At 41.7% G+C, this 1041473-nt stretch overlaps 9 protein-coding genes and 3 long non-coding RNA genes across 27 annotated transcripts; 5 read left to right on the forward strand and 7 right to left on the reverse strand.

The window, feature by feature from the left end:
• Positions 1 to 3811: 3811 nt before the first annotated feature.
• PTP4A1 (protein tyrosine phosphatase 4A1) lies at positions 3812 to 8096 on the reverse strand. Its single transcript, XM_079970591.1, has 5 exons — positions 7957 to 8096; positions 6902 to 6994; positions 6522 to 6652; positions 5979 to 6053; positions 3812 to 5135 (listed from the first exon to the last, which is right to left on the reverse strand). The coding sequence occupies exons 1-5, from the start codon at positions 8059 to 8061 to the stop codon at positions 5018 to 5020; spliced, it is 522 nt and encodes a 173-aa protein (XP_079826717.1). The 5' UTR covers positions 8062 to 8096; the 3' UTR covers positions 3812 to 5017.
• Positions 8097 to 8358: 262 nt separating this feature from the next.
• On the reverse strand, positions 8359 to 17073 carry LOC307212938 (uncharacterized protein). Its single transcript, XM_079970605.1, has 2 exons — positions 16588 to 17073; positions 8359 to 8510 (listed from the first exon to the last, which is right to left on the reverse strand). Exons 1-2 carry the CDS (start codon positions 16624 to 16626, stop codon positions 8415 to 8417), a joined length of 135 nt encoding a protein of 44 aa, XP_079826731.1. The 5' UTR covers positions 16627 to 17073; the 3' UTR covers positions 8359 to 8414.
• A 46580-nt stretch (positions 17074 to 63653) lies between these two features.
• LGSN (lengsin, lens protein with glutamine synthetase domain) lies at positions 63654 to 74020 on the forward strand. The gene is made up of 4 exons (XM_079970899.1): positions 63654 to 63695; positions 66713 to 67658; positions 69603 to 69769; positions 72452 to 74020. The coding sequence occupies exons 1-4, from the start codon at positions 63669 to 63671 to the stop codon at positions 73649 to 73651; spliced, it is 2340 nt and encodes a 779-aa protein (XP_079827025.1). The 5' UTR covers positions 63654 to 63668; the 3' UTR covers positions 73652 to 74020.
• Positions 74021 to 194060: 120040 nt separating this feature from the next.
• On the forward strand, positions 194061 to 320061 carry LOC307212928 (uncharacterized protein). The gene is made up of 5 exons (XM_079970590.1): positions 194061 to 194170; positions 231981 to 232068; positions 282394 to 282493; positions 286194 to 286283; positions 319825 to 320061. The coding sequence occupies exons 1-5, from the start codon at positions 194119 to 194121 to the stop codon at positions 320020 to 320022; spliced, it is 528 nt and encodes a 175-aa protein (XP_079826716.1). The 5' UTR covers positions 194061 to 194118; the 3' UTR covers positions 320023 to 320061.
• Positions 320062 to 336924: 16863 nt separating this feature from the next.
• KHDRBS2 (KH RNA binding domain containing, signal transduction associated 2) lies at positions 336925 to 694031 on the forward strand. 11 transcript variants are annotated; one of them, XM_079970538.1, is made up of 16 exons: positions 336925 to 337298; positions 418142 to 418269; positions 472963 to 473079; positions 499506 to 499652; positions 560998 to 561125; positions 565321 to 565519; positions 649183 to 649265; positions 660706 to 660764; positions 672202 to 672250; positions 672980 to 673153; positions 674939 to 675029; positions 688500 to 688604; positions 688914 to 688948; positions 689476 to 689568; positions 692034 to 692104; positions 693804 to 694031. In XM_079970538.1, exons 1-10 carry the CDS (start codon positions 337208 to 337210, stop codon positions 673095 to 673097), a joined length of 1119 nt encoding a protein of 372 aa, XP_079826664.1. In that variant the 5' UTR covers positions 336925 to 337207; the 3' UTR covers positions 673098 to 673153; positions 674939 to 675029; positions 688500 to 688604; positions 688914 to 688948; positions 689476 to 689568; positions 692034 to 692104; positions 693804 to 694031. The 11 variants fall into 11 exon arrangements, with proteins under 11 accessions (XP_079826664.1, XP_079826665.1, XP_079826669.1 ...); XM_079970539.1 differs by adding an exon at positions 675363 to 675680 and having other exon boundaries at positions 688500 to 689568; XM_079970543.1 differs by lacking the exon at positions 689476 to 689568.
• LOC307212969 lies at positions 655231 to 807814 on the reverse strand. 3 transcript variants are annotated; one of them, XR_013837306.1, is made up of 6 exons: positions 807740 to 807814; positions 762224 to 762347; positions 761243 to 761389; positions 684499 to 684620; positions 662417 to 662558; positions 655231 to 656492 (listed from the first exon to the last, which is right to left on the reverse strand). It is a non-coding gene; the product is annotated as an uncharacterized lncRNA (long non-coding RNA). The 3 variants fall into 3 exon arrangements; XR_013837308.1 differs by lacking the exons at positions 655231 to 656492; positions 662417 to 662558 and having other exon boundaries at positions 683732 to 684620; XR_013837307.1 differs by lacking the exons at positions 655231 to 656492; positions 662417 to 662558; positions 761243 to 761389 and having other exon boundaries at positions 683732 to 684620.
• Positions 807815 to 829764: 21950 nt separating this feature from the next.
• LOC307212951 lies at positions 829765 to 895190 on the reverse strand. Its single transcript, XR_013837280.1, has 7 exons — positions 895032 to 895190; positions 893135 to 893266; positions 841517 to 841626; positions 836925 to 837106; positions 833534 to 833642; positions 833191 to 833351; positions 829765 to 829818 (listed from the first exon to the last, which is right to left on the reverse strand). It is a non-coding gene; the product is annotated as an uncharacterized lncRNA (long non-coding RNA).
• Positions 895191 to 906346: 11156 nt separating this feature from the next.
• On the reverse strand, positions 906347 to 977076 carry PRIM2 (DNA primase subunit 2). The gene is given in 17 exon segments (XM_079970444.1): positions 906347 to 907267; positions 913158 to 913226; positions 921561 to 921643; positions 923479 to 923605; positions 929738 to 929923; positions 931205 to 931277; positions 932629 to 932696; positions 955466 to 955603; positions 956480 to 956575; positions 961881 to 962001; positions 967532 to 967611; positions 968690 to 968793; positions 969085 to 969253; positions 976554 to 976732; positions 976735 to 976812; positions 976815 to 976929; positions 976931 to 977076. Coding segments are annotated over 17 exon segments (2058 nt in total). The 5' UTR covers positions 977075 to 977076; the 3' UTR covers positions 906347 to 907039.
• RAB23 (RAB23, member RAS oncogene family) lies at positions 976705 to 991242 on the forward strand. 2 transcript variants are annotated; one of them, XM_079970580.1, is made up of 7 exons: positions 976705 to 976836; positions 980259 to 980472; positions 981569 to 981654; positions 982826 to 982982; positions 984818 to 984900; positions 986295 to 986387; positions 987598 to 991242. In XM_079970580.1, the coding sequence occupies exons 2-7, from the start codon at positions 980318 to 980320 to the stop codon at positions 987735 to 987737; spliced, it is 714 nt and encodes a 237-aa protein (XP_079826706.1). In that variant the 5' UTR covers positions 976705 to 976836; positions 980259 to 980317; the 3' UTR covers positions 987738 to 991242. The 2 variants fall into 2 exon arrangements, with proteins under 2 accessions (XP_079826706.1, XP_079826707.1); XM_079970581.1 differs by lacking the exon at positions 976705 to 976836 and adding an exon at positions 977068 to 977190.
• A 1013-nt stretch (positions 991243 to 992255) lies between these two features.
• On the reverse strand, positions 992256 to 999298 carry BAG2 (BAG cochaperone 2). The gene is made up of 3 exons (XM_079970586.1): positions 999060 to 999298; positions 994071 to 994180; positions 992256 to 993461 (listed from the first exon to the last, which is right to left on the reverse strand). The coding sequence occupies exons 1-3, from the start codon at positions 999224 to 999226 to the stop codon at positions 993061 to 993063; spliced, it is 678 nt and encodes a 225-aa protein (XP_079826712.1). The 5' UTR covers positions 999227 to 999298; the 3' UTR covers positions 992256 to 993060.
• A 3954-nt stretch (positions 999299 to 1003252) lies between these two features.
• ZNF451 (zinc finger protein 451) lies at positions 1003253 to 1034073 on the reverse strand. Of its 3 annotated transcripts, none has more exons than XM_079970405.1 (15): positions 1033924 to 1034073; positions 1023935 to 1024021; positions 1021169 to 1021243; positions 1018663 to 1018788; positions 1016679 to 1016790; positions 1015239 to 1015389; positions 1014830 to 1014956; positions 1014323 to 1014476; positions 1012851 to 1012998; positions 1009586 to 1011219; positions 1008583 to 1008720; positions 1007423 to 1007553; positions 1006941 to 1007127; positions 1005087 to 1005152; positions 1003253 to 1004182 (listed from the first exon to the last, which is right to left on the reverse strand). In XM_079970405.1, exons 2-15 carry the CDS (start codon positions 1024016 to 1024018, stop codon positions 1004124 to 1004126), a joined length of 3192 nt encoding a protein of 1063 aa, XP_079826531.1. In that variant the 5' UTR covers positions 1024019 to 1024021; positions 1033924 to 1034073; the 3' UTR covers positions 1003253 to 1004123. The 3 variants fall into 3 exon arrangements, with proteins under 3 accessions (XP_079826531.1, XP_079826529.1, XP_079826530.1); XM_079970403.1 differs by lacking the exon at positions 1033924 to 1034073 and adding an exon at positions 1033735 to 1033863; XM_079970404.1 differs by lacking the exons at positions 1021169 to 1021243; positions 1023935 to 1024021; positions 1033924 to 1034073 and adding an exon at positions 1019872 to 1019975.
• On the forward strand, positions 1023129 to 1024117 carry LOC307212964. The gene is made up of 2 exons (XR_013837299.1): positions 1023129 to 1023312; positions 1023976 to 1024117. It is a non-coding gene; the product is annotated as an uncharacterized lncRNA (long non-coding RNA).
• Positions 1034074 to 1041473: the final 7400 nt, after the last annotated feature.

Genomic DNA, 1041473 nt, shown 5'->3' on the forward strand with positions numbered 1-1041473 from the left:
ACTTTTCTTAACGTTTACGGTGCACCACCTAACGCACGTTTTACTCGGAAGTAAACCCTACTTAGCTCAATGGGATTTGCTTCCCGGCAAATGCCTGCGGGGTGGCAGCCTGAAGAGCCTTTCGCTATGACATGGAGCTTGTTTACGTAAAAGGTCTCCTAAGGAAATTCATGTGTGTGCCGCCTCCACCCCTACCCCCCTCCTTTTATGTATTTTAAATAAATATGTTTGAAAGAGAATGTTATAACCATCGAAATAGGGGCACAGTTGTACTTCTCTGTGTGCTGCTAGCTTTAAGATGGCCTATCACTTAATTTGAAGGTACTTGCTGAAGTGCAGGATTTTTGTTTTTTTAAAATTGGAGATAAATTAAAAATAGCTTAGAGGTGCTAAGGCTCAAATAGTACACAGAAAATCACACGCTTAGCTCTCCCTAAATCCCAGAGGCCTGTGGGGACTGCTGTTACTAATAGTGCAATTCAAAACATGTTTACTCAGAAGTAAATTCCTCTGAGGCCTACTTAACAACAACAAAACACACATCTGGGTGAGATGATAAAATTTCCCCTGCACTGCATAACTAGTGAGGGAGTGCATGGAAAAGAAAACCAATTCAAGTACAAAGATAACATATCAAGCAGACAGCTAACCTAATACCTATGATCTCCCTAGTATCTAGTTTTCTATTTGCATGGACTTTTAATTTTACAATACAGCTACATTCCATCATGTAGTTAAGTGCTGTGATCCAAAAACAAATTTCAGAGAGGTGTGTATTTTGCCACACAAAGCTTTTTGTTGTTGTTTAGTCGTATCCAACTCTTCGTGACCCCATGGACCAGAGCATGCCAGGCACTCCTGTCTTCCACTGCCTCCCGCAGTTTGGTCAAACTCATGTTCGTAGCTTCGAGAACACTGCCCAACCATCTCGCCCTCTGTTGTCCCCTTCTCCTTGTGCCCTCCATCGTTCCTAACATCAGGGTCTTTTCCAGGGAGTCTTCTCTTCTCATGAGGTGGCCAAAGTATTGGAGCCTCAGCTTTACGATCTGTCCTTCTAGTGAGCACACTCACTCACTCGCTCACTCATGCACAGACGGTCAAAATGACGACGTGCATGCATAGAAGCGGCGAATCGCAACCCGCAGATGCATCCAGAGGTACCACTATATAAGTTTAATTGTAGGCCACCCTTCCATAGTTCAAACCATGCTGAAAAAATTACATAATTACAAACATAACAAAAGTAGTCATACACAATAAATAAAATACATCAAAAAGCATACAACCAAAAAGAAAATACAGTGGTACCTCCGGTTGCAGACAGGATCCGTTGCGGAAGTCCAGTCGGATCGCAAGATTTCTGCAACCTGAGAAGCGCTTCTGAGGATCTGTGTCTGGGCTGAGCAATGGGGGTAGAGACGCTCCTTCAGGTATACCAGAGCGACACCGTTTAGGGCTTTAAAGGTCAGCACCAACACTTTGAATTGTGCTCAGAAACGTACTAGGAGCCAGTGAAGATCCTTTAGGATCAGTGTTATATAGTCCCAGTGCCCAGTCACCTGTGTAGCTGCCGCATTCTGGAATAGTTGTAGTTTCTGAGTCACCTTCAAAGGTAGCACCACATAGAGTGCACTGCAGTAGTCCATGTGGAAGATAACCAGGGCATGCACCACTCCAGTGAGACAGTTTGCGGACAGGTAGGGTCTCAGCCTGCATACCAGATGGAGCTGGTAGGCAGCTGCCCTGGACACAGAATTGACCTGTGCCTCCATGGACAGCTGAGAATCCCAAATGACTCCCAGGCTGCGCATCTGGTCTTTCAGGGGCAATTGTAACGTACTGTGCTAGATGCCGTACAGTTTTTAATTGTATTTTATAACTTCTTTTTTCCTTATATATTTTATTGCATTACAATTTGAATTCCATAGAATGCATGTGACAGCCATTTAGATTTCAAATATGGCTATCGTATCTCCTCAGTCTCCTATTGTCCAGGCTAAATGTACCCAGCTCCTTCTACTGTTCCTCATAAAGCTTAGTTTCCAGACCTTCCTCTGTAGACATTCCAGCTTGTCAATATCCTCCTCAAATTGTGGCATCCAGAACTGAGCACAATACTCCAGCTGGGGTCTGACCAAAGCAGAACAGAGCATGTCTCTCAATTCTTCATTGGGTCACAATCTTTCTGCTGATGCAGCCTAGATTACCACAGCTTTTTCTGCTGCTGCATCATACTGTTGACTGTTAACCTGGTAGTCTACGAAGATTCCTAGATCCTTTTCACACACACTACTGGCAAGCCAGGTGTCCTCCATCTTATATTTGGGCATTTGAATATTTCTGCCTAAGTGCAGAACCTTACATTTGTCGTTTTGTTAGTTCTGGCTCAGATGGCACCAATCTGTTATGGTCATATTGAATCCTGAGTCTATCTTCTGTGGCATTAGCTATTCCGCTCAGTTTGGTGCCGTCTGAAAATTTGATGAGCATCCCTGCACTTCCTTCATCTAAGTCATCTGTAAAGACGTAGAACAAGGGGCCCTGGACAGAACCCTGTGGCACCCCACTTGTCACTTTTTTCCAGGATGATGAGAAACTGTAAGTGCACTCTTTGGGTTTGGTCAGTCATCTTCCTCTTCTCCTCTATCTGAGCACATGGCTGGGCATAGGTAGGTACCGCAAAACTACAATCACTGGCCTTTGGCCACTGCAGGCATATAATCAACCCAGCACACCACATGGCTCAGCTGCCTCCTTTGCTGTGCCTCTGCAGGTAAGCAGTGCACTCATAGCTTCTTCTATAGGGCCGGGGGTTTTTTTTGTTGTTTTTTTTGCTTTTGTTCATCCATAAAGTGCATTGCCTGCCCTTTGCCAGGTCCATTTATTGTACAATAAAACATAAATCGCTTCAATCATTCCATCGTCACCACTGTCACCAGCAGCTGGGTAAACAATCATTGAAACATTCCTAAAGGATTGTGTTTCTAAGGAACACTCCCCCCCCCCCCCCCCAAGTTTGCACAAGTCACATATCTAAAGGTAGAGACTTCCTAAGAATGGGAGACCTTCAAGGGTGGTGCAATTGCTAACAAGACCTCCTCTGCAGTTCTTAACTCTCAAACTTGTCTGTATAAGAAGAGGCAATCTTTTAAGTATTTGGGACTCAGTTAATGTAGGGCTTTCTCTATGCCAAAGTCAAAACTTTGAATTACACACAGAACTGGTGGGTTTCCTAAGGATGTTTGGTCCTTAAGATTCAACATGTCGCTAAAGAACTTGCTCAAAGTATCCAGTATATTAAGATACTTCCAATGCATTTGTCCCGATAAAATAGTGTTGCTGCCTTGTGTGTCTTGGGAGAAATATTGTGGATATACTGAAATAGATGGTAAAATGTTACTTGCACGTTCGTGATCCAAGCAGCGAGCTCTGAAGAATGGTGTGTACCATATACGGTTAAATTACTGGTTTTTAAAAATACAGTGTTGCTTTGCAGAACACTATAAATTATTAAGTAATAATAATCCTATTTTATGTTACAAATATAAGTTTACTGAAAAACGCTTAATGCTTCCGTGTTTTTCTGAACCATGTTACTAAGAACAAATTCAGTTACACCACACACACACACACACAGAGAGAGAGAGAGAGGGGGGGGGGGAGAGAAAGAACCCAATATGTATTTACCACAGGGAAATTAATATGCTTCCTGAACTGTGATTTCCCTTTCAAATATATTCATTGAAGCTGTAAATCAGAGCGTTTCCCTACCCTCCCTTGCCCCAAAGATAAAATTCCGGGTGCACTGCAATGCAGTTTTGAGTTTATTTAGATGAGCTCTCACACTAGATTTTACAAGCTGGTGAACACTGGCAAATTATTTCTCCCACAGTACTATAACCACACATTCCCAAAACAGTATAAATATATGGTTTAACATTAATACACACCACCATTTTATCAATTACATAACAAATTATCAAGTATCCAAATATTAAGTTACGCAGGTCAAAAGGCATACAAAATATTACAGAGGTCTGCCAAATTCATGGCAGAAACTCAAGAAAAAACAAAACAAAATCACTTCTAACAAAGCAATAGTTGGTAAACAACTTTCAAGAAGTACAATAAAAGAAATTACAAGATCTTCAGAAATGTATGATTAAGAGTGTTCAGCTACAATAAAGCATTTCTACATTAAAAAATTATTTACTAAAGTAAAGGGCATATTCTATACTTCCTGCACAAGACAAAAGGCAACATTTTACTAGAAATATTTATTAGTCCCCTCTCATCCTTTCACAGGCCCTCTGCTAAGTTGCACATTTAGTGCCAATATTTATTTAACTGTAAGGCTTTTTTGTCTGGAGACATTAAAGACTTGTGTGCTTCTGTACAGCGTGAAGGATTATTTTCTATGAGTTAACCAGACAATGGAGGTGAATGTAGGTGAATGAAGAGGGTTAATTAACAAAAGTCTAGGGTACCAGAAGTAATTGACAGTTAATCGTGTGCAAATCCTGATACTCATTCTAGTGTGATTGTGAGAGACAAAATATAGTGAATAGGCAGATTATTCTATGAAGCCCTATCCACAAAACAGAAGACAGCTGCTAATAGAGCAATGGTCCAGATAGCTGTAGTTACTAAGAACTACACTGTGGTATACAGAAATAGTGTGCTGGGCTTTTGGCACCTAATCTCTACACATGTCATGGTAGATTTGACTACTGGGACTGCGATGAAAAAAAAACACCCTGAAATGCATGATTAAGGATAGTTTAATGATACAAATTACTAATAAGACATTTTGAAAGGCCAAGTATATTTCATGTTCTAAAAAAGATCATAATCACCATAATCTAAACGAAGTTGCTCTCCTGCCAACATTGTGGCCTACACCTATAGAAGCTTCATGTAACTTGGTTTAAGACATACATGTAGTTTTTCATGTAACCTGCCCAATTATAGATTTCTTCTTCTACTTCCAAAGCCAGAAACATAGGCAGCTTGGTTTTTACTGAATACAACAGTTGTTACGGTGACCATTTGAATCTTTAAAACGCAGTCGCATTTTCGGACGATATTTCTCCAAATAGAGAAGCTGCTTGCTGTTAAAGGCTCCACGGCGCTTCCTACAAAACATTCAAATATTGAACATGTTAATTATGAGTGCTGAAAGTAACACTACTTCACTTGTGACCAAGTATCATATGCTCAAGATAGGTTTTGTTTCTTTATAAGAGCCCTAGCAAGGACAGAATCCCCACCCTCATTGAAAAACAAGTTTTCACTTTGTACTGAAAGCCTGCCTTCTGTCATTCATCTGAACTTTAAGAATGCTCTTCCAAGGACCTGCGCTTGCTGAATGAAGTGAGCCAAGCAACTGCCAGGGAGAGAGTCTTTCCAGTAGTACCCAGTTATGGAATAGCCTTTCCAAGGAGGCATGCCAAGTTGCCATCTTTGCAATCTTCTGTGGCACCAGGTAAATACTTCACTCAGGCTTTAAAAATAATTTAGGTAATCTGAGACTCTTTGAACTATTTTTAAATGGGGTGTGTGTGTAGAGTTCTGTTTTGTTATTTATGTTAACTTCTCTTGCCTTTAATGGCTTTGTTTTACTGTTTTTTTCAGCTGTTCACTAATTTGTTATAGAGATACATACAGATGTACAAGTCACACCTACAATTCCACTTCTAGTGTAGCTTCAGCCTTCGCATTTCTTCTTTTTGCCTTCTCTTGTACAATCCACTATTAGACTAGGACTTTAAAATCTCTCCTGGCACTAGCCGATTTGCAGGGACACAGCATTCATACAGTGGAAGAGGGGCTAAAGAAGTATTAAAAATAGCCAGATGCTTAGGCCTTGTGCTGCATGTGGTCCTAGCAACAAAAAGCAACACTTTTTGAAGTATGGAATTCAAGATTTTCCTAACTGTCATTGGCAGGTATGTACAAGGCAGATGCTTAATACTTACTGTCTTATGAACTGCACTGCATCCTCATACTTCATTCCACATTCAATGAGTGCAAGGGCAACTAATACAGGTGCTCTGGTGGAGGGGAAAGAACACAAGTTGCAGAATGTTTCCTAATAGTCATTTTCTCCCATTTTGTAGACCCAAACAACTATTTTATAGTACACTTATACTTTTGCCCTGCAAAAATCTGATGGATATAGTGAATTTTATTAATTACATATGCAAACTGTATATTACCCAAAATCATAAACTGGCACTTGAGGAACACAAAAGCTGCCATTCACTGTTACAAATACTGATCTCCTTGCTCAGATTAGTGCAAATTTACAGGTTCCCTGTTAACACTCTGTTCAAGAGCTAATTCACTAGATATATGGGCTGCAATCTCTCATTAGTCAAAGCTTCATTGATTTGAAAAGACAATAATACACATACAGCTGTAACTTGCTACAAGCCATTCCCCACCTCGGTAAGACTAGCTAATGGAATCGGTGTTTGGTAGAGAAGTCAGAGCAGATAGCATTTTGGAGTTCTGTTTACCTTCCAAGACCAGCAACACAGTGTACAGCAATGCAACAACCAGGCTCTTCACGGAATTTAACTTTTAGGAGGTTTAGCCAATCATCAACAATCTGGATAGATGGTGGTGCTCCGTCATCAAAGGGCCAATCCTGGAATGCATGAAGTGAATAATTTCTTACCTAAACTTCCACATATCCTAGAATAGTACTTCTTAATTTGTCTTACAGTTAGCAAATCACTGCCTGATTTGCGTTTCTTCTCTCGCTTTAAAACATCGATAGAAATCTGAAGGCCAGATTACCACAACCTGCATTATTTCCCCCTCCATGTTCACTCACTTGCACCATAGAAATTAAAAAATCCTATGGCTAATGTTATCTTTTTAATAAGCTACTCACCAAAACCTGAATGCCTTCTTTCTCTACTGGAGCAGTATCATAAGTGGCTTCACACACTCTTACTACTGTAGTAACTCCATACTTCTTAAGTTCCTAAGGGGAGAGAGTGATACATATCTTAATGATACCGTGTTGATGTTCATGCCCAGACTATTGCAATTTTGTGAACAATTTCAAATACAGAGGCTGTTCAGAAGACCTATAATTATTGCTTTTCACCTCTTCAAGCAGCACTACTTAACAAATATCTAAAAAGACCTGAAGTATAGCAGAGGAATTCAAGTGGGCAGGACTATCTTTAAGAACAGAAGAACCACCTGCTGGATGAGGCCACAGGTCCATCTAGTCTAACATCATGTTCTCACAGTGGCCGACCAGATGCCCATAAGCAGGACCTGAGCTCAAGAGCACTCTCTTCTCTTGAAGTTTCCAGCAAGTGGTATTCACGTATTACCTCTGAAAGTAGAGCTCTATCCACTTGATCATTCTGGTTGCACTCTTCTGCCCTGTAACATTAGTTTAACACTTAACCTAAATGCAGCTTTGAGGAATTCTTGAACATGCAACTACTATGCAATAAAGAAATCTGTATTGGGAATGACTGAATGGTGGTGTAAAAGAAATACAGTGGTGCCTCGCAAGATGAAAAGAATCCGTTCCGCGATTCTCTTCGTCTAGTGGTTTTTTCGTCTTGCGAAGCAAGCCCATTGACGGCTTAGCGGATTAGCGCTATTAGCGGCTTTTAGCGGCTTATCGGCTTAGAAAAGGGGGGGGGAAACCCCGCAGGAACTCGCAAGACATTTTCGTCTTGCGAAGCAAGCCCATAGGAAATTCGTTTTGCGAAGCACCTCCAAAACGGAAAACTCTTTCGTCTAGCGAGTTTTCCGTCTTGCGGGGCACCACTGTAAGGTTAAATTAACTCTTAACAGACCATCATGTTGGTAGTCAAGGCAAATTTCAGTAATACTGTCTAAGGCAAATTTCAGTAATACTGCTATATCAAACTTTTCAACATTACAAAAATTAATATAAGCCTCCCACTCAAGAACCCTTACCTCTATGAACTTGTTTAAGGTTGCATTGGTTGGATTGTGAGTGATAAGGAATCTCATATTCTTGTAAGTGATTTCCACAGGAGCTGGGCGGTTCATTCGGGCCATGTTAATTTAGTTAAAACGTCCAACAAGACCAATACTATTTTAAAAAAACAAAAAACCTAACAGAATTGATTGGGAGAAACCGAAGTCTACTCCACTAAAAGCCACTTGAAGTTTTCCGTGCTGACAAGCATGAAGTTGGGAGCAATGGGAAATGAAATGAACCTCCTAAACAAGAAGCAGCAATTCTTCAATCCTGTAATACTGAGGCAAAGAGAAAGGCAGTGCAGCAAGGCTACCCCATCCAGGTCTGAACTCCTTTGTAAAATGCTCTGCCAATTTCAACTCAACACGTCTTAATCTGGTAACCACTCTTAAGGGGGCTTCTTGGTGGAGTAGTAATCAATTTCTATAGTTCACTTGTCTGCATAGAGGCCGTGCTGTGCCTGGCAGTAGTCCCCACTGCCCTTCAGAAACTCCATAAATGTGTGACCAAGAACACCACAGAACTGCTGCAAAGAGAGAGAAAAAGAAGAGCACATTTGTCAGTGACTGAGCAGGTATCTTTACAAATAGCTTATTCTTGGGTAAAGGTAACATAAAGGAATGAACCACCAATATTGAGAATGTCCTTAATTTAGACCAGGCATAGGCAAACTACAGCCCTCCAGATGTTTGAGACTACAATTACCATCACCCCTAGCTAACAGGACCAATGGTCAGGGATGATGGGAATTGTAGTCCCAAACATCTGGAGGGCTGGGGTTTGCCTATGTCTGATTTAGACAAACTTGTTTCTTCTAAAATAAGAAAACCTACTTTACTGTATTGAAGATATTTTGATAATGCTTGCAATTCCTCAGGTTAATTTAAAAACAGCATTCAGGAAGACTGACAGCTCTCTCTGTCTCCCAAGAGGTGGCAAACTCAAGTGATTAGTATCAAGAACAGACCTTTGTTCTGGATCACTTTCCATTCTGCAGAAGGTGCAGGAAGTTTTCCTTCCAAGCTTAAAGAGTGTAGAGATCTAAAGATGCCTGTCACATGGCCTCCCAAATGAAACCCTGTTTATTACAACATGTATACATTACACAAATTCTAAATGACTTGGAGGCAACATTTGTGGTGTTTTATGATAGTCATCCATTTAGCCCTATGGTAACCCACAACCCCACAGATAACCAGAGACCTGAACTCTGGTCACTGTAGCCCCAGGTGAGCATTACACTGGCTATTTAAGACAGGAACAATCCTTAACAGGTTATAGTTCCTTTGCATAGGAGAAGGCAGCTGCTGTATAGCATTTGCCGAGTTTTCAGAGAAGGGAGGAGGTGAGTGAAACAGGATGGATGACCATCCCGTGAAATATTATTTGTAAGAGTGGCATTAATAAGGATTAAAAACAAAACAAAATCCAAACTGGAATGTGATATGCAACCTACTTTTCTAAATAAAACCAGCATTAAACCTGACTCAAACTTAATTCAGAAGACAGTTATTAAAATGATGAAGTGCTTAATAAAGGAAAAATGCCAATGAACTCAATTCACTTAGGTTGGGAATCAGCAGCTTGTATCAAGAGTTTGGATGCTGAAGGAGGACACTTCAATAATACATATTTAATGGCAAGAAAAGCACTAGATGGTGCATCTACTAATGAGAACCCTCTCTTCGGGGTCCTGCCTATGGGTCTTAAAGGGCTTATCAAAATCACTGGTTTTCATGCTTAGAAGCAAGCCACCTACAGGAATTTCAGTGTGATTATAACACTGTTCATGATACAACTGTTACCATTCAAGGGCCACTGGCAGTTAAGCCAGTAAATGGTCAAGTTCCAAGTAGCCTCCTCGTTCAAGATGAGGAAAGCAGTTTTACTAAAGCAATATTCATTACTGGGAGAATTACTGAATTTTTCAGTGTATAACACAGCCCTTATTTTGGGGGACTCAAATTTACGAAAATAGGGGAAGGTGACCCCAGTGTATAAGACAACCCCCTTTTTAAACATTATTTTAGAGGGGGAAACCTAGTCTTATACAAGGAAAAGTATGGTAAATATTTCCTGCAACAACTACAATTATAGCACAGAGGTTGAAATCAAAGAACTCCAAGTAAACAAGTTTTCCCACAGCAGAAACACACAATGGGATGGTTAACCAGGGATTGCAAGTTAGCAGCATACTGCTGTGGAGAGAAACGAGGCATGCTTCAAGGCATACTGTACTTTTCCGTGTATAAGACTAGGGTTTTTTGCTTTAAAATAATGTTAAAAAGGGGGTAGTCTTATACACGGGGGAAATCTCCCCCACCCATTTTCTTAATTTTGAGTCCCCAAAATTAGGGGACATCTTATACATGGGGTGTGTGTGTGTTATACATGGAAAAAAACGGTAATCTGATTGCTTCATGTAAGTTTTTACGGAAGTTTTAAAGCTTGATTAAATTTAGCAAGTTCCATTAACACATGCATCTAAAGAATTATAAGCTATACAGGTCACTCACAACATACACAATTTCAACTTTACATGGTTGAAGGCCATTCGGTTGAAATCACAAAAATTAAACACAAGAACTCGCAAAAAACCTCCCAGACTCCTGTAAGCAAGGCAGAGAACATTAAAATTCTCCGCCTTGCTTTGTGGGGGGAATGGGGGGATACCCGTATGGCATATTAGCTGTGGAAGGTAAGATTGCTTGTGAGGGTGGTTCAAGTATACACGTTGTTGCATATACAGCAGTATGCACCATCTGTAAATGGGTGCAAACTCAGTTTAAATACAAGGAGTCCTGCCAAATGCCGCAGCTGAAGTGTAAGAACAGAGGTCTGGCAAGTTTAGGGGAGGGGCTTATTCAGCCAATGTTTGGCTACATACCCATTGCTTGTTGGTAATTTAACATTAAAAATGATAAACCAGATGTGATCTGGATTCTATAGATACAAGGAAGAGGATAGCAAGCAGGGGGCATTTGAAGTTGAAATCACTAGATGAGAATCAATTAGGACTGATAGATCCAAGAGCTATGGAGAAAAGAAATGGAATGGCCATTTTACAGTTTACACAGGGCCAGTGCAATTATTACTGAGGAAAGGCCATGTAACAGCATTAGTGAATACATTCAACCAGAGTGACATTCCACTAGCACAGCTGGAACACCATGCAGGTAATCCTGCAGTCTCTACACAATTACAATCAGTGTGATAGTGGACAGTGGACTTTAAAACCAAAACCAACTATGATCCTAACCCACAATTTACTAAAAAGCTGATCTTCAGTCAGCCAATAAACTCTGAGCCAAATATGCCTCACGAGTTTGTTATGAGGACAAGATAGGTTTGTGCTACTTTTCTACCATACTACCGCAGCTGAAATTCTGAATCAAAATTGTTCAACAAATATATAGTAGCTTCCTTAACCTGGTGCCCTTCAGAGATTGTTGAACTATAACATCCCTGATCATGCTGGTAGAAGCCAATGCAAGTTATACTCCAGCAACATCTGGAGGGCACTGTATTGGGGAAGGATGCTTTAGACTGCTTCATTTTCAAACTGTATTTTATTCATGAAGTGTGATTATTTCCCCCACACACCCATTTAATAAAACAGTTGTAATAAGACACCAATGCCTCCATTTACTTATTTTTGCCAGAACAATAACTACCCTATAATACTACCATGTCAATTCTGAGCCACAAGGTAGGGCTTATCTGAAAGGAGGCAGGGTGAAGGGAGTGCAGATAAAGAATTTAATATGACCCAACACCAAATAAATATTTAGCTGCCCCCAAGCAGCTGCACCCACAGATGCACTTAAAGATAACTCTTTTTCAGACCAAGGCAGCTGAGTTGTCATTGGTTATAGTAACAAACCCAAGAGCAGCATTGAATTCTCATCAGTATGCCAACTTTATTTTGATGAAACTCAAGAATGGTAAGTTTCCAAGTATCATGAAACTTCTCAAACACTGCATTTTACGTAGGAAAAAAAAAGACACTACATTTTTAAAAATACTGCCAAGCCTGAGATATTTCTACAACAGAAGAGTAAATAATCTGCACATGAGCTGCCCATCATCTAACACCGTCCAAATCACATTCTTGGCTTTGGACTATACAGAGAGACACAGAAAGGAATCTTTCCGAATAAGATACTCATATTGATAAGTTAATCCAAGAGATTAAATTTTGTCTTCTCTAGTAATGCCATCTACAGGCAATTCTCAACTCACAGAGCAAAATTTATACACTTTGACGTACTGTGTGCTTGAAAACTTTATGTTCTGATATGGGGTGTGGATCTAGAACTAGTACAGTCTGCTTCTGTGTTTTAATTTGAACATCTTGCTACTTACATATTTTTTCCAAGGAACAAACTGACTCAGATAAGACATATACACTCCTTGGAATCACAGCAATTGTGAAACACCAAAAGTTGTTGCATTCGTCTGTTGAGAAATGATCTTAGAACTGACATTTTCTCCCATCCTGAAATGCTCACTGGCCTGCAATGTTTAGGATCACCAGTTTGATTAAAGACTTAATGAACAAGAAAGGAGATTCCTAATCAGACGGATTGTTTAGCGTTCAGAAAAACTGCAGGAAGCATTCCCCCATTCTCAGATATAGGAAGGAATGGTCCCAAGTTGCTGTTTTTTAAATGGCATCCATGCCTGTCTTCTATGTGTATGCCTCTTGTTTAAGATTTTATTTATTGCATGTGTTGCCACCTCATTACAATGGCTCTCTGGGCAATGTTATGATTGCACACTGTAAGCAATATAAAACAGCCAGTTCATATAATATTGAACATAACAATTAACGATAATGGTAAGATCCAGAGACGCCCAGGGCAGAGTTCTGCACACTGAAGTGTGGGAGCAATGCATTTTTTGCCTACTCCCCAAATATGCTTGAGAGTAGGAGGATCCTCTGGAACAGTATGAGAACCTCCACAGAAGGAACCTCATTGCAGCCAATACAGTCCTTCTGTTCACTGGTAGCTTTGATTCAGCATAAATTCCTGCGCCTTAAATGCAATGGTGAAAGTAGTGCTTCTTGCTGATGATCCTCCCCTTTCCTCTGGAGTTCCTGTCCCAATCTACTCCAGAGGTGGTGTGTGTGTGTGGCTTTAGGTGGTGAGGAGTGCTGCACAAGAGCAAGGGTTAAATCGTTTAAATCACCAGAACCTTCTGTTCATGGAAAGACAGCCCTGGAGACAACCCAGTACTTTTAAATATAAGAACTTCTTAAATGTATAGTTAAGATAAAAGGACAGCACATAAACCTAACAAAACAACTTTTAAAAGACCACTGTAGCAATAGAAGACAAAGAAGAGGAGAGACGAAATTGAAGGCTATGAAGCTAAAATAGAAATTTGACCACAGCAAAATTTATCTATTTATCCTGTAATCTGAGAATTCACTTATTATAGTCAACACGTTTTAAACTTAGTACCAGATCATTCCTCTTTGCACAAGATGCTCTCTTTTCAAGACAAATTAATCTGATCTGGATGACTGGGGAAATGTCAGAACTGAGGGTCGCACAGGTAAGCTCCACTGTGTATCAAAAAGTTATTGCACTATCAGAACATAGTTTCAGCCCACAGTTGTAAATTAATAGTGGTTGTCTCTGACAAGCAAACTGACCACTACAAACAGTTGTCACTGAAACATTGTGGCTTAATTAGTAATTTCATATGTGCCTACCCTGCATGGTATTTGCCTACCTGAACTACATGTTCCAAGTATTATTGCAACAGGGAATCTGTTACAAACAAGTCTGCTCCAAGTCCTACTGTAACTAAAGTTGCTATTTTATTTAGACAAATGACAACAACTTTGGGCTTCGTACAGATTTTTGAAGGTAAAAAAGCTTCTGCCATGTTGCGAAGAGTCCTAAAGTCTTTCAAACTAAATAGCATATGCATTTATTGAACTCAGCCACTTTAGGTTCTTCCTGTTTCCTCCCCACATCCTACACTAGCAACCACACTCAAAGCATCAGGACAAGCAAGTGAGCTGTAGAGCATGACATGGCTGGAAAGCCATTGGAAACTGCCTAGAACCATAGGAAGAAACCAAGATTAGAATGCTAGCCCTGAGAACTGCAGAAAAGTAGCTTGATTAGAAGTGTGTGGGAAGGTGCAAGAAGTAGATGAAATGGGAAAAATGACAAATGACAAGAAGGAGGAATAACAGAAGGAACGTCTGAGGAGGTGGAAGCTCTGGAATTGGGATGGGGCAGGTGCCTAAATCAGTGAGCAGGCATGGTAGCCATTTCATGATACATGAATAACTGCCTCCTCCAGTTAAAAATTCAGGCTATAGCAAAAGACAGCCAGCAGTAGAAACTCCTCCAGACTCAAACGATATTTTAGATTTAAGAACTGTTCAATGTGTCTTTACAAATCCCCACTGATTTTGATCAGGTTCTAATTTCTGCTTACAAAATGAATCTGGATTGATTATGGTACACCCTGTTCCATGAAAAAAGATCATTATCACTGCCTTTAGCCAATTATAGCTTTTACAATTTTTCTTAAGTAGCCAAAACATTTGTATGGAGTCTCAAAAACAATCGAGGAATGTAGACACCTTAACTACAGTAATTCAAAAATTTATTGGTTATTGACTTTAGAAATTACTTTGAAAAATATGCAATCAACCATTTCCCAAGTGTTTAGAAAATAACTTGATTTGGGGGGGGGGGTACCTTCATAAATGGGGGGCTGTTGAAGTCCTCTTAGACTTACAGCACATCATGGCCTCACATAAACAAACTTACCAGGATGTTCCAAATTACAGTAAATACAATCCTGTGACTCAGCCGAATGATTGACTGCCTTGTTAACTCAAAACCTATAAACCACATCACTTTTCTTGACACTTAATATGCTTCTCACATGACACACAAGTGCATGCTTCCTCAGCCCAAGTGACAGGGTCTCCCTAGCAAAGCAGACACGAGGTCGTGTTTCAGACTGTAGCTCTCTTCCCACCCTAGCAACCGACTGCGCAGGAAACCTGGCAAAAAAAATCTTTTTGCCCCGATCGCGTCCTTTTTGCGGTTCCCCCACCTTCTTCCGGCGTGTGACTGCAGCGGGAGCGGGAAGCAGCGTGCTCGTCATCTGCATGCAGACAGCAGAGAGACGGGAAAGCCACGCTGACCCAGCCCCGCCGGATGTCCTCTCCACTCTCCCTTCACCCCCTCCCCGCACGCCCCAGTGGTGAGTCACACTCGGAAGCGCAATAGCCCCGCCGTGGCCAGGTAGCGGCCGGGACATGTCTCGACTTGTTTCCTTTCCTCACCTCAACGAACCGAACCACGCAGCAAGGGGTGGAGAGAAACGCCCCCGCTTCCTTTCCCAGAGTCACGACTCACAGCGAAGCCCATTGATACAATTCGGGTGTGTGTGGTGGGGGGGAATCTGGCGTGCTTCATTCGCGCTGTCTAGGATCGGATGCATGTCTTGGGCAGAGGTAGGCACCAAGGGCGGACTGGCCTTTTCTAACGGAGCTGCAGTCACCCAGAGTATGGGAAGAGGCGGCTAATGACTACTCATTAAGAACTGTCCCAAATCTTTCTGCACGCGGCGTCCCTTCTGAACCCGCTTTAAGACAAGCGGAGGCGTAATCCGAATTGTTGAGGCTGGCGTTTGTAATTGAATACACTTGTTCCCCTATTTTAAACACGCACGATTTCACTAACGTACGTGTGTGTGTTCGTGTTTCTCCCCCACCCGCCACCGGCAATCCTTGCTCTGTTCCCTTGGTTGCATCCTTCGCCTCCCAACTGGCCCGGAAAGGAGCGCGGCGCCGCCCGGCGTAAAAAAAAGGGGGGGCACCGGGCAAACGACACGTCGTCGCGACTGGGTTTAAAGGTCGAGAGACACGCCGCAGAGACAACCCCCGATGGGCCGGGCACGGATGGAAAGGAAGCGGGGGGCACGTGGCGCGCGCGGCAGGGCCATGTAAACCCCCACCCCATGCAGCATGGCGGTGGGGCTTGCAGGCTAACCGACGCCCTCCCCCCTCCGTGCCGACCGCAAACATCGAGGAGATGCTTGCTGCTGCTGCTGCTTCGCTCCCTCCATCCGCGCGGCTCCTACTTCTCCCCCAACCCATCCCGCCACTTCCAGACAGTGGCGACGCCGCCGCCTCCCTCCCGCCCAGACGCCTCCTTCGGAAAGGGCGTCGAAGCCCCCTTCTCTCACTCTATGCCTCCCCTCCATGGCCCAGTCGAGTCAGGATGCGGCCATCTGCCGCCGCCGCCGCCGCTTTCACAGCGACGTGGGGAAAGGAGCCCAGAGAAAGAAGAACAGGTTGAGGGAGCGGCATCCTCCTCCCTTTTCTAGAAGAGAATGGAGGCTTTGTGTGCCGCCGCCGCCGCCGCCTCGCCTGAGAGGACGGCGCCTCAGCTGGGAAAGGGGGGGGGGGGCTTCCACGACATGCCAGCCCGCCTGATGGAAACGCCGTCGCGGCCCAAGGAACAAAGAAACGAACATGGAGGGAGAGAAAGAGCGAAGGGGGAGGGGAGAGAGGGGAAAAACGGTGATTAGAGGCGGCGAGAGGGTCGCCCGTTACTCACAGGAATATGGTTACTCATTGAAGACTGTAGCCTGATCATACAGCCTGGGTGCTGAGGGCGCCACCGCCGAGGGCAGGAGGAGCTGAGCCTGAGGGAAGCGGAGGCGGCCGCGGAGGTGGTGGTGCCGGAGCAGGGCGGCGGCGATGGACCATGCAGGGCAGAGGAGGAGCCGGAGGGGGAGAGAAAGAGAAGGGGAGGGGGAGAGACCGAAGAGGGGGGCGCGCGCGCGGACACGAGGAGGAGGAGGAGCTCCTCTTGCTCTCGCTGCTGCTGCTGCTTCTGGTAGCGGCGGCGGCCGTGTTGCTAACGCGGCTCTGACGGCAGAAAGGAAAAGCGGCAGGGCGTGGGAGGGGCTCGGGGGAGGAGCTGCGGCGGGGCCTCTGCTCGCGCGCTCCTCTGCGCGAGGCAAGCAGAAAAGCGGAGAGGCTGGAGTGGGCGGAGCTGTCTTTAAGCGCCGCCCCGCTCTCCGGCGCGCGCGTGTCATGCGACGCCCCGCCCCGTTCCTCTCCAACCCCCTAACCCGTTGCCTTTACGAAAAGCAGGGGGGTGGGGGGGAGCTCGGAAGCTTTGTCGCGTCACAAACGCCTCCCGCGAGCGGCGGCGCCCGGCCAATCGGAGGCGTCGGAAGGGCGCGCGCGCGGCCATGGTCAGGCGTGTGGCGGTGGGCGGGGATTTCGAAGAGGAGAAGGGAGGAGAAAGGGGCGGGGAAAAGGAAGAGGCTAAAGGCGGAGGGAGCCGGTGAGAACCGGTTTGGTAGAAATCCGGCCTTCGAGGAAGCAAGCGGCGGCCGCGGGCGGGGAAGTGGTGCCAAGCAGAAGGGCGGAGCGAGGCAAGCGCCGGGCCTGATTGGTGTCCTCGCTGCGAGCCTCCCTTGCGCTGTTTGCCTTTGAAAGGCGAGAGCCGGAATTCTTCCGATAAGCGGCTGCCTTGAGAGGCGGGTGCTCCTGACTGTATTGAGTCCCTTTGAGAAGAGAAACCACCTCAGCTTTGCAGTAGAGCATGAGCGCGCACACGCCCCACCTGCTCAGAAATAAATAATGTTGCAGTCCCTCAAAAGTTTAACAGGTGTGGTGTATTGCTGCGGCATAAACTCCATGCAGGTTGAGAAGTTTCCATTTCATGAACTGCCTTCCGCGGGGGCAAATCCCTGAGTCGCACATAAAGATGTTAGGGGTGACGGCTGCCGTCCGTCGCCGCTCCCCGGCAGCAGAGCCAGTGGTCGGGAACGGTGAAAGCAGCAGCGGGTCGACGTCTGGGTCTGTAGGAAGGCATTTGTTGGGGTTATCCCTGAAATATGTTTTGTGGCACCATAACAGATTCATGGTGGTTCTCTTCTGAGAAGGTGGTTTTGTGTGCTTGTGTCAAGAGGTAAAAAGGTCCCACGAGACTTTGCAAAGTTTTTGTTGAATTGAAGCAATGTAAATTTACACTGCCATGTTGACAGCGGTGACCTTAAACAGCTGCTTGCTATGTGGTTTGTACAAGAAGAGTTGCAGCTCAAACGCACTTCGGAGCAAGTCCTGTTGAGATCCATGAAACTTAACATGCACAAAACCAGAGCTATAAGGATTGCAGCCTGAGGGGAAAAACATTTCAGGCCTATCCACAATCTGGACGGCTTTGTAGCAACTTTGTTTCAACTGCAGTATATTTCTGGAAGCATGAGCAAAGCCGGCGGGGGGGGGGGGCAGAGGGGCAGCTGCTAACTGACCAATCACATCGATTATGCTCCCCCTAACAAAAATCCTGGCTATACCCATGTCTGGAAGTACTCTTGCTGAAATTCTAAAATGGGAGATGCCTGGGGCTCACACCCTCTTCACAGGAAACTTTGGGTTGCACTGGGTGCCAAATCTAGGGGGTGCTGCAGGGCACTGCAACTATGACATAGTGGATTGAGCAGAAAAGAAGGAAAGGCAGGAGGGGCATGTGCTGAATTTTGGCCTCACACAGGTCGCTGCTGAAATTTGAAAGACCAAATTCCACCCTTGTTCCAGGTCAACAATACATTCTTACTATGACTTCCCGTGTTCCAAAATTGCTCACTGGCATTGAAATGGAGACCAGCACTAACTCCTGGTGAACTTTTACACAGTTGATTTAGCTTCCTCTATGGAATTTATATTTCTTTTAATTGGAAGGAAGTGATCCTAGCAGTAACTCTAGCACTATACAATAGGACAGCTAAAACAGTTTATAGATGCAGGTTAACTACTTATTTTTTCGAGACTGAAACAACTAGACTCCAGTGCATAGCTGTCAACCTACCGTTTTTTTGGTGGGAAATTCCCTTATTCATGCGCCGTTTCCTGCTGCTATCCCGGATTGTTAGATATCCCGTAGACTGTCCCCGGGATAGGTGAGGCTGCTGATCCCTTATTTTCGAGGCTGCTGATATTATTTTCAGATCTGAAAGTTGACAGCTATGCTCAAGAGCATTGGTCTTCATCTGGTGCATCTGCATCCACTAGTGGATTTAGGTGGCCGGACCTAAGGTGTGGGTCTCTCACTTACAAATATATAGTGTAAAACTGAAAAATGGATTCTTAGATGCATGTCTGGACTGCAAGTGGGTCCTTGGTCTGAAAAGGTTGAGAACTATTGCTATAGAGCAGGTACTGGGAACCTTTGGCTCTTCAGATACTACTGCACAACAATTCCCATCAACCCCAGAAAGTACCGTATGCCTAGTGGCAAAGGGTCCCCACACCTGCTCCACAGTGACCTTTGCCAATGCAACAATCATCCTATCACTCCCTGCCTTTCATTCCTTACTTTACTCTGTGTTAAATGCATATTGATTGCAAACAATGGTGGTTATCCCTGAAGTTCCCATAAGAATAAAACTAGGAGGGAGAGAAAGTCTGATACTCAGTTTAGGATACAACAGAGGATAACGTTTCGTTTCCAAAACGATCAACAAAATGTAGACGAGGAATAGACTTTGAAAGGGATTTTGCCACAGAACTGAAAGGTGGCATTAAAAATACTTAAATAAACAAAACTGATGGATAAACTGCACGTTGTTAATTTGGGGAATGGGGGTGGGGGTGGGTACAAAAGTGCTTCCACAAGCTAGAGAAATTTTGTTCACATTTAAAAGAAGAAAGAGTTTTCCAAATCCACTCACAGCATCACCCCCAAGATGCTATTCAGTGCCAGAGAATTTCTTTTAAAATACACTTCTATTGATATCAGGCCAGAATAACTGCAGTTCTGTGAACATGAGACCAAAATCATTTTGCATTTCAACATCTTCAGATCAGAAAGCAACTCAAATCATCTTTAGAAATGTGTTTGTTGGGTTGCCTCTGAGATCCTTTTACAACCTCCAGGCAGGCATCCATATTACAGATAGAATCTGATTGTAGGAAAACGTGTTTGGCATTACAGAAAAGAAGGTGCAGTGGAACCTGTAGCTGTTTACAGGAAACATATTGACCTACCTGTTTGCGCATCAGCCGCACCTATTAAGACAAACCCTTTTGAGTTTCATGATTATAAACCAGGTATGTCCTGGTTTAAAATCCAATATGCAGGTTTTATCTGCTTATGCCTATACAGTCATTTGCACCCTTCTTAATGCTTTATTCATATAAATTAGCACTATATTGAGATATGACTTTTAAAAAAGTATTTATTTGCTTAACTCTCACCCTGAAGTTGCACCAGTCAACATTTTCTGAGCACACTGCTATTAGAAATGATTACTAGGACCTGATTTTCGGTCTTATATTTGTGTTGGCTCTGATCCATAACAGGAAGTGGCTGCAGGGCTCAAAGTGTAAAGAGAAAACATGTGGGATAGGTTGGTTTCAGATTAGGAGAGGCATAGTTATCTATGTAAAAGAAGTGGGATGGTTTTTAGTTCATCTGAGAAAGTGGAATACTGTATCATTCCACCTTACTTTGAGCATTGCTTTAGGGCAGGCATGGCCAAACTTTGCCCTCCAGATGTTTGGGGACTACAATTCCCACCATCCCTGACCACTGGTCCTGTTAAAACAAACAAACAAACAAAAAAATTCCTTCCAGTAGCACCTTAAAGACCAACTAAGTTAGTTCTTGGTATGAGCTTTCGTGTGCATGCACACTTCTTCAGATACTTCTGAAGTGTGCATGCACACGAAAGCTCATACCAAGAACTAACTTAGTTGGTCTTTAAGGTGCTACTGGAAGGAATTTTTTTTTTTGTTTGTTTGTTTTGACTATGGCAGACCAACACGGCTACCTATCTGTCACTGGTCCTGTTAGCTAGGGATGATGGGAGTTGTAGTCCCAAAACATCTGGAGGGCCTAGTTTGGCCATGCCTGCTTTAGGGGGACACACACTACCATCCTTAACCAACAAAGAGGAAATGGGTCAAAATATGGTGGCAGACAAGTCAGTAGCAGAATGCTATGGGAAGTCCCCAGATTGCATAATCACTTGGAACAAAATCAAACTTCTGGTTGTCATTAAGTGCATTTCCAAAGAATTGGTCCCATTGCACAAGGAAAGTGAAAGGGAGGGATTAAGGAAGACTTCATTTGTTTTGCTTTGTTTTGTTTTGCTTTTTTAAAAAATGTACAAGGACTGTAAGCATAGGAGAGTGAGGAGATACACTTTCACCCAATGCTGAAAATACAAAATGCTCCCCCAATAGCTGATATTAACTGCAGAGAGGAAACAAACACACACTCAGATTGTGCTGGTTCATCATTGCTTCTGTGGTAAATAGCAGTTTGGGAAGATCTACATTGATATGCTAGGGATCTGCCTTGAAGAACTGGCATGCATCAAAGGGTGAACTCCTTTCTCCACACAAACTGGGAGTATATCAAACTGCATCCCACACAGCTCCTTCCTCTCCCCCAACAACAAAACTTTGGGAAATCAAATCACATTTAATTCCAGTATTCTCTGCCACAGAGAGGTAATAATTAAGGACATATACTATATATGAAGTGCTTTTGGTATTTTAAAAAACTATAAGTGAAGTAGACTAGAGCATCATGTCAGAACTGTGTTCTCATTCAAACAAAAAAATCTCTTGAATCACCCACCCGTGCTTGGTTCAGGACTGGTATAGATTGGGTAAACTAATGGTACAGAACATAGACAGATTTAATTAAATTATGAGATGCTTTGAATTGCATCACTTTATTATGCATCACTTTATTGTTGTTGTTGTTGTTATTATTATTGAATAAGCAGACATGCTCGTAGATAATCCCAACAAAACCCACAAAGGATTGTATTTGTTAACAGCTGATTGTTAACAGTTCAGTGTACTGGATGAAGCAAAGATCACCAGTGTTGAAGCAATGATTCTTCAACATCAACTTCGTTGGACTGGTCATGTTGTGTGGACGCCTGATTATCGTCTTCCACAGCAACTACTCTATTCCGAACTTAAAAATGGAAAGCGTAATGTTGGTGGTCAACAAAAGAGGTTTAAAGACTGTCTCAAGGCAAATCTTTAAAAATGTAGTATAAACACCGACAACTGGGAAACATTGGTCTGTGAGCACTCCAGTTGGAGAACAGCCTATACCAAACGTGTCATGGACTTTGAAGACACTCAAACTCAGAACGCAAGGGAGAAACGTGCTAAGAGGAAGGCACGCTTGGCAAATCCACACCGTGATCAACTCCCACCCAGGAACCAATGTCCCCACTGTGGAAGGAGGTGTGGGTCCAGAATTGGCATCCACAGTCACTTATGGACTCATTGTTAAAACCGGGTTTATGGAAGACAATCTTACTCGGCTACGAGTGATTGTCAAAGAAGTAGTTCTGGAAACAATGGAGGGTTTGGGCAAGGAAGGTTTGTTAATTTGATTACACATTTTACTTAGCATTGCAAAGAAATGGCTTCGGGCTCCAATGACAAAAAAAAACCACCTTTAGGATCTAGAGATGAAAGGAGCTAAGGCTACAGAGTAACAATGGTGTCATTTTCAGTTTTAGATATAAGAGAGGCATTTTTATCAGTGGTTATTCTAATGGAAATTCTAATGGAAAACAAGAAATTCTTACAGATACTGTAATCAACAGTGCTGGATTTCCCTCCCTGTATAATGACTGCTGCAGAGACAGTCCGTAAAATTTGACCTGGGAGTTGAAATAGGGCAGAACTGATATAATCTATCAAAAAGTATCCTTTGAACTATAATTATTTGCAGTGGATTGTCTAGCTGTTTTGAAAAACAATTATTGCTTGTTCCTACTGATAAGGTTTGTGACACTTCATAATCTCTCCAGCATTTGCCCATCCCCATTCTTAAAATCAGAATCTTTAGATTTAATTTGGATCAGATATCATATAAAACAATCATTATATAGAAACACTTTTTTAAATTGTGTAGGGCTTTTGCAGTTACAACCACTCCTGGAATTTTAAAATGTATACCATTTATTGGTTTTTGTATCTTTTTTACATAACAATACAGTTAATGAATAAGAACAATAAAAATAAAGGTCAATAGAGGATCCTAGCAATTTGTAGTGCATTTCTATATATTTAAAGGGAACGCAAACGGAATAGAACATAAAGATATAAGAAGAGCCTGCTAGATGAGGCCAATGGCCCATCTAGTCCAGCATCCTGTTCTCACAGATGCCTGGGAAGCTTGAATGCAGGACCTGACCGCAGCAGCATTCCCTCCACAGCAGCTGCCTTCAACAGTGGAGGCAGAGCAGGCTACAATTCCCATCCTCCCCGACCACTGGTCCTGCTAGCTAGGGATCATGGGAGTTGTAGGCCAAAAATGCCTGGAGGGCCGTGGTTGAGGAAGCCTGAGGTAGAGCATAGTCATTGTGCTCATGTGATTGGAAATGGGCGTCCTACTGTGTGCTTGCTTGCATGCTCATTCCTCGTTCCTTCACTGCAGGAAAAACTTAAGGAATAACCCAGGGAGATCTTGCATTTATTTCCCTCCCTTGACTTTACAAGGCACAATCTTCTTAATTGCCACATGCAATAGTAATGAACGAGCTGACAGTGAGGTACTTTTGCCACGTAAGTGAGTAGACCTGTGACAAAATTGAAAAGAGCCCCGAAGGATCTCAAGGATCCTGTGCCAATCCAGTTGTTGCTGGACTACAACTCCCATTAGCTCTGACCAACATGATCAATGGTCAAGGAAGATGGAAGCTGGAGTCCACCTCTGGTATATCTAGTCTAGCACTGTGCTCCTCACCATGACATTCTTCTTCTGAGCTTGGAGACTGCATATTGCCATCATGAGTAACAGATATATATCAAGAGGCCTATGCTACATTAATTCATCTTTCCCAACCATGCGCTCTCTTAGATATTCTGGACTACAACTCCCATCATACCTGGTGAGCACAACACCTGAAGGGCACCAGCTTGGGAAAAGTTTGTCTGAAGCAAAACTGGCCTGGCTATCTTTTTAAGACCAGGATATGCCCATTGACTCATGCCTTATTTCCTGTTGTTTAACAGGTTTAACTCTAAAGACTAATACAGTGGTACCTCAGGTTACATATGCTTCAGGTTACATACGCTTCAGGTTACAGACTCTGCTAACCCAGAAATAGTACCTCGGGTTAAGAACTTTGCTTCAGGATGAGAACAGAAATCGTGTTCTGGCGGCGCGGCGGCAGGCCCCATTAGCTCAAGTGGTGCTTCAGGTTAAGAACAGTTTCAGGTTAAGAACGGACCTCCGGAGCGAATTAAGTTCTTAACCCGAGGTACCACTGTAATCCATAAGAGAGGCTCTTCCTACTGCTTCAAGATGAAGGTGTACTAATTCTGTTCAGGTTGTATATTAAGGTTCTTAATAAGGAATTTAGAAATTCTAACATTATATGCAACGTAGAAATGAAAGAGTGAGATTTTCCAATAAAACAAATCTTAAAAACCTTTCCTACTCCTACAGAAGCTAATGGGAAGAAAGTTCTCAAGAGAAAATAGATACAAAACATTTTACACAACAACACACTTAAATATTCGACTGTAAGTAGTTTGTAACCTATAAAACATTAAAAAGATGCATATTTGGAAATGACATTAGAATTCAGCCTAATTCAAAATTGCCACTTACCTGGGTGTAAATCTCATCAAATCCCAAAGGACTTACATCTGAGTAGGCATGGATTGGATTGCACTGTTGTACTAACTTCTAAAAAGCTTGTTATACCTGGAAGGTTTTGTTGTTTTGGGTTTAAAAAAATGTTTTTATACTGTCTATCCATTCCTGCATGACAGAACTTAAATGATTAGTTAAACTTTCAAAATTACCATACTATTATACATGAATAATGTTGGGTGCAGTAAGTAGTTGGCAAGATCATATTCAAAACAACCAGGAGATCCATACAAACAAGCTCTTCCTTGAGAACAGCATGCATTACAAACCTGGATTTCAGACACAGCATATCAGTGTCAGCAAGCTGAAGCAAGGTATGAACCTTGTGGTACTCTGTGTTGATGCTCCCATTAAAAACCCTCACGAGACATATAATTTGTGGAGACTCTTGCACTAGCCTTGCAAGTTCACCTTCCACCAGAAGCTGCCAGAGTTTGTTTTTATATAAACAAAACGTACAACAAGCCACCTCCAGTTCAAATAAAGCATAGGTCAGAAATCCCTCTGTAGTAAACAATGCTCTTGTTTGTGGAACTTGCCACAAATACGGCTTTGTGTTTTCATGGGTTCAGAATACAATTATTCTCTCATTAACAGTGCTATCTTCCTACCATGCCCCCAAATCATCTTTTTCCGTTTTTGTTTTTATTAAAGCCAAATGAATTCCTAAAGTTCTTCAACTACATTTGATCATCACACTGTGAATGTGATTGGATGGGAGCTGAATGCCCTGTAAAACTGTACCTGGTTAACATTCATTTACTTTCTTTCTCTAGTACATTTCTATCCCACCTTTCCTCCAAGAATCTCAAGGTGACTTACACAGTTCTCCCCTCATTTTTTCATCATGACAGCCCTGTGAGGTGGGTTAGGTTGAGAGAGAGCGATTGGCCCAAAGTCACCCTCTGAGTTTCATGACTGAGTGAAGATTTGTACCCTGGTCTGACACTCATTTAGTGTGAAGCTTCGAAAACTATTTCTGATGGTGTTGAGGAGGATTTCAGTACCCAAGATAGCTGAGCCTTATTTCCTGTATTGCCAGCTGAGGCCCTTCTCTATGCCCCTCATCCTAGAGAGGTTCGAAGGGTGGCAACATGAAAACAGGCCTTTTCTGTGGTGGCTTCCCAATGTGGAATACTCTCCCAGAAAGGCTCTCCTGGCGCCATCATTACACGTCTTTAGGCGCCAGGAAAAAATATTCCTTTTTACCCTGGCCTATGGCTATTAAATAATCTATGGCCTGTGAAAGTATAGGGCTAAAGATTGTAATAACTATTTTATTATTTGTCTGCCTGTTAGTGTGCTGTTTTATTATGTTTTTATTATTGTTCTGTAATGTGTTTTTAATGTTGTTGTACACCACCCTGGGGTCTTTTGATAAAGGGTGGTATCTAAATTGAATTGTTGTTATTAATATTAATAATAATTAATAATAATAATACAATGCTACACACTCATCATTTATTTCAGGTGTCGCTACATATTTTATGTGAACAGGGTGTCACAAAAGGAGAATTCCCTACCTTACTGGAGCATCCAATGGATTAAGTTGAATTAGCTCCCTGCATCATTGGGCCTATGTGCCTTCCATGGGATATTTAAAGTTTCAAAAGGGGAAGGTAGCATTAGCCCAAGCTAATTGTAGTGGCTAATCTGATTACAAACATATTGCTCATACTATCTATTGACATGAGAGTAGCAGGGAGAGGTGGGTCTGCTTTTTCTTTATAATTCAGATGAAACTCAGTAGAAAGGGCTTTCTGCAAACTTTACAGGGCTTGAACTAAGGATTGTAAACTTTGGGTGGGAGAAGGATCAGCTATATTTAAAAGGTCAAATATTGAATTAAATCAGTTCAGGCACAGAGCACGGTGAGAAATTCTCCCCCACTTTTCAGTTTTCCTTAACACAGGTTCCTAAAAACTCATTGTCTTCTTTTCACTGCCATATTTTCCCCACAATCTACTTTTCTCATTAAAGGCAGTGGCATAACTGATATTTATTAATTCAGTGGAATTTATGCCGTATAAAAAAATCCCACCTCTTCATAGTGGCTCACATGTGTGTCTTATACCTTAACAAAAAGATTTCTGGCACTTTAAAAATAAACTGGGATTTTTTGGGTGTCAAACCAGTTGTAAAAACAGATTTCCACATGATTCACGTATACAGCCTACATAATAGTTTTGCAGAAGGAAGTGATGCTGGTGCCGCCTTAGAGGGACTTCCCGCAGGTAGAATTTATTTTATAGCCAGTGATTTTCCACAATTTAAATTATTGTTCCAAACAGATACTAATAAAACCTGAAAGAGCCATCCCCATGGCCAAGATGCTTCTATAATGCTTCAGTTCAATAAAAGTGATATTTAAACAAACGCCTCTGCAATTTTAATTAGAAACTTCCACCTTCTGCCTCCAATTGCTTCCTGTTCAACATTACTGCAGGATTACTGATCCTTGGCATGCTCTCTCCCAGGAAGATTCTTCTAGTACCATCTTTAATATTCATGTGATGCCAGGTGAATTTGAGGGCTTCTTGATTTTAATTCTGGTTTTGTTTTATTCTGTTTAATATATGCTCTGCTGTTTTAAATAGTATCCATGAGTTTTATGCATTGTCTTGTTTAATCATTCCCTTTTAGCTATTGCCAGTTACTATGGCAACCACTTTGGGGTTGAAGAGTGGAGTAGAAATGTACAAATACGGATGAGTTGCTCCTTATTGCCCTTAAGTAGTTAGGTAGTTCCTGTTCCTTCAGGGGATTCACATTAAAAAAACACACACACAAAAAAAACATGAGTGGATAAAGTTTAGCAATTCCAGACTAAGGCTGCAATCTTAACTCTAATAATCCAGATGTAAACCCCATTGAATTCAATATGACATGCCTTTGAGCAGATGTTGTTGGCACAGTGCTGTAAATTAGTAATAGCATGTGGAAACCAGATTTCAACCAGATGTTGCAGGTGCTGAATGGAGAACCACCACGGGGGAACAATGTCCCTACAGCCTTCATGTGGGTACCATAATATATGAAATGCCCTGCAGAGACTGTAGTTATTAGTTTGCCATTTGGAAAATGAGCAGGTGCTGCAAATATAGTTCAGCTGAAATGACCCGTGGCATCATTATGACTATTGTTATTGCCTTTTCCCTACAGACTACCATTTCTGAATCCATGGGGATAACATTTATTAGGTCTACAGTCTTTAATTGCTAGGTTAAGAATTTGCGGCTGGTGACTATGTGCAAATTATGCATTTAAAGCACATTTAAAGTATATTTTCCCCCTCAAAGAATTATGAGCATTGTAGTTTGTTAAGAGTTGATTTGAGTTGTAACTGTGTGGGGTTGACTACAGTGCCTAGAATTCTTTGAGTGGAAATAAGTTGCTTCGAATGTGCTTCAAAGGTATAGTGTGTTAATTAATTGTTAATTAATTGTTAATTAATTGTTGGAAGCTGAAAGGGTGTGTTTATTGTTTTTGATTGGTTTGGTTCATTATGCTTTGTAATAGGGAATAAAAAAGAAAATATTTAAAATATGGTTCCCCCCCTCCAGCAGTTAAGGATACCCTTTGTTAAATAGTACAACAATTTCAGTATTCCAAAAGGCACTTGCGCTGTCATTTTGATAATATTAATGTGTTTAATTTAAAATAATTTGTTTAAACGTGACTACGCAATTTGTTGTCGGCATCTATCTGTCTTGAAAGATCATGGAAAACATCTCTGGGATGAAGTCAAACTGCTGCGTTAGTAACACCAAAGTATAAGCCTGGGTGTCCAGGGAGGGCAACCAAAATGGTCAAAGGCCTGGAAAAGATGACTTATGAGGAACGGCTAAGGGAGCTGGGCATGTTTAGCCTGGAGAAGAGGAGGTTAAGGGGTGATATGATAGCCATGTTCAAATATATAAAAGGATGTCACATAGAGGAGGGAGAAAGGTTGTTTTCTGCTGCTCCAGAGAAGCGGACACAGAGCAATGGATCCAAACTACAAGAAAGAAGATTCCACCTAAACATTAGGAAGAACTTCCTGACAGTAAGAGCTGTTCGACAGTGGAATTTGTTGCCAAGGAGTGTGGTGGAGTCTCCTTCTTTGGAGGTCTTTAAGCAGAGGCTTGACAACCATATGTCAGGAGTGCTCTGATGGTGTTTCCTGCTTGGCAGGGGGTTGGACTCGATGGCCCTTGTGGTCTCTTCCAACTCTATGATTCTATGGGTGGTGTATATGGAAGTCCTGGACTACCCAGATGACAAGAGCCCCCTCTTGGCCTTGCTGATATTGTCCAAAGGAAAGCAGAGCAATATGTTTGGTGCCAGCTTGACTGCAGGAGTTGCCAGAAGGAGACATCCAAGGCACCATCCAACTGTTTTAGGGACTCCCCTCTGGATTTGTGTAGGGTTTACTCCTCCTTTCCTTCTCCTGAAAAGATCCCTCAAGGCAGCGGAAGTTTAGGATCATTGTTCTCCTAGATGGGCTACTTTACTAGGTTGATGAGCCCCATCTGCTCCTCACTTCCCTCTACAGCATGTGAAAAAAACACCTTCCTGACCATTGGACCCATTATTGGTCTCATCTGCTCAGTCCACCAGAGCTTGTTTCTGCATGCAGGAAGTATTCCCTAACTTTCTGAGGGTTTGAGACCCATTGGCTACCCTCACCTGGTGTAGTCAGCCAGTTGAAGCCTTTCCCAGGGTGTGGCAGCTGCCTCATGTCAACAGCTTCTAGGAGCCACAGATGAGAACTGAGTGCAGAGTGGGGACCAAAGCTGGACAAACTACCCCAGAAGGCGCACAATGTGTCCCCCACCAGAGGTACTACCCCTCCCCTAACGCCACCCACCCACCCCAATATGCAACTAAGACATCTTTCATTGGTTTACAGTGCTACTATTTAGTGATGCTTTTAGTAATGTACATTTTTGGATTTATATTTGGAAGTAAACCTAACATTTTTAGACTTGGGCTCTAAATTGTTGGCAGGTGCATTTCAACCCTGGGATATCAAATGTTAATAGACCAGAAAAATGTTGAGTTTTAAATTCTCCTAACTAAGCAGTTTATCACCATGGCAAGTGGGCTTAAAGCATTTATTTGCAGAATTGCAAGGGCAGTGATAAGGTAGCTTCCATGTAACTTCTGGGGTGACCTAAATAAGAACAATGGTTCATTTTGTCCTCTACCCTTTAACCTATATTGAGCATAGGTGCTTGATGGAGTTAACAAGGAGAAAACAAAGGTCTTTAAGAGTTCTAGCACAGTTCCATTGATGCTTCCTGACTCGGGTCTAAGCATGATAGTTCTTGCCTCTAACCTTTCCTGTAAATTACAGTTTCTCTTGCTTTTTCATCCTTTGGATAGATGGGAAATATGTCCAGGTGCTGTTCTTGAAAGGGCAGCAAGGACAGGGCATGGAAGACGTTAAATGGAAGTGACAATGTTGCCACAGATGAATCCAGGAAAGGACCCCACTATGGAAAAGGGCACATACATAGAGCCATTGGCCACTTTCATATGATCACATCTTGCCTTAATATGCTGAGATATGTACAAGCTTCATTCAGCCACAGAAATCCCATTTTCTCCTCTCTTCCCATGAGAAAGTGCACAAGACTGGAAGCTATAACCTGAGACATCCGGGTATAAGGCGGTATATAAATAAAATAAATAAGTAAAGCTTCCCATTATATCCAAACCAGGGGTTTCATACTCTGGGTAGTTTGAAAGCCTTTAACTATAGTTTTCTGGTTCGAATGTTGACTGTGGTTCCTGACTTGCTCCACTGCTCAGATGAAGGGAGGAGCAAATCAGCTGCATGCCGGAGTTGAAGCTCATGCATATCTTGACTGTGTGAACACAGCTGTTGACTGAGTCAAGCCCTGCCTACACTTCCCTTTCTATGTAATGCACGGGGTCCTTATAACATGCCCATCAGCAGTAAGCTGATATGTCCAGTACTGCCTAGTGTCCCCCAAAGCACGGATGAATAAAAAGAAAGAAGATGAAAAGCTTGCCGGATTATACCATTTCTCCTTTGCTTCCATGCATAAGATGTATTTTTCACTATAAAAAGGTAAAGGGACCCCTGACCATTAGGTCCAGTCATGGCCGACTCTGAGGTTGCAGTGCTCATCTCGCTTTATTGGCCGAGGGAGCTGGCGTACAGCTTCCAGGTCATGTGGCCAGCGTGACTAAGTCGCTTCTGGCAAAACAGAGCAGCGTATGGAAACATTGTTTACCTTTCCGCCAGAGCGGTACCTATTTATCTACTTGCACTTTGATGTGCTTTCGAACTGCTAGGTTGGCAGGAGCAGGGACCGAGCAACGGGAGCTCACCCCGTCGCGGGGATTCGAACCGCCGACCTTCTGGTCAGCAAATCCTAGGCTCTGTGGTTTAACCCACAATGCCACCCGCATCCCTATTTTTCACTATAGTGGGACTCTTAAAAGACTTACACCACTGAACAGTCATACTGTGGTGTGCATACAAGCAGCGGCATACTTAGGGGTTGGTCAGGTTGGTTCCTGCCAAGGGCGCAGGCCCAAGGCTGGGTAGGGGGAATTACACCTCTCCACTCTGGCCTGGAGTGGCCAGGAGTCAATCTGCCTGTTTGCACACTCCTCAGGCCGCTCCTCCATTGCCGCTGCTCCTCTAGTCAACTCAACAGACAAATCCAGTTTCTGGCGTGGGCTGTCACGGCAGCCCTGTGGGGCCCCCTCCCCAGTCAATGAAAAGCAGACTTTCTGGTCTATGGTCTCTCCTGGCCTCAGAGACGCCAATACCTCTCCTTGCCAGGGGGGCAAGGAATGGGGCAGGGGCAAAACAACTCCTTGCCAAAGGCGCAAGGGAAGGGTGTGTGTGCCCATAGAGCTCCTTGTCAAGAGCACAAGTTAGCCTGTTGTTGTTGTTTAGTCGTGTCCTACTCTTCGTGACCCCATGGACCAGAGCATGCCAGGCACTCCTGTCTTCCACTGTCTCCCGCAGTTTGGTCAAACTCATATTAGTAGCTTCGAGAACACTGTCCACCCATCTCATCCTCTGTCGTCCCCTCCTCCTTGTGCCCTCCATCTTTCCCAACATCAGGGTCTTTTCTAGGGAGTCTTCTCTTCTCATGAGGTGGCCAAAGTATTGGAGCCTCAGCTTCAGGATCTGTCCTTCCAGTGAGCACTCAGGGCTGATTTCCTTAAGAATGGATCGGTTTGATCTTCTTGCAGTCCATGGGACTCTCAAGAGTCTCCTCCAGCACCATAATTCAAAAGCATCACTTCTTCAGTGATCAGCCTTCTTTATGGTCCAAGAGAAAATGAAACCAAGTTATTGTGAAATGCACAGGGTTGTTAACAGATCCTAATCTGACCTCCTGCTAATCAGTAGAAAGTCAGCCTTGAGAGTTAAGACCTGATTGTCCAGAACTGACTTTGGAAGAAGAAGCTAGCTTTACCAGTCACATTTAAAAAAAAAAAAAACAAAAAAAAAACCTTACATCAAGGATGAATGGGTGATACAAGGGTGTGGATGGAATGCTTCCATCTGATTCTAAATTTATTTTAACCAGCATGTAGCACTGGCACAACATCCTAAATCAGCTGTTTAAAGAAAACAGTGTTTAAATCCATGCACTGTAAGAGCCAGGGCAGCATAAACTATCATTAGCAACCATACATCTCTGTAATCACCAGTGCCATTATGGTTACTTTAAGGACTCCTACCTGTTTGAGGCAAGTGTTATGTAAAGTATATGGTAACAGAACAGGAAGCTGAGTGATGTGAAGTAGAGTTCTCTGTCTTCCACATCTAATGATAGAAAAGCAATGTTGTAGTTAGGGAACCATGAATATATCATTTTAAAAAACACCTACCTTCATCTACTGAATATGGCACGGGATATCTTAGGAAACATACTGCCCTACTCTTAGCTTCTTCGGCTCTGTAATTTCTTCTTCCTGCCTTTCTAGGAGAACTTTCTTCAGGGCCGGCCCTAGCATTAAGCAGAGTAAGGTGGCCACCTCAGGCAGCTTATTTTATGGGGCCTCCCAACATCTTTTTATTGTCCATTCACGATTATTTGTGCTTGTGATAGTTTCAGGGCAGTTATGCTTTCAATATTGCTGGCACCTGCAAAAGTTTTGGGTCAGACATACTGCTTTTCCAGTGGGCTCATGTTCTGCAGTTTCCTGCTGGAAAGGAAGGGAACAGGGCTTTCTGAACAACTCTCAGCCCCTTTTTAAAAAACTACGGTTTCCAGGATTGTTTAAAGTGGTGTCAAAGTAGCAGATGGGGCCACATCATTGAGCTTAGTGGGGGGGGGGGGAAATCAGTCATAGGGTACTTACATATGGAGAACAGGAAACAGGATCCTCCCCCTGCAAAAGCTATCACTCCAATTTGTGGGATATGATAGTCATAGCAGGGGGTGAGGCTGAGATAGTGCATTCACCCTTGCTCTTCGCTGTTACAAAATTAAATCTCCCCAACATCAACAATTAGCCTCTCCTGCCTCCAGCAGTGGTGCACATTGTTCCATAACTAGTCATGTTTATGTGATGCATACTGGTATTGTTTTCATTTTTCTAATCTTAAATTCAATTCTCCACGTTTCTGCAGCAATTTGCAATTTTAAAAACGGGGGGGGGGGGGAATCTTCATGAAACTTCTTGAGCATTTTAGTGTGAATTTCTTCCAATAAACACATTTTTTCTGTGTAATTTTGAATAATGAATTTTCGTATGCTCTTTTCAGTAATATATTCATTTTTATGCACATTTCCTAATAATTTATGCATTTTTCTAAAAAAATTATTTCAGAAAATGTGAATTTGATTGATTGATTCAGCTTTCAGAGCAAACTAAACTAAATTTCTCCCCCATTCAATGAGTAAACGTGCACAGAATTTCACTATAAGTGTGGCTATGTGGGCATCATTTTAAATTTCTTGAGGAATAATAAATCCTACTCTTCCTGCATATTTTAATACATTCAGTCCTGAGGCATGATTCAATTAGGTGATTAACCTCTTTATGTGTCTGTAAAAAGGGAAATATGTGCAAAATAACAACAACAATAACAACAACAACAATAATAATAGATGCATGGATGTCAATGCATTCCCCCCCTCCCCATTTTCTTTTTCAATTATAGTTAAGAATTCAAGTATCATCAAGTATCATCATTGTCAAGGATATCAGAAAGATGATTTCCAAACAGGGTTTGACTAGCATCTGCAATAAAAAAAGGCAGCCATACGTGGGTGTGCTTTACAATTCCAGGCTTGGGGCTGCTTTTAGAAAGCTGATTTTCGGTTCCATCAAATGGACAATGAATTAACTAGAAACAGTCAAAGGGGCAGAATGTCTAAACATGAAAGAGTTGGCTGTGGCAGATCTGAAGCAATAAAGACTGCTTTGGGGAAAGGATAATTGAGGGCTAGATTGTTACTATGCCGTCTGTTCTGTAAACACATATTTCATAAGTTTCTTTTTGTTTAAAAGTACAAGACCAATGGTTCCCAAAGTATAACAGTAAGGGCAGTTACAGTGAGCTTGGAGTGACTGGAGAAGTTGAAAACAAAGCTTTCCCCTTATAGTTATTCGTAGTGAGGCCTGATTCAAACATTGCAGCTTCCCCACTGAAGACCACCATCTTTAAACATTTTAATGTGTTGACATCACCTGAGCACAGCAACTTTTGCAAGCTGCATACCACATGCATCACTCCAGTGCCCATGTAATTACCTGTTTTCATATAATATGTTCGTTATCAGGATGCCAGATTTCCTTAGGATACAATATTCAGTCAAATATATCCCTCTTCGGAGTTGGCAGAGTGTTCCATTTCTCTCTGTTTAAATGACAGTGATGACAGTGACAGTGTGAGACTAGGATATGTTTTATATATTTAAAAATGGTGCACTTTTTTCAATGTGTTGCTATTTGGACTGTAAGTGGGGGAAATCCCCTGGAAAGTAGTTCTGTTAAGTATAACTAGATGCCAAGAGACATCTTGTGGAGGGGGCACACAAAGAAGAGCTTCAGATGATGATAGCAGGGTCTGGGACGCTGGACCAGAAGGGACTTTGCTTTAATCCAGCAAGGCTCTTCTTAAATTCATTAATCTTTTGTTTGTAATTGTTGGGTTGCATCTAATGAGACCGTCCCAGTCACACAAGGACTTCTGATTGCACAACAGAGTTTTCCCTCCCTCTCCTTTCCCTGTGCACCTCAAGAATCTGCTCTGGAAGGTTGGCGAAAACCCCAGAACAGATTTAGGGTGCATGTGGAGAGACGAGAAGGAGGGAGGGTTCCACCTGTACATACTTGTTTTTGACGGGCTTTGTTACAAACTGTCCTTTCTGCCTCCTATACAGTATGACACACTTGGATTTGTTGGAGTGATTCAGACCTGACCTACCTCTGTTGATTTACCATCATTATCACTGTAGTCCTCAACTGCATAGAACCATCATGTCACCCAGTATACTGCTGATAAACAAGACCATTGTATTTCAAAGGATGATTTTATTGCACCTGATATGGACCCAGTGGTATATGATGCTCCTTCTTATCACCAGAATGAAGATTGGGAAGGTTAATTCCCTTTGCATTTCACTCATTTTTCTTTTCAAAGCTCTTTCGGTGAGAACTCGGAAAAGGCTGTAAACCTTCTGTTCATCTATCATATGAGCAAACTTTATTCCATCTCATGGTAGATGATACATGCAGTGCTGGAATAATCTGGTATAAAAGGCTCTCTGCATACAGCTTTGGCATCTTGTTTGCAGTAAGCATTTTCAGCCTGACTGCAGAGGTACCTACCGGCTGTGCATGCTGAAGGCCACTCCCTAGAAGGCCCTTTCCACCTGGCCTACGGGGGAAGGACCCAGGCTCACCCTGCCCTACTTCAGTGATTCCTGGGGGACTGGAGGGACACCTACTGGCTGTGAGTGCTGAAGGTTGCTACCTGGAAGGCCCTTTCCATCTGGCTGTGGGGGCTGGGCAGGCTCACCCTGCCCTACTTCAATGACTCCTGGCGGACTGCGGAGGCACCTACCAGCTGTGAGTGCTGAAGGCCCTTTCCATCTGGCCTATGGGGGAAGAACCCAGGCTCGCCCTGCCCTACTTCAGTGATTCCTGGGAGACTGGAGGGACACCTACCGGCTGTGAGTGCTGAAGGCCGCTCCCTGGAAGGCCCTTTCCATTTGGCCTGAATGTTACGGAAAAATCTAGGTGCGAGGCTGCTCAGTCACCCAGCTCGTCGGGCAGAGCTGTGGAATAAAGGAAGGAGTCCAGTCACCAACCGGAGCAAACAGCTGTAGACCAGAGTTTATTGCACAACAGGTTCAAAGAGGAATTTTGAACCCCGAAGAGGGGGTGACAAAGACTTTTTAAAGTTTCTATCTTATCCCAGCATACAGTTCATTGAGCATCATCACTACATCATTGCTACATCATTGCTTCATCAGAAAAGGGGCCTGAAAGCGAGATGAGTGCCGCAACCCCATAGTTGCCTTTGACTGGACCTAACTGTCACGGGGTCCTTTACCTTTTACCTTTATCTATTGTTTCATATAGTTTGTATTTGGTTCTTAAGGGGAGAGGGTCAGGGCTGCTGGGGAGTGAGCCCCAGCCAACAGAATGGCTGGGGCAGGTTCCATGGGGGGGGGTGGGGGGGATGCACTGAGACACCCAATCTCAGTGATCACGGGTAGTAGAAGGAGTTATGTTAAGACCAGACCATGTCATTACCGAGGAGGCAGGTTTAGTTGTTATTTGAAGACTATCCTTGCCTCCAGGTCTGGTCTTGACCAGATGGATACTGGAATCAACAGGGGAGACCCACATGAGATGAAGGTGCTGCTGTGTAATACCAGGTCAATGATTCATAAGACCACTGCCATCCACGACTTGATCGTGGATAGAGGACTTGACCTGGCATGTTTGACAGAGACTTGGTTGGATGAAGCAGATGGGCCTGTCCTTGCCGCTGCTTGTCCACCAGGTTTCTCGTACGCACAGCAATGCAGGTTATATGGGCGGCGGGGTGGTGGGGTTGCAGTGATTTTTAGGAAGTCACTAGTTTACACTGGGCGTCCTATTGGGAAGACCCAGTTCTCTGAGTGCATGTTTTGGAAGCTGGGCAATAGGAAGAGTACAGGATTCCTTTTGGTGTATCGACCTCCCCGCTGCACCAAGGATTCCCTGGCCGAGCTGCTTCAGGTCGTGGCGGATGTGCTCCTGGAGACACCTAGCTTGGTTGTCCTAGGGGATTTTAACATCCACACCAACATGACCTTACAAGGGGCCGCTAGGGACTTCGTGGAAAGCATGTCCTCCATGGGGCTGTCCCTGAATAAGTTTGGCCCAACTCATTGCCGGGGACATGCCTTAGACCTGGTGTTCACATCTATGGATGTTGCTGATCTGACATTAAGTAAAAGTGAAACAAAAGAAGTGCCATGGTCAGATCACTTCCTGGTGCAACTGGACTTTTCCATGACCCTTCCCCTCTGCAGGGAAGTGGGACCAATTCGGATGGTCCGCCCCCACCACTTAATGGATCCAAATGCTTTCCAGAGAGTGGTAGGGGATGTTTTATCCCATGTTGATGGCCTTTCAGCTGATTCCCTGGTGGCCCGCTGGAATGCGGAGTTAACCAGGGCTATCGACTGTCTGGCTCCGAAGCGCCCACTCCAATTGCATGAAGCCCGGACAGCCCCGTGGTTCTCCCCGGAGCTGAGGGCAATGAAACAGTCGCTGAGACGGCTAGAGCGCCAGTGGCGGAAAACTCATTTTGAATCGGCCCTGACACGGGTTAGAGCTCAACGTCGAGCCTACCAAGTGGCGATAGCGACGGCGAAGAGGACTTTCTTCACTGCCTCTATTGCATCTGCAGAAAATAGCAGCAGGAGACTCTTTCAGGTGGTTCGCAATTTAACGGAACCACCTTTGTCATCGGGGCCTGGTAAAGACCCCAAGATCTCTTGCCATGATTTTGCAAAGTTTTTTGCAGATAAAGTTGCTCAGATTCGGAAAGAGGTAGACTCCACCATGGGAGCAGGGCCGAGGCGAGAGAGTGCTAGAGTCCTGTCTAATCAAGTTGCATGGAATCAATTCCAATCTGTTACCTCCGAGGATGTGTACAGGCTGCTGGGACGAGTGAAACCAACCACCTGTCTCCTTGATCCTTGCCCATCCTGGCTAATAAAAGCAAGCTGGGAAGGGCTGGCCGATGGGCTCTGCGGGGTGGTGAATGCTTCGCTCTGTGAGGGAGCCTTCCCAGACCCGCTGAAAGAGGCAGTTATTAAACCGCTTCTTAAAAAAACATCTTTAGACCCAGCGAATATGGCCAACTATCGCCCAGTCTCAAATCTTCCATTCTTGGGCAGGGTGATTGAGCGGGTGGTTGCTGAACAACTCCAAGTACGCCTGGAGGATGCGGGCCATTTGGATACCTTCCAGTCGGGATTCAGCCCTCATCATGGGACTGAAACTGCCTTGGTCACACTGGTCAATGATCTCCGGCGGGCTAGGGACAAAGGTAAGAGCTGTTTCCTAGTTCTGCTGGATTTCTCAGCAGCCTTTGATACCATCGACCATGATATCCTTCTGGACCGTCTAGAGAAGCTGGGAGCTGGGGGCACTGTTATACAGTGGTTCCACTCCTTCCTCCTGGGCCGTGTCCAGAAAGTGGTATGGGGGGATGGGTGTTCAGACCCCTGGACTCTCACTTGTGGGGTACCTCAAGGTTCCGTCCTCTCCCCCATGCTTTTCAACATCTACATGAAGCCGCTGGGAGAGATCATCAGGGGGTTTGGGCTGGGTGTTCATCAGTATGCGGATGATACTCAGCTCTACCTCTCTTACAAATCGGAACCAGTGAAGGCAGTGAAGGTCCTGTGTGAGTGTCTGGAGGCAGTTGGAGGATGGATGGCGGATAACAGGTTGAGGTTGAATCCTGACAAGACAGAAGTACTGTTTCTGGGGGACAGGAGGCGGGCAGGTGTGGAGGATTCCCTGGTCCTGAATGGGGTAACTGTGCCCCTGAAGGACCAGGTGCGCAGCCTGGGAGTCATTTTGGACTCACAGCTGTCCATGGAGGCGCAGGTCAATTCTGTGTCCAGGGCAGCTGTCTACCAGCTCCATCTGGTACGCAGGCTGAGACCCTACCTGCCTGTGGACTGTCTCGCAAGAGTGGTGCATGCTCTGGTTATCTCCCGCTTGGACTACTGCAATGTGCTCTGCGTGGGGCTACCTTTGAAGGTGACCCGGAAACTACAGCTAATCCAGAATGCGGCAGCTAGATTGGTGACTGGGAGCGGCTGCCAAGACCACATAACACTGGTCTTGAAAGACCCACATTGGCTCCCAATACGTTTCTGAGCACAATTCATAGTGTTGGTGCTGACCTTTAAAGCCCTAAAGGGCCTCAGCCCAGTACACCTGAAGGAGCGTCTCCACCCCCATTGTTCAGCCCAAACACTGAGGTCCAACGCCAAGGGCCTTCTGGTGGTTCCCTCACTGCAAGAAGCAAAGTTACAGGGAACCAGGCAGAGGGCCTTCTCGGTAGTGGCGCCTGCCCTGTGGAACGCCCTCCCACCAGATGTCAAGGAAACAAACAACTATCTGACTTTTAGAAGACATCTGGAGGCATCTGTTTAGGGAAGTTTTTAATGACTGATGTGTTAATGTATTTTAACATTTAATGTATTTTTAACATTTTGTTCGAAGCTGGAGAAATCCAGCCAGTTGGGCGGTGTATAAATATTATTATTATTATTATTATTATTATTATTATTATTATTATTATGAATGCATCTGTATTTGCATCAGCCATCAGCCATAGCAATAAAACAGCAATACAATATATAAAGAATAGAAATAAAAAGTGAATTATATAAAATACATTTTAGGGTTTTGAATCAGTAGTCAAATAGTGGATCTTATTCTGATTGCCCCAGCTAAAAACCTTGCAACCTTTGCTGTCACCTACTCTTATTGATCTGTCAAGAGAAAGGACACTGTGGCAGTGGTTGGGCGACCCGGAATGGACAATAAAAGAGGGGTGATAATCTCATTCCTTGAGTCTTTATAAAGAGGACAAGCCAGAAGGGGATGTGTCACCGATTCGGTACTGTTGTTGTTGTTGTTGTTGTTGTTGTTGTTGTTGTTGTTGTTGTTATGACAAGGCACAAAGTCTCTGCAGCAACTTGGGAAATCTCCTAGGACTAATAAACATGCTAGCCATACCGGACTCAGCAGCACCAAAACACAGATTATCAAAAGAAGGTCAAGTATAGCTGTGAGATGTTAAAGCGAACTTGAGTCACAGTACTGAAGATAATATATCATATATTTCAAAAGTGTTAGTATAATCAGACTCTTTCAGGATCAGTGTGAATGAGTCAAGGGTGCTGACTAAGAGTCTTGTGGCACTATACAGACTAACAAAATTTATTATGGCATAAACTTCCACGTACTAGAATCCACTTCATCTGAAGTATGAAGTATAATTCTCACTTGTACACATGGTGATAAGGGGAGGGGATTGTAAGCAGTCAGGCCAGAGGCACATAAAATACGAAAACTCCAGATAGTGACAATTCAACCAGAGCTAGAATATATGCAAGATAAGCAAAGTGACACCTTGCAACAGCAGTGATATGACATAAAACAATCAATTTTGTAATACTGAATACTGTAAATTAACACCTGTAGTTGCAAAGAAAAGCATTGCCTCTGTTCAGACACAAATGAATAAAGTTGAACTTCTTAATGCACTTTTTTGTTTTGAAACTCCTTTCTTAAAGGCTGGTCACCTTAAGACCAATAGCAGAGCAACACCCCTCTGGAAATGGTTAGTACAGTGGTACCTCGGGTTACATACACTTCAGGTGACAGACGCTTCAGGTTACAGACTCCGCTAACCCAGAAATAGTACCTCAGGTTAAGAACTTTGCTTCGGGATGAGAACAGAAATTGTGCTCCAGCGGTGCAGCGGCAGCGGGAGGCCCCATTAGGATAAGAACATTTTCAGCTTAAGAACGGACCTCCGGAACGAATTAATTTCTTAACCCGAGGTACCACTGTATGTGATTCTCAGTAACAGAAATGGAGCACATTCTATATAATATTATTTCACAAAACAGAGAATGTCTCACGGTGAATAAATATATGTTATGTACTGAGTTGAATAGGATCCAAAATGCAGCAGTCTGATTGGTCCTAGAACAATGCAGCAGTATGATTGGTCCGCAGGAGCCACCCAATCCAGCTTCAGGTGGAAGTGAATCCGCAACCTGATTGGCCTACAGGAGAATCCCTGAATTACAGTAGCCAATCATGTGCAACCCATTGTGTAAATAATGTATATAAAGCAGATATTTGGGGGGAACTTTCATTCCTCACTACCATGAGCTGAATAAAAAGCATGAAATCCACACTCAACTCCAAGTATATTTCAATATACTTTAAAAAGCCTAAGAATGTACATATGGCAGCTGTAACTCCCATGCATGTACATATGACAGCCTACTTCTGACAAACAGCAATGAGTAGTTATGGGTAACCTCTCTGGACTATACCACAGCAGGTGTGGGTGCCCATGTCAGGATACTCATGAGGAAGAACAGAAGTAGGATAGGACCTTTAACCATGTCAACTAGCATTCTATGAGCAAAAACAATTTGTCTTTTCTTCTTTTTCGGAGGGAGGGGAATTCTATCATGAGACCCCCATTTGCATTGCAAAGCGGTGCAGTTCAAGCACAGGTTTACCACCTCATTTACTGTCAACCTGAAGTAGTCCTCCGTTGGCCATGGGTAGGCAAACTAAGGCCCAGGGGCCTGATCCAGCCCAATTGCCTACTAAATCCGGCCAGCGGACTGTCCAGGATTCAGTGTGTTTTTTACATGAGTAGAATGTGTGTTTTTATTTAAAATGCATCTCTGGGTTCTTTGCCCTGCCAGACCTGAAATTGTATTATGAAACATCATGCCTCTGTTGGTTGAAGGAGTGGATGAGATTAGAAAATGGAGAATTGTTAGACTTGGAAGGATTTGATAACAGATTTGGTTGGCACGCATATTTATGGTGTGATAAGAAAAAAATTCATAAAGGTTTTGAAAACCTCATCTTCAGAAGATCTCTTATAGAAGTTTGGGATTGGAATAAAAACCTACTAGAACCAAGGATACCACACTGGTTGTCTCCATTAGAGGTGATTAGTGTAAAGAAGATCAATGAGGGGGAATTGGGTAACATGGGAATCTGATTGTTAAAAAAGGAGGTAAATGGAAATTGAAATCCTATGAGGAAGTTAAAGAATATGTTAATGATTGGTTGCATTACTATCAGGTTAACGAAATGTCTAAAAAAGAACTAAAAGAGAAAGTTTATGTTGAAAAAGAATCGAAATTTCAAATAGAGATATTGAATAATGACTTTAAAATTCTATCTAAGATGTATAAATTGCTGCTGGAATGGTATACCAAAGATGAAGAAATTAAATCGGTTATGATCCATTTGGCTAGAGATTTTGGATATAATATACAGTTATGTGGATAGATAAAACTATGGAATGAAAGGTTAAAATTCATTTTTTTTATATAAAATTTTTATTGAGTTTTCACATTTTATAAACACAAACACACACACACAGACAAAGACAACACATATAAAGTTTCATATCCTTACTTTCCTAACCCCAGTTCTTGACCTCCCCCCACCCCCCCCTTCATACATCCTAATTCAATTAAATTAGCTCAGCAAGTTCATATCTCTCATCCTTTACATATTATTATTATATATATATATATTTAAAGAAATACTTAATTCTTATTACTTGGCCAAATTTTACTTATCCAATTTTCTTATAAATATTAAATCCTTTTCTAAGGTCGACTCAAATTCCTTCCACGAATTTCCCTTTTATCTTAAAAATAGGTCATAATAATCAAACACAAAGGTCATAAACATTTTTTTTTAAAAAAAATTCTCCCCCCCCGCCCCAGTTTCTGTCCCTTCCCAATGTCCCCATGTCCACAAAAACAGTTTTTAGCCTGGATTCCTCACATCTGAGGCCTTTAAATCTCTGTCAGTCTCTCTCTGCCGATTTTGTTGGTAGCCCTCTTTGTTGGTCATCGGGTCTCGAAGGAGTTCTAGCTCAGTCTCGTCAGATTTTCTTCCATCCAAAGTGCTTGGTAGCAGCTGCTGCGAAAGGTCAGCTAATCTTCCATACTCAAAGAGGAAGCCCCGATCATATTTCTTGCTTCTTTTAAATTCAAATATTCCAAGTGTTCCAGGGGCTTCCTCCCTCCTCTTTCGCATCTTTCGCAGATTTGTAATCCAAAGGTCTTCTTCTTTATGTTCTGACAATGTAGGCTTCTGGTTGGTACTCTCTTGTTCCCTCTCCTCCTGTTCCGAAGTTATTTCTTCTAATTCAGCTGTAGATTTTTTCCCGGTCAAATCCATTGTGCATTCAGCAGAGTCACTTATTTTAAAGTTCAAGGTTATAAGTTGTTCACTCATAGCCGTAGTCTGCTCCTGCAGCTTTCCCACGAGAAAAAACATTCTTTCTATCTCTGCCTGTAGTTTTCCATCTGCAGCCATTGTAGTGTTTCAATGTTTCCCCTAGGGGGATTCTGGTTACTTAATAGTTTTTCCCAACAGTCCGTTACTTTGTTATTTCACTACTTTGTTCCCAACCAGTTTAATTCAAATATAACAAATTTAGTCCAGAAAGGTGTTAAATAATAAGATTTTTAACTTTCACTGCCCGTTTGACAGCTCCTTTGACAGCTGTCAAACTCCTTGTTCCTTTTTCTCCAGCTCACATACAGGACACTCCCGGGTCTGGGGGGGGGGGGGGTTAGACAAAGACTTCTAAAATTCCACTCTTACTCTCCAGCACAAATCTTCTTCTGTCAAATTCATGAAAATATTATCTTTTAAAAAACACCAAAAAGAAAAAACTCTCCACCTTAGTTCTCCGATCCTTGCTTTAAATCTTCTGTAAGCAGGGGGGTGCGGACTTCCCTTTAGCACATCCCCCGATCGTACCGAATTCAAAGGTTGAAATTTTAAAGTCCAAATTCCATTTTACTCACGGATTAATTAAAGTCCGAATTTCAGGGAAGAAAGTCAGCGGTCTCCGGCCATGGCTCGCGGCTTCGCTCCACTGCAGTAGCGGTCCACTCACAGCACCACGCCGCTCCCCGTACACTCTCAGCAGCCTTTAAAAAGGCTCTTCGTGGGTCGGGGGGGCGCTTTAGGTGCCCGCCGAGTCACCAAGTCCGCAGGCTTCAGCGCCTGCGGTTTCTGAGGGTCCCCGCGTCGCCGTCGCGGTAGAACCCTTCTCCAGCGGAGCCGATTCCCTCCGGAGCTCGGAGGGAATCCGCCATTAACCAGATCGCGCTAACCCGGAAGTCCTGAAAGGTTAAAATTCATGGCCTGTACTGCGTTAAAAGAAAATGTTATGAAAATGGTATATAGATGGTATATAACACTAGTGAAGTTAGCAAGAATGTACAAAATGTGTAATAAATGTTGGAAATGTAAAGAAAAAGAAGGGACTTTTTATCATATGTGGTGGGAATGTAAGAAGGTGAAAGGCTTCTGGGAAATGATATATAATGAATTTTAAAAAATGTTGAAATATACATTTGTCAAGAAACGAGAGGCATTTTTGTTAGGAATGGTAGGAAATGAAATCAACAGAAAAGATTATAAGCTTTTTTTATATGCAGTTACAGCGGCAAGAATACTTCTAGCCCAAAAATGGAAACAAGAAGAACTACCGTCGATGGAAGAATGGAGAATGAAGTTAATGGAATACGCAGAACTTGATAAATTAACAGGAAGGATCCGAGGCCTACGAGACCACAGATTCACTGAAGACTGGAGTAAATTTGTAGACTATTTGAAAAGTATATGCGATGAACAAATAATGTTCGTAGGTTTGCAAGAGGCTTTGTGAAAAAAATATTAGAAATATTGTAAAAAAGGGAATAAGAGGGAGGAGGTTTTTAATAAAAGGCAATATTAAATTAAGAAATGCAGAAGAAGGACTAAAACTGAGGATTTGCAGAAGAGCTGAGGGAAGTCCAAAAAATGTATTTGTGAAAAACTTTGTTATGTGTTTTTATATTTTTGTATTGTAAAATGAATAAAAATATTTTTTTAAAAAATGCATATCTGGGTTATTTGTGGTGCATAGGAATTCGTTCATTCCCCCTCCCCCAATATAGTCTGCCCCCCCCCCAAGGTCTGAGGGACAGTGGACCGGCCCCCTGCTGAAAATGTTTGCTGACCCCTGCCATAGGCACCAAGTATAAGGCTGATCGCTCTTGAGAGTCCCATGGACTGCAAGAAGATCAAACGTATCCATTCTTAAGGAAATCAGCCCTGAGTGCTCACTGGAAGGACAGTGAAGCTGAGGCTCCAATACTCTGGCCACCTCATGAGAAGAGAAGACTCCCTAGAAAAGACCCTGATGTTGGGAAAGATTGAGGGCACAAGGAGAAGGGGATGACAGAGGACGAGGTGGTTGGACAGTGTTATAGAAGCGACCAACATGAATTTGATGAAATTCCAGGAGGCAGTGGAAGACAGGAGTGCCTGGTGTGCTCTGGTCCATGGGGTCGCGAAGAGTCAGACATGACTAAACGACCAAACAACAACAACATAAGGGGCCCAGGTCCCTTTGCTCTCCTCCAATGTTGAGAACAATCTGTTGTGGAGGAGGCTGAGAGTGGAGCTGAGGGGAAGGAGGGGGAAGCAGCTCTGGGCCAGTGACAGCAGCAGCAGGAGGAAGAGGCCAAATGTAGTATGACTTCACAGTGACTGGCAGCTCCTCCTCCTCATGCTGCAGAGGGGAAGGAGGGTGGAAGCAGTCCCCAGCCGGTGGAGGCGAGAGGAGGAGGAGGTGGCTGAATGCCAGAGGAGAGGAGCCACCAGCCATTGAAGTCACACTGTCACCACATTTAGCACCGCCCCTGGCTCCTCCTGTCGTCATGCGCACATCATGGCATGTGTCATCGGCCCCCTCAATCTTCTGCTCAAGTTGGCACCTCTACACAAGACCAATTTTCTGTGCCCAAGGGGTTTGTGGCAGAGGAGCCCTCTGAAGCCTTGACTCTCAGGGCTACCTCCATCCCTCACATCAATGCATTCCACAGCAAGATCTCAGGAGGGCTTGAAAGCCTGTTCACAAGAAGCTTCCCGATGGTGGAGACAATGCTGCTGAAAACAGCAAGGCCACAGACAAAGTGGGCAAGGCCATCACACACAGTCCTGCACATCAAACACAATTACATCTTAATCACACTTGAAAAGGGCTTATGCTGAATGGCAACCCTCTTTTACAACTGAAGGGAATTTATATATTTGTAATACAGCCTGTGAGGGGCGGGGTCTGGGTTTCAAAGGGAAAAAGACAAAATATCCTACTGGCCGAGAGCTTGGGAGTCTCTAAAACTGTTCATTGGATGGCCACCATTTTTATTTTTATTTGGAGCAGCACACCAAACATCTACACAATTCTACCTCCACCGTTGGAGACAGTGTGTCTCTGAATACCAGTTGCTGAGAATTACTAGTGAGGAGAGCACTGCTGCACCCATGTCCTGCTTGCAGGCTTCTCACAGGCATCGGGTCCCCCCCCCCCATAACAACTGTTGAGTGGATGGGACAGTGCGATAGGAACATTAGAAATCTGGACAGAAGTGTTATGTACTGAAGTTCTCACCCTGGGCCAGCAGGGGGATACTGTAGATAGTTATGCAAATGAAGGATCGAAAGTGACGTTCAGTGATTGGATAGTTTTAGAAAGTTGCTACAGTTACATTGTTCTGGAGCTCTATATAAGCAGGCTGACTGAGCTCTTCACTTCAGTTCTGTTGTGGCCTCTGAATAAAGAAGAGCTGTTTGAAGTATCGCTGTGTCGTCTGATATGTTCACCCACAACTTAACAAGAAGCACTGCCACAAGAATCCCTAAAGCTAATGCTTTAAATGCCATGTCTGAATGCAGCCTAATATACTGCTATGTCATTCACAGAGTGGGGTAGGGGGTAGAGGGCAGCCTATTTCACTGGAGAAGAAAATACAGAATTAGAATAAACCCTATAACAGAATAACACAAACACTGTCTCCACAGGGAAAGCAAACAGCAAGAACACTACTAGGACTCTTTGGTCCCACAGGCCTGTGTTGCCATAGCAACACCCAAACACAACACACCAACCTTGATATCCTGGGAAGCACATGATGCAGCAACTAGTAAAAGAGGAATGAGTAAGGACATAGCCCCTTAGCACTGGCATACCACTGCATGCCTTTTCATATGAAAAATCTAAAGGAGGAAAGTGTTTTGACCTACACAAAGTACAGATAGCAAAGAGGCAGGAAATGTGCAACAACAAATATAGTATGGCACTGGCAGGCAAAACCAAGAAAACATAGAAGCCCAGACCCCCGTTTCCTTAGTTGGGCACAAGAGGTGATATGGAACACAGAACATTCTTCATCCCCATTTGCAGGAAAGCTATTTATACCCTGGCTTAATTTTTAGGGAAAAGAGGCATCTCCCAGGAGCGACCTGTTTATTAAGTATTTTCTTGCACCATGATTAGGCCTCTTACCATTGATCATGTTCCTGATCATGTCAAACAGATTGGAATGTATGATCTATAAACAGTGGGCATTGCTTACAAACAAAATCAGGATGAATGCTCAAAAAGAACAGGCTGTCTGAAAATGACCTAAGGCCTGTTTGTGCAGGCCAGGCTTGAAAGTATTTGGAAGTGTACATCTTTATGCACATCTGAATCCTGCAGCATTCACACATGTGCTGAAGGAATGGGTTTCCAAAATCTGAAATCTGACTGCGCAGGCAGTCCGAAACGGGCCCCAAAATCCTCATTTTTCCTTCTCCAAGGGTGCATTAGCTAAAACCCATTAACTTGAGCACTTGAGCAAATGCATAACAAGAACACAACTGTATAAACAAAGCTCTCTCCTTTATCAGTTTGTGATGCCTAATGAATGGCCTTGTCAGTTCCAAAGTGGAGCAGACCAGGGATGACACATCTGGGTATCACATTCCTTATCTTGTAAGGGTAAGAAGGTCACCAACTCTAAGAGTACTCCTGGCGCCATTCCCGGGGGGCTGACAAGGTCTGTGCATCAGTGTAGTCAGGGGGTAAGATAAGACCCAGATGTGTCATCCCTGCGCAGTCAGATTTTAGATTTTGGAAACCCATTCCTTCAGTGCAAGCGTGCGTGCACACATGCACACACAGTGCGGTGCAAGTACTACAAATAACCTGAACACTCACATGTACCTCACCTTTGTCTGACTATTCTGAGGCTCTAGAGCTATAGAAGGAGAAGTTGCCAGGCAGATGCTTCCTTCTCATAAGCAGAGGCTACTGTAGGATTTGTGTTGCAATGCAGGTAGAAGTAAAACAGGCTTCAGACAGAATAATAATCTTGGCCTCCTCAGGCCTGGTGATGATACTGCTGACAGCTGGAGGAGGAGAAGCAGAAACAGATTAAGAGGTTAGTGCTGTAGGTGAAGCTATTTGAGGTTATAAAATCAGCAGGAGGATTGCAGTGCACAAGTAGGAGCCAGGATAATGTCTGGTATTGCACAGCACACCTGGAGACAAGGAGGAACTTTGTAAGTTCTTTGTAACCAAAAGTCTGACTGCTCAAGGTATATGTACACATCACACATTAAACCACATTTAAAACACTTTCCCCTACTTTAACCCTCACTAAGCTACAATTCCCATCAACCTTAACAAACTACAGTTCCTGGGATTCTTAGGAGCGGGGAAAATGTGTTTTAAATGTATAGTGTGCATACAGCCTTTGCTAAACATGCCCTCTGGGCTCCTTTGAACAAGAGAAACCAAGAGCATTTATTTTTGCACATTCCTGACATGCATGACAATTTCTCTGTTGCCACACCCTGCCGCTCCTTAATCCCAGTTTCAATGGCTGTGTTCTGGACTTATGCTTTTGATGTTTGTTTCCCCGTCATCTTGCTTATAAAAGACAATGGAAAGATAACCAGTAAAGGCCAGCATGATATTATGCTTTATGGGGATGGCAGGAGAGGTGGTGGACATAGGAACAAAGCCCTAAAGAAGAAAGATGTAAGGCACTTTAAAAAAAAGAAGAGTTTCTAATGTTAACAACAGCTGCAGAACTGAAAAGAAATCTCCATTGCTAGAGATGGATGTAAGAACTCGTTTCTGATTACACAATAACTAGTTATTAATTTATTAGTTATTTTGCATTTATTTATTTAATATATATCCCACCATGTTCTCCAAGGAGCTCAAAGTAGCATGTAGAAGAAGACGACTTTGGATTTGATATCCCACTTTATCACTACCCGAAGGAGTCTAAAAATGGCTAACATTCTCCTTTCCTTCCTCCCCCACAACAAACACTCTGTGCGGTGAGTGGGGCTGAGACTTCAGAGAAGTGTGACTAGCCCAAGGTCACCCAGCAGCTGCATGTGGAGGAGCGGAGACGCGAACCCGGTTCACCAGATTACGAGACTACCGCTCTTAACCACTACACCACACTAGCTCTCCCTCTCATTGAATCCCCACAACAACCCTGTGAGGTAGATTAGGTTGAGAGACAGTGACTGGCCCAAGGGTACCCATGGCGGAGTGGGGATCTGAACTCTGATCTCCCTGTTCCTAGTCTGACACTCTAACCACTGTACCACACTGGCTTCAACAGCCGTATAAGATAGTTCTAGAGGGGATCACATCCATGTCACAGGTAAGAGTGGAGGCCGAGGTTATATCCATGCCATCTCCCAGTTTATACCACTTTAACAGCTGCAGTGAATCCTGGGAACCACAGTTTTTTGAATGGAAGGGTAGCACCCCTAGATCAGCACCCTTAACAAACTACAGTTCCACTTTTAAAGTGGAATAAGTGCGCTTTAAATGCATGCCATGGATATGACATTTAAGTCAAAGATAGTGTGGATTCCCAAGGGCCACCCACTGTGCTCATGCCTGAGATGAGATTTCCCAGCTCACAGGCTCTAAAAGCCACTGTGCTATGAGGGAGGAAGGGGCTAGACAGCAGGCACGATAAGATCACGCCCCCCCCCCCGGCCTTGTGTTGAATTTGCATCACATATCCTGCAGTGTATGCAGTGCTCTCTGGTGTAGTTATTGCTAATGATATCGCAAGGCAGTAGGAGTTATGTGAAATTAGGCATCAGCTTTTGAATAATTAGCTTCTTGTGGATAGTGGTCATGAATCGTATTATTTTGAATTAGAACAGGCTTGAGAAAGGTGTGGGGGTAGAGGGTTGTGTGGTTTTCTTTCTCTCTTTAAACTACTGCTGGGAGACTCTGGCCTGCTTCAGACATAATGATAAATCATAATGCTCTTCCATTAGAAAGAGTGAGACTCCTGCCTCGTGTGGCAATGCTGGGGGTAGGAAGCAGTGGTGAGATGTCAGGATGACAGAACTGGCCATGCCATGTGGCCTGCCTTTCCTGCATGCCATACCTAACTTGCTGTCTCCAGAGAATGCCCTTTGCCAGTGTGGAAGTAAGATTCATTTGTCAGTCTAGTAAGCTTCTGTACATGGAATGGGAGAGGAACACCATATAGTTCCGTTGCCTTAGGAAGCCAGAGGCCTTAGGTTGGCCCTGACCATTGTTGAACATTGCAAGGAGAAGCCACGGCAAGCCTTTGCACGTGAAGGGAGGTGATTGGAAGTTTTCCCTTTCAGATTTGACAAACCAACGTTACTTGTTAACATCTAGGGAAACGGTGGTTTATTCTAGCTGTGGTTAGGGGGGAAAACTGGAAGCATGTACTTATCCTAGTGTCTATGAGCTATTTAGAGTTACATCAAACTGCAGTTTTGCCAGTTCTGAGGTAATGGAAAACAGTGATTTCTTCAAAACCAAAGGTAGAAGTTTTTTATCTCCTTGCTTTGCACATGAAGGAGCAGAGGGAAAGGACCGTGTGCCTCAGACTCAAGGTCAGGGGTGGGGAACTGGATCTAGCTGGTGGGCTACATTCTTATCTCACTGATCCCTGTGGGCCAACTTTGATATGTAGGCAGAGCCTCCCACCTGTCAAACACCTCACATCATTATCAGCTGGCTAGCAATTATAACAAGCCCCTTTGAAGTCCATTTTCAGGCATGGCAAGCTGTCTGCAGAAGAAACAAGCCTGTCTGAAAGCACAATCTGAATCCAATCCGCCCCTGCAGATGGACAAAGCTGGGATTAAGAAGCCATGCTTTCAGCATCAGTTGGCACTGACAGCAAGCCCCAGTTGCAAAGGAACAGTTGGGAGCTCAGTTTAATCCTCCCAATGTTCCTTGGGAGCCATGGCATGACCAGCCCCTCATGTGATATCAGGCAGGTGGGCATGTTATGGTGAAACTGTCTTGTGGACCAAACTGGGACCTGAATCGGGCCTAATTAGGTTTGGGGGGTGGAGATTCTTCACCCTTGCTCTAGGGCGTTAGGGTTGTGTCTAAACTGGGCTCTTTTTTAACATTATGTGCATAATTCACCTAATGAACCCTGTCAGCAGAAGCCCTCTCTTCCCCCCATATCCCCCAAAGAACCCCCAGAAAAGTGCATGGGCGAAAGAGAGGAGGATTGTACTATTTTATGTGCTTGCGCAGATGGAACATGTGTAATGGTGTGACACTGAGTTCCACCATGCGCCTAAAGCGAGCACTTAAACTCAGCAGTATGTTCAAAGTGGGCCTCCATCTACACTCTTCTGTGTTAATTCTGGGAACATGATGTACTGGCCTCCTTTCTTTCTCTGCACCTGGAAGCTGTTGAAACACTCTGCTGTTGGTTATCTGGTTATTGTTGTCTTGTTATCAGCCTCAAATGGCGAGGGCTCAGTTCAGCTTTAAAATTTATGCCACAGTTCAGCTTTAGAAGTTTACCATATAATTGACAAAAACATTAAAGCACAAGCCTTGACATTTTAGCCTAAATTTTCATTGCACTGAACACACATTTTGCATATCTCTAAATCAAGCAATAAAGCTGAAGCGTCTCTGTGAATGTGATGCACCTTTTATTTATTCAATCAGAATTGTATTATCTGCTTGTGATTCAGTTCATTATCTTTTTCAAAACGTGGGGGTGGGGATGTGTATTTTGTATGCTTGCAAATGCCAAGAGGGAATAAGGGGTAGAGTTTGGCACCAGCCCTCAAACATTCCATATCTTCATTTGCTTCTAAAGGACAATAGCTGCTGCAAGAGAACCTTGTCTCATTGATTGGCTCCATCTCCCACAGTTTTTGCTGCACAGAGAAAATTCAAGACTCCTATTGATTTGTGTTTACGCCAAAAGCAGAATAATCTGGAGAGGGCTGGAGAAGTGACATGGGTCTCAGGACATGACTTCTCAGGGCGTGGTATTTTCAATTCTGGGAAGTGATATTGATGGCCGGTATGGTTGTCAATGGGCTAAGAACAGTAGCATGTCCAACTCCCTAAATGTTTTGGGAGGAGGTTCACCAGCCCCCAGAAACTGTGTGTTTAAGATGGTGAAATTTGACCTTGTTGATATATATAAAAGGCAGTGTGAAAACAACTTGCAGCATATTACCTGGTTGACATGCCTGATTTGTGTAGCTCACACTTGTGCACTAAGCAACAAGGTTCTTATGAAACAACACAGTCCCTCCAAACTTACATGTGCAGGTTCTTTTGAGCAGAGTTAAACAAGACAATAAAAAGCCAAAAGTAGGAAGTGACAGTGGCAAAGCCAGTGGGGGTTGCTATCTAACATGCTCCCTTGCACAAGTCTGCTGGGCCACTTGTGGGTGAACTAGACATTGTAAGAAGCACAGAGCATGCTGTTGCTCCATCTCTCTTTAGACTCTCTGACTGACTTTAGGTTCTCAGGAACAGCTCTGCAGCAAGCATTCAGGGCAAAGCCTTGGAATGTAAAGGCCAGGTAGAACCTATTATGGCTTAAACAAGTTTAGCTTGTAGTGAGAGAACCTGAATGAAACCCAGATTGGAACTACTCCAGGTTAGGGGTGGATAAATCAGTCTTTTCCTGGTTCATGTCATCTTTGTATGGGTGCACCCATAAGTGTATCCCATCCCATTTCTATGTTAATCTGCATTTTAAAAGAATCCACATGAAATTTTGCATTTCAATACTGTATGGTTTCAATACAAACATGGTTTCTCTTAAAATATGCATTTTTGAACATATTTTGAACATCTCTTAAAAATCAAGAATGGCATTGGCACATATGGGAAATGTGAAAAGCTGCCAAAACCTAATAGCTTAATCTTATACACTTCTACTCAGAAGTGAGTCCCTTTGCGTTTAATGGAGCTTATTCTTAGGTTAGTAGGTATGAGATTTCAGCCTAACATTTCAGCCTTAAATTTCAGCCCCCATTATGTTTTTATTGTAATTTTACTGGTGTTAGCTGCCCTGAGCTCTGGCAGGGGAGGGCGGGTATAAATAAAATAAAATTATTATTATTATTATTATTATTAACAGTGTAATCTGTGTATGTCTACCCAGAAATAAGTTCCACAAAGTTCAGTGGAACTTATTCCCAAGTAAGCGTGTCTAGGATTATAGCCTAAATTCCTATACGACCAGGAGGTGTAGCTCAGAACTGTTCATACAGGATTTTGCAAATACCAAATTCCTTAAGCATCCCTGCTCCAGATTCTGATTTGCCAGAACTACTAGAAAAACATGAAGTGAACTTCTGAACATTACAGTGTTCTTTATTACACTGTGTGTTTCTTTACCCATGTTCCTTGCCAACCAATGATGTTGAGGCAGGGACAGGAAATTGCACAGCACAAATCATGTATTGTTTGAATTAGATTCTAAAGGTAAAGGTACCCCTGCCCATACGGGCCAGTCTTGACAGACTCTGGGGTTGTGCGCCCATCTCACTCAAGAGGCCAGGGGCCAGCGCTGTCCGGAGACACTTCCGGGTCACGTGGCCAGCGTGGCAGCCCTGTGTCTCCTAAAACATCTAGATTGGTCCTTCCTGTACTTTACTAGGGTACTCAGCTGTGAAAATCAAAACGGTTGCATAGTTTTGTTTTTAATATCAAAAGCCCCCCACTTCACACCTCCACTACTCCTGCCAGTTCAGGAAGGAAACAAACCATAGGCTGGCTTCATGTTATGTTCAAACTAGGACTCATGGTTTGTTTCCAAACAAAACCATGCTCTTAACTTACCTCTCATGATTTGGTTTTGGGGGGAAAGCACCTGTGCAGGTTTGCATGTAATGCTAATCCTTCCTCTGGTTTGTTTCCTGAGTGGAAGAGTTAAGTAAACCCAAGTTGATTTTTAACTATGGTTAGCGAGATATGTGAGCAGGGCCAATGTTAACCGAGTTTTCATACATGAAGCTTAAAATTACCAGTTAAGCTTCTTGCAGTGCTAACAACCAGTTGTTATTTATGAGCAAGGGAGGCATTTGTAATTAAAACAAGCATTCTAACCAAGATAGGGTTCACATTTGCAATACAAAGCCCCTTCCTTGAATGAAGAGCCACCAGTTCATGAAATTATTAACCCAGATGTTTGCTTTTGAAAACCACTAAGTAAAAATAGTATTTCTTACTTCCCTCCTCGCTTTCTCCTTCAGGAAGTAAGTAGAAGTAACTTTCTATTTTATCAGTTTTCCATTACACATTTTAAATTCATTTGCTCCCTCCCCTTCTTCACAGTTTTGTGAAAAGTGTCCCTTTCACTGTCCCCCCATGTCTCCATCTGATAACAGCATGAGAAAATATCTGCCTCAGCAGATGACAGGTCTGACTCAATGTCCCCATTATATTATGCCTCCATGACACCATTGCCAAATATAACTGCCCCCCGGTTATTTTCAATTGTCTGCTTGTATGAAATGATGTTGTTTCACCCACCACCCACAAGCCCTAGAGAGCAGATAATACTGTAATAGATGGACCAAGAACTTAGCTTAGCAACTTCATGTGTTCATGGGAAAGGACAGCTTGAGAGGCAATTCTACAGCTAATGGGAAACTTTCATATGGGAAACTTTCATAAACTTCTGCCAGTGGGGAATCTAAGGTGGTCTAGACAATCAGTTTATCTTAGACAAGTTACTGGCTTCTTTGTCCAAGGGCAAACCTGCTCTAGCTGCTTTTCCTAATAATCAGTACGAAGTAAAACGTTGCATACTTTAGTAAATAATACAAAATAAATATGAGTACTGCAGGAGCATCATTATGTAAAGTACTTGACCATGGTAAGTAAATATGCTTATAGAAAATACTGTCAGGAGTGCATGCAGGAGCCAGGCCCTGTGACCGGTAGGGCTTCGCAGGACTAGGGCCTTCCTAAGTTTGTTCTGAAGAGGCAAGGGGCGGTCGCACAGGTGAGGTCGATTGGTAACTCACAGCACCTGGTGGCAAGAGCCAGGAAGGGCTATAAGGTCAGCATTTCCCTTTGGCTCTTTGCCACAGCAACACACTTCCTGCCTTTGGATTTTTGACTCCTTGCTTTCTGATCCTCGGACCCTTGGCTTCTTGACTCCCATTCCTGCTCCCACCCTACCATCTTGCCCCCGGTCCCAACGTCCTCAGCTGGGACTTTGACTGCCCATAAACCAGACCGTGACAAATACACACATAGAGCATGTAAAAAAAGAGAAGCACAAATAAAAGTTACTCAATATTTTAATGAATGACATTTGAACAATTTGAATATAACGAGACAAAGGCCTGATTTGTACAAAAAATATATTAAAAAACTCAAAGGATAGATGCCACAGTACTACAGGCCCAATTCCTGCATTGTGTGGGATGGACCTTCTGGTAAGACGGCATCTTCAGGACACCCTCACCTGCAGAGCTTAGTGATCTGTTGGATATGTAAAGGATGATATGATCTTTCAGGTACCCTGGTTCCAAGTTGTATAGGGTTTTATACAACCAGAAACTTGAGCTTAGTCCTGTAGCTTATTGGCTTTAGTATACCACCTAGAGAAGTTACGAAGTTACAGATATAAATAATGTAAGGATAGTTGAGGTTTTACAACTTAATTTAACTAAAGTAAATTTGACATGACTAAACATTTCCCTTCAGCTAAGTACCCTCAGTTTCTGCCACAAGCACATCCAGTTCTTTTACAAATACTTTAGTTGTAAAACTGTGCTTAGGCAATCAAAATATCTGAGGACCAACAGACTTGTTTTGACAATGCCTTTGCCTCTGTCCCCCTTGCCTTTTGGTGTAAGGGGTTACTGGGGCAAGACTCCTCTGTGGTGGTTAATCAGAACAGATATTGTTAACAGACCACTGGCTGTCCTTTCATTGATCTTTAGCTATAATTAGCAACATGAGTCATATGGAAACTTTTGGCTGCCTTCCTCAAACTATTTATTTCAGTCGTCCTATTGATTTTAATGGCTGCTCTGTGGGATTTCACAACTCAACAAGGCTCCTGAACCATCTATGCAATCTGAACCAAAGCCATGCGAGAATGGAAGTGACCGGCAACTTCCTCTTCCTCTCATTTGATGTTTAACTCAACCAATGACCATGCTTCTTCCATGCTCCAGCACCGCAGTCAGTTGACATCTTAACACAGAACCTTAACATCTTGCAGAAAGTCTTAGAGAACAAGGATGTGACAAGGCTGAAGGACACTCATGTAGAGACTGACATGCATACATATAAAAACTATTTAACATGTGCTTTTGAAAAAAAACAGGCACCTTGTTACACTCCTGCTGTGCTTTGGATCCCTCACCCACTGATATCTCCTTCCTGGTCCTCTGCTACCTGAAACTTTGGCAAAACATGGAAGCTGGGGAAAAGGGGAAGTATTTGGGATTATGGCTGACAACTAAGAACCACAAGATATTCCAATATAATTATGTTCAAGCATGGAAATAAGTTAAAAAGGGCTTGGAAATATGGGGGGGAAATGACATTGTCCACGTTGGGAAGGATTTTTGCCATAAATATGAATGTTTTACATAAGATGATGTTTTTATTTCAAACAGCTCCAATAATTAACAATTCAGGCTGCTTTAAAGAATGGTAGAAAGATATGTCTAGGTTTACCTGGCAAGGGAAGAAACCCAGAATAAAATATAAAATATTAATAGATGCTAATGAGAGAGGGGGCTTCACATGGCCAGATTTCCATTTATATTATGAACCAGCATGTTTATGTTGGTTAAAAGAGTGGATAATGTTGGAAAACACTCAGTTACTAGATTTGGAAGGCACACTCTAGGAGGCTAAGGCAGGCAAGAACCCGCAGCCCAGGTGGGGCTCGCTACCTCGGGGAGGAGGTGAGGGTCACATGCCTCGTCAAGCCCAGATGCTGCAATCAACATCCAAGGCATAAGGGGAAGCAAATTTGGCTAGGCCATTTGCCCAGGCGTCAATTACCGGTACTCAGTTTGGGTGGCAGCACAGAAAGCTGGGTTTGCAGCACAAAATGGCACAAAACCAACACACCACTTTGGCACTGGTTTGGAGCCAATTGGACAAAGTTGGATTTTTTGGCATTAAGTTGTGACCCAGATTTGCCTTGTCAGTTACTTGGTTTGAGAGGTGGCAGGGCAGCACAAATCGTGGAGTTCGAAGTGCAAAATGGCACAAAACTAGCCCAAAACTTTGGCATCAGTTTGGTGGTATCCGGAATTTTGGGGTCACATGTTAATGAAGCTCAAACCCCAGCTGAAATGTATGAGAACTATGCAAAGTGCTGTAGCAATATTGCTTGTGCAGCTTATGACAAAAGAGTTGACTAATAGCTCTTTCCACATGAATCTTACCTTTTGCTGGTAGCTTTCCATTTCAAACTCTCTCATCCCCAATAACAGGCAAAGAGGTAAAGCAGCATTCCATCTACTCTGAGAGAACTGTAAAATAATGACTCTTTTAATTTTACTCTATAATAATTAAGACAGCATTCCTATACACACTTATCTAGATGTCTCATTAAACTTTGGGGAACTTACTTCTGAATAGACATGTTTAAGGCTGTGCAGCATAAAAAATATTTATATATATTTTAGAAGATTGATGATGCTGTTTAATAACATTAAAAATTCATCAGAAAATGGCAATAAAATCATCACGCTTTAAAAACATGTACACATAATAAAAATAAACAAAATATGGAAAAAAATCACCTGTTTTCAAAACAAAGGATAAAATTATGTGTTTGAGTAGACTTTTCTAAAAAAAAAAAAAAGTTTTTAGTAGGCATCAAAAGCAGTGAAATGAAGCCATTTGCCTAATCTAAACAGGCAAGAATAGGTGCTGCCACACTAAAGGATCCTCGCAAGTGCAAAATGGACATGATGTGTCACTTGCAAAAGTGCCAGTTCTTCAGACTGAAGCTTGTGGAAGCAATTCCTTTGGAGTAAGGTAAAGGTAGAAGTAAAGGACCCCTGGACTGTTAAGTCCAGTCAAAGGTGGCTGTGGGGTGTGGCGCTCATCTCGCTTATTAGACCACTTGCACTGGTAATGTGCATTTAGGGGCAAGAGAGAAACACAGAAAGAGATGCCCTATTGAATTGTGTGAAGTGGTGCATATTCCCTCTTAAGCAATTTCTTCACTTGCGTGTTGCTGTGCCTATCTGTGTTGGTATGACAATGCAGGAATGAGTGGGAGGGATTGTGGTTGTCTGTGCATTTGTGAATGTTAATGAGAATAAAGGAATACTATGAAAATGGTTCACTTTTTTTTTAAGGTAGACAACACCATTGTTAATATTAACTTTCTCTGGGGGGAAATCATAATCTTCATATTATGTTACATAGTTAATAATTTAGCAAAAAGATTGTATTGTTGTGACAAATAATTTCACCAATAACAGCATGGGTATCTATTCCGTAAGAACTGTAATTATTATAATAGAATATTGGTGGGGGAGAAACTTACAGTTGGCTCAAGAGCAGTATACATTTAAAGCACAGTTAAGGCACATCACGGGACATGGGTGGCGCTGTGGTCTAAACCACAGAGCCTAGGGCTTGCCGATCAGAAGGTCGGCGGTTCGAATCCCCGTGACGGGGTGAGCTCCCATTGCTCGGTCCCAGCTCCTGCCAACCTAGCAGTTCGAAAGCACGTCTAAGTGCAAGTAGATAAATAGGTACTGCTGTGGCGGGAAGGTAAACGGGTGTTTCCATGCACTGCTCTGGTTCCACCAGAAGTGGCTTAGTCATGCTGGCCACATGACCCGGAAAAACTGTCTGTGGACAAACGCCAGCTCCCTCGGCCAGTAAAGCAAGATGTGCGCCACAACCCCAGAGTTGTCCGCAACTAGACTTAACTGGGGTCCTTTACCTTTACCTTAAGGCACATCACCCCTCCCCCGCAAGAATCCTGAAAACTGTGACTTATTAAAAGTTCTGGGAATTGTAGCTCTGTGTGTGGAGTAAACCACACTACCCAGAATTATACAAGGGAAGCCATGTGGTTTAAATATATGGAAGCACCCTCAGTGGTCTATGCCCTTGTTAGAGCAGGCTTTTTCTGAGGCTGTTTATGATGAAACCCATCTGGTCACTTTTAGCTTATAGTTTCAAACTTTTTCCTAAGGAGCCATGATCCACCTGTGACGTTCATTTTAGCCCAGAAGCACATCATTTTATCTCATGGAGCTGCGTCAGTTGTTCAGGGGGAAAAAAAGAGTCAAGGTGCAATTATGAGAGGCCACCATGAACCTGATCATTATGTGAATCATAAAAGATTCCCTGCTTTTGCTTTAAAGTGCAAAATCCAAACATTTTGGATGTGAACATTTAAGCTGTGCAAATGGTGCCACCTACTGTATTGCAAAGCACACAACACATTATTATTTTGTACAGGAGAGGGTTCTTTTGTTCAGTTTGTTAGCATGCATTCCGTTGGTATTCCTCAAACCTCAAAAATACATACAGTGGTACCTTGGTTTTCGAACATAATCTGTTCCGGAAGACCGTTCGACTTCCGAAACGTTCGAAAACCCAGGATCAAAGGGCTGTCAGCAATTTCAATGGGGAAAAATGAGAAACGTGCCTTGGAAGCTGTTCAAGTTCCAAAAAAAATCGAAAACACTTCCAGGTTTTCGGTGTTCGGCTTCCAAAACGTTTGGCAGCTGAGACATTCAAAAACCGAGGTTCCACTGTACTTTATTGGCAATGAAAACTGGCTTCAGATCAGTCCGCAGTTCGATGCTACCCGCTTCTTTCTTGTGCTTTTAACAACAGTTTCATATACAGATGTTATCAGTTAATGGTGCTTTAGCACCACACTTTCAAATGCTTCCCCTGCTGATTCCTTTATATTAAGATTCTTCAAATGCACAGAAGGCTAGACCAGGTTGTTCCCCACCACACCCCCCTGGCTTGCTGGAAACCCAAATTCTGAGGTGTAAATTCACTTAGAAAGAAGATGCCTGGCGTATGTGAGGGACTGAACTGTGCTGTGGAAAGTTCAACATCCCCCCCCCCAATTTTTTTTATTGGTTTTCACAACATTATAAACAAACAAACACATAGAACAAACAAACATGAATCATAGCCTTATTAAAAATTACACTTATTAATATTGTTAAGTGACTTCCTCGCTTCCCCTTGGTTGAATTTCATTGCATGTCCTTTTAATGGTTTTCCAAATCACAGTTCTTAAAAAAATTTAACTTAAACATTAACATCCTTAGATCTTCACATTATGAAATTAAACATATTAATTCATCACTTCTTAAATAAAATCCTCAGCCAATTAAGTATCTGCAAGCTGTTTTCAGTTAATTTAACTTAACATATTTAACTAAGTAATCATTAAATTTGATGCAGTCTTCCTGATACTCCTCCTACAGTATCAGTATCAGTAACTGGAAAGTTCATCATTAACTCAGTCACCTCCTCACTGTTCCGTGCCCTGTATTTTCTGGGTAAGGGAAATACCTGCGCGCGCACACACACACACACACATTTCCCATGTTCCTAGTTCAGCCCTTTTACACTAAAGTGGAAAGTGGCACCAATGTTTTTGAGTTATCAATTTTTTTACAGTCTGGGGGCTTCCAGATGACCTGTTTATTAAGTACTCATCCTGATTTGTTTTGTAGGGGGTTTAGATGAAGCTAGCTATTTAATGAGCTTTCATTCTGATTGGTTTCCAGGGAGGTTACGTGGCAGTTGCATCAAAACCACTGTCTTGTTACCGCACACTTTCCAGTGCTTTCTCCCCCAACCTCACTTTCCTTATTGCTGAAATCTAGGTCTTTAAAGAAGCAGGTTTGTTGCGCAAGACCTCCCAAACAACTATAATTGTGCAACCTGAATTTTCTGGTGTACAACCGAATCTCCCCCTACACCCACCCAAAGAAGTGACACACTGGAAGCACCCTTAGTGATTTAAAGTTTGCACGGTAAGCAGGAGTGCATTCCATGAAGCCTTTAGCAGGATCAGGATGCAATGCTGTAGAAATCTACACTTGTCTGCATGCAGATAGAAGAGGCCAAGGCTGCGTACACATCATAACGTTAAAACACAGCTAGGTTGTTCTTTTTTCCTCAATTTGGATCAAAACTAGTAGAGGGGAAGAGGGGGAACCCATCAATATGCAGTATTTTATAAGAAACAGCAGGTTATAGAGTGGATATGGATTGTGGCAAATGTCATGTGTACATTCCTTTCCCAAACCAGTGGTGGGAGTGCAATGGATGAAGAATAAATGGGAATTTGTACAGAACATGGGGCCTTCTGAGTGCAATGAGTGTTTTCTATGTTTTAATATCCACTTTCTACCAGTGCTTCTGACTTCCCTGCGACTGCTAAAGGCTCCTGCTGTTGATTTTGGAGCTACCGTCTGCCCCTCTAAAAGGCACCTGAACTGAAAGTTTGAGGATATGCCAATGTATTTGAATTAATCAGTCTCCATCTTAATATACTGCTTTAGTAATCAAGATCGGCAACATATTTAAATGCAATCAATAATTAGATGGAACATGATTAAACAACTCAATGTTCTTTCATTTGTTTGACAAACGCAATGTTCATCCTAGCTCCATCCCTAAAACACTCTAGAGAAGTAATCTCTCTCTCCTCCTCTCCCTCCCCCACTCCCCCTCATCTTTTTAAATGCATTCTGAAGTGATGCACAATAATTTAAAAAGCTGTAGATTGTAATACAAGAAAGCTGCATTGCCCATAAGTTCTAATGAATTCACCAGCTCATTGAAACAAATGTGTTTAAGCCTGCCTCTGCAAGGGACTGTGGCTAGGAATATGAATTTACACTTTTGCAAGCAGCCTGCATATGGACATGAAGGATCTAAACACTGGATTGCATGGTTTTCAGATCCTTGCTTGCAATGCTGTCAAAGTTGGCAGCACCAACCATTCCTTTGGCTCTGAGTCTCTTTGAACTGAGCCATCCATGGGGCCTGCACTCACTGTCTGAACTCCTAATTGGGAGGAATGGACAGCAGAAACTGAAAAATAAAACAAAATCCTGTTTCTTGGTATTGGGATAGGTTGCAACATATTAAATATAACTGATTCCAACCAATGGAATCTCACACTATCTGCATACATATTTTTATCTACCCTTTTCCAAGACTATAAGGGTTAATTCACATATCTGTGTTAGCTTGAAGATGTAGACGTTGAAAAGTGTGTCGTTATGAGTGTTATTAGGTGATGTAAAATATTGTTCAGCATCTGATCAGATGTAGCAGTTGATATTGCAGCCCTGAACAAATGGGTTCTGGAATAACTTCTAATTTTAATAATAGGAAATTAGCTACCAGTTTTTGAGCATTTTCTAGAAAGGCCTGTTGTGTTCCTGCAGGAGAATGAGGTGGTTGAATCAAGGGTGCTGAGAGACCCACAATTCCCCTCCCAATGCTACAATTCCTACAGTTGTCCCTCTTCATGGGGAAATCTGGGAATTTTAGGTCTGTGGGAGGTCTTCTACCAACTCTCAGCATTCTTAACAAACTACAGCTCCCAGAATTCTTTGGGGCAAGCCACAAGTGTCACTGTAGTGCTTTAAATACACGGTGCGAATGTGGCCTATGGATCATTAATTTCAGGGGGAATATTCTGAGTGTGACTTAACTGGCTATAACCCCAAATGTTTAGATGGTTGTACTCTCATGCCTTATCCAACCCACACTCTAAAATTTTATATGTTAACACAAAGTGGATAATACTATCTGAGCAGACTGGCTTTCCCGCTTGCAACTGCAATGACTGTGGAGCAAACAGAAACCAGTGTTAGCCCCCAAAGGGTTGTGCTAGGCTGTTCAGCTTTGTCTCTTGTCCTGCTGAGTCAGTTTAACGAAACATGCAGAACCCAAATGCCCATTTAGCAAGATGCTTTCTATCCCTTTCCATCCTGACCTACAACAATGCAGGCAAAGGCATGTACAATACAAATTTGTTCATTCAGCAAGATTCTGAACCCTTTTCACAAAGAGCCAAGCGAAACAATGGCCACCAACATCTAGCAAGGGACACACAAGGCTGATTCTATTTGGTGCTGCACCCTTTCTTGCTGTGTTGGGTTCAACAGCACTTTGCTGTTGGAATGGCCCTAAGAATTGCATCAATAGGTTGGGTTTCAGAATAGCAACAAAATAATTACATCATACAAAACAAAAGAAAAAGCTTGTGAAAAAAATAGTTGAACAAAACTGTTTTATGCTTTCTTTGTCTTGTGTTTTCTGGCAGCTGGTTGGCTACAAACATACATTTTCTCTCTAAACTATTCCAGCAAAGCACCCTCCTGGTTGCAACCCTTTCTATGGCTTCTTTCCCCCATTTGATCATTGGCCCACAAGAGAGGAGCTTCTGGAAATTCTGTGCTAGCTCATGTTTGTTGCAGATAGGTCCATTGTAGACACCTCCATAAATACTGGGTGCATTTCCTTAGCCATATTGAATGAGAGCTGGAACCAAAATGTGCAGGAGATGGACAAAGAAGATGCCAATGGCCAGGTAAAACATATGTGTGTTGTGAATGATGTAAACAAAACTTGCTAGGTGCATGCTTTGCTTATGAATGGTGGTGAGGAAAAAGAATCTCCATTGCACTGTTTGGTGAAAAATAGTGCATTGAAAATATTGGGATGTAACCTTAATAAGTTGGCAAGCAAGGAAACAAGCAAGCAAGGAAACAAACAAACAAACAAACAAACAAACAAACAAACAAGCAGAAGACTGATTTCAAGAAATTAGACTGAGCATGCAATGTTAGGTAATAACTTAATCAGTCCCAAACACCATCGCTTTATGTCTTGGATCTGGAACTGTTAGACAGGCAAAGTTTGGGGTGTTTGATGCACTGTGTGCTTAGCAAGCAGCAGCATTTTCCCTTTAAAGTTAGATGTTGAGTTAAAAGCCTCCAAAGTCAGCTAGTTGTCTGTGCTAAGCTGAAAGGTTAACTATTTGTGTGCAGTACACATGTCAGGAAGGGAATTCAATTAAATCAACGCTGTCTGTGCTTCAGTGGGCAAATCTAAGGCATAAGCCATCAGCAGGGCTGTCTTAAGCATATCCTGTGCCATGGTGCAAAGCTCCGTCCGGTGCCCCCCCCATTTCCCAGAGTTCTTTAGGGAGGACAGCACTGCTGGTGGGGCTGGAGGAGGCAGGCAGTGGCTGGAGGGCGGCTCCTCCGGTGGGGAAGAGGCAGAGGCTGGACGCGGCGCCTCCCAGCTAAGCTGGTCGCTTTGTGTGGCTGTGGCCACAGCAGACGGAGGCTCCGGATGCGGCGCTGCTTCGGTGTGGCATGGCAGAGGTGGGCGAGGGTGGCGAGCTGATGCTGGGAGGTGCTGTGTCCAGCCTCCGCCTCTTCCTGGGCGTCCTCCAGAACTTGGCACCCCGGCGCCCCGCACCACTAGCCTCTATGGGTAAGACGCTCCTGGCCATCAGCTTCTAATGATCTGAGTGAGAGAGAGATGAAGCAGTTGCTAAACTCTTCTACGGGGCCTTAAAATGCTGGATTGTACCCCCAACTTGTGCTGTATTAGAAAAAAAACAGCAACAATTAAGATTGCCATCCACACAGACAATTTGTGTGGATCTGTCATGGAATTCTATTCAATATTGAGCCAGAGCAGAACTCCAATGTATAGCTAGCAGAGAAAAAACTTAAACACGTTGCAGGATCCCCCCAAAATAGACCAGAGGCAATTTTATTTCATCCAGCAGAGCTTTACTGCTACTGAAGGCAAATGAGCATAATAGTCACAAATCCAATACATTCAGGATTTCCACTGTCCATAAGAAATGCAGTTGCAGCAGACTTAACTTAAACTTGCAATAACTTAACCCACACTTTTGTGTATTGCATACAAAAAGTCAAAATGCTAAAACTGAAACTTGGTTTTAAAAAAAGAAAATATGGGGTGTCTTAGAGTTCTAAGGGAAGATGGGGTACGTGGGCCACAGCTTAGCCACCCCAGTCTTCCACCACAGAACTTTGGCGCCACAATCTGCTGCCCTGTGGAGCAGCTTAGCATCAGATCATTCTAAACTCTCTGAAACACACACACCCCTCTCAAAGCATACATTGTTAATGCCCAGTATTCCCATCTCTTAAATCCTTTGCTTTCCAGTGTTTTTAGAGAAGGTAAAACTATCTTTCTTGTAATTCTTCTCTCTCTCTCTTGCTTTCTTTTCCTGAAGATCTCACTGGGGAGAGATGACATATTGATGAATGTTTTCCATTCATACTTTGTATAATTTAGTTTTTTCTTCAGGCTCAGCTGTGGGAACTCTGCTTCCTTTCTGATAGGAAGAACTTAATTGAGACTTTGGGATGGAGTGAACAATTAGCTGTTTGGTATACAGAATGCAGGATTACTTAAAGACTCAAGAAGACAATGTTTTTAAGAAAATACCTTTTGGACAAGCAAACTTTCCTAGCAGACCTCCTTTATCAAGAAATGATTGGAGACTTAATTATAATAAGAGGAAGCCTTCTACCAGCTTTGGCTGGTGGCCCAGCTGTGCCCTTATCTGGACAGGGATAGCCTAACTATGGTTGTTGTTGCTCTGGTAACCTCTAGGTTAGATTACTCCAATGCATCATATGTAGGGCTGCCTCTGAAGACGGCTCGGAAACTTCAGCTGGTACAGAATTCAGCAGCCAGGTTGGCTTACTGGGACAAGACAGTTTGAGCAAATTGCACCGATCCTGGCCTGCCAATTAGCTTCTGGGCCCAATTCAAAGTGCTGGTTTTGACCTATAAAGCCTTAAATGGCTCAGGACCACAATACCTCAAGGACCGCCTCTCTCCATATGAACCTACCCGGACCCTGAGATTGTCCTCTGAGACCCTTCTATGTGTGCCTCCTCCATGAGAGGTCTGGAGGGTGGCAATAGGAGAATGGGTGCTTTCTGCAATGGCTCCCTCTTTGTGGAATTCTCTCCCCAGGGAGGTTTGGCTGGCGCCTTCATGATACATCTTTAGATGCCAGGCGAAAATGTTCCTTTTTAAGCAGGCCTTTGGTTGATTGACATCCAGTGTCCTTTTATATGTGTTGTGGAATGGGGATTATTGGTTTGTTTCCGTTCTTATTTTTGTTATGTATTTTGTGGTTTTTTAATATTGTAATTTTATGTTGTGAACTGCCCTGAGATCTATGGGTATAGAGCAGTATACAAATAGTAGTAACAATAACAATAACAATAATAATTAAGGCAGATCCCTGGGTGTCCTGCTTTCTTGTCTGACTGGTGCTAGATTGCCCATAATCTGTCAGATTAAGGATACAAAAACAAGATGAGATATCTATATATTGGATTCTATTAAACATTTAACAGAAGAGCGAGCTTTGATTAGGTTGTGGTCTAAATCCCCTTGCGGTGTGGATGTTACAATGTACATTGGGCCTGGGTTTATGGAATGAATAAATTCTGCAAGTATGTCAAATGTATAAAGTGTGAATTAAAGAGGGCTGCATATTTCATTCGATCAGAGCATATTGTTTATATTTGCTGATGATTGCAGAGCACTGCCGGAAATGAAACTGAGGAAGTTGATGGCAACTGCATGTGTGGATTGAGAAGAAAAAGAGGAGTCAAAGTCACTGGGAAGCAGAACCTTACAGCAGGATGTGAAACTATGCACACTTCTCACCCTGGAAACACTTCTGATTCTCTCTCTCATCAAAGAAAGCTTGCTCACCTCAAGCCATGTACAGATGAACTTCTTCAGAAACCACCAGGCTTCCCAGCAATGCAGGAAGCAGATGAGAGCCCTCCCAAATATTGTCATACAACAGAAGACCCACAGCAGGACAGAGAGGAACCTCACAAAAGCAGCCCAGAAGCTCATGGGGCAATAGAAAATTTCGGCAAAGAAGACCACGCACTGAAAACAGATTTAGATGGAAAAGAAGAGAAAGTTGTGTGTCTAAATACAGCGAGAATCTGGGAGAATGCAAAAACACCAGGAAATGATAAAGAGAAACTTGACACAGCAGAGAAGGAGTGGAAGTTCCACATGACTGAGAAAAAGGACATGGACCATCATGCAGCAACCCAGGAAAAAGATGAAAGCAAAGTCTCTTTAGCTTTGGGCTCTGGAATTTCCAAAGAAACTTTGCAAGAGTTGAAAAACCTGTTGAGAGAAAGCCCGGTGCTGAGTACCAGGGTTAGGAACAGTGGCAAACCCAGAAGTCCCTCTTCCCATACACTTCCGCTGAAGTCTAGTGATAATCAAAGGAGCTACAATGAAATGTTTCACCCTCATTTAAGAGGAGGTGATCAGAAAGTCCTCTCTGGGCGCAAGCCAGGAGCAGGGCTAGCAGGGAAGCCACCCCTGCTGCACAGCTCTGCTGGGTTGGATAAGCAGCCATCCGAAAGCGAAGATATGGATCATTCTCCTGGGAGGCAACAGACACATTCCCCCAATGCAGGCAGTGCTTCAGAAGCTAAATTTGAGCCCACATCTGGTAAGGAAGTTAAGACTTTGCCTGCAGCACACCATATAGGGATGGGAGTCTTCCCAGTTAAACAGAAGTGTTGCCTTGTCTTGTTTTTATTGATAACACAGATTTGTGTGGTTTATGGTATACAAGGACATTGTGGATCAAAAAGGTGTGTGCGTGTGTGTATAAATGCCACAAGTGGGAGGGTCAGAGGAGCCCATTCAAACTCAGTAATTAGGGCTCGGCAGGGGAGAAGAAGGTGGGTGCCTGTGTTGTGTCATTATCAGTGCCTCCCCCCCCCGATGATTTTTGCCAAAAGATAAATGCTTGCTTCCACTCCACCCCCCACCTCAGCAAAAAAATGTCATTTTTGGTAGCTCCAATAAGGGGAGCAGCCAGAAGTATCATGAAAGCATGAACTCTGAGGGGGGAAAGCTGCAGGATAGCTCTTGAAAAAAATGGACACCATGGAGATATCCCCTACTCCAGGCATAGGCAAACTCGGCCCTCCAGATGTTTTTGGCCTACAACTCCCATGATCCCCAGCTAGCAGGACCAGTGGTCAGGGATGATAGGAATCCTTTGATTACTAGTCCAAAACATCTGGAGGGCCGAGTTTGCCTATGCCTGCTCTGCTCTAATGGGAGGGGGCACAGGAAGGCTCCAGCCCAGATTGTCCCCAGTGAGCTTCATGGCTGAGTGAGAAATTGAACCCAAGCCTCTCAGGTCCTGGCCCAGCTCTCTAACCACTATACCACACTGGAATGAGCAGAATTTTCCTGAGCAGAACTTTTTAAAGCTAATTTTAATGAAATCATGTAGAAGTTTTCCCTGAACAGGCTCCTTCAGATTCACCCAATCCATTGCTTTCTGCCTTGGGTGTTCCATGCAGAAAGTGAGGCTATAAACTGTAATAATAAATACATCATTTAATAGAGAACCAGGGCTGTGTCCAGCTCTTCACCTGCACGTCACCTGGCTAACATTATTGAAACTTAATAAAGGCCCATGAAATTCCTAAAGAAATATTGCCTGAGCAGGAACCCTGCAAATTCACTTTGGATTGCATGTGGATTAGGCAAAATTTGGAGACAGTTTTAATTGGCTCCAAAGTAGCACGTATCAATCATGCGGAACTAATCTGAATAAATGAGTCCAACAAATGATTGAATCTGTGGCCACCCGGAATCCAGAAAGCTAGATTTTTGCATCTTATCCAAACTATATCATAATTAGACCCCTTCAGACAACTGGTTGCATTTGCTTCTGGCAGTTTAGTGACTACAACTGTTAATAATGAGTGAAAAACCAGCTGTTTGAGAGCAGCAGAGGCCTGTTTGAAATCTGTGGGGCTCTGGCGGGGGGTGCATTCAGCTAGATTTTTCTCAGGGTAGCCCCATTAAAATGAATGAACGTGACTAAGCTAGGTCCATTAATTTCAATAGGCTTACTCTGTGTAAACTTCAGTTGATTACCACCTAAAATGTTTCACCATTTATACGTTGCATATACACAGACGTTATCTAGGTGTATTGCTAAGTTATTATTTGCAAAGTGTATCTTGTTGAGCCTTAAGACATGCTGCACCAGAGGCTTTTCTGCTTCACGCCATTAGAATCAAGATGCTTACGTGTACAGTCATACCTCTGGTTACGAACGCTTTTGGTTACGAACGCTTCAGGTTACAAGCTCCGCTAACCCGGAAGTAGCTGCTCCTGGATGCAAACGGAAAACGCTCGCTGGAGGCGCATGCGCAGCGGGAGACCCTATTAGCGAAAGCACGCCTCAGGATAAGAACAGTTTCTGCTTAAGAACGGACCTCTGAAACGAATTAAGTTCGTAACCTGAGGTACCACTGTACTGATCTTTGCGTGGGATTGCGCGCTGCATTGAAAAGATATACCAGCGTGGACATGTTGATGGCAAATATTTAAATTTTGACCTGATCACGTGTATTTTCATTTTTAGAACACAGCAGAGATCCCAGTGTAAAGAGCATTCCCCTTCACTTGGTCTCTGAGATTGAGCGCATTAAAGAACAGATGTCCAGAGACAATATACGTTTTGTCAGGTTTGAAGCAGCCGACCTTCATGGCGTGTCAAGATCGAAGAGCATCCCGTCTCGTTTTTTCCGGGTACGTTTATCCATCCCCTGTAGCAAGTCTTCTTCTGTGTTCCCAGGCCATGAAGAGACAACTTGCTATACCACAAACCTTTGCCATGTGCAATACAATTCAAGTTTACACAACATATATTTCCTCCTTTGTTCACCGGTACCCTATAAGGTTTATTTCATCTCCTCCCTGCTGCCCCCCTGCCCTGCCAAAGCGGTCATTCCTCAGCCCGGAAGAAATGCAAATCTAATTAAGAGAACTTGTCAGTGTTGATTCTTTACACACCCAAGACTCTCCTTCCCCCAGATTTATCTTTCTTTTTCTAAACATTTGCAACATGCACAATGATCCTGTTTTATTTGACATCGGCAAATTGCAAGAGGAGGCCAAGAGCAAATTGCAAAAGGCACTGAAGTGATAGCATGGGAATCATTCTAGTTTGGAAGTATTCCCTTTTCAGCGATTAAATCAGATAAGAAAATACCGTTGTATGCATGACGGCTTAATAATAATATTGGTGATGCTGGTCTTCCAATAAATATGAGTCCTATTATGAAGCATTTGGTAGCAGCTGTATAGAAAGTAGTGACCTCTAAGGGCCTTTTGGTGTATTGTTTATGTGATACTCAGCATGGATGGTTTATATGCTGTATTTTAGCTATAACCGTGTCATGAATATTTCAGGTTCCATTGAGTGAAAATATATACTGGCATTACTGGAAATCTAGTAAAACTTTGCTTTCATTCTAAACTTCTTTGAAGCCCCAAAGGCAATTTTCTCTTAATTTTGTCCTTAGATCTTGCTGTAGTTTTGAAGCTATGGGCTCAGATCCAATTTTCTTTCACTGATGCCATTTAGGCATTAGCAGAAATGAACTCTCTTCCAGGGAATTTAATGCTCTTGAAAGGCAATTGGGTAATGGGACCATCTTTTCACCCATCACTCAATTCAAAGTGCAGGGAACCAAGCTCACCCTTTTCAAATTAACCTAAACTTGTCTGATATATCCCCAACCCAAGCTCAAATTAAAGTAGAAGTGAAAGTGTAAATCATCTGATGTTCTTCAAAATAAAATTTAAAAAAAGTTGGAATGTAAGATGAGCACAGGTGTGCAGGACTAGGTCTAACCACATATACAATATTATAGGTTACTGACATAGGATGCTGTTGGATTCTTGGAAGGACTTTTGATCCAGCGTATGCCTCTGCTAATAGAGAGGGGAGGCAGTTATTAGGAATTCTATTTCGCCTTTGCAGAACCAAAGGACTAGTTGATTTCCTGCCTTCCATCCAGGTGGTTCTTTTTCTACCTGCACATTTCTAGCCTTGATTGTTGGATTGCTGCATGTCTTCTTATCTTTCTGCCTTCAGTTATTGTCACATTGGCAAGTTGTTTGATGGGTTTGGGGTGATTTTCAAACATGTTTCAATTCCCCCCCTCTTTCAGGTTATGGCCTCTTTCATTCCCCTCAAGTGTCGGGGGACCTCCCAGAACAGGGTGGAATGTGTGTGTGGGGGGGGGGGCTGTAAAGGGAATAACAAATAAGACAAATCACCTCCCCTCTTCTCCCATTTGTGAAGGTGTTTGCAGGATCACCAGCCCTTCCCTGAAACCAAGGGCACCAGTTGGATTTGACCTATTGTTGGGTTGGCCAATGTCACCTGTTAACAAATTTGTTGGATTATTTTGTTCCAATTACCTGTTGAAACCCTTTGGGTATGCAGGGCAAACTAGTGTTAAGGGAGTGAACCTTGGAGCAGATGTTTTCTGTTGCAAACACACACACACACACACACACACACACACACTTGTATGTACTGAAACTAACCTTGTAGATACAGAAAATAGATACTTGGGTAGAAAAGCTCCCAGTTCTAGTCTAGCTAACTAGTCTATAGTAGAACAAGGAAGCCATGAGGTCCAAGAGGGAAGTGTGAGAAGTAGGAGGAAGTTGTAAACAGGGTGCAAGCTGAGACGCAGCTGGTTGCTAACCTTTCACAGAGGAAGTTCACTGAAGAGTTGGTGAACTATACCACAATCCAGAGAACCACACAACCAAAATGCTCACTGGGCCTTTTTATTTCCCAACCCTATTGGCAACCTCCAATGTACTCTGTGTGTGCCTGTTCAAAGAAAAGATGCTAGAGGTCCCACTGGACACTTAGAAATCTTTGGATATATCTCTTGTGAGATACAGTGCATAACTCCCTTATGGAACAAGTTGCTGACACCCCTGCTTTGGAAGTGTGGCCCCTTACATATCACCAAGAAAGAGGAAGTCCATCATCAGAATTAAAAGGGCAAAAGAAGACACATATTAGCATAAAATTTGCATGCGTTAATTTATATGTATAGATTCAAATTTAGAAATATACTATAGCTGAACTAGAAATAATCTCAGTTTAATGGAAAAGATTCTGTGTCTGCTCAATCTGCTGTCCTGGTGCTTTTAATTGTTGGTGGGCTGCTTCAGGGCTCCTGATCTCCCTTCTTTGAAATGTATCTTTGAAATGGTCTTGCACCAGACAGCCCTTCAGATAAAGGACTATCCTCTGTAAAATCAGACACACAGCTACCCTTGCGCAGAATTTGAACTCATACAGGCATAGCATTTCTCACTGTTGTAATCATAATTGTACCTTATAATTGCAGTGTTAAAGTGACTACAGCACAATCCTAAAAGTTTCTTCCCTCTGTTTAGGCCAAAGCAATCCATGGTGTTGCCATGCCCAGAGGTTACCTTGAACTGACTCTGAACCCCAAGGATAATGAAATAAACCATATAAGCGCCAGCAATTTCAACTGTGACATAATCCTGAGTCCTGAATTATCAACATTTCGGGTTTTGCCATGGACTGAAGACACTGCTAGAGTGATCTGCGATTCCTTTGCTGTAACTGGCAACCCTTTGTTGACTTCCCCCAGGCACATTGCCAAACAACAGCTGGGGCAACTCCAAGACCATGGCTTTGCCCTGCGTTCTGCCTTCACTTATGAGTTCTGCATTTATGGCATTGCCGAAATCATCAATTCAAAGACGATCACTTTCCCCACTACAACCATGCTCAATAACCAAGACCAGTGTTTCATTCAAGAACTCATTGATGGGATGTATCACGCTGGGGCGAACATTGAGAGTTTCTCGTCTTCCACAGGACCTGGCCAAATGGAGATCTCTTTTCAGCCAGAGTTTGGCCTCAGTGCAGCCGACAGTGCCTTCACCTTCCGCACCGGCATTAAAGAAGTGGCCAAAAAGTACAATTACATTGCCAGCTTTTTCACCGAGAATGGATTTTGCAACTCAGGCATCCTTTCCCACAGCCTTTGGGATATCACTGGGGAGAATAATTTGTTTTCTTCTGGTTCCGGAGGCCCCGAGTTCACCGACATAGGGAAGAACTGGCTTGCTGGGTTATTGGTGCATTCTGCAGCTCTGAGCTGCTTGATGGCTCCAACCATCGGCTGCCGTAAACGCTACAACGTGTACCGCAAGGATTCCAAGGAGATGGTGTCTGTGAAGTGGGCATGGAATGATAACAGCTGTGCATTTAACGTCAAAAGTCATGGCGAGAAAGGAACTCGGATTGAAAGCAGGCTAGGTTCAGCAATGGCAAACCCTTACTTGGTTCTGTCTGCTACTATCGCTGCTGGTCTGGATGGCATAAGGAGAGGACTCAGTTTCCAGGAGGCATCAGAGGAGATCCAGAGCACTGCTCAGTTCAAAGTTGCAACAATCCCGCTGAAATTGGAAGATGCTCTCATTGCACTTCAGGAAGATGAGTGCATCCGGGAAGCCCTAGGTAACACCTTTGTCCGGTATTTCGTCGCTATGAAACAGTATGAGATGGAAAATGAAGAGATGGACGTGGAAAGGAATAATTTTTTAGAATATTTTATCTAGCACAAGTGCATGACATTTTGAGAGTCCTTGTAGTGTTATGGCTAAGAGCCTGAGCTATGGATCAAGAAGTTTCCAGTTTGAATCCCATCTCTGCCATGAACTCACAGGGCAGTCTTAAGCAAACTGCTCTCTCTCAGCCTCAGTCCTCTCATCTGCAGCATGAGAAATAATAAAATTTACCTACCTTACAGAGTTGTTGTAAGGATCACACCCAGATAATGCAAATGCATTACTCTGAACACTTGTTAAATGCTATACAGAGTATTAGAATTGTTGATTGGTAGAAAGATTGGTTTCCATAGCTTTGTAGTAAATATAGATGCTCTTGAATAAGGCTTTTTCAGTTTCCAAATGCTGGCATATAGAGCACCCTGACACCAGAGTTCTGTATATGTTTGGCATACTGAAAAAAACAAAGCTGGCTAGTGAAATCCTGTGCTGCATTGTACACACTTATTTCCTGGATTGTTTCCTTCAGTACCAGTTTTGCAGCAAAGTGCTGAACTGAAGTTGTGGTTCGAGGACCCGACCACCGCGACGTGAAAAGAAGACGCAGGGACACATGATATAAGGTTAATGGGCTAGAAAAGGCCACAACTTTATTGATTACAGCAATGAAAAGGTATTGGCTTAGGCATTGGATCGCGAAACAAGTGGGTTTATTCACCAGGGGTTCATCACCTGTTGATGCTAATCCAACTATAGGCTCACCCCTGCTGTCACCGAGGGTCGTGCCATGGCCTCCCGCCAAGCAGGCATCGGACAGAATACACGACCGCCAGATTCCTTTAATGGAATACCCCTAAACATTGAAGGCATAGGCGATGGCCACACCTAGCACTTTGACACACCACAGCACATTCTTCCAATGCCTAACCTACCCACCAATACCACAAAAGTTGTGACGATTGCTACGAGGTAGGCGAAAAAACCAAAAAGCCTAATGCCAAATGGAAAAACTCCTACCAGGCCCCCCGTGCAACCGGGGCGACCAACCTAAGGTCCATAGCAAGGCCAATGACCTAAGCCCTAACTCAATGGGAGTGGAGGGTGGGTGACTCGCACAGGACGACGAAGAGAAATGAGGCCGGGGAGAGGCTGGTGCTGCAGCATGAAGGCTGCTGGACACGCCCCCCATGGCACCTGGTTGGACGGCCACCGGGGGGGCATGAGCGCCAGCCAGGTGAGCTGGAGGCAGGGGGCTACGCCCCCTGCTAGGGGCGGTGTTCAGGCTCCCGCCCACAACCACTCCCCTCTCTTTCAGGGAGGAGAGTCTTTGTGAAAAGCTCCAGCATGAAGATCAGTAACCAATAAAAAAGGTTGTACATAATTCCAATGCTGTTTTCTTCAGCTTTGTATACAGCAACTGGGAACCATTCACATATAAGATAAAGCCTATCCAAGTGTAGCTCTGTTCATCAGGGAGTGGTATTATTTTAAGTTAAGTTCTAAAAGTTTTATACTTCTTAGAAGAATAATTGCTGAACTATGGCTTGGATCCTGAGTTCCATTTGGCAAACAGAAGGACTCATTCTAGACACATGGTGATGCAATCCAGTGAAGGATGTCACTGGTGGGTGATTCTTGCCACCCCCACCCTAGAGTTGAAAGATACCCCAATCATGTGAAGCAGATTTTGGGGGTGGGCTTCACTGGGAAGGGGGAAACTGAAAAAAGCTGCATCCTTTTTCCACCGGTGGGGTATGAATGAACCTTTGCTCACAGAATGTTCCCACATGTAGGGATTCAGAGAATTCTACTGGAAACAGAATTGGAAATGGAAATTGCCACAATTTGCATGCTCATCCAAGGTCAGGAACAGAAATTGTGCAATTATCTATGCAATGTTCACAGAGATGATAGATGATAGATAGATGATAGATAGATAGATAGATAGATAGATAGATAGATAGATAGATGATAGATAAAGGTAAAGGGATCCCTGACCGTTAGGTCCAGTCATGGACGACTCTGGGATTGTGGCCCTTATCTTGGCCAGCATGACAAAGCCGCTTCTGGCGAACCAGAGCAGCAAATGGAAACACTGTTTACCTTCCCACTGGAGTGGTACCTATTTATCTATTTGCACTTGACGTGCTTTCGAACTGCTAGGTTGACAGGAGAAGGGACTGAGCAACGGCAACTCACCCCGTCGCAGGGATTCAAACCGCCGACCTTCTGATCGGCAAGCCCTAGGCTCTGTGGTTTAGACCACAGCACCACCCACGTCCCCTAGATAGATAGATAGATAGATCAACCCACTCATATTCACTATCTTTTTAAAGTCTGTGAATGTTACATAAATATTTTATTTTCTGCATTGTTGTTGATGTTTCCCTTCTGTCGAAATGAACCAAAGTTAATAACCCAATTGATTACATAATTGATTATGTTAGTTTCAGCCACTGGGGAGGATGAGGAGAATAATGTAGGTTTTAGCAGAAGCTGAGCTGTAGCAGAACAGAAGTGGAGCTGATTGCGATGAACACAGGACAGGGCGGAAATCACTGCCTCCAAGCCTTTGTATCTAAGAAGGAGGATACTGATGTGATCCATAACCCAAAAGCAAGCATGGAAGATGGGTGGATGCATGCCTTGGTTACTAGATAACTTCCCTCTCATTCCTCATCAGACATGCTGCAAGAAAGTTTCCACTGTGTGACGCTAATGGTTTTTTGTTATTGAAAAATGTTAATATTTTATGGCACTGAATTGGTTTAAATTCAAAGTGTGAAGTTGGTCTGTTACGTTTTGTAGGAGGTCATTGGAGATACCACAAGGGATGAATGAAGCTGCATTTATTATTTAAGCTGCAAAACAATATCCATTGTAGCCTGACCTACTGGAAGCTGCATCTTCTGGAACTGATACTTTTCTTAGTAACTGGCCAAACCAACTCTGCCTTGAAACATCACATGTGACTTCAGCTCTGTCTGTTAGCTTATCTCATTAAATGCAGTAAAGCCCTTTGTACAAGTGCACCTCTCATTTCACCTGCAACCTACACATCTTTCCCTTGAACGTGGCATAAAATAACAGCTTTTAATCGTAGCGCTCTAAGGAAGAAATCTGTGGAGGAATCTGCACAGCAGGGTGGATTGCTTCATTAGGTAGTTCAGAATTCTGATGGATGCCACGACGCTGTTCTCCATTAGCTTGCATCTGCTGTAGTTTAGCAACATTTTTTTAAAATGTTCCTTTCAGTAACTACGTTAAATCCTGCAGTCACACAATGCGGACAAAATGAAACAAACTCCAAGAAACTAAAAATAATTTTTTAGACTTGTTGATTGCTTGTTACCCAAAGTTCTCCAAGTGACTTACAACACATTTTTTAAAAAAATAAACACAGACACATTATACCATTGACAGATTCCTACAAAACACTCACAATTCATTAATATATATATTTGCTTTATTATATATTGTTGGGGGGGGGGATCACATTTCTGAAGGCTCCTCTGTGTAGCTTAGAACCAATACCTCATATATGTTAGATTTTATATAGGTGCAGGAATTTATCAGTAATGTTATCCTCCCTCTGCAGCTTCAAGTGGTCCTCCTTCATGTATGGTTTAGGCTTAAAACTGAGTTATTCAAGTATTGCATGCTTTCATCGATCCATATATTTTTAATTGGAGCATGCTACCTAAGTCTTTAAAGCACAACTTTTAATATCATCTGTCTGCATAATGAAGAATATAAAAATGCTCATCGTTATGGAAGAGAAAATCACTTCTTCTAGATAACATAAATGGACCGTTTTTCGTAAGATTTTTTTTTAAAAAAAGTGACGTGCTGAAACAAATTATGCTTGTGATCTTAATTTGCATGTATCTATATGACATTTGTTGGTTTCAACACTATTTATGAAAAGTGTGTTTGCAACAGGGACAGAAATGTATTGTTTTGCTGAGTATAAATATGGACTGATTTGGGGCTATTGGGTTTGATTTTCAAATAAAACTTAGTTCCCTGGAGTGTATTTTGTTGCATGACTCCCCAAAATAAAAGCAACGAAAGGATATTAATTCCATATCCTTTGTCCATTTTGTTGGTTGGTTGGCATCTGTCGGTCTTGGGGGACAATGGAGGAGTGTGCCTTTGTCCATTTTGTACAGTGTATTTAAAAGTGTGATATTTGATTATTCACATGCCTCTTCCATGAGCAGAAAACAAACTACTCTTCCCCAATGAAATTATTTTTGGTGTCTTTATATGTGTAACTCATGGACCCAATTCCACATGCTTTTAAAATATAACAAAAATGCACAGCGCTTCCTTCCCCTCCCTCCAGAAAACAATACATGTATAAGTGCTTAAGTCTATAACATGTGCCCACACTTAAAAAGCTTAATCAGCCATTGTCCTCTTGTCAGGTGGTTATTTCTGAAATCTGTTCATGTTGAGTTCTTCTTAAATTGTTCTAAATTAAGATTCTGGAATCAAGGGACGTTTTTGTTGCACTGAGAGATAAACATTGTGTGCTTTTCATGGAGGTGCCTGGCAGCTGTGCCACACCACTCATGCATCCAGCATGTATGAGAAAGGGCACACGTGTACAGATCCTCCACACACGGGAGATCCATGTTCATATGTAAGAGCACCTTCCCTGATGTGCCAGCTGGATGATGGAGGGTGTGGCACCCAGGCATGCAACAATTTAAATAAAGGGGGAAGAGGACAATGGGAAGAAGGAACAAGGAGAAGAGAATAAATACGGAAACGAAAAGGTGAAAGCAACTGGCGAAAACAAAGATGTCAAGTAGCAAGATGCAAGGACATGCTGCAGGAGCGTTGAATGACTCTGTTATGACTGTACAGGCAAGTCTTCCGTTGCGCAGTGAACAATAATGATACCTTGCACCTGCTTATTACGTCTGGGTAGATATTATTTTGAGATACGGTAAGACAGTCCTATATAGATAGACGGATAGACAGATACAAAGCTCAGCATTACTCACAGTCCCATGTGTCTAATGACAGCTTTAGATTCCTGAGTTATGAAAATGGGATTTGATTTGTAAAGAATGGCTCCTGATGCTGTTTGTCATGAACACCACGAGCAGGAGGAGCAGTTCTTCTCCAGACTCAAGGCAGAGGGCAGCAGCACGCCACAGAACTGATGCTCGTCTCTGCTTCCACCAGAAATCACTGTAGGTTTTCAGCCCAGAAAAATACCACATATCTTTTTAAATGACTTTTTTTTTTAAGGGTAACACAAATGCCCACAGCTACTATGCATCTTTCCCCCTTGACATTTGATTAATTTGTTGTTTAGTTTTTGTAACCTTTTCATGCTCTGCAGGATGCAAAGTAATATATAAGGTTCCCACGGCATTATTATAATTATTTGGAACAAAGGTGTGAGATATAAATTAAAGTTGGGGACCTGCATCTCCAGTAGAAAAGGCACGGGGCTGTGGTGGCTTCCATTTTCCAGAGTGCTATGGGGTAGCCTGGAGGGGGAGAGCAAGTGACAGTCATGATTTTGGCTGATTCACTTTTCTAAAAGAAAAGCCACCCTGGTATTACAGATGTTAAAATCATAGAATTGTAGAGTTGGAAGCAGAGCCATAGCTAGGTGATCTTGCGCCCCTGGCAGAACCGTCCAGATTGCGCCCCCTGTTGTTGTTGTTTAGTCGTGTCTGACTCTTCAGGACCCCATGGACCAGAGCACGCCAGGCACTCCTGTCTTCCACTGCCTCCCGCAGTTTGGTCAGACTCATGCTGGTAACTTCGAGAACACTATCCAACCATCTCGTCCTCTGTTGTCCCCTTCTCCTTGTGCCCTCCATCTTTCCCAACATCAGGGTCTTTTCCAGGGAGTCTTCTCATGAGGTGGCCAAAGTATTGGAGTCTCAGCTTCAGGATCTGTCCTTCCAGTGAGCACTCAGGGCTGATTTCCTTCAGAATGGATAGGTTTGATCTTCTTGCAATCCATGGGACTCTCAAGAGTCTCCTCCAGCACCATAATTCCTAGCCACAGACAAATTAGCTCTTCTTTCCGCCTCTTTTCCAACCCCTCCCCTTTCCACCCATTCAATTCACTCTCTATTTAAAACCATTTCTTATTAGGTAATAATCAAGATTTATATGTATGGACATATTTTTAGCCAATTTTGTGCCCCCCCCCATCGCCTGCGCCCCTGGTGGGGGCCCACCTCACCACCCCCTAGCTATGGCCCTGGTTGGAAGGGTCCACGAGGGTCATCTAGTTCCACCCCCTGCAATGCAGGAATCTTTTGCGCAATGTAGGGCTCAAACCCATGACGCTGAGATTAACAGTCTCATGCTGTACCAACTGAGCTGCCCAGGGAAGAACCTGCCAGTATGGCAATGGTCAGCAATGATGGGAGTTGCATTCTGAGAAGATCTGAGAAGATCTGAAGAGCCACAGGTAGCCGGTCCCTGTATTAAGAGGAAGATGCTTGTAACTTTGCTGGTCAGGCAGAGTGTGAGATAAAGGTACTGTATAGACTCATTTTAGGTATCTGCCACTTGTTTGAGTTAGCAAGGACACTAGGGGGGCTCATTGGTTTGAGTTCTAAACCTGTGAGGCTGCTGCCATCTGCATAATAATAGCAGCTGGCTTAATGCAACCTCTGCTGGGTTACCAGCCTGAAAGCTACCCCTGTGTGTGCTTGTAAATGATTGTTGCAAACAATCCAAAGAAGGCCACAACAAGCAAATTATATATTTTAATGTGCAAACAGATTTTGGTCCATGTATACCAGTGGTGGGGAGACACTGGCCCCAGGCCTAATTTGGTCCATTAGGCTTCCCACATTTGGCCCACAAGGGTATTTTGTTTCAAAGCCATGCACACCTTCCCTACACCTGAAGTCATGTATGGTGTCAGGTATGGGGCAGGGACAGAGGGCAGTTGTATATTGTAAAGGGTGTTTTGAGTATACTTGGGTACTCTGATTTGAGAATGAGTGAGGAGAGAGCAGAAGGCTATGGACTGGCTCACACAGCCATTTCTTTTGGCAGTGTGGGTCATGTGGTTCTTCACTGCCTTTAGCCACTTTGACATTATCTATGCTTAGTCCAAGATTTACTATTCTTTTGATCCTTTTTTTAAAAAAGAAATAACTTATCTGTTAGAAGCTTGTGCATAGTAATCTTAACACACCGAGATGGGTAGATTTTGAGGAGGTGGAGGGATATATAAATCGTCAACAATAATTTCATGGTTCTAACACTGGGTGTGATTAATGGTTCAAGATTTCGGCTGTCATCATATACTCAGTTACCAACTTAAATTCCATTGAAGTAAATTGGATTTAAGCAATTCAGCTGTATGTAGGATGGTAGCTCTGAAAAGAATGAGTAAGAAATAACTGTCGAAATTCTAATGGTACCACCTTTCATGTCTTATTTTGCATTACAACTCTAATTAAGTATGTGTACTCTACATATACTCAATATTTTGGGGTGGGTGGGTGGTTGGAGCAGTGGAATCTTCAGGTGTTAGCAAAGAATTGGTTTTCTTTTTCCTAGAAGCATTCAACAAAATCTTGATGCAGGTCTTCCACTTTCTTATAACACTGCTGGAAATCAACCAACAATTTGCTGGAGTTTCTTTGCATAGCAAAATTTTGTTTGTGACATCATCATCCTAACCATGCCTGCTCACATGGCTTAAATGAACTCATAAAATATATCAAAGAGGCTGCAATTCTCTGGTCCCCGGGAGAGCATCCTAAAGGCTACACAGTGGTACCTCAGGTTAAGTATTTAATTCGTTCCGGAGGTCCATACTTAACCTGAAACTGTTCTTAACCTGAAGCACCACTTTAGCTAATGGGGCCTCCCGCTACCGCCTCGCTGACGGAGCACAATTTCTGTTCTCATCCTGAAGCAAAGTTTTTAACCTGAAGCACTATTTCTGGGTTAGTGGAGTCTGTAACTTGAAGCGTATGTAACCTGAAGTGTATGTAACCCGAGGTACCACTGTATTGGATGCTTGGAATGTAGCAAGCTGCCTGACTCTGAGTCAGACAATTGGTCCATTTTGCTCAGTGTTATCTATCATTTAAAAACAGGGAAGTTTTTCTTTTATTTGCAGAGGAAGCAGTTTGCAATCCAAGCACTGATAGAAGTTCTTTGAATCCATGCTGCTTGCTCCAGCCCACTTGGCTGCTCTAAAGGGTTCAGGAACGAGAAATTCCCTGAAGTCAGGGCTTCTGCTGTGCATGGGGCTCTCTTCAAGCCCCAACAACCAGCCACTTGTTGCTTCTTGTAGAGAGCCCTGTGCTGTGCTTTGAAGCTTTGGCAATCAGCTGACAGTTCCAAGTGCCTTTCACAGGACTTAAGTGCTGCTGATCAGCTCCTTTCGGCCCTTCTGGGATTTTACCTGCCCCACAACTGACATCACATATGACCTCAGTTTTGGGGCAGGTGGGTGTGGCTTGAGCAGAATGGTTTGGTGAGCCAAATGGGAAGGGCTGGCAGGTCTAATTAGGTCCATAAGATGGACGTTCTCCACCTCTGCTCTGCACAGACCGGCAGCTGCTATCCAGGATTTCAGACACTATGTTTTCCTAGGTCTACCTGGAGATGCCAGGAATTGAACCTGAGGTCTTCTGCAATAAAAAGCTCTACACCACTTCTCACTGCTAAAGATATCAACAGATGCTTCTTCTGACTGGGGCCCTACAGTGAAAACCTGGGACTCTTAAACAAGAAGTACATTTTGCACATATGTAACCAAATTTGAGGTGGCTCCAAGCCTCAATGTGACCTCCCCATGTAGATTCTGCAGTTGCTTACATTTGTAAGAAATATGTCGACAATGATGCCATGGGGATCAGATCCAGCTCATGCTCATTCAGCTGAGCAGATTACTGAAGTCCAAAATATATGTGTTTATAAAAAGCTCCTGGATGAATTATGGCATTTAAAAACCTTGTCCATGAATATTGGGAGAATTGGTAATAAATATGGCAAAAATGTGGCCAGACAATGTGGCTCAGGAAGTTTTCATGTAGATACTTCATTGCTGCCATTTGGGAAGAATGGTTTGCTTCCATCAGCAGGCTGTTAAAGCCAACCCAGAGGACTTGCTGAGAGCACCACAGTAAATTAGAGAGTAAAGAATTGCACAATGTAATACCCCCTCCCCCTGGTGCTCCTTACTAAATCAGAGTGTTTCATGGCAAAGTTACGTGGTCCAGTTTCATGGCCTTGTAAGTGAAAGTCTTGCTACAAAGCTGTAGTATAATCTTTGGTACATTTTTACAGTAAATCAGTAGGATGCGCACAACAGAATTATACAGCATACTCCTTGGTATGGTACGATAAATCAGTGGAGACTCACAATAAGGCTCACTGTGTGATAAGTCATCAAATGACTGGAGCAAGCTGCTTCCTTTGTTTGGAATAATGTGGATTTTATGGCTTTGAAAACATGAGCAGCACATGTCAGTTGTTTATAATACTAAGAAATGGGCCAAGGAGGCCAAAGGGGCTGTCTTGGCTTCCCAACCATCAAGGATTTATGGCTTAGAAGTTCTTGAACAACCATCATGGTTTATTTGTCCACACGGGCATATGAATGATGAGTAGTTCACTGCCCACTTTGTGGAGGGCAATGGGAGCTGTATCAGGGGTGTAGCTTAGCATGGTCATCCCCACTCATGTGTTGGTTTCACACAGAAATAGAAAGCCTGAGGAGAGCTGTAGAAAGTGCCTGAAAAGTCTTTTTCATCATTATTCTCTCTTCCCCATTAAGCTTGGACAAGTGGTTTGTGAACCTCAAAAGTCTCCATTTTCTTCCTCTAACTTTCAGACACAGTGACAAAGGTTTCCTTTGGGCCTCTCAGCATCACGCCATTCTAGGAATGTCAGCAGCAAATAAGGACAAATGGCAAAGAACTGTGTCAATTTAGGCCCAGCTGCTAAAGTATTTCTAACCTAGCTTCCTCCAAATGACCCAGGAATGGTTGTCAGCAGGCTGCCATTCTACTGAGCAGTAATAGGGAGAGGGAGATTACAGGAAATAGCTACTGCCTTGCAAAACATTGAAGCTAAACAGCTATGAAATATTGTTAGAGGTGCTCTCAAGCTGTGGAGTCACCAGTTTAGAGGCCTTCAAGTCACTTTTTCACTATCCACAATGTGTAGACCCATTTACAAGGTAACAGTGACAAAAATCTACAGCACAAAACTTAATTTGGGGTGCACCACCCCAGTTTTTAATATATTATTTTCTCTATATTTTGCCTGCTACGCAGTGTGTTGCACCAAAATAGAGTATTAAGCTGGACACAATTCACTGCTATCTCAAAGAGGACACTCTGGAGATGTGGATATACACCCTGAGATTAGCTTTGGACCACCATAATATATACAGCCATATCTTGGCATCTAAGGGTCATCACACATCAATGAGCATTGCCCATTGTGCATTATCTAACACTGGCTTTGATTGGATTGTGGCTCTTGAAAGAGTTAGCCCCCCACTCCAGTTATGGAGATATAGGATATGGGGTTGTGCAAAGCCTATTTTGGGATTCAGGGGCTTATAAACTTCAGTTCCATAATAAGTTTGTTTACTGAGTTCTGTTTCAACTCAGCTCTCATGCCAATAATGAACTAAGGAATAACAACAAACTTTAGCATCTTCTTTTCCTTTCAGTCTGTGAGTAAAGTGGCCGAGTTCTCTTTCAACAGGGTGATTCGCTTCCCTGTATTTCTTCAAACGGTTGTTTCCCTTGTTCATAAAGAAGCGGCTATAGTTTCTGGATAATTTAGGGTTGTCACCTTTATCATGAGTTAGCTCTTACTCCATTAACAGCCGTAAGGCAGGCACAAAAGCCACAGACGACTCTTTTGCTAGGTTGGAAAAAGTTTGGGTTGATAAGGACATAAGAAAAGTCCTGCTGGATAAGGATCAAAGCTCATCTAGCCCAGCATTCTCTTCTCACAGTAGACAAGCAGATGCCTCTGGGAAGCCAGGAAGCAAGACCTGAGTGTGGCAATACTCTCCCTGTTTGTGACCCACAGCAACTCATATTCAGAAATTACTACCTCTACCAGGAGAGGTGGAATATAGCCCACTGTAGCTAGTAGCTGCTAATAGACATATCCTCCATGAATTTGTCTAAAATGTTTTTAAAGCCATTCAAGGTGGCTATTACAACATCTTGTGGGAGCAAATGCCATTATGATACGTGAAGAAGTACTTTTCTTTTGTCAGTCCTGAATCTTCCAATGTTTAGCTTGTCCCCAAGTCCTAATATTATGAGAGAGGCAGAAAGACTTTCCCCTATCAACTCCCTTGACACCATGTATAATTTACACACCTCTATCAGATCCCATTGTTATTGTCCATGGAGTTTTCTTGGCAGGGGTACTGGAGTGGATTGCTGGTTCCTTCTCCAGGTGGATCACATTTAGTCTAAACTCTTGTCTATGACCTGTCTGTCTTGGGTGTCCCTGCACGGCATAGCCACGACAAGGCAGTGCTCACTGGAAGGACAGATCCTGAAGCTCAGACTCAAATACTTTGGCCACCTCATGAGAAAAGAAGACTCTCTGGAAAAAACTCTGATGTTGGGTAAGATTGAGGGCACAAGGAGAAGGGGATGACAGAGGACGAGGCGGTTGGACAGTGTTATAGAAGTGAGCAACATGAATTTGATGAAACTTCAGGAGGCTGTGGAAGACAGGAGTGCCTGGTGTGCTGTGGTCCATGGGGTCACGAAGAGTCAAACATGACTAATTGACTAAACAACAAAATCAGATCCCCCTTGTCTTTTTCCCCTAAACTGAAAAGCCTCACATGTTGTAATCTTTCCTCATTAGGGAGATGTTCCGCCTCCTTATTTTGGTTGCCCTTGTCTGATAATTTTCATTTAGCTGTTAAAAGGAGAGGAACCTTCAGGGATGACTCCATAGACTAATGACAGGTAGCAGATTCCACCCCCAGTTTCCTGCTCCCCCATTTGTTCCCCTGGCTTTCAGTCAAAATATACTGGCACTGGCACTGCCAGAAAAAGAGGTAGCAACTTGATGAAGATTGTGCTCATATGCTGCAGTCTTCTCATAATAAAATGAATTTTCTGTTCTCCATTAAAAAAAAATACCCTCAAGAAACTGGTGCAGGGTTGTTTTTTTAATATGCTGCAACATGTTTGCCTATAATAGCTCAAGATATCTGGAAAATGTCTAATCTGTTCTACAGGACTCCGTGGTTCTGTCAGCTAGAGGATCCAGCATTTCAAAAAATATGTAGGGCATTCTCTCTCTCTCTTTTTTTCTAATCAAGGAGAAACAATCTAAAGTGTTCTTTTTCTCATTTTCAAAGCCTCCTGAGGGTGTAGTCAGAACAACTATGCTAGTTACAATTCAATTAAATGACAATCTCTGCAGAATAAATTACTGACATGCACATGCATTTAGAGTTTTTAAATTATCCATAAAAGCTTTACCAAAGGACAAAAAAATCTCTTTATGAGTTTTGCAAATGTTCATCAAAGTAAGTTTCAAAATGTTTTAAGCTTGATAACCCTTCCTTGTGCTCTATGCTTCTTAAAAGGATTGTGATATAACTGCATTGCTCTGATAGAGCCTTGCTGTTTTTGCTTTTTGTTTTTTTAAAAAAACAAGCTTTAAAGATGATTTTTAAAAAAAAAAATACAGAATTTGAATTTTCAGTAAACAGATTTTTTTCCAACACATCGCTCATGTGTTCAAAAAGCAATTTGGTGTGGGAGTAAATTGTTGAGAAAAGTTTGGTGCTTAGATCTAATTGCTTGTGGGCATTGCATTGCTGTGGTGGATTGCCACTGAAAGGGTAACTCAGCATCCTATAACACCACATGAGCTACAGTTTGCCATCGCGGTTCCCAAACATTTCAGATATATGAAGAGAAGCACAATGAGAGACTTGTGTCTAATCTTTGACATCATTTCTGCCAACCACATGCTGGAACCAAGGGAGCCCAAGTGGAAGAAAAGGCAAAATCTACAGCAAGGCTAGAGAACTTGTGATATCTCCATATATTATCAAACTCTAATTCCCATCACCTCCAACCAGGGATGATGAAACTCCTAGTCCATCACCATCTTGGAGGCCATAGGCTTACCACCCCTGCTATACAGCAACCCATACTAAAAGGTGCTAAATTAGCAGGTTTGGCCAGTGACTGTAGGGGAGTGAAGAAAAGGGCAGCTTGGAGCCAAAGAGAAAGCTGCCGAGCAGTTTCAGTACTATGGACAGCTCCTAGTGAGCAACTTGCTCCCAATAAGGTTGGAGGTGCACTCAGGCTTTATATAGACCAGCCTTCAGTCCAATGACCCTCCAAGCATCATCCCTTTGCTTGAAGACCAGTACTTAAAGGGCCAGGCCCCTATCTGGCACAGTTCTTGCACCATTAGGGGTGTGTGATCTTTCAGGAGACATGTGAACCCCCAGGCTCAGAGGATGGCACTTGTGAATGTCCTGTGTCAGGCTCTGTGTCATAAACCAAATCCATTTTGCCAGTGGTATATCAGCCCTGGATCCGGCCTGCTCCTCCCCCTCTGATCTTGAGGCCTGGGCCATGACAGAAGAGGGAAAGAATGTATGGGCTTTGTAGTAGCTGTTGCAGAAGAACCAGTAGTGTGGAACATGTTGGAAGCTGGTGCGAGGAAGCACTGACTGCTGAGAGGAAGCACCAGCCACAGGCAGGTTTTAACACGCATCTCTTGAGGTTAGGATTATTGGTTGACAAATGATTTTAATATTTCCATTAACTCAAAAAAGGATAAATGACTTAGTGGAAATTTGTTTGGAGCATTGTATTAGTGAAACTGAGTAAACTATGCTGCATAATCTAAGTGGACAGAAGGTAGATTGGGATCCACTGACAGATCATGGGGTGATTTGCAGTAGATCAGCAAGAGTCTCTGAGCACCTCCAGATGACCTATTTATTGAGCATTCATCCCAATTTTTTTGCAGGAAGGCTAGACAACATTGCGTCAGAGCAGGCATTACCCCAAAGTTTCACTGCATTTCCCACTGTGCAAATAAGGCAGAGGAATAAATTCCATCCAGTACCACATCCTACTGGGGCCATGGTTTTCTAATGACAAATATGTGTCTTTTCAGCCACTAGATAGAGCTAGGGAACTTTAAGCATTGCAGTGGAGCTTTGATGGCCCATTTTGCCTCCTTTATCACATACATACACAGCTTCTTTCAACCCAAAGTTCCCTTATTGTACTAACATGAAGGGTCACAAGGGAATGCTTCTGTTGAGAAATTAGGCTGAAACCTCATTTACCCTGGGTCTTTAATTTTATGTTAGGGTGATAAAAGAGATTTCATTACCTAATTAATTATTTGTATCAAGGAGGAAATACGATCACAGACTACTTTCATTATTCATAATCTTCCTAAAGAAATCTTTCTTCACAAGTAATAGGTTCACTCTTCATATTTCTATATCCCATTTCCAAAAAGCAATCGTTTTGTACCCTACAAAAAAATTAAAGACAGACCGTTGCCAATGGTGTGTAGTGGCGAACTTTGAAATGTAGGAGCTCATCATAATAGCCCAAATAGTTATTACCACAAAGACACACCCCAAATGTCAACCCAAAGCTTCTGGCCTAAATACACTTATTTGGGACTTAACTTCTAAGTAAAATTTTTAAAATCCAAATGACAAAGGTAGCATTTACAATTCCTCTCTAGTAGATTGTTTCTCTATAATGTGTATGGTTTGGCTTGCTTACTCGAGTTGCCTGGGTTATTTTGCTCTACAGCTTCTTCCTCTATCAGATAGTTCATTTGGTAGAGCAAGAGATTCATAATCCAAGGGTTGTGGGTTCAAGCCCCACATTGGGCAAAAAGATTCCTGCATTGCAGGGGGTTGGGCTAAATGACCCTTCTGGTCCCTTTCAGCTCTACAATTCTATGGTTCTATGAAACAAACAAACAAACAAAAATCCTTCCAGTAGCACCTTAGAGACTAACTAAGTCTGTTATGATAAAGCTATTTTTAGCCATCTCACCCCTTGCTTTTTCCTGTAACACCAATTGCAGTTGTTAACAGTCGTCAACAGGTTTATCACACCTATCAGCCAATCACCCATTCTCACCACCCTTCTGAGTAATACCCGTCCCCACCCTCCCACTATATATAAGGGTCTGGTGACTTCTGTTTCAGTGTATCTGAAGAAGTGTGCATGCACACGAAAGCTCATACCAATAACAAACTTAGTTGGTCTCTAAGATGCTACTGGAAGGATTTTTTTTTTTAATTGTTTTGACTATGGCAGACCAACACGACTACCTGCCTGTAAGTAGAACTATGGTTCTATGAATTTATGATTCTGTGTGGCACTCTGGAGTTGGAAAAGGAGGTATGAAAAGACCAGCTGGACTATGTATGTCCCATCCTAAAGGCAGGGTCCATCCATCAATTTTCTTATCTTAAGTTAAATGGAAACCTAAAGAGACAAATCTAGTGGCAAAATTCCACCTCAGCCACAAAGCCCAGTGGGTGACTTTTGGGAAGTCACTATTCCTTAGCCTTAGCCTGCTTTGCAGGGTTGTTGTGAAGGTAAAATAGGGGAGAGGAGAATTATGTATGTAGTGCTGAACTCCTTGGAGGAAAAGTGGGATATAAGAAACAAACAAGTTGGTAACAACATTCCACCTCAAATTGATTGGGACTTAAACATTAAAATTATGAAACTTCACATTTTCTGAAACTTACATCTTTGTATTTTTTAATGTATTGTTATTAAAGATTTTCTTGGTTTACAAAACTGTCTGCAATCTCTCTCTTTCTCTCTTTTTCCAAGTAACCTTTTTTACAGATCAGTTTCATTTGTTGAGACATTAGGAAGAAAAGGGGGGAAGTGGTGGAGGGGGGAAAGGTGAGTGGGGGTGGGGTCAGGTGGCGGTGTTTCTATTTTACTTAATATATGTGTGATGCTTGTGCAGGTTCTCTGCTATTCACTTGTGTTATCTTTGTATTTTTATGATTGCAAACCATGTCCTCTTTCATCGATCCCTGTGATCTTAGACCACTGCCACACCTAATAAAAAAAGGTTGATTTAAAGTTGGCGTGACAGCTGTAACTTTGAATTTCCTTGCTTTTACTGCCAAAAGTTATAACCTTTAAAAATTCTTGCAGAAGCCAATGTTTCACAGCCCAAAAATCTTACTTTTACTAAAATGATCAATTGAATTCAATTTAATTTTATGTAACCCCATTCATACAAGCATCTTAAAGCACTTTACAAGAGGAGATAAAATAACGAGATAAAGCATCTCGGTGGAGAAGACAGATGCTTGCAGGACTGTGAGAAAGGAAGGGTGCCATATTGGGAGGCAAAGGAAGAAGAAATGTTCTCAGGAATTGCCATGAATCCCCCATGTAAATCACTACAAAGCAGGAGCTAAGCAAGGTGTCTAGCCAAGAAACGGCCTTAAAACAGCTGTATTTGGGAGGAGAGATCTAAGAAAGCCTTGTGATGCTGCTCTGCTTAATCCATAGAGAGAGTGGCATAGCAAACCTAATTTACCTTTATGCTGGACTGTGTTCTTGGAGCAACTGCCAGATTCATCACCCTGCTGCATTGCTGTTTTTTCTTTCCCCCAGTCATTTTTCTAGCCAGTCAAGTTCCTTAAGTTCTAGAGCTCCCCTGATATTTTCTTGTGGAGGAATGCTGGGTGAGTGGGTTCTGCTGAGCCCCATGCAGATCCCACCACATGCAGTCTCCGCACATAAAAAGAATATGCCAAAGCTAATAAAAACAGTTTTCAACAGAGCTCAGAATCTGGAATCTTCAAATAGCTCATCCAAGTCCACATCCAAACACTTATGGCTCTTCCAGACATCCTGTTTATTAAGCTTCCATTTTGATTTCCTTGTACAAACCATGCACAGAGATTAGACTATATGAGGGTGGAATCTACACACATATTAAAAACGCTGTGAAAATCTTTTTTTAAAAAAAAGTTTTGAAAAATACATTGAATTTGGCATAGCTCTCTCTCACCATTTAAAACGTTTTATTTGCAGCTGTATAGTTAAGTGTCAGATCTTTATGGAGCATTCATTCTGATTTGTCTCCAAAAATATTATATGGTGACAATATCCTTATATAATATTTTGCACATCTTCCCATTAACCATTCATTCATCCTACATGTTTCAGTACCTGTCCCCATCACTTTCCTAATTGCACGGAGTCCATTTTGGTTTTTTGGTTTTGTTTTTAAAAAATGAATGGGTTTCTTAAGGGCAACAGAACAATTTAATCCACTTTATGTGCATAAACCTAAATTTTCAAAATGTTCTTGAATCCCTTTCACAAAATACCAGGTCTGAAGGTGACCCTAAAAATGGGCATCTTCTCTTCACACATGTTGTGAATGTAACAGCATTCATGAGCTTCAGATACCTCAGTTAGACTTCTGCAGACAAGACTGCAAGTTCCAGCTGTCCACCCACATGGCTCACAATACAGAACTGAGACCTTATTTAAGCATCCAAGTATGAATTAAGCAGCTAAACCCCAGGCATTCTTTTCTTACAAAGACTTGCCCCTTGGGCTTCTCTGAGGCATAGGGAGCAGTGGGAGGTCCGCTTTAGGAGGCTAAGGCAGGCAAGGACTTCAGATGTCCTGGCCATCAGATGACTTCCAACACATCATTTTGGAGAGCATCTCCTTTTGTCATCTGGCGAGATATAGGAAGATGTAACTTGATGCAAAGTGACAAAGTATTTTTCTTCCCCTGGCAATATTTCTCTTGGAAATTATATTCAGATTTAGGCACCTGATTTTGCTCCTTGTATAGTTTACATGGGAGAACGATTTCAGGCTTTATGGTGTGAGCAAAGTTCTCAGCAACGTTCAAGGACCAGCTCTTGGATATGTTAAAGATACAACACAGCGACAGAAAAAGAAAAGAAAGCTCTTAAACAGCAGTCTGCTTCCTTTTTTTACATCTCATAATATTTATAGCAGTGTTATCAACAGACTTCAAATATCCACTATTTTTAAATCAAGAGAATTTGTCACTTTGACACAAATACACAGGTCCATTTAACAGTCTCTCTGTGACCACATTCAGACATAATGCCAAACCATAGTTTGTAACTGACTGAAGCAATACCAGTTTCCATGCTGTGGTTTGCAGTGGGCTGGCAAACCAGGGTATCAAACCAGGATTTAAAGCTGGTTTGCAAACTGCAGTTTGTGTGAGCTGCGGTTTGCTGTCACATCTGAATTCACTGCCAAACCACAGTTTAGGCCATTGCTCTGCTTTAAGGAGACAGGACTGAACTTATGGTTCTGAGTGCTGAGCTGATGGGAAACTAAAGCAGGCACAAGCATCAGAGTTGTAGTACCTTAAAGGCTAAAATAATTATAACGGCATAAACATGGTTTAGTGAAATGTCTGAACTTAGCTTCAGTGAACCAGTGGACTTGCTAGGGCTGGCTCTACCATTAGACAGAGTGAAGACATTCTGGATGTTAGGAAAGGGCAGTAGATAGTTGGGGTTTTAACCTAGTTTTCATTATATTTTACTGGCAGGAGGGGGATGGGTACTAGCGAAATTTTTGCTTCAGGTGCCAAGAGAATGTGTCCAACTTTGAGTACCACCCACCTGGATCTGAAGGGGAGAGGTGGCACCATTTGCTGCTTCACCTTAGGCAGCAACCTTTCTTGGGGTGGTCCTTGGTGTATATGGACTTGAGAATTAGTCCCACGTGGTCTAAAATGTGAAACAGGGATCCCTCTTTCCCTGCATGCGGCAACTGAGATTGTATAATATCTCTGACTTTTCTTTCTGGAAGAACAATGGCAGGATCTTTCTTTCGTAAAATGTGTCAGGACATTTAAAGGCAAACAAACAAAACCCCCAAGGTTCTGAGAATTAAATGAATGTACGAAATGTAACCAGTTATTCGCTCCCATGCAAACAGCTGCTGCTCTCATGATGGAAACCCTTCAAGGTCTTTCAATATTTACATTCAGGAAATGAGACAGAGTCAACGGTGTACCAAGGATTTGCTGGGAATTTCTATTTCAAACATTCCTGCCCCTAATTCAACCTTTCATTTTTACAAGGTCATCTTTTTAATAGTACTGTTCTTGCCTGAGTTATCACCATTTGGCTAACAAAGGATGTTAGAGGGGAAAGATTTATTTTGTATAAGCTTTGAAGAACTACTGGAGCTATTCAGAATTGGTATCAGTGCTTGTAACACCAAACAATGAGGGTGGAAGACTTAAAACTGAAAGATAGTGCCAAATATTTAGAGAAATGAGGGCAGCCACATACAAAAACAGGATAATATTACAAGCAGGGGGTTTCCTGGATTCACTCTTCCTGTAAGCTGGGTAGAGTAGAGCATCTTTTATTGTTTTAGGCACCAGCTGTATACACAATTCAAAGTGTTGGTGTTGACCTTTAAAGCCCTAAACGGCCTCAGCCCAGTATGCCTGAAGGAGCGTCTCCACCCCCATCGTTCTTCCCGGACGCTGAGGTCCAGCGCCGAGGGCCTTCTGGCAGTTCCCTCATTGCGAGAAGCAAAGCTACAGGGAACCAGGCAGAGGGCCTTCTCGGTAGCGGCACCCGCCCTGTGAAACGCTCTCCCATCAGATGCCAAAGAGACAAACAACTACCTGACATTTAGAAGACATCTGAAGGCAGCCCTGTTCAGGGAAGTTTTTAATGTGTGACATTTTAATGTATTTTTAATCTTTGTTGGAAGCTGCCCAGAGTGGCTGGGGAAACCCAGACAGATGGGCGGGGTACAAATAAAAAAATATTATTATTATTATTATTGGAAGCTGCCTTATACTGAGTCTATATTTTATTGGTCTATCTAGATCAATACATATACTCTCCAGGATTCCAGACAGGGAACATTCCCAGCCCTTTTGGGGATGCTGGGGATTGAACCTTGGACCCTTTTGAATGAGAGGTAGAAGCTCCAAGAACAACCTACAGGCCTTCCCCAAATGTACATATATAAGTGGAATGGACTAGCTCAGAAGGTGGTGGACTCTCCTTCATTGGAGGTTATTAAACAAAGGTTGGATGGCCATCTTTTAGCTGCGATTCCGGCATTGCAGGTGGTTGGATCAGGGGAGTCCTGTAACTCTACAGTTCTTTGATTCAGTTATTCTGAACCACACTGAAATTGAAACAGGCCTTTCCCCAAGAGGCAGTTCCTTTAAGATGGTTGTTGCATGCATGTGATCACATTCATTCACCTGGCACAAGAGATGGCCATCCATACTTGCTACTGCTCCTCTTTGCTCCCTCCACATTTGTGCTACTTCTCCTGCTACCCAGTTGAGCCATGTGGTTCATTGTGGCACATGGTTGTGGAAGCCGCCCTGCACTGATTACTTTTTTCTTTATTTTACTTAACAAATCTGATGTCCATTCTTCCCACCATATTGAGGCCTTCAAGGGGGCTTTGAACAGAATTGCTTTTGGTAGGGGTAGGTTTCTGCCTGTAGATCTTCCACCCTGGAACAAATCAACAGGCCTCTTTGCATTATATCTGAGTCCAGGGCCAGAGGATACACCAGAAAGCCAATACTGATGGGGTGTTGATGATACCTGCTAATGTATACTGCCCCAGGATGACGGTGACATATCCCATACAAAACTGTGAGCGGAACAGAAACAATGTCCAGGTCAAGGAATGTGTGTGTGTGTGAGTATGTTCCTGTCATACTGTTCTTCCAGGAGACAGCTGACTTGATAGTTTTGAGAATTCCTACAGAAAGGGATGGATGGAATTGTCCTCTTCCTTCTCTTAATATCAGTGGCATTTCTTGGCTGTTCTGGTCTCAGCAGACGTGGGAAGATCTCATCAGAAGTAACTACTTTCTAGAGCAATTCAGGAAAAGAACAGACAATAATGTCTGGGTCAGGCATGTGTCAGTCCTGGCTGCTTCTGCTACATAATTCTGCCCACAGGCAGGTGGTAAAATGCCTATGTCTGCATTTGCAACAACCTTGTGAATCAGAGAAACACAAAGCACTCTGTTCCCTTTATACTGGATATGTTAGTGTGACCTGATTTGCTTGTTACAACAGGGAGACTATATCAGCACCAGGCATAGTTATTGTCACCTAGGACAAATAAGTTCAGTTGGTTTACAGCTTATAAAAAAATGCAGAATAGTGCTTCTTCACAGATCTACTGCTTCCCCCCACCCCTCCCGCATTCTGTTCTTTAAAAAGCAGATCTCTCACATTCATATTTATGGCCATTTATTTCTTTACAGTATTTCTAAAGTGTTTAATATCGCTAGGCACAATATAAGTGCACACACACACATACTGTATAAACACACTCAAATATAGGCCCACCAGATGGAAGTGGCCTGCCTGCAAGGCAGGGGCAGGTTCAGTGAGACCCACAGCCACTGGTCTCAAGCCAAAACAAGGGGGTCTCTGAGGCATAGGGAGCAATGGGAGGTACGCTCTAGGAAGCTAAGGCAGGAAAGGACCCACAGCCCAGGTGGGGCTTGCTAGCTTGCTAGCTCAGGGAGGGGGTGGGTGGTTCCTTAGCTAGAGTAGGCTCAGGAAGTGAGGATAGGTGAGGTTCACATGGCTCCTCAAACCCAGATGCTGCAATCAACATGTAAGGCATAAAAGGGAAGCCCCATTTTTATTGTCACCTCTGGCCATCAGATGGCCAGGAGTGAAGGTAAAAATGGGGTTGAATGGGGTTTTTTTTAGAAAAGGAGGGAGTAGGGGTCATGGGAATAGGGGTGAAGAGGGGCATGAAAGGGGCTGCAGAAGAGGAACAGATGGTGACTTCATAATTGAGTGGAAGGTGAAACTAGTGCTTAATATTTGCAAACTGTGGAAGGAAGAAGATGCAGGAGGTTACCATGGAGGTTGTGTACAAGGGGAGGTTGCACAAAAAGAGGGGCAGGAGCCATGAATATGGGGGTGAAGGTTAAAAGCGGGGTGCATAATAGAAGAGAGAAGTGGTAAAAATGGGGTTGGGAAGGCGGAGAGTGAACTGAGTAGTGGGGTGGGAAGAGGAAGCTTGAGGGACTTAATGTGGGGGAATGGCAAGGGGGGGGGTGAATGGAGGGAACAGGAGCACACACACATACAAATAAAGAAACATATCTACAGCATTTAGCACAAAGAACATTGGTTAGGCAATCTAAAGCAAGTTGTCACATGACTTTTGTGATTGATGCACTGTGAAATAGAAATTTGACTTAGATAAAACTCTAGTGTAAAAAATGTTTTAGAGGAATGCTAAAAAGTCAAGAATGATTGCAAAAGTGCCTTGCTGTGTTCCCTATCAATCATCTGTACCCTCCTCCCAAATCCCTTAAATTCCGGGGTACCAATTTCTCTGAATTATTCTATTCATCATAAATTAGCAGGCTAGGAAGTATATTATCAGCTGTGAAACTATGTAATTAGTTTCTTTATGGATGTGCAGTTTGGGCTGGATAAAAAAAAATATATATGTGAGGGGGAAATCCTGTCACCCAATGCAGATGCCGTTATGAATATGACAGGTCATTTATGGAGGAAAAAGGTTGTATCTGATAATTTGTTGGAACTATTAGCATATAAATGGCTGTGGGATGTGTGAAATATTATCTGACGAATACTAAATCTAAATTGCTGAGATGTCCAAATAGGGATTTAGTATTTTGTTACTGTTCTGTGCTGATAGCAGTTCAGGCTTAAACAATTTGCAGACACGGTTCTCATTTCTAAATGGAGACACACACTCCCCCTCCTTGTTAAAACAGAGAGAGCTATTGAAGCAAAAGCATAGATTACACTTATTACCTGAAAAGGTAACCAGGTGTTCAAGGTGACTAACACTCTTGATTAAAAAAAAAAATGTGTGGGGGTGGGGTACAGTTTGCACTGTGAAATTACTTATGGAACCAGTGAATCTCTTCCATTCACACTCCCTGACTGAAGTAAAACCATCTAAAATCTAGAATGAATGGAAATCCTCCTTTCTCCATATACACTGGACATGCAGATATTTACAGTATTATTATTGATCATAAGGGTTATTTATTGTGATCTAGAGCAGGGGTAGGAAATTGGATCTGCCCAGCAGACTAGATCTTCACATTACCTGATACCACAATGACATCAGGGGATGGGGTGCTTTAATGTCCCCACAGTTGTGGAGACTTTTTCTACACCCACACACACACACACACACACACACACAATCTCATGCACTGGGACTTTTGAGGAGTATTTGCTGGGACCTTTGATGGATGCCTTAGGAGGTCCTTGGATGCACCTGGTCAGCAACTCCTAAACTCACACATATCTGTGCCTTTCCTTTAGTCCTGCAGAACCATGGCATGGATACAGATGGAGATGGGAGGTGTGCAGACGTCAGAGGCAGGACTGGGACACCATTGAACACCATTGGGAATATGAGGTGAAATGGCAACAGCTGTTGCAGCACATCCTTTGTCAGGTTCACATAAATGGCCACAGATTCCTAGCAGAAGATTCCAGAGCTTCAGGGTGAAGAATGTCCCTTCTACAGAATTTGAAGATATTGAAAGGACAGCCCACTTAGTCCTGAAGCAAAAGCCAACATACTATAGATTTCATTTAAATTATACATTTCTAAATGTTTACATTCCGAAAAGAGTGTACTCTACTATTTTCTATGAGCTAGGGCTGCAATCCTAAATGCACTTACTAGGAGTAGGCTCCATTGAGTTTAGGAGGATCTACATCCCAGTAAATTTATAATTTCACTGGTATGATAATAAGGCCACAATCCTATATACATTCACCTGAGAGTAAGCCCCATTTAACTCGGTGGGTCTTCTGAGGAGACATGTATAGAATTGCAGTCTGAGAGTTACTTCTTTTGCAAAGTTTAAGGCAATTCTGGGGCATTCATTTGAATCCATTCCCACATTTCCTCTTTCCCTTTCTAATCTCTTACATTTTATGAAGATGATTATGTTCCTCAATTTTATTACAAGCTTTGTCATGTTGAAGATTGGGTTTCTACCATATTTTCTTGGATTGGTGTTACTTACCAAACCCATGCCATAAATGTTTCTCAGGGAATAATTCAGCAAGCAAATGTTTAACAACAGTTAGCCATTTATATGATAGCTTGCATCTATTGTGGCATACATGAAGATAACTGGCTTGCTGAATAAACTCTTTGTGATGAATTGTTCATTCAGCCCTAATCTACAGCTGCCATGATACAATTATATTACCTACTGTAGCAATAATTTTTTTTACTGACCTTCTGGTCCTGCTTTTCTCTCTCAGTGAAAGTTTACTTTGTTCCCTAAACTTTCTCTCTCTTGCTCATCCCCTGGTTAGATGTGAGGCTACTTACAAGATCCTAATGGAAGGTCTGTTAAACTTTGTTGCGTGTTGAGGTCCCCAAGCCACCTCAATAGCTCACACATCACACATAATTTTTGTTTAAGTTTTTTGGCATAATTTTGGCCACAACTTTATTTAAATACATAACTGTGAGTGGTTGCATAGGCATTGGTTCCGATTATCTCTCCCCCTGCCCAAGGACAAAACTGACTTCCAGATTCCAGCGGAAGCCAGTCAGGGAAAACAATATTGGGGGGAAATGAAGCTGGGCACCAGACCCTCACCTCTCCCCACATGCTCCCAGAGGCCAGGGACTTGTACGAAAGCATGGCAAGCCCCTGGATTTCTTTAACCGAATTCCCTTGCAACACCACCATTGGAGGGGTAGGCACTTACCCCTCCAGCAACCAATTTTTAAACCAATGCCTAACCGCAAACCTTACAAGTTGTGGTGATTTGCTACGCAGTAGGCAAAAACCAAATGGCTCCAGCCACATGGACAAAATTCCTACCAGGCCCCTGCCCCAAAAGCAGGTGATCCCATGACAGGCATAGCAAGGTCAAGCGCAAAATCCCCAGTTTAGGGAGGGTGGGCAGGTGATCCGGTGCACGCGGCAAAAGAGAAAGCCCAAAGCTGTGTACCCAATATTTAAAACCTTTGAGCCCAACCCACAAATTGGTAACATTGGTAACACTGAGAGCCAGTGTGGTGTAGTGGTTAAGAGTGGTAGTCTCATAATCTGGGGAACCGGGTTCGTGTCTCCGCTCCTCCACATGCAGCTGCTGGGTGACCTTGGGCCAGTCACACATCTTTGAAGTCTCTCAGCCCCACTCACCTCACAGAGTGTTTGTTGTGGGGGAGGAAGGGAAAGGAGAATGTTAGCCGCTTTGAGACTCCTGAAAGGGAGTGAAAGGCGGGATATCAAATCCAAACTCTTCTTCTCTTCTTCATTGAAATCTCCCCAGAAACACAAGTACCCAATCACAGCCTGTGGCCATCCAAACAGATCTGCCCAGCAACAGTGGGGTGGCCTGCTAGACCCCACCACAACACGTGCTCTCTATTAAGGAGAACACGCTTTACAGCATAGTCTGGTCAACACACACAGCAGAATGGGGAGTAAGAGTTAATTCTACCTTCTGGGAATGCAAAGGGAAGAAGGAGGGGTTACAGACACCATTTTCCAATGCTCTCTTCTTTACAAATTCCCTGAAAACAGAAAACCAACATAACAGGCAAAGGGCTATGCTTGAAGTGTTACTAGTCCAACTAGTAGTCAGGAAAAAGGAAGTCGGAATTGAAAGCATCCGCCCTGTGAAGGAATCACCCACTTGTGGATTGACTTCAATAGAGCCCTGTTTATTCTCCTACATCCTTCCTTGGCCCATGTTGAAGCAACTTTGCAGGACATAAGAGGACTGGAAGATCTGGGCATACATCCCCTCCAGTTCTCTCTCTTTCTCCCTGTTTCTCTCTTGCCTGTAGATCAGAACCTTGAAAAGCCTGCAACATGGCTTTGTACGAGGAAATGCCATATCCTGTGTACCTTATAATTATAATAAACTTTAAAGAGATTAGAGCTGCCATTTTATTAATTTAATTTCTTTTTTGCCACTTTTTTGCCTCTATTTTTTTCATGCTCTCTTGTTTTGTTTTTGTTTTTAGTATATTGCATACTTTGGGTGGCCCCTGTAATGGAGTATAGAAATAGTAACACAAATAAATTATTTATGCTTTAATTCTTTCAATATTTTCTTTTGTTTTCAGGACCACATTTTATTAGAACGTTGCAATGGAAATGCTGTACATACAACTGTCCCAGCTCAGTGAGAAAAGCCAACATTTTCAGAACTTAATCTTATGGATATGCAATGTTTCTTCCCCCCACCTCCACACTCTACTGACCTCTAGTACCTACAGCTGAAGCCCAGGGTTGTCACCACAAAGTGGAATGAGTACCAAAGTTATATGTTACCTTCTGTATTCTTGATATTTGGCACCTGAACTTGGGACAGTGGAAGAGAAGAGGAAGGAGATCCTAAGACACAAGCTCAGCTGATACATAAGTGAGGCAAATAGGTCTGAGGTGCTTTTCCCTTCTCATTTCCTCCCACTCTATCCTGTTGTGCGGATTCTTTCTAGCAGCAAATGTAGATATGCAGCTGTGCTTCTCAGTTCCCAATTCCCACCATGCAACAACCCTCAGATTTGCTTGTGCATGAAAGCCATGTGGGAATGGAACCATGTTGACTGGAAGTATATACGTCTGTGGCTGCACAGGATGGCAATGCCTCCTGCTATTTTGGCCGCAGTTTTTGGAGCCACCAGTCACTGATGCTTGGTCCCTGGTCCTGCCAACCTAGCAGTCTGAAAGCACGTCAAAGTGCTAGTACATAAATAGGTACAACTCTGGCGGGAAGGTAAATGGTGTATCTGTGCGCTGCTCTGGTTCACCAGAAGTGGCTTAGTCATGCTGGCCACATGACCCGGAAGCTGTACGCCGGCTCCCTCAGCCAATAAAGCAAGATGAGCGCCACAACCCTAGAGTCGTCCATGACTGGACCTAATGGTCAGGGGCCCCTTTACCTTTACCTTTACTTTAGGATTAGAGGAATGCAATCCCATATAGATGTGTACCCATTAGCTTCTCCTACATCAGCATATGCAAGTCTGAGGACTACAGTGGTACCTCTGGTTACATACACTTCAGGTTACATACGCTTCAGGTTACAGACTCTGCTAACCCAGAAATAGTGCTTCAGGTTAAGAACTTTGCTTCAGGATGAGAACAGAAATCGTGCTCCGGCGGCGTGGCAGCAGCAGGAGGCCCCATTAGCTAAAGTGGTGCTTCAGGTTAAGAACAGTTTCAGGTTAAGAACGGACCTCCGGAATGAATTAAGTACTTAACCTGAGGTACCACTGTATAATATGGAATTAGCCCTAGTCAAGGAAAACAGTTATCCATGCAATAAGATATCAATATCTTATCACCAAAGGACTCATAGCTGAGTATGTGCTTTCATGAAGAAGAAGAAGAAGTTGTTTCTAATAGCAGGACCTGGGAAACAGCAGCAAAGCAAAGGTTAGGGAGAGCTACATGGGTTTGCCACATGCTTCAGGTATCTGGAGGAAGAGTCTTTGGTGTGCTACAGGCTCATGAAAAATCTAGGGTTCCCCCACTTACTCTTGCAAAGTATATTGCAAAGATGAGAGCTGGCATTTGATCTACTGGCATTAATCAAACACACACTGGGAATAGACAAGAGGGAGCTGACTCCTTGCTTAACAATTGTTCATGTCCTCAGTAGAAAACTTCTTCACCCTTTGTAACTCACCAAGTTACAGTACGGATGGCAAACCTGTGCCCCTCTAGAAGTTGTAGCTCCCATTATCCCTCAGGATTGGCAATGCTGGCTGGGGCTGATGGGAGTTGGAATCCAACACTACTTGTAGGGTCACAGATTTTCCATCCCTGTGTTAGACCACGTAATGCACCGAGTACTGCGAAGTGGAATATAAGTCAAAAGTCTGGAGTTTTAATTCAGTGAACCTGGCTAACTGGGAAATGATACATTTAACACATCACATTTAGCCAGTGACTGCGCCACAGACTACTTGGATGTAAATCACTTTCATTTAAACTGCACATAGCATGAGCAACTGTGCAAGACTGAAGCATAGATGTATCACTTAAAAACTCCCACCTGCTGCCTTCATGTAATTGGATTCTATCTAACCTTAACAAAAGAGTCAAGATATTTAAATGAGCAAAGAAAGAAACAATTGGATGGCGAGATAAGACAAAGAACCTTTGAACAGCCATTGAAAGCAATGGCAGATGAAAGATAACAGCGCCAAGAAAAAAACCAAAGGAAAAGCAAATTACAGAAGGAGATGCAAGAAAAGATAAGGCTGAAGATGAGGTTACATGAATCTTATTAGAAAGCCTTTGATGAGCTCTTTTGAGTCTCCCTTCCCCATGATCCCAGGCAGGAGGCGACAAATTGGATTTCACTGCAGTGCAATAGTTTTATTAAATTAAGAAGGAAATTAAGTCAGGCTAACTGCGCTTGATCCAGGGTGGACAGAATCACCTTTTCCGAAGCAAGGGAGGGTGTTAGCCCTATGTGTGTTGTTGGAAGTCAGGGAAAGGGGTGATATGAAAGTACCGCTGGCTCCAAACTCCCTTTGTACATGAGACTCTGGAAAAAGCATCAATTAAAAAAAATGAAGCAGCAATTCTGCAACATCACCAACTTCTGTATGTGTATGCTGCCCAATGAAGCACTTTGTGATGTTCATGAGCATGCCTGTGTGCATGAGTGCATTGGTGTGAAAGAGGAATGATTTGTGGGAAAGCCTCTCCTCCTACCAGAGGGGAGGAGTTGTGAGCGGGAGCCGGTTCCTACGCTGGCAGCCACGCCACGCCCGTCAGCCAGCCAATAGGGCTGGCTTGGGGGTGGGATTTAGTTGCATTCAAGCGGTTGTGACAGCACCGTGCCCTCGGGCTGCTGTCTGGGAATCCTGTCCAATACCCTGCTGGTGGCTAGAGCCATGGCATGACCCCCGGTGACATCAGGGGAAGCTCCCAGTTGTATTTGCATCAAAAAGCTCCTCCCACTGGTTGTTAACCTTCAGATGACTCCCTGCTAAGCGGGATGGAGTCATATATATATTGTTTGATCCAATGCCTAAGCCAATACCACTCACATGCCTTCTTTAGTCATTAACCTAAAATACATGTGTCCTTGTGTCTTATTTGTCCCTAAGCAGGTAGCGGGTCCTTGACTCACAATGTGCACAGCTAACCTGCTTCCAGCAGCTGCTTCTTTCTCAGTTCATGGTCGCTGCTTCTGCTTGTGGTGCTGAACAGATGAGAGTGTCTGTTTGAGTATGTGCCCATAAGCATGTGTGTACAATATTATCTTAGGAAAGGCAACTGCCATTCACCATAAGCAGAAACTGCAGTCTTGCATATTTTCACAGAGTGTCTCCAATAGGGAGAGTCCAGTTAACAAGTCAGCTACTGCTTGCTGCAGATGGGTGAGGCAACCCATTTGCTACAAATAGGGAGCCTGCTGCAGCAGGGATGGCATTCATCTTTAACATGAGTGGGGAACAAGCAGCATTCCACATGCTGCTGAACTACAACACCCACCAGCCCCAGCCAGCATGGCCAATGCTCAGGCATGATGGGAGTTGTATTTCAGCAATACCTGGAGGGACACAATTAGTATCCCCTTAGAAGGGAGGAGAAATCTCCATAAGCTGAGCAAGTGTCTCTATCTGCATTGCGACTTCCTCTTTTTTCCCCATTGCAGTGTGGAACTGTTCACACATTGCCTGCCAAGGCAAAATCAAACAATAAAAGGGGTGTGTGTGTGAAAAATCTGCATGGTAAACCTAGAACAGTGCTTGTAATTTTAAGCAAAGGCTTTATCATTTTTATTCCTCACTGTAAACTTATATATGTGCTATGCATTGGGCACAGATAATGGATGTGCTGTTGCTGGACCCGTCCATGCCGCTAACTCAGTAGGCATATTAAAGGAACTTCTCTTCTTAATGTCTATCCTTATGGCTCTCTCAGTGCTAATTCCAACTGCTATGGAGAGTTTTTCAAAGGAGCGGTGGCAATATCTAGAAGCAAAGGCCTTGCATCGTCATCTGTCATGTTACTCCTTCCTAACCTGATGCCATGTTGCATATCTTTCATCCCACCTCTTGAAGGGCAGTTACATAATGCAACCGGCTATGTTGGACATGTCAATGCTAGACCATCGCTGTTCAAAATTCATATGAGTTTTGGTCATTTTTGGAGGGGTCAAAGAAACTGCAGAATTCACTGCTGTGATGTGATGATGGCCACCAGAATGACTACCTTAAAAAAGGGTTAGATATATTCACTGAATCTGTCAATGGGGACGAGTCATGATGGATAAATTACCTCCAGCGTCAGAGGCAGTGTGTTGGGGTACAAGACTGGGGATCATAGAATCATAGAATTGTAGAGTTGGAAGGCACCCTGAGGGTCATCTAGTCCAACCCCCTGAAATGTAGGAATCTCAACTAAAGCATCCCTGACAGATGGCCATCCAACTTCTGCTTGAAAACCTAAAACGAAGGAGAGTCCATTACCTTCTGAGGGAGCTTGTTCTACTGCCGAACAGCTCTTATTGTCAGAAAGTTCTTCCTGATGTTTAGTTGGAGGAGGTAGAAGCTGGACCTCTGGAGGCGGACTGGAGTGATGCATGCAGGCCCAGTCTGATCCACCCCGGGGGTAAAGCTACCTAGACAGCCTGCCCACAATTCGCCAATTGGTAGGCAGGATGCACCAGCCTAGAAAAACCCCAAAGCCATGTCCCTCACTGGATCATAGTGGCCGTGAGGGTTCTGTTCTGCAAAGGCACCCAACCATCTAAGGTAAGTGTCCTTCCTGAGGTTTAGTCAGAATCTCCTTTCTTGAAAGTTGAATCCATCAAATCGAATCCTACCCTCCAAAGCAGGAGAAAACAAGTTTGCTCCATCTTCCATGTGATAGCCCTTGAGATACTTGAAGATGGCTATCATATCTCCTCTCAGTCTTTTCCCAGGCTAAACATACCCAACTTTGTCAACCATTCCTCATAAGGCTTGGTTTCCAGACCCTTGATCATCTTGGTTGCCCTCCTCTGCACATGTTCCAGTTGTCAATATCCTTCTTAAGTTGTGGCGCTGTTCTGCTCGTATTCTGCCTGCGCAATTTCCGTAGGCATCTGGTCATAGTGAGAACAGAATGCTGGAGCAGATGAGCTTTTGGTTGGATCTAGCAGGGCTTTTCCATACCCTCCAACATTCATCAGATGAAAATAGTGTCATTTGTGGACTAAAGTTGCTTCTGAGGCCCCTCCAGGATTAGGATTAGTTTCATAGTAGATCCAACTCTGCTCAGAAAGCTTAACATACCACAGTTCCTCTGGTTCTCTGCAGGAAGCTATGCTGTTAAAGTGGTACAACAGTGCTTTAAATATAAAGTGTGGATGTGACCCATGATTACTTTAGTCTAGTTTTCTTGTGGAAAAAATAAAAGCAACTGGATGTTCCTTTTGTGTTTTTAGTCCATCTTCCATTCCATTTGTCCACAGCTATCTTCATTTCAAGCACAAGAGTGAAACAACACCCGTTTCAAAAAGCTCTGGAATGACTCGGTTAAAAGGTTCTAAAAACATTATAAACACAATAATCAAATTCCCACTGAGATTTAGATTCTCTTCTCTTCTCTATCTGCTGCAGAGTCAATGAACAGTGGTTGGAAGCACAGAGGCTTTTGTTGAGTGGGGTGTAGGGGGGGGGAGAGATTCAAATAAATATGGAGACCTTTGAAATTCTGCCATCACGCTTCAAAAGCCTTTCAAGCAGCAGATTACTATTTATTTTCGTGATAAGGAAAGAAAGGAAAGACATTTCTGTTAAGAAGGTTTGTGTGCTGAATAGCTACAAAAGATATAGCCAATCTATCTGAAGGAGAATGTGCCCAGCGCAGACATTGCAAGTAGCTCGTTTCTGAAAGAAGTCAAAACATTCAAACAAGGCCCAACTTCTTCCCTTTGGACGGCAGTAATTAAATTTCTTTTATCTGGAGAAAAAGGCAATGTCAGCTCCCTCAAATGAACTATCACCTTGAGGCAATTTTCTATAGGAATGCATTGAAGTTGGGAAAATACAAATCCCACATATTTTAAGACACACACCTCCAATAAAAAACTATACATACAGAATGGGATGTTCTCAACCTGAAGAATCCCCAAAGAGGAATATATATTTGTGAAAAGATAATTCATATTTTGTTTCTGTGAATAGTGATTGGGGAGGGGTGGTGGTGGTGGAAGAAAGCAGGCAAGAAACTAGGAAAACAAACATGACCAGAAAGTAGTAGAAATGCAGTTGCATGGAGATAATGGAGTGTTAACTAGCAAGCCATGTCCCTGGCTTACGCTAGGCTCGCAGGCATCCATCCTCCAACTGCCCTGTCAAAATGTGTTTGGTGAATTAACATCATTGTTCCTGATGGAACATTTCCATTGCTCAGTGGCAGCCTTTTAGTTCTCTAACTGGAGGAGTTCATTGGCTGTCCCTTTTTTGCTGCAGATACCCAGTGACTTTTCTTTTCTGATATGGTTTTTGTTAGTTGTAGATTATCTTCAAAATTAGAAAGATAAATTTCGAGCTCTGAAAATAATTGATTTCCTGCTCATGTGGAAATGAAACCTAGGTGTAAAGTTCTTTTCTAAATGAGATTATTTCTCCCCTCTAGTTTGCTTATCCTGGATAGTCATATTTGATTTTACTTAGATTCAGAATTGAGGAGAAGGCATGAAAACCTAGACAGGCTGATAATCTCTTCTTGTTTCTTGTTTTCTTTTAGCTTGGCAACATTAGGAAGTGCATAAAAAACATAAATTAGCATTCTGATGTTGAATTTTTGTGGTGGTAAAATTTTACCAATACAGTGGTACCTCGGGTTAAGAACTTAATTCATTCTGGAGGTCCGTTCTTAACCTGAAACCGTTCTTAACCTGAGGTACCACTTTAGTTAATGGGGCCTCCTGCTGCCGCTGCGCCGCTGCCATGCGATTTCTGTTCTCATCCTGAAGCAAAGTTCTTAACCCAAGGTACTATTTCTGGGTTAGCGGAGACTGTAACCTGAAGCGTCTGTAACCTGAAGGGTCTGCAACCCGAGGTACTACTGTACTTCTTTACTTTTTTGGTATCTCAGTAAAATATAATGCACAATTACATTGGTCTCATTTTCTTTCAGTCCCAATGTTCCAGCTTCTAATTAAGGGTGGATCTTCACTCATTGTTTTTAATGTTAAGGAAGGGTTAAGAAAATGGTTTTGATAACATATTTGGACACATAATGTCCTACTTTTAATGTTCATAATGCACTATTAAAATGTGACACAAGAGGGTGCAGCAGAGCAACCAGCAGCAGGGAGACAGCGTTTTGACGGGGGGGGGGGGGGGACGGGGAACGGACAAGGTGTCAGGGACTGGACTGAAGGGAACGAGATTGAGAAGGAATGGTGGAGGTCACCCCCCCCTTCTCCTGAAGCTTCCAGAGAGGAAGGCAGTATTGAATTACAGCAGTGTTTGGAGGACGGTCACAGCTCAGAGATAGGTGAACAGAAGAGTTGGGAGGTGTTGGGAGAAGGGAGGGGGGGGCAGCCAGGAGAGACAGAGCAGCCAGCTGACATGTCACCACTGGAGAGTATTTCTGACCCCCCCCCTTCTCCCAGAACTCGGCATTCATTGAGGGTGCAAGAGCAAAGGACTCAGAAATGATTAGCCACTGGTGGCCACCATAAGGAAAAGTGCTGTTGGTAGGAAGGGAGGAGGGAGGAGCTCAGTTGGAGCAGTGCCATAAATCGGGAGGCAGATTGCGTTCCTTCGTCTCTCGCTGTGATGATTGAATAATCTCATTAGTAAGAACTCTTCCTTGTTTTTCTCTGCTCCTTGCGGCCACCAGGGGAGGGAGAGAATTCCCCGGAGTCTGACACAAGGTAAAAAAAGCTTTAATGAACAAGTATGCCCTGTGATGTTTTAGAATGACATATCTAATATCATTCTAATAATGTTAAACAGATCTGTGTAGATCAAGCCTTAGTCAAATGCAGCCCTTCAGTCCTCTCTGTCTGGCTTTGGGACTCTCCCCAGGTCACTCCCTTGCCCAGACACTCTCCTCCGACCACATGCGTCACTAGCCTTTTCCCCCCACACACTTGGCTGAAATGTGTCCTTGAACTGTTGAAGGGGTGCCAACCTGAATAAAATATTGGAAGAAGGACAGGTGAGCCTTGCCCTGCATAACTGATCACAAGATGTGGCAAATGCACCCCATTTGAATGGCAATGCCCAGTAACTTTAGGGGGGCTGCAATATTTTATTGCAGGAGCCGATGGGACCTCACTCCCTAGAAGTAGGCTCCTATGAACTGTTGTAATGACTCTTGCTTGTCTGAATGAATTATAGAAGAGAGGATGAAGAGTGTTTGCAGAAACTAGCAGAAGATATAAATTCATGGCATTACCACTTTTCCATGGCATGCATGAGCCCAGAATGTTGCCCAGAAGGCGATGTGGCCCTCGGGCTGAAAAAGTTCCCACACAATACACAGCATTGATTCCTTGTCTTTATTACAGAAGAAAGGCACAACCTCCTCGTTACAGTGGTTCCAGGGCACACACGGGTGCTTTCATGTACTTATAGAGTTCTGTGTGATCGTCTTTAGTGTCATAGGTACATATCTAATAAGCAGAACATATCCCTGCCTTGAAGCAAATGCTCTGCTCATGCGAGCCACTTAGACAGGGCACATATACCTGCATTTTGACTAAATCTTGTGAGTAGTCAAGACTGATGGCTGGGGAAATGAGGGAGGAAAACTAGACAAAGCAAAAGAGAAAACCATTGTCAACCTTCTGCTCTTCTGCCTTTCAAATAGTACCTGTTAATAAAGGCAAAAATATGCTCCTAAACTGTGCACATAGCCTTGCTACTGCAACTTCCATCATGAGCAACCAGCTCTGGAATCCACAAGTGTTAGAATAATGGTCCTTGTGGCTTGGGGGCTAACTAGGCAGGACACTTCCTAGTGGTGGCAGTGGAGCTGAGTCTGTTGTTTAAGATAAACAAAGCAGGTAGAGGAGGGGAGTGGAACCCACCCCACCCCACCCCACCATTGTGCACTCCTTCTCATGTAAAAAAACAGACGTTTGCACCCTCACTTTGCACATGGATGAAGCAAGCATGTGGGATAAAAGACACATGGCTGCCCTGTCATGTCTCACGTGGTCTTTAGCCTCTGGGCCATGGGATAGCTAACCACTGGTGTGTGCTCACATAAGCAGCGAAAACTGTTTCCTGTCCCCACACTGGCTGCCTTGGGGCTTATCCACACCAACCTTTTGCTCCGCTCTTTCCAGGGCAGAGGTCTATGCTCTAGCACTCCATGTCAGAGCATTCTACCTCCCTGCCTCTAGCTTTCCCCATGAAAACCTGCTCTTTAAAGCTGAACCAGAGGAAACATCAGGTTTTCTGCGGATTGATGTTTGCTCCAATTGAGCTTTAAAGAGTGCGTTTTCACAGGGAAAACTCTGGAGCTGGAAAAAAGGGGATGCTCGGACATGGAGCTTTAAGTCATGGACTGTGCCTGGAAAGAATGAAGGAAAGGTAAGAATAGATAAGCCCTCACCCTACCTAATGGCAGCGCTGTCTCTACCTTTGCTGCTTCAGCCCTCCACCTTCCCAGCAAAGAAGGTCAAGGAAATACTGAACTCAGTTGAGTTGAACTTGCTAGGAAAGGCTTCCAGAATTTGATGTAGAGACCCCCTTTGCAAGCACACCAGATTCTGGGTGTAGAACTGAGCTCATAAAAATAGATCAATGACTGAAGGATATTTATATTTCCTCTGTTTCTTTACTCAGTCTTGTTTATATTACATTCTAATTAGAGTTTTCCTTTGGTGAATTCCCACAGGAAATCCGGCTTTATTTGACTTTCTCTCTCCTGTTAAGGAAACGATAATCTAACATCAAACCTCCACATCAAACACCATATAGAAGAGAGATAATCCTCCCCCTTTTCTTGACAATTTGGTATCACTCTCCTTGCTTCCCCTTCTAGGCTATCCAAAGGAGTATAACCCCTTCAAGCTGCTCAGTGTTGAATCTATCATCATCATCATCATCATTATTATTCCACCCTTCATCACAAGATCTCAGAGCGGTTCATAGGATAAAAATACAAGGTAAAAACACAAGTAAATAGTTAAAACAAAAACAACAAAACAATAACCCACGGTATTTATTTATTAATGCATTTGTTGGAAAATGTGTAACCCTCCTTTGCTACAAATGCAAGATAGCTTACAATGCTGATGGGACCTTGTTTATTACCTCTCAATGGAGGTAGAGAGGCCCACGTTTTATGCCAGGTACAGTTGCCCTGGTAAGGGTATAATACATATTCAACAACAGCCGGAAATTGAGCCATTGAAGAGCCTCTCTGCATTTATATATTTAGCTCTCAGCAGCCACTATTCAAACATGAGAGGATTAATTACATCTTTGGTACCTACGGCTCAATTTTCAGAGAATGGTTGTGAGGCTCAGTTAGTTTATAAAATGTTTACAATTCCTTGGAGAGAGGCCCTGTATGAAGACACTGTGCATATTATTAATCAGCAGCATCTTTCCATTGCAACCTTTGATTACATTTTCATAACATGTATGTGCACTTCTAAATTTTTTAGTATTAGCACTTCTGATTATGAATATCAAGAGACGATTATTAAATTTAAATGTATAAGCTTTTTTTTTGGCAAAACGGAATGCTTCTACTTGCCGATTTGTAGACTTCCAGAATATCTTGAAGCATCTCTCTTAATCTGCACTTTTATTTTTTATTTTGGTTTGCTACATCATGCAGGTCTAGTGTTAGGAGGGTCATGCCAGAGCCAAGTGAACACAATGTAACTGAGAAAATTTGTGGTAGCAACTCACCATCCCTCCTGACCAGTGGTGGAAGAAGCTGCTCAGGCGTCTGGGGCGGTGCACCCAGGGGTGGGGCGCACTGCGGGGCCTCCAGAGTCTGCCTCCTTCCACTCAGCCGCCCTACAGCTGGGGGGAGACAGCAGGTGGACTGTTTGGGCAGCGTGGAGCCTGTGTGAGCCCAAGACACTGCGTCTCTCCCAAGAGAGACGTGTGGCTTGAGTGTGCTATAGGCCCCGTGGTGAGAGCCGCATGGCATTTTGTCACCCCCCTCAGTGGTGACACCTGGGGAGGCCCGCACCCACCGTACCTCCTTCCTCCGCCCCTGCTTCTGACACCCCAAAAATTTTAAAAAAGATAATGGGTTGGGTTTCCACAGAATCCTCAAGAGTAGAGCAAGACACATCAGCATTCTTAACATGTGTGTAAAATCTTTGTTTCTCAGAAATGACCAGAGTTTGTACAGTTATTTTCTCTTAAAAGTGAAACTTTAGTTTCTCAGAAATGACCGGTGTACAGTTATTAGCTGTCAAAACCCCACACACAACTCAGATGTTAGATGTAGGGCAGATCCACACCATAAATTTGAAGCACACCCAACACACATTTAAATGTCAGCTTACTAATTAGGATCTTAAACAAGCTTCAGACTATGGTTTAGCAAGCTTCAAACTGAGCATCTGAACTGGGCCACTCTGGAACCAGTGCTGCACACTTAATTGGCTTAGTACTCATTTCCTCTTCTAATATCATCGTGGGATATTGTGTGTGTGTGTGTAGGAAGGTGGTTGCTATCTAAAACGTTCCCCAGTACTTCACAGATCCATAATTCTAGGATAGATTGCAGGGGAGCTACATGCAAGCACATGCACACACACACACACACACACACACACACACACACACGCAAACACAAACACTTAATGAACAGAAAGATGGAGTTCCCAGTTGTGCACAGAGAGAGCCCACTGCCCATGTGTAGAAGCCCCCAACAGATGCTTTAATGAACACACACAGGTCGGGGCATCACCTGCTGCAAGCCCCCTTGCACTTTCATTTCCTGCAGATTTTTGGATGCCTGACAAGTGCTAGAATTAATTGCAATGGAAAACTCTTTATTTGCCTAACCTTAGGAAAGTTAGCCCAGTGCCTTATTACTTAGCCACTGGGGCACACCGTAACATAGGCAAACAAAAAGGAGATAGAAAATATGAAGCATCCTGGGTTCCAAATGCTGCAATGTCGTTTGGTGCGTTTCACAGTCCAAACTCTTGATTCAATAAAGCTTTGAATTATTGTGCCTAGCTGAAAAATCAGACAAGAGTGGTGATGAGAGTGACTGCTTCTGAAGCATTTCTTCTCCTCCTTGATTAACAAGCTGTGCTTGATCATGCTCCAAGCTGCCTACTTGCAGGAGACTCTGACTTAGGGCCAGATGTTGCTGGCAGACTGATTTAGAACCTGGTGCTGACTCAAAGTTGCCTACCCAAACAAAGGGATAGTTGAGGTTTTTATTCTGGCAAATGACTCCTCAGGATGATTGTGGATCCAACAATTCCCCTCCTTCATTGCCAGGTCCCAGTGCCGGATTTATGTACAGGCTAAGTAGGCTAAATCTTTGAGCCTCCCCAGGCCACCTGCTGCACAGCAGGCAGTCTCCCCTCACCCAAAACTGCAAACGCAAGACTTCATGCGAGAGCAAGGCAACTCAGGCCCAGCAACTATGAGACTCAGGGCCAGCCAGTGGGGCCCAATTTGAAATTATAGGGCCGAACTTGAATTTTTTTTGTGGGGCCCTAGTTCACAGCCAAAGTCTGCAGAATTTTAGAAATATAAATCCATGTGCTAGGTCATTTTCACAAGGTCAGCAAAGCCCTTCAGAAATCAGACCTGTTACTGAGTTCTTGTGCAAGTTTGTACAGTTTACTTCTGGATTTTTAAAGGAAGATTAGAGAAGATTTTGATGAGCTTGAGAAAGAAGCAGAAGCCACCTTGCCAAATGTCAACTACAAAACAAGGAGACAAAGAGTGAGGGGACAGCAAAGAAATGACAGAAGTGCACCTGATGCCTTAGATGCACTTTCTTCAAGAGATAAGTTTAGGATAAAATTCTTTATTCCTATATTAGATGCACTTGAAGCCAACTTAAAAAGAAGTACTGTGATGTTGCACAGTTGTTTTTCCATTCTTGCTATTCTAATAGCATCTAAGCAAGAAATTCAGCAAGGTTGATGGAAGCATACCCAGAAGATACTAACCTGAAACTTATTGATGAACTTTTGCATTTTTACCTGTACGTGAGACAAAGCCATAGGCTTACAACGGAGCACTCTCTGTCTCATACAGACCTTTATCAAATTATATACAAGGAAAAAAATTCAGATGGCCTTTCCTAATGTGGAAGCAATTTTGTGGCTATTTCTTAGCTTTATGGTCACTAACTGCTCGGGAGAGAGGAATTTTTGAAGACTCAAAAGAATTAAAAATGTATTAAGGGCCACGATGTCTCAAGAGAGCTTGTCCGCACTGAGCATTCTATACACTGAAAGTGAAAAACTTAAACAAATTGTGATGAAGTTTTCTGATGTCCTTTAGAGGAGAAATTGTGAATTGCAGAATTTTAAATACCCATCATCATCTTTGGCTTCACTCAATTTTGTTTATAACACTCTTCCATTTTCTTCTAGTTTCTTCTAGTTGTGAGGGTGGGAGATTGGAATGGGCCTCACAACTGGAGTAGCCTAGGGCCTCTCTTCGTCCAAATCCAGCCCTGCCAGGTCCTCCTCAGAACTCAAAGGTTTTGTGACCAGATGCTGTGTTACTTCTAGGTTAAGCAAAAATCAAAAAGGAGAAAGAAAACCAGGGGCTTACTTTGGGATTATGGATTCAGCAAGACAAACTTGAGAAAAGCTTGAAACAGAATTATGGTTTGGTGGAAGAACTAATGAAGGACAGCTGCAAGGAATTCAGAGGCACGAACAGCCTGGAGTAATTATTCATTTGGGCATGTATCGGTCAAAGAGTTAGAATTAATTGTAATAGAAAACTCTTTCTTTGCCTAAGGATTAAGTTAGCAGAAATATAATGTCTGCAGAGATGGAATTGATTTTCTAACTGACTTGTACTGAAGCCATTTCAATAAATAGTTTGTAGGTATCCTGCTCACACCTGTAAGGCAGCAGTGGGCAGGCTTCATACTTGTCAGCTCTTGAATGTTGCATAATATAACACCAAGATTTACCAGCTAGGGCTGGGGGGAAAAGATGTATAGTTAGAATTAAAGAACAGGGTGCCTCTGAGCACATTCAGAATTTGTTTTCAGTACCAGAAATGGACTGAGTTTTCACACAGTCCTTTCACACAAAAGGCCACTCTAGGCTGTCACTATTTTCAGGTGGGATCCAAGCACATTCTGGCAAAATGAACCTGCACAGCTATGGTTGAATGGGAGGTCTTTCACAACAAACCAGCTTCCCCTAAACCAGTGGTGTCCAAACTTTTTTCAAAGAGGGCCAGATTTGATGAAGTGAACACACGTGGACTGCAGCTGAGGGACCCCTGCCCCCTCCTGCTTGCACGCAGTAGGAGTGGGATCGGGGCTGCTCCGATGGGAAGGGAGGCATCGCGCTACCTAACTGAGAGATTCCTGCCCCCTCCTGCTTGCACGCAAGTAGGAATGGGATTCAGGCTGCTCTGATGGGGAGACTTTGTGCTACCTAACTGAGGGACCCCTGCCCCCTCCTGCTACCATGGAGGTAGGAGTTGGGATTGGGGCTGCTCCAATAGGCAGTGCGAAGCCTCCCTTCCCAGCTGAGGGATCCCCGCCCCCTCCTGCTTACACACAAGTAGGAATGGGATTGGGGCCGCTCTGATGGGAAGGGAGGCACCGCGCTGCCCGAGCCTCGCTGCCGCCGCTCTCAGCCCTCCTCCGCCTTCCATGCCTGGCCCACTGCCCACCGCTTCCCCACCACCACTGAAGGACCAACAACTCAGGGGCCGCCCAAGCACATGGAGAAAGGAGTTAGAAGCCTCGGAGGAAGGGGAAATGTGACGGTTGAGGTCAAGGCGGTGGCCACTCCTCTGCCACCGCCATCGCTACAGCATCAACGTCCCAAATGTGTACTGTAGTATTTATTTAGTTAGCTACGCCCCCAGCCGACCAGATTGGTTGACCCAAGGAGTGATGCAGCTAGGGACTCCCTAATGGTGCGGGGGCTAGCCATGCTCCCTGCACAGAGAGGAGAGCTCGTGACAAGCCCACAAAAAGGAAATGGCTTTGGTTGGCAGGTACTCGGGGGCTGCAAGAGATTGCTTTTTCAAAATTGCCGGGGGGGGGGGCATTTAAAACCAGCCCGGGGGCTGCAAGTGGCTCCTGGGCCAGACTTTGGACATGCCTGACCTAAACATTGGACTTTCTGCAGTAAGGAAACTGATTGGAACAGGAGTGCCAACTTAAATAAAATATGGGGGGGCAGGTAAGCCCCACCTTGCCTAATCATTCACACATTGTGGTGCACTCACACTATTTGAATGGCAGTGCCCATGGACTTGGGGGGGGCCCTGGCACCCTCAAATATTTTATGGGGGGGCTGAAGACCCCTTGGCCCCTAGGAGTTGGCTCCTATGGACAGATGAATGCTGTGGAAAGTGTGAGATTAACACTGGCTTTAATACAAAGTTATCTAACCTCCCCACAATCAAAGTGGAATGACTGCTTATTAAATAGCCAGCATTGTAATCTTCTTGAAAACAAATCAGGATGAATGCCCACTGAATGACCTCATCTGGAGATACCCCAGGTTAGCTGTCTTAATTTCAGCAACTGTATTTAAATGGAACAGGTAGTTTCCATTGATAGTGACAGTGAAAGCACCACTGAGAGTTCTGATACAGGTGACACAGTTATTGCTAGAAATACACGTACATTTTCCAAACCATCGTTAGAGTCTCAGCTGGAATTGGAGAAGCCACTGTTCACTGTAGGTCGCTATTCTCCCAAAAAGGAGACGGTCAGTAAGGAAGACCTGCACCTGATACGCAGATCAGAGAAAGCTACGAAGCGTAAACTACCCAACAGTTATGCTCAGGAATTTGCCAACACAAGCTGTTGCAGAAGTGTAACTTCTGCATTAAGTTTTCTGCAGACAAATCGAGTGTGTGTGTGTGTGTGTTTAAGTCCATTAACAGTCCACTTGTAACTTCCAGAAAAAGAGCAATGATTTTGTAGTGCCCAGAGCTTCCTGTCTAGAAGCATCCAAAGTTTGAAAAACAACACGTTATATAAGCCTGCAAAATCAGTTTGGCTGGAGACCAAAGCAGGACACACACAAAAATGAGCATATGTACTGTCTGTAATGATGTTTCAGAGATACTCTCTCTCTAGGTCTCTGAAAAGCTATCGCCTGTTCACAGCTCCAGCATTTGTAGAATCAGGTTTTCATCTTGATGACAACTACGGTTCTGCCAGAGATTCAGTGAAGTGAAATAAGTAGAGGAGGGAAAGTCTCCTTTCATGATGTCTGCAGCATTCTGAGATTTTGAAATGAACTAGTGATATCTCGCTGACATAAGCTTTCGAAATGACTGGGCAAGAGATTTAGCTTGGGGGCTGCAGCTACGTTATAAGTGAATAAGGTACATGCAGTTTGCAAGGTAACTCTGGGCCATATGTTCTTTGTTTTTCTGTTTTAACCAGGGAAAAAACATCTGGACTTGCTTTATTTGGAAAAGGATAATATCCTGGGGCGTCATTTAAAAGCATCTGTACTTGACACCAAAGAATTATGAACTGAAACACAGTGCAGAGTAATGATAATTGATTCTGTATTATGTTCTTACAGGGAATCGATAGCCCCCACCACAGAGATGTTAATTTCCTTCAAAATGGCTTGATTTCACCCCCTTAAAAATTATTATCAGTTCTTGCAGCAGGCAATTCACTGTAATAAATTACTTGTCCTGTACATTTTTCAACATCAGGAACAAAATCATTTCCACCTGTTATTATTTATAAACTAGTGGAATGCCTGTCACGGAGAACTGGAGCAAGGTGTATGTTCCAAGGGCTTCTGTGATGCTGGTGGAGAGGAGTGGGTCTCTTACTGATGCTGCAAATACAGAACAGGCAGCAGAAGGGAGTCACTTTAAACTGAGCATATATTCTCACGAACTTTTGTGTAGTTTGATAGGGCAGGCGTGTCTAAAGTCTGTTTCGGGGGCCTAATCTAACCCGCCGGTCAGTTTAATCTGGCCCCTGTGGCAGTTTATTTCCTGGGGTAAAATCCCTGCAAAGCTCAACAACTTCAATCCCAAAAAAGATCAACAACTGTGTTCGGTACTCACACCTGTTCACTTCATCAAATCTGGCCCTCTTTGGAAAAAGTTTGGGCACCCCTGAGAGAGGGCATTGGTGCATCCACCTCCACCATAAGCAGCCAAATGAGGTCAGAGCAAACTCAATGGGCACAATGAGCACCTAGAAAGGAATGCTGTGATCACCAATAGTCAGCATGGATTTCTGAAAAATAAGTCATGTCAGACTAACCTGATCTCCTTTTTTGACAGAATTACAAGCCTGGTAGATGAAGGGAACACAGTGGATGTAGCCTACCTTGATTTCAGCAAGGCATTTGACAAGGTGCCCCATGATATTCTTGTAAAGAAGCTGGTAAAATGCAGTCTTGACTATGCTACCACTCAGTGGATTTGTAACTGGCTGACTGACCGAACCCAAAGGGTGCTCATCAATGGTTCCTCTTCATCCTGGAGAAGAGTGACTAGTGGGGTGCCACAGGGTTCTGTCTTGGGCCCAGTCTTATTCAACATCTTTATCAACGACTTGGATGATGGACTCAAGGGCATCCTGATCAAATTTGCAGATGACACCAAACTGGGAGGGGTGGCTAACACCCCAGAGGACAGGATCACACTTCAAAACGACATTGACAGATTAGAGAACTGGGCCAAAACAAACAAGATGAATTTTAATAGGGAGAAATGTAAAGTATTGCACTTGGGCCAAAAAAATGAGAGGCACAAACACAAGATGGGTGACACCTGGCTTGAGAGCAGTACATGTGAAAAGGATCTAGGAGTCTTGGTTGACCACAAACTTGACATGAGCCAACAGTGTGACGCGGCAGCTAAAAAAGCCAATGCAATTCTGGGCTGCATCAATAGGAGTATAGCATCTAGATCAAGGGAAGTAATAGTGCCACTGTATTCTGCTCTGGTCAGACCTCACCTGGAGTACTGTGTCCAGTTCTGGGCACCACAGTTCAAGAAGGACACTGACAAACTGGAACGTGTCCAGAGGAGGGCAACCAAAATGGTCAAAGGCCTGGAAACGATGCCTTATGAAGAACGGCTAAGGGAGCTGGGCATGTTTAGCCTGGAGAAGAGGAGGTTAAGGGGTGATATGATAGCCATGTTCAAATATATAAAAGGATGTCACATAGAGGAGGGAGAAAGGTTGTTTTCTGCTGCTCCAGAGAAGCAGACACGGAGCAATGGTTCCAAACTACAAGAAAGAAGATTCCACCTAAACATTAGGAAGAACTTCCTGACAGTAAGAGCTGTTCAGCAGTGGAATTTGCTGCCAAGGAATGTGGTGGAGTCTCCTTCTTTGGAGGTCTTTAAGCAGAGGCTTGACAACCATATGTCAGGAGTGCTCTGATGGTGTTTCCTGCTTGGCAGGGGGTTGGACTCGATGGCCCTTGTGGTCTCTTCCAACTCTATGATTCTATGATTCTATGATTCTATAATGCTGGCTGGCTAATGGGAAGGGGAATAGAAAACTGGCATCTGTAGGGGAAATGGAATGCAGTGGGTTGAACTCTAAACTAGCAGTGTATTGTCTGGTGGGGCAGAGTAATAATAATAGTAATAATTTGTTTGTTTGTTTATATGCTGCCCATCCAATTGGGTTGCTCGAGCCACCACTCTGGGAGGCTTCCAACAAATTTAAAAATCAAGCACAGTAAAACACCAAACATTAAAAACTTCCCTATACAGGGTTGCCCTCTTCTAAAAGTCAGATACAGTGGTACCTCTGGTTGCGAACAGGATCCGTTCTGAAAGCCCGTTTGCAACATGAAAAGAGTGCAACCTGAAGTCCCATATCTGCGCAGGTGCACAGCACGATTTGGCGTTTGTGCACATGCGTGAAGCACGATTTAGCGCTTGTGCACATGCGTGAGCAGCAAAACCTGGAAGTAACCCTTTCCAGTACTTCCGGGTCACCGCGGGATGCAACCTGAAAAAACGTAACATAAAGCAAACGTAACATGAGGTATGACTGTAGTTATTTATTTCCTTGACATCTGATGGGAGGGCATCCCACAGGGTGGGCATGACCACTGAGAAAATCCTCTGCCTGGTTCCTTGTAACCTCACTTCTTGCAGTGACGGAACTGCCAGAAGGCCCTTGGAGCTGGATCTCAGTCTCTGGGCTGAACGATGTGGATGGAGACGCTCCTTCAGGTATACAGGGCCAAAGCAATTTAGGGCTGTAAAGGTCAGTACTAACACTTTGAATTGTGAGTTGCAATCAAAGCCTCCTGGCAGCAGCATCACTGCTGCTTGCCAGCAGGGAGAAGGACAACGTGGTGGTGAGTTGAAGATGCACTGGTGGAGCCAATTTGGGGCTCCCATTGATGCACTCATGTAGCCCAGATCTCTGTGTCTCCTCACCCCTCCCTCTCCCAGTAAGCAGCAATGATGTTGCTGTTGGGAGGCTATTGCTTTGGCTTCAGCCTATCAGGGGATTAAAACGCTAAGGAATGGGAACCCAAACAGTCAATAAGTACTAAGTATGTAAGTACTAAGTACTAAGTAGGGACGCAGGTGGCGCTGTGGGTTAAAGCCTCAGTGCCTAGGACTTGCCAATCGAAAGGTCGGCGGTTCGAATCCCTGCGGCGGGGTGCGCTCCCGCTGCTCGGTCCCAGCGCCTGCCAACCTAGCAGTTCGAAAGCACCTCCGGGTGCAAGTAGATAAATAGGGACCGCTTACCAGCGGGAAGGTAAACGGCATTTCCGTGTGCGGCTCTGGCTCTGGCTCTGGCCAGAGCAGCGATGTCACGCTGGCCACGTGACCCGGAAGTGTCTCCGGACAGCGCTGGCCCCTGGCCTCTTAAGTGAGATGGGCGCACAACCCCAGAGTCTGTCAAGACTGGCCTGTACGGGCAGGGGTACCTTTACCTTTACCTTTATGTCTGACTAGTGATATGGGGGCAGGGGAACAAGAAAATCACATGGGAGGGGGAATAGAATGGAATATTCAGAGGAGGGCATGGTCAATTGATTGTACAAGTGGAGAGAAGGTCTCTAAACTACAACATTTTGTTGCAGGTCCCACTCGTAAAAACAGAATTGCTAAGTCAAAGGCTTCTGGTACTACACGGAAATGCTTATTGTTCAATTATGCACGTATACATTGCAGTGACATTTCATGTAACTCAAAGCTTTCATTCAGTGTTGATGTTTAATCTGGGGGCAGTTAACATTCTGTCACACAACAGAGGAAAATGTTAGTGAAAGGCTTTAAAGGCAGTGTTATATTATGTAGTCAAATGGGTTTAGAAAACAGCCCTGCACGGTTCCTATCTCCATGTTGTGACAGCATTAGTCTTTGCACCTCTGGTGGAAAACAAGTAAATGAAGAAACACATGGTAGATTCTTCCAGTAATGGATGCTGACAGCTCTACTAAATTACACATGTAGCTTGATTCATTGGAACACGGTGAGGTCACAAACCCTTCCCACCCTGAAAAAACAAAAAAGAGTTGTGAAAAATTGACTGCTGCTCTTTGTCATTGAAAGGAGTGACTGTTTACTTGTTGAAGTGCACTGGCCAACTGAGGGAGGTATGTACAAAACTGGTGAGAAATACTGCCTACACAAATGAGAAAAATGAAATCACGGCTCAGCTACTTTGTACTCTCAGTATTGCAGTAACTGGAGAATGTGCTGCAATATGTATAGTAAGAAGAGAGGCAGGGATGAGCAGTGGGCAGAGCATTGGCATCGTATATCTGAGCCCTCTTCAGCTATGAACATCACTAGGCGGCATTAGGGCCACTTGGTTTCAGCTTAATGGTCAAAGAATGTATTATATTAAATTAATATGTCATATTATATTAAATATTTACCATTTTCTGAATAGCAGCCACTTGCGCCAAGGCCATGGTGATTGGTGAGGGTTTTAAAATACTTTGTCCTGTGCCACAGTCCCCCACTACTCACAAAAAACTGCTCCCTTCCCACCGCTATTTTTTATGAGAGAGAAACTGCTATTGGTGACCATTACGAATGGAGTGGGGATCTGTTCTAAATGGATTTGTGCACAAAATTTAGTGGTTCTGACCCAGTTGTGCTTTGCCTGCATCTGGTCATCTCTTGAATTGCATACCTGCTAATGTCTGAGTTACTCGTGCAAAATCACATAGTGGGGGGAAAGATTGCACATATAATTTGTATGAAACCCACCATGCAAAAGCTTAGGTGAAGTCAAAATGGCACCTGCATCCAAAAATCAATGAATACCCCCATCCCCACCTCAAGAATCTTTGTGTCCAGTCGGGTGAAAATACTTCAAGAGGAGGTCGAATCTATGTCAAAAACCATGCAAATTGATGTTTTGGCCCACCATCTTGATCCAAAATGGTGCCTGGCAACCAAATGTCAGCATAGACTCCCATCCCCACCTCAGGAATCTTTGTGCAGAGTTAGGTGACACTATCTTGAGAGGCAGTTGAACCTATGCCAAAAAAGCAGGCCAAGTCACCCCGAAGACACAGTTTGGTCCACCATCCTGATTCAAAATGGTGGCCAGCATCCAAACTTCAATGAAGAGTGCCATCCCGACCCTGGGAACTCTCATGTCAGGTTTGGCAATGATATCTCAAGACATGTGCGAATGGAAATATAACAGACAGACAAATAACTTTCCAAAATATGTAGCAGATACAGGCCCATCCTGACAAGCTGTAGTGATGTGAAGATTCAAGGTGTATGGATTAAATAAAGTATCAGCATACATTTATTAGAACCAACTGAAATGTCACAGTCAGGAGAAAGCTTTCATGTTCTCCAAAAATCTTCATCAGGTAAGTTTTTGACACCCACCCCAAAAGGGGAAAAGTAGTAGTTGCTGCTGATGTTTTACCCCCCCCCCCCAAAGCACACCTTCTGTTCTAAACATGGTGCAAAGGTAGAATCATGCTGTCATGCAAACATAACTAGATTAGCCACACCAGACTGGTTTAAGGCCGTGTTAAGGGCTATTTGGACCAACTGCTACAAAATCCAGTAGTTACCTGGCCCTGTAAAAAGACAGAGAGATATTCCTTTAGAAAAGACGGGAACTTTGCTGGCTGGGGCTGATGGGAGTTTTAGTCCAATACCATTTGGAGGGCATTATGTTGGCTATTCCTGTTGTAAGCTATGCTGGAACTGATCAGCATGGAAGTGGCAAACAGGCAAGAAAAAGTCTCTGTGGGGAGAAGGGGAGAAGGGAGGAAGATACATGCCAAAGAAAAAGGAACAGATGCTGCATTTGAACAGAAACCTGGCAGGCCAAATCCTGGCATAGAGGTAACGTCAAGAGATGAGGCTCTGGTGAGCATCCCTGCTGATGCCAGGCCAAGGAACGCCTGCAAACTAACCTTCCTTCATCTTAGAAAGCCTTTCTGAACCCTCCCACTCTTTTCACAGTCTCACTTGTTGTTATGACAGCGAATTGGGGAGCAGGAGTTTGATTGCTGGGATTTTAACAGTTCCAGGCTTGCATTATTTATGGGTTTGAGAGTCGGGTTACCATGTGGGTGGTGTTAACATTAGCGGCCTATCAACATATTAATAAATACGAAGCGTAATTATACAAACTGCACAGAAAATGTGTTTTCACGCCAAGGAAAAGTACAAAAAATAACGAGGCGTACATGCAGCAATTGTGGCGGGGGGTGGGGAGAGTGAAGCAAGCAGTTTATAAACTGATTGGCTTTTGGTTTCTGGTTGAGTGGGAAATATATGGTGTTTTGAGCTTCATATCTCATGGGCTAGCTTACATGGTTCAGTAGTCACTTCCAAGGTCGCAAAGTTCCACCTGATTTACTAAATGTTACTTACTTGAGATGCTGGTAGTGCATGCTGCATGCTTATTTATGTCTTCATAAGTATACAGTTATAGCCATCCGTTCCCCAATACATGTCTGAAGTAACAGAGAGAAATTAAAAACATCACTCATGCAGTATCCAAAGTGGCCATTTTGGTCACTGAGGAAACGGCTTTCATTTAGAATGCCAGAGAGAAATGCAGGGATCAGCAGAAGGCAGAAACAGAATGGTTAGTGTCTTGTTGGTACAAAAGGGGAGCCCTGAATTATTGTTTTTACATCTCCACAGTGTGTAAGAAGATCAATATGGCATTCTCCACAGCCTTCTTTCCAAGGCAATTTAGAAATCTTATGAATTTAGGGTCTTTTTATAAGTCTGTGTCCTGATCCACTAAGATTTGTGGCAAGCTCCGGGAAGGCATTTGTGTCGATGGGGGCTCCAACAAAAACTGCCTCAATTGCGAAAAGAGGGCGAGCCCCCTCTGCACCGGCCCTAAATAGGGCAGGCCATGCCCCCCAACCAGCCAGCTGATTGGCTGGCTGGGGGGGGGGGGCAGACCTGACCAGGAATCCCCTGCTCTCGCGGGGGCTGGGACCAGCCCCCGCTCATGTGGGGTGGGCGTGAAGCCCGCAACCCCACCTCCTGGGGCAGGCCGGAAGTGGCTTTATAAGTCTGTGTCCTGATCCACTAAGATTTGTGGCAAGCTCCGGGAAGGCATTTGTGTCGATGGGGGCTCCAACAAAAACTGCCTCAATTTTATTCAGTGCTGAGAAGTAAAGGATGCATAGAAATAAAACCTCCTCCTTGGGTGTGAGTTCTGTGTGAGCATTATGCACTCTGCAGCCTTTGGATCAGGGTTCTAGAGCATTGTGTCTCTGTTCCTATCCTTTCTTCAGAATGGTCACTTATTTAGATATTTTATTCATTCCCTCTCAAAGGTAACATTTAAAATCAACCGCCCCAAAGGTACACTGGACAAAAATGCTTCCTATTGCTTTAACCAAAATTGACACCAAAAGCGCATTCAAAGAAGAATGGCTTAGGCCTTAGGATATTTTGGAGCCATGCTAAGGTTCGGCTTTCAGCTAACTCCAAAAAAACTCCCAGAAATTACTGAACCACAGGCCTTATTAAGCCCAGCATGGGTCCCAATTTGGTCCACTAGGCTGTTTTTATAAAATGAAACATGTCCACTTGCCCTGATGTCATATGTGATGTCAGGTGAGCAGCAGATAAGGACATGCCTGCAAAGGAATAAACAGGAGCATAAAGGGCATGCTCAATTATTCCCTTGCAAACAGGGCTTGCTGAGCAGCAGATTGGCCCTGAAAGTAAGCCCTGCTGGAAGAGGCTGCCCTAAGCAATTCCCTGCTGTGAGCCACCCCAGTACAGCTGAAGGGTTTTGCTGACAGTGCCAGTAAGCTGATAGGTCAGCAAACCCTGCTTTGCCCATTTGGGGGCACAGTTGGATTCCATCTCTGCCTGCAAGCTAACTTCAAAGAAGCTCAATGTAACTGCGGATCAGTTGATCCAGTGAGTCCCTCTAAACTTTGACCAATGGGTGGGGGACACCCACCTGTCAATCACCTGATGACATTATTCCCTTTTTCAGAGGAAGACATTCCACAGCTGTAGAGCAGTCGCTGCAGGTGACTTTCTCTTTATGGTTATATCATGGGAAAGACTCTCCTCCCTGAAAGAGAGGGGAGTGGTTGTGGGCGGGAGCCCGAGCACCGCCCAGCAGGGGGCATTTGCCCCCTGCCTCCAGCTCACCTGGCTAGCGCTCACGCCCCCCCCCCGTGGCCATCCAACCAGGTGCCACGGAGGGGGCGTGTTCAGCAGCCTTTTGCTGCAGCGCCAGCCTCTTCCTGGCCTCATTCCTCATCGTCGTCCCATTGCGAGTCACCCACCCTCCACTCCCTTTTAGTTAGGGCCTAGCCTTTTGGCTCGGGTGGCGGTTAGGCATTGGAATAATGTGTTGTGGTGTGTCGAAGTGCTAGGTGTGGCCATCGCCTATGCCTTCAATGTTTAGGGGTATTCCGTTAAAGGAATCTGGCGGTCGTGTATTCTGTCCGATGCCTGCTTGGCGGGAGGCCATGGCACGACCCTCGGTGACAGCAGGAGGTGAGCCTATAGTTGGATCAGCATCAACAGGCTCCACCTACTGGTGAATAAACCCACTTGTTTCGATCCAATGCCTAAGCCAATACCTTTTCATTGCTGTAATCAATAAAGTTGTGGCCTTTTCTAGCCCATTAACCTTATATCACTTGTCCTTGTGTCTTCATTTCACTTCGCGGGGTCGGGTCCTCGAACCACAACTTCATGCACAGAAAAACAATGTTCTTGGTTGATGTTAAGGGGTTTGCGAAATAAGGGGTCAGGCACCCACTAAGATATGGAGAACAGCAGGATCACACCGCTACCTGCTGCAATCACAACTACTTGAGGTTAACTAATGCAATCCAGGCCACAACAGAGAGCTGATACCCTGCATAATATTAATGGTTTACTCAAAAGTAAAAAACAAAACACAACCCTGGACACAGTGGCGTAGCGTGGGTTGCTGGCACCCAGGGTGGACAAGCTGCTGATGCCACTGGAGCACCACCTCAAGGGAGCCCAGCAGGGCCACACTGTGCCTCCCCCCTGCCCACGCAAGGGGGAGCCCAGCCAGCCAATACAGCCTTGGGCAGGTGAATCTCCCCAATGCCTGCAGAGAGGAGCATCGGGCTGTGCAGCACTGGGGTGACCCCTTGCCTGCTTCCCTCCAGCTGGTCCTACTCACTATGGGCATAGGCTGCTCTGCCACCTGCACTGGGGCAGGGATCCACACAGAAGCTAGCATCTATGTGGGGGCACCTGGTTGTGCCCCCTCAGAATTTTGCGAGCAGGGCTATGGCCCCCCTCGCCCCCCACACTATGCCATCGCCTGTACAAAAAGCTAGAACATAAATAAATAAAGGAGACACATTTACCAGATATTTATGCTCTATTTAGAGGGTTTTCAAAAATCATGTACCAAAAAAAAAAAAAAAAAAAGTATGGCAGTGCCAGTATGTTTGTGTCACTTGCTGGTTTGGGCCTGTTTGTTAAATTCTGTGGACATGGTTTTAAATTTGTATATGCCAAAAGAAACCTGATCCATGCAGCCTGAAATAAAGACACTCTGAAGGCAAGTAAGACACATATTGAGATTTGGTAGGTTGCCCCCTCAGTTTTACATTGCTGGAGCAGACTGGGACATAAAGCCTTCTTAATCTCATGTGGAGAGACGTGCATGTTCTGTACAGGATACTTTACAATGCAAGGCCAGTAATGTGAAATCCTACCCTGCACATTAAATCCACAAATTACAATGTTCATTATTGGGATCATTCTCACTGTGTTCAGCGTTTGGCTTAGTAGTGTACTCTGAATGTGGCAGTGGTGGAAGGATAAAAACAGCCCATTTGCTGACGTTTATACTTCTGTATCATATAAACCAGTTCAGTGGAGCTGACCAAAGAGGCAGGATTTCTTCAGGTGCAAAATTATCCAATAAATCAGAGGCTTCATGTGGAGATGTGCTAAGCATCCCTAATCATCCCCACTGAGGTCATTGGGAGGAGAAGGTCCTCAGAAGCCTGAGCCCAAAGAAGTTTAGCATGTATTTGGAAAACGGGGGGAGAAACAGCAGGCGGTCACACTAAAGCATGGCTGGCTAGCCTGTGGCCTTGCAGATACTGCACCCCAGCTCCCATCAATCAGCAAGGGAAACTGAGACACCTGCCTCTTCCGGCGTACAATATCAGGCCTTCTGGAGAATGCTTGTAATATTCCAGTGTGTACTATCGGACCCAATGAATGGATGCAGTATTATCGCTCAATCATGGGCAGGATGATGAGGTCAACCAAATAACAGAATCGTTGGGAAACCTACCAGACTGGCCTCCAATATCTATAACTGAGGTCAAGAACCTTATCTCACAGTTTAAAAATAATAAAGCACCAGGCATAGACTATTTGTCCCCAGAACTGTTGAAATCTAACATTGACTGGTGGGCCTCCCTGCTGGCAGTAATATTCTCATTTATTGATTCATCTGGGTTATTTCCTGATGTTTGGGCCACAGCAGTAGTCAGCCCTATACAGTCATACCTTGAAGTTGAACGGAATCCGTTCCTGTAATGTACTAAGCTTGGATCCTAGAACAATAGGCAAGTAGGATCCTAGAATGCAACAACTGAGATTGGCCTGCAGGAAAAGACCAATCAGGCTCCAGGAGGGAAGCAGAATCAGCCTATCCATACCAGGTCACTCAACCATTTGTACTGTGTCCTTTCTCCTAGCAGATCAACATAATCAGGTGACAGCAAAAACTGCAAAAATATTTAGCGGGGCAATTAGAATAAGATCTATTATTTGATTATTGATGTAAACCTACAGAATGTATTTTACATAGTTAAATTTTTACCTCTGTCTTCAGTACATTGTATTTTATTTTATTGCTATAGATAGTGGCTAATGCAAATAAAGATTCTTCTGATTCTGAAGCTGAGAGCTATAGTCCCATCAACATCTGGAGGGCCACAGCTTCCCAACTGTAAAGCAAGGCAAACGGCTTTAGAAAAGAGCTTGTGTTCATGAGACACAGCAGTAAAAGTACTTTGAAAAAAAGCCTGGCAAGAGCATACCAACAGGCAGCAGACTCTTTCTAATGAGCCTCAGCTGCAGAACGAAACCATATCTGAAATATGCATGGTGGTTCAGTCTGCGGAAAACACAGTTACAGCATCTCACACAACTAAGCTCTTCCTGTGCCAGGCAATACAGGTGGGATCTTCCAATCTTCGTCATGTGCTGGTGGTTGTGGTATGAACACCACAAATAATATATGGAAGAGATGGAAAGAGCCCTCTAGTTTCATGAAAACACATGCATTTTCCCCAACTCCAAACAAACAAACCACAACCAAGTTTGGCAATTTGGTTGTTTAAATATATACATATATACCCAGATACTTGGTCTGGGAAAGGTCTGTCCCATGAGAGCTTACTGGACTATGGCAAGTTTTCTGGGCTCTACCATTTCCAAAAGCTTTGCCCAACATTGTGGGCTATGCCAGACATGAACAAAAGCTTCATCTGCTATGATGGCATGGCAGTATCATCCTCTGTCGATATGCATTTAACCTATGACACCAAAAGAGTTCTCTGGACCTGTAACCGATGCTGCCAGACTCAGGATGGTCCAGGTTCCAGTCTGCAAATGGAACAGCTAATCAGTCACCAGATTTCACTCCGAATGCCTTTTGGCAACAAACCCTTTTGTTGCTCCCCGCACTTCACTAGTCTGCATTCTTATTTTCTTTCACTGGGAGCTTTTTCTCCATAGAGCTTACAAAATGAAGCAAGCTTTGAATTTCATTCCTATTCAGGAAACTGAATACTTTATGGAATGAGTGTCTCCAAGAGAGACAAAATGAGATTTTTACTCCACACAACAAGCTTGTACCAATTTGCTCCTGAAAAGTATTTTCCAACCAAGGAATCAAAGTAGTGCATTAAAAAAAACACACACCACCCCAACAACAACCCCACTATTCTGCTGCCTGAATTCCAGTAGGGTTAATCAAAACAATTCTTGCATCTAGCTGTTCTGTGCACTTTTCTTCCAGCGAGCCTTTAAAACTGCATTCCTCCTTGCTAACCATTGTAGAGGACACTTTTTTCTTCCTTTTTTTTAAAAAATCACAATGCGGCTTGAATCCTTTCTTTGTTCCATTTTACGAGAGTGAGGCTTTGGCAAGGTTCCTCAGTGCTGACATTGCCTTCAGGTGCTTCAGAAATTGAATCTGTGTTCAGCATGATGCCTCAAAGGAGGTTACAACAGCAACAATGGATAACATCCAGACAAATACACAGAATGTCAAGATAATTTTCATCTGTTGTAACTGGGGGAATTGACAACCAAGATTGGCACTAGACAGCATTTGCTCTCGGGAGGGTTGTTTGGACTGCTATGTAATGCAGTGGGCAACAATGGAAGCAGGGAATGGGGCAGAATTCCACTGCCGTATCATTTGTACTGGCTTTGAAGGCAGTGTAATGAAGCACAATGGGATTGTTTCTGCTCTCACAAGTCCTAAAATAGTGCCTCTCATAATAATCTCTCACACAACTGGGAAGAGGAGCACCGCTTTTCTTTCTAACAATTGTTGGTGTGGTTTTCAAGCCCGGGTGATTCTTGTTACTCTAAAAAGAACTTGGTGAAAGTAGAGGTGTTGGAGAAATCTGATGGAAATAGAAACAGGAGTGGATATTGTTCACCTATTCATTCCTTGTCTAGAACAGAAATCAACAATTCATTTGCTGCTGCTGTTTTCAGTCAAGCTGCAGAGGAACGGAAACAGCGCTGCATGCAAGAAATATGGGGCAGAATGGAAATGAATGCCTGCTTACACCCCCGGTTGAAAGTAAATGTAGAAGCTGTGGTTCCTGAAGCAAAGGCATAAGATGTTCATGCCTTTCGAAGGAACTCCAAAGGACATAAGCAATCAGCTTCTTAGCAAGTGTTGGCAATCGTGTTTAAGTGAGAGTTGTTTCAATAACTGGCTTTTGGACATTTATCAGATGTGGCAGCAGTGTTGATCAGAAGTGGCACTTCTTCCATTATCACTTCCAGTTTTCATGTCCAAGGGAAAGAGGAATAAATCTCCTGCTCCAAACCCTGCATTTATTCTGCACAAGGGAGAGCACACCACTTGCCAAGGGGCTATATGTGTGACCCCCTTTGCATGAGTCTCGGGGATGACGCAGGAAGAATAACTTATCAGTGTTATTTCTGTTTCTTCTTCTTATGCATCAGTGTTTCTTCAGTTGCTGTAGTCTTCCCACACCCTCAGGAATGAAGACACAATATAGTTATGGGAGATTAAGGAATAATTGTTTTAGTAACAGCAAATCAGATAAAAGCCAACACTGTGGTACAGGCAGTGCAACTGGGGCTGGTAGGTGCAAGTTGTCCCCTGGTACCTACCAAAGGCAAAGCTACCTCACTCAGGGCGCAGGCAAGCCAATTGGCTTAACCATGTTCCTGTTTCTGAAGAGGAGCTGAGGGGGCATCATGGACTCCATCCCCATTGGTTGGTGTTCAGTGAAGTATGCTCAATGGAAACCAAAGATCACCCCCTTGCAACTTCAACTTGAGCCAGCCAGCAATGGCATGGCCATCCCTCACCTTGTAGGAGCCTCAATATTTTTGCCATTAAATTTAGCATCCCTATTATTTCCTGTCCAGCCATGACCATTGCCAATCAGCCAAATAATGGAGTCTACAAAACATACAGAAGTATAAAATGTCTATTAGACAGGAAAGAGTTTGTGGCTTTGATTCTTTTCTCTTTTTTGAGGGGGGAGGAGAGATTAAAAACTATTCTTGACATTTTCCTTGGGTGTGGAGCCCTACTGGATCAGATTCCACTGAGCAGAAACATTTATAGAGAATCAAACCACGGAGGTGAATCATAATTCACCATGCACCTTACACCTTGCAGGACATGATTTGTTCTCATCTTAATATACTTTCCTATTTTTATAAATTAAATTTCCTCCAATTCTAACTCACCATTAGGATTGAAATCTAGACTATATATTACTTGCACCCTTGGAGATTTTGCTGAACTGATTCTGATTGTATGCATCTCAGATTCTTCAGCCATTTTAATCAAAAGTGTTTGCTTACAATGTTTCAAGTGCACTTTCTGATTTACCCACAAAAAAGATTATGCATTAACTGAGAAATAAGGTTATCCAGTATTTATGCCCACTGTAAATGTATCATAGAACCATCCAATTAGCCACTGTAGGCAGCTAGCATAATAATGCAATTTAATGTTTGGCATTTCTAAAGCTCCCTTTTTTTCCTCATGGTACATTATAGGTTCTTTATTCCGAAGCCCTTTCTTCACTCAAATCACATTTATAAATAACTGCTGCAACACTCGCAGTTAGGCATTGGTAATGTTTGAGATAACTTTTTTTTAAAATGGTAATTGTGAGAGTATTGTCTTTTCAGATGCAGGTAACAAAAGCTAGATTTAATTTCTGCCATCTTCCCTCCCAAAGTTTCACTTTGTTGTACAATTTTTCATCACAGCCTTTACATTATGCAAGAGGTTTGTTCCTTCTTCTAATTAATTTTTAACATGCTGTCTCTTCCAGTTTTGGACATTTGCCTCACCTCCCCCCCCCCATTTTATTTCTCTTCATTCTGAACCCTGCTACTCAAGCAGACAAAATCAGTTCATTTCCCAACACACCTTGATTAAATTCACAGGCCTGAATGTTTAAAGTACTTATACATCGCCTGCTTTATTTGGAAAAAAAGTATGAAAGGCAACTTCCAATAAGGATAAAACAATAAAGATATGAAACATTAAAACCCAATGAAATACAAAACAGAAAATCAATAAAACATCAGGAATACATGGTGTAAAGCAACAATATATACCTAACAGAAAAGCAAAGCAACTGTTCATTAAAGCATAGACCAGGTGGGAAAAACCCCAGACATACCTTGGCATATTAAATTCCATCAGGGAAAAAGGCAAAGGTAGAAATAAATATATAACAATACTAAACTAATAATCCAAAGATCAACAGAGTCAGTACCGGGCAAGCATCTCTGAAGTGGTTGTTCCTAACTACCACAGGGTAACTACCACAGAAACAGTTCTGTCTCCTGTCACCAGCCTTCTTAACTGCCAAAGCTGTGGGCACCCAGAGAAGGATCTCTGAAGGTTATCTGAATGACAATATAGGAGCAAGCAGTTCTATAGGTGTCTAGATCCCAAGCTATAAAAGGGCTCTAATGACCACAAACTCCAGCTTGAATAGCACACAGGAACCCAACAGAGGTGCTGGCAAGATACATTCTGCATAACTAGTTACAGCGTTCAGCCCAGACATCTCTCTCTCTGCTGTCCTGGGCTCCGTCAGAGGAAGGTGCTGGGAATAAATTTGACAAATAGGCAAGTTCAGCTAAGGATGTAATAGGGACAGACCACTTAATGTGGAAGTACCACTTAATGTGGAAGAATAATAACTCCTCCCTGCTTAGGAATTTGCCTATGGGTGTGCTCCCCCAAGTAACTTTTTAAAGTGTGTATTTTTTTTTAAAGTGTACAGAAATTGCTGGTCCTACTTTTTGGCAAGAAAGGAATATTAAATTGTTCTGGGATTTTTAGCAGTGCCCCTTGGATAGATTTTATTATTATTTCAGGCATGTGACTCATGTGCTGAAGCAGTTTTTTTATTCCAAAATTGCAGTGTGTAAAGTATCCCGAAGAAGCAATATGTACCCTGGGAAACATGCTCACTAGGGATTTTCCCTGGGCTTTGGTGCAGCTTGTGTATTGATAGCTTGATAGCTGAAGGTGCTTTCTTATGAAAGACTTTTTAATGGCTAGTGGCAACAGTACTAGAATTTAAGGCAACTGTTCCATTATTTTGGCTAGAAAAGAGATACAACTGGGATTTTGCAGCTGGCTGTGGTGCTGTGGGTTAAACCACAGAGCTTAGGACTTGCCCATCAGAAGGTCGGTGGTTCGACGGGGTGAGCTCCCCTTGCTCAGTCCCTGCTCCTGCCAACCTAGCAGTTCGAAGCACGTCAAAGTGCAAGTAGATAAATAGGTACTGCTCCGGTGGGAAGGTAAACGGCGTTTCCATGTGTTGCTCTGGTTTGCCAGAGGTGGCTTAGTCATGCTGGCAACATAACCCGGAAGCTGTACGCCGGTTCCCTTGGGGAATAAAGTGAGATGAGCGCCGCAACCCCAGAGTCGGCCACGACTGGACCTAATGGTCAGGGGTCCCTTTACCTTTACCTTTAGCATGAAATATGGTGTTGGTGTGTGGGCTTGACTGCTGTTGCATTTGGGAGACCGATTCTGCTCCCAGCTTACTTCTCTTCAGGGTGTATATCTGATAAATGAACAGATATTAGGGGGTGTGCAATGGCTCTTTCTGTGGGGGCTGAATAACAAGGTGAATAAAAAAAACATAGATGCAGATACAGGTGCAGAAACGAGGTGAATCTTAGGGCCCATGCAGATACTCAAAGGTAAAACTAAACACCTTAAGTGTGCAATATTTTCTCCACAAAAGCCCTGCAATGCTTGCCCATGGGATTTCTTACTGTTCAGGCAAGTGAGGAGCAGAAAATGATACATTTGCCAGCTGTCCATGGGCTGCAATAGCTGGAGGGAGACAGTAAGTGGAGATGCTGGACTGAGGAGAGTATTTTGGGACCAGTCTGCCTAAAGAGCCGTAATGCACATGCTACAACTCGTGCGGGAAGGAGCTTAGTCTCAGGGAAAGCCAGCAGGGTGATTTCTGTTTAACAAGTATACCACCCATACCCTTATCTTCCCTGTGTAAGGCATGAGCTTTTTGTAAGCTCTCGCCACAGTATTTCTTACAACTTTAGACAACACAGACAGCTCCAGTGCTGAAGAAAATGTAGCTAAAGAAAGCAGCCTGTTTCAGACCTGTTTTTTTGTTTTTGTTTTGACAAGGATATCAAAAAATTGGAGCAAAGGGAATATAGGGCTTTCCTTTGAACTGTATCAGGACAATGAATAGAATGGCTTTTCTTTTGAAATCAATGTTTTTGATTTTCCGCTTCTCGTTCCGTTTAAAAAGATCACATTCTTTTAATTCTCAAAAACCAATTGCCAGGTAATATTTTTCTGCATCACTGCTACTTACAAATAACTATTTTATTTTTCCATTAGCAGAAAGTTTCAGGTTAAGTTGGAAAATGCCAGTAAATTCTCCGAACCAAAGTCATCCCATCAGCTGTTGAGTGTATATGTTTGAACCCAGCTGGTTTTATTACTGCTGAATTGGCTGCACAAAGATTTTAAACGGGCTTTAGTGAGGATATGATGCACACCCACATATAAATGCATATGTTAGTGAAAATAACATAAAAGCATGCATTATATTAGGGGAAATTACTTTACAAATTATTAGGCAAAATTGCATATTGAAATTTATAGTAGATTAAAGATAATAATCATCAGAGTGATGTAGAAATACGGAGAATTGAATTTATTTAAATTAGAAAAAGGAGATAAACTGAAACTGAAATTGACATATTTGCCTACCCCATCTAGAAGAAACTTTAAGCACCTATTCCATGCTTATACTTACTCCATGCTGAACTTCATTCACAGTAAAACTTTGACAGTATCATTTCACATCTTGTTTTGTGTCATCCTGGCTAGTGCATAGCCAGGGAACTAAATTATGTTTTGCCTTAACATACTAATTGTGCATTTTTCATACCTATGTATCAACACAAACTGTGAAACAGCTCCATCTAACCTTGTTAGCAATTTATCAGATAACCTGTTTTCTCACAGGCCGACCATGCAGTCCTTAAGGCCATGAAGTTCTTCCCTCCCACCAATCTGGCAATACAAAATTCAGTGTTAGACTCAAATTGGCCCAAGGCAAAACTATTTAATGGATCACGGAAATCAATGGAATTTTCACCTGAATTAAAATTGGCCCTCAGAGTAAAATCTGCATAGCATTATAGACTAGACTAGACTAGACTAGACTATTAGTGCCATGGCTGCCACGGTGTCAGTCAACCTCTTGGAAATATTAACTTTTATTTCAAAATCAGGGAAGAGGATTTAATGGAATTCTCACAGTACATTCTAATATTGTACAGGGTTCCGGGAACCGGGTTCGTGTCTCCGCTCCTCCACATGCAGCTGCTGGGTGACCTTGGGCCAGTCACACTTCTTTGAAGTCTCTCAGCCCCACTCACCTCACAGAGTGTTTGTTGTGGGGGAGGAAGGGAAAGGAGAATGTTAGCCGCTTTGAGACTCCTGAAGGGGAGTGAAAGGCGGGGTATCAAATCCAAACTCTTCTTCTTCTTCTTTTTCTACAGCAGCTGGAAACTTCATTCAATGTTAGTGCAGTTTTTACTACTCTCCATTTATGCAACTATAGCCACAAATTTGTTTTACTTTGGCTGATGACACCCCCAACTTATGTTCTCAAAAATGCAATTTGCTACTAAAAGACAAAAGAATTAACAATTGCTACATGGATTGGTCATATTTAGATGTGGCATGCCTCCAGTTATCAAATTGGAAGCAACATCCAAGGGTGATTTCTTCTTCTTCCCCGACGTGATCATTAATCCTTTTTAACAGCATCATAAATAAAACAGTATGAACCACTGCAAAATTTTAAACAGCTAAAAAGCAATTCCCAATATATTGTGGGTCTTTGGACCACAATAAAGAATTGTTGTTGTAATTCCCAATATATATGTTTGCATGCTTCATTAAAATAAGACTGTGTACACACCATACATTTAAAGCACATTTCCCCCTCCAAAGGATCCTGGTTTACCCCGCACAGAGCTACAGTTTCCAGCACCCTTAGTTACAGCACCCAGGTTTCTTTGGGGGGAAATGTGCTTTAAATGTATAGTGTGTATTCAGCCCTTTATTAACATGTGGGGCAAATGCACATTACGAATGGCATTCCTGCTGTGCCTCACCACCTATTATCATTTTAATGCCACAGTAGTGAGGTTTATAAGGGCAACTAGTTGGCCACATTTCAGCTGGGAAAGCCAGATTAAATGGGCCTTTGGTCAGTTCCAGCAATGCAATGTTGCATTCCTACTAAACTTCCCACTTTTACTTTTCTTAACCTGTTGGGACAGCTACTATTTCCCTCACCCTCCCTTTTTGCTTTTTTCCAGACGTGCCACTGTAGATGCAGATATGTCAAGAGCTGGGTTAAATGACTTGACTTGTGTCAAGAGAGGGCTTGTTTCATTTCCTAGATGTCAGGACAAATGGTGTCTAAAAAATGGACTCTCTGCCTACAATGCTACTCCAATGGCTGCATAAGAAAAAAAATTACACCTGAGGGCAAGACCTTGGCATTCTTTAACACAGCTCCTGATCTGAAATCTAGACGAGAGAGCTATTTGCCAAAATTACTCTCTTGAAGTGGAAGATAAGTACTACGCCCTTTGGTCAAGACAAAATTGTTAAACCATTACATGGAGGTTTAAAATCTCCATCATACCAAATAATGAGCAACTGGGTGTGTTTTAAGACTGTGAATTCATGCAAAACAGTATTAAACCCGAGCTAAGATTTGCAACAGTTGCATATGATTTGGCTATGTAGCGTTTTATGCAGATGGTTTGTCGATTGAGCAATGTTTGCTGGTGATGCTATATATGATTGCTTTTAGCAACAAACTGCAAATTAATACTAATAATAAGCTCACATAATCTTGGTCAGTAGCAGGAGCTGGGTCTATTATTATTTATCACCTGACAAAAGGAATCAAAGGTAGAACTGCACATTCAAGGCCAGACCTGGTGCTGGTGTCCAGGTCTCCACCAAATATAAGAAGAGCCCTGCTATTTACCATTGTTGTCAGCTAGAAGCCCCAAAACAAGGCATGATGACAGCAGCTCTCTCCCGTGATTGTTCCCTAAAGATGTATGCTGCCTTTGAGCCTTGAGTTAGGCTATAGCTACCATGACCAGTAGCTGCTATCATCCTCCATGAATTTGCCTAGCACTGTTTAAAAGCCTTCTAAGCTTGTGACTGTGACAGTCAGCTGTGCTTCTGTGGCTTGCTGGGAATTAGATGGAGAGGCAGCGGTGAGGTTAGGTCAGTGCAGATGGGGTGCCCTTGCCAGTGTTTGCACTGTGCCTCCCTTGCCCATGCTGTTGCTTTGCCCCTCCCTGCTACCTTCCAGTAACCACCAGTGATGCAACTGACTGCAGGTCAGGTGAGCACCATCATGCCATCTGCTACTGTTTGGAGGGCTTGTGAGGAATGACAATAAGTAGCAAGAGATTCAGACCCTATCACCCTGTCGGGAGTCTGATGGTATCCACTCAGGCTGTGAGTTAGCAGAGGCATTTTTTGATTTATTTATTTTTACGGTAGGTGAGTGTTCCATGTTTAAGGGATCAGCAGCATTTCATAAATAGAGTCCCCCCTTTTTTTGTTTTAGAAAGCAGCTGGATGCCAAATCTGCTGTACTAACACCCCAACCGATATGTTATCTGGGCACCAAGTTATTAATCCAGACAAAGAAGAGGGCTTGGGTGAATTGGCCTATGTGGTAATACAATTTGGCCACATGCTATTTGAGCGGCAGAGAGCTAACTCATGTTCATCATTGCCTGCAGGCCCTTTCTGAAAGTGGAGTTATAGTAAAGCTACCTGCCACTCAAGGTTCTATATAAAAGCTTATTTTACAGTAGCACCTTATAAAATACCTAGATTCATAATGAGCTCATTTTTCTCTCACACAGATATATTATTAAGGGCTAAAAAGGACCATGGTTTTCATTTTCCTTCTTCTTGGACTAGAATTTGTTGTCGAGACAAATTCCTTACTAGTTTAAATCTACCGTTTGTCTCACTGGATAGGCTACTAACCATTGCTTTGATGTACTCTTTGGTTATCTTACATCTGGCACTGAAGTTTAAGTGGCTGGACTTCCCTGGTGTTTGTGAGCATGCATACATACACTATTTCTAAGCTGCCTATCCATAGTTAAAACCATGCTCAAGGTGGCTTACAACATTATATATATATACATATCTGAACAATTTCCATATAAATCAGAATAAAATCTAGTGTTATTTTTCTAGAAAAACAGGTACTGAAACTCACCACAACAATGGTGCCCACCAGAGAGGTGTTGGAACGGAATCTAAAATAAAAATACAACAACAATAACAACAACAGTACAATAATAATATATCAAGTACAGCAACAACCCCCCACCAACAAAACGCCTTAAACAACACCTCAGCCCAAGAGTCTGCTCAGCAGCCTCAGCTTCTGTAGTTGGGTCAGTCAGGGCCCCCACCCTCCCAGGCCATGTGGAAAAAGGCAGATCTTTCATGTACTCCAGCCTGTCATAACTGGAGTCCACTATTTTTTTTTCAGGGTTTCAAGATCCCCCAAGTCTCTCTACAAAATATTTTCATTAGAAACTTGCTTAGACATGTGTCCCAAATCTATCAGCATTAGTAGAATCTTATTTTCCTCACATACAAGAGCTTGTCCCTATAGATGGCTCGTTTTTCTAAAATATAGTCCACCCTGAAAATGAATAAAATACAATGCCTCATTTTCTTTCAATCTGTTTATATTTCTTCTATTAGTCTCCCTCCCCCTCCCCCCTCAAAAAAATTACAATTCAGAGCCTCACCAGCATTGGATACAGTTCTATAGCTCTTTTCATGCGTTTTTGTTGTTTAAAATTAATCCTTCTTTGCTTCTAATAAGAGAAATAGCTAACAAAGGGCACTTTCAGCAAATTTATGAAAGGAATGCTAATGTTCACTTCAGTTGCCAGAAATGTCTTCAGCTCTTCTCTGAGTCCCAACACTGCATCATGCAGTTTCATGCTTGCTGTTTCTGTCCTTTCTCTAGGGTCTGTCTAAATTTTGGCATCAAAGATGGATGCTGCACAGAGTCACGGGGTCAGATTTTTTGTTTCTTCAAACAGTAGCAGTCCCCAAGGTTTGCGTTATCTTTTTGACTGCTTCCTTGAAATATTATGGTTGTGAGAGTAGTCAAAGCCAGAAATGTAATCCCAATTTTTCGCAATCATGCATCGCTGATAACAGCCTTGCAAATCAGATCTTTATGTATTATGCCCTAATCTCATGATCACAGGCAATGTAGATGCCAGAGATAAGAGACTGCAAACTGTGGTAAACACCTGTTCAGGGAAATGGAATTCCCACCCCCCACCCCCCAAAAATATGAACAACCTGCTTGACCAGAGGTGGCAACAGGACAAAAGAGTGTGTTTTCATCACAGAAACTGAAGTTTTCCTCACGTCACTTTTAACTCTCTTAAATACTTCTGCTTGCGCGTGAGGGGCCTTTTCAGCCCCTTTCTGCATCAGCAACTCTATGTGCCGCTGACTGTTTTATTCATAATATCCCAGCCTTCCTCCAAGTGTCTTCCCTGCTCCCTTGTAGCCTCACAGCAATCCTGTGAGGTGGGTTAGGGTGAGATGTGATGGGAGGTTACAAGTTCCCTCAGTGATCTTCATGGCCATGTGAAGATTTGAACTCATTTCTCTCTGCTCTGATGCTCCAGTCATAGCACCGCCCCCCTCACACAAAGAATCCTGAGAACTAGAGTTTGTTAAGGGTGCTGGGGGTTGTTAGGAAACTATTGTTCCCCTCACAGAGCTACAGTTCTTAGAGCTGCCTGTGAAGTGGGATTGTTGAAATACTCTGGAAAACTGTAGCTCTGTGTGGAGAATGGGGTTCTTCCAACGACTCTCAGCACTCTTCACACGCTGCAACTCCCAAAATTCTTTGGGGGATGCCATGACTGTTAATGTGGTATAAGCAGGGCTTTTATTTTCCAGCTGGCATTCTGGCACCTCTCAGGTGACCCCTAGAAGCAGGGGGAAGAAACCTGACCATCCTCAACAAAGCCCTGATGCACCTCTGGCTCACAAGGAGACCCTTCCCAGAGCCCAAAAACAATATCTTCTGTGGGCTCCAGAGAGGGTTTCCTTGCGAGTCGGAGGTGCGGGTGAGGAAGGCTCCCCTTGCCTCAGCTGAGCAGCTTCAACAAACCTGCCCCTCAGCCCAAAGCGATCCTCTTTGGGATCTGGGGTAGGTTTTCTGAGGGATGTGCGTTCTGGCACCTTTTTGTCTTGGAAAAAAGCACTGGGTATGAGAATGTTTTAATTGTATGGTACAGATGAGGCCTCTTAACTACGACACCCAGAAAGTTCTCAGTCCCCACCCCAGTCAAGTCCAGTGGCTCTCCAGAATGGCAAGGGGGCTGCCACCAGGAGGAAATATTGCTTCTATTCCTGTGACAAACGTTTACAACATGGCTGTAGTTCTTGAAAATGGCTCATTCTAGAGCTGGTCGGCTCACTTCAATGGGGCAGTTGTGGTGAAAGTACCTTGAGAACCAATGCCAACAAGTCGTACTTGGTTTACAGGAATACAAGCAAAAGTAAAGGCAGCCCCCCTGGGTGTGCTTTCCCCTTATAGGTGAAACTTAAGCAAATGCTATGGGAGTCATCAGTGATTAAATAGTGAATAAAAGCAGCTAGATCTGTTTCCTACATACATTAAAATGAACGTAAAAAGGATGTTCTAGCAACACCAGTCACTGTCACAGCGCTGTACTTTAGAGCCTGCCAAAACGTCCCTCGGAGGAGCTGTCATCCTATTGATATTGAATTTTTACTTCCCAGCCACAGGCAAGTGGCGGTTGAGAGTATTCAAACCCCAACAGGAAACAGCAGCTTGGGAAGTTTAAAAAACTATTCATTTTAAATGAAAACCCATAATTAAATAACAACAGCTTGTGCAATATTTTTAGGTTGGAAAAAATGAGTGTCCCGGCCTTTCATTTATTAATACTAAAACCTCATAAACTTAAATGAAGGATATGACGAATGTCCTGGATGTTGTTTTTTAATGCCGTATTTAATGCCTTTTTAAAACAAATCACAAGAATTTCAAACAGGTATTTTTAAAAATAAAAATGGAAAGACCTAACACTCTATCCCTCTCCTCCCTCTCCCGCCTTGCGAGCAACAGAATTCTTAAACTTATTATGTTCTGAGGATACAATGAACCCATAAAACCTGACAGCACCATCGCACATTCTTCAATATGAATATCAAGAAGAATCAGCGGGGAATTTCAAAGATAAATTTGATTGTTTTTTATGACTCTTGCACTGTTCCTTAGTGAGTGTTCACTGTAGAAAGTGACATCCTTTGCCATGCATTATGGTGCTTGCATAAATAGTGATGAGAATACGTATTCAATAAACCGAAGGAACCTGAGCATGGATAACTTTGATGAAGAGTTGTTAGGAGAGGAGACGCTGACAATGAAAGACAGAGTCTCTCTTTCTCCTCTTTTTATTTGTCAAAAAGGCAACCTAGTAGATTTCTCATCGGGTGTGTTTTTGTTTAAAGTGAAGTGAAACAAAGGGAGATAAAAAGAGATGGTTATTGATTTGCTCAAGGTCCCTTCTCCTTCATGCTGATTGCTATAGATGTCTGTTAAAGACCCAGCAGAACTTAGCAGAAGGATGTGAGGTGGTTAATACATTCTGTCTTGTGGCTTCTTAGCAAATATGAAATGTCAGTGCAGATGATTAAAATTTCTGAGTCGATGGAAACATCAAATTTTGACAACAGTGGAAACCTTCAAACAAAATAAAACTTCAATTAGAAAAAAAGGAACCAGTCAACATAAATACTTTCGTCAACCTCCTGCTGACCAAGCCTCAGGCTGTAGGAGCACTGCTGCTTCTTCCTGAATTCCAGTCATCTGCAGGTGGTCACTGTCAGAGGATTTGCTGATAAGGTTTCTCTATAAGGATAAATCACAAAGCGTGATCATTTTTTAATCAGAATTTTTCCTTTTTCAGATGAAGCATTTAGTTGATCGAATCCACTGCCAAAAAATATTAATAGATGGTGCTGTAGCCCCACTCCTTTGGGGGTCAGATCAATAAACACAGGAAATGAGGTATCTTCGACCTTTTCAAGACTAAGGACCCACTTTTAACTTAAACATACATTTGGGAACCCATTTGTTAATCTTTTACAATATATTTGCATGGTTGTAGTGCTCCTGCTGATCGCCGAAGAATTGATGCTTTTGAATTATGGTGCTGGAGGAGACTCTTGAGAGTCCCATGGACTGCAAGAAGATCAAACCTCTCCATTCTGAAGGAAATCAGCCCTGAGTGCTCACTGGAAGGACAGATTGTGAAGCTGAGGCTCCAGTACTTTGGCCACCTCATGAGAAGAGAAGACTCCCTGGAGAAGACCCTGATGTTGGGAAAGATGGAGGGCACAAGGAGAAGGGGGCGACAGAGGACAAGATGGTTGGATAGTGTTTTCGAGGTTACCAGCATGAGTCTGACCAAGCTACGGGGGGCAGTGGAGGACAGGAGTGCCTGGCGTTCTCTGGTCCATGGGGTCACGAAGAGTCGGACACGACTAAACGACTAAACAACAACAGTGCTCCTGTTGCCACCCACCTTCCATCAGGCTGTGACCCACCAGTTGAAGACCAGTGCTTTAGATGCCACAATTTCTTTAGAAGATTTGACGCAGCAAATTAAGTTCTCTCCTTTCCTTTTGACAGGCCTCAGATGGGTTAGAACTTTACAAGCACACAGAAGGCTGATATTTAGGCATCTACAGTAGATAAATTCTCTGAGATGTCTTAGAGGAAATATAATCTAAAATCTCCTCCAGCTATAATACTCAACTCCTTTCCATTAACATGCTCAAAGCCTTTTCAAAGTACTTTCTTCTACCAGTGTTAATGCTCCAAGCAGATAGAATCTTCATTTTAAAATTCTACGTGGGTATCATACGAGATGCAGAAATGTGGGTTATGGTCCCAACAAGGATCTACACCGAGGTGTTATTAAAGCTTGCTTTTATTGTTATACATTCTATGTTAATAGGCTTTTAGTGCTGGATTCCAAAGATGCATTGTATTCCATTTAATATACCTATGATAGGATCACGTTTTTCTTTGGAGATTTTGGTGCATGTTCTGCATGCTAATTAAAGTACAATAGGGTTTGTTCAATTGAGCAATAAAACACCTAGCGTTCTAATCAAACAGTGGCAAATATATAGAGTCCTCGTAATTTCTTAGCTTACTGAACCAAGCCAAGCATGTAGCAGTTCGCACAGTTATTATATGTGACATAGTAACTGCAGCATAAACATCTAAAAGGAGCATATGCATGCTTTGCGTCCCAGATGCAGAGATATTGTCCTGAGAGCTTGTGAAACTAAGGGTTGCAAGCTATACTGCCAATGCCGGGGTGATGGGATGGTGAACCTGAAGCAGCAGGTCAGATTAGAGGGCTCAGGAGAAACCATGTAGGCCAAAGAGGAGAATAGTGCAAGAATTACAATGGCACCTCGGGTTACATACGCTTCGGGTTACAGACTCCGCTAACCCAGAAATAGTACCTCGGGTTAAGAACTTTGCTTCAGGATGAGAACAGAAATTGTGCTCCGGTGGCGCGGCGGCAGCAGGAGGCCCCATTAGCTAAAGTGGTGCTTCAGGTTAAGAACAGTTTCAGGTTAAGAATGGACCTCCAGAACAAATTAAGTACTTAACCCGAGGTACCACTTACTTTGCTTCCAGGGTCAGCCATACCATTAAGCACAGTGAAGCCAGTGCTTAAGGTGGCAAATGTTGTGGGGCAGCAACAGCCTCCAGGGAGGGAAGGATGTGGTCCTCACAGCTAAACATGAAAATTTGGAGTACATTTAATTGTGTAATGTGGGAAATTATATACTATTATGTACAAATGCATCAAGGCTGAAATCCTATACTAACTTACCTTGGACTAAGTCTCATTGAACCATATGGGACTTACCTCTGACTCATAAGCGTCAGTTCCTGGGGGCCAAGGCACTTTGCCCTCCTATGTTTTTTTGAGGGGGCCGGGCCTCCTCAATATTCAGAGGGCATTTGGCTCCGCCCCCTGGCTCCTCACAATGTCGCATATGTGACATCAGAACGTTGTGTCAGGCCCCATCAATCATCTTGAGATGTTGGCACCTCTGCTCTGAATACACGTCTTTTATACTGCTTGTAACTGTAACAGGGCTCCCTATCTATGTTATAGCACAGTTTATACTAAATACATGAATAATGCATGGATGTTCCCACATGGATGTGTTTGGCGTGAGATTACTTCTGGAGAAGCAAGGAAAGGGATTATCTGCCCTTCACAAGATGAAGTGAGCTAGGAATCTAACTCCACACAACATAAAATGTCTTGCCTACAGCACTGTGGTCATTTTTAAAAAAATCTGAATGGTGGTACACCTTCTTTCACCAACACAATCCCTTGGGATTGCTGTTTATTTATTTGTTGTTATGTGTTCATCCTACCTTTCACCCAAGGAGCTAAAGGAAGCATGCATCCCACCCACTTTATCCTCACGACAACCCTGTAAGGTGGGCTAGACTGAGATGAATTGGCCGGACGCTGTTGAATTTAATGGTTGAGCTGATAGACAATCCAGACTAGAGGAAAGTCTCCCACGCATCCCCAGCTGTTTCTGAAGGATGCCAAGCAGGCTGCTTCATTTTGTCTCTCACTAGGAGCTGTATTCGGAGAAGGAAGAGATTTGAACTAACGAAGAGATTTGAACTTTGGGGCTCTCAGATCAGAGCTTATAGCTACTGGCAAAAGGGAAGCCCCCTCTCCATAGTAATGCTCCTATGAGACACACCAACTCTAAGCACAGAGATATGGCTTAATTGCACATTGTTAGAAAGATTTCAGAATTATCTGCAACCCCTGCTTCCCAGTCTGAGCAATTTCTCTTATGAACAAAAAAACAGGGCTATCCAGATTTCAGTTGCATCTCTAATCTCAGCCCAACTGACCAGGTAATGGATGCCACTGTTTGCTGAAGCAGCTGAATTAGTATGACAGTCATTAGGTTTTAAGTTATCTCTTAAAATGTCTCATTCAAGTAACACCTTTGCATGTGTGTGCGCGCGCATGCGCGTGCGCAACACTTTTGCTATCTTTTTTGAGGAACAACTGACAGATGTGTTAATAAAGTTTGGCCAGCTGGTTTAGAGACAAAGAGGCACAATCAATTTCGACTACAGCTTTAGAACTACATAAAACAGCTGTATCCCGCTGATGACTTCTAATACTTTTGCATCTTGCACATTATTGCATTCAAAATCCCCATAACGAAATGCATGTTTCGTTTAGTGAATATTCCTAGCAAATAATTTAAAAGGAACAACTTTCACATTTCCTAATTCTCATTCCTTGCCCATGTGAGGAAGACAAGAATGAGAGCATCTACCAGAAAGGTTTGTCATTAGGAATGAAGAATGCACCATGCTATAAGCACGTCTTGTGCAGATTTGCATTGAGAGGTTGGACCTGTGAATGCAGGAGGACATGGTATCTGGACTCGGAAAGGTGTTTTTTTTGTGTGTGTGTGTGTGTGTGTGTTTGCTAAGGAACTAGTTCTGGTCCAAGTTCATCCTGTCCAAAAAGGAACCAGCTTCAGTTCAAGTTTGTCCGTTTTATAAAACAAACTAGTTCAGTTCAAGTTTATTCAAGTGGACTTTTTATTTCAAAGAGTTCTTCCTCGGCATACACACCCTGCATCCTAATGTTTCATGCTGCTGCACTGAGGTAAAGGGTACAAAAGTAAATCAGGAGCCACAGTGCCACACACAAGTAATGACAGACAGAAAGAATGTGAACAGGTGAAGCTTTTGTCATAACTGTATCTCCGTATTAGGCTTACCCTGTTTAATTTGTGGCAGCCACACAGCTATTAAAGCCACAAGGCATCCTGTGCTTTGTTCCTGTACTTCTCACTGCAATGCACTACTGTTAGAAGATAGTGAGTCCCTTCAACAGGGAAGATACAGGAAATGCCTAACATTCCTTCCTTCTGATTGCTTAGCAACAGTGATTAAGTGACCAAGCATCCTTAGCAACAGCAGCATCTCTGTATCTGCCAAAAACCTTAGAATGTTGCCTACACAGTTTGCTTTCTAACCTTCTTCATAGATGTCAGAATGATTTTTTCAAAGCCTTTTTTATATATAAAAAAAGCTTCCTGTGGGGGAGGGGGGAAATGAATGATAATATTAACTAGAAATTGTTCAAAGTTCAACTGCAAAATGCATGTAATTCATATTTGATTCATCTGGCAATTGTGAGAATGAGTTTCAGATATAGCTCAGAGGGGTTTTTTTATAACTAGTTCAGTGAGCTTCATTCAGCTAAACTAGTTAATTCCAACTACTACAAGGTACCCCTAGCGATTCTTAGACAGGGAGGCACAGAACTGGAATCTTGAATATGATAAAGGAAGCATGTAGGCCTCATCTTAAAGTTCTGTGACAAAGCATTTAAATTTATTTCAGATACTTTTGCTACACCTTTCTGGGCAATGTCCTCACCAGGCACTTTACAGTCATAATGAAAAACAGCATCATTAAAGAAATACAATTGAAATTGAACAATATGCAAAACAGTGAGATATCAGCAAAAAATCATTCATGGAAAAGAAACATGAAATACAGGTTTTTGTATCCCATTTAAAGGATCCTTGGTGAAGAGGGTCCTTGGTGAAGATTTCAGGGAAGAAAGATCTCAAGAGCTGGGCAAGTTCATGTGAGTGGCTCACGTGCTTTGGGGCCAAATAGCATGATCCCAAACCATTCAGGAAATTAAAGTTTTAAAAAAATCATTAGCATTTTAAACTGAGAAACAAATTAGTTCTACCTACACTGTCAGATGCAGTATGTATCTGAACATCAGTTGGTGGGAATTGCAAATGGGGAGAGTGCTGTTGCACTCCAGTCCTGCTTGTAGGCTTCTCATAGACATCTGGTTGTCCATTGTGAGAACAGGATGCTGGACCAGATGGGCCTTTGTTCTGATCCACCGGGGCTCTTCCTATGTTCTTAAATTGATAATGCAAATTTTGAGTGTAATCCAGCTCCTAGTATTAGCAGTCACATTTTGTACTAATTAAAGTTTCTGAACTGCCTTGGAAGTCATCCCCCTATAGACCAGCCTGGAAGCAACGCAATCAGTTTCTGAGTAGGTCCATGTTCTCCAGGCAGGGCACAGCTGGCACACCAGCCTTGCAACTTTGCAGCAAGCAATCTCTTGCTCTAGTGGGTTCACAGTCAGGGAGTCACTCAGGCATATAAACAGCATACACATTCCTGGCTGATCTCAGACATAACACGTGTGCTAATCATGCTTTAGAACCCATACCACCATTTGAGCATGCAAATGTATAACTAGCAAACCACTCTTTGCCTTTACCTTCCATCTGTTCAGTACTCTGCTTCAAATATCCAGGAGGTTGAGCAGCCTCGTGAGGTGGAACAAGGGCCCAAACTGTGGTTTGTCAATGTTGTCTGTGCATACCAAACCGTGGCTTGCAAAATAGCTTCAATACGTGGCCTTAAATCCTCGACTGTCAGCATCAAACCAACCACAGCTTGTAGACAGGCTTGGGTTCAGTTAGCTAAAATAAACTGTGTCTGCGGACTCAATCACAGTGACCTCCGCCCCAAGGGAACAAAGGCCTAGCCCAAGATGGGCGCAAAAACTATACAGTACAATATTCTGGGGTTTTAAAATTGGCCACAACTTTATTCACTTTCTTCTCAAAACTTCTCCTTTTTATGTCCATGGAGTTTTCTTGGCAAGATACTGGAGTGGTTTGCCAGTTCCTTCTCCAGGTGGATGACATTTAGTCTAAATTCTCGGCTATGACCTGTCTGTCTTGGGTGGCACGGCATAGCTCATAGTTTCTTGCAGTTATTCAAGCTCCTTCGCCACGACAAGGCAGTGATCCATGAAGGGGCCACAAAGCAGTATTAGTTGTTATTCACATTAGCTCTATTCAGGTGCAAGTTATAAATATATCTATTTATCCAGGACTCCAAGTCTTGAATCAACGTCAATTCTGGATGAGATGAAGCTGACTGCTTACTGCTGCTGCTTTGTGTTGAACACATTTTTGCCTGGATGTTTTAATTGTATATTTTTATATCTTATTCTGTTGTATATTGTGTGCTGTGAGCCATCCTGTGCTCGTATCTCAAAGAAAAGTAGGGGATAAGAACTGCATAATGAACAAATGAATAAACAAACAAACATTTATCTATCTATGTCATTGTGAATCTGGCTTAATAGGATCAGAAAGTAGAAGCCGAAAGCTTGTGCCTCTACCCCTGCCACTTTGGAGCCCTGAGTGAGTGAAGGCTGCCCTATTAATCTCAAAGTGGAGGAATATGCCTCAAGCAATCCCCGACTTTGAAAGAAGAAGAGTAATTCTACTGTGGGAGGAAGGAATGGCACTTTCACGCTGGATCTTTGTATCGCTGCCAAAAAGTACTTTGCTCCAGAAAATAGACGTTTTTTTAAAAAAAACATTATGCAGTAAACAAATAGATCATTTCATCCTTTATACCAGGCATAGGCAAACTCGGCCCTCCAGATGTTTTTGGCCTACAACTCCCACCATCCCTAGCTAACAGGACCAGTGGTCAGGGATGATGGGAGTTGTAGTCCCCAAACATCTGGATGGCCGAGTTTGCCAATGCCTGCCTTATACACCCAACAGACCACTGTGGTCTACAGAAGAGGGCCTCTTGAAAATACCATGTGATGTATGAACTGGGTCTTTTGTGTGCTGCCATTTACCCAGAAGCACCTCCCCGTTATGCTAGCTTCCTGGCAGACAGGTTGGTTGCATGAGCTACCTGGGAGACAGGAGTATGCACCACCAGGAGCACCAGGTTGGTGGGTTTGCACCATGCTCACATCCCCACTGCCTATCCCTTCCTCTTCCGTTCCTTCGTAAGCAACAGTAGCCCACCTGCCGGAAAGGTAGTTCAGTGGCTCCTTCCCACCCAGCAAACTCCTTCTGCACTCAACCATTGGCACTCTCTCCCATATCCGACAGGCACCACCTCTATTTTCTTTTGGGCATCTCTTGAAGACCTTCAACAAGTCTTTCTAGCAGAGATTATTATCTCCATTGATCCCTATTCATAGTTGTATGAGATCTGTACTTGCTTTTACCTGTACTTATTTTTTCATTGTTATTGTTATCACTTCAGGGTGTTTCCATGGGAAGGGCTTGATAAATGAAATAAATAAATGAATAAAACTCACATTCCTTTCCTCCCAACCTTTCTTTCCTCACACTCCACATCCTCTACCCTGAGGGGAGTAAACCTCAGGAGCCAATTTTGCATTTGCTGCTACAGTGCTAACCGAAATGATCTAAATAACTCGCATCTCACATCTCCGTAGCCGGCACCAGAGCTATTGCACCGACGAGAAGATAAAACACAAATGACAGCACTTGATTGCCAATTTATTTCAGGGGACACGAGATATGCAGCAAAGCGTCTCTTTCTGTCGTCGCTGCCAGTGGTTAGGGAAAACATTTGCGGAGAGACAGGAGTATGTAAGCAGGAAGCAGAGAGTGAAAGGTATCGAAGCCTGAGGCCTGAAAGCACCATGTGAAGAAACACGACTGCTGCCCACCACATTTCTGCATTCTCAGGCAGAGAGAGAGATAGAGAGAGCATCTCTAAAGGGGTGTCTGCTCTCAGGGCAAAACGGATTACGACTCCAATGAAAGGTTGTTACAAAAATCTATACAATGCACTTGTGAAAGTGCACTTCATTAACTGGGTTAGAGACAGACAATTCTTCAGTGGCATTAAAAAAAAAAAATGCAGCCGTCAAGGCTGCGAAGTTATACAGATTGCACAGACCAAAGGGAAATTGTGTTGAGAGGAATCCTTTGAACAAATACAGCCTGTGATTTGCTCTTTCTCCTGTGAAGGCTTCTGTTATAAGGCAGCACTGAGGCAATTATTTTGCGTGAAGTTGATTTTAAATGCCAAATTTTTAACATTATGTGGAACAGATTTTAATTCCACCTTGTTTTGATGTCTCAAAGAGAGAAGGGCTACATATATATATATATATATATATATATATATATATATATATATGATTATTTTAGAGTTTATTGGTTAGCACACAATGGGTCTCGGGAATTTGAAGAGATTGCAGAGGTACTTTAATGAAGTACTTCAGAATTTAAAAGAAAAAGATGACAATAGGTTTTCCCCCTCCCTTAAAAACCATTCCTATATAAAGCAATATATTAAACAATATGAGAAAGCTTTCAATTGAGATTCAGGTTGGATTCAGCTTCAATTCTGCATGCAATTAAAATATTGATTAAAAATGTATTGGAGTCAACAGGGGGGGAAGCAAAAAGGATACATCTACAAAGCAAAGGTGGTGGGGATGAAGAAATCACATGAATAATCAAAACAATGCATCAAAATTAGATGTCGAGCTTCAAATGGCAATAGAAGATTACGTGACACATTTTTGTTTGCTTTGTGGGATTGAAATATTGAGTTTTTGTTTGCAACACACATCCTAATGAGAAGCAGATCAATAAAACATTCAGGATTTTATCAAAGTTCTAAAATAAGCAAACCTAAGGAAATTAAAAAGCTATATTTATTGGAGTCAGAGTGCCCGAGTCTTCTGCAACCTTTTGATTCAATAAGCAGAGGTTGGTAAAAAAAATGCTCCAGGAATGTCTGTCTTACTCAAGGCTGTCACACAATAGCACATATGCTCTCAGACCTGTTCACCAGAGTAATACCAGACAGGCTGAAGTTACCAGTCATTAGTGAGGAAACCTTCCATATTTCATCCTTTCTCATGGAGCTGCTCCAGAGGACCAGCTTATTGAGTATTCATCCTGATTGGCTTGCACAAAGCCTATACAGAGGTTAGACTGTGTCTGGTCTTTATCAAGCATTTGATCTGATTCATGTGTGGGGTGATTACACAATAGCAATCATTCATCCTAATATTGTGATGGCCTGGGAATCGGACTCGGATGCTGAACCTGAGGGATCCCAGCCTGCACAGGAGTCCCCGCCTCCAGAACCAGCTGAGCCGGGGCTGGGGCATGAGCCCGAAGAGTCCTCACCTGTGCTGGATCCTCAGATGCAGGCATCAGCTGAGTCTGCTCTGGCTCCTGAGGTGATGGAGGACCCATTGCCTGCAGGTGCTCCACTCTCAGCCCCGTCAGAGGAAGCTGAGGTTGCCTCTGGGTCTGGTAACCCTCCAGCCTCTCCTGAGCTGCAGACGCTCAGAGCAGAGAGGCGGAGGGAACTAAGTTCCCACAGGAGGAGTGCTCGCCTCCAGGCCAGGAGAGGCGACTCACCGGAGGATCAGGGCCGCCCTATGCCTTGGGGCAGATAAAAGCTGGCCAGCCCCAGTTCCAAGTTGTGGGAGCAATATTGCTGGTTGCTAGTTCCTGCCTGAACCCTGTCCTGCTTTCCTGCCTGAGCTCCTGACCCGCCCTGGTTCCCTGCTTGCAAGCCTGTTCCTGACTTCACCCGGCTCCCTGCCCTGCACCCAGCTTCAGCTACTACGAACTGCCTCCACGTTGCACCTAAAGGCTCCCCCCTTTTTAAAAATTGTTGGACCAGAATGACAGACTAGTTTAATCCACTTTGATTGCACAAACCTTAATTTCTGGTATGGAATTGAATCTCTACCACAAAATACTGACCTTCTGGAGGCAAGCTTTCAAAGGAAAAGCCCCCTTTGCTTCAGACCATAGCCAGGCATAAGGAATGAAAGTTTAACCCTTCTGGAAGGACTTGCAGGACAGAAATTGGCAGGTTCTGTGATCTACTTGTGTCATACTAGAACCTAGGGTTTCACTAAGCAGAAATGGATGCAAAAAAGTGCCTCAGATTAAAAATTGTGATTTAGAGGGTGGATCCCCTTTCCTACAGCATTCTGTGAGCTACTGGTTTTGCAAATGATGCTGCAGGTTAAGCAACTGCTCACCCCTACCCCCCCCACTTTCTCAATAAACGTACCATTGCTTTTTCTGTTCACATGCTGGCATTGTACAAAATGCACCAGCATTAATATTTTCAATGCCACTGCAGAATTAAGCCTGTTTGGCTCTAACTATATTGTGAAATAGACGCGGGTGGCTCTGTGGGTTAAACCACAGAGCCTAGGACTTGCCAATCAGAAGGTCGGCGGTTCAAATCCCCGTGACGGGGTGAGCACCCATTGCTCAGTCCATGCTCCTGCCAACCTAGCAGTTCGAAAGCACGTCAAAGTGCAAGTAGATGAATAGGTACCGCTCTGGCGGGAAGGTAAACGGTGTTTCCGTGCGCTGCTCTGGTTCGCCAGAAGTGGCTTAGTCATGCTGGCCACATGACCTGGAAGCTGTACGCCGGCTCCCTTGGCCAATAAAGTGAGATGAGCGCCGCAACCCCAGAGTTGGTTATGACTGGACCTAATGGTCAGGGGTCCATTATATTGTGAAAGCACTTCATGGCAGAAACTGAAATGGTTTAAGGATTGCTGCAGTAAGGGGAGAGGGGCAAAACTCAGTTGATTCCTGTTTGTGTTTCTCCAAAGATGCACAAGTACTCCTGAATTTGAAGTGAGAAATTCATTACAGTTGAAGTGCAGTTTGCAAGTTTCCAGACCTCTGGATCTCTTGTAAGGCAGGGATGTACGCACCTAAATGGTAGTTAGCCAGTTGGCTGAGTTGCCTTGCTGAGTTTTGCAGCAATTTGAAATTCATAAACTACTGATTGAAAACCTGGATTAGGGAGATAAGTGGCACCCTAGATGGCTGAAAACTGTATTGGTAGGTTCCCTCTCTCGCCCCCCTGGCTTATGGCACTGTATTTTGAGGCTCCCACATTCACTGTTGAACTTAATCATATTCCAGCTGAACAGATGATGCTCTAAGATGGGGGTGGGGAGTGGAATATAAAATTTAAAGCATAAACATTTCAAGTTTAATCTGATCTACTATAGGCAGAAAGCTAATCACCAACAAATGAAATCTCACTTTCTCGAACACGACATGGGCTTCCTTTCGCCAAAGGGCCAGTGCTGATCAGCTTAAGATGCTATCTTCATAATAAAACCTCAGCAAATCCCAGAGTGTGTCCATGTGCAGTGTATATACAAGAAATACAGGTGATTGTATCAGGTGATTGGGTGAACCTATTACTTTTCATATGCTCACTGAACTAGAATTGCTTGCTAATTCGTTTTTTCAAATGTAGTTGGCTGATTCATTTTTGACACACCAGATGCAAGAAATGTTCTTAGATTTGAAGGGAAAGGCAATCTTGCCCATGCACTCCAGAAGCAGGCATAAGGGTTAAGTAGTTGCCCCAAATGTCTGACGAAGCAACAGCGGCTCTGACACCCTTACTGACTCATTCGGAAAACTATGCTGCTGTTTGTGTGATGTCACCCATCAAAAGGAATCAAGGGCAGGCATCTGAGCCTAGAGTTGCATTCAGCTGCTGGAGTCCATTTAAATATAAGAGCTGGATTCTGAGTCCCAGCGGCTTCTTGAGAAGCTTACTTCATGCATGGGGTTCCTTTGGTCCTCTTCCTTTCTCACTTAAACTGAACACACTCTTTTGAAGTCAAAGTTTCCGTGTCAACAGTTCAGGTGGGAGATGTGCTCACACACGCATGCCTATGTAAGCCAGTTTTTTTGCCACGTCCTTATGATATGGCTAGAGCTGAAGACAGAAGAGTGTTTCTGTACCTGAGGCTTAAACAGGATCAGGGTCTCTTTTACATTGGTAATTATGTTCATTGGTAATGCAGAAGAGAGTGTGGAGGACCAGCATTTTTAATGCAAATGAGCATTCGGGCCGATGTAGAATTCACATTCACATTACATGGTTACTGAAGCAAGAGACACGTTAGGTCCTGTGTATAAAAATGCCCTAAGCTTAGACAAAGAATTAAGGTTTATTTGAAGCTGCCTAACTAGAGTAAGGGACGCAGGTGGCGCTGTGGGTTAAAGCCTCAGCGCCTAGGACTTGCCGATCGAAAGGTCGGCGGTTCGAATCCCTGCGGCGGTGTGCGCTCCCGCTGCTCGGTCCCAGCGCCTGCCAACCTAGCAGTTCGAAAGCACCTCCGGGTGCAAGTAGATAAATAGGGACCGCTTACCAGCGGGAAGGTAAACGGTGTTTCCGTGTGCGGCTCTGGCTCGCCAGAGCAGCGATGTCACGCTGGCCACGTGACCCGGAAGTGTCTCCGGACAGCGCTGGCCCCTGGCCTCTTAAGTGAGATGGGCGCACAACCCCAGAGTCTGTCAAGACTGGCCCGTACGGGCAGGGGTACCTTTACCTTTACCTTTAACTAGAGTAAAGCTAACTAAGTAGAAATTATAGAATAATCTTATAGGATTTTCTGTCAGAGAAAGACCCTACCTGCTGATGCTGCTCGAACCAGAAAAGTGATTGAGCCTTGCCATTGCTTCATTATCTTCTTCTTTGGCGATCACTCGTAGCTGAGTAAGATTGTCTTCCATAAACACGGTTTTAACAATGAGTCCATAAGTGACTGTGGAGGCCAATTCTGGATCCACACATCCTTTCACATTGAGGACATTGGTTTCCAGGCAGGAGTTGATCATGGTGTGGATTTGCCAAGCGTGCCTTCCTCCTAGCATGTTTCTCCCTTGCGTCCTGAGTTCGAGTGTCTTCAAAGCCCATGACATCTTTGGTAAAGGCTGTTCTCCAACTGGAGTGCTCGCAGGCCAGTGTTTCCCAGTTGTCAGTGTTTATACTACATTTTTAAAAATTTGCCTTGAAACAGTCTTTGAACTTCTTTTGTTGACCACCAGCATTATGCTTTCCATTTTTAAGTTCAGAATATAGTAGTTGCTTTGGAAGACGATCATCAGGCATCCGCACAACATGACCAGTCCAACGAAGTTGATGTTGAAGAATCATTGCTTCAACACTGGTGATCTTTGCTTCTTCCACTACACTGATATTATAGCCGTGCATGGAGGAGTGGCAAGGGTAAAACAAGTATGCAAATAAAGGTTTTGAAGGTACACTGCATCTTTGAAGGCTGGAATTATGTGGTGTTATTTGTTTGTTAAAATTTGTATACTTCCTTTCATCCAAAAATCACAGGGAGGTTCATAGCATAAAAATGCGAAATGCGAACACAGAATACAAAATAAAAACAAGAACAAGAGCAATAGCAAACCAATACCCCCTCCCCAACACATTTAAAAGGATGTTAATCTGCCGAAACCTAAGTTGAATGCCAACCTCTAATGATAAAGTTCTGCATTTTTTCATACACTCCAACATTTTGGGAGGGCAATTCAGGGCACCCCACCACCACCCTGTCCCTCGCCCACCTGCATGCCCCCTATCTTTAAGCAGTCTTGATCCTCATTCGGAGCATCAGGAGACATAATGGAGGTTGGTGCAAAACCCTGCAAAACTTTTGCCAAAGTTTGACCCCGGTTTGGAGTGAATTGGACAATGTTGGGGTTGGGGCTACCCTTTGATATTTGGGTTTGAGTGACTATTGATCTGTTTCTGGGGTGCCGCAAAACAAGTGGTTTTTTGCTGCAAAACACTGCAAAACTTTTGCCAATGTTTGGTGCCGATTTGGAGTGAATTGGAAAATGTTGGGTTTTGGGTGACCTTTTGAACCCCAGGTTTGAGTAGTTTCTGAGGTGCCGCAAAATGTGGGATTTTCACTGCAAAACTTTGGTGCTGTTTTGGAGTGAATTGGACAACGTTGGATTTTGGGTGAGCTTTTGAACCCCCATTTTAAGTGGCTATTGCTCCATTTGTGGGGCACTGCAAAACGCAGGGCTTTTGCTGGAAAATGCTTCTAAACTTTTGCCAAAGTTTGGTGCTGGTTTAGGGTGAATTAGAGAATGTTGCATTTTGAGGCATTAACTACGAACAGCAACATTATTTCCTGGGTTCTCTGCCCCCTTTCCTTTGCAGAAAGTGAGTTATGCTTTAAAAAAGGAACCAAATAGGAATAACAAATGTTATTAACCTCAGCTTTCGGGAGGTGTGCAACAAATTTCAGGGAGAGAAGGGAGAGAAGTCTTCCCCTCCCCACAAAGATGTGCCAAGAGTGACTGTTAAGGTAAAACAGGGTAAAGATCACCTCTGGTATCACCTGGTTCCAACGAACATCAAGTGACAACTGCTTCTAATTATACAGTAATTTTAACTGGCAGCTTGAAAGTTAGCACAGTTTCCCCTTTCATAAGAAAGTTTTTTTGAAAAACCAATAATCTCAAGAACACCATTTTCTTCTTATTTCAAACAGGCTGTCCTTCCCTCCCCCATTTTCAAGAAGATTTCTTTCTTCCTTTTAACTTCAAGATTTTAGCAGCTCTCTCAAGAATATTGATATATGCCACTGTCGTATATATTACTCTTCTTCTAATTGCCTGAAGCACAAGGCATGGCGGATTACGTGCTTCCTATACACCTAAACAATTTCATCTTGAGTTTTTCTTGTTGCCTTTGATGTTTTGTTTAGAGTTCAGCTTATTATTTAACTTGCATTTAGTTATTAGCTTTCTCTTTGAAAATAAGGCTTCACAACTTCGAGTAAAGCTGATTTATTTCACACGCTTGTTTCATCTTCTCTGCCTGCTTGTTCTTCTAACAGTATCTTTCTTCTATATGGGAGCGTATTTGAAATTAGGGAGAAACCTGCACTTGTGTTTTAGGGCAGACAGGTGAACAGCAGCAATCTTCTTCAATATGATAGTGTCTGTGACAGGTTTTGTCAGCCTGTTGCTCCAAGGTTTGAACTACATCTCACATTCTTAAATAATCTTTAAAATCTGAAAGAAAATGTGCACAGGAAGTTATGCAGATTCCGAAGCCCCAGAACACAAAACCCACCACTGTTTTCTCTCCCCCAACACACACATCAATGCCTCTGTAGACCATCCAGATGGATGATATGCAATGTGCAGATTCTTTATATTAAAAACCTTTACTTTCATAAACATATAACTTAGAAAAATATATTTACAATCTGGTGCTCAGGTATCTCCCTATTAACGTTTAGGGATTTTCTCTGTCTCACTTCAGACAGATGACACTAAAACACACCGTCCTCAGCAGTATCCTGAGAAGTCTCTCACAGCAGCTGTTCACCTCACACACATACAGAGAGAGAGAAGCAAAAAAACAGCTAAGAACGACATTTGCTTGAATAACAGTCACCACAGAATGGAATGCCTCTGTCATGTGACTCATAGTCAGCCAATCACATGAGAGAGCCAAAGGAAAAACCCCATGCTAAAAATACACAGCAATTCAACATAAGCAAACATTCCCATTTCAGGAAATTAAACCATTATCCTTAACAATCCCCAAGGGAAAAAGGCTCTGAAGCAGGTGGGAGAATGATGAGTGGTCAGAGGGAGAAGAGGGGGCAAACTGGGAGGAGGAGGTGTCGGAAGCTGTAAGGGTAATAGGGTTTAGTGAGTAGGAAGGGTCTGTGACAGAGAGTGTTTCAGAGGAGAGGCTGGAGAGGAGCAGAACCATGAGGCAGAGATGGGGCAGGCAGCCAAAGAAGCCAGGGGGTCTCCCCCTCCTGCTGTGACCAGTTCCCCTCCCCTCCCTCCCCTCCCAGAACCCGCAGAGGTATGAAGAAGGTGGAGCAAAGATAGGCAAGACGAAGAAGTCCCAGGTTTCTTGGGAAGGACTCGGGGGAGGAAAAAATGTAGGGAGCTGTCCTCACAACTGCCTCATTGGGGCAAGACCTACAGAGATGAGTTGTTGTGCTCACTAGGCCTGAGCTGTTTTTGTTTCTTTGAATAAAGAGTTAACTTCACTTGACACCTTGTGAGTTATTGCTGACTGGCTCCCAACTCTCGTCTTGACACCAAAACATTATTCCTGAGGTAAACAATCTACCCTCTCCTCTGATATCATATTTCTTTGGGGTTGCAAAGATGTGCAATGATGATAAAAGCTTTTATTGGCTCTAATGTGAATTCTGACTGAAGAAACTATATGCTTCAGAAAGAGAACACACGAGCAATTAAGGATTTGCCATCTGTTGCTTCTTGTTATGTGGAAAGCCATTTTCTATAAGCATCTACCTCTTCCTTTCTCTTTGCCATACACCCTTGGCTTCTGAGGTGGTTTGGGGACCCTGGTACACTGTATGGCTGGCGGCTACACATGACTAGCTTTCCACACCATTTAAGTCAGGAATGGGGAACCCAGTGGTTCTCCAGAGGCTACTGGACTCCAATTCCTATCTACCATGGCTAGCATGGCCAATCATTAGGGATAACAGGAGCTGGAATCCAACAAGTTCTGGAAGGCCACAGGTTTCTCATCCCTGGTTCAGGATGACCAGGGTAGAGGATCATCTACTGGCTGGGGCTAATGGGAGGTGTAGTCCAAAACATCTGGAGGGCAACAGGTTGGCAAAGGCTGATCCATGCAGGTAGAATGTCTGGCTTATATCATGTTAGGACTTGGGTGACGGCATTTGAAGAGTCTTTGATATAAGGGACAACCAGCTTCAGTTCTGGTCTTGCAATCCACAATCTGCCATGGAAATAGTCACAAAGGTCTCCTGATGAGAGTAATGGAATCTTGTTTGGAGAATAATGCTCACATTTTGCTACTTATAAATGGCACTTCATATATAACAATTCACAGAAGCCACAGTTAAAGAAGGGGAGAGATTCGTTTTTGTTTGTCTTTCAGTAAGATGCCACCTAATTTTCACTTCACAAAAAAACACACAACTATCTGAAATTTTCCCTTCTCTGAATTTTGCAGTGCAGTTCTCCAACCAATGTGTAATGTGTAAATGCATATATTGGGGAAGCTTGTGTATATTGTGCATTTAGTAATGAAAGCAACATACAAAAATGCATTAAATTAAGGGAAAGAATGACTGTCTTTCAGTTCTCCTTTTGTTTTGTAAGCTGCAAATCAGAAAGCTTTGTCTTTAAATGTGAATTGCACTGGATTTCTCCCCATCCCTATACTGAACTAAGCCATGGCCTGGTTTAGTGAGACTTACAAACAAGCCCAGAGTGTTCTAAGGGAAAGGTGGCAAGAGGCGCACCTTGAGATGGATGCTGCAAGTGCTGGGAAACACTTTATATATACTCTCCCAAACTACATACCTTTATTTCTGTTGACTGCAAAATGTGAACAAGAATGCATTGACTGGACTACTAATATGGCCATTTATAATTTATAATTTAGAAGAAACAGAGTATATTAAATGTTGTTTTCACTTTCAGAATAACTTAATTTCACAGATTCTCTGGAACTCTCCAAGTGCTTGATCAGTACAAACCCAAGCAAAATTAATTAATGATTTCAATTTCAAAGCACCTTTGATTAACTGAAGCCAGTATATAGGGAGGCAAACTATTTTCTCATTAATGATTCTTTTTCTTGCTTTTGTCATAAAAATGTCTCTAATTGACAGTACATATTTTCAAAACCGTCTGTATTATTAGATTAGAGAAGTAGTGCCATTTACATTAGGGTACAAGAGCAAAAATAATTTAATTTAAATCAATTTAATGACGAAAAATATCCACAGCAATCTATATTGCTGCTATTCAAGCAGGAACTATCTGAATGAATGACAGGGTTGTTGTTGTTGTTGTTGTTGTTTTCAAAAAGGCAAATAAGACATTTCCAAAGCCATTAAAAATCCACTCTTCAAATAAACAACAGTGTGGCATCATCATCAATCTATTAAATCTCAAAAGTGTATACAAGATTGCATAGTTTTCTACATTAGCCCTGGAGAATAGCCTAAGGAAGGATGTGCACCCAAATTAATTATTTTCTAATGTTTGGATGAAATCTGGAAGACTTGTAACATGGCTAGAGGTGGGCAAATCTGTCTTTGTGGTCAAGATTACTTTCTTTGATTAGACCCTTCTTGTTTTATCTCTTTATCTCCTCTGTGGTTTCTCTTCAGCCTCATTCTTCACTGCCACTGTGAAAGGGTCTTCTTTCTCAGCCAATATCTAGCCTGCTCTCTTCCTTCAGCTTTTCTGTCCTTTAGCTTTCCTGCCTCCATATGCCTCTTCATCATCCTACCAAACCAATAACTTCCCTCCCTTTCCTCACAGATACTGGATTACCAGCTCCTCTTTGTTCCTTGAGCAATGGAAAATTTGGAGCCAGCATTCATGCTCAACCAATCATTATCAGAGGCTTCACTGACACAAGTGTACAAATTATTATTATTATTATTATTATTATTATTATTATTATTATTATTATTATTATTCTTTTAGCTATCATGCCTTTTTTTATTTAAAAAAGTCACCAGTTTCATTGCAGAAGCTTCAAACAAGGCCTATGTTCACATTTTGATCACATGGGACTCAGTTTAGCAATTAGAAAGACCAAGGCATGGGAAGTACAGAGTTGAAGGAAGTGGTATGAATGCCAGGATTGCTGATGTGTCCTTTTATAAGATTGTACTGCAGATTTCTCAATTCAGCCAATAAAAATGGACTGGCTCTTGTTGTGGCCTAAAATGACATTGTATAAATGTCAGTTTAGCAATGCAGCTGCATATAGTACTGTCAGGGTTGTTTTACCTCGTAACCTGTGGAAGACAATATGTCTCGCAAGAGTTATTTTCATTATGGATGCCCCATGACGAGTAACAGGTGGCACCAACAAGGCTGTCAGCATAGGTCTCTGAACCTGTTTATCATATCATTCCGGTCATATGCTTAAGTTGGCAACAGCACTCGGGGGGTTGCAGAGAGAATTGGCTGCAGAGTCATTCACAGGAAGTCATTATTATTAAAATACCAACCAGAAATGCATTCGGCCCTTTACAAAACATATATTAAAGCAAGACTGTATGCTAGGTGAAAATTCGAAAATTCTCTGAAGAATGGCAAGCCTCAATCCGAGGTGCTTTATCATATAGGTGAGCTGCTCATTACCTTTAAAATCACAAGCCTTTGGCCTGCCAGATGTTGCTGAACTACAACTGCCAACAGCCTCACCATGCATGGCTAGGAATTATGGGAATTGTAGTTTGGCTGAGGGTAAAAGTTCCCCCATGCCTGCCCTAAACAGTAACAAGAACTTCTGGATATCTGAAGGACAACCTCATCCCATATGAGCCTACTTCCTACTCAGGTCATTACAGGATGGTTTTGTTTGTATCAGATCACTGTTGGAAGTTTGGCTTGTGGGCATACGAGAGCAGGCATTCACAATGGTGTTGCCTTTTGGAACTGCCTCCCTTGGGAGATGTGTAAAAAGTATCATACTTGAATACTACAACACAATCCTATCCATTCAGAAATAATTCCCCTTGAGTTCAGGTAAGTGAGTACAGAGTTGCAGCATGAATCTTTTTTTGGGGAAGCGATTTTCCAAACTTTCTGCTGCTGTTCTAATCTATTACTTTTATAAACAAATAGAAAGGCAAGGTATACATTAAAAATAATTAAATGCACAAATAATATGTGCAAATGGGTCATCTACTTACACAAACAGTATAAGACCTGAATGAGAGGGCTTGCAAAAATGTGCAGTCCACTTCTAGTGTGATAGCCATTTGTGGCAGTATCCTGAAGAAGTTTGGGGAACTAAGCCCCTAAAAATGTGGGGACAGCTTCAGAAAAAGCAGCTGTTTATGGCTAGCCTATGGCCTTCAAGATGCTGCAGAAATACAAATTCCATCACCTTTGGCCATTGACCATGCTGGCTAGGGATGATGGGAGTTGCACTTCCCACCTGGAAGGCCACAGTTGAGCCTGGTCACTTTATAGGATTGCAATATATAATGTGATTGAAAGCTGGAGTAACAAATAGGGTGTGGGAGATATATTGAGGGGGCAGCCATGTCATACATGGAACAGACAGCACCTTCTTAGCTCCATTTTCTTGTTGATGTTGTTCTATTGCAATACACTGTAAGAGATGGAGACAGATGGGGGAGCAGTTATGAAAACCTACATGGAGTCGCCCTGCGTGGTAGTGTATATCACCTGCAGTTAAACGGCAGCACACTGAATCCCAAGTCTTCAGGTCTCCCTTAGCTGAGCACCATAGTCTCTTAGAACTATCTCAGAGACTTCTGAAAAATGTTGGAGCTTGCACTCCTACTAAGGCTGGCATTGTGTAGCTCTTTGTGATATGAGAAGCATTCCTGCCCCCGGGAACTCAACAAGCAACTGTTCCTGTAAGTGATTATAACCTGCAGGAACAGCACTGTTCATTTGACAAGGAACAAAATATATGCAGCAGTACGTGTCAGAGAGAGATAAAGAGTGTGGGAGAGAAGTCATTCAATTCTATTGTGCCCAAAGGTAAGGAATCTCAGAAGATGTAAGCAAACGACTGGCGTAAGGAGGGGATATGGTCTTTTCAGTCACAAACTGCAGGTGGCACCATTTTTACACCGAAATAAGAAGCCATTAGTATCTTGGTAAATGCCTTAGTAGGCAGAAACTGGGACAATGCCAGGCTGTATGAGTTTGTCACAGAATGGACACATAAGGTCAAATAAATGTTGGTTACATAGGTCATGAGAGAATGATGAGGACCAGGCAGAAGCACATCAATCACTGCACCGAAGACCTCAACGTGGGTCAAATCCAATTACCTGCACTTGGTAAAGAAGGCAGCAGTCAAGTGCGAGAGAAGCTTTGGGGAAAACGTTTACATCACAAGGAGTTTAAGGATTATCAGCAGAAAATGTTCTCTTCTGAAACAAACCGACAAAAAACAAACAAACCTCAGTTGTTGTTTTAAAAAAAGAAAGGTAGGCAGGGTGAATAGGCAGCGTGAAGAAATTGCCAGCATTTCTTCAGCCATTGATAAATAGCAAATCCTTCTGCTCTAGAGGTTAAGGAAAAGGGCATATCTCACACAAATCATCCTAAGTATATTAAAAAGTTAGTGAATGAAGTGCATTTTTTAAATAAAAAATGAGAAGTTTACTCATAGACTCCATTGCTTTATCAAGCAGAAGAAAGTTCTTAAGGACATAGTAAGCGTTCAAGATGACCTTCAAATACGATTCTGGAGATTCATTCATTTTGGGGATCTCAGGTCATATGTTTCATTCCTTCCTCTCCCTCTGCACAAGACCCCTAATTTCCCCCTTGCCCTTTTGAACTCCTCAGGTTCCTTTAATGCTCTCATTTTCCTGATGGGAGGCAAAACAGACAGCGCTGGCTTCAGGTTTTTTTTTTTTGGGGGGGGGGCTTCAGGCAAGATACTCTCTTCCACCTTCTCCTCATGTTCACCCACTTACCCATCCTCTGGGCCTCAAACCTCATGCAGAACAGAGTTTTTTGCAAATGAGGTTGCAGGTAAGGGAAGGAGCCTTGTGAGCTTTAAGCCAGAAGAATCAAGGTGCGGGGGGGGGGGCAATGCAGGTTTGCAATGTCCATATGCTAATAAGGCTCTTGTGCCTTTCAAAAGTTGCAAAGAAGAGAAACATTTGCCAGGTGCTTTTCTTCTTGTGTATGTGTCCAGTAAAAAACAACACAAAAAAATTACCCTCTGTCAGATGTACTTCTCATTTAAAATCATAAGGCACATTAATTTTGAAATAAGTCCTCCTCTGTTGAGTGGGAATAGGCTTGCCATACTACCCAGATAGATGTATTGTAGGCATGGCACCCCATGCCAGTTGTGGGAGTAATCTGGGCACAATTTTTAGCCTTCATTAGGGGGCAGGAATCCCTTATAATAAGATATAAAGGGCATAAATGTGGTCAGTCAGTAATAAGCTGTGAGAAAAATCTGTCACATTTCACAGTGATCACTATGTACTCAATGTATATGTTGAAGATCCATTTCCATTTATTATTATTTCACAGCGTTCCACATAACCCAAAGAAGCTCATTTATCCCCTGTGCACAGAAAGCTTTATTGCAACCAGAAACTTTCAGTACTGAATCCACTTGCAGTTAATCCAGAAAGGACCAGCTTCCATTTTACCCCTCCCTAAGATACAGGTAGGGACGCGGGTGGCGCTGTGGGTTAAACCACAGAGCCTAGGGCTTGCTGATCAGAAGGTCAGTGGTTCAAATTCCCGCGACAGGGTGAGCTCCCCTTGCTCGGTCCCTGCTCCTGCCAACCTAGCAGTTTGAAAGCACGTCAAAGTGCAAGTAGATAAATAGGTACCGCTCCAGCGGGAAGGTAAACGGTGTTTCCGTGCGCTGCTCTGGTCCGCCAGAAGCGGCTTTGTCATGCTGGCCACATGACCCGGAAGCTGTACGCCAGCTCCCTTGGCCAATAAAGTGAGATGAGCACCGCAACTGCAGAGTCGTCCGTGACTCAGGGGTCCCTTTACCTTTTAAGATACAGGTGCTGGGCAAAACCATTCCCTTTCTCCCAGGCCTCCCAGGCCTCTGGCTAATTAAACAATCTGTGGCCTTTCAACCTGCGTGTGTAGTGGGGTTATTGTTTTTGTTTGTTACTGTGGCATGTATTTTTGTGTTTTTATATTGTAAACCGCCCTGTGATCCTCGGATGAAGGGTGGTATATCAACAACAACAACAACAACATCAACAGGAGCAGGGTACCACTTGTGGCTTCCTAAGCAACATTAGGAATGAATATATTGAGGGTTGTCTTCCTAAACATAGTTTGCTACCCCCCCCCCCAAAAAAAAGGGAGGCAGTAATGTCAAGCAGGCCATACTATAGCAGACTTTGGGGGTGGGCCATCCACAATAGATGGAAGATGTGTGTGCAGCTGAAGGTCTCTGCTGACCAGAACAGATTATTATAAGGCAAGGCAACCAAGAAATGACCATAGGCTGTGGCAGGTGGGTGGGATAGAGACAGGTGGCTCTGGCTGGTCTTTATGTCGCTGCTCGTTCCAAGGAACCTCCTCTGCCAAACAGGTCAGGTTCATCGCAAAGCCTCACTGAGGTCAATGGGACTTTCTCTATGGTAAATGTGCTCAGGATTACAGACTTAGATTGTAAAGGCTTTCATGAACTTCCCTGCAGCCAAATAAGGGGGATCAAAGCACTCCTACTGTAATAGCTCTGCTGGATAGCAGCATTGTTCATTGCAAAACTAATATTTAACACTAAACAGAACTTTCATCTTCAACAGTGCAAACATGAATGAATTAATCCGCACAATATCTCTCTCAGAAAGTAACATAATACCTCTCTCCACCGCCATCCCCATTCATGAACAGAGTTATGTCGTTGCAAAAGCCCAAAGTGAATTATGTTTCTCTATCGCTACCTGCCTTGTATGATCATTTTCGTTCTAATTTGTCGTGGCTATTGCTGAGGTTGGCAGTTTGAGGGGGAGGCAAGTGTGTACAAGACTTTTAAAAAGGAAAGAAAAAGAAATGTAAAACCAGAGCGTTAAGACTTCCTTAAATTTCCTTGAAATTGTTGTTTATCTATAGCTAATTTTGTACCAGATAAAGATTTAAATACTTTGGATTGGAAATTACCTTCAAGATTTGTCTGAGAGCTGGAAAGAAAGAGAAGACTTACACTAGGATGGTAATACTGGACATATTACTATCCTGCGGTTCATAGAAGAGGAATGATTTGATTTGGGAAATATTCTTGAGAACAGAGCATCTCTATGCTTACAAATGCACATTAATTCATCTGCAATTGCACACCCATTAAGACTGCAACTGTACATTCACTTAACTCAATGGAGCTTACATCTGAGTACCCATGTATAGGATAGTAGTGTACATGTTTATCTTGACAGATAGGATCTGTGGGTGGAAAGCAACATTCTGAGCAAGCCTAAATGGGCAGAAAAGGGTACAAATGAACACAGCCAAATAGTCATCTGCTGTGATATTAAGCCATCCCAATATTTCAATTAACCTTTCAGGTTATAATGTACACCATATCTCATCAAGGATGCTGAAAGGCAGTTCCATTTGATGTCTTCTCCCTTTCATAAAAGGTAATTTTGCTCTCACTGAATTGTGAATTTCTAAACCAGAGCTGATTTTTATTTTTTATTTTTTAAAAAAGCTAACTGAATCTTAGGGTTATACTGTTGACTATACCCAGAGCTACAATTATATCATCCTAGTATAAGTTATGTATGGGACGTGGGTGGCGCTGTGGGTTAAACCACAGAGCCTAGGACTTGCCAATCAGAAGGTCGGCAGTTTGAATCCCCGCGATGGGGTGAGCTCCCGTTGCTCGGTCCCTGCTCCTGCCAACCTAGCAGTTCAAAAGCACGTCAAAGTGCAAGTAGATAAATAGGGACTGCTCCGGCAGGAAGGTAAACGGTGTTTCCGTGCGCTGCTCTGGTTCACCAGAAGCGGCTTAGTCATGCTGGCCACATGACCCAGAAGCTGTATGCCGGCTCCCTCAGCCTGTAAAGCGAGATGAGCGCCGCAACCCCAGAGTCAGTCACGACTGGACCTAATGGTCAGGGGTCCCTTTGCCTTTACCTTAGTATAAGTTATGGTTTTAATAATCGCTATAGATTTCCAAATGAAATGATTTAAAGGAGGAGACATTAGCACAGCAGTACAACCCTTGTTGTTGAATGAAAAGTCCCAGCTCCAGCCCCTAACCTATTCAGTTTCTGTAACAGGTGACAGGAAAGACTGCTGCACAAGTAAGACCTTGGGGAGTCACTGCCAGTCCGAGTGGACAAAGCCCTGCACTGCTTAGAACAGGGGTCAGCAAACTTTTTCAGCAGGGGGCTGGTCCACTTGCCCTCAGACCTTGTGGGGGGCTGGACTATATTTTTTTTTGGGGGGGGGAATGAACAAATTCCTATGCCCCAAAAATAACCCAGAGATGCATTTTAAATAAAAGGACATATTCTACTCATGTAAAAACATGCTGATTCCCCGACCGTCCATGGGCCGGATTTAGAAGGCGATTAGGCCGGATCCAGCCCCCGGGCGTTAGTGTGCCTACCCATGGCTTAGAACACTGGTCTGATTCCATATAAAAAACTTCATATGTTCATTGTTTTCCATAGGTCACCTTTCTTGTCTGTTCTTTGGAAGAATGACTTAATAATGGGGAAAATCAGGCTAAATAAATAAGGTATATTTATTAAGGCATAATTCCTGTGCATTGGAATCTTTAAGATGCCCCAAGATTGCTGGTTTTGTTGCAGCAGACTAATAAAGCCACCCCTCTGTAAATTATTAAGATGATGACGACGATGATGAAATAGATTCTCAAATTATGGGGTAGGATCTAATGCAATGGAGGGAATCCAGGAAAGGAAAGGATTTTGAAGTCGATGGCGGTCTTCCTCCTTCAACCAACATCCTCCAACCAGCCAGAGTTTCACAATAGAGCTGGATTGTGGCATAAGGGTTGCAGCTGGTTAGAAAAATCTACACCCCTCCCTCTGTGAATAGCCATAACTCCCACTTGTACAAGGGGCTTTCTGGATACTACAATTTGTTTTAATATAAATTAGCAGAATATCAGATGTAAGGTTCTTGGAAGATGCATAGATCTGCCTTCTGTCAACTTGTTTTATGATCCATTGTGATTTCTTTGACTGATATTCTCTCAACTTCATGCCAAAAAGGTAACAGTAACCTTGAAGCAGGATTTTCCAACATCCAGTTCTTGAAGCCACAGGGTAAAATATATCCCTGAGAAGAGCTCTTTATAATTTGCTTGCTTAATAAAATTAAAATAATAAATTATTCAACCCTATTATTATTCAAATATAGTAATTTTCAATTATTCAATAAATATATTTTAAAGTGTGAATACGCTTTCTAATCTGCAGCTGAGGCTTGTTACACTGATAAATTATGTTTATAATTAAAAATGAAAATGATTCCAACAGAAGGAAATCGTTTGCAGAGAGGTGTTAAAATTGATTTTTTTGTTTTGTTTTGTTTGAGAAGTTCACTGGATTCATTTTAATAAAGCAATCAAACAGGGATTGTCTTCCAGTTCTGGAAATGGCACATTTAGAGATTAGCTACTCTAAACCAAAAGCAAACCACCCATTCACTGCAAAGCAATCTGTGTTTATTTTAATTATGATTTGACACCATTATAAAAGACATGGCCTTGCCCAACATAAGAGTCAGATTATGCATACTTAATACGAAAGTTCCTATTTTATTTTTTTAATAATGCATTGCAAATAAACACTTTAAATGTGCTTCTCTCACAGTTTTTCTTTTTCTTTTTAAGTGTATGGAACACAGCAAAGTAAAACACACACTACTCTGACACTAGTCCACCGTAAGTTATAGCAAGTCCAAATGATAATTTGTTTTGATGCTATATACAGTATTTATTTTTGTTTTCATTTTTTTATGATCCCTGTCTGTGTTATGTGAAAGCTGTGCTTTGGAAAAGTTCAATGTGCCCTCAAGGTTAGTAGCCATTGATAACTTTATCCTCCATCCTAAGCATGTGGAGCCAGAAGTAATTAACACCTTTTTGAATAGTAGAAACTCCCTGGTAAGTGTGTTTGAACTGTAACAAAGTCAAGCTTTCAAATCTGAAAGGGCCCAAAGATCTACACATATATATTTAAAATAATTGCAGGTAGGATGTTGATCCTTTTGCATTTGCACATTTTAGAGGCATTTTAAAGGGACACAGATTTGGAGGGATATTTGCCCTTCAGGAACTCATATATATTTTGTGTTCAAAGGTATGTACTCTGGGGCCTTCAGTTTAATTTTGCCCCCTGCAATCTCTAAATAGGCATAGCGGGGCTCACTTAGCAGGGTCCTGCTCAGCACTTGGCGTAGCAATCTGCAGGTCACTGTATGAAATTACAGAATATAATCTATAAAGCATTCAAAATTACCTCCTTGGGGGAACGGCTGTGAGAGAGCCATGAAAGCAAAAGGGATGTGGGGATTTGTTTTTGTTTTTTACGCTAAACTGACTGAGCAGCAACAAGGAAATTCTTGCCGTTTACATTGACACAAGCTTTAAAAAAACATAATTTTTATGACACTCTTCAATAAGTCTTTCAAAAATACACACTTTGTGGAATCAAATGATCACTTAGAGGGGAGTGATTTGTATCCCTTTGGAATGAAAATGAGCACCCAACTGATTTGTGCCTGCTTGCTCTCTGCCATTCTTGGCAGCTGCATTTCCACATCAGCTCAACTAAGAGCCCCTAATGGAAGATAACGACGTTTCTAAAGTCTGTTTCAAGTGTGGATTCTCATAGTTTTAAAAGCACATTCCTAGCTATTAAAACTGCTGTTTGGTGAAAATTACATTTATTACCTTTTTGGCTCAGCCTTATCGGAGGAGTAACTTCTTAAGCACCCAACTGAACATTTGACATTTTGAAAGGTAAGTGTGTCTGCGTTGTATCATAAATAACATCTTTAGGCCACTACAATAGCATTAAAACCCAAGCAGAAGTGTTTTGAACAGTAGTGGCGGCGGCAGCAACAAAAATCACCTCAGTTCAAGGACAAAAAATAAAGACACATTTTATTCAAAATGAAATCCCTCCACAGCTTTTGCTAGCAACAGGGTTTTCGGGGGAAGATTTGTCTGCACCACTGGGGATCAAATCACCTGCCAGAGTTCTGAAGGGCCCCATCGATAAAATCTGACATGTTGCTGATTGCTTCATTAAATCACCACTGTGGTCTTGAATTGTCTCATCAGGTCAGATGACTTTCCCTGCCCCCACCCCCATGGTAGGATTATAAACAGTTTTTCAAATATTTTTGATTGAAGCCTCTCCAAATAAAAACCCATGTTCAGCACTGAACTGGCCTAATGGACCATAACACTCAGTTGTAATAACAATGGGTTTTAGGACAGATCCTGCATTCTGGCAAGAATACAGTGGGGCCACAGGCTTTTGCTTTATTAAAAGCTTCCCGGAATGGGAAATAACACAATAAATATGAGTTAACACATGAGCAAGGAGCACGGCTGCATCAGGCATTGCGCTCAGCAACTCACCTTGATATTTGCATCTGCACTTGCAATGAGGGTCTCCTGCCTGCACAAAGGCTTTCCCACTGCAGACATTGATGCTGGGCAGGCAAGATGGCAGGCATGCATAATGTACAACCCAGACTTCCTTCTCCCTCTTGATGAGTAATGCATGATGCAAGACTGTATTTAGAGTCCTTCTAGACAGCAATATATACCCCTAGTAAATATATACACCTGTTACTAATACCAGTATGGAGCCTGAATTTCATAGTCATGGTTTGGCTGACAACACAATGACAGCACGGGATGCAGCGAAAGACCATGTAAAAAAGTGAGACGTTCTATGAATGGTGGTGTCTTATGACAGAACACAGTGCAGGGTTTGAGGAAATGTATCCATTTTGAAGAAACGAACAACCTTTTTTTTTAAAAAAACACAACCAGTTGCACTCCAACTTGTGGAGGGAAACCATCTAAAGTGAGGAGTCTCCTATATTGGTAGAGACTCCCTATGCATAGGAAATTTCTGGAACAGTGACAGGGTCAAAGTTAGCATCCTCATCATTACAAGCCCCTCCCCTTCCTGTGTGTTAACATGCTTTCAAAAGGCCCAAAGAGAACCATTATGTAGCTAAATTGTAGACATCATGAAGATGAGACGTTTGTAGATAGGCACATTGACTTGTTGTTGTTGTTGTTGTTGTTGTTGTTGTTGTTGTTGTTGTTGTTATTTATACCCCACCCACTCTGGGCGGCTCCCAACAGAATATTAAAAGCATGATAAAATCAAACATTAAAAACTTCCCTAAACAGGGTGCCTTCAGATGTCTTCTAAAAGTCAGGTAGTTGTTTCTTTCCTTGACATCTGATGGGAGGGCGTTCCACAGGGTGGGCGCCACTACCGAGAAGGCCCTCTGCCTGGTTCCCTGTAACCTCACTTCTCACAGTGAGGGAACCGCCAGAAGGCCCTTGTAGCTGGACCTCAGTGTTCAGGCTGAACAATGGGGGTGGAGACGCTCCTTCAGGTATACTGGGCCAAGGCCGTTTAGGACTTTAAAGGTCAGCACCAACACTTTGAATTGTGCTCGGAAACGTATTGGAATCCAATGTTTGGCCATTTGTGAGGCTTTTAATCTTGAGTTACCATCTTCTTAAGATATGTTTGTATTTTTTAACTTATTGGATTGTCACACAAGGTTTGTTTTTTATTCACTTGGATAATGTGAGTTGCCATATGCTGTTCACTCTAAGGAATTAATCCTTCACTTTGGTACATAAATCCTCATGAATCATTGTTTGATGGATGTTTAAATGACATAAGATATAAACACTGAAAAGGATAGTGATTGTGTTTCATTTTGACATCAGAGGGACTGATGCTTATGCGCTGTAACACAGAAAGTCAGAGTAGGCCCAATAAGGATGATAATAAAATGTAATCTGCAGATGTGATCTCTGGAAACACTGTCTCAGTAAGAATTTTTCAGTGGCTGACCGTGAAAATAAACGTGTAGTTTATATACTGTGTTAAATGCATTTTACAAATAAGCACTAAGAGAATAATAATAATTAGACAAATAAGTCTAAGAGAACTATTTCAAGTGCACAAAGGCACAGTTCACATGTTATCTATCACTACATGTGTGTTAAGGACATGAGTGGGGAACCAGACCCCTCCAAAAGGCCAAAGGTAACTTTCCTTTTCAATAAGTTCTTGTTTCTATGTGGTTTTTTTTAATGGGCAGACTGATTAAAAAGGGGGTTCCATGTAAAAGCAAACATTTATTGTTAAACATTTATTTTAGTTTTAAATATAGAGGTATTTTCTGACACAAGTCAATAGCAACTGGATTTTATTAGGCCTGCCCAATATTTACTTATTAATGCAAACCATCAACATTCCCTAAGTTTTGTTGTTTCCTTTTCAATCTTTATCTCTCCAGAGGTAAACAAGGGGTTTTGTCATTATTCCCCCCCCCCCAAAAAAAGAGCTTTAAGCTGGGTTTCCCCCTCATCTTACTTTCCTAAACCTTCATACACCCCTTATTTCCCCTTATTTATCTCTGCTAATTGGATATTGTTTTTCAAATTCAGGCTCTGCTACCTTGTGTAAATGCGACTGAAGCCTACTCAACTGAACAGCAAACAACTATGATAAATGCTCAGAGCAGTTTCTAAATGTAGCATACTCATCTGATTTGTATAAGACAGATGCTTAGAGAAGATTATAGAAGAGGAAGCTACAGCCAATATGAAATTATATAACTGATTACTTTAGGCAAAAGGCAAGCAAAAGAGGAATATAATTTTAAACTCCAGGGGTAGGAATTGAAGGATTTGTCAATTTTGGTTCTCAGATTTTCTCATTTTTCCAATTTTAAATTTAGTTCTCTAAATTTCTGCAGTTTGCAACTTGTTTTGTAAAAAATCTTCCTGAAAATTCTTCAACATTTTAGTGCATTTTCACTTTTTAAACACATTTATGTATTGACTAATGTACAAATTTTGCAAGCAATTTCTTTTCGTAGAGTGTGTATAGTGTTATTTTCACTACTATATTCATTTTTATGCATACTTTTACCTAATAATATTTGCAAACATTATTTAGTTGGAGAACTGCACTGCAAAATTCTGATGTGTGAATTTTGAAAGATGGCTGTTAAAAGATGGCTGATAAAGAGCAGGAAACTACAAGAAGATTTGTCTCTATACTAATGCACAGAGTATGGGAAACAAGCAAGACAGACCTTAGCTCTTAATACAGGATAGCACACATGACCTAACATTTTTGTTGTTGGCATCTGCCTGTCTTGGGAGGAATGTGCCTTTGGAGGTGAAGTCAAACTGTTGGAAAGTTATGGCACCTGCTGTGGCTGCAGATACTGATATGGGAGAAATATGTTTTGTTGCAGCTGGGGCATATGAAGGCATCCTATTGTGCTGTTGGCAGTACTGAAACTGGTGAGATGAGATTCCTGACTAGAATGTAGAAATTCAGGGGTATAACCTATTCAAAAAGAATACAGTCATAGCTCGGGTTACAGACGCTTCAGGTTGCGTTTTTTCGGGTTACAGACTGCCGAAATCCAGAAGTACCAGGTTTAGGCAGCCGTGCATGCGCAGAAGCACTAAATCTTGCTTTGCGCATGCACAGAAGCACCAAATCGCAACCCACTCGTGTGCAGACATGCCACTGCGGGTTGCGAATGTGCATCCCACATGGATCACGTTCGCAACCCGAGCATCCGCTGTAGTTCACAGAGGAAGGGAGGATTAGCATCATTATATGTAAGGGATGTCTACACTTGTGAAGACATCCAGGAAGGCAGATAGATAGTATATGGGCAAAAACTGTAGGAGAGAGAAACAGCAGTGACCTTACTATGGGTGTCTACTGTAGACCTCCAAGCCATGTTTGTCTATAATTGATTTTATAAATGTGTGTGCTGCTGTTGTTCTGGTTTTTTAAAGAATAGTATGTGCATGTATAATTGTTTTTTTATATAAGCAAATGTTTTAACAATTTTTTATATGCAATTGTTCCATATATGCTTGTATTGTAAATGAATTTGGGGTGCCTCATTAGAAGCACTTCATAAATTATAAATAAATAATATCATAAATTAAATAAATATTAACTTACCTGGAAGCTATTTAGAGTTTTCTGCAATAGAAAAAAAGTATGCACCTTTTCTTGATAAGCACTGAGACTGTAGCACCCTGTGCCTTGCCAAGCTTACTGATGGTGAAGATGGCAGGTTTCTGTTGAGCCTTACTTGAGCAGGTATGATGAAGTCTGGCGCAGCAGTAACCTGCATCCTTTAAATGTCTGCACACTCTGCAATGCTACTGTGCTATACGGACACAAGAATATATGCAAATGCCAATTAGCAGGAAAGCAGCTTGTTAAAATAACAGATGAGAAAAGATGAGTATTGGCAGGTGACTGTCTTTGCAACCTACACTTGATGGAGGCATTACGGGCTTTGCAAATTAGCACTTCTGATTAAATGTGCCATAAAAATATTGTAGAGAAAGAATAATGACACATTTGGTGAGATGTGATCATTTGCTGAAGCTGATGAGGCTGAAGATGATAGTATTCTTTTAGAAAGGTAATGCACAGAGCAGGATAGGATGTTATATTTAATGAAGATAAGATGCAGTGCACAGAAGTAGAGCATGAGGAATGTGTTGACTTCAAGGTGATTAGACGGAGATCTAGCAAGAGTGACCATGATAAACGATATCTCTGATTATAGGTTCTTCTTCTGAAAAAGTGTCACTGAATGCAATGGATGAGGAAAAGAGAAAGACACTTATGGCCAAACTAGATCATACAAGAGGCAGGAGAAGGGCCACCACATATTCTTGTTAATGTCCATTAAAATGAAACACTGGTGTGAGAGCATCACTCTCAGGAGTTTTCCCACACCATCTTCCAGCATCAGTCAGTACAGCAAAGTAGAAAGCTCTATATCAAGTTGAGCTGAAGCCCAACTTGCCAAAGGGTTGGGAGGAAGTAGATTCCACTTCCTGGTAAGAGCAGGAAACAAACATTCAGAGATTTCATGCCCAATCCTAGATCAAGAAGCCTGGGACAAAAGAACAAGGAGGGATGGCAGAGACTGGACTTTCAGCACCCTGGACAGAACACAGAAAGCATTCAGAACATAAGAGTTTCTAGTTCCAACTCAGCTATTATATTCCTCCTGGACCTGACCCTACTCTCCCAGGTTTCGCTCATTTCCATTCTCATGTTAAAGGGTTAGCTCTCTGGAGCCCAGCATCTCATAAACCATTGGATCAATGACGTCACACACTGTTTAGAATTCAGATCAATTATTGTTTGTGTGGGTAGTTGTTTATCAGGTGGATGATAAATTTTTAAATATGTGTATGGAATTTTAAATGTGCTCATGATTTCTGGAAAAAAAAGATTGTAAACACATATAAGGGTGATTATTGATTATGAGATGCCTTTAAGACCTGTTTTATTTTATTTCTGCTGAGAAGAGAGCAAAAGCCCTTGACAGGTAATTTATTAGCAGATATACAGATTCCACCGGCAATGTGTATTGGAAATGAAAGGGGTTACCAGAAATGGATGCAAAAACTGTGGCATACTCTAAATGTGATCAAATTGTGGCCCCAAAAACTTATGGAAAAGAGCTGCTGGTTGTTCCACAATTCTCTTCTGCAGCAGTGCCATCTCATTGCTTTAGTTTGGAGTAGAGTGTTAACCCAAAAGAGAAGCACTGGATAAAGTACTGGGTCATATTGGCTGTGAGCTCCATATTGGGTGGAAGACCTGCTCCCTGCCTTGCAGGCCCTTCCTACTTGGCCTGGGAGGGTGGGGCCCTGGCTGACTCCAGATACAACAGTTAAGGCTATTGGAGAGGCCAGAGACCATATTGGCTGACCCAGGTTATTGAGTCTGAGCTTCCACAGCTGCCGCCTGCCATGAACCACCACTGGCAAGATTGGCAGCAACAGCAGCAGATACATTCTATCCTTATGGTAATGTTTTTCACGCAAATTATGCTATTTTAATTGTTATATTTGACTCCCTTAGAAATGTTTTCTTTAATTGTTAATTGTTTGTTAACTTTCCTGCATTCAATGTGCACTCTGTAGTTGACCTTCTTTGTAATGCTTTATTTTGAAATCTTAAAATATTTTAGTTTCCTGTTGGTTATGCTGCTGCCCTGAACGAATACTTTATATTTGATTTTCTTCTTTAATGTTTTATCATGGATTGTTTTATTTGATGTTTTAATGTAGGTTGTAAACCACTTTGAGATTCCCACCCCTTAAAAATATGATGCCGTATCAAAATGAAATGAATAATAATATAGTTTCATTAAACAGATTATAACTTTAATTCTGGTTTATTATGTTCTAATTTATATCATAGTTTATGAAGTCTAAATAAAAATAAAAATCAACAAACAAAAATTCACATAAAAAGAGCACTGGAAAAAAGCGTCCTAGGCAGACAGTTCAATATCAGGTTTAACCCTTCCCTGCCCCTATTAAATGGTAGTTTAGGATTTCCTTAGCCAGCACATTCAACCAGACAAAAAAATTACAAGTCTTTTTCCATGCAGGACAGCATGGTTCATCTAGAACTTGGAATAACAAGCTCTCCAACAATATCTGGGGATCCCCATCAGCAACTATGCGATAACACAACATAAAAGCAGAACGTTCACAAACTTCTAGATTTGTCTTAGTATTATAAGAAAAAATAGATTATGGCTTGAATCCAAACCAAACTAGTTTCACTTATTTCCTAATGAAATCAATGGAATGTAAGTCATGACTAACATCTTGAACTGATCCCAAAGGGACCTTAAGTATAACTTACTTAGGTAGGATGCAACTCTAGATGCCTAGTACTGTATATTGCAAAAATTATATAGACAATATTTAATAATAGAAGACAATGAAAGATAGTTAATCAAAAGTAGTTACCAGTTGTATAGCATTGTGGGTGATGAGAAAGTCATCTGCCTGGTCAGCAGGTGATTTAAAATCACCAAAGAGATTCTCTCTGTAAATCCTTCGTTTATATCCAGACTTCGTTGTTCGCTATACCGTGGAATTTTAATTTCATAAATCAATATAGCAAAGACAGTTTTATAGCCTATGATGGCTTTGAGCACAATGTAAACTTTATATCCTACAAAAGTAATTAATAATATGACCATAGGGAGAAATATTCTACATGTTTATTCATTTACTTAAGCTTCCTTTACGCTAAACAGCAGTAGATTATAAAATGTTCTCCTCACAGAGCTCAGGGTAGGCTGATAAATTTCATGGGTTTGTCATGGCGAAAATATTAAATTTCATGCTTTGTCCTAGATTAATAGAAAAACCATATTAAAACCGTGCAGGCAGTTCATAGAACCAAAACAGAATTTCAAAATGCATAGTTTATAAATAAAGCAAAATTTTAAAACACATAAGATAAAAGGAAAGGAAAGCTAAGCTGACAGCTGACCCAAGGAAGCTGGTTGCAACAATTTACTTCTGGTACTGGGACATAAATTGCTTTGATTAAGGCTCACTTACATCGGTCTGTTTATGGTCTGAAAATGAAACGGCAGACTAACAAAAGCAGTTTCAATCACATTTTAATTCCTGGTTTCTCTGCTTTTTTGGGGGGATGGGTAAGTCACCAAAACACCCACTTGCAACCAGATGTTTGCAATTAGGGAAACACAGAAACAGGGTGCAATAGCGATAGGCATCATTCTGGTTTTTGTCTCCAGCATCTGATAATCTGAGGCATATTGCCTCTCACTGTGGGGATTCCATTTCTAGCTGTCACAACTAATAGTCGCTGATAGACCTATCTAACACGATTACATCTAATCCTCTTTTAAAGCCATTTATGCCATTGGCTATAAAATATCCTGTAGGAATAGATCCCATAAGGTTAATTGCATTTCTTCCTAACTAAGTACTTTGTTCATCCTAAATCTGTGGCCAGTCAATTTCAGTGGATGACCCCCATGTTCTCATCTGATGAAAGAGAGTGGATAATTTTTCTCTAATCATGCACTGAACACTATTCATGATTTTATAAACCTCTGTAAAGACATAGCCGTTTCCTCAGCTAAAAGCTTCACTCAGCTAAGCCTCTCTTTATGAGTATAAGATGGATCTGCTATCCTATCACAGTATTTTTAGATGCTTTCTGCAGCTCAAAATTCTTGACTGTGCCATAGATGTTTGCTATTTAATTTTCAGTTAGTTTTGTAATTCCAAATCTTGAATATTCATATTCTACTCTGGCAGTGCACTGACAAGTATAATCCTATGCCTGTTCCTTGAAGTAAATCCCAGTATGCTCAAAGTTACAAACCCAGGAACTGTCTTACACTGAGTCAGTCAGACTCCTCAGTGTTGCCTCCTCTGACTGGCACCAGCTCTTTGGGAGCCTCAATGGGCAACTGCTGGCAGGTGGGGAAGAGTTCCCTTGACGTGGCCCCAGTGGAAGCTGGCAGCTCTGGTGTGATGGTCTGGGATTCGGACTCGGAGGCTGAGCCTGAGGAATCCCAGCCTGCACAGGATTCCCCGCCTCCAGAACCAGCTGAGCCGGGGCAGGGGCTTGAGCCTGTAGGGTCCTCACCTGTGCAGGATCCTCAGGTGCGGGCACCAGCTGAGTCTGCTCTGGCTCCTGAGGTGATGGAGGACCCATTGCCTGCAGGTGCTCCACTCACAGCCCCTTCAGGGGAGGCTGAGGTTGCCTTTGGGTCCAATAACCCTCCAGCCTCTCCTGAGCTGCAGAGGCTCAGGGCAGAGAGGCGGAGGGAACTAAGTTCCCGCAGGAGGAGTGCTCGCCTCCGGACCAGGAGAGGCGAGTCACCTATGGAACGGGCCGCCCTATGCCTCGGGGCAGATAAAAGCCAGCCAGCCCCAGTCCCAAGTTGCGGGAGCAATGTTGTTGGTAGCCTGTTCCTGCCTCTCTGCTGGAGCTCCTGACCTCACCCGACTCCCTGCCTTGGACCCCGCTTCAGCTTTGACAGACTGCCTCCTTACTGCACCCTCAACCTCGGACTGGACTCGGACCTTGCCTCATGGTTAACCCTCGGGACCAGAACATCTGGTTGCTGAGGAAGAGGGGGAAAGGTCAGGGACCCTCCAAACATTTTTTTGCCCTCCCCAAAGACCCTACCCTACCAATTTGGGTGGTGGCAGCAAGAAGATAATAAAACAAAGATGACATACTGCTGGATGATAGCCCACTCCATTGATACGCTGATATGGGAGGAAGCAGCAGAGAGGAGATGGGAACTCTGAAAGGATTTCAGGCTATTGACATCAAGGAGCAGTGCAAGAGCAAGCTATGCTGCCACATTTCCTCCACTGCGAAAGGTAACTTTGGAAGGAGAATAAGGCTTGGAAAAAATCAAATGGCAAATATGAAAAAAAGACCTACATGCTGGGTTGCATAACCATATTTTGAGTGACTCAACTTTAACATTAAGCTTTTGATTTGCTGAATCTATAGAAAGCGAGAAGCTGCGGGAGGAGGATCATGCCACAGTGAGTCAGGCAATGCCAACAAGATATGACCGCCTCATTTATTTACCCATTTAGTACAGTAGAAAAATAATATTGTGTATTCCACCTGCCGACATTGCTATTATCTTGTCAAGTTGTGCAGAAATTTCTACATCCACAAAATTATTCCAGATCAAATGGTAAAAGCACAACTAAATCTGTTCTAATGAAAGAACAATTCTATTTAGGATTAGGCTGAAATAATAGAAAACTGTTAATGCTGTAACCTCAATTTGTCTTCTTAGCAGGCTATCTTGTGTTTCATAAACAGAAATTATACTTAGCACGATAAGAACAAAAGCTGTATAAATTTAGTTTGCATGATTTCTCCCCTGTTTTATTATTGTAATTTAAACTTTTCATGCCAAGGGAATAAATGTCCTCATCAATGCAGACATTATTAGACCACTCAGTACCAAAAATGTTTTGGGTTGTTTTTTTAAATTATTCATCTTGAGCTATAGCCCAGATATTGAATTATTTGTCCTGTACAATATGAAATCACATAATTTCCATGGACCAACAGCTCTTGATCTGTGGGCCAGTTCCTTTGCCCCCTTAATCAATATGTACAGTTTACCCAATTAACCTTCATTTTAATTAGCAGTACTACATCAGGTCTTCAATAGGGTTGAAATTAAAGAAGCTAAGGCAATAGAGATATTCAGTTTCTCACAAACATTTACACTGTACACACAGCTTTCAGTGGGTTGATCCTAAACCATGTGAAAACCGTTTGGATGTGGGTTTGTATCTTCGCTGGACCAGAGGAAATATGACTGGCCACCTGTCACTTCAAGACTGTCCAGTATCTCCTTTTCTTCATTCTGTCTTAACAGAGAAGTCACATTTCCCTCAATACACACAGGAATGGGTTTCATCTAGCAGCCATTGTCACTTTTCTTGCTTTATCCTGGAAAGTTTCGTGGCTATGGGACTGACTTGTGACAGACAACCTTCTGGGTCAAGAACTCTTTAAACGTTGACTGTTGCCAAATAGTCCATTGTCCCCCAATATCCCTTTTTTCCATATGGCCATTGACACTATGTTACACCCAAGGAGACCTGAATACAGTTTGTAAGTACAGTCGAACCTTAGAAGTCGAACGGAATCCATTCCAGATGTCTGTTCGACTTCCAAAATGTTTGAAAACCAAAGTGTGGCTTCTGATTGGCTGCAGGAAGTTTCTGCAGCCACTTGGAAGCGGCAGAAGCCCCATCGGACATTTGGCTTCCAAAAATAGTTTGCAAACCAGAACATTCACTTCTGGATTTGCAGCGTTTGGGAGTCAAAACATCTGAGTACCAAGGCGTTTGGGATCCAAGGTATGACTGTAGCTACAATTGGATAGACATGAACTAAAAAGGTTCCCTTTATTTTCATAAGAATATTTGCTCTTCCTAAACAAACTGCTTAAGAGTGGCAGCTGGGATCCATGGGTAAGTTTGTGCCAGACTCAACAATTACTCCAACTCCTCATGTCTCTAGACTACTTGACTTCATGACCACTGCCTACCTGGACCTTTGGACAGATCCAGCAGGCTTTTATATGTTTTTCAGAGAGAAAGGCAACCACCTTGGGCTCTGGAGAGAGCCAAGGTAAGCTGGGTGTTCTCTCTAGCCTCCCTCCTAAGTATCTGTTTTGAATCCCCAAGTGCCCTTGTTTTCCAGGAACGTCCTTGATTTAGAGAAGCTGTCCTGGTTTCTGATTTGATTCCAGAATGTCCCACTTTTCCTTAGGATGTCTCTATTTTCATTGGGAAAATGTTGGAGGGTATGGAGTTATCCAACCTCTGAGCCATCTGAAGGCAATCCTGTGTAGGGATTTTTTAAAAAATGCTTAATGTTTTATTATGTTTTTATAAATGTTGGAAACTGGCCAGAGTGCTGTGGCAGCCAAATAAGATGTGTGGGGTATAAATACAGTGGTATCTCGAGTTACAAACGCCTCAGGTTACAAATGCTTCAGGTTACAAACTCCGCTAACCTGGAAGAGTTACCGGTACCTCGAGTTGAGAACTTTGCCTCAAGATGAAAATGGAAATCGTTTGCCGGTGGCACAGCGGCAGCAAGAGGCCCGAGAAGTGAAAGCACACCTCCAGATAAGAACAGTTTCAGGTTAAGAACAGACCTCCGGAACAAATTAAGTTCGTAACTAGAGGAACCACTGTAGTAAAATTATCATTATGGAATGGGACGTCCCTATTTTCATTGGAGAGATGTTGGAGGGTATGCAACTGTACTTTTTCAGCACAATCCTAAAAGGTAAAGGTACCCCTGCCCGTACGGGCCAGTCTTGACAGACTCTGGGGTTGTGCGCCCATCTCACTTAAGAGGCCAGGGGCCAGCGCTGTCCGGAGACACTTCCGGGTCACGTGGCCAGCGTGACATCGCTGCTCTGGCGAGCCAGAGCCGCACACGGAAGCGCCGTTTACCTTCCCGCTGGTAAGCGGTCCCTATTTATCTACTTGCACCCGGAGGTGCTTTCGAACTGCTAGGTTGGCAGGCGCTGGGACCGAGCAGCGGGAGCGCACCCCGCCGCAGGGATTCGAACCGCCGACCTTTCGATCGGCAAGCCCTAGGCGCTGAGGCTTTAACCCACAGCGCCACCTGCGTCCCGCTCAGCACAATCCTACGCATGTCTAATTTAAAGTAAATCCTGCTCTGTTTATTCATTATTTGTTTATTTGGAGTTATTGTCATAATAGTGGAGTTATAAATGGCTCTCAGGGTGGTGTACACGTCACTTTAAAAAAAGACAGGACCTGCCATCAGGCTTATAATCTTAAATGACATGATACGAAATAATAATGGGTTGGGAGGAAGGAAGGAAGATTAGGCTGCATACACACAATGTATTTATTTTTTTTAATCGCTCTCCCCTTGACCCAAAGAATCCCAGGAACTGTAGTTTGTTAAGGATGCTTGGAATTGTAGCTCTGTGTGAGGTAAACTGCAGCTTCCAGGATTCTTTGGGGAAAGTGATGTTCCTTAAATGTTTGTTGTGTACGCAGCCTTACTCCCAGGTGAAGCCCAGCCCAAGTCCAGGATCCCATTTTCCACAGTGTCTAACCTTCATCCGTCCTTATAGGGTGGCATGAACCCATTCAGCACTGCAACTGTTAGAGTAATGTGCTGATAGGATTCACTTTAAAAGTATTTTTTTTTTATTCCGAAAGCTTTCAAGCTATCCTTTCTGTTGTAATCCTTTGTAAGAGTTTGCCTGAACATTTAAATAATTCATTCTTGAAGTGGCCGCTTTACCTGAAAGCACAACGCTTGCCGAACAGCAAAAGCCCTAGTAATGAAAACAAGCAGGTTAAAAGCACAAAGATAAGCAGAAAGGTGAATAAATTGCCTTCGGGAAGAATGCTAAAGCTGATGACATCTGACACCCCCTTGTGAATCCAGCCCCTCCACTTCCCACCAAAGGAAAGCTGTGTACTGCAAGGAAATATGTAAGAAATTGAAGGGCTGAATGAAAATAAAACAAGGAAGTGGTGCTTTGTGAAGAAACAGAAAGAGACAGATGTGGAAATTGGCACAGGAGTGCAGTGAAAGGGTGGGTGAGAGGTATGCAGCGCAGCCAAGGGAGTAAACACACTAAAACAAAATGGACAGGAAGAAATGGACTCTAATGGCCCAATACAGCACCGATATACCCCCTTTGTTCTGACCGAGTAACTCCATTTGTTGCAATAGAGATTTAGTTGTGCAAAACTGTGATGCCAAGAATGATGAATCGGGCCCTGACAGATGCAGAGGTGAGAATGAATATATCAAAATGAAGAGCAGACAAGAGGGAAAGAAAAAAGGAAATAGCGAAGAAAAAGTTGTGAAGAAGCAGCAACGTTGTGTTGCTCAACACAGCTTATCTCCGTATCTAACATGCAGAAACCTCCGTAGCTACACAACAACCTCAAATATGGCCAACTCTGTATGCTCTCATTTTCTTCTTCTTTTTCAGCCGCCTTCCATGCTCCCCATGCATGTTAGAATTCTGGGAAACCAGAGTTCTAAAGAAGAAGAGGAGAAGAGTTTGGATTTGATATCCCGCTTTATCACTACCCGAAGGACTCTCAAAGCAACTAACATTCTCCTTTCCTTTCCTCCCCCACAACAAACACTCTGTGAGGTGAGTGAGGCTGAGAGACTTCAGAGAAGTGTGTCTAGCCCAAGGTCACCCAGCAGCTGCATGTGGAGGAGCGGGAAAGCGAACCTGGTTCACCAGATTACAAGTCCACCACTCTGAACCACTACACCACACTGGTGTTATTCTCCATGGATAATTACTTCAGAAGTCATTGGAACAGGGATGAGGGGGCACAGCTAGTGTGCTCATCGCCACTGCCCCCTTGTCGTGTGCTTATTTTGCTTCCCTCCTATAATACCTGTCAGGGAACTGACATCAGAGCGAGAGGCGGAGGCAGGGCTCCAGAGCGATGCCGGAGAGGGGACGAGCAGGGGGGAAGGAATTCAGCGTAACACCAGTAGAGAAGAGAGGGAGATGGAGGAATTGGAGACAGGGCTCCGAGACCCTTCACCAGAAACTAGTGGAGAGAGCGCTGACACGCCCCAGCCTTCCCCTTACTTGCGCAGACGAGTTCCGCACAGGGAACATAGGCGGAGACTTGGCGTCAAACAGCTTTTATGCTGGAAGAGGTTCAAGAAACGCCCACTGACGGATTCTGCAAGTGACTAACAGGTCACGGAGGGCGAGCTGTGAGCCTAAGCATGGTTGGGCAAGCAATCAAACCAAACCGAAGTCAATTTATGCACAAGTAACCCCCTTACAACCATTACAATACCTAAAGAGGACTCTTGGGGGAAGCTTGCATTTTCCATATTTTTTCTCCTTAAACCATTCTTGTACAGTTTTATCTAAAAGTACAATATGTTATCTTGGAGGAGATGCAGTATCAGAACACAAGAACACCTAAAGACCCAAGGAGTATTTTTGTAATTTCTATAATTGCACGAGAAGCTTCTCATGATTTTCTGATGATTCTCAGTATTTTACCATCTGTTTCCCATCCCCACCTGGTATGCAAATAAAGCTACAATATATAACAGTTGCACATTTGGGTAGGGGTTAGATTAATACCGGGACGCAGGTGGCGCTGTGGGTTAAAGCCTCAGCGCCTAGGACTTGCCGATCGAAAGGTCGGCGGTTCGAATCCCTGCGGCGGGGTGCGCTCCCGCTGCTCGGTCCCAGCGCCTGCCAACCTAGCAGTTCGAAAGCACCTCCGGGTGCAAGTAGATAAATAGGGACCGCTTACCAGCGGGAAGGTAAACGGCGTTTCCGTGTGCGGCTCTGGCTCTGGCCAGAGCAGCGATGTCACGCTGGCCACGTGACCCGGAAGTGTCTCCGGACAGCGCTGGCCCCTGGCCTCTTAAGTGAGATGGGCGCACAACCCCAGAGTCTGTCAAGACTGGCCCGTACAGGCAGGGGTACCTTTACCTTTACCTTAATGTTTGTATGCTGCTTTTCCAGCAACAATGTTCCACCAACCAAACTTTCCATCAATGTAATTATATATAAAAAACTGAACAGCAGAGAAGTAATGTAGCAACTAACAATTAATGCAATCCAACACAAACTCATAATAATTAAAATATATGACACCTGTTTCCCTTGTCCCCAAATCTAATTTCTGCAGCCACTAGCTTGGGGAAGGGGAAGAAAAGAGTGGCCAAGGTTGCATCTTCCCTCAAACCTGAGTCTGATCACATCTTCTGATGATGTGCTCACATCAGTGCCTCAGAATGCAGTGGTTCACCCCCAGGGCATTTCACAGCTCTCTCGTCCCCTGTCGATACCACAGCTTTTCACACCACCATGGCTTCATTAGTGTCACATTCATTTCAGTTTGTGTACACACCAAGGAGCATTGATGGGGCAGATATGTCTTTACTGTATGCAAAGGTGTTCACACCTTGGCTAGAGACAAATTAGGACTGGCTTAAGGACTCCAATCAATGTAAAGCTGGTTTGAGAAATGACACATCAAATAGTAGTATTTTCTTACAAAATTACAGGATACGTGCAGTGCTTTCTTCTAGAAAAAGAGGAGCCGAACTCACCATGAACGCCTCCCTTGTTCACTTATAATGGCAATAGCGGCCAGCTGAGAGGTGCCAGAACTGAGTTCTAGTGAATTCTGGCTGAAATAAAGCCTTGGATACATGCATTTTGGATAGCATTGTGTGAACAGGTAAAAACCTGGCAGTGATTGCCCAGTAAATGGGGCCCGAGACTCATTCAAAATTGACTTAAAGGAGGCTTAGCTTTATGTGTAAAAGCTTGATTTTGGTGTTATCCAGCCCTGGGTAACTAGATACAAGATCACAGCTAAGCAACCATTTGTTCAGCACTACAAATATGCTATATTTGACTGCTGTTCTTTTATTTAAACTACTAATGGCAAAAGCTGCTGAACGCCTCCCCTTCCACATACCCCGCTAGACATACATTATTCTGCCATCCTTGAGGAATGTTCCGAGTGACCAGGGCCGCTGCATCCCTGTTGAAGGCTGCAAGATAATCAGCCCATATTAATGGAGAGGGTAATTGAGTTCCCAGTGGTTCAGAGCAAGTTCTTTGCACAAACACATTACTCACGGGGGTGTCATCAATAATGAAATTCAGACAGTGGATGAGAGCCTCCAAATTAGTCAAGTGCCACTTAGGACCTCTGCTTACTATTTTTATAGCCTCCTCGCAGGAGAGCTTGTCTTACTTCCAGTAATCGGCACCAGAACTGTTCACTTGTTCCCTCATTAAGCTTTTATCTACCTTAAATGAAGGTGATAACTGGACGCTCTCTGGTAAGGTCATCTTGGCAGTGTTCCTACACTGCTTTCTGGACTGCTTTGATTCATAATAGATCCATGGTCGAAATTGCAACGGGACACCCTCGCTTGGTCAGTTGTTTGGTCCCCCACTTTCTGACTGGACAGATCTCTCATGCAACGAGGGATGGAAAGAATGGGAATACACGAAACTTTTGCAATATGCAAGAACCACTCCACTCATCCCCACACCCACAAGGCTTAGAGCGCTTAAGTTTTGTTTACATTTTGTGCCTCCGGATGTGGCTTCTGTGAGAGAGAAATGAGGGAGAACGAGACCAGAACCATCCCACCTGCCTTCCCTGCCCAGCTCTTTCTATGGGTGAAAGTTGCCTGGGTGTTTCTACGTTGTTTTCTGTCCTTGGAGGCAGAGGAGGGAATCTCCTGCTGGTGATTTTTATGACTGGCTTAGCAGAGAAAATGGTCAGAAGCTTCTCAGTCACTCGAAATGTACTATTGTGGGTGACAGGACAAAGACTGGACCATGGCTTTGGAGGTTTTGGAGGTTCAGAAACTTGGCAGGGCTGCACCCCACTTGCCAATACGAAGGGCTTCTCTTGGAACATAGGAAGCTGCCTTATACTGAGTAAGGCCATTGGTCCACCTAGCACAGGTGATACTGAGTAAGGCCATTGGTCCATCTAGCACAGGTGATACTGAGCAAGGCCATTGGTCCATCTACACTGACTGGCAGCAGTTCTCCAGGGTTTCAGACTGGGGACATTTCCAGCCCAACCCAGAGATGCTAGGAATTGAACCTGAGATCTTTTGCATGTAAAACAGATGCTCTACAACCACGGTCCTTTCCCACCACTGCTAGACTGTGTGAGGAAAAGTTGATTGAAGAGAGTCTAGGCATACACTCCTACTTGGCTCAGAATGGAAGCACCTGGTACACTGACTTTCCAGGGTTTGAGACAGGAAATCCCTCCCAGCCCCACCTGGAGATGCTGTGGATTGAAGTTGGGACCTTCATCATGTGACACAGACACCCTGACACTGAGCTACATCTGTTTCTAGTGCAATAATGCTGCCCTGCTGGGCACACTCCTAAATTATTTTCCAAATCAGGTAATCTGTTCATCTGATTTCAGTTTTCGCCTTAAATGGCATCTGCCTTTTAAAACTCTTATCATTGCATATCGATGAGGACAGGATCAAACAGATGACAATGCTCGCAGGCTGTTTAAAAAAAAAGATAAAGGAGAGTATTATTCTGTAGCGGTGCCTGGCTAATAAATTCAGACTCATCTGCACCTACATTGATCCTGCAAGGCTTTGCAGTTACATGTTTCTGAAGAACCATTATAGCACATTTCCTACACTCAAGAAAGGGCCTGTTCTGCCATTATCTCATTTGTGATTCTGCGTTGTTATGAAATCCAGAATTGGAAGTGTTAAGAAAAGCTTTGGTACGTATAAAAGCTGTAGTTACTTGCTGAGGCAATAAAACCATCAATGATTTTTGTCTCCTGATTAGAGACCATAAATATTGACGGAATACTACCAGGAATCAATTTTCTTTGCAATGCCATTTCTTTTCATAAACAGACAGCGATGGTGCCGTTTCTGCCAAACCCTGTCAAGTGTCCTTAGCTCATGTCACACAGGTATTTTATTAGACGACTGACTGTTAATATAGTAATTCTTTAGCAATGAAGCATTCTGTCATGTCAGCCTACTTTCAAATAGCTTACACTGTTTGGAGCATTGATTTGCTGTTCACTTAAAAACCATTTGTTTAAGAAGCACCAGTGTATTGCTAACTCTCTCTAGACATTCATGAAATCGTACTCCTTTGCCATAGTAATATATTCAGGTATCAGATTTGCTTCCTGATTATGTCTAGTTTAATTTCAGTGCTTTTACTTAAACAAAAACAACAGTGATGATTTTAAAAGGCATTACCACTTCTGGTGTGGGAGAGGGAGATATCGCTGGCTGCTCCTCAGTTCATAGAATCACAGAATTATAGAGTTGGAAAGGACCCTAAGGATCATCTAGTCCAACCCCCTGTAATGCAGGAATCTCAACTAAAGCATCCATGACAGGTGGCCATCCAACCTCTGTTTAAAAACCTCCAAGGAAGGAGAGTCCACAATCTCCAGAGGGAGTCCGTTCCACTGTCTTTTCTTACTGTCAAAAAGTTCTTCCTAATGTCTACTCAGAATCTCCTTTCTTGTCACTTGAAGTCTTTTGCATATGTTAATTCAGATAAACACGTATAAATAAAATACCCATCGAGTTGCATTGGAAGGACTAGTAAAAAAAAAAAAAGTTTGTGTGTGCAGCCATTTTATGACCAGACCCCACTCTCTGCAGAAGATGTGTACAAGTAGGACTGCCAGCTTTTGGACTGGTCTTTGTGTGTGTCTTTAATAGCTATTTGATCTGCACTCATCCACACGTAATAAGGTTTTAACTCCACGTCATGAAAAAATGTTACTACTACAAAGCTTGAATTATCAAAGGAGCAGAGGGAAGGCAGCCCTCTTCCCTTTTGTGATGACTCTCTTAGCAATTGTCTGTCACAATTTGGCTAAAAACAGGAGGGGATGTGTGGGTTTCATTTAGGGCCTCTTGCCTCTCCCCTCTTAATTTGAGCAATGGTCTATTCATTTATTTATATGTTAACATTATTTAATATGCTGCCAACCTGTATAAAATATCAAGGCAGCATACAACAATATGTACAAGTGCAATAAAACATAAACGAATATATAAACCAATTGGCAAAATGACTGAGTAATCAAAAAAACAGGCCTGTCAGCATAAAAAGTTCTCCAAGAGATGCTTAAAAGTAAACAGTGAGGATGCTTGCTGAATCTCTGCTGGAGGAGTGTTCGACAGATTGGGACCAGCAACACAAAATGCTGGCATTGCTGAAGCCAGATGGGACTTTGTAACAACATGTTCCAGCGTATCGGAAAAACAGGGCATGAGGGCAGGGGTTGATGGTTGTGTGGAGCTCTCAGCAGAGTGCATCCTCTGCTGAGATACCCCCTATAATGTCAGGCTGGTGGCAGCAGCAGAGAGTAGCCACACTATAATCAATGCCAAACAACTCGCAGCTGCCATGTTAATTTCACACAATGCTCCCAATGCAGCCTGTGGTTGGGGAATCGTGAGAAATTACAGGGAAGGGTCTCAGATACCGATGCCTGGCTTAGGTCAGTGCAGGGGTGAGTATGCCAAGACAGTGAGGCCTGAGGTGCTGGGTGCTGACACTGGGCCCAACAACCACAAATTGCCACTTGTGTTGTCAATTTGTTTTATTTTTGTTTAGGATGTTGATGGTGTAATAATAATAAAATACAGCAGTAGTTTCTGGCTCATAACAAATCACATGATGTGCCATAGAATAAAAGTCAAAGAGAAATAAAACTGATGTCCTTCTCGTGTAATTTATGTAACAGTTCTTTAGGAGATGAACAACTTTATCTTCGCATTTAGTCTGTCCCTGTCCTCTAAGCCTTCCTGCTCTTGGATTAATAGTATATTATGTTCTTTATCCAGACTTCAAAGAGGGAGTGACTTTCCTCAGGAATTTTTAGAGTTTATTTTAAATTGCTTCTTCTCTTTAGGTTTTATTCTTTTCCATCTGCCTGAAAACAGCATTTCCCTCCAGGGAAAGCAGATAAAAAAAAGATTACGTATAAGACGACAGCAGTGCCAATCCAAGGCAGCTGGCAAAGTCAGACTTCTGGTTTTTAATACACCTGTAATCAAATCATTAATTGAGCTATGCTGATTCACCCACATTTGGAAATGGGCACATCACTTTAACATTTCTAACTTACGGTCCTTGCGGTGGTTAGCAGACACATGCTGCCACAGAGAGCCCAGAGCCAGCTATTCCACAATAGTATTGACCTGTTTATGGGCAGGATGCATCTTGATTACTGAATTTGGAAGAGATGAGTGAGATCATGGAGAATTATTTGCAATGCACACGGTAGTAAACCATTGCAGCTGCAACTCAACCCCATTACAATTCCAAGGCTTATTTGCAACACGAACCTTCTATTTATTTATTTTTTAAAATTTTTATTAACCGGCCAATCACATCGAATCAAACCACATCACATAAATTCCAAATTACAGTGCCGAATTTTTAAATTTTGTTGGGGGGTCCCATACTTCCAGATCCGAGGAGGAATTCTGATCTAATCATTACTTCTGCATTAATGTCCAAGTCAGTCCAAATAAGTCCAAATAGATGTTCAAACAGTCCAAACAATATTCATAGTTCTTTCCAGTCTTATCTTGCTGTTTCCACATCACTTCTTAATCAAATATTTTCTCTTTGTCCTTTATGGTCTCTCCTGATGGTCTCCTTAAGCCGATATACACCGGTAATGCTCCTGCGTAGATTTCCCGTCGTGAACCTCCATCCAGATGGTTCCCATAAATCATCACCTTCGGAGATAAGATCACTTTTTCCCTCGTAAATTCATAGCTCTGTCGTACTTAAAGCCTCTTTGATGAGTCTCTCCCACGATATTCACTGTCCTCCCAGGCTTATTCCTCCTACAGAGCTTCCCAAGATGGCGACGACGACATTTTTAACTGCGTCAGAACAAAGCTCTTATATATTCCACAGTCTTCTAAAAACATACTTTGATTCGAAAGTTTATCTCCACACAGCCTTAGATTCACAGCTTAAGTCCTTAAAATCTCATTTCTGGCTTTTGACTCTTGAAGGGAGGGGATTCTTGGGGTTAATCACATAAGTAAAATAAAACGTTTTCCCCCCTCCCCCATCAGTCTTTGCCATACCGTATCTTGACGTATCTTCTCATAAATTAAATCTTGTTTTTCCAGAGACCTCTTTGTTGCAGTATTCACTCCTCCTCATTTCCTGAAGTATGTGCGTTTCCTTCGTGCCAATTCGTTTCTTTTGAAGTTCTCGCAGCTAGTGGCGCAGGTGAGAGATGGCGTCCAGGAGTGCCGACCCACGGGGGGGTTTTGTGCCTAATGCCCCCATCCCCCTCAAAAATTCGGGGGTGGTATCAGGCACAGCAGGCATACGGCCCCACTCACCGTCTTGAGTGGGTTTAGGGAGGCTAATTACTCCCAACATAGCCTCCAAATACCTCCCGTGGGTCGGAAAGATGTTATTGTCGGCCATCTTCCTATGCGCCCCCTAGTGGGCCCCCCAACACGAACCTTCTAATTTGGTTTGGTCAGGAAATTTAGAAAATACAGTGGTACCTCGGGTTACATACGCTTCAGGTTACACACTCCGTTAACCTAGAAATAGTGTTTCAGGTTAATAACTTTGCTTCAGGATAACAACAGAAATTGGGCTCTGGCGGCGCAGCAGCAGCAGGAGGCCCCATTAGCTAAAGTGGTGCTTCAGGTTAAGAACAGTTTCAGGTTAAGTACGGATCTCCGGAACGAATGAAGTACTTAAACCCGAGGTACCACTGTACATAACATCTTTAATGGAAAGAGAAGAGGAAGATGAGTCTAGAGCAGCCCTTCCCAACCTTAGGTCCCCAGATTGTGTTGAATTACAACTCCTATCCTCCATAGCCAGCAGGGCCAGTGATCTGGAATAATGGGAGTTGTAGTCCAACAACATTTGGGAACCAAAGGCTGGAAAAGACTGGTCTAGAGAGACAGCTGTAGTACACAACTGGGGATGGACAGATGGTTTTATTTCAGGTCCATGCCACTTTTGCACACCTTCACTCGCAACTCCACTGCATCCTCTTTCTGCACAAATCTGTGGTTTTTGCAAATGTAAAACCTCCTGAAATTTGCATTTAAATGCCCATTTCAATTCATAGTTTTTTAACCATATTTTCTTTTAAAACATACATTTTCTTGCACAACAAAATAAAATTGAGGAATGTAACATTTTGTTGTTTTGGATTTATTCCATGTGGTCAGGGTCTAATTTGAGTCAATATTAGCATTCACCATCAAGTGACATATTTTGCATGCAGGAGGTTCCAGCATCTTCAGTTAAAAAGATCAGGTAGCAGGCCTGGAAGGGATCCAAGGATATAATCCAGCTTGCAATCCCCCTCTAAAAAAAATCCCTTATTTTATTTTTATCCCAGAAAGAATACAGACCACCTGGAATTTTCATTAACAAACTGAATTTGAAAAAAATGAAAAATAAGCAATCACTTAAACTAGCACATTTAACCCATTTAAAACCAATGTAGATGGGCAGATATTTTAAAAGGTCCAGATCAGGGGGAAAAACATGTTCTGTCTTTCATGAGAAAATGTTCACTGTTGAATTTGCTGAAGTACTTTCAGCTATATTACTTTCTGCAGTGCTCTTGGAGTCCTAAGCTAACTGATCTGTGGGTGGCTTAATGAGTCAGATTTGTATCTGGGAAACATTTAATTAAAACATGATTAATGACCATTGCAACACTATCACGGAGATACCAAGAAAGTGTTTCAATTTCATCTGTGCCTATTTGATTTCAGCAACTTTCTCACTGTGTTATACAAGTTCTATTTAACCAGCTGAAACCAAATCAGACGTTAGGTCTAGCGGTGCCTTGCTATAACAAATGAACATTTTTTCTTTCTTTTTTAAGTCTACTGTGTAAAAATAACTAGCTATTTAACGAAGACTTCCACCAGAGCCTTGCTTCCTACTGTGGTTTCAAGAGAGGGGAAGGAGAGATCTCCCCACTTCCCTCTTCCCATGGCTTGAGTGCTATCAGCACTGATCCTGTGTTCGGGAAAATGTTATTTGAAGAAAAGGCAGGGAGGTAGTTCAAGGCAATTGTGCTTGTCACGGTGAGGGAAGAGTTAGGAAGTCTTCTTTAGTTTTGATTTCATTAGCTGGAGAAAAATTCAGGAGCCCAACCATGCTCACTTTTCTTTAGGTGAACATCACAAGCCCTCCAAGCTTACACCCAGTCAGCGTAGACAATACTGGGCCATATGAGCCAATGGCCAATGTTTCTTGCTTTTCTGTGTTTTGCAACTGAAAAATCAGAGGAGAGTTAAAGTTATAATACACAGAGATCAACCATCAGTGAAGGCCTGGGAGTAAATATGTATGAGCAAAAAAAGAAAGAAAGCCTAAACTTCATTAATGTGGTGCTCATAATGCACACCCTACGCCACCCTCTATTCCCCCCCCCCCCGGATCTCCACCACCTTGCTTCTCCACTTTTGCATTCTTACTGCAAGATCAGTGGATCCTGCCTGTCCTTCCTTCTGCTCTCTTTTAGTGCACTCAGATGCTTTTGCTGTAAAAGGCAAAAGGTAAAAAGCACCCAACTCCTAAGTCCCTTATGCCCTTGCCCCCAACCCTGCTTGCACTCACCTCCAGGCATAGTTGAAAGGGGGAGAGTGTTCCAAGCAGCAATGCTGTTACTGCACAGCATCACTTCCTGCTCCCTCCCCAACTTCACATCTGGCCAGGCTGGGCTTGCTGCCGTGCAGAAGCTAACCGCAGCCCACCTCCCACAATCTCTCTGATCACCTAATGCACTTGTTCAGTTCGATAGATCAACTATGCTGAAGCCTAAGAAGAAGTGAAACAAGAGGAAGAATCCAGCCGAGGGAGATTAACAAGCCTGGAATGTAAATAGAATTGGAGTATTGTGTTAGTTCATAACTCACATTTATATTGTACAACAAGGTTTCAGTAATGTTGCCGGATCATCTTTCTTTCCTTCTAGGTAGCTTGAAATGAGTGGGATAGGAAAATGTTTCACTGGTAGATATCTACAGCTTGTCATTCTCTACAGCTGTCTGCTGTCTACAGATGTGAAGGAGACGAATAACTATATAACCTTTAGATGTCATCTGAAGGCAGCCCTGAATAGGAAAGCTTCTTAATATGTAATTTTTATTATGTTTTTATATGCATTGGAAGCCACCCAGAGTGGCTGGGGCAACCCAGTCAGATGGGCAGGGTATTATTATTATTATTATTATTATTATTATTATTATTATTAGTATTACTGCCCCACTTATGAAATGGTGGCTCTTGTGAATGCAACTGAATTACCCTTTATTTTTTCTACTTATTATTTTATAAATAATACTACATTATTACTACAGTGGCTCCTAAGTCCTACCGTCAAGGCAACACCTAGCAAGGTTCATTGGAAATTGTTTCTGAAAGGTAGTGATCCTTGCTCCCGGCACAGTTGTTACAGACTTAGTCTAATTAAAGTTCATTTTGATTAGGAATATGTATGAAGAACATTGTTCCATCATGCTTGTTTCTATCTAAATAGATTCTTGAAAAACATATTTCATGTGGAATTGTATTTTGCTAGTGCTGTGCTAATGCAGATATGAAAATGAGGTAAGTGAAGCAAGCACTCATTAAAAAAAGTATAATTTAAAACACAATAACATATGGCAATGAGGCGGTGACTTTGCGCTCTGATGCTTCCTTAAAAAGGGCGCTTCGCTCCAAAATCAGGGAAGAAAAGCCTCGTTCTGCTCCAAAAGTATGAATAGAAAAGTGAGTGTCCAAAAGCACTTTCGAACTACTTTATTATTGATTTTAATTTGGACTAGGCTTTCTATCTGGCTTCAGTCCCACATAATAAATCTGCTTCAACCTAATTTCTGAAGGGTTCTGAAGGAATGCTAAAAGACTCATTATAATAAATGCCTGAAATCTGATTCTTAACACAAAGAAATTATGGATACCCTATGCCATAGCTGTCAAGTGTCCCTTATTTGAAGGGACAGTCCCTTATTCCAGCGCCATGTCCCGCTGCTGTCCCTTATTGATAGATGTCCCTTAAATGTCCCTTAAATGATGTCCCTTAAATTTCAAAGGAAGCAGCTCCTCTCCCTCCCTCCCTGTCGGCCAGGGAGGAGGGAGGCTCCAACTGTGTTGCTTGGCTGTGTTGCTCACCCAATAAGAAGTCTAAGAACGACTGGGGGGTGGAGCTTGCATGCCTTGTGTGTGGCTAGTTAATACAAGCTGAGGGGTTTTTTGAATGCTGGACGCCATTTTGTTGCACGTGCTGCTGCAAACTTTGCAGTGCAAAGCTAGGCCAGGGAGCCATCTTGAGGCTGCATAGGCCTTGTGGTGCATGTGATTCAGATTCTATTCAGTTGAACCTCTGGTTACAAAGTTGGTTCGACAGTGTTCTCGAAGCTACCAGCATGAGTTTGACCAGACTGCAGGAGGACAGGAAGACTGGAGTGCCTGGAACAGGTGAGGCTGCAGGTCCCTTATTTTGGCTGCTGGTCCCTTATTTTCAAATCTGTAAGTTGACAGCTATGCCCTATGCTCCAATCCTCCCTCTTCAGGGATAGTTTCCATTTTCCAGTTTCTCTTGTTGGTAAGCAATTTTGCCGGTTTGTTACAATTTTGTTAGTATGGCTTTCTGGCATTGGCTTACCTCAGAGTCCGGCTATTTCCCAAGGCCTCTAGAAGTCAATTCTCTGAGTAGGGGATGGATGAATATTTCTCTTTGTGCACACACTCCTAAATATACACAGGGGAACAGGAAGGCCCCCATATAATGCACATTTTCACATGTTCATAATGCAGTCTGTTCTGAACAGCTGATAACAGATTACAGGACCACAATGGTGGGATTCAATGTTGTGCTAAGACAATTGCTCTATCAGCGAAAACATTTCTGCTTGCTGAATATGCAAAATATGAACAGTTTCTCTTGTTTTCCTCCATGCCCCCCCCCCCATTCTGGGGTTCATCCCAATCATTCTGAGTAGATTTGGGGAGGATAAGGAGGGCATGGGGGTGGAGAAGGGAGGAAGTCCTTTTGCACTAGGAGGACTCATTGCACTGGCTTCCACTAGCATAACAGCATAGCTGAATCTGGCCCATTATGCTTTTCTAGAATATCTTTGAGCTGAAATTGTAGCACCCTGCTTGTGGTTAACGCTTAGCTGGAATGAAATATTCAACGCAGCAATAGAGAAATTAAAATAATAATTTATTTGTCAGACAAATAAATGAGAGGCACAGTGGTATATGGTTACCAAGCTCTGGCCTGCCCTCCTGCCATTCTGGCCAGCACTTATATTTCCTTAACCCAGCCCCCTTGCTCCTCCTGTGGCTGCCTCTGTCCAATCAGCCTGGTTGAAATTCCTATTGGCTGTTTGCTAGAACCAATCACAAAAGATACACCCATTTCCTTTTGCCCTTTTATGGGAAACAAAAAGCTATATATTCTTCTATCTATAAATGACAAATAAATAGTAATATATCTTACATGTGTCTCAACAAGGAACCTTAATTACCAGCTCACCTCTTGCCCTCCTTGCCCTATTGCCCTCCAAAACAAATGGTTAATCTTAAATTTTTATCTTAAACAGATGTCAAGGATCTTGAGTTCACATCATCATTGAAAGATCTCCTTCTTTTGGAGGTCTTTAAACAAAGGCCTGACAACCATATGTGTGCTCTAATGATGTTTCCTGCTTGGCAGGGGGGCTGGGCTGGTGGCCCCTGTGATCTCTTTCAACTATATGAAATAAGAATCTAGCATAAGGATTTAACATTTCTTAGCTTCTAATTCCTTTGCATAATTACATTTAAGCCAATATATTTAATACATAACATAAATAACCTTTTAAAAGGAAAAGAAATCTTAAAAGGATCTCAATTTAAGAAAGAAACAACTTTAGAAAAAGACTTCCCAAAATACTCTCTTCCTTTCTGCCAGCCAGATGCTCTTAGGCCTTTTAACCTTAGGAAAATATGGCTCAAGTTTAATGGGAGGCACATGGTTTTATTTTACTATTTACCAACTCTTAATTTCACCACTCTTACAGCTTAATTGTACTTTGCAACATGCAAGGTCAGTGTCCTCGCTCTCAGCCTGTAATTCCCTTTTTACGACTTTGAGAATTGTTTTCTGCTATAAATCAGGGGGCCCCCTTGTCCAGGAGAATAAACATTGCCAAGGTTCTTAGGCAGCTGGTCTTCTGCCTGGCATGAAACATTTGAAAATCTTTAAGCTCATCTTAATATACAGGCCTTAATCAAAAATATAAGCTTTGATAAAAATGCAGGCTTATGATTAGATGCCTCAAAATGAGTAAAATCCTCTGACTGAAATTTTGAAATTGTTGTTCAGATTTTGAAAGTGTTGTTCAATGATGATGGTCCCATCATCCTTGACCATTGGCCATGGGGGTTGATTGGAGGGCACTGGTTCCCCATCCCTGAAATATATGAATAAGTATGTGTTCTAGTATATAGAATAATATGGTACGTGAGCAGTTACAATTCTGAGGTTAAAAAAAGATATTAAAATGTTGGCAGCCTCTCTTCAGCAGAAGGTAACAAAAACAATATTATCTTGTGGCGCTCAGTTGGCAACCTGTAAACTTTTATGTCAAGATTTCAACAGATTTGAATGGATTGGGTCCATTAATGTTTATTGTTTATTCAGTGCTACCAACACAATTGGCACTTTACAAGAGTTTCATAAGCAAAAGGAGGCAGTCCCTTGTCCTCAAGCAGCTTGCAATGTAAGTTGTGACAGTGGGGATGACGCGCAGCGTAAATTAATAATGCAGAGTTTTTAAGTGAAAGAATAAAAGCTTTACTGAGTTAAAATAAACATCTTCATGGTTCCAAACAGTTTGACTGAGATTACATACTGCTCACAACTGAGGCAGACTGACTCTGACTGAAATGTTACAGAGAACAGAGAGAAAATGGCTGCTAAGTCACATGTCAGAGTGACTCAACAGTTAGCAGTTAGGCCTGAATAACTTTAGTAGGCCCAAATGAATATGCAGTCCCTGCACATCCCAGCCTGCTTTGCTGCTTCTGCTCTCATGTGTCTTTGTCACATGTCAGGGGAAGGGAACAGGGAAAGTACAGGGAAGCTTGATCTCAAGGCTGCTTTCCTTCCTTTTGCTCTCTCTCAAAAGTAACTTTAACAGATGGACATTATATTGCTAATACAGTGAAATCACTACTTTTCATATACTGTTATCAATAAAAAATACTGCTGTGAGGGGGGGGGGAGTGGGCTGTATGCAGGACCCTTCTAACTCCTGGATCCAGTAAGTGATAAAATATAAACCAGGCTAGCTTCCTGTGTTGGGGCAATTGCCTGGGCGATGGGCCATTAAAAGGGAAAGGGGCTTTTTGTGAGAAGGTGAATGGGTGTTTGTTAGAAGAATAAAACCAGAGTTAGAGCTGAGTTGCAGTTATGTGGACCAGAAGCAAAGCAGCAAGCTGGGCAGTGGGAGAGATAAGGCAATTATTAATTTCTGTTTGTGTTAAGTTGTGGGTGAACATATCAGACGACACAGCGATTCTTCAAACAGCTCTTGTTTATTCACAGGTCAGAACTGAACTGAACTGAAGGGTTCAGTCAGCCTGCTTATATAGAGCGCCAATACAACGTAACTGTAACAATTTTCTAAAACTATCCAATCACTGAACGTCACTTTCGATCCCTTATTTGCATAACTATCTACAGTATCCCCCTGCTGGCTCAGGGTGAGAACTTCAGTACATAACAGTTTGAATCCAAGGCCTTGGCTATGGGAGAAACAATACCCTTTGCGGGGAGGGGGTTATGCTTTGAACCCTTCTACTGCAGGCTCAGGTGGTGCATATGCGTACATAAACCATATATCGTAAGGACACCACAATAGCTAGTGTTCTTCATTTCCTAAAGGAAACACAAACCCTGGGTTAGGGCCTGGAACCTCTGGAATCTCGTATTGCTCAGAGATTGGGTAGTGTGCCACACTAAAGCTGCTTTCCTTGCTCTCTCTCCAAAGCAACATTTTGCCTATAACACAGATTAACATTATTTTGCTAATACAGTGAAATCACTAATATAATTACTTTTCATATACTATTATCATCAATAAAAATAATATACTTTCATACTAATGCAATTAGGGCAAACTTCATGAATAAGAAATCTGGTAATGCAATGAAGAGAGCTTATGGGAAATGTTGCTGTTGCTTTATAGCTTTGTTGTGCATTTCAAGGACTAGTTTAATTTCTCTCCTGGGACCAAAGCAGAATGGAAATGAGAAAAATTGTGGCACAGCCTGCTAGTGGCCATTTTCTGGCTGCATCACAAGTCTAGGCCCATTTTTAAGAGCAGCTCCATTACGGATCTAGAAAACTTATATGGATCTGTAGCACAAGTGTGGAAGTTCCACACACAAAATTTAAAAAGCTTCAGGCAAATTATAAAGCTCCGGGGAAACACTGGAAATATTTGTTATTTCAAATATAACCCTTTGCATTTTAAATGTGTTTTCTCTTAACTATGCAGTTCAGCCAACTCAAAGTGTTGCTCAGGCCCAACTCATATGTTATTGAAATGGCATCAGTGGGTGTTTCACCGTGTGGATTCAAGGCCATTGCATGCCATTACAGTTATTAATTGCTTAATTAATTTCATAATTTCATTTCAAACATAGCATTTGTGGACCAAAACACAGAAATACCATCATTACAGTAACATTGCATCCCTAGAGTGATGTAGCGTCTGTTTTTCTTGTTGTTATTTTGCAGAAAAGAATAATGTGGTACATTCTCGTTGCCTTATATATCTGGATGAAAACCTGCCATAATATATATGTTGAATAACAAACTGCAGTAGGTCAAAGGTTAACCGAAAGTGCACTTTTACATCTTCTTTTTGTATTTCAGTAATATTTGTATGCAAATATGCAATTTATATATACCTCACTGTATAATTTCCATTCCTGTGACAGATAATGCTGTATTTATTTCCTTTAAAAACATATTTTAGGACATTTAAATTCCAAGCGTTTCCTACCAAAGACAAACCCTGCACATCAATCAGTTTTATTCCTAGGTACAGCTAATAACTGAGGAACACCTTGCAAGCGTGCCACATATTCCATTTGATATATTCCATACTGTACCCATTTTGTTTGAAATGCAAAGCTTGAAAAGTAAGCGTATACTCACTGGGACTGCTGGCTTCTGATAAACACATTAGGTTAAAGGCGGGGGGAGTGCAATTATGCAAACTGCTTTTTCCATTATTTTACTTCTAAACTCAAAGTAGCAGAAGTTGAAGTCTCAAAAATTAGGTCGGCCAACTTATGTTGCCTCACTCATGTTTCCCCTTTAATGCCTGTCTTCCCAGTAAAGTGGATTTTATTAGAAGCAGAAAGATAACAGTCTACCCTTAGCCAATCTAGTTCATACCACAAGAACTCCTGTTAGATCTGTTGTCTTGACCATCTCTGAGGCCCAGTTCAAGGACCATATGCATCCCCAGACAACAGCATCCACACATCTGCAGGTAACCTGAAAGGGCCAGGTAAGAGCTTCTTGGAAGAGGTTCATATGAGCAGAGCACAGGCAATAGTTATACAGTAGCCACAATAATATATTTATATACCACTACAGTGGTACCTCAGGTTACAGACATTTCAGGTTACAGATGCTTCAGGTTACGGACTCCGCTAACCCAGAAATATTACCTTGGGTTAAGAACTTTGCTTCAGGGTGAGAAAAGAAATTGCGCTGCAGCGGCAGCAGGAAACCCCATTAGCTAAAGTGGTACCTCAGGTTAAGAACAGTTTCAGGTTAAAAACGAATTAAGTTCTTAACCCGAGGTACCACTGTATTGTGCTAAAAAGTACCCAGAGCAGTATACATCATAATCATAAAATCAAATATACAAATCAATCTCAAATATTTGCAGAATACAAAATTATCCCTATTCTTTGTTAATTTACTATTCACTTTTGCTAACCAGGGCATGTTCCTCTTTACTTGTATATTGCATTGTCACAATAACACTGTGAGGTTGATATATAAAACTTTGGTTTTAAGTGTTATATTGTTTTGGTTTTGAGATCTTGTGTGCTACATAGGTATTTATTTATTTCACAAGTTTGTAATAGCACCTCAAAGCGGTTTACCGAAATAATGAAACAATAAGATGTTGGTGGGGGAGTTACTGGAAACGTTAAAAAAAAATCAACGATAAACTAAACTCCAGACGAAAACACATCTCCACAAATGTAGATTATTATATTAAAGATTAATCTAACTATGCCTCCTCCTGTTTCAATATAAACTTCCAATAGCAAGTTAACAAGATACTGAACAAAGTGCATATCCTTGCCCTGAAGAGTCAATAAAAGCATGTGCTCATTACAGATGACAAATGAATCCAGCCCATCATTTTCATCCAGAAACTGTGATTTCTATCAATCTACTAATGTGAACCATCCTGTGATCATTGGATGAAGGGCAGTATATGTACATACATACATACATACATACTGCAACTTACCACAATATTTTCATTGAATTATTTCAAAAAGGTATCTGTATCATATGCTCTATAGTAAAGCTTAAGGTTGATTGAGATTAGTAAATTGATAAAACCCTCGGTATACAACAACAGAGGCATAACCATTTGATTGTTATTCTCACTTATGGCTCTAAGCGGCGGGGGGGGGGGGGGTGTTCCAGCTGGAACCCACAGGAACTCAGTTCCAGCACCTCTTAGGTGGGCACCATTGCCATTATAAGAGAACAAGGGAGGCATTCATGGGGAGTTCTGGCACCTCTTTTTCTAAAAAAACAACAACCCACTGGCCTTAAGTATCCATTTTAAATGGTAACTACTAATGCCATAGAATGAACAGCTTAAGCCATTTCCCCACCATCATTTTAGATAATAATGTACTAACATGCAACTAATAAAAGGGCAAATCACGCACAGACAGGTTACTAACAAGGGAAGGATTATGAAATTTCAGAGTATAAAAACTTTTTTTAAAAAATCTGTTTCCTTGTTGCTTGGACAACTCATTAATTTGCTTTTGAATTGGTGTTTTCATTTGCTTTGGCTGGATAAAGATTTCATTCTTGGCTTCTCACAGTTATTCTGAGCCTCCTGACTGGGTTTTGGCTAGGTTTCGTTGTCCCGTGTGTCTTCAGTGTTCACACTGATGAACAACCTTTGTCCTGACCATTCCAATTGCACGGAGAAGTGCATTGTGGGAATTGGCACTCCAGGGATACATCCCAGCTCATATTTTCATGGTCATGAAATAACCGGTTAGCTAATATCACTAACCTTGGAGGGTGTGTGTAGCCCACCAACATCAAGGCACATAATCTTTGGCCATCTTTTATTTTGAGAGCAGGGAATTAATTTAAAGATGGAGGCAGGCAGAGAGGTACGTAAATATTTAAAACTGAACGATCGGACTACCTTGAAGAAACTGAAGCCAAATCAGCTCTGTGCTGATGAATAATACTTGCTGATACTTAATAACTCCTGAGTACACATACCTATTACTGCCTATATAACATTTTGTATACTTCTAGTATTATGTAGGCTGCCAAATAAGAGGTAATAAAAAAACAAGAAAATCTGTTGCCTGTGTATGTGTTTTAAAGATTCCTGACCTAGTTTCAGCGTCAAACATCACCACAATCCAGCACGCATTCCTTTTCATTATTATGTCGCTAACAGATTCTAAAAGATTAACAACCATTACTGTTAAAATGTTAGCGCTGGCTTTGATTTAATGACAGCTATTTGTTATAAGTGAAATTTTGGCAGGAACAGGTATCTGGAGGAGTGCCACACAGAGAAAATAGATCCATTTCAGAGGCTAGATCTTGGTGTCCAGATTTCTGGGCTCCCTCAGTTATGCATATTGCCCAGTTCTTTTAAGGGCTGTTTCTGATCCCATGAAAAGACTATAATAACTAAATCAGCCAACCTGGTGCTCTCCAGATTTTTTTTTCTCATCAGTCTGATGTGCATTGTAGTCCTAAACATCTGGAGATACCTAACAAAAGGTGCTTTACAACATGGCACAGGGGGTGCTGTATGTACAGATTGCCCCTTCACTAGTCTCTTGGGAACTGCTTAGGTGCACATGTCTACTACAATGGTACCTCGGGTTAAGAACTTAATTCGTTCTGGAGGTCCGTTCTTAACCTGAGGTACCACTTTAGCTAATAGGGCCTCCTGCCGCTGCGCTGCCACCATGCAATTTCTGTTCTCATCCTGAAGCAAAGTTCTTAACCCGAGGTACTATTTCTGGGTTAGTGGAGTCTGTAACCTGAAGCGTCTGTAACCCGAGGTACCACTGTATGGAACATTTTGTGCAGCTAAGACCTTTGCATTGTTTATTACATCATGATATCCATCTTCAGTGCGTTCAGTAAGCCAGCTGAAGATTACTAGAATCTGGGATCACTCTCCAGAATGGCATGCTTTGTGGCCTTGTGCTTTCATTCTGATGGATGCACCTGAGGATATATTCATAGTGGTGGGGTTTTATCTCAGACCAGTTAAGGGTTATTCACCTGCAAATATTCTTGGAGAGACTAGGAGAACCTAGTCTGCAACCATCATATATATACCCTCCAACATTCCTCAGATGAAATTTGGGACATATTCTACACCAGTCCCACCCCTGTGGTCCTTGGAGGCTGGGGCAGGGGTGCAGATGCATTGGCCAAATGAAGCAAGTTGGAACCAAGTGATTGCAATGGCTGCTCTTCAACATCCTCAACCTCTTAGCGCCTCTTGCAGCCATGGCAGTAGCTTCGTGGACAGGCCCTGCCCCACTTATCATTTTCTTTATGAGAGACTGACCGACTGAGAAGCGGGGAAATGGTGAAAAATTTTCTTACGGGCAGTCAAGTGACCCGGATATTGTTTTCATAAAAACAGGAAGTGATGCCATATTGAGTGGACGGTGTGGAAGGGAGTGGGAGGCATACTTGTAAGAAATGTGTTGGAGGGACGCATAGATCTGAACTTCCAGTAACATGTTGAAACACTGTACTGAAGGAAAGGCCCCTTGGGAATTTGGGACTTAGTATGAAAAAGTGAGAAGCCATTATGGCTTAAGCGTTTTTGTGATGATCCTGGTGTTTAACCTGCCCCCCCAAAAAAAACACACACACCAGGATATGCAACCACAAGCAAGCTAGTTTGCATTAGTTTCAAGGGCTCTGTTTTACTAATTATGAAATTCAGCCTTTCCCCCCAGAATGATGCAGCCATTGGAGGTACAAGAAATATGAGAGCAAGCAGAAAAATGAGGGGGAAGATTTTAAAAGCACCCTAGCTAAATGATTAATAGGCATGTGAAAATGTGCAGGCTTGGTTTGATTTAAAAACAAAACAAAAACAAAACACCAGTCATGGCTTTCTAGGACATGTAATCACTTTCTGATAAAAAGAAAATGCTACTTATTCTTGGAGACAAACAACTAACTCTGTTTGGACTGCTTGGAGTTTGAAGGCACAATGAAATATTTAAAAAACCCGAGTATACCAGTGAAGTGAAAGCAGCTGGAGGAAGGAACATTAGAGCAATGATTCTGATCTTGGCTGGTAACGGCAACCCTGGGCTCTTGCTCTTCAAAGGACTATATTTCCATCTGTTGTAGAGAAAGGAAGTAAGATGGTTTCAATGTGGGATGGGGACAAAAAGGAAGTGGGTGAGTTAGCACAGATTTGCAATAACTGAACAGAAGATAGGAAGGTATTTGTTAGTTAAAGGTAAAGGTAAAGGTACCCCTGCCCGTACGGGCCAGTCTTGACAGACTCTGGGGTTGTGCGCCCATCTCACTCAAGAGGCCGGTGGCCAGCGCTGTCCGGAGACACTTCCGGGTCACGTGGCCAGCGTGACAAAGCTGCATCTGGCAAACCAGCGCAGCACACGGAAACGCCGTTTACCTTCCCGCTAGTAAGCGGTCCCTATTTATCTACTTGCACCCGGGGGTGCTTTCGAACTGCTAGGTTGGCAGGCGCTGGGACCGAGCAGTGGGAGCGCACCCCGCTGCGGGGATTCGAACTGCCAACCTTTCGATCGGCAAGCCCTAGGCGCTGAGGCTTTTACCCACAGCGCCACCCGCGTCCCCTTATTTGTTAGTTACAAGCAGGTAATTCAGGAGTCCTATAGCTGGCAGCAGACAGAAGGACTGCTTATAAGGTCATTTCAACAAAATGAGCTTTATACCACAATACTGCTTAGCAATGAAAGGATATCTGGTCCCTTCATTCTTATGACAGAGATTCCTACAAAGGAAATGCTGGATCGCCAGCTACAACCACACAGCACCCCAGATAGGGGTTCTACAGACACTCGAGAAGACGAGGGTGGTTTCAGGTAACAACACAAAAAGCTGTTGTTGGTGTGGCGGTGAGGGGAGCTAATGATACACAATGGCTTGCTTCAGTGTTATTTGTGAAATACTTAGGTCCCACTAAATTGATTGTCTTCTTCGGAAGGATAGTTGTGTTGGGAAACTGTACCCGCTGCTAGTGGGACTTCAACTGGTTATCGTTTATTATTTATGAAATTTGTAAATAGACATTTTTCCAAATTTGTATAGCACAGTTCTTTTTAAAAAAAAGTGTACAAAAATGTGAATAATTAGGGGAAAGTATGCCTAAAATAACTTATAAAATGTGTCATGTTAGGAAGAATTGCTTTCAGAAATATATATATAATTTGGTATTTTGCATATAAAAATTGTTTTGGGTTTTTTAAAAAAGGAAAACTGAGCACTAAAATGCTGATGGATTTTTGCGAGGACTTAAAAAAAATCAAGATCAAACCGATGAGCAAATTTGGCAGACTTTGTTTAAGACTGGAACCCCTTCCTGAGTGTGTGAAGAAAAGAGCATTTTTAGTATCTGTATCCTATTTAACAGCCCAAACTTTATTTTAAAAAGCTATAAATTGTGTAAAAATTATGAGGGAGGACTAGAAAGGGCTTTGATTGAAAAATGGGGGACTGCTCTATCTGTGGCTTCTATTAGTGCCCTGAATTGTGTCTTGCTTCAGCGCTAACACATTTCGTTTTACTCACTGAGAAAAACGGAGAAGAATTTGCTGAAGTGCCTTGTATCTGTCAGTGGCGTTCTTTGTCTGCTCTGCTAATCAGAGTAAAAACTGGTTCTGATAGAAAGGAGCTCTGAGGAGAAGATCAGACATTGCTTGTTCTGTTTTTCAAGTGTGTGTGTGTGTGTGTGTGTGTGTGTGTGTGTATATATATATATATATATATATATATATATATATATATGGTTTCTCTCCCCCACCCCCAACTTTCAGTTTATAATGAGTTTAAAACACACCCAGGTCTCACAGGTCTTTTGGACTCAGCCAAGATAGGGTCTAAACTGTGGCACCTGCCAAAGAGAACAAACACAGCCCTTGATAGGGAGGCATCTACGCTTTTTATAATTGGTCCCTTTACCATTTCCCAGGAAGGCTAAATCCTATTAGTCTGAATCACTGCAGCTGCATGATAGTGGAAAGTTGCTAAACCTTCAAGTACAGAAAGAGACTTTTTGGGTATTTCTTTACTAGGACACATGTAAGGAAAAAAGATTCCTATGACTGCTGCAGATGAAAGGTATAATTCTGAAAGGCCAGCAGCGGGAGGACCATAGGCGTAAGTCAATTATGCAATTCTACAAGCTTCATGGTTCAAGGCACACGCCCTTGGCTCCCCGTAGGGCAGGAGGTTGATGCAGCCAGAGAAAACGGGCAACTTTTCACAGGTTGAGAATGTGTGGATAAGTAATACAACTGTGTTTGATTTCTCTGCACATGATATAATTCTCTTTGCAGCCTGCAAGGTGGTATTGTGATCTCATACAGATGATCAAACCATCGCAGGCTGAGTGCTCTTATTGTGGAGTGGATATCTGCATCATCCACCCCAAAGGCCAAAGATAATTATTTATACATACACAGAATACATCTAAAGCCTATGTGGATTAAGTCTGGTGGTAGAACATGTGACATAATGGTCACCTGTATGGACTCAAAAGATAGGCTATCCATAGGAAGCTGCTTTATACTCAGTTAGACCATTGATCCAGCTATTATTTATACCCTGCCACTCTGGGCAGCTTCCAACATATATAAAAACACAACAAAACATAAAACATTAAAAAAAACTTCCCTATACAGGGCTGCCTTCAGATGTCTTCTAAAGGATGTATCTCCTTGGCTCGGGAGTTGCATAAATCCATGCCCTCTAAAGTTTCTCTGATAAAAATAGGGCCATCCTAAAGAAAAGCTCACTGGAAGGACAGATCCTGAAGCTGAGGCTCCAATACTTTGGCCACCTCATGAGAAGAGAAGACTCCTTGGAAAAGACCCTGATGTTGGGAAAGACCGAGGGCACAAGGAGAAGGGGACAACAGAGGACAAGATGGTCGGACAGTGTTCTCGAAGCTACCAACATGAGTGTGACCAAACTGCGGGAGGCAGTGGAAGGCAGGAGTGCCTGGCGTGCTCTGGTCTGTGGGGTCACAGAGAGTCGGACATGACTAAATGACTAAACAACCACAAAAGAAAAGCAGGACATTCTGGGATCCAATCAGAAACCAGGACGGCTTCTGTAAAACAGGGACCCTGTACTCTGCCTTCCTTCTCACTCTTCATGATAACCAGAGGTTCTTAATGACAATGTCTGAAAGAGAACTCTGCTTGATTAGGCCATTTTATGCAGCATGTCGTAAATGCATATTACCACAGACCACTGTAGAAAATAAAAGTAACTCCCCCTATGAAAAGGTGCTACAGTTTTCCTATAAAGTATGGAGGATAACTCTGCCAGGTTCAATGGGGCTTAACTGAAGCCTATAAAACACGAACGGAAAGTTAACCAAGGTTCATCTTCAAAATTACTGGGAAGTTTGTTAGATAAGCCTCATTAAAATGGTGTGCCTGAGATGCATAGCAAGAGCGCTGTCAAGGTCTGTCCCTTCCTCCAAATAATGTTTTATGTTTTAAAATTGAAGCCGATAAAACAGAACATTGCATTTTAGGATCTGGTTGTCAAAAGTTTAGGCAGATTTAACTTGGATGGTGTCCATTGGAAATGGTTTCTGTTGGTGCCTTCTAGACCACTAATAATCTACTTTATTTGGGGGGGAGGGGGGAATCATTCTCATGTGAATGTCCTCCCAATTCAGAGGTTCTTTTTCAATCTGCCAGAGTTGAGATTTACCGTAATTCATACCCCACATGCAACACCCCAAACCTGCTATAATGTTGCCAGCAAGGCAAATAGCCTGTGTGTGTGTGTGTGTGTGTTTGTGTGTGTGTGTGTGTGTGTGTTCGTGGTTTTTAAAATTATTGGTTTGTTTGCTTTAAAATGTAACACCTGTAGCAGAGTACCCTAGAGACTTTCTGGTTACCGCTAATGGCAATGTTTAGCTTTCATTTAATCCAAACTGACTGAAAAGGTCAAATTTGGTTGGCTACCCTACCCACTGAAATGCATGGGTGAATATAGCTTTTGATTCAAATTGAATTCTGCACTGTGAAATAAAGGAAGGAATTGCCCTCTTGATTTCTTTGTAAAGTATGGCAATCCATTGCTTTCCAAGAAGGCCAGCATAATTAGTAAAATACTATGGAGAAACATAATTTAAATGAATAATTTGGGCCAGAGTCTCAGTGGATCTAAATGGACATACCAAATCCATTTTGAAGTTACTAGCTTACCTCCATGAGCCCTGTAGTTTATTGGAAGCGTTAATTATCTCTCGCTGAGAGAACACACAAAATAATTGGGATTATTGCTGGCAATCCAGCAAGTATGGATTCCACTTGGCACTGGTCCAAAACTTTGGTCTCTGGAGTGTTAAAAATGAAAGCAGCGTCACCCTTTCCAAATAACAGTAACACTTTATCTATATGTCTGCAGATCTGTTATTTGTCAAAAAGCATTTTAATAAGATTCTGATAATAGTCGTCATGCACTACAGTCGCCCTTTCTGCAGTTTGCAAATAACTGCCATTTCTGGAATTGCTTCTGAGAATGCCAAGCTGTACTATGTTATGTCACACAGCAGGCTTCTAATAACTTTCTATTTTTTTAATTGCTCTCTCAATATTTTCTAATTGAATTCCATTCCCGACCTCCTGTGTAAGCCATACTATTACAGTGGTATCTCATTTAGTGGTAAAGAACCCCTGTATCATATAGCTTTCCTAAACTGTTTTTTGCCATCCTTTGCTTTTCTTTTTTGCATACTTTCTTGTCTATTTCACCAATTAAAAGTCTTTTCTGGAACCACAACCTACCAAGCTTACAAAATCACTCATCTAAACTGGTCTCTGTGATATAAAATACTGCAGGACATGGCAGTTTGATGGTGCTCATCAAGTCCAAATGTTTTAGCTTACTTCTGTTTGATGTATTAGGTTCTGGTCAGAATCTAATACTGCCACTTGAAGTCACAGGTTACATTTCCAGAAACAAAGATATTATTCTCTATGTCTGTCTGTTTGGGTTTGTTGGTTTTTTTAAAGCACATAACCCCGTGTTTCCCAGTTGTTTTTGGACTACAACTCCCACCATCCCTAGCTAGTGAGGCCTGTGGTCAGAGATGATGGGAATTGTAGCCCAAAAGCCGCTAGAGACCCAAATTTGGGAAACACTGATATAACCAAATGTGTGAAGGCCTGCTTGAATGATTCAGTGCTTTATCACTCCATTCTTTTAGGAACATAATCTTGCCTTGAGGATCTATGAGTGACAATTCTAGTTGAAAGTTTACGATTAACAAATAGTACCCAGTTAGTCTAATGATTACCAGCTTTTGGTGACATGACAGCAGACCTTTTCACTGATGGCACTGATGTTATGGAATGCGCCCTCTGCTGAAATATGAAGGCTCCATCTGTATTAGCATTCTGTCAGCTTCTTAAAATGCACCTGTTTACATTGCCTCTACTGGTGTAATCCACTGGGAGCAGTCATCAGAAAATATGGGGCAAAGTGCCATAGGTATGCTGATGACAGCTCTATTTCTCCACTAAATCTTCATCCGGAGAGGCCATGCCCAAGCTGAACTAGTGCCTGGATGAACTTAATGAAGGCAAATAAACTGAAATGGAAGCCTGCTCAGACAGAAACACTGTTGATTAATGGTTTCCATCTCAAAGAATTGGGGGTTCTGACTGTTCTAGATGGGGCTCCACTCCTCCAGAAGGAACAGCCACACAGTTTAGAGGTGCACCTGGAATCCATTTTTGTCCATGGAGGCCCAGGTGGAGCAAGTGGGATCTGTGGGGTCTTTGATAGCTTCTACCTGGCCCTCCCTCTTACCCAGCAACCCACTTGCCTTGGGTTTATTTAGCTTGTTGTCATTTACTTGAAAAAAAATCACAGGAAGGAGGAGGTGAAGAAGGCTGGAAACATCTGGCTCTGATCAGACTGATTGGTCCACAGATCTTTTATTCCACTAAAGCCAGGTTATTCTCATGATTATTAAAGGTGAAATACCCTCATCTAATGAAAAAGATCACCCTGAGCTAATTTGTCCCCACAAAAATTGTATGGTGAAGGCATGGCTCATGTGGTCATGGGTTACTCTTTCCACAACACAGAACAAGTTTGAAAATGGGTGTTTTAAATGGAATCAATAGTGGGGGGACGGTTTGCCCTGCTTTTTCATTTTCTAAAAGAGTTATTTTCTGATTGTGGAAAGTTTCCAGGTAAGGAAAGACTTGTGTTGGACCTAACCCTTCTTGAGTTCTTTAAACCTTCCAAGCAATTTCTGAACAATTACACCATTTCATATGCCCTTTTTGCTAATAATAAATATTGGCAGCACAAAGTGAATAGCTGAGGGAAAATAAGAAGTCCTAAAATGGAATGGGCAAATGTCAGTAGATTAGAAACATTCCTGATGCAGGAGAGACTTCACCAGCCCCCAAGACTTTTACCATTCAAAATGATTGCATCAAGTTCCACATCACCATCAGCATTCAGCAGAGCCCCGTGACCTGGAGGAAAGCATTCCATTTGTAAAAGGTCAAACATTCTTAGCCTTAAGCTTTTGAAATGAAGCAGAGAAAACAATTTCAGAGCTATTTACTACCCTGTTCCCTGACAGCTTTTGTCCTGGCTTCCTGTAAGAGATATTTGCTTTTATAGTCACAATCCTTTAAGTAAATATGATGCTTGTGGCTACCGAAAACCATTTGATTGCTTTCTTTGAGTCATAAAGCTTTTATCTTGTTTCTAAAAATCATAAAGCCCACTAGGCATTGCGATTTTCCAATGCTATTGACTGCTGTCCCTTCCATACATTTTACATAATCAGATAAGAGTATAGATGTTGACAGTGAGCTCAAACAATACTGGAATATATATATATATATATATATATATATATATATATATATATATATAAAACATTATAGTGGGTAAAACATTATTTTGTTTTGTTTTACTACCCGGTATACATAACTTTTTTAAAACCAAGAGGGAAATGATGGTTGTCAAGATCTCACACTGGGTTTGTAATAGCCTTCTAAGCTGCATAAGATAGAAAAAAGGGTGCAGAGAAGGCAAATCAGGTTCTCCTGCTGATAGATTTTGGGGATATGTGATGTATTTCCCCAAGATTTACTGTGCATTCTGTTCAGAGGTTGGCAGCTACCTTGCATCTCTTAATTACCATGCCTAAATCTTTAACATTAAAGACATGTTTTAAACCAGTGTAAGACACCACAACAGAGACAAAACACAGACAAATAACACACACTGTGCTTTTCTGCATCTTACACATGCCCCCCTCCCTGGTAAGCCAGTACAAACTACAACATAAAACTAATCTTTATTTGGAGTTTGTGTGTATCTTTTCATTTGATAGCTACTTCAGAACTTTATTATAAAGCCCAGTTTACCTATGGGGTTCAAGTGGTGCAGCAAAACACAATTTCAGGTCACTAAGCACTGTCTGGTGAATAGACTGTCTCCAAGAACACACAAGGTTGGACAGCCCTAATCTACAGACACATACAGAGGCAGTACACTGATACAAGCTTCCGGATCCCATGTATTCGAAACAAACATAGCAATATCCGAAACCACTTATTCAGAGCATTTTTGCTAACGTTCCTCATTTTTCTCTTTTGAAAGGATTCCTAAAGCAGCATCAGCTTTATTACTCCATAAATCTGTGGAAAGGCTTACAATGAAATAATGGTCATCTGCTTCCAAATTAAAACCGTATTGCAACAATGCAGACTTGTATGGATGGAAGTGCTAATTCTTACAACTAAAACCTTAAAGGGCAATAGGGGGATGAGCACTTCCTCAAGTTTATGTAGGCAACGAAGTTGTCTTTATTGAAAAGACTTTAGCAGAAGACAAAATTAAAATTAGTTTCTTTCTGTTATTTGCAGTTTATCTGCCTTCTTGACTGTCAAACTATTTACATAAATTAAAACCAACAACTGTTTCTGACCATTAGTACAAGCCATGCTAATTTCCTTATGGAAGACTGTCTGGCTAACAGCACACATTAGCAAAATAATAAACCACACCTTTCAAAAACAACACACTATCAAATTTTGATTCTGATAAATCAAAGAATGGCTCATTAAGAATGTGTGGCTTTGAGAGATCCCAGAATAAGACTAGAAGAATATTTAGTCCTTCTCATAAAAAGCTGCAGTTCTAGCCATTCTTTGGGCATTTTTGTCACAGCTGATCTATACAATTGTGAATTTTATCTCATTATGTATGCTACTTTGGAAATGCAAGTCCTGCCTGATTAAGATTTAAAAAAGAGTTGTGCAAATAATACTGTATTGGCCTATAATTAGCCACTGTTTTTAAACATAATTATGTGTAAAAACAGTGCAGACCAGGTGGCAATGGTGTGATTAATTGGTGGACTGGATGCCAAAGTCCTAAAGCACCTTAAGGACTAACAAATTTATTGCTGCACAAGCTTTCATAAGAACCTGATTTATCAGCTGCAATGGAACTGAACACAATGCATTTGAAACACAGACACAGAACAGGGAGGTGGAGCTGAATGTAAGGTAACCTGAAAAATATATCATACATGATTCCTGGAGAGGGAGATGGAATCCTCATGGACCAAAGCAAGGCCCTCTCCCCAACTCATCAGTCTAGGTTAGTTGTGGTACTGAGTATGCAGGTTGGCCGGGTTCCACCCTGCTCATTCATCCAGGTCTCAGTAATGTACATAATCCAAGATCAAATAACAGATGAGCAAGGACCTATTGTGAACTGACCCGGCATTGCAAAGCAGCAGCTCCAGACTGGTGAGCGCTAACTGTGTATCAGTGCCTTGTGTATTTCTGCTGTTCTAGGTCATCTATAATGGGAAATATGTGGTCAATTGCTCTTCCCTGTGAAAATAAAGAAAAGAAGACTTCCGGGTTGGCGCCTCCAGCAATGGCTGAATTCCTCTGATCGGGAGGCATTTGCTTTGTGGAAATTAGGATCTGGCCGCCACGGCGAAGGCGGGGACCCACCAAAAATCACAGGCGGGAGAAGCCTGTGAACGTGGGATTCGGTTGGCACCTTTTGCGCCTCCCCTACTCGCGGGGAAACCCAGTTTCAGGGATCCGGAGCGACGTGGGGTGAGTGGCGCGGTGCTTCGAATTGACTGCTTCTTTCACGGAGTGAAGCCGCATAGCTGTTGTCGGAGAGCGCTGACTTTTTCCTGTGGACAATTTGATCTTAAAACAACTACCCGTGAGTAGAACGGAAAATTGGATTTTTAAACGTCTTAATTTGGCACTGAAACGGGGAGGTTTAAAACAGGAAGTCCACCTTCCCCTTTTGTAAATAGGCTGAAGCAAAGAGGCTGCAAGCTAAAGTCTTGGAAAGTCTTCTGTAAAGGATTAAACCTCCATTGGTTAAAATCATTAAACCCCTCCTTGGAAGTAGGAGAAGAGGGGGGAAATTTTGGATCATGTAAGCCTGCAGGAGAGAGAGCGAAGAAAGATAAATTACCACCGCTTCGAACCTGGAAAAGGGCTGCTAGTAGGACTGACGTTTTGGGAAAGTTCATTGACTGTGAATAAAACGTACATGGACAGATAGCTAAATAAGAGAAATACAGTGGTGCCTCGCAAGACTAAATTAATCCGTTCCATGAGGCTCTTCGTATAGCGGTTTTTTCATCTTGCGAAGCAAGCCCATTGACAGCTTAGCGGATCAGCGCTATTAGCGGTTTAGCGGCTTTTAGCGGATCAGCTGATAAGCGGCTTATCAGCGGATCAGCTGATAAGCTGATAAGCGGCTTAGGGCTTAGGAAAAGGGGGGGAAAAGGAAAAAAAACCAGCAGGAACTCGCAAGACATTTTCGTCTTGCAAAGCAAGCCCATAGGGAAATTCGTTTTGCGAAGCGCCTCCAAAATGGAAAACCCTTTCGTCTAGCGGGTTTTCCGTCTTGCGAGGCGTTTGTCTTGCGGGGCACCACTGTATATTGTTTCCATTGTTTCCTTCTGCGTTTAAAAAGGAGTAAAAGTAACCGAAAATTGAAACTAATTTTGTTGCTTGAACTGTGTTTAAAAGGATTGATACAAATAGAAATTGTTTCCCTCTAGAGGGAGCCTTTGAAACTGTTACAGGAGTGGAGCTGGGGGGATTACCAGCTGCAGAGATAAAAAACTGTGAGAACCAGGGATTGACCTTGGATTGGTAAGAATGTCGACAGAAGAAGCCTTGGTGATTGCATTATGCAAGATAAGTGCCTCATTGGAACAGCTTCATAAGAAGACGGATGTGATGACTATCAAAATTGACAATTTGGGACAAAAAGTGACTGATTTGGGACAAAAAGTGAACATCTATACAGAAACTATTCAGGAATTGTTTCAGGAATCTACTTTGACATGGCAAATTGTTGAGAAGGCAAGGGAGAAAGTTGTTGTTGAACCTAAAGTAATACAAGTGGAGAGAGTCCCAGTCTTACAGAGGCAATTTGATGAATATAAGTTGTTGCCTTCTATGACTGAATTTAGAGAAAGTCAGATTTTGAGGATTGGAACCCTGCTTGGATTTGAGAAGGAAAGTTGGATAGATTCCCTCATGCAGGGATGTACTGACCTTTGGGATTTGGACTTGGGCCAGGAGGAGATTGGAGTTGTGGGGACTTTCAGTTTTGGAGGGATTTTGAAACACGTCCTGAAACATCTTTTGGACTTTAACTACGGAGATTTGGCTGACCTGTCGAGAAAGAATAAAAATATTGCTAGGTTGGAGCCTCCCTGAGATCTACTCCTCAGCATCAAAGGAAGGAAATTAAGAACAAGATCAACAGAAGACAAAGTAAAGTGCATGTATAAATATGAAGAAGATCTGCAGAAGGGACTTGGAAAAGAGTTAAGAGCCTCGGACAGAAGATCACCAGGTTGATGGACCATATAGAATAGACAGAAAGGACTGGCAGAATCCGAGACCAGGGAGAAGAGACGGTGGAAGAAGATTGGAAAAAGTTTAAAGTTTATTTATAGAAATATTGTAAAATTAATGAGTGTTAGAAAAATGTTGGAATGAAATTATATGGCTTTAGTAGAAATGTTATAAGGAGTTAAGTATAAATAAGTATTATGGTATTAATGGAAGATAAGGTTAAAATAAGTTAAGTTAATTATATGACAGAAAATAGAGAAAGAGGGAAAGGAATTGCTGAAATAATTAATATAAGTGGAATACAAAAAGGGAGGTGAGAGGAGGTCGATGAAACGAGGGAATGAAAGATAGGGCATTGAAACGGTATGATGTATGTTTTTTAATTTTTATGTTTAGTTTAATGTGTTAATGTTGTGTTGTGCATTGTATATTGTATTGTATTGTATTTTATTTCTTTTGCCTTATTTCCCCTCTTTTTTCTTTTCTTCTTTTTTTTTCTTTTTTTTTTGTAAGATTTAAAAGTAATAAATATTATTTTTTTAAAAAAAAGAAAATAAAGAAAAGAAGAGTCCTCTGCTGAAGATGTTCAGATTAATTTTCCTCATGTAAGTTCTGAGCAAGATGCATTTTGGCAGACAAAAAAGGGGGAAAAAGTAAAAGAAAGAATTGTGAACAATGAAAAGTTCAGAGAAGCCACAGTTGGCATTTACTATGTTTCCTAAACCCATCAACAAAACTGTTTTCTTGTTCTTCGTTTACTGAAAACATGGCAAAGAGGCTCATTGTATTTCCACAATGTTAAACTAAATGTCATACTTTGGGGGTTGATCAATTTGCAGTAAAGGCCGATGCATTGCAGTCCATGAAGACAATCAACATACATTGAATGTTGCCAAATTGCCTGTTTTTCAAGTTACGTTCGCAAGAAAGGTAGTCATCCCAATTTCATCTAGGTCACTTAATCACAGGAACCTCTCCAGTGTTCCTTATTTCTCAGATGCATGGGAAAAAAATCATCCAATATACCTAATCACTTTTCCCCCTATAAATTAACTTCTTGATTGGTTTCTGTTTTGACTGCACTCTCTTCAAAGTACTTAAGCTGCCTAATTATGTGCGGTCAATTATCTCTGCTTTCCAGACTATTGCACTCTCCCTTTTTCCATCCTGACCTTGATGTGGTGTTAAAAGTTTCTAATAAGCATGGCATCAATCTCAACCTCCTGGCATTGTCTGCTCTGCTCTCATGTTCCTTGATCTGGTTCCCCACCACCGCCCAACACACACACACTTTTACTTATTCATTCTTTCCTTATTTTTCACAATAATATCTGAATATTTGGGGGGGCAGTTCTTTTTCTCTATCCCTTTTACATTAAAACCAGGGTCCAACCAATCAGAGCTTGCCCAGCTCCTGATTGTTCTTTAACCCTGCCTCCATTGGTGAATTATTTGCTGTACGCACAGTTGTATGTCTACTCCTGATTCTTTTTCATTTATTGTGATTCTGCTCCCCCAACACAGTCACATGTGATCTTTTAAGCTTGGGTGACCAGCAAGGGAAGAGGTAGAGCAGGAGTAACCAACGTAATGTCCTCTAGATGTGTGGGACTACAACTCCCATTAGTCCCACCTAGAATGACTAATGGCAGGAGATGATGAGAGTTGTACTCCAAAACTTCTAGACAATGCCACATTGCCACCCCTGGCATAGAGGATGGCTACAGAACAGAACGAATGAGAAAATTTGAGAGCACTCGTGGATTTCTCAGCAGTGGATGACAATGACAATCTCATAACCACCTCCTGACCCTGCAATGAAGCTTGAGAAAGGCTCTTAAATGGGCAGTCATCATAACATCATGTGGCTCCATTTGCTTCTGGTAGAGTTGATGGTGGTGGAATCCATCTGTCTCAAGAGAGAATGCAATGTGCTTCCAGGGGTGAAGTCAAACCACGGCAGCACCAAAGTGACCTCCCCGATGCACAAGTCTGGGCAGTGTGTTTGGAGGTCCTGGGCTGCTCAAACGACAACCCCCGCCCCTCAGCCTCGCTGGAGAGCAGAGCAATATGTTTGGCACCAGCTTGGCTGCTGGAGTTGCTGGAAGGAGGTGTACAAGAAGCTGTCCCACTGTCTTAGGGACTCTGCTCTGGATTGTTCAGGGCAGAGCTTTCCAAACTGTGTGTTGTGAAACATTATTGTGTAAGCTGCAGCGTGTAGGTGTGTCGTGTGAAAGCTCCCGGGGCTGGAAGGGGGTTAGTTTAACTTCCAGTTTGCTAGTAAAACTGAATTACAGTGTTGCAAAATGATGCATGTCTAAAAAGTGTGTCCTCAACATGAGAAGTTCGGAACGCTCTGCTGTAGGGGCTTCTGCTTAGCTTTTTCTTCTCCTGAAGATATCCTGGTAGAGTGATTCCACAACAAGCTAGGTAATTGCTTTCCCTTATAGCAACCTTCAGGGTCCTAACTAATCTGCACTCTTGTTTGCTGAATACATAAACCCATGAATGAACACTGTGGCAATTAAAATACGGGTGGTACCTCAATTTAAAGTTATGATTTCTTGCAAGCCTTCCTTTCTGTTCTTTGCCTCATTTAGCCAATTCTATTGATAAGCATTGTTGATTTATATAGGTTGAATTTGGACTAGGTTGAAATAAATGGGATTGTCATGCTCTGAGAAGAAAGGGTGCACTTGCAATTCAGTATTTTAACTGCTGTATGTTTTAAAGTGCAGTTATACATTTTTATTGATTTTATTTTTAAAATCTTTTTGTAAATTGCTTTGAGGGTTTTTTAAATAATCAAGTGGTGTATACATTTTATGAAATAAATAAAATGACTCAAGATATGAATAATTTTACAAGAAGAATCTTGCTGGATCAAACCAAGGGTCTATTAGATTAGCATCTTGCTCCCCAAAATAGCTAACTAGAACCCCATGAGAATCTCACAAGCAGGGCAAAAAGACAACAGTCCAGCTTTCCCTAATCTAGAGTCCTCCAGATGTTTTAGATTACAGCTAACCACTGATCATATATCTGACCATTAACTATGCTAGCTGGGGCTGATGAGATTCCTAGTCCAAAATATCTGGTGAGAAAGCAACTGATATTCAATTGTATATTACTTCTGAATCATGGGAGTCCACTTGGTCATCATGGTTGAGACCTGTTCTCCATTAATTTTGCTAACTACAATTGCATCCCCACTATCAAAATTCAATTCTCACATCAAAAATTGAAATAAAAGGTCATTGCGCGTCAGTATATATGTTTGGTAGGTATTTAAGGTGATGCAGAGCAGATGGGAAACGTTCAACAACAACAAAAACCAAAAAAAGAGGATTTTCCAGAATTAAATTTAGTTTATGATGTATTCATTGTTTCCATTTATTTAGATCATGCATATTAAGAAAAAATAACTTTAGAGTTTATAAAATTAGGAGGAGCAGGAGAAACATCTGGGATTTTGAATTGAAAAAAATCAGTGATGAATGACCAATTTGTAGCTGCATACATTAATTACCATCTCATGATTATTAGTTTAACAGTAAAACATAGCATATGTAGGCTATTGATTTTTCAGTCGTATACATTAGGTGTTAATGTTCCATTCTACTAATTAAACTCACTAGTACAACTACAATGGAATAGCATTAAAGGATTAATCACAAAACAACTCCCATTATTTCTGTGTTGCCTTTTTGTAAAATCTCTGAGTTGAGAAGGAAAACTGTTGTGTCATGATGCACTATCAAATTTTTCTTTTTCCTCGCAGTCAGATTGTTCTTAAAATTCCTACAAATCAAACTTACTACTCTGCTTTACTGCTCTGTGTGGCCTCAGATTAATCTACAGAGTGTCAATAAATCATAAAGTCTTTTATTCATGCTCAAAGTGCATGCAATCAATTTTACCCACTGCTGAGCTTCTGGTATTATCAAATGTTTTGATCTATCTTTGTGTATTTACTAAATAATTTAGGATTATGGTATCGATGGATTACACATTACTTTGAAGAGCACAATCTATAGTAACCTTAATATTTTTTTACTATTTGCCCAAAAATTTCCACTGCTTATGGAATACTGCTTTGCATTAATTGGTTTCTCCCCCTCCCTCACCAAAACATTCCATATATGATTGAAAACAACTTTCCTAACATCATGTATCTATATGAAAATATGCATATATTCCATGACCCATTTTCTAATAGAAAATGCCTGATATTGAGAAGAGAGAGAGATGATGTGTAGTTTGTGGGTAGACAGGAAAGAATCATATGCATAAAAAGGAATAGCTCCATCAGACCAAGTTTTCATGCTCTTGCTGTAGCTTATTCAGCTCTGTTGCGTTCATGGGTTGTACCTACACCTATGCCTTTGCTCAGCCCATAGCATGGAAGAATAAAACTGCTCTCAATGTGTCACAGGAGAGCCCAGGACACTCATTGCTCCTGTCCCAATGATACATCTATACAAAGATGACACCTGCAGTCATACCTATTCGTGAGTTCTGGTTGGAGCTGGAAGCTGGAGACACAGAGGCATATCTTACTGTGTACTGAACCCAAGCCGAACTCTAGAAGCCTAATGGGGAAGCAAGATTTATGGGTGTGAGCTGTGAGCACCTTCCTCCTATGCTCAGGTACATATGTGCATAAAACAATATATCTTAAAGAAACCACAATCTCTGCTGGCCTTCATTCCAAGGAAACCAAACCTATAGTAAAGCACAGGAATCCTGGAGTCTTTCGCCACTCGTACTGAGATTACATACAGCAATGACTTCAGCAGAACCAATCACCCCTTAAAACCAGTCCCAGTGTCTCAAGTACCGCCTCTTCCTGCTTGAACTGAGCCAGACCTTGTGACTGTAATCTCAGGCCCTTCTCCATGTGTCCCCTCCATGGGAGGTCCAGAGGATGGCAAAACATGAACGGGCCTTTTCAGTGGTGGCACCCATCTTGTGGAATACTGTCCCCAGTGAGGTTTACTTGGCACCATCTTTAGTTTTAGGTGCCAGGCAAAGTTTGTCCTTTTCAGCCAGGCTATCGACACTTAATTTGGAGGGTTTCAAATATTCATGGCCTCTTTTAGTGGGGCAGGATTTATAAGACCTGTTATTTAGGTTTTTATCAGTTCTGTTTGTTGTAGTTGGTTTTAGTGTATATATAGTATTTTTAAGTTGCTTTGTCTCATTTTTATGAGTAAAATGAATTAATCATCATGAACATCCTAACAGAAGTGAGTGATCAAAAATAGATCTTGTTTGCAACCAGGAGATGAGAACAAAGCTTAAAACACATAGAAAGCTGTTACATGCCAATGTTGTTTTTGTCCACAGTCAAGTTAGGACAAAGGAGTAAGAAGGAGCAGATGTTACAAACAGAACCAATTTGCTCAGAGGTTACAGAAGCACACCAAAAATAAATTAACAAATGCGGGGGGAACCAGTTTAGTTGTTGAAAATATAATAACCAAACTGTAAGGAATTTCCAAGTCTATAGTAAATTTGTAGTTCAATTTAAGAAATAAGGAGCTGAGCTGGAAGGAGAAGAACAAAGGAGAGGGTGATTGTGCAAGTGGGGTGTGGAAATAATCTCCATCGGGGGGGAAATGTGCTTCAGTAGACTGGTGTACATAAGAAAGGTAGGAATGAAATGAAAGAACACACCAAAAAGAACAGAGACCTGCTGGAGTTTATGATCAAAAAGAAAAAGGTTAATTATAATGCAGTGATCTTTTCACTTCATAGCAGAAATTCAGCAGCAAGAAGCTATAATCAAGCTGAAGACTTCATTATTATTTAAGATATGTTACAGGACATGAATTAGTACATTGTGGAGCATCATAAATAATTTAAGCTATGCTGCTTGTGTCAATTAAGTGAAAGTGTCTTTTTGTGATATATTTGATTGCACTTTGCACTTGCTTGGTTGTTTAGGAATGCACTCATTTAAATAATTTGAAATTGACATTCTAGTCAGTTGCCGATATATTCACCATTAAGCATAGCAAGAACAGAGAGACAGGTAGATAAAGGATTAGGGACACACACATCCTGTGCACAAGCTTGTAAACAGCATCACCTAGTGGTCCATGAGATGGGGTGAAGCTGGCACCCCACCTGCCCCTCTGCTGGCACTTCCTGCAGAGAAGCAGCAGAGAATAGCACGCTAAAATATTGCAAGATTTCAGTGAGATCTTGTGATATCTTGCTGGAACCCGCCGCTGCTGCACAACTTGGTAGGGATGCTTTAGGTGCAGTGGCAGGGCAAGGCGGCACTTCCCATTTTGCCTCAAGCAGTGAAACAGGACATATTGCCCCTGTCATTAAAGGTGTGTGTGGCACTATCATTATTCAGCTTCTGCCATATGCTGAAGATACACTTTTTTACCCTGGTCTCCGAAGTTAATGTGTTTTTCTGTGGCTCACCCCTTTTGGGGTTTTGTTTTTTAAAAAAACTTATACTGTGCTGCTTTTTGTATATAATTGATTTTTATTGTTTTTACAATTGCATAAATGGTCTCTGCATGTGAACCTCTGACAACGTGTGGTTAAGGATATTATAGTTCCCATCCATGTGAAAGACAGCCAAGGTGGAAGGAATTATAGGTAGAACATAGTACTGTAGTTAGAAATGCAATGGAGGCCAGGATCAGTGGTAAAGCACATGCATTGGAGAATTTTCTGGTCCAAACTCATATAGCAGAGCTAGGGAAAACCTGTGTCTGAGACCTCCAGCAATCTCTGTTAATCAAAACAGGTGAGTGTGGGATAGATTCAGGCTAAGGCAGCTTCATGTGCATTCTGAATGGTTCCATTCCAAACAGTGAATGATCATTGCCTGATCCAACAACGCATCACCATTTCAGAGCTCAAATATCCTTTGGAATATTGGGAAGTGGAGTGGTGGTGACGGCAGGGAAAGGAATAGCTTAATGGGTAAACAAAACACATCTTGTGCCATGTATGGCAACCTTAAAACTCTTGGGATTTTTTGCTGTTTGTATCGAAGGAAAGGGGATTGTCATGCATGTGCAGGACACAAGTCATGGCCAGTGAGCTGCATCTGCTCTCGGAAAACACTGTGGCTCAGTGGTAGAACACTTCCTTGAATGCAGAGGAACCCAGGATCAATCCCTGCCATTTGCAGGTAGGGCTGGAAAAGACGGAGATAATTAGTAAGAAGAGCAGAACTTGGTAACTTAGAATATGTGGAACAGAGGGAAAAGAAAAGATACCAGAGAAGGAGACGAAGGGAAGGGAAGCTCTTAGGTGTTTTGTGTTGTGTCTTTGGATTGTCATAGTTTTGCTTTTATTTCCCCCTTTTATTCTTTACTTATTATTTTTTTAACTGTATGTAAAAATGCAAATAAAAATTACTTTTAAAAAGAAAAGACTCACTATCTGAAACTCTGGAAAGCCAAAGCCAGTCAATGTCAACAATATACTGACAATAGTTTGGCTCAGGATAAGTCTCCGTTCCTACATTTATGGATCGCAAGGTTTGTGCGACCCAGCTTGAGTTTAAGCAGAACACCCAGCCTCTCTCTCATTCTTTGACTGTCTTAGTCTGCAGACATTCTCTTTTTATCGGCATCAGGCTTACAAAATCACCTGACAAAGCGGCAACATCAGGGAGCTGCTGTTGTTATGTGTGTATCATATATCGCTCCTCTTCTGATTTCTGAACTGGTTCTGCCAGTCTCTAATTTAGTTCACAATGTCAATCAATATTTTACAAAACACATTATGTTGTTTTCTATGGGATCTTCCCCGTTTCTAAACAAAGAGCTACCTGCTGAACGGCTCATCATGCCCTGAATATAAATCTACCATATCTCTTATAGTTCCATTCTGACAGGCACCTCCACTTGAATTGTTCATTGATTAAGAAGGGTTTTTTTCCCCTCGGCACAGAAAAGAACCTCATATAGTTATCCTCTGAAACAGTAACTCTAATCAGCTCTTCCATTCCCACTTGGCTTAACAATGCAAGGCACACATCCACGTCTATATCTAGATTATCCACTGCTTTGAATAGATATCATATTTCCTTCCACAAACCACTTAAGAGTATCAAAATGTGTATTGTGTCTCAGTTTATAGCCACTTAATTCTGCAGTTAAGATCACCACTTACATAAGCTCTCTGCACTTATATGCGATGCTCAAATATCCATCTCTGAAGCGCTGTATCTCAGTGGAAGAGCATCTGCTTTGCAAATAGAAGGGCCCAGGTCAGCCACAGGAATCTGCAGGTAGGGATGGAAATTCCTCCTGCCAGAAATCCTGGGGAGCTACTGCCACTCAGTGTTGACTACACTGGGTTAGATTGGCCAGTTGTCTGACTCAGTATAAGGCAGCTCCTTATGTTCCTAATAATGGCAGAAATGCTTCAAAAAAATTTTTATACCACAAATCTAACAGAGCCCTATACTTCAGTGAATGTTGTCTGAAGTATTCTACACACTTACCTGAGATAAGTCCTATCTAATTCAGTGGGGCTTCCCTCCAAATAGACATGTATAGCATGGCAAGAAGTGTTCATTTTGTACTGTAAATTATTGGAAAACACAGATGATTCAGGCAGCCAATCAGTTTTCTACTGAGTTTAGCCTTGATGTGCCCCATTCTCAACAGTATTTATCTGGCAATTGGGGGAAAAATTGAATACTCTTTTTATTTTTACGCTCCTACCCAGCAGCCATGGACACAGGTGGCGCTGTGGTCTAAACCACTGAGCCTACAGCTTGCCAATTGGAAGGCTGGCGTTTCGAATCCCCGCAACTGGTGAGCTCCCTTTGCTCAGTCCCTGCTCCTCCCAACCTTGCAGTTCGAAAGCACATCGAAGTGCAAGTAGATAAATAGGTCCTGCTCCGGTGGGAAGCTAATCGGTGTTTCCATGCACTGCTCTGGTTCTCCAGAAGCGGCTTAGTCATGCTGGCCACATGACCTGGAAAAACTCTGCGGACAAATGTCGGCTCCCTCGGCCAGTAAAGTGAGATGAGCACCGCAACCCCGGATTCGTTCGTGACTGGACTTAACTGTCAGGGGTCCTTTACCTTTACCCAGCAGCCACTGTGACTCCACCTTCCCAATCCCACTCAGCTCTTCATAACAAGCACTGACAATCTGAGCTCCTGGAAAATCAATAGCATCAGTAAGATCTTCAAATATTTAAAGGGAAATTCTGGCTGGAACTAAATGGAAACAATTATTTAAGAACCTTGGAAACCTATTATTTATTCTGACAGTATCCTATAGATAATTGAACACAACAATGAATGCATTCAGCACCCAAAATCATGGTCAGTTTAAGAGAAGCATTAAAGTGCTTATAAATTTACTCACTGCATCAAAAAGCCCCAAAATTGCAGGTTAAGACTTCCACCTTAACCACCGCACAATGTAAGCAGTAAACACATACTACAGTCTCACTCCTCTCACCATACCCCTCTCTTTAAATATATGCATTCATATAGTATAAACACATACACACGGCTTTTTGAAACATATCTCTACTGTTGGGCTCACATTCTAAATCTAATTCTTTATCCATTAATATTTATTGATCTTATTATTGGTGTGGGGACTTGCTCTCCAGTGCTGGCTTTGCTTCTAAACAATTTTCTTTTGCTTAGAGTATTGCGAACCAAAGGACAAAACTTTATGGTTGGCTTCCATTTTAATCACAAACTTTCTTTTGCTTTGGGAGAAAGGTGTAATATTAGGAAGCTTCAGGCTCTCTCTCACACACTTTCAGTCCCTTCTACAGCATCTCAAAACTTGTTTATCTTCTTTAGACCTCGCTTACGAATGCAGGCCTGGATTTTGCACTCTTACTATGTGGAGACATAGGTGCTCCAAGTTTAGAATCTTTGCACCACGATAGCAATATCTGTTAATTATTCAGTATCTCTAAGCTAGCTGTAGAATTTATCTGTCCATGCCAATGACACCCGGGCAAAAGCCACTGGAATGAGCTCCATATTTCAATCAGCAACATTCTGTCGAAAGCTTGATAACATTATTGTTTTATTGGCTAGAAATACAGAAACCAAAATTGAGTTAGCACAGGAGACAGATACCACAACAAAGTCAATCTCCTGATTTTATCTAGCCTGATGTGATTGTTGAACCTCTGAGACTATCATATATTTATGTCCCTGAAAGTTGGCAGAGAGAGAAATGTCTCACTGTTTGCAAGTGATCAGCTGAAGAATTTAATATGCATTTCTACTGCTCCTTGCAGCACTCTGCTGTAAAGTAATTAAACCGTGTGTCATGAAATATTGTTCTTTAAGTGGCTTCATCTTGGCAAGTTGGCATTCTGAATAGATACACTGTGGGAAGTTGCCCAGAGTTTGGGGATAGCATGTCATTTTATTCAGTTACTAGATCTAAGATCTCTTAGCCAGGTCATGTATCAACAGCAGTGAGCAGAGGAGGAGCGCAGAGAGAAGAAATGTCCAGGTGCACCTGTAGCAGCAAAACTGGTTGCCTTCATTTGCCACACCTGCAATAAAATATATCTCTTCCTGTATCAGTCTGTATGGCCACAACAGAAGCTGTAACTCTCCAACGATTTAACTTTACCCACAAAGGTACATTCCTCCATTGTCTCCCGAGATAGACGGATGCCCATAACAAGCAGTGCACAGCCTACAAATGAACAATGTATGGTCAAAACATTAAAACATTTCTCCCCTGTTCCTAGTAGCAACTGAGCGTGCTCAATCTCATTGGGGTTCATTCCCCCCCCCATGTTTAAATTCTAAGTTTTTCTTTCCATTTAGGTTTCTGCTAATTCCAGGGTTCCATTTACAGTAGATGCCATTTCTGTCACTACCCAAGCCAACTATTAAGAGAGTAGGATAATGGGACAGGGGTGTGATTTGGCTGGCTAATTTTTCATTTTTCTTCTTGTTTTCCAGTCACATTTGCTACAAGATTTTGAAGCCTGACCTGCTTGGTGGTTATTGCCACAGTGTATGATTGATGTTACAGCTTTTTAGAGGGGAATATTTACACACACACCTAGCAACATTTCTTAGTGGAGAATTTATATTCTATCTGTTTTGTCATCAGGAGGATAACACACAGGAGACAGCAATCATTTAAATTAAATGCTGTGCAACACAAGAAGTCACACTTGTTACAAAATACCAGTTCATTCTGGCAATGTGTATTATTTTCACTCCTGCAAGCTCTTGCCATGCATATGGTTTGTAGCAAGAATGTGGAGATACCAGGTTAGCCAGACACATAACTATCCGCCTCACTCTGCCTAATGGGGCAGCTGGCCTGTTCAAAAATATGAAAGAATATCCACCAAACAGCATGGACATATGAGCACCTGAAGCTGCCTTGTACAGAATTTAAGCTATTGGCCCATCCTATGCAGTCTCATCGACTCAAGCTGGCAATGACTCGCCAAGGTCTTGCCAGAGCGCTCGTTCTCTCTCTCTCTCTCTCTCTCTCTCTCTCTCTCTCTCTCTCTCTCTCCCTCTCTCTCTCTCCATCCCCTTAGAGAGAGAAAGATGTTAGAGCTTCCAGGCATAAACTGAGACATTTTCCACTGCAATCCATCGCATGGAAAATGATAAACATGTCAGAATCTGCTCAATTGAAGGAATTACAGTAACAATGTTTTTCATATCCTGATCTCTCATAGCCCTAGCAAGCTCCTTTTATAAGTTACATGTTTTCTGGAAATTCTTTAACTTTCTTCTGATGCATCTTTGTTTGCACCCGATTATTTAGTTCAGTAAATTAATTCAGAGCTTTTACATTCACCACATATCACATTTCTGTTAGAATTTACCCTCTTTGATATCAGACAGTGTAATGTTTCTTGGTATTCAAATAAGTAGCGTTACCTCTGGGCTTTAAATAAATTTGATGTGCGCCCTTAATGCAACTAGTTTAATCAAACACACCACTGATTTTATCCTAGTATACTGTTTTCATTTTGCTTATGCAAGGCCTCCATTTTACGTTTGACCAGTCTTAATACTTCCCAGTTTTAAATCCTAATGGGCTTCACCATTCACAGGTGCAGAAATAAACTAATTACAGGTTTTATGACCCTTGAAACCTATACCAGATATACATGATTTACAGTATTTTTTCCCAAGCATATAAGAATAATTTCCAGTTGCAAAGGCTATTAAGCTTTTCTAAAGAATAAAATTAAGTAATGCAGCCTTTGCTAAGATGCAGGTTCCCAGCACCAGAACAGAAGAATATCCAGACTCTTTGCAATTGACTTAACTCCCTTCCCCAACTTAACTTCACCCCCATTCTCCCATGCTTTACAGACTTTTTTGAGCAATGTAGTAATCCACACTGTAGGCAGACACAGACCCTCCAAGTGTCCCTATTTTCCAGGGACATCCCTGATTTAGAGAAGCCGTCTTGGTTTCTGATTTGAACCTGGAATGTCCCACTTTTCCTTAGGACGTCCCTGTTTTCAATGGAGAAATGTTGGAGGGCATGGAGTTATCTGACTCCCAAACTGTCTGAAGGCAATCCTATACAGTGGTACCTCAGGTTACAGACACTTCAGGTTACAGACGCTTCAAGTTACAGACTCCGCTAACCCAGAAATAGTACCTCAGGTTAAGAACTTTGCTTCAGGATGAGAACAGAAATCATGCTGTGGCGGCAGTGGGAGGCCCCATTAGCTAAGGTGGTGCTTCAGGTCGAGAACAGTTTCAGGTTAAGAACAGACCTCCAGAACAAATTAAGTTCTTAACCTGAGGTACCACTGTATAGGGAAGGTTTTTTTTGAATGTTTAATGTTTTTATTATGTTTTCATATATATTGGAAGCTGCTCAGAGTGGCTGGGGCAACCCAGTATGCCTTGCTAGCTGAGGTTGATGGGATTTGGAATCCAACAACATTTGAAAGGTCACAAGCCCCACCCCCCAAAGGCAAAGGCATCAAGAACCTCTCAGAAAAAAATGTCTTAAGTTATGAGAATCCAGCACAGTGCTATGATATGTGACAACCAGGACTGGCCATGCTATGCAGTAGATTGCAATGATCTCCTTCTGTCTGAATGCAGGCCTGTTAGAAGGATACATTATCATACACTTCCTGATGATTTGCTTTCCATCCCTAGTGAGGTCAGTATTTGCATAATAAGCCAATGCACTCTCTCTCTCTCTCTTTCTCTCTCTCTCTCTCTGTGTGTGTGTGTGTGTTCTTTTAAAGAATGGGTTTTAAATTGGGGTGGGGAGGAGAAGGTGGCTTAAAAAGGTTTCTTAAAAACAAAAGATAGGCCCTCCTACTGCTGCTACTTAATATTAGTGTTAAATGCTGCCGAGAACGTCCAACTCATGCTATAAGCCCTCTGGGTCAGCACAGTCCATAATACATAGTAGTTGGCACAAACGTGGGCCATTTCAAAGCCTACTATTGTATTCCAGTTAACCTAGTGCTTCTTATATTTATTCTCTGTGTGGCATTTGTTTCTTTCATTAAATGGTCATTTTAGGAATGTGGTATGAGTGTCCCTTCCCCCTTCCCTTAAGATGTTCCATGCAGCAGAGAATTAAATGTGTTTCTAGCGAGTATTATCAGTAACTTCTGCGTTTTAATATTCAGCATGGATACTCTTTGAAAGCCAATGCATGTTTTAAACATTTCACACATTCATGGGTGATTGCGTTTATTTAAGGCCCTAGAGCACACTGAAAGTCCCAACTATTTCCATCCTGTAGGTCACTGCAAACCAGTTTCCAACCAATCTTCCAGTACAGAAAAATGAATTTATCAGCATTAATTAGGCTCAAAGTCATTAACTTTTCTGAACCACTTATACCAATCTCTCTCCTGCTGAGAATTCAAAATGCACTTCATTTAAAGTGAATGGTACAATGTTGAGTGTACACTGCTATGATGTTTAGAGCCACCTTTCAACAACGGAGATTAAGTTTGGTACATTTTTGAAATCATTATTTGCCAAGGACTGGGTTTTCTAAAAGGAGCGTGGGTGGCGCTGTGGGTTAAACCACAGACCCTAGGGCTTGCCGATCAGAAGGTCGGCGGTTCGAATCCCCGCGACGGGGTGAGCTCCCATTGCTCAGTCCCTGCTCCTGCCAACCTAGCAGTTCGAAAGCACATCAAAGTGCAAGTAGATAAATAGGTACCGCTCTGGCGGGAAGGTAAACGGCGTTTCCGTGCGCTGCTCTGGTTCACCAGAATTGGCTTAGTCATGCTGGCCACATGACCCGGAAGCTGTACGCCGGCTCCCTCGGCCAATAAAGTGAGATGAGCACTGCAACCCCAGAGTCGTCCGCGACTGGACCTAACGGTCAGGGGTCCCTTTACCCTTTACCTAGGGTTTTCTAAAAGGTACCACATCATTCTCCATCTCTTCACAGTTCAAAAGTAGCCAAAGAATAAATTGAGGTAAAATAATGGGGTGATGCAGGAGAGATGTAGACTAAAGCAAAACAAACAAAGCAGAAAGTGTAATAAGTGTTGGAAGTACAACAGCAGACCTTATTCAGTGTGAGACTCAGGACACTTTTTCATCCAGAACTCTCCAGAACTCAGTTCCGGCACCTCTCAGGTGGGCGCCATTGCCATTATCAAAGAACAAGGGAGGCGTTCATGGTGAGTTCTGGCACCTCTTTTACTAGAGGTTAATTCTGACCTTGGTCTGGCTTATAGCAGACTTTGATTGGCTACAGTTTCTAGTCAGTCAGGAGTTAGCTGTCAGTGAGGAAGACAACTGGAATTTGACAGTTGAAGAAGTTGGATGGAAAGTGGTATGTAGGAATTTCCTCCCTGTGTATGCCTGACTTCAGAAATACCTTTATGTATATTTTCCTCTTATATTATATGCTGTTCTTGTTCAGTTTGCACCAGTAAAGTTTTATTAGTTTTTGCTTTACTCTGTCTGCTGTACAGTCATATCTCGGGTTACAGCCGCTTCAAGTTGTGCTTTTTCGGGTTATGCACCGCCTAAACCCGGAAGTACCAGAAAGGGTTACTTCCCGGTTTCGGCGGTCGCGCATGCGCAAAGCGCTAAATCGCGCTTTGCGCATACGCAGAAAGTGCCAAATCGCAACCCGCACGTGCGCAGACGCAGGTTACGAATGCTGCGGGTTGCAAATGTGCATCCCGCACTGATCACATTCACAACCCGAGCGTCCACTGTATTTCAAAACAAAATTAAAAAATTCCTTCCAGTAGCACCTTAGAGACCAACTAAGTTTGTTATTGGTATGAGCTTTCGTGTGCATGCACACTTCTTCAGATACACTATATACACTGACAATAGGATAGTGTATCTTCAGAGACACTATATACACTGACAATAGGAGCAGAAGTGATGAAATGAAGGTTGAGCAAAGACATTTGGTAGTTTGGAGTGTGGTGCTTGGTGTACCTAGAACGCGGATGTTGCTGGACAACACCTCCCATCATCCCTGACCTTTGGCTATGTTGGCTGATGGGAACTGAAGTTCAATAATATCTGGCGGTCCACAGGTTCCCTACTTTTGATTTAGAAGAAGAAGGTGTCCACTGTGCAGCGTCATATGAAAAAGAACTATTTGTTCTGAAGCTCACTTGAAACCTTCCTTAGAATATTCTAGAATAGCTTATGTTTTCCTTTGGTGCCACCAGGTGCAGAGGTTTACATTTCATGTTGCCTTTTTATCCATTACTGACTAGCCACATTAGTCAGGCATGGGGAGAAGAGGCACATTTTACCAGAGATGCAGCCTCATCACCATGAAGAAAAACACTGAGGTTAAATTGTAGATCATGCTTGAGGATATTTATAGAAACATGTTTCCTTGCAGCTATGTACCTATTACCCAGATCTTGTGAGCTTTCCTAGAGGCAAACGGAAGCAATGTCAGAAAAGAACAAATAACATTCTGAACAATGAAATGTTGGTTCGGACCTTCTTTAGAACAGTGATACCTCCTTCTGCAGTGAAGATGCCATTTCTTGCCATTTGAGGGACACAGAGATCTGTCTTTCCCCATGTGAAATCCTCTCTTAGTAACTTCTGTGACAAAGAGAGCCTACAAGAACTTTCCTCAGCCACTTCATTGCCCAACAATGAACAGCAGCCCTGCAGTGCTGCTGCCAACCTTCCACTTACTCTTGCAATCCCAGATGGGAGGGAAACTCAGATACAATAAAACCATTGCTTTTTTAAAGGTTCAGCACCTTTGTTGCTTAGGTGGAGTGTACCAGCAGCTTACACTCTCTCTGAGTCTCTTCCCGACCTCAGAGGAGCGTGTTGGTCCGTGCTTTTTATCAGTCAGAGAGCGGTGGAGCGCGTTTCTGGCACCTCTCAAGTGGGTGCCATTGCAGGCCGGCTTCTTGCCTTTACGTACTTCTGAGAAGCCCCAAACAAACATTCCAAGTCAAAACAGAAGTTGGCCAGTGAGTCTACACTTTATTTTAGATCTATGACTCCACCTAGCTCCTAAGCATGATTGGTCAAACTTTAAGCTTTCCAGCTAGGCCGCTACTGTTGCACAGACATATGTTTACACGAGAACCCTTCTGAGCTGCCCTAGCCATCTGCCTGAGTCTAAGAGAACAAGGGAGGCAGAGGCCATTTAATTGACCTGCACCAGAACTAGGGGCACTGGCATCTGTTCAGGGCTGTCCTGTAGTCGCCCGGTGACTTACTGTAACAACTTCATCTTGAGTTCCAGCATCCATTTTTCTGGGTGACTTAAACCTCCAATCCTAAACTCCCAGTAGCCTGAACACCAAGCATCTAGGCTTGTGAGGATTCTAAAACCCTGAGGTTGCCAACCACACAGACTCCAATGGTCAAATTAAGAAACTTTATTTTAGGAATAAAGGTAGGGGGAAAGCATGCAAGGTGTCAAAACAGAATACAAAATAAACCAGAGCCCTGTGGTTTTAAAACGGAATTAATTGTAGCCTACGCTCTACACCCCTTGTTCAGATTTACTTACAAAGAATCAGAAAGGCTGGTCTTGGAACCCTGGTGCTAGAAGGGAACTGGATCCTTTGGTGTTGGAATGGGAGCAAGATTGCAAAGGCACCTCAGTTTTTCAAAAGCTCTATTTGGTTAGATATCTCATGTTTCCCAGGTAGGTCCCTTAAGTGCCCTTTCTGCATATGAAGAGGCTTGGTAGGGGATATGTGTCAGCCTCACTTAGAGAAATAGTGGGCAGCTCAGGCCCTTTCTTGGAGGGAGGGACAGAATGGGAAGAACAAACATAGGCAGAGACTTTGACACCACCCTTTTTGTGCGTGTGTGATTCTATTCCCCCATGAATCACCCATGAAATTGGTGGGAAAGAACTGTGTGATGGGTGGTTTACCCAAATTTCATCACGTGGCATGATCCATGTAAAGCGTGAGAAAATTCCAGCGGAAAACTGCCATGATATTGTGGGTGAATGGGGTTGCAAACAAATTTTCTTCTGGAAACAATTAACACAGAAATGAGGGTTAAATCTCCACTAGATTCTGCTAGATTTCTGGAAGTAGATTTTACATCCTTTGAATGATCACCTAAAATGCAGAAATTATCAGGTAAAGAAACATTGGGAAACTGGAATAAAGTGCTGTCTGAATGCAGTTTCATAAGATTGTATGTATCTGTGTGGGAAGGGGTTCATGTCATAAGTTTGTACCGGACCCTGGCATCAGTAGAGCTTATTTTAATTTATTCCCCCCCCCATTGCATTTATATACCACTTGGTTGTAGAAAAAAAAGCCTAATATGGAATGGTATCTTGATACAAAATTTGTGTTTCCTAAATTTGATGTGTGCGTTTTGGGTTTCTCTATGCAGAACCTCTCAGACACAGCTTGCCCAAGACATTTTGGCATCTGAGGAGAACCACAAAATGGCATCACCCCTCCCTACCAGGGAAGAAAGGGTGAGTAAAGATCTGCATCAGGAACTGGGGGGGGGGATAAAGATCTACATGGGGATCTGTTGGCCCTATGGATCATGCCGCCTGAGGAAGATACGTCACCTTGTCTCATGGGTGGGCTGGCCCTGTTCTCAGAGTAGAAGAACGGCAAGTACTTCTAGCAGCAGTTATGTATCTCAAAGTATTGGGAGAAAAGCTGTAGTCCAGTGGGAGGGCATCTGCTTTGTATGCTGACTAGCTGACAAAAAGAAAGAAAAAAGGATTTCAGTGACTGTCTTTGTATGCATAAAGACCCTGGTCGAATCCCCAGCACCTCCAGTCAGGGTTGGGAAAGACCCCTCTCTGAAATACTGGAGGGCTGCTGTCAGCCATTGTAGACCATTGTGCATTAGATGGACCATAGTCAGATGAAGTACAAGGCTGCTTGCTATGTAAGTGGATGGTATGGAAGAAGTAATCATATGGGGAAACTAGATAATAAAGGGAAGTGGGGAATCGGGGAGAGAGCTCTGAAGAGAATATAAGGAGAGACAGAAGACCAAGTCAATCCACATTTAACAATTTGCCATAACCAGATCATCTGCATGGGCTATATTAAGACCCCAAACACTGCTGCAATTATGGTGAAATTTCTGGTGCAAATAGAATGGGTGTACAGAGTAAAAGCAAGCACAGTGCATGTAGTTTGTCATATGAGAAGATGATGATCTCAGGCATGTGCATTTCAGTGTTGGGGTTCTGTGGCCAAAGATAGATATCCCATTGCCTGGACATACAAGGAAAAAATAGATGCTTCTGTTGTTCTGCATACACATTATTTTTTCTATGTGGAAATGCAAGAAGTTTGCCACTTTTGGAGTGGGCTCAGTCTGTTTCTTGCAGTATCGTATAAAGGTTTTAAAGAAAGACTTCTTCCCTTTTATTAGTAACGCAGAAAAAAGCCACAGTTAATTAAGTTACCACAGAGATAAATAACTAAGTTTATTCCAACCAGATGTCACACTCGTGAAGAGGGCAGCCTCCATGTTCTAGGATACCAGAGAGGAAAAGACCCTATTAAAAAAACACAGTTTTATAAGTTATTGGTATCTCATGTTTTATAAAATAGAAAGAGTGAATACATTTAGCCAGCAGAGAAGAAATAAAGTGGCATGTCGTATAGCAGCAGGCCACAGACGTTTCGTAATAAACTCTCACCCGAAAAGGGAGAGCCCTTTTAACAAGAGTTAACACAAACTGGTCAGAGCAATAAAACAAATTAAAAAATGAGGGGGTCTTCATAAAAAAGGCATGACGGTACACTCCCTCCTGCTTCCCCTAAATTGTCCAGAGGACTGATGCAAGGGTTGCATTCCCAGGAATTGAGAGGTAACAAGGCTTTCTTCTGCCCTGCACAATGTGGAGGAGGCTGTAGCTCAGAGGCAGAGCATCTGCTTTGCATGCAAGAGGTTCCAGGTTCAATCCCAGGCATCTGCAGGAAGGACTGGAAGAGAACCCTGCCTGAAATCCTGGAAAGCGCTGCCAGCCAGTGTAGGGAATACTGATGAATATTCCAACTCAGTATAAGGCACCTATGTTCCTAATGCCCAGGTGGACCTTGGCTCACCAGGCATCCTCTGGAGGTAATGAGAATTAGGACAGGGAAGAGAGGAGAAAGTGAGTTATATTCTCCATTGAACTGTTCTCCCATCAGATCTGATTATTTATTTATTTTTTTTATTTTTTTGCTGGTCAGCAGTAAAACCCACAGAGACTGTTCTGGGCTATGTCAGGTGTTGGTGTGGTTGCTTGAGAGCAAACAGGCAAGACTCCAACCTGTCTTTTCTGGGCTTTATTATTAGTACAAACTATTTACAGTGCAGAGCGTCGCAAGTCCGTGTCTGCTCAGTCGCTAGCAGAATCTAGGAGTGGGCGGTCCTTATACCTTCCCCAGCATAAGTCGTGTGACCCCCATCCTTTTCCTCCCTTCTCTGCACCCGAACCTACTGCGCAGAGTGGGCGCTGGCAAAGGGGGACTTGCCTCCCCTCCGCTTTGCTCAGGCTTGGTGTTGAGGCTCTCCCTAGCATCTTCTGGTCCCTGCACCCCCTCCCCACTGGAGGTGGGGCTTCCTTCCTCGCCAGAGGAGGAACTGCTTCGCAAGATCTTCAGAGGCTCCCTGTAACACAACTGCCCTTCCACCTCTCGCCTCTGAGCTGATGGCAGTTCCCTGACAGGCTAGTAACATATTGGGGTATAGTTGGGGGTCTTTAGTCAAGATCGTGGTTGGGAGAGAAAGGTTTAACTCCCCTTTCCACATGCCACAATCCAGTGCCCCTATACACTTTCCTCCTGATACAAGGAATCAAGGCAACTGTTGTTTTTTAATTCTGAAACTTTTCTTGCATTTCCTTGGCAAGAGCAGAGCTCATCCTTCTCCTGGCATCTTTCTCTCTCTCTCTCTTCTCCCCGACATGTGAAATTCAAGAAGGATCCCCTACTGAGTGTTATCTTAATCAAAAAGGTAGCACTTGAGGGCTTTCTTTCTGCTAACAAGTCCCACTGGACGGTACAGCCTCTGTGAACCTTTAATGTTTCACTCCAGTTAATACAGAAAAGTGAAACTTGTACAGTTCGGCTGTAAATTAAAATGTTAGAAACTTCAACTTCTTGTATTAGGCTGGCTGGTCTGGAGGTTTGTTTTCTGTGATAAGATGACTGTGGTTTGAGAACTAGAATTCAGTTAGTTGTCCTGATCTTAGACATGTTTACTTGGAAGTACCATTATTCAAAATCACTGGGTCTTTCTTTGAAGTCGATTTTTATGAGACTGGGAACAGGTTTTGGCATGGAGCAAAGGATGAGGGTCCTCTTGAACATTTTATAACTATAAAGTAGGACAATATTATTATTCTGATATTGCAGAGAGAAGAGTAGACTGCAGATGATGTTGATGGTGTGTTTGTGTGGAATCAGTACAGAACCGCAGCTTGTTCCTGTTGCTGCAGTCTATTACTCATCAGGTAGATCAGTGTACAGCGCAGGGTGTCGGACTAGACAACTCTTTGGTGTGCTCTAAAAGGAAATGCATTGCATGGGATTGAGATAGATTATCCTTGGGGTTCCTTCCAGCTCTACAGTTTTGGGGTTTTTTTGTTCATGGAACATTCTCCTTGAACACTCTCTAGTTTGGCTGTCTGCCTCTCACAGTGTAATCCTTACCTTGTTTCTCAGAAATCTCATTAAGCGCAATGGGGCTTAATAATAATAATTTTAATCATGTTAATGTAATGAGTGTGTCACTGCACTGTTCTAAAACTATGAGGCTATTGGCACTTCAGAAGAGGATTGTTTAAAATTAGCTGTCTGCCAGGCCTAGGGACAGTCATTGCCACACATAGAAGGGCCTTCTAAGTGGTGGCTCCCCAGAATTGGAATGTCTTCTCTCTTGAAATCTGGCTGGAACCAGCATTGGTTGGGTTTGGTGCGTAAGACCACTGATGTTTGTAGTAAAGAGTTGTTGTTGTTTTTGTATGATTGGCTTTATATTGTTTTAATGCTTTTATTGGCATTGATGCATTTTAAAAATTAAATTTGATGTACCTTTCCCTGGGTCACAGGGTGAGCTATATAAAATAAAATAAAATAAGCCTGAATCCCCAGACAGCCACCCCAAGTTTCAATATCATTTTATTATTCCATTGTGTCTAGAAAATGAAAATAACACCAGACTCCCTGGGATGTTACAAAGATAAATAATATGATTAGGATGTTACATTAAAGTTCTGAGAGACATTAAAATACTGGCATAGAACAAAGAGATATGTGTGTATTGGGATACTAAATGTGTGATGTGTTGGCAGTGTAGAAAGGTACTTGTCTGAATGAAATAGACTGCCTAAATGATTCTTAATTGGTGGGATGGTTATTACTAATTTTGAGAGGTATACTGATTTCAAAATGGGACGTTTATCAGTTTTATAGGTTTCAAAATGTGAAAAATGAGACTCCTCTGTTAAATAAGGATGAAATAACCAATAGAAGGGATAGGAGAAAAATGAATGGAGCACTGGTGACTGAGGGCAGGAACTGTGAAGAAACATCAGCCAATGGCAATAGGTTTTGTATGTCCCCTGAATGCAGCATGCAAAAGAAATAAAGGAAACCTAAGTGCATAGTGATATATTTATTTATTTTGCTTAATATTGCAGTGTGGTTTTGTCTACTATTAACAAAACATGCCAAAGGCACCAAGGTTTTGCCTATTCCTTTTTTTAAAAAAAAAAAATATTTATTACTTTTCCAACCATTTAAACACTACAAAAAAGAAAAAGAAAGAAAGAAAAAAGAAGAACAATACAATACAATACAAAAACACTACATAACACTAACACATTAAACTAACAAAACAGAACAAAACAAAAACAATTTAAAACACATCAAATAATTTCAGTATCTTATCTTTCATCACTTATTTCCGCGACCTCCTCACACCTCCCTTTTTGTATTACACTTCTGTCAATTGTTTCAGCAATTCCTTTCCATCTTCCTCTGTTTTCTATCCTATAATTATCTTAGCACATTCTAACCTTATTTTTTCCTTTAATAATCTATTAATCTATTTATACTTAATTTCTTATAACGTTTCTACTAAAGCCATATAACTTCATTCCAACATTTTTCTAGCATTCATTAATTTTACAGTATTTCCATAAATAATCTTTAAACTTTTTCCAGTCTTCTTCCACCAACTCTTCTCCCTGATCTCGAATTCTGCCAGTCATTTCCGCCAGTTCCATATAGTCCATCAACTTCATCTGCCATTCTTCCCGGGTGGGTAAATCTTGTGTCTTCCAATACTTCGCGATGAGTATTCTTGCTGCTGTTGTTGCATACATGAAAAATGTTCTATCCTTCTTTGGCACCAATTGGCCGACCATGCCCAGGAGAAAGGCCTCTGGTTTCTTCAGGAAGGTATATTTGAATACCTTTTTCATTTCATTATAAATCATCTCCCAGAATGTCTTAATCCTTGGGCATGTCCACCAAAGGTGAAAGAATGTACCTTCAATCTCATTACATTTCCAACATTTATTATCGGGCAAATGGTAAATTTTTGCAAGCTTGACTGGTGTCATGTACCACCTATAGATCATTTTCATTAAGTTTTCTCTTAGGGCATTACATGCCGTAAATTTCATACCTGTGGTCCATAACTGTTCCCAGTCAGCCATCATTATGTTATGTCCAACATATTGTGCTGATTTCACCATTTCATCTTGAGTATTCTATTTCAACAGCAAGTTATACATTCTTGACAAATTCTTGATTTTTGAATCTAACAATTCTGTTTCCAATTTTGATTTTTCCACCTGGAAACCAACTTTTTTGTCCAAATTGTATGCCTCCATTATTTGGTAATAATGGAGCCAATCTCGCACTTTATTTTTCAATTTTTCAAAACTCTGCAATTTTATTCTGTCTCCATCTTGTTCCAGAATTTCCCAATATTTCGGCCATTTGGCCTCCATATTGAGTTTTTTCTGTGCCTTCGCACAGAACCATCTTGGGGTTTTCTTTTCTAACAAATCCTTATATCTTATCCAAACATTAAACAATGCTTTTCTAACAATATGATTTTTAAATGCTTTGTGTACTTTTACCTTATCATACCACAAATATGCATGCCAGCCAAAAGCATTATTGAAACCTTCTAGATCCAACACGTCAGTGTTTTCAAGAAGCTGCCATTCTCTCAGCCAGCAAAAAGCAGCTGATTCATAATACAGTTTAAGGTCTGGCAGGGTAAATGCACCTCTTTCTTTGGCATCAGTTAAGATCTTAAATTTTATTCGAGGCTTCTTGCCCTGCCAAACAAATCTGGAAATATCTTTCTGCCACTTCTTGAAACAATCCATCTTATCCAAAATTTGCAATGTTTGAAACAAAAACAACATCTTTGGCAGCACATTCATTTTTATCACAGCAATTTGGCCTAACAATGATAACTTCAAATTTGTCCATATTTCTAAATCCTTTTTCACTTCAATCCAACATTTTTCATAATTATCCTTGAATAAATTCACATTTTTGGCAGTCATATTAACCCCTAAATATTTCACTTTCTTAACCAATGTTAATCCTGTCTCCTCCTGAAACTTCTCTCTCTCATACACAGTTAAATTTTTCTCTAAAACCTTAGTTTTCATCTTGTTCAACTTAAAACCTGCTACCTGTCCAAATTCTTGAATCAGTTCCAATACCCTTTTAGTACTAGATTCTGGCTCCTGTAAAGTCAATACTAAGTCATCAGCAAATGCTTTCAGTTTGTACTGTTTAGCTCCCACTTGTATACCTTTAACCTCTTGGTCCTTTCTAATCATATTTAACAAAACCTCAAGGACCGATATAAAGAGCAATGGAGAAATTGGGCAACCTTGTTGTGTCCCTTTCTCAATCTTAAACTCTTCTGTCACTACATTGTTCACAATTAATTTTGCCTTTTGTTCTGAGTAAATTGCACCTATACCATTTTCAAAACCTTGACCTACCCCCATCCCCTGTAGATTCTTCTTCATAAAACTCCAAGAAATGTTGTCAAAGGCTTTCTCTGCTTCCACAAATATCAAGACTGCCTTGGTATTGATATTCACTTGTAATTTTTCTAGAATATTAATTATATTCCTCGTGTTGTCAGACAAATGTCTGCCCGGGAGAAAGCCCGCTTGGTCTTTATGAATTTCTTCTACTAACACCTTTTTTAATCTTTTAGCCAAAATATCTGCAAAAAATTTGTAATCCACATTAAGCAGTGATATGGGGCAGTAATTCTTAAGCTGTGTCTTTTCAGACTCTGTTTTCGGTATAAGTGTAATGTAAGCTTCCTTCCACGACTCTGGTGCCTTTCTCCCTTCCAATATTTCATTGCAGGAAAGTCACTTGGAGTTAAAAGAACTGAAGCCTGAGCAATGTTAGGATTTTTAAGGATGAAGAACCACAATTTAGCTATTCTAGTGCCTCTGTTCAATTCCTGATTGTTGCTTGTGTTAATTCTTGATTGTGGCATATTTCTCAATAGTTACCATTTTATCTGTTGCGCAACTGCAAGTCCTTGTGCACCCTGCCATGACCAATAAATTCTCAACCACCTCCTTGCACATAAATATTCCTTTTGAGCCTCATAAGAAAAATCTAAAATGCAGTACTGAAAAAAATGGGCACTGAGTGGAAAACAGAACCAAATTCTCATGTGGCAAGCTGAGTAAAACAGGATTAAAATAGGATATGAATGTGTGAGGTTAAATGTTTCTTACTTTACTTTGCTGCAAGAAGGGGGGGAACCATCCTGTCCACCCCACAATTTGCAAAGAATCTCTGGACTTCTCTAGCTAAAAGATATATTGAGGATACACCAAATCCAAGAATGGTCTGACACTAACAACAAGATATTAAGTATATTTACTCAGAAGCAAGCGCCACTAAATTCAGCCAGACATTCTATAGTGAGTAACTATGTACCTAGATATTACAAGGGGCATATGGTTACTGCTGACAAACAGTTGCCCTCCCTGGTCACATTTTGTAGAAGGACCATGTGATAGTGTAGTTGGGCATACAGTTGGGACTTCAAGAAGGTCAATTTCAAAAAGCTCAAGGAACTACTGGGTAAGAGGTCCTTGCAGACTGGAGGAAGGCAAAAGTTGTTCCCATCTTCAAAGAAACGGAAGGAAGACCCAGGTAACTACTGACTGGTCAACTTGGTGCTGATACCAGGAAAGGTCCTAGAACATACAATTAAATGGTCTGTGAGCACTTAAAAATAGAATGCTGTGATTATTGAGACCCAGCATGGGTTTCTCAAAAACAAGTCATGCCAGACCAATCTCATTTCTTTTTTCGATAGTTAATAACTTTGTGGATCAGGGTAATGCTATGGACATAGTGAAGCTCCTGATTTCAGTGAAGCTTTTGAGAAGTCCCCCATGACATTCTTGCAGAGAAGCTGCTGAAATGTGAGTTGGTGAGGGATGCATTTCACATATTAATTTCAGCTAACTAACAAATCCTTTGGCTGTGGGTTATTTGCCGAATGCAAATCCCTCTTGGTCCAGGACTGCATAACAATCCAATGCTCCAAAAACCTTTGCAAAACAAGAATGTGCAAAATTATATTGCATAAAAGGATACTTGCCTTCATCTCTTTTTTCTTTTTTTTCTTTTAAAAAAGGACTGTCCCCTCAGCTATAGAGTTAAGCTATGCAGCAGACTTCATGTGCTGATATTTGCTCTCCAATAACACATTCAAAACAAAACTCTGCAAAGTGAAGTGAAGTCATATATGAAAACTCTGAAAATAGATTTATTTGCCCTTGACTTCAGACTTGAGCAAATCCTGTACAGTTCAGATCTCAAGTGCATTTATAAAATTAAAATGAAATCAAGCCAAGCTCACCAAGAATGCTTGAAGCAAGGTGGGCGAGGGGGGACTGAAAGGAAACTTATTCTAATTTGCATAAATGTATAATTGGTATACCCCATGCACACCTTCAATGATAAACTACCACAGATGTGTAGGATTGTTAGAAAGCTAAGGTGTGCCCTCCAGTGTACAGATGTTTTTAAATCCCATGCTCTTCTCCTTGAATACTGTAATTCCCTTTGCAAACATTACACACAGATTATGCATGGTGCATGATACTCAATCCTAAACATTAATATTTTTTCTCCAAAGAATATCTTTAGAGCTCTTCCCACCCAGCAACTAGATCTATAAATAATTTACACTTTGCCTAAAGTCAGACTGTCCTGCTATTTAATATGTTCGGTTGCAGTTAAATCTCTAAATCTTTGGTGGCAGATGTGTGGTATTCATCCAAATGAAAATGCAAAATAAACAAAGTATGCTGCAAATTACTGTACATTTCCATAGAATGTGCATTGCAGTTACTACCTGTTATGTGGATTAAGTTCCTTCCAGATGCATTCAATGGTGTTCACAAAAGCATTCGTCTGTAGCATACAGAATGCATACAAAAGCATTCGTCTGTTCAGCAATGCAAAGCCTTAATGGGTTAAAGGACATGCCAAATTCTTGAGAAGTCCGTCTTCTGAACAATTTTTGGATCAACCTGCACTCCCAGTGCAAGTTAACAGAAAAGCAGGTTTTCTTGGAGTACATTGTACCAGTTTTGGGTGGAAGCTTGTTAAGTTTCATTGGAAAATGACATTTGAAGTCAATACTCCCCCTTTCATCTAAAAGTGTATTTCAAACATTGTACCTAGACAGGACAAAGATTGCATGAGCAATTACATTACATTTCAGTGTGGGATGATGTGCAAGAGCAATTGACTTGATTCATTTGATGTTGATACGTTTGGATTCTAATAAGGAGTAACTGCCCAGAAATGGAGTTTCTATCTCAATCCTAGAAACCATAAAGGGATTACTTTGCACGTAATGGATTGTAGTGAACGTAGCAATGAAGAAAATGAGGGACAGAAAGCATTGTGGAAGTAGCGCGAGAGAGAGAGCTGTAGGAACAGTAATGTCTGGAATGACAGACCACTTCTTGTAATGCAGCAGCCAGATTACTGGCTGGGGTTCCATTTAGAACTCATATCACTTCTGTTTTAAAACAGCTGCACTGGTTGCCATTTCATTTCTGAGCCCAATTCAAGGAGCTCACATTGGTGTTCAAAGCCCTAACTGACTTAGGTCCCAAATATCTGGAAGGCCACTTCCCTACAGATTGGTGGAGGAGACCTTTCTTAGTTATTTGCTTGTCCTTAGAAATTCGGGTGGCAGTGGCCCAGGAGAAGACATTTTCTGTGGTTGCCCCTGAGTTATGGAATACCCTCCTCAAAGCAGTATGTCTGTCTCCTTCATTATGTAGTTTCCATCATATGCTGAAAACACACCTGAGATACATATTTTTAAGACTCGCACTATTCTTGTGACTGTAATAATAATAATAACAAAACTTTTTCATATTGTATTTTTAAATTGCTGTAACTCATCTTGGGACCTTATTGTGAAGGGCAGGTCAGAAGCAACAACAACAGGCAATATTTTGCATTTTGTGTCTGCCTGCCACTCCAAACATAGAGATCAGGTATGGGGAACTTGTATCCTTCCAGATGTTGTTGGACAGCTCCCATCATCCTCAAGCAGCCAGAATGTGCATAAACATAGCAGCACAGCCAGTGAATGTGGACTTGCAGATTTCAGCAGGGCAGCAGCTAGTATTTAAATGTATAATAGGGTAAAACAACAAGATTTTTTGTGGGGTGGGGGGGGCAAGGGGAAGATAAGAGTTTGTGATTATTACTTCAGTGGACTTGTGCAGCGTATACTGAGGCCTAATACTAAAGTCAATGTGATGGAACAAGTGTAAGAAAATAATTTGTTCTGTTATATTCATTGTTAGCGTGAAGGTAATGCTTTGGAGAGGATGAAAAAAAATCCAATTTTATAAATCTATGGTCTTTGCTACACTTTTACTTTCTTCAAGCTTAACAACTGCTCTGAGACTTTAAGTTCTTTTATTGTTAGGGGAGTTCATTTTCTGTTCTATCACTTTTTAAAGGAGATGATCATATCACTGAGAAATTTGCCATAGGCGGAGAGAAGGGAACAAAACAGCACATCCTAGGCTTGTTCCATTTACTGTTTTTGGAGAAAGCAGCCAGCAGAACATTGCATCTACATTTAGCTTCAGGGAAGGACTGACACAACATAACACTGAGTTAAGATCCTGGCAGAGATAGGTTCAACTTTATAGTTCAAACACACACACACACAGATCTTCAATTTTAATTGCACCACCATTCCAGTTATTATAATGCAAGATTGCAAAATGAAGTCAAGGTTGTTGGATCTAGATCCTGTCAGCATTCCCATACCTTTGAGAGTTAGAATGAATTGCACAAGGTACATATTTCCCTGTCACAGTGCTATAAAGGAAAGGTATCTCGAGAGCTGGTAGAGTTTTCATTTTCATGCAACTCTTACAGGTATATAGTTGCAATCTCAGCATCTGGAGAGTGGGGTTATCAGGTCACCTGGAATAAGGGGTAACGATAGGAACTCTGGATGGGCTGCATTAATAGCTTCCTGACAAGCAGAAATGTAGTAGAGCATTGTCCATCACTGGAAATAAATTTGGATACTAAGGGGTTATCTCACCTGTGTCAGTGACTTCCATTCACATGTGTGTAGGCATCAAAATGCACAATATGCTGCCGAAATGACATAAGAGAAGTGATACCACATGTCACAGGGAAGAGGGGACAGCTCAATATGAAGGTGGAGATTTTGATGTCAGCCTTATACCATTCCTAACACTATTACTATTAACTTATTTATTTATACCCCGCCTTTCCCCCTGACATTATCTCAAGGCGGCTTACAGATAAAAACAAAGACTGCTAAAAGTACAGAAAAATAAGTAATTAAAATATAATTAAACACTGACAGAATTAAAAGAAGAAGAAGAGGAGGAGGAGTTTGGATTTGATATCCCACTTTATCACTACCCTAAGGAGTCTCAAAGCGGCTAACAATCTCCTTTCCCTTCCTCTGTGAAGTGAGTGAGGCTGAGAGACTTCAGAGAAATGTGACTAGTCCAAGGTCACTCAGCAGCTGCATGTGGAGGAGCGGGGAATCGAACCTGGTTCACCAGATTACAATTCCACTGCTCTTAACCACTACACCACACTGGCTCTCAGGGTCTTTTCCAGGGAGTCTTCTCTTCTCTTGAGGTGGCCACAGTATTGGAGCCTCAGCTTCAGGATTTGTCCTTCCAGTGAGCACTCAGGGCTGATTTTCTTCAGAATGGATAGGTTTGATCTTCTTGCAGTCCACGGGACTCTCAAGAGTCTCCTCCAGCACCATAATTCAAAAGCATCAATTATTTGGCGATCAGCCTTTTTATGGTCCAGCTCTTACTTCCATACATCACTACTGGAAAAACCATAGCTTTAACTTAAAACTATATACATATATAAAATCTGTTTAAAACCTCCCTCCCAAGAATTACAATAAAAACAACATGGTACCAACACTTTAATTAAATCAGTCATGAATGAGTCAACTCTCACTGAAGGAAGCAGCCAGGAAAAGAGAGAGTCAACTGTCATGCAGGATGAACAGCGGCTAGAGCCAATTCCCTCGCTCCTTGGAATGCTGGTTGCCAAGGGAATGGATGAGGGTGAGTGGGGAATGCTGCCAAAGCTCTTGGAAGTTCCAACAGGTGGGAACAGAGACAGATAGTGCCTCGGAAAAGAAAGAGGTTGGAGCTGACCCAATCAGTCCCCGTAGCCGGCGAACGGTGGGGTTGCTAGACCGGGAGCGAAACAAAAGGCGTAAGCTTCGTAAGTTCAATTTCCGTTTTAGAAACCGGAAGAGATCTTCAGAAGGGTCATCTTGATTGATGATGGTGGAGGCTGTATTAAGCCCTCCAGATCTATCTGTTGTTTTGACAATAAATTATCCTTTTTAATTAACTGCGCTTACTGTGTGATCAAGCTGGGGACTGGACTCCTGACACAGCCAATCCCCCAAAGCCTGTTGGAAAAAGAAAGTCTTCACCTGCCAGTGGAAGGACAGCAAGGAGGGAGTCAGTCTAGCTTCTTTAGGGAAGGAGTTCCAAAGTCTGGGAGCAGCCACCGAGAAGGCCCTCTCTCAAATCCCCGCCAAGTGTGCCTGTGAGGGTGGCAGGGCCGAGAGAAGGGCCTCCCCTGAAGATCTCTAAACTTGGGCAGGTTTGTATGAGGGAATAGAGTATTTCAGATAGCTTGGACCTAAGCTGTGTAGGGCTTTATAGGTCATAACCTATGGAGTTTGAATTGTGCCCAGAAGCAGACCAGTAGTGAGTGGCAGCTGTTCTAGCAAGGGAAGTGTATGCTCCCTTTAAGCAGCCCTGGTGCAGCTTTTTGAGCCAACTGGAAGTTTCTGAGCATCCAAACGGGATGTAACTAGCGAGTGTGTCACTGTGGCCAAATCAGACGTCTCAAGGACCAAGGCCGTACCTGCAGCACAGGCTTAAACTGCACTCCTGGCCACTGCAGAGACTAACCTGGGCATCCAGGCTCAGGTCTGAACCCAGGAGCACACCAGAACCATGAACCTGTGTCTTCAGGAAGAGTCCTACCCTATCCAGCACAAGCTGAATCCCTGTTTCTTGTTCTGCCTTCCAACTGACTAAGAGCATCCGATTAATATGTGTTGCTATTCAGCAGTAGATATTGTGTTTTCCTGGGGAAACCAGCAGCAAAAAACAAAAACACCCTCTCAGACCCATGCCTAGAAATCACAGAAAAAAACAGAAGTTGGGCAATGGGCAGTGGGACTTAAATTAGCTGTGTCTAACCTGTTCCATTGGTTTCAGTCACTCTTACAACTAGCTTTAGCTGGACTAGGGCAATTTTTGTAGAAAACTTGGCTATCAGTGTATTGAAATAAATAAAACATGACTCAAAAACAACAGTGGGGTAACAAAAGGTTTGGTACGACGAGATTCAAAATGATTCTTTCGAAATAACTTTTCAGCTGTGATTCAATCCTCTTTACATTTGCACTTCACCTTCCTTGTGGTCAAGCTGCATCCCATTACATTTAAAACGCACAAGGGTTGAAACAGTTTGGCTGTTAAGTGGCATGGAGATGCCAAGCTGAGAGTGTAAAACACAAACTTTATGCTGTGCATGCACAATCTTCCAGGAGCCTGGTGGGGTCATCTCCCTGGACTGGGATGCTAATATACCGAGATTATATTTTAAAATTGCAAACACAGCACACAAACTCTGCCAAAGATACCACATTTAGTTTTAAAGCATGCGCTTTTTCATAAAGTTTTTAAATCTTTTAAAATGATTTTTTTATTTTTTTAAAAAATAGCACCAAGAGAAGCTACTAAAAGAATACATTGAAACAGTTCATATTATTATGCTAGAGGCCCTAGTAAACTGGCAGCATTAACTATGCACTCTAAACAATTGTTAAAGTTCTGGAATGAGATTCTGAAATATAACTCTGCTTTCATAAATTTTTATGGTGTCATGAAACAGTGATATCACTATAGCTCAAAACACTTCTTTTAGAGGGGATTTATTTCAGCAGAGAATAGAGATGACCTTGCCATCTTCTATAAGATGATGTGATGGTTAAACCATTTTTACTGTCTACATATGTAGCCTTATAGAAAATGACAAAAGTAGAAAACTTGTGAGCCAGGAGACTAAATGAAGCTTATTTATAGGACAATGCATGGCCTTTTCCATCAACAGGGCAGAGATGGATGTCGCAGGCTGCCAGGTTTCCTTGAACAACCTTTCTAAAATATATCATATAGATTTTTCAGTGTACTAGAACTGTGATTGTTTCAGATGCTAATTTTCTGCTGAGTTATACCCTTGCCTATACAGGGGTGGGGGTGGAATCCACAAACTTAAGCAGTGCTTCATTGTAGCTAACTTTCCTACACCTGTGGCCTGCAAAAGGTGTGGAAGTTACCAACTTTTCACCTGTAGGCTATCTGTGCATTTTAAAAAAGTGTTTTGAGATTGAAGGACCCAGTGTGCCTTGCGTTCTGCTTGCCCCCCACTCTGTTCCACTACTACAGTAAGTAAGGCAGTAGTATTTCCTCCCCACAGGTGGCAGAGGAGAATGGTGGTAGAGTGAAGCTCAAGGCACAGTGGCTGTCTCAGCAGTCCCACGTTCTCAGATGTTTTAATTCAGGAATAGGGAACCTGAGCATTGTTGGATGGCAGCTTCCATCAGCCTCGGTGCATAATAAGGGATAAGCAGCCTCACATGCTTAAGTGTAATTAATGCACTACGGGGTTAAAACCATAGAGTAAGCTGTCCTGCCAGGCTTAGCTCCCCTTGGGAGGGACTAGGTAATCAAGCCTTTGTTTCGCTCAGTCTATCTGAGAAGCTCAACATATGAGGAGGTCTGAACTGGTTGCTGTGGTTCAGACTGTGTGGCTCTTGCAAGCCTCTCTTGAGTCCCTATATGAATAATTTATTATTATTTTATCATTATTATTTATTGAATTTATATACCGCCCTATACCTGGAGGTCTCAGGGTGGTTCACAAAAAAAAAAAAAATCAAAATATAAAACCACAAAATACATAATCAAAATAAAAACAACCCAATAACTCCATCCCCATAAAAAACCCCACATTTTAAAAGGGCATAGGAATTTAGGAACTTTCACGACTGTAAGTCAAGTTTTACTGCCTGTGCAACTTTTTCTGAATGCTGTATGGAAAAGCACATGAACCTGACCTTTGGTAAGTTAAAAACATGTGGTTTTCTTCTATGCTAGGGAACAAGGCAAGTTTTGGAACTCAGAAGGGCATATTTTAAAGGTCTAACATCCTATATTTCCACGCTTTGCTACAAATTTTGTGATTTTAAATCTCTGCTGGGGTTCTTTTGCCAAAGAATGCTTGCCACAGTCTTGGCATCCAGGAATTCTTCTTTTGATATACCCGCTTTTTTCCTTGCACCAACATGATACAGGGCTTGAAGTAGGAAACCGTGGCAACACAGCAGCATGGATGGGCAAAATTCAGAAGGACAAACTGACTTCTTATGAGAATCTGTACCTTGGGCTTGGAATCATGGACATCCTGATACAGAATTCCTCCAGGAGGCTATGACTATAAATTCATCCACTGACACATTGCATTCACACATAGCCAGATACATGACACTGCTAAGCAGTATTTCCTATTAGGTAGGAAAGATGGGAAGGGACGTGGGTGGCGCTGTGGGTTTTAAACCACAGAGCCTAGGACTTGCCGATCAGAAGGTCGGCGGTTCAAATCCCTGCAACGGGGTGAGCTCCTGTTGCTCGGTCCCAGCTCCTGCCAACCTAGTGGTTCAAAAGTACATCAAAGTGCAAGTAGATAAATAGGTACCGCTCCGGCGGGAAGGTGAACAGCGTTTCCGTGTGCTGCTCTGGTTCGCCACATGACCAGGTTGCTGGCCACATGACCCGGAAGCTGTACGCCGGCTCCCTCGGCCAATAAAGCGAGATGAGCGCCGCAACCCCAGAGTCGGCCACAACTGGACCTAATGGTCAGGGGTCCCTTTACCCTTTACCTAAGAAAGATGGAACTGAGATGAAGGTGAATCATGGGGTGCAGATTTAAGGATTTTTACCTGTTGCTAGTTGTCTAGTTGTAGATAATCAAATTATCCCTGCATTATCAGGTTAGCAACTCGCAAGTGTTCCTTACTCTTAATTGCTCAGGTGGATGGCTGTACCTAGGAATGTGGCTTTCCTTCACTCCATCCTAGATCATCATAGGGATGATTCCTGCTGGTAACTTCTCAGTTTTGATTATTGCAACACAATGAACATGGAGCTGCCCTTTAATGCTTAACAGAGACCACAGCTGGCGCAGGATGTAGCACCTCAGCTTTACTTAATACCAGACAAAAGGAGCACATGGGTGTGTTTTTTCCAGACACAAAGCAAGCCTGACTGCATCATTTTTTAAAATGTCATTTAAATCGCTGGGTCTTTGTATAATGTTTTATGCTAAAATTGTATGTAGCCTTCAGTGGGCTCTTATTTAAGAAGAAAGACAGGATATAAATTTAACAGATATGAGATACTTAAATGATAGAATCAACCTAGCCAGATTATCAACTCTAGCTGCAAAATTCTAATCTTTAGAGTTTAGCGGTCAAAGCTGCTCTAGTGATGTAATAAGCTGCAACAGGTAATGTAACCATCTCCGCTTGTCAAATGCATCTGCAATGAATCTGTCAGACAGGAGGATAGTTCTAACTCTACGACACAGTTTTAATAAGTGGATACTAGTTACTTACAGCTATTCAAATCTCTTGCTACATGATGCAAATTGATTATTTTAAATCCTTTGATCTCCTCTGTAGTACACATATTTAAATACAACTTCAAAGTTGTTCCAGAAATATCACAAAGTTGTTCCAGAAGTGTTCGCCACTTCATTTCGGTGATGCAAAGATAAGATTCAGTAATGACCCTTCAAGTGCCAATTTTGGGAGGCCAAGGTTAGGGACATTTCATCTTGTTGACCATCAGAAGAAACAAAGCGAGTGATCCAGGTATGTTGAAGTATTTTTAGAGCCCACTGATTTTAATGGGGGAGCTGAGAACTCATGTAAGTCTCTTCCAATGAAATCAAAGGGACTTCAAAGTGCTCCACTTTGTTTCGATCATGCTCAAAAGCTCCAGGCTGCTGTTTCTTGAAGTTGGTGGCAAAGCTTTCATTGCACCAAGAGCTGCTCCACAATCATTGCTGTAGCAAGTGAAGTGTTGAGTTCTATAAGGAAAATACTTGTTTACAATAATAAAAATAGAGATGACTCTTCAGGGAAATTGTGTGTGTGTGTGTGTGTGTGTGTGTGTGTGTGTGTGTGTCCACTTCCTGCAAGGCCTGTGAGAATAGGAAAGGCATTAATCGTTCCAAACCAGATAACATAGGCTGACCTTTACAGAATAAATAAAGGCTGAGGGTGTGTGTAAATTTATCAAGGTCACCCTTAAAGTTCATAGACAAATAGGATTTGAACCAGTTCTATCCCGATTTTTTGTTTTTAATGCTTGGATTTAGGAGCTATTTCTTTTGAAACTTCTTTTGTTAAAGTGGGGCAGAATTTTTTTTCTTTTCATTCCATCCCTGCTGTATTCACAGTTGAATAAGATGTGACATTGGAGATGTGGGAAAAATGAGCACATCTCTTAAAATTTCCTGCAAGTGACAGAGGTGTGCTTGTATGGAAGAGAGCAACTTAACCACGACTGTGGCACAGGGCAGAGGGGCTTAACCCTTTTCACTGCATGAAACTGCTACTTGCCATCCATGGGAAAAACAAACATCTGCAGGTGGGATTTTCATTTGGAAAACTGCACAATGGGAAAGGCTTGGGCTGCATCCCTAGCCCCACTTACTTGAGAGTCAACTACAGTGGATTTAATAGGACTTCTTACTGCTGAGTAGAGATGGTTAGGATTGCATTGTTCTTCTCCATGGCTTTCTGCATCATTCTGCATAGCTAAAAAAGGAAAAGGAAAACATTCCCCCAAACACTTGGTGACCTTGTATGCTTAAGTAAGGTAACCAGCAACTCCCTCCTGAGAATTTTGGAGAATTTTGTCTCTCTTTTTCCAAAGAAAGCAGCAGAAAATGGATACTCATTTTCACAGTGGAAGTGGTGATGCATTTGTACAGCCCTGACCTCCTTGCTACCTAGTCCCTTCCAGTAAGCAGCAGTGACCCACCTGACAGGAACTTAGCGTAGTGGTTCATCACGCCCAGGAAGACACTTCTGAATATATGGAAAAGAAACACCTCTGGCAGCTTGATGTATGAAGTTCTGCAGAGATACGTTGTTGTAGACTTATTAACCTGAGTTTGTATTCAGGTTAAATAAAATATAGTACCGTATTATTTAACGTAAACTTTAAAGGAAGAACAGATTGGCAATATCCACATGTTTCAGCCCCAGCTTTTATCATAACACAATGCATGCTGCATTCAAAATGAAAAACCGTTCCAGCTTCTGTTGTTCCTGCTAGCACCTCCTTTGAGAAATGTGTCATAACATTCTACTGTAGACAATTGGTACAAAAATGCACGGGATATTGCTCTGTTGGAGAAACTAACAAATAAGTTACAGCTGTTAAGGGAACAGAAACAAAAGGGTAACTTCACAATGGTTTGGCATAATTTTATTATACGTTCAAGTCTTCCAGATAATACTCAACCCTCCCCGCAACAGCATGTGACTCAACATGACTAGAATCATCCTACAAAAGGAAAATATCAGGTTCTCCATTCTCCAGGTTCTCCCACCACTTTCATAATCGTATTCATACTCATAAGTATATTCACATTTATATAAATATACCTAACTTTCATATCCTAATACAAAAGCATTTAATCTATTAATAATCATTCCTGAGCCAAACTATGATTAGAAAACTGCCACTCAAATGTGTTAATGAACATATTTGAGAAATGTTATGATATCAAATCTTTTTTCCCTTTTTACCTTTCCTTCCCTCTTTTATGTTTTCTTATTGAAAATCAAATAGCTATAATATTATAATATCTCAATCAGAAATGCTTCTTTGTTTTTATATTATCTAGATTGAGAATAGCTAAGTGTTAATTTGTTATATTGTTGAATAAAACTGAATAAAAATTATCAAAACATAACAGTCACACAAACGGATGAACGAAAGCAAAGAATGTAGTTATTGATCAAAATGATCAGCAGAAGTTTTAGACAACAAAACATTTACTGCTGCATAATGAGAGATTTATTAACATACGTTTTATGGAGAAATATCTTAAGGCATATGCCACAAAAAAAAACCTCAGTACTGATTTGTATGCATGTTCATCTCTCTCTGTGGTTATGTGACCTTACGTATCTGCACAGACAAACACATTTATCCAAGTACGCAAACCACACACATACTAGGATTGCCATGTGGCCCAGTGTCTGAACAACAGCCAACAGTTCTGCAATTGACTGGAGCAGTGGCAAAGGCTTCCAGACAATAAGCCAGAATCCAGTATTGCCCCATTATTAATCTTACTACAACTAGTATCGATCACAAGCATCTCTTCAAGAGATGCTAAGGCTCAGAAGCCTAGGGCTTTGGCAGGAAGCATTTCAGGGTTGCACAGTGCAAGGGCTGTGCAGGTCATGTGCCTTCAGCATGGCTTGTGGATGAAAAGCGCTCCTGGCGCTTACCATGAAGCTATGAATAAATGTAAGCAGTTAATTAAATCTACATACTCTGCAGAAGATGGTCCCATTTCTCTCTCTTTCTAATCTTCAAAAAAGCAATGCACATTTTCAGCCCTGTAAAGGGCTGATTTCAAAGGAAACTGAACAAAAGCACAACTGTGAATAAATTAACAATAGCAAGTAAATGAATATTAAAGATGTCGGAAATCAGAGACAAGAAAGGGGGTCAAAGAAAATAATGAAATAATTAAGGAGAAATTAAAAGGCATGTAAAATTTTGAAATAAAGCAAAGCGCAGGATAATGGACTTAACTTGAGGAAGACCACAATTGTATGATCTCATAAGACTACAGTGGTACCTTGGGTTAAGTACTTAATTCGTTCCGGAGGTCTGTTCTTAACCTGAAACTGTTCTTAACCTGAAGCACCACTTTAGCTAATAGGGCCTCCTGCTGCTGCTGCACTGCCAGAGCACAATTTCTGTTCTCATCCTGAAGCAAAGTTCTTAACCTGAAGCACTATTTCTGGGTTAGCGGAGTCTGTAACCTGAAGCGTATGTAACCCAAGGTACCACTGTATTGTGACCTATCATCCTTTGTTTACTGTTCCAAAAATCCTTTAACCATGCTTATTCTTCAAATCTATTCAACTTTTCTCTTCCTTATTGTACCCATAAAATGTCGGTGCCTTCTCTTTGATGTTGTTTTATTTCATATTTAACACTTGTTACTGCAGCAAACGGGACGCGGGTGGCGCTGTGGGTTAAACCACAGAGCCTAGGACTTGCTGATCAGAAGATCGGTGGTTCGAATCTGCGCAACGGGGTTTCTCCCGTTGCTCGGTCCCTGCTCCTGCCAACCTAGTAGTTCTAAAGCACGTCAAAGTGCAAGTAGATAAATAGGTACCACTCCGGCGGGAAGGTAAACGGCGTTTCCGTGTGCTGCTCTGGTTCTCCAGAAGCGGCTTGGTCATGCTGGCCACATGACTCGGAAGCTGTATGCCGGCTCCCTCGGCCAATAAAGTGAGATGAGCGCCACAACCCCAGAGTCAGTCACGACTGGACCTAATGGTCAGGAGTCCCTTTACCTTTACTGCAATAAACATTGGGCATCACTTTAGTAATCCATGTACCTCCTTAGCATATAATTATCTCTGAAATGTTTAGCTTATCCTATCAAAAGTCAGACAAAAGGTGTATGTAGCACTATTGCTTTCGGAGCCAGGTCAAAAGGCACCTCTTTACCTAGGGCTTTTGGTCACCGTGCTGTTGTAGTCCTGCTCTTCTGCTCTTGCGATTTCGTGTTGTTTTGTGGTTTTAATTTCATGGCTTTAATAAATTGCCCATTGTTATAAATTCTGATATTTTATGCAACCTACCCAGGGATCGTTCAATGAAGGGCAGGCTATAAAGATGCTTGTATGTATAAATAAACAAAGCAATGGTCTTTCAGTGCCTCGAAAAAGCATGGTCTCCAGAAGAGAAGAGTTTCTTAGTTTTGATAAAGTCACTGAGAAGACTTCTTCAAAGCACTTTTGTCTGAACTTGGTGCACAGATGGAATGCACTCACATGGAATGACAGAGTGTGAGGTTCTGCTTGGAGATCTTCACTGGCTGTCCATTCGCTGTCAGGTCAAGTTCAAGGTGTTACCTATTAGCTATATTGGTTTAGACAAGCCTATCCAAGACACGTAGAAGTAACATGTATTTATTTTGAATTAGCTGTTGTTGATTTTAATCATTTTGTTTTTTGTTTGTTTAGTCGTTTAGTTGTGTCCGACTCTTCGTGACCCCATGGATCAAAGCACACCAGGCACTTCTGTCCTCCACTGCCTGCCGCAGTTTAGCCAAACTCATTCTGGTAGCTTCGAGAACACTATCCAACCATCTAGTCCTCTGTCGTCCCCTTCTCCTTGTGCCCTCCATCTTTCCCAACATCAGGGTCTTTTCCAGGGAGTCTTCTCTTCTCATGAGGTGGCCAAAGTATTGGAGCCTCAGCTTCACGATCTGTCCTTCCAGTGAGCACTCAGGGCTGATTTCCTTAAGAATGGAGAGGTTTGATCTTCTTGCAGTCCATGGGACTCTCAAGAGTCTCCTCCAGCACCATAATTCAAAAGCATCAATTCTTTGGCGATCAGCCTTCTTTATGGTCCAGCTTTCACTTCCATACATCACTACTGGGAAAATCATCTTCTAGATATTTTTAAATACTTGATTTTAACTGTTTTTAATCAGCATTTTCAAAGTTTTATAGGGCAGGGGTTCTGAGTTGCTCAGAGGTTTTCTTACAATCAAGAGGTGCATACATTTTGTTAGTTATATAAATAAATGCTTAGAAGGATGTTCTCGGGTGCCCTAAAGATACGTAAATCACAATAGATAGAAAAAGAGAGTGGCCCTTATTCGAAGTTTGTCAAGTTCACTGTGAAAACTTGTTTTTAAAGTGAAAATTTGAACACAAGGACAGCATTCAGATATGCCACCATGGAGGTCTGCTCTCTCAGTTACGTCTAGTGATGATAGGCCTACCTCTCACTGCTTCTCAGTATGTAACTTGCATGGTAGCAAGAAGCTGAACTGGAATATTCATAAAAGTCATGCTGTCTCACCATCCCACTGGTATGTGGGAAGAGGTCAGTTTTTCTTCAAAGCAGCAAGATATCAGGACTTGCTGTGTGCTGTGTCTCTGATCATAGCGGCTTTGTTGTATCTCTTGTTGTTCTACTGGAGGGAAAAGAAGAAGAAGGTTTGTGACCCAGTATCTCTGTTTCACCATGAAGTGACACAGAGCAGGAAATTGATTGACACTGGGTTTGTACACAAGCGTTTTAAAAAGAAAAGAAAGCTACTGATAGAAAACAAGCTTACAAGGATGTGCGATGGACTGAAGACCTTCTGTTCCTCATCCTCCCTCATTACTGAATATACTATGCCAACCAAACACATCCCCTCCAATACTTGCTAGACCACAAATGCTCAAAACCTCATCTGTGCTGTATTATACAGCCCTACCGTGGTAGGTTGGCCCTACCGTTAGAGTGGACCTGACAGTCTTGCAAACAGAGGATACGTGGCCACTGTAAATCTTGCTCTGGAACTGCTTTCCCCTTAATCTTCTCTCTTAGTTCTTACCCCTTAATTTAACCCCAAACAAAGCACAAGAACTGCATTTGCTGACGTTTATTCATTTTTAAGCTTGAATCTCCTTTCTATCCTTTGTTGACTTCTTCCTTCCATCCACACTCACGTGACAGCAGGAAATTTATTCCATTTTATGTTATTTTTATAAAGTTCATGTATGTAGGTGGTATGATGTAGACAGTAGAGGACTTCTGATGCACTAGGACTGCTGATGCACTAGAGACATTTACTTTGAAGCAACAACAGTGAGTTGGATCCAGATTGGTCATATCATGGATGGAAGGGCACTTCCATTAATAAAGAGCTCCAAGATCCAACAGAGGCTGAGGCTTCCCATTGGGGGAGAGGGGAAGCAGTAATCATAGATGCCTCCTTTTTCTGGCAGCCCCCAAAGCTGCCCTCATGCTGCTGTGGGAGGTCCCCAACCTCCTGGGTCAGCTTTTCAGGAGCCACAGAGTGCTACAGGGAGAGTTATTGGCAAAGACCACCTTCCTCTTTCATTCCTCCAGCACATGTGGAATTCCATTAAGCACAACTCTGGATTCAACCCACTGTACCTTTTTACTGTAGATACCTACGTGTGTTCCCTAAAGGCACAGCATAAAAATATTCATACTTATTCCAAGCTTCCCAACTTTGTATTGTCCTTAAGAAGGCAGCAGGCAGCTGTATGATCAAGAGGATTAGCAGATGTTATAAAGGGAAAAAAGAGCATTAAGTACTAAGCATACCTTCTTGATCGCTGTTTGCTGTTAGCAAGAGATGTAAAAGTCATTCTCAACAGAAACCAATTTTATACTTATTTTATTATGCAGGGAACTGAGAAAGACCAGCCATTGCAAGAGACTAAAATTAAGGTTAATGCTTCTGAGCCATTTTCTGTTGTAAAACTGAATTAATAAAGCTATTTTTGAAAGAGTCCCTTTAGAAATAGATCTGACTAAAATGTCAAATGTGCTTCCTTTTGTATTCATTGTTCCTGGCACAACTGGGATATATATGTGTGTGTGTGTGAGAGAGAGAGAGAGCTGTTTAGTTTCCACTGAGAGGAAATCATCATCTAGATTGGGGTGGGGAACTTGTGGCCTTCTAAATGTTGCTGGATTTCATGTCTCAGCTCTAGCTGGCAGGGTTAGTAGGGAAGATGGGCGAAGATGTTCAGGAGGAACTGGAAGGCCACAGCTTCCCCACCCCTGAACTAGATTTTTCCCTGTATCTAAAATGGAGCCACCTCCTTGGCCATTGGGCTCACTATTAGTCCTGTCTACTCTTTGCATGTGGGGGAAGCCCCTAACACACTGAGGGTTTGAGACCCAGCGGCTACCCTCACCTGGTTTAGCTGGCCAGTTGAATCCAGTTGGCCACTGTTGCATGCTGACAGCTTCTAGGAGCCACTGGTGAGAGCTGAGAGCTGGCTGCGGACCAAAGGTGGACAAACTACCCCAGAGGGAGCATGACATGTCTCCTGCCAGAGGTACTACCCCTCCCCTAACATTCTGAATCAATTCTTAGTCAGCCCCTCCCCAAACAACTTGGTAACCGGCTGTAGACAGTGAAGTGCAGTGTCAGTGCTTACCTGACATGACAGCTGCATCACTGCTGCTTACTGGGAAGTTGAAGGGAGAGGAGATTCAAGGGGTATGAGCTCTGCCAGGCTCTCTGCCACCTCACCTTTCCACATTTTGGTAAGATGGAGTGACTCAGCCATTGAAAGGTCAGATGAGTGCTGTCCCACCCCCCACTCCTTTGTTAATGTTGGTAACATGTTTTACATTAAAGTCATCCCCTCCACGTCATCTGACCTAAATTACTTGGGTCAGTGCTGTTGACTACAGATTACATCTACATTTTGAGGAATAGTGCTTGGGTTAGTCCTACGCCTCAAGACATAGGCACAATCTGTGGTCAGTTCTATTGGCAACCTGACTTTGTTTTGGATGTAAGTGCTACTGATTTTCTATTTTGTTGCCCCCCCCCCTTTTTTTTACCCAAACATATATATTTTTTAAAAAAATTGTCATGCCATGCATTTGTTCTAATAGAGAAACAAGTAAATAAACTTATTCATATTTTTAGGAATAAAAGGGAGACAGAGAGAACATGGTGAATAATTTATTCACTTTCCAGATCCACACAGACATACAAAATTATTTTTCTGCTGGTGGCTTCCCTTCCTCTGCTAGCCATGTGTGCACAGCTGTGTATCCTTGCTATATTGCTGTGTGAAAGCTGCACTCTGCGTTTTTATAGGTATAAACTGTGCCGTGTGCAAGGGAGGCCTTGGTTATACTCCCTGGACAGCTGCGGGTGAGTCTTGGTGACAGTTGTCATGGGATTTATTGTACAGCTACTGTACTGAGCTTGCACAGGTTTTAAGCCTTCTTAATTAAAACAATGATGCATTCTATGAAATGTGTATCTTCCTCTTTTTTGAGCAAGGAGCAATATAACACAATTCTGTTTGTTAGATTCATAGTGGTGGTGGTGGGGATTTTAGGATGATCCTACTCCTGCTTCAGTTTGGACTATTTATCTTACTTTTCTTCCAGGGTGTAATTCCCCCACCCCCACCCCAAATATTTTATTGAGATTTTCAAGAAATTTATGGTAATGAACAAAGTACAGTGGTACCTCGGGTTAAGTACTTAATTCGTTCTGGAGTTCTGTTCTTAACCTGAAATTGTTCTTAACCTGAAGCACCACTTTAGCTAATGGGGCCTCCTGCTGTTGCCGCGCCCCTGGAACACGATTTCTGTTCTCATCCTGAAGCAAAGTTCTTAACCCAAGGTACTATTTCTGGGTTAGCGGAGTCTGTAACGTGAAGCGTATGTAACCTAAAGTGTATGTAACCCGAGGTATCACTGTAATGTAAACCACAAAAACTGTATCATCAGTCACATTTCACATGTACAGAAAGTGTAAAAAAGTAAAGGTAAATAAAAGAACCTTAAAATAACTGAAAATACAGTCCACACTTTTCAATAAGGCTCATGGTAAAACAGGGAAGTGGTTATACCCATTAATTTCTTGCCCAAAGCAGGCTTCATACACCAGAAGATTTGTACATTAATAGAAAAATTAATAAATGATAAGAATGGAAACAAAACAGCTGCAGATGAATTGGGCTTAGCTTGCCACTTGGCTAACCAAACATTACCAAATGGGCAAGCTTTTCAGAGTGTGTGATTTGCCATATGCAACAATACCAGCTATTAGTAGAGAAGTCCTGTGAAATTTCCCAGCTTCTCATAACCGCTCGTCATACTGGCCACTCCAATATATGGAGAGTAAAGCAAGTCAAGGACTCCTGAGAACAACTTGATGTGTGTAGCTAGATAGGTGATCAAACACTGTACCCCAGAATGTAGTAACATAACATAAGGATGGTCCCACTGTAAACCCCTCTTGTGGCAATCCCAGCAGCAACCAGGAGAGAACTGCGCATTGATATAACTACCAATATACAGTGGTACCTCGTGTTGCATACGCTTCAGGTTACATACGCTTCAGGGTACAGACTCCGCTAACTCAGAAATAATACCTCGGGTTAAGAACTTTGCTTCAGGATGAGAACAGAAATCGTGGCGGCGCGGCAGCAGTGGGAAGCTCCATTAGCTAAAGTGGTGCTTCAGGTTAAAAACAGTTTCAGGTTAAGAACGGACCTCTGGAACGAATTAAGTACTTAACCTAAGGTACCACTGTACTACTTTCAATGAGACTTACTTCTTAGCGACAGAAAGACCTTCACTCATTTTCTTTGAAGACAAACCTATCCCATGCAAAGTCCAATAGTGACCCATAACTTTCTGACACACAGGAGTGCTATGGTACAAATGTACCACTGCCAACAGTTTTCAGGCTCCACTTGTACATCCTCAGCCATCCCTCTGTTCATATATGGAAAGAGGTAATCATGCATTACAGTATTTAATCTAGGTGAACAACTAGCCATCATCTACTGACATGTCAATTGTTTTTCAAGTTTGTTTTATTCCTATAATTTAATGAATATTTCATACCATTTTATGGAAATCGTGTGTGTGTGTGTGTGTTTTAAAAATGTATATACGGATATACATTTTATACACACACACACACACACACACACACACACACACATTTTGCCAAATAAATATAGCTCTTTCTATCCCTCCAACATGATAAAAGTAACAAAATTGGTGTTTGGCAGGGGGGGGGGAGGGAGGGACCAAACTGGGCTGGATCTACACTGACCTTTTTCAACGTCATTGTAGATATATTGTTCTAAAACATCACAGGGCATATTGGTAAATTAAAAACATTCCTTACCTTGTTTTGTCCATAACAACGCAGTTTCCCTACTGCTGGTTCCTGGTTGCTCTGCAGCACCCTCTGGTGTCACATTTTAATAACACATAATTAACGTTACAAGCAAAACGTAATGACTCCATCTACGTTATGAAAATCATTCCTTAACCCTTCATTAATGTTATAAACCGTGAGTGTAGATCTGCCCCTGGAATGCAATTTGTACCTAAATCTTGCCATAAGCTCACTTTCTACACCTCTAATTTACATTCCCAACAACCACACCTTCAACACTTCAAGTTCCCAGTCTAGAGGTAAAATTTGACTACTAAAGGTTGTCTTTCCCTCAGGATTTTTAATGTAGTATGAGGGCATTGTAGGATCAGAGGAGATTTTGATGTGAACAGAGTTTTCTGCCCCATTAATAAAAGTCCATAACACTCTCTTGGTAGTTAATATACCACCAAATGTAGTTCTTAGTTTCAAAGGCTATCACTGAGTTTAAATGAAAGTATCGGGGATCAAAATAGCTAGCCCATTTTCTGTCTGTGAAAAAAAAGTATCCTGCGATGTGAAGGAGACAAGTGGTAAAAATTGCAGAAGATAAATGATCTGTCTCATCAAAAAAAGGGAGGGGAATCTTGGATAGCAGCAGCTGACATTTATCATCAGAGTCAGGTAAAAATGTCTAGCAAGGACCAGCTGCATTTTGTCCGAGTTTGCTCAGCTGTCTTGTACATCTCAGAATTATGAATCTCCATTTTATGTACCAATGTATAATCTGGCACATAGAAAGTAGAAGACCGAAAGCAAGGAATAGAGCAGTCAAGTAGGGTTTTGCCATAAACTGGGTTTTTCGGTTGCTTTCCAGAAGCTAGGTTTCCACACAAGTGATTGGAAGTGGGTGGGGCTGCCTCACCATTATATTATGAAATGTTGTGAGGTAATCCATTCGTTACCCCCAACATCTTCTTAAGGTAAAAGAAGAATTAATCTGTCAGTAAATCCGGTTCTCCACACCATTCCTGGACTGACTGGATGCTGGGAGGACTCCAAATGTATCATGGGAGATACAAGTTTCTCTGAGGTCTTGGACACCTCTGCACAGTTGACCGGTTGGACATAATTGGTTCCCATGTAGTGACTTAGCCAAGTTATCTGCTCTGTATGTGCACCTGCATGCATTGTTTTAAGTGTTGTTCTGAGGTAAAGCCTCAGGTTTGCTTGGGTTGTGGAATAGTTGATATTCCAAGTAGATCTCTGCCATGTTTGGTTTGGGAAGGCACAACTATGATAGCCCATGTGCTTGATAATCACCCCTATACCGACACACCCAGCATTACAAGTTGGAAGGAAAGACTCCAAAATAGATGCGCACACCCACACCCACCCCACACCCACCCTGAATGGTCACTGAGAAAGCTTGCAATTACTAATCCAGTTCCGGATTGAGCAAAGGAAAGCGTTCATCCATCACTATGCACAGTGGCCATCCTGCTCAAATTGTATATTTCTGGATTCATACCTTTAGATATGTTATGGTATTTTATTTTCATTCCGCAGGTTTGCCTGCTAAGCTTTTGTGTGACATAGCTCTTGGCAGTGTAAAATTGACTCCTGATGAATTCATGAAATGTGTCTTGCAAGTTGGAGAACTTCAAGAGACAGTTTGAGCAATTTCAGTTTGGGAAGATGAAACAGTCCTGGGATTGTAGAACTGGTTGGCGGGCAGGTGCTGCTGTTACTTGTCACATTTTGGGGCTAGGGCGGTTTTCCTGCCATTTTTGAAAATTGTATGGTAAGACCCCAGTGTTTTTTGTGGTTTTTTTAAATCTAACAGGAAACCCAGCTTGAAAAAGACTGTCTTGGAACTTTCCTCTGTTTGTGGGGATACAGGCGGCATGAAAACAGGACTTTTAGACACCCCAGCAATGAGTCTGCTGCCATGTCACTAAACACAATATGGTTGTAAATTCTTTGCTTTTATTTATGTTTCAGGTTGCCTGTCTCATAGTACACTGGTCAAACACACTATATTCACACCTATAGAAACAGAAAATCAATGACAAATACATTTTATGCCTCTACCTTCCCCTTTTAAAACACCACACACACAGCTTAATTCTGATCACCCAGAGGCAACCTATCACACAGTGTCTATAGCTGTGAGACAGCCACTGAAAAATTCACTAGCTGGGGATGCAAGGATTCCTGGGGTAATTTTGAATGCTACTTGAATGTGTGTGTGTGTGGGGAGAAACTTTAAGTGAGTTGCATTGCCTCAGTTCATGTGGCTTGTATAATGTTCGAAAAGGAATTGGGGGGGGGGGGAGATACAATTTTATTGATTTATTTACTTTGTTAAACATTTATATCCTACCCTTTGGGTGCAAAAGCACCAGTCAGGGCCACTCATTAAAACAACAGCATAAAACTATCAACCAAGGATACAGAATGACTACTTAAAAAAAGCTTTAAAAACAACAGCACAATTATCTGCCGTCTACAACAAAAGCCTAAAATTGTCTTTTATTCAGCAAAAACAAAGCCACACAGGACCAGCCATACTGCATGGGCATGGTCAAGGTGTTGAGTACTCTAAATGAACCCTGTGAAATGTTTCTTCATCCATTATATCAGCCATACAGTTGTGTGTCCATGTAATCCTTTCTCAGTTTGGACTAATCTTTCTGATCAGGAAGGATATATTTTGGTTCCCTTTGTTAAGTCATGTGTAGCTATATGCCCAGGGTTCAAGGACATGATCAGAGCCCATCATCTTTGGGAAGCTAAGCAGACATTGGTCTGGTGAGTGCTTGGATGGGAGATCACCTAGGAACCCCATTCCTTGAGTTTCATGAGGCAGGGTGTAAATAAGTTTGTCTGGCACTAGAGATGCTTGAGTAATTTGTTATTTGTGGACTTAGGAACAAGATGGCCTGGTTCACACTTCTTAAACTAATGTAAGGGTCAGAACATAGCTATCCTTCAGTCATTTCCCCCGACTTGGCACTTTTCTGGATTTTGTAATGCCTCCATCTCCCATTTGAGAGAAAATACTTTTTAAAATGTATATTTAAATACACATATATTAAGTTGTTTTTAATGCTGTAACCTAGCCGGGAACCTTAAAGTAAAGGGCCGATAATAAAATAATAATAATTTAAAGGATGTATTTAATCCAGAACTGGGATGGAACAAGTTTAGGTGAAAGTGACACACACTTGGAATAAACTGGTGTGTGTCTGGGTGGTATCTTTGATGCAGCCGCTTTCTTGTTGGGTCTGGAACACTGAGCAGAAGGCATTGGGCTGATCCCTTATAGCAGTGGAAGGAGATTTTTGTCCCTTATGAAAGTGTCATTGGATTATATTATAAGAATTAAGTCTTTGCCCGAAACTGGTATTCATTATTTAGATTCACTGACTGAATGAGAATATTTATTTCCTCCTTCCTGGCTATGTGTGAGCTTCTATAACAAAGGTCACGTTTATTGGGGCTTAAAGTTTTGCTGCTGCTTTTGTTTCCTTCCCCTCCAAAAGTTCTCACTCTCAAATATAATTGTTGCCACTGAAGTTTGAAATTATTTTGCTATTTCCACCCCCTTATAAGCATTAAATTTTTTTCATCTTGACACAGCGCACTTGTAAATTGTCATAGCAAGTGAATTTCAGAAGAGCAATGTCTTAATCAATGGGTTTAAATCTGCCCTCAGAGTAGAGTTCAGCGAAATATTTCATAGTACTTTAGACCAGTCACAGTGACTTTTTCCAGAGTTATGGAGCAGCCTGCAGGCTATTCTTGAATACTGACAGTAATTTCAGCGCTTCGCAATGTGGTGCTTTTGAAGCTGCCAAACACTGAATCTTGTTCCGTTGTCATTGATTCTTGCTGGTGTGTTGACACCATCAAGTCACATTGCCCCTCTTATATACTGTTCCATTGTTTAATATGTATTTTTCTTACTCTGAAGTCCTTGAAATTTTATTGAGGTTTTTTGTCAAAGAGTTTCTGCAAGGCAAGAAATTGACTCAGGAAGAATCACATTATTCTGAAGGTTTCACCATGAAGGTAGCATTTTTACCCATAGCGTTAAAAACATTTCCTCATTCTGTCAAAGGAATGATCAAACAACAGACCGGCAGACGTTATTTTATTTCCACCTAATCATGTTCTACAGTGGAAAGGCACCCCAGGGCCTTTGCGGCTCTCCTGCCTTCACGTACCTGAGGTATATGGAGAGGCAAAAGGCCAAAGGGCAGGCGCTTTTCATCCATACGGGAAGTGCAAATGGTAGAACAATACTGCACACACTGGAATACATTTGGGCTACTATCGGGAGGGTTTTGTGTTGTTTTACAGCAATTGGAAAATGCAGTTGACAAAGAGGCCCCTAAAAATTTCACAGACAGAAATTTGCGAGTCAAGAATAGAAATGGGTCCTTGTACTCTTATTGTGCTGCTGTGACTGCATTATTTCTGACTTGAAAAGCAACAACAACCAGTAGAAACAACCCATTCTGAGTTCCAGTGCTTAGGCAAATCTACAGCCTTGTTCTCTTTAAGAAGCATTGGAGCTGCATAATAAGTGTCCTTACATAAAGACCCTTTGGAGACGAACGCCCGGGATTTGTGGGATATGTCAACTGTTGTGCCTATGCTGGAGCCTACAGCCTTTTCTGTAGTTGCTTAGGTCCACCACTGAGTGGTTCACAGCCTTAGGAGGAATCTCAAAAGACTCTAGCATAGAAGACAGGGGAAAGCAAGGGAGGTAGCTATGCTGGAGAGCTTTGCAGGCACCTCAACACACTCTGTCTCTGCAAACCAGTGGAGCTTTGATAAGAATGAATTAGCCATGGAGCTTACCTTGCAGCTTAGCTGAATGAGATACAGTGGTACCTCAGGTTAAGAACTTAATTCATTCCGGAGGTCCGTTCTTAACCTGAAACTGTTCTTAACCTGAGGTACCACTTTAGCTAATGGGGCCTCCAGCTGCTGCTGCCACACGATTTCTGTTCTCATCCTGAAGCAAAGTTCTTAACCCGAGGTACTATTTGTGGGTTAGCGGAGTCTGTAACCTGAAGCGTATGTAATCTGAAGCGTATGTAACCCAAGGTACCACTGTACCATTATTAAGAGAAAGCCCTGAAAGTCATTAGAATCTTGTATAACCCACTGCAAAAGTCCCCTCCGCCCACACCTTTAAGGGAAGGACTGACTCAGAGGTAGAGCGTCTACTTTGCATGCAGAAGATCGCTGGTTCTGTCCTTAGCATCTCCAGGTATGACAGGGAAGGACGGTTTGTCTGAAACCCCAGAGAGTTTGCTGCCATCTGAAAATACTGAGCTAGATGGGCCAGTCGTCCAACTGACTCATTATAAGGCGTATGGGAGTGAGGAAATTTTTCCAACTTTGTCTGGCTCACCCCTAGATGAGGCTCATCGAAATATCCTTTCTTAAAATTATGCTGTAGATGGAAAGGTTATTTTCTTTAGAAATGTTTCTCCAGACCTCCTGTTTGCTAAGCTTTACCTTCTGTGCTGCACATGATTTTAAAATATTTATGTGCACTCCTCAGTGATTATCTGACTGTGAAGAAGAAAGAAACAATGGCCACTAAGAGAGATGGGTGCTTACACTTTCATTTGTGTAATTCAGTGAAAACACAGCCCAAGGGGAGACCCATGGGCATGATTTAAATTTCAGATACTAAATTGGAAGGCAGGAGTTGCATTAAGGCTTGCAGTGGGAAGAGGAGCATTGTTTAAAACCCATGCTTGATACAAAAGCACTGCCATTTTAACATTTGTACCAACCCTAAGCATATCTAAGTGAAGTCACACAATTTCTTTCCTTGTTTACCCTTCTTTTAAGTCACACCCACACCATACACCATATAGCTCCTCCTACCCCCCGGAAAAAAAAGAACCCAGGGAGCTTGAGTCTGTTAAGGGGGCTGGAAACTGTAGCTCTGTGAGGGGGTCTCCTAGCAATTCTCAGCACCCTTAACAACCACAATTCCCAGGACTCTTGGAGGGATAACTATGAGTGTTGAAGTGGTATACGAGTTTTTAAATGTATGGCATGGATCTTGACCATTCTGGGGCCTTTGTAGGACATGAGATCCAACACCACTGCTCAGTACTGGAAATGCAGATCGTGCATATCCTCAACAGATGGCTTTCAAGTATCTTCTTGAAAACCTCCAGCAATGGTGGGCCCTCTGCCAATAGTTTGTTCTATTTTCAGATTGTAACTACTGTCAAGATATTTCTCTGCAAGTTAATCTGAAATCCAGCAGGTTAAACCCATTGGGAGATAACTTTGCTATCCTTTCCCTCTGTTGTCTCCTCTGTATTGAATTGTAGACTATATGCTCCTTGCGGCATGGGACTCTTTTCTTGTAAAGTACAATGCAGAGTGTTGGTGCTATATATAAATTAATGATTATGAGGATAATGATAATAATGATGATAACAACAACAACAACAACAACAACGTAATAACAATCGCCAGGAATTTATCAACAGTTAACTATAATATAAGTTTAATATTAATAAATAATATATGAAATAATTTCATCAGGAACAATATTCTCCCTTCATTACATATGACATAGCTGATTACAGTGCTGGATTTATGTATAGGCTACGTAGGCTGAAGCCTAGGGCCTCTAAATCTAGGGGGCCTCACCAGCCTGCCATCTTCCCAGGGCCGCAGTCTCCCCTCTCCCAAAATTGCAAACCCAAGACTTCATGCAAGGGCAGGGCAACTCAAGCCCAGCAACCCCAGTTCACAGCCAAAGTCTGCAAAATCTTATAGATATAAATAAAATCCATCTAAACTGTGGGCCTCTATATTATCAACATATACAAGCAGAAAAGTTGTTTTCCTTCATTTGCAAGGAATCGTACAAAACAAAGTGGCACTAAGAAAGAAAAGTTCCAGGGTGGCAACAGAAAGCAAACTAAAAATGCTTTTGCATCTGAAGAAGTGTGCATGCACATGAAAACTTCTACCAAGAACAAACTTAGTTGGTCTCTAAGGAGCTACTGGACAATTATATATATATATATATATATATATATATATATATATATATATATATATATTTCAACTGCGTCAGATCAACATGGCTACCTACCTGAATCTAAAAACACTTTTGTAGTTCATCAGAACTATCCAGCAATATCAAGTTATAGGAAAACTGGTGCTATTAACAGTAACCCTTCTAGTTGTTTAATTGATTTGGCAACTTCCATGCACATGACGTCTGATGTTAATTTCCCTCAAAGAGTTAAATGATAACTAATCAGAGGCAGCTACAGTTGCAAATGGAAACAAAATATCTGTGAAAGGAAGAGAAGCAGGTTTGCTCAAGTGTGTTGCAGGTAGAAATACGCTTGTAATGAAGTGAGAGCAGTAGCGGCTCGAATTAACAAATAAGAAAATTTTGAGAATTTACATGCTAGATTAAATGTGATTAATTCATTGAGAAGGGGATTGTAAGAAAAACACTGTGGCCTAATTTGAATAATAGAGTGCGTGGTATCCGATGGGCAATCTCCTCCTTTATTTCCACACTGTGGCTGAACCAAATCACCTGTAAGGAGAGCTATGAGATTCAGGTGAAGGTCATATGCACTGTCAATCCCAGCAGGTATGTAACAGGAAGACTGGCCTGCCCAGGCCACAACTAAACTTGTATGTAGAAGGAGGTCTTCACAGAGTGTAGTGGCGACCTCAGGCAGATGTTGACATGCAGAGAGTGGCAGCAAATGCTGAAGGGTGGAGTTGTTCCTGCCACACAGCGTGCCATGTTTCCTCTAACCTAGCTTGCTGCCCTTGGGTGCAATGGAGAATGCTATCCATTCACCATTGCCAGTGTTGAAGTTAGATTCACCTACCAATCTGGACATCTTCTGTACACAGAAGGAGTGAGGTGTCATTTTGTCCTTTGCCTCAGGCAGCAAAATGTCTTATGCTTCCATCACAATGCTCATTGGCTCTCAGAGGGGGGCGTGTCTTGCAAGCCTGTCATGGTGCTCTGTGCAGGATCTATTGCTCCCCATTGAACTGAATCACTGCTTTGATGTCGGAATACAGTGCAATTCAGGATCCATGTCATATTTGGAGGATTAAAAAACAGCAGCACAGGAGTTTGGTCGCTGGGATGTTATGTCCCTGCAATGCAACAATGAAAGCTATAGCACAGATTTTGGGAGAGACAATATGTTTTGTTATGCATATGTTTTATCAGACATAGGCAATCCACTCTACAAATACAAGTCTCAATACATTTGGGATGTGGGCACTAAATTGATGCAACCAGATTGAAACCTTACTGTGGTTAATCCAACCTAGAAATACAGGAATAATTTAGTGAGAGATTCAAAGTGTAATGCTGCAATCCACAGAATGACATGTTGAAAAGCACTGATTTCCCCTTTGTCATGGAACTTGCTGGGTGGGAGGTTTCTGCTTGGTTAATAATAATCTGGGGCATTCTAAGAAAAGAAGAAACAAAAGCAGTTTTGATGAGCTTCATGAAATTTCTCGTGTGATCGCTACACACGAAACCACATCAGTAAACTCAGAAGTATACATATGCAGATAAGACAGTAAAATTGAACCAGTTGTGTGTTGAAATTTCAGTGGAATGATTTACTCTGCCCTGTATATGGGGTTATGTTGTAAATACAAAAAAATGCAAAAGTTTTGCATTAATGAGATAATAACATCCATTTTTCCCTCCATGATTTCTTGATGCTTGGTTAATAGTGAGCCTCTGCTAAAGAACTGATGGAACAGGATGACAGCTTCTTTGCTCACATAAACAAATTCATTACTTTCTGCTGATGTCCATAGTTTTTAATATAATTACATTCATTGGCTTAAAAATCAATACCCATACATAACACATATAGAAATGTTCATTGTTAATTCCTACATTTTTCTTTACTGCATATTGAGTTGTAAGGTCCATAGGTAAAGGCAATAAAAGAATGCCTAATGATGCATTTAAAATAGTTAATGTATTTTTAACAGACTGCCCAAATACAGATTTATCTACCCTGTAGGGAGATGCTCACCATCCAAAGGCCTGCATGTAATGGAACACATTTATCTGGATGATGATCTAAAGCAAGTAACTCTTTCAATGTTTCTGTCTCCATCTCCAATGCAATGAGTTATGATGAAGCAGTATGTAGCTTTTACAGCACTGAAGAAACTAATGTTTCCCCTCTGCTCCGAATTAGCAAATCAGATTCATGTGCTTTGCTTCTGATGAATCTCAAATTTCATCTGCCACCATAAGAACCCATTAAATATCTTCAGGTTTTTTCCATAAACGTTAGTTTCAGCTACACCGGATAGCAACAGGTTATAATGGTGCAACACATGAACTTTCTTTAATGAGCCTTATTGTTAAAAATTCATCATGCACACATGCATACACAAAGCAGGCTTCATTTGGGCTGGGTTTGCCGAAGTACAATGCTCATCTCCATGGTGGGTTATGGTAGGATTGCCATATTCAAGTCCCCCCAAAGCTAGGTGGCATTAATTACATATTATGCACCTCATTTGCTAGTAACCCCTTTCAAAAGTTGCTTTTCAGGAATGAAACATACGTTTATAATTTCCTACTTGCCAACCCCTCGTGCTGATCCTGATGGTATGTTTACGTGGATATTTGGGTAAGTGTGACATGGATATGATTTAGAAAATGAACACAGATAGAACCTTGCTGCTGATTCTGAACCAAGGTGGGGTGGGGGAAATACGGTTTCTTAGATTTTCTTTTTACATAAAGCCACACTGTGACTGGTACTTGAAGTTTATGGATGTATGATTTCAATCCTGCTCCCTTGGTACCCTTCCTAAACATTTCTTTTTCCAGCTTGAAATCTGTGCCTGTTTTCAGTACTTCTTTAGCAGCTTATCTTTGAGCACTAAATATGGTTCAGATAATGCAGAGTACTTAACAGCTTCACCTACACGGTGAAAATGTCTGCATAGGGAGCTTCTGGCTCACTGGCCAAATTAGGCCATGCAGAGTTCTTATTTGGCCCACAAGGCCATTTCTCCAAAGCTATACTCGTCTGCTCTGCACCTGATGCTGTATATGGGGCATGTAAAGACACAGACTGTTGTATACTGTGCTACAGTGTAAAAAGAGTAAAGGGATAAAAATTGTTGTTGCTGTTGTTGTTAAAAGTTTGGGGTACTTGCTCTCCTGGGCAATTCTATAACTATACTCCCATATAGAGGAGAGGATGAAGGAACTATATATATGTGTGTGTGTGTGTGTGTGTGTGTGTGTGTCAATAAATACACATTTGAGTCCTTTGGTGCTGTTGGAGATTTCTTGTTCTACAGTTGTGATGCAAGCCATATAATTTGTGCAACGCAGATAAGTTTATGCAGATGTCAATATCTGTAAGGGAAAATTTCTACACTAGAATATCAGCTCTCAGAAATGAGCTGGGAACATCTGTGAGCTAGAAGCATTTGCATAAACAAAGGTTGCACCAGAAGGTGCTCAACAAGTCGTGTGAAACCACTATACTAGCTTCTTGGCAGGTAGGTCTTTGTGGTATCCAGGGATGGGCATGGTGACTTGGTGCAAATGCACCAGCAGGAGTGCTGGATTGCTTCTGCTGGGGTGTTAGCATGGCAATCAAATGCCCACCACCCCTCCTGCCCATCCACTCAGCTGCCCTTTTGCCCACGCACCTGCCCACCTGCTCTTTTGCCCCCCATTATGCCACAGCAAGTCACCTGCCAGGAAGACTGATTCACTCTACATAATGGTATGGTGGGAGGGGAGAAGAAGATGCTGCTAATAAATCGTGTTGAAGGAATGATGTCACTTGTGCATATTTATCATGTGTTGACTTCAACATCAAATGATGTACAGTGGTACCTTGGTTCCCGAACTCAATCCGTTCTGGAAGTCCGTTTGACTTCCAAAATGTTTGTAAACCAAGGCACAGCTTCTGGTTGACTGATTGGCCCCAGAAAAAAAATCAAAACAGACGTTCGGCTTCCAAAAAACATTCACAAACTGGGACACTTACTTCTGGGTTTGCAGCGTTCGGGAGCCGATTTGTTCGGGAGCCAAGTCGTTTGGGAACCAAGGTACCACTGTATTTCATGTGTGAAACAGCTTCGTTCAAATATTGTTCAAAATATATTTTAAAATGTGTATTTCAAGAGCAAAAACACATCAAAATGTGTGTTGCTGAAATATATCTAGAAATGTGTGTTTAAATGTGAATTTTGATGTGTATTTCTTTTGAAATCGAAAATTGATGCAGAAACAGGTTAGGATAGGCTATGAGTGAACACATTCAAAAGTGACACAGATAATAGACTTATTGTCCACCCCCCAGGATTATAGGCTTCTGCTTGTGATGCTTCCTTTTCTATGTAGGGAAACTTTAAAGATAGAGGGAAGCATTCAAATATCAGATTCCTCCATTTGAAATTTCAACTGCTACAACTCAGCAACAGTTGCATCTTGTGAGGTTGCCGGGTGTGTGTTCTGCCTTTATATAAGTGGACACAAATACAGTGGACGCTCGGGTTGCGAACGTGATCTGTGCGGGAGGCATGTTTGCAACCCACAGCACCGTGTCTGCACACGTGCGGCTTGCAATTCAGCACTTCTGCGCATGTGCAAAATGCAATTTAGTGCTTCTGCACATTCGCAACCACCAAAACCCGGAAGTAACCTGTTTCGGTACTTCCGGGTTTCGGTGCGTCCATAACCCGAAAAAACACAACTTGAAGCATCTGTAACCTGAGCTATGACTGTATTCATAAGTGAAACAGCTGCAATCTTATGCGTACTTACCTGGGAATAACTTTTCAGCTTGGCTCACATTCAGCTTGGCTCAGCTTGTTTAAGAGTTAATGTACATAGGGACTGCTGCACATATCACTTTACTGGGCATCAAAATAACATCAGTTGCTTTCCCCCTCAAGTAACAGCAATCATGTTAGGCAGAAAGATCCCATTGTGAATCAGTGTGCAAGCAACTAATTGAACTGATACTCACAAGGGGAGCAAAATAGGCAGGCATTTTCCAAAGCCGTGCTCATTTATATTGGTCAAGGTTTTCTTGGGTTCATAAATAATGCACTTTTTTCAATCAAGAGAGGGGCAAGAATGCATACACATACATCATCAAAGCTGTATAGAAGGTTTCAGTACATTTTAAATTATACCTTGTATGTGTGGAATAGTATACCTTGCCTGATACACAAATGCTATTTAATATATATATGTCTTTAACATGGAAATCTGTAGTATACTAAAAGATTCCAGACACAGGACAAAGAGTCATTGTTTACTGTCTTCTAACACTTGTTTTTGTTCTAGATAAATAGCATCCTTCTCGATGACGTTGTGTGCTGTATCCCAGGGGTTTTTTTGGGGAGGGGGCAGGTTTAAGCAAAAACACACACCAATGTTATCCTCTCCTGCACAAACCTTCCACAACCTCACCCCAGTAACTTTTCTGTCTATCATTCCAACCCCCCACCTACCATTTAGTTGTCAACAAAAGGCCTTTCATTCCTCAAGGTGCACTTACTCTTCATGTGATTATAGGCGTCAGTCAAGTGAGCAAGGAAACACAACATACAAAAGACAAAAATAGTTCCGCCAGGCACTGCCTGAAAACTGTGGTTCAGAGTTAAAATATAGCAGTGTGGTGCCAAATGTACTGGCCTGGTACATTTTTGACAGGCATGATGGAAGAACATATCTATTGCTGAGAGTACCTGTTCACTGCTAATGGCACATCGCCATAGCAACTACAGGCCTAACATTTCTGCAGTAACCAACTAGTAGTTCAAACTGACCTGCATTTTTAAAAAGCAAAAGAAAGGGAGGCGTCATAAAATCGAATTGCTTGTTGACAATGTATTATGTTAACAAACTGACGGCAGAATTGAGTTTTACATTCCTTCACTGCATCCATAAACAATAGACAGCAATTTATTACTTGCAATGAAATAAGGCCTACTTATCATAGTGGAACTGCTCTAGTGGTCAGCAACAGACTGTTGGTCAACAAATATACCTGCCCTATAAACCTGCTGACTTTTGCTGCTGCTGCTTGTGAATTTGAGTTTTAATTGTGCTTCAGTTATTAATTCATTTGTTGTTGCTGTTGTTTTATACTTGGTGTGTACATGTGAGACAATTTCTGTTTGGAGTACCTATATAATGCAGCATATAAATATATATATAAACAAACACATTCACTGTTATTTTCTTATGCCATTAATAAAATTTAATGTCTGGGGCTAAAGGGCAAAGGATTATATTAGATAATCCCCATGGATTTGTATGCCCCCCCCCCCCCAATATTTGACTTTAGAAAGTTGAAATAATAGCAGGCTCCTATACCAAGCCTTTTTTTTTTAGTCGGAATTTACCGGAACTCAGTTCTAACACCTCTCAGGTGGCGGAGAGAACGAGTGAGGTGTTCATGGTGAGTTCTGGCACCTCTTTTTCTAGAAAAATAGCACTGGAGTTAAATTGGTGTTAAATTCAATTCAATTTGTTTAAAATTTTGGAAAACTAATAACAATTAAATTTGGGGTGGGGAGAGAGAAAACACCACTGGGGAACACGGTTAGGCCACTGAAATCTCTCATCCTTAATTCATGACTAGAAAGTGAGATGAAACTTCATGAAGCTATCCTGATCATGAATGGCTAAACCATTTGATCACTGAAGTAAATAAATATAATAACGAAACCTTCAGGCTCTTCTGTGTCCCACCTAGAGCACCTGACTCATGATTGAAACATTGATACCAATTTCTTCTTTTGTGCTATTTTTTAAATATATATTTCCGTCATTCCTCAGCATTTCTGTCCTTGAAATAAGATGTCAGTTATGAGAATTATTGGCCTGGCTAAATTAATCTTCTGTGGCATTACAATAATTGATGATGTGGCATTTTAAAATGTGTGCTTTCTTTCTTTTAAAAGAAAGAGGAAAGAAATGAAAGGGTTTTTTAAAGGCTTTCAGTAATTAGTGGTCTGGACCAGCAAACAGTATCTCAGTGGAATTATGATGAATTACATATTCCTTATAAGCTTTATTGATTAATATGTCTTGTGCCCATGCAAGAGGAAGGCATGGAATAAAATCAGACGTACTTAGGGTTTCACTGGTTCCAGATTTATAGGTGTATCTAAGTTATCACATATTTAATTAGGACCATGGGTATTGTTTTCCCCAGAAAACCAAATTTGCAGTCTTCTCTAGACGTTGCATGATGTATTACATTTACTTGGTGGATTTAAAGCAATTCATTGCAGCATGACATTCCATATTGGTGTCTTTGCCAACTGAGATGTAATGGGTATGCATAAGAACATATAAATCTTATCATTGCTGCCTTTCAAGAAAATGTATCAAATGTAACAACCTACAAAGAAATGTACTAATGCACTTGACCCAATGTACTTATTATCCAGCCCCACCCCTCAGAAACTGAAGTAGCAAAACTGACAGGTTCATGTCACAAAATAAACCCTATTTATGTGGGGCTGGTCTATGGGTATGCTAAATTCATGAAGAGGGCAGAGAGCTCCTTGTTCGTACTGCTCTTGTTTGCGATGCATTGGCCTCCATCTCAATATTTGTGCATTGAGCAAGACACCTGGAAAAAGGGGACCCATTATGTACACAGTTATACAAATGTAGGTGGTTCATGCAATCAGGACTCTCCTGATTGTGTACAACTTTAAAATGTAGGCACTCCTTTTTTGTACTTCAGGGCAGGCCGAGGTGGCAGTGCATGTGTGGCAAATGCATGGATAGGGTCCATAAAGGAGGCTTGGCACTCTGAATACAACATGGAACCTGTGAGCTTCCAGCAAGTTGTTGGACTTCACTAAATGATACATTTTTAAGAAGAAGAAAATGCCTCTGTTTATATGTGACTTTATTGTACTGTATAGGATATAGCGATAAGTAGTGATGTGCTATCACTTCAAATACTAAAAAGACAACACAACTTTGATACGACTTTTTGCTGCTGCTGCTGCTGCTGCTGCTGCTGCTGCTGCTGCTGCAGTAACTGCTGCTGCTTGTTATAGTATTTGACAGAATTTATTTATGAAAAATGTTTTAAGTAAATGCGATATATTGATGCATGCACATGCACATGCGCAAGCACATACACACACAAAGATGTTTTTCCCACAAGTTTCATTTCCTACCAGTTCCCACCCTCACCTTTACAAGCAAAATCCCCTTCTTTTCAAAGTGTTAGGAGTAGGAAGAACTCGCAGCAGGCCCACCTAAGAAAGGGGCTATGGCTCAGTGGTAGTACATCTGCTTTGCATGCAGAAAGTCCCTTGTTCAATCCTGCCTGAAACCCTGGAGAGCTGCTGTCAATCAGTGCAGATAATACTAAGCTAGACCTAACTTGATATAAGGCAGCTTCCTATGTTTTCTGTCCTGAGCTTGAAATAATCATTCCCACCCATTGTCATTTCAAGGTTAAGGCAGCATCTAGCAGACCTCTCCTGACCACTGGTTTCCTCCTGCCCTTTTGCAAACATAAATATTTTGCTGAGGCTGCTGCTGCTTATAAAGCAGGCTTCCTCAACCTCAGCCCTTCAGATGTTTTTAGCCTACAACTCCCATGACCCCTAGCTAGCAGGACCAGTGGTCAGGGATGCTGGGAATTGTAGTCTCAAAACATATAGAGGGCTGAAGTTGAGGAAGCCTGTAATATAAAGGGTAGAAATGGCAGGCATGGCTAGTGGCAAGGCAGCAGATTAAGCCCCATTTGTCTTGGCCTCAGACGCAAATGGACCTGGGTCTGACTCAGAATGGGAGCACTTCTTGGAATGGGGAGATTTGCGCCCTCCACTTCTCATCATCACTTATTGTTGGTGAACTCCAACTGTGGGAGCCTTGATTCAAAATGAAGGATTCCCCACACACACTTAGAAATAGTGCTTTCTGGATTATGCATGGTGGCTGTGATCAAAGGTAGTACAAGGTGAGATCTGCTCATGGAGGAGTGGATCTCTTGTTTTCATTTTAAGCAGCAACCCATCTTCCTCCCATAGTGTCACATCACAGTCTGCTTTTCAGACTCCTCCAAATTTATAGAAAAAGCTTGCAGCATGATACAAGGGGAGAGAGCTGCTCTTCAGAAAGAAGAGAGAGAGAGAAGAGTGTCAGAATAACTGCACTTAGGAAATGCCCAATTTGCTTTACAATACTTCTCAGTGCGGGACGCAGGTGGCGCTGTGGGTTAAAGCCTCAGCGCCTAGGACTTGCCGATCGAAAGGTCGGCGGTTCGAATCCCTGCGGCGGGGTGCGCTCCCGCTGCTCGGTCCCAGCGCCTGCCAACCTAGCAGTTCGAAAGCACCTCCGGGTGCAAGTAGATAAATAGGGACCGCTTACCGGCGGGAAGGTAAACGGCGTTTCCGTGTGCGGCTCTGGCTCGCCACAGCAGCGATGTCACGCTGGCCACGTGACCCGGAAGTGTCTCCGGACAGCGCTGGCCCCTGGCCTCTTAAGTGAGATGGGCGCACAACCCCAGAGTCTGTCAAGACTGGCCCGTACGGGCAGGGGTACCTTTACCTTTACCTTTACTTCTCAGTGCTGGGTGCCTCTGGGCTTTCTCCTCCAATCCCTAGCATAGCCGTGGTTTGTAGACAGGTTTTCCAAAGGTGTCAAGGTCTGATATACCCATGTAATGCTTCCACCACCTGAACAGTTTGCAAGTAGTAGTATTTTTCAAGGAACAGATGAAATGGGAAGCCTGGCTTCACATAGGGATAAACGGGTACCAGTAAACTGATATCCAGTGTGTTGCCATAGTTTCTATTAGTTTCATTTTATTTGTGCAACACTAAAAACAAACTAGAGATTGAACTATGAGACAGACATCCACCCACCCACCCATCCATCTATCTATGTATCTATCTAAGCATATGACACCAATCCTGGCCCAAATGCACTGGCTGCGAATTCAAAGTGCTGGTTTTTACCGATTAATCCTTAAACAGCACAGGACTGCAATACCTCAAGGACCACCTCTCCCCATATCAACTGACCTAGACCCTATGTTCATCATCTGATGCCCTTCTTCATGTGCTCCCTCCATTAGAGATTTGGAGGGTGGCAGCACAAGAATAGGCCTTTTCTTTGTTGAGTGCTCTCTCCAGGGAGGCTCGCTGTTCGCCATCATTATATATTTTTATGTGCCAGGCAAAAACTTTCCTCTATAACCAGACCTTTGGCCATGAAGTATCAGTGGCTTTTTAGAAGCAGGTGGAATGTTTTTAATGTATTTCTCTTTCCTCTTGTTTTTAATGTACCTGTGTGAGGTTTATTGTCTATTTGTTTGGTTATAAGTTGCTTTGGGTTGCTATGGGCAAGATAATGTGGGGACTTCTGGGTTGGCGCCTCCGGCAATGGCGAAGTTCCTCCGATCGGGAGGAATTTGCTCCGTGGAAATCAGGGTCTGACCGCCACGGCGAAGGCGGAGACCCACTAAAATCACAGGCGGGAGAAGCTTGTGAACGTGGGATTCAGCTGGCACCCTTTGCGTCTCCCCTGCTCGCCGGGAAACCCAGTTTTGGGGATCCGGAGCGACGTGGGGTGAGTCGTGCGGTGCTTCGAATTGACTGCTTTTTTCACGGAGTGAAGCCGCATTGCTGTTGCCGGAGAGCGCTGACTTTTTCCTGTGGACAATTTGACTTTAAACAACTACCCGTGAGTAGAACGGAAAATTGGATTTACAAAAGTCTTAATTTGGTACCGAAACAGGAAGGTTTCAAACAGGAAGTCCGCCTTCCCCTTTTGTAAATAGATTGAAGCAAAGAGGCTGCAAGCTAAGGTCTTGGAAAGCCTTATGTAAAGGATTAAACTTCCATCGATTAAAATCATTAAACCCCCCTTGGAAGCAGGAGAAGAGGGGTGAAATTTTGGATCGTGTAAGCCTGCAGGAGAGAGTGATAAAAATTAAATTACCACTGCTCTGAACCTGGAAATGGGCTCCCAGTAGATTGAAGTTTTGGGAGAGTTCATTGACTGTGAATAAAACATGTTGACAGTTAGTTAAATAAGAGAAATATATTGTTTCCATTGTCCTCTTCTGCGTTTAAAAAGAGGAAAAGTAACTGAAACTAACTTTACTTTTTAAACTGTGCTTGAAAAGATTGATACAAGTGGAGACTGTTTCCCTCTAGAGGGAGCTTTGGAAACTCTTACAAATTGGAGCTGGGGAATCTCCAGCTGCAGGATAAGAACTGTGAGAATCAGGGATTGACCTTGGACCATTTAAGAATGTCGACAGGAGAAGCCTTAGTGAATGCATTTTGTAAGATAAGCTATTTGTTGGAACAGCTTCATAAGAAGACCGATGTTATGACTACTAAAATTGATAACTTGGGACAAAAAGCGATTAATCTGGGACAAAAAGTGAGCACCAATACAGAAATTATTCAGGATTTGGTACAGGAATTTACCGTATTTTTCCCTCTATAACACGCAGATTTTTTCTCCTAAAAAGTAAAGGGAAATGTCTGTGCGTGTTATTGAGCGAATGTGTGGTCCCTGGAGCTGACTGTCCCAAATACAGGGCAAAAATCAGGCTAAAATCATATCGCGCCGTCACGGAGGAGAGGAGGCTGCTGCTTTCCTGCATTCTGCCTCAGGGTCTTACTGCCCACCCTCTTCTGTTTCGTTACTGTGTTTGCTCAAACGGAACAAAGAGCAGGCAAATCTCCCCTCCAGGCAAGCAGAGGGGCTGCTGCTGCGTCTAGGGACTCGCAGGCAGCGGAAAACATGCAGGGGAGAGAGGGGGGCTGGCTTGGGTGGGGGGGACTTTTGCCTTCCTTTCCCCCCCTTTAAACCCCTCTCCTGCATTCTTAGCCAGCTGCTTCTCCGCACAACCCTCTCGTGCTCCTTGTCCCTTCTATGTTTTTCCTTCCCTCCCCACTTAAAACGTGGTTACAAAGCACAGATCCACATGGATCCTCAGGATCTTTGCATTGGGTCACTCCAAATTCACCATCAGATCACATAGCAATGATCTGATGCAAAAACAGGGCTGCAATGGTGCAAAAACGTGGTTACAAAGCACGGATCCACATGGATCCTCAGGATCTTTGCATTGGGTCACCCCAGATTCACCATCAGATCACATAGCATATCCATGGCTACAGCCTGCACCAAAAAAAATCACGCACCCACTGTTGCCTAGGGCTGCAATGGTGCAAAAACGTGGTTACAAAACACAGATCGACATGGATTCTCAGGATTTTTGTATTGGGCTACCCCAAACTCACCGTCAAATCACATGTCTGTGGCCACAGCATGAAGCATGAAAATGATACATCCACTGTTTCATTCAGATTTTTTTTCTTGTTTTCCTCCTCTAAAAACTATGTGCGTGTTATGGTCAGGTGCATGTTATTGAGCAAAAAATACGGTACTTCAGCAGAACAAATTGTGGAGAAGGAGAAGGAGAAAGTTGTTGTTGTCGAACCTAAAGTAATACAAGTGGGAGCCTCAGCCTTACAAAGGCAAATTGAGGACTATAAGTTGAGGCCTTTTATGATTGAACCTAGAAAAAGTCAGATTTTGAGGATCGGAGCCCGGCCTGGACTGGAGAAGGAAAGCTGGAAAGATCCCTCCATGCAGGGATTAACTGACTTTTGGGACATGGACTTGGGTCAGGAGGAGACTGGAGTTCTGGGGGTCTTTGGATTTGGAGGAATCTTGAAACATGTCCTGAAATACTTTATGAATCTTAGCTTTAACTATGGAAATCTGGCTGACCTATTGAGAAGGAATAAAAATATTGTTAGGCCGGAGTTTCCCCGAGATCTGCTCTATAGCATCAAAGAATATGAAGAAGACCTGCAGAAGGGACTTGGAAAAGAGTTAAGAGCCTCGGACATAAGATCTCCAGGTTGATGGACTGTATGGAGTTGACGGAAGTGACTGGCAGAGTCCGAGACCGGGGAGAGGAGATGGTGGAAGAGGATTGGAAAATTTAAAGTCTGTATATAGAAATACTTTAAAATTAATGAGTGATAGAAAAATGTTGGAATGAAATTTTATGGCCTTAGTAGAAATGTTATAAGGAGTTAAGCTTAAATATGTATATTAGTTTTAATGGAAATAAGATTAAAAATATGTTAAGACATTTATATGACAGAAAATAGAGAAAGATGGAATGGAATTGCTGAAACAATTAATAGAAGTGGAATACAAAAAGGGAGGTGAGAGGAGGTCGATGAAACAAGGGAATGAAAAATAGAGTATGGAAAAGGTATGATGTATGCTTTTAAATTGTTTTTGTGTTTAGTTTAATGTGTTAAGGTTTAATGTGTTAAGGTTTTTGTGTTTAGTTTAATGTGTTAAGGTTGTGTTTTGTATTGTTTATATATTGTTTTGTATTGTTTATATATTGTATTGTATTGTTTTTTCTCCTTGTTTTCTTTCTCCTGTCTTTTTTCTTTTCTTTCTTTTTTGTAAGCTTTAAAAGTAATAAATATTATTTTAAAAAAAAGATAATGCGACTGACAAATTTAATATATTTTTAAATATATGTTGAAATACTGGATGTGATTTTTAATTATTTGATAACTGACTTCTGTGAAAACAAGGATTAAGCTCAGTGATGAGGAAGTGTGGTCTCCTTTTCAATAGGAAATGGTGGCGCTTCCTGCTAGCATGTCCATTGCCACCTCAAACAGATCAACACTGAGTATCAATTGTTAACTGCCTTTTTTTTAAAAAAAAAAATGAGCCTCATTAGTCTACAAAGAGAAAGAACCCCCCCCCCAATGCTTCAGCACTTACAAGATTTACTGCAGTGTGAACTTTAATCAATAGCAGCCTATTTCTTCAGATGCGTAATAATACTTAGCATTTATTTTAGCTCATTTCAAGTGTTTGACACATTTCACATCTGTAATCCTAGCAATTCTTATAACAGACCTTATTCCTATAAGGTGGGTCAGTGCTATTATCCCCATATTGCAGGTGAGGGAGAGGTGAAGATTAATGATGGAACTGAATCTTGCAATTTTCCTGGCTCATAACTTGCATTGTAGGAGATATACTTATGACTCAAGCATAATTCTCCTGAAGTCCTCTAGCAATTCTAAATCAGTTTAGAGATGCTGTGCATTTTTATTATTTATTTAAATAATTTGTATACCACCCGTCATCCAGTAAACACCTGCAGAAGACTGGACTCCTTTAAATGGAGAAACACCTCTCAGTGAAAGTGCAGCTACCTGTTGTGAGTTGAAGCTGCTATGAGGCTCAGTCTGAGATCAACACATTTTTATGTTGTTCCCAGCCTGTGATCTTTGGATGAAGGGTGGTCATGACTGAGTGGGTCTTTGAACCCTGCTCTCCCAGCCTGACACACTAACCAATACACCACAATGACTTCCAGGGTGTATTAACATTTTGGAACACAGTTTGATGAGGCAATGTGTAGTACTGCCCTTGATCTCCTCTCAGTTGTTGGGAGTTTAGCTGCAAGCCTTTGTACAGTAATGTAGGGTTATGCCCCTATCAGACCTGTGGGATTTTACATGCACAGGACTGATTGGTTACTCATTTTATTGCTCCTTCAGGTGCTCCACTTTCACCGGTGCTAGTTTTTACTCCAGGATGTTACACAGTGTTTAAAACAGTTGAATAGTGTAGCCCTGTTTAAAAGCAACATCTATAACAAGTGTAGTAAGTACATTTATATACTAGCTTATGCCCTCTCATGGCAGTAAAAGTCAATTCTGGATTGCTTTAGGAAGAACTATAAAAATGTAAATTACGAAGACAGACCTGATTTGGTCTTATTGCCTTGGCTGAGTTCTAACACTTAAACTTGGAATATATGGCTGCTGGAGGTAATTAATACTCAGTAATTTGCATATTCACAAGACACTGTACTATTTTTCTCTCAGCCAGGGTGAGATGAATGAGTCGAGGTTCCTGAGACCACTTAACTAGGATTCTGGATTTGAAGTATATGCCTTCATTTAAATGTGTACAATTCCTCATAGCATGTTATCTGAGCTCTATTATATTGCCCGTATTTTTCATAGCGGGAAAGAGGAAATAAGAAGGATTATTTTTATTTGATGCAACAGAAAATACTGTGGAAACCAAGCAAACAGGTAATTTTTAAAAATGTAAAAATTGAAATGGAGATTCACAGTCATACAATCAGGATGTTATATTCTCTCACCGGGAGCAGTCTAATATGGACAAATATAAACTGTTGGTTCTGTATAAGTGGAAGATTTTGCAAAACAATCAAACAAAGGCTGCAACTGTAAAATAATACTTAAGCAACATACCTTTTCCCTTTTCATTTTGATGTCAGTGAGGCTAACACCTGAAATCCCAAGCTGCTTTGCGTTTAGATTTGATCATGTGACTAATCCCGCTGCACCATTGGGAGTGAAGCATCTCTCTGTTCCACTTGAAGCAGAAGGAAAACTTCCGTTATGTAGTACAGTGGTACCTCAGGTTAAGAACTTAATTCGTTCTGGAGGTCTGTTCTTAACCTGAAACTGTTCTTAACCTGAAGCACCACTTTAGCTAATGGGGCTTCCTACTGTCGCTGCTGCACAATTTCTCTTCTCATCCTGAAGCAAAGTTCTTAACCTGAGGTAATATTTCTGGGTTAGTGGAGTCTGTAACCTGAAGCGTATGTAACCTGAAGCGTATGTAACCCAAGGTACCACTGTAGTACTCTTGAATATCACTGTGCTCTTAAAGACTAAACATGGAATGCTGTTTTTAAAAAGTGTAAGAGAAATGATAAAAGTGCAACAAATGATCCCACTGGGATCTAAGAGTTGTAGATGGATCCCACCTGTAGGTCAAACAGGAGTTTACAAATTTGGGAAGCTATACTTTTCTAGTCCAGGGCAGGGGCAGAGGTGTTCAAATGTAGTTTGAGATCTCAGAGGTTGTACTTGGTTGTAGAGTTTGTGTGCAAATGAACAAATTGGTAAATCCCGCAACCATGTGTAGAAGATGCCTGACTGCTAGTGCTTCTTTTTCAATGGATTTGCCCCTAGGAAAAAAGATTGTGAAGTCTGAATACCCATTCTTTATATTATAGATACTTATCCTCTCGTCAAAAGCTCGGACGATTGAGGAAAGGGAAAGCCATAGATGGAAGGGGTGCCAGAAGAGGAGCTCAACATTTCCAGACCAATAAGGTAAGTCTTAAGAATGGAATTTTCATTTTCTTGACTGCATTCCAGGACATGGGCAATAAAGGAAGGCCTTGTATTGTTAATGATTGTGGTGAGGACTCCATTCGTATCCAGGGACTGTCCGAACCTCTGATGATGTGGAGCATTTGCTTTAGTTGGAAGGTGTCGAAATAAAACTGTAAGTTGGGAAAGCTGAGGCTTTCTCTAGATCTAAGTCTATAGAGAGTATTTTTGGCTGATTTGTTGTGCTTGCCTTTGTTGGTGTAGAGTTCCATTGTGTGTTACTACTTCTTGAGGGTCTTGGTTGGAATGTCTATTGACAGAACTTGGAATAAAAATAGAAAGCAAGGTAAAGTGGTCATTTTGAGGATGGCAATGTGACCAAGCTATGAAAGGACTATATGTTTCCACCTGCACCTGCAAAGGTCAGATTTTAGTTTGGAAGCAAGACTGGCATGATTTCTTTTGTACAGATACTTTAAATCTTTAGTTAGCATCACCCCCATGTATCAGAACCATCCACAACATGGCTGGAAGCCAGACAAGGTTTGCAGGTGGGGTTTTTGTGTTTTTTTGTGTTTTGGGGTTGTTGTTTTTTTGCTTCTCTAAGAATATTGAAGGTCATTATTGTGGAATTTGAATTATTTCTTTGAGTCTTGCTGCTGCATGAAACTGCTGTAAAATGGATTGAAGAGCTGGCTAGGCTCAACTGGGATTTTCTGCCATTATTAAGACATCATTTGCAAACAGATTGCTGGTATGTGAGCTTTTTCCTGATGTTATGCCTTAAATGTTGCTACCATTTCTGATCTTGTTTTCCAGGGTTTTGATCACTAGTGCAAAGAGTTGCGGGGGACAACAGGCAACTTTCTTTAGTACCTTGCTGTAGTCAGATTGCCAAGGAGCTGAGTCCATTCATTAGATTGTTTTTTAAAAAAATACATTTTGTCTACAAAATGGAGGAATTTTCCCCGCCCCCCCCCAAATCATTTTGTTTAACAAAAATTTAATAAAGCTCCATTTAACTCTGTTGAAGGCCTTTAATGTATCCAAGGAAATGAAGACTGCCTGGATTCTGCTCGGGGGGAAATTATGGGTGGTGTTCAAGGCTCAGCAGAAAGAGTATCATATGTGTTGCTTTGGTGTAACTCCTGTTTGATTGGGGGATGTCAGTGGGCCTTTAAACACATTCAACCTCTTTACCATTACCGCTGACAATATTTTTACATCCTAATTAATTAAGGAAATCAGTAAGATCCTACAAGAGTTGGGTCCTTATCAGGTTTACATAGAAACACTGTCTTGGAGTGTCTCCAGGATTCAGTAATAGAACCGCCTTCAAGTATGTTGTTAAAAAGGTTAGTGAGCCATGGAGCAAGTTCAGCGTTAAACTTTTTGTAAAATGTGGCACTGAATCCACCGGGACCTGGGGATTTCCCATGCTTCAGCCTTTTGATAATGGTCAATATCTCGGATTCTTGTATTGGGCTATCGAGGAATGAGTGTTGGTCTGGTGTAAGCTTGCCTATCATAGATGGCATTATGAAGTTTTCTATTGTTTGCAGGTCAAGATTACATATTTGTGATTCTAGCCATTTTCCTCTGAGGAGTCCATTTTCAGAATATTTGTCGATTTGATTTTCCTATTCTTACTCTATAAATATATTTTACTTCATGGGAAATTAGTAGAAAGCTTTCGAGTTGCATGCATTTTTAAACCAGACCTTTCCTAAAAGGGAAATCAGGTCAACCTACATGTTTCCACCCTTTCCCATCACATGAACCCTGTAGTTGTACTGTGGAGGCAGTCATGCCATTTCTCTTTGTTTGGTAATGCAGAAGATATGGTACTTCTATTAATTGGAATGGGAGAGGGGGTATTATGCTAGGGCAGCCTTCCCCAGCCTGGTGCCCTCCAAATGTTTTGAATGACAGGCCTAGCCAGCACCATCATAGATGAGATTTGTAGTCTGAAGCATCTGGAGGGTACATTTGGATCCCTTCCAGTCGGGATTCAGGCCTCATCATGGGACTTAAACTGCCTTGGTCGCACTGGTTGATGATCTCCGGCGGGCTAGGGACAAAGGTGAGAGCTGTTTTCTAGTTCTGCTGGATCTCACAGCGGCGTTTGATACCATCGACCATAACATCCTTCTGGACCGTCTTGAGGGGCTGGGAGCTGGGGGCACTGTCATACAGTGGTTCCGCTCCTTCCTCCTGGGCCGTGTTCAGAAAGTGGTGGTGGGAGATGAGTATTCAGATCCCTGGGCTCTCACTTCTGGGGTGCCTCAGGGTTCTGTCCTCTCCCCCATGCTTTTCAACATTTACATGCAGCCACTGGGAGAGATCATCAGGAGGTTTGGGCTGGGTGTTCATCAGTATGCGGATGATACCCAGCTCTACCTCTCTTTTAAATCAGAACCAGTGAAGGCGGTGAAGGTCCTGTGTGAGTGTCTGGAGGCGGTTGGAGGATGGATGGCGGCTAACAGATTGAGGTTGAATCCTGACAAGACAGAAGTACTGTTTTTGGGGGACAGGAGGCGGCAGGTGTGGAGGATTCCCTGGTCCTGAATGGACCAGGTGCGCAGCCTGGGAGTCATTTTGGACTCACAGCTGTCCATGGAGGCACAGGTCAAATCTGTATCCAGGGCAGCTGTTTACCAGCTCCATCTGGTACGTAGGCTGAGACCCTATCTGCCTGCAGACTGTCTCGCCAGAGTGGTACATGCTCTGGTTATCTCCTGCTTGGACTACTGCAATGCGCTCTACGTGGGGCTACCTTTGAAGGTGACCCGGAAACTACAACTAATCCAGAACGCGGCAGCTAGAGTGGTGACTGGGAGCGGCCGCCGAGACCATATAACACCAGTCTTGAAAGACCTACATTGGCTCCCAGTACGTTTCCGAGCACAATTCAAAGTGTTGGTGCTGACCTTTAAAGCCCTAAACGGCCTCGGTCCAGTATATCTGAAGGAGCATCTCCTCCCCCATCGTTCTGCCCAGACACTGAGGTCCAGCACCGAGGGCCTTCTGGCGGTTCCCTCACTACGAGAGGCCAAGTTACAGGGAACCAGGCAGAGGGCCTTCTCGGTAGTGGCGCCCGCCCTGTGGAACGCCCTCCCATCAGATGTCAAAGCGATAAACAACTACCTGACAATCAGAAGACAGCCCTGTTCAGGGAAGTTTTTAATATGTGACATTTTAGTGTATTTTTCATCTTTGTTGGAAGCCGACCAGAGTTGCTGGGGAGACCCAGCCAGATAGGCGGGGTACAAATAATAAATTCTTATTATATTATTATTATTACATAGTGGGAGAAGACATGGGGTTAAGGGTTGTATCCAGCACTGGTGTTGCGCTAACAGAAAACACTTCCACTCACACAAGGCTGGGCACCACCACCCACTACAGCCCTCTGTTGAATTACATTCAGTTACAAAGGGTTCCCTAGGACTCAGGTGCACCTTTTATGAATAGCTGCAATGTGTGTGTAAGTAGATTAGAAGAAACCTGGGGCCCCACCTTTCATGAGTAGAAGTGCTTACATTGACTTGGAAAAAGAAATCATCTAGAAAATAACCCCAGTTTTCTAACCAAACAATGAATGGTAGTGTGAAGAAACTATTGTATAAAATACTGTTCTGTACCTTGGACTTTTCTTCAAAGCAATACCTCAGCAGTCCTGCATTTTCATTTCCTTTAGAAGGATGCCCTTTCGAAAGGATTCATTGACAGCAGACATGCTACAATCAGATATTATTCCAAAACCATTGTCCTTCTGCTCCTGCTGCAAGTAGGTCACAGTGGTGAAGTATCTTCAGATGCTTTGTGTGGATACTTGGTCTTTTATGTGCTGGAGAATAAACTGAAACTGTGATTCTCCTGGCAGTCTGGTAGGGGAAAATATTAGCAGTCTGCTGCTTTTGGTCTGCCATTCTTTCACTTTCTTTACCAACCGCAAGGATTCTGAACTCGTTCAAAAAGCTAAGAAAGTAAATCTAAAGGTTAGCCCAATGATATGGGAATCAACTCCCTGGTTTCAAATTCAAGCAGCTTGCGCTGCGTCTTCTCTTCATGAACCCCTCTGCCATGTGGCTATGTCTAACTAACTCTTTCTTCCTAAGAGATCTGTCATCATACTTTGAGGAGGGGATCCCCTCTTTGTGGGATGAGGCTAGGAGTTTGAAGCACGGCACTCTCTGAGGTATCCTGGACCCATGTTATTAAATACCTTGTAAATTAATACAAGAACCCTGAACATGGTCTGGTAGTGTATGACCAGTCAATGTAAGCATTTAAGCACCAGAGTTATGCACTGGTGATAGGGACAGACTATCAATAGTTTGGCCTCAGCTGGAGCCTCTCAACCAGGCCAAGGGCAGCTTCAGGTAGAATGGAAGGTGGAGCTAACCAAATAAGCTGCAGCTCCTCTCTAAGGCTGGTGCTGAGGATGACCAGGTCTTACTGGTCTTATGTCAACTTATCACTACATTGCACTGGCACTCAGCAGTGGCAAATACCATAACATTTGAAAAGGTGACATATGTTTGTAAACATTCAGAAAACATGCATTGTTATTGGCAGGCCACAAGTCAGTATGCACCAGGATGTGTCCACTATTTTGTCCCTGTGTGTTTACACAACATGAAACTCTGCTTCACCATATACTGCTTCAAATACAGGTGTATATTCTGGATCCCAGTCTGAACTAGATATAGCTGCTTTCCAGTTTTTGCCTTGGTTTTATTGTTGTTTAATTGATTGCATTTTATATGAGGCTGCAGCAAAATGTTGAAGAAACTCAGAAACCGTATCAGCAATGTCTTATTTCCTCTGTTGTAGGCGTGATGCTACAACGATTGTCACACAGATCAAAAATGCATGAGCTGAGATATAACTCAAGGGACAACATAGTTCAGAAACAATAGATTGCTACTATCATTGGGTGAAGCAGAGATTCTAGTAGTGTCTCACATTACAGGTAGAGCTTATTCCGCAGGGGCTTAGGGGAGATGAATGACTAAAATGTCTGAAGAAAACTGTAACTTATTTCCTTTTGTAGTGGGCTTGCTTCAGCGGCTGATGTCTATTGCTTCAGCAGATTGGTTTTATGTAGCTGACAGGTGGGCAGGTGTCGAGATGGATTTTGTCTGGGCCTTTTTTGTTGTTTCATTTGTAGCTTATTTTAAAAGGCAGGGTTGTATTCATTTTGCTATCATCAGAAGTTGCCGTTTGTGTGGGGAATAAGAAGCTTGCGAGGAAATCAAAGCACTGGAAGAGAGCAAACTGGATTTTTGTTGCTCTGCCTCTCCCCACATCCACATCCAGCCCTTTTTGAGGGTTTCTCCTTTCTGTCCTTTTCTCTGGATTAACACCTATAGTTGCCTTCCAGTAAAAGTAAATTATAATATGTGGGGTGAACCTACCCTCAGCAGCCAGAAACATCATAGCCAGACACTGGAGAGACCTGTCAGAAGGAAGCATGGACCAATGGTATCAAATAGTATGGGAAACAGCCTTATTAGAAAAACTAACCAATAAACTAAAACTGACATGGGGACAAATAGAAGAAGATGCCTTCACTCTGGTATGGCTCCTCTTTATCACATAAACAGCCCAACAAGACAATGACAAAAATCCGCCAACAGCATACGAATCAATACGGCTAACCTGGTACAAAAACGCACACACATACCACTCACACATGAAAACAAAGTTCACCACAGCCAATCACAAGCAAGCAACAACACCCTAGGCCTACCCCAACCTCTCTCACCACGAAAGGAACACAAGCGAATAGCAAAGAGAACCTGCACAAGCGATGCTGATACAAAACCCCACACATACATTAAGTAGAATAGAAACATCACCACCCAACCCCACCCTCACTCATCAGGCACCCTCCACCTCTTTCCCCCTTTTCTTCCTAATGTAACACTAATGTCTCAACAAATGAAACTGATCTGTAGAAAATGTAACTTGAAAAAAGAGACATTGCACATACAGTGGTACCTTGGTTTAAGAACAGCATAGTTTATGAACAACTTGGATTAAGAACACTGCAAACCTGGAAGTAGGTGTTTTGGTTTGTGAACCTTGCCTTGGAATAATAACATGTTTCGCTTCCTGTTGAGTGTGTTCCATTTGTAAATTGAGTCCCCCGCTGCTATGGGAAAGCATGCCTTGGTTTAAGAACGCTTTGGTTTAAGAATGGACTTCTGGAATGGATTAAGTTCGTAAACCAATGTGCCACTGTACTTTTGTAAACCAAGAAATATTTAATATTTAATAAACAAACAAACAAAAAACAAATCAGCATTCTTATCCAGACATTAAAGCTGCCTAACCCAAACTGGTGCCCTCTAGATGTTTTGGACTACAGTTCCCAACTTTCCTGACCACTGGCCTTGTTGGCTGGAACTTATGGAAATTGTAGTCCCAAACATTCAGAAGGCACCTGGGTTGGGAAGGCGGACTTAAAGGGTTCTTAACCTGCTTGCGACCCTTACACATACAATGAATTGCTCCCTGCCCAGAGGATTCATAATTCAAGTACAGTGGATAAGGTAAAGCTGAAAAGAGAGCACAGGCCTTACAGAAGCAATATGGAGGATTAGGAGGGTTAAATGATAGCAGGAAGTATGAAGAAGTGAGGCCATGTTGATTCAAGAAGAAAATGAAAGACAATATCAGAAACATAATTAATATTCTGGAATACCTGAGTGCTAAGAATGATAAACAAGCGATGTTAATATTTGTGGATGCAGAGAAGGCCTTTGAGAATATTCCTTGGGAATTTATGCTAAAAAAATTTGAAATGATGGAGGTGGGTCAATCGTTTTTAAATGGTATTAAGGCTATATATATGGATCAAAGAGCTAAATTAATAGTTAACAATGTGATGACGGAAAATATAAAGATAACTAAGGGAACAAGACAAGGATGTCCTCTATCACCTTTGTTATTTATCGTGGTCCTGGAAGTGTTCATAAGGGAAATTAGAAGTAATGATCAGATAAAAGGGGTAATGGTGGGCAGAAAAGAATATAAGGTCAAAGCCTTTGCGGATGACTTAGTATTAACTTTGGAAGACCCCATGAATTCGGTAACAGAAGTGTTGAAAGAAATTGATCAGTTTGGTCAGTTGGCAGGATTCATTTTGAACAAGAAAAAAACTAAAGCAATTACTAAAAATATAGACTCGGAGATTGTAAACAGATTACAGCAGCAAACTGAAATAGAAGTGGTAAAGAAAGTTAAATACTTAGGAGTTTGGTTAACCCCCAGGAGTATTGACTTGTTTCAGAATAACTATATTCCAACATGGAATAAAAGGGACCTAGAGGTGTGGGGAAGAATGAAATTGTCATTTTGGGGAAGAATTGCAACGATAAAAATGAATGTGTTACCGAAGATGTTATTTTTGTTTCAAACAGTTCCAGTAATCAAAGGGGCAGCAATTTTTAAAATTGGCAACGATAAATTTCAAGGTATATCTGGCAGGGTAAGAAGCCGAGGATAAAATTTAAGATATTGACAGACGCTAAAGAAAGAGGAGGCTTCGCCCTGTCAGACTTGAAATTGTATTATGAAGCATCTTGCCTCTGTTGGTTGAAGGAATGGATGAAATTAGAAGACACGGATGTGTTAGATCTTGAAGGTTTTGATAATAGATTTGGGTGGCACGCGTATTTGTGGTATGACAAGAAACGGGTACATAAAGGTTTTGAAAATCACATTATAAGAAGGTCTCTGATTGAAGTGTGGGAAAGATATAAAAACTTGTTGGAACAAAAAACTCCATATTGGTTGTCGCCGTTGGAGGGGATGAGTGTGAAGAAAGTCAATATGACAGGGGGTTGGGTGACATATGAGAAGTTAATCTGTAAAAGCGAAGGAAAATGAAAAATGAGATCATTTGAAGAAGTTAAGGACTATGGGAATGACTGGCTGCATTTTTTTTCAAATTAATGAGATGTTCAGAAAAGATTTAAATCAGAGGGGTTTCGCTGATAAAGAATCAAAATTTCAGACAGAAATACTGAACAAAGATGATAATATTTTAGCAAAAATGTATAAGATATTATTGGAATGGTGTACGAAGGATGAGGAGGTAAAATCAGTTATGATTGATTGGGCCAAAGATATAGGGCATAATATACAAATGGAGGATTGGGAAAGACTCTGGAAAGAAGGTTTAAGATTCACTGCATGTACAGTTATAAAAGAAAATGTTATGAAAATGATGTATCGATGGTATGTAACACCTGTGAAGTTAGCAAAAATGTATAAGACAAGTAACAAATGTTGGAAATGTAAAGAAAAAGAAGGTACTTTTTATCATATGTGGTGGGAATGTAAGAAGGTAAAATGCTTTTGGGAAATGATTTATAATGAATTGAAGAAAATGTTGAAATATACATTTGTTAAGAAACCAGAAGCATTTTTACTAGGCATTACAGGTAATGAGATAAATAAGAAAGAAAAGAAGTTATTTTTATATGCAGTGACAGCAGCAAGAATATTGATGGCCCAGAATTGGAAACAGGAAGAATTACCTACGATAGAAAAATGGAGAACTAAAATGATGGGCTATGCAGAATTGGACAGAATGACAGGAAGGATCCGGAATCGACAAGATCAAAGATTTACAGAAGATTGGGAAAAGTTTATCCAATATATGCAAAAACTGAGTGATAATCAAATTACGTTTGTAAGTTTTAAGGAAGCTCTGTGAGGGGAAATGGTTAAAATGGCAGAAATGTGTAAAAAGTAATAAAGGGAAGGAATTTCAGACAAATTGAGGGAAGTCAAAAAAAGAGAAGTAAGATGTAATTAAGTTGTATGGAATGTATAAATTTGTTTTTATATTTGAAAACCAATAAAAATATATTATATTAAAAAAATGAAACCTGAGGTAAAACTTTAGCTGTTTGGTGATGGTTTTCTGCTGTGTTTTGTTTGTTTGCAATCAAAAAGGCTGAGAGGCAAAGTATCATGGAGAGAAAGGTTGTTAGTTTACATATATGAACAATCACATTCATTGAAGTGTGCTCTTAAGTATGGAGATCTCAAGTAGTACGTTTATTGAAGATCACATCCCTAGAGCCCTTTTGCCTTCTGTTATCACATTATCACCATCCTCCTCTTCCTAACTGGATTGCCTAGAGCAAGGGTCACAAACATAGCATTAATGGATACATGTGTACCTCAAAAGGCCTTAACTGAGGCTTGCAGAGTGTCTCCTACCCTGTGAAATTAGGTTTTAAAGAAATATTATTTTTAGCCAATAGACTAGGGGGTGGGTGGGTTGGTGAGAGAGAGAGAGAGAGAGAAGGATAGATAATTTCCTCAGTTTGCAAATGTGTCCATGGGCCCAAAAAGGATGGCAATCATTGGCCTAGACAGTTGTCTCACTGTTACAATTATATTATTTTGGACCTTTTCTCTCTGTGTTCTCACCATGCAATTATCCTTTTTGAATAATACATTACTATTGCCTTCCTTTCGGCTTCCCCACAGGTTTGTAGATAAAAGGTCAATCAATCAAACCATATCCTAATTCTCATAGCTAAATTGGGTACCAGATTATTCTAGCCATGGAAAGAGTATTCATATGCATCTAGGGAAAGAATTCCACATTAAAATAGTGCCAAATCTCTTTGAATCACTTTTCCTTTTATAAAAGAGCTTAAATGCTTTTGGGGAGTTTTGCAATGCCAGTTAGATAAATGGAACAAAATTAAAGCAGAAAAAAACAGCTGAATATTTAAAGACTTGGTGATTGAGAGAACGATTTGGTTATTTAATAGCCTCCCAAGGGAAGTAGTAGAAGATTCATTATATTAACCAGGCATCACCTGAGTTGGAAAATATGTTGCATTGGCTTAAAAAAAGATTAATATTCCTGTTATGGACAGAAATTCTGCTTCTCACCTTATATAGACATTTGGTAAAGTGAAGTGAGTTATGTAAAACACTCAGGAATTTAGTCATCCTGATGAAACATCAAGTTGCTGAATTGTTGCAAAATAAAACAATTTTCACTCAAAATAGCTTTGAATTCTCATGCAGAAGAGAAAAGTTGATGTCATTAAGTGTTTGACTCAGCTGACTCACTCTGGAGAAATGATAACATCACATGTTTTCAGATGTGTCACCTAATATCAAATGATTAAATGTGTATTAGTGTCTTACACTAAATACCCAAAATTTGGTGAACATTGCGATTCACAGGTGAATGTTAGCATTCACTGAGACTGGGGTGGACTTTGGTAATATGACACCCTGAGCAAAGCTCAAATGTTATCTGGGCCTGATAAAACATTTCAAATATGTTTCCATATTTGTTTTAATACATTCACAATGTTGTTAATGTACATGTGTCCTCAGAAGCAAGCCCTGTCAACTTCAATGGGACTTACTCCTAGATAACTGTGTGATATAATTGCAGTCTTTTTGTAACATATATACAAAAGAAGCTCTTGATCATTTTTGCCTCACTTTCACTGTAATGCTGCATTTTTAAGACTAGCCACTAGAGTGCTGCAGGTATCCATTCAATATGAGTTTCTGCAACATTGCTAGATACAGTTCTCAGCAAACATACATTGTAAATAAAGATTGCGGCTGTGTGTTTTAAATGCTTTATTGCTTCTGCTCTGCCCTTCTTGGAAATTAGCTGTAAATGGAGTAGCTGGGGGACACTGGGTTGTTTTTATTGTCTTGTGAGAGTGCAAAACATACAAACACAGAGCAGGGAGAGATGTTTTGTATTGCCATCATGTTTTAAAGAATGTGAAATAAGCAATTAAACACACACAGCGGCTTGTCAGTTGTATGCTCTCTCTATAGCTGTATTGATATAGCTGTAAATAATGGATGTGTGTGTTTTATTAATTAGTTGGTGCTAAGGCAGGGGAGTCTCTCTTTTTGCAACCAATTGGACACCAGTTATGGCTCAAGTAAAATGGTGCAGGGATGTCTGGTGCCCTTTGGGACTGGTAGGGCAGGAGGCAGGAAGGCCAACACTAGGTGGAGCCAGAGTCAATGACAGGTGGAGCCAACGCAGTCTAGTATTGGCCTCCTTCTTGCTGAATTCTGCAATGGTGACACGGACCAGGAGGCATAGCTGTCAACTTTCAGATTTGAAAATAAGGGATCAGCAGCCTTGAAAATAAGGGATCAGCAGCATACCTGTCAACTTTCATATCTGAAAAAGGGGATCAGCAGCCTTACCTGTCCCAGAGACAGTCAACAGGATATCTAACAATCCGGGATAGCAGTGGGAAGCAGTGGGAAATGGCTCTGAAATAAGGGAATTTCCTGCAAAAAAAGGGAAGGTTGACAGCTATGGCAGGAGGAGAGCTGAGAGTCAGGTCTACTCTTCTGAATTAGTTGTATGTAAGAAGGCAAGCAGGGGGGCTTGGAAGAATCAAGACTGTCGGTGGGGCACATAGAATCATAAAACCATAGAGTTTTGTGTTGGAAGGGACACTGAGGATCATTTAATCTAACCCCCTGCAATGCAGGCATATGCAGATGTCCCATACAAGCTCCTTCTGCAGAGGAAAAATAGGCTTGTGAAATCCTCAAAATAACACCCCTTTCCTTTCTCACCCGACTTTCGAGGTAGATATTTGCAGATACAATCTAGAAACTGATCGAACTCCCCCCCCCCCCCGCCCCCGGTTGTAGACAACCTTATATTATTGTGAAGTAGCATGATGTACATAATTAAGTGCCACACAGTACAGTTTGTTTGAAAGTCAGCTGGTGAATTGGTTCTTTTATTCCTGGTCAGGATCAGGATCCTCCTTGCATAAGGTCAATTCTTTCACGTTGGAAAGCATTACCCAAAGGAAATATTTTAAAAATGGCTAAGGGGTTGCAGGTATTATGTTGAAAGTAGCTAAGAGTAACTGTAATGTGGGTTGTGAGGACAAGTATAGAACTAGCTAAAGGGATTCTCTCTTCAAGAGAGTGGAATTTCATCAAACAGATTTAATGAGGCTGAAAACCCTTTTTCTTATTCCTTGTGAAGTTCGCGAATTTGTGAAACGCATTCCCAGTTGTGCAGTGGGTAACCATCCACTAGTTTGAAGGCAGAGTAAGGCCGAGCCACTTCTAATTTCACTGGCCATAATCACTATAATACAAGCTGAGAGGGAAGCACCAATGCAAATGGGAAAAGAAGAACAAAATCAGCACAGAATACAAATCTTAAAACTTCTCAGTCTGCACAGCTCTGCTATACCTAGCCATTGCTGAAGTTACTTGCCTCACATCTTTGAGATACCCCATAACCATTGTACCATACTGTAAGTCTAAGATTGGGGAGACTTGTGTTCAAATCCCCACTCAGACACAAAGGTTGCTGTGTGAACTTGGACAAGTGTCTGTCTCTTGGGCTAATCTACCTCACAAGGTTGTTTTGAAATGGATAGGGGTGGGGGAGAAGAACCGTGTGCTTCTTTGAGCTCCCACCCTCATTGTGCACCTTCAGTTGATGACTGTGCATCTGAACATACTTACAATCCTCCTTCAGACCTTTTCACTCAACGCAGGAAGGTTAGGGATGGAACTGGTGTAAAGTCTCCCAATCCAGATCAGCCTTTCCCCTGCCCCTGGATGCTTTGTGTCAAAGAGTCATAGTAACACAATTTGATAATTTTACTATCACTGTAATTTAAATGCACATGGGAAGGGGTTTTGGACCTGTGCAGAGTAAGCCCAGACTGCACCCCAGCCATGAATTTTGCAAGCATGGGAAGCAAGTCTTATGGACATATATGCATAGAATACCTGCATGTTCAGGGGGATATCCTGGGTTTATCCAGCCAGGTACATCACCACCACCATTAGTTTGTTAGTTAGTCACTTTATTTTGCCCAGGGGAACCCAAAGCAACTTACAACCAACCAAACAAACAAACAAACTAGATGGAATGAACCATTGGTCAGATCCAGGGTAATTCTTACATTAATACAGTTAATTGTTGGATTCTGAGCGCCTTCATACTCAGACGTTTTGGCTCCCGAACGCAGCAAACCTCGAAATGAGTGTTCCGTTTGTGAACGTTCTTTGGAATCCGAACATCCAATAGGGATTCTGTGGCTTCTGATTGGCTGCAGGAGCTTCCTGCAGCCAATCAGAAGCCATGCTTTGGTTTTGGAACGTTTTGGAAGCCGAACAGACTTCCGGAATGGATTCTGTTCAGCTTCCAATGTACAACTGTATGCAAAATCGATCTTTTCCCTCTTCACCCCAGTGTGTCTGCTTAGGGATTGGTGTTGGGATTTCAGAAATCCCAGGATTCTGAAGGTACTGACAGAATGAAAAGCCAGGCAAGAGAAAGCTAATAATGATGGTTACAACCCCTCTTTAGCCATGGTCACTGAAAAAGGAGACGTGGGAAGGATAATGTTTGACCAGCAAAAATGCCCTTGATGGGGGAAAGGAGAAAAACAGGATCGTTGATGAGAACTAGAGCCAAGTTGCCTTTCTCCTTAGTCCGTCATTAATTTCCTTTCCGTTTCACACTTCTGAGTGCTAAATTGGCAGTCTCAAATTCTACTGTATAAAGTTAATGACGGATGTGTCTTTAACTTGCTTGACATCTGGCCTCTCTCTTAATGCCTGTTACTTGCCAAGAAGATTTCTGATTCCTTTAATCAACGGTTCAGAGTTTTTATTCCCCTTTTAAAAAACCTCCTTTTTTTAAAGCTGATTTCTGGATGCTAAAAAAATAAAAATAAGAGAGAGTGAATATACTTTGCAAAGCAATGCATTTTATAACAAATACTATGCTGTTTATTGAAAAAATCACCTGCTCATAATTCTGGAATTGGTGCGTGTGTGGACATCCATAGTCTAGATGTGATGGCTATGGTGTCCAATCCAAGTCTTCCCATTATCATGGAGGTGCAGCCAAAATGGCCTAGCTTCTTCAGTCTACCTCAGTCAGCCCCCACCTGTGTTCCCATAAGTGTATAAAGCTAAATTGCCGGTGTCAAATATGCAGTATTTTTTAAAATAAATATAGTAAAAATGTAAATGAAGTCAAAAAGTATATATATATATATATATATATATATATATATATATATATATATATACACACACAGAATAGAGTTATATATACTAATAGGACCCAGCTTAAAGATATTAGACTAGGGGGGAAATAGTGACAGTGTTTATGAATAATTCCTGTAGCATTTTTGAGCAAAGCAAGCACCTACCAATTCTGCATCTCATTTATGCTCCCTGCATCCCAGTGAGATAGGTTAGGCTAAGACATAATGAATTGCCCAAGGCCACCCAGGGAGCTTTATGGCTGAATAGACTCTCAGAATCTGGGTCTCCCATGTCCGAACTGCATCCAACGCTCTATTCACTGCAGACCATGCTAGCCCGCAGGGGATTCTAAGGATAACATTCACCCACACAGAAAGGCTAGCAGAAGATACACGTGCATCCTATTTAATCCTGTTTGGATAACTTTTTCAGAGATAACAAACCTTTCTTTATGCAGAACTGAGGTAAAAAGTAGGGTTGCCCTGAATGTTGCTCATGGGCATTTTTAGGATGATTTTTTTATATATATATATAAAATTTTTATTAGGTTTTCACATTTTATACACACACACACACACAACAAAAACAAAAACAAAAACAAAACATATATAATTTCATACTCTTACTTTCTTTACCCTCTTTCTTTGACTTCCCCCCACCCCCTCTTCATACATCCCAATTCCAATAATTAATTCAGCAAGTTCTTATCTCTCATCTTTAACATATTATTATTTTTAAAACTTAACTCTTTTTACTTATCCACATTTAGCTTATTCAATTCTCTTATAAACATTAAATCTTTTTTCTAAGGTCGACCTAATTTCTCTCCCACGAATTTCTCCCTTTATATTTTAATTAATTATATGTCATAATGGCCAAATACAAAAATCATAAAATTTTAAAATTCTGTTCTCCCCTCCCTCCCTACCCCGGTTTCCATCCCTTATGTCCACAGAAACAGTTCCTAGCCCGGATTCCTCACATCCGAGGCCTTCAAGTCTCTGTCAGTCTCTCTCCGCCGATTTTGTTGGTAACCCTTTTTGTTGGTCCTCGGGTCTCGAAGGAGTTCAGTCGCAGTCACACCAAGTTTTCTTCCATCCAAAATACTTAAAAGCAGTTGCTGCAAAAGGTCGGCTGCTCTCCCATACTCAAAGAGGAAGTCCCAATCATATTTCTTTATTCTTTTAAATTCCAGTATTCCAGGTACTCCAGGGACTTCCTCCTTCATCTTTCTCATCTTTCGCAGATTTGTAATCCGAAGATCTTCTTCTTTATTTCCTGACAATATAGGCTTCTGATTGGTTTTAGGATGAATTTTGTACTCTTGAGGAGATGAAAACAGTCTCTTAAAAAACCCTAGCTTTCCCCTTTTTTTCCACCAGAGCTATTTTCAGAGCCATTGTTTTCCTTGGGTTGCTGCTGCTTCAGCAACATTTTCCTCACTGATCTATCCCCCTTCAAGTGTTTCCAGCCAATCAGGGACCACTTTAGGGTGGCACCTGAATGATTGAACTCCCATTTTGGATATGCTTGTCTTACACCTTTGTTGTTACATTTTAGTCAACCGAGTCAATCTTGTGCTCTCATGCTTTTAAAGGAATTTGAGAGCCTTTTCATTGTCTTTTTTTTTCCTCCTGCTTTTATCTTTTTTATATGGGTTTTTACCTGCTCACTCTGCTGTTTTACTGCCTTTTTTATTGTGTTCTGTTCTATTGCAGTGTTTTATACGCAAGCCACACTGATACTGTTCCAATGAAAGGTGGGGTACAATCCAATAAACAAATAGATACATAATGAATGCAATAATATTGCTGAGGGCAAATGTTGCTGAGTGAGAACAAAGCTTCCAAGGATGGTCACATGGCCCCTAAATAAACCTAGTGGTCTAACCAATCTGTGTGTTTTATCTTGTCTAAGCAGGCAGTGTGCCTGGAAATTGAAGAGAAATGAGAGTGCAGCTATAGCTAAAGATCTCCCTCAGCCTATGGTCACAGCATGAAACAGCCTTCTCCTGACCTTCTCAAAGTATGTTTCATATTCACTGGTCAACCTGGTCATGAGGCCCAGTGACTTCTGAAGCCCTTAGGAGCCTAGTTGGATGGAGTGCCAGTCAATGACCTATATACATATGACAGATGACAGTGGGAGGTTCTTCCATGAAGTTTAGCTCAGCTGCTTAGAGCATGGGGCTGATAATGTCAAGGTTGCAGGTTTGATCCCCTGTGGGACAGCTGCATAGTCTTGCATTGCAGGGGGTTGGAGTAGATCCTCAGGGTCCCTTCCAATGTAGAGTTGGAATTCTATGATTCTATGAAATGACTAGTTCATTTATGGAGGAGATATATGGCCAGCCCTTGTAATGTGTGTTTGAATTGGCTGGGAAAGACCAGTATAGCTGGCTAACCCTATTCCTGTGATAATTCACACACACACAAACACACACACAAACACACACACTCCCAAGAGCATAAGATCACACCCCAGGGAAGTGCTCACATTTTGCTTTGTGTGTTTGTCTGTAAAGGAAGCCACACTTGCCTGGCCCAATTTGCATTGCCACAATCAGTGTGCGTAGTTCAGCAAGGAACTTGACTACATGCCCCTATTTATAGCATATATTTAAGCATTTTGTCTTACAGCTCTTAGATTGGGAATAAAAAGCAAATGTAAGTGAAACTGGCAACTAGTATTATTATTTTTCGCTGTGGACTGTCTGGATTTTGTCCTTCAAGGAAAGCAAATCCTGCATTGGAGCCATTTGTTCTACAGTATAATGTGTTTTATAAGCTTTGCTGAAGTAGTGAATAGAAATGAGAGGTTTCAGTTACCCCCTGTAGAGACAATTGCAATCTCATCATCAGCCTGATAACAGTTGATGGTTCTGTGGTCACCTCTCCAGGATTGCGGTTGATACTGATACATTTCTTCTCTGCTGAAAAACTTAACATCCAGCTTTTGTTAAATTTTCCCTTGGCCCAGCTGTGTTGCAGTAGAGGGGATGAAATATATATAGGGTAGATGACCTCAAGAGTTATAAAAGATCCCAGGTGAAGAGGATTATTTGCACGTAAAGGATAAAGGTTTTATCATTTATTTAAAAGAGCTGCAGCCTACCTCTCCAAGATCTGAGGGAACGTCCAGTAAATAAACAATGAAATGGCATTAGGAACATTAACATGTAGTTTAAAGCAGCAATCCTATGTAAACAACAATCATAAAAAAACTGCACTTTGTAGCAGCAGTATGCAAAACCAGCCACTCAGTGGCATAAACCTTTCAGAAAAGATAAGTTGCATATCTCTGAAAACAGATAAATCCAGGTTTGGTTTGGTTTAATTTCAAAATGGTCATTTTTTAAAGTGGAAAATGGCAATACAATGAGCAAATAATATAGCTGATACAGCAATGATGGGGTTGTTATAATTGCCTAGGTAGGCAGGAGTGAAGGAATTATAATATGCTAAGCACTAGATAAATGAGTAGGGTTGACTGGGAGAGGGTACAGCTATAGATAAAATGCAAATCCTAACACTGTGGTCAAAATTGGGAGCCAGGAGAAGGAAGTGACACTGTCTAAGTGACTGTTCTAACTGAAGACTAATAGAATAAGTAACTAAGATAGGAACAAGAGACAGCAAACCTTTTTGAAAAATGGAGATAGGACTGGGATATATTAGGAAGGGTGAAAGAGGATTGAGATAAATCAAATAGAGGGTTAAGGATGCTGAGGTTGGGGAAGAACCAGGGTTATTCACACACACCCCCCTCTCTCATTCCCCTCTCTCTCCCCTTTCTTTGTATTGATTTTTTCTTCTGACCATGAGGGGGAAAGGAGCAGGGAGTTTGAAAAGTTTAAAAATTCAAGTTATGCGAAAGTCACATTCTGTCAGGTGCTGTAAAAACTGACAGATATCAATGTGAAAAAAGTAAATAAAGTTGTCCACTTGGTGCTGATGGTCAATTCCTGCCTCTCCTCTCTGGAGGAAAGGGTGAGTCTATTTGGAGCTTGTGGGAAGAAAACCGAGAGAAGGGTTTTTTGGCTATGTTGCAGGGTGTGTGTGGGTGTGTGTAAGAAAAACCAGGGTTGTTCACCTCCTCTCTTTTTGCTGACCATGAAAGGGAAAAATAGAGAGAAGAACTAGGACCCCTTCGTCTCCTCTTTGCTTGATTTTCTTTGATAAGAGAAAAAGAGAAGGAGTTGATCCATTTGCTGCTGTGTTTATTTTGCTGCCTATGCTTGCTCTGGCGTTGGCTGTGGTATTAACTCCTTCTCTTTGCAGGGAAGACTAAATGTGGGCAGTTGCACATTGTGGGAAGACAGAACAAGGAGAGGAGAGGAGAGGAGAGGAGAGGAGAGGAGAGGAGAGGAGAGGAGAGGGAGGGTGATTGTCACCCTTTTATGTATTTATTTTGAGGATGTGAGAAGTGAAGAAAGCACCAGAGTTGTTCTTTTCCTTTTTGCTTTGCCCATGGAAGGGCTTTTGGGGAATTGAGGTGGGAGATGCCTATGAATGGACTTTTTGAAAATGGAAGGGGGAGAGAGAAGAAGCCCCAGGGCCCATTCACTTCCGATTTGTTTTGGTAGCCTTGTGAAGGAGGCAATTGGGAGTTAATCCGGCCATGGATGAAAAGTTGGGAAAAGCTATTGAGAATGTGTGTGTATTGGGATGGGGAAAGAAGTATGGAAAGAAGTGTATTTCATGTGGAGCAGTTGACAGACAGCTTGTTGAGGCACTTCTTGAATATATGTATGTAGTTGCAGACTTTTTAAAATGCAAGAATGGAGGAAGAAGAAGCTGCTTGAGATGGGCATCAGCTGAATATTGAGATAGGTGGGTAAGCTATGCCTACCCTTTATTGTTCCTGTGCTTGCTCCACGGCATGGTTCATGGATAGATCTCAAGTTATTGAGAATAGGAGTAGGAGAAGCACAGTGCAGACGCATAATTATCATTACAAGCATCAACATTAATATTACAAATGATAGTATGGGAAAAGAAATCACCTACTGCCCAACACATAGCTGTCAACGTTTCCCTTTTTTAAAGGGAAATTCCCTTATTCCAAATAGGATTCCTCGCAAGAAAAGGGAAAACTTGACAGCTATGGCCCAGCGGTTCAAGCATTCCATTGCGTGAGCCTGTGCCTGAAGTCTGAAGTGTTGCAGCCCAGTGGGAACTAGCTCTTAGTATCATGATGTTTCTTGGTGTATTGTCCTGTCCTATATATTGCAATAACTTTGTAAACTACAATGGTTTTGTCTTCTGTCTGTGACTCAGAAGGTTATAAATATGAAACAGTCATGATGGATAGGCTCTCAGTGCATATTATATATTCTGCAGACGCTGAAAAAGAAGCGAGAGAAAATGTCTCTTGTATGTGCAGTCAGACTTGTGAATCTGGCATATACTTCCTGCTGTCTACAATTCCTTTAAAATGCTCTCTATTTACCTGGAGGTTTGGGGATATCACAGGTGGTTTTGTTGCTCTGACCAATGCTTGTAGCAATCATTTTTATGTTGTTTCTCTTGATTTCATTACAAATAATTGCCAAAAGACAGCATTTTACTATTTTTTTTAAAAAAATCAATGTTATGGCTGATTTTCTTTTAAAAAATGCAGCCCTTTGTAGCTGTTAAGTTTAAGTACTATCCCTAATCAGCCACAATGTCCACATGACAATTGCAAGTCATATTCTGAGTTTTGGAAGTTCCGTCTTGACTTTTACTCCTTTCGGGAAATGATTTAAATTTCAATTATGAATTAATTACATTTGAGGAGAGCCATAGCTCAGTGGTCAAACACATGGTTTGCATGCAGAACATTCCAGGTTCAGCCCCTCTCACATTTCCAGTTGAAAGGGTCAGATAGCAGATAATGTGAAAGAACTCTTTCAGTTAGGGTAAACAATCCTAGGGAAACTGGACAAATGTTCAGACCTGGTATAAGTTTGATGCTGTAGCCACTACAGTTTCCACAGCAATGAGATGCATGTTTGAACTGTCAAAGACAGAAGCTGATGGTGGGATGGTGATGCTCACCTGACCTCCGGTTGCATCACAGCAGCTTCTTGGAAAGTAAAATGGGAGAGGCGAGGAGGAGGCAAGGTCAGTTCAGTTCAAGCACAATCTCAGCGATGGCAAAAACTTTCTTAGTTTTTAACTAAAGGAATGCCAGTCCTTGAATAATTTCACTCAGGAACTCAGGCTGTCTGAGAACAAAAACCAACACTGTAACTGATGGGATTCCAAGGTACCCTCTCATTCCACACTAGTAAAGACCACTGCTTCAGAGCCTCGCCTTTTCACTTTGCTCCCTGAGGCTTCCTAGGAGCTGATGAAGTGGCCTGGAGAAGTTGCTGAGTGTCTCAATGGATGACCAGTTCTTGGCATTCTCTGCAGTTCTTCTGCATTGCAGCACAGTTGAAACAAATAGCAAAATAAAAACCACCGATAAATATCATGTGCCCTTAAAAAACAAAACAAAAAAGCAAATTCAGTTGGTTATGTTGATCTGCATTCTAGAAGTTAAGCGTTACTAATCATAAGAGTCTTGTCTCTCTTCCAAATTTCTCATGGGAAGGATACAGTGTGCATGCTTGGCTTCAGCAACGTCCCAGTTCAGTTCTTGCCATCTCTGGCTGAAAGAGCTGGGAAATATTCTCTGCCTCAAATGTTGGATAGCTGTTGCCAGTGGGGAGTAACAGTCTCAGGACACATACCTGGGAATGCCTTCGGCCAGCAACATTGGAGAGAGATGGTGCCAGTTAGAGGAAACAAGCTCTCACTATAAGACAACTCTGTATGTTGTCTTATAGAAAGGTTTCCTGTAAACATCCAGAATATCAGCACCACCCTGCTATGTTTGAAAACAGTGCTGGAGTGGTAGATTTTTATTTTATTTTTGCAGTATAAATAATTTCTGTTTACAATGTTGCAAAAAACCCCCACAAATATCCTGTATTGGAAGCAGAAAGTTCAATACAAAAACACTAAGAAAGAATGTATTGGAATTGATATAAGTTATTGTCTATAAACATTATTGCTTCTCTAAATTTCTTTGCTTTCATTGGAATCAACTATAAACTATTTATAGTTATTCCAATCCCATGTTGTGTGTGAGATATATCCATAGGGCATGATTCTGACACTGGAGATGTTTTAGATGAATGTCAGCTTGAATTCTGTACAAAGTTATGCCTAATTTGAAACAAATGATAAAAACAATAATTCTTTTTCACATTTCTTACTGCTTCATATCATGTAACTCGTTGATCTCCTCTTCAGCTAATGGGTTCGACCAAAAGCTCAGTTGCCAAAGACACAACCATCATTTTTGTTTTTTAACTTTGTGTTGTTGTTTTTTTAAAAAGAGAGAGCCAAAGAAAGGGAGAAAGAAGGGTAAAGAAGGAAGAGAGCAAGGAAGAAGGAACTGAAGCAAGAATGGAAGTGTGTGCGCACGTGTGTGTGTGTGTGTGTGTGTGAGAGAGAGAGAGAGAGAGAGAGAGAGAGAGAGTGCTAGATACTTAAAACAATAAAAATTAGGGTCCACGCTGTGGTGCACCCAAACCTGTGCAATCCTCCCCACTGGTAGGTCCCTGTGCTCAGGCTGGGCTGGGTACAATGGACAGCAGTTGGGCTGTCTGATAACTGGATCTTCACCCCATGCCAAGTCTTTGTATTATCAACCAGGGATGCGGGTGGTGCTGTGGTCTAAACCACTTAGCCTCTTGGGCTTGCCAATCAGAAGGTTGGCAATTCGAATCCCTGCGATGGGTGAGCTCCCGTTGCTCTGTCCCAGCTCCTGCCAACCTACCTGTTTGAAAACATGCCAGTGCAAATAGATAAATAAGTACTGCTGCGGAGGGAAGGTAAATGCTGTTTCTGTTATGGTGTTCTGTTGCACCAGAAATGGTTTAGTCATGCTGGCTACATGACCTGGAAAGCTGTCTGTGGACAAATGCCAGCTCCCTTGGCCTGAAAAGTGAGATGAGCGCCACAACCGCATAGTTACCTTTGACTGGACTTAACCATCCAGGGGTCCTTTACCTTTACTTTTACTATCAACTAGTGAAGTTGTGGCCAAGTTTTAAACTCAGTTAAGCCTCTGTACTATTATTGTTCCCAAACACAAACCCTGACTACATGTGGGCACACAAAGAGAAGTATAATTTTTAAAAATTATAGATAGTTATATGTTTGAAAGAATTTAATTTTAATTTTAAAAAAATTAAAATCAACTTCATTTGAATTGGGGGAGTTGCTCTGAAAAGGTTGAAGCCCACTGATGTAACTCACAGAAATTCGATCTTATTCAATGACAATGTTCAGACAGAAACCTTTATTTTTCTTTTGCAGACATACATCTTTTCCTGACATACATTAATATCACAATAGATTCCAAAGGAAAGGGGCTAATGTCTAACATTCCTTCTGGACCAACTTTAGTTATGGTTGACATTTCAGAGTAAATAAAATATGAAAAGGAGCATGAAAGGTGCAAATTAGAATCTGCAATAGCTCCAGCAAGCAGTATATTTTCCCACATGAAAATCTCTTGAGGACAAGAGAATGAGCTTTGTAATTACACAAAATATATGCATTTTACAATTGCTTAATATGGCATGATACTTTAAAATGATAGCTCCTTGTGTGAACACTTTATAGCGAGGAACTACCTAATTAGAAATTAGGGCAGTAAATCAAAAAGTTTATTCAATCTGCTGGAACCCCATGCATGAATAAATTATGCAAAAAAATTAAGTAGAGCAGAAATATTAGAAGGTCTGAAACTGATCCATGTGAGACCTATAATTTACAACTAAATTTTCTTTTATCAGTGCTTAATAATTTTGTGGGCTCCTGATGGGGAAGGAAACTTTAAAGCAATTCTTTGAACTTTGTATGAGGGAAAGGATGGGGAGTTGAGCCATTTTGGGGGTAGTTTTTTTTATCCCCATCCCCATCTCCTTCACCAACTTACAGATCCTACTATACTTTGGGCTTTTAGACATGGATTCATAGAAGTCTGCAGAATTGTCTTTCTTCTCGTGAATTTATTCAGCAAACAGCCATTTCTTCTGAGAGTCTCATCGGGGGAGCTTGCCTGCCTCCCACCCTGGAAAGCAAGTTGACTCCTACAAAGAGGAAATACCAGACAGACACGGCAGGAGGGGTAGAGTTGCTACTTGAGGAATCAAACATTTATTTTCTCATAAATTTAATTCAAGGCTCTGCATGATGAGCTCTGTCTTGTAAGATATACACTAGCTCAAAGATTGCCAGTACCAAGGATTTATGAGAACTAGACTAATAGGATAGTTTGGAATACTATTAATAAAACAACTTGCAGTAGGTTAGGCCAATGGTTTCTGTGAGCCGTTATGTTCTTGGAGGTCTGGACTAGACTTTTCACTTTTTCTGCATCAGTCTCTTTCAGCAGCAGAAACAAAGGGTGGGCAGGGGGAGGTTGCCCAGTTTAGAAGAGTTTTGTGGCATTGTAACATCCTTGGTGTCTCAGAGTTTCAGCCTATCTACACAATGAAGTTATGCAGGTTTTCATAGTTGCTATCCTTCTTCCAAGGAGCTCCAAGTGGCATTCAAAGTACCCCCTTTTGCCATCCTATCTGTACCACCACACTTGTGTGACAGGCCCAAGGTCACATTGTGAACTTCATGACTGAGTAAGAATATGGCTCCCTGGTCCTAGTCTGGCTCAATACATCCAGGTGCAGAACCTCCTATGCCTCTCTGTCTAGCCATTGGGAATTTCTGAGGCACAGCCCATTCTGTAGACTGCAATTCTCATCATCTCAGCCAGCTTAGTCAATGGCTAGAGATGATGGGAACCGTAGCCCAATAACATTTGAGGACCCAAGTTTGAAGGACACTGATCAAGGAAGGAAGGAAGGAAAACACACACACACTTCTCTTTTCTTTTAGCAAACAGCACTGCAAGTTTCACCCGAGTGGATTCCTGGTAGTCTGTAGATGGAATTTAGGAGAAGAGGTAACTACAGTATTTGATTCATATACTAATTTAAAGCAGGCAGTTCACGGTGTGAAGTCAATCTTCCAAGGTACAGATTAATTCTAGTTTTGTGACCCACCTGGGAGTACAGGATGACTGCTATCTATATTCTTGGTTGATTTGTAAGAGTCTATTCATATTAATTTGTAACAGATAAAAAACATAGCGTAGGAATGTTCACTCTTTTGTCTAAGACAATTACATTTTGAAATAATCTTTTGAGAAAACTGAGAGGCACTCAGCTGAATGCAGCTGAAGGCAATGTTCCATACAAATGAAAAAAGTAACTGACCAATGCTTATGAACCCCGCAGAAGTCAACCACATGAAAAAATTAAAGCACCCTCCACTGCTCCAATCTTTGCTTAATGATTGCTAAAAGGAAAAGAAGCATACCGCACATTACATTAACTCAGTATAAGCAGCCCATATACAAACATTACATCCATATTTTTGGCTCGATGAGACTGTGGTGTCATGGCATCTGTGAATTACAGCACCATCTTAACTATGTCTTCTCAGAAGCAGGTCTTAGTGAATTAAATGGGGCTTACTCCAAGGTAAGCCAGGTTAGGATTGCAGACCAAATTATTTAAAGGTTTTAATCTTATTTTGGAAGTTAAGTGTGTGTGTGTGTGTGTGTGTGTGTGTGTGTAACTTAAACTGATAAATACACAAATTAAAAATAGGAGTCAGGGTGGGGTGGGGGGAACAGGCTAGCTGGTAAGCACCTAGCTAGACCTCATTAGCCTGTAATATAGTGGTGGACTTAACATGATCTCTTTTTGCCTTCAGATGCATCAGATTAAAAAACAAGTTTGATTGTTTCTGTGACCAAGGATGAATGCCATTTGTAAATCACACTTGTCATGTCTTACTGCTTAATCAAAGTAATACACTGACATGGATAGTGAAATTGGAACTATGGGAAGTAATTCCTCTTCAGAAAGGCACTGAAGGCATGTGCCTGGGATCTAATTAAAGCAGTGAGAAGCAACTACATGCTAAATGTTAAGCAAATGTATAGGAGCTCTTTAGGAGTATATGTCACAATTGTACTGCCACCTCTTCCTCTTTTCAGATTAGCTTTTTACATTAACAGAACCTGGCAATTCCAATATCCTGGAAAGGTACCAATGTGCCCCGCAGCTGCCAAGATAAGCTAGTTCCAGAAATGAGACCTTTTAGGACACATTTTGCAAAGTGTTATGCCTTTGTGGTAGAACACATACTCTGTGAACGTCTCATCTCATCTCTATTATTATTATTTTTCAGTGCCTAGGGAGGATCTTCCTTTCCCAACATTCCTTTTAAGTGAAGATTCTGCAACTAGATTGAGTTTGTAGATTGTTTTCATATGTGTGTATTTTTATTGTTGGTGTGTTTATTTTGATATGTTTCATGGGAAGCAATTCATTACTGTGTGTAGGCAAAAACCCAAGCTATAGTGCTTTGCACCTATCAGCCTCTTCAAAGGAATTGCTTCATATCCTTCAACCCAGTAGATTAAAAACTGTGAATTCATGGAGAAGGGCCTTTTCTGTTGTGGCACAACTAGGAAAGGCAAGGCAGAGCAAAATATACATTGTTGGTGTGACAAGTACCAAACAAGCTTAGAAGAAAGGGTTTTATAGAGCCTGCTGCCTCCCTACTGGATCTGGGGATTAGCTGTCCACCTTAAGATAAAGGCACAGGAATTAACCTCACACCCAGTTAAGACACTGATTCATCTAGCTATGTATGGTCCACAATGGTTGGCAGAAGCTGGTTCTGAAACTTAGAGGGCACCCTTGGGCTGTGGAGTCTCACCTGTCTGGTTGGCACAAGCCTCAGAGTTCTGGTGGCACAGGAGACAAGGAAACAAACACTGGAGATCCTAGTTCACCCCCTCTCCTCCTGCTGTGGGTGCCACCCCCAGTACATACAAGGACTGGCAGTGGGATCCTCTTTCCCTAAGAAATGCTCATTTGGCTTTCAGTCCAGGAATGGGTGGTCTTTGGAGCCACAAAGCTGTGAGTTTCCCCACTCTGCCAGTGGGCAGCTTGTGATGTGCAGTGGCGGAGCGTGGAAATGCTACTTCAGTACACAGGAGGGGTTCTAAACTATGTACTGTTGTGAATCTGGGAGGTGCAAGGCAGCCTAAATTCTGGATCATGCTAGAGCCGGAATTTAATTAAGGTTTGGGGTGGCAAAAGCTAGTCTCGGGTGTGAAATGATAGCTAGACTCCTGTAGATTTAAGTGTGTGTTAGACCTTGCTAATCGCTTAATTAAAACCAACTAAGTCAGGACTAGTGTCCTGCATGAGATGTTTAATTAAGCTTGTGCCAAAAACTGTGTTGGATTATCTGGGGGTTAGAATCTAAGGAAATGTAGTGTGTATTCTAAGCATCAGTAATTAGCTCATGTAAAGCTAAGTAGGTTAGGCACATTTCCTGGGTCGTGTATTGGGTGTGGTTATCCTAGCTGAATCAACAAGTGTTAATGAAGTCAGACAAACTTCTTTGTGAGATGGGGGCCTGGGGGAGATTAAACCTTTAGGTGCTCAAAGCAGCCAAAAGAAATAGGTGTTAGAATGTAAATGAATTAAAAGGGAAGAGCAGCGGCCTTGAATTTGCCTATCAATAGTTATTAAACAGGCAACAGGATGAGTGAGCAGAGTGCTTACCTGATCATGGAACAATCCCCACTATGATGAGCTCAATGGTATTTTGATTTATTATCATTATTTCTAATTCTGTACCTATACATATACATTAGCATATTCAAATTTTATGCAAATATGTGCCCTCTGGGGGGTATTTTGTAAGTGGCCATCCCAGTCTGCCTTTCTGAAGCAACAAGGATTAGTCTGCCCCTCATGGCAACTCTGCTGACACTTTCCTCCCAGCTGAGAAAATGGCCGCTCTTTCTCTGTTAAGATGAGAGGCCAGTTGATATTATCTGACCTATAAATACAGATGCCCAGTGTAGGAATGTACATATGTAGCCAATAAAAATATAGCAGAAGGTAAAGGAGATGGATTTGTAGTTATACTTAGCATTATAGTTATCTAGTCCTGCTCCTAGTCTTCAGACATTAGATTCATCTAATGAGACTTGCACACATAAGGACTAATTGAAGATAGGATGCCCATCCATATGTACTAAAGATGTAATTAGGAACACAAAACGCTGTATTGTTATTGTCTACGTTTCAGGACAGACCCAGTAAAAATGTATTTTTAACAACAGTTAAAAGTTCTGCTATGGCAGAACTGGATATTTTTATTCCCAGAACTCTGGTAATTTCTAAAGCCCTTCTCTTAGAAACTCACATAAGCTGTTTATGATAGAATTTGACCTTTAATAAACAGCTTTGAAATCCTTCTAATTACCCAATGTGAATGCTAAAGTTGCTCAGATTTGAGCTTTCATATGTAATGGAGTAATCTAATGTTCATATCTGAAAGCCTCAAAGTCTTGCCTAGTCTCGATGGGCTAAATGTGAAGCATTATTTGCATGGTCCTAGAAACATTCACTATCTCTTCCCTGTCCCTGGTGACTAATTATTCCTCCTGGTTTTCCTAGTCATATATTGTATTTTTATGTTGTGAACCACACTTAAGAGCTAAGCATGAATGGCAGCATCATCATCATGATATAAAAATTGTGCTATAATAGCTCAGCTCCTGGCAGACAGGTAGATCCACATGTACATTCTCTGACTTCTTAAATACAGTGGTGCCTCGCAAGACGAAAAGAATCTGTTCCGCGAGTCTCTTCGTCTTGCGGTTTTTTCGTCTTGCGAAGCAACCCTATTAGCGGCTTAGCGGATTAGCGCTATTAGCGGCTTAGCGGCTATTAGCGGCAAAGCGGCTAAGCAGCTATTAGCGGCTTAGCGGCTTAGAAAAAGGGGGGGAGCAAAAAAACTCGCAAGACTCGCAAGATGTTTTCGTCTTGCGAAGCAAGCCCATAGGGAAATTCGTCTTGCGAAGCGCCTCGAAAAACGGAAAACCCTTTCGTCTAGCGGGTTATTCGTCTTGCGAGGCATTCGTCTTGCAGGGCACCACTGTAGTTGTATACATCACGTTTCCCTAATCTCAAGGTTGTTATTGTTGTTTTTAATAGTGCAGTTTTGTCTCTTTCTTCAACTACATTATCTCAGACTAGCTTAAAATAGGGATTGAAAACAATTCTTCAGCCCAAGAAACCGTCATGGGCAATCTTCTAGAGGCTACATGCCAGCACCTGTAGCACCACTTTGGTCACATATGGAGAGACCCTCATGTGAGCCCTCATTCTACCACATCCTTTGGGTACCATGTTGTGTGGTGGTCACCTCCTCTTTCAGTCTGGTTGTCAGCCAATTGGCAATTAAACCTGCTAAGCTGCATAGCTCTGTGTACCTGCTGGCAATATTGTCTTCAGCTGTGCTTAAACCCTTCTACCAAGTGGGGAAATATCTCCTCCTATATCCTCCCATGTTTCATCCTTTTGTGCTGTGCAACCCCTTACATTTGAATCCCCCCCCCACAATATCATTGTTGCCTTTAAGAACAATGTTGTTTGTGAAGCTTTCACATGCCCCTTTCCTTTTAAAAATTCACTTTAGAGAGATCTTTCTGAAACATGGCTGGTGATTTACATCTGCTTCTCATCGAGGATTGTGGAATTCAGCTTTATAAATATTTAACTCAAAATAATAACTGGAAATGTATCTGCTGTATTTCTTCATCTTATTAATGGATAATGGGCCTTTTATATATATATAGGGCAAGCAGAATCATGGCGCAGGCTCTACAACAGTGGGCAGGGGGGGGGGGGAGAAAACAATGAAATAGAATCTGGTCATCATTTCTCCTACATAATGTTTGGTATATAATTTGCTACCAAGCATTCATATGACAGAAGACATCTATATTGGATTCAGCCTCCACAGGAAACACTGCAAATTATATATGAAACACAAGTATGTTAAATTAAAAATGTGATGTACAAGATACATATTTGTATCGTGTATGTCACTTTTTTATTTCTCATACTTGCACTGCATATATAATTTGTCGTGTTTTCTAGAAAGGCTGAATATAATATAGATGTTTTCTGTCATATGAATGCTTGGTAGCAAATTATCTTTGATATATGCTACATTTGTAACATTCAAGATTTGGTATTCCTGTTATGTACTCTGCAGAGTGGCGGTCTGCATCATTTAATAGCGGCCCTCTTCCTGGATTGGGGAAGTGGTTCAAAAAAAGAAAAGAAAAGTCCAAAATGGATTTCTCATGTTGTCACTCTCACAATAGAGGATAGTTATTATAGTGTCTATTGAAGTGTCATAGTAGAGAGTAATTATTAAAGTGCCTTCTGAAAAGATTTATCCTCCCTCCCACCCTTGTTTGGGCTGCAATAAAAGGTTTATGTGTATATTTGACTAGATGAACCTTTGATCTGATCCCCTCTTACATCCTTATGCTAAATATTTGGCATGAGAATTGGGAGAGGGAGGTCAAATTGCCCTTATTTGAATCTGTAAGATGCTGGATGATGTGGAAGTCCTACAGATCCGATCTCAATCCTCTACTCCCTTAGACACCAGTGATGTTGATGATTGCAGCCTGGGAATGACTGCTGAAGTAGCTAGATGTAATACTCTCATGGGACAAGGCTTCCATACCCACAGTGCTGATGCTGCCTTTCGTGGTTTCTTGCTCCTGACAGCGGATTCAAGAAAAAGAACCAAATGTTATTTGCAGGCCTCTCCTCAGATGTTCCAATCAACCATAGAATGCCTCTTTTGATGAGGCTTTGGACCTTGGCTCTGTACTGCCATCCTTTCTGAATGTTGTTTTGTGTGTGTGTGTGTGTGTAGAAAGCTTCATCTAGTATTTGTGTTGAATCGGGGCTTACACACCTGCCCCCTCATCTCCTATGGGATCCACGGAGGCAGAAAATATATTCACATCAGAATTCTCTATGCAAGCTCTACATCTTCTTTCTTCCCTGTGCCTTCTCTGTGCATTGATCTTCCTCTCGCCTTTTCATCTCAAAAAGCACAATATAAAACTAGTGGACACCTTTCAGTGTAAGTGTAACATTTGCATGCCCTTTGCATCTCCCTTTATACTGCCTGAATAAATCAAGATAAAGCTATCAATGGTTTATAATGGAGCAATGGATATATTCCCCAAGCAGACAGATCTGTGTCTTAATGCATTCAGTGTAAAATGTCACTTTTAGTCATAGGGTATTGTTACGAAAGCATACTAAACTACAGTCACACACCCCCATTGTACTAGGAAAGCTAATCTACATTATGAAACCAACTGAGCCCAAGGTTCACTGAAGGGCTGTTCAGGGATTGGGAATGATGTGTATGTTGTGAAGAAATGTTTCATACCACAAATGCATGAAACATACTTTTGAAGTCCTCGCTGCACCCGCCACACAGCCATACCAAGGTAGGGGATGGTGCTGCTTCTAAAATGAAATAATTCTTGTTTCTTGTTTTCAGGAGGATCACATAGGACAATGATAGTCAGTGTTATCTCCTCCTGGTGTTTTGGACTACAACTTCCCTCATCCCCAGGCAGCCTGGCTAATGGTAGAAGGCGATGGGAGTTGTAGTCCCAACAACTATTGGAGAGCACCACGTTGACTACACCTGACACAGAATATCACCAGGTCAGTGCCAGAAGTTTCCTGGTGTAATGAACTGAAAAGGGTATTTAAATATACCTTCCTTAAGAAACCAGAGGCCTTTCTTCTGGGCATGGTCGGCCAATTGGTGTCAAAGAAGGACAGAACTTTTTTTATGTATGCGACAACAGCGGCAAGAATACTCATTGCAAAATACTGGAAGACGCAAGATTTACCCACTCTGGAAGAATGGCAGATGAAGATGATCGACTATATGGGACAGGCAGAAATGACCGGCAGAATCCGAGACCAGGGAAAAGAGGCGGCGGAAGAAGACTGGATAAAGTTTAAAGACTATCTGCAGAAATATTGTAAAATTAAGGAATGTTAGAATGATGTTGGAGAGAAATTAAGTGGTTTTCAGCTGTAATGCTTAAGAGATAGGGAAAATAAGGATTTGAAATAATTAAAAGAATTAGTGGAGGATTTGCTGAACAAACAATTGGAATTGGAATATAAGAAAGGGAGGTGTGAGGAGGTCAGAAAAATAAGTTAAAAGAAAATAAGTGGATGGAAATTTTATGTGTTTTTAAATTGTTTTTATTTCTGTATTTCTGTATTTTTGTTGTTTCTTTTTTTTTGAAAACTTTAATAAATATTTCTTTAAAAAAAAGAATCAGAAGTTTCCTGGTGTAGGAGGATCTCAAGGGATGGCTCAGTCAGTAGAACATGAGACTTAATCTCCAGGTTGTGGCTTTGAGCCCCACATTGGGCAAAAGATTCTTGCATTGCAGGGGGTTGGACTAGGTTACGCTTGTGGCCCCTTCCAACTCTGTGATTTTCTGATCATTGATCTATGCAGTCATTCTTATTCATGTAACTTTGGTCTCACAACTGTGCTTTGAGTCCTGAAGTGGTATTTGATGTAGTGATGTCTACAAATAACCTCTCAAAATTAGGGATGGATGAATGTGTCCATCAGTTTCTCTCAGTTTCCAACTTTCCCAGTCTTAATTCAGTTCTCCACATTTGCATCTCAGTTTACAGTTCTTCTTTTTGTAAGATCCTCATGAAAAAATCACCAATATTTTAGTGCAAGCCACTGTGTCTCAGCAATATAGGGTCAGTAATGCCACCTTTACTTACAGGGTTGCCATATGGATTAATAAGGTGAGATATGCAGAGTGAACGCTCTCAAGTTGCAATCTAGATGCCAAGCATAATTCTTTATTATGTTCAGACACATGATTTAGGGTATCAGGTAGCAACTCTGAGGTTAATTCTGATTGCAGGCATCAGACACATCTAATTTTACTGCTTGGGCTACCTGACACTGGTAATGTAGCATGTGATAAACTGCATATAAATCAAAAGATTGCAACTTTGCACCGTGTAAATTTGCTGAGATCCCTCCCCCACTCCCTATTTTAGTATTTCAAAGAGTTTTCAATGAGAGGTCATTGCTTGCAATGCCATTTACAATGAAACATTTATATTGTAAACCACTCTGTGATCCTTGGATGAAGGGAGGTATAGAAGCAGCAGCAGCAGCTTCAACCTAGCCCCTCAGGAGTCTTTCTTGTGCATTTCCCAAAAGAATTACAATGTCACACTTGAGCAAAACTAAATGTGAATACATTGCAGATACACCTCCTTAAGTGACTTGAGGATTAATTGCCTGATCTATAAGTTCGTTTTATCAGAATAGGTGGACTGAAACTGGTTGAGTCCTGCTGAGTTCAAGGGGGTTAAAATACCTGAGGCTGAGATATTTAATACACCAACTCTGTGGCAATTCATTACAGTCAGCAAGAATATTATGAAACTGCTCTAGAAAGAGTGATTTGAAGGTTGCAGCCCTAGGCAGGTTAGCTGCAGGTGTCTTCCACCCCACTCCTTTTTCCACTTTTTTGGCAGTGGATGACAGAAACTATAAGAAAAATCTGCCAGCAGTGTTACCTGACCTAGAGAATAGGATAAGTTGCCTGAGTCACAGCACGGCAGGAGTGTGTGCAAAAATTGCACTTGACTTGCCAGCCATGGAACTGGAAAGAAACAGGAAGGTGCAGCTGTGGCATTTCTGCTTAGAAGTGTCATGATATGAACTAGAGTGGCAAATTTTGTTCATCGAACATTGACAAAGTGAAAGTTGGTTTTTGGGGGGACTTCTGGGTTAGCGCCTCCGGCAATGGCTGAATTCCTCTGATCGGGAGGAACTTGCTCCGTGGATTTTAGGGTCTGACCGCCACGGCGAAGGCGGAGACCCACTAAAAACCACAGGCGGGAGAAGCCTGTGGACGTTGGATTCGGCTGGCACCTTTTGCGCCTCCCCTACTCACGGGGAAACCCAGTTTCAGGGATCCGGAGTGACGTGGGGTGAGTGGCGCGGTGCTTTGAATCGACTGCTTTTTTCATGGAGTGAAGCCGCATTGCTGTTGCCGGAGAGCGCTGACTTTTTCCTGTTGACAATTTGATCTTGAAACAACTACCCGTGAGTAGAATGGAAAATTGGATTTTTAAACGTCTTAATTTGGCATCGAACAGGGGAGGTTTTAAACAGGAAGTCCGCCTCCCCTTTTTGTAAATAGACTAAAGCAAAGAGGTTGCAAGCTAAAGTCTTGGAAAGTCTTTTGTAAAGAATTAAATTTCCATCGGCTAAAATTGTTAAACCCCCCTTGGAAGCAGGAGAAGAGGGGGGAAATTTTAGATCGTCTAAGCCTGCAGGAGAGAGAGCGAAGAAAGATAAATTATCACCGTTTTGAACTTGGAAAAGGGCTGCCAATAAAAGTGATGTTTTGGGAAAGTTCATTGACTGTGAATAAAACCTATGTGGACAGATAGCTAAACAAGAGAAATATATTGTTTCCATTGTTTCCTTCTGCGCTCAAAAAGGAGCAAAAGTAACTGAAAATTGAAACTAATTTTGTTGCTGGATCTGCGTTTAAAAGGATTGATACAAATAGAAATTGTTTCCTCTAGAGGGAGTCTTTGAAACTGTTACAGGAGTGGATCTAGGGAATTTCCCAGCTGCAGAGATAAAAGACCGTGAGAATCAGGGATTGACCTTGAACAGGTAAGAATGTCGACAGAAGAAGCTTTAGTGACTGCATTTTGTAAGATAAGTGCTTTATTGGATCAGCTTCATAAGAAGACAGATGTTATGATTATTAAAATTGATAATCTGGGACAAAATGTGACTGACTTGGGACAAAAAGTGAACATCTATACAGAAACTACGACATGGCAAGTTGTGGAGAAGGCGAGGGAGGAAGTGGTTGTTGAACCTCAAGTAATACAAATGGAGAGAGCCCCAACCTTACAGAGGCAATTTGATGAATATAAGTTGTTGCCTTCTATGACTGAATTTAGAGAAAGTCAGATTTTGAAGATCGGAGCCTCGCTTGGACTGGAGAAGAAAAGATGGACAGATCCCCTTATACAGGGATGTTCTGGCTTTTGGGATTTGGATTTGGGTCAGGAGGAGATCTGAGTTGTGGGGGCTTCCAGCTTTGGAGGGATTTTGAAACATGTCCTGAAATATCTTTTTGGACTTTAATTTTGACTACGGAGAATGGGCTGACCTGTCGAGAAGGAATAAAGACATTGTTAGGTTGGAGCTTCCCCGAGATCTACTCCTCAGCGCCAAAGGAAGGAAATTAAGAACAAGATCAGCAGAAGATAAAGTAAAGCGTATGTATAAATATGAAGAAGATCCGCAGAAGGGACATGGAAAAGAGTTAAGAGCCTCGGACAGAAGATCACCAGGTTGATGGACCATATGGAATTGACAGAAAGGACTGGCAGAATCTGAGACCAGGAAGAAGAGACGGTGGAAGAAGATTGGGAAAAAAAGTTTAAAAGTTATTTATAGAAATATTGTAAAATTAATGAGTGTTAGAAAAATGTTGGAATGAAATTACATGGCTTTAGTAAAAATGATATTAGGAGTTAAGTACAAATAAGTTTTTATGGTATTAATGGTAAGATAAGGTTAAAATAAATTAAGATAAGAATGGATTTGCTGAAATAATTAATAACTAGAATACAAAAAAGGGAGGTGTGAGGAGGTCGATGAAACAAGTAAATGAAAGACAAAGAAATGGAAAAATTGGATGTGTTTTTAACTGTTTTTGCTTTTATTTTTGTTTTGGATGTATTTTTTGTTTTTTTGTTTTTGTGTATTGTAATGTATTGATTTGCTTTATTTTTTTATTTTTTTTCTTTCTTCTTCTTTCTGCAATCTTTAAACTTTTAATAAATTTCATTTAAAAAAAGAGAAAGAAAGTTGGTTTTTCAAGGTGAGTGAAAACACCAGAAAAAAATTCATGGCTGTTGAAGGAACACGGGTGGCGCTGTGGTCTAAACCACAGAGCCTAGGGCTTGCCGATCAGAAGGTCGGTGGTCCGAATCCCCGCGACGGGGTGAGCTCCCATTGCTCGGTCCCAGCTCCTGCCAACCTAGCAGTTTGAAAGCACGTCAAAGTGCAAGTAGATAAATAGGTACCGCTCCGGCAGGAAGGTAAATGGTGTCTCCGTGCGTTGCTCTGGTTCACCTGAAGTGGCTTAGTCATGCTGACCACATGACCCAGAAGCGCTGCAACCCCAGAGTCGTCTGCGACCAGATCTAACGGTCAGGGGTCCCTTTACCTATTCATGGCTGTTATCAACTCTGTGCAACATCTAATCCCCCTTTCTTGCTGTTTCCTCAGCACTTTGTTGTTGCTGTTTCTTTCTGCAGTAGCAGCAGCAGCAACAACAACAGCAACATCAATTAGTCACTTGCTACAATTTTCTTCTCTCAAAGCAACTTACTTAAAAAAACAAACCCTAGAAAACCAAATTAAAATAACTAAAATTAACTAGAAATGCTCATACTGCAATAGCATACAGGACAGATCTTATACCACCCAACTAAAACATGAACACCACTGTATGTGCATAGCATCTGGTATTCAGGGTTATACTTCCTAAACTCTATTTAACTGTCATAACTGGTATCTGTTGTTAGGCCAGTCCTCCAATAATTTGTCCTAGATGCCCTTTAAAAACAACAACACTATGCAAGTAGATATTAAAATGAAATGTGTGCAATTTAATTTTCAGCCTCTGTGAATTCTTAAGTACGTCACAGTATAGATTTATTAATTGCCCTGCATTCTATAATATATTATCAAGCTGCTAGGAACCGTGGGTGCTGGGGGGGGGGAATAGCCTGCATAATGATTGGTTAGTTTGTGTGGTATAATACTGTCATGCTGTGGGTGTTGATATGTTGTTGACATGTGATTACATTAGAATGATTATAGTATTAGATGGATAGATTGTTATACGATTATATTTCAAGATTTCATGTGTTATAATGCTCCTGTTATCAAAGTGAGTCATTCGTCGGATTGTTGTTGTGTTTTGAATTGATTTACCTATACCTGAATGTTACTGTAATGATGTATTGATTTGCATTTTTGTTGCTCTGTTGTGAGGCGCTTCGAGCATGTTTATTTGGGCAAAATTGACATACCATTTTAAAATGGAAATAAATAATATGAAAAGACCTTTCTAAATGGATGGCAGTCATATTTATGCTGCCTTGACTATATGGTTGAAAAGTGGTATTCACTTAAAAAGAAGAAGAAAAAGACAGGCTTTTTAATGAACTGTTAAACATTATGAACAACGAGATAGCTTGATTTCCAAAGAGTACTACTGAGAAGATTCACAGGATAATTAAAAACACTAGGCAGATATTGATGTTGTTATTGTAGCTAAATAAATCTCTCCAAAAAGATGTCAAGTGTTTTAAACCTTCAAGTGTTCACATTTTAAACCAACTTTCAATGGTGAAGGAAAGACATTGATTCCCCTAGCCATAGAATTTAGTACCACCACTGCAATCTCTGATGTGGCCAGGCCTCAGTTCCTGACACCAGGAACTAAGCTGTGAGAGATGCATAAGTACCAAGTGGGTAGGGACCAAGAACATTTGGGAGATTGGGAGAAAAGGCTGGAACTATCTGCTTCCTAGCTCCGCAGCAAATTAGGCAGACATAATTGCGCCCCTATCCAGAGCCGAATGTACTTGTTTGATCCTGCAAAGGAAAATGCTGTGAAATGCAGCCTGCCACCAATTAATGACAGACATTCCGTTCATGTTGTATTGCCTAGACAGACTGTCACCATGCTTTAATCCATCTTGATTAGTCAAAGCACACAAGGAAGCTATTGATTTGTGTTCATTCTGGTACAAATGGTGACTAGATTCCAGTGCCGATAGGCAGCTTTCTTTCATACCTTTGTAAAATGATTCCCGGAATAAAAAAATGGAACATCTGAAAGTGAGTTTCAGAGGACTTTACTGTACCTGTAATTTGCTATCAGATCAATCTATATTAAAGTATAGTGCTTCCTTAATGCATTTAGTGCCTTCTTGGAACATTTGTAAGATATGCTACAGCATCTCATTCGGAAGCAATATGCTCAGATCAGTGCTAGAAGTCTTACATACCATTGATACATTATCTGGAGTTATTGATCAGGATGCATTTTGTTGTGATTTCATTCATAAATCCAGTTTAGGATCTGCTAAAATGTTTTTTTTTAACTTGTTTTACCAGTGGCTCCTTCCTATGTACAACATTCAACAGCTGTCCCCCTGCTGTGGCAAAGAACATCCAGGAATAGGGGTTTTTTGTCCAGAATGTAGAGGAAGAAAAATTCCTCACAGTCCACACAAGGCTTTTGCTTTTGGCAATTTCTGCCCCATCCCTGGGCTGGCAGAATATGTTATCCCTTATGGGGTTTTCATTTGCTGAACCAATAAATTAGGCAGCCCTCGTTTTCTTGCTTCTTCCTATGTACTTAAAAGCATTCATATTGAATTTTGCCATGTGTCTGAACATGTGTGGAATTTTTTGGAATGAAGCTAATATTTGTGATTTTCTTAACTGTGATTTCAACAATACCACTAATATGAGTGTGTTTGATCAGTGCATTTGCGTTAGAGTGAACAATACCCGTTTGTATTGAATGTTTAGTGTTTTCCTGTGAATAAATTGTATACGTACCATGTGAGTTCCAAATTCAGTAATCCCATCACAGTAGCAGATAGGACAATCTGTTTTTAGTACCGTGTCAGGAATATGGTGATAAGATTCCAATGTTCAGTTTATCAAAACATTTACAGAGATCAGAAGTAACAGAGCTACTTAAAGTCGAACAAATGAGAGATCTCTCCCTGCTCATCCAGATCAATAAGGATTTCTTCACTTCTGGAAACTATTGGCTTAGATCCCAGACAACATAATTTATCAATGAGGGAATTAGAATCCTAAGTAGGAAACCATAAGAATAAGTGGAACTCATAATGTTGATTTCTTCCTCTTTGGAAGCAATTTAGAAACCCACACGGCAGTGTGTTTATTTTAATTTTCTAATTGTGTATGTGTTTCCCACATTTTTATTAACTTCAAAAATATTTAAACTTAGTACTGTAGGGAATATACAATAGAACCTATAGTTATTTAAGGTGGGGGCCTTAAGGACCTTCCGGTGTCCTAAATTAATGTCCTCTGTTACTAATGTTAGAAACACAGACAGCCATTATAACTGGGCTATTTATTATCTTGTGGCTTGCAGACCTAGAAACGTTAAAAGTAAATGTGGGTTTCAGAAATCTTCCTAAGACATGATTGAATGGATCATACAAGTCTACTTAGGCAATATTCCTAGATAGGGCTGTTTTCCTGACAGCCCACTCTGAGGAGGGAGAAGATATTTAGCACCCCCAAATGGACTGCTGGCAAATCACATGGCCACAACCATCCCTCCCTCCATATATTCTTCTTGCTTCTGAATTGGTCACTGGGAGGGAGAGGTAAGGAATATGGCACCAAGGGATAATCCTGGGGAGGGGGGCAGGATCTGGTGATATCACTTAGAGCCTTATACCAATTGGGACTTAAGCACCAGATTGCAGGGACTTGAAGAACTACCTGTGTTTAAGATTTTTTTTTTATAGCTCACCCATTATATGAAGCCATAGAGTTTCCTTTTCCTCTTAATTAATGATCTGCTTGAATTGTTGTGTTTGTGCTTTTGTTGCCTGTTGTTTACCTTCAGTTCAAAATAAAATGCTGTTTTCTTCATAGTTTTCAGTGTAGCCTTCTAAAGCATAGAGTTTTGTTTTGTTTTTCATGCCCTGGTCTAAACTGGGGAGTATCCCTCTCCCCCATGGCAGATCTCTTCCTACCAGGAAGTAAAACACAGTGTGAAGCTGTACAGCATGTAATCTTATACCTTCCGTATCTTGGAGAGTCCAGTATCAATGTTGCACATGTATGGACACTTTCCATAGGTTGAAGCCTGTAAATGATTGAAACATCATCTTAACCACCTGATTATGTGAAGCTGTAATAAGTTAGCCCTGGAGAACCACCCCTGTTCCATGCATTCTCCTACAGAGGGAGCGGGCTGAGTTGAATTCGGAAAAGGAAGGAAGCAGTTAATTGTTGGACTTCAACTCCCATCAGCTGCATTCAGCATGTCCAGTGGTCATAAGATGATGGATGTTGTAGTTTAGCAACTTCACATGGATCAAAGGCTCCCCAGTCCTGTGTCAGCAGTTAAGCTAAGGGTCAGATGCTGGATTCTTGAGATGTTGAAAGGTTGTTTTAAACATCTTTCTGAAGTGAGGACCTCTTTGCAGCTAGAGAACCGAAGTGACAGTTTGCTACAAGAATAGCAACAGCCCTGCACCTCAGATCACATACTATTGCAAATTAGCCCTTTTCACATATTCCAAAACTATTATTAGTATTAATTTGGTTTCTGTGGCAGCCTTTATGACATATGGTTCTATTGTGGTTTACAAGCATAGCTGCTTATACTGCAAAGCTGTAAAAACAAAATACAATACATTAAAACCAGGTTAAGATGATGATGATGATGATGATGATGATGATGATGATGATGATATAAAATACAACAGATTGTCATTACTCAGTTACAGCAAATCAGCCCATCTTCCAAAGCTTAGGTGAAGAGTTACTTCTTCAGCTGGCACTGAAAGCCATACAATAATGCTTCAGGGTGCACCTTTGTAGAAAGGGAATGCCATCACCTGGGTGCCACTACAGAGGAGGCCCTGTCCCAAGTCACTGCACAATAAGCCACAGCTAGCAGCAGGGCCTCCCCTTCAGAGATGAAAGGAAACAACAGATAGCACAAAGGGGCTGTGATGCTTACCTGACCCCCCTCCAGCTGAGAGAGGTTTTTTTCTGCATACTAGAATGGAGCTGGGGAAGGATGAGGCAGTTCCAAGGTTGGCATAGTGCAAATAGAGCCAATCTGGTGCCCCTGCTGGCATGTTTGCACTATACCAATCTTATCACTGCCTCACCCTTCTCCGGTGTATCCCAGTATGCAGGGAGGTCAGATAAGCAATGCAGCAGTGTTTCCCAAACTTGGGTCTCCAGCTGTTTTTGAACTGCAAATCCCATCATCTCTGACCACTGGTCCTGCTAGCTAGGGGTGATGGTAGTCCAAAAACAGCTGGAGACCCAAGTTTGGGAAACACTGCATTAAACCTTAAAGTATGAACCTGACCTCAAGCTCCTGCTGCCTCTTTTAAGTCCCATTTGCACTCTGCAGCGTTGAACGAAGCTTTATGCTTTTGGGCAACTGCGGTGAAAAAAAGAAAGCAGGTGAACTTCTCATATGTAAAGTATCTTCCTTATTGACTCCATTCCCCACCACCACCACAAACCAGGGTAGTTGAAACACTATTGAGAAGACAGTTCCCACACACTGTTCACCTCATAGTTGAGGGGATTAAGTTTCAGTAAAGAATTATTGTTCGCAGTGGAAATGGAGGGGGGGCATAGTAATTAAAGGAGCTATAGATGGAGCTCAACAGTTACTGTAACAAACAAACAAACAAACAAAGCTATAGATATAAGTGCAATTAATTTGCCATGTAAGCACCACAAGTGAACTTAAATTTACTATGGGTTAGGGTCGTGCACCTTTCTGCATCACGGAGTGAGAGATTATAGGAGGCACATGTTTAAAATGCAGACATTATTTCAGGTCACAATGTGCTTGAAGTACATTTGATGCATCAGATTGCTTGAAGGCTTGAAAGCTTCCAGCTGTTGACCTGGGTGGGATTTGATCAATACTGGTCAACGTGAGGGCCACTTATTTTATTTCCTGCTGCCAGTCAGCACTTAGTACAACCTAAAGGTAAAGGTAAAGGTACCCCTGCCCGTACGGGCCAGTCTTGACAGACTCTGGGGTTGTGCGCCCATCTCACTCAAGAGGCCAGGGGCCAGCGCTGTCCGGAGACACTTCCGGGTCACGTGGCCAGCGTGACATCGCTGCTCTGGCAAGCCAGAGCCGCACACGGAAACGCCGTTTACCTTCCCGCCGGTAAGCGGTCCCTATTTATCTACTTGCACCCGAAGGTGCTTTCGAACTGCTAGGTTGGCAGGCGCTGGGACCGAGCAGCGGGAGCGCACCCTGCCGCAGGGATTCGAACCGCCGACCTTTCGATCGGCAAGCCCTAGGCGCTGAGGCTTTAACCCACAGCACCACCTGCGTCCCCTAGGCAGTACAACCTAGGCAGGTTGAAAACTGAACTTATACCAAAAAGAAAACATGGAATATAGCCTCCTGCCTTTTTCTTACTCTTTGTGCTTAATTTGCCAAGGCAGACATTTTCCAACTGTGTTCTGAAGAACCCTGGGGTTCCTTAGAAGCTTAGCAGGGTGTCATTGATGTGAAGATCAACAATGGTGGACAAGTTTCCCTGAAAGTAAAGCTAGCCTTGCACTCAGATGCGTAGCTCCTGGATAGTTTCTGAGGAACAGCAGGTAGGACAAAGACAGAGTCCAAACAGGCCTAGACAACTCTGTTTATAGACTGGCAGTGTGACTCAGAATGCACCCCAAAATCTTCCACAACATGAAAAGGTCTCCATATCCCATGGGATATGGACTTCTAGGCAGACAAATACATGTGAAAGGGGTTTGCGAAGTTTAGTTTGAAGAACACTGTTTTAGAGTACAAATCATATCTCAGCCATTTACACCAAGAGCAGCTTGCCAAACATGTTAACAACATCAGACCTATTAGTTCAGACCAGACTCTTCAATGCAGAAAAGAGTCCAGGGGTGGCAGTGGGACAGCATTAATTATTGTGTATATTGTTAACTGCTTTGAAATATATAAATGAAATGCTGTATATAAATTTTAAAAATTGGTCCATCAATTCATAACGATATTATCGACAATATTGAATTCTTCAAATGAAATGGATGGTATTGACCACCATTGCAACTGAACATCCTCTCAAACAAAAACAATCCAGAAGTTTCCCTTCCCTGTGGTGCAACCTGTCAGTTTGCATTTCTTAGTGCAGAAAGTATTGATCTCATGTGCAAAGATCTTTCCTATTCTGATTAATTCTAGAAGCTACTAGAAGCTTCTCTGTGTGAGAGAAGCAGAGGCAGAAGGGTTAATGATTGTTTGGGTTATACCTTCTGGGAACCTGCTTTGAACTAGTTCTCTTATCTGTATTCTGCAGAGTCGTGCTGACTATAAATATAGGCCAAAAGGAGCCTGGGTCTTACTTTTCTCTTCTCTCTCTCTTCCTTTTGGTGTGGTGTTTCTGTTTCTGTACATAGAATGCTTAGTGGTAAGGTTTAGTCTTATTATGAGTTAAGTTTATGCTGCAACTGGATTTTGTATGCACTGAGCCAATTCTGATTGTTCTGGATTTGATAATTATTATGCTACTTTTGCCTTCAGCACATGTAAAGCTCTGCTGAATGAAGTACTATTGCCTCTGGTCTATTTTGGGGGAACTCTGCAACATGTTTAAGGTTTTCCTCCACATGTATGACACATGTATGACAACATATGACACAACCCTATACATGTCTACACAGAAGTATGCCCCACCAATATCAGTGGGACTTACACTATAGCAGAAATATAAGAGAGTTTTGTTTAGTCCATATAGTTAAGCACACTGACTTAATTTGCACCTCCCTGAAACAAAGTGGTATTTTAGGATAAAATACATTTAGAAATGAGCACATTTCTGAAAGTGTGTATTTTAATATATAACTTGTGATCGAATCTGCAAAATAAATGCTAACCGCAACATAATATATATTTAACTTCATATGCATATTAATTTTCCACATCTTAATGTGGTAACTGGATGGATTCAACACATGCATTGACAAGGACCAGAAACAGAGTGACTCATCCATCCCAATGCTTAGGGTTGGATGACTTGCCTTGCAGCCTCAGTGCCTTTCTTGGAAAGCATGCAGCACTCTGGTAGTAAACCTCTTTCAGGAAGGAAAGAAATAAAATGTTCAACTGTCCCATTGAAAGAGAATATGACTGTGGGAGTGGTTTGTATTCCATTTTTAAATGAAAACGTATGTGTCTTCCCCTGCTTTCCATCTGACTAAAATTTACTTGGTGAAGTCTGTGGAAACTGGTCCATTAGAGTGAATGGAGTCTTGCCCCATCGGTCTCAGGGCACTCTCATTCGGCTCTCACCTGCCTGTTATCATCAACCAGTCCAGGGGATGGCACTTCCTGCCAGCTTCCTCCTCCTTTTTAGTCCCAGCATTGCACCTTGTAGAACTCAGCAGGGAGGGCAAATGGGGACAAAACTAGAATTGTAGGCCCTGCCTCTCATTGACTCTTCCCACCGTTTGAGCTCCTTGCCTTCTGCCCTACTATTCCTAGTGGGCACCAACCACCACCAGTCAGTGTAAGCCTTCTTACTTCATATAATTCCTCACTCAAGCATGTAAGGAAATCATTTCAGGCACTTTTAAGCAGCCATTTGTGTTACACTGAGAAGAGCAAGCACTTCTAATGGATTTTTTTTTAAAAATGCAACTCCAAATAATTTACAGAGATTAGGATGTTGTCACAAAGATACCGGAAGCTTAGGGATTACTCTCTGAAGCTGTTCTGTACTGACAGCTAATTGGTAGCACTCTTTGAGAGCCCTTTTATAGCTGGATACCGCTGAATGAAAACAAGCCACAAAAGGGAGCTCATTTTTGTTTATCATTAATTTTTACTTGGTTCTATAGGTTTTTTTCTTAAAATAGAATTTTCTGCAATCTCTACTAGTATTCCCATTATATCATGTAAATTGATTTGGTAAATTCATTCATTTGTTTGTTTTAGTTGTCTTCCTCTTTTAGTGGCCTGTAAATCCAGTCCAATGAATGAATAAAATTATGCCTAGGGTGAAGAGATATAATATCTCCATAAATGATTAGGGAAATTCTCATTTTATTCCAACAGATCATGCTGCTGCCCTTTGAGAAAGAATGAAATTGAGGAATCATTGTCTTTGTGACTCTTACACCTACTAGGCATGATCTAGATTAGGAACTCTGGTTGGCACACAAATAAAATTCTAATGAAGAACCACCAACCTCCTGACCTTCACCACAATACAAGTCTGTTTCCTAAACTGTCATATATCAAACCCTTAGTGCCATGTAGAAAAGCTAGCCACAGTTATCTACACTGTGGCCACCGGCTTCATTTAGCTCTAAATTGATGGCTCAACTGGTTGTTTACAAAGATACATCTCCTACACTAAAATGCTAGCCCATTAACTTTGAAAGTCGGCATCAGAAGTTGACATGTTCAACAGATGAGTCAGAAACACATCAGATGTTTCTCTCTTGTTTTTCCCTTAGGTGCACTTCTGAGTTGTTTTAGCTTTGCACCTCAGAATATGGAAGAGTCATACTTGCAAACAAGATATCGTACAGGTGCATCACTGGGGACTCCAGAATCAGTGCTGATCCCCCCTGAGTATGCAATGCAGTTTAAACTGTGATTGCTTCAGGAAGATCCACATAAACATTTTAGAGCAGAGTATATGGAGTGGTTAGATGGGTGCTAAGACCTCCTTTACCCCAAGGTTTCATTTGGTGCAGTCTGTTCATATAAGCGCTTACCTGGGGAGAAAAGTGTTTGGAAGGAGAAGCTATAGGGAAGTAAGCAGGGTGGGTCCATAGTACTCCTTTGGACGCCACTCTTTCCCTTTATACATGATTGGGATAGACTCAGGTTTAAACCAGTGGGTCTGCTATGGTTATCTACAGTGATGTTCTGTGTTGTATTGTGTATTGTGTTATGCTGTATTGTGTTTTTAACATTCGGTTGGAAGCTGCCCAGAGTGGCTGGGGAAACCCAGCCAGATGGGCGGGGTATAAATAATTTGTTGTTGTTGTTATTCCCTTGACTTCGGTGTGTATTTCAACATTCCTGCCATTTACATCCTCAGAAACTACATGTGAAAAACGACGACGCAAAGTTCCCTTGTGTAATGGGATGCGAGCTGCTGAACATTCAAGTGCTTGCAGAATCGTGGGCTTAGATTAGATGGCTTACTGTGAGCTTCGCCATGAAATCAGATAGTGGACATACCTGCATTTTCAACTGTGCAATATTAGAGTCTGAGTGGCAGCAGCCTGTTTCAATACACACTTGTTTACACACCTATTTTAAATATTTTGTCATAAGGTGCCATACTTCAACATTATCTCCATGGATATTGGCTAATGGGCAATTTTCTGTGTTCTGACATATTGCCTTGTTAGTACCTCATTAACACCTGCTGCTAGTGAACAGTATTCCTTGGGGACTCTTTTCTGCTGTGCACTCACCTGATGGAAAGCTAATTGCGTCACTGTGTAGCATTCCCATTAAAGCTGCTGAGCATCTGTGATTAATAAGGCACTGCAGTAATGAGGAAGTGAACCTAGGACTCAAAAACACCTCCCACTCCCATTAGGTTTGCTTTTGAAGGCCAGGCAGGGCTTTAACTGCAAGCCTCTCTGGGGCAACCGCAACATAACCAGAGCCTCCAAAGATCTGGCAATGGGGATGGGGTGGGGTTACATCAGGTAAATGTTCTGAACAAAGGGGTACTGTTGTATTTATCCTGCTTGGCACCTCAAGTGCATGGATACTGTGTGGTCTTTGCTTGCTATCCTGTCTTCCTGTTTCTACCCTAACTTAATATGGAAGAACAAAAGCAAAGTTGTGTTTTATGATGGACATTCCTCTCTCCTGTCAGCCCACAGAGCTGGTTCTGGTCCTGAGAGTGGGGGGAGGATGCCTGTACTAAGGGGGAGAGTGCATAAAAATGGATATATCTGAAAATATATGCAGTATATCAGGAGAAATTGCTTGCAAAATATTCGTGCACTAGTCAAAACTGTATATAAAAGGTACTAGGAGAAATCTGTACTAAAATGCTGAAGAAATTTCATGGAGATTTACTTATTTTTAACCCCAAATTGCTGCAGAAATGTGGAGAACTGAATTTAAGACTGGGGGGGGGATGAGAAACAGAGTGAGCTTAAATTAACACATTTGTCCATCCCTACTGTAGAATATTGTGGGAAACTCTGTATTGAAAACCAGACATTTAAAATGGGGAGACGAGACAGGGCAGATATGAGTCATAGGCCCTGCTCAAGTACTGGGTCCTTTGCAGCTGCCCAAGGGGTTTGTGCTGTGGAATTGGGTCTGCCTGTCTGTCCGAGAGAGAGGGGGGGAGGGAGAAAGTGCCAATATAGTAGAGGAGAAAGGTCTACCTTGTCTGGAACTGTATGTGCTCCATGATTCTGAAAACTGCCAGAGAAGCCCTTAAGAAAATTTGCTTCATTCATTCATTCATTCATTCATTCATTGTTCTAGATAGCTAGAGAGAGCCTCAGGTAAGGGTCCTAAAATGCGGGCAAACTGAGAATTTTCCTGTGATTCGCACCAAAAGGCTATTTCATACATTCTGGATATGTATCCAGCCTCTAATCAGACTATGCCAGCAGGTGTACAGTTCAGTGCCAATCCTGCCTCATGAATGTGTCCCTGTATGCTAATATGTTTGCAAATACACATTTCTCTCATGTATCCTTTCATTCTTAGGTGCACACTTAAGAGGCTTAGGTCTTAACATGAAAATATATAATTCATGAAGTAGTCCTTATTTTACATTTGCGATGGGACACATCATCTAGGTCTTCTCAGATTGACATGGAATAAATAAACCTATTTACCCCATGAAGGAAGTGTGATGGGGTCCTTCCTCTCTCTCCCCACCATGATCCTTCAGATCCTTGTATTTCCCTTTCCATTCTCCTTCAGTCTTTCACCTGCCCATCAATAACACACATATGAACAAGGGGTGTCCAGTCTATTTTCTTCCAAACCCGGTCTTTTAAAAAAAGTAATTAATGGGGGGACATCAATGCATGCAGAATGAAAGAGCTGATGATATCTCAACATATGGTTACAATTAATTAGTACTCAGAGTAGACTCTATCGCAGAAAATCTAACACACATTTAAAATAAACTCCTTAAAGTACTGGCATAAATATAAAGTAGAACAAAGTACAGTTCTGCTCTTTAGTAAGGAACTGCAAGGTACAGCCTGAACCTGCAAGAATATAATCAGATTCCAATTTGTGATAACAAGATGGAGCTCTTAAATTCTGAAGTTGCACTCATGAGCAATGATGACCTAGCCCTGCAGCTATGCAACTCAAGCGAATCATTATCCCATACAAATCTTTGTGCTGCACAAAACCTCTCTAATTTACGCTAGGTCTGCCATCCCCATGTGACTCTTGAATCAAGCATGTTGTCCAATAAATGAAGATTTGTGTACTATTATCTCTAGCCACTATTGTACTCAAACTTCATTAGACTTTTGAGATCCAACGTTCTACTCAAAAGGAAGAAGCAATTATCTCTAACGATATGCAATACTGCTAGGAGTGTAACAAGCTTCTTTCAGACACAAGCCATCCTCCTTTAGGAGTGCATTTTAATTTTGTCAGTGCCTGTGTAACATCACATTCCCAGTAACTTAATGACGCCACAGGTAGCTCTGAACTCAGCCCTTTCTTCCCCCTTCCTTCTTCCATTGGTTAACCGTGCAGAGGATCACTGTACCCTATTCTGTTTCTGTTTCAGCAGCTACTGATAGCTGAAAGGTAAAATGGATGTCAAAATAATAAAGTGAGCAAGGCATTATTAGAATAACACAATGGCCCTTCCCTACCAATCCATCCACCTGACAGGTGCAAATGGGTCACCTTTCAACAAGGTGCATTTATTTTTTCGCATTTAGAATGATGCAAACAATTCAAACCTTTAGAATAGCATACCGTTCTTTCAAATACATCTTTAAACTTAGAATAGGCATAGTGGGCATTTATAATAGGTATACACATTTCAGCCAAATATAATTAGAAAGCAAAAGTGCCAAGATATCAGGCCCTGTCATGGTTTAGAACTAAAATGCCAATTCGCTTTGTAAAAAAGGAGGAAGAAGAAAGAAATGTCAATTATTTTCATTCTCCATTGCTCGTTCCCTATTAAAAGCTCTGTGGTAATGGCCGGCTTTGGGACACCTGGTGTGTTCAGCCAGGAGTTTCAGAGAAGAATGTTAATGGAAGACTTATACTACAGGCCACAACTTTTCACCCATCTGCACCTGTATTGCTTGTACTTATTTGCTTGCTATATATATATTCCATTTGTATACCACCCTTCCCCACAAAGGAGGCCAGGGCAGCAAATAGAAAAAGGCCTAGAGCAGACTTCTTCAGCCTCAGCCCTCCAGACTACAATTCCCACCATCCTTGACCACTGGTCCTGCTAGCTAGGGATCATGGGAGTTGTAGGCCCAAAACATCTGGAGGGCCAAGATTGAGGAAGCCTGGCCTAGAGCCAAACAATACAACAAAAAAAAAAAAATCCTTTACACATTTAAAAGCACCTAAAAGCATTTGAAACAATTCAAAACATCTAAAAATAATCATATACCCTCACAGCTAATCATTTCAAGGTCTCTGGAAACAGTATTGTTTGGCCAGGAGTATTTTTAAATTCCTCCTGAACATTTAAGAATGTAAGAACCACCTGATGGATCAGACCAATGGCCCATCTAGTCCAGCATCCTTTTTTTCACAATAACCAACCAGATGCCTGTGGAAAACCAGCAGCAGTATGTGAGCACAAGAGCACTCGCCCTTCCTGTGACTAATTTATTTTTATGAGAGAGATTACACTTACTTCTGTAAAACAAGAAAATCTTTAATAAAAATAGATTTAAATTTTAAAAAATAAATAAATTATATACTACTAATTCGTTAATATTGAGGGAGACAGGTGCATGTCACTCGCAAGGGCATCCCACAAAAAACTCTTTATGTTGCATCATCTCTTCCTATCCTGCCCGTTGGACTTTCTTCCCCTCACAAAGGAAGGGCTCAGATCCTCTGACCAGACCTTGCCTTAATGAAACAAGGCTCTCTGTGCTGCTAAACATGATGGTTGAGCTGAATCCCTGTTGTGGTTCAGCCTGTTTTCTTTCTAGGTCCTCATGCACTTTTTATTCTCCCTCCCACTTTCGTTCCCTGCATGTGGGTGTCAACTCTGCACCTCCTCCGAGCTCTGTCACATCCTTTCTCCTTGCTTTTGATGCTTCACTCTGCCTCCTCCCCTTCCTTTTTTGCTCAAGTCCCTGCCCTTATCTGAAGACTCTGATTTCTCAGCTTCTTGCTTTCTGTCACAATTTCCTTTGATCAGCATTTCTGCAGCCTGCTGCTTTGGTCATATGTTTTTGACTTTGTTCTCTCGATGAGCTTTTTGCTATCAGTAAATTTCCCTTCTCTGGCCCTTGTTTGATCTCTCTTAACCTCCAGCCCTCTCCCTCTCCATTTATTCTACAGCCTCCAGTCCACCTACCACTGTTAAGTTCTTCTGTCTCGCCCTCCCATACTTCAGCAACTCCTCCCAAGCTTATCCTGACCGCATGATGCTTTCTGTCAGTACTTTCACTGCTTTAGCTGAACACTTTTGCATGTCCTTCAGACTGACCTTGGCTGACCCTGGTCAATTTCCCCTGCTTTTGATCACTGTCTAACTAGACAAGCTCAAAATATTGTGCAAGCTCCTTTCACTACACTCTTTCATTCCAAACTCTTCCATGTTAAATCCCAGGGCACTTGCATTCCATTGCCTCCCTACATCAGAACCTCATTGCCTTTTCTTTCCATTTCACTTGCATACCTTCAGTTCATATCCTTCATTTCAACACACCTGTGCAAACTATATTTCCATCTCAATATGGAAGAGATATGATGCCCCTGATTGTAGCCTATAGAGAACAGTTTGGGAAAGCTCATGATCTCAGGTTTGTCCATGTAGAAGGAAGCCCCAAATCCGCTGCAAGGTTCACTTCAGATGGAGTTCACAAAACACTTCTAGTGCACCAATAAGTTATCTGAAGCAGATGCCTCTTCTTTGGTAGGGGCATCAAATTGAAAGATTTCAGTTAGCAAAATAGTCATCCAGTACTGCTTGTTTTAATCAAACAGAAATATAATGAGAGGGACATATTTAACCACTTCGTAATATAGCAGTTTGTAACACAGCACCTTACAGAGCTATGTGCAAAAGCACATTGCAATTCACAAAACAATGCCATGCATAAACAATCACATTTATACATTTGGCTACCTTTTCACATTCAAGCATCTCATGTATGAGACATGCATGTGAGTTACAAAAACCAGCCGCTGTTGAATTGTGGGACCCCAATAAATTATGGATGCAATCCTATGCATAGTTCCTTGAAAGGAAAGCCAGTTGAACTCAGGTAGATTTACATCTGAGTAAGCATGCACAGAATGGGGCTGTACATCAACTTTCCAATTTCAAAGCCCCACAAATTTGAGATCCCTGTTTCACTTGATGAACTGTTCTGAAAATTACTGCACTCAGAATCAATGGTAATGTGCGTGCTTGCAGCACCACAGCACACTTTTGCCGGCATTATGGGTGGGGAGAAAACTCCTAGAAAAGAGAGAAACTTTTCCCAAATGCTCACTGAAAAGCTTGCAAAGCCTGAACTGATTTTGAATTAAGTCTAGGACAACTTGCCTTTCACTCCAGTTTACATCCCCTTTAGCCTAGTCATCGGGATCATTATCCATGTCGTACATAGGTAAGCCTTTACTTAAGAGCAGCTGGTTTGGATAAAAACCTGCCATTTACAAAAAGCTCTTCTTTCCAAGTTTTCTGTTGCCGTGACACCTTAATCCAATACTTAGTTCTTTTTTCTTTTTCTTTTTTTGCAATACATTCCACCACATCCACACTTCTTTCCCAACAAAGAGGGGACTATGTATTATATAGATAATTGGAATCATTTAACAGCAAAGGAGTTGTTCTGCCGAGCTTAGAAATGAATGCAAATGTATTGAATATTTGAAGACTGAACAAACTGAGTGCTTATTTAGAGTGAGATTTAAAAAACAAATAAAAAGCAGTTTGTTTTTTTAAAAAATGGCAAGAATGAAAGATTTATTCTGTTCTTCAAGGTGATGCCTTCTTGTATCTATGTGGACTATTTGACTGTGTATTCTTGTTTATAATTCTCATATCTTGTGGAAATATTTCTTCCTGAACTACTGTTTTTTGACTAGCCTGTCTGTTGTGCTTCCAGGCCTACCTGTAGGGCATCATGCTATGATAATGAATTATCTGAAACAATGATAGCATCTATATAGCGTTGGTTTATCTGGGACTCAGAGGCTGCCACACCACAGTTTTATTACAAAGCATTCCATTCTGTTTTGCAACAAAAGACTATCAACGTGAGTTCATTTAACTGAAAAAGGAGACTCATTAGGAGCATCTGTTAATATAATGGAATAAAAAAGCCATTATTTTAATTGATATTTGCTCACATTCTTCTCCTGACCACTCAGAGTTGTTCTGTACTGTGTGTTTTCTCTCTGGATGGCAGAGCTTTTAACCATCCCCATGATAGACTATTCAACAGCATAAAATATATCACTACAGAGATATATTTTCCAAGAGCTGCCCTGCAGTTTCCCATTTGTAAATCTATCCTATTACTATCACTTCTTAGCTTTTACATCAGTTTAAATAATGCTTTTATTTGTTGTGTTGTTTTTTACATATACATATCTCAACTCCTTGGAGCTGAGATGTTAATACCAACCTCATTCGTGTGTAGTTACACGCACATGCACACACACACACACACACACACACATGTATGTGCATCCATGTATTTGCAGATGTTGCGCTGTTGTATATATTTAGATTTGAATGGCCCTCATGCAATATTTCAGTTGCAGCAATATTTCTCTCTCTCGGGGTTTTAGTGGTACTGGTCAGTCAGCTGCATCCAAGGGCCGATTCCTGCCCATCAAATGCAGGTCTCAGAACCTGCTCTTTGCTCTGGCCAGCTTGTCATTTGTGTAAGGACCCTGCCTGAGAGTAAGCACCTCTTCCTGATTGCTGATTCAGATCTTGAACCTTGCCTGTTTTGCCCCAGGCAAAACTTTTAAATTGTTAGTGTGGAAAATTTTGCTTTCATTGTATTAGTGTAATTCAATTATTTACTTACTTATTTGCATATGACCAGAATATCAGCAAGATGCCTTTTTGAGATGCTGGATGCCATGATGAATGTTCCATCTGCACATGCATTTCAGCTTGCCAGATGAACTGATTCTCCCTCTCGCTGCACACTGTTTTGGGGCTTCTCCTGACCCTTCTAGAGCCAATTTCTGGGGAGGGGGCTACATGAAGTACCAGAAACTAAGGGAACATGGTCATATTCTTTGAGTATCAGTGCTGTCTAGTGGCTAGGATGTAGCTTTTGGAATTGGAGACCTTGCTTTAAATTCCAGTTCAGACAGTCGTGGGCAAATCATTGCCTTACTTTTCCATCAACAGCTTTTGGGAGAGGGCGAAGTCCCATAACCATGAAAGGAAGCTCAGCTGTCATACACTGAGAATTAACTGGCTGTGTTGTTTTGAGATATAATTTGTTTCAGACCCAGTTTGGTTACTTCAATCCCTAATTAAAAATGGTTCCTAGGTCCAGATCTCAAGTCTCATGAAGATTAATGAGACCCCAATGTATTTCTATGCCATTTCCAGTAGCCATTTGGAAGGTCTGGAGGTTTAATTGTCATTTTGAGGGTGTGCCTTTCATGTGCCTTTGGATGACTTTATCCATTACTATAGAACTGAGGAGGAAGCAATGATGTCCAGTTTAACAACAGTGGGACTTCAGGGAAGTATGTACCTAGTATCAATCTATGTTGCCAGCTTTGGCAATCTGTGTTGCCAGGCTCTTAGGAAAACTCAGTGTGAATGCCTTTCTATAACCATTCCATCTTATCCTTTTAAAAATCTTCCAGAAGAGATGCGCAAAGGTAGGGTAGCCAATGGGATGCCTTCTAGATACTCCCGCCAGCCCCACCCAGCATAGCCAGTGCTCTGAGAATCTGGGAATTGTAGTCCAACAACACCTGGAGAGCACCATGCTGTCTATACTTGCACTAGGCTGCAATGTGCATAGGGAAGGAACACTTCAAGGAATCGGAGTGGCGGAGAAAGCAAACCACATTAGCTGCTCCATTAATTCCCTTTTGTGCTTTAACAGTGCCATGCACCACCAAAGGGCTGGTACTTTTCTGCCTTTTGGCTTGCAGCTAACATTTTCTTTTACCCCATTTAAAACATTTCTTTATACTGTCCTTCATGAAAACTGAATCCAGGGCAGTTTGCAGTGCGAAAAACGAAGCCCAGGTTTAATGTTACAACCTCCTTATGCTTTTTTTGTGCTCAGAATGGATGGAGATTGTATTCCCCATTTTATGATCAGGCTTCTTTCCCTAGTCGGATGGGGAAGCATTTCCAGCACTGTTTCTGTCTCCTTGCACACACTGCCAGGAGGAGACTGCAGCTTTCAGCTTGACACTTTTCTTTCTCTCCATCTGGTGAAGGCAACATGTTCGCTCTCCCTTTTATGCTCTCCAGTCATAAAAAACCTACCTGGATCGAGTCAAGCTGCTGTACGGTGTTTATAGTAAGGACAGGGCAATGAATCAAACCTGCAATGAGTATTCGCCCCCCCCCCCCAAAAAAATGCCGCCACTATTTTATATGTACCAGTCATAACAATCAGCTCCCCACCTTTCAGCAGTCCCGACAGAAGATGGGATGATTAAGGTTGATCCCCCTTGCAAAACTTAAATATTGGTGATTAAGAGCACAGCACGCTCCAAAAGGTGACAACTTTCTTGGCTAGCACGATGTTACAAAGAGTCTCTGGGTGCGTATTAAAAGCAGCCAAGCAGCACTGCAAACCAGTAAAATATGCGGTGACCGAGCTAATTGCTTTCCCTGAGAACCGAATTGCCAGGCGTTTATGAGGGCGGCGGCGGGGAGGGGGGGTGCAAGGGAAAGAATTCGGCCCCTGACTCTAACCCAGCGTTGGGTCTGCTGCTGCTTCAGACGCCGGGTCTAGGTTGCTCTGTCCTTCGTCCTGCTTCAGCACCTTGGACAGCGAGCGGAGCGCCTGGTCCTTTCCCCTCCCCTCCTCCCCACAGACAGCAGCGCTCCTGTCTCTTCTCCCCAACCTGCCTTTCAGCCGGCGAGGTTGGGTGGGAGCCAATCCCACCGCAGCGCTGCCCCGCGCATCCCCGCCTTCCAGCCTGCGACCACCAATGTGAAGGGAAGGGAGATGGGTGGGAGGCTTCTTTTCCACACCTCCCTAGTTAAAGCTTCTGGTATGAGGCTGGCGCTCAGTGGCGGGGGGAGAGGCACACACGCAGACGGGCGAGCAAACGCGCGCTGCTGGAGGGAGGGGAGCAGGAGGGAGGCGGCCGCGGGAGCGCTGTCCGGGGTCCTGAAGCGGTGACTGAGCGAGGGGTGCTCCACCTGCCGCCGCTTGGGTGCATGGGGAAGTGAGCCATCCCAAGTGCCAAGAGCAAGGGGGAGGGCGAGAGGCGAATCTTCACCCGGAGCAGCTCCTGCCACTGTCCTTTTCCAGCACCACCTCGGGCAGGCAGCCGGTCCAAAGTGCCGCCGAACATACTATGGAACAGGAGAAATATTTACCCGAGCTGATGGCAGAGAAAGATACCTTGGATTCCTCCTTTGTTCATGCGATGCGCCTTTTGGCTGAAGGTAAGACTTCGCTCGCCTCCCCTTAACGCGGAGATCTCTCTTGCTTCTCTCTTGTTTCATTTCTCTGCGTTGCTGCTGCCTACACTGTCTTGAACCAAACTGAGACGGGTTAAGAAACGTGCAGATGCACATCCGTTGTTGGGAGAGAGGGAGAGAGCGCACGGCTCTTTCTCTGATATGATCTCAGATCTACATACAGGCAGCGGTTGCCCAGACAGAAGCGGGTGATTGGGAACGACTTAATCGCATTAGAGATTGCAGTGCTCAGGCAAGTCAGAAAGTGCAGGGGAGAGAGAGGGGTCGAGTTTTGCTTTAGAAAAAAGGCAGGAAATCCTCCGACACTGTCTTCGCCTTGACACAGACATGCGAACGGGTGCGCAACAGTAATCTTAGCAGTGGGGACGGTATGCTGGCAGCATTGCTTCAAGGTGCAAGGTTAAGCCAGAGATGCTGACAGGTTTCTGTAGAAATGCTGTAGGACAAGTAGGGCAGTTTGTGTTCATGGCAAGACTCCGGAAGAAGAGCCACTTCCCTCTTCTAGCGTCAGTCCAGTTTGCAAATGAATAAGCAACAATTAGGCATGCTGTGAAATGTGTTGGACGCGGATGTTCTGTGAAGAAAGGGCAGACTCTTAGGGAGAGACAAGACTCAGGATTCTCCCCGGTTCTGCTCTGCAATAGATTTTTGGAGCTAGCATACAAAACAACAACTGCTCCTCAGTATACTGAGCGTTCCCATTGCCAAATACAAATGTTGCCAGTATCTTCCACTTAATAAATAACTACCCGGACTGTAGCCATGACGGCTGCTGCATTTCCATGGAAAGCATGTGTTTCCACAAGAAGATTTTATTTATTTTCATACTCCTAGTTAATATTGAATTCTCTCCTCATTAAGTGAACAACTGAAGTTGAATTTTTGTGGCAGGCAGAGCTACAGTTCCTCCTTTCATTTGAACAAGATGCTATTGTCTCACTTGAACTCATTATGTCTTGTGCTGTGTGTATGTGTGCTTTTTAATTTCATACTCAGCTATATATGGCAAGAGCTAAACCCATCACAGTGTCTATAATTCAGCAGTGCTTTCATTTCACTTCATTTGGTTCATATTTGCCTTGTTGGGTTCACCCTGTCTTTCTAGGAGACGGAACAGGACTCTGTTCATCATGGAGTTGTGCTGTGGGATTCACCATTTTGAGCTGTCAGCATTGCTGGTCAGTCACTAAATAAAACTTTGCAAGTTGTGCCTTTGTCTAACTGTTCTAGTCACATTAATCTGTGCCAAAAAACAACAACAACTGAGGTACAAAAGTATCATCACCAGAAAAATCTCCCTTGAACTTATCCCTTGAGCTTTCGTTTCACTTTACTTGTATACCGTTTGTATACTTTACTTATATCCTCCATTTCTGTACTATTATTGTTTACTTAGCATGTTATTGGAGGATATAAAGTATGAAGAAACTCTGGTAGGTAAAGATGATTATGCTCCGTAATTAGTGATAATGTTTAGCTAGAAACAACTATACAGAAATCTAGGAATACATGCAAGGACATATGCCTCTGTCCCAACTTAATTTGATGTTTAAACACTCATAATCTGAAAAGCACTAAACTCACAATGCTTAAAAGCACTAAACACGTTTACTTAGCTGAGGAATCTTCAGGTCTTCTTAAATGACAGAGTATTTATTTGCAAACCACAATAATGCAGTGCTTCTGTTGAGAATGGGAATGCTGATATGAATCAATGATGGATTTAATATACTTATAGTAGCTGCTTTTCTTCTGGGGGGGGGACCATACCCATTTCTGCAGGAGATACTTTGGTACCCATGGGATAAATTTAAGTTTTCTCTCTAACGTTGTGAGTGTAGTTTTCTCTTTTCCCAGCAGGGGGAACTATGTACTGAGACACAGTGGGAGTCTCAAGAGAAGTGAGGGGTGGGGTAAGAGAGAGAGAGAGAAATAAGGGTGTGGGAAATTAAAATATACAAATATTTTAAAAGCCAAAAATAAAAGCAAGTCTATGAAATATATGTTCACAACTGCCTTTCCTATTAAAGCTAGAAATCAACTCAGAACAGCTCACAAGCTTTAGTAAACTGTGGCTATGGCATTTCCACCCCATATGCTGTAGGTGAACATATGTGAATATTAAAAAGAGACTAAGGTGAACTGCCTATGAAAGCTGCAGAGAATGCTAATGTGAGATTCCCACCAGCTACCTGGCATTATCACTCAAAACACCATCTGTCAAGGTTTCTAGAGCCACATTTTAGATTTCTTTAAAGAAAACACTTCAGAAATTAAACTTTCATTGTAGCGAGCATATCTACCTAGGAGAGCACAAACTACATAACGGTAAATGCCATTGCTTGCAGGCAGCCTTCTGGGAAGCAGGTTATAAACATTATACCACTGTTTATCCAAATGCCCAGCAAATAGGAGACTACACAGCAATATTACTGTTGCATTCCACCCCAATCTCTGAGTGGTGTGAGATTCCAGGGGTTCCAGGCACTTACCAAGGTTTTGTGTTTCCTTTTGGGAATGAGGCAGGGCAGAGACTGTGGTGTCTTTATGATATATGCCAGCAGAGCCCCCTTTCCTTTGTTCTCTTAATCACCTGGGTGATCACCTCAACACAGGAAGCTAGCTTGGCTCATGTTTTAACACTTTCTGGATTCAGGGGTTAGAAGGATCTCACATACAGCCTACTTCCCACCCCCACCTCACCCCTCAAAACCCTCATAACATTACTAGCCTTTAAAATGACATCTTTACTGGAACTATAATATTGCTATCTGCTATATTGGCTATTATTTGCTAATAGAGGGATAGCCTTTTAAATCACAACTTAGGAAGTCTTTTTACTAGTAATGTATTTCAATTACATGCACAAGTAAGGTCCTCTTTGTGTTTCAGGGCTTAAACTTGAAAGTGATTCTTCATGTCACTTGCTAATGCTTGGGGGTTAAAGTCAGACAAGCTCAAGCAGAACTCTTAGGGATATGTGTAAAGAGAGTTTAGGTTAAGGATATCTGATTAAATTAGGAAGAACTTCTGCATTATCTTAGGGGCTAGATCTTCCGAGCCTAGGAATGACTATTAGTATGCCTTGTCCAGTATGCATAACTTATTTTTGTAATGGCTAGTTCTAACACCCTCCTTAATACTTATATTTCAATAAGGAAAGGTGCACTTATAAGTAAACCAGCATCAATAATACTGAGCTCTAGTTCAGTTATGTTAATGGTAAGGATCCAACATACGGAAATATTTAACATCATTTGTAATTTATGAAGTTTGGAATGGCCCTGCATCAGACAGTGCAAAGACGTAAGACTGCAATCCCATACACTTTCTTGGGAGTGCTTTCCATTGAATCCAGATGCTGCAGCTCAGTAACTTTGGACTAAGCATCCACTCAACTGAGCAGTTGTAGTCTCAATAGAAAGTGTACAGAGGAATGTTGATTTATCCACTTTGTTCTGTAACCAAAGTATGCAGTCCTGGTTCCTATTGAAATCAAATATACTGTGAAATGGTGATTCTACAGCCCTATTCACACTTACTTAGGTGTAAATCCCATTGAATTCAGTGGGGCTTGCTCCTGAGGAGACATGTATAGGATTGCACTATTAGCTGCATACATGCCCCTTTAGAATTCTGTACAGACATACTGTATGTTTGTATCTTAGATTTCAAACATTATATGGGCAAGCCCAGGGTCTAATGGTCTCACCACAAAAGCAAACTTCCTAGAGCCTGTTCTTTCTTCCCTGTATCAGTATCATCTTAAATCCTTTATATGTGATTACAGATGGGCAGAAGCAGGGGAAATATTCAGACGCTGTAAAATCTCAAATCCTAAAAGAGAATTTCTCCATACTAATTGGATCACATTATGCGGCCACCTGTTGCAACAGGCAGCATAATTACTGATCCTTCTAAGTTCATTGTTACCAGAATTAACTGTACAGTATTTTGCCGTTAACCTTTCTAGGTGGCAGGTAAGAGATCATTGTACATCATTCACCCACGTAGTTTCCAGTGGCTATAAATATATTTAAATACCCAGCAATGGGATATTTAAACTGCTTATTTTATGTGCCATATTTTATTATTATTATCGTAGAACTTGGGGCAACTAATTCAGATTTTTATGTTGGGCACTGTAGGGCAAACATTATGTCATTTCTGAGCAAACGCAAGAAAGCAAGGTGGGAGGGACCAATCTGAAAACATGAATGAAAAAAGAAAAAACAGCTTGGTGATCCCTGACATGTGTGACACTGTTCGCATGACTCACTGGAATCTGCAGTTCCACTTTCTATTGTTTGTGGTTTGCCTTCTCTATTTTAATTGTGTTTTTACATCACAATTTACCATGATTAGAAAACACAGCTGAAAATGCAAAGTGATGCAGATTGCAGGGGGGGGGGGAGAATTTGATCTCTCCGTGGTCACTGCTGGATTCTAAATTAGATGTGCTGTGGCTCTGAAAGAAAGAGATCTGAACACTCATGAAGAATTTGCAGATAATATCCTCTCAGTGAGCAGCTGTGCTCAAAAGGAACAAGCCATGTTTTGGACAGGGTTGAGCAAACTTTTGAATGTTTAGCACTGTAGTCCTTTAAGGTAATCGCCAGGGGCAGCATACTGGTGATGTCAAATGTGGGTGAGGCTGGACCTCAAGGTCCATGTGAGCAGAGCCAAAGATGTATAGGGTCACTCTCTTTCTCTCCTCCTGGTACTCCTTCTCTCTCTCTCTCTCTCTCTCTCTCTCTCTCTCTCTCTCTCTCTCCCTCCCCCCCCTCTCTTTACCAATCCCCTTTCACTTGTTTTTCTGTGTGCATGGCCAGCTACTTTTAAAACTCAGCCATATCAGTAACAGTGTGTGTGATGCAACATGGGAGCTTCTGCTCAGAGAAGAAAAGTCAAATATCCCTTTCATCACACAGATACCTCTTTAGCACACCGAAGGGACCCTTCTGTATTACAGCTTTAGGCAAATGGAAATGTAGGTCCGGGTCTAGTGCATATAGATATGAGACCACCTGGGAATCTTATGGATGCCATGTTGAGTTCAGGGGTGGGATTAAACTAATGAGTCACGTCAGTGAAAGTACAATGACTTCTGCTTCTGCATGGGATGTTCCCCACCTTTTCTCCACCCACGCAACCCTCCCCCCCCCAAAAAAAGGCTGTAGGAGGATCAGGGAAAAGAAAGGGGAGGAGAGGATGAATCGCTCCGTTCAGCAAGCCATAATGCTTGCCCTCGTGGAGCAATCGCCTTAGTGTGATGTTAAATTCCTCCCAATGTCTAGCTTTTTGACTAAAGCCACAGAGAAGTTCATATTTAGACAAAGAAGCTTGGGTGTTATTATTTGAGATCAGATTCCACCTTTGCAAAGCAACAGGAAGTGTGAGTGATTCATCACTTCATGCTTCCAAGTCAAAGCTGAAGCTGGATGAAATATATATATACACACACACACCCCCGCCCTCATTTCTCTTACTGCAGGAAGAGAATATGCATCTTTGCTATCCACGTGTTCCCTTTGCACTCTGTTCATGCTTTCCCCCTTGCCTGTGCAGTGGACGCCCAATGCAGTAATTGCGAAAAACAATCTTCCTGCAGATATTTACATCCATTTCTTTAGGCTTATCAAAAGTCCTAATGGATCTTCACGTGAGCTTATGCTTATAAATACCTTTCCAGGCTTGAAATGAACAGATATAACAAAAGCCAGCTCTTCTGCACCCATATTTTCTTAGTTTCACAGCCTTGTTACAACTGTACAATACAAGCCCTATGAAGAATGAATGGTTGATGAATGAATGAATGTGGTGCATGTTTATGTGTTTTTGTGTGAATGGATGGATGGAGGTATGAAAGAGACAAAGCAACAGTGATGAATGGATGGAATGTGTGACTGGACATGCATACATGGTTGTAGGGTAGGTGTGTGGATAAGGCCTCACTCGTTTTTTGGTTTAGCACTGCCCATCACCAGCTCTAGCCCTCCCTACCATTGGTATGCAAGCTTTTGATCATGTTCCCCTGAGGGAATGAGGTCCTGAAAACTTCAAAACATTGCCCACTTTTGCCCTAGATGTGAAATTTAAAAAAGCAACGATTTTTAACATTATTTTCTTCTTGAAAATAATTCTTTCTTCTTGAATATAATTCTATTACAGTACTCAGAGCTAGAGAATTGCATGCCATATAAAGTTTGCTTGACTCATTAATATATACTTCTGCTGGGAATCAAGAGGCTGTGATAAGGTCACTGCATGCAAATTATTTTCAACTGCAAGGTACACTGTTATGAAGAGTATGCCTTTCTTCTCAAAGAGAAAGGTTATTGCTTAATCCAGTGACCCACTGCCATTCAGGCACTTGCTATTTATTTGTGGATGGTTATAATTATCTTTAGCCTTGGCTGCAAGGATAATTTATAAACTGATATTGTCTGTGCAGGGCTTGGAACAAAGATCAACTTATTGTAATGTAAGTTTACTTTATAATTCATTAACTGCTGATGACATTAATTCAGTGTAAGTGGATTTATGAGTTTTTGCTCTTTTTCATGTGTTACAGACAGGATGGGATCTTGCTTCAATAAATAGCTAGCCGTCTTGCTTAGGATTGGGGTACTTCTTGGTGGTAATGTACTCATTCATGCAAATGATTGCTGTTTGTTTCTTCAAGTGATGGAAGAACACCTATGTATAAACTAGTCCTAATATTTTATAACAGATGACTTAAATAATGCACCAACATCTTGAATCTTTTAGTTCTGCTTAAGTTTCTATGAAATCAAAAGCAACAAAGAATGATAAGTATTAATATGGGATTTCATTCTTGATTAATTATTGACTGGGGACAAATTCTAGGAGCAGATCTGGGTTATGCAGTTGCAGCAAAAAGGACAGAGTGTTTTGTACAGCTCCATGCCACAGTAGATTGCAAGGAGAGCAGCTCATTTAAACCCAGTTTTTTTTTCTTTTTTTAAAGGATCAGGTAGTAGCCCTTGGAGAGCTGTTGCTAGTTAGAGAAGATGATACTGGGCTTGGCAGAAAAATGCCAGCTGGGTACAAGGCAGCTTCCTGTGTTCCTTTTGGACCATGCATTTTAATAGGGAAAGGTTTGCTCCTCGCATAGACAAACTTTTGCTGTTGTAAACTAGTTATACCCTAAGTTCAGACTTGCTGGCTTTGTGGTTTAACATTGGTCCCTGCAGTCCAATGATGTGTTTAAAATATCAAAGCAAGCATGTATATTCAGGTTCACTTAATGACTCAGTGTTCAGTGATCTGGACTATGCACTCTGTCTTGAAAACATAAGAAGTGCCTTGCTAGATCCATCTAACGCAGTATCATTTGAAAGAATCCCAACCAACATCAGGCATTAGATGGTCCACCAGAAATCGGAAAGTGTTGAACCAAGAGTGGACCCCATCCCTAATCTTATACAGTACACACTTGTGAAACAGTCTCATTTATTTCATTGGAAGAAATGGGAAGAAATCTGATAGTAAATCCTATTGTTACTTATTTTGCCATGATAATTGCATGCATCGTTTAAGTCAGTGTACATACTCTTATATCCAGAAAGCGATACATTTTGTTGCCTGAGAGTGCTTCTCCATTGCCTGGTTAGGATTAACATATTAAACACTTGCTACACCATTCAGACGCCAAGTCTTGCCTTCAACTAGCACAGGGCTGGAGCCATTTCAAGGCAGCAGGATGGATGCTTCATTCCCTCAAGCCCTGCAGGATGTCTTGACTGGTAGGTAGGGCTGCCCACCTGCCATTCACTGGAAAGCACTATGGAGTCAAACCATGTGGGCAAAGGCAGGGAGCCATGTTTTTACTTGCCCTACATCTGACATCATATATGATGTATGGTGTAGGGCAGGCAAGAGTCACTTGGCCATAATGGCCTCTAGGACTGAATGGTAAGGTCTATTGGGCCTGATTGAGCCCATTGGGCAGAGGTTCCTCCCTGCTGATTTAGTGCTTCTCTCATCTCACCCCCTGAAGCAGATTCCTTTACCTTGTTGTGTGGCAGGGCTGGCCCTGATCTGACTTATCAACTCAGGTCATAATATGTTTTCTACAGTTAAAAGGGCAGCTGCATCAATGCCACAGCTTGCAGTGTTGGTTCCCTAGTGCCAGCAGTTAACCAAGGATATTGTTCCAGAATAGCAGCAGCTGCTATGCAAGGAAAGCCGCCATCCACACAAAGGGCATCATGAAAGTGCATCATCAAAGTGAGATCATGAAAGCAGGTGGAACAGTTCAGAATTCCTCACACAGAAGCAGAGCTAGTGTGTCAAGTTATTCTGACAGGATTTTGCAGCCACTGGGTATTGCTGTACTTTAGGGGTAGTGAATGTCTTACCTATAAGATCTTGCTGAATTCCAGATCCCATCTTCCCCTGACAATTGTCAAACAATATCTGGAGGGTACCACATTTGTTACCCTTCCTGTATTATATGGCAGAGAGGAAAGTATGAGGTCAAGTGATATTCTGTTTAGCTGAATAGACTTGCATGGCTTACCTAGCAGTGGTGGTGATTTTCAAAATACCTACTCTTTCAGTCTGCTGTAGAACTCATTGGTGTCTGGGACTCACTCTGGGGTGTATTTTCAGTTTGCATGGAGCCCTAGAAATGTCTAGAAAGCTTTGCCATCAGCCCAACCAAGCTGTGTGTGTAGCCTAAAACATGCCCAACACTACTGTGGCTGTACAGTAGACTGACCACCACTACTCTGGCAATGTCATTCAAAATGCTTTTTCATCTATCAAGGAACTCCTGCGAAGCTTCCGGTGCTTGAAGTTTGAAAACCACTGCATTATACTCTCTCACCTATAGCGAGTTATGTAATTGTTGCATTTTATGGAACAATTCAAGTGACCTTCTGCATTTGCATATTGATTTGTGAGTTACATAAAAAGCTAAACTGCAAGGAAGGTGATAACAAGAAAAGAATATATAGATCACAGCCGGCCAATGTGGTGCCCTCCAGATGTTTTGGACTACAACTCCAATCACCCTCAGCCAACATAGCCATCCATTGGGGATGATGGAAGTTGTAATCCACACATTGGCTACTTCTGATCTAGAATAAATTTTGATTAAAGTTTTCGTAGCATCTACAATTAAACTGGCCATATTTTATTAGGAGGTGGCACAGTTGTTTCTGGACTGAGTTTAAGATATATATATATATATAGGCACAGAGTAAACACAGATTCCTGGATGCCAATAATGACCACTTTAAATTCAAGTGTTGTAGCTGTATCCAAGAATAAAGTGACTTGGAGCAACCCTTGCTTGCAGAGCTTTGGAGGTCTTGGAGATCCACAGAGCTTTGGGTTGGGGTGGCTGTTTGTATAGCCCTGCAATAGTTAGGTTTATGTACCGTATTTTTTGCCCCATAGGACACACCTAGTTTTTTTGGGGGGGGGAATAAAGGGAAAAAAAATATTTCCCCCCCAGGCACGGGGCTGGCACGGGGGAAGCCTGAGCTTCCCCCGACCCCAGCCCCCAGAACAGCCTTCTATCCGCAAGCCTAGGGAGCCCGGCGTGGATTCGCGCCGGTCTCCCCAGGCTTGCGCAGAGCCGCGCGAAGCCTGGGGCTGCAGGCAGCTCTGCCAGTGCTCCGGAGCCCAGCACGAAGTCGCGCCGGGCTCCCGAGGGCTGCACAGAGCTTCCTGAAGCCTGGAGAGCGAGAGGGGTCGGTGCGCACTGACCCCTCTCACTCTCCAGGCTTCAGCAAAAGCCTGCATTTGCCCCATAGGACGCACACACATCTCCCCTCCATTTTTGGAGGGGGGAAAGTGCGTCCTATAGGGCGAAAAATACGGTATTTCTAGTGGGGAAATTTAATAAGCAGACGAGCCTGTGAATGCCCAACCTCTGCAGCTGTTGTGCATTTGCACCTTTTATCTCCTGCAACATTTCTGTTCTCAAGCTAACCATAACAACTTGAGCAATTGCTGGTTATACTGTCTGGTTTCCCCTCACTAGGCCTTTAGCCAAAGGAGATTTCAGTATTAATGTTGTTCTGAAACTACTTACTACAGAGAAAGTCAAATAAATGTTATGACTGGAATCAATTTGCTACTTTGGCAAAAGAGTAATAAATGGGAGATTGCAGAAGGACAACACACCCCCACACCCACTAAATTATATAGCATACTCCTCTTTTGAGAAGACATTCTTCCTTCACCTATGAAGAAGCATGAGAGGGGGAAAATGATCAGAGCTACATTTCAAACTGTTTGCCTCTCTTTGTGTGTCTCTCTGTGGGTGTGTGTATTCCTTCCATCCCTTCACCAAACTGAATCCCTGAAATTCTTGAACTGACATGATACATCTTGTCAGAGCTACTAGTGGGCCATGCAAGGGCATGGGAGGGGGTATAACTTCCCGGGTGAGGAACGTGCTTCAGTCCCTCAGGAGTGGAAGTGATGCTACAGTGCACTCCTTGGCAAGCTGCATAAATCACAGGGCTTTGCAGCATGGGAGGCACTGACAGAGAGAGAAAGGCACTGAACTGTGCAATACAAGGAAGGACTCTGCTGCATCTCTGCCATCATTATTTCAGCCTAGAATATTACCCCCTGCTATTCTGCAAGAACTTTCAGGCATTGAAATGCCAGGTGTGGGCATTGTATGAATAAATACTACACATTGCACATCCTCAAGGCTGTGCAGGGGATGTTGCTGCCTGGACCAAGAACTTTATAACTAGTTGTTCTGGGAATCAAGGGTTCCCTTAATGTTTTCCTTACCATCATCTGAAGACCTTGAGCTACCTTATTACCTCTTAACGTTTCTTTGCCCTTGTTTAACTAATAATGTATAATGCCACTTATAAATGCCAAACCTTCAAGCCGTTTCTCAGAAATCATCTATACTAATTAGTGAAATCGGTCCCTGAGTGATGTTCCTTGTGCAGGCAAAACAGCAGCATCTAAGAACAAGAAGGAGGTGTGGACAGGCTTGGGAGGACTCCAAGGTCTGCAGGAATAAAACTCACACATATAAATAGTCTAGAAAAACAATTCGGGTTGAGGAAATGGATTGGAATATCCTGGAAGTATGACTATCTACCTGGTTGGTTGGCTGGTTGGTTGGCAACCTGAACATGAGCCCTCCACATGGTGACATTTGTTGCTGATCTACTTTTAAAGTTTAATGAATAAACCCCTTTCCGCAGCAAGTTATGTAATCATACTGTAAATTAATAACCGGTCCAGCCCCAAAACAAAGCAAGTAAACGTTTTGCAAACAAAAAAAGGAGGTCAGAGTGGTGGGAAAGAGAAAACATTGTAGAAATGTACACATATACACACACAGCTGACATGTGAGTTCCCAGTGTGGCTAGATAGTATCTTTGTAAAGGAAAATATTCATGTTACTCTTTCCATGAAAATGGCTCAACAAAAATCAGCATCCTGCAGTAATCTCAAGAAAACTTTTGTATTTTTTGTTGAGCCATTTTCACGAAATCACAAGATGAGCATTTTCCCTCAATTAAGGTGCTATCTCAAAATGCATTCGGAGCTTAGTATTTGTTACAGGTATTTTCCTTCTCCTTTTCTTTTTTGTGTAAAATTTGTGCATATAGAGGATTCCTGTCATTGAATGTGTCATCTGAAATGTTTCATAAAATGAATAACAGAAAAGCACACATTAACTAGGAAATCCAGCGCACACTCTGCTGCCGCTGCAAACTTCCCCTCCCACCAGTGTAAGTTTCCCACAGTCTCACATTCTGTTTCTTTGGTTGTCCTGTGCTGGAATGTGTTATGAAGTTGATGTCAAGTCAAAGGTCTAAAATCTCTTACTGTTCAGAAATTTTTTTGTAACTACAGTTAGAGCATGGTGCTGATAATGCAAAGGTTGCAGGTTCGATCCCGTATGGATCCTGCATTGCAGGTGATTGGACTAGATGATACTTAGGGTCCCTTCCAACGCTATGATTCTACATATGATTAGGCATATGTGTCAAATTTCAGTCTGATATGAAAGTACCTTTACAATTCAGTTTCCACTTTCATTATTAACACTGTCTCTCAACCTGGAAAGCCAGGCAATTGTTCAAAGAATGGAGAGCTCCTCAAGGTGATATTGAGAGTGTAAGAATTTTTTTGAAAGATAATTTAAAGCACAGTTTTTGTCCTCTCCAGTTGGGGTCATGTGGTTTAGTGGGTAGTTATACTCAAAGTAGAGCCATTTAAATTAATGAACTTAAGTCCATTAGGTCCATTAATTTCAGTGGAGGTAATTCAACGTTGCACTCTTCTGATCGTTCCATCAGTGCAAGCATTTTGGCTTCCCAGATTGAACTCTCCCCCTTCCCCACCCCATGCACTATTCTGGGTGTGTGTGTGCATGAGGACACACAGGGGAGGAGAGGGGGAACACCCCATCATGCAAGCAGAAGTCCTTGGTGAGGGCTTCTGCTGATGGGACGTACTGGTTAAATCATTCCCCTTGGGGCTCTTCTAAGTAGCACTCATGTTACCTATAACCCTTCACACTTTTAATTTCTATATTAAGAAATTATCTCTGGTCTTTAATTTTTCAGAATGGAATGGACTGGTCTTTCTTTCATTCATTGATTTATTCTACAGTGGTACCTCGGTTTACAAATTTAATCCATTCCGGAAGTCCATTCTTAAACCAAAACCGTTTTTAAACCGAGGCACACTTTCACTAATGAGGCCTCCCACATCTGGTGCCCTTCCACCATTCGGATTCTGTTCTTAGACCAAGGTAAAGTTCACAAACCAGGACACTACTCCCAGGTTTGTGGAGCTCATAAACTGAATTGTTCGTAAACAGGGCTGTCCTTAAACCAAGGTACCACAGTGTATGTGTATGGATGCAAGGATCCAAAAATATACACTGAAAGTTAACCTTCCTAGATTATGAATTCCCCAGGTGGTACTGCTAAAAAGCGAGTCATTTTTGGTATCAGTGTCCCTCATACACTGAAGAAGACAAATATGATATATCAGATATGTACTGCACTGTCTGAAGAACCAGCTGGAACTAAACACACTGCTTTTTACTTATACAGGAGTAAAGTAAAGGTAAAGGACCCCTGGACAGTTAAGTCCAGTCAAAGGTGACTATGGGGTTGCAGTGCTCATCTCGCTTTCAGGCCGAGGGAGCCGACATTTGTCCACAGACAGTTTTCCGGGTCATGTGGCCAGCATGACTAAACGGAACACTGTGAAGGAAACCAGAGCGCATGGAAACACTGGTTACCTTCCCACTTCAGCGGTACCTATTTATCTACTTGCACTAGTGTGCTTTCGAACTGCTAGGTTGGAGCTGGGACAGAGCAACAAGAGCTCATCCTGTCATGGAGATTCGAACCGCCGACCTTCTGATTGGCAAGCCCAAGAGGCTCAGTGGTTTAGACCAGTGTTTCCCAACCTTGTGCCTCCAGCTGTTTTTGAACTACAACTCCCATCATCCCTGACTAGCAAGACCAGTGGCAAGGGATGATGGGAATTGTAGTCCAAAAACAGCTGGAGGCACAAGGTTGGGAAACACTGGCTTAGACCACTTATTCCCTAACTCTGAGCTGGGCTCACTGCAGAGCTGTGGGGATCCCTTGTGAGTAGAAAAGTGGACTTAAGTTCACTAGTCACTACCTGTTGGACTACTTGACCCTGTGATACTCTTCTGTTACAAGAATTATGAACACTTTGGCCAAGGTACCACTGTAATTCCTAAAGTAGCTACTTAGGTGTACGCAACAAAATATTCCGGCTTGCAGGCACGGTCTGGGTATCATCAGGGAAGAGGGAAGAGTTCCTTGGGCCAGCAAAAATGGATACAGTGATTTCCCCCAATCTAGCTGTTTTCATTTTGGGTCCCAGGAAGTGTTAAGGTTTGGGGAGAGAGTGGCAGGAACCAACCAATCAGTGAAGAGTAAACCACTTGGGACAACACCTGTGACTCATCACCAAGAGAGGGAATGTGCCATTAGTCCCTGCCATTTAAATCAAAGAGAAGGAATTGGAGTATCCCCAACATCTCTTATTAATGTGAGGGAGATGCTTTGGACATAAATTGCTCTCTGCTGGATAAAGGTATGGATAGTCTCTGGGTACAGATGTTGTTGTTGTTTAGTCGTTTAGTCGTGTCCGACTCTTCATGACCCCATGGACCAGAGCACGCCAGGCACTCCTGTCTTCCACTGCCTCCCGCAGTTTGGTCAAACTCATGCTGGTAGCTTCAAGAACACTATCCAGCCATCTCGTCCTCTCCTTGTGCCCTCCATCTTTCCCAACATCAGGGTCTTTTCCAGGGCGTCTTCTCTTCTCATGAGGTGGCCAAAGTATTAGAGCCTCAGCTTCACGATCTGTCCTTCCAGTGAGCACTCAGGGCTGATTTCCTTAAGAATGGATACGTTTGCAGTCCATGGGACTCTCAAGAGTCTCCTCCAGCACCATAATTCAAAAGCATCAATTCTTCAGCGATCAGCCTTCTTTATGGTCCAGCTTTCACTTGCATACATCACTACTGGGAAAACCGTAGCTTTTACTATACAGACCTTTGTTGGCAAGGTGATGTCTCTCCTTTTTAAGATGCTGTCTAGGTTTGTCATTGCTTTTCTCCCAAGAAGCAGGCGTCTTTTAATTTCATGGCTGCTGTCACCATCTGCAGTGATCATGGAGCCCAAGAAAGTAAAATCTCTCACTGCCTCCATTTCTTCCCCTTCTATTTGCCAGGAGGTGATGGGACCAGTGGCCATGATCTTCGTTTTTTTGATGTTGAACTTCAGACCATATTTTGTGCTCTCCTCTTTCACCTTCAATAAAAGGTTCTTTAATTCCTCCTCACTTTCTGCCATCAAGGTTGTGTCATCTGCATATATGAGGTTGTTGATATTTCTTCCGGCGATCTTAATTCCGGCTAGGGATTCATCCAGCCCAGCATTTCGCATGATGAATTCTGCAGATACCTATCTGGGTACAGATAGGTTCTCTTAAAACAACAATTAACCGGGGAGGGACTCTATTTTGTTACGACATCATAAAAAAGGGATCTCCCTGATTCATTATTAGCACAGAAGTTGCACTTGACTAGATGGAAGTGATTTATTCTCCTAGATAGTAGCTATTTGATGACAGAGTGTGAAAGTAGGCCTGCCATGTGGCAGTCGGAATCTGGATGCATGGCAACCCATGTCAGAAGTCAAGGTTTTGGCAAATTTCCAAATATGGCAACCCTAGTGAAATACGGCAACCCTAGTGAAATATGGCAACCCTAGTGAAGGGTTTCTTTGGCAAATGCTTATAAAATGTCAAACTATCAGTAGTTAATTTGAAAGAAGAAAAATGTTGGATTTCTCCCCCCCCACCCCACCCCTGTCATTTCATATGGGGTGGTTTTATTCACTTTTAGCTGAGTGTTCATACAAAATGTACATTATTGTTGCAGGAAGATGTATTTTATGGATTAACACAAGGCGTAGCCCAATGAAACGTCAGTATTTCAGCTACATACATATATTAAGACCAGAAGTAGGCTGTCCATATGGAATGAAATCACAGTGCTAGTTTCCCAGGAGTGGTGTTACTGTCTCTTAACTAGAGTGGAGAGAAGGAGAAAAGTGGCAGTTGGGAGGTCAGCAAGGTGCAGACGCAATGGCAGGAGCATTAGATTGGTTCTGCTGGAAAGTCCACATCACACTGACCTCCCTACCGCTTGTCCCCTCCCCATCTGTCTCCCAGTAAGCAGCAGCCATGGGAGCTAATGTTGCAGTTCTGCCTCACTGGGTGACTTGGAGCTGATTAGGACTGAGCCAAAATTAGCTCACATTGTCCGCATGTTCATGAGTACACTCAGTTTTTTGCTCCTTATTATTTATTACTATTGCATATATATCCCATTTTACTCCAAGGAGGTCAAGCTGCTGCACATGGTTCCCCCACCAGACTAGCAGATACAATTAAGATGTAGAAAATGGAGCCTTTCAAATTCAATGTTCATCAGACCAATATATTTCTGTGCAATTTTCAAAGGCTTCATTTTTTAAAAAAAAAGGGACCCGAAGGTATATAGCTAATAGCTAAATAAAGAAGGATTAATAACCTTTAATTTACACATTAAAGGAATTTAAAGGAAAAAGTAATTTACTTTTACTTCTTAAAATAGAATGCTCAAAAGCACTTAATGTCACCGGTCTAATCACAATGTTTCAAAAGGACTATAATTTCAGCCCTGATTTGTATCTTTGGCAGCATCTGTCTGATAGGAATTGCCGTTGTGATTATTTTTGTGCAAAATATATGCATGCATAAAGCACACACTGTGCCGGAGAGGTTAGCGCCGCAGTAATAGAAATCATTTGCAGCTGTAGCTTCCGCCAAAGGTTAGAAATGTTAAATGAAACCTGCTTCCATCATTTGAAATTAAAGGAATTAACTGGCAGGTCATTTAAAATTCTTATTGGCAGCTTTTATCTATTATATTTAATTAATCAAAATGTAATGGAAATCTTCTGGAGTTGCCTATTAAGCTTTGGGGGGGGACCACCATAATGTAGAAGTCAAAATTATATATATATTTGAGAGTTTCTTGCTTTAGGAATGAGTGGGGGGGGCCCCAAACCTCTTACATTTGCATTTTTATAACTTTCCTCACTTTTCCATTTGATTTTCATTTAGAACTTTTCTGCTCATCATCTCCATTCCATTTGCCATTGCACTGAACTCTTCTCCCTCGTCTGCCTCTATCACTCCATTGCTCTCGTGTTTCCTCCTCAGCGCATTTCTCTTTTTGCCTCTCCTAATTTCCTCCACTGTTTCTTTATGGATGCTTATTGCAGTTGGTTAATGAGATATCTCCCAGAACGAACAAAAGGACTGGAGAAATAAGGAGATGGCTGATTAGAGCAAGAAGAGAAAGAAACAGCTGAGCATTGCTGCTAATTTTTAATTACTTCACATCTCCAGTTCTAAAAATTTTCTGTGCTTCAGCATGCCTCTACCATCACAGCAAATCCAGGGCCATAGGGTGTAATGCAAGCTGATTTTTCTTTGTTTTCTCTAATTAGGCTTCTCTTTCTTCTCTCACTGCAGGATGCCTGCTCTTTAGTTAACAGTAAAAATGGTTAAGGATGCAACCCTAAACAAACTATCGCTGGAGTAGGTCCTACAGAAATGGATGAGGCCAATTTCTAGGCTAACTTGGTCAGCACCAATCTGTTGTGTACAAAATGATATTCTTTTACAATCTCCTTGGCCTAACAGAAACGTCTCCATTCTCCTTTTGCTGATATTTTATGTGCTTCAAATTACTAGCGCATATTTCAAAGCGTTGCCTTGCATTCTGTCTTGTAAGTGATAGTGCTTCAAAGAGACATGGCGCTCCCTCTCTCTCTCTCTCTCTCTGTGTGTGTGTGTGTGTTTGTGTGTGTGTGTGTAGCTCATGAGTTATTCAGCACAAAGTCAAAACAGGAATTAGTAACAGATAATGGTAAATAAAAACTTCATGTTTTGTTTGCCTCTTGTTATATCACCTAAGGATAGGGCCGGATCCAGCGCTGTTTTTCTAGAAAAAGAAGTGCCAGAATTCACCATGAACACCTCCCTCGTTCTCTTAGAATGGCAATAGCACCCACCTGAGAGGTGCTGGAACTGAGTTCCGGTGAGTTCTGCCTGAAAAAACACATTGGCTGTATCCAATGATAGCTTTGCCTTAGCAGAAAGCACTTCCCTTAATATAAGTCAGGGCACCTGATTTACCCCAGTCACTCCTACCTACCACAGCCCTCCACACCATATACAGTACTGTTCTGTTCCAGAAGATTCCTCAACCTTCAGGAACAGCTTTTTTTTTGGGGGGGGTGCAGGGAGGCATAGGCAAAACTAGGGTGCTTCACCTTACACAAGCAGAAGTGCTTTCCCCTGGCACAAAGCCACCACTGGATACAACCCATGATGACAGCAGCACAAGACATACACCCTAATTTTAGCCAGCTCACAACCCAAAGCGTTTTCTCCTCCCTAGCTTGAGTGCATTTTGTGTTTTGTTCAGTATAGCTGTTAACATGAAACCCAGCCTACTAAAATCTCCATGCCTAACTGCATGTTATTTCTTATCGCTATCAGTTGCTCTGTGTGAACAAAAGGGCAGAATACTAAAGAAGGAAGGAAGATCTTAAAGCTTAGTGTGCATCTTTAAAGGGTAAAGTAAAGGGACCCCTGACCATTAGGTCCAATCGTGGCCGACTCTGGGGTTGCGGTGCACATCTCGCTTTACTGGCCGAGGGAGCCAGCGTACAGCTCCCAGGTCATGTGGCCAGCATGACAAAGCCGCTTCTGGCGAACCAGAGCAGCACACAGAAACGCCGTTCAGAGCATGGAAACGCTGTTTACCTTCCCGCCAGAGCGGTACCTATTTATCTACTTGCATTTTGACGTGCTTTTGAACTGCTAGGTTGGCAGGAGCAGGGACCGAACAACGGGAGCTCACCCCGTCACGGGGATTCGAACCACCGACCTTCTGATTGGCAAGCCCTAGGCTCTGTGGTTTAGATTGCAGCGCCACCTCCATCCCTAGTGTGCACCTTTAACCTGATCCAAATAAGGAGATCCATGAATGAAATCTGGCATCCATGCATGTATCACTTACCCCAGCAGGAACTCTGAGCATCTGCTGGACATGCACTGAGATGCCAGCTGAATGTGTGTCTGAATGTAGATGCCATATAGCTGCATAATATTATTTTCGATAGGGTGTGCTTTCAGATACATACCTCTGTCCATATTCTGACACAACTCTTCATGGGTTAAGTAGCATCTTTTGCATGTGGCCAGAGTTGTCTTTGGGTTCAAGCTTAAGTGGCCTGCATAAAATGTGTAATTTTAATTCAGGGCTCAGCTCTAAAATCTGTTTGAAATGCCGAGGTGCATCCACAGTAACAGTCAAGGAAGGGGAAACTGTAGCCCTTAAGGTGTTGTTGTCACCAGGGTAAATGGTAAGGGATGATGCGAGTTATCCAGCAATATTTAGAGGGCCACAGGTTCCCTATCCCTGATACAGATAGAGAATTTCCTTCAAAATATTCATTCTTACTCAATCAGCAAAGTTCTTAAATTAAAATCAGTGGGTCTAACAATACTATAATAGGTTGATCATAGTGTCATGCAAACTTGGCCTACTGTGTCCAATGATCTTCTTTTGCGTCAAATAAAAAATGTATCCATTAAGCAAATGGAGGTAATAGGGGAAAACAAAACAAAAGGCCATGAAAGGAGATTATATGTATTTCTCATTTATTCAAAACAGCTTTCTCCCCCCCCCCCTCCATTCCCCTCTGTCAGATACCAAATCTAGGAATCACTGAATGAATAAGCTGGGATTACTGGTAGGTGACTACTACAAATTTACAACAAAAGCGACAGCATCCAAAACACCATAAAGCTAACAATACTGCTGAGTGCTCAGATGCAAGTCACCAGGGGAAACATGATGCTATAATACAGAGCCATCTGAATAATATTGATTGCAGTGAAGATACATCACCCATTATTAAATTTTCCTTTGCAGTGTCCGTCAGGTCCCTTATCCTTCTTGGTTAAATTTATTACTCCAGCATTTCAGCGTTTCTTTGAACTGCACAATAGAATGGACCTTGTTTTGAAGGCTTTGAAGGAAGAGGTTCAAAAATAAAATGCACAATGCAGCTGAAGAGAGTATTGTGCACTCAAGTTTAGGGAATTAACGTTAGATATTTATGAGAAAATGAAATCCTTGCTTTGGTGTTTGCCAAAAACACATCCCTGAGGGCATGTCGGGCGTTCCTGGGAAGTGTCCCTGTAGCCATTCTGCAGAGGCCGCCACCAGTACCTGCCCTGATCCCTCTATGATTTGGTTTTGAAGCCACCATTATGGTTTCCAGCAACGTCCCAGAAGATTCCTACATTAGGAATATTGTTGGGAAATTTATATGCACTATTGTTAATCCTTGTGCTGGTACAAAAATGTAATTGAATTCTGCCCCAAATATTTTAGGGTGGTATGGCAAGAAATCTGTGAACTGAAGTCTAATTAGTATTATCATTTGATCATGTGGCAGCTGCAGTGATCATATGATTTAGAAGATCAAAGCCAAAGTGAGAGCATTTGGGTCAAAATTAAGGGAGAGAAGAATAACAGTGACCTCATTGTGGGAGTTTATTATAGATCCCCAAGCCAAACGGAAGACATAGATGATGCCTTCCTGGAACAGATGGCCAAGCATGCAAAAGGAAGGGAGATAGTAGTAATGGGGGCTTCAATTACCCGGATATTTGTTGGATGTCAAACTCAGCCAAGAGCATAAGGTCAAACAGATTCCTCACTGGCCTTGCAGACAACTTCATTGTCCAGAAAGTGGGAGAAGCAACAAGAGGAACAGCCATTTTAGATCTGGTCCTAACCAATGTTGATGACCTGGTTAGTGGGGTAGAAGTGGAAGGATCATTAGGCGCGAGTGATCATGCTCTTCTGAAGTTTACTATACAGCGGAAAGGAGCAGCCAAGCATACTAGGACTCAATTTCTTGACTTTAAGAAAGCCGACTTCATAAAACTTAGGGAAGTGCTGGGTGAGATCCTATGGACAGTAATACTAAAAGGAAAGGGAGTACATGATGGCTGGGATTTGTTAAGAGGGAGATAGTAAAAGCACAACTTCAGGCAATACCAATGAGACGGAAACATGGAAGGTGCCTAAATAAGCCAGGGTGGTTTTCTAAAGAACTTTTAACTGAGTTAAGATTAAAAAAGGATGTGTGCAAAAAATGGAAAAGGGGGGAAACCACCAAAGAGGAATTCAAACAAATAGCCAGCACGTGTAGACACAAAGTCAGAAAAGCTAAAGCACAGAATGAACTCAGGCTTGCTAGAGAGGTTAAAAGCAACAAAAAAGGCTTTTATGGGTATGTTCGTAGCAAAAGGAAGAAGAAAGAAACAGTGGGGTCACTCAGAGGAGAAGATGGTGAAATGCAAACAGGGGACACAGAAAGGGCTGAAATCCTCAATGCCTTCTTTGCCACAGTCTTCTCCGATAAAGAAAACAATGCCCGACCTGAAGAATTTGGAGCAAATGATTCAGCAGAGGAAACACAGCCCAGAATAACTAAGGAGATAGTACAAGAATACTTGGCTAGTTTAGATGTATTCAAGTCTCCTGGGCCAGATGAACTGCATCCAAGAGTATTACAAGAACTGGCAGATGTGATCTCAGAACCACTGGCAGTCATCTTTGAGAATTCCTGGAGAACAGGCGAAGTCCCGGCAGACTGGAGGAGGGCAAATGTTGTCCCTATTTTCAAAAAGGGGAAAAGAGAGGATCCAAATAATTACCGCCCAGTCAGTCTGACATCAATACCAGGGAAGATTCTGGAGCAGATCATTAAGCAAACAGTCTGTGAGCACCTAGAAAGGAATGCTGTGATCACCAATAGTCAGCATGGATTTCTGAAAAATAAGTCATGTCAGACTAACCTGATCTCGTTTTTTGACAGAATTACAAGCCTGGTAGATGAAGGGAACGCAGTAGATGTAGCCTACCTTGATTTCAGCAAGGCATTTGACAAGGTGCCCCATGATATTCTTGTAAAGAAGCTGGTAAAATGCGGTCTTGACTATGCTACCACTCAGTGGATTTGTAACTGGCTGACTGACTGAACCCAAAGGGTGCTCATCAATGGTTCCTCTTCATCCTGGAGAAGAGTAACTAGTGGGGTGCCACAGGGTTCTGTCTTGGGCCCGGTCTTATTCAACATCTTTATCAACGACTTGGATGATGAACTCAAGGGCATCCTGATCAAATTTGCAGATGACACCAAACTGGGAGGGGTGGCTAACACCCCAGAGGACAGGATCACACTTCAAAACGACCTTGACAGATTAGAGAACTGGGCCAAAACAAACAAGGTGAATTTTAACAGGGAGAAATGTAAAGTATTGCACTTGGGCAAAAAAATGAGAGGCACAAATACAAGATGGCTTGAGAGCAGTTACATGTGAAAAGGATCTAGGAGTCTTGGTTGACCACAAACTTGACATGAACCAACAGTGTGACGTGGCAGCTAAAAAAGCCAATGCAATTCTGGGCTGCATCAATAGGAGTATAGCATCTAGATCAAGGGAAGTAATCGTGCCACTGTATTCTGCTCTAGTCAGACCTCACCTGGAGTACGGTGTCCAGTTCTGGGCACCACAGTTCAGGAAGGACACTGACAAACTGGAACGTGTCCAGAGGAGGGCAACCAAAATGGTCAAAGGCCTGGAAACGATGCCTTATGAGGAACGGCTAAGGGAGCTGGGCATGTTTAGCCTGGAGAAGAGGAGGTTAAGGGGTGATATGATAGCCATGTTCAAATATATAAAAGAATGTCACATAGAGGAGGCAGAAAGGTTGTTTTCTGCTGCTCCAGAGAAGCGGACACGGAGCAATGGATCCAAACTACAAGAAAGAAGATTCCACCTAAACATTAGGAAGAACTTCCTGACAGTAAGAGCTGTTCGACAGTGGAATTTGCTGCCAAGGAGTGTGGTGGAGTCTCCTTCTTTGGAGGTCTTTAAGCTGAGGCTTGACAACCATACGTCAGGAGTGCTCTGATGGTGTTTCCTGCTTGGCAGGGGGTTGGACTCGATGGCCTTGTGGTCTCTTCCAACTCTATGATTCTATGATTCTATGATTCGATTCTATGATTCTATATGATGAATCTAGGGATGTGAATTAGGTGTGTCGTCGAAGCCCTCTGAAATTGGATCAAAGAAATAAAGCTCCAAAAAGAGCTATAAAGGAATGAATAAAACTCTTAAAAAACTGTATGAAAGAAAATATGCTTTCAATAAAGCTCCTTCTCCTGATTGTTACATACGCAAGAAGTAGTACATTTTTGACCCAGTCATCTGGAACAGCTGAATTCAGACACATACCCAGCTATGATCAAATCTACCATGAAGTGCATAATTGCCTACTCTCATTTCAACATCTGTGCATAGACATAAGATGATTTTGCAGTGCTGTGGTAGAGTTTATGATGCTAAGCAAGAATGCTTAGTAGGCTTTTCTAATGTGCTTTGGAATAGTTTGGGGGATGTGTGGGTGGAAATACTGGAACATTTCAATGTAGGCTTGAACAAGCTGCAATCGATTTACAATATGGAGCATCCTGTTTGGAAAAGTAAATATATTTTTTGCCCAATTTGAGTATCTACTTTGTGGCTATGCCAAAGTCAGAGATGTGCCCTGGATTCCACCAAATCCCTGATTGCAGTTTCTTTTCTTGTTTGGATTTATGCTTTATGCATAAAACATATAGAAGGCTTTGTTTATTTGATGCTCCTCAAGATTATTCATGGTGCTAAATCAGTTCGGCTCCCATCAGGCTGTGATTGGGAAGTTGTAGCAAAATGTTCGGGCAAGTAGCAGGACATCCTGTTCAGTGATGAATCTAATGATCAGGAAGCATGTTTCATCACTGATTTAAACAAATAGGAGAGTTACTCAAAAGCTTGCAAAATGGTGCCCATGATTGCTGGAAGATGCTGGAAGATAAGGTCCAATTCTATGGTTCTTTAACTATCCATGGATTTCAGCAGTGGGGTGCCAGGTAAGTGCTGCATTTAACTCTGGGTGATTCCAGATGAAGAGTAAATTCAAAAATAGGCAACTAGGATCTTCCTTTTCAGGTTTTCCCTAGAAAGGATAAATTCAGATTAAAGAGGTAGGAGATATGGACTGGCATTCTGATGTCAATGACATTGTGCGAATGTTAAAAAAATAATAATCTTGCATGCATGAAGAGCACAATAATTGCACAATAAGCACCCATGTGGAAGCACCCTCCATGGTCAAGAGGAGAGTGTGTTCAATTCAAACATTGCTGCACTGCTCCTTTACCCAAGGCATAGGAACCACAGATCATTGCTGCACGTAGCTATGCATTGTCTTCCCTGACTGGCAGTGGCCTCTGGGGTTTCTGAGCCTCACCTGAGATGTTGGAGATTAAATTTGGGACCTTTTGCATCTGGAGCAGATTCTCCACTACTTCGCCACGGCCCTTTCTGAAGGCAGTTCACTATGTTTGTTTCTTTCATCTCCCCTCCCCACCCCCGCAAAAAATATGTATAAACTTCATTTTCCATATAAAATGCCTTAAGCAGTGAACAATCCAATGCAAAAAAAGAAATTATTATTATGGCAGTAAAAAGAATTATTACTATGAATTATACCCATGGCTCCCTCTTCTCATTGCCATTGATGGCCTTAGGTGCTCTATAACTTAGGGTTTTTTTTCCTTCTGCTGTCATAGAACAAAATGCCCTTGTCTACCTTCCATTTCTTTCTTATGTCAGCTGGTGTGCCTTCCACATCAGTGAGCTCTGTATGAGCTCTTTATCTGCGTATTTGCAAAATATTGGGTAAACTGCCAACGAGAAAGAGATGCCAAAAAAGAAAGAAAAAGTTTTAATTGTGGCTCATGAGAATTCTCACCAAATGACAATATTGAGATTTTTTAGGATCCCCTCCACCCCCCAAAAAAGAAATCTAAACAGAATATAGAGCCTATATCTAAGAACATAAGAAGAGCCATGCTGGATCAGGCGAAAGACCTATCTAATCCAGTATCCTGTTGACACAGTGCCTAACCTGATACCCATGGGAAGCCCGCAAGTAGGACATGAGCACAGTAGAACTCTCCCCATTTCTGCTCTTTAGCAACAAGTATTCAAATGCACATTGCCTTTGACAATGCAGGTAGAAGATAGCCTCATGGCTAGCATACTGATAGTCTGAACCTTCATGTATTCATCCCCCCATTGATATCTGTGCTGTCCCAGTCTTTCGAGAAACCTGACACTAATTACTTTCTTCCATAAAAGCCCAAAGATAAACACCTTCGTTTGTATATGCTGCTTCTTGGATTGTATTCTGAGGACAGTTGCCACGTCAGCCATCCATTCTGGAGACTGTCTCATTTCCCCAGAGCATCCCAAGCAAATTAACAGTTTGGAGGATGCCAGTCATCAAGCAATCTGAGGCATAAAAATGTGAAGACGATGTCTAAGACATCAGCTTCTGATAGTACAAATAAGTTAATGGTTGGGAGAAGCAAAATCAGTGTATCTTTGTCAAGCTTTGACACTTTTCACTCAACAGCTTCTATCTAAAGGTGCCATTCCACTAGCATAAAGCCCCTTTGTTCTTCCATGGGGCAGAGGTTTGTTTTTGATCTGGAACACAGTGATGACTAAATTTTTATTTAATAGCCAAAACAAAAAACTGCAAAGCATTACAATTGACTTATGTCCTGTCCTTTGGTTGTTGGGAACCTTGTCAGCAACAGATGGGACACTAATAAGGCTTATCTATAGATTAAAATTCCCATATGGTATCACCCTAGTATATGATCAACAATGAGAGCATAATATATTCCATAGAACAAGATAGAAACATAACAACCATTTAGAGGTCCCAGTGTAAGGCGAGGTCCCAGTGTAAGAACTCCCAAAACCACCATGATTTTTCATTATAAATACAAAACACTCTTTTGCTCAAAGAAGGGATGTTTGGGGTTAGAGAGGTAATTCCAAATCCAGAGTAAGTTTTCAATTAGTCTGAAAGACTTTGCACAAGCTCTTTTCAAGCTCTCTGCTCTTTATTTGCTACAGTCCTATTCAACATGCCTCTCTGATGGTCACATAACCCCATAACACATTATGTTGCTGCACTGTGAGAAGCTATCCACTAGCTTTTCGTAGCTTTTCACGGATTTTGTTTTATGCCTATGGTTCATGGACTCCATCATGGGACAGGTATACTCACCTGCTAAATTAAAAATGGCACCTACATCAGCCACCACCTTGCTTACTCACTGGCAGAAGCTATTTGCCCCTCTCCCCTGTTCAGAAGTGAAGGGAAAGTGGGTGTCAAATCCTGAAATGTAGGGATATTTAAGGGGGCATGTTCAATGTCAAAGAGGCTACTGTAAGCCAGTGCGAACATGAAATGTCTCTCATGTATTGTGAATTTTCAGGGACTATTAACTGACTGCATCTGTGTGGCAAGCAGTTCGTGCACATAGTAACTGGTCACATGATGGAGACCTGACTGTCCCTAGATTTTTTTATTTTATAATCAATTTTATCATATGTCTTCATGATACAGCAGCCCCCGCAAGGACACTTGTTTAGCAGAAACACTCTATGTTTCCTGTGTTATTTGTATAGCACAATGGTACTTATTGTTTACATAGATTAAAACTTGTGCAAGAGACCAAATGCATCTGTGTCTGTTGCGGCTGTGTGTGTTTGTGGTGTTGCAATCTAGTCTGAGGTATGAGAGCCTTGTATGGTGGCCATATGAACAGGGCAGCAAATATGTTTGTGTTTGTTGGGGGAGCATACAGTTGTGTCTGTTTTGTGTGTTACTATTGGTCTACAACTGCTGCGTCAGGACACAGTGTTGGGTTCCAGCCTTATCTAAAGAGGGTGACAAGAGCAGCACTGACACCATGGTAATATTGTTGGAATTCTGCCTGGGTCAGAGGGATGTGCCAGTCTTCCAGGCACCGGCAAATAAACCTCGGTGACCTCCCGGCTGCTACTCCCATGGCAGATAAGCAGGCGAGGTCTCGGCGATTCTTCTCAGGCTGTGAGAAAAACACTCCGTTCCTTCTCTCTCCCCTTTGGTGTCCCCCAGGGAGGGGAAAGAAGCAGACAGAAATCTATTTACATCTTTTATTTCTGTCTTTCACTTCAGTACAGAGAAAACATGTCTGCACTCAACAGCAGTAAGAATAAACTCCACCCATGTACTTCCAGTACAGGTCATATGACACACACACTGAGCTAACATCCGGTGCTCAGTACAGAATGGACTGCCCCTTTGTTCCCATGGCAACAGTCACAAACATCCTGTCTGGCTTTGCAGCCACAAGCAGCTGACTGCGCTGCTAGAGCCTTTGCTTGCTGCTGCATTGCTGCTTTAGAATAACAAATATATGGTAAAAAAATGCTTAAGAAATGGGTCCCCAAATGTATGTTTGGGGTAAAGGTGAGCCCCTTCCATGTTCAAAAAGGTTGAAGGCTACTGGTCTAAGGTATAAGATTTTTGAACAGTGGCCAAATTATACCAGTAAAAAACATTAATCTGTGTGAGTGAAAACTCGCATAAGTGGCTTATGACAGGAAGTATATTAATTCCAGGATTATACTTCTCTCATTTTCATTCTTTTGAAGATGCTGAACAGGTTTTTATATACTTTCAAACTGGGTTATGATACAGCATTCCAGCTGCTCTTAAAACGTACTTATTTAAAACTTCAAAGAGAGAAGCTTGAGTTTCAAAGTAATGTCATGGGGTGTCTTTTTTCTCAAGTCACTGTGGGATTTGAATTTTTAAAAAAGCAGGTTTGCTTGGTGCTCAGGCCACTGAACAGGAGGGGAGAAGTTGAAATAGGTAAGGTAAATGATACCCTTCAGACACAGGCAAGATGCCTCTCATAGAGCTGACATGGGGGAAATTGGATCTTTCTGCAAGACATTTGTGAATGCAGAGCTGAAGGTTAACATGAGAAAAATGTGAAATTTGATTTTAAAAACTGTGTGGTGTAATGAACAAAGCAACTTTGCCTCTGCTTATGGAGACACTATGAAGTAAAAGGGAAAAGGTGGCAATGTGCCTAAAAACGTGAGAAAAAGGGATCAGAAATGGCAGAAAACAAAGTTACCATTTGCTGAGTATATATAATCCTATCAAAGTACAAGGTGCTTGACAGAGTAACATAAACAAAATGGCCATTCCCACTGAGGTAGGGTCCTTCCTCTACATCAGAAGAAGGGGAAAACCTCCAGCCTGCAAGTGAAATTTGGCGCAGCATGGTGCCTAATTTGGCCACCAGGGAATTGAGGTGCACAGCCGATCCCTAGCAGAAAGTGGGCTTGAAATTGCCACCCAATGAGCTGATAGGCACAGACTTCAAGACTGCTCATCAGCAGCTCTTCAAAGAATCATGCAAAGCCCTTTGCAAAACCTGCATGGTGCTTTGAAGTCCTAATGATCATCACCCAATCACTGTCTGTTCCACCAACTGGCTCAGGTCCCCCATCCCTGTCCTCCAACCTTCATGCACATACACTCTGTGCAGAAGTTGAGATGGAGATGTCGAGGTCTGCTGTTGCTCTGACAACACCTGCCTCCCCTGTTGCTTTCATTCTACATGGACATATCTATGGGACAGGAATAATAATAAATAGAGGGTTATATTGTATGCTGGCGCCAGGTAGCTGCAGTGGTTGAGGTCATGTTTCCCTCACAAAAGATTCAACTGCAGTTAGTACAATCTCATTATCCCTTACCCCACTGGCTGTGAATCATTCCTGATTCATTCACCTTCTACATAACGGGAAGAGGGGATTGTCAAGGGTACGTTTCATAGTCCTCTCTCTGCATGTGTGACACCTGCTCCTGATTCTTCTTGCTGCTATAAAATTGGGCTGCTCTTTCAGCGAAGGAGTTGAGTCAGGGGCAGCCCTTCTCCCTCTGTCTCCCTCTCTTTCTCTCTCCAGCTCGCCAGCAGGACAGAATTGATCTTTGTGAAATGGTGTTTTATTAGCACACCCTGTTGCTCTCCAAACTCAAAGCAGAAGGGCAGCAGGAATCCTCTACCTCCAGCTTGAGATTCGGTTCATTTGACAGGGCCTGGGGAGCACTGTGGGAATGGCATCCGAATGGAGTGTGCTGGCGCATTAACTTACTCTCTCGGGTTCCCTTCTTTTGATTATATTGGGTCTTCCAATCTTCATTTAACCTTGAGCTGCATGATTCCGGAAAGAAAGGAAAGAAGAGGCTGAAGCAAAGCAGGACAAAAGACCTGCCCACAAAAACATGCTGTCAAGGCTAAAGCTTGTCATCGCAGCTGTAGAATCAAACACTTCAACAGAACAATAAAATACACTGCCATTCCCTGAACTGTGCAAGTACAATTTTAATGAGGTATTGTGTGCATTTTATTTAAGCCAGACTTCTCATTCATGTGTCTCCCCAGCTTCGCTTTTGTGAGGCCATACTTTCTGTGATCGTACACTTCATTGTTCCTGATGCAGATTCTTGGGTTTTTTTTCCAATTTCTAATACTATGGACAGGACCGGCCCTTTCATGAGGCAGGGGGAGGTTGCTGCCTCAGGGAGTTGATTTGGGGTGTCACTTATTTTTGCAGTTTTTCTGCCGGGGCAGGAGAGAGCCACTTGAGGAGTTTTCTGCCTTGGGTACCAAAATAACATAATCCACCTTAGATGCTATGCACCTTGCCGTGTGTGTGTGTGTGTGTGTGTGTGTTTATTTGCTGCTCCACCTCAGGCAGCAAAGTGTCTTGGGTCACTCTTAATCAACCAATTATTTTCATGACTGTTTTGCTGACAGGACGTCATGAGGGTGGCAGTCCTAAAGGTCCATAAAACGTGGCACATATATAGTCCTCTTTAATTTTGGGAAGGGGCAGTGGGGGCCTCACATATGGAGGTGGCAACATCAACATTGTCAAATAATTTTACTTCAGCTGAAAAAAAAGGACATTGACACATATCCATTAAGAAGAAAAGGGGCCCATCCAATGAGCAATTGGTTCTTTTAGAGATTTAAAAGGTCCTGCCTGAGATGAAGGGAAGGGCTGTAGTTTAGGTATGGCTAGGAAATCACTGCCTGAAACTCTGGAGAGCTTCTGCAAGTCAGTGTAGACAGTACTAAGTTAAATGGATAGTAGGGGTGATTCCATAAAGCCAGCTTCCTGTATTCCTATATACAGAACAGCTTCCAAATTAACAAAGCCCACACAATTCAGATTTTGGCCACTTATCTGCAATAATAGAACTATGCAATTTAACCCAAATTCCATTTCAGTTGAAATTTGATAGTAACCCTTAAAAGAGTATAATTCTGGCCACATATACAAAAGACAATGACAGGTAGATTTAGGGGAATCCTGATCACTAATGCACCATCTGTATATGGCCATCATCACACAAGAAACCCAGACCAGCATTACTCTTTCTCATAAAGTTGTATTAAATATGCCCATGTCTTTCTTGAAGACCCTTTCTTTGTAACAACTTTCAAAGAGGTGGCCATGTTAGTCTGTTGTAGAAAAAAAACAGTGGCAACTTCACCAGATACAGTGGTACTTCTGGTTACATACTTAATTTGTTCCGGAGGTCTGTTCTTAACCTGAAACTGTTCTTAACCTGAAGCACCACTTTAGCTAATGGGGCCTCTTGCTGCCGCCATGCTGCTGCTGCACGATTTCTGTTCTCATCCTGAAGCAAAGTTCTTAACCCGAGGTATTATTTCTGGGTTAGCAGAGTCTGTAACCTGAAGCATATGTAACCTGAAGTGTACTGGGTATTTAACCTGAGGTACCACTGTATGTGAAGCCTTACTTCTTATGGGTGGCTGTGAGAAGGGAGGCAGAATGGGGCCAAATAGCTATGAAATACAAAAAGTAGAGCGACAATCCTATAGCAAATGGATCATTCACAGCATTGTTAATTGGTGGTGCTAACATACTCACCTCAGCTTTGCTCTGTTAGCTGTATGCAGGACAGAGAACCATTCAAATGAAATATAGAGAGAGAGCTAAAAATAAAAATAAAAATTGATTTGCAGTCTTTCGATATGCCTGGTCAATCATTTTGTTTCAACCTGTGTGGAATATTTAAGAATGGCTGCAATCTATTTCTTATACATGCTTTAGCATCCAAAGCAGCACAGAATATAGGGAAGTAGGAAATAGATGCTACCATTTTAGAATCTTGTAAAAAGCAATTCAGGGGAGCGGGTTGTAAAAGATTGAGTTGATAACATCCGTTTCTCCTAAGAAATTTACATAAAATAGCAAAAATGTTAAATCACTTTCAAGATTAACATCTCAGCATATGAGGTCATATGAACTTCAGGGACTGGTGTTTCTGTCTTATTTAACAGCCCCATGAATGTGACAGAAGTCTATTAATAAAATTTGCAGAGGATCCTAGCCTGGAAAAGTGTAATGATAATGGGGAAATCAAGAACTTCTCTGTTTGGAGACAAATTAGAAGTGAGTGCAGGAAATGACAAACCTTTTATTATGTCTCGTAATGCATGTGTTTCATTAGAATGGGATTTGAATTACTGTACTAAAAAAAGATGTCTTTTTTCATCATGGATTTGAAAAACTTTCATGGGAAAAAGACTTTGTTAAGGGGAGATTCAAACCTCATTGATTTCATTGGAAAGGTTCCAACTTAGTTTTAGAAGTTGATATTCAGAGGGATGAATAACTAAGATCAAATCATGAGTGATACAATTTTGCTTTCAGCTTAAAAGCGCTGCCTCTCTGCCTGTTTTCAAGCCTCATAATTATGAAGCCCTAAAGCAATTAATGGTGCTGTTATTATTATTATCATCATTATTATAAGCTGCTTTTTAGCATTTATTGCAATCATGCGGTATATCAATATTTTGAAATAAATAATAATTATAGTTACTATTTTCATTTATTAAACCACCTTCATCCTGTAGGATCCCCAGGCAGTTTCAAAATAACCAACCTACTACATCACACTCATACAACATTACAAACACCATAAATGCAAAAATTTACCACCAGAACAATTTCAACGTAACAGCAGCTCCCAAACCCATAGAGCCTTTTCCACTCCCTTCAGTGGAGGCTGCAGAGGCTTGTAGCCCCTGTCCGCACTGTTGTGTAACTTCCCCCTCAGTTGCAATGAATGAGGAAGGGGCTGTACACACACAGGGGACTTTCCATGTGCATCACCAGATACGCTGGCCTCTAGAGTTTCAGAATCAGGGCAAGAGGCAGTTCAGCCTCCAAGAGAAAGGGCTCTCACTAGGGTTTCCACTGCTCAAGACATACTCACCCCAACAGTTCCCTTCCCCAGTTTCATGGTCCACTTTAATTTTATTTATTTATTTATGGCAAACTCATTTGCCAAGTGTCAATGTCAGATTAAACCCTGTGGAGGCCCCTAGGCAGTCAAAATCTTTGTTGGGGGCGGCCCTCATGCATAGTGGGATAACAGTGAACTAAGTAAGCCTGATTCTAATTTTTTTCAAGATCAAATCAATATTATTTTAATCCATTGTGCCTATTTGGTAATCAGCGCTGCCAAGTGTGGATCTTTATATAATTTAACAACAACAACATCCACCCACACACAAAGGAGATACTTAGCGAAACACAAAACAGCGACAACAGGCAAATGAGGACTGAGTATGCTTAGTAGGCTGGCTGTTGGGGTGGAAAACTGGAGGGAAATAGAATGGTGTATCCTGGACAAGGGCACAGCTGGCTGGCTGGAACCCTAAGCAGGAGCAGTTGCAGTTACTTACAGCTCCAACTATTCCTCCCTGCTTCCCATCAGACACCAGTAGGTGTCTGCTGAAAACTTTTTTTCCCTTCTTTTCTTTACAGAAGCCTATCCAGACATGCAGAAGTTGGTGTGTGTTTTAATCTGTGTGCCCCTTTCTCCCTTCCATTAAAGATTATTCTGCATTTATGCCAGAGTACCTTGTTCATCGTACATGGCACCATCTTCAGCAAGCTGTTGCCACTCTGGCTCACTCTGACCAGTTCCTGTGATTAATTAAAGTTGGTTTGTTCAATCAAGCAGCATCAGCAAAAAATACATGCAATTTGCATAATTTGTTCTGCTTACGGTGAACTTACATAATTTGGCTTTCCAAAGTGCAGGCATTTCTTCTTCCTTTCCCCCCTCTCATTTTCACAGTAAGACAAGGTTTTTGTGATTTTATATTGTATGGTGTTCAAAAAAGGTATTAATATGTATTTATTTTATTTTATTTTTTTAAAAAAGGAAATCTGCTGCTGGTGGGGTAACCCCTTAATGCAAGCAATAGAACCACATATCAGATACATACTATACGCAGGCACACAGTTGCAAGTTGGCTTACATACAATTGAGAATTCCGGTGCAATGAACCATTCTTGCACTTAGCTGCTGCCCCTTCTCTTCGCTGTGGAACACTGGGCCATAGACAAGTTTGCCTGAGGGTTTGCCTTACCCCATAAATGCCCACTTGACCACTTCAAAATGTGGAACTGCCATTGGTGCCACAAAACATTAGTTCCACACTGGTAAGAAATCAGTCTTTTGGGAGTCCCTGCCTATTGACATCAGGTAGGTGTCTGCTGAAAACTGTTCTTTTTCAATGGAAGCCTATCCAGACATGCAGAAGTTGGCATGTGTTTTAATCTGTTTTTAGCTTAACTTGTTTTAATTCTATTTTGATCTCCCCCCATATACCTGTTTTCTAGTTTTGTATTTTATTGACAATTTTAATGTTTGTCTTATTTTTTGCAAACTACTCTGCATTCCTGTTGACAACCAAGTAGCATATACATTTGGGGCAGATCTACACTCATGGTTTTTTAATGTTAAGGAAGGGTTAAGGGATGGTTTTGATAACGTAGATGGGCAAATGGCATCCTACTTTTTATGTTTATAATGCCCTATTACCTTGTTGGTGAAACACTGCTCATATGTCCCTATGTAATGCTTTACTTTTTTTTATTTTACTGCATTCAAACTCTGACCCACCCACCCCCTCCAATGGAATTCAAGGGGCAGATAACAAAGGACACAGAGGGAGGGAGTAAGAATTAAAATGTGACACCAAACAAGGTTAAAAACATTTCAATTAATAAGTATGCCTTGTGACATTTTAAAATGACATATCTAATATTGCTCTAATAGGGGGAAATAATGTTAAATGGGTCAGTGTAGATCTAGCCTTTGTCAAATAAATAGATATAAACAATGCTCTTCCTCTCTGCCCTGAGAAAGGTGCTCATTCTCAAAGAAGGATTTTAATCCCTGTCCTCACTCTTTCATCCATGACTCTGGTTTGCCCTGTACCTTGTGAGTATTCATTTTCTTTGTAGTCCTTTGTGGAGAACCTTATCATAAGCTTTATGAATCTCCCAACTACAGCATGTGGCTTTATCTCCTTTGATTAGCTTTATTTTAATACAAAGAACTTGATTAGGCTAGAAAAGCAGAATTTCCCCTTGCAAATGATGTGCTGCTTTGACCCTGTCAGACATTACTTTTCCATATGCTTACCTAGTCTCTCTTTAATGAGACTCTTAGTCTGTTTCTCTGCATTGAATGTGAAGCACACTTGTCTTGGATTCCCAGGGTGTTTTGAGAAAAGTGTCACATTAGCACAGAAGCATTCTTTGGTCCAAAAATTACTCTTTTTCAGTATGAATTTTTATGGAGTTTCGGTTAACTCTAAACATGAAATCAGTTATGTAATAACAGTAATTGACATAACCAAGCTTTACCATATCATATAATAAAGGAAAGAACAAAGAACAAACATTGAACAAGAATGAGTGACTGAATCTCAGTACAATGTCTTCTAAGTAATAAGTCATATTAAATTCAATGGGTCTTGCTCTCTGGTAAGTGGAGTTAAGACTGCAACCACAGCAAGGCCCAAACTATTATATCCTTGCAAAGTGTATGCAAAAATGGTGATGGATGACATGACATGAAACACAGCCATATAAGTGTCATCCTTCCAAGCGGTGACGAGGCAACTTGAGAGGGAAAGTTTGCAAGACAGAGAGAGAGAGAGAGAGATTTAGCAATAAATGTTTGAATAAATAATACTCTGGAAGAAAACTCCCATATACTTCAAAGTAGATTTTTGAATATTTTTAAAGAGGATTTGCAAGAAGGAGAGAGGAAATTACAGGGCGAGGGATTAGATGAGCACACATGAAGGTTCAGGAAGTAAACGTGTGAATTCCACAGTTTTTTTACAAATGGAAATCACAAATTTTATGCAGGACAAAGGTACAGCTCTTCTGTATGCAGCGACATCCAATACCTGTTGATAGTATTCCCCAGAGTTCCAGTAAGATAGGTATATACTAAGCACGAAGGGACAGGTAGCAGAAGGAACAGAAATTAAGACAGACAAGCACAGCTTAAGCGTCAAATGTTCCTCAAAATTCCCATTCAGCTTAAGCCATCTGTGGCACCAGACAAACATATCTCCCCTGAGAGGTTGAGAACCACAACTTATTCTGTCACCTAATATGAACAGATATAGTGTTGCCTTTGCAGGGAGTAATTACATGAATTTTCATCCAATAATTGCTGGTCCTTTCCTCGTAAATCACTAAGGACACTGCAGACACTTATAAGTGTCTATCAGTGGACATGATCCAATCAAAATAAAGCATACTGGAGTCCTATTAACTTAAATGGGAGAAGTAAACGTGTGCTTAATTTTTTCTCATTGAAACCAAAGGTATTTAAAAATGCCTCACTTTGGTTGGATCATGTAATGAACCATCTTTCTGATCAGAAGCAGAATTTCACTGGGGATAATGGGGATAATGCAAAGGGTTAAAGCTCCTCTGCTGATCATTCCATACATATTTATTCTGTGTACATGTAGCTCACCTCCTTTATTTCATCATCCTATCTGAGGCACGCAATCACGTTAGCTTTGCTTATGCTGACTGAAGATAAACAATGCAGAAAATACACCATGAAAGTTACAGGGTGTTGTGGTGTTGTTTTAACTACAGTAGCAAAATGTAGCTTGTCAGCCCATTTACATTTAGATTATATAGTTTTTCTTTCCTTGTGCAAATGTGCAAGCTAAGCTTTTTAAAAAATGTATGCCTTTTTATCCCCTATAGTGCACAGTAAGTGTTAGCATCCATTTTCAAGTCTCTTTCAAACACTTAAAAGGGGGAAAAAAACCCCTCACACTCAACTTTTCACAATAAAAATGCATTTACTGTGGCCATGGTTAGTCTCTAATGAGTTTAAAATATTTTTTTGCAAAGCATGCTACATGAGTTGTAATGGAGCTACCAGGAATGCAATAGGTTCTCCCACGAGATGCTGCTGTATAGCTTAATCTTGCCAATGTGCAGGGTCCAGGCAATATTTTCAATTGATGGAGCGAATGGACTGGGTTTTGAGTGAAGCCAGAACAATATGACTGAACTGAGTCAGTGGCACAATGAAATAAACAGTGCTTACATAAAAACCAGCGATCCAACCATCTTGACAATAATATACTCACTTTCAAGACTCTGCAGTAAGAATTAAACATTTGTGCAGAGTTTGAATCATGATTGAATAATTCCAAGCAGACATAGTTTTGCCCCTGAGAATGTCTTATCCAAAATTTGCTGGGTGTTTGATATTTCTGAGTAACATTTTGATATATCCCAACCCTACACTGGAGCTGTACAACTTGCTGGACTCATTTATGATTTCTCAATATGCACAGAATAAGTATACAGTTATGGTGGAGACACATTTCCCCAACCACATCCACAACCCCACCACAAGCTCACTGTTTTTGATTTGGTCTTTAGAACCATTTCAGGAACTTCCTAAAATGGTATGTGTCTGAAGCCCAGTGGGCTGCCTCAAGTGTTAGACATAGGCAAAGTACACCCATTAAAATTAATAGACTTTATTTTTAAAAGAATTTAAAATTGAATTAATTTTAGAGAAAACCTTAAAATGTAAAAAAGAATCATTTTGATCAATACAAAACAATAAACAAAACATAATGGCAGTTGAAGGATTGTTATACATAAATCATTTACTGTTACATCATCACTTGGAATAATTGAGCAGACAAACAAATAAATCTAGCTTGTTGTTGTCATAATGTATTACCCACCATAAGATCCCAGGGCGGATTACAACTGTTAAAAACACAATAAAAGCAGTTAAAAACCACTTGCAACCATAGGAATAAGGTGGATTCTAAAAATATACATCTGAAGTCTCAAAAGGCAGGGTAAAGAGGTGGGTCTTCAGTATTCGCCAGAAACTGTACAATGAATGCCAGACACACCTTTCTGGAGAGGGAGTTCCACAATTTAGAAGTTGCCACAGAGAATGCTGTCTCCCAGACCACCACTCCTGAGCTTCTGAAACCATTTCTACCAATATTAATAACTAAGGTGGTCCATAGGGAAGAGAACAGCTACATCTATTGCTAAGGTTGACGGTTGTTTAAATACTGTAACCTACAATTAAGGAATTTGGATTTCAGGTTGTGCGGACTGAAAGCTCCAGTTCATTAACTCCCATTTCGTAGTGTCCTAAAGATAGTGACACTTTATTTCCTTTGTGGATTGGAAACAATTCTAGCAATGATTATATGGTCTGACAGCCTCAATGTATGATGATCATAAATGTGATTTGGTGAATGACATTTCAAACTATGCCTGCAGCCAATCATACTTTTTAAATATAAAATGCGTTTGTGGAAAAAAACTATATGGATAAAGTCCTGCCCTTGGGAAAGAACTCTAGAGAGTACAGGCCATCCAATATTATCAGGAATAAATGTACATAGTCAATGTGAAGGTCATCTGTGTTGATTAGGAAAAATACTCAGCAGACAAATAATGTTTATTACTATAGCACCACCAGTGTTGTGCTGGCATATTGAGGCAGTGTAGATTATTATAGCAGTCATACGTGTGTGTGTGTGTGTGTGTGTGTGTGTGAAGATCTCTAACCTTCTGCCCACATTTGGTAAAAGCCTTAAATAGTGCTGTGGATCTTAACCTAATTCCCTTGGTGTCTCAGACATACACAGGAAGAACTAGGGTAGAAGTTAGGTCTGAGGTTCTAGGGAGACAGGACTACAAAAGAGCAGCTTTTGTATTATGCCTTCAGGCCATCCCTCTTTATTCATCTTCCCAAGAAGATTCTTTTGTTCTTCTGAAAAAGAAAAAGGAAAAAATTCATCACATTGCTGAACCAACAGAAAAATGTGAAAACGTTCTGGTGTCCATCCGTTCCCCAACTACCCTAAGAATTGGATTATTGCAATGCACTCTATCCGGAGATACCTTGAGGTTGGTCCAGAGATTGCAGCTGGTACGAAACATAGTGGCTAAGTTACTTACGGGGACAAACTTGTGCCAACATTTAGCATCTTGCTTTCGGGATTTGCACTGGCTGCCAATCTGCTACCAGGCCAAGTTCATGGTTTCCATACTAACATAAATGCCCTGTACAACTCAGGACACAGGATGGAGACAGTGCAGAGAGAAATGTTTTTCTCCTTCTCTCATAACACTAGAACTCGTGGGCAATCCAAGGAAGCTGAATGTTCAAGATAGATAAAGAAAGTACTTCGTTAAAATACGGAACTTGCTCCCACAGGAGGCAGTGATGGCCGCCAGGCTGGATGGCTTTAAAAGAGGATCAGGCAATTTCATGGCAGATAAGGCTGTCAATGGCTACTAGCCATGATGACCATGCTCAGCCCCCATAGTCAGAAGCAGTAATGGAAACAGTAGTGTGCTCTTGTATTCAGGTCCTGCTTGCAGGATTCCCACAGGTGTTCGGTTGGCCGATCTGATAACAGGATGTTAGACTAGATGGGCCATTGGCCTGATCCAACAGGCTCTTATGTTCTTATGACCAGGTTCCTGGAGAGACTGTCTTATCCTTTACATAATTCGCTTACACTGGGGTCTGCAAGAGAGCTGCTCCTGCGTGTTCCAGAGATCTCAGAAGCCCACTCCACAATAAATCACAGTGTGATAGCCCCTTGTCTGTGAAATAGCATTCCTGTTGAGATACAACAGGTGCCTGCTATCTGCAGGTTATGGAAACAACTGAAGCCTTTTTTTCTGGACAAGCTTCTCCAGTTGGATGAGTAGACTTCTGCAGTGGGTGTATATTTGGTATTCTTTTTAAATTCATCTACTGATATTTTTGAGGTGGCTTTCAACAGTGTTTAAAGTGGTTTTTATTGCACTTTGTACATCAACTTTGAGATATGTGTGGAAGGTGTTCTTGTTGTTGTTGTTGTTGTTTAGTCGTTTAGTCATGTCCGACTCTTCGTGACCCCATGGACCAAAGCACGCCAGGCACTTTTGTCTTCCACTGCCTCCCGCAGTTTGGTCAAACTCATGCTGGTAGCTTCGAGAACACTATCCAACCATCTCGTCCTCTGTCATCCCCTTCTCCTTGTGCCCTCCATCTTTCCCAGCATCAGGGTCTTTTTCGGGGAGTCTTCTCTTCTCATGTGGTGGCCAGAGTATTGGAGCCTCAGCTTCATGATCTGTCCATCCAGTGAGCACTCAGGGCTGATTTCCTTAAGAATGGAGAGGTTTGATCTTTTTGCAGTCCATGGGACTCTCAAGAGTCTCCTCCAGCACCATAATTCAAAAGCATCAATTCTTCGGCGATCAGCCTTCTTTATGGTCCAGATTTCATAGGAAGGTGGAAGGTGATAGATTTTTTTAAAAAAGTCATCCCATGTGCAGCTTCATCAATTACAAAGAAAATGGTGGTATTTTAGTCAAGGAGACTAGGACAGGAAGATAACGTGAATTTATTTCAGAGATGTAACTAATTTGGCATCTCTGTGTTAGAGCACGTGCCTTTCAGTTTCAGACCCTGACATCTCCAGGTGGGGGTGGGAAATATCCCTGTTTGAAACCTCAGAAAGGCACTGCCAGTCAGTGCAGACAATATTGAACTAGGTGCTGCTTTAGTATGAGGCATCCAGTGACCCCTGTTATTTGCTGCATGCACAAAGGCATGCACACACCGCAGGATAATGTTTGAAGGTAGATTGGCGGTGGTGTCGACTTTATAATGCAGTAGCCCCAGTCAGCCTTTAGCTGACTCCACTAGAGATCATGCACTCTTTAAAAGATCCACTCATCATTTGTTGAGATACTGTTATCAAAAATGACGGCTGAAGTACATATTCATCACAAAGGCTGGGAAGCTGTAAAAGCTTGTGCTGTTTAAATGTCCAAGCTTGTTTTGCTGTGGCCTACTCTGTGCATTTGGCTTCGCTGCTTTGCTTTTGACAGTCATATGCTGTTTAGCCTATACACCTTGAGGTTAACCCATCTTCCCAAGAGAACTGGGCCTTGTAAACAACAGAAGCAGGTTCAATCAGTACTCCTCACTTCCCCCTCTCTTTATTTGGCAGCTGACATTGCATGCAAAAGAGGCTTGGTTCTCTCTCTTACACAAGGTGCTGGCAGGCTCTGAATAGGTTTTAAAATGTCTTAATGGCATTGGAGTAGAGGGTCGGGATGTGGGTGGAAATCAGTTCAGTGCGCATGTAAAGGCAAATCTGTCTAATGCGCACTTTCTGAAACAATGCGCAAACCAAAACGTGGCCGTTTTTTGAAATTTGTATTTCTCCAAACTTTGCAACTATCCAGCCTAGTAAACTGTGCACATACTAGGGTCAAGTGTGCATAAAATGCATATATTGGTGAAACTAACCTACAAAAATGGTGAAATTGCTTTGCTAGAATGTGAATATTAGACCAAATTGCATACAAACATGTATATTGGAATAAATTTGCACAAAAATTCTGATGAATGAGGACATCTGCTAATGATGATGGTGATGATATTGCAAACTGGTGTGGAAATGCAGAAAATGGAAATAATTAGGGTGGAAAAATGAGAAACCAAGAGACCCAGATTTCACCTGAGAAGACACGCCACCATTGGGGTGGGGTGGAGACCTCATTCACATATTTATGATATTTCTGAATGGCAGCAGCAGAGAAATATGTTTGCCATGCTCTCCTTGGATTTCCAAGCCACCCAGGAAATATACATCACAACTGCATCACATATCACTTCTGTCCTCTACACAGGGAGGGCTAAGACTGACCAATTCTGCATGTATTGATATTACAAATAAGCACTGCCAGTTAAAATAGAGCTTGTAGCACCAAAGGCTCATTCAGTTTTTTTACACACACACACACACACACACACACACACACTGCTTTTTTGCCAAAATGGCTTCAAAGCATGAGTCTTCTTTGGCCTTACTGAGCTATTCTGCTGTAGCACTCTGAAATTGTTTCTGCAGATGTCATTTCCTTATGGACTGGGAGCTCTTCACGGGTTGAGAAGCAAATGGGAAGGGGTGCAAGTTAGTGCAGCATTCCACAGTTGTCATTCCAAGCAGCATTCACCAGGGAGAAAATCCCATTGAATTTAGTGGACTTGCTTTGGAATAAATACACTCAGATTTGCACAGTAAAATGCCATGGGAATAATCTGGTACCGCTCAGTCTAGTGCAGGTTAGTGCTAGCATAGAAGCAAGAGCACATGAAGCTCTCTTATTATACAGATTATTGGTCTACCCTGGTGTGAGGAAGCTGTGGCCCTCCAGGTGTTGTGCTCCATCTCCCATCACACCCAGTCAACACAGCCAACGATCAGGGATGATGGGAGCAATGGCGGAGGAACCCTCTCTGGCACCCGGGGCAGGACGAACCACCCAGTGGTGCTTGCGTGGCGTCTGTACGGGCTGCCACTCACGCCCTGTCCCTACGGACTGTGCATGTGTGGCATCCAATACTGAGTGCACACACGTGGCAGCCCATACAGACGCCCGTATGGACGGCGTGTGAGAGCGGCAGCCTGTATGTTCACTGTGCAAGAGCGGCCCTTGGCCCCTCTTGGCCATCTTGTCACACACACACCAGAGTGGCACTCAGGGCGGCCTGCCCCCTCTGCCCCCCACTTCGTACGCCCCTGGATGGGAGCTGTGGTCCAACAACATCTGGTGGCTCTCCAGGATTTTAGGCAGGGGCCTTTCCCCTCAGATGTGTTGCCTGAGACCCCAGAATGAGAATTGTCCAGAGATTCAATATGGGACTTTCTGCATGCAAAGCAGGACTCTTGACATAAAGAGATGGCTCCTCCCATTTTGAAAGACTTTAAAAAAAAATCACAGCAGACAGGCTTGCCTCAGTCTGCTATGCTTGCATGTAGCAAGAACCTTTCTCTTTGAGCTGCAGCAGCAAGCAAACTTGAAAAGACCAGGCTGTTCATTATACTCTATAGGTGTCCTTTCTCTAATGTGCTGAGCAAAGAAAGCTCTACTCTAATGATCGTTCGGCAGAGGCTACTGAAGAGCAATGTTCTCACTGTGTGCCATATTATTTCTGCTTTTTTTGTTTTGGTGTTTGGTTTGGTTTTTCAGTGCAGGAGTACACAGAATGAAAACAATTTCTGTCTTGTTTGTGTGTGTCAGTGGGAGGAGGGCAATATTCATAAGTTCTATGTATGAAAGCTTTGTGGTAATTATAGGAGGAAAGCCATTAACTTGTAATTTGGATCTATCTATGCAGATAGAATTGCAGGCTGCGCCTTAGCAGTGCTGAGGCACCTTGTGGGCATTTTAGCATCAGCTGAATCTAGGCTTGTCCAAGTAACCTAATCTAAAAATATACAGAATGCTAAGCCTGTTAGTAGTGACATGGGGCAAACTTTGGAAAAAAAAAAAATCTATGAAGGCCACAGCAGGTCCAGAACCTATTCTGCATGCATCATCTTCACTGGCTGTCAATTTGCTTCTAGGCACAATTCAAGTTGTTGGTGATTTCCTTTAATGCTCTGAATGGCTTAAGTCCTGGATACCTGAGAGACTGCCTACTTCTTGAGAAAGAGAAGTCTATCTCTTTCTCCCAACTAGGACAAAGTCATGATTAATGGGGACAAGAAATGGGGCCTTCTCGGTACAGTTGCATGGGTGAACAGTCTTTCGCTGGCTGATGAAGACATTCTTACTCCAACAAGATTCTTTTTTTAAAAAAAAATATTTATCAAATTTGTATACAGCCCTTCATTCCTAGATCTCAGGGCAGTTCACAACATAAAAATACAAGATAAAAACAAAATACATAACAAAAACAAGATCAACTCCCTCCCAATAAACCCAACCCACCTCCTCAATAAACATACTGGCAGGCTGAATAATAACAGTTGCTGAAATCTCAGCCGGTGCTGTGGAGCTGCAAGCATGAAGTGGCTCTTAGTTAATTTTGTGCTTAATGGGTGGCTTGCTGTTGTTGTTGTTGTTTTTGAGAGGTTATCCTCTCCTTCTGGGTATTTAACTCTAATATGTTGACTTCAGGGATTTGTGTCACTTTATTGCACTTGCTGCAAAGTTGTAATTGGAGCAGGGACCCCGCTATGCTTAGAAAGCCAGTAGCGAGGCTGAGACTTGGGTTTAGTTTAAACATTATCAAAGCCAGAAGTCCTAGCTGGATTATTTCTGACTCTTATCCAACGTCTACCAAATCATGGCTTTGTGCTCAGCAGTTTGTTCTTTCTTCCCTACTCAGCATGTTGTTTTTTGAATGCAACCTTCACCATGTAAGAATCCCCCCCTCCCAAAAAAATACACTAAAATCTAACATTTTTTTGTTCAAAGACAGTTGAATGGTGTTTAAAAGATTACATAGCTTGCATTTGACTTTAACCCTGTCATTTATCCATCCATCCATCTGCCCCATTTCTCCTTACTAAATGATCAGTGCTTGAACTCAGAAGGCGGAAATTCTGACAGCATAATCCATATTCTGACAAATAGTTGTGATGTCTAAATTGTAAATTCTGTCTATCCACATCAATATGTATGTTTGAATTAGCAAAATTTATATACATGTACACCTCTTGCAGAGATAACTGGAGAACTATATAGCATAATTATTATTGGACCTTCGCACAATCATTCTGTGTACTTACAACCAGTGGCGTAGTGTGTGGGGGTGCACAGGGGCGGTTGCCCCAGGTGCAAAATTGTTAGGGGCACAAAATGTCAACACCTGGTGCTGGCTCAATACAGCTGTGTGCTTCCGTCGCTGGGCTCCATTGAAAACAGCTTCTCCATGCGGACCAGGAAGCGACCTCTCCAGACAACGGAACTACTCTTCTTAATTCTGTGGCTGAGATCTCCTAGGTGACACAGACACCATTAGGCAGTTGAATGTGCATGCGTACATACTCCACTTGTTTCTCTCCCATGCACTCCCTCTGCGCATCCCCAGGTACAAGCAACCCACGCTACGCCACTGCTTACAACATCTGTAAAGGGTTTGAGTTGCAGTTCACCATCCCGGGTCCTCCCTGGATTCAAACACATATCTGTCTCATTCAGACTTTTCACTTTCACCCATGCACTTAAACATTTTAGGTGAACACTTAAAAGATACCATAAGGTACCATAACTCTGCTTCACGTCAGTGACGTAGGATCCTGCCAGATAATTTGGAACAACACTTCAGCAAGCACCTTTCAGTTGATCTACCTGTTTGCTGAAGAAACAACTTTCGTGATTCACTGACTACCTCAAGATTTTTCAGATATGTCTGTGACTGGTTAACCATAACCCATAAAACAGCTAATTGCCAGAAGTATTTAATTGTCTGGCAATGCTGAGTCTCCTGTGGCCAAGAACAAAAGAACCAGGCTGTGCACTGTGGAGTCTACAACATCTTTTAGTTTGTGATTTTTCACCATGCTGTTCATTTTCCACCATCCTGACCCCTCATTACATCCTCTGCTTTTACTACTAAAGATATAACATAGCACTGCAGGGAGACAAAGAGAAGGAGAGATGAGGCTATAATGAAAAGAAGGGCACAAGAGTGAACTGGAGGAAAGGATTAAAATGAGATGGTGGCTCAGAATTAATTGAGTGACAGCTGCTGTCGTTATGTTTCCCCCCGAAAAGAAGTATAAGCTTTTTGACCCAGCGCTGTCTATCCTCATTAAGCTCTAATAGCTAGATACAACAATCAGTAGAAGTGTATAGGTTAATTACTACTTCATTTCTTCTAATGCAGCTTATACGTGAGGTTTTAATGAATGTTAATTATAGCCTTTGTTGTTCTGTTATTAAGATAATTTGTGCGTGGGATGGAATATTCTGGCAACGAATGACTTCTCAAAGGTGACTGGGGAATAATGAAGGGAAGTGACCAACATGAAGCACAAAGGCCTTTTAGCTCCCAAAAGCTATTTCCCCCACCTTACTACTTCACAAAAGGGTGAGGGGCATTTTGATAAGAAATAGCTTCTTTCTGCAAGCACTGAAAGAGCTGCAAATGAATGCCATGTGATCTAGGAGAGATGAGGTTTCCTCGGCTGAGAAAAGAAAGAAGGAAATGGGAAGGAATGCTAAGGGCCTTTTTGTTAGCCATACACACTGGTTTTAATAATCCACAGTAACAACTATGACTAAAACAACAACAATATCCATTAACCATATCGATCCATACAATTGGCAGGGGAGGCCCTGTTGGTAGCAGCACTGACCCGTGACACAGCCTTCTTAGTGGTAGTTCCCTGTTTGTGGAATTCTCTCCTTGGTGAGGTACAGCTGCCTCCCTGACTGCTAACTTTCAAAGGATTTTTTTGTTTTGTTTTTGTTTGCCCAGACGTTAGATGTCTGAAATATACTGCTCCTGGCAAACTTGAAATTGTTAGCTGTGAATGTATTTGATTGTTTTAGACGATACTAATTTTAAATTCTCTTTAATTGTATAAATTGTGTTTTTATTTTACTTTTAATTGCGTTGTTCAGACTTTTCTGCATTTGCTGCTCTGGGCTTCTTTGGGAGGAATGGCAGGATATGAATTTAATAAATACATTATTGAACTTTCAGGTTAGAAGGAAGCCAATTAATTTTTCATTTAATCATTTAAAAAAAACAAAACACACACACACCTGCCATGTAAAACATATAAAGGTAGTATACAATAATACAGCAATATCACATGTACTATACTAAAAATTAAATATAACAGAAAGAGCAGGTAAGAGCTTAAAACCATAGTGGCTGGTGTCCCAAACAATCAAATGCCAAGGAGAACAAGATTTTCAGCATGCTTCTACACTGCATTAGAGTTTTCCACATGCTTCATCTCTGAGGGGAGACTATTCCAGAGTATTGGTGCCATCACAGAAAAGGCCCCCCTCTGGTCCTTAACAGATGGGCACATACCTACAACTAGGAGGGCTTCTGATGATGACTATAGTGTTCAGGTCTTTATAGGCTGATTCCAAAACCTGGTAGCAAACCAGTGCAGTTCTTTCAGCAAAGGTGTTACATGGCAAAGGACCATGAGCATCACACATCCAACTACCCACTTCATGTTGCACTAGCTGCAGCTTCCAGACCTGACATAAGTCTAGCCCCACATAGAGTGCATTACTGAGTGGGTCAGTGTGGCCAAGCTATCCCTGTCCAGGAATAACTGTAGCCAAATCTGGTAAAAGTTGCTCCTTGCCACAATATCCACTTGGGTCTCTTCCAGCAATGATGACCCTGTTGCTTAATTAGGAGTGCAACTCCACCCAAAGAAGGCAAACTGTGGCTTATTTAAACATATTTCTTTCCCACTCTCAAAAGGAATCTCAGAATGGCTTGCTATCATAAAGATGTAAACATAATGAAGCCAGCCAAAGATAAACATCAGTAAGCATACTAAAATCCCTCAGAACAGATTAAATCTAAGCATATAACAGTTTAGTGAAAGATGTGGCCGTGGGTGTTGTGTAGTAGACAAAGTATCAGAGACCCAAAGGGTGGCTCTGAGTTCAAATTCTCAACCCGTCTCAAAGGTCGTTCAGTTAGACATAGGGGTGGGGGGTATCAGTCCCAGGGTCCAAATGTCATGGTCCAGGCCTTCCTGTCTGGTCCTCTGAACTCTCACCACCCCTATGCAAGTGCATTTGACTGGCCAGAATGCATGGCTGAATGGAGAAATGTGTGTGTGTGTGTGTGTGTGTGTGTGTGTGTGTGTGTGTACAGACAGATCTGTACAGAAACTTCTGGCTTTTGCATTGCCAAAATGGTACCCACTAGAAGACTCACATCAATGGCTCCACCCACTTTTGTTTCTGGTCCAAACCACCACTGGTATGTGGCCCCTGGAAAGTTGCCCAAGAGGGGATGTGGCCCTTGAGCTACAAAGCCCCCCCCCCACTAACCTATATCACAACAATGTTGAGAGGATAAAATGGAGGGATGGGAACTATGTATCCCCCCCTTGAGCATTTTGGATTTGGATAAAAATGCAATAAATTATTAAGTCATGATTGGCCTCCTTTATACAATGGGCTACTAAGTGGTTGCATCTGTCAAACTACTGCTGAGTAGCCAAAAAGCTATGATTCATTTTGGATGCCAGACCTTTCAAAGGATGATGTCAGATACCTAGCCCATACATTTCTGATTATATTTTTATTGAATTCCAGCTAAAACCACTTATCTGAGCAAAAAAAAAATGCATCGTTTCGTTATGAATTGCAAGAAACGTATGGACATAGAATTACATACATCACAAAGCACCAATTGATTTAATGGAATTAATATCCTCCTAGGATCACCGTAGAGCCACACAATTTACTTGATGGATAACGTTTGCACTGGGAGACTTTTGTTAGCTGCTATGCACATTAAAATACCTACACGCGCCATCTGTCTAATGACTTCTCATCCAAGGAGGTTGCTGTGCTTCCATTCTACCAACAAAAGGTGAAAATCGCTTTTACCTTGAGCTAGCTTTTACTTTTTCTTTCTTGGGGAACATGAGCCCAGGCTGGGATCATTACAGGGCTGAGCCAAAATGAACCCCTGACTTTGAAGCAATGGATGTTTCAGCAATGGGTAAAGGCAATTCCCAGGAATAACATGTTTGCCCATCTAACCAAGTAGTGGAACACATGCGACAGGCAGGGATACACCTGTCAGGAGCTCGTCCTACACTCGAGTAGGACCCTGGTAGAGACACATGCCTGACTGGCATGTTCTCTCCCTTCTGGTCATTCATTCGGGAGCTTCAAAAGCTTTCTTCAGCCTGAACATCACAGCGACAGATGCCAACAGACATCGGCACACTTAAGGATCCGCAGAGTCTTCGCAGTTTGTGTAACAGACCTCAGCAACTCAGCATTTTGGCTAATCTATGTTTATTTACATATAAACACACACGGAGCACTGTAACATGGCTCCCTCTCTTTCTAGCATCAGACAGCAAAGAGAAAGAAGAACAAAGGACAATAGTCCCACTTCACGGAACACAGTAACACAAGCATCCTGTCTCTGTCACTTCCCACTCTGTGGAGTCAAAACATACACTGTCATGTGAAAGACAAAAATCCCATGACTGCAACCACGAAGCAGGAACTCAAAGAACACCTGTGTTGTCTGGTAGCTATAGCATTTTTGGAAGTGCAATGACTCCAGCAGTGCTAGCATTCCTAATAGTGGTTACAGGAACCTGGCAGTGGCTGTAATAATAATAAAGAGGTAAAGAGGAATGTTTTTGCCTGGCAATGGCAACTGCACTACCCTTCCTCATCCCACATTCACATGTGGCTGCACTCTCTCAGTCAACCCAGAGTGAAGGCAATGTGACACAGGAAGAATTAGCCTCACTCTGAATTGGCTTAATTTCCCCTTGTCATCTCATGTTATTGTGATGCCAAATCTGATAGACTATTGCAGCATTGTGACATCATTGGTAATATGACGCAATCTTGATGGAATGTGATCGTTTTCTGAAGAAGGAAGCAGCCTAATGGAGAAATAAAACAAATAGATGGTGCTGAAGCAAGTGCTTTGAGGACCAGTGAACAAGAAAGGAAATGTTTTCGTGGTCTTTCAGAGAGCATTTTAGGCCCCACAGAAATAGCTGTCCAAGGACATTCAGTGTATCCAGAATAATTTTATTTTGATTTTTTTAAGGAGCTGTGTGTTGCCTTTCAAAACAGAACGATATCATAAAAATATTTTAAAACCAGTATCTTAAAAACAACAACTAGAAAAAAGCAGCATAAAACAATTCCTAACCCAGACAATTGAAACAGTATTTAAAGAGACAACAGTAAATATCATCTTGATAACAACCTGAAAAGATACAGGCCATTTGGCTATTTAAACTCCTTACAAAATGCAGCACATCGCCAAAACTGCCAGCTTTATGAGCGACTGGCTGTCACAGCATTGAGGGGACGGCACGTTTCAGTTCAGTGGAGGGAGCCGCTCAATTTCCACCAAGGGAGCAAACATATCTCTTTATTAGAGTGAATGGGGGATCATATTGGATTTAATGAAGCACTAAGCAGCTTGGATTCAGATTTTCTATGGTTGACCAAGAGGGGCCATTTGAGAGTACTTTAAAGGAGGTGACCTCTCTTCTCCCTCTCCCGACAAGTGCAGCTGGTACATTTTCACCCATGTTCACCCTATATATATATATATATATATATATATGTATTTATATACTGCTAATCAAAAAATATCAATGCAGTAAACTTTACTCAGAATAGACGCATTTGAATGAATGAACATGACTAAGTTAGGTCCATTGATTACAGTGGGTCTACTCGGAATAACAGTTTAATACCACACCATTATATACCCCCCAAAGCCCCCAGTAAAAACAATACAGCGATGACTGGTCAAGAATACTTAAACAGCTGCATAGGCCCATCAACATAAAAGTTCTTTAAGTGATGCCTGAAAATCAATAGCAAGGATACCTGTCGAATTTCTTCTGGAAGAGTGTTCCATAGCATAGGATCGGTGACATTCAATGGCCAATTCCTACCTGAAGCCAATCAGGACCATCAAAATGAGAGGGTTTTTTTCTTGCACAGGGTATGTAGCCCTTAATTTTGTGGTAAAAGCCCCATTGTGTTTCAGCCCAGTGCTATTTAGCAAAGATAACCCTACTGTACCTTATGAGGTAATTATATCGGCATGGACTCCTGGGCAATGGCCTATTCAATTATGGTAGCTCAGTGACAGAGTACCTGCTTTGAATGCAAAAACTCCCAGGTTCAACCACTTTTTTTTTTAGGTAGGGCTGGGAAAGACTCTTGTCCGAATAATGGACAGTTTCTGCCAGTCTGTGTTGATAATACTGCACTGGATGGACCTGTGGTCTGACCTGCTATAAGGCAACTCTTCCTGTGTAAGAATCTAGTCTCTGTTCTAATGTTATGGTGCAAAACAAGGGAAGGAGAGCAATAATATGGAAGGGGAATATTGCCATCGTCTTTTAAAATTGTTTTCTCTGTGAAATAATGAGTCACTGCAAACCCACGGTAGGAAGGCACTGAATCCTTCTGAGGACTGCCTTAATTATAAAGCACATACGTTACCTTTTCTTTCTTTGAGCAACAAGTTCTTTTCCAACCCCAGATATTGTTGGTTCGGATCACTCACTCACATCTTTGGCAGGGTTTATGTTTCAGGGGTAGCACGTAAAACCAAAATCATGCATAGTCCAAACAAATCATTGGAACCGTGTTTTCACGAGCCATCTTATCTTCTGGAGCTGACACACCAAATGGATCTTACCCCTGCACTCCCAAGAAAGGCAGAGACCTTTTTAAACCCTCTTGCGAGTTCAGGGAGGCTCTCATGAGATCTCGCAGGGCTGCTTGAGATCTCACAAAAGTCCACCCCTCTCTGAAGTTTTGCCTTTCTCGCGTTTCTTCTACACTTCCCCCTTTTTTATTTTCTTGTCAACCTGACTTTCTCCATTGTGCCGTCACTTTCCCCAAGAAACCCCCTCATACACACATTTACTATTCCCCAGCTGTCTAGCTTTCATTCTGGGAAATACTGACATGCAATCCCAAACAACTTGAACACAATCTTATTGTAAAACCCTGAGGGGGAAGAAGAAAGGGTGTTTAAAGAAACATGAACAGTTGAATCCTAGACAAGCTCCTTACGCATTTTGCATAGTTTGTTTCTCTTTTCATGGAGAATCTTCCTGTAAAGGCCTAGAGCTTTGGAAATTTGCTATCTCTAGTAATGTGAATGCACCAAACAGATGTTTGCAAACATCTGTTTGCAACAAATGTTCGTGAAGCAGCCTCCGCCAGCCTGGTACATGCTGCCTGAGGCTGATGGTGGTTGCAGTCTAACTCACCAGGAGGGCACCAGGTTGGGAAATGCTGTCATAAGGGTACACGTCTCATGGAATCAGGCTTGGGCATGGCTTCCAGTGAAGGGGACGCTTGCTGACAAAATGGCTTCCCTGCCTAGGTCTCCCAGGGTGGGAATTTGGGAGAAGAAATGCAAGCTCCTGGGTGAGAGCTGGGAGGGTTCACCTTTGTGTTGGTCAAGATTTACCATACATGTGAAAGAGGACTTTGTATGCTGCTTCTTCTTCTTCTGTTTTGTTTGTTGTTTGTTTAGATAAGACCTTACTATTACATTACTATTTAAAAAATCTATAATCAATCCATCAATAAAAACAAAATGGCTTCCCTGCCCTGGGATATATGAAAAGGCCCCTAGGCTGGGCAAGGCCATTTCCTCCTTAAAGCAGCTTCTTGTCAACATGATTGAGTTCTGTTCCTAGTTACTCCCTCTCCTCGCTTTCGCCACATCCCCTGATACGTTAAGTACCATGTACACCTGTATTCTGGCATGTGACCCAAGAAAGGTTAAACAAATGTATTTAGCTGCAGAAAACATAGCCAAATAAATTAAATCTTCCTCCCTCCTCCCTCCTCTCCCTCCTCTCCCCCCACACATTGTGTATGTGTACACACCATACACTTAAAGCACATATAAAGTGTATGACTCCCCCCAACTGTAGTTCCCCCCCAAAAAAGAGCTACATTTCCCAGCACCCTTAACAAAACTAGAGCTCCAGGAATTATTTGGGAGAAGCCATCTGCTTTATAAATTTGTTTTATTTGTGTGGTGTATATGCAGCTTTAGTGGTTATGTCCAAAGGTCCAGCTATTCTGGGATCTGGTTATTATCACATTCATGATATTTGCCACTTCCATTAAGGGACAGCTTTACAGGTGCCTCCCATGGTGAAAACCGAGCTGTTTCCACCAGTGAAATGAGAAGTGAAGCTCTTGTGAGTAAGATGGTTCCACATGCTTGTCACTGTATTGAAGTGATTATCCTCGTGGTTATAGAGCGATATCATTATGGAGAGTCAAAAGGGTGCCCTGAACATCTTCTCAGTTTTATAGAATGCTTAAAAGTTTAACTGCATCTATCAATTCCCTGGATTTATAATGCTTGATCTTCAGGCTTCTTTTACAACGCTGCCGTGATTGTTTTTAACTTTTACAATGCTAGAAGCTTGTGGAAACATGTCTAGGGCTAACCCTAGGTGATTTTCATTATGTATTGGCACCTGAGCAATTTCTTAAAACCCATTACTGTATTTATTGTGGGCTAAGTCCCGTACATAATTTATGTGTCTGGTTAGCTTTAACCATTTTCTTTTTATTGCCTTCCTTCCCCACATCACCTTTCTAATATTCAGTGTAAGCATTTTAAATATGCAGTGCCCCACCGCTCCAATCCGGAGCACTTTTGCTAGCTCATTTCCCTCCCCAGGTAATTTAGCCATCTCTGAATCATAAGCAGGGGTGGCCCAATTATATACACCAGGGAAAGGGAACATTTGGCCAGATGTTGCTGGACTCCAACTCCCATCAGCCCCAGCCAGCATGGCCAATGGTCAGGGATGATGGGAGTTTTAGTCCAACAAACATCTAGATTAGGTCAGAGTTTCTTCATCCTTGGTAGTTTAGTCAAAACAAAAAAAAAAATCCTTCCAGTAGCACCTAAAAGACCAACTAAGTTAGTTCTTGGTATGAGCTTTCGTGTGCATGCACACGAAAGCTCATACCAAGAACTAACTTAGTTGGTCTTTTAGGTGCTACTGGAAGGAATTTGTTTTGTTTTGACTATGGCAGACCAACACGGCTACCTATCTGTAACTTGGTAGTTTAGGTTAGCTAATCTTGCAGTGTTATAATTCAAGAGGCTCACACCATACTGGAAGCAATGGACACATTTGGCCTCCGTTTCAGGCAAATGACAGACTCATCCAAGCTGAGAGTAAACCCAAGAATCCTCTACAACCTGCAACAGGAGCTGCAAAGCTGTTGTACTCTGTGAAGAGACACACTCAGCCTGCTCCACCTTGTGTGGCAAGAATCTTGAGCTATTCCTGATTATGTTGCCATCTAGCATCATCAATGTGCATAGCACTTTTCACAATAATTACCACGAAGGGCATACAGTCTGAAGCGTGCAAATCAGCAAACACTAAGACCTGGTCATGACGATCCTTTAGTATCCTTGGGGGAAAATTTTTTGTTTCCCATTATTTATTGGGAATTGTAGGTCAAATAATTTGATCCAGGTGCATATTTTGCCTCTGAGTAAGGTTTTAACTTGTTGGCAGAAAAGAAAGCCTGCCTAGTGAAATAAATGCAAAGAACATTCAGTGCAAAATGTGGGCACGATGCAGTGGGAAAATGGGTGCCCTGAAGTCCCATTAATTTCAGTGAATGGGAAATATGGAGGACATGCTTAAATTTCGCACCTTTCCTTTCCAATGCTGTTCATTTGTAGAAGCAAGAAAGCTAAAATCATGCTAAAGAGTTGCTTGAGCGAGAAGGGGAGGATGAGTGGGGGACTACATCCATCCTCCCACAATTGTCCTGAACAGTTGACTAGTGTGAATGTAGTTCAGCTGGCTCATGTGCACACCTGGAAGAAAGAGGCATGATAGGAGGGAGGACCATAGCTCAGTGGTAGAGCATCTGTCTTGCATGCAGAAGGTCCTAGGAAGGGCTGGGAGAGACCCTTGTCTGAAGTCCTGGACATCTTCTGCCAGTCAATGTAGACAACACTGAGATAGATGAATCAATGGTCTGTCTCTGCATAAGGTGGCTTCCTGTGTTGGGTACATAGGGCCATGGCACAAAGGAGAAATGCAGTTTTATAGCTGTGCAAGAAATGTTTGCTGAGGTATAAGTCGCTTGCCAACTTCTTCCTCCAATGTCAATTAAATGGACCAAATCACTGACCTGCTTTCTATTAGCAAGGCCTTAGATGTTCTCTGAGGCTGTCTGAGCTCAGTTTCCACCCTGAACCAAAGGTCTAAGGATTTTGGTTAAGTACCAAAATAATCCATTTGCTAAACAACCCATCTATGGAATCCTCAGTCACCATAAAGGGCATTCCACAGTGACTCTGCTGCCACTCCTTTTTCTACGGTGCCTATCACTAATGTTAGATAAACCTAACTGGCAGCACACCTGCCTGTTGTCCCAATCCTTTCCACAGGCATAGTATGGAGCAGATGGTGGAGAGGAAGGGAACCCATTGCCTATACCCTATCAAGATGCCAGGCAAAACAATTCATACTCTGCCCCAAAGCAGCCACACTTACCTATATTGCTACCTGTAGGGCAGAAGGGTGATTCATTACACAGGAGGAGTAGCCTGAGTGGTGCTGGCTTATAGAGCATCCTATTGATGCAAGGATGCTATGTGTGTCTGCACTTCCTAGTATGCTTTGCTCTGAGAGCAGGCATAAACTGTCCCCATGCCTGCTGAGGGGAAGAGGATCATAAATAGCAATGGGACTGGAGATCTAGCTGTGCGTATACATTGGTACCTTGGGTTAATTCGTTTCAGAGGTCCATTCTTAACCTAAAACTGTTCTTAACCTGAGGTACCACTTTAGCTAATGGGGCCTCCCGCTGCTGCTGCCGCGCCGCTGCCACGCGATTTCTGTTCTCATCCTGAGGTAAAGTTCTTAACCCGAGGTACTATATCTGGGTTAGTGGAGTCTGTAACCTGAAGCGTCTGTAACCCGAGGTACCACTGTATATCCTTTTGTGTGTGAGAGAGATTACTCATCCAGATATCTGTGCAAAATGAACAGCTACCTGTACCTGAAGCAATACTGTATGCTTTTTAACTAATCTTTCATTTCACATTATACATTACCGTAATTTGTAGCAAAGCCTGGTTTTTATCTGTTCTTATTTGCACGCACAATTAACATAAAAGTATTTTAAGGAAAAATAAAAGGGACGTCACCAGGCTTAACTGTGGCTGAATCATGATGATCCTCCTCTTTTTAGAAAGAATTTCAAATCCTCCAGTGATCAAACAGTTAGAACATCCTGCAGTTAGAACATGATTGTGTTGTGAACTTAGATGCTAGCACAAAAAAGATGAATTAGCCTCCTGTTTAAAACAAGCCTGCTTAATTTACATCAAAAAAAGTTTGGGTTTTGTTTTATATATGTATAAAAAAACACTATTATCAAAGGATGAACAAGAAATATCTACTTAGTGGCTTAAGCAAAGCTCACTTCATCTTGCTACATAAATTATGCATGCATCTTCCAAGCATCTTAACTGTATCATCTCTTAAATAACAGAACAGAAACCATTAAGAGACTGTTAGTGCATGCTTCACAATTTGAATCTATCCCTTTGATCACTTCCTGATTTTCTTATCAGTTCTGATTAACAGAAATAGTTCAAACAATGTAATTTAACAACTGTGTGTTTTTCCCCTTTAGAGATTGCAGAAGATATATACACTTTATTAAAAATTCATTTACTTTGTTTATTTGTAATAAGGTTGAAATAAATCATACTGTATCTTTGAGCTACTCTCTCTTGATTGCTTCCCGAAGAATTCTTTACAGGGGAATGCTGTAAAGATTTTTTTTTGGTAAGCACATATTTTTAAATAAACGTGTGGTTTTTTAAAAAAATTATAATGTAACTAATCACTAAATCATCAAATAGAAAAACAAAGCCATCACAATATTATGATTATTGACTTGCTGGTCAATAAAAATTATTGAGCACAATCAAGCAAAACTGAATGGCTTTCAAATCCCATTGATTTAGTGACAAGAGTTATGCATGTATTTAAATCTTTTGCCCCTGAAATCAATGGCAGATTTGAAATCAACTAATATAAAAGTGTGTGGCTGTGGCTGGCTCATCCTCATTGCTTCATATTTGCCCTGCTTTTGCCAGTTTGTAGAAACAGCCCAGTTGCAAATATTCTAATCTTCATTCAGGTAACTTGATAATTTCTTTACAGTGCTTGTAGGTTCTTTTTCTTTCCAGCGCAGGGTTTGGGACTTGCCTCATCATTGCAAAGTGGATACAGGTGTTTTCCAGTAAACATTACTCCAGAATTCTGCAGTCTCCACAGCTGCCCATGCTTCCTGATCTGATCTGCAAAAGCCACATGGGAGGGGTTTCCTAATTATACCTTCCCTTGGTCTTTAACTGAAGCATGAGCACCTGGGAAAGCTGCTGAGTGCAGACCACTGGAAAGATGACTTGCAGAATTAACAAAAGGACACTCACAGCCCTCCGACCCCGGCACTTCAGGAGTAAGGTAAACACAACAGAACCCTTAGACCCAACCCATGACTATTTCATTGACATTTTCTATTGTACTGGATAGTTTTGGATAAATATTATTCTTGCATTGACAGAAGGGAAATGGCTGGAAAAATGCAGGAGACTTTTTCAGCACAGCACTGATGCAAAACACCCTACTGTACTTGCATGTATGTTTCTACTTCTCACCTGGTCTAGGCAACTGTTGACCACTGCTTGGCTATTTAGCTTGCTTGCTAATCTAGACAATTCTTCACAGAGTGAATCCCTAGCTGCCTTCTTTATACTGGTTTGCAGTTATGATGCGTTGCTTTACATTGTGGAGTAAAAGAGGTTTTGGAAAAGGCATCTAGATAGCCACAACTAGGATCTGACCATGCCACCCACCTCCCATTTAAAAAAAACAACACTCCCCCCCCCTCCTGGGAACATGTACTGCAGATACAACTGGTCTTTGCATATGTTGATTTGTTTAATATTAAGAGCCTATCAGGACCTGGAATTTGTGTGCAAATTGTAGTTTTGTAATTTTTTTATTTTAAGAAGAGAACAGATTGTCAAACATCTTTTAAAATAGTTTTGATATGATGACAGAAGAAATGCTATTAGAAAGGGGCAGGGTGTCCAGATTTCCCTGCCACTGAAAATAACTATGCAATATGTAGCACTTATATTGTAGCTGCACCAGTAACATCATAATGGGAATGCCCTCAGGAATAGCCATCTTGTCAGCTGGGAACTCCACTGTCTTAAAACATAAGAATATAAAAATGGTAATGAATATCTTACTTTTGTTGTAAGGTATTGTGGCTTACAATGAAAGGCATTTTGACTAGCCATTTATATGGGTACATAACAAAACTCTCGCTGAACAATCTAGTTTTAGTATGCAGTTCTGATGCATGTGAATAAACGAATAAAATAAAATGCACACATTTAGTTAGTGCATTTGAAAGAGGAGAAGCAATTCTTTTGGAAGCACCCTAGTGCTCCTTCTGATATGTTACTTTGTCCCCTTGGAAAAGTACCTGTGAATGGAATAAATACACATGGACAGTGTCTTACATTACACTGCCAAATAATCTTTGTCGGGGCGGGGTGGGGAGGAGTTTTGCAAGATAGGATGGATCTCTGTCAACTTCACATGATGGATTTTTTTCTGTGAAACATGATAATGCATTCTGGCACTCTGGTTTTTATGCCTATTTCTTCTGCAAAGGTGGGGTGATGATATACAGTGGTGCCTCGCAAGACGAAATTAATCCGTTCCGCGACTCTCTTCGTCTTGCGGTTTTTTTGTCTTGCGAAGCACGGCTATTAGCGGCTTAGCGGCTATTAACGGCTTAGCGGCTTAGTGGCTTTAAGAAAAAGGAAACAAACTCGCAAGAACTCGCAAGACATTTCGTCTTGCGAAGCAAGCCCATAGGGAAATTCGTCTTGTGGAACGACTCAAAAAACGGAAAACTCTTTCGTCTTGCGCGTTTTTCGTCTTGCGAGGCATTCGTCTTGTGAGGTACCACTGTATGGTCCTGAGCCACTCATGATGGGAGACTTTTGCTGTAACTCAGAGGTACAGCATCTGCTTTTCATGCAGAAGGCCTCAGATTGAATAACTGGCATCTCCAGCTAGGGCTGAGAGAGACCTTGTCTAAAACCCTGGAGAGCTGTTGTCAACAGTATTGAGCTAGATAGACCAATGGTCTAACTTGGTATAAGACAACCCTCCTACATTTATTACATCAGGTTTATTTATCTTTTTTCTGCCGAAATGGTCCTAGGTAGTTCATTTTTCTCATCTGCCCTCTGAGGTCCAGACAGAACAATGCAACCGTAGACTTCATCTTTAGGATATAAGAAAGGGCTCAAATCCATAGAGAGGAAGTTTTAAGTACAACTGGTCTAAAGCAGCCAGAAACAGTATTTTAACAGCTGAAGTAGACAACTCCTCTGATGACAGTGTGTGAAATATGGCTGAAATCTTCAGTGTCTGGTCAGTGAGCAACTAAAGGAAAGTGCACAGTTCAGAAAACAGATCTCTCCAAAGCATATGTAAAAATAAAAGGTGGGACCTGTGTCTGACACTAAGGATTGTTAGAATTGGATGAGTGTAGACTTGCTTGTGTTTTACTATCAAATTCATAATGCAACCCACAGACTTTGCATGAATGGAAAATGTGTTGAAAGTCTTCAATGTAATTATTAGCAAAGTAGTCATTGGTTTTGACCATATATATATCTAACATATATAAAACATGTAAGGTGGTGAATAGATGTGCCTCTTCTCCCCTCTCTGGTTATGGATGCCATTCCATTGATATATTTTTTAATAAATCAATTTTTATTGAAAGTTTTCAACATAGAATACAATGAAAGCCAAACTAATCTAGAGAAGAAAAATAAGAAAAATGCAAGAATAAGAAAAGGAAGAAAATAAAGAAGAGAAAAAGAGAAAGAGGGGCTTTTATTCCACATCACAATTATATTTTACCCTTATTCCACAGAGAAAACTGAACCCTCCCAGCTCTCACCTGGGAGTTTCCCCCTCTTCCCCCAGCCTCCTACCCTGGGTGATCCACTCTACCATGCCCCTCACACAGGGCCCTTCATCTTCCATCCATTTCCTTCCTGTGTGTATCTTCATTAATTCAAGATAACACAGGAGTGTCAGCAGTCAATGACTAATCTGCCATTTTCCTCCCCCAGAAGTCTTCCATTCCATTGACTTGTGAGGTTCAAAGGAATATGGTTTGTAAAACAGGAGAACCATGGTTGGGTGTGCATGTGACCCCTTTTCCTGGACCTTATTTACAACTTTGGTCCAGGGTAGTGGAATAAGTATGGTTCCCTTCAACGTTTCTCTTCCTCATTCCCTTTCCTAACTTCCTACTGTCCTTCCTTCCTTTCTTCCTTGTCTGCATCTGGACTCCAAGGAAATTATGGTAGCATACAGGGAATATTTATTCCTTGTCCTAAAGCTGCAGGTCAACTGGGCTTCAAAAGGCTCACTGGAGTTGCCAAGAGGCACAATGGAGAATCCCAAATATGAGGGGGGCACCTTCCCTCTGCAGCACCTTCCTTGCACAGGAAGTCCCCAAATCATCCAAAAAAGAGAGTTTCAGCAGAGAGAATTTTATGGAAAATGTGCACACTCCATTTCAGTTCATCTGGAACGGAGCCTTGGCATAGAAGAATCTCTGCAAGTAAGTCCTAATGGAACAGCTGCTGAAAGTTTTTGTTGTTTTTTTAATGCAGCAGATCCTTGTCTTTTTTCCTTTGTGAAATGGAGATTACTCATGCAGCTATGAAGCAATTTGAAATATTAGTGTGTGCATGCTCAAAAAAATGTGTGCTTGTTGTTTTTGAAGGGTATGGGGTGAAACAGCAAGACATAATTGAAAGTGTATCAGTGAAATGGAAAATTCCAACAATATGCAGTCAGAAAAGCAGAGAAGCTCCTACTGACTTTCTCCTACGAGTTTGTTATTTGGTTGGTGCTCAGCTTTTCCACTGTTGTTTTTTTAAATGCTAATTTATTCTAGCGCTTCAAAAATTAAACCCTGTGTGAAAAGATTTACATTGCAACCTTATACATATTTATCTGCCCAGAAGTAAGCCCCACTTAGTTCACTGGGACTTACTACCAGGTAAGTCTGCTTAAATTGCAACAGGATTTACTCCTAGCACAGCACAATTACAGTTCTTCAAAATTTGGGTCCTGTATGCAAAGTCTACAAGATTTACAATGCAATCCTATACCCTATTATTACCTAGAAGTAAGTAGTATAGAACTCAATGGGATGTACATCTGAGTAGACACAGAATTGCCACATAAAAAATAATTACGATGTGCAGAATAGTGGATTTATTTATTTATTTATTTTTACATTGTGAATGCGTTCCTTCTTAAATAGACAAAGGGAATATCTACTTTCGGTACAAGCCACCCACCGAGCCTGAGAGTCCTTGCCTTGGCCTTAATGTGCTTAAAGAGCTCATGTGCCAGTGCAAAGCCCCTTGCTGAAGCGATAAGTAGCTTGCTGCAAGATCCATCCTTTGCTCCAAAGAGGCTTCCTAAGCTTATAGTTGCTTTGTCAGATAAGCTTGTAAATGCCTTTAATAAGATAATGGCTCAGTTGTACACATGGAGCTTATGTGTTATGAACCTTGAAGCAAAAAAAAAAAAAAAAGTTAGATTCATTTTCTGCTTCTCGTGATTGCTTTCCCATTAAAAAAGAAACAACAATGCCAGCACAATTTCCATCTCTGTGTTCAGGGGGGTAGCGGTGGTAGTGGCTGCAGAGTAAGCATGGCCACATATGTGTTGAAATATTGGGGAAACAGTGATCCATCTCTGAGGACTGTTTAAAACAAACACAACAAAATGATAAAAGGCTTTGCAAATTACAAGTGCCGGGTGAATGATCATTGGTAGAATATTCAGTTTGACTTTTATAATCAGCTGCCATCTGTCCTCTTCAGGGTGTCCTCTTGTCACGGGATAACAGGCTTTCTTTGCAAGAAGGAATGTTTGTTTAGCAAGATGGCGTGCGTCTGCCACAGCTTGGTTGCTTCGTTTCTGCCTTTAACTTCCTTTGATTTTTTTCCCAGGGCTTTGGCCAAAAGGCAAAGGGGCAAACATAACGTACTGGAAAATGTAAGGCTCGTCACTAGCACTGTAGACAGATAACCCACTCCAGAAAGGGGGGTGGGATGGAAGATATCCATATGGATCAGACACATCCTGTGCTAGCATTATTAATTTATTTTCATTTATGCCCTTATTTATTTGTAGATTTATAAACTACAGGCACCTCCCCATTTATGCATGGATTATGTTCCTGGGTACCGCATGTATACATGAAATTGCATACAGTGGGGAACACCATTTTCAAAGCCTGTAAACAACCTCCAGCAAAATTCCACCAAACTCCACCACAGTCAATCCCTCTAAAACTCCTTTCTCCAACTCCCAACTCTCCACAGGCCTCAAAGGTCAGTGCAAAGGCTTATGGGAGTACTAGCTGTTTCCCGGCCATTTCGGCAGTTTTCCCACTCTTTCCTGGCTGTCTCTGCCCTTTCCATGCCTTTCTGAAGTTTAAATTGATTTTTTATTTTCTGGTGCTGTGCATATACATGGTCGCACGGGTCAAAATTGCGTAAATGGGGAGACACCTGTACCTCACAACCAAAAGTGACCATCGTGGTGTATAATAAAGATAAAATAAACTACAACAAGATTACAGACTCAGTAAGCTAAAATAAATTATTTCTATTATTGCACAATTATTATTCCATAAAATGCCTGGGTCACACTTTAGGGGAAACCTTCTTAAATAAATAAAAAAATGCACTGAAAGGTGCCTAAATATCCAGATGTTAGCACTTGCCTAATTTCAGTTGGTAACTGATTCCAGAGTATTGGAGCTTGGCTTCTAGTTCATACTAAGTACACCTCTGAGGCATGTGGTACTTTCAGAAGTGCTCTATCTGAAGAGAATAGTTATCAGGCAAGGATATACACACAGGACAAGGCAGTTCTTTGCTTCCATGATGGAATTCAAGATTCTTCCCCCCCCCCCCCCAAGAACTGACCAAGAGCTGCTCAGCTTCAACCAGCTTTCTTACTGCATCATGTTCAGTAGTGACATCTCTATGACTTACCAGGATGGAGGGGCTGAGGTGATGGCAAGTACAGCACAGTGCAAATGGTAGAAACCAATATGGGTCTCCTGATGGTGTGTTTGCACCATGCCAGCCTTGCTGTTGCATTTCCCCTTCCCATCCCGATAAGCTGCAGTGATGCGAATAGATGGAGGTCAAGTGAGTGCCACTGCCCTGCTCCACCGACCATCACTGACCGTATGCCTTCACATCATACCCCGAGGCTTTGTTGCTCATGAAAAAGATCCTCAAAGCTAGCTTAGTGTTCACTCAAATGTTTGATCAGGCATCCATGTATATATGAGTAAGGTTGTGATACCCTTGTGGAGATCTTTGCAGTTTCCTCCTGGTCAAAAGTGATGAAAGGGGTAGGCAGGTGTTCCTTTCCCCCTTTGCAGATCCTTGTGGACCTATGGACTTCGTCACATACTTTCCTCTTTCTCCTTCATTTGCTTTATTTCATCTTTGAGTGCTACTCATCTCAAGACAATTATGACTTGACTACTTTTTCTGTTGTTTGTTTCCAGTGAAGGTACATTTAGAATAATTTCATGTGTGTGCGCGCACGGCATAATTTAATAAAAAAAATCTTAGAAGGTAGTTGTGAAAAGAAAAACAGAAACGGAAACCTCCTCAATTGTAAACACTAATTTGCATTCACCGATGATCCCTGCAGAAATATGAAAATATTGTTAAGATGATACCAGCGAATGGCTGTTTCTGAAAAGTGGCTGAAATGTGGTTCAAAATAGTTGATATTATTCATGAATTCATTATTTCTGTTGTGTCTCATTGACCTTTCCAGTTTATATACAGCAATATAAGTTGTGGGTGCAGTGCAGGCTACTCCACAACTGAAGCAGGGGCCAGCATAGATGCCAACTGGATTCCTTGTTCTGGTTTGACACCCTTTGTCCCACTATTGCCATGTTTTCAGTGGCAATTTTCTTCTGCTTTCTCTCTCTCTCTCTCTCTCTCTCTCTCTCTCTCTCTGTGTGTGTGTGTGTGTGTGTGATGGAGGCAGAATTGGAGAGAAAACAGCATACAGGAAATCGTGTCCAATCTTCTGCCTCCCTAATTTACGGCTAAGATATGCATGAAACAGTCTCAAAACTGATTAACTGCCTTGCATGAAATATCCTTTGCTTTATTGAAAGCCCAGCTGTCAAGCTGAAGCATGATTTATTCCCATCAATCCTTCAGACTCCAATTCAACACACATACACACGAGAGAGAGAGAGAGAGAGAGAGAGAGAGAGAGAGATGGTTTTGTTGGCAGAATAACTGTGATGCTCAAGGACTGTTTGCATCTGTGCTGGACTTTGTTTCCCCTTCCTCAAAATTTAGTTGTTCATAGCATCAGAAACAAAAGATCCACAGAAAGCTGAGATCCAAAATTTCAGAACGTTTCTTTGGGGGGGGGGGAATCTGTCCATTTCTCATGTTCATTTGGCAGCTGTCTAGTGTGGAATCAATCACTCAGTTCTAGCCCATTATGTTCTGAGGGTTTCAGTTAAATGAATGAATAATTGTGGTCCTGCCCCCCCCCCAAGTCTTAGTGCATTGGTCAGAAGACTCACATTAGAGTGGAGTGGGAAAACCTTTGGCCTGTGTGTCCAGTTATGCCCAGTTGGGATCCTAATTTGCCCTACAAGGCCATTTCCCTGAAATCATGCCCATCTGACTAATCTACCCCTGATGTCAAAAGACAGAATGTAGCACGTGGTGGTCTCATAATGTTTTCAAGGTAAGAAGAACTGCAAACTTCTGCACCTCCCTCCTCACAAAGATTTCACTGACGTTTTCACTGCCCACTCCTTTTTTATGGGCAGTTCCCTCCCCAACATGAAAAAAATGGCTGAAGATATTGGCACAGCATTATTCTGAACCAAGCAAAGCTTCTAAACATGGATCCATTCAGGACACTACAAGGACTTAAAAGGCTGTACCCAGGTCTGGTTTCCCCTAAGAAGGGGTGTGGCTTTGCTGATGGGAGGGGCCAACCAGAGTGCAACATTCATAAGTCTATCATGTGACAATGGGGGGGGGGAGGGAAATGATTTGAACTAGAGATATCAAGAATCACTCTGCCCCTGCTCTACACCCGTTAGGCGATGCACCTTGTGAATGGCTCAAATGTTTTGGGACCAATTCATATTCTACCACAATTTTTATTTAACCCAGGGCTGGAGTTCAATAAACCTTTGATTCCCACCCCCCTTGAAATAGACCATATTGGTCTATTGGCAAAGATCCACCAAGTCTTGGTTGGGCTCAGTGGGTCTGAACTCTTATAACTGTTATGGGCAGTTATATTTTTCTCTGACAGGTTCATCTTTTCTGAATAAGAATGTTAAAATAACTACAGACCAGTCTGGGTGAGCTCTCTGTTCTTATATCCCACCCTCGCTGCTACATAAATATAGAAAACGTCTAATACCACCACCTAATAGGAAAAAAAACTCAACCGCTAACCTACCTCACAATATTGCTGCAAAAATAAAGAGAGCAGGGGAGAACAATATGCACAGCCTTGAGCTTCTGGGAGTAAAAGCAGGATGCAAATATATTTGGCTTTTCCAGACCATGTAAACAGAAATGAAATGCACAAAGTCACAGAAGCAGCCTCCTCGCTTCCTTGCTTGAACTGCAACCATCCTGATATCTGACAGCAAAATATTTTTTTAAAAATTTTGCCCACCCTGATGAACTGAAAAAGAAACAACTCTGCACGTGAGTAGTTTTGGAATTCAGAAAGCGCCCTCTCACTTGGTATAACCTGAAATCCTGTAAGCTTGTTCATTGCTTAGCTAAACCAGGAGATGCTACCTTATGGTCCTCTGCATGTTGTTTCACTCTAGCTTCCATCCTCCCAAGCCAACATGGCCCATGGTCAGGTATGTCAGGAGTTGTAGTTCAATCGTAGCCACACTTGCCTTATACTTTATACTGCAAATGTTTCCTCTGAACAAGTGGGAAGCCAAGAAGAGCCACATTAAGAATGGATGTGCAGCTAAAGCTACAGACCCACAGCACCTTTGTTGCCATTTTATGAGAGCAATTAACAGGAAGAGGGCTACAGACTCTTAGCATTATTTAAAGTCTAAGGTTTTCTGAAGCTTTCTATCCTGTTGCCTCTGCTTTGATTCCCCAAAGTCCTCACTATTCCCTGTACAGCAATAACTCTTTCAACTCAAATTTATGTACTGAATCGTGCTGAACCATTCTCTGTCGGGACTCTTAGCTGGTATCTGAGAGCAGCTTACAACACTGCATTTCATTTTACAATCTTGGAAATCTGAGATAAACCCCAGAGGCTACTATCTAGCAAAGCTTCTGGAACTCGTGATAAGTGGGAAATTGGTACTGGGTAATTTGGAATACAAACTCTCCCAGTTCAGAAAACCACAGCCCCAGACACAACAGGTGACTCTAAGTTCTGGTCCTGCTCAGAATAGGGTTCACCTATACAGAATAATTTACCACAGCAGACATCTCCAGTTGGGACTGTAGGGAAAAGGGGGCGAAATTTTCTGTGTGGAGAGGGTAGTGGCGTGGACATGAGAATGTATTAGAAAGCTGTTTTAATAGGAATTCTAATGGAATGGAGGCCCTCAGAAGGTGGTGGACCTTCATTGGAGGTTTTTAAGGAAAGGTTGGATGGCCATCTGTCAGGGGTGCTTTAGTTGTGATTTCTGCATTTCAGGGACTTGGACTAGGTGATCCTCAGGATCCCTTCCAACTCTACAATTCTGTGATTCTGTTTATATGAAAGCTGCTTTTGAATGTATGCAGGTCCTCGGGGGATATGGGGTTGTATCTGACTAAGTGGGCCCATTGGAATCAGGGAGACTGAAGCTAGTCAGTAGTCCCTGAAGTGGAGATACTCTCACTTGGACTTTGCTGGATACAACCCATGGCAGGGAGGGCTCTAAGGGGTGGGTGATCAGCAGAGATCAGACACCTTACCTTGCACCAAAAGAAGTGCTCTCTGCTAACACAAAACCACACTAGATACAACACTATGTAAATAGAGACGTGTTTCAAAAATCACTACCGAACCCTTAGTATTTTTGTTCCAAACTGTACAAACCTCCACTTCTAAGATTTGCAGTCTTAAATCAAATGTGTCACTCTTCTGAATCTTGAATTAATTAGCCATGGTACAAAAAAGGAGGTTTTTTTTGTTTTTTTAAATCATTACTTTAATTGCAAAATCGAGTATGTACTTGAAATGAAAGCATAGCAACTGTACTGGTGATATAATCAAGTTTTCTTTAACCTTTCATGATTTTAATGCATTCTGGAATAAAGTAGTATTTATAGCAGTGGTAGTTGATACGCCCACTCTAGAGAGCAAATTCTTTTATAATGTTCTTTGATAGTCATTATCATTAGTAGCTACTTTAGGATACAATTCCTGTTTACTTGGAATAAAGCCCCACTGAACTCAGTAGTGCTTACCTCTGGGTAGACATGGAATCACTTACTATGATACTATTATTTTTCACTCCTGACCAATATACTAGCATAAGTTGAAGATATATACAACTCTTGGAGCAAAGAAATTTGGCAATTTTCTATTATCACAAAATACATTTTCAGTGGGCAAGAATTGTTGGTGGACAATGCTAGATCATCAACCCCCCTCCCCCTTTTGTGAATAACATTACAAGAATCCCCATAACTAGTCAGATCCAGAGGTATTTAAAATGGCGGCACCCATAATGTACTTTCAGCCACAGTTACTTTAGGGATCGGGGATTTGTGTCTCTCCAGATGTTGCTGAACTATAACTTCCATCACTCCTGACTATTCGCCATGTTGGCTGGGGCTGAATGGGAGTTGGAGTCCACACAGTGCTATTTTTCTAGAAAAAGAGGTGCTGGAATTAATCATGCACACCTCCCTTATTGTCCCATTATGACAATGGCGCCCACCTGAGATGTGTCAGAACTGAGTTCCGACTGGAAAAAAAACCCTGGAGTCCAGCAACATCTGGAGGGTCTCAGTTTCACCACTCTTGATTCAATGAGCATAATAAGAAACAGTGTGGGTCAGATGAAAGAAATGAATGTTTCTCTCACTAACACCCGTAGCTGTTTCCAGTGGCGTAGCGTGGGGGGTGCAGGGGGGGCAGGCCGCACCGGGCGCAACATCTGGGGTTAGGGCAAATCCACGGGTTAGGGGGCGCAAATCCACGGGTTAGGGGGCGCAAATTACTTGCCTTGCCCCGGGTGCTGACAACCCACGCTACGCCACTGGCTGTTTCCTTTGACGTTGGGCTGTAGCCTATTGGTTTGGACTGTAGTAGACAACATTTTCTGGTGCATAATCTGTTGACCAAGATGGGAGTTTCCACTGTTATGGGAAGAGGTACTGGGGGATTGTTTAAAACAGGCCAAAGAATAAAAATGAGAGAAGGCACAGAGTTAAAAAAGGGCTTTACTTTTACATTACCTAAATTATGGATTATCCTAGGCTGGTATTCTTGCTTTGAGTGAGGAGTGGCCAAGGGAAAAGAAACAACCTTTTCCAAAGGATTTTGTGTGCTACTGATTTACACTACAGTGCTACACCCCAGAGGCTGAGATGGTACTATGTGGACATGCCTTCAGGCAAGGTGAAATACTCTGCTTTCCATCACAGGCAGCCTATGGCTCTTGAACTGGCAATACTAGCAGATTTCATTCCAAAAAGAGAGGCACACTGCATGTGTCTTGAGAGTGCTTATGGAAAATGCTTTTTCATCTTAAGCATTCCAGCCTGAGATGGAGACATTCTAAAAAGCACTGAAAGCTTTTCTTGCAAAACTTTGCACAATAGTAAAAAGTTTAGTGCTTTGAGAGTATAGAAACAGAAGTCGAAGTTACCCACTTGTAACAAAGCACTGTCTTCTTGGAAATGTTCCTCATCAGCAATGAACCTTTGGTGTTATGTAAGCCCAAGAGGCTACTTCTACTGCTTATCAAGGCAGCTGACAGCATCCTTGAATCAATAATGGGTTTGCACAAGTTTCTTTTCTGTAATGAAGATTCTTAGAGGTAGCAAGAGATTGACAGGTGTTCCTTTTGACCAGCTGCTGAGATTTGCTGTGACAGATGTGAGCCAGATAAAAGGCAGTTTGTTTAAGAAATGAAATGCAGGCAATCTGAACAATTTGGTTGTGACTTTCTTTTTTTATGAGTGCCTTATGTATTTCCATGTATGTTGAATAATAAAATAAACTTGCCAGCAAATGCAACTCCCAATTTGCAGCCTAATTCAAATCTAGTATATTTGGAAACCATGCCAGATAATTCAGGTGGCGTTTACCACCAAGAATACATGCTTAGGATTACTGTATTATTATTATTATTATTATTATTATTATTATTAATGTCATTTCTATACCACTTTGTAATTTTAAGGAAAAAATCTCAAAATGCTTTACAATACATTAAAACATAACATAAAACAATCCAGAATGAAGCATTACTGAAGAAAGTCAAATATAAAGTTTACATTGAAAACAAAAGGAAACTGAAATATTATCTTGAACATTTCAAAACAAAATATTACTAAAGGAAATCAAATATAAAATGCACATTTTAAACAGCATAATTAACAAGAGAATAACATATTATCATAAGCATGGACCTTATCTGCTGCTGTTGCTGCTAGTCCTGCCGATGGTGGTTCATGGTGGGCAACAGCTGTGGAAGCTCAGGCTTAATAATAATAATAAATTATTTATACCCTGCCCATCTGGCTGGGTTTCCCTAGCTACTCTGGGTGGTTCCCAAGCAAATATTAAAAACACAGTACAGCATTAAAGATTAAAAACTTCCCTAAACAGGGCTGCCTTCAGATGTCTTTTGAAAGTAAGATACTTGCTTATTGCCTTGACATCTGATGGGAGGGTGTTCCACAGGGCAGGTGCGACTACCAAGAAGGCCCTCTGCCTGGTTCCCTGTAGCTTATCTTCTCGCAGTGAGGGCCAGAAGGCCCTCGGCGCTGGACCTCAGTGTCCGGGTAGAACGATGGGGGTGGAGATGCTCCTTCAGGTATACAGGACTGAGGCGGTTTAGGGCTTTAAAGCTCAGCACCAGCACTTTGAATTGTGCTTGGAAACATACTGGGTCTACGCTAAGAGACAGCCAAGATGGAATCTGGCCTCTTCAGCAGTATCAGCCTTTTTAGCTGGAGTCGATCAGGGCCCCGCCCTCCTAGACCAGGTGGGAAAGGGCCTGCAAGGCAGGGAGCAGGTCCCTCCAGGACCTGCAGCCAAGAATGGTTTCTTAGGATTGCAGCTTAACAACCTCCTCCCGTGCATGTTTACTTGGAATGAAGCTCCACCATGGTCAATGGGAGTGACCACAGGCTGCCTGGCCCACTTCGCTGCCTGATGCAAAAATGGGAAGGTGCTGTCATATGCGTGCACTCAACCTTGCTACAGTCTCACTTACTGGGTCTTGGGAAGGTTCTGTGTGATTTTGCAGGGCTCTCGCCAGTAGCTGCTGCAACTGCTTCTCCTTGCTGCTTCTGTTTTGTGTGGGCAGTCCTGTGGAGGCGCCCCTTGGATTCCACTGCCAGAGGCGTCTGCCGCATGGACAGACTGGCCCTGGAAGTTACTCTCAAGTAAGTGTGGAAAGAACTGCCAATGTAATCAGTGTAACTTAAATTAATCACGACTAACACTACGCACGGGACGTAGGTGGCGCTGTGGGTTAAACCACAGAGCCTAGGGCTTGCCGATCGGAAGGTCGGCAGTTCGAATCCCCATGACAGGGTGAGCTCCCGTTGCTCGGTCCCCGCTCCTGCCAACGTAGCAGTTCGAAAGCACGAGGTGCAAGTAGATAAATAGGTAAACGGCGTTTCTGTGCGCTGCTCTGGTTCGCCAGAAGCGGCTTAGTCATGCTGGCCACATGACTCGGAAGCTGTACACCGGCTCCATCGGCCAATAAAGCGAGATAAGCGCCGCAACCGCAGAGTCGGCCACGACTGGACCTAATGGTCAGGGGTCCCTTTATATTCACTAACACTACGCAAAACTTATCAGGATGTACAGTGGTACCTCGGGTTACATACGCTTCAGGTTACATATGCTTCAGGTTACAGACTCTGCTAACCCAGAAATAGTACCTCGGGTTAAGAACTTTGCTTCAGGATGAGAACAGAAATCGTTCTCCGGCGGCGTGGCAGCAGTGGGAGGCCCCATTAGCTAAAGTGGTGCTTCAGGTTAAGAACAGTTTCAGGTTAAGAACAGACCTTTGAAACGAATTAAGTTCTTAACCCGAGGTACCACTGTACATTGTTATTTAGGTCCTGACAGACTGTCCTTTGTGGCTAGTAAGGTAGATGTGCTCCAGGCATTTATTTATTTAGAAAAGTATTTATATGCCACCATTTATATTCTGAAACACCAGGATGGTGTACAGCAATAAGGTATCATTAAAAACAGCACAGAAATGATTGGGCGGTCAAACAGGCTTCAGACAGCTGCATAGACATGTCAGCATAAAAAACAAGTCTTCAGGTGACATCTGAATGTGAAAAGTGAGGATGCCTGCTGAACCTCTGCTGGAAGAGTGTTCCACAGCACTGGGATTGCAGTGCTAAATGGTTGGCTGGTAGCCGAGGCCATTCGGGACTTTGTAACATGGGAGCAACTCACAGCACTTCTCTGGATGATCTCAGTGAAAGCACTGGGATATAAGATGTGCCATTTATCACTGGGGCAATGAGGGAGAAAGTATGTGTACATAATAAGGGATGGAAAAAGTACAGATTCCTTTATCTTTTATGACATTCTTGCAACCAAAAGGCATCTTTATGGTAGATATGGCCCCTAGTGCTGAGGTTCTCATTCTCCTTAATTGCTTCGGGGTACTACAAACTATGAACTGACATTCTGAAGAAATCTATACTTTTATAGCTTTGTGGGCTAAATATCGCATTGCTCCATTCACGATTTCGCACCATTTAGCAGGCAGAGCAGGAAGGCATATGTCCCTTTAGCATATCCTGCTGCATAGATTCGAAAATGGAAATCCACATGGAACAGAATGCTTGTTTGTTTATTGCAGAGCTGAGGGCCATAAATGGCACAGATGCATTTTATAGTCCTTTCTGGTATGTGGAATATGTCTGCTCCCCAAATGTCCAGATCGATTAATTCAAAGGGCATTTGCTCAGCTGTCACACTTTGAGCATTGCTTAAAGTTAAAAAGGTTAAATTAAAATTTATTATAACGGAAGGCCAAGGTAAACTATAAATCCTAATAAAAACAAAACAGACATTTCTCTTTAAAATGAAAAACTGTGTGATATCTTAGCTGAATAATGAATTTCTAGAACTGTGCATTTCTTCACTCAGAGGTCACAGTAGTATCGCCATGAGACTTAATCTAGTAGCAATTTTTTCAGGAGCAAGAGTAGAAATTGGAAAAGCATGGAAACCTTTGATTGAAGAACTATTTCTAATGACATGGGAAATCACCAAACCAATAACATTAACCCAGAGGGCAGAATAATGAAATGATGTCGAAGTAATGATTTAATTGGATTATTTGCTAGAATATTCATTGCATTATAATAGATAACACTGAAGTATTTTTCCTCTGGCACTGCAATCCTATACTACTTACCTGGGAGTAAGCTCAACTGAACCTAATGGGAGATACTTCTGAGCAGACCTGCATGCTGTAGTATTGCACTGTGTTTTCAAAACTTAGGCTGCAATGCTGAACATACTTAATAGGGAGTAAGACCCATTGAGCAGAGTAGTGACTTACTTAAACATCCACAGTATATTTCTGTGTATTCTGTGTATGAGGGCATAAGTGTGTGCATCTAATCTGCAAATTGGTGGGTTCAAATATTTCCAGATTTTTGCAATCTTAAACTCTTTTCTCTATATTTCCAAAGCAAGTTGAGAATTATTATTATTTAAGTTCTCACGAAAATTTTGTAATAATGCATTTTTATATGCAACTTTTCTGAATATACACGTTTTGTCAAAGCAATTTCCTTCATGTGCATTTTCAATGTTATTTTCAATAATGTTGGTATCCATCTGTCATGAGTGACAATGGAATGCGCCTCCTAGGGTGAAGTCAAACTGCTGGAGAATCACTGTGGTTGCAGAGTCCGGTAACTCATAACTGCTGCCTCCTGCATTGTTTTTGCTGCAATAGCAGAGCCAAGGTGACCTCTCTAGGTAGTGTGTGTGGAGATCCTGGGCTACCCAGACAACAAGACTCCCCTTTCGGCCTTGCTGATGTGGTCCAAAGGAAAGCAGAGCAATACATTTGGCAGCAGCTTGGCTGCAGGAGTTGCTGGAAGGAGGCATACAAGGTGCCATCCAACCGTCTTAGGGACTGCACTCTGGATTTGTGTAAGGTTTACTCTTGTGATGGCCTGGGAATCTGATTCAGAGGCTGAACCGGAGGAACCCCAGCCTGCACAGGAGTCCCCGCCTCCAGGGCCGGCTGAGCTGGGGCAGGGCCTTGGATCTGAAGCGCCTGCACCTGTGCTGGGTCCTCAGGAGCAGGCACCAGGTGAATCCACTCTGGCTCCGGAGGCGATTGAGGACACAGTGCCTACAGGTGCGCCTCTCCCAGCCCTGTCAGGGGAAGGTGAGTCTCCCCCTGGGTCCAGTAACCCTCCAGCCTCTCCTGAGCTGCAGAGGCTCAGGGCTGAGAGGCGGAGGGAACTGGTTTCTCCCAGGAGGAGTGCTCGCCTTAAGGCCAGGAGAGGCGGGTCTCCTGGGGGCCAGGACCGCCCCTGGCCTCAGAGAAGATAAAGGCCAATCAGCCCGGTCCCAGGTTGCGGGAGCAACACCGTTGAAGAGCTGTTTCGGCCAGCACCCAGACCTGTACCTCCAGAGTTCCCATCCTTGTCTGGCTCCTCGCTTTGGACCCTGCTCTGCCCTTGGAGGACAGACTACAGAGGACCCTGACCTTGCCTCCCGGTAACTCCCCCCCCCCCCGCGGGACTAGCACAACTCTGTATCCTTTTCTTCCCTGTATGTCACACCTGGGACCTTATTTGATTCAGCAGGCAGAGAAAGGTGGGAAGGCAGGACTGGGAAAAGGATCTGTGGATTCGGCCATGGCTGCTCTCTCTCTCACCCCTTCCCACATCAAGATATTTAAAGGTACAGCATGGATCTCTAACCTGCACCTTGTCTGCCCAATCTGAACAATGCAGGGCAAGCAGATTGAGAGGTCAGCCAGCTGGGCAAATAGGCATACTGATGAAGAAAGCTCTTAGAGGAAAGGAGGTGCATTTTGAAGCTCTCCAAAAGTTAATTTGACAAGGCTGCCAGCAGCTACTCCTACCCCTGGCTCCTTTTGCCGGGAGAGAACATGCTAGCATTGGTTACTTCCGTTAGAAGCAGATTGGAACTGAAGTTCCTCAAAGTACACTCCTTGTATTTATTCAAAAATTCCAGTCAGCCTTTCCTTTTATTTCCTTGACAGAACATCTTATTTCCATTAGGAAGCTAATGGGGTTTAAGAACATACTTGTCAGGGTCATTTAGTTCCATTTTATGTAACTCAGTATCAGTTCCTTCATTCAACACCCTCACCCCTTTTTGTCGTCTCGGTGTGGTGGAAATATTGCCTGGCTTATTCAGTGTAACCTTGTTTGCTTCATGTTTATCCTGTTTGTGTACCGAGTTCAGAGTTGAAGCAGAAGCTCCCATTGGTTTTTACAAACTCCTGGCTCTGGGGTGTGATTAATCCAATGTGTAGACTGCTTTTCACCTGGTGTGAACTCTAGAGGGTTTTTTAATCCTCATTTACCTGACAAACATTTTTTCCCTGCTGATTATTGTGCCTATAACTGGAAGTACTTTTTGGTATGTGACACTTTGCACTGTGGAAAATGGTAACATATATGTCCTACTTCCCCCAAGGAAAAGTGCTTTCAAGATTTATGTCTTTGTATAATGTGCTATGAAATTGTTAGACTAACCCTAATGGCCAATTTTATGTGCTGCTCATATTACCATAATCTGAAGGGCAATTAGCTGACTGTCATTATTAGAGGTCTGTGCCAACTGCAAAATTCCTTGGGACCTAAAGGGGAGTCTCATGTTCTGGAATCTTTTGATTGGCTCAAAATTCAATATTGATTGTCATATTTTCTGTTGCTTACTGGAAGTGGAAATATAAATAAACCACAGCATCAAGCATTCATTTGCACTATAATGCTAGATATCTTAAATCACAGCATATGGGCACTGTCAGGAGGGAGGGTGCCAACTAGGTGGAAAAAATAATCTACACTTCCCATGTAGCCAGAATATTAATACACCCTTCTAAGCAGTATTGTGCATGGTTTATCCTCTATGTATTCCAAAATATCTGTGTATTCTGTGCTCAGGTATCTTTGCTGCAGCACAGGTGGCGCTGTGGTCTAAAGCACTGAGCCTCTTGGGCTTGCTGATCGGAAGGTTGGCAGTTCGAATCCGCTCGACGGTGGTGAGCCTCCACTGCTCCATCCCAGCTTCTGCCAACCCAGCAGTTCGAAAGCACACCAGTGCAAGTAAATAGGTACCGCTGCAGTGGGAAGCTCCCCACCCCCAAACAGCAACAAAAAACCACCCATTGCTGAAAATGCTTCACACAGTTTACAAGACCTCTCCTTGCTGTGCAAACCTGTTCTTTTTAAGTTTGATGTCTGGTAGATGGAAGGGGGTAAACTACAAATTATTCTGGTTTACGTTTTAATTGGAGCTGGAGAAGGAGCCTTTCAATGCTTACCTCTTATTTAGAGCAACCATTACAAACCTTGGCTGGATCTACACATATAAAAAAATAACCACTAAGGCGGAAAACATATATAGCGCTTGATGCAATTTTCCATTGACTGCTGTACAGCACCCACTGGTGTCACATTTTTATAATGCATTTATAACGTTGTAACTTACCAGTATAATTAGTCCCTTGTGAACTGGGCCGGAACCTGGTTAGATTAAGTGCGTGTCATGCGCCTCTCAGCTTCGCCAGACTCTAGCATGGTCTGGTGGCCAGATAGACCAGGAAGAGGAGCAGATTGGGGGCTGAATGGCTGGCACCAAGGGATGGAGGATGAAGGTCCTCCCTTTTTGGTTCTAGAGGTGACTCAGAGCTGCTGGCTCTCCCCCCTGCCCTTCCGGCAGAGCATAGAGCCTCCTCAGAGAGCAAGGGCAACTTCAAAAAGACATAGGGAAGGGCTTAGCAAGAGGAGATGGCAGTGGATATGGAGGTAGAGGGACAGGACACAATCTTGTTGCCAAAACCTAGGTGCTATATTCATAGGTGAGATCATTTGCATCTGCCCAGATAGAGCGCAGATCAACAGACTTATAGGGCAAGAGAGTCCCGTGAGTGAGCTTTGCCTGCTTCATATTTAAAAGCTTGGTGGGAGGGGCATACCAGCTGCTGGGACATCTTTGTAGCTCCTATTTTGTTATGAACCTCTTACCTTGCTCATGGAATCTGGACCTTGTGATCCCTTCCTTGCCTACACACGACAGTCATTGTGTTTTGGTTTGGGAAGTTGACAACATGAGGCACTTGCACTTCCTTTCTGCATTATGTCCAAAGCTAGGCACAGTTATTCACTCTTTCTAGGAACTCATGGGAAACTGTTGTTATTGTTGTGTGGATGGGTGGATGCTAGATTGAGCCCTCTTAACACCATACTATAGTTCCTTTAGCTGTTTGGGGGGGGGACCATGATGGTTTTCTATGCAGTTATGCTCTGAAACACCTAATTCTGCATATGCGTCACTTTGGGTATAGCTTTATAGGCTGTTTGTATAAGAACCAGGCCACAGAATTCTCAGGTGAAAGGAAAATCAATCTTATGATGGAGATGTAGGATTCTTGAAAACCATGTAGCTGACATCATTAATACTTACAATCAAATAATTACACACACACACACACACACACACACACAAAACAGCTGCCCAGAGAAAAACTAAGCAAACACTAACATTACTCTTCTGAAGGGGAACCAAATGCTGACAGCTTTGGAAGGTGTATATTCCATTTTATGGTAGGTTGGAGAGGCTGACGAGAAGAACATTTGTTATTTGATGAGTTTTGACATGCTTCAGAATGTAGCAAAGGGATGTTTCTGCTGGGGGGGTGCCTTTTTAAAAATGGAAATACTATATTCATGACGAGAGTTTTGTAACAGATGTCAAGTATAGTGAAGAGAAGTATAATTAACTTCCTTTTATTGGCATGGCAGAGGTTTTTTTTGGGGGTGGGGTGGGGGAGTAAGACGCACACACATTCTTTACTGAGTTTCTTTTTGCCAGAACAGTGTAGATTTCTGCAAATCTGTGCTTGGGAAACTACTGAAAGGTGCGATGATGCTTGATCAGGACATAGGCAGCAGGGGTTTGGGGGGAGGTTGCTCCGTTAGAAGCTTACTTGCTCCAATATAGCCCCCCCTCCTCCCGCCTATGCTGCTTTGATGCCCAGTTGCTGCTGCTTTCTGTGTATGCTTCATCACAGCCAGAAATTTCGTTTTCAAGGCAAGTCCTCCTGGGGCTCATGTTGATGCATTCAGTGACCAGCTCTACATGGTTATTAGGCTTGTCAGCTCTCTCTCCTTGGTCTGAAGTTTCATGATATCAGCCTCCTTTTGGGAGTCTCCAGAGGAAGGAGTAAAATCTCAGAATGAGGAATCAGAATAGAATGGGCAGGCGGCTTTATTTTGGCTTTATTTCTTTATCTTGGCTTAATTTCTGTTATTACCTCTGCCTCCATATCCATTGAACTCCACCCCTGAGGTCCTTCCCCCTGGCCTTCCAGCAGGCATCTTCTGCTCCTACCATGTGACACTAAGCGCCATCTTTGTCCTACTAGGCTCTCTATACTAGCCCTTGTGAACTGCCAGACACCACCTTATCTCTTTGACCTGGTCTAACTCTCTGGCCTGGTGGAAATGAGAAAATAGAGGCCTAAGATGATAGAGTGAACTGTGGCACTGCAGGCTGCTAATGGCATGTGTTTGTTTGTTGCCTTTTGCATATGCTCCTACATAGAAAGTTCAATATTAACCAAAAGCTAGCACAGTAGCTTTGTTTGTTTCTTTGTTAATTCAGTGAAGGTTGTTATAGGAGGGAACATTTTTTAAAAATACTTTCTGTAGAACCAAAGAGAGGGTCTGTGATAAATTCCTGTATTATTCCGCCACCATTTTCTCCTACAGAAGCAGTCCAGGCCTTCAGATATAATAAACCTTAGATTTTGGCCTGACTGCAATCCAATTGCCTGACTTGGTGTAAGGCAGGTTTCTATGTACCTACATAAACCTGCCCAATCAGGGTTTTGTTTTTTCCCCAGCTGAAACTCGGTTCTGGCATCACTCAAGTGGGCACCATTGCCATTATAAGAGAACAAGGGAAGGGTTCATGGTGAGTTCCGGCACCTCTTTTTCTAGAAAAATAGCACTGTGCCCGATCATAGATGCTCCAGCCACAGGACATTGGATTTTAGGATGAAACAGTGAGGCCTATTTCATCCATGCATAACAATTACACCCAAACAAATCTGTAATTGTTCTGAAGTGATTTTGTAAGCCTATCAAAGTGAGCTGTATAGCTGTTACTCTGAAGTAAGACCCATTGCGTTTGACCGGTGGTACTGTCCACGAAGGAAGTATGCATAGGATTGCTGCAGATGTGCCTGTCTGTTACACAAAGTAGTACCCTTCTCAGAATGTGTATTCTGATGTTCATCTCAAACACTTTGGGCTGAGGTATTGTTTGGGTTTTTTGTTAAGTGTGTAAGTGTGTGTTGTTTGTTGTTGAGTTTTTGTATCTTTATTCTAGAGTTTGCAGTTATTCATGTGGAAATTGTCCGGTCCGGTTTTGTATTTTTTTAATGTTTGATTTATTATATATGCCTACTTTTTATGTTTTAATTATGTATTTTTTCATGTTGTAAGGAGCCTTGAGCATTGTTTGAACTGTGGGAAGGCAGCATACAAATATAAGTGCACGTATGCAGTGCTTTTTTCAGGAGGGAGACACGCAGGGGTATGCATACCCCTAAACATTTTGTGAATCTTTGTACTTTTGTCCATTTACTGTATTCATTTTTCCCAATTTAAACTATAAAATGGTGATTTTCTTGAGTCAAAATGAGAGTGCCCCCAAACATTTTTTTTAGAAAAAAAAACCACTGCATGTATGTATACGATGGTCTTTGCCACTCCTTTGCTTTCGTGAATTAGTGTTTCTGGAGTCACTATGGAACAAGCAAGAAATGCATTATTCTGGGCTACCAAAGGGGGCGATAGATCACCTTGTAAAGAAGGTGCTGGAAGGCTGAACTAAAGTTGTTACAAAGAGAAAATGGTGGTTGTGTGTTTCTGACAGGCCAGATATAAATAAATAAATAACCTCAGGCCAGATATATATATATATTTCTTTGTTTGCGTGTTGCTCCCTGCAGCACAATCTTTATATCTGTAAGTAAAACAGATGATATTACATGAACAGGACAAGTCACCAATACGCTTTCCTCAGAGCAAAATGCAAATGCGCCCTGTGATTTCTGACGATCAGGGAGAATGAATCTCTCATTCATGCACACACACACACACAGAGAGAGAGAGAGAGAGAGCACACTATTTTAGGTTATCCACATTTTATCTTCTTTACAGCAGCTCTTCAACTTTTCCAGAAAGTTCCTGCTGTGCACACATTCCTGGCTCAGCAGGGCCAGGCTCATTAGCAGGTTTCTGTTTGCCGAGAAGTGTCATTACCAGGGGCTCAAGCAGCAAGTTCAGCAACAACATGTTGGTTGAAGAGGAGAAAAGGAAAAAGCCACAACACCCTCACTTGGTAGAGGAAGCAAATCCTACTCTTAAGACAGGCAACTTATAAGGCTGCTGTAAGGCCAAACAAATATGCTCAAGGGAGTCACAAGCCCTTAACTGAGAGAAATTATTATTTGTTTGCCTCAACAGTTCCTTAATTATATTCCGGATTTCTAGTTCACTATTTCATATGAAATAGCAAAAAATAGGGTAATAGAACATCTTGTTTTTGTATAATCGTGGTATTTTTGTAGGAAGCTTCAGTGCTTTTTTTCTGGCGGGGACGCAGGGGTTCACATACCCCTAAAAATTTTGTGAATCTAGGTTTGGCCTCATTGAGGGGCAGTATTTCAATATGAGTAGGAAAATGAGAGTACCCCTAAACATTTTATTTTAAGGGGGGAAAGCACTGGGAAGCTTCAACCTGATCAAAGGACTAGCCATTTTCAGTGTTAGTGCTGAGGCCTGAAACAGCCAACACTATAATAAAGGAGAATGCCGTTGTTAATTGGCAGCATGGCTTTCCTTCAGATGAGGAAATCCCTATGGTTTTCCAGAGCTTACTTCCTCTTATTAATGGGCCTCACATGCAGAATAAAACTTCAACTGCATATTTCTTCCGCTCATAAATAAACAATTCTTGTTTTCCCAAGAGTGTACCCCTATTTTACAATATTGATCCAGTGTCAGAAACACTAGATGAGAGGAATGCAGGTCTGCAAAGATGTCTGTCCAAAAGTGCAAATCAGTGCTGGATTGACCTGCACCAAGACACAATGGCTTCCATCTGGTTTAGAGGAGCCCATTCTCCACATAATGTATGATGGGATTGAAAATGCCATTGACCCGATTGTTCCTCATGGTGCCCCCTAAAAAGGCATAGGATATTAACAGCAGTGAGCAGCTATCACGGGTGAAACACACTCCCTTCTTTTCTTGCGAAAGAAACATCTGCCAGGCAGTACTCAACAGACACTTTACTTATTTATTTAACTTATGATACCCCCTCATAAAATCACTTCTCTGAGTGTTGTACAAAAAGAAGAGAAAGATACAATAAAATATTTAGGAATGATTGGCAGACAGGAGCTCAAAGCACAGCTCCTAGCACAAGAGCTGAGGCAAGCCAATGGCTCTTGAGCGCAGGAAAACATGTACTGAAGGAATAACATTTTAATGAAGGGTAGAGATAGTTGAGGAATTGATCCTTGTAACTTTTGATACAAGCTGGGTGGGACCATGCTAACATCTGTCATTCAGAATTTAGCCTGCAATCCTAACCCCACCCAGTTACCATGGAAACTCAATAGGACTTACTTCTGAGTAGACATGGTTAGGCTTGCACCGTTAGTTATCCATGCTTTCTGAATGTTTCAAGATTTGAAGGAAATTGGGATTGTTCAAGATCCTTTACTTGCAACATTTTTGTTAACTCTTAACCAATTCCTTGTTGAAATTCTGCAACAAACTTGAGGGAGAGGGAAGAGGCAGCTCATTAGAGACTTGAGAGCTTAAAATGGGAACATTGTGGTTTGGGAATTATTTTAGTGAAGTACCTGGGTCTGTTTGTGGTCACCCTTCAGGAGCATACAAGAACAGGGTGGTGCAACATTGGGCTCCCATGATTTGCCGGCGGTACAAAACTTCCGGATTGGCCAGGCCTGATATAAATGTCTTGAGCCTGGCCTTCTTCTCTTGCCTAATTGCAATAGTTTCTGTATGCTTCACTCTAGCTCTCAACTTCCATAGCGGAACCCAGCTAATGCTGAGTGTCCTGCTGACTGCTATCATAAAGTCTCCCTACGATTGCATCACAGGTTCTGTTGAAATGTCAGCTGCAGCTTAAGTTGTATAGTATGTTGGGTGGTATTCAACCAAATAGTTGTGCTAGTACAAGGATATTTGCCATTAGCACAATAGGAATTACCCCTCCTACCCTCCATGTGTGCCACATGTCATCTCCAAATGTTCTTTAGAGGGTTGGTGGAGGCCCTCAGAACAGATTTATGGGTTGCATGGTAGGGGAGATGGGGGAGAATATTCACTCTTGCATGGACAGAATTTTCTCCTTAGCACTACTCATTCTTTTGCCTGAGTCTATGTGGTTACTCATATAACTTCCAAATAAGAAAATAATCTTGCATCAAAGAATAACAGCCATCTAATTATAGATTTTTTTTTTGTTCACCCTTCCTAGAAATTGAAAAGTTCCAGAGTTCTGATGAGAAAAAGGAGGATGAAGAGAAAAAATACCTCGATGTCATCAGCAACAAAAATATAAAGCTGTCAGAAAGAGTATTGATTCCTGTCAAGCAGTATCCAAAGGTATTGTAATACCTATATAATATAAGACAGACTGTGCTATTTTGATAGATGATTGTGGTTATGGTTATAATTAAATGCTGTGCTCAACGTGCTAAGTCAGGGCAGTATAAAAAGAGAATTAAAATGTATTCATGCCTCTTTATTGTTTCTAATAAGTGTTGGATCAATATTTCAGATTGGATTTTGAGGGAATGCACATAGAGTTCAGACCAACTCCATTAAATTCAATAGGAGTTTTGACTTCGACTACAACTCAGGGTGGATTGTACCCCTTTACTGTCCTCCTATCCCCCACATCTCTATCTCTTGGCTACCTTTACTCATCATGTAAGGAGTTGATGGTGCTGGGATTGGTCTAGCCAAAAGGCTATGGCATGGCTAGGAGGAGGGGCTGGCAAGTGAGGAAGTACTGGACAGGCTGTGGCACTGAGGCCCACATGAAAGTGGCCCAGGTTTTACTGGTGGGTCCTGGTTCACTGTTTGAAAAGCACTGGTTGAAAGGGAAATAAGAAACTTACTAGACACTCCTCTGAAAAATCCTCTCATATGATAATTTGGTTTCTTCCCACTTACTTGCCTTGAAGTAAAGAAAAATTTACATCTCAAAGGAAGCCAGTATTTGGAAGGTGCCACTTCTGCAAACCAAAATTCCTCAACACAGATCTGCATAACAAAGATCCAGGCAGGAGGTAGTAATGTGTGTGTGTGTGTGTGTATCTATATCTATATATATCTATAGATATCTATATCTATCTATCTATCTATATATATGATGAAGTAAAGGAATGCTGCTTTCCCCTGTGCAGCCTTGTATTTTACACAAATAGTTGTTGTCCTGGCAGTATTCAAACTGAAATGGTAAACACCGCCATTTATCTCTAGTGCAATTTTTCCTGCTGATTTATTGTCACATGGTATTTGGCCTCACTATTAGCTTTGATTACACTCTCCACTTTTCACTTTATTCTTTCATCAGCAATAGCAATAAATTACAGTGGGTAAAAAAGCATATCGACCCAAATGAGAGGTGTGTATTAAAAAAGAGAGAGAAGGAGAGGTGCATTGATTCCAAGATGGCATTTACCTCCTGAATTGTGAATATAAAATTGATGTAAAATAATCATCAAAATGGTAAAAGGCACGAGAAATAGGCATTGCTAGAGGACGGCTTGTTATTGCCTTGTTAAGATGTTGCACTGTTCTTAAATTGGTAATGTTCTATAGCATCACTGCTTCTCTGCCCTGTGCCTGTTTTGGGAATCAAAGGTGCTACTGGCAGCACATCCCATATTTTTCATATAATACCAGTCATGGGACAATATACAAATACTCTTAATAATAGATTATGATTATGTTTATTAAATTTCTCTACTGCCCTTCAACCAAAGAGCACAGGGAGGTTTACAATGGAAAAACACAACACATAACAGCAGCAAACAAAAACAATACCCCTCCCACAGTTTAAAAGGCCATAGATTGTTTACCGGTAATTAACCAAAGGCCTGGGGGAAGAGGGATGTTTTTGCCTGGCGACTAAAGATACATAACAAAGATACCAGGTGAGCCTCCCGGGGGAGAGCATTCCACAAGCAGGGAGCCACCGCAGAAAATGCCTTTTCTCATGTTGGCACCCTACGGACCTCTCATGGAGGAGACATATGAAGAAGGGCCTCAGATGATGAAGGAGCAACCTATCTACAGCAACTTTCTCCTTTTGTGCTATAGAAAGATTTCCTATCCTATTGCCCTTACAACTAGCAAAGCACATGCACATAATTAAATGCAAGGATTTCCGTGTACTCAATTATCAAAGAAGTGGTGTTCAGTTCAAGTGGCCTGGAAGATTATGACAGTTAAATCCTAAGCATTTCTACTAAGTAGTGAGACCTATTAAATTGAATGAGTCTTGGACTTCCGGGTTGGCGCCTCCGACAATGGCAGAATTCCTCTGATCGGGAGGAATTTGCTCCGTGGAAATCAGGGTCTGGCCGCCACGGTGAAGGCGGAGACCCACTAAAAATCACAGGCAGGAGAAGCCTGTGAACGTGGGATTCGGCTGGCACCTTTTGCGCCTCCCCTACTCGCGGGGAGACCCGGTTTTGGGCATCCGGAGCGACATGGGGTGAGCGGCGCGGTGCTTCGAATTGACTGCTTCTTTCACAGAGTGAAGCCACACTGCTGTTGCCGGAGAGCGCTGACTTTTTCCTGTGGACAATTTGATCCTAAACAACTACCTGTGAGTAGAACGGAAAACTGGATTTTTAAACCGAAACGGGGAGGTTTCAAACAGGAAGTCCGCCTCCCCCTTTTGTAAATAGATTGAAGCAAAGAGCTTGCAAGCTAAAGCCTTGGAAAGTCCTCTGTAAAGGATTAAACTTCCATTGGCTAAAATCATTAAACCCCCCTTGGAAGCATGAGAAGAGGGGGGGAATTTGGGATCGCGTAAGCCTGCAGGAGAGAGTGAAGAAAGTTAAATTACCACTGCTCTGAACCTGGAAACGGGCTGCTAGTAAGACTGACGTTTTGGGAAAGTTCATTGACTGTGAATAAAACGTATCTTGACAGCTAGTTAAATAAGAGAAATACATTGTTTCCATTGTCTCCTTCTGCATTTAAAAAGGAGTAAAAGTAACTGAAAATTGAAACTAATTTTATTGCTTGAACTGTGCTTAAAAGGATGGATACAAATAGAAATTGTTTCCCTCTAGAGGGAGCCTTTGAAACTGTTACAAGAGTTGAGCTGGTGGAATCTCCAGCTGCAAGATAAAAAAAATGTGAGAACCAGGGATTGACCTTGGTTAGGTTAAGAATGTCGACAGAAGAAGCCTTAGTGATTGCATTATGTAAGATAAGTGATTCATTGGAACAGCTCCACAAGAAGACGGATTTGATGACTATTAAAATTGATAACTTGGGACAAAAAGTGACTAATTTGGGACAAAGAGTGAAGATCTATACAGAAGCCGTTCAGGAATCGATGCAGGAATCTACTTTGGCGTGGCAGGCTGTGGAGAAGGCGAGGGAGAAAGTTGTTGTTGTTGAACCTAAAGTAATACGGATGGAGAGGGAGAGAGCCCCAGCCTTACAGAGGCAATTTGATGACTATAAGTTGTTGCCTTCTATGATTGAATTCAGAGAAGGTCAGATTTTGAGGATTGGAGCCCTGCTTGGACTGGAGAAGGAAAGTTGGATAGATCACCTCATGCAGGGATTTACTGACCTTTGGGACCTGGACCTGGGTCAAGAGGAGATTGGAGTTGTGGGGACTTTCAGATTTGGAGGGATTTTGAAACACGTCCTGAAATATCTTTTGGATTTTAGTTTTAATTATGGAGATTTGGCTGACCTGTCGAGAAGGAATAAAAACATTGCTAGGTCGGAGCTTCCCCGAGATCTACTCTTCAGCATCAAAGGAAGGAAATTAAGAACAAGATCAGCAGAAGACAAAGTAAAGTGCATGTATAAATATGAAGAAGACCTGCAGAAGGGACTTGGAAAAGAGTTAAGAGCCTCGGACAGAAGATCATCAGGTTGATGAACTATATGGAATTGACGGAAATGACTGGCAGAATCCGAGACCAGGGAGAAGAGACGGTGGAAGAAGATTGGAAAAAGTTTAAAGTTTATTTATAGAAATACTGTAAAATAAATGAGTGTCAGAAAAATGTTGGAATGAAATTATAAGGCTTTAGTAGAAATGTTATAAGGAGTTAAGCATAAATAAGTATTATAGTATTAATGGAGAATAAGGTTAAAATAAGTTAAGATAATTATATGACAGAAAATATAGAAAGATGGAAAGGAATTGCTGAAACAATTAATAGAAGTGGAATACTAAAAGGGAGGTGAGAGGAGGTCGATGAAACAAGGGAATGAAAGATAAGGCATTGATTTGGTATGATGTATGTTTTTAAATTGTTTTTGCTTTGTTTTGTTTAGTCTAATGTGTTAATGTTGCGTTGTGTACTGTTTATATATTGTATCGTATTGTTTTTTTCTTTCTTTTGCTTCTTTTTTTCCTTTCTTTTTCTTCTTTATTGTAAGGTTTAAAAGTAATAAATCTTATTTAAAAATAAATAAATTGAATGAGTCTTAGGAATTAGGATTCTGGCCTAAATTGAGAGTGAAGAGGTGATGTGTTCAGAATCCTGAGACCTCTTACATTCAACTGATATGTGTTTACAGTGGTGCCTTGGGTTACATACGCTTCAGGTTACATACGCAGCAGGAGGCCCCATTAACTAAAGTGGTGATTCAGGTTAAGAACAGTTTCAGGTTAAGAACGGACCTCCGGAACAAATTAAGTACTTAACCCGAGGTACCACTGTATTACATTTTATCTCCTGCGTCTCTTCCATTACAATACTGAAGGCGAAATAATAATCAGAATGTGGTTTTGGGTGGAAGGAGCATCCTCTTTCTCATTTCTAAGCTTGCAAACCCATGTAAAGAATAATCATATCATATATCTGATTTAAAACTCTGGATTTTACTGTCCGTGTTCTGTCATTCCAGAGCAGCTCAGCTAGTGATGGTGCTGAACCCCCCCCCCCACCAATCATTTATTCTCTTTTAGATGTCTCCTCTCTCTAATCCTGACAGTCAGGATTTCACAGCACTTGCTTAAATGTGTTTTATTAAAGTATTTTTTCATGAGTAACAAAAAATACCTTCAGCATCTCTGTTTTCAAATCATAGAGTCCTTCATGCAAATCAGTTGCATTCAGTTTGAGACATGATTGTTATGGGTAATATGTGGCTGAGGGGGAAAGAGAAGTGAGGGAGGGAGTGGGGAGGAGACAGAAATGAGGGGAGACAATAAACTTTCATTCTCTTTCATAATATATGAGCAGAGCTTTTGAGGCACATTTATCACCCCCTGGAAGTGCATTTGGAATGCTTTGTGAGCTTAGGAGCATTTTTAAGTGAGTCTTTGTGAAGAGAAAAATAGCCAGTGGTAACATCATAGGTTTGGCTTTGGGAGATTGGATGTGCCAAGGAAAGAGAAGTCCTGCTGTCAGAATTTAGTGCAGCTAGCCAGGCTTGCATTGCAAGCTTTCTGTTGTCAACCATTAAATAAGGCCCTTGCTGAATTGTGCAGATGCTACAGTTTGTTTTCATCTGTCAGTCAGCCTTGGCAAGATTCCAGGCAATCAGAAACGAATTAAGAATAATTCTATTAAAAATTTTAAGAGAGGAAAGTACTGGTGTTAGCAATCCACCTTTTGAAGTGTTTCTCAAAAGACTGTATATGAAGGACATTGACAGCTTGTCTCCTTGATCAGCTTGATCAGTCAATGGTGGTCGTTTACCATGGCAGATCATTCTTGTCTCCAGATTAATTTCACTATACTGTTGCTTTGTTAGGCATTATTAAACTTGGTTGCTATTTTTAGTTGGACAGGGCCATGTTACCCCACCATTCCTCTTTGCTGTGTCATGGATATTACTAAAAACCCACCTGTATTTTGCTCCTAAGGGAGGCTCTTCATAGCTGGCAGCAAGGGAACATTTGCTTTCAAAGTTGGGCCTCACACTTTCTTTCCGGTGTGTATTTGGCTTCCCTTTCTATTGCATTTTGTAGTACCAAGAATCTGCCACATCCTTTTGCCGCATTGTTTCCTGCTTGCTCACCAAAGCTCAGACAAATAAAGAGATAATTTCATTATATATTATGGCTTGAAGGCAACATGGGCAGTTTGTCACAAGCTCTGTAATTATAAACACTGGGTTATTCCAACCTACCATCCCCATTCAAGGAAAAATGCATTTTCACTGTTCCTTTGTTGCAGGTGGGAAGTTGAGGATGACAAAAAACAAAACAAAAAAAAACATTTTGTCAAAAGAACTCTTCCAGGTTCCCCACCCCAGACCAAAAATGGGAGAGAATAACCTTGGTTTTTTTAGTTATTCCTGGGAGTTCATGAAATGAAGGGGACCCAAAGCCCCTTCCCTATCTTCTTCTTAGTCACTCCAAGAGAAACTGCAATGGGCCCTTCTCTGACCTGAATATTTTTCTGATCCAGAGAAGGGCTAAGCCTGGGCATTTTGGCAGTGTTTTAAGAATCCTTGGAATTCATATGGAAGCTGGACCCAGACAAACCTAATGTCAGTCCATTGGTTGAACTCTCAATCAATGCTCAGATATGGTAAAATATCCTCAGTATGGCACTAAAACAATCATTAGTCATATATTTCATGTATGCAGTTGTATTCAAGGGTCTCTGTGTTGTGCTGTGCACAATGGATGGGATGAAGCAACCTCTTGTGGTGCTCTTGAAGGAGTAAAATATCCTCAGTATCAATCAGCACTAAATATAATGACTTCAGTTAAAATATTCACACTCAAATCAGTATTAAATCTACTCCTCCAACTCTACTTCAGGGAAGAAGAGGAAAATATTTAAAATGAAGTGACATTTTCTGAGGAATAGGAACTATAAAATGTGTATACGAATATGATTGGAACATGAATTCCAACCTTGAATTTGTTTGGAAGGGAAAAATTAAGACACAAGCTAGACCAGGGTTTCCTAAACTTGTGTCTCCAGCTGTTTTTGTAGTAAAATCCCCATGATCTCTGATCACTGGTCCTGCAAGCTAGGGATGATGGGAGATGTGGTCCAAAAACAGCTGGAGACACAAGTTTGGGAAACCCTGACCTAATGAATGCAATATATAGTAACCCTCCTTAGACAACACAAGTGAGTGTGGCTGATTCTTCATGGAAGAAAGTGCAGGAAAGTAATAGAAGAAGGCCCCCTTTTGAGCAACTGACATTCAGTGTGATTTGTCTACCATAGACCCTAAGTCTAAGGGGTTGAGGGGAGCTTTTTCAGGCTGAGGGCTATATTCCCTTCTGGGACCACATGGCAGTGGTGAGTGAAACCAGAGGCAAAAGTCGGCCAAGTAACAAATGTGAATTTTTCCTTTGTACAGTAGGCTACCACTCTGTATCTTCCATCCAGGCAAACAGGAGGTATTCAGGAACACATTTCCATCCAGGAAAAGACACCTAAGGAAAATTAGAAGCAGGCCCACTAAGGGATATGGCTTTGAGAGAGCACTAATGGGGAGAGAGAGAGAGAGAGAGAGAGAGAGAGAGAGAACTCTGGAAGGCCACATATGGCCCCCAGACCAAAGGCTCCCCACCCCTCCTGAGATACACTGTACTATTCCTATGATCAGAAACTATGAGAAAAGCCCTTCTTTTTTTGACTGAATGAACAAGGCTATGTTCTTGCTATTTGTACATGCATAGGACCTGTTCAACCAGGCTGCTGAGTGATGTAGGTCAGGAGTGAGGCCCACCACCGCGACCCTGCTGTGTAATATTTACATTCAGTAAGCACACCTAATGCGGTTCGAAGTGGCCTAAGGTCACATTAGAAATCAAGAAACTTTAAAAGGAAACAGTTAGAGAAGCCTCCTACTGCTCTGCTGCAAATTTCCATTAAAGGAGCCAAGTTATGAAGAACAAAGCAATAATGTCCTGAAATTAAGGGCTCACTCACAATGTAAATGCTGACATCAACAGAACACTAAAGCCATGAATGGTGTCACTATAATTAGGTTAGATGTAGCATAGCACAGATATTTTTTTTTAGTATTCTTTCTGCTTCTGCCAAAGGAGAAGCTTTACTTATTTCAGGCATAATTACATTTGTCACGTATTTTGGAAATGCAAAAAAGCATGCTAGCACAAAGAGGCAATATGACTTTCAGAGCAGATCATGTAGATGCTTTTTGTAATATGATTAGAGGGATGAGATGACTGATGATAGCATGGAAAGCAGAAAACAGTGCTTTTCCTTCTCATTTATTTTCTGTTCTTGATTCCCCATCAGTGGATAACTTAAACTGTGGGGTCAACAGTGAATGTGATGTGGGAAAGAATGTTTGAAAATACTTTGACAATTTATATATTTCTTTCCCCAAGTAACAGATGCGTATATGCCTCTTTTCCAGGCGTAATGTGATTTGTATAAATCAAACATAACTGAACAATTTGCATGGGATTTCCTTTAACACATTGCTTTTTGGGTTCCCTTTGTCGGGGTCAGCAGGACATATCATTGTCACCAGCAGCTTCCCTGAGCTCATCACTGTAATAGCAAACTTGGACGAAGTGTGCCTGCAGAAATGGAGCCAAAGCAGAGCCACTGAAAAGCAAAAGGGAGGTATCAGCTTGGAAACCCCAAAGTCTATAAGAGCTTCAAGAGGTCTCAGGGAAAGGGTTGCAGCTCAGTGAGAGAGCATCTGCTTTGCACGCAGAATATCTCAGGTTCGATCTCCAGATCTCTAGGTTGGACTAGGAAAGAAAACCTGGGCAGCCAGTCAGTGTAGTAGACATATCAGGTAGCTGGACCAATGTTCTTACTCAGTATAAGGCAGCTTCCTATGTCTAAAGGTAAAGGTAAAGGGACCCCTGACGGTTAGATCCAGTTGCGGACAGCTCTGTGGTTGCAGCGCTCATCTTGCTTTACTGGCTGAGGGAGCCGGCGTACAGCTTCCGGGTCATGTGGCCAGCATGACTAAGCCTCTTCTGGTGAACCAGAGCAGCGCACGGAAACGCTGTTTACCTTCCTGCTGGAGCGGTGCCTATTTATCTACTTACACTTCATGCTTTCGAACTGCTAGGTTGGCAGGAGCAGGGACCGAACAACGGGAGCTCACCCCGTCGTGGGGATTTGAACTGCCGACCTTCTGATTGGCAAGCCCTGGGCTCTGTGGTTTAACCCACAGCACCACCTGTGTCTACAGAAGTACAATTTTGTTTTTAAGCCTACGGGGACAGCCGCTCCCCGCAAAATCCACGCCAGTGAAGACTGGGTTTGCTCAGCAAGCACTGAGCATTGACTGAGAGTTGGGAAAGGAAAACTGAAAACTACAGGGGGCAGAATGGAGCATTTCATGGACACTTGTCTTTCTGAAAGAGAAGCTATCGGTATTGAAGCTTCACATTAGATCTGTAGATCTTTCCAACTGTTGGCTGTTCCTGCCACCCTATCCCACCCAGCCATTGCTTCCATTTCACAAACCAATTTTACGCGGTTTGGGGTTGCTTCCAAAACCTGCAGATACTATGCATATTATTAGAAAGGACCAAAAAAACAAAACAAAAACAACAACTTAAGCAGGCAGAAAAGATAACTCGCTGTGTTGAACAGGTAGTTTTAGTATTTATATCAGCCCTGACCAATCCTGGGGCTTCATGATACTTGTCAACTGTGGGGGCTAATCTTGCATTCCTCTACTTTCTTTTAAGCTGGAAAAACCCTCTGAGAACAGAAGTCCCCATGTTGCTCACATGATTAAGCCTCAACTCCAGGCTAGGCTTAGATCTCAATATTGTTCACTATATAGACACTTTCTGTATATGGAAAAGAGGTAACATATGGAGCATCCCTGAGCTCCAAAGCCATAGAAACAATGGGAAGTAGTAGAATGATATCGTCAGCTCTTTTGTTTTCAGCACAAACAGTAACTTGGAACAGTATTGCTCCATTAGTGCTGTGAGCCCAACTTGTGGAAAACCATATATTTACAGAGGGTTGGTTACTTTCACACTCCAGCTGGCAAGGAAGCACTCCAAACAAATCACCTTTCATCACACACGTCCCTTTGCAACCGAGTAACAAGAATATGTGCTTTAATAATGCATTGCCTTTTTTATTTATATTGCTGCTGCAGTCTGAGCAGTGCAACCTCAAAATGCCTATTTAGTCAAACAAGAAAATGAATGCTAATAACATGTAGCATCTATAAGAGGCTCACTATCGTAAATAGGATCACAGGGGATGTATTAACTAGGATATGCTGGGAGCTATTTTGTGGAAAGGGAGAGGAGCTGAAAACACTTCCAGTCATATCAGTGTGACTTTTTTAAAATTTAGCACTGAAGAAAGTGATCAATCATTGAAAAGCTAACAAAAGATCTCTGCAAACGCAATAGCTGTTTGCAGTTGTCAAGTTGGGCTGAGGATAGTAAGAGAATAACAAACTCCTTTCTGAAATGATTTTTTCCCTAAAGCCTCAGCCAGATAAAGTGTGATGAGTTGCTCTTAAATCTGGCTGGAGTTATTGAACATTACCAGGAAAAAAAATATCGTAAGCATTCTATAGAATCATTTAGATACAGGAGGAAGCCTGAAGATATAAGGATTTAGAATGTAAAATATATCACATTTTAAATATGTCTATATAGGTGATAACCAACATTGGTCATATTGAATTTAGAGTTGACCCATTGAAATTAACTTAAGTAATTTAAGTTAATAACTTTCAGTGGATCTACTCTAAACTTCCGTCCTCACCCTGGGAGTTAGTCTCACTGAATTACTGCCAAGTAGATATGGTTAGAATCATAGCCAGAGTTGGAAATTACTAGATATAGATATAAGAGGTGTGTGAGAGACCAAATATTTGCCTTGTATCTGTGTGTTTTTTAAAAAATAAAACTGTTCCTCAGTTGTTCTGTGATCTTTCTGTTTTGATCTCTTTTTGCAGTTCTAAGTTACTCGGTCTTAAATGAAGCTTTATGTTCCCTATTCACAAAAATAAGGAATCTAATAATGGCTTTAATTCCCCACCCCCTTTTTGGCTGAAGTGGATGAAATTTGAAGGCACATGAACATCTTCAGAGTGAATTAAACCTGCCAGATAGGTCTTGGGATGTGTAGCAGGGAAGTAAAAGAATATACTTTACTCCATTAAAACTCAAAACTTCATATTAGTTTGATATTTTTGAAGGGGGCAGAAGTGAGGGTGCTCTGTCTTACCTTAAAATAATTAAGAGTTGGCCAAATGATTTGTATTTTCCTTGTATATATATCTGTTCCAAAGGTTATTAGTTAGTTAGTTAGTTAGTTAGTTAGTTAGTTAAACCAGGACAACATGGTTCAAACTGAAACAAAAAAACCTTGCATTACATTTTTATTTTTTAAACCATCTGTTTCCCTGTTTTAATAATAATATTAAAAACAACCCAGAGGTCTTTGGTGATCTGCAGGTGACATGGTGGATAGCCTCACATTTTGCAAAGCCCAGAGAGTTATAGAAACATACTGTATTTTCCCTGTATAAAATGCCCCCATGTATAAGACACCCCTTATTTTGGGGGGTTCCAAATTAAGAAAACACCTCTCAGCACTACCCATGTATAATATGAGCCCCAATTTTAAACCATTTTTTTTTCCGTTAAAAAAACACTAGTCTTATACATGGAAAAATACGGTAGATACAGGAAAATAAATGAGCTATACAGAAAAAAAAAACAGAATAGCCAAATAACATGAGGGTTTTGGTGAGGGGTTCAACTTCGGGGTGGTGTTGATGTATACTTCAGTTTGGGGTGGTGGGGAGGAAGACTCCTGAATTCAACTTGTTTCAGCGTCCATACAGAGCCAGTGCATTCTGCCCTAATATATAGTACAGTGGTACCTCGGGTTACAGACGCTTCAGGTTACAGACTCCACTAAACCAGAAATCGTACCTTGGGTTAAGAACTTTGCTTCAGGATGAGAACAGAAATCGCACAGCGGCAGGGCAGCGGCAGCGGGAGGCCCCATTAGCTAAAGTGGTACTTCAGGTTAAGAACAGTTTCTGGTTAAGAACTGACCTCTGGAACGAATTAAGTTCCTAACCAGAGGTACCACTGTATGTCATATGTCTTTATCATGTCTTACAAATTTAAATACATGGTAAGCATATATGTCTGTGTGTGCTCCTTCATATGAGCGTTCATATGTTAAGAGAAGCAGTACAGATCCCAGTATTCCTTTTGGTGTTCTATCTTGGGAATGCAGGAGAAATTCGATTCAATCCACATTTTATCTAATTCACACATTCTTAAACAATGTGCAGACCAAAACACAGCCATCTTTCAAAATTCACATTTCTCTGAATTTTACAGGGCAGCTCTCCAGCAATGTAATGTGTCCAAAAACTAGCATACAATAATATTATATATTAGTGAAAAATACTACATTAAAATTATTAGAAAATTTGCTATAAAAAATGTGTATATGAGGTAACATTACATACAAACATGGATATATTAGGAGAAATTTGCACTAAAATGCTGGTGAATTTTTATAAGATAGGGTTGTGTGAGTGTCTGGAGGCGGTTGGAGGATGGATTGAATCCTGACAAGACAGAAGTACTGTTTTGGGGGGACAGGAGGCGGGCAGGTGTGGAGGAGTCCCTGGTCTTGAATGGGGTAACTGTGCCCCTGAAGGGCCAGGTGCGCAGCTTGGGAGTCATTTTGGACTCACAGCTGTCCATGGAGGCACAGGTCAAATCTGTGTCCAGGGCAGCTGTTTACCAGCTCCATCTGGTACGCAGGCTGAGACCCTACCTGCCCGCGGACTGTCTTGCCAGAGTGGTGCAGGCTCTGGTTATCTCCCGCTTGGACTACTGCAATGCGCTTTATGTGGGGCTACCTTTGAAGGTGACCTGGAAACTACAACTAATCCAGAATGCGGCAGCTAGACTGGTGACTGGGAATGGCCGCTGAGACCACATAACACCGGTCTTGAAAGACCTACATTGGCTCCCAATATGTTTCCGAGCACAATTCAAAATGTTGGTGCTGACCTTTAAAGCCCTAAACGGCCTCGGTCCAGTATATCTGAAGGAGCGTCTCCACCCCCATCGTTCTACCCGGACACTGAGGTCCAGCACCGAGGGCCTTCTGGCGGTTCCCTCACTGCGAGAAGCCAAGTTACAGGGAACCAGGCAGAGGGCCTTCTCGGTAGTGGCGCCCTCCCTGTGGAATGCCCTCCCACCAGATGTCAAAGAGAACAACAACTACCAGACTTTTAGAAGACATCTGATGGCGGCCCTGTTTAGGGAGGCTTTTAATGTTTGATGTTGTACAGTATTTTAATATTTTTTTTTTGAAGCCGCCCAGAGTAGCTGGGGAAGCCCAGCCAGATGGGCGGGGTATAAATAATAAATTATTATTATTATTATTATTATTATTATTATTATTATTGTCATCCATTTTCTGGTAGAGCTGAAAAACTTATACTCTTACATGGCATTGGGCCTATATTAAACTAAATCATTGCAGAAGCCAGTTCAAGGTTTCCCACTAGTGCAATGGGAATTGCCCTGTCCTTAGCCCATGCACACCCTGTGCCATCCCCAAAATTTGCCCTGGTGGGTTTAGGGAACCCTCGGAACAGATTTATGAGGGGCAGGAGAGAGAGAGAGATGGAACCATACTGATGGAACCTTAGCCTTAGTTTTGAATACCAGGCGATGTACAGATTTAAATTTAAAGGCTATTAGAGGCAACAATTTTTTGTATACAATTTTTTGCAGACTTTATCATCACCACAAAAGTGTGAGAGTTAATATGCACAAGAAAGAGGTTTGAGTTTTTTAAAGAACAACATGGAATGGTTTTGTTTCTTCAGTCCATTTTCACAGTTTATTTCGTACTATTGAAACCACAAATGAATTAACCACTATTTCAGATAAAGCTAAAAACTCAAAAAGACAGTAGAATGTCAGGACAGATTTTCTCTGGAGTTCATTGCTTCCTTCTAGTCTCAAGATGGTAATTTAATTGCATATTTTATGCTGCTCCATGTTGACAGCACCTGGTGGAGTCAGCTGAAGAGTTTGAATGCAGAGGCATACCAAGAATATATCTTTCTAAATAAGGCAACTTGGAGAAGATCTCTGAAAAACCTTCCAGTGATGAGAATAGCAAAACCACAAAAAATTACTAAATGCAGTAATGATATCCTCTTATCTGTTTGTGTTACCTGTGGTCACTAAGGCCCAGAGGCACATACTGGGTTGGATTGAAATAAGGCTTTCTTTACTCATGGAACTGCTGCTTTATCCCTTGTGAAAGAAAAGTGAAACTATATTGCCCAATGTTCTCTGTTTGTGTAAAATCTAGCACAAGATGCTGCACAAACTATGAGAACTGCTACAGAATTATCCTGTTGTATCATTGTGTGAACTCCTGGTGAAGCCCTTGCGCAAGTATTTGTGGAACACTGCTAGTAACTATTTCCCTTAGGTTTGTGGCTTGTTGGACCCAACTCATAGACTACAGCGAGACCTGGAAGTTGTTAACAGGGCACTGGGCTACTGCATTCTTCAGAGGCCTGCCCACAAGTCAAGAAATGCTCACCCACTTGCAGCATGTGCAAATGCAATCATTGGGGTAGGGTGGCCCAATGGAGTTGACTGAGAACATAACTAGAGACTGCTGGATCAGGCCAGTGGCTCATCTCATCTAGCATCCTGTAGTTGCAGTTGCCTACCAGATGCCTGTGGGGAACCAACATGCAGGACCTGACCTTGTTCCCTCATGTGGTTTCCAGTAACTGGTATTACTGCTTCCAACCATGGAGGCAGATCACTGTGTAATCACATTTTAAAGCCATCCCAGTGGTGGCCATCATTGCCCCCTGTGGAGTGAATTTTGCTAACTATTCTGCAGTGTGAAGAAGACCATTCCTTGGTCTGTCGTGAATCCTCCAAACATTCAGTTGTTGTTGTTTTTTTCGGATGTCCACAATTTCTAGTATTATGAAAGAGAGAGCGAAATAGACTTTTCTCTTTCCACTTTCTCCATGGCATGCACAATTTTAAACACTTCTGCCATGTCACCCCTTATTCACCTTTTCTCTCAACTAAAAAGTCCCAAATGTTGCAACCTTTCCTCATAGGGGAGTTGCTCAATTTCCTTTATCATTTTGGTTGCCCTTTTCTCAAACTTTTCCAACTCTGTATTTTATTTTTAGGTGAAGCGATTAGAACTGCACATAGTATTCCAAATGCGGCCACACCAGAGATTTGTATAACAGCAGTATAATATTGGCAGTTTTATTTTCAGTTTCTTCCCTAAATGATCCATACCATGGGATTTGCCTTCTCAACAGCTGCCACACACTACACCGTAGGAGGAGAAGCTGAGATAACTCAAGGACAAATAAGCTAAAAACTTAATAATAAATAGGTGCCTTGCTAGCCCCCCAATGTTTTTGTTTTACTAGCTCTTGTCCTGTATTTGTGCATGTGCATGTTAAGTATTTATTATTTCATGCCTTATAATTGATTAAAACCAGAATATCCCAATAGATAGCATATTAGCTTTGGAATTTATATGTTCGTGTGCTCCCACAGCAAAATAAGCTCGTTGCATGTCAGAGGGTGACCCCTTTTATTCAGCCACAATTTCCTGGGAATTATAATGGGTGCTACCACATTGCAAAGAATAATGAGATACATGTTGCAAAGCACTTTTCACACTTAAAAAAAAGTGTTGTAGAGATTATAAGTAATAATCATAAATGACAATTAAGGTAAATGCTGAGTCCATGGTAGGTTTGACTTATGAGAGACAACCTAGATTTGGCCTGAACTGTCATAAAACTGTCATAAAACTATCACCATTGCAGATATGGAAATGAGCGTTTCCTATGAAATGTCTCCACGAGGAGAAATTTGGCTCAGTATTTGCATGGCTGTACTTCAATTATAGTATGAACTGGCAACATCAATTTTAAAATTAAGCAGAAAAAAGCATAGGTAATTCTACTCTTCTCACTGCTCCCCACCCCCAATAACTGAAGGCAGATTTCCCTTAATGAAGGGGGAGAGCATCTTGTATTGCTGGCTTAATCTTTACTGAGATGAGAAAGGCGAATTTGCTTCCTGTTTTGCAAAATTGGCAGCATCAACACACACTTCAACCCCACTGAGCCCAGTGGATAGAGTTCATACTCAGTGTGTATTCCGGCTGCAGAAATGCTTCAGCCAGTAGTGCAGTACCTAAGAATGTTTGATCTCCTCTTGTCGCTTCGACAACACAAACTCTTCTTTATTTTATTTGGCCTGAACTGGGAATTGATTCAGTTCTCCTATTCTCTCTTCAAGATATCCCTGACTTCACTCTTTTGCTTTCCTGAATGATTATCTCACCTAACATTCCGACCACACAATAACATTGATACTCCCATCCCGCCCCCTCCACAAATGGTCCTGAAATTGTCGGCAGTATCTTCTCTTTAGAAGCAAAGATATAAATAGGAGCTCTCTTAGATCAGATTTTATTTCCCATGGAGGAATGGTCCAAAAACCTCAGGCTACAAAGCTCTTTACAGCGCAAGTTGGATAGGCAGTAATAGCAGTAGCAGAAACTAATAGTAAGTATTCTTAACTATGTGTGCACTTCATAGCTGGGTCCCAAGCACAAAGGATACAAGTGTTGAAAGCTGGTGTGGGTGACCTGTCTCCATTAAAGTCAGTGGGAAATTTAGGCTGTGGTACTGAACTTAAGTGTTTGACCCATTACAATCAAAGCCAAACTGGGCTAACTATACATTGGATTGCCCAGTTGCAGATTAAGTTACAAATAGTTTAAGAATAATTTTTAATCACATGTCCATCTTGCCTTCCCTACAGGAGCTTAGGGTCAAATGAGACAATGAATAAATTTAATGAAGTCAGCCTATGTAGACAATATGTTAAATGTATGAATTTATTTTATGTAGGGGTTTGTTTGTTTTTAAGCTCATGGCACATAGGAAGCAGATGGGGAAACAACAGTGGGCGAACTTTTCCAGCCCAAAGATCACATTCCCTTCTGGATGACCTTTGGGGCCACATACCAGTGGTGGTAAAAGTTGTTATATTCCCCAGGACAGAAGTTCCCAGGCTTGGTTGGTGGGATGGGGGGTGGCAGGAGGAAAGTGCTTTCATTAGGGGCTGTGGTGCCATCTTCTCTTCCCATATTTCATGATCTTGATCCTGATTGGGCTTCCTTGCACTGCAGTTTATTCATTCTTAACAAGTGTGTATGTTGACCTAGTTTCACAAATTCACACCATATCATTCAGTTTGTACCTTAGAATGGCATGTACAGTATGTGGTTGATCCTCACAACCACCATCATGAGAGAAGCTGGCCTCATAGCAGCTGTCCCAAGGCTTATTCATAGGTAATAAGCTATTGGAACTCAGGCTTCCACAGCCCAGTTCACCATGCTGTATGGCACACTGGCTTCCACTTGCTTGTCTCTTTAAGTGGGGAGTAATCACGTCAGTTCTTTCACCCCTTCCAAATGTGTGCACTTTGAGACTTGATTTTTAGCGAAGGTTGGCTTTACGTTTGATATAGGAACCTTCAGATCTTTCCTACGGTCATTGGTTGTCAGGCGCAAGTAAGCGGCCTGATTTACTACTACATTACTGTAAATTTTCCCTCATTTAATCCCCTTGATTTCATGGCCCATGGATTCTAATGATACTTTTTAAGAAAGGTGTGATAGCCTTACAATGACTCATTGGATTGGCAGTTAAAGTGGAGGAATTTATCAGGCAGCTTAATGGATTCTAAGATATATGAGCATGTGGAGAGTACCTGGGAGGCCATAGTGAAATGAGTAGTGTTTTCACACTCAGCTGAAAATCTGTGGCATCTTCAGTTGATAATTTCTTAACGTTGTTATTTCCCTGTGCTTCATGAAGCACCTTGGCCTTCTTTCCACACCAGTTTTGGTGCATATTTTTCTCCTCCTCTGTTGCTTGTATAGCCACACATTGGCCCATTTCAGACATATTGGGAAAGGGCATGTGTCTGAGCCTGATCACTCTAGACCGACTCAACAATTTGGCTGTTCCCCCCTAACCTGTTCTGGCTGGCCTGACAAATAGGGCTGAAGATGTGGCAGCAGCTTGACATGCCATCATTGCCCAGCCAAGAATTGGATCGTCCTGTTATTCTCTTAACTGCATTTTGGGAAACTTGAGTAAATGCTGTTACTTATTTCATATTCCTTCACTATACATCTATGTAGTTAAGAGTTATAGCTGTGTCAATATGCATGGTGCTTTATAGAGTGGTGTAACCAATAGAGGTCCATGCCCCTGAGGAAATTACAATCAACTTTACAAAAGAGGAGTCAAAAAGAATAGAGGCGAAGGAGTGGCTAAGGTAAGAAGGATTGACTATGAGCAAATTCAAATCTAGGCTTTCACTAATGGATTAAAGTAAAAGCTTTACAGACAAGGCAGGCTTTGAAAAATAACCCCACGCGTTTGCTCTGAGAGGGAATTGAAGACACCCTATCATCATCATTTTTTACATATAATATTGTCTGCTTGAAGACTGCTGCACTCACCATCTTTTCTTAATTTGCTGGTATATAAATGGATTCACACCATGGTGTTGCATCTGTTCTTCACAAGTCTCTCAGCAGATATTTCTCATTTCACTTCATGGATTTCTGAATAGGCCTTTCACATGAAGGCTACCATTACTTACACGGTAAAATTAAACTGAAAACAGATATGATTTCAAAAGATTTATTTTTAAAATGATTTATAATTTTATAAGCTTATTTGCAGAAATAGCATACAAACCAGATTCTTCGCAAAGCCTGGGCTGTTGTCTATCTCAAAGCAAAGTTACCATGATAAAGTGCTTGGGTTTATTTATGTTTGACACTGTGGCCCGGTGAAGCTATAGCTCTGTGTACACGAATCCTTTGTAATGGATTACCCTGAAAGTGAGTCTGTTTGGCAACTTTTAAATGAAATTTTCAACACAGGAGGTATAAGGTCATCATTTGACATGCATTGTATTTTAATCTGTAAAACAGTAAAATGTGTTTGTTATTGTACCCATCTGTAGCAACAAAGTGCAATTTTACCGCTTTGGAATAAATACATTTCAGATTATGCACATTTTTCAGTCAAGCCTGACATCTAACTTCATGAATAAAAAAGGAGCTATTAATCATGACTTGATAGAGTCACATGCCTTGTGTTTGGTGAGTGAGCAAGCTGTCTTCTGTTAATAACATTTTGAGCTGGTGGATATTCATTATACAACACAAATAAGCTAATAAGGCAGTCCTAAAAAGTGATCACCTTTTTACTGTTGACGGTTGTTGCTATTCAGGTAGCCCATACGCATCCCAAAAGATAATCTAAGACCATAAAATGCTTCAAATATAAGAGTGAATATATATGGCTTGTGTGTAAGTTGGGACCCATTCTTGAATCCTTTTCAAAGTGGTTTCTTGATAGAAAATTAGTAATTTCTTAAAGCATTTTAGAAGTACAAAATCATGGCCAGGATAGATTCTTGCTTTGAATGTACATGGTTTGTTGAGTGGGGCTGTGCACCGAGTTCAGCCAAGGTCCAAATTGGAAGCAAAACTGGGCTTGGAAGGATTTGGGCTTTGCTCAAAGTGCATTGAGACAGCCCCACATCACAACAGGCAATTTTAAGTGGCCCAGAGCCTTCCAGGGATGTCAGAAGCTTGGACATCAGGCAGGAAGGATAGACCTAATGCGCAGCTAACACCTTTGGGTGAGAAGGTGCGGGGGGGGGGGGGTTTCCCACCAGGCCTTTCCTCTTTCCCAGCAGGTCTCTCCTCCTGGCTACCCCCTGAAGCAGCACTGCAAAGAATCAGATCATCCCACTTAACAGTAATTAAGTGGAACTGATCCTGCACTGAGCAGATTCCCTGAAAGCAATTCCTTTGTGAGTGCTTCCCTTGTGTGCACAAAAGCTCCTCATGAAGGAGCAGCACCACACAGGATTGGATCCTCCCATTTAACCAATGTTACAGGGAGGATCTGTTTTTACATGGTGCTGAGTTGCTGCACCCTTTCCCAACTGTACAGCAATAATATTGAGCTATCTATTTGTAATTCAGAAACAAAGAAAGCATGTATCTGTGAATAATTTAGCCTCAGTGAATAATAGTTTTGTACTCACTATTGGTTTAGTTCTGTTTTTAAGTCAAAATTTGCTCTTTAGGGAGCAGAATGTGTGTGGTTTTTCCTGAACGAATTAATTGTCCAGTGCTTTGAATACTACTTTTGCTTTTAGTAATGTTAAGGCTGACCAAGGTTGAAATGAAGACCCCCTAGCTGTGGTCAAGAATGGTAACGCATAAATAGGCACTGCAGGTGCTGGAGATGGAATCACCAAGATCACCATTGCTGATTCCACCTCTGTCTTTGGCAATGACCTCCATAAATACACTCAGAGAGGTTTGTCTGCAACAAGGGTGATACGCAGCCGCTGCCACTGAACATGGAATCGCAGCAAAGAGATTGATTGATATTATGTAATGATGCATGACTTCTTGATATTGTATCCAACACCGCCTACACGTGAGCAGAATGAGCTTCTGCTAGTACAATGGGGCATTACTATCCTCTCTTCCCCCATGCGGTCACTTGCATGCCCTCAAAACCTCAGATGGGTTTTTTTTTGGGGGGGGGCCCTCTGGAGCAGATTTTTGGGATGCACAAAAGGTCTTTGTGTTTTTTGAAACTATATGAATTACAGCAGTTCACATAACTTTCAACGACAAATTAGCCTTGGTTTTTAATTCCACCAAAGAACATAAACTAAGAGACAGCATCTATTTGCTGCTTTTTGCTTCTGCCTGCTTACTTGCGGAATCTTCAGCAAGCCAGGATAAAAGGCTCTTGCTCCTTACAGTGTCAGCAGACAAAGGGCAGTATCTAAAGATGTATGTCAGATGCTAAAGAGACATTTTCAAGTATTTCTGCTCTCTGTTCTTCCTGACTATAGCCTGAAATATCTGGCATGCATTCTTTCCCCCTCGTGCCTTCATCTAACTAAAATATGCTTATTCTAATTTCTTCTGAAATGTTTATTGTGTAATCTGAGTATTAGTGTTTTACCAGCATTTATCTACTGTAGAAAGAAATGGGAAAGGGACTGGGAGCAGCAATTTACATGACCGGCTGGAGCTTTCCCTCGGCCCTCAAGGTGCCCTTTGTAAAACTGCTAACCCTCCTTATGTGGGCTGAATGGTGGGGCGAATCATTAGAAACATCAGTAAAATGTCGATAAATGCTAGTTTGTTTTAAAAATGGTAAATTCAGATAGTCTGTCTAAACCAGTGTTTCCCAAACTTGGATCTTCAGCAGTTTTTAGACTATAACTCCTGTCATCCCTAACTAGAAAGACCAGTGGTCAGGGATTATGGGAACTGTAGTCCAACAACAGCTGGAGTCCCAAGTTTGGGAAACATTGGTCTAAACAATATCATTTTCAAAAGTCATGAGAAAGAAGTGAGGGTTGTTCCTGCTGAACATGTGCTGGTCTGCCACACTGAAGGCTCAGTTCCTAGTAGACCAACTGAACCTTAAGGGAATGGGGAATCACCAGAAGTGCCCCATCAAAGGATCTTAGTGGGTGAAGTGATGCATAAGGAATCAGACAGTCCTTAAGGTACTTTAGGCGCAAGCTGTTTAGGGCATTGTGAATTAACACAAGTAGCTTGAAGCTGCCCTGGTAGCAAATTGGCAACCAGCGAAGCTCTCTCAGTAGTGGAGTTGCATGTTGCCAGTAATCTGCACCCTGTGTGCACTCTGGCCACTGCATGCTGCACTAATTGAAGTCCCAGGCCAGATGTGAGGGCAGCAGCATTGTTGTGTTCACAGTAATCAAGCCTTGAGTTTACCCATGCATGGACAGCTGCTGCAACCAGAAACAATTGCAGCTGATATACCAGTCAGAGCTGGTAAACATTATGAACAATGTGTGTGCTAAAAAAAACACCTTGGGGTGGCTTTTCAGCATGCAGAAATGGAAACAGTTTGACTCTATGAAAGATTTGGAAGGAAAATTTGACTTGATGATATCATCACACTTGGTGGCACCCAGGAAGGGAAGAAAAACATGAAGAATCTTTAAAAACCACAGGGTATTATAGAAATATTGGACACAGTGGGGACTGACTTGAGACAGCTGAGATGTGATATTATCACAGACAAGTAGCATCAACAACAGCATGTTGTGGAATGTTTCCCGTGTCTCTTATAGTTCTGTGGGTTGATTCACTTCACTGAGTTCAATCTATTTCAATTGAAGAACTCTCATGTAACCAGTTTGTGGATATGCCGCTTAGTTATTTTCAGAGAGGCTGCTTTGAAGCACCTCTCCTAATTAGGAATGCAGTGTGTTCAGTATTATTCTCTCTCTTTTCCCATTTGTATATATTTTCTTCCATGAAAGTTTATAGTTAAAGAGTTTTTGACTTGGTTTTGATTTCATAACATTATGAAACATTATATAATGAAGGGATGTAACTGATGGATATTACAGAAAATCATAAATAGTACCCAGTTCTTAATATAGGTATTAAAGCTTGACCCCTCAGCTCATGAGTACAAACAACCGTATCGCTTGAGATTTTATGCTTTCACCACTTGCTGCAGGGCAGCATGTTTAGTGGCTCACAGTTATGTAGAGGGCAAATATGCAATGGGGTTCCTAGCAAGCAAGACCAATGCAGACAGCTTTGTGTCTCGCTGAATTGAAATTGATTCATGTTTCATCTGCATAAGTATGCTATGTAGGTCATGTGGGATAACCAGCCTCATATAACTAGCATTTGTTGTTGTTTAGTCATTTAGTCGTGTCCGACTCTTCGTGACCATGGCTAAGTCTAATTAATGCATGAAGGGGTTAATGCCATAGAGTAAGGTGTCCTAGGTCACACCCCCTCACCTTGGGAGGAAGGTAATCAAGCTTATTGTATCTCTGTCTACCTGAGAACCTCAGTGTGTAAAGAGGTCTGAGCTGGTTGCTCTAAACTCAGACTACATGGCTCTAACAAGCCTCTCTTGAGTTCCTATACCAATAATTTAGGAACTTTCATTGCTGTAACTAAGCCAAGCTTTACTGACTGCTGTATGAAAAAGCACATGAACCTGACCTTTGGAGAGTTCGCAAGTAAAACATTTTTAAACTTACCAAACATGTGGTCTTTTCTGTGCTAAGGGAGGAGGGAAATTTTGGAACTTACAAGGGCATATTTTAAGGTCTAGCAGTCTATATTTCCACACTTTACTTTGCTGCATATTTTGTGATTTAAAATCTTTGTTGGGGCTCTCTCACCAAAGTATACTTGTCTCAAACTTAGATCTTGGTGTCTAGGGATTTTTATTTTTTTTACACCAATTTTTCCTTGCCATCAACAAGCCAGAGGGTGCTGTGGTTCAAAAGTCATTGTTTTTGAACATATTGAGCTTCTATAGTTTTTAGCAAGGTAATAGGCATCATCCAAAGATTTTAATTAGTACCAACAAAATACTATTGTGTCTGAAAAGCCAGGTTGATCATTGCCTGCTGTTGCGCTATCCTGCACAACAGAGCATATACGACTCCTTTTGCTATTGCTTCTTAAACTGACACAAAGGGATAGAACCCTAAGGCAGGCCTAAGAAACAGAGGTCATAAGCATTTCATCAGGGGACTGTAGTTGTGCATCCAAATATTTCTGAGGTTCAGAGGCTAGTGTGGATCCTTTGTAGCCAAATTAGGCACAGCTCATGCACAGAAACAAGCTTGGCAGAATTCCAAGGTTGGCAGAAGTATAAATATGTGTATATTGGGAGGGGGCGGAATCAGTAGATACCTGGAAAATAGCTCAGAGATAGGATGTTCAGTAGCTACAGAATATTTGCAGAATGTTGGATGCAGGAGATGGAAAAACAGGTAGGAGAGAAATGGAATGGAGTATCCTGGAGGAGAGGCTGGCTGGCTGGAACTTTAAGCAGGGGTACTCTATACCCCAAACTTTTAGTTGGAGGTCCCACTTCTATATCCCACTGTGATGGGATGATGAGCTGCTTGTGCGTAAAGCTTAGTCCCTCAGAGTTTGCTCAACTTAGCAAGGCTCTGTTTTTAGCGGAGCCCTTAAGCATGGCTCCCTCAGTCGCTGGCAGAATCCGACAGTGGGCGTTTACGGAATCTACTCCAGCATAAAAGCTCCTTGACGGAAACGCGTCGTCTAGATTCTCGGCGCGACAGTTTCCGGCGAGGAGTGGGTGTACCTATGGGAGGACCTGAGACTTCTCCGCTGTTATCGCTGGAAGACTCCCTGAGCCATTCCTTCGTCTCTCTCTCTCCCTGATCTCCCACTCTCCCCCTGCTGCTGCCTTCCGCCTCTGCTGAGTCTCTCCTGACTTCTGAGAGCCCCTCCACCGCCTGTCTTTCCGATGGCAGTTCCCTGACACCCACTATGCAACTGTTTACCAGAGGAGGTAAAACGCATTTTAGAAAAGGACCCTCTTTATTGAAACTTATAAGTAGATGAGGAATATGAGCAGCTCCATAGACGTATGGATTTATTTTAATTTGTACTTCCCCTTCCTTCTGTATGTATGCATATCCATTCTGAGCATACCAAAGGTTGAATTGTTCGCTACGACCCTGTTGTGGTTTTGCCTTTGGGAAATAACTGAAATTCAGTTCTTCTGCTAAATCACCTAGTTGCCCACCAATACATATTCAAGAAGGGAAATCAATGAGAACAAGCCGGCAGAAGTGAGGAAAATTTACACTCGCCACCATTCCTGCTGCAGCATCCCCTTGATGAAGTGTGAGGCTTGAGCTTGTCCATTACTGATTGTCCACAGTGGAGGAGGTATATGAACAGCTTAGCGCACACTGTGCAGTGACACTTCCACATCTCCATGGAAACTGTGCATCAGCACATCTCTCAATGGCCATTATTAAACAAGGACACTGTTATTATCCAATAATAAACAATCTCGCTCTTCAAGATAGCTGGGGCCATCTGTTAGAATGTGAAGTGTGTCTGAATTTATAATTCAGCCATGCTGTGCTAAGAGAAACATTAGGGATCTCTCGCTTCATTCTCCCATAGTTAGAAGAGTGCAGTTGTCACTAATGCATCCGCCATCGAAGCATATCATGGCACATTACATTATTTGTTCATGTTCACCATTAAATAAGCTTTCTTTTCAGAGATATACAAGTAATGTCTCTAAAGGTGACGCAGGTGTAGCCACCTGTTCATGCCCGGGTTCTTGCATGATCAGCCCCATAGCACTTCCATGCTTACATATTTGGCCCTGAATGTTTGACTGCAAGTTGACTGAAAAGTTAGGCAAGATTAGACGTCAGTTCTGTGTAGTTATTTGGATGGACATCTGAAGGGCTTATATGTTTAACTTACATATTTAGTTTAATGCACATGTGCTTATGGATATTGTATCTGCAATGTGAAATAACCATAGCTTTTTGTTCCTGTCAGTATTATTTAGATATTATTTTTTCTTGTATTTTCTTTAGTATTATTATTATTATTATTATTATTATTGGTATTCCACCTTCCTTTTCTTTGTTGAATTTACAAATAAATATTAATTAAAAATGGGTAAAACTTTAAACATATTACAGTAGTACCTCGGGTTACAGACGCTTCAGGTTACAGACTCCCCTAACCCAGAAACAGTACCTCGGATAAAGAACTTTGCTTCAGGAACAGAAATCGTGCTGCGGTGGCGCAGCAGCAGTGGGAGGGCACATTAGCTAAAGTGGTACCTCAGGTTAAGAACAGTTTCAGGTTAAGAACGGACCTCCAGAACGAATTAAGTTCTTAACCCGAGGTATCACTGTACATTTAACCCAAAGGAGTGCTTGGGAAATGTTTCCTTCCTGTATATGACTTGAGCAATGGAAATTGCCTGAGAAATTTGTAGAGATTACAATAAGTTTGTAGGCACACGAAAGGGAAAATGTGGTTATGAGCTGCAGAGTAGAGGAGGGGAAGGGTTCCATTACACAAACAGTAATCTTTTGCGCTAGATCATTCTGTGTAGTTAATGTAGACAGAAATATCTTTCTCCTATCCTGTAGGTTTGAGTAAGGAATGGCCTTATATCCTTTTTGAAGAAGAGTTCGGATTTGATATCCTGGTCCTGTGTGATATCAACATGAAATTGCATTCATGTGATGATTGCTATACATATTGGAATATGTAGAGCGGCTTTGCACGTAGCTCATCAACGACTGCCAACCTAGCAGTGCAAGTAGATAAATAGGTACCACTGTGACAGAAAGGTAAATGGCATTTCCGTGCGCTCTGGCACCCATCACGGTCCTCCATGCTCCAGAAATTGTTTAGCCTTGCTGGCCACATGACCCAGAAAGCTTGTCTGCAGACAAACACCAGCTCCCTCAGCATGAAAGCGGAGATGAGCATCACACCCCCATAGTCGAATTTGACTGGACTTGACCATCCAGGGATCCTTTACCTTTACCTTTACCTTACCACCAACAGCCCCCTATTTCCCAGAAACATTCCTGATTTTCTAGCCCTCAGGGCTGTTATATCTCTGTTTCACATTTTCTGCCTTGCTTGCAAAGGTTTTGAGCTACCTTTTTGACTCATTTGTACCTCTACAGACAAAGAATACTTTTAAATCCAGTTAAATTCATACTTTCAGGAAGAGTGTACAGTGTGTCAGACTCAACTGCAAGAAATAGTCACCTCTTGTGCTAAAAAATCTATCTCTTCTTTTAATCTGTTCTTCTTTCTGTCTTGTTTTGCATTGTATAACATGTTCCCCAGTTCTGTAAAAGGAAGTAGTAGTAGTTGCTTCATTCCAACGATTACATAGGTCTTTGCTGGCAATTTTTAAATTTACAGAAAGTTAGGGATGCTATTCTCCTATTAGCTGGTGAGACAAGTTTGTAGCCATGTATCTGAAGAATGTGAATACTTTCCTAGGTGTGTCTGCCTTTTCTATTAATGTGGCTTATAGCTGCTTGCTCCTACTACTGTAAAACATCAAAAAAAGTGTTCACATTGCAGAAATACCGTATTTTTCGCTGTATAAGACGCACCAGACCACAAGACGCACCTAGTTTTTGGAGGAAAACAAGAAAAAAATATTCTGAATCTCAGGAGCCAGAACAGCAAGAGGGATCGCTGCGCAGTGAAAGCAGCAATCCCTCTTGCTGTTCTGGCTTCTGTGATAGCTGCACAGCCTCCATTCGCTCCATAAGACGCACACACATTTCCTCTTACTTTTTAGGAGGGAAAAAGTGAGTCTTATAGAGCAAAAAATATGGTACATACATTTTCATTCATTTCTTTCTGGATTTTGCGTGTGTACTCTCCCTATCATATCTCTATAGTCAATAACATTCCCTATAATGTATAGACACAAGTGTCAGCAATGAACCACAGCAATATTGTGCATATCTGTTGTTGCACATTTTTTTTGCAATCAATGCTATTTAACTGCATGCTTAAAAGAATGGATTCCTGTCTGGTTTGTGGATATGAACCTTAGCTTGACCAGCGCTTCATACAGGCCAGTGTTTCCCACCAGTTTTTGGACTACAGTTCTCACCATACCTGGACAACCAGTCCTGCTAGGTAGGGAAGATGGGAGTTGTAGTCCAAAACTGATTGGAGACCCAAGTTTGGGAAGCACTGATACAGGGTCCCCCCCCCATTCACGTCATCCACCTCCATACATGCACTGCTTTATAAACTGTGGTGATGCTTGCAATAAAGTATTCCCCCTTTCATTTTTACCAACTTAAATTAATTGTAAAAGACAACCCATTAATGTAAGCATTTGTGATTCTGTAAAAACAGGGATGTACTGGAAAGGCACGCTTATGTGAACGCAAAACTCTCGCACATTAGGGCTTTGCTGCATTGCCACCACTACATAATCAGCAAGCACTGGATGTGCTACAAGCCCGTGTTGGCTGATCCTGTACATTGTTTGTTAATAGGAAGTGAACAAAGGCGGGATGATCAGTGCAGGAGGATTTCTGTGCCGTATAGATTGTCAATATGTGTCATCTTTTATTTTTATACTATTTATCTCTCTCCTCACTGTCTCATAAACTTAAATTAGTTTCCCCTTCCTCCGATTACAGTTGAATTCTACATCCTTCCTATAAGAGGGATTTCTATTTCAATGGCTATTGTAATTGAAGGAAACTAAATGAACCCCTACTATCCCATTTGTCTTTAAGGCAAGATAACCACTTATGCAAGTTTCACTCCAATTTTGGTCACTGAAGCATTTTACTGGTTCTGATTAGTCCCACAGAGTGGGAGCATCATCATCTTGTCAGTTCAGAAGAGTCATTAAACTTGGGTAAGCTGTGGTGATGCATGAGCTAGGGATATGTAAATTCCCTTGTAGTGGGTACATTCTTCATCCTGTCACTTTGCTGTTACCTGCTGTTAACTCTCTCTTCCCTTCCTCCCTCCCTCTCCCTCTCTTTCTCTCTGGTAAAGGAAAATAATAATAATAAAGGTTTGCTTCATTAAAAAAAATCTCCTTTGTTTTCCCCAGCAGTCCTTTCCTCCTTGCACTCCCCCAACGCCAAAAAAGACACCACATTCATCTTGGGGAAGCTAATAATTGAGTATAAGATGTTTAAAAATAGAATCTTGGCATCCGCCCTGCTAGAAATTTCCCTGGATGAAGGAAAAGCCTGCACAACATGAGATCCTTGGTATGGAAATAATAGCCATAATAATAAAGCATGTGAGAGGTCTCGTTTGTCCTCTGCTTTAATTTGTGCAGCTGGCACTGGTGCCGTGTGCCTGGTAATCCAACCTGACATTGACCTGGTAAACATTACAGAGGTAATCTTCACATAAATTCGAGCAATTCTTTGGCAATTATTCCACGCAGAGAAATATAAGGGGACAAAAAAGGGGTTTTTCCATTCTTGGCTCATTTATTTTCTTTGAACAAACATAGTTATTCTGTTTCGAGAACAGCACTATTGGCGGGGGGGGGGGTGTCCCTGTATTTCAGATTCCCGAGGAAGCTCCTGTCTGGAATAAAAAGAAGAACGAAAGGACAGTGGATTTCCGAGGCAGACAGTAATTGCCTACCCTGGAAAGATAGAATTAAATCATTTTCACATGTTTTTTAATGTACAATCCCCAATGTCATAGAATGTTGAGAATATTCATACATAATCACATCATCAAAAACACATTTATTTTATTTATTTTTATATTGAATTTATATACCACCCTATACCTGGAGGTCTCAGGGCGGTTCACGGAACAAAATCAAAATATAAAACCACAAAACATATAATCAAAATAAAAACAACAATCCAATAAACCCCCAACCCCACATTTTAAAAGGGCATGGGATGTTAAAAAAGCAATCAAAAACCATACATTGTCAAGTACTAGTAAAAAAATAACCTCAAATCATTTTCTAACATGTATACTCTATCTTTCAACCATCAAAGAACCCATGCTTCACTGATGCCATTGTGTTCAGACATCATGCTCACATCCTCATGCAGAAGATATAGAGGGATTGAACCCTGCAGCCAGTTTATAGCTGGCACATCCTTTTTTTCTGCTGGAGTCTGTCAGCAAACCTCCAGAGTTTTTGAAACAGCTTGTTTCGAGTGTGTGTTTTTACCTCCTAGCAGGAACACTGCAGCTCTAAGAACTGACGCATGTCAGCTATATGGACAAAATACACTCTGACTATAGAGAAGTGTATATAGTCACTCAGCCTGCAGACCAGCTTCAGCAAAACCACGAGTCTGCTGGCCCTGTGGCTGTAGCCTACATCCTAGCTCTTTTAAGTACAGTATTGTGCTCATTCCAGCCCTATCTTCTCATCGAGGCAACATTAGCAAAACAATGTCTGTGTTGCATGAGAAACCTCTCCTTCAGTGGTTGTGCATAGTTGTTCCTGAGCAGATCACAAACCTTTGCCTTTTGTGTGTACAAGGTGAGTGTGCAGAGGAGTGCTCCCACATTATGAGATGGAGATTTCACATTACCTGAAGGTTTACAATTTGTTCACAGGATAAATGACCTACTCCACACTGTTCAGAAATTACATCTTGTAAAAAGACCAATTGATCTTGCAAAGTAAATCCCTAATCTTAGGTTACTGAGCCAGTGGTGGATTTGTTGCCTATTAGATTTATTTTCTGTTCTGGGCAAACAGGAAAATTGGCTTTCTTCATATCCAGATATTGAGCCCTAGCAACAGTAGACTTGGCAGCAATCAACAGCCAGGTTTGAGTGTCAGCATAATGAGATTCTGTAGGGCCACTTCACTCATCTTCAGGAAGCTTGTTATGTTTTGTATAAAATGGCTGGCAGTATTTTTGCCTGCTGTTGTGGCAAAGCAGTTGTGCAGCCTATAGAAAATGTACGTTTTATTTATGAATAATAATAATATACCACCAACTCTTTCAAAATCATGTTTGTGTACAATAAAACCATTCAAGCATCTTAAAATCATAAAATACATAATAGAACAGCATCATTGAATCAAGATGTAGTGTGTGTCAACCTTTGAAGGTTTGTAACAAATACCTGTAGTTGTATTGTGAACAGTTCATAAACTTTCTGAAAGTATAGCTTGTTCTAAATAATAATAATAATAATAATAATAATAGGAAGATGAATTTGCGCAAAGGTGTAGCCAAACTATTTCATTACTGATACTGTTGCCATTATATTGTCAGTACAGTGGTACCTCGGATTACATACGCTCCAGTTTACATACGCTTCAGGTTACAGACTCTGCTAACCCATAAATAGTACCTTAGGTTAAGAACTTTGCTTCAGGATGAGAACAGAAATCGTGCTCCGGCAGCGCAGTGGCAGCAGGAGGCCCCATTGGCTAAAGTGGTGCTTCAGGTTAAGAACAGTTTCAGGTTAAGAACGGACCTCCGGAACGAATTAAGTACTTAACCCGAGGTACCACTGTATACATGAATCCTTATGAGTTAATCCTTATGGTTCTATAGGTTAGGCAGTTTAAGGCCCAGAGTTAAAGAGTCATCGTAACATTGCCCAGAGTGAAGGAATTGTCAATGGATTTCAGAATTCAGCAGCCCCTCCTCCCACCTTTTCTTCTGAGGTTTGGTGTAAGATATATGACCTTTGTTAATCCTAGTAAATATGAACAAGGGGATGCACTTAAATTTCACTTTAAGGCAAGCCTAGCTCTGAGAAGGAGCTTAGGAACATCCCAGAATTTATTATGTCGGGTTATCTATTGCCACACCACTGATTAAGTCAAGCTGGGAAGGCCAAGGTCATTGGGGGTGCTACAGAAGCAGGGTGCAATGTTGATCCTTCAAGCTGCTCCTGGTTCTTGAATCTTGGGGAATACTACATGTACACCAAGCTCAGCTCTTCGGTGCTGTCTTTCCACAGAGTTGAGGGAGTCCAACAATTGCATGAACAAAGTAAAAACAGTTTGTAGCAAAAATAGCATAACCTGACTGGCAGCCTCTTATCCTTAAATTGTTTAAAATCAGCACCTGATACCTTTATTTCATTCATTTTCTCAGTTGCTAAAAGAGAACTACATTTAAACAATTGTTTTGTGCAATGACACTTACTTATAGTATACTTGAGCCTCCATCATGTAAGACTGATATTCTCTAAAGGATACTGAATTCACTATTATACATTTCCTGGATTTCAGCAACAATGAAAGGCACAGCTATTTGTAGGTGAAACAACATTACTTTCTTTCAAGACCTTGATATTGAGATGGGTCAGTGCGTTGCATTTAGAAGTTGATGCTGTGGTCTGTGGAGCGCCCCCTGGTTGTATGAGGTGGTGTGTTTTTTAAAAAAGTAATCATAGAACCATAAAAATAGGTTAATTATGTTTCTCTTGCTATAATTTCTTTTGCTTACATATCCTTAAGTAATCAAAAGTGCTTTACGACAGTAATAACCAAATACCCTTGATGTGACCTTGCCTGTTCAAAGTTAGATTAAACTAATGACACACTAAATCTTTTTAGTCCCTTTCAAGGTGGCAGGATGACTAATCACTGTCTGTTGATTTGTGCTCAACAGAGTTGAAAACTAGCGCTTATTAGACCATACTGATAATGTCAAATATTTCTAAGAGAAAGTAGACTTTTTAACAGGAAGCAAATGACTTACCATCTCACCTGGAAAGGGCTCTGCATTCTACATACTTTGCCCTGGAAACTATTTCCGTTGGCAAGACATAGCGACAGAGTCTGTCAGAGAGGGGAAGGAGGGTAATTTGTCTTGAGCCTCCAACTGAAAGGGGGCCTCAGATTTAGAGACTGGGTAACTTTTGGGCATTTGATAAGTTTCACAACTTAATTTTATGAAGCTAAATGTTGCAAGAGTCAGGGCAGGAAAAAGAAAGTTCACACAGTGCATGGTTAAACTATTGGAAGCAGTAATCGCCATCCAACCTGGGTGGCTTTAAAAGAGGATAGTTTTATTAATCTTGTAGCTATATTGGAGGGTTTGTATTTTATTTTATTTTATTTTATTTTATTTTATCTCATTACTATTTAAGTTGTCTTTGATTTACACCATAGTTAAAATAGTAATAACAAATACAGTTAAAACTACAAACAAGCAGAATAGCAGCAAAAAAACAAACAAACCAGAATTTAAACAATCCTCAAGAACATTTGAAACCTTTTAAACCAGTTGCAGTCGAAACATACTCAAGAGGCCTCTAACCTCATTAAAACCCTATTTAAATAGACAAGAGGAAGGAATTTCACAGCCAAGATGCCACCTCTGAAAAAATGTTAGACTTTCCTAGTGTTATCAATTTATTTAGGGAGCTCTGGGCTTCTAAGTCACCTAAAGCTCATAATACAGTACAATTCAGCAAAGCAGACTTCTAAATTTTTTGTTAGTTTCAATCTTGGTTTTGTATTCAAAAGATTTAGTATATGAAATTTCTGAATTAAATTTTCATTTGTATTAATGAACTTTTTTCAAATAAAACATAGCTATATCAAATTATAAAATAGACTTAATATTAACAATATATTTCTGAAAACATACCTTGTTGCTAAATTTAGCTCTTAAGATTTAAACATAGAGAACATTTTCTTAGTCCAAAATCTTAACCATTCAACTGTGAAATTTACTAGTATCTTATTGTCACAAACACACACACCATCTTTTTTTTAGTTTACACATTTCTTATACAAAATTAACTCACCAATATTTGATTGACAATTAACTGGTGAGCAAAAATTTGAATACACTCATATTTGAATGGCAAACGTCAGATAGAATTCCGACCTTGAATAGTACCGTTACATATCACATTATTCTTTAAATAACTCTTTGACCTTAAGTGATAAATCCCAAATTTGAACTCAGCATTCAAACCAGACCATATGAATTATGTTTATATAAGCTACCCAGCCTTCATTATGAACTTGTCTTGTGTCTACATCTGCCTGTAATATAGCTACAAGACTTTCCTCTTGCTTTCTACACACCCCCCAAATCCCGCAGAACAGCACGGGGTGGGAGGAAAGGGAGAGGAGTATTCTAACTGGCAAGCAGGAATGCTTGGGCTAGTGGAACAATAAGAAGAATGCAACATTGAATTCCTCCTATAATCTGCTACTTGTTTGGAGATGAATTAGCACCTACCCGGACCTTGAGATCATCTTCTGAGGCCCTTCTTGATGTGTCTCCTCCTCGAGAGGTCAGGAGGATGGAAAAACGAGAACGGGTCTTCTCTGCAGTGGCTCCCTGTCTGTGGAATGCTCTCCCTAGGGAAGTTTGCCTGGTGCTAGGCATAAACGTTCATTTTTAACCAGGCCTTCGGTTGATTTGATTGGCATCCTATGCCCTTTTAAAATGTGGTTCTTTTTTAGGGGGGGTGTTATTTACTTTGATTATACATATTGTGATATATTTTGATTTTGTTCTGTGAACCACCTTGAGACTTCCAGGTATAGGGCAGTATATAAATAAAAATAAATAAAATATTCCAGAAAAGCTCCAACCTCTAAAATCTGTCACAGAGTTTGGCACTATTCAGTAACTTCCGGAGGGCATTAAAAAAAAAAAAAGTTTGGGTAATTTCCTAGAAGAATGTAAAAATATTGACTTTATCCAGCAACTATGATAGCATTGAATTAGTGGAGTTTTTTTCCTTACAAAATGTGTGCTGGGTCTACCTGAGTAAGATTTCTATTACTCCATTGCCTGCCTCATTCCCTAGATGAAAATCTTTCCATTTTCAGGCTGCCTTGCATGATAGAAAAATGTATTTCCACTGGAGGACTGTGCTAATAACTATAATTTATTTTGCCTGAATGGAAAGGGAGATGCACATGGCTGCAATCAGCAGAAGCCTAGATGCTGGCACCATCTGATTACTATCTTTTTCCATGTTTACCAAATGAAATTGGTCAAAGCATCCATAACAATGGCCTACAGTGCTGATAAGGGAGATCATTTTAGGGACTTCTCATGGTGAACTAGTAATGCAATTCTTTACACGTCTACTCAGTGTTGTGTAGTAGTTAATGTGTTGCACCAGGGTTCAACTCTTCACTTGACCATGAATCTCACTGGGTGATCTTGGGCCAGTTACTGACTTTCAGCTTAGCCTACCTCACAAGGTTGTTGTGCAGATTAAATGAGAAGGGGAAAACCCAAGTGTGCCACCTTGGACTCCTTGGAGAAAAAGGCGGGATATAAATGCAATGCAATGCAACCAACCAACCAACCAATAAGCCAACCAGCCAGCCAGAAAGTCAGCACTATTGAGTTTCATCAGACTTACTTCCAGATAGGTATATGGGATTTCAGCCTAAATCTGCTTTGTGGAATATGGAATATTGCATGAATTGAAAGATAGAATCCTGAGTTTCTTATGCATATCCTGTTGAAAGTTTGTAGTGGATATATACTTCTGACTCTAGGTCAAAGTTTGAGCCCAAGAAAAAGCAACAGCAATTAGTCTTAGGATTTTTAGGGGAAAGTCTTATGGCACTTATAAAAGTCTTGTGACTCCTTGAAGATTAACACATCGTTCTTATGGCATAAGATTGTGTAGACTAGTGTATCTGTTTGTGTGTGAGTGACTTTGTGTGTTTGTGTCTGCAACTCAAGATTACGCTTCATGTGTCTAATGGAGTGGACTCTCGTCCAGAAAAGCTAACCTACGTATATACAAATGTATATACCAAGATTGTTTTGGGGTATTTAGTGGAAATCCTTAAAACTAAATCTAAAGTTGCCTGATTTATTCAATGGTAGCTATCTAGTTTTTTATACATTGCATGTGTTCGGATTATCATTGTATTTGAATGACTTTGTATGATTTTACTGTTTTAATTTATGCCAATAAAGGCTAGTAGTAGTAATATATATACAGATATATGTGAACGTGATCACAAACACTGATTGCACCAGGGCTCCAGATCCACCGGAGCACCAATCTATGTTCATCTATAAGTGCATAGGCATCCCTATGCAGACCTTTGGCTTTATGCACAGAGGCCAAGGGTGAGTCTAGAATGGTGCGGTGATGTTGATAGTGGGACCAGTAGTTGTAGTCTTGCTTCACACATTTACTACCATGTATGGAGGGAATATGTGAAAGAGTCAAATGTTAATTGTGATTCTGTGTGTGCGGGTCAGTGTTCAGCAGTTCAGCAGTTGCATTGTCGGAATTAGTTACTCTTAATCTTACTCTAGGTCAAAGAAGTTGCATTCCATCTGGATTCCGGCTTTAAAACGATCCTTCATTTTCTGTCTTTATTAATATACACACAGGGTATGATTTTTTTTGTAAGAAAATCTGTTAACTTTCTACCTTCCCTTGAAAAGGAAAGCAAACATTTGTAATAATTTGATTTGTCATGAAACTCATGTTTCAGTAATAGATGGAATGAATTTAATGAGGTATTTAATAGGCTGTGTTCTGTTGGAGATAGACAAGGAATATTTTGATAAGCTTAAGATATCATAGTTGTAAATCCAGACACTGTTCCATGAAGAGTATTTAATAAAAATAAATTCTGCTCCTTAGAAACCACATTAATTCTGTTAGAAATCTACACACAATAAGTTTGGGTTTCTGCTGCAGCATTGCTATTCCTTTATGTTAATTTGAAACACTAAAATAAGCTTTTTGTTAAATACTGCCATTGCCGATACTCAACCCATGTGTTCTATTCCAATCAAATACTCATTTTTTGCAGGGAAGCATCTTGGAAGGAGATAACATGGGGGTTATATAATTGAAGTTGCAAGTCCTGGCAAGTATTAGAGAGGGGGAAGCCATAGCTAAGACTGCAAATTACTTTAACCTTCATAGTTGTCCAAGACATACACTTCAGGAGCGAAAAATCCCAAACATTTCATCTTTGTGATTGCTTCCCGCCCTTTCGCCTGTAAGCACTGACTGAAGGCTTAGGGTTGCAATATAATGAGCAGTTTCTAAAAATGCTACCTTTTAGCTGTAATGAATAGGTGTTGTTCCTTGGAGGCATTCAGAATGTTACAGAATCAGGCCTCTGAGACCAATGTTGTTATTATCAGTCAAGTATGCCTCAAATTTCTGCAAAGTTTGCATATAAGAGTAGGATTGCCAACTGGGCAGGTTTAGGGCAGCTGGCATCTTTCTCCCTAGCAAACGCAGGAGAGGAAAGCTAGTTTCCCCACCACTCTCTGGTTTTTCCATTAATTAACTCCCCCCCCCTTCCTCATGTACTTTGTGCATGCTTCTGTTATGCATGCCTATATAACAGAATAGGTGGCGACCTGGAAAGAGCGTGCATAGACTTGCAGCAGCATTTTCATGACAGTCGAAATCACTCTGCTATTGTACTTTGTGCTGGCTGTACTGCACATACTCATTGAAAGCAAGGCTGACAGATGGGTGGCAAAGGCAGTGGCAGTGGTAAGCCAGCCAGTGATTTGCGGGATCAAGGTGGAGGGTTAGAAACTGGGGACTTAACATTTATAAGTGTAGCTAGTCACCAGTTGTGTCTGCTGATGTGACACCATCAACCACACCCTGGTCAATAGAATGCAAGGTGAAAGTTGCTTTTTGACTCAGCCCACCCTCGTTGGTAAACAAAATGAGCTGCTTCTTTTTGTGTCTGCAAAGAAGAAGTACTGCAGGGCAACTTTCAGGGACTGTAGGGCAGGCTGAGGTTTGCAGGACTCATCATAAAGTCTAGTGGAGGGAAGCGTCTTCAGGAAAAAAAAACCCCTGCATCATCTTGCAGGCAGGGGAGGGAAGCAGAAAGGACTGGAGCTGCTGGAAGGATGGCAAACGGAGCGGGAACCAGGAGAGGGAAAGAGAAAGGAAGAGGAGGGAAGAGGCGGTGACACAGGAGAAAATGGAGGCTTGCAGGGGATTGAGCTAAGATTGGGTGACTACCCAGCCATTTTTCAAGGTTCAAAAAAACGAGACACTGAGAGAAACTGACATTTGCATAGTCACCCATCCCTACAACTATTGCCCGCGACTAGTGGTAGTAGTTTCACCTCTATAGCACTTTCAGTTTTAAAAAAAGACAAAATGCTTGCAGATTTTTAAAAAAAGATTTCCCATTTAAAATCTGCATGGAAAGTGGATGGAATGGATTAACCAGTAAACACACGTGAAATACAAACAAACCCGTATTAGTGTTCTCTGTCCATCTATAGTAAGTGGAGACAGCAAAAGCCAGATATGGATATACCACACAATCCTATAACAGAAAATATATTAGCCTTCCATGGTAGCACTGATTATTTGTGCATCTTTCCTTCAGGTTCTGTTTTTGGTTTTTTTAAGTTGATCCACGAAATTCATTTTAGCCTCTCCTTGCATGAAAGCTGCTCTATGACCCAAAATAAATGTGATGCCCTTTTCCCAACTCAGTCAAAAAACCACCACCTTCACTTTCCATTTCTAATTCTCAAAATTTCCCTGTGGTAAATTTGCTCATCCATAGCATTCCTCAATTTTCCTTTGACTTGCCTCTCATGCGCAATGGCCATTTCCAGTTCTGCATACTACTAATGACAAACATGTTTTTTGTTTATCGCTTGACTTCTTTCATTCTTCATCTCTCCCAGAACTCTTGGATGAAAGTATCCTGTGGGTTTAGTGATTTATTGCAATTTAATTTCTCAAGTTTCTCCCAGCTCTGGCAGCAGCTGTTCGTATTTATTTTTTGACATCATGTCAGCATCACTAGTTTGGAAGATTTTTTTAAAGGCAAGCTACCACTTCTCCCCCCCCCACCCCCCCACCCAAAAATATTCAGATGCCTTTATTTAAATTGGATTGCAGTTTTCTTGAACTGAAAGTTTTTGAGAGTGAAGTCATTTTCAATAATGTAGCTGATTCAATTGTAGGTGAAATGCAACGTCGTAACGTTGCACAACAAGCATGCACAACAAGCTTGTTCACACCTGAGCAATATCCAGGTGTCCAGCTTTTACGTATGATAAAAATTGTGCTAGAGAAAGGGGGTGGGTGTGCTCTGATGTGCCCCATCCACTTTAACACACCCCCTTCTCCTTTTCCTCAGCTGCCCATGATTTGGAAGGTGAACTTGTGAGGTGGGAATTCCCCATGCAATTTAGATCCCTGCTTCAGAACTTCACCTTCCACCTTTTGGGGCTTTCTTCGTCACGTAAAAACTGAATGCCTGAACAGAGCTACAAATAAATTGCGCTGAGCAGATGGGAACCAAAAAACCAGCCAAGTAGCTTTAAGCCATAGTTTGCCTGTTTTGCATCTGTACGCTTAAACCATGTTATGGATATTTAATTATGGTTAGACTAAACCACAGTTTTGCATTAAAAATGAGCCCAGCCATACTTCATAGTGCCGAAGGCTGGATTGAGCTTTAGTATTGAAAACAAATGCCAAGGCAAATCCTAGTGAACTCTGGCACAAATTAAATCCCACTGAGAACTCAGTAACTTTTGATGTTGCCGGGCCTCATTTATAGAATTTCTGTATGTTACTTAGGTTAATAAATTTATGTCAAACAGTGCATAAAAACTAGAAAAGGGCAGTTCTGTGCCAGAAGGGTAGGAGAAATAAGCTTCTAAACAAGACATATCTGTGGCACTTTGATCCAGTGTAGTCCTGTAAAAAAGCCATCTGTATATTTTCTACATAATAGATCACCAAGAATAGTTTCTGAAAGTCCATAATAGGATTATATTTAAAGACAGAACTGAAATGTCACTGAGCCAATTAGCTTAGCATTCTCACGTCACCAAAAAAAAGTGGCCACTCAGAGTTACTGCCTTATTGGGCTACAGCTGTTAATTATATACTACAAATTCAATAGTGGATAATGTGAATTGCCTATTTAATTTGGGGGTGGCTTGAAAAGAGCCCTATTAAGTGTTACACTGCAAGTATTAAAATGTAACACTTCCATTTCTGTGTTTTTTGTTTTTAATATTCCAGAAGCGGGGACGGATGGATAGAGTTATAGGCACCCATTTTATGTACAGTAGACATATATTTATGACTTGTAATAAATTATTTTTCCTGCTTAGTCTCTGATTTACAGTATTTGTTTTCAGATATGCAGCACTAAATTCTGCTAGGAGACATTGGAACATTGATTACCTTTCATTTGCAGGTCAGCAGGGACTATGTTCTGCTTACAGAGAAATAAGAAATTCCAGTAAAGCTTTCAGTGATTGAGGGATCATTTTAAAGTGCACACAACTTACTTACCAATGGGCAATGACATGCAAGCATGTTGCCTTTCAGTAGCAGATGAGGAAAAAGGAAATGTATTGATTGCTTCACAAGTATGTAATTTGGCACATTTCATTGGGGCACTTTAAAAAGATTCCATTTGAGGAAACTTGCAACCTGTTTTGTTATGGCTGAGTCACAGAAAAGATGCAATGAGTTGTGAGTATATAACTGCAAATTGGTGAATGACAGTGGTTCACCATGTCCAGAGAAAGTAGTAAGACTATTTCAGTGGATTTCTCCAGGGAAAGGAGAAATTCTCTAACCATTTCTTGGGCGCAGAGTTCACCATTATCCATGGCAGTGGCACACCTTGTTTCCTTTCCTCTTCCCAAGTTTTTTTTATTATTTCCCAGTGCTGCCATTGCAAGTGGCAACAGCAGCTCCTGTGTCGACAGCCCAGGCACTATTTTGCACCAACCACAATGCCCTGCTCCTAGCATCATTCTGGGACTGTGTGTATGTGTGGAAATGGTGGCCAGCTCTCCTCCCCTCTAAAAATAAGAGAAAGATGAGAATATATTTTGAGAAAAGTCTTGAATTGCCTTCTTTTTCTAAGGTGGTGAGAAATAATGAGAAAATGCATTCAGAAAAATTGCAGCTCAACTCTAGATAGAACTATCCTTCATGAATTTGTCTAATCCTCTTGGTCATTTTTTAAAATGAGCATTCCGGAAATATGAATTTGCTTGTTTTCCTTTCACCTCTACTGTTGTTTCTTCCTGATGTTGTGTCTATTACACTGCAATCCATTCTGGTGGACCTGTCTGCTCTATTCTTTGTACAGTGCTGATTAGCATTTTAAGTGGTTAATTAACATCATCAACAACAAGCTGTTAATCAGGAAAGTAGTTTTATTTGTTTTATTTAACAAGATTTATATATTACTTACTTGTCATAAGACCTCTAAGCAGTTTACAAAGAGCAATCCAAAATATTCATTAAAATATATATTAAGGCAAAGATTAAAAGTTAACACTAAATATAAACAAAACTAGCAATTTAAAGCAGTCATAAGTAATTAAATTATATGTTAAAATTACATGCCTTGGTAGGCTTGCTGAAACACAGTTTTAGCAGGTGCAAAACGCAATATAGTGAAGGTACCTGCTTAATATTAATGGTTCTGAATTCCAGCATAAATGATTACCTGTTTTTGCAATGAAGGATTATAGGGCTGGGCCAAAATTGTAGCTCAATTTAAGCTACATTTTGACAGTTTTCAGTAGCCGGGGGCATTGGTAGAGCTCTTTGCGACTACCATTTTATCTTCCAGAATAGGGGAAAATTTCTGACAATGCAATTTCTTCCCTAGGGGCATTCAGGAAACACAAAATGGTGGCCTCCAGCCAAAATAAGTTCTAATGACCTGTTTGTCCTCCCCACAAGTCACGTGCCTCCAAAAATATGAAAGAGGGGAAGGAACATAGCTGAATGATAGAGGATCTGCCTTTCATGTAGAAGGTCACAGGTTCAATCCATGGTGTCTCCAGGTAGGGTTGGAAAATACATGCCTGTAACCCAAGAGAGTCACTGCCTGTCATTTTAGACAGTACCAACCTAGATGGATCAATTGTCTGACTCAGTATAAGGCAACTCCCTTTCTTCTTATCCCTGACCAACTTTGTCCTGCCAATATCTGGCTAAATTTTCACGCTGGTGAAAGTTACGTTAAACCTAATCTTAATATAAATTACTGAATGATTTCTAGTAAGGCTAGGCTGAACTTTTGTTATGTTGTATTTATGTATTTTTTTTCCTTCTTGTAAGTTGCCTTGAGCATGGTTTGAAAGGGGGCATACTAATAAAATTATGTATGTATGTATGTATGTATGTATGTATGTATGCATGCATGCGTGTGTGTGTGTATGTATGTATGTATGTACTTTCATCAATTTGAAATTTTCATCAGTGTCATTGTAAATGGATTTCACTCCTCCCACGACATACATCTTTTCAGAATATATAGACAACTATAATTATGCAAATGAAGAATAGTTACAGCAGTTCCATTGTGTTTATGACAAAATTGTTGTCGTATAATTTTTCTTGCATTCTTCTTGTGAATCATGAACCTGTCATTATTTCTTTGCTGTCGCCCCTCAGAGCTTCCCTCCCCCCTGTGTAATATTATATGGGAACAAATTAGGCTGCTTTTTAGTGCAATAATCAGTTATTCATCAGAGTAGGACTATTGCCCAGAAAAAAGTGATCACTAAGGCATTCCCCAGTTAGCTCAAGCCTGAAGCAGATGACTGTGTCCCCAAAGCTTATAATGATAAGAAAAATGGCCAAGAAGTCTATTAAATAGCTACGCGTTCAAAAAAGCATACATTATTCCCCTCTCTAACCTTTTACTGAATGAGTTTTGTTCTGAGTGTGCATGATGCTTACTTAATGGCAGAATAATAATGAAACGTGGTAAATAGTGTTTCTTGCTGGGAAAAGCCATTTCCATAATGAATCATTTATTTCAATTCAGTTGTGGGAATGAATGCAGATTTGTTGGGAGGGCTGTAAGAAATCTGGGGGGCAACCCAGATTAATTCAATTACAGTACACACACAAAAACTTATTTAGGAAGGAAAATGTGAGGTTTCCAGGCTCTTTCTGTCCTTAAAAAATGTGGGTTTGTGTATGTATATATAAAACATCTGAATATCAATGAATGAAATATAGGAAACATAAAGATCATAAAGAGAGCATAGCCAAAAAAAGTAACTACTCTTTTCTCTCCTTTGTTCTGTGCCTCCTACTGAGGTCCATAACTGCATCATTTGGCCAGGCTAGCTTTCTTATTTTTGTTGCTTAGCATCCAGTAGTGAAATCTCCACCGGAGAGAGGACTAGGGAGTTCCTTATATATTTTTTCTGCCACGAGTGCCGCATTGCTGCATACCTTGCAAAATCCACCCAAAGCTCATCATAGCTCACCTGTCAAATGTTGCCTTCATAAAAAGGAAACGCATGGGAAAGTAAGCTCTCTGCTGCCTGTTTACATAAAGAAGATATGTTGGAAATCTGCAGAACTGTGGATATTTCCAGCTTCTCACAAGATGTCCACAAAATGCCCATGGATATCCATGCTTGTGTTACGTAGGCCCTTGCATGGTCTCTGTGAGAACAGAATGCTGCACTAGATGGCTAGTGGCCTGATCCACCAGGTTCTTATGTTCTTATGCAAGCAATGGTTCACAGTAGTGTTTCGTTCACACCTGTTAAGTGAACTGAGTACATTGTCAGTGCAGAACAAGAATTTGCCCTCTGTTAAAGACTTCACTGATTCCCCCTGCACACACACACACACACACACGCCCCACCTCTGTATGCAGTTTTTTCATTTCAGGTTGGATCTCCTTTTTTTTTATCAAATTAGGATACCATAAAACCAGCAAGCATATTTTCCTGTACTGAAGAATACTCAGGGCCATAATGACCTGGAGTATATGTGCGGCTTGTTCTTGTTGATGTTATTTTGCTGTGGGACTGGATATCAGAGAATATTGTTGCATCCCTAGATGAAACCTAAAAATCAGTGTAGGAGGCAGTGAACGGGAACACCTTGACCTTGTAATGCTAGCCTGCTTGTAACAGAGGAAACAATGATCAGCTGCCGTCCCATGCTGCTGCTGCTGCTGCTCTTTGCCAAAGCTTGGTGGACCAGGGAGAAAGCAATTCCAAGGAGAAGGAGCAAAATTGGAGAGTCAGTTGTTTACTCCCCACCTGAAATGCATGGCACAGATGGATGTGTCAATGAGGTTATTCTGCAACTGCTGTGGATGCTCCCTAGTAACTACTAGCACCATCACATCTGTCCACCCATCCATGAAGCCCAGTGAGAGGAGAGCACAGAACTAACTTTCCCCACTGGATGCATTTTCTGTCCTTGACCCTGGCCCAGAGAGGAAAGAATCACATTCCAGACATTAAAAAGCATAGGAGACAGCCCAAGTGTTAGTGATCTGTCAACAAAGTGCAGCCAGGTAGTTGATTCTGCGAGCCCCTTGTTAAGGGATCAGCTTATGTTCTATTCACATGTGCAGGTAAATACACAAGTTACATGTATATTCATGGATTTGCAGTTTTAGGGGATCTGGAGGGCAATTAGTTATTTATCAGTACCAATACATTCTTGCTTAATGGGGGGAGGAATTAAGAAGAACATACAAATATCAGAATAATAGCAGGTAAAAGGGTTGTTTACACAAATAAATGGTGGACAGTAACTAAAACAGCTTTGTAGATTAAAGTGGCATGTGCTATATCCACAGATGTTCTTGTCAGTGCCACTTCATGGAGCTGCTGTATGGAATCTTCTGATTTAGAGCACTGCCACGTTTGCTTAGGAGAGATCAGAGAGCAGCAACCTCAATTTTGCGTATCAGATGCCTTTAGCCTGCTATGAGGTAGTACCTAGGCCCTGCCTTCTGGAGCTTTGAGGCAGTTTTGTTTTTTGTCTTTTGTTTACTTTGACTTGGTTTGTGCAGATACTTAGTTTGTTTTAGTAGTACTGTACAGGCTTGGCCCATAGCGGGTATATTCTCTCTAAGCTCGACCCTGCCGTTGATTTTCAGCCTGTCCAGCTGAAAATGTTAATCTCTAGCTAAACAGTGTTGTGACTGATTTCAACTCTAATGGAGATTTGGGCACACATCATCTAAACAAACAACATTAATTGTCCCTCAGGTTTGCCTTTTCACTGAAAGGATTTCCTAAAGTTTCTAAACCACTCCTCCTGTCCAGAGATAGACATATAATCTTGAATCTGTTGTATTTTTCTTACCCAGTTACTCAAGACTGTATTTTTCTTTCATAGAGGAAAATCCTACTATAAAGACACTTCCCCCAAAACATTTATCAACTTAGCTATTCATTATTCAAATTTATAATGTACCCTTCCTTCTGAAGGGAGCACAGGATGGCACACAATAATAATAATAATACCTAAGAGCAATTTAAAACAATGTCATTACAGCAGTTTTAAAAAGCACTGTAAAAATGTCATACAACTTTTGGCCAGAAGCCAATACAAAAAAGGTATTTACATGTTTCCTAAGTACAGATAAAGATTTATTTATCCCTCTATTTTCTGCTTTTGGCAATAAATGCTGATGGTTGCACAAGAGTGGAGAGAATCTGCATTTAAAAACAAAAATAAAAAAGGTGTGTAATGGCAATGCAGGGTGCACAGACAGTTCCAAGAAGCAAAAACAATGACAGCAAGCCAAGCAGAATTACACGCTAGCTTGGAGATCAAGACCAACAATGAAAAATTAGGGGTGAAAATGTTATCAAAAGATTGTGAGCTAACTGGTTGTGAGCTCTTGCTTGTAGGCCAGGTTCCTTCATCATCATCATCATCATCATCATACTGGGTTGCCTCAACCATATGGAGTGGCTTCCAACACATATAAAAACATAATAAAATACCAGGCATTAAAATCCTTCTGATATAGGGCTACCTTCAGGTGTCTTCCAGAATTTGTATAGTTATTTATCTCCTTGACATCTGATGGGAGGGTGTTCCACAGGGAGGGTGCTACTGCCAAGAAGGCCCTCTGTCTGGTTCCCTGTAACTTCACGTCTCGTAGTGAAGGAACTGCCAGAAGGCCCTCGGAGCTGGACCTCAGTTTCTGGACTGAATGATGGGGGTGAAGACGCTCCTTCAGGTATACAGGGCAGAGACTGCTTAGGGCTGTAAAGATCAGCAGCAACAATTTGAATTGTGCCTGAGCTTTGGTAACACTCGCTCTTTGGCTGGCTTTTAACAAATTTCAATACCACCCCTACTTCAGACTTCCATCTACTGTATAGCCAAACAGACCAGCATGGGTTTCTTAAACATACCTTCAAAACAGAGAGGGGCATCCCTTAAAAATCTAACCATTAGAGGTCAGGGTCATCCTTCGAGTCTTGAAATTGATATAAAAATGAATGGGAAGCCATTATGTTCTTCATCTATAGCTATGTGAGAAATGTTCCTTTGAAGCTTGCTCTTGCATATATCATTTCAGTCGCATAAGCAAAAATACTAGCAAAGTAAGGGATGTAATTATGCTTCATAAGAAAAGACATGAGGAAGATTATTAAAGTTATTATCTGAGACAAATGCCTGTGCATTTAAATGCTTCAAATGAAGCTTGGAATAAATTTATGTTGTGTGACATTTAAGTAAAACAGTCTGCTTTATAAAGACTGGGTTTTGTCTGAGCCTAGTAATGAAAATATGAGACGGTTGTGAATGTGCCTTCGTTTGAAGGAGACTGAGCAGAACAATACATTGCAAGCAAAAGAGATATGGTAGAGTTTTTATTATTAAGCTTGTCCACACCAACATTACCTTGTGTTTGCAGCAGTTCGTGCTTCCATTTAATATGCATAGTTCACATCACATCCTCAAACCCTTGTTGAGTTAGGCACTTCCCCTGCATGCGAAGGTAGGCACTGGCGGATTGAGTGGATGAGGCCAATAGTAGGTTCAGTGGTCAAGAAGACATGCTGTAGAGGGAAATAATGGGGCTTGTCAAACTGGGAAGTTAGCTTAGGAGAACGAAATCTCTGATCCTAAACCACCTCTGCCTTGAAGCTATACTCATTCATGGGAAAGGCTCTGGAGTACATGCTGCCTCGCAGGAGATCTTGAGGAGAAGAAAAGGCAAAAGAGTAAACCCTACACAAATCTGAAGTGGAGTCCCTAAGACGATTGGATGGCATCTTGTATGCCTCCTTCTCTCAATTCCCAATAGCTCCTATAGCCAAGCTGGTGCTAAATCTATTGCTCTGCTCTCCTTTGGAGAACATCAGTGAGGCCCAGGGGGTAGGTCTTGTCGTCTGGACAACCTAGAACTTCCATACACACTGCCCAGGCTTGCAACCCGGAGAGGTCCCTTTGGTGTTGCTAATGCAGCAAGAACAACACAGGAACCAGCAGTTAAGATTTACCAGCCTCTGCAGCCACAACTTTCTCCAGTGGTTTGACTTCACCCCCAGAAGCTCATTCCATTGTCTCTCAAGACAGATATGTGCCGACAACAAATGACACCATCCCTCAGATTTTCACAAAGCTCGGCAACTGCATGCTGTATTAATTAGCTTAATAGAATCAACAAATTAGAGGATGGGGTGAAGCACAAAAGGGGGTGCCTATTGGTTTGAATGGAAAAGGCCAACAAGAAGTACCGACGAAAGAAGAGTGGCAGATGAAGATGATGGACTTCGCAGAACTGGTGAAGCTGACAGGAAAAATCCGAAACCAGCATGATCAAGTATTCCAAAAAGAATAGAAAATTTATACGATATCTGAAAGATTATTGTAAGCAATTAACATCACTAGCAGGGTTATAAGAAGACTTGTAATGAGAAGTTTTCTACCTTTCTATATTTATTTAAATTTTGAACTATTTTGTAATGAGTGTAATTAGAATGGAAAAACATACAAAACGCAATGATATAAAGGTTAATTTTGAAAGCCATGAGGCGGAAGGAAATGAAGTTGATAGGCTCTAAAGAGCCAGGGAGGTAAAGTGGATAATAGTGATATGAATGTATATTATTAAATGGACTCCACATGTGCAAATTCATATGCGCAGGTGTGGACTACTCTGGTCCAATTTGAATGGGGGAAAGTGGATTAACCACTAAATAATGCTCAAATGTGGACAAGCCCCAGGAGTCAGTTCAGTGTACATTAGAGATATGTATAGAATGCAATAAACAATGATGTTGGCTTCTGGGATTCATAAAAACCTTTATTCTGATCAAAGGACCATTTCACCAAGCATAGAACATTTATTCCAGTCCCCTTCTTGTGCACCTGCAGCTGCGTGGAAGCTGTTCAACACCTAGGGCAGAGCATGTGGAGCACATAGTTGCATCATCCACACGCACAGCCCTTAGCTTTATGGAGCTGCAATACAGAGCAGCAGCTCATAAATTAGCTTTTGGGGTGTGAATGAATGGATCTTAAATCTGAGCACAATTTAATCCACAGGCCTGTGCTTGATGTGAATAAGCCCTAAAGAAGCTAGTGTTGCAACAGAATCAGCATAAGGGCTACTTGGTGACATTTCCCCCTCTGAATCCCAGTTTGCTTCACAAAGGAAACCAAATGTGTATGTTGCCAATTTTTTTTAACAAAGACAATTATTTTGTGGTAGCCGTTGGCAGATGATGTGTCCCCTGAAGTCAGCTGAATGTAAAGTACCATTCCAGGGACTGGTTGCTTAGGCTGAAAGTATAAAACGACAGGTTTGATCATTTGAAGGCTCCATATGGAATGCTTACAACACACTGATTTCCAGCAAGAAAACAATAATAATTTGGCTGCTATAGGACCAGATGGCAGATTAAAAGGCACATCATGTCAGAAAGTAAGCAGAGTTTGCTGTAAAGGCAACTATGTCTTAGCTCAAGGTTTGGCAGCAGTCTTTTCACCGATCACAGACTAGGATCTTAGTTTGGAGGTTTTCATGTTTGGGAGTAAGTAGACAGGAATGCATATAAGCCCTTTTTTTTCAGTAAGGCAAAACCTTTTAACTGTGTTATAAGCTTGAAGTTTGAAGTTATGAAATATGAAAGTGAACAAATTGCTGCTTTCAGATGAGAGCCAAGGGGTCCCTGACCATCAGGAAACAGTACCAAGGAAATAATAATGCACCTGTCTCAATAAGATGCAATCCTAAGCATACTTAAGTGGAAGTAAGTCCCATGTAAATCAATATGATGTTAGTTCTTGTGTAAGTGAATTTGAGATATGGCTGTCAGCACTGCTTAGTGCAGTGATTCCTGTGGGTTATTCTGCCATGGTATTTTTCATTATTAGGCTGAATTTTATTCATTTATTTATTTAAAAACCCCTTTGTGACTTTCAGAATGGTTGTTGTATATGTTTAACTAGAATTGACTCAGAATTTGGGATAAATCTGAGGGTTTCCCTTTAGGTAAAGCACCTGCTGAATTTCGGCAGAGACTGAAACAGGTTTTAATAATACCAGTGAAATTTCTATGGGAAGATATTCTCATCTCAGTTGTTGCCACTGAATTCTGTCTTGAGTGAAATCTGAGATTAATTTGGTGGTTCCTACTGGGGCAAAACATCTGAGGAATTTTAAAGGATGCTAAAACCATTAGGTAGGATAAAATTTATTTGCAGGAGAATGAAGGGGGGGGGGAGGTTTCACACATTCTGAGTTGCTTTTACAGGAAGCCCACAAAGAAAGGTGTAAAACCTAGTTGACTACAAGGATGGCAGTGATGGCATTAAAAAAAAAAAGCTCTCCCACTACATTTTGAGTGCTCAGTAGTTTACAGTGGACAAACCATATTCCCTCACTGGCAACCACCTGCAAGCTACACAGGAATGGTGAGCAGGACCAGAATAAAAAATGGGCAGAACAAGGAGTATATCTTACCTTTGTGCAACAAGCTACAAGCCAGCCATAGAAAAACCAGATGTTTCTACCTCACTCGTACCTCTCCATCTTTCCATAAAGGAAAGCAAGCATTATCACCGTTTGAAGACATATTCAAGCCTTCTCCTGGGCCTTCGGTTAATTAAACAATCTGTGGCCTGTATATATATGTGTGTGTGTGTGTGTGTGTGTGTGTGTGTGTTCATTACTATGTTTCGTGTTTTTGTGCTTTTATATTGTAAACTGCCCTGTGATTTTCGGATGAAGGATGGTATAGAAATTTAGTAAGTAAGTAAACAAACCTTTTATGTATTTAATTAATTTACCAATGCAAGCTTTTAATGCAAAACCTTTTTTTAAAGAAACAAAAACACCAGGGAATGTTGAGGAAAATGGCAAAGAAACTACTCCTGTTTCAGGTTGCTAAGATGATACTGCATAAGCTAGCGTAACACCAATGCACTATTCATTTGCGCGCACAAATATTAATGAAGACTTGTAAACAAGATTCCAGTTCCATTGAACAAAAAGGAAGAAGGAAGCTATGCTACTTATCGTATTTTTCCTTCTATAAGACGCCCCCATGTATAAGATTCCCCCCTATTTTGGGGGACTCAGATTTAAGAAAACAGCCTCAGCATTATCTGTGTATAAGACACCCCCTAATTTTTGACATAATTTGTTAGGGGAAAAACCTAGTCTTATACACAGAAAAATACGGTATATGAACACGCCTTACTATTTCTTTAAAGCAAGTGTCACTAGTTGTGTATTCCAGAATCTAGCTTTGTAATTTATTTATTTATTTTTTAATTGTTGGCATTAAAAAAAAGTATTCCAGACATCTTTAATGAAAGTTAATAAAGTAAATAAACAAACTTGAGGGGGCATGGCCTAGTGAGAGCCCTGTGGGCCGGACAGAAAGGCCTGGAGCTTCCACTTTCAGCCCTCAGCCCTGGAGCTCCCCGCTCTTGTGGTAGACTAATTGAGAGTGTTACCTTGATGCCATTCTAAATAATGTTGCATTTTCACTCAGGGAAATCAATCCCATCCAGTTTTAATGGAATGTAACAGACTAGCTGAACGTCTCTAGTAAAGCCTCTTTATTCCCTCACTACATTCACTGTTATGTGAGTAGAAAGGTTCCTGAACTCCTTTCAAACACGTTTTTGTAGGTTTAGGTTTTGAAGCTTAAAGGTAAAGGAAATGGTAGGCTTTCAGGAAACGCTAATATAACCTCTTTAATTCATTATCCCTTTTTGTTGACGTAAGATCTGGGTACCTCTGTCACTGAGTTGGTCTTAGTATGTACAATTTGCTAAATACTGTCTTATCAAGTATAAATATTAAGGCAAAAAGAGGATTGTTATGCAATGGAAGTGAAGCTCCCTGTAATGTTATTTTAGAAGCCAATTGAGTATTAACCATATAATCCTCTTAGAAACTGAAAGCCAAATCCTGTCCTTTGATAAAAGTTACAAATGAAATGTGCTAGGTTATGTTGGATGTTATTAATCAGTTATAGCCTATTAATAGTTAACAGTATTTCAGTTTTTGCACCGGGGCTTTTCCTGTTGTACGTATGTGGTGTTAATTCATCAGTATGTGGTATTCCCCCACAAATGAACAGCAACACATCCAACAAATGCGGTAAAAATAAATAAATATTTCTGAGGACAGATCAGTTGTCCATAGATCACCCTTCACAGCTGCCCACTGATACATCAGACAGACTAAAAATTAGCAAGTACACAGTCATTAAGAAATATTAACATATGCGTAAATTCATACTAGATATGCTTGAGGAATTCAATCTTTGCAAATTCCAGAGAAATCAACCCAGTCAGTCCACACTTCCCAGACTAATGTGCCTATCAGAACTTAATTATCCACATACTTTCCAAATGTTCAAATGCAGTACTTGGCTCAAATCTATCAAAGTATACCTAATAAGGCACATTTCGAAAGGAAGTATATTGAGAAATTCGCATTTAAATGCATAATTTTGGCAAACATTTGTTAAAAAATAGCAATATACAGATTAATGTATGAACAGGGCAGAATCGACTTATGGGAAACAGGAACACACATACACACACATATTCATCTATTTTCATGAACATTATTATCTTCTGCTTCTTATTCTTATATTCTGTTTTCCTCTACGGCCCAATTTGTTTCCCTTATTACTTATCCCATGCTACACACATGCACTCAACACAATCATATCTGTAGGAGAATGGTCAATGAGTCTCATATTTCCTGGTTCAGAAATACACGTCCCATGAGATTTGATCGCTTGCCTTAACCACAGAAGAATTTTTCCACCCTCTCAAGCCCCATTCTTCTCTGCCCCTTTTCCATTCACTTGCTCGTAAACCTTCACTCTTCCAGCCTCTCTCCCTTCCTACCTGTTGACCTGCACTGTGGTGATGTTCTAAGGACTGGAGTGGCAAGGGGGAAGCCTCTTCTCTTTTTTGCACCGGTTCTGGTGCTAATGACTACACCACATGCCAATGAACCTACGCACTGTAGTTCTGTTGTGAGTGTGACGTGGACAGAACTGATTCACGTTGACTCCATTTAAGTCAAGTTATTTCCCCATTTTGGAAAATACTTTGGCTTTATCTGAGCTTTTCTATTTGGAAGTGTGGCCACTTGCATATCTCCAAAAAAGAGGACACAAGAGAACCCATTTACAGTGGTACCTCAGGTTATAAACTTAATTCGTTCCGGAGGTCTGTTCTTAACCCAAAACCGTTCTTAACCTGAGGTGTGCTTTTGCATACTCCCTCCCACTGCTGCCGTGCTGCTGGCACATGATTTCTGTTCTCATCCTGGGGGAAAGTTCGCAACCCGAGGTAACTACTTTGGGTTAGCGGAGTTTGTAACCCGAAGCGTTTGTAACCCGAAGCATTTGTAACCCGAGGTACCACTGTACAAAGAATTTGCAGGTGCTAATTTATAACTTCTAACTTAGAAGCTACTTAAGAGACTTTTGTAAACTGCATATAGGTCTTTTGTTTGAGTAAGTGATGTATAAATTTATTTAAATAAAAAATAAAAATGAATTATGTATATAGAATTGCACACCATATAGTACTAAACAAATTGTTTTCTCCTCATGCAGTGGAACAATATCCCTCTCTTCTTTCCCATATGCCCCATAAATGTGTTCTGGGGAGGGTCCCCCAACTCTACAGAGCAAATCTGGAGATGGAGCAGGATACATTTGAGCAGAAAGTGGGATATATTTGAACAGACTTTGCCCATTTTCTGGTCATTTCCCTGCAACATTACCAAAAATCCCCTTGTCGGGTGCTTTATTTTTTCACTAGGGAACTGTGGGGTCATGGGACTTTGGCATGCAAATGTAACTTTGTACATTGCCTTGAGATTAAACAGAACTGCTTTTAAATAAATGCTGTCTCTTTAAAGCTATGTTAATGAGTATGGGCACATCAGTCACATTAAAATAACTACTTTCCTTTGAATATGAACATGACTTGAATAAGAAAATTAATGTTTGCACTACGTTATGAACATGCAAATTACTATGTAAGTGCTGCCTTAATTATAATTGCTATTAATGATGAAATCAAAATTCCAGTGAATTATAATGCATCCTTTAATTAGATTTTGATATACAATTTCTGAAATAATTAAGTCTCCTCCAACTTGGATGTTGGCCAGGTTATATATAATACATAATACAGACTGATCATGTAATTAAGAACGTTTCATGAAACCATTGATAGACCTTGCAGCATAACAATCTCCTTTGACTTAAAATAGAATGGCGCTGTTTTCTTTCATTGGTGAATCAATCTCCAATATGGCAATGTGATTGATGTCTGATTTCACAAAAGAATTTTCTAGTATGTTTGCTAAATTTGGAGTGCATTTCTGTATATAAATTATATTGAAATATTACTGGATAAAATTTAATAGGAATTTACATATGGAAAAGTGCAACTGAATGAAAAGTACACAAAACAGTTTCACTGTCCTTTTTTGGATGTATGTAAAACAAATGTATCTGCACAGGGCTTGGAAGCTGCTGGTTATGTTTTCAAAAGAGCTGTGTAATATCTGGAGAATTCCTGGGCTTAGACCTTTGAAACGAGCTTAGAGACTGAACGACATTTGCATAAACAGCTTCTCAATATGCTGATCCCCCCCTTCTTTTCCTTTTGCATAATTTGCCCACTGATCGTACAAAAGGTTTTACAATGCCAAAGGGCAAGTTCTGATGTGAAAATGGAAACTCGTGAAAACTCAGCTCAACTTCAATAACAACAACAACAACAACAACAACAACAACAACAACAACAACAACAACAACAATTTGGCGTCTTGGAGATGTAACATATGTGAATATTTGCCAGTCTGTCTTTCTTTTTTAATCAGCTAGGTTGGGACGCTCTACCATCAGTATTCTATTCAGTAAGTCCATTCTGTAAGCAAATGGTTTGGGTCCAGAATATCACATGAAGCATCTTTTCCCTCTATATTTTAAATATGCTGGGGAGATCCTGCTCAAAATGCCATTTTTAAGTGATGCAATAATGGCATCTACCAGGAGGAGGACCTAAGTTTCCATATTGATGTGGAGTGTCTCTCCTGAGAGATGCACTCAGCCACATAATTGGTTGCTTTTCAAAAGCTGATTACAAACTGTCTAGATAAACACACACACAAAAATTATACAATGCAACATTGTTGTTGTTGTTTTAAAACTTAGAGAATAATAAATATATGTAAGAGAGGAAAAGACGTTGCAGTCATACCCCCCACTGGAGGCCTTAATTATATTCCCCTGCACTGAAAATGGAGCACAATTATTATTATTATTATTATTTAACCAGGAAAAAAAATATTACATTTCTTTAAATTCCTTTATTTACATGCCACATGTTACCAAATTCCAACGGAAAATTACTAGACTGAAAACAGAGGGAATAGCTTGTTATATCTGTATGGTCTTGCACTCTGAAAGATGTTTGCTTAGAGTCATTGGCCATCTGTTTGATGGAACTGGGCCAGCATATGGGCTTTCTGCGTCTGTGTTTGTCTCTAGAACACTTGGTGGTTGATATAGTCAAATAGTCAAATATTGCACCAGTCTCTTCAAGAGAAGGGTTGTGGCTCGGTGATGGAGCACATGCTTTTTCTTGGTATCTCCAGGTAGGGCTGTGAGAGGCCTTTGCCTGAAAGCCAGGAGAGCTACTGCCAATCAGTACAGACAATGTTGTACTGACTTGGTATAAGGAAACTTCCTGTGTTCCTAAAGACAGGCTTCCAGCTTTTGTAGGATTAAAGGGATTACATTTATAACAGCAATGCATTTACCATAATATTTTTTACAAAAATAGTAAAGTGACTGATTTAGCAGCTGTTTGACCATAGATCTAGGATGATAATCATTTTGTACTGGTGATCTATCTAATTTTGTTCTTCCCCTTGTACAAGCTAATATCTACTCAGCAAATTTATGAGACCAGTTTAGAAGATATTCTGGAAGATATGAAAGATAGAGCATTCTTCTCCTGGGGGGGGGTTCCCGGGGGGGTTCCCAGCTGGTGCCTCCTCTTCATCCAGCCGGTCCATAACATCTTACATTCCCTGAAACCCTCAACACTGCTTTTGCCCTTATCATGGTTCTGCAATGGTTTTGGTGATCAAGTAGGGAAATGCAGTTGGAATATGGAGTTGAAGAGGGAAAAACAGACTTGGGAAGGAAACATTATAATCCTTCTTGCCACTTTGCACATCCATGGAATTGCAAGTGCTTTGCAAGCTGGGGATGCTGTTCTGTTCTCAATAGTATACCATCTACAATATATTGCTTCTCAATGTGTACTGCACTTCCAGAAACCAACGTTTTCTAACTTCCATCCCTCCCTATTCTGTTTTATTTTTTAGTTTAATTTTGTGGGCAAATTGCTTGGACCAAGAGGAAATTCCTTGAAAAGGTTACAAGAGGAAACAGGTGCAAAAATGTCAATCCTGGGGAAGGGTTCTATGAGAGACAAAGCCAAGGTACTGTACCCAACTCTTGATTTTTTAGCCATATCGAATGTAGACAAAGTCATTGTAATATGTCATTTGCTGAGTATTTAAATGGTTATGGTGATCTAACATTGTAGAAAAAAATTCTGTATAATGTTATATTTTTGAGGAGAAAGAACATTACTGGGGGTGTGGGTGGAATCACCCTGAAGTCTAGACCTCAACATATTTTATGGAGATAATGTGCATCATTGCAACTTAAAAATGTTCTCTGCAGTGATTAAGGATCCATGTGAATCTTTTATAACTGGGTACGGTGTATAACATGATTGCTATGCATGTTCCTAGAATTTGTGTTACATGAAACTCAGAACTTGGAACTGAGTTGACAACATACTGAAACTTGGACTGCATCGTAATTATCATCTGGTTGATTAATCACACCCTTTGCCTTTCCCTCCTTCTTAAGGCAGGGGTGGGGAGCCCTGGCCTTCTATGTGTTGTTAGACATCTCTTGGCTTCCATAAGCCCCAGCTAGTATGGCCAATGATCAGATATTTCTTTGCTTTGCAATACTTGCATGCCACTTTTAAGTTACAATGGGTCTCAAAGCAGTTCACAGTCAGATTTATAAGCATATTATATTGCCCTGACAATAAGAGACCTGGAATATTAAGCGTTATCATTGATATCATAGGGCCCTTGGCTCTGCTCCCCTGAAAGGTGGTTAGTCCTAGGGGCAGATGTTCTTCTAACTTGTCACCCCAGTCTACCAAGTACCGTGTTTTTGCTGACAATACTACTGCCACTGCTGGTCTGGTAACTGGACTAGCCATGATTCCCAGTTATTAGATAGATAGCAGCTAATGGATGACCAGTGACAGCTGAAATCCTCTCCCCAGCCCTGATGCTTGTGGCAGCTAAGGGAGATCCTGGGAAGCAAATGTCCTTCAGAGTGCTGTCCTCAGTTCAACAGGTATTCCTGCTTCTGTTCTAGTCAGGTGGTATCATTGGCTCCCGGGCTTTTATAACTCTCAAACACTGCCCAATCCCCATGCCTGTATTGCTCTTTGACCAGCTCTGCAGCAATGGCCACAGAGAATTCACACACACACACACAAAAAAAACCACACACTCTTGAGATAGGCTTCCAGGCATATGCTTAGCAGCGAGATATTTTCAGTCTTTGTGGCAGCTGGCTTCCTCATCCAGTCTGACGTGATTGCTGTGATTTTTGTTCTGCTCCCCTGAAAGGTGGTGTCAGCAAAAGGGCTGCTGGTTGCAGATGTCTTTTATTTTGCTTTCCCTGGCCCTCCGGGTGTTCCTGCTGCCAATGCTACAGTCAGGGATGATGGAACATCTGGAGGGTCAGAGGTTTCCCGTTTCTGCCTTAAGATGATCAGGTATAAATGAAGGCAACATTTCTTGAAGCAGGCACAGTGCCTGCATTTAGTGATTCCAATCACTCTCCTGTATTGTTGTGTCCCAGGCCTGGCGTGTTGTAGCAGTTCCACTCAGTTATTTCTGACACTGCTTTCAGAAATCCTGGTTTGCTTCTACCTTTCAGTTACTCCCGCCATTCATTTCAACACAATAGAAGAGTAACAATGAGTTTAAGGGGGGGTCATTAAGATTCCACTTTCATCAGTCTGTTTAATGCTATATTATTATCTCTTGTTGCCAGTTTGCGCAAAGAAAAACCAACATATTTTTAAAAGTTACAGTATATGATTTAAATAAACGGGACATTAAATATGATGCTGTTAGTATGAATGGACATGTTTGTTCATTGGTGCAAAGATTCCAGGAATGATTAATTCACCCAGATAATGTTTCTAGAGTATATTGCAGATGTTGGTGCTAGCATAGAGCCTAGCAAAGAGAAGCTACTTGAGACTTCGTTATGGGCACAACTCACTGGGAAGTTCCTGCATCTTTAGGACCAAACTAGATGTTATGTGTGAGCTCCATGAAAATGGGCCTATAGGCTTTTCCCTCCATGGCTGAATCCAGCTTTGGGGTAATATTTGAATTTTGGTTGCATTGTGGTACAAAGGGTAGAATCCAGCACACATACTCTGACCACGTGGACCAACTTCTCCCACAAACATACACTGCTACTTTGTGAGAAAGAAGGAAGATAGGAATTCCCATCACTGAATTCTCGAAGAAACTTTGGTGCTAAGATCCATTTATAAAAGAATGGGAGCTGCACAAAAACTCTACTGTGATTAAGAGAACCCTCCATCTAATCCTAAAACTCCAGTTACCCATCACCAGTTTTATATCAATTCAAGATGCATGCTCACTCTAAAGCTGTGATCTTGTAGAACAGCATGGATCTGAGAAGAATTGTCTAAGACCCCCAACCTTGTACCCTCCAGATGTTTTGGTCTGCAAGAACCATCAACCACAATCTGCATGATTTAAAACAATAAAAGAGATGATGGGTGGAGTTTTGGGGGAGAAATAAATATTTTTTTCTCATTGATTCGCCTATTGGCTCCCCCCCCCCACTCCTGCTACAGCACCGAATTTCAAAACTTTTAGTGCCTAAATTGCCAAGTATGGTTTGTTTGTTTTTAAAAAATCAGATATAAGCTGCTTAATGTGATGAATACAGAAGGGAATTGTGCCCATCATAAGATAACAACCAATTTCCATTGAGTTCCTATGACAGGTGGAAATAACAGGCCCTCCAACTGGAGAACTATGATTACCATTCTGTCTCATATGATGCTTTTAAAGCTTGTCATCCCTGTGCTTGCAGTACAAACCTGTAAGTCGTCTCTTCTTTTGAGTGTTAAAAATGAGAAGATTTTAAACATTCAGGCTTACAATCCACCCCACCCCCCTTCTATTCCCCACCTTGTGTTCTTATCACATCATGAAACAATTTCAAGCAGTCTGGAAGAAAATAATGAAAGAGAACAATTAAAAACCTATAGACAAGTGAAATCTGATTACAAGTGGACTTATATATAGGCATCAATTCCTGAAATTGCATATGTGGTATACATGTTTTCCAAGGTAACAGTCACTAGTAATTATATTTGTGGCTACCTCTCCTAAGATACATCTTTGCTTACTAATTATGTGTGATTAAATACTTACTTTTGTATGCAGACAGAGTTGTTTTTATAAACTTGAAGTAAATGAGGTGGCTACCGCCTATACTGTCCTGGTCATGTTTGCTAGCTATACTTCTCAACATACTATACACACACTATCTTCTAATAGGAATAGCTGTGCTAGTTGGACATTGATGAATGGAGACATTTAGGGAGGCCAAGAAAAGTAGCCATTGTGTTTCATATCACATTATGTTTGCTTGCTTGCTTATTTGTTTACTGTGTTTATATCCCATCTTTCCTCCAATCTGGAACACAGGATGGCATAACATAAAGACCAAAGCCATTATATATTAACAAATAATAATCCAGATAAAATCCAGCAACAGCAGCCCACATAACCACAACCCCCAAATCCTACAGCTTTAATTATCCAAAGGCCTGGACTTCAAAATATCAACTGTGAAGATAGACTTGATATTCCCCAGGAGAGAGTTCTGTAATTGGTGCATTTCCACCAAGAAGGCCCTTATTGTGTTACCACCTCCCTATCTTATGCTACAGATGGCACAGCCAACAAGGCCTGCACACCAAAGTATTGTTTCCCTGGTGCTGAATTATCAGATTTAGGGAAATCAGAAGCAGCAGCACAAGGGGCACAACATATTTTATTCATTTATAGCAGGGGTAGCCAACATGGTTTCCTCCAGATGTTAGTAGACTCATCCCTGACCTTTGTGCCTGGTCTCTGAGGTTGGTGGGAGTTGGAGTCCAATAACATCTGGAAGGCCCCACTTTGGTTGTCCCTGTGTTACAGCAGCAAAAAGCCTCAAAGCCCACATTTGAGTAACACTTTTATTAGAACCAATCAAAAAGTAAAAAGAAAAAGTGGGAAACTCTCAGGAACTCTTCATCAGGCATCATGGATATACAGGGGTATACTGTGTGTATAACATCTGTATTTTTGTTGCGGTTACACTGATAACTACAACTCGGTACATGAATCAGGGGAGGATGTTAGGATTCTTGTCCCGTGCTTGCAGTCATGGGATTGTTTTTTATCACATGATGGTATATGTTTTCATTCCACATAGTGTAAGGTTACCAGATTTTTTTCAATGAATCCGGGGACACTTTTCAACTTCAATGGATTTTGTATGGGGACTGATTTGTAAATCCGGAGACTGTCCCCGGGAAACGGGGACGTCTGGTAACCTTAACATAGTGGGAAGTGACGGATACAGGATGTTTGTATTACTGTAGGATTATTGTCCTTTGTTCTTTCTCTTTGCTGTCTAAAGAGAAGGAGGAAGGAGCTAAGTCAGAATGCTCCGAATGTATTATCTGTAAATAAAGTAGTTTACCCAAAATGCTGTACTGCTGAGCCTGTAACGCGAATTGCCAATACTCTGCAGAATCCTGAAGTGTGCTGATGCCTCTCAGAGGTATCAGTCACTGTGATCTTCGGGCTGGAGAATGCTTTTGAAGCTCCCGAACGAACGACCAGGAGGGAGAGAACATGCCAGTCAGGCACGTGTCTCTATCAGAGCCCTACTCGCATGTAGGATGCTCCTGACACTGGTGGGTCTTAATAAAGGTGTTATCCAACTACAGGCTTTGGAGATTTTTTCTTATGGATCAACATGGCTACATTAGCTTTCTAACAGCACACACACACTCACATTCAAGACCTCAAGACCTCTTATTTGTTTCTTCTAACATTGATATATTTTACAGTATGTCTAGGTGCTCAAATTAATCATGACCTCTTGTGTTACTAAAACCCATCAGCTTTGAGTGAAGTAGTTTGTGAATTTAGATTAAAAAAATTATATGCTTTCCCTCAAGTAATACTGAAGATGTTTGAGGTGGCTTGCTAAATCACAGGTGTTCCATTTGCCATGAGCTGTCCTAGGGCAAAAACAGTGGCCACCATTAACAGGGTAGTAGTGTCTATTTGAGCCCCATGGAACAGAAGATGTTAGCAGCATTGTATTAAATATAGTTGTACTTACCTTCCAGTCTCATAATGAAAGCTAATGTTTTAATAACATTAAATTGTTCATTTTGATTATTGAAAGATATTGCTCAATAAAAGCGCACCAAATAAGACCATATAAAGACTTAAAATTTTATCATTTAAAAAAACATATTATCTATTCTGTGTCTGCAGGGACTTTATTTTTAAATACCTTTCATTATTAAGACATAAAAAATACAATAACACTGAACATACTGAACAAAAATGGTTCATAGAAAACCAAGTTAAGTCCAAAGCAGAGAGGGAGACGCCTTATGCATAAATGAAAAGGAGGGACATAATCTTGTTAAGTACAGTCTGGTGAAAGCGGGGGCATGGCTCGGACCAATCAGTCAAAGAGTCATATGTCATAGGCATTGCCAAATAAAGTAATACAGTAATTCACTGGGCTAAATGGCTTCATATGTTGTTTGCTCATGTACGTCACAAAGGTCCACCAAGTGGCAGCAAAGCCATTGGTTTAGCAGTCCCCTTCAAAAGCTTAAGATGATAGGAGGTTTTTCTGAGGTGGCTTTCTTATACCAGCAGTTCCCATTAATAACAGAAACATCCTTCCATCCCTGTGTCAGAACCAGTCTAGCTGCAGCTACAATGAAAATTACGAAAGGTTTTAAAGGCAGGTCAGCATTAAGTCTTGAGAAAATAGGTGGAAGAGTCTAGGACTGGTGAACGGCCAATGATAATTTCACTTTTCTTAAGCATTTGTGTCCAGAAAGTAGTCGCATGGAGGCACGCTCACCACACGTGCCAATGTGTGCTAACAGCAGCACATCCTTTCCAACAAGTCTGATCATTTGTATTCTGAACGCATTGAAAGATATTGCACAATAAAAACACAGAAAATAACACTATATATAGACTTAAAATCAATTACATTTTTGAAAACATATATATATATTATGTTTGCAGGGACTTTTAACTCAGAGTTCATCAAAAACATGACACGATAATAAGTAGTACATTCCATAAGCCCTAAAACATGGCTTAGTTGGACTGAACATTTCCTGGGCTGTACTGTACTGAAATAGATTCCCCTCAAAGCCCTTTTGCTTAAAACCCTATCAGTATTTTCCTTTAGTGGATTTTGAACAAAGAATTCACTTGCAATCGAGCAACTTTAATATAGTAGTTTGATAGAAACCCAACTCCTGTGTAACTTCTCTCTGCAGAGTTTTAATTTTTTCCCCTACAGGTATCATTGCTATATGGTATAGGAAAACATGATATTTGACACTTTGTTGGATCTAGGCAGTTATTCACACATGCTTAAGTTACAGAGCAATTCACCGCTACTCCTTAATGCTGGACTGAAGAGGATTTAGATTGAGTGGGCAGAGTTGTCTCTCTCTGCTCAGCTCTGCTGGTTGAGGTAGTGTTCCACTGACTGCTAAATGTACAGAGCTCCACTGAGGTTTGGGGCAGGAGTCTTGTTAGAATAAAGTTATAAAAAACTCAAACAAAAAAGGAGCTGGTCCCTGGCAGCCCCCCACCCGGCAGCTAACTTAGCCCTCTGAGGCCTGGGGCAAGTGTACCTTGGCTGTCCCCCTTTCCGCATGGGCCTTAGGGTGAGAAGCCTGCTGACAGTGTCTCCACCTGCCAGAGGAGCCCAGCAGAAGGCCCCAAAACAGGTCATTGAAAGGGTGGGGAAGGGCTGAGTGGCCTTGGGATCCAGTGGTCTCACAGCCAGAGCTGACTGGCACAGGGAGCTTCCCGCGCTGTCCAGCACAAAAAGTTGGTTCAGGGATCAGGCTGGGTTGCCCTGATGCACCACCTTCTGCTATAGCCATCAAGAATATCGTGGCTGCAGATTCTAAATCCACACACACACACCGAGCTTGGTGTAAGGTGGTGGTGGATCACGTGCGTAGGACTTGCTGATCGTATGGTCGACGGTTTGAATCCCCGCGGCGGGGTGAGCTCCCGTCTTTCGGTCCCAGCTCCTGCCCACCTAGCAGTTCGAAAGCACCCTTAAAGTGCAAGTAGATAAATAGGTACCACTTTATAGCGGGAAGGTAAACGGCGTTCCGTGTGCTGTGCTGGTGCAGGCTCGCCAGAGCAGCGATGTCACACTGGCCACGTGACCCGGAAGTGTCTGGACGGCGCCGGCTCCCAGCCTCTAGAGTGAGATGAGCGCACAACCCTAGAGTCTGTCAAGACTGGCCCGTACGGTGGAAAGAAATTGCTGAAACAGTTAATTGAGGTGGAATACAAAAAGGGAGGCGTGAGGAAGTCAATGAAACAAGTGAATGAAAGCTAAGTTTGGAAATATTAGAAGTGTTTTTAATTGTTCTTGTTTTGTTTTGTTAATTCAATGTTCTATGTAGTGTTTTTGTTTTTGTATTGTATTATATTGATTTGTTTAATTTTTTTCCCTTTTTGTAACCTTTAAACTCTTAATAAATATTATTTAAAAAAAAAAAAAAAAAAAAAGACTGGCCCGTACGGGCAGGGGTACCTTTACCTTTACCTAAGGCTAACTTGAGTGTGCTTCTCAGTTTTATCTTAATTAAGTGCTTCACACAAATCCTTACTGGCCTCAGCACAGGAAATTACCTGATTTTGAAGGAGTTTTTGTATTATGCAGTAATATAAATATATCAATGATCATGTATTTTAGCTTTAAGCCTAACTGGAGTTGTAAAAACAGGCATGTATCTCTATATGTAACAAAGGGTTTAAATATCCATGAGTGCATGCTCATAAAAGCCTAAATAAATTATATTGTCTGAATTCCGCTCCCCTGATCAAAAAGATTAAAAAGGAAATGCAAATGGACCAAACTGAACCTCTCAGTGTTATGCAGAATATCTGCCATGCAGATGGTGGTATTGCCTTTGGGGGGTATCTTTTTCTAATGCGTTCCATGTATCTCTGCCCAAATACAATTAAATCTTGGCAAAAATTAATAAATAAATACGTTTTTCAAGGGAAAATAACTTGATTGGTTAAGAAAAATCACTATAGAAAACTGTATGGAGGTAGGCAGAGGCCTGTCACAGCTGGGCCTCTGTTATGAGGTATTTCAATTGAAGCAGCTATGTTTTATTATTTCAAAAGTGTGTAAGAAATGGATGACTCTAGAACAAGAAATATTACATCAAACACTATTGTGAGTCCTTCCAATTTATCATTTAAATACATTCTTATTACGAAAAAAATCATAATCTATTTACATTGTGCATGCTGAACACATAGGGAAATTGGCAATGCCACATACCACCTATCTGCTTCCCTTTATTTCCACTGGGATCCCATTCAAAGTTAAGGATATGGTGTTACACAGCATGATACTGAAATGGGAAAAGAAAGACAGGTTTAGATCACAGAATTTATACAGTATTAAAAACCCTATTACTTTGGAACAACGTAGGGTCATAGCTGGCAACCCAAACCTTAATTAGCTACAGGCTCTCCGATTTAAATCTTTATCAGTGAATCACATTTGAAGACTCAGGCCAATAGTGAACTTAATAAATTTGAATTTTTATTGTTAAACTAGGGTGCTTCTGGAAATTGGGTAGTTTCTATTATATACAGGGAATTTCTTGATTTATTAGTTGCATTCCTGACGGGTCTGAAAACTTTTGGAAACAAGTATATATATTGCTATAGGTAAAGGGACCTCTGACCATTAGGTCCAGTCGTGACCGACTCTGAGGTTGCAGCGCTCATCTCGCTTTACTGGCCGAGGGAGCCGGCGTTTGTCCGCAGACAGCTTCCGGGTCATGTGGCCAGCATGACTAAGCAGCTTCTGGCGAACCAGAGCAGCACACGGAAACGCCGTTTACCTTCCCGCTGCAGCGGTACCTATTTATCTACTTGCACTTTGTGCTTTCGAACTGCTAGGTTGGCAGGAGCTGGGACCGAACAACAGGAGCTCACCCCGTCGCGGGGATTCGAACCGCCGACCTTCTGATCGGCAAGTCCCAGGCTCTGTGGTTTAACCCACAGCGCCACCCGCGCTATATTGCTATAGTATATTATAGTATATTATAGTATATTATAGTATATTATAGTATAGTATAGTGTAGTATAGTATATTGCTATAGTGGAGAGCAAATAGAACAATATGTGATCTTCTAAGCCATATAAATATGTGTCTGAATATATATAGAAGAATGTTGACTAGAACTTCCACTTAGGTGGCATTGAACGCTGACAGTGTTGCCTCATATAGGTTCCAAGATGGCATACAAATGTTGTTGGCACGGTTGTGGGGCAGGAGGAACATTTCTTTCACCTGCGATGGGAGTGCCCACTCATTAAACCAAAAAACAACCAAACTTTTGATGTCGTGTGTATCAGGAGCTTTCTCTTATTCTAAATACTATACAAATGACTCTGCAGCTGTCAGTCTTGAATATATGGGACAATCATACTCAACAACTGCAATCCAAAGAATTTATAACATGGCTGTTGGCAGCAGCTAAGATATCTATATGCATGGAAAACGCTGCAGGATCTACAGATATCTTTATGATATACTAATGTAAGGACCCTGTTGACTGCAGAAAGTATAATGCATAATGTAAAAGTCTTCAAAGATTGGGAAGATCCAGAACACTTTCATACTGTGTGGCTTTCCCACATGGCAAATATAGGCATCAAGGGAATAATAAAATTTATTTATTTATTTATGTATTTATTTATTTATTTCCCACCCATCTGACTGGGTTGCCCCAGCCACTCTGGGTGGCTTCCAGCCCATATAAAAACACAATAAAGCATCCCTTTGTTTTTATTTTTCTTGTGTTTTTATATTTTATGCATAATTGAAATAAACATCCCTTTTAAAACCCTTGTGAAATTAGTAAGCAGAATTAAAAATATCAGCTTGTAAAGGAAAGGAAAATCAGAGATTTAAATAAAATGAACATATTATATGGAAACAGTTATCTGGAATGCCTTTCCCCATGTAGAAAATAGAGTCAAACATGAGCAAAGACCATAGTGTACTTTCCTTCAAAATAATTGACTGTCAAGAAAGCACACGTAAATGAGCAAGTGACATAAATGGGAACAGGAATAGCATAAAACATTATCTGGATGTGCCAAAAGAAAGGGGACGAATTAATCACACCTCTTTTTGGCCAGGATCCAAAAAGCTACTTTAGACATGCCCAATAGGCTTGAACATGATGTATTTGGCTTTTTTTGCGCTTTGAACAGCAGACTTTTATGATGCCATATCACCAGGGATGCACAAATATTCTCTGTGTGTGTGTGTGAGAGAGAAACAGAGAGAGAGAGCGCATATTTCCTTTGAGCACTTAAAAAAACTTGAGATCTTGCACTGGGGCGGCGTATTCTCAAGAATCAGGTGTGCTTCTTGAAATCAGTGGGGACATGGCCATCTTCGCTGATTTTAAAATGCAGATTTAAGCAGGTTCCATGCCACAAAATAGCTGGAGGGAGTCAATGACCCACGGCTGAAGATCCTTTTACCCCCATGGGTCTTCAGCAGTACATTGCTGTTTGCCCTTATGCCATCTCTTTATTTTTGCAGTAGAACTCAGATACTACCCATTGTTCTGAACAACCAAATAGGACTACAGTGGTACCTCGGGTTACATATGCTTCAGGTTACAGACTCCGCTAACCCAGAAATCATACCTTGGGTTAAGAACTTTGCTTCAGGATGAGAACAGAAATTGTGCTCTGGCGGCGTGGCAGCAGCAGGAGGCCCCATTAGCTAAAGTGGTGCTTCAGGTTAAGAACAGTTTCAGGTTAAGAACAGACCTCCGGAACAAATTAACTACTTAACCTGAGGTACCACTGTACAGTCTCTGTTGATTTGTTTTAGACAATGAATGCTCACTGCATCCCTGCATATCACACCCTTGTTGTAATCCCTTTCAGCTGTTAAGGCATGAAAATTTGCTGTTGTAAAGGCATGGGTGGTTGAGATAACCCTATGCCAGGGCCTCAACCTTGCACATGTTGAACTGAGTTGATTTTTTGATACCAACTTTTGTGCTCCCAGTGCAAAACAGGCTTTACTTCTTTTATGAGGCAGGTGAATAATAAATGGATAAATGCATTAAATAAATAAATTAAAGGATTCCTCCCTGTATTTATGGGAGCAGGTGTTTTTTCACTCCTCGAGATGTGTTGTCTCTAGTTGGGGATTAGAAAATACAGGGCTTTGTACATGTGTTTCTGTACCCATGTTTGTATTATATTGAAGCAAGGTTCGTGTTTAGTCATGGTCTCCTTTGACTACAGAAATAATTTGTTATAATAGATGTTCCTAGTCGCTTGCGTGGGTGAATGAAGGTCAAGTGCAAACTACCCATTTTGCCTATTAGCTCTGGGAGCCTGCAGTCCCTGTTGTGTAGTTGTTCACTCCTGGGCCTGGCTGCAGGGCTGGATGATACTGGATTTGTAGTAGAGATTAAGCCATCTGCTTCACTTTAAATGTTTCCTGCTGAAATGATTCATGAAGTGGTATAATATTTGAGTGCAATTAGTGGTGGCATTTTCAAAACTGAATAACCAAGAGGGCAATTTAACCTTCTCTGAGGAATTGCATACTCCAGGGCGAGTTCTTTTTTTAAAAAAAGATTACATTGTTCTAAGGGAACACTTGGCAAATAATTGCAGCAGCCCTGGAACAGATGCTTTGAAAGAGGGCCTCATGTTATTACTTGTGAGACACAGTGGTGATAACTAAAACATCTAATGCCTGCTTCAAATCTGATGTTAGAACAGACTTTTGTATTTCTTCATACTACTACTGTGTAATATTTACAGGCAAACTAAGGATCTGCCACAAGATTTGTTTTCACTACCAGGATTTAGCATGCAAAGTATTAAATAATAAAGAAGTATGGCCACTGCAGATGCAGGTTAAATTTCCTTTGATATGTTAGAGATGAAGAGAAAGTGGTTCAGAGCAAAGAGAACTACTTACGTGTATGTTGTGCTTGTTTTTAGTCCCGCAGCCTGTTTTTATTTTGTAAAGAAGTAAAGTTCTGGAATAAGTGAATTGCAAGTTTATGCAAAGCTGCCTAATTTTGCAAAAAAAATTATTTCCTTACATTGGACAGAATCTGAGACAGAATTGTTTAACTGATCCATTTGTGTCACAACATAGATGCCAGAGAGTTGGTTAGATACTGCAGATTGTTGTGGATGAAGGGTTATCTATAACGAGAATGGGGTCATTGTAGGAACTCTAAAGAAAAGCTTTGCAGCCAATTATAGTATGGACACAGTTTTCATGGAAGGTAACTGAACCAAATGCCTTGAAGTATGGATGGGGAGAAGTCAGACCTTAAAGGAGCTAGTCAGTTGCCCTGTTTCCTTCATCAAGTTTTCTTTGAAGAATGGCACAATGAAACTTTCAACATATATTTGAAAAAAATAGGAAGTTTAGATAAAAATGGAATGATAATACTAGGAACAAAAATGTGAAATAAAGTAAACAATTGACATATTATGATGCTGGTGTATTATGGGTCTTTTGAGAACCATAGTTCATTTTCCTTGAAGGCCTTGCCCATCTGCATTTCTGTAGAGCAATGATTTATAGTCTAAAATGTTTTATTTGTTTTCATGGAACTCCATTAACTCTGGATTTTGATACTGTTGTGCTTTGCTTTATTATTGTTGTTTTCAGTGTTTTACATATAGATAAATGCCAAAGAGCCCATTTTGAAATATTTGCAGCAATTATGTTAAATCCCAGTTCCCCCTGTGCTGTGTTTATCTGTACTCCTGAGAACCATGATAAATACTTTTAATATGCCTTAATGGGTTACTGTTACAAGAAATTCTTGTGCTTGCCACTACTGAGACAGCATTACATTAAATTACAGTGCAGACAATTAAATAGAATAGTGGGGAAGGGGTATCAGGCTTGGAAGAACAGCTAGTTGCAGCCTTCTGTAATTCAATTCCTTGATCAACATAATAAGGGAAGATGGTGAGTGGAATTTAGATAACTAAGGTAGATATGATTGTATTTGTAATATCTCCATCAGGGATTAATGCTCCCTTATTCGGAGACATTGATTAGCCTCTAGATTATTTTTCTGATTGATTACTGTTGTACTGCAACATCCCTTCTTCATATATCTAACCAAGATCAATATCACTTTATAGTTAGAACTTCATCTTGGCACAGTTATGGTACAATCAGCAGTAATTTGTGGTTCCTCGATAACAGTTTCAAAGAAAATGTGCACAGTCTGTTACTTCGGCTTGTAGCCATTTATAACTAGGAGGGGGAAAATTAACTTCCCTTGCATCTTGTCTGGAAAAAAATATGAAGCATTAGTTGTACATATGCTTGGGCATGAGCATCTTTCTCAGGAAATTTGTCTGTGAGTTATCATTTCGCTTCAGAGAACATGGGAGAGATTAAGGTATGCAAAATTCATCCAATCTCTTTCTTGCATAACTCATACACAGTGATTCATTTGTGTAAAAAGATAGTGCTAGGACTCAGTTCTAATAGAGATTCAATAAGCATAGACACAGCTTCTAAAAAAATGAACTTAAAACTGCTTTAGGATTCAGACGCATCTTAGGCCTAGAACTCCCAACTACAGTACATTCAGCCATTTTAATACAGTGGTACCTCAGGTTAAGAACTTAATTCGTTCTGGAGGTCCATTCTTAACCTGAAACTGTTCTTAACCTGAGGTACCACTTTAGCTAATGGGGCCTTCTGCTGCCATCGCTTGATTTCTGTTCTCATCCTGAAGCAAAGTTCTTAACCCGAGGTACTATTTCTGGGTTAACAGAATGTGTAACCTGAAGCGTCTGTAACCCGAGGTACCACTGTAGTAGCAAAATAACAAGCAAGGCTCCACCCACAAGAGGGGGCATCTGACCCCCAGGGACAGGACCCACTTTCTCTTTGTGGCTGCTGTTAGAGGAAGACTTTGCCATGACAGTTCCCTCTCAAACCATTTCTCACCTTTGCTATTTCTCATGAGTGCAAGGAAAATTGCACTCGGATGTGTCCCTAGCTGTCAGGCGCAACAGAAACCTGACAAATCTATCCCATTCACGTGGCTCTAATCCACATGTGACGGTTTACACAGTACTGTAGGGTAGGGGTTCAGGCAATCCCAGCCACACATTCAAAGCATGTGTAATGGCACTTTGGGGCTGTGCAACCTCTCTTTACCCCCAGTACTGATTTGTGGGGTGGCCACAGCCCACAATGGCCATACATTTGGCAGGTTTAAGGGGCCGTACACGTGTATTGGTGTAAGCACACAGATATCTGCCACATGAAGGGAGATCTGGACATTGATGGGCATGGCCCCACCCCCGTTTCACCATATCAGGGATATTCATTTGTAGACCCCTACAGAACATTTGGTTCTGATTCCTACGATGTATTTCGGGGGGGGGGGGGATAAAAAGTAGCAAGGAAGCAAGATGTTGGCCTTCAGTCTTGGCTAGAACTGTCCTTTTGACATTAGCCAGAGCCAATGTAACTAGCCAGCAATGATGTAGAGTGCAGTTGAAGCTTAGAAACAAAGTAGAGGTGAGGTCCTGTACTAAAATGTCTCTATGCAGAATTCATCCCAACTTTTGCAGTTCAGGGAAAGTGAAGAACATGGTTTTTGTATTTGAATTCCATAATGATTTGAAGAATTTCTAGTGCTCCTTTCAGTCTCTTTGTGTGCATGTAGCAAAATGCCCAAGGCTCAATTCAGAATCAGCTTGGTATTTATGGATTTTCTCAGCAATGATTCTGAAAAAAGTTCATCTGTTTTCTGAGACTTTTATTCAACTTTGTAATTTTGATGCATGTGCACAGGTGCATATTATCACATTTGCCCCTTGGAATTAGAGTTTTGTCTGGGGTCCCAGGCATGGCTTGTGCAACTCCACCAGGTTATGATATGTGTGCACCATAGTAATATTGTTCATGGGAGTGGACCTCAAATAGTTTCACAGAAATTAATGAAAGATTCCTCAGAAGTAAGGACTTGGCATTAAAAATAACACACTTTGTAAGTGCCTGCAAAGTAGCTTGTGGCGGCGGGGGGTTCTTTTGAACACTGCCTGCCCATGCATAGAATCTCATTTAACATCCCAAGCAGCAGAAGTCTGAGGAAATAGCACTTGATTCATAAGGCAGTTGAATAATATGAGCCAGACAGATCCATATAAGGAACATCAGTTACAGCACTACTGTCTGTCTGTTTGTTTACTTCCTGTATTTCTTACATTCCCTTCATCCAACGGTCCCAAGGAAGGTTACAGCATATCAAAACAAAATATAATCAGAACAGCTATTAAATGGCAACAACTCCCACCCATAGCCCCAAAACAAGAACTGGACATTTGCAGGAGGCATGCTTTGATTTCAAACAGACTGCTATTAAACATTCTAGGATAAACTGCATCTTAATTTGTTACACATGTGCACTAATTTCTCATCAAGCTGTTTGCCTAGGGCTCTATTTTGGCAATCTATGTCGGTGTAACTAACCATACAAAGGAGGCTTCTCTTCACAAAGGGGGAACTAATATGAGGCATAACATTAATTTTCACTTAATAGAAGCTGGGTATCACTAAATGATTCATAAGGAGCTGACAAGTAGTTTTTATTTCAAGTTTCAGTCTTTTTATATCAAAAAATGTTAAACAGTCAATTTCTTGCAAAAAAATCTGTCTTGGATTTAATGACATTCACAGGCCACATTTCAAATTGATTTGGTCTGTTAGATAATCTCTTACTCCTTTTTCCACATCAGTGATATTAGAGCTATAAATAGTAATAAGGTTGCAACACTTGCAACCTCTGTATAGCAGCTGGGCTTGTCTGGAATCACCCTTGCCTCACTCAATTCAAATGGAGTACTTCCTCTTCAAGGTCAAGCTCTCAAGCAACTTGCAGTGGAAGCCACCTCTGGTCACTGGCTATTAAGCCAGTCATGAAACCTCTTTTCCATTAAGCAATCTTAGCCATATGATCAGACTCAATAAAGTTGTAGCAACAACAGTTTTCATGGGTGAACATTGGTTTGGGCATTTTCAGCAAATGTTCCTGAAAACCTTACCTCTTTTTGTTCATTCCTGTTCACTGGCCTCTTCAGCAGCTGCTTTGGTGCCATTAAGAGAAGTGGGTATGTATCACTGTCTACACAATCTGTAGAACCAGATGTTATGGAGCCAGCTTTCTTAGTGGGCAAATACTTTTGCTCCATTTTCCCCATGCTGAGCAATTACTAAAACTGTAGAGGTGCATTTCAAGGATGCATGGGTATGGAACTTTTCATGAAACATGCCTACTACCAATTTCAGTTGTAAAGGCATCACTTTCAGGTCTTGATTCAACGAGCCTTGGGCATTGAGAAGCCCTCCATAGGAGACCAATATTGAAGCATGGCTGGTATGTGAGTGGGTGTCCGTGATTCCTAAACTCCGTGCATGTGCTTCAGATGGATGATTGCCAAATCACCTGTTTATAAAGTGTGTGGGGAGAGCAGTGATAGGGAAGAGAAAGAATCACAAATGCATGGTGGTGTTCCCTTGTTCTCAACAGATTATTAGCATTGCCAGAGGGAAGAAACTGCCTGGACTCTCTCCCTTTTCTTCCCAACTCAGCAGGGTTTGGAACTAACTTTGGAAGGACAAAAAAGGAGCAGCAACAAAAGACCAAAAGGATGCAAAACATCAAAAAGATGAATTCTTTGAACAGTAAAAGTTATAAGCCCACTTCACTCATTATTGCTCCCATCTTGCTCTACATGGAAGGGAGGAAACACTGAGCAGCCCCACCCACTAGCATCCACACACTAATGTCGCTTGTGACAGAAATGTTGTGGAAAGGCTCAGACACTACTGATAATAGCACTCTTTGGGCAAATGAACATGGGTGCCATACTGAATGAAGGGACTTTACTGGATCAAAAATGCATTTTTGTTGGTTGCAACTTTCATTAGGGGCACAAGATTAAGGTTCCTCTCTCAAGGCACTGTTGTTTTTGTCCGTGGAGTTTTCTTGGCAGGGATACTGGAGTGGCTTGCAAGTTCCTGCTCCAGGTGGATCACGTTTGGTCAAAACTCTCCACTATGACCTGTCCATCTTGGGTGGCCCTGCACAGCATAGCTCATAGCTTCTCTGAGTTATTCAAGCCCCTTCGCCATGACAAAGCAGTGATCCATGAAGGAGTTTGACCAAACTGCGGGAGGCAGTGGAAGACAGGAGTGCCTGGCGTGCTCTGGTCCATGGGGTCACGGAGAGTCGGACACAACTAAATGACTAAACAACTACTCAAGGCACTGTCTTAAAGGACAGATGTTGCCTTGATAGAATAATCTTAATCTTCTGCCTTTGAGGAAGATTATCAACTAAAACATGCTTAGGGGCGTGTCCCCCCCCCCCAATTAAGTCTATTACTCTTCATAGAGTTTGCTCTGCTTGCAATTTTTTTGAGGTTTTGCCTTCCTTCTTCTTTTGGAGGTAGCATTAGCAACCTGTTGTTGTACCTGGGGAACTCTGGATTGGGGCCAAAAGGTTTTTATTTTGTAATAATTATGGAAATAATGTTCCTTCATCCAGCAATAATCATTGTTACCGTGAAAGGGAATTTAATCTTGATAATCTACACACAGCACTTTCTCGACTTTTATTCCTGTAACACAGAGTGGTCTAAAAGTGGGCAGTGTAGTTCCTTCTCCCTTCCTGCTGCAGCTTATTGGTTCTTTCTTTTCAAGTACTTCCTCTGATCAAATTGCTAACAGGAAATATTAGTTGTTTAAAGGTTTCTCTCTCCTCCCCCCTTTCTTTTAACCTTTATGCATTTAAACGGTCATGACCTTCTCATCAGTTGATAGACTGGACAATTGTGAATGCTTGAATAGTGCTCCTTTTTAAAAAAAAATAAAAAATTACATTATTTTCAAAAGGCTAACTCTCAGTATTGGTGGACTCACCTTTAGGAAGGAAAAAAACCCCTATATTAATCATGACACTTCCAGCCTTTAAAAACACAAAGAGACATCTTATATGTGTCTTCGTGGTATTTTACTCCCTCCATCTATATAGTGCAAAGGAGATTCTAGATTACATGGTACAAAAGGCAAAGGTCATATATTTGCCTTTTAAGCTCAGAACATTTTCATTTCTCTTTGGGCTATTGCAGCAGAACTAACTGTTCAGAGGCAGCTGCCTTCCAGCAGGTCACACTATCTGCCCATTTAGTCCAGTATTGCTAGCTCTAACTTGTGGCAGCTCTCTGGGGCCTCATTGGTATGTTCTCTATGCAAGTTCCCTATGAAGAGTGCATGGTATATTCAGTAGTTTCCTGCACATGTGTCAGGGACTGGGGAGAGGAGGAGGAATGCTGGAGACCGCCTCCCCAGCTTGATCCTTCCAGGGAGGAATAAGAGGAAGACAGTTTAGATTTGCAACAGGGGTTTGAGGGAGGTCACAACTCAGAGGCAGATGAGGGGGAAAGTTAGAAAATAATGGGGGAGGAGGGGGAGGAAGCACCAGGGGGTGACAGCTGACGGACACAGTGTCTTTAGAAAGCATTCCAGACCCCCCTCCACTCCCAGAACCTGGCGAGCCTTGAAAGTAGGAGAGCAAAGAGCTCAAAGATAGAGGCCATGTAGCAGCACCCATAGGAGAGACGATGAGATTGACAGATGAGGAAGTGGGAGAGACAGGGGTTGGAGATTCACTTGGGACAACACCATTATCCAAGAGTACAGTATCTCTGTAAATACTGAATAAAAAGTGGACGGTAAGAAACATTTCCTTGTCTTTGTACGTTCCTGGGCAACCAGCTGGGAGTCGCGGGCAGCAGCCTGACAGCATGAACTTAGAAGAATGGCACTGCCAATGTGGCATCATTGCGCAGAGTACTCTTTGCTCCGCCCATCCCCCATACCTTTGAAGCATGGCTGGAAAAGAATAGAGACAGAGCTGGCTGAGGATGTGAGGGCTATTGGACATGGCATCCACAGTGGGCCTCCTTAACCTGGAAGAGGCAGGACTTAGAATGCTTTATCTTGACCTTCTTGAGTTCTTTATGCAAAAAAAGAATAGCAGCAATGTCGGGGTGGTGGGTCCTTTGCCAGTTTTGAGGTCTGGGCAAATGTTTACTCTTAATGCTCTCTGGAACTGGCCCTGGGTGCAGAAAGAATATGCTCCAAAAAACATTTGTGAACCTTGTGTAGGTTGTGAGATAGACGGGTTAGTTCCCAGTTTGTCTTCTTTTTGATATGGGGCACACATCACCCTTGCCACTGGGATAATATAACATTGGGGTTGATAACCCCCAGAGCTTTCTGACCTGTGACTACTTTGCTGTGGCTGCCTGCTCACCCACCCAAGCAAGCAGTTACAGGAGCAAAGAGAATGACCAGCAACTTCCACTAACGTTGACTTCTTCGTCTGGGCCCAGAGGGACAGGAGCAAGGAAACTGGCAGAGTCAACAGCAATGAGGGTGAGTTGGGGCTACTTAAGGAGGGCCCCTCCTGGCAGCCCAGGACCCTAAAATACCTTGGAACTGGAACTGTGTTGCAGAGTGCTCAGTATTATAAAGCTGAATCATTTCTACATGGCACTGGAACCTGCAAAGCTGTGATACCTACTTAGAACATAAATTAATTAGATTCCTCTCATCTCTGTCCCATTTTCACCAGCTTCATAAAATGTAAGTGTGTCTGATCTCTATACCCATAATGACTTACATACACATGCACACAGACTTTTGGGTCCTGATTGTGGGTTTCTCATAGGCATGTGGTTGGCCACTGTGAGAGCAGGAGTTGGACTATTGGAGGCTGTTATGGTCTCTCAGACAGCCACCTTGGATCAAGAAAAAGAAAAATCCTGAAAGTGGTAGCATAGCAATGTCCTACTTTGGGAGGGTGGAATACCAAAATAAAGCTTCCACTAGGAGTTGGCATTTTTATTTAGGTCAGAATAAAGGCGTCACTTGTTTCCCAGGCCTGAGACTTTACCTAGGGATCCACTAACATAGGAAGCTGCTTCAATATAGTCAGATCCTTGGTAGCTCAGTACTGTCTACACTGACTCAGTGGTGTCGCAAGGGGGGGCGGGAGGCAGTGAGCCCTGGGCTGGAGGGGTGCTTGCCCCGCCAACCCTGGGCGTGGCGGCGTGACCAGCCATCGCACCGCCGCAGCTGCATGTGGAGGATTCCACCACTGTCCATACGGTGCTCAGGCAGCGCCGGTGGCAAACTGTTACATACAATGCATACACTGTACATAGCAACGCTGCACATGCGCCCTACGTAGTGACGCCATGCATGCATCGTACGTAGTGGTGCAATGCGTGCGCAGCCGGTGGTTTGTCCCACCCCAGGTGCCGGTTAGCCTTCGTTTGCCCCTGCACTGACTGGCAGCATCTCTCCATGGTTTCAGAGAGGAGTCTTCTACAGCCGTACTAGGAGATCCCAGGGATCAAACCTTCAGTGTGTGTTCTACCACTGAGTCCTGGAACTTTCACAAAGTATCTTGGGATACATTTTCTCTCTCTAATGAAGACCACAGCCCTCTAAGGACGTGGCCATTGGAAAATAGTTCTCATCATCTGCCATTCTCTCTTTCTGAGATACTCCTCTCATGTTTAGTTGCCATAGAGAGCACTGCGGAAGAGATGCTTCCAGCTCCACAGAGAAAAGTAGAAGAAATAGTGTTGCACTGAATGTTTGGGGAGACTTGAGCAAGGAACTAGAATTTATTATGCTATTTAAAGTTTGCCTCAAAGGACATGTGGAAATAGCACCTTTAAAATTTATACAGTTATTTATAAAGACTGTATAATTTTATCTGAACAGGATGGGAACTTCAATTTTTCATATGCAGTAATTTGCACTATTCTGATAAAGTAATTGCACAATGGAATTTATGATGAATTGGGTATTAGTATAAATGTATTAGGAAGACTAATGCAGTTTGAATTTTCCATGTTCATTCATTTGTAGTGCAGATATTTTCTGCTTTAGTTGTAGGATCTAGATTTTCTTTTTTTAAAAGCAAGATGATATGCAACCTTTGCTTTGAAGATTTATTTTACTAATTGCCTCTAAAAAGGGAAATAGCATAGTTTCCAAAGCCACAGACAGATATTTTACCATTATTTTGTAGTCTGAATATCTACATAACTACTTAAGAAAAAAAGATAGAAACCAATTAAGAGATATATAATGGAGACAAAGTTTCTTTTTCAGTGGATAGACTATTCATTTCTTTACAAGGAAGCATGAGAAATAGATGCACAAATATTAATAATGTTAAGTTATATATGCATTTTTCTTTTTAATGCTGACCATATTTAGTGAAACTAATCCAAATGAAATTCAGTCTGGGGTAGCTAAAAATATTAAAACAATGGGAATGATATAACATCTGGCTTACTATTAATTATGAAGATATGAGTTGCTATTTTGTTTTTAAAGATAAATTGTATTTTAAACATTGTGAAAAGTCAGTTTATATTCATTCATTTAAGTTAAAGTAAGGTGAAAAGAGAAGTAAAGGTTCTCCAGAGAACTATTACGAAGATAAACAAAATTTTGTTTGATTTGATTTGCAGTGATGGGACCATCACTTCATTTAAAAGTAATTGTGGCTGGAAGTTGAAAAGTATTTGAAAAGCAATTTCAGCCTCATCTTACGGCTTGCTATGCGAGTGCCTAAGTGCTTATGATGCTGGTGTTTTGTGACACTGCAGGTAAAAGCCAATATGATTAGGATGGAAACACTAGTCATGTAACATATTGGTATTCAATTTTTTTTTCTCTTCTGTACATTACCCAGATAGCACAGCATATGCATGTTTTAGATTACAGCAAAGGCATTTCCCCAGCAAGAGGTAGATTTTTCTTTGACAAGTCTTAGGCATTTTTACTAATATTGTTTCATGCTTCAAAATATGAATTCAAAATATTTTGTCACCACAAGTGTCTGTTAATGTTTTATGGTTTGCAGCCTGCCACTAGTGTTTGTCTAAAAGATGGAATCTGAGAATATTTTGTGATACTGAATATATATATAGTGATTAAGTAGTTTTTTCAGTCTTTTTTTATACAAAGCCCTGACTGCTAGAGTAGTCTCTGCTTCGAATCTGGAGCCTCAAAGAGCCAAGCCAGATGTGACATTTGTCATGGTGCTTAACCTTGTGTGACTGATATTTCTATGAAATAACCATGGGTATAACCATGAAATAACTATGGGTAACTTAGAGTGGGACCATAGTATGTGGGGTGGGAGCTTTAACCCATTCCCTCCCCCACTGTTTAGATCAAAATTCCACCCCGCTGCAAGCAGGAAAGCTCCCATTGGGTCTGAAGATAAAAATGAAAAAGGGCTCTCTAAAATCTCTCTCTCTCTCTCTCTCTCTCTCTCTCTCTCTCACTCACACACACACACACACACACAATCAAAGTCTCTGAGATTCATTTCATTATTCTGAAAGGAACTACTTAAGAAGTATATAACTGAAGCTATCGATTTCTGTGTGAGAATATCACAGAATAAATAGGACTTTTCTGCTAGTGGTCAAACAATACAACAATAGGCCTCTTCTGAAGTAACAAAGAGTTAAACCTTTGGCCATTTGGCCCTCCAGATGTTGCTGAACTACAGCTCCCATAATCCCTAGCCATTGACAATACTTGCTGGGGCTGATGGGAGTTGTAGTTCAGCAACATCTGTGGTAGGGGGGAGAGAAGCAGAAGTTCCCCACAGATGAGTTAAATAGTAGCATCTAGTTTCTTACACTGTTCCTAGATCCTTGACTGAAGGACTCACAATTTTTACGTGGCTCATCAGACACACACCATAACATTATCATTCGGAAAGCTCAGTCACACATGAAGGCTAGCAGAAGAACAACTGACACAAAAGACAAGAAGCAATAAGCATAGCTCTGGGCAATGTTTTCTCTCTCTCACTCTCCTCTGTACACAGCAATAGTTGTTATTCCTGAGTTTATAACTAGAAACATCAACCTTTTGGACATTTTCTGCAAACCCCCCCCCCCCCGGCCTGGCAATGCATTGTCTCATCCATTAACAGAATGAGCAATTGCAATGACTCAAGTGATGAAATGTTGCCTTGAAGTTTCTTTGGCATCAGATGAATCCCATCTATATTGCAGCTGTTACCAATACATTTCAAGAATCACAAAGGCATTATTAAGAAGGAATACATTTTGGAATTCTGTAAAGACATTTTTATGAATACATTATGGCACTTAAATGCATGTGCAATGTGAACATTTTGGTCATGCTGTACTAATACTGCTCCAGTTGTTCTTTTTACTTTAATGCAGTTTATTGCAAAATGCTCAGAATTTTGACAGTTTATTTTGGTGATGTTTTTGCTATATTCTGCAGCTATCTGAGATACACTACACCCGCTATTTGCTATATGTTAGTGCCTGTTTTGCTATCGCTGATGTATTCTTCTTCTTGTTGAGATTGATGTGAAATATACCTGTTATTTTATCGTACATGTTAAATTTCAACAGTTTATATGACTCACTCTGGGATGCTATTGTATTGAAAAGCACATAATAAATATTTTAAATAAAATAAATATGGTGATATCCAATGTTAGTCATACTCAAAGGAGACCCGTTCAAATAAATCAACTTTTTAATGAGGCATCTTTAACTGGTTAAAGACTTGGTTAAAAATTTACCAGTGGATTTATGATAACTCATTGTTTTCAAATTAGAGTTTGACTAATTCCTTGTTCCCCAAAAGGCATATTCTGGTACTAACACAGGCATAATGTAGGTTTAGACATTGGCTGCATTTGCACGACATCGTAACCCAAACCCAGTGTGGTGTAGTGGTTAAGAGCGGTAGTCTCGTAATCTGGGGAACCGGGTTTGCGTCTCCGCTCCTCCACATGCAGCTGCTGGGTGACCTTGGACCAGTCACACTTCTTTGAAGTCTCTCAGCCCCACTCACCTCACAGAGTGTTTGTTGTGGGGGAGGAAGGGAAAGGAGAATGTTAGCCGCTTTGAGACTCCTGAAGGGGAGTGAAAGGCGGGATATCAAATCCAAACTCCTCTTCTTCTTCTTTTCTTCTTACTGGGACCATGAGGACATGTGGGCTCCCCCCTGAAGCAGAGCTCGCAGCCACTTTGGTCTTTCCCAGTCATTTTTACTCCCCCACCATGCTGAGCTAAGCCATGGTTTGACTTAGCATGTCATCCAAGCTCCTTCCTCACTAACCATGAGCTGCAGCCATGAACAAACCACACTATTGAAAGTTTAACTGGTATAAGAAAACATAACAGCTTTGATCTATATGGCGGCAGCAGAGATAAAGTGGGGGGGGGGGAATATGCTCACCAACCAGGAAACAAAATGTTATGTGGAGGTTAGCATCTAACAGGGGAAAAAATTACTGATTTCTACAACATATTGACGATATAATAGGAAAAACATCTCTACAGCATTAAGGTAATAGGTGAATAGGCGTTGGGTTTACAGGAAACCTGGGCCGCAGCATTCCACATATCATTTTTGTAGTTTCCTTTTCCACAGTTGACCTGCATTGTTTTACTGGTTTAGAGAAATACTCAGTGAAGGCATGATTATTACTTTTAAATTGCAAATGGTGTTGTGCCCATTAACTTCTACTAGGTATTTTATTTGTATGGCTGTCTTGGGATACGTTGAACCCCAGTACCGGATTGATACTTTAGATTTTTAATTGATGAAAGGTTAAAGAAATAAAAGGACATACCCTAGTACATAGCTGTCAACCTTCCCTTTTTTGCGGGAAATTCCCTTATTCCAGCGCCATTTCGTTTCCCACTGCTTCCCGCTGCTTTCCCGGATTGTTAGATAACCCGTAGACTGTCCCCGGGACAGGTGAGGCTGCTGATCCCTTATTTTCTAGGCTGCTTTTCCTTTATTTTCAAATCTGAAAGTTGACAGCTATGCCCTAGTACCCTTCCCCCTGGAAAACCTCTGTTGTGAGGGAGAGGGGAAGCCACATGACATGAATGTCAGTCAATAGGTGCTGGGCTTTGCCATCATTTATCTGTTACTAAAAATGTTTCAGGGCAAAGTCCATTTGAAGAGATCAATACCTGAGTTGCTCAAAACCTGAGGTTCTCAACTGCATTCATATAACAGGGAATCATTATGAAGTGTTCCCATGATATGTAAAGAAGGCACATCACTCTCTGCTTTATAGAAAGAACAATTCGTTGTGAATTATTCAGAATTTTTTAGTGTATAATTTTAAACCGCTTTCTCTAGAGCAGTTGCTGGAGATAGCCAATAAAACTGTAACGTTGTAGTGAAAAAATGCCTGGTCTTCCTTTTTTCAAAGCTTGGTTTTAGATACAGAGCATAGATCCTTGCTAAAACTGCATGATATCTGACTAAAACTGAAACAACCTTGCAAGAATTGCATGTTATCTCTATAACAGACCAAGATCCATGTGTAGTAGGCCACGTGCAAGATTTCATGTGTAGGAATTTTCTCTGTTGAAAACTGTTATTGATAGCAGAGTGCTAGTCATCTGTTTATAAGAAAAGGAAAAACACTGTTCAAATCATTCCACCCAAATAGAGAGGCTTGACAACTGCCATAGGAAAAGCTAAGTGCAGAAAAGTGATCTGCACACCAATTTTTTTTTTCTATGCATAAACTTTAGATCAGGAGTAGTCAACCTTTTTATACCTACCGCCCACTAATGCATCTTTCTTGATGGTAAAATTTCCTTACCACCCACCAGTGCTCAATGGAAGGAGGATTCAGCTTGTGCCGTAGAACCCCCTACTACCCACCTAGAATCCTGAAACGCCCACTAGTGGGCCGTAGGGACCAGGTTGAGAAGAAACATCTTGGGGCAAGTTTCCTACTGTAGCTTACCTAAGCAGACTCATCCTTGTACACCCTAAAACTGTATGCTTTGGTCCACCCCAAACACTACAAAAGTCTGATTTTTTCTTCATGCAGGATGTTTAGATGCCTTTTTTTCTTTGACTTTCTGGATTCTCCATATTTTAGTACATATTTAATTGTGTCCTTAGTATAAGATGCTCCGGAAAACCTAATCTGCAAAGACTCTGTCTTTTAATTGCATTCATCATTAAATTTTTAACACATTCCTGTAAAGTATTTAGCAAGTCTTTCTTTGTAGATGTTAATTGTGCCAGGTTTTCTTCTTCTTTTTTTACCACTCACACACTCAAAAGTGATTTTCAGATCAAGTAATTTATATCAGGTATTTTTGTTTCTCGGAGGGCCTCATTTTGTTGAAAGCCTGCCTAGATTATGCCCTTTTGTCGTGTTCTCTGTAAATGCTAAATCAATGCAAAGTGAATAGATTTCTATATCTAAAAATACCCTCTTCCACAGGAAGAAGAACTAAGGAAGAGTGGGGAAGCCAAATACGCACACTTGAGTGATGAACTACATGTATTAATTGAAGTGTTTGCCCCACCCGGGGAAGCTTATTCACGGATGAGTCACGCCTTGGAAGAAATTAAAAAATTCCTCGTTCCAGTAAGTTGCTTGTAGCACTGTTGCAAATGTGTGTGTGTATTATGCCATTAGTTCAAATGCATTAAGAGCAATACTTGAAAATCAGAGCCACCATTACTCGTGTGTTTCTCCTCCTTCCCCATGGCACTGTCATGGCTGCAAATTAAACAATATAACATATTCCAGCAACCCTTGAACATTCTGCATTTAAATTTTCTTTTATGAACTTCCGAGTGATCTATTTGAAATTACAAGTGACCCAGATCCAGAGATATTTAAGGAATAGATCCAGTACTGTGGCCAAAGAGTGCATTGTTCCAGGGCAACGTCATCTCAGAGAGGAGCATTTTGAAGAAATGAGTGTTTCTTGTCTGAAATACCCCACCCCCTTTATTTGCTTAGTTTTAGTTCTGTCCGCATGGAGTATTGGTCATTGGTAGCAATGTAAACATTGCATTACTACACTGCATGCTTTCCCAGGTATCCATTCAAACTGTACATGGCTAGGGAGCACACACAGTGTGACTTTTTAAGTGCCCACAGTAGGGTAAATGGTTTTGCAGTTCCACTATTTCCTAAATAATTATGTAATTTCCTGTTGAAACACATTGGATTCCCCATCCCCACCCTGCTTTTCTCACTTTAACAAAGCTGTATGAAGTTATGGCTAATGATCTTGCCACAGACATCAGGCAAGGAAAGATGTCTAAAAAGGATTTATCTTTACTGTCTATCCAGCCACCTTTTCCCAGCTGTTTAAAAGTTATCAGCTTTTTCAATGCCATTTTTAGATTAAGAGCTTCACTGTGTTCTGGTGTGCCATTCTCGAATAAAGAGGGCATGAACAAAAATAAAAGGCTGTGGTTAAAAAATTGATCATGTCCAATCAGAACTGAGAAAATGTACAAAAACTGAGAGGATTGTGGCACGACCAACTTATTATCGCACAAGGTTTCATGGGCTACAGCCCTCTTCATCAGATGCATCTGATGAAGGCCACAAAAGTTAATGCAGTAATAATTTTGTTAGGCCTTAAGGTGCCACAACACTCTCAGTTGTTTTTGCTACAGCAGACTAACATAGCTACCCTTTCAGAAACTGAGGAAATATGGATATCCAGAACTTGCTATCCCAAGAATTTATTGGCAAATTGAATTGTGAGTGATGATTTGGGGGTGAATATATAGTAAGGTCTACTAACTTGGGTGGCTTTAAAAGAAGATTAGACAAGTTCTTGAAGAATAAGGTTATCAATGGCTACTAGCCATGATGGCTGTGTTCCAGCAGGTTTCTTATATTCTTAATGTGCCCCCATGTACTGAATAATGCTGAAAAGTGGATAGACCTGGTCAGTGCCAGAACTCTCCATGAACAGCTCCCTCGTTCTCTTAGAATGCCAATGGCGCCCATTGAGAGGTGTCGGAACTGAGTTGTGGCTGAAAAAAAGCCCTGGACCTGCTTATAAGCTTGGTTTTTTGAGAGCTAGGAGGGTTGGAACCAAGCTGGAAAGGTGTGCTTTTGGAAACAATTTTTTCCCTTTCATGAAGTACTTGAAATGTCAAGCAGAGAAGGAAATTTACATGTTCATCCTTTTCAGTACTATCTGCAGCGCTCTTGCATTGTGACAAATCAAGAGATTGCACAACCACCAAGGACATAACGTGCAAATAACCACAGCACAATATAGTTAAAAAGAAGTGTGGGCATGGCGTTAACAGCTTGTGCTGTATAAACTGAGTTGTTTTTAGCCAGCATTGTTTGGTGTGGTGCCTGATGCATTTGTGTGTTTTAGCCCTTCTTCATTCAGCTGCTACCCTGAGTTGGTGGCTGAGTAGTGCAGCATGCGCCACATGCGGCATTGCTAGAAACTGCACACTTAACCAAAGTTTAAATCTCATGCCTCTTCAATTCATAAAGAATGCTACAGCAGAATGAGGAGCCTCAGGGGGGAAATGGAATTATTGACTTTGTCAAAGCAGAACACTTTAACTATGGGCCCTCGTATAAAAGTCCCAGGATGAGCCCATTAAATCAATACAAATTAGAATTCAGAATTTATACATATAGTAGCAAGTCTTAATATACAGAGTATATTCATTTATGGACACTTATTGACTACCATAAAAAAAACATTACTTCATGTAGGATGGTAATCTCATGCTAATACCAATTTTCTTCTAATGTATATATTTCATATTGTTGTCACAGACCAGGTATTGTCTGTTACACAAGCATAGCAATCCTGGGGTAGAACCACAGGCTAAGAGCCAGTACACATAAGAGAAGTTTTTTAGTCCCTTTTCTCTCCTCTCAATACAAAACCCCTAATTCCTGGGATAAATCTAATTATGCCTTCCCATTCCTGGAAGGGCTTTTCATCTAGCAAACATTTCTGCTAACAGAAGAGAATGGGAGCTCATTTTCCCAGCACTACTGCAAGCCCCTCCAGAACTGATTGGTGATCTGCAGGAGGTGGGGTTTGCAGGTGCAAGGGCAAATCAACAAACCCATCTCTCACACTCTTATTTTAGTGAAGCTCTCGCGGACCAAAGACTTTTAAAAGGGGATAACTACTTCCATTCACAACAGGGACGCAGGTGACGCTGTGGTCTAAACCACAGAGCCTAGGGCTTGCCGATCAGAAGGTCGGTGGTTCAAATCCCCACGACGGGGTGAGCTCCCATTGCTCTGTCCCTGTTCCTGCCAACCTAGCAGTTCGAAATCATGTCAAGTGCTCCAGTGGGAAGGTAAACGGCATTTCCGTGTGCTGCTCTGGTTCACCAGAAGTGGCTTAGTCATGCTGGCCACATGACCCAGAAGCTGTACGCCGGCTTCCTCGACCAGTAAAGCAAGATGAGCACTGCAACCCCAGAGTCGTCTGCGACTGGCCCTAACGGTCAGGGCTCCCTTTACCTTTACCTTTTTACTTCCATTCACAGAAAGGGAGAATGAGATCCTTCAGCATTTCACAGATGATAACGGTCACAGTTGTAGCACTCCTATTCTTACACTGCCTAAGCACCTAAGCACCTAAACACATACAAGAACACTGCATTGTGGAAGACTCTACTTTCTCTGTTGCATGCTGTCTTTGTTTACACTGCAGTAGTCTTGATATAGAATCTAAAATACTGTTTATTCTTTTGCTTAAAAATATATTTGAAAAAAGAAAACATAATTATATTACAATGTGTAATCAATTGTTCTAAATGTACCGCAGCAGGTGCACTAGGCGCAGTGGCAGTCTGTGATGCTTTAGCAGTTGTGTGAATGCCTTTACATAGGGGTGCACTAGAGATGAGATGCAAGCACAGCCTACTTAGGGATTTAAGTTTTAGAGACAAAAGGAACTGAACAAGTCTAGCAGCTATAGCAATTTTGAGAACAACATTTTTTTTATAGCACATTTCTAAATGTGGGAGTTTGCAGTCAAACATAACTATGCATGACTGTTTGTTAGTGCATGAAGGGGTTAAGGACCACAGAGTTGTATTGCTAGACTCAGTTAGGTCACACACCCTCTTCTCTGGAGGGGAAGTGAACCCTTTCTACTTCCTTTATACTGTGTGTGTGTGTGTGTGCGCGCGCACACACACATCTATCATCTATCTATCATCTATCTATCATCTCTAGCTATCTATCTGCATCCTATAACCAACAAAGGAGTGTGTGTGTGTGTGTGTGTGTGTGTGTGTGTGTGTGTGTGTGTGTAAGCTTGCTTCTGAGCTTACAGCACATGTTTGGAAATATATTCTGTATTTTTTACCCAAGAGTATTTCTGCTACATGGAACAATGCATGACTGAGACCTCGAATCTGTAAGTAAAGCATTTTAAACTTATTTAAGTGTGTGGTCTGTTCATGCAAGAGATAGAAAGAGGTCAGCTGCGTGCAGCTGAAAGGGATTAAAAGGCCTAACAACCTATATTCCTAATGCTTTACTGTGCTGCTTATTTTTGTGAATTTAATACTCTGCTTTCTGTGTGCTAGCCCAGCGTTTTGAATCCAGGCAACCCGCTGATTCTTTTGTTGTTCACCCACACACGTGGGTCCACAGGGATTCTTATTTAATTCCCCACACTAAAGGGGAAAGGGGACAGTCATCTACCAGGTGCTGGGGCTTTCTGCAAATGGTAGGCATGTAATCAGATTCAGAGGAATACTAAATCCTGAGCTGAAGTAGGATGCCTGGGGGGGGGGGGGATTAGGAGCTTGTCAGAGATGAAGCACAAGGCTGCACAAGTCAAAGCACCAACCTCTGAAATGTTTCATACTGCCTCAGCGATCCGAATGTCAGAAACATGCTGCACACTAGCATCTAAACATGAAAATAATAACGCTTACATTTAATATATAAGGCATAGCAGCAGGTGGAGGAAGAGAGGTTGGAGGGAGATCTCCATTGTGATGGATAAGCTTGTACTCAGAGAGAATGAGCTCACCTGGAAAGCCAATCTCTTTTACTTCTCATGCATACCCCAAATCAACTTCAAGTGTGCCTAGCACAAAAGCTCCTGGACATACTTTCTCATATATATATAATTGGTTTTTAGCTTACAAAATTTATCACAGATACATTCTTATTTGGACTTCCTTCAGCACCTCTGATAATCCTCCGTCTTAATCACTTCTTATGCCTTTCTTAACTTAATATTGCCATTAAATCTTTTAACATATCATCTCTCTTTTTCCATTTTTACAATATTTCTAATATTACTCCTCACAGAACTTCTTGCAAACCTACAAACGTCATCTGGTCATCACAAATACTTTTCAAATAGTCCGTAAATTCACTCCAGTCTTCTGTAAACTTCTGGTCTCGCCGGTTTTGGATCCTTCCTGTTAGTTTGTCCAATTCCGCATAGTCCATTAATTTCATCCTCCGTTCTTCCATCCCTGGACATATTTTCCATTTGGCAATTTTCTCATTCAGGGGCACTGCTGGATCTTGAGCCAAATTGGGCAGCATATGAAGCACTTTGAACTGAGGCAGACTGTTTTCGGAAGTACATTAGAACCTGACCCAAAACATTTGGTCATTGCATATCCATAGCAAGTGACCTCTCAAAATTCATCACTCTATTTGTTGGCAGAGAAACCCCATTTCTAGAAACATAAGGAAAAAGAAAAATCTAGACATTTCCTTGAACTAATTCCTTTTGCACTAATAAAAAAAATTATTTGACCAAAACCTAGCATTTTTCCAATGCCCCTTCCGACCTTCAGGAGGAGGGGGGGTTGTGGGATCACGACCCCGCCCACACTCTGCGAGGCTGGCGTCAGCCTCGCAGGAGACAGGGATTCACCCAATTAGCATACCCTGTGGCGCCAGCCAATTGGCTGGCGGCAGGGGCGGGCCTTCCTAGGGCCACTTAAGGTCAGGGCAGCCCCTGGCTCACCCCCTTTCTTCCCTGGAGACGACGCAGTTTGCAGTTTGGGTTTCCCTCCTTTTTGGAGTTTCCTTCCTCCTTTTGCTTCTCCCCCTCTCTCCCCATGGTTTGAATGCTCTTTAATCAGCTGATTTTACACGGTCTCCGTTCTGCCCCCCTTGTTTCTCCCCTCTCCCCAGCTAATTTAAACAGTCTCCATTCTGCCCCTTCGTTTCTCCCCTCTCCCCGGCCAGCCCTCACGTTTCCCGCATATCAGCTGTTCCTGCTTGTGGGAGATCTTATCTGCCTTGCCTGGAGCCTTCCTGCCTTGCTTCTTTGTTGCCTTTGTTCTTGAGCTGCAGGGCACCTCGTGGAATATGCTGTAGCTTCACAGAAAAAGCTCCCTTTCTTTTACAGGGAATTTTCAGCATTCGCTGCTGGTGTTGCTTTATTTCTAAACTGCTTGATTTTCAGGAGTTGTTATCTCTATTTTTGTGGGGCTTTTCTCCTTCTGGGGGTTTCCCCCTTTGCGCTCCATTCCAGCTGCTGCAGTTTAACACGGGAGCTGTAATTGAGCTAAAATCACTGTGTGTGTGTGTTTGTGTGCTTTCCTTCCAGCATCTCTTTCACGTCTACAGTTTTACAGGAAGCTCTGTGTGTTTTGGTGCAAGTTCCCTGCCCTCAGGAGCTTGCCTTGCCTGCTGCTGCATGCCCCCTTCAGAAGAATTTATTCAGCTTTGTGGAGCTTTTTCTGGTGATCCGTTGCCTGCCCTCGACTGCTGACTGCCTGTCCTGCAAGGAGCACAAGGAAGAAAGGCCGGAGGACACAGTGCACCCATCCAATCAGGTTTTTGCTGTTGGGGCTTCATGCTTTAGCTAGGGGTTTGTGCAGGGGAGCGTGGTGCAATTAGGTGGATGGCAGCTGCGGGAGGAGAGCGGGCTGCATTTGGTGCCGGTTGTGTTTCATTTTCCTGCTGGGGTGAGGGGGCAGAATTTCTTGTCAAATAATCATTTCAGCAGCATTCTTGAGGGGGTGAGTTCTACAGGCTGTTTTATTTTCGCGCGGAAGTTTAGACTTGGAAAGCATCGGAAGCAGCTGTGCCGTTGCCGGGCAACCACCGTGCCCCTGCCGCCATTTCATCCACCCACATGGCCTTCCGGGCGGTTGCCATTTTACTATAGGCACTCCACGTGGGAAGTAATTTTAAAAACCCTACCTTTTAAGCCTAACCGGCGGAAAAACCAGGGAAATAATTAATGTTCATAAGGGGTACGTGGGGAATGCCTGCAGGTTTTGCTCTTGCGGTTTGGAATTTTTTCAGTGTTAAAGGGCTAGCGTTAAGTGTTTCCGCACATGTTCCTTGCCGCTAGGCAGTGGGAACGCATTACGGCCGCCATTTTGATTGCCCACGTGGCCTTGCGGCGGCGGCCATTTTAGGAGAGGCAAAACCACGTGGGATCTACTTTTTGAGTGCCCCTCACTTTCTATTTGGTTTTAAATTCAAAAGCAATATAAACAATATAAACAAAGGAAATAAACACAAGCAATATAAACAAAGGATGATAGCGCAACTATTAATAGAGCCTAGCTTAAATATGAGCATGCAAGGGGCTGCAGGGAGCCCCTCCTCTTGGTGCATAAGCTTGCATAGAGCTGGCTACAGCGTCTCTGGCTAGGCTAATCTTAGAATTAATATCCTCTAATTAATTTGACTGCTTTTGTTTATACTTACACTCTCGAGAATTTCATTCTGGGAATTTAGGAAACACATTTAAATCAAATTGAAGCATTAGTGCATAGTATATTGGAATTCAAATTATTTCATTCAGCTTGCGGTGCTCTGTGGAGCTGTGTCATTTACTCTCTGCCTAGGCTTTAATTTTATAATTTGGTATAGTCAATTCATAGTTATAAGGAAAAGAGATCCAGGTTTTACATCATTTGATTTATTAAAGGGTTTCTTCGCCTGCAATCTCTTGCGAGCTTCGCATACAGGTTATAGGGAATCTAAAGCAAATAGCTCATGCCTCTTTTACGTTCATCTCTTTCTGGTATTTCATCAGTTAGTTTATAAGTATATATTTAATCTGGCAATTTTAAATCATTTGGTTGATTTTGATAATAGTGCTTAAGGGCTTTTGGGAGCTTTGCTTTGCTTATAGGTTTGTTGCATAAGTCAACTTATCATCTTTCACTGCTGTATTGCTGGGTTACAATGTATAATTCTACCTCTAGCTTGCTGCATAGCTGCTGACATTATCAAAGGTGCTCTTCTGTTTATTATAGACTCAGTATTCCTCTAAATACATTGCTTGAGGTGTGGGCTGGTATTTTGGTTTGCTATCCAGTGCAGATAATAATGAGCTACGGTGATATTGTTTGCAGCTAAATACAATTTGTTGGAGATTAGTTAGGCATCTTTGATTCCTTTAAACTCACCAGTGCAGACAATACTGAACTACTGTGATATTGCTCGCACCTCACCCATATAATCCAAGCTAGTTGGCGTTGATTTTACTGAACCAGGCTAATTAAGGGTATCAAACTATGTCTGCTCAAAATGCCGCTATATCTGGGGTGGCACAAGGGAACCAGGAGGGGTCCCAGGCTTTGTAATGCCTACTGTATCGGGGGGGGGCATAAGGGAACCAAGAGGGGCCTCAGGCCTTCGTAGTGCCTAGTAACCCACATACTTTGGCACAGTTTTTCAATGCTCTTAGACATTTTATAGGCAATATAGGCCCGCAGGCCAGGTGGCAGCGGCACCTCTTGCGCTCACCCAAGAATGCATCCCGGATACGCCACCTAACGTTGTGGACCGCCCTGGTACCTCCGCGGCCACCGCAGCAGTGCTGAGAGCAGCCAATGATTCAACAGTGAGTCCTGTGTCCAAGATGGGTTAGGGTAGCCTCCTGTGCCCTGCAACCCACAGGCCTAGTCAGTGTTTCCTCTGCTTTGGAAACCTTTTACCAACAATTCAGGCCCATGGTCACTACGGCCTCTTCCGAAATAGTGAGGAGCTCCTTTGCACTTTGGCCTCCTTATTTAGGGTTCCACATTCGGGTAGCAATCCATTTATGCATCCTCACACATAATTACAGTCTACGTGTCCCTGGGTTTCCAATGACAGATCCTCAGGAGGTAGGGCTCATGCTTACAATTATAACCTTTCTGCCTCTCAGTATACCCCAGACTTTCCCAGTATTCCACAGGGAATGCTGTGGAAGGGAGAAAGAAGTCTAAGTAAGAAGAAGCATTCGGCCAAGAAGAGCAAAAGAAGTAAGCCTTCTGATGCCGAGGACGATTCAGAAAAGCTTCCTGCTGCCCACCACCTGCTGTGTTCCGAGCGACCAGAATTACTGGATGGAGCATATGGGTCCCTATGTGGGAAAAGGAAAGTCAGAAAATTTGAAGCCAAGCGAGTCCCTCACCATGAGGTTTGCTGGGAGTACAACACGGGTGTGTGCCAAGGGCCAAATTGTAAGTATGTGAATGAATGTGAGAAGTGCCTAGGTAACCACCCAGCGTCTTCGTGTTTTAAAGGTAAACAGCCTTTTCCGGGCAGCAGGGGGCATTTCCATCAGGGGTCTTGAAAAGCTCACAGACCCGCCAAAAAGAACAGCCAGAAACTGGTATTAATTTGGCCCTTGACTGGGATGTTCTCTTCTGTTGAGCCCTCACCTCTTAGAACCCTTCTCGATAGATACCCTAAAAATAGAGGCAGCAAAGAGTTTCTCTTATGGCCTCAGGATCCTCATTTCATTACCCCCTAACTCGGGGAACCCCCCCCCCCAAACCAAAGAATCAGTTCGGGAAGTGTCCCGTCTAAACAATTATCGCACTCCTAGAGTGGCAAACCTGTCCCGGACCTTTGACCTTTAGTGCTTAGAAATAAACATCTACTTCTCTAACAAATTTACCCCTGGGGTTAACAAGGGCATCACGGATGCACAGGTGCAGCGAATTGCCACAGCCATTCCGGGAGCACCTTTGGAGCCTTGGGAACATGATGTCCTGAAGGGAGTATTAGCTTCAGGAGCCAAGCCCACGCTTAGATCTTTTAACAGGGCTTGGGTGGACTTTATGGAGTTTCAAGGCAAACTTATAAAATAATAATAATAAAATATGATAATGATAATAATAATAATGACAATAATAATAATAGTAGTAAAAACAAAAAAAACAAACAAAAAAACAAACAAAAAAACAAAAAAACCTACGCTTGACACACCTCAAGGTAAATTAAAAAATCCTAAGCTTCACACGCCTCCTACCAAGGCTGAAGCTCTGCAATACTTGGTACATTGGAGAGTGCTGGGTCGTGCAGCAAAGACTCTTAAACATCCAGTAGGCGGCAATCTCTTTTTTCTGTAAGGTTGTTTAATCCAGAGACCCTGGTGTGGCCTTCTTAGTGTGAAGGGCACTGTGGGGCTGGCGCAGGCCGCAGCCTCCTAAAAGTGATGGTAGAAGGCCCTTAACTTATGACATTCTATGCTAATTCATAAATAAATAAATAAATGTAAAATAATAATAATAATAATAATAATAATAATAATAAACCATAAAAAAAAACAAGAAGAAAAAAAAAAATTAAGAAGTATCTGTTGGTCCGAGGACAAGGCCCAGTTATTTACAGCTGCATACTCCATTGCCTTTGGCGCTATGCGCAGTGGCGAAGTGGTTTGTAAGGGCCAACCAGATTCCATTGCCCGAGGTAGTTTGAGAGACCTGACCTTGTTCAGATCCAATTTAGTCCTGCATGTCCAATGTTCCAAAACCGATCAGCAGTAAAGGACACTAAACAATTCATGTACATGGGACCAACCGTCTCAGGTCCATTCCTCGAACATTGGGATGGCTCCGGCCTTGCACGGCATCAGTCCATGCACGTTATGCGAAGGGCGATTGCTGCCTGAGGTTTACCCTCAGCTAAATTCACGGTTAACTCCTTTCGGATTGGGGCCGCCACCACAGCAGTGCATTTGGGACTCTCATCTGAAAGGATGAAGGACTTGGGGGCAGTGGAAGTCTGCATTAAGGGAAGTCTGATGCATATAAAGGATATATTCATAAGACCTTCTGATTGTCCACAGTATACCTGACCTGGCTTTGTTACCTTCTTTTGCTTTCAGGTGACGTTGTGATGCATATTTGGAGTATAGGCCCTGCACCGTCCACTGGGATATAAACCATGCCGCTAATGGGGACCTAGGGTGCAGGAGCTAAGAGAGTACAGGCCCTGCACCGTCCACTGGGATATAAACCATGCCGCTAATGGGGACCTAGGGTGCAGGAGCTACGAGGGCGCGCATCTGGATAATCGGGCACAGCATGGTGCATTGGGCCAGGGTCCGCGCCATCAATTCCGGTCTTGGGCCGCACCTTAGCTACATAAATATATCTTGGATCTCTCGAAGGAGAATGCGCTGGGCCAAAAAATGTTGCCCGCTATTAGGGCCAGAGAGGCGGCGGAGGGGCCCCCAGATGCTTTAGATATCCAATTAGGCGAAAAGTGTTAGCTTACAGAAAGGCAGTCGACTTGATGTGGCATATCTTTAGTGACTTGGAGGAACTTAAGGCCTCTTACCCAAACGTCACTACTAGTTTATTTGGGGCCTCGTGGATGGAGAGGCGGGTTTGGAGAGATTGCAGGTGCCCGATAGCCATAAACAGGGCTAGGAAAGCCTGGCATTGGGCGGTGGTGCGTAGAGTGGCAGCCCTGGGTGGGAGTGGCATTGAGGGCCCACCCAGTGCCATGGTCATCCAGCTGAGCGAGAACGACTTGGCGTATAGGAAAGGGGTGGACTTGATATGGAACATTATCAATGACTTGGAATTGTTGAGGGCATCCCATGAAAACATTACAATAATCTGGTCATCTTTGCTGGAAAGGCGATGTTGGAAAGGGATGCAGAAAAACCCGTGGCTGTGAACAAAGCTAGGAGGATTGTGGAGCGCACGGTGGCTCGTAGAGTGGCCGCATGGGGCGGTCGGGTCATTCAGCACCCATGCATACGGTTTGACAAGGAAATGCTTTATCACTGGGATGGCGTGCATACGGTTTGACAAGGAAATGCTTTATCACTGGGATGGCGTGCATCTATCTGATGCTGGCAATGTTATTTGGTTGGCAGATAATTTTCAAGGCGTTAGGGATTGGTTACAGGTCTGAGGGTATTGGCGGCGAGCCGGCTTGCGGCTCGGTGGCGGTAGGCATTGGCCGGGGTATTATCATGCAGATGAGGTTGGGGGGGAGGAACGCCATCACCTCCCCCAATGCTTGAAGGGTAGTTCGTTAAAGGACTCCGAGGGGCGACGCCTCGTCCGAAACCTACGGAGGCTAGGGCCTAAAGCGCGCCCCCGAGCGGTAACCCCTTGGGGAGCGCCTAGGGATATGCATCTCGGGTGGCTCCCCCTGTTGGTGTTTAACCCTTCCCGGTCAGACCGGATAGTCGGTTAGGGCCAATGCCTAAAGCCAATACCCTTCTTTCCTGTAATCAATAAAGTTGTGGCCATTTTTCGCCCATTAACCTAAAACTCTGTGTCCGTTGTCTTCATTTATTCCACCTGTGGGGGGGAGGGAATAGCCACACAATGCCCCTTCCGACCTTCAGGAGGAGGGGGGGTTGTGGGATCACGACCCCGCCCACACTCTGCGAGGCTGGCGTCAGCCTCGCAGGAGACAGGGATTCACCCAATTAGCATACCCTGTGGCGCCAGCCAATTGGCTGGCGGCAGGGGCGGGCCTTCCTAGGGCCACTTAAGGTCAGGGCAGCCCCTGGCTCACCCCCTTTCTTCCCTGGAGACGACGCAGTTTCCCACCCACCCGCCCTTTAGGTTTTGCCACTGACCTTGCTATGGGCTTCGGCTGGTCGCCGCAAGGGGCCTGGTAGGAGTTTTTCCATTTGGCTAATTGGCTGGTTTTGTGAGCCACTTGGTTTTTTCGCCTACCTCGTAGCAAATCGTCACAACTCCCTCGGTTTTGGCGGTAGGCATTGGCCGGGGTATTATCATGCAGATGAGGTTGGGGGGGAGGAACGCCATCACCTCCCCCAATGCTTGAAGGGTAGTTCGTTAAAGGACTCCGAGGGGCGACGCCTCGTCCGAAACCTACGGAGGCTAGGGCCTAAAGCGCGCCCCCGAGCGGTAACCCCTTGGGGAGCGCCTAGGGATATGCATCTCGGGTGGCTCCCCCTGTTGGTGTTTAACCCTTCCCGGTCAGACCGGATAGTCGGTTAGGGCCAATGCCTAAAGCCAATACCCTTCTTTCCTGTAATCAATAAAGTTGTGGCCATTTTTCGCCCATTAACCTAAAACTCTGTGTCCGTTGTCTTCATTTATTCCACCTGTGGGGGGGAGGGAATAGCCACACAATTTGTTTCTCCCCTTTATAAATAGGATATAATATCCAGGCTTTTTGTGATCTAGGATTTGTTTATCATTTGATTTGAGCATGGTGCCTTTTTATTAAAACAACAATATTCCACTTTATCATCTTTGCTGCATTGTAAAGTCTCCACAAATTGTTATAAGGTTTAGGATTTGGTTTACAGCAGCAGTAATGACCTGGAACAAACAAAAACTATATTTTATGGCTTGTTTTCTAGCTTTATCCCTCAATGCTTTATTTCAGATGTATAATATAGCTAACAAAGCTGTTATTAACTGGCTTGTTAAAGTGTATGCCAAAGGGTTTATTCTGCAGAGGCTTACACTAGACTATTAGGCCTTTTATCCCCCTTTGACAAAATATATCTTTAATTTGTTTTATGAGGTTGTGGTTGTTGTTGTTGTTTTTTGTTATACACATTATATTTATTGTGGTAGCAAATAGGTTGCCTTCTGTTACTAAGCTGAAAGAATGAGAAATTAACTTTTTTATGTACTGTGTAGGTGAGAGCTGCTTTGCTGCAGGAAACTTTCCTGCCCAAACAACACATTCTGGGAGGTGTGTGGCTGTCATTAAAAAAACGACACCCTTATTTTTCTCCTCCTTTCTCCAGTGTGATATAAAGCAGGGGTAGCCAGTGTGCAGTGGCGGAGGAAGCTGCTCGGGCGCCTGGGGCAGCGCGAGCCACCCATAAGGGCAGGGGGTACCGTGAGGCCTCCAGAGTCTGCCTGTCTCCTCCCACTCAGCCGCCCTACGGGCGGGTGGACCACTTGGCCAGCGCAGAGCCTGCGTGCATCCAAGCCACCGTGTCTCTCCCAGGAGAGATGCATGGCTTGGGCATGCTGCAGGCCACGCAGTGAGTGCCACCTGGCATTTTGTCACCCCCCTCAATGGTGATACCTGGGGCGCACTGCACCCAACGCACCCCCTTCCTCCGTCCCTGCCAATGAGGTGTTCTCAAGATGTTCTTGGACTACAACTTCCATCCTTCCTGAACATTGCTCATGTTCACTGGGGCTGATGAGAGCTGGAGACTAATAATATCCAGCTACCTGGACACAGAGTATACAAAAATGTGCAGTGATGTTATCTTTAGTTTCCTATTGCCCTCTTCCACTTCACTGGCTGCCTCTAGCAGGGCATGGAAACCTGCTTGCCTGGGGATCATGTTGGGCTGCTCATCTTCTGTGGAGCAGACCAGGAGTAGGAGAGGAACCTCGAGAATGGATTACTGCAGTGCACTCTATGTGGGGATGCCTTTGGCCCTGGTCTAATAGCTCCACCTGGTACAGAATGCAGCAGCTAAACTAATGATGGGGCCATATGGCTGGCAGCATGTGACAGCCTTTGCTAAAACATCTGCACCGGCTGTTCTTAAGCTGTACAAAGCCCTAAACAACTTAGATCCAGGATACCTTCAGAGCTGCCAGAGCCCTTATTCTGTATCCCAGCTTAGCCACTGGGATCATCTAGAGCAGGCATAGGCAAACTCGGCCCTCCAGATGTTTTTGGCCTACAACTCCTATAATCCCTAGTTAGCAGGACCCAGTGGTCAGGGATGATGGGAATTGTAGTCTCAAAACATCTGGAGGGCCTAGTTTGAGGAAGCCTGATCTAGAGGAGCAGTGTTACTTGCTCCTCCCCATGTCTCAGAAGCTGAGCTGGAAATTGCACATTTGGTGTCACCCTACCCACACTATGGAGCACTTTTTCAGCAGGCATCCTCACTGCTAACCTTCAGATGTCTCTTGAAGACTTTTTTTTTATGTTGTAAGCATTTTCAGTGGTTAATTTCTTTTTTAAAAAATGAGCCAGCCATTATTGTGGTTATTGTATTATATTGTGGTTATTGTATTGTTTTACGATATTTTAGGTTGTGCACTGCCTTGATATGTGAGTGGGTGGTATATCAAAACTTTTATAGATAAACAAACCACGACAGTGAGAGCATTCCCACCTGCAGAGTGTTTTTGGAAGTACTTCTGTCTGGGCCCTTTTGTTACTTCCTTGGAGATGCAAACTGAACAAGAAGTCAAAAGCAAGTGTTTCTTTGTTTCTAGTAGTTTTCTTTTTGCCTTTAGCTCAGACATTGTAATGATAACTGGGCAATTCCCCCCCCCCCCTTCCCCATGGGGAGGAACCAAGTGGTTCAGAGGTTAATTGCTGCTCAAAGAGCACTATCTTGGTGGCGTCTTTGGACCTTTTGAATTAGGAATTCTGCCACTGTATTAGATATGGGCAAATTTGTCAAAGAAGTACTGCTTGATATATATTGTAAATTATGGCCTTGTAGTTGAAGGGTCGTTTTCTTTCCTCATTTTGCAGCACACCGATGCCAACAAATGGCTATATAACACCAATGAGGGGCACTTCCTGGCCTTTTTAAAACCCTACAATAACTTGTGGGCATGTTTTATATCGTTCCTGACCCCTACAAAGCTATATTTTCATCTCTCTCATGTTTTAAGACAGAATTTCCATATGGAACTTAATACAGAGCATTAACTTCTTTTCTTGTCTCTCGGTCAGCTGAATGCATATACCTGCATCTCTTTTCCTGCCACAGCCATACACATTTCAAATACAGTGCTTGAAGTCAGTGGATCAACCCTTATTTTTTTCCTGGCTATAAGTATCACACAGGCATAGAAACATGAGAAGCTGTCTTATACCAAGTCAGACCATCAGTTTCTCTAGCTCATTATTGTCAACACTGACTTTAAGTGTCCCTCGGAGGTTTCAGACAGGGGACATTCCCAGCCTCAGCAGGAGATCCCAGGGATTGAACCAGGACAGGAACAGTTGGAGAAGTGCCACGCTTCTGCCTTCCTGACAGCAGTGCTGCTGCTGCTTATTGGGGTGGTGCAGGGGTGAAGTCAGGGGTGCAGAGGTGCACCAGCAGGAGTTCTGGATTGGCTTTGCCAGTGTGCTTGCACAGCCCCAACCTCGCCACCATCACCCTGCCCCCTTGCAGTAACTGCATCCGACACACATACCATGCCAGCTGCTCTGCTCCTGAATCTGGGACCTTCTGTATTGAAAGCACATGGTCTACGGCTGATCTGTAGCCCTTCCTATCAAACTGGAAAAACTTCATTGGGACTTAAGCTCATCACAGCTGTTCCCTGTTATTGCATGTTCCATGCATTGGGGGGGAAAACCCTCAATATATTCCTAACATTTCAAGGGAGAAAGTTAGAACCAATCCTTTCAAAAACCACACAGTTGAGAATATTTTTTTCCTTGGTGTGCTTTAAGAGAGGCTTTCTGAATACCAAGAGCTGAGGGAGCCTTGCCAACATATTTTGGCCTTGAAAAAAGGGTATCACCTGCCCTGCTTTTTTAATCTTCTATTGTCCACATCATGATCAGGTGATTGTTTGCAGAACATACTAGCAAATACCCTTGGCCTGGGATTAGCTGAACAGCTGCTTCAATGTGATATCACTCCTTCACATTTGCACACTCATTATGGGAACTGATATGCTGGTATTTAAGTGGATTAAGGCCTTTTTGGGAGCATATTTAGCCAATGAAAGCAATCCGTTAATAAGCCATTCCAAATACTCTGAGGAATCCCTTTTAGAGGGAAATCATTATTATTAGAGTCAGTCTATTGTTTACCTATCATGTCTGACTGAAAATATATTTGCAGTTGGTTGTTAGTGTGGGGGCAGTGAGGGTATGACATATTGAGCCTGAATGAAAAATTGAATCACAGCTGAAATTTTAAGAAATATTTGCCAGCTAGTCTGGAGACTCAGCATTAGGGAAATGTCTTTTTAAAAAAGGTTTATCTAATGCACAGCTCATCATAAGGTGTAGGTTTCCCATCAGATGACGGAGCAAGGGCACTGCAATTGAATGTGGATGACGAGAAACACGTATTGTTGTATGAATCCCTAGGTAATGCTTGTGGTTTCTCCACAGTGAAAACAGCTAAGCCTAAATTGCAGGTTGTGGAAAGAAATTGCCTTCAGCTTCTGGGGATGAACAAAACCTCCCCACAACAGCTGGCCTTTTGTTTCCGAATTTCATTCTTCTATATCTCTGGCCACTTTCATCCCCAGAAGTGTTGACTGCTTATCTGGCATGATGAAAGGGAATGCATCAGTGCTACATAACAGAGGATTTTGCATTCTTTCTTTGTACATAAAGCATTGGGAAAACACTCAAGTAGAAGACCAGTTCAGTACATTGCCAAATGTCAGTTTACTTCAGGGTGAAAAAGATTAATCTAGCATAGATAAATTCTGTGTGCTATATGGATACAGGTAACTACGTTTGGATATGAGTGTCAGATGCCTCAGACATTTTATCATAGTTTCACTGCTTCATCTGCAGCAAGTTCGTAAAATTATTTTTGTTTCTCTATGAAATGAAGAGAGGGTCAAGACAGGAATAGGATTACTTCTCCAAGGTGATTTTTCCTCCTCCTCTTAAATGATAGAAACAGCTTGCAATGTATAGCACAAACTTTACTTTGCTTCAGGTGTATGTGTCAGGAAACCACTAAATAGGTGTTCATACAATCTCTCTCAACCATTCAGTTAATTTCTGAGAGGAAACAAAACCACCCTGAGATCTTTTGATGAAGGGTAGTATATAAATTTAATAAGTAAAATTGTGCCAATTGGCTACTTTCTCCCTCCCCCTCCCCCAATTAGTGGCTGAATATTCATTGTTAGGGAGAATGGGGGCATATGCATGTATTAGCCCCTTGGTGTTATGAAGAATCCCAATTGGACAGCAGGCACATCAGCATAGGGGTCTGGCCATCATGGTTTCATTGAATGTATGGAGAAGTTCATAGGAACTTTGAAAGCCAGTATGACATGGTGGTGAGAGCACTGGACTAAGACTGAGCAAGCTGGGTTCAAATCTCTACTCAGTTGTGAAAGTCATTGGGTAACCTTTAGCCAAGTACTGTGTCTTAGTCTAATCTAGCTCACAGGTTGTTTTGAGGATAAAAGGCAGGGGAAGTACCATGTATGCTGCCCTGATCTCCTTAGATGAAGAACAGGAATCTGTATATATGTAAATATGAATTTGTATGTATGAAGTTAAAAATGATACAACTTGTGTCACCAACTGTACATACAGTATATGGAGGTTATATGTCATGATAAATAAGTTTGCTTGTTATGTAGGGATTGGAGCACACCTAGTGCTCAGGGTATATCTATTGAAGTTAGACCAAGAGGTATAGGACCACTTCAGTAGTTTGTAGTAAATGGGTTTTCTGTGCCCAAGGTTTCTGGATATCCTTCACCAAGATTAGCAGGTACAAGCTTGAAGGCTACTGTGAGAATCATGTATTAGGTAAGGCAGATGTGAGCTGATTTTCAAACCTGGGCTGAGAAGCCTTTGGGACTGTTCTTAAACTGAGGTACCACTGTATAGAGTGCCTAGATTCTGCATGGACTAGTTGCATGGCAACATGTAGCATACAGCTGCAGACTGCAGTGCAGCACAGTTGAATGTAGGTCAAGCTGTTGTACCTTTTAACTAATATTAAAATACACATTTTGTTATGTGCAAATGGTTTTAGATACCTATTAGGTCCATAAATTACCATATAGCATATAAAAAAGGTAAAGGACCCCTGACAGTTAAGTCCAGTTGTGAACGACTCTGGGGTTGTGGCACTCAACTTGCTTTACTGGCCGAGGGAGCTGGCGTTTGTCCGCAGACAGTTTTTCCGGATCATGTGGCCAGCATGACTAAGCCGCTTCTGGAGAAACCAGAGCAGTGTATGGAAACACCATTTACCTTCAAAGTGGTTCGGTACCTATTAATCTACTTGCACTTTGACGTGCTTTCAAACTGCTAGGTTGGCAGGAGCTGGGACCGAGCAATGGGAGCTCACCCCGTCGTGGGGATTTGAACCACCAACCTTCCGATCGGCAACCCTAGGTTCAATGGTTTAGACCACAGAGCCACCCGCGTCCCTTCAATATAGCATATATTCAACACAAAAAACAGCAATAATTTGTTGTTGAGAGGACAGCTGGACATATAAAGGGCCCCATTACCTTCAGTAGCTTAGGGCCTCATTAAACCTAAATCCAGCCCTGCTTTTATTAGACTTCTTTTAGAATCATAGAGTTGGAAGGGACCCTAGTTCAGTCCCCTGCAATTGTTTTGTTGCTGTTGCTGTTGCTGCATGTAGTAAATGCACCCTGATTTGTAGAGCTGTGGGAAAGCAGGATTCCCAGTTGCTGCTGCTGCCATCCTCCAGGTCCTCCTCATCTTGTCAGCCATGGTACCCCCGCCACTCCACAACACGCTATAAGATTTATTTATTTTTGCCTGTGCTTCTCTCTATAGAGGGTTGTCATCCGCATTTCCATTTTTAAAGAGGGGCCTTTGTGTGCTCGCAGCATCTCCAGCTTTCTTACATTAATGGCAGCACAGGTTTCTATGTCTCTGCAGGGTCTATTTCTGTAGAAAGTGTAAAAAATAAAAATAAAATAAAATCCGCTTGCAGATAAAGGAAGATTCTCCTGCTGATACTCTTGGCAGGCGCGTAGGGAGAAAGTGGTAGACTGCTTTCATAGGACTGATGAATCATAGATCAAAATTTTCTGCCTAGAGACACCTATGTTAAAAGTCAGAAGAAAAGCAGTCTCAAGGGATCCTTATATTCGGAAAGTCTGGAGATAATTTTTGGCCCATGAGAGACAGGAACACCTTTGAGAAATAGCCATACATAGCACATCTGCAGGTGTCAGTAGGAGAGAACAAAATATGCCAGGTTTTGGCTTGATGCGGCTTGTGATTATTATTTTTTTGCTATGATTTATGCTAAATCTTATTCTCCCTGAAATTGCTCCCATCCTTGCAGCTTGGACACAGAAGGCACCTTGGATGCTGTTTGTTCCGGGGTTTGTTTGTTCTTTTAATATTTTAAGTGTTTGGCTTTGGTGGAAGGTATTTATTGTGAAATCTTAAGAGAAGAATATACAAGGTAACAGCTTGCGAGCCAAGCTGAAGACAGGTACAGTTAATAGCAGTGATAATATAAGCCTCTGAAAATTGTTTTCTGCAGTCGCAAATCTGACAGACTATTCTGCTGCAGCATTTTGAATGTGCTGCTATGATGCAGATTATAAAATTGTATGGGTCCCTGTTATGCTGTTTCTCTACCTGCATGAGAACTTTAGCTTAACAGGTTCCATCTGTTTCTGAGCCACAGCGGGTGTATTAAGTTTGTTTAAAGGTAGCCTTGTTTTCACATGGCTAATCAGTTATCCCAAGGAGCTCATCTCTTTTCATGACCTGAAACCTTGTTGTTTTCATCTCAGACATGCTGGTTTCTTTGATGCTGTGTGCCTGTTGCCTGTACTGCTCTGCTGTGTCTTATCGGAGAAAACAACAAATGATCCTGACCCAGTTGTCATACTGTGTATATTTTATACTCAGCCAATACCTCATCCCTTCTTCCTTTTTCTGATGGTTTGGGGACATTATGTGCCAACCAACTTATTACTGGCATTTTCAACAAGCATATAAATAAGATGGAGCTAGCTAGCATGTTTCTTGGTTTTTATTTTTGTGCTAGTTTCCCATCACCTTTACAAACAAACCAGAAATATGTTGGACTAGGGATGAGCAAATAATCTGAGGCTCTTTTCAGATTGGCACTTCTCCAAGTCCTTCCTCCTGAAAAGATTTCAGGGGTGGGGGGGGGGGGAGGAAACACAAAATGTCCAGAGCTATCTGAGTGTAGATGTGTAAGAAGACACCGTTTTCCACTCCACCCTGTATTTGCCACATGTGGTACTGTTTCCATTCTGCTGCAGTTCATCTTCCACCATAAACTACATTAGCTATCTGCTGTGCTAGGTTTATGTAATGTAAAATGTAAGCTGTTGTTACATTCTTCCACCCCATTCATTTCATGCATAAGAAATGCAATGCAAATGGGGATAAACATAATCAGTTTCTTTTTGTTTGTAAACTGAAAGCAACAACAACCGTGAATAATAAACATATCCACTGGATTGATTTCTATTGCTGACATGGTATGAATAAGTGAACATAAGCATTTTCTGTTCCTGCTTTCACTGGAATTATCCAAGATCCCTATTTGAGTGACTCAGAAGAGTCACCTCTTTCCCTCCCTCACCGCCCATGTCTCCTTCTCTGAAAAGAGATACTTCTGTTTGGTTTGCATTTTAATGTAAACCTGTTTAATTTAGTTTCCCGAAACAATTCACAAACCAAAGCATAGCTACCCTTTGAAATTTAGCTTTTTATAAATCTTGTGATCCAGTTTTCTAACACCCTTGCTGAGCTGAAAGTGTACAAAAATGCATATATTCAGGGGCGTATGCATTAAAATGAATATATTAATGAAAATAACATACACAAATGCATTATATTGGGGAAAATTGCTTGCAAAAATATGTATATTAGAGAAATGTACACTACAGTCTTGGTAATATCCTGTAGGACTTTACAAAAATGTTATATCTTTATGTATTCCTTATGTTTCACCAAGTGCTCCCAGGGCAGATTACAAAAAATATCACAATTGAAATAGGTAGAAATTACATTAACAATCATAAGACAAAACCTCAAAATTAACCAATGGGCAGAGTTAACAAAGCAGCTGAATGGGATAGCAGTGTGGAAATGTGGTGAACTTAACTTATGATTGGGAAAAGGAGAGAAGCAGAAGTTGATAGCTTCATACATCCACATTGCAAAGCTATCTCTGCCACTGTCCTGCCTCCAAAGAACCTTGTGTTTCCTTTAACTTCAAGCAAGGAGTAGGGAGGACAGTTAGAACAGCACTAAATCCCTTTTCTGCATTCCCATTTCTGTGACTGCTATTTCCTTCCCTATTCTCCACCTGAAGGTAAGGAAAAGAGAAGGAGGGGAACAGTGTTTGAGGAGTAGCTGTGATAGGAGAGGGACGAAAGTCAGAAGCTATTTTCCAGCAGAAATATCCAAGCTGCAGAAGTGTGTGTGTTTGTGTGTGTGTGTGTGTGTGTGTGTGTGTAAGCGAGACAGACAGACAGACAACCTTTTAAGAATTCAAGAAGTTCGTTTCTGAGCTAACTTCGACCAAGCTTCCCAACATACCAAGATTCAGCCTCTCTTATGCATTGACTTTACACAGAGATACCAGCAAGGTGCATCATTATTTCTCAGCATTTTCCACTTGTCTTCAAGTTCCTTTCTATGTAGTAAAGAGAGAGAGAGAGAGAGAGAGAGAGAGAGAGAGAGAGAGAGAGGTATTATTGCCTATGGGACTGAGTGAAGTTTTCCCCTTTCCTGCCAAGCATTGTGGTACTGGAAAATAATTAAGCTTCTCAGGTTATTATTTTGTTGTTGTTGTTTCTATCTAAAGTACCCATCACACCAACGGGAGGGATGCCTGAGGAAATTGATAATTTGGTACTACCGATATGATGCCACCTTCTCCATTGATGTATGGATTGAAGCATAGGTATCCATCAGATTTTACATTTCTTCATATGGACTGAGACAGATCTCAGGTCAGAAAAGTAGTTTAATGCATTTAAAATGTGTGTTATTTGAGACAGAAACACAGTTAGAAATTAGTGCTTTGAGATAGAGGTATACTCAAAAATACGTACTTAAGTATGTATTGAAATGCAAATGTTCATGCACATAACCCCTCCCCCCCCATTAATGCAGAAATGCGATGGAATGGAATGACGATATATAGAGTGATCTGTCCATCCCTAATCAATGCTCAATCATTCATTATGCCTCTGAGCCCATTTTTACAGATTGTGAAGGCATAGAGGTTATATTTTTCAGCGAACTTTTATTGTCTGCAAATGAGCTAGATGGAGAGGCTAGGATTTTTGTAGTTATTTTGTGATACCACTGAAGCAGAACATTCACAGGGTTGGTCCTACTATTAGGCAGAGTGATGCAACTGCCTCAGGCAGCATATGCTGGGAAGTGGTAGTACCTCTCACTTCTTCCCCCTTGAGCTTCCCGACCAGATCCTTCTGTTGGAGAGGAGAACTGTGTGTCATGCAGTTTCTCCTCCACACTTATAACTGTCTTGATGACCTTCGGGGCAGTGCAGGACCTCATTGCTAGTACTGAGGTAGAAATGAGGAGCATATGTGGAATGGGTGTGTGAATGTGCCATTTTGTCATTTGCCTCAGGCAGCAAAAAGTATTGGGTCAGTCTTGAACATTCTGGTCAAAACATTTTCTATTTTCATGTAATTTTCTATGAATTTATTATTATTATTATTATTATTATTATTACAGTACTTGATTCAATTTTTAAACTGTATTTTATTGAAATTTTAAAGGAATTAAAAAACACTGGGAAATAAAATAAGATATATTAATAGCACAAAGCAAAACAAAACATTAAAAACAACATAAAGAGTGCATGTATATGATGGATGACTGACATCGGACACATATGCACCTGTGCTAGGCCAATTCTTCTCATTTGCTACATTTTGTTGATTCAGATTGTCTGGTTTTGTTTTGTTTTGTTTTGTTACTTTTGATTTTGAAATGGTTTCTTTGATTCTTTTGTTTGTGACATTTTAATATTAAAGAACTGTGCCTAGTACATGCATATTTTTAGCTATTTCTGATAGTAAATAAACATGCACTAGTCTGGCAAACAGAAAAAATTGAAACTCAAGATTAGGATTTCAACATAATCTGAATGGAAATTGTTGCAGAATTGTAATACGGGAAGCAAATGTATTTTAAGGCTAGAGAAAAATGCCTTCAGGCTATATAAATTCTATAAATAATAGATGGGAAGAGATTTGTGACATTGCTGCAAGGTTCAAAAACTTGCAATGGGAATCATATCTTGGTTGAGTAATACTTATACAAAATGGATCATCACATTGAATGTGGCCGACATTGTCCATTAACAAAGAGAGAGAACATGTGATCTGGAAAGCAAAGCCAACCAATGATTTGCAATTTCAAGATAATACTGAAGGCAATAAAGCTTTTTTTTTAAAAAAAAAAAAAAAAGTTCAAACCTGTTGAAATTATTTTCTCAGTTGAGTGAAAGGCCAAATATTGGGAGATGTTCGTGGTGCAATTACTATTGGGAACTAGGCTAGTCTTGCATATATTTCTGCTTCTTGGTCTGTCATCTAGAGTGAGTAGCAGTGGTGAGGGTGGGCGAGTCTTGAGTATTAGATGAGCTCAACGGTAATATGAATCAGAGAGAAGAATTGTTTTGTCTTGTCATGCATTTGGGCAGGCCTTTTTGAATTCCTTAGTGTAAATGTCTGGCAGTTGAAGAAGCCCACTTGAGTGGGGCGTTTCCCCCCTCCCCTATTCTAAAAGGGGATAAAATTGCTCATCAGTAGCAAATATTCACTAGTCTTTCAGCACATCCCTTTTTCCCTTTGTTTAGCTATAGTATAGGACAGGCTTCCTCAAACTCGGCCCTCCAGATGTTTTGAGACTACATTTCCCAACATCCCTGACCACTGGTCCTGCTAGCTAGGGATCATGGGAGTTGTAGGCCAAAAACATCTGGAGGGCCGAGGTTGAGGAAGCCTAGTATAGGAGACAAAGCATCTGTGAGTGGCAGGAGTCACCACTAAGCATTGGCCCAGATAGTGACAGTGGGATTCTGATCTTGCACTGGCAACTAGTTTATTTTGGGGGGAGGGAGCGGTAAAGTACTAAATATATGAGACTATATATCTGCGTATCACTTAACTGCATGTAGGCATCCAAATAAAGTAGAATTATCATCCCAATTAACCACTGCCCCTTGCCAGTTAAATCTCATTTGGTTTAATTTTATTCCCTGGGAAATGTCCCAGTTAAATAGATTTCCTAATTAATCACATCCTGGTTAAGTCAAATACGTTGACATTATTTGTGTTGCCAGAAAGGACTGCTGCCATCTCCCTCTCCCCCCCCCCACCAGTTTCCTTACATGCTTATCCATCCAGAGAGATCATTTCACTGTAACCTTTCAAAATAGAGGTTTCTTCTTCCTTTGCCTTAGTCAACTATGTACATTGATAAGGCCAGTTAATCAACTGAAATGCATAGAGCTAAACTATCCTAATCCAGATAATTCTATATCCATTATTTAAAATGAAAGTGAATCGCTGTCCACAGCAGGCCTTGCAGGCAAACACTGTTTGGTGCCAAATTGTAAACCTTACGTTCAGAAAGGAAAATGTTCATTTGCAGGCATGTTTTGAACCTGTACCTAGAAAAGAAGAACAAATTGGGAGCGCTTTGAAATCGGTCACCTGGCATCATGGTGATTGATAGGTGGGCAGCCTATGTAAAAGTAGCTCATGGGAGAGTGAGAGGGAGCTCAGGATCTGACTCAGTGGCTGAGTGGGAATCCCAGCAAGTCTTCTGGAATCAACCATTTAGTCAGCTGCTGGAACTCAATAATAAGATTGCACCCTATATGGGCTTTTGCTTTGTTTTGCTTTACTATGTGTTCCAAATGTCCAAAACTACATTGCTTAAAAATAAGGTGTAACTCTATTGCTAATGTTACTGAGACTATGATAAGGTATAAGAAATATATGCAATTCCTCTTAAAATATTTGCTGTCTTGCTGCTGCCGCCCTCCCCCCCCCCCAAAAGAATTTGCACACCCTGAAATGACGTCCCTGGTGCAAAGCCACCCTGACAAACATTTAGCACGCATTTAGATGACAGATTGCCCTTACTCACTTTGCAGTTAGCTCAAAGGCACAGTTTAGTTCAATGACACAACTCCATTGAGATGTTTGCTGTGACTTCAACCTGGGAATAAGTATGATGCTGCAATGCCTGCCTTGTTCTGTGACCCTCAAGCTTCACATCAGATCCACTGAAACATGAAAATGAAATTTCACTTCTAAGGGAAAAGTCAGAGGTGAAGAGGTTTTCTTTTAGAAGCCTGATATCTTTGTGCTGTGTGATTGTGTTTTACGCCCTATCCCATATGAATTCATTATATCAGCAGACATTGCAGATCACAGAAACGGCATGTGGCAGATTAATATTAAGGGACACTCAGGGCCAATACAGACAGCTGTAGTTTAGGAGACTAAGGCCAACTATTCCAGGACTTCTGTGTCCCACAGTGCAGGTACGTAAATAACTGGCATGGGGGCTCACCGCATGAGTTGTAAACTGCTGTAAGCAGACATCTGATGGGCTGGTTTGGTAACCATGGTACAGTCAGGCCTCAGTTGTCAAATGTCATCCTTTCCGGAAGCCCGTTAGGTTACGAAACATTCAACAACCGAGGCGCGGCTTCTCATTGGTTGCAAGAGCAGTTTCCGAAAAATGTTTGAAAACCAGAACACTTACTTCTGGCTTTTTGGCATTCGGGAACCGAAATGTTAATCAACAGAGCCGTTTGAGAAGCGAGGTTTGACTATTTTTCAGCCTCATCCCCCTACTCTGTAACATGGGGATAATAATATTGACCTACCTTATAGTCTTGTTCTCAATACTGAAATAATTTTTATGAACTGCTGTGTATTGTTGCTCTTATTCCACTGCTGTGTTCCCCTGCCAATCTATTTAGCTCACAGTAACATATAAAGGTCAGGTTGGGCTTCTTCTCACAGTGGGAAAAATTATTGCGGGGGGGGGGGGAGTACTACCTACTTTTATCCTAGAGAATCTTGTTTCTCCTGGCTCTGCACACCAGTAGTGAACCATGTGTGTAGAAGGCCAGGATTTGTGTGAGCCTTCAGATAGATTGGCTGATCCATTGGCCAACACTGAGGATACATCATTACATTTCTACTAATGTGTGGACATCCAGCAATGTTTGCTATCATCTATCCAGATGACTTTTAGGCATTCTTATTTAAGAGTAAATCCAAATCTAAGAGTCGATACAATGGGACTTACAGTGTCAAATGTTTACAGCTGCTCTGCCATTGTGCAAAGTGTCTTTTTTTCTCGCTTTACATTCTTTGTTTTCTCAGAAAAGTTTTGTCCGAGGGGCGTCATTCATATTGCTAAGAAACTGAGGGAGAGAGAGAATATAACCTGTCCAAGATCATAACAGCAAGGCTTTAAGCACGGTTGCAACTAAACCAGTCTATACTTACCCAGAGTGGCATTGGGATTTGTACAATATGCAGTGGTTGTTACATTTAATAGAATATGTATATAAAAAAATGTAGACAAAGGAAATATGATAATGCATACTATGAAACAGAGATATGCAATGAAACAGAACTATGAAATGGAGGACGAGCTTTGGGGAAGGGAATAAGTATATTTTGGTCTGTGTATGTACAGAACCACTTCTGTGACTTGCGTAATCTTGGCAGTTATATGCATGTTAGTAATATTGGTGATTGTGATAGTAGTGGTAACAGGATTTCACTTTTGATTCTCTGCTACCCTCTAGCCACAGCACAACCACAAATGGTGGCAGACCTTTTATTCATGGAAAGGACTAAGAACCAGTGGAGTCTCCTGGAGTGAAGGAATTTTTTTCTGGTTTATCCTTCCCCATTGCAGTCTCTTGTGCTACCTCTCTTGCTGTTCCAAAGGGGCTCCCAACCCTCTGGAGAATGTTTTCAGGTCACTCAAAGGACTGAAAGTGGAAGGATCCATTGTGATGTAGTGGTTAGAGTGTTGGACTAGAAGCTATGAGACCAGAGTTAAAATCCCCACTCAGCCATGAAGCTCAACCTTACTCTCAGCCTAACCTACCTTACAGCGTTGTTGTAAGGATAAAATGGGGAGGAGGAGAACTTGAACTCCTTGGAGGAAAAGTAGCAAAAACAACAAAAACCTATGCACATCTGTGGTTGGCCTTTTCTATGAGTGGAGGTCTGCGCATGAAATATGTGGAAATCTGTTTTGTGAAGTGCTTTCCCTTCAGAATTGCTGGTATTAGTGGTCTGAATTACTTTTCCCTTTGCTGCATCCATCAGTACTGGCGTGCCTAAATGTATGCAAAATTAAGGTACTCAGACCTGCAGCCAGCTACATACCAGTTCAGAAATTATTCAAAAGTCGCCAGGTCTTGGAATTTACCCATTTGCCTATTGCATCCAAAAGCGTCAGGAGGAATCCGCTCTTGACCATTGATTTTTACAGTCAAAACAGCACCAAAACTGCCTTGGCAAAAATGAATTGTTGCATCTGTTTAAAGCAACTTTTATATATGACACAGGTTTTATACTCCGGGAGTGGCATATGGTATAGTACCATGGATAAAAATGCCTGCTGCTCATACATGGGGTGCATGAAGATCCCTGCAAGGTAATGTACGTATTGCTGAATGTTTGTACAAACAGATTGCATTCTCAAAATTAAAACACATAATAATTAACAACAACTTGACCTGACCTGTTGCCTACTGAGTTGCATAAAAGCTGAGGTCTGCTGCCAGCTGTCATAACTAAAACCTCCTCCTTTGGAGACAAATCACTGAATCCCAATAGAAAGTATTTCTCTAACTTGTTAGAAGTAGGCAGCCAGTTTCCTCGCTTCTTGGTTAAAAATTTAAAATCTAAATTGTGTGTATAGCAGAGCGATCTTCTAACATTTAAATTTATCCTTACAAAGATAGTGTTTTGTTTTTTTCAAAGTCCCACTTCAAACATTTGAATGGCAGTACCCTAAATAAATAATTATGAGAACCAATGGGAAATAAATTGGAGACAAAGGGAACAATAGCTTGTTTCTGGATGGTGCATGAGTCTATATTTAGACATTTAATCAGATTTACATTTATAAAATGTAAAGTAGGAAAGATAAAATTGAATGGCATTGCTGTTTTCAGAGTTTTCACTTTGTAAAACACATATTAATATAACAATAGTGTATCACAACCATATTTCTAATTGTCTCGAGTCAGCTGGGAAATGAATAAGTTTGACTGCCTTTCTCAAATGAAAACCCTGAATTAAATTTGTTTTTATAGCTCTTATATACTGAGTTCCAAGGCAGATGCCCTTGGCATGCGTTTCTTATCGAATGTGATGCTAACAATGATTCTGGAATATCTCTAGCCATTAATTTTTGAGAGTCATGTAAACCTTGGTGTATTCACTTCACACTAGATTTTCTTATATTTCGTGATGATTTTAATTCAGATTGTTTTAACCCTGATAATAACATATTCTACTATGTCACAAGATTCCTTGCATCAGTGTGACAATGTGCAGCCAAACAGCAATGATAAGGCCCATCAAGCAAGTCTCCTATTTAATTTTCAGATAGGGCTGAGAAAGACTCCGGTCTACCTCCATTGAGAGTTGTTGCCAGGAAGTCTATGGCAGTCTATGACTACAGTGGCCAGGCTTGGTATAAGACAGCTTCCTGTGTCTCCTATAGAGTGACAGAACAGAGGGTTTCCTTCAAAGGCATCATGTTCCTCCTTTGCTTTACATTATTATTTATAGCTCACTTTTCGGTTTTTTATTTATTATTTATCAGTCTTATTCACTACCCTTCACCAGGCGGATGCTCCCTCTGACCATCTGACGCATCTGTTTACCCACTTACCTATTTGGCCTCCCACCGATCCTGACGAAATAGCCAAGCTAATAGCTCAGCTGAAACCGGGTAAAGCCCCAGGGCCCGATCTGATCCCTGCCGAAGCCATTAAACTACACCCAAAATGGTGGGCTGGCATCTTGGCCAAAACCTTCGATGCAATCAACGCTTCTGGCCTCATCCCCAAAATATGGAAGGGGGCCATTATAGTACCAATTCATAAAAAAGGTTCTCCAACGGAGCCGGAAAACTACCGTAACATCAGCCTCCTTTCGATTATAGGGAAAATTTATGCCAGCTTCTTGCTGACTAAACTATTGCGATGGGTAGATGAGACTAATCAGATTGGCCACGAACAAGCAGGGTTCAGAACTAAACGCTCTACAACCGATCATGCGATAGTTCTTTATCATCTCGCACGGAAGTACTCCTCTCCTCCCCGGGGCTACCTCTGTGCTGCCTTCTTAGACCTAAAGGCAGCCTTTGACAGTGTTCCTAGAAATATCCTATGGGAGAAACTTGCGAAACAGGGCATTGATAGAAGACTCTTATGGCTTATAAGTCAGCTCCACGAAGATACCCTTGCCAGAGTGAGACTTACTCCTGCGGGCGACCTCACAAATTTGATACCGATAAACAAGGGAGTGCGCCAAGGATGTATATTGGCTCCCTGTCTATTCAACCTATTTATCAGCGACATGCGAGCACCCCTAGTTAACTCTTCTTCAAGTATACACGCGCCTAGACTAGCGGACTACCGCTGCCCATTCCTTTTATATGCGGACGACGCGGTAGTTCTATCTTATACACGTGTTGGACTAATCAGAGCTCTGAAGATCTTTGCCACGTATTGTCAACTCAACCAATTAACCATCAACCATGTTAAATCCAAGATTCTGATTTTCTCCAGAAGCCGGAGATTATACGAATGGAAGCTTGGTGGAGCAAAAATAGAGCAAGTTCTAAAATTTCAATACCTAGGAGTTATTTTTCAATACAATTTGGAGTGGAAAGCTCAAATTCAACATCTACTTAACAAGGCCAAAACTCTGTCATATGCGCTCCTCCGATTCTTTTTTTCGGATGGAGCTTTGCACGTTCCCTCAGCCCTAAAGGTGTTCAAGGCAAAAGTGGTTGCCGTGCTTGCTTATGCTGCCCCGCTTTGGGCTGTGATGACAGATCTTGTTCCTCTCGAGACACTGCAAAATCAATTCCTACGTCGGCTCCTTATGCTCCCTCTGTGCGTAAGCAACGCAGCCATGCGACTAGAATTGAAGATCGCATCCTTAGAAACTTCCCTGTGGAAGCAAGTCTTCAATTATTGGTTATCATTGTGGCATAGACTACCAAACCACTACCTTGTCCAATGCTTAGGGCGAGATGAATTCTCTAGCCCTTGGACTAGTAGAATTCATGCCAAACTCCTGAGTTATGGAATCTCTCCTTCAGATTCCCTAAAACTAGACCAAATTACTGCTCAAAGACTGATCCGCCAAAGACTGGATGACATCGATCTACAGCGAAATTATATGCTGGGGGGAGGTGTTTGTTCGCCTCAGAACATTGGTATCACATTAACTTACTGCGTTCCATCATACCTCTCCTCCCTTTCGACTGTTGCCCATAGACTGGCCTTCACCAAAGCGAGGTTCAACGTTTTTCCCTCCAACGTCCTGAGACATAGATTCTCAAAGGGCCAAGCCCCCGCCATGTGCGAATGTGATAAGGAGACACTGGAGTCGCTCCAGCACATTATGTTCACTTGCCCCCTGTTTAATGTGCCACGGGCAAATTTGTTGGGATCAATCATACAGAAACTAGAGGGCACCCCACCAAAATTCCACCTTGCCCAAATCTTGCAGGATAAGGATACTCATACGACCCTGAAAGTGGCAAGGTTCCTGGTCGCTGTCCTTACCCAAAAGCGACGCCAAGGAGCACTACAAGCTAACTAAGGCGTAGTATGCCATTCTATTCTATAGTATTTTATTGTTATAGTGGTGCTTTAGTGGCTGTTTTCCCCACGTGCACAAGTTGTTATTTATGTGTCGTTTTTACCTGTATGGGCCTATGGCCGTAAATAAAATTACTTACTTACTTACTTACCCTTCACCAATAAGGCCCCAGGGCACTGTGAATTAATTAAAATATAAAAGCAACACAATAAAATACAGGTCAAATGTAATAAAAAAATTCCATAACAGTAAGACACAATGGAAAAGGCTGCATTAATATTCATTTGTGTATTAATTTATTTAGGGAATTTTTAGCCCACTCCTCATTAAAAATAATCCCAAAGCAGGTTTCAGTATACAATATAAGCACATACTACACAATATCCAAGCACATAAAACCAATATGTCATCACATATAAGAATTCAGCAAGTCGAGGGCAGCAGGCTACCTAACTTGGTACTGTATTCAATTTGGCTGAAGGCCTTGATAGATAGATGTGTTTTCACCTGGCACCAAAATCCCATCAGGGTCCGTGCCAGTCAAAACTGTGAGCAGAAGGCATTTCCCAATCAGGGTGCTGATGCTGAGAACGCCCTCTCACATGTTGCCTCATATGGCACAATTGGCAAATGCAGTCAGCACTGTTAAGGGCCTTTTCCTACCTGACTGTAAAATCTGGGCAGGTGTATATGGGAGCAGACAGTTCATCCATTTGTGGATGTCCTGATAATGAGGTGAGGTTGGTCCAAGGTGCTGGGCTGCACTCTACACAGGCTGAGAAGCAGGATCCTTGTTAAGTACTGAGCAAGACTCTGATGAAAGAAGTGACATATTCAGTTCTGCTCCCATGGGATCTGCACCTGGTATAGCCCACTATCTGTCACCAGATAAGTTTGTTGTGCTCCTTGTCAGTTAATAGCTCCTGGCTTAGTGAGAGGCAAGGGCTCCACAGAAGGATGCTCTGCTCTTTGACTCTGATGCTGTCATCCAGCTTAAGCAAACTCAACCAACTCAATGCTCCAACTGCAGAAGCTCCAGCTGCAGGCTCAGTTCACAAGCCTCAGAGTCATGAGCCTCACATAGCCTGTGGCCCATCTTTCCCTGGCAGCTCTCAACTGTAGCAGCAGCAGAAGCAGATTTAGGGCAACACAATGTTAGGGTCGTCCTACACACAAGTAGGAACCCAATAGAGACACATGCCTGACTGGCATGTTCTCTCCCTCCTGGTCAGTCGCTCAGGAGCTTCAAAAGCTTCCTCTAGCCTGAACATCACAGCGACTGATACCAAGAGGCATCAGCACACCTAGGGATCCTGCAGGGTATTAGGAGTTCATGTAACAGACTCAGCAGCGCAGCATTTTGGCTCAATTACTTTATTTACATATAACACACTCGGAGCATTCTGACTCAGCTCCTTCCTCTTTCTCATCAGACAGCAAAGAGAAAGAACAAAGGACAATAGTCCCACATCATGGAAACGTAGTAACCCAGACACCCTGTCTCCGTCACTTCCCACTATGTGGAATGAAAACATACACCGTCATGTGACATAAAACAATCCCATGACTGCAAGCATGGAGCAAGAATCCTAACACACAATTGGGCGTCAAGTCTAGGGGGTGCCACAACTATGACTTGAATTGAGCAGAACTGAAAGCGAGAGACTGGTGGGTGTCAAATTTTGGCCTTGTTCAGGATGTCGCTGAAATTTGAAAGACCAAAGTCCATCTCTGCCAGCAGCCTGGGCAAGGAACAGTGACCGCAGGAGGCTTCTATATACTAGAAACCATCCTTTTTTCATTTTCATGTCAATAACTGGCTACTTCAGCTTCTGCCAACCTCACAGTTCAAAAGCATACCAGTGCAAGTAGATAAATAGGCACCACTGTGGAAGGAAGGTAAGTGGCGTTTTTGTGCACTCTGGCACTCGTCACGGTGTCCCATTGCTCCAGAAGTTTAGTCATGCTGGCCACATGACCCAGAAAGCTGTCTGTGGATAAATGCCAGCTCCTTCGGCCTGAAGCGAGATGAGTGCCACACTGCATAGTTGCCTTTGACTGGACCTAACCATCCAGGGGTCAGTTACTTACCTTTACCTTTTTACTTCAAAGTAGATATGTATATGTCTGTTTTTCATTTTATCTCACCCAGCACTTGAGTGCTTTAGCAACTTTAGATGAATTGATGGCACCATTGATTTTAATTATTTTATTCTAAACACATCACATGGACATTTCCACTAAATCAATAGGAATTGCTTCTAAATTTATGTATATAGGAGCATGGTATTAATTTGTTTACGATTCTTGGATATAACAAAGCTGCTTCCATTAGTATTATAATGTCATATGGAAAGGAGGGGGGGGGGCAGAGATCTCAGCAGATGGCTATCGTAAACTCCAAATCACATTTTGGAATTTGTGTAGAAAGCAGCTTGGCATACATTATGGCATGTAATTTTCCTACATGTTCCTGCCCAAAGAAATCTGGCATAAAAAATGTTTTCCAAAAGATTATCAGGCTTTATTTATTGCTCCTTTTTAATTTGCAGATAGCTTACCTATGTTTTTTTTTTATAATAATTTTTATTAATTTTCCACACATAAAATAAAGAACAGTGTAACATAATATAATTTCATACTCATCGGTTCATAACCTTTTTTCTTTGACTTCCCCATACCTCCCCATCCCTGCATCCTTGTTTAAAAATTCTTTAGCAACCCTTAAGTCCATTGTCTTAGTTCCTTTTCATAAATATTTCTTAAGTTTTTTTTTTTGTTTACTGCTGCAATTCTTTACTTCTTACCCCCTGACATCTTAACATTCCTCAATTTTACAGTTATTTTTAAGATATATTTTAAAATTCTTCCAGTCCTCTTCCACTGTCTCTTTCCCCTGGTCCCGGATTCTGCCCGTCATCTCCGCCAGTCCCATAAAGTCAATCACCTTTGTTTGCCATTCTTCCAGAGTAGGTAGTTCTTGCGTCTTCCAATACTTTGCCAGTAGAATTCTTGCTGCTGTGGTGGCATACATAAAGAAAGTCCTATCCTTCCTTAACACCACTTGGCCCACCATACCCAAAAGGAAAGCCTCTGGTTTCTTAGGAAAAGTCCACTTAAGGACCTTCTTAATTTCATTATAGATCATTTCCCAGAAAGCTTTAACCTTTGGGCAGGTCCACCAAAGGTGGTAGAAAGTGCCTTCAGTCTCATTACATTTCCAACACTTATTATTAGGCAAATGATAAATTTTTGCTAGCTTGACTGGGGTCATGTACCACCGGTAGATCATTTTCATAATATTTTCTTTTAAAGCATTACATGCAGTAAATTTAATACCGGTGGTCCATAACTGTTCCCAGTCAGCAAACATAATATCATGACCGATATCTTGTGCCCATTTAATCATAGCTGATTTCACCGTTTCATCCTGTGTATTCCATTTTAACAGCAAGTTATACATTCTTGATAAATTCTTAGTATTGGGTTCCAACAATTCTGTTTCTAATTTTGACTTCTCTTTCTGAAATCCTATTTTCCTGTCCTGTTTAAACGTCTCATTTATCTGATGGTAATGCAACCAATCTCGAACCTTAGGTTTTAGTTTCTCATAACTCTGAAGTTTCACCCTTTCCCCATCATAATCTATGATCTCATGATATTTTGGCCATTTAGAATCCATATTAAGCTTTTTTACTTCCCTAGCTTCCATTGGTGACACCCACCTAGGGGTTTTACTTTCCAACAAGTCTTTGTATCTAATCCAAACGTTATACAATGCTTTCCTTACAATATGGTTTTTAAAACTTTTATACACCTTTACCTTGTCATACCATAAATATGCATGCCAACCAAAACTGTTGTCATATCCTTCCAGATCCAAAATGTCAGTATTCTCTAGAAGTAGCCAGTGTTTCAACCAGCAGAAAGCTGCTGATTCATAGTAAAGTCTTAAGTCCGGCAGGGCAAACCCCCCTCTATCCTTTGCATCAGTTAAAATCTTAAATTTAATTCTGGGCTTTTTGCCCTGCCAGACAAATTTTGATATGTCTTTCTGCCACTTCTTGAAACAATCCATCTTGTCCACAATCTGCAACGTCTGGAATAAAAACAGCATTCTAGGCAATACATTCATCTTAATAGTAGCAATTCGGCCTAACAAGGAAAGTTTCAGCCTTGACCATATTTCCAAATCCTTTTTAACTTCTGACCAACATTTTTCATAATTATCCTTAAATAAATTCACATTCTTGGATGTTAAGTTTACCCCCAGGTATTTTACCCTTTTTGTAATTTCCAAACCTGTTTCATTCTGAAAACTCTCTCTTTCTTCCATTGTTAAATTTTTTTCCAACACTTTCGTTTTTTGTCTATTCAATTTAAAACCTGCTACTCGACCAAATGTTTCAATTAATTCTAATACTCTTTTAGTACTAGTGTCTGGCTGTTGCAAAGTCAATACTAGGTCATCTGCAAATGCTCTTAATTTATAATGTCTAACTCCGACCTGAACTCCTTTAACCAACTGGTCCTTTCTAATCATGTTTAACAAAACCTCCAGGACCGATATAAAAAGCAAAGGGGATATTGGGCAGCCCTGTCGTGTACCTTTTTCTATAGGTATTTCTTCTGTTACCACGTTATTTACAATTAATTTGGCCTTTTGTTGAGAATATATTGCACCTATACCGTTTTCAAAACCTTGTCCTACCCCCATCCCTTGGAGATTCTTTTTCATAAAAGTCCAACAAATGTTGTCAAAGGCTTTCTCCGCGTCCACAAAAATCAAAACTGCTTTCCTATTAATGTCAACGTCCAGCAGCTCCAAAATGTCTATAATGTTCCTCACATTGTCTGACATATGTCTACCTGGGAGAAAGCCTGTTTGGTCCTTATGAATCTCATCTGCCAACACTCTTTTCAATCTTTTTGCCAAAATGTCTGCAAAAATTTTGTAATCCACATTGAGTAAAGATATAGGGCGGTAGTTTTTAACTTGATTCTTCTCAGTCTCTGTTTTCGGTATAAGTGAGATGAAAGCCTCTTTCCACGATTCAGGTGCCTTTTTCCCCTTTAAAATTTCATTGCAAACTTCCTTCAATGGTTGTATCAACCATTCTTTCAGCATTTTGTAGTATTTGGCCGTCAGGCCATCTGGTCCTGGTGATTTTCCCAATTTCATATTTTGAATGGCACCCTCTATTTCTTGTTCTGTTATTTCCTCATTTAAGATCCTTTTACTTTGTTCTGAGATTTTTGGTAAACCGTATTTTCTAATGAATTCTTCTATTTCTTGCTCATTGGTTGGCCCTTGTGCGTACAATTTCTTAAAAAAGCTTTGAAAACAATTGTTAATCTCGTTGGGTTTGTGGATAATCTTTCCATCCATTTCTAAACTTGTTACCGTGTTCATTTTCTGCCTTTTTTTCAATTGCCATGACAGAAGTTTCCCACATTTATCCGCTGACTCAAAAGTTTTTTGTCTCATTTGCTTTATCTTCCATTCTATTTGTTGGTTCATAAGTTCCATGTATTGCATCTGATGAAACTTTATTTCTCTCAAAATCTCATGAGACTTTGGTTTGGACCTCAACTTCTTCTCTCCTTCTTTTATTTTTTCTAAAATTTTTTCCTTCTTTTCATTTTGTTGCTTCCTCTTAATAGAATTTTGTTGAATTAGGAAACCTCGCATCACGGCTTTGCTTGCGTCCCAAATTATTCTTTTTTCCACATCTGTTTTCCTGTTGATCTCAAAATAATCTTTTAATGTTTTAAGGGCCTTCTTATGGATCTCTTCATCCTTGAATAGGGTGTCATTCATTCTCCATCTAAAGGAACCAGTTGTTGTTAGTTTCATCTCCATCTTGACCGCATTGTGGTCGGAGCACGTTTTTGGGCAGATTTCTACTTTTTTTGTTCTCGACGCCAGACTACTAGAAATCCAAATTTGGTCTATTCTTGTCCAAGTCATTTTTGCTTCAGAGAAGAAGGTTCCCTCTCTCTCTAGAGGATTCTTTATTCTCCAAATATCAATCAAGTCCATAGTTTCAGTCATTTCGAAAAAGATCTTTGGTAATCTCCCTTCTTTTGAAATCACTTGTCTCTGTGCTTTATCCATGTTTGTTGAAACAACTCCGTTCATGTCTCCCATCATTAGGATTTTATAGTCTAAAAAGTCAACTAATGTCTCATGCAACTTCCTAAAGAATTCGGCCTTCCCTTCATTTGGGGCATAAACTCCCACAATTAATATCTTTTCTCCTTGAATTTGTATTTCAATTGCCAGGTATCTTCCTTGTTCATCTTTAAATATTAATTTTGGAGCCAACTTTTCCTTTGCATAGATCACCACACCTCTTTTCTTTACTTTGTCTGATGAGATGAATTCTTGACCGAGTCTCTTATTTATTAATAATTTCCTGTGTATCCTGGCAATATGGGTTTCTTGCAAACATATTATGTCTAATTGTTCTTTCTTCAGAATGTGAAAAACCTGTCTTCTTTTCCGAGGAAGGTTCAAACCATTACAGTTCCAACTAAGGAGTTGCAGAGACATTTTGTATTTAGGTAGCTGTTCCTCCAACTGCTCCAAGCTTCTGCTCTTCCTCCGATGGTGGTAGTGAAAGTCCAAATGACAAATTTGCTATATCGGGTGGTTCCCTCTCCTCCACGGTTCCTTTCTGCAAATCCTCCAGATACTTCTCTAGAAATAGTTCTTTGTCCTGAATTGTTTTTATTTTAATCTTCCTTCCATTGAAGTTAAAGGACAATCCTTGTGGAAATTCCCATCTGAATGGTATGGTGTTTTTCTTCAGCAGGTCTACTAAACTCTTGTAATATGTTCTCACCTCTAAAATGTATTTAGGAATGTCCTTAAAAATCTGTATCTGACAATTTTGGATCACCAGTGCCTTTTGGTAATGCAAATTCAGTATTCTATCTCTTTCTTCTTTTGATCTCAATGTAATTAAGCAATCCCTTGGTTTTTTGTCCTGCCTTCTACCCAGTCGAAAGGCTGAAATTATCTCAAGTTCCTCATCTTCCTCCCATTCTTCCCGCCAAAAAGTTATGATGTTCTCTGTGAGAAATTTCACAAGGTTGTCCCCTTCCACTTCCGGCACCAATCTAAATTTTAAATTCTTCTCTTTACGTTGAAGTTCCAGTAAGGAGAGGGCTGCATCATGCTCATTCACTTTTTTAACAATAGGCCCAAATTTTTCCCTTGTCTCTTCAGCTGTTATTTTTGCACTTTCTGCAATCTTTCGTGTTTCTGAATTTTCCTGAATTAATCTGTTTATAGAATCTGTGTTCGATGCGACACTAGCCGTATTAACATCCAACCTTGTTGTCAACTCTGTTAATTTTTTAGAGTTCTCTGTCGAAAGTTTTGTCAATGCTTCCAGGGATTGATTTATTTTAAGTAGAGCCTGAGTCATAGGATCCATAGAAGCTGGTGTTTTTTCCTGCACAGCTGCAGTTCCTGATATAGAGGCCCTTTTCTTGTGAGATTGTTTTGCTTTCTGCCTTGTTACTATCTCATCTGTAGGGGCACTCATATCCTCAAGGTCGTTTTCACAGAGTTGATTCCCAAGTGGAAAATCCCACTGTTACTTTTTCAAGTGCAACAGTTTCAGATAGAGCCCTCTAGAGGGAGCATTCAATTGTATCCAAATGGCAAAGATGGAAAAACAACAAAGAAGCAAGGGAATACAACAGTAGCCAAAAGTTTCCAATGTCCAAATTGTAAAGTCTCTATTTTTCTATGTGGCCAAAATGCAACAAAGTACATCTAAGGTCCGATAACTTTTTTTGCAAACAAGTCCCGACTTCTCAGAGTTTGACAGACCACGTCCCAGGTGTCTTGTTTGGGCAGCCCGACCCCAGGGGATTTGGCAATGGAAGTTCTTAATTTTCCATTAATTTTCCAGCAGATTAATAACGTTCCAATCCCTACCCCCCTTCTCCTGCCAGTCTGGGGGGAGGTTTTAAGTCCGATGTCAGTTTGACAGCTTAATAAAATTAGAAAGGTTCCCTTTAAGTGCAGCTTGATTTTCGTTGCTTTATTCCTTCTGCAGTTCCGGGGAGGCAGACTTCCTTAATTTTTGCCTTTCCCGTTTTCAGCCAATTTTAATTTTTAAAAGTCCCGTTACTTTTCCAATCTTACTCACGGGTGTTGTAGTCAAATTCCAATTGCAGGAAGGAATCGGCGCTCTCCGCTCATGGCGACGCGGCTTCACTCCGCTAGCTGGGTGACGACTCTCAGCACCGCGCTTACCCCGATGCCGCTCAGAAGCCTTTAAAAAGGCTCCCTCACAGTACCGGGGGGCGCAAAAGGTGCCCACCGAATCTCCTTTGTTCACAGGCTCCGCGCCTGTGATTTTAGGGGTCCCCCGCTTGCCGTAGCGGGTAAGACCCGAACTAACGGAGCAGTCCTGCCTCGGAGCTCGAGGCTCGGACCGCCATTAAGCGCTGGCGCCGACCGGAAGTTCAGCTTACCTATGAATCTATAGAACACAGGCTTTCAGGAGGAAACCTACAAATAATAATTATATGTTGTGATGATGACATCAAATAGTTATTGTTTTGTGGTCCATTTAGAAGTATTTCGGATGCTACATAAGTATCTGGTATTTTGAGCAATTGGGACGCAGGTGGCGCTGTGGGTTAAAGCCTCAGCGCCTAGGACTTGCCGATCGAAAGGTCGGCGGTTCGAATCCCTGCAGCGGAGTGTGCTCCCGCTGCTCGGTCCCAGCGCCTGCCAACCTAGCAGTTCGAAAGCACCTCCGGGTGCAAGTAGATAAATAGGGACCGCTTACCAGCGGGAAGGTAAACGGCGTTTCCGTGTGCGGCTCTGGCTCGCCAGAGCAGCGATGTCATGCTGGCCACGTGACCCGGAAGTGTCTCCGGACAGCGCTGGCCCCTGGCCTCTTGAGTGAGATGGGCGCACAACCCCAGAGTCTGTCAAGACTGGCCCGTACGGGCAGGGGTACCTTTACCTTTTTTATTTTGAGCAATTACTATGAACTTTAAGCATTGTAGGAGGCAATGGTTTTTAAACTTTATATCTTTGTGGAGCTCTTTCTACATCAGCTTATCTGCAGAGAACTCCCCCCCCCCTCTCTCTCTCTCTCGGAACCACTGTATCTTGGGGAAGTTTCTAGGGAGAATTCTTGAATGTGTACACAGTTCATGGGAGCAGTGGCTAGGCCAGTTGAGCATCACTGCTACCTCGCCATAAATTGAGTGTATATCCTTCACACCAACATCCCCCTGCATATGTGTGTTTGAAGCCAACTTTAAGGGAAGCTTGTCTATCATTATTGATCCCCAACAGTCACTGAAAACCACCAGTCTAGAGTATATGCAAAGCAGATACGGCAAAAATCATTCATGAACCAGTCATCACTCACCCTTTGTCATAGCCGTGGTCATTTCATCTTTTGAGGTGTATTTGACATGCTACAGTGCCCAATGGGCCACAGAAGCAGTGAGCCCCCAAAAATAGTGTTCCTGAACAGGAATCTGGTCAAGGGCATAGTTATGTTTGAAGCCGAAGAAGTAGCTTCAGGATAAGTAAAATTATTACATTGTAATGCCTGCAGATTCAACCATGCTGATCAGATATAATGTCTAGTAATGTTTACATTGTTCTGATTCATGATTCTTGTTTTGAGGTTAGTAGTGCTGCCAGCAATGATGGTTTAGGCCCTGGAAACAAACAACTAATGAGATTCAGCTAGTGAATGTAATTAAACAATGGCTGCTTGACAGCTTTCCCTCTGTAGCAGAAAAAAAATATAAGTGTTCTATTGATACTTGCCAGATAAACTTGTTTAGCAATTAACTCTTATCTCTCCCCTGTCAGTTGCCAGTGGCTATTATTTGAGGAAGCAGCCACAACATACAACCCAAATCGCTAATATAGGTTCAAAAAGGGTTGAATCTCCTGTAGTTTTGAAGGGCTAAATCAGAAGATGTATTACAACATGAAAGATGGGAGGGAAAGAAAGAATATTCCGAAAGGCTTAATTTACTCTAGGTGCCTTGTTGCTTAAGTTTATGATGACCTCTTTGGAAGGCTGGAACATGGGAATGTAACAACAAAATAATATTAAAACTTTAGCATAAAGTACTTTTAGGGCAATGATCGGAATTTGGTGTAGTACAGATAGTATACAATTAGTTTGTTGTTTTCTGTTTTTCTTAATTAAGTCATGTTTAAGGTATATAATTCATTGTATAACACCCACACCCACTGTACTATATTTTTGAGAGAAGGGTACAGATCACAGGACACTTTGTACTCCTTGCTTTGTGATTATAAGTGTAGGTAGTGGTGCCTTGACTGTGAAACCTTTGAAGGAACTAGCAAAGCACCAATTGAAAGTTGGGTTTCTAGAACACCAAAGTCGCATCCACACCATATATTTAAACACTCTCATGCCACCTTAACAATCATGGCTTCCCCCAAAGAATTCTGGGCATGGTAGTTTGTTAAGGGTGCTGGGGATTACAACTCTGTAAGTAGATTCCTAGCAACTCTCAGTACTCTTGACTACAGTTCCCAGGATTCTTTGGGGGAAGCCATGACTGTAAAAGTGTTTAAAGAGGTGTAAGAGTGCTTTTAAATGTATGGTGTGGTTGGGACCCAAGTTGTGGCAACAAAATCCTGACAGTCTTTAGAAAGCCTGTGGCAATTGCCATAGTATTCTTCACCCTAATGAGCTGGATTCTAGGTGGGTCTTTACACTGATCAGCAAACCTCTCCAAAACCTCATAACACAAAATGGGCATGATATAATCTAATATATTGAGGATGCACATGGAGATAATATCTTGTACAAGATTCTGAGAGCATACAATTCCCCAGGAAGATTTTCTGAAAATCTCACTCACTTTATATAATCAACACATCTTCTCACTAAACATAGCTCTGAATAATTACAGCTCTGAATAAGTCCTGTCTACACAGAACCATATTTAAAGGGCAGCATTTCTAAAGCCTGGCAATCCAATATCTTGTTTTATTAATAATCTTTGTTGCAAGTTTCTCAGCATCATTTATTTTTCTTTAATGAAAATGCCTTTTTCACATAGCATCACAACTTGATCTATATGGATGGATGGGTAGGGAATTCTTTGGTGACTCTTTGATATAGTTGACATGTATTGGCCTGGAAATTCAGATGCATGAGATTTCCAAACTAGTTACGTTTCAATGATAGGAAGGAGGAGGAAAGAAATGGAATAGGCTCAGCTCACAACCTGTCCATCTTTTACCATTATGAGGGAGTTTACTTGTGGAATTAATTGGGGAATTATGTGCCAGCTATACTGGCATTTTGTTTGTATACCTCTGAGTTATTCTTCAAGGCTCTCTGAGTTAAAAAGAGCAGACATGAAACCTTATATTATTCCACAGTAAATGATTAAATTTATTATTAAAAGGAGTGTTTCTGAGGCATACAAAAACTTGAAAGATTACAAAAATCAAGAATTGGTGAAGAGTCACTGATACTAAGTTTCAACACACACATTAGAATATACCGTATTTTTTGCCCTATAGGACGCACTTTTCCCCCTCCAAAAATGAAGGGGAAATGTGTGTGCATCCTATGGGGCGAATGCAGGCTTTCGCTGAAGCCTGGAGAGCGAGAGGCGTCGGTGCGCACCGACCCTTCTCACTCTCCAGGCTTCAGGAAGCTATCCGCAAGCCTTGGGAACCCGGCGGGAGTGCCCCCGGGCTCCCAAGGCTTGCGGGCAGCAGCCTGCAGCACGGGGTGCGCTGCGGAGCACGCCCCGTGCTTCGGGCAGATGTCTGCAAGCCTTGCGCGCCCGGCAGGAGGTCCCGCCGGGCTGGCAAGGCTTGCGGGCGGCAGCCTGTTCTGGGGGCTGGGGTCGGGGGAAGCTCGGGCTTCCCCAGACCCAGACCCGCGCCTGGGGGGCGGGAATAATTTTTTTTCCCTTTATCCCCCCCCCCCCAAAAATCTAGGTGCGTCCTATGGGCCGGTGCGTCCTATAGGGCGAAAAATACGGTATATGTGTTACTAATTTTTCAGTTGATGAAGGTGGAAGCTGAAACATTTCCCCACATAAATCAAATCCCTCTTTTGTTAAACACGGTAATGTATATATTATGTTAGTACTTAGCCAAATCCCAAAAGGGATCTAGAGCAAGCTTGTGTGAAGTGCCGTTTGATGCAAATCCTGAAGCAAACACTGGGAGAAATTGAAGGGATTATCATGCTAAATCGATGCAGTGTTTTAAATAAGTTTAAAAACTTGATTGTGGGCAATACCCACAAACCAGAAAATGGTTCCAACCTAGAAACCATTATAATGGAAATACTTACATTTATTTGAATGGTCATGATGTGGATTGAGCTCATGGACATCTTGTTTATGTGTTTTTAAGTGCTGGGATGAATTCAAGTACTCAGATTCTTCACTATCTTGTGAAGAGGAAACAGGGCTCCAAGGCTGGCTGATTACAGCCAACAATAAGACAATGTCAAGGGTGGGAAGGAAACATTGCAGATAATGGGAATACACAGGCCCAAAGCAGTTGCATGCTTAGGGAAATAAGCTTGTCTCTCAACTGTTTTGCTTTGTTTTTATATATTGCTTATTGCGATTTAAAAACATTTGTTATACCCCTCCCCTAGGGTGAAGGGTAGGTTATAAAAAATAAAGTAAAATCAGCACTGCACCTTTATGTTGATCCAAATGAATTAGCAGAAGAAACTCTGAAGGAAAGCACACACACAAAACAAATCACCCAGAAAATACCAGAGGTTAGCAGATACCACATACCAGACTCAAAAGCAATCAGAAAAAGTTGGCATTTGCTTGTTTCGTGTTTGTTTGCTTGCTTCCACCAAACATTAAAGGCAAAATTATGCTTATATATCGAATAGTGCTGTACTGTACATGGGAGATGACTGAAGGATAACTTACCATGCCTACAGTTGCCTGCTTTCCAAACATTCATTCCAAATAGTAGCAGCTGAACAGATGCGAAGGTCTAGTCCCATAAGTTAGACTTGGCTATAGGAGGCCAAAACCTTAAAACGATGAACCCACAAAGCATAGAGATGGAACTACAGGGGACCTATTGCCACCAATGAGATTGGCAATAGGACAGAGCTGCTGGAAAGAATTGAATACGGCAGATGTTGTTGGAGTCATTATACAACAACGACATCCTGACATAGTGTGTTTCTCAGTAATATGCCTAGTGGCACTATAAGATGCCTGTGGAGTCTGTAACTGCCAGAGTACATCATACTCTTTGATGCTGTTGCTACTTGCTTGACAGCTCTTGAATTTGTAGCAACTTTGTTCCTTATGTCTTGTTTATTTGCTCCATAATAGTTTGAACACCATCTGTTCTTCCTCTCTGCATCTTCACCCACCAGCTCTCCATTTTCAGTTCCATTGTATTATGGCATTTTGTTTTTAAACCATAACTTGTAGAACTCTCTCTGTTTTGGAACATTACTGCTATAACTAAAACGTCCCCCTTAATGAATTGCCTAGCTAAATAGAAACACTTTGGAAGGAAATATTTAAATAATAATAATAAAAACTAAACTAAACACTATTATCTCCACCAGCAGTTATAGGACAAACTTCCTTGGTCAGCTCAGAGAGCCAAGCCAAGCTGTTTTCCCTGAAACTCAGAAAATAACTTGATTTATACTAATCCCAAAGCCAAACCAAGGTGCTGACAATGTCAGAGAAGAACGTAGGAGGACATAATGCTCGTTTCATGTTAGGAATTTTAGTAGCTCACAATGCTCATATAACTATCATTAAGCCAGGAAATATGAAGTTTGGAAAAAATCATTATCTATTGATGCACATTTATTACTAGTAATTTAAATTCACAGCAAGTATAATTGATAATATGGATTAAAATTTCCTGGGAAATTACAATTTGTTCACTTATACAGGGGTCAGTTTGGCCATGTGGATAAAGTGTTTGACTTAGATCAGGCCCTTCAGTTCAAGTTTCTGTTGAGCTTTAAGGCACACTGGGCAGTCTCCAGTGAACCCCTGTTTCTCAGACTACTCTCAACTTCACAGGCTTGATGTGATTATAAAACGGGTTAGCCCAAGAATGCTGACCTTTATGGAGGATGGATGGATACAAATTAAACCAATAAATAGATTTACCTTTCATGTTGATATACAGTGGTACCTCGGGTTACAGACGCTTCAGGTTACAGACAATTCAGGTTACAGACTCCGTTAACCCAGAAATAGTACCTCGGGTTAAGAACTTTGCTTCAGGATGATAATAGAAATCGTGTGGTGGCGGTGCAGCGGCAGCAGGAGGCCGCTTTAGCTAAAGTGGTACCTCAGGTTAAGAACTGTTTCAGGTTAAGAATGGACCTCCAGAACGAATTAAGTTCTTAACCTGAGGTACCGCTGTACCAGTTTTGCATTGATTTTTTTTTTAACCAATCTTGTGCGTTTCTAAACACATGAAAACTACACAAGTGGACTTCAGAATATGTGGTTTCGCCCTCTTCCACCCCTCCGAGAAATGCCCTTCAAGATCAAGCCTTTTTAATATTCTTGCTACTTTTCAGAGTGAAATATGATGTGCAGCCTACGGGGTTGTGGTTGTTGCTTTACCTTAAGCATGGAGAGAACAGCAGACATAGGATATGTTTTATCCCAATGTTAGCAAGATAACATTTAGCAAGATAGATTGTGCCTTCAGGGCACAATTTCTGTTTTGTATTCTTCTTTCTCTTTAGCAACAGAGGCGACTAAAAAAAACGTTTCCTGAAGAAGATATTTGACAAGTGGTTTGGCCTTGCAGCTTCTGTAAATGCTAAATAACCTCAGTGTTGCTTGATAGAAAAATTGACAGCTATAGCTTGAGGATGTGAGTCAATGCATATGTGAAACCTCTAGATTCAGAGGCCATGTGTCACTGAATAGCAGTTGCAGGGGCAACAGAGAGATGGGCATTGTCCCTTTGTTCTGCTTGTGGAGTTCCCTGAGGGTTCTGGTTGGATGGACACACTGGGCAATAGGATGCTTCTCAGATGGACCTTGCTTCTGATCCAGCCAGACTCTTCTTATGTCTATTCTTTCCTCTAGATTGGACACATTTTGGGTTTCTCATCACATATAAGCCTTAATTCAAAGCTTTAGATAAGTACAAAAAATACTGAGCTTCCAAAGGAACCAGTATGTAGATTAGATGGATACCCTATAAGGTAGATTCATTCATTTCCCCCCATCAATAATCAAAGTTCAATAATGTTTTTAGTTAAGAAGTAGTCGCTGCATCATTAGCTGAAGACACATAAAACTTTTTTACAGTGTGATCCTGTGCATGGCTCTGATTGGCTGCTTGTTGTGATGTCTTCAATAGACCTCTCCCAAGCTCTCAGTAGACCGACACTATATCTGCCCTTCTATTTTCTCAGGCTTTGTTCCCCAATGCCAGATAAGGGACCCATAATTTTTAAAAATATTTTAAATTACCATTACAATTAATGGACACCATTGGGCAATTTTAGCACTCAACATTGATAAAGCCCATTTAGCTTCCAAAATACAGTAAATAATAATAATTCTCTCAGTCATTACAAATTCCACTATCTTATAACAAAAAATATCAGATATTTAAGTGTATACATAACCAAAAGTTGAATAAGCTATATCAATATAATTATGGCACAGTTTGGCAACATATTACTACAGAAGGAGCTATATGGAAAAAAATAAACTAAATGTTAATGTATAGAATACATATTACAAAAGTGGCATACCTATTCCAAAAACTCCCAATTTGGAACCCAGAGAAACAATTAAAAATGAGCAAAATAAGACTGAATTATTTATATTAGAATCAAAGACATTAAGGTTAGCCAAAAAGATGCTCTGTAAGCAGTTAAAGGAAGGGGACTGGGGAATACCAAATTTAATAACTTATTATGAAGTGCATCAGTTTTGACACCTGGCATTTTTATCCAAGAGGATGAAAACACCCTGTGGATCTAATTAGAAAAACAAGTGGTGGACAGCTTCTTACTCTCTGTTTATCCCTTTTTTAAATTCCAGACTCAGTTGCTTATATAAGGTGGAAACCTTTTATTTTTAATATATATATATATATATATATATATATATATATATATATATATGTTAAAATGTGGATAAAAAGAAAACCTGCACTATTCCATTTAACACATCTGAAGTACCACACAGCTTTTAAAAATACATGCTGTGTATGTGATTTAGAGGGCTGGAGATGCAAAGGCTTATTTAGATTAAAAGATTTTTTTAAAAGGCAACAGACCACTTACACAACCAGAAATGAGAGCACAATTACAATTTGTCCCCGTACCTTGGCTGCTATGGAGACAGCTCACCTCTTTCCTGAGCAAGTGTCATATTAAACAGATGGCTTTCATGGACCTAACATTCTGAGAAAGCCTGATAATGAGCAGAGTATTTAACAAAAGCTAAGTATTTTATTATGTCAAATTCTATTGGACATAGGCACAACACATAAACTATCATCTATATGGGTGAAAGAACTTGAATGGGAAAATGAAGACAGGCGCTATCCTTGTGGAACAACCTTACATTCAAAACAATCTCTGCTCAAACTTGGAGCCAGAACTTGAGGTTGGTCCACAGATGATATATGATGTAAAGGTAAAGGTAAAGGTAAAGGGACCCCTGATGGTTAGGTCCAGTCGTGGCCAATGCTGGGGTTGTGGCGCTCATCGCACTTTATTGGCCGAGGGAGCCAGCGTACAACTTCCGGGTCATGTGGCCAGCATGAATAAGCCTCTTCTGGTGAACCAGAGCAGCGCATGGAAACACCGTTTACCTTCCCGCCGGAGCAGTACCTATTTATCTACTTGCAATTTGACGTGCTTTCGAACTGCTAGATTGGCAGGAGCAGGGACTGAGCAACGAGAGCTCACCCCGTCGCGGGGATTCGAACCGCCGACCTTCTGATCAGCAAGTCTGATCAGCAAGTCCTACGCTCTGTGGTTTAACCCACAGCGCCACCTGTGTCCCGATATATGATGTATGGGGTATTAATTAGCCTCCACAGCAGGAGAAAACAAGCTTGCTCTATCTTCCATGTGGCAACCCTTTAGATAGTTGAATTTTCCTATCAAATCTCCTCACGGCCTTCTCTTTACCATACCCAGTTTCATCCACTGTTCCTCATAAGGCTTGGTTTCCAGACCCTTGGTCATCATCTTGTTTGCCCTCCTCTGCACATGTTGCAGCTTGTCAATGTTCTTCCTAAATTGTGGTGCACAGTACTGGACACCTTACAGTACTATATTATGTTAAAGTAGTTCCTTTTTTAATTTTGGTATAATTTATTTATTAGGGACGCGGGTGGCGCTGTGGGTAAAACCTCAGTGCCTAGGGCTTGCCGATCGCATGGTCGGCGGTTCGAATCCCCGCGGCGGCGTTTCTGTATGCTGCGCTGGTGCTGGCTCGCCAGAGCAGCTTCGTCACGCTAGCCACGTGACCCGGAAGTGTCTCCGGACAGCGCTGGCCCTCGGCCTCTTAAGTAAGATGGGCGCACAACCCTAGAGTCGGACACGACTGGCCCGTACGGGCAGGGGTACCTTTACCTTTATTTATTATTTGTATTGAAATTGTACTTACATTATTGTCAGCAAATTCTGATAATGTACTGTATGGTGTTGATAAGAACTCTTTCTTTTTTTTAAGGGAGTCTGGAGAATTCACTGTGAGGGTTGGTTCTATCTTATATCTCTCAGTGTCAATAGATTGTTTAAAGGAATCCAATACCTGGTGATTTTTCTGTCTACAATAGTTGCCACTGTAGAGGAAAATAAACTTAAGCCTATGGTCTTGCATCCTATGTTGAACTGTGTATCTGTAAAAAGCTAGATAACTAAAACCATCAAACCAACAGGGCCCATCACATATTATATCACCTCAGACAGCAAATCTCCACTAGATTCCCCATCATTCAGTCCACTGCCATTGTGCATTGGGAAGGAGTGAATTGTATTATTGATGTGTTCATAAATCTAATAACTTCAGTTTATTTTCAAATCTCTGATTTATTATGATTATAATATTATTATGGTTCACTGAGGAGTTACCCATTTGGTGATGGATGCTTGTTTAGTATTTATCGCCTCAAAATGGTTCTCCCTTCTCCCTCTAACTTTTGTTTTTGAGATGTGCAGCCCAATCCCATGCAAATTTACCCAGGTGTTAGGATCCCTGTGCTCAATAGGATTTACTCCCAACTCACTCTCTCACTCTCTCTCTCTCTCTCTCTCTCTCTCTCTCTCTCTCTGTGTGTGTACATGAATTTGCATTTAAATAATATTTTTAGAGTGCAGTTCTAGTTTACTCTTACACATTTTTATACATAATTTAATACATTTTTTAGTTAAGAACTGCATCACTACATGTGGAGAAGTGTGAAAGGATTGCAAATTATAACTGCATTCCAGTTTGGTCATTTTCTATTAGAATTCACAGAGAACCAATTTCTCTAGCTTCCTTAATACAGAGTAACTGTTTTGATCCTGACTCAAGCATTCAAAATAGTCCCTTAACTGTCACATCCCAACATGCAGAAGGACACATGGCTGCAAGGGCAAAGAGATGGTAGTGTGTTTTGCTTTAAAACTAAAACCTACTTGGACTGGCCCACCCATGAGGCAAGGTGAAGCAACCACCTCAGGTGACAGGATCCACAGGAACAACAGTTCCTAATGTAGTTCTTTATTCTCCCTTTGTAGATCTTCACTCACCTCTTGTTCCCTGTTAGGGAGAGGGTGCTATTTTGTGGTTCACCTCAGGTGCCAAAATGTCTTCGGCCGGCCCTGAATCCTATGAACTTCATTAAAAAGTGCAGAGGTGAAGGTCTAATTCAGTTTGGTAGTTCAACATCTTAAAGACTGGCAAGCAAGGAGTACTTAGAAAAGCAAGGGTGGAGATGCAAGATAAAAAGATTGCTTGCAGGACATTCACATAGCTCAAAGCTTGCCTTCCAAAGCCAAACTATCAGCCCTTCCATCTTCCTTTCTGCCACTGGTTCTGTCATTCATTACACAGCTGCCTCTTCCTCCTGTTAGGGATAGACAAACAAGTCAATTTGGGGCTCTCTGAGTTTCCCATTTTTCCAGACTCCAGTTCTCCACATTTTCAGATCAGTCTGCAATCCTCGTGAAAACTTGGCATCATTGTGGTGCAAATTTCTCTGAAAATACACGTTTTACATTTTTTGCATAGTATACACATTTTTGCAAGCAGTTTTCATGCATTTTTGTGCAAACTTTCCCCTAATGCTTTTTGCAGTTATGTTTGACATGGTATTTGGTTGAAGCAATGCATTGCACAATTCAGAAAAGTGTTGGATGTCAAAGGATAGCTGCATTTCACTTTGTGTGTTGTTTTGGGAAGCATGAAGCAGATAGGTTCACACTAAAATGTGAACCCTGAACATAATTTTTCCCACATCTGTACCTTCCACTACTTCTGCTTCCATCTCCAGCTGTGAGGGATTGGATAGCCTTTCCCAGTTGGAGGAGCACCAGCAGTAGTCAGCTAGCGGAGAGAGGCAAGATTGAAGGGCTCAGTCATTTGACAGTCCAGCTTGAAGGTGGTCTTAGAGTGAAGAATGTGCTCTGAGCTCCCTATATCTCGTATGTTTATCTCCATGCTAAGAAATAAATCAGAGAAGCTAAATATATAATCAAGACCAGTGCTTTTTTGAAAAGGAACAATGCCTTAGATGTAGGATGTATTGTAGAAAATCAATAGGGCACTGCACCACTCAGGTATAAGAGTTAGTGGTGGTTTTGTAAGGAAGCAAAATGAATTATTTGCATACCATTCACTTGTTTGGCAGCTATTCATTTCAGGTGATAAATTTGAAGAGATGTCACAAATTGAAGCATCCACTGAAGAGGCTTTAGAATAAATTGATAGATTAGACAGTGGTAAGCCTTCAGGGTTAGGTTGCATTTACTCAAGAGTTCTGAAGGAACATTAATGTGAAATTCCAAAGCCACTGCTCTGGTTTTGTCTTGACATTAATGATGACCTCTAGAGGGATGAGGAAAGCAATTGTAGTCCAGGTTGGCTAAAGTACCAAGCAATTTGGAAGAATCAAGCTTTCGTCTCTAAAGAAAGAGAGCGAGAACTGTCAAAACAAGTGGGCAGAGTGCTTTAGGGAGGGAATAGTACAAAGCTGAGAACATTTGCCCTCCCCAACCCTAGAGAACTCTAGATGTTGATTTATTACAACTGTTTTACAAATCTGGCAGAGGGAAGACATGGCTAAGTCTGGTTAGTTGAGCTCTGGAACACCAAGGAGTCATCTTCTGGTACTAAGGTTGCCTCATGTCAAGTCCAGAGCGTATAGATGAGCTTGCTGTAAGTGGTGGGTCATCCCCAGTCAATCAAGGAATTGAAACATATATTGCAAATTATGGATTTTTAATGTTGTCACCGGGCTGTCAACTCACTGACGTGGTTAAAAATTGGGTTCACATCATAGCCCTCTTCAGGTGTAAGAGCAACACTTGAGTGATGAGATCGGGAATAATCATCTGACACTCCTTGGTTGCCGTCATTCTACACAAGTTGGAGAGAAAGCTCCTGAAATAGGAGCCTCCTTGAGTATTCATTGGAGTTTTTTCCAACAGCAGATACAGGCTTAGGTGAGGTCTGATTGGAATCATGGGGGAGACAAAAGCGTAAAGCTCTCCACATTATCATAGTGAGATCTCCACATTATAGTTGCATTTCATTACCTGTGGGTATACCCATGTTCAGAGGCAACAGGGTCATGGCTGAAGTGGCCTCAGGTTCTCAAGAACATAAATCAGGGGAAACATCAAATAAATAAATATGCCTTTTTGCAAATTCAGATTATGCAGTAGCGGTATTCGTACAAAGTTTATTGGGAAATCATTGGAAGTCTTTATGGTAGGCAATTTCCTTCTTTGACTGAGAAGAGTACATTTGTGATTGTGAAGATAGCATTTTATCCAATTTAGCAAGCCTGTTTGATCTACAATTAAATAATGAATTAAAGAACCTTTTTGTGATGATTTTGTGAACTTTCCTGACAGAGTGCCAAAAACAATGGAAAGAAAACAAGAGTGAATTATTACTTAATGCTAAAGGTGATATGATAAACACATTTTTATTCGCTGCAGGTTAAATGATGCATTTAAAAAACGGCTGTAAATAGCTCTGCCAAGGTCACTTTATGGCTACTGCCCAACAAACACGGGCAGTATAGAAGTGCCCAGTCATTTACTCTGCATTTGAACTGTAGTAATTTGCCCTTTGAAAGCTTCCAGGTATCTGTTTCCTGTAAAGCTAATATATTTTTAACATGGGGATGACTGAGTATTCAAGTTGTTAGGATAGGGAGCAATAATCAATACTAGCCTCATTTATCATATCAGAACGAACCTTTGCAATGTAGAAACGACTCTGCAATTGTAGGCTGCTGAATTATTTTTCAAAAATCATGTTTATTGTGCTTGTATCTGAACTTTTGTCCAGTGAGCTTTTTGCTCTTTCTCCCCCTTTTATCCTTGCAACAGTGAAGTTGCAAGTGAAGTACATATCTTAGGCTAAGCGACAGTGATTGGCCCAAGGTCACCCAGTGAGCTTCATGGCTGAGTGGGGATTTGAACTGTGGGCTTCTAGTTCCCAGTCCATCATTCTAACCATAACACCACATATAACTCTGAAATGTTTCCCCACTGAAACCTAGGTTTCTTGGGGATTCAGCTACGACTAGATTTCCACATTGATTTGCTGTTAGGCCATGGAAACCTCCCCATGGCACTTGTAACAAGATGAAGTGTCATTCATTTTTAGCCTCCTGACTCCAACCACGCAAGGAGCCAAGCACTACTATCTCCTCCTCTGCTTCACTGTATGCCCAACTGGTTCCAGGAGTATAACCTAGCATTGGAATGAGCAGCATGCAATATGGTTAGTGCTTGGTAGAGGAAATATGGCACCACACAGTAAGTGGTCATGATACTCTCTCTTAAGGCTTCATTATCCAGGGTTACAACTTTTAAAATTTCCTGTATGAGAGCTTCAAAATAATCCTATTACCGCTGGAAAGATGACTTATTCAGTGAGAATAGGTACCCTCATATACAAACACACTAGAATGTACACTCTCATATACAAGCCTACCAAGAACATATTTATTTATTTCATAAAACTTACATACCTCTTGATTGTAAAAAACAAAACAAAACCACCCTGCAACCTCAAAGCGGTTACCAATATACATGATTCTCCTTCCCACAAAATGCAACCATCATTTTTTTTTCATTTATACTGCTTGATTGTAGGAAAAAACTCAAAGTGGTCTGCTTAAGACCAAAGGTGCGTTTCAGTTCAGTCAGCACTCACATGTAGCTTTCCCATTTCTTGACAAGCACATTGTCCGTATACACATGCAGAATAGCAGAACGAGTCTGGACCTGGGAATCTTGCTCCAGCACTTGTTTTTCTTTCCCTTTCTCCTCACCAAAGCATGGAAGTTGTGTGAAGCAAGGCAGTTATGAAATGTGGTCTAGCTGTAAAGAGGCGAGATATATTTGCCTTCTATTACTCATCATCCCATGAAGAAACTTTGCACCCAACAAGAGCCACAGCAATGGCAACAGCAACAGCAACTGCAATGGGAGGGAAGGTACTTTTCTTCCCTTGTAAAGACATAGATGTTTCCTGAGACAGACACAAAAAGGCTGTTCAGTGGCAGCTATGCAGATTACTATTCTATCTGTGGGCAGAATAGATATATTTGTTTTAATTTATAAAATCAATAAAAATGTCACTACAGTTTACAGCAATTTATAGAATCGGGATGCCAGACTAAAATATCAGAAGTTTGGAATTGTATTCTCTATTTAACATACACTGCCTGTGCCCCAAACACCATTTACTTTTATGCTAGCTAATCAATGATATTCTAGGAAAGATTTTCTGTACAGTTGATGTTTGACTGAAGAGCCGAATCAATATCTTTGCTTTATAGTTTTACAGTATGCTGCTATACAGTTGCACCTCATGTTACGGACACTTCAGGTTACGTGTTTTCGGGTTATGGACTGTGGGAAACCCGGAAGTACCGGAATGGGTTACTTCTGGGTTTCGCCGCATGCACAAAAGCGCTAAATCGCACTTTATGCATGTGCAGAAGCACCGGATTGCGCCTGTGCAGGATGCGAACTCTGTGGGTTGCAGACGTGCCTCTGTCACAGATTACATCCGTAACCCGAGGTTCCACGGTACATGCCTCCTCAAATCTCAGCTCTTTTGTGCTCAAAAGGATTGACTTACAGGTCACTGGGTATTGCAGCCTTAGTCCAGTTACTGGCTGGTAACTTAGGAAGTTTGTAATAATAATAATAATAATAATAATAATAATAATAATAATAATAAATAGAAAAGAAAACTGAGGGAAACAAATGAAGTATTCCATGGACAAACTTCTTATCTTGAGTAGTCATGGTTCTGAAATTCTCTTCATCTGAATTTTAGAATACTGAATTACCTGGGCTTGTTTCTGAAGTAGAACCAATGCATCAGGAATTATCCATTGTTCCTTTTTTAATTTCTAAATGTTGGACAAACACACAATGATGAAACTTTATGTTCATTTATGTCTTCTTTTTCTCTGTTACTGATGAAACACTGTAAAAGTAACTGGGTATGCATTATTACTTCATGATTCTTGTTCTGCAGTGTTTTAATGATGCACTTGTCTGAACTAGTAAAGCATGATAAACAAGCAAATTTGATATGATTCTACAAGAACTATCAATATTCTCTTTATGAGGTGTTTTAAATGTGCACATCAGTATAATACTGCAGAAGAATTGTGAGGCAATCCTACAGATGATCACATCCAAGGTGCTTTTCTGCAATATTTTATCAATGCAGACTAGCATACACCAGGGATAGAGAGTTGGGGGGGGGGTGTGCTGAAAGCTGTGACAAATTGTACATACAGTACTACCATTTTGAACTGCCCCTCTGCTAAAGCTACCAGAGTGCAAACACTCTTGATTGTTGCTATTAACTCTGTGTGGAGCTACCCTGCAACCAGATCTGGAGACTCCAGCTGATGCAAAATGCTGTGGCTATTCTGTTGATGTGGACAGAATTTCACTAGCACATAGCTTCAGCACTCTAAAGCTTGTACTGGCAGCCTATACGCTATTGGGCCAGGTTAAAAGTTCTTGCATTGATCAGTGCCCTTAACAACTTGGATTCGGGATAGTTCAGGAACCACATGATACCTTAGATCTCTGCTCTCCCATATATCTGATCACTGTGGTCTTCAGGGGAGTCACTGTTAGTGGTGCACCAGGAGCTGTGCATTCAGTATCATAGGCCAAATTTTATGGAACGCCTTTCCAGTTGAGGTCAGACAGTCCCCCTCCCAGTTGAGCTGCCAGCAAATGCTGAAGACTTTTAAAATTCTTTTTTAATTGAATTATCTGTTTATCATTTTAACTCATTATTTCCTTGTAGGAAGTCTCTAGAGACAACTGTAATTAAGCAGTATACAAAGCTGTCAAAATAATAAATAAATTATTCAGCCTATGAAAGTTTACACCTAAATGGATTGCCTTGAGGACATAGGTGCAGTCTCTTTATAGTTATATGGAGCAACAATAACAATTTCTGTTAATCAGCAAGTTACTGTTGCAGTTGTGGTCCTAAAATTAGCATTTTGTAAGTATAGCTGGAAAAACCTTTAATATAGAAGTGCATTTATAAAGGTATATAAAAAATGTGCTGCTGTGACTCTTAACTTTCTTCTAAAGAAATCATCTGGCATTTAAGTTTGCCTAAAGGCACCGAAGCTTAAAGGCTGCTGTAGCACCTTGAACTCCTCGAACTAATTTATCTTTCACTACCCGTGACGCTCTAAGAAAAATGAATTTTGTATTATTCAAGCTATAGCAACTTAAGCAGAGGGACAGCACTGCATCTCCCCCCCCGTCCTCCAAAAGGGATGTGTTTTCTGCTTTTTTATTATGTTGAAAGGTTTATTTCGTGCTTTGGAATTTTTAGAGGCTTTGATAGCTACCTAACATTTGGCGCTCTCTTTATAAGCAATCTTTTATTTAAACATTGGGCCTGCTTGATTTGTTGAAGGAAGTAGCTGGGAGGGAACTACTGAACTTCATGAAGCTATAAAGTTCTTTCTTCAGGGCTGGAAATGCACACCTTACCTGAATTTGGAAACAAGGGTTCACATATTGGCTGGAATTTAATGTCACACTAACGCAGTAGTTTAATCAGTACTAACATTCTTGCTTGCCAGATGGAATTATTTCTCCTCTCTGCCACACTGTTCTGACCCCCCTAGTCTTTATTGGGGTGGCACATGGAAGAAAAAAGCAGCAAAATGCCCTATTACACTAGTGGAATGCGTTGCTGTGGCTCCAGGTTTTTAAAAACTTCTTGAGAATAGCATCTTAAATATAAATAATGTAGGTTATCAACATTTACACCTACTAAACTAACTTACTATAAGCGTTTCAACAGTTGGCTGCCTTAATCCAGGAAATTCATTGCCCAGCATCTGTTTTAGGAGACAGTTTGCAATATCCAAAAGGGTGCCCATGCCATAGTTTCCATCAGAGTAATATATTAAATTTTCCACATCAGCACTTGCTGTTAAATGGCTTAGCAATTTAGATCACAGCGCTATACAGTATACAAGAGGGGGAGATAGACTGGAACAAAGCAGCAAGTTCCCTCATAAAACAGTTAAATTAGTATACCAATTGTCATCAAAGCACAATGTATGTATTACTTATTCATGAACAAAGGATTTTCCCTAGAGTATTTCTTCATTTTTTGGAATACTAACTCATCTCATTTGTCTATTCCTCTCCCCTTACCCTAAACCACATCACAATTTGTGTATATATAAGGCTACTGATAGATTGCAGAAACTAGAATATGTTTCCATCAATATTCTAATGGAAGCCAGCAGTTTCTCTCCTATTCATCTAATTTTGATCCCGCATGTGGGTAGCCTGATTCTATGAGTTGTTTACTCAAAAGTAAGCCCCATTTAATTAAATGCTATTTATTCTGCAAGAAGTGCACAAAACAGTGCTTATGTAGTGCTTGTGATGGTTTGGAGCTCGAACAACAATCACAATCTAGAGAAGTGGCATTTCCATTTTTTTTAATGAATCCTATTTAATTTATCCATCATAAGATACCATCTGGACAGAACAGGTTATAAAACTATTTTTCATTACACACACACACACACATATACCTACACAAACTAGAATTAAACTTTCTGGCTGTAGGTACAATGCAGCAGAGTTCAAGAAACACAATGCAGTAAGCCCTCTTTAGCTATTAGGGAGTGAGACCTTTCCCCCCCTCTCTGCCGGTGTATTGGAAACTTCAGCACCCTCCACCGTACCCTCCACCCCCAGCCGATGATGCCAGACAGATTTAATTGAGCACATCGAAAGAGAAAAATGACATCTATATTTGGCTAGCCTTGTCCGTGGCACACTGACAGATTTCCCTCAGCTGTCATTTAACCTCAGAAGGAGGTATTCATGATCATGGTTTATGCCTCTCTGCACTCTGCCAGTAGACATTTCTGGGCTTCTGTTACCTGGAAGACATTCTCATTCAGCCTGCAAACTGCCTAGAGATAATGGGCATGTATTGTTGCCTTTCTTGCACATTTTAGATTTATTGTGCTGCCAACAATAAACAAAATAAAAACGAGATACTGGTTTTCCTTAAGATGTACAGCAAAGAGGGCTCTATTTATTGCACTGGGATGTCACCTGGTTGTAGACTGCTTGGAATGAACACACAACATCTGCCCCCCCCACTATCGGGTACTCATTTAGATATATTGTGGTCATAGGATAACCATCCTCAAATGTTTGAAAGGCTGTCACATCAATTATGGACCAGATTTGTTTTCTCTTGCTCTAGAAGGTAGGGCCAGACCCAAATGTGTTTAGATTAAAAATTTTGTAATACCTTCCCAAAAGTGATTCAGCAGGCTCTATCAATTTGATCTCCCCCCCCCCTTCAGTCCTTTTTTTTTTTTTTTTGAGGTTTGGGGGGATTATACTATTCAGCTGTCAATTGTGTTGTTTTAACTTACGGGTGGTTTCCTTTTTAATAGTGTATTTGTTATTCTGATTTTTATTGGTAATATTTTGTGATACTTGTAAGCTGCTTAGATGTCTATCTCTAAAAAGTCAAGTGGTATATAAGTTATCTATTTATATTCTAAGTAAACAAAATAGGAAGAACTTTCTGAATGTACGAGCTGTTTGACAGTGAAACAGACTGCTTTCAAAGGTGCTGAACTATCCTTTGTCAGAAGATTTAAGCAGAGTTGGGTTATCATCTATCAGTATGCTGTAGCAGTCAGTTTCCTCCACCAGCAGGAAGTTGGACTAGATAACCAACTCTGATTCTACTATGAGGCTGCTGCTCCTCCTCCTCCTCCTCCTCCTCCTCCTCCTCCTCCTCCTCACTTCTAACTGAGTTTGTCAGCAGTGGCACTTTCGCCTCTAGGAAGTGGTAGTCTTACAGTTCCCGCCACTTCACTGAACCATTCCATCCAGACTTCTTTAGCTCTACCAACACATAAATGAACATATTTACAGTATGAACACTAGACTCTGCCTTGTACTGAATAAGACCATTCGTCCACCTATCTCAGTATACTGCACTAACAGCAGATCTCTGGATGCTCCCCATCTGCCCCTCACTTCCCCTTACAGCACATGCAGAAAACACCTTTTTGACCATTGGACCCACTATTAGTCTTGTCCACTCAATCCACCAGACCCAGTCTTCACATAAAAGAGGAAGTTCTTAACTCACTGAGGCTTTGAGACCCATTGGCTACCCTCGCCTAGTTTATTTAGCCTGCCAGTTGAAGCCTTTTCTCAGAATCTGGCATTGTCACACACTTCTAGGAGCCACAGGCGAGAGCTGAGTGTGGGGGGATAGGACCAAAGCTGGACAAACTACCCCAGGAGGAACATGACATGTCCCCCACCAGAGGTAATATACCTCCCCATACTCCCCATACATCCCAGGTATCTGGGTACTTACCATTTTATACTATAAACCCTCTGTAGCTATTAAAATTGCAGCACCTGGAATTTTAACTTATCACTATAGCACTGATTCAGAATGGCCCTATTAATCTCTATGGTGAAAGAAATGACTACAAGTAGGTAAACACACACACACACACATCCCGGTCAAAAAAAAAAAAAAAAAAAGGTAACAGCATTGGATATCTCCATGCCAGCTCTTCATCAGATTCCCCATTTCATAGGACAGAAGATTTGTTTACTGCAGCTATAGGCAGGAATGGGAACTAATGTGAAGGCATTTCTCTTTGATAAGCAAAATGTGCAGGCCAGCTCTTAGTTTGATATTAGAATTAAACCTCTCCTAATTATGAAGAACAAATAACATGGGATAAAACCCATGGGGAATGATAGCTCAAAGGAAGAATTCTGTGTGCAGAAACATCACATATAAGCTAAAAAGCCCTTTGGGATGCCTTTCTAGTAGCATGCCTTGGGGCTCAATACATCAGAGAATATTCCCCTGTCTTTTTGTGATTACGGCAAAATGAAACCACTTTGATATACATTTTTCTCCTTTTTTATAACTGTGTAGGTAGTGCTATTACAAATCTATAGCAAACTGTCACTGTAAGCCACAGTGCTGTGTAAACAAATGACTGTGGTGCTTTTTTTTTTTTTCTTAATGCAACAAAGGTGTCGCTTTTGAAACCAGACTGGTCTTTCTGCCACTGGAGCATTCTCTCTTTTTGCTTTCTTTGTCATTACTTAGAGGTTGCAAAGAGGAATTCCCCCCCCCTCCTCCTTTTTGGAAGGCTTAATTAATCTGGTGTGCTGTTTTCCTACCTGAAAGCCACCAAATGCATTAGAGTCTTTACAGTACAGCAGCAGACATAAGAGAGTGGTGCTAATGCACATTTTTTTAAAATGACTGCTGTAGAATTACTACACATTTTCTCTGGTGGGCATCTTATGTAATTCTGTTATCAGATTCAGAAGAAACATTGGTTCAGTCTTCTGCTTACTGGTTCAGAAGAAGCACACAGAGTGCTCTGGAATTAGTGCACTGAGATTTTATTTGGAAGGCTGTGCCTCATGCGACTTCACTGTGTAATATTTTCCAAATTAATGCAGTTTTTAAGGCTTGAAGGCAGAAACTCCCATTTTGAAGACATTTGCGGCTCTGTGATGAAGACGATTATTTGAAGACACAAATGGTCAAAGATCATTAGGTTCATTGCTACTAAAATATCCTGTTAGTTCTTTCACAGTATAGATTAGGCTTTCTCCTAGGTCCAAGTGACAGCTTCGTAAAGGAGTGTTCTAAAGGAGAAGGGGAGGCATAGGATCATACCTACTGACACTACGTCCACTACCAGCCTTTGCACATAGAAGTTCCTATTTGCACTGAGCCATATGTGCATACTCTAAATGTGTATAAGCTCCTTGGTATGATCCGTACTCTCCATTTTTGTACACTCCATTTTTGTAGGATGTTGATTGCACAAAGGATTGATTACTTGGATTTGGGTGTATAAGCATAGCCCCCTTGGCAATCATGACCTTGAACATGTGGAGGTCAAAGGTAGAATCGGTGAATACAGTTCCATCCTATTCTCCATGGATTGTTTTCTCAACTAGATGACTGTCTATACTAGGTGTCTGCACATGGTTTCCATATGCGCAGACAAGGTAGGTTTAAGGCTGAAATCTTAAGCACACTGGCGAAGGAGCAAGGTGTATTCAGCTCAACTGAACATATATGGGTGTGAATGTGCTTAGTATAATGGGATAAGCAATAACTTTTATTGGTTCATAGTGCACTGCATATATTTGAATAATGTATCCATGTAAAATATTTAGGGTTTTCCCCCCAAGAACAAAACAAACACTCTTCTTATAAAAAAAAAATCATTTAAGCCTATATACATATATGTATGTATATATCTCCAATTATTTTGAAATCAAAAGTGACCCAAGTTATACAGATGTCAGGATGTTCTTCTGCCTACTCTTTTCCAGGACTATAATGATGAAATCCGTCAAGAGCAATTGAGAGAATTATCATATCTAAATGGTTCAGAAGAGTCAGCTCGTGGACGAGCCATGCGGGGAAGAGGGATCCGGGTTCCTCCTGCAGCCCCTTCAAGGTCAGTTGCGTTTGCTTTTCTTTACAACCACGTTAACAGGTAAACAGTAGCTGCGACTCTAGGTACAGATGGTGTTATTTAAATCAACCACAGTTTGGATAAGCTGCAGAATCTCAGACTTGGGGACCAAATTGACCTTCATGGGCCACATATCCTTAAGTGCTTCTGCCTGTCTGGAATGTGTTCTAGAACACACATTGCCTCTTTCTTCCTTCAAGGAGGGTGGAGGTTTTCGGATGGCTTTTGCATGGCTAGAATGTAGCCTCCCCTGCAAAGGTAAAATTCATGTCCATTCTTTTGCCCACTTTTACATCTGGCACCACACATCACTAGTAAATGTCGCTGGAATGTTGCCCACAAGGAAATGCAAAGTTCCCCACTCCTCAGTCAGAAAGACTGACAGAAGAAAAATATGGATATTTTCTATGTTTTCTTTCAAACAAATCTTCTCACTGAACTTTTAACTGCGGTTGAAATACAAGGGAATTTAAAATAGGTTTGAGAGTGAACTAATGACTGCTGCAACTAAATTCCAGACCAATATGAAAGTTAATTATGGCTTAAGTCCCAGGATTTTAAATGACAGATTGGGGGTCCATATGTAAACAAAACTGAATACCCCTGGCTAAATCCATACAACTTAAAGCCTTTCTGTTTGGTAGGGGCTTGCTTTTCACAGAGACTTTAAAGAACTACTTTGTTACATTAGGTCCTTAAATAAGTTCATACTCAAAATCAGAAGCAATTCAAGGAACCTTGCCTAGGCCCAGTTACAATTTCACAAAATACTTTTATGTCATGTTACATTAATTTAGGAGTCATTCCATTTGCCATAGAAGGACTTAACTGACTGCTGGTGCATTTTAATAGGAGACGTTCAGGGCTAACAAATGGATCTCTTGAGTTTATAAAGCGGCAGTGTGCGGTAGACTGACTCATTACCTTTATTTTACGTTTTGCAAGCCCCCGTAAGTGTTTGTCCTTCTGTCGTTATTTCTATTACCTCAAAGTAATTTTAAGCTCTTGGTCGAGTGCTTTAAAAGATTGAATGAGAAGAATCCTGGTTGCATGTTTTTTTAAGTTGTAGGTTCAGATGGTTGCCTTTTCAACCATCATGAGATAGCCCTTTGTTGACATTTACCTTTATAAGCAGTTGTGACTGCACCTGCCAGTCCTGCTCCCATGGCACATGCTTTGGTTATCACATCTGCGCAGAAGCCTATATGCATAAATTTCAATGCATGTAGGCATAAACTATACAGTCTCTACTTTCAGTTTTGCAGGGTTTAGATGGTTCAGTTTACAGTGGTGCCCCGCAAGATGAATGCCTCGCAAGACGAAAAACCCGCTAGACGAAAGGGTTTTCCGTTTTTCGAGGCGCTTCGCAAGACGAATTTCCCTATGGGCTTGCTTCGCAAGATGAAAACGTCTTGCGAGTCTTGCGAGTTCTTTCCCTCCCCCCCTTTTTTCTAAGCCGCTAATAGCCACTAAGCCGCTAATAGCGCTAAGCCACTAAGCCGCTAATAGGGATGCTTCGCAAGACGAAAAAACCGCTAGACGAAGAGACTCACGGAATGGATTATTTTCGTCTTGCGAGGCACCACTGTATACTACACGTGAAAATCCTTAGATGTGTAGATCTGGTGTCCAATGTATGGGCAGTGGGAATGACCAGGAGGTGAGGCTAACAGGTATGATCACAATCCTTCCCTACATGTACATAATTACATAGACCTATTAAGTTCAGCCCTTCATTATTGCAAGAATAGGAAGCACAATCCTCTCAATAAAACCAGGAACTTTCATTTGAAATTTTGTTATGTTACTTAACCCATCTTATTACTTCTATGGTTGTTAATAATCGTCTACTGTTGTTCTATCTAAATGCAATTCATTTCTCTTTGTTTTAGAGATTACCTAATTCTCCTGTCTCTCTGATATCACTCTGCCTCCCAGTGATCTATTTATATAGAGAAAAATAATATTCTCTGTCAGTTTTCATTAATGCTGGAATGAGCAAATCAGGTTGTTTGAATCTAGTCTCCTTAAATTGTATTCTTCAGTCCCACTGTGGTTTGAAATCGAGTTCCTACAAAACAAACCCTTCCTTGGCTAGTTCGACTACTTTATCTCTGTATTTATAAAGGCATTAGATTTTGCTACATTATTATTATTAAAATAACCTATCGAATCCTGCTTGTAGTATAATTCCAATTTGAGATTGTTAATTAATATAGGTGGAATATTCATCACTTAACAAAGGGACTAGGCATATGAAAAAGATACTGTATATATGTTTCTACAAATAAGAATACTTATTACACTTGTCAGTATTCTACATGCTGTTTCTGCAAAGTCACAAAATTGAAAGTACAATTTTAAAAATAAACCCAGCAGATAGACTGACCTACACTAGCAAGTAAAGAGAACCAAAACAATATTGACTTTTATTTTATAAAACAGTATTGGGTTGAGGATATCTCAATATGTGGGAAATCAAAAGGAACAGACAGACAGCTATGACCATATTTCCAATAGGTCAAAGCTCACAGAGGTGAAATGTCACTATTAATGACATGACGAAAGTTTTAGAAATGTTCTTTCATTATTGAAGCATTGCTTACAAAGGGAATGTTCTGTTTATGACATCTGGGTCCTAGTGTCCTACCATTCCTGGTAGGAGCTCAGATTGGCTTATATGATTCTTTTCCCCTCATCCCAATTTTATCATCACACGAAGCCTGGGAGGTGGGTTGGTGACTGGCCCAAGGATCATCCACTGAGGTTTGTGGTTGAGTGGGAAATTTGAACCTGATTCTCCTCTACTAATTTGGTGTAACTAAGCTCACACCAGAGTGCTACATGCCCCCTATATATTAGTTTATCCTTCTCCTATATTGAAATGAACTGGAATATATAAAAAATAAAGAAATTGTCCAGTAGCACCTTAGAGACCAACTAAGTTTGTTCTTGGTTTAAGTATAAGCTTTCGTGTGCATGCACGCTTCTTCAGATACACTGAAACAGAAGGCTGAGAAAAACCCTACCCTACCCTCCCACTATATATAAGGGTCTGGTGAATTCTGTTTCAGTGTATCTGAAGACGTGTGCATGTACATGAAAGCTTATAGCAATAACAAACTTAGTTGGTCTCTAAGGTGCTACTGGACAATTTTTTAAATTTTTTAAATATATTTTGACTGCATCAGACCAACACGGCTACCTACCTGAATCTGAAATGAACTGGTTCTACAATTACTTTGATATGATGCATTCTTTCCTTACTTTCTTCTCACAATACACTGCAATTTATTTATTTTAGAAAATTTCTTCTCTATTTTCTGGCCCCCAAAATGACTTTTGGGAGCCTTGTAAATTGAAAACAAAGAAAACAAAATAAAAGCAAGTGTAACCTGCCAATTAAATGGTTAAAACAACAGCATGAGTTGGGCATAAAGCAACTGGGTCAGATTAAAAATACATTGCTCCAGCAGGAGGTTAACACAGATCAAAAACCAAATGGAAATAAAAGACTGCTGAAAAAGTCAAAAGAAAGGGAGTTGACTGAACCTCTTTGGGGAGGGCATTAGACAATCTGGATTCTGCTTTTGATCTACTTGATCCTGAAAAGGGATACAACTGGCATACAAACCACAGCTGAGCAAAGACAATAATATAGAGATTATGTAGGTTATTCTTTGAGGAAATAGTTGATGAAAGGTCTTGTCCAACAGCTAATATCTGTCACCTACCAATGTTCCTTCCAAACACCACCTCCTTTGTTCACTCCCCGTCTATCTAAACATAGCCTTTATTCCATGAAACCTTTCATTTGGCACTATCGTTGTACCTAGGGCGAACAAATACCAAGTATGCGAGCAGCGCTGAAAATTTAATGATGATACGGGTGCTTGGGGGAGGGGGGTTGTCAAATTCATTTTCTGTAATCTGTTGCATCGTATATAAGTTGATTAACGCTTACCCTAAAAATGTGTGATAGATTTCGTTTCAGGTGTGGTCAGCCTATGGCTCTCTGGATGGAGTTGTTAAACTCCAACCCTTATCACCTCTTGCTAGCATGATGGAAGCCATAGTCTAGCAACATATGGAGGGCCACAGGTTCCCCATGCTTGTTTTATAGCTTTGCATTAAGGGCTTGTCTTCACATTAATGAGATTTCTCTATTCCTTCTCAGGGGTCGTGGGAGTGCAATTCCTCCTCCACCACCACCTGGACGAGGAGCTCAAGTACCAAGAGGAACACCTGCGACGCGTGGAGTACTCCCAGTCCCCCCTGTAGCCAGGGGGGTCCCAGCCCCTCGAGCAAGAGGAGTTCCAGCAGTACCAGGTTATAGGCCACCCCCTCCGCCAGCACATGAACCCTATGAAGAATATGTAAGTACCTGTTTTCTTGATAACAACAAATGAACAAAATGAAATACATTTTTTTTAATGTTGGCTATATTTGATGTCTTCACAATCACTGATTCGCAAGTTAATTGCACATCAGATACACAAACAAGCATGTGAAGTGTATCATTTGTACCATGGAGATGGATTTGGTGGTATGATTTCAGTACTAGTTTTTGCACAGTATGATCTTGATAATCATTGCGGCACTGGGCCATCCCCAAGTGTATCCTCTCATTTTAAACAGGTATATTCTGTTGTGAACTGTTTTGTCCTATGCCAATGTCACTTCCAGGTGTACAGACACCACGTGAGGTTTGTCTGTTCTGATCCCCTTGGGGTGATTCTTGGTATTATAGACTGCATTCTGCGTTAAGCAAATTAACTATGGTGAATTGATATATGAAAGAATAGGATTTATCAGTGGCTGCTGTTAATTGTTCACCCAGTTGAACTATTCCATTTGTCTTTATTTTTCTGTGCTGCCTTGTCAAATTTCAGCATAGATAACCCATGATGGGGAAAGCATATCCTTAAAAAAATAAATAAATGTGGTGTCGTCTTAAATAATTTCTGCCAAAACCAGAATTAGAAAGGATGAGTTATTTGCTATTGCTCGTCTAACATTATAAATACTCCTCAGTTTTCTCAGCACCCTCTCAAATAGATCAACCTTTCAAAGTTTTGTTTTTTTTAAGAATTCACATTTTTGTTTTATGTTGTGGCAGTGTTTAGAAATAGACAATGAAATAGTTACAAAGCTTTTAAGTAAGCTCTGAACATCTTCAAGACTGAGAGGCAGCATATAAATTTTCAAAGGAAGGAAAAATGTGTACAGGTACCTCGGGTTACAAACTTAATTCATTCCGGAGGTCCGTTCTTAACCTGAGGCCCGCTTTCGCTAATGGGGCCTCCCGCTGCTACCACGCTGCCGGTGTACAATTTCCGTTCTCATCCTGGGGCAAAGTTCACAACCCAAGGTACTACTTCCGGGTTAGCAGAATTTGTAACCCAAAGTGTTTGTAACCCTAAGCATTTGTAACCCGAGGTACCACTGTATGAGACTTGCAGGCTTTTGAAAAGCAAATCATTGAGATTTTTTTCACCTTGGGCTTGATATACTGTAGTAGCCTAATATGAGGGACAGTGGATTCTAATGGACAATAGGTAGCTCTGAGTATCTGGAATATGATGAATCAGATCCATCTAACATAGTGGAACTCTTGAACCAGTTTTGCCTAGTCAGGCAGGCTTTTCATGAAGTTCCTTGGTAGAAGCAGTTTGTTTTCTTCTTTTAAACCAAAGGTACCAATGTGTTTTAAAGCCTGCCAACATAATAGCTGCTTATCCCTTATATTTTTATACAATCCAACCATAGCGAAACACTTTAAAGTTCAATTGATTTCCATTAGAGTTATAATTAAGCACATGCTTAGCTTTCCAACAGAAATCAATAGGACTTCGTGTGCTTAACTTAGGCTGGATGGTGCCCTTATTTTTGTAGAGCTCAGGATGCCCTGTTGATTTTAATGGGCCTTGCTCCCCAGTAATAAACTCATCAACAGTGTACTAATGCTGGGAGCAGGGCTGTAGCCAGGGACTGGTGAGGAAGGCCGCTGCCAGAGGCACAGGCGAGGGAGGGGCGCAAAATCAGCTTTAAAATATGTCCATAAAAATTAAATATTGGATTTTCTGTGAAAGAATTCATTACAAGGTGAAGTGCTTGAAGAATTGAATGTGTGGGGGTTGGGGTTGGAGAAGAGGCGGAAAGAAGAGCTAATTTGTCCGTGGGTAGCGGGCGGAATCTGGACAGTTCTGCCAGGGGTGCAAGATCCCCTAGCCAAGGCTCTGGCTGGTAGGTTATCATGTGGAGAACGTAATTCCTCATTGCCTCTGTAAATTTAGATTTAACTTTGCACCCCAGTGAGTAATGCTAAACCAGCAGAAAAGACTTTGCTGAATGTCACCCAAATATCCTGGGTGTTGGGATAGTGAAACCTTTTAATAATCTAACAAGGCATTTTTCATTCTCATACCAGTCCAGGAGCCAAAATACATATTTCAGTAATCAAAATACAACATTGATGTTTGGAATTGGTTGTCCAAAATTGTATTCCTATTTAGAATGAGCTATCCTAATGTCAATATGCTGCTGAGAAAGTACGAATTTTGGCAATGCAATCCTATATGTGTTGACTCTGAATTAGTTATCAATGTGCTCAGTGGGGTATTTCTGCTATATAAATGTGCTTAAGAATGCAGTCATGAGTGAGGCAACCACGTGTTTTCTGCCCTCTTAACTGCTACAGAATTAAATGTCTGCTTAAGTATCAAAGATGTATTAACACGTTTTGTCTATTAAAAGCTGCAGTGCGTGCTTGGCAGTCAGCTTCATGGGTCACAATATGTGCCTTAAGCATATTGGCAGCTTCTTAAAATGAAGTCCCCTCTAACTGAACTATTCATGAGGCCTGACTTATATCACTTGCGTTGTGGTTTTGAGAGCATATTTGTTGCCACAGTGTTTGATAGTTTCTCAGATGCAGATGTTGTTGCTGCTTTGTAGATAGAAGAGCCATTATCCAAATGATGACATAAGCTGTACATTTACAGGAAAACTCCAGCATGCTCATATTTCCCCCAGGTAATTTTAGTTAAGAAATTCCACTGGCGATCTCAAGGTGTAATCCCCCCCCCCCCAATATTTTAATTGAATTTTAGTAACAAAAAAACAGGTTCCAGAAAAAAATGAAAATAAGGTGTGTTTTTTTTTAAAAAAATCACAATTGCCAATAAAGAAGTATAGGATATAGCTATGCAATCTATTAAGTCCATAATAAAAACAACCAAGAGGAAAAGGCTGTGTGGTCTATAATTACAAAGCATTCCATGATCTAAATAAAAATAATTACAAAATTTTAATTCAAAAAAGAAGATAGAAAATAACCTTGGTGGGGGCCATTTAGACCATCAGTGCTTCTGCCAATGTGGGCTTTTGACTGCCTCATTTATTGTTACTGGGGCGTTCCAACATCTGATGAAACAGATGACTATATGGGCTGGGAAATGCCAATAAGTCGCAGTTATAACTAATGAGAAAGGTGAATGATGTATTTGGTGAATTGAAAATACCAATACATGTATTTGGTAAATTGAAATAACATTGTACATGGATATTGGACGAAAAGTATTCAGAGTGAGGATAGCGGTGAGCCGCATCTTAATTGCATCTTTTTAAACCCACATTTTAATCAAGAGTGACTTGAGCACATGAACACGAACCACAGAGAACCACATTTAATTTGAGAGACCTTATTTATTAATGTTTGCTGTTAAGGTATGGGGGAACATAAATGAGCTCTTTGATGAGTTTCTTGTTCTATATTGCATCAACACATCTGTTGGGTGGGTGGGTGGGAATACATTCCTGGGTTTATTCGGCAGGATGGTTGATTATCACTTTTCCTCACACTGAGGCAATTAGCATTGATGGAATACCCATCCATTGACTACATACTTTCTAAAATCACAGAGAAGTCCCCAAACCTCCCTGAGACAAAAGTGAGCACTGTATTTTTGTGAAACATGTAAAAGGCATCTAGTTTAGAGTCTAAATTGCTGTGTGATATATCTTTAGGGCACCGTAATTTTATGTGAATTTGTGCTTGTAATATAAACAGTTTAAAGTGTCAGCAGCATATATGTCACTTTACGTCTGTGAAAGGCTGTGGGAGTTATTTTCACTGGAAAAAAAGAATTATTGACTGTGGTTTGAGCCCCTGAAAATCAGGACTGGAGAACCTGTGAGCCTCTACTCCCATCAGTCCCAAGCAGCATTCCCAGGGGTTTCAGGTATGATGGAAGTTGTCCACCTGCAGTATCCAAAGAGCCACATGTTCCCAATCCCTGCAGTAAATTGACAAATCAAATGTCTAATGCTCTGGAACATTTTCGTTAACAGTAATGACAGCTATTCTCATTTAAGATCTCATAATGATTTGTAATAGAACCAAAGTAAATAAGGGGTTGCCTGTTACTAGAAAAGGTCCCATGAGAATGGCAAAACGTTTAAAATGTGCATATTGGGGGTGGGGGGGTGGAGGCTTTGGCTGTATTCAGAAAACACTTTAATCCATTTACCCAGTGTTTCCTTGCCTGATCATTTCCATGTTTTATGTGATCCTTCACACGACATAAATGCCACTTCTGGAAAACTAGAAGAATCTAGCATTTCTGTGTTATTTGCTTCTGGGGGGGGGATCCATTTACAGCCCTGTTAACCCAGAAAAGGACAAGAGTTTTGCTTTGTAATGTCACACGATGAAATCTGGGGCGTTATCCTGCTATACCGTTCTTTCCTGGATTTTCAAATTCAGCACAACATGACAGTATATCCATCAGAAAGCCACAGATCTAGAATCCAACAGGTAATAAAAGGTAAAGGTACCCCTGCCCGTACGGGCCAGTCTTGACAGACTCTGGGGTTGTGCGCCCATCTCACTTAAGAGGCCAGGGGCCAGCGCTGTCCGGAGACACTTCCGGGTCACGTGGCCAGCGTGACATCGCTGCTCTGGCCAGAGCCAGAGCCAGAGCCAGAGCCGCCGCACACGGAAACGCCGTTTACCTTCCCGCTGGTAAGCGGTCCCTATTTATCTACTTGCACCCAGAGGTGCTTTCGAACTGCTAGGTTGGCAGGCGCTGGGACCGAGCAGCGGGAGCGCACCCCGCCGCAGGGATTCGAACCGCCGACCTTTCGATCGGCAAGCCCTAGGCGCTGAGGCTTTAACCCACAGCGCCACCTGCGTCCCTCCAACAGGTAATAATGCAGTGTAAAAGAAATGTTAGAATCCAGGATTATAATCAGGAAAACTAACCCAATAATCCTCACGTCCAAATGCACCCTCTGTCACTGATGCAGTAGAAGATAGCCTTAGCTCCTTGCTTGCTCCCAACAAGATTTGAATGAGTTATTTGAGCTCCTCCAGATGGCCTGTTTACTGAGAATTCATCCTGATATGCTTGCACAAAGTTTACCTGGTGGTTGGACTATGTCCAGTTTTACTGGGCATTTGTTTTGATTTGTTTATGGGGTGCTGATATAAACGCAGAGTATTTTTCCTGCATTCATCCTGACTGCCATGCAGTATGTTTACATATCTTCCTATTGTCAAGGGAGTAGCTAAAATGACTCCTCAGGTTCGTTCCACATAGGGAATTCAATAAAAAAACAAAACCAGGGATTCCAGCAAGACAATATCCTTTATTAACTAGTAACTGCAGTAAACTAGTGAAGATCAAACCTATCCATTCTTAAGGAAATCAGCCCTGAGTGCTCACTGGAAGGACAGATCCTGAAGCTGAGACTCCAATACTTTGGCCACCTCATGAGAAGAGAAGACTCCCTGGAAAAGACCCTGATGTTGGGAAAGATTGAGGGCACAAGGAGAAGGGGACGACAGAGGACGAGATGGTTGGATAGTGTTCTCGAAGCTACCAGCATGAGTTTGACCAAACTGTGGGAGGCAGTGGAAGACAGGAGTGCCTGGCATGCTCTGGTCCATGGGGTCACGAAGAGTCAGACACGACTAAACGACTAAACAACAACAACAACAACATGTAAAAGAGTATAAAAGGCTATGTGAAACCTGTGATAGGTGCAGCACCCATCACTTATGGGAATGTCCTTTACCGCAGTAAAGTTAATAAAAAGGGTATAGTTTTTTCCACTACACACATCAGAAGCTTCCCCACCCCCACTATAACCTGTAGGTTACCCACCCTTAGGTATACATGAATGTTCTGTGCTTCTTGATCCAGATGCACAAAGGCTGAAGCACACAACTGCCTCCTGGTGAAATAAAATCCTCCTGCATTCAAATGATATAATTGTAAATGGTCTTTCTCCCCTCCCCCTGTAAAACCTAAGGAGAGCCACAAATAGCTCTGAGTCTGTGTCCCATGACAACATCTAATGTATGAGTAGTATGGCAGATCATAATTTTAGACAGCTCTTTTAGATATATATATAAATATATATATAAAAGACAAAGCAAACTGGAATGCAAAATGAAGCATACTGTTTTTAATGCCATGTAGTTTCTTCTCTGTGCTGTTTTTCAAGCTGCAATACAAATGATTGAAAATGAAAGCTAATGTCACATTCAACTATTTAAGCTCTGTTGGCCATTTACATTTTTCAGTGGGTTTTAGGGAAATTGGAACAACTGCACTTATCCAGTGGATTCATGGACAATGACAAGCATTACAAGAGGAGACATTTTGTCACATTTTAGTCTTTCTGCACAGAACCGTTGTGTTTATGAATATGTTACAGTGGCTTCACAGCAGTAGGGAATGCTTTTCTTTAACGTTGAAATTGGTCCTATAACATATACTACAAGTGGTGTGTTAAAGGGAGAAAAGGACACTTCATAAGATAAAAGTATCCAGAACTGTTTCTTATGGGTGATTTTGGCACCATTTTGGAGAAGTGAGAAAACAACTCATCTGTTTGAAAAAGAAGGATCACCACTCTTGGGTTGTAAACTTCCTACATTTGCCTCTGTTGTACACATTATCTTTGTTTCCCAACACTCCAGGAACCTTTTCCTGCACGCTGGTTATTTTTCAATTCCTCCATTGCTAGCAACTAAAATTGGTTTTTCTGTGTTGGTAAACAACAGATCACAAGACAAACACCTGCAGAAACATTTCCCTCAAAGCTTAATTAGGGTACAGGGAAACTCACAAAGGTCACCCAGTACTGCTAATCACACAGAGTAGCAAATATTGCACGATCTTCACACTGATGCATTTTCTTAGCTAGACTAAGACCTTGTCAGCATTTCTGCTTGCCCCACACTCCAGACAGAAAAACATTTCTGCCCTTAAGACAGGCAATCAGGCCTATTTTCATTGTGAGCTGGTGCCTCTTGACCAAAGTTTTCTTCCATTCCACAGCTTCTGAGGTGATCACCTTCACTGGACATGCAAATATGCTCATTTGCACCCCAGATAGAGCACATTCCAGTTGTGAGTTTACCATGAATGACTGCAGCCAAGCTAACTATATGAGTCTCACAGAGCTTTCCTGTAAAATTTGCTAGTGATAACTGTGTGAGATCACTTCCTTTGTCTGCCTTGGCAGGAAGCTGTAACACTGCATTAGGCCTTCCTTCCTAGGCATCTCTCTCTTTCTTTATCATGCTTCCAAGCTGACCACATGTGCATGCCTGAGCTCTGCAGCTCAGACACCATTTTGAACTTAGATTTTATACCTTTGTAACTTAGAAAGTAGTCATAAACCCGCCTACATTTTGCTACTGTAACTGCTGCTTCAAGACCTAGGTTATGCAAGTAACTACTACTTTTACTTCTTTACCTATACTGTGTATTGTTATCTTTAAGGGGGAGAAAAGGTCTAATACCAGAGAAATTCCAGCTGTCCTTATTGCATCCTGGTTTATTGTTTCTAGAAGGTTAGATCAACCTTATCTTAGCTTCCAAGTTTAAAGCTGCAAAGGAGGGTACTCTGCTGAGCTTACCCATATGAGCAAGGAAGGATAATAAGTAAACAGTATATCCTTTCCTAGTGCCTAAATGCATTCCTACAAAGATAATGAGGGAGGAAATAGGCAAGTAGTCGGTTGTGCCCAAGGCACTATGAAATATGAGTAGGTGAGTGAAGGCACTTCATTGGGATGTGTGAGCTGGGGCTGAGATGATTCGAGATGCAGATAAAATAGTGAAAAAAGTGCATTCACTTGAGAAAGAGATTAGTGGACAATACATCTGTGGAAATGGTGGCAAATACAGTACTTGGAAAGCCCACGTCTAAGGCAGAGGTACAATTTTCATCAATACTGTACTATTTTGTGATCAAATCTCTTTTTGGGAGGAGTTTGTGTGATTGAAACGGATAAATCCATCCTTGGCTTCTTCATATGAATGGCTTCCTATATAGAATAGTGCCTGTGCAATTTCTGGCTGCAGCAGCAACTGCAAAACGAAGATAAGATGGGAGGTGGGGCCAGGGGTAAGCAATCCGTGTCAGGAGTGACACCTCACGAAACAGGAATGTGAAAGTTCATAGAGTTAGAGAGGGGCTCATATGCCATCCAGTGCTATCCCCTGGTTAGGACATCTCCAGCCGAGATATAAATTCACTGAGAAAGAACACCTGACCTGACACCCAGAATCAGCACAATAGGTGTCATTTACTGGCAATTATTTGCATAAGCATGGTGAATATTAAAAATGAGCTTTCTGCACAGGACTACTTCCAAGTGGGTCATCAGAACTTGACCTATGACCAGCCTTGCACAAGAATTTGGAAATTGCAGAGTTTTGAGAATCTAAAAGATAAAGTACGAGACTGGCTACACTATTATCAAATAATGGAGGTTTATAAGTTGGATAGGAAAATTGGTTTCCAGGTGGAAAAGTCAAAATTGGAAACAGAGTTGTTAGAATCCAAAACTAAGAACTTGTCAAAAATGTATAACTTGCTGCTGAAATGGAATACACAGGATGAAACGGTTAAATCAGCTATGATTAAGTGGGCACAAGATATTGGACATAACATTATGTTTGCTGACTGGGAAAAGTTGTGGACCACTGGTATGAAATTTACGGCGTGTAACGCCTTGAGAGAGAATATTATGAAAATGATTTATAGGTGGTACATGACCCCAGTCAAGCTTGCAAAAATTTACCACTTATCAGATAATAAATGTTGGAAATGTAAAGAAAATGAAGGTACATTCTTTCACCTCTGGTGGACATGCCCAAGGATTAAGGCTTTCTGGGAAATGATATATAATGAAATGAAAAAGGTATTTAAATATACCTTCTTGAAGAAACCAGAGGCCTTTCTCCTGGGTATGGTTAGCCATGTGGTGTTAAAGAAGGACAGAACGTTATTTATGTATGCTACAACAGCAGCAAGGATACTTATTGCAAAGTATTGGAAGACACCAGATCTACCCACTCTGGAAGAATGGCAGATGAAGATGACGGACTATATGGGACTGGCAGAGATGACTGGCAGAATCTGAGACCAGGAGAAAGAGACAGTGGAAGAAGATTGGAAGAAATTTAAAGACTATCTTAACAAATATTACAAAATTAATGAAGGCTAGAATTGACATGGGTTTAAAAATTATGTGGTTTTCAGGGGTGTTAATTATGGAAAAAGAACAGAATTATTAAAGATTTTGGGAAACAAGGGAATGGATTTGCTGATTAGATAATGAAATTAGACTACAGAAGGGGAGGTATGAGGAGGTCGGGGAAGTTAGGTTTAAGAAAATAAGGTTTGAAATTATACTTGTTTTTTTGCTTTTTGTTTCTGTATGTTTTTATTGTTGTTTGTGTTTATATGTTTTTATTGGAAACTCTAATAAATATTATTTAAAAAAAAGAATTTGGATGCTGTTGAGCTTCCCCATGTGGTGGATTATTATAGGCTGACTCTCCTTTCCACTGGGTTTTGGAAGTTAGTGCTAGCTCTCTAAGCTAAGAGTTAGATGCTTAATCATTCCATGATTGAACATATTCTATTGATTTAAGTGGGAGGAAGATCCAATATAATTAGATATTTCTAGGTGAGCATATTTAATTGCGTTGAAAAGTACTGAAAGCAAGTGTATATACCTAACAATTTATTTGTCAAACATAATATGCGTATCTCTGTAGTTTGAAAATGTATTTTTATTCATAATTCTTTCGATATTGCACTGATTGCCACTATGCACAGTGAATAAAGTGTTGAAAAACACACATAGAACAAAGACGATGGGAACAACCTGACATTACAGACAGTGGAACTTGCCAGACTGAATAGAATATTGATTTAAAGTGATGGATTGTTTTTTATGCCTAAGGCACTTAGATAAAAGGCTAAATGATGTTTCACTAATATTTGCTGTGTCTTGAAAACTCAGATTGCAATTTTTTACTCTAATGACAATAAACAGTAGATTGATTATATATTATTATGAAGACTATATTAGGGGTTTTAGCAGAATATTATGAATAATAATATAACATAGAGAATGAAAGAGGGAGGTAGAATTTGTGCTCTGCTCCTCTCAATGCCTTTTAAAACAACCACCACAACAAAAGCACCACTCTTTGCTTTGGCAAATTTCTTTAAAATAATTGTGCCAAATTGACAGCAGTTTTTTTAGGAATCACAAAAGGGAGTTTGCACTTGAAAATTAAAAGATGGTTTTCTATTTAGTGGAGTTGACAGCCTCAAGCATTCTGAAAGAATAATGACTTAATCTGCAGGAGGGTGTTGTGTGCAAGGTCAATTGAAATGTCATACCATGTATGTGCTTGCATAGATGCCATCAACTGTGGTGAGGATTTTGCTGGGCATTGGCATCGTGGCTTGACCTTTATTCATTTCGAAGAAGGTGCAAAAAGGAAATCATGGCCATGTCAATCCAGTTATGGGGACTTAAGTGCATAAAAGTAGGCTTCCGTGTGCATATGCCTAACTGCACAGACAAATATTTTGTTGTTGTGTTGTTGTTTATATTTATTAGTTACTTTAAAGAAAAAGAAGCTTGAAGTGACTTACAAAGTGGAACATTGGAAATAAGTATTACAAACAAAATTCAAACAACTTGAATTACACCAGATACATATATCCAACTCCCCCAACCTTGCTAATAAAATAAGCAGAAAATTAGATCCAAAGACCTGGTTGAATAAGAATGTTTTTGCCTAGCACATGAAAACAGATTGTGATGGTACTAGGCATTCCTTCCTGGGGAGAGCATTCCATAAATGGCGAGCCACCACTGAGAAGCCCCTTCTTGTTTCACCATCCTCTACACCTCCCTCGGATGAAGAATGCAGGGCATGGGTTGCTTCATGTGGGGAGAGGTCTTGAGATGCATAAGGTTATATATGTCAAAACCAGCACTTTGAATTGTGCTCAGAAACTACTAAGTAACCCGTCCTGCAGTACCAGAATCAATGTTACATGTTCAGACTGTCCTGCCCTGGTAAGCAGCCTGGCTGCTGAAATCTGTACCAGAATATATCCAGCTACTGAGGCTGCACATATGTATTCCTTTAAAAGAAACTGGAATCCCAGAAGTCAACTGGTTTGGAAGGGGTAGATTAATTCCCTCTTGCTTTTCCCTTCCAACAGTATTTCTGTTCACTACAATTCTAGTTTCCTTCTAGAGCTAAGTGTGTGCGCACCTAGCTGTTGCACAGTCTTGGATCAGAGCTGGTGATGATGTATCCCAGGGATAGAGAATCTCAGGCCTTGGGGGTCAAATGCAGCCCTCTAGACTTCTTTCGCTGACCCCCATAATTCTCTCTAGACCACATCCCTTCCTGTGCCACACCCCTCACCAGCCCTGCATCCATTTTACCGGATGTCCTTGAACTCTGATAAATGCTCCTTAGTTGCCTAGATGGGAGGATAGAGAGAGTGTTGAATGTGAAGAAACCAGCCTGCTGCTTTGCCCAATTTTGTCTTTGGCCTTACCCATCACTAGCATGCGGTTCCCAGAAAACTGCTCATAAGGGAATGTGACCTGCAAGGTGAAAAATATTCCTCATTCCTAGCTTGCCCCATGAAAGACAGCAGCAAGAACCAAACAAGAAACAAGTCCTTTTTAGTTTCTTCCTCCGCTGCTTTGGCGTCACTTTCTCCTACTTCCACTTCTATACTGAAGACTGGAACAGAAGTATTGGTACTACTAGTAGTAATATTCTTTGAAAATCTGAACAGGAGAGCTATATCGATTGTATATATTGATGCTACATCAATTGCACAGGAAGTCTCCAGATTTAGGAAGGAGAAAGTGTGAGACAGCAGCATTGGAGGAGAATGCCTCATCACGAGAGGGAATTAAAGGAGGCCCAAAGGGGTTTCACAATCCACATTAAGCCAAGGTATGGATAGGCCCATAGTCTCCTCCTTAGTATGATCCTAGTGGTACAGTTCAGCACTACAGGGGTGCCAACTTGAATAAAATATTGAGGGGCCAAGGTAAGCCCCGCCCCCCATAATTGGTCACATGACAGGGTGCACCCACACTATTTGAATGGTAGTACCTATCAACTTGGGGGGTCTTCAAAAATTTTATGGGGGACGATGAAGGGAGCTGGCTCCGATATGTACCACTTTGTACTTTGGAATCATTCAGTACAGGTTCCAAACAGCAATAGAAGAGCAACATTTCTGAGGCAGAAGACTGTAGTGATGCCCATAGTTTCCACATTTGAAGCTGTTTAGCACGTAATGCACCACAAAGCCTACGTTTTTATCATTTTGGAGTTTTTGTTAGGTCAGGCTCTTGGTCTATTACTGAGTCTCTAAGGATTGTTTGTAAAAGAGAAACAATGTAATTTTGCAAAGAGGGCGCCTCTCTTAAGTGAAATATTCAATGATACGTTCCAACTTTAAAGGGTTGCTATTCATTGCCAGATGGAGTTGAAAAGAAGCGCTGACGCAGCCTAAAGTGCAATGTTGCTATGTTTGATGCTAATACAACCGCAGCCTAATAAATATTCATATAGATATATAGTAATCTAAGTGAAGGGTAACAGCCAGGGGAATATTTGGCCTTCGCTTGGCCCTTAAATATTCATATTGCCTATCCCTTTTAGCAGAGATGCTTTTTATAAATCCTAAAATACTGCACTATAGCAAGAGCCCCTCCCCCAACCAAAGGCTTCTTTTTTGCAGCCCAACTAAGTTCTTCATTAAAGCTAACTATTAAAAAGCCATTAATTGCATTAGCTTCCTAAGCACACTTCCTATCTCAATAAGGACCTGCAAACTGCATACATTACATTCTCCTCCTTCCAAGCCCAAGCCAGCTAACACCAGCTGCCTGGCAGAGAAGTTTCTGGCTGAGTTGCCATGTCTTGATATTGCATCACTGTAATTTTGTTTAAAAGTATTTTGATTTTTACTTGCAGGCTGCCTTGAAGGATTTTGTAACCTTAAAAGCATGATGATGAGGATACTGTTGTTTTATTATCATTCAATCAATCAATCAATCAATCAATCAATTAAGATGGACCCAATTCAGAGGCTATCCAGTTAAAACACAATAAATAAACCCAGGAAGGTTTTGCCAGTTAAGGAGCTGAAGGAGGGGTCTTTACGGCTACTTTGCCTGTAAAAAGAGCAGTCTGCCTATAGGATTGTACTTACACTGCCAAAATCACCCCATGTGGAGCCCATAGAAAGATTTCCTGCTGGAAGTAGGGGCTGAAATGAGGTATGGGAGTTTGTCAGAGGTAGTCAAGAACCTATAAGATTCTTAGGCCTCTTGTTCTGCTGAAAAGCACCCAAAACTATACTTAGAACTGGCTTAGAAATTTTCCTACAACTATGTTTGTGACCACAGAATAAAATCTGTTGCTGTCACTCCCTACTGCTGAAGCCAGTTGGAGGGATTTTTTAAAATAGAAGAAAAAAAGTGGAAAATCTGCCCCTTCCATTTTTTTTACCCTGGCAGGGCTTAAGCAATGTCAGCAGGTCCACTATTGGATCTTCCCGCCTGCAATATAGAATTGCTCTGTAAGGCACCATCTGCCTTATACATTTAAAACAGTATCATACTAGAGTCATGGACTCCCCCAGGACTCCTGGGAACCATAGCTTCTTAGGACTCCTGAGTATTTTGAGGAGACCCCTATTACCCTCACAGAGTTACAGTTCCCAGAGTTTAAAGTGGTATTATACTACTTTAAATGTGCAGGACAGGTGGGACGTGAATCAGTTTCAATTGATCATGCTAATACAGCAAACTCATTCTCTTAAGTGTAGATCCTTATGTAGCCAAAAGAACACAACCCATTCAACAAGAGGGAGACAAATTTTCAGCAAGCTCTGGGGAACCCCAAGGTTTACATAGGTATAAAAATATTTATGGGGAAAGAACTACCTTAATGAGGACTGAGCATGCCCAGTGAGCATGGAATATTGATTGGCTGTTGTGGGGTGAGAGTTGAGAGGGAAGGGAAAACAGAAGGGTGTAACTGGCTGACTGGAACGCTTGACATATCCCAGTTGTCTAATAGATTGACTACCTCTGTGCTCTTAACCCTAACATAACCTTCCAGAATTCTGTTAGTATGGAGCTTTGAGAAGGGTTGCCGTGTCCCATTTCCTGGCACTTCCCAGTTCTCTGCCACCAGCATGAGAACTGATTTATGGCAAGAGCTTGTGAGATCTTGCCAGATATCTGCACCGATGCCTGCACCACTTCTCTGCCAGCATTGGAGGCGGTGGAGCACCCATGGGTGTGCTTCTCTGCGGGGCTTCTGTGACCTGAGGCAGCTGCTTCACTCCATTTCACGGGTTCTGGCTTTAAGATCTGCATCCATAACATGTGCCGATTTCAGTTATATCTGAAAATGTAAACCAGGCGTCATTTCAACCAGAAATAGGCTGTGAACTAGCCGAACCATATTTACCGTTCAGTTTTTAGCTCTGTGTGAATTGCCAAAGAATGATTTGTTTTTATTTGAAGAAAACATTCCTTTTTCTCTCCTGCAAGGAGGACTTTCTGGGCCAAAAGCATAACTCTGTAATTTAAAGTAGCCAAGTTGGTCTTGTGGAAAGAGAAACCTAGAGATGATAACCTTCTGCTGGACCAACCAGGCATCTGTAATATAGCAAGAAAGCTTTTCAAGCTACGCATTATTCACCAGGTGTACAGTGAAAAGAATAAATAAAAAAATAGGTGCAGTTAGTATCCCAGGCTGATTGGGAGGAAATGGTGTCAGCAATCCAGCAACAGGGATCTTCTGTACATAGAGTGCTAGAGGATGTGTTTGTTTGTTTGTGTATGTGTAAGAGAGAGCTAAATACAGTGATCTTCCTATGCACTCGTAGAACTGCCCATGTGAGGGGTGATATCTCAATGCCTTTCATGAGTAACTGGTAGGAGTGAGTGAGCACCCACTTGTTCAGCTCAAATATCCACTGGGATGCTCATTTGGACTGTTGAATATGATTCGTTTGACTTGGGAAGGGCTTCAGCTCAGTGGTAGAGCAAGTTGTGTGTGAGATTTTGACCAGCTTCGGCCCATCTGAAGCTGATACAGGCTCGTCTTATCTTGAGCCCAAGCAGAGTAGTCCACACAGCAGAAGGATAAGCAGTATGTGCTACATTCTTTAACTTTATTTATACTCTATGCTGAGAGAATACAAACATGCATCTTGCCTCTGTGAAAGCAGAGAAGCAACCGTCTCTCTAACAAAGAAACCGAGAGAACAGTGAAAAACAGGAAACCAGTGAACGTCACATCCAGTCTCCCATTCCCGTGGGAATCCAACAGTAACTTGGACTGTGGAATGCAAAACAATGTCTTGTGACTGCAGTTGCTGCTCAGTGAGGGAAATAGAAACCAACATCGTGTAGCATGGGGAGGGGGCAATGGGGGCCACTGCTCCAGACACAGCATTCTGAGGGGGTGCAATCAGGTGCCCCCATTCAGGCATTGGCTTCTATGGCAATCCCTCCCTGTCTTGGCAAAGATGGCAGAGTAACTCAGGCCCATGGTGAGTGGGCTTGGATGGAAGGATGCAGGCAAAGGGTGACCCCAGCATGTCCCGGCCCAGAGCTCCTCTCTGCAGATGTTGGGGAAATTTTCCTGCCAAGAGTTGTGTTGGCAGACAGGCAGTGCAGTGCAGACCCACTCAGCTCTTGTGGGTGCATTTCTTAGCGCAGAAAGTATTGATGTGTCGAGATCTTTCCTATTCTACTTAATTCAAGAGGGTTCTGGAAGTTTCTCTGTGTGAAAGAAACCAGCAGAAGGTTCATGTTGTTTGAGTTATTCCTTCAGAGAAGCTGAGTACAGCTGGCTTAAACTGGTTCTGTTATCTCTTTCTGTGAGGGTTATGCTGACTATAATAGTAGGCCAAAAAGAGCCTGGGTTTCACTTTCTCTTTCTATCTTTCTTCCTTCTGGTGTGGTGTTCTGTACATAGTATGCTTAGGGTCAAGGTTCAGTCTTATTATAAGTTATTGTAAGTTTAAGTTAAGTTTGCTGCAACTGGATTTCTTATAGACAGTGCCAATCCTGAATGTTACCATTATGCTCATTTGCCTTCAGTAGCAGTAAAGCTCTGCTGGATGAAATACAATAGCCTCTGGTCTGTTTTTGGGGAATCCTGCAAAGTGTTTAAGTTTTTACTTGGCTAACTATACGCTGGAATCTGCTCTGGATCAATATTGAGTAGAATTCCATGACAGGGGTGGGGAGAGCATCCGCTGTGCATGCAGAAGGTCCCAGATTTGATCCCCAGCATCTCTGGGTAGGGGGTCTGAAACCCTGGTGAGGCACTCCCAGTCATAAACAGTACTGTGCTAGATGGACCAGTCCTCTTACCTCCTTCCCAAAGCCAGGCAAGCACTTACTGGTCTTTGGGGAAGAGATGGGAGGTCTCTAGGACCTTGTCAGAGCCTCACACCTCCTTCCCCAAACCCAGCTTAAGCCTGTGCCACCAGGGCTAGTGGGAGGGCGTCAAATGTTGGCCTCGCACAGGGCTGGCATATTACCAAGGCAATTAGCCTGTGAGGTGGCAATTCAGATGCCACCACCCAGCCACTCTTTGAAAGCATGGGGTATTTAGATTGTTCTGTCATCCAACTCCGATCACTTCTGATGGTTTGAAAGAGGTTATTTTAATTTTAAAACCCACATGCCTTCTTAATTGCAAGGTGAGCACGTGGTAGAGCTCGGTGCTAAATTGGGCATAGCAGCAGGTGGATAATAATAAAAAAATGTGATTTTTCAAACAGTAGCGTTCCGTTTCGGCTGACAGGGGCCCTATGTAAGGTGATGTCTTGCTAAATGATTAATGAGCTCCCTTCCTAATGGTGATGTGGGTTTGTGAAATATTAACAGCCTCTTCCAAACCTACCTTCCTTAGTGTCTAATATTATTCAATAATACAAAATAGTAATATAATTATATTTCAGGAATGAATAATTGGATCAAGTCAGAATGCAGGAAATTTGGGCAAAGTGTTATGACAGCTCATCGAGTCAAATATATTCTGTAGGAATCTTTTCACATGGTGCGTTATTGGCTTTAAAAAAGAAAAGAAAAGTCACCATAACCCATAGTGTTGTTGTCACCTGTCCGTCTCAAGAGACAATGAAATGCACCTCTAGGGGTGAAGTCGAACCACTGCATTAGCAGCACGGAAGTGACCTCTCCGGGGCGCAAGCCAGGGCAATGCATATGGAGATCCTGGGTTTCTTTGGGAAAGCAGAACAATACGTTTGCTGGAAGGAGGCATACAAGGTGCCATCCTACTGTCTTAGGGACTCCCCGCAAAAAAAATTTGTGTAATGTTTACTTAGCTTCCCAAAGATGTCCCACAAGGCAGCGGGTACAGATTTTTCCTTGGGGCTTACTCTCGAAGCCTTTCTCATGAATGAGTATGGCTGCAAGGCAACAGAAGTTTAGGAGCAGAGTTTTCCTTCTCCTAAATGGTCTACCTTGCCAGGTTGACAAGCTCCATCTGCCCCTCAATCAAATAGCCTGTGTTCATTGTTTATAGCGATGAACCCAGGAAATTAAAAGGTCTTTTTCCAGTTTCAAATATGTTCAGCTCTTTTGACTGTGTTTCTGACACTTAACTGGCTGGGGACTGATGGGAGTTGTAGTCCAAAACATCTGGAAGGCACCACTTTGGGAGAGGTCGCATCAGCATTGTAGCATCCCTCTCTAGGTAATGTTCTGTACCTAATCTCAGATAAATTGTTTCATGTGGTTCTGAAGTGTGCTCATTCTTAATAGATCCCCTTTTCTTACGTTTGATCAGAAGTGCAAGCGTAGTTCAGCTCTTTAAATTGCAATACCAATGATGTGGGGACTGACCTTATTTGAAAGTGTAGTGCCTTAGATTTGACCTGGTCCACTTTGAGCAATCACTATAAGATTGAAAACTGGGATGAGGACCCAGAGGCATTATGCCAGAGTATAATGGCACATTGCTCGTATTTAACAGAGGTTATTCTTAAGGACTGAAAAAAAGACATTATCTACATACCGTCAGCTTTTGTGGCTGTTTTCCTTTTAAATTAGATGAGCTTTTATTCCCCTTTGCATTTAGTAACAAGAGACATTGTTTGACATAATGTATCCTTGTTACAAATTTTCTATCCAAAGGGGCAGTAAGTACTGCCTTATATAGCAAAAATTAGAAATTGAGTGGGTGTAGTTTTTTAAAAAACGGGAGTATCTTTGGGAGTTAGAAGGTGTTAAATGAGAGAGATAAAATGGGTAAGATGCTACAGAAAACCAGTATAATCAACGAGTACCGTATGAATAATTTGCTGTTCTTGTTGCCTTTTGCATGAACCAGGGTGCAAAAGCAGAGAGGGATACATAGGAGTACATTGCATTTGGAGGCTGCTGCTGAATAGCAGCCAAGGAGATCATGTGCCGGAGTAACACCAGGGGGTTGCATTGCTGGGTATCAGCAGAGGGGATCTACTGCCAGCTGCCCCTTCCTTCTGTCGCTGCCTGTTTACCTGCCCTCTTTGAGCAAGTGAGTGGTGACAGAACAAGGAGAAGGAACAACATTCCATTTGCCTGCCTGCCCTTGCCTATTGAGCACAGAGGAACAGGGCAAGTGAATGGGAAGTTGCAGCAATGATCAGGAGGAGGTGGAGCTACTCCAGGAGGAGACCATTAAGGACACTCCAGAACCCAGAGCCAACACTGGAACTGTGCATTTATTGGTTGCACCCAAGCAGGTGGTGAGGTCTGATTCATGTACTGCCACAATCCCCTGGGTAGAGGATCCTAGCAGCCAGTGCAGACAGATGACATCATCACCTTATTTCTCTTCTCAGCACCTTGGAATCTTCACAAATGAACCTTAAAGAACAAAAACGCAGCCGGAATCGCCCCACATACACCCAAACACACATACATAATGGGCAAGGCATTGCAGTTTAACCATTCAGACACATCACTGTATGCTCATTAATCTGCTTCTTGCAGAACTGTTATTGATTTAAAAGCGCAGAAGTTGTTTTGCTATTAGAGTACATATTTAATGATACAAATTTTTCTCCTCTCATTAGATTATATTGACTTTGTATGAGAATGACAAATTATGCTATTATTATACTACGGTGGACTGTAACTTGTAAGCGTTGAGTGTCTTCTAACATCCTGTGCATTTTAGGATACCTGCTTAATTGAGTCACATTGATGTATAATGTCTTTATAAATTCTTTATTCAATAAGAAAAAAACCTCTGAAGAATACATTAACAAAGCATTTCTTAGCAATAGGATACAGCTTCAGTAATGAAAGAATACATCAGGGTGATGAAATAGGCAGAGGAAACAAAGGAAATAGAAAAAAAATCACTTTTCTCAAGCTGTCAGTGAGGAATGAGACCTGTTTTAATTTGGAGGGGTTTTTTTTAAAAAAAAAAAGCCGGTGTGGTAGGAAAGGTAGAATAAATGAAGCATACTATAGTTGAGAATTCAGACTGATTATTTTCCGTGACATCACACCAAGCTAAATTATTCTGTGCAGTGCAGTCCTATATATGGGTAACCATGCATAAGGTTGTAAATCCCCACTATGTTCAATGGGGCGTACTCCCAGGGACATAATCTAGGACTGCAACCTAACCTGGTAGTTGACAACTTGGGCTGCCCATGCTTAGGACTTGACTTACTCTCACTTCTGATTGGTTAATGCCATTGCTGACATGTTTAGCTGCCAAAGGTAAGGTGGAGCAATGCAAACTGAGACAGTGGCCCCAAACGCCCAACAGTGTCACCAAGGATTCTGGACAGGACTGCATGCATGCGATGAATCCTGAAGGAGCACAACAGAAGTAAAGAATGCAATATTGGATATGGAATAGAGAGTCCTGAGAAACTACCATTTATAATTCTAGCCCATATGGACACACAGCGTGTGGGCAATGCCTGCACAAATGTCAAGAGCCAAGAGACGCGGCTGAATTAAAATAAGATTCCCAGTGATGGTGGGTGAGGTGTCAGTGCCCTAAATAGCTTCTTGACTAGCAGAACCAGAATAATTTGTGCAAAATCATGGAGAATGAATAAATTATGCAGAGCAGATAAATTATGTAAATATGTTATATCTGCATAATTTATGCAGGTTGTAACTTTTTGACATAGAATTGGGATCTCTTGGGTGAAGAATTTTAATATTTATTTATTAGAGTCAAGTACACATCACCCCAATTCTGAGGGCTGGTGTCAGTTTGCACTGGAAAAAGGACCCAGGCAAGTGTGCTGCTTTCAGAAAAGAGACCTATTTGCCAAACTGAGAATGTAACACAGAACTCTCCATAACATTACATAGGATTTTGGTGTATACGTAGCATGCATTAGAAGCCAGCTGTATTAAGTAGATGATCTACACTTGGTGTGTTTCTAAGATTATCAGATTAAAGCTGCAATTCTGAATATGCTTATCCCCAGGTCATCCCCAGCAACTTATCACAAAGATTCTGGATTGGAGAGTACATATTCAGGTCTATATTAACCCACCCCTGACCTGGCCTCAAAAATATAGCAAAACAAAAAACACAAATATAATGTGTAGGCATCCTGATTTATATACAATTCTACATGGCTTTCCTTAGCATTTCTGAAAGTTAAAATTGACAGAACAGAACCAAAGCTGCCAGAGTCAGTTGATCAACAGGATTGCTTGTCCTTCATGGCCCTTGAGGAAATAGAGGTGTGTATAATGCATGAAAATGTGTTGTTACATTTCAGTAAACAGCTTGTAGGGGTTAAGTAAACAAGAACTTAAAGGGGTTAAATATGCAGGAACTCTATTACATGAAGGTGGGGAGGAGAGAGTTGGTGGGATCACATTATACATAATATTTCAAGCAAGAAGTTTATTGAATCGAGCATGAATTTAGAGATTGTTCGAAACAGGCCTAGTAAACAGGAGTTGCTGTTTTGATTTACTACTCCAGCTACATGCCTTGCATGAAATTCATAAAATGATATTATGTCAATTCTGGAAGCTATAAAGTTAACCTATATAGATAACAGCCTCAGCCTCAAAATTATAATAGCACCATGATGTGGCAATGATTTCTTTGCTTGACTATGAAATGGCAAAGAGATTTAAAATGTCATGCTTTGGGGTGTATGACAAATAATGTTATTAATCTTCTATAACAGGGAAGCAAGTTATTTATCCTAAGAGTCACATATCAAATTCTTCATATGTTCAAGAGTCACAAACCGAAGCCCTGCATTCCTGATTGATTGCATTCCCACCCACCCTCCAATTTCTTGCGGCTTCTTCCTTCCTCACCGACACCACAATCCATTTTTGTCTCTGTCTCCATCACTTCTCCACACCCCAGAATTTCCCTCCCCACTGAACCCACTTCTGCTCTTTCTATTTTGCTTCCCTTTGTTGTTCCAATAAGACCACAAAATCAGTAGTTAGTTTAAGTCTAGTCTGCACATTAGTCCAAGGCTGTATTCAGACAGCATTCTGTTCTGGCTTCCTGACATTTTCATGGCTGTTAATTTTAATGTTTTATGGGGTCTTTCACATGATGTAAAAGCCACTTTTGGAAATCTACCAGAAATTTAGCACTCATTTCCATGTTAATTGTTTCCAGAACCGCCCCCCAAAAAAATCTGGAATTCCATAATATTGCAGGAGTGTTGTATTGTAAGTTTCTCACTGGATTTCATAGATTATGCACCCACCACTCACGCAATGCAACTTTGGCTAGTATTTTGACATCGCGCACGATGGATCATGGGAAAACAGAAGCACACATGAGTGGAAAGGGGGGAGGGAATGGCAACATGTCTAATGGTGTTTATTGTTGTGACACCATTCCCACTGGTGTGAATGAAATTTAGTATGTCATGGATGTATATCAATAATAATAACATTTTTAAAAAACCCAGAGTCCCATAATGCCTCAGGAATTAAACCACAGAGCCTAGGGCTTGCTGATCAGAAGGTCTGCAGTTCAAATCCCTGCGACGGGGTGAGCGCCCGTTGCTCGGTCCCAGCTCCTGCCCACCTAGCAGTTCGAAAGCACGTCAAAGTGCAAGTAAATAAATAGGTACCACTCCAGCAGGAAGGTTTCCGTGCACTGCTCTGGTTCGCCAGAAGCGGCTTAGTCATCCTGGCCACATGACCTGGAAGCTGTCTGTGGACAAACGCCGGCTGCCTCGGCCTATAGAGCGAGATGAGCGTGCAACCTTAGAGTTGTCCACAACTAGACCTAACGGTCAGGGCTACCTTTACCTTTTACGACAGTGTAAAAAGAATGTTAGAAATCAGGACAGAAGTTGCTAGCATTATAACCAGTAAAACAAATGCAATAAACCCCATGTCTGAATGCAGCGCAAGAGGTCATTTACTATAAAAATCATCAATTATAAAATTCCTCAAGTGTCTCTACTCTGAGACTCTTATGTTTAAAAGAAATAGGGGGGTGGGGAATAAACTTGAATGGTAAGACTTGCTTTCAGACCTGGGGCCCACTTTTAAGCCTAACATGCATTTGGAGACCTAGTTCTTAATTGCGTTACCTTTTATTTGTCTGGTGGCAGTGTTCCTATTGCAACCCACCTTAGATCAGGCCATGAGAAAGTAGTGAATCCACCAGCAGAAGAACAATGTCTTAGATCAGGCTTCCTCAACCTCAGCCCTGTAGGTGTTTTTGGCCTACAACTCCCATGATCCCTAGCTAGCAGGACCAGTGGTCAGGGATGATGGGAATTGCTGTCTCAAAACATCTGGAGGGCCGAGGCTGAGGAAGCCTGTCTTAGATTATAAGGGAATATGTGGGTTTCCTTTTCCCTGTCATGAGTCTGTGGGACTCACACAGTATTTGTTTCATAGAGAGCCAAATGTTAGCCCATTTCTAACTGAAAGAGTCAATGCATTTTTTCCACATTTCTTGTAAAAATAAAACATTTAAAAGTCAGGAAATAAATCTGTTGCATTTGGCCTCATCCCACATGGACTGACATTAAATGTAATACATTTTAGTTGTCAGGAAAGAATTGTTTTTCAGAGTTATGCAACAGTGAATCCATTCAAGCCGTCAGCATATATTAAGTTTATAGTAATTTAAAGTGTGAATTTTCAAATTTGACTCGTTCTGCTTATTTGCCACAATACATTTCATATTTAAGTTATAGTTTAAATTCAACTTTATAAAAAGAAATATGGAACTTTTGCATTCTTCCCTTGTAGCCTAAAATTACAGGGTTTTTTTTAAAAAACAACAACAACAAAGTTCAATTTGAATTTGTAATTGATTATTCTTAACATTTATATTCAAAATTTATTTCTCTTATTTTATACCGGTTTTCCTCCTATGCTAAAAGTACAGAAATGTTGACTTAGTGATTGTCACAAACTTAATTCCACTATTCATATATGTGTTATGTGTTCTTCTGCATGTCTAGGGATGGCAGAGTGAGTCAGCTGCATCAAGCACAAAATTTTTGACACTTCCACAGGACACAACCACCTCCAACCTGGTGCCCTTCTGGACTACAACTCCCATCAACCCCAGCTAGCATGGTCAATAGTGATGGGAGTTGTAGTCCAAAACCTCTGTAGGGTATCCAGTTTCTGGAAGGCTGGCCAAGAAGTTTATGCAGACAGATTGGCAACGTAATATGGTGCAGAGTTAATGCATTGTTATTTCCATCCCCCCACCCCAGAAGAATCTTGCAGAAAAACACAGCGTTGCCCACCATAATAGTACCCACAAGTTAATGTTTTCTGAGTCAGCTTTGAGTTTTGAAAATAATCTGTATAAGGAAAATGGAACTGTCTTAACACTTAGAAACAACCCACATCCACGCCATTTCTTTATCGCCAGTATAAATTCTCTGCACACCCAGTAACCTGCTTTATCTTCATTTATGGCATTTTGTGAACACAGCAACTGGTATCTCCCAACCTGGGTCCTTACTTGCTGGTGCAGCAGTTCTTTGAATCTGGCCATTAGGGTTTTATGAAAACAGTATTTAAGGGAAATGAGGTAAAGTCATAATGCACATACTTGTGAACATTTCTGATTTATGATTCCATCATTTTTCATACTGATTGCTCTTGTACATATTTTGCTGTGAGAGCAAATCGCCCTCTAGATCACCCTTCCCGTGCGTGCACGTTTTAAATAATAAATGGGAACTCCAAATGAGTTTTCATGTCAATCACTTGAGAAATCAAACGCACTTTACAAAGCCCAGGCATTTCCATTTATATCATGAACTTGGTTTTGAATTATAGCTATTGTGTTGCGAGTTGCAATTTTGAGATGCAAACATTAAGCCGGACATGCAAATCACAGCCAGTTGCTTGGGCAGATGAAACATCCACATGTGCAGCCAGGAAAACAAGGCCAGTCCTAAGAACAGCGGGAATTGTCTTCTTGATTGAAGTGAGGGTACTTTCGGAGCAAGGGGGACACACTCTCATGTCTGGATATGGTAATCATAAAACGACTACAAGCCAGTAATAAGGGGGCTGGATGTCAGGAGTGTCATTTTTAATAGAAAAGCAGTAGTAATCCTCAGGCCCTTTGAGAAGAAGGTAGCAGGGTTAAGTATGCTGGCCTTACACATCTAAGGGGCCACACACACAGTAAACTCAGCGAGAACAAATGATGATTACATATTCTGCTCCTGGGCCTCTCAGAATGTGAAAACAGACCTATTAATTATTATCTTTTTTTAATGCACTAGTAAGGTCACACCTAGAATAACTTTGCTTAGTTGTAGTGTCCCATAGCAGCCAAGGTGAGGCAGCATTGATGACTGAAGAGGGCACATATTTATAGGGTATTTCATATTATTCAGTGTTTCTTCCTGAGCCGGGGAGGGGGAAGTAGGCAGATAGGATTGTTGTTTCTTTCAGTGACTCCATCAGCACTTTGCTGCTTGGCGAATCTGAAAAACTGATGAAGCCGGGCCTACTTCCCATGGATCTTTGTTCCTGCCTGTCAGTTGACAAGAGATGTACCCACTCCATTGTCGACAACGTTCCAGTCTTAAATCTCCATTGTTCTTTCTATGGTGCTGAAAACAGTATAGCTCTTCTTAGATAAACAAACATGCTTCAGATTTAATTGACAATTGTATATCCCCATCTACAAAGATGCTCCCTGCTGGCTGCAGATAGTTGCCTTCAAAGTAGTGGAAGGCAATGAAAATGGGGACAGAGGGAGGCATGCTAGCATGCTTCCCCCCTACATATCCATGGCAACCTCCCCATTTTTGTTATGTATTAATAGGGTTTGCAGACTACTTTTGAATATTACTCTGCTTTAAAAGGACTGACAATGTCAAACCAAATTCCACAGTCCACTTTTAGTAGAATTCAACACCAAGTCAAAACCAAGGCATTCTGGGTGTTAGTAATGCTACAGAATATTTGCAGTAATATTTAAGGTTGTGGAAACATTGCTATTTAGTTTGAATTCTGTCATTTGCCAGTTTTAGAGTCAGCACTAGTAAAAACGCATGGAGCAATTTTACTCCTAAGTGTCTTTTTCTTAGAATAACAAAAACCTATGATATATGGATCCCACTCATGTATCTCACTTTTTTTTTCTAATTTGAAAATGCATGTGTTTTCTACATGTTTTGCAGATTTCTAATTACTGTTCAAAGGAACATTTAAATGTTCAGAAGCACAAAGCTATTATTGGATATGTGTGGGTATCAATGGGACATTATGGAACCAGTGGTTTACAGAAAAATTTAGGCAGCAAAAGTACCATACTTTTCCGTGTATAAGACTAGGGGTTTTTTTTTTTACTAAAAAAATGTTAAAGGGGGTAGTCTTATACATGGGGGCAATCTCCCTCCATTTTCTTAATTTAGAGTCCCCAAAAATAGGGGGCGTTTTATAAACGGGGGCGTGTTATACACAGAAAAATACGGTAATTTAACTGTCTTTCAAAGTTCAGTGCCCCAATCCAAATATAACCTGTTGAAAGGTCTGCAGTTGCAGCCTTTTGAACACACTTAGCTTTGGCAGAACACTGGTGATACTGCTAGTCAGCTGTTTGAGGAGAGGATGAATGAATCCCACTTCCTATTTCCCTTCTTCAATCTGGTTCCCTCCATGTTTTGGACTAAAACTCTCATAATCTCTGGCCCGATGGGAATTGTACTTCAAAACATGTGAAGGGCACCAAGTTTAAGATTTTATATATATATATATATATATATATATATATATATATATATATATATATATATAATTTCCCATTCATCCCATCCTTCTTGTGCCCCACTGCTATACAGAAGTGTACCCAAATGCAGCTGAACACTTTGCATGCTTACTTAGCAGAAAGTCCCGTTAGGCTTAATGAAGCTTAGCTCCAAATAAGTGTGCATAGGAGGCTGCACTCATGTATTCGCTTACCAGGGAGCAAATCCTATTGAACTCATTGAGACTTACTTCTGAGTAGACATGTATAAGGTGGCACTGTTAATTATTCTTTTGTAAATTTAATTTCTGTTCCAGAATCAAGTTTCAGAATTTTCAAAGTCTTGAATCAATTGTTTGCCAGGATCGACTCATGGTGAAATATATATGATAAAATTAATGTATAAACATTGTTAGATGATTGGTGAACTGTCAAGCTGCTAGGCAGTTAGGGTGAGAGAATTTTTTAAAAGCAGTTTTAAAGCCCAATAAAGAAGTGTGTTTCAATTATCCTAAACCCCTTAAAGGCTGTATGCTTTAGTAAAACTTGAATAGTATACTAAATTTTGCATAGGTTTTGTTTTTTGTTTAAAAAAAGCATGGGCTAATAAAAATGAATTATTGTATAAGGAAATTCATACTCAGTATTTTTTCTCCTCTTCCTATGTAATAGACCTATAAAGGTCAAATTCAGAAGTGCTTAACGCATTTAAGCCTTGATGCAGAAATTTCCAGCAAAATAACCTCTATGTATCCCACAAAAAATCAGACAAATGAGGGAGATGTTACTTCAGCTGAAGCATGCATCCCAAATCAATGTTTCAGTGAGGAGTCTATTGGTGTGACTACCCATATAATGTCAAAAGAGTGAACTCATGTAAGAATTTATGAAATTGATTGGCGGAATAGGAAAAGACTAGGGGAAAAAGAAAGCACTTTGGAAATGCATAATTGACTTACTGCTGCAGAATGGAAGAGGAATCCCCTTGTTGTATGAATTTGCTTTTTGCAGTCTTACATGAAAAGAAAAGACCCCATTTACATGAACAGTTATGTCCTGAGCTTATTTTCCTAGTAGTAGTAGTAGTAGAAACATCTTTACTGACTAACATCAGGAGAGATGTGGAATAAACTGGGTTCCGTTTGCATTTTAATGCGAATCTACTTAATCTTCCCATCCTGAAACACGTGAACCAAAATGCAGCTGTCCTTTCAAATTTGAAGCTCTCCAAATTTTGTGATGTCGTTCTCCAACAAATAATGTGTAGGAAAAGCTAACTAAACTATTAGGGCAAAGTGTGCATTAAAATGCATGGAAGTAACATACGACGTGCTTTATAGCAGGGGAAATTACTTGCAGAAATGTGCATATTAGGCAGATTTGCATATGGGGAAGGGCTATAGCTCAATGGGAGAGCATCTGCTTTGCCTACAGAGGGTCTCAGGTTCACCCCCCAGCATCTTGAGCTACAGCTGGGAGACAATCCTGCCTGAAACTTTGCAAAATTGCAACTAGTCACTGCAGTCAAAATTGAGCTAGGCTGATCAATGATCTGACTTGATGTAAAACAGCTTCCCATGTTCACAAATGTATATATTGGGGGAAATGCACTAAAACACTCATGTGTTTTCATTAGGACTTTTTTTTCCCTTTTCTAAAAAAGCACAAACTGATGTGGAGAACCGAGCTTCAGAAGGGGAAAAAATGGAAAACAAAGGGAAACAAAAACTGACATATTCGCCCATCCCTAAATATCAGTGAGCATTTACAACAAACCTTTTCCTGGGAATCCGGGCTAGCATGAGAGTTGGGTAAAAGTAGAAAGAAGCAAATTAAAGGAGAGGTTTTACCAGCTTTTTATTAAGCCCAGGGTAAATGATCCTGTTCACAGCATGAGGGAACTTTTCAATACGGGCCTTTGTGCTTTATAGATGCAGAGGGGTGGAGAATCAAATATGAAACAAACTCTACTATACTTTGGATCCTGGGCTCTGTCAAAAAGATGGGGGAACAAAAACAAAAAGCAATTTGTTTTTCACGATGTATGCCACTGGGAGCCAGCACAAATAATAGCAATTGTGTTCACACACTAAAGTTGTTTTGTGACCTTGTTCTGATAGGTGACAGCTTTCATGCTTTTTCCTACCCAGCTGTGCTTTCTGTGCAACAAATAGGTGACAGTCCAAGGCATAGCTCTGGAAGAAATCAGGAAAGTAATAAGAGAGCCGTTTGGGATGTCATTGGAGCTAAGGGCTGCTGCAAACATTATGTGTTTCCTACAGGGAAAGCGCTTCCACGTACATTTTCTTGATGTATGCAGCTTTGTATACTAGTGGCAGCATTCTGCTATTGTTGTAACACTGAGAAAGAAACCTTTGTGGTTTAGCACTGTTTTAAAACTCATAAGCTACAGCTATAAATCAGTAAATTAGCTAATGATTGCTTCTAGGCAGTGATACATGATGAAAAACAAATGAGGAAGGGCATTCAAGCATCACACTTTGCAGCAACTGGGAGGAGGAATTAAAATTCCATCTTTTTAAAAAGTTGGCATTATGAAGGACTGTGCCTTGATAACTAAACCAAGTTGCATCCAAGGAATCTTGCTTCCTACTAACTGGCACTTAGAGTGAATTGTTTCCAGTGGCTCATGTGGATGTGAATTAATTCGTTTCCTTTTTCCACATGGACATTATTGAAAAGTAATACTATGAGGAATGGTTGCCATCCTCATATCTGTAGTTTGCCACCAAGCGGTGAAAGCAGTTTCCACAGCAGCAGCACCTCGGGTACCTCGGGTTACAGACGCTTCAGGTTACAGACTCCACTAACCCAGAAATAGTACCTCGGGTTAAGAACTTTGCTTCAGGATGAGAACAGAAATCGTGCAGCAGCGGCGCGGCAGCAGCGGGAGGCCCCATTAGCTAAAGTGGTTGTCAGGGAACTGCCATCGGAAAGGCAGGAGGTGGAGGGTCTCTCAGAAGTCAGGAGAGACTCAGCAGCGGAGGAAGGCACCAGCAGGGGGAGAGAGAGAGAAACGAAGGAATGGCTCAGGGAGTCTTCCAGCGATAACAGCGGAGAAGTCTCAGGTCCTCCCATAGGTACACCCACTCCTCGCCGGAAACTGTCGCGCCGAGAATCCAGACGACACGTTTCCGTCAAGGAGCTTTTATGCTGGAGTAGATTCCGTAAACGCCCACTGTCGGATTCTGCCAGCGATTGAGGGAGCCACGCTTAAGGGCTCCGCTAAAGACAGAGTCTTGCTAAGCTGAGCAAACTCTGAGGGACTAAGCTTTTACGCACAAGCAGCTCATCATCCCATCACAGTGGTGCTTCAGGTTAAGAGCAGTTTCAGGTTAAGAGCGGACCTCCAGAACGAATTAAGTACTTAACCTGAGGTAACACTGTACTTTAACAACTGGAATGGCCCACTCCCTGGGTTGCCTCTCCTCCTTTAGTGACTGCCCCTCCGCTGAGATCTTTCAAATGCAGACAGGCTGCTTCTAGCTCTGCAAGACTCCAGGACAAAGTGAATCAAAAAGTTGTGTTGGAAGGGACCCTGAGGATAATCATTCTAGCCCAACCCCTTGCAAGCTCCCCCCCCCCAAGTTTCTTGTCAAGCACTGAAGACTTGGAGGAAGGGACAAAAAAAAGAAAGTTAATATGGGGTCAGATTAATAAAAAGAATTTAAAAAAAAGTTAATATGGGGTCAGATTAATAAAAAGAATTAAAAAAAAAAAGAAAGTTAATAAGTTTTGCAGAAGGAGAAAAAGCAGTGTTTGTCTGCTTTTTGAAAAGCCTAGCTTGAAGCAAAACAAACTACCCTCCACCTAATTCTTTGGCACTCAAAGGAGACGGGTCAGTGGTGGTCACTGGTCGCAAAAAATATATAGTGGTGCTTGTGATATTCTAGCAATGTTTAGGAAGTTTTTAATAAATGTTCTAATGTTCTAATGTATTTTTAATCTTTTGTTGGAAGCCGCCCAGAGTGGCTGGGGAAACCCAGTCAGATGGGCGGGGTTAAATAATAAATAAATTATTATTATTATTATTATTATTATTATTATTATTATTATTATTGCAATGTAACCCTTTTGCATAAGAAAATACTAGTAAGAATGCTCCCTGTCTTTGTTTTGACCTTGAAGATCAGGAAAGAGTTAAAATATAAAATATATAGGTGAGTGGATGATAGGTCTGAAGTCTGTGCACGAAGGACAGATTGAGCCTATTCTGTTAAAAGGATATGTTTGGAAGACATATAACCCAAAGAGATAGATGCGCTGTAATTCTGGATACCAAGAAAAGCATTTACATTTCACTGGCTGCATTGAATTCTACCTAAGCTCAGACCTGGTTGGAATTTCCTAGTTGGAGTTTTGGAATGTGGTTTTGAAGTGATGGATGTGACTTGTAGATGTTAAATGCAATAACGAATGCCAGTGACAGGAAGACAAGGCCTCCAGGTATGCTGCCTACAAGTGACGTGACACCCTTCTACAAAACAAAAATGACACTATTGATTTTATTGACTTTTTAATTTATTTATGTTTAAGTACAGATTGATCCACTCTGACAGCACAGCAAATCTGCAGTGACTTTGCTGATGTCTGTGGGCAATTTCCTATGTCCAGAAGTATGGGCACAGGTGCTGCTCAAATCCAATGGGATCTAAGTACATGTTACTGGCCAGGGCATTGCAGTCTCTGACTGCATAAGGATGAGGAAAAGATCTTAAGATGGAATTCAGGCAAGGAAAATTTAAAATCCCCCCCCCCAATTTTTTTATTCATTTTATAACACAAATAAAAAACACAAACAGAAAAGACAAACAATACAAACAAATTCTTGTCATATCCTTATTTTTCTAAACATTGTTAAGTGAGCTTCCCCAAATCCCACCTATCTGATTTTCATTTTATTTCATCTTTAGCATTTTACATATATCACTTACTTTAACCATAAAAAACTTCACATTTTATCACTTATAAAATATACTATCTTCTACTTCTAACCTGTCAGGGAACTGTCATCAGTGCCGGAAGGAGAGAGCAAGCTCCAGAGGGATTCCAGAGAGCATCCCGGGATGGGGAGAGGCAGCCCATCTTCTGGGGAAGAGAATCAGCGTAGCACCAGTGGAGAAGGGGGGCAGATGGGGGAATCGGCGATGCGGTCCCTTGACTCCTTGCCGGGGACCAGCGGGGAGAGTAAGGGTCCTCCACTGCCTACGCCCTCCTTGCGCAGAAGGCTTCCGCGCAGGGAGAGTAGGAGGAGACTAGGCGTCAAAGAGCTTCTTTGCTGGAAGAAGTTTAAGAAATGCCCCCTGACGGATTCTGCCAGCGATTGAGACAGCCATGGGTGAGTGGCTGTCCGGACAGAAAAGGTTCACTCAGGCAACCCAGCCAGGTGTTTGCACCAGCTTACGCATGAGCAACCCCTAGAACCCCATTACATAACCCTACCGATTTTTGACTTTGAAATGATTTCGTCAGGTTGCCCAAGCAGAATTGGTGTCTTAGGAGTCCCGCATTGTTTTGTGTTGTACAGTATTTCAAAAAAATTCCCAGAGTACACAGTGCATTCACAGTTTGCCACAGCTTTCAGCTTCTGCCTTTCCCATGTATCTTTTCTCCTCCTCTACATTAACAATGTTCATGTGTGTGTATACCAAACACTGCTAAAAAGGAGCCTTGATGTGATTTTATGTATTAATGCTTCAAGTTTCTCCCCACCCCACTGCCACGGTGTTTTCTAAAGCTGCATGCATGAACTTGTGTGTATTGATTAAAAAACCACCCGGGGGGGGGGAGCAATCTTGACAAGATTATTGAAATGACTGTATCAAGATTCTGGTGGGGTTTTGTGTGTGTGTGTGTGTGTGTGTTTTACAAACACAAAGAAGCTCATGTGTAAAACATCATAATTTTTGTATGTACTTAGTGCAGTGCTTCATTCATCTGTTCTTTCATATTGATAGTACAGAAGGGGGGCAAATATGATGACTTTACATGATTGGATTCTGGAATTCATTTAGAAGGCAGAGTTAAACTAGAGAATTCAGGAGATGAGGGACCTAAAGCAGAGCAAACCCACGGAACAATATAGGAATGGAATAGAGGAGATCTTCTCATCCTTAGTTGAAGACTGGTTGTGGCAAAGTGGCATCCCAACATTAGATCTCACTTTCTCCTTGTGATGGAATCAGTCACTATAATATCTTGCTGTGTTATTCCATGAAGACAAGGAGTCAACCAAGAATATAATCCTGTGTTTTGAATAGGGATGCCTGACCAAATACAAGGGATGTGGCTGGCGCTGTGGTCTAAACCACTGAGCCTCTTGGGCTTGCTGATCAGAAGGTCGGCAGTTTGAATCCGACATTGCTCTGTCCCAGCTCCTGCCAACCTAGCAGTTCAAAAGCACTCCAGTGCAAGTAGATAAACAGGTACTGCTGCAGAGGGAAGGTAAATGGCATTTCTATGTGTTCTGGCTTCTGTCACAGTGTCCTGTTGCACCAGAAGAGGTTTAGTCATGCTGGTCACATAACCCAGAAAGTTGTCTGTGGACAAACACTGGCTCCGTCGGCCTGAAGCAAGATGAGCACTCCATCCCATAGTCAAGTTTGACTGGACTTACCTTTACCTTACCTGACCAAATTTCTTTCAATTTGATGCAGACTCACCCATGCCACACCTCTATGACTAATGGATAGATCAGAACATAATTAATCCTAGGATTCTCTCTCTTCTCCAAATTTTATGTGAAATTACTCAGATCAAAAAACACATCAACGTGCATTAAGTAGGTATTTTAGATTCCTGCTGTGTGGAAAATTCTTCCCTAAAAAATAAGACATGCACCAGTGATTATGTGCTTTTGACAGATGCTAAAATCTTTTTTTTTTACCCAGGCTTTTCCAGATTAGGGTGTGAGTCAAGTGTACTGCTGGTTAAGGGAATGTGAAATTATTGTATTCTGCTGTTTTATGAAGCACTGTTCTTATCTTTTATACAGTGCTTTGTAAATTTTGTTAATTGTTAAGCCATTCATACATTTTTCAGAATAATAAAGCTAGAGATAAAATGTATATTTTATTACATATTTTGTGATAAAAGGCATGGTTAAATATTACTTAAAATACATTTTTTCATGCATATCTTTTTTTTTTTTCAAAAAAACAATCACAGATAAATGCAGAAACAGGATGCAGTGAATAGACTTAAATGTGCTTTAAATGTATAGTGTGCACACAGCCCAAGACTTCAGAGTTAAGCATTGTCAGGGGCTCAGGAGCAGAAGCACAGGGAAGAGGGGAAATGGAGAGCGAAGGGGAAGAATCTGAGGGCAGCGTAGGAGAAGATGACAGTGGCCCGAGAGATTCCATGAGCCTCTCCAGCGAATCGGAAGATTCACAGAAGGGGGCGCCGGTGGCCAGGGCAAGGGGGGTCCCAAGGGGGACACTCCAGAAGCAAGGGGCCAGCGGGGACTCCCAGAGCAGCAGTTGGAGATCAGGACCAGCTTCCCCACCTGAGCATAGTGGGGGGGGGAAGAGTCCCAGGTATCGGGGGTAGCGTCTCCCCCAGCAGGGAGAGAAGAGGAGTCAGGGCTGACCACGCCTCCATCGGAGAGTCAGGCAACGGAGGGGAGGTCAGGTCCAGCTAGCATCCCGGAAGAGGGAAGCAGTGACAGAAGCAGTGTAACGGTCAGGAGGAAGGTCACTGGGTTGGCGCGAGAGCCAAGTTCAAAAGTACAGGCGCGCGGGGCAGCAGAGAACGAGGATTGGGAACCGGGTCCTAAAGCCCGCCGGAGGCAGGGGGAGGAGTCAGGGGACTCAGCGTCAGAAAGGGGAATGCCCCAGCGGACAGGAGGACCCAGAGGAGAAGAGAGCAGAGGAAGAGGTGGAGCAGGGCTAGAATCTTAAACTGGTGTCAGGGGGGAGGAGATTCAGACGGAACTTCGGCGGTCTAGGGTTTAAGACGTAGAGCTGCGCGCTACGGCTTTGGAATGGAAACTGAACTTCAATAAAGACTTTTGTATATAACGACGACCTGGCGTTGGTCCTCTGTGAGCTGGGACCTTGGGCAGCTCTGACAAGCATACTTGACTCTCACTTTGGAGAGCGGAGCCCCAGTTCAGTGACAATCTGTGTGTATAAACAGATCTGCTACGCAGCACACTTAAGAGTTTGGTGTGTGGAATGTGGGTGGATGATGCCCAGGATCAAGTATATAAGGGAAAATGTGGTGTTGGAGCCCAGAGATCCATGAGCAGAACAGTGAGCTGAATGTGTGGTGCTAGACCCACAAGGGCTCCTTCCCATTGATAGAAGGAGTTCACTGTAGCGCCGCCCCCTTTCTTTTCTCCACTAACAGTTTGGTAGGGGAAAGGAGGCAAGTGCTGGATTTGGGCAAAGGGCTACCAAGTGTTATTCTCGGGCCCCCGAATACATTTTCTACAGAACACTTGCAGAACATATACTCAATGTATTTTATGGGGGAGGTGGAAGAAATTGCTGGTATGTTAGCGTTTTAATAAAACACAACCTCCCAAGCTGTCAGCCAAGGTAATGTGCAGTGTGATATAGTAGCAACTTGGGAAATATGTGAGGAGATGTTGTCAGTAAAAGAAAACCCCCAAATATCTCTTTTATAGCAGTCTCTCTTTTTTGTTGTTACAACATCAAGAGCCACAGTATTTAACAATGTCCTTGTAAATAACCAACTATGCAAAAAGTGTACCATGGAAGTATGAGAGCAAACATCAATAGCACTGAAACTGGGAAGGTGTCCATTTATAGATATCAACACTTTCCAATTTGCTGCCCTTCAGATTTGTATAACTAAATGTTGGTATTATTATTATTATTTGATTTGATTTAAATGCCACCCTTTATCAAAAGATCCTAGCAGTGTACAGCATTAAAAACACATTACAGAACATCAATGATAAAAACATAATAAAAACAAAGTAAAAAGCATACTGACAGACAGCCTACTATTAAAATAAGAATCACAATAACAGTCCTCTCCCTATACACTTTTGCAGGCTATAGATTATTTAATAGCCATAGGCCTGGATAAAGAGGGATGTTTTTGCCTGGTGCAAAACATGTAATAATGGCGCCAAGTGAGCTTCTCTGGGGATAGCATCCACATTTGGGGAGCCACCACAGAAAAGGCCACTAGCATCCTTTAAATGCTGCCGAGACCATCACACCACACTGACTTAAATGGAACAGAAGGCCTAAAGCTGTATACACTGTACATTTAAAATACATTTAGATCACATGACTTCCCCTAATGAATCCTGGGAACTGTAGCTTGTTATGGTTGGCTGATAATTGTAACTCTGTGAGGGGTATACCAGTGTGGGGGAAGCAGTATGCTTAAAAAATGTATACAGCCCAAGTCAGTGCACTGAGGCAGGACAGTGCTTCTGACTTTTATGCCTAGCCGGCTGCAAGGGCACATGTGTGGCCAATGCTCTCCCAGCCAGCGAGACACACCTCCCAACAAGAGCTGCAACGTAGTAAACAGGTTAGCTGGCAGCTGAGAATCCTCCACATCAGGTGAAGGCTGGGAGAATGTCTCTGACATGTGCAAGTTGCATGGGTGAGTTTACATTTTGTTTTGAATTTTTATTTGCATCTGTGTGCTTATTCTTGCTGAGCTGCCTTGGAGGCCCCCCCTTTTTTTGGCCGAAATGTGGCATATAAATAAATACTAACTGTAAACAAAACAATTTCACCTGCCAGACGGGTAAACTGACTAACCTGTAGTTGGCCCAGCCACTTACCAAGATGTAGAAAGAGACAGAGCATCTTCCTTATTAAGGAGGTGAGAACATACTCCTCCCCTCCCCCGTCTGATACACAGCCCTGAAAGGGTACCTTCCACCAAACATATTCCCATCCTTGTTGCTTATTTATAGCCCTGCTGGTGTTGCAGATCCACGTTTACCTCACCAATTTGAACCCTGGAACCCTGCAGAAGCAAAAGCGGTTCAAAGGAGGAGGAGAGCTTATTGTGAGAGAAGTGTGGCTTATTGTATCTTTAGTTGTTGTTTTTTTAAAGAAAACTTGCAAAAGGTGAAAAATAGTCATTAATAGCGATGGTATATAAATAGAAAGTAATCTTCCCTCCAATCTTTCATGCTCATAATTCTACAGTATAGACCAGGAGAAAAATTACCTGCACATATCCCTTCCAGCAAGTTGCACCACAGATATAGCTTCATGAATCAATATAATTTAATATAATACAGTGCATAATGATTCGTGTGGGTGGATTTTAAAAGAACCTTCTTAGCCTCCTGAATGCAACGTGATGCACATAGCTACATAGAAAATCAGTTTGTTGGTGTTACCAATGCATCACATCCTCTAAAGAATTATAATCTTTGGTTTTTGTTGTGAGGGCAACTTCAGCTATGAATTTTAAAGCTGCTCTTGCAGTATGTTTGTTTTTTCCATGAAAGGGGGAGTTCTACATATACAAAAACACCCAGGGAAGCTTGCCATTATGGATAACACATATATCATACCATAGAGCTACAGCAGTCACAGCGGCAAGCATGTTAACTGCACAAAAGAAACCTAGCTTATTATTTGGGTATCTGAAAGCCTGCCACACAAGAGCAGCTGTCCTCAACCTGGTGCCCTCCATATGTTTCAGACTACAATTTGCATCAGTCCCAGCCAGCAAAATGTTCGCCCACAAACAGGGCAAAATGGAGCTGGTTTTGCAAACATGGAGACATGTTGGCCCATATATCCCTAATCAGCAGTAACATTTATATATTTTATTGTTGTTTTTCAAGTGAGGGAAATGTTCAGATTTTTGTGCCTTTCCTTGAATCTGCTCTGAGGAACTGGTAAAAACAATCAATACAGAATAATTCCAGGACATGTCCAGGCTCATAAAAATAACTCGTAGCTTTTAGCAATGTGCCGGCATGAATTCATACAGCATGGTCCCCTGGTACAAATTAGTCCTGTATAAAATAGTAAAACTTTTGAGCTTTTATGTTAAAAATCTATACCCATTGAATCATCCCGGTCTTGTTATTGCTGCCTGTGAACCGTTACAATCATAAGCTTTCCTACATTGACTAGTAGAGTCCCTCCAGGATTTTAGACAGGGGTCTTTCCCAGCCATGCCTAGAGATGCTGGGGACCGAACCTGGGACATTCTGCATGTGTTCTACCACTGAGCTGCTATCCGGAAGCCCCATTAGTGATTAGGTCAATGGTACCATTCTTGCAAGGGACGCAGGTGGTGCTGTGGGTTAAACCACAGAGCCTAGCACTTGCCGATCAGAAGGTTGGCGGTTCAAATCCCCACGACGGGGTGAGCTCCCGTTGCTCGGTCCCTGCTCCTGCCAACCTAGCAGTTCGAAAGCACATCAAAGTGCAAGTAGATAAATAGGTACTGCTCTGGCGGGAAAGTAAACAGCGTTTCCATGCGCTGCTCTGGTTCGCCAGAAGCAGCTTAGTCATGCTGGCCACATGACCCGGAAGCTGTACGCCGGCTCCCTCAGCCAGTAAAGCGAGATGAGCGCTGCAACCCCAGAGTCGGCCACGACTGGAACTAATGGTCAGGGGTCTCTTTACCTTTACCATTCTTGCACAAATCCTTTATTGCCCATTGTGACTCAGTGACAACTGGCTTCCAAAGGGTTACTTAAAATTTCACAGGAACGTATTCATACAGTGCAAACATATCCGATGCATTTCATTAGTTAATGAGAGTTGACTATATGCAGTGTGCAAATAAGTTAATTATAGTATCATGTCTTGAGAAATGTGATTTTATTCTCTGGTATAAATACAGATTAGCTGAACATCTATTTTAAGCAAAACAGGGACATGAGAAAATGTGCTTTTGTCACTTTGATCCCTTATAAACTATAGAATGCAACACTAATTTGATTGGTTATAAGTGGGTGCCCCTAGGGCTGCAGGGGGTGGGAAGATGAATAAATTGCTTCTTTTCTACTGCTGTAAAAAACCAAAACCATCTACTTTATCAGTTATTGGGAAGGCAATACATAGTGGAAACTCTGTTTTTTATCTGTTTTGTAGGGAGAGTTGCCACCACCCATTGCACTTTCAAATCTCTCATGCAAACAATTCACATTGAACTACAGGTTGAGAGCAAATGGGGTGAGATTGTTTTCAGTGTCCCAATTCTTTAGCCGATATGGACAAGTTACCATACCACTTCATTATGTGTTTCCATAAGCTTCCCAAATACCCTGAACGACTTTTAAGCATTCAATAAGTCCCGTTCAAATTGAGACTTGGTAATTTAGGAAGAGTACTGATAAATGAGAGGCATTTGCTTTGATCAGCCATGGTATCTTCTTGCATTTAAAAAGTAAGAACAAGAATAAAAGGCACCACAAATAGAAAACGGTGGCGATAACCATGATTATATGTGTGCTCTCTGGAATTGCTCATCTAACGCTTCAGTCCTAAAGCCATTAAAAGGAATTAAGCTTTATCATGTGGATTCGAGAGCTGATGGCTTTGCGTGAATGGTCATGCCTCATCTTGTCGTAGTTAGTACAACAGATAGTAAAGCTTCTTTGGGGGGATACTTCATATATCTACATTGATTTTAATTCCATTCAGAGTCCAATGTTTTCTCCATCAGTTCAGAAAAAAACCAAATATTTGCAGGCAGGCAGGGAGAAAATGTTGAGTCATTAAATTAAGCACCATCCAATGAAGTAATAGATGGCAATTGTGAAGAAATAGGGTGTGTCTTTTTCTTTGCAATTATTGTGGTCCTCTTGGAATGCAGAATTAAGAGCAAACCTATGTCTTTTGCTATACCGCACCAGCTACATAACCGAGGACTAGGACCTAAGGAGAACATGTTAATCACTACATCCCTTCAGTTACACCTCAACTGTACAGTTCTCTCACAAATGTGAGAATAAAGGCTTACCTTGAATGCCATCTTTGATAACTCCTGACTAGAGACACTCAACTAATCCCTCTCTTTACTATCAGATTCAAAATGAACAAGGCTACACTAAAGGAGTGTTCTCTTCTTTTCATGCCTATTAAACAATAGCTGCAACTAAGAACTGATTTGACAACATTTTCAAAATTTGAGGCTCTTCCCCCCCCCCAACAGCAGTAACTGCAGCTTCCAATAAAATGATCCATGTAAAACAGACAGAATAGATGAAATTGACATTTTAAATACTTTGTAAACATAAACCATATAGCGAAAAGAAAACAAAATCACAGGGTTATCTTCCAAGAGCTGGGTGGGAGAGGAATAGCTAATGTATTAAGATTCAGCAAAAGATATTGAACTTTCAGGGTTACTCTACAGAGTCTTTTCACTTTAACCATTTCCTGTCCACAACCTCAACTGTCCCGGGACAGGCCAACCCTGAATAATAAAGAGTCAAATTGCATGAATCATGGAGCATAATTACAATAATATGCATAGGGCCCTTTAGCAGGGAGAAGGGTTCAGTAGCCAGATTCACTATGAATCTGTGTTCAGGGACTTTTCTCTGTGGGGTAGCATTCAAACCATTGATCTATCACCCACAGAATGGAGTGGTGATAAAAAGTTTAATCACTTCAGTCTGCTGATTATATGCATACACTCCTTCCTATTTATCAGATGGGATGTATTAGTCTATTCCCAATCCATGCCAGTTCTGTATATGTTCACTCATCATTTCCATCCAACTTCATATTTAGGAACTTATTTAAATGTACATTTTATCTCAATGTATGCTTTTCTAAATGTATTTTATCTTAAAATATGTACTTTATTGCACTTTCATACTTTTGTGGTGAGAACTGTATCACAAAATTCACCTCTGTCCCTATAAATCAGTGGTTGATGGAGTGATAACAATACGCAAAGCTCCATGCTTTCACATCACAAAGAGAACAACATCATTAAGTCAGCATAGCTTGAGATGTTTTGCATATACTACTGGGTTTCTATAGAGAAGTAGGCAAAGAGTTCTACACAGGTTATCTTGAAAATGTTTCAAAAAGGAGGCAGGAAGTAGATTTGCAACATTCATAAGGTTCAATTTGTTGTTGTTTAGTCGTGTCCGACTCTTCGTGACCCCATGGACCAGAGCACGCTAGGCACTCCTGTGTTCCACTGCCTCCCGCAGTTTGGTCAAACTCATGCTGGTAGCTTCGAGAACACTGTCCAACCATCTCGTCCTCTTTCGTCCCCTTCTCCTTGTGCCCTCAATCTTTCCCAGCATCAGGGTCTTTTCCAGGGAGTCTTCTCTTCTCATGAGGTGGCCAAAGTATTGGAGCCTCAGCTTCAGGATCTGTCCTTCCAGTGAGCACTGAGGGCTGATTTCCTTAAGAGTGGATAGGTTTGATCTTCTTGCAGTCCATGGGACTCTCAAGAGTCTCCTCCAGCACCGTAATTCAAAAGCATCAATTCTTCGGCGATCAGCCTTTTTTATGGTCCAGCTCTCACTTCCATACATCACTACTGGGAAAACCATTTAACTATACGGGCCTTTGTTGGCAATGTGATGTTTCTGCTTTTTAAGATGCTGTCTATAAGGTTCAATACATATTTTTTTTTTTTTTTTTATAATAATTTTTATTAGTTTTCCACACATATAATAAGGAACAATGTAACACAATATATTTTTATACTCATCAGTTCATAACCTTTTTTCTTTGACTTCCCCGTACCTCCCCATCCCTGCATCCTTATTTAATAATTCTTTAGCAACCCTTAAGTCCATTGTCTTAATTCCTTTTCGTGATTATTTCTTCAGTTTTTTTTTTTGTTTACTGCTGCAATTCTTTACTTCTTACCCCCTGACATCTTAACATTCCTCAATTTTACAATTGTTTTTAAGATATGTTTTAAAGTTCTTCCAGTCCTCCTCCACTGTCTCTCTCCCCTGGTCCCGGATTCTGCCCGTCATCTCGGCAAGTCCCATAAAGTCAATCACCTTTGTTTGCCATTCTTCCAGAGTAGGTAGTTCTTGCGTCTTCCAATACTTTGCCAGTGAAATTCTTGCTGCTGTAGTGGCATACATAAAGAAAGTCCTATCCTTCCTTAACACCACTTGGCCCACCATGCCCAAGAGGAAAGCCTCTGGTTTCTTAGGAAAAGTCCACTTAAGGACCTTCTTAATTTCATTATAGATCATTTCCCAGAACGCTTTAACCTTTGGGCAGGTCCACCAAAGGTGGTAGAAAGTACCTTCAGTCTCATTACATTTCCAACACTTATTGTTAGGCAAATGATAAATCTTTGCTAGCTTGACTGGGGTCATGTACCACCGGTAGATCATTTTCATAATATTTTCTTTTAAAGCATTACATGCAGTAAATTTGATACCGGTGGTCCATAATTGTTCCCAGTCAGCAAACATAATATCATGACCTATATCTTGTGCCCATTTGATCATAGCTGATTTCACCGTTTCATCCTGTGTATTCCATTTTAACAGCAAGTTATACATTCTTGATAAATTCTTAGTATTGGGTTCCAACAATTCTGTTTCTAATTTTGACTTCTCTTTCTGAAATCCTATTTTCCTGTCCTGTTTAAACGTCTCATTTATCTGATAGTAATGCAACCAATCTCGAACCTTAGGTTTTAGTTTCTCATAACTCTGAAGTTTCACCCTTTCACCATCATATTCTATGATCTCATGATATTTTGGCCATTTAGAATCCATATTAAGCTTTTTTACTTCCCTAGCTTCCATTGGTGACACCCACCTAGGGGTTTTACTTTCCAACAAATCTTTGTATCTAGTCCAAACGTTATACAATGCTTTCCTTACAATATGGTTTTTAAAACTTTTATACACCTTTACCTTGTCATACCATAAATATGCATGCCAACCAAAACTATTGTCATACCCTTCCAGATCCAAAATGTCAGTATTCTCAAGAAGTAGCCAGTGTTTCAACCAGCAGAAAGCTGCTGATTCATAATAAAGTCTTAAGTCCGGCAGGGCAAACCCCCCTCTATCCTTTGCATCAGTTAAAATCTTAAATTTAATTCTGGGCTTTTTGCCCTGCCAGACAAATTTTGATATGTCTTTCTGCCACTTCTTGAAACAGTCCATCTTGTCCACAATCTGCAACGTCTGGAATAAGAACAGCATTCTAGGCAATACATTCATCTTAATAGTAGCGATTCGGCCTAACAAGGAAAGTTTCAGCCTTGACCATATTTCCAGATCCTTTTTAACTTCTGACCAACATTTTTCATAATTATCCTTAAATAAATTCACATTCTTAGATGTTAAGTTTACCCCCAGGTATTTTACCCTTTTTGTTATTTCCAAGCCTGTTTCATTCTGAAAACTCTCTCTTTCTTCCATTGTTAAATTTTTTTCCAACACTTTCGTTTTTTGTCTGTTCAATTTAAAACCTGCTACTCGACCAAATATTTCAATTAGTTCTAATACTCTTTTAGTACTAGTGTCTGGCTGTTGCAAAGTCAATACTAGGTCATCTGCAAATGCTCTTAATTTATAATGTCTAACTCCGACCTGAACTCCTTTAACCAACTGGTCCTTTCTAATCATGTTTAACAAAACCTCCAGGACTGATATAAAAAGCAAAGGGGATATTGGGCAGCCCTGTCGTGTACCTTTTTCTATAGGTATTTCTTCTGTTACCACATTATTTACAATCAATTTAGCCTTTTGTTGAGAGTATATTGCACCTATACCGTTTTCAAAACCTTGTCCTACCCCCATCCCTTGGAGATTCTTTTTCATAAAAGTCCAACAAATATTGTCAAAGGCTTTCTCCGCGTCCACAAAGATCAAAACTGCTTTTCTATTAATGTCAACGTCCAGCAGCTCCAAGATGTCTATAATGTTCCTCACATTGTCTGACATATGTCTGCCTGGGAGAAAGCCTGTTTGGTCCTTATGAATCTCTTCTGCCAACACTCTTTTCAATCTTTTTGCCAAAATGTCTGCAAAAATTTTGTAATCCACATTGAGTAAAGATATAGGGCGGTAGTTTTTGACCTGGTTCTTCTCAGTCTCTGTTTTCGGTATAAGTGAGATGAAGGCCTCTTTCCACGATTCAGGTGCCTTTTTCCCCTTCAAAATTTCATTGCAAACTTCCTTCAATGGTTGTATCAGCCATTCTTTCAGCATTTTGTAGTATTTGGCCGTCAGGCCATCTGGTCCTGGTGATTTTCCCAATTTCATATTTTGAATGGCACCCTCTATTTCTTGTTCTGTTATTTCCTCATTTAAGATCCTTTTACTTTGTTCTGAAATTTTTGGTAAACCGTATTTTCTGATGAATTCTTCTATTTCTTGCTCGTTGATTGGCCCTTGTGCATACAATTTCTTAAAAAAACTTTGAAAACAATTGTTGATCTCATTAGGTTTGTGGATAATTTTTCCTTCCATTTCTAGACTTGTTACAGTATTCATTTTCTGCCTTTTTTTCAATTGCCATGACAGAAGTTTCCCACATTTATCCGCTGATTCAAAAGTTTTTTGTCTCATTTGCTTTATCTTCCATTCTATTTGTTGGTTCATGAGTTCCATGTATTGCATCTGATGAAACTTTATTTCTCTCAAAATCTCATGGGACTTTGGTTTGGACCTCAACTTCTTCTCTCCTTCTTTTATTTTTTCTAAAATTTTTTCCTTCTTTTCATTTTGTTGCTTCCTCTTAATAGAATTTTGTTGAATTAGGAAACCTCGCATCACGGCTTTGCTTGCGTCCCAAATTATTCTTTTTTCCACATCTGTTTTCCTGTTGATCTCAAAGTAATCTTTTAATGTTTTAAGGGCCTTCTTATGGATCTCTTCATCCTTGAATAGGGTGTCATTCATTCTCCATCTAAAGGAACCAGTTGTTGTTAGTTTCATCTCCATCTTAACCGCATTATGGTCGGAGCACGTTTTTGGGCAGATTTCTACTTTTTTTGTTCTTGACGCCAGACTGCTAGAAATCCAAATTTGGTCAATTCTTGTCCATGTCATTTTTGCTTCTGAAAAGAAAGTTCCCTCTCTCTCTAAAGGATTCTTTGTTCTCCAAATGTCAATCAAGTCCATTGTTTCAGTCATTTCAGAAAAGATCTTTGGTAGTCTCCCTTCTTTCGAGATCACTTGTCTCTGTGCTTTATCCATGTTTGTTGAGACAACTCCATTCATATCTCCCATCATTAGGATTTTATAATCTAGAAAGTCAACTAAAGTCTCATGCAACTTCCTGAAAAATTCAGCCTTCCCTTCATTTGGGGCATAAACTCCCACAATTAATATCTTTTCTCCTTGAATTTGTATTTCAATTGCCAGGTATCTTCCTTGTTCATCTTTAAATATCAATTTTGGAGCCAACTTTTCCTTTGCATAAATCACCACACCTCTTTTCTTTACTTTGTCTGATGAGATAAATTCTTGACCAAGTCTCTTATTTGTTAATAATTTCCTGTGTATCCTGGCAATATGGGTTTCTTGCAAACATATTATGTCTAATTGTTCTTTCTTCAAAATATGGAAAACTTGTCTTCTTTTCCGAGGAAGGTTCAAACCGTTACAATTCCAACTAAGAAGTTGCAGAGACATTTTGTATTTAGGTAGCTGTTCCTCCAACTGCTCCAAGCTTCTGCTCTTCCTCCGATGGTGGTAGTGAAAGTCCAAATGACAGATTTGCTATATCAGGTGGTTCCCTCTCCTCCACAGTTCCTTTCTGCAGATCCTCCAGGTACTTCTCCAAAAATTGTTCTTTGTCCTGAATTGTTTTTATTTTAATCTTCCTTCCATTAAAGTTAAAGGACAGTCCTTGTGGAAACTCCCATCTCCCCCAGGTTCAATACATAGTCCCAAATCCATTTCTGTTCTTGTAGCTTTGGAATTGTTATTAGCTGCCTTGCTCAGTAGCCTTGAGTGATTAATGATGGAGGAGTATATGCTTGAGTTTAGTTTAATTTGTGTTGGGATAGCATAATATACACCAAGTGACCTTCCATCATGCAAATAAGCATATTGATTGATGCTGAAGAATATTAGGATTTGTTTTTAATTAAAAAGGGGGCTTTCAAGATCAGAGCATACAAGCTAAAACTTGAGCAAGTATTACATTTTTTTTAGTATGCCTGAATAAAGTAACATCTTCAAAGCAATTTTCAAATATATTAAATGTTAGAGGCTACTTCTGTTGCCTTTCCTAGAATTTAATCAGCAGCTATGGCCTTCAGAAGACAATAGGACAAAATGCAAGGGTATTGCATGAGTGTCATTCAGGTTAGCAAGCAAGGCTAACAAATTGTTATATATTTGTCAAAAGCCATCACTCACTAGGGTATGAAGCAATGAACATAAAGATGGTAATTTCATAGATTCTGAAAGATGTCTTATCCTAGCCATCATCCTTCTTGTTTCATTACATAGAAGTCCAGCAAACCCAGGGAATACTATGCTCAAGGAAGGCTATAAGGCAATGTAAAAAAAAAAAAAGGATTAATGATATAAAACCATTGTTGTTGTTTATTCGTTTAGTCGTGTCCGACTCTTCGTGACCCCATGGACCAGAGCATGCCAGGCACTCCTGTCTTCCACTGCCTCCTGCAGTTTGGTCAAACACGTATTAGTAGCTTCAAGAACACTGTCCAACCGAGACTTCCGGGTTAGCGCCTCCGGCAATGGCGGAATTCCTCTGATCGGGAGGAACTTGCTCCGTGGAATTCAGGGTCTGGCCGCCACGGCAAAGGCGGAGACCCACTAAAAATTGCAGGCGGGAGAAGCCTGTGAACGTGGGATTCGGCTGGCACCTTTTGCGCCTCCCCTACTCGTGGAGAGACCCGGTTTCGGGGATCCGGAGCGATGTGGGGTGAGCGGCGCTGTGCTTCGAATTGACTGCTTCTTTCACGGAGTGAAGCCGCATTGCTGTTGCCGGAGAGCACTGACTTTTTCCTGTGGACAATTTGATTCTAAACAACTACCTGTGAGTAGAACGGAAAATTGGATTTTTAAACGTCTTAATTTGGCACCGAAACGGGGAGGTTTCAAACAGGAAGTCCGCCTTCCCCTTTTGTAAATAGATTGAAGCAAAGAATTTGCAAGCTAAAGTCTTGGAAAGTCCTATGTAAAGGATTAAACTTCCATCGGCTAAAATCATTAAACCCCCCTTGCAGGCAGGAGAAGAGGGGGGAAATTTTGGATCGCGTAAGCCTGCAGGAGAGAGTGAAGAAAGTTGGATCACCACCGCTCTGAACCTGGAAACGGACTGCTAGTAAGACTGACGTTTTTGGGAAAGTTCATTGACTGTGACAGTTAGTTAAATAAGAGAAATACATTGTTTCCATTGTCTCCTTCTGCGTTTAAAAAGGAATAAAAGTAGCTGAAAATTGAAACTAATTTTACTGCTTGAACTGTGCTTAAAAGGATTGATACAAACAGAAATTGTTTCCCTCTAGAGGGAGCCTTTGAAATTGTTACAAGAGTTGGGCTGGTGGAATCTCCAGCTGCAAGAGAAAACCGTGAGATTGACCTTGGATCGCTTGAGAATGTCGACAGAAGAAGCCTTAGTGATTGCACTATGCAAGATAAGTGAGTCATTGGAACAGCTCCACAAGAAGACGGATGTGATAAATATTAAAATTGATATTTTGGGACAAAAAGCGACTAATTTGGGACAAAAAGTGAACACCTACACAGAAACTATTCAGGAACCGGTACAGGAATCTACTTTGACATGCCAAATGGTGGAGAAAGCGAGGGAGAAAGTTGTGGTTGTTGAACCTAAAGTAATACAAGTGGAGAGGGAGAGAGCCCCAGCCTTACAGAGGCAACTTGATGACTACAAGTTGTTGCCCTCTATGATTGAATTCGGAGAAAGTCAGATTGGAACTCTGCTTGGACTGGAGAAGGAAAGTTGGATAGATATCTCATGCAGGGATTTACTGACCTTTGGGATCTGGATCTGGATCAGGAAGAAATTGGAGTTGTGGGGACCTTCAGATTTGGAGGGATTTTGAAACACGTCCTGAAATATCTTTTGGATTTTAGTTTTAACCACGGAGATGTGGATGACATGTCGAGAAGGAATAAAAACATTGCTAGGTTGGAGCTCTTTCGAGATCTACTCTTCAGCATCAAAGAAAGGAAATTAAGAACAAGATCAGCAGAAGACAAAGTAAAGTGTATGTATAAATACGAAGAAGACTTGCAGAAGGGACCTGGAAAAGAGTTAAGAGCCTCGGACAGAAGATCACCAGGTTGATGCACTATATGGAATTGACGGAAATGACTGGCAGAATCCGAGACCAGGGAGAAGAGACGGTGGAAGAAGAGTGGAAAAAGTTTAAAGTTTATTTATAGAAATACGGTAAAATTAATGAGTGTTAGAAAAATGTTGGAATGAAATTATATGGCCTTAGTAGAAGTGTTATAAGGAGTTAAGCATAAATAAGTATTATAGTATTAATGGAAAATAAGGTTAAAATAAGATATTTATATGACAGAAAATAGTGAAAGATGGAAAGGAATTGCTGAAACAATTAATAGAAGTGGAATACAAAAAGGGAGGTGTGAGGAAGTCGATGAAACAAGGGAATGAAAGATAAGGCATTGAAATGGTATGATGTATGTTTTTAAATTGTTTTTGTTCTGTTTTGTTTAGTTTAATGCGTTAATGTTGTGTGGTGTATTGTTTATATATTGTATTGTATTGTTTTTTCTTTCTTTTGTTTTTTCTTCTTTTTTCTCCTTTTCTTTTTCTTCTTGTTTATAAGGTTTAAAAGCAATAAATATTATTTTTTTAAAAAAACAAGAACACTGTCCAACCATCTCGTCCTCTGTTGTCCCCTTATAAAACCATGGATTAACATAAATTTTATTTATCCCTTCATAATAAGGCATTGCAAGGGAAATATGTTTCTGCAATAGGATATGATCTTGTTCAATATTCAAATGTCTTTTTGACCCAAAATATGTCATATAAAACCGGTTTGTGAAATATACTTCCCTGTAAATTTCAGCAGATATATCAGTGGCAATAGTGAAACGTTTGCCAGTCTCAGGGTAGGTCTCTTCTAAAAATGCCCACATTGTAGACATAAATGTTGCAAATAAAACCAACTGAAGTTAATGGAAATTGTACTTGCAGCTGTACCCCAGACAAATATATATATATATATATATATATATATATATATATATATGAATATTTTGAATGGCTGCTTACTTGATATTTCCCTTAGCATATAACATCTTTATTGAATTTCATTGTGATAAAATTTATTGTAAATGCCAGTTATAAGTTGCTGGGTGTACTTATTGCTGGGTGTACTCCACTAAGCCTATTGATGGTGGGTTTCCTTATTATGTCTCCACTGGGACAGGCATGAAATTTTTGTGTCCTGTTTTGGTGCCCTGGCTATGTTTTTAATAAGTGAATTGTCATGCTTGCTGGAAATCCTTTCTTATTTGCTTTGCTAATGGCACATTTTTGTGGTGGCCACAGTGGTTCTCCCCCCCCCCCAAGATGCCCTGGAAAAACATGGCAAAAATAAGAAGAACCTTTACCTACTGCTAAAAGTTAGGGGCAAATGTTGCTACACATATTGGCAAACATCAGAAGCACATCACCTCTGTTCAGCGGCATAAATGCCCCCAACCAAGGGATTGAAATGAATAATGTGTGCATCTAAGTGTATGTGATTTAGGTATCCAGAAGGACGGTGTCAAAATCAAGCTTCATGGTTAGAGCGCATGTCCTGCATGCTGACATTCTGCAGCTCAGTGCTCAGAATCTCCAGTTTTAAAAGATCTCAGCAAGCTGAACTGAGGGCCGTGCATGGGATCTCATTAGCAGCACCTTGGGAAATCAGTGCCAATTAGACTAGATAGTACTGAGCTTGTTGGATCAATGGTCTGGCTGTGTATAAGGCAGTTTCACCTAGACACATCTTGACTTGTGTATATATATTGCAGGGTGGTACAGATAACACATTTGTTCATTCGGTATGAAACTGGGTATTAACTGGGTTCACTGGGAACCCAAGGAAGTAAAAGCTAGCATGCTGAAAGATGGCTTTTTATGCTCTTAAGAGTATTGTTTTATACTATTACATTAAACGTACCGGGGATTAATAATCTTTTTCAGCATGTATTATGGATAATATACTTCTAGTACAAGGTTTTAATTATGCTGTTTTAGAAAAATACTGTGCACCCAAATTGGATTTAGTTTGCTAATCCTATTAATAAATATTTGAGCAGCTTTGGCTTTGTTGTCCACCTCCTTGATTACCTTGCTACTGCTTCTTCTGCCTTTGTGCTTTCTACTGATATTGAAATTCCTTATTCTCATTTATAAGGCTCACATGAATGTGATACATTTTTCTTCTTCTGGTGACTGCAGTTGCATTCTCTGTTCAGGATGAGCATGTGAGCCTGTTAACACTGATAAGCTATCACAGATTGCTTATCAAGGCGACCAAAAGCAAGCTGGAAAATTATAATCTATCAGATGTTTGTTATTACTTCAGTTGACTGTATGACAGAATAGTGGTGAATTCAAATGACCAGCTGGAGTGATAGTTAACACTTGGTATGCTTATTATGTTCCAGCAAGATTACCTGAGTGGATTACAAATCTAAGAACTGCCTTACAAGATCAGACAGTGGTCCATCTCTTCCAGAATTCATGCAGTCAGCCAAATGCCTCTGTGAAGTTCAAAAATGCATGTTACATGTTCCAGAATATTTTAATATTCATAGGATATTGTGGATGAATCAGTTTATTTCTGGTTCGTATCATTTCTGCTCATAGATTTGCTGCAGGAGTGGGGAACTGGATACAGCCAGTAGGCTAGATTCCTAAATTCCCATTTGGGCAAAGTTTGACAGAGCTCTGCAAAACTCTATAGTCCATTGAGAGGTCTATTGGAGGCCTGTAGAAAGGAAAGGCAAGTGTAAGTGGCAAAGTTTTAAAAAACGTACAAGCAAGAATACACACCACTTAGTTACCACCTCATTGTTTTAATATAAGAAAGAACAAGACATGGACCCCTGCTCCTCCACAAAAAGGGATTATTGTGGAAACCTTTTACTTCCCTTTTACAAAAAAAAGCCCCTGGACCTATTCATCTGCAATTTGTCAGGCTTAATCCGGTTCTGGAGTGGCTTCTTCGCCTGTAAATGTCATCCACTTTGACCAAAGGGGAAATTTTTTATAGCCATTTACACTTCATTTTATGCAGAGTGGCTTGGAATTTAAATTATAGCTCAAAGTGAACCTGCACAGAGCAGCTTAGAAATAAATGCAAATTTTAAGAAACAAATATAACATGAAACTTGAGGCCTCTAATGTCTTGTGTAAGTTAAATAGCACCGGTCCCAATATCAGCCCCTGCAGGACTTCTTTATTTCTTTGTTTTCCTTCTATTGTGAGAACTAGCCATATTGCTTTTTCTCCCCCCCCCCCCCCAGCGGCTAACCAATCCATAAGAGACCTTTAATCCAATGACAGCAAAATTTTATTTAGAATCTTTGGTGAGGGACAGTGTTGAAAGCTCAACCATGGTATTCTCCTGGAGCAGCTCTGTGGGTTAGAAATTGGAGGCACCATATTACAGTGGTTCTGCTTCAACCTGCAGGACTATTACCATTGATCAGCACTGGGGCAAGAGCTGCTTTCACCTTGGTGGTTGTACTGTGGGGTCCTGCAGAGTTCCATCTTGTCCCTCTGCTTTTTAGCATCTGTCTATATGAATCCACTGGGAGAGGTAATCTAAGGGTTTGAAGCAGGGTGCCACCCATTTTTAGAAGATACCCAGCTTTAGCTCTCCATACGATCTGAATTATCTGAGGCTGTGCAAGTGTTTGTCCATGCTTGGATGCAATAATGGGCTAGAAGATGGCCAGTAAACTCAGATTGAATCCTGACAAGTTGGAAGCACTGTGGGTGGAAGGTCTAGGAAGTGGGAAGATGGCGTGTTCTAGGTGGAACGCAACATAAATTCAAAACCCTAATCTATATGAAATGATGCTATATAGTGAGATGCTAATATTTACCTACCCTCAGTGGTTATTTCCAAAATAAAACCCCAAAGCCTTCTGCTAGCTGTTTATCATTCCTAGTGGTAAATCTAGAGGTGCAGGAGCTTATCATGACAACCCCATAGTTATCTCCCACAAAGACCAAAGAAAAAGAACCAGATGGTGGAATTATACTGGTCTTGTTAAAAGCAGCCAAAAGCTGCTCCCCTCCAGTATCTGCCACTTGAGGCAGCTTTTTCAGCCTGCCTAATGTCTGCCTAATGCAACAACAACAACGTCAGGTGAGCCCTGATCACACAACTGTCAGTCATTGGGCTGTCAATTTAACAAAATGAAGAAACGAAGCAAGCAAGACCTGCCAGGGGAAAAGCCTGGCTAAAGAGAAAGGGCCCTTTGGGAGAGGAACTGTTTGGGGAGCACTCCAGTTGATGACATACAGTAATGGTAACACTTTCTGAATGTGGAAATCTCTCTCTCCTTTTCCACTGCTATTACATTCCTGATCATTCATCTCTGTTTCTCTTTAGTATGCCTCTTGACCTTTTCCCCTCTATTAATAATGATCAGCATACCTAATATTGATAAATGATATAGCTTCACATATATTGGTTTATTTTCTTTTAACCTTCATATATCCTTTCCTTAACTGTGTTTTAAAGTCTACCATTTTTAACCTTTTATGGCAGAGAATGGTCTAATATTTCATCATGATATTGTGCTTTGGTGTATGTCTGTGTTGTGCGTTATAGACAGATAGAATGACACGGATATATTACCCAGCAATTAAGATATTGTTGTAATTATTTTAAAGCCATCTAACCAATCTGGAAATTATTTATTTATGCTCTCATTCATTCCTATTTATAGGTCACTTTCCTACTAAGAGACCGTCATTGTAACTTACATAATAAAAGCAAATAAGGCCAACAACCACATTATTAAAATATCAAATAAAAATATATAAATGTAAGAGTGTTAGGAAAATGGCAACAAATATAGCAGTATAATAAAGAGCCAGGACAACAAAAAGTCACGTGAGACCAAAGGAGTGGTGGCATAAAATGGTCCTTCAGCCGAAGACAAATGTCTGTGTTGTAGGGGTTGTATAAACTTCCAAAAAAAGGGATTACATAGCCTGGGCTCCACAACTGAAAAGGCCCTGTCCCAAGTCACCACCAACTACAACCCAGGTTGTTCACCTCGGCTGACAAAAGTAGGTTCATACAGGAGAGTGTGGTTATTTTGATGGAAGGGATGCTAAGGAAATTGTTAACTTCTAAATGTGCCGATTCCTTGTGAAATAAGAATCTGAGCCCACTTACACAGCTAGAAGTGTTTGCAAGGAGGTTCTAAATTTTAATAGGTGTAATTCATAATATATATTTCAACTACATTTAATATGAAGAATTTAATTTCACTCTTCCATCTAGCTCTGAAGCTTTAAATTTCCTATGCAGCCACTACATCTTCATTTATAGTAGAATTTAGATTCATACTGTTCCCTGGATCCCAACTTCACTACCATATGAACATTGACTTGGAATTTATTAACAGACAGAATCTTCATTACCCTTAAGTTAAATTTTCTAGCTAGTATTAAAATGGAAACATATGCATCCTTTTTTCTTTTTTCTTTAGCCAAGCTTGACTAATCAGCAATGCCTATCTAATTTTTTAGAATCGGAAGGGCAGATTGAACTGTTAATAAATTTGTTGGAAGGTAGGTAGGTGAGTGAAACTTAGCCATGCAAAAACCTCTTTGAAATACATATATTTTCTAGGAATGTAAACTGAAGAATGGGATGTCCAAAGCAAAACCAAAAAGAACATCAGGAAGCTGGTTCATAATGCCATCTATTAACTTGAGATCATTTGGATTTTAAATTGTGAAAGATAATCCTAGATTTCTCACTTGACTCTATTACATGTTGGGCAACAGTGTGCATATCCACGAGTGTGCCTCTTCCCCTGCTGAATTTGAACCAAATAAGAACACAATCAATAAAAGTGAGTAAAATTCAGTTGTAAAAAGTGGGTTCAGAACTTTGAAAGAATTGTTCAGTCATTTGAACCTATTAATATTTCTCTTTGAACATAGTTTTCAGCCTTTGCAGACTGTATAACACGGTGAACAGAGGTGTACAGAGCAAAGAGACTTGTGAACACATTTATGGCATTAACTTTTATGAACTATAGTTCGCTTAATCAGATGTATTGGCAGATTGAGTGGGGGGATTGTAAAAAGTGACCTCACTAATATAATAAACCGAAAGAACATCTGTGAGTGAAGAACTGGTATTTCCAGTATAAACGAAACCATCAGATTCCCTAAGATCAAAATACTGCTGTGATTTTGCTAGACTTCAACCTGTATAGCAAGGGGGCATTAAAAATTCTAATTGCTTTGGAAAGTGGAAGCTGTCAATCTATAACACTCAGTACCACTAGTCAGCCCTGGGCACATCAGTACCCTAATTACATAAAGTCTGGCTCTTCACCAATGTTTTAACACTTGATTTATTTCCTGTTTGAGTTTGTTCAATAGAGCCAGAGTTAATTGGTTTTCCAAATGAGTGCTAAAATATAAAGATCCAGCTTCATTAAGTGGAGGCTGTACTTAATATGCACCACTGAGTTGTAAGTCCATGTAAAGGTTACTGGGGTGAGATTTCCGGGCTTTCTCTAACAAACCACAGTCTTGCACTAGTCTGCTTTGCTTACAAATAACAGATAAAACGTTAACTTGTCATTGCTGGTGCGTTTTCCCTTCACCTCTTATTTCTCTCTCAAGATGAACTAAAAATATTTAGTGCAATTAATTTCTGGGTATGTATGCTGTTCATTCTCAATTACATGTGCACCTGGTTGTAACATTCTGCAAACTAAAATCTTCCCATTCTAGACATGTGTTCTGGGTGTAGAAACTCCAATATATTCCCAGAACTGGCACACCACCCTTCAACATTCCTCACAAAATAGGGACATTCTATTCTACGTCCATGGAATGTCCCTATAAGCTCTCCCATTTAGGGGAACATCTAGCCCTACTAAATATACATAGCCATTCCGTTTACACCCTTTCCAAACTATCTCAAAGAACTAAGTTACTTCTTTGTTTGATAAGGAAACAGCCATTTACTATCTGTATAAAAAATGCTCTTCAAGAATTGCAATTATTGGAGTGTGTTGCTTTATAGAGAGAGTGGGCTCTTTTACAGTACAGTAAAGGACATTAGTTTGCCTGGGGCCACTATGTAATATACTTAGTTCAATGGTTAATCAGCCTTGTGCACTTGTCTAATGAATGACTCGTAATGCATGACTCTGCCAGGCTTTTCCTTTTGTGTAATTTAAACCACATTATGGGATGATGATAACCCAGGATATTTACTTCCAACCTTGAAATGACTGAGGGGTGCTGCATGCCATAAGAGAATTTTGACTCTGGCATGTCAAATATGCTTTATCAAGTTTTTGTCACAGTTATTAGTCTAGCAACCGTGAAGCATTCCTCTTGGACCTGCACCCGTTGGTGTGGTACAGTGAAAAGATTTATCAGCTGCGTTGGTTTAAGTATCAATAAAATACTCACTTTGGGCTTTATTATTGATTAACAAATGACTTACCCAAAGCCTGGCCATATTGTGAAGGTCACCTGAAATTACATTGGAAAAGCATATTTTAGAAACGTGTCAGCATGCTTCACCTTGCCAGAGACTTGTTAAAGTTCTTCTGTCACATCATGCCCCATTTTGAGCAAACCAAATGACAGAGTGCATACTTGGGCACCAAACTAATTGTGGTAACATATCTCATTAAGAATGCTGGGTTCAGCACGCAGGGGCTTTTCTTCAACTGCAACTACCTTTAATGAGAAGCAGCACAGCACAAGCCACATTACTAGCCTGACAATTTGTTCTAGTGATTTATTATGCCTGGGCTGCTGTTGCCGACATGAAAAGACTGCAGAACATTTGTCTGATGTTAGTGCATGTTGACTTCCCAACTCCATCAAGGCAGCAATAAGAATAAACTGCACAACATGCTTGGTATTTACTCAGCGTGTTTTCTTTGAAAACAAACAGCAGCATCAGGTGAGGTGCTATTCTTTCTGAAACTATGCGAAAGTAACACAAAGAACATAGGGCAGAACCACCAATATGGAAACCAGTAGGGAGGAGGAGGAGGATAAAATAGGTATTGAGAGGATCTGCTTCTTTCTTTCTTTGTTTCTTTCTTTGTTTCTTTCTTTGTTTCTTTCTTTCTTTCTTTCTTTGGCTTAAATAAATGCGGAATAACACTTGATGCATTCTTTTAATTTTGAAAGGGGATGGAAAAGGGAGCCCTTTGTCTCACTGGTGTGACAGCATTCTTTCATCCCTTTGTAAATTCTTGTCAATTTTTTATAGTGTTGGAAATCTCTCTGCTCTGATTTTACAACTTTATTCCCTTATCATGTTACCAAGTTAAATAAAATATGAGCATGCATGAATCTTAGTTTTTATTTATTTATTTCTACAAAGAAAAGGTGTTTTGCGTTTGTTTTTATACACACACACACACACACACACACACACACTTTTATTTTATTTTATTTTATTTTATTTTAATTTATACCCTGCCCAAGACTGGGCTCAGGGCGGCTAACATCAGGTATAAAAACAAGCCCAGATCAAAAACTGTTTGGGGGGAGAAAATGTCAAATCTTCACCAAGGCCAACTATCCAGACTGGTCCTACATGGGTCAGAAAAGCCAGGGAAGTCCCCAAATAGGGGTTCCATCACAGAAGGAAAAGGAAAGAGGGGGAGGGGATCAGGCTGGTTCCAAGCAAAGGCCAGGTGGAACAACTCTGTCTTACAGGCAAGAAATCAGATCCCGCAGGGCCCTGGTCTCATGAGACAGAGCGTTCCATCAGGCCGGAGCCAGTGTTGAAAAGGCCCTGACCCTGGTTGAGGCTAATCTGACTTCCTTAGGGCCCAGGACCTCTAGAGTGTTGCTATTTATGGAACTTACAGTCCTCCGTAGGGCATACCAGGAGAGGTGGTCCCGTAGGTACGAGGGTCCTGTTAAACAGCAATAAATAAATAAAATTGTTCCCATCAGCCCAAGGAGCATGCCCAACAGATAGAAAGACAACATCTAGTTTAGAACATCCAGGAGTTGTCAGGGCATTCAAGTTCTGGAGCTTATCTTTTATTTAGATGGGTTTAGTTACCTAGAGTTCCTAATAACTTAAGTGTTTAGAACTAATGAACTGACCAGAAATATAGATGCTTCTAATGTGTATAATATGTGGCATGAAACATTAGAAGGGAATGCCTTCCCTAAAAAGTAGTCCTGTTTTAAGTAGTGAGAAATTTCTTTAATTTGGACCAGAAGCCAAGTATTGAAGCAACTGCTAAATATCTAGAAGATAGTTAATGAAGAAATGTTCCATATAAAATCTATCTCCTTTTCTCTATCTACTCCCACTTCATATGGAAGAATGTTTAATCAAAGCAAGAAATGACACTGAGCCAGATTGAAATGTCAGATACCTTATTTTTTTTCTTAAACAAAAGTTAATATCCCCATTGATTCTGTGCATTTTTACTTTGAGAAACTTCTCGCAATAGTTAGTATACCTCCCGTGCTCTGGTATCCATGCGTTCGCCCCCTTCCTTTTTTGCAGTAGTTTTCCACTGGTACTGAAGGGAGGGTCCTTAAATTAGGTCATAATGAATTTCATCTTTGATATTCTTTCTGACTCTTTATATAGAGCTCCCATTGATATCCGTGGGTGTTCTGCATATTGAAGGAGACCAGACCATCTGAACTGAGATCAATCATGCAGATCTGAAAGAAAAAGTTTCCTGTCAATGTGGAATAGAATGTAAAATGATGCAAGTTTCAGGAGGGTGCTTCCTTATACATTATAGATGGCCTCTTTTCTGGCGCTTAAAGCTTTCTTCCTGAAATTCACCTGCATCACTACACATACTTCTTTTAAGTTCATAACTTCACTTTTAGAGTTGACGTTTCCCTATGTCTAACGGTATTTGTGCGACATCAACCCCCACTTTTTTTTGCCTCAGATTTGAAGACGGGAAATAAAAGTTATTAAAAAACTACACTAGACAGAAATTCTCTTTGAATAGGACACCTGCCGGGATGATAAGTTACCGAGTGCAGAATATTTAGCATTGATTCATAATGGCTCAGCATCCTGAAGCTGTCGTAAAAGGAAACATAACTAATTCCATATATGTATGTATGTGAATGGAAACTTTTATTCACTGAAGATAAAATGCTGGTCCTCAGACAACTGTTCCAAAGAATTGTTTCTATCCTTAAGGATCAATATGTGTCAATTAGTGGCAGAAAATGCCTGGAAAATATGACACAGTAATGGCAGGATTAAAACTTCTCAGTTATTCCAAAGAAGAGATCCTTTGGGGGTGAATGTTAGAGATTTCAAACTGGAGCTGTAAAGCTCTGTTAACACAACTAAATTCTTCCTCTTCCTCTTCTAAGGATGCTCAGCTATTTATAGGTATCCTTATTATTTATCAGGGTGTATCGTCACTTCCCTATTCCCACTTTGGCACTGTAGCACCAGGTGGAAAGGCTTGTGCTAGCAGAGACTTCATTCATCCCAGTATAGTGTATTGACAAGACAGGAGAGTATTTAGGCCAACATGCACACATATAGGGAGCTGTTAGATTGAATGCATAAGGTCCCATGAAATCAACAAGGTTGAGTTTATGATGCACCTCCAGTTAAAAGATCTCAACTTTCGGGATGGAAAATGCTATCAAATGGTTAAGGTGCTTCCACATCTCTGAGAAGGATTGATTTTAGTGTGCATATTTAATTATTGAAAGCATTTTTATCCCACTCTTCAGCTGAAAAAGACTCCCAGAGTAGCTTACAAAGGTTAATAATAGGCAAATCAGCTGTTAAGAATTCAGCAGATTGTGATGCTGGATCTATGCATCATGGCCCTTTCTCCAAGGGCCTCAGTGATGGCAGCTCATAGCAGGAGGGAGAGAGGGGTTAGAGGGGTTTCAGCTGCAGCTATGTGATGGAGGATGCACACTAGTGGGATTTGACTTAACCCAAGACAAGATATTGACTAGAAAGGGGTGGAAGAAGGACAATATCTGTGGGAAATTTGTGCTGGGTTAAAAAAAAAAAGTTAACAGGCCAACCTTTTAGGGGCTAGTGGGCACATTGGAATATTGAGAAAGAGCTGTGGGCACAAGTCACAAAATGGCTGCCATAGAGGAAGCGTGGCATAATACAAAATGACTGCTACTACATAAAGAGCAGGAAAAGAGGCAGGACCACAAAATGGAGTGGGCATGCTCTCCATTAATGGGGGAAAGGCACCTGTCTTTGCTACTGCTGCACTCATTCACAGAGAGAAACTCTTTACACCTCCCTGTTCAGGATGGAAGAGAGGGTGTCTAATCCTGGCATCCAGTGAAATGTGGGCACGTTTAAGGTGCCATATTCAGTGTAGGAGAAGCTAAGCAAGTACAAACAGAACTTGGGCAGGAAGAGCCAAACTGTTGTGCATTGTGAATTTTTGAGGAGATGTTTACAGAGCCATTTTTGTGGGTGCCATTGGAAGTAGAGTGGGCACGCTGGTGCCTGAAAGTGCTGCAGTGGTGACCCTTTGCTGTTATACTACTAATAATTTATATAGCATAACTAATACATACAGCTTGTGTCCTGTGAGTATGGATGTTTCTGGCTTCTACTGGAAATGTTCCCCAAATATCCCATCCCGCCAGTGGTTTTACCATAGCTCAGTGGTAGAGCACATACTTTGGATACTGAAGGTCTCAGCTCATTGACTGCATTTCCAGGGATGCCTAGGAAAAAGACTCCTGGAGATTCACTGCTAGTCAGTGTGAAAAATATTGAGCTAGATGGAACAATGGCTTGGCTTGTTATAAGAGTTCCCTGTGTTCATATAAGTTTACTTCCTTTGTTCTTGAGAACTGCCTTCGATTATAAGTTGAATGTCATGTCCTGAGTTTGTTGTGTCATTCTTTCACCAGCCAACCTTTTGACAAAACGTGCTATTCCACAATGAAAATTGAATCTGGATCCCTGCATTTGCCAGCTGTTGAGAGTGTCATTAGATTACTGAATCCCTGAAGGTAGTCATAGCTGTAAAGACTAGGCTTTTCCAACATGTCTGCTTAATCAGGCCAATGACAACTTTACTAAAGTTTGGAATAAAAATGAGTTGCAAGAGCTACAAAAGTATTATGAAGCAAGTATTTACCACTTTCATGAATCCCTCAAGACGAGGTGTGCTGGAAGGTGTTGGTTGCTTTTGTAATGGTGGTTGTTGGCGTTGTTATTTTAAATCACAGCTGTATTAGACTTAGGAGGCTAATAAGAAGAGGTGTGACATATTTGTTTTAAATTAACCTTAATTGCATGGCAAGGCCCCGGACCTCCTAGCTCCCCCCGAAATAAATACACCAACACAAGTATATTGGGTTAATGGGATAAATAAGGCCACAACTTTATTGGTTAGAGATGTGAGTGGTTTGGCTTATGCAATTGACTATATCCTGACTCCTGCCTGACTGCAGGAAGTCTCTTAAGGGTCAGCCACCGGAAGGGGGAGCTCTATGATATACATCAATTGAGCACCCCCAGGGTCACCGTTGGGGTCATGGCATGGTCCTAGCCCACGCCCAGGCTTCAGACAGGAACCACCCCAGATCCCTTTAACAGGATACCCTTAACGTGGAGGGGCAGGCGGAGGCACAACCTCCCCTCCCATAATAAGGCTTGCGTAATGCCTAACCTTACAAAGTTGTGATGATTGCTTCTAGGTAGGCAAAAACCAAATGGCTAATGCCAGTTTTGCCAAGTGGAAAAATCCCTACCCGACCCCAACAACCAGGCAACTGACATAAGTCGTAGCAAGGCCATAGTTAAACCATGCAAGAAAAGAGGGTGGGTGGGCTGGGAGATCCCACAAACTGAGGCAAAAGGACACTGCTTCCCTGGCTGCACCGCTATTTAAACAGGCATAGCTACACCCCCAGGCAACCCTGATTGGCTGTCCAGGGGCATGCCGCAGCCAGGGTTCCTGATGACATGGGAGGCGTTCCTCCGCCCACTCTAGGGTCACTGCGATGACCCAGATTCCTGCCCACAAAGCAGCCCCTCCTAAAAGGGGGAGCTGAAAACTTAAAGCTCCCTTCACTGCTTTGGAGTCCTTTTGAAGTCCTAGACTTCTTTGCATATGTCTGGAGTGAATTGTGTTCCCACAATTGAGTCTGGAGTTTTGAGAATGATTTCATTCAGTAAGTTCTCTACTCAAAGTCAGGAGAACAGAACTGCACTGTTGTGCAATAGGGCATTCCCCCCATTCTTCTCTGCCCCCATGCCTCTCCCAAATCTGCTCTGGAGGGTCATGAGAACTCCCAGAGCAGTGTGTAGGGCATACAAGATGAGAGATCGTTTCATGTTACAAGCAGAAGTACTTGCACTGATGGAATGATTGTTTTTTGCGTGACTCTGAATTCCACCCAATGTCATTGTCAAGGAAATGCCAGATTCTTATGACATATCAAATACTAGATATTTGTGACGCCTCAGTTATGTAGACTGAAAGCTGAGAGTCTTGGCTTACAGGAAAAGTTCAGTACCTCTTTTCCCAGGCCTTTGGCTAATTAAGCAATCTAATGCCTTTTAAATGTGTTTGTGGGAGGAGGTTACTGGGTTTTGTTATTATTATTATATGTATTTTGTGTTTTCATTTTGTATTTTTATGCTGTAAACTGCCCTGTGACCTTCAGGGGAAGGGCACTATATAAATTTAATAAAGAATAAGAATAAGAATATTTCACAAATAACCACAAGGACAATCTAATGAACAGCCTTTTTATTTTGCCACTCTACTGGGTCCCAGACATTCTGCTTAAAATATTTCACTATTCTATTTTCAGTGTTAGTACTTAAGCTCTACAATACATAAGTACAATTCAAGAGAATCTGTTTGGGCTGTCAAATTGTACTTGTTCGTTTAAAGCTTCACATTCCATATGACCTAGTGTGGAGAAACCTGTCCTCTTTCTTCGACAAAACACGGGTTGCTCGTTGCCCATGACTTTGAACATTCAAAATAGGCACATTTTGGGGATGGATTAAAATTATATACAATCTACTACAGTTTCTGGAAACAAGAGCATTTGCATCCCCCCACCTTCCCCTTGAGATTACAGTGGTGGCTTCTCTTACCTCCCTCCCAGTTCTGGAAGTGACTTGCTTGAATTTTAGACTTAGTCCTATGTCTCTCTGGTCTTTTGGACAAAGAATCCCCCCCCCCAGCCTTTTTCCCCACCAGGGCTGAAGGACCTGTGACTCTCCAGATGTTGTTGCACTACAGTGCCCATCATCCCTGACCATTGACTCTGCTAACTGGGACGGATGGTAGCTGGGAGTTCAACATCTGGAGAGCCACAGATTCCCCATCTCTGCTTCATATCTGCAATGTGTCTGGACATAAAGAAGCAGGGCAAACCTCACTGAATTCCATTATATGGTCAGATATACTCATGGCCAGTCTCATGCTCTGTCGGTGGAAGAATGTTTTATTTGGAGAGGAATAAAAATAACTTAGGTGTTTTTTGCCTCAAAGGATTGAAATTGCACTTCCCCCACTAGCAGTCTCATTCTACAGTAAAAAAGCAACTGAAACAGGCTAATGTGAATTTGTTTCGTTTTATTAGATGAGCAAATCCAGCTTAATTAGATCTTTGGCTGTCTATCTTTGAAATTAAGACAACATTATATTTGCATAAAATATGCAATATGCATTTTGCAGAAACAAAATAGAGGAAATTTTGACACTTTACATAAATATCACGCAATTAAATGTCAGGTGCATGCAAACAGAGTAAACATACATCCATATTTTTTGCCTAGGCTTATTTGAAGTATCTGAATAATCATACAGGCAGCCTCACGCTCAACAATAGTGTTGAAATGTAGCACTGACAGTTTCTTCCTATAAATGGCAACTCATTAGGAGATCCAGAGCTCAAGCAAATAACTCTAGATGGTGAGAATTAGGAAGGGCTCAGTGGTAGAGAACATGATCTGCATGCAAAAGGTCCCATGTTCAACCCCTGGCATCTCCAGGTAGGGCTGTGAAAGACCCCTGCTTGAAACCATAGAGAGCAAGTGCCATTCAGTGTGTACAGGAACAGTCACACTCAGTATAATGTAACTTCCTATGCTCCTATTGTATTTATGTATGTATTTATATCCCAATTTCCATCATGCAGTCCAAGGTGTAGGCAAACATATGGCTCTCAGGCAGCCATCTGTCCAGACACTGAGCCGACCCAAGCCTGCTTAGCTCCTGCAAAGCAGTAGCCTCATGTGCCTTCAGACCCAGTGTGGCCTGAGACCGTTTGTCCAGCATGCATTTATTTCCATTCCAGCAGTTTGCCCATGGACACGGCCCCAGAGATCAAACAAGAGCACCAATGACATATTTGGCGTTCAGGTAGACCCATTAAAATCGTTGGCTCCCCACTTAGCCATGTTAACTACAGTGGGTCTGCTTTGAGTAACACTTTATTGAGAACTTTCAGCCCCAGGTTCTAAGACTGGGCTGAAATTATTCCTCCAGTTGTTGTTGTTTTTTGGGGGGGTCTCCCTATGAAAATAGGGGGTAATTTTCTTCTGCTTTCTTGGCAGGGGGAAAAGAATTTCTGTGACATTTTCAGTTGGTGATTGCCACTTACCTTAATGCGTCTCGTGAGGAAATGCAGGCATCAGGCAGCAGTGACAAGGGCCTAGTATTGTATCGCACCAACTGGTTTTCCGAGAATCCATTGGGAGCTATGTGATGTGCAACTATGTGGTATTGTTCCCAAGGCTTTCTGGGATGAGCAGGTGGCCATAAGCTGTGGAGAGAGCTTTGCACCACAATGAGTAGCTTCTTTTTTCAAGTTAGAAAATGGAAAACCTTTGGTCACATCACAAGGTGGATTAAGATAAGTGGCAACCTCATTCTGCCCTGCTGCCCAAGTAAATTTTGAATTACTAAATTATTGTTACATTTCACTTACAATGGACTACCCATTCTCCTATGGTGCAAGTGTCTTTGCAGGTGTGGAGCGCCAGTAATTGTATGAATGCTACCACTGTAAAAATTAAAGAACTGGGCTGTTCCACTTCAATGCCATAAGGCCACTGTGAATATTCCTAGTACAGGAACAAAGTGGTGCAGCTGCAGCAATATATTAGCCATTGTAAATTGGAGTTTAATTGTCTCCTTCACCACAAAATATATTTTGCAGTAGCTGGACAGTAGACCTCTTAAAGATGTCACTATTACTCAGAAGCACCTAGACCTTTAGAAAGTCATAACTCATCAGCAATGCGCCAAGTGCTTCTGGGAATTTGGAAAGTATAAGAGGTTAAACTGATAGCAGCACACAATGCTCTGCATAGGACAGCACAGTTGTAAGATTTTTCTCTCCTGTTTGTTAACCGTATTTTTCCTTTCTACCAGAATACATCATCTGTGGGAATTATTCAGATGAGTAGCTTGGGGGAAGATTGCTGGATGCACAGGGACAACTATTTTGACCTATTGTATTATTTTATAACCAGTGTAATAACCTCAGAGCAGCGTAACTGCATATATAAAACTTCATGATGTGATATGCTGCTTGGTCTCAGGACTGTTAATTAGATGGTTGCTGAAACAGCCTGTATTCTCATCCAGCAAGTCAGTGTGGGTGCTTTCTACTACTGCACTGTACCAATTGTGGGGCAAATGGGACACCTAGTTTTGTATAGCCAAGACACCAATTTTAACATAAGCGTCACCCTGGGAAAACACTCATGAGCCTATTGGTTTTTTCCTGCCTTTACTTTAATTAGCAATGGGTGCTAGTTAAAGACTGTTGGAAGTTATTCTGGCACCTAAAGTAGAATATTACATAAGCATCCTTCCCTGTAAGTAAAAATACAACAACAAAAATAACAATAGGCTACCATTTTATAGTACAAAAATTCACCTGTCTACTGGTAGGGCCGGCCCTGGCAGTTTGACCTGTGCCATAAGAATGACTACATATAATGATGAGCTGTACACCTTCTGGCAGATCTTACAGGAAAGAGCCACAGCGCGCTTTAAAACTATTGTCGCTAACGAAAGCTGACAGCTGGGAATGTTCCTGTTTGGTGTTTCTGATACACACTATTTTTTTCTTCCTTTGTTTTTAAATGTTGGGGATGTTTTGACATCTTTAGTGGAATAAAAAATTAATATACCACTTAAAATGTTCAGATTAAACAGCTGCCAAATTTTCATTTTTGTTAAGCTGCTTTCAGTTTTTGTTGTTGCTGTCGTTCCTTAAAAAAAACAAAACGTGAATCTTGGGGTGAATTAAAAATTCATGACCTCTGCACATTGGTTGGTTCCTGAACTAAACATGCATTGCTCACATGAATACAGCTCATACAGTCAATAGGCCGACTTTTAAAAAGGTAAGACTCAAACTACCCTTGGAAGGCACATTTCAGTTGATGTATTTGCATGCGAAATGACCATTAGCCGGGGCAAGAAAGTGGATCAGATTGTTCAAAAACCATGCAAGCTGCAGCAGTGTTCATGTGAAGCAGCAATGCTCATGTGAAGAGGGTCACAGTGTAGCCCTGCACCAGTTGCACCTGTCCCTAAAGTGTGGATGTGTGATGTGCAGATACAGAACTGGGATTGGTTACACCTTCCTACTGATTATGGACTCTTGTGAACCTGTTGTTGCTGCTTTTTATGGGTAATAGTGCTTAGGAGTTTATTTCTCTCTGTCATACTTCTAACTGGACTTACAAATGTAGCATTCTTTAGGCTTACTCTGAGAGGTTGTGTGTGTCCCTTTTAGTCTCCTTTTGATAATACTAACTCTTCCTCTATTCATTCCCAAAGGCTTACAGCTTGAAATCTGAGTTAATTTATTAAGCCCCTGTGGGCCATATCCAATATGGAAAATCTCTGCTTGAACAATGCACTGAAAAATGAGAATGTTAAACTGCGGCTTTAGATGAGAAGTCTGCAGTCACTAAGTGCCTTGGTTTTCCCCAAATTAATGATTTGAGAATAACAAGAATGAAGGACAAGTGTATGACAGGGGGAATTATTGCAAGTTTTGGAAAAGGAACTGTGTAAAAAAGAAAAAGAAAGAAATACCGTATTTTTCGCCCCATAGGACGCACCGCCCTATAGGACGCACCTAGTTTTTTGGGGGGGAAATAAATAAAAAAAAAATTATTTTCCCCCCAGGCACAGGGCTGGTGCAGGGGAAGCCCGAGCTTCCCCCGACCCCAGCCCCCAGAAGAGCCTGCTATCCGCAAGCCTAGGGAGCCGCGCCGGTCTCCCCAGGATTGCGGACAGCTGTGCGAAGCCCGGGCGCACTGAGGCTTCCTAATGCAGGCAGCTCTGCACAACCCTCCGGAGCCCGGCGTGGCTTGGTGCCGGGCTCCGGAGGGTCGTGCAGAGCTGCGCAGACCCCGGGAGGGCAGGCAGCTCTGCAAGACCCTCCAGAGGCCGGCGTGGCTTGGCGCCGGGCTCCGGAGCGTAGCGCAGAGCTGCGCGAACCCCGGGAACGTAGGCAGTTCTGCGTGACCCTCCGGAGGCCGGCGCGGCTTGGCGCCAGGCTCCGGAGGGTCGCGCAGAGCTGCACGGAGCCCGGGAGCACAGGCAGCTCTGCGCGACCCTCCGGAGGCTGGCACGGCTTGGTGCTGGCCTCCGGAGGGTCGTGCAGAGCTGCGAGGACCCCGGGAGGGCAGGCAGCTCTGTGTGATCCTCCGGAGGCCGACGCGGCTTGGCGCCGGGCTCCGGAGGGATGCGCAGAGCTGCACGGAGCCCGGGAGGGCAGGCAGCTTTGCGCAACCCTCCGGAGGCCGACGCAGCTTCACGCCGGGCTCCGGAGGGTTGCGCAGAGCTTCCTGAAGCCTGGAGAGCAAGAGCCTCTCGCTTTCCAGGCTTCAGCGAAAGCCTGTATTCGCCCCATAGGACGCACCCACATTTCCCCTTCATTTTTGGAGGGGAAAAAGTGCGTCCTATAGGGCGAAAAATACGGTAAAATTATGTTTAGTGCAAAAACCTTTATGATCAGATTTCTACCACAAATGGTCCTCCCTCCCTCCCTCCCTCCCTCCCTCTCTCTCTCTCTCTCTCTCTCTCTCCAGGTGAACTAGCATATTATATTTCCAGACTTTAAAAACAAAAACTTCTGTTAAAAGTCATGGTAAAAAAAGAAAAGCAACCATTACAGTAAAGGTGATTCAGTGTTTACTTTTGCTTTGGCTGGCTCCATCGTAAAAGATGGCAGCTATGGAATGTGATGAGGTTTTGAGGTGCTTTAAGACATAGATATATTTATGAATTGCTTCCCATAAAATCAAATAATTCCATATATAAACAATGGAGCAATATTCAACTAAATAGTTGTGCTAGCCCAATAGGATTTACTCCTTTCTCTGCCTACTGTGCATGCCCCATACTATTCCGAAAACTGCTCCAGAAGGGTGGGGTAATCCCCAGAAGAAATTTAGGAGTTGCAGAGGGGAGAAAATGTTGCATTACACAAAGAGAGATCCTTGTGCTGATGGGGTGTTCCTCTTAGCACTACACTGAATACAGCCCAATTCAAAGCAATTATCTTGCAACCTTTTACCAAAAAAGAAAGTCATGAAACAGACTTTGCAACAGGTTATTTCTAGATTGAACTACTATCAGATTTTCACATACATTTTCAGCAGTGTTGAAAATACTCCATGCTGTTTTGACTATTATTGGCACGTGTGTGTGTGTGTGTGTGTGTGTGTGTGTGTGTGTGTCTTCCTGCTCATGCACATAGACTGCTTTTATTCTTTTCTTCTTTCCTTACCGAGCCCTTAGCAAAGTTGTCACACAGCCAAATATGGCTACGTGGCATCCTGATGCTACTGTTAGTTGATGCCATCTGTGTAGTGACTCCAGATAGACAAGTAGCAACCAAAAGGCGTGCACATGTTGTGTGTGTATGTGTGTGAAACGTTGTCAAAGGAGCAGCAAACATGGGGAGGAATCGGCAAAAAAAAAAAAAGAAACATTAAATCAAACTGCTTTTTTGTTTTTTAGTTCTGGTTTGTTGGTCTAAGGCAGGGGTCTGCAACCTTTAAGACAAAAAGAGCCACTTGGACCCGTTTCCGAAGAAAAAAAACCTGGGAGCCGCAAAACCGGGAAGGTGACGTCGGGACGGTGCGTGACTAACGCACGCACCGCCCCATGCGACGTCACAGCCAGTACAGCACCCGCCACAGTGGGGAGTGTCGGGGCGTACAATGCGCCTCCTCCCCTCGCTAGTATCCGCCCTAGAGCCACGGCGAAGATGTAAAAGAGCCACATGCGGCTCCGGAGCCACGGGTTGCAGATCCCTGGTCTAAGGGTAGGTGTGCTTCTTGCTTTGGGTGAAAGAGGTCGATTTCCAGGCAAGGCTGTGTCTCCAGGGGAAAAGTAGCCAGTTTTTAAAGAAAGTTGTTAATTCTTATATTCTATGAAAATATTTATATTCCTTTGCAGTATCTTTTTTAAAAACCTCTAAATAGAAACTATGGAACGTTAAGTGAAGCCTTATCTATCTAGCTGCCTTGCTATGTCATAATGTACTGCATAACTGGAAATAAAAGCAAATTTAAAAACTGCTGCATTAAAAAAAAAAAATCTGCCTTACAAGAAATCTGGATGTCATGGTCTAACAAAGAAAATACCCTCTGCTTAAGGGTACTTTCAAGGAGAGCACATATATTGTTTCTTTGCCCCAGCATAATTTTGTTATAACACAAAGCAGAGTTCCTATCACCAGCATAATCCTCTGTGTGCCTACTCATGCCCTACTAAATCCCATGGAATTTTCTTTTGAGGAAACGACTTTAGGATTTTGTTGCATGTCTGAAAGATCTTTCTCCAGCGCCCTTTTTAACCTGAAACAAATCCCAGACCGAGTCTTATCATCATGTCCCTATTTAGAAATGTGTGCCTCCCTACCCCCCACCAGGTGCTAGTTTCAATTGCTGCTGATTCCCAGGTGTTTTGGAACTGGTTCATGTAGCTGTAGTTCTTTAAATGTTATGGCAATGATGCAGTATGGACTCCTAGGACAGGTATTTTTCTACAGCTTCTTACAGTGTGAAGGCACCTTCATTCTGTCTAGATCTGAGATATTTTAAATATCTTCACACCAATTCATTCATTCATTCATACAGTAAAAAAAAAAAAACAGTCCTGTTGCACCCCTAATCTGCCCTTATTGCTTTCTGCCCTGCACCTTGCCACTGCAACTAGCCATCCCTGCTTTGGTATAAAATTAAGCATGCCCCTCCTTTCCCAGTGATTTAATACAACAGTTGTATTTTCAATAATCAGCTTTCACTGTTGATTTACCATATTACTCACCATACTCACTCAAAATGACATTTTAAAAAATCATTGTTTATGAGAGCTTTATGTCACAAAATTGTGTTGTTCTGTCTAAATTAATAAAATGGTGGATTTCCCCCCAAATATAACAATTTTTGAACTTCTCAAATAAGTTCCCTAATTATTTGCTACATATTTCTTCCTGGAGAAATTGCATTTATTGCACTAAATAATTGGTCTAAACACAGCTACTTTTGCCCTGAAGCATGCATTTGCTTAAACCAGCTAACTGACAAATTTGAATACATTCCAATCACATGCAATTACCAATTAGAAGGAGAAATGTAATAGATGCCCTGACTGACTTATGCTGCAAGATATATAAAAGAGGTGAGGAACATGAGATCTTCCAGATATTGTTGCACTGCGACTCTCACGAGCTCTATACAGCACAGCCAAGAGTCAGCCCTTCCATGCACAATAAAATTGTGGGTGAGCATGGGCTTATTATGGACTTATCTGGCAGTCAGCAACACCACCACCAAACCGGAAAGCTCAGTGGATATCCTACCAGTACCTTCTTGATGGGTGAGAGGACTGGAATGAGGAACAGAGACCAAACATCTAGGCTTCCACCCCAGATGGTAGTCAGCCCCTACAATCTGAATCTAGACTTCCCTCTGCCCACAACCAATGAGATTGGGGCAGTATTTTCACAAGTCCCTGCTACCTGCCCTCTCAGACATATTTGAGGACCGTTATCCATCACTACATACAACTGCGAGATTCGACCACAGAATGTCAATTTAAGGCCAAGTAGTATGCACATCTCACATGTCAGGAGAAAGATGGTAAGTCCACAACTACACTCCTCTCACTCAGAGGGAACCGCACCAAACCAAACTTCCAGGCTTCCCCCCTGGGTGAGGGTCATGGGCCTTTTTCTGACAGTGCCTGGCTTACAATTCTATGCCTTGACTGACCAAGGAGGGCAGGTTAACCCCTTTGAGATGCCATCTCTGCCTATAGCAGGGCCTGTTGTTATAGTAAGGTAGGCTCTAGACTAGACTCATTTAGCCAGCAGTCCAGCCCCAACACACTAAACAGTACACACTCTTTCCTGCAGGTAGATCTCTTACTGGACAAGAAAACTGACACGGGCAAGCAACACACACACTCTTGGCTTGCTAGGAGATAGACCAGGCAGGGACTAGGATAGCCCCTTCCTATTTAGTCCTTCTGTAGTTTTTAAACTTTAGTGTTTAAACTCTGCTGGAAAGCATTTAAATTGGACAGTTTTTTCTCTATTTTGTTTTCTTCCTAAGGTAGTATTGCATTATCCTCTTGCTCTTGTCTTCTGTTAGCCACCGTTAAGTATGCGAAGAAAGGTGGGGTTAAAACGCTTTTGATAAAAACTCTTGGGCAACCCTATCTTGCTCATTTTTCAACCTCAGTGCAGACCATGTTGTGCATGTAAGCAACACATGAAGTCTCCTGAGTCTACACACACGCCACCTGTATCTCTGTCCAGGACTATCCAGGTTATTTGAGTTCAAGAACATGCATAACATCACTGCTTAGAGGAGGAAGAAGAGGGCATAGAGATATAAAAGGAGGACACTGCCCTTCCGTTCTCTGCAATAATTCATTGTGTTGCCCTCTTTAAACGTTATCGCTCACCATCTCTGCAGCAAAATGCTTCTCTGTTGCACATATAAAGGTCTGCTAGTGAGCATGATGCAATAATACTCTGCTCTCCTGGTAACTCCCTAGGTGTTTAGCCATTCTTTTCCGTATCAACTGTGCATGTATATATTAATTGTTTAAACATTTATGGTCTGAGGATGCGAGAAGATACGGTAGATTGTGTGCCCAATAGCACTGACATATCTATCTCTCTGGCTTGTTGTTGTTTCTCTCTCTCTGTCTGTCTGTCTTTCTCTCTCTCTCTCTCTCTCTCTCTCTCTCACACACACACACACACTACATGCACTTGCACACCTTTAAAGGTGAGTAGGCAGTTAAAGAAAACCAGGCCCAGGTTGGGTCTCTTGCAAAAGCCATAGTGGGTACACTCCAATGTGATTATGCTGAAAGAGATCACAAAGAACATCAATAAAAATAAAATCAGCCCTGCATGCTGTGTTGTACTTCAGCACCTATTGTGAAGTCCTGTTTTTCCTTTTTTTTTTATAAAAAAGGGAAAGAAAATACTGTTAGTTTTCAAAAGGTTTTCAGACTGTCACATTTGACACTATTTATTTAATACCGCTGTTGAAAAGGAGAACTACAAAGGACGTCTCACCAAAGATTTGAATTATGATGAACATCCCTTTCCAGTGCCTATCCGTTGTAGACAGCATTGTCATCAACAGCCTCAAAATTATCTGCAGCCATGCAGCATGGATATCTTAAAGGAATAAAAGCCCAGCAATTACACAAGAGCAAGATAGGAACACGTTAGAAGTATCCACTCTTCTGCTACATAAACGCTAGGATGCGAGAAATCTGCTTCATACAAGACGACCAACTCATTTTTTCTATACAGTTTGTCTTGCTTTCAAGGTACACAGGTTTCCATGATAACAGAGACAGGCAAAGTGGAGGCAAAAGCTTTTAAAATTCTGTTGAAGAAATACACAATGCACTCCTCTGGCACTGTGTATGCTTGCTAGAAACAGCTGATGGCCTAAATGCTGGTGAGAGTATAAGAAACATTAAAAGAGCCCTTGTAGAATTGAGGATCATCTAGTCCAACCGCCTGCAGTGCAGGAGTCAGTGCAGGATTAAATCATCAGCCTGTTTAGGCCATCACTACCCTAACTGCACACCTAGGGAAATGGTTTGGTTGCTGATTGATTTTGTAGATGTGTAGGCCCTGCCCCTATCTCTCCAAATGGAGGATCAGCAAGAAGGGGTGTTCGCTCTGGTCCACCATGGTCAAACTCGGTCCCTCCCTCCCAGTTGCACACTGATAGGCTGGGGGTGGAACAGAGCAGCAATGGGAGTTAGCATCTGCTGAACCATGCCCTAGGATGCAGTCTCCCAGAAGAAGAGAAATAAATAATTGGCAAGCCTTTTCAGTTGAAAGAGCAGGATGCAAATGCTTTATTATTATTTTTTTATAAAAATTTTATTAGGTTTTCACATTTTATACACACACACACACAACAAAAATAAAAACAAAAACAAAACATATATAATTTCATACTCTTACTTTCTTTACCCCCTTTCCTTGACTTCCCCCCACCCCCTCTTCATACATCCCAATTCCAATAATTAATTCAGCAAGTTCTTATCTCTCATCTTTAACATATTATTATTATTTTTAAAACTTAACTCTTTTTACTTATCCACATTTAACTTATCCAATTCTCTTATAAACATTAAATCTTTTTTCTAAGGTCGACCTAATTTGCCTTCCACGAATTTCTCCCTTTATATTTTAATTAGTTATATGTCATAATGGCCAAATACAAAAATCATAAAATTTTAAAATTCTGTTCTCCCCTCCCTCCCTACCCCGGTTTCCATCCCTTATGTCCACAGAAACAGTTCCTAGCCCGGATTCCTCACATCCGAGGCCTTCAAGTCTCTGTCAGTCTCTCTCCGCCGATTTTGTTGGTAACCCTTTTTGTTGGTCCTCGGGTCTCGAAGGAGTTCAGTCGCAGTCACACCAAGTTTTCTTCCATCCAAAATACTTAAAAGCAGTTGCTGCAAAAGGTCAGCTGATCTCCCATACTCAAAGAGGAAGTCCCAATCATATTTCTTTATTCTTTTAAATTCCAGTATTCCAGGTGCTCCAGGGACTTCCTCCTTCATCTTTCTCATCTTTCGCAGATTTGTAATCCGAAGATCTTCTTCTTTATTTCCTGACAATATAGGCTTCTGATTGGTATTTTCCTGTAATTTTTCCACTCCTTCTTTCCTCTCCACCAGTTCCAAAAATGTCTCTTCTGGTTCAGCTGCAGATTTCTTATTAGTCAAATCCTTTATGCATTCAGCAGAGTTGTTTGTTTTAGAATTCAAGGTCATAAGTTCTTTGTTCATAGCCGTACTCTGCTCTTGCAGGATTCCCACGAGAAAAAACATTTTTTCTATCTTTGCCAGTAATTTTCCCCCTGCAGCCATTGTAATGTCTCTAGTTCCCCCTAGGGGGATTCCAATTACTTGATAGTCCTTTTCCAACAGTCCGTTACTTATTGTTTATAGCTACGTTGTTTCCAACCACCTCAGTTCAAATGCAACACTTTTAGTTCAGAGAGTTATTAAATAACAAAGTTCTTAACTTTAACCGCCCGTTTGACAGCTCCTTTGACAGCTGTCAAACTCCTTATTCTTTTTCCTCCGGCTTACGCACAGGACGCTCCCGGGTTCGGGGGGGGGGGGGTTTTACACAAAAGCTTCCAAAATTCCTCACTTTCTCTCCAGCACAAAGACTTCTTCTATCAAATTCATTGAAGTATCTTTTATCTGACACCAAAAACAATGCTCTCCACCTTAGTTCTCCAATCCTTGCTTTAGATCGTTTGTAGGTAGGGGGGGTGCGGACTTCCCTTTAGCACATCCCCCGATTGTACCGAATTCAAAGGTATAAATTTTAAAGTCCAGATTCCATTCTACTCACGGGTTGTTTGTTTTCCAATCCGAATTTTGGGAAAAAAGTCAGCGCTCTCCGGCCATGGCTCGCGGCTACACTCCACTGAAGTAGCGGTCTACTCACAGCACCACGCCGCTCCCCACACCCTCTCCGTAGCCTTTAAAAAAGCTCTTCGTGGGTTGGGGAAGGCGCTTAAAGGTGCCCGCCGAGTCACCAAGTCCGCAGGCTTCCGCGCCTGCGGTTTCTAAGGGTCCCCGCGTCGCCGGCGCGGTAAGACCCGTCTTCAGCAGAGCCGATTCCCTCCGGAGCTCGGAGGGAATCCGCCATTAATCCGATCGCGCTAACCCGGAAGCCCGGATGCAAATGCTTTAAATGACGAAAATGGATGTAGATTTTGCAGCTAAGCTTAAAAATAGCAACGGGAAAGAGTCTGAAGGAAACCATCTCGCCTTCCAGAGGCATCAGAATAGATGTAATTATTATTTTTATCTTGAATTGCTATGGGTCTTTAATTAAAATACTTAAATTATAGGTAATAACCATTACCTATATTGATTTTATTTCATTAATCAAATTGCTACCTTTTTGTAGCCATTTGATTGGCACTCCATTTCAGTCCCAGCCACAAGACTTTCCCACTCCCTCCATGTGTAACTTTTAATTATACATGACCTTTTGGCAATAGCTCCTGTAAAAGAATGAAAAATCTTTGTCTCTAGACTCATTACTCATGCATATCTTTTAAAGCCAAGACAAAAGTTCTGTACTAGGCCTAATGCTTGGCCATAGCTTAATATAGAACAATCTATCACACCCAAAATATCTTTTCTAATTATCACATGTCTATGTCTGTTCCAATATATATGTTGTGCATATTCCTTTTTCTTCCGAAATACAGATAGGACAGTAGACATTTTAAAAGTGCATTTAATTGGACTGCAAAGAATGTGGTCGGCCTTGTTAGCTCTCTGCTTTTGCACCCAGTTATGTAGCTTACTAGGGACGTGGGTGGCACTGTGGGTTAAACCACAGAGCCTAGGACTTGGTGATCAGAAGGTCGGTGGTTCGAATCCCCGCAAAGGGGTGAGCTCTCGTTGCTCGGTCCCTGCTCCTGCCAACCTAGCAGTTCGAAAACACGTCAAAGTGCAAGTAGATAAATAGGTACCACTCCGGCGGGAAGGTAAACGGCATTTCCATGCGCTGCTCTGGTTCGCCAGAAGCGGCTTAGTCATGCTGGCCACATGACCTGGAAGCTGTACGCCAGCTCCCTCAGCCAATAAAGCAAGATGAGCACTGAAACCCCAGAGTCGGTCATGACTGGACCTAATGGTCAGGGGTCCCTTTACCTTTATGTAGCTTACTGGGCCAGACCCTTTCTCAGCCTCAGCTACTCCAAAGGGTTGTTGTGAAGATAAAGTAGGAAGTGGAGAAGAACCATATGTGCTATCCTAAGCCCCTTACAGGAAGGTTGGCCATGATGAAGCTATTATTTTATCCCACTGGTAGCACCAGTGGTGCTACATTTATTCAGGGATGCGAGTGGTGCTGTGGTCTAAACCACTCAGCCTCTTGGGCTTGCTGATCAAAAGGTCAGCAGTTCAAATCTGTGTGATAGGGTGAGTCCCATTGCTCTGTCCCTGCTTCTGCCAACCTAACAGTTCAAAAGCACGCCAGTTCAAGTAGATAAATAGGTACCCTGTGGCAGGAAGGTAAATGGTGTTTCCATGTGCTTTGGTACTTGTCATGGTCCTCTGTGCACCAGTAGCAATTTAGTCATGCTGGCCCCATGACCCAGAAAGCTGTCTGTGGACAGATACTGGCTCCCTCGGCCTGAAAAGCGAGATGAGTGCCGCACCCCATAGCCTCCTTTGACTGGACCTAACCCTCCAGGGGTCCTTTACCTTTACCTTTTTACCTTACATTTATTCTTTTATCCTGTGAATGATTTTATTACTCTATGCGCCTAACCTCACCTGTAAATGTGCAAGTTTTGAACCTTCATAACATCCCACCACTCTGGCATCATATCTTAAGGATCAAGTGTTGTTATATGTTCATTTATTTGACATTATTTGTGCATTTGGTTGTTATGCTGAGGTGGTAGATTCCCTTTTCCAGTCCTATTGTTCTGCCTTCACTTTGTGACTCTTAGGTCTTTAACTCTCACCAGTTGCTACCAAATGTGAAAGATCATTCCACCTCCTGTGAAAAACCTTACCTTCCTGACACTGACTATCAAAGATCTATTCATCTTATTGATTTATCCACCAAATAGGGAAGATTTGCTTTCTTTCCACTACCCTTACATGTAGGATCATTCCCGCAACTACCTATTTGTGGGAGATTGCACCATACCAAAATTACCTTTTTTATTTATGTATTGCATTCACTGCAATTATATCCCCAATTTTTTCCCTATAAAGTAGTGTGCATGGTTTGAAAGATCCTTTATTTTATTCTCACAGAAACCATGTGAAGTAGGTCAGACTGAAAGATGGTGACACTGACCTGATGACACCCAATGAGCTTCATGACTGAGTGGGAATTTGAACCCTGGTCTCCCAGGCTCTTTTTCCAGAATAGCCAGCATGGTGCCATCCAGATGTTGTACTAAACCTCCCATTATACCTGTCTATCCAGAGTGTACCACATTGTCTACCCTTCTTCTGTATCTTCCACTGCCACCAACCCTTTCTGGTAGTGACTCTTATTCCTCTTAGAACACACAATAGCTGAGTTAGACTACAGTGGTACCTCCGGTTAAGTACTTAATTCATTACGGAGGTCCGTTCTTAACCTGAAACTGTTCTTAACCTGAAGCACCACTTTAGCTAATGGGGCCTCCTGCTGCTGCCGCGCCGCCGGAGCACGATTTCTGTTCTCATCCTGAAGCAAAGTTCTTAACCCAAGGTACTATTTCTGGGTTAGCAGAGGCTGTAACCTGAAGCGTATGTAACCTGAGGTACCACTGTATAGGTATGAGAGAAGTCAGACCAGGATATTTATTTTAACGTTGAACTAAACATATTTACTGAAAACTTGTTTTCAGTATAAAATAAATACTTTGCACATTGAGTAGCAAACTATGTTGTAGTCATCAGTGCTTGTTTAACCAATTCCATTACCCAGTTGCTATCATCCTAACTCACAAATTATCTCAGGGGCACTCCCTGAAGACTCAAAGGTTTCCAAGGTCTGTTGCCTGTAGCTGAGAAATCTGGCTTCAGCCTCCATGTACGTAGGACCTGCTGGGGACATTTTCCTCTCCTTGCAGGCCAGGTATGAGGAACCTGTTTTGGCTGGTGGGTCAGATCCAATAAGTTCCCATTTACAAGAAATCCTAGACACATAGATATAAGAGGTTTGGTATACTTGTGCAACTTTCATTGCCATGTTGACATCACATGTAAATATGTAGCAGATATAGTTTATAAAATTCACAGCACAGTCCAGAACTATCCTATTATTGTCACAAATATGTTCGATCGAACACAGCTTTATTAAGATCTTTATGAGTAAGGTGAAAGATATATTGCAAGCTGCCTGACCAATGTCTGTCTGATGGCAAATACACAAAGTAATAGTGGGTTGCTTGCATTTGTCTTACAATGGTTTTGTGAAGTACGTAACAGATTACGGAACAGAGAAGAAATGTCTAGATATCATGATGGCTTTCTGGGACATTTAATTCTGGGATCCATAAAAGGAGAGGCAATCCTTAATTTTAGTGAAATTAACTTCAAGGAAAAGTGCTGAGATGCTAAGAAATACTGATCATAAAGGAGCTGGAATTTTAAATCTTAGTAGCAGAATAGGACAGGAAAAGAAGGAATATCTGACTTTTAAAAGGGCAGCCACTCTATAAAAGGGCACTTGCAGGGTATACGTGGAAAAGGTTGCTAAAAGGCTTAGAAATATTAGAGATGGAATGACACTATCTCAGAATGAAATCCCATATAAGAAGAGAGCTAAGATAATGCCAGTAAGGCTGAATAATATGGTTCACAAGACTGGGAGGTTGGGGATCATCTGTCAAAAACGGGAATTACTTTTCAAGTGATTAAATGCACAACAGGTCTGCATTCTTAAATGTACAATGTCTGAGGATCCTGATAAGCAGCTGGGTAAATACTGGGAAAATATTTAACATAATGCAATCAAACCCTTTTTTATGTTCCAGTGAGTTAAGGGAAGAGTGTTAAGCACATGCTTAACTTGCTTGACTTAGGGCTTAGCCAGAATTACTTGTATCCTTGTTTTGGATCCATTTTCATGAATAGCACCTGCAGTTTTTAAAGAAATGTTCTACACTTGTATTAAACATCATCCACTTCTTAGCTTCATTTGTTCTTATTGAATGGATTGGTTACAGTAGTACCATGTGATTTTGATTTCACACTGTTGTGGCTGACATAATGATGTCATGGATGCCTATGCAAAGAAGGAGAAAGGTGTGATAAGCAAGCAGCAGCAGATCTTCTGAGAACAAGATCTGTGAAACAACAGTAGCCGGATAGAACAAAAACCTGCCAGACAACACTAGAAGAATGGAAATGTTCACTCCCACCATTCTTCTGTGCCCAACCCGTCAATGGCATGTCAGCCCCAGCCAGCATGGCCAGTGGTCAAGAATGGCGGGAGTTGTAGTCCTGCACCATCTGGAGGTCACCATATTGGCTACACCTGGTATACAAAGATGCCTGAGAAGTAGGAACCCTCTTATAAACACAACAGAGTTGGTGACACACCAATGAGTAAAAGGAGCATTCCATACATACAAAGACATTGCACCAAAAAGCAAACTGAATTCCTCATGGAGAATTATATTGGAGAGATGCTAAAGATCTAAAGCTGTGTGACAGAATGGAGAATAGCTTAAAAAACAAAAAACTAGAGTAATAAAACCAAGAAGAGATGGTATTCATCAAAGAACAATAAAATACTAAATAGGAAATTATTGGGGAAAAGCTAAGTTTTGCATTAGGGCAGGGATGGCTAACCTATATGGCCCTCCAAATGTTGTTGGACTATAGCCCAACTATAATATTTTACTATTATTTTTGCATATAGAAAGTCACATTTGTTACTCAGCAATTATATTCCAATTCAACAAAACCAGTGATCTGATTTCTAAGCGATTACATGGGAAATTGTTATTCATTCAACTTTTCTGCAACAACAGACAGAAATCAAAGCTTCTGCTAATGATTCCATTCAGAGGAATTACGCTCCTGTACAGCTCCGTGGGTAGTTTCTCATGTAATAGCTTTCAAAATATAAATCTGTGTTACTTTGGAATTGGCCCTTACTGTGCTGGAGCAATCACAGAACATGTTACATTGACAAATTAACTGCAGTTTGAGTTGACAGGTTTTGTGGTGAGCTGCTGTTTTGCCATAAACACTCTACTGTGTGCAGCAGCCTCTATTGAAAGCGATGTCAAGCAACCTCCTTGTGGCTACTGGTTCATTGGCATCGCATGGAAGATGGGGTGGGGACATTGTAGTGTCCCCTGCAGGAGTCCTCTTTATTGCTTATTCATGATTATTTGCCCTCATGATGCTGTTGGAGAAGCCGTATGCAATCCTACTTTCAATACTATTTGCATCAGCAAAAGTTTTGGGACAGTCACACATTGCTTCCTTTCCAATTAGTGCATATCCTCTAACTTCCGGCTGGAATCCCGTAACTTTTCATGCCAAATATGTTGTGGGGTTTCTTGTCTGTTGTTGCACCACAGACAATAGCAACACAGTAGCATCGGCAAACAGAACAGCTCAGTAGGTAGAGCATGAGACTCTTAATCACAGGGCTGTGGGTTCGCAAGTGCAGTGGTTTGCATGCTATTCCTTTCAAGCAGAGGTTTTCAAGCTTTTTGAGTCCAAGGCTCCCTTGACCAACTACATGCTTTCTGCGGCACCCCGTAGGGCTCAGGAGCCCAGTTATGCCTCCCCCCCCCCGACGCCTGCAGAGCTGGCAACCTCTCACCCTTTTTCGAACACCGTCCCTTGTGAAGTGTTCCCTCAGCTTCCTCTCCTCTCCCCTCTCCTTGAGAGTCCTCTGGGCAGCCACTGCCCCAGGTCTCTGATCTCCTCCCCTTGCACAAAGAGAGGTGCTGTAAAACTGAGGCACCATTCGTCTGTGGAGCTTATAGCCAGGGCTGCTGCAATAAACAGCTGTGCAAGCCTTTGGGAGGCAGAGACACGAGAGGGCTTCAGTTGAGGTAGGGAGGGACAGAGGCCAATGTTGCCCGTGGCACCCCTGACCATCATTCAAAGCACCCCAGGGTTCCATGGCACACTGCTTGATAACCAGTAATTTAAAGCATATATGAATCACATTCCCCTCCTCAAAGAATTCTGGCCACTGTACTTAAGGGTTGCTGGGAATTGTAACACTGTAAACTACAGTTCTCAGAATCCTTTGAGGAAAGTTATAGTGCGGTGCTATTTTTATAGAAAATGAGGTGCCAGAACTCAGTGTGAACGCCTCCCTTGTTCTCTTATAATGGCAATGGTGCCCATCTCAGAGGTGCTGGAACCGACTTCTGGTGAATTCTGGCTGGGGGGGACGGACCCTGGTGTTTATACAGCCAATGTCAGCTCTTAAACTGAAAAGGAGAGGCAGTGTTACATCTGTACTGGTCAGTATTACAAATGCAGTAAGACAGACAGATTATTTTGAGTTGAGGAGGTAAAAGATATGGGATTCTGGCTTGATTCTGACTGCACAGCAGCTTCTAGCCACAGCCTCTAATTTTTAGTTGCCTGTGTAAGTGAGGAAGTGTTAAAATATCAACCTTACAGGTTCATAATCTTTATTTCTTATTACTTGCTCCACAATTTATTGATAGTAACTTGCAGAGTTCAGGTTGGCCTGAAGCGAGTAAGCATTCTTGATTTACTCTGCATAGTCACTAGAGTTCATGCACAATTCCCAAAGGAAAATAATACCATCACTGAATAAATGGGACAAGTTCTGCCAGCATTCAAAGCTACAGGTTTAGCCAGAGAGATTATTAGTCAGTTAAAAATGGGTTGGGGGGAATCACATAAATGATGCATGGCAGCAGCGGAGCTTCACTTTGAAATCTGTAGACTCTCATTAGTTAGGAAAACACACTTTTAAAAAGTCTCAAGCATAATAAACACTGTTCATATGCAATCACCTTTCATTTACATGGGGCTTGAGTGGAAATCAAGGCATATTTATTGCAAACTTTAAAGTTTGGAAAATAGCATATTGAGATGGTACAGTTTAGAAAGACTGAAACATAAATGAAAATGGAATGTGGGAGGTTTAAGTCTCATGGCCCTGATGCTATAGATGTCCAAACCCATCTACTGATACAGCTACAGCTACATGCATCTATAGCCTTTGTACATCACGTGAATAAAGCTTCATGCAAGTCCATTACAGTGGACACTCAAATGAAGGTGGTTTTGTGCAAGAGTATATATCCTTTAGGATGGTGTGAAGGTTACGTTGTTTTTCTTGCCATCCCAGCATAAGCCAAACCACAAAATTATGCATTATGTAGCTGCTTTTAGAAAAGGTGATCCCCGTCCCCCTGTCCCCTTTTGATTTCTCCTTGGATTTGGGGCTTCTGAATGACTTGCTCTCAATCACAGAGTAACACTGTGGGCTAATAGTTTGCCATTCTGTTTTTAACTTCTGCATTTTGTTCTACTGGCTGTGCACACACAGTTTGCTGTAGGTTTTAGTTCTTTCCATTTGTTCACATCTTTCTTTTTCCTCCCAATTCATATTATTGATATGTATGAGCAGTGGCATGTATTGATCAGACATTGTGCAAAATCTTGGCTGCATACTAACCTGTTCATAGCACTTTCCCCCCTGCCCTCTCAATCTGGAATCATATATGCTCATCCTCAACATGCTGCTTTCAATTTAGATTAAATCTAGATCCTGACATTCACACGGGTGTGTGTGGTGACTTGATACACATTTTATAACGCTCCCCTTGCTTAGGCTGCCCTTGCCTCCTCCTCCTTCCCCAGGTGAATGAAGGAGGAAATTGTGCTTGCAATCTTGGTGTACCACTGCCGACAACATCTGCTTTAATCTGTTTTCAAATTGACACACTATGGAGGAATGCAGAATCAATTTGCAATGAGGTTTCATTTTTTGGAGTGAAACCAGTTTCTCAAGAAGTGCTTTCAGGGTCAAAAAATATGCAATATATCTAAATTCTGAAATTTGTTTTAGAATTTCTTAATGTTAAAATAGGAAGGCAAGTCGAGTGGAATGCAGAGTCTGGGGAAGAAACCCACTTTTGTGTGATGCCCATTTGCCAGTTGCTATATTCTGCAATGCTGGCATCTGTTAGCATAGAAGTGCAAAGTTAGTAGTAGTAATATAGTAATAATATACAGTACAGGCTTTAATTTCAAGAAACTTTTTTTGTCATGAACTCTCAGTGCTTTCCCACATAAGCATAGCAACTTGCAGAAGTAGCCCTCCATGTGTTTTGAGTCAGAAGTAGACACTTGCAATAGGAAAGTTAATAGGAAGTTATTTTACCATTCCAGAGCTGTTTGAAATAAGTGTTTAATTTTCCTGACCTTTTTAATGTGCTTCTCTTCCAGTGCTTTCTGCAAAATATCACTAAATGATCTTGTATTCTCAAATGCCGCACATTTCATCCTTGTACAATAGTACTCAAAAAGTCAGTGGTTAAAAATTAAAGTCTCTCTGTGTTTAATTGCATTCTATCTAATGGGTGGTTCACGAAGTATCTCTTCTGTGTTTTTTTCTCCAAGTCTCATTTCCACATGTGAACAATCCCAAATGGCTCAAGGCAAACCCCTCAGACTAGCTCAGGACATTTTTATGATTTTTTAATATAAATATATATTAAAATATATTTAATATATTTTTTTAATATATTTTTTCTGGGATAATTCTGGAACCAATCCAAATAGATAGCTCACACACACACCCCTTAACCAGAATTCTCTTCTGAAATTTGGTGCTCATATCATTGAAATCTAGGTATTTTTCCCATTTTTGCACTGGAGTGTGAAACTTGGAACTCTAAGGAAGTTGTTGAAGCAGCTCAGACTGAGAGCTTATGTAGGAACTGAAGGTACACCTATTCTGGGCTATCAGCCAGGCTGTTAATTCAGGCTTTTCTCCCCTCCTGGGCAGCCGCACATGCAGCTAGCTGAGCACTTTGCTTGCAACCTTGAAACTCCCATCTGTCTTGCCGTGCCCTCTGCTGTTGTGACCCTGGTGACAGGAAGCTCAAGAGACAAGCAACTCGGATAGAAGCTGCCAGTTCTGGGATGAGGATGGCTGGAGCCAGGAATGCCCAGTGGAGAGGGGCAGCAGCTCACAGCTCATCTCCCAGCCATGTTGCTGCTACCTCTTACTGAGAGGGGTGAGATGGCAGGCAGGCCAGTGCTGTGTAGGTGCACTGGTGGAGCCAACCCACTTGCTCCTGCTGACGTAGCCACACAGCACCAACCTCCCCATTGCCTCTCCCTTCTGGTAAGTGGTAGCAATGCTGCTGCTGCTGCTGCTGCTATCACTTCTCCCCACCAGCTGCTCCTGTGCAGAGATCTGCTGGAGGGTCCCGCTCCCCCTACTCCTTTTCAAGGGAAACCCTAGGTCTAGGCAGAGCTGAACCCTGAAAGTACAAATCGTGTTCAGTAATTTGCTGCTAAAGCAGCTCCTTTATCTGATCTCACCTGGCTGGTGAATAGCTGCTTTGAAAGGGTCATTTTATCATGCCTTCACTGTGTTTCCATGCACACTGCTAGTTGCTGTGGCAGAGGAGATCGAAGCAGGGATGGATGGATGAATAAATGAATGAATGAATGAATGAATGAATGCTCAAGGAAGTTAAAAGGCATTCATTACAACGGTTATTTATAATTATTATCTGTGGCTTTCTCCTTAAAGTTAAACCACATTTTCTGAAAAAGAACTGAATGGTATGTTTTATGCTCTATAATGACCTTCTTAATGGGGTAAGGAGATCAATATAGTCTTGCAATCATTTGTTCATTTCTGTGGCTATTATTCACTAGCAGATATTTAGAAAAGCATTTATATATTGAATTCCAGAGAAAACAATGAGTTTCATTAGCACCTTTTTCTTACAGTACAAACTTCATTATGGTGATAAATAAAAACAGGGCTGAAATTATTCATTCATATATATATATTCATGCATATATACCACACACACTCTTTCAGGTTTCTTACAAGTGTGTGTGTGTGTGTGTGTGTAATGTGCTGCCTGTTAGGTATATAATATTCTAAAAATTCTGTTTCAGGCTAATACTATTTATAACTTACTGACCTTCTAAATTACAAATTTGTGTTTTATTATAGGGATATGATGATGGATATGGGGGTGAATACGACGAACCAATTTATGAGGCCTATGATAATAGCTATACCACACAAACACAGAGGTAAGCACCAACAAACTAATTTATAGATAAGCTACTTATAGATTTCCTTTAATATCTGTTCTAATCCCTAACTCTGCCAGGAGCTACTGCTAAAACCACATCTCAATGTATGGTGTCTAAAAACACCATAAAAGATCCTCAAGGAATGTTAAATTTACCAGGTATACAGACAGTTACCCAGTGAGTAGTGTAATGAAGGTGGAGATTGAACAGCAGAATCCTCCCCAAAATGAAAGTGGAGGGAAGTTCTCTTTCTCAAGTGTTCCTCTCCTTCCCTGTGCCCCCGACTCACAATCCCATCCCATCTAATATTTCTTCTCTAGACTGGATGGCACCAGTCTATCCTCAAGGAAAAACTAAGAGCAATAATGATTTAACATGAAGTACATAGATACTGTGCCTAATCAATATGTGTTCTAAACTATGGACCTAAACCATGGCAGATACACAGCATCATGCCCAGGGCTCAATTTCTAGTACAGGAAAACACTCAAAGATCACAAATAAGATCAGGATCAATAATATAATGAGAATCAGTTCTAAGACAAAGGCTCAAGGTGGCACATGGAATAAAAACTCTGAACCAGGACTCTGGGTCTGGAACAAAGCAAGGCAAGCAAAAGTCATGAGTTGATGAGTCAAGTCAGAGTTGAAGGAGGTAGAGAGGCTGAACCTGTGAGTTCACCACTCAAGGATGAATCCAAAAGCCAAAGGCTTTCTAGGCTCCTGAAAAGGATGGGTTGAATAATTGCTTTTGTGTATTGCATTCCCCTCTTTTATGGAAATAAAGGCAGAAGATGTAAAGTGTGCACAAGAATAATAGGGTCACAGGTCATTTTGTCAGCTATGCCTCTTTTTCTCTTTGAACTGTGAAACCACCTCTGTTGTGTAAGATCTAAAAAGTTAGCCCTCCATGTGTTTTGAGTCATCATGTTGGTTTTGGAAAACTCTGCCCTAAAGCTAACTGAGAATCAACTGCAAAGTTAAGAAATAACAAAGAAACCAGGACATAGCTTGCTTACAAGGCAAACCGAGGTGAGGCGGCGAGGCATAGCTGTCTAGAGGAGTCAGCAGTCCCAAAACATGGTAAATGCTGCTCCACACACTGTGTTCCAAAAGGTCTTAAAGCAGAGAAGCTTTGGGGTCTAGCCCACAACTGCAGCTCCCACCAAATGCTCTAAATCCTAGCTCAGATCAGATGCTAGGGTGGCTGAAGAGATAATTGCAGAAGCAGCTGCAGGAACTGAATCCTGACATCAGCTGTTCAACATATTTTGCCACAGTGACTGCCCACTCATCAGAGCATAAAACGCCTTAAAAAAAACTGCTACTGATTTTATGACACAATAAAAGAGAAGGGGGTGAGGAGCTGAAGGAAGGAAGGAAGGCCAAAGCCAAGTAATAATAATAATAAGAAGAAGAAGAAGAAGAAGAAGAAGAAGAAGAAGAAGAAGAAGAAGAAGAAGAAGAAGATCACAGGGCGGTTCACAACATACTGATTGCACTGGAAGAAACAAAGGAACCCAAGATTGTATGTTGAAATAGGAATAGGGATTTCAAGCCTGGCAAGCTGTCTGCACAATCATTCCCTTGAATGATTGTGTGGCTGGTCCCCCAATATCAATAGCATATTGCTACCTGTTTATTCCATTAACTTCTAGCCTCAGGTTCCTGCTCATATAGAATGCTCTCTCTCCAGTAGTTCTCAAAATCACATATTAAAAACTATGTAATAGCTTGCTGTATAATGCTTGCAGTAATATTCTCAGCAAAACTGAATCATGTTGATTTAATAATTCAGTTTTATTGGAAGACTCAAGACAGCAGCCATCCATTGAGATTGAATTTACAATCAGTTATTGAGTTGAAGGGATTTTCTCCCTAGTTATTCTACTTCTATCCTGTTATTATTTCCCTGCCATCTACTAGATTGTTATGCTGCATGTCTTCATTTCTTAAGAGGTTTAAAGCCTTTACTGAGACAACAGGAATCTTTCACTCACTGCTTTGTTCACCTGAAGTCCAAAGTAACATTCATTTCAATCCACAACAAAATTGCTTCTAGAATTAACTAGGATTGCCAGATTTAGAATGAAACATGGGCTTTTAGAGTTGTGCAGAAAGGAGAATTTTGGCAGGTGCAATTTTTTCTGATATGATAACAGCATGGCAGGATTTGTTTGTTTATCATTAAACACCCCTCATAAGAACAAGATTCCAGGGTGGCTTACAAAAGTACAATTAAAATATAAACCAAGCGAAATACAGAGCAATTAAAACAATCATTATCACAGCAATAGATTAAAAAAAAAACCAAGGTACAGAGTTGTATTCAACAAGAGTGTTCCGTTCATGCAAGCTCTTCTTCTTGTACAATGGAAATTCCACTCCCTCTCCTTCGTTCCCCAACCTTCCCACCAAATCTGTTCTGGGTTTCCCCCAACACCCTGCAACACGTATGTGGAAGAAGAGAGGAGAGGGGAGTTCTATTGTGCAAGCAGAAATCCCAACGTGAATAGTACAATTTCATTGGACATAACCCAAAATACCTGGGTAAATGAATAAGTTATTTGTATATTAACCTTAACCTTGCTACATTATTTCTTCTATTTGTAAATGTGATTTTTGTGCTCCTTTAAAAAAATAAATAAAGCTTGTGTGTTTTTAAAAAAGTAGACTAATTGTAGAATGAGATGGTACATTCTTTAGCAAGAATGTTTGACTTTGCCTCTTTATTCAGACATATGCAGGGCATCTTATATCTACAGAGTTTTGTGCCAGGGAAGGGATCAGATTGTATTGTGTATAGTTACAGATAATCTACAACTTGGTACTGAGAAAGTTCCTGCTCCTGTGAAAGTATTCGTGGCAATGTCATCTTGCTTCTGTGACAGCATTAATGGCAACATGCATCTTTGGGTTCATTCAGATGTTGGGATTATGACATTAATTCTGCTTTTAATGCTAGCACTTACGTTCCTGGTTTCTGACATCCCTTTTACACTGCAGTTCCTGTTGTATTGTGACACTGTGTGGTTTTTTTAATTGCTACCCCACCATGTCACGCTAACTTTTATTCACCCCAGTGGGTGTCACTGGACATGCCAACACCACCACTCTCTATCCACATATGTGCTTCTGTTCCCCCTGTGATATGCACCCCCCCAAAATGCCAGGAGACCGCCCCAAATTTCATCAAGTGAGCAACAACGGCATGAAACCTTCAGGGAAATTACAGTGCAAAACTCCTGCAGTTTTCCAGGTTAACAGGGTTGCAAATGGAAGCAATTAACATGGAAATGAGCACTAAACTTCCACTAGAGTCTGCTACATTTCCAGAAGTGACTTTTACATCATGTGAAAGATTACGTAAAACATGGGTAATTATCAGGTTAAGGAAATGTATGGAAAATGGAGTGAAGTGCTGTCTGAATGCAGCCTTTGTCTTTTAGATCACTCTAGAGAAGTCATGCTAATAAGTTAAATCCCTCTTGGTCCAATAAGCTCAGCTTCCAGTTTAGTGTAAGCCCCTTTGTGATCAGGATCCTGGGTGGTATTCAACAATTTTTTCCTGCTAACGCAAAGATTAGCGCTAGTAAAGGGGATCTCCCCCTCCCTCCCCCATGAACACCACGTACCATCCCTCAATCTGCTTTAGGAGGTTTGTTGAACCCTCAAAACATATTTAGGGGGAGGAGGAAAGGAAATTGTTCTGTTCTGCAAAGAGAAATCCTTTGCGTGATGGAACAATCAGCTTCCCTCTACATTGAATGCAACCCTTAGAATCTGGTTAATGAAAGTGTTGTTCCTAAACACCTTTGTTCTTTAAGCAGACAACATAGCTGTGTTTTACTCCTCTCAGAGGGTCCCGGGGAATCCGTTCAGCAGCAGTGAATATCAGATTCATTTGCATTATTTGTAGCATTTGGAATGGCTGGAATTTTCACACGTAAAAAGCCTACCATAAGAATATGCTATGACTATTAGTAGTAATGGCTGAACTGACTTCATAAATCAGCTAAACATTACTCAAGACTTTATAACATTTTAAAATGTCAGCTTTAATTTTCATATAATTTTCTTTCTGGAGATGTTGCAGTCCTTATTGTTATACCAATTCTTAAACTGGAAGCCAAGCTTATTAGGCAAATGGCACAGAAGACTAAGAGAGATTTAATTTGTTAGTATGACATCTCCTGAGCAATCAAAAAGAAGCACGTTGTCATTTACACTTTCACAGCAACATTTGCAAGTGAACTTCCTTAACATCAAGTTGTATATTATCTGTAACAAGCACACAATATATTTCCCCTTTTGAAGTTGAAAAGTGTCTCTGGATTCATTGAAAAATATCTGGTAACCTTAAGATGTACAATTCCTTGAATACATTTAAATATTACCTAATTCTACCATTAGTCCAATAAATGTATTTTAAAAATTGGTTTCAGGATGCTGAAATCAAATCAGTATTTAAAATCCATTCTGGCGCTTACCGTCTCGATAACCTCTCCCTGCTGCTTTGGCTTCATGTTCCCCAGTCTCAAGAAGTGCCTCCCTTTTCCACTTCCTTCTCACAAACACCACTTCCTTCCTTCCTTAGGTATTATGTGAAGTTTCCACTTGGACTTCTCCTTTCCTCATCCCCATGCTTTTTCCCTCATGGCAGTGGCGTCTCACAATTCAGTGGCGCCACACGTGATGTCAAAGTCCCGCCCCCTGCCTCTCACTTTCCTTTTGGATGCTGTAGTTGTGGCAGCCTCACTGCCTTTGCGCAGGGGAAATGTCTTTGCTACCCCATCGTCTCTTCATCTCTCCACTTCTCAGCTTCTTGCTTTCTCTGTCCCTTCTTCCTTCAGCATCTCAGCTCTAGATTCTGCAAAAGCATCTCTCATTCTTGACCCATTCTCATTCCACAGCAATAAGACATTGTGGGCCCAGGTAAAGGGACTTGCTTTCTGATAAATGTGCACAGGATGGCAAACCTAGCTGCCATCACAATATCCTGACTCGATTGCAGGATGATGTTATAGCTGCTCAGCCAAAGACTGGGCTGGGTTTCAAAGGCAACAGAGAGGTGACAGTTTTAAGCTTAATATTTTAAGATTTCAAAACCTGTGCATAGGCAATAGATGGAACAATCACTATATAGTCTGGTAACACACCATCCTTCCTGTTATTTTTCTCTATTGTATACTTCCCCAGTTTTGAGCTGTATGCACAGTATTTGCACACAGTTGTATTTCATTTTGGGTTTTGTGCTCATATCTCAGTGTTCATAAATAAAGATTCCCTCATATTTTATTTTGAGACTATTGAATGAATCAAGTTAGCAGGCCTAAAAGATGACATTTTATGGGTCTTCACAGCAATCCACTTACAGCATTCATCATCCAAAACTGTTTTGAAATGCCACCTCTCATTTATTTGATTCAATGAGCACAAGTGTGTATCAAATACACTACCCCTGAAGTAGATAAGAAAGTTTTTTATCTCCTATAAATCACTTATGCCCTCTAAGGTTCTTGAAATACTTATTTCCACTATGGATCTCCAGTGTTATATCTGATAGCCTCAAAAAGAGAATATCTTAAGTATTTTCTCCTGTTCTGTAATTCCGTTCCATTGCATTCCATCATCTTCCTCCTCTCTCTGTGGCTTTTGGCCTTGTCTGAGCAGATGGCTTATTACACCTATCCATTTCATGTGGCTTTGAAGTATGTATATGTCCATTTGTGATTTAGCAAGCACACAGGCCTCTCTGTATCTTGCTATATTAAGACTGCAATCCTGTGAACATGTACCTGGAGTAAGTCCCATGGAGCTCAATGGCCCTTGCTTCCTAGCAAAGAGGCATAGGATTCTGCTGAAGAATAATTAAAAGCAAAAATAAGGCCCCATTTCTCTAGATAATGTTACCCTGATGATGCAGGTACAGGGGGGAAGAAAATGCCCATCGGACAAGGTAGAAGATACAAACAGTACTTTATTATTACTTTAAAATGAGAAATGCTGAGACTCGGGTTTGAGCAGGAGTTCAGAGACTCTCTTGTCAAGCAATAATCCAGTGGCAGGGATTTATTTATATATATTTTACATCCTGCATTTCTTCCATCATGGAACTCAAAGCCGATTCCATATGATTTGCAGGAAATCGTGATCCTGGAACGTAACATCTCCACTGCAGGTGAATTAGCACATGTTTGAATGCTCTCCCAAAGGGTGGGGAAATCCTGCACATCTAAAGTAGCATGCCTTGAAGAAGGCTATGCTAGAGCCTTGCTCCATGACGTTATGCCTCAAATGACGTGATGGTGGAAGACCATTTCTTTAAACCAGGGGTAGTCAACCTTTCTGACCATCTTTCTTGATGGTAGAATTTCCTTACTGCCCACCAGTGTTCGATGGAAGGTGGATTCAGCTTGTGCCATAGAACCCCCTACCACCCACCTAGAATCCTGAAACAACCCCTGCTTTAAACCTAGGTCTGCAGCTAATTCATATAAAGTATGAGGAGGTAGAACCTGAATTTTAAAGCAGATGTGGTGCTCATGGGAGGAGAACTGAAGTGACAATGTGCTTTCTGTTTTTCTCCCAGTTCTCTCTCCTCATAGATGCTTTTTATGGCTGACGGGAAATGCTTCCCAATTATCCACGCTATTTAGGGATGGGTGGGGGGGAGACTATTTTACCAAATATGATTGAGGGGAGGATCTCCCTTTCATATTGGTGCATGAAGGAATCAGCGGGTTTAAGGGCTGGACGAAGTACAGCCAAACCCATTGCTTCTGCCAATTATTTTAAAATAGCACAAAACAACATTAAAACTGGACCCACATCTGCACCCAAAATTCAAGAATGGTGAAATTGGGGAGGACCAAAAGAGTAGTGGTGCGAATAATGAGCACCAGTCTGAAATATATAGCCCAATAGTAGTTTTGCTGGTCTAAGACAGCCTTTCACACACAGTGAACTGGAACCCCCCCCCCTTTCTAATCCCAGGTGTGTTTGGCTGTGGTTGTTCATTGGTGATGGAAAGCCACTTTGCACATGGATATTGCACTTTCTTGGTTGAAACCAAACCTTGCAGGAGCGACAAACATGGCTTTGTGCACAAATAGGTCTCCATGTAGCTCATTCTGGAAGCAAGCCAGCTTGTTCAGGCAACAGGAATTGAGCCAACTTCTCTGATTGCAAGGTAGAGGTAGGAGGACGTACTTGTAAGGAGCCCTACAACGACAAAACGTTTACATTTATCAAATCAGCTTAGCTAGGTTGTGGTAAATTACACCATTCTAGAAGATTGCGGGGTATAAACTCTAGCTCAGAGATTCCATTTTTTAGCCGAGATTTGAACATTTTTCAATAAGAATATTTAACTGGGCAAACAGCTATCATTATAATTGATATACCATTTGAAAATTTGAAGGTTAGCCAAATACATTTATCTCAATTGGGTGAGATTTGTGTCTCCAAGCATTTGAATCCCTTGAGGCAACATTTCCATGGAAAGTTAATTAAAGAGTGCTCACTAGAGGATTACCTGAGGGCATTGTAGCCTATTCACATTTACATACAAATCCCCCATAATACTGTAGGTATGTAAGACTTTCTAAAAAGTGGAAGCTCATGTTTTGCTGAGATAAGGCAGGCCTATTAGCAGCTAAGAGAGCTTTCGTTTTCATAATTAATATTGATTCCAACATATTATGAGTATCCTGTTCTAAGATTCCCTTACTAAAGGTGAAGCAGTGAATGCAACCAAAATAATAAGGGCAAATAATTATTGCTTCTAAAGAAGGTCTCAGATTATGAGCCAGTAAATAATGGCAGTAGGGGAGATGCTCAGCCTTATATCTCTCCTGCAGCAGGAACGGAATATTCCTGAATTATTATTATTTATTAATTCATTCTTTAAAACTAGCATAAGATAGAATCCCAAGTTTCATCTTAGAAGCCACATTCTAATCACTGTAAAAATGCACATCAGAGTTCCTAAGCCAACCATTTTTGCTAATCATAAATCCAATCTTTCTTGAAGAACGGTTGCTCTTTGACTTTTGGAAGTGTCTTACGTGAAATGCATTTTTAACTCTGACAGTTCATACAAGATTTATTGAAGCTCTACTTTAAGATCCTAATCCCCTCCCCCTGCTGCCGCTTGCTTACGAAACACAGTTTTTGTATACTAAACACATTCCCAATTTATTTCAACAGTACGGAACAGCTGATTGATTGTAATGTATAAGGTGTAGCAATAGCTGTATCAGTAATAAATAAAAACTCATAAAATAACATGTATGGGGACCACCCTGAGATCTTTTGATGAAGTGCTATATATACACCACCACCACCATCATCATAACAGCCACCCCATCCTTTCATTCTGCAACAACTATGTGTTACAGCTAAGCTAATGCTATTTTTCTAGAAAAAGAAGTGTTGGAACTCACCATGAGCACCTCCCTCATTCTCTTAGAATGACAATGGTGTCCACTTGAGAGGTGCCAGAATTGACTTCTTGTGAGTTACCTCTGGAAAAAAAGCCCTGCAGCTAACCCATTTGAGGACTGCAAAAAAGCACCTAAATCAGGCATGGCCAAACTTGGCCCTCCAGCTGTTTTGGGACTACAAGTCCCATCATCCCTGGGTCCTGGGTCCTGTTAGCTAGGGATAATGGGAGTTGTAGTCCCAAAACACTGTTGCACGCCCCTCCAATTGGTGCGAGATTCCAGGCACTTCCCCAGCGTTTGTGTTTACTTTTGGAAATGCGGCAAAGCGGAGACTGTGGTGTCTTTAGGATATATGTGATATATATTGTATATTTGCATATATATACAACCTGAGCCTGTGATGGAGGGGTTCACAGCATCAGTGCCCCCAAAGGGTTTTGTTTCTCCCATTGCCACAGCCTTGGATTCAAATAGAAATCAAACGTTGCTCTCAAACACCACTCTGACTCTCCCTCCAGCTTGCTGGCTTTACTTCTAGGTCACATCACAGCAAATAAACTCTACTCCAAACTCTGGGTTTGCCTATTGAGAGAAGAGGCCCCACACATTTACCAGATTGCACTAAGCCCCTTAATCCCCCTGAATCACCAGGAGACTACTCCAAAAATTAGAAGCTCTGTTCAAATTCTAACACTGGCTGGACTAGAGGGATCTTGTAAGAATACTTTTTATACACCACAGTTTTTATTACACAGCTAGCCCAAGACCAGTTGTGCTTTATAGGCTGCAGGGCATGCCAATGGGGAATTGTATTTATTTCCCCAACTCCATAGCCCTACTGCTTGGTTTTTCTCCAAATTCACCCCTACTAAATATGTTCTCCAGCCTCAGATGGGGAGGTAAGGAATCCCTCCAGCAACCTTCATCATACCAGTGGGCATTAGCATTTTTCTTCCTCGTGGTTTTGGAATTAAGTGGAGGCATCAGAGACAGGTTGCCCCATTCTAGCTACCCTCAATCTGGGATCAGAATGAAAGTATGGGTTTTGCAGGAGTGTTTGGTCCCCCCCCCCCGGCGGCTTTCCCTCTCTAACCAACAATGTGATGTTGGAGTTAATGTACAGAGGCGGAGACAGCCATTGCTGGCAGTGCAGGATCAGGCTGCCCTGAAGCTAAAGGCTAAAGTATAATGTAGTGTGTGCTAGGGGAAATACGCCTGGCTGATAATGAGTTCATCTTATATGTGCTTTCAGGCTAGGAACCTGAGCTCTCAAAAATGTGCTTTACTTTATTTTCATCCTAATGAATGCTAATCATAGAGAACAGTGCCTTGTTTCCCAACTGCCAAGGAAGCCTGGCTTTCTTGGATGCATGAACACGAATCTTGCGAAATTATAGGATAAAAATTAAAATTTATAAACAGGAAAGCTTTGCTTATGCTGATTTCTTTTGATAATTGCTGAGATGTACTACACTTGTATAAAACATGAATTGAGTTGAGATTTGTCTTCTGATGCCACCTTAAATCAGTCATAGAAACCATCTGTGCTTGCTCAAGATGCTTGAAATGCAATTCACTTATCAAAGTTCTTGTCCAAGAAATTAGACAAGAATATTATTTGAATAAATATAAGTAATAGATAGCTGCATATATTCAGCTGTATTTAAAGTGGCATGCATTAATGAACAGTTGCCTCCATATTCTGGAAATGCTCAGATTCTAGCAGTGAATTCTGGAAGAGAACTCGTTTGTTACTAGAACCCATAGTGCAGGCATAGGCAAACTCGGCCCTCCAGATGCTTTGAGACTACAACTCCCATCATCCCTAGCTAACAGGACCGGTGGTCAAGTCTTAAAATGGTGGATTAGCCAAGAGTCAGAATGACATGAGAAATTATTCTTACATTGAAATCCCAACCCCACTGTGTGGATAGCTGAGAGTGGGGCTTAGATGGTGTGCAATCTCCTCTCCACCAACCTCCATTAGCAGAAAGGAGCACCACAGGTTGGGGGGGGGGGGCTGTCTTGTGATGCAAGTCCCAGCTCCACCCAAGCAGTTCTCCTACTGGCAGCAGGCAGCAGAAGAGGCCTCTCAACTTTACATTTGTTGCAGCTTACCTGAATGGTCCAGGGGCAGTGCAGTGGCAAGGTCAGAGCTGTGCAGATCTGTGTGTTCCCATTGGTGTGTCCATGCAGCCCTGACCTCAACACTGCCCTGCCCTGGCCATGTCCAGGTAAGCTGCAGTGATGCCAGTGTTGGGAGATTCATGTTGCCCACGACACTGGCCTGCTGGTTTCCTGCTCTCCTGCAGATGTGATACCAGAGGCCTTTTCCCCTCCCTCTAAAATTATCATTGGCCGTGTTGACACATCTGTTCTGGCATGATGTTACTGATCTTTCCAAAGCATGAAGGATGCTTTGTTAGGAAAACGTGGTTACGATCTTATTGCTGTAGCACAAGGAAATGGACTGAGTGCGCTTTGTTTCTCCTCTGTCTCTTATCATTTGGGGATCTAACCTGCCTGTTCCCAATGACAGCACATACATACGTTTTGACAAGAACAGAGCTGAAGCCACTGCAAGTCAAAACAAAAATTCCTGCTGGTTCATTCCAAGAATCACAATGTTTTAAATTTGGGAGGTGTATCATTAAAATGTTTAGTTCTAGTTAACTGTGATCAAAGAACTGGTCGCATAGGCATTTTTTATAGCAAGCTGTAATTCCTTCTGCACATTCATAGTCAAATCTTCAGAACCACTGCCATTCAGGGTTACTTTTATCGGGGGGGGGGGTGTTAAAATGAACGAAGCATTCTACTGTATGTTGCCTTTTTCCCTTCAGGTTTTCCTCCTTAAATATTGAGTTAGCGGTTGCTTGTCTAGATTTATTTATTTATTTATTTTAAAGGACCAACATAACAAACTTATATTTTCTTGTGTTTGAAGCTTTCCTGTGCCAATAACTTTACTTGCTGTCAATCTATTGCAGTCTGCCTGAATATTATGACTATGGTCATGGAACAAGTGAAGATGCTTATGACAGCTACGGTAAGGCCTGTTCTATTTTTGGTAAAAGTGTGAAGTCAGAAAACCAATCACTCAGTGACAACCTAAAATTACTTGTACATTCTCCCTCTCCTGCTTTTATAGAGGCCAGACTAAGCTGATTTATGTCATTCTGAGGTAAAATGTGACTTGTGGGACTGAAGCCAGGAAACTGAGCAGATTCGTTTTCATCAGAATTTCATAGACATTCATCACACTTGTAGATCAGTTTTTAAAAAGTAGTGGTGAAAATGCTGATTAGGGCCCAAATCTATTTCATGGTGATGGTCGTCTGTCTTACTGGTGTCACCTTGTTTTACGTATATGCTGTCTCAAATACAGGAAAACAACAAGAAGTATGAAATGCCTCAAATGCTTTGTTCTTGTTGGATAGCAAGTATATGCTACTTTAATTAAAATGCATTTAAAAAAAAAAGTATTGCATGTATAGTTTCCAGTAGGTCAAATCTTGCCTAAAGTTCATGACAAACCTGTCAGTCCCTAACCAGCAACTGATTGCTCATATAGGGTTGCCAGCTGATGGGCAAGGGGGTGGGCAGACCAACAGGGTCAGGGTCTTGTTGTTTTGGGAAAAGTTACCACAAAAGCAAGGCCACTTCCCTTCCGTAGAGAGCATATGAGAAATAAAAAATAGATGTTCTCTACAAGGTTTATCTTTTCCTTCAGTGTACAGGTTGTGACTGGCATTCAGCCACATAACAGAAATGTACACGCACACATTATATACTCACGCCCACAGATATGAAGAGAAACCGGAAGTTCTGTAGCTTTACTAACACTACACAAGCCACCTCATACTAGAATTGTGTATATACTATAGGGCATATGACCCAGTTGAGATTAAGCTCTTTCAATTGATTGCAATAGAATGAATTTCAGAATGTGCTTGACTGAAATCAACACTCAGCCTGTCATCCTATGCCTACTTTCATGGGAATAAGCCCCAATGAACTCACTGGGGCTTACTGAGTTGACTCGTATAGGTTGCACTGTTAATAGTGCTTAATTTTGAATGTGCTATGGCCATTGGGTGTTAGGGATAATCTAAGCAACAGATATCTACCAGGAATGGTCCCTTTACACAGGCAAAATTCTGACCTCAGAACCTGACCTGCTACCTCTGTCCTTCCCAGAACATCTAAACCCTCTGTTTTTATTTTAGAGAACTCTTAACCATTTTTTTTTATTAAAAAGTTAATTTGGCCTTGAAAGTTTTCTAAAATCAATAGATGGTATAAGTTTGGATTCATTCTGTTGAAGCAAACAAAATGCGAAAGAGTAACCCATCCATCCAGCAAGAATAACTAGAAATTGCAAAAAAAAAAAAAAAAGAGGTAAAAGATGCATAGGAAGAATAGAAGTTTATGCAAGTTGACAGTTTCAAAAATAATTGTATTTGTTCAGCTGTTGAGAATATATTAGTGCACGGCAAAGTTTCAGTTCCTTCATGCTTGGTTTAAAATAATGATTTCCTAATAGGACAATGTCAAACAATGATGCTAGCAAATAGAAAATGGCATTATTTCCACAGTTAGTGTTCACTAAGTGTGTAAGGATATGGGGCCAGAAAGATTGGGCTATATAACTTGAGTGGATGAGCTGTGTAGCATGCCAGCCTCAGCTTCTCACCCTACCTGGTTTTGCCTGGCTTTTCTTTCCCTGGGCTTTTGGTCTCTCCCTCTCTCTCTCCATTGAGATGCTCACCCACATCCATAGCCTTATCTGCCCCGGCTTCTCCTCCTCTTCATTTCATTCATGTTCATCTTTGGTCCAACCCTGTGGCCTTGTTAGAAAGATGCACACCAGGATAGGTGAGTACTTGCAAATTGAGCGGGGTTTGGTTTTTTGTTTGCCCCACATCTTGACATCTTTTAATGTTTCCCCAAACATTGTACTATAACTCCATTGCACTTTTCCAGACAGCATCTGTGCTAGTTATATGTCCATACACCTTTGCCTCTGAAACTCCTTTTCTTTAGGCACCAAAGGTTAGTGTGTAGTGTGTTGGCTCCTAGTAAGCATACAAAGGAGATGAAGTTGTGAGTGAAGACGTTTGATGTCGCGAAGCTGCTGACAGCAAGGCAAGGCAAGGCAACGGTATTCTCACATGCTTGTTCTCGGGCAAAAGGGACTTCTTTCCCTAGTCAACAATTGTAGCTTCCCCCAGCACAGCCAGTCTCAGAGCTTTCAGGTGGTACATCTCTCACCTATGTCAGCAAAGCATTTCAGAAGAAGGCAGAGACGGAATGACAGATGTGTAGTGCATTGTTGTATAAGTGATAGGATCCAATTGGTGCCTTTCTACTCATAGTGGGGTTTTGATCCAGAAGAGGCATCCATTAACAGAAGAGGACAGGAGCCAATTCCTTCCTCATCCACCCTGCAGCTCATAGTTCTCCAAGAGAATTTTTTCCTGGGCAACCCCCTAGAACAGGGTGGAAGGTGGTACAGTATAGGTAGCTGCAGGGAGGGATATGGGATTTGCCAAAACCACTCCTCCCTTTTCATGACCAGGAACCTCCCTGGGATCAAAAGTCCTTCCATGAGCGGCATAGTACCAATTGAATTCCGCCCAATGAGAATTATTTGGTTTTCTGTGAAGTATATTGTCAGTGTTAAAACTACCACTGATGATAACACATTTGTATGAATGTGCTTTTTTTTTTTTACTGTATTTGCTGTTACCACTGGCTGCAGTCAAAACAGAATATTAAACTCGTATAAATTCCACTGGATATTAAGTGATTTGATTTTAAGAAGGCTCATGCATTGTTACTTGAATTCCTCACAACACTTATTTGCAAGTAAGTCCCATTGAGATTTACTTTGGAGTAAACATGATTTGCATGGCAGTGTATGAGTGTGATTCTAATAAAATCCCAATGAAACCAATAGGATTTACTTCTGAGAAAATGTGCTTAGGATTGCGCAGACCTAGAAGTAGATATATTAACTTCATGTTTTACAATTTCATGGTCCTAATTTCAGTATTACTTGCAAAAAACTTGAGAAACTAAAAAATCCTTACTTGTGTTTTGTTTCATTTGCACCAAAAAGATGTAAAGATTTTTAAAGGGGTGATTATCCTGCGCTGCCCCTGGTAGTATGCAATATATAATTACAAAAACTATTGGCCTACTTTTCTGCTTATGGCTGATCAATCTGGTCATCTCATTCATCTGCACCATCATTGCTATTTACATATACCAAATTCTTCAAAGCTATTAGTCTTTTTAGTTATCCATGCATTCCTTAGATAAATGTTGTTGGTTACATGGGATGGGGGAAAGTATTAATGAAAAAAATTAATGAATAAATTAATGAAAATAAAATAGGCTTCCTAACCATGCACTGTTAGATTTTTTAAGGATGTATTATTTTACTAAATTCTACAGGGATTATATGCCAAGAATGCTGCTGCTGTTGCTGCTGCTGCTGCTGCTAATAATAATAATAATAATAATAATAACAACTATTATTTTATTATTTGTACCCTGCCCCATTTGACTGGGTTTCCCCAGCCACTCTGGGTGGCTTACAGTGCATATAAAAACATAGTAAAACATCAAACATTAAAAACTTCCCAGTACAGGGCTGCCTTCAGATGTCTTCTAAAAGTTGTGTAGTTCTTTTTCCCCTTGACAGCTGATGGGAGGGCTTTCCATGGGGAGGGCATCACTGCTGAGAAGGCCTCTGCCTGGTTCCCTGTAGCTTCACTTCTTGTAGTGAGGGAACTGCCATAATACCCTCGGAGGAAGACCTCTGAACAATGGGGGTGGAGACACTACTTCGGGCATACTCGGCTGAGGCTGTTAAGGTCTTTAAAGGTCAGCACCAAGACTTTAAATTGTGCCCAGAAATGTACTGTTCTGGAACCTTGCTTGTAACTACTGTCTTTAAAAGTGCAATGAGTATCTGAATGCAGTTCTTAGTGATATAGCTAAAGTTTTCATTTGATCTTGGGTTTTACATAACACCCCATGGAAAACTTGTCCTTTTTCTCACTCTTGCCCTCTCTCTCATCCTTTCTTCCATTTCTCTTAGTCTTCTTAAGAAATGAACCCTCTTTTTTAGTGTTTGAGTTTGTAGCCTCCCTAAAGGCCAATTAAAACTACTTTTCTCCAAAGATATACCCAAAGTACGGTGTGTTAAATCCTTCAGCATCTTCCCTTTGACACATGGTTGCAGTGGGGGAAGGTGAATAATTTCTACAGACAACTACCTGCTTCTGTACTCTATTTATTGCCCATAGATAAGGATCTGTGATTGTCTGAAGTTAATCAGAATTTTGAAGAATTCAGGACTGTGATTATTGGCATTTTGTAATTCCAGTCTTAGAAAGAACACCTATAGCTTACTCGTACAACGTTTTATGAACTATCAGGTTTTAATTTAAAAAGTGTAACTTGGTGGATGATCAAACACGTTTTTGATGTTGATCAGCCATCTATACACACGACTACAGTGGTACCTCGGGTTACATACACTTCAGGTTACATACGCTTCAGGTTACAGACTCCACTAACCCAGAAATATTACCTCGGGTTAAGAACTTTGCTTCAGGATGAGAACAGAAATTGTGCAGCAGCGGCAGCAGGAGGCCCCATTAGCTAAAGTGGTGCTTCAGGTTAAGAACAGTTTCAGGTTAAGAACAGACCTCCAGAACGAATTAAGATCTTAACCTGAGGTACTACTATATATATACACGACTTTGCATTTTTCCCTCCAGCTCCTCTACCTTTTAGGATAGTGACTACGGAATGTTAGTGTTGCACAGTGGTAGGCTTAACATTTAAGATGCAATGCTTCTCTTGCCTGGTTTCCTAGTTTGTGGTCTAGTCTGAAATGAACAGCCATCACTTAATCAAATTAGTTTGGCACAAAAAGGGGGGCATATTTGGGGGAGAGGCTGTGGCTCATCCACTTAGCTCACTGTTTAAGGGGATTTGGTCCTGGTGGGTATCACAACCTTTTGAATCATAATGAAGACTTCTGAACACAGGTTTGTCCCACAGTCAGAATATGTGATAGCAATCCACTATGTGATGAAAGAAAGGTAATTTTAATTCATTAAAAGGTGATTAATTTTTTGCAATAAATAAAAGCAGAAAGAATTTTTTGTATTTTATAAAAAAAAAAAAGTTCAGGCTGACCCACTGAAGTGAGTCTTACTATTTCCTTGAGTTAAGAACTGCCACCAAGTGTAAGTAAGTCGATGCAGTTTTTCCTTAAGACAGTCATAGTGCAATCCTATACATGTCTATTCAGATGTAAGCCATGGTGAGTTCAATGGGACTTCTGCCCAGGTAAGTGTATATTGGAGTGAAGCCTCAATCAAGTGTCTAGAAAGCACACGTTCATATCAATGCAAGTAAGTAAGTGGGAGATCCTCTTGGAAATAGGAATGTAAAATTAACATATACAAAGGATAGAATTCCTAATGAGCCCTGTCAGTGGAAGCTGTCCACAGGGACTTCTCCTTGTGCAACAGGGCTCTTCACCTCTCTCCTTCTCCCCTGCACCCTCCAAAATTGGGTCTAGTGGGGTCAGGAGAACCCCCCCAGACCAGCTTGCAGGAGAGGGAGAAGAAGGATCATGTTGTCTGGCAAGCTGAAATGCTTGTGCAGACAGAACATTTGTCATAGGAGATATATATTAGTGCATGGTCTCAACATCCTCTTTAAACGTGTGCAGATAATGCATCAATAAAGCAATGCTCCCAGCACATACAGGAAGTTTACTGAAAGCCCAGTGAAAGTAATGGCAAAGAGCCAATGTGAATTTTAAGTAAGACTGCTGAAATAATAATAAGTAACTGTCAATTGATCACAAACCAAGGAGGCTGGCAGCTAGTGATAATAGCAATTAACTTCCTATTCCCCATTTAATGGTGGGTTGCTGTATTGATTCAGTGAAAACACAGCAAATTGGAAGTATCCACATTAATAAAAGGTTTCTGCTCATGCATTTAATACTTGTGGCTTTAAAACAAAATCCCATAACTCTTGATTAACTTGTAGCCATGATTACTCATGTCCTTAGCCCTTTCTTTCCAGTTCCTGCAGCCCTCCTGAAATGATTTCATTCGTAAGCAGTTCTCTTTCAAGCCACTTTTAACTTTCTTCTCCCTTCTTCTTTTTCCAATTCAAATTTCAAATCGATAAATGCAAGATTATTTTTTTAAGGGAGGAGCCTATGGCAATCCGATACCCACTTGTCTGAACACAATGGGATTTCCTTTTGAGTAGACATGCATAGGATAGCACAGTAATCATGATAAGTAGAAGCAAAGTGCTCTGGTTGTTCAGGAAAGCAAACAGCCTCTATTAGGCGATTGGGCAAAGATGAATCTGCAATAAAACTGCCCTGCAGGAGAAAAGGAAGCAGATATTTGAAACACTCGAGGCAAGGAGTATTTTTGAAAAAGTTCATCCACAGCGATGAAGGAAAGGTCTAGATTCATAGTCACAGGGGTTCAAAAGGCCTCTGGCAAGAACAGTCAGTCAACGGCTTGATGAGAAACAATAAGAGCAGAGGCGGTTTTAGGGTGGCATTGGGTGCCGTGCTGCAGGGGGGTTGCAAAACAATGCTGTAGAACAGAGCGTGATAGGTAGGGGTGTATGCCAAATTTTAGCATCACACATGGCACTGCTGGTGACATACATACATAACATTAAGCTGAAGATCTAGATATGTGAGCATAGGCAGCCTTTTCCCTGCTTTTTTGCTCTTCCCATTGTGCAAGCAGCAAAACACACCAAGATTCAGCCTTTAGCCATTGCTTCCCATTACATGTGAAACCAGAAACTGCTACATTTAATAGCTTTTCAAACCAAGCCAGGAGCTTGCTGTGTCTGAATGTTCCCCTCATTCAGAGGACCTCATTCAGAGTTTGAGCTGTCACACACTGATTTTGTTCTACATTGTGTCTGGTTTTTTAGACCTATCCACTCCCTAAATACCTGATCCAAGTTGTGCAGGAGTTAGTGTAGTCTGGAGGAGGAAGAGGATAATGGAAGTGATTCTTTGAATATGCCATGGTGACAAAGTATGAGTTTAATCTGCTTGAAATGCTGACAAAACTTTGCCATGCTAGAGGATAACTAATCTGTCTTGTGTGCCCTTACATTTCTACACGACCTATGCAATCTGCTGCGTTTCTCAAGCAGAACCCTAGCAGGTCTGTTATTTGCCACTGACCCATGTGAACAGACATCACGCACGCTCTTGTTGTCTAATTGGTGTCTTGACCGTAGGCTGCTTGCTAGTTTGTTCGTGCAGGTGCACAACTTAGATCATTGATTTGATTCATTTGGGAATGAGTTTGCAGACATAATTGTGCATATTTTACTTCCAGAGCTTACTAATCACAAGCTGTCTAACTCTCACCAGGATGTTGTGACCAACAGAGATTTCCCTAGGAAAATGCTGAAGGGCTAGTCATTGATGTTGTAAATGGTCACAGTGGTCTAATATTAAACAACAACCCACTCACCTTAACTGCTAAGCTTACACTTGGTCTTTATATATAATGCACTGTAGTAATATCTCAGGAAAATATTTAAAGAGACATAGTTTAAAGCACAGATCTTAGGACTGAAATGACCCAGGCAGCAACTCATTTAGTACCTGAAAGTTGGCTCCGGGGGAAATAAATAAATAATAATACTCCCAAGTTATATCATAGCCTAGAGGTCTCCTAATTTATTTGGCCTACTGCCCCTTTTGCAGAAAAAAAATTATTATCTTAAATATTCACTTAAATATCTTAAGTGAAACAACAGAAAGATGTAGGGACAAATTTGGACAATAAAGTAATCACTATGATTATAATTCTATGTTACATTGGTAAGTGTTATTACACAACAGATGAAATATGTACAAATGTTTTTCAAAACTGGATGAGGAGGTGGACTTGGCCCCGGGATTAAAAACCCATGGGGCAGACCCAAGTGAAGCCTGCCAGCTGATCTGCCCCAGGGGCGGGGCTAGCACCACAGCCTGCCTGCCATTGGCCAATTAAGCTAGGCAAGCTGCGATCCACTTCCTGGGCCTGGGTGAAGCCGAAAAGAGTTCACCCAAGCCTGGGGAAACCCCTCACCTCCAGCACAAATGCTAGATTATTGCACAACAGATGAAACAGGTATGAATGTTTTTTTTTTAAAAAAAAAAATCTTCCTTTATGCTTCCAGCGCCCCTTATTTTTATTCAACACCTCCCAATTGCACCCAAGGTGACTACCACCCCCCTGGATTGTTCCAGCACCCCCCAGGGGGCAGTATCGGCCACTTTGGGAAACACTGTTCTAGCCCTTTTAATGTAAGAATTTATCTGCATGATTTAGAATGTCATCCAGACTGTCTTGGAGGATACTGATTATTTGGGTCCCATCCAGGCTAGCTGTCAATCTGGTTTCAGGACAGAAACTGCCTGGTTGCTGTGGGGCATGGGCAGAGTGTGTGTGTTGGTGGGAATCAGCAGAGATGTTTGTACTACAGGGCCTGAACATTGAATACTGCTTCAGTAAGCCAATGAGCTGATGAAAATTACTCATCCACCACTACACAGAGCTAAGCTGAGAATATCACATGCTGGTGTAATTCAGAAAAGTGACCATGAGTTCATTTAAGACTCCAACTAATACAGTGTATCAATACATTATTGTTACTGGGTGTGTATTTGTGTGTGTGTGTGTGTGTGTGTGTAAAACTAATATTTCATGTATATTGAGAATTATCTGCACACTCTGAAAAATTCTGTCCTAACGCTACTTTAGTTCCAAGTAGTTTCCATTCTACTGTTTTCTATTTTTAGTTGAATATGGAAGCAGAAAACACATTTCAATTACCCACTTTTGATTCAACTCCTGATCCAGTTAATGTACCAGCTGCAGAAAACGATATCCACCTCCATGCTTTAGCATAGCGTGTTAGAAACTCAGTTATGGCATGGGGTTTGGAGAGCAGGCAAACTTAAAGCAACCGTTTTCTTATGACTGATTGTGTTACCAGTAAATTGGATATTCATATCTTGCATCAAATAAGGGAAAGAGGTCTGTTGCTCTTTACTGAAAGCTGCCTTGGCTGGCAGCGAAATCTTATAAGTGTGATTTTAGAGAGGACACAGAAACGGATCCCAAAGCTGTCCTTATATTTGGTTTGCTAAATTGCACAACGGGGAACAGCTCGATCTTTTACACACATACATGCCTACTAAAATAAAGTAAATTCTTTCTTCTTATTTTGTCTGTTTTAGCACAAGAAGAGTGGGCCATAAGCCGTCCCAGCCTAAAGGCACCACCTTCCAGGTCAAGCAGAGGGGGTTACAGGGAACACCCCTATGGTAGATATTGAAGGTCCTCCTCATCTGTGACCTCAACCTTAAAGACAATTAATAACCCGTGATCTCCACATAAACGGCAACAAGACAAGTAATAGCCCATTTCTTTTCTATCCTAGGAATTACTGCTTATGATTACTCTATATACCGTACTTCTTGTGTTTTCACAATGGAGTGACACTGGCATTAGTACTATTTTATAACATGGACTATAAAAGACCGTTGGCAAGCATTGGCTAAACCATTCAGCAAGATGATGTTTTCTTGGTTGTTCCTCATTGTTGTGTGTAATTTTAAAGCAAAACAGGAAAAATAAGCATGAAGCTGCATCTATTCCCCTCCACACCCCTCCCCCCTGCCCGGTACAACAAAGGTCAATTTTTTTATTTAGGGTTGCTAAAAATGTAATATGACTTTTTTGAACCAGATGATAATCAAGATGTAGATAAGATGTTTTAACCTGTCTTTTTAATATATGTTAGTTAGATTTAAGATGTTCAATATTAAGTTTGTAAATTTCATTTTAAATGCTGTTTTAATGGGGTTGACAACAAGCGGCTACTGTATGTATGTAGCTAACTGAATTTGTCCAGTGTTTTAACCTGTATTTGTTTTGCTTTTTTATTTTTAAAAAATCACATAAAGTTCCATGTGTAAAGCTTCTCTAAATAGGAAACCATAATTTTGTCAAATATGTTTGCCATAATTTGTCAATAAAGCTGAAACCTTTTGTAAGAAACTAAATTTGGAATTACGTGTGTTTAGCTTTAAATGCCTGCTTGATTTCTTCTTCAAGAGATGCCTAAAATGTTTTCGATATAAAAACTTTTTTTCAAAAACAAAATACATAAATGAACCCAAGTTTGTTTTAAGAATATGTGCAACACTTTAAAAGTTGTATTAATAGCTTATGGTTGTTAAATAATTTAAAAGCTAGCAAACTAAACTGTGACATGAATCATGGATAGCAGAGACTAATGTATAACATGTTAATGAGAGAGGAAAAAGAGGTGGCTTTAGAACAATAAATGGATTTTTAAACGATCCTCTAAGCTTGATCTTGCTAAACACACACTCTGATTGACTTGTTTGTATTAGCATGTCTCTCGTGAGAATGTAATGGAGTTTAAAGAGGTAAGATTACTGCTTACCAGTGTTAGACTGTCTAAATGCTAGTTCTTCAACCTTTGAGTTTCCCCGCACATTAAATATCCCATTCAACATGTAAGCATTGCATAGACTCACCTTATTGTTTTCACTCCGAGGAGTGTGTTGACTGCATTTGCGTAGTTATCTAATAATTTGTCTTGACAAACCAATCATCAGTGTCACTGCCCAGTTGTTGCTCTTCAACTTCAAAAACTTTATTTGTAATTTTCAGTGCTAATTATCACCTCCCTTGAAGGCAGTTTAGAGGGCTGTTATTTCTTTTGAGAATATCAGACTTGATGGCTGATGATTATTAAGGAAATATGTCGCAGGACTCAAAGGATGACTAAACGTTAAACAGGTAACATTAATAGTAACTCTGTAATTTTGAGTATGCAACAGCAATGTTAAATATTCCAAGTGATTAAGTTACTGATAGTTAAAAAAGTAAACCTGCCAAAACATAACAAATAGGTATTATAGGCTATTAAAACAACTAATTAACATTAACTAGCGGCAACAAAATTATTTTACAATATATAACCCTCGAGGCAATAAACAGAACTAAAATTAACAATAATAGTAATGCAACTCTTGCTAACGGTGAATATATAACCTAAATTTTTTATGACAAAAAAGGAAGACTTTATAGTAGGGATACCAAAACTGTGAAATCTTTTAACTACAATTTTTTGTTTCTGGTGGCTTTTTGTCAATGTGATTGGTTTACTTTTTTGATGAGAACAGAACATAGGCCGGTTGCTGTTCATTTTGTTAAAAAAAAAAAATCTCTTGCAGCTGGAGTTGCATGCTAACTTTCTTGAGTAGTCTTTGAAACATATGTCTTGTCAGTTGATTCTTTTGTGTTTATTGAAGTTGACTTAGCTAGCTGTACAGCTGTCACACTGAATGTTCTGTCTCACTGTTTCAGGGATCCAAACACAGTGGACAGCAAACCAGCACAGTTACGTAGTGCTCAGGTAAGCAATAAATACAGTTCTTCATCTGCACATGCAGACACACACACCTCAGGGTAATTGGTTTTTCTTCTTTTCAATCCCTGGAACTGTTGCCCATAAATAACCATTTGTTTTCGGTTTATTCAGTTCCCCAAAACCACAGTCCTATGCACACTTAACTGGAAATAAGATGGTTCAGGATCATGCTGCAAATGTGTGCTCACATATAAAATACTGATGGTCTCTAATATGTGCCACAGTTCACTTTTGTTTGACAAGAAAAAGCTGTGTTTGGGGGGGCAGAAGCAGAAGCAAGTGTTGAGTTGTGTGTCAAACTGCCCAGTAAACAATTTGTAACAATGTTTACAGTAGTTGTGAACATGATGCATTGAGTTGTTTTTCTTTTAAAAGCAGGAGCCCTTTAAAAAGACCACCATCATATAATTTTTGTAAATAAACTATCCATTGTGAGCAGAAATGCATTAAATATACTTTTTTTCCAGAACACAGACAGGTTTGTGGATATTATTATGGTTATGTTTGTTCATTTTTGTGCCAGATTTATGTGTGGTAGAATCTTCGCAATAGCTCTCTTTCGTCTTGTTGATTCCTCTTTATTCCACTTTGCAGGTGAATTCATCTCAAATTGGCATGATACCAGTTCATGCCAGGAGAACTGATTGGTCCCCTGTACCTACTGACAGATTTTGCATTCCTGGCGTGACTTTTTGTACATGTGTTCCTCCACAGGTATTCTTCCAGTGAGGAAAAATTACACTGGAATTGGGCTAGGAAAGGTGTCGAACTTAGAGTCTTTCTTCCTCTTCCTCCTAATATACCTGAGGGCAAAGGTTGGCAAACCTTGTAGAACTGAAACTTTGCTGTACTGCAGTAAATTAGGAAGATAATTACTTCAACACGAAGGTTTGTGCATAAAGATTTCTAAATAACACATGGCCTTGCAATAACAATAGAAGTCAACCTTACAGAATATCTCTCGTGAAAGTGGGGCTATTGTTTTTGGTTTTCCCCCAATTCATGGCTGAGTCATAAAGAGTCTCATCCAAGCTCACATCATGAGCACTGAGTTAATAGATGGTGATTTTGAGATTGACCATTATAGGAAGTTAACTTCAGAAAGAGTGGTCCAGGTCCTAGCTTTATAGCAGGGATTGGGAACTTGTGGCCTGCAGATACTGTTGGACTACAACTCCCATCACCCTTGACTATTGGCCATGCAAGCTGTGGCTAAGCTACCAACAACACCTGAAGATCTCACCCCTGGTTTAGCCAATGGTTTTCTTCTTCTTACAGGCCTTTTCTTTTCACATAGCTTCTATGGTTGAAAAATCTTTTTACATCTACTATAGAACCTTAGTTTATTGCAGAAGATTCTAGGTTGTTTTCTAAGCTGCACAGACAATTTAAACAAATCCCTGACAAATCAGGTGGGTATTGTCATTGCTGTACTTAAACTGAGAATGCATCTAACAATTTGCAGACTAATAGTGGTGGGCAAGCTTGCACAACTGATCTCTTAGAAGCTTCTGAGAAAACACAGGGTTCCCAGGAGCGCAGTTTGAAACCATTGTTTTGACTTAAAGTAAATACTACATGACCAGCTTCAAAGGACAAATCGCAGCATCTAGCTTCTTGAATAGTGTCTATTCTGTACTCAATCAAGGACTGATGGCATTGTTTCTCAATTAAGCAATAATACAGGATTGTTGTGAGGAAAAGTAAGTTACAACCAGTCCTTTTTATCTGGGGGTACCCAGGGGTATGCATACCCCTAAACATTTTGTGAATTTGAGTTTGGCCTCATTGAGGGGCAGTTTTTCAATATGAGTAGGAAAATGAGAGTACCCCTAAACATTTTTTTAAAGAAAAAAAGCACTGGCTTCAACTTTTAAAAGTATTCTATTACCTCAAGAATGATGACTTCACTTCAAGTAGCAACATTACCAAGCAGCTCAGAAATGTGTTTTCTTTCCCTTTTGCTGCTTCTAGTCCTCCTCCCATGATAATTGCAGCATCTCTCTCTCCTGCTCAACTGGGGGGTGCCAGCTCCTATATTTCTGGCAGGGCCACGTGTTAAAAAACTCCTAACAACTTTTGCTAAATGTTTCTCAGGATGTCCTGGGCATTTCCTCCCCCAAACAAGCATATTTGCAGGAATTCATTTCCCCAAGTCTCGCTCATGTCTGGGAACAATGTTCCCCTTAACTGATGGCATGTACATTGCTGTAGGCTGGGAAGAAGTCTAGGAGGTAAAAGTAGAGTTTGTAGCTGAGCTCCAAGAAAATGTGCATCTCCCAAAGTCCAAAGGCATATGTGGAGTATGTGGTGGACTACAATTCCCATTATCCTTGGGCACTGGTGGTGTTGGCTAATGCTGATGGGAGATGCAGTCCAAAACATCAGGATGATACCATGCTGACTACTGTGATATATGGCATTGCTCTACTGCTCAAACTAAGCTGGCTTTGTAAGGTGGTTGGATGGAAGAACCTGGAAACCACATATAAAGTGCTCTTGGTTTTATGGAAGAGGAGCAGGACATTAGTCTAATAAATATATTGACAAGGCCAAAGTCAATCATGATTATCAGAAGTTTATTTATAGCTGAGACAAGGAAGTAATGTAACAGGTACTTTAATCTCTTTTGCACCTAACATTCATTGAGTTATTGTCTCATTTCATTCATAGGATCATTATTGTTTCCAGTGCATGGGCTTTGGAATGGTCTGTGTTCTAAACAAAGAGCTGACATTTAACGCATTACAAGGAACGAAGCAAGGTAGGACAGCCTTCCTGCCTAGAAGAATGTGGAATTTCATTAAGGTTTAAAAACTTTTACCAATTTGCTTGTTGCCTATATAAATATTTTAGAATTAGGATTGAAATTATTCATCGGTAAATTGGGTTTGGTGGCACTGCTGTACACAAAGTTGATTAAGCCAAGGCATTTGAGATGATTTCCCAAACCAATTATTTCCCATCTTTCTTAAATGGCTCCAACATAACACCCAATTTGGACCTTAACTAAAAGCAACTCATTTACTCAACTGGTGGGTTCACTGCCCTAATTGCACTGAAACTTTACTGTGTGTCCTGATCTACAGGCCCAGAGGAGGGTCTGCGTGAGTGGTTTGATGCAAGGATGCCAAATATGCCACAGTGATCAGTTCCAGTGCTTTATTAGAAGAAAGTGCAAGCTTACAAAACCCTGCAAAGCCTTGCTGCTGTTACAGACACAGGATGGACACTGAAATATGTTGTGTTATTTATACAAAAAGCAAGCTACATAAACTGGCAACCATAGCCCAGTTAACTCACCCCTGGCTTAGAAGCCCCTTTCCAACTCTCCCATCTCTCAGATAAGGGAGTAGCTGACAGTGTAAGAAGCCTTCCCTCTCCCAACCAACTAAACCAAAACTCAGGCTTCAAGGTAAGCAGATAAGCAAATAGGATCTCATTTTACAGCTCACACCAGTTAGTCTCCTGGGTTATCTTGACTACCAATATGGTATTTACAGGCCTTCTGGGACATTTGCACCATTTGGTTCCACACTCCGTGTTAAATATATTATGGAATGTAGTTTCCAATCTTGTTAAGTATTATGGTCTTCCCACTTTGCTGTGCGACTTACTGTGATTGCATTAAAGTATGTATATATATATGTGTGTGTGTAAGAAAGCTCACTTTCCTAAAGGTTAAAAAAAAAAAATTACAGCAATTCCAATTCAATTCATAATCCTTGGTATTTTATTAGTTTGAAGGTTTATTTTGGTTACACAAATCCTGTGAAAAGGGCCCATTTACTGCTTATAGCAAAGAAAAACTGAATCACCTTTGGCATCTAACATTTAATCTTGTCATGAGGAAAGCACCATGATTCAGATTCAGAAAGCATGAAGGCACTTTCCGGCTTTGGCTCTTTAATCTGTAAATCACAACGGAGGTTTATAGAACAAAGGCCAATTTTAGACCTAAGCAAGCAAAATATACAGCACGCATTCATGCACTAAGATATCAAATGGAGTGAAAAGTTGATTGGACATCAAAACCTTACCTATCCAGAACGAAGTTGCCAAGATACTTTATGACCAGTCAGAGGATGGTTATTGTCTTATGAAACCATTTGAATATTTAAATAGGCCTCTGAGGGAATTAGAGGAGGATTCCCATTTTACTGTTGGTTTGTTTATGGTGTTAAACCACCTGCCATACAAATATATGGTCAGAGCAGTTCACAAAAATTTTAATGCAAGGCTACATAAGACCTACAGAAATCTTGACCATGGTTTTATATACTGTATGTTTTGTTTCCTGAAGTAGACCTTGGGTTGTTGGTTCCCTCCTGCCATGCAGCTATGATTCAGTAAGAAACATAGGGAAGCATTCAAAATTGTATTTCCTCCACCTTTAACATTTTAGTGTTCTGTGTCTACCACCTTCTCCTGCTGCCTTTATTGACTAAGCCAAACAGCAAGTGATGAAACAGGGTGATGTATATGCATGTATGAATCAGACTCAATAGGAATCTCTAGCATTAGTGGGAGGTAAACTAAGGTCTAACACATCCTAATTATGCCAGTTTTCACTGGTTACAGAGAGACTGATTTCTGATAAATGCATTTAGGAATAGATTGGAAGAAACAGGTAATCAAGTACTGTATAGATTCTGGAATTTGCATTTTCATTTATAAATATTTTATTTCCTATTACCTGTAGCTTGTCATGTTTGGGGATTTTTCCTTGACCTTTCCAATAACCTTCCCTTGTCAAATGGATAAACCAATTAGAAGGGTTCCCACCCCACTTTTGTTATGCTTTACATATGGGAGAACATTCTTTGACACATGCTAGCTGCCAAATATAGCCAAGGACATTCTCATTCAAATGATGAGCCCTGATAAGATGGTTTGCTAATAGTGTTTTAAAGTGGTTGTTTTCAAAATCCTGTTTGACACTTTCTAAGGATGTTTAATCACCATATGAGAAGGCACAATGTAAACATGTAATCAGAAGAATATTACATTATGTTTTACTCTGTTTTAGTAAAGACTATTTTGTAATCACAGATTTAGAGTTCAGTTTTAAACCTGCACATTGGACATACAGATAGAACAAACTCAAGTGGTCAAAAGCCATGCCTCAATATTGGCCTTCCTTTGGGATACCATTTACAAGTGACAAGAGTGTGTCAAGTTTGGCATGTATTGATTCAAAAACCCATTCCATCCTATTTCCACAATAATCTACATATTTAAATAATAATCTTAGTGTGGATGAAAAACAGTAAGTATATTCATTTGAGGCACTTTTAGCCCACTCTTTATTAAAATCAATCCCACAGCAGGTTACAACAGGTAACTCTTAATACATATTCAACAAGGAAAACCACCAAAAAACTAATCAAAACAATCACAAACAAATCAACATCAGCCTGAGTAGACTCCTCCTTCCTTCCAGCTAATTTAACCAACTGCCTGAGTAAATGCATGTGTCCTTAAAAGGTGCCTAAAACCCATCAGGGTCAGAACTGTTTGAATATGAGAAGGAAGGGCATGCCAAAATTGCAGTGCTACTACTGAGAACACTCTCTATCTTTTAACATATTTGCTAAAAAAACACACACCGAAAAAACACACACCGAAAATCTATATATTTTCTCTCAAGGCATGCATATCTGAGCATATTAACCTGAGGCTGTGCATTTTGACATGTTTCTGAGCAGAGAACTGTATTGCAACATTTGGAGAAGTGTAGAATCCGAGGGAGAACTGCTTTCCACTCCACACATTATTCCAAGAGGTGTGGATCAAACCAGTTCTTAATGGAATTTGCTGCAAATTCCTCAAGGTTAAAAATAACATTATAAATAATAGGGGCTCACAGGAAAGGAACACCAAACATTGGCCTGCCCCTTCACCTTACATTCCCATGGTTAGTTTTTCCACGACTCAAATAGATTTTTTGTTGTACATATTTCAACAATCCCAATGTTTAAGAGTCAGTAGCATAGACGTTGTAAAGGTGGAGCGTTGCGGCAAGATGGCTGTTCTGAATTCCCCCCACTTTTTAACAGAGGTCATGACCCTCGAGGAGTAACAATGTGTTCATAAAAGTACTTAAGTGGATACCAAAACCACAAACTAGTGGAAAATTTGTGGTGATCTGTTGTGGAACAATCCCACTGAAGAAGATGAAAGTGGTTATCCAGAGCTCATGGCTGGTTGTGAAGAGGCCTCCATAACAGTTCAAGCTTCAGGGCCCCCAAAATGTAGGTCTACCACATACACACTCTGCTTTATATGCAAGTGAGGAAGAGAAGCAAACAACAACAAAGGGGGGAAAGTCATGAGTCTCCAATGTCACATCTAGTTAGCCCTCAGTCTAAGCTTGTTCAGAGTCTTAATCTGCTAGCAAATATAATTTATAGACAACTGGAATGATTTACTAATACCGTATTTATAATCCAAGCTAAGGACATGATGATCTTCCCTAGTTTACACTAACCTCTGCTGAAACATCTGAGACTAGCAGAAGCTTTGGGAAGAGCTTCTTGATTACCTGAGACAGTAAGGGGAAGCCACCTTGAATTCCAGCTTCTCCTTGGATTATCTAGCCGTATGGCACCTTGCAAGACACGTAGTCCAGCCATCTCAAACCTCAGTAAAAATCATGTGCAGTTCAACAGAGCATTCTTAATAAGGGAGAGCATTCAAGTCATAGCATTAAAAGAAAACGAAATATTGAATTATCTAAGCTGTTATTACTTTGCTACTTGGCTTAGTTGGTGCTAATAATCAGAGCTAGTAGATATATAGGTTCCAAATCCCTATCTTTAAACAACCACATTTCAAGGAATTGAAGATAGCATTAACCACATGTTTCTGGACACCTCATTTTTAGAGACCGTTCCAACAACTCCATGTGGCTGGAAAGCATTAGTCAAGTTCTTTCACAAATCTCCCTAATATTCCTCAAATTTCAGCCCAAAGCTTCCCATATGAATAACCATACCAGATGTCCACACCTCCAGTGCCAGAGGCAAATCATGTGATTCAATTATAATGATATCAAACATCAACATCCCTCATCCAGATAACAATGATTCTTAACATGATAACTGGTAACTCAGCAAAAGGTGGTACCCTTCTGTGCAGGAAAATCTAAGCCACTAAAAGTACACCAATTAAGAGCTTACAAAACCGGATAAGATGGAGCTTATGAGATACTATTACACACATATTTGTTATAAGTTAATGTCTTGGAGATTGACAGGCATCACTACATTCAGGATGTTGTGTGCATTTTTAAAAAAAATATGGCATGAGTTAATCCAAGCTCAGATGCATAACAGGAAGAATATGCATCTCCAGTGCTACTTTACAGAAGGCAGGAAGGCATGGGCAAGGAAGCACAAAACACTTGTATGTCATTACCTTAATTTTTAGGCTACCTCTACCCCATATACACTATGACAATTAACTGTGTGTAGAAGTCTTTATCATATCTGCAATGTTCAGGGATTATATTGTCAAGGAGACTCATTCCTTTCATTTGCTGGTGATATTTCTATCTTTTATACTAATCAAGCAAGACTCCACAAGTCTCATTATATAGCAGGAAGAACATCTGCTTACTCACGAATTATATTCTCAGTGGATAATAGTAACTCATGCATATAAGCAGTCATGCAAATGTTTGGCCAGATGAATCAGAGAGGTGTAGGGCAAGCCAATTTTATAGCTTGAATACTGACCAAAGAATATTGCATGTTGGTGCCTCCTAAAGGAATCCTTAATCCCTTACTAGATGGCATATCTTTATGATATTATATTTTTGCATCTGCGATATAAAACTACAGTTATTGCCCTTGGTGAACAAGTACTTAATGATAGAACCAACAAATAACTAGAAAAATAATGGAGCACATCTGTGTGCAATACAGATGATATTGATAAAATAATCTGCCAGCATATGAAACAAAACAAAGATAATGCACAGTAAACAAGACTTCTGAGATCATGTTCACACATTGCATAACTGAATTGCAGTGCAGTAGCTGAAACTATCATTTTATTCCTTAGCATCAATTACTGTGTGGTGAGTCAGCATTGATCACTGGTGCCCTGTATTCCACACTCAAGAATTACATTCCAAGTGGGCAAATGCCAACATGTAATGTATCCTCTCCTCCCCCTGAACCCCTAAAATCAACTCTGTAGTGTCCCTGAACACTTCAGAACAGGGTGTCAGAGTGTGTGGGGGTTACAGGGAAAAGACGAGGAAGGGCAGGTCCTATTGTATGAACAGAAATCCACTGCTCAAGTGGAAGTCTGTTCTGAACCTATATGACTTGGGTGTAAATATGAGACCCCGAGCAATTTTTGGTGTACATCTTACCTACCAATCCCTCATCACGACAGAATGCCTATTAGCTAAGAAATAAACATGCCATCTTAAAAAAGGTAAAGGACCCCTGACAGTTAAGTCCAGTTGCGAACGACTCTGGAGTTGCGGTGTTCATCTCACTTTACTGGCCGAGGGAGCCAGCATTTGTCCGCAGACAGTTTATCTGGGTCATGTGTCCAGCATGACTAAGCCGCTTCTGGCGAAACCAGAGCAGCGCACGGAAACGCTTCCCGCCGGAGCAGTACCTATTTATCTACTTCCACCTTGATGTGCTTTTGAACTGCTAGGTTTGCAGAAGCTGGGACAGAGCAATGGGAGCTCATCCCGTCGCAGGGATTCGAACCACCTACCTTCCAATTGGCAAGCCCTAGGCTCAGTGGTTTAGACCACAGCGCCACCCGCGTTCCTAAATACCATCTTAAGGACCAACAAATTGATCTGGCAAGTCTTTACCATACTGCAACACTACCTGTTGCTTTTGCTGTAACAGCCTAACATAGCTACCCCTCTGGAAATTATTATGTAAGAGGGGGTTCACGCATTGTATTAATTGTGCGGTTTGCCAGATCATGAGTACCACTTGATTCTAATTCTAATGCACTTAAATTAGCATTACTGTAATTGAGGGGAATCTGGAATATGAGGTACTTGAGCTTCTGTGTGGTTTACAGTTAAAGTAACATATGAACTAGCCCTCAGTAGGAATAAGATCGAAATTCAGGTTGAGTTTCTTATGTGATTTATATTACCTGTGCACTTTTCATAGCCTCTCTTACTGAGAAAGCATTATTATAGCATCAAAATGTTATGCAAACTGGGATTATATAAACCCTCATTACTGAGCCATTCAGTTCCTCAGCACTTAACATCAGTAAGCTGTACTTTTAATTAATCTTCTACTGGCATCTATCCCTGCAAAAAACCCTCACTCATTCTACAATCATTTCTGGAAAGTGGGATCACCTTTTCACTGCTGATGGGCAAGTCCAAGCCTACAAAAGGTTCTGGAACAGAACAGTAAGACATATTCAAAACACCAAGAAATATCTCTTGTCTTTCAAGCCCAAAATACTTTCTGGGTGCTGAGAGAATCTCAATTAGATGAGCTCTCATCTCCCTCCTCTTTGCAATGCTTAAAACTCAACTTACACTTAAATGTTTTCCTTTTCTTTTCCAAAGTACACTCGGCAGAATGGAAATACAAATGTCCAGATATATTTTTGTCAATACTCCCCTTCTAATGCAACACTATTTGTATTTTGATTTAGACTTTATTAAAAACACATTAAAATAAAAAGCTAACATCAGAGGTGATCAATGAAGTAGAAGCAAGCTACTACAACCAAATTTTTCAGCTTTGTAAGCAATAGTACTAAATACGTCGATTCAGAAGTAATAACCACTGAGTACAATTGAAGCTACTCCCAAGTAAGAGAAAAGGATTGCATTTGAATTATTCGTATTAAAATATATCCTGCTCTTTTGGATGCTGTCTTTGTGCTTTTAGATTGAACCTCATTGTGTTCTTTTGCTATTTCATTCATGCGCAGAACCATAGGGCAGAGTGCAAAAATACATAGCAAGTCCAATAAAATCCAACAAACCATGAAACAGTGAAATGGGTTGTCAGACCCAAGTCAAGGGTCAAGTTATCCAGTCCATGATATCAGACAGACATTAGCTGAAGCCTCTCTAGGAATTTTTGAGAAACGTTTTAAGAATTCTAACCCAAATTCTCAATAAATGAGGCTTCAGAAGTGTTTTCAAAGAGTTTACTGAGAGAGACTACAGAAATGAAAAAAATAATATTGAAGTTTATCAAGCTTAGTGTCCAAGAGAGATTGGAAAAGTGGGGCTGCCAGAATTCGGAACACCATATAGGATGCGGTGAGAGAGACTGGGGTTTTGTTTTCTCTTTGTGCTGCCATAGTGCTTAAAATCAGCTTCATTTTCTCTGTAAGTATGATACTAGAACAGTAGGATTTCTTTCAGAAAACAAAATGTTATATTCCATGCTAGACAGGCAGATCAAATCTGCATTTACTACCAAAATATCACTTTAGTGCTATGGTAATTATTTTTGTAAAATAAAAAATAATTTTTTTGTAGTACCATACATTGCATAATCTGAATACCATATTGTGCTATGAAGTAGGGAAACCACCAACGTTATCTAGAACAAGTTTCATACAATGCCCACCAAATCTGTTTCTCAATTTCACATCAACGGAGCTGGACAGATCCAAGTTCTCTTTCAAAGTGAATGGAAGCATTATAGTGGTGGAGGAACCGAGAGGTGTGTGTATTGTAGCTTCTGCAGTAAATCTCTGAACAAGCACTCAATAGAAGAATAGAATAGACTTTATTTGCATAGCCGACAGGCCATAGCATCACAAGACAAACACCAACAAAAATAAAACTTGGCAAAGGTAATAAAATAATAATAATAAAACGTAGTAATAATAATAATAATAAGATCCTAGGGGAGAAATCCAGGTAGCGACACTGATGTCATTCAGATAGCAGCTCTCAGTCTCATTGCTCTCTCGATAAATTTGGCAACCTTCTCTGTTGTCAAGCTGTTCTGGTCGGCTAGGAGTGAGAACAATTTGGCTTCACAAGAGCGGCCCGGGATGGCAGATAGGAGCGGCGTAATGGTCTCGTCCCTGAGATCTTTATATAGGGAGCAAGACAAGAGGACGTGTGACACAGTCTCTACGTAGCCAGCTCCACAGGGGCAGAGCCGGTTCTCGAATGCTATTTTTTGATATCTACCTTCAAGAACAGCTGAGGGTAACATATTTAGTCTGGCCAGTGTAAAGGCCCGTCTGAGTTTTGGAATGGTTAAGGTAGACAAATATGGTGCCCGAAAATCAAAGTGGGAGGGGGGCAGATAAGCGTACCAAGCACTAAATTTCTTAATATAGGCCAGGTTATTCTGCTGCTCAATATCCTTCATGCGCTGGTCAATAAAGATTTTTGCCTTGGGGAGACCCATTTTCAGGAGATGCTGTGCTTGGAGGCCACATGTAAGTAGTTTTTGATGCACTACTTTGGACCACCGACTTCACTCAATAGAAGTGTTTTCTATGAACACACTTTAGCTATATGCATAAACATTAATTTCCAATGTTCCTTCACCCTCTGTTGTGACAAAGAAACAGATAAAAAGATAGTTCTACGTAGATGAAAGGTTGGGGAGAGCCTGCTGTCAGGAGCAGGCTTTGCTCTATAGCTCCAGTTAAGTTTCTGAATAGAATGCTACAGTAAAGCATACAGTTGAATAAAGATTGTGCCTGTCCCTCACTTCAAACCCTTGTCTTAGGTACCAGGACTTTGGGATCCTTTAATGTGTCCTTCATGAGTAAATAACTGCAGCTCTCTTTAATGGGCTAAAATACCAGGGACACTTGCACAAGGGACAAAAGTAACCGGCCCTACACTAATGAAATTAGGTGGCTTCCCTATCCTCACACAGTGACAGCAAATGCACAGAGGCCTCCTCCTCCTCCTAGTGATCCTTACACTATAAATACCCTCCCTCCACACATACACATCTGTTGTTATGCTAGGCATTTTGCTAGTTCCATAAGGATAATAGGGACACTAAGGAGAGTTTGGAGTACATGCCTTCTATTGTGCTTGTGGTGCCTCTCTACAAGTTTTGTTCAGTGCTGTTACAGCTTTCCAGCAGAACTCCCTTTATTATTTTTGAAGTTCTGAGTTTGAGGACGAGCTTACTGGGCAGCAGCTATCGAGATGGAATAGAACAAAAGAAGCTGGAAGGGTAACCAAGATGGAAGGCTCTCATATTAAAATGCAATAAAAAATTTGTTCTTACCTTACAACAGCATCTAGCTTTGTTCATTTACACAAAGAACTGATAGCAGATCTTGCAGCTTGGGTGAATTAGATGGAAGTAATAACAGTTTCTGGAGTTCAAAGGCTTTATTCATGCAGGATCTATTTAAAGGATGAAAGGAGATAAGAAACATCTTGTCACAACAAATTGGGAAAGAACAACAAACAAAATGGCTCGGCTTTTAGGGGTGGACTTAAGACAGAACCTATAATCAAGTGCTGGCTACAGTGCTGTCATGTGGTTTAACCATGCATTAACTAGAAGCTTAAGAGAAGGAAACGTATTTGCTTTTCTCCAACAAGAAAACAAACACAATAAGGTATAGCTCAGAAGAACTGTTTAATGGAGACAGATTCTGCACAGCCATGTTCAGATCAGGACCTATATCTGTTAAAATTAGCAATGATGGTGTTTTTCATCTAATCAAACACAAGCTGCTTCATTCTAGGGAAAGCACTTGGCTTCCAAGTATGCCATGACAAATCTTCTCTCATTTGAAACCTTCATTGCAGATTGTGTATTATATAAAGATGCGACCTCTATTTCAGTTTGAATACACAATACAGTGGTACCTCAGGTTACATATGCTTCAGGTTACATACGCTTCAGGTTACAGACTCCGCTAACCCAGAAATAGTACCTCGGGTTAAGAAGTTTGCTTCAGGGTGAGACAAGAAATCGTGCTCCGGCGGCACGGCGGCAGCAGGAGGCCCCATTAGCTAAAGTGGTGCTTCAGGTTAAGAACAGTTTCAGGCTAAGAAGGGACCTCAGGAACGAATTAAGTACTTAACCCGAGGTACCACTGTAAATTAAAGTATAAGCAACAACATTATACTAAGTAAGACTACTTAACCTGCTGGGCCCATCACTGCATACTCTGATAAGCCAGTGGCTTCTTTGAGGTTTGAGGCAGAAGTTTATCCCAGCCTGCTACTGGGAATTCTTTAAGAGGAGGCATGCCAGGGATTCAGCCTGGGATTTGTCCTCTACCACAGCTTGGACCTTTTACACAGTGCAATGTGAGAAGAATTAGTAAGTTGATCCATTCACTTCTGAATACAGGGCAGTTTATGTACAGGGACACCACCATATTTACAAGCGACTTCTTTCCTAACACAGATATCAGTTTGCTGACTGTGTGGACTATTGCCAGCAAAAATCCATCAGCCATGCATGGCAGCTCCCCCCCCCCCCCCCAAACTCCCTGTTTTTATTGCCTGTCTAACACTGCAAACAACAGGTGAAGTTCTTCACCCTCCAGCAGGCCACGATACAAGTAAGGTGGGCTGTATTTGCTTTAGTGGTTAAAAATTCTTTAGCCTGTTTTAGAATGCAAACAGCATTGTGCTTTCACAATACGTACAAGAAAAGTAGTAAAATACCAGCCTATGAAAGCAACCAGTGTTTAAGCGGTGACATTGCTTAAATATGACATGCATATAGGGTGGGGTTTTTTTAATGTCAGGCAAATAACCCAGGAAATAAAAATATGTTTTGCACCCTCCTCAATGGTTCTTTTAATGTGCAGCAACCCCATAAAATCTGACTTTATTTATTACACGTAATAAAACTGCGATGTTAAACTAATCAAATACAAATCAGTCCAACTGCATAATTTTCGATGAAGAGGTGCTTAGGAGCAGCAAAATGAACTCCAAAATGGCTCATTGCCTCTTAATCAAAGGCAGTCAGCATCAAACATCAGCCAGTCAGGTGATAACTTTGTCATTGCTCTGCCGCCTTCTCAGATGGAAGTTGTCAGAAAGGCCTGACAGCTTTTAAAACACGCCAACTCATTTGTCTCTGTTGAGGAACAGACCCTGTGATCTATTGGTGTCTCTAGGAGATTAGGAAGAAAGACTACTATATTATTATAGTGGTGCCATTAAAACAGATTTACTGTGTGTCTATCAAGGAGCATTAATGATATAAAAATACATGTAATTTCCGATAAGAATTTTTTGTCAGCCTTCAAGTCTGGTTCTTTTCTTGTCTAATTTTGTCCAGTTACTTTGGGGTACACAAGAATATTAATGATTAATTGCCTTGGCGCTCGAAAAGCACAGGCTTGTAATATATCATTAGAAACTAGAGATCAGGAAGACAAAATGAAAAAATCTTGGATGAATATATTACTGCTATATGCAGTTAACAACAGCGGCTCGAAATCATTTGCGTTCAGAACCTGCAGTGGCACCTCTTCATTGAAAGCATATTATTTATGTTAATTTTACACAGCCTACTAGGGCTTCATACAAAAGAGAAGGTGTTTAATTAATAGGCACCAAAGCAATAGTAGAAAGTCTGTCTTTGAACTCTCATTTTTAATCAGTGTAACCACTTCTGCATAGATGGAGGAAGAATTATGATAAGGGATAGATCATCTCTATGTTGTAAAGGGCAACTTGACATCACAGGGATAAGACTCAGCAGTGTGGTGAACTTAGTGTCACCTTTGTATGACTTGGGATGCCCAACTCATCTCTATTTTACTTAACAATAATTTCAAGCAAGGCTATAAAGAAGACAGGCAGACCTTTTGTCTCTCTCTAGATCTCATCTTCATTCCATTTTGACAATTAATACTACAACCACTGCCACTCTCAGTTTATTTATATACCTCATTTCCCACAAGTGAACCTGTGTTCAGAGCAGTTCACCCCAAAATCAAAGTCTAAACACTGCCACACAATAAAAACAAAAACAATGCCTAGTAAGATACAATATTACTGCAGCATAACACTAAAAAATAATGATCAGCAATTACCAATTAAGATTTCATTAGATACACATAAAACACTAAGGAAGGCTGCAGCTTACCAACAGGCCAAGTAACCATTAAGCAACTCACTTCTGATGGCTCCTAGAGCTGGAAGGTGGGGCAACACAGGTGAAACCAACCATCCCTGATGGTAAATCAGAGGTGCTCTCTGCTCACAATTCTTGCTATGGAAATAGCTCCCCTCTGAAGGCTCTTACTGCACATAGTTGTTTTTTTCTGAGGGCTCCTAAGGCTGGAGGGTGGGGCAAGGTGTAAAAAAAAAAAAAGCCCATCCACCGATGGCCAACAAACATCCCTCAAAATGTCAGGAGGTGGAGAGTGAATCTCATAGGGAGCCTGCAAGTAAGAAATTATTTACGGATTCCTCCCCCCGCCCCCCTAGCTCTTTTTAAAATATCAGCTGGGTTATCATTAAGCTTCAGAGGTTCTTAAATTGCTTCTTGGAGTTTATTTGTCAAATAACTCATGGTATAAAAGTAGCACCATAAACATTAATTGAGCAGCCATTAAGCAGGATGGCTGTTTGTTTTTGGTTGATAGAGAACATAAAGCTTCACACCCTGTGGTGGAAAACAATTAGATGTGATGATGAAGGTGCTGTTAAATACCACTCTTACCACCCTTTTGATATCAGTTTAGCTGTGCAAGAATAGCAAACAGCTGTAGTCAGAAAGCATGCAGAAGTGATAGGAAGTCATATTTTTACTGTCATGTCAAAGTCTGTTATGAATGGAATAAGAGTTTCTAATGCTTTATGCTAATGGCAGTGACTAATGATAGTCATTATCTCCATTTATACTCATAAAAATCTTTCTCCGGGGAGACTGATCATAACTAGAATACTGTTTAAAATTAAACTATTTCCTCCTCTAAAATACAGGATGTAAAAATGACTTAAATACAAGAGGTTGGCTGACCAATTTATTTTGTTTTGAGTGTGTTTGACAACTGCAGCTGTTACTTTGCCACCTGCTGACTTTGCGTTTAGGAATGTGGTATATTTATATGTATCCTTGGACATTCTGTCCTGGAAAGCTCAGCCCAGGGGGTAATATAGGTGAAACGTGCAGCAGAAAATCAACATGAAGTATAAATTTGACATTGCCATGTCTGAAGTTTCAATTTCTTTTTTTTAACAAGGACACTGAATTTCCTCATCCATTTCTGATTTCGGTTATGAATTCTGCTTACTTGACAGGTACAGAGCACTTCATTATATGCACGCTCAGAAACCCTTAAACGGATGAGGCAGCTATTTGCATCTGATAGGAGCTAAGTGGGACATTAAATTAATGCCAAACAAGTGAGTGCTCATTTTGGTTTCATTATAAATGGCTGCAGTACAGCAGTAATGTGTTGACTCTTATGTGCTGACAACTTCTATATTTCTTCTAAACTTCCCTGAGAGCTAGACATGGAGGAATAAATTGCTACTCTAGATGATAAAATTAGGAGGAAATATATTCACAATAATTGCACATAGATCTCCCAAAATACACCAAAGTCTGAAAAAAAAAGTGTTAGTGGATTACTGGTTTTCATGAAGGTTTCATGAAGGTCTGTTGACATGGATATGCATTTTCATATTCAACTATATCCTCACTTGTTTTAGGAGACACCCCAATTTTAGGAGAACATCAACCATGGGTAGGTATTCCATCTTCACTTCACACCTTGTATATCGGTAAGATATGTGCAGTGAAACTTGCATTAATACAATTTTAAATCATTCATGAAAAAATATTGTTGGTGTTGTTGGTGTTATTCATACGTTGAAGGCAAGAGAATATTTGAACAGTTTGCATCCACCTGAGCCACAATCCCCTTGTTTAGCTTTAAAGAAATAAGAAATAAGAAACATGAGTCTTTGGTTGAGTAAATAAAATAAAAACCAGGAAAATAAGTAGTTTGTAGTTGACCTTTAGATATCAATTGTGTGAGCCATATATTACCTTTTCCTACAGTAGATTGCCATTGGGAACATACTAAGTCCTCAGGTATTAAATTCCAGCTAGCTTTAACAATATCCAAGCCCTATATGAGAACCAAATAATTTGAAATGGATATGCAGATGGTAAATGGACAAATCACAAACCAGAGGGAAATGGGAATCTTTTTTGTTGTTTACATTTTCTTCTCATTGTAAAAGTAGACTGTTCTCTTTGCTTTTGAAGTAACCTGCTCCAGAATGAACCAAAGGCCACAACGTATATGAGAGATATTTGAGTGTTTGGTTGTGTGCATCTACCACCATAACATCCCCCAGTGTAGGTGAATTTATTTTGGTCTGGTGAAGCCAAATTTATTTTGATTTGGAAATAGGAGTTATTTATTTACAGTTATTTTTGTACAGTTGGGATATTGTGCATAGAAAATACATATGTTTGCATTCAGTTATGTTTTCTCCCCTTTCCTGATCTCTTTATCATAGAACTTGTTCTCCGTGTATTTCTTTTCCTTCCTCCTTCCTTCCTCTTGCTCAGAACTCAAAACTAACCACACACACACACACACACACACAAATGAATGAATGAAATTAGGCAAAAAACCCCACAAAAAACCACCCAGGGGCTACCTACCTGTTGTTGCTGAAATGTGTTTACGCATCTCCTATGTAACACTTTGTAAATGTACTAAGTGGCTGAAGTTTCATTCCAATCAGCAAGAGCCATATGGATCCATTATATGACTGGCTGGTTTTATAGCAGATTTAAGGAAACTGTTTGTGATATTTAAGCAGGCATGGAGTATTTTTTAGGAGCTTCATGCAGTCCCTTTCCCAGCACAAGTATTAAAGCATGTGTTGCGATCATATATACCCAATGCCGTATTACATCTAGGCACTCTACTCTCAGGCCAAGACATTCTGGACGAGGAGGCTCAGAAGGGTACATTTCCTGACAGCTAGAAATTCAAATTGGGGGGATCAAATTTAAGTTTAGTTACAAGTTTAAATTTACTTTAGCAACTTTAAATGTTTAACTCATTTTAAAAAATACTTTCTAGCCTACAAAAAGTGGTGACAGTGCAGGCACTCTCCAAGGTCACCTTACCCAGAATGTCTCACTCTGGGGAAGGACCCCCCCCCTTTTATTCGAACAAGACATGAGTATGGAATAGGCACCTTGTTCATATCACCTGACTGCATAAGCTGACACTAACCCCATAACCTATCACTGCCCATAGGAGCCAACCCTATGGGCCAAGGTCCATTCACACACACCCAATAAAATATTTTTAGGGGGCTCACCCCCCCCCCCGAGTTGATGAACACTGCCATTCAAATGTGCTGTTTGTGCCACAACTTGAGTTTGATTATGTGGGGTGGGGCTTAAAAAGGTAAAGGTAAAGGGACCCCTGACCATTAGGTTCAGTTGTGACCAACTCTGGGGTTGCGGCGCTCATCTCGCTTTATTGGCTGAGGGAGCCGGCGTATAGCTTACCTGCCCCCATTTATTTGCTACTCAAATTGGCACTCCTATCACTGCCTATGGCATTGGGAATGTAATAACTGCAGAGTCAAAGTCACTCCAAATTCAAGCAACTTTATCCTGAAACTGTGTAGCCAGTTGGTCCCTCATCCACAGTGGGAATCAGTAAGCTCTGGACCACCTGAAATTACTCCATCTATCAACTACTAGAGGATGCAACGCAAACTGAGAAATGAGCCTTCTTCGTAGCTTGCACGATTATGTGCACTAACCAGGGTTCAGTCAGCTTCGGAACAAGACTTGAGCCACTTACTCAAACAAAAACAACCATTTGCTTGGCTTGCTTCATAGTCCACCACTCTCCAGAATAAGAAGGAGCCACTCAGGCTCCACAACACCATACAGGACACTTGGAAACGATCATGTCAATGGCTCATTTCATCTTACTATTCCATAGCTAAACCAGAGCTTTGATAGTATTGCCAGCTATCTCTGCTAGAAGATCACCCAGAACATTCAGGAACTCCTCAGTTTCCATCAGTCTCCAAGGGTGGGCCATTTGAAGAGGTCCACCACCCTTACATGGGAAAATTGCCACTACTAGCCTTCTCCCACGGTTGTTCCAAGCAACTGATATGAAGTGGCATACTATCTGTGAACTTGGAGATTCCATATAAGCGTAATGGGTAATAGCTATTGGTAGACTATTGATGAATTGGCCTCTGAATCCATCTTTGTCTACACAAATGATCATAGTACCCCTCATTGTCAGATAAGAACAAGTACTGTTTACAAAGGTTAAAAAGGATCTAGGACTATCCTTCTCTTCTATAATCAGTTAGTTAGTATACATAATGAAATCTGACCAAGCCTAGGATTCATATATTACTAAACTCCTAATGTAATTACATCCATTGATGCCTAGGCATAATCTGTTCCTCAACATTATAATTAGGCTTGCATTGTTAATGCTCTTTCCTAATTTTCAATTCTAAAAGCATAGCTATGCCCAAATATATGTTTTCGATCATTTTAGCCAACAGCTTCTGGAGATGAATAAATTTCCCAGTTTGTTCCTTAATGGGCCTTTCACTCTCCTTGAATCTCAGTTTAGAGAAGTATCTAATATTAATTCTGGAATTTGAGGGTGTACAGGCATCATAAATGTCATTTTTCCTTTAACATGACTTTTGGGTAAAAGTAATATTTGACTAATAGTGCAGGGTATAGTAACACCTGAAACTCGAAAATGAGTATAGATTAATTTCTCAGGCTTTATTCCTTCTTAAATCTCTTTCTAGGAGACAGAGATGAAACTTTCAAGGGAGAAAGATGGGAAGAGCTGACAAGCAGATGTTCCCAAGGCCTGCATGTAAGCCGCCAAGGGAAACTGTTGAAGGGTGGGCTAGAAATTAACAAGTGATCCATCAATATGACACCTGCAACCAAACTATGCATGACAACTATAGAATTAATCTGCTTTGCTTTTACCTGATATTTTGAGCCTATTAACAATAAATTTATTTTACATAAATATAACTGGGAAATCAACTGTACTCAGGGAACTTCTCCATCACAGCAATCCAAAAGGGGAGGAGAAAGCTTCCCACAGGATCAAGATTCACTCCTCCAGCTTTGAATCATTTTTAAAGGCAAAGGTCACACTTCTGTTAGCCATTGTTTAATCATAATAATGATTATGATAACAACATGCCAAAAAATGCACCGTTACAAGATCGGAGGGGTATATTTCTCAGTATTTCTGACAGCATTTGTCCGACCATGTGAACACTCAAAGTGTTCACCCTTCTGTTTTATCAGGGTAAAGGTAAAGGGACCCCTGACCATTAGGTCCAGTTGTGGTCGACTCTGGGGTTGCGGCGCTCATCTCGCTTTACTGGCCGAGGGAGCCGGCGTACAGCTTCTGGGTCATGTGGCCAGCATGACTAAGCCGCTTCTGGTGAACCAGAGCAGCGCACGGAAACGCCGTTTACCTTCCCACCAGAGTGGTACCTATTTATCTACTTGCACTTTGACGTGCTTTTGAACTGCTAGGTTGGCAGGAGCAGGGACCGAGCAACGGGAGCTCACCCCGTCACGGGAATTCGAACCGCCAACCTTCTGATCGGCAGGTCCTAGGCACTGTGGTTTAACCCACAGCGCCACCCGCATTATCAGGGTACCTGATCACATAAAGGGCTTTGTTCGCTTTCAAGCAAACACAAGTGGGAGCCCTCTGCAGACCTTCCATCTTCAACATGGGGATGGCTGGGGACTGAGCAGATGGGTTGTCATGAACAGGGATGTTGAGGGTGGGGTTGCATCTATGTCCCTGCCCCCCAAGCCCAGATTTCACGTGTTTAAGCAAATGCATGAACCTGCTTCTGTTTACTGTGCAATCGTATACATCCTTAGAAATAAGCCACAATGTGGGACTAACTCCCAGGGAAATGTGTATAGTATTGCGAGAGAAAACCTAAAACTGCCAGAAGTACTATCAAGTGTTTTGCTAATTGCTATGCTTTTCAGTATACAATGATTTAAAAGACAACTTTGGCATAATAGGCTTAAATACCCCTCTAATAAATACTTGCTAGTATTATTTTATTATTATTTGCCTCCTTAAATATGTTTAGTTTCTCGTAACACCACCTATAAATGACTGTATTTGTAGCATCAGAACCAGAGATAGGGAACCTGTGACGCTACAGATGTGGTTGGATTACAACTTCCATCAACCCTGACCTTTGGCCGTGTTGACTGGGAATGATGAGAGTTGGAATCCAAGAACATTTGGAGAGCCACATCAATCACTGACCTCTGTCACTGAGCACAGATAAGCACTGAAGCATGACAGGGGGAAGCACAGAATATTTAAATATTAAGGCATCTGCATTTGCACACTAGTGAACTGAATCTGGAGTGCTTTGTCATCCCCATTAGGCCGTGGTGATGGAATATCAAAAACATTTGTATATCTTGTTTGTATTGAACTGCACAGGTATGCTGGCGTTTTCACTGTGTCGTCTATAATTAATGACTGAATGAATCTAATTCCACTGTTTCCACAGGCTAGTGACAGGTGTAAACCAGAAAGAAATGCAGTGCCCAACAAATCAAAACACTGTGTTTGGAAAAGGTCAAGATTATCTTCGCCCCTTTAGCATTCCAAGGAGGAATGACTGGAACCTTTTGACATCCTTCTACCCCAAGGAGCAGGGGGGAAGATAAAGGCAAAAACTGTAACAAAGTGGGAAAAAGAGAATAACAAATAAATATTTTACAAATGTTGTGAAAAATGAAGTCTGTGTGCATTACTCTTAGTGGGGAAGGCATCCGATCGCCCAGGACCATAATGTGTTTTACTTGAGTGGCGCTATATCTTACATTTTGTAGGAATGCTACTAATTACATTAGTTTAATTGTATTGTATTGCAAGGATTAAAAGTACCCTTCTACATGGGACAAGGTTATCAGTTAAACACATCACAGGCCATAATCACATGATATTACCTCCGTTTAATAATTGCACTGCAAGATGATTAAAACTAGAGAAAAATATTTTAAAAGTATATTGAAAAAACATATTTATGCCTAAAAGACAGGTGCTGGGAACAAACCGAGGAACAGTGTGAACTTCACATCCTGTATGCCAGGCATAGGCAAACTCGGCCCTCTGAAGGTTTCAGGACTACAACTCCCATCATCCCTGACCACTGGTCCTGTTACCTAGGGGTGATGGGAGTTGTAGTCCCAAAACAAAGCTAGATAGCTCAGTTGGCTAGAATGTGGTGCTGATAATACCAAGGTTGCAGGTTTGATTCCTGTAAGAGAGAGCTGCATATCCCTGCATTGCAGATGATGATCCTCAGGGTCACTTCCAACTCTACGATTCTGTATCGCTTTAACATCTGAAGGGCCGAGTTTGTCTATGCCTGCTGTATGCCATGAAGCACCCAACACTTTGGTGCCCACTAAGGCCTCTGCCCCTTCTGGTTTTTATTTTATTTTATTTTTGTATGTTGGACACTGGCAGGGCTGGCTGACGAGACAAATGCAGGCCTCCCGCTACCCAGATCTCTGGAAGAGAAAGAAAGTGGTTGGGCCTAGTCTTCCAGCCGCCCTTCAAAGGTTTTTAGAAAAGTAAGAGGAAAAGGCTGTCTGGTAAGTTTGGTGGAAGGGTGAGCAAGTGTGTGGCTATTTTTCCTGGGATGTTTTTAAGAGTGCGTGTTGCCACCTTTTTATGGAATTGTGTTGGAGGTGAAGTGTTTTGCCTGTTTTTAATTCTTGAGCTAGTTTCTTTGGAGGTTCTTCTATGTTTTCTTTTGGGATCCCTGCAGGCTGCAATTCCTGGCCCATTTGGTAGTGAGAATGTAGGCCCTTATTTTCCCAGATGTTCAGTACATTTTTAAATGGGCCACAGAGAACATTTTTAATTACAGCTTTACCTATGGCGATTCACCCATAGTGGCCCCCCCCCCTTATTCACCTCTTCTCTTGATATTATATTCATCAAATCATTTAAACTGACCCTAAAAAAGCAGTGTTGAAACAGATTCATTTATTAAGATCAGATCAATATAATTTATATCCTGCTTTCCCAACAAAAATCTGGTGCCAAAGGCAGCCAACAACAATAATATTCTGGCAAAATATTTCAAATGCATTCAGACCTGATTAAAACGCTTTCTTAACAACATTAGTTCTACAGGATGGTAAAACAGGTCTAGATTCTCAAGTGTTTTTTCAAAAAATCAGTCAGTAGAAATACAGGAGGAGAAATATTATGATTTGCATTTAAGCTCTAATTAGCTCTTAGCAATCTGGCAGATACTTGATTAGGGAAAACAATTCAATAAAACCCCCTTACAATGCAATTGTATACATGTCTACTTAAAAAAAAAATCACCTTGAGCTCAGGCTGCAATTGTATACTCATTTACATGAGTGCAAGCCACATTAAACTGAGTAGGACTTACTCCTGAGTAAACATGTATAGGCCAGTGCTACTAATGCGGTTTACATAGAATCACAGCATCATAGAGTTGGAAAGGCCCCAATGGTCATCTAGTCCAACCCCTGCAATGCAGGAATCTCAACTAAAGTATCCATGACCGTGACAGGTGGCCACATGTTATATTCAAACCAAGTCAAAGCTTTATTTGGAAGTAATGTTACTGGAATACTTTTAAATATTTGAAGATATGACAGCTTAATAACTAAACTGTTCACATTTTTAAGTCGGGGTGCAGAATCAAAGCATGGAAAACAGTTAATATAGTCATTTTAGCCTGACCAAAGATCAATGCATTTATATTTATTATACAGTACATTCATTCATGCTTCCCAGGAATAGTCACATGAAAAAGTTAATTAGTACTACAACTCTGAAGCTGACTATTTGATCTGTATTGTATCCATTCATTATGCTACTAGTAAATTTTATGGAACAATGATTTTTAAAAGAAATTGTACATTTCCCATTGAAAAATATACAGCGGTACCTCAGTTGTCGAACACTTCGGAAGGCGAACGTTTCAGTTTTCGAACGCCGAAAACCTGGAAATGCTTCCGTTTTTGAATGCACCTCAGAAGTCAAACGGCTTCTGAGGCATGTTTCTCAGTTTTCTCAGTTGAGTTTGCTAACTGCCCATTGCGCCGCAGTTGTCAAACAATTCAGAAGTCAAACTGTCTTCCAGAATGGGTTACGTTCAACAGCCAAGGTACCACTGTATATCAGAAAGTTTTCAACCCTACATCAGGGCTTATGTCATAGGTTTTCAACCTTTTTGAGTCCATGGCTGCCTTGACCAACTACATTCTTTCTGTGACATCCCTGTGGGGCTCAGAAGCCCAGTTATGTCACCCTTTTCCTGCAGAGTTGGCAGCCTTTTTTCAACACTCTCCCTTGTGGCATGTTCCCTCAGCCTCCTCTCATCCCCCCTCTCCTTGGGAGTCCTCTGGGCAGCCACTGCTGCCGCCCCTGGTCTCTGAGCTGCCCCCCTGCCCCAGAAAGAGGTGCCTCCTCACAGTGCCCCACAGGGGCCTGGGACCTGTCTGTCCATTCCCAACAGCAAGGGCTGGCAGACTGGGCTTCCTTGCCCGCTCTCTTGCTTACTCTGAGGCTGCCTCAGCTCCTGGCAGCAACACCCCCTAGCCAGCCCCAGAGGCACCATTCGTCTGCATTGTAGCCAGAGCTGCTGCAACAAACAGCTGCACAAGCCTTTGGGAGGCAGAGACATAAGAAGTCATCAGAGGAGGGAGGAAAGGGAAGAGGGACAGAGGCCAGTGTTGCCCACGACACCCCTGACCACCATTTCAAGGCTCCCCAGGGTGCCACAGCACACTGGTTGAAAACCACTGGCTTAGGACTTTAAAACATCTATGTAGTTGTATAGAATAGCCAAATTATTTTCATCAGTCGGAATCATATAAGAACATACAGAACTGCCTTGTACTCATTGGTTTATGGATGAGTATAATGGTGAATGGCTGATACCTGGTTAAAAAGGTAAAGGATCCCTGACAGTTAAGTCCAGTCGCAAATGACTCTGGGGTTGCAGCGCTCATCTTGCTTTACTGGCTGAGGGAGCCAACGTTTGTCCACAGACAGTTTTTCCGGATCATGTGGCCAGCATGACCAAGCCATTTCTGGCAAATCTGAGCAGCACACGGAAACGGTGTTTACCTTCCCGCCGGAGCGGTACCTATTTATCTACTTTGACGTGCTTTCGAACTGCTAGGTTGGCAGGAGCTGGGACTGAGCAACAGGAGCTCACCCTGTCGCGGGGATTCAAACCGCCGACCTTCCGATCGGCAAGCCCTAGGCTCAGTGGTTTAGACCACAGTGCCACCCGATACCTGGTTAGCAAGCCCTAAACCATGCTTAGCGCTCTCCACTTTCTATTTTTAGAAATGTAGGGCCATAGTCTGGATCAGAATCTCAGGGCAAGGGGATGAGGTTGGCATTTTCCTCTCTTTGCTGTTTTCTCTCTGATATCTGGAAAAATAGCAGCAGAGAGAAGCAGTTTTCAGTGTATAATGGTACAGGGAGGAAATGTCAGGCTGCCTCCCTGTACTACATTGTGCCACTCTGGATCAAAGGCCCAAACTGCTGCTGCTGCTGTGTGTGTTTGTGTGTGTGTGTGTGTGTGTGTGTGTGTGTGAGAGAGAGAGAGAGAGAGAGGGGGGGGGGGGGAAATGGCCAGTGCTAAATACTTATTTTTTTAAAAGCAGCATACTTTAATGTAACATGTCCTTGGACCCTCAGCCCACCCAAGGCAAAGTCACAGGATAGCCTCATACTTTAGGCAAGAATGCTGTTTCTGATTTATGCAGTTAAAATATGGTGCTCTTGGATTTGCTTTTTATGACTCAGAATGTCATTGTTTTGAATATTCCTTACCTTTGGATCTGAAAGGAGCGATAGATATTTTGCTGCCTAAACTACTTGGCAGGGTTGTGGAAGTAAGGTGTGATACAAATACGGAATTTGTGAAACAGCCATTATTTTGCAATTGTATGGTGGGGGAGCACAGTCCAGAAGCCAACACGAATGGGAAATGTCCAGAATCCATTCTTGGTTATTTCTTACAGAAGAGGTTGGCTTTGGGACTGTGCAATCAGGAAGAAAGTTGATGGACTGCAAAACCTTTCAGTCTGAAGGAAATGCCTTAGGTTTGGAATGGGCAGTAAATGGAAACTTGCACTGTGATGGTCATGTCCTATATCTGTCTAGGCGATAAATAACATACTTTAACTTCCAGGCATTCGAGCATGCTAACCTTCCTTGCATAAAATCGTTTAGCAAAAGGATCGGTTCAATAACTTACTTGTTAGTCACCTGCTAGTCCTCTAGGCCACACATACACAATTTCAAATGCAACATCTCTAGCTTATTGATTTACAATGTCTATTTACTGTTAATCAAACTATACAAATAAAAACAGCAGCAGTTTTATGGAGCTATATAGTCTGGCATCTATCAGCATTGTTCCTGAGGATCATGAGAACTAATTAATCCCTAAATGTAAATTTCCTTAAACAGCCTTGTAAAATGCACATGAACAGGATATTCATGTAAAAGTAATACAGGTGCTTAAGCTTTCCCAAGACATTTTGCTCTTTGTGATGAATGGCAAGATTGCACCCCTGCATCCCATATGGCAATTGGAGCCATACATCAACACAACTGGCAACTGAATCTTACAGCAACACTGCTGACAAGACCAGCATGTAGGCTTGGTTTCAGGGTGTTCTAGGAGAATGGTATGGGGCTGTCACCATTGCCACACCTGATTAGATAGATAGATAGATTTCATTGCATTTAGGTTCCACTTTTCCTCCAAGGAACTTAAGGTGGCAAATATGGTTCTCCAACTCCTCATTTTATCCTCACAACTATCCTGTGAGTTAGGTTAGGATGAGAGAGGGTGCCTGGCTCAAGGTCACCCAGTAAACGTTCTGGCTGAGTGGGGATTTGAATCCTGATCTGCCAGGTCTTACTCCAACACTACCCATTACACCACACTGCTACCTGAGGCAGCTGTCTCAATGCGCCTAATGGTAGGACTGGCCCTGACAGACACTATCGGATCTATCTCTGAGGTAATTCTTACCAGGAGTTGACAATTTCTCCTTTTTCAAGCATGAACAGTGGAGATAAGCAACAAAAAACATCAAAAAGTACACAACCAAATTAAACAATTTCCACATAAATCATAAGATCTAAAATAAATATTAAAAATAATATCATTAATAGCAACAACTCCCCCGCCTTCCAACAACCCCCCTAAACAACACCCCAGCTCAAGAGTCTGTTCTGCAGCCTCAGCTTTTGTAGGTGGGGACAGGTAGGGTCCCGCCCTCCCAGGCCAGGTGGGGAAAGGCCGGCAAGGCAAGGAGCAGCTCTTTTAGGACTCAAGCAGGTTTTTCAGGTTGCCTGGTCCAGAATTCTAGTGTTCTGTATGTAAGTAGCAGAATATTAAAATTGGCTTGGTGGCTAATAGGTGTGCATAGTACCTCAAAAAAGCAGCACCAAAAGCTCAATGTGCTGCAACCAACAGCAGCCCTGTGTGAGTCCACCAAAGCCATCACAAAGAGCCACAAATGCTCAGCACATCATACAGCATGGTGTCTTTCACCTATCATAAACAGTATGTTTGGCTTTTGAAAGCCTCTTCATGTCACAATAGTCTTATACAGCAGTCTAGTGAGGGAGGTTAATAAACCAGGGATACTAATGGGTTAAGTTAGTGCTTTTCAGCCTGGTTGGCCCCTTGTAGTTCCCCACTTCTGACTAGAACCCCAATGCCCCTGAACCCCAACAAAACAGACGTTTTCCCATTATAGGCCAAAGGCCACAGCAAAATATAAACAGCAACAACAAATGGTGAGCTTAGTATTTTCACCTGACATACCACTTTTGTGTGGATGAATTTTTTCCTTACAACAGTCCTTAAAATAATGAACATCCAGGCAGTAGCAGAAATAGAGCCAAATTGGAGCCATAGAGAAACAAGAGGGAGAGACTAGCCTGCTCAGAGAATCCCTGAGATTTAAGTTAGTAGATAATATCTTAAAGGGGGGGGGGGCAGGGGAGGCCACACACACACACACACACTGGCAGGGGGAGGGGGAAACCAGAAATACAGATAAATGCTACAGGCTCTGTGCAATGCCCCAAAACAGTGTTCATAATATATCAAGGATCAAGCAGAAAAACGAAGTGGTGGGTAGAATTGAGTATTTTGGAGGACGGCATGGCTAGCTGGAACTTTGAATTGTCTTGTCTCTGTTAGGCGGCAAGGCAGCACTGGCGGTTCATGGAGGGCTGGGCTGGGGAGGGACACAGGAACAAAGGAAGCAGCCTTACACTGAGTCAGACCATTGGTCCATCCAGTTCAGTATTGTCAACACTGACTGACAGCAATTCTCCAGGGCTTCAGCCAAGGTTCTTTCCCAGTGCCACCTGAGGATGCTGGGGACAGAACCTTCTGCTTGCAAAGCAAGGGCTCTGTAACTGAGCTGCAGACCTTCCCTGTTATGTCTGCGACATCCTCCCAAAGGATGTCTGCCAACATGGAAGGCAGCAGTGGGGATGTCAGGGAAGCTTTGCTGCAGCAGCAGTGACTCTACAGGCATGTGCACACCTGCAGGGCCTCTGCCACCAACCTGGAGCTCCTGCAACCTCATGGATGCTGCCTAATCCCTGCCCCATCCCTGCCCTAATGAGCATTGTGCTGCACCTGGGAAGAATCTACCTGACCACTAGCACCACTGGGCCATCACTCAGGTGGGGACACACAGAAATATTTTTTGCTCGTTCATATCATTTATGGTTTCTGGATCTGTGTGCACTGATCCCCATCCTCAGAATCACAATCTGGGGGGCGGGGATCAAGTTTTTGAATTTCAGCATTACCTGGAAGTATAACAAGTGACCTCCTGGTATTTTGTGGTACCCATGATCTCCCTTGTGCCCAAACGTAACTCTCCCCATGCATATCTGGGATAACGACTCTGCTCAGAGTTCTGGACAGTGAAGGCAATACAAAGGCTGGCAATTATTGGTACGTAGCTCTTTCCATTCATTGCCATGTATGTGGTAGATACCACATGCTTGTAATGGCAGGAGAAAGAGAGAAATGGAGGCCACTTATAACCACTGTTGCTTGCCATTGTAGCTCAGCTGGTGCCGAATTACATCAGTGTGCATGAAATGACAATCTGGGCCATGCCGTCTCCGCAGCTTCAGCTAATAATGAGCTGCTAGGCTGTGTTGCCAGAGACATATTGGAACAAGCAATTGTCATTGCTCATTGTTAGTCTAATGAGGAGAAAGGGAGAAACATTGTTAAATGTTTCCCTGATAGTCTGAGAGAGAGAGAGAGAAGAACAATTCTGTTTTGTCGTAACACCTTCTAGCCTTTCATTATAAGGGCATTCTCATTAGGCGGAACTGAAAGAGGCGGCAAAGATAATACTTTAAAAGGTAAAATTAGGGTTGGTAGACATCCAGGATTAGGATGGATAAGACAGAAATGGATGGTTTTGTACAGCATCCAGAATGTTCCTCATTTTGGATACATGCACACATATCCAGAGAAGTGCATGGCGCTATATCTGCATGCACAATTGAGCCTCTGCATCGTCTTCTCTATTTTTGAAACAGCAACATAAAGATAAAGGTAAGTGGGACCCCTGACCATTAGGTCCAGTCGTGGCCGACTGGGGTTGCGGCGCTCATCTCGCTTTATTGGCTGAGGGAGCCGACGTACAGTTTCCGGGTCATGTGGCCAGCATGACAAAGCCGCTTCTGGTGCACGGAAATGCCGTTTACCTTTCCACCGGAGTGGTACCTATTTATCTACTTGCACTTTGACGTGCTTTTGAACTGCTAGGTTGGCAGGAGCAGGGACTGAGAAACGGGAGCTCACCCTGCTGCGGGGATTCGAACCACCGACCTTCTGATCGGCAAGTCCTAGGCTTTGTGGCTTAACCCACAGCGCCACCCGCGTGGGAAGGGCCAAAGCTCATTGGTAGAGCATCTGCTGTGGAAGCGGAAGGTCCCCAATTTAACCCCCTGCATCTCCAAGTAGGGCTGAGAAACATTCCCTGCCTCAAACCTTGCAGAGCCACTTTCAATCAGTGTCGGCAACACTGAAGCTAGATGGACCATAGGGTCTGACTCATTATAATGCAGCTTCCTGTGTTGCTAGTTGCCCATCCCCTAGAGAAGCAGCTGGCAGGGACACCTGGGATGGGAGGAAGGTTGGCTGAAGTTGAAAAGCCATGCTGTGCATTTGCACCTTCATGGACTTACTGGATCATAGCAACAAATCTCCAGAAACAAATTAGTACTACTACTACTACTACAACATAATAAGGAGGTATACTTTGTAATCTTTCAGACCTGCCTCGTAAGATCCTTTCATATAATTTCACTGGCCAGGTAGTGATGGCTTTGCTTGTCCCAACCCCCTGCACATTTTTAACCAGCCAGGTGGTATATGGGTTGCCTAAATCATTCACAGGCCACATCTGTGCATACCTGCGATCAACGCGCTTTGGATGTGTCATGCAAAATGGGATCTGCTGCTCCAGAGGAACAATTCAGACAACCTATGAACCATGACCATATCTGTACCTGCATAATAGATAAAAGAGATGCGTTGGCAATGAACAAGGTAGTGGTATGAATGGACCCCAAAATTAGACACTGCCACGATTCTTGCCATGACTCTTATTCAGAGAGTCACACGAAAGCTCCCAGATTTGACCTGCTATGTGTGGAACTGAACAAGAGACCCTCTACTCAGAAAAGCAGGACCACCACTCACACCTTCCTCTCCACAGCTGTCTCCTAGATTAAACAGTGGAGACTTGAAGGAAGGGATGGGAGAATGCACAATGGATTGGACCCAGAGAAGTGTGAATGGAACTCTATTCATGCAACAGCCTAGCACATATCTCTAAAGTAGCTCCTGAGGATCAGGGCATCCTCCAGAACTGTGTGGCATGGGATCTATTGTTAGAAAGTGTGATTGGCACCAATTCAGGGATATCACTTGTTGTATGAAGCTTCAGGGAAGCCATCAAAGAAAGGCTGCTCACAATCCTAGTGGTGAGGGGAAACCCCCCTCCACCCAGCAAGGACCCTATTGCCCCAAGGATCTTTGGCTGAAGGTTTTCAGGTATGGTTTCACACACACACACACACACACACACACACACACACACGTGTTGTCTCCATACATTTGCATAGGTGAATAATAAAGGCTGAACCCTGGAAAAAGCTGGCAGGGGAGAAGGGTCCTTGCTTAGAGGCCGGCTTCCCCTCCCATCACTCACTCACCATTTGGGAATGCAGCCGTTCTTTTCCTCCTTTGACAGCTGCCCTGATAGTCACCTTTAGAGTAGCACCATTGATGGCAGCCCCCGTGAACCTCCAAAATGGATCTGCAGCTTCAGGACCAGAATGCTTAGCTTCAGGCCTCTTCAGAGGAGACCTGCTTTGCTCTGGAGGTCCAAAATTCCTCTGAGACAGACTGCCTCATGTGGAGCATATGCACAACCATAAATATATATGTAAATGTGAGACACCATTCGATTGTGGGATCTGATCACCAACACCACCTGCATGGTGAAGAGGCACGATCCTAGTAGGACTATGATATCCCCGATGCCTTAGTAGGCCCTGAGACAAATGGTTGTCTCCATTTGGCTCCTTTACTACAATCCTATGCACACTTAACTGGGAATAAGCACCAGTGGGGCTTGTGTCTTAGTAGACATGCATAGAATTGCTGTGACATGCTTATGACTTCCATTTCTTACCTACAGGCCTGTATGTATTTTCGCATTGTTATTGTTGCTGTTAAAAATAGGAGGAGTTAATATGACCCCATAACCTTTTAGAAGTGCTTTGATCAAAATGAGCAGCAATCATATTCAGGGGATATTCCATCCTGATTTGTTTGCACAGAATTTAAACTTATTCCCATTAATTTGTCATTTATTCTGCACTTGTTAGTGCATTTCCCTACCACTTTCCAACCTGCAAACTTGACTTTCCAGTTTGCGGCAGAATCCCTCCCAGAAAAAAAAATATCTGCGTCTGGTGGTGACTTGGGAGACCATTTCATGATGTTACGGTGAGAAAAACAGTAACTTTGCTACAAATACCTTCAGTATATACAGAGCAACTGAAAATCTGCCACTGATCCTGAAAGACTGTAGAGCTTGTCAGTTGGTTAAAAGTAACAAATATTGACTTATTCTTTTTTACATATGGAACACTGAGGATCTAAGAATCTCTTGGCTTGTTAGTCAATTTTTCTCCCCATGTCCACACACCGAAACACATGTCCTGAAATAAAAACATTGCTCCAGACGTTTACAAGGACTGGGTACTAAGCTCCATTTGATTTAACAATAAAGTTGGCTGTTTGGGGAGCTATAACTTCTCTGTAAATGGAACTGTGTGAAATGTTTGCTTACAAATTCTATCCTGTAAAATGTCATGTTTCGGGGACATTTAACAACAAAGCTCTTTTGTTAATAATGCTTCCATGCTGAGCTTAAGAATCTATTAAAATGAACACAAAGCCCATATCACCATGTATGATTAAACAACGCAGGGGCTGTATTCCCATGGTACCCAGTTTTTATTGAAATAATATGGTTTCGTTGTCCTGGAGATTTCCTCTGAGATCTCACTCATCTGTCAGTGGTATCCTTCATGATGACCCCATGTTCTTGCATCACACAATGAATCTACTACTTGTTTGTCCTATTTTATTTCTCTTATAGTTCAGTGTGGCTTACTTTGTCAGCTCCTTCGACAATATGTCTTCCAGAGGGTTTCACTTCTTTATTAATTTAATTTACGTCCAGAATTTATGAGCCGCCATTCAGCACAAGCTCTCAGGGCAGTGTACAGCTTAAAGAGCAAAACAATACAGCAACATTCAGCAACAAAACAATATGAAGCACAGAGCCCAGCAATGTCATCAGTCATTCCATAGACCACATGAATCATAAAACAGTGGGAATCAGTGGTTCAACTTGCTGTAATGCATGATCGAATTTTTTAAAAAAGATATTGGAGATGGTTCTCTTGGAAGGACATTCCTAATGTGAGGCACGATGATTGAAAATACACTTTCTCCTATCCTCTCCTACCCAAACTCAGATGGTGGTGAGACACATAGGGATTATGAACATAAGGCGAGGATTGTCAACTTCAGAGGTTGTTGACAGCTTCCGTCAGCCACAGCCAGCAGGGCCAATGGTCATGGATCATGGAAGTTGTAGTCCAGCTCTATCTGCATGGCCATAGATTAGGGTTGCCATATTTTAAAAAGTGAAAATCTGGACACCCATGTTGTTGAGCTTTTGAGCCTTTTTTGGGGGGGGGCACATCGTAGCAGCTGTATTTTGTGCTAAGTTATTGATGTTCCTGTCTTTTACAGTTATTTTGCTTGCCTTCTGTAAAGACTCTCCTCCTGGAAGAGAGGGGAGTGGTTGTGGGTGGGAGCCGAGCTCCGTCTCAAGCAGGGGGCATTAGCCCCCTGCCTCCCACTCACCTGGCTGGCGCCCACGCCCACCGGCAGGCACCCAACCAGGTGCCTCCGAGGAGGCGTGTACAGCAGCCTAAATTGCTGCGGCGCCAGCCCCCCCGGCCTCACTCTTCGTCGTCCCGTCGCGAGTCACCCACCCTCCACTCCCTTTGAGCTCAGGGTCTCAGTTTTCTTTGGCCTTGCTATGGACCTTAGGTTGGTCGCCCCGGTTGCACGGGGGGCCTGGTAGGAGTTTTTCCATTTGGCATTAGGCTTTTTGGTTTTTTCGCCTACCTCGTAGCAATCATCACAACTTTAGTGGTATTGGTGGGTAGGTTAGGCATTGGAATAATGTGTTGTGGTGTGTCGAAGGGCTAGGTGTGGCCATTGCCTACGCCTTCAATTTTTGGGTATTCCGTTAAAGGAATCCGGCGGTCGTGTGTTCTGTCCGATGCCTGCGTGGCGGGAGGCCATGGCACGACCCTCGGTGACATCAGGGGAGAGCTTATAGTTGGATTAGCATCAACAGGCTCCACCTACTGGTGAATAAACCCCCCTGTTTTAGACTCACCCCTCTCTGAGGGGGTGGAGTCAGCTGACGTAATCCAATGCCTAAGCCAATACCTTTTCACTTGCTGTAATCAATAAAGTTGTGGTCTTTTCTTGCCCATTAACCTTATGTCACGTGTCCTTGTGTATTCATTCCACTTTGCGGGGATCAGGTCCTCGAACCACAATGGGTAATTTTGAATATTTAAGATCCCAATATATTCATTGGAGATGAATACCTGAAAATATTCAAAATTCCTCACTTTCATTCATATTTTGGATTCAATATTCACCTTTTCAATCTAATCTTTTTAGAAAAGAAAAAAATTCAAAATAAAGATTCAAATGGTTTAGACTTATTGCCACCTCTTGGTTGTTTGATTTTGGCACACTTCAAATATGTAATGATAAGCTCCAGACTGTCAAATACTGTTAAACATCACTGCATGTTAGATGTAAAAAACTACCATTACGTAACTGTTAGAACTATTAAATATTAAATAACATTGCTTGACAACCAACAGAAATAGTCAAATATTATATGCTAAGTAACTGTCAAATAGTTTTAGGGGAAGCCTGAGGCTCTTTGGAAGCTAACAATTCAATAAAATCCCCTTACAATGCAATTGTATACAGGTCTACTTAAAAATAAATCACCTTGAGCTCAGGCTGCAATTGTATAATTTAGATGGATGTGAGCCACATTAAACTTAGTGAAATTTACTCCTGAGTAAATATGTATAGGCTAGTGCTACTAATGTAGTTTACATAGAATTGTAGAGTTGGAAGGGACCCCAAGAGTAATCTAGTCCAACCCCTGCAATGCAGAAATCTCAACTAAAGAATACATGACAAATAGCCATCCAACCTCTGCTTTAAAAAATTCAAGAAAAGAGTGTCCACCACCTCCCTAGAAAGTCTGTTCCGCTGACAAACAGGTCTTGCTATCAGAAAGTTCTTCCTAGTGTTTACTAGGAACCTCCTTTCTTGTAACTTGAATCCATTGGTTCGGATCCTCACCTCTGACGCAGAAGAAAACAAGCTTGCTCTATGTATCTTCCATGTTACAGACCCTTAGTTATTTGAAGATAGCTATCATATCCCCTCCTCAGTCTCTTCTTTTGCAGGCTAAACATACAAAATTCCCTCAAATATTATTCTAAGGCTTGGTTTCCAGACCCTTGATCATCTTGGTTGCCCTCCTCGGCACACATTCCAGCCTTTCAATATCCTTTTAAAATTGTGGCAACCATAACTGGACACAGTCATCCAGGTGTGGTCTGACCAACGCAAATTAAAGGTAAAGGTAAAGGAACCCCTGACCATTAGGTCCAGTCATGGCCAACTCTGGGATTGCGGCGCTCATCTCGCTTTATTGGCCGAGGGAGCCAGCGTGCACCTTCCGGGTCATTAGAGCTTTGCTATTATCTCCCTTGATCGGGACACTATACTTATGTTGATGCAGCCTAGAATAGTATTAGCTTTTCTTTCCTTTCCTTTTTTTTATCATTCTTTTTATTAATTGATTCCATAAAAGAAAATGAAAACTAACACATGTATAAAAAAGTCAAAATACAGAAAATAGAGAAAAAGAAGAATTACAGAAAAAAGGAAAATAAAAGATACACAAACTTATAATTTTCCCATTGACATTATTACATAGCCATCCCTTTCAAGACTTCCTTCAGCTTGTCCATAAATCATTCGAAGCAATAATCAGAGTCACGCGTTTCTCTGCTTATATTGTCATTGTACCTATCTCTGTCTCCTATTTGCTTTACACAATAACTCATAGTCTTTCACAGTGCGTCTCTGAATCCCTTTAGCGTTGTTTGTCCCTCACTAATACATTCCAGATAATCCACGTACTTTCCCCAATCCTTGATGAACACTTGGTCTCTTACATACCTAATTTTTCCTGTTAATTTATCCAGCTCTGCGTAGTCCAACAGCTTAGATCTCCACTCTTCCACCGTCGGTATTTCCTGCTGTTTCCACTTTTGGGCTAGTACTACCCTTGCTGCTGCCACTGCATAATATACTATTCTACGGTCTTCCTTTTTTATCTCTTGCCCTAATATCCCTAGCAGGAAAATTTCTGATTTCTTTCTGAACGTATATTTTAAGATCTTCTTTAATTCAATGTATATTTTCTCCCAGAACTGTTTCACTCTTCCACACTCCCACCACATGTGGTAGAAGGAGCCCTCCTCATCTTTACATTTCCAACACTTTTTATCCATCTTGTACATTTTTGATAATTTCATCGGTGTTAAATACCACCTATAAAACATCTTCATGACATTTTCTTTAATCGTTATACACGCCGTAAAGTTTAGCCCCTCCTTCCAAAGCTCTTCCCAGTCTTCAAATTGTATGCTATGACCTACATCCCTTGCCCAGCGGATCATCACTGATTTGACTTCCTCATCGCCTAAGTTCCAGTCTAGCAGCATCCTATACATCTTAGATATAATTTTCACTTCATTATTTATTATCTCCGTTTGGAATTTGGAATCTTTTTCTGCATAGCTTCTTTCTTTAATATCTTTACTATACATCTGATTTACCTGGATATGGTGTAGCCAGTCATAGACATACTCCTTTACTTGTTCATACGGTTTTAGCTTCCATTTCCCATCAACCTTAGTTAGCAACTGGCTATATGTTGCCCAGTTGCTTCTCATATTAATAGCCTTTATGCTCATTACTTCAAGAGGTGATAGCCAATGTGGTGTTTTCGGCTCTAAGAGATTTTTGTATTTTTCCCATATTTCAATTAGCGGGCCTCTAAAAATAGGATTTTCAAATCCCTTATGTACTTTCCTTTTGTTCTTCCATAAATAGGCATGCCAGCCGAATCTATTGTCGAAGCCCTCTAAATCGAGTAGCTCCGTGTTCACCAGCTTTACCCAATCCTTTATCCAGCAAAGACATGACGCCTCGTAGTACAGCTTTAAATCTGGCAGGGCAAAGCCCCCCCTTTCCTTTATATCTGTCAATAATTTGAACTGAATTCTAGGTTTTTTGCCCTGCCATATGTATCTTGAGAGTATTCTTTGCCAGTCTTTAAAGATTCGGCTCCCCTTAATTATAGGGATGGTTTGGAATAGGAACATAAGTCTTGATAAGACATTCATCTTGATTGTATTAATCCTTCCCCAGAATGACAGTTTCAGCCCTCCCCATTTTTCCAGATCTTTCCTTATGTCCTTCCACATCGGCTCGTAGTTGTTTTTGAGTAAGTCTATATTTTTAGATGTTAACCAAATACCAAGGTATTTGACTTTTTTGACTATCTCTATCTGTGAATGCTGTTGGATGATTTCTATTGTTTTTGGGTCCACATTTTTACCTATCATTTTCGTTTTTGTCTTGTTTAATTTAAAGCCTGCTATTTCTCCAAATTCTTCTATTTCCTTTAATATTTCTTCTATTGCAGTTGTTGGTTCTTCTGTCATTATTACTACATCATCAGCAAAAGCTTTAGTCTTATACACATTCTGTCCTAGTGATACTCCATTTATTTTTCCATTTTGTCTTATTGAATTCAAGAGTACTTCTAAAACTATTATAAATAGTAGCGGGGAGAGTGGGCAGCCCTGTCTTGTACCCTTCTGTATCTTTATCTCTTCTGTCACCATGCTATTTATAATCAGTTTGGCCTTCTGTTCTATGTATATTGCTTTTACCCCATTAAAGAAATCATTGCCCACATCCATATGTTCTAAATTTTTCAACATAAAGTCCCATATCACATTATCGAATGCCTTCTCGGCATCCACGAACATCATAATAACTTGTTTGTCAATCCTAACAGATAAATATTCTAACATATTAATTATGCTTCTTGTGTTGTCTCTCATCTGCCGCCCTGGCAGGAATCCCGCCTGATCCTTATGAATAATTTCTGATAACAACTTTTTCAACCTTCTTGCAAGGATTCCTGCAAATATTTTATAGTCTGTATTTAGCAATGAAATTGGTCTATAATTTTTGACTTGAGTTGGATCTGCATCTTGTTTAGGGATAAACGTAATATATGCTTCTTTCCATGTCCCAGGGATTTCTCCTTTCTTTAAGATGTTATTCATAGTCTCCTTCAGTGGTCCCACTAAGATAGATTTCATCTCTTTATAATAACCAGCAGTGAATCCGTCAGGACCTGGTGCTTTGCCCCTCTTTAAATCTTTGATTGTTTCTTCTATCTCCTCATTTCCAATTGGTATATTCAATCTTTGCTTATCCTCTGTTGAGATTTTCTGCACCTTTTTATCCGTCTGAAATCTTTCTATTCTCCTTAAGCCAACTCTCTCTTTATCCTTATACAGACTTCTATAATAGTTGACAAACTCACTCCTAATTTCTTTGGGATCTGTTCTTTCTTCCCCACTATTATTTTGTTTATTGTACCTTGTTCCTTCCTTTTTTTGATTTGCCAGGCAAGCCATTTACCTGGTTTGTTTGAAAATTCAAAAAATTTTTGTCTCAGTTTTTTGATGTTCCACTCCACCTCTCTGTTTATTATAGTAGCAAACTGAGTTTGTAGCATTTTTATTCTTTCTTTTGCCTTTTGGCAGTTAGGTTTTTGAGATAGATAATGGTAAACGAACAAAAACTGTTTTAGAATTTCCTCTTTATTTTTCTCTCTATTCCTGTTTTTAATTGCGTTCTGTTGGATAAAGTATCCTCTTATTACTGCCTTACTTGCGTCCCATACTACATTAACCTTTGTTCCTTTATCACAATTGTCCGCAAAGTAATCTGACAATTTTTTCCTTGCATTTTCGACAATTTTCTGGTCATCTAAAAGATAGCCTTTCAGTCTCCATCTAAAAGTTCTTGTCTCTAAGCTTTCCAATTCCAGCTCTATCGGACTGTGGTCCGAAATTACTTTCGGTCTTATTTCTATTAATTTAGTTCTTGGGCATAATTCACTTGAAAGCCATATCTGATCTATACGTGACATCGATTGGTTAGGCTCAGAATGGTAAGTAAATTGTTTATCCAATGGATGTCTGAGGCGCCAGATGTCCGTCAAGTTGCAGTTTTCTACCATTGAAAAGAAGGATTTGGGTAATTTTCCTTCTTTGTTTACTCCATCCCTAAGTCTATCCACTTCTAGCGAGACGACGCCATTCATGTCACCCATTAGAATTATTTTTTGGTCCATATATTCCCATAGCTTCTCTTCTAATTTTTTAAAGAATTCAGTTTTACTACCATTTGGGGCATATACCCCTACTACCACCAGTTTTTCTCCTTGCCAGTTAATACTAACCCCTATCACCCTCCCCTCTTCATCTTTGAATAGTGTTTTAGCTTCCATCTTATTTTTAATATACAATACCACCCCTCTTTTCTTTTCTTTATCTGAGGATTCAAATTCATTTCCCAATTTTTTGTTAATTAGCACTTTTCTATGCCTTCTAGCTACATGCGTTTCCTGAAGACAAATAATGTCCAGATTCTTCCTTTTCAGATATTGCTCAATTTTATTTCTCCGTTTTTTATCGTTCATCCCGTTAATATTCCAATTCCAAATTTTTAATCCCATAGTGCTGAGCTTTCACTTAACTTTTCTTTACGTTATCCTTTCCTTTATAGGTGTCCTGAATCCTCTTTTTCCTCCTCTGCCTCTTCGTCTGATCCGCTTCCTCCCCCCTCCTCTTCCTCCCCCACTCCTGATTCTCCTGGTAGTCCTCCCTCTGCACCCCCGGTTCCATTTGCTTCCGTTCTCAGTTCCTTATATTTCCTAAGGAACTTCCCGGTTTCTTCCTGGTTTAATAACCTATGTCTCTTACCTCTATACAGAAATGAAACCCCTTCCGGGAATTCCCATCTAAACTCGATCTTATTTTTCTTCAATGCCTGCACCAGAGATTTATAAGAGTCTCTTCGTTTAAGTAATCTGATTGGGACATCTTTAAAGATAATTATATAATTCCCATCTATATTCAACCTCTTTTCTCTATTCCTCTGAAGAATCCTATTTCTCATTTCTTTATCCTTAAATGTAATCAGGCAATCGCCTGTAAGTTTTCTTACTCTTGTTGTGTTAACGCGCATTCTAAATGCGTTCTGTATGTTATTGGCCATTTCCTCCGGTGGTATACCCAGCCATTCCACAAGCTCCATTATCAATTTCTCTTTAATGTTTTCATTTTGTGTCTCTGGCACAGCTCTAAACCTCAGATTAATCTCCCTCTGCCTCAGTTCATTCATCGCTATAATATCCTTCATCTCTTCCTGTGCCTTGTTTAAATCCATCACTTCTGCTTTAATCCTTTCCTTATCCCTTTTGATATCTTTTAGTTCCAGCTTTGTCTTCTTTAATCCTTCCTCCGTGAGCTGCGTTCTCCTAAATATTTATTTCATTTGGCCCTTAAGTTCGTTAACAGTTTCATCTATTTTTTTATCCATTTTCCCAATCCTATTATCCACTTGCTCTAGTTTATGCTCTAAATTAGCTTGACTGTTTGATCTCCGCAAACATCTTCAAAATATCTGACTTGAAATCTCCCTCTTGTTTGGAACCCCTCCTAACCCCAGGAGTCCCGCCATTCGTCCCTTTCTTCCCGGTGAGTGACATTTTATACACTTATAACCCCCCCAATCCCAGATAGTATCTTTCCCACCGTAGTTATATCTAATACCTTCCTTTATATCTCCCGCTTTATCCGTTTTCCTTAAATCCACTTACTTCCTTTGATATTACTAATCATAGTTACCAATCTTTTATGTATATATGTTTCCAAAAAGTCAAGATATAAAGTCAGTATAAGGTTCTTGCTACAAAGTTGTCCTCTCAATGTGGGGTGCTTCAATACCGGGGGTTCTTCCCGCCTTCAATCAGGCTAATCCGTGTTACTGGGTAGACATGCGGGGGGGGGGTTAATAAAGAGGGAGATAAAACAAAATGACAAGTAGAGAAAAAGAAGGGAAAGGAGGAGAGCAGGGGGGAAGAAGTCGGTCGAGGATCACACAGACTCCATCTTGTCGCTAGAGGTCGCCAGGTCTCTATGAATTAGCGCTCTAGAAATGTGCCGACATCTTATTTCCCCAAATGCTTAGCATTTCCTATTGGTTAGAAATCCTCAAATTTCAAATCCCAGTCTCAAACCAAGGGAGGAGAGGTAGAGATCATATACATATGAGTCACCATGTAGATATATATATAGCTGTCCACTTTTTCACCGTCCCCACGCACAACAGACTCCTAATGGTGGCGGAGCTTTCTCTTCCGAATTTACTATCTCTTGTGTTCTAACGCCAAGATAGAGAAACGCCCCTTCTCCTCTTCACGCCCTCCGGTTCACCAAGAACGCCGAGTCCCGATACTTTGTCTCTGGCTCCTTCCTCTTCCCTCCTTTCCTTCCACGTAGTGTTCGTATTTTTATGCTTATATATCTGATGGGGGAAGATACTTAAGGAGAAACAACGTAACCACTAAGGCGACTCACTTTCACTTTCTCCCGCACTGGTGTCACGCCGCGTTTGAGTTGATTTTGGCTGTCAGCTAAACTCCGTTTACCTCTCTTTGTTGCTCCGAGACTTCCTTTTTCTTTTATTCTTTAAACCACAAAAATCCAAGTATTTTGCGTTCGGAGTCCTTTAAACTGAGGGCGCACCGCTCTCCCTGCAAGCTCAGGGCTTCGCTATCTGAAGGTGAGTAATGGCTTCCCTCGACCCGCTGAACCTCGCCGCCGCACTCTTCACCTCTTCCGAGGCTACCTGGCAGCCGGGTTGGTCGCTCTCTGGCCTCGCCGGGAACCCGTCCTTCTGAACACCCTTCAGAAGGGTTTGGGGGGGTCTCCGCGCCCTGGAGTTGCCCCCATCCTTCAAAATAGCTTGAGTTCTCCCTCCCGGTGAGAACCCTGCTTGCACTGGGATCGCGGTGCACCGGAAGTCCCTCTTTCCTTTCCTTTTTTGCTGCTGCTGTATCACATTGTTGGCTCATGTGAAACTTGTGGTCTACTAAGACCCCTAGACCCCTTTCACATGTACCACTGGCTATCCAAGTGTCACCCATCTTATATTTGTACAACTGGTTCTTCCTGCGTAAGTGTAGAACTTTATATTTGTCCCTATTGAAATTCATTTTGTTTGTTTGGGCCCAGTTCTCCCATCTGCTAAGGCCATCTTGAATTCCAATTTCAGCTATCAGTACTGTCATGTACTGAAGACCATTGATTAATTATGCAAACTCTCCCCTGGCAAATAAAGTACTGAAATCCAGCATCACTGGGTGTCAAATACAGGTATCAAGTATCTAGAGAATATTCAGCAAATATCAGAGCAGGTGGAACACACCTGGTGAATATATTCAGACACAAAAATGAACAGAATTTTTTGGGAACGAATTAATTCAAGTCTAAGAAAGCAAACAATGACCAATCACATCAGGTTGGCTGTTGCAATGATCACATAAAGATGTCAAAGTACTATCTAACAAATGACTCAGCCTACCATGATTAGGAGTACAGGTGGTCACTGAACAAGTGTACCTTTGAAGAGGGAGGGTTCCTTGCACAATGTGAAAACAAACATCTGCATGCAGAGTAGCTAGGCATTCTGTCAATTCAAACAGAAACTGACTTGCTGGGCCTGTGCCACAAGACTGTGCACACAACAGCATGTGTTACCTCTAACCTAGCCAGCACATTATATTACCAAGGGGAGGAATGGCCTCGAGGTCTCTTGGCACAGTTTTTTTGTATGCCCCTGAGCCCACTACTACATTGCCAAAATATTAAAAAAAAACACACACACAGCCCAACAACCTGAAGACAGCTTTGTTTGCAGGCACTACCAGGACTCTAATTTAGAGTCTTTGAATACAGTGGTACCTCTGGTTACGTACTTAATTCGTTCCGGAGGTTATTCTTAACCTGAAACCATTCTTAACCTGAGGTACCACTTTAGCTAATGGGGCCTTCCGCTACCGCTGCACGATTTCTGTTCTCATCCTGAGGTAAAGTTCTTAACCCGAGGTACTACTTCTGGGTTAGCGGAGTCTGTAACCCGAAGTGTTTGTAACCTGAAGTGTTTGTAACCCGAGGTCGTAGCTGTCAACTTTTTCCTTTTCTTCCGAGGAATCCTATTTGGAATATGGAAATTTCCCTTAAAAAAGGAAAATGTTGACAGCTAGGCCTGAGGTACCAATGTATGTGCACAGCTACCCAGTGTGATATACCACCATATTTCAGGTTACAGTTTCTACCTGAGCAGTGAATTACCCTCAGGCCCTGGGCTGGCTTCATCTACCAAGGCTTCCCAATGATCCCTCTGAGGCAGGAAGAAGTAAAACATGGCTTCCTGCTCTAGGTGTGCTTTACCTGAATAACATTGTCTTTCTGACCTTTTCTGTATTCCTGTATTCTTTCATTGCTCTTTGATACTGCCCCTCGTCTTGCTCTTCTGGCTTGCCATTAGAATCATAGAAGAGAAGAGCTGGAAGGGACCTTCCATCCTAACTTGCTTTCCGGTGCTGGCTTTGTCCCTTGACTCTGATGCCCTGGTGTAACTCTGTTCCTCACCTCAGCTTGCTGCCTACAGCTTAGCCCTGACAAGGGTCAGGATCAAAGTTTTAGCTCAAATTTGGAGCTTGGGGGAGCGGGAGATTGGGAGAGAAGATTCAAACATTATGGGCAGTGTTAAATCAAGCATAAATGCTTACAAGGTGGCTGAGGGTAGTTTTTAAAAAACTTGACTGCACAGAATCCACACAATTCTCCATGCAGCAGCAAAGAGCAGCTGGCAATTTTGCTGCCATCAAGGGGTGCTTTAGAAATGGGAGCCAGAAGTGTCCCTAGAAATGAAGCTGTTTGTGTGGCAGATGAAGGTGTGTGAGGGGGAAGAAGGTTTTCCCAGTTGTACTCTTGACCAAATTTCCCTTCCACACTCATTTCTAGAAGAGAATGAAAGGCATGGGTGTTATTGTTGCACTGGCGTTTACAAAAGTTATTAGCCAGACAAGACAAGCCCTTTGAAACCACAAATATATTCCTAAGAGCTGCATACTTTCCTTCAAATCCTCCAAACACAAATCCAAACACAAATGTCAACATCTAGCCCTGTCACCGAACTGTTTAACAAATCTAAGGAATCTGTAGAGTGTGGGAGGGGGAACTAGGGTCTCATCATGTGAAATGCTGCCCTGCTCCTCCATTCTCTGTCTGTCACAGTTGGTAGGTACAAATATAGCCCAATAACAGAAGACTAGATGCACCACTGTGTTTGTTTTGGATAGCCCCCCATGGCACAGGAAGTAATGTGCACCATTTTGGGGTTTTACTGGAAAGAGAGGACAAAGATTCATCATTAAGAAGTCCAAAGCCCTGCTTTTGAATGTGTTCAAGAATTTATTCAAGATGAGATTGCAAAAAAGAACAACAATATCCCAAACCACAGTTTATTCTAACAGTATTTATTGTAGTTACTTTTTATGCTTCATAATAACTAGAGATATATAGATGTTCCTGAGGAATAATCCCCTGTGACCTGAAAGATGGAGGGGGGACCCTCTCCCTTCACTCCCTAAATCATTTGCTTCAGAACTTTCTGCTTTTAATAGCTTTTTAAAAAAAAGCTTTCGTAACAAATCAGCCAACATATGGGAGTGAAATAATCTTCACTTAACATTGTAGCTAGTTTTGCCCTTCCTCGGCACAGTATGCTATGCAAGTTATATAAATTGCATTCTCAACAGCCCCTTAAGGAATCCAGAGGAGTATTACAATTCTGTTTCCTTTTAGCCATGAGCCTATATTAAATAAATGGCTGCTGCTGTGATCAGCAGAATCCATATCCTCCAAACTGATTCTCTCTCTTTCGTTCTCTCTCTCTCCTTCTCTACCATGGATCAGTAAAACTTTATTACCATGCTCAGTTTCAAAAAAAAACCATCCAAATCCACTTTCATTAAGTTAACACAAAAAAGGTCATTCCGGCTATTTTTTCCGATGGGATTGATAATTTGGAGCTGTCCTGAACATTAAACAAAGCAATTTCTTTTTACATACCGGAAAGGAAACTGCTTTGCATCTAGTATATGTAATCCCCTATGTTATTAAAGTACTTCAGTGAAAAATGTCAAGCGTGTTCAGCGGAAAAGAATGTAGAACGCTATTCAAAACATGTATTTCTTCTTTTTTTTTAAGGGACTGCTGCATATTTTCTTTTATAAGAAAACCTACTGCTTAATTTGAGTCTTGCCTAACAAGGTTTCACCCCACAACCTTTTTTCTATACCAGGGGGAGCCAGAGGTGCCCTTCAGATGGTGTTATACTGCAGCACCCATCATGCCAGGCTATTGACTATACTGGCAGGGGCTAATGAGAGTTGTAGTCCAACAATATCCACAGGGCACACAGGCTACCCTGGTTCTAGGCTATAGTTAAGCCCTGAAATATCTAAAGCAATTGTTTTCTTTACACACTTAATTAGGACAAGTGTCTCTATATGTGTATACAAACAAGGGACTAATAAACCCTCTTGAAACACAAAATATCCAGAGGGGGAATATGTGTTTAGCTCAAATGTCCTAAGGGGACCATTTCCCATTGTGATCCTGACTCTCTTCTGCCAGAAGACTGATTGCTGCCCACCCAGTGGAGCTGGCTCAGAAACTAGCACATTTTCCAAATACACAGGAACAGAGGGCTCGTTCACACTTCCACTTGTCTCGTAATCTAGGAAGCACAGGTCTGAGCAGTTTTCTGCTTGCCTTCCAAGTGGTTTTCCATTTGCCCCACCAATTTGCCCAGGAAAACCAGCTCTTTACCACAGAATCAAAGCAATTTACATTTGCTCCGATTCAGAAGTAAAGAGCGGGGTTTTTTCCTGGGAGGAAGTGGCAGGACAGGCAGAAATGTGACTGAATCCTGAATGTCTGTAACTTTAGTGTGTTTAGTCAAGGTAGTCAAGTGTCTTTATAAAGTACTTGGGGCAACAGCAAAGATAGGATTAGAGCAGGGGTCGGCAACGTGCGGTCCATGGGCCGGATGCGGCCTATGAAGACCATTTTACCGGCCCATGAGCCCCCCCACAAACTGAGCCACCCACTCGGTGAGTCCCCCGCACACTGTACTAAACCAGCGCAGCGCGGCACAGGGACTCGCCAAGGGGCGCCGGAAATTGCCTCTGTGAATGTCCAAACGCCAAAAATCGCTTCTGCGCAGGCATGATTTTCAGCATCTGGGCATGCTCAGAAGCGATTTCGGGCACCACCGACATGCGTAGATGCGATTTCTGGCATCACGCTGCGCCAGTCCAGCCCACGGACAATCTGTGGGAGTGATCTGGCCCATGGCCAGTAAACCTTGATGACCCCTGGCTTTACAGTGGTACCTCGGGTTACAGACGCTTCAGGTTACAAACTCCGCTAACCGAAAATAGTACCTCAGGTTAAGAACTTTGCTTCAGGATGAGAACAGAAATCATGCGGCGGCGGCACAGCGTCAGTGGGATGCCCCATTAGCTAAAGTGGTGCTTCAGGTTAAGAACAGTTTTAGGTTAAGAACGGACCTCCAGAATGAATTAAGTTCTCAACCCGAGGTACCACTGTACTGAGAAAATAAGCAAAATGGCAATATGATAACTATAAAGGCTGTCAATAGTGCACAGGGGGAAGAGGAGCAATAATGTGATGGCTGCCATCCATTGATATTCTGCTATTTACTACACCATCGTCTTTCGCTAAGTAATAAATATTTTGTATTTTGTTTCTGTTTTTATCTGCCAGCCACAGGGGTTGTGTGATGATAGTGTGCCTTCTGAGAAGGGGAGGAACTATAAAGGTAAAGGTACCCCTGCCCGTACGGGCCAGTCTTGACAGACTCTGGGGTTGTGCGCCCATCTCACTTAAGAGGCCAGGGGCCAGCGCTGTCCGGAGACACTTCCGGGTCACGTGGCCAGCGTGACATCGCTGCTCTGGCGAGCCAGAGCCGCACACGGAAACGCTGTTTACCTTCCCGCTGGTAAGCGGTCCCTATTTATCTACTTGCACCCGGAGGTGCTTTCGAACTGCTAGGTTGGCAGGCGCTGGGACCGAGCAGCGGGAGCGCACCCCGCCGCAGGGATTCGAACCGCCGACCTTTCGATTGGCAAGTCCTAGGCGCTGAGGCTTTAACCCACAGCGCCACCTGCGTCCCAGCCACAGGGGTTGTGTGATGATAGTGTGCCTTCTGAGAAGGGGAGGAACTATAGTGAGAATTTAAACACTGTTGAAAGACAAAATATTCATTTCTTATACTCTGGCTGTATCCAGAGAGAGAACATAGGGGACATCGGGGTGAATACGAAAAGGAGGGAAGAAAAGGAAGAACTTTCCTCAGTGCAGAAAAGCATCAGCAGGTAGAGTTCACTAGAAGGGGAAGTGCATGGGGGGGGGGAATCTCAGAACCAGGGTTCAAACTAAATCAGGCTTCATGTTTTCCAGCAAAACTCTTACCTGGGACTGCCTGGAGTTCAGGTTTTCAGCACTGTAAGAACAGGCACCAAACCAAGAGCAAAGACGAAGTGTCTGCTGGCAAAACTCAAGGAGGACACACTGAAGAAATTCAAGGAAGGAGAGTCATTCAGTTCAGGAGTTCTAGGGCGGCTGTAGCCTTTGATTACCAAAATGTACAGTGCTCCTATAAGAGCAATTTCCAGGTGCACAAAAAAGGAATGTTTCCCTTGTTCGTGCTTATCAATGGAGGGGAGTCTATGCTTTAGGAGGAATTTAAATGTACTTCTTATAAAGGACACTCAACATCTCACAGCTGTCCATATAAAATTGATAGGTGATAATAGTGCTGCTTTGATTAGATTTGGATGGAGGAAGAGTGAATATTAATGATTTCAGGGGATCTTGTAGAGAGCCAGCCTGACCTTGAGGCAAGGTGAGCCTCATGGATCAGGCAGCAAATTGGGAAAGTGGCAGAATAGGAAGCCACTACCTGCTCACCCAAAAGAAAATAGCCAGCCATGGTTGCTGGTCCAGATGGCTGCTGGCTTTGGAGCACCCGGCCATCAGCCAGCCAGTTCAGCTGGGAACCAGCTGTGGAGCACCTGCCATTGCCCACTCATTGCCTACCAACTCAGTCTTATACCCTGCTCACAAACCTGCAGAAGCCACACAGTAATCACAGCAAAATAACAAAGCAATCCTATGGGTATGTCATTTATCAGAAAGGTAAATGGCTTTCCCAGACCAGCATTAAAAAAGACTCCAGGGAAGACTGACGTTGTTGTGCAAATGGCCCACAATACTGAAATGACTAACTCCTGGGATTCCTTCACTGAAGAGGTGTCCGCCAGGAGAAATCAGTTTGCACACTGATTCTGTCATACACAAAGTAGGAGGCCTGCTTCTGGGTGTCAGTCAAAAGGATGTGTAGTGTAGCAAACATGATACCTAACATTTCTGCTCTTGATATTCCCAGATGTACATGAGTGGTGACCCTCAGGAAGGGGAAGATTATATTTATTTAGCATATCACTTAGTAAAATAGCTTGATTTGTATCTTGTCAAAATCCTCAAGCAGCCATGGAGATGGAAGGGATGTTAAATGATAGCCTCTATTCATTCCCCTTATTCATATAGGTATTATCCAGGTTTTAAAAGGCATCAAGTTAAAAAAGCTACTGCAATGAGCAAAGGCAAGTCACTCTCAAATAATTCTGTGGCCAAAGGCAGCCCACACTACACACCCTGTTACCACAATATGCATAATATAGATAAGACAGCACACTCAGAAGAGCACAGGGTTATTTAATGTCTGCATCCACAATAAAACTTTATGCCATGTGACCCATATTTTGTGCCCTGGCAAGTTTATCTGACATTATTGCTCCTATTGAAAACAGGCAAGATCCCCTTCATGGCTTGTAAAGTGCGCCCTCAGCAACTTATTTAATTTGTCCATTCCAAAGCTTTCACACTTGGAAACCCAAGGAAATGCTATTTTCTTTCATATCTGGGCCCTGAAACAAGTGGTCTGATCATCAAAGCTTCCTGTACCAACCACCATTTGCATAACAGTGACCTTCAGTACATCCTCTTGAGAGACAAAAAAGTGGGGGGACACTGGTCTTCTACAGTACAATATGTAGCAAACTTACATTTGATCCAAAAGTGTTGTGTTGGTGTTTAATTTTTTTCCAAAAAAAGCAATAAAATCGGTGGATTTCAATTTGTCTCTTTTAAAAATAGCCCAAAAGTAATACGTGCATAGCACGCAGTCAATTCAAAGGCCTGGGTTTAACCTGATTCCTACACATTCATTAAGACCTGCATCTGAGGCCCTACTCATGCGCCAGACAGTAAGATCTCCGAGGGTGTCTGGCACAAGAGACAGAGACTTCTGAGTGGTGGCCTGTTCTGCATTCCACTCCTCCTGGGTTTTGGCTTAACTAGTAGAATTTCAGTTTTCTAGGAAGGGAACATACAGAGTTTACCACAACTTTTGGTGCCTTCCTTTTATTTGCATCTTTTATCCACGCTGCATTACCGATGTGCATGTGTCCATTGATAAAACACCAATCAAAAAGAAATCCTGAATGTTTTGGGTCGTCCCCCCGCCCCCCCGTGTTTTATCAGTGCTCACATGTATACATCATCAATGTAAAGGAGGGGGGAAAGATGCAAAAGAACTGAAAGAATTGGAAAGCTGTGACAAATTGTGTTATGCATGGTGCTCTGCACTAAATTCAGAAATACAAAATGGATTGATGGAAGGTTCTGAATGCATCAGTTTCACTTTGGAAACGGCCCCAAGTAATTTTGAGTTTATTTATTTATTTTCTTATATACTGCTTTTCATCACAGGTGCCCACAAAGCAGTGTGTGTATATATATATATATATACACCCCAATACACCAATAAAAATCAATACTGCAGTACAAAACAATCCACACACACACAAACAAACAAACCTCTGAACATAGCCTTTCTGCTTTTCCTGCTTGGCGGTTTTCCACAGGCATCTGGGTGACTATTGTGAGAATTGAATGCTGGACTAGATGGGCCACTGGTTCATCCTCAAAGTATGCACTACACAGAGCATGTTACAGTAATCTAGACAGGAGGTTACTAGAGCGCATGCAAAACTGTGGCCAAAGCTTTCATTGTCCAGCAACCACCATAGCTGGTGAAGTAGCAAGAGCTGGAAATGGGCAAACCTTACCACAAAGGTCAAGACAGATGGATGCCAACAACCACCACTAAGACCATTTGGGTCTCAAAGATACAAATCTGGATCAAGGACCGCTCCCAGACTATGCATCTGGTCTTTCAGGGGGAGTGCAACTCCATCTAGAATCAGCATGGCTTGTTTTGCATATGCAATGCCCTTATCACATGGGAAAGAATCACCAGAGCAAGAGGAATAGGACTAGAATGCAGGTGTCTTCACACATTACACTGAACGCGGGTACACACTTTCTCTCTACACATGTACAAGTGTTTGTGTGGAAGAGTGTGCACCTGTTCATTTGTATAGATCAACTACTGAAAACAAAGACTGCACAATGCACACATTGAATGTAATGTGTGGACACCTCTCCTGTAAACACGAAACACACATGAAATTCCTCATATGCGTACTTGCAAATAAACATTTAAGTGATGCGGTTAAATCTTTATTCCTTTTTTTTCTTATCTATCTAATGTCCTCCTTCTTAATATCAAACCTGGAGCATTACACCCTCCTCAGCTTTATTGAATTTCAGAACAAATTAAATTCCTACTCCAGCCCATGTTTTCACAAAGCAGTCAGCTAGTGTTTTGGCATCACGGTTATTTTAAGAGACTCAGAATGTGTTTACAAAACACACAGCTATGTAGCAAATAGATAGATATGTGCACTTCAGGGATCAGCTAATGGTTTTCTTTTACATTGGGGATACAGCATGAAGGATAATGTAACTGACAAATTCATACTTTTCCTAGCTCACCAGTGAGCAAAACTTTGCCTTGTTTCTTCTAAAGATGGTGATAATGCTTACATCTGAAATGCAAGCTCCAGAATATCGTGCAACTGCAGCAATTATGCCCCCTGAAGAATAATCTTGGCTTTTTAATTATTATTATTTTGCTTAGGTGAAGCAACTTTTGGAATAACAGCTCAAGTGTGAGTACTGGGAGGAGTAGCAGGTTGGAATTGGCTTTCAGCATTTCATTCTATTTCATTAGGAGGGAATCATCAATATGCTCTCCTCAGCGCTGTTTTAGGGAACAACAGGCTCTATTAGAAGCTGCAGTATGACATGTAATGCAGACTCCACTTAAGTACACTTAATGATTCCACTTACTACGGGGGAGAGGGTCAAGGCGGGCATGTGGTTGTGGGTTACACCAGGGGAGCCAGTCTGGTTCTTCCAGTAGTGTGCCCGTGCTACACCAACCTTCCCCACTAACTCACCCCTCACTCTCCCTGTAAGCGGCAGCACCCCTGCTGCTGGGAGACTCGTATTGTGGCTCCTTCCAACTAGGGGAGCCATTTCTAGTGGAGCATATAAATTAGCAGCCAGGCTGCCAACTCAGGAGTTCTGCAGGAGCAGAAAGAGCATAAAACAAACCTGGTAGAAAAGTAAGGAACCATGGTGGTGGGCTGAGCCCCCTCCTCCATGAAACTTGGAGAATTTCATCCCACACTGGAAAATATTTGGTGACATGCCTTCCCCCCTCCATTCCACCACCCACAAATACAATGAAGAATTTCAAGATGCTGTTTTCAGTCAGCCACTGTCTCCAGAGTTGCTGCCCTTCCTCCTCCTCCCTCAAGCACAGGTGGCAGCCTCCTAAAAGTGAAGACGAAACCATTTGTCGGGACAGACAAGGGTTAAAAGTATGTAGAGGCAAGTTCTGAAGGGCGGGGTATGTGTCTTCTGCCAATCTTTATAAGAGTAAATTTGAAGCCGATTGTCTCCACCAGGCATAGGCAAACTCCAGCCCTCCAGAAGTTTGGGACTACAATTCCCATCATCCCTAGCTAACAGGACCAGTGGTCAGGGATGATGGGAATTGTAGTCCCAAACATCTGGAGGGCTGGAGTTTGCCTATGCCTGGCTCTCCACCTTTGATCACATGTTATTAGGAAGTGAGTGCAGGGTTTTCATTTCCACACTAATGGTGGGTTGTGCCCAAATTGAGGAAAGTTCTGTGGCTGTTAGTCACACCTCTTATTCTCATGTCTCTCCAACCAATAAATGCCAGAGTTATGAGCATGTGCAGAGAGATCGCTCTTTTGCAGCTTTTTTTCTTCTTCAGAATTCTAATCAAGTGGGGGAATAGTATATCAAAAGAGGAACTACGAGTCTGCCTGAGCTATGACAAACCTGGCTATTTTGACGGAATTTTGTTTGTGGGTAATGACTGCTGTCACGTGCAGTACTTTGACTCAGCACCATTGTCTTTCTGTACCGCATCTCTCCTCTGAACTGAGCTCACAAACTGGCTGCTCCCACTGGTCAGAGGGAAATGGTGTAAAATAATTGCCTCCCTAACTACACCTATCAACCATACCTCCTCCACACAGAAAATGGAACGATGTTTGCACACATGTCACACAAATGGGAATGATCAAAGATCCTTTCCAGGTCTTTCACAAAAGTTGGATATTTGCAGCAGAAGAAAAGTTGGGGGTTTGAGTACATTTTTTCTGGAATACCAGCTGGAAATTTTTTGCTGTCTTGTGGCAGCATGCCGAAAGCTTCAAACAAGAGAAAGAAAACCCTCAGAAACTCTACCAATACAAATGGTAACTGCAGAAAGGCCCTGGGTTTTCAACTTGATGTCATGAGGGGAGATCATCACATCTCTGATGAGTAACCCAAAACAAATTTCAGAAGATCTTCATTGCATCTGCACTTTGAATGAAATGTAGTAGCAGATGTTGTTGGAGTTGTCCTTTTAAAATTGGAAATGTACTGAATAATCTAATTTGTTCTTTGGCAACCGCCTTCTGGAAGGAATAAGATTTTACTGCTACACAGCTGCATTCTCAGTCATATGTAAGTGGAGCAATAACATGGTTTAATTGTCACAGTAACAGAAAAGTTCAAAGAGGGAACGCTGCAGAACTAACAGATGCACCAGAACACTTCCCATTTCCACTTTTCACGCCGTATCCAAAATCTATTCATTTATCCCATTTGCATCTCACTCTTTCTTCGGTATGAGAGACTTCCAGGTTAGCGCCTCTGGCAATGGCGGAATTCCTCTGATCGGGAGGAATTTACTCCGTGGAAACAGGGTCTGGCTGCCACGGTGAAGGTGGAGACCCACTAAAAATCACAGGCGGGAGAAGCCTGTGAACCTGGGATTCGGCTGGCACCTTTTGCGCCTCCCCTACTCTCGGGGAGACCCGGAAAATAAGGGTAAAAATAAGTTAAGATATTTATATGACAGAAAATAGAGAAAGATGGAAAGGAATTGCTGAAACAATTAATAGAAGTGGAATACAAAAAGGGAGGTGAGAGGAGGTCGATGAAACAAGGGTATGAAAGATAGACTACTGAAAAGGTATGATGTATGTTTTTAAATTGTTTTTGTTTTGTTTTGTTTTGTTTAGGTTAATGTTGTGTTTTGTATTGTTTATATATTGTATTGTATTCTTTTTTCCCTTTCTTGTTGTTGTTTTTCTTTTTTTTCTTTTTTCTTTTCTTTCCTTTTTGTAAGTTTTAAAAGTAATAAATATTATTTAAAAAAACAAAAAACAAAAGTCTCTTTGTATGCACATATTAGGAGTTATGCTCTCCAATTCCCATCTGCAAATACATTTTTTTGTGTACTAAGGTTAAAACCACCCTAAATCTTACTGAGATCTCTATGAAAATCAGAGCAAGTCCATGTAAACCCCATGCCCTCCAGATGTTTTGGACTCTGACTCCCATCATCCCAAAGCATTGGCCATACTGGCTGGGGCTGAAGGGAACTGGGGCCCAACAACATCTGGAGGCAAACTGGTAGGGGAAGGACAATGCAGCCTAAACACACACTAGATCTCTGTGTTAGTCACTAATAAAATAGTACAATTATGACAATACAGTTATTACAACTTTTCAATTTATAAGTATAGAAGGTGAAATCAGTTTTCCAAAACTAGAGCTTTCTGTGCTTTTCTCTGCTATGCTAAATGACATTAGTTCAAATGTCAGATTTAGTTGTTCCCTTTTCCCCTTTCCTTTTAGTTATAATAAATAAAAGGGCTCTCAAATCCCATTATTTCATTAGGATTTCTCTGACTCTTGGAAATTTTAGTGCAATCACATTGGGGCATTTATTATTCATTTAAACTGAAGAGGTGATTGCAATTGTTGAGGGGGGGGGGCAGCAGAATATTTCCCTCTCTTGCATAAAGAAACTTATATGGCAACTCCAAGAATAGACTTTTGAATAAAAAAATTGTTGAGGGTTGAATAGGTTTCGACCCTAAAGAACTCCTTTGGGATACTTGCAGGGGATTTCGTAACTGAGGAGGAAAAAAGTATATAATGAAGGGCCCTTCAAGGCATCTCAAGTGGATGTATAATCCTTTTCTTCCTCTTTAGTAACCCTCACACAATTGTTTTATTATTATTTCCATTTATACACTGCTTGCTATCCAAAGATCTCAAAGCAGTTTCTAATATATATAAGCATAATAAGTACAATTAAAAACCATACCAAATATTTACATAAAAAATAAAACAAATATATAAACGATATCAAAATACACAACACAACAAAGCAGTATAATGTAAACTTTTTTAAGCAACATAGCACATGTTATTCATACAACCACATAGGCAGTCTTACTTGCCAACCATTCTGCACAACCACTACAATAATTCACTACCTCAAACATTATCTACGTTAACCAACCAAACTCTCATACATAAACCACCTATACAACCCACAATGAAGCACAACCATGCAAGATACATCTCCGAAGCATTAATAGGCTCATTGCCCCACATCTACTGGATTATCTAATACTCCTATCCCATCTCTCACCTGAGAGTCGCCCAGTGGGGGAGCTGCCATTGCCTGGAGTGGGCACCAGCAAGTAAGTATTGTGAACCTTCCACAGTGGTCAAAAAGTATTGTGAATAGCAATCCCTTTTTCCTTACCCCCTGCCCCAGGCCAAGTCAAAGCCAGCCTCCTCCCTTTAATAGTCTTTACAGGAATATGTGACAGGGGGTGTCCCCTGGCACATCAGCCTGGCAGTTCCCTTTAGCAAAAGTCTTCCTGAAGCCAACCCTCCCACTGCGTGACTCAGAGAGCAAGAGGTCAGCCTTCGTTCTACTGAAATGTTAAATCCTTCCCTTCCCTCTGCACCTTTCCTTTGAAAAGAACATGCCCTAAATACCTTCTGTAGGGGAAAGGTAGCACAAGTCATCCTTCTAGGGAAAGACACAACTTTAAGAGGATAAAGTATGACAATCCCCTTTGCATATTTTCCAGCCATGCCTGGTGTTCTGCATATCTCTTCTTCTTTAGCCCAGCAATGCCCTGCCAACGCATATAAATTCAACCACCTTGATAAACAAAGAACCCAAAGGGAGCAGCTACCAACAGCAGTCTAAATATTCTAAGCCCAAGTCAACCAGAATTACACTGTAGCCTATCATCACTTTTTCCCTGCAGCTGCTTTGTTCTCTATGCTTTCACAAAATAGCATCTCCTTTAAAGCAGAAGCTAGTTTTGCAATATCCAAGGGCTGGTTCACACAATATATTTTTTCACCTCTGCAAGCTGTCCTGGTTTGGCCTGGGCAAGCAAAGTGTGAAAACTGGTGATCTTAACTACGGTCTGCAGCGATTTCCATGCTCAGGTTAACCAGAGTGGGAAGGGAAACCCACCATAACTCTGGAAGTTGCTCCTGATCATACCCATGATTTTTTAGTTCACACATTACAAGCTAGACCTGGGGGAGGAATTGCCAAAAGGCGTATTGGGTGACCTGGAAAACTGACACTATAGAAGCCAAATATGTTTTGTATTGCTACACACAAACACACACCTGATCTGTCCTACATCCAGAAAAGTGAAAGGCATTATCAGAGTTTGCAGAAATTTTCCAGCCAAACAAAACAAAATATGTGCAAAGCAGGGCCAATGAGAGGTATAGCACAGGAAGAGTTTTGTGGACCAAAAAGAGACCTAGACAGCTGGATTTGGCTCCCACACTTGAAGAATAGTCAGTGAGCCCATTCTAAGGACTGAGACAACACCCACTGCATTTGTTTTAGTTTCATCCCTTTCACCTTGCAATATCCATTCGAAGGCAGAAGTGCCTGTCAAACTGAACTAGGGAGTCGGAAAAGTCCCTTCCTGGGCAAGAGATTTAAATCTTTTCCAAAGTTAATTTCCTGATCCCAGATGGAGAACAAATCTAATCGGGTTTACTTCATTCTTCTTATGAACAAGAAAATGTTGCTTGCATACTCAAAAAGGGTAATGCACTTATAGGCAATTCAACCTCCCCTATCACAGCAGACAAAGACGGCACTTCTAAAACATAACTCATGGATTTGAATGTGAATTCGAAGGTGGATTTAGCTTAGCAGACCTGGGAGTGCATCTGCTAGCCACCTTCTTCGGCAAAATTATGCACTGCCTACAAATCAGTAGAACTTACTCTATCCACCATTTGTACTAGTGATCTTTAAAACAAAGATGGGGGGGGGGACCACACCTTTGAGAAAGAATTTCAGAATGATGCCTATGGTAGCAAAGGGTGATCCTGAACCCTGGGGGAAAACTCCCATTGACTTCAATGCTCACTGGGCCAAACAGTCAGAAACTGATAGCACAACTGTAAGACAAGAGTTATTATCAAACACTTGCTAGACTTATGTGACAGCTTAACATAAAGTTGATTGAATTAACATCTGAGTTCACTGAATAACAGTACCATCCGAAGGCAGGAATATTAACCAGTGTTAATGTGCTTGTGCAGAGAATTACAAGATTCTATATAAATTGGTTCTTCCTCAGAGTCCATTGGATTGTCGCTGGAGGATAGTTCCCGTTTTCAAAGATCCCTGCCTGAAAAAGTCCACTGAAATTGAGATTGTTTTCATTGGGTCTGTGATCTTAAAACATCAGAGATACCCAACATGGTGCCCCCCAGATGTTGTTGGACTACAACTCCCATTAGTCCCTGCCAGCATGGCCAGCAGTCTTGGAAAATGGGAATTGTAGTCCAAAAACATCTGGAGAGAGAAATGTTGGCTATCCCTGGTTTATACCCTACTAAATGTTAAGGGATGAATGAAGGTAGGGATGGATGCATCTGCCAGTGTTGGTTTCTCTCAGTTTCACAATTTTTCCACATTTCCATATCAGTTTGCAAGTTTGTAAAATGTATTTAGCCCTAATGTATGCATTTTTGGGTTGGTGAACTGCATCATAAAATCTCAAGAAGCATGAATTTTGAAGGAGAGCTGCATTTTTGTTCCAGGAAGTATGGACCAAACCAAATTTCTCTCCCATCTGTAGGTGGAAGTATTAATGGGAAATTTAACAGTAAACCAGCATTCTCTATTTCCTACTTCATTCATAGTTTCATTGCTGGCTTTGCATTGCCAGTTTGAGTAAGAAAAGCCACATTATTATTATTTTATTATTATTATTATTTAAAATTGATGACATAGACCGAAGCCATGATAAATTTAGTAATGTGACCTACATATTGATGAAACCAAAAGGGCTTGACAGTGGTCACTAACTTGTCCCATTGATTTCAGATGTCTTTGGGTAGGGATTACTCTGCATTTGGGCCACAACCTGTAGTCTCCAAGTCTGCATTCAGAGTGCTTAAATCCCTTCAGTGGGATTTAAATAGCCTGTGCATAGGATTACTGCCCAGAAGTTGGTCTTCATATGTATGACCAAATGTGCTTTACCTTGGTCAAGAGGTGATTGAAAAACTTCAGTCCTAGTGAGCAAAGAAAACAGAAAAAGAGGAAGATATCAGGCCATTGGTCTATCGATTTCAGTATGACCTACACTGGCTGGCAACAACTCCTCTTGGATTTCAAACAAAAATATTTCCCAGCCCAACCTAGAGGTGCTAAGGATTGAATCAGGAGTCTTCTGCATGCTAATCTGGTGCTAAAACACTAAGCTGTGGCCCTCCCCTTATGGAGGCATAGCAGGCAATACCCAAAGGTGGCTCCTGCAGGCAGCAGTAAAGGCTTTCAGGGAGAACAGGAAGCTGCAGTGAGAAAGAGATAGGGGGAAAACCCATTGAATAAATAGATGCCTGCTTCCATAACTTTGGATTCCACCCCAGTGTTTTCCTTATAACCAATACCTGCAAAACAAACTCAGCATGTTGAACAACACAAGTGTTTCTTTGAAAACAGGGACCAGTTCCTGTCATGCTTTGATGGTTGCTCACAATATAGGTCATGCCTAGGGCAAGCCCTTTCTGCACAATCAGGTCTCTGTGTGTGCATGTGTTCAATAAATGAGCACCGCTTCTCGTTCATTACTGAGCCCTTTCCCAGTTCTCTTAAAGGTTACATTTCTGGTGCAAGGATATTACATTTGTATTCCTCCAGCTTTCAGATTGTAATGCTTTTCCGCCTGGAAAAGCACGAGAGATCCAGGAATAGTGCACTCAATTGCTATGTGTGAGTCATGTGAAGGCAAATATTGTTGGGGCACACTTTGGTCAGGCAAAGTGTCCCTTAGTACTGTGCAAAGTTAAACACAGTCTCCCTGATCTGGCAAAAGTCACCCTGATCTAGGTGCACATCCCTATCTGTGGCCTATTTGCTGCCTGAGTGCATGCTTTTAAAATGTCATTGGAGATGCCACCGGTTGTTATAGCACCTATAGCTGAATTGGGGCCAATTTGTCAATGTCCAATGTAGTTAAATCAGTTTAGTTGCATTAATTTCAAGAGGCTCTAACTTTCCTTTCCCTTTTGCTTCCTGACACCCTTTATTTGGCTGTTACGACAAACAACAAGCCAGAAGGGAGCTCATCATTTTCCCTGGTGACCTTTATCATCTTCATTTTGGAATGAACAAATAAGGTCAGTCTTCAGGTCTGTGCATTACTGCTCAGTTGAATAAGCCTGCAAATGATGTGAAGTTGCTCTGGATAATAATATACAAAAGAACCAATGATGCTGGCTCAGTTGATTTGCCAGAGGATGTCATGCTGCAGAAACCCGAAATCTCCATAGCAACACATCAGGTCTGCTAAAAGTACTGTGACAAAAGTAACTTAATTTAAGCTTCAATATAGCACTTATAACCAGATTAATATGCAAGGCAACACACAGGCATTTGGTACACTAAATTATTGTATAATGAAATATATACGGCTAAGCCTGACAAGAGGCAGTGAAGGGATTTCCACTGCATGTTAAAGTACCTTGATATTCTATTGAAGTATATATGATACAAAGTTAAGTGGGCAACTCTTAAATTATTTGTATATAAAATGAGTGGATTCTCTTAAGTCAGCCTGGATAGCTCAGCTGGTTAGAGCTTGGTGCTGATAGCGCCAAAGTTGCAGGTTCAATTACCGTACAGGGGACAGATGCATATTACTGCATTGCAGAGGGTTAAAGATGATCCACATGGTCCCTTGCAACTCTATGATTCTATGACTCTCAACATCTAGCAGTATGTCATTTAATTTAGAGGCTGCTGACCAGAGGCAGTTTTAGGGTGGCATAAATGGTGCAGTCACACCGTGTGTTGCTTTGCGGGGGTCACCAATTCAATGCTGTAGAACAGAACATGAGAGGTAGAGGGTGCCAAATCTTAGCACCGCACAGGGCATCACTGAAATTTGAGAGCCCAAAGTCCACCACTGTACTGACTATGACGACTTGGTACTTAATTGACAAATGGCAAACACTCCCAGACTGTTTTGAGGCCATCAAGAGTGACCAACATCAGTTCAGTGATGTGTCTTTATTCTCTTCCGTGAATATGGATATGCTAATGTGCAGGCCTGTTCAAAATAATTTTTGGTGCAAGCTCCGCATGAATTACAATGGGAGAAAAGGGGTGTGCCCAGTTCTAAATATCTATAAAGGAGCACGGTGTGTCCCCCACCAGACGTACAACCCCTGCCCTAGCACCGCATACACCCCAGGTCACCACAATCCCCCAAGCTCAGTTCATTCAAGATCTACATGTATGGAGAATGTGAGACTACCATCTCCCCAACCATGCAATTTTACCCACCAATTGTAATTTTATTGCTTGTGTGGGTGAACCATTGATTCTATGAGCTGCAATGAGGATCTGTGAGTACGGGACAGTTTAGGGGAGTTCCCTACCCTAACAGACCAATTTGCTGACTGTAAATGTTCTATTAAGCAATTATTCTCCATTTCCTTGTAACAAGGTACATACCACTGCTTTGTTTTACATACTTCTTGGTTTTGTATAATTAAAAAATTGATCAACAAAATAGGCTTTTTAAAGCAAAAGAAAGCATTGGTATGGGCTTGGATTTACCAATTTGTGTGTGTTTGTTTGATGTTTGTGTTTTTTATTGGGGCTCCTGTTCTTGTACTTCTTTCCTTTAGGAAAAAAATATGATTTTTTTTCTGTTAAAAAATTAAAAGCTAAAAAGAAAAACTCACCCACCCTCCCATCATGCTGCTACACATCTACAGTGAAATTTGCATAATTTATAGGTTCATAGGACACATTTCCAAACCAACCTGCTATGAGTAATGAAACAGAGTGCCACAGTTCAGCAACTGAATATCAAATGCAGCCACAGGGGCTGATTTCTAAATCACTGCACGCGTAATGAGAGTTCAGCAGAGTTCTTACTCCTCCTTGGTAAAATATAGATGAAACATACAGCATGAGCATTGGTAAAGCATGCAGAAGTCTTGCAATCCTATGCTGGAAACATCGCTCAGCCTGATGTCGCCTTACTTTTACCTTACCTTTTTTTTAACCTTCCCCCTCACCTCCAGGAGACCCTAGTGTGTACACCTTTGCTATTTATATCTCTAAAACATGGGTATCTTTTCTTTACCATGTAAATGAGCAATAAGAACCAGTGAGTTTATAGCAGGGGTGGGGAACATTTGGCTCTCCAGACATTGTTGGATACCAACTTCCACCAGCCCTAAGCTAGTGCTAAGGGATGTTTGGAGCTGTAGTCCAGCAAACTCTGTAAGGGGCCACAGAACAACCTCACTGCCATAGTGCATGGAGAGCAGCCTTGTTCCCTGGAAGATAGCCTTGCTGCAAGGGAATAATAGGAGAAAGGAGAAGCAACCATCCTTGAAAGAACTAAGGCTTATTGTCAGAAAGGGGTAACCTTTCTGGTATTCAATACTTGTTCTGTTTAGTCTGGGGAGGGGGAGTTTTTTGGGAAGGAATTAGCGTGCTTATACTAAGGAACTGTCCTGTCTCTCTCTTTTTTAAAAAAAATGTTAAAAGGGGGGCATAAATTAAACCTTGTTTATAAAGTCTGGAGCTCAAAGCAGAGATTCAGTCATCAGCCATGACTATCACAGAAACATTGAAAATGTGCAAGTAATACCCATGGAACACTGTTCCATTTTGCATCTGCAAGAGCAAAAGATACATTAGCAAAAAGAACCACATTTCCCCAGACGTAGATTTATTTTTTTATTTAAGTGCTGGTATGTCCTTATGGTTAAAAAAAAAAAAAAGTTCATGGGGTAAACAGCTGGATCTCCTTGAATGATTGAGCAGGAGCAATTTAGCACTTATTCTGCTAAAATTTACTTATCTGGAAAAGCCATGATTCTTTTCAAAGTTTCTGTGTGAAGCAATGTTGAATATCATGGCAGTCTACATTCAAACACACATGTTGCGCCTCTCCTTACTGTCCAGTCACACGACTGGCAGTAATAGTACATATCATGGTTAACCATACCTAAAGATTTTAATGGATTTGTAGTTAAATACGGAGGCTTGGATTCAACTGAACAAGCACGCTAGTGGAAACCAGTGCAAGGACTCCCACTACCAGTGCACTGGAACGTCCTTTCTCTCCTCACCCTGTGCGCCTCGCTCAAATTCAATCACTCATCCTCTGGCTCCTCACATTGGAAAGAAAGTAACTATGCACATACTGTTCCACATACAGTGGTACCTCGGGTTAAGAACTTAATTCGTTCCGGAGGTCCATTCTTAACCTGAAACTGTTCTTAACCTGAAGCACCACTTTAGCTAATGGGGCCTCCCACTGCCACCGGAGCACGATTTCTGTCCTCATCCTGAAGCAAAGTTCTTAACCCGAGGTACTATTTCTGGGTTAGCGGAGTCTGTAACCTGAAACGTATGTAACCTGAAGCGTATGTAACCCGAGGTACCACTGTATATGTGAATTTGGCATCTCCCTAGCACCATGACTACAAACCACTTTTTATCCAAGGACAACGTGGGTGGGTGGGTCTGCACACACTGCAGTGGTTTCCAATCTAGGCCTTACATGACTCTGCTAAGCATTACAATGTGAGGCTTTCTGGAACACTGCTTCTGCTTCTGATGAGCTCTAGCTTTGGTTTTGTTTTTTTATTAAAGCGATGTAAGCTTTTTTAAAACACAAAAAAACAAACTTAATCTCTCTCTCTTAACCCTCTACTGCTGGGCTTTAACAACAACAATCCCAAGCAATTCCATGCTCCACGGGAAACGTTTTAGATAGCCTAAAAAAACCTAGAGAAACCAGACACATATAGGAAAATATAGAGTTCTACAGGACAGGAAACAACAGGATGACATAGCCAAAACTCATAGAAAATAGTTAAGAACGGTAACAGTATTATGAGAGGGTGACCCAGCCCTCAAATATCTCTCTCTGGCTGCCCCAACCCAACAAACATTGAAGCTCCAGAGGAGAAACATTAAATGATGTGTTCCTGTATTTGTAGGGATTGCAGTCAAGATTCGCCTCTTCCTTGCCCCAAGGTGCCCCCAAACAGCCATACTGTCCCTTGGCTAGCTTCAAACATAGATGCCAGGCTGAAACAAACCAATCAATTTTGTTTAGTGTGTAATCGTGATTAATAACTCAGAAAATATGAATGAGGAACTTCAAACTAAGATGGCTGCTGAAAATTCTAACACACAAGGAAGGGAGATAGTAGTAATGGGGGACTTCAATTACCCGGATATTTGCTGGATGTCAAACTCAGCCAAGAGCATAAGGTCAAACAGATTCCTCACTGGCCTTGCAGACAACTTCGTTGTCCAGAAAGTGGGAGAAGCAACAAGAGGAACAGCCATTTTAGATCTGGTCCTAACCAATGTTGATGACCTGGTTAGTGGGGTAGAAGTGGAAGGATCATTAGGCGCGAGTGATCATGCTCTTCTGAAGTTTACTATACAGCGGAAAGGAGCAGCCAAGCACACTAGGACTCAATTTCTTGACTTTAAGAAAGCCGACTTCATAAAACTTAGGGAAGTGCTGGGTGAGATCCCATGGACAGTAATACTAAAAGGAAAGGGAGTTCATGATGGCTGGGAGTTTGTTAAGAGGGAGATAGTAAAAGCACAACTTCAGGCAATACCAATGAGACGGAAACATGGAAGGTGCCTAAAGAAGCCAGGGTGGCTATCTAAAGAACTTTTAACTGAGTTAAGATTAAAAAAGGATGTGTACAAAAAATGGAAAAGGGGGGAAACCACCAAAGAGGAATTCAAACAAATAGCTAGCACGTGTAGACACAAAGTCAGAAAAGCTAAAGCACAGAATGAACTCAGGCTTGCTAGAGAGGTTAAAAGCAACAAAAAAGGCTTTTATGGGTATGTTCGTAGCAAAAGGAAGAACAAAGAAACAGTGGGGTCACTCAGAGGAGAAGATGGTGAAATGCAAACAGGGGACACAGAAAGGGCTGAACTCCTCAATGCCTTCTTTGCCTCAGTCTTCTCTGATAAAGAAAACAATGCCCGACCTGAAGAATTTGGAGCAAATGATTCAGCAGAGGAAACACAGCCCAGAATAACTAAGGAGATAGTACAAGAATACTTGGCTAGTTTAGATGTATTCAAGTCTCCAGGGCCAGATGAACTGCATCCAAGAGTATTAAAAGAACTGGCAGATGTGATCTCAGAACCACTGGCAGTCATCTTTGAGAATTCCTGGAGAACAGGCGAAGTCCCGGCAGACTGGAGGAGGGCAAATGTTGTCCCTATTTTCAAAAAGGGGAAAAGAGAGGACCCAAATAATTACCGCCCAGTCAGTCTGACATCAATACCAGGGAAGATTCTGGAGCAGATCATTAAGCAAACAGTTTGTGAGCACCTAGAAAGGAATACTGTGATCACCAATAGTCAGCATGGATTTCTGAAAAATAAGTCGTGTCAGACTAACCTGATCTCGTTTTTTGAAAGAATTACAAGCCTGGTAGATGAAGGGAACGCAGTGGATGTAGCCTACCTTGATTTCAGCAAGGCATTTGACAAGGTGCCCCATGATATTCTTGTAAAGAAGCTGGTAAAATGCAGTCTTGACTATGCTACCACTCAGTGGATTTGTAACTGGCTGACTGACCGAACCCAAAGGGTGCTCATCAATGGTTCCTCTTCATCCTGGAGAAGAGTGACTAGTGGGGTGCCACAGGGTTCTGTCTTGGGCCCGGTCTTATTCAACATCTTTATCAACGACTTGGATGATGGACTCAAGGGCATCCTGATCAAATTTGCAGATGACACCAAACTGGGAGGGGTGGCTAACACCCCAGAGGACAGGATCACACTTCAAAACGACTTTGACAGATTAGAGAACTGGGCCAAAACAAACAAGATGAATTTTAATAGGGAGAAATGTAAAGTATTGCACTTGGGCAAAAAAAATGAGAGGCACAAATACAAGATGGGTGACACCTGGCTTGAGAGCAGTACATGTGAAAAGGATCTAGGAGTCTTGGTTGACCACAAACTTGACATGAGCCAACAGTGTGATGCGGCAGCTAAAAAAGCCAATGCAATTCTGGGCTGCATCAATAGGAGTATAGCATCTAGATCAAGGGAAGTAATAGTGCCACTGTATTCTGCTCTGGTCAGACCTCACCTGGAGTACTGTGTCCAGTTCTGGGCACCACAGTTCAAGAAGGACACTGACAAACTGGAACGTGTCCAGAGGAGGGCAACCAAAATGGTCAAAGGCCTGGAAATGATGCCTTATGAAGAACGGCTAAGGGAGCTGGGCATGTTTAGCCTGGAGAAGAGGAGGTTAAGGGGTGATATGATAGCCATGTTCAAATATATAAAAGGATGTCACATAGAGGAGGGAGAAAGGTTGTTTTCTGCTGCTCCAGAGAAGCAGACACGGAGCAATGGTTCCAAACTACAAGAAAAAAGATTCCACCTAAACATTAGGAAGAACTTCCTAACAGTAAGAGCTGTTCGACAGTGGAATTTGCTGCCAAGGAGTGTGGTGGAGTCTCCTTCTTTGGAGGTCTTTAAGCAGAGGCTTGACAACCATATGTCAGGAGTGCTCTGATGGTGTTTCCTGCTTGGCAGGGGGTTGGACTCGATGGCCCTTGTGGTCTCTTCCAACTCTATGATTCTATGATTCTATGATACATAAACAAAGGGTATGTATTCATCCCATATTCAGACGCAGCACTGTAATTCCAAAACATGTAGTATCTTTCCCAGGATCACTTCTTAATTATCTTTTTTAGCAGATTAGCTGCTGTGTGTTGTTATACTTGGCCTTTGCTTATTGGAATATCAACATGGAGGTCTATGAAACCGACAAGAATTTCATAACTCACCAGCCATATGTAAGCTGTCACTTTGACAGATGCATTTCCCCAGGCTATTTTAATGATAATTTCATTGAGGGAAACGATCCCAGATTCAATCCTCCCTTGAATTGTCAAGACTCTTCCAATGTGACTTCCTTTCCCTTTCCTTTCTTTTTTTTAAAAAAATTCAGAAGTGATGAGATTCTGAACAGCATTTCACACTGAATGCCGCTGTCCTGGGATTCTATTTTCACAATGTGTGATAGAGTTGTGACTGCTACCACTTTAAAAAAAAAAAAAAGTTCATGCTTCTTTCAGATGCTATTGCCAATTTATGTTCTTTGCCCTCTGAAATTTCCATTTAGAATAATAACTAGAAACACGTCTGAAGAAGGGATAGGCAGAAGATTCTGTGGTCTTTTATGTACAACCTGCACACAAGTTACGGCATCTCATCATATTTGTGGAGCAAATAAATTATTTAGCGAAACGAATAAAATAAATTGCCTGTGTCTCAGATCTCACCACCACAGCACGCAAGACTCCTTGTAGGTAACTGGAAATGTTATTTTCATTCCATTCATCAGGGCCCCTCCAGACTGGTGTGTGTGTTTTTGTGGGTGTCATTGACACAATAAAAGTGCATTAGTCACGGATTTATACTGAGCCATCCACACATCATTCCACTTTATTAGCTCTGTGATGCTTCCCCAGCATGAGTACATTATTGCCATCTAGAGAGGTGCTATACAGAGCAACACTAGAGGGACAAAAATAAAACTGGAACGAAGCTGTATATCCACCCCAAAACTTTTCCAGGTGCAAACAGTATTGAAGGTGGGACCACCTATAACTGCCCTGATGCCATCATAAGCACAAATCAACATGAGGACTTCTGGGGAAGGCCTAAAAAACAATTCAAGGTTGCGCTATGGCAAACATTTCAGCTGGCCAGACAGATTACCCCTGCTTCCATGTGCTTTTATGAGGTTCTCCTGACCACTGCCACCACCAGAGTCACTTTTAGGGGCATGGGGAGAGGGAGGGAAAAGCCCTACTGTGTATGCCTGATCCAGCAGGCCTCTGTTCTTTTCTTTAAAAAACAAAACAAAACACCAACAACTTTAAATTAAGTAAACAGTGGGTGGGTGAGATCCATTGAAATCCTTTGGGCTGACCTCTGCATAAACCTACATAGGATTCTGATGCGCATGTGCGAAACTCAGGTTGGTAAGCCCCCAATTCAAAATGTACATCCTTACACTGTGTGGAACAGTGATACCCGGCTATCTTTCACAGTTGTAAAATGACTGAGATATGGGAAGCGCTTTCAATGCTCAAAAATGTGACATGAAGTACTGAGTGAGCGTTACAATGATGAATGTGATCGTCTACACAGCGTTGAAAGGCCAGGTCTGCTTCTGCCCATGACAACAGCGTCTTCAGACTACAACTGCGTACGCACTAAAGTGCATGACACCCCCCCCCCAAAGAATCCTGGGAACTGTACTTTCACCGTCAGCGACTGATTCCTAGCACCCTGTACAAACTACTGTTCCCAGGATTCTTTGGGGGTAGTTGTGTACTTTTAAAGTGCTTTAAACATAAGGTACCGTACACAGCCTTAGCTGTTCTATCACTTCAGGGACATGGGATTTCAGTTGTAGCTGCTAGGGAAGGAGATACTTGGTACCCGCAGGGCTTTTTTCCAACCAGAACTTGCCAGAAGTGAGTTCTGGAACCATTGCCATTATAAGAGACCAAGGGAGGTGTTCACAGTGAGTTCTGGCACCCCAATGGCACTGGGTACCCCACTCAAAATCATCTCAAGATCTTGGGGAGTAGCCACAAAATCTTCCTTCAGAGTTCACCTCAGGAAGGCAGAGTATGCTGGGGGTGGATCATATCTGCCTGCTAATTAACTTTCTACTGCTCCAATTTAAAAAGAACCCATAAAAGAACTGCCTTTTTTTTAAGTGTGTGTGTGTGTGTGTGTTTGTGTGTTAAAAGTCACCACCCCACATTCCACAGGGGATGAGTTTGCCTATTTCCTGCAGAATAACTATTGACTCTCCTCCCCTTCAAACACACATACACACACACACACACTCCTTTCATTATGCTGCGATGCTTCTTTAGTTGAGATTCCTGCACTGGAGGGAGTTTGACTACATGACCCTTGGGGTCCCTTCTAACTCTACAATTTTATGCTTTTATGATTCTCCCTCCCAACCTGATTTGGGCCTGCTGCTATTATTTGCTTTTTCTGTGGAAAGATTCCCCATAGTCCCTGAAAATGGGGGGAAATTAGTCTTAAAGACCAACAGCATTTTGCCCTGGGCATTTGTTTTAATGCCAGTTTTCTCTAGTGCTGCAAGTCTCTCTCCCCCCCCCCCCCCATACAGTCAACAGTTTATTTAATGATCCAAGTCGGTGGGGGGGGGAGCCATACTGTCTAATTAGGGCTTCTCCGGGGAGGAAGTGACAGCCAGAATACGGGAAGGGAGAATGGATTCTTTGGGCAAACTATAATTGGTTTAAGCCTAGTAGAAGAATCTAGAAAAAGACACCCCCACCTCCCCAAAAAGAAAAAAAAGATCAACATAAAATATCCATGTAATATTCCTACATCTCATCATGTAAATTTTATTAAATGACAAAACTGCATTTCCAACGACTTCATTAAAATGTCTTCCCCCACCCCAAAATGAAATAGTGTTGCCTGCTCCCACAGTTCTACTCCAAAGTGAGCCCCATAGAATTCACTTGGCTTTGCAGTACAATTATCTGCATCTCTACTCAAAGGGAAGCCCAGCTGAGCAGAAAGGGACCCACTCCCAGGTATGTGTGTACAGCATTGTAGACAAGCACCAGTAAAACACACACACACACACACACACACGCACACACACGCACGCACGCACACACGCACACCCTTTCCCAAACCCAAAACAATAGAAAATATGCCCTCTAAGGTGCGCTGAAACTATTAATAGCATTTCATTGTTAGTAATACAGCATGTTCTCAGCACACTTTAATATCTGCTATTGTTTTAGGACATTCCATCCCACAATGCAGATGGGGGACCAGTGGGTCTCCAAATGATGGGAGTTGAAAGCCACAGGTTCCCCATCCATATTGTTTCTCTGATTTACTCTGCCTTGCAATCCTACCCCTCCTGAATTCTGGTTTATTAGGATAATTTTAAAAATTAAATTCAGGAATTGGAGCATGGTGGTTGCAAGTTTCAAATTCATTTTTTCATTTACATGTTTTTACCAATGAACATTTGTACACTGATTAAAATATTTTTTTTGGGGGGGTCACAATATGATTGTGATCATCTAGATGACTGCATCAAGGTTTCCCTTATGTGGTGTTTAACCAGGGCCAACCTAAAGATTTGTCCTGCCTGTGGCAAAGGGCAAGATGATACCCTACTCCTCTTCCAGGTATTAAAGCCAACTGGACTGGTGGGTGGCTGAATTTTACTCAAACACTGGTAATAGGATAGCATCCTCCATGGGACCTTAGGCCAGCTTAGGGGGCATACTGTAGGCTGGATAAAACATGCAACTCTGTCCTCCCAATACCTTGCCTTTAATACCCTGCCCCCTAGTATCTGCCTCCTGAGGCAGCTGCCTCATGCCACTTAATGGTAGGGGCAGCTTTCTGTTTTAATGGTACACATGGGTAAACCACCACACAAAATAATCCTGATTAATGTACAGTCACAGCTACCTATTTTGGGTACCATGACATGAATGCATAAATGTAACATATGCAAATATATTGATGCAATCACATGTATGTTGACATCAAGATTGCATTGGGGGGGCACTGCTCTATAAATGAATGCATGTACACTGCTGATAAAGAAGGCAGGGCAATGAATTAGTTATACTTCAGAAACAAGAAAGGGTAATTTGCAAAAAGAAGGCCAAGTAATCTGAAGCTCTAAAATACATGGAGGAAGTTGATGAGAATTATGGAAGCATCCCTACGTTGGGATTTCTAACCTACTCGGTCGTTTAGCCTTATGATTGTAATGATAGGCAAGCACCAAACAAATAAATTGCGCTAACATATTCTGAAATAGACAGTACTAAAATACTATTCAGTACGCATGGACAGTCAGTTTCCTCCTTAAATTGCATTCTTCAGTCCTTCTGGATGTAATTTTGGCTTGTGGGAGGCCCTCAAGGAAAATAGGGGTGGAGAACAAGGTCATGAGTACATATCCCTAGTGTTTCATAATGCACACTGAGCATCTAATACTAATGGCTGCTTCATATGTCTCCCCATGTCAGCTGCCTCAACCCAGCTAGCTGCTTGTCTGCAAGACTCACCACAGAGTGGGGAACTTTTTCTAACAGCTTCCAGAATCGGGACCGCTGTCAGGAATCTGTCAGTCGCCACAATAGATACTTCCTGCTGGGAATATGCTACAGTAATTTAAAAAGCTCTCTCTGCCAAGAGAAGATGTTGCTGCTATGGTACATCACTTTCACAGCCATATTAGGGAAATGTGTGGCGGGTGCATTAAGAAAATCAGGCACAATGCTGGTCTTTGGGGTCACAAAGTTAGAAACAGGTCGTAAATGGGCTCTTTGCTGAATCTTATTTTCTAGCTCCCCCTGCTGGAAGGAAACTGAAATGTTTAGAGAAGGCAGCACAACAGGACACTAGTCCTGTGGCAGGGCTACTCTGCCTCTCTTTGACATGGCCTGTCTGGCCTGGTTTACATACCGAATACTTAGTTTCAACATAGTTGTGCAACTCTGCCAATCACCTGACATCACAACGACATCATGTGACAGGTAAGATGGCAGTCCCGCCCCCCCTGCAAAACTGACCGGGGGCGGGAGAGGGTTCAGCTTTGGGGAAGCAGAATACAGCAGGATTGAACCCTCCACTCATCAGCTGATGAATGGAGGGTTATTTATTTGATCTATATCCTGCACTTCCACCCAAGGTGCCCAGGGTGGCTCAATCCCACAGGGTGCAGGTGTCTGCCTTGCCAGTGTGCTCACCTTGGGAATGCAAGCTGGACGGACAGGTTGGTGTGGTTTGGGAGACCAGGGTTCAAAACCCCACTCGGCTCTGAAGCTCACTAGGTGGACTTTGGGCCCATCACTGTCTGTCAGCCAAGCCTACCTCAAACGGTTGTTGTGATGATAAAATGGGGAGGGGGAAGAACCATGCACACCAAACTCGATGCCCTCTGGAAAAAAATGTGGGAAGTATATGTAATAATAACATTAAAGAAAAAAATCAGGACCATCATGTCAAGAGAAAAAAAAGACATTCAGACAGCTTACTGTTTTCTGGTCCTGCCTCACTTAATTAAAAACAGTATATTGTCACGCCTGAAAATTCAGTAACTCAGAATGTTCACCTTCAAGAAACGCAACTCCAGGGCAGTGAGGGGGGAAATATAGCATTACTGCTGCATACTGTATTTAAGGACTTGATTATTGAAGTGTGCATTATAAGGTTCTGATCCAAATCCTCTGGATACTGGAGAAGAAATAAGAGTAATATCATCTGTAAGACACATATGGCTCTGGCAGCAAAGGGTTCTTCCATACCTAATCCTCTTGTTTTCATGGGAGTTATTCTGGCTTTACACATGTGTATGTAAGATCAGAATGGATTTATTTTTGCCTTGCTATTCTTCTTGAAATGCCATTAACTTTAATCCTCAATTTTATTTAGCCCTTCCCTGTGCCAGGCTGATGCAGCCGGGCTGACCAAAAGGTAGCTGTATTTTTTTTTCCAGTCAAGATTCTCCTTTGAAGCACCTTGTCAGCATAATGTGTCTCGGTGTGTTTGATTATCTAATCTACGGAGCAGATCAGCCCTCTCAGAAAAGAATGCTAACTTGCTCCCCTGAGAGCAGAGTCCTTATTACACAGGCAGGTATAGGCATCTATCTCCTAGCTGCATCTGTGCGATCCTAGTAAAAAAAAAACCAGATTAGGCCGATAGCATCAGAAAGGCATTTGTGCTTCCATCACTACTTTCCAAACAGGAGATCCCAAAGCATGATTTGGGCATTAACTAAGCAAATCAAATATGTCAGCAAGATAAGGAGGACTTGTTGGCATCTTTAACTCTTGGACAACAACCTATGCAAAGGAAGCATAGATGACATGTCTCAAGGTCACAAACACAACGAGCTGTTTCCCCCAGAAATTTCAAAGCCCCATCCCGAACTTTGCATGTCTTACTCACTCTTCCTTAAGTTGTGATTTATCCTATCCAAAAGCTCTTTGGGGTATTAAAGTAAAAACCCTTGAAGATTAGTTTATTATTGTGAAGAATCTTTAATCATGCTGTTGTTATGATTGACTGGGTATTTCTGAAAGCTTTGCATCAAGAGCTTATTAATAGTCCTACTGGGGGTGCTAGAAGACTGAGTGGGCCTGTCAACGTGGTAGTAGTACTGAGTGAGTAATTATATCTATAACGTATTATATATAATTTAGACTGTAAACTCCTTGGGGCAGGCATCTGCCTTTTTTGTTCATGGAATTCCCTAAAGCATCATTACACATTGATGGTAGTGCATTAACAGCAGCCGCTAGACAGTGCAATCTCCCCCTGCAGGCAGGCAGGCAGACAAAATAAAAGTTCCTTTTGTCTACATAAAGAAAATGTGGTAGAAATTTGAAGACATTGGTGCATTGATACATATTAATATAGCCTTCATTCACGTTCGGCCTTGCAAACACTACTTGGTCGAAGCCTGACCTCAGGTGGGTCACTAGAGCAGAGCTATCTACACAAATGTATGTGGGGTTTTTTGTGTTTTTTTAAGCATGTGGGCCCCCTGACTGCTGCTTCACCCTCCACCCCACTTCCCCCATTGCAATTGCTGCATCATACATGAACTACCTTAGTTGGTCTTTAAGGTGCTACTGGAAGGAATTTTTAAATTTTGTTTTGACTATGGCAGACCAACATGGCTACCTATCTGTAACTGCATCATACATGGTCTCAGAGGCATTTCTGAAGAAATGAAGAAAGGGAATGGCTGGCTCAGGCTTCTGTAGTGCATGTCATAGCTTGCTGCCAGCCCCTATCAGATGCCTGTGTGCTGAGTTCTCACTCTCCCCACTTTATCCCATAGGTTTTTATGTGGAGGGGGTGGGTGTTGGTTCTGAATTCCACACTTAACAAAGCCACTGATGGGTCACAGTTTAGAAAAAAACCTGAAGTCCAAGAAAACATGTGTAAGACAAAGAAAGAAGACAGATGCTGTGCTTGCTTGTGGCAAGTGTGTAGAACCAGTGAGAGATATACACTGGAGAATAATCACCACCACATTTTTTCCCACTTTCCCTCAAAGTTGTTCAAGGTGGCATAGACATATTTTCCCCATTTTATCATCACAACAACTGTGGGAAGTACAGTGCTACCTCGGGTTAAGTACTTAATTCGTTCTGGAGGTCCGTACTTAACCTGAAACTGTTCTTAACCTGAAGCACCACTTTAGCTAATAGGGCCTCTCGCTGCCGCCGAGCCACCAAAGCACAATTTCTGTTCTCATCCTGAAGCAAAGTGCTTAACCTGAAGCACTATTTCTGGGTTAGCGGAGTCTGTAACCTGAAGCATATGTAACCTGGAGCGTATGTAACCCAAGGTACCACTGTACAGTAAACTGAGAGGTGACAACTGGCCCAAGGTCACCCAATGAGCATTATGGCAAGGATTTGGTCTCCCTGGTCCTAGTGTAACACTCTGTCACCTAAAGTTTGAAAGACAGTAGAGAAAGACTACACCCCCCCTTTCTGCCCTCCCCCAACTGTGTCCCTAGCTCTGCTTTGGTTATTTATTTATGTGAGCCATAAACGTCATACTGAGCTTCAACAGAAATGATGAGAACCATTTACAATTGTTCTCTTCAGGCAGCTGTATCCCCAGAAGGGACAACACAGGTAGAGTGAAGTGCAGCTTTAGCCACACAGCTCATGGGAAGGTACTCTTCTGCAGTTGAGGCCCTTATTTAGCCATAGATGCTCCCTGTGCGATTAAGAACCCTGATTCTCAATCACATCAGGAGCCTCCATGGACAGACAATTGGTTTGTTGTTGCTCTTATTTTTACTATGTATTTTGCAGTTTTTATATTGTGATCTGCAGATTAAGAATGGTATACTAATTCAATAAATTATAACAATAATTCATGCAAGGTGTTTCTAGAATTCATGCAACCTTGCAGGTCAGGTTAACATGCACCCCCATTCTACTAATGTGGCCACTTAGGACACTATTGTCTACATTAACTGGCCAGGGATATTTCCCAGCCAGCAACTTTCTGCATGCAAGGCAGGTAGGCGCCCTACTACCGAGCTATGGCCCTTCCTAATTACATAATCATAAATATACATAAGTATACTCTCCAAAAACAAGGTGGAGAGCTGAGCCTCTGAATCGGTTCACACAGCTCACAGGCAGATTGCTATAGGAGAAGCCATTCCTGCAGGTACTCTAGTTCTAGCCCATGTCAGCTTTTAAAGGTAAATATCAGAAGTTCCAGAAGTAACGTAGTGGTTGTATTGTGTTGTAACCATTTCCCTAAATAAAGGGAATCAAGGAGAACGTACTGCCAAATAACATGTAATAGATGAAGAACCAATGGCATTTTCCTAAGTTATTCTGCATCCCAAACATGGCAAATGTAAATTAGTTTAAAGTTTATTATTAATTATTATTATTACAGTCCCTTCACCCTGATGTCCCAGGGCGAGTTACAACATTAAAACACAATATTAAGAACAGTTTTTTAAAAACTTACAATCACCAAAATTAAGGCGGGTCTTTTAAACAGTTTCACAGCTCAGCTATATTTAGCAAAATGCTAAGCAGTTGTACATCTACAAGCTGCTTTCTATTTTCCACCCTTCATTCTAATAAGTGTTTGCCAAAAGGTGTTTCAATCCGAAAGGGTTAAAAAGAAATATGTGATTTCAGGCAGGCACTGTATTTTGTTGTGCACGGGGGGGGGGGGGGGGACTCAGCCCTGAATCACTATTCTGTCCATTGTTACAAGCGCAACTTTAGGATTACAGAAGTAAAAAATTGCTTTCTCTTTTTCGCTCACTGAGTTCATGAACCAGCCTGTCCACTGATTAGAAATCAGATCAGGCTTTCCTTGGCATTTATCCAGTGGCTGTCTGGTATGAAAGGTTACAGAAAATACGCACAAGCACCCCTCACCTCTGTGAACACAGCAAGGCCATCCACGAGTCTGGAATTTAGAGAATGTGAAGTGCAGAAAATGCTATTTTCCTCTTCTGGTTACTTCCCAAATGAGAATGCTAGTCAAAGGTCACTGCGCATGAGGAAACTGACAGTTTCATTAATTTCCCCCTCAAATGCTTCTGGGTTGATTCAAACAACATTAAAAATAAATGTTTATAGCAGGGTACCTTCCTGGTCACTTCTCTTCCCCCCTCTCCCAGATTTGTCCTCCCTCTCCCAAAATATAAGAAACACAGGAAGAGTGTGCTGGATCAGGCCAATGGCCCATCTAGTCCAGCATCCTATTTTCACAGTGGCAAACCAGAGGTATGCAACATCAGCCCGCTCAACTCTCAGGAACCTTTGCATGGTCAACAGGGTGGAACTTTCTAATGGCAGAAGTTCCTCTTCCAGTTCAGCCTTTACAACCTGGTACCTTCCAGATGTTGTATCACTCACTTCTGGCCATGCTGGCGGGAGCTGGTGGTAGGTGGTGTCCAACAACATCCGGCAGGCTCTTTGCTGGAGCAGACACCCACTGTGTCTAAATATTGGAATAGCTGCCCATGGCCCGAGCCTGATCTGACATTTCTCAGAGTAACAGAGGTTTATGGAACAAAATAAAGACTACACTTGGGAGATAATGCTGGGATGGGAGCCAAATTGGCTCTAATCCTCTGGGTATTCGTCTCTTTCCTGTTACCCACCCACAACCCTTTATTTTTTCCTACAGAGCTGTATGGAGTCATGCAATTCAATGGGTGAAATCCGGATAATGATCAAGCCAGCTGCTGAGGGAAGAAGGCATTTTGCTTTGTAGGGTGGCCAACTATGGACCCTGAGGCTAATCTGCTTCACCATGTGTATGGCACACCATACACATGGTAACAGTGCCCACCATCTCTTGGTGATATTTGCCCTGGAAATTCGAAGTGATGAAGAGACAAATTCCTTGATAGAAAGACAGCATTCCCAAACATGGTACCCACCAGATATTTTGAATTACAATTCCTGTCAACCCCAGCCAACAGCACCAATGATCAAGGGTGATGGGAATTACAGTCCCAAATATGGGGGGGGGGGGACCAGATTAAAGGAAGCCTAATATAGGAGATTGCTTCTTACTATACTTGCTAAGCATGCCAAATGGAAAACCAGGCCCTCTCTTAACTTGTTAGCATAAAATATGAAAAGGACAGAAAGCTGGATTGAAGCCTGGAATCTTTTTCAATCTGTTAAATAAGAGCAATTGTTCGGATTAGTGTTTCCCCTCCCAAAATTGCTATTTATTCTTAAGCCATGCACTGATCTCAAATGTTATGATATACAAGAAATTCTGTCATCAATACCAGAACTTACCCCCCCCCCCCCCCGCAATATGGCCTTATAATAATTGTTGCTCAGTTTTCAGTTTCTTTTGACTTGTTTTTATTTTTCTTGTAAAATAGCTTCTTTAACATATCAGCGATGGGCAAAGGAGACACACAATTCTCTAAGGTCTAAATGGATCTCAGGCTACAGGAGATAGTAGCAGACCCATCTGCTTAAACTCAGGAATCCCCCAATCATGTGTACACTGGGAAATAAATTATTACAAGCAAATGTAAGTCACATCATTGGTTTATTCCCCCATGTAGCCTCTCTAATGATGCCAGTCTATCCCCAGCTGAACTCCGATCAACATCAGCAACAGGGACTGGCATCATTGAGGGAATAAATTTGGTCCGGTTTGTACTTCCCAAAAAAATATGTAAACTGAAACCCAGCCAACTTTTCAAATTCACAGTTCCCCAAATTTTGTGATTCAGTTCTCAAAGAAGAAGTAGAAGAAGAAGAGGAGGAGGAGGAGGAGGAGGAGGAGGAGGAAGAGGAAGAGGAAGAGGAAGAAGAAGAAGAAGAAGAAGAAGAAGAAGAAGAAGAAGAGATGTACACAAATGCACATATTAAGGAGAAATGGGCAAAAAATGCACATACAAACATTCAAAAACACATTACATTAGAGAAATTGCTTGCAAAATGCACATATTAAGAGAAATATGCACTAAAATTCTGATGGAATCTCACGAGTCACAAAAAGCAAACTCATGTGGAGAACTAAATTTAAGATTGGAAAAACGAGACACCAAGAGGAACAAAAAATGGACAGATTTGTCCATCCCTAATTGTTAGGCATGGGGTGAGGCCAATGCCGCAATAAGGGACCCACTGCCAACCACACCAGAGATCCCCAGCCCTTTCTCCTTCCAGTTGCTGTCTGTTTACCCATCCTTGTCATGTGAGTGACCAGCTATGGAAACTAACAACATTATCTGTTCTCCTTGCCCTCTGCCTCTGGAGATGGTGCAGACTAGGCCCAGAGGGCACGGGGCAAGCAAATGGGGAGCAGCAGCAACAAGGGTGAGATGAGTGCACACTGGCCAGAAGTCAGCCCAGCATGAAGAACATGCTGGAATCCTGGAAGTCGAGACCCACGTTTGGGGCAAGTACCCTTTGGGAAGAGAACCCCAGCAGACATTTTGTATCACAGCAAAGGAAAGCATGGAAATATAGGCTGTAAAAGCTTTAAAATGTGCCCTTCCAGTGAGCCCCCAAAAAGTACCCATTTAAAATTTCTCTCCAGTATGGTATAAGAATAAGTTCTCTCCCTAGTAGAGAGATAAACCACACATTTGGCAAGTCATAAAATGGTTTTACTTACAAAACTCTTCAAAGGTCAAATTCATATCATTTTCCATACAGCAATCAGGTATAAGTTTGTAAACTATTGGTATAGGAAGATGCTAGTTTCAGACTATTCTGGTCTGAAGCAAAAGAGGCTAGCTAAAGTCATGTGGTTGGCTGGAGTGACCAGCTCAGAACTCCTTACATACTGAATTCACATGTAGAGTGAGGTAGCAAATATTTGGTTACCCATTTCCTCCCAAGGTGAGGGGAAGTGACATAGGCTAAGCCTGGCAGGACAGCTTACTCTATGGTTTTAACCCCTTCATGCACTAAGTAGACTCAAGGATACTTGTTATATGATGCTGGTTACCCTACAGAAAAGTGACTTGAAGAAGTGTTTGCAGGGCTGTAATCAGAACGTGTGGGTAAAGGTCTACTCCACTTACTAGCATCAACACTTTGTCTTGAAAAATCAGATCTTCCTCCCACCCCCATCTTGCTGTACATGCAATTGGATGTACAGTACATGCAAATCTATGGGCTTAAGCAAATGGGACTGCAGCTTCATAGAACCTAAGCATTTGAAAGTCTGGCATGTACATACTGTATTATCTCAAAGAGGTGCCAAAGGTGTTTAAAAAAGAAAGGACCCTCAAGTCTTTGCAAATTCTGCTAAGCAACAGAGAAGGAAGATGCATAGGGCTGGATTCAATAAAAGTGTTGCACTAGAAGGAGGCAATGCAACAGGTCCAAATAGCAAAATATGGCTCTCCCCCCCCACACACAATTGGGTTGCATTGGTAGAACTATTATGAAAGCACGGCACTGAATTCCTCCCTTAGGGTTTTGTCCTATTTCACAGGCAACATGGCACTGATCCACACAGCCAATGCCAGTTCTCTGGGGCACACACACCTGCACGAAAGATTCACACAGCACCTAGAAATATGCATTTGCCAGATGCACATGCTACAGTTTTCTTGAAATCCATAATAATGTCTACTTGCAGCTATTAAAATGGAATGTGTGGAGCATTTCTTTGAAGTTATAGTAATAAATTCTCCAATGAGGACTTGCATTTTCCAGTTGCGGATATAAACAGCAGTCTGTCGGTCTGTCTGTCTCTATTTCTCATGTGCTGTTCTGCCCTTCCCACTTTTATCCATGCAGAAAAATAAGAGCAAATGCACTCCTGTCATACCTAATGCCTGAAACATTAGTGTTCATTAGTCTTTATTCTTCCCCTCCTCTCTTTCACACATGCGCCACAGCTCCCTATTACTTCTTCAGCCTTCTTCTCCCCTCCAGACTCTCATTCACTCATTTTTTCTTTCTTTTTGGCAGCCTAGTTATCAGTACCTTGTTATATCTCTCTTCCCCAGAGCCATTTTCTCTCCTGCATTGCCAATTCAATCATCAAGCACAGGACAACTCTTCTTGCACACAAGCTGCATACATTGAAGAAGGGATTCAGGAGAAAGCATGACTGGCAGCAAAAGCAAGCTCAGGCTCTGATAGGTTGGTATGGACAGACCAATTAGTTTCCAGTCCATGTCACCTTTGAAGGTGTTCATTCATAACACTATTCCGTCCCATTTCTACATTAATCTGATTTTTTTTAAATTAAAAGATGCATGAAAAATTTAATTGAAATCTCTTTTTGAAACTTTTTTTTTCATGGAAACCTGCATTTCAATACATATTTCCTCTCAAAATATGAATTAATCAATACATTCCCATGGTTTTTGAGCTGAGAACTGCATCACAGAATTCAGCAATGCAGAAAACCTTACAAGAAAGGAGATTCCAGCTAAACATCAGGAAAAACTTTATGACCAGGCACAGGCAGACTCGGCCCTCCAGATGTTTTGGGACTACAGTTCCCATCATCCCTGAACATTGGTCCTGCTAGCTAGGGATCATGGGAGTTGTAGGCCAAAAACATCTGGAGGGCCAAGTTTGTTGAAATTGCAGTGTCCCGAGCACAGCGGAATGATGAGGAGTACGTGCCACATACTCTATATTACTTTATTTACACTTCAAAGCTGGTAGATTACAGAAAAACATCTTGCCTCTGCCGGAGCAGAGAAAGCATCCTCTCTCCTCTAAAGCACGGAGAGAACCACTGTGTGAACAGTGAAAAACAGGAAACCAGTGTACGTCACATCCAGTCTCCTTTCCCGTGAGAAACTCCAACAGCACAGACTGTGGAATGTAAACACCTGTCTCGTGACAAGCACTTCGCTGCACAGTGAAGAGAGCAGAAACCAACAAAGTTTGCCTATGCCTGTTTATGACAGTTAAGAGCTGATCCGCACTGTAGCAAACTCCCTCCGGAGGTGGTGGACTCTCCATTACTGGCGGTTTTTAAAGCAGATGCTGGATAGCCATCTCTCATGACTGCTTTAGCTGAAATTCATGCATAGCAGGGGATTGGACTAGGTGACCCTCAGAGTCCCTTCCAACTCTAAAGTTCTATCATTCAATGAAGGAGAGATGCATCCCAGTCCACACATTAGTCCAGATCAGGTCAGTTTGTATCAGAATTAATACAAAACAAATCATTAAAACTGGATGCCTCACCTCTTTGTACCTATAAGATACCTTTGATTTGCAGAGTGCTTGCTGTGAAGGCCCACAAGAGTGTTTTTCCTACCACAAGACCAACCCTTGGGTGTCCAAGCTTGCTTTGACCAAGCCAGTAGCAGCTATTAGGGCAAAGGCACTTACCCAACCTCTCATCAAGGGTATCGCTGGGGGGCAAGGTCAGTGAAAACACACTGGCATATCCAGTCTGGCTCTCCCATTAGTGTCTCAACACCATACCAATCTCACTGCCACCTTTCCTCTCCCATTAAGCCACAGCAATGCTGGTGGCAGGTGGTCAGATGAGTTCCACTCACTGCACTGCCAACCACTACTGGAACATGGCCTAACAATACTCCCAAACTCACCTCCTGAGAGGATATAAATTATTTCTTCCCTCATGAAGCACTTTTTGCCCTTCTGTTCATCCTGGAGAAAGGTGCTGTGAAGCTTAAAAGTTCATACCTTTATCTTAGTGGAAGTTAGCACAATCACTGCTCAGTTGGGGTTTAATCACAGCTTTGGCATCATTTAGGGTATGGGCAGGGGACGTTTTTCAGCAGAAGAGGGCTGTTTCCCATTATAGGCAAGTTTCTGAGGACTGCATTGCCAGGGGAGGGTGTGGCCAGAGGCAAAAGTGAATGGAATAATGTGTGTGACTCTTCCTTTTACACAGCAGGCTATGTTCTAGCCAAAGATAAGTCAGAGGTTTCTAAACACACACATACCTCCATCCAGGCAAGCAAGAACCATGATCACAGCTCAAGAATGCATTCCAGTCAGGCACAACCCCTCAAGGAAGGCATGGAGTAGAAAAGCTGAGGAGGTTTCGCTAGGTACCAAGTCAGACCATGTAGCTCAGTTTTGCCTAAACTGGCTGACAGTGGCTCTCCATGATTTCAGACAGGGAATATGTTCCCAGCCCTATCTGGAGATGCTGGGGATTGAACCTGCATGCAAAGCAGATACTCAGTCCCTGAGCTCTGGCCCATTCCCTCATCCACAGTTTTTTTAAATGCCATACTAAGGGCAGGGGGCCATTTTTCAATGGGTGTAACCCTTCCCTCTACAGCCACAACAAACATTTCTCATACCAAGGGGAGATTAGTTTTCAGATGGGTGGGTGGTTGTGTGACTCCCATTGGCACTCCCCTCCCCAGTCAAAATGAAATACAACAGGCTTCCCATGCTTAGTGCTGCACACTGCTCATTTAACATGTAATCTAGCTGGACCATATCTAGGTTTATGTACTAGTTAAAGGTACCAAAGACACAGGTGCCTTTCTTTTCACACAAGAGACTATTTGACTGGTCCTTCATATCAGTTATAAAATAGTAACTGCAAGTGTTACCTATTTCTTATCCTTTGCAATCGAATCTTGCTTAAAGAACATCTTGTTGTGAATCTGGTGTGTGTCCCTTTTCCACCACCACCACTGAAATGTGACCTGGAGGTCCCAAATCATAACACCCTCTTTAAAGGTAAAGGTAAAGGGACCCCTGTCCATTAGGTCCAGTCGTAGAAGACTCTGGGGTTGCGGTGCTCATCTCGCATTATTGGCCGAGGGAGCTGGCGTACAGCTGTGGCGAGCATGACTAAGCCACTTCTGGCTAACCAGAGCAGCGCACGGAAACGCCGTTTACCTTCCCGCCGGAGCGGTACCTATTTATCTACTTGCACTTTGACGTGCTTTCGAACTGCTAGGTTGGCAGGAGCAGGGACCAAGCAACAGGAGCTCACCCCGTCGCGGGGATTCGAACTGCCAACCTTCTGATCGGCAAGCCTTAGGCTCTGTGGTTTAACCCGCAGCGCCACACACGTCCCTTACACTCTCCTTACAAACCTGTAATGCAATGGTAGCCTCAATGAGAATGACCAAGGGTGAAAGGAGGATGGGAGTGGTAATCCCAAACAACTGGAGGACAATATGCTGGAGTAGCTGGGGCAACCCAGTCAAATGGGTGGGGTGCAAATAATGTTGTTGTGTTGGCTACCCCTGTTTGAAATGTTATTGTTGAACTCAGAAAGAAAAGGCACTGGGCTTCTGCTGCTTTTTAATCGAAATTAATTTTCAGGATGTGGCCATTTGTTTCAGATTCACGGAAGTAGAAAATGAGGTCCTCCTTCCCTGGGCAACAGTACAGAATTTTTCCTTGTCATTGCAACATGGTCTGCCATAAGATAGTAAAATGTTCAGGTACAAAAGGAAGGCTAAAAACATCTAATTGTGCTTGCAATGGATTTTACAAGCCTCAATGGAATTAATTACTGAGAACTTGCACATGTAGTAATTAATTTTATGCAATTCAGCACCATCTGTAGATGCATTATTTCCTTTCAAAGCTACTTTAATTTGATGTAAAAACTGAAATTGTTTAGAGTTTTTAGAAAGAGAAAGCCATTTACATCCTGTTTGTGTCAAAACAATTAGATAAAGAAGTTAAATAGTATTTAGAAAGTGAACTCCCCCACCCAGCACAGACACACTTTATATTTATTAAGTGTGCAGGGGAGGAGGTGTCCTTCAATGGTGGGGGGGGGGGAGCAGTCCAAGAACAATGCAGTTGCTTTAAAGTGGTGTATAACCAGCCCTAATAGCTTGGGAAGATAAAATTCTAGGTAGATTAATACACTAGTGGACCTACAACTGCACTGAAGTTCGGGTGTCCATTAGATTGGATACTCTCAACAACCTAAGCACAAAACATATTCTGATACTAATCCCTAATTCTGCTGATGAGGAGAACAATTATGAGGGAGCATATCCAACACAGGATAGATGCACTGGACCCAAATTCTGACCCATCCTAACCCGTGTGGGTGGTTGAGATGGCGTAGTGCAGGGAAAAGGGAAACCAACACAGTGGAAGGAATGCAGACATTCCCATACCATCCATAGCACTATCACCAAGAGTACCCAATCCACATATAGCTCCCCCAGCGTGTACAGCCACACCTTTCCACCACGGCACCCAAATGTATGTCAAACATCCCCACCAGTGGCACCATAAATATACACATTTGGTGGTGGCAGCAACGCAACTGCACCAATATCCCCTTAGCCTGCCCTCTCCCCAATGGCACCCCTGCACCGTGCACACCCTTACCCTGCCAAGGAAGCACACAGAATGAGAAACAACAATGCAAAAAAGAGTACATATTCCAAACTGGCAAAGAAAGAAAGAACACAGCAACAAAGCCATCCTCACACACCCTGCCAAGCACTCCATGATGCTTCTAATTGGGTGTGGCACAGAGCAGGGGCATTTGGCCCTTGGAGAAGGAACCAATTCATACTGCTGCGCTCAGGTCAAAAAAAGGTTAGCTACATCAGAGGCAGTTTCAGGGTGGCACAACCAGTGCAGTTGCGCTGGAAACTACACTGCAGAGGGCACCACAATAATGCTGTTGAACAGAGCTTGAGAGGCCGGTGTGGGAGAGATTTTAGTGTTAAACAGGGAGTCAGGGAAATTTGAGAGCCCAAAGTTCTCCATCGGCCACACCTGCTGTAAGCCTATGCCCAGTGGCCAAAAGCATTAGGAAAAGTAAGTAAAAGCCAAAGGAGCTTAAAGTTCTCCCAGTTAGACAGAACAGCAGCAACAAACATTGCCAATCCTCCCCTGACTATTGTTTATGTTTCAGGTGCTTCACATTTTAATTCCAGGAAAACTGCTTGGGAAATGGCAGGCCTTCCATTAATAACTTTCCCCCCCCAGAATATGAGAATAAAAGACTTGGATGTGATTTATTACACAATGTGAGTAAGGAATTCCAAAACGGAAAATATATTATGAAGCTTTTCTGTTGCACCAGTTAGAACAGAATAAAACTTTATTGTTTAAAGCCACGGGCCACCACAATTTAAATACTGCAAACCATCAATTTAACATACTCAACAAACAGGCATACAAGGAGAAACAGACAAAAAATAATGCTTCCTCTCCTTCAGATATAAATCCTGCATTGCCCTTCCACAGTAAGCTATGTTAAGTGTTAAAAATATGGGAGGGGGAAAGCACCTCTCAGGCACCCCTGTAGGTTGTTTGGCAGAACAAATTTTGCTGCTTGAGTGGTAGTAAATACTTACCGTATTTTTCGCTCTATAAGACGCACCAGACCTTAAGACACACCTAGTTTTTGGAGGAGGAAAACAAGAAAAAAAATATTCTTAGTTTCAGAAGTCAGAACAACAAGAGGGATCGCTGCGCAGCGAAAGCAGCAATCCCTCTTGCTGTTCTGGCTTCTGGGATAGCTGCGTAGCCTGCATTCGCTCCATAAGATGCACAAACATTTCCCCTTACTTTTTAGGAGGGAAAAAGTGAGTCTTATAGAGCAAAAAATACGGTATTTGCCTGCAAGCAGTGTACAAATCTGGTCCAAGAGGGTTCTACTTGACAGGGTCCAGTTGCACCAATAAATTCAGTGGCAAGACCAACTTTGGGTGGAGATGGAACTGTCAGAATCAAAGGACGTCCCTCTGCTGGTGCAGCCTTCCAACAAGCTCTCATACGTCTGCAATAGTTTGTGTTGCATTCACAAGGTGCACATTTATGGTATGGAAAGCGTAATGTATACATTATCAACTAAATACTGTACACAAGCCCCCTTTAAGAGAAATAGCTGTGACCCAGGAGGCCAGCGGAGGTGTGGCCTGGCTGATGAAGCTTAGTTTGTACTCTGAGCGGGCTCCCAGACCTCATCAAGAAAACACACAATTTACAATTAACAATTAATCTTGTGGTGTGTTCATACATAAACAACAGAAGATAAGGCAGAAAGCATGACAATCTAAATGAATCCCAAGTAGGTTCCCCTTGATGCCTATATTAAATTATCCCTCCTTCAACAGTGCAGATGAATAAAGGACTGGTAAGGGAGGTGAGTAACTATACCAGTTTAGGGACTTTTATATCCACTTATGAAAAGAACAACTGGGAGACTTACTAGCCAACATTCAAGTCAAATGGTTTAATATCCATCCTATCTATTTTATTTCTAACAAAGAAATATTTGAGGAAACTGTTAGGGTTCTCACACCTTTGGAGGTTTTGGGTGTGGTAGATGAGTCTGATTCAAAGACATACTATACATTAACAAAAGATAACATGGAAAAGATTGTCAGTTGCAGGGTGGTTTGGGAAGAAATCAGGGTGTAGGGGAAGAAATTCCAACTGCTCAATGAGGTAGCACCTGGAAGGTAAAAATGCTGGTATATCAGAAAAAAATACATTTTAAACAGTCAAAAATAAATAAACAGATTTCAAAAATAGTCCATTAGTTGGTACTCAGTGAAATTAATGCCAATAATAGGTACAAAGTCCCCAAGCTGTTGGAAGGGTTGCAGTCAGAGATGTGATGAAATTATGAAGATGGGTATCATTTAAAAAAATATTATTCTAACATCAGCATCCTTAATGTGGCTCTTTATTTGAATTCAAATTGGATCCAAACTGGATCCAAACTGGAAGACTTTCTATTTCAGATCTGGAAACTGCACTAAGAACAAAGATAGGTACTTAATGGCTTTTCTAGTCATGAAATTTTAAAAATAGAAGCTTAACTGTGACTGATATCAAGATCCTCATGCTTCCCGTTCCAGAATGTTATGTCTGAAATATAGCATTTGCATCTCCCGAACATGAAAGCACCTTCAGCATCTGCTGCAGGCCTTGAGACATGCAACAACATTGTGGTGGAACAGGAAGCACATGGAATGTTCACATCCTGTTCCTGCACAACAGCAGTACAGCTCTGTGTGGAAGGTTCTTGAGCTGCAAATGGCTCCCTGTTGAGCTAAGTACCCTTATGCTTGAACAGTTGCACAGCAGGAAAACATTATTCTTGTTTTGAACGAAGGAGTCCAAAAGGAGCGATAAGTCACGTTTGTAAAATGTGCAGTTCTTCACTCAAGGGAAGAAAGGGAAAGAATACAGAAACTGGGCTGAAAGTTTCAATGGCAAAATGTGATAGTCATGGTAGTAACAATAAATGAACCAGGGATTTACAATATTTAGGACAGGACAAACCTTGGTAGTTTTATCATTACAGAAAACGACAACACAGCAGGTTAATATCTTTGGGGAACCTGTCCTAGTTCTTTATCTCTGCTGCCACCACCCGCTTCTGTGTCACCTAGAGACAAGGGCGCAGGATTCCCACTGCCTTATGGTGGTCTCCTTGGGAGTAGGGGAAGATCTGGATGAATACCAAGTCTCCAGCTTGCCGGCTTCACCCTGTCCTTTTCCCAGGCCCTTTGACAACCTGAACAGCCCAGAAATCCAATTAAGTGGTTCATTCAAAAGGAATATATGTAGGCAAAATGTGAGGGAATAGTAAGTATGCAGCTCAAAACTGAAATAAAACACTAGCAGAATATTGGTTGGACAAACCCTAACCCTACACTTAATCCAAGCAAACATACTCTCCAAGGTCACCTCTGGTTCAGGTATCAGTTGCAGGTTGAGAGGTTCATAAGGGACAAAGAACTGCATGGCTACAGCCCATTTTTAAGAGTTTGGGACCCAAGTTAGAATTTGACCGTTTCTAGTCAGTTAGAGCCATGGGGGTGCTAGGGAGATGGTAGGTGCCTCCTGGGGCAGAGGAAGACGGTTGTCTTGGATGGAAATTGCCACTAGACTTCCCCATCTTCCTACTAGGCAGGCTTAATCAGTAACCTTGATGTGACTTCTTTGCTTATCCATGATGGAGTGCTAGGTAATCTTAAAATCACAGATTGGCGGGTAGTATAACTGCACCACATGAGTCACACTAAAACTGCAGACCTAACTCCAGTTACCTGGGAGTAAGCTCCACTTAATTCAATAGGATTTACTTCTAAGTAAATATAGTTAAGACTGCTGCAGCCTGAGCTATCTGGAAAAGGACTGAAGTTGGCTCAGCTGGACAATCTCAAACAATAGGAGTAATCCAGGAACTTCTCAGCCATACAAATATGGAAAGAGGGGGGTAGGAAAAAGATACAGCCATCCAGAGACTCCCATGTACACTTCCCTAAATCCTTTAGATATCCCATTCGCCTCAGTAAATGGGAGGATTCATTCTGTGATTACAAAGGAAAGCACAATCTTCTTTCACTGAAGTGAAGGAGGTAGCCTCTGTGGTCAGGAGAGCTGAACCACTGTGTCTACAGCAAATCACAGAATAGTGGGATATGGATTTCATGCTTGGCATACTTCCTTTGATAACTCATTTTGTCTGATAGGCACATATAGTGTCATAAATTCTTTGTCATAAAAGAAGTTTCATTTTAGGGGTTTTTTTTTGCAAAGTGGGCAGGGGGGAGCTAAAAACCTCCCAGATTATTTTTTTTAGAATTGCACTGTTAGGCATAGCTCTCACAAAGAGAAGACGACGGCATAAACTTGTTTCTCAACTGCATCACCAAAGACTACCAACGTCACATAACTGAACGTTCCTCCATTAAAGAAAGGAAATGAGAGGAGGAACCATGCACATAGAAAATTTGCCATCTCCTGTTCTGTATCCTGATCAAAATTAGAAATACAGTTGGATGGTGTGGGGGGTTTTTTTTGGGGGGGTCACACAAAATTGGTTTAATTTATATGTAAATTGTGTATGTGTGTGCATGCACGCACACATGTTTAAAATGGAGAAACTAGGATCACTGAGAACACAAAGAACTGACCCAGAGAACAGAAATAGGTTGACCTTCCCATCCCTAATGGGCATGATGGGAAAAGAGAGCTGTTCACACATTACATCCAACGAATACACAGTTTGGGGCTAGGACTACGGGAGTCAAAAAGGAGACAGTGTAATCATGGCTCTCATTTGCATTCATTAAAAACAACAAGCATTTGGGGAAACAGAGCTGATAATAAACAGCCTGTGTGGTGCATCCATAAATAAATTAGAGCCACTTCAAAAGACTTCTCTAGTTTATACCAGAGTATTTTACTGCAAGCCTTTAGCTTTGACAAATATTCACACTTAGGTGGCAAAAAGCCCTCTGACACTTACTTTCTCTTACTCTGAACTGCGGCTCTTGAGCCCCGGAATGTTAAATCCATTCTTTCATTTGGGAACAAAAGCCCTGCTCTATTCTGTTACCCTTATTTAAAATCCGTACCACAGAACTAATTCAATTATGCCATAATACTCAGTTGTCACATTAGTCCCCCGTATTTCGGAAATTCTTGCATTTTTCACAGCTAATTTGCTTCTCCAATTTCACAGAGGATTCAAGTAATAGTGCAGCTTCAATTGTTCATTGCAAGCACTGGGGAATAAAACCCTAAAAGGATTGCCTTCACATCACTTCCAGAAGAGACTGAAAATTGCTCCACAATGTTTGCCTCTTGCATTTGGCGGTAGAAGATAATGCACTTCCATCCAAGCTGTTAGGCTGGCTACAAAAGCACTACATCTGGCATAGCAATCCTTAAAAAAAATAAAATCCATTTTCGTGCATTTTTAGGGAACTTGGAGAAAAGCAAGAGCTCCAAAGGTCTCCAGCATCAAGCAACGTGGAGTGCTTTTACATGCAAACACAGATTACTCTGTACCTCACAATGTCAAAACAGCAAACCCAAAACAAACCTAAAATGAAACTTAGATTCACAAGGTGCCTGAGGGCTTTCTTCTATGCACTTATAAACTTAGGAACACAGCAGGAAGGTGCAGTAAGTGTAGCTGCCTAAAGTTTCATACCAACTACTTACCCCAAAGCCCGAGTCCAGAGCCAACCCACGACATTTCGCAGTCTGAGGTAAGGGACAAGGTGGCATCTCCCATTCCATGCATAGAAGCTGACTGAATCTTGCTTCGACACCAGAGGGCGGAGGGGGAAACAGCATCCACTACCACACCTGAGGACATAGGCTACTTCAGGCACACAATGTGACACACGTAGCTCTGTATTCCAACATCTTGCTGCAGTTGCTGCTCACTCTTTTCTTTTATTAATTTACAATTGTTGCTCACTCTCAAGAACCTGCTGCCAGAAGCAACCACACCTCTTTACTAGCCCTGTTAGAGAAGCCCTATTATGAGGCCCACTAGAGGCCGACTAAGGACTATCCATCCACCTTATAGCACAGAGGTGGCCAGAGGAAACATGGGGCTACTGGAGGCAATGAAATCAGCAGAGCACTCACAGTCCATTCAAAAGTCCTTGTGCCACATGGACTAGGTCAGTGTACATTAGCAGCTGAGTTCAGCTTCTCCCCATACAAGCCCAACCACTGCTTAGGCCACACCTGCACCATAAATATTACACACACTCATACCCCAAAGAATCCTGGGAAGTGTAGCTTGTTAAGGGTGCTGGGAGTTGTTGAGACACAGAGCTACAATTCACAGAGTTCCCTAGGAAGAGGGATTGATTGTTAAACCCCCTCTGCTAATTGTAAGTATGTAAGGGGAATAGGGGGTCTCTTAACAACTCTCAACACCCTTAACAAATTAGGGTTCCTGTTTTTTTGGGGAGGATGCCATAATTGTTAAAGTGCCATTATAATAGTGCTTTGAATACATTGTGTGGATGTAGCCTGAAACTTCTGCACTGTGATCACTGCTCCACATGCTCTCAGCATCTGAATTGGAAACACCTGTGCCAATGAGCAATTGCTCCACCTTGCTGATATTGTGAGTTGGAGCAGTCCTTGTCTCTGGGGCTTTCCAAAGAAGATGCAGCATCCTACCTTGTCCAGAAGAAACTTCCTATGGCCGATGAGTGGCCCTGTGGACTCTGTTCCATTTCTGTTGGTTGCTTTTAATTTGTACTGCTGGTTTTTCAAGGACTGGAAAGCAGGTGAAAGCATGATTCTGAAAGGGTGGGGGTGGTCAGAGAAGAAAGGGTTAAACAACACACCTGCATGCCCCAACTGCTATTGTTTCTCCTCTCAAACTTCCAGCTTTCATCATTAAACACATACACTATTGCAATGTTGTTAACATCAGGTCCACTCACAGTGTAACACTGAGTTTGGCTTTAAGTGGCCTTTTGAAATATTCTACAGGGTAACTAAAACGCCTTCACATTTGTAAAAAATATAAACACAAAAAACCCTGGTGGCAACATAGAACATATTTTGATAAAAGAACAAGCTTCACCTATTTTTATTCTAATACAGTATTTATTTTAAAACTCCCCAATGCTATTGCCAGATACCATTAGCATTACGACCCTTGGTCATGAATTGTGCTCCCGTGCCTTTAATAGTTGTTTGGCAAATAGATATTCAAAAGGCAAGACAGGAGCCTCTCTCAGTCCTCCTGGAGTTCCCATGGACCAAAGATAGGACCTTCTGTGTGCAAAGGAGATGTCCCACCCTGAGCTGCTGCCTCCAGTACTGGAGATAATAGCTCGGAGTCATTGGTTATCTTAGGTTTAACTTTGAATCCACTGCAGAATGTAATTTCATGAGATTTTGCTCCCTTCTGTTGCAACGAGAGCAACAAGCCAGGTCTAGTCATCCTCAGGAAATTAAGTTTGTGAAATTAACTGCAAAGCTGGAATTGCCTGTTCAGGAATCTCTATGGGCTTTAGGGGCAGTTTTATTCTTGACCAATTAATTATCTCATTGAGGAAGGCTTACCAAATGCAAACAGTAATAAAATATAAATAATAGGATAGGTTTTAATTGATTCCCACCGTAAACTTGAGGGGTGGTGGTGGAATGCTTTCATGGATGCTATTCTGAAGAAAAAGAATAATTGGCTCATTAACCATAGCTGTATCAACTTGTTCTCATTAGGAAGGTCAAACAAATAAAAAGAAGTAGTTCTGAGGAGCACACCGTTCTACATAAAAAAGGGCAAAAGTTCTACAATTTCAGTCAAAGGGCTCATGTAGGACATAGGCGCTTCCTGTGTTGTTTTAGCACTGAAGCGGGGTATTTGTGGCAAGCATTTGCAGGGGTGGCCCAAGGCATCTCAGGTGCTGGGGGTGGGGGGAATCCCCACCACACCTTCATAACAAGCCATACCTACTGAAATCCCTTCTTTTCCTAACTATTAAAGGTACAGGAGTGCTGCCCTCTTCTACTATCAAGGATGCAGAAGCCCTTGTCCATTTTTAAAAAACTTGGACACCCTACTCCCCACTGTCTTGGGTTCTGGGGACAGCAGCACTGCCAGCTTTGGGGGCACTAGAGACTTAATGCAACTGTGCAATACTGTAAACGGGGGTGGGGGAATCTCCCCCCCCCCATTCTATATGGGCTCCATACCAGCTAGAGACAAAGGCAAAATGAATGGGACCAGAGTCAAAAAAATAATAACGGATGGAACAAGCGATGGGTGGAGCAAGGGAACAATGGGTAGACCTCTGTACAGTAGACCACATTCCATCTATAAGAAGGTCAAATGTTCCTGCATCCCCAATCTTCATCCTAACGAGCAATAGGTATTATCCTACAGGACGGGGCATGGCCTGAAGAGGAGAGAATCACAGTGGTGGCCAAATTTGGCCCTCCAGCTGTTTTTGGACTACAACTCCCATCATCCCTAGCTAACAGGACCACTGGTCAGGGATGATGGGAACTGTAGTCCCCAAACAGCTGGAGGGCCAAGTTTGGCCACCACTGACTTAGGAAGAGGCCTGGGGGGCTGCATTCAACTCCCAGGAGCCCGAGGTTCCCCAACTCTGCTATAACCAAACAGGCACTCTGATAAGGCAGGTCCCAAGATGCAATTCTCTAGGCTGCACCTCTTGCTTCCCTCTAACTCCAGCTTAAAATGTTCAGCTCCCTTCTCTTCCTTTTCTTCCAATGTCTCTCTTCTCCATGACTTCACCTTCCCCAAGCTGTCAGGGGTATCTAATTCAAAAGCAAAGAGAGATCCCCAGCCAGTAGTAGCCTAACAATTAGTGATGAAGCATTAACTCTCCACCCTGGGCTGTTAACCAGCAATCCACCCAACACAGGAAGGATCAGCAAAGATAACTCTTGTTGCAAGACCCTTTCATAGGCTCCATTTCTATGGTGCTTGTGTTATGGTGTAACAGAAGTGCCAACACCTCAGGCAGAAATACTGCCTGATCATTCACCTCCCTGATGCAAACAGTAAAAAGAAAGAAAGAAAACAATCTTTCTTTTCTTTTTAGCTGGATGCCTGTGCCATATACCTGGCCAACAGAATAAACAGCAGTCACTAACCATGCCATGTTGAAAAGAATGGCAGTTAATCCAAGAGACACCTGCAGATGTTCAGTTCACCAGGAAACCCTGCAATATATCTTTGGAGGGTGTCTGAATCCGTCTTTTATTTATGAGTGTAGTGTCTCTTTGCTTGCTTGGGTCATTATTTTCGGTGTACATTTTACAGTCTGTTTTTGCAGATGGTTTGTGTATAGCCAGGGCACTCAAGCTGAGTTATGTGGTGCTGTGTAAAAGCCTTCCCACAAATATTTTGCAGCGACTACCTAAGGGAGGAAGAGAATGTTCAAAAGAACAGGCAGGAGAGAACCAAAGTTAAAGATCAGTCGGAATCAAAGGCAATGGGCACAAAGTTACTCAACTGTTATTCATGGTATATGAGACGCAAGGTCCTTTACACGCCTCTCCAATTTGCCCTCAAAGCAATATACTTGAAGTTTCAATTGAACACATGTGGAACTGAGCCTGGGAGAGTAATTTGCCCAAGGCCTATCAGGAAGTCTAAAGCTAAGTGGGATTTGAAGTCAGGCTGCTAAGTCTGTGACTACAAACATGTTGTCCTCTGTCTTCCCACAAGACACACACAACCATAAACCCCATTTTGACCTAACATGGCAAAATAACATAAAATGGGGGATTCATAGAATTCCAGAAACAGACACACAGAACTTTGTACATCATGTTTTCAGTTCAGAAGTTGGATAGTTGAAGCAATTCACCATTTCAGGAATGAGGGCTCCCATCAGAAAGTTCAGAGGGTGAGGGAAATAACAGTATATGTTTGGGAAAACCTGCAATGTTTCTCCTGGGAGAAAGTCCCACTATTTTGTTTCCACTAGGAACAATACAGGGGGGCGGGGATCACAGCAAGGTTGTCCAATACAAAGTTGACTGTTTTTGTGAGCACAGCATCTTGTAAACCAGTCACTTCCTTCTTCCCACATATATTTGCATTGTTGCAATCACTGGCTCTAACTAGCAAACAACTACTGTTCATACCATTAAGCTAATTCAAAGAGATGCCTATCAACCAACTTGCATCTTGATCTATTTCTTAGTGGAAAAACAGCTTAGGAATATTCCCCCCATCTTTTGGGGGCATAAGGCCACTCTAGTTTGGCAACAAAGAACTCATTGCCTAGTTACATTTGCATTAGTATTTATGCTGAAGCAGATCATGGAAGACCCATGGCTCAGTATATACATTCATGCAGAAGGTTCCATGTTTAATCCCTCGCAGCATCTCCAGTTAAAAGGATCAGATAATAGGTGATGTGAAAAATCTGTCTAAGACCTTAGAGAACCACTGTCAAAACCGACAAATAGTAGAAGTTAGTTTCCTATGCTGCTGTCATGGAAAGGTGTTGAGGGATTTGCTAGTATATCATATGGTATGTTGAGGGTGTCTTTTTGAAGCAATGCTCATTGTTGTCACTCAGACAAACAACCTTCAGCTATCATAGCAGATTGTCTTATGCACTATGACACACCCCTCCTTGATAACTCTGTGGTTCATGGTCTTATAATCAACAGTGCTCACTGGAGACTCTGGGTTTTAACATTTTCTAGCTGCTGAAATTCTGGGTATGTTTCCACTGAGTCTGTGTGTATGTACACATAGCCAGAACATGCCCATATGTTGAAATAGTCTGGGAAGGTATAGCAGCTTCTGTGAGGTTTCCTGCGTTCTGGCTTAGTAACGAATGGAGCTTAAGAGCATGCTCTCCTGGACCAACTCCAGCTGCTTATTCACACTGCCTCAGTAATGACCATCATTCATGGGTTACGTTGCATCATCAAGGCTGATGCTCCTCCTTGTGATTTTGTTCACTAGTGGCTGGTCTGGTGCCTTGGCACCCAGGGGCCAAAAGATATCACTAGAAGGTCTCAGGTTGCCTCTGCTCCAGTGGCAAGAATACATGGCAGAAAGGTGAGATGGTCATAAACAGTATGTGAAGAAATGAAGGCACACACATTTGGAGGAGTTGTGAATAGCAATTCACACACACACACAAAATGAATTTGGTTACAATGTAAGGTGCGATGTGCACTGATGGCGAAGCAGCAAGTATATGGAATACAAATGCATGATGAGGTACATATGCTGTCAGGGAAATAAGTAGTCTCAGAAGAAGCTATGGGAACCTCCAGAAAGTTCAAATGGGGGTGGTCAGTGATATTTTAATAAACTGCTAATTGTCTATGATATGGAAAATTGTGGTGGAGTTCCAGATTTAGTGGCATGTCTAACCTGTGGGGCTGCTTGAAAACAGCTGTCACTTTTTGAGGAATGAATCCAGCCAATTTCCCCATTCATTTGTTGCCAAATGCTCCAAATCCCCAGCCAGTTCCGTGCAATGACTGGCAGGTCACAGGAAGGAAAGCCAACTGGCTGCCGTACACGATTTTTAAAATCCCAGCATTTACTGCCGTCTTACTCTCTTTGCCCTACAATGAAGGATGTCAGTCTAGCCGTGCTTTAACATTGTGATTGTTTTTTAACTGTTCAGTTTACAGCTGTCGTCTTCTATCAGGGAAAAAAATATCAAAGAGGTCAAAAGTCTCTGGTAGCCATTACTGCAGGCAGAGAAGAGCAACCTGTCCTGTCTCCCACCCAACACATGCAGGCAGAGGCTCCTACTTGTAAGTAAGGAAGTGATCTTTATTCAGGCAAGTAATAGTACAGTCATGGCAGCAGACTCAATGTTCAGGAGTTCAAGAGCAGGGCAAGAAGTTGAGAACTAGATGGAAGCCATGAAGACGTCCCAACAAGTTTCCCCACCTCTCCCACCAGCTTTTAAATATGAAGTGTGGCATGCTCATTTGCAAGACTCTTTTGGGAATGTCAAGACTACAGGTGCAAACCTCTGACCAGGTGGGTGGGTCTGCTTCTATCCACAAAGGTAGACCCTCATTCTAGGCAACAAGGCTACACCCTCCTGTTCAGTCATTGCTACCTACCTCCCTGCCACTGCCAGTCAGCCTCCCTGGCCCCATTGGCTGAAGAAAACTCTCTCCAGCCTCCACCGAGGCTCTCCACTCTGCAGAAGAATGGAGAAGAGAGCTGTTGTCCCTTCTCCTCCTTCCAAAGCAGCTGAAGTTAAGTGTGGAAAGGGAGAATTCCTCGCTCCTCCAACTTAGGTTCCTGTAACTCCCTCCGATTCTTCCTTTTCCACCTCCTGCATCAATGTCTGCCAACCCAAGCACAGCCCCAACAATGCTCCAGGGCTCATGACACAACCCTTTTCTTTCAACACTCTCAAGGCATTTGACCATTGCTCTGTAGACAGATAATCTGACTGGCTCCTTTGTCCTTAACCCTTGGTTTTACTTAAACATGGGTACTGTTCATTATCTTACATTCTTATCACAATTCCCCCCTCCTCTGATTCTTTGTGCTTCCTTTGTGCTCTACAAGTCAGCTGCATTGGTCATGATCAAGTTGCTACTGTGCTCTGTTACAAAATTATATATAACACCCTGTCCGTTTTGTCCATGTTTTCATTGTTACAGATTGTGGTAATTTTTGTCCTAGATAGAGCTGTTCCAACTCATCTCTGCATTTACGGCTCACTCTCTTTCTCCAGATGAAGTATATGTCCTCTGCCTCGCACATTACTTTCGCGACAAGGGATTAGCTATTTCTGGAAACTGCTCCATTCCCTGGCTCAACTAGTCTTTTGTAGTTCAGGCTGCATCTCCCTCTACAGCTATTTATATTGTTCTGATATATATGACTTCCTGAAGGCAAAGGAGACAGCTTCCACAGGTGTCAAAACCACCACAAAGATTCCATAGGTCATTGGTCTTCTTGTGATTTTGTTGGTTCTTTTACTAAAAGGGGGGGGGGAGTAGAGGGTGCAAAGAGGATGCCATGACAAGAGGATTTTGTTTGGAACATTTCACAGTTGTAATTACATTGCCCAAGAAAAGAGCTACAGATTATGCAGCTCATAATACCATGGTGTAGGTAAAGATTTCCCTCCTCTAAGACCAGTAACACATGATCGCACTTGGTTTTACTGATGACTGATAGCTTAGGCAGCAAACAAAGACTCAAAGCTCACCTTCCACATGGATAACAATATAAACAAGGTTCTTGCCCATGTTTCATTCATGTACAGATTTCACACACACTTCCGATGGAGGGTGGCCGGATCTTGGCAAAGTACATAAAGCCTAGACATTTATTGAGAGAGGATGAGAAAATGAAACACATACAATAAAACTATTTTATTTTCTTTCCTGAGAAAGGGAGAGAATAAAACTCGAAACTTTCAGGCTATGAGAAGTTTTGGCCAGAAAAATTGCTAGGCAAAAGACCAGGCAACCAGAACCTGAACACCCAGGTCAGCTACAGCTAGGAATGGGGGAATCTGGGTTTGCGGATTTTTGGGGAGGTGTGTGTAGGTGTGTGTGTGTGTGTGTGTGTGTGTGTGTGTGTGAAAAATATCCTAATGAAACATCATCACACATTTTGTATTCAGTTTTGCCTAATATAGACATTTTTGCAAAGCAATTTCCCCTATATAATGCATTTTCACCAATATATGCATGCATTACTCTGCTATATGCATAACGTGGCTGCATAACTGCTCTGCAACATCTGGAGAAGTATGAAGATTCAAGGATGACATTTCAAGCCATTTGAGTTTGCATATTGTTTCAGAAAGTGCAGAGCAGGTAGGTTTGCCTGTAAATAATAATAATAATAATAATAATAATAATAATAATTTATTATTTATACCCCGCCCATCTGGCTGGGCCTCCCCAGCCACTCTGGGCGGCTTCCATAAAAACCAAAAATACAGTAAAATATCACACGTTAAAAACTTCCCTGAACAGGGCTGCCTTAAGATGTCTTCTGAATGTCAGGTAGTTGTTTATCGCTTTGACATCTGCTGGAAGGGTATTCCACAGGGCGGGCGCCACTACCGAGAAGGCCCTCTGCCTGGTTCCCTGTAGCTTTGCTTCTCGCAATGAGGGAACCGCCAGAAGGCCCTCGGCGCTGGACCTCAGCGTCCGGGCAGAATGATGGGGGTGGAGACGCTCCTTCAGGTATACTGGACCGAGGCCGTTTAGGGCTTTAAAGGTCAGCACCAACACTTTGAATTGTGCTCGGAAACATACTGGGAGCCAATGTAGGTCTTTCAAGACCGGTGTTATATGGTCTCGGCAGCCGCTCCCAGTCACCAGTCTAGCTGCCGCATTCTGGATTAGTTGTAGTTTCCGAGTCACCTTCAAAGGTAGCCCCACGTAGAGTGCATTGCAGTAATCCAAGCGGGAGATAACCAGAGCATGCACCACTCTGGCGAGACAGTCCGCAGGCAGATAGGGTCTCAGCCTACGTACCAGATGGAGCTGGTAAACAGCTGCCCTGGACACAGATTTGACCTGTGCTTCCATGGACAGCTGTGAGTCCAAAATGACTCCCAGGCTGCGCACCTGGTCCTTCAGGGGCACAGTTACCCCATTCAGGACCAGGGAATCCTCCACACCTGCCCGCCTCCTGTCCCCCCAAAACAGTACTTCTGTCTTGTCAGGATTCAACCTCAATCTGTTAGCCGCCATCCATCCTCCAACCACCTCCAGACACTCACACAGGACCTTCACCGCCCTCACTGGTTCTGATTTAAAAGAGGTAGAGCTGGGTATCATCCGCATACTGATGAACACCCCTGAATCAGAGTTCTCCCCCATCCGCTGCAACCAATTAATGAACAATCTACTCTACAGTGCTACAAACATGGTTTGTTTGTTTTTCAATCGCAAGCTCAGGCAGTGAGTGCCACTCAGATTGTAGCCAAAATGGGGCCACCCCAAGGTATAAAGGTAGTGCAAAAATATATTTTTTTAACCTAAGGGGACAAACTTGGTAGATGTATGATCTAAAATTAACAGCAGGGCTTATATGGATGCAGACAGCAAAGAACAGAGAATGTTGGAAAGAACCTGAAGAGGCGTATATCCAAAGATGAATGTGAGATACTGGAGGAGGAGGAGGAGATGAGAATTTAAAAAACAACAACAGTCCAATTAGGACTAGCAATGCATAACAGCATAACAGTTGGAAAAGGATGAAGAAGAAAAACACAGCAGGGTGGGAGGACAGAAAGCCAAGCCTGGAGGGAATTGATCCTTGAGCAGCAGCACATCTTTTAGACAGGAGGACAACATTTTATTGCAGCTCCCTCTTGAACAAACTGTTAGTAATAATATAAAAAGTCTGCCTATTTTTTGTTATAATGCTTTTATTTATCATGTTGTTTTAATGTACAGTGGTACCTCGGGTTAAGTACTTAATTCATTCTGGAGGTCTGTTCTTAACCTGAAACTGTTCTTAACCTGAAGCACCACTTTAGCTAATGGGGCCTCCCGCTGCCGCCGGAGCACGATTTCTGTTCTCATCCTGAAGCAAAGTTCTTAACCCAAAGTAATATTTCTGGGTGAGCGGAGTCTGTAACCTGAAGCGTATGTAACCCGAGGTACCACTGTATTGTTCTCTTATGTTGTGTTTTGCTGTTGTCTTGGGATTTGTAGGAAGAGTACTATAAAAATATTTGGCATACATAAATAGGAGAAGTAGAGAGAGGGCTTGTGGAATGTAGCACAGAGAAAATCCTATGGGAGACAGTATCTTTCACTGGGTATGGCCTGAAGGCACATGAAGCTTCCACTTTGCTGAAGCTAAGCTGGTTCAGGTCTGGTCAGTGCCTGGATGAGAGACTGCCTAAGAACCACATGCCTAGGAACAAAGGAAAAGTAGCTTATAACAGAAAGAAAATAAATAAATAACATTTCTGTAGGACCCTGCCTATAGGGACTGGACAACCCAATGGCTGGAGCAGGTTTTACTTCCACAGTACCTCAGAAACAGGGCCAGTCCTACCATGGGACAAAGGGAGGCAACTGTGTTAGGTGGCAAGTGCCATGGCAGTGACATTATGCCTCCTCAGGCACCAACATTTATTGGGCCAACCAATCTCATAAATACCATGACCTTTACTTTCTGCTTTGGAGATGCTGTGAACAAATTTTATTCCAACATCAACAGTATCTCCAAGAGATGTTTATGTTGCCTTCAGGCATGATGCATTAACTGTGCACTGTTCCCTTAAGTACAACATGGACGCGGGGCTACCCACTTCTCTCTATTCCTGTGGACTTCTGCTGCCCTGTGCTTCAGATTCCTGCCAAAGACTTGTTGTTTTTAAAAAGTATGCACACATGCACAGAATTTTTTTTTTTATTTTTTTTTTTAAAAAACTTTTACTATGTTACCAACCCTTCCTTGGAGTACGAATGAGTAATTAACAGGTAACAAAATAGTGAATGGTGACCATTCACTTCTATGGTATAAAAGGCAGTGGGTATGTGCAGCCTTTAAAGTGAAGAACACAGATCACCAAAAGTGAACATCAATCAAAGAACTTGCATCATGCAGTCTAGGATGTTGTCACAACCCACATTAGTCTTTATCAATCTATATACCTACCTACCAACCTGTTCTCAGTTTCAGTGCGGAAGGCAAAACTGACATTAATATTTCTTAAACACACAAAATCAAGATTTTGTTGCTGTTTTTGTTTTAAAGGTAATGTTGGGATTAGACTGTTAAAAAGCTCATCCTATCATACCGGGTGAAAGTGCTTACTTCCATTGATTACAAAGTGACAAATCCTCTTAAAATCCCAGCAGGATCCTAACCAATTTATGGACACCACATCTCAAAGGTCAATCGCCAAAGGACATTCGGAGAGCAGTGCAGTTATCATATTGAATGTCCTTTTCAATACAAAGAGCAACTGTAATTGCTATTGGCTCTGCAGGGGGGAGAATTCGCATTATGCCTGTGAGCCGCAAAGCATCCCTCAGCAACACCGTTGCCATGTTACAGGAAGACAAGGAGGAGGCAGCTTCACGGATACAAAGGGTTTTTGTTCTTCAAGCAACAAGTCCCCATTTCAGCACCTGGTCTCCTTAAGAAACAGTCAGGGCCTAAGCACCAGGCAAAACCTACCTAGGCAGATGCCTTTTCTGGGCTCTTATACCTCGAGACTCAGAATGGAGTGGTGGGCAGCTGGACTGCCACCATTTTAAACTCCCCACAGTGTGCCCTGGAAGGATGTTACTTTGGGCCATTATTAGAATAATTAGATAATTACAATAGTCACAGGTACCTGTCACAGAGCATGATGGTGGTGGTGCTTGAGGGTACCCATAGAAAGCATTTTGCCAGGCCCCCTCACACCTAAAGCTAGCCCTGTGAGAGACATTGTCTAAGATGGAGTATATTTATAAATGCTACATTACACTGATTTGGGAACAACAACTGGAGGTCCATGAATCAAATCTAGCCCAAGAGGTGCCCTCTGCCCTTTAAAGTTACCTAGACCGAGACCCAAAATAGGAAATTGTATTTAATTTATTTTGTTGTCGACTGCCCAGTCAGTAGAGCATGAGACTCTTAATATCAGGGTCATGGGTTTCGATCCCCACATTGGATGAAAGATTTCTGTACTGCAGGGGGTTAGACTAGATGGTCCTCATGGCCCCTTCCAACTCTATACCTCTATGACAGCAAGCTATTTTGGAAGCTGGGAACTAGGCACTGGCTGAGAGGTCACCATGCGCTTTGGTCTTTTGGTCTGAAAGCAGGCTCCTTACTAAACTACTTGCTGACAGAGAGATAAATGCCTTCCTGGAGGCTGCAAGAGCAACTCTCAGTGTGCGCCCAATTCAAAGCAATTACCAACCAAATTAAAATAAATGAGCAAACAAAATAATCAGCGTTTTCAGAAATTGCTACTAGGCAACCCTTCCCTCACATCACATCCTTTGGCACCATGTAACATAGATTCAATAAAAAATAACCCCCCTCCCCTGCACCCCAGCTGCAGCAGTCAGGATTGCAAAAACTTGCCGCAATTTGTAAGAGAGACTGATTTAGGGAATTACATAAAAACTTCAAATTAACCAGCCATTTTTATTTATTTATCGAAAATTGGAAATGACCACGTATGCATAATATCTGAACAAGAAGATATAATAGGGGAGGGGAGGTAGGGAACAAAACTTCATCTTCACAAAAATGAACCTCTAAAACACCCCTAGGGTACATATATACCATACATTTAAAGCACATTCTCACTCCCCCCAAGGGGGCGGAATGGGGTCGGGGATGGAACAGGCCTATACATGAGCACTGATACGGGCAATGATCCGAAACGCAACCCTCACACAAATGGGGAGTTGCCTATAGTTCTACATGAATGTGCCACCTGCTCAAGAATTTCTGCTTCAACAATGGAGCATTCTTCCCACGCACCCTTAAATCTGTCCTGATGGGTCCCCCAGATACTTTGAAGCCAATGTGAGGAAAGCATGGGATATGCACAGGGAAAGGAAGTTCACTTGCGCAAGCGTAAACCCTTGCACCAACTGAATGACGGCACCGGATGCCGCCCTTTGCCATGGCATCTTTGAATGTGAGAAAAATGAGATGGATTTAGATGGGGCCACCAATAAGAAAATTGCAGTAGCTCCCAGTAGATTTATAAAAGGGGCCAACATGCCACTTAATACGTCATCTAAATACCTTTATAAATAATGGGAAGGATTTAAATTTAACTTGAGACTGTCACCATCACTCACTTTATGCAAAAGCCTGTAGAATACCCTGAAAAGCTCAATGGAAGGGAATCCACCTTGCATGCCGGAGGTCCCAGAGTTCCATTCCCACCATCTCCGGGTAGGGCTCAGAATGTCCCCTGCCTGAAAGCCACTGTAGACAATATTGAGCTTGATGGACCAATGGTCTGACTCAGCAGCTTCCTATGTTCTTACGTAACCAAAGCAATAGGAGTGGCTCCAGTTAGAAGCACAACATGGAAGTGCCAGAAGGCACAGGCATGGGGCTGTTTGGATCCAGGCCAACAGAGTACTTCTAAGTGCTGTAGGCTGCATATCTGAGCCTCCTCCATCATATGCTGGGAGATGCTGCAAGAGAGAGGCAATGGAGCATGCAATGAAATTGGTAAACAAAGCAGATAGCTTAACTACTACTGTATATCATCACAGCAATCTGTTTACTGGAACAAGATAACACTGAATTTGCATGTTTGAAGCCAAACAGTCGTGCAGCTTGCAAATCAAGAATGAAACAGTGGGCAATTACAATAAAATTCATTATTCAAGAAATGTCCTTAGATGAATTCCTTATTCGCTCACTGCGTTCTTTTAAAATTCCTAAGAATGTAACTGAAGTGTTTCTAACACAATTCTCTACCTAAATAAAATATTGCAATTTCTGTGAAAGTGTCAAATGTAATTGCATGTACAGAAAGCAATACTACTTGCATTCACTTAATTGAGTGTTTCAGAAACAGTTAATTCAAACAGACTCCGCTCATTACCAAATTGAGTTTTTAAAGCCAATGTGTTTTTTCTCCCCCCCCCCTTCTCTCTTATGCACACATCCTAAACCAGAGCCCCATGAACAGCTTAATTAGGTCTTATAAGCATGAGCTATCCTATTAATTTCAACAGAGTGAGCACATCTGTGCTTGCAAAGGATAGGTATACATGAATGGGGCTGTGTTTGGAAGCAGCAAACTCCAGTGGCACATCAGAGATCCCAAGTACACAAGGAACTACTGTGCTGAAAAACCCTCTCAAGGTCATTGTGGACCACATGCTTCCCTGGGCAAGGACCATCTTTGGTGCTCCTTTCCATTTGTTCAACTTTTGAACAATATTTTTTAATCCCATTTTGTAATCTCATGTCTTTGATGCACAATTTTCAATCCCATTTACCCCCCTGTCAATTAAATTGATATACAATTTCTCGCATGGAACTGATCCACAACCAGGCGCATGCACACTCTTTAATTTTTTTATTTAAAATGTTCATATGCCACGCAATAACTAAGGTTCCCAGACTGATAGAATTATAGAGTTGGAAGGGACCACGAGAGTGATCTAGTCCAATCCATTGCAATGCAGAAATCTTTTGCCTGGCAATGTGGGGCTTGAACCCACAACCCTGAGATTAAGAGGAGAAGGAGAAGAAGAGGAGGAGGAGTTTGGAATTGATATCCCACTTTATCACTACCCTAAGGAGTCTCAAAGCAGCTAACATTCTCCTTTCCCTTCCTCCCCCACAACAAACACTCTGTGAGGTGAGTGGGGCTGAGAGACTTCAGAGAAGTGGGACTAGCCCAAGGTCACCCAGCAGCTGCATGTGGAGGAGTGGAGACGCGAACCCGGTTCCCCAGATTACGAGTCTACCGCTCTTAACCACTACACCACACTGGCTCTCATGCTCTATCAGTCTCACGCTTTATCAGCTGAGCTATTCTAATGGACAATTACCAGTAGAAACATGAAGTCTAAACACAACTAAACCAACAAAAGCACAAATCCAAAATACAAGGAAATTACGTCAGTGCAAAGCCTTTAAAAAGCACTGGAATACTCTTAGCTTTGAAAGTTGGGGTGGTGGTCCTAGCATCCAAAAGATCGCAATGGAGGAACCAGGCAAGCCTCTCTGGGGAGGGAATTCCACAAAGGTGCACCACCACTGAAAAGGTCCTTTCCACATTTGGCAGAGGCAGCCGTAGAAGGGCCTCAGAAAATGATCCTACAGTGCACCTAAGCATACATGGGAAGAAGCTGGCTAGTGGCCACTGGCTAGAGACATTTAGAACTTTTAAGGTTAATACTAGCACTTTGAATTGGACCCAGAAACAAACTGAAGTGTTTCTAACACAATTCTCTACCTAAATAAAATAATGCAATTTCTGTGAAAACGCTGGTGCAATATGGTTTTTGGAATGGGCAGTGGTGTTGTAAGCTTTCTCCACACAGAAATCTGTTTAAATCAGGGTGGGGGAAGTTGTGATCCTCCACGTTACTGGATTACATCTTCCTTCCTCTCTGGCCATTGACCATGCTAGCTGGGGCTCCAACTACACATGCAGAGTTGCAGGTGCCCCATGCCTGATTTAAAGCAAACCCCACCCTGCCCAATATTGGTGTGCAGTGTTAAATTGCAAGAGAGGCCCTCACATCACCTGTTATAACTTGGATAGAGGGATTCTCTTCACCTCCCTCTCAGTTGTTCATGGAAATTGCTAACATTCACCCTATTCGTTTTTTTACAGGACAACATCATGCTGTCTATTTAGCATGTCTGTTAAGAAGACATGTCAAAAGTAATGCTTAGTTCTCATTGAGGTGGCAAACTGCATCTTAGGTTGGGGAAGAAATTCAATCCAGTTTGTGATTAAAGATGAACCTACCAAATTATCACTTCTGAAACAATCCAGCCATAATAATAATAATAATAATAATAATAATAATAATATATTATTTATACCCCGCCCATCTGGCTGGGCCTCCCCAGCCACTCTGGGCGGCTTCCAAAAGAATATTAAAATACTATGATACATCAAACATTAAAAGCATCCCTAAACAGGGCTGCCTTCAGATGTCTACAGATTTTGCAGTGTAGTTCCCCAACCAAGCAATGTCTACAAAATGCATATACTTTGGTAAAGTGTACCTTAAAATGCAGATATATATATAAAAAAAAAATACAGAAATGTCTTATATTAGGGGAAATTGCTTTGCAAAAATGGGTATATTACAAAGAATTACATTCAAACACATGTATATGGGAGGGAATTGCACACAAATGCTGAAGAATTTTTATGAGGACTTTTCTTTAATGCAAAGTGATATAGAGTACTGAATTTAAGACTAGCAAAATGGTAAACTGAGAAAAACTGATAAATTCACCCATCCCTACTTGTGTCAGAGCCATAGCACTCTAAACAGAACAAAAGAGGACATACAGGTAAGCTCTTTGATTATTATGCTTTGGGGATGGGAGCAGCACACAGAAAATGAGCATGTTAAAGAGAAAGCTAGACAAGTCCTTCTTCTTGAAATGCTAGCTTTCTACGTGTTAGGTTGTGGGCGAACATAGCAGACGACACAGCGATTTCTCCAGAGCAGCTCTTTATTTGTACGCTGGACAGAACTGAACAGCAAACAGCTCAGCCGGCCTGCTTTTATAGGCAGCCGGCTGTCAACATTGTAGCAACAACAACCCAGGGTTTCCACGCCTAAAATAACTGATGTGGACCTGAGTGAAAACTATTTACAGTATCCCCCTGCTGGCCCAGGGTGAGAACTTCAGTACATAACACTATGTGCAGGAAATTTGGTGGGGGATGGATGAGTTATCCAAGCCCAGACATGGCCTTACCACCTCAGCGAGAAATAGGCTATGATACCTTTATAAGATAAGCTTTAAAGGAATTAGTCTCGTTGTTTAAGTCAAAGAGGTGAAAACGGCAAACACAGCTTGCTTTTACCATTCACTCTTCCTTAGAACAAATTTGTCCTCTACAAGATTACAGTAAGTTGCGAGGAGTGTAAGGTGTCAAGAAAGAGCAAGAAATCCTTTATGAAACTGGACAGGGAGACAGTGATGAATGGCAAGAAATCAAGACTACTAAAGTGATGAGAACGTTTGCACACACACACAAAAAGGTCTCCCAGCTCTCACATAACCGATTCTGCTTTATAATGAATTTCAAGTCCACCAGCCTAATCACAGTAGGCCCATTCTGTTTCAAACTGTCCTTGTTTTATCCGAGTCAATGTCTCTCCTTATCGCCTCATATGTCATCCAGCCATAAGGCAGTTCTCCTACTGTCTCAGTACCAATCAACTGTCATATTCTGTTCTTACATCAAGACATTTCACTCTTAGTACATTAAACATGCTAAGGAGCATTCAGAGCATTCACAGGCACAAGTTTGTGTCATTAGTGTTAACTTTTTAATACATTGCTACATATACAAATCAGCATTGTGGGTGAAGTATTGACTCTCACTGCCAAAACTTGTTAATTGTTTGGAAATGGATTCTGTAACAGCATCTCCCAAACTGTCCATTTTGGGACAACCTTTTGGCAGACATACTTTAAAGACAAGGCATCCCATATCTCTGTTTCTTTAGTCATTTTCTGTTGCAGTAATTATTTGGATTTTTGACTGACTTCAGGTGCAATATCAAGAATTTGGCGAGGCAGCAATCTGGGCTCCCTGCAGGGTAATTTCCTAGAGATGTGTCATTAACGTAAATAAATTACTATTTTCCAATTCTATAATTGCTTTTTTGTAATTTATTGATTGTATGTTTTATTCATTGGCCTGGTTGGCATGTAATGCTAAGTCAACTTACGACTTAGTGAGAATGAGCAAGTGTGTAAGCACCCAGAGCAAAAATTGTGACTGTTCCCCCCACCTCCTGGTCCTGCAGCTGCCAGATTCCTAGATCCAAGCCACGGCTCAGCTTAGCAGCTTAGGTGCAATTCTGAGCTTGGTTTATTTTGCTTCCAACAAGCCATGGACTGTTATGTAGTCAAGTTTTGTTCTTGTTTAATCACTCAGATTGTCTGGGGTGCAGTTTTAGAATAACCTGAATAAAACCCTAGGTGGATTCTGATATCTCATAACTCCTAGAAAAACAAGCAGTAGGCTTCTAAACATTACAATACAGTTGGGTGGTTGTTTCTCAATAAATTAATTGCTTTTATTACCATGAGTTTCCTGATAGAGTCCTGATAATGTTGTATCACTACTAAATGTAGGACATGGAATAGGGTTAAAAAGTAAAGGTAAAGGTACCCCTGCCCGTACGGGCCAGTCGTGACCGACTCTGGGGTTGCACGCCCATCTCGCTTAAGAGGCCGGGGGCCAGTGCTGTCCGGAGACACTTCCGGGTCACGTGGCTAGCGTGACGAAGCTGCTCTGGCAAGCCTGCACCAGCGCAGCACACGGAAATGCCATTTACCTTCCCGCTATAAAGTGGTACCTATTTATCTACTTGCACTTAAAAGTGCTTTCGAACTGCTAGGTGGGCAGGAGCTGGGACCGAACGACAGGAGCTCACCCCGCCGCGGGGATTCGAACCGCCGACCATACGATCGGCAAGTCCTAGGCGCTGAGATTTTACCCACAGCGCCACCCGCGTCCCACACAGGTGGGTTAGGTGATAACGGAATAGGGTTAGGTGATGCAAATGAGTGCCTTCTGTCCATGGTGGTCCACAAAATCACCAGGAATCCATACCCAGATGCCAGCATGTATCAGCCATCTCATTCATCTGGTACACAGCTAGCTCCCCCTGCAGGGATGACTCCTGTAAATGCACCCTATGCATACAGAACCCAATGTGTGTAGGCCAAAATTGCACACTCATGTTCAGTGTACATTTCTGCCACAGTGCAGCCACCTTCATGCACCTGAGATTTAGGAGTCAGGACTTGCAGTCAACAAGAGTGTTTTTCAAGAAAGCTTCAACTCTGCCACCTTTGTTTTGAGAAAGCACATACTGCCCTCTGATATTGACTATTTAAAAATGTGGTTTAAGACACTGAGAGCAAGCACGTAGCGAATCAAATATTTATAGAAGAGCAAATATTCACAGGGCGAAATATCGGAAGTCAGCTCTCAAATACTATCATGCATTAATCACCTACTGTTTGATATTGTATCAAATGTCAAATGCCATAGCTGTCCACTGTCAAATGCTGTCAGAGATCCAACAGCTGGCAAACACCAAATATGATCTCATCTCTGCTATCAAAAGCTGTCAGATTTCAAAGTAATATATGACATGCTGAAATTAAATATCTCCAGATGTTAAACTATAACATCGAAATTTAATATTTAGACATTAGTTTCAGAAAGGATTGGGAGAATTTGGAGTTGGTACACCGAACTCTCCCTAATCCTTTGTCTACCAGCAAACAAGTGGGGCATATCATACATCGTATGGCTCTTCCTGATATAGGAAGTGGCCTTATAATGAGTCATAATATTGGATCATCTAACTCAGTACTGCCCAAACTGATTGGCTAAGGCTCTCTAGGGTCTTAGACAGAAGTATTTTTTCAGCCATACCTGGAGACACCGGGGACTGAGCCTGCAACCTTTGGCAAACAAAGCAGATGTTTTACCACTGGGCTATGGTCCTGTTCACATGATCTAGCAGATACTAAATTTTTGGCCTACCCAACACTACAATGTTATTAGGAAAAATGGGATAACATTGCCCATGCCACCTAGAATTCCTGAGGAAGGGTGACATATAATTATAATAAATTCCTATGTCTAGTTTCAGGGAATTTCTCCACATGTGTTGAAGGGGAAGGTGTTCACATGCAGACATGCATGGGGAAGAAATTCAGTTCAGTTCTCATTTTAATGTGAATCTACCTAATTTGCATTTACCAAAAACAACACATGCACTGAGACCAGCTATCATTCAAAATTCACACTTCTCCAAATTTTGCACCCCACCCAAAATGTGTACCAAAAAAAATGGCATATGGAGGGAAAGCATGCATAAAAAAAACTCTGTAATTGAAAATAACACACACAAATGCAATATATTTGGGGAAATTGATTGCAAAAGTATGTATATTAGGCAACACTGCATACCAAAAAAGTGTTGTATTAGGAGGAGGAATGCACACTAAAGTACTGACAAGTTTCTTGCTTTATGTGGGGGGGGGGGGGATGAACCTAAGATTAAGGGGGAGGGGAAAGAAGAGAAACGGAAGGAAACCAAAATGGACAGATCTGTTCATCCCTATTGAGAATATACTTAGCTCTCAACATTTATTTACTACTGAAAAGCAAACAGATTTCCCCTTTCACAGAGTGCCTATACACATTGAATTTCTGTCCATGCACAAAATAGTTTAGCCTGCAGATGCTTGTGAATTGCTACTTAAAATACCAGCTGAGTTAGTTTACTGGGCTGACATGTGCAATAATAATTGAAAGTGATTGCTTTTCATTCTGTAACATCCTGATGGTATCATTTTACTACACTGAAACCAGGTTTCTGCCCATGTTGTAATTCTTATCTTGAATCTCCCTTTAATGGGGTAGTCACTTCCATGGTCTGTTTCTCCATGTAAAACAACCTGTTTAGTGCTTTTGGGCTCCAGAGACCCTGTAAATCATGAACTGAATATTTCCCCCTCCTCTGTGTTGCATTCCTCCTCTTTCAATTTATGTTCCCCCAAGAACTGCTGCTAAAGCTACATGTGTAGAGATTAAAGGCTGGTCTACTGTGGCTTACAGACATCAAAAGCCATGAGCTGTACGCGACTGGAGTAAATTGAAAGGTACTGACTTTTGTTAGGCTACAAAAGCCTCTCATTATCATGCCAGTGGCAAGTGTACCTTCCTAGTGATCGGCGATGTCCATCAAAAGTGATAAATACAACCTCCCATGAGAATACAAGGGCTCTAATCCTTGTGGGACTTGGGGTCTTGTTGTTGTTGTTGTTGTTTTCTACTTACAAAAGGAGCTAGAAGACAACATGAGGCAAGATTTCAAGGAAACAGTGGATCCCTTTGAATACCAGAGATCTGGAATTCTGGCAACCTGATGTAGTTGCTGTACTTTCTGCATCACCATGATTGTGAAAGGAGGGAGGTGACCTGATTGTGACCTGATTGTGAAAGGAGGGAGGTGACCTGATTGTGACCTGATTGTGAAAGGAGGGAGGTGACCTGATTGTGACCTGATTGTGAAAGGAGGGAGGTGACTTGATTGTGACATGATTGTGAAAGGAGGGAGGTGCGGTACTTCAGTACCACCAGACCAGATGGTGGTACTGCAACTACCAGCTTGGTAACATAAAGAGCCAATCAGGAAATACCTCATCCTATAAAACATATGTGGGAATCCTTTGGCCCATCCTGGGGCTGATGGGAGTTGTAGTTCAGCAACATATGGAAGGCTAAAGGTTCCCTATTCCTGTTATAGAGCCTCCAGTTCTGGCCTGGTTCCTTCACCCTAAGCCACTTCTTCCTTGAAAAGGGACTAGCCTTCTATCAATCTGCAAGTGGCCCTATGTGATTGCATACCCAGAACCAACAGCTTGCTCCACCTTCAGAGTGCTCCTGAGAAGATAATACACATTGCCATCCTTGCAAATAATTTGGCATTTTCTTGTTCAGGAATAATACAATTCATACAACTTGTAGAGGGAGTCACAGAGCCAGAACTGTCACATTTCCTTTCTTTTAGCTCCATAGGAAAAAAATCCTGAACAGTGCTATTTTTCTAGAAAAAGAAGTGCTGGAACTCACAATGAACGCCTCCCTTGTTCTCATAGAATGGCAATGGCACCCACCCAAAAGGTGCTGGAACTGAGTTCCCCCAAATTCCTGCTGGGGGAAAAAGCCCTGGCTCTGAATAACATCATGGGCGAAGGGACCTGAGGGTTGCAACCTCCTGACCTTTGGAACAACATCCTACTGTTCTCAGTATGTTCTCTAATAGTTGGGAACACCTTTCTAACATTTATAATGACTTGAAAGAGACACATCTACTTCCAGGTTTTTGGTGACCGGGTGGTACTGATGAACTAGAATTCCCCATAGTCAAATGTGCTGTTCCAATATAGAAGTTTGGCACATTAATTCAAAAGTGTTGTGGACCACTTTGAAGATTGCCATGTTCCCCTTCCACTGCTGGAGACAGCATGCCTCTGACTGAATGCTAGTCACTCGGAATCACAAGTAGATAGAGTGTTGCTACTCTCAAATCTTGCTTTCAGGATTCCCGTGGGCATATGGCTGGCCATTGCAAGAACAGGATACTGTACTAGATGGGTGATTGGTCTGATCCAGCACACTTGTCTTATTTTGAAAAGTGGGGCACACATTTTAATAAATAGTAAAAAAAAAAAAAAAAGCCAAATAAAATATTTTGTATGTGGCTGCTGGGTTTGTTTTTAATTAAATAATAATAATTAGGTACCACCTTTGGTGGAGGGTTCAGCATCTGAAAAATGTAACAGTTATATGTGAGTAAGTGATGGCTGACTTGGTGTTTATGAGAGCTAATCACCACAGAGAAGCAAGCTGGGGAATCCAGTTCCTTTATCTCCCATGTGCTGCTTAAGTATGTCTCCTACCCATGCTGCTTATAAACCGCAGGAGGGAAAAGATGCTCTAACCATGTGTGTGCATGTTGATGTTGTTTAAGATGCAGTGTGGGAAAAACTAGCTGAGGGAGCCTAATAAAAAGAAATCCGTCAGGAATATTGGTAAAACTGCTCTGGGGATTTTTCAACGTACCCAATCTACTTGAAGAAGGAAAGTAGACAGGCACTTGGGAATCAAAGAGCTGCTGTTTCCCACATACACATTTAAGAAATGGGGGAGTGTTGTACCCCAAACTCACTTCTGTGCCAGGCAGAACAATTCTACTCAGTGAGGAGAGGAAGAATCAAATCCAAAGTCCTCTTAGGCAGCGGCGGGGCTACTTGCTCCAGCACTGGGAGTGGCGTACATCCAGGGGCATGGCTGGCACGTGTCCCAGGCGGCATGGCACGCCGCTCACATGGGGTGTGGCGCACATTGGGGGGGGTGCGAGGTAAGCGTCCCAGGGGTGGAAACAGTGGTGATGTCACCCCCCAGGATGTCACCTGGGGCAGACCGCCCCGCCCCCCCCGATCCCACCTTTGTCCGCCAGTGCTCCTAGGCTTGCGTTTGCCGGGCAACAGATTGGAAGGCAGTGCCATTTCCTGTTTTGCTTCTCCCCCTTTCGGAGGCTTTTTGTTCAAATAAGGGTTTCTCCTCCCATTGGGACCAATGGAAGCTCCAGGCTTGTGTAGTTCCCCAGCCCATTCCAAGGATGGGGTGAGGGGAAAGGAGGACTCTGTTCTCACAGTTGCGAAGCAGATACCAGTGGGAAGCCCACAAAGCAGAACCAGAGCACACCAGCACTTTCCCCACCTGCCATTTCCCAGCAACTGGTATTCAGAGAAAGACCACCTCCGACAGTGGAAGTGTAATCTAGAAGTAATTCTATATAACATATGAGACCTTAATGAAAAATGGCAGGTATTTTAAAAGATACACAGTTCTGGGTCTTTATATAAAGGTGCACACTTTGGTTAATTTGAAGTTTTATATTCATTTTTTTCAAATATATTATTTTGCTAGGGAGAAGAGGAAAGAGGGACATGGAAAGACAGTCCCATAATTTTCTCCACAAGCAGAAGGCCTAAAGCAGGCATGGGGAACTGTTGTTCTCCAGACAGCTCTCATCAGCCCCAGCCAATGGCCACGGACGGTGGAAGCTGCAGTTCAGGAACATCTGGAAGGACAAAGGTTCTCCACACCTGCCGTAAAGGGAGAATGCTATTGGGCCCTTGTCCTGCTTGTTGTGGGCATCTGGTTGGCCACTGAGAGGACAGAGTGCAAGACTAGATGGGTACTTGGCCTGGCCCAAGGGGCTCTTCTTGTGTCCTTTGATTTTCAATTCACAGTGCAGACATCTGTACCAGGTTTTGTGTTGGACAAGCAACCCTTAGGATATGCCAAACTCAACAATGCTATGAGAAAGGTGGCTCTTATCTGCAGTTTATAAAGTGATAGTTGAGATACAGGGAATTGCCTAAGAGCACCTAACAAATCCAAGGTCAAACCAGGAGTTTAAACTCAGGTTTCCCACATCCAACTGCAGCCCATTATCCAGTACCCTGCATGGCATCATATTACCTCACTATAAAGTGTGGTGTGTGCGTGTGTGTGTGTGTGAGTGAGAGAGAGAGAGAGAGAGAGAGAGAGAGAGAGAGATGAGTTCCCTGCCCCGTGCCAGTATGTTCCTACTTCCATTTCCAAGGTATCTGGCTGCAACTAAGATTTATCAGATTATGTCCTTTGTGGATAAATGAACCCTTTTTCTTCTTCTTTTGAAATAGGAACTGTACATTGCATTGATAGAAGACAGGAATGACATGCATTTTTGTAACACAAGTCATAAACAGCCAACCCACCCAAGAGGAATGTTGGCTAGGAAAAGATTCTGGCTAAGTTTCCTTATGTTTCTTTCTGCTTGAGCTTACTGTGTCTGTCCTGGCCCAATGCAGACATGTAAGACTGTTAAAGGGACGCAGGTGGCGCTGTGGGTTAAAGCCTCAGCGCCTAGGGCTTGCCGATCGAAAGGTCGGCGGTTCGAATCCCTGCGGCGGGGTGCGCTCCGGCTGCTCGGTCCCAGCGCCTGCCAACCTAGCAGTTCGAAAGCACCTCCGGGTGCAAGTAGATAAATAGGGACCGCTTACCAGCGGGAAGGTAAACGGCGTTTCCGTGTGCGGCTCTGGCTCTGGCTCTGGCCAGAGCCGCTTCGTCACGCTGGCCACGTGACCCGGAAGTGTCTCCGGACAGCGCTGGCCCCTGGCCTCTTAAGTGAGATGGGCGCACAACCCCAGAGTCTGTCAAGACTGGCCCGTACGGGCAGGGGTACCTTTACCTTTACCTTTAAGACTGTTAAAGCAATGGCCTTAATCCCACCAGCATCTCTTGTCTTCCTTCCAGAGGCATGTACAAAAGCTATAATAATGTGTCACTGGCACTGCTACAGTGAGTTGTACAGAAATGGCAGTACGTTAAAACAGTTCTGTATTTTCCCCCTCATACATCTTTCGGGGCGAAAAATGTATCTTGTTTCTCTTCTCAAGATTTCATCTTTAATCCTGCCCCATTATATTATCGCAGGGCTATTAAGGCTTTTACTACAAGGGTCATCAGTCTTGGAACATGTACAGTGATGTTTTTGATATATTTCTATAAAGCAATCCCCTTACAAATCATGGAGCATTAGCCATTAATAGTGGGGATGCAAAGGGATTTTAAAACTGAGATTAGTTTAAAATTGTGGCTAAACCCTTCCAATTCTGGTGTAGGGTAGACAAACCATTGTCGTCATTTGGGGGGGGGGACAGAAACCATTGAGAAAAGAAAAGTTCTCTTGAGTAATTCCTCCTACCAATGCTGTCTATGAAAAAAATGAAGCCAGAACTTAAGGCACTGATGGGCAAAAGGCTTCCCATTTTTCTTCTACTCTCATCTGGGCTGGTCCAAGAAGTTTTGCTGCCACAAAAGATAAGGTGGAACCTCCCCATGCCACATAAGAAAACCAACCAGACCCAGGAGTTGAAGCTTTCTCCAAACCAAAAGCATAAAAGCATCTAAACACTATTAAAAACTCGTGAGAAGAAGGACTTCAAGCAGGTTTCCAAAACCATCCTTTGGGAGGAGTTATCCACAGCTTGTGTTCACCACAGGGAAGGCTCTCTCTCTAATAGCCACCCATGGAACAAACCTTCGGAATATTTAGAAAATAATTCCTATCAACTTTTCCAGAAGACAAATTGGGGAAGAATGTCCTTTCTGCTCTAACAGGACCCCTGCAATATATTTATTGGACATTTTCAGGTCAAGCTGGGTGAATATTCAAAATTCACAAAGGATAATACTATTAGTGTCTGCTGGTCCTGATGGCTATATGCTACCTCCAGGTCCAGATTCAGCAGGCCTGAATCAGATAATACCAGTTGCTGAGGAATGACTGTGGGTGAGGGCTATTGCCCTCATGCCATGCTTCTGGGCTTTCAAGAGGCATCTGATTGGCTGCTGTAGGAAAGAGGGTGCTGGATTAGAAAGAGGATCCTTGCCATTGGTGTGATCCAGCAGGGGTCTTCTAATGACTCCATGTGTAGCCCAGGATAACTGAAAAAGCGTGAATAGCCCTTTGTTTTGCACTGCATTTTGCTGTCCTGTTCTCTGCTAAAGCTGATCTAAAAATACTGGTGGTCGAATTGTTGTTGTTGTTGTTGTTTAAAAAGCACATTTCTGTACCTGAAGACGTCTTTAAATGAAAGCAGTAGAGAGAGCCTTTATCCGAGTGAATAGAGGCATGATAATTTTATCTCCAGGAAACATGAAGTACAAAGAAACCTGCCAGCTTTTAAAGTACACTGAATCTGCTGAAACCACAAATGTCTCAAGCTATTTTGAAAATATCTGCTGTGCCTGATATTTGGGAGCCAGATACTGAAATTCAAATTGGAAAGAGGGGCTGGGGAAACTGCACATCTTTCTAGGAATGATCAGCTTTATCTTGGAGATGAGAATCCAGAAAATGGATGAATATTTCCCCATAAATCATTTGTGAAGGTTTACTCTTTATTGTAACCTAGATTAATTCTAACCCCACTCACCCCTTTATGCAACAAATGATACCAATCTTTATTGGAAGGGGAAGCAAGTCCTATTTCATTTCCAGGTTTGAGATATTTCAACAGCATCTAACCTAGATATTAAATAAACTAATGGATTTGAGAGTTTCATATTAAAAATTCTGGTCCAAACCCAGCAGAGGTTTAGGCTTGCTTAAACCCATTGCAATCAAAGGGCCTGAGCATGCTTAACTCCATCTTGGATTTAGACCTCCCTGTCCCAACTTGAAAAGAATGTAACACGGAAACGACAGGGGAGCTGCAATGAATGGGATACTTCTCATTTTACACTTCATATTTACATAGATCTGACACCCTCTGTGTTAGTCAAGAATAGAACTGCCAAATTGCAAAAGTGTATACATGCATAATCCCCATTTGTATATATTTGGTGGAGAGTCAGATTTATAGATCAGTTATTTAAGACATTTATGTACCACTTACATAAAAAACAAACAAACCAATACCCAGAAAATGGGACAACAAACACTAGAACAAAGCCACACACCTGAAGTTTAGCAAGGAGGGTACCTGGCTAATCTTGGTTGGGGAGGGAGTTCCAGAGGCTTGGCAACTACACTGAATGAATGGATGTTATGGTTTTTTTGAACAACAGACCAGACTTCAGCAACCTGGTGCCCTCCAGATATTTTGGACAATTCCCATCAGCCTCAACCAGCATGACTGGGGGTGATGAGTGTTGGTAATCCAGCAACACCTGGAGGGCCCCATGTTGACAAACACTGCAATAATGCTGGCTGAGGTTGATGGGAGTTGTAGTTCAAAGCAAATGGAATGCAAAGGCTGCAATGGGCACCAACCTTTCTCTTTCATTTCTGTTGTAACAAAAAGCAAAACAAAAACTTTAAAACATTTTTAGAGATACTATAAAATACAGTGAAAATGAAACCTGTTGGGAACCAAAGAGACTTCTAATAATTAAATTATATCCCAGTCATTGCAGTATTTGTGGGATTATTGAATATTTAGTCTTTCAGTAGTAGACTAAAAAAAAGGATGACAATAAAAGGCAAATGAGAGGAAGAGGAAGTGAGGTACCCCACTTAGGATTCTGCACAGAAAGTCCTACTGCATTTAGACCAGCATTCAAAATACAAAGGAGGTGCATGATGAGTAGTCAACATGGCCCTGGTGTTCAACAAGTCATCATCCACCTAATCTTATCAGTTGCCCATGGATTCTAGTTCAGAGATAATATACTGCAGTTAATCTTATCTGCCCTGCTTGTGGTCACCTTGCTTTTCTCCTTCAGTCTCTAAGGTTCACATAATGTCTTCAAGCCAAGATGAAAACTGATCGATACTTCAAGCATTCAAAGCTTGTTGCTGCAATCCAATAAACATAGATTTTATAATAATAAGAAAGCATTCAAAGCTCTAGTCCATGGGAGACTGCCCCAGGTTTGAAATAACACAGCACGACTCCTTGATTTAATATGTCGCATCAACATGGAACCCAAAGAATCTCTCCTTTGTTTTGCATTCTGTTCCCTTTGAGTGTTCTGCAGTGGCAAAGTGTACTGCAATAAATAGGATTTCTACCATTTGAAAATTATATTTAGATGCAACGCCAGAAGAATACAATTGATTTAATGAATGTGTGCCAAGCAGTTGTGTCTTTAAAGGCTTCAGTTTATATCTTTTCAACATTCAGGACCTGGATAGGCTAATCCATTTGCAAAGCCATTGCTGGAATAACTAGGAAACATAAGGCACAAATAACTAAATAGGAGTTTGGATGCCTGGGTTACTGGGTTACTGGGAATCGGCGGAACAAAATATCACTATTGGTTATATATTTATGTCAACAGATGTGCTGAGTAGCAGTCTCCACCTCACCATATTTCCTTCACACTATGTTTGAGGCTATGGGACGCAGGTGGCGCTGTGGGTTAAAGGACTTGCCGATCGAAAGGTCGGCGGTTCGAATCCCTGCGGCGGGGTGCGCTCCCGCTGCTCGGTCCCAGCGCCTGCCAACCTAGCCGTTTGAAAGCACCTCCAGGTGCAAGTAGATAAATAGGGACCGCTTACCAGCGGGAAGGTAAACGGCGTTTCCGTGTGCGGCTCTGGCTCGCCAGAGCAGCGATGTCACGCTGGCCACGTGACCCGGAAGTGTCTCCGGACAGCGCTGGCCCCTGGCCTCTTAAGTGAGATGGGCGCACAACCCCAGAGTCTGTCAAGACTGGCCCGTACGGGCAGGGGTACCTTTACCTTTACCTTTTATGTTTGAGGCTCAGTTATAGTGTTTGAGTTCACTTTTGGGTATAAATCTAAACTAATGTCTATAATTGTATAAACATAGTTATTATAGTTTATTCCCCTCCCCTTTCTTACAGGTTTCTTGGAGCATTTTTTATTCCTTGTGTGGCTTTCTGAAGGGATTTGGACCTTGCTATAAGTAGTTGCTGCCAAACAGACAGCAAACAGAAATCCCTGGGATTGTTTCCAAATAAATCAAAATGCACCTGCACTGTGTTCCCATATATTAGCAGTTGAAAGGAAAGAAAGTATACCGGTAGAATTCCACAGTGTAAAATCCAGCTGTGTATTCATGGCAGTGACAAAAAGCTATGTTCCATTTATGACTGAAGTCAAACATATGCATCTTCCGAAACACTAAAATGTTCATTCTACTAGATTTCTTTCCTTCTTTGGAAACCTTTGGAGTTTTTCGTTTTTTTTAAAAAAATACAGGTGTTGTAAAGGTATAGAAATATCCCATGGGTCATCTTGCCATTCAGAAACTATACAACAGCTTGGTGTACATTCTGAGATTCAGTCAGGAGGAAGACATGTTTGGCTAGAGAACACGTTCATCTGAATCTTCCCAGAACCAAAGCTACAGTTACAAGAATGGCCCCAGTTTAGTCCACCAGGGCAGCATTTAGGAGTCTGTATGACTCTCTGCTCTCTATAATTCAGATGCACCCATCAGAAGAACAAGATGGAGAAAGAAAGAGAGACCACTGTAGACAGATGGATGCCCAAGGTCAGAGGTGCTCTATCTGGGGCCTGGAAAGATGCAGTAGCCTCTGTGGTCAAGTGCCTTGCACTTATGAATGCACTTCCTTGTTCTAGCTCTCCCCCCTCTCATTTTTTTTATAATAATAATAATAGTAATAAGAATAAAAACATGGCCCTCAACTTTTTAAAAAAGTTACTCAGCCCAACTTTAAAACAGTGCACAAATACAGACGCTCTCATAGCAATTCCTGGCCATTTCCATAATATCTTTTTGTTTCTTAACATCTGTTTTATCTTTGGTCAGCAGGATCTCCTGGAATTATTTTTGTTCGGGTAATTAAAATACAGTAGAGATTTTCGCCTCCCTCCAATGGAAGGCAATCCGTCCTGAAGCAAAGCTTCCTCTCTCTTTCCACACAACTTGACTACAGTGGTACCTCGGGTTACATACGCTTCAGGTTACATACGCTTCAGGTTACATACGCTTCAGGTTACAGACTCCGCTAACCCAGAAATAGTGCTTCAGGTTAAAAACTTTGCTTCAGGGTGAGAATAGAAATCGTGCTCCGGCGGCGCGGCCGCAGCGGGAGGCCCCATTAGCTAAAGTGGTGCTTCAGGTTAAGTTAAGTTTCAGGTTTAGTACAGACCTCCGGAACGAATTAAGTACTTAACCCGAGGTACCACTGTATTATAACGCAGAATTGGAGCTGGTGCTGTAGAGCAAGCAATAAGGGAGGCAATGCTCTAATAATTGCTCCACTTGAAAAAAAGAAAGTTGTTTGTATTCTGTACACAGCTGTCAGGAACTCCTGTGTTCTTAAAGAGAACTCATGGACCATGCTTGGAGGCAAGATAAACTATGCAAGCTCTGGTAAAACTCTCATGTCCATCCATGGAGAAGGCAAGTGTAGTATTTATTTATACTACTGGCTATAGCAATTTTGTCTCTTTTGGATATCCTTGGTCTGGTCATGCAATTTTGTTTAGTCACTTAACAATGTGAGGAATGTGTAGATCTCCCACACACATAAATATAATTTCTAATTCCTCTATACAGAGACATCCTTCCCACCACCTCCTGTAGGGTGGGGAGGGGGGAACAATCAAAGTTTTACTGACTTTTTTTTTAATGGGAAGTTAGAGTCCAAACCAACCAACTGCACGATATCTTCCCAAGGCCTACCCAAGCAGAGGTAACCATAGGACAGCCAATGATCATTTGCAAATTACAAAGCAAAAATGTCCTGGCTCGCATCCCAAAACACACAAGCAGTGGCTCTTACTTGCAAGTAAAAAAGAGAGAGAGAGATTGATCTTTAGTCAGGCAAATAACAGTAAGAGTCAGCAGCTCATGAGTTCAAGCACAGGGCAAGAAGTTAAGAACTGGACAGGAGCAACAAGGAGACTCCAACAAGTTCCTGTACCCCACCCACCAAGCTTTTAAAGACAAGGTGTAGCACTCTTTCTTGCTTTACAGCAGGCATGTCCAACTCCTAAGAGACAGCGATCTACTCCCACTATTAAAAAGAACTGGCAGTGATCTACCCATTGGATTGATGAAAGTTGTTGAGCTTTTTGCGGGGGAGGATTTTGAAACGGTCCTTTGGGGTGGGTGGGTTTCCTCCAACCTGTGAAGGCAGTGCTTTTTTCTAGGCAACAGGACTGTACTCTCCTGTTCAAGCTCCTGTTTGGTTGATGCATGGTGGCCTCTACCATTTGGCACAGTGAGGTGACTGCTTCAGGCAACTGATTTGGGGCAACAAATTGTTATTTATTCTAATTTCTTCTTCATATTTTTTTTTACATCAGGGAGAGCAAAAGGCACTTGTGGGATTTTTCTGCCCCAGGTACCATGCATTTGACTTTGCAGGGAGGAAGAGTTGATTGTTCTACATGAGGCATGAATATACCCCAGGGGGTGCTTTGAAGAGGAAATGGGGAGCAAGCAGGAGAACCTTACATGCTCCCTCCCTTGGAGGGAGAAACATGTTAACAGGAGCAGCCAAGCTTCTATTATAATATCTATAGATACAAAGATGCAGATATAGAGATTTCTAGCTCAGTAGGTGCGTAGATAGAAACAGTACACAGACCACTGACATATTTAGCACAGTAAAGAAATATTAAGCATGCTAATGTAAAAATAAAACCCTCTGTAAAACAGATTAGAAAATCACACCCATGTCGCCTAATAATAGGCCAAAAAGAAATAGATAATGAATGACAATAATAAGGAATGTTTAGTCCTTTTTAGTTTGATTGTTGTAGAAAGGTGACCCTCTTTGTTCAGGGAGAACTGAGATAAGCAGACCAAGTGCCTGTCCCCATTTAATCTGCACCTTGTGTAATGCCATTGCTGATATAATCAGCTTCTTTATGTACGTGTTGGGTAAACAGAGTGCTTAATGCACCTTGCCAATACGCAGAGGTATCCTGCATCTGTTGGCCAATGCCATCTTTTAAAATCAAATCTATACTAATGGGGCTATTTTTCAGATTCCATTGCCTAGACACTTCACTGAACCTGAGCCCCTTTTTATCAAATTGCAATCAACAAGTTGTTTATTGGTGGAGCTTGTTTTTTTTAATGTTTACAGTTTGCTCCCTTTTCCTCTAAGCACTTTTCCTCTAAGAACTTTAAGAATTCTATTTACCAGGCTTTTAAGTGGGGGGAGAAAATCCATCTTTTAACTATATTACTTACTACAGGGAAGTCTATTCCACTAAAATCAAAATCGATTTATCTAGCATAGGTCAATTTTGACTTTTAATGAAATCCACAAGCACGCAGAGAATTGACAAACATTTCCAAAGTCTCCATCCAAGACAACTATTCCTGAAACTGCCCACACAGCACAGCTTATATTGATGATAGTATATAGATAGAGGAAACAACGTAATTTCTCCCACTGCCTTCTCAGAGGCAGCTAGGTACAGTGACTCATAAAAAGAATTGTGTAACAGGGCAGGAGGCACCCAGAGCCCTAAAATGTGAAGGATAAATACCCTGACTTGTGAGGATGCAGCATTTTTTATAAAAAAAAAATACCAGGCATGAGTAGGTCTATGGTTTACCCAGAGTTAGTCGGGTTTCACGGCTCAGCTGGAAGTGCTAAGCAACTGTGCTTCTTTTTTTCTTCTATCCTCCTGAAAAGGAACCATGTCAGTTTCTCTTAACCTAAAGGCAGATTTTACCGTTCTAATGGATTGTGTTACTTAGAATAATAGAATTGTAGAATTGGAAGGGATCCTGAGGGACATTTAGTCCAACCCCTTGCAATGTAGGAATCTCAACTAAAGCATCCATGACAGATGGCCATCCAACCTCTGCTTAAAAACCTCAAAGGAAGGAAAGACTCCACCACTTTTCATGGGAGTCTGCTTCAATGCTGAACAGCTCCGACTGTCAGAAAGTTCTTTCTGGTGTCTAGCTGGTATCTCCTTTCTTTTAACTTGAATGGTTTGGGTGCTATTCTTCGGAGCAGGAGAAAACAAGCTTGCAACATCTCCCATGTGACAGCCCTTTAGATATTGGAAGATGGCTATGATACCTCTTCTCAGTTCCTCTTTTCTGGGCTAAACATACACAAATCCCTCAACCATTCCTCATAAGAGTTGGTTTCCAGACCCTTGGTCATGTCGGTTGCCCTCCTCTGCACACATCCCAGCTTGTCAATATCCAGCTTGTGCTTTTTGGATACTTTAACTCAGCAGTGCCAGTCTGCTGGGTTTTTGTTTTCCTTCCACGAGCAGGTACATCTACTGCTGGTACATGGTAAATTAGTTTTCAGCTTAGAAAACTACTTGGGCTGTGGTCCTGTTAAAACATATTTGGGAATGTTCTACTGAACTCAATAACAACGTAGATAGGATAGTTCTGTGAAAGTCTAAAGGTGTTATCCACAAGAACATAAGGAGAACATGGAAGCTCTGGGATAGCTCAGCATTTATCAAGTATTAGCTAACCCAGTAGACTGCCGATTGCCTCTGGCACTATTCACCAAATGTTTAGTACCTATCAGCTGACTGGTGAACACAAGCCAGAAAGGGGGAAGTTTTGGGCACAGTTCCAAATATCAGGTGCTCTCACACTAAAGGATACATTTCTTGCAAGTATGGCATGAACATGGTGTGGCACTTGTGAAAGTGCTAGTCTTGCAGATCTAAGCAGTCAGGTGAGCACACATCCTGTCCTAAGAGGCAACATCTTCATCCCCACTTACAAGGTCACGTGAATTCTAGAGGCACTTCAAAAAGTTGCACTTCTGCAGTGAGGATCCTTGTCTATCCATGGAAGTTCCAGGAGAGACTGAGAACCCTGGAAAATCCTGTATTCCTCCCTGTTCTTGTAGTCTAAGGAATCAAAATGTTTCTCAAGCTCTTAATGGGCCACCATGTGTTGATGGTGGGAAGATGTAAGCTTACTTTGTATTTTATTAATTGCAGAACTGTTCGAACTGATTTTAAAATAAATACAGTACTCTTAATCAGCCACTTGGATAAAGGAAAGCATACAATTATTGAGACTGAATACGAAATATGTTCTTCCCCAGTATTATTAGGTTCAGGGTGTCTGTCACACGATAACATATTAATCCTCAAAAAGGTATCTACCACCCTAACCGGTAGTTAGTTAGGTCTTGCAAAAGAATACTAATGCTATGTCTCGATCTCAGACACTCATTTAATATGCCGGAATACTTGCCAAGCTCAGATGGAGAGAAAATGGCTTTTTCAGCCATGGCTGCTAAATGAGCAGTGAGTAGCAACCTCAGATTTAATTAAACTCTTAAAATTATGGACTGCAGCTCCTAATGATAGTTATCCTAATCAAGGAAATTCATTTGGTTGCATTCCACAGTGAGCTAACAAGACTTTGCCAACTAGCTCTCATATAGCTTCCAAACTCCGACTCCTACAGACTCTGGTTTACTCATCTCATTATACGCCTTGCTTGTTTACTCATTTCACTACCATCAGCTGCTGAATCAAATGCTAGACATGATGATAAGTATATCAAGATTTTGCAAGGAACAGGAAATACAAAACAGTAGAATGCCCACAGCAGAGACATAAATAAATCATATAGCTATGGAAACAGCAAGAAAGATAAAAGCATGTCCAGGATACCAAAGTATTGGAATAAAGAAGTCAGCACAAACATTTACTGCATGAATTTCTGTGTATGATCACACACCAAAACCACATCCCGCATATATTGAGAAAATGCTTCTCCACACACCCTTACTGACCATAACTAAAGGCCTATTCCTACACATTAGGGAACCATAGATGAGGACTAGCTCAGGGCTTCCTTCTCTCTCTCAGCCCTGAATGAGACACACCGTCATTTCTCAGCCCCCTAACTGCATTGTGACCTCCTTCATTGATGCTACTTCCACTTGCAACCACCCTTCTAGAACTGGCCATCATGTCATTAATAATAATGTCCAAACCCATTCTTCCACATCACTTTGACCTTTCCCCCATCTCTCTGCCCCTCAATTCAGAAAAAAGCTGTCTAGATCAAAGGTGCCATCAGCAAAATCAATAGATCACCCAATGAGTGGCAGCATGGAACGGCTTTAGCAGCAGAGCCCATGATGTGTTGACATGCAGAGGGCTGGGAGGCCAGCTGGCAAGCCCCAGCTCGGACGTCTCCTTCTATCAGCCCATGCTCCAACGTAAATCAGCAACCCGGACTTGAGAAGCCAGGGCACGCTATTAGCAGAGTGTACTGAGCACACAGAATAGGCGTGAGGCTTGTGAAGTCATGCTATAGCTACAGATTTATTAATCATAAATCAGAACAAAGAAACATGTCGTCTCTCTCTCTCATGTCATCTCAGAGAGAACAGCAAAAGCAAAAGCTATACACAAACGGAAGTTCCCAGCATACTGTGTTAGAATGTAAACAGACATGTGACACACAACAATTCCACATGCCTGTTCCTTAAGGTGGAATGGAAATGTCAACAGGATGATTATCCAGCTTCAGCCAATCAACAAGTTGTTTTACCTGTCCATAAGAATGAAATAAGAGCCCTGCTGGATCAAGTCAAAGACTCATCTACTCCAGCATTCTGTTCTCACAATAGCAATCCAGGTGCCCATAGGAAGCCGAAAAGCAGGACATAAGCACACTATCATACCTTATACCCAAAAGTATATATACTTGTGAGATCTGCGAGTTTTCTGAAATACTAGGTTATGAAGCCATTGCATTTTCGTATTTGCTTCATCTAGTCACATTTTAGTCTAGATTGTTTCTCTTGCTCAGCAACTTATTGAGCAAATTACACCCCTTGCCTCCCCCCAAAAAACATGTTCTTAAGGTTCCTGCAGCCTTCTACCAAAGATTTGGAGGAGTGTAGGGGGTGCACAGAGGAGAGGAGAGGAAGTCTTGATCCACAGGCAGAAGTCCTTGCAGTAACGGAATGACCGGATAGCTCCAGTGTGGTGCTGATAACACTAAGGTTGCATGTTCAATCCCTGTATGGAACAGCTGCATATCCCTGCATTGCAGGGGGTTGGCCTTGATGATCCACAGGGTCCCTTCCAACTCTACAATTCTATGATTCTATGAACCCAAAGAATGGATGCTTTAGTTGATATACCTGCATTGCAGGGGTTGGACTCAGGGTCCCTTCCAACTCTATAATTCTATAATTTACAGCTGCTGCCAGTGTCCTGTGATACCCTAGTTTGTTATTTAGAGGTCTTGGGGAAATAATGTTTGCAACTTGGGGTAGCAAACTCAGATTATGGAGCAGGGGTGGGGATTGACCCTCTCTTTTCTTATGGTGGTTTTATGGGTAATCTCTCTCAAAAAAGTTTGCAATGACCGCTCCCCACTTAAAACGGGGGGCGCCCTTTGCGTGGACGCGTGCAGCCCTGGATCTGGAGTGGCCCCATCAGCATAGGCTTTGCCTTCCCTCAGGTGGGATACCTGGAGGTCCCCGCCTACCCCAGTGAGTTGTCCAATCCCACCTGGGGGAAGCGTTGCCAGGGAAAGCAGGCCAGGTAGGGGGAGGGATTATCTGCCCACACAATAGAGGGTGGATCTTAATTGGTAATCCTCAAAAAATCAATAGGGCAGTGCGCTCTGCAATCACTCGCATGGGAGGTCGGGTCGCAAAACACCCCAACATTAAAGTCTACATGAAGGAGCTATTTCTGCCCGATGGCGTGCACCTATCGGACCGTGGTAACGAGTGTTGGCTGAGCGACATCAGGCATGGCCTGATTGACTGGTTGGAGGATGGCAAAGGGGATTTTCAGATGTAGGTAGTCTTGGCGGCGAGACCGCAATCTTTGCGGTCTCGGGTGGCGGTATCAGGCCTTGGGCGGAATCCTTTAGTCCATCTTCCTCTTTGCGGCGGTGATACCAGGGTTCCCTGTTAAAGGGGTTTTTGAAGGGAGGCTTTGGCCATACGCCGAAAGGTCGTCATTGCTCTCCCCTGCGGCGGCGTAACGGGGGCGGCTATCTCTGCTTGAACATATGTTCTCCAGAGCCGGCCCATCCCCCCCCCCACACACACTGGATAACCCTGATGCTCCCTAGGTCCCCGGCTGGGGACTAGGGAGGGAGAACGCCCAATGTCTGAGCCAAGGTCTACCCACATTTGAAATTTAATAAAGTTGTGGCCAATTTAATCCCATAGCACGTTGTCTAGAGTCGTTATTCCACATGACGGGGGGGACCACTCGGGATCTGGGGACTCTGCCTGTCCACGCAATGGGATTTCAAAAGGCATTGGAGAAAGGCGTTTAAAATTTCTCTAACTTACAAATATGCTGTATAGTTGTTGTTTTTATAAAAAAAGAAAATTAGACTTTTTACCTAGTTTAAGGACCAATGCCAACATGACTGTGAAAAGAGGAATGAAGTGAAATACATCCAGTGTGAACTACCTCTAAATAACTGAATAAAACATAAAATGTGATCTTTTATCCAATACTGGCCTATGCCACAGTATTTCCTTCCCAACTTTTAAAATAATAAGTTTTAAAACTTCAGCAATGCTGCATGTACACACACTGCTATGCCAACACAGAAAGAACGAGAAAACTCCACTACTCTGCAAAGTTGTATTTGAGATCCATTTATTCATATTATTAATGAAAGGTCAGCTGCAGTCAAACAAAACACAACAGTGCATATTTTTACCATTCTTGAGTGTTGCAATTTTCTCCTGCCACACTAGCAGCAATTCAGCTCTGTTAAAAGATCCTTGGCTTAGCTCTAATTCAGCTTGTTTCAGAGTCTTTTAAATTAGTTCAATACTGATAAGAACAAAAGTTAAAAGCAAATCATCAGCTATTTCCTTAACAATCAAGCCTTTGGGGCACAGATTCTTCATGTCTAAATGGTTATTTCTTAATTTAAGGAGGCTCACTATGATTAAGAATAGACTAACTGTGGCTAACATCATCTTGGAGGAATTGAGCTATTGTTGGGATCTCCAGGTTACCTGCATATTATTATACTATAATTTTAATGGAAAAAAGTTTGATCATGGTGGGGGAGACTGGGTTTGGGTTGCCTGAGTACCTGTTCAGTCTGCTGTACAGGTGTTAGCTAGCTGCAGCTTCCAGACCAACATCAAAGGCAGTATCACATAGAGCACTTCTTCCATGCACCCAATCGCAATTCGGATTCCCCCTCCCAACTGGTTTTTCTAATATTCAGTGTTAATGGTGATGAGGAATTTAAAATAATGAGCAGTTTGATCCTAAAAAGCTGGGATAACAAACCTTCAAAATTTTGTTTTTGCTTTTCTCTTAACTAAACTAGACTAGAGAAAGAGGGGGCCCTGACCAAATTTGCCTCTGGTCCCCCTCAGCACCAGCATGCAGCCCTCTAGATTACCTGTGAAGGGTATTCTGCCCTTAACAGTAAAAAGATTCCCCATCACTAATATAGACATACTTTCCTCCCCTCCATCTTTTTCTGCCCCTTGTCCCTCAATCCTTAAGTTAGCCCTACTTTTTGCACTGTAACTTCAGGGCTGTGTTTGTTAGTATTCCCACCACCACCAAAATAAATAAACACATGCCCTGTTACTTATGAAAACCATGTTAGTATTTGTACTGTGTTTGTTAGAAAATGCATTTTACAGTTGCACTGGAGAAAAGAAAACATATGTAATGTAACAGCCGCAATAACTCCAATCAAGGTCACAGAAAAGCTGGATCATTGCCATGTTTACTGCCTTTAAGAGTGTGTGTGTGCGTCTTAGAACAGAGTGTGGGAGTTGGGGGTTGGCTGGTTGTCTTGCCATTGCTTTGTTGACTGAGAACATGGGAGTGTGAAGACTTCAAGGAGACTCTGCCTGGAAGAGTTTATGAAGACAGGCAAGCTATGGACTAAATTTTTTTATTTATGCATTATTTATGCATTTATGTGTGTGTTTTGAAGCAAGAAGACCAAACCCTCTCTTGGGCTCAAGGGAGATAAACAAATTGTATTGAATTTGATAAATATAAATAATACAGCTTGTTAAATTGTTGGCCATCCTGACAAGTAAAAATTCATCTTCAAGTCTTGAGCAAGGAGTCCACTTTAACACTAAGGTTTGAGGGTGAAACTGTTGCATCACGCTGAATGACTCAAAAAATAGGTAACAAACCACACCATGTTGGGCTACTTGCCATTTGGGGGGAAAAATGCCACTTGTCTGATGTTCAGCTGGGATGCAGAGTGTGCATCTAGCTGCATATATTTTAACAGCTTCCCGACACTGCCATATAGATATATGAATCATAATGTGAAAAGCAGCCCTATGACAAAGACTAAAATCTGCAATTGTTCAATCAGAGGAGCAGAGAGTGTGGGATATTAAATTCCCCTTACACTTAAAGGCTAACCTAACTAATTCAAATTTTATGAAACAATATGAGAAATGAAACAGCGTCATTGTTTGATATGCACACTACATCTGGCTAGAGGAGCTGGGATGTGGCACTGCCACCAACTATCTGTGTCATGTGTTATGTGGTTTTCCCCTCCTCTCACACCATACTACCCCCCTAGCCCAGGATCATTGCAACAGGGTCCCATAATGTTCTCACCAACTGATCCCATCCCAGACACTTATCTGCACCCAAAAACACAAAACCCCAGGTTACAACTTAGCAATATTAGCCGCAACAAGCATCAACTGGGTCCTGTGGCAGCCCAACAGGACCATTAATCAATACTGGGTTCTGGGAGTCTCTCCCACCAATGACAGATAAAGCCGCCATCATTCTCAAGCAGACAGGTAAATGAAAATAAGTCTAGCAAAGCCTTCAGCTGAGATCTATGTAGTTCAACTCCTCAAACCCCAATAAAAGGGGCCATGTCTCTCCTGCCATCAGTGATGAGTTGGTGCATCTCAAGCATTCCCCAAGTTGGGAAAAGGAGGGAGGAGGAGGAGGAGGAGGAGAGATGAAGCAACAAGCAGAACAGGGCTGACTGTGCGAATGGTCAAAATGACATCCTATCATTTTCGCAATGACCCACCCCACTCCAGTATCTCTGATATACAAAGGTTAGAAATTACTTCTTGATACCCTGATGTTTAAATGCAAGGTATTCAGAATTATGAGATCAGGTTGAAACAGGTGCCATGATGAAAAGGGTACAGAGTTCTGGGGTTAAACAATCATTGCTCTCCAAATATCAACGTTAACACCTTTCTTTTTTTTCTGATGTCGGCTTTAATGTCTTTGAGCTTCGCAGAATGAGTGTTTCCCACAGAAATAAATTGCACACCATCTCCATAGTGCAGGCGGTTAAAGTAATCACTCATCAGCCCAACTTCTCATCTGCAGCCAAGAACATTTGTATTAGCACTGATTAATCTGTGCTGGCATTAGCTGAAGTACAGAACCTCAGCCAAGATTACAGGAGGTCAAAACATTAAGCATATTTTCCTTTATATGCCACAGTATGCCTAACATTACAAAAAATAGACCTCGCTTTAATGCATGCAAGGAAGCATATTTCAATCAAGCCTAATTCCTCCTCGTTATTTTACTGTATTACCAAAACAGTAGGTCAGATCTGCATGTGAAGATGAAATCTTGTACTTGCCTCCTTGGAGGAAATTGATTCATTTTAACTAGCAAGTAACTTTTCCCCATCATCTTGGCCTGTTTTACCCAACAGTTTTTTCCTGAGACACACTTCGCACCATGCCCCCTCCCCACCTTCAGATACATAGTTGCATAAGACCCCCCCCCCCCCCACACACACACACTTTGTTCAGGCGTTATTCCTGAAAGGAACATAGGAAGCTCCCTTACACTGAGTCAGCCCATTGTTCCATCTGGCTCAATATTGCCTGACCTGCAGAGGTTCTCTAGAACTTCAGACTGGGGTTCCTCCCAGTCCTACCAGGAGATGCCAAGGATTGAACCTGAGACCATCTTCATGCACAGCAGATGCTGAACCACTGAGCTACGGTCCTTCCCTCCTCTAGAAAAGGTGGCATGGGGGCCACCACATATGCTGGCCCTGCCCTCAACATCCCCTGCCCACTCCCAACCTTCCTGTGTTGAGTTGGAAGGTCTGAAGTGAGATTCTAAGCATGTTCAGTTAAAAGCTTATTAAAAGCTTGTTCAGAATCAAAATGTCTAATGACATACTGCTCAGACGTTTCTGTTCAACATGGGGAGGTAGAAGTGGAACATGTAGGGCTGGATATGTTGGGAGTGGGGGGTGCCATGTACATCCGTGTGTTCCCTACTCATGTCTGCATTCCTGTTCAGGCATAAGACCTGAACAGGGCTACTCTGGGTGAGCCTTTTGAGCTGGATAGAGAAGCTGTCCAGCGCCACCAGCAGTCAGAGGGTGTGCTGCAGGGCAGAATCAGCACTAAACTGGGAGATGCCCGCAGAGGCTTTTGCTTCAGCAGCTTCTAAGCAGCAACTGAGGATTTAAGAACTTGGCCTGGCTGCCCCACTCTCCCTGAAATACTAGTGCGGCTCTGATCCTGACTCCAACACAAGTTGCTTCATGTTGCCGAGTGAGTGCTTTCAGGACCAAACTTTGCTTTGTGCTCACTGGCATCTCTATTCCCAATGATGATCCCATGGTGCTTGTAGGTTATCTGGTTCTTCAGGTTGGATTGTTGTCCTGGGATATGATTTAAGGGGTCGTTTTTAGGTGCCCTCTCTTGCCCCTGGTCCTGGGTTCATGGTGGGTCCTCTGAATGTGCCCGACTTCAGTTGTGGGAGTTGGCAGGCCCTGATATTTAGTACCCACAGTGGCATTTCACACAGCCATTGTATGCACACGGTACTTCTAATGCACAATCCTTAGAAAATCAGAAAGTTGGTGAAAATAAATTCCTACAATTTATTGAAAGAACTGAGAAAAAGTTCCCTTGAAAAGTAACTGTACAACATGAAATGCATTGAACTATTTCATAAAATAAAACTAATATTCTACAGCGTCTTTTGGATATTTGCCTCTTTTTTCTGTTGTGGATTAGAGCAGTTCCCTGTTTCCTGCTCATGTGAAAAACAGGCCATGTTTCGTCTATCATTCTCCACCTTCGACACAAGCCCATTAAATTCTATAGGAAAAGTAATATTACATCTTGCAGTGGAACTAATATCTATTAAGATATGGTTTTACACTTTCATTAATCACAGAGTCTCTCATTACAGAAAATGAGCCATTGCTAATATTACAAGCTAGAAAGCCTGGTGTGATATTGAACCAACCATGACATTTTCAGAGTTCTGTAAAATATAATTGCTGTCTTTGTCCCTCTAAAATAATCAGAAATAGCCCTGACTTTTCTTCCAAGTAGTATTTTAGATACGCTAAATAGATTGGAACTATATCTAATGTGATATACTAAGTTATGTTCATGGTGACAGCCTAGTGGGTATATTTTTTTTCTTAATTAAACCAGAACCAGAATTTTAAACAAATCATTCTGTTTTATACAGTAATATAGCAAAACTGTACTAGCAGACTCTATTCAATGATTTGGGCTACAAAATCTGTTTCAACATACCTTCACAATACTTGGCAATAGTCAGCAAATCTACCTTTAATATTTGATTAGCACGTGCACATTTATAACCCCCAAACTCCCTCAGAAAGAGCCTTTTCAGTACATTGGATAGGGTTTAGCTGCATAAAAATCATTAATCACCATTGGAGCCATGCAGCTAATTCTCCATTCAAAATGCAATAAATGTAGCTTATGAGTAATAGCTGCTATAATTTCACAGTGTAGTTGGGTAGGCTTTCAGTGTTCTGTTGAGGCTTAAGCCAAATGATTCCCACACATCACTATGAAAATAATATATGTGAGGTTATCCTCCCCAGTTCATTCTTTCAACCTCCAAAAAGATATCAAAATAAAAAGCCATCACCTTTTCTTTGTTGTTGCAGCTGAACGAAAAAGCAATTTGGATATGCTTACTCAGATAGGGTCAAAAAGCATGTGATAGTGGCAAGTGCATCTTTTTAAATGAGGAACTTCCCCAGTCACATATAAACTGGTGGCATTGGAGGGTTTCGCCTTAAGAGAAAAGTGGGAGAGGGGGTGAGGGGTGCTAGACCCTCCCTCACACATAACTTATTATTTATTTATTCATTTGAATATTTATAGGTCACCTTTTAGGGCATAGCTCTTGCAACAAAAATAAGATACGTTTAAAACATCAAACCATTTAAAATCACACTTATAAAACATCTCAAAAACCACGGGTCAAAAACATTCAGTATAAGCTAACATAAAACAAGACTTACCCTCCTGCAATAAATCTTCCAGCGTCATTTTCCCCTGAGTCACATTCCAATGCCAGAAGGGACCCTAGACATGGGGAAAGTTTTCAGACCTCTTACCGACATGCCCCTTTTGTAAATGTGCACACACATACAGACTGACAGCATTATGTCTAGATTGACCTATGATTCTATTTGCTGATTGCATTTTAAGCTGCTCTGCTATTTTAACATTTTTAAATGCATCTTACAGTGCAATCCAACCCATATCTTACTCAGACATTCCATGAGACTTACTTTCAGGTGAGTGTATAGAAGACAGCAGCCTTGTTTGCATTTATTTTCTCCCTTTCAAACTGCATACTGCCTCAGAATTGTATACAATTGAAAAGTGATGACTTCTTTAAAAAAAACAACCCAGGTTCACTGATGTCCCTCTTAGCATCTGAACATAGGTCGCCATTGGAGAACAGTTAGCACTTCCACATGCTGACCTTACCTGGTTTTGAAGGTCTGGAAATGAGCTTTTATTACAAGTAAAACCACTTAGGTAGCACACAAAGCCCAACTGATGTTAATCAGACCATGATTGAGGTGCATATGCTTTGCAACCTCAGAATTTCCCAAGGGGAGGCCAGGAACTCAGTTGGCTGTACTGAAGCAGCAGAAGTTCTATTTAGTGTCACAATAACCCTTCAGCTAAGATGTGAAACATGCCCTATAGTGCTTGGCATTTTAGCACAAACTCACTTGCCTTATCACAGGCTTACTGACAATTGGAATCAAAGAGATAACCACTTCAATGCAAAATTCAAGCTCATCATGCACCTCATAACAACATAAAAACCGTTTGTTGGCACTTGTTGTGAAATCTCATCTTACAGTTTTATTTACAGATTTGGTGGTGGTGATGGGGAACTTGATCCAAAGAGATCCGGCAACAAACTGGGAAGGGGGCCTGGACAGGCCTCGATTTATCCCCCAGGAGTGGACCCAAGCAATGGCTATTGGGCCATTTGGCCCACCCCCTGAGGACATCCTGTGCCCGATCCTGCCTACAATTGGTCAATCCGCAGGCAGGCTGTAATCCCCACCAGTCGACATCCCTAGATGGCAGACAAGGTCGTGGCCAGGCCACAATGTCGCCTAACCGTCAAAGCTAAGCGGACTTGGAAAAAAATACCACAAAAGGTGAAAATCTAGGTTTGCCTCATGTCTTTGCACTGAAAATGGTATACTCCAGGAGAGCCTGGTTTTCTGTGACAAGTCTTTGGGACAAGTTGATTTATCAAGCCCATCAGTTTACAATTGGGCTGTAATTCTTTGGAAGCCCTCACCAAATATGGCTGGGAGTATACATTTTGATAACATTAGTAACAGCAACAAAAATAAGATGTGGCACAAACTGTAGCCCTATCCTGGAAGAATGAAAGAAATCACTCTTCTGGACAGGAAGGTGACAAGTGTGTTTTATCAAACTTAATTGAATTCAAGTTACAATTATTAATAGCAAAAAAAAAAAAAAAATCACTGCTGGCAATAAAAATGCAGCATGGTTACAAGCTAGGGTAAACCTAGGGAGGAAGGGAAGAAGGACCAATTGCTCTAAGAATGGAATTACTCCAGGTAAATGTGAAATAGACAGGTTTGCATGATTTTTTTTTAAGAGAGGAAGTAATCACTGCATGCAATTTTCTCCTTGTAAATATAGGGCTGTGGGGTTTGTTTTGTTTTGTTATTTCAAACATACACCTCCTATTATTTAAGAAGGTTTACAGACACCCAGAGAAGTAGGGCTGGCCCAGTATATTTTGCTGCATTACATATAACAGCAGAAATACAACAGCATCCCCCAGTTAGTGCTTTCCTAGCATTCATGATACATAGGATCCAAGATCAGGAATGTTCTTTGGTGACAAAAGCACTTTTCCCGCTCTCTGGCAGTAAAAATACAATATGATAATAAATAATGAAGAATGTGCTACAGTATTTTGTCCATGACACCAAAGATCTGCTACCTGAAGCAGCCACCTTGCTCTGCCAAATGGTAGAGCCAGCCCTACAGAAAAGATGTAAAAATAACAGAAACAATGTATTGTACCAGCTACAAAGGATGTTCAACTATTGATTTATAAATCATACTTGGGGCTAAATAGATACAATTGCCACTTCTACTTGATGACTCATTACTGGTTCAATTTAAAGGCAATACAGGTAGCACTTATTTCAGTAAGTCAGCAGATCATACCAGATTAGTTAGAATCTGAGACCTCCAGTTATAGGGAGGTATATAAATTCAATAAATGATGATGATGATGATGATGAATGACTGAATACCTATTGCTTGTTTAAGTCTGTATGTGTAAAAGCTGGTTCTTTAGCAGTAGCTCCTGTCAAAAAATAGCTATTGACAACAAAACATGCCTGGCTCCTTGTTATAAAAAAGCACATTAAGATTCAAAGAACTGTATCACTGAAGAACAACAACAATAACAAAAATTGTAAACCACAACTACTGCTATACTGCCAGAATGAAAAATAGAACTTGGAACCTGGATTTGGATTTGGATGAGTAAGATTCAGCTAAGAGTTCAAATTAATTGGGATGAAGTTGGGGGGGAAATCATATAGCAGTTTTTAACTATTTTATTTTCTTTTCAGAAAATAAGAGTTGAAAGCTCATGTGAGACATCATGTGCATGTCTTTAGTTTGTTCCTTTCATCAGCTTGTTTTCCTTCCGGATGCCTTTGGAAATTGTGTGTTAGTTCCATCAGAATCACTTTGAATTAAACCCTCCTGTTACCCATTGCAAAACAGGCTAAAAAGCACCTGGCAATTTTCAAGAGGTTAAGTAGCTATGATCTGCAAGCTGCCCATGCCGCAGCCTGACGAGAAGATGCAATTTGACACAATGTCTAATCTGCTGTGACATTCATGTTTTAAGTGACGTTCAAGGAGACGGAAGGGCTGGCGCTTGAACATATCCCAATGTGCACTGGTATTCTGTCTGTTAACTTTCTAATGAAGCATGATTGAGTAAAGTAATGAAGAGTTTACAGAGAGCCCCAGGAAACCAATTTCCAATTTTGCGACCAGCAGGCTTTAAACTTCACGGCAGCATTTGCTTATTTTGTCTAGAAGGGGACTAGGATACTAAATGCCATTTCTACTTTGTGAGTCAGACAGACTTTTCTAATCCCCACACACTTACTTTCTAATGAATGTCTCCTTCTCCTGATCCATTTTCTCCCCATCCATAGTTGTTATGTATAGGGCGAGTGGCTCTAATAAAAAAGAAAGAAAGGAAAAGGGGGTGGGGAGATTACAGTGAGAAATGAAATTCTAATCACTTCAAAAATCAGAAGTATTGCAAGCCTTCTGCACAGAAAGAGATTTTAATCTTCAACCTGCCCTTGCTGAACTCTGGTGGAAAGAATATAAGAAGGACGTAGCAGGATCATTTTTATGAGAGAAAACCCACATTGATCAAAGCAGAGCTGAACATTTATGCTTTACCTTAGTTCCATGATGTTAAAGCAAATATATAACATCCCCACACAAACTCTATTTAAATATAGCTGCTTCACTTGCACTTATCGGCAAATGTTATCCTTGTATTACAGAATGCTAAAGCAGAAAACCAAGGTTAATGATAAAGAAGTTATTTTCAAATATGTTCTGAAGAATTCTGGGGTGTCTTGGTAGCACGTCAGGAGTTCCTCAATAACAAGATCAGTGGTGGTGGATAAGCATTTCTGAAAGGTGAGGTGCCCATCATTTCTCTGTAATCCCAAATGGAAAACTACACATTTCAGAATACAGTGACACACAGCCTTGCTGGAACAACTCCAGAATGCAGTTAGGAGATTGCCTTATTGAAAGCCCCAATGGTTTTGATTGGCTATATATCCATGATGGTCAGAATAAAAGCACTACTTCACATAATGCATAATTAATTTATGCAACAGATGAGAAACCTGTGGCACTCCAAGTGTTGTTGGAGTCCTGTTCCCATCAAACCCTAGACACCATGGCCAATGGTCAGGGATGATGGGAGTTGTAGTCCCAACAACTTATGGGAGGGCCTCAGGTGACCAAAGAACTTGGCTTACCTTCAAAGGATTATGAACAGAGTGCTTTAAAAATCAATGCCTCTTCCCAGGAAACACTGGGAACTGTAGTTTGGGGAAAAGGGATAGGGGACTCCCAACACCTGTCAGTTCCTTTAAAAAGCTGCATTTCCTGGGATTCTTTGAGGCGGACCATGATTGTTCAAAGCGGTATAACACTACCTTAAATGCATAGTATGGATGGGACCTAAGTGCTTAATCAAACTCTAAGTCCAATGGGGGTGTGCACAAGGGAAGCAAATTGGAGAGAGACAATAAAAGGAATGTTTAAGATGTGCAAAGCTTTCAGTATATATGAAAGAAAGTCAGTTCATTTCCACTCAGTCTTATGCACTATACCTATTTCTTAATTAAGCCCCCACTCCCAATTTAACAGCAGGAAAAGATTTCAAGGGCAGGGGCTACACAGAGGTTCCCGAGAAAATGATGGACAGGTCTTTGCCAGGGATACTCTGTATCTCAGATTATCTTGCCTCAGGGCACAAGGTTGTTATTAGGTGGACTGAACCCCAGCCATTATTTAAAATGGCAATCTGTCAGTTGCATGCCATGGAACAGAACATACTTCATACTGGCAAAAAGAAAGAAAGAAAGAGCTTTCTTTTATCAAGTGGAGGAAAAAGGTAAAAGCATTGCCTACTTGAAAAAAATCAGACTTGCATTTCCCCACTATAATGTTGCTATCTCACATCCCTGTGACTTGCTGAAGATGGGAGACAACTCATAAATTTGTGTGAGGGGTTTAAGGACTTGAAGAGTATAAAAGGTCATGGAAGCACTCTGTCAGAACTGAATTCTTTTATCACATCACACTTGATTTGGAGATGGGAAGGGACAAATTCCTTGCTATTTTAAACAAATAACAAGGAATCCTTTAGTTGTCCTGTGAAATCCTATGCCCATTTTAATGCTTAGTAGTCTCCCTTTGAGGGACGCGGGTGGCGCTGTGGGTAAAACCTCAGTGCCTAGGACTTGCTGATCGTATGGTCGGCGGTTCGAATCCCCGCGGCGGGGTGAGCTCCCGTCGTTCAGTCCCAGCTCCTGCCCACCTAGCAGTTCGAAAGCACTCTTAAGTGCAAGTAGATAAATAGGTACCGCTTTATAGCAGGAAGGTAAACGGCGTTTCCGTGTGCTGCGCTGGTGCTGGCTCGCCAGCTGCAGCTTCGTCGCACTGGCCACGTGACCCGGAAGTGTCTTCGGATGGCGCCGGCTCACGGCCTCTAGAGCGAGATGAGCACGCAACCCTAGAGTCGGACACGACTGGCCCATACGGGCAGGGGTACCTTTACCTTTACCTTTACTAGTCTCCCTTTGATGGTTAGGGAATACTCCACACCCCTTGATTTTGTGACATATCCCTCCTGTTTTGATGGGAAGGGGAAGGAAAAAGAAATCTGAGGTCTTCAGATGGCTGGCCAAGAACCACTAACACACCTTATAAGACTTCTGTGGGAAAACTATGGGATACAATGGAATAAGCCTGTGAGCTGTCCTAAGAACCTTGGAGGAAATGGACTGCATGTGCAGTAAATAAAAGCATACTAGGATTTGCTTCTTTTAAACCCACAAATCCAGCAACACATCAAAAATGCCTCTTAACAATTATCTACTCATAAAAAAATTATGAATTCAATTTCATGCATGTCTGCTCAGAAATAAATTGTGATGTATTCAATGGGCCTTACTCTCAGGTAACTGTAGAAATACAACTGAAGGTCAGGACTAGGGAGTAAGCTCAATTGCACACAGTGGACTTGCTTCTGAATATATGCATAGGATTATGAGGCACCAACACCACTCAGAACATGCAATCCTATCCCAGAGAGATCCATGCGCATGCACACACACACACACTCACACTTTATGAGATCATGCTTAGAACTTCTATATTCAGGCAATGCTGTGCCCATCATATTTGCAGTTACCCCACCACTTGTAGCACTGAACATCTGTATTTAAGTGGGACCACAATGCCTTGCATTCCCTGCTCTAATTATAGAGTTCAAAAACCTTTTGGGCTGCAGTATGCAGAGAAGGGAGAGGCAGCATTTCTGACAAGAGGCTCCTGTTTTTACAACTAATTGGGCCAGCAGATTTGGGATATAGAAGATGCTGACAGCCAGCACATTTGGTAACACAAAGATGTCAAAACAAACTATAGCTAGCAAAGCCTGACAGCAACTCGCCCCCCCCCCCCACCTTATGTTAGGAAAGCAGAGGATGTGACCCATTATAGTATAACAGCCCTTCACAACTGTAGCCCAAATCATTATATTGTCTCTACTGCCAGCGTCGTCTTCCTGCTGAGCAAAAGGGCAACATGAAATGCTCCTTCTGAGAATCTCTAGATGTGGAAAAAACAAATGCCTGATAGCTTGTGATAATTCAGATATATATCAACAAAAGAACTGTCATGCAATAGGCAGCACATGGCCTGTGCATTGTAAGGATTCCTATGGATCAACATGCATAGTAAAATAAATGGAAATATGTGAAGTCAAATATTTGAGTATTTGAATAGGAGATTGGCCCACAACAGCTCAGTGTTCACAGGAGCTGTTGAGTTTCCTGGTCACCATCAGGAAGAAAATATTAACCTAACCTGTAGCTTGAAAACCTAACTGTCCCTTCTTTGAAATACAGCTGGCCAGATAGAATAGGTTTCAAAAGCCGAGGTGGAGAACATATCAACTACATTGTCCAAATGTAGCTATACCATCTTTAAATTGAACGTTGTCACACACCAAAACTGATGTGAACAGGCTAAAATCATTAGTACTCATAATATGGAAGCTATGGCCAATGGCCACTGCATTGATCAAGTCTGCAAGAGAGCAGAGGTTGGCATGGGAAGAAGGCAAGAAGCTATGGTATGGACTCCTCCCTTGTTACCATGGAGTTCTAGAAGCCTAGTTAGAAGCGATGCTACACCAGCATGGAAATAGCCAAGACACAGTTTTCCAGCATGGGCAGGCTACACAATGCTCAAATTATAGGCAGTGGGGGGAAAGAGAGGAGAGTTGGGCACTTCTGAAAAAGACAATAAAATATTATATGCATTTGCATAAAATTTCCATGTGCTGATCTATATGCGTGTTCAGAAATAATTGCTATAATTTAAATAAAAATACCAAGCATCTCACTATGGTGGAGAACTCTGGGATCAGATGACCTGTTCAATCCAGCTGCGTACTGTAGCTGGGAAACTTCAAGGCCCCTGTTTTACCTTCCTACAATTCTTTAAATGAGATGTGGACCAAAAGTGAAAGATAAACTAAAATTGGTGAGAGTCAGGAGGTGGGGCTTGTGTGGCCTCCTCCTTTTACTTCCATATTTTTGAGCTCTATTGCCATGTACACTAAAATCTGAGACCAAACACAGGTAGATTTCCTATTACCTGATCTTCTGACTGGGAACATCTATTTATTGTCTGCATTAAGCTTCAGCTTATCCACCCCATACCAATTCTAGGCATTGTTTTAGAAACACTACAACTTCCTTGGACTGTGATAAATAATTTTTTTAGCATTCCCAGATGATGTAGGTAATCGAGATCCATTTTAATACATCTTTATTAGTTCATGTTATGGAAAAGAGACAGCTGTGGTCACCTTGGTGGACAAATTATTCCTTTTGAATAAGTCCTTTAAATGTCTTTTGGCACAATAGCTGTCCATTATCCACACTGTATTTACTCAGTAAAATTAGCAGAACGAAGTGGACAGGAAAAGCGAAATGGGAAACAAGAACTATGAAAATAATGAAATTTCAATGTACCACTAAACCATAACATGTGTAATGCCATAAACAGCCATTAAATACTTCCCAGTCCATTTCTTTTTATCTCCGTCATCTCTTATCTGTCAATTATTCCTAAGGATCTTTTCTTCTCTTGCTAAGCCTAAGGAAGCAAATTTAATTTGAGTGACTTCTTCCCTGTTATCTCCATCTAAAATGACTGATGGCATTTTTAGATTTAGTAGAAAAAATTAAAATGCAACCATTCTTTCTAAAACTACATTAGCCATTTTAGTTTTCATGGGGATTGGTGCCTTGTTAGCCATCATCAAGTGGTATAATTAGAAGTTAAATAAACACATTTAACATGAGGTAAGTATTTAGCATGGGGTAAGCATGTCAACTTTGTCCTCACATGGTTGTTCCCGTCATCCTCCAAATTATAGAGACTGATCTTCTGAAGCAAAAAGACTTCTGTCCTAAGGGAGACTTCCTACATGTTTTAGAATCCTGGGAAACCAGGATTCTAAAATGTTCAGGGAAACTCCTTGAGCGCAGAAAGATCAACCTATCAAAGGGTAGAGCTTGTGTGCTCATCCCCACTGCTCCACCAAGTGTTTATTTACCATATTTTTTTCCGTGTATAAGACGTCCCCATGTATAAGATGACCCCTATGTTTCTGAACCCAAAATTAAGAAATCAATATTTATTGAGCTTATTATTATTATTATTTGCTTTTTTTTGCAGAGGTCAGGCTTCAATTGTTGAGGTTTTGAGAGGGAAGTTAGCCAAAGTTATTGAGCTTTCTGGAAGGAGGTCGCAACCAATCGCCCACCCGCCCACTGCTGCCAATCACCCACCCACTCACCACAGCCCCACCACCCCCTCTGCATTCACTATCCGTGTATAAGACGACCCCCAATTTTTGCCTTTTTTAATAGCAAAAAACATCGTCTTACACACGGAAAAATACAGTAACTTATAGTAGTAACATCTGAAGTTTTTCAACTATCGAGAAAACACTTGAGTTCCTACTGCAACTCCTAATATGAAAGCAGTTTGTAAGCCTAAAACTTATTCTAGCAGGAGTATTTTCGTATGGAACAGTGTATATCCTAATCAGAAATGGTTTTCCACTTTCAAACTCTGCTATCCACTAAAAAAGGAAGGAAATTTAAAGGCTGTGGCAGTTCAGCTGCAAATATATTTGGAATGTAATATCAGTACTGAGAAATTCCAGATGAGGTTCCAATGACCTTTGGAATAGACAACACAGTTGTCAGAATGATGGATGATAAACTGATGTTAGATCTAGGACCGCTGGTTGTTTTAGTCACTTTGGACTTGTATAGCAGCATTTGATACAATTGACTATAGGAGGCTGGTTAGGCAGCTGGCTGTTGCTTCTGCTGTGTCAAGAACTGCCAAACTGGTCATCTCAGTCATAAAAGTGAAGTCACCTGGTAATGGTGGACAAGTTATGTATCATCTTTAAGTTAAATTGAAACTGGCATCCATCAAGGTTCCATTCTATTACCCACATTATTTGGCATTTATACAAACATACCATTGGGCATGTAATGGCTAAATGTAGGGATGAGTGCCATTTTATAGGCTAATTATGCACATAGTTAAGTCATTGCACAAGTGGTGGCACTTCCGCCTCTTCTCTGGAAGCAATCCTGAATGAAAACTAGCCACTAACACGTCAAAGCTACCTTGTACTGAGCACAATTTATTCACTCAGTCAGAAGGAGGCTGAGGTGCTGCTAGTAAGGCAATGTAGCAAGTAATGGGGTTGTCTTCTACATCCATGAGCCCTGCATGTTGAAGAGGTCCAAGCATAGCTAGTGAATTTCGGCGCAATCTTTGCTTCAGAAATGTACAGGCTCACAATATGAATTCATATTTGTCATAGACTGACCTTAATACTGTTCTGTCTGGGAGCGTGAGGAACAGAAAACACTGGGAGGCATTCTCTAGCTACAGCTACCTGTAGTAGCTGTCAAAAATGATAGCTGCATGAGACTCAGACAGCCTTTAGTACATGTGCTGCTTGATTTAGAAGCTATGTTGTAAACCAAATTACCACTACTGGGGTGTGTTTTTATAATGAAAATGCTCTGCATCTGTCAATAAGAGTTCCCATTAAAGGTTAGGCCACATAGCTTCTATGTTGTTGTCTTTTATTAGTCTGATGTTAAGTGATCCAAATTGCTTTCCCTGCCCCACCTAGCAAAAAGAAAAGTACTGAAATGGGGAAGGACTGGGAAATTATATCCTCAATTAAGGAATGAATAAAGAAAAACTATGGGTCTGTGCAATACTTGTTGGAGAGGCTGGGGCGGGGAATCTCCTAGCAGAATTAGCACAATGGTGATTGCTACAAAGCACATTAAATTTTGGTCAGATTTTATAGCATCCACCCTTGAACAAATGTTCCCCATAAAAAATTTAGGTTAGAATAAATCACAGACACTTAGCTTTGCAAATAAGTGAAGATTTTACTCACAGAATTTCAGAAGTTCCAGCAAACAAGTTTCCATCTGCTGGCTGTAAAATAAAGGAAAAGGTACCAATGACTTAAAAAGAAAATAACATTTTTAGAGAAATTTTCCATTCACCTGGTATTTCTTGCAGCTGGGAGCTTTGTTGTGGGTCTAATGCCTCAGTACACACTGTTCTTGACTCTTGGTGACCCTGTCCATCAGCCCCAGCCATCAAAAGTCATGCTCTTCATGAAAGGAAGAAGACTGAGACGGACTGAGAAGGAAGATTACATCAAAGTACTACAAATATGGTATGTGGATTGGAATGCCGGAACTAAGAGGGGGGAAATGACTTTTTTTTTTTTTTGCTCTATGTGATTATTAATAACCCTCCCTCTGAAGATCTGTCACAGAAATAAATTGCAAATGGGACTAAAAATGAATTGTGTGGGAATAATTATGAACTTAAAGGTTTTACTCTGTGAAGGATTTGGAAAGAAGAAGGGCTCTCTCTTGTGACGCAGTAAGAATGGAAACTTGATAAGAGACCTGTGTTGTTGGAGTTGGTCTTGGGGAGGGCGAGCCGAAGATATATTATTTTCGAGGAGATTGTGAACTGGAAGGGGCAGCCCTCCTGCAAAAAGACTAATTTACGATGCAACAGGTCGGAAAAGCTAAAGAGCGAGTTTCTAGATTGTATTTCATCGGAACGACAAAAATGGCGATTACTCGCTCGAGCGGAAAGGACTGTTGGAGGAGAGTGATTTACAAGAGAGCAGCACAAAGCCCACACAGAAATACAAATAAGACTGTCTTTTTCAACCCACTTGTGGAGCATATCGGAGGAAAATGGAAAGGAAAATGAGTAATGACAAGTATTGAGAAGAAGAGACTGGAAACATCATTCTTAATATGGAAGCAGAACAAATATTCGAGGATTGGACTCCTGCCAATCAAGAAGCTTGGGTACCCCCCACAAAAATTTACAATTTGGAAAACAATTGGATTATATGATATGTATTGTTATAATCTGGACTAATTGATTTGATGTGTTTAATTTGGAAATATGAAATTTAATAAAATTATTTTCAAAACTAAGCAGGGCAAAGGCTAATAGAGTTCTGTCTGCAACACCAAAATTTGATGCACACACACCACACCTCTCTTGCTCCATTCTAAAGAATAGTTGCAGCGTCCCCTGCGGTGCCCCCAAGATTGTGTGGGTGGGACTTCTTGGCAAGTCCACTCAAGCTTCATATTAACTCACTGTTTATTAGTGTAAACATGTTCCTTACTTTGATTCTATAAAATCTGCAGGTTGACAATTACATTTTAAAACAAAATTAAATGTACCAAAACCCCTGAGAGGACTTGGATGTTTTAAATGATACTAGGACTATGAAAGTATTTTGGATGTTGTTATACCTCTGGACAGCATCTTAAAAAGCAGAGACATTACCTTGCCGACAAAGGTTCGTATAGTTAAAGCTATGGTTTTCCCAGTAGTGATGTATGGAAGTGAGAGCTGGACCATAAAGAAGGCTGATCGCCGAAGAATTGATGCTTTTGAATTATGGTGCTGGAGGAGACTCATGGACTACAAGGAAATCAGCTCTGAGTGCTCACTGGAATGACAGATCCTGAAGCTGAGGCTTCAATACTTTGGCCACCTCATGAGAAGAGAAGACTCCCTGGAAAAGACCCTGATGCTGGGAAAGATTGAGGGCACAAGGAGAAGGGGACAACACAAGAAGAGATGGTCGGACAGTGTTCTCAAAGCTACCAGCATGAGTTTGACCAAACTGCAGGAGGCAGTGGAAGACAGGAGTGCCTGGCGTGCTCTGGTCCATGGGGTCATGAAGAGTCGGACACGACTAAACAACTAAACAACAACAATAATGTTTTCTCCAAAGAGCTCAAGGTGACATACGCACTTCTGCCTCCCATATTTTATCCTCACAACAACCCTATGAGGTGAGGCTGAGAGATAGCAACTAGCCACAAATTTGAATCCTGATCCACCATATGCTAATCGAGCACTTTAACCACTGCACCACATTGGCTGTAGTCTATAAACTTGATGGTGCAGCTATCCTGCCTCTGCTGAAATCCTGTAATTTGAATAATTTAATATTGAGAGAGAGAATAAAACATTAGGTTTATCAACGGAGGAGAAACAATCACATAGAACCACCTTGGCTCAATCCACTTAAAATGGTGGGTGGGGGTATATTGTGCTGCTAGCATTTTACATGTAGTTATTTTTGGTAGAAGGGTGATCAGAACCACTTTTCAGGTTCTATATGAAAAATTAATGGTCCCAGTAATATACCCTAAATGTTAAATGATCTATTTTCCTCCTAATAAAAATTCAGATTGCTTGGCATTGCAATTTAAAGCTAGGTTTCATGTGTTTCCTTCTTACATATACATTCTGGTTATATTCTCCTCCCTACAAAATCAGACCCCAAAATGCATGTGCACATACACTTTTCCATTTCCCCTCAGCATAGCTGTCAACTTTTCCCTTTTCTTGCGAGGAATCCTATTCGGAATAAGGGAATTTCCCTTTAAAAAAAGGGAAACGTTGACAGCTATGCTCCTCAGGCCCTTTAGTAACAAAACAGAACAAGATATATCTCTTCACTGTAACCTTATTCCTTTGTGAGTCTTCAACACGCTTACACCTACTAGAAGTCACCACCACAACAGAGAGCAGCAGAGGTGAGTTGTTGAAAGTAAAGATTTCTCTTCCAGTCAACTGGATGCTCCCTGGTAATTATTAATGCAATCCTCAAAAGTTTTTTTAAAAAGAAAATAGTTCAAAAAGGTAAGAAGCAAAAAAAAAAAAAGGTGAATAAAACATTAGGAGAAAAATCAGATCAGTTAGAGATTGTGAGTATCAGCAAAGTAGTAGAAACTGAAGCCCCCACTGATCTGTTATCTGTTGCAAGCTTTTTCTTGAGGGCTATCTGGATATATATTGGTGAGACAGAAATGAATAAACAAACTACATATTACATGCAAATGTGTGTAATGAATTTTATAGCTACTTTGGAGCAGGTGATTTGGATAAATGAGAGGTGTGGAAATGCTTAACACTTTGTCCTCCCAGCACCTCTCTGTTCCAAACTATATGACTGTATTCAAGCATATTATTGGGCCACAAGTGTGGCCCTATGTTATGAATGAGTCTGTTGAAAAACACTTATTATATTAAGAATTTGGAGCAGGGGCAGGGGCAGTGGGAGTTAGCTCTATGCCTTAGTTAGAAAATGGATTTAGAAAAAGCATGTGGTGGTTTTAATTTGACCCTCTTGAAATATTATCCTTAAACAAAATAATGCCATAACTTTGGATTGGGTATATCAGATAGCATAATACATGGAATGGGAGCTGCATTTGTACCTTCAAAATGGCTATCCCCTCCCTCTTCTTAAATACTGCAGCATTTTCTTCTTAAAGCAAATAAGGAGAGGGCATACTTCCTACTCTACGCAATTGTACACTAATAGATTATTATGTCAGCAACAGCACAATCCTGTAGATGTCTACCTGGGAGTAAATCTCACTGAGTTCAATGGGGATTGCTCCCAGGTAAGTGGGCATATCAAATAGGATTGCAACCTATGAGTTAGAGTGGCAACTAATGAGATTAAATGGACTTTGCAAAAGGCAGTATAATTGTTGCCAGGCTTTAGGAGAGTGTGTTAATTGATAATAATGAACTACCTCAGCCAAAGTGAGTCAGCAGCACAAATGGATGATCCATAGTTCATTTGCTTCAGGGTGGTTGTTTTCTTTAAAAAAAATTGAAATGGGCTAGTCAAAGTGATTTATTTGTCTAACTTGAGATGGTTGAAAAGGCTAATTCCAATTTATAGACTACACCTATTTTGATCAAACTATGCCTTCAGGCCGGTGCATAGGTATTATGTTGCACAATTCCTTCCACCTCCTGCACAAAATTATAAATTGTACTACATTCTAAGCAACAGCAATTATATTTCGTTATGGGTGAACCATACAGCAAGCACATTCACATCTTAATATTTAATCTAATCCATTTCATAGCCACCTATTCCCACCTGTCAACTCAACAGTTCTTGCTGGTCTGCTCTAACAGACATCTTCATATATCATATTTTTCAACAATTCACACATAGATAGATAGATAGATAGATAGATGATAGACAAACGAATTGTAACACCTCAGTTCCCGAACTATGAATCACTGTCCACAACATGACATCGCTGAAGGCTCTACACAACATTTTGGATACTGTGTTTTTATTCTGCACCCCTGTGTTTCACCCCTTTAAAAGCTAGAAGGAGATTTACTCATTTGGGTAAAGATAAAATAGGAAAACACATCTGTCCGTTGTTCAAAATATACCTCAGCAACTGTGCCCTCAGCTGCACTAGACATTTAAAGTAGTATCATACCACTTTAACAATCATGGCTTCCCCTCAAGAATCCTGTAGTTTGTTACGCATGCTGAGAGTCGCTGGAAGACCCCGTCTGTGACATAATAAATAAATAAAGAAAGAAATTAGGTGTCGCCTAACCAGAAAAAAGGTGCCGGAATTCACCATGAACACCTCCCTTGTTCTCTTAGAATGGCAACGGTGCCCACCTGAGAGCTGCTAGAATTGAGTTCCAGAGAGTTCCGACAGAAAAAAGCCCTGCTCCCAATTCTTCTTAACAAACTACATTTCCCATGATTCTTTGGGTGTGAGCCATGACTGGTATAATACTGCTTTAAATATATAGTGCAGATAGGGCCTGTCTCTGTGTAAAACGGGAGGTTCTGCCCTGCACAGGGCATCATAGTTCATCAGTGAACTTTAGAGATGGTGTGTCTGCTCCTCACTGCCAAGATTTAACTTCTAGACCAGCCTTCTTCAACCTGATGCCCTCCTTATGTTTTTTGGGCTACAATTCTAATCACCCACAGCTAGCCAGGGCTAGTGTGATAATTTACAGTGCACAGATACTGGGAAGCAGAGACTGTTCCTGACAAACAGGACTAATTGACAACCGTCATTTTAAACCATCAACTTAGCACATAGGAGTGAGAACCTGTAGTGTGTGTGTGTGTGTGTGTGTGTGTGTGTGTGTGTAGAAACCAGCCAGCCATATTCTAATCCAAGCTACAATGCTGCACCTAATGAAGCTCAAGCATTTTTATGGCCCTCATTCTGGTAGCCAAGATCCTACTTTCAGCCATAGAACCTTCCAGAGGGAAAATAATTTATCCCTCCAAATCTCTAGCTCAAACCCTGGCTCACTTTGAAGTGAGCGCTGGGGAGTGTTTCTTTTTTCATGTATTTTCCTTCTTTAGAGTAAAACAGCTGCTATAGGTGGATTTGTATTTTTGGCTGATAAAATTCAAGTGGAGTGGGGAATGTGAAAAGAAAACCTGCTGCTTTGCTCCTAACTCATTCACAAGCTTTGCCCCATTGTGCTTGTTGTCATGGTGGCTCTTGAGAATGAGCACAACAAATTAGGTAAAGGGGGTTCCTTATATGGGCCCAACATAGGTTTGAAACACATACCTTCTTCTAACGTCTAGTTTTCACGTTTTCATTGTCACATGGTTTCTCAAATATTGGGCCTTGAGCCACTTTCAAGTGGGCCTCAGTGCCACTGCCTGCCCACTGCCTTCTTTCTTCCCCACCTCGCCCCCAAAGCTGTGCCCTAGTTTCTTGGTTGGACTGATGCCAGTGCCAGCAACCCCATGGATGCTGAGTACAGGTAGACAGGAGGCAAAAAAGCTCAGAGGAAGGTCTGCCTCCTCTGAAAGGGAAATGGCCAGAGCAGATGTTGAAGGAAATCAGAACCTGAGAAAAAAGGATCATTATTTATTTATTTACTGAAATAAATGCTGAAATACTGAAAAACTGCACATGAGAGAGGAAATTTGATGGCGATTTTTAAAGGAACGGGGAGTAGGGATGAGAAAACAAAACAAAACTGGCATTTGGCAGTGTGGGGATAAGGTAAAAGTTGAGTATGAAAGGAGAATGGGAACAAGAAACTAGGAACCAAAAATATATAAGAAATATATATATGAAAAATAGATAAGAAATATATATAAGAAATATATATAAGAAATACACACACACACACACACACACACGAGAAAATGTCTTAGAGTCTGTGAAACAGTCAATTCTGCCTAAAATGGGGAAGGGGAGTCACAATACCTCCACAGCAAATGTCTGTACTTAATTTGAGGAAAGCTCAGCTGTGGAGCCCCTTGCCATGAGGAAAACACTGTGGCAGAGAATTTATCTATTTCCAAAGATGGATTGGTTACATAGTGTCAATATTTGCCAACTGTTTATGCCAAACCCAGCCTCCATCTGCGACTGTTTTGTAACTGGTTCTGCCTGCACACCACCATTATGTACTGGTAGATTGCAATAGTTTTCTGTGGGCCTTTTCTGCCATTGTCCTCATTTAGGGAATGCTTTCCCCAGGGAGTCTTGCATGGCGCCATCATTACATATCTTTAGGCACCAAGCAAAAACTTTCATCTGTATCAAGGCCTTTGGCCTTTAACTATTTGTGCCTTTAAGAAGTGGGTGGGATGTTTTTCATACATTTCTTTTTCCTCCTGGTTTTAATGTATCTATGGCAGAAGAGCTGTTTGTCTGTTTTTGGTTGTAATTTGCAATACAAAGTGAATTACAAATTTATAAAATAGTAATTATTATTTTTTCACCCTTCTCAAGTGGGCCAGGGGGCAGAAAGTCAGAGAACCCCTGCATTTACAGAAATGAATACATTGTGCCAAAACAACCAGCATGCATTAACCTAATAGAAAACTGTATGACGATTCAATATCTGTTATAATGTCTTCATCTGTGGATTAAACACTGAACTACAAAACCAGAGGTACCCAAAAACATTTCACCATGCCCTCCTGGGCCTTTGACAGTTGTTCCAGGCATCAGCCGATGAAAATACTTGTGCACATGTTACATATATAAAAGGTTTGCCTACTGAATTCAAGAGATGAAGCCTATTCAAGTCTCAACAGCAGATCAAGCTGGATTTTTTTTAAAAAATCTGTTGACAACCTTACTGAAACTCTATAAAGGATGTCAAAGGATGTCAAAGGATGACACAATATGAACTTATTTCCTATTCGGATATCCATGCATAATCGTGCTTGTTTCCATGAAAACGTGCATGCAATCTGAACCCACAAAGTGGTTCAAATGGGTCTGAACTCTCTTGTGAAATGAATGGGGAAGCCCTCATAGGCAGGGGACCTCCATAGAGTTCCTAGGGTCATAACAATTCTATCCCCATTGAGCAGGGGTAGCCAATGTGGTGTTCTCCAGGTGTTGTTGGGTTACATCAACCCTGACACTTGGGGCCATGCTAACTGAGGCTGGTGGGAATTGGAGCCAAATAACATTTGTAGGGCACCATGTTGGCTATCTCTGCCATAGAGATGAGCACAGGACTGGGTCTTTCTTGGGAATATAGGCTCACTGTAGCGTAAGGAGAAAGAAATACTAAAATAAGCGAAAGTGAAAAGTGTGTTGGCTGTTAACCTTATTGAGAGTAATGTCATTATGCATGAATTCAACAGTAATGTAATCATGGACCATGGAAAGACATGATTCAATTACAAGGACTCATCTCAGACAAACATCTGGAAGTAGTTTGGTCATTTTCACACCTTTTAGTGGCTCGGCTCATCCTTTCCATCCAGATCCAAAATGATACCAAATTCTTTAGGCATATAATTTCCCCCCTGAAAAGATTAAATAGAGCAGGGAAGTATAGGTGGCTTGCTATTCTAATCCACAAGTTAGTTGTATAAAAACGGATAATTAGTACAGGTAATTCATAGCTAAAGAGCTGGTTCTGCTGTGGGTCCAGAAGCCTAAACAGAACGCACATTTGTACTGAACATATTGTCCACTTGCTCACACCAATGGCTGTGGAAGTCTGTCATTGCACCAGTCTATCTTCCAGCAACCTTATTCAGGTAGGATGCTGCCATTACATCCTGCATGGCAGATCCTTCACTGAACAATTGGGGGCGGGGGGGGGGTTGAGATCAAAGTAAAATTACAGAACAGAATGCATTTTAACATACGTGAACCATAGAACAGAGGCAGGAGTAACAAAATGTTTCCAGAAAGCAAGCCGTGCTTTCTGATGTGAAGAAGGATAAAAAGGTGGCTATTTTATTGAAAAACTGAAAAGAGTATGTCACAACTTTTGAGAAATAATAAGTAGTCCAACATTAATAAGCTTAAGGATTAATTCTCCTAACAAAGATGGACATAATTCAATAAGGGCCTGTTGTTAGATTTGGTCTAGTGTCACTGAATGCAGTGCCTAATGAGGATTGGTGGGGGGTGGAAAGTAGCCTGATTTTGAAGGAAGAATTGTGTCACATTAAAGTAACTATGTCATGCTGAGGTTTTAAACAACTGGAGAGCATAAATCCCACTGTGTGATTTTTTTTTTTTTACCTTCTGTGCTAGCCTTAACAAAACTTCCCAGCATATTCCCCACCCCCCTTTACCAAGCAGTTTAATTTTTCAATTTGAAGAGCTATTGGTATAAAGTACGCCTCATTAGCTTGTGGGAGGTAGCCGGTCTTCATTAATTCAGTTCTTCTCACTTCATTTGCTTTGCACACAGTCATAATTAGCTTCAAAATAACTTGGGTAACTTCGATAGATTTACTGCTACAATTTTACTCTGCGGTCCCGCTTTGCCTCCTGTTGTTCCAATGTTTTCCATAAAAAGTGAATGTGGGGGATTAAAACGGCAAAGATAGCTGTAGAGAGTCATTTAGTGCTGTGCTCTTGAAAAGGGCAACGTTCTGCCTTTATCCTTCAAGAGCTCCACAAATGCGATCAAGTAATACTTTGTGTTTGATCCACCTTGTGGCACATAGATAAATGTTCCTCACACTTACAGAACCACAATCTATGTTCTCTTTTGCTTGCATGTGATAATAGGAGCCTCTTCTCAACTCCCCCCAGCCGCCCTGCTTCCCAAAAGGCATGGCGTCAGACTGGCATGTGGGATATCGTGCATCAGGGCTGCCTAGATTCTTTCCTCTCTCACCTCCGCTGTTTCATTTCCCCCAGTGAGAGACGACACACCAGAAGTCATTTGTGGTGCTGATATCACACAAATAATCTCTAATGGGCTTAGACAGTAACATAGGAAGCTGCCTTATATTGAGTCAGACCATTTGTCTGACTCAGTATAAGGCAGATACATAGGGGTTATCATATTTTATCTTCACGACAAAGCTGTGAGCTGGCTGTGTAACTGCCCTCTCATCCACCCCAATCCCTGAGTGGTCTTCATTACGAATGGGGCTTCAAACACAGTTTTCCTGGTCCAAATCATACACACTAACCATTGCACCGTATTGCTGCTCATTGCCATTCAACTTCACCACGTAATCTAAAAACAAGCCCAAACCTCAGCCAAAGCTTTGGCATGTTCTTTTGGAACCAAGGCTGCACATTTCTGCAAACAGCAGCAGTTGATTGGCTAATTAATTCTTCTGAAGAAGTGTGCATGCACACGAAAGCTCATACCTAGAAAAAACTTAGTTGGTCTCTAAGGTGCTACTAGACTATTTTTTAAAAAAACTTTTTAAATTATTTCGACTTCGTCAGACCAACACAGCTACCTACCTGAAAGTAGGCTGGCTGTGAGGGAATAACAGTATATTATATAAGATTTTATTGTTCAATTTTGTGTTCATCTAGAGACCATGTTGTCTGAGTCCAGTGCCGAACAGCACGACCAATTGTCAGGGATGGTAGAAGTTGTAATATGATAATCTGGAGGGCACCGTGTTGGCTGCCCCTGCTATAATATATCCCAAGAGATGACCTATTGCTAGTATTACGAAAAGTTATTTCCAGAAAATAATCCCTACAATAATTGTATGATTTTACACTTTGGCCAAATAATCCATGGCTACTTTATCTCCAACAGAGCAAACTATCTTTACCCACCTGCATGCCCCTTCTTCACAGTCATTATAAAGTATCTGGGTAAGTAATAGAATACTCTTGAGACAATTTCAACAAGTGGAATAGAAGAAAGGAAGGATGGAACCACAGGCAAAGTCTGAAGAGGAGGAGTCCACGTCCATCATCACCTTATAATTGGAAAACATTGATTTTTTTGACTGTTCGCAAATAAGCAGGGAGCACAGCTACTAGTATATGACTTACAGGCCCTAGACAATTCAGTGTATTTTGTGCAAAAATAAGGCATTCAGATATGCCAACAGCTTGGGAAAGGGATAGTGACAATAAAGGAGAAATTATCTGCTTAGAATTTACAAGCACGTGGGTAAGAATCATAAATTTGTAGAGTTGGAAGAGACTCGAAGGGTCATCTAGTCCAAACCCTTGCCATGTAGGATGAGACTGTTGAGATACTAGGCAATATTCAACTAAGTTTTACTCAGAGTAAGTCCATTAGTCATGTCCATGCATTTAAATGGGTCTACTCTGAGTAACACTGAACTGAACACCAACCACTATGCTGAGACAATGGAATAACTTATGAATCACTTTAGTTCCAACTGCCTAATTCCTTGCTTCAATCAGGAAGGCTCTGATTTCAGCAGCTCATTATCCTGCTACAATAAGCTGACTTTAAAGGAGCAGTTGAACAACATTCTCCCATTTATGACTTCTGCAGCCTGTCTGCCAAGCGCAGATCCAACAACCAACCTGAAATAATATAAATTTCTTTCAAATAAATTGTGCTTTACATGTGCATGCACATCCACACGCATCCAGACATTTCATTTTTCTTAGAAATAATACAGCTGCACAAATCTGGATAAAGCATCTCACTGTGACAGATGGAGCTGAGCAAAACAATTCACAATGAATATTTCCCCCCACAAATACATTTTCTGCTGCTGGTTTGCTCATAAGCTGATCTTAGCAACCTTTTGCTGTGACCCCACAAGCCATTTTACTTCCTCTGATGTCCATGAAACCAAGTTCCCTTAAATCCTAGCTTACATAGTTTGTCTGCATGGTATACCTAATCAATAATGGATACTTGATGCATCAGATTAAAATGGGCAAAGGCAAACCTGACTGCAGCTTCCAGGTGAAAAGCTGAGTTCAGAAGCATCCCCAAAATGTGAACCTATTTCTTCAAGGATTCCTATTCCAGAGTCCATCTGTTTCCAGGCAAGAAGCACCTCTATCTTGTCTGGATTAGGTTTCAATTTATTAGTTCTCATCTAGCCCACTACCACTTTCAGGCACCAATTCAGAACACCAACAGCTAGTAGATGAAAATAGCACATCACAATCCTTGGAGAATCTTTCTCAGTTTTCCCCCCTGTAGGTTTTAAATCACATGGGACACAAGACTGAACCCAGAGAAATATCATAACCAATGGACCTGGGGAAGAACAAAAGTCCCCCCAACTTCAGCTTCTGAAACCAATTTCCAAGAAGGACTGGAAGCGCCTTAATATGGTACTCTCCTAATCCCATTCCTACCAGATGGTCCAGGATGATACCATGGTTGATGGTAATGAGTTCTGATAAGAAGTCAAAAAAAACCAACAGAGATGTACTCCCACTATCAAGCTTCTGGTATAGATTCTCACAGCAACTGCAGCACTCTCAGTGTCAAAGTCAGTGACTTAAAACTGGATGAATGAGTCAATATCAAGGGTGAGGAACCACCAGGCCATACAGTTGGTCCATATGGCTGTTTTTGGTCAGCCATGCCCACCTATCACTCACCTGACATATGATGTTAGGTGTGGGACAGGTAAAGCCTGTTTCAGACAGCCACAGCCAGGGCTGTCTTTAGCAGATGTGGTGCCAGGGTACTAATATCCGCCCAGTGCCCCCAAATTACCATGGATAGTGTTGGGGTGGCCATAGCTGCGCACTGTCAGCCATCCGGGGGGGGGGTGCGACTCTCTCCCATGCCGGTGCGGGAGAGCGATCCCCGCAGAGGCTTGGGAGTGAAGTTGCACCCCTCCCAAGCCTCCGTGGGAGGAAAGCGGTCGCCGCAGAGGCTTGGGAGGGAAGCTGCATGCCCACCAGCTATATGGTTGGCAGGGCACAGCTTCCATCCTAAGACTCTGCGGGGATCACTCTGCTCCCAAGGAGGCTTGGGAGGGAAGCTGCACGACCACCAGCCTTATGGTTGGCGGGGCGCAGCTGGCAGGTGTGCAGGGAAAGGGGAGGCCGCCAGCAAAGCTGCGCAGCTCCCCCACTTGCTGGGGTGCCCCTGAAAGGCTGGCGCCCTGGTGCAACGCACCACTAAGCCCTATGGGAAAGACGGCTCTGGCCACAGCTTCCAAGGAATAATCAGGAGTGCACAGTTTAGAGTGTACTTACAACTGTTCTTTTGCAATAATGCATGCATTCAGAGCTGTTTAGAGTACTCCCAAGGTTCAATCCTACCAGGTGCTGCAGAAGAATACCATGGTTAATGGCATCACCAGTTGCCCATATGTTCAGAACTAATAGGATTGCACTGATCTGCTCCAGTTCCTGGCATAGAGCATTGACCAAGGTGACCAAAGCAAACTAAGTCACATGCCCTGGCCAGAAACCCAAATGAAACGGGTTCCAATAATCAGTATCATCCAGATGTGTTGGGAGATCTGAGGTCACCACTTTTCAATCACTGTACCCCAAAATGGTACATTTGAGACTGCCCCCATTCCATAACTGAGTCCTAACATCTGCTCAGGATTTGGGCCATAGCATCTAGTAATTGTTCAAGGGTAACAAATAAATGGGACACAGGTGGCGCTGTGGGTAAAACCTCAGTGCCTAGGACTTACCGATCGTATGGTCGGCGGTTCGAATCCCCGCAGCAGGGTGAGCTCCTGTCTTTCGGTCCCAGCTCCTGCCCACCTAGCAGTTTGAAAGCACACCTAAGTGCAAGTAGATAAATAGGTACCGCTTTATAGTGGGAAGGTAAACGGCGTTTCTGTGTGCTGCGCTGGTGCTGGCTCACCAGAGCAGCTTCGTCACGCTGGCCCTGTGACCCGGAAGTGTCTGCGGACAGCGCTGGCTCCCGGCCTCTTAAGTGAGATGAGTGCACAACCCTAGAGTCGGACACGACTGGCCCGTACGGGCAGGGGTACCTTTACCTTTACCTAACAAATAAATAGTGCACCTTTTAAGAAAACCAAGTGCTAGTTTCCAAATTCCACAAGAAAGAGTCCCCATTTTCAAGTCTGGAGGAGTTAACAAGTTTAGTCATATGCCCCACTTGAGTGTGAAAATAAGAAGTGGCTCATCACAGGAAGCCTTTTAAATTTTTTGCTATCTTGCCACTTCCTGATTCTTTCTGATGCCCAGGGAGAGCCAAAATATCTGCAGAGTAACTACACAAAGTAGTAGCTGGACACAACAGGGAAGTTTCCCCTTTGCAGTTTGTACATCTGTATTTTCAGAGCATATTTATCTGTGAAAAGCATTTCTACTTGGCTGAATGTTGGGAGCTCAATGGGTTGAAAACTAATGATAGATAGATAGATAGATAGATAGATGATAGATAGATAGATAGATATAGAGATAGATGCGCGCCCAATGCTTTGAGAAGTCTGAGAATCCATCTGCCGTGCAGCTACAAAGCTGTAGGATGCATTCTTTGCCAGAACCATGGCTTTGTCAATGCTTTATCAGCCATGCTCATAACAAAGATGACTCTTGCCTGCTTTGCTTGCTTGTGAAAACATACCGTTAGCATTCTTTTGCAATGACACAACTGATTCTGCGGATGAATTTTGCAGCAAAAAGAAAAGAAAAAGCCCTAGCTCCTTTTGATTTTCACCTTAAAACCTAACTGCAAAGTAATTAACTTCACAGCAGTTGCCATTTGGCAAAGCAATGCCGTGTATAGAATGAAATATTCATTAATAATTGACTCTACAAAAACTGTAGTTAAACTATGTTCAGCCAATTTAATAGCTCACAGCTATAAGGATGTAGAGGGTAAAGATCTTTGTGTGACACCGCCCCCAACCCCTGGAAAAAAAAAAAAAGCACTTTCAGTCAGTCTGTTCGGCTTTGAGAGTTGGGTTTTGTGCAAAAGTGCTGAAGTAAAATTTGAAAGACTCTTCTACAATGAAGACATAAAAGGGTGAATATGGGAAATGGAGCCAGTGGCTGCTGGGATTTTTTTTTTTACACACATCACTACTTACCTCTGAAGAGAAGATGATTGATAATATTCTCCAAATCCAAGTAATTTATTTTTACTTTGAAGGTGTACATTGAGAACAGTCAGTGAGAAATCAAATTCTAGCAGGTCTGGATGGGTGGGTGGGTGGGTGTGGAAGAATGCATTATAAGTAACAAAATCTGATAGCATCCTATGATGGAATATCCAATTAAGCAATTCTAACTGTGCATCGAATCAAGGCCTTTGTTTCTGCAGTAAAGCTCAGGTCTTATCCTTTTACTGTTGTCGCTCCACAGGGCTCTCTAATTGAATTTACTCTTTCTTAACGAGAAGCAAATTTAATGCTCTTTACAATGCCTGGTTGATCGTGATGCGGCTGCCCATTCTCTCCACCCCCACTCCCGCCTCTCCCAGTTTGCATGCATCAAAACCTGCTAAGTGATTTTTGTCTGAATGCAAAGGCAAAGCTCAAAGGAGTTCCTGTCTAGCATCCTACCTTTCATCTGCAAAATGTCTCAAAATACTTTTTTTGTGCAGAAAAGGAAACAAAAACGGAGGAGGATGTTTTATTCCAAGGTGATGATTTGCCTCTGTGCCTTCGCAGCTTTGATGGCTATGGTGCCAATGTGAAATGCTTCCTCTGGGGGGGAGGGGCAAGGAAAAAGTCAGGTGCCGATTTTTATTTATTTTTATTTTCAGTGATGATAACATGTGAGAACCAACGGATGAAAACACCTAATTGGAAAAACAAATAATGACCGCTCCCCACTTAAAACGAGGGGCGCCTTTTGCGTGGACGCGTGCAGCCCTGGATCTGGAGTGGCCCCATCAGCATAGGCTTTGCCTTCCCTCAGGTGGGATACCTGGAGGTCCCCGCCTACCCCAGTGAGTTGTCCAATCCCACCTGGGGGAAGCATTGCCAGGGAAACCAGGCCAGGTAAGGGGAGGGATTACCTGCCCACACAATAGAGGGTGGATCTTAATTGTTAATCCTCACTTGGCTCCAGAGCTTCTCCTGGAAGGACGTCGCTGGACTTCCTTGCTCCAAAAGGTAAGCCTGGGGCCTTTGGCCTCCCCCCCCCCGCGATTGGGTTCCAAAGGCTAGCGGGGGGGGTAATGGATTCCAGGATCCCCTTTTAAAAAGGGGATCCTTTTCCCTAGGCGGGCCCTGATGCCCTGGGGTGCTGGGCGATGGCATGGGGGCCATTTTCAGTGATGATAACATGTGAGAACCAACGGATGAAAACACCTAATTGGAAAAACAAATAAAAGGAAACTGGCGGAGTATGGCTTCAGTAAAATAGCTGGAATGTTCACATATTCATCTGCCTTGTTCCCAAGAAACAAAGCAATGCTTGTATTTATCACTAAAAACCATGCATAAAAATATAATAACTAATATTTTTGGTCAGCCATCTGTATCCTGATACTCCCACCCAGGTCCCTCCAAATGTTTTGGGTTACAGCTCCCATCGGCCACTATGAGCATGCCCAATGGTCAAGGATGGTGGTATTTGGAATCCCAAACATCTGGAAGGTTGGAGAGGTGGCTCTCCTTGTGAGGGCACCAACATGGCATCCTCCAAACATTGTGGACTATCATTGTCACGGATTGCCTGGGGCTGTTGGACGTTACAGTTCACAACATCTGGAAAGGACTCCATTAGCTACCCCTGCTCCAGTCAGTTATCCATACTCTTCCCACAGTTGCCTGCCCTTTCACAAGATCACCATTCTCCTTTCTATGAACATCCTGTGACCAGAAATCATGCTATATTCAACATAAAGCAAATCATACTGGCAAGTGGGAGAAAGCTGGCTAGGAAGCTCCTTTAAAAAGGGGGGGGGGAACGCACAGCAATTTTTAATCAAGTTATGTTGTTCTTTAACCCACAATTTTATACCTAAAAGGTAAAGGGACCCCTGACCGTTAGGTCCAGTCGTGACCGACTCTGGGGTTGCGGCGCTCATCTTGCTTTATTGGCCGAGGGAGCCGGCATACAGCTTCCGGGTCATGTGGCCAGCATGACTAAGCCACTTCTGGCGAACCAGAGCAGCGCACGGAAACGCTGTTTACCTTCCCGCCGGAGCGGTACCTATTTATCTACTTGCACTTTGACATGCTTTCGAACTGCTAGGTTGACAGGAGCAGGGACCGAGCAACGGGAGCTCACCCTGTGGCAGGGATTCGAACCACCGACCTTCTGATTGGCAAGCCCTAGGCTCTGTGGTTTAACCCACAGCGCCACCCGGTCGTTTACGGTTTCAAATCTTCACACAAACAAATGGTACAAAATATTCAAGCTAACTCCGGAATTGATGGCTCTGATCCCTGGCCTGGATTTGTTCTCTTCCACCTTTCCTCAGAGAAGTTTCAGGGAAGATGGGTGAGGAGCTGCCCCTACAGTTCTCTCAGACCACTGATGGTCCCTTTACAAGTTGACTGTTATACTTGGACACTTCCATAAATAAGAATTTGAAAAACAAATACAGAGGCTTTGTGTGTCCGAGATCAAGACATGTGGCCACATTCAGCCAAGTATGATGAGCTGTTCCTTTTTTTTTTTTTTTTTTTTGTAAATGTCACTACTACAATATGGTCATTACTGACCAGCAATTAAATCTCGCCACACAATGCCTAGCGTGCATCCACTTCAGAAAATAGCTGGATACTGAACCAAAGTGGGCCACTTTGGAAGTACTCAGACTTGCTCCAAAATGAAGTGGGATTTGTTCAAAGTGGTCCAAAACAAAGCAAGCTTCTCCAAAGCATCATGGACATTTTGGAAGGGTATTTGTATCCTTCCACTCAGTTCTCCTGACTGATCCAGCCCCTCACTGGCTGCCAAATGTACAAATGAGCAGGTGTGTCTGTGATGGACTACCTGTTGGCAGCAGGCAGCAGAAGGTCCCCAAACAGGGTGTTTGCACGGCAGGGAGGTTGTTTTGCTGAGTTGGCCTGGCATCTTCTGAATTCCAAGCTGTCACATAATGGCATTGGGCCCGATCTGGGTCTGAATGATGCACCTGCCCTGTCCCACACCTTTCACCACAGCAGCCACGAGCAGCAGGGCTGCAGATACAGCAGTGGCACCACCAAACCCTGCCCCTACTTGCATTTAAGTTCAGTGTTGAATATTTTGTTGGTCTGTGTCTCAATGAATAATAGTGTGATATAGAGCCGTTCTGTATATTGGTCCAAGTACTACTTTAGTGCACACTTCCAAATTTTTATAAATAAAATGTTGCCTACTCCATCAAGAACGCAGCAGGAAAGTGAAACTCGTGCTGTGGATTGGGGTGTGTGTGTGTGTGTGTGGGTGGGTGTGTGGGTGTGGATGGAATTAGATCCTCCTTGATCCACATTACAGTCAAGGAGGGGCCATACAAAGCTTCAGAAAAGTGGACCAAGGCCCCACTTTAGATGTGAAGTCTAATCCAAAGTGTTTGGAATCAAGCATCTCCTTGTCTGTAACACTAAATCACTTTCTAAAGCAATAAGTAAATAAATTCTGTCCATACTCATATCACATATCCTGTGCTATGGACAGTTCATGTACCTGGGAACCAGACAGGTCTGTTGTCCAGTTATAACACCTGAAGGCCCCACATGCCAATCAGCTGTGCAAAGTTTTGTTTAGTAATCAAAGTAGGAGTTACTCCAAAGGGGGGGGGGGACAACAACAGGAAGTCAACACAGGTTTTCAGCGGCACTTGACATGAATAGCTAAAAGGAACCCGCAACAGGAAGAAGCTGTTCAAAGTAGTGTTGAACAAAGCCAAAAGGAAAGGCGATGATTCAAATTCTAATGTGACCTTGTCACAAGAGTAAGCATTTTTGCAATGAAATCACCCCAAATGGAGATTTAGGATCATTTCCTTATCAGCATGTTGCCTGACCTTCCTTTTGGCTGGTTTCTGACTATTCGTGCATGAAGTCAAATGCGACTAAAGCCATTACAAAGCACTGAGACTGCACTGCCTGGCTCATTAGCTAAAATTGCAACCCACCCACCACAAAAGCCTATCCAGCAGCTCAGATCCAAGAGGGGAACCTTTTTAACAACAAAAGCAATTGACTTGGCTAAACAGTGAGATAATACTTACTCAGCATTGGCCAAGAAAGGGGCTGTTTCTGGCATGAGTCATCTTTTCTTTTTTTTTTAATATTACGGTTCATAATTCTCCTTTGTGGAACCTAAGCCATCTGAGTAAATTATCCTTCTGAGGAATTCTGCATGATAATTATTTGATAGGATATCAAAGATCTGGAATAAAGGAAGGTCACACTTTAAGCGACTTCTTTTCTGAAACCTTTCAAAGACTTCAGTGACCTTTTATCTCAGCATTCTTACCGCTGTCAAGGTTTGATCTTACAGTCACTGCAAGCAAAGTTCCCTCGGTTTCACAGAGATGTCATTGTCAATACATCAATCTTATGCCCACTCACCTGGGAGCAGGCGCCATTGAATTCAACAGCAGTAGACATGGGTAGGGTTACAACGCGTAAGGCATATCTGGCTGACATCTGGAGAGATTGTGGAAACCAACAACATTTTCTAAATGGAAAGAGATGGAGCAAAAGTTAGTTGACTGAGAGAAAATAAATAAAGTAAACTAAAACATAGTTTCACACCTACCAACCAGGACTGGCCCAGAGGAGATACTGAGTGCATTCCTTAGCTATACAAATCTCTTGGGTAGCAAACCACTTTGGGGAAGAAGCAGAAGCAGGTTGGCCGTTCATCAGCTGGGTTGATATTTACCAGGGAAATGAAGGTTATTTCTCTTTGAGTCCGTTTCAGTCCCCCAACCTGGAATTAGTGTCCATTTCCCTAATATAAGAAAGCTTTGCAATGGAGAATCAATACTTTGCAACAAAGCAGCTCAGTCTGAGAGTTTATAATGGAAGCTGGAGGTTTCCTTCCTGGTTCTCTGCAGGGCCTTGATAAAGGCAGGTGCTTACATGTGCCTCTCCCATGTTCCGAATAGCTGCACATGCAGCAACTGGGCATTTCACTGGTGGCCCTGAAGCTTCTGTGTGGCTCACCATCCCTTCTGTTCCTGTGGTCCTGGAGGTGATGGGAGAGACAGGGGGACGTGTCAGACAGGAATCCAGGTAATATGTAAGGAGACCTCTGGTTCTGCAGGAGAGATTGTGATTATGAGGACACCTTTCCTTTAAGGAGCTCAAGGTGGCATCCATAGTTATCCTCCTCCTCCTCCTCCATATATTATCAACAAAACAACCCTGTGAGCTATGTTAGGTTAAGAGACAGTGACTAGCCCAAGGTTAGCCAGTAAGTCTCATGACTGAGTGAGGATGCAAACCCTGGTCTCCCAGGTCCCAGTCCAACACTCTAAACACTACACTACACTGGCTATTCAGAGCTGCTGGCACAGTGGAGATCTTCTCCAAAGAATCCCCTGGTTCCATATCTGGGTATGGCTGAACCCTGACAAGCAGATGCCTGAAACAGGGCCTATTCTGCTTTGAGCCTCAATATTTAGAATAGTCTCATCAGGAAGGACCTCTTGGCCTAACTGCTGCTTGCTTTCAGATTGGCGATTAATAATGTTTTGTTTCAGTGAGACTTTGCAGAAATTTCTTAAAAAGTTGATTTCATGCTGCTTCTGCCTTTAAGCAGGAATTCTAATATGTTTGCATCAATGTGCATTGTCTTATCTTTCTGGGTTGTAAACTGCCAATAATCTTTTGTATAAAGTTAGGATATGCATTTTGACAGATAAATAAATACATATTTGGAAGAAGGCGTCTTCTGAGCCTCAAAAAGATTCAAATATATAGTGCAATTCTCTAAGTGCAAGTTGAAAACCCAAGTTGAAGTTATCAGACATCTAGTCTCTTTCAGAACCTCTGATGTCCAGTTTCGCTATCAAGCCACAATTTCAGCTGGGCTTCAACCATGGAATATGTGATATAGAATATATGTGTGGGAAACATATATAATTATTATATTGGAAAGTGAACCTTTGAACAAATGCAGAACTCGTTTTCTCTCACCACTGTATAGCCATATAAAAACCTGGGAAGCTGCCTAAACCTTTTCCATACCTAAAATATTGTTGACACCGACTACAGGGTTTCAGACAGGAAATTTTTCTTAGCCATTATCTTGAGATGCCTGGGGCTGAACGTGGAACCCATTTTTTCATGAAAGGCATATGCTCTGGTGCTGCGCTACAGTCCATCTCTGCACTGGAAATATGCATGTGGGATTAGAGGCAATTAGATTCATGTCAGGAACTGTGACATGTGTTATGTACTGAAGTTCTCATCCAGGGCCAGCAGGGGGATACTGTAGACAGTTTTCACTCAGGTCCACATATGCAAATAAGGGATTGAAAGTGACGTTCAGTGATTGGATAGTTACAGAAAATGTTGCGTTCTAGTGGAGCTCTGTATAAGCAGGCTGGCTGAACCCTTCAGTTCAGTTCTGTTCTGGCCTGTGAATAAAAACAAGAGCTGTTTGAAGAATCGCTGTGTTGTCTGATATGTTCACCCACAACTTAACAACATGCAAGAAATGTAATCCTTGTGCCATGTGCCAGGGGTGGGCAGGAAGAGAAGTGAGCAGAGCAAAGGACATAAATGTTACAGTAGGTCAGTTTCTACACATGCCCCAGTCTATTCCTCCACCCACAGAAGCAGGAAGAATTATCAGAGTTCCAGGGCACATTCATTCCAGACTGGCAAAAACACTCCAGGAGGACGAGGAGCAGGGCCTGTGGGGGTGTGACTTGTGGAGAACGGACGTGGCCTGGGGACAGATCTGAGGTTCAGATAGAGGGGTCTGGAGGGCCACATCTCCCCACCAGATGTGAGATTCCCCATCCCTGCGGTAGAGCATTCTCACAACATTGGGCGAGTTAAATCTGTGCATGACTAAAGCTATGCTGCAATAGTAAACCTCCAGTTCTACACAGGCTTACATACCTTCCTCATGGAGTGTTTCCTGCACATCAGTATGTTCAAGGTTGAGACCTCCCATCTGATTTCGCCCTTAGTTTCAAATAAATATGTCTCTGCAGGCTGCTGCAGTTCCCTTTTATTCAAGCAAAATACAGCCCAATGCCAACACCTTTCCAAAGTTTCAAAGAAGTGCAAATTTTATATATATATATATATATATATATATATATATAGTATTTTTAAAACACCTTTTCACTTGAGCGGTTGCTGGGAACAAATGTCGGCTCCCAGCATGCAGGCTGGATGGTAAAATGACAAGGCCCAGGGTGCTGATTTACTGTTCTCACAGCCATCTTTTCCAACTGATTTATGGCAGTGCAGTGGAAAAGCCTTTGTAAGAAGTCAATTCACCTTAACAAGTAAAAATCACCCATCTGCCAGTTGATAAAGTGAGAATGAGCAGGGGAAAGGAAGAGCCTTATGTTGTTATTGTTTTAAAGGCTAATATAGAGACATCTGAAAGGTTACGTTCTGTGGTCTGTACTAGATGTATCCCATCACATTACTTTAGTCAACCCAAAACTCTAATTGACTTAAATGAAGCCTGCATTTCAGGTAAGCTGCCAGATAATTCACTCTCAGCAAATACAAACTGCCTTTCAAAATTTCACATATTTCCCTTTTGTGAGAACCTTGGTGCCCCTCCAGATACTGAGCACGAGGAGATCAGAGCAGAAGTACTGTACTGGTCATATAAAAAATGCCAACTAAAAGAATGTCAGGCTGCTGTAGAATACACAAGATGCAGCAAATTGTACTGTATTGTTGTTGGCATCCGTCTGTCTCGGGAGATGATGGAGCAGTGTGCCTTTTGGGGTAAATTTCATCTGTTGGAGAGTTATAGTACCTGCTCTGACTGTAGAGACTGATATGGGAGAGACATGTTTTGTTGCAGCTGGGGCAGATGAAGGCATCCAGTTATGCTGCTGCAGATACACCGTGGCGTTTATTCTCTCTGCACTCCTTTGCAGCGGTCATTTCTCCTCTGGTAATGTATCATATAGCCACAAGGAAATAAGCTGTGCTTTCCTTAGCAAAACAACAACAATCACAGAATAAACAAAAATAAGGGTAAAATGCTCAATAAGAAGTTACAAACATAGCAATAGATATTTAATATTCAATAAAATCCAAACTACAAACACATATTAATAAAGCATTCCTACACTCTATTTATAAAGCACATGCCAACTGAAAACAGGTGCTCCTTGGCCAGACTTGTTTCAGCTTTTAGCCTTCATCAGTGGCCAAGTATAGATGATCTACTACAAAATTAATAAAAGTAATAATGGTTAGTACCTCTGATAGGGGGGAAACTATCTATAAATCTGTAAATTACTGTATGATAGTAACACCCGCCCTTAGGCTTTTGAGTAATAAATTCCTAACTATGCCATGAATGAAACTCGTCCAGATGCAGGGTTCTATCAATCCCACACAACAAATAAAAATACACATTCTTGAATTACAGAGATAATATATAATGTTTTGCTCTACATCCAGGTATGTCTGCCAGTAGTTCCAGTGTTTAAGTATGGCTCCCTGTATTGGGCCATTATACCTGTCAAAAGTCAATGGCACCAACTTCCAAGGTTCTCACTGTTCCCCACCCCTTAGGTTTAAACTATTTTTCCGTTCCATCCTCCTAACTTATACATGGTTTCAAAATTCTTCTAGGGTATTGACAGGTCTGAAGTTGTCCAAATATAATTTTAGACAGTTTAGCAAAATTGAATATTCCCAAACGATCAGCCTAAGTAGGAATTGCAGTACTTTCATATGTCTTATGAAGGAGAAAAGGGGAATATAAAAATGAAGGCTTTTCCCAATGTCTTAAACAACTGATGTTAAAATGTCATTGCATGATGAGGCTGGCGCCCTACAGTGATTGACTAGGGCAGCATTTGAAGGGGTCAACAAGACTGCTGTCACAGGAGATAAAAAGTGCAACATATGAAAATGACCAAAGACCGCTGAGATATTATTATTTAAAGTTCCATTCACAGAAGTCTCTGTCTGATTTCATCAAGGGCATGCATTAAACCAGTAGGGTTTTTTCACCTGTTAATTTTTCACTGAAAATAAGTTTTCCATTCTGGCATTGGAGGGGGGAGAGGTATATACTTCAAATGTTTTTACAATGTATTTTCCCCCCATTGTGCGCTGCAGGAAAGTCTTATGTGGAGCTGACTGTCAGTTCCCAACAGCCTTCTTGTTTTATGAGGTCTGTGCCATAAATATCCCACAAATGTAGAAAGAGTATCCCCTCTTCTGTAGGATTAGTTCACAGACAGGCCTTGCTAGGCTACAGTTCAGCTTTTCCATGATAACCATTGGATTTATGGCCTAGTCCTCTTCTCAGGTCACATCCACACATACGTTTAAAGCACATTTAACACACATTCAAAAGTACATGCCTTTCTACAAAAAATCCTGGTAACTGTGGTTTGTTAAGGGTATTGGGAATTCTAGTTCCATGAGGGGTTAATGGCAGTTCCCAGAATTCTCTGGGGGAAACCATGGAATCATAGAGATGGAAGGAACCCTGAGGGTCATCTGGTCCAACCTCCAGCAATGCAGGAATCTCCAATAAAGCATTCATGACAGATGGCCATCCAACTTCTGCTTAAAAGCCTCCATTGAGGGAAAGTCTACCACCTTCTAAGAGGGCAGATTTGAGGGTAAACCTTACACAGCACGGGTCTGTCCTTGTGGTTCGTTGGAAGTTGAAACTGCCTCACATGTACTATTACGTTGTCGTCTTTATGAGGATATACGTTTGACTTTTATTACACCTGTTTTGCAAAAGTCCAGGAAAGAATTGGAATACCATAGTTTAAAACTACTGTTAGAGGACAAGAATCCCAAGACTACATTAAATGTAGCTAAATTCTGTGCGTTTGCAATCAACCGCAGGAAGCAAGTGGTATCCCATAATGTTCAAACCCCTAAATGTTAATTACTGGGGACACGCTAACAATTAATTTTAATTTTTATATTTAGAGCCTTGTTATATTCATATTGTCCCTTGTATTTCTGATATTTTTATGATCTGTGATATTGTGTGTGTGATGCTGGTCTGTGACCGTATTAATAAATTCATTCATTCACCTTCTAAGGGAGTCTGTTCCACTGTCGAACTGCTCTTACTGTCAGAAAGTTCTTCCAAATGTTCAATAGGAATCTTCTTTCTTGTAACTTGAATCAGGTCTCCTGCACCTTTCAGTGCAGAAGAAAACAAGCTTGCTCCATTTTCCATGTGACAGCCCTTTAGATATTGGAAGATGGCTATTGTATCTTCTCTCAGTTTCCTCTTATCCCAGCTAAACATGCCCAACTCCCTCAACTGTTCCTCAGAAGGCTTGGTTCCCAGACCCTTAATCATCCTGGTCACTATCCTCGACACATGTTCCAGCTTGTCAATATCCTTCTTAAACCGTGGCACCCAGAACTGGACACAGTAGTCCAGGTGTGGTCTGGCCAAGGAAGAATAGAATGGGACTATTACTTCCTTTGAGCTGGACACCATGCTTCTGCTGATGTAGCCTAGAATAGCATTAGCTTTCTATTGCAGTTTCATCACACTGTTGCAGCAAAAAAAAATGCTAACGCTATAATCATATGCCTTTAAATGTGCATTAGATGTGCTTTTAAAGTATGGTGTAGATGTAACCTCAGATTAGTAGCCAAACATGTAGCAAAATAATTTGACAGGCCCAGATTAATTGCAATGCAAAACCAAAGGAATTTCAGCAACCGTGTTATGCTTCCGCCCGGCTCACTTTCTCGCCATTTAAACAACCTCCTACTTCAAATCCATATTAACTATAAGTGTTTAGATATAGTTTCATTCCTTTTCAGAGCACATGCGACAATATTCATTCTTCTCTCCATTGTTGCATTCTGTGACATGAGTCAAAAAGAAGATCGAAACTCAGCAGCTCTGTGTCAAGGCACACAGAGTATGAGAGCAAAAAGCAGAAACTCTTCTGCTTCCCTTGAGTTCAAAATAAGTGAATTCCCTCATTCTTCTCTGCTTGAGATTTGTTCCTGAACACCCACAGCACTATTCCAATGCATTTGCACCAAAAATAAAAGCTTTTATTTATTCTCACCTTCAGCAGAGCAAAGAACATGGAAGAGCTATTTAGATAAAAACTAAAAAGCCTACTAAGAATATTTGTGTTACCAGAGAGATAACAGATACACTTCAAAGTTCTATTCCATGCCATATATATTTTCTATTATTGGGCTCTATGTAACTGTGCAAGCATGCTTACATAGAACAGGAGGGAATCCATCACTTAATACTAATTACACAATATATGGAAGATTTCTACCACCAGCTATCTAACGATTACTGTGCATTCAATAACTTTTATTTGATTAACTCCCTTGGCTGTAAATGGGACTTATTGCTCCTCTGTCGGGCACAAATGTTATAATTTGGAGAATAACATATTGCAGTCCAAAGTATCACTGGGTTTGTTCCCTTTGAGATATCTCAGGCAGACTAATGATTTTCATTTCAGATTTTCATTTCAGTCTCTACTTTTCATTGCTATGAGGCTTTTGTGGCAACCACAAAATGCTAACCAAAGCAAAATGCAGTTTTAATACTGGGTGAATCAAATATAACAAGGCCTGGAAGGTATACAGTTTTGAAAAATCATGCTATTAGGCGAGCCTCAGCAAATTATAAAATAATGCATTTGTGAGTAAACCTATACTTTTTTTCATCCTTCAGCCTCTGGTTGCACTACAAAACAACTTCTGAGGTGGTAGAGTTTTTTTGTTTTTTGTTTACTTAAACAAACATAATTCTTTATTCTTTAATGGTGTAAAAACGGCCTATGCAGGAAGAACTGGGCCAAATTCCTTATCTACCTGTGGAAAGAAGGGGTAAGAGCAGCTTATTGTTTCTGCCCCCACCCCACCACACAAGACACACTGCATCTTTGCCAAATGAAATATACTCCGAGTCCTGCAGTGATTTCATGCTCTTTATTGCAGCTTGTAAAACAGTGATTGAATTTCCCCCCAAAACTTCAGGCTTTTATATACATTATTTACACAATAAGTCCCATCTGATTGGCTGATTCAGCTTCCCTCCTGGAGCCTGATTGGTCTTCTCCTGCAGGCCAATCAGTTGTAGCATTCTACGATCCTACCAGCCTAATAGGCTGATTAACTTCCTCCTAGAGCCTGATTGGTCTTCTCCTGCAAGCCAATCAGTTGCTGCATTCTAGGATCCTACCTGCCTATTGTTCTAGGCTCCAAGCTTAGTACATAACACCAACCCTAATTACAATGGTAATTCCAGACCTCTCTGTGGTAGGAATTCAAGCACATGCCAGAAATTAAGGTCAATAATTTAGTATGATATCATTCATATAATATTTTTATAACAATTCTCTTGGTTGATTTTTACAAACTCACTTTTCATCACTGATCTCCATCTTAAATTCCTTCTCCCAGTTTTCTTTTAATTGGTTATATATGTTCGTGCATTTCTCCACCAAGATTTTATACACTTTGGAGATCAGATCCTTTTGTCCAAATAGAAAAAGAAAAGAAAAAGAAAAAAACTTTCACATATTGTTAGATCTCTACTTATCTTGTGACATTTTTTTTTATTTAACACAATTTATAGGCTATTTATTTATTCTAAATCTAAATTTACCTAAAACACTATAAAATACTTACTCAAAAATACAAAAAACACACAACAAACTTTTAAAACAAGTAGACATAATAAAACAATCAGAATACAGATAAAATCAGCAAAATTTAAAAATATGGCTGGCTAGGAACGTTTGCTGAAACAATTCAGTGTTTAGCAGGCATTGAACAGTCCAGGGCACTGGGACTACCACCCTAAAAAATGTATTTCTGACAAGCTATATATACTATATATAACTTCTAATTTGTATATATGGCAGGGGGAGACTTAATGGTTGTGTTTTTTCACCTATCTGATCATATAATAAAATGATCCCATGTGATAGAAAATCCTTATATTTAGCAAATCTATATTTAAAACAATTAGAATAACCCCTTAGTTATGTTGCGGACCAGAAACACCCATTATTAACAGGAGCCAGGGGAAGGATAATCGGAGCTGTTGTCGAGATTTCCATCCCTATTTTGGGAGGTTCACCAATGCCAGGTTCAAAATGGGAAAACACAGCTTCTGAGAGGAAATTAAGCAGCTGCAAATGTTCCTGTCCATTCCCCCATCCCTATCTCAGTCATCTAACATCCCACAACCTGATGCAAATGGTCAGAGCTCCTCCAGGTATGTAAAGAACAAGCAGGGTAGGAAGGTGGATGTCAAGATCAAGGAGGTAATGGGCTGGGGAAACTATATCCATCTTATATTTTGCCACATTTGGGATATTAAGAGGTGCCTATAAACATTATCCTGCTTTGAATCCAAAATCCTAGCCTGTTGAAATTTTGTGTGTTTGTGTGTGTGTATGTGATTTCACAGAAGCATTCATCTCTTTGTGGGGGGGCCCTCTGTCCTTTTAATAACTTCTGCTTGCTGGTTTCATTCTCTCCTTCAAATGTGTTTTCTAACTCTAACCAAGGAAGGCCAGGTGACCTATACACAGCAATTTCACCTATACAAACAGGAGATATAAAATGTTGACATAGCAATATCACAGGTGTCAATAACTGTGTCAGGCAACTGAGTCACAAGTTAAATCTAACAAGATTTATCTTTATAATGAAAACATGCACAACTACTGCATCACTCAGTAAGGCCAAATTCCATCCCGTTCCTGTTTCCTGTGCTGTCTGTCATACTTTATCTCTCAGCAAGAAGTGTTCCAATGCTATTGTTTATGGGTGTTACTATATCTAATAACCACACTTAGGCAACCTATGGACTTTTGGCAATCTAGGAGAGCACTGGGCATCTTTCTTTCAGTTGAGAAAATGTCACCGTGGCAAACTAGAATATCTAAAGTTGGTGAGAGATAGGCATGTCTGGCACCAGTGGTAAGTCAAATCGGGCACTACTGAGGACCTCAGGTCCAGAATCATTTGCCTGATCTGCCTGTTTACTCACCACCTGGCCTGGGTGATGATGTGTGGGTACCATTTGAAAGTCCAGCTCAACCTCCACCCACAGATGTCATGTAACCATCCACCTCCACTGTCCATCTCCACGCTGCCTTGCATGGAGGCCAAAGGCTTCTCGGAGCAAAGCATTCTGCACAAGGAGTCTATATCAGTTTGACTTCTTTTGATCAAGATGAAAGACTTTACCTCTAGCCACTAATAACTTCAGGTTGAATGTTGTAAAATAAGTACTATTAATTTCCATTTTCATCAGCTGTCATGTGACCCAGCAAACAAAAAAGCAGAGGGATAGCTGACACTTGAAGTCTTATGACTGAAATACGCTTCAAAGATAGTTTTGTTCAATTTTTTTTAAAAAAAAACATGCAGGTCCTGTTATCCAAACACAATGAATTCTCAGGAAATCATTTATTAGTTAAGCGTTCACATAGCAAATCAGCAATTTCCAGTGATTCCTACGAGGAAATTTCAAATGTGTTTGCGACCATGGAATTTTGACTCCAAAACAATGGAAAAACCCGGGAGAACCCAGGAAATGAAAGCTTGCAAAAGCAAATAAATAAAGGAAAAAGGGTTCTCTATTTGTCCAATCTCTCCCTCTTCCTTCCAGCTCCTTCCTACCATGGTTTTCAGAGAAGCGGCTGCGGCTGACCAGCAAAACACAAAAAGCAAGGCTTGTTTAAGGTTGCTTACTTGTTTACAGTGGGGGGAAAAGGATAACAGGTGGTTAAGTCCAGTCCAAGGCAACTATGGGGTGCGGCCCTCATGTTGCTTCAGGCTGAGGGAGCCAGCTGTTTGTCCACAGACAGCTTTCTGGGTGATGTGGCCAGAATGAATAAACCGCTTCTGGTGCAAAGGACCACCATGATGGAAGCCAGAGCACATGTAAATGCTGTTTACCTTCCCACCACAGCAGTACCTATTTATCTACCAGCGCTGGTATGCTTTCGAACTGCTAGGTTGGCAGGAGCTGGGACAGAGCAATGGGAGCTCACCCCGTCTGTGGATTCAAACCACTGACCTTCCGATTGGCAAGCCCAAGAGGCTCAGTGGTTTAGACCTGTGTGTAGTTGTTTCTATATTTCCCAGTGTAAAACAGTTTAAGGAAACATATTCTAAATTAGATAGTATATTAATTAGAGGTGTGTCACCATATTCTGTCATCAGCAACATAGTGAATCATTTGCATGTAAAGTTCACTGTCTATAAGGGTGAAACCTAAGACCAGACTTTCAAAAAACTGTCTTCCTTTCACATGAAGCCACAGGCAGATGCCTTAGCTGTTTTTCCATCATAGATATGCTTTCATTGTTCCTGCATAATACTTGTGCAAGTGTCCATCTGCATAGTCAATAAACCAACACACATTTTTTCTTTTCTTCTCAGATTGCCAAACCACAGTCCTAAAAGTATACTGAAAAGTCATTTAACTCAATCATATGAATCATTGCAGGGTCCACTGTAGCTAAACCATGTCAGCCAGTGATGTTCAGCCTCATCTTAAAAACATCAAAAGCTGATTTTAAAATTCCCCAGGTAAGTTTGTCCCATTGGTCAACTTGTATCACTGCTGAGAATTTCTTATATAATCTAATCTAAATCTGCCTTCCAGCAGGGAAAATCTACGGCTTCCTTCTTGTAGGCTGCTGTAGAAGCTATAGAGAGCAATTATTCTCCATCTTCTTTGAGGCAATCTGAGTATCTGGGGGTTTTTCACCAAAAATATACCCACCAGTCAACATTTCTCTACTTTATAATCAAAAATAAATCAATGTGCAATCACAACTTATCGCAAAACTTTTCTGATATGGAAAGGAAAATGAAAATAAAAATCAGTAACCATAAAATAAGAATGGTTTCCCCAGATATCCAGGTCACACTAACTTGGCCTTATTACCCTGATCCCTATTGTCCTCACTCTCAATAAGCCCCATGTTTCTGCATTCTGTAGTCACTGACTCCTGAATTCTTTAGCACCTGTGGGTGTGATGCATCAAATCCTGCTGATTACAATTCATTCCATTTGGACAAATTATACAGTATTCATTGGCTGTTCTTTTTCCTGTCTGTGAAATAGAGGCACATTAACAGTGAAATCCTAAGCTCACTTACTAGAGAGCAACCTCCAATGAGCTTAGTGAGGCTTACTTCTGAGTAAGCAAGCTTAGGCTTTCACTGCACTTGTCATTTTGAACTGCTTGTTAAAACATGGTGTAGCCACCCTCTCTCGTTTTGTCATTTATGGACGAGTTCAGCTTATTTTCTTCTGCCTACTTCCCCCCACTTCTACAGCATACTCGCAGAACATATTTGTCACATGCCAAGCATCCTCTGCTGAATCCAATTCCTTCTGTGGATTTTCTACATTGCTGGCATTTTCCTCCCTATTAATAAGTCATTTCGTATATGGAGAGACTTGTATGATAGCCTGATTTCTAGAAAGCATTTTATATATGCAAAGAAAATTGGGTTCTTCGTGGCCTTGTCAAACAACATGGAGCTCAAGCTGAACAAAGACTTGCTTAACATTTCTATCCTACTTTCTGCTAATGTTACTTGACCTTTCTGGAGCTAAATCTAAGGTCCTATTTGACATTGTCTTTCTACTCCGTCAGCCTGGGCCTTCAGTGCTGTCAGTCATTCGGAGCTCCTTGACTCCCTCTTCTCTTTGGGCTTTAATTGACAACATCCTCTTTTCTGACTATCTAGCTTCTCTTTATTTCTACCATTTTCTAGTAATCCTACAAAGCTCTGTCCTTCAGCTCTTGTTTTTCTCCTGAGTACCCACATTCACATTCATGGATTTAACTATCAACTTTGTAAAATAATAGATACATCAGCAAGTGCCCTTTTCCTATCAATGTTGGCATAATCCCAAGACATTTAGGAATATAAAGAAAAGCCAGCCGGGAGCTCTGAACAACAATTCTTTTCTATGTGCTTGCAATAAATGCAGGCACTGAATAGATGCAAAATAGTAGGCAGGTGTTCCGAGGTAGGAAGAGACAATAGAATAACTGGGGAACATTCAACATGATAAAACATTTATACCAGGGGGAGCCAATGTGGTGGCCTCCAGATATTGTTGGACTACAAGTCCCTTCATCCTCGATCATAGGTCATGTTGTGGCTAATGGCCAATTGGCTGTGGCTAATAGGAGATCGAGTCCAACAGCATCTAGAGTGTGCATGTGGGTGTGCCGTGTGATCCTCCCTGACATTAGTCACCTACAGTGCTGGAGCAGATGGAGGACTTGTTAATGATGCCAACTGCAATTCACCGTTGGATGACTGAGAGTTGCCCTTGGTACATTTTTCTGCTTTGCTGATTCCTGGAGGTATGCAAGCAAGGCTCACCAAAACTATTTAGAAGCTGATCACCCAAGCAATTCAGAATCTTATAGAGTGCTTTGCCTAGTGAGTCCTTGATTATAGCAATTGCCTAAAGCTTTTTGTATGCATTTGGTTTGAAGTAATCTGAAAATACCAAGCGTTTATATGAGAACATAAATGCAAGACAGAGTATTTATTCATTATTCAATACAGTGGTACCTCTCGTTACGAACTTAATTAGTTCCGGAAGTCCATTCTTAACCTAAAACTGTTCTTAACCTGAGGTACCACTTTAGCTAAAGGGGCCTCCCGCTGCCGCCAATGCGCAATTTCTGTTCTCATCCTGGGGCAAAGTTCTTAACCTGAGGTACTACTTCCGGGTTAGTGGAGTCTGTAACCCAAAGTGGTTGTAACCCGAGGTGTTTGTAACCCAAGGTACCACTGTATTCAGGTCATTCAAATAAAAATTGAAAGACTTCTGTGTTTACCAACTCTCTTTAATTAAATTAAGACACAACAGCTTGGTTCAAAAAGAACCACTTGATCAAACCATAGTCATGTATTGAAGCTGGTTTGCAATCCTAGGTTTAGAGGGCAAGTACAAACCAGAGTTCATCAGTTTGGATGCAACTAACTGAAGCAGAGCATAGGATAAGAGGCAGGCATAGGGCTCATTTTCATTGTATCAAACTATACCACCCCTAAGCCACTGTGGTTCCTAGCAGTTGGTGTTCAATAGCATACTGCCATGGATCATTTAAATATATGTTGCATGTTACTTTTATGTGATGTAGAACAAGTTCTAGATTGGTTCAACATGAGGAGTCCATGGACTAACAATGTTACTCCAAAGCCAGGCCATGTCATTTCTCAGAGAGGGTAGATGTAACGCCAAGGTAATTGCATTTTACTCTTTCATGTGAGCTGACTTGAGGTTCCTTCTAGTTCAAAAAGCACATATAAATCAGAACAATAAGTAACCTCAAAAAGATGCAAGCCCTGCCTAAAACAGTATTGCAAAACTTCTGCGGAGACGGGACTAGAGGAGGTGAAGAGAATTAACCAATTTCTCTCTTTTTGAGAACCTTGGGTAATTTACATAGCAAAGCACAGCTGTTCAGTGCAAACCTCTTTACCCTGAACGCATCTTAAGAAAACTAGCAATACATCAATGTTGTGTCCACCTAATACTAATGGAAGAAGTACAAATCATCAATTATATATGATTTACTGCATAAATCATAAAACTATTGAGACTCAGAGAGTATTTTTGAACAGGAAATCTGTTCTCTATTAAAGCAATGTTCTTTCCCTAGATAAAAGCAGACAGAAGACCCTTACTGAGATCATGGAGAGTAGCTGCATCAAGTCAGAATAGGTAGCATCGAGCTAAAAATATACATAAATAAATTTCATATGTTCAAAATCAGAACTGCTACAATTTGTGAAATTGCTTCGGTTTCCTTAGATAAATGTGATTTTTAAAGTGACGAAGGTTGCAATCCTATGGTCCTTACGAGGGCATGCCAGAGGCCATATGCTTCATTTAATTCCCCTTCTCAAGGGTGGATAAAGAGGATCAAACTTCATTTGTGCCTTCTCCATGAGCCTGCAGAAAGCTGCAGAGGCTGGGAGAGACCCCCTGTCTGTCTAAATCCTGGGCAGCTGCTGCCAGCTAGTGCAGAAAATAGTGAGTTAGATGGACCAAGGGCCTGAGTCAGTATAAGGTAGCTTCCTATGTTCTTACATTAGTGCAGGTTTCAGAATATGAAATCATAAAAACTCATTATTCCATGTACGTTTGAAATTTGATTGTGTGCTCTCTTTCCCTAAGATAGTTTAAAATGAAAACTGCTAACCTTCAAAATAAATAATATCTAGAAACATAAGATGCAAATCACCCAATCTTGAATGATATATGAAACTGATAAATGAAATCAGATCCACTTTTCATTCAAAGGTAACCAACCCTAGAAATGTCCTTCTGAAATCAAGTCGAGTAGCGGTTCGAAGTGGAAAGTTGGTCTATTTTCTGATAAGTATGTTATCAGAAAAACAAGCTAAGTATATCTTGTTTCCCCCCAAAAAAATAACATATGAAGAAAACTTAACCAATATGGGTTTGATACAAGGACTGCAGAGGTCATTGTAAGCTCCACATGTAGGCATGTAATGTACACTCATCAAAATAGCTGATCTCTATATGGCAATTAATCAGTCCATCAGTCATCACAAAGATGTGACTGAATAGGCATATGGCCTTACATTAGGGCAGATTGCCAGTGCTGACACATGGGTTGCTTTCAGCTATGTGACTGTGATGCTATGATCTGCATCACACTGAAAACTATAGAATAAGGAAGAAGCAACAAATTGATGTGGAATATTACAAGACATCTGCCTGAAACCTTTAAAACATAATGATTATACTATAAAAATTGGCCATTCTAGCTAGGTCTGGTGGGAGCTGGAAGTCCCATAAGACTACCCTTCCTTGGCTTAGACATCAGAAACACAGACTGGTTCTATACAGTCTTCTTGGATAGCATGTTTTCTGTGCTTAACTGCCAGCAAATAGGGTTTGTGGTTTACTTGTAGTTTGGAAATGTGTTCCTTTAACTATTATCTGTTTCTTTGGCAGTGTCAGCGTATTTCATTTACTTCTACTCATAGCATTTTGTGCTGTTGTGGGGGGGGAGGGAAACAAATATGCAATGCAGGAGTCAAAATAAAACTCACTCTCTCTCATTAAATCTGATGTAATTTCTTAGCTTTGACATAGCAGCTAGTGCTTCCTAGGTTTCCAAAGATTATGCAATGAATAAAGCAACATAGACAGGGATTATATATTACACAGCAGCACATATCGGGCCCCAATTCACTAATAGTTATGCCACCAAGGCAGACTGGTAAGTAGCAAGTGCTTATTGCCCAGTAACACCACGTGTCGCTGGACAGACAAATATATTGCATTTGTAAAATAAAAAATTAAAAAATTGGAATATGGCAAATGCACATTGTTTATTGGAAACAGGAACCACCAGTAGCTTAGGTCCAAGATACTACTTTATTCATTACGCACTACAGTGTAATGAGGTGTTTACAGGCTGGCCTGCGCAGGTGTATAACTGTATATAGAAAGTGTCAAATCTCACTGTAATTTATCTTCTCTGTTGATGAGATGTGGCATGCAATTTTGTACACTGACAGCTCAGTTAGCTAAATGTCACTGGCCTGCATAAAAATTGAAACAAGAAGGGTTAACACCCACAATATCAATCACTTGCGTTTCTGCAAGGCGATGGCTCATATGCATACTTCACTTCTGCTTTACCAATGTGAACATGCCAATGAAAGAAATAATGAGCAAACAGGGATGCAACCTCCAGAGACTGAATTGTCTGATGGATAGATGATAGATAGATAGATAGATAGATAGATAGATAGATAGATAGATGATAAATAGATGTGGACTTAACCCACAAAAAATAAGTGGAACTCTGATAACAGAGTTAGGATTGTGCTCTCCACTCCACAGGAGGAAAAAAAAAAACCAGCTGTGATTACCAATATAACATTCATGCTATCACTTAACATCAAACCTAATACCAGAATATTTTTTAAACACTTTTGGAATAGAGTATTTTCCATTATATCTGCAATTACAATCCATCTCCTTTCTCCAAATCCTGCCTTATCTTTGGACATAGAATTAGGCTCCACGCTGCACCACAGAGAACTGGTAGGCTTATGACTGACTGCATGATTAGCGATAGCTCACCAATGGAAGAACCAGATTGAAATAACACTGAATATAGCAGAATGCAATTATCACTAATAGGGAGAATCTCAGCAATAAAAATGACTATTTCCCCCAAAATGCTATTTTTATTCCAAACGATCCCAATACTTAATGATACATGATGTCTGAAAGACTGGCGAAAAGATCTGTCTATGTTTATTTGGAGGGAGAAGAAACCTAGGATAAAACACAAGATTCTCATTGATATAAAAGATAGAGGAGGTTTTGCACTTCCAGACTTAGAATTGTATTTCGAAGGTGCCTGCTTGTGTCGGATAAAATAATGTGTAAAGCTTTGCTGATTAAAACTGACACCTCAAGTGAGGACTTTAGTTATTTAAAAGATTTGTAGGGTTCAGGTATGCTGAATCAGAGTATCCAGTCTCCAACACAGAGAGAGGTTGATAATCTCTTGCTAGTTCATATGGCAGACTGATATTGATGAAGTTGTACAACACCGGCATGCTTGACCAGGCTGGCACCCTGCAGTGATTGCCCATGGCAGTATTTTGAGGGGTCGACATAACAGTTGTAACAGATGAAAGGTGCATGTGGCATAAGGACACATCAAGGACTTCAAGGTGAATGACTGATGTTTTGTTTAAATATGCAATCACATGGCCTTGGTCTGTGGCAATTTTTGACACAGCAATCTGAGCATCATCTCACCAGCAATGCATGCTGGTCTGCAGAATTTTTGAGTGGGTGAGTGTAATTTAAATGTATGGTATATACACAGCTAGGAGCACCCCTTGTACAGCCAGCTAGCCAGTTTCCTCTGTAAGTCTCACATGCAATAAAGTTGCCAGTTGGGTATGCAATGCACCTCTGTCTGGCTTCCTCTTCGTGATACTTAATACACATTACTCTACTGCTGGAACACCACACAATATACTGCAATATCATAACAAGGTACTGGACAGTCCATGTATTGCCTAAAGCACCAAGAAAAAAATACTGCTAGCCTGTTTTACAGTGTCTTTGAATTTTGTTTGTTCCTGATTCACTTCACAGCTAGCAAGTGTCTCCATGCTGAATTTGAAATGGTTTATGAATGTAACACAACAGCAAAATAACTGGGGGGGGGGGGGATAAACCAAACCAACAACAACAGAGCAACAAGTAGGAATCAAAACCACCTTATTATGTATAATTCTCACACAAGTCCTCTATAATTGTAGACACCAAACCTGAAGGACACTCTTGAATATCCTTTTCACAGCTCTTGCGGTAAACAGAGGCTTCCCCTTGTTATTACAATGCAGCTCCATTTGTTATTATTCCCTGTTCATGTGAAATCTAAAAGCCAACAAGGGAATTTAGAAAGACAAATGTGACATTCAGGAAGAAAATCCAATGTAATTTTATTTGGGGAGTTTCTCGCATAATGCATTCAACTCCCCAGGTACATCAAGTAATTTAGACAGAAGATGTAAGTAAATTCTAACAAATGTACAGGTACTTTCGAAAGCAGGTGCTTTCATGCCATATCCCCAGGTTTTATTATTAGCATGACTCTTGTCCTAATTGCAGGGTATAAAAACAAGGCATGCCACAGACCTGCTGAGGAGCAGCGTAGTGCCTACAGGCTGCATTATAAGGGCAGGCCTTCACATTTGTGCAACATGTGATCTTTTTATCACTCTCCTGGCAATGAAGGGGGGGGGGAATCAGTAGTAAATCAATTAAAAGTGTTAGCGCTATTGGCAGGCTAACAAGTAAATACTGACAGTGTGGTAAATTGAAAAAGCTCCTCCTGGCATGAAAGTGAGAGCGATGGCGTAATTTAAGGGTAGCCGGAGGTTGAAAGCCACAGTACAAAGAGACCAGGGTAGACTCACCATTTGTGCAGAGTTTAACAGGACGTTAATTGTGCATTAAGAGTACATAAATAGGCAGGAGCGTGGCAGGGGCATTTTGTTCTTGAAACAAAGAACAACCTCCACTGCAGAGTTGGAACGAAGGACGGGATGAATGCCAGGACGTTCTCTTTTAGATAAGGTGGGATTCTATAGCATCTTAGAAGATTCCATTTCAGAAAGACTTAAGAAATCTGGGGCAAAAGCAAGTATCCTGGCAGAGGCATCTGTTAGTAGAAGAGAAAGTATATGTTCCAGTGACTTATTCTAACTGGAGTGCCAAAATAAGACATATGAAGGTGCTAAGGAAAGACTTTTGGCCGAAACTCACAGGGCAGTCTTCAGATGATAAGTTGCTACTTTCAGGAACCAACATGAGGCTGGCATCTCCTTTTACTCTTCTGGTCACTGTTGGCCACAGAATGCCAGGCTAGATTACAGAATCATAGAGTTGGGCTGGACTTCAGAGGTAATCTAGGCCATCCTCTTGCCAACGTAGGAAGTCCACGTCTACAGCATCTTCAGAAAGAATCCCTGATACACCTTTGCTCTGAGCCGAAAGCATTCTCTCTGTGTTCTTGATTCACCAAGCAGCATTCTTTCACTTTACTCTTCCTGTTCTAGTAAGTTAACTAGAAAGTTAAAGCAGGATAAAGCAAACCTGTAGGTGAGTCATTATGTTTCTCCCTCCTCAGACCAAATAAATAAAGTAAGAAGAATATTGCATTTTGTTACATTCAACCTATTTATCTACTTGCACTGGTATGCTTTCGAATGGCTAGGTTGGCAGAAGCTGGGACAGAGCAATGGGAGCTCACCCTGTCGTGGGGATTCAAACTGCCGACATTCCGATTGGCAAGCCCAAGAGGCTCAGTGGTTAGACCACAGTGCCAACTTTGTCCATTACAACCTCTATGGATAGTGATGTGCTATGAGTTGGGGAGGAAATGAAAGCTATCCAGCATACTGGTATTCACAATTCCTAACATCATGTATTTTCAGAATAAGATTCATTCAGGCTGCTTTGCCCTCTGAATTATAGGCTCTCCTTCACTCTAATTTGTTGTGCTTCTCAATTGCTGGCAAGTTGGCAAGTGACTATATCATTATTTCTTTAAACATAAGCAACAAAGTCCTGTTACTAGAGCCAGCAATTACCAGTGAATCACATTGTTTGAATTCACTGTTAATTGAAGTCTTGCCATCTGCTATTGCACGGAATAGGATGGGATACCTTCTTAGAACCAATTCCAACATAATATGGCTGACCTCCAAGTACTACAAGACATTAAAAGACTATTTGATACAACCACTGATGGAGGTCAGCAATGAAATTATGGAGGGGAAGAAGGCGCCGGAATCGTGGAAAGAAGCTTTTATCACATTGATACCAAAATCGGAAGCTGAAAAGACACAACTTAAGAACTATCGTCCCATCTCCCTTTTAAATGTGGATTACAAAATATTTGCAGACGTTTTGGCAAGTAGACTCAAAAAAGTATTAAATGAAGTAATTCATAAAGACCAGGCAGGCTTTCTCCCAGGTAGACACTTGTTTGCTAACACAAGGAATATCATTGACATCTTGGAACTTTTGCAAACAGACATAAATACAAAAGCAGTGTTAATTTTTATAGATGCGGAGAAGGCCTTTGACAATATCTCTTGGAAATTTATGAAGGGAAATTTAAAGGAAATGGGAGTGGGACGGGGTTTTGAGAATGGGATTGATGCAATATATTCAGAACAAAAAGCTAAATTGATAGTTAACAATGTGGTTACAGAAGAGTTTAAAATTGAAAAAGGAACACGACAAGGCTGCCCCATTTCCCCTTTGCTATTTATTTCGGTTCTGGAGGTGCTCTTGAACATGATCAGAGGGGACCGGTTGGTGGAAGGAATCCAGGTCGGAGCGAAACAATACAAACTTAAAGCTTTTGCAGATGACCTAGTTTTGACCCTGCAGGAGCCAGAATCTAGTACGAAAAGAGTGTTACAATTGATTCAAGACTTTGGTCGGGTGGCGGGATTCAAATTAAACAAACAGAAAACTAAGGTGCTGGGAAAAAATTTGACAGATACAGAGTCAGAACGGTTTCAGAGAGAGACAAAACTAACTGTGGTTAAAAAAGTAAAGTACCTAGGGGTAAACATAACAGCAAAAAATCTGAGTCTTTTTAAGGATAACTATGAAAAATGTTGGTCTGAAATTAAAAGAGACTTAGACAGTTGGACAAAATTGAAACTTTCTTTGTTAGGCCGAATTGCTGCTATTAAGATGAATGTATTGCCAAAAATGTTGTTTTTGTTTCAAACACTACAGATTGTGGACAAGACGGAGTGCTTCCGGAAGTGGCAGAGAGACATTTCTAAGTTCGTCTGGCAGGGCAAAAAGCCCAGAATTAAGTTTAAGATATTAACTGATGCGAAAGAAAGAGGGGGCTTTGCCCTGCCAGACCTAAAGTTGTACTATGAGGCCGCAGCTTTCTGCTGGCTAAAAGACTGGCTACTTCTCGAAGACACTGATGTATTGGATTTGGAAGGTTTTAACAATGCTTTTGGTTGGCATGCATACTTATGGTATGATAAGGTTAAAATCAATAAGGCCTTTAAAAACCATATTGTCAGAAAAGCAGTGTTTAATGTCTGGACAAAATATAAAGACTTATTGGAGAATAAAACTCCAAGGTGGCTTTCACCGCTGGAAGCTAAGGCCCGAAAAAAACCCAATATGGAGGTCAAATGGCCAAAATATTGGGAAATATTAGAAAAAGATGGAGACAATTGGAAATTGCAGAGTTTGGAGAAAATGAAGGATAAAGTGCGAGACTGGTTACATTATGCTCAGATTAAAGAAGTTTTTAAAATTGACAAAAAGGTAGTGTTCCAGGTGGAGAAATCGAAGTTGGAAACAGAATTGTTAGAACCAAAGACTAAGGTATTATCAAGAATGTATAACTTGCTGTTAAAATGGAATACACAAGACGAAATGGTTAAATCGGTTATGATAAAATGGGCTCAGGACATTGGGCATAATATTATGTTTGAGGACTGGGAAAGGTTGTGGACCACTGGGCTGAACTTCACTGCATGTAATGCTCTGAAGGAAAATGTAATGAAAATGATATACAGATGGTACATGACCCCAGTTAAACTCGCCAAAATATACCATTTGTCTGATAATAAATGTTGGAAATGTAAAGAACATGAAGGTACATTCTTTCACCTCTGGTGGACTTGCCCTAAAGTGAAGGCCTTCTGGGAAATGATATATAATGAGTTGAAAAAGGTATTTAAGTATACCTTCACTAAGAAACCAGAGGCCTTCCTTCTGGGTATTGTCGGCCAGAAGGTGTTAAAGAAGGACCGAACATTTTTTATGTATGCAACAACGGCAGCAAGGATTCTCATCGCTAAGAGCTGGAAAACTCAAGATCTACCCACACTGGAAGAGTGGCAGATGCAGCTGATGGACTATATGCAACTGGCCGAGATGACTGGTAGAATCCGAGACCTGGGAGAGGAGAGGATTGAGGAGGACTGGAGGAAATTCAAGATTTATTTACAAAAATATTGTAATTTGGTTGAATGTTAAGAAGGATGCTAGATCATAAATAATGGCCTACCACTGAATTAGATCTGATTTTGACAATAAGTGAGATTAAGGAAAATATAAATTTATTGGAGAATTGTTAGATTTTATTTAAATGAGCGGAGATAAGATTGTAAACAAGTGGGTAATTTGCTTGGAAAAAATTTTTTTTCTGTAACGATGTAAGTGCGAGCGGGAGACGCGGGGGAGTCCAAAGAAGTGATGAAACTATGTTATAATATAAGTAATGTTGTTTATTTATGCATTTTTATTCAAAAACTTTAATAAATATGTATTAAAAAAAAAAATTCCAACATAATATGAGAAGTGTATGCGGTGAATTTATGAAGCAATCCCATGAGAACATATAGGTGAAAAGATGACCCTGAGATAGATTAAGCTTTTCTGGGGGGTGGCTTAAAAAGCAATATCTTAGTTTCTTGTTGGAGCTTGCTCATAGGATTATGCCTGGCAAGTTACAAGAACAGATAGTCTGTGTGTGCATATTCATAGAATCATTGCAAAGAATTATTGTTTGAGTTAAATCAGTAGCCTTGAGACCATTTGGTGGAAACAGAGCAGACAAATTTCACAAGCAACCAAACAATAATAGCCAAATTTTCCAAAAAGTGTTCTGCACGTAAAATCCAAAAATTGTGCCACTGTAGTGTGCACTTATGCTACAGAAAAAGAGAGAAACCGGTGCCTACATGTAGTTTTGCTTCCAGCCTGCTAAGCCACAGATTTGTGGCATGGAGTGCAAACAGAAGGGTGCCCCTGAAGATATGCTTTAATTAAGTGCATGCATTCCAACATTTGACAGATGAAAACAGGAGTATCTCTCTGCCTGAGTCTAGGAACAGAGTCTAGCAGTCCAGTGGAAAGCCTGTTGCCTAATGGTGGGTCCACACAATCCAGACTCAAATGAACCAGAAGCAAAAAGTATATATTAAAACTGCAGGCAAGCTCAGGCCTCTAGGTAAGAAATGCTTGTGAGACATACCACCGAGAACAAAGACATGTAACATATATAAATGCAGCTCTTGAGTTAGAACCAAAGTCCAGGTTCAAAGTGCCCAAAACATAGGAGATAAAACTGGCAATGCTCAGAACCCTAAGTCCTAAATAGATAGCACATCTAAACACCATCCACCCCCAAAATAGACAAAGGAATCAGACAACCTGCACCCCACCCATAATTAAAATAAATAAATAGGGAGGAACAGGGTGCCAAGGATATTGTGCTGCCCACAGCATTCTGGAATCCCAAGTCCATGAGCTATTTTCCTTCTTTTACTCTGTTTTGACTTGAGTCTCCAGGCAGAAAGACTTTGAATCCCTAATCTCAATGCCTGGTAGTCATTTCATCCAATCATAGTGCTATGAGTTAGGATGGCTAAACTGTATACATGAGACCCCTTCAAATTCCTGGATCCAGAACAGATTCAGTTCCTGAAATAGTCAGGCTAGCTTCCTGGTGAGGTAATGGCCCTCTAAGTAAGGGCCATTAAGGTAACAAAGGAAGTGGCTCTGTACCAGTTGTAAAATGGGTGGGGTGCCCTCCCTCAACTCACTGGTAGTTAGAGAGACAAAGGCCGGAGTTGAGAGGTGAGTTATGTGAGCTAGAAGCTGCGTGCTGGGCAGCTGGAGACAGCGCGATGCCTGATTTCTGTTGGAATCCAAAGCTGTGGCTATAGGAGAAGGAAAACCCTCTTGGGGTGTTAATGCTGTGAACCCCCTCCCTTCATTGTAGACTCAGGTTGGGTATATGTGAAACCCTGGAATCTCACACCATTCAAAGATTGGGGTGACAAGCAACAATGCAAATGTGTGAGATGCAGACAGGCAACAGTATTCACTGAAATTAACAACAATACTCCTGATTAACTGGTTAGTCCAGTTAATCAGGACAGCTGAAGGGTAAACCATTTTATGACCCTGGTGCTGCTGCCCAGCTGTGCTACTTATGGCACACATGCCACACACCGACCATGTGACAGTTGCATCTTACACACACTAGTTCTGTATCTCACCAATCAATTCAGTACAGAGACACCAAAACTAAACACAAGCTCTATTCAGGCATTAGGCTTGAACAGGGAATGTAAACACAAGGAAGGGTGTAGAGTGACATTCTGTGCATGCAAGCCCTCTCCCCAAGTCCCCACATGCAATGGCCTTTATGCACTCCACCCTTAAGCTTCTTGCATCGAGCAAGAAAGGTCCCAAGGGATCTTCTAAATGCACTTGGGTGAAAACATTTAAAAGCTTCCTTTGACCTTCCTACTCAATGTGGAAAGGCCAGGGTAGAGCGCGTGGGAAACTGGGTGTGCAAAGGTATGCTGGGGGTGACCGGCATGCAGACACTTACATACAGCCCTACTTACATACTCTAGTCAAACACAGCACCTGAATAAGGGAACAGATATGAACAGTACATATCTATCTAGCTATAGGGTGCTATGATGCTTTGGGCTAGCACTCTGGAAGAGGCAGCTAGCATCTCATCAGCAGGGACGCTGTGGTTCTGTAAGTACATTAACATACATTTGACTATTTGCAACTGCTACATTTCTGCTGATGTCCCATCACAACTGTCACCACTTCTGGCAAATTGTTGCTTCCTGCTGTCTCTGAAGAGAGAGACTTTGCTTGTTCAAAATGGCCCTCCTCTGCCCCTTACAGGCCTAATACTAGCATTGCTACTGCCATGTATGGATATCTCAGCATCACGATTAGCCTAAATAAATGCACACGCGCACATTTACAAACACAGACACATAGTATCTTCCAAGGCGTCTATGAATTGCATTGCTAGATCCATTATTCAACAGCAAACACAATGGAGTACCCTTCATTTCCATAGTAATTATGTAAATGGGTTCACCTTTGTAGCAATCTGTGTAAAGTTTATGGAAATCATCCACAGTTGAGTTATAGGATGTCCTTGATACTGCAGGATATGGGGAGATACGTATGTACAGGAGGAGGACAGCCACTTTGGGTCTTAGCCTCACTTGTCCTCTACGGTTGCTCAGCAACTTCCATGGATGGAATCTCAGGGAGCACACCGTGCTTAGAGATTTTTGAAATATTAAGCGGTGCATAAGTGCTTTTAAATAAGAGAGTGCACAATCATATATTTCACAGAACAGATGTCTGAATCCCTTGCAACAACTGAGCAAGAACAGCATGTTACTGTGCAACAAAATTATTACATGGTGTAGCCCGTAGTCCACCTCATTCACTCACCCTCAGTACAATACCTAAACCAATTCTTTAGCCGTTCGTCTTGTCTGTTTATCAAAAGCACTTTTCTGTGTTTGAAAGGACTGGGAGCATCTGCTCACTGCGATCCACTTTGCTTGTCACCAGCCCACAATATTTTAAAGAGATTATTAATCAATCATTAAACAGTAAACAAAAGCATGTGGCAAAATGGTGGGAGGGCAGTGATCATTTAGCTCATGGTGCCATGGCTCTCTGCTTCGGATAGCAATCACTCAGGTGGCCAGATGGCATAACACTGCTGCTGCTGACATAAGCACAATGAACTGTGCAAGGGCATACAGAGGTATAATTACTCCAGTATTGTTTAAGTGGGATGGTGGCAGATTAGCCACGGTCTTCCCATATTCCACTCCTGGATATGAATTCATCTGACTGGGAGGAATTAAGTTTATATTGCATTTGTCATTGGAGGCTTTCCTAAATTCAGACTAACCATGCCTGCCTACAAAAAAGCAAAGATTGCATCTAATGGCAGCCTTGCCTGAACAAGTGCTACCAGATTAATAAAAAGAAAAACCACAAGGTTCCACCACCTTCCCGAAAGTTCCTGAACAATAGGACCTGTGCTCTCAGCTGTTCTCAGGGAAGGAACAGTTTGACCAAATAGATGCCAGGATTTCAATGATTACAAAGGAGAATTTAAAAAAAAACAAAAACAAAAAACTGCATAATAATAAAGGCTTGACAAACAATTATGGGCAAAAGGGCTGACATTCAGTCCCAGCTAAAGACCTGGACACGGGTGGTGCTGTGGTCTAAACCACTGAGCCTTGGGCTTGCCAATCAGAAGGTCAGAGGTTTGAATCCCTGCGATGGGGTGAGCTCCCATTGCTCTGTCCCAGCTCCTGCCAACCTAGCAGTTCAAAAGCACATAAAGTGCAAATAGATAAATAGGTACCACTCCAGCGAGAAGGTAAACGGCGTTTCCGTGCGCTGCTCTGGTTTCACCAGAAGTGACTTAGTCATGCTGGCCACATGACCCAGAAAAACTGTCTGCGAACAAACGTAGGCTCCCTCGGCCAGTAAAGCAAGATGAGCACCGCAACCCCAGAGTTGTTCGCAACTGGACTTAACTGCCAGGGGTCTCTTTACCTTTACCTTTAAAGACCTGAAAGACTTATTCTGATCAGCCGATGCACAAGATAAGGTGGACATGGCAGAGAAAAGCTGCTGATAGCAGAGGTGACATGCCTAAAGTGAGATTTGAGCCTTGGATTTGCAGATTGAGTCTAACTATCATATTACACGCCTCCACCAAAACATACACCAAAAGTCCTACAAATTTACATCAACCATGAGTTAGAGTTAGCAACCTTCAAAAAACAGACCTGGAACTTTCTCCACCCTATACTTTTGTTTTCTGCTTGGAACTTCAACATTATTTCTAATGAGTCCCCCAGGATCTGAAAGCAATACTTATTGATTAAGGGTAGTTACACAGGAAAGTCATTAATTCTTGACTGTTAGTGAAAGAACATGTATATGCAACTTTACACTTTTATGGCTTATTAAATATTCTAAATTGGGGATGGGGGAAATTAAAGGCGAATCTACCTATACTTGAAGCAAAACACAACCATCATTTAAAATTTATGCTTCTCTGAATTTTGCAATGCAATTTTCTATATACATAAAAATATACATAAAAATATGCATATTAGTGAAAATAATGTACAAAATGCATTATATATGGGGAAATTGCTTTGTAAACGTGTAAATTAGGCAAAAATTGCATACAAAAATACTATATTAGGAATTTGCCATTTAAATGGTGAATAATTTTCATGGGTACCTTTTAAGAATGCAAATGGCCATGGAAATGTAGGGAATTAGATTTAACATTAGAAAAATAAGAAACGGAGAGAAATAAATTTATATATTCACTGATTCCTACTCCCACTTCATACCCTTTTAAACATCAAACCACAGGAATTTGATTTTTTTTTTTTTTTTAGATGACAACTCTATAAGTAATTTGTACTATAGATCAAATGTAATCTGGAGAGAAGAGGGGAGAAGAGGGCACATAAAAGTAAACTTAAACTTTTGTTTTACCACACACAAAAGTCTTTTGCTCACCCCTATTGATTTTAGCCTGATCAAATGGGAAATAAATCTTAAAAAAAACAAGAACCCACCCATGGCTGTGTTTTCAGTCTCTCAGATCTTTTGAGAAGTGGGAAGGCCCTTACAACTTAAAAGTGTTGTTTTATCATTCATACATTTCTCCATTCCCCCTCCCACACCCCAGTATCGTGGAGACTGGAGGGAAGAGTTATCAGAAAAAGGAAAGACAAAGAAGTCTGATTTTTCCACACATCTGTGGAGTTAAATCAAGGCAAGCTTGAAGACGTTGACAGAAATAGCAGGAAGAAGCCTTGTCATGGCAGTTCAGTCTTTTCATTTTTGCACCATGGTAGAAATACACACAGGGTGGTACCAGAAAGTCCAGAAGCCCCATTCTCTTTCTTCAGTGACACAAAAGAGAAAAGGCATGGAAGCTGGGGAGGGGGGAGGAACCAGCTGGCAGAAGACTTACACACATAAGATTGTGCCAATGTCAAAACAACTGGACAAGTCTTGCCTCTCCTTATCTTATTGCATTTGACACAGAGGAGAAATTAAGTCTTCAGACCAAAGGAAAATATACCCATGTGATGATTGGGATAATCATTTGGATAATCAATGATTGGGATAATCACTGATGGATCTCCAGAAATGCCCATTTTAACAATCAGATGTGCTCATTTAGTGCTTTCAGCCTCTAAATGATACTAGCCAACAATGGCCTCTTGCCTATCTAGTTTTATTATTTCTGTATATAGTGCCAGTTAGAATTCCTGCTCCATGATTGCAGTCATGGGATTTTTGTCTATCACATGACGATGTATGTTTTGACTCCTCAGTGGGAAGTGACGGAGACAGGATGTTTGTGTTACTGTGTTCTGTGAAGTGGGATTATTGTCCTTTGTTCTTTTTCTCTTTGCTGTCTGATGCTAGAGAGAGGGAGCTATGTTACAGTGCTCTGTGTGTGTTTATATGTAAATAAAGTAGATTAGCCAAAATGCTGAGCTGCTGAGGTCTGTTACGCAAGCTGTGAAGACTCTGCCGATGTCTGCTGCCCGAAGTGTGCCGATGTCTGTTGGTATCGGTCGCTGTGATGTTCAGGCAGAAGAAAGCTTTTGAAGCTCCCGAACGAATGACCAGGAGGGAGAGAACATGCCAGTCAGGCATGTGTCTCTGTCAGGGTCCTACTTGAGTGTAGGACGAGCTCCTGACAGTACCATCAGTATCCCCAGTGCTTGCCATGAAGTGTAGCAAACAAAAAGGACACATTACTCTCCTGAGCGGCTTTACAATCCAAACTTCAACATGGAAAAGCAGAGGGAGCATGAGGAAAACAAGGGATGATGATGAACAAATGCACTGGTATCTACATAGGATGTAATACCTGATATACATCTACTTGGAGCCAAGTCCCGTTGAACAAAATAAGGCCACATTCACACCACACAGTTAAAGAACTATGATTCTACTTTAAACAGCCATGACCTTCCTCAAAGGATTCTGGGAACTGTAGTTTGTTAAAGGTGCTAAACATTGTTAGGAGCCCCTTATTCCCCTCCGAGAGCTACAATCCTCAGAGTTGCCTATAAAGAGGGATTGACTGTTATACCACTCTAGGAATTGTAGGAAGGGATGAGGAAGGGCATGAGAAGCCCAGGTAGATATTTGAAGCAGAGAACCATATGTCTGAGAAACGAAGAGGCAAATGGACTACCTGTTTAATACTGAACTACAGTACTGAATCAGATGTATGGAAAGCTTCTATGTAGAAAAAGCCCAGGGGAAACCTAGCAAACAAAATGTTACTCCTATGAGAAAGATTAGGAGGACATCTAAGCTGCTTTTACCTCAGGCCAAAACAAAACATTTCAACTGAAGGCACCACAGGGCATGTCAACCAATCCCACACTTTCATATTCACCATCTCTCTCAGGTAATTGTATGCTGAAACAAATTGTACAAGCTCATATAAAAACTGTGAAAGGAAACAGATAAGAGAAAGAAAAACATTGGCACCTATAATATACTTCCCTAGAAAAGTACCCAGGAAAAAAGCAGCTATTCCTTCTTCCTGTCTGTTGTCCTTAAATGCTGATTTTAATAGGTTTTTTTATTGTCTTTCTCACAGTGAGCACTAAAAGAAAAATGTGCTGCATTGAACAGCACACAAAAACACACCTAAGGCCAGAGACAGCTTTTTAAATGTTCATCTCTCTAGTGTCCAGCTAAATAATAGTAAAAAATGTAAAGGACCCCATGACGGTTAAGTCCAGTCAAAGGCAACTATGGGTTATGGCACTCATCTTGCTTTCAGGCTGAGGGAGCCGGCATTTGTCCGCTGACAGCTTTCCAAGTCATGTGGCCAGCATGACTAAACAGCTTCTGGTGCAAAAGAACACCGTGATGGAAGCCAGTGTGCAAGGAAACACCGTTTACCTTCCTGCCACAGCGGTACCTATTTATCTACTAGCGCTGGCATGCTTTTGAACTGCTAGGTTGGCAGGGGCTGGGACAGAGCAACGAGAGCTTACTCCGTTTCAGGGATTCAAACTGGTGACCTTCCAATCAGCAATTTTTTCAGAATAAATCCATTGAAGTTAAGGAACATGACCAAGTTAGGTCTGTTTATGTCAACAGGTCTACTTTAAGTAAAACTTAGTTGAACACCATCCTCTTATTTTTTTCAACAGAAGTACCCTTGTTATGGAATCTCATTCCCAAAAAGGCTCCTCGACTTTTCAATGTTTCAGCAAGCTGTCCAAAGCTATATTATTACAGTGGTACCTTGGCTTAAGAACAGCTTAGTTTATGAACAACTTGGATTAAGAATGCTGCAAACCCAGAAGTAGGTGTTTTGGTTTGTGAACTTTGTCTTGGAATAAGAACATGTTCCGCTTCCTGTTGAGTGTGTTCCATTTGTAAATTGAGTCCCCTGATGCAATGGGAAAGCATGCCTTGGTTTAAGAATGCTTTGGTTTAAGAATGGACTTCCGGAACGAATTAAGTTTGTAAAACAAGGTACCACTGTGGTATTATTATTATTATTATTATTATTATTATTATTATTATTATTCCTCAAGGTTTTGGAGGTGGAAAATAGGTAAATACTTTAAAAATAATATTGGCCACCTGCTATATTTTAATTGTGGTTTAGATTTATTGTATTTCCCTACCATTTGTCTTTGTTTAAATTGTGTGGTTTTTTTATTGCACTGTTTATTTCCCCCCACATTGCCTTAAGGACCAGTTTGGTCCAAAAGTGCCACAGAAATTTAACACATCAATGAGACGTTCAAACAAAGCCAGTTGACTGCGCTGCAGGGCCTTAAGCTGCACAAGTAACCAGAATGACACAGCATTTTAAAATTGACTGAGTCACCAGCTGTGCTACTAGGAGGCTGGGCACACTATAAAACCTGTGCAGAAGCGTATTACACTGTGATGTGCAGCGGGGGAGCCAGAAAAGACAGCCAGGGAAGGAAGACGCTGAGGCATCCAACAGAGAGAAGGAGCTCCCTCCCTATCATTAATGGCTTTTATCATTCTAGCCACTTTGGGGTGGGGGGGGAGGGAAGGAGAGAGGAGGCAAGTAAGAAGAAGAGGGTGCAGTGTCAGATCTGTGTCCAAAGTACTCTACTAGGGTAGAAAAATCACAGTCCATCAGTAAATTTAGTCCAACATGGATTAGCCTCTCAAACTTATTCCTGCATCCCAGAGTGGTCCATACTCTGTTCAGTCATACATGAACAGTGCTAGGGGGACTCCTCCCAGCCAGTTGCTCCTGTATTACAGCTGCATAGATCTGCAGTAACTTCAAGTGGACATAAAAACCAGATTGATATGTTAATTGCTGGACATCAGTGTTTTCTGAGGCCTTTACTTACAAGACGGTATTTCTCACATGAGCACAGAAATCGGTGTTTAGTCTCAGGCTTGGCAGCAGAAAAAGCCTCAGCTTCCCAGGGTCATAAAAGAAAATTTGGTGTCAAGATAAATACATAGCTTTTGCAGAAATAAGACATTGAGCAGACACTTCAGGCAGACAATCTCAGCTGAGTTTCAAAGGAACTTAGGCTCTTCGGTTCAGTCTGAAAGCCTTTATACAACTAACAGGCAATTCCTAAGTGAATCACACAAGCCGTCTTAAACTGCTAGATTCTCACAATATGCACTCTGGTTGTTTATTTACAATTTGTGTGTTTTTTAAAAAATGAATGTTTAAGTTAAATTTCTTATTAGGAAGTTTTTCAAAGACTGTCAAAACTTATTATTCAAAACTGAATTTTCTCTAGAACAATCCTGCACCTCTTTTGATCCACCAAGACAAATGCAAGCTAAATATCGCCAAATATCCTGGCTTTGCTACCTTTCTGTGACTACAAAACCAGGTGAGCTGTCAAGCTTTGCACAAGTCAGAATATATTGCTGTTGTGCTCAGCTTGCTGGGATACAAACTGTGCAGGCCTGATTCAGGCAGAGGTTTTCAAACCTTTTACCTCCAGGGGATCCTTTCCACAGATCCTCTGTGAGTCACAGAAGATTCAGAGGCATATTTTAAGACAGAGACTCTACTTTACACAGCAGGTTGGCCAAACCACCTGGAGCCCCACTGAGAGGATAGAGGTTTCTATGGAATATTGGACAGCAGGACAGGTAACATTTGGTATGAACAGAACTGCAGAAGAATAGAACCAGCACTGATTGTAATGAATAAAAGTTGAAACAGAAATCACTGTCTTCCTACATCTGGGAATTCAAAATTTCTCAAGTAAAGCATAGTCCCACCCTAAGAAATCAAGAATATTTTCTGCAGAGGAGAAAAATAGTTTTAAAAGTAACTCACCTTTCATGTAGTGAGATATATTATTTATCATAACAAGGATTTTTTGTGTGCATGTATGAAATATGATAAATATCATCATATCAAATAGGATAAGTATCCTGCTTGGCAGGGGGTTGGACTCGATGGCCCTTGTGGTCTCTTCCAACTCTATGATTCTATGATTCTATGATTCTAACATTAACTATGTGGGCTGCATAATCTTAATCCTTGGAGGGTTTAGCACATAAACATGAATTCCCTAGTGTGTGGTTTATTCATTTGTTTGCAGATTTACAACAGAAAGCTTCCAAAGCAATAAAATGAAGTAAGATCAAATATAAAATACAAAAAAATTACAAACTCAGTAAACTAAAGACAATAAAACAATTGCTACAATTATACAGTTATTATTCTATAAAATGCCTGGGTCACACTTCAGGGAAAGCCTTCCTGGTAAAGGCTGTTATAACCAACTTCTGAAATCCAAACCATCCTGCCACTGTATTTCATATCCCCTTAGTCCTTTTTTACTCAAAACCAGGAAAACTGAAATGGCCAATATATATAACATTATCCACTCTTCACGATGGTCCTTTCCTGATATAGTGCAGTTATTCTTTCAACACGCACAATCATGCTGCACCCTCAGTGCTTTCAAGGACATTTCTGGCAGCAGAATTGGCCTTTAAATGACTGTTTAGATTGCAGGCTATTTGCCTGAGATCACAGCTTTACCCATGGTGCATGCTGTCATATGTGAAATGCTTCAGTTGTCTTTGCATAACTCAAAAAGTTTGCCTGCTGGCTATTCCTAGCAAAGAGTACACTGCAATATTCTTATTACCCTCAAAACTGGTAGGATTGGTGGGGCAGTCAATACCTACCCATTTTGGACATAAGCCTGAGGGGGGTGTATTGACTTGCTGTGATTATAGTGTGACTTTTCTTGTCAAGAACATCAAGGTTGCTTTGCTCCGTGCTGTCTGGTTATTCTGCAATGGTAAATATATGCACCTAGTAAGAATTGGCATTTCAGTTTATTCTTCTTAGAGACTTAGCCAAGAAAGACAGGAATTAAAATTTTGTGTGTGGTTTATTTTATAATCCTACGTCAGCTCTTGGAAACTGGATTTTATGGCAGCAATCTACAAGCTACCAGTTAGGGATAACTTTACTATGAAGTAGCATAAATGAGATTCCAATAGGGGACCATTTTTGCTGCCTCAACTTTTCTCTCTCTCTCTCTCTCTCTCTCACACACACACGCGCACACACACACACAAAAGCACTGTGACTCAATCTCACCACCCCAAATTTGGTGCAACAATAGGCATAAACACTGTTGGACCAATGTTTTTCAACTAGGCCACACACACACACACGAGTCTCATAGGAGCCTTTCCCTATGCAACAGTGGTAGCTGTGAGAATACTAGAGCCATGTGGCTGTGTCTAGTTGTCCCCACCCATGTATTTTCAGTATTTCTTCCTGTGGCCACTTTGGATTGCAACATGTGAAACTGTCTTCCATGCTGTCAAGGGGACTACAGAGTTGTAGTTTTCGAAGGGTGTATTGTGGGGGAGAGTCAGCAGCACAGCCCGGTATGGCATCTTAGCAAGCTATACACTGAATCCAGAGCTGGGACCAGCAGACATTTTCTTGCAAACAGGACAGAGCAAAACATCACTGCCCTGCTTGTCATTTATAGTTGCACTTTTCACTGCAGGGGCATAATCTACTGGTTTCATTTCAGCAATAAAAGCTGATTAAATTATGTTATTATGCAAAGCCTGCATGCCGACTGGACTCCCATCTATAGTATATATACTGTGGTAAGGAAACTTTGTCAGTCTTAGTTCTTCCATTGTGATGCATGGGTTTACAAATACAGTTGTACCTTGGAAGTCAAACAGCCTACTTCTCAAATGTTTTGGCTCTCGAACGCAGCAAACCCAGAAGTGACTGTTACAGTTTGCAAACAATTTTTGGAAGCCAAACATCCGTTGGGGCTTCCGCGGCGTCCGATTGGCTGCAGGAGCTTCCTGCAGCCAATCAGAAGCCGTGCTTTGGTTTTTGAACGTTTTCAAAGTCAAATGGACTAACGGAATGGATTCTGTTCAACTTCCAAGGTACGACTGTATCCCAGATATTTTTAGTTATTAGATCAAATGTAATTTACACTTCATGGTCCCAGTAGCATATTCCATAGTGAACTCCAGCTCTTAAATATAACTCTGCAGAGTAGGAGCTTATATGGGAATTATGCTGACTCCTTGTTTCTTTTGTATTCATTTTACTTTTCTGCTGATAAACTCATTAGGAAGGAAGGAAGGATCAAATTGAGGCTTTCTGTTGCAACTTTCCATACTGTTCATTATTCTGTAAATTGGAATAGCAATCCTTGTTGAAAAGAAATTAGTGGTGTTCAACATTATGAATTTCCTGAGAGCCTTTAATAGAACGCTACAATTGCTGCAGGTGGTTAGGCCAAAATAATATGGATTATTTCATAATTTTTAAAGTCCCCTTGCAACATTCCAGTGGATGATTCAGCGCTGAGAGTGGGTACAGAACAAATACAATCAGTAACAGAGTATGTCCCCTTTCGACCCTACATTCTGTAGCTACAGCTGTTCTCTTTTGACCCATGATGAAATAATGCACCACCAGGCTACTTGGGTCCTTTGTGCACAAAATAATCAGTGTGTGTGTGTGTTTTCCTACAGAAAGAGCAATATAGTCTTTAAGTGCAAAGAGCACATAAGCCATAGTTAATTGAGCACATAACGATTCCTGAGCCATAAGGTTAAGTATAAAAAAATAATAATACAAAGACAAACAAATCCCAGACAGTGCATGACATATATTAACTGATGCAATACCCTGTTCAGTATTTCCTTGGGATGAAAGAATGCCAGGAAGTGAAGTGTAGCAAATAATGCAATATGCTACATGAAACAGGAGTGGGTGCTTTAATTTGATAAAGTACACTTGCAACAGCAGGCATCCTTTCCAGTGAGCAAAATAGCTAGCACAGAATTAATACATGAAACTGAAAACAATTGGCTTTACACAAGCACTACAGTACTACAAATAATAATTCTGCATGGAGGTGTCCATTTCTGCACTGAACTTTGGGATATGTTTTTTGTTTTTGTTTTCCTAGTACTGTAATGAGAATGAGAGAGAGAATCATAGAGAATAAGGACATCACTTCTCCCTCACTATACCAGAAGTCCTTTTGTGTACAAGACAAGGCTTAGTGCAGCTGGGAGAGCATCATCATGCTGTGGTTAGCCTCACTCATGTACTCCCAGGCCTGCAGCATACCAAAGGAGTACGTACTGCTATTATTGAACTAGAGTACTGCTACAATGAACTCTGCTCATTGTATCAGAGGAAGCTGAACATGGGAGATGGGTGCAGTGCAGTTCAGAAACACCACCAGTCGTGCTATGCCAACTTTCCTTTTAACTTCTACAACAGGTCCCAGAACCCATCCAAACTGAACAAACCCTGAGCCCATTCCAGAACTGCTTCCACCCTGATTAGAACCCATAATTCTGTCCCAGATCTTGGATGGGCTAAAACCTCACCCTATCCCTAGGAAGAATACACATTTTCTATAAAATTAACGCATAATATTATTACATTTATCATACCTACATTTTCTCTCAAGCTACTGATTCTACATGGAATCTAATACGCATTATCCCACCCTTTTGGCATTGTTCACTCAGCTGCGAGATGAAACTAATTAGACATGCTTCTCAGGATTATTGCAATAAATTAACAGGAGCCTGCATTCAGGTTGTGTAGAGCAACTAAGCATCTTCTGACAGTCTGTACAGACATCATCCAACGGCATACTAATTTATTAATTTCAGTACACACACACCTTTGAACTTAGAAAAGACAACAACATCTTCTTAAAATTAAGAAAGATAGCCACAACAATAATTGAAACATAAACATTAGAAATTAGTGCCTCATCTGTCCAGATGCATGTTGCTTATTCACTTAACTTTCAAACCATGATTGAAGGAGGATCTGTGCTAGAGAGGATGTAAACCGAAAGGGACATTTTTTCACATGTGATGGGAATGTGAGAACAGTTTACTAAATTACATTTAATTTACCGTCCAGAGTACTGTACAAGGAATTATCTCCCTCCCCAGTTTTCTATATTGTATCAGTGGAGTAGCACTCAGCTCTAGCTTCTCTCTTCTTGGTGATTCTTGGCAGCAATAATAAACTAGCTGTGATAATGCAAGTGACAGGCATTTGTTGTTGTTGTTGTTGTTGTTGTTGTTGTTGTTGTTCTGTAAATAGCCATAGGGGAGCCTGAATAGCATTGGGTCCACAACGAGTGAGGAGAGAAAATTTAATATTTCTCCACCACCACTCTCCAGGGTCCCAATGAAAATCCCTCCCCTGACTGCTGTTTGCCTCAAGAAGGAAGCCTCCATTGGTGCCTGGAAACAAAGAGAAGGATTCTGATTTCATAGTAAAGCGCTTTCCCCTGCCCCACTACTCACAGCTAAAAATTAATCCCCATTCAAGAATTCAGCTAACCTATAATTAATATGCTAACAGGTTAACGTATTATCATTCTCTGTACTGAATGATCCCACTTCTGAGCACATGCTCAATGAAGAATGCTTACAAATGCTTACATATTATCAACCCCATAAGCAGTATCAATGTCCCATCTATCTTACTTGTGCTTTCTGCTTACTATCAGCAAGCAACCTTCCTTTTTTATGGAGTGGTACAGATTACGATTACCAAGAAACGAAACAAATAACAGTTGAACCACTCCATCAAAGTGTACAGTGTTTTAGCTGATACAGCTGTAGCACCAATAACAACAGCAACAACAACAAAAATGTGATAGGGCCTGCAACTGGAGCAAAATGAATTTGCAAGACAATACCCAGCCTCCTGCATGCTGAAGTACTCACTTGAAGCAGATAACGGGTGTGCATGATTATTGCTTGGAGCATGTCACTGGTGAGAAGGTATTACTGGGACCTCAACCCTAGATAGTAATTGAAAATGCCTGACTCATTCATAGTCTCCTTTGAGAGAGCCCAGCTGTGATATGCGTTCCAGTTATGCCCTTCGGAGCCAAGTCATTCTTCTCATTAGCTTCTCTAAACACCACCTGCCCTTGCTGAGAAATTATTCTGGAACAACCAAAACCGAAAAGTATCATGTGGAAAACTCTGGTTTAAAGGGTAGAGAAAAGCGGCAAGTGTGAGAAAAAGCTAGTGGCATTTCACAGCAGGATTATTTATTTATTTTTATTATTATTTGTTGTTGTTATTGCTATTACTACGACTACGACTATTATTGCTATTACATGCTTGCCATCCTGTCGTCTACTACCAACTGAAACCCAACACAGTAGAAACAAATAGGTCATATAGTCAATTGCATTCGCAGGACACGTTGAAGACCACCACAATAATAGATGCATAAAGTCTTTCCCAGAGCAGAAGCAAACCTCAGTGGGGTTTTTCTTGCACTGCACAGGAAAAAGGAAAGTGTTGCTAGCTTATTTCATGCCACTGATACATTCTGCACAGTGTCTCAATGCTCCCGAACAATGTTTTCTCTTTTCTTACTTCAAATCACACATTCATACAGAAAACAGCTACACCAGAGTTAAGTTGTAAGTCAAGTGGCCTACCAGCTGGCACAAAGTAAGAAATATAGGGATGTACAAAGAACAAGGAACTAAAAAAACAACAACAACAAAAACAACCACCACCAACCCAGTAGCCTGGAATACAACTAAATTTAGAATGACCGCTTTTCCCGCATCACCTCAGTAAGAACTGTGGCATCACCTTCCAGCTATATATAATTGTATAATTATAAAACTTTATATAATTGCAGCTCTCTGTCTTCATTCCAACATGAGACAATTATTGTCTGAGAGGAAGTTTGTGAAAGATATGTTTAAAAATAAGCTGAAAGGAATAATCAAGGGATTATATAAAATCAAAGTAAGCAAAGGATATTAGAACAAATAACATTTAGAGCAGTGGGTTACCTCATACGTTTCCAGGCGCATGCAAATAAAATGTTGCTTTGAACAACTCAGGAGCAGTTGTGGTATATAGTACTTGGGATGAACCTTGTTGACTGGCCACTTCATCCACCAAAGTAACATATTGCCATTTGTAAGTAAACAAAAATGCATGTGGTCTCACAGTGCCACCAGTACCACATTCTCCCCTCCTCCCATTATTTGTTTTCATTCGTTTCCCCCCAAAAAATGAAACTCAGAGTAACTTACAACAAATGAACATTAACAAGGATAAAACACAAAAATATACAATTTTTTAAAAAATTAAAATAGACCCAACTCTTCCCCACCTTGCTAAATTTATGTTCCAAAGGCTTAGGTGAATAATATTGTTTTTGCCTCACAATGGTGCCTCCCTGGGGAGAGCATTCCATAAACAGGAGGCCACCACTTAGAGGGGGAACATGGAGTGAGAAGTAACTTTCTACTCAGTTGCATTCTTCTGTGGAACTATACTTAGTGATCTAGTTATTGAGCCAATTCCAAAAACAAATGTGAAGGTGGAGAAATGCAACTTATGAACCTCCATTATCAAGGGGAATATATTTGTGAACATTAATGAGGGAAAAAATCAGGGGAGGGCTATTGCCTTCATGTCTTGGTACAGTGGTACCTCGGGTTAAGTACTTAATTTGTTCCGGAGGTCCGTTCTAACCTGAAACTGTTCTTAATCTGAAGCACCACTTTAGCTAATGGGGCCTCCTGCTGCCGCTGTGCCACCGCTGCACAATTTCTGTTCTCATCCTGAAGCAAAGTTCTTAACACAAGGTAATATTTCTGGGTTAGTGGAGTCTGTAACCTGAAGCGTAACTAACCTGAAGTGTATGTAACCCAAGGTACCACTGTAATGTGTCCGGCGACTGCTGGAAAACAGGATGTTGGATTAAGATGGGCTCTTACTCTGAGGCAGTAAAGGCCACGCTTATGTGCTCTCTGAAAGTTAATGTCACTTTAACTTTTGCAGACACTGGGGTTACCAAATTAACACTGCAATGCTATCTGTAAAATATTCTTCCTGCAAAGAAAAGAGGCATCTTTCCATTGCCTGTTCTATCCCTATCAACTGATAGAAATGCAAAGTTAAACAACAGAACCCTCCTTTAATTTCACAGTCTGTGATTCCTTCATGAAACTTTTAAAGATCAATTATGTCCTATCAGTGTTGGATCCAGGCTGAACTAAGTGATTTATGCATAAATAGCCTCAACACACTACCCTACTGTAGATTGAGTAACTTATCTATATTAAATGTGAACTCAAAGGATTGTTATTTTTGGCACTGTTTAAACCTTCGTAGTTTCTGCCCATTTTTCTTTCCAACATCCTACAGTTTCTTCCATTAAAGGCAGGTCGTAATATATGGCAGATGTGTGGTATTGTGAGACTTTCATAAAGAAAATGTGGCTAGAATCAATCTCTTTAATGATGGGACCACTGCTACCTGATGGGGTTAGTGAGGTAAGAGAAGAGAAGAGGATGAAACTGCATTTTCTAAACCAGGCTCTGGTCACAATACTGAACTCAAGATCCACTTGCTTATTAAGAGGATGTAGGATTTGGCAGAAGGCATGCTACATTGGCATAATTCAGGATACGCCTCCACTAAGAAAGGAACACTGGTGGGGCGGCTAAAACAGGGTGGAGTTGTGGGCAGAAGAGGTGAGGGGCACACCTAGTACATCCCTTGCTGTTCACGACTGGGGATGGCCAACATGATACCCTCCAGATGTTGATGGACTACAACTCCCATCACCCCTGATCACGTGGGCTGGGCTGAAGGGAGTTGGAGTTCAACATGTGAAGAGCCACAGGTTTCCCTCTCATGCTGTAGGCTTTCTCAGGCACAGTCTTTCACATTATATACTATCCAATCCCTGATTTTGACTATGTCTAAGGCTGTGCAACTTTACACCAGAGCCAAACCCAACACAGTAAATTTCTCCCTAAATGACTTCAGGTAAAGGAGGAGATTACATCAACAACCTCTCCACCCACGTCACCATGACAGGGCATAAGACAAAATGTAATTCAACACCTCACTCACCACACATCACCACTAGTATATAAACTCCTCACAGTCAATCATAGCTCAGTATGATAGTGTTGCAGTAACCGGACATGAAAAGGGGTTAATTTCCTTCATGAGTGTAAATCACCCCGTGGATGAACTAATTGCAAGTGCAATTCAGCCAAGCCAGTTGCTATGGTAACAACCTTGTGCCCCAACTATATCTGTGATTCAAGCAAGTCCGCTCAGGGTGAGTGACTGTTAGCCTGCAGTTAGTATGTCAGTTAGCCATTCAGTGCTACTTGTCCAGTGTTATGTCTTGAATTGCTGAACTTATTTAGAGCAGCAATGTAGTTGTAAGTATCTGAATACAGTGGAACCTTGGCTTTTGAACGTATTCTGTTCCGGAAGACTGTTCAACTTCCGAAACGTTCAAAAACCGAAAACTGAAAGTGGAAGCCTCAATACAATAGGGAAACTCAAAACAGAAGCCATGTAGCACGTTTGACTTCCAAAAATTGTTCAAAAACCGGAGCAGTTACTTCCGGGTTTTCAGCGTTCAAAAGCCGAAACGTATGACTATGGATGTGTTTGACAACCGAGGTTCCAATGCAAAAACTTACAAGCTGTATATATCTACATCAAGAACTGCTTACTGAACGTTATCTTCTGCAACAGTAAACTATCTGAACCTTTCTCTGCTTCTGTGTGGTGACTGGTATAGAGAGCAACTTCCACTGTGTGGGTATCTCACCTGAAGTTCCAAATTACTAGGGCATCTGTTCTACCTCTATGCTACCCTTCAATAAAGCAACAAGGCAATAAAACAATAACAGTGTATAACAATAACAACATAAAATATCCTTAAGACACACAAGATCAACAGATGACGAACAATTTCAAATTGAGCAACTCATTACAGTTCACACACACACACACACACACACACACAGTAGAGGGTGTGTCAACATAGAATTTTGTTAGGCAATCTCCTATTTAAAAGGTCATTGGGAACCAGTCCAAATAATTTTGTATCTCTTTATTTCATGTGTAACAAGGTCCACATAGAAGCTGAAGCTGTTTGTCTGAACAGATCTGATGGGGAGCAGTTTCCCCTGCAATCACAAATCTGCCTTGCCTCTTGAGCTACAGCCCATCTTATATGAATTCTATTCATAGTGTAGAGCAATGGCTATGATTCACAAACTGTTTACTTGTGAATAATCCTTTCTGAAATCAAAACATATATTCATAAATATTTGCAGTGCTGAAGGAGAAGAAAAAACATTAAGTATTTTTTTCCCCTTTGCCATGGAACAGACCATTGTCAGTCCTAACTCAAAGCAGCACACAGTAGAAGGAAAAACCTTAAGCAACGTAGAGAAATCGCATTAAAGCCAAGACGGATTGGGAAACAGCTAGCTAGCCAACAACCAGCACTGTACGACATCTACATTCTTAAATCCTCCTAGAACTTAGCCCTGCTGTCATCCAGTGGCATAAATGACTTGAAGTATATCTCTAAAATCCTTGTGTAGAGACAAATCAGATTACCGAGAATGTACTGCTGGAGCACACAGCAGCAATAAGCTTACTGTTCATCTCCCCCTATTATCTGCAAGCACAAGGAGAAGCAGAAACAACATAGCAGCAATGAATAAAGCCACTCAGGAAGAGATGCAAAGTGGATAATGCCACCAGCTTTTAGGTGAGGTCACGGGTGACAGAAAGGCAAAAAAATAATTCCATTGCCATCTAAGAGGCAGCTATGTGCATTTGTGCTAACATCAGACACCGGCCCTTATTCCTTGCCACAAGTTTTCACGCACAGTGAAAATACACATCTGCGTTACTACTTGTTATTTTATTTGGTCCATATTCTAGTTCATTATTGCCTAGGCTAGCTGCCTCTCCAGAATTTTGGACAGATCTGTTTTCCCTGGTGTACCTGGAGATGCCTAGGATTAAACCAGATTTTTAAATTTTTATTATTGTATGCAAAGCATCTGTTCTGCCACAGTGACAGGTTCATTGCTCCCATTTTATATCACTCAGTTCTTCCATCTAAACAGTTGTATCACTAGTACACATGACGCTTTATAGCAGGGAGCCTTCTTGTCTTTGTAAAGGAATAGAACACTAACCACCTCCTGAGGATTAAAAAAGAAAAAGAAAACTTTAAAACCCCTGAATTGAAAGGACCTCTGGGCCAGCTGCTTGGCTGCTGCAGGCAGCAAAAGATTTGATGCTATTGAATCACAATCTACTGTGGCTGAGGGAGGCAGCAAGGGAAATGCCAAACTTGCAAGCTGATACCGCAAGTTGCTGAAACATCCCTTTGCAGGTCTTTCGTTTCAACTCCCTCCTTCCCTCACACATTGAGAAAATTACAGCTAAATTAAGTACTGTGGATCAGTTTTTTTAAAAAAATGCTTATTACATATATTATATTAACTTTATCTTAACTGGCATGTTGACCCTGGAAGGAATTGTGTATTCTAATTATGTGTGCTTACAGTAATTGATTTTACACTCGGGAAGCAACATAGAAGCCACCTTGGTAATTAAAGTGTGTGTGTGTGTGTGTGTGTGTGTGTGTGAATAAATAAATAAATAAATGTTTACAACAAAGTGTTGTGAATGTGGTACATAGTTCCCCATTCCCAAAATGGAACATACAGTGATACCTCGGGTTACATACGCTTCAGGTTACAGACTCTGCTAACCCAGAAATAGTGCTTCAGGTTAAGAACTTTGCTTCAGGATAAGAACAGAAATCGGGCTCCAGCGGCATGTCAGCAGCAGGAGGCCCCATTAGCTAAAGTGGTGCTTCAGGTTAAGAACGGATCTCCAGAATGAATTAAGTACTTAACCTGAGGTACCACTGTACTTGTGGAAAATTGTAAATAGACTGTGCCTAGGTGCAAGATGCATATTTGCTTAGTGACCATTTTAACTGCTAGTAGCACTAGAAATTTGTAGGCAGCAGGCACAGAGGGGGCAAAATGCATTTCTGGGTAGGCAACCTATGTGCCACATTAGTTCCCAAAAGAGAAATAATAGATAAGTAAGAATGTGAGTGACCGGCCCAAATGCGTGGGAATCTGAACCCTGGTCTCTCAGGTCGTAGTCTGACACCCTGTCCACTACATAAAACAACAGATTTGTAGAACTGGTGATGAAATCTATACTTTTACCCAACTTCTTGGTAAAAAAAAAATACCAGGGGTATTTCAAGTTCAAATCTTTCATCGTTTTGAGCAAACCAAAATGCTAATTACAGCTTCAGAATAGCAATAGCATATTGTGGGAGGAGCTTCATGACTCATTAACAATGGACATTCTGCTTATGTAATGTTGGAAGGAAGGGTCTGAACTCTTAACTGCTCCTGTATTTGAGGATTTGTTCATTTGGTTTCCCTCACCAATCAGTGTCAATCTCAGCAACAGTGGGAGGCCTTCGCCCCTTCCTGTGCTATCTGAACTTTGCAATCATAAGCTGGCTGCAGCAACCTTTGCATTTTTCTTACCATGGTGCATTTGAACAGCCAGAGCTTAAATAAAGAATGTGAAGTAGGGAAACTTGTGTTTTGCTGAGCCTGCATTAAAGTCCTCCTATGTAATCAATCTACTTTTGTGTGCCTCAGTAACTTTTCTTTTCTCCAGCATTCCAAATTCATATTTCCCCCCTCACTCTCTCTTTATTTGCTCTGTATCTTTTGGCCTTAATAACAGCACGTTTTTAATCTTTCCACTATCCCATTTTGTGAGGGCTGTTTAAAAATCAAGTAAACCTATTGTTAACCTGTGGACTCCATTGGTCACCAGTTCTGAGGACTCTCTCATTCTGCCTGTAAGAGACTTTACAAAACTGATGACTCTCCTATGTTTATTACACGGAGGGTTAGAGTCACTGAGTTAAGATCCAGATGGAGAAATATGAAGGTATCCATAGCAAGTCAGAGGAGAGGCGAGGAGGAGGAGGAAGAAAGCATTTAGCAGAAGCAGTGGCAAACTTTGAGCTTTAAAATTTCAGCAGTGCCCTGTGCAATGCCAAAATTGGCTGCCAACCTCTCACCTTCCACTGTTGGTCATTGTTGCAGTGTCCCCTGCAATGCCTTCTTGACTCGGTGCCCAGTGCAAGTGAACCGGTTACTCTCTCCTAAATCCACCTCTGAACACAAGTAGGAGAAGAGAAAGGAAAATGAAAGTTCATGCTACCACAAAGGGCTGTATCAGCTCCACAGTGGGTGACACATAACTTGACTATCTGATATATATTTCCAGTGCCTGTTGATATTGCATTAGAGTGGAATTGTGAGAACTAAAATAAAAATAATTATTAGAAAGTGGTTTCTCTCCCACTTTCTTTTCAAAAGCAAGGAACTTACACACACACACACACACACACACACACCCTTTGTGGTGTGGTCAGGCATTTTAGATTTAATGCAGAAAATAGTGCTTTTAGTCCATATTGTGTGGAACCATCATTTTAATTCAGTTTCCAACACATCATGGGACAGGAATTTATTTTCAGTGCTAAAAGGTCCAGTTATGGAGCCAGCCTAAGCTTTTGCTTTTCAAATTGCTAAGGTAGAAAGGTTTTTAGAATGAATGTAGCTTTTGCTCCGTTTGCTAATTACACACATACACTTACATTGTATACTTTATTATTGAAAATTGTGTTCTTACTATGCTGCATACCACATTGAACAAGCATCAAAGAATGAGCTAGAAACTTAATCAATAAAGCAGAAAACATTCCCATCAAACAGATGTCCAGGTTCACAGAGTCCTTTATAGCTGTCATTAGAAGGTGTCCGCAGACTAGAGACCTCCCTAATGCCAGCCATCAAAATTACTCACACAGTAGCAACTTCAATTTAAGCTCCTATTTTTATTATAAGGTTAAGTGGGGAAACTGCAGCTTTGCTACGGTTAAGTACAACCATTTATTCAGTAGTTTGATCTATACACGATTCTCATACGCACAGGTGATCCTTTTACAAAGGACAAGTTCTTGAAATAATGTCACTCTTATACAATTAAACCGTGCATTTCACAACATGTCTCCCCCTCCCCTCCTTAAAATTTTAATGCTGTCTGTTGTATGCATAATATTATTTCGTTGTGTTAAGATGTCGGTGTGTCTTCTATTTAGATCTGTAAGCCACTCTAACTGGATGGAAAAGATGCAGAACACAAGTGAAATATTATATAATTGATAAAACAAAACCTCTGGTAAATGCCACACACACACACACACGCGCGCGCGCGCGCACACACACACACACACACACACACACACACATATATATATATATATGTATGTATGTATGTATGTATTGTTGAGGGGCCCAGGTGGCGCTGTGGGTTAAAGCCTCAGCGCCTAGGACTTGCCGATCGAAAGGTCGGCGGTTCGAATCCCTGCGGCGGGGTGCGCTCCCGCTGCTCGGTCCCAGCGCCTGCCAACCTAGCAGTTCGAAAGCACCCCCGGGTGCAAGTAGATAAATAGGGACCGCTTACCAGCGGGAAGGTAAACGGCGTTTCCGTGTGCGGCTCTGGCTCGCCAGAGCAGCGATGTCACGCTGGCCACGTGACCCGGAAGTATCTCCGGACAGCGCTGGCCCCTGGCCTCTTAAGTGAGATGGGCGCACAACCCCAGAGTCTGTCAAGACTGGCCCGTACGGGCAGGGGTACCTTTACCTTTACCTTTTTATGTATGTATTGTTACTGACCAACCCACCTCTACTGAGTGGTGCACGAGATTGCAAGGGGTCTTGGCACTTATCTAGGGTCTGTGTTCCTTTGGGGGAACACAAGGCACAGTGGTGTATGCAGTGTCTTTGAAATATGATTTATTTACACATATCGATTTTCACAGCATTCACATCTCAGAGGCAGCCTGTCCTTCACAGCAGCCCAGCATTAGATTCTCCCCCTCCTTCCCCAACCTCTAAATTTCCAAAGGATACATCCCCCCTCCTGTGTGACATCCCCTTCCCAACTCTTCTATTTACCCCAAGCTTAGGCAGAGTGTCAACAACCGGCCATTGTCCGGTAATTACACCATGGTGGCCCGCCTCTCCAGGCAATTTCCTGCTTTAGCCTGCATTTTAAATCTAACGCCTTGCATCTTTCCTTCAATACTTCAAATACTATCTAAATTCTACCATTTATTCATTTCTAACATTCCCCAACTTTAGCAGTTATGGGTGCCCTTGCACTCCTAACCTCTGTTACCCTAGATCTGCAATATTATATTGCCAAGCTCCCACTGCACCTTTGCTGCCAAAATACTCCTTTCATTTCTATACCACTTCATATTTTAAAGAAACATCGCAAAGTGGTTTACGACACATTGAAACATCAAATAAAACTTGATTTATATTGCTGCCCCATAGCAGGAGGAAGACAGTGTGGTGCAGTGGTTAGAGCAGGCTTCCTCGACCTCGGCCCTCCAGATGTTTTTGGCCTACAACTCCCATGATCCCTAGCTAGCAGGACCAGTGGTCAGGCATGATGGGAATTGTGGTTTCAAAATATCTGGAGGGCCGAGGTTGAGGAAGCCTGGTTTAGGGTCAGACTAGGACCTGGGAGATCTGGGTTTAATTACTGGACTAACACTTCAGCCAGCTGGCTGAATATGCCACCTTATTTAAAACACTCCCTATACTGTACATATAATATTAGCACATCAGGAGGAAGATTCTAGGGTAGCCTTCTCCTGGCATGTTAATTTTTCTGTGTGCAGAGGGGCTTGCTTAAAACACACACACACAAACTACGGAACAAAGTATTCAAATATTAAAACTTCCCAACCTGCTCTCACAAATAGCATAGTCCTATCAAATTAGTTTGCTGGTCATGTGTTTCAGCAATAAAGTTTTTTATGTAGACATGCCCTTAAGAGCAAATTTGGTAAATGCAGAGTGGGAAAAAGCATTGTTGCTCCCAGAACTAAGTTCCAGCCCTAGTTCAACAGAGCAATAAAGAAATTCCTGTATCGCCTGCCAATGAATTAAGTTAAAGTCTGTACTGAGCACAGTTAAGAGGCACCAGAAACAAACAAAAAAAATGGCTGTTAAGTTTTAAGAACGTAACAGAGTTCTCTGCTACCCAGCCAACTGTGCTGCAGTGAATGAGGCAGCCACCCTCCCACCCTGGCTGTTCTTCCCCGAAAGGGTGGGCTTCTTTGTCCTCAGATCCCATCCCTGCAAACAGATCCAGCACTTCTGCTCTAATGCCAGCTCCACTGCCCAGTTTTGTGAAGCGAGACACTTAATCCCTCCACCACTGTAATAAAGAACCCATCAAATACAGCCTGGCACATTCAAAGCACTGCACAGAGTATGCATTTTATTTGCCTCTGCACTGCCATCTAGTGTACTACTGCGGAAAAGCACTGAAGATGTTTTTCAAGAACCAACAATCATTAAAAATATATATATTTCTGAGCTGTCAGGAGATTAGAAGTTTCTTTTCACTGATTTTCTCTTTGTAAGGAGTTGGGAATCTTCAGCCTTGCAGGTGTCATTGGAGTGTTGGCTCCAGACAATGCTACAAAATACCTAATGTTATGTTCCGTTATTGAAGAACACCCAGTGGTGATTTGTGCAGCCTGAAAGCTTGAAATCACACACACACACACTACTTTGCCAGTGTCATAACAGCCATTTCTATGCAGGGTCGGAAAGCAAACCTCCCACTTGTATATAGAATCATAGAATTATAGAGCTGGAATGGACCCCAAAGATCACCTGGCCCAACTCCCTGCAATGCAGGAATATGCAGCTGTCCCTTAAGGGGATCAAACCTGCAACCTTGGTGTTATCAGAACCACGCTCTAACCAACTGAGCTATCCAGACTCTTTAGCGTACACACCATGTTAAAACTAGAGAGAGTTGGGTATAACCCTTTCAGGACACTGCTACTTAAATTCAGAAAGTCCTCTCACTCTCCAGATAAACTGCTCCTCTTCAAACGGTCCCTACACAAAGCAAAGGCAAAAACAAAACAAAACAAAAAACCCTCACCCCTGATTTGTCATTCTATATTTCTGATGTCAGTCTGTTTTTGGAGTAGGGAGGAAGAGTTTATGTAAAAGCGGACTAATGTTGAGAAAGAAGGAGGGCTTTACATTTGCGTTTGAGGTCTGTGGATTCACTGATTTTCCTTCAACCTCTAAAATGCGTCAAATGTATTTTATATGTAATTCCTTTACCATATGCTGCATGTGTCTGTGAGACTTGCCCTGCAGCCTACAGCATGGTTCATTTTCTTGAGCTATCTGCTCTATGTAGACTTCTAGTTCTGTCTTTCTGATTGTAGCAGAGTTGTGGACCAGATTGTGTCATGATCTGGGGGCAGGAGGAGGGGGCCGATAACATATGAAGGTGGTTTTGCTTAATGCCAAAGGACTTAAAAAGAAGATACAACACTATGCAGCTTAGGTGAATAAACACGCTTTTGCGCTAGGTTCTGAACCTCCTAGAAAATCACAGAGCTCTGCTCACCTACCAACATTTTTTTATTTCAAGTGTTAGTAATCTTCTAGTCAGCTTATCCTGCTATATGCCCTTACTTTGCAAAACAATACTATATACTCTAGTACTTTATGAATACATATAAATCCCATCCAATATTTCTCTCTACTGGTGGAGCACTTTCTCCTCCTACTATTACAGTGGTACCTCGGGTTAAGTACTTAATTCGTTCCGGAGGTCCATCCTTAACCTGAAACTGTTCTTAACCTGATGCACCACTTTAGTTAGCTAATGGGGCCTCCTGCTGCTGCCACACCGCCGGAGCACGATTTCTGTTCTTATCCTGAAGCAAAGTTCTTAACCTGAAGCACTATTTCTGGGTTAGCAGAGTCTGTAACCTGAAGCATATATAACCTGAAGCATATGTAACCCGAGGTACCACTGTACTTTAGACCCAAATTTATCATGCCATATACATCTGCTCAGCAGGGAGTTGTGTGGGGAGAGACCACATTGCCTGTGAGAAAGTGGACTATGCCTTTGCTAATTGAGAGAGCCCCTTCAGGCATTTGTTCACTGTTAGAAAGTCTAAAGTCTTTAGCAAAGAAAATCCATGATTATTCCACAGACTACGTGGAAGGTGCGAGCAATGGTTACCTAAAGGAGGGGTGGGGAACCTGCAGCCCTCCAGGTGTTTTCTGGATTCCAGCTTCCATCATCCCCAGTCAACATGGGTAATAGTCAGAGATGATCGGAGCTGGAGTTCAGCAACATATAGAGATTGGACAGTCACCTCTAAGGGATGCTGTAGTATTGGGTTAATCCTATTCCTGTATCACAGGAGGTTACATTAGAGGACCTTTGGGGTCTCCTTGCAATGCTATGCTTCTTTGCTGACATGTTTTTCTTATACAATGGTACCTCAGGTTACAGACACTTCAGGTTACAGATTCCGCTAAGCCAGAAATAGTACCTCAGGTTAAGAACTTTACCTCAGGATGAGAACAGAAATTGTGTGGCGGCGGCGTGGGAGGCCCCATTAGCTAAAGTGGTACCTCAGGTTAAGAACAGTTTCCGGTTAAGAACAGACCTCCAGAATGAATTAAGTTCTTAACCCGAGGTACCACTGTAGTTCCATCCTATATACCAGGTTTGCAGGTGGGATGTGGGGCTAAATATATGAGCACACAGTTTCCTGGGGAAGAACTCGTCATTCTTCCCTCTAATAGCATTGATTTCCTATTCATTCTCACTATTGAAGAAAAAGAGGGAACGGTAAATAAGAGAATAAATGCTACTTCTACATTGGCACACAGTGATGAGTGGTCCGATAAAACATGAATGAAAAGCAAAGAGATTCTATTTTTAGAAAAACAGTAGCCAGCATGCCAAAGTGACTGCACTTAACTTAGGAAGTTCAGATTCTCCTTTGCTTTGTCCCACAGTGCACTGCGGCCATCAGCTTGTGACACAAGACCCATAAGCAGCCAGCAAGTCTTTGTTCCTCACTTCCAGGCCAGGAGAGGACATAGATCCATTCTGGAGACAGAATTCCAGGGACTCACTGACTTGGTGAACAGGCAAGGTGTCAACACTCATAGCAGCTTATTAATAATTTGTGTTGTTTTGGTGCTTGTTTTACAGATCTAGAAACTAACGGAAATAAGCTTCCACGTTTTTTAAAAACTTTTTTTTTCCCCCATACGGAGAAAGGTTTGAAAATGCTAGCTGCATGTCCACACATGCACAAACAGTCCCACTTCACAACATTCAAGTTATTGGCATTACACAAACAGTTGTAGTCCAGCAATACAGACTCCCCAACCCTATTTTAAAGAGAAATTAGTTTCATGACTTGCCTGTCATCAAATATTAGTCATGATAGTTGAATTAAAACTTTCTGTACAGAAGCAATACCCCTCTGAAGATCAAATGCTGGAAATCAACTACAGAGATTTTCCATTGTAGTAAGTGCATCTAAGTTATACTGTATGATAAACAAAGAATGCCCAGAACCTTTGTCCCTTGTTTATGAGCTTCTAAAGACACCTGGCTGGCTTAAACTGCCCTAGAGTCATATTGCAAAAGGGTCAGAAGGCACAGTTTGGTCACCCCTATACTATAAAGCTGATCAAGGCAAATACATGTAAGAAAAGGTGAAGACAGCTACATTTTTTTTGTTCATTTTGCCTGGCACATTTTCAAAATAATTTTTAGCACCCAGGAAGAAAGGGGCATTGGCAAGATAAACCTGTGATTGTATATAATGCTAGAGCCCCCAAACAGCGGGAGAAAGAAAAATTCAAATACTATACCTTTTCTTGGGGAAAATATTAACTTTCATGTCTCAGAAGGAAACTTCTAGTTTTAGAAGAGTCCTGAAAAACTTAATAATGAGTTTTTTGAATGTACAGGGAGAGTCTTTTGCAGACAGATATATGTTTTGAAGTCTAGCAGAATTCCCACCCCCCGCAGTACTAACTGTGAAGAAATTCTTAACAAACACTTCTTCGTTCCATAATAAAACAAAGAAAATCTTAAAAGGCTGCAAAAACCCAAGGCAAATTTCTATCTTTCTTTTTTTGCTTTATTGAACCCAGCTGAAAATCTATTTGGATAAGTGGTGCAGAAGCCAATTGTTTCTCTTTTTTAATAAAGTAATTGCCTTCCCAACCTTCTGAACAGTTGTTGCTAGTTACTTGTCATAAATTGTTTGTTCTCTGTGAAGACATCTTAATGGGATTTTTGAGTTGTGGTAAAGAAATAAAAAATGTTCCGACGAGGACTGAAGTATTTTTTGGCCTGCATAACAGCCAGAGCACTGTTATAGTCATGTTTTGCGAGTATTACCTCAGCGGTTCCCCAAGCTAGATTGTTGTGAAGTAGACAGACAATGAGGCTCAGTCTGTGTCTGATGTAGGGGCTGGCCCAAGACATTTTGGCACCTGAAGAGGACACCAAAATGGCATCCTCCCTCCCCACCAGGGAAGACGGGGTAAGGGAAGATCTACATCAGGAACAAAGGGGGGGGGGACAAAGATCAGCATGGGGATCTGCTGCCTCGCTGGATTGTGGTGCCTGAGGCCGTCGTCTCACTTGTCTCATGGTGGATCGGCCCTGAGACCAGGGTGGGAAACCATTTTTCTCTTGGGGGCATTCACACCGGCAGTGGGAAGAACTAGAGGTAAAAGTGTTGGGGATTTAATAATTCAGAATAAAGTCTGTCTTGTTTCAGTCTTCAACATATCGACCTTGGGATTAGAATATCCCAGCCCTATGCATGACTACTCTGAAGTAAGCTCCAACAAAGAGGACTTTTTCTTTTTCTTTAGTACAACAGACCAATACACCTACTGTTCTGGAAAGCAAATAAAATTCCTTTCTGATTTAAGTGTCCTGCACACACACAAGTATTTCAACTTACACTATTAATTTATTTTATTTTAATTTATTAGATTTATACACCACCTCTCATCATAAGATCTCAGGGTAGTTCACAGAATAAATAAAAAGGTAAAGGGACCCCTGACCATTAGGTCCAGTCGTGACCGACTCTAGGGTTGCGGCACACATCTCGCTTTATTGGCTGAGGGAGCCGGCGTACAGCTTCTGGGTCATGTGGCCAGCATGACTAAGCCACTTCTGGCAAACCAGAGCAGCGCACGGAAATGCCGTTTACCTTCCCGCCGAAGCGGTACCTATTTATCTACTTGCACTGGCGTGCTTTCAAACTGCTAGGTTGGAAGCTGGGACTGAGCAATGGGAGCTCACCCCATCGCGGGGATTCGAACCGCCGAGCTTCTGATCAGCAAGTCCTAGGCTCTGTGGTTTAACCCACAGCGCCACCTGCGTCCCTAAATACAGGATTAAAAACAAGTAAATAATTAAAAACAAAACAGCAAAACAGGAGTTTTTGGCTTGGCTGGTTAGTATATTTGGGTGTTCCTGGTGTTATTAAATCTGTGTTTTCTGTATTATTTAAGTTTTGTTTTGAAGTATTAACTCAAGACACCTCAAACCTTGGAAAATCAGCAAATAAAAGCCTTTCATAATACTTCATTGGTTATATTCAGTACAAAAGGCATCAATGTAAAATATCCTACCACTGGGTGTGGAAGTAATAGAAGCATGATTGAAGACTGATATATAAACATATATTGAAATCAAACATTTTTATACTCAGAAATCATGACGACAATATTAAAATAATAATTGTTTCTATTTAACATCCAGGGAGCCAGATGTTCAAATGCATTTCTTTACCAGCAGGCTTTCCTGCATACATTCTTATAACAGGAAGATGAGAATGTAAGTTGGGTAGTGAATGTGCATGCATAGCAACTGACCACAGGCCACTAGGCAGAGCTGACCCCAAGAGGAACATCTCCTTCTGAAATGAGTGGATGCAACAACCTTTTCTTTACCTGAAGAAGCTCTGGTGGACAACACTGCAGGGATGCAATGGTGGAGGCAAAAAAGTAACCTCCTTGCCACCAACTCTAGAGTGGGCTTTAAAACTTTATTTTCCCCATAAACATTCTAAAATACATGTTACGAGTCAGTTCTGGCCTATGAAACCAATAATCAAAGTGTCCGATAATCAGTACCACTTGGGAGGCTCTGAAGCAGAAATGCTTTATCAACTCGGGAGGAAAAATCACCTGCTTCCAAAAGGGAAACACTAAGATGTTTGCTTCCACTTGTACAAAGGGCAAAGATATTGGACCATAAAACCGTGACATTTTAGGTATCCCACCAAAAATCCATTTTAGATCATTTTTAGATTAGTTCACCATTCCATCTGAAGTTAACTCTAAACAGGAGTGAGATGAAAAATAAACTCTCTTATGCTGCTAAACTAGTTTGACTGGAAATCAACAAATGCTGGCCCCAGATGAAGAAGTAGTTTTAGAGACCTGTGTTTTATATGTTTTAAAAAATAGAATTTAATGAACTGTTTCTCAAGACAGCTTCAAACCAATCCATAGTCCTCAAACCATTCTTGATCCCATCTCTAGCCAAGGTGCAAACACCTTTCCAAAAGCCTTTGCTTAAGCTGGAGGTGGTCCTATGTGGGTGATACCAACACGGATGTGCCTCTATAGCTAGTTTTATTGTTTTTCTTTCCTTTGCTGAGCCTGCTTTGCTTGAACCCTGATTGGAGCTCAATTAACTCTGACTGCCTCCGCTGTCAGTTTACTGGTAATCAGTGTTTGACCAATCAGATTAATTTATTTCCAACAGTGATTGTCTGCTATTAACCAAGTCCCTTGCATTTACTACCTGATGCCATTTGAGTTGAGTAGGGGACCTACATTTTCTGCAATTCATTTACTTGGCCCCTGTTTAATTACCTGTGTTTTGAGCCATAAAGATTACCTGAAACCTGCCTCATTGGTTAATAGACATGGCACCAATGTGGCCACATTGCCCCAAACAATTCAGTGCATCTTTCATGACTGCAGATTTACCCATAAAAAAAGGAAACATTTTGTAGTGGGGGATATATATATATATATATATATATATGAATGAGACAATACTTTAATCAAATAACCAGATGGTGAACATCCTCACAGCATGAATAAAAAGCTGTCACGTTAAGTGATCTACGTCACAGGGGCCTTCTATTACTACTACTTTTGATCCACAGGCTCCTGCAACAGTAAAAAGCATGATTGAAGTCAGAGTTTCTTTTGCTGTGGGAAAATAAGAGGTCTGAATTATTTAGCATACAAGACTGAAAGGGGAGCAGTGCAAAAGGCCAGCAAATGAGATCAATTACAATATTAAGCTGCAACACAAGCTGTCAAGAATCCCTCGTCCCTGGGGGCATGAATAAATCCGGTGGTCTCTTAGTTCATCAGGAATAAAGCTGCCTATGGTGTTGCTCTCCCGTTCTCACACCTAAATGCAGTGCTAGAAATAATCAAAAAGCGCAGGCAGTCATATTATAAAAAAGATGTATGTCTCCCCCACAGTTTGAACATTTAATTCTGATCAAATGGTATTTCCTAAAAATGAGGGGCTTCAACAACATGGCCTTTCTGGACAAAGCCCCCTCTATGTATTCTAAGTCACTCTTGTGTGAATGAAATTGGCATTCCCCTTTCTGTTGTAGGATTCAATTTTCAGAGAGAAACAATAGAGGAGGAATTCAACATCTCGCTCTTCTGATTGTTCCAAGAGGGCAAGCGTTTTGACTTGCCAGGCAGCATGACCTCCCGCCCCCCATGGAGGGGATGTCCTCCTGATCCCCTCCACAGCCAATTTTAGGGGTCCGGGGGTGGGGGAGAAAGAAGTGAAGAACCCTGTTGCACAAGCAGCAATATTTGCACAAAGCTTCCGTTGACAGAATTCTACATTTGAATCTCCAGCTATGGAAATTATCATCGTCATCATTAACCAGCCCTTCACCCTAAGGTCCCAGAGATGGTCACAACATCAAAACACAATATTGAAAACAGTTTAAAACACCTTAAAATCACAGATTGTGAGGTTTTATACACAGAATGTAATTGTTCCAACCAAATCAAACTTTACTGGCATGTCTCGCATCAAGCACCTGCTTACATCCAAGCTGCTTGAACGCTCTGCGACTCTGGTTTGTTTGTTTTAAGCCTGACTAACTGTATGCAAAATTGTATGCAGAAATGTACATATAAAAAGAGTGTACACCATGTGGTACTATATTTCTGCAGCAGAATGTATAAATATCTGTTTAAGAAATCTGGTGTGTATATGCATCTAATATGGATAAATGTGCATATGATGTTATACTGATAATAATACGTGCCTAATAAAGTGTATAAAATGCAGAATTCAAGCACACTTTCAATGAAATTAGTAAAATAAAATATGCTTCTGACCAAGATCAAGGAGTGAGATGAGCAGACTGGATCCATCAGCCCAGGAGCACTGTAGACAGATCAGTGTCAAGGACACTGTCCTGAGCAACAGTCTAGGCTCTGACTCAAGAGGGACCAGTCCAATCCATCCATCGAACATCAATGAAGGGCAATCCAGTAGCAAAGTCTGAGAAAGTATGGCCAGCCCCGAGTTCTTGAGCCTAGTGCCTCTGTGAGTTTTATGAATTGGCATGCTGCTCTTAAAAAAAAACCCGAAAACTTAATTGTGTTTGTTGCTTGTAATCACCGTAATTTGAATATATTTTCATGCGAGTGAAAACAACAGCTCTAAAGGAAAACAAAACAAAGCATAGATGATGCTTGCATGCATTATAACAGGGCACCCTCAAATAAGAGACATTCCTTCCTGTATGAGACAGAAAGGGTAACGCCTTTTAAGATGGTGCTTTCCATCTATGCCAGGGTTTTTCTGGATGGTTGGCAACAGTGAGAACGGTATGCCTTGCCCAGGGTTTATCGCACGATGGGGGCTCTGTGACCCTCTAGATTTTGCTGGACTACTGCTCCCATCATCCCCTGACCACTGAGTCATGCTGGCTATAGTTAAGGGGACTTGGATTCCAACAACATATGGAAGGTCGCAGGTTCGCTGCCCATGCTTTAGTGGGTTTTTGCCGATCCTTTAACCTTACAGCCAGTTGCAAATGTAGACTGGTATAGCTAAGCATCGGAAAAGATGTCAGCATGAGGAAAAAGTGTAGGTTTTATCACCTAAATTTCACCTTGAAGTGTTTAACTTTTCAAAACAATAAAAGTACAGATGGAGCTGATCTTTTTGTACAGCACAGCATAAGGCCAGTGCTCTGGGAAGAAGAAAGGATAACTTGCACTCAATACAGATCAATATTCAACTGAACAATAAAAAGGGGGGGAACTGGAAAGGGGGGGAGAGTGTGACATTTTACAGCATCAAATAAGTTAGCTGTAGAACAGTGGGTATCAGTGGAAGAGCGATGTTGCAACCCACTACTCAAACTAGAAAGGTCACAGAATAGCTGTAGAGAATATTCAAGGGGAACCTTGATTAATTATACTAATTAGGCATACTGAAAATCTTAATTTAATATAAATATAAATAAACCGAGCCATAAAGCACTCTCTTTTTCAATTTTGAACTACTTTGCTTAGGGAATGTGAAAGCCCTATTGTTTCTAAATTGCGATTAAAAGCCTCAGAGGAATGAGGGAACTGATAAACCCTTGGACAGAGAGGAAAAAGTGGAATATCCTTGTGGAAGGTTTCCCAATCACAAATACTAAAGATTGGCTGCTTTAGTTTTTCTGGAATTCTTAAGAGTGGCTGCTGACAATGCTATTCATTTGATCTGTGCCCTAATTCAGCACTGTTTTTAAAATAATAAAAACACAATATGAAGAGATTCCCACACAGCCCCAGGGGGGGAAATTTGGAAATGTAAGAAACGTACAAACAGTAACACCTTGACACGCACAAAAAGCTGTAATCCCCCACACACATATTCAGTGGGTCTCACTTGAGGGTAGGCACACATGTCTAAGACTTGCAGGAAGGAGCGCTGGTGCAGCCAAAACCCTGGGAATGACTGATGGACCACATCATAATTACCCTTTCATGTCTGGTAGATTTTCTTGTGAATCATCCAATATTGTTCATAGACAGACGAAGGAATACAGCTTAGGGAGTCATTCATCTGACAGATTTACGGGACATTCTCCTCTCTGGTGTGTAAGTGGAAAGCCAGACCTGTTTTCCGCTTCTCTGTTCATTTTAAGTTAAACTGTTATAATTCTCATTCACAAAGGAATAATAGCTTCTCATGCTTTGCTTAAAATGCATCCGCGCAAGGGAGCGGGTGAAGGAAGCAGCACAGCTACCAATATCATAGCACAGGGCGGCTCCATTATCACCCTCAATGCACACCACTTTGCACTAGCCTATGTACAAGAGATTTTCATTGATTTGTCACTGAATACTCCCAGGAGCACAATGAACGCACATATATTGTAACCATATGTTTCAGGCTTGCCCTTGGTTGGATAGCAAGTGACATTTTTCCTGTGCAAGCTTTGGAATACAGACACACACACACACACACACACACACACACACACACACACACACAGACTGTATATGTCTCAAAGCCATAAATTGATTTAAAGTAATTGACTGAGATGGTCTCTGTCATTAAGGAAAGGTGTGCTCTGCATATGTAGTCAGCCATAAACTAATGACATGTAAACACCTTTTTTTTTTTTAACACTGCAATGGTAATATGCTATGAAATAGTGACTCTGTTATTATGACAAAGGAACAGAAGCAATACATGTAAAGTAATTCTCTTTGAAACCATTTTACTTTGCTAATTAATTCCCACATCTTTGATCCTGTATTTTCTAAATCCAGAAAAAGGCAGAGATTTGCAGATCATGGGCAAGTATCTGAATTTATTCTGTTACAGTCTGAAAGGCTGATCTTTTTCCTGTTGCATCAAATGTCATATCAAAAACTTGGATAAGCAGAGCAAAGCCACTGGAATTTCTTAACTCACTGAAATACATTGCCGTTTCTCTTTACCCTTTATAGTTTTTTTGATGCAAACAGTCTCAAGTTTCTTTTCCTAAGACTGTACCAATTCAGATGGGAGGCGAGGCTGGTGTTTACTGCTCACCAAGGTAGTAAATTTGTATGTGGACTGTACTTTAGACTGCAAATTAGACCTCTTCTCCAAAGCATTCATTTTCTGTATATATGTATGTTTTTGTGAGGAAGCATTTCAGACTTTGAGCTTCCATCTGTGGTCTGAAGTGATATAGCAACCTGATTTCACTGTCCAAATAGAAATGGTTATCCAAATCTTTCACTGGTCCAATGTGGCATCTCTGGCTGCAAGATCATGCTAGTGCACATCACTTTCTCTCAGAAAATAAATATAGATGCATAAGAGCTAGCTCTGAGGGCCTTCTAGCATTACCCTCACTGCAAGAAGTGAGGTTATAGGGAACCTGGCAGAGGGCCTCCTTGGTAGTGCTACCCACCCTGTAGAATGGCCTCCCATCAGATGTCAAGGAGATAAATAACAATACAACCTTTAGAAGACATCTGAAGGCAGCCCTGGATCAGGTAGTTTTTTTAATGTGCAATGTTTTATTATGTTTTTATATATGCTGGAACCCACCCAGAGTAGCTGGGGCAACCCAGTCAGATGAGCAGGGTACAAATATTTGATGTTGTTGTTGTTGTTGTTGTGATGCTGCCTTATACCGAGTTAAACCATTAGTTATCTAGCTCAGTATTGACTGGCAGCAATACCCAACATCTTGTGAATGCAAAGCATATGTTCTGCCAATGAGCTATGACCCTTCCCTAGATATACCCCCAAAAATGTTCATGTTGCCATAGACAAAACAAAATGTAATATGGGATGCCTGCTGGTGGTGAGGCAAAACACTAGCAGATTCAACATAAACCAAGCATGAACTTGTACATGCCACAATTGACTGGGGTCCTCAGCATTTAGTATATTACTGAACACCTTGCCTAGAGCAAGTGACCCAGATTCTAAACTGTACACCCTCTCTAGGCTGGATAGAAAATGATTCTGTTCAAGATAGGACATTTAATTCTATGCAAGGACTTTAAAATAAATAAGTAATAACACTCTCAATGTAAGATGGAAAAAGGTGACTTTTTTTTTACCTCCATCTCCTCCAGCTGAGAATCTGTTTTGGAACGAAAGAAGACGCTGTCAAAGGAGATCACTGATGCTCACACAAAAGTTTGCCAGTGTGCACAGGAATTGCTATCCTGCAGAGTCAAAATTGCATTGTTCTGGAAAATATAGGGCAGCAATATTAAAGCAGCTCACCTGGAAACAGCATATCTGGATGTAGCCTGGATACTAGCTAGAGAGTACTTCAACCTTCCTCTAAGAGGGTCACATGAACCATTTTAGGTGGTGATAAGTGCACTGATCAAATGCCATTTAGAGATTTCTCCGCTCCCACCTCCCGGCACACTGTGATATGGTGGCAACTTATCACTTCACGATCGCGTTTTACCATGCCACCCACCCAACCCATATTCCAGATACTTCTTTTGGCAATGCAAGTCAAAGCCTGCTGTGTTGTTGTTTTTTTAATATAAAAAAAACCCACACAGGCAGAGAGAAAGCTCTCTGCAGTTAGCCCTAATAGTTCTCATCACCTAAAAAGAGCTAGATAGCTAAGATCTGAGAGCTGCATTTCAAAACAAGCATACCAAGGGCCTATCTATTTGTTTATTAGACTAGAGGTTGTCTCCCACCCGCCTGCTCTGCTTGCCAGCCCAGCCATCACTCTTTCGCTTACACCTCTGTTAACACATTTTATGTCCCAAGCCTCACAGTTCACCACAACACCCACCTTATTTTAAAGGAAGGAGGAGGATGGGGCATGGTTTGCCTGAGTGTGTAATGGCGGCCTAGTGTCAAGGCTCTGCTTACCCACAGGACAACTAAAAGATAAATGGCCCCAAACTATCTTTTTTCACCACAACAATTGCTAAGAGAGCACATTTCTGGAACTCTGCTAAAATCCCTAGGTTTCTGAGTTTTCTGACAGTGAATTTCCAACCCAGCCAAGGCGGCAGGCAGAGGCCTCCTGAGTATCCAACAAAGAGTTGCATACAATACTCGGGGATAATTTACCATTGGTTTGAACCTTTATTGGACAGAGTCACTAAGAAACCTTGAATGGTTCATTATTAAGGTAGCAAATAATATAGAACAAAACAGTAAAGAATCTGCATTGTTTTACATGGGATTTGGTGGGTGAAACAAGCGGCGAAGAGAGTATGGGAATAGTGTTCCTTCTCTCAAGACAGTAGTTCCCAGAAGTATTCCGAGGTAAAATGACACATGTATCTTTGTTTGGGGCTCACCCACCCACATCTGGCACCACTTTTGGTGCCTCACTGCCCCTGTACTACTTCCTGCCAACCTAGCGGTTCGAAAGAACGCCAGTGCAAGTAGATAAAATAGGTACTGCTGGGGCAGGAAGGTAAACGGCGTTTCTGCACGCTCTGGTTTCCACCACTGTGTCCCGTAGCGGTTTAGTCATGCTGACCACATGCCCCTGAAAGCTGTCTGCAGACAAACGCCAGCTCCCTTGGCCTGAAAGTGGTGATGAGCGCCACACCCCAGTCGCCTTTGACTGGACTTAACCATCCAGGGGTCCTTTACCTTTTTTACTTTACTACTTCTTAAGCTTGCAGCTCCCAGGGGCACTAATGCACACCCAATTGCATACGTACATGCATGCTCGAGGTTGATCCTGTGGAAGATGGATTTGAGGATTAAATTTGTAGATTTAGCTCTAAACCTCCTACCCCACATTGTGTGGGGGAGATACAAAAGTAATCTGACTGTGAAGCCTTTTTAGCAGAGTAAAGCGATTACAAGTTTTGCAGCTTATTAAAGGTAAGGAATTAGGCAATTGCAACCTTCTACCCCTTTCATTTGTGGCCCACTGGCCTCCCCCCTCTTCACCCCCAGTGCAGAGAACGAACTACATGTTTTTAGTGAAATAAACGAAGGGGGGGAGGGGAGTTTGCTTACATTTTGAGGCAGGAAGCAAATATAGCAAGGTAGTGTGCATAAAAATACTTCTAAGTTACAATAAAATAAAAGTAGGTAGTCTTAGCTAACATGGCTGAAGACCATGGTGAAGAGTGCCTTCCTCACAGGCAGAAAGACTTAAAAAGTTTTGCTGCCTTTGTTACAGTTCTTGACTAGAGGTGGCAAAGGAAGTGACCTCACAGAGTCCTCTCTAGGAAGTTCAAGAACTCTCTGTGTACTAGTCATGCGTTTAGCTAAGCAAAACATGCGTTTGTGATTTTGGCTGCAAACCTCACAGATCTAAGTATCAGAATGTATCTGTAGTGGGACCTGTGCTTTTAAAGTTCTTCCTAAACAATCTGGAAATAGGGGTGAGCAGTGACGTTGCCAAATATGTTGATGACGTCAAATTGCTGAAGGTGGTAAAAATGTAAGGGGTTTGTGAGGAGCTATAAAAGGAGCTTACCCTAAAACTGGTGAGGTTGCCATATTTCAAAAGGTAAGATTCCTGACACCCACAAAGAGTGAGCTTTTTGAGCTTCTTTTTAAGGAAACCGCCAAAATTGTTGAGCTTTTTTGGTGGAACAAACCCAAATTGTTTGGGAGGAAAACCCAAAATAGTGATGTTAAGCTTTTGGAGCTGTTTCCGCCGCATTGACATACATCCAGGTTTCCCAGAAAACCAGGACATGTCAGGAAGTTTCCTGACGTATGGAAAGCCTAAAACTGGAAAGTGCAATTTAATGATGTAAAGAAGTGTAAAGTGAGGCACTTGCAGCAAAAATATTAATGACATATGTGCCAATGGGATTTGAAATGGCAGGAATCTGGTGGATGTTGGCGTAGTGTTTGGTAGCTGAAAAAAGAATGAATCCCATGTTAGAGATAATTAGGAGAGGGATTGAAAATAAAACTGCCAGAACCACCATTCTGTTATACAAATAAATGGTGCAGCCACACTTGGATACTGTGTACAGATTCTGGTTGCTGCACCTCCAAAAAGAATACTACTGAGCTGCAAATGGTGCAGAAATAAAGGTAACTGAAATGATAAAGGGGTTGCAACTCCCCTATGGGGAAAGGTTGCAATATTTGGGACTTTTCAGTTCAGGGGGCGGGGAAAATCAATTTCTTGTTTCTTTTCCCTTTGACTTCATTGTTAAAGTTTCTCTCTATGCAATGTAGAGAACATGAGAAGGAATAATTAAAATGAGTGTGCCCCTGTGTGTGTGCAGAGTTGCCTTTCTTGACAATGGACACCTTCCAGGCAGACCTGAGTCCTCCCACTACCTCTCATTTTGGCAATTAACATGGATTTTAGGCACCCGGATGACAAGTTTACACGATATGTTTAGCATATAATTTTAAAGAAAACGAGGCTCCTGCAAGAAAGCAAATCACAGCTGAGAAACATTTCGTTGCTCAGCTTTTCCTCTGCTTCCAAATTTAAGATTTCTATTTCACTTCCCATTATATAGCATCCAGTATTGCTGAATACAAAACAAAAGGGATAGGAACACATACATACACCAAAAGAAAAAAGGGGGGTGGGGAGCTTGCATATAGCAATCTTGAAGGCCAACATCTGATCACCACTTATCAAAGCATCAACCCAATGGGGCTTAATGATAGCAATACAGAAATATTACAGAGAGCAGAGGCCAATTGCTTCACTTTCATTCTGGAACAATTTGCAAATATTAGACATTGCATTTCACTTGCACTTGAAGCTTTCACATCTTCAATAAATAAAGAACATCACAGCTAAGAAATCCCCCCTGCCTTTTTCCCCTTTTGTAAAACACTGTAATTTCGACGTAAGGAAAAGAATTGTGTGGCCATTTGGAAGCAGGCCATTGTATAAAGCTGTTAGCTTTCCCTGCAGCCCATCAAATTGCATGCTGCCCTAGAAAAAGTGTTTAACATTGAGCCAGTCCCATATTATCTCCTGCTTTCAAAGGCAGATGCTGAACTGGAATCATTTGTCAAACATTAAGAGACTCAGTTAAACTATCAGACGTCAAGGGCTTCCTTACAATGTCAGCACAATATGTTCCTTTTTTTAAACACACACAGTCTTTGCAATAAAGTTAAGGTGTTCATTGTGTATGCACTGGAGTGTCATGACCCATCTACGACATTTGTAAAAAGATTTGTTTGCATTTGAAAGCGGTGGGGGGAGGGAGGGCTGGCCATAAGGAATAATTGCTCTTCAGAGAGAACAGCCCACTGAACTTCAGAAGGGCAGCACCTGATATCCTTCAGCTTGGTCGATTTTTCTGTCTTACATGCATACCAACATCTTGCGGGATTCCTAGAACAGGTGGTTCATCATGGGCTCTGGGAATTAAACTGTTCGGTGGGAGGCAGATGTCTTAATGAAACACAACTGAGTATAATGCAAAAGACCTCTGAGGTGCATCCCCTTGGGCCAATGTTGGATGCATATGGCCAACATTTTGACCTAGTAATATGGTGCAAACAGGGCCCCAAGAACATTAGAGCCCTTCTGGGTCACACCAAAGGCTGATCTAAGTCCAGCATGCTGTTCTTATAGTGGTAAGCCACATGCCTATGGGAAGCTCACAAGCAGGACCTGAAAATGCAACACTGCTCTCCTCACTTGTGATACTCAGCAGTTGGTATCCTGACGCATACTGCTCCCAACAGTGGAGGTAGCAGATTTTCATTAAATGCACAACATGGTTCTGTTGCTGAAGGTAAGAAGGTCTGACTCTGTAAAGCTTTCTGGGTGGGAATCACATGACAGTTCTCTGAAGTTGAAAGCATAGACTTGGATCCAAAAGTGTTTTGCATGAGCAGAAAGGCTGTTCCTCTAGTGCAGGCAACCATATCACATTCTTCCAGTTTCCCCATCTCGTCTCAAAGGGTGCTTTGGTCCTCAGCAGTGGCTTTTGGAGGACACAGGAGACTGTAGTCTACTTGAACAGAGAAGCTTCAGCTGTGAAGGACACATATTGGCTACAGGGCACCAAGCCAATGTGCACAGGCATCAGTGTGCACCCCACCCCCGGTGTCCCCAAAATGTTTGCATAAATATCCTACAAAATTGACAATGCATGATAGACTCTTTGATCTTTCTGCTTAGTTCCTGTTTGCATTGGTTCAGCCTCACCGATATTGAATATGCCCCTTAAAACATACACACATTTCATTGGATGCCAGGATTGGGCAGCCACCCTCCCTTCAATTCTGAGCCGAGGAGAGGAGCAAAGAGCTGCTCTCTTTGAGCAAACACAGCAGTGGCTGATGTAGATGCCTTTTTTGTGTTACACCACCCCGACTGCGGCAGCCATTTTGTGAGTGGTGCCCACAGCACTCCAGTTCCAATGGTGCCCCTGAACCCAAAAAGATTGGTATCTCCTAGAGTGCCTGTGTGATCATCAACACTCATTTTCTCCCTCCCTCCCACCCCCAGCAATTTTGCAGTTGGTGTGTGTGCATTAGGGGTGGGGGTAGGGTAAGGCAAAGCATAAATAGGCACATAAACAAATGTACGTTGCTTTAAGAATGTAGGCTTTGTTTCACAAGGTAGAAAGTCTGCCAAATGCAGAAAGGGAGAAGCGGTACTGAAGGAATGGGTTTCTGTGTAGCAAGTTTAAAACTGACTCAACCCTCCCCCTTTTGTTCTTTCAAAAGAGAGCACTTTTAAATGCGTAAAACTTGAACTGTTGAGCAAAACCATAATAAGGACACAACTGCATAAACAGTTCTGTCCTTTATCAGGACAGGCAAGGGATGGCCTTCGCTCCCCAGGGGAACAATGAAAACACATCAAGAACTTTATCTTATGTGCTGACCACAAAATATGCGCAAGACCAATGTCCGGGGAAAACGCCAAAAGCGTGTTCCTGGAGATTATGACATCTTCCCAGATAAGAGTAGAAAGAGGAAGATCCTTTTATGGTCAGAAGTACAGGAAGGAAGATCCTTTTATGGTTGAGAGTACCAGAGCAGGAACATATGTGATGTCAACCTGTGTATACTAGTTGACGTGGCTGGGGAAGGGGGAGAGGATGCCTGGAGGATATATATACTGCATGAAACTTGTCATTTCTTTGTACTTGCTGTGGACTCACCACGCAGCTGCCTTCTGCTATCCGGAGAGCAGAATAAACGCTTTCTTTGAAGCAACCTCGGTGTCATTTTGACTTCCTTCCTCCTGTCCCGGAGCAACGCAGACCCAATCGGTGAACTCCAGTAAGGCTACAGTACAGCATATTGAGAGCCTGTCGAATACAAGCCACAAAGCTCAGCTTCTCTTAGGGATGACAAACTGGCTGGGAATACTTTTAACATTTCACATCCTCTGAGGAGGAGCTCAGGGTGAAGAGCGTAGAAGCATAACATATATTTTACTGGACTAATGTCATTGGCAGTTTGGGATGGGGGGGATGAGCGGAGCGGAGCTCGTTCAGAAAGGTTCGAGCAAGGTTGTGAGAATGATGGGCAAACTGATTCCAAGACAGACACAGAATCCAGAAGGGAGAGGGCAGAGCAAGTCACTGGACAGCCAAGGCAACACAACAATTGACCCAAAAGCAAAGAGCAGGCAAGGAATCCCTGTTCGTTCTCCCAGCAGCCTCTTCCATGTGCATTAATGTTCCACTGACACTGAGACCAAAACAAAAAACCACCACCAAATGATGACTGTGTACATTACTGTGTGGGGAATTGCAGGCATTAGAGAAGCATTCCAAATGCAGTAATTTCCCCTGTGCCATACCACCGTAATCAATGAACGTGCTCAAGAAAACACAGATTCTAACTTTTTCAGGTTTTAAGTGCAGTTTTCAAGCGTTTCTTCTTCTTTTCCCCCTGAGTATTAACTGAAACTAAAAACAAAAACAAAAACATGGCTCAAAGCTGGTTCCGGATTTCTTCATTTTGGTACCTAATAAAATGTTGTCAGTAGGGATTGGGGGGTGGGGCGTTCATTCATCTTATTCAAGAGGAAAAGCTGCTTCTTGCAGTATGCAGGCAAGCGGGAATTAAACACACTTTCTTCGCTTGGAGGGAGCCTGTGCTGTACTCACGTTTCTAATTATAGCGGCTGGTTTACATCTATAATACAGTACAGGAATTCGCCCCCTTGGTGGCCAATTCAAGATGACACACTCCAGTAAACTGCAGCTTGGCATCTCAAACCAGTTCACAGGCGGCTGGCTGCTTAAAATTGCTGACCCCAAGCTACTTTTCTCCCCAATCGATAAAAGACAAAGGGACCAATATCTTTTATTCTCAAGGAAGAAAGCAGCTTTGGGGGGGGGTGGAAAGAAATGGGTTAAATAGTCTCTTTCATCCACACACACCAAGTCTTCAGCTCAAACTGAAGCCATCCAGTTACTTTCCATGGTAAAATAAAACTATTAGAGAAGGCCTAACATGGTACTGTTCCTAATGGGTGGTGCCAGCCTTGAGGGCAGTGGAGGCCGGTGGCACCTAGGTGGTCACTTGGGTGAGACTTTGCCTGAAAGAGGGGCCTCCCCTGCTTCAGGCATTCATTTTCATCAACCCTCCCACAGATGAGAACACAGAATCCAAGGGGAGCTCCAGACTATATTCTGAGGGACGGATTCAAATGCAGAAGGAACATTTAGGTTTCAGGAATTATAACGGAGCAAAGCACTCGGTTGCCCCAACACAACAAATTCCAAAAGATCAGACTTTTTTTGCGGTTTGGTTAAGTGACAGGGAAATGTGTGGGGAAAACAAGAGGCGGACAAATGACTAACTGGAAAATGTAGAAACACCCCTCAAGCAAATCAGGACACATGGCCACTGTCCTGTAAGCTCCCCACAATCAATCAGTAGGAATGCTCAGCTAGCTAGAATCTCATCTCCATGTAAACTTTGTGTGCAAGCAAATCAGGATGAATGTCCCAAGTGCCCGGCAGCAAATTTCTTCTTGGAAAGCTTGCCCGCGCCATCCAAACTAAGCACTGCAGAGGATGAAGCAGCTTGTGAACCAAGAGTCCATTTAAGCACATTCTGATTTTTAACTAAAATCTAAATGAAGAAAATAAATCAGCCAGCAATGAGATGTGCAAGTTAGGAGAACCACCAAAATGTCAATACTGAGCTTTGTTCTTCCAGGAGGGGCAATTAATCTCCTCCTCTAAAAACATGTCCCTCTAACAATAATGGAGAAAATTCTATTGTAATCTCACTCTCAGTAAACTGCATAGGTGACTGCAAGCTGCTGCAACTGGACTCAGCCTCCAAAAGGAGAAACCATTTGCGGCACAAAAGAACCAAGAGGGGAAATTGCACTGAAGCTACTGGAAATACCCCAGATCCTGCACTGATGTTACAGTTCTAATTCAAGAGGTTGAGATGGCACTGCTTCCCTTTATCTTCTTTTCATACTACAAATGTCAAGGGTGCTTCAGCCGATGGTGGTTCTCCAGCCACCCATACAATTGACAGAGAATGCCGATCTTTTTTAAAAAGTTATTAAAAATCGAGAACGCTCAAAGAACGCCATTTACAACGAAGAGCACATTCTATATGGCAACATGTCAGTTTCAGCCCGCTTATGTCCCCAGCAAAATAGAGCCTTGCCTTTTCCAGGGGCGCTTCCTGCACTCCTGGATGTGTGCTTTGTTCTCACTAGTTTGGCACGATTAGATGTATCACAGCAGAACAACAATCCCTCCAGGATCACAGCAGCTGTTTGGAGCAGTACAATCGGCAATTTCAGGGCAAGGCTGAAAAGTTGTTGCTATCAGAAGTTTCAAAATAGCATAATAGTAGCGGGGAGTGCACACCAAACACTTTAAGGAGCTCAGGCAAAATTGGCCAAATCGCACTCCCCATTCATCAAAGCTCCTGTAGTTTTCCATTAGGAAAAAATGGATGATGATGAATGTTGTGCAAACCCATTACATGCTGTTCAGGCCCTTTCCACCAGAGGGATCTGTGCTGACTTCATAGGAAAATGCAAGGTCTGTTTAAAGGCAGCGGGGGGGGAGACCTTTTCCAGTTCCAATAATTACAGTACACATGGGGGACTGATCAGGGAAAGTTAGGCACAGAATGCACTGGGATTTAAGTTTACAGCCATTTCTGGATAGCACCCATTATGAATATTCTGCCGCTGAAGCGCTGAGAGGCATACTTTATGCAATTAACTACACTCAGAAGTTTAGAGCTAGCCTTTCCCTATGGATCTGTGCTAAATCCAACAATGTTGAACTTCTGTTGTATAGCTTGTGGAGCTGCCTGGGCAACTTCTTAGACTCTACATAACAGAGAAGGGGTAGGGAACCTCTGTTGGCACCCTGTGGGTTAGCTCAGGCAGGGTGAGAGGATCACCCACCTGCCAGTCACATGCAATCATTAAGGTGTCACTTGACTGGCAGGTCCACTGTCCCCACCGACCTGTCATAATCCTAGGGTTCCCAAGCACCCTGCAGCAACTTGGCTGCCGGCGCTTGGGAACCACAGAGCAAGGGGCCAAACACAGGGCTGGAAAAGTGATTCTTCCACCACCACCTCACCCCAAATCAGCTGGTGGGAATGGGAGAAAGAAGCCTGTGTTTTCTAAGCATTTGGTTGTGTGTGGGAGGAACCCATTTGTAACCAATGTTTGCAAAAAAACCAAAACTCCTCGGGGCTGCTTGCTTTGGCTGCATGCTCCTGCACTTGGAAGTCAAAACTGAGCTGGATTTCACACATGCACATGCTCATCAGATGAAAAGCAGGAGTTAAAATCCTGTTTTGGCTGCAAGCACCAGCTCCCTGGTGGGAATAGGCAAGTGCAGCCAAAGTAAAACTGATATGTGCCCTCCCACCCACCAGCTGACACCACACATGATGCCAACTGATTTACAGGTGTCCATGGTTTGGGGGAAGACAGCCTCATGGGCCAAGTTGGACCTCTTGGTGGGCCAAGATTGGTCCTCGGGCCAGAAGTTCTCCACCCCTATTGTAGAGTAAGATTCTGCCACAATTTTGTGTGGTAATCTTTTTTTTTCCCAGCCCAAGAATTTCATTCCTTTCTGGGTGATCTTCTGAGGGCCACATGTCAGCAGTGTGTGTGGCCAGAGGTAAAGGAGCAGAATAACACACAATCCCACATCCCTCTGAATCTTTTATTCTCCCTCTTGAAGAACCAAGAGGCATTATCAGAATTCAAAGACTCATTCCAGCTAGGCAAAAATGCTTGTGGCCTGAGACAATTCCAGGGAAGCATGGGGCCTGGGGAGCATTCCAGGGGCCAGACACAGAACCCTAAAGGGTCACATTCGGCTCTGAAGCCTGAGCTCCCCCCGCCTTTAATCAACTGAATCCTAGCTTATGGTTTCGATGCTGCTTTTTACATGTTTGAAAAGTTCAGCTATTTTTATTCTGTTTTGACTTTGCAGAAGGGGCGCAGAGCACTGTGGGAAACTTGCTTGAAAGGCAATTGTTAATAACTTTTGAAAAAAGATATTGTTAAAAATAGCTTTCAACTGACAATTAACCAGGAGTATAATGCTGCAGTTCGTTAATTTGTGGTGTGTTATAATTGTTTTTGTTGTTGTCTACAACCCAGAATTACAGAGCCTAATGTCAACACATTAGGCAACAGCCTAATGTCAACACATCCACCCTTGTTATATCTTGGCTTATAAGCAGCAGAAATAAATTCCAGGTGGAACTTTTGTCTTCAAGGCAAGGGGTGGAGCTGGATGGAAAGTGACAGCCTCAGAGGATCGGTCAACGCTCCAGAGTTGCAGCCCAGACTTACCTATCAACCGATCGGCATTCTGTTGTAGGTAAGAAGTGCCAAGCAAGCCTTCTCTCGGGAGCAATTAACCTCAGGCTCTTCTATTTCCCCAAACACTGTTCTTCTAGTATCTCTCCTTCAGCTAATGGCTGCACAAGCATGAAATGTTAAGAGCCCAGACAAAAGGTAATGCCATTTCCAGCGTAACCATAGCATTTCCTCTTCAGCCACCCGGCTGAAGTACAGCCAAAGACAAAAGATGCTCCTAGGGCAGCTCGTCAACAGAAAAGCTGAAAACACGACAAGCCTTATCATCCCACTGTTTTCCTACTACATAGGCATTGAGGATGAGGAACAAGTGAGCTAACTACTCGAAGAGACAGCCAGGCAGCCCAAACCGTTCTCTAAAATTAGAAATTCTGTCAAGCACCTGGAGCTGTAGGAGTTTTGATTTTACAGGGACCAGAGGATGAGAAACAAGAAAGCCAACACTTTGAAGAATTGGACTTGCTTAACATGGCATTGAATTAAATATGGCAAGTGTTAAATGCAGTGTGGTACTGCAAGAAAAGTAGTTTTTACACGAATGTAAGGGGACAGGCCCCTGCCCCAAAGAACTTACACTGTAGAATTCGACAGTAGAGCATCCCATGTCAGAAATAAGCTTCAAAATCAAACATAACCATAAACAGCTTAAAACCTTAAGACATCGACAGCAACAAAAACATACAAGATCCTCTATACATCTTACCTTTCCTCAAAGGCCTGAGCAACGAGATACACCTGCACCTCCCTGTTGCCATAAGTGGATTTGCGGCTTCCGTTGCTTTTAGGGAAGCATCATCATTGTGCTGCCTTATGATTGGTGGGAGTCAGAGGTGTTGCCCTTGTAGTTGTGAGTGTCATTGTGTTCTGTGAACATAAGAATGGCCTAATAGATCAGGCCATTGGCCCATCTGGTCCAGAATCCTGTTCTCACAGTAGCCAACCAGATGCCTGTGGGAATCCTGCAAGGAGAACATGAGTACAAGAGCATTCTCCTATGGTTTCCAGCAACTGGTACCTGGAGTGACTTTTCCCCCTTTGGTGCTTCAAGTATATATGATACTAATAGGAGTTTCACCAACACTGCAGTGTTGCAAGTGACCAACTAGCATAATGGGGCCAAGGACAATATGGGGACATCCCTAACAGAAGGATTGCAGTCCAAATTAATAGATTTTCTTAAGATGTGGGTACTTTACGCTAAAGGGTAAAAGGTAAAGGTAAAGGGACCCCTGACCATTAGGTCTAGTTGTGACCGACTCTGGGGTTGCGGCGCTCATCTCGCTTTATTGGCTGAGGGAGCCATGTGGCCAGCATGACTAAGCCGCTTCTGGTGAACCAGAGCAGCGCACAGAAATGCCGTTTACCTTCCCGCCAGAGCGGTACCTATTTATCTACTTGCACTTTGACGTGCTTTTGAACTGCTAGGTTGCCAGGAGCAGGGACCAAGCAACGGGAGCTCACCCCGTTACGGGGATTCGAACTGCCGACCTTCTGATCGGCAAGTCCTAGGTTCTGTGGTTTAACCCACAGCGCCACCCGCGTCCCTATTATGCTAAAGGGAAAGGGTAACTAAAAGGAGAATGATAAAGGACTCAGGCAGAGGGTACACAGAAGGGGGTTAATTCTATTAAGTTTGCCTACCAAATCCACACTTTCTGAAGCAATTTGTGAACACAGCCATCCTTCAGAATCCAAATTTAGCAATGCAGTTCTCCAGCCGAATAATGTGCACACGAACATTTAACTTGGGTAAAGTGTGTATAAATAATGAACACATTAGAGAAAGCAACATACAAAATGTAGGAAACGAAACCATTCTAACTAAACTTAAGAATGGAAACAGAAGAAACCAAAATTGGTGGATTTGGTCATCCCTAATAGAAGATCACACACCCTTGTTTGACTGAGCTTCACTACCAGCCCAAGTGAGCTGCAGTAGACTTTGGAGTTGCTGTACATGATGAGTCCTCTTACCGTAGTTCCTGTCTTTTCTGAGTGGCAGTAACAACTGCAGCTTAAACCAGGACTTCACCCAGCCTACCTATGCTGGGCCCAGCTAGAAGTGGATATGAGAACTGAAAAATAACAGCAGTATCAAAACATAACAGGCCTAATGAGTTCTATAAATAAGCAAAATAAGCCAAATTTTGCATTAAGAAACAAAGAAAAATCTGTACGATATGTTGTAAGAAAGTATTAGAAAGCACGTTAAAAGTAAGGTAATAATTATAAGTACATTCAAAATCATAAATGTCAACTATATGGGAAATGATGGGAAGTCCACAATTATTTTATCATTTTATTTTATTTTGATATATGTTATTTTATTTTATGTAATATTATTTTATTTTAGCTTAGCTGAAATCTAAGCGGAATTTAAAGTTTCAATTAACATCTTATAGAAATTAAACTTAATAAATTTTTTCTTTGTATTTATGTGTATGTGTGAAGTTAAATTTGTAATGCTATTAATGAATTTCAATAAAGGAGATGAAAGCAAAAAAAAAAAAGCACTCTGGCTCAAATTCAGTTCTCTTTTTACACTCTCTGATTTTTTTATTAAACAATTTGTTCTGTCAAAATACACAGACACAGAAATTGTCCCTCCATGAAGCTGAGAGGCGATGGAAGCCCATGATGTGAATGGATGTGAAGCTCTTCATTTTAATTATGGTGGCTGTGACCAATCCACCCATTTAAGTGTAAATATATTTGGCACTATGCAGTTAAAACCTAGTTTCTTTTTCAAACAGCAGCAGTCTTTGCTACTTCAGATCACAGCAAGACAGCTTTTGTATATTTCTACAAGCCATTCATAAACTGTTATGAATTGCATGTAATGCTATCTAGCAGTTATCACCTAAAAACCGGAAGCAATGCATCCACTCATCTACATTTCAAATCCGCTTTATTAAGAAAAATAGAGAAGGAAATAAGCTGCATGGTAACAGAGAGCCCAGGGGGGAGGGGGGAGGTTTAGCAACACAGAGGGCTTTGCTCACAGAAATGGAAATGCACCGTCGTTCGATCTTGCCAACGACGTTGCAGTTTTCTTTTCAAAACTGATGCACAAGCTGGATGCTTGACAATATGTTTTCCTTTTTCTGTTTAAGGCAGCATTCAAGAGGCCTATGTACACCATGATGCCAGTTCCTGACCCTCAAAAGAGCTACTTCAAAATACAGAGATGGTAAAAAGTATGTTGCAAAATGGAAACAGATGCTTCTTAATCTTCAGCAAAGTAGTCATCGAGTCCCTCTAGTTCCATTTCCTCTGTTGTATTTACAGAAGAGGAAGTGGAGGTTTTATTTATACTTGTCTGGTTGCTGTGCTTTGGTTGGGAGCTTTCGGGCTGCCTTTGTTCTTTCTTGATATCCTTGATGCCACCGAGTAGCTGCTGACTCTCTGCAAAATACTGATTTGGGTGGTTCAAAGAAAACCCAGTATCACTGACCTGTGCAAAAAAAGAAGAAGGGAAAAACATGTTCTGTCACTGTACTTCACACACCCTTGAGTTGAAATGCACACTAAAATTTTCACTTTGTTCAAGCTTTGAGATAGCCAGCGTTGAGAGGAAAGCTATACATTAGTTCAGCCTCCGTGAAACATTGCTCGATAAAAGCTGCTAAGAGCCAAAACATGTTTTGATACTCAGTTTCCCTGTCTTGTTGCAACAGCAACCTAAGAGGACAGGTTTGTTTGTTGTTGTTTTTTAAGAGACAAATACACAGGCCACAATCTGAAGGGGCAATTGCATAATAAACTGCAGGTAATGCTGAAGTTTCAGTTAGCTTTTTGGCTATGGGAGCCACAAACATTCATTCCAGCTGTAAATAAAACAACAACAAGTATTTGCTCAGGTGAAGTAGCACACCAATGAAAGAAAAAGGAAAAGTCCTAACTGCACACTCACAGCATAAGCCTATGCATGTCTACTCAAAAGTAAGTCCCACTGGTATCAATGTGTCCTACTGTAGCACCCTGCTTGTGGTTAACGCTTAGCTGGAATGAAATATTCAACGCAGCAATAGAGAAATTAAAATAATAATTTATTTGTCAGACAAATAAATGAGAGGCACAGTGGTATATGGTTACCAAGCTCTGGCCTGGCTCCTGCCATTATGGCCAGCACTTATATTTCCTTAACCCAGCCCCCTTGCTCCTCCTGTGGCTGCCTCTGTCCAATCAGCCTGGTTGAAATTCCTATTGGCTGTTTGCTAGAACCAATCACAAAAGATACACCCATTTCCTTTTTGCCTTTTATGGGAAACAAAAAGCTATATATTCTTCTATCTATAAATGACAAATAAGTAGTCATATATCTTACATTTGTCTCAACAAGGAACCTTAATTACCAGCTCACCTCTTGCCCTCCTTGCCCTATTGCCCTCCAAAACAGATGGTTAATAGTTTTAAATTTTTATCTTAAACAGATGTCAAGGATCTTGAGTTCACATCAACATTGAAAGATCTCCTTCTTTTGGAGGTCTTTAAACAAAGGCCTGACAACCATATGTGTGCTCTAATGATGTTTCCTGCTTGGCAAGGGGGCTGGGCTGATGGCCCCTGTGGTCTCTTCCAACTATATGAAATAAGAATCTAGCATAAGGATTTAACATTTCTTAGTTTCTAAATCCTTTACATAATTACATTTAAGCCAATATATTTCATACATTATCATAGGTAGCTTTTTAGAAGAATAAACCTTCTCAAAGTAAAAAGGAAGGAACATTTTACAGCCTCAAAATAAAATAGGAAGAAAACCTCTTCTTCTGTTTACACTCCCCTTCTCCAGCCAAGCCAGCTGCTTTTTTCCATTTGCTCTTGGCTTTTTAACCTTAGGAAAATATGGCTCAAGTTTAATGGGAGGCACATGGTTTTATTTTACTATTTACCAAGTCTTAATTATGTTTTTCTCAGCCTTTTTTTATATTCTGTAATATGTAGGGTCAGTGTAACCTTTGCTCTCAGCCTGTAATTCCCTTTTTACGACTTTGAGAATTGTTTTCTGCTATAAATCAGGGGGCCCCCTTGTCCAGGAGGATAAACATCTTGCCAAAGTACTTAGGCAGCTGGTCTTCTGCCTGGCATGAAACATTTGAAAATCTTTAAGCTCATTTTAAAATACAGGCCCTGATCAAAATATAAGCCTAAGTAAAATGCAGGCTATGATTAGATGCCTCACTACTCCCAGGTAAGTGGATATAAGGTTGTAGAGTGGCACATCCAGAGAATGGCCCGTTAAGAGAACAACTGCTCTCAGTGTTAGGCTTGCATCTTCTTTCTACTCAACTGTATTTGAGCATGTCCAGGTTCAAATTCTACACTTCTGTGTGGGGAGACAAGTAAATCGCTGATAGTTTTACAGATCAAAACAGAGAATTCTTACCAACAAGTCAAATGTGGAAGCCGTTGCAAACATCAGAGCCACCAAAATCTCACAGAAATAAATCTATCTTCAGAACAGATTTTACACACACACAAAAACACACACATTCAAACTATGATTAAATTAGCTATCATTAAAGGCAAGCCCTAGCTGTTTTATTCAGAGAAGGCTACTTCCTCTGTGCAGAACGTATTTTCAAAATATATTTTTTTAAAAAAAATTCACTGCATTTCCGAATAGCTTCCTTTGAAACCTCTTGGTGATTTAACAAGTAGCAATAAAAATAAACTTCTGTTTATAACATGCTGCATAAAGCATTAGTGCTAAGATATTAAGTAAAAGCTCTACTTTAAAGATGACGGGTGCTTGGGGTTTTTTTTGGGTGGGGGAACGAAGTTTGCTAATGTATCCTAGATACTTTTCAAAAACATTTTGACCTTAATTCCTCTCGAAAGAAAAACCTGAAAAGACATTTAGTTTTAAATGGCTCCTTCCCCCTGCCCTAGTCTAGCTGAGGTAGGAGGGAGGGAGGCCCCACATCATTTATCGTGCCCTGTAAAAAAAACACAAAAAACACAGCAAAGCTTGTAATCTAAACTGACATGAGGTAAAGGACACTGGATTTAAAAACAAGTCTCTCTATTTCATCTGCTCTGTATTTCATCTGCTCTGTATTTCATCTGCTCTGTATTTCATCTACTAAGGCCTCAAATCTTTTCTCAGATTCTGTTCATTCTAAGCAGTGTCCTTCCGTAACACAAAGCCTGGGTTCCTTTTGGTGTCGTATTGTGTGGTTTTACTAAGGATCTGAAGCAATGGTGTTGAACCTGTGTGTTCTTGGGGTTTTAATCAAGAAGCTACAAAGTGGCAAGTGATAATGAGGCAAGCTGCTATTACAAAAAAATACACAACACAAAAAATACAAAGCCATATGGAATTATTTCAGATACTGTATGCTGCCTTGCTATTTACACGCTTTCTCTCTTTCTAACTTGCTCTTAACTAAATTTTGACCACCAAGAAATCAAAAAAGCAAATCAATCCTTTTGTCTATAAACATAAACAAGATGCATATTTCCTGGAAAAGGAAAGCCATTAGAAAGACAACAATAACCACAATATCAAACGCATTGGTCTTTGCAAAGCTACATTTGCAAGTGGCAGTTTCCTTTTAGCCAGGGATATAAGCATTGCCCATTTAAACGGAGCCGCTCTAATTATATTGCTTGCAACCAAATGAGCTTGACAGCTTAGTAAAAAAAAAATGCTTCAGCACATCTGTTTTATTATCCTTATTAATAATATTGGCTCAGCCAAATCACTCATGATAGTAAAACATTTATAGCTATCAAAGCACAAAGAGCACATTTATTTAGATATAAAAAGGCGCCAGTTTATTAGTTAGGACAAAGAAATAATTGACACACAAACAAACAAAAACCTGAATGGGAACAATTCCAGCAGTTTGCCATAAGTAAGAATAACAATTCATTCCCTCCATTTGCCCCTATGAAAACTATGAATCTATTGGTCTCTGTGACTCAGAGGGCACTAGAATTGCAATGCCACCAATATCTTTTCCTTAACCATGGATTAAGCTATAAATTTAATCACTTATATTTTGTGTTGGTTATATAATTGTTCTGTCTCCTTTTAAGAACACCATATTGCTATAGCTGTAACAATACAAGTGATAACTTAAGTATTTTTCCTTACAGTCTGACTTTTGGGGCTCAATTTTAAGCTTTTGGCACCAGAAAGTAATTTCATTATATTTAAATAAAACTTGAAGTTCAATGTGGCACCAACACTCCCAATTTCTCGATACATTTCTAAGTAAAATAATAATATGCAAGTAACAACGAATATATTCTACATTAGAAAGCTGTAATGGTTCTAGGGGGTTGCTCGTGCGTAAGTTGGCGCCACACCTGGCTGGGTTACCTGGGTGAACCCTTTCTGTCCGGACAGCCACCCATCCGTGGCTGTCTCAATCGCTGGCAGAATCCGTCAGTGGGCGTTTCTTGAACTTCTTCCAGCATAGAAGTTCTTTGACGCCCAGTCTCCTCCTACTCTCCCTGCGCGGAAGTCTTCTGCGCAGGGAGGGTGTGGGCAGCGGAGGACCCGTGCTCTCCCCGCTGGTCTCCTGCGAGGAGTCCTGGAGCCTTCTCTCCGATTCCCCCATCTGCCCCCCTCCTCTACTGGTGCTACGCTGATTTCCTTCCCCAGCGGATGGGCTGCCTCTCTCCCTACTGGGACCCTCTCCGGCATCCCTCTGGAGCCTTCCCTCTGCCTCTGGCTCCGGTGGCAGTTCCCTGACAAAAGCGTAACCTTGAATTTCAGTGCTTTGCTCAGCATTCTTCTATATTTAAATTCATTTTTTCCTCTTACTGTATTCATAAATATTTTCATTCATCACCATTGGCGACATATGACTGATTGGTTTTTGTGGGACAGGGCAACAGAAAAAGCCATCAAATTCTGGCATCCAGTGGACAGGAAGATGTAGCAGCATGTTTAGAATGTCTTCCTTTTCAGGAAGACCAAAAATAGCAGGTCTAATCAGGCCCATGGGCTAGAGGTTCCCTACAACTGCTCTACGTGGATGAACTGACCATGGTTCAAATGCAAATGCAAAACCTACCAAGAAAGGCAGCAAACCTAAATCCAAAATGGCCTCCAAAATGTTTGCTAACAAGGACAGCACTATTATCGAGATAGCAATTGGGGGTGGGGCGGGACTAACACACACACACACACACCACCCTTTCATGGAGGACAAGGCTATTAGTGATTACAAGTCATGATGGCTTTATGGTAGCCTCCAGGTTCAGATACAGGAAGCCTCTGAATACCAGTTGCTATGGGAGGACGATTGCCATTATGCTCTGTTTGTGAGCTTCCTAAGAAACAGCTTGTAAGCCACTGTGGAGAACAGGATGTAGGATTATATAAGTCTTTGGTATTGCCCAGAAAGATGGAGAAGTTATTAGGTTTTTCACAATATGTTCTGCATCTTTAACATACAGAAATAAACTGATCATCCATGCTCAGAAACATATTCAAAGGCCCTTGCCCCCGGGGCAAATGGAGACAGACAAACACGTGAAATCATCCCATTTTATAGTTTCTCCCAATTGATGGGAAAGGGGCAGAGAGAACTATCCAATCAAAAGCAGGGAAATGGTGTGCAGGGTTTTCACCCCTTAGTTGGAGATGTGCCCTTGCTACTTGTCCTTCAACAGAAATAGGAAGAGAGGTGCAAATTACAAGTAACTCCCCTTGGTTATGGTCAGGCAGATTTGAAACACCACTATGGACATTTGAGAGGAGGTGTATGACTTTTAAAATATGTAAACAGATATGTAATATGTAAATAGATATGGGTTTTTTTCTTCAGTCTATGTGGAATAATGCAAACCACTCTAAATATACAAGAACTGGAATTAAGACATATGGATTGATGGTGTCTTTGGACAAAGGTGGAGTTCGGGTGCGGGGGGGAGAAAGGTTTTCTGTTAGCAATATATTTAATCAATCTTTATGTACTTTTTTTAATGCAACTTGGAACTGTGTCTTCTTCCATCCTGTAAGAGGGGAAAACTGGAAGGAAAAAATGTAGAAATCAAGTGTTATTGCTTTATCTACATTTCGTTTGCTAGGACCAGTGAAACACCACTCCATAAATGTAAACAGTTTTGCTACAAAATAAAACAGCATAACCTCATAACATATTTGTTGATTATGTATGCACTAAACAGTTAGCAAATGTGGAGTGTCGATCCATACATGAAATGAAAGACATCTGCTATATACTCATTAACTCAGCGTAATTAACAAGGATGGTGGCACGTGGTGAATGTGAACAGAATGTCTGAAGTTTCGCACAGGGTTTTTGCCACCAGTCTTTCCAATAATGAGACACATTATCGCCTGATAAATAAGAACCACTTACGTCATGGGTCAGCTCAAAGTACTTCTGACAGGCCAACTGATAGTGCATGCCCTTCACCAGATCCAAAATCTAGAAAAAGGAAAGTGATCGATATATTTAAAGGGTCTTTAAAACAGCTGAAATGTTCTGCAATGTGAACATGTGACCTTTACAATTTATGGCAGGGTTTGACATAATACAAGAATCTGTAGTCTTATAAGATACAATGCTGCTGACATTTTCCTCCCACTTAGAATTGAAGTCAGATTATCCATAAACAGAGAAGAGGTTCTGCCTTCACAACCAGAAATCAACAGTTTTGCTTCACAAATGACATAGAAAAATGAGGAACGATGTGTACTGTCAGAACATATTGCGCTGCAAAATCTCTTGCATTATTTCAAATAAGTATCCACCATTTGAGCAACTGAAATATGAACTAATCAAGTATGCGGCTATAATTTATTTTGGATAAAATTTGCTCAGACGTGTACAACATAATACAACTGTGCTCCCAACTACAAATTGTGGTGGAAGTAATCCAGAAAAGAAGTTGCAGAAAGCGCTACATTTCTACCCTCTCTAAGATCAGCTCTCAAAGTTAAGTTGTTTCTAGCAATGCTCCTCAGAACACGAAAGGGAAATCATCTGTTTTGAATTCCTATTAGAAACATCTCTCTATCTCTTGTAAATACAATTTGCTTTCCAATTCTACCTCATGTAATCTCTTCTGTCCTGCATAAAACATTCATTCTTATCAGCAGAATGCAACGCCATTTGAAAATTTAAGTTGTCTGTCATTTTCCCCTTCTGCTGCTATATAATTAAACTGTATATTCCCTGCTTATCAAGCTCAGGAAACCGCTGGAACTGAGAGATAGCCTCAGCCGAGAGAAAATTCTTGAGAAATGCAAATTCACACTCCTTTTCAAAAGCCTGACCTTTCCATGTCAAGCACAGAAATAAACTCCGGCACAAATCCCTACTGCCCTCATTATTGGAGGCTGCCTTATAGTTATTGACAGATGTACAAATATTTGCTGAATATATCAAGCTACAATGCTGCCAAAGAAGTGCTTACTGGGTTTGTTTTGCTGCTACAAGTGCAACTGATTAAATGTCTGCCTTTCTTGTCACATCCTGTTACATATCTTGTGAAAAACAAATCAACTTGCCAAAAGAGGCTAAAGTCTGGCACCGTCTATGAGCTTTTGAAATGGAACAGATAATAAAACGTAATATATAAAAAACTTGGCTTTGCTAATTAAAAGTGTTAATGCTGCTTCGAATGATACTGAAATGGTACCCAGCAGCAGCACATTTTGTATCAGTGCATCAAGTTTATGTAGTACATTTGATCATGTAAAAAACTTATTTTGGCTAAAGGATGGATGGATGGATGGATGGAACAGCACCTTTTTCTTTTTGTAGAATATTATATTAAAATAACACTGATCAATTCCAATAAAACTTGTAGAGTGTTGGATACTTACATCAGTTACATCTGAGAAGAAAAACTGAGCAGGGATGCTGTCAAATAACTGAATCATTGAATACACTGCCAAAGCTTCAAATATCTGTGACACAGCCTCTCTGTAAGTAAGCACAAGTGTCTGGAGATCTAACATTAACACTACAGTTGTACCTTGGAAGTTGAATGGAATCCATTCTGGAAGTCAGTTCGACTTCCAAAATGTTCAGAAACCAAAGTGCGGCTTCTGATTGGCTTCAGGAATCTCCTGCAGCCAATCGGAAGCCCCGTCGGACATTCAGCTTCCCAAAATAGTTCGCAAACCGGAACAGTCACTTCTGGGTTTGTGGCATTCGGGAGCCAAAATGTTCAAGAACTAAGCTGTTCGAAAACCAAAGTACGACTGTACTTCTATTTTCATAGCTGATATATGGGAACCATACCTTGTCAAAACGATCATGCCAAGCTTGGCATCTGAACAACCCTTCTTGTTGCCACAGATACCCAGAAAAAGCCAGACCCCAAACCATCCCATTACAGCTGTACCTGTTGCGCCAGAGTGGTGCATGCTCTAGTTATCTCTCGCTTGGACTATTGCAATGCACTCTATGTGGGGTTACCTTTGAAGGTGACCCGGAAACTACATCCAGAATGCAGCAGTTAGACTGGTGACTGGGAGCGGCCGCTGAGGCCAGATAACACCGGTCTTGAAAGACCTACACTAGCTCCCAGTACGTTTCCAAGCACAATTCAAAGTGCTCCAGTATACCTGAAGGAGCGTCACCATTCCCATCGTTCTCTCGGACACTGAGGTCCAGCGCCAAGGGCCTTCTGGCTGTTCCCTCGCTGCGAGAAGCCAAGTTACAGGGAACCAGGCAGAAGGCCTTCTCGGTAGTGGCGCCCGCCCTGTGGAACGCCCTCCTACCAGATGTCAAAGAGAAAAACAACTACCAGACTTTTAGAAGACATCTGAAGGCAGCCCTGTTCAGGGAAGCTTTTAATGTTTAATAGACTATTGTATTTTAATATTCTGTTGGAAGCCACCCAGAGTGGCTGGGGAAACCCAGCCAGATGGGCAGGGTATAAATAATAAATTATCATTATTATTATTATTATTATTATTAAACAGGTGGCGATCAGTGCTTATCTTCTAGGAAAGAAAGATGCTGGCACTCAGCATGAAGTTGTTATAGTAAGTGCCACACTTAAAACCAGCGCTTTTCTCCTAGAAGAAAAGGTGTCTACCTTTGAGTACCCACAGAAGAAAGCACTGCTGGTGATCATAGTATTCATTATTTCTATTTATTAAATTTGTATGCTCCCCTTCACCTGTAGATCTCAGGCTGGTGCGCAACATAAAATTACAATATTAAAAAACACAACACAGCATACATAGTAAAAATAAGAACGAAAACAAACCAATAATCCCCCCCCTCCCACACCACATTTAAAAGGGCATTGGATGTCAATCAGTCAAAGGCCTGGATGAAGCGGAACATTTCTGCCTGGCACCTAAAGGTGTATAATGAAGACTCCAGGCAACCCTAACTGGGGAGAGCATTCCACAAATGGGGAGCCACTGTAGAAAAGGCTTGTTCTCATGTTGCCGGACCTCTCATGGAGGAGGCACATTAAGAAGGGCCTCAGAGGATGATTGTGGGGTAGGTTCATAAACAGCAGGACAGTTGGGCCATTCTGTATAAGGAGAGGGTCTATATTGGTGTTTTTTGGCTTAAGGGTCAAAGCAGGGATTGGGTTCAATGGTTGACCAATAATATTAAAAACTATACCAAAAATACTGTGCCCATACTCACACCATGAATGTATGAGGGTTCATCTCTTGTTACAATCCTGGCAGCATTGGGATGAAGTTACACAGGTGATACGAAAATTAAACTATAGTCCCAAGTGGCATGGGGCTTGTTTTACATGTAGTACGTTTTGTTTGGTTTTACCAAGAGCAGCTCACTCACTCCTTTCCATCTGCTTTAGATGCCAACTCAGATGCTCAAGAGAATTTAAAATATAAAAATCAGCCTGGGAGGACACTGTTAGGAAATCCCCCCACCCCTCCAAAAAAAGAGAAAGAAAAGAATACAGGATGCTGCTTTGCATGTGCAAATCCTTAAAGGGCTCTTTGCCTAGCAGCCTGGGACACCATCCTCAGCGCAAAATGATTGCCAGGTTTCCCCAGGCCCCTTAGTAAGCATCACAGCATAGGCCGAGTTCCCTGTGGCAGATTTAACCATGAAATTGGAACCCTCTCTAGCCAAACAAAACTTTTGTGATTACTGGCTTAGCTATGCAACAACCCTGAATCCTACCAAGGTTCATGTGCTTTTCATAATTAACACTGGTCAGCAATGCTTTGAAATGTGCCTAATCCCATGGCCCAGTTTTGTTGCAATGGCAGCTATGATTCTGGGAATCCCCAGGTGTAGGAAGTGTGGTGACAGATATTCACACTGCAGGGTGGAACAAACTGGTCTTCAATCCTCTGAAAAAGATTTGACAGCTGACCTGTTAAATGTTGCCTTTTATTTAATCACTGTATGATGCATTCTAGCCAAGGAAACTGTCTGTACCCAAGCAAATATAAAACCACTTTTAATTTGTTGGCAAATGGGTGGAGGAAGACTGGAAGAAATTTAAGGACTATCTACAAAAATATTGTAAATTGTATGAATGTTAAGAAAGATGTAAGATTAGCAAAAACATGGCTTCAACAAACTAGTTATAAAGAATATAAATTTAAATTTAATTGGAAGACAAAACGATAAATTTTGGATAAGTAACACTTTATGATCAAGTTTCAATAAGAGTATGTTAAATCCCAAAATTTGAGATATTAATATTGGAAAATTATACTATATGAATTAAACCAAGTTAATAATTTGCTGGTAAAATTTATGCGTTTAGAAAGCAGGAACAAGGGTTGTGAGGAAGTCCAAAGATGAGTATGAAATGTGGATATTGGAAAAGATTGTGTTATTATCTATGTATTTTATTGTTAAACTAAAATTTAATAAATATTATAAAAAAAAAAAGTTGGCAAATGAAAATAATGCTATAAATCCCACCCACCCCGTCCCTTTACTTTCTGAAGCATTGCATATTATTTCTCTTGTAGCAAAGGAAGCCAAGGCTTCTGTACCTTTAACAAGTGCTGAGAAATTTGGCAAGTGCATCTTGTCAAGGAAGGAGAAAAGATACACGTACTAAAATTGTCTCTTCTAAAAAGCTAACAGAAGTGCTGGAACCCTCACCTTTCCATTACTTGAGAGACTATTAAACAGTTCCTTAGCGCTGTAACTCAAAAGATATTGAGATCAGATGACGGGGCACTGCTGTCACACACAAGCTTAAAATAGTTAATTGGCTTCACCTTCCTAATCACTGATATTTTTGGGTACGCAAGGTCAGTTTGAAGCCATTTTCAAATAAAATAGTTACTTCTGTTCTTAAAAGACTCAATCTTTCCAGCAAAGAATTTGTTGCATTTTATCTATTTCTAACCTTCATTTTTATTTCAAAGGTGACTTAAAATGTGATTGAGGTGCAGCTACTGGAACATGCTTAGCAATATTCCCCTAGTTCCAGGTCAATTCTGCAACACCTCAGCTTATTCTCTTAGGGCTTTGCAAAAACCTTCGTTTATTTGCTTATGTGAAGTAAACCGCTAGTATCTTTCTTTGTGCATTTTATTTCTAACATTAAACATGAAAAATCTACAGGAGCTCCACTTTTGATAGCCTATAGGGATTCAACTCAATTTTTTACAAAAAAAAACCCCACCCCAAAATAAACTCATTTCTGACAAGCACTGAACAGAATTTATACATGCCTGGCTTCACACTCCAAAGGTACATAAAGGAAATAGAAGTTTTGGAGCTTAGTTTTAGAGCAAGTGTTGTGAAATACTACATTACTCCATAGTCAAAGATACTAAAATAGCTCTCCTGCAAATAAACCTGTAACCTTACCCAACCCCCAAAGATCTGCTTTTCAAGCTCCTTCTGGCAGCAAGAATCATGAGGTCAATGAAATGTAAAGAAAGTATCATAGCTTCTTATACGGACTGAATTAATAAAATCTGGGTAATTATATTTACTTAGAAACCTCAATGTGTTCAATCAGACTTACTTCCTATAAAGGCAGGCATAGGCAAACTCGGCCCTCCATGTTTTGGGACTACAACTCCCATCATCCCTGGGCACTGGTCCTGTTAGCTAGGGATGATAGGAGTTGTAGTCCCAAAACATCTGGAGGGCTGAGTTTGCCTATGCCTGTTATAAGGCACTTTTAGGAGGCCCATAACCAGCATTAGTTAACACATAATTGTTGTGCCTGTTGAGAGTCTAAGTATTCGCGCTTGCTTTGCATCGCACACACAGTACTTGCACATATTATATGTACAATTTATATTTATATTACAAATATATTATATGTACAATACTTGTACATTTTACACATATGTATATTACTTATCTGCAATATGCACATATTACATATTATCAAGTTGGTATACAATAAGCTTGCCATGTATAAATATTTTTATAAAGACTTATAGAGAAAACCAACAAGGAGACTTGCTGACAGGTGCAGAACTTTCTTTTTTGCAGAAAGAATGCTGCAAAAAAAGAGCCAATCAGTAATTCAAAGCAATAGTAGCAGAGAAATATGAGTCAACATTATTTTTTTGAGGTACGTTGAAGCGAGGCGACATATATTCCAATGTATGGGAATTCAACGTAGCACTATGACAATTGTTCTGTCAGTGCAAACACCAAACCGGTATTTAGGGGGCAAGCCCTGTTACATTAGCAATTATTTAGCAGGACTAATTAGCTGAATCTATGAGTGTAGCTTTCTTGTGCTTAGTTTAGGGGGCTGCACTTTTTTCTGATGTTTTAGGGTTACCTTGAAGAAGAAGTTTCAGCTAACCTAACTGGGTTCATTTGGAAGCGAAGAAATTTGAAGGTTTTCTACAGAATATGTACAAGATTATTCTAGCATTTCATTAGCAGCTGTTAATGCCAACCACCGTAGTTAATGACTTGAACCACCCAAAAGAACTAGATATACACCAACACTGGATATTTTTATTTGACTACTAGAAATTATCTTATCTCGAACTACAACTGTTGCTTACTGTGATGAAACTTGGCCTACAATGTGGAATCTCAGTAAAATACTTGTCAAGCCAAATTGTCTATATCCTGGAGAAACCTAGCATGAAAATGGGCTGGATGCAAGCAAATTGCTATCACTGCCAGTGTGAGAGAACTTAAAACATTTAAACGTCTTAAATGTTTCATGCAGAAATGCTTTCCTGACAAACTGTGGCATTCGGCATTAAGTCAAAAGACAAACAGGCCACCCACTCACTTTAAAGCAATTTACATCTCTTATATGCAACTACTGTGTAAAAAGACCGAGAAATTATTAGTTTATAAGGTAAAGCTGCAAAGGAACATGAGCTTCATCACTTTATCCCCAGGAACATTTACATACTTGGGAACAGATCTGAAAAGTAACCCACTCCAATGATCATGCCTAGATTCAATTCTTCCAGCCAGCATGGGCTGTGGCCAAGGTCCTCAGAGGAAGTGAAGGTAACAGCCAGGTATCTCTCCATCACACCCTCATCTATCTCAGCTGAGGATTCACTCCTTAGGAGCATTCTGTTTGTTTTGCATTTTAATTGCTGTTTGCATTGGGATCTGAAGTACTGACAGCCGCTTATGGAAGCCAAGGTTTTTGGCTGAAAAGCAGCTATACGATATAATAAACAAAAGACATATCAGAGTTAGCTCACAAAACTATGAACATATTCAACAGGGGAATCCCTGACCCTAATTTCCTACTGTACAGAATTGAATAGTTAAAGCGAAGTATTTCCTCTGGATGAAAGCAGCTGATCCAGAGATTAATGCAAAGTTTTGGGGCACAAAATCCAAAGAGTCAGATTTTCCCGCACTGTGATATCAGCATTTTGCTTCTAATACATACAGAAGCAATATAGTTTAGGAAAGGTTGCAGCAGTTGTGAGAATCAAAACACCCTGATGGCAAGCCTTAGAGAAGTATACTGATGAATCTCACAGCCTTCGGGGTTTGCATGACTGGGTGCTGCTGGAAATTAGATCAACACTGCAATTTTAAAATGAAACAAGAGCTCCTTGAATTAAGCATGGTTTAGGGCAGTGGTTTTCAAGCAGTATGTCGTGATGGTCAGGGGTGCCATGGGCAACACTGGCCTCTGTCCTTCTTTCCTTCCCTCCCTCCTCTGATGCCCTCTTGTGTCTCTACGTCCCAAAGGCTTGCAAGAAGCAATAGCAGTAATGGCCCCGCTCTATTCTGCTTTGGTCAGACCACAACTGAAGTACTGCATCCAGTTCTGGGTGCCACAATTTAAGAAGAATATTGATACAAGTTACAAGAAAGGAGATTCCGACTAAATATCAGGAAGTACTTTCTGACAGTAAGAGTTGTCTGACAGGGAAATGGACTCCCTCAGAAGGTGGTGGAATCTCCTTCCTTGGAAGTTTTTAAGCAGAGGTTGGATGGCCATCTGTCATGGATGCTTTAGTTGAGATTCCTGCATTGCAAGGGGTTGGACTAGATGATCTTTAGGGTCAATTCCAACTCTACGGTTCTATGGTTCTATGGTTCTAAGCTGCAGTAAACCAGACTGCTCAACGTCCTTGATAAAATACAAGGGGGGGGGATGGATTACAGTAATGAAAAACAAAACTATCAATCTGCTTGTCAGCATTGTGAAAAGAACACTTTGGGGGTGGGGGAGAACATCATTGAAGCAAATACTACAACCTGATTTAAAAGGCATTTTGCATGCACTGTCAGTCACATATTATACATCAGTATTAAACTAAACTGAAAGGAAATACCTGGTGCCACATTGCTGCTGTAACTGAAGAAAATATTCCCTACCTGAGCAATCCCAGAGGGAGGGATTTTATATGACTGCAGCTTCTGCTTCAGCAGCTCAGGATCACTGTGACGGAATGGGCACCCTAACAACAAAGAAGAGAGGCAAGCACACAAACAAGACTATTTACTCAGAAGTTAGTACAACAGCACACTTGAGAGCCTGGCTAAGCAGTCCTTAATTGTCTAGCAGCAGCTTATTAATACAAAAGCTAATTGCCCATGTGTGCAATAGCTTTACGCTTCTTCCAAACGGCTAGTTCACTGTATGGTATCATAGCACTAATAGGCACAAAAGTTATATAATGTGTTACAGAAAAGTAGGCCAAGATTCTTATTCACTTGAACAGAAAACTGCTTTAATTAGGTTCCACACTAAATGAGTTTGAAAATTCACCCAAATATTATAGTATAGCTATAATACAAACAGAAAAAGCTGCATGAGTTTAGCTGTAACAATTAATTTCAAAAAACCCACAGATAACATGTGAGCTATATTATTAAACAGCATGAGAACGTCAACTTGAGGGTCAATGGGGGGGGGGCAGGGAGGGAGAGAAATGCTGCTTACGAAAATAATTATGCTGTAGTGTTTGCATCTAAGTGTATTTTATTTCATTGATTTCACTGGGCCTGACTACAGTGGTTTAATACCCAAGTATCGTAGCTTAGCTAGTATACGAAATAACAGCCACAGTTAAATTACTGGTGGTTAAATCACCAGGTACATTTTAAGTAAATGCATAATCATTAGTGTGTAAAGAGATCAAACTCCTATTATACATCCTCATTTTTATTGCATGTCCTTAGTTTTTCAAAAGAATTGTCTCCTGAACAATGCAGTACTCTGTCTGGAGGTGTCCAAGCTGCGCATTCCAACATAAATGGCATTGCAGAATATGCATTGCAATTAAGATGGAGCTAGGGAATTGTTTATTTACCTTCTTTACCACACAGAAAGTGCGTTCTCTCTCTCTCTCTCTCTCTCTCTCTCTCTCACACACACACACACACACCCCTTCACTTTAACACAATTAACAAGGAACCTTCCACACAGAAGATCCATACTTTAGGGTATTGGACTTAATTGACTGGGAAGAATTGGAGGTGAGAGTAAACAAGTTTCCGTAATTGGCTGGTGACTTCTCTTGGAGCAGATTCCCCCCAGCCACTGTCCAGGAGCGGGGAAGGGGGGATGTCTCTTAATTTGACCTTGTCTACCAATTTTAAGGTCCCATTCCTCCAAAAGAGTCCCAGAGACCTTTGTGTGTGCAGAGACTGGGGGCAACATTATTATTTTTAAATGAAACCAAAGGTTTCTGTGGAACATTACTTTGCTGTTACATTACTTTTGATTCCTGCTTAAGAGGGAAAGCTGAGTATGTGTAAAAAAACCTGCTTCAATGCCAAGTAACTTTTAGGCAAGTCATAGAAATATGCTGCTTACCCAATTAGTGTTTTATTCTAGGGAGATCATAAGATTCGAAATATTTCATACTATCCCAGAGAGTGTTAAGCTATTAGAAAAAGCCTATAATTTATTACTGTTTTAGAGCAAAGCAAGAGCATTGATTGCAAGCAAAGCAAAAGCACTGAGGAACTTTGTTGTTTGTCAAGAGACATGTTTTTTGGGGGGGGCTGGGGAATAGAAAAGCAGCAGCAGAACCAAGAAGAGAAATAAAAAACTAAACAGCTTGGTGGATTTCATGTTGAAACCCTGCTGAATGAATCTCTCTTGCTTGACCTAGTTCTGTAATAAGACAAATCACCAGAAGAGTAACCGCACACTAGGCTTGACAGTGATGACTGCCATAAGCCACAGAAAACTAGCTTCTGCCAGTAATACAGCCAGCCAATCAGCTGGCTTCCAAAGCAGTTTGGGTTCCCATGCATTGTGAACATGTCAGGTGCAAGCACTTACCGTGATAATCCCCTTGGCCTGGTGGGTTGGACATTATAATTTTCATGCAGCTGAATGGAGTATAGTCAGTTCTCTTGCCTTCTTTTCCATAGGAATGTCGGATGCTGTAAGCATATCCTTTGTCAAACTAAATAGAAATAAAAATTGGGTGGTGTCAAGAGATTTCAGCTACTACAAAGGATGAAACAATGGGATTTAATAATAATAATAATAATAATAATAATAATAATAATAATAAAAATAAATAATAATAATAATAATTTTTAATTTATACCCCGCCCTCCCCAGCCAAGGCCGGGCTCAGAGCGGCTTACAAGCAATAATAAAAACAAGATGAATGATTACAACTTAAAAACAAAAATAAAATACAACATTAAAATAATGGAACATTAAAATATTAAAATGTAGCTTCATCGCAGGAGGAGAAGGAAAAGAAAAAAGAAAGAGAGGGAGGGAGGGAACCAAACTGGCTCCAAGCCAAAGGCCAGGCGGAACAACTCTGTCTTACAGGCCCTGCGGAAAGAAATCAGATCCTGCAGGGCCCTGGTCTCATGAGGCAGAGCGTTCCACCAGGCCGGAGCCAGATTTGAAAAGGCCCTGGCTCTGGTTGAAGCCAATCTAACTTCCTTAGGGCCTGGGACCACTAAGGTGTTATTATTTATGGACCTTGAGGCATACCAGGAGAGGCGGTCCCGTAGATACGAGGGTCCTAGGCCGTGAAGGGCTTTAAAGGTCAAAAGCAGCACCTTAAATCTGACCCTGTACTCCACCGGGAGCCAGTGCAGTTTGAAAAGCACTGGGTGAATATGCTCCCATGGCAGAGACCCCGTGAGGAGCCTCGCTGCAGCATTCTGTACCCGCTGGAGTTTCTGGGACAGCTTCAAGGGCAGCCCCGTGTAGAGCGAATTACAGTAGTCAAGCCTGGAGATGACCGTCGCATGGATCACTGTGGCCAGTTTGGGGCAGGAAAGGTAAGGGACCAACTGCTTGATGTGGCGAAGGTGCGAAAATGTCGCCTTGGCTGTTGCTGTAACTTGCGCCTCCATGGAAAGGTTGAGTGGTTGTATTTGATTATATCTCCTTGCTAAGCAATTTTAAAGTTAAAATTGAAACAATGTTATCAGCCAGCCATGTTGTAGCAGTTACAGAAGACTCTTTTCATGGCACGATAGGACTTGGAAATCATTTCTGAGTATGGCAAGTTGGTCCTGCAGATTTATTCCTCAATTTTCTACAATAATTACCTCTTCTGCTGGGCTTATTAAAAATAATCAAATTAATCAAAGCTAAACTGACAGCCAATTTGAGAACAAGCTTTTAAAACATTATAACTCTTACTCACAAACTGTGAGTTTTTAAAGTCTAAGCTTAGGGCAATCCAGAAGGACTGCTGTACCAAAATGACTGTTGCAACGGAGAGGCAGGTGTGAACTCCAACCTAAAAGTGCACAAATATTTTAATGCAAAGCAAACAAATAATTGTTGAGCAATGGTGGGCTATGGGATAATCAATGTAAGTCTGCATTAGTCACACTGAACAAGAAAACAGGTCAGAAGATTGGGCTTTTTAAAAAATAAAAAAGCATATGCCATAGACATGATTGACTCCTGTCACATCCACATCAAAAGCCAATCACAGGAGAGATCGGGTAAAGGACCACACAGCCTATTTTTAGCAGCTAGTGTTAGACATTTTGGACACCTTCTGCTTGCCACTAGAGATAAGAGAGGAATTTGGTTTGATTAGCATCTTAATGCAAAGCTACCCAATTAACACTCCCAGCAACAATGCATGAACCAAAAGGATATTATCCTTCAATAATTAAGCACATGCCACTAACAATCCAATTCTGAAAGTAAAATAAATCCCCACTGCCTCTCCTAAAAATATAAAGAAAGGGTTTTGCCATCTTGTTCAACTCTCATTATTCTTTCCTACCAGCACAACAGTTCAGTCCAAGGAAGAGGGAACAGGCCCTTCAAGGATCAGATTGGCTGCTACGTCAATCATGCAGTTAATGAACCTGTCTATCAAACTGACAGACAGGACATCTCAAAATACTAACAGCCCATGACACAAACCAGCTACTCAAACCTTGCTACACCAGCACCTATTTTTCGACTGCATTTCCATGATACAGAGGTTTTACATGAGGCAGAAGATGGAGTGTTCTAAAGAACTTTGCTTTATTCTATAGTTAACCAAGAGGTGAAAATGGTGCAATGGCTTTTATATTTAATGGCATATTTTACAATACATGTTCTTTCTCTAAGCAAAACAGTGGGAGAAGAGAGTGAACAAATCACACAGAATTTTCTAAAAATCATGGTACTTGCATTAAAATACTTTGTAGACTGCCTCACAGCCTAGTTCTTACAGAGAGCAACTATTCAAATTTTGGAAATGAAAATTATACCTCTCAAGCAATTAATCAACAGAACAGTGGTGCCTCTCACTACCTTAAATCAGATGAATATCAGATACACATGGCAGAAAATTCTAATTAATTCTGATGGAAATGCTTTATTGCTTTAAATGGCAGTTTCCACAGTGTGCATTCAAACACACATTCGGATACATGCAATGTTTGTTACGAACTATTCAGAAGGGAACATATAGCAGTGTGCTTTGTTATGTAAGACAAGGAAAACTGATATTTTCATAACAGACACTTTTTCCTTAAAGTAATTGAACTCAGGCTACAATGACACAATTATAAGCTTGCAAAACAGGCATTAATAAAAATTACAATGGAATCTATGTAATATTTCAGATATCTAGCAGCAATAAAAGTTGGCATTCTAGATTAAGGGTATGAAAATGTTACATTTCAGGAAATACATAACATTATGAATAACTTTTGACACACATTTGTGCTTAAATCAAATCTGATATTTTCTGGAAATACTTTAAGTTTCCAAAGTGCGAGTTCAAGACTGGACAAGAGGCTGACAGACTAATTAGCCAAACATCTTGAAAAGGATAAGACTCCAATGGAATGATAAGAGTATTAAGGGCAGAGTCAAATGGATACATCAATGAAGGGTGACATCTCAAAATGAAATACAAAGAAAAAACAAGGAAGTTTCCTATCTTGCTCTTTGGTACTTTGAAACCAACAGTTAAAGCAGAAAAAAAAAGACTGCAGTCTGTATTAATTTTAGCACAACTAAATTTTGTAACAAATGATTTGCACCTGAGAGAAAACCCTGCATTTCATTTATTTGAAGTTACATACCTCAATAAGGCATTTAAATAATCCAGTATTTTCATATTCTACAGAAGTGTATTGTGCTGACATCATATAATTGCCTGGGGGAACTAAGCTTTATTCAAAACTGTGTTCCGCCAAAACCATTAAGTTCACCAACTGATAGGACATCTTAGAAACACAACATAAAATCTGATCTGCCACTATTCCTCTAGTTTACTTAACCTTGGTGTGCACCAACGAGCTGATAATTAATTTAAGACCTGAGAAAAAAAAGAAATTTCAGAGGGAAATGCAGAGAGGCATGATTTAGTTTAATATGCATCTACATTAGCTACAGGGCATAATTAAAAGTACATCACTTCTTTAAATCTACATAATTATATCCCAAAGACATTCTCATTAGTATCTTCTACTTTGCAGCTAAACCAGAAGAGGCCTCAGGTCTGCAAGGTCAGACTTCTTTATTTTAAATGTAATAATATAATGTTGAAAATAAAACGGCTGATGCAAAGTGGTGAGGCTGGCCTTTATCATCTATGCATTATTATTGTGAACACAAGAATTCCCAGACATCCATAAAAAAATAATCAAGTAGCCGAAATCTGGTTTAAAAAAAAGCTGAAATCAATCACTGATTAATGATCAGGGCTAATTCTGAATATATGAAGCAAACTGACTAGCTTTATTAATTTATGCATTATTTCATGGTAATAGAACTGCAATATTTATTCAAAATAATTTTCTTTAACCAGCAACTTGGCTCTTAATTCCGTTAACAGATGGATGTTCTAGTTCCAACAGTACAAAACAATCCTTCATATTAATTACTGCATCGTCCTGAGAGTAAGTATGCAATACAAAGACAAAGGGAGGTGTCTTTTGAGTCAAATGCCTACAGACTAAAAACTGCTATGACCAATTCCACAATCTGCGGTATGGTCTAAAGGCTCTTAATGTGAAACATGATTAGAGCTACACTCACTTGACCTAGTCCCTAGTATCTGGAATCAAGGGAAATAACCTTCACTTACTAAGCTTGCTCCCAGAGTTAATTGAAAGCTTCTACCAAACTGAAAGCTATGTTGTAATAGGAAGCCTTTTTGAACAGGGGTGGATCACTTGTCTTGTGGACTGCATGACCCTCAGGGTATTTATGAATGGTTGCAGCAGAAAAGTGACACGGCGAATGAGGAACACTTATTCCGCACCATCAAAATTCTTTCCCGAAGCTGAAAAATATTTATCAAAAACCTTGGTATAGAATATGCCAAAAATAAAATACAACAAACAATATTTCTACTTAAACTAATGTATATAATCAGAGGCAACCATTTCATTTTAACAACTGACCTATCTGAAACATAATTTAATCAAACCGATGCTTTAATCAAACACATGACTTGCTAGACTCTTGGCGACTTGTGCAAAGAGGAACGATCTGTTCCAGAGAAATTTAAATACTAATTGCCATTCTAGGGTATTGTGGATTATTCTTCCTCTTTCCACAAATTTCACAGTAATAAAAATTAGCACTTTGGATATGCAGTACATTTAAAAGCTTAAGGAGAAAGAAAGCAGCTTTATATAAGGTGCCCCAAATTTCAGGGGTGGTGGTGGCAGGGGAAGGTTTAGTGAGTAGAGGGACTGACCACCACCTGGGGCGGAGGCCTAGCTGTTTGGTCCCTGCTTCCAGTTTCAAACCTCCCATTCTTTCGGAAGTCTCTTAGAAGCCAATCCCGCACCTGGTGCCAAAGAGACAAACTCTTTGGGCCAAAGAGACAAACTGATGCTGCTGCTGGTTTATTGACCACTCTGCTGACCAGCAACATCCCTGGCCAAGCTGGCTGGAGTGGTCTATGGCATGGTGTTGGAGAACAGCACTATTATAGGCACCACGTAACGCTCATTCTGCGTTGTTTTCTAAGCATGGCAGCATTTAAACTTTGGAAGTCCCTGTCTATTTTTGGCACCGGCTTAAAGCATGCCTTTAGGAGGCACTGGAAATGCAAAAGAAAAACCGGTGCACATTGGCATGCAGTTGCTACTGCACCACAATATAGCATTTGTGTAGAAGACCTCCTTCTATGCCTTTCTGGCATTAGCATCAAGGCTCAGAGAAACGGCAAGATGATCTGTTCTCTTATGCCATGACTTCTACATATACTTGGAAGCCTTTTGCAAAGGACTTTGAATGCCTGTCGGATTTCCCCTGTTTTACATGCTTCTCAGCACTCTCAAGAACTCCAAAGAATCTGCTCTTCTTGGTGGCAAATTGTTGTTCTGCAAAACTTTTTATTCAGTACAGTAGTCCTTTAGGGACTACTGGTATCTGTGCAGGGGCCTCAGAACTGTGAAAGTCAGCTCTGACCACTCCAACCTGGCTTTCCCACGCAACTTGGGAATGACAGGGCCTGCTTGCATGGTTCTACACCCCTTTCCAAGCACACATTTTATAATGCCCAAAGTGGGTATGTAAGTTTAAACAGACTTTCTACCCAATTACGAAGCACAGACAGGCCTATATGGCCTTTCCTCCCTCCCTGGGGTCCCCATCAATCCCTCTTTTAAAATTAGTGTTATGTTGGCTACCTTTCAGTTGGTAAGGAGACAGAACTAGGACTTCATTCAACCATCCTCTAAACAGAAATGGATCAGTAGTTTGGAAAATATTAAGGTTAAGCACTGGAGGACAATGTATGGAAATATTTGTGGTGGAACTTGGTCCTTTTATTGATTTTGAAAGCAAATATTGATATCACTATATATAAGTGTTTATCAATATTGCAAGTAAGTTTTCTGACTTCCTTCTGTGATTTCTGCAAACAACAAAGTTAGGCAATATAAATTTATGCTGAGAGCAGAATTGAGATGTATATCCGCTGTGAGGAAAGGATGGGAAAGCAGGTGTTTTTTGCTATTGCTATTTATGTTAGACTTGTTTTAGTCTAAGCAGCTGTCCACAGTGCACATGGACGTCTGCAGACTTCGCAAATGTTCAAAGAGAACTATTAAGAACTGAATAGTGCTCCAAACAAGTAATTTACCTTGTCTGCATCCACTTTTCCTCTGATGAATTCAGATTTCCAGAACTGTAGAGCTTGTTCTAGTGTTAAACCGATGCCTTTTAGGAACAAACCATATTGCATACGGCCTCCATGACGGAGATGATGGTTATCACGCAGAGCTTTGTGCAGTTGGCGCATGCAGGGAGGAAATGATTTAACAGAAAGCTGCAACAGGAAAACATATTATTGAATAGATTGACTTACAGGCTGCATTTTGATCACCAATTAAATCTATTTAGAAAGGTGAACAGCTTGAGGAGAGAAGGATATGCAGGGGCTATAGGGACTATGCGTAAATCTATTTTACGACTTCAATATGCCTGTAAGCATTTGAATCTAATATTTTGTTCTATACAAGAGAAAAGAATAAATGCAGCACAGAAATACAGTTATTAAAAAAAGAAATGGTCTTTACTAATTCTAGCCAAAAGCATTAATCAGTATGGTTAATTAGTTACCAGTTTAAAATATGGATTCTGATTGTATATTAATAGTGGTTTTGTTCTCACCCCCCCCCCAAAAAAGTATACTCTACTTGATGGCATTGATATCATTTATAGGTATATCTTGAATTTGTTTAAAACATTTTATACTGCCCTTCATCCTATCACAATTTAGGTCAGTGTATAACAGGCTTACCCAACCTGGTGCTGTTGAACTACAACTCCCATCATTCCTGACAACTGGCTATGCTGGTTGGAGCTGATGGGAATTGCAGCGCAAGCGATCTGGAGGGACTGTGCCGGGGAAGGCTGGTGCATTAACAGATACAGAAAAACAGCAGAGTGGGGGTCAGATAATGCATTTAAAAAAGACTTAAATATTTTCAGATACATTGCTGGGTGCACTTTAATTAAGTTTATTTTCCCAACTATTACTTGCTTTCATTTCTTAGATACGATATGCCCGCTATAATAATAATCATAATCATAATCAGCAGTACAGGCAGTGACCATTTTGCCCACATCTAACTGACATGTGGGCATGGAAGCGCGGGTCATTTTGGACCCGGAAGAGGACAGAATTGGGACAGAACAGGGCAGGCTTATACGTGTGTGGGGGTCAGGAACAGAGCCCCCCCCCCCCTGTAAAATAGTCATTGCCTGTATTAAGCTACCGTATTTGGTTAACAATAAGGTGTTAATAGTTACAGCAAACCTCTAGACCGACTCCTTTATATCACTTTTAAAAAACAAACAGGACTTCTATGCCACTGGTTTCCTTGAGGATAAATATATTGGAACAGATTCAAATGAGGTTAGTTGTGCATTACTGATTTCATGTTAATCATAACCTTGTCTCATTGATTTCAACAGGACTAATGCATGGCCAACTTCCTCTGGATCCAACCTGTTATTATACGTAAAGGGCAGTCAGTTTCTTCACACAAACTGAATGCTGGACAAGGGCAATACGGGGTACAGTTTAAAAGCATAAAATACTCACAGTGTCAATCTGTTCTAATGAAATTTTCCCAATGTTTCTTTCAATGCTGTAATCTGGACCAACATATGCATGACTGTGGGGTAGAGACAAAAGAAAGTTTTTTATGGTATATGAAATCTTCAACAATTCACTTCTTGTTACAATGGGGACTTAAATACACAATTGTTTTTATGGATTTTAGGAGGAAATCATTCCAACGTAACAATTCAGCAAATATGACTTGAATACACTAAAGCACTTTGAAACTTTTTTTTATCCAACACAGTTCTGACATTTCACCACACGAGCACCTTGACAGATTTATTTTGTGGCATTTCTTCCTGAGAAACAAGATCAGAATCATAGTCTGGGATGAACATTATGTTCCAAGTATGAGCAAAATACCTGAAACTTGTCAAAGCAGCTGCCCAAAGAAAGTAGTTCTAGACTTCAGTTATAGATCCTTTATACTTTTCACATTAAAGGAACTGCTAGTAAAAGTGTGTCTTCTTAAAATTTATCAGAAAATTGTGACAACATTTCTATTGAAATACTACAGAGCTCCATGAGCAGACAACCCCAGAAAGTAATAAAATCATGATTGTGGTTTTAAAAAGGGTCTGAGGGAAGGAGAATATTCTGCATGAATTTCAAGTGCAGTCATACCTCATGTTAAGTCGCTTCATGTTATGCTCTTTCAGGTTACGTCCCACGGTGACCCGAAAGTACCAGAAAGGGTTACTTCTGGGTTTTGCCACTTGCGCATGCACAAAAGTGCAAAATGACGTCATGCGCATGCGCAGAAGCGTCAAATTGCAACCCACACGTGTGCAGACGCGCCGCTGCAGGTTGCGCTCTTTTCATGTTGCAAACGGGCCTCCGGAACGGATCCCGTTCGCAACCAGAGGTACCACTGTAGATGGGCTCTTTTTCCCGCCAAAGAACGAAACATGTTTGTTTGTTTGTTTGAAATCTAACCAAAGGGATGAGCTTGATGTGTTGACTGAGATGGCGCAGGTGACATCATGGTAAGAACAGCAGCTCTCTACTACCCACTTGAACCTACCATCTGCAGTGAAAGAAGCTGAGTTTGAGAAGGGAGGGTCCACATGGCTCTCCTGTTCGAATCTCTGGTGAAGTGCAAGGAACAGCCCCTCAATGGGCTGGTTGGGCCCTTTTACTTTTTTTCTTCTGGCACAGACAGGTCCACAAGTTAGCGACCACCTGCAATGTAGCACTGCTTAGGAGCTTCACCATACCGGGGCCAATTAAGGCAAATCTCAAAGATTTGCTTGCTGTAGGCTGCAGTAGCAGCTGCCTGGGCACACCTCAGGGGGATGCTCCATACCTATTCACCATCCGCAACCATTTCCTGCTGCTGACTGGACCACCCAGTAATACCGCTCCCCGAGAACTATTATAGGAAAAATATACTGATACATTACCTGAGATGACTGAGCAGAGGCTGGAGTCTCTCATCTGTTTGTACAATGGGCAATGACCGTGCTGTGAGCTAAAAGGGATTGGGGAGGGGTGGGGAAACAAGTCACAAAGAGCCAATGAAATGCTGCTCTCTTTTTTTTTTTAAGTACAAACTACAGTTACTAATAATGCAAATAAAATTAACTTATTCACCCAAAAACTTATTCTTCAAAAAAACCACTGGAACATTTGTTGTCTCTCACTCAATCACTCTCTCTTGTTGAGTCAAATCTCCAGAAACAGAAATCAACAACTCTTCTTTCAGCTTTTTCAAAGATGTCCATTTGTTTATCATCTTTCTACCTCTTCCTATTAAGCTTATAATTTTATCAGCCTTCCACATAAGCTTTAAATCTATCGATTCAATCTATTATTAGATCAACGCAATGTCGTTATTTCAACAAGTTCTTCTCCAGACCCATTAACCATTGCATTTAAACTACTTAAGTTCTGTTGATGGGAAGTAGCATTAATCCACTCCTCTGCCAAATCCACTCCTGATGAAGAGCGGAGGAAATCAATGTTTCAGTAAGTGTTTCCACAGAAGGCTCTACTACAAGCTCTCCGTATAGTTAAGTCTTACAAAACAGATTCCTTTCCATCAATTACAGTTGTTTCCTTAGGTGAACATCTTTTTTTTCCTCTGTGCTGCTGAAGCATATTAGCTAAGGTTTAGCCACGGATTGAGGAAGTGCCCAGTTCAAGCCTAACTTCTGCCACTAAATACAGGTAGGTAGCAGTGTTGGTCTGCTATAGTTGAAACAAAATATTTAAAAAATCCTTCCAGTAGCACCTTAGAGACCAACTAAGTTTGTTATTGGTATGAGCTTTCGTGTGCATGGTATCCAATGAAGTGTGTTTGTTTCTGCCACTAAAATCAACAAATGGCTTTAGATAAGCCATTTTCAGACTCAAGTCTTGCTGGACCACCTGTAATACGGACCTAACAGTATCAACCTACCTTAAAGGGCTGCTACAAGGATTATAAGGTAATATATTTAATTTATATGCCACTTACTAGAACAAAAGTGCTCCCAGCTACTTACATCTGACAGTCTAAAGTATTAATTAAGAATACCAGTAAAAACAAGTTACATTGAAAAAAAGGAAGAAAAAATGTTAGTAATTCTAAAATATCTGTGCTTGCTAAAATCGCACGTCAAAATTACATCCTTGGGTATGTAATAATACTCATCATCATGCCTAGCAATGTCAGTGAGTAACTTATACCTCCTTTACCCACTGGCTGCTTCTCATTCAGTCTTCATGGTCTCTCACACACATACCTTCCCAGCATCCATATCTGCCTGCCTAACAATGGGAAACCCTCATGGCTGCCTCAAGCCTACATCAGATTGGAGGAGAGGAATGGAAAAGGGACTCCGAGAACATAAACCCTTTAACAGAGGCTCTCCATGAATGTTGAACATTCTAAGCGTTAAGCATTATTACACTAATCTCAGTTATTCACCCATCTTGCAGTGCGTTGTGCAAATTATTGTTGTTGTTAGCCATAACAAGCAGGAAAGGACGGAGCAGGGAATTCTACTTCACTATGTTTGGAAAAGCTAACAACCGCCTCCCATTCATACTGTTTCATTCTCCAGATCATACACTAAGCCCATCTCTGGATATTGCTCCCTAGACAAGTATGATGATTCAGTTGCCAAAGTATGAGAGCAGGGAAGCAACACAGGACGTTTGCACCACATACAGAAACATGAAGCTGCCTTCTAGGGAGTCAAATAATTTGTACATCCAGCTCTGGACTGTCTAGTCCGACTGTCAGCAGCTCCCTAAGGTATGAAGAAGAGCTTTCTTTCCCAGTCTGCTGCCCAAAGATCTTTTAAACAGAAATGCCAGGTACTGGACTGAGGACCTTACGTTATGCATGCAAAGCATGCATCCTACGCCTATATTTTGGTCATCCCATATGTTCAGAGAACTGGGAGGGAAAGAGATATTTCTACAGCTGTGAAAAATACCTAGGCAGCTACTTTAAACTTGATCAGAAACTAGCTTGACGGCTGTCAGGGATGCTATAGTAGTCCATTTCCTGCATTAGCAGAGGGCTGGACTAGACAATCTGTGAGGTCCTTTGCAGTTCCATGACTTTTAGGGTTCTATAATAGATAAGATTCCAAAATAGAGATTATAATCAGCAAAACCATAAATGATACGGTTAAATCTGTGTGCCACCAAAAAGATGAAGAAAATGTATATTGTTTTTAACAATCACATCTTTATTTCCATGCAATACCCTTTTGTAAGAAAATAACACAGGTACTCATGCTTAGATATTGGCACATAATTGCATATCTATTAGGAGCTCCTTCCAACTCATTGCTGCTCTAAAGATAGATCTGGGACATGCATTTGATTGATTGGCTTTCAATGTAAGTATTTCATGCTTTTTGGTGCAGTGATAGCACCAAAAAGGCTGGTTTGATTAATAGCCAGACAAGCAATGCACAAGCTTAAAGCAGCGGTCACCATCTTTTACGATTGACAATTCTATGCTTTATTATGGATTTTGTTCCAAAGAGAAGCAAAAATGTAGTATGTTGTAACAACATTCCACAATTTTGCATTGTTCATACCAAGAGAATACTCGTCTGAATTATAAGGGTCAAAGAGTTTCACCTTATCATCACCAAACAGCAGCATCTTGTTGAATGTAACATGTGAACACCTCTATAATTGGAACAGATCCATGTCTGAGGTCAAAGGCTGCTACTAGGCTAGTTTGGACCTTAAACTGGGGAGATACAGATTCAACCAGGACTCTTATTGAGAGACACTGGCCCAGTCATTATCTCAAGTCTCATGTAAACGGCAGGATTGTTGCAAGGATTAAACAGTGGGAAGGAAAACAATCACATACACCTGTCTGAACTCCTGGGAGGAACAATGGTGTGTGTGTGTGTGTGTGTGTGTGTGTGTGTGAGATGTCTACTTATTCCTCATATCAGAAAGTCTAATGGGCAAGTTACTGGTAAGTCTTGTTTTACACAATATGTTAGATCGGGGGTAGGAGAGGCAAAAAAATTCAATAAAAAAGGACCAATATACTGAATCTCTAATACAGCACACACAATTTTAATTAATTAATTAAATTAGGGCAGTTTACAGTATAAAAACACAAAAATACATAATGTATCATCAGACAAAACAATATAACAGTATAACAATATTATATATATACAGAATGCAATAAACAGGATTTCATTCAATATATAGGATTGCACTGTCAATGATGCTTTGCCTAGGTACTGTATTTGGTAGTTAACATAACAGCAGTTTTATATAATGTAAGAACTATGCTTGCAAACAGCATCTCTTTTAACACAGCACAATTCCTGCTCCGGGCTTACATTTATATGCACACATACCCATACTTTTGCTGGGTTGTTAATATGTAATTCCAAATAGGTCACGTTGAGTACAGCTGTATGGTGTGTACTACCGAAAGCGATTGATCAAGAAACAACCACTTCGCTAATGTTGCAGCAAAATGTCACAATGCAAATGTTATGCAGCCAGGGAAATCAATATTAGACCAGTGTTTGCATGCTGGTATGTTGCCACAACTAGACAGCTGACATTTCAATGCTGATCAATTTTGAAAAAAGTTTGGTTTTAACCTTTAACACATTGCAATTCTGAAGAAATACTCAAAGTATGCAATCTTAGCAAAGATGTAGTTATTATATTTTAGCACTATGGACATCCAGAGACACTTAAAAAAAAACCTATCAAAAGCACTAATTTCATGTGAAGAATTAGGTCCCCCACCCCATTAACAGCTATCCAGCATTTCTTCACGTTAAAATATATCAGGTGGTTGCTTACCACTGAGTATTCCCATGGATTTCTATCCCTGGGGGGGTGGGGGGTTTGCAAGAAAACAGTTTGTGATAGATTTCTTGTATTTGGAGCCTGCCCTTTTCCATAGAAAAATATCAAAGCAAGTAATAAAGAGCAATACAGTGGTACCTCGGGTTACATACGCTTCAGGTTACACACTCCGCTAACCCAGAAATATTACCTCGGGTTAAGAACTTTGCTTCAGGATGAGAAGAGAAATCGTGCTCTGGTGGCGCGGCGGCAGCAGGAGGCCCCATTAGCTAAAGTGGTGCTTCAGGTTAAGAACAGTTTCAGGTTAAGAACGGACCTCCAGAACAAATTAAATACTTAACCCGAGGTACCACTGTACACAAAGAGGTCAACCAAGGAAACCCACAGAAAGGACCTTGAGCTCCCCCATCCCACCCTACACACCACAAAGCTTCAACAGTTTAAGAGAGGAGAGGCCATGAGCCAAAGAAGGAACATTCTTACAAATAGGAATGAGCATATAACAGTAGCTTTGCTTGCTGTTTTTTGCCACACTGCTTCATGGCACTGTTTAGAAAGCAAAGCTCTGTCTGCACATATTGTTTGATCCTGCCTACATGTGCCCCTTGGGGACGCGGGTGGCGCTATGGGTTAAACCACAGAGCCTAGAACTTGCCGATCAGAAGGTTGGCAGTTCGAATCCCTGCGACAGGGTGAGCTCCCGTTGCTCGCTCCCTGCTCCTGCCAACCTAGCAGTTCGAAAGCACATCAAAGTGCAAGTAGATAAATAGGTACCCCTCCGGTGTGAAGGTAAACAGCGTTTCTGTGCGCTGCTCTGGTTCGCCAGAAGCGGCTTAGTCATGCTGGCCACATGACCCAGAAGCTGTACGCCGGCTCCCTCGGCCAGTGAAGCGAGATGAGCGCCGCAATCCCAGAGTCAGTCACAACTGAAACTAATGTTCAGGGGTCCCTTTACCTTTACCTTACATGTGCCCCTTCTTTGATCTCCCCCATTACGTTGGGAAAATTAATCACTTGATATCTTTTGCAAATCCCATGTCTCATTTGTTTCAACACAACGTACTTGCACAGTACTTCATACATTGAGCACCAGGGGGTTGGGCCATTTCTAGTAGGTTACTATCATTAGATGGAAAATGCTCTCCACAAGAGAATCATCTCATAGCTTAACATTTGAGAGACAAATAGGGCATGCAACAAAATGTTATGGTGGATTCCCAAGTGGATGAGCACAACTGTAGCATATCTGATAGTGAAGGTTTCTCCCCATTGCTAGGTCAGCTGGCAATGTTGTGTTAGATGAAAAGTGAAGGGGGTTTGTTGGAGATGCCAGAGAAGGGAAAGGTGCTAGCATTAGAAAGGAGTACTCTGTATGCCCTTGAATATATATAATGGGCAGTGTGATACACTAAACAGGTTATAAGTCAAGAATACTTTGATTTAGGATGCAACCCCCATGCAGAGTAGGTCTTATTTCCAAGTAAACATGGGTAGGTTTAGGTTGCACATTTGATATTAAGCCTGACTGCATCAACTGTTACTCCAAATGCTAAAGCGTTTAAGTTTGGATGTAAAACATTCCACTTCACTGTTCAATGATGATTCATGAAATAAATCAATAAAAGAAGCTATTTCAGTTTTCCCTCGGGTCATAATCTCACACACATTTTCAGGTCACACTGAACTAAGTGGGAGTTCTGTGTTGAGTTGACCCACGTTATGTTCGGGCTGCCAGGTAAATTTTCAGAATCTAGGCCTTCTTTTAATTCAACTTACAAGCCTCTACTTTACCTCCTTGCCAATCAGGAAATCTTCAACATTGGCCTGCAGTCCCCAAAGGCTTTTGGGGGAGGGGTTGTTGTTTACGACATTCTTTCTCTCTCAGGGAGCTCTCTAACCCACATCATCACTCCATGTGCATGCTTGCATGTGCCCTTGATTTGCTTTGCAATTTAACATTTCAATCTGGTAGTTTTTAGTCAGGAGAGTTCTTTAAAGTGTTGATTCTTTAAACTATTTTAACCTAAAGAGAAATGTGCAGGAACACTCCCCTATTACCAGATCTTTATATGACTGTCATATTCCTAAAGTGAGGAGTGGGAAGCACAAGTTACCTTAAAATGTGCATCTCAACCAGTCTTTCACTGACTTGCATGGCTAGAAGATATAACACAACCCTTTGGGCCTTGGTGCCATATTATGACAACATTATAGCTCAAGGTCTTCCAGAATTTAAACAGTGGTGTGCTATTATATACAACCTTAGCGGTTTCAAAATTCTCAGCTCCAGTGGAAGGAACTGAAAGAGCAGTGGGCACAGTTCAATGGGGCTTTCCCACCACTTCCTGTTGCAGCCCTTAGTTCCCCCACCCCCCACGGTCACTCCTAAATATTTCAGGCCGTCTGCAACAGTGTAGAATATGGAGAAGCAGGCAAAACGACGGGCTGAACTGGTGGAAGCTGGGTGGGCCTCTCTTTGCTTGAGTGGAAGCACATGTCACTCATGTAAAGGGTTTTCTGCTACATCTTACTCTGCACTAGGACACAGCTGCTACTGAAAACCCAGCTGAATAGGCTGACTGGGTCAGCAATAGCAGAGAGGGAAGGCTAAACAAAGCTCTCTTAGTGGCTAGGTAAAGGTAAAGGCACCCCTGACCGCTGGGTCCAGTAGTGGCCGACTCTGGGGTTGGGGCGCTCATCTCGCTTTATTGGCCGAGGGAGCTGGCGTAGTTTCCAGGTCATGTGGCCAGCATAACTAAGCCACTTCTGGCGAACCAGAGCAGCGAACAGAAACGCTGTTTACCTTCCCGCTGGGCAGTACCTATTTATCTACTTGCACTTTGACGTGCTTTTGAACTGCTAGGTTGGCAGGAGCAGGGACCGAGCAACAGGAGCTCACCCCGTCGAGGGGATTCGAACTGCCGACCTTCTCATCAGCAAGTCCTAGGCTGTGGTTTAACCCATAGCGCCACCCGCATCCCTTCTTAGTGGCTACAACAGCTGGAAAAAAATGTTACACAGTTGTGTAGGTGCTGCAGTCACCTGAAGTCCTTTGCCACCTGAAGGCTTATTGATGGTCCAGAATGGCCCTGTAACCACCTTGGTTCTTGAATTTAATCTGTTCTGGGAGTCTGCTCGACACCCAAAATGGATTGAAAACCCAAGGCCCAGCTTCCGATTGGCTGCAGGAGCTTCCTGCACTCAATCAGAAGCCGTGGAAGCTGTGTCAGACGTTCGGCTTGTGAAAAACGTTTGCAAACCGGAACACTTACTTCTGGGTTTGCAGCATTCTGGAGCCGATTTGTTCAGGAGCCAAGCCGTTTGGGTACCAAGGTACCATTATATTAAAGAAAACCAATTTGCTTCTGCGACTCTTCCTATTATAATGTCCTCTTTTCCCCTCAATTGTTATCTACGCCACCGATTTTTCTTCTTCAGTTGCAGCAATCCTAAGTGACTTCCAAACAAGTATAAACAATGTAGCAACACAACTCCTTCCTCTTCCAGAAGCCTTTTAAAAATGTTGTGATATTTAAAAACTAAACAAGAATTGAAATCCATAGATGGTGACTGTACTCATTAAAGCGTGTTTGAAAGCTTTTCTGAGTGCAGTTTGTCACAACTTTTTAGCGCTTTTTGTACTAAACGCACCACTTGCGTGATGGACAGTGAAGCAACACAATTTCCATTTAATTGATTTAAATAAGGCTGAATAAATCTTCACCTTTATGTGACAAGCAGTCAAGACTGACAAGTGATGGTAGGCAGGTAAAAGTAAATGAACAGAAGTCTGAATTGCCCTTGCCATTTATCTTGGTCTTATGTGTCGTAAATCCAGTTTGGGAGAGAGACATTCTGAATTTCACTATTCAAGCACTAAATGAAACTGTCTCCTTCAAAATGATAGTTCCACTACAGCAGTGATACATATCCTCGTTTTAATTAACCTAATGGTCTATTCACCCACCATACTTGGAGGCCTATTTCATTACCCTAAATTAACATTTTCTTTCCATTAAACATCAGATAAAAGATACCAATTGCATGCCTGGTTTACAATACATTCAATCAGTAGCATTCCTTTGCTTAGTGGTAGCAACGTAAAAAAAGAATAGAAGTACCAAAATGCACGTTGACCAGATTACTAATAAGGAAGACTATAAGTAATAAGACACAGGTATTACACTCTTATACTTCAGAACACCTGTTCATTAGCTAACCCAATATGGCCCTAGATCCTTTGTTGGTACTCTAAACTTTTTCTAACTTTGGTGACATTGACAGAGTAAATGTGTCACCCAAAGTACCTATTGGCTCTTGAGTTATTGTTTAAGAAGGATAAAACTGAACTTATTTTAAAGGTCTAGGGTTTTCACAGCATTATCCTCTCACCAGATCCACTACCTCACAATGTGATACGCTTTCCAAATCCTACAGTTGGATGAAAAACGACCCAAGGATGCAGCACTTTTTGGGCGGTAGTTATGGAATGCCCTCATGGGGAAGGCCTGATAGGCTCCTTCCCTTCCAAGTTTTAGACACACTGTAAAGACTTTTCTTCTCAGGCCTGCGTTTGATTCATGTTCTCTCTCCTAACTTCATTAATAATAATAATAATAATAATAATAATGTGCTTTACTGCTGCTTTGGTTTTATTCGTTTTCTTACTTTTTTGTATTTGCACTCCTGTTTTTACTCTATGCTGCTTTGCATTTTTATGTAGAAAAGCAGAATACAAATAACATGAAACTAGTTACCGGTAAGTAAGTTTCCTTACAGGAGATGTAACAATACAGAATTAAATCCAGCAATGTCTGCTAATGGAATGAACACCATTAAGAGAATGGGCTCTTCCCCTCATCCCACAGTTCCCTACACCAATAGTAGAAACTCAGGTATATAAGCTAGGCACCTAATGGCACCTTAAATTAGGGTTACAGTCACCAGAACGGAATGTCTAGTTGACATTTTTGGGCAAGGCAGCTCTAAAGACTTATTTTTCAAATGGTGGGCTGACTGTGATTGATTCTCAGTTAAACGACAATCTTGAGATAGGTTAAGAGCTTTGACAACTTAAATAAGGAAAGTCACTTGATCCAGGGACAGTCCACATATATATTGGCCTATTCTGACCTCTTTTTCTTAATGCTGACTACTCCTGCTCAGGCTGCACAGAAAAAGCATTTTGGTTTCAGAAATTCATTCCGATTTCAGAAATTCATTCTGATAAAATATAACTGGTGGAATTCTACAGGATGGGGTCTTAGTGTGTGAAAACAGTCCAGATCCAATGATCTTCTTCAGGCATGCACCTCCATATGCTGGAGATCTCAGGAGCCATCCTGGCACCAGGCATCTTCACCTGGTTGCAAGTAGTCAAAAGCAAGGTGCAAAATGAGCCTGGCACCTGGCTAATTTTTAACACTGCCCCACACACAGCCCTAATCTGCTCTGAGGGACACTTGGAAGAGCAGGTTTGCAGGGGAGCTACAACAATGGATGTCAGCCATGGAGGACGAACAAGGAAGCAGCTTCAATAATGTAAGAGGTATATGAATAACAGGCTTGTGTTTTAGAAGTTATGAGAGCAAAATGTAGTTCTTGGGAGATGCTGAAAAAGGAGGCGTGACAGGAGCTGTCAACTCCGTGGATGCAGGAAAATGTAAGATGGCCCATGACCCAGATGGAAGGACCATCTCAGACAAACAAAAGGTACACAATTTTTGTACAGCTTCATATTCACATTTTCTATAAGCATGACAATAAAAAGATCTTCCAAACATGTCAGAGATCTTAAATCATTTTTTTCCTGATGACTGAAAACCCACTGTACCAGTGTTGAATAAAAAGGGCTTGCTAAACAGTCTGAAGAACAAAGCCAAGAGCCATTTATTTCAACTTTCTAGACCTAAAAAGTTCCCTCACATAGAAAGGTAAGCTTAAATTATGCTAGAGCTACAAATTAGACATATTCTTGGAAATCACAGAAGTAATTCTGTCTCTGTGCGTAAGTTATGAGACTAACCAAGGTGCTAACTCACTTGATATAGTTCAAGAAATGATTATTACAACCCAGTAAGTAATTTGTCTCTTTGCAGTAGGATGCAATAAGGCCATTTCTCTTGTATATATTTTTTAAAAAGGCCAGAAAAGACAAGGATTGCCAGTCCTCTTAATTTCATTTATAATCTGCTTCAAGGAATGGACTTTTTAAATTAAACACCAGAAAAGATATATTTAGAATAGACATTAGAGTAATTTGTCATGAGGAACATTAAAAGATTATTGGTTTTATAACATCTTATATCACTGATGCAAAGAAATTAAGTCACTCATTACAGTACAGCAGATGTGTACTTTTGGTATTTGCAAAGTCTTTACTAAGTAATTTACCATAACCCAGTCATGTCCATGCAAACTGTGCAGCACAATCCTATGCCTATTTACTCAGAAGTCCCACAAAGGGGACGCAGGTGGCGCTGTGGGTAAAAGCCTCAGCGCTTAGGGCTTGCCGATCGAAAGGTCGGCGGTTCGAATCCCTGCGGCGGGGTGCGCTCCCGCTGCTCGGTCCCAGCGCCTGCCAACCTAGCAGTTCGAAAGCACCTCCGGGTGCAAGTAGATAAATAGGGACCGCTTACCAGCGGGAAGGTAAACGGCGTTTCCGTGTGCGGCTCTGGCTCGCCAGAGCAGCGATGTCACGCTGGCCACGTGACCCGGAAGTGTCTCCGGACAGCGCTGGCCCCTGGCCTCTTAGTGAGATGGGCGCACAACCCCAGAGTCTGTCAAGACTGGCCCGTACGGGCAGGGGTACCTTTACCTTTACCTTTTTACCCACAAAGGTGCATATGATGGCAGCCTTCAAAATATTATTTAAAACATTCTCTAGCCACTCCATAAAGTGCTTTTAATTTGAGTGTCTAGAAACCTCCGAAATAGTCAAATTAAAATACAGGGGGAAATACAAGAGACAACGGCTACATTTACATGTAACACCAAACCAGGGTTTAGCACTGCATAGGCATGCCTATATGAGCCTGAGAGAAGCATTGGGGGGGGGTCACACATTCCCCCCTCCCACACAACTTAGGAGAAAGTCAGAGTTTAATTTCACTTTTACAGAATCCCAATTTACTGTTGCATTTGAACCAACCAGGGATCCTGATTTAAAACAAACTCTGGTACATTTTTATAAGCTGGCTTGCTATGGACACTTGAGTCTCCTGAGAGGCTAGAGCCCCAAATCCTAAGGAGGTTTAAGCCTCTTAGCAAAACACTCACCAAACAGGGCAGGGTTACAGGTGCAGCACCATCAAAACAAACCATGTTCAAGCATGGAGAATCAGTCTAGCTCTAAAGTGTGATCCAGAGACAAACAGTCCAAGCTCAGTATGACAGGGAGCTCAGACAAGGTACAGTGGTACATCGGGTTAAGAACTTAATTTGTTCTGGAGGTCCGTTCTTAACCTCAGGTACCACTTTAGCTAATGAGGCCTCCCGCCGCGCGATTTCTATTCTCAAAGTTCTTAAACCGAGGTACTATTTCTGGGTTAGTGGAGTCTGTAACCTGAAGCGCCTGTAACCTGAAATGTCTGTAACCCGAGGTACCACTGTACAACATAGCAAGGAGGGAGAACAAGGAGCCAGAGACCTGTGTTGTTTCCAGCAACCAGGCGGTTCAGGATACGTTTGCCTCCTAGACCATACTCAAACCACAGCTACTGGTAGTGAAGGACTTTCAGAGATTGTTAACTCACAACAACAACTCATGACCTTTGCGAAGAATCTGGGTATGTAGACATGTTATATGTTGTAACTTTTCAGCCCGGACAGCTCCAAGGGTTCTTTAGCAGGTCTCCCCCTGCAAGGGATCCTCAGCACTGGTTCCAGGGAACGCTGCCTGCTTCAAGGTCTCCAACCTATAGGGTGCCTTTCATCATCTGAAGACTCCATGTGGGCTAGACATGCCACAAAACCACTCTGCCTAAGTCTTCCTCCAGGCAACGGGGAGGAGGAGAGTTAAACACTCGGGGTTATTCTGACAGTGTTAAATCATGCTTCACTGTTACATGAAAACATGGATATTGAGAAATGTCCAGGCAAAAGGAATAAATGGAATGTTTATACCGCACCCAGGAGACTTGAGAGAGATCGTATGTTGGCAGCACTCTTAAGAGAAATCCAATGGGACACATCACTCCATTGCAAAATCAGGAGAGACTTCTCGCCTATTGGGAATATTCAGGCCTGCAGTCTAATTCAAGCAACTACCTCAAGTAAAGAATTCCCAGACCGAGTGAAAAATACTTGTTTTTGTTGTTCAGCAAAGACCTGGATTCTCAGATCAGCATCCAGCAAATACAAGGCAAGAACAACTACAGTGGTACCTTGGGTTAAGTACTTAATTTGTTCCGGAGGTCCGTTCTTAAGCTGAAACTGTTTTTAACCTGAAGCACCACTTTAGCTAATGGGGCCTCCTGCTGCCACCGCGCCGCCGGAGCACGATTTCTGTTCTCATCCTGAAGCAAAGTTCTTAACCCGAGGTACTATTTCTGGGTTAGAGGAGTCTGTAACCTGAAGCGTATGTAACCTAAAGCGTATGTAACCCAAGGTATCACTGTACTAATAGTCCAAGGGACTGCACATAGCTATTTCTGCCTTTTTAAAGAAAAGGCCCTAACAGGAACTCCATGCACCACTTGACAAACTATTTTTGAAACTATAATGAAATTTCCGAATAGCTTTCACAGTACGGTGCAAAGAGTCACTGCTAGGCAAAATGGAGTCAAAAGCTCTGTGGATACACAACCCCAGTCTTTGCATACCATTAAAGGTACATTTTGGTTGACAGCCACTCTACACATATGCACATAATACAATCTTCAATGATGGGATGAAGAAGCCAGTTTATATCCCTAAGTTTACGTTACTGAACCAACAGCAGATCAGCCACTGAGTTCTGGCAGACAAGTAAAGCTTCTCTTCCCAGTAATAGTTTGCATCTAGTAATAAAGAAACTTAACAAAATTGAAAATATGCTTCTCATTGTCATTCTGCATAACTAAGGTTAGAGGAGGAAGTGGGGGCAGGAGGAACAGAGGCATGCTGCAAAACAGAAATTAATTTAACGTTTTAAAATTGCTATGCTGCAGGTTCACCTTTAGAACAAAGTAGCTCTCAAGCAGTAAAGCTTTAAGTAGCAGAATCCACTTGTGCAATATTACATACAAAGCCTTCTATAAAGCCTCTTTCAATAGCATGGCTGTTTCTCAATAATAGGAAAGCCTTGAAAATGAGAGGAGAAATCACTTGCACACCTCCCATATTGGCTCTAATATATTTTTTTTTGCATTCAGTAACATCAAATACACAAAGCACTAGTAAATCACTGAACCAATGTAGTGTAACATATAACCGAGGTACTTCCATTTACATGACATTAGAATGGAAATAGGATGATATAAAAGTGTACAAACATCAATTCTTTAAGCAGAGTATGATTTAGAACAAAATTGACTTGGCTAAAGAAAATAGTCCCGCCCCCCCACAATATAAGAATTCTGGTTTCATTTCACAAAGCCATTTACCTCCTCTCTTTGATCTCTCTTGAAAGGTACTTAACTGACAGTTTCATGTCAGGATTTTAATAATATCTGTATGCTAGAAGCAATTGCAAAATTAACCTAAGGAACATGATCTTGGAAAAATTGAAGAGATAATGGCAAGGGGAGAAAAAGTTTTGAAACTGAGAGCTACTGCAGTTAGACAAAGGAAGTTGTAGCAGCAGCAGTAACTGTGATGAGCCTCTAGATTCTAGAACCTCATCAAAGTTATTGCTGCAGAGCCTTGAATAAAAGACCATTTCCCTAAAACCAATTTGTGGAATGGCACAAGTAGCAGGCTACTTACTACAAGCTCAAAAAGTATTGTGTGGCTGAGGGGCCTGAAGACATTCAATAGCCAATTTTACAACGCAATCCTATATACACCTACTTTAAGTCCTATTTAGTTCAATCAGCTTACTTCCAGGTAAGTAGGTGCAGGCTTGTATACAGTTTTTTGCCTTACTCAGAGTAAATCCACCGAAATTAAGGAACATGGCTATCTTAGGTTTATAAATTTCAACGGGTCTATTTTGAACATTTGATGGATTTTTGTTTGTGGTACCTAACAAGAGCCTCTTTTCCTATTCAGGATGGTAATTAATCTCCGCTTTTGAAACCAAAGCAAACTAACACTATAGGAAAACTGAAACACTGAACTGCTCTTTTTATTTTCAAGTTGTATGAATTATTCAAGATGTATGAATTAATGCTAAAATGTGTTTCTTCCCTAACAAGACACTCTTTTCATAGTGGCACATTTATACTAAGTGTGAATATTGCCTAGTTCACAAAGTCTTCTAAAGATTGGTACAAAGGGATCTAGAACCTTCCACCCAGAACTCTAAGGGCTATTTTTGCTTGATTTTACCCTTTGGGAATTACATGTTCCTGCTTCTCAGAATGTCAAAGCACATCTTAATATAACCCCAAACAAAGTCCCCCCCCCCCCGGACTTTAGACATGCTTTTATAGCAAATGTGCTGCCCTCCAAATGTTGAACTCCATTGTCATTGGCCATGTTGGCTGAGTGTTAGAATCATAGAAACTTAAGAGTTGGAAGGAACCCTGAGGGTCATCTAGTTCAACCCCCTGCAATGCAGGAATCTCAGCTAAAGCATCCATGACAAATGACCATCCAACCTCTGCTTAAAAATCTCCAAGGAAGGAGAGTCCACCACCTCTCATGGGAGTCTGTTCCACTAACAAGATTCCCACTACAACATCTACAGGGCACCACTTTTACTATCCCTGCATGGAGTGTTTATTTTCCTTCTAACTTTTCTATCTTACCTTGCAATGAGAAATAATGAAGTGCCTATGTATATTGCTGCGACGTTATGGCAACCCCTCCCCACAACTCCAGTTCCGACCCCTTCTTTCAGTGGTTTCACTTCAGTAAATCGTCAAAACTTTACCACTAAGTTCAGATTTTGAAACTGAACTAGTACGAAGCTATAACTGAGACAATAAAAAAGCCCAAAGAGTGAATGCAGCAAACAAAAGTACTTTGTCCTTTTTAACAACTTGCCATCTGCGAACATTTTTACCAGTTAAAAATAGATGGTTAACTCAAATGAATCCATTGGAATTGGAATACGTTGTGCACAACAGATGGCTTGTTTATACAACAGTTCTGGGGAACATATTTGTTACAGCTTCTTCTTAGTTGTTTCTTGTGCCTATAGTCCAACAAAATATCTGAAACACCCCATCATTGCTATATTAGCTCTTTAACCATCGGGAGGGCGAGGGATGGGAAGCCCGAAGGCAATGAGAATCTAGAACATATGGTTGCAGCCTTTAGGATGTCACAAAAGGCTGTGCTTCAGCAACTTGAATGTGTGTTTTACAAAAGACATAAAGCACCATTTCTACTGCTGCAGCACAGGACATAATATACTGCTGATTTTTTTTGTGAAGGTCATTTTATCTGATCTCCATCTTTGCTTTTTAAATGCATTGCATTTTAATATATTTATATATGTATTTCAATATATTTTATTGTATTGTATTCAATTTCAATGGCTGTAAGCCTCCCTGAGTAGTGGCTTAGCACCAGAAGGAAATGGTTGCATGTGCATGAATCTTAAAATAAACCACCTTTTCACTTTAGCAAAAATCTAGTACCAGGAGACCTATTACTTATCCCATATTTGCTAACAGGTAAATTTTGAAATAAGAGTGAGAGATGCATCAGTATCTCTGATAAAAATTAAAGAAATATGCAACACCGACAAGGTCACAAAACTGGCCTTGTATTTAAGCACTCACTGGCATCAAAGAATTGCACACAGGCAAATGAGTGAGCTGGTGGAAGAGGATTGGAGGAATCCATCCCTTCTCCATGCCTTGTGGAAACTAAAGGGGTTGCCATAGGAGAGAAGTCCCCTGAAAAGACATGTACAGAATGCTGAAGAAGGATGAAATTGTGAGTTTACTAGTATTGGGATAGGAGAGCGGGGGGGGGGGGCGGCAATCACATCTGGCAACCAATGCCAGTTTCAGATAGTAGATGGATGAAGGTAAAGGGACCCCTGACCATTAGGTCCAGTCGTGACTGACTCTGGGGTTGCGGCGCTCCTCTCGCTTTATTGGCCGAGGGAGCCGGTGTACAGCTTCCGGGTCATGTGGCCAGCATGACTAAGCTGCTTCTGGTGAACCAGAGCAGCGCACGGAAACGCCATTTACCTTCCCGCTGGAGCGGTACCTATTTATTTACTTGCACTTTGATGTGTTTTCAAACTGCTAGGTTGGCAGGAGCAGGGACCGAGTAACGGGAGCTCACCCCGTCGCGGGGATCTGAACCGCCAACCTTCTGATCGGCAAGTCCTAGGCTCTGTGGTTTAACCCACAGTAGATGGATAGATAAGTGTAAAAAGTCCAGGACACAAATTCTCACATCCCTCTAGTGGCTATGGTGGCTCATTTACCAGAAGTAATGTATTTAGCGTTAACTCTGGAAGCGTATACTTGATTCTAACCAAACTAAGCCTCCGAGAGCAAAATATACATCAGCTTTATTAATGTATCATTAAGGCTAACTGCATGCTGTCATCTGCCAGGAGAAGTAAATGCAAACTGATATACTATTTGCTAGCAATCGAGATCAAATGAAACTTAGACCTTCCATTTTCCAGCTCAATTCCTATGCACTGAAATACTACAGGGATCCATATAAGCCCTGAATTCTCGGTTCACGGCGGTGATGAAGAATAAACTTGTGGGATTACATCACCACAGTGATTCTCGGTCTACTTGAGTTCCTGGGCCAAACCCTTGAAACTCAAAACACACCATAATGAGATAAACATTACTTTCCTTCAAACAATTCCCATACATTCCCAGCCAGCATGCGATTGATTCTCACTTCTACTGGATTCTAAGTTCTTACAGCATCACTATGTGAAAGACAGCACACTAAAACCTTATTGGAGCTCAATACAAAGCGATAAGGCATCAGAGACACAACAGCCTGAATTATGAATATGCAGATTGTACTTAAAGCACTCTCAATCAGAGGGGAGGGGCACCCATAATTTCCAGGTATGGCCAGAACCACAGCTGGTTCCCAGTGAAGGAATCCAGGAGAAGGGGAAAGTCTGGGTAGAAATGTCCACAAATGCTTATGTGTAATTTTGGTCCATCTTGAGTGCCTTCTCTGTGAAAACAACAATTCTCCTCTAAACCTATTTTGACTTTGTTTTGACTTATTCACTGGCAGAAGCATACCTCAGACAATGGCCTTGCAAGAAATAATATTTATGCACTTCACTGCGCAGTGACTGAAACTGTTAAAAAATATTTCAGGAAAATATTGCAAGTACCTTGAACTCACAAGCAATGCCAGACATCTTCTAACTGCTCTGTAGTATCACAAATGGGAAAAAATAATAAATGGCACAGAAATAATAGAAAGGCATTAAACGAAATTATACTAAAATGAAAGCACTTTTCTGCTGCACTTCAGCACAAAGCATCCAGAGGACAAAGTCATTTTAATCATGTTTTATACTGCACTGTCAAAGTTATTACCTTACTAACCTTGTATATGCATATTATAAAAATCATCCATTTATGTTACAGTGAATTACTTTGGGTTAACACTCAAAACTCAATACCTGAAATGAATCTCAAGTGACAAGACCTTCATTAATCATAATTTTCTGATATTAATGCCACAACACAAAGCCTTCTTCTTCACAGTTTGAAACTTCAGGTGATCAAATATTATTGAACACCATCTGTATCAAATTGCATACTCCCTCTCTCATTCCCAAACAGAAATTACTGCTAGGAGCTACATGAAAAATGGTGTTTACAGATTTGAGTAGTGGAGGAAAGGTGAATCCTTGACCAAAAGGTGTAAAGAAGCATGGTTCGATATGTAGCATTTCCACCTACAGTGGTGCCTCGCAAGACGAAATTAATTCGTTCCGCAAGTTTTTTCTTCTTGCGAGTTTTTCGTCTTGCGAAGCACGGTTTCCCATAGGAATGCATTGAAAATCAATTAATGCGTTCCTATGGAGACCGCTTGCCAGGCTGGCGGTGCGGAGAAGGGCTTTTCTCCCCACCGCAAGCCTTCAGGACAGGTACGGGAACAGAGGGGAAGGCGCGCAGCGCTTCTCCTCTGTTCCCGGGGCTTGCGGTGGGAGGAGGGTTTTTCCTCCCCACGCCAACATTCAGAACAGCATTCTGAAAGTTGGCGGTGGGAAGGAAAACCCTCCTCCCACCGCAAGTCTTCAGGACAGCCATCCGAAGGCTGGCGCGGGGAGAAGGTCTCTCCGCCCCACCGCCAGCCTTCGGAGCAGCCATCCCAAGGCTGGCGGCGGGAGGAGGTCTCTCCGCCCCACCGCCAGCCTTCGGAGCAGCCTTCCGAAGGCTGCCGGTGGGAGGAGGCTGGCGGCGGGAGGAGGTCTCTCCGCCCCACCGCCAGCCTTCGGAGGAGGTCCGAGGACAGTGGGGAAGACGCGCTGTGCTTCCCCGCTGTCCCGGAGATTTCCCTATGGGCTTTCGTCTTGCGAAGGAAGCCCATAGCTGCAAACTGGGGGGAGAAAGAGAAGCCCCACTGAACAAGCAGACACCTGCTCTGCTTGCGTAATGGAGCTCATCCAGAGACTTTTGAATCATTTTGTCTGGATGGATCAGAACAACCACTCAATGAGTTAATCAGCTCCCAGTTCCATGTTATAATCAGGAAGCAAGAGTGCCAACCAAACTGAAATCTATTCTGGAATTTAAATCCAAACATTCTAGAAGTATATATTATACATCAAAATATTTTTGCATAATGCAGGCTATGAAGCTTTCTGGAATGAACACAAACATGTTAACCAGTGGCAACTGTCCCTCCCTGTGGATGACACACACCCATTCATAAAACAAAGATATTGTCTTATCTTCAAGATCCCAATGAGAAAGGAAAGGGGTCTTTCACTGTTCCAGGCATGAGAGACCAACCTTGCCCTTCCTGCCCACTTCACCCAATACTTCAAATTATCTGTCAATGTAAATATGTAGAGCAATGGTGTAAATAAATGCAAGGTCAGATTGGGCAGTGTATCTAGAAAGAAGTGGGAAGTGTTTTCTTGAACTTCTTTTTCTTGCCTCTCGAGACATTGACGGATGCCAACGAAAACAACAATACCTTTGAGGGACTAGGAAAGTTATGGTACCAGAACAGATCTGCACAACTTACGACAACCCCTAGATATGATTTCTGCTCCTGAAAAAGACCTTTTCAAAACGGTATTTCAACCACTTTTTGAATCAGAGCCCAGCTTAACCATGGATTTTCACCAGGGATTTAACCCATGACTTTGGTGCCCCTCCCTCAAAAAACCCTATGCTTTCCAATGACTATGCCACCTTTCTCCATGACCCGATTCTTGTTCCTGACCTTCTGCTGTACCTCCAAAATGCAGCATTAGGTGCAGGACAACTTTCTGCTATCCTCCCCATCTCCATGCTTGGGAAGGGGAAGCAAGATTCCATTTCACGTAATGTGGAAACATGCCTCTGCTCACCCCTCCAGGGAGGGCAAACACCAACAAGCATGAAGTCAAGTCATCGCACCTTCCTCTCCCCAGCCCAAGTCAGAGTGCAATGGGGAGGCAGATTTGGTTCTTGATTTGGCTCTGCACTGAACAGGTGCTCCAAGTGCCCCCAACAGCAAAAGATGTGTTAAAACCTCTTTGGTTTAAGGCTTCTTCTCAGCTATGGGAAAACCCCTCCCCTGCAGCTGGTCACCCTCCACAGAAGATGGCAAGAGAACTTGTCATTTCAGCTGTGGTGAGCAGAACTGTGGACCCATGAATTTAAAATATCCCTTCACACTTAGTCTGCATGGTGCATTATCATGGTGGCACCAGAAGCGGTTTAGTCATGCTGGCCACATGACCCTGAAATTTGTATGTGGACAAACACCGGCTCCCTCGGCAACCCCATAGTCGCCTTTTGTTATGTACTGAAGTTCTCACCCTGCGCCAGCAGGGGGATACTGTAGATAGTTTTCACTCAGGTCCACATATGCAAATACGGGATTGAAAGTGACATTCAGTGATTGGATAGTTACAGAAAGTGGTTACTGTTGTGTTGTAGTGGAGCTCTATATAAGCAGGCTGGCTGAACCCTTCAGTTCAGTTCTGTTCTGGCCTGTCAATAAACAAGAGCTGTTTGAAGAATCACTGTGTCGTCTGATATGTTCACCCACAACTTAACACTTTTGACTGGACTTAACTGTCCAGGGGTCCTTTACCTTTTGAAGCATAGGCTTGGTGGTCAGAACACACATAGCACCCTGTGGCCTCAGTTTAGCACACTGAACAATCGTTTTATCAATATATTAAAAAGCTTCTTAATTGGAGCTTATCCGCATTTAGTTGCATCTGATAAAATCAACTTTAAAACCAAACTATCCAAACTTTAGCTACCGTGAAATGTTTCCCAAACCTAAATAAATAAACATTCAAAATAATGATTGCAGGTTACACTGCAAAATCTTAAAGTGAAAGTTCATAAGGATTTCTGTAGACTCCAAGAATGGTTTTATTATACAAAACTGCAAAAGAAAACCAACCTTTACAAGTACGAAAGAAGCTATTTCAGTGTTCTGCTGTCTCCTAGCAACTAGGATCTGCTGGTGTCTTCTCATCACAAGTAGGCCATTTGTATAAAATCTGTTGTGTTTCGGGGCAGTCATGTGTCAAGCAAAGCAATGGTATGCACAGCAAGAAGCTTCCAGTGATAAATAAAATAGCAATGATAGTATTTTTATTAGGAACCTAAGAAGCTGTCTTACACCAAATCAGACCATTGGTCCATCTAGCGCCATATTCTCAACACTGACTAGCAACAGCTCTCCAAGGTTTCAGGCTGGGAACATACACAAACCTAGAAGGAAATTCAGAGGACTGAACTTGAGGCCTCCTGCTTACTGAGTAGATGCTCTACCACCAAGCAACAGACCTTCCCCAAACAGGTAATGCAACACTGAAGAAAGGTTATTCAGTTCGATCACAAAATAAGCTGGAGTAGAATCATGCTACTTAACAAAAACAGGAGGGGTCAGTGGAAATGCTATCTGTGCAACAGCACCAACGGACCCAAACCATTTGCATGTTATCTGTACAAATAACCTTGTAAAAACCTTGCAAAACTACAGGCTTCCAGGTTCACGTCTCAGCCTTTTAAGTCGCTGTGATACACTAGCGCTGTAAAAAACATCAAGTCTTATGCCTGAAGGAATGAGTTAATTCTGAAGCACAAAGAAACCTTGGCCATGAGCAGAGAAACAAAGAATAAGATCCTCTTCAAAGCCACTTCCATTAATGCAGACACAGGAGAACCGTTATATTGATTTGAACTTTCCACTATAGCTCCTTATGTTTCAGAAACTATCTCACCTACTTCTTACAGTGTTTGGATTTTCTTTTTTAAAAGCTATTAATACATGATGAACATGCAAGAAAGTGGCTAAGCTGCAGAAACTACTTTTTTAAAGGTTAAATGCTAGCAATCATTAATATATGATGGCTTGAAAAACTGCACTTAAAAAAAGACAGAAGCTGTCAAATTTGCAGATGATAGAAAGATGGGAAGGACCAGCTGAAAATTGGACAACTAGGATAATGGCAAAATGAAAACTCTGGACGAACTGTGGACTGCAACTCTCTCCTACATGAAGATTACAGAATTAATGACCAGATAGCCAAGACTTTTGAAAATGGCAAACTAAGCAAGAGTCAACACTGATGTGTCACAGAAATAGCAGATTTCATTTTTTTTACTTGTAGTAACAACCATGTTTTCAAGACACACACAAAAAACAGTTATACTCAGCATCACTCCAACCTTGGTTTGAAGTTCTGGACACTACATTTCAGGATTGCATTAATAAGTTGTTGCTGGCATCCGTCTGTCTCAAGAGACGATGGAATGAGCCTCTGGGGATGAAGTCAAACAGTTGCATCAGCAGCACTAAAGTGACTTGTCCAGATGAGAACTATACGGATTTTTATTTTTTTTAAGAGTGTGCTGGCAACAAATCCTTCCCCAAGCAACAATATTTATTCTGTCTCTAAGAGTAATACAGCTGACTGAATAGCAAGCAAGTTGAAAAACAAGCATCACTATTTAGTATTACAGTGGTACCTCGGGTTAAGAACTTAATTCGTTTCGGAGGTCCGTTCTTAACCTGAAACTGTTCTTAACCTGAGATACCACTTTAGCTAATGGGGCCTCCCACCGCCGCCGCGTGATTTCCATTCTCATCCTGAGGTAAAGTTCTAAACCCGAGATACTACTTTCGGGTTAGCGGAGTCTGTAACCTTAAGTATCTGCAACCCAAGGTGTCTGTAACCCGAAGTACCACTGTATTGTTATTTATTAAATTTGTATACCGCCCTATACCTGCAAGTCTCAGGGTGGTTCACAGAATAAAATTACAATATAAAAAATATATATTTCTGCCCCTGTTCCTCTACCTGTTCCTAATATTATTCTGAAGTTTGCTGAAATGGAGCAAGCGGAAAACTGCTTGTCAATAAGAATTGCTGTATAAAACCACTGTGTATTACTAATGCCATCTCAAGCAGAAAGGCTCCAATTTTACAATGTACAGTAAGGTGAAGTCTTACATAATGAGAATAAGAAGCTTTTTAAAAAGAAAAAAGAAAAAAGAAAAAGCCGAAGCAGTTGAAGTACTTCTCAAATCCTGAAAGACAAATCCCCATGCCCTATCCCAATCACCTTTCGCAGGCTGAATGGAATGTTACCATTTATAAAAATGAAAACCGAAAAGGGAGTGTAAAACACAGAGCAAATTAGGAAGAAAAATACTTACTGCCAGGGCCTTTGACAGTTTGGTTCTGTAATTGTTCAGAACAATGGTAACAAAATCTTGCTGAGGTACATAGGCATAGCCGCCATGCAGGTAAACTTTTCTCACACGGACTAAATCCACAGCATCACAGAAAGGAACCTGAAAGACAGAAATGGCAGATGTAATCTCTGAAAGGGACAGGCTAGGCCATTTTTGATAAACACCTCTATTTTTTTTTTCTGCGCACACTCACTGGTCCTGAGAAGCCTAAGGTGAAACAAGAGTGCTTCCAAGTCTAAATTTGGAAAGATTTCTTTAGCAATCATTTCACAGAAATTACTTTCCTTCTGGGTATGATGGGTGGAATTCAACTTAGCACTAAGGAGATTGCTTGCCTTCTTCCTCCCGATCCACATGTTGTTGTGGAAGTTCTCTCAAGCCTCTAGAGTGGATCTGAGGGAGGTACGAGGGGCACAGGAGGAAAGACCCATTGCATTAGGAGGAACCCTTGTGCCAGCTTCTACTAAGAGAACAGCGTAGTTGAATGCAGCCCAGTATTTGTTTTACCCAACTTCCACCCAGGGAAATACATCATCTGCTGCTTAACTGCATAGATATTTGCAGTGTAGGATTACTATATACATTGGCAAATCATTTCCTTTAAGGCAAGTCATATACATAAGAACTGTAGGCAGAAGCAATTAGAAAATGAAGTAGTAACACTATTCGCCCAAATGGGTTGGGAAATTGAGGTTATGAGAACGAAAATATAGTGGTACCTTGGGTTACAGACGCTTCAGGTTACAGACGCCGCTAACCCAGAAATAGTACTTGGGGTTGAAAACTTTGCTTCAGGATGAGAACAGAAATCGCACGATGGCGCGGCAGCAGCGGGAGGCCCCATTAGCTAAAGTGGTACCTCAGGTTAAGAACAGTTTCAGGTTAAGAACGAATTAAGTTCTTAACCTGAGGTACCACTGTACAGATTTTTTGATTTATACAAAATGCTGCCACCACCTCAGCCTGCTCACTTACCTTATAAAAGACAAACTCTTCTATTTTAACGCCACCCAAACCAGGAGTTGAGTTTCGCAGCTTCTCTCCAATGTTCACCTTTTCGGATTTTGGAATCTAAAACAAAAGTCATTGACTTTGAAAATCACTGAAAACATAATGTTACAATGTTACAATAAATGAGGCATCTAAGCTAAGCCTTGCAAAAATGTGGAACTCAGGTGTACTATTAAAGGAAAAGGAATACAAAAGAATGACAAAGGAAGACTCATCCGAATGAGGTAGTAACTATTTGAATTAGGTAAATGAAGTATGAAGTGTTAAGAAACAAAAATGGAACTAGCATTAAGAAGTTGTGTTCTATTTCCCTCCCCCCTTCAACATCCTCCATCCTCAAAACTAAGCCTTTGAGTAGTAAAAGCAGAAACCGAGTCTACCTTCCCATGGTTCCCATGGTTTTACAATAAGGAGCCTTATGCACCATTAAGCAAGCTGGAATGGAATAGAGCCCTGTAAGGAAGGCCTTTAGAAGTTCTTCCATAGTTGCTTCCCAAGGCTCCTGGATATTCCACAATTAGCAGTCCTGCCATCACCCCAAAATCATTTCAACCAACCCAACATCATGAGAAGATATGTTTAAGATCTTCAGACGATGCCCTGTTGACTGTGCTGCAGCCTAAGGAACTCTACCTTGTGATAGCACAGAGGTGAATATTCTCCACACTGGCATCTTTTTTTCGTGGAATAAATTCCCCTCACCCCCACCGCCAATACCTGCAGGTGAGGTTTCCATCATTTATTAAAACTCAGCTTTTCACTCAAGCATTGCCTGACCATCGATACCAGTTTTAAACTGCCTTCTAGAGCGTCTTGATAGTTGGATAAGTTATTTTGAAATGAAGCACTTTCCAAAGAAAAAAAGAAACTAGCATGGACACCAACTTTCTTTTTAAATGTACCAACAAATTTCAAGAACCTGGTGTCTAAAATCCTAATAATAATTCTTGTAATTAAACTCATAATTTTGTTTTCTAATCACATTTCCATTTTTGTAGGGCTGCAAGCTTAAATCAACTAATTGGTGCAGACTACGACTAAACCATTAATCTAGGATTAGACATTTCTCACCATCATTCAATGGGGATGTTAATTATAGTACTTCAGGGCCTCTCTTTATTGCCCATGACATTTCTAGGGCTGCTTGGACAACTGTCACTATTACTCTTTATCATTCGTCTTCCTTCTAATTAACATTTATTTCCCCCATCCTTTAAAATTCACTGGGGGTTGGTAAATGCTTACAGAGAGGAGCCCCGAGAGGAACGGCGGGCTAGCAGCCACCACTGTTGGTGAGCAGAGTTCAAATGGAAGGTTGCTAGGCAGCTCACAAATGAAGCTGCGTATTGGGCTGCAGCGGGTGGCAAACAAGGGGAAGGTGATTGTCATTCCTTTCAACCCCTGCCTGTTTGCTTGCTTTTTAAAAGAAACAAGCCAAAAGGGAATGAAGACATGGCTGCAGGATGCTGGGCAGGTAGCAACTGCCACCGCTGATGAATCAAAAAGTGAAGTCCAATGGCCCTTAATGAATCTTATGGCCCTTGGTTAGTCAGCAGAGCGTAATAAAGATAAGATGAAGCATTGCAAAACATAGACCACTAAGATTGCTTCCAGAAGGTTGGTGGCTTAAGCCCATGCAGGGATAGATGCGGGTAGGATTTTTGCATTGCAAGGAGCAGGACCAGTTTTTGGGTCCCTTCCAACTTACAATTTTGTGATTCTGTGTGATTCTTTTTTTACCTGGACTCCATCTTCAAGATATGCTGTAAGCTGTGCAGAGTGGCTGGGGAAACCCAGCCAGATGGGCGGGGTATTAATAATAACTATTATTATTATTATTAAGATCAAAAACTTTCTTCTTTGGCTTTCTGGCCTATGTTTTCCCATGGGAATCAATAGAACTCAATAGAACTCAATTCTGTTTCTGGGCCGGGAACTGGTTCACCACAAGAGGTTTAAGGCAACTCCTTTTCTATGCCTCTGGCTGGGCTTGCCCAACCTGTCTGCAACACCTGGCCAAAAAAATATGGGTAGGGAATCTTGCTGAAAATAAAGTTTTCTAGCTCAAGTTCCCACTGAATTGCTGGAAGTGAATACTAACAGCTGCCATTTTTAGAAATGTATTATGTAGACACTAATCTCCAAAATATAAGCAAAAAACCCCACCATCATAAAAACCAAGTGGTTTTGATCCAACTACTGGAATTCAAATAGGTTAGAAGCCACGCTTCAGCTAGGCAAATCAAAGCACAGGAGATACCAGGCACTTTAAGCTTTTAATTAACTGCTGTCAAAGCACAGTTACCCTTTTGTTGCTTTCACAGAAAGTCAAGAACATTCCATTCACTGGAATGCTGAATTATCAGTGTGCACTTATATCCCTCTACTGCTCAATTAGAAAGGTTTGAAAGTGAAATAAAATGAAAGATGCCTGCTCTTTTCAGAACTATTCAGTGATAAAAACAGGAAACTGAAGAACTGCCATTTGCACTACTTAACAAACCTCCCCAAAGACTTTTTGCTGAAAATCACAACAAAATCAAAGAGCAGCTACCTGGGGAAAAACTGAACTTTACTGACTTCTGCTACCCACCCTTATTTTTTGGCACAGCCGGCCGGTAACTGCATTGTAGAGCATTAGCTCCTCCATCTGACTATTCCAAGACACCATTTTTCCTCCCTCGATAGCGCACTGCAATGTACTCTTAACAAAAATTTTGTGTGTGTGTGTGTGCGCGCGCTTAGATACAGGTGTATTTAAATACAAATTCAGGAGTCAGTAAAGTTCAAGCAGTGGACTGCCTTATGGAAGACATCCAGTCAATAATATCTCAGAAACAATATTAGTATGAACAGAACTATAAACTTCAGTTGTACTGTACCTTGCCATTTTCACTGCCTACAATCACAACTGCAAAAGTTTTAAAATGAAAAAAGGAGTATCCATGTTTAATAACAACAACAACAACAAAAATAGTATTTTTAAGTCTAGTTAACGGTCTAGGGTCAGTTAGTCCACAAGCAGCCAACAGCCTTCCTGGAGTGCTGAAACACTCTGAAGCACTTCTAGGAACTGAAAGTGGATTGGCAAAAAGGTGGGAAAAGGAGCAAGATAACCTTTTGACACCTTGTGCATTTAGGCTCGGTGGCAACCCATGCAGGCAGTGGGAAAGGCTTCCTTCCCCTTTTCTTACCTTTATTGAACAAGTCTAAAAAGTTTAAAAGAAAGGTTAGAAAATGGGAAGGGTCCCTTCCCCATTGCCTGGTAAAAAGAGAGAGGGAATTAGTCTGTCTTCTGTTGAGTGAAAGAAAGGGGCCCATTTTCCCTCCATTTCTTAGTTAAGTCCGGGTAGGCCCTTAGAGAGCACCTTGTCTGGGTTGCTCTCAAAATAGTGATACTACAAATACTGTTCCAGCTTCCCAGGATGCAACTCAAAAAGATAAACTGCAACACGGTTTCTACTACCCCAAAGGGTTTTTTTAAAAAATGAATGTATTCTGCCATTTGTCAAAGGATTTGAACTGAAGGCTCTCACATATTGTTTATCGGGTTGGTTGCTGTTGGGAGGGTTAACCTTTCCTTAAGAAACACAAGTATAACCAAAGAGAAACCTTCGTACAGATCTTGTTAACCTTCACCATTCCCTTGTACAATTCTGTAGCAACTTTGTCAGCCAAACTGACCTTCGCAAACTTCATTTTAACCCATCCCCTTGACACAACCTTTCTCAAGTGCTTTTTTGGGGGTGGGGAATGATTTCTACTTGGGGAGGAATTCAACGGTTTGCTTTGTTGACCATTCCATCAGTCTCCCTGCATGCTGCTCAGGGGGCTCTGCTGACACACACTCTGAACTAACTGGGCTTGCGGGAAGAGGAGCCCCACTGAACAAGCTGAAGTCCTTGTTCAGGCTTCCACTGATAGGACTCATGAGCTGAATCTCACCCTTAGTATGCAAGGATCTGGTGTTAGAGTACAGGCTAATTCACACGTCACACTAAGCCAAACCATGGCCTAGTGCTAACACATGACCATACAGGCAGCAGCCACTTTGCTCCTCCCCAGTCCTTTCTTACTATCGTGCCATGCTGAGCTAAGCCAAGGTTTGGCTTAGTGTGACATCCCAAATGGGGCTTGTGGATAAGCTCACTCCTCATTGAGTACAAGCTGTGTGATGTGGCTGGACCCAACTGCCATCAACTCTTTTAAAAATAATAATAATAATTTTTTAATTGGTTTTCTTTTTTAAAGCACAAAATATAGCAACTTTTCACATACATATCAAATACATTTCCCTCCATCCCTTCAACTGGTTTTCCAATTTCCAGTAAATTGTATGTGTATTTTAACTGTCAGTTTCTGTCCTTCTATTTATATCAAGTCCCTTTTTGTCCATAGTCAGATACCATTTTTACATTACGTTACAAGATTTATTTCAGTCTTCGCATTTTTACATTGACTTTTCAAATACTCAATAAATTTAATCCATTCTCTTTGGAATTTCTGGTCGCCCTGGTTCCGGATCCTAACAGTCAATTTGGCTAACTCCGCATAGTCCATCATCTTCATCTGCCACTCCTAACTGCCATCAACTCTTGACCACTGGTCATGATGGCTGGAGATGCTGGAAGCTGGAGTCCAGTCAAGTCCATAAGGCCAGAGGTCCCCCCCCCTAATCTAAACTAACTCCAAGACACCCATCACTCCTGTAAAATGATGGCAGCCTGTCAATGTGGTACACACACTAATCAGTAAAATTAATTAATTAGGTGCATCATCTCTATCATTCCCTTCACAGGTTAAGATTATGAATTAGGTATATCATCTCTACCATTCCCTTCATAGGTGTCGCCTATTAGCGCAGATTTTTCAGTGAGAGCATTACATCTTAAGAAAAATACATCTAGTAAATTCAAAAACCCCAGATAAAGCTGTTGACAGTGTGTATTTTACAACCTAACGTGAATGTGTTTTTCACCTAAAAACGAAGCTTGCCCGTAGAAATGAGTCAATCTGTTTGGGATGCATCTTCATAGATGGAACATCAGTTTGTAAAACTCAGAGCCAGAATATGGATTTGGACAGCTGTATAGCATTTGGTCTGTGTACTACATAGTCACATCTTTCGTGCTGTCGTTTCAGGAAGAACCATACTCAAGATCCTCAGAAAAGCAATATAAGATTACTTATGAGGCATGGCTGGAGATCAAGTGGCTTTCTACTGACAAGCACAGCAGCCCAAACATGCATTATGGTCAAAAAGGAATGGTGGGGGTGAGATTACAAACTTTGTTCAGTCTTCCATTCAGATATTAAGCATTTCAACACTACCACGTACACCGTAATTCAAAGTTGTGAAACTTACAACATCATATGACAAGCTGACATTTTCAAGGAACTTTTTAGTCAATTCTCCACTTAGCTGAGTGAATCTGTAGCGGAAAAGATCCATTTCTTGCTGGATAAACCACCGCCTAAGCTCCTCCCTGTGATGGAACATGAAACACAGGCTGAAATGTGTTTGTTTTTAAAAACACATAACTACAGTTCTCTACATAGTTTTCCTTTGAAAGTCAAATGAACAAAATTGTAACCTGAAATCTTCCTGCAACATTCCAATTTCTACTTTTGGATCAGTGTTTCCTATATAATTTATTTCTTAACAAAATAGTTTTCATTGCTCTTTATTATGCTATTTGCTTCTCTTACGTTCTTTTACCTGGACAAAAGAAGTCTCTTCCACTCCATAATGAGTGGCTCCTACAACATTTGAGAACATCCAAGTGCATGTTCATTTAGAATGGTGGCAGATAGTGTGTGTGTGTGTGTGTGCGCGCGTGCGCGTTAAAAAGTCTTGTGGCTGTGGTTGGCCAGGTCAGGCACTGGCTGAGGGATCCATGGATGTTCATGAGTTCCTCACTAGCCTGACCCAGCTGCATCACTACTCACTGACTTCTACAATGGACCCCTGGGTTAACCACTGCTACACTGGTTGGGTGCTGGTGCAGCTTTTAAATAGCATATTCATATATACTGAATATATATAGAGAGAGAGAGCGCGCACACAAGTTAGGTAAATTAATACAGCAGCAACCACCAAGGATATATGGTTTGTTCCTATTCAAAAGTGGCATCAGTGCCCACCCATCACTAAAATGCTGTTCAGAGGCAGCTCTAGGAAGAGAAGAAAAAGAAGAGGAGGAGTTTGGATTTGATATCCCGCTTTATCACTACCCAAAGGAGTCTCAAAGTGGCTAACATTCTCCTTTCCCTTCCTCCCCCACAACAAACACTATGTGAGGTGAGTGGGGCTGAGAGACTTCAGAGAAGTGTGACTGGCCCAAGGTCACCCAGCAGCTGCATGTGGAGGAGCGGAGACACGAACCCGGTTCACCAGATTACAAGTCTACCGGTTTTAACCACTACACCACAGGGAAGTGCCGCTGTTGTTCCTGCAGCAATGGTGACAGCAGAAAAAATACCGCACAGTTGTGCCTGGGTTGGGAAGGGGGGTGTTTAAGCAGCGTGTGTGGAAATTTAGCAAAGACTCCATGGGTTCTGAAAAACGTAAGAGGGCAAGAGGGTTCTGACAGAGCAAAGAGATAAGAGATAAAAGAGATAAAAAGACATCAGCAATGCTTCTCTTCTAAGCTCTCCTGTTGTTCAGATGCCCTTGGCTCATGCCACGCGCAGAAACTTTGATATGTTGAGAACTGTACATTTTAGAAAACTGCAAAATAGTGAGGGGCTGGGGAGAGAAAAACCCTGGAAAATATTTGTGAATAAAAGCAGTGACAATGCAAGCTTTTGCCTCTTGGTGGCACTATTGGACTACTAAAATCCAGCTTTATTTTTCATTACCATCATGCCACCAGATTCACTGAAAAATAATGTCCAAAGTTACCTCACCAACTTGACACAGGATGAGACAGGATATGTGGCTTTTAAAATAAAGATCATTTTAATGCTTTTAAATAAAGACTTCAAACTTTTGCAGAAAAGTCCAAGGCTAATGCAGCTAACATCAATTAAAATATAATAAACTTGCATCTTAAAAGACCTAGATGGTCACTGATTAAACTGGAAATGGTTACCTGCTTCCTAGAAAGAGTCTCTTTAAGAAGTCTGAATGCCTCCCTCTTTATAATAGTTTTCAGTATTTAATTGTAACACCATATTAACGGGTAAGTTTATTTTATTGATAAGTTGTGTTGCTGTTTTTTTCCTTAAAAGGCACACACACAACACTATACAAATATATGTCCTTTTTAACACACTGTAATTTACACTTCCCCTTCATGGATCACTGCCTTGCCGTGGCGAAGGGGCTTGAATAACTCAGAGAAGCTATGAACTATGCCGAGCAGGGCACCCAAGATGAACAGGTCATAGTGGAGAGTTTTGACCAAACGTGATCCACCTGGAGGAGGAACCGGCAAGCCACTCCAGTATCCCTGCCAAGAAAACTCCATGGACAAAGACAACAGGCATATAAAAGTTATGACGCTGGAAGATGAGCCCCTCAGGTCGGAAGGTGTCCAACATGCTACTGGGGAAGAGCGGAGGACAAGTACAAGTAGATCCAGAGCTGATGAAGCGGCTGGGCCAAAGCCGAAAGGACGCTCAGTTGCGGATATGCATGGAAGCGAAAGGAAAGTCCAATGCTGTAAAGAAAAATATTGCATAGGAACCTGGAATGTAAGAACCATGAACCTGGGTAAGTTGGATGTGGTCAAAAATGAGATGGCAAGAATAAATATTGACATCCTGGGCATCAGTGAACTAAAATGGACGGGAATGGGCGAATTCAGTTCGGATGACCATCATATCTACTACTGTGGGCAAGAAACCCGTAAAAGAAATGGAGTGGCCCTCATAGTCAACAAAAGAGTGGCGAAAGCTGTACTGGGATGCAATCCCAAAAATGATAGAATGATCTCGATACGAATCCAAGGCAGACCTTTTAACATCACAGTAATCCAAGTTTATGCACCAACTACTGCTGCTGAAGAAACTGAAATTGACAAATTCTATGAAGACTTACAAGACCTTATAGAAGTGACACCAAAGAAGGATGTTCTTCTCATTATAGGGGATTGGAATGCTAAAGTAGGGAATCAAGAGATAAAAGGAACAACTGGTAAGTTCGGCCTTGGAGATCAAAACGAAGCAGGGCAAAGGCTAATAGAGTTCTGTCAAGAGAACAAACTGGTCATCACAAACACGCTTTTCCAACAACACAAGAGACGACTCTACACGTGGACATCACCAGATGGGCAGCATCGTAATCAGATTGATTATATTCTCTGCAGCCAAAGATGGAGAAGCTCTATACAGTCAGCAAAAACAAGACCTGGAGCTGACTGTGGCTCAGATCATCAGCTTCTTATAGCAAAATTCAAGCTTAAACTGAAGAAAGTAGGAAAAACCACTGGGCCGGTAAGATACAATCTGAATCAAATCCCTTATGAATACACAGTGGAAGTGAGGAACAGGTTTAAGGATTTAGATTTGTTGGACAGAGTGCCTGAAGAACTATGGGTGGAGGCTCGCAACATTATACAGGAGGCAGCAACAAAAACCATCCCAATGAAAAGGAAATGCAAGAAAGCAAAGTGGCTGTCCAACGAGGCCTTACAAATAGCAGGGGAGAGAAAGCAAGCAAAATGCGAGGGAGATAGTGAAAGATACAGGAAATTGAATGCAGATTTCCAAAAAATAGCAAGGAGAGACAAGAAGGCCTTCTTAAACGAGCAATGCAAAGAAATAGAGGAAAACAACAGAATGGGAAGAACCAGAGATCTGTTCAAGAAAATTGGAGATATGAAAGGAACATTTCGTTCAAAGATTACCATAATAAAGGACAAAAGTGGTAAGGACCTAACAGAAGCAGAAGACATCAAGAAGAGGTGGCAAGAATACACAGAGGAATTATACCAGAAAGATATGGATGGCTCGTACACCCCAGGTAGTGTGGTTGCTGACCTTGAGCCAGACATCCTGGAGAGTGAAGTCAAATGGGCCTTAGAAAGCACTGCAAATAACAAGGCCAGTGGAAGTGATGATATTCCAGCTGAACTATTTAAAATTTTAAAAGATGATGCTGTTAAGGTGCTACACTCAATATGCCAGCAAATTTGGAAAACTCAGCAGTGGCCAGAGGATTGGAGAAGATCAGTCTACATCCCAATCCCAAAGAAGGGCAGTGCCAAAGAATGCTCCAACTACCGCACAATTGCACTCATTTCACATGCTAGCAAGGTTATGCTTAAAATTCTACAAGGCAGGCTTAAGCAGTATGTGGACCGAGAACTCCCAGAAGTGCAAGCTGGATTTCGAAGGGGCAGAGGAACCAGAGACCAAATTGCAAACATGCGCTGGATTATGGAGAAAGCTAGAGAGTTCCAGAAACACATCTACTTCTGCTTCATTGACTATGCAAAAGCCTTTGACTGTGTCAACCACAGCAAACTATGGCAAGTTCTTAAAGAAATGGGAGTGCCTGATCACCTCATCTGTCTCCTGAGAAATCTCTATGTGGGACAAGAAGCTACAGTTAGAACTGGATATGGAACAACTGATTGGTTCAAAATTGGGAAAGGAGTACGGCAAGGCTGCATATTGTCTCCCTGCTTATTTAACTTATATGCAGAATTCATCATGCGAAAGGCAGGGCTGGATGAATCCCAAGCCGGAATTAAGATTGCCGGAAGAAATATCAACAACCTCAGATATGCAGATGACACAACCTTGATGGCAGAAAGTGAGGAGGAATTAAAGAACCTTTTAATGAGGGTGAAAGAGGAGAGCGCAAAATATGGTCTGAAGCTCAACATCAAAAAAACGAAGATCATGGCTACTGGTCCCATCACCTCCTGGCAAATAGAAGGGGAAGAAATGGAGGCAGTGAGAGATTTTACTTTCTTGGGCTCCATGATCACTGCAGATGGTGACAGCAGTCACGAAATTAAAAGACGCCTGCTCCTTGGGAGAAAGGCGATGGCAAACCTAGACAGCGTCTTAAAAAGCAGAGACATCACCTTGCCAACAAAGGTCCGTATAGTTAAAGCCATGGTTTTCCCAGTAGTGATGTATGGAAGTGAGAGCTGGACCATCAAGAAGGCTGATCGCCGAAGAATTGATGCTTTTGAATTATGGTGCTGGAGGAGACTCTTGAGAGTCCCATGGACCGCAAGAAGATCAAACGTATCCATTCTTAAGGAAATCAGCCCTGAGTGCTCACTGGAAGGACAGATCGTGAAGCTGAGGCTTCAATACTTTGGCCACCTCATGAGAAGAGAAGACTCCCTGGAAAAGACCCTGATGTTGGGAAAGATGGAGGGCACAAGGAGAAGGGGACGACAGAGGACAAGATGGTTGGACAGTGTTCTCGAAGCTACAAACATGAGTCTGACCAAACTGCGGGAGGCAGTGGAAGACAGGAGTGCCTGGCGTGCTCTGGTCCATGGGGTCACGAAGAGTCGGACACGACTAAACGACTAAACAACAAATTTACACTTACCTCTCCCCACAAGCAATGCCGAGAAACAGGCTCAATTCAGACAGCTCAACAAGTCATGGCTTTCGCTAACAATAATTTAGAACCCAACTCATGGTGTGAACTTCCAAATGAACAGGAAAACCATGGTTTGGATTTGCTTATCTGCTTGGTTTTCCAGTCTTTTAATGTTCAGGTTCCTAAGCTTACTCCCTTCTCCATGGTGCACCTGCCTCCGGAGATGAAGTGATAGCTTTAATTATAGCTTGTTAATTTGGACAACATGCCAAACCATTGTGAATCATTTGTAACAATAATTGGATGGGATGTTTCAACTCGGCCATTATGATTTTCATTCTGAAATTAGCAGTGTTTCCCAAATAAGATTAATCCTAAAAGATCTTGGAATGTGGGTCAACAAATGGTTAAAAATACACTTTCTCAAATCTTAAAATCCACAACATGATGTTTGTGCTTATTACATGCAATTAAACAGCAACTAGACAAACAATACCTACGATTGGCAGTAGGCAAGGCGCAATATGAAATGAGAAATGTGATCTTTTCTTCTTGCATCATAATCCTCTTCAGCCAAAGCCTAAATTACAAAAAAGCATGTTAAGAACAATCATATAATATACTGTAACAACCACAAAAAATACTTTATTATAAACAACTTTTAAAATAGACTTGCAGCACAATCTTATGCATATCTACTTAGAAGTAAGTCCACTGAGTTTACATCCAGGCATAAGGATTGCTACCTCAATTCTACAGGTCAGTAGTGGGCACATTGCAGGCTTCCGGAATCTATGCTGGGGTTTTTTACTACCAACCAAGATCCATCACCTTGATCAGGGACAAAATCATGGCCAGATGCAAAATTACAGGAAAGCATACAATGCATTCTTCATTATGGGACATAGCTTTGGAACGCTCTGCCCAGAAAGATTTATTCCTTCGCCTTTCTGGTAGTACTTTGTCACTTGAATTTCAGTAGGCATTTCATCTGTTTGATACTATCTGGCTTTTTCAACATTTGATTTTTTTTCTTCAACCGAGATTTTTACCTGCCACTCTTCCCATTTCATTTTATTTAGTATGTTCTTTCTATGTTATCACTTTTTATATGCAAGTTATTAGACACCTTTGGTGGTCTTTTGTACAGGAAAGCCTATACTGGACATCAAGAGCATCTCCACCCCCATCGTTCACCCCACTGAGGTCCATCACCGAGGGCCTTCTGGTGGTTCCCTCACTGCGAGAAGTGAGGTTACAGGGAACCAGGCTGAGTGGTGCCTGCCCTGTGGAATGCCCTCCCATCAGATGTCAAGGAAATAAGCAACTATCTGACTTTTAGAAGACATCTGAAGGCAACCCTGTATCAGGAAATTTTTTATGTGTAATGTTTTCCAATTTTTTAAGTGTTGTAAGCTGTCCAGAGTGGCTAGGGAAACCAAATCAGATGGGCGAGGTATAAATAATAAAAGAATAGTAATTAATATTATCATCATCACCACCACCACCATCATACATGTCATGGGCAAGGGGCCCCTGAAAGACCTAGTGCAACCATTTTAATCTACCAACACTACTATATCTCTAAAATTATTTCTGCCACAACTACACAGAAATATAAAGTTTATACTCAGTGTTAATTATTCAGTTTTACTTACCTTGTACGGAAATTTAAGAGCCCGAATTTCGGATGCCAGCTTTCTATTATAATCATCTGAACCTTTCACATAACTGACACCCAAGTTCTCTACTACTTTGAGTACTGCAAAGAACAAGACAACAACAGATTTGAAATGTAGCACTGAGTATCTAAGATGTGTCTGAAAATACATATCTGAAAAATGGTTGGGGGGAAATAATTTGTCAACTGATTATAACAAACTTACATAAAAGTATAACTGATAGCCATACTGAAAATAACTCTTTAATGTCTTATCTCTATGATCCTGAAAATGCTGAGGGTGAGTAAGTGTCACATAAGAAAATTTCACAGAAACACATAATCAACCATTCTGAAAATTCAAGGTTTGTTCTAGTCTACACGTTTACTCACATTTGAGTCTGTCCACAGCAAAACTTTCAAATTCTATTAGAGATATATTTTCAGTGGGAGGCTGCAGGTAGAACTGAAGGCTAAGAGGGTATTGATCCTGTCTATCAGCCACCACCTTCAACAACTTCCGTCTGCTGCTTCCAGAAAACAGCATTTTCTCCCTGTAAACCTGTAAGAGGACAAACAGAATCACAGCAGTTTAGGATATAACTAAACAGTAATAAAAGCTGGTCCAAATGTTAACCACACTTCAGAACACAGATTCCAATGGTACACTAAAAACAAACAAACACTTTCTTTTATTTATTTTAGGTCTATAGACAAAGTCAGAAGAATTTCAAGATTCAATTTTTAAAGATGTATTAGCTGCATCACGTGCACAGATTGCAGGTTGTGGTGGGAGAGGTAGAAGCAAGATAACGTATACAGTGGTACCTCGGGTTAAGTACTTAATTCGTTCCGGAGGTCCATTCTTAACCTGAAACTGTTCTTAACCTGAAGCACCACTTTAGCTAATGGGGCGTCCCGCTACTGCCGCGTCACCGTAGCACAATTTCTGTTCTCATCCTGAAGCAAAGTTCTTAACCCAAGGTATTATGTCTGGGTTAGTGGAGTCTGTAACCTGAAGCGTATGTAACCTGAAGTGTATGTAACCCGAGGTACCAGTGTAGATCAAAGGGAGGAGAACCATGGACTGGATTTAGACTACAATCCTTATGCGTACCTGCCTCAGAGTAAATCCCACAAAGAAGTCAATGTGGCTTACTTCCTTTTTTATAATTTTTTTTTATTTCGACAAAGTAACAGTCGTAAATAAATAAGAATAAAAATGTGCACCCCACCCGATACCATTCCACTGTAACTAATCCAACCTCCCAAAAATTCAACATTTCTTGCGATGGTTTGACCCCTTTTATGTTTTAACAGTGCAAATTCTACAGACAACTTCCCTATCTCCTCAAAATCATTCCCCCTGCATATTCCCCGCCTTACCTTAATAGCACATGTTAATTTATCATTAATAGCTACATCCCAGGCTTACTTCTGAGTAAATGCGCTCAGAAGTGAACTGTTGGGGCCTGGGGAAATTGGGCGAAGAAAAAAATCGAAGAGGGCGAGCGAAAGAGATAAATAATCCTCTCGCACACATACATACCAGAAACCCGCACCTCCAAAGCCACCTGCCACTCACCGCGCGGCCCCTTCAGATCAAAACCCAGCAGAACCCAATTTCCCGCGCGAAAAGAAACGCTCGCCACGCCCCCCGCCGTGACGTCGCCGCCTCGCTTCTTTCCTTCTTCCGCTCGTTCTGATACCGCCCCTCTGAGCTCGCTCCTTCCGCCGGCTTCCCGTGGTTGCCATGGAGGCGGCGACGCCCCGCCTTTTTTTTTTTTTACTCCTTCACTTCCGGGGCCGGAAGTAGGAGGAGCACATCTCCGTCCCGCGGAGAGAAGGCCGCTCTACCCTGTCTTTCAACACCTTATTGGGCCAAAGCCGTAGAGATAAAGCAAACGCGAGAGTCCAAGCGCAGCTACCGAAGTCCGGTTTCCTAGCGCCACAGCTCCGGCGTCTGAAGATGTGGGGGTGGCATGTCACTTCCGGCACAATTCGGCCCGCTTTCCGTGTCCATTTTCCCCCGACTCTCTCTCCTGCCTGCCCTTTCCCCGACCCGAAATAGATGCAAGCTTGTGCTCCGATTTCTTGTCTTTTTGCGTGCGGAGAGAGACAGGGGGAGGGGGGGAATGTTAATTATTAGCCCAGAGCATCACCTTTGACATCTCCGTAAAAGGCTTGAGTCCTCCGAAGTCACTTAAAAGAGGCTGCAGACATTGCTCTTTTCCAGCATCCAAATTTTATGCGTCTTTAGCTGTTTCTATTTTAGTTGTAAGCCGCCTCGAGTCCAGTTAGGGGGGAAAGGCGGGATATAAATAAATACAATAAAATATAACAATTTATGTTGTCTTCATGTAACATTTTTATAACTGGATTTTTGTAATATTTTGTTTAAGCTGTCAAACAATAATTGTTTAACATCGCTTACAATTGTTGCTTCGGTTTTTTGTACGCAGCTTAGCAATATTTTTAATACATTAAGCAGTACAGAAATTAGATAAGCAAGCAAGTGACAAGCCAAACGTATGAGTGGTATGGCTTCTGCAACATCCACAGTCCCACTGCTTGCACTGGGAAAGAAAAAATCCTCTTTCCAGCATTTGGATTGGATCTGTCTGGATTGAATCCATTATCTTCATGGATAGCAAGCAGCAGGGCAGGTTCAAGATCCAGTGGAGGGACCCCTCCACCTCATTACAAAAAAAAAAAAAAAAAGGCCATGTCTGTAACTATTGCAAGTGAAAACAAGCATGCAAGAGAAGAGAGAATGCTCCCATCCTATTACCAACCTGATGGTCAGTGCATCTGACTCAAATCACTATATTTAAGATGCTGACAAAAGGCCCATAATACCTTCAGGATTATATGAAATTGGAACTGGCAGAAGGATGGGGGAAGAGACTGAGCGAGCGTTAATTTCTGAATTAATAGAACTGGGAACAGAAGATTCATACTGACAGATGGTCTTTAATAAATCATTAACTAAAGTGTTTTACTGCATTTTGAATATCTTCTTGTATACAGTGTAGGTAGGCTGTATTCTTAATGCGGGAATGTAGGCACAAGGTTGTTCAGTGCATAGTGCCATCTGGTATTATACTTTGCAAATTTGTAGCGAGTGTATCCTTGTTGATTTTTATTTAAATGTGCATTTAATGGGTTTTAACACAAAGGGGCAGGAGCACTATTCTCATTTTCAGCTTGTTACCTTTCCTCCTCTCCCAGAAATCAAGAGACTCCTATGTGTAACAGTTGTAACAGCTGTGTAACAGTTTTTACTCTGCTGTAGCAGCAGAAAACTCTGGTGAAAATCAGGCTGCTTGACAAATTACAGTTCTACTCACTGCTTGAAATAGTATTTTGGGAACAGGCACATACTGTAACCTGAGATTATTGTCTTTAGATAGGAAAATATCTTCTCTGCTTCAACCAATAGAAATAATTACACTGGATATGCAGAAGTTAATTACTACTGCTAAAAAATTAAGCAAGTCCTGTTCTCTCTGGAATTCCCTTCATATAACTGATATTGCATATGAGTCATGGAAGTACTCTCCAGTGCACAAGCTCAATAATTACTGTTTGAAGTAATTGCAGTTGCACATAGCTAGGTTAACACTAATGACCTTTTTCCAATTGTAATAATAGCAAATGTATTCATTTTTAATAAATAGTGCCATGTGTACAAAGATCTTTTTTATCATGAAATAAATAGATCAAATGCTTTTTCTTACAGGTCCAGACAAAAAGTTATCTCTCCACACACACTAATAACCCCGCTTCAGAATTAGAATTAGTCCTCTTCTGTGGCAACTGTGTACCGTCAAGTTCTCATACAATAATTTTGAATAATGCATTTTATTATGATAATTATATATCAAAACACAACGGTGCTGCCCCCTCCCTACTAGTGTGGCTTCCTTACCACTTCCTATTGCCAAACTCTGTGTAGGTCCTGGGACATACAGTGAAATTGGCTGTAAGTAGGCAGAGTCTCTGGAGCTCCATCACAGTGGCATTCAAGTTTGTTCCACACAGCAGTGAACCTTGGTGGTCTAACCACAACCCCAGTTTGCCGAGTCTCCATCATGTCCTTGCTGCCCTAGCAGAAGGGGATATCAGAGGTGGAAACAGTTCTCTGGCTTCGCCCTCAGCCCATTTCTTGTTCTTGGCTTCCTTTGCCATCTGCTCCCTTCACACATGGTGGCTACTACAGTGTGCCAGCATGAATAAGGCACCAAGTTTGAACTCAGCTGGGAGGACACAGTGCATGGACCCTGGCCTACTTCATGGCAGGAACTCCAACCACTCGTAGCCCCTCAAAGGCCAGCTGTTGCCTACGTTTTGAGGCTAGGAGGAATTCTGAGCATCTCCCACAGGAACCCACAACTGCACCAATGGCATTAAAAAAATAATCAATGACATTAAAAAATGGCTACAGCAGCTCCTTCATTTCTAGGCAGGGTGAGTTACTTTAGCTGTGTGCTGCTTTAAGGCGAAGCAACACTGCGGCTGGCAAAAACTCGCACATCTACCTAAGTTCTCTGATGTTGTCTTTTCTTCTTTGAAAAGGGAAAGTAATTTTTGGTGGTCTTTTTATGTAGGAGGGCACATGTTGAACACAATAGTGCTTTCATAATGCAAAAAGGAATCCACTATATCAGTCGACACCTGAAATGGTTATTCTGCAATGGCATTAGAAACTAAATAAATTATGATAAACCAGCATTGTGGTCAACAGAGAATTAATGCCACAGTTTGGATGGAAGGAATGTTATCTGCATTTTTATTTTATTTTTTCATTTTTGCTACTATATTTGACATTCACAAAAATGCCCAGATATGTTTCAGTTTGAATGCAACATGAGAAGCTTTTTTATTTCTTTGTGTGACCTGCCACTGGATTTGAATCCTGGCATACATGGTTACCAGGCAATGCCTTTATACATTGCGTGCATATGCTTCCCCAAGTTCCTCGAACAAACTTCTGACATATATCTACCAGTTATGTAACAGCTAAAACCTAAAATGGTTGTAATCCTTGTTTGCATCTTCTCCAGCACTTGTCTGCCCATCCCACTTTCTGATTCTAAAACATTAAAGGACCTCACAGTTCAATCCTGCACATAAGGAGCTCTATCCTAAGCACCCTGGAGCAAAGCTGGGTAACTCCAGCAACTCCAAACTGTGAATCTGATTTTCAAGGGGAATGCAACTAACTCCATATACGGTATGCTGACACACTATCCCTAGCTCAACCCTTCTGTCTTTCCAGGAATTAATTTCAGTTTGTTTACCTCCATCCAGTCCATCATTGACCTCAGACCCCTATTCAGAATCTCCCTAGTCTTCCCAATTTGTGAGGGTAAGGAGAAATAGAGCACATAACCAATGACAACACCTCTGCTACCAGTATGCACTGATTCACCGCCCTGGGAAGGCAGACGCACTCAGCAGGCACCCGCACAAGAGGTTATGAGCCTGGACCTGCTTCCCGTCCGCCCCATTCAGGCACAAGAAGTTGCACACCATTCCAAGAAAGATAGGGTCATCTCCCGGGTCTTGGACTGGGTGTGGAGGGGATGGTCCAGCAGCAGCCCCGGACCAAAATTCGCCGGCTACACAACCCGCAAACATGAGCTGTCGGCCCACAATGGGTGCCTGTTATGGGGAAGCAGGGTCGTTGTTCCCCAGCCCCTCCGCAAAAGGGTCCTCACAGCCCTGCACGAGACACACCCAGGAGTAGTAAGAATGAAGGCCCTTGCCAGAGGTTATGTGTGGTGGCCAGGGATCGACGGAGAGATAGAGGCCTGGGTTAAACACTGCCAGGCCTGCCAAGAATCCCACCCAGATCCCCCAAGGGCCCCAGTCCAGTCCTGGGAGTCCGCCCGAGCACCATGGCCTGCATGTGGATTTTGCTGGCCCCTTTCAGGGGGAAAACATTCTTCATAGTGGTGGACTCCTACACCAAATGGCTGGAAGTCGCACTGGTACCGTCCACTTCTACGTCCGCAGCCATCCGGGTACTACGTAGATTGTTTGCAACCCACGGGCTCCCTGACACTCTCGTCTCAGACACCGGGACAGCATTTACGTCAGGAGAATTCCAAACCTTCACAGCGCAGAACGCCATCCGCCACATCCGTTCGGCGCCATTCCACCCTGCCACCAATGGCCAAGCAGAACGCATGGTGCGGACCACCAAGGACACCCTCCACCGCATGACGCAAGGGGATTGGGAGTACCGCCTTGCCACATTCCTTCTAGCACAGCACAGCACCCCCAGCTCAACGACTGGCCGGAGCCCCGCTGAACTACTAATGGGTCGGCGCCTTGCAATCAGATTGGACCACCTTCAACCTGATAGAGCTCAGGATGAGGTAGTGGTGGGGGAAGGCAGGAACCCCCGGACCTTCGAGGCTCAGGACCCAGTGTACACAAAGAATTTTGGGACAGGCCCAGCATGGGTACCCGCCACAGTCACCAGGGTCACTGGCCCCGTGTCGTACGAGGTGCTAACGGATGGGGGGCAATGCTGGCGCCGCCACTGCGACCAGATACGGCGACGATTCCCGGGAGAAAACCAGGAGGAGGAGGACAGGTCAGAGGAGTCCCAAGGGAACAGTGGGGCAGTGAGGCCCATATTACAGGAGGGGCCAGCAGGAGAGGCAGAATCAGTAAATACAGAGAGGACCCGCGAGGCTGAAAGGACACCGGAACCAGAACCACGACTGAGCGAGCTGGCTGCACAAGACCCAACGGCCCCATCACAGCCAGCATCCTTGGAACACGAGCCAGAACCTGAACCCCAGACCAGGGAACACCCCAGGCCACAACGCACATGAAGGCCGCCGGCGTACCTTGAGGACTATGAATGCGACCTCCCGGGCAGGACTGGAATTTAGAGGGGAGGGGTGTTATGTACTGAGTTGAATAGGATCCAAACTGCAGCAGTCTGATTGGTCCTAGAACAATAGGATTCAGAATGCAGCAGTCTGATTGGTCCTAGAACAATGCAGCAGTATGATTGGTCGGCAGGAACCACCCAATCATGCTCCAGATAGAAGTTAATCCACAACCTGATTGGCCTACAGGAGAATTCCAGAATTAGCCAATCACGTGCAGCCCATTGTGTAAATAATGTATATAAAGCAGATACTTTGAGGGGACATTCATTCTTCTTCCTCACCACTATGAGCTGAATAAAGAGCATGAAATCCACTCTCAACTCTGAGTATATTTCAATTGGGCACAAGGTCAAACCCTGCAGGACACCATAGTTAGGCCAAAGGACAAGGTGTGTAATAGGAGACCTATAAATGCATATAACAATACAGTACTTGCATTGAATTGCTTGCTCCTCCAAACAATTCCACCCCCCACCGCCCGTTGCCTCTGACAACTCATCTGTAATGGAAATCAGTCACACTGAACTCCGTAATCTTTCACCCCAAAAGCATGATGTTTTCAGAAGTCCAGCTAAGTGAGGATTTGAACTCTCATCTTCTTGGCTGCAGTAACAACGCTTTAAACCAGTGGGGACGCCCGGCCCGTGCTCAGGACCCACAGATCCTTCATCCTTGCCTTAACCCTTCTATTGCCCTAAAACCCACAACCCTATACGCACTTACCTGGGAGTAAGTCCTGGTGGACTTACACCTCGGTAGGCGTGCATAGAATTGAACTGCAAAACCTTTGATCCTTATTAGGATGGGCGGAGGGGAGAGTTATTGGCGCCCTGGGCGCTGTAGCAAGCGAAACCACCACCATGCAAGGACTTGCTGCTACCTAGGCGCCAACCGCGCTCGTTTAGGAGCAATAATACCCCGTTCATCTCCGCGGGGTTTTTTTCCTACGTCAGCCTGGGCTTGCATAAGGATCTGGTTGCACATCCAGGACGGAGAGCCGCCAGGCCAGGGCGCTTCGCCTGCTTCGCCCGGGCCGAGCTGCTGGTGGCGGATCCGGCGCCTCCCAGAGCCGAAGGGGCTGCTGCTGCTCGTCGCATGTGGCGTTTCTCCTCCTCCTCCTCCTCCTTTCCTCCTCCTCTTGCAATCTCCCACCCGGGCCAGCAAGGCTGTTCCCGCCCACCGAGAGCAGAAGCGGGCGGCGGAGCCGGGGACTCGGCGCTTGCTCGGGGCGGTAAGCGCCTCTCGCCTCTGGAGGAAAGCGGAGCCCGGGAAGGGCGGCGGCCCGGGATGTGTTTGCCATTGGGAGGAGGTGGCGGGTGGCGGGTGGCGGGGAGAAGCCGGGATGATGGTGATGGGCGTAAGCTGCTGGGAAGGGCCGGCCCTCCGCTTCTCCCGGCTGCCCGTCGCCGTGGAGGCGCCTTCCACGCGCGCTGCCGCCGGTTAGCGAGGCGCCGCTGCTGGAGTGGCATCGGGGAGCCGGCCGGCCAGAGCCTGCGGCCCCGGGCGGGAAGCTGTGAAGCGGGCTGGCTGCTGTGGGAAGGCGGGAGCCGGGCGGCTCCGCCACCGGGGCTGCCTGGAGGTGCTGGTCAGGTCGTGGAGGGAACGGCCTGTGCAGGCGGCTTGGTGTTGGCTTGGGAGGCTGCAGGGAGAGAGGTGGAGCGGCCGAGGCGCGCAGCCTGTGCGTAATGTGCGCGTGTGTGTGGTTGGAATTGCAAAAATGTCCCGTCCCCCCACCCCGGTCCGAGTCTCCGAGCGAGCCTTTCTCCCTGCCTGAACTCTCCTCCCTCTATTATTATTATTATTATTTTTTACATTTGTGTACATTTCCTCCAGAGAGCTCAGGATGGCAAATCTTGGTTATCCTTTTCCCCATTTTAACCGTCACAACAAACCTGTGGGGTAGGTTTGGGCTAGGAGAGGGGGACTGACCAAGCAAGGTGAGCTTCATGACGGAGTGAGGCTTGTCTCTCGCCCTGCCCGGGATTCAGGTAGTCTGACTCCACTACACCCACTTCCCTTAACAGAAACAATGTTCTTTCAGCTGGGTAAAGGTAAAGGGACCCCTGACCGGTAGGTCCAGTCACGGACGACTCTGGGGTTGCAGTGCTCTACTGGCCGAGGGAGCCAACATATGTCCACAGACATTTTTCCAGGTCATGTGGCCAGCATCACTAATCCGCTTCTGGCGAACCAGAGCAGCACACAAAAACGCCATTTACCTTCCCGCCAGAGTGGTACCTATTTATCTACTTGCACTTTGATGTGCTTTCGAACTGCTAGGTTGGCAGGATTCAGCTGGGTACCTACCCTATAAAAGGTTATTACAATTATTTATTAAATTGGTATACCATCCTCAGATGGTGGAGAAGCTGAAACCGGCTTCAAAATCCTTGGCTATGAGCTCACATTTCAGAGAGTTGTGATGACATGACACTCAGTACATACTCTGGGTTTCTGATATTTTTATTGCTCTCCAATGGTCCAAGACAGAGTTCTCAGTCAGATTTATACTTTGTCCTTCCACATTGCAGAGATTTTGCAACCACGGGGTGTCCTGCATTACGAAGCAGGCCCTTGCAGTTATATTGCTTGAAGTTCTGCACTTATGTGCCTGCCTTCGTGTACCTGTCACTTGGCAGGCCTAGTATACTCCTTATCTTAGATGGTGATGCTGTGCATTTTGTCTGAATAGCTAACTGCTCTGTTAGTTACGTTTAGGGTGAGACTTGCTACATACAAAATGATGTCCTATGAAAACCACTTGTCTGATATATTTGTTAAGTGTCAGGATGGCTTCTTTTTTTGAAGAATACTAAAAGCCATGTGAACAGGTCTGTAAAAACAAGTTTCCCTGAATCTAATATGTAAATGTTGCTTGGGGGAGTGGTAACTCAAGGTGGCGGTACCAACAAGTTTAGGGGCCCTGTGGTACAATCACGGATCTGAGCTGGGCTGTACAGTGGTACCTCGGGTTAAGTACTTAATTCGTTCCAGAGGTCCATTCTTAACCTGAAATTGTTCTTAACCTGAAGCACCACTTTAGCTAATAGGGCCTCCTGCCGCCGCCCCGCCGCCGGAATACGATTTCTGTTCTCATCCTGAAGCAAAGTTCTTAACCCGAGGTAATATTTCTGGGTTAGCGGAGTCTGTAACCTGAAGCGTATGTAACCCGAGGTACCACTGTACATGCTTAGTCTGCTGCAGTGGCTGTATGTCTTGGAGGGCCTTGCAGAATTCAGGTGTGCAAATTTACAAAATCCTCCAGAAGTAGCCTCCGGTCTTAGTCAGTTTACAAATTCTTCACCAGGTGACTTCCTCAAGCAGTGACTATTGTATACTGCACCATTGGCCAGTTGAGCCCGAGCCCCACATACTGCATATAAGAGTCACACTAGTATTGCACATTCCTGGTGGTGAGTTAGGGGGCTTCAGAAATACAGTGAAGACATGCTCTGGTGAATGCTATATGTCACAGCCCCGGGTGGAGCTACCACCCTTGGAAATGTCTTGGTGTCCCATTGTTCCTCTCCCCCCCTCTAATTATGGCCTCTAATTAACAGTGTAATGTCAGAATAGTTGCTCACCTAGGAAACTTGGATAAGGCCAACCCAGAGAACAGATACTCTAATTATATTAGGAGTAGAATTTGACCTGGGAGGCTGCTTCCCATGGCAGCCAATGTGTATGATGTAGGAAGGAGCTGAATAGTTTTTTGTGTGTAGTTTTTTCTCTGTGTGTGTCTGTGTGTGTTGGAGATTTATGAGATGAACTTGTGGCTGGAAGGAACATTACACAGGGTGGGGAAGGAAACAAGCAACAGATCATACTGAATGGAATGAGGCTAAATCCTCAGAGAGTTTGCACACTGACATCTGACTTAAACCTGGGTGTGTGTATCTTTGGAAAGGCGCTGGTGTAGACATGAAATGCCTCGGAAACAGCAGCCTCGGTTAGGAATTAAGACGTGAAGGGACTGTAGTGTGATAATGTGAAGCCGTAAGATATGTATTGCTGCAGACATTGTAATTCTGAAACAATTAGAGTAACTCTCTTTCAGTTGTTGTATTTGTATGGGCTACTTAACCAATCTTGATTTTACCCTCTTTTCAAATAATAAAGAAATACTTTATGGGGCACTGTTAAGAGAATAAATTTCTGTTGTGCATGCCTGGTAAGAATACAAGCCACCCTACTTAAAAGAGCACTTGTCGTAACTTGTTACAATTCAAATAGGTATTTTTTAAACTTTCACTTTCATTTTTTTCCATACAGTACTGTTGGCCTTGGAATTTGAGAGTTAATGATGGTGTTAGGTTGATGCAGCTTGGTAAGAGCAATGAGCTAGAAAGAATAGACATTCTGTATGCATCTTCCTCCTCAGGCAGCAAAATTCGGCAGCAGGATCTTTGGGCATGTGTTAGTATCTGATGCAATTGACCCTGACTATCCTAGTTGTCCTTGGGTTCAAGGTGTATGTGCTGACACTGAATAGTCAACTTGAGTGCATTCAGCTGTACAGTGAGATATTATGCCTTGGGGGAAAGACAAAGACAGGGTCTACAAGCCACTTATCTCCTGTATACACTGTAGATCATAGAAGCTGGAATCTTTAATAGCACTATCTTTAATAGTATTTTTACTCTTTCTCTTCAGATACGGGGAAGATCTAGCTAAGACTGTGAAGTAATTGCAGACTTTGGGGATTTGCCAAGATGTTGGAGGAAGATCTGGAAGTGGCCATCAAAGTGGTGGTGGTTGGAAACGGAGCTGTTGGGAAGTCCAGTATGATCCAGAGATATTGCAAAGGAATTTTCACGAAAGATTACAAGAAAACTATTGGAGTTGATTTCCTGGAAAGAGAAATGCAGTATGTGTTTTAACATATGGGGGCAGAGTTCCTTCTTGCCACTCTTTGTATGTCTCTCTCTCTCTCCCTCCCTCCCTGTGTGTGATGCTTTTTGTAAGCTGAGCTGATGTTTTCTTGGAGAAAAGTGTTGTGACACTATCCTTCCTTTCTTTAACAGAGCTGAAAGTGAGGCATTTATATGCTAATTGTATTCTGCAGACTTCCCATAGAAGTGCCACATTTGCAGACTTGAATAATAAATGCAAAAAAATGCACACAGACTGTGTAAAAGACCGGCCCTTTTAAGGAAAGGTCTCATTTGTCAGATGAGATAGAAAGGTTGTGTGAATGAGTGAAAAAGTGGGGAACATTTCTGACAGGGAATAGCAGTATGTTATATAGGGGACAAGAACATCACAGTAAAAGTAAGCTGGAATTTTAAAATTTCACTGACACACAGTAGTGAAGTCATTTTCACAAAGTAAGAGGGGGAAAGTAAGATGCAGGATAGTTTTCAGTTGAAATCAAGCCAGTATTGTGTAGCAGTTACAGCAGTTATTTCTCAACCTTAGGTCCCCATATGCTGTTAAACTGCTGTTCCCATCATCCCTAGTCAGTATGGTTCATTGTGGGGTGAGGGAAGTTGTAGTCCCACAGCCTTGGGTCTCCATATAATGATAAACTACAGCTCCTGTCATCCTTAATAATCAGCCATTCTGCTTGGCAACAATGGCGATTGTAGTCAAACCAGAGTCTGGGGACCTAAGGTTTGACAGGCTGTGTTGGATTAGAACTCAAGAAACCTGGGTTCAGTCTCCATTCAGCCATGAAGCCTAGTAGATTACCTTTGGCCAGTCACACTCTTTTCATTCTCACATACCATGCAGGGTTGTTGTGAGATAAAAGACAAGGGGCAAGAGCTATTGTGATAAAAAAATTGAAATTTTTAGAAAAGGCATAAATAATTTGCAAGGAACTAGGATGGATTTAGGTGTTCCTGAAAAGATGTGGGGTATAAATGCTACTGCCACAAATGTACTTTAAATAACAAATTTATTTTGCCTTTTATAGTATGATTAAATATTGAGAATGTATGCTGTATTTGGCTTTTTTTAAGGGTCAACAATGAAGATGTCCGACTGATGCTGTGGGACACAGCAGGTCAAGAAGAATTTGATGCAATTACGAAAGCTTATTACAGAGGTAAATAGAATTACTAGCATACTGACATGTCCTATAGGAAACTGGCAATGGTTCTAGGCTGTGTTACTTTTGATGTCTCCTAAACAATGTGCATTGCTAGATTCCAGCCAGAGAGGATAAGAGGAGATGATCAGTTTTAATTGTGAAGCTTTTTAAGGTGGCTTTCCACATGGTAGCTATAAAGAAAGAAAGTCTGGTGTATTAAAGGCAGCCCTTAATAAAACAAAATTTAAGAACCACTCGTCTAGTTCCTTCTGCACACCTATTTTGTTCATCCACACCTATTTTATTTTTTTTTGTATTCCACCTCTCCAAAGTTTGACAGGGATTAATTATAATTAAAACATAAAACAATATAACTGCAAAAAGTAGCAAGTAATATCCTTTAAAGTAAAGCCAGGACTACTTCAGAACTTGAAATAGCTGAGTCTGGCATATTGCCCTTTGAAAATTAATGTAGAAAAGGCCCAACATATTTGATGCTGCCATAAACATTTAAGCTATGGGGTAAAGTCTACATGTTAATTGCACTGTTCTGATAACTGACATTCCAGCTAAATGAGAGAGGACCAATTCATTGGCATATCTCAGGTGTGACCTAGCAGGTATACTCTACAACCCCAGCATCTAAGAACTTTGGCTAAGGCATAGACTATTGGGTTTCATTAAGTACACAATGTTTCGTACTGCTTACAGTACAGGAGTGACTGCTCAGAATTCAGGTAAAATGCTTGCCAGTGTATATACTATTACCTTCCATTCACTGTTGGCAGTGGGGAGCTAGATAGAATATCACGAGCAACTAGTTCTTATAATAACAAGCAGTGGTGTTTTTTTGTTCAGATCCAAGTATTTGACTCCTGATAAGGGGCTCATTACATGGTTCTTTTGAAAGTGTAGTATAAACAACCCTAAGGAGTGATTTTGATAACTAAGACACCTGTTTACTGTGCAGCCCTTAAGACCTGAGTCAAATGTAAGAACAAAGTCTTTGGGACAATAAGCAATGTTTACTCTGGTATAAGTCCCACTGTGCTCAACACAAACTACCTGGAAAATGCTTGCTTTATTTGAATAAAGTAGGAAGAAACAATCCTGTTCCAGCTTCTTAATAGGTTTGATGTGGTTAACCAAATTTATCAAAAAAACGGTGCTTAATTGTGACTTTTAGGAGCCCAAGCGTGCGTGCTTGTGTTTTCGACTGTGGACAGAGAGTCTTTTGAAGCAATCCCTACTTGGAAGGAGAAAGTAGTATCTGAAGTCGGAGACATCCCTACAGTGCTTGTTCAGAATAAAATTGACCTCCTAGATGAATCTTGTATAAAGAAGTAAGTGCTGTTGCCATGCTTCATGAAATCAGTTTTCAAATCGCTTAAATGACTTTGTAACGGTCACACAAAAATGCAAACAATTCAAAGAAGCGGCAAGTATTCAGTTTGATAATGGGCATGGATATGTATGGTCCGTTGCTAGCTACCAGCATGCGGGCCACAAACTAAACAAATATAGCTACATGTAACTAAAATACATAGTAAAACAATCTCATCCAAACAACAAAGCATCAATAATTAAAATGTATAATAAACAAACCCATTAAAACAACATAATAATTAAAGCAGGATTTAGAGAGTATGTAGTGAGTACAAATGCAAATGAGGTGTATAGTTAGGTGTTGGTTAATTCTCCCCATCCCACTGGCCCCTGCAATCTTATCGCTCCTGTTCTAACTCCAGTGGTTATTTTTCTTGTACTGGAAGTGAGCGTGGCTTGGGCAGGCTGGGGGGTTAAGAGGAGTAGCTCAGCACCTCTAGTCCATTCCCAATTCCACTTTAAAATAATTTGTGCCCCATTCTCCAGTTCACACACTGGTAGGAAAGACCTGTGTCTCACGACATGGGCCTGGCACTCTAGGGTAAGGTTTGGCCACAGGCTGTATTGAAATGAATGGCTCGTTTCCAAGCAGTGACTTTTAAGTCCGGAATACCTTTTAAACTTGGGTGGTGTAGGGGTTAGAGTGTCAGACAAGGGCTTGGATGATGAGGGTTGAAAATCCCCACCCAACCATGAAGCTCACTGAGTGACTTTGGGACATTCACTGTCTCTCAGCCAAACCCTCTCCACAGGCTTATTTTGGGGAGTGCCCCTCTGAGCTCCTTGGATGAAAGATGGAATATAAATTTAATAAACGAATGAAGGAGATTTAGTTTAACCTGGTTTATGTATGCAAGAATTATGTTTTCCCTGTTATGGCAGATAACAGATGAACTCTGAATATCTTGATTGATTGCATATATTTCATAAGGTGCTGTGATGGTTTATAACAGGCTACTGTATATACAGTGGACGCTCAGGTTGCGAACATGATCCGTGTGGGAAGCACGTTTGCAACCCGCAGCATTCACAACCCACAGCACCGCGTGTGCGCGTGTGATTCGGCGCTTCTGTGCATGTGCAAAGTGTGATTTACTGCTTCTGCGCATGCGCAAGCACCAAAACTCAGAAGTAACCTATTCTGGTACTTCCGGGTTCAGCATGGTGCGCAATCCAAAGCGTCTGTAACCCGAGGTATGACTGTATTTTTAGTTACGTTTGCCCGCCCACCATCTGTTAGCTCCACCTCTTCAGTCCTTGTAGCAAATAAACTTAAAGCTACAATACAGTGGTGCCTCGCAAGACGAAATTAATCCGTTCCGTGAGGCTCTTCGTATAGCGGTTTTTTCGTCTTGCGAAGCAAGCCCATTGACAGCTTAGCGGTTTAGCGGCTTTTAGCGATCAGCTGTTAAGCGGCTTATCAGCGGATCAGCTGATAAGCGGCTTAGCGGCTTAAGAAAAGGGGGTAAAAAGGGAAAAATACCCGCAGGAACTCGCAAGACATTTTCGTCTTGCGAAGCAAGCCCATAGGGAAATTCGTTTTGCGAAGCGCCTCCAAAACGGAAAACCCTTTTGTCTAGCGGGTTTTCCGTCTTGCGAGGCGTTCGTCTTGCGGAGCACCACTGTATTGTCAACAGCAATCATCTGCTGCTCTTGCATACAGTTACCTTTCAGTAATCTAATCTACTATTGATTAAATATAATCTAAATTAATTGTGTCTGTTGTACTGGGGGGGGGGTGTGTGTGTGGAAAGAACCAGTGTCTGAAACAATTTTCTGCTCCGGTAAACAGTGAAGAAGCAGAAGCGTTGGCAAAAAAGCTAAAATTAAGATTCTACCGAGCATCTGTAAAGGAGGACCTAAACGTAACAGAAGGTAAGAGTCCGCTGTAACTTTTCCAGAAGGGAATTTCAAATGTTGTCTGCTTATTTCAGTGACGGTCAAACTTGGCCCTCCAACTGTTTTTGGGACTACAATTCCCATCATCCCTGACCACTGGTCCTGTTAGCTAGGGATGATGGGAGTTGTAGTCCCAAAACAGTCGGAGGGCCAAGTTTGGCCACCACTGGCTTATTTTCTTATTTTCCAACACTAATGTCAAGCCTAGTTCTCACTGAAGTGATCAACCTGTATCAATGCTTGTCTGCAACACCTAATTTTTAAGATACAGGGAATCTCTTGTGGATGGACTGAAGAGCATTTGGTCATGCAAATCTCCATTTGCAGTCTAAAGTGGTACATCCCAGTGTTTGCCACTTCAGTGAGAGCTAGGCCCAAGTAAAGTAACTTCTCAAGCTAAATTCAAATTTCAAAGGGAATGATTGAAAAACTAAGAGCTCTAAGGCTGGCAGCAGAGATGTATGGGAGCAACCATACCTTGGTAGTAGGGCATGGGCTATGCAGGCAGAGGGTCCCTGATATTGCCAGGTAAGTGTAGGAAAGACTCCTGTCTGACACCATAGGTGTGACTTGATAAAAGGCAGCTATTTACATTCCTATAATCATGATGAAAAAGAGATTGGTTTTAATGTCGTAAAGCAGGGTTGGGCAGCTTGTTCAGCACAGAACAAACTGGGTGTACATATTTAGCTGTAGATCATTCTTATAAATATACCAGGTGTTGGTTGTCCAAATTGTTATGAAATTGTTCTTCAAATCAGCCCTTGACAAATAAGGTGCTAGCTTAATAATAATAATAATAATAATAATAATATTTATTTATACATACATACATACCCCGCCCATCTGGCTGGGTTTCCCCAGCCACTCTGGGCAGCTTCCAGCAGAATATTAAAATGCAATGATTCATCAAATATTAAAAGCTTCCCTAAACAGGGCTGCCTTCAGTTGTCTTCTAAAAGTCCAATAGTTTTTTAGTTCTTTGACATCTGATGGGAGGGTGTTCCACAGGGTGGGCACCGATATCAGTGCTACCGATAAGGCACTGTGCCCGGTTCCCTGTAACTTGACTTCTCGCAGTGAGGGAATCGCCAGAAGGCCCTTGGCGCTGGACCTCAGTGTCCGGGTAGAACCATGGGGGTAGAGACGCTCCTTCAGGTATACATGTGATTCATCCTGACCTGCAATATGTGTCTTGTCTTGCATGTGGCCACCTTCTGAGACATTTATGTGGTTGGATTTTTCTTTTTCTATGGTTGGTAGGAGTTTTGTTACTTTGAAATCAGACCTGGATTAGTAGCTAGAATATGTAAAACTGTGCTTGTCTCTTTTTCTTAATGCCTGAAAGTTTCTTTATATATATTCTGCAGTTTTTAAGTATTTGGCTGAGAAGTATCTTCAAAAACTCAAACAAAGAATAGTTGAAGATCCAGAAGTAGTACACACAAGTAGTAACAAAATTGGTATGTATGCCGCCAGACAGTATTGCCTGCTGATAAAGTGTACTGTTAACTATGGGGTGCCTGTTCTGTTCCTAGTGCGTATCAATGAAAGTGAAATAAAAAAACACTTAATTTGCCAAATACCTGTAGAGAAAATGTGCTCTGTGTGTGTGCCAAATACCTGTAGAGAAAATGTGCTCTGTGTGTGTGGCTATGATTTCTATTCTAGAATGTCAAACTACGGTACTAATGACACGAGGGCATTTCAGCCACTTTTCTTAAAATCTTGTGCACTGAAGTTATGCAAAGAATGGACAGTGCAGAATTCCCTGCATATTGACATTGTTTGAAAATATATAGCTGCCATTAATGGTAATTATGCCGGCGAAGATGTACAAGAGATGGCTGGTTTTGTTTTGTTTTGTTTTGTTTTGTTTTGTTTTTAAAGAAAAAACTGGCACCTGATGAAAATAGCTTTGTAAACTGTCTTTTGTACATAGACACTGAACTTTTGTATGTAGCTCTTCTTTAAAGTATTTCACAGTCGGTTCAACTCTGCTCCCCCCCCCACCTTCGCCATTTCTTGTGTCTAAAAGTAAGATTTGTTGTGGCAGGGTTATGCCTCTGCTGTGCTTTAGTTGCCACGTGATGAGTGTGAGTGCCAATGTCCAATAACTGAGGGTGAAATTCAACATAGCATTAACTGGAGTATGTGAGAAACGAGCTTTCCTCGCACAATGGGACTCCCGGCCCTGCACCCCCTAAACTTGGGGCTTCCCCTGACCCTTTAAGGGGAGAAGAGAAGGGAAGGAAATTCCATTGCATGAGCAGATCTCATTCCAAGCAACAACTTAGTTGAATCCTGCCCTTAGGTTTCGTCTTTTTTTCCCCCTTTTCTTTTTTGCAAAAAGATATATTGAAGAATTGACAGTAGCATACATTAATTTTATTTAATTGTCTCTGGGATCTCGGCTTATGAAGACATTATTTGATCAGGCACACATTTCTAAAATGGAAAAACTAAGGATAAATTGTGCATTATCCATGCTTTTACATTAAGTTGTATTTCTATCTATCTATCTATCTATCATCTATCTATCTGTATATAGAACACATCTCACAATGTTCAAGATGCTTACAATTAAAATTTTTTAATCTCTCATATATTTCAAAGATTGTCAGTTTGCATATATGTAACTCTGTTTTTGTGCCTGTGCTTGATTTCAAATAGGTGTTTTCAACACAGCAGGTGGAAGTCATTCTGGGCAGAATTCTAACTTGCTTAATGGTGGTGATGTCATCAACCTAAGGCCAAACAAACAAAGGACCAAGAAAAACAGAAGCCCTTTTAGCAACTGCAGCATTCCCTAACACTCCCGCATAGAGAAGAAAAGATGGTCTGACACAGCTGCTCAGCTGAAACCCATAAGGGACACAACTGGTTGTAGAGGTGTTTTACCAGTGCTTTAGCAGATGTTGCACGCATTGGATCTTGCATTGATAGTGGATATTCCTGTTGCAATGAATTATTATCAGTACATAATGAGACCCCCGGCAGCACAAAAATAGAACCGTTGCCCCCATGCATTTGTTTTACATTCAATAGGACAACTTTCCAGGCGAAAGATGCGTTGTATTAAAGTATACAATAGGTTTCACTTTATTAAAAAGAAAAAGAAAAAGTTCAGCTGAAATGCTTAAGTATTGGTACCGTTCAAGAGAAAATGCCTTTTCCTACTTATTTGACCACATAGCTCAGTTGGGATTAATAGTTTGTTAAACTACCCTATGCACATTCTGGCAATATTGGCGGTGCAATATTTATATAGCTTATGAATTCTAGCTGCAATGTGTGTATATAAAAACTTGGTCAGAGATTCAGGATAATAAATCAGGTACTGGGCCCAATGATAGGTTCCTGATAATTTCTGAACTGGCATCCTAAAGATGACTTTCATTTTTAAAAAAAATTGGAACAAACCTTTCCCAAATGGTGTTGTGCATGCTTACATTCTCCCTACTCTGTGGGCCTTAACTTTTCTTTTAAAAAATGGTACGGTGCCAAAGGCAAATACTTCTGCTGCTACACCTAGATGTTTTAGTTAATTTAGTGTCATATGTATATACATATATATTCTAAATTTTAATGAGGCAAGCAGGTGATAAATGGTACAGCCTGGTAGTTCTATTTTCAATCAGCTCTGTTTTTGAAAAAATAGAACCCTATAGCTTATATATTAATGGAAAAACATGGCAAAATATAGAGTTTTTTTATCAAAGTGCTTTTGAGGACTTTTTCTAGTGCTTGTTGTAATATCTATTGAGCATACGAGGTTCAGGGTAATAAGCCCCCCCCCCCTTTTTTTGTTACTTTAAATACACACTTGTTCTTAATCATGCCGTTGTGGCTCTTATGCATAGTCTTAGAGCAAGACCTTCCGGGTTCATGGGACATGCTTTAAATAAATATGCATAGGATTAAATTGTTGGCCCATTAATGGTGTACCCCAGTAAAGTGGGTTGGAGCCAGAGCTAAGGGTACATATTGGGACTTGGGGAAAACTGACTTCCACATCCCTTCCTCTCCACAACAACCCCCCTGAACATGGTCCACTAACTTTTTGGAAGCTGAATATGATAGGGTTATGAAGGCTCTCTCTGTGAATTCTCCCTCAGCACTCCTATGTCACAGCCCACCCCATTCATCAGGGTGGCAGCATTTTCAGGGCACTTGGATTGAGGGCATTAGTTGTTTTTTAAAAATCTCAAGCTGCAAGATCATTGGTAAAACTTTAACCCTAGTTTTCTTTGTTGAAGCATGCATTTATAAGATTGCTTTCTGTTTACATGTTGTTTAATATTTCTACAGTATTTCTGTAACAAAGTTCTGTCACTACCAAATTACTCTGATTCTAAACTTTGGATATTAGTAGCTGAGGAACGTAATTATATCCAAGGGTGAATAACATGACCTGGAGCTCTGGCAACTGAATTGATCTCGTTTCATGAATGTTACTTTTCAGCTACCCGATAGATTTAAAACTATATCCATCAACCTTGAAATATTGCATTGTCCGTCCTAAGAGAACATCCCACAGTAAGTGTTATATTTTGAGAGAGGGCTTCTGAAATTCCATGAACATGCATATGCTAAAACTAACATACTTTTTTCTTCCATGGGAGTCTTTGCCTAGCTATCGAGTAACATGGAATGAAAAGTATATAGTTATACATACATAATGAATAGCATAGGATTCCTTTTGCTTTCATAACCATTCCCATTGCTGGCAATGAGTTGGGCATTGCAGTAATCAATCCCTTACTTCATTATGAATTGTTGGATTAAGTACCTTATTTTTAAAACAAGTGCATTTACTCACTGGATGGCTGTAGATGTATGGGTCCAAACTGTATTAAGTCTTGCTTTGTTTTGACAAATGCAAGAGCATATCAACAAGTTACCAATTGTCCACTGTAAACTCAATCTTACTTAAGTATCTATGGCTCTGTGTGCACATTATTTTTATATGAAAAATTTTACATTAAACTAGTAGCCTTACATGTTTTGTACTTGTGAACAGAAGGAATCTGATCTCAGTGATTTTTTTACTTGTTTGCCTTTGTATAAAATAGTGCAAATGTAATGTGTGTTTATAACATGTACTTGTGCTGCTGTACGTTGAGGTTTGAGCGCATACTGTTTTCAGAATTTAAAGCTTGAGTTGAGTGCCTTTAGTAGGCTAAAGATTGATAACTGACCATCCTAGATATCTCTAGGATATCTTTTCTTAACGCCAGAAAATTATTACAGAAGTCATCTGTAATGCATTTCCAATGTAGATGTATTAAGTATAGAAGGAAGATGCACTACCAGTCATTTTTGTATCATGTTCAGCTATGAATCCTGTTGGCAGAAGCCCTGCACCAGGATTTCTGTTTGCACAAGGGGGTTCCCCCACTTTTCCTCCCCGCATGCACCCCAGAGCAGCACGTAAGAGAAGGAATTGTTCCATCTGGCAAGCCAACATACTTGCACTGAGGAATCAGTCAGTGTTGAATTCCTGCCTAATGAGCAACTGCGTTAATTGAAAGTAGTTGCTAGATGTCTAAGCGAGAAGACTTTTCATGCAAAAAACAACAACTTTGCATATGTTGCTAAATGTATGGGTAACACTGCCAGCTTTGATAGTTGTGATAGCTGGCCCATTTTGAAGGAGGGAAGTTGTGCTGTTAACCAGCTATCTACCTTGCTCTTTGTCTACAGTCCCAGGTTAGAAAACATCGTTTTTCATGCAGCGCTGGATACTGGAAGTGTATCTCTCTCTGCTTGTTCCTTTATATGCACAAAATAGACTCCATTGGTATTGTCTGTGTGCCAAAGCCTATTTCCATACCCCTGTGCCCCTTAGGTGAATTGGAACCTAAGGATTTTAACCGAAAGCTGATTTTCCATAAAACTGGCATGCAGTCAACTGGTATTTACTAACATTCTTTTCCTAAATCATAATATGCCTTGGATACAATGCAGTGTCTGCCGGGCATTCACCTATTCTCAAATTTTTAAAGGTGCCAGTTATGTTGTAGTGTGCCTGATTCTGAGTTATGTTTCAAGTCTTAACTATTGTAGGATAACAAAAGTGACTGGTATTCTGTCTATTTACTGCATTTATTAATAAGTTGTAGGCAGATTTTCATTTTTTTAAAAAAACAGAAAACCTCCAGAGCTGTTTACAGTAGTAAAAACTATGCTAATGAAGTAATAAACATCCCTCAAACAGCAAAATATCATTGCAGTGCTGGAATTATTAAATCAGCATCAGTGGACAAGGGAAATGTCTAAGTGAGGAAGTATGTTTTAAATAAACATTTGAAACAATTGCGCCTGCTATATTGCAGAGGGGAGCTTGTTCTAAGGGGCCTGCCTCTGTTGTTCCCAGGTGGAGTTCCACTGGTCATAGCATAGCCCTTTAATGGTACTTCTCTCACATAATGATGCATCAACCTCCCCTCAGACCCACCTGCATAACCCTAGGCATCTGGCTTGAATGAGCCATGGTGAATAATGGTCAAAAAAACATATTGTGATTGGACTACACAAGCATCTTGTCCATGTTTGTAAGATGAACAAAACTGAAACTGCTGCCACCAAGCCAGGCATTGGACACCTCACCTGGACCTGGAAATAATGGCAGGACTCAAGTTCCTATGAAGGTAAGCCATATGCACCTAACATTGTCACAGCAGGTTTCCGAGAGTTCCACCATCTCATTTGCAGTGGTAGATGCCAATAAACCCCACTGGATGGGCAGGTCAAAGATGCATTGGAGGCGACTATGCAACCTTCATTGCTTCCACAACAACAGGGTGCACAGCACATGTTTGGTCAGCTTCACAGTGAGTCTTAACTCCATTTGTGCACCAGCTATCATTTGACCTTCCTCACTACCCAGAGCGTTGCAGAAAACTGGGGAGCAATTTCCACAGCCATAACAGAGATGTAGCAACTGACGACCATTAGAAACATTAGGAAGAACTTCCTGACAGTAAGAGCTGTTCGACAGTGGAATTTGCTGCCAAGGAGTGTGGTGGAGTCTCCTTCTTTGGAGGTCTTTAAGCAGAGGCTTGACAACCATATGTCAGGAGTGCTCTGATGGTGTTTCCTGCTTGGCAGGGGGTTGGACTCGATGGCCTTGTGGTCTCTTCCAACTCTATGATTCTATGACCAAATTGATACCTACACGTTAAGATTTCTGAGCAGGTAGAATAATAGAGGGAGTGTGACTAGAATATAAAGTTTCTCACAATTTGCCTTGGTCCAGCAATTTGTAGCTCTATAGATAAAAAATAATAATATAACCTCCCCCCCCCCAAAAAAAAAGGCTATGGAAGTGTTTACAATGTAGAGTGCAATCTACTTTTATTAATTTTCAGCAAGAAAAAAGTGCACATCGTTTTCTTTGCATCTACTGCAGCAATCCGCTTACCCCAGAATCCTCTCCCTATGCAATGTTCATTTACCTGCCGTGTGTGTGTGTGTGTGTGAGAGAGAGAGAGAGAGAGAGGGAGGAAAGGAAGTGTGCGATGTGACATTTTTGCAGATGATGGTAGACACTGAAGCTTTCTAGAGAACAGAGCAAAACAGGGCTTGAGGAACTTTTGGAATTCAGCAGCGGATATTTTTTATAACAGAAGTATCAAAATACTAAAACAGTTAACTGTACGGGAGCAAACCAAATACAGCTTATGAAAAGTTAAATCATTGGCACATCATCAGATGCCTACATTTTAATACCGATATCAAATATGGCTATAGCTACCTATTTTAATATATCCAGGACGCTACTATTCCCCACACACAGTAAAATAGGCTAGATAACTCTGGGGGAAGAAAAGCAATGGATTGAAAACTGCTGGATGTTCATGTGCTTCTACAGTCCTATAGCTGCTTAATCCTGTATCTGCCGCAGAGTGAGGAAGCGCTTCATATGAGTCCATTTTTTAATTGGTAGTCTTCTCACTGAGGGTAAAGTAAGGGAATTTTGCCAAGCTTCTTCCCTTTTAGCTATGCCTCTGTGCTCTGAATGCCCAAGAGTTGGTTTAAGGGCTACATAGACATGCAAGGTCCTCTGGTGTTGCTTTCTTCTTCTTCAAATTCCAGGGAAGCAGCAAATCTTTGATTTATTTGATTTCGCTTTTAATCTTTCCCGTTGTTGCAGAGGTGCCTCGCGGTGGATTTCTGGTGCTCCAACAGCATGATGGATTTTTCAGAGTTTTCTATGTTTCTGAGAAGAGTCTCTAGCCGTCTTTTGATTTTCTTCTGATCTTCTATCGCACATCCAATTACAACAGACTGGAATTTTTGGTTAACAGGTCCAGCAGGCACCTCAGATGTACAAGCACCATAAAGTGACATTAAGCGGCTCTTGGAGTCTTCCAAATCATCCAATAGTTTGCCAACTATTTCATCGATCATCCGTGTGGCATGTAATAGGGACTCTTGCTGCTGGGGATTTCGGATGGTTTCTACTGAAACCTCCACCGTGAGCGTTCTGCCCATCAAACGTTTAGCAGTCAGACTGAGTTCTTCTCTTTCACCTGCATTTTGAAAGTGAAAACGTTTTGGATTTAAAGCTTTACATCAAACCAACGTGCTGTACTAAGTTAGAAAAGTCAAGCTAAACTAGTAGTATTATTTGTATAATTGCCTCTTCTACCGCACAACATAGAAGCTGGGAGTGCAATCATAGTTCTAGTGGGCTTGCAGAAAAATTTTCTCTCTTAGGAGAGGATTTTGACTTGGCCAATATTGCAGCTATCCAAGCAAAATAACAAAGTGTTTCACCTATCAGGTGAAGGGGTTCAAACATTGTATGGTGTGTTTTCCAAGAATGTGAAATTATGAGTTTTATGAATGGTATACAACTGGTGTCGCTCCACAGATGGAAGGCACCCATTAGCAATAACAGTGAAGGGAATTATTTTGGGTGATTTCTCCTGCCTCACTGCAACCTTCTGTTCCTCACCCCAATAGGACTGGGATATCCACACGCCCATGGCACTTTGGAGTGAATTTTGGGAGCTACAGGGAGTAAGGGAAATTGCAAAAATAGCCTCCTTCCACCAATTGGCTACTACCCTATACGGTATATCTTTTTTTCATTTGCCCAAAGTGAGTGAGTGATTCAAGAACTGCTGGACTCTTACCTTCACTAATGTTCCTCATATCCTGGCTGTTTTGTATGCCATGAATCATTTCTAGAAGTGATTCCTTTTCCTGCTCCATTGAAGATGCTGTATCGCGCAAAGCTTCAACCCTGGGAAGAGGAAAAACCAAATAGGAAGAGAGTTTGTAAACAATCAAATGTTACCCCTAGTGACGTTCTCTAGCAAATAACTGAAAATAATTGCTCATTCATGGCAGTACCAATTCATTTTACAGTGGTACCTCAGGTTAAGTACTTAATTCGTTCCGGAGGTCTGTTCTTAACCTGAAACTGTTCTTAACCTGAGGCACCGCTTTAGCTAATGGGGCCTCCCGCTGCCACCGTGCCGCCGGAGCACGATTTCTGTTCTTATCCTGAAGCAAAGTTCTTAACCTGAAGCACTATTTCTGGGTTAGCAGAATCGGTAACATGAAGCATATGTAACCTGGAGCGTATGTAACCCGAGGTACCACTGTACATTTAGAGTAGATAACTAAATTACTTGTGCTGCCCATATTTTTTCCTACCATGCAAATAAGGGCGGAAGAAGGCCATTGCTACTGAGAAAATGGCACAGTGAAGAGATTGATCTGCTTGTGGAAATTGCTGCTTTGGCCTTTTTGAATGGAATTCAACTATTCACACACACACGCACACACACACCTGCAATTGTGTTCCTGCAGGGAGGTTTAAAAACATTTTCTTGAAATTGATTTGGGGTTCGCTTTATTGTGGAACGAGGGCCAATTGGGGTAATCTCTCTCAGAAAAGTGATGCGGGGAAGGGGTTTAAACATGGCATGGTTCTTTTATAAAACCTTTGAGACTGCTGCTCATGGATCTGCTGAGTCATGTCTGTTCGATCCTCTGTTTCAGCTTCAGGAGAAGTGATGTATTCAGTCATGAATGTCTACAGAAAGACATTTGCGCTAGAAAAACTCACAGTGTTATGAGAACTGTGTTCCCTGCTCCTGAAAGATGTAATGGGTCTCTTCTACTACTACAATGTATGAAGAGGCTTTTATGGGTCAAATCAATGCTGTGCTTGCTGTGTGTGTGTGTGTGTGTGTGTGTGTGTGTGTGTGTGTGTGTGTTTAACTGCCATGCCCACTGTTACATTCATTCACATATCTCATTAGAAATCCCATTAAAATATTCAAAACCAACCTTACCAGCAGGACTAGAATTCCCAAAAGTATGGTTTTCTGCTTCCACAGAAGTAACTTGTTATGTTGGAGTTAAAATTAATTTCACTATCTTGTCGATCACCTACATTCATTCTACACCGACAGTATGGTTGTGTTATCTCAGTGGAGTTTTATGTTTGAAAACAGAGAAGTCCGTATTGTTTTACACCTGTCTTTTTCCAAACTGTCAACAAAAATATTCATGAAGCTAAGGTAACAGAAAAGCCTTGAGCTTAGTTCTGTTTTTGCCTAGTGCCTCTTCAAACTGCTGATGGGTGCGCACATGATGGGGTGCTTTTTCGTACAAAACAATTATTCATTAATTAATAATATTACATTTATATCCCACCTTTCCTCCAAAGAGCTCAAGATTCCTCTCCAACCCATTTTATGCTCATAACTACCCTGTGAGGTAGGTTAGACTGAGAGACACTGACTGGTCCAAGGACACCTAATGAGCTGCTTTCTGCTCACAGAAAATTAGCGTGGTGGAGAGAAAATTAGGCTAGAACTCCTTCTCTCAGATCTCTAGCTCTGTGTGCAGGGTTTGTTCTGTCAGGAAGAGTGTTTTATCAAGCGTGCAGCCACCTCGTTGAACGCTAGGCCTCCATCAACTAGCAGAACTTCCACAGCCAAACTGTTTACCTGGCCCAGTCCAGTTCTAGGATATCCTCTCTTATTTTTCTAAGCTCTCTAGCTTCCTTTTTTGGAGATGGAATATATGTTATGAAAGGCAACAGCAAGAGCAGCAAGCTATTTCAGCTTCAGCAGGATTTGAAGGAGATAGCTTTAATGCTGTAATGTAGTGTAAGATAGTTTTCTATTTCTACTAAGCAGCAAACTAGTACTGTAGCATTGTCTCTTATTCAACAGGTTACAGCTCTGGCGGGGTTTGTTTGTTTGCTACCATTGCCTTTAGCAGCAAGCTAACGATGCAAAAATTAAGTATGTGAACCCTTCACTTTATCACAGGAAAAGCTTCCTCGGCTAAGTTCCTTCAGGTCACACACTTTTTAAGGCCCGAAATAGGACAGCTGGGGCGGGGAGGGGGGAGGCTTAATTGTGTGCCCTCGTTTGTTCCCAGGTTTTATTTTGTAGAGTCTATTTTTAAAAGGTGTCCTGTGAATTCTTCAAATGGTAAGAGCTTATTTCCCACCACCTATGCACACACCTGGATGTTAGCAGTCAGGCAACTCAACTGTGTGGCTTAAGCTCTGGGGAATGGAAAAGGATTGATAATGTTTCTGATATAAAGATTTCCCTGCCTTAAGGAAGTGGAGATGGAATGGAAGGTTCTCATTTTGAATCATATATTCCTGACAAATTAAAACCCTAAGCATATTTAGCATTGAGCAAATCCCATTGAGCCGAGTGGGACTTAGAATCCTTAGGGCCCAGGCATTGCCAACAAAAAAAGGGTGCTCAGACTCCATATGGTTTGTGGAATGACAGCTGGGGCTCCCAGGTCCCTCCTAGTTTGGAACTATATATAGGCCTCTCCCACCATGGCACCTGTGTACGTCACTCATAAAGCTGGACCATCTTGCAGCAGCAAATTTCTTCCTCATTCTTACACAGATACTGAGGGAAAGTGTGAGGCAGCTGCAACCGGCTATGAAGTTAAAATGCCCCAACATCCTGCACGAGGTTGTAGCTCTTGGAGCTACACACGCACTCAGTTACCGAAGCATAAAATAATTGCTTGCATGGGGGGGGGGGGAAGCCATTTCAAAATAAACATGCATGTACATATATCCAATCATATAGCACTATTCAGATAAAGCGACCAGGAGCAGCAAACAAATATTTAAAACAAACATTTAAATATTCAAATCAGCCATCAATCATATCTGTAAAACTCAATAAAAAAGGAACAACAGGGAATAACAAAGGTCACACTGAACTAAAACAGTTGAGAAAACACAGAAGAAAAGAGCCTAAGCAACTTTTGTTTATTTTATTTGTTTATTTTATTTTGACAAAGTAATAATCATATATAAATAAGAATAAAAATAGCATTTTTTTAATCTGTTGCTGAAATGACATTAGAGAGAGAGAGAATTCCAAAGTTGGGGTGACGCAAATGAAAAGGCTCCATCACAGTCCACCTCGCTTCTGCATACAAAGGGGACTCAGTGATGAGGACTCAAGGGAAGATATTAATAAACAAGGATGTATTTGTGGTCTTCAAGGTACCCTGATCCCAAGCTATTTAAACTTTAAAACTGAAGCCTGAAATGAACCAGGGGAAATGTGTTTCTATACATCCAGTTTCACTTAATGTTCTATGATTAACCGTATTCTGTTAACAGCCCCACGGACAGCGAGCACCTTGCAGTAAGTTGCAGTAATATGTTATCACCTCCATCCCCTTTGATATATGGCAGCAGAAGACCCATATCTTCCACAGCCTCCTATCTGACCTAACCAACTCTCCTGCATGCACCACCAGAGCACCTCATCAGATGTCAACGAGTCCTTAGATTCAAATGGCAACTCAGCTAACAATTCCCTGCGAAAGCTTCCAGCAAATCACTTCCAATCAACCTCTGTTTATTATACATCCTGACCACTGGCCAGGATGGGGGTAATAGGTGTATCACCCCATCAAGAGCACTGATTTCAAAATGCTGGCTTGCATTTAAGGAACAAGGCCTTGTTTTTAAAGTAGGAAAGTATCTTGTATGTGTGTATTAGCAACTACAGGACCTCTCCCCAATTAGTAATGACAAAGGTCAAAGTGCCTTCTGGTGGACCCAGTCTTACACAGATAGGTCCCCTCAGGCATATCCAGTAGTGGCAGCAGTTGTGCGGGGGGGGGGGGGGCTGAGAGATGGCATTTTAATTCTTCACAGTGCCCCAGAGTGCCAAACTCATGTCACTCTGGAAAATATAAATGGTGGCTTGCAGTGACATGCTGGGTGAGCCCTGACAGCTGCCCCAGGGTGTCAGGTGCTGATGCCTGCATTCAACTTAACATGTCTCTTGACACAATACACAGATATTAAAATGCACACAAGAGGTTTGGCGACAGAAGCACCCTTCACATATTAGGCTGAAAGTGGGAGAGCAGGACTGGGTGATCCATCTCACCTCAACTTTCATAAATTCAGCTCAAGGAGAACAAATATTCTCCTCTTCCCCCCGAACCCCAAAGTGAACCTTGCTTTTCCAACTGCAGAGAAAAAAATCCATTAAAAAGTAATAATCCTATGTGCAAAGGATCTAAAGACATAATGGCTAGCAGTAAGGATGGCACACACGATCCTGTGCCCCCCTCATTCCAGTCAGTATGTGAAAAGTGCTAGGGTTTCAGACATCACTTTGATTTGCGAAGGAATAATCGCTGCTTTCCCATGCCTGACACCACTGAAACCATACCTGAACAACAAAAGGAAAACTGGCTGCGGGGGCTGAGACACCCGGAGGGGCAAAGCAGCACTTTGCAAGTTTGCAGAGCGATTCTAATCAGGGGATTATTAGAAAGATAGATTAGTCAACATCCCTCGCACGGGGATTAACAGGGAGCCTGGCAAGCAACAAAAGCCAGCCCCATAAGGAAACCCTTCAAAAGGAAGAACCCCAACGGGGAGAAGAAGAAGTCATATTATGATTTGACTCTGCTTTTTAATGCCCATTGCAGGAGAGCAGCTCTCTCTCTCTCTCTCTCTCTCTCTCTCTCTCTGCCTCCCTACTTTTTGCAAAGCTGCTAAACTCCATCTCTCTCTCTATATATATATATCAAGCCAAGCCAAGCCAGACCACTGCCCGCCCCGTTCCCTAGCCGAGCCCGGCGGGTGTTACCTTCTCTCCAGCTGGTCCAGGCACTCGAGCAGGCGGCTGGATCGGTCCGCCATGGAGGTGGAGCGGGAGAAGCGGCCCCGCAGCTGCCCCCCACCCGCTTGCTGCTGGCCGCCGGCTTCGGCGACGCTGGAGTTGCTTCTGGAGCTGCTGAGCTTGGCCTGAGCCATGGCGGGCCGCGAGAGCCAAGACGGGGCTCTGCTTCCCCGCCCGCCGCTTGCCTGGAGAGCGTCCCCGCAGGCAGGCAGGCAGGCAGGCAGGCAGCGACTGCAGCAGGGCTGACACCCGACGCGCCGCCAAAGGCGGCGACGAGCCGCCCCCTCCCTTAGGAGAAGAGGGGCCCACCCCGCCCCTGCCCGCAGGAAGCGCTCTGCACATGTTCAGAGGCGCTGCCGCCTCCCGGAACCTATCGCATTCTATCCTTGCTTGCTGGTCGCCGCACTGGAAACCGGGTCTGTGGCTTAAGCTGCGCCCTAGGGGTGAGGGGAGCCCAGTGGTGTGTCATTCGTATTTGTTTAAATGAAGCCCTTTAAAGATAATTCCAGCCTTGGTGAGAGAGGTGGCTCCAAATGAATGCCTTAGAAGAAGGGCCATTTGTCAGCAACCCTCCTCCTTCCCGCCCTCTTTCGCGCCTTGCAGTGGGAGCGTCATGGGGCGCCATCCCTGCTTCCCATTAAGGACATGCTTCTTGGTGCTTTCCTTTCGCAGCTCAGCTAAACGTGTCCCTCTTGCTGAGAAAGTGGCTAACCTTTTTTCTCTCCATCATCCTGACGCATATCCTAAAGTGGAGAGGCTGTAGGTTTTTTTTATTTTTAGGTGGGGGGGGCACTGCAGTCCCTGCAGTCTCTTGAGCTGGAGCCAAAAGTTTGACAGAAACTTTACTCCCATTAACTGCACTGCAGTTTCAACTCTTTTCCCTCCTCTTCCTTAAAAAAAGAAAAGGTAAATGGGGGGGGGGGGGAGAGAACCCCCTGAAGATCTATTACAAACTTCAGCAGGACCAAAGCAATTAAAAAAAATATATGTATTTTAAACAAATATTATTTAGAACACATAAAATACAAAACCTTACATTAAAAACACATGACACAATGAAAAGGACCTAAAGGCAAGGCCACAGATAAAAGTCTGCAGTATAGTTTCAGGGTACAAAGTAAATTACACTGTACCCGAGTGGCTTAGCATAAATCTGCAAAAGGATATTGTAGATATTACCACTAAATATTTGAATCTTTAAAAAGATCAACTGATTAAATAACTGGGCATTAAAATTTAGATAACATTATAACGACAATTAAGTGAAACCACAAAATCTTTTAACTGTGGAACTGTTGGTCTCACCTCTATCTCCTGGTTAGGACAAATTTCATTAAGATTAATCTGCTTTCAAAATATTCCTTTTATTTATCAACCTACCTCTTAAACATGAAGCTGCTCCTGCAAGATGGCGGAAAACAATACTACGCATTACTCAGTGTGGGAAACTCCATGAGTAACAAAAAGGAATTTGAAGCGGGTGCAGGAGTTGACTGGCATTGGTAGGATTCTTTCTGATAAAGCAACTACAGCAGAACAGGAAGAAATCCAGGTAAATTTAGCTAACCTCTTGTAGTTTCAAAATAATGACAAACACGCAGCTGTCCCATACAGGGATTGAACCTGCAACCTTGGTATGGTTCTTGGCTGTTTTTATTACTTGGAGTAACATTGAACGTTTCCTGAGAAGGGTACTTGTGTAAAAGGTATATAAAAAAAAACATGCCAACATACTCATTTTGGCTGGTGTGAAAAGAACAGAAAGCAAGCTAGCAGCAACTAAGTGAATGGAGTGTTTTGAGGACCATCCTGCATATTGCGCTCATCAGAAACATTTTGAGAGATGAATGTGCCCTCGCTCCGTATCAAACTTGCAATTCATCCTACAGAAGCTACAAGATCACTCCCCCCCCCAGCCTAAATTTCTAATCATGTCATTAATTTTTGGGCTAAAAACTGAAAGAAACAGACCAATGTTTGCAAAACTTCCTGAACTGGTTTGCTTTGAGATATCTTTTACTCCAACAACTTGATGAGTAACTCTGTACAACCTTATCTTATATACAGATTCACACCCCGTATGTGCATGAGTACATGTGAAGGAGACTTCATGTGATGATCTGCACCTTTGGTAGCATCTTTGGAGAGGCTTGCATAGGCTTCTTCGCTGAAGATATCCACCACTGGGGCTGCTCCTCAGTCACCATGTGAAAAGGCTGCCATACCAAGTTTAGCATATATTGCAGGATTTAAAACAGATTTGTTGATTATCATAGAACTCATTACTGAACCAGATCTTTGCTCTTCCTACAATATAGTACGTTGCAAGTTTCCTAAGAGCGTTCCGCACTGGAGTCAAAAGGTGGGAAATGGGAATCCTGCTGCCTCTCCCTCTAATGCATGAATACCATAAGCAACAGATTCTTCGTACTTTGGGCTGCTCCTTTGAAATGAGGGTTTTTTGTTTCGCCTTAGAATTCCGAGGATAAAAAGTGTATTAAGCACACCAAGTGCATTTGAGCTCTTCCCGAAGAACAGATAGCCAGCATGCATATAAGAATTAAAGGTAAGGGGACCCCTGACCATTAGGTTCAGTTGTAGCTGACTCTGGGGTTGCGGCACTCATCTCGCTTTTCTGGCCGAGGGTGCCGGCGTACAGCTTCCAGGTCATGTGGCCAGCATGACTAAGCCGCTTCTGGTGAACCAGAGCAGCGCACGGAAACATTGTTTGCCTTCCCGCCGGAGCGGTACCTATTTATCTACTTGCACTTTGACGTGCTTTCAAACTGCTAGGTTGGCAGCAGCAGGAACCGAGCAATGGGAGCTCACCCCATTACAGGGATTCGAACCACCGACCTTCTGATCGGCAAGTCCTAGGCTCTGTGGTTTAACCCACAGTGCCACCCGCGAATTGCAGCCCACCAACCTCTGGCTGGGAGGCGACCACCAAACTTTACCGAAGTGCCATTGTCATGGAAGTTATATACTGTATCCAAGAGCTGTTTCTGCTTTAACCAGTGTGGACTCCAAGAAACATGCCAATATTCTCGTCAACAGATTAGGAGTAAAAATTGTATGTTGTGATTTTTGAAGGAAGTTGTATTACAATCCATTCTCCTAATGAAGAGCTTCAAAACAGGATCCAACTGGCAGCCTAGTACATCAGCTTGGTGGCAGCATGGCCTGCAGCTTATCGAGGGAGCCCGTAGCTAACTGGCTAGCTACAGAGGAATGCAGAAGTGGGAATAGGGAAAGTTATTCGCCAGGAATAGTACAAGCTACTACTGTTCCAGATCCAACAGCCCAGAAAAGTGATCCTTACCAAACCAAGGCATAACCCTTTCAACCTTAAAGAGATAGGAAACTGTTATGAGACATTCTGATCACCTCCATTAATAAATGTTCAAGTTTTCCCATTAGAGTGTAGGTTAAAGGTAAAGAGACCCCTGACAGTTGCGAACAACTCTGGGGTTGCAGCGCTCATCCCACTTTACAAGCCTCGGGAGCCATTGTTTGTCCATTCCGCAGTTTTTCCGGGTCATGTGGCCAGCATGACTAATCCGCTTCTGGTGCAACAGAACACCAACGCCAGAGCAGCGCATGGAAACACTCTTTACCTTCCCGCCAGAGAGGTACCTATTAATCTACTTGCAGTTTTTGGCGTGCTTTCAAACTGCTAGGTTGGCAGGAGCTGGGACCGAGCAATGGAAGCTCACCCCGTCACGGGGATTCAAACCACCAACCTTTTGATCAGCAAGCCCAAGGCTCAGTGGTTTAGACCACAGTGCCACCCACATCCCCTACAGAGTGTAGGTTACATACTTCTAAAGGTAGGTCACTTTTTTTTTAGGTGGGAACCTAGGAAACTAATGAAAACAGTGTGCCTCTATATGGAATACCTTCTTAGCAAGGGTGAGCCTTCCCAATCAGGATAATTTACTAAAGGTTCCTGACATTTTTTAAATGTATTCATGGGTTGATATATAGTGTGTGTGTGTGTGTTTGCAGTTTACTGCTGCAACACAAAGTTAGATGGTCACTCCAAAGCAGTCCTTCAAGAAGCCTGCACTAGAAACAGTGATTTAAAATTACCACCTTTTGCATTCAACACGTCTATGCATGAGTCAAATGGCATTTGACTGAAATGAGGACATACTGCAAAAAGTAACCAATATTTTAATTATGCACAAACGCAAAATTATGTTCCAAAAAATAACCACAATAAATTAACCATGTAGGAATGTAGAAAGGGTTTGCCTTTCTGAATTAAGATGATTTAAAACATGGGGGGGGGGGGAGAGAGAGAAAATAATTTGCTGTACTATTAGTAAGGCAGGAAGCATAATATATACCTACAGCCCAGTCAATTTGGTGCCACGTTCGCTCTCAAAACATATAAAGTACATACAAAGATAAAGGTGAAAGAAAATAACTAGGTCCTCAAACTTTTGTTTCACTTCTTAAAGTCACAGTGGAGACCCATCACAAGTTTGCCAGAGCACTGGAGATTGCAGTACTACTTAATTTTCCCCTTAAGGTAAGACAGTAAAAGAAAATGAGGATTCAGTACGTATCTGTTGCAATGTTTATGCTAGAAATGCATGTACAACAGGAAAGAAACATTAACATTCAAAAATGAAAGCCAGGGAGAGGAAGAGAAAGAATAAAATAAAAAAAGGCAAGCCTAGTTTACAAACCAGATAGTTTTAAGAAACTAAAGCTTAAGCCATCCTGTCACACAGTGGAACTACGTTTTTGAGCCTCTTAAATATGCTGTCCCATACCACACCTGTATACTGCATATCACCGAGACAAATATGTGGGATAATTGAAATCCAGTTAAGGGTACTCAAGTTCCACTGCAGTTTATGATGCTTAGATGTGTCAGGAGAGCTCAGTTCTTAAAGTGCATTGAGACTGTGAAATGTTAACCTGTACTTTTTTTTTTTAATCGTTGTAATAGAACGAACAAATTTCAACTACTTGGGAGCCAGCTTAGATGTTTTTTCGTGCACTGATACCAAGCCATCTTCACATCTCTTCCATGCTTCGCTTGATGGCCTCTTGAAAAGCTGCATCTTCCTCTGCATCTGCATTAAAGAAGCAGGACTTAAAATTGCAAAACAAATGCATAGCTAAAGTACTGACTCAAGCAAGAAATGGCTACCGCTTCCTAATCAGTGGTTGCAGAAAGGTCAGGTCCCTGGGTCCGTCTAGCTCAGTTGTGGCTACACACTGACTGCAGTGGCTCCTCCAGGGTTTCACAAAGGAGTCTCCCCCAAATTTACGTTGAGAAGCCAGCAACTGACCCTGGAAACTTCTGCACGCAAACCAAGTGCTCTACCACTTTTATTCGTTTATTTATTTATTAAATTTGTATGCCGCCATGTAGATCTCAGACACCACCAAGCTATGCTCCTTCCTAAAGCAAGTTCTAACTTTTGTAAATGTTTGTTCACCTAGCTGGCAGCTACCAGATGTTAGCCTCTGGGGGTATGCGGGATGGCTAGCAGGCACAAATGGTTTATACAACCTGTATAAAACAGTATCTCCTCCGCTAGGAACTATACACAAGGCTGTCACAATGTGCACGATCCCAACAGCTATAGAAAGACAGCTCATACAATTGCGGGGGCCACATATATGCCCCCCCCCACAAAGCTGCTGGTACATACAACCATTGCCTCCATAAGATCCTCGGTTGTATCATGACTCTGCCAACAACCCGGCTCACTCCTCTGAAGGCCAGCATGCAAGCACTGTATTAACTGGACCTAAATCCATGTCTCAAATGGTAAGCAAAGGCCCATTTTATGGATAGTCCTTTCTCTTGCTATAGCCACTTTTCTCTGTCACGGTGCCTGTACAGGAATATGCACATATGGTGGGGGAAAATGCTTTCTAGGCTCTTCCTTGTTTGATAATATTGCCAAATCTAATTTTCTACGGCCACTTCATCTCTTGAATAAGCATCTTGTAGTGAAATTAACATACCGTTTTGGTCCTTTGTTACTTCTGAAACCTGCTCCACTGCCATTCGAGTATCTACCACTTCATTTTCTGTAAAAAGACAACACAGAACTAACTATGCAATACCACAGCTCTCACAACTAGCTTTCCTCTTCAGAGTTTTGTTGATTGCTAAAACCTGGCTGTCATAACTTTTCCTTCCTCGCTTCAAAACCCAGTACCCTCAAACAGTGTGCAACATATAACCAAAACAGAGGTTTATCTTCACACCCACACTGAGCTAGTTTAGCAATATGGATGGTAAAGAAATTGGGAATGCATTCCCATTAGTGCAATGTCCTTTGAAAGCCACCATTCAACTTGATTTCCATGTAGTTAAAGAACATGAGATCCATGCCAACACTCAACTGCAAGTTCATATTATTTTACAGAACTGAACATGCAACAAAATAGATGAAACCGGCATGTGGCTTTCATACTTTAACCCCCATAACAATTGCACAGAACGGAAAACAGGGAGGACTCAAGTTATAAGCTTTTCAACAACAGTGATGCATTTTGACAAAGTACATCAACACCAGAGATGTATATCATAAAGAGACCCCTGAACCCTCTAAAATCTCAATTCAAGATATTCTGTACAGGCAGGACTAGCATAATTTGATCTCTAGGGTGCTGCACCTGAACTCAAAAAAATGGTTTAAATGAAGCTCCTGTTGGTTTTGTGTGAACCAGAACTAAATCCCTAAACATAAGATCTTGTAGTGCACACCTTTAGACTTTTCCTTTGCAGGTTAGGAATGAGCTATGCTGCAGCAACTTCCATGCTGCAACAGGGGGATGCAACTGTCTTGAATTCCCACTGATCTTCCAAGACAAAACTGCTTCAGAACAAGTGATTAAATAATAAGGAGCATCAAAGACAATGTTGAGGTTGGTGTGCCACTGCTTCAAATCTAAAATGAGGCAAGTGACTTATTTTGCACAGTAAGCCATTGTAGGAAGAAGCGGGAGAGAGGACTCTGGGATTAGCTCTAGCTCCTAAATTTACCCCGACCTCAGGAATTGTTTCTCAGAGTAAAATATGAGCCAAAATCTTACGCGTTATGTAACAAATTGTGAACTCTGCATTGGTTTGCTCTGCATAGCAATACCCAAAGCCCAACAACCGCCTGGTGCTTCAGAAGTGCTGTGCAAAGTACATTGAAATTCCTGTGCTCAGAACTTTCCAAGTGCCAAGTAGAGGGCTTTCAAAGCCCTTGTGCCGTGCCTTCTACAGCAATGGCAACATGATGTTTGTCAAATATTTGGGAAGCACTGCACTGTGACGGGTGCCAATCACAGGATGTCATCGTGTCACATGATTTGACTGGCAGGTGAGGGGTCCAGTACACCTGTCCATGCTGGCTCGCCAGTAGTGGGGCAAGATAAAAGGTCTGGCCTGCTGGGTCAAAAGCCTTCCCCATCCCTGCCACAGGCTGTTCCTTACACAGAGCATAAACACATTGCTCACTAACGGGCTTTATATTCTTTATTTTGCCCCCATTACTCTTTTGCTTCCTAGTGGCTGGCTCATACTGTAGAGCCCCTGCAAACTAGTTCAACTAAACTAAGTTACAAGTGGACTTTAGAATGATTTTAGAATGTTGTATTATTTTACTGTTGTTAGCCGCTCTGAGTCCAGCTTCGGCTGGGGAGGGCAGAATGTAAATAAAATTTTATTTTATTATTTTTTATTATGTGATCTATTGATGAGGAATTATTCCTAAAGCAGTACAGTACGTAAACAGGTTGCCTCTCCTCACCTCAATCCTGGAAGTAGCTTCCACCAGGCAATGCATGCCTAGGCTGTATATATAAATGTATTAGAAAGGATACCTTTGGCTGTATCAGAAATGCTGTTCAATAAGGCATACATCATATCGGCATCAATCTTATGAGGATCTAGAATGCGAGTTGTCCGCTGAGTCATCTTAAGCTGATCCTCAAGCTCTAGAAAGCTTTTGTCTCCCGAAAGAATAGTGAAAGGAATATGCTTTGGTAGATGCTCATCCAGGCGGCCCACCTATGGAACAAAACATGAATTATGCGAGGCAGAGAGACAATGGGCATACAATTTCTTTAGTGAAAGGATTTCAGATTGTGTAGGTAGACAAGATTGAACATTCTTTAGCCCAAACATTGTAAAACACATTGTTGTGTATGTGTTTTTTTACAATCAAGAGGTATATACGTTTTATGAAATAATTTTTTTATATATTTGCACTGTGATAGGATTCTCGGTGAATGCCAGCAACTGACACCCTAACGCAAAATATTTCCTTTGCATCTTATCACAGCACAGGTGCGTGAAAACTTACATGCACACAGATTGCAAAGTCAGCAGCCTCTCTCCTTGTACCACAGTGTGGATGGAGGAAGAAACACCCAATCTTGTTAAGGTAGTTAAAAATCTTGCAGTTCACAGGTGGCTTCCAGTTGTTGTGCCCACCTAAGCAGTAAACCAGAAGACAGCCACTGTTAAGAGATTCGAGGGACTAGACAAGGGAATAGACAGTTACTTTTTAAAAGTAAGTGTGTGTGTGTGTGTGTGTATGTATATGTGTGTGTGTATATATATAAAACACAAATCCTGTGAAATACTAATTATGTTTCTGAGAAGCGGGTAATCTAAATTGCACATGGTTGATATATGCAATGTACTATACATGCTCCAGCTTTGTAACTTTTGCTAATTTGTGTGGGCCAAAAATGCTCCCATAGTAATGGGCAAAGGACTGAGCTATGCCTAACATCATAAAAGGTGGTCAATCCTCATTTCAACTGTTTTCAGGTAGACATCACTTACAACATTTTTACTACAGTTATACCTTGGGATGAATACACTTCGGTTTAAGCATTTTCGGGTTGCACTCTGCGGTGACCCAGAAGTAACGGAGCGCGTTACTTCTGGGTTTTGCCGCGCGCGCAGACCATCAAAATGACGTCACGTGCATGCGCAGAAGCGCCAAAAGGTGACCTGCACACACAGGTTACGTTTGCTTCGGGATGCGAATGGGGCTCCGGAATGGATCCCGTTTGCATCCCGAGGTACCACTGTAAATGCAGACAAATGCAGCATCCAGTGGGTGTTAAACTGATACCTAAATTAACACAATGTGGGGGACCATTGGATCAGTGCTGGGAAGTGGTTCAACAGACAAGGTGCTGCTATTAAGGTGACCCTGCTGTGTGTAGGGACCTCTTGAATCATATGCATTGGGGGGGGTTATAGCAAACAGGGCCTCCGCCACAGATCTCAATAACTTGGGTTTGACCGATTCTGGGGGAAGCACTTCAAGTACATGTCAACTATGTCCTTCAGGGCTTAATACCCCAATATTAGCACACCATGCCTGAATTAGGAATGCTATATGCCATGAACTTGTGTAAATGTATGCTGCTACATTTGTAGATTACCTGACTCACATGTGCTATACAGTATGCATCAAGGGAAAGTTTGCACTGCCAAGTTCCTTACCTTGAAAACCCCAGATAAAAGTTCCTTGGTTAAGGGTAGCAGGCAACTGATGGAAAAGGTTTCCCCAGTTATCCAAATCCATCATAATAATATGAGTCATGGTACACAAGTAATCAAGATCAGGTAGATCTCTGTCATCTAGATAGTCGGGTGGAAGGGAAGAAGAAGGAAGCATAAGAAACATTATATGGATTCCTCAGCTGTAGAAATCTGTACTTCAGAAAAATTCAAAACAAAGCACATCAATTTCTTTAAAAATTCATTGCAATTTAAGTAATTCATACATACTCAATAGGGTACCACCTTCAGCAAATTTATACTAACTTCAACATTTTTCATTATGAGGTTCTGCTTGTTTTTATGCAGCTTGCATTTGGATTTAGATGATTACTTGCCCAAACGTAATTGTAAACAGTGAGGAGGAATACAGACAAATACAGAAGGGCTCTCAGGTGCTGGGGAAATTATTTACAAAACAATTCCATGATGAAAGTCTACTGAATAAAATGAATTTCCACACAGCGCCTGAGATTTTACTGTCCTGTAGCCATTTCACAATTAGGGTATCAACAAACGCATTCTTTTCCTTCAAAAACAACTACCAAAAATCTCCTAAGCCTTTCTTATTCACATGGCTAGAAAAATTGTCATTGATGACGTAGAATGGGTGCAAGACTAAATACATGTACCACTATGGAAACAATTATATAAGCAGAGTTTGCCGAGGCTATGAAATACTACATGTTCAGTTTAACCAAGGGCTCGCCAACATTTCTGTTTCCCCCCACCCAGAAAACCTGTGGTTTACTGCTGAATCAAACCAAACGGCAATCGGGTTTTGTGAGTGACAAGTGGAAAACCTCCTGGACCCATGCTTTCCAGGCACAGGGCAAGCTAAGTGTTGACAAGCCCCAGCTGTTCTGCAAGGTTCTCTCAGCAGCCATATTTGTTTGGGCAGCCATATTTGTTTGGGCATCCAAAGTATACCATGCTTTCTACCTACCTACGCCAAACCCTTCAGAATGTGGCTTCTTAACTTGCTCCTTGGGTAGCTCTCCTGGCCACCTCTTCTCTGAAGCACTTGCTGCAGTCTTGTCTTCCAAAAGCATTAGGTTTTCAGGCTTTTTGTCTACACAGGATCCACCGGGGGAAATCTGGAAGACGTCACTTCCTGCTTGAGTTGGGGCTAGCTGGGGCTTTTGTGGGAAGCAGTGCTTGCTGTGAAAGTGCTGGTGGGCAACTCCAATATCGTTGAAGTTTTTGTTGCATGCTCCACACCTCACAATGTACAATTCTTGGTCAGGTTTTTGCTCCGAGTGTGTCATGAGATGAGCCATCACGTCAGGAACGCTCTGCGCTGTTGAGGAGCACAAGGTGCAACGGAACCACAAGTTGCCCTTCTCCAGCAAGGCCTTCTGACACCTCTTGTAATCTGCCTTCCTGTTCTCTTTGCTATAGTATTTCTCCCGACAACCACAGTTCAGACGATTGCTCTCTTCTACTATTTCGGTACTCTTGATTGATGTCCCCGCTTCCTCAGACACGCATATGTAATCTGTGCTATGGAAGCCCTTGAAGTGAAGCAAGAACTCCTCCTCAGCGTCAAAAAACAGGTCGCCACAAAAGCTACAGAAGTATTTGACCTTTATGACACCGTTATGCTTATCCTGACAGTGTCGATGGAAAGTTTCGTTCTTCCGGAATGTCATTTTGCACAAGTCACAGCTGTACCTGTGGAAGTGGTGGCTCTCTAATGACACACAGTGCTGCTTCACGCTGTCTTCAGAGTCAAAGAGCTCCTCGCACATGCAGCACTGCCATTGGTGAGACATTGACACATCCATGGGGCTCAAAGGTGGAGACTGCTCCATAGGGCTAGGAGTTCGGTCTTTCTGTTCAAGTGAACTACCGTACAGTGCACCAGAAGATGCTGTAGCATCCTCAGCTGTAGCATCCTCAGCAGCAGCAGCATCCTCACGGTAAAAGCTGTGCACACCATGATATTCTGTCACATGGGCCTTAACGTCATCTACTTTCTGAAGAGCTACACTGCAGACCTGACACCAGAAGACGAAATTAGTCAAGTGAGCTCCTCCATGGAACCGGCTCATGTGCAAACGGATGACGCTTGCATTTTCCGCAAGCTTGCCGCACACTGCACATTTGCGGCAGATTCTGTTCTCGGAAAAAATGTGGTTTTCTACCAGCTCTTCAGAAGGAAATGCCAGCTCGCACTGACACACCCAGGTTTTGACGGCTGGAGCACTGCTAACCTCCTGGCTTCTGCCTTCTGAATCCTTTATTCGTTTTGAAACTGTTTTCCTCTCATCACCAACGGATTCAATCGAGTTCGAAGGTCTCTTCAGAGGAGAAGATTTTAAAAAGCTGCTATTCTTCTGTAGATGAGAGGCACTTTTATTCCTTTCGTTGACATGGCATACTGTCAAGATGGATTCTTCCATCGTGGTGAATACTTTAACCTTGTGTAGGGTTTTGGAAATATGCTGACGGATATGGGTGTCATTGATAAACAGCTCGCTACAGGTGTGACAGAAACCTTTGGCTTTAAATACTTCGGCGACTTGGCAGATGCGCTTCTTTGACAGAGTCACTGGGCCAGCATCACGACAACGAGTTCTAAAATGGGAAAGGACATTGTAATACCTACTTAGCTGTGCATTACCAAAAATCAAAAAAAACAGTATGGTCTAAAAAACACCATTCACACGCTAAACATTATTTTTGGATATTTGCTTAGTTGGGCCCAGATAAGTTTCCAAGGTTAGCAGCCTTCCAAACAAACAGGGGATGAATGACACTAGGCCACTGCCAGTCATTGCGTCCTAAATCTGCCTCTTCTGCAGTGGCAATGCCCCAGATACCAGACAGAGCCCTTTAAAACCAAGGCTGGCAGCTGGTAGAAGCACAGGATTCTGTCTTCTCAGCCCAGGGGTAAGGTATCTTAGGCCCTCCAGGCTTCACTACCTGGCCCCTGGGACTCTTCCCAGGCCACATGCCTGACCAGCAGTGCTTCAGACCCTACTGGGGTGTTTTTGCCCCGCTTGAATGTGTCATTGAACTCTGATCAGGCCTCTTGGTTGCCTGGCTAGAGCAGGATGTGTGAGCGTGGGTAGGAACAAGTTCACTGTACAAGCGTAATGCTTGATATCCATTCCTCTGCTCACTTTTGCCTCTGGCTCCACTTGCTACTGGCATGTTGCCTCGAGAAGGGAAGGTTGCTCTTGGGCTGAAAGATTCCCTACCTCTTTTCTAGGCCTTTAAGGACAGGAATGTGCAGACAACAACTTAGGGACATTGCTATTTTCCCAGCAGCGAAGACAGTTCAGCACTACAGTTAACATTATTTATCTTATTTATTAAATTTGTGTGCCGTCCTTCACCTGTAGATCTCAGGGATGGTTCGCAACATAAAAATACTATGTGTGTGTGTGTATATATATATATATATATATATATATATGTGTGTGTGTGTGTGTGTGTATACACACACGCAAAACAAAAAGCAAACCAATAACATCCTCTCCCACAACACATTCAGAAGGGAATCAGATGTCAATCAGCCAAAGGCCCGGGAGAAGAGAAATATTTTTTGCCTGATGCCTAAAGATATGTAATGAAGGCACCAGGCAACACTCCCTGGGGAGAGCATTCTACAAGTGGGAAGCCACAGTAGAAAGGCCTGTTTTTATGTTGCTGCTCCTCAGACCTCTCACTGAGGAGGCACATGAAGAAGGGCCTCAGATGATGACCTCAGGGTCTGGGTAGGCTCATATGGAGAAAGGTGGTCCTTGAGGCCTTGAGCCGTTTAAGGCTTTATATGTCAAAACCAGCACTCTGAATTGGGCCCAGAAACTAATGGCAGCTGGTGCAGTCAGGCCAGGGCTGGTGTAATGTGCTCAAACCAGTGAGCAACCTGGCCGCCAAATTCTGCACCGGCTGAAGTTTCCCAACCATCTTCAGAGGCAGCCCTACATATGACATGTTGCAGTGATCTAACCTGGAGGTTACCAGAGCATAGGCGACAGTAGTTAGGCTGTCCCTGTCCAGCTGGGCCATCAGCCAAAGTTGATGGAAGGGACTCTGGGCCACTGAGGCCACTTTTTTTAGTCTCCGTTCCCATGTTTAACATGCATGGAGAAAGAGTGCATACATGTCAGAACTGAAAGTAGGCTTGTTGCCCAACAAATGTTTAAAGGAGAAACAGAGAAAGGAGTCCCATTCTACAAGCAGGAAGGCTCTCAACAGACCTGAAGTGTGCTGTTAGCTCCACATGAGAACGCAACACCTGATGGCAGGATGTGCACTTCACTTGGAACGGGATTTCTTTGCACAAGGAGATCAGAAGATTCTTTGCATAAGTTGGGAATGGCAAAGGTTGTGGTTGTGTTGCTTTATCTGCAACGGAATGCACAGAGTTATTTGTATCACTGAGTCAGAAAGGACCAGACATTATTCACTTCCCAAAAGGAAGGCCACCCACATGCTGGTGTCCCCCTCCTCCAACGTAGACACGAGTGCAGCACCAGAGAAGGGTGGCGCACAGCAAGCATGTCCCGGTGGCATCTAGGCCACATCACACTCGAGCACTGATGCTCCACCAATCCTAACCATCTGCAGACCAGAGTTGGGAATCCAACAACATAGATTCTAGATGGCCACAGGTTGCCCGTCCTTTGACTTAAGGGTTTGTTGCAACCTGTTGTCCATTTCCAGTCAGTCAACATACAAAACTTCGAGGGACAACTAGGTGGTACAAGGAGAAGAATCAAAGGTTACAAATGATTCAAGTAAGAGAATCATGTCAACAATGCACCAAGACCAGGCAGTTAAGAACGAGCTAACAAACACCACTTGGTTCCTGAGAAATGTCACACACTCAATCAAATCTGAGCATTTTTCAGAAGTGTTGCAAGAGTTGGTCCTACTATGCTGAGACTGGTCAGAACAGGAGTGCAGGAACAATTTTTTTAAAGCTGCTTAGTTACTTCGCACTCATTTCAAAATTTATTAGCTGCCACAAAGAAGGGTAAAACTAATATACTTTGATATAACCTGAGAAACCAAATTACAGAAAGGCACCCATCATATGGCTGTACCCAGAAATATTCTAAATTTTAAGCAGTATCATATATATATATTATGGACCTTGCATACTAGAGGGAACAATGCCATACACCTCAGCCACACTATAGAGGACAGTCATTGCTCCGGGAAAAAAACCTTCCCTGGCAACGTTTATATATATATATAATCAGACTAGCCAAAGTAGCTAAATTAAATTGTGCTGTTCTATATATTAGCTTCAGGTTCTTTTCTGTCCAACATAAGCCACATTATGTTTTACATTTTAGTTATCTTGCATGAGCAACACAGGAAATTGTTTATAACCTTGAAAGTCTTATAGTGGGGGGGGGGGGAACCTTGAAAGTCTTATCTGACCTGCCAAATCTTTTTACTTGAAATATTCAGGAAGGACAAAACCCATCTTAGTCTGGGAAGAATTTGCATCGGTGGCAATGCACAAGGAAGTGGGGAATGAAGGCATTCTAGAAAGCAGATTCAGCATACTTGGCATGGAGCTAAGGACACTTCCTTAAAGTAACATTATCATCTTGATCAGTGATGTAAATTTCAATGTATTTTACCACATTCCCCCTCAAATCATGCAGTATCCAGTCATTTGAGATGGAAAAATATATACATTTCAAAAGAGACATACCACTGAGTTTAAAAGCCTGAGAGAAGTGATTCTTTTCAGACATATGCTGCAGACACTCATCTCTCATGCTAAAAAGGAGAAAGCAACACGGACATGCAAAGCACTGAATATGCTGAGGAGGGTATTTCTTTTCATGGCCATCACCTTCACTTGCCTTGAGGGGGTGGGAAGAAACAAAACAATAACTCAGTTTTAGACAAACAGATAACATTTGTTTTCCAACATTATGAAGAACATTTTCTATAAGATGCTATGGAAATTTGCTCTTAATACTAAAAGCATATCTCAAAATATATCAACTAATGCCTGCTCCATTTATGAGCCACAACCACCTACAAGCAGCAGATTTCCCCCCCCTCTGGATTTGAAAAAATATCAAAAGCCAAACCTGAGCAGTAAAATCCCTGCAAAGATTCGCGTACGAGTTTATGAAATGGGACTCTTCTCAGGGGAAATATTTTTTTCCCTGCTACTTTTGTGAAAACATGCATTTCCTTAAATTCTTGCCTTAGAAGAAACGTGCTCATTATATAGCTGAGACGTGGGGAATCTTCTTTTGCAGACTATGCAGGCAAATGCATCAGCTGGACATCCATGTAGTGTAATTGATGGATCGCATGGAGAATGATCAAACCTAAGGAAATAAATTTGCAGGATTAAATAATAGATATGAATGATAAGAAAACCTTTAGAGGTTGCCCATTACAACAGGTTTAGAAAAAAAAACATGTTTACTAAAACATATGTGAAGTCTGAATATACTTGCAAAACTGAACATTTCCTGCCATCTAGAAGCATAAAATTTCTGCAGAGCAACTATCAGTGCACTGCACATTTGAGACTACCTGTAAGATTCCGTGTCCCATGTTCAGGCAGTCTAGCAACCTATTTCCTGATCAAACTAAAAAACTCGTACCTCTGAAGGTGGCCCAGGAGAAGATGCCTGTTGTCAAATTTTCTGTAGCAATGCATTATTGGGCATAAAATGGATTTACTGTCAGATTGTATTTGGTCTGATCTCTGAGGTAATGCTCTCCTTCCAGAGTTTACAGTGCCTGGCTTGAGACCTATAACGTAAAACAAAAATACTTAATACATCATGTAATTGATGCTCGAAGACAGGTTAGAAAATAGATGTATTTGTCACACCGCTTCTTTTGTTTAAAACGCATGAGACTGACTATACTGCCCTCACTAAAGCTTTCCCTCGTTTCTCATCCAGCACAAAACTCGACTTGTGAATATGTGAACCTCAAGGAAAGAACACAGCAACACACCCATTCTTGACACTGGGCTAACAGGAGTCCTGCCACCCCAATCCAAGGGAATCTGCCGGCACAGATGAATGAGGTGAGCGGTGGCTGAGTGGTTCACGTAAGATGTGGCTATGAATGCCTCATGGTGACATCCTGGAGAACCCGGTCACAGCAAGTGAAGTAATTCTGCATTCTTAGCTTGGCTTGTTCCACATGATGAAACTTACCAGAGCTAAGACAGACTAGGGTGAGTAGGCAGGACTACACGGGGGAAAGAGGCTCTGAAGAACAAGCCTGCCAACACACACACACACACACACACACACACCTCAGCCCTGCTGCTAACAATTCTTTAGCTGAAGGCACAGTGAGTGGAGCTTGGGCTCCTCATCTGCAGTGCTTCGCACATCCAGAAAGTGCTATGTAAGTATTTAGCTGCCCCAGGCTCTTCTAGGAGGAAAGATAGGACATACCGTATTTTTCGCTCTGTAAGACGCACCAGACCACAAGACGCACCTAGTTTTTGGAGGAGGAAAACAAGAAAAAAAATATTCTGAATCTCAGAAGCCAGAACAGCAAGAGGGATCGCTGCGCAGTGAAAGTAGCAATCCCTCTTGCTGTTCTGGCTTCTGGGATAGCTGCGCAGCCTGCATTCGCTCCATAAGACGCACACACATTTCCCCTTACTTTTTAGGAGGGAAAAAGTGAGTCTTATAGAGCAAAAAATACGGTACTTCTTAATATATCAAATGTACTAAGCTACAGCATCTCCTTAAAGCAGTGATGGGGAACTTGCAACTCTCCAGTTGTTGGGCAATAACTTCCGCTATCCCCAGCCAGAATAGGCAACGGTCAGGGAGACAATGGGAGCTGCAGTCTAGCAACAGCTAGAGAGCCAAAACTTCCCCATCACTGTATGGAAGAAAAGGATGAAGCTCAAACACCTCCCATGTTTCTCCTGTGAAGGCTACCCGTACCTTGCTGACTCCTCTACATGTGTCTGAAAGGGAGAAGCGACCGACTGTAACTAAGGTAGAACTATTCACCCGTAAGAACTGTGCATCCCTCTGAATGGTGAAACAACGGTACCAATACATTACCTGGCATTTTCAGCCACTGGTTCACGCACTGCCTTGCTGCTTCTGTGTCACTATGTCCCTGGATAAATTCCAGCTCTTGCAGTCCGTGAGCATGTTGCAAATCCAGTTTTTCCTAATGGTACCAGCAGCCGGAAGATAGTGTGTGCAATTAGTTGCACTAATTTACCGCCAATACGAAAAGCATATATACACATACAACCTCAAAGCATTCGCTGTACTGACTGGCAGCGGCTCTCCAGAGTTTCAGACAAGGTGCCTCTCTCAGCCCCACCTAGAGATGCCCAAGACTGTATCTGGCACTTTCTGCATGGAAAGCAGATCCACCACTGAACTACAGCGTTGCCAGTTCCTCAACAAGGTACTGTATTTTTCTGTGTATAACATGCCCTCGTGTATAAGACAACCCCTATTTTGGAGGGACTCCAAATTAAGAAAATGGGGGGGGGGGTTGCCCACAGTTGTTGAGCTTTTTTGGGGGGGGTGGTTTGTGATAATCGCTCACCCACCTGACCAACGCTGCCAGTCACACACATCGACAAAGCCACCAATTGTCTGCCTGCTCGCCACCAATTGCCCGCCATATTGATGCAGCGGCAGCCAATCAACAGCAGCCCTTGACGCAGCCACCAATCACCCTCCAAATCACCGCTTACAATCTCCTGCTCGTGGCTGCAATCAAACGCTCGTCCCCCCTCTGCACTATATAATGTATAAGACAACCCCCAATTTGGAACATTATTTTTTTTTAATAAAAAAACATCAACAGCATCTTATACATGGAAAACTATGGTATATGTTTTGTACTCCTTGAATGCTCTTTTTATAACAATCTTAGAAACAACTACATCCACCCATTGTTAAGATCACAGAAGGGAAGGCCATCTCTTGCAAAGACCTGTTTTGTTTTGTCTGATGTAAAGAAGTATATATCCTTCAGAACACCCGCATTTCTTACTAAGGCTCTACAAACTCATGTAACAAAATCTGAAGGAGGGCATGGGAAATAATTTGTCCTCTAAAGGTTGAGTAGTAGTAGCATTATTATTATTATTATTATTATTATTATTAGTGTAATGGCTGTTTGCTAAAACACAGTAAACTAAATTGAACTGAACTGAACTACTACTTTGGTCCAGGCTTAAAATCACAGTTTGACCTCTGCAGTTATTTGTGAGATGAGTAGTTTTACGTATTATAACCACTATCTATTTGCAGAATCCCCAATAGCCTGTGCTGGCTGAATTTCAATTGTTATAGAGGGGTCAACACTTGTTTCCCAGAACCTGACCCTAGAACAATAAGTCATTTGGAAAAGGCTACCTTAACAGGCTAGGAAGCCTGCATGCTATATTTACCACAATGATTAACAGCAAAAAAACATGGACAGATTTACCCGAGGCAAACGGATACAGTCATATATTCCTAAGCATGCCAACTTCCCATCTCTAAAGCCTCAGGCTTCATAGGTGCAAAGGAAATGCTGGAAAACAGGACCACAAGGTCCACCCTCATTAGCGCTTTCTGCCACAGCCATCACGACCGCACATGAACCATAGCATGTGGTCATTAAAATAATAAAAAAGAGTAACTGATCCAAGTGACTATAAAGTTTCAGAAAGAGTAGAGCACTGAGGGAAACGTGGAAGAGCACAACCTGGCAATGTACTACATAAACAAATGTACAGTAGTTACTGAGAGGCTGAACTCATGGGAAGGACTAATGAGTACCGGTGGACACAATGTTCTAGACTGGACACAATGGCAGTATGAAACCAGGTTCAAGGATTAATGAGGGAGGGTGCTTACCAAGATATTTTGGAACCAGAAGAGAAAAATCTAGCTGGAAACATTACCCAACATAGGCCATTTAATCTTTTTTAAAAAACAAACAAGCTCTGCTTTGGAAATAACAGCTGAAGCCAAACAGTGGTTTGAAACCTAGATGATAATCCCTCGTTGTTTTTTGTAAAAATAAAAATCATACCTTGAAAGCTTTATTTTTCTCTTCTTTCAGTTGTTTCTCTACCTCTACATGGCGTGCCAAGCGGTCTAGTGTGGAAGCAACCTTTTCCTTCTGATAATCGACGTAGTCTTTGCGTTTTGCATTTACCTACAAATGAAGAGAAGTTCTCCCATATTACCATCTGCCACAAACTGCCAGACAATTCAATAGCAACATCTTTTCATCCACTACAAAGAGCTGGGGGTGGGGGCAATTATTTCAGTCTGCCGCCATTTGGAGCTTGGGATAAGTGTCTTGGGGGAAATGCATGCTTAAAAGCATCTGAGGCTCAGAGGCATTTTCTAGACACCAGTCAAGAGAACTCTTCAAAGCCCTCAGTAAGAGGATGCATACTTTAAGACTATTGCTACACCATCTTCTAACAGACGTAAAAATGGGTTCAGATATTATTATTATTTTTTTTAAAAAACCTCTCATTGCACTATTTTTTTAAAAGTATTTATATGCTGTGTTCTGTACTGTTCACATGGCACCTGTCAGGAATACTGGTTTCTTCAACCTCTATATAAAGTGAGGTTTATACAAACACAGGTTTAAGATATCTATGCTTCTTTAACTTTCAGATGCAATTAATTAAGTCACAATGCTTTCGAAAACCTTCTAGCAGCTGTTATAGTCGGTTTAGCTGTAAGATGGATGCAAGCATTAGAGACAGTATGACCATTTAATTAAGACAGCTGATTTATTAGAGGGTGTGTATGTGTGTGTGTACACACATACAGAGAGAGAAGGAGAAATACTGGGATCTTAACAGTGTTTGTTGACAATTTCTGAAGATTCAACAAACACCTTTGCTGACATCAGCTTCTAATTGGCTTTAACCTCAAGCCAAATTGCCTAAACTTCCACCCCAGCCAAATGCTCTCACAACCCAGTACTATTACTGAGGACAATCCCTAAAACTCCTCTGGTTGTATTCTTGGCTGCTTGGACAGCTTAACCAACTATTAAAATCCACACGAGTCGTGATCTTCTGGTAAGACCTTTCCAGAGGACAGCCTTTTACACCAACTCAAGACACTGGCTCCCTTCCTCTGAAAGGTATTAATAACACACTGGGCATAAATATCCAGTTCCATCCTCAGTTTTTCTTTAGTCAGAATAAATCTAGCTGATCCAGGCCCAGCCTAATAAATTCTCAAAGTGATCATCTGTCTCTCAGAAACTTACATCTGCCATCTGAAGGAAGCCTGCTGTTTTCCTTCAGCCCTTCTTTACTTGGGCTTCCCCAGCTTCTGAGGTTTTACTCCTAGGCAGATGACAACTTACCCTTACCTCACAAAAGCTGTTGCTTAATGCTTTGTTCCCTCAGATGTTGAGGAGGTTAAGGATGTCATACTCAACTTAGTTGCTATGTGTCAGAAGGCTCAAGTACGATGCAATGTAAACTGCACAGCATTGTTAGGTGTTTGAGGGATGGGCCTGATTTAACAACAGCCACTAAGTGTACTTCACAACACCAGTTGCCGGTGACGCTGCTGGCACAGGTTCAGTACTGAATTAGACATCATGGTTGGGATTCAGCTAATGAGTCCTGTCAGTAGAAAGTGTAGGCTTTCTACTCGCTCATCCCTAGTTTTTTCCAGGGGTCTGGAGAACCCCCAAACAATGTACCGGGGGAGGGGAGAATAATTATTTAGCAAAAGGTTGCCAAGGATAAAAACATTCACAAGGATAAAAATCCATTCACAAGGGTTCAATACAAGCCATCAAAGACCCACATGGAATAAACGTATAAAAACAAAAAGCACAGAGAATGCAAGAAGCTGCTCTTAGTTTCCTCAGGATCTGCAGCTTGAATTTAAATACTGTTTAAAAATTGGATACGATACAGACATATAAAATATTTGTAGTGGTGATAAAGGAACATTTTTTCCAAGCCTTCGCTTCAAATCTTCCAAGTGAGCAGCTAGCTACCAGCAAGAAAGTCTTTTTGGAGGTGGCCCCCTGCTTACAGAATACCTTCCCAGACAACCTTATCTGGCACCTACACTATGATAATTTATGCACCAGGTAGATTTCCATGTTGTCTCAAGCCTTCTTATCGCAATCTACTGGATGCTTCAGTTTTTACATCAGTTTTTTTCCTTGCTGTGGTTTATGCTGGTTTTAATTGTTTCAGCTGTTGTGTTCCATTCTGATCTTAGATAGAGGGGTTGTTTTTTTGTGTTGTTGGGCTTTCTGCTTTTGTAAGTTATTTAGCTTTTTGTGTTTTTACTTCAAGTTTAAGTTTGTGTTTCATTGCTTCTGTAAACTCCCCAGAGAATTGGTTAGATGTGCAGTATACAAATATAACAGGTAAAGAATAATAAAATCATCTCAAGAGCTCTTTTTATAGATAAAATAAGAATATATTTGAACCATATGTACTCCCCTTCAAGTGATACAAACTTAAACAGACAGACAGAATGGAGTAATTCCAAAGAAAACTCTTGTCCAACAATTTTAAACGGCAGGGAACACTCACATTAGAAGAACTGCTACCGTCTTCGTCACCGCTGCTAAGTTCAATGCAGTCCAAGACTGGTCTCAACACAGCTTCCTATGGAAGAGAAAACACAGAATCAAAGAATTATAAGGTGGAAGGGACCTAGAGGGTCATCTAGTCTGCAATGCAGGAATCTTGCCCACAGCTATCCCTGGATGGGCTTGAACCACCAACCTTCTGGTTAACAGCCAGACCCACTGAAGATAATGTGTTTACCTTTAACAGTGTCCCCCCTGCCCTTCTACATCTACATGTCTGCAAAAGTTACAAGATCTAGGAACACAACAAATTCATTGTATATTCAGAAGCATTGAGTTTATAAGTATTATTATCATTCTTGCCCAATTCAGATTATCATTTGTTGCCATACACAACTGAACAGAGTCCAGCTCTAAAACAGACTGCCTACTAACAGACAGTGGCGAAACATCCAACAATCCAGTAAAGCTCTTCTGTTGATGGAAGCCCACCTTCAGAGAAGAACCCAGGCAACAAGTCCTTTATCTCTAGGAACTGCCAATTCAAAACAGGCAGTGGGGAAAACAAAAGAGGGAAGGAAGGAAGGAAGGAAGGAAGGGGGCAAATGACATTTATTAATTATATGCATTTACAGATAACCAATCACCCCAGGTGATCCATTATGTGTTGGATAGTGTTCAGCTAGCCAAACTGAAGTGTGTCACAGAACAACATAACCAACACTTCCACCAACATTAACATTTTTGCTTTGGGCAGGGGGGAGGCTGAACCACCAAGAGAGATAAGAGAAATTATTTTCATGTAATTGTTAGAATTCCTGCTCCGTAATTGCAGTCATGGGATTGTTGTCTATCACATGACGGTATATGTTTTGACTCCACAGAGTGGGAAGTGATGGAGGAAGGATGTTTGTGTTACTATGTTCTGTGAAGTGGGATTATTGTCCTTTGTTCTTTTTGCTGTCTGATGCTAGAGAGAGAGGGAGCTCTGTTGTCGTGCTCTGTGTGTGTTTATATGTAACTAGATTAGCCAAAATGCTGAGTTGCTGAGGTCTGTTACGCAAGTTGCACAAACTCTGTGGATCCTTAAGTGTGCCGATGTCTGTTGGCATTGGTCGCTGTGATGTTCGGGCTGAAGAAAGCTTATAAAGCTCCCAAACGATTGACCAGGAGGGAGGGAACATGCCAGTCGGGCATGTGTCTCTGCCAGGGTTCTACTCAAGTATAGGCTGAACTCCTAACAGTAATGGCTCTCACCGGTAAGCCTTCCCACCGTGGCTTTTTACATTAAGAGCCAATTTGGTGTAACAGATCTGGACTATGACTGGGGAGACCCAGGTTAAAATTCCCACTTAACAACTAAGCTCCCCAGGTGATCTTAGACCAGTCACTATCTAAGCTCTAGTGCATCTCATAAGGTTGCTACACAGATTTAAGCGGGGGAAAGCAAAACAAAAACTTAAAATTAAAGTACTAACAGAAGGGAACTTTATAAATTGCTTAGCCTTTGTACAAGAAGGAACACATGCCACCCACTTTTTCAGAATTCCTCATGTTTTTCTAATGGAAAAAAACAACGCATATTGACATGGGTCACAATAATAAATTTATCTGTATTTGAGCACTGACGGAATCAATGCACTGCCACATAATTCAGGTTAACTATAAAATGAGACACATGAAACAGATTTATAAGTCAAAACAAAATAAAAAAAATCCTTCCAGTAGCACCTTAAAGACCAACTAAGTTAGTTCTTGGTTTATAAGGTTTAGTTTATAAGGTTTAGTTTATAAGGACAGCTAATTTCCCCCCACATTCCTCGGATATGTGGACAGTGTGCTAAAAAAAAAAGTTTAGTTTCAAATCCTTTGTACTTTATTTTAAAGATCCACACCCTACCTATCAAGTTACCTCCAAGATGATTCAGAACAGATAAAAGCCTTATATCACCATACCTAGCAGCCCTCTGGCCATTGTTAAAGGCCAGCCTGTTCTTTGGTCTGCTTGTACTCTGCAGTCCCAAGCCACTGACAGTTGGAGCAGAGTGTTCTGCCTGGTAGGGAGGGGGCAAGCAAGTTCTCTGCTGCTTTGGCCAATGCCTGGGGCTACACTGGTTTCCCTCACAATAGCATTCTTCATAGAAGGTATCACAACACATTTTGATTTATTATTTTACATGTAAGGTATCACAACACATTTTGATTTATTATTTTACATATTTACTAATTATAGACCACTTTTCAGACACAGATCTCCAGGATCAGGTTGGAGTAGCCAACAATGTGCTCTCCAGATATTGTGGGCTGGAAATATTTGCATGGTCCCAATAAGCCATAGTTTGGCTTGCCTTGATTATCTCATTATCTCAGGCCATTATCTCAACTGCTTTGAGTTATGGATTTAACTGAATAACTTCTTCTGTCCGCCTGACGTTTCTTTACACCATTTCCCTCTTCTCTCTATGAGTTCAATTGCCACCAGCATTCCTTATCTCCTTGTTGGGCATTTCAAGGGTTGAAAAAAAGTATTTTAATTTACAAGCTTATACAATGCACATCCAAGGAGTTGCCTGTGTCTGTAGAAACCACTATCCGTTTAGTTTCCAAAATGATATGCACTCAATTGCCCAAGTTTGCTATTAGAGGGAACTATGGTGTTGCTTATATAGATTTAAAATAGATATTGTTTACATGCCGGTTTTGTAACTAGGTTTGTAATGGCTTTTAGTCAAATATAATGAATGATTGATTGATACTGTTTACATACCCCAACAAACTCAACGTCATCTTCACTTTCCTCTTGTTCAGACGATGCATTCTCAGCTCTTTTAGAAGACACAAGACACTCCATTATCTGAAAAGGGAGGGGAGAGGAAAACACCTTTACATGTCAGCAATTTGCATAATGATGCAATAAATCAGACCCATCGCTTTGACACTTTATTATTAATAGTGACTGTAGAGACTCTCATATACATGATGCTAAGAAACAGAGTACAAATAACTTATTAAAAGGTTTAATATCAATATTTTGCTTTATATCAATAGCCTGTATTTTGAGCAGAGAACTAAAATAAAATGATAAGTTACTTATATGCTACCTAATTATCAAAGTCTCTAATTATCATAACAAAGGGCAACAAGCTACACTATGAGAAAACGCTGCAAACATATTTTGGTTTTGAAGATTACAGGCATATTTTGCAACAAGTTCTTGAAAGAATAATAGTGTGTTAGTAGTGGATTTATTCTGCTTTGTTAGTTGTTCTGTGATGCTTCCCCAATACTTTAACATTATTTCTGTTCAGGGGGACTATAGTGCAGCTATTCTAGAATTGGCCGGGGAAGAAGCTTGCTGGGAATCTGTTATCCACCTCAGATTCCTGGGGTCCTTAATTTACCCTCCACTCCCAGTAACTTCAAAAGCCAGTTACATGGCCAAAGATGTGAGTCAAAGGGCTCTTGCCCTGCAGCGAAAAGTTTTGGGCCCCAGCATACTCCAGAAAAGGAATAATGGAAAGGAACCATCTTAAATTTTCAATGTGGGGAAAAAGAAGTCAACAATAATCTGGATTGTTAACCAAATAAAATTAACTTTGTCGAATCTTAACACAAACCTGTTTATTTTAATCAAATTCAGTTTTATTATTAAAGAACACGGAAAAACAAATTCTGAGACCCTTAACATAATCTGAAAAATTTATTAAACGCAATCGATAGAAGGGGAAAAGGGTTACTTTCTTAATTGTATTCTATATTTGCTCATGATGGTATCTAATATGGAAGGTTGCTCTTCTTCAAAATTTGAGTGTCATAAGAACTATAGGAGAGGATTTTTTTTTTAAGTATTCAATTATTCTGAATGAGCTGACCCATCCTGTCTACCATTAGAACCTGTTGCCAAATGGCCACCTGGGACAAGGAATGAAATATAGTCAACTACTTGCACAAACTAAAATAAACACAACTCTAAGGGAATTTTTTTATCTCACCCAACACAAATATTGGCCTCACCCTTTATCTACATTGATACGTCTGGGAAGGTTCCAACTGAATAGCCCTTAGATGGCCCCCCCAAAAAGGTGGAAGACAAAATCCAACAGGTTGCAATTAATTTACTTGACGTGATTGGGAAAATCTCTGCTAGATCTCTCTTAGATGAGTTAGGATTAGGTAGTAACCAATAATATACAAACTTATGAATAAGCAGGCTTTTAAGCTGTGATAGCCATAAATGATCACTGCCTCCTTTTAAATTACCCTGTACAAAAAAAATATACTGTAAATAGCTCTCAAACTTTGTATGTAACTTTTCTCAATCTCAGGTATGTCTTTTATATTATACCAATTTTTTGGGAGGGGGGGAATAGAGGGGCTGCTAATAAACGTCTTCTATATTGTATACAGGCTCTCTATATCAACGTTTCATTTAAAAAATCTGGATGATGTCCATGGGGAGCTCTGATTTTACCAAAGCCACAAAGGTTATCCATCAATGATGCATCCTGGCATCTCTGCTTTTCAACTTATATATAAATGATGTGGTTGCACAACGGTCTGGCTTTCACTGTTGCCTCTGGAAAAAGGGTACTGTGTGTGATAAAAAATATGTCACCCCTTCTATACACAGGGGACACAATACTGATGTCTTTAACCCTGATTGGGTCATGTCTCCTTCAGCCTTTTGGTAATTACTGTAAAAATGAAGATCTGCAGCCTATCAAAAGACCAAACTGATTGACCTCACAAACATATGCAGCCGTTAGATGAGGTGAAAATTGAGCAAGTACTGTACAGTACAGTGGTACCTCAGGTTACATACGCTTCAGGTTAAATACGCTTCAGGTTACGGACTCCGCTAACCCAGAAATATTACCTCGGGTTAAGAACTTTGCTTCAGGAGGAGAACAGAAATTGTGCTCCAGCGGCGCGGCAGCAGCAGGAGGCCCCATTAGCTAAAGTGGTGCTTCAGGTTACGAACAGTTGCAGGTTAAGAACGGACCTCCGGAACAAATTAAGTACTTAACCCAAGGTACCACTGTACTCTGTTTCAGATATTTGCTGGTGCCGCTTTCTCAAACAGAAAACGGGACACACCTTCCTTGTAGAGTTTGCTAAGCAGAAAGTGGACAGGATTAGTTTCATTCCTATGGGCGACATTAGGCTTTTCTGAACTAGCATGAGACTCTTATTCTCAGAGTGGTGGGTTCAAGCCCTACATTGGGCAAAACATTCCAGCATTGAAGGGTTCGATTAGATGACCCCTGTGGCCCTTTCTGACTCTATTTGTAAAAAGTTTTAAACAGAGATTGATATCTCTCTTCAGATGGACGGAGCAACTGCATCAATCTCTGAAATTGCACCATTGTATAAGAATCTTCTATACACGCTTTCTATACTACCTTGCTATTTTAAAGATCTGCAGAAAGAGTGAAAGGATGGCCTTTACTGGAGTCCAATTAAATCTAATGCCTTCAGCTGTTTTAGGAAGGTTCAGAAATATGCCACACTCTGAAAACACCTGTCCCTGTGGGACTTCCGGAGGCGGCGCGAAACAGCAATGGCGGCCCTCTTCGTGCTCTGAAGAGGGGCTCCGCAGAAAAGGGTCGTTCGCTGCGGCATAGCGGCGACCCATCAAGAAAAACCACGGGCAGAGTGAGCTCGTGGCCGTGGGACTCGGCAGGCGCCAGAAGCCCCCCCAGAAACGGAGAAGGAACCCCGTAAGGGGCTCCGGAACGTGAAAGGGGGAGCGGCGCTGTGAGTTCATCGCTCTTTCTGCGGGAAGCAAAGCCGCGCGGCTGCTGCTGATGAGCGCCGACCTTTCTTCTTGGAACATCAGATTTGCAACTACAACCCGTGAGTAAGGGGACTTAAAAATTATCGGGACTAAAGTATTTAATTTGGCTGAAAACGGGAAACGTAACCAGGAAGTCCGTTTCCCGACCGTGCTAAAGAGATCAAAGCAAAGTTTGACAAGCGGGAAGTGCTTTGAAAGAACTATAAAAAAGATTGGATTATCGTGCAGACTATTGAACTTTTGGCAGGGATTAAAAGAGACAATTTCGGAGTATCTATGCTGATTTTCTGACTGGATCTTCCTTCTTCCTTTGGGATTTATAAATAATTGAAGAAACCAAATCTGTGGGCTGCCAGGGTAAAGAAGAACTGTCAAACTGCTGATATTGTTTTTAAGGTTGAAAGTGTTGCATGTAAACGTTACACCATAGAAGAAATAGGGAAACTGTTTCTTGCACCCTCTCTGAGACTTTGTATTAAGTTGGGAAAAGCTTAATGCTAAAAAGAAACTAAAAGACCTTTTAGAACTTCAGTTGTTTCTTCTTTGGATTATTGGGACTGTAAAGAAGGAAAAACCTCTTTCTTTCGGTTGAACTTTATTACTCCCCCTAGAGGACTTTGGATTTATAATTCTCTGGGAACTATATTTTGTTTTGATTCTCTGCTGCCTGGTTGTTTATACTTTGGAACTGTCTCTCTCATGGGAACACATACAGTCTGACCTTGATACACAGACGGGATTGGAATGAGTGACGCAGGGAAAACAAGGCTGGCTAAAATAAAGGCAAAACAATTGGTACAAACAACTTTGACTTCCCAACCACGTAGATCATCTGTCCCAGCTGTTCTAGAAATACAAAAAGGGGCTGTTGAGCAGACATTTACAGGGGATATGGCTTCAGGAGGATCTGAAAAAGTTTTAAATCAGATCCTAGAACAACTGGCAATTCTAAATAAAAAGGCGGACGAACATTCGACTAAAATTGATCAAGCCACATCCTCAATAAATAAATTGACTGACCAGGTGGCTCAACACACACAAGCAATTGGGAATCTTCAAGAAGCAACAGCAGAGAATCACAAACTGGCTGAGGAAGCCAAACAAAAAGCAGAGGAAGCCAACTTGAAAGTTGAGGCATTAAAGGTGGAGGTGAAGCCGTTGCATAAACAGATTAGTGAACAGCAGGCCTACTGGTCGATGACTGAACTGAGAAATCGGGAAAGCAATCTTAGACTTAGAGCTATTCCAGAACTTGAACAGGAAGATCTGATTGGTTATCTGACATTAGAATTTTCAAAGTTCTGGGGTATTGAAGAGGATAAGGATTTTAAAATTGTGACTGCTTTCAGACTGGGAAGAGTGACGAGGAGGGATAAACTCAGAGACTGTTTGATCATTTTAAGATCTAAGCAAGAGAGAGATAAAATATTAGGCCTTCATTTTGGAAAATCAGTTGACATCCACGGCAACAGAGCTGAAATTTACAGAGACATACCAAAACAGCTTTTGGATCTTAGAGCGACGTATATAGAACTTGCAAAATTACTGAGAGGCAACTCAATTCCTTATAGGTGGGAGTTTCCTCAAGGACTATCTTTTAATTTCAAAGGAAAGAAAGTTAAAATTAGAACAGCAGAAGACCAACAAAAGTTCTTGAACGACCACGAAGAGGATCTACAGAAAGGGACAACAGGAGCCTGGCCACCGCCACCGCTTACACCTATACTGGCACCTACACCCTCGGGACCAGAGGACCAAAAGAAAGGGACGTCACCACAGGACCAATAGATTGACCCAGGATGTCTCTGCAGCTTCTTAGTTGGAATATAAATGGCGGAAATTCCCCAGAGAAAAGAAGAAGAATTTTTCATATATTGAAAAAAGAACAATTGGACATCATCTGCTTGCAGGAAACACATGTGACCAGGCTCCATAGAAAAGTCTTGATTAATAAAAGATTAGGCCAAGAATTTATCTCATCGGATAAAGTAAAGAAAAGAGGAGTGGTGATTTATGCAAAGGAGAGCCTGTCACCAAAATTTTTATTCAAAGATGAGCAAGGAAGAGTCTTGGCTATTGAAATACAGGCCCAAGGAGAAAAATTTTTGCTATTAGGAATTTATGCACCGAACGAGGGGAAATCAGAATTTTATAGGAAACTGCATGAGACAATCCTGGACTATTTGGACTACACCAACATCATTATGATGGGAGATATGAACGGAGTGGTCTCTACAAATATGGATAAGTCACAAGACCTAAGTCTAACAAAAGATGGCAGACTACCCAAAACTTTTTTTGAACTAACTGACAATATGGACTTAATCGATATTTGGAGGACTAAGAATCCCCTAGGTAGAGAAGGAACTTTCTTTTCTGAGGCTCATCTGTCATGGACAAGAATAGACCAAATATGGACAACTAGAAGGCTGGCACCTATGATTAGAAAAGTGGAAATCTGCCCAAAAACTTGCTCCGACCATAACGCTATGAAAATGGAATTAAGACTTACTCCAATCGGCTCCTTTAGATGGAAAATGAATGACACCCTATTAAGAGATCAGGAGATTGTGAAGAAGGCCCAAAAAACCTTGAAAGATTATTTTGAAATAAATTTGAATACTACGGTGGAAAGGAGAACAATCTGGGATGCAAGCAAAGCAGTTATGAGAGGGTTTCTGATACAACAGAACACAATAAAGAAAAGAATCTGGAATGGGAAAAAAGATAAGATTTTAGAGAAGATAAGAGATGGAGAGAAAAAGTTGAGATCTAAGCCAAAATCGAAGGAGATCTTGAGAGAAATTAAATTTTACCAAGCACAGTACGCGAAACTGATAAATCAAGAAGTTGAGTGGAAAATTAAACAAATGAAACAAAGATCATTTGAATCAGCTAACAAGTGTGGGAAACTATTAGCATGGCAATTGAAAAAGAGACAAAAATTGAATAGTCACCAATCTAGAGATTGAAGGGAAAGATATCCAGAAACCCGAAGAAATTAGGAAGTGTTTCCAGAGATATTTCAAAAAGCTCTATACTCAAGGGCCACAAGAGGAGAAGGAGATAGACCAATTTTTGAAAACAAATGGTTTACCAAAACTTGCCCAGGAAAAGAGAACAATCCTGAATCATAAAATAACACAACAAGAAATAGAGGGTGCCATCCAGAATATGCAACTAGGCAAATCTCCAGGTCCGGATGGGCTTACCTCCGAGTATTATAAGATATTGAAAGATTATTTGATACAACCATTAATGCAGGTATGCAATCAGATTTTGGAGGGGAAGAAGGCACCGGAATCGTGGAAAGAAGCCTTCATCACATTGATCCCTAAAGTGGAAACTGAAAAGACTCGACTTAAGAACTACCGTCCCATCTCACTCCTAAATGTGGATTACAAAATTTTTGCAGATATTTTGGCAAGTAGATTTAAAAAAGTATTAAATGAAGTAATTCACAAGGACCAGGCAGGCTTTCTCCCAGGAAGACATTTGTCTGATAATACTAGTAATATTATTGATATTTTGGAACTTTTGCAAACCAACCTTAATACAAAATCAGTGTTAATTTTTGTTGATGCGGAGAAGGCCTTTGATAACATTTCTTGGAGGTTTATGAAGAAAAATTTGGAAGGGATGGGAGTGGGACGGGGGTTTGAAAATGGAATAGAGGCAATTTATTCAGAGCAGAAAGCTAAACTGATAGTAAACAATGTGGTGACAGAAGAATTTAAAATTGAAAAAGGAACACGACAAGGTTGCCCCCTATCCCCTCTGTTATTTATTTCTGTTCTGGAGGTGCTTTTGAACATGATTAGGGAAGACCGGTTGGTACAAGGAATACAGGTCGGAGTGAAACAATTTAAATTGAAAGCTTTTGCAGATGATTTGGTTTTAACACTACAGGAGCCAGAATCCAGTACGAAGAGAGTGTTAGAATTAATTTATGAATTTGGTCGGGTAGCGGGGTTCAAACTGAACAAGCAAAAAACCAAGGTTTTGGAGAAAAATCTGACACCTTTGGAAATAGATGGGTTTCAGAAAGAGACAGAGTTAAATGTTGTTAAAAAGGTAAAATACCTAGGGGTAAACTTGTCTGCCAAAAATTTGAATCTATTTAAAGATAATTATGAAAAATGCTGGTCAGAAATTAAGAAAGATTTAGAGATCTGGTCAAGATTGAAACTTTCCTTGTTGGGTCGAATTGCAGCTATAAAGATGAATGTATTGCCAAAGATGTTATTTTTGTTTCAGACCCTACAGATCGTGGACAGAGTGGAGTGTTTTGGGAAGTGGCAGAAAGATATTTCTAGGTTTGTCTGGCAGGGCAAAAAGCCCCGAATAAAATTTAAAATATTAACGGATGCAAAAGAGAGAGGGGGGTTTGCCCTGCCAGATTTAAGGTTATATTATGAAGCTGCGGCTTTCTGCTGGATGAAAGATTGGTTACTCCTTGAGAACACTGACGTCCTAGATCTGGAAGGGTATAATAATGTTTTTGGATGGCATGCATATTTGTGGTACGATAAGGTAAAGGTTCATAAAATGTTTAAAAACCATATTGTCAGGAAAGCTATATTTACGGTCTGGACAAAATACAAAGACTTATTGGAAGGTAAGACCCCGAGGTGGTTATCACCAGCGGAGGCCAAGGTTCGAAAAAAACCCAATATGGAGGCCGGATGGCCGAAATACTGGGAAATAATAGAAAAAATTGGAGATAATTGGAGGCTGCAGAGCTTTGAAAAATTAAAGAATAGGGTGCAAGACTGGTTTCATTATGCTCAAATTCAAGAGGTTTTTAAGTCAGACAAAAAAATAGGATTCCAGGTGGAAAAATCGAAATTAGAGACAGAATTGTTAGAACCTAAGACCAAGGCGCTTTCGAGAATGTATAACTTGCTGCTTAAATGGAACACCCAGGATGAGCTAGTCAAATCAGCCATGATAAAATGGGCTCAGGATATTGGGTACAACATTATGTTAGAAGACTGGGAAAGGTTATGGACCACTGGAATGAAATTCACGGCATGTAATGCCCTGAAGGAAAATATTATGAAAATGATATATAGGTGGTACATGACCCCAGTCAAACTTGCAAAAATATATCATCGGTCTGATAATAAATGTTGGAAATGTAAGGAGGCTGAAGGGACATTCTTTCATCTTTGGTGGACTTGTCCAAAAGTGAAGGCCTTCTGGGAAATGATCTATAATGAGTTAAAAAAGGTGTTTAGGTAAACCTTCCCTAAGAAACCAGAGGCCTTCCTCCTGGGCATTGTGGACCAAAAGGTGTTAAAGAAGGATAGAACTTTTTTTATGTATGCAACTACAGCATCAAGAATACTCATTACAAAATATTGGAAGATACAAGACCTTCCCACGCTGGAAGAGTGGCAGACGCAGTTGATGGACTATATGGAACTGGCTGAAATGACTGGCAGAATCCGAGATCTGGGAGAAGAGACAATGGAAGAGGACTGGAAGAAATTTAAGGACTATTTACAAAAACATTATAAGTTGTATGAATGTTAAGAATCTGCGTGACTTGGAAATTTTAGCTCCTGCAATTAGATTAGGAAAATAGAAAGTTAAGTTATAAGTAAGAAAAAGTTGAAATTTAAAGTTATTTTATGTATTATCTTAAGGTATAAATATTTGACAAAAGGTACTTTAAATTTAGAAGTAAAACACTCTGAAAGATATAAATAAGATACGAAACAAGGTTGTAAAGAACGCAGGGTGAGGGAGATGTGGGGAAGTCCAGTTAGTAACCTAAAAATGTATTTTGAAAGTTGGATTGTTTTTCTTTCTTTCTTTTTTCTGGTTTGTCCTTCTTTTTCTTTTCTGTAAACTGAAAATGTAATAAAAATTTTAATAAAAAAAGAAAAAAAGAAATATGCCACACTCTGAAAACACCTGTCCCTGTGGTTTAAACCAGGTTGAACATCTCACATATTATGTACCTTATATACAGCATATAGAGGACAATACTTAGTACAAATTTTAGGGAGAGGCCTGCCCGTGAGTCTGCAACTTATCTACTGGGTTGAGAAGATATAAAATGTGCAGTCTTGACCATTGTATATATTTGCAGTAACTCATGAGGATAAAATTGGTAAAAGGGCATGCTGTGCCGTAGAATCGTGGAGATACAGAATTTTATGTTTGTGTTACATTTCCATTCAGTTAGGTTTTACATAGTTTTATTCAGATATATTCATGTTAGCGTTGCATTTTAGTATTTGTTAAAGGGTATTTGTTAAAGGAAGTTTTCCTCGACTTTTTAAAAGGGCCACGTTATGATCCAACAAGCAATTTTAGCATTGTAAGCTTGTTTATGATGTAACTTATCTTTAACTCAAGAATTAAACTTCTACTGAGGTCAAACATTCGCTTTGCAGTAGGGTCTGAAGACTAGATGCAAATAAAACACATCTGAACAGAACGGGATATATGCACCGATTGCACCTGAAGCAGACCACCACGAAACCTTTGCATGAGCGAACAGTACTAAAAGCGGGCTCATCTATGGCACAGCGCGGGAAGCATGAACCAGGAAGCACAAACCACGAACGTGCCATTTAGAAAAGGACATCTAGAGGGGACGCTAAAAAAAATACATTATCTGACTGGGGGAGGGAGTAGCAGCGGTGACCCAAGGAAATGCTCCAAGTGGGGAGTTATCCGAGTAGCAAGAATATCAGCGAACCAAGGAAACGGTTAGTCAGGAAAACACCACGTTTTCGGGACTAGCATTTTCTTACCCGCGAGAGCTCACTGAAAGAACCGCGGTACTAGGGTGGGTGGTTATGCAAAAGGCCTCCATTCAATGCAACGATGCAAGTGTGGGGAAGAGGCGATTTGCAGGAGAGGGAACAGGCCGGAGAGGCAGCAGGAGGGGCGGGTTACCAAGGGGCAGCCCCAGTGCGCGCAATGACGCCGGCGACGCCTACCTTGCACGCCCGGGCATGCCCAGGCAAGCGACTTGGAGGAAGAGGGCAGGCGCTTCGGAGATCCTCGGCAGACGAGAAGCAGCCCCGCGGACGCTTCCTCGCGCTCTCCAAACGAGCATCTGCGCGGGAACTAGCCCATCGCGCACACCCTTCCTCCCGGCTTCAAACTTTTGCTCAGGCGGGGGTGGGGGCGGTGTGTGGCTGGGTCGCGAAAGGGCTGCTGGGAATTGTAGTCCGCTGGTGCTGGTTGGGTGCAGACTCTGAGGATCAGCTGACCACGTGACGCTTGGAATGGTTTCCTCTGGAAAATACAGATATTCTGGGAGAGTATCCATGCAGAACTGCAAAAAATGCTAAAGATCTCTTTCAATAAAAAACCAGAGGCCTACCTCCTGGGAATAACAGATTCGGATATTCAGCAAAAGAGGAAGGGTATCTTTTTATAGGGACGCAGGTGGCGCTGTGGGTTAAAGCCTCAGCGCCTAGGGCTTGCCGATCGAAAGGTCGGCGGTTCGAATCCCTGCGGCGGGGTGCGCTCCCGCTGCTCGGTCCCAGCGCCTGCCAACCTAGCAGTTTGAAAGCACCTCCGGGTGCAAGTAGATAAATAGGGACCGCTTACCAGCGGGAAGGGGACGCAGGTGGCGCTGTGGGTTAAAGCCTCAGCGCCTAGGACTTGCCGATCGAAAGGTCGGCGGTTCGAATCCCTGCGGCGGGGTGCGTTCCCGCTGCTCGGTCCCAGCGCCTGCCAACCTAGCAGTTCGAAAGCACCTCCGGGTGCAAGTAGATAAATAGGGACCGCTTACCAGCGGGAAGGTAAACGGCGTTTCCGTGTGCGGCTCTGGCTCTGGCTCTGGCCAGAGCAGCGATGTCACGCTGGCCACGTGACCCGGAAGTGTCTCCGGACAGCGCTGGCCCCTGGCCTCTTAAGTGAGATGGGCGCACAACCCCAGAGTCTGTCAAGACTGGCCCGTACGGGCAGGGGTACCTTTACCTTTACCTTATCTTTTTATATGCCACCGCAGCAGCAAGAGTTCTGATCGCGGCAAAATGGAAGAGTAATGAAATGCCCTCTATACAAGATTGGATCCAAAAGCTGACAGAATATGCCGAATTAGATGGTCTATCAGAAAAAATAAAGAATAAATCAAAACAGGAATTTATTTCAAAATGGGAGGTTTTCAAAGAATATCTGAAAAATAAATATAGTAGTTTAAATTCTGTTGCAGCATTCGAGGAACCTCAGTAATAGTTGCAAGGTAGATATAATAAATTAGATATATTAAGAAAAAGTTTAATTATGATAAAAGTGTGTATTGGCAATAAGTAATATGATATCGAAATATGGAATAGACAGGAGGTCGGGTCTTTAGTGTTAAGACCAATATGTTTTATTGTTTGCCAAGAAAATTATGTGTCTATGGTTATTCCTGTGTGTAATTTTGTATTTGTGGTTTTTTTCTTTTTTCTTGCTGTATCAATAAAAATCTTTTTTTTTTTAAAAAAAGGAATGGTTTCCTCTGCTGCTGCAATAGCAGCGTTTCCCTCCCCTGATGGAAGCGCCTACTAATCGCCCTAAAGCATAAAGGTTTGCTATCTTGCATCTTGCACTAACGGATTTCTTACGGGCATGAGCTTTTTAGTGCGGTCATCAAAGCCGGTGCACGAAGCGGCAGGAAAAGGAGGGTGGCGCTTCACCTGACGGAGTGGACTCGATTAGTTTGCGAAAGTTTGCCGTTCTGTAATAAATTTCTGATACAGGCTCGGGTTAAGGACCTAAGGCTAATAGGAATTCCTAACCTTGGGCTAAGTCAGTCTCTAAGCCTAACCTACCTCGCAGGGTTGTGGTGAAGCTGCAATGAAGAGGGGAGAGGGGAACCGTTTGAGCTCCTTGAAGGAAAGGTGGGGGAATGGATGAAATAATAATAGCATGTCTACATATTTGCATGGGAGGGGGGTGTATGCCATGCAACTAAAAATCGGAAAGTCCTCAGATTGTCAGAATTTTAACAAGTGTATGAGAAGATAAAATCCGCAAAAATCTTTCACTATATTCACGCACGCGCGCACACACATAGTCTTTTTTTTTTCTGGCTTTGACTACTACAGTGCTGAAAAAATGTCATTCCTTCCAGAGGCTCAAGATGGCGCACATAGAAAGATTTTCCTCCGTGCACCTCTCCTCATTAAAGGGTTTGGGACCAGGTTATCTTAAAGACTGCCTGCATCCATAGCAGGTTCGCAATACCCTAAGATCTACGTTGAAGACCCAGTTGAGGTGTCCACGAGGAAACCTATTAGGCTGCTGGGTTCCAAAAAATGGGGTTTTCTCTGCAGTTGCCTCTCCTGCTTATGCAGTTCAGTCATAGGAAAAGTTATGCAGATGCTCTCTCTTATCTCTCTTAAAGAAATTTTGAAGGCACATCTTTGGAGTTTTAATTGTGATGCTGGATATTTGGAGGAATTTGCCCAGGGTTGGTTTTAGTAAGTTTTGACTGGTTAAATGGAATGGTGTTTTTATTATTGTGTTAACTCTTTTGATGTGTTTTATTTATACAGTGGTACCTCGGGTTAAGTACTTAATTCGTTCTGGAGGTCCGTTCTTAACCTGAAGACCACTTTAGCTAATGGGACCTCCTGCTGCCGCTGTGCTGCCCTAGCACGATTTCTGTTCTTATCCTGAAGCAAAGTTCTTAACCTGAAGCACTATTTCTGGGTTAGCGGAGTCTGTAACCTGAAGCATATGTAACCTGAAGCATATGTAACCTGAAGCGTATGTAACCTGAGGTACCACTGTACACTGCTTGGTGAGGCAATTGTCCTAAAAAGTGATAGAGGAGGAGTCTCTTAAATGAATTACTATCCTCATAACAACAACCTTGTAAGGAGCCTTATGGCAGAAGTGGAAAACGAAAGGCTATGGGTTTATTTGCTGCCCTATAGTTAATATGTCATTGAATAAGTCCTTAAAGTTCCTCAAACTGCCATATTTTTGCTCCTATTGACTGAAACTGCTGTCTTTCTGGAAACTGAATTCAGTGTCATCATTTTTGTGATGTGCATGGATATTTGTGTACTTAACAAGCTTTAGGCAAAATGGAAACCAGTAAAGGAAGACTTCTATCCACTACGGGACATTTTTAAACATACATATGTTTAAAAATGTCCCGTAGTGGATAGAAGTCTCCCTTTACTGGTTTCCATTTTGCCTAAAGCTTGTTAAGTACACAAATATCCATGCACATCACAAAAATGATGACACTGAATTCAGTTTCCAGAAAGACAGCAGTTTCAGTCAATAGGAGCAAAAATATGGCAGTTTGAGGAACTTTAAGGACTTATTCAATGACATATTAACTATAGGGCAGCAAATAAACCCATAGCCTTTCGTTTTCCACTTCTGCCATAAGGCTCCTTACAAGGTTGTTGTTATGAGGATAGTAATTCATTTAAGAGACTCCTCCTCTATCACTTTTTAGGACAATTGCCTCACCAAGCAGTGTACAGTGGTACCTCAGGTTACATACGCTTCACTCATTAATCTTCCCCACCCTGTGATTTCAACAAGTGCCCTTTTAATTCTGCTTGGCCATTGTTTTACATTTAGTGAAATAATAATAATAAAAAATAAAAACACAAAGATCGAGACCCTGTTCCAGTTCTTTGCTAGACTCTGCCATTTAGGATTTTTCATCCTCTTTTAAGGTAACCCGTGCCTGTGTAACTCCTTGACTAGACTTGTTTCTGTAAGGAGACTCATTTAAGTTTTCAAGCTCTTCTCTGCAGACTGGGCTGAGGAGAAGGGCAGACAAATAAGGTCCCCCCCCCCTTTTCTGGGTTCTGGAAGCCATCTTGACTAACAGCTGCAGGACTGTAGTACAGGCCCAGCCCGGCCTACCTCGTTATTTTAAAGGATGAACACTACCCACCCCAAGCTGTAGTTATGGTATATTGGGGTCTTTCAAATCCACAAGGAGGAAGGAACATATTTAAAAAACAAACACCTGTGAACCTTTGTAATTAGAATTTCTGTACTATAATCGAACAGTGAGTCAAGCTACCCTGCTGAGAATCTTCCCTGGCCATCTTGCCTTTTAGGGTAGAAAGATTGGAGACAAATGTGTGAGGAAAGGGATCATGTACAACCCCTTCAACAGATAAATGGAGCAAAATAAAAATGTGGCTATAAGCTGCATTGAATCCCTGTCAGAGGAAAAAGTGGGGTTAATAATAATAATAATAAATAAAAATACCTGAGAGAATGATCTGAGAGTAAATCATACTGAAATCAGTAGGACTTGCTACTGAGTCAAAATGCTTAGGATTGCAGTGTAAGGCTGTGTAGTCTTTACCCAATTTCCTGGGAGTAAGCTCCGTTGAATACAACAGGACTTAAGTCTGAGTAGACACATAAAGGCTTGCAGCGTAAGGCTCAATTTACAATAAAGGAATAAACACACCGCATGTTTCCTAAAATGGCTGCTGAAGCATTGCAATTAAAGAATTTAAAGTGGATTGGTTGCATTTCCCTTCAGCATTATAGGAAGGGATTCGTATGTCAGCTTCACTTCCTTCATTTGTCAAAACAAAATAAAAGAAAAGAAATTCCTTCCAGTAGCACCTTAAAGACCAACTAAGTTAGTTCTAGGTATGAGCTTTCGTGTGCATGCACACTTCTTCAGATACCTGTGCATGGACACGAAAGCTCATACCTAGAACTAACTTAGTTGGTCTTTAAGGTGCTACTGGAAGGAATTTTTTTTCTTTTATTTTGTTTTGACTATGGCAGACCAACACGGCTACCTATCTGTTCCTTCATTTGGTGCAGGTATTTTATTTTCAGTGTAAACAGGACTCCATCTTTGTACCTATACACAGAAAAAGAGACAGACAGAGGAATGGTTCCTGTTTCCAAAAAGGACTGAAGGAGGAGGGGTCTGATCTCTCCGCCACTTTTAACTGTTCTATGAGACGTGGAGGGGAGGAAAAAGGAAAACCAGGGCATTCTAGGATCAAATCAGAAACCGGGATGGCTGCTGTAATTCTGGACTGTCCCTCGAAAATTGGGACACTTGGAAGGTATGTTCTCCTCACATTAGGCCCCTAATACATTGTGAGGAACTTCAGGGTGAGATGTAGTGAGTAATCCAAAGTCATCTAGTGGGGTTTATGACTGAGTTGGCCATAGTTTGACTCTTATCCTGTACTTCAGATTGACTTTCAGTTAAAAAACCCCTCACAGATATTATAGCCAGAAAGACATGAATCTTGGGGAGTCAATGCCAGGCAGTACTGAGCTAAATGGAGTAATCACCTTGTTCTGTTTAAGGTAGTGGCTTCAGTATTAGGTAGTTTCATATAGTCATATTTTAACTTAAAACCAGTGGCGTAGCGTGGGTTGTCAGCACCCGGGGCAAGGCAAGTAATTTGCGCCCCCTAACCCGTGGATTTGCGCCCCCTAACCCATGGATTTGCCCTAACCCCAGATGTTGCGCCCGGTGCGGCCGGCCCCCCCTGCACCCCCCACGCTACGCCACTGCTTAAAACCATTGTATGTATGTAAGTTCCAGTTATTCCAATGCATTACGGTCATAAGTTGAATTGCTGAAACAGTTGTCACATCAATGTGGATTGTAGAAAGGAATATAAAAGTGTTTGTTTGTTTCAAAAAACTGCCTATTCCAGAACAGCCCTTTACTGAGGTATATGAAAATTGTTTCTTGGATTCATGGCTTCTAGTCTTTTACTATTTTTTTACAAAGTAAATAACTGGGTTGGCATTGCTTGCTGGACTATGTAATTTACTTCTAATTGTCAGAAGGCTTTGCTTTTGTAACATACTGTACTTCTGATGGAAAAATACAAAAAGCAATGAATGATAAGTTTTGAAAATTCAGTTGACCAAGTCATGTTTGGTGAAATTGGAAGATCATAAGACACAGCTGGACCCAAGGGCTTCACTAGAGATTATCAATTATTCTTTCTAGGATAGTTATGCATGCATACTGAAAGAAAATAATGAACTGGTGTAGTTATGGAGCAATGGATATGTCCTCTCTTTTTTTCCTTTTTTTTTTTTGCTGTCCTTTAATTTCAGACTAAACATGCTCAGATTACTTTACCTCCATGCTGAGAAAAACATCAGCCAACAGTGTATGTGGAAAACCACACAAGTATAATCATTATCTGTGTCATGAACACTGTCTAGTAAAGCAACACATAACCATACTTCAATTTGCAATGCTTCAGAGGCAAGAATAAATTCCTGCTTGTTGTGGGAATGTGTTGCTATTTTTCAACTGCTGGGGATTAAAGTTCAGTTTTTGTTACACTTGAAATACAGTACGTACTCAAAAATATTTTTGACCTTAATACATAAAAATGTTAAAATGCAAATTCTGCATCCCTAGTTTTCTGGTTGGTGTCATTATCTAGATTAGTCATTAGGTGGCCCTGCACTTAATTTTGCTACTCTGTTCTTGTTGAGGCCAAAGTTCTTGCCTAACTTGTATACCCTCTTAAATTTCCTATGACACCACCCACAGAAAGGTGTGCTTGTGCCTTCAACAATGTAGGTGAATCCCAGAAATGCTTGAATCACGCCACTTTGTCATAGAGTTAATTTCTCAACCAAGAGACACTCTGAGGATTTAGATTCCTCCACTGAACATTGCCAACAGCTTCTTATTGTTGCTGTCACCATTGTTCTGTTGGCAGGTTTGCTCTGTTTTGGCTTCTTTTAAACAGCCTGTGAACATAGACTCAAGAAATACAGACTCAAAATTTCTTTTCCAGCCTTTTAATAACATTTTAGTTTAATATCTATAGTAAATTGCAGAATTAATTAAAAATTGCATAAGCAAATAACCACATGCAGCTAATGATAATTATAATAGTAATGGAAAGAATTAATTAGTAAATAAAAAGGAAGATAAGAGAAAGCGAGAACAAAAATACATTTAAGTATTTGTTGTTCATTTAAATAGTCCAATCCAATATTTAACAAACCTATACAAGATTGAATATTATCTTTTATGTTATTACAACAATAAACGCCTTCCATTTCCCATAAATAATTCACTATTAAATTGCCTGCTTTCCCTCACCCTGATTATATTAATTTAACCATATTTCCTACTTTTCACATTCTCATAATCCATCTATGTGGCTGCCAACAAATTAGTTTTCATTTCTATATCCCCTGGCAATTCCAAATCATTTATATTTTCTAAAGATGCCTAAGGCTAGGTAAGTTACGGAACAATCTTCCTCAAAGAGGCATTCAAGACAAAATCAGTGATGTTTTAGGTCAGATAAGGGGAACTAGAGGTTCCATACACCCTGACCACTGGCCATGCTTGCAGATATGTACAGTGGTATCTTGGGTTAAGAACTTAATTTGTTCTGGAGGTCCGTTCTTAATCTAAAACTGTTCTTAAGCTGAGGTACCACTTTAGCTAATGGGGCCTCCCGCTGCCGCCGCATGATTTCTGTTCTCATCCTGAAGCAAAGTTCTTAACCCGAGGTACTATTTCTGTGCTAGCGGAGTCAGT

This window comes from Podarcis cretensis, assembly GCF_951804945.1.
Source record: "Podarcis cretensis genome assembly, chromosome: 3".
In the NCBI taxonomy this organism is placed as follows: Eukaryota; Metazoa; Chordata; class Lepidosauria; order Squamata; family Lacertidae; genus Podarcis; species Podarcis cretensis.

Excerpts from the sequence above, each read along its gene's own strand:
- PTP4A1 (XM_079970591.1), bottom strand. The coding sequence starts at position 8,061 with ATGGCCCGAATGAACCGCCCAGCTCCTGTGGAAATCACTTACAAGAAT. Across the intron at positions 6,995-7,956 it reads CCTTAAACAAGTTCATAGAG|GAACTTAAGAAGTATGGAGT; the intron begins GTAAGGGTTCTT and ends CTCTCCCCTTAG. Across the intron at positions 6,054-6,521 it reads TGTGTTGCTGGTCTTGGAAG|AGCACCTGTATTAGTTGCCC; the intron begins GTAAACAGAACT and ends CCCCTCCACCAG.
- LOC307212938 (XM_079970605.1), bottom strand. The coding sequence starts at position 16,626 with ATGATCAGGCTACAGTCTTCAATGAGTAACCATATTCCT. Across the intron at positions 8,511-16,587 it reads CAATGAGTAACCATATTCCT|CAGTTCTGTGGTGTTCTTGG; the intron begins GTGAGTAACGGG and ends CTCTCTTTGCAG.
- LGSN (XM_079970899.1), top strand. The coding sequence starts at position 63,669 with ATGGACAAAGAAGATGCCAATGGCCAG. Across the intron at positions 63,696-66,712 it reads AAGAAGATGCCAATGGCCAG|AGCACTGCCGGAAATGAAAC; the intron begins GTAAAACATATG and ends TGATGATTGCAG. Across the intron at positions 67,659-69,602 it reads TAAATTTGAGCCCACATCTG|AACACAGCAGAGATCCCAGT; the intron begins GTAAGGAAGTTA and ends TTTCATTTTTAG.
- LOC307212928 (XM_079970590.1), top strand. The coding sequence starts at position 194,119 with ATGAGTTTGACCAGACTGCAGGAGGACAGGAAGACTGGAGTGCCTGGA. Across the intron at positions 194,171-231,980 it reads GACTGGAGTGCCTGGAACAG|AACCTCTCAGACACAGCTTG; the intron begins GTGAGGCTGCAG and ends TTCTCTATGCAG. Across the intron at positions 286,284-319,824 it reads TCCTTCTGCTCCTGCTGCAA|TGGCTCCTTCCTATGTACAA; the intron begins GTAGGTCACAGT and ends TTGTTTTACCAG.
- KHDRBS2 (XM_079970540.1), top strand. The coding sequence starts at position 337,208 with ATGGAACAGGAGAAATATTTACCCGAGCTGATGGCAGAGAAAGATACC. Across the intron at positions 418,270-472,962 it reads CTGTCAAGCAGTATCCAAAG|TTTAATTTTGTGGGCAAATT; the intron begins GTATTGTAATAC and ends TTTATTTTTTAG. Across the intron at positions 473,080-499,505 it reads CTATGAGAGACAAAGCCAAG|GAAGAAGAACTAAGGAAGAG; the intron begins GTACTGTACCCA and ends CCTCTTCCACAG.
- RAB23 (XM_079970580.1), top strand. The coding sequence starts at position 980,318 with ATGTTGGAGGAAGATCTGGAAGTGGCCATCAAAGTGGTGGTGGTTGGA. Across the intron at positions 982,983-984,817 it reads GATGAATCTTGTATAAAGAA|TGAAGAAGCAGAAGCGTTGG; the intron begins GTAAGTGCTGTT and ends TCCGGTAAACAG. Across the intron at positions 984,901-986,294 it reads GGACCTAAACGTAACAGAAG|TTTTTAAGTATTTGGCTGAG; the intron begins GTAAGAGTCCGC and ends TATATTCTGCAG.
- BAG2 (XM_079970586.1), bottom strand. The coding sequence starts at position 999,226 with ATGGCTCAGGCCAAGCTCAGCAGCTCCAGAAGCAACTCCAGCGTCGCC. Across the intron at positions 994,181-999,059 it reads CTGGACCAGCTGGAGAGAAG|GGTTGAAGCTTTGCGCGATA; the intron begins GTAACACCCGCC and ends TCCTCTTCCCAG. Across the intron at positions 993,462-994,070 it reads TATGAGGAACATTAGTGAAG|GTGAAAGAGAAGAACTCAGT; the intron begins GTAAGAGTCCAG and ends TTCAAAATGCAG.
- ZNF451 (XM_079970405.1), bottom strand. The coding sequence starts at position 1,024,018 with ATGGAGTGTCTTGTGTCTTCTAAAAGAGCTGAGAATGCATCGTCTGAA. Across the intron at positions 1,012,999-1,014,322 it reads TCAGGCTTTTAAACTCAGTG|ATAAAGCAACACAACCACAA; the intron begins GTATGTCTCTTT and ends ATTCCGTTGCAG. Across the intron at positions 1,008,721-1,009,585 it reads TTCTGAAGGGTTTGGCGTAG|ATGACAGAGATCTACCTGAT; the intron begins GTAGGTAGAAAG and ends CCGACTATCTAG.